Raw genomic sequence first — 1,153,433 nt, 5'->3', positions numbered from 1 at the left:
CACAAATGGGTCCCATTTACATCCTTGTCGGTATAACCCAACTGATGGGCAAATTGGTTGCGCATGGGGTGATTTTAGGTGAATAAAAAGAAGCCAAATTTGCAGTCAACTCATTTGTTCCTGGGACAGGGTCAGGTTTACTTCTGTTAATCAAAAGAACATTTAAAGATATATTAGACAGTGCTTGTGCAAAGAACAACTCCTCATTGCTCAAGAAGAAAATGCAACTTTGATGATTTTATAACAGCTGTTAACAATTTCTTTTTGTGTTTATAAGTAAGATTTTTATGACCTTGAAAACTAGCTTCACAGCACTATAAACCAATTAAATGTTAAGCATAGTCTCTCTTAACCTTGGTAATAAGTATTCCACATAGAAGTGGCTTTTCAACTCCCTTTATGCTAATTAAGACTCCAAGTAAAAAACAAATTACAAGAAGACATATACTCTGTTGATTGGCCTTATCAACTTCCATAAGAAAGAAAGAAAATGATGAAATGTATCGTGGGATGAAAAAGTTGAAATGCTTACAGCTGTTACTTTAACAAACTGCTAGCTTGATGCTGACTTACAGTCTAAAGATCTACGGAAAATAAAGGAGAGAGAGATGAAGTAGGAAGTGGGCACAGATTTAGCAAATCACCAGGGTTCTTGAGGAATCATAAAAAATGATAAAGTCTGGTAACATGATTTATTGCAAGTTTGGCACTCAAGTAGGGACCACTGAGAACAAAATAGCCTCTTAACTATGAGTGTGCCTTTGTCTGAATGTGTGTATGAGGAGGGATGGATGGAACAGCATTAGTTTCTGAAGTCTACCGCAACAAACTGTCACAAACTTCACGGCTTAAAGCAACAGAAATTGATTCTTTCACAGTGCCAGAGGCCAGAAGTCTCAAATCAAGGTGTCAGCAGGGTTAGTTCCTTTTGGAGGTTCTGAGGGAAAGTCTGTTTCATGCCTCTTTCTTAGCTTCTGGCAGCACTAGCAATCCTTGTCATTCTCTCGCTTATGGACACATCATTAGAATCTTTGCCTCTGTCTTCACGTGGCTTTTTTCCCTGTGACACTTGAAGTTTCAGATATCCCTCTATTTTCCCTAACAAAGACAATCATTCACTGGATTTAAGGCCCACTCTAAATCCTGTACGGCCTTATCTTGAGATTCTTAACGACATCTGCAGACTCTATTTCCAAATAAGGTCATATTCAGAGGTACCGGAGGTCAGGACTTGAACATATCTTTTTGAGGGGTACAATCAAATCCCTTACGGATGGCAAATAAAAAATGACTAAGTCTGAGAATCATGATGTGAACTCATAATTTTTTGGAGTGAGTTGATAAGCTTTTTGTGATTATAAAATAATTTTTATATTGGAATATTTAGAAAACAGAAGTACCAGGAAGAAAATAAAACATATGATTTAATTTTTCAAGACTGTTTTTTAGTCCAATAGAAAACAGCCATTTTTAAGTGGCTACTAAAATAACTACTGTAAGGTCAATTTTTTAAAACAAAAAATTGAACTATAACATATATAACACAAGTCCATAATTCATAACTGTACTGATTAATGACTTATCATAAAGTAAACACATCCTTGAAAACACAATTTATATCAAGAAATTGAACACTATCAGTATCCCAAAGTCCTTCTTGTCATTTCACTCACTACCTGTATCCCTGAGTGTAACCACAATCCTAACTTCTAATACTCTATAGCATATTCCTTCCTGTTTTTAAACTCTGTATAAGTAAATCATATGGTATATTACTTTTTTGAATCTGGCTACTTTTATTCAATATTATATTCACACGTTGAAAATGGCAAACATCCTCACTGTTTAAAAATATTTCACTGTGTGAATATGCTATAATTTTCACCCATTCTATTGTTAATATATATTTGAATTGCTTCTAGATTTGGCCATTATGAATAGTGTTGCTGTGGACATTACTGTACATTGTCTGTGGTGCATGTATATTCATATTTATTTTAGATATTCATGTGAAAGTGGAGTAGTTGGGTTATAGAGTATGCATATGTTCAGTTTTAGTAGATATTGTTAAACTCTTTTCCAAAGTGGTCATATTAATTAACAGTCTCACCAGCAATGTTTGAGAATTTGAATTGTTCCACATCCTTAACAACACTTGGTATCATCAGTCTTTTAAAATTTTAGCCAATTTGGTAGGAAACTAAAGTAAATTATGATATGATTTGAAGCAATTGATAACATTAGAAACGAGATTATATTTTATTTTGATTATAGGAATATTCCTCTTTAAGGAGTCAGAATTGATTCAATCTACTGGAAAGTAATACTAGTTGGCCCTAGAGTGAACAATATTTTCACCATCATAGTAACTTTTCAGTGTTTGTCTTTTACAATCTTTTTATTTATTTATTTATTTGAGACGTAGTCTTGCTCTGTCTCCCAGGCTGGAGTGCAGTGGGTGTGATCTCTGCCCATTGCAATCTCTGCCTCCCAGATTCAAAGGATCTTCCTTCCTCACCCTCCCAAATCGCTGGAATTATAGGCGCCTGCCACTGCACCTGGCTAATATTTTGTATTTTTAGTAGAGACGGGGTTTCACCATGTTGGCCAGGCTGGTCTTGCACTCCTGACCTTAAATGATCTGCCCGCCTTGGCCTCCCAAAGTGCTGGGATTACAGGCGTGAGCCACTGTGCCCAGCCAGGATCTTTTACAATCTTCAGATTAAGCACGAAATACTTAAATATGACCGCAGGTTGGAAGGAAAACATTAGCAGCCCTGACAATATAAAGTAAAAGGAAACAGATGAAAGGTGGGAGGTGGATGGAAGAAAGGAAAAAAAGGTAGGGCCCTTGTATCTTCATCTCACAAGGTGAATAGTAAAGAGATAGCAGATGAAAGTTGATAAAACCTGAAAAAGAGTTTAATGTACATTCTTTAAAGATATAAAAGCGAGCAATAGAAAAAACTAAGAATAATGACATAATTCAGATAAATTTGAAGGGAGATACGGGTTAGGAGGAATTTTTGTATACTGTTTAAAGTTACAAAAGCAATCCATAGAAAATCTTTAAGATAACCCAAATGTGAGAAATCGAAGAGATAGAGGATTTGGGTTAATACAATTGAATGAAGTTCAATCTACAAGCTAAGGAGAGAGGCCTCAGAAGAAATCCACTCTGCCAACACCTAGTCCCAAACTTCCAGCCTCCAGAACTGTGAGAAAAGCAATTTCTGTCGCTCAAATCAGTAAGTCTTTGGTACTTTGTTATGGCCTCAGAAAACTAATAAAATAATTAATATGCTAAGGGCTCTAAAGGAAAAAGTGAGCAGTATGCAAGAACAGATGGGTAGTATGAGCAGAGAGATGGAAACTTTAAAAAGGAATAAAAAAGAAATGCTAGAAATCAAAAAAACAGAAATGAAGAATATGTTTGATGTACTTAACAGTAGAGTGGACATAGCTAAGGAAAAAAAAGTAGTGATCTTAAAGGTCCATGAATAGAAATGTCTCACACTGAAAAGCATAAAGAAAAAATAATGGAAAACAGGGAATAGAATATCCAAGAACTGTGAAACAGTTACAAAGACAGTAACAAATACATAATCGGAACAACAGCAGAAGAAGACAAAGAGAAAGGGGTAGCAGAAATATTTGAAGTAATAACGGCTGAAAATTTTCAAAAAATCAATGACAAACACCAAACGACAGATCCAGGAAGCTCAGAGAACACTAAGCATGATAAATACAAAAAAATCTATACCAAGGCATATGTGCTAATTTCCTAAGGCTGCTGTAAAAAGGTACCACAAACTTGGTGGCTTAAAGCAGCAGAAATTTATTGTCTCACAGTTTTGAGGTTTCAAAGTTGGAAATTAAAGTTTTGGCAGGGGCCTTGTTCCCTCTGAAACTTATAGGGCAATGCTTTCTCTCTTCCTAGCTTCTGGCAGTTTGTTGGCAATTTTTGGTGTTATTTGTTTTGCAGGCTGCATACATGACATTCTACCTGTGTATCTCTGTGTCTTCATATGGTTCTCTTCTTATAAGAACACCAATCATATTAGAATAGGGGCTCACTCCACTCCAATATGATCTCATCTTAACAGTCCTATTTCTAAATAAGGTGACATTCTCATAGAGAGTGGAATGATGGACAATGGACACGAGGAAGGTTGGAGGTATGGGGTGGATGATAAGAAATTACTTAATGGGTACAATGTCCATTATTCTGGTAATGGATGTCTTAAAAGCCCTGACTTGACCACTACACATGTAACACAATTGTACTTGTACTCTATAAATGTGTATAATAAATTTTAAAAATGTAAAAAGAAAGCATCTTAAAAAAATAAAGTAAAAGCTTCATGTACCCAGTAAATATAACAATCATAATAATAAAGTCAAGTTCCAAGGTACTGAGGATAAAGACTTCAACATATCATTTTTCTGGGCAAAGGCGGACATGGTCCAACCTATAACATTATAGCATGTTCAAAGTGCAAAAAATCAAAGACACATAAGTAAATTTTTAAAGAAGCCAGGGATTGGTGAAGAACCAACTTATCTATAGAGGAACAATAATAAGAATTAGATTTTTCTTCAGAAAATATACAAGCAAAAAGAGAGTGGAGCAAACTGTTTTAAATGTTCAAAAAGTGCCCCTCACAACCTGTTATTGTGTACTGTGAAAAATGAGCTTTCAAAAGTGAAGGATAAATACTTTTTCAGACAAAAATTGAGGGAATATGTCACCAGTAGGCCTGTGTTATAAGAAATGCTAAAATAAAATAAACTTTTTGTAGAATGCAAATCAAAACCACAATGTGTAACCACCTCACTCCTGTAAGAATGGCCATAATAAAAAAAAAAAAAAAAATAGATGTTGGTGTGGATGCGGTGAAAGGGGAACACTTTTACACTACTGGAGGGAATGTAAACTGTACAACCACTATGGAAAACAGTGTGGAGAATCCTTAAAAATCTAAAAATAGATCTACCTTTTGATTTAGCAATCCCAACACTAGGTATCTACCCAGGGGAAAATAAGTCACTATACAAAAAAGATACTTGCACATGCATGTTTATAGCAGCACAATTTACAATTGCAAATATATGGAACCAGCCCAAATGTAAATGTCCATCAATCAATGAGTGGATAAAGAAAACGTGATATATACCATGGAATACTACTCAGCCATAAAAAGGAACAAAATAACGGCATTCACAGCAACCTGGATGGAATTAAAGTCTATTATTCTAAGTGAAGTAACTCAGGAATAGAAAACCAAACATCATAAGTTCTCACGCATATGTGAGAGCTAAGCTATGATGATGCAAAGGCATAAGAATGATACATTGGACTTTGGGGACTCAGGGTAAAGGGTGGGGGTGGTGAGAGATAAAAGACTACACACTGGGTACAGGGTACACTGCTTGGGTTATGGGTGCACCAAAATCTCAGAAACCACCACTAAATAACTTATTCATGTAAACAAACCCTACCTGGTCCTCAAAAACCTATTGAAATAAAAAAATTAAAAATTAAAACAACTTAATGTTTGTGTCATGAGCTGTAGATAAAACTGCTATGAAATTCTGAGCCACATGTTCTGGAAAGCAATTAGTAAAGCAAACAGCTAAAGTATCTCTCTCCATATCATTTAAAACACACAAAAACTGAACTTTCCGTAGAGTAGAAAAATGGTATCAGTTAGAATTTCAAATCTATATTTAAAAAGAAGAGTACTAAAAAGCAATAAATGAAAGTAAAATAAATTTTTATTTTTCTTTTAATTAATCTAACAGATAATAGCTTTTTCAAAATAATAATAGTAATAATTGGTGAATATAGCTTATGAATAAGTAAAATGAATGACAGCAATATAATAAGGGATGAGATGAGAAACTGGATATACTTTGTTATAAGGTACTTATAACATCCATGATGTGGCAGTGTTGTTTGGGATTAGATTAGATTAGTTATAAATGTGTATTGCAAACTCCAGGACAACCGCTGAATTAGTCCAGTCTCATGCTGCTAATACAGACATACTTGAGACTGGGCAATTTATTAAGGAAAGGGGTTTAATTGACTCACAGTTCAGCATCGCTGAAGAGGCCTCAGGAACCTTATAATCATGGCAGAAGGGGAAGCAAACATATCCTTCACATGGCAGAAGGGAGAAGAATGAGAGCTGAGCAAAGGGAAAAGCTCCCTATAAAACCATCAGATCTCACGAGAATCACTCACTATCACGAGAACAGCATGGAGATAACCACCCTCATGATACAATTACCCCCCACTGGGTCCCTCCCATGACACATGGGGATTATGGAAACTATAATTCAAGATGAGATTTCAGTGGGGACACAGCCAAACCATATCATTCTGCCCCGGCCCCTCCCAAATCTCATATCCTCACATTTATAAAAGCAATCATGCCTTTCCAACAGTCCCCCAAAGTCTTAGCTCATTCCAGCCTTAACCCAAAAGTCCAAGTTCAAAGTCTCATCTGAGCTAAGACAAGTCCTTTCCGCCCATGAACCTGTAAAATCGAAAGCAAGTTACTTACTTCCTAGATAAAATGGGGGTACAGGCATTGGGTAAATATAACCATTCCAAATGGGAGAAATTGGTCAAAAGGAAGGGGCTACATGCCCTATGCAAGTTCAAAATCCAGGGTCTGTCAAATCTTAAAGCTCTGAAATGGTCTCCTTTGACTCCATGTATCATATCCAGGTCATGCTGATGCAAGAGGTGGGCTCTGTGGCCTTGAGCAACTCTTCCTCTGTGGCTTTGCAGGGTAAAGCCCACCTCCTGGCTGCTTTCATGGGCTGGTGTTGAGTGTCTGTGGTTTTTCCAGGCACACAGTGCAAGCTGTAGGTGAATCTACCATTCTGGGGTTTGGAGGATGGTGGCCCTCTTCTCACAGCTCCACTAGGCAGTGTCCCAGTGGGGACTCTGTGTAGGGGCTGAGACCCCACGTTTTTATTCCGCACTGCCCTAGAAGAGGTTTTCCATCAGGGATCTGCCCCTGCAGCAAAATTCTGTCTGGACATCCAGGCCTTTCCATACATTCTCTGAAATCTAGGTGGAGGTTCCCAAACCTCAATTCTTGACTTCTGCATACTGCAGGACCAACACAACATGGAAGCTGCCAAGGCTTGGGGCTTGCACCCACTGAAGCAAGGGCCTGAGCTGTACCTTGGCCCCTTTTAGCCAAGGCTGGAGAGGCTGTGACTCAGGGCACTAAGTCCAAAGACTGCACACACCAGAGGGCCTTGGACCTGGCTCGGGAAACCACTTTTACTTCCTAAGCTTCCAGGCCTGTGATGGTAGGGGTTGCTGTAAAGGTCTCTGACATGCCCTTGAGACATTTTCCCCACTGTCTTGGTGATTAACATTTGACTCCTTTTTACTAATGCAAATTTCTGCAGCAGGCTTGAATTTCTCCCTAGAAAATAAGGTTTTTCTTTTGAATCACATAGTCAGGCTGCAAACTTTCCAAACTTTTATGTTCCACTTCCTCTTGAATGCTTTGCCACTCAGAAATTTTTTCCGTCAGATACCCTAAATCATCTCTCTCAAGTTCAAAGTTCCACAGATCTCTGGGGCAGGGCTGCCAGTCTCTTTGCTAAATAAAGTATAACAAGAGTCACCTTTGCTCCAGTTCCTAACAAGTTCCCCATTTCCATCTGAGATCACCTCAGCCTCAACTTCATTGTCAGTATCACTATCAGCATTTTGGTCAAAGCCATTCAGCAAGTCTCTAGGAAGTCCCAGATTTTCCCAAATCTTCCTGTCTTCTGAGTCATCTAAGATTTTAGAAAGTTCCAAACTTTCTTTTCCTGTCTTCTTCTGAGCCATCCAAACTAGTCCAACCTCTTCCTGTTACCCAGTTCCAAAGTCGCTTCTACATTTGCAGGAATCTTTATAGAGTACCACACTCTCTGCGGTACCAATTTACTCTATTACTTTTCTCATGTTGCCAATAAAGACATACCCAAGACTGGGTAATTTATGAAAGAAAGAAGTTTAATTGACTCACAGTTCAGCATGGTTGAGGAGGCCTCAGGAAACTTACAATCATGCCAGAAGGGGAAGCAAACATATCCTTCTTCACATGGCAGCAGGGAGAAGAAGAAGGTGAGAGCCATGCAAAGGGGGAAGCCCCTTATAAAACCATCAGACCTCGTGAGAACTCCCTCCATGTCATGAGAACAACATGGAGGTAAGTGCCCCATGATTCAATTACCTCCTACTGGGTCCCTCCCATGACATATGGGGATTATGGGGACTACAATTCAAGATGAGATTTGGGTGGGGACACAGCCAAAACATATCAACCACTAACTAAAAGTTAAAAAGAAGTATAATTGGCACTCTGCAAGAAGAAAGAAATAATTGAAATGCTCAATTAAAACCCAAGAACACAGAAATAGAGTGGAACACAAAATAAGAGGAACAAAGAACAAGGAAAAAAAGGAAAATGAGGAAAAATACTGTAGATATTAATCTATAAAAATAGTCACTTTAAATTTTAATAGTCTAAATATAACAGTTAAAAGATAGATACTATCAAAATGGATTTTACAAAAGACCCAACTAGATGTTGTCTATAAGAAATCTATTTTAAATATTAAGGTACAGATAACTTAGAAGTTTCAGGATGGATAAAGATATACCATGTTAACACTAATCAAAAGAAAGCTCTAGAAGCTATATTAATTTCAGACACAGCAGTTTTCAGAGCAAGAAAAATGTTCGAAGATAAAGAGGGGCATTATATATGGATAAAGGGGTCAATTTTCCAAGAAGACACAACAATCTTTAATGTGAATGCACCTAACCACATAACATCAAAATACATGAGGCAAAACCTGAAAGAACTACAAGGAAGTATCAACAAATTCCTTATTACAGTTGGAGACTTCAGCACTCCTCTTTCAGTAATTGACAGATCCAGCAGGGGGAAAATCAGTAAGGATATAATTGAACTGAACAGCACCATCAATCAACTGGATGTAATTGACATTTATAGACTACTTCATCCAACAACAGCAGAATACATGCTTTTCTTAAGCTAACATGGAACATTCACCGAGATAGACCACAATCTCTGTCATAAAACACATCCTAACAAATTTAAAAGAATAGAAATCATACAAGTACACTCTTAGACCACAGTGGAATTAAACTAGAAATACATAACAGAAAGGTCACTGGAAAATCCCAAAATATTTGGAGAAAAAACAGCACACTTCTAAAAACCATTCTTATTTTGTAGTAAGAAAACACATAATCATACTGGTTAAATAAATAAGCCCATGCTTCAATTCCTTAAGAGTGAAGCATACATTTTCCTCTATCAAGGAGTATTTTCTCCTTCTCCAGAAGAAGTTACAAACCACAATTCAAGTTTATCTGGGCCTCTATTGTAAATCACAATTTTCAGTTTCTCATAATTTTATGGAAATTTCTTCTTTGAGGCTTAACTACATCCACTTGACTTTAGCCCAGAGGTGATACACAATTTAGAAGCATTCACATAACTAGGGGCACACTAACTTTTCATTTTCAAACTTATATGTAAATTGGCAAGCTGACCTAGTGAATCTACACTTAAAATACTTGCCCATGTGCCTCTGGATGAAATATGAGACATTATTGTTAATTATGTGAAGTAGGTCTTTAATCTTTATTTTTTTCTGTTCAGCTCTAAAGGTGTAGCGGTGTAGGAATGTGAATCCTGGAGATAAGTTTCAGTGCACGTTTCTGCAATGACCCAGATCTAACGATTTCAAAATATGATTAGATGGTCAAATCAGTTGCTGCTATGAACTTGAATTGTCATCCGATGTATGCATTTAGAAAGGAAACAAAACAAGGCAAAAGAATTATTTGGTAGTTAATTGCAGAATGGAGGTGAGTATATTATTTAGAATAGGTCTAACTTCTAGAAGAACCAACTCCAAATTTCAGAGGCTTAATAAGTTCAGTTCTTGCTAATTCAAACTTCAGAGCAGTTATTTCTGGCTAAAAAGTTCTTTTGGGCAAATTCTCTCTAAGCAGTGACTCTAAGATTGAGATACCTTTCTTCTCATTGATTAGCTTTGGAATCCTCCACTGCAGCTTCTGTATCCAGTAAGAAGACAAAAGAAGAGAGCTTAGAAGATCTCATGGAAGATTTTAAGGACATAGCATCCAAATGAGGGTATATAACCTGACCCGCAATCCACTGGACAGAACTGATCACATGGCTTCATCTAGGTGCAAAAGTGATAGGAACATGTTGTCTTTCTATAAACCCAGGAAAAAATGAAATGGCCTCATGGATACATACAACTTTTTCTGCCATCGGGAGCAAATATATACAGTTGAAATCATGACTTATAGTCTATATTACTGTTGTGCTTAATTAGCTGCGGAATCTCAAACTAGGATCAACCATGTTTTCCTTTTATTTTTTTTTTTCTGAGTTAAAACTACATAGAATGTCAGGGGTCTATAAAGACTCCAGGGGGGAAGTCAAGTGAGACAATGGCACAGCCTTTGTCACTGACAGATAGCCAAGTGATGAATACCTAATGAAGGCCAGTCTCTACAATATTCACTCTTTGTATTTCAGTTAAATAATTAGAAATGAGAGAGGCTGTGGGACACAAGAGCATATATTGAGACATTGGTAGATATTGGATTAGATCACAAGCCTTCTGTCTTATAGCCCAATAAATGATTTTTCACTGACCTAGCTTTCCAAGATGGACACACAAAGTATAATACACAACTTTGCTAGTTAGGAAGAGAGAAGTTGCTTCCCAGTATATTTCTGATAAGACCCAATTTAAGTCACTCCTATTTACTGTAACTTGAAACGTTAAAATTGACTACAATTCCTGAAATAAGGATTCCAAATAAGCAAACTAAAGTTTAGAAGACAAAACAAAGAATTCAAAAAGAGAATGTTTAAACCTTATCCTACAAAGTCTATAAGTATACCTGGTGATTTTATTGTCAAAGTTTAAGCTTTTACCTATTATGTAACATGTGAAAATTTGAATGTGAAGCCATCAAAATAAACAATTCCTAAGAAAACAATTAAATTACCATATTTGCTAGATTTTTGAAGAGTACCTGAAAAATTTCTTACTTTCATGATTTAATCATCACATTAGGTTATTTTGTTTGCTTCTTTTCTCATGCTTTCCAGTGTTTCTCGAATTTTCAAAGAATTAAATTCCTTTGCCAATTAAATGTGATGCTACTAAAATACATGCTTCAGTCTTTTAATTTTTTATCACAGGAAATGTCATTATGCTAAAGTTAGCTTTTTCTAACTAAAAATCTTAAAGATAACTTAAAATTGGAACAAAATAGTCATTTAAAGCATTTACCATGAAATTTCAGAACTGGAAAGGACTGCAGAGCTCTCTTATCCTAGCGCCTTAATTTACAGACTTACACATTTACTCATTCATTTAACAAAATTGTAATACCTCACATAGGTTGAGCACTGTTCTAGATGTTCAATGCCGAGCCATGTATACAATAAGCAACAATACCTGCTTTCATGAGGTTTATATTATAAAGGAGGCAGTGAAATAAATACTAAGCAAACAAGTAAAATAAATAGCATGGTAGATAATGATAAGTAATTTAGTTTCAGGGAAGAGCGGGTTTGTGAATTTAAATAGGTGTTCTGGGAAGTTCTCACTAAATTTCCTCAGTAAAGGTATGAAGGATGTTGGAGAGTGAGCTATGTGGATTTTGAAGGAAAAGCATCCCAGGGGAAAGCATTCAATACCAAAGAGTTGAAGTATCTCATTTAAGGTCAAAGAACGTTGGGGCTGGATTCCAGATATCCTAAATCTGAGTTTGATTTTTTAAATAATACACTATGTTATTGATGCCAAATTAATTATAATCAAACAATTAATCATATGTTGGCATTTATTTTATTACTCAGCTCATGTTTATTTATCACCATCTGTGTGTAGAGCATTGTACCAGACGCTCTGGCAGAGGAAGGGAAATTTTCCTCTTTTGATGAACTTTCACATATAGATTCTCATTTAATCCCTACAGTGGTCCTTTGAGGCAGATATTATTATCACTTATAAATGGGCTCAATTAGGTTAACTAACCTGCCCAAAGAGCTTGTAGCTAATAAGTGACAATTAGGATTTGAACCCAGTTGACCTACTCCCAAGCACATGTGCCTTCTACCACATCATGCTGCTTAAATTGGACTTTTGCTTCCGCTTGTGTGTATGTGTTTTTAATTTGTTTTGTTTGTTCCACACAGGAAAAATTAGCAGAAGAATGACTATAAGTAATTTCACATTGACATTACTTACAAAATTAAATTAAATTCATCAGTTATTTGGTGATTAATATACATAAATGGGATTCAGTTAGACCAAAAATTGGTCAATTCAGCTCTGGAAAATTGAATATAGAATTCTAAAATGTAGCTCATCCTGATTAATCCTGGGTCTTTCTTTGTTTCTACCTTCTTGTTTGTTATTTCTTATTTAATTTAAGTTGTATTATTGACTTGTGAGTTGATAATATATTTATATAGCTCAAAATTCAAAGTTCCAAAGGGAATGTGAGGAATCACCTCTCTGCCCCTCTGCTCTCCAAGCCATCCAGCTCTCCTTAGAGTAAATTAGTTTTTTCTCAAATTTCTTATGTAGACTTCCAGAGCTATATTAAGCAAACATTCAGCTTCTTGAATGTAACTGGAATTTCCAAGATCAGATCAGAGTGAGACCAAGAGAAAGAAGGTGTGACTAGTACTCCTTCCAGTCCGCTAGACAAAAGCCAAGCAGAGAAAAAATAGCTCACACTTCATTTAACTTTGGACTTCTCTGTTCTCCTACACTTTATATACTACCCTTAGATTAATCTTCTTAAAGTGCATTTCTAGGCATGTCAGCCACCACTCAGTCTTCCAATGATCTCTCATTTCTTCCCTGCTCCATAAAGTACAAAATTCCCGGTTTGGAAGCATTGCCCTATGTTTCCTGTCTTAACTTATCCGTAGTTTTCTCTTTTTACTGCCCTCTCCAGCAGCTAAAGTTTACTTGGCACTCAGCATGAATTTGTACTATGATACCTAAAGAATTCCAAGTTCGTTTAGTGCAGTCAATTAACTTTTTCACCTTAGAGGCCATCTAGGGGTAGAAATCCTCCATCTGGGTTACCAGTTCATGACTGGGGGGTTTCATTGGATGTGAGATTTTTCTCTGCTGAAACCAGGAAACTCCCAGGCAAACCAGGATGAGTAAGCCGCCCTGTCTGAGATACTGGTAAGGATGCTGTTTCGGGACTTTTCAAGACACTGGGAGAGCATCATGGACACATCCAGCTTTGATTTGTAGACAGAAACACCAGGAGAGATACAACAGGTGTGGTGCAGAGAATTGTGATCTTGTGGGAGCTGATATCATCATCTTTCTCCATGAAAGAATGTGGGGGTTATGCTGCCATGGATGGTGTTCTTACCCCTAATCTGTTCCTTAAAAATTACCTGCGTTTTCAAAGCCTTCTTTTTCTTTGGCACTATGTGATATGGATGCTGTATTACTCTCTAGCGCTCTCCCTGGATCATAGTTAGGCTGGGACAGCTAATGACCAAGGATGGACTGACACAAAATTATAAAAATTGGCCCTCTTACCTCAAGGTGGACTAACCAATTTGTGTCCTCAGAGTCCCCCATAGACCAGATTGAAACGAGTCTCCAGCTGAGACCACTTCCTTGCTTAGCTTTCTTACTCTGCCCTACGTTGCTTCCTTTACTTCCTTTTTTTTTTTTTTTTTTTTGCCCTGAAAATACTCCCTCACCATATCACTTGGTAGGTGATCAAATTGTCCTGGTTTGCCCAGAACTTTCCTGGCTTTTGTGCTATGGAGGTATTCATCATTAGGCTTTGCCTCTATAGAACCTGACCTAAGACAGCAGCTTACATCATGTATCAGCTGGGATTGTGAGTGTGCTGTAACCTACTAGATAGTGCTATTGGTGGTCTGCTGTTAGGAATTGAGCAGGATCCTACTAGTCCATAGAATACTCTTGTGTGAGTTAGAATAAGGCATCCCTCTTGTCTAAAGCAATCTCACTGGCATCTGGCTGGTACACTGCAGTTGCCTTTGCCGCGTTGTGGAGAAAAAGGCACCTTTTCCTCCAGGAGAATGCAATTGCATGCTGGGTGCATGGCTTGGCAAGAGGAGTACAGTCTGGATTTCATCTCTCCTCATCAGCTGGGCTTGGTGCCTTTGTGCAGTACACACGCTAAATGGCCATACATGGCAGTCCTGGAGTAAAGCAGTAAGGGCAGCCCTGATCCATGTACCATTTTCTCTACATCGTCCGTCTTCCTGCCATGTAAATGATATCAGGGTGACAAATTCAGATATGCAAGAGTATTGAGCTTTGCTTGGACTCTAGTCTACAGAAAAGGAGAAACAGAGATACAACGTCAGGAGAAAGTGAAAAGAATACCAGTCCAGGAAAAAAAAAAAAAAGAAAGGAAAGAAAAGAAAACCAGTCTAGGAACGTCAGTGTCACCACCTGTTTTCTATAGATAAGAGCATGAATTCTATTCTTGATTTTTCCAGGGGAGACTCAAAATATTTGACACTAAATTGACAACACAGGGCTACTAGCATTCTCAGACAATGGCTAGCAAAGAGAAATAAAAAGGTTTCAAAATTACTGTTGTCAAGAGCTCAGATTATACTAACTCAATTAGGTCTAGAGATCACTCCTGGAGTGTAATCAGTTTAAGAACCATCTCACTGCAACATATGAACCTGTTTCAATAAATTTTTCCCTTCTTCATGGGTTCTAAGTTATGAAGAAAAGTACTTTTTTCTTTCTTTCTTTCTTTCTTTCTTTCTTTCTTTCTTTCTTTCTTTCTTTCTTTCTTTCTTTCTTTCTTTCTTTCTTTCTTTCTTTCTTTCTTTTATACTGACCATAGGAATGCGGGGAAAAGATATCCTTTAAAGTAACAGAAGTTGTAATGACCCAGGAGTGATCAGGGTTATGAGAGGAGTGAATTTTGCTTTATTTTCAGTTGAGCTTTACAGAAAGAGTTAGTCTTTGCCAAATGCCTTTCAAAAGCTTTGTGTTAAAACCACATCTAATAATATTGTAACTGGGTCATTACCCACATACTACCAGGCCAGTGTTTCAGAAAGGACTGATACAATCTCTTGGACAGTTAAAGCCAGAACTCCTCCCCTGACATCTCCAAAATCCATATTGGCTGACAGGAGTTATTTAACTTGCGGAGGTGGAGTAGAGAGAACTGACTTAAGGAGTCACTCTCCCGTGTGTCAGGAAACAGTAGCAGAATTAGATGTGTTGGAAAAAAATTAAAGACAGGACACATGGAGGGTGTTCTTTGCTTCTAAACTTGGTAAGCAGGGCATGGGGAGTCATAGAAAATGCAAGTACTGTTTGTGCAATATCCAAGTGAATATTGCACAGACCATTTCCTCCAATCTCTGGATCCTTTGATATTCCAAAGAAATTTTCCAGGAAAATTAACTACAGGGAAAAACTAAACGCAAAGCAGAGCTTCTGTCATTTTAGCTTTCTTATATTGCTTTCTTAGTTCTGAAGATGGTTGCAGATCCTCACTGTCTCTTTTCCCAGCAGAGAATCCTGTTCCTTCCAAAGAACCAACCCAGTTAATAAAGGTCTTCCAATGTGATTTCGTTTGACATTATTTTCTTGATGAGAGCTAGGAAGCTGAGGCTTACTATCACCTACAATGCCACTCACTCTAGGAATAGAGAACCTCACCCAGCTGCTTGCCTCATGAGCAGAGTCCCTCTTCCCAGCAAATCAGTTATAGAGTGATTCACTTCAGACAATCAGACCTACCTAATCCTGGCATCGTCACCCAGGCACTGGCTACACATTGATATCACCATAAACTGCTAAGGCAAATCAAATCCTCACTTTGCTGTAGTTCCAATGACTAGAAATCTGCTTCTGGTATCTTGCAGAATAGGGCCCAAAACCAGAGATAGGGCATTGCTGAATTTTATTATAGGTTACTATAGTATTAGTAATTTTATGATAGGTGATTATTGATTTTTAAAATTCTTGTTTTTTACAGGGATACGTTTACAGTTATGATGACCCCGGGCCTCTGAAGTCGCACTATCTGGATATCATTTCTGACTCTGCCACTTTGGGCCGTTCTTCAGTTTCCTTGTGCTTCAACATCAGATTCTTCAAATGTAAAATGGAATAGTGCATGTAAAGTGTTTATCACAATATCTCACTTATAACAAGTGTTTCAGGTATATTTTCCAACCATCCTCTTTTTGGGGGCTAATATTTACTAAGCCATCCTAAATAAGCTCAGGTATGTTATCAAGGGAATACATTTTTGATGCCTCAAGTGTGTTTAGATCTCTCTCTAATATGTCCATATTGCATCATGTGTTTATTTAATGAATTAATTGAGCACACTTTTATCGAGTGTCTTCCTTATATCAGACCCCATACGAGGCAGCGGAAATATAGCACAAAAGAAAATACCTTCTCTCTGTTCTTACAGACTTATGGTCAACAGAGGTCACAGTTAAATAAACTCATCGCAATCACATATTTAATAATTATTTTAAGTTACTGTGAGAGAAGCGGGAAAAGAAACTTATATCTAGTGAAAGTGCAGCAGTGGCTTCCTTTGGCTACAATGTTTGAACTGAGACAAAACAGAACTGGGAGAGCATGTCAGGTATGAGAACAGCCCTGACATATCAGGAGCTGGCTGGGTGCAGTGGCTCATGTCTGTAATTCTAGCGTTTTACAAGTCTGAGGTGGAAGGATGGTCAGGAGTTCAAGACCAGCCTGAGCAACATAGCAAGACCCTGTCTATACAAAAAAGAAAAAAAGAAAAGAAGAAGAAACAGGCCAGGATGATGGAGTCATAGAGAGAGACATTGGTGTGAGATGGGAGTGGTGAGGCAGACAGGGGCTAGGAAATCCAGGGATATTGGTATTGTTAAGAATTTTATTTTCCCCTGTGGAAAATGAGATGTCATTTCCATAGGTGGCATGTGATTATATTTCTACTATTAAAATGTCACTTTTGATGTAATGTGTATAAATAGATAAAAGATAGATTGGAATAAATACAGGGCAGCTAGTTTGGTAGCATTTGTTATGGCTGTGGGCCTAGATTTGGATAGCGAGCGATCAAGATGAACAGGAGTGGAAAGATTTGTAAAATATTGAGAAAGTAAAATCAACAGGACTCTGATGTTGAGAAGGGATAAAGATTGAGGATGAAAAAAAAGGATGTCGAGAACACTCTCAAACTTGGAACTTGCACAACTGAGTGTGTGTTGTGAGGAGGGGATGGTGTACCATTATTTGTGTTGAAGAACACTTGGAGCTGATCAGGTTTGGGTCAATTCTGAATTCAAATTTGGACATGTTGAGTTTGAGATGTCTGTGAAACATGCAATTGATACGCAGTTTGGTACCTCCATGGAGCTCAGAGGAGGAGTTTGTGTGGAAGGACGTACACTGAAAGCAGTCAGAATATAGATGTTAAAGTCACAGACAGGCTTATCTGGGAAAGAGTATCAGGTAAAGAGAGAATTGCTTGAGGAGTCATGATACCAAGTTTCTGCTTACTTTCCTCTCCTCCCCACCACTATGCAAGTTCCCTGAGGACATGAATTTTGTCTTTATATCCCTTGGGAATTGTCTAAGTTTACACTGGCATTCCTCAGTTTATTGTGCTTCTTTATTGCACTTTGCAAATAACACAATTTTTACAAAATGAAGGTTTGTGGCAACCCTGCATCGAGAAAGTCAATCGGCACCATTTTTCCGATAGCATGTGCTTATTTCATGTCTCTGTGTCATATTTTGGATCATCTCACAATATTTCAAACTTCTTCATTATTATTATACCTGTTATGGTGAACTGTGATCAGTGATCTTTGATGTTACTATTGTAATTGGTTTGGGACCCCATGAACTTCACCCATATAAGAATACAAACCTAATTGATCAAAGTTGTGTGTATTCTGGCCATTTCCCTCCTACCCACTTCCTCTCTTTCAGGCTCCTTATTCCTTGAGACACAGGAATATTGAAATTAAGCCAATTAATAACCCTGTAGTGGCCTCTAAGTTTTCAAATGAAAGGAAGAATTGCTTGTCTCTCACTTCAAGTCGAAAGCTAGAAGTGATTGAGCTTAGTGAGGAAGACATGCCAAAAGCCAAGGTAGGCTGAAAGCTAAGCCTCTTGTGCCAAACAGCCAAGTTGTGAAGGCAAAGGAAAAGTTCTCAAAGGAAATTAGGAGGGCTACTCCGGTGAACAAACAAATGATAAGGATGTGAAACAACCTTATTGCTGATATGGAGAAAGTTTGAGTACTCTGCATAAAATATCAAACTAATCACATCATTCTCTTAAGTCAAAGCCTAATCCAGAACAAGGCTCTGGAGGTGAGGAAGGTGAGGAAGCTCTGATGGTGAAGAAGCTCAGGAAGGTGAAGAAGCTACAGAAGAAAAGTTTGAAGGTAGCAGAGATTGCTTCTTAATGTTTAAGGAAAGAAGCCATCTCCATAAAGTGCAAGGAGAAGCAGCAAGTTCTGCAGCAAGTCATCCAGAAGATCAAGCTGAGATCTAAGATGATGAAGGTGTCTACGCTAAACAACAGATTTTCAATGTAGACAAAACAGCCTCCTATTTTATTTTAGAAGATGCCACCTAAGATTTTCATAGCTAGAAAGGAGGACACAATTCCTGGCTTCAAAGCTACAAAGGGCAGGCTGACTCTCTCGTTAGGGGCTAATGCAGCTGGCGACTTTAGGTTAAAGCCAATGTTCATTCTAAAAATTCTATTGCCCTAAAAATTATGCTAATTCTACTCTGTTTGTGCTTTATAAATGAACAACAAAGCTTGTATGATAGCATATCTGTTTATAGCATGGTTTACTGAATAATTTAAGCCCACTGCTGAGACCTATTGCTCAGAAAAACAGATTCCTTTCAAATGTTACTGCTCATTGACAGTGCACATAGTCACCCAAGAGCTCTGATGGAGGTGTATAAGGAGATTCATGTTGTTTTCATGCCTGCTAACACAACATCCATTCTGCAGACCATGAATCAATGAGTAACTTTGACTTTGAAGTCTTTATTATTGGAGAAATACATTTTGCAAGGTTACACCTGCCATAGATAGTGGTTCCTCTGATGAATCTTGGCAAAGTAAACTGAAAATCTTCTGGAAAAAGTTTGCCATTATGGATGCCATTAAGAACATTCAGGATTCATGGGCAGAGGTTAGAATATTAGCAATAACAGGAGTTTGGAAGAAATTAATTCCAATCATCATAGATGACTTTGAGGAGTTCAAGACTTTAATGGAGGAAGTAACTGTAGATGTGGTAGAAGTAGAAAGAGAAGTAAAATTGGAAGTGAAGCCTGAAGATGTTACTGAATTGCTGCAATCTCATGATAAAACTTGAATTGATGAGGAATGCATAGTGGAAGGGCAAAGAAAATTCTTTTTGACATGCAGTCTACTCCTGGTGAAGATGCTGTGAACATTGTTGAAATGACAACAAAAACTTTAGGATGTTACATAAACTTAGTTGATAAAGCAGCAGCAGGGTTTGAGAGGATTGACTCCAAGTTTTAAAGAAATTCTACTGTGGGTAAAATGCTGTGAAACAGCATTGCATGCTACAGAGAAATATTTCCTGAGAGGAAGAGTCAGTTGATGCAGCAAACTTCGTTGTCTCATTTTGAGAAATTGCCACAGCCAGTCCAGCCTTCAACAACCACCACTCTGATCAGTCAGCAGCCTTCCACGTTGAGCCAAGACCAACCACCAGCAAAAATACTATGAGTTGCTGAAGGCTCAGAGGATCTTAGAAATTTTTAGCAGTAAGATATTTTTAAATTAAGATATGCACATTGTTTTCTCAGACAAATTGTTATTGTACATGTGTTAGACTACAGCATAGTGTAAACATTACTTGTGCATACACTAGGAAACCAAAAACTTTGTGCAACTTACTTTATTGTGATGTTTGCTTTATTGCAGTGGTCTTAATCCAAACCCACAAGATTTCCAAGGTATTCCTGCATATGTGGAGGCAAATGGTCTTCTGATACCCAATATAACATTCCCAAGTGGTTTCTCTGAGCACATTTTGTGTAATTCCTGTAAAAATATCTTTTATATTTTACAACTACCCAATGATTCCTAAAAGACTTTTCAAGTAGAAAACATGAGGCTATCCAAAAACTAAAATGAAAATGCCTTGAAATCAGGAGTGCTATCTCACTCATTCTTTCATTCATTCCTCTGTAGTTAAGGTAAGTAAACCTAACTTCTGCAACATACAAATCTGGAGATTTCTGGATTAATAAAAGAAATCACATTTTTTTCTCATTTCTCTCTTCTATGTGGGTTTATCAAAGGAAGAGATGGTTCTGTTCCATGCAGTCATTCAAGGACCCAAGCTCTTTCTATCTTATAGTTCTGTTCTCCTTGAGGTCCTTGGAGTTCTCTCCATTCAGCTTATGGATGGGGACAGAGCAAGAGGATCATGAATGGAAGGTTTCTATGGGCCAGTCTTGAATGAGTTACCTTTTTAGTCTGTTTACATTGAATTGGACTGTAGTCAGCACATGTTCACACCTAATTGCAATGGAGGTTGGAGAAACGGTCTAACTGTGTATTCAGGAAGAATGAAGAATGCAGATGGGGTGAGCTCATCCCTCTCTGCCTCACTGAGTGGCTGCCAAATAGTCTATTAGACACTTGTGGTTCTATATTAAATGTTGTAGATGTGCTTTCTGCTCTCATGATGTCTAGTAGCAAGTTAGACAAATAATCAGAAAATTTAGAGTCTGAGGAAGGTCTAATGGTTTCTGGGATCAGGTAAGAGGGGCAATTTAACTAAAACTGACAGATCTTATCTAGTGCTCAGCACATTACCTGGTGTACAGTGAACATTCAACAAAAATTCAGGGAATAAATGAGAGAAACATTTTTGTTACAACCAATTACACATATCTCCTCTCAGAATTTACACTTTCTGTATGCAAGTCACTCAACCTCAACTCCATATATTAAAAATGCCAGAAAAGACAGATTTTATTTATTTATTTTAAATATTCTAAACATCTTTTGTTAACTATCACAGACAGCTAAAAAAAAATGAAGGAGTAAACAAAATTGCAGTAATATTGGAAATTTTGTGAAATAGAGAAGACAGTGCCGATTTCTAAAACATCAGAGAAAAGAGCAAAAGTAATTTTCAATTAAGTTATTACTTTTTATAATGCTTTTCAGTCTTTTTACCTTTTATTTCCTCAGATGAATGGGAAGCTCCCAGAGGAAACTCTTTGATAAAAATCCTATATTCTGCACAGGAGGCATAACTAGCAAAGGAATGATTTGGAGGATGATGATTTTTGTTGCTTAACAGTAAACTGTGGGCGCAGGAGTACTGAAATCCAGTGGCCAAGCACCTGGCTTTTGGAATCTGGTGGTCCGAACTTGATTCCTGAAACCGCTGCTAGCTGGATTCCTGATCCTATAAGCATTAAATGAGATAATGCAAGTAAAGTGTTAGTGCTCTGTCTGGCATGACAGAGTAATGTGTATTCATGTTGCATACCATCATTTTTAGCAACATGAATCATGAAGAAAAAGAATGGGGCGACTATGTACTCTGACCACTAGATGATTTCCTCTATGACAAGAGAGTCATATTTTTAGTCTAATTGTGATTTCCAGGTATGTTAGGTTTCTTCAAGAAGCCACAGCGGGTATAATAATAAAATAACATGCACAGCATAAAGCAAGCCTGAATAATTCATAATCTGAACAGTCACTACTTTCCAACTGCCTTTTTATTTTCATTTCCAGCTAAGTGCTGTTTTCTTTCTATGCTAGGATCCAAATAAACACTTAAATTAAAATAAATGAAAGAGAAATTGCAAGGCAACAGCCATGCCCATGATTAATGCAGTATTGTATTCACCCTTTAACATAGGTGGAGACATCTCTGAAAGCCGGGATTGATGGCTGTAAGGAATAGAAGATGCACTTTAAGTGTACACATTTCCTGAATGATCAGCTTTGCATGACCTTCATATAAAACCCAAAGGTATTTATTGGCCTTGTGCATGAGCACATCTCAAGCGAAGGCAGCTGCCTTTCTTCATGGTACAAGTGAAAGGTTTTAGATTAGGAAGCAGATGAGGTTAAATTACTTCATTATTTACTCATTGGGGGGAAATCAATTTCTGGAATATAATCCTATTGACCTGACTGGCACCGACCAGGAGCATAAGTAATCACAACCCTAAAATAAATATCCGTTCATACCTTGAAAAGACTCCTACACTAACCATTCTCCTTTACGCGTTAAGGGTATCAAATAACCATGCAAACCAAACTCAAGGATAATGGGCCTCTTTTTTGAATATGTCACTGAAATGGGATGGTAAAAATTCTGCTTATATTGCTCTGTCCTTGTGAAATTCACACTTTTTATGATCAAGGCTGTATATTTCCTATCTCCAGTTAACACTAAGATCATGTTGCCAGACAACATTGAAACACCAAACATCATGAAAATAAAAGAAAATGTAACCCAATTACACTAAGGAATTAGCATGTTCACATCCAATCAGCAACAAATTATGGTGCAGTATAATATGTGTAGCAAATTTTAACCCTATGTCCAGAGCTAGGATCCATAATGTTCTCATTCTACTTTCTTTCTCATGGAAATTTAAAAATACTTTTCCTTCCAGGTTTGTCCTTTAGCAAGGATGTCCTAAGCTTCCATCATGTTGAATTTAGCCTTGCAAGGATTTTTAATTAACAGCGATGATCCACAAGCCATGATTTATATGCAAGAAAGATGCCCTATTTTATCTTCTTTCCCCAGGCTATGATATATAGATGTTTCTAATAAGCCAAAGATAAAAGTGGTTTGTACCAAAAAGCACCTATTTTCTCAAAGATGCACATTAAGACCGCACCTGTCAACAAGGGAATAAAGTAGAGCCCAAGTGACAGAAAATACAAAGGAAGTAGAAAATAATCAAGGTTTAGTTTATGTATTTATGATAAGACTCTATTTTTTTCTAGAATTACTAAATTTTGACTTTACGTAAAACACTGTATTTAAAAACTATAGTTTGATGAGGAGTTACATGAGATATTTGTTAAGTAATATGATTCTATCTTTAAAAATACTGTTAAATTGATACATTCAAGTTCATGCTGCCCGTGAAGCTATCTGCTTATTGCAATGATGTTCCTGTAGCTAAAAACATGGTAGCACGTCTGTTTCTGGTAAAATTGTCAGAGACAGTGGCATATTCTTTTCAATACACGTGGTGTTGGAAAATCCTGATATTTTGTGGATGGAGTGAGAATCTGAAAGCCTATCCTCCAGCCCTGGCTCTGCTATAAATTAGCTGGTTGACCTTGTGCTGTCACTCAATCTCTCTGGGGCATGGTTTACTTTTATATATAAAGGCATGATCGTATTATGTTACTTCCAAGGGCCTTTCCAGCTATAAAATTATACACTGTTGTGACTTGATATTTAGAATGCACCAGAAATCAGTGTTGAAACTGAAGAAATATAATTTTATATGTTTAGAAAGAGAAATTCTTATAAAGCCATTCATTCATTTAACAAATACATTTTGAGTGCCTACTGTGTTCCAGGCCCTCTTCTTAGTGCGGGAGATATATCAGTGACCAAAATAACAAGCACTGTCTTTATGGAACTTAAATTGTAGCTGGAGGAGACAGATAGTAGACAATAAATGTAAGAGATAAATCAATTACATAGTACTACAATATATTATTGGGTACATACAATGAAAAAACTAAAAGTAGAGTGAGGTAAGGGAAGATGGAGAGTGTGGCAGTTGAGGACCTGGGAAGGCATGGGCAGGTGGCAGTATTAAAAAGAGTAATCAGAGCCAAACTCATTAAGAACATGAGGCTTATGCCAAAACTTGAAGGGGGAATAGGGAGTTGACCAATGATGCCTAGTAGAAGGATAATTCAGATAAAGCACATAGATAAAGCAAACGTCCCGAGGTAGGATCATGCATGTTTTGTTTAAGAAGGAGCAGAGGCTGGGCACAGTGGTTCACGCCTGTAATCCCAGCACTTTGGGAGGCTGAGGCGGGCAGATCACAAGGACAAGAGATCGAGACCATCCTACCCAACATGGTGAAACCTCGTATCTACCAAAAGTACAAAAATTAGCTGGGCGTGGTGGTGGGTGCCTGTAGTCCCAGCAACTCGGGAGACTGAGGCAGGAGAATCACTTGAACCCAGGAGGCAGAGATTGCAGTGAGCCATAATCATGCCACTGTCCTCCAGTCTGGCGACAGAACGAGACTGTGGTGGCAAAAAAAAAAAAAAAAAAAGATCAGAAGTGCCAGTGTAGCTGGACCTGACTGAGCCAAGAGCAAGTGGTAAGAGAGGAGGTAACAGGGCTGACTGGCTGATTGTGGAAGGTCTGGTAGGTCATTGTAAGGATTCTGGCACATACTCCAAGTGAGATGGAAGCTGTTACAAGGCTTTGAATCAAGGAGTGCTCTACTCTGACTTGAATTTATAGAGGACTGCCCAGCTGCTATGTTGACAATATTTATGGGAGAACAAGGGTATAAGCAACAAGACCATGACATTTTTGCTTACGTGTTTTGCAAAACGCTTTTGAAACTGATACCAAAAGGGTTGCAACAGTGCTTTGTGGAATGCATGTTGGAGGAAGTGAATAATTTCAAATACTAACTAGGTTCATAAATTTTGATGAGTTTGTAACAAAACAGTTGCAATAGTTACAACCCATAGATCTCTCTTCTCTATATTCCCATGATATTTTGCTTAGACCGATGATGAAACTTTCAGAAGGGAAAATAATGATCACTGTTTAAGACTGTTATTTGGCATACAGTCAAATCTTCCAACTCAAAGAATTACAGCATTTCAGGGGGCCAGGAGACCACTTACTCATAATAGAAAGACAACTGTTCTTTGTATTCTCATGTCTTTGAACAACTCTAAAGTACTCTCCTCAACTCTTCAATGTGTTTCCTATTGTCCCACCTTGCTCTTTTTGTAACGAACTGCCTTTCTCCAATCTTGCTGAATATGCATTAAGTCCATCACCATTCATCCTTACCCTAGGAGAAAATTAATAAGACTTCTGAATTGCCTAGTAAAGCTATGATTCTGCCTTTAACAAAAAATGTGAAATTATTGCTTTACTAGTGGTTGTCAGGGCATAACCTTGAACTCACAATTTTTCAGTGACTGTTGCAGACTTGGCTGAGAAGATAAGCTTGTTTGAAAAATTGTCAGTACTACAATCTTGTTCTGGAAGTCTAAGTCAATATCATCCAATAGAACTTTTTGCAATGATTGATGCATTCTTCATCTATGCTGTTCAACACTGTAGCACTGTAGGACCAGCCACAAATGGCTACAGATAACTTAAAATGTAGCTAGTGTGATTGAGGAACTGAATTTTTAAATTGTATTTAATTTTAATTAATTTAAATTTAAATGTAATTAGCCTTATGTGTCTAATGGCTACTGTTATTGAGTAGCTCAGTTCTGAATCCTTATTCTAGATAATGGCAGATTAGACTTGAGACATTCTGCCTCATATTGTTTTGATCTCGGCTCACTGCAATCTCTGCCTCCCGGGTTCAAGTGATTCTCCTGCCTCAGCTTCCTGAGTAGCTGAGATTACAGGCATGCACCACCACACCCAGCTAATTTTTGTATTTTTAGTAGAAGAGAGATTTTACCATGTTGGCCAGGCTGGTCTCAAACTCCTGATCTCAGGCGATCCATCCGCCTTGGCCTCCCAAAGTGCTGGGATTACAGGTGTGAGCCACCGCACCCAGCCGTATTGTTTTAATCTCTCCTAGAAATGCTTCTGTTGAATGTTCTTTGATAATATGCCACAGTCACTCATTAAGGATGTTTAAAAGTCCTATGAAATCTATTTCTATATTCATAGCAAGGAGGTTGTCGAACTCATGGACAATAATGCAACATAGATGATATCCTATTACTCTGGCCTCAATACTAGGAAACGTTGTGATTGTTCTAACCAGCTTGTCTGTATCATGTAACTTACTGGGTTACATCTTTGCATTTGCTGCAGGGTAGCACAGAGCCAAACAGATAGTCCATCTCTAGCAGGTACATTTAATATAGAGTCTCTTGGGCTATGTTCTGTGTGCTTATTTTACTCAGAACTTCTGTGTCTAATTGTTTCTGTCCTTATATCTTCTTTGCCTATTTTCATGCTTATGTTAAATGTTACCTGGCGGTGTTGTATTCATTCCTGTATTCCATAAACAAGTAAGATAAAAAACAAATTAAACCCTGTCTTTTTGGGAAAATGTTCCAGTCTCTTTCTTCAAAGAGCTGACTTCCGAAGCCTTTTATTGTTATCATTATATTTACTTTTGTATGAATTGTTTCCAAATTCTACATATATCATGTTAATTGTTGATCCTAAACTGAAACTCTGACATCTGAAAGACCCTAGTGATAAAAATGAGAATAAAAAGAGAAAAATCTTATATATATGCCAAGTTAGATTACAAATTGTTCTTTTCAATATCTTGCTGCTATGTTACTAAGACATTTTGATATTATAAAAGTTTTATATAAATTTATGTTCATGAAGGTCTTGAGTTATACTAAGATGATAGCATGTCTCCCAGGATGGAGAGAATGGTGGTTTGTTTTAGAAAATGAACACTTTCAGAAAATGTACAAGAGTGACTAAAAAACGAGTTTTTGCAACGTCTATGGGCATGTAATTTAGTGATCAGTAAATAAAATAGACTATTATTCACCACTTGTCCTTGATCAAGTTTATTATTCTTAAAAAAAAAAAAAAAAAAAAAAAAAAAACTTCTCTACCTGGCCTTATTTTCAGAACCAAACAACAAACAACTTGATAAGGTTTATGATGTGGCTTCTGCCATCTAAGTCCTTGATGGTTTTCAAAAATTGGAATCAGTTACTTTATTTCTGAGATTATGAAAATTCTATTTATCACTTAGAAAAACATCCATCACTTATTATGCTTACAGGAACTGGCTGAGGAGTACAGAGTCTTCATTTGCCTGGTTATCATCACAATGTGAATTGGGTACTTGGGTCCATCACTATGAAACTATTTCTGAAGATGTCTTCTGGTGTTCTACAGAACAGTGAATTGAGAAAATAAAGGAGCTGAAGATTTGAAGCAGGTGAATCCTCTAGAGTTTGAGTGGCAGAGACAAAGCTGTGTGTTTACTCAAACATTTCGTTTTTCTCCTAGGCACGAAATCAAATTATAATTCCAAGATCCTTTGCAAATAGTTGATAGCTTATCAGAATAGTTGTTTATTTAGCCTCATAGAAATAATTACCAGCAAAAAGTAATTCTGCCTCCTTCAACTTCTCTCTCTCTGATTTACTTAAAATACTTAATTTGAGTATATACTGGAATTTTGGTCATAAATTTGCCTTTCTTTCTCCCAAATGATATGCTCCTTATCTTGATATTTTACCAGTTTCTAAAAGGAGCATATTATTTTCTTTTGGTTTACATGTTCATAGGGCTGTTGCACCCTTCCTGCACCATATTCTATCATTTTCCTATTGCAACCCGGGCAAACAACATTGGGCTGCAGTGTGCTGGAGTGAGCTCTTACTGGTTCCTGATAACCTGGTATATGCATCTCTTCCCAACTGTGTTTATCATGTTGGTAACTTGAAATCAGTCATAGTGGGAAAAGTCACACCATGGAAATGGACAAAACACTGCAAACCAAAACTTTTATTTTCCAGAGAGCCAGTTGTTAATCAATCACCTACACACTACTTATGGTAACCCAAAAATATGAAATGCCAGCTGATGGTAGAGGAAACACAAATTTGATGTCATGGAATGAGGACCTGAGAGGTGGACAGCAGAAATAACTAGCAACTTTCCAATTCTTAAAAGAGACTGAGTCAGTTTGGGGCAAAGGGAGAGAGGATGCCTGCTGTTCTAGTGGAACTCTTGCTGTAGTCCCAGTTTGGACTATGTTTTGCCATTACCTGGTAGTACGGCAAAAGTTAGATCATTTTGAGTGGAAGGGAAAATAAAGTAAGTTTTCAGATATGAAAAGGTGATTCTCCTCTCACCCCAACCACAAACCCACTTTATATTATGCTTACTAGGGGAAAATAAAATGAGACATCTCAATCTTCACAACTGCCTGTGTATGTGCTAGAGGTAAATTACTTACTACTCAAGTAAATAGGAAGTCAATTTTTATCTAACATCAAAAAAATGGAAACAAATAGTAATCAAATGGTAATATAAATTCCTCATACTGGAAAACTAATATTTTTTAAAAATGAGTTCTGTATCCTTTGATTTACTTTTACATTTATTTGCAACAGATCTCTTTGTTATATGAACTCTATAATTTTGACTAAAAAATGTACAACAAATTATAGTCCTGCTCTTCACATTGCAAGGACAAGATTCAACCGAACAGCTAACTCTTAAATAATTAAAGAGGAAAGTAGGTCAATGCCATGTATTAAATGACTAGCTCTGAAGATAGCTATATCAGCTATTGTGATTTTAGAGATGCCTCTCAAAGATGTGAAGTTATTAAGCTACCTTCGAAGCTAGTCTTTTGCTTCATTTAAATGTATGGAATTGACCTCAGAGATTATCCTCATATTGAATTAAATATTAACTTGGTTCTGCTTCATCATTTAATACATGGCATTTATATTTCAAGATAGAAAATAACTTTTATTGATTTTAAAACTCTAATTACAATAGAACTCCCTAACAATGTGTCCTTGGAACATGGTAATTATCCAGACATTCTTATCAACCATACACTCTATTACATTTGGACCCACTTAAAAATCATCCACTTGAAGTCATGCTCCTCTTATTCCACCCCTTATGAAAGAGAAAAAGCATGAAAGGGTAAGTCCCCACTATCTTACCTCCCTCTACTCCGAAGAGGTTCTCATCAAGGTCACCAGTAACCTGCTTAATACCAAGCCTTATGATCAATTTTCATTTCCCACCTCCTCTGAACACAGCAACATTTGACACAGTTGACGATACTCTCCTCCATGAAACCCTCTTTTCACTTGGGTTTTTCCAGATTTTCCTCCTACCTCACTGGTTGCTCCTTCTCAATTTCCCTTGCAAACCCATCTTCCTCTTCCTGACCTCTAAGTGATAAAGTGTCCTAGAACAGTCTTTGCCCCTCCTTTTTATCCACACTCTGTCCCTTGGTGATTTCACAAGTCCTGTGATTTTTAGCTACTATCTAGATGATGATAACTTTAAAATGTAAATCTCCTGCCTTGATTGCCTTCCTGAAAACCACACTCATAGATCAAACTGCCTGCTCAATATTTGTACTTGGAATAAAAAAATAATTTTTAATTCCTCTTCCAAACCTGCTGTGTTCTCCATGTTTCCTGCTTTCTTATATATTAACTCTATTTACTCATTTGCTCAGACTCAAAACTTGGGAGTCATCTTTAATTCTCTCTGTTCCTTCCAGCCTCTTCCAATCTATTATCAAGCCCTTTTGTCTCTTTCCTCAACACATATCCTCAATGCGACCACTTCTCATTGCTCCCACTGCATTAAGACTTTTACAGTAATGTACACAGAGCTTGGAAAATATTATTTTCACTCAAACTTCTTATTCAATCCATCAGCGAATCCTGTCAAGCCTATTTCAGGATATATTGAGAAGCTCATTGCTTCTCTTAATGACCCCAGCTACCAACCTAGCTCAGGTCACTGTCACCTCCAGTCAGGAATATGACCATAACTTCCAAACTGGCCCCCACTGATTTTCATGCCTGCCCCACTACAGTGCAGAGTGATATTTCAAAAACATAAATCTGATTAACTGTTTCTCTATTTAGAACTCCCCATTGGTTTTCCAGTATACTTAAATGAAATCTAAACTCCCTGACATGATTTGCAAAGCTCTACATGATCTGGGCATTGTCTTCATTCCTGAGTGTGTATTATATCACTCTTCCTTACGCTCCTTCTACCTCAGTCACACTGGCCTTCTTGCTACTCTGTGAACACACAGATCTGATCTTGCTTCAAATGCTGCACTTGATGTTTCCTGTACCTGTAAAGCACCTTCCCACATAAATTCACATGGCTCCCTTCCTTTTTTCATTTAGGCCTGAAATATTAACCCTCAGAGAGGTCCTTCCTGCCAAACCTATCTCAGAAATCACTGACGAGCTTTGCTAAGGGGAGGCTGTTGATTTGATGAATAGCCATCCAATGGAAGGCTGGATAGCCTTACATATCAAGCTTAAACTTTGCATTCAGAAATCACTGGTTCAGCCCTTAGCACAACCATTTAATAGTAAGATGACTGTAGGTTCAGTTTCCTCATCCGTAAGCAGGGAATAAAATTAGAAGTAAATATAATTGTTGTGAAAAAGTTCATAAATAGGCTAACCACATAATATATCATCTAAATTGGGACACTTTGGCCAGCCTATTAAAAGAAAAAAAATCCCCATCCCAAGGTCAGCAACCTCAAAGATTGAAGGTAGATTAACCCATAAAGATGAGAAAGAGTAAGTGCAAGAATGCTGAAAACTCAAAAAGCCACAGTGCATCCCAATGTCTGCATCACCTCTCCAGCAAGTGTTTGAAACCGGGTTGAGGCTGAGATGGCTGAAATGACAGAAGTGGACTTCAGAATATGGATAGGAACAAAGTTCACTGAGCTAAAGAAGTACATTGTAACCCAATGCAAGGAAGCAAAAAATTGTGATAAAACATTGCAGGGGCTGACAGACAAAATAGCTAGTATAGAGAAGAATATAACCAATCTGATAGAGCTGAAAAACACATTATAAGAATTTTATAATGCAATCACAAGTATTAATAGCAAGCTGAAATATGACTAATTCCTCTCCATGCCCCTATCCATGAAGAAAAGGAAAGCAATTAAGATTGGGAAAAATAAAATATTTACATGACTGAAAATCTGATGAAACTAAAAATAATTAGGTCTTATCATTCAGATGCTACTTCTTTGGAGCATCCAAAAGAGGTAGCATTCAAAATTCTTTGGAACATATTGTACCTCCTCCATAGAGACAGTCTTATATTTGAGGCAAGCCCCTCCAACCACTCAGCTGGTCTCGGGCTAAAAAGAAAACATAGTTCCCCAAGGGTGTATAGACCAAGTGGAGGAAAGAATCTCAGAGCTTGAGGACTGCCTTTCTGAAATAAGAAAGGCAGGAAAGAATAGAGAAAAAAGAACGAAATGGAATAAATAAAACCTCCAAGAAATATGGAACTACATAAAGAGACCAAATCTACAACTGATTAGTGTACCTGAAAGAGGTGGGGAGAATGGAATTAGTTTGGAAAACATATTTCAGAATATCATCCATGAGAACTTCCCCAACCTACCTAGAGAGGTCAATATTTAGATTCAGTAAATGCAGAGGACCCCAGTAAGATACTCCACAAGGAGATCACTCCCAAGACACATAATCATCAGATTCTCCAAGATGGAAATGAAAGAAAAAATGTTAAAGGCAGCTAGAGAGAAAGGCCAGGTCACCTACAAAGGGAAGCCCATCAGATTAACAGTGGACCGCTCAGCTGAAACCCTGTAAGCCAGAAGAGATTGGGGGCCAATATTCAACATTCTTAAAGAAAATAAATTCCAACCCAGAATTTCATATCTGGCCAAACCAAGCTTCATAAGCAAAGGAGAAATAAGATCCTTTTCTAACAAGCAAATGCTGAGAATTTGTTACCACCAGACATGCCTTACGAGAGCTCCTGAAGGAAGCACTAAATATGGAAAAGAAAGACCATTTCCAGCCACTACAAAAACGCACTGAAATACACAGACCAGTGACAGCATAAAGCAACCACATATGCAAGCTGGCATAATAATTAGCTAACATCATGATGCCAGGATCAAATCCACACATATCAATACTAACCTTAAATGTTGATGGGCTAAATGCCCTAAGTAAAAGACACAGAGTGTCAAGCTGGATAAAGAATCAAGACTCATTGGTATACTATCTTCAAAAGACCCATCTCACATGCAGTGACACGTGTAAGCTCAAAATAAAGGGATAGAGGAAAATACACCAAGCAAATGGAAAACGAAAACACAGAGTCTGCAATCCTAGTTTCTGACAAAACAGACTTTAAACCAACAAAGATCATAAAAGACAAAGAAGGCAATTACATAATGATAATGGGTTCAATTCAAGAAGAAGAGCTAACTATCCTAAGTATATATGCACCTAATACAGGAGCACCCAGATTCATAAAGCAAGCTTTTAGAGACCATCAAAGAGACTTAGACTCCCACACGATAATAGTGGGAGATTTTAACACCCCACTGACAATATTAGACAGACTCTCGAGATAGAAAATTAACAAAGGTAATCAGGACCTGAACGCAGCTCTGGATCAAATGGACCTGACAGCTATCCACAGAACTGCCCACCCAAAAACTACAGAATATACATTCTTCTCATCGCTATTAATAATAATAAAATTCTCTATTCATAAAATAGATAGATCACTAGCTAGATTAACAACGAAGAAAAGAGAGAAGACTCAAATGAACACAATAAGAGATAACAAGGGGGATATTACTACTGACCCTACAGAAATACAAACTACCATCAGAGAATATTATAAACACTTCTATGCACATAAACTAGAAAATCTAGAAGAAATGGCTAAATTCCTGGAGACATACACCCTCCCAAGACTGAATCAAGAAGAAATTGAATTCCTGAACAGACCAATAATGAGGTCTGAAATCGAGGCAGTAATAAATAGCCTACAAGCCAAAAAAAATGCCCAGGAATAGATAGATTCACAGCTGAATTCTGCCAGGTGTACAAAGAAGAGCTGGTACCATTCCTACTGAAACTATTCCAAGACATTGAAAAGGAGGAACTCCTCTCCAATTCATTCTATGAGGCCAGCATCATCCTGATACCAAAATCTGTCAGTGATACAACAGAAAAAGAAAACTTCAGGCCAATATTCTTGATGAAATCGATACAAAAATCCTCAACAAAATACTGCCAAAGTGAATCCTGCAGCACATCAAAAAGCTCATCCACCACGATCAAGTATGCTTCATCCCTGGGATGCAAGGTTGGTTCAACATACATAAATCAATAAATGTGACTCATCACATAAACAGAAGTAAAAATAAAAACCACATAATTATCTCAATAGATGAAGAAAAGCCTTTCAATAAAATTCAACATGCATTCATGTTAAAAACTCTCAATAAACTAGGTATTGAAGGAACATACTTCAAAATAATAAGAGCCATATATGACAGACCCCACAGCCAACATCATACTGAATGGACAAAAGCTGGAAGTATTCCCCTTGAAAACTGGCACAAGACAAGGATGCCTTCTCTCACTACTCCTATTCAACATAGCATTGCAAGTTCTGGCCAGGGCAATCAGGCAAGAGAAGGAAACAAAGGGCATCCAAATAGGAAGAGAGGAAGTCAAACTATCTGTGTTGGCAGATGACATGATCCTATATCTACAAAACCCCATAGTCTCAGCCCAAAAGCTTCTTAAGCTGATAAACAACTTTAAGCAAAGTCTCAGGATACAAAATCATTGTGCAAAAATCACTAGCATTCCTATATACAAACAACAGTCAAGTCAAGAGCCAAATCAGAAACAAACTTCCATTCAAAATTACCACAAAAAGAATAAAATACCTAGGAATACAGCTAACTAGGGAGGTGAACAATCTCTGCAAGGAGAGCTACAAGTGATCTAAGATATCAGAGATGACGCAAACAAATGGAAAAACATTCCATGCTCATGGATAGGAAAAATAAATATTCTTAAAATGGTCATACTGCCAAAGTAATTTATAGATTCAATGCTATTCCCATTAAACTACCATTGACATTCTTTACAGAACCAGAAAAAATTGTTTTAAATTTATATGGAACCAAAAAACAGCATGAATAGCCAAGGCAATCCCAAGCAAAAAGAACAAAGCTGGAAGTATCACCCTACCTGACTTCAAACTATACTACAGGACTATAGTAAACAAAATAGCATGGCACTGGTACAAAAACAGGCACATAGACCAACGGAACAGAATAGAGAACCCAGAAATAAGACCACACACCTACAACTATCTAATCTTCAACAAACCTGACAAAAACAAGCAATGGGGAAGGGATTCCCTATTCAATAAATGGTGCTGGGATAGCTGGCTAGCCGTATGCAGAACATTGAAACTGGACCTGTTCCTTACACCATATAAAAAAATTTACTCAAGATAGATTAAAGACTTAAATATAAAACCAAAAAAAACAAAAACTCTGGAAGACAACCTAGGCAATACCATTCATGACATAGGCATGGGCAAAGACTTCATGACAAAGATGCCAAAAGCAATAGCAGCAAAAGCAAAAATTGGCAAATGAGATCTAATTAAACTAAAGAGCTTCTTCACAGCAGAAGAAACTATCAACAGTAATCAGACAACCTACACAATGGGAGAACATTTTTGCAAACTATGCATCTGACAAAGGTCTATTATCCAGCATCGATAAGGAACTTAATAAGATTTAGAAGTAAAAAACCAAACAACCCCTTGAAAAAGTAGGCAAAGGACACAGACACTTTTCAAAAGAAGATATACATGTGGACAACAATCATATGAAGAAAAACTCAACATCACTTATTATTAGAAAAATGCAGGTCAAAACCACAATGAGATACCATCTCACACCAGTCAGAATGGTTATTATTAAAAAGTCAAAAACAACAGATGCTGGAGGATGGGTGGAGGGAGAGGATCAGGAAAAACAACTAATGGGTACCAGGCTTAATACCTGGGTGATGAAATAATCTGTACAACAAACCCCCACAACACAAGTATACCTAGGCAACAAACCTACACTTGTACCCCTGAACTTAAAATAAAAGTAAAAAAATAATAATAATAAACTGGGACACTTTAATAGGAAGATGGAATACTTAAAAAAATTCTCTATGTTTTATTTTGTAAACTATTTTAAAGTTAAATTAGCTTTTGTTTGGTGTACAAGTCTATGAAATTTAACATATGCATAAATTTATGTTACCAGCATCATAAACAGTATACAGAACACCACAGTATACTCCCAAATGCTATGTTTTTATAGTCATATTATTGTATTTACTACAGATATCCCTCGCAACCACTGATCTGTTCATCACTGTGGTTTTTGTTTTGTGGGAATGCCATATAAATGAAATCATGCAGTATATTACCTTGATATTGCTTTTCATGCTTACCATAATTCCCTTGTGATCCATCCAAATCATTGTGCATATCACCAATTAGCTCTTTTATTATTGAGTAGTATTCCATTGAATGAATATACCACTGTTTGTTTTTCCAGTCACCCTTTGAAGGACATTTAGGTAGTTTCTAGGGTTTGGCAATCATGATTAACGCTGTAATGAAGTCATGTACAGGTTTTTATGTGAATATAAGTTTTTATTTCTTTAGGGCAGGGATCAGCAAACTACATGCAGCACTCAGACCAAATCTGGCTCACGGCCTGTTTTCATAAATAATATTTTATTGAAATACAGCCCCAACCATTCATTTGCATATGTCTATGGTTGCTTTGACACTGTAACAACAGAAGAGTACTTGTGACAGAGACCATATAGCCTACAAAGCTTAAAATATTGACTATCCACCTCTTTACAGAGGATGGGAATTGCTGGGTAATATGGTAAATGTATGTTTATTTTTAAAAATAAATTGTTAAAACATTTTCCAGAGCTTCTCTATGAGTTTGCATTCCCACCAGAAATGTGTGAGAATACTTGTTGCTTTGTATCCTCACCAGCACTTGATAGTGACAGTATTTTTTATTTTAGTCATTCTTTTTTTTTTTTTTTTTTTTTTTTTTTTTTTTTGGGACGGAGTTTCACTCTTGTTGCCCAGGCTGGAGTGCAATGGCGTGATTTTGGCTCACTGCAACTTCCACCTCCCAGATTCAAGTGATTCTCTTGCCTCAGCCTCCCGAGTACCTGGGATTACAGGCACCCGCCACCACACCGGGCTAATTTTGTATTTTTAGTAGAGACGAGGTTTCTCCATGTTGGTCAGGCTGGTCTCGAACTCCTGACCTCAGGTGATCCGCCCGCCTCGGCCTCCCAAAGTGCTGGGATTACAGGCATGAGCCACCGCACCCAGTCTATTTTAGTCATTCTGATACTTGTGTAGTAGTAACTCATTATGGTTGCAATTTGCATTTCCCTAAGGACTATGACATTTAACATTCTTTCATTTGCATATTTGCCATTCTTACATCCTCTTCGGTGAAATGTCTGCTGAAGTCCTTTGCCCATTTTTAAGTTGGGCTATTTATTTTCCTATTGCTGAATTTTGAGAGTTCTTTATATCTTCTGGTAAATGTCATTTGTCAGATATGAGGTTTGTGAATATTTTCTCCCAGTCTGCTAATTGCCTTTTTTCTTTTAGCAATGTCTTTAACAGAACAAAAGTTATTAATTTTTGTAAACTTATATTTCCTTTTATGAATTGTGCGTTTCATGTCCTAAGAATTCTTCATCTAAATTCAGGTTACAAAGATAATTTCTTCTAAACGTTTTATAATTTTATGTTTATATTTAAATTTACCATCCACTTTGAGATAAGCCTTGTATAAAGTGAGAAGTAGGTTGAAATAAAGTTTTTTGCATATGGATGATCAGTTGTTTCAAACCATTGATCTTTTGTTGAAAAGTCTATCCTTCTCCACGGATTTCTTTTGCACTTTTGTCAAAAATTAAATGCCCAATTTGTTTATTTGCGGGAGCTCTATTCTGTCTGTTGATCTATGTGTTTATATCTCCTCCAGTACCACACTTTGTTGATTACTGTAGCTATATAGTAAGTCTTAATATTGATTAAAGTGATTCTTCCCATTTTATTCTTCCTTTTCAAAATTGTTTTAGCTATTCTACTTCATTTTCCCTATCACATAAGTTTTGTTGTTGTTGTTGTTGTTGTTGTTGCTGTTGTTGTTGAGACGGAGTCTCGCTCTGTCGCCCAGGCTGGAGTGCAGTGGCCCGATCTCAGCTCACTGCAAGCTCCGCCTCCCGGGTTTACGCCATTCTCCTGCCTCAGCCTCCCGAGTAGCTGGGACTACAGGCGCCCGCCACCTCGCCCGGCTAGTTTTTTGTATTTTTAGTAGAGACGGGGTTTCACCGTGTTAGCCAGGATGGTCTTGATCTCCTGACCTCGTGATCCGCCCGTCTCGGCCTCCCAAAGTCCTGGGATTACAGGCTTGAGCCACCGCGCCCGGCCTCACATAAGTTTTATAATCATTTTGTCTATATGTACCAAAAATTTTGCTGGAATTTCAACTGGTATTGTTTTAAAACTATTGAACAATGTGGGGAGAATGAACACCGTTAATATGTGGATTCTTCCAGTCCATAAACACAGTATGCATCTCCATTTCTTTAGATCTTCTCTGATTTCTTTCTCAGCATTTCGTAGTTTTCAAGATACAGCTAATGTGAGTTTTGTTAGGTTTATTTAATGGTTATAAGGACATTCAGATTATCTAGTTCACATTGAGTGAGTTTTGGTGGTTTGTAGTGTTTAGGGAATTTATCCATTTCATCCAAGTTATTGAATGTATGTGTACAAAGTTGTATATAATATTCTTATTTTTCATGTCTATGGGGTCTTTAGTGATAGATCCTCTTCATTTCTAATATTGGCAATTTGTGTTTTCGGTCTTTTTTTCTTCATCAGACTTGCTAGGAATTTATGCTACTGAATTTTTTCAAATGGGTTTTATTGATTTTCTCTTGTTTTGTATTAAATTTTATTGATTGTTGCTCTTATATTTGTATTATTTTCATTCTGCATGCTTTGGTTTATTTTTCTTTTCCTTTTCTAATTTCTTTTCCTCTTTTCTTTTCTTTTCTTCTTCTTCTTTTTTTTTTTTTTTTTTTGTTTGACAGAGTCTTGCTCTGTTGACCAGGCTGGATTTCAGTGGCATACTTATAGATCACTCTAGCCTCAAACTCCTGGGCTCCGGCCATTCTCCCACTTCAGCCTCCTGAGTAGCTTGGACTACAAGTGCACACTACCATGCCACGCTAATTTTTTTTTCTTTCTTTTTTAGTGGAAATGAGGTCTCGCTATGTTGCCCAGGCTGGTCTCAAACTCCTGAGCTCAAGCGATCTTCCCACTTTGACTTCCCAAAGTGCTAGGATTACAGGCATGAGTCACTGTGCCCGGCCTCTACTTTTTTAAGATGGAAATTCAGATTATTCCTTTTAGAACTTTTTTCTAATGTAAACATTTAATGCTATAAATTTCCCTCTAATACTACTTTAGCTGCATTCTACAAGTTGATATGTTATATTTTCATTTTTGTTCAGCTCAAAATATTTCTAATTTTTCTTGACACTTCCTTTTGGACCCGTGGTAAAGTGTGTTGTTTCATTTCCAAACATTTAGAAATTTTCTTGTTATTTGTCTGTTATTGATTTCTAGTTTAATTCCATTATGATCACAGAACATGCTTTGGATAATTTCCATTCTTTTACATTTTTAAGCCTTGATTTTTTAAACTGGTTTAAAAATTTTTATGGGTACATAATAGTTGTACATACTTATGAGGTACATGTGAATTTTGATACAAGCATACAATGTGTAATGATTAAATCAGGATAATTCAGAAATCCCTCACTTGTAGTGTTTCTCCGTTCTTTTTTTTTTTTTTTTTTTTTTTTTTTTTGAGAGAGAGTCTCACTCTCTCCTCGCCAAGCTGGAGCGCAGTGGTGTTATCTCGGTTCACTACAACCTCCGCCTCCTGAGTTCAAGCGATTCCCCTGCCTCGGCCTCCCAAGTAACTGGGACTATAGGCGCATGTCACTGTGCCCAGCTAATTTTTTGTATTTTAGTAGAGATGGGATTTCGCCATGTTGGCCAGGATGGTCTCCATCTCCTGACCTCGTGGTCTGCCTGCCTCGGCCTTCCAAAGTGTTGGGATTACAGGCGTGAGCCACCGCGCCTGGCCTGTCTATCATTTCTTTATGTTAGGAACATTTCAATTCCACTCTTTTAGTTATTTAAAAATATATAATGAATTATAGTTAAGTATAGTTGCCCTATTGTGCCACCAAACACTAGATCTTATTCCTTCTATCCAACTGTATTTTCTACCCATTGACCAACTCCTTTACACCGTTCCTGCTTTCCCACTATCCTTGCCAAACTCTGGTAACCATTGTTTCACTCTGTTTCCATGAGATCAGTTTTCTTAGCTCCCACATATGAATGAGAACATTCAATATTTGTCTTTCTATGACTGATTCATTTCACCTAACGTAGTGTCCTCCAATTCCAACCATGTTGTTGCAAATGACAGGATTTCATTCTTTTTTGTGGCTAAATAAGATTCTATTGTGTGTATGTACCACATTTTCTTTATCCATTCATCCACTGACGGGTTGATTCCATGTTTTGGCTATCATGAATAGTGCTGCAACAAACACGGAAGTGCAGATATCTCTTTGGCATACTAATTTCTTTTCTTTTGATATATACCAGCAGTAGAATTGCTTTGAGGAACCTCCATACTGTTCTCCGTAGTAGCTGTACTAATTTACATTCTTATCAACAGTGCATGAGGGTTACCCTTTCTCCACATCCTTGCCAGCATCTATTACTGCTTGTCTTTTGGATAATAGTCATTTTAACTGGGGTGAGATGATGTCTCCTTGTAGTTTGTATTTGCATTTCTCTGATGATCAATGATATTGAGCAACTTTTCATATACCTGTTTGCCATTTGTATATCTTCTTTTGAAAGATGTCTATTCAGATCTCTTGCTCAATTTTTAGTTGGATTATTATTATTTTTTACTATTGAGTTGTTTAAACTTCTTATATATTCTGGTTATTAATCCCTTGTCAGATGGGTAGCTCGCAAATATTTTCTCCCATTTTGTGGGTTACTGTTCATTTTGTTATTGTTACTTTTGCTGGGCAGAATCTTTTTTACTTGATGTGACTCCATTTGTCTATTTCTGCTGTGTTGCCTGTGCTTTTGAGGTCTCACACATGTAGAATTGTTAGGTTTCCTTGGCAAATCAACTATTTTATCAATACGTAGTATCTATCTTTATCCCTGGGAAGTTTATTAGGTCCAAAGTCTACTTTTTCTAATATTAATATAGTCTCTCCTACCTTATTTTGAGTAATGTTTACATGGTATAGAACTTTCTATCCTTTTTATTTTAAGCCACCTATGCCAGTATATTTGAAATGAATTTCTTATAGAGAGCATGGAGCTGGATCAAGTTTTTTATGATACATTCTGACAATTTGTGTCTTTTAGTTGGTATTTTTAGAGCATTTAAATATAATGTAATTATTGATATACATCTACCATTTTATTGTTTTTAATTTGTTTGTGTGTTCCCTCTTTTTTGTCCCTCCATTTCTTCTTTCCTCATTTCCTTTATGTTAGTTAAACTTTTTTGGTATTCTGTTTTAACTATTATAATTTCAACTATATATCTATGTATTTTGTTATTGTCTGTTGTAGAGATTTCAAAATACGTAGTTTTCACGATCTATTTAGAGTAAATATTCACCACTTCAACTGGCACATATGGGCCTTACCACCATATAGATGTCCTCATCTGCATTTTTAATTATGTTATATATTACTTCTATGTACATTGAAACCCCGTTCAGACACTGTTAATTTTTCTGCTTCTAACCAACAAACATATTTTAAAGAATCCAAGAGGAGAGGAAAAATATATTATATTTCCTAGATATTTACCATTTCAGATTTTCTTCCTTCATTCCTGATGTTCCAGGTTTCCTTCTGGTATCATACACCTTTCATCTGAAGAACTTCCTTTAGAAAGTCTTTCAGAACAGGTCTTCTGGCTCCAAATTCTCTAGTTTTCCTTCATCTGAGAATGTCTTTACTCACTTTTATTCTGGAAGGATATTGTCTCTGAATATAGAATTGTGGATTGAAAGTTTTTCTCTTCCAGTGCTTTAAAATGGTTCTACCTCTTTTTTTCTAGCCACCATGGTTTCTGAAGAGGAATCCATTGTCAATTAAATCATCGTTCTCTTACAGGTAATGCATTATTTTTTATGGCTGCTTTCAAGGGTTTTCTTTGTCTTCTGTTTTTTAGCAGTTGGATTACAATGTGTTGGCACTTGAATTCTTTTGGTTATTCCTAATTGGGGTTCATTTATTTTCTAGAATTTGTAGGTCTTTTGTAGAACTTGGATGCTTTCAGCCATATTTATTCAAATATTTTTTCAGCACCACACTCTTTCCATTTTCCTTCTAGCACTCCAATGACATGAATGTTAGACGTTTTATTGTAGTCTCACAGGTACACTTGTGGCACTGTTTATTTTTATTCAATCTATTTTTCTTGTCTGTTGCTCAGTCTTGACAATTTATATTGATCTATCTTCAGTTTTACCAATTCTTTCTTCTGTCACTTTCACTCTGCTATTAAGTACATTCAGTGAGGTTTTTAAAAATTTTCAGTTCTGCATTTTTAAGTTCTAAAACATTCACTGTTTCTTTTTTATATATTCTGTCTATTTGCTGATACTGTTTATTTTGTGTTTGAGGAGTCTTCATGATTGCTCTTTCTAGCATTCTTATTATAGCTGCTTTAAAGTCTCTCTCAGAAAATTCCAATATCTATGTCATCTTATTTTTGATAACTGTTGAGTCTTTTCCTATGTAAGTTGAGATGTTTGAGATTCTTAATATGCTGAGTAATTTTGGATTGTTTCTTGGACATTTTGAATATTACATTATGAAACTATGTTTAAATTCTATAAATGATACTCATATTTTTATTTCAGCATCTACTTTAAATAGTTAAGACGTTTTTGTGATAGTACGTACTTCACTTGGTCAGATTGAGATAGCAAGTTTCAGCTTACCTTCTGTGGCCTGTGGTACCACTATCACTACAGTTGTTGAAGGCTTTGCAGGATATTTGGAACTGTCCCTCACGTGCACCGCCCAGCAGTCAGTTTGGAATCTAGGTGGAGGTCTACCTGTTAGCTCAGTCCTTAATGTCTTTGGTAGGTAAGATCCAAACTATGCATGCACAGGTTGAGGGTGGACTCAGGAGTTTATACATGGCTTTGTTGGGTTTCTTTCTCAATCTCCTTTCTCTCTGCTATTACTCTGGTACTTTCTGGCTCCCTGGGTCTCCAGAAGGAGGCAGTTTTAATAATTATACAAGGAGAACAGGCATAAACTGGGGCCATCCCAGCAAATTTGGTAATATTGTTACGATATTAACAAAGAACACAGAATGAGAATGGGAAGCAGCAGACATACTCTATGGCTATTAGGAAGAAAAGACTTTCAGGTGTAAACCAGCCAAATTTTGCTTTCCCTCTAAAATAGTTGCCCTTGTTGTCCTCAGGGAGTCAAAATATTAATATGTTCTCTAGTAAGAGAAGTTTTCTTTTAGGCAACTTGTGAGGTTCCCATTGGTGAGGATGCTGAATCGAGTAACGAGGATGGGACACCTGTTTTTGTCACTCATCTCATGAAACAAGAAACATAACTCATTTCTAAAGTATGAGGTACTGGAGAAGGTAAGAGACAAGAAGGGACTGAGGTGTGTAACATTTTTCTCATGTGGGAAAAGGTTAAGTTTCCTGGAAATTCTGCAAAGAGGACAGAACAATTATGGAAAGATAGAGGTAAGGTTAATAAAAATATCCATCAAGACTCTTCTTTTTTAATGTAATGCTAGGGAAAGTGAGTCAGATGAAGGAACAGACTCGTCTGGCCCTGCACTGTCATGATTTGTAAGCACTACCCCCACTCTTCAGTAAACTATCCATATATGTCTCCATCCCAAACCAGTGTGAAGAACACTGGGGTGGGGCAAGGGGCTGCCTCTTGGGGAATGTGTAGGATGGGTGTTCTTGCAGTAACGACATTTAAATACTTCCCAGTCCCGTAATAATGACAAAAACAAATTCTGTAAACCTGCTGTTTTCCTGTGACTGAAAGCTCACAAAATATCAAAGATGCTCAATTTAAATTTTTATTGCACATGCCTAAGGCTGGTGATGTTTGAACTAGTGATAAAATAAATAACTATATTCTTCATAGTCCATTATAAAAATTGTCTTATTATCAAAAATTATCTTGTTTGCTTTCACTTCAGTAAAGTCATTAATTATGTTATTTTAAAGAAGACTTTCACATAAATTGTGTCTATTGACAGAATTAAGTTGGTTATGTCCAACATAGCCACATTTAAAAAGTAGCTACATTTAAAAAGTAAACAGAAACAATTGAAATTAATGTTAATAATGTATTGTATTGAAAACCCAATATATCAGAGTATTTCAATTCCAATATGTAACAAATAAAAATATAAATGAGCTATTAAACAGTTTTTTTCATATTAAGTGTTCATAATCCAATGCATATTTTACATTTATTGCACATCTCAGTTTGGAGGGGCTACATGTCAAGTGCTCAGTAGGTGGCCACCATAATAGGCGGCAAAGATCTAAAGAATTAACAGCTAAACTTATTTTCAAGGTGCACAAATTTGGGATGTATTGGCATTAAAATATCAATTTAAATAAATATAAAATCAAAAGTTTTAATTGTGTTTCAAGAAGTTTGTTTCTTCAAAATGTCCAAAATAATATTTTTAGGTTAAAACACAAACACAATTTAATTAGTGTCAAAATTTTTAAGTCAAGCTTCTTCAAATAAAACTGACATCTTATGTAATTTTTAAAAATTGTAATCAAATCTTATGAAATATCATCATAAAAAAACTCTTTGTATATCTAGCATTCAGTGTTCATTTAGTCGTCATTCCAAAAAATGATTCATACTTTATGCATGTTACATGCATATCTATGTAAATACAAATTTAAGAATAACATGAATTGATTAATATTGAAAAATGTTCGCCTGGGGCCATGTGCTAATTTGCTAATTTGTGAATATCTCCAGATCTATAACTGGAAAAAAAAAAAGTGAAGAATAAAATAATAGGCACTACTGGAAAATAATATTTTGTAATGCTAACATCTATTTCATTCAGGCTGAGGGAAGAGATATAGCCAGTAAATTACTTCACTTTTTTCTTGCCTAAGTGCTTCTGCCACTCAAATCTTTCCTGCAGTCTGAAGTAGGACTCAACTTCATCTCTAATGATGGCAGTGAGACAACCCCTAAAGGATTTGGAGAGCATGGGCAAGGCATGATGGGAGATATTTCTCTGGGATCTGGATGGCATTAGTTGTGAAAGCAGATATTTACGACACCTGCTGTGACTATGCCAGAACTACTGAGTGCTGCATCTCTAGGGAAAGAGGCACACATGTGTTGTTTACTTGTGGGGTGTGCGTGTGCGCGTGTGTGTATGTGTGTGGTATGTGTGGCTCAAGGCAAACATTCTGTGTTGCTTGGGTCTAAAGGCAGTACTGTTCTGAAGCCATCTGGTAAGATGAATTAGTTAGCTTATGAAGCTATGGCCATCTAGGAAACATAATTTTTTATATTTGCTTTGACTCTCTGCCTCACTACCCTTTTCTCTCACTGTTGATTCTTGAAATTGCATGCCTCAATAGAGTAATAGCAATAAGCATTTGTCTTATGATTTCTTTTCTATGGAACCCAGACTGAAATAGGGTACTCCTCAAAGACTACTAGAAATAGTTTCATTATCACATTGGCAAGGTTTTTTTCCAGCTGCCTGGGAAGAATTTTTTGGACCCAATGACTAGAATAAATTTAAACACCTACATTGGTCACATCTTATTTTTTGAAAACAAAGCCAACTCTTAGTGCTATTGCCCGGTCCTTACTGCAAATGTCTATATTTTTCAATTGGCATTTACTGAGGGTTTACTATGAATCAGTCATCATGTGCTAAGTAATTTGCTTGCATTATCTTACTTAATACAGATAACAACCTTATGAGATAGACACTATTATGTCTGCCTTATAGATGATAATATTTAGGCTTGGCTAGGTTAAACAATTTGCCCAAGGTCACTTGTTTAAGGTCACTGAGCTGGTAAACAAGAGAAGTATGTATAAAACCCTACTTCTGAATCCAGAGTCCACACTCATAATCACTGTGCCATACTACCTCGCTGGGAGAGAAACTTTTCTCACTTTCTTTAGCACTTGGATCATAGTAACTATCCCACTTCTGTCACTATCCTTTTCACCAACCATTTGATATCATGGATCCTTGCCCTACCTCATCTCCACATAGCTATAGTTGGCTCTGGAATCATCACAAATTGAGACTTACTGTCTCATCACAAAATGAGACGACTCCTCATCCAAGATTGGAAACTCTGAATTTCCCCTTCTGACTACAGTCCACTCTCTTTTTACCTTTATTTTACCCATGCTTCTATCAAATGTATACTTTTCTCTATCACTGGAACTCAACCCATCCCATTAAGAAACATCCCTTTTGGTTTTACTTGCTTCCCCTTCAATTGGACCCGCCTTGCAAATTATCAACATTGGATGTCACCACCACACTATTTCTCTGCTCTTGCCTTCGAGCTTCTAAATGCTGTGTAGGAGGAAAACACAAACGTCTCATTAACTGTTCCCTGAGGGCTTTTGTTTTCAAAACACTTTAAAAAATTTTTACAATGATCAAGTAGTGTGTTAGATGTTGGAAATTTAGAGATGAAAAAATGAATTCTGCCTTCAAGTAGCTAACAAATAAATAGCAAACTACAGTTTATTTGTTTGTGCCTCAGTCTTCTCTTAATAGCTGTGACTCAGTATGGTTCAGAAAAATTTGAGAATTGAAGACAATGACTGTTATTACAGTTGGTCCAGAAAGTGCTCCCATTTATGACTAAGCCTAAGCAGAGACACTTCATCCTTTCACCATGGGTCATGTCAGCCTTTTCTTAACTCTTCCTTAATTAGTATCTTGAAAAATAACTTTCTTTCCAATACACATGCTCCTGCTACACTACCCCAGGCTTGAGGATTTCCCTCAGTAGGTGGTATCCATATATTAACTGCACTAGGATAGAATATGGAGGGATAACTAGGCTTAGAGAGCAAGTTAGAAAAGAGAAGTATGTAAAAGAGAGAGGAAAAATGTTCAGAGAGGAAGAATATGATATAGGAGAATATAGAAACCTGGAAATCAAAAACATTTCATAAAGAGGGGCTGCCAATTGGATTTTCAAGTAGGAAAGCATTGGACATCTCTTCGAAGTAGTTTCAGTAGAGTGCTAGAGGTGGCAAAGTCTTGGAAAGTAACAGGTTGAAATTGAGATGTTTATGATATATGCAGAGGAAGTTAAATATGCAGAACTAGAATTTAGACAAAAGATTTGCGTTGGATTTGAGGATCTTGAAGTCAACAATATGTAATAATTAACTAAAGGAAAATATATAAAGTTTAGAAGAGTGACAAGATCGGGATTCTTGTGGAAAAGGATGCTTAGGGTGAGAGGAGAGGGAATGAAGCTTGTAAAGAGGCTGACACAGAGTGACTAGAGAGGCAGGAGAGAATGATGTCACTCCACATAGTGGAGAAGAGGTTTCAAAGGGAAAATAAGTAAAATTGTTAAACGTTGTGGAAAGGACAAGTCAGGCAAAAACATTTTAGTTTTAGCAACTGGAAGGTTACTGGGGACCTCTGCAATAGCAGTTTCAGGAAAGAAGACTTGTCATAAACCAGACTATAATATGTTGGAAAAGTGAATTAATTGAATATAGACTAATCTTTTTTATAATTTCAACTTTTATTTTAGATTCAGGGGGTGCATGTGCAGGTTTGTTACTTGGGTATACTGCACGATGCTGAGGTGTCATGAGCGTAGTACCCAGTAGGTAGTTTTTCAACTCTTGCCCCACTCCCTCCCCTCTTGTGGTTCATAGTGTCTGTTGTTTCCATTTTTATGTCCATGGGTACACAATATTTAGCTCCCGCTTATAAGTGAGAACATGCATTACTTGGTTTTCTGTTCCTGCATTAATTCACCTAGGATGGTGACCTCTGGCTGCATCCATGTTGCTGCAAAGAACAGGATCTTGTTCTTTTTTATGACTGCATAGTATCCCGTGATGTATATGTAGCACATTTTCTTTATCCAATCCACAGTTAATGGGCACCCAGGTTGAGACCGTGTCTTTGCTATCATGAATAGTGCTACAGTGAACATATGAGTGCATGTGGGTTTTTTTGGTTAAATGACTTATATTCCTTTGGGTACATACCCAGTGATGGCATTGCTGGATTGAATGTTAGTTCTACTTTAAGTTCTTTGAGAAATCAATCTGCTTTTCACAGTGGCTGACTGAAGTAATTTACATTTCCACCAGCAGTGCATAAGTGTTCCCTTTTCTCTGCAGCCTTGCTGGCATCTGTTATTATTTGACTTTTTAATAGTAGCCATTCTGACTGGTATGAGATGGTATCTTCCTGTGGTTCTGATTTGCAATTATCTGATAATTAGGAATGTTGAGCATTTTTTTTTCACATGCTTGTTGGCTGCATGCATGTCTTCTTCTAAAAAGTGCTTGTTCAGGCTGGGGGGTGGTGGCTCGCGCCTATAATCCCAGCACTTTGGGAGGCTGAGGCGGGCAGATTACGAGGTCAGGAGATCGAGACCATCCTGGCTAACACGGTGAAACCCCGTCTCTACTAAAAATACAAAAAGTTAGCCGGGCGTGGTGGCAGGTGCCTGTAACCCCAGCTACTCAGGAGGCTGAGGTAGGAGAATTGCTTGAACCCAGGAGGCGGAGGTTGCAGTGAGCCAAGATCATGCCACTGCACTCCAACCTGGGCGACAGAGTGAGACTCCGTCTCAAAAAAAAAAAAAAAAAAAAAAAAAGTACTTGTTCATGTCCTTTACCCATCTGTTAATGGGGTTATTTGTTTTGTGCTGGCTGATTTGGTTAAGTACCTTATAGATTCTGGATATGACACCTTTGTCGGATGAGTAGCTTGCAAATATTTTCTCCCATTCTGTAGGTTATCTGTTTACTCTGCTGAGAGTATCTTCTGCTGTGCAGAAACTCTTTAGTTTAATTAGCTCCCATTTATCAATTTTTGTTTTGTTGCAGTTGCTTTTGGAGACATAGCCAAAAATTCTTCACCAAGGCCAGTATCAAAAAGGGCATTTCCTAGATTTTTTTCTAGGATTCTTATGGCTTGAGGTTTTATGTTTAAATCTTTACTCTATCCCTAGTTAATTTTTGCATATAGTGAAAGAAAGGGGTCCAGTTTCACTCTGCGTATGGCTCATTAGCAATCCCAGCACCATTTATTGAATAGAGAGCCCTTTCCCCATTGCTTGTTTTCATTGACTTTGTTGAAGATCAGATGGTTTTAGGTGTGTGGCTTTATCTCTGGGTTCTCCATTCTGTTCCATTGGTCTGTATGTCTGTTTCTGTACCAGTACATGCTGTTTTGGTTACTGTAGACCTGTAGTATAGTTTGAAGTCAGGCAGCATGATGCCTCCAGATTTGTTCCTTTTGCTTAGGATTGCTTCAGCTATTCAAACTGTTTTTGGGGTTTCATATGAGTACTCTATTTTTTTGCAGAGAAGGGAAAGAGAAACAGTAAAATTGCCTTGAGGAAAATATAGGGTCAAAAAAGAGATTTTTGTTTGACTGTTTTTTGTTTGTTTGTTTTAAAGATGAAATAGACAAATAGCATTTTTGATCTCTAATCAATTGAAAGGAGAAGTTAATTAGCGAAGCAAAACCCCTGAGGAAAAAGTACAAAGAAAAACATCTCATATGCTGAAGCAAGAGAAAGAGGCAAGGTTGACATAAATGCAGGAGAAGTTTATATGTTTGTTTAGGAAGAAGAAGCATGAAGTTGTGGGAGGCTGCATTTCTTGGGTTCAGTATATTCTGTGGCTAGTAGAGATGGGCCAGGATATTCACAAGCTGGAAGAGACGCCCTACCTTGTCAGGTTGCTTTTTTGATAACAAGTATTTCACAAATTTTAATTTCACATCTCCAAAAATCTAAAACTAAAGCTTCTCCAGCTTTTGTAGAAAAGGGAAATATAATGGGTTTTAGGTGTGTGGCTTTATCTCTGGGTTCTCCATTCTGTTCCATTGGTCTGTGTGTCTGTTTCTGTACCAGTAAATGCTGTTTTGGTTATTGTAGACCTGTAGAATAGTTTGAAGTCAGGCATTATTCATAACAGAAATAATTTCATTATTATATAATAGAAAGAAATATACCAGTTGGTGAGGAGAAACAAATCTTTTACTTTAGTTGTGAACTTTGGAGGAATTTTAGCTGCAGTAGATTTAATTAGAGGCTGTCCTTTGGCTACAGATTGGACACAGGACTTTGATGCAGACATTCAGGCTGGCAGGCTATTGGCATCAGAGACACTAGACAGCAAAGCTTGAACCTTAGGATTAAAGTTCAGATGTTGGCTAAGGCTGGAGAAAATTGGCACAAAATAGAGGGTTTGGGTGTTGGGGAAAGTTATCAACGCCACAGGGTGTAGTTACCACAGTGGTTGAATAAGAAAAATAATCGTTTCCAGGAGAAAATAAAAACCCACTTACCAAGACAAAGCCAGAATTAGAACTGGTGAATTGATATATAGTATTAAAGTGGAACTTCTTAAATACTTTATTAATACAATCCAGTGGTTTTAAATCATGGCTGCACATTGGAATCACCTTGGCAGCTTTAAAAACTGTGGAATCTTGGATGCTACTCTTGGAGAGTCTGATTTAATTGGGCTGGAGTGAAGCCTAGATATCACGATTTTCACACGACCCTCAGGTGATTCTAAATGGGTAGCTAAAATTGAGAACTATATATGAAACCAGAAATGGAAATGAGACTGGAGGGAATCAGAAAAAACTTAATGTCCCTATACTTCTTAATTGACAGAAAAAAATCTAATTTCATCATTTCTCTGTACCTGCCCCCCACCCCCAAGCTGCATATTCTCTGCCTTTCTGTGAATTTCCAAATGTCTTAGGCTCAAAAAGAACAAAAAAAAAAAAAACAAAAACAAACAACAACAAAACAGAAAAAACAGTTATCTACTTCTAATAGAAAGTTTCTAACTTCTTATTACTTCTCAACCCCCTTATTACTCCATGGTCCCATCAATTATCATTAAACTTGTTTTCTTGAAACCATTTCCAGAATGTTTCTTCTTTTCATTCTCACTGTGACCCACTATACCCCCAACACAAGTTATTCAAAGATTGATTACCATTGTGTAAATTATATTAAACAGTTCTACATCTGGTTGTGCCGCTCGCTAGTGTTTACCCCATATCCTGGAAGGTATGTTCGGAAGATAATATCCTATGCGCATCTTCTTAATACACCTGTCTTCATAACATTCAGTTTCTCACCTAGCTTCAAGACCTCCATCGCATCCTGAAAATTATCAGTTTAACCACCAAGACCTCTGTAATAGACTCTGTTGATACACTTTCTCATATACTCTCAGCTCGTCTGAGTTCACCTGAAGTGCAGATGGAGTTCCCAGCCCAATGTCAGATTTTCATCCCGAGCAACCATGTTTCTCCTTATCTACCTGGGGGATTTCTCCAGCAACCTGAGAGCTTGACTAGCTGCCTTCAGTTGTAACCCAAAAGTGTGGTGGTGTAGTAGCCCTTATTCCTCAACCCTCAATCAACAGGGAGTGAGACTTGGCAGATAAATATCTTAGTTTCCTCATCCTCTAGTGGAATAATTCTGTACTGTATTCCACATGGTTTTCCAGGACTCCTAGAGGAATTGGGCCTCTGTTGCCCACAATAAACTTTTTTTTTTTTTTTTTTTTTTTTTTTTTTTTTTTTTTTTTTGCTCTTCTCTCTTCACTTTCTCACTTCCTTATTTACCCTTTCTGAGATTAATCTCCAAACGAACTATCTGCATTGAAGTATTTGTCTCAGGATCAACTCTGAGGGAAACCTAAATTAAAACTGGCTTTCAGCATATCTGACACAAATTAACCTTAAAATCCACTCCACACCATACTGGATAACTTGAAATTTCCAGGGGATTTTCTCATCTCTATTCATTATTCACATCATCTTCTTCCTTAAAAAATCTTTCCTGCCGTTTAATGGAGTATCCCCTTCCTCAATACTCAGCTCACATGTAGCCTCCATGAAATCATGTCCAGTATTCCCAAGACCAAAGAGATTTCTGGATTGTTTGCACTGTCATAGCTTTTTATATATTGATGTGTGTGTGTGTATATATATATGTGTGTGTGTGTATATATACAATATATATATATTTGAACACACTACCGTGAAACCTATCTAATTGCTTACCAGTATGTATGTGTGTATAGATATGTTTGTGTGAATATATAGGTGTGTGTGAATATATATATATGTGTGTGTGTGTATATATGTGTGTATATGTATATATATATATGAATATATATGTATACTTGCTGTTCAAACTGTGGATACAGGCTCAATTCAAAGTTTTTGCATTCTTTAAACAAGCAGGTTTTAAGGAAAATAGATTTTAAAAAATGAAACAAAACACATACTATTATCTAATAGTCTGCAGATCATAGACATGGCTTTTCAAAAAGGGCAAACATAGCAAAGGTTATCATTATCAATAGACTTTGTTTTCAAGGATCTGTGACAGGAAACTATGTTTTTATATAATAAATACTAAATTATTGGTTGGATAGTTATAACTATAATGTTAATATGCTAAGTAATAAGGATGAATACTATTATTATAATTCTACAGGTTGGTAGATACTTCTACATTTAATAAATTTTAGGCAAATTGGTGAGAAATATGACGAAGACATAATTTTAAGACATTCAGTGAAGGATAGTACATTATTTCACTAAATCTTTGTGGAAACTCACCTTTCCTTTGAGGTAAAGAACATGGTTTTATCTAGAGAGATTGATTATCCCCTAGCCTTTGGGAAAGCATTAAAATGACATACACACTTCCAGGTACAGTTAAGATCAACATTTCTCTCTTTCTCATCTTATAATGTATTCAATCTTTTATATAGTGCTCTCAACGTTCTTTTTCAAATAGGATTCAATCCAGCAAATATTTATTGAGGCTCATATATACAAGACCTTGTACTAAGCTGTGAGTGGGTACAAATGTGAGTAAAACAAGATCCTTGCCCTCAAGGAGTTTGCAGATACCCTGAGACAATTTATTTATGATCATGCTTCACATGAAACTAGCACTTTACTAGTGTGCAGGATTCTTTTAAAGCATGGCATAGCTGCTAGAGGCAAAGCTTGATTAACCCTGTTTTATGTCCTCTAAGAATCAATGATCAAGATAGAGAAAAGGAGATCCCAGAGACTTTTACTTCCTTGTCAATTTTTAAAAGAGAATCTAAATTTAACCAGAAGAGTAGACATTTCTTTGTTATTCTGCTTTTGTACTGAAGATTTAATGACATTTAAAAACTAAACAAGCTCTTAATTATGTATGCCATTCAACAGACAGCTAGAATATATACACTAAAATACTAAAACCTTGTCCGAGGTTGAAAAAATAAAATGTCTTGGACTAAAACAGGAAAAAAAGCAGGTCTGTCATTAATCGTGCTGGGAGGACAGACACATAATATTAATTGCAAAATTAACAGGGCACACTTGTCCTCCCAAAGCTGTGTAGTAGCTTTTAATGTCATGACAACCATCCTTTCCACCTTCTGCCTCCAATTGAGTGTTTTCTTACTAATGATGCTCCCAGGTACACTTTGCCGTTCTTATCTATTACTGGGGGATACCCAATTACTAAATTGTCCTTGACTCATGACAATACTCAATCCCTAACTAATCCCTGCTTCTTCTGATCTTACCTTAGAAAAACTAAAACCAGTCCAGAACTGATCCCCACCTCCCTGAGACTCTCCACAAAATCCTTCAGCAGGAGCCCAAATCTTACCAAAGGCTCTTCCTTCCTTCCTGTTGGGAGCAGCAACCCACAGTCTCTCTGGACTGTGCCCCTCTTACTTCATTGAGGCAATAGTTATAATTTGGTCAGACTATAGGTTGTCTCCGGTAATCTTTGGCTCATTAGATTTTAACAGCACATATGTTCATGTAGAATAACAACTGCTTAAAGAATAACACCAACAATACACCTCAGCATACTCTTCATAGTTGACCTGGGAGGTAAAACACTTATTTTAATTATTCAAAAACTTTGTGTAATTTATCTCTTAACTTTATCTTTAGAGGTGATGGTTCTGTCTCTTTCCTTCCTGCCTGCCTGCCTGCCTGCCTTCCTGCAGTTTTTGGTGGTAAATACATTGATGATGGATCTACAATTTGGAAATAAGCAAATATTACTTGGAAACATTTTTGCTTTGTACCCCCCGTCTATCCTTGTAGAGATATTTGTTTAAAACTCTTTCTGAATTTCTGCTAGAAAGAGAAAACTCTTGATGTATGGTTTTAAATGTACTGGAATGGTTACCACTGTTTTGGCATAGGCAGGTGACAGAAAGGTACATAATTTCTCTCTATGATAAAATATAATATGTCTCCTTGTGCATAGGTAGTATACTATTGCCATTTATTACTATCTACAATTAGTTTCTCACTCATGTTTCAAAATAGAAAATTCTAACCATTAAACATTTAGTTACTTCTACTCCATATACAATATTTTCTCAAAAAACAATATGAGATGACTAACATTAACTTAAACTATGTGGATTGTCCAGTTGCCCGTGACTGAGGTCAGAGGTCAGAGGTCAGAGGTATATTTAACACAACCTCTGTCAATCCGCATACCTACACTATAGGCATCTCTTGTTTTCCCTTTAAATCATCCTTGCTTGAATTTTCATGTCACTTATGGAATTCTTTGATTTAAAATTATATCTCCATCAGCCTGTCTGGGCGCTGCTTTGAATTTGCCACTTCATGCTACTCTCTGCTTTTTCTGAATTTATCATCATCTGACAAAAAGCCTTAACTAACTCTGTTCCCCATATATTGATATATATGGATAAGTAATATATAACACTAAATATGTAATATATAAATATACAGTAAACATGTAATCTTTTCTTCATTCATTCATCTATCGATGGGCATTTAGGTTGTTTTTGTATTTGGGCTAATACGAATAATCTCACTCTATGAGGCCAATATTACCCTGATACCAAAGCCAGGTAGTGACATCACAAGAAAAAAATTACAGACCAATATCCCTTATGAATGTAGATGCAAAACTCCTTGACAAAGTACCAGCAAAATGAATTCAGTAGCATATTAAAAGAATTATACACCATGCCCAAGTGGAATTTATCCCAGGAATGCAAAGGCGGCTTAGCATATGAAAACCAGCTAATGCAACAACCATATTAATAGAATGAAGGAAACAAGGCACATGGTCAACTCAATTGATGCAGAAACAACATTTGACAAAATCCAACAACCTGTCATGATAAAACAACCAGCAAAGTAAGAATGGAGGTTATCTACCTTAATCTGATAAAGGGCATTTATGAAAATCTCACAGCTAGCATCATACTCAATGGTAAAAGATTAAAAGCTTTTACTGTGAGATCAGAGAAAAGACAAAGCCATCTGCTGTAACCACTTCTTTTTTTTGTTTTGTTTTTTTTGAGACGGAGTCTCGCTCTGTGGCCCAAGTTGGAGTGTAGTGGCGCGATCTCAGCTCACTGCAAGCTCCGCCCCCCGGGTTCCCGCCATTCTCCCGCCTCAGCCTCCGAGTAGCTGGGACTACAGGCGCCGCCGCCAGGCCCGGCTAGTTTTTTTTGTATTTTTAGTAGAGACGGGGTTTCACCGTGTTAGCCAGGATGGTCTTGATCTCTTGACCTCGTGATCCACCCGCCTCGGCCTCCCAAAGTGCTGGGATTACAGGCTTGAGCCACCGCGCCCGGCCTGCTGTAACCACTTCTATTCAATAGCGTATGGAAGTCCTACACAGGGCAACTAGCCAATTAAAAAAAAGGTGTCCACATTGGAAAGAGAGAAGTAAAACTAAAACTTAAAGAGTCACACATAAAAACACAATTTGTGCTAATAAACAAGTTTGACAGAGTTGCAGGGTACAAAATCAACATGCAATAAGCAGTTGTATTTCTTTTTTGAGAGGGAGTCTCGCTCTGTCACCCAGGCTGGAGTGCAGTGGCATGATCTGGGCTCACTGCAATGGCAAGTTCTGCCTCCCAGGTTCAAGTGATTATCCTGCCTCAGCCTCCCAAGTAGCTGGGATTACAAGCGCACACCACCATGCCCAGCTAACTTTTGTGTTTTTAGTAGTGACGGGGTTTCACCATGTTGGCCAGGCTGGTCTCAAACTCCTGACCTCAAGTGATCCACCCCGCCACTTGGCCTCTCAGAGTGCTGGGATTACAGGTGTCAGCCACCGCACCCAGTCTAAACAGCTGTATTTCTACACACTGGCGATGAACAATACAAACATGAAATTAGGAAAACAGTTTCATTTACAACAGCATCAAAAAGAAATCAAAAGCTAAAACTATAAAACTCTTTGAAGAAAACATGTAAACCTTTGTGACTGTGTATTAGGCAGTGGTTTCCCAAATATGTCAACAAAAGCATGAGCAACAACAACAACAAAATAGATACCTATTAAGAAAGTGAAAAGACGACACACAGAATGGTAGAAAATATTCACAACTCATATATCCGATAAGAGACTGACCCAAAATACATGAAGAAGTTTTACTGCTCAAAAATAACAACAAAAAAACAAGCAACCCAATTAAAAATTAAGCAAATGACTCAAACAGACATTCCTCCACAGAAGATATGCAAATGGTCAACAAACACATGAGAGATGTTTGACATCATTAAGCATTTGGGAGATGTAAGTCAAAACTAGAAAAAAAGGCCATTTTGCATTCACTAGGATGCTATAATTAAAAACAAAGAAAATAAGTGTTGGTGAGGATGCAGAGAAACCGTAACACTCATAAATTGCTGGTAGGAATGTAAAAATGTTTCACGCACTGCAGAAGATAATTTGGAAGTTCCTAAAAAAATATTAAGCATAGAATTACCATACGATCCAGTGATTCTACTTCTGGATATATAGTCAAGAGAAATGAAGCCATATGTCTTCACAAAAACTTGTACACAAATATTTATAGCAGCACTATTCATAATAGCCAAAAAGTAGAAACAATCCATGTGCCCATCAACTAATGAATGGATGAACAAGATGTGGTACATTCACACAATAGAATATTAATTTGGCCATAAAAAGGAATGAAGTGCTGATATACCCTACAACATAGATTAACCTTGTAAACATTATGCTAATTGAAATAAACTAGACACTAAAGGCCACACATTGTATAATTGCATTTATATGAGATGTACAAAACAGGCACATCCATAGACATAGAAAGCAGATTAATGATTTCAAGGGTTGATGGGAAGGGGAAATGTGGATGATCCCTTGATGCATAGGAGGCTTCTTTTTGGAAAAATGATAAAGTTCTGGAATTAGCTAGTGATGATGGGTACACAGCATTGTGAATGTACTATGCCACTGAATAATACATAAAAATGTTTAAATGCTAAATTTTGTGTTATGCAAATTTTACTTCAATAAAAGATATCCTCTTGGAATAATCTTTGATGAATTGTGAAGTTTTAGACTCCAAAGAGAATTACTCTTATACATTGGTGACTAGAATGGGAACTCTAGGTAAAAAACACTTATTTCAAAAAGTAGTAGGCAGAGCACGGTGTCTCATGCCTGTAATCCCAGGACTTTAGGAAGCTGAGGCGGGTGGATCACCTGAAGTCAGGAGTTTGAGACTAGCCTGGCCAGCATGGTGAAACCCCATCTCTACTAAGCGTACAAGAAAAACCCCACAAAACATTAGCTGGGCATGGTGTCGAACACCTGTAATTCCAGCTACTTGGTAGGCTGAGGCAGGAGAATCACTTGAACCCGGGAGGCGAAGGTTGCAGTGAGCCAAGATCGGACCATTGCACTCCAGCCTGGGCAACAAGAGCAAAATTCCATCTCAAAATGTAGTAAACATACAACTTTCATTTCTTCAATCGAGCCACACATCACAAAATCATAGAAATGCTTGAGCATTTTGGAATAAGAGCTATAGGATGGGTGGTGGGTGACAAGTGCAGGGAAGAGGAGAATAGCCAAGACTTAGAAAAGGCATACATCATTTTACGTATCGGATAAAATTACTTATTTATTTTTAGATTTCAGAACATATTCTGTACCAGAGATGTTTGTCTACTCCAAAATCTATTTTATCTTTCTCTTCTAGTAATAGAATCCCTGAGTTTACCAGAGCACATGGCTGTGTGGAAGTAAGATTATGTTTCCCAGTCTTTCTTTCGGCCAGGTATGTCTTTGTGACAAAGTTCTGTTCAATTATGTGTAAAGAAAATGGTGGCGTGAGCTTTCTAGTAACCACGTTCAGAGACATTTTACCACTTATTCCCATCTCGTTCATCCTCCTGCTGACTGGAATGTGGATTGGATTGCTGAAGCTAACACTATCATCTTGACTATAAGGTAGTGGGCTAATAATGATTGTGAAAAGGAATATAGGAGGATGTTTGTGACGGGTCCTTGATGAATCTGGAGATGCCTTGGCAGACATGGAGTTTCCATGCCGACTAAATATGGATGAGATGGAAGTGAACTTCTGTGTTGTTCAAGGCACTATTATTTTGGAATGAATGATTGTTTACCACAGACAAACCTAAGCTTATCCAACTAGGGCTTTAATAAGAGACATGGAAGACAGATTGAAATGAGTTGAACATTCTGAAAGTTTTAATAAAATCTTTAAAGGGAGTACATATTTCAGTGAAGGTATACCCAAGGAATTAACATTACTCAAGTGCCTGATATTCAGTAATTAACATGAGAAGGACAGGGAAAGTATCAAATTCTATATTTAAACATAAGACACTACTTGACTGCTTTGTTAAGTACACATTCTCCTGAAGTTAATGAGAATTCTAAATTGTGTTAAACAATATTATGATGGTAGAGTATTCTATTAGAAAGAAATCCACTTTACACATATTGGATTTATTGCCTTTCAAAATGTGTGTGGGGCTATTGTCAACATAAAGAAACCCTCAAGATACCAGGATATCAGTATTAAGATAAAGCACATAAAGAATTACCTGAAAACAAATCATGTGCCTAAAGAATGTGCTCCTCAGTCTGATTGGCAGAAATTTGAAAAACATGACCCATTTTATAATTCTGCTTGCTAGGTTGTTTGTTGCAGAATATTTACCACAAAATTTTCTTCTATGTCTGTAAACACAAGGAAAAGAGCAGTGGTTTCTTTTAAAATAAATACCAATGGACACTCATAAATTAGATACAGAAAATGTGGGTTAGCTCATTATCTCCATCAAAGGCCGTGGCATTTTTTACTTGATCCATGTGTTCCCTCTCACAGTGTGTCCCTGTGACATTCAGCTTGAACATGCTAAGATTTTTGCCCTCTGAAGGCTTTTGCCCATCTGTACCTTCTCCCTAAAATGCTCACCTATTCCTGATAAATCCCATGGATCCTTCATGGGCCTGACTTAAGAATAACTTTCAGAGTAATTATTTCCTGACACTCCTAACGTGAGTGAAATAATCCATAGCAAATGCTTAGCCCAGTACCTGGAATATACCAGCCTCTTCATAAAAATCTGTTAAAAGAAGAGATTTAATGTTCAATAATGCACAAAAAGTCAAATATGCAGGACAGATTGAAAAATAAACTTGTTGAATGGTCTGAAGGTTTTCAGACATCTAATATGCTGAGTGTCTTGGTTATTTCTGTAAAGATTTAAATAAAGTATTTAGGAATAAAACATATATTTAATTATCTTATTTAAGTTAATTGCTCATGTTTAGGCAAAAATGCCTTGCCTAATTTACCTTCAGAATGATTGCTGTAATAATTGTATGTTATCAGCTCATGTTTCAAAGGAACGTCACACTATTTGTAGGAGCAACATGGCATATGAGGATGTTCATGGAACATTTAGAGCACAAGAAAGAGCAGGTTTCATGGTAATTAAACACATTCAAATTGTCACATATTAACATATAAATATACTCTGGGATGAATGTGTCTATGATAGTGCTATGTTAAATATGAAAGATAGATATTTGACAGAAAAAAACCTTTTTCTTTTTTTTTTTTTTGGTAGCATTTGTTAAGCAGAGTTTAACCTTCTTAGATCAAGATTTTACTTGATAAATGTTGACAAGGAAAAAAAGCTTCTGAAGCCACATAATTGGCTTGTTAATTGGTTGGATAATGGAAAGTAGAATCAGGACTTCACTCTTTTTTTGTATTAGCCAGGAAAATGCTATCAATCCTGATTTTAAAACCTGATGTTGTAACACATCTAATCTTCAACACTAACTCTGTTATCTTAACTCTGTATTTATATTCTTATGTGAATGAGAAGAAGCAGTTGAACTTGCTTTGATGTCTCTGTGGAAGTGGTTTAGTGGTCATACGAGGGTTGAAATTGGGAATTACATTTTTAATAGTGGAAGAGTGGTGAATGAGGTTGAAACATGCATTGTGCGTCTGCAATCAGTGAAACTGTGTATAAGGAGTTTGTTCTCTGATGACTCATACAGTTAAAGGCCAGTCCTGACCTGAGGTCAGGAGTTCAAGACCAGCCTGGCCAACATGGTGAAACCTCGTCTCTATTAAAACTATAAAAATTAGCCAGGCGTGGTGGCATGCACCTGTAGTCACAGCTATTCAGGAGGCTGAGGCAGGAGAATCACCTGAACCCCGGAGGCAGAGGTTGCGGTGAGCTGAGGTCACACCACTACACTCCAGCCTCGGCAACAAGAGAGAGACTCTGTCTCAAAAAAAAAAAAAAAAAAAAAAAAAAAAAAAAAAGTCTAGACTAGTCGTGATGAAAGGTGATGTTATTTTCATGTACTATCTAAAATAGTGCTGCCACGGGGCAGTAGAGCAGAGTCTTCAATTCACTTGGCCTTACAGTTGTGAAACTGTGTAATTTTGGGTGAATTTTTAGATATCAGAAATTTTCATTATTTCAAATTTTATGTTTATAGTAGGATTTTATTAACATTTTAATGTTTAAATACCACGCGAACACAATGCAACATTTTAACATTTGCATAAAATGCAATTTCATTGTGTGAAGAACAGGTGAATCTCCTGCAGTGTAGGTGACCCTGTAGTACATGGCACTATTTATTGATTCCTCTCACTGTAGGAGGGATATCTCTATGTCATTGACATCACACTTGGCTATATAAGTTGAAGTGTCCATCTCTGTGGTAAAATTATATATCATGGCCCTGCTAAAATTGTATATCATGGCACTGTTGAATAAGCAGGGTAGTTTAACAGGCTACCCTGTTAAAGCAGGAGCCACGCAACTTGCTTTAGCCAACAGAATATGAGTAGAAGTGGTATGTATCAATTCCAAGCATAAAATGTTCAGTGTCATGGATCATCTGATCATTTTTCTTTCTGTCACAAAACCAGCCATATTCCAGGTGAAAATTGTTCTATCAACCTAGGTCTTGGAGTAAAGAGAGCATGAAAAAGAGCCACGTCATACCTACGATATAAGCAAGAAACACACTTTTGCTGTTGTAGGCTACTGAGATTTAAGGCGTTCTTATACAGCATAACTTAGGCCAAACTGGCTGATGTAGACCCTAAGGTGAAGAATATACTGATTATGAAAATGAATAAGACACGATTTGCATCATCAAGAACCCCATTTTATAATAGGGAAAGATACACCAAAATAATTACAAAACAACGTGTCAAAAGTGAATAGGATATATAGAAAGTACAATGATCACACCAAAAAAATAGAGTACACAAGGCACTCCCCAAACTCGCTCAATTAGGGTTTGAGGGGTTTGAATTTGAAATGCTATGTAATTGTTAAAAGATTTCTTTTTAAAAAGAGAGCATTCCAGAAACAAGAAATACCATCTTCAAAAGCATAGAGGCATAAAAGAAAATTAATTTTTAAAGAAATAGCAATAAGCACGACATGTTTTGGAAATGTTAAATGTCTGTAGGGGCATCTATAATATGGGAAGAAGGTTGGGAGATAAATACAGAAAGACTGTTGGGTAACAAAGGGTCTTATGTTCCATGCTAGAGAGGTAGTGAAGATACAGGTAGATCAGAGTTCCAATTTTGTCTCTGCCATTAAATATTCTCCTCTTGAAAAAAAAACTTTTAGTTTATTCATCTGTACAATGGGATCAACAAAACCTATCTCATATATCTTGTTTGAGGAATAAAAGAAATACCTAATACTCAATAAATCTTAGCTTCCTTCATACCCTTTATGCTAAGGAGGTGATGTTTCATGAAATGGAATGTGTTTGGAGTGTTTCCTTTTAAGAAAAGGAATAAGATTAGAATCACACTTCAGAAAGGTCACTCGGACAGCATGTAGGTAGTGGGATGATGAGAGGGAGACAGGAATACCAGTTAGGAGTTCAATGTTATAAAACAATCAAGAGATGATGAGGATTCGGGCTAAGGCGGTTACAATACTTGGCCTTTTCCCTTTCTTTGTATGACTTTCTTAGGTGACATACACATATAGCAATGCCCTCCATAGGACAGGAGAGACAAGAGTACCACTTGTAGTTTCCAGGAGCCTCAGTTTTCCAAAGGTGAATTGACTCCTTGTTTACCACACTAGTCTATATACTGAACCTTTGCTATCAAGGGCCCTGTGTTTTTTTACTTCCCAGGGTCTAGCTTACTAAGCCTCCCCTCTTTTTTCATTTCTTATCCTTCTCCACCACCACTTCTGTTCCATCCCTTATCATTCTGTTAACCTGATAAACTGATCAGTGTAAAGGTTATTATGCACAAAATACTTCCATTAATTACAGTTCTTACGTTTGCTTCCATCTGTGCTTTCTGAAGTCTTCATTGTCCCAAAATATAACTTCTTCTTCACGTTATTATTATTATTGCACAATGATGATGATGTTGGGATGTTGGGTTCTATTTTTTTTTTTTTTTTTTTTTTTTTTTTTTTGAGACGGAGTCTCACTCTGTCGCCCAGGCTGGAGTGCAGTGGCCGAATCTCAGCTTACTGCAAGCTCCGCCTCCCGGGTTCACGCCATTCTCCTGCCTCAGCCTCCAGAGTAGCTGGGACTACAGGCGCCCGCCACCTCACCTGGCTAGGTTTTTTGTATTTTTTAGTAGAGGCAGGGTTTCACCGTGTTAGTCAGGATGGTCTCGATCTCCTGACCTCGTGATCCGCCCGTCTCGGCCTCCCTGGGTTCTATTTTTAAGAACAATTATTCTCAGACTTAGCTGCTCATTAGAATTACCTGGAAGTGGGGCGGAGCGAGGGGAAGTGTTTCAAACTCTCTCTACTCATGTCACATCCCATGCTAATTAAATCAGAACCTCAGTAATTTTTTAAACTCCCAAGATGAGAGCAAAGTGCAGCCAAATTTGAGAAGCAGAGCTTTACAGAGTGATTCTCAAGCTTTAGTGTGAATAAAAATCATCTGGGGATCTTGTTTAAATGCAGATTCTGATCCCATAGGTGTGGGGGTTTGGGGTGAGGACTGAGCTTCTGCATTCCTAACAAGCTCCCAGGTGATGGCGATGCTGCTGATCTGAGGACCCCAAGTTTGTAGCCAGGAGTTAGTGCACCATTAGTGTCTCTGTCATAAAACTATTTTAGGGTATTTTAAATGAAATACTATTATTTGTGATTGTCAAGGAACATTTCTCTTCTCCCTCCTTGTTCCCAGGGCTACATTTGGAACTTTGCCTAAGTATGTATCCCTTGTTTGGCCATCTCTATTATATTATAAGTAATTGATTGAGTGCTAATGAAAAACCAAGTGTGCTTTGTCTTAATAAAATATAGCTGAGATTTGCACATAGTGAAGCAATGCATTATATAATGTACCATTTTAAGAGAACTTAATGGCCTTGATATGTGAAAAGCTATGCTGTAGTGATCATTAATCAAGACATTTTCAAAGGATACTCAGGAAATAAATGAATAATCTTATTTAAGAAGTTAAATGAAATTTTAACAAATGCCAAACAAGACAAACTCATTTAGAATGACCTTTCCTGTCTTAAAAGGAGGTATTTATTATGAGACTAAAGTTCATCTGCACAGTAAAGGATGCCAATAACACATAAGCTACCTCCTTCTTACCCACAGTTCTAGATACAGGAGAAATAGCAAACTATATTTGATTTACATTGCTTCTAGTTTAGGTGGATTTTAATAGAATTTTTACCAAAAGTTTCATTTTCTGTTTGTATGTGCCCTTTCTTACATGTGGAATGCCCATTTCAAGTGCTGCTGAATGGTTATTGAACCAATCTTTAGAATCTGGTCCCTAATGGTGCCTTTTTACTTCTGTTCATCAGAACTCAAGCAGGAAAGTGTTTCCCTTTGCCAGCCTGTAAACCAAATTCTACCACCTTGAACCTTGTAGACTCTGGTCAACTTTTGGTTAAGTACCTGCACCTTATATTGCACAATTTCTAAACACACACACACACACACACACACACACACCTGCACTCCCAAGAGTTTCATGTTTGATAAACTGTCAACCAGAAACTTGTGGCTCAAGATAACAGATGGAACATATAGGTTTACTTTTTCTCACAGAATCCTATTGGAATGACAAAGTAAATGATACAGACAGGATAAATCTGTTACAGCTTTGAGAAAGAAACAGTCTCCGGACAGAGATTTGGATACATTTTTTGGGAGACAGAAGGGAGCTATAGTTACATTAATGGATAAACCAGGGCAGAGGAATGGCACATTCCTCTGGCACATGACCCAGAAAACACACCCAAAAAAATGCACACTTTTTTGTTTTTTAAGTAACAAACTCCTGAGAAGGTTGGCATTGTCTCCCGATGTCTTTCTACCTGAGACTCGTAAACCAGAGAGGGAAGCCATGGAGAGAGAGCAGGAGTGAGTTGCCAGAGAGTTGTTCAGGTGATTAATTAAGGCACTGTCCATGGAGACATTTGCCCAGTAAACAGGAAAATAAAAACAATTTCCAGAAGGCACTCAGGTACAGTAGATATAGAGAATAACCGGACCGCATTATTCATCACCTCCCATGTTCCAGGCACTACTCCCCATGCTAGAACTTTAGCAGCGAATACCTCAGTCTCTCCTCTCATAGAATATATATTCTCCTGGGTGAGGCCAACAATAAATAACCCAAAATAAACATATATGTAAACTGATAAGGATCAAGAAGAAAAATAAAGCAGACAGCAAGGATAAAGTGGTGTGGTGCTATTTTAGACAGGGGGGCCAGGGAGGACCTCTCTGAGGTCATGACATCTGAGCAAAGGCCTAATGTAAGTGAAAACAATGAATCATGTAATGATCTGCAGTCGGCCCAACAGTCCAGATGAGGGAGGTTGCAGGTTTGAGGCATATCAAGGAAGCCATGTGGCTACAGCCACATAGTAAATGTGGGATGGGGTTGGAGAGAGATCCAGGGCCAGATCCTGTAAGATTTTAAAGTCTAGGGCCTACAAGGCTAGATTTTTCTATGTGTGACAGGAAGGTATCAGAGGCTGTGAGCAGTGAACACTCATAATCTCACTTATCTGTAAGCATCAGTCTTTATTTGGAAAACTAGCTATAGGCAGAAAAGGAAAAGATGCATGGGACTAGTGGGGAGGTTATTGCAGGAGTTGAGGTCAAACAAGATGGTGGCTCTGGCCAAAGTGGTGTGATGGTGCTCATGGGAAAGTGTTGAATCTGAGATACATTTTGAAGGTAGAGTTGATCAAATTTGCTACTAAGTTAGTTGGTGGGTTGCCAGATATGAATCAAGGATAATTCACATTAGAATGAGAGATCATAAGTCTCCAAGAAACATACCCTGGTCATGTAGTTCAAGTACCTGAATCCAGTCATGCCTCAAGCCTCAAGACGAGGCTTGTATAAAGGTTCTGATTTTGCTTAAACCCCTTTGAAACAGATTGAAAAATCTTAAGACCCTGTGGACGATGTCGAAGTATTTAGAAATATCTAACTGAAACAAGTAATGCCACGACCTCTAATTTTGCAAAAGCTATGACTCTCTAATGAAATGTTGTTGTTTTACTGGACAACAGTGTTTTCTTTTTTTCACTATCTATGAAAGAGTAGTTGGTAACACTGTTGAATAAAAGCTCAGTCAGGATAAATTATTATCCAGTGCTGGGGGAATGTTCTTTCCTGCTTCCCTCATTCAGGCCTTGCTTATCTAAAGAATTGAACAACTTGGACCATATGGTAACATGCCTTTCAAAGATGAACAAGCTCAGCGGAGATATCCTGGGGTTGTTACTGCATCACCTCAACCAGTCTCCATATCAAGTGGGATTCGTCTCGTGGCAGTGAATCAAGGATGATTGGCCATGAGCTTTTAGATAGCTCTGATTTTCTGCCTTGTATCTTTTTTGTCCATACCTCTGATTCCAAGTATAGGTGGGTAGACAGTTCCATGCGGGCTGGGACTTTTTTTCATGTCACTATACTTTGCAACACTAGGATACCAGTGGAGACTTGGTGGCAACCTTCAATCTTGGAGGATGGAAACTAATGGATAAACGCTGTTACCACCTCCTTAGGGCAGACAATTCTGGTTGGCATTCTGTATGTTTCCTTGGAGGTCCTGGTGGAATTACCCCTGTTGCTCAGAGCAGTGAGGATAGTAATGTACCTCAATACTGGCTTTTCCTGCTTCCCAATTTCACTTTCCTGCACTCACCACTGCTTCCTGGAATCATCTCTCAAGGAAGCATACACAGTCCTTGTCTCATTCCCTGCTTCAGAGAACAAAGCCAGCTTCTTTTCATTTACCCAGCCATACTGAACATGGTAAAAACATCAGTTTGGAAACAAAGGTTCTGATTTTCTTCATCACCAGTGTTTCGCTTTGCTGCAAATAAATTCACCTACATCCATTCACATTTTTTTTTTCTTCATACACTTGTCATTGTGGGCTCAGAGAAAGCAATTAGGCTTATGACACTACTAATGTTAATGCATTTAACTCCAGACTTGAATGTCTTATTGACAGTTTATTGACTGTGGTGATCCCTTATTTCAAACGCACCGGGCTTGTATATGTATAGAGAATTTCAAACGCACAAATTTGAGTGAATTGAGAAGTATTTTACTTCATGAAGTCTGATGCCGTCAACTTAAGAAATTGAGATCTTATGGAGGTAAAGAGTAGAATGATAGGTACCAGAAGCTAGAAAGGTTGGGCAGGGAGGAGGCAATGAAGAGAGATTAATAGGTAAAAACATACAGTTAGGTAGAAGGAACAAATTCTAGTGTTCAATAGCAGAGTAGGGTGACTAGAGTTAACGAAAGTGTACTGTATATTTCAAAACAGCTAGGAGAGAGGAATTGAGATGTTCCCAACACATAGAAATGAAAAATACTTGAGGTGATGGATACCCTGAGTACCCTGATTTGATCATTAGACACTCTGTGCAAGGAACAAAACATCACATGTACCCCACAAATATGTATAAATATTACATATCAATTTAAAAAAGAAAAAAAGAAGAATTTGTCAATCAGCTCTAATAACTCACAGTTGTGAGGTACTTAAAATATATATAATTATTTCATACATTTGGCAACTTTGTGAAATAAACATAAAAAAATTTACTCTCATTTTAGAGACTGTCAAACTATTACATTGGTGCAAAAGTAATTGCGGCTTTTGCAACTAAAGGTAATGGCAAAAACTGCAATTACTTTTGCCCCAACCTAATAGAAGTCAGAGTGGTTAAGACAGATAATTTGGCAGATGGGACCTTAAGTCTAGCCACCAGGACTGGCAAAATTAGTAAAAAAAACCACACAATCAGGGAAAGGAGTGAAGGCTGAGCAATCTCGTGAAGTTAAAAGATACACAGATGTAGAAGAAACTTTTCACTCACTGTTTCACTCAGCAGGTGTTTGTTGAGCACCTTCGATATGCCAGGTAATGTACAATGAACTCTACATATAAGGACTGTGAGGAGTTGCTGGCCATGGTGGCTCATGCCTGTAATCTCAGCACTTTGGGAGGCCGAGGGAGGCGGATAACTTGAGGTCAGGAGTTCAAGACCAGCCTGGTCAACATGGTGAAACCCCATCTCTACTAAAAACACAAAAATTAACTGGGCATGGTGTCAGGCACCTGTAATCTCAGCTACTCGGGAGGCTGAGGCCGGAGAATCACTTGAACCCAGGGGGCAGAGTTTGCAGTGAACTGAGATTGCATTTGCACCGCTGCACTCCAGCCTGGGTGATAGAGTGAAACTCCGTCTCAAGAAAAAAAAAAAAAAAAAAAAAAAGGATTATGAGGTGTAAGTTGCTAAGAAAAGTTGGAGGAGAAAAGAAGGTAATTTTTAGGAGGACGATATTAGAACAATTCCAGACCCAAAGCAGGGAGTTTCTAACTAAAACTACCATTGTCATTGGGGAACAAGTTATGTGCACCAATAGAGAAATGCTTTTCAAACTGACCAATCAAATCAATGGGGCCATAATTTTTAAACCTGCCAATCAGTTAAATTTATTAATTAGATAGTATCATCAACATCTGGTATTGAGGTAGATTTAGAATTGGTAGACTCAGAAAAACAAATGGACTTAAATTTTTCCTTGAACAAAGTGGTTGTTTGACTGATTTAGAAAGTTTATTTTCGAACATTTCAGGATTAGAGTAACTATTAGAGTCACAATTCCAGATCAGCAACTCTGTGACCCTTAATGCAGCTGATTAACTTCATTGTAGTACATCGAAAGAAATAAAGAATAATGATTTGATCTTCTTTAGGGGTTTCATGAATCACCAGAAGCCTATTAATTCTTTCATAAATATAGCTTTAGACATTCTAAAGTCTTAGAAAGGGAAAGGTAAAAGGCGATCACTTGGTTTTATCAGCTAGTATTTATCAACAATAGTGTTTACCTGATATTTACTTTGAAAAACAAGGAAAACACTATTGTTACTCCCTGTCACTTGTTACTGAAGGAACTGAATTAGAAGGCATTGTAGCTCTTTTAAGCCTAGGTTAAAAATTCATATCATGTTTCAGATCGCCATGGCTTCCCAGGTCAAGAGCAGCTTGAAAAGGTCAATTTTACAATTTTACCCAGCTTTATCCCCACCTGTACTTCACTCCTACATCCTTTAGTAAAAACTGCATTACTTTGAAGTTGAAGGTTGCATTCAGGCAGGCAGAGCAGCTTTACTCCCACCCTGAGTTGGAGCAGATAATGGATTCCGCAGAACAGGTGTCCAACTGGCCAAGGTCATCGCACAATGAGTCAGTGTAAATATCCAAATTGCAGTTGTGGACAAACTCAGCACATGACAGGTGCAGTTGATAAGTGTCCTTTTGTCTAGGTGTCATAGTGGTCTGAGGACATGGAACAAATCAAATGAAAAAGGTTGTGCCTGCCTTAGAAGGTTATGTCTTTACTAATCCTGTAGCAACCAGCAGGCTGGCATTAATCTGTGCAAATCTCTGCTCTGGTGTGTTTGGACGATTTTGTTTTTCAGGAGCTATTTGTTCAGGGGAAACAAATGGAAAGTGGAAAGATGAAGTCAGTTTTCTCGTGATGTTTTCAAGGATGAATACTTGTGAAGGACAAGCAGGCAATCTCTTCTTAGAAAAAGTCAATCCAGAGAACCTAGAAGGTCCTTCAGAGTGGCGAATAGAAGATCGCAACTTGAAGGAAAACACGAGGAAGAAAATCGGAAGACTCAGCCCATGAGAAAGAAGAGAAACTAGAACTAATATATTACAAATTCATGGTTCTCAGCACTGCACTTAAGTTTCAACCTCAGACAATGCCTAAAATTCAAAGGCGTCAGATATGTGTGAGGTGGGAATGATTGCTCACAGAAAATGGATTTAAGTTTCTAGAATTAAAAAAAAAATCTAGTTGATGAGGTGAAACAAATTTAGAAAGATACGGGACCAAGGTGCATGTATTAAAGCTAGTTTATAGCACTGCTTATTTCCTAGATGAAAAGGCTAAGATAATGTTAAATACTTTGCTCAAAGTTAAATCATTAGAAAGTAAATGAGCGTAAACTTGTTTATTTATATCCCAATGTAACGGAAGAGTCAGCAAACATTTCTGAAAACAACCATGTTAAGAAAGCAAAATAACTTTCTTACAGACTTAGAACAGAGTGTACATATTAATATTGGTTCATAGAATTTTGTCCCCACTCCAGAAATGAGAAGGGTGAAGTTAAATGACTTGTTTAATGTTATTCTGTTAGAGTGGAAGAACCCAAATTCAAGGCCAGGTCTTTTGACTGTTAACCCACTTTTCCTGTTACTTTACCACAGTCCTTGTAGCACTCTGAGTAGCAAAACAGGCCTCCAGAAAATGCTGAGTCTAACAAGGCCTACTACATTGTCCTCCTTCCAGGGTCAGTGCAGCGATAGCTGGGTAGGAGTGCTTGGCCTGCACGTTGACAGTAGCAGCCATAGCCTTCTCTCTCTCTCAAGGTACAGTTTGCCAACAAATATATTTTTTGAGCACCTACTATGTGTCAGAAATCATTCTAATTACTGGGATACCATACAGAGTGACAGATTCCTTGCCCTCAGAGGACTTTTATATTAGTGGAGGAGACACAATCAGTAAGCATCGAACAACTAAATACATCACATCAGGTGTTGGGAAGAAAATGAAATCGTGACTAGCTCTGGCAACATAAGGAAGGGACTAAGGTCAGCTGGGTTTTTCAGCTAGTCTGGTTGGTGGGTTCATTAAGCCACTGATCTCAGTACCTGAGTGGCACTTGAGGGTTGAGGCTGTCTAACGAGTGAAGACTGCCACAATACTGCTGAAGCAGTAATGACGATACCCCAAACAGTAGCTTGAATACTGTAAACGACAAATAGTGAAATAGCCCATGAAACAACATTGCCAATACATAATATTGTGTGAACCAGGTGACCCATCCAGTATTTAGAGTCTGGGCCAAGAAATGTGGACATGCAAAAAAAGTAGGATAAAATCTTCTGGGTGGAAACTGTGTGTGTGTGGCTTCCCTAGGAGAGACAGAACTGTGGCAGTGCTGGGACAGGAACACCTCCTAACCCTGAAGTTATTCCACGTTGTCCTAAAATGGTTGATACATCCACCACTTACCATGTAACAAACATTATTATAAACACTTTACACAAATTAACTCATGTATAAAGATTACCTCACAGACACTGTTGTGCATATTTGACAAATGAAGAAACTGAGGCACAAACAGTTTAAGTAACTTTCCTGTGATAGGCTCAATAATGTCCAAAGATGTCCATGCCCTAACCCTTAGAACCTGTGCATTTGTTAACTTATGGAATGAAAAGGCCTTTGCATATGTGATCAAGTTAAGAATTTTTGGATAGAGATACTATCTTGGATTATCTGAGTGGGTCCATTATAATCACAAAGATTCTTATAAGAATCAGAGAAGGGGATGGAAGCAGAGGCCAGAGTTAAGTGATCAGATGTTAAGGAGCTTAGGCAGTTTCAAGAAGCTAGAATAAGCAAGGAAATAGATTCTCTCCTACAGCTTCCAGAAGAAATGTCACCCTGATTTTAGCTCAGTGAAACTGATTTCAGACTTCTGGCTTCCAGAATTATGACATAAAAAATCTGTGTCGTTTGTGTTGACTTAAGCCACTACATTTGTGGTAAGCAAAGCAGCAACAAGGAAACTAATACATTGCCCAAGGTTACGATGCTACAAAGTGGCAGGGCGAGGATTAAAACTGAGGCGATCTAGTGCTAGTTCCAGGGATTTAACCACTGTGCTATTTAGGGCCTCTCACAGGCAGAATAAAATTTCACGCTGCAAGCAAAATGGGGGTCTCCTAGGTTTTCCTCTTATGCTGAGAATTCCAGGTCCTGGAGAAGAAGAAAAAGAGAAAGAAAGAGAGAGAGAGAAGTAGTGAGAGAGGGAGGAAGGAAGGAAGGAAGGAAGGAAGGAAGGAAGGAAGGAAGGAAGGAAGGAAGGAAGGAAGGAAGGAAGCAAAAACAGAAAGAGGGAGGATGGGAGGGAGGGAAAAAGTAAAAATGATTCTACACCAGCTGGTATATACCAATACCCTTCCCTGCCCCATGTCTTCACAGCTGTGTGGCAAGTGAAGACCAATGGATCCAGGCTTCCTGATGCTTGTATTTATCATGATTCACTTAGGAAGGGTGGGGAAAGAAATGCTAATTACACACTTACCAGTGGAATACTTTTACCAGGATCAAAATTTCTCGCTGCAGCCATGAAAAAGAATGAGAGCTGGCGGCCATTATCCTTAGCGAAGTAACGCGGAAACAGAAAACCAAATTATCACATGTTCTCACTTGTAAGTGGGAGCTAAATAAAGAGATCACATGGACACTAGGAGGGGAACAACAGACACTGGAACCTACTTGAAGGTGGAGGGTGGGAAGAGGGAGAGAATGAGAAAAAATACCTGTTGGATACTATATTACCTGGGTGACGAAATAATCTGTACACCAAACCCCCACGACAAGCAATTGACTTATATAGCAACCCTCGCATATACTCCTGAACCTGAAAGTTAAAAGAAAAAAAAAACATGTACTAAAATGAAAACGATTCTCACTGTAACAATATTATCCCCTCGTGATTATTATATTCCTAAGTTTTAGGCACTTTTACATCCTGCTCGCTGCCCCCAGCTCTCTTAACACAGCATCCAGGACATAGTGGGCGCTTATAAATACTGATGGAATTAAACTGAGCGCTTATGATAGTATATTTAGACCAATGCTTTTCAAACGTCAAGGTGCATGTGAATCCCTGGGGACGCCGTTAAAATGCAGATTCAGAGTTAGAAAGTCTGGTTGGAGCCTGACATTGGGCATTTCCACCAAGTTCCCATATGATGTTTGTCTATGTTCTGTATTTTTCAAGATCTCAGAAAATGAGACCTCCCTATCCATATACAAATATGAGTCTCACAAACTGTGATAATTTAATGAAAGTTTACAAAGAGCATAGAAGTAGATGTTTCCTCTTTTCCCCTACCCTCCCAATAAAGGGAACAAATTAGATGCGAGGGTTCAATGGAAAGAGTTGCAACAGCATCCAGGCGCTCGCTCTCCTCCAGTCTTCCTGAGAGACAGGGAAAGGGGTAATGAGAGGAAGGAGGGAAGTGTACAGGAGCTCCCACGCTGCTGTTCCTCTTCCATTTTCAGCTTTTAAAGAACACCCGCCCCTTCGAATCACCGAGGTCATGGGCGAATACACCGGCGCGGAGCACCGCGCCCCCACTGCCCGCCTCCGCGCCCTTGCCCAGACCGAGGCGGCCGACGCGCCTGCGTGCGCGCTAGGTATAAATAGGTCCCAGGAGGCAGCCACTGGGCAGAACGGGGCTGCGGGAGCCGCGGGCCATGGCGGGCGAGAACCACCAGTGGCAGGGCAGCATCCTCTACAACATGCTTATGAGCGCGAAGCAAACGCGCGCGGCTCCTGAGGCTCCAGAGACGCGGCTGGTGGATCAGTGCTGGGGCTGTTCGTGCGGCGATGAGCCCGGGGTGGGCAGAGAGGGGCTGCTTGGCGGGCGGAACGTGTCGCTCCTGTACCGCTGCTGCTTTTGCGGTAAAGACCACCCACGGCAGGGCAGCATCCTCTACAGCATGCTCACGAGCGCAAAGCAAACGTACGCGGCACCGAAGGCGCCTGAGGCGACGCTGGGTCCGTGCTGGGGCTGTTCGTGCGGCTCTGATCCCGGGGTGGGCAGAGCGGGGCTTCCGGGTGGGCGGCCCGTGGCACTCCTGTACCGCTGCTGCTTTTGTGGTGAAGACCACCCGCGGCAGGGCAGCATCCTCTACAGCTTGCTCACTAGCGCAAAGCAAACGCACGTGGCTCCGGCAGCGCCCGAGGCACGGCCAGTGGGCCAGTGGTGGGACCGCTCCTACTTCGCGCAGAGGCCAGGGGGTAGAGAGGCGCTACCAGGCGGGCGGGCCATGGGGCTTCTGTACCGCTGCTGCTTTTGCGGTGAAGACCACCCGCAGCAGGGCAGCACCCTCTACTGCATGCCCACGAGCACAAATCAAGTGCAGGCGGCTCCGGAGGAGCGGCCGAGGGCCCCCTGGTGGGACACCTCCTCTGGTGCGCTGCGGCCAGTGGCGCTCAAGAGTCCACAGGTGGTCTGCGAGGCAGCCTCAGCGGGCCTGTTGAAGACACTGCGCTTCGTCAAGTACTTGCCCTGCTTCCAGGTGCTGCCTCTGGACCAGCAGCTGGTGCTGGTGCGCAACTGCTGGGCGTCCCTGCTCATGCTTGAGCTGGCCCAGGACCGCTTGCAGTTCGAGACTGTAGAAGTCTCGGAGCCCAGCATGCTGCAGAAGATCCTCACCACCAGGCGGCGGGAGACCGGGGGCGACGAGCCACTGCCCGTGTCCACGCTGCAGCCCCATTTGGCACCGCCGGCGGAGGCCAGGAAGGTGCCCTCCGCCTCCCAGGTCCAAGCCATCAAGTGCTTTCTTTCCAAGTGCTGGAGTCTGAACATCAGTACCAAGGAGTACGCCTACCTCAAGGGGACCGTGCTCTTTAACCCGGGTAAGGGTACTGGCCTTGGGCGCCGGCTTTTCCCAGCTCACAAAAGCATCGGGCAGTGCCTATCTAGGGGCGCGGGCAGTAAGGAGTTTTCAGTGATCAGGAGAGTGTCGGGACAAAGGTGAAGAAATCATGACTAACTCAGCAGAGTTGGGGTGGGGGGCTCCAGGAACCACTTCTCCTGGGTGGCCTGCTGTCAGAAACTCAGCCAAGAGGAGTGGAGTTTGTTTAGGTTTGTACTTAGCTCTTTACACATTTCGTACTACAGAAAAGTTTGTGCCTTCATGGGAAATGGTTATTCTTTCTTTAGCTTTCTTTGAAGTCCAGAGCGTATCTTTTTCTAAAAAAAGTTTTTGCTTACTGAAGATTCTGCGACATCGATTTCTGAAAACCCATTCTGAAATTTACTAGAACCTTTTTTGGGGGGAGGAGATCTATTAAGGCTAGCAAAAAAGGAAACATTTGTTAAAGGGTCCCATAGAGAGACTATTCCCTAGGGACACTGTCAGCCAGTACACTGGATGTAGTGTTTCATGGGCCTGCCTCTGAATGGTTATTTGTATGGTCCTAAGCATCTGGACTATCCCTTCCTCCAAATCTCTGTGAAGAATATCAGGTTGGCAAAGGGATAAGAAAAAAAAAAAAGACACTTTAGGGACTGAGAGCAGGAACACTGTATTTTAGAATTCAAAGAGACTTTAGAGACCTCCTAATCAACCCCCTTTGCTCTGTAACCTTCCCCCACCGCATTTTACTGAGTAGGGGGATGTGTCCCAAGGTCCCAGGTGACCTTACTCCAAAGTAAATGGCTGGTGTGTTGTGGCACCTGAGGGTTCTATCTTCTGGGCCCTGTGGGATGTCAGCTGCACCAAACTTTCAGGTTGTCTGTTGGGTGCAGGACATACTGTCCCACAGGGTGCAACCAAATGACTGGGGGAACATCTCCCTGGACAGCCAGGCACCTTGTCTCAGGTGTTTCTCACTACTAGAATCATCTTCAACCAGCGTTCTTTTGAAATGATTGAAGTGGAAAAAAATTTTCCAGGCAACTTGAGTTGGGATAGTTTTTATAATGCTCCTTTTGTATCTTTTTTCCCTGGTCCTGGAATCTCTGATTATGTCCTGGCCCCCTGCCTAGCATTTTTGAGAATGCATAGATCAGTATTTGGTGGGATAATAATTCGTTCAAACCTCATGTTTCATGACATAGAGACCTCAGCTCACCCCAGTGTCTATTATATGTTACCTTTTTGCTTATACCATTGTTTTCCAAACTTGCCTGTGCATAAGAAGTACTTGTGTGTGTGTGGTTGGGGGTGGGAGGGAGTAGATAAAAGTCTTTCTAGGCTCCTGCCTTATAGATTCTGATTCAGTAGCTCTAGCCCAGTGTCTGCAAATCTGCATTCATAATAAGGGTCGCAGATGATTCTCAAGATAATTTGGAAAACAGTCTTCTTATTCCTTCAGCTAGTATTATTAATCATCCACTACGTTCCTTGTCCTGTTGGGATATAAAGGTGAAAGGGGCTCAGCTTCCAGAAATTTACATTCCATTAGTTTCAGTATCAACAGTTTCCCTCTTTCCCTTGATCCTGTTTTATATACTTTTAACACACACACACACACACACACACACACACACACTCTTCTTCCTTATTCTTGATTGACTTTTCCTAATCCTTTCTCAGTATAAGTTTAACCAGCTAAGTGTGTTTGAAACACAAATGTACCTATATTGGGAAGAAAGGTAATGCCTATTAAGAGTGTGTCCTCTCTTTGCTGTTTGTCTTTTGTGTATCCCATATAATAAATTTAAATATATTATATATATATGGGTTCAAACTTAAGGAGATATAAAACTGTGGAGTCCATTTGCATTTTCTCTTCCCTGACCTTATTTTGAAGGCCAGTTTGTGTGTGTCTGTGTTGGGGGGAACCACTTGGGTGGGGAGAAGGTAAAGGGGTGTATTGTGAACACAGAGAAGTAATGTGGCATTCACAAGATGAAGTTTCCACAAGTCATGAATCTAGACCTAGAGAAGCTTCAGATTTCTGGTGGAGTTTCATGCAAGCCTCTTCCTACTTTCATCGACGGAATTCAAACAAAACGAAATTGGGTCTTAAGCCTGGATCTCAAGTGGTAGGTAGTAGGGGATGATAATGTGTGAACTAGGGTAATCAGAATTGGAATATGGATTAAAATTCTTGCTTTAATTTTGTTCTTACTTTATTTATGAGATTTGATATTTGCCTGTAATAGGAGTGCCTCTCGCCTATTACCATTAATATTTTTTTTAAAGAACACCGGTTCTGCTGCTCTGTGATGATTGGCATGGTGCTTTTAAAATACTTTTCCATTGAATTTTTTAGGAAAAGGGAAGGAAAATAATTACAATCATCATTAGCATCATTTAAACCAAGTGGTCAACTACTAATTACCTGAATACAAGTTAAAGAACTTTGCAATGATATTATTATCATGGAAGATCAAAGGACCTTCAAAAGCAGCCTCCTCTTATTACTTTCCTTATAAAAACTTACATGCTCTTAAACTTTCCTGCATTGTATTTCATTCACTTTTACTTAGGTATCACACTATACTGCAAAAGGTCATGTGTTTTCTATTACAAAAGTTATTTTTGAATCATGGTGCAATTCATGATGTTTTCATGTTTACTTTTTAAACTTTTAATGACTATAAGAATGTTCAAAAACTTCTTACTTTGATATTTTTGAAAAGACCCTTTTCGAATACTCATAAGAGTCATTCTTTTATTTTTTTCAAAACCTTCCCCGATACAGAAATCATGGTACAATGAGCTAAGTGGCTATTGTTAGCTTTCAAATTATTCGGGCCTCTAGACTAATATTGGCCTGCAGGCAAATAGGTAAAATGAAACTGTGTGTCAAAGTTTGTGGCTGTGAAGTTTACCACCACTGGCTGAACGATCAGTATAATGGTGGGAAGTTCAAAGAAGAATGGTAAAAGCATTTGTCATCTGGCAAAGCTTCTTGTTTCTCATGGCTTGTTTCTCATAGGTAAAGTGCCCACCTCTTGAAATATCATGAACTTCTTCATATTTGCATAGAAAGTGAACTGGAGTGATGATTCATTAAACTATATTCCACTGTCATATTAAATTGTGTGCATTTGTTGGCTCATGGCCAGTGTATTTGCAAACATGTGCATACAAATATAGTGAATATTAAGTAAGAATGATCACATGATGTTTCATTCTTGGACATGTTGCTTCTGAAAACTTAGACTGGTTTGACATTTTACCCTTTTAACCAGGAAGCTTGGGGTCTTTTTTTAATTGGGACGAAACAGAAATGGGTATTTTTAAAAAGCTATCTAAGGACTCTGTGGTGAGCTGTTTTATAACAAAGAGATTTTTCTCCCTCCAGACGTGCCGGGCCTGCAGTGTGTGAAGTACATTCAGGGACTCCAGTGGGGAACTCAGCAGATACTCAGTGAACACGCCAGGATGACGCACCAAGGGCCCCATGACAGATTCATCGAACTGAATAGTACCCTTTTCCTGCTGAGATTCATCAATGCCAACGTCATTGCTGAACTGTTCTTCAGACCCATCATTGGCACAGTCAGCATGGATGATATGATGCTGGAAATGCTTTGTACAAAGTTGTAAAGGCCTGTGGGCCACACAAATGCAGTAGTGCAGTTCACCATGAGGGAAGAATAAAGAGCTGTGGACAAAAGAGTGTAAAATATTTTAAAATAAACTTTCTTATTATTTTTACATGCAGAGTATTTTGTATTCAATTAAATAAATACTTTTATTCCAGACAGTTATAAATTTCTCTGTTCCATAGTTAAAGAAGACATTTGCCAACAGGTAACATATCTCTGTACATTTTTTTTAAAAATAGCAGGGTACTACTATAATAAGCTATTTTCACAAGTGTAGCAATTTCAGGGAACCTGCTCAAATCAAATTTGTACATATTGTTATAATAAATTTTAAGGTCTTAACCATTAACTTGATTGAAAAGGGTTTCAGCAGGGTTTAAGTAAGGCTTCAAAAACTATTAAAACCTAGCCAACATAAGCAAAAAGTATCTTTGAAAGTAACATCATGACATTGAATGTAATTATGTGCCAGCATCAGTGGCAGGTCACTTTGCTCTATCTTCATTTCCACTTCCATCAGCTGTATGGGAGACTGCGTTTGCATCCAACTGGAGTCAAGAAGCAATCTGTAATTATAAAGACACGCGGAAGTGAAAGAGATTTTCTGCTTTTTGGGGTATCTTTTTTGTGCACAGTTATGGATTTAAAGTTCCACAAGGAACATACATTCTATAACGAGAGGTTATAGTTCCAGAAAGCTCAACATCATTATAAAACCACTAATTATGCTTCATCTTTTAGATACATTATGTTTGTAACTGGTATATTGAACACGCATGGCCTGAAATCATAAAGCAACTTTATTGTTGACTCCTGCTGCCCCTTTAGTTATCATCCATAGAACTAGTTTTTCTTTGTCTCCAGATAAAATTTAGGCTACTATATGTCTATTTGTTTATGGGCAATAAATTGCCTGTTATTAATGAGTATATCTAGTCTAGGGTAATAACCCATTGCAGGAAGTCTTAAACTTCCTTTTGTGCAGACCCCTTTGGCAGTCTGTTGAATCCTATGGACATTTTCTCAAAATCAGGCTCTCAGAGGAACGCAGTAGGGCTGAAGAAAGCATCATGATAGTCACAGCACACACACACACACACGCACATGTAATCCCTGAGGGCTCATGTGGTCCCCTGGAAACAAAGAGTTAAAAATCTTAGGGCACCCCAGCAGGATATGCATCGGTCAGGCAGCCCCCAGTGTGGCCTCCCACCGAGATGCCTCCTGCCCCAAGGTATTGAGTCCAGTGAAAGTGAGTTCAGCCCCCAGTTTTAGAGGGGCTGCCTGGGGCTGTCAGTCTCAAATAGTTCTGTCACTGACACTACTTCATCTGCCTGGTGAGTGTAGATGGCATCTGGACATGTTCTGCGGGGACATGCAGTGGAAGCTGGCCCTCTGCTGCCAGCTCATAGTCACGCTGTCCCGTGCCATCTAGGCTCAGCCCTTGGTCTGAGTCCAAAGCGCCTGCAGCACTTGCAAAAGCAGCACAAGAGTTTTCTTCGAAAAGAGGGGAAAGGTTCCAGAAGCAGTTCCAGAAAGCAAAAATCATTAATGCCCTACCTCCTCGCCTGAGCCTTCCCAGGTGTCAGGGTTGTTTTTCTCGACTGTTACAAAATCAATGTGTCCCATTCAATAATCCCAGCTTTACAAATTTTCCTAATCACTTCTTTTTTCACCCACACCTTCTGGAAGGATTGTGTGTAAGGGGGACGGAAGCATTTTCACAGAGTAATGTTTTAATACAGCTTAACCAGAAAGACACATCATGTTCAGCAAGCGGTCAGGGCAAAATTCTGATTTTCATTATTTTTTCAAAATGGGTTTACATACCACCCCCCATGCCTTTTTCCATGATCATTTATTTAGTGAACACCTAGCAAAAATCAATCCTTTTCTGAGGACGCTGCATTGGATGATCAAACTGCCTTACTAAGGTGTGTACAACAGGAGAAAGGCAAGGGAAGTAAAGGCAGGCTATCAGTCCATTGTTGCAAACTGCAACTAACCTGGAAAGTGGAACATAAGTCAACAGCCATGAGACATCCCTGAGAGTCTGATCTATCAGGGGTGGGCAGAGGGGTCACATACCCCGTGGTGTGCCCTTTCCTAAATTGCAGCCTTCGGCTAGAATCACAAGTTAGGAATGCAATCAGGCTCTTGTATCCCATATCAGAAATATCGAGTTCATCAGCAGCTCCATTTCTAATGGTCCCATCAGAGAACAAGCCTTTTTCTCTAGGGCATCTGCAGGTGACCCAGATGGTCAGCTAGCATCCATGATGTTTTATAGCTGTGACCCCGCAGGGATGTCTTAAATTTGTGGCAGTTCCAGAGACTTGAGCTCTGTTCATTGAGCTTGTGTGGACTTTCAGTTCAGCACAGCTCAGTGCTGAAACTGAAACAGGCAATAACCGGCAGTATCAGGTTTCAGTCAGGTCCAGGGAATTAGGATCTGTGAATTCAGTATTCAAAAAAGCTAGAGGCTTTTCTTCAGCAGCAGCAGCAAAGCTAAGACACTGTAGGCCAGATACCTGTGTTTCAAGTCCAAGTAACAGGCAAGGCTGTTCCTAAGGACTTTTTACCCTGTTAGGTCAGATTGTTCAAACTGACCCATGCAAAAATATGCATGTCAGGCTAGAAAATCATCAGCCTCTAAGGGTCAGAAATCTGATTTAACAAGAGCTTATTGGCAAAAACAAACAAAACCTCACAACTCCCTAACCCCTGAAACCTGCTTTGAAAACCCCAAAAGTGTGTCTTCATTTGGAGATTGGTTCCCTTTTCCAGAGGCTCCAGTAGGCATAATTATGGCAAATAAAATAAAATAAATTATCTGTTACTGAGCCTTGTTTCCAATACCAAGAGTATAAATTCCAATCTGCCCACCTGTGGCAAAAAAGCAAGGGAGCTGTGTTTCATTAACACTTTTTTTTTCCTTTGCAGCTTTTCCTCACTGAGATGACCCTTCTAGCATTTATGAAATTATAAGCACATAACATTGCACATCAATTTTCATCAGACATCCACATGCAATAGCCACAAATGCAAAGCTGTGAATTAAAATTCCTGTGTTTTTCTTATTATGAGTTTACTAAAATCCCTAGCAGTAAATTTTCCATTTACAGAGTTCACATCACAGCTGCCAGGAGAACCCAGCTGGGATGGAAGGGAAAGGGAGGGGAGAAGCAGCAGCTAGGCTGAAGAAATAGCTAAGTGGGTTTCCCTCCCTTCCTTCTTCCCTGCCTCCCTCCCTTCCTCCCTTGCTCCCTTTCTCCCTCCTTTCCTCTCTTCCTCCCTTCCTCCCTTTCTCCCTTTCTCCCTTCCTCCCTTTCTCTCTTCCTTCCTTCCCTCCCTCCCTCCCTCTCTCTTTCTTTCTCTTTCTTTCTTTTCTTTTCTTTCTCTCTTTTCTTTCCTTCCTTCCTTCCTTCCTTCTTTCCTTCTTTCTTTCTTTCTCTTTCTTTCTTTCTTTCTTTCTTTCTTTCTTTCTTTCTTTCTTTCTTTCTTTCTTTCTTTCTTTCTTTCTTTCTTTCTCCTCTGCTTTATCGAAATCCTTGCTCCAGCCCTAGAAACAGACTTAATTCTTTTTTTCTCTCTACTTGGAGGAGAGAACAACTACAAGCCACATTTTATGATATTTGGCACATCCAAAGCCCATTGTACAGAATGTTTGGGCCCTTTTTCCTCCTGCGAGGGTGTTAGGGAGGGGAAGAGACTACAAAAAAACAAAGCTATCATCACCTAGGCTATGCTACTATTTCCTATCCCACCTCGCCCCACTTACTTCAGCAGAGCCAACTCTGTATGGTCAAAAGCACCTAGCGGATCCAGAGAGCCAGCTCTCCTGGGATGAATCTACCATTTCCAAATTCAATAGGTAACTTTTTACCTCTGATCACAGACAGCAGCTCAGTTGCTGTTTCATATTATGGTTAACTCCATAGCCACCCAAGTACCAGGGTTTCATAATTCCCTGCCCTTCTCTCTTTCTTTTCCCCAAATAATACTGCAGCTAGATTTCAGTGAATTGAGGTCATTCTAGCAAATCTCACCACTGCCATCATCGTGTCGTTGTTCCCAAGACCACTCTCGTATTCAGATATTTGCTAAAACGTCTCACAGCACTCCACAGGTATTTGTACTCACAGTTGTACATTATGGCGATATACTAAGGGTATAAGGCTGGGTCATAGGGAGAAAACACACAGGCCTCCATATGCAGGCCACTTTACAGTCTCGTCCTCCCATGAGGGGTCACAGAGGATATACTCTTTTCCCAGCAATAAAAACTCAGCAACATGTGTGTGATTATTTCTGCTCAGGGAAACCCTTTATAGATTCCACCCATAGGGCTTTTATAGAGAGCTGGTCACGTAGGTACCCTCTACCTAGCATGTACCAAAATTCCAAACACACAAAAAGGAAGTAGGTGCTCGGTGTGAACTATGTTGTTTGCACAAACTGTCCAGGCACAGTGAGTCGCCCCTATGAGTTAGGGAAGGTTGAGGACACTCTCAAAATTGAAGTTCCCAGATGCCAGCCAAAACCTAACCTTCTGAGCAGGCCATCCTAAGGATAGCAGTCTCAGACCTACTATGTTAACTCTTTTCTGCACAGGTACTGCCAATATTACTGTGTCGTGTTACCTGCATTCATAATTAAAGGAGAGGCTACATTTCAGTTAGAAGCCCATGAAGACATATGTGTAACTATTTTTTTCCCATTCAAGTTCTTGAAACCCCTAATTTCTATCCACAGGCTTCTCAAAGCCAGGGGTTCGTTGATTATTGACTCAGTTCCTCTGAAAGTTAATAGCTAAATTTTTCCCAGTCTGAGACATTCCCACTTTAACTGCCTACAGTGGGACAGAGGGGGCTTCTAATCTCTCCTCACTTTGCACTTCTAGTCCTACTTCCATATCTTGTTACTTACATTTGCAGATACCCACAGGGTTGGAAGGTATCAAGGAGAAAGAGGCAAGGGGAGCAGAAGAGTTCTTACCTCACTGATGCCGATCTTGTAGTTTTCTCTGGTCTGGCCATGACAAATGTTTAAAGTTGTCTCTTCTCATGGGTGCTTTCAGAGATAATTTGGAGATCTTCCTCTACACTCCTTCACCCTAGATCTCTTGGGATCTCTCTCCAGAAACTCCTTCTATACCACTAGTTTTATATCTCCTTCCTCAGTCCCCAGACATCTGTCTCTCTCTCTGTCTCCTTTCTACTGGGTCTTTTAGCTTTTCTAGGCAAGTCTTTTGGATAAGATGTAAGATAAACCTGTGACAGCATGAATGTGCTCTCTCTCTCTCTCTCTCTTTCTCTCTCTCTCTCTTCCCCTTTCTTGAAAAAAGTGCTTGTTTTTGCTTTGCCAAGTATTGAGTGTAGGCTGCTCAACCCACCACATATTCTTGTTCTCCCATTCTGTGTTCTGCCTAGCCTATTTATTGCCCTTTAGATTTCCAGGTGAGAGTTGGACACTAACTCATTATGTCCCCCAAACTGCAGAGGACACACATTAGCTTTTAAAAGTCCTTCTGTGGAGTTCAGTTCAAAGGAGAAGTACCTCCATCACTCCACCTTGTGTGCCCTTAGCACACAAATGGCTTTCTCAAACATTCCTTTCCCGTTTCAACTTTGAATCATTTTATTAACTTGATGAGGGATTAAGAATCATGTAAACTTGATGGTTCTTGCATCGTGATTTCAAACCTCTATTGGCATCTTGTTTTCTTTGTGCCGTTAGAAGAAACTTGCAACAGGCTCTTAATTTTAACATGCAGTTACTAATGTGCATTCATTAATATCCTTTTCCTAAATGGTTGAACCTGTTATTGTTATGTAAGTCCAATGAGGGTATTTTTTTGGCATACATGATGGTGTCAATCCTTGCCTTAATTGTATTCAATTTGACCCTCACATTCTTCTCTTTCATTTTTCTGTATATTTTTCTCTTATAAAATAATGAGAGACAAGTACAACAAACTATAAATATTTTACCAACAGTGCTATGGGCAAATTAGGATGGCAAAACTTTGAAAATGCAACTGTTGGCTGGCAGGCAGCAACATCATGAGAAAGCTCCAAATGTTTTCTCATCAGGTGATAGATGAAAGTCTATATTCAGCACAGGACAGGCAGTTCTGGGATCCCAGTAGTATAATTCTTAAAGGTGTTGATACTATCTGTAAAGGTTAATTTGATCTACAATATTCTTCTTTTAAACTGTTAGTACCAACAGAAATGTTCACACATTAGTCAGAATTACTAAATTAGATATTCTTCCTTCTTTCCTTTCAAATAATACTGGTCACCAAGAAGAGATGAACTGAGGAAATGGGAGTTTGTCTCTACTGAGAGGGGAGAGAACTTTTGGATTATCCTTGTCAGGGAATTTTGATCCGGATGTATGAGGTTGGTGGAATGATGGTGGTGGGGTTGCAAGTAAGAGGGCCTGATAATAGGTAGAAGAAGATCTTCGGAGAGAAGCCATGAGAACTTAAACCCTTACTTAGAAATTCTGTCTGGGCCAGATGCAGTGGCTCACGCATGTAATCCCAGCACTTTGGGAGGCTGAGGAGGGTGGATCACCTGAGGTCAGGATTTCGAGACCAGCTTGACTAACATGGTGAAACCCCGTCTCTACTGAAAATACAAAAACTAGCCTGGCATGGTGGCAGACACCTGTAATCCCAGCTACTAGGGAGGCTGAGGCAGGAGAATCACTTGAATCCAGGAGGTAGAAGTTGCAGTGAGCCGAGATCACGCCACTGCACTTCAGTCTGGGCGACAGAGCAAGATTCCATTTCAAAAAAAAAAGAAAGAAAAAGAAATTCTGTCTGGATGATTGCAGTTGCCTCGCTTTTGCTGCCCTTTTTCTGTCATTTGTTGATGGTGCCTCCCATAGCATTATAATTTCTTTTCATGTTAACTCATTTTCATCTTGCACTTAGATGATGTATGTGAAATATAGCCACTACAATGAAGGTGAGTGAGATAGTGCTCTGAAGCCATTTAAACATTCTTTAAAATTGTACACTTAGGCATTATCACAATCAGTCAATAAGTTGCGTGTATGACAGAAAGACACTACCAGTTAGTCTTTTAAAGTAATAATATCTGAGAGTTGACCATATGTTTATCTATTTAGTTATATAGACTTCCTACTGATCAGTAGTGCTGAATTAGACTTGATTTTTCCCTTATAGTCATAGTCATGGACTTTTGTGTGAATAAACGGTGATGTCCAACCATGAACCTGGTTTTTTAGGTCAGGAAGCCTCCTTATGAAAACATATGTTCAATTTTGGAGTGGAAGACTTATGTGGTCTGGCTCTGTGTCCCCACCCAAATCTCATCTTGAATTATAACCAGAATTGTAATCCTCACGTGTTGGGGGAGGGACCTCATGGGAGGTGATTGAATCAAGGGGGTGGTCCGCCCATGCTGTTCTTGTGAGTGAGTTCTCATGAGATTCGATGATTTTAGAAGGGGCTCTTCCCCCCTTTCTCTGCAGCTCTATCTTCTGCTGCCTTGTGAAGAAGGACGTGTTTGCTTCCCCTTCCGCCATGAGAGTAAGTTTTCTGAGGACCCCCCAGGATGCAGAACTGTGAGTCAATTAAACCTCTTTCCTTTATAAATTACCCAGTCTCAAGTATCTCTTTACTGCAATATGAAAACAGACTAATACAAAGAACAAAAGTTCCCACAGATATTTTAAGAATATTTGAAGTGATTGGAAAAAGATGCAGGGTGGTCTACAGAAAACAAAATATAAAAGTAAGTAGTACAAAATGGAAGGTAGCAACTAGCAGAGGGTGGGGGATGAAATAAATGGAAAAGGAAACAAATTTGTTGTAACATAAAATAAGTGGCCAGGCGTGGTGGCTCACTCCTTAATCCCAACACTTTGGGAGGCTGAGGCAGACGGATCACTTGAGGTCAGGAGTTCAAGACCAGCCTGGCCAACATGGTGAAACCCCATCACCATAGTCCCAGCTACTCGGGAGTCTGAGGCAGGAGAGTCGCTTGAACCTGGGAGGCGGAGGTTGCAGTGAGCTGAGATCACGCCACTGTACTCCAGCCTGGGTGACAGAGCAAGACTCTGTCTCAAATAAAATAAAATAAAAGTGTCTGACTTACCTAAATAGTCTACATTATTACATTGTTTTACTCCTAATACATAGATCTAAAATCCCATGGTGTATTCAAGTAAAAAATCATGGTGTATTTCAAATTAAAAAGCTAATGCTTATTGTACCAAGCACTGTTTTGAGTGGTTTTCATGGAGTGTATCTTTTAATCTTCACTTTAGCTCTACAAGTTAAATATTGTCTTCCCAGATGAGAAATCCCAGGCTCAGCAATTGGGTGTATTTACCATCAGTAGCATAAGGCATGGCTAGAGTTTGAAAGTAGTCTTGTGTGATAAGAGCCTCTGAGTTCCTACCATACCACTCTGTGTTCCAACTGAACTGCAAAAGTTAAATAGGAGTAAGTACATTTGTGACACTTTATAGAATACATCTAATGTACTTCATTTTGAAACCTAGATACCTAAGACGACTTTTGTTTTTCAACCGTGGACAAATGTGGTATTGCTATTATATAGTTACAATGAAGATATTTTCCAAACCAGAAATTTGAACCAAAGGTTTTACTAAGAGAGTTTCAGTTTTGTACACACATGAACAATCTTATAAGATATAAAATGTAAAATACATTTAGTTATATAATGAACAAATTATCTTCATTCAAAAGAAAAATAAAGTCACATGAAATAAAGTCCTTTTTGAGAATACTAAACATATGGTTCTATATAACATAACTTCTGTCGTTTACAGCCAAATCTTGTCGTAGTTGCTCTCAGGTCTAGTTTTCACCCTCACTAATTTAGTCACAATCCTTGTTTAGCTAAGGACTTTGAAGCCATTTCATGCTTCAGTGCAGGAAGGTAATTAATGTTCGAATTTTGACCTTTAAAAACACACGTAGAGGATTTAATAACATTGATGTAATTACAATGCTTTAAGTGGTTATTTCTTCTTTTACCTCCACAAAGTAATTGTAATAGAGTCTGATACTACTATTGTCATTGCTCTTTAAATCATAAACAAGGGAATTGCCAATGTGGAAATGTATCCTAATTCAAATTAGGCATAACATGTAGAATATTAAAATACAAGAAACCTTGCTTCCTTTACTTCTTTTGTTTCCGACACAAAATTAAAAATGATTACTTTCAATTAGCTAAAAACCTACCTGCACATATATCTGGTTAAATACTATGAATTATTTATCCAGAAGACTCACAGGAGACATTTAAACAGTGGATAAATGATAAATCCTTTCCAATCTACTGGATGAGTAATTTAATCTGTGGTTCCATAGCTAACTTGAGAATGATAGATTTCACTGGCCATACCAAAAACAAAACAAAACAAAAATCCCCCAAAAGCCACACAACGAAATAAAATCCTCTGGCTTGTAGACAGCTTCATTATCTAGTTTTATAATTATGAGCACAGTACTATTGGGTTTCCATGCACCAGTTGTGAACTGGCTCCCCATACAGACTACAGACGTATATTTATGAATTGGATCACTTTTAGGAAGTCAGGCTTGTTCTCTCTGCTTCACCATGATTCATCCCACTCCTTATTGTCTTATATCTGTACTGTTTTACTCATTTGGGTAATCTTCTGGGCTTTTAGGATCATGCAAGTTCATTGGCCTTGATTTAGAGGAAGAAAGAAAACATATATTGGCCATTACATTAAAAAAAAAAAAAAAACTTGAGCACCTAAGATAGGTTAATCATATATATGAGTGTGTCAATTACTTATTTCTTGACTCTCAGCCCTATATCTTTCTTTTATTATTTGCCTTTCTTTGTGATATCAGAGGCACACTCTGTAAACATTTCTGCTTTGCCATTTGGCATAATGCTTCAACTAAAGTAAGAGCTTGAGGGAAACTGCAAGGCAATAGCAGCAGGAAAGCACTTTCCCTTCAGGTTTTTGTTCTCTTTTCTTATAAAGCAGCACCTGAGCCTACTGGCCCTCATGAACCAGCTCCAGTCAGCCATACTCTCACATCATATTCTCACTACTTGCGGTCCCACCAGCTATGATCTGTGCCCTCTGGCAAGTGTCTTTGCTCCTGGAAGCTGCCTGTTTCTGCTCTCTTTAAAGAGATCTGAACCTCAATCTTGAGGGGATCCTCTGCTAAGTTATTGTTCTTACATTGTCAGCTCTCTTCAGCCTAGATATTATGGCTGTTTGTTTTAAAACCTGCTATCTCTGAACCCCTTAGAGTTTTCTTTTACACCTTTTAGTACTTAAGTATGTTTATTGGTGATTAATTCTTTATCTTCATCTTCTCTATTCAAATTACTAGTGTTACTTCTGTGTTCTAACTAAATCCTGGCAGATACAGTGAGCAATTATAGACAAGTTTATTCTAGATAAGATACACCAAAATTTCTTATGAACAATGCTAATGAAGTTGTATTAGCCCATTTTCACACTGTTGATAAAGACAAACCCGAGTTGGGGGGCAATTTACAAAATAAAGAAGTTTAATTGGACTTACATTTCCATGTGACTGGGTACGCCTCACAAACATGGTGGATGCAAGGAAGAGCAAGTCACATCCTACATAGATGGCAGCAAGTAGAGAGAGAGTGAGGAAGACACAAAAGCGGAAACCCTTGATAAAACCATCAGATCTCATGAGACCTGTTCACTACCATGAGAACAATATGGGAGAATCATCCCCATGATTCAATTATCTCCCACCAGGTCACTCCCACAACATATGGAAATTATGGGAGTAAAATTCAAGATGAAATTTGGGTGGGGATACAGAGTAAAACCATATCATTCCACCCCTGGCCCCTGCCAAATCTCATGTCTTCACATTTTAAAACCAATCATGCCTTCCCAACAGTCCCCCAAAGTCTTAACTCATTTCAGCATTAACTCAAAAATCCACAGTCCAAAGTCTCATCTGAGACAAGGAAAATCCCTTCTGCTTATGAGCCTGTAAAATCAAAAGCAAATGGGTTATTTCCTAGATATAATGGGGGTACAGACATAGGGTAAATACAACCACTCCAAATGGAAGAAATTGGCCAAAACAAAGGGGCTACAGGGCCCATGCAAGTCCAAATTTCAACTGGGCAGTCAAATTTTAAATCTCTAAAGTGATCTCCTTTTACTCCAGGTTTCACATCCATGTCACACTGATGCAAGAGGTGGGTTCCCATGGTCTTGGGCAGCTCCGCCCCTGTGATTTGCAGGGTATAGCCTCTATTCCAGCTGCTTTCACAGGCTGGCATTGAGTGTCTGAGGTTTTTCCATGTGCAAGGTGCAATATGTTGGTGGATGTAGCATTCTGGGGTCTGGAGGATGGGGGCCTTCTTCTTACAGCTCCACTAGGTGGTACTCCAGTAGGGACTCTGTGTGGGGGCTCCGACCCCATATTTCCCTTCTTCATTGCCCTAGCAGAGGTTCTCCATGAGAGCCCTGCCCCTGTAGCAAACTTCTGTCTGGGAATCCAGGCACTTCCATACATCTTCTGAAATCTAGGTGGAGGTTCCGAAACCTCAATTATTGACTTCTTTGCACTCACAGGCTCAACACCACATGGAAGCTGCCGAGACCTGGGTCTTACACCATCCGAAGCCACGGCCCAAGTTCTACATTGGCTCCCTTTCAGCCATGGCTGGAGCAACTGGGGCACAGGGCAACAAGTCTATAGGCTGCACACAGCTCGGGGACCCTGGGCCTGGCCCACAAAACAACTTTTTCCTCCTAGGCCTCCGGGCCTGTGATGGGAGGGACTGCTGTGAAGACCTTTGACATGCCCTGGAGACATTTTCCCCATTGTCTTGGGGATTACAATTTGGCTCCTAGTTACTTACACAAATTTCTGCAGCTGGCTTGAATTTCTCCTCAGAAAATGGGATTTTCTTTTCTATTGCATTGTTAGGCTGCAAATTTTTCAAACTTTTATGCTCCGTTTCCCTTTTAAAACTGAATACTTTTAACAGCACCCAAGCCACCTCTTGAATTCTTTGCTGCTTAGAAATTTATTCCACCAGATATCCTAAATGATCTCTCTCAAGTTCAAAGTTCCACAAATCTCTAGGGTGGGGCAAAATGCCACCAGTCTCTTTGCTAAAACATAACAAGAGTCACCTTTGCTCCAGTTCCCAACAAGTTCCTCATCTCCATCTGAGACCACCTCAGCCTGGACCTTATTGTCCATATCACTACCAGCATTTCGGGCAAAGCCATTCAACAAGTCTCTAGGAAGTTCCAAACTTTCCCACATTTTCCTGTCTTCTTCTGAGCCCTCCAAATTGTTCCAACCTCTGCCTGTTACCCGGTTCCAAAGTTGCTTCCACATTTTCAGGTATCTTCTCAGCAGCACCCCACTCTACTGGTACCAATTTACTGTATTATTCCTTTTTCATGATGCTGATAAAGACATACCCGAGACTGGACAATTTACAAAATAAACAGGTTTAACTGGACTTACAGTTCCATGTGGCTAGGGAAGCTTCACAATCATGGCAGATGGCAAGGAGGAGCAAGTCATGTCTTACATAGATGGCAGCAGGCAAAGAGAGAGTGAGGAAGATGCAAAAGCAGAAACCCCTGATAAAACCATCATTTCTCATGAGACTTATTCACTACATGAGAACAGTATGGGGGAAACAGCCCCCACGATTCAATTACCTCCCACCAGGACCCTCCCACAATACATGGGAATTATGGGAGTACAATTCAAGATGAGATTTGGGTAGGGACACAGAGCCAAACCATATCAGAAGTGTTCTAGGAAATAGAAATTGAAGCAGGATCTATGATATGCCAGGCTGCACTTCTATGTACATAAATTTTTACTTTTTAAGGATCTTATTTAATATCAGTAAACTTTAATGAATGGTAAAAGCAATGGCTAAATGTCTTACTAGGAAGAAGTTGAAAACAGGGCTATTAATTTTCAGCCTATGATATCTGAAACTATATTGAATAATGATTTGAATTAAAATCAGTCACTAAGAATACACCCACACAGGTGCATAGAAAACCATGGGGCCTTTTCCTTATTCATCAATTAATTCACATGACAACAAAAGGCCATTAAGTTATAATTGGGTAGATTGGGTGTCCTTTGTCCTCAAAATATTTTTTCTTTTTGTATATAGGTAAGGATTTGTAGATCAATAATCATTTTGATTTCAGCATGCAATTACATTCTCTTTGCTTGAGTTCCTTTGAGTTATGTACAAAGCTTCCTGTTCTGAAGCCACTGTGTATTTGTTTTTCTGCTCTGGTTTCATTGCATCCTGATGGCAAGTTAAATTATGAAAAACGTTAGTCTTTAATTCCATCAAGATGTTGATGTCAGAGAAAGGTAAAGTTACAAATTAGATGGTACTAGGAAACTTGAGTCATGGTGTACTGGAAGGACCCCTATAAACTTGTTTTTTTTTTCTTTTTTGATTTGATGGAAATTAAAGATGCAAGTAAGGCAGCCTGGTAAACTCATCTGCTGAGAGTTCACAGGAAGGCTTTTAGTTAGAAAACTTAATAGGACCAAAAATATAAACAAATTGTAACAAGTGATAAAACTGAATCCCAGATTGTTGATCATTTATACCAGATATTAACCTCCTCAAAATGTATCCTAATATATTTTGGTAGGGATTGTGCAAGTTCAGGCTAGAACTTCTAGGTCAGCAAGTAATTAACACAAGTAACATTCAATTCAATCTAAATAAGGATTGAATTGAAATCCTTTGTACATTGTCCCTACGATGTACAAAATAATGGGCCATTAAGAAGTTTAAGATCTGATGGGTGTAGAGATGGTTCACTCTGAAGTGCTCCACATAGTGATGTTTTACACCTAAACAAGAATCCTCAGCTACTGCATTTTGACTTTGGTTTGGCTAGAAATAATTGTTTCTCCTTCTAAATTTCTTATTCTTTGTTTTTCCCCCAGTAGTGAACCTCCAGTTTTTACCAGCTTCTTACTATAGCCAGGGAAAAGGTGAAGCAGGAGGTTGAATAAATATGAAAAACCTGTTGAAATGACTATTTGTTTGAAAATATTTGGATAATCGTTTTATACCAGTTTTGTTTTATCAGCAGATGCATCTTGTTAACAGTTTACTGGCAAATCTGTGAAATACACAAATCTCAGTGCCAGGCCATTTGGATTGAATACTTTTGACCATAGTGTGTTGATAGCCTTTTCACTATCATCAGTCCCTTTCCATAGAGGACACTTATTTATTTAACAAACACCTCCTTAGCATGCATCAATATACCCAAGGCTAGACTATTTGCTCCAATCTGAAAGGGCAAAATCCTAGGAAAGGCCTTTCATCGGTTAATATATATCTCCCTCAAAACATAGATGTGCAAAAGGCGAAGTAAATTTGTCTCTTTCTTGCTGGCACCCTGCACTTGCCCCCTCACTTTATTGTGAAGATATTTTCATTTAACAATTTGAAATATAAATTGGAGCACTTCCAGTGGTTTTTTTTAAGGGATTTTAGGATATCTCTTCTCCAATCCTGGAAATGTGGAACTCATCAAGTCATCAAAAAAAATTCTGCCTCATCTTTGGGATCTATAAACCCATTTATTAAAAAAAACAAGTCAAAACACACATCAATAAACATTTGCAACCACATGACATTTGTTGCAGTTGTCTTCATTTTAATGTTTTAAAAGAAAAGAAACATTCTTTTCTAAACAAGAACTCTCTTTTGAATCTTTTCTCATAATGGAGGCGTTGTCTTCCCAAAATTCCACTTAATAGTTAAAAATTTTGCATACTTTTCTAGGCCATTTCAAATAATCTTTTCTCTAGGAAACTATTTTATCTGTCAAACCAAGATAATGTTTTCTTCTCCTCCACAATACTTTCTAAGTTTTGTTTTTTAAAGTTTTATAACATTGCAGAGTACTATGAGTAGAAAAATACTTTCCTCTATAGTTTGTGTTTGTTTGTTCACTGATCTATCAGAAAGATGTTAATATAATATTGCTTTATTGTCATTAATAAAAAGAGAACAAGGAGGGTAACTCAGATTATATGTCTTCAAAGATAAATACAATTTATCATTTGAATTATTCTGACAATGAGACCAAAGATAACTTTTTCACTGGAAAATCATGAAAGAAAAGTTAAAAAACATCAGAGATTTAAGTTCGGAGCGCCTGTCCCAGGAATCTTTTCCTCCTTAGAATGTGGAGTGTTTGGATGGGGTGTAAAGTAAGGAATCATTCCCTCTTACTCTTCAACGCAATCTGCCATCTGCTCTTTTTCAGAATAGTGGCAGCTGCCAGGCACCCCAATGAAATTGCTTTACAAGTTTCCTCAGAGTGCCACGGATTGGCAGAAGCTGAAAACAGTCAGCTTCTGTTTTCAGAGGTGGGAAATCTTTGCTTCCTTTCAACAGGGACAGCAGCCTCACCTGCTCAAGCCTGCAATCTCTCTGGGGCTAAGGCTTCCTCAGATGTCCTCCTTCCAGTCCAAGAAGACACCTTGGGCAATATGGGGCAGTTTTCCTCCACTCTGGAAGGCCCTGTGGTAATTCCTCTCAGCTCCCAGTCAAAGCCCAGATACCTAAGAGAGGATCTCCACCTGCTAGGTCTGCCTTTTTTTTTTTTTTTTTTTTTTTAAATTTTGTGTTTTAATATTCAAGGTAAAATAAATTAAGTCTAAAAGAAATAAGATGCAGAATAGAAAACTCTTGGTGTGGGGTCATACTGTGGAGAGAAGATGCCTTTTAAAACTAGCCCAAGAGTGCAACATGTCCTGATCCCAGGACTCCATAGAAACCTACCTCTCCTTTATATCCCCACTCTATGCCCCAGTGGCCACAGGGATGTCAGCCATTGGCATTTTACTTTCAAGTAAGCCTCCAGATCCTTTACAGTGCCTCCTTCCTAAGGGTTCCCAGGATTGGGTCACACCTGTCCTCTTCAGAACTGCCTTCTAATATGGTCTCAGAGGCTTTGGAGTGAGGAGATATTAGCACTTTTGTGTTCATTGCAGCTCTATTCACACTAGCCAAGATACAGAAACAACCTAAATGTTCATCAACAGATGAATGGACAAATAAAATGTGCATACATACAATGGAATATTATTCAACCTTAAAAAAGAAGGACATGCTGAAATATGGCACAATGTGGATGAACCTTAAGGATGTCAGGCTAATGAAATAAAATAATCACAGAAAGACAAATACCGCATGATTCCACGTACACGAGAGTACCAACCAGTCACCTCTGTGGCCAATTCCCATGCCTTCCCTTCAAGTTCAACTGGTCTTAGCAGGGAACTGATCACTCTACAACCCCTCATACATTTACCAGAGAAAATTGCCAGAATTCTGACAAAGCAGGAGCAGATTTACCAAAGGGTCTTGCTGGTTGACTCCCTTTGTTTTTTAACCTGGGACTTGGGCACTTCTGAATGCCAGAGGTCCCTGCTCTGACTCATTTCAGCATCAATTTTTACTTCCCAGAACAAACAGCACAATGCCCTTGAAGATCTTGTCATAAGATTTAATGAGGTGCTTTTAAGACCAGATGTCTCAATTTTGAGTTTTGACAACATGATCTCTAGCCACATCTGTCTGGTCTAGCCCATCCTCTCTTCCACCCATCAGGCCTGTTTAGCAGAAACTCGAAAAACTGACAGATCTGGATATGGAGAGCAGGCTGGAATTGTAGGCTTGAAGAGAAATGAAGCACCCCACTCCAGCTGTCTGCATTTCGTCAAGATCTTCAATCACAGAAAGTCAATCCCAGGTCTATGTTTACTTCACTTTCTTTTCTCCAAGGATGGAGATTTACATCAAGCAAGAGTTGAACTAATGAGGAACAGAAGGAAACTCTTAGCCTATTATGATGTTGAGGAGGAGGGTTGGGGGAATTAAGCAAATGGCAATTTAGGAAAACGTCTTCTGTGAAAAAAAAGAATTATGGTTGGAGCAAAAGTGTGTATGGTTTAGCCAGCCAGCATCAATTTCCTCTTCTTAAGAGCACTCAACAATTTTTGGCGGAATTACCTCTTCCTCATTGAATGCAGTCTGGTGAGCTGTGAGCAAAGGTTCTGCCTCCTTCAGCCAGTGGGTGAGCACCTGACCCAGTTTGAACCAGTGTAAATCTCAGGCAGAGGAATAAAGACTAACAATCACAGAAATTTTATTCCCTCTTGGGGTGGAAGACGAAAAGGAGGGATGTTCTGACTGCTGCAACTGCTGAATCCTGTTTTCCAGCCTGGAAGACAGTCTTGAGTCTGGCCCATTTCAAAACCCTAGCCTGTATTAGCTCCTGACAGTTTTCCACATAAATTTTGTTTAACCTCAGCAAAATGAGATTATTTCTGTTGCTTAAAACTAAAGAACCTTCATTATGTGATTATATAACTCAGAAAAATAAGCCATAGAATGAATATTGATATCTCAAGTACATTAGATCCTTGTTACCTGGTCCATGGTTTGCTTGATAATATAACAAGATTAGGCACCAAATACATCAACATTAAATATATAAGGGAATCTGTATATATTTGTTCACTTCACAGAAAACAAGCACAGCAATTGAAAGTGTTTTGGACATTTCAAAGAGAGCTGACAAGCAGTGCCCATGGAATGGTTCTAAACCTCAGGCATCAACAAACTGAATGATGAGAACATGAACTCTCCCCTTTCTCTTTTAGATAAGATTGCTTGCAGTAATAAACAATAGGGTAATCAGGAATAGTCAACCATACACACTCTGAATGGAAAGCCAGAACAACTTATTCCCACATAAAGTTGATACTACTGGAGAATTTGCAGCACTGTGAAAAGATAATTTCTTTGAAAATGTTTGCAGATGAGAAAAAATATAAAGTAACAATCCTGGAACAGATTTACTTATTTTGTATTTTATCATGAAGGTATTTGAATGCCAACGTGCTTTCCAATACATGGCCCAAAGGCTTTATGACTGAAGTTTCTTCAAGAAAGGCAAGGGTCAAAAAAAAAAAAAAACAAAAACAAACCCCCAAACATAAATTAACCATGTTAAAAATATGGTGGCATCACAACAAAAGCTCATAAAATGAAAATCAACTATAATAAATAGTTCCCTTAAAAATTCCTGAGGGAAGACACCCCCATTGGAGATCATCATGGTGTTTCCTGTTGTGACTATAATGAGCCCAATGCTAGTTTGTCCCCCAATATTGGAATATATTACTCTTTATTAGATGTGCATAAGATTATATAACTTACTTATGTTTGACAAAAAAAGAACGCTTTGCTATAGCCACACGTATTGAGGCAAGATGCTCCTAACTGTCGGTCAGACAGAGCTGTCAGTCAGACAGGGATCCAAAAGTGATCATTCCAGGAGAAATAGGCAGAAGCCTTTTATTGGCCACCAGAATCACTTCCACTGCTTTCTCTTTGTCAAAACAATGACAAAACCTTGCCCAGTTTCAACTGGAAGGGACACATGCCCCACCTTTTGAAGAGAGGAAAGTCAAAGAATTTGCATTGTTTTAAATCACCATGATGCCAAAGAACTGGTTGTATCCAGGACATATCTAAAACTCACAGAGCTATCATGTAAAACTGGAAAGCTAATTTATAATGAGAAATAAGACTGTCAAGCAGATCACATACTGTAGCCAGCTTGACACACCAATTTTCACCCAGTGGACATGGTATGCTATATACCAAAGTAATGCCAATTGCTGAATATGGAATTGGGCGATAAGAGTAAAAATGTTTGAAATGTTTAATGTCACCAGAAATTCATCTCCTCACTGTTGGGAAGATCATGTTAACATGACTGGGTTTTTGTTTTCCTACACAATGCTGCATTGATGGTGCTTGCATTAGCTTTTGTTCTTCCTTTACCTAAAATTTTTGTTGCCAATCATATTTCCTCCAGCGTGAACATTTTGAGAATTGTTAATATGATACCCACCATGTTTTGCTGTCCTGAGAAAAATATCTCTTTAACATGCCATTCCAAATCTTTGTGCCTAGAGGATAATCTTACCTATGTAACAGGTATGAATCTCAACCTAAAATTTAGTTGTTCAAGAAATATTCAGTTGTTTATTTCTTTAAATCAAATCAAACTGTACCCCAAGTGCTAAACCTACAAGTTCAGTGAAATATTCAATCCTAATCATTCTTCAGACATCCCCTCCTCCAGTGTTCACCAAAAATCCTGGGTTTAATGGTGACCTTTGGGTTGCTCAGGGTCCTGATGCCACTCTCTGCTGCTTCATTGGCATGCTTAAAATATAGGAATCTTTGGCAAGCCTGGACGTCATGTCGCTCAAATGCAGCCTCCCCTGAGTGCTTTCCAAATCCCTGGAAAATTGCTGCAAAATCATGTGCCAATCCTGGTTGTCTCCAGGATCCACCGTGCTTCGGGATCCTGGTTGTTTCCTTCACAGTCTCAGGCCCTGCAAGAACTATCTTTTTTTTTCAATTCTGCTGTAGGTCATCCAGCCCTATCTCTTCAATACACTGAAGCACTTCAAAATACAGACAAATAAAATAATGAGAACCAATGGCTTCAGGTAGGCTCAGCAAAATCCCCAAGGCCATAAAGTAGTTAAGGTCTACTTATCAACTCCCTCCTGATTACATGAAACCCTGCATTCTCTCTGTTAAACACTTGAGCTGTCTCCCAGCATAGATTGAACAATGCCTGTCTAGAATGCCCTACTTTTCTTAGCTCAGACTAGTTGAGTTATATGTTTACCAAGAATCTACTGTGTTAAATAACAATTTTATTTAAGCCTATTTTTGTTATTGTAATTAAGTAAATATTACACATATAAAATGAGTATGAATATAAAGTGTTCTTTACATTAAAATTAAATATTTTTAAATGCCCAAGGTGAGTTGCACAAATATAAATTGCTGCTAAATTAGACATGAACAAGAGAACTGTGAGAGTTGGAAAAAGTCATAAAAGTATAAAAATTTCTGCACTCCAATTGCTCTCTAAATATCTGCAATTTCTCATACTTTTTATAGAGACTAGCGTGATGGATGTATGTTTTTGTAAGAAAAGTGATAGGGAAATTCAATCAGTAGACCTGGACAGTGGAATTTTTCCCAGATAGAGATTCAGGGTCTAATCAAGAAATGTCTTGTACCTCAGCGTGATTTCATAATTGCTACAGATCGGTGGCTGCTAGGAGTTTTCCATTCTTCTCTATTCTAAATGAAAGTATTTATGACATTTATTTTGTCCCTGATTTATCATTACATAACCAATGTATATCTGGATCATATGGAGAATAGTGCAAATCACTCAGAGGTCCTGGATGTTCAGCTGGATGAAGTGAGTGAAATAGACTTTCAGTTGCTTGCGGAGGGAAGTGAATGTGTTCCATATGAGGGAAGAAAAATGAATATATAGTGACAGAAGGACAAATTCCAAAGAGACTGTCTATCTCTTTACAAATTAGGGTCTTCTTCTTCCAGGACACATAAATAGGATATATCACTGAGTATAACTTCTTACCTTGTAGTTGAGTGCTCTATTGGACATACAATGGAGTTCTAGACAATGAGATATGAGCAGAAGTGATATGTTCTATTTTCAAGCTGATACATACAGACCGTATACTTGATATCCTCCATGTTTTTCCTCTTCCTGCTAGCTTGGTGCAGATAAGCACAGGTGTCTTGGAAGCCACTTGTATTAGAGAGATTGTAATCAGTCCTGGATGTAGACACATACAGCATGAGAATTCTTAGAAGTTTTGGATTAACTTCCATGTGTAGTAGGTAGGAATCTTACTCTTCAAGAAATATTCACTTTTTGTCTCACTTGAATAAAATTAAGCCAGAATTTAAACCCAAGCTTCATCCCACCAGGCTGGTGGGAAATGCAGTTTCAGCTTTTATTAAGGCTTGGTCAGCGTCTCTTCAGGTCAGGCGGTTTTACTGTTTCTAAGACATGTTTGTGACTCACTTGGTGAGTCTGGGAGCCCCTGTCCAGATTCCCTGAGTTCATCACAAGCCATCCCTCTGAAGGTTGTCATCTCCCTGGAGGACGGCCTCTGAACTATGTATAGGTCCTTACTCTCACCAGGACCCTCAACCTGTGGTCCTTTTCCAACCTCAGTCCCAATTTTAATCTCTTTCTTTTTCTTTTCTTCCCTTCTCTGCTTCAAAAGCTATCTCCCTCTATCCCCATGTGAACTGTGGAACAGGCAAAATGATCATTTAATAGATTGAGATTTTACAAAGGGCAGGGAGAGCCAATGACCTTAGCCATTCTATCTCTCTGTGTTTTGTAAAAATCCATGAGTCACAGTGACAAAGGCTGACCAACAATTTGAAATGACAGAAGAGAAAAATGTTGTTGAAAACATGACTCATACAAATGAATCATCATGGCATAGCAACATTAAACTCTGGAGTCTTTACTCAAGGGGTTGCTAGGGCTAGTTTTCGTGGCACGCTTCAGCTAATGCTCATTAGTGATCATGTGAAATATCGACCGTTAATGTATAAATGTTTTCTTTAACCCAGAACTGATATGTAGTGACTATTCACATGAATTCAATGCAATTCTGGACATTAACTTAAACAAACAATTGATCTAGGCTTTTGGACGTTTAATCAAATATTGACACATTTTCTGAAGGATATCAATGATAAAACTTTGTGTAAGAACTCTGTGAGGCCTATAGAAAAAAAATTGAATGACATATGAAAAGAGAAACCAATAAGCTATGAGCTAAAAATAAACACTGTGGAAACAGAGATAGGCAAACAGCACTAAAGATTTAATAATAATTACAGGCAAGCATATGGTGAGCATGTGAGTGAAAACTGGGAGCACTGAGATGTACAATTTTGAAGACAGGAATTAAGTACAAAGAATAAATACTTAGAATGGTGTAATGACAGAAAAGGGTTAACTTCATTCAATCTCTGCAATACCTGCTCTACAATGAGAGCTGCTGCCTGTGAGACACGAGAAGCAAAACTCCACAAAGAAAATAAACGATTGTACAATTGAAAAATGGCACTGGTCTCAATGAGTCCCTAGGATCAGATCTCTGTAAGGAAATGGTTCCTAGTGCTTTGAATACTCAGTCAGAATAAAATGTGTTCCCGTTTTATGAAGAAGTTTTAAAACATGCTGAACTGATGCACGTTGAGGCAGAACATCTAGGCTTTCATACACAGGCATACCTAAGAGATGTTGCAAGTTTAGTTCTAGAGCACTGCAATAAAGTCAATATTGCAGTAAGGTGAGTCACACAGATTTTTTGATTTCCTACTGGATTTTAAAATTATATTTACACTATACTGTAGTTTGTTAAGTGTGCATTATGTCTCAAAAACAACATGCACACCTTGCTTAAAAAATGCTTTATTGCTAAAAATGCTAATGATGATCTGGACCTTCAGTGAGTCTTCATCTTTTTGCTGGTGGAGGGTCTTGCCTTCATGTGGATGTCTGCTGACTGATCAGGGTAGTGATTACTGAAGGTTGGGGCGGCTGTGGAGATTTCTTAAAATTTCTTAGAATAAGGCAACAATGAAGTTTACAGAACTGACTGACACTTCATTTCATCAAATATTTCACTGAAGCATACAGTGCTGTTTCATAGCATTTTACCCCCAGTAAAACTTCTTTCAAAATTGGAGTCAATCCCCTCAACCCCTGCTGCTGCTTTATCAGCTACATTTATGAAATATTCTAAACCCTTCATTGTTATTTCAACAATGTTCACAGCATCTTCACCAGGAGTAGTTTTCAACTCAAGAAATCACTTTCTTGCTCATCCATAAGAAGCAACTCCTCATCTGCTTAAATTTGATCATGAGATTGCAGCAATTCAGTCATATCTTCAGGCATCTAATTCTAGTTCTCTTGCTATTTCCACCACATTTGCAGTGACTTACTCCATTGAAGTCCTGAACCCCTCAAATTCATCCATGAGAGTTGGAATCAACTTCTTCCCACTCCTGTTAATGTTGATATTTTGACCTTTTCTTCGTGAGTTATGAATGTTCTTAATGGCATATAAAATGGTGAATCATTTCCAGAAGATTTCCAATTTACTTTTCCCAGATCCATCAGAGAAATGATAGCAGCTATAGCCTTGCAAAATATATTCTTCAAATCATAAGACTTGAAAGTCAAAATTACTCCTTGATCCCTGAACTACAGAAGCGATGTTGTATTAGCAGGCATGAAAACAACATGAATCTCCTTATACATCTCCGTCACAGCTCACAGGTAACCAGGTGCATTGCTAATGAGGAGTATTATTTTGAAAGGAATCTTTATTTCTCAGCAGTAGGTCTTAACAGTGGGCTTAAAATATTTAGTAAACTATGCTGTAATCAGATGTGCTGTCATCCAGGCTTTATTCTTCCATTTATAGAGCACAGGTAGAATAGAATTAGCATCATTCTTAAAGGCCCTAGAATTTTCAGAATGATAAATGAACATTGGCTTCAGCTTAAAGTCACCAGCTGCATTAGGCTTCAACAAGAGAGTCAGCTTGTTCTTTGATTCTTTGAAGCCCAGCATTGGGTTTCCTCTGTAGCTATGAAAATTCTAGATGGTATCTTCCTCCAAAAGAAGGCTGTTTCATCTACAATGAAAATCTGTTGTTTAGTGTAACCACCTTCATCATCTTAGATCATATCTAGATCCTCTGGATAACTTGCTGCAGCTTCTATAACAGCACTTGCTGCTTCACCTTGCACTTTTAGGTTACAGAGATTACTTCTTGCCTTGAACCTCGTGAATCAACCTCTGCTAGCTTCAAACTTTCCTTTTGCAACTTCCTAACCTCCCTCAGTCTTCATAGAATTGAAGAGTTAGAGCATTGCTCTGGATTAGGTTTCGACCTAAGGGAATGTTGTGGCTGGTTTGATCTATTCAGACCTCTCAAACTTTGTCCATATCAGCAGTAAGCATGTTTCAGGTTCTTATCATTTGTGTATTACCTGGAGTAACACTTTTGATTTCCTTTAAGAACTCCTTTGCATGCAAAACTTGGCAAACTGTTTGGCACAAGAGACCTAGCTTTCAGCCTATCTCAGCTTTCGCATGCCTTCCTCACTAAGCTTAATCATTTCTAGCTTTTGATTTAAAGTTGAAAGTCCTACAACTCTTCTTTTCACTTGAACACTTAGAGGCCACTGTAGGGTTATCAGTCCATCCAATTTCAATATTGTTGTGTCTCAGGGAATAAGGAACCCTGAGAAGAGGGAGAGAGATGGAGGCAAGGGAAACAACCACAGCACATACAACACTGATTGATTAAGTTTGCTGCCTTATATAGGTGCAGCTTGTGGCACTCCAAAACATTTTTAATAGTAACATCAAAGATCACTGATTGTAGATAACCATAACCAACATGATAATAGTAACAAAGTTTGAAATATTGAGAAAATTACCATAATGTGACACAGAGACCTGAAGTCAGCACATGCTGTTGGAAAAATGGTGCTGATAGCCTTGCTCAACACAGGATTAACACAGACCTTCAATTTGTAAAAAACACAGTATCAGTGATGTGCAATAAAGTGAAGCACAATAAAACAAGATATGCCTGTGTCTACACTCTAGGGAAATGCATTACTCTTACCTACCTCACCCCACCTTGAATCCATTAGATAATAAGAAAATGTATGTATAGTTTTGGTAAGGTCCAAGGTGTTTGTACTTAATTATGATTCAATACTTATTAAATAATTGTGAACTGGGACAGCTATCAAAACAGTAGGTATTTGAAGAAGAAGCTTCATCTTACATGAACTGGGCCTTTTAGGAATGGTTGTGATCTGGTTATATGAGAAAGGCTCTGAGATCCCCTGATGTGGAAAAAATGAACTCATCTCATAATTTCAACCCACTGAACCCAACGTATTCAACAAACTAACTGTATGTATTTTTTATTTGTAAATATCTCTCTGTAATAAATATCTTCTCAACTTTTTCTCATGGTTCTTATTAGAAATATTATTCAAAACATAACTGTTTTATAGGGCCATAATTTGATTACATTTTGTATATTATTTTTTGGTTAATAATGTCTTCATGATAATCAACATATTCAACCTTATCCCACATTGAATGATCAAATAGGAACTGCAGTAGAAAAAGCACAGTATTGTATTTTACCATCTTCCATGTTTTTCTCCTCGAAATCACACAAAACAATGAAAAAAACTTATAATATTCATTTGTGGCTGTGCTATTTATTAGCTATGCAAACTTGGACAACTGATTAAACATATCTAAACCTTATTTTTCCTCATCTGTAAAATGGGATAATAATACCTACAGTACCTACTTCAAAAGTTCTTGTGGAAATTAACCAAAAATTACATATTTACATATATAATCATATATATGATTATATTATATATGATTATACATATTATGACAGCTCTTGGAAATAGCAAACAATCAATGCATATACTTTTTGTTATTATGTATTATTATTACAATTTCATTTAGTACTTTCCCTACTTTTAAATTCTTTTTTCCCCTTTTGGATTATTTGGTGTTTTTTCTCGTTTTTGGCGACTGGATCTCACTCTGTTGCCAAGGCCAGAGTGCAGTGGCATGATCACGACTCACTGCAGCCTCAAACTTCTGGGTTTAAGTGATTCTCCCGCTTCAGCCTCATGAGTAGCTGGGACTACAGGCATGTGTCAGCACACCCAGCTAATTTTTTCATTTTTTGCAGAGATAGAGTCTCACTATGTTGCCCAGGTTGGTCTTGAACTGCTGGGCTCATGTGGTACTCCCACCTCAGCCTCCCAAAGTTCTGGGATTACAGGTGTGGGTAATCACATCTTGTCCTCTTTTGCCTTTTAATGCCACACATTTATGTAGAACTTTACTGCTCTAAAGCCTATCCACATACAACATTTAATTTGAACCTCTTTGTAACCTCTTGAAGAAAGCTGTTGCCTTGTTTTACAAATGAAAACATAGGATCCCAAGAAGTCAAGTAACTTCTCCAGGTTCACTCATTGTGAACAGTGCCATTGGGGCACAAGCCAAAATCTTCTGGTTCATAGGCCAATGCTTTTTAATTTTACTGCATCCCAATTTTTTTTGTTATTGTTTCTCTAAATGTGTGGGACTTGTGTATGTCTCTATTTCCACAGGGGCAAGGGCCTTTGATGGCAGAACCATCTATTAAACATCAGGGTGGTCAAACTGCCTTTGTCTTTGACAGTGTGGGGTCTCAACCATAAATTGCTAGAGTAATCTCTGCCCCACCTACTTTACAGGGAAATTATAAGAATATGTGAGAAATTATGAGAAAACAGAAACATATGTGTGCTTTTGTGATTTCTTAAATGCTACACAAATATAAGACATCTCACCCATGACTGACATTCAATCAATTCTTGCTGGTTGTGTTATGTAGTTTATAGTTTAGGACACTGGAAAAATGAGAGTATTTTTATTTTGATTTTAAGTTAAAAAAAATATTTCTTTTTTTTTCTTTTTTTTTAATTAATTTATTTATTTTTATTATACTTCAAGTTCTAGGGTACATGTGCATAACGTGCAGGTTTGTTACATATGTATACTTGTGCCATGTTGGTGTGCTGCACCCATCAACTCGTCAGCACCCATCAATTCATCATTTATATCATGTATAACTCCCCAATGCAATCCCTCCCCCCTCTCCCCTCCCCATGATAGGCCCCAGTGTGTGATGTTCCCCGTCCAACTCTTACTACCCTCTTCCAAAATATTGCATTCTAACCTCAGAAAAAAATTCCCAAATCACAAAACAAACATTAAGGAAAAAAGGTAAAAAGTATCTTCTTGTATTACTGGGCTCAAGCATATCTCTGCTCTGAGATCAGCCATTTCACCTCTGTAGTGAACTGTCTTTGATAGTTAGGTGTGGTTTTATATGTACATGTGTTCTCTCTCAAGTGAAACACAGTAAAGTAAGGTATGCCTACATGTAAATTCTCAGGGAATGTATTATTCTTACCTATTCCACCCCATCTTCATGTGCTGATTGTATATATGGTCAGTTAGAGAATAAGAAAATATATGTATCATTTCAGTAGGGTCCAAGGTATTATAATTTTTTAAATTATGATTAAATAATTATTAAATAATTGTAAGGTAAGCTCAAGATAAGCTGCAAATTCCTTGAGGGAAGGACAATGTTTTTCTTATTTTTTTCCTTCATGCTACCTAGCATAGTGCTTTGCACGTTCTAAAGAATCAATTTTATTATTGTTGTTGTTATTGATGCTTTTCTGTTTGCTGATCCCTTATTGAGAAGTTGAATTAGACTCTGCTTATGTTTCAAGTCTCAAAGCCTGGAGATTTGCTTTCTGTTTCTTTGTCTTCTCTGTTTTTGCCAAATGTTCCATTCCATCTACTTGACCTAGCATGTCTATGCTCTGCTGTAAGAATGACACCTTCTACCTCTGGTCCTGTGTACACATTCTCACCTGGAAGAATGGCAATAGAATGGATAGCGATTTATTTGAATTTGTATCAAGGAAGAGGAAGAAGTAATTTAGATGCTTCCTAAATCTTGCCATATAGGCAGACATCTACTTCCCTCGTGCCTAAGGCTAACTCTTCCTGTTAGAGTGAAACTTCTTATTTTTAGTAAGCAGTGGATGTTGTTTGCACTTACTTATATCTGAGAACTTTACCTGGACAAAAATGTTCTCATGTCAGCCGTGAAGTTGATGATTTGCCCAATAATGTGTGCATGGAGTTTTCCACTCTGCCTGAACAAAGTTGAAGGGAGGATTTTGCAGCTGCAGCCTGGGTATAGATACCTGGAAACTCCCATAGGCATCACTATTGAAAAAAAAAACTGTCTTTATATGCTGTTAGTATCTGCATTTAAATCCAATATTTCACATCTTGGAGCTTCAAGCTAATCATTTATGAAAAAGTGAAAGTGACAACTGGTCTTCTTGCTTCAAACAGGGTTTATTTTTCATGAAAATCAGATAAGATGATGTGTGACAAAGGCCTAGAGTAATATATTCTCCATCTTGGATGACAAGTACCAGACTGGATCTGGAAAGACTTTCCTAAAACCTTCCCCTCTCTAATGCTGCCCTTCAATCTTTGGTTCATGGGGTCATAAAGCAGAATCAGATGGAAAAGATACAATATTTCCAGCTTTAAAGATCTCTTGCCTACAAGATACAGCATCTGTCTAAATAATGGATTTCAGTACAATCCCAGGAGCAATCTTGCACATTACAGTTGGTTCCACTTCATTACCCAGTTATTTTGTACCTTCCCAGACTGTTAGTCAAATCACCCCGCTGCCTAGCAAGTTTCTGATTAATCTGGATTTTACTAATTACCCTGCAGTAAGAGAGATTGGACTAAACTGCTTTTTGTATTATTTTGCTATAGGTTTTAAATCCGTTTCCATGGAATCTGTTGCAAAGACACTACCATTGCTTCCCTGATAATGAATCTTTTCACAGGAAGGACAGCCGGGAACTATGTTTTAATTCTTCCTCACACAGTCTTTCTTTTAGACAAATATTCCTCCAGAGAATCAGAGATGTGTTCAAGAAAAAAAAAAGAGTAAAGAAACTTGAAAAAAGTAAGGAATCAGGCCTTGTTGCTGCTCCATTGACATGACTGGGGATAAATAGGTGCAGCTAGATAGGATTCAGTAAAATAATAAAATAAATGCTAAGGGTCAAACCTCTGATGATTATCTTTCAAGAAGCAACACTGCCATCTGGCTGTGTAAGACTGAGAAATGTTGCTGTCTTTTTCTAACCAAATATTCCCAATATTCGATCTACTTCATGATTTCAAGATTCTCTAAGGAGGATTGTGGAATTCTGAAAGATTCCTATGGTATCTCCAAGAATACTAAGTGCTAAGGCACAAAATCATAATAGAATAATTGGAAAAGATCTTAAGAACCATCCAAACCACTATTTAGAGTGCATGAAGATGAAGCCCAAAATTGAATCACAAAGGTAGTATTATAACGCAGGTCTCTGATATGCTGATCCATTATATTTCCACTATTCTGTGAAATGCCACCAGAATCCAAATTCAGAGTCATGATTACTTTACAAGTGGCACATAAACTTTGGGAAAAGCAAAGAAGGGCATATGAGTGTAATGGTATTTTTTAACATTTTATTTTATTTCTAATTGACACATAATTATACATATTTATAGGGTATGATGTATTGTTTCGACACATGTATACATTGTATATTCACCAAGTAAAGGTAATTCACATATCCATCACCTCTAATATTTATTATTTCTTTGTGGTGAGAACATTCAAACTCTTCTCTTCTAGCTGTTGTGAAATGTACACTACTTTATTGTTAACTATAGTCACCCTACTGTGCAATAGAGCACCAGAACTTATTCCTCCTACCTAACTGTAACTTTGTATCTACTGACCAACTTCTCCCTAGTTTCTATACCACTTCTCTCCCCAGACTCTGTAACCACTATTCTACTCTCTACTCCTATGAGATTAATGTTTTTAGGTTCCACATATGAGTGAGATCTTGTAGTCTTTGTCTCTCTGCACTTGGCTTATTACAGGCATAATGTCCTCCAGGTTCATCCACATTGTGGCAAATGGCAGGATGTCATTCTTGTTTATAGTTGAATAACATTTTAATCAAAGCCACAGTGAGTTTTTTTTTTTTTTACTTGTTTCAAGCTCTTTAATCTCTTTGTAAGTTAACTAATAAATCTATTTTCTTTGTAAAAATTTTTATTTTATTTTAGATTCGGGGATACATGTGCAGAACATGCAGGTTTGTTACATAGCTGAACGTGTGCTGTGGTGGTTTGCTGCACCTATCAACCCGTCACCTAAGTAGTAAGTCCGACATGTATTAGCTATTTGTCCTGATGCTCTCCCTCCCCATAAGCCCCCACCTCCAACAGACCCCAGTGTGTGTTTTCCCTTTCCAAAACCACAGTAGATATTGCCTCACTCCAGTTACAATGACTTTTTAAACAAAGAGAAAAGATAACAAGTGTTGTTGAGGATGTGGAAAAAAGGGAACCCTCACACACTGTTGGAAGGAATGTAAATTAGTGCAGCTATTATGGAAACCAGTATGGAGGTTCCTCGAAGATATAAACATAGAACTACCATATGATCCAGCAATCCCACTACTGGGGATATATCAAAAGAAAATGAAACTAGTATAACCAAAGAGATATCTGTATTTGTAACCTTTTGAGCTATCAGAATTTGTTTCGTTCAGAAGAACCACTGTCAGTGTTCACTGCCTTGAAAGGTTTAAACCCTAAAACTGCCATTTGCCATAAAACACATCTTTTGTGATTGGCTTATTGAAATTTTACCTAAGCATCTCTTTAATGTGGCAATTTTATGCTAGACTCATGCTGATCTTTTCTCTGCAAATTATAGTCTCCACCACAAAATTCTGCAGTAGAGGTAAGTTTAAGAAGAACGCAGTCTCATACCCTTTATTGGATTTGCCTGAAACCTATTGTAGTGGCTGTGTAATGCATGGTCGACTTGGTTAAACTGAGTTACATTTTCCAGAATTCCTTTCCCTGTATATTTTCAGTTAGCTGTGGCTGCAAGTGTGGCATGCGTGAGACACACAAGGCTGAAGTGAAGCAGTATCCATGTTTACTCTCGAAGGTCTATGAATTAGTCTGTTCTCACACTGCTTATAAAGATGTATTAATTTCTTTTATAATTTTTTTAAGATTCCACAGATGAGAAAGATCTTGCAGTATTTATTTTTTTTGGAGCTTGGCTTATTATAGGCATAATGTCCTCCAGGTTCATCCACGTTGTGGCAAATAACAGGATGCCATTCTTTTTTATAGCTGAATATTATTTTAACCAAAACCACAGTGAGATATTGCCTCGCTCCAGTTAGAATGACTTTTATAATAAAGACAAAAGACTAATTTACATTCCTTCTGACAGTAGGTAATTTATAAAGGAAGGAGGTTTAATTGACTCACAGTTCCACATGGCTGGGGAGGCCTCACAATCATGGCTGATGGTGAATGTGGAGCAAAGTCACATCTTACATGGTGGAAGGCAAGACAGCTTGTGTAGGGGAACTCCCCTTTATAAAACCATCAGATCTCATGAGACTTATTCACTATCACTAGAACAGCATGGGAAAGACCATGATTCAATTACCTCACTGGGTTCCTCCCATGACATGTGGGAATTATGGGAGCTACAATTCAATATGAGATTTGGGTGGGGACACAGCCAAACCATATCAGTCTATGTCAGTTGATACCTGATGTAGCCCACTCACGTTTGTGTGGATGCACTGGTTTATTCGTTGATATGGGCAGCAGCTGGGCCCACAGCTTCTTCTGTTCTCATTGTAACTTTTTTTTTTCTTTTTAGATTCTCCAGACCCTGAGTCAGAAGCAAATGAATATTGGTGGCAAGAGCATCCACTCCTCCTGCAAGTCACCCAGCAGTGAAGTAGGAGGCTTGGACACAGGGAGAGATAAGTGTGGGTTTTTCTAAGACAGATGCAGGATCCAGCTTATTCCTCGAAGGTTCCAGTGTTCTGCACTCCACTAGTTGACATCCATCTTTCCCTCATGACCCCCTGGTCTATAACTTCAGGCTCAGCACCAAACACAGAATAAACAGTTGAATTAAGTATAGCAATTACATAAGGTCAAATCTCTATAATAAATTCTTTACCCTACCTCATTACCGGTGATTGTTTCTTCGATTGAACCACAGCTGACCCACCTCTCATGTTTACATTCTTAATCGTCCTTAGGAGAAGCACAGGTGGTACTAGACCCTATAACTATAGTAGGCAGGGTACCTGGGCACTGAAATATAGGGAACCCAAGTTGAGGACTTGAGAAAAAAATAGGACTGAAGAGGGATAAACAGTCTTGCCTTTAAATCCCTGTTTTTGAAATAGTGGGGGTTGTTTCAGTCAAAGTTTTCATTTTAATGGCTGACTTCTTATTCCAGGTAGTTACTTTGGCTTTCATTTCTCATATCATTATTGTGAATTGCTTATTAAAATCTCTTGACTAATGCTGTTAAGCTGACAGTAAAATTTCTATAACTTAAGCTGTTTCTCCACATTCATGGATGAACAATGACTACTCTGAACACCTTTTCAGCTGGACTGATTAGCTGTAGCATTTTACACTGTGGCCAATAAAATCACATTAAAGTATTATCATTGCCTTTTGGCTCCAAATACAAAGTTTTAGGTCTAATTATTTTATAATTCATTGATTCAACAAATACTTACTGAGCACCTACTCTGGATTAGGTACTGTGTTTGGTGCTGTTGGAGTCATCAGTGAACATGGCAAACAATCCCTGGCCATATAGAGGGAGATTTTAAACTAGTAATTTAACAGATCATTATTAAAATACAAGTAAAATACTCTCATAGCTTTGTTTTCTGAGAACATATAGAAGGGGAACTAACCTAGTCAAGAGGTAAGAGAAATATAAGAAGGTTTCCTAAGGCAGTGACATTTTAGTCGAGGCTAAAAGACTGAAGCAGAATCAGGAAAGTAAAAGGGAAAGAACATTTTAGAAACAAGAAGCTGTAAGTGTGGAGGACTTGAGAGTGGAAGGGACTTGGCTGATAGAAACACACACAGTTTATCTAAAGCAGGGGTTGGCAAACTATCATCCATAAGCCAAATTCCAACTTTTGTCTGTAATTGTAAATAAAGTTGGTTGGAAAACATCCTCACTCATTCATTTCCGTATAATTCATAGCTGCCTTTGTGCCACAAAGGCAGAGTTAAATAATTGCAAGAGACTATATGGCCCACAAAACCTAGAATATTTACTATCTATTCCTTTACAATTGCCAACCCTTGAACTATCAGAGAATAGGATTTGTATAACTCAGTCTGCTTCTCCACATTTATGGAATAATACATTCCCACATTGGTGGAAAAGGGGTTCAGACTTAAAATTTGAGGAAGAAAGAATTGAAAGGGTACATAGAAGCATATGTAGGGAAATCCGTGGTTTGAAGGCAAATGAACAAATCAAAGAGAAGGGTAGTGGTGAGGAATAGTAGTAATTAAGACACATGAGACTATTTAAATTACAGTAACAATAGAATCAACAGGCCTTGATTCTTGATTATAGTTTGGGAGGACAACAAAGAAGAGAAATGATGCCCAGGTTTCTGGCACTAGCATCAGGGTACTTAGTAGGGCCATACACTAAAATGAGGACTTAAGGAGGACCCGGTTTGGGGGAGAGCCCATAAGTTCTGTTTTGACATATTGGGTTGAAAGAGCCTGTAGTGATTTGAGGAGACCATTCTTTGACAGTTCTACATAAAATTCTTTTATTTATTTATTTATTTTTAATTTTTATTATTATACTTTAAGTTCTAGGGTACATGTGCATAACGTGCAGGTTTGTTACATATGTATACTTGTGCCATGTTGGTGTGCTGTACCCATCAACTCATCAGCACCCATCAATTCATCATTTATATCAGGTATAACTCCCAATGCAATCCCTCCCCCCTCCCCCCTCCCCCCTCCCCATGATAGGCCCCGGTGTGTGATGTTCCCCTTCCCGAGTCCAGGTGATCTCATTGTTCAGTTCCCACCTATGAGTGAGAACATGCGGTGTTTGGTTTTCTGTTCTTGTGATAGTTTGCTAAGAATGATGGTTTCCAGCTGCATCCATGTCCCTACAAAGGATGCAAACTCATCCTTTTTTATGGCTGCATAGTATTCCATGGTGTATATGTGCCACATTTTCTTAATCCAGTCTGTCACTGATGGACATTTGGGTTGATTCCAAGTCTTTGCTATTGTGAATAGTGCCGCAATAAACATACTTGTGCATGTGTCTTTATAGCAGCATGATTTATAATCCTTTGGGTATATACCCAGTAGTGGGATGGCTGGGTCATATGGTACATCTAGTTCTAGATCCTTGAGGAATTGCCATACTGTTTTCCATAATGGTTGAACTAGTTTACAATCCCACCAACAGTGCAAAAGTGTTCCTATTTCTCCACATCCTCTCCAACACCTGTTGTTTCCTGACTTTTTAATGATTGCCATTCTAACTGGTGTGAGATGGTATCTCATTGTGGTTTTGATTTGCATTTCTCTGATGGCGAGTGATGATGAGCATTTTTTCATGTGTCTGTTGGCTATATGAATGTCTTCTTTTGAGAAATGTCTGTTCATATCCTTTGCCCACTTTTTGATGGGGTTGTTTGTTTTTTTCTTGTAAATTTGTTTGAGTTCTTTGTAGGTTCTGGATATCAGCCCTTTGTCAGATGAGTAGATTGCAAAAATTTTCTCCCATTCTGTAGGTTGCCTGTTCACTCTGATGGTAGTTTCTTTTGCTGTGCAGAAGCTCTTTAGTTTAATTAGATCCCATTTGTCAATTTTGGCTTTTGTTGCCGTTACATAAAATTCTTTAAAAGGTGAAGTTTAAGACTCTTTAATGCCGGTTTTCAGCTGTTGGTAGAAGTGAGTTAGACTCTTGCAGGCAATTAAAAGATACAGCATTATCTTCTCATCTAAGGTTAAGGTGACTACCAGAAGAAATTGAGACAGAAGTCTAGGTCATGTCAAGTGAATGGGAAATAAATATTTTGGCAGAAACCAATTCAGAGATTATGAGAAAAAGGAAGTAATATTTATTAAGCCTTTACTATAGGGCCAGTGCTCCACGGGGCATATTTAATATGTTGAGTCATTCTACCCTGAGGCTTAGAGGTCAGGCAATTCTTCTCTATTTAACATTCTTCACTTGGCTAACCATGACATAATTCATCACAGTTTCCTCAAAAAAGTCTCTTTAACCCACCACACAATAGTCATTCATTCTGTCTTTAACTTCAGTGGCATCCTTTGCCCACCCTACTCCCTACCACTTTTGTTATAAATATTTCCTTGTCATTACTTATTTTATCCCCATTGTACCCATTAGGTTAGTCTAGGTTATGCTGCTGTAGTAAACATCTTCCAAATATTAGAGGCTTAAAATACATTTTTTTTTTCACATTACATGTTCAAAGCAGGTCAGCAAGAGGGTCCTTCCTGTTCATGTTAGTTACTTGGTGACATATGATGATGAAAGTTCCAATAGCTTATGGCATTGCTATCTCAACATGTTTTGCCATGATTGCTAATAGGAGAAAGTGAGGGCTGGAGAGTTGAGCACAGGCGACCAAATGCCTTCTCATGAAAGGGACACTTATCTGTATTTCATTTGGACAAAGCAAGTGACATGGCAAAAATCTATCTTTACAGGGGGAAAGAAAGTGAAATTTTCCTATTTGCTCAAAAGTAGAGAAATAGATATCGGTAAACAATAATTTCTACCATCCCAACTTTCCCATTGAACTGTAAGAGTATGTACGTTTTGTTCACCTTAGTGTCCACTATTATATTGATTTGCATACAGTGGATACTTCTGTATGTATTAAATAAATGAAAATGGCAAGGCTGGCAAATAGATCCTAGACTACCTCCAAAACTCATATTCTTTCTACTCTACCATGTTAAGCCACACATATACATTGTGCTGGTTCATTTCCATCTTTATAAATTTTCTAAGGTATAATTCGATCACAGTAAAGCTTTTCTAGAGGGATTATCAAACATTTTGTTTCCATAGGTAGAAACATTATTTTGTAATGAGAAAAACATCCATTTTTTATTTCTCTTTGAATTTGTCCTAATTTAACAGATCATCTGAAATGAGATTTTCTGAATAATAACCTGAGTATAGATTATGAAAGATTTTAGAAACAAGATACATGAGAAAATATATGATACATAGCAAAGGCCACATAAGAAAAATGATGTTTTATCAAGTTTAGAACCAGCTCAAAGGCTAAACTATTCAAATGATTTTTTACATAATTTAATAAGCCCAGCAAAGTCTCATAAACTAGGAAATGATATTTCTTGAATTAATGACTTTTACAATTATTATTTTACCAAACATTTATTTTTAGTATCAACTATATGTCAGGCAGTTTTAGAAACTAGTGGTATGATCTTCCAAGTGCAAAGTTCTTTTTCAAATCTGTCCAGAGAATGGCAAAGATTTCATTATGATCAGATGAAGTGTGGGTTAAGAATTGTGAAAAACAACTACAGTCAGGACAAGTGTGGCCTTATATGACATCCTAAGAAACATATATATTTTTTGGGAGGATTCACAGTTAAAGATTTTGAATATAAGAGTAATCTAACACAATTTGTGTTGTATAAATATGACTCTAATGTATGTGTGTGAAGAATGCGTTGAATGGGGGCAAGAATAAAATCACTGAGAATAGTTGAGGTTATTCATTAATGTGGGGAGAAATTAAGAGGAACAAACCAAGTCATTGACAGTGGTAGGGGAGAATGGAATTAATTTGAGTGATGTTATTAGGTTGTGATAGGTTGAATCATTAGTCTCAATTTTTTACTTCCTTCAAATAACTATACATATATACACCCATGCTAAGGTTTCATGATGGCCAACATGTACTTTCCTGTCACTTTGATGTTAGGCTTAATCATGTGACTTGCTTTGGTCAATAGAGTGTTAGTGGATATGAGGTGAGCAGAGCGTTGGCATGTACTTGGACCATTTGGCTTGACTTTCTTGGACTCCTGTGATCTGCTATGAGAACTACTTCTCAGGCAGTTACTGTCCTTTCAGTCTTGGCCTCAGAATGAACACATATATAATAGACCTACATCTAACCTTCAGACTTACAGCCTAAAGCAGAGTTGTTCAAAAATCTGACAGAACCATGACTATGAGAATAAATGTTTATTGTTGGATAGCACTGAGTTTTGGGGTGGTTTATTAGGTAGCATTATTGTGGTGATAAATGACTAAGACATAGGTAGATATGCTAGATGTCAGAGAAAGACTGATTATCTGAGGGAGGTATAGGGATTAATGTTGATTCCTAGATTTCTGGAATTGGTAATGGAATATGGTGGTGGTATTATCCTAGGGGGGAAAAAAAAGAGGAACAGCACGATGGTGAGGAGAAAATTATGAGTTTAGATTTGGGGGAGGTTTCATTTGGAATACCTGACAGACATATAAGTGGATGTATTTTATAAGATTCTGTCTGAATCCTCCTGGTAGAGAAGGTGATTAAGCCAGGTCTTTAAGGAGCCAACGTCTCTATATTAAAGACTTTTTACTGATAGGATGTATCTTCTAGAACATGGTGCATAGAAATGTTGGAAATTTTGAGTTGAGAGATTATCAATATCTAGGTAGAGGCTGAAGCCATGGGAGAGAACAAAGTCTTCAAGGAGGGTTTACATGATGAAAAAAGAGGAGATCTAAAGACGTAACCTTTGAGAACATTAAATGTTTCAGGATTGGACCCCAAAGTTGAAGACCACAGGACAATGAGAAGAAAAAGGTAGAAATATGAGAGGAAAACTGAGGGCGAATGGAGTTCCAGAAGCATCTTGGAAGAAAATGCCAAGCATAGAAGGGTAACCAATTATGTGAAGTGTTTTAAAGTAGGATAAGAATCAAAAAGTGCTTTTGGTAAAAATGATAAATTAGCATGTGGGTCATTAAAAAATGTAGGATTAACTTAAACCCACTCAAAATCTCAATGCCATTTTTATTTAGAATTTCACAAAGTAATTCTAAAAGTTGTCTGAAAGAATAAATATAGCAAACAGCTTATAAAATATTAAAAAAGAAAATCACTGGGAATTTTTTTTTTTTTGACACAGTCTCACTCTGTTGCCCAAGCTGGAGTACAGTGGCAAGATCTTGGCTCACTGTAACCTCTGCCTCCAGCATTCAAGTGATTCTCCTGTCTCAGCCTCCCGAGTAGCTGGGATTACAAGCACCTGCCACCACACCTGGCTAATTTTTGTATTTTTAGTAGAGACTGGATTTCACCATGTTGGCCAGGCTGGTCTCGAACTCCTGACCTCAAGTGATCCACCTGCCTTGGCCTCCCAAAGTGGTGGGATTACAGGCGTGAGCCACCGCACCCGGCCTGAAATATATTCTAAATATATAATCATTTAAACAGTATTATATTGGTGCTAAACAGACATATAAATGAAACAGACTCTCATGTGTGTGAAATGTTGATTAAAGTGGAGAAATGGTTGCTCTCATGAAATTGCACATAAAACGCACCACTCTTTGTACAGATCAATCATTGATATTAGGTGAATATTTAATATATGCTAATATATTTATATATTTATGAAGTATTATTTTTAAAAAGAAAAAGATAATTCTGTCTTATAGCACTTTATTACCATTCTGTAATATACATTATTGTCAGAAATATATGTATGTCTGAAAGAAAATGCATCAAATTATTAACAATGGTTTGAAGTGCTAACAATGGTTAACTGCTATCTTTGGGTGGTAGGATTATGGGTAATTAGTTCATTTATGTATTAAACTTAAAAAATTTCAAATGTGCTATAGTAGACAAACATAACTTTTGTTAAAAATAAACATCATAATTTAAAAAGTTTCTATTGGATTGATAACCCAGGAGATCCCTACTGATGGTGGTGAATGTTTGAGTAGAGAAGTAGAAAAGATGAATAGATTGAAAGGTATTGAAAAGTGGTAGAAATAAGGTAGTCGATAGATCAATATGGACACTGATTAAATGTACCTTGGCCATCTGATTAAAAATAAACTTAAAACAATTTGGTGGAGTCCTTAAGAGTAAATGGAGTAACACCCCATTTATCTCAAGATTCTAGCTGGAACATCACAGTAAAGGAGATAATTAAGCAAGGCCTTTGAGCAGCCAGAGTCCCTATATCAAAAGAAATGCACTCTGCTAACAATACAGTCATTCAGGTCATCCACAAGAAACTGATTTTACTTTGATATGCTTCTTAAAAATCTGGTTGTCTGGATTCATCCCTTGGCCATTTAGAAGCTGCCGACATTTTGAAAGGAATTGCTAAAACTGTGAGAAACATAAAGTTAGTTTAACAATAAGGGAGGAGACAAAGAAACTATAAACGGCAGAAAACAAAATGAATAACTTCAAGATACTGAACCTTGTCAATATCAGAGTGTTCAGCTCAATTACCCAAGATGGAAGTGGCAGAGCTCTGAATAAGAGCAAAAGAGCACACACACACACACACACACAGCGCAAATATGTTATATATAGTTATATATATCTATATATGGTTGGCAAGTCTGAATGGAAGTGGCAGAGCTCTGAATAAGAGCAAAAGAACAAACACACACACACATAGAGCAAGTACATAATATATTATATATAGTTATATATTATGTATATAATATATAGTTATATATATAATGTGTATAATATATATATAGTTATATATATAGGATTGGCAAGTCTGAAATACATAAGGTAAGCTGGAAGGCTGGAAACTCAGGTACGTGATAGGGTGACAGTATCAAGTCTGAAATCTGCAGGGAAGGGCAAGCAGACTGGAAACTCAGGCAGGATTTCTACGTTGCAGTCTTGAAACTGAATTTCTTTCTTTGGGAAACCATAGTTGTTGCTCTTTAGCACCTTCAACTGATTGGAGGAAGCACACCCAAACTATGGAGGGTGATCTGCTTTACTCAAAATCTAGTAATTTAAATGTTAGTCACATCTTAAAAAGAAAACCTTTACAGCAATATCTTGACTGATGTTTGACCAAACACCTGGGGACCATAACCTAGTCAAGCTGATGCATAATACTAACAGGTGGGAATGATAAGGAGGAGTCCAGACTTGGATATATGATGCTGCCACTAAGGAATAAGGAATAAGGAAACAGGAGAAGGTAATCTTGGAAGACAAGATGAGTTTATATTTCTTTATATTGAGCTCGAGATATCCATGAACCAGTCATAGTTTGATCTGTGTTTAAAGCTTTGTGGGTAAATTAAGTCTTGGGATAACAGATGTCGAAGTTAGAAGCATATAGTTAGTTGCAAATGCAGGAGTAGATGAAGTTACCTAGGGATAGCTGTGCAGGGAAAGTATTAGCGGCCTGGATATGGTAACTTGAGGAACATCAATGTTTAACGGGTGAGATGAAGAAGGAGGATTCTATTGAGGCGATGAAGAAAAAAAGCAGTCCGAGAAATAGAAGAGCCAGAACAGGGTAGTGTCTTGAAAACTGTGGCAGAGACAGTGCTATACTCACCAAATGTAGCTTCATATCCCTTCTTCTTAGGCACAAGGAGAACTCTGTTTCTCAGACTTCTTACAGTTCACCAGTGACACATAACTAGTTCCAGCCAATGAAATGGGAAAGAAAATTATTGGTTTGGCTTAATCAGAGAAAAGCCCCTTGGAGACTTTCTGGCTTCTCGTTCCTACCTCAATGAGCAGGGAATTCACAGATGGAGCATCTGTCAACTCAAATTTCTGAGTGACAATGTGGAACAAACACTTAACGCCCTTTTCTTCCCCATACCCATTAAACATGTAATGTTATAAATAAATAAACCTTTGTTATAGTGAGATGCTGACATTTTAGGATTAATACTAACATTTCAGGATTAATTTCTCACTGTAGCATAACCCAGCCTATTCTTGACTAATACAGAAGCTAAAGCAACAGCATGTGTAGCAAAAAAAGGGAATAGTCAAAACAGTGTTATATGTAGCACAGTTCCAGAAAAGAGACCTTTCTATAGATTCCTGGATGTGGAATTCTTGTGCCAACAAGTCCAAACATTTTAGAGGCTTTCAATTATAACAATCTGACAGATAATCTACATTGTGTTTGGCTTTAGGTAGCAAGTGTGCTTATCAGATCAATAAAATGTAGAGCTAACTTGAACTGGAAATGAACATTACAACATACATATGCATTTTGGTATATTATCCTTGTAGTTTGACTTGAAATCTTGAACATATAAATGATGGTTGAATTGCCTTGCCTTAGTTTTCCATTTATGTTTTGCATGGAAAGACTGATCTTTTTTTTTTTTTTTTTTTTTTTTGAGATGGAGCCCCTCTCTGTAGCCCAGGCTGGAGTGCAGTGGTGCGATTTTGGCTCACCATAACCTTTGCCTCCCAGGTTTAAGTGATTCTCCTCCTTCAACCACCATGCCCGGCTAATTTTTGTATTTTTAGTAAAGACGGGATTTCACTTTGTTGGCCAGGCTGGTCTTGAAATTCTGACCTCGTGATCCGCCCACCTTGGCCTCCCAAAGTGCTGGGATTACAGATGTGAGCCACTGCACCCGGTCTGAGATTGGTCTTAATATTTTCCTCTTAGTACAAGCAAAGCCCAATTTATAAAGAACTTTTCTTCTATACATTTAGCTATGAAGTTGGTTGTTTAGAATTCCAGGTGCTCTCTCCCAATTGGAAAGAAATGATAAAGGATGGTTAGTTTCCTAGGCTAGCCCCCACAGCCTAAACCACAATGTGGCTGAACTAGAAAATATATTTTATCCCAGTACATAATTAAGATTTATATTATTGTTTCTAGCCAATGAAAAACAAACTAAATGTCATTTTACATACAGCACGACAATAGAGTCAAGTAGGAAAATGTTTCAGATATATATATGTATTCTATTGGAAAAAGCGTAATGCTAAATTCCAAAAGCCACATCTATAAAAAATAAAGGAAGTCCAACTAGCCTAAATGCACACATCTAATCATAAATTCTAAACATTTGTATAAATAAAAGTGAAATACCTTATGAGGCTAATAATTATGACAGAAAATATTCCAGCTTGGAAAAATTAAGTTAAAAATCACTTAAAATCTATAAAGTATACATGAAGACAATGCTCTGGATATGCAGCACTTCCAACATATTCTAATTCTTCTTCCATATTACCCTCAAAAGAGATCATCAGAACGTGCTCAGATTTATTTAAAAAATACGATAAGAGGTATCCTTGGACACCAGACTATCCTGAAATCTTACTTAGTTCAAGATGTGGTCCAAGCTGAGTTTCTCAGCTCTTCATTGCTTAGCTATATACTCATGACAAAAATGGAAATGTCTCTCCATTAAAGCACTTCATTTATCCCTACGTAAATAGGAAGTGAGAAATTAAGGCTAATAAATTCACGTGATAGCCATAGCTGAACTTTAAAAATATGAATGCTTTTTATTGACTTAATTAATACTAATAGAACCCCTCCTATAGTGTTTTAGGAACTATCCCCTCTCAGAACTTTATTATTTCTATATCCCAGCTTTTCTTTTAAGTACTAAGGTTCTCTATGGAGTCTATTTTCTCTCCGTAGTAAAGGTCAATTAATTCCCAACATGCAAAATAAAAACTCATCAAAAATGTTTTTGGTAATAAAATAATAGTTAACATGTACATAAAATGCTTATGAATTTGTGGAAACTGTTCCGAACGTTTTACATTTAATTCTCAAAGTAATTTAGTTAGGTACTACTATTACCCCAAATTTACAGATGAGAAAAGAGGCACGGAGAGGTTAAGTAACTTACACAAGATCACACAGCTAGTAAATGGTAGAGCCTGGATTCAAACACTAGGTATTTGATTCCAGAATCCCATTCTTTTAAGTACTGCACTTGCCTTTCTAGACAATGTGAGATAAATACTCTCTATGAACTATATAGAAAACCATGAACTATTAAGGATTTATCTTCTAAGTTTGCTTTGTGTTAATCTGCCATTTTGGGAGAGAATAGTCTACGGATAATCTTAATTTTTGTGCATTTTATAAGTGAAATAATAATATGTTATTTAACAATTCTTTGAAAATTATTGCTTATTTTTTCTCATTTTAATGATTTTTCAAATATGTACAATTCAAATTTTCCATACCTTTTAATATGTATTTTTCTTAACCTTCAAAAATATATTTAAGAATAATACATGCTCCCTGTGGAAAACAAGAAGAACATAAAAAAATCAGTACTTTTTTTGTGACCACTACTAACTAGTATCCTTTAATGCACTTATTTCTTAATTGCTGCTGCCTAAAGAACAGCCACAAAACTCAGCATCTTAACACAGCCATTTGTTCTCATGGTCTGTGAGTTGGCTGAGGTGGCTCTGCTGCACACTGTAGGTTGGCTGGGACTAGAGAACTGACTGGAACTTTTTCTAATTGTGATGGCAAACGTGTAAGAAAGCATGCCTCAATGTAGAAGCACATTTTAGCACCCTGCTTAAGTCACAACAATTGGCCAAAGCAAGTCACACGGCTGAGCCCAAAGATAATAATTGGGAAAGTACAATCTGCTCATGATGAGGCCATGACAAGAATAAAGATATAGGGAGGGGTAAAGAACTGGGACCAATAATTGACTCCATCACAGTGTATTCCATTCAGTAAATAAAACTATCTATCTATCTATCTATCTATCTATCTATAGATAAATATGTTGATGCAAATGTATTCCTTTATACATGCAATCTAAAATTCCCCTGATATCACCACTCTATCACTAGAAAATGGAGCCACATCTACATTTAAATACAAATTACAGCAACAGTTACATTTCCTGCCAACGCAGAAATCATGGCCTTCTCAATGTGTCCCCTCGTTATTTCTGTCACCAAAGGAGTGATTTACATATTTCCACAGACCTGCCTGTCACCAGCAGTTACCTGCTTGCCATGATTTTCCCTTGGCCTTGGCTTTGGTTCATACTTGGCTAGAATGAGCATCATCATATACTAAGTTCTGTGTGTATCTCTGGTTGTTAACTTAAGCTAAATTTCTAGAAGTGAAATTGCTTGGAAAAATGTTAAAGATCTTTTTAAAGCTCTTTATATATAGTAAAAGTCTCACTCTATCCTTTCACTAGTGTTAGATGTTATTATTTTAAAAATCTTCTCTATTTTATGTACAATAAACAGTATTTATTTTACTAACAAATAAGTGAAATTAACATTTAAAAATATTCATTGACAATTAATATTTTTATTCTTTGCTTTCTTAATTAATTCATTCACACATAGTAAGTTGCCCATGTCCTGGACCTTACAATTTATGATGTTATTTAACTACTTAGATTATACAGAATTACAGTCAGAGGGAGACTTAGCAATTATCCAAATCACCCAGCCTCCTCATCCTTCTGTGCTAATGAGGCAGACCTAGAAAGAATTCACTTATCTATTGACTTACTGCTTATTAGTGGTAGAAATGTCCTAATAATTATGAATAACATTGACAAGAATTACTGTCTTCTCTCTCATTCTTTGAGAAAAAACTGGCCAAAAATTTGCTGAATAATCAATATCCAGACCAGCACTACCCAAAAGAAATTTAATGCATGCTATATTTTTAATCTTATACTTTCTAAAAGGCACATTAAAAAGGAGAAACAGGTGAAAATATTTTTAATCCTATATTTTATGTAGACAAGATATTATGAGGTTTTTAAAATATGTTTTAGATCTTTTCTATTATTTAATTTTGTATGAAGTCTTTGAAATCTGAAGTGTCTTTTATACTTATAGCACATTTCAGTTCAGAGGAGCCACATTTCAAGTGCTTAATAACCACATGTAATTTTTGGCCACAGTATTGTATACCATATACCCAGACCACGTTCTCAAAATATGAAGGAATCTCAGTAGGAAAAAAGGCTATGCATCAATTAAAACTGTACACTTTTATAAAATATATAATTTACAGAGACATGGAGAAGGCATATAGTGAGTGCTCAGTATAGATTTTCCGAACAAACAATGTTCATGTGGAAATTAATTTCAGTAAAAAACTGCTTAACATATATTTTCTTTTATACTACATCATAAGATGTGTCATTTGCTTATCATTTTTTAAAACTTGTTCAAAAAGAACATCAGAAATTCTCAATACAGATTATCCAAATTCCATTCCTTCTTGCACATTTGAATAGCTTGGTAATCTTTTCAGAGAGAAGCCTTAGTTAGAAAGGACATGCAAATATTCAACTTTAAAAAGAAATAATTTTCTAACTCTATAGAATAAAAACTTATTTGACCCAGTATGTTGTTATGTGGGACATTAACGGACAAGATAATTTTGGCAGGAAACTGGAGTGAAATTGTACTTTTTACATTTTTGTTTTAGTTTTATCCCAAGGGCTTGATCAACAGTTCAGCAAGGTAAAACAGGAAAAGAAAAGGAGCAAAATCAAAAGAGTACAAGACCTAGTTGTTACCTTCCACCTTTTGAACTTGACAAACATTTTATAGATTGAGGAATGGGCCGACAGGAGAGGCCATTTGGACCGGAAGTAAGTGAACATGGTAAGCCACTGAGCTCTGCTCTGGCAAGTTCCTTCGGTATCCACGCCCTGGGAGCCTCAAGTTGTTAATTCAATGTGTGTGTCATAGCCAGTCTCCAATTTAGTGACGTTAGCCTTCCTTCTGCTTGCCATCTGTTGTGATGGATTAGAGGGAGACATACTGGAAATATAAAAACTTGGAGGAAAAACACTATAGTAGTTTATACAACAAGGGCCTGAACTGCTGAGATGGCAATATGAATTTTTTAAAAAGGACATATTCAAGACAATGATTATTAAATTAAGTTGATAAATCTTCAGAATATCATTCTGAATATCGCACCTTCCCCATGCCCAGCACACATACTTCACTTGTAAAGTTTAACAGTGTACTTTGTCTTATTAAAGACATTGAGACATGCTGAAGAAAAAAAGTTAATCTAGAAGAACTTCTGCTTCCTACCAAGATGGAGTAACAGGGACCAGTTTTACCCTCCTATTGGAAACAACAACAACTACAAGAAGAACAGGGAATATATGCTAACAACAACAACAAAAAAAAAGTGGAGGGGAGTGCTTTTAAGACATTGGACATCCAGTAAGGAACCACAGCAATCTCTGGGAGACGGGAAACAAAAGAAACTAGCTCTATATTTTAACTCAAATTGCATGAGAACTATAAACCCACAGATCCAAGATGCTAAAAGAATCCCCTAACACAAGAAACATGAAGAAAACAACAGTAAGGCACATTGTAATCAAATTGCCTAAAGCCACTAACAAAGAGAAACTCTTAAAAGTAAACAGAGGATATTAATAAAAGACACTTTACCTCCAGAGGAACAATGATAAAGATAGCAGCAGATTTCCCTTCGAAAACAATCTGAGATAGAAGACAGTAGTGTTAATGCCTATCTTCTGGTGGTTAGTAAAGTACTGAAAAAAACAAAAAGTACCTGTTAGCCTAGAATTCTCTATCAAGTGAATCTATCTTTCAGAAACAAAGGTGAAGTAAAGGATTTTTCAAAAATACAAAACCTGAAAGGGTTTATCACCAACAGATGTCCACTACAAGAAACATTAAAGCAAGTCTTCCAAGAAGAAGGAAAATGGCATCAGACAGAAATCTGGATCTATACAAAGGAATAAAGAGCACTGGAAATGGTAACAAGATGCTATATATATGCCATATATATAATGTCTTTAAAAGATACTGTTTTAAAGTAAAAATAATGGCACTATATGGTGGTGTTAACATATGTTGAAGAATAATTATAATAATGACGATAGCCCAAGGGGTGCGAAGTGAGAAGCAGAATTATACTCTTGTTTCTTGTGTCTGAGTATTGAGTACCAATGGGTAGGGCCAGCTTTTTCCTCTTAGTACCTGAAGCCCTGGTGACAAGATGAGCCCATACACATACCAGGCATTAAAAAAAAAAAAAAAAAACAACAACCAACCAAACAAACAAAAAAGAAACCCACATCATTGAAAGTGTGAACGCAGTGTGACCAGAGATAATACTGTGAACTCCAGACACAAATTATCTTTCTCTGTTCCTTGAAGCAGGAACTCATATAAGAACCCCTCTGACTTGTGATACTATAGGGAATTCAGCTGCACATCTGTAATAGATTTGGTTGAGACTGAGCCATGTGAGCATCAATCAAGGCCATTGTATGCCATGTTGGGGAGCAGAAACGACAGATGAAAGCAAAGGCAGCCAAGCTCCCTGCACTTGCTGAGGGATTGCACGCATGGACGTGAACTGAGAAGACTTTCAAAAGAAAGAGACGTGGGTGACAAGAAATCCCACTGTCCTAAAGGGAGTAGCAGAGGTCTCTTTCCCATAGGAGAATTTGAAACAGTGCTAGAAAGGGAGTGGAGACAGGGAATGGGGTCAGCAAGAAGGCAAGGCCTGTGCAAGTTACTAATGAGGATGGTGGGTTGAAGAGAGGGCAGCCAGTCCTGTGCTGAAAATAGAAAAGACATGAGTGGATAGGAGGACAGAATGTGCTTGTGTGTGTCCAGGTGGGAGTGGGGTGGGCAATGACGGGTTTGAAAACAAGAGAAGGGATGGCAACGTAGGCTGGGCATGCAGAGGTAGGTGGCCCCATTTCTGCAGTGCTGGAGAGCTAAGCAGCAAAATTGGGATACAGTGTATCGGGCAGAATGAAATCCACACAGATAGGTGCCTGTGCAGAAGCAGAATGTATTTGCGGCAGAAGAGATTTTATAGAATTTAGGCAACTATGTGCAAAACACTTGATTTTACCTCAACCTATGGCCTCACATGACCTCTTCTGACAGCCAAATCTGACCTTGCTTCTGTCCTGATAACCAAATTCACATTTCCTACTTTCCATTAAACATCACTTGGATAACCATCAGAACATTACCTTCCATAGGGCCCACACTGACCTCATCTGCCACACCCTTACTCACTTCTACTCCGAACGCAAATCACCACCAACTCTTCCTCCTCCTTTATCCTCAATCTCAGCTATGGGAAACTTTTACCTAGTTATCCAACCTTCAGGATTCAGTCATTATAGACTGTCCCTCGCCCTTTCACATAGTCCCTAACTTTCCAAAACTCAAATGTGACTCCTCTTCACCATCCTCACACCCACAGCCTAAATCAAGTGCCTTGCCATTTCCTTTCCTTTTGTTTAGGTAGGGTTTCTCTCAGTATATGTTCAATAAATGTTTAATGAATAAATGAATGAATCAAAGCACCAAAACTGAATAAATCACAGTACCAAAATGTGGAGCCTACCCCGTGGTAGGGTGTTCTGCCTCCATGGAATCTATTACTGAGAGTGTGATTATGAATGTCTCCCTCCCAAGCTTTCACATTCTCACCTTGGAGGTGGATATCCCAGCAACAGGATGGTATGTGATGTCTTCTGCATTGGATTCCACACATCTCTATCAGCCACCATCATTTAAAAAAGGTAGTGTGCCATCTCCATCAGCTCACCATTCACTCTGCAAATGTCTACACCTTGGGCAAATGCTCTACTCTACAGTATCTGGTGGCAACATAGGCCAGCAAATACAGCCAGCAGGCACCTACCCTCTGGTGTGCCAAGAACTCTGAGACTATGAAGCAGTCAGAGTTGAGGGTATCATCTGGATTGTTTTAGGAGACATGTCCACACCCAGCCTTTTATCTGTAGTATAACTTGCAGTACTTAGCATCAGTCAATCTCCTCTCCAATCTCCCCCTCCTTGCAGTTGCATACCCTCTTTCACTGCTACACTGATACGCCGAGCCTACCTCAACTGCTGTCACATCACCAGTGAATGTCTGTCATCTTCAACTAACCCTACCTATTCACATAGCCCTAGCCTCGGTGGAGAGGATCCACTCTCCAAAGGGGAAGAAATACCTGCCTCAAATAGGCATGAAGATACCAGTGAGCTCTGGCACTCTGGCAAGGGTGTATTGGACCCTCAGGGTAGTCATGACATAGAACTCTCTCAAAATTCATCACTAGAATTGCTGAGTGACAAAGGGGAGCTAGATAGTAAGTAGGGGAGAATTCTAAGGGATCGTGAGGTGTCCATGCAAATAAAACCTGATATGGGTTGGCAGAGGCTTTCTGCCATCAGGTGACCCAGGAAACCAGGCTGCCTCTGATCCTTTCATTCAATAGATCTGCCCACTCAGATCACCCTACAATTTCAGGCTGGTAACGATTATTCAGAGATTTCCCAAATCAGTTCATGAAAGTTGTTCAGGCCCTCCATCAGACCCTCTGCCCTCTCTCCTTCTGGTTCCTTCTCTACCTTATGCTGTACTCTAGATCCAAACCCCTGACTGCCAGCTGCCTTGGGTTCTGTGGGCTTAGTTTAGCATGTGGTTTCTCTAATGGACTCTGAAACTTGCTCTCCCCCTGAATCCTCCAGATGCTCCTCACAAACTGAAGGTGCCTTGTCTGGAAACACTTCCTGGCACCTGGTCATTCGGACCAAATCTTTTCCTCTCAAAGTAAAGGGAAATGTGTTATCAACATTTCAGAATTTCAAGGCATGACCAAAGGGATTCTGGTACTCAAGACATCACTGCAGAAATCTTCCTTTATAGGGGAAAGGAATTAGGTGAATTTTCTGCTCAACCAAATTAGAAAACAAGGAAACAAATTAAGATTACAGTGAGATAATATTTTTACCCCAAAGTTTAACCAAAATTTAAGATTGATAAAATAATATGCAAATAAGGGTGCAGGATATCTACATACTTTAGTTTGTGATAATGAGAGTCAATAGAGCATTTTTGATGAAATTTTAGCAATATTTATAAATTTTTGCAATCATCACACCTTCTCTACTTTAACCCTACTTCTGCTTCACTACATCTTTCCTATAAGGAACCATGCATATTTACTCCAAAATTCATCTTCAAAGGTATTAATTTTGGTTCTATTGATCATAACAACAAATGGGAAGCAATTTATGTGTCTATCAGAAGGAGAATGGTTAATTGAGGCACATGCACACTTTAGAATTCCAGAAATTAGCTTAAAAAGTGAGGAGGATCTATACCTGCTGTCATAAAAAGATTCTGCATTTGGCTGGGTGTGGTGGCTCATGCCTGTAATCCCAGTACTTTGGGAGGCAGAGGCGGGAGGATCACAAGGTCAGGAGTTCAAAACCAGCCTGGCCAATATGGTGAAATCCCGTCTCTACTAAAAATACAAAAATTAGCTGGGCATGGTAGCGTGTGCCTGTAATCCCAGCTACCCGGGAGGCGGAGGCAGAAGAATTGCTTGAACCCGGGAGGCGGAGGTTGCAGTGAGAGGAGATTACACCACTGCAGTCCAGCCTGGGCAACAGAGTGAGACTCCATCTAAAAAAAAAAGAGATTGTGCATTCACTTCATTAAATAAAAAGAGCAAGTGGCACAACAATATATACATTGTTACCTATATATGTTAAAAACTCAATATATTTTCATGGCATATCTATGTATTAAAAAGCTTTGAGTGGGCTTTAAAATGACACACATCAAATTATTAATTGTGGCTACTTTTGAAAAGGGGGCTGAATTTTAGAGGAAAGTTGTGAGATTGTGATTTATTGGTATTAAAATTTTTTCCAACAAGAATATGCATACTACCACTAGCTTTGTGATTAAAATATTTTTAATAAGCCTGACAATAGAAATAGTAGTTGTGTATATTACTCAAATAAAGTAACTGCTATCTGATGCAACAACAACAACAACAAAAACCCTGAAATATGAATGGGTTAACACAACAAATGTTTCTTTTTTTTGTGCACATAAAACCTGAAGTGGGTTGGCAGTGACCTAGAGAACCAGGTTGTTTCCATCATGTGGCTCCACACCTCAACGTGGGTTCTCCATGTTTGCTGTTGAATGGAAGAGAAAGCATGGAGGTGGCCGACTGGATCTCAGTGCCTTGGCCTAGAGGTGACAAACATGCTTTTACTCATATTTCAGTGGCAAGGGTTAATCACATGACCCTTTTTTAACTATGAGTAGACTGGGAATGTAGTCTCTCCATGAGCCCAGGAAAGAGAGCAGGACATCATGTGGATAAACACTTGCCATCTCTCCCATAAACCGGTACACAGTAGATGTTCAATGAAGAGCAACTGTTATAATTGGTTAGGACAATAACCCTCTTCATTTCTTAGAGAAGTTTGTAGGAAGGCCAAATTTGCCTTGAAATTTGCAACATTTTTGTAGTGTCTACTATGTGACAGATGTTTTCAAACACAAGGTCATGTCTAATTTTCAAAATGATCCTGGAAATTTCTACAAGGAGGATTTGTCCTTTATCAATCAATAGCACGTTTCTACACAACTCTTTATAATAACCTGCGCAATTTTAGTAGGCTGAGAATTTTCTCCTACCTTTGGTGCCTGGTCAAATCATAGCTACCCACCACCTACTTAACATTCCCAAACACCTGAACAGGTACAATGAAGCACACTGAAAAATCAGTATTTTCCTCTGGGACAGATAAAGGTAAGAGTAAATTGAAGGATAGTAAGTTATTTTTTCTTTTTATTCAAAGTTGGCATGTCTGCCAAGGAACCATTTTCCACCTCTGAGAAGGACTTGAAGAAAGATTTTTAGGGATTTAGCCACAGTAGATGTTTGCTTACACAGTGATTTCCTCTGTCTTTCCTTATCTACCACTTAAGTGGCTTTGGATGTTGACCACCTAGGTAAATTCACTCATTGGTGTATGTGTTCAGTGGCCTGTCTCAAATAAAATACTCTATTAAAATCCTACTGCAAATGTCAGGGTGGTTTAAAAAAGCCTCTTTTCTAGCCTTAGGGTTATAAATCAAGAAACAGTAGATTCTGTGCTAAATCAGACTCTTCTCACCAGATTTGAAAACACTTTTGACGGTGTGGTGGCAGCACCCAGAGACATGAAGAGGTGTCTAGGCTTCACTGTTTGAACAATTACACGAAAGGGGCTGTTGCTGTCAAAGGGCATCTGTGGTGAGGGGTGGGACCTCCAAGCAGTTGGAACCCTCTGTGTCAGGGAAAGCGCAAGTGAGTCTGGGCTGTTCCTCTGGGAGCAGGTGCAGGCTCCAGAGAAAGACACAGTGAAGCTGACCAGCAGGTCAGTTCCAGTTTGGACAGGGGGGCACACTGAGGAAGACCCCGGGGAAGGGCACTGTAATGTGTGAAAGCACTGGACTAGACTTATGTGCTGGGCCCAGAGCAGAGTCAGCTCTAGAGGAACCTGTGGGCTAGAGGCGGGAGAAACCCAGGGCAATGAACCCCACAGTTCAAAACTCTGTTTCTCATTTTGACTTTCCTTTCACTGAAAGGCCTGCTTTTAGTACTTTGGCCACAGGGCACTTGTTATCATTTGAGAGATATTGTGGAACAGTGAGAATTAAGGGACAGTTTGGCCTCAGATTGCCAGAAGCAGGACAGTGTGGGCCCTAGAAACATTCAGACTGGAGTTTTGTCCCAGCCCTGTCACTTACCAGCCGTGTGAACTTGAGAATGTTGCAAGTTTTTCATCTCCTAATTTGATAAGCCCCATCTTGTAGGATTGTGGAACACATGAAATGTATGTAAGGCATCTGGCAAAATGACTGGCAAATATTGGCTCTTTAATGAATGGCAGTTATTACTATGATTATATTCACACCAAGAAAACTACTCTCATCTCTGGAAAATTTTTGTTTTGTCCAGGAATTGTCAGAGAACATGCAGTACTCTAAAAAACAACCAAATAAGTCAAAATGTTGCTCAGCAAGTAACGCTAAGTAAATTCTCCCCATGGGAGAATATGTTATTTAATACGGGAGCAGGGACTTCATCAGAATTCAACTCAAAGCTTATAGAGTTTATGTCAAGGACCAACAACTCCCCTCCCTCTGAGATTCCCTTCCTACAAAAACACTCTTATTTTCACTTATTTCATCACCAATGAGATCTAGCCCTACCTTGGAGTTTTGCCAAATTATACACAAGAAGACCTAATTAATGGAGTAGGCTCTGGCTGCACAAGCTCAGGGGAAAGAGTGTTAGCTCAGTGGTTTCTTGGCATCTCACCTCAAGGAAGTGTAACCCTTATTTCTCAAACACTCTCTGGAGACAACGTGCATAAAACAACTAGTTTGTGCACTGTGTTTGACTGCCCTGGAACGAGAGCACTGTATTCTTCAACTCCTACCCCAGACACAGGTTCTCTCTGCTTCACCCACAATCCCGAAGTAACTGTTAAGGGCAGTTTCCCTTTCCAAGCTTAATCTCTCAACTCTAAGGCTCATGATCTGAGGGTCTGGCACCTTCTTACGATTATCACCTCAACCAGTTCACCGTGGAGCTAACTTAAAATGACCTCCCAGTGAGGGACTTGCATTGTCCCACACCACGAAGTGCCTTGGCTAAGGAAATTAACACTTGACTGCTCTTGTCTGAACCTTCTCCCACCATCCTCACTTCTTTTTCTTTTTTTAAGGAGTAATTTTTTATGTAAAAAAAAATCTGTACATGTTAGAGTGTATCTCACCACCTTCCTTAAATAATAACTCCTTAGACTAAAAATCTGTGTGCAGGGGAAGGGTCTTCTTTAACTTAGTACAATCACTACTATCACAGACCCTTACAAAGAGCAGATGCTCAATTTATGGTGAGAATAAATGAGCCACTGAACAAACAATGCAATTTATTACAATTTATTTTATCTGCATTCTTGAAAAGGTTAAAGACAACCAGGTATGTATCTTTGGATTTTACAAAAACAAAAGTGAATGAATGCAGAAAACAAAAACTTGACATGCTTTGCTTACTCTTCTTCTATTTTAAGTCTCCAATTATGTTGTGTGAGGTTCTTTCACACATTTCTGAGAAAATCTCTATTCTAAAGCTATACTTTCTTCTTCTTGAACCCAAAAAAGATTCAAGGATTTCAAAAATGTATTACAGAATATCAAAACTCTTATACTTAAAGCTGGCGGCACCAATAAATGTGTGATCCATGTCGCTCATAGACATAGATCCCAACTCTAAATAAACATTCTATTAAAAGAAAAACACTTGAAAGATACTAATGTTTAACAGGAACACAAAGAAGATATATGTTATGATCTCTCTAGCCCTATCTTGACTTCTCACTACTTTAAACGGTTGGCATCTTGCCACAAAAACAAAGTGAACAATCTGCCTTAATTCTCACATGGGTTGGGAGGAGTTGCTGAAAGCGGCTCTAGAACGCGCTCTAAAAGTTGTGGCAGTACGGCGACGCCTGGCTCTAATACTGGCTCGGACTCGGGCTCTCTCTTCCTCATCTCTCAAAGCCTCTTCATAATGGGATGGGAAGTCACGGGGAGTGGTACCATTCACCTTGGCCAAAAACTCGAGGACTTTCATCTTGCTGGTTTCAGTGTAGGCTCTTGGACCCCACAGGAATTGATAGCGTGGGGGATCACTGTTGGGCACCCGCTTGTACTTCAGATATTTTTCCCGCACCAGATCTTGGGTGATGAACTTCCGGGGTTCCCCATAGATTAAGTGCTCCTCTCCATCATAGGCTCCCAACATATTCATGAATTTCCAGATCTCTTCCTCGGTGGCAGAGTTGCCATTTAAGAAGATCACACCCAGGAGAGGCATCAGAAGCCCATTCCTGGGAAAGTCCCAATCATTGGTCAGGTTTCCATCATTGGTGAGGTTTAGCTTGCTGACGAGCTTGTAGGTGTGGTCACTAGGGTTGTCTTCCTTCAAATCAAGGCCAAAGACCAGCTCCAAGCGGTGAGAGGCTCTATTGAGGATCTCAGGGAAGTGATCCTTGTACTTTCCATCAACAAACTTCAGCATATCTGCCTTCATAATGGGCTCTCTCATTTTATACTTATGTAGCATGAAGTGCATCAGCATTCCTGCTTCCCAGGCTACAGGATCTTTGGCTGACTTCTCAGTGGATGTTGTGCCCTGGGAGGAACTTGCATTTTCCTCACCTTGGCTTTTGGCACCTTCATCAGATTCGGTGCATGACACAGCCGCAGCAGCAGTGGTGGCGGGTGAAGCTCCCTGAGGCTTCTGGGGGATGCCAGCAGCAGGGGAGCTTGCGGGAGTATCCCCCAAAACAGGAGCGGAGGAGGGGCACTCCTCTTTCTCTGCTGCAGTGGCCTCAGCAACCTTGAGACCCTGGGTCTCCTCTCGTGCCTTGCGGCGTTTCTCACGAGCACGGAGCTTACTCTTATGACCCCGAGGCATGATGGCTGTGGTCAGGCCAAACAGGCAGGAGTGTGGGCAGAAGGGCAGGAGATGTGGGGCCTGAAGGAGAGAGAATGAGATTCTGTGAGCACTTGCAGTAGGGAGGTACCACCTTGGCTTTTAGAGAGCCACTTCTGCTGGTTTTTTTGAGGGCACTGCTCTAAGAACCCACTAGGCTCTTGTTGCCAATCCTGTCTGGGACTGACTGGGTGACAGCAGAGGTTGGCAGTGTAGACTACCTCTGCGTTCAAGGGCCCTCTCAATTCATACACAGGATCTTCATATCTACTCTTGGAAGGGCCTGGGACCTCCTTCCTGTGCTGCTCTGAGGCTGACACTTCAAAGCTCCCTGGAATCCACCAAAGAAAAATGAGGCACTGCTTCAGCCCACCATCCTTGCCGGGGGCTGGGGGGAGTGGCAGTGCTGACAGTTCTGTGGAACTCTCTGTCCTGGGCTAGTTGGACCTCAATCTTCATTCAGAGTCCTCATCTCATCTATATCTAAAGTCTGGGAACCTCTCTTCTGCTAACTGGTGCTGCATCTTCAGACCAAAGCTGTCACCTCCCTTAGACCTAATGCAAAGAAATAAAGAAGTCTTAGCCTGGCAACCCTTGGCGAAGGTCTTTGAGAGCTAAGTGCAGAGACAGGACTAGCATCGTTGTTTTTCCTCTATTTGGGATGTGGTTGGGGGCTTGGGGGAATGGTACCTTCAGTCCACATCCATACTTTGACTCCCAGAAGGGCCTAGGGCTCTGTTCTCTCTACACCTGAGGACCTTTACTCATAGTAAGGCCTACATCTGCCTGAGACCCAATGGAGGAAATGAGGGTGGCTGTATCTGGTCACATTGCCCATATTCTCCAGAGGCTCAAAGCTGTGGCTGGCAGGTTGAAGCCCTGCGATGTATAGTCCCACTCATGGTCCTCACTCAAGGTCTCCAGTTTGACTCCTGGGAGGGCCTAAAATGCCTCCTACCCCTCCTGCTAACCCATCCGACTAAGACCTTCATTTCCGTTATTCCTGAAGAGGAATTTAGGGGCACTTCTGACATTTATGCTCAGGGCTTCCTAGGGATGACATACAGAGGGACTCTGAGTGATCCCCACTGATGAGGTGGGAGTTCCCTCAAGTCCTCTCTACGAGTCCTGGCACAACCTGGAAATCCTCTCTCCACTGACCTGAGGCCCCTTACATCAGATTAAGATTCTCATTGCCTCATAGTCCCAAGATGAAAGAAAGCCTGAATCACATCCAGTCACCCCGTGCTCTATGGGGCTCCACTGTTCTGTGGTCGTTGTTCTCTTTAGTCTTCACTCAAGCAAAGTCTGAACTCCTCTCTAAGCCCACTTGATTCTTCCAACCTCAAACAAAAGCCTTCACCTCTCTGAGTACCCAGGGCTAGTCTTGAGGGGATGACATATCTGGTTACTTCTGCCTGGGGTTTCCCAGAGCTGAGAGGGGGTGGAACTTGGTGAAGCCCCACTCTCTAGGTCGATGCTCATCTCATTCCTCCTTCAGTGTCTTCTCTGTCTTAATCTAACGCCTATCCAGTCATACAAAGCCCCCCACCCCCAACTCCCTGAGGAAGAAGTGAAACTTTTCCCATCTGGCTACAACTGTCCATCATCTCCCAAGGATGAAAATCAGGAAGGAATTCCGTGTTTCTTTCACTGTTATGGGATGAGTGGTCCCCCCAGTTCTCAGGGTCTTCTTCTTGACTCCTGGAATTACCTGGGAATTCTCTAGCTGCTAACATAAGGCTGCCCCCTTTGATGAAGTTCCTCACTTCCCTGAGATGCTCTAGGAAGAAGTGAGTGAGACTCATCATGTCACCATACCTGGATCTCCCAGGTCTCAGTGGGTATAGGGCCCTATGTGTGTTACCTCTTTCTTGGAGGGGGTCCCCTCACACTCCCTCAGTATCACCATCTTTTAGGAACTGGGCCTCCTCCCTGTACTAAATAAGGGCTTTCATGTTAAACCAAAGCCATTATGTACCTGAAACAGCCCCTGAAGGAAATGAGGGGCATCTCAACTTGAGAGTTCTAACCCTGGCTTCTCAGGAATGAACGCCAAGGTAAGACTGTGTGTTCCTGCCTGTTCTGGACTACATGGTTACCTCATTCCTCATACAGAAACTGTACCTTGACACCTGTCTTGGCATATGACTCCTATCTCTCTACTGAACTAGGGCAGCAAGGTCTTAAACCAAGGCCCTCCTCTCCCTAAGACCACGAAGGCAGAAGCCAGGGAGTACTTGAGCCTGCCAGCTCTGGCCTGGGACTCCCAGGGACAGCATCAGGCGCAGCTGTCTCACTTGTGTATTGAGTAGCCGCCATTTCCTCACTCAGTGTCTCCACCTACACTCGGCACTCTTTCTGGGACTCCACCCATCGATTGGTCCTGAGACCATGCCCCGTAGACAAAAGTTCTCATACTCCTTGGACCTAAGTTCACAGTCATAGTGGGCCACATCCCACCATGGCTGACTGGGGCCTGTGCGTGCCGACAGCAGGAGCGGGACTGCTTTTTTTTTTTTTTTTTTTTTTTTTTGAGACGGAGTCTCGCTCTGTCCCCCCGGCTGGAGTGCAGTGGCGCAATCTCGGCTCACTGTAAGCTCCGCCTACCGGGTTCACGCCATTCTCCTGCCTCAGCCTCCCAAGTAGCTGGGACTACAGGCACCCGCCACCATGCCCCGATAATTTTTTGTATTTTTATTAGAGACGGAGTTTCACCATGTTAGCCAGGATGGTCTTGATCTCCTGACCTCGTGATCCACCCGCCTCGGCCTCCCAAAGTGCTGGGATTACAGGCGTGAGTCACCGCGCACAGCCCAGCAGCGGGACTTTTGGACCCCACTGTTCCGGAGTCAGTGACTCACTCAGTCATCACACAGGACTTTCTCCCTGATTCCTAGTAGGGTTTAGGACTCCTCCCTCTATTGACCTGACTCTGTAAGACTTAGGCCAAAGCCCTCATCTCCCTGAGTCACTGAAGAGACAGTCAGGGTGCTACCCATCCGGTTACCTGAGGCCTCCCAGGACCAAATGGAGAAGCGGGACTTAGTGGGGCCCTCTTTGTTACGGGTGGGGGTGGTCTCTTTAATTTACACTCAGGGTCCGCACCTTGACTCCCGACCAGTCCTGAGAATTCACCCTCGGCTGACCGGACGCCGCACCCCTTACGCTCGCTCGGGTCCTCGCCTTCAAAGCGGAAGTGAGGATGAGCCACATCCGGCAGCCCAGGGCCTCTGAGGGCTGACGGCAAGAGTCTCTGAGGACTGACGACAGAGGCAGCATGCTAAGACACTGTTCTAGCGTCGCTGGTCCCTTCGTCCCCACTAGGGTTCCTCACCTTATTATCTAGCAGCCTGGGACAACTTCCACCTCTTGACCCAAATCCGCCAGGCAGACACCGCACCCTTACGCTCGCTGCTCGCTCGCTCGCGTCCTCGCCTTCAAAGCGGAAGTCAGGATGAGCCACATCCGGCAGTAACTGTTCTAGCGTCGCTGCTCCCTACGTCCCCACTAGGGGTCCTCACCCCTGCTCATCTAGCAGCCTGGGATGACTCCGCCTTCTGACCCAAATCCGCCAGCTTCCAAACAATACCCCCACCTCCCTCAGCCCCCAAGGTGGAAATCTTAGCGAGCCACACAGGCCATCCCTGCCTGGGCCTCACAGGCCTGACAGCAGCGGCAGGGCTCTGTGAAAGTCCCTTTTTGGGGAGAGGTCTTCTCATCAGCTCTCAGACTCCTCACCTGACTCTGGTTTCCTCTCCGGGCAGAACTGAAGCGACTCCCTTCCGGCCCCATGCTCCCCATCCTCCCTGAGACCTTCCAGGCGGAAATGAGAGGCATCTTAGGCAGCTAGCTATGTCTGATGCCTCAAAACAGGGGATGAATTCTGGGGACTGGTCTGCTGGTGGAGTCCCCTCTTAACACTTAAGAGTCCTACATTGATTCTTATTAGGGTCTCGGCCTCTTCCTTCTGTAAAACTGAGGCTCCCCCAATTAGACGGAACCAGTCATGTCCCTGAGACTTTCCAGGCAGAAATCAGCCTGCCATCTCCACCAAGGCTTCCTAGGGCTGACAGCAGAGGGGACTTTGTGAGGCCGTGTGGGTGCTATCCTTAGTTCACATTCAGGTCCTCACCTTGACAAGTGAGCAAAACTGTAACTTACGCTTTGTTTACCTGAACCTGCTCCTCTCACATCAAGGTCCTGTTTTCTGAGAATTTCGAGTTGGAATTCTGGATGATCCTCATGATCACAGTCCTTTTGCAACCTGCAATAACAGATAGTAAGGAAAGGACTCCATAGAACCCCACAGCTTTGGCTGGGTCCTTCCATCAGTCTTCTTTTATGCTCCTTGCCTTTACATGTATCAGAACCTGGGACTCCTCTGTCTACTGAACTGAGGTCACTCTCCTGAGGGGCTGGATGTACCCTTACATTTTGGAGTGGTTTTCCCCCCACTATTCATTCATGAGTGTTCTCATGTTGGCTTCTGTCTCTTGATCAAACTCTTCCAGGGAAATGTCACATCCCTGCAAAAATTTGACCAGTTTCCTCTTTGCAAACCTTGCAGAGAAGAGGTCCCTGTCCCAGAAGTGATGTGACACTAGGAAACTGAAACGGAAGGTGGAGAGCCTCGGACAGATGTTGTGTTCTCAGGGAAAAAAAAACATGCTGATCTATTTCTTCACTTCACCAACCAAAGGGTAGTTCTAAAAGATCTACTTTCTACAGAAAAGGTGCAGCCAGATGATTTTTGTAATCTTTTGATTTTTCGAAGCTATCTAATTTTGCTTCCATCAGTGATCATATTGTCACCGAGCATTGTTTATTTTTCTCTGTAACTCACGTCTGTCAATTATTGTGGTATTCTTCTTGCTCTGGTTATGTATTCCAATCCAGTGTTTGGGGTACAGAGACCTCTTCTTTCTTACCTGAGACACACTTTGGGGTTGTAGAAGAAAATGAATTAAGCAATTCACAGTAAGCTTCAGTTTGGGAGGAGTGGAACAGTGTGGACTCTAGAGGAATTCAGACTAGCAGTCTAGTTCCAGCCCCATCACTTACTAGCTGTGTGAACTTGGGCACATTACCAAACTCGATGAGCCTCAGGCTCTGCATCTGTGAAATGAGCTTGATAAGCCTTGTCTTGTAAGACCGGTGGAATGTGGTGAAAGTGTGCAAAGCCCTGGTGTGCATTGAGACTTTAAACAAGGCTTGTTATTACCATGATTATTTCAAGTACAGAAGAAATCGTCCACCCTGCTGATTTTTTTCAAGTCCAAGAGATAACAAAGAATATACAACTTTCTAAGACATGGAACAACAAATCAGTCCAAAATGCAACTTACAAAGAAACTCTAAATAACTTTTCCGTATTAAATCATATTTTGAGTGTGGAGTTGTCTTTCTCATCTGAAAGCAACTCAAACCTTCTAGGGTTTGGTTCAAAGACCAACTCTGGCCTTTCATCCAAACCACTTATTTTCATTCATTTTACCACCATCAAAAATCTAGATCTCCCTTAGAATTTGCAAAAACACATGAAAGGAAAAAAATTCCTTTTAATGGAATGGGTTCTGGCTGCCCAGCTGGTAGCAGAGTATTAGCCCAGTGGCTTATGAGTTTCCAGTCTTAAAGGAGTATCACCTTTATTTCTCAGAAACACTCTGGGGACTACGTGCATAAAACACCTAGGTTGTGTACTGGATTCACTTCACTTGCACTGGGACAAGAGCACCGGCCACTTTCAATCCCTGCTTCTAGGCAAAGATTCCCTCTGGTTTTTCCGCAATTTCAAAGTAACTGTTAAAGGCAGTTTTTCATTCCAGTCTCCATCTCTCAAGTCTGAGATCCACCATCTGAGTGTGTGACCCCTGCTCAGTGCACCCCATCTAGGCACTATGCCGGGACATAAAATTACCTCCTATTGCAGTATGGTCGGTTTCCCAAAGTCTCGATTACCTTGCTTAGGATATTTACACTAGATTCCACTGCTGGAAACACCCCCACCTTCTTTCTTATTCCCTCTTTTCACCTGTCTTTAGGTCTTAGGGAGTATCTCATCACCTTCATTATATGATAGCTGCTTTTGGATTCTAAAATTCTGCGGGCAGGGATTGGGGTTTTTTTGTTGTTTGTTTGTTTTTTGTTTTTTTAGTTTATCCGGTACTAGTCAGGAGCCCTCCAAAGAACAGCTGCTCAATTAATATTTGGACGATTAAAGTGTAAGTGACCAGGAAGTCAAATGTATTGCTATTTAATTTCCCCCACATTCCTGAAAAAGCTAAGCCAATCCGGGTACATATACTTCAGTTTTACAAAGAAAGACTAAAAAGAACAAAACAAAGCAAGAATTGACCACATTTTACTTTTTTTTTCTCTACTTCATGGTCCCACCAACTTTATTGCAAGGTAATTTCCTTTTCACAAATTTCATATTCCAATTCCATATTATCTTGTTCTAGATCACAGGAAAAGACTTAAAAGATTTTTAAATTGTTTTACATAATGCAAAAATTCTCGCTCTTCAACCTGTTATATTTTAATAAATGAGTGATTCATGCCATTCACAAACTTAGATTCTGAAACTAAATAAATCTACAATTTAAAAAAAGAACACTGAAAAGCAGGAAAAAGAAAAGATAAATCATTTTACATACAAATATGTTATATATAGTATTCCCACCAACTCCCCTTTGGCCCTCCATTAATTAGAAAGTTAAGTGTTTTCTTAATCAAAAGTAAAGAATATACCTCAGACTTCACAAGTAGTGGGAGACACTGCTGGACACCACACTGAAACATGCCAGACCCAGTTGCAACACTATCTCTGGCTCTCTCTCCCTCATCTCTCCAAGTCTTCTCTTAATGGAGGGAAGACAATGGGGACACTGTCATTGACCTTGGCCCAGGCCTCCACATTCTTGAATAATCTAAGCAAACCAGGTATGTAACTTTTAAATTTATGAACAAAAAAAGACTGAACGGAGTAAGACAAACCACGAATAAAGCAACTTTTACTTTTCTTCTCTTTCTATCTTCAGATTCTACCTATTTTACTGTGGAGTTATTTTAAATTTCTAAGGATAAACTTACTCCCATGCCATGTTATTTTGCTCTGTATCACAAAAATGATTTCAGGATTTTCTATCTGTATTTCAAAAACAAAATTCTTATTACTAAACCAACCTGATAAACAGCAATAAGTGTGTGATGCATGCCATTTCTAAACTTATATTCTGAATCTAAATAAACTTTCTATTTTAAGAAACATCACTAGAAAATACAACAAAGAGATAAATCAACAAGTTATTCATGCATCACAGGAACAGAGAAAGCAACAGGTCTTTCAACCACAAAATGAACAATTTGCCTTAGATCTCACATGGGGTGGGAAGAGCTGCTGGATGTGGCCCTGGAATACGCACTAGTCACGGCCGTAGTGCCACGCCTGGCTGCAACTCTGGGCCGGGCTCCGGTTCTCTCTTCTTCATCTCTCAAAGCCTCTTCATAAAGGAGTGGGAAGTTATTGGGGGTGGTGTCATTCACCTTGGCCAAAAACTCCAGGACTTTCATCTTGCTGGTTTCTGCATAAGCTCTTGGACCCCACAGGAATTGATAGCGTGGGGGATCACTGTTGGGCACCTGTTGGTATTTCAGATATTTTTCCTGCACCAGATCTTGGGTGATGAGCTTTCGGGGTTCCCCAAAGATAAGGTGCCTCTTTCCATCATAGATCCCCAACATATTCAGGAATTCCCAGATTTCCTCTTCACCGGCACAGTTGCCGTTTAAGAAGATCACACTCAGTAGAGGCATCAGAAGCCCATTTCTCGGAAGGCTCCAGGCACTGCTCTCGTTTCCATCATTGCTGGGGCCCAGCATGCTGACGAGGATGTAGGAGTGAGTGGTGGGGTTGACCTCCTTCAAGGCAAGGCCAAAGACCAGCTCTGTGCGCTGAGAGACTTTCCTGAAGATCTCAGGGAAGTGCTCCTTGTACTTTTTGCTGATGATCTTCAGCATTTCTGCCTTTGTAGTGGGCTCTTTCATTTTATACTTGTACAGCAGGAACTGCACCAACATCTTCGTCTTCCTGGTTAGAGGATCTTTGAGTGAACTCTCAGCGGATGCTGAGGCCTGGGAGGAACTTGCATTTTCCTCATCTTGGCTCTCCTCACCTTCATCAGGTCCAGTGCCTGACATAGCTGCAGCAGCAGGGGTGGTGGGTGGCTCTCTCTGAGGCTTCTGGGGAATGCCCAAAGCAAGGGAGCTGGAGGGAGTATCCCCCAAAACAGATGAGGAAGAGGAAGGAGACTCTTCTTTCTCTGCTGCAGTAGCCTGACCAACCTTGAGATCCTGGGTCTGAGCACGGGTCCGCTGGCGTTTCTCACGGGCACGAAGCTTACTCTTCTGACCCCGAGGCATGATGGCTGTGGTTAGGCACAGCAGGCAGGAGTGTAGGCAGAAGGGTAGTTGATGTGGTTCCTGGAGAAGAGCGAATGAAATCCTGAGAACACCTTCAGCAGGCAGATACTACCTTGGCTTTTCAGAAGCCGCCTCTGCAGGATTCCTTGAGAACACTGCTCTAAGTATTCACTGGGCTATTGTTCTTAGTCATTCTGTCCCCTGAGAACTCAGCTGAGGAAGTTACAATGTGCCTTAGGCTGCAGCTTGCCAATCCTGCCTGGGGCTGACTGGGTGACAACAAGCCTCGCAGTTGGGCTCTCTGTGTTCTAGCTTGGAGAGGATCCACTCTGATTACCTTTAAAATTATCATGTCAGCTCTTGGCAGGGCCTGAGCCTCCCTCTATTGGTGTTGTGAAATTGACTCTTTAGTTTTCTGGGACCCAAATGAGCGAAGTCGAGGGGCCCCTCAACCCACCACCCCTGCCTAGAAGCATTTAGTGCTCTCTCTTTAGGTCCCAAATTTGCACTGAAGATCCTCACCTGGACTCCATGCAGGGTTGTGGGCTGTCTCTTCTGCTGACAGATAACTGCGACTTCAAACCAAGAATTTCACCTTTTCTAGTTCTGACATAAAATGTGATGGGCATCTAAGAAAAAAAAAATTGATAATCTGGACTTTGCTAAATTAAAACTTCTGCTCTGCTAAGGATACCACAAAGAGAATAAGATAACTCCCAGGTTGGGAAAAAATTATTTTCAAAAGACATATCTTATAAGGGACTGTTAACCAAAACATACAAAAATTTCTTAAAACTGAACAATAAGAACTGACCAACCCTATGAAAAATGGGCAAAAGATCTAAACAGGCACCTCAACAAATAATATATGTGGAAGGCAATACATACATGAAATGATGGTCAACATCACAGGTCATTAGAGACTTGCAAATTAAAACAATAATGTGATACCACTACATACCTATAAGAATGGTCAAAATCAAAAACACTGATAACCCCAAATACGGATGAGGATGTGGAGCAACAGGAGCACACTGTCATTGCTGGTGGACATGCTAAATGGTACAGCCACTTTGGAAGACAGTTTGTAAGTTTCTTACAAAGCTATGCATACTCTTATCATATGATCTAGCAAGTGCACTCCTTGTTATTTAGCCAAATGAGTTGAAAACAGTATACCCACACACACACACAAAAAAGACCTGCACACAAATGTTTATAGTAGCTTTATTCATAATTGCCCAAATTGGGAAGCAACCAATATGTCCTTCAGAAGGAGAGTGGGTAAATTAACAGAATAAAGTATTATTCAGCACTAAAAGGGAATGAGCTATCACGCCACAAAGAGACATGGATGAAACTTAGATACATATCACAGAGTGAAAGAAGCCAATTTGAAAAGTCTATACATTGCATAATTCCATCTATATGACATTCTGGAAAAGGCAAAAGTATGGAAACAGTACAAAGTTCAGTGGTTTCCAAGGGTTGGGGAGAGTGAGAGATAAATAGATCCGGCACAGAGAACTTTTAAGGCAGTAAAACAATTCTGGATGATTCTATGGTGGTAAACATATGTCATTTTACATTTTTAAATATTAAAACCCACAGAATGTGCAACATCAGGAATGAATCCTAAACTACAGACATCGGACATCGGGTGATAATGACGTGTCCATGTATTCTCAATTGTAACAAATGTATCACCCTGGCTTGGGAGATTGATATGAGGGAGACTGTGTCTGTGGGAGGACAGGATTCCCATGGGACTCTGTGCTTTCTGCTTAGTTTTGCTGTGAACGTAAAACTATTCTAAAAAAGAAGGTCAATTATTTAAAAAAAATTTAAAAAGTGGTGGTGAATCCTCAACCTTACATGCTGCCCTGGCAATTTAAGATTTATGCAGGGGGGTGAACTCTGTTGTCCTCTCTATTCAGAGGTGAGCAGTCCCCTCAGTTCTCACTCGGTTTCCTTGATTTGGCTCCTAGCAGGTTCTGGGGCTCCCCTCTTTTTTGACCTGAAGACCTCTCCGTTTAAAAGGCCTGCACCTCCCTGAGATCTGATAGGAGGAAGAGGGCGGCCTTATCTGGCCACAACTGACCGTGGTCTCCCAAGAGTGGCAGCTGTGGTAGACAGGTTGAGGTCTTATGATGGATTGTCCTACTCAGGTCCTAACTCAGGATCCTAAATCTGACTCACAGGAAGGCTTAATAGTCTTCCCTTTGCTGAGCTGGGATTGCCCACCTCAGAACCAGACCTTCACTTCTCTGTTACTACTGAGGATATGAGGATGCCTCTGTCTGACATTCATGCCTGAATCTCTCAGAGATGACAATAGGGAGGATTCTGTGGGGTCCTCACTGATAGGGGTTTGGTGGTTTCTGCACTCTTCAGGGTACTCGCTTTACTCCTGGTACACATTAGGAATCCTTCCTCTATGGACCTGAGTCAGCCAGCCTCAGATCATGGTCTTTACCTTCTTGAGAACTCCGGAGTAGAAATCAGGTTCAGTCACATCCTGTCAAGACTATTCGGGTGAGTGCTTCCCTCATTCTTCATTCAGGGTCCTCAGCTTGGTATGTGTCAGAGAATGGGACTCCTCCCTCTACTGACCTGAGATGCAGGAACTCATAAGTCCCTGAGAACCCTGAAGAATAAGTGAGGAGATGCTCAGGCTAAGAACTCTGTCTGGCATGCTCTGCTCAGTCCTCCTATATGAAGGTCTTTATCTTGGCTCTTGTCCCTTAATTAATGACTTCCTGGGAAATGCCACATCCCTAAAAACTCTTAACCAGTTTCCCTACAATAAATCTTGCAGACAATGAATCCCTGTCCCAGGAGTGATGTAAGATAGGGAAGCTGTAACACAGGCAGGAGCCCAGGGTTAAAAGTCATACCGTCAGAGGGAAAAAAAAAAAACATGTTGATCTATTTCTTCTCTTTACAACCCTCTTATATATTTCTCTTGGAAAAGATTTAACTTCCTATAAAAAGGGGAACTGTCCAGAATGACAGAATGTGAGCCCATGATCTTTTGAGTTTATCTGACTTTGCATATGTAATCATATTGTCACCAAATATTATCTTTCTCTCCTTAATTCACACCCCTCGACCATTTTGGTAATTTCCTTGCTCTGGTTATGTATTTCAGTCCAGCAAATTGGGCACAGAATCTTTTTATCACTTGATATACATTTGGGAGTAGTGAGAAGAAAAGTGAATAAGGGGACACAGTCAGTCTCAGGTTGGGAGGCATGGAACAGAGTGTGCTTTACACTAATTCAGACTAGAGGTCTTGCCCCAGTCCTGTCACTTACCAGCCATGTGAAATTGGACACATTAATAGACTGTGGGCTTCAGGCTTTTTATCTGTGAAGTAGATTTGATAAGCTCTGTTTTGTAGGACTGGTAAAATGTATACAATGTATGTAAAGTGCTTGAGATGTATTGTGACATAAAATAGTGCCAGTTCTTATTATGATTAATTTGTACCCTGACATTGCAATCTGCTACACTGGGACTTATTTTTCAGTGCGGGAGATGTCAGAGATTATACCATATTCTAGGACAAAGAAAGCCCTATCAGACAAAGTGCTACCTAGAAAGGAAAACTAAATAATATTTCCTCATTACTTGATAGATCATTCAATATTAGTATGAGGTAGACTTCCTCAGTAGATGCAACACAGATTCTAAAATGAGTTTCAAGAACCAAAAACTTCCTCCTCTCTCAGCTATCCTTCCATCTAAACCACTTTTATTTTGATTCATTTAACTACCTCTCAAAATCTAGACCTTGCCTAGAGTTTGCCAAATTACACACGAGGTAACCTAATTGAATGTGCTTTTAATGGAACAGGGCAAAGAGTACCAGCACAGTGGCTTCTGGTCCTCCCACCTCCCTTGAGGGTATTACCCTTATTTCTCAGAAACTGGCTGGAGATGATGTGTACAAAACACCTAGTGTGTGCTGTGTTTATTTGTACTGGGAGAAGAGCACAGGACACATTCCTACCCTAGGTTCTCCCTGGTTTATCCATGATCCCAAAGTAACTGTTTTAAGAACTGTTTCCTATTCCAAGCTTTGTCTCGCACCTCTGAGAGGCAACTTCTGAGAGCCTGGCCCCTGCTCACCATTCCCACAGCCTCATCCAGCCCACCATGGAGCCTCACTTAGATGAACTCCCATTGAGGGATCTGCATTTTCTTAGGCCCAACACCGCCTTGATTAGATAATTCATACTTGACTGTTCTCATGTGGAACTACCTCCCTCCCTTCTTATCATGTATCCTTTTGGTCTTAGAGCGAATATCACCATTTTCCTTAGATGATAGCTGCTTCTCGACCTTATAATTTTAAGGTCAGTTGCCAGGTTTTCTTTTTCTTAGCCCTCCCAGTACTAGCATGGATCCTTCCAAGAGCAGACGCTCAATTAACACTTGGAGAATGAGTGTGTCAGCATGAGGTCTAATTTATTATGATTTAATTCTACATTCTTAAATAAGCCAGACATATATGGTTATTTATCTTTCATTTTCTTAAAACACAGAGTAAAAGCATTTAGGAAACCAAATATTGACCATCTTACATTCTTTCTCTATTTCTTAATCCCACACATTTTACTGCTGACTTTTTTTAAAAAAAACATTTTCAAGGAAATGCTTATTCTAATTCCAAGTTATCTTGCACCAGATCAGTAAATAAGACAGAACTTTTCTCGATCTGTTTTACGAAACAGCAAAATTTTTACTCTTAAACAACAAATATGACCAATAGCAATCCTAAATTTAGATTACAATGATAAATAAAAGGAAAATTTGAAAAGTATGCGCCAAAATACAGATAAATCTTCAAATTATCCATTTAGAACAGAAACAAAAAGGTATTATACAGTGTGTTCCCTTCAGTAACACCCAGTCCTTCACTCCTTGGAACAGTGACTGCCCTCTTTAACTACAAAATGAAAATTTTGCTTCAACTTCACTAGGCGTGGGAAGAGCTGCTAGCCTTGACCTTGGAACATTTTCTGCCCATAGCACTACTGCCATCATTGAACGTAGCTGCAGCTTCGACTCTTTCTTTCTCATCTCTCAAAGCCTCTTCATACCAGAAGTGGAACGCACTGGGGACAGTTTGATTGACCTTGGCCCAAAACTCCAGTACCTTCATCTTGCTGGTTTCAGCATGGGCTCTTGGACCCCACAGGAATTCATAGCGTGCAGGATTACTGTTGGGCACTTGTCGGTACTCCAGGTATTTCAGCTTCACCAAATCTTGGGTGATGAGCTTTCTGGGCTCCCCAAATATGAAGTGTTTCTTCCCATCATATATTCTCATCTTATTCAGGAATTCCCAGATCTTCTCCTCAGTGGCACAGTTGCCCTTCATGAAGATCATGCCCAGGAGATTCAGCAGGAGACCTGTCTTGGGAAACCCCCTCCCACGAGTCACCGCCCCATTGTTGGGGAGATCCATTTTGCTGACAAGGACATAGGAGTCCTTGGTAGAATCAACTTTCTTTAAATCAACACCAAATACCACCTCCATGTTGAAAGAAGCTTTTTTAAGAATCTCAGGGAAGTGATTCTCATGCCTTTTTTGGACAATTTTTAGCATATCTGCTTTCATAATGGGCTTTTTCATTTTGTACATTTCCATCAGGAATTGCACCAACATCTTTGTCTTAATGGTTAGAGGGTCTGTGCGAGACTGCACAGTGGAGGATAGACCCTGAGAGAAGCTTTGCTTTTTCTCAGTTTTACTGTTGGCTCCCTTGTATGACTTTTTGTGATAAACATCTACAGATGTAGTGGTGGATAGTGCTCTCTGAGGCTTCTTGAGAACACTACCTGACCTACCAGCAGACTTTTTCTGGATAGTAGCCCCCAAAATAAGAGGAGATGAAAAAGATACTTTTTTCTTCTGAGTTGCAGTGATCTGAGCACCCTGGCGACCCTGGATCTGACCCCAGGTCTGCTGGCATTTCTCACGTGCATGGAGCGTACTCTTCTGACCCCGAGGCATGATGGCTGTGATCAGGAACAGCAGGCAGGAGTATCAGCAGAAGAGCAGATGACACAGGCACCTGGAGGAGAGAGAGAAAGAGAGGGTATGAGAGCCTTCAGCAGAGAGGTACCACTTTGGATTTAAAAGAAGACCGCCTCTGCAGTTTTCTGTGAGAGCACTGCTCTAGAAACCCAAAGGGCTTCTGTTCTGAACAGTTTGTCCTCTGAGAACCCTGTGAAAGTAATTAAAGTGTGCCTTAGGCCACAGCCTGCCAGCCCTGTTCTGTGTATACTGGGACTGAGAGCAGCCATGACATGTCTAGTCCTTGTGGATTTCCTTTTACTCTGGGGTAGGAGGTTTCCCTCAGTTCACATTCAGGACCATCATAAAAACTGTCAGGGCTGGGTCCCCTCCCCTGTGCTGCACTAAATTTGACACCTCCAACAAATGTCCTCATCTCCTTGGGACCACCTAAGAGGAGGTGAAGGAATGTCTCAGCCTCACCACCCCTGACAGGAGGAACTAGGTGCTAAGAGCACTGTGGAGACCTACCCTTTCCTGGGCTTATTGGGGTTCTGACACCTCATTCATAGTCCTCATCTTGTCTCTAGATAGGACCTAGGACAGCTGCCTCTGCTGATCTGATGCCCCTCACTTTAGATAAAGGCCCTCAGCAACCTAATGCCATTAAAAGAAGATGAGTTCACATATACCTGACCTCCATGCCCAGCCTCCTCAGGGCTGCAGGTGGGGAGTGGGGGACTCTTTGTTGTCTCTTCTTTATGTGGGAAGAGTGATATCACTAGTCCTCATTCAGGGTCCTCACTGTGACCCCTGTAAGGCTCTGGGTCTCCTCCCTCTTCCGTCTGCAGAACTGGGGCATGTAATTAGTTCAACCTTTCTGGCACTCCCTAGGCAGTAAGGGGGGCTGATGTTATTCCAAGGCTTCCCGGAGCTGAGAGAAGAAGCATAATTTGTGGGACTCTACTTTTTAGAGACAGTGTTCCCTTTAGCTTTTGCTCAGGTCTCTGATCTTGACTCCTAGTAGGATGTGGGACACTTCCCTCCATTAACCTAAGTCCTCCAGCCTCAGAACAAGGACCTAGACAGGGAAGTCAGGGACCTTCCCCTATGAATACCTTTGCCTGGAACTTGCAAAATGAGTGCAGGGACGTTGTTTGTGTTGACACCTCTATTGCAGAGAGATTCCTTCATTAGCACTCAGGGCCCTCACCTTGACTCCAGTTAGGACCCAAGTCTCTCTTCCACCTGCTGAACTGGCCCTACTTTCTTAGACCAGGGCCCTTCCCTCCCTGAGACTTTCCAGGCAGACATCTGTCAGACAGCTTTCAAGGTATTCCCAGGGAAGACTTCAGGGGCAGGACTTAGTGTGGCCCTCTTTGTTATAGGTTGGGGGATGGTGGTCCCTTTCGTCCACATTCGGGGTCTTGACCTTGACTCCAGAACAGTCCAAGGAATTCACCCTCTGCCGTAGGGATACCGTGCCCCTCAACTCCGGATCCTCCCCTTCAAAGCACTTCCAAGGAGGTGGGGACGAGCTTTATCTGTTCACAGCTTCCTGGGGTCTGATGACTGACAACAGGGGTGGAACTCTATGGGACTTCACTGTTTTGGAGTCGGCAGTCCCTAGATTCTCATTCAGGGTCTTCACCTTGGTATCTTATCACAGCCTGAAATTTCTCCTTCTACTGACCTGAGTTCGCTAACCTCCAAACAAAACCCTCATCTTCCTGAATACTTCCCTCCCTGGATGGGGAAGTCAGGGCCCCCGCTTATGACTACCCCTATCTGGAGCCTTCTAAACTGGCTAGCAGCAGTGAGACCCTGTCTGAAAAAAAAAATAAAAATAAATAAAAAATACAAGGACCACTGGTGCTAACCAGGTGAATGCTAACCAGTAGGGCTGCTGCTGGTCTCTGTTGACGCCCCTCCTGGGAAGAGATCCCATCCTTTAGCACTCGGAGACTTCACCTTGGCTCCAGTTAGGGTCCAGGTCCTCTCCAACCGAATAACTGGGGCTGATTCCTTAGTGAAAGGCCCTCCCTCTGGGAGCCTTTCCAGACAGAACTCAACCAGGACCTCCCAGGGTCAACCACAAAGGTGAGACTTTGTGGGTCCCCCTTTGTAATGGGCAGGGAGTGGTCCCTTCAGTCCCTGCTCAGGGTTCTTACCTTTACTCCAGATCAGTACTAAGAATTCACGCTAGGCTTCGGACCTGACTGAAACGATTGCACCTGTCAGGCCAACAGCCTCTTTCAAATCGGAAATGAGGATGAGCCACGTCCCGCTTGGGGTCTCCAAGGGCTGACAGCAGGGGCTGAGACGCTGGGACCCCGCTGTTCTGGAGTCAGTGGTCCCTAGGTCCTTATTCGGGGTTCTTATCTTGATACTAAGCGGAGCAGAGTAACACCTCTACTGAGTGAAGTCCGCCAACCTCCAAAATCCTCCCCTCCCATAGTCCCTAGAGGGGAAGTCTAGGCATGTTATCGGGCCATGTCCTGGGGCTTCAAAGACCTGAAAACAGGGTTAGGGATTTTGGTGGGCCCCTCTTTTGGAGAGAGGTTCCCTGGTTAGCACCAGTGGGCCTCATTTTTTTTTTTTTTTCTTTTGAGACAGGGCCTCACTCTGTCTTCCAGGCTGGAGTGCAGCCTCGCGATCTTGGCTTACCACAACCTCCGCCTCCCAGTCCTCGAACTCCTGTGCTCAAGCGATGCGGTTGTCTTCGTCCTCCCAAAATGTTGGGATTACAAGCGTGAGCCAGCGCCCTGCCTTAAAAAAAAAAAGTTTCTATTTATTTATTTATATATGTATTTATTTTGAGACGGAGTCTCGCTCTGTCACTCAGGCGGGAGCGCAGTGGCGCGATCTCCGCTCACTGCAACCTCCGCCTTCCGGGTTCAAGCGATTCTCCTGCCTCCACCTCCCGAATAGCTGGGACTACAGGCGCCCGCCACCACGCCCGGGTAATTTGAGACAGTGTCTCTCTCTGTCGCCCAGGCTAAAGCGCAGTGGCGTGACCTCGGCTCACTGTGGCCTTGACTCCTAGGGCTTAAGCAATCCTCCCACCTCAACCTCCCAGGTGACTGGGACTACAGGGGTGCTCCACTGCTGCCTGGCTAATTTTTTTTTTTTCTTTTTTTTTTTTTTTTTTGCAGAGACAAGTTTTTGCCATGCTGCCCTGGCTGGTTTCCAACTCCTAGGCTCAAACAGTTCACTCGCCTCCGCCTCCCAATGTGCTGGGATTACAGGCGTGAGAAACCTCACAGGCTTGGTCTTCATCTTGACCCTAGTTAGGGCCAAGACACCTCTGAAGAACTGAGGCTGCCCAGTTAGACAAAGCCTTCCCCTCCCTGAGACCCTCCAGGCTGAAATGAGAGGCAAGCCAGTTTTATAGCTCTGCCTGGGGTTTTCCAGGGTTAAAAACATGAATTGGGCTCCGTGAAGTACCCTCATTTGTGGGTTTAGTTTTCCCTTTTTTACTCACTCAAGAGCCTCACTTCGCTGCTGGCCAGTCCTGGGACTCCACCTTCCGTTCCATGAATCCTGCTCAGATCAAGGTCCTCTGAGATCTAGGCTGAAGTTTGGATGAGCCACATTAGGCCAGGGATATTTGGGTCCTGAGAGAGCAGACGGCGGAGTCAGGTTTCTATGGGACATCACTGTTCTGGCTCCTCCTGTTCTTCATTCAAGGTCCTCCCTGATATCTGCCAGACCCTGGATCCTCCCTCTGGTTAACTGAGGTCACCTTAGGTCAAAACTCTCACTTCGCTGAGAACTCCGAAGGGTAAAAGAGAGGATGCTCAGTCTGACTGTACTGCCTGGGACATTCTAGGCCTGATAACAGGTTTGGGTAGATCGAGGAAGGCCCCGTTATCTTTTGGTGTGGTTGTCTTTCCAGTATTTATTTATGGGTGTCCTCCTTATTTTCTCTTGCCTCTCTGAATGAAGGCTTCCTGGGAAATGCCATATCCCTGCAAACTCTTGGACGATGTTCCTACTGCAAACCTTGCAAGTCTGTGCCCCAGGGCTAATGTGAGGTAAAGAAACTATAACACAAAGCAGGGAGTCCAGGGTAGGTGGTGGTTTGTCAGAGAAAAATGATGCTGATTTACTCTTTTCAATAGCCAGCATTAGCCTCTTATGTGACTTCTGTTTTAATTGATTTACTTCTTAAGGGGAAGGAGCTGTTCAGGATGATTGTGTGGTCCCTGATTTTGAGGTTATCTGACTGTGCATATGTAGATGATCATATTGTCACTGAATAATATCTCTTTCTCCTCTTTATTCATAGCTTTCATTTATTTTGATATTCTTTATTGCTTTGGCTATGTATTCCAATCCAATTCTTTGGGCACAGAATCCTTCTTTTTCACCCATGAGATATATTTGGAAGTATTGAGAAGAAAAGTGAATTAAGGAACACAAAGTGTGCTCCAGGCAGAGAGGAATAGAATGAAGAGTGTGGGCTCTAGAAGAATTCAGAACAGGAGTCTAGTCCCAGCCCTGTCACTTATTCTCCCTGTGAACTTGAGCATATTACCAAACTCCAAACAAAGAAATTATAATCAAACAAAATGCTGCTTAGCAAGGACAATTATACAATTTATAAAGTGTTTGTGGAAGAGCTTTCCCCAATTGGATACAACTCAAGTCTCAAAATTTTTGTCAATGACCAATATTTTTCTCTAACTCCTAGACACCCTTCTATGTTAACCACCCGTTTTGAATTTTATTATTTATTTATTTTTTGAGATGGAGTCTCAGTCTGTCACCCAGGCTGGAATGCAGAGGCACTATCTCAGCTCACTGCAACCTCCGCCTCCGGGCTCAAGTGATTCTCCTGCTTCAGCCTCCCTAGTAGCTGGGATTACAGGTGTCCACCACCACGCCCAGCTAATTTTTGTATTTTTAGTAGAGACGGGGTTTCACCATGTTGACCAGACTGGTCGTGAACTGATCTCAAGAGATCCACCTGCCTTGCCTCCCAAAGTGCTGGGATTACAGGCATGAGCCACCATGCCTGGCCACACCGCTGTTGAATGTCCTTTTAATAGAGCGGGCTCTTGATTCTCCAACCCAGGACAAAGAGTGCCAGCACAGTGGCTTCTGGGCATCCTACCTCCCCTGAAGCTGTCGTCTTTCTTATTTCTCAGAAACTCACTAGAGATGATGTACATAGAACACCTAGGTTGTGCACTGTATTAGACTGTGCTGGGATAGGGACATAGAACACTTTTCACATCTATCCTAGGTAGGGGTTCTCTCTGGTTTTCCCACAACAGGAAAGTAAATGTTAGGGACAGTTTCCCATTCCAGGCTTAGTCTCTCAACACTGAAATGTACCAACTGCATAAAGCACCTAGGTTTGTGCACTGTGATTGTGTTCTCCTGCACTGGGACAAGAGCACAGAACACATTCCATCCCTGCCCCAGGTTCAGATTCTCTCTGGTTTATCCATGAGCACAAAATAGCTGTTAAGAACTACTTCCCATTCCAGGCTTTGTCTCACACCTCTGAGAGGCACCATCTGAGGGCCTGGCCCCTCCCACAGCCTCATCTAGCCCACTACGTAGTTTCCCTTAAAATTACCTCCCACTGGGGGACTTGAGGTTTCCTAATACTCCAAACTGCCTTGCTTCAGGGCGTTTACAATTGATTGCTCTCCTCTCAACCTCCTCTGTTCCTCATTCCTTCTTTGTACTTGTTCTTTAAGTCTTAGAGAGTACCTCATCATTTTTTTTTTTTTATGACAGCTGCTCCTAGACTCTAAAATTAAATGGACAAGAAATTGATTTGTTTTGGGGAAAACATTCCCAGTACTAACATGAAGACTTCCAAAGAGCTGATGCTCAATTAATGATTAAGGAATAAACAAGAGAGTGAGTATGAAGTTCAATAAATTCGGATTTCATATCTCCTACATTCTTTAATAATCTAAGCAAATCCTGATACAAAACTCTTAATTTTATAAGAAGAAAGACTAAAAGGAATTAGGCAAACCAAGAATAGACAACCTTTAAAAAAATATTTTTTGATCTCAACAATTTTTAATACAGTGTTCAATCACATTTCCAAGAATAATCACTACTCAAGAAAAATCACTATTTGTATCACATTTCTCCAAAGCAGACATAAAAATGTCCAATAGCTATACGAAGATGTGCTCAACATCACTAACCATCAGGGAAATGCAAATTAAAACCACAGTGAGATATCATACAAGTTAGGAAGGCTATTATAAAAAAAAAATAAAACAAAAGCAACAGAACAAAAACCCACTAGAGATGAGTGTTGGCAAGAGTGTACAGAAAATGGAACCCTTCTATACTTTTGGTGGGAATGCATATTGGTACAACCATTATGGAATACAGTATGAGCTTTCTCAAAAATTAAAAATGGACTACCATATGACCCAGCAATCTCTCTTCTGAGCATAAGGAAATGAAATCATCACCTCCTATAGATATTTGTGCTCCCATGTTCACTGCAGTATTATTCTCAATGACCAAGATGTGGAAACAACAAAAGTGTTTATCAATGGATGAATGGATAAAGTAATTGTGGTATATATGTACCATGAAACAGAAAACCAAATACTGTATGTTCTTTGTGGGAGTTAAATATTGAGTACACATGGACACAAAGAAGGGAACAACAAACCCTGGGGCCTACTTGAGGGTGGAAGGTGGAAGGAGGGTGAGGATGAAAAAACTACCTATTGTGTACTATGCTTATTACCTGGGTGATGAAATAATCTGTACCCCAGACTCCCACGACATGCAATTGCTTATATAACAACCTGCACATGTACCCCTGAAACTAAGATAAAATTTTAAAAAATGTTATTTAGCCTCGAAAAAGAGATTCTGCCATTGCAACAACACAGATGAACTTGGGGGACGTTATGCTGAGTGAAATAAACTAGACACAGAAAGAAAAATGCTACATGCTATTAATCTCTCTTATATGTAGACTCTAAAAAGAAAAAAAGTTAAATACATAGAAAAAGAGAATAAAACAGTAGTTAACAGAGGCAGGGTGGGGAGGGGATGCAGAGATGCATGTCAAACAGTACAAAGTTGCAGTTTTGTAGGATGAATAAATCTAGAGATCTAAAGTAGAGTATGAGGACTACAGTTAATAATATTGTATTGCATACTGCAAATTTTTTAAGAGTAGATTTTAGGTGCTCTTACCACAAAACAAGGTAACTATATGATATAATGAATATATTAAATTGCTTACCTGTAGTAAGCATTTCACCATGTACCGTAATGCATTGCTTAACAATGAGGATACTTTCTGAGAAATGCGTTGTTAGGCAATTTCATTGTTGTGCAAATATAATAGAGTACACTTACACAAACCTAGGTGGTATAGCCTACTACACACATAGGCTATTTGGTATAGCCTATTGCTCCCAGGCCACAAACCTGTACAGCATGTGACTGTACTGAATACTGTAGGCAAATGTAACACAGTGCTAAGTATTTGTGTACCTAAATGTAGAAAAGGTACAGTAAAAAATATGATATAAAAGATTGTTAAAAATCATACACCTGTATAGAGTATTTACCATTAATGTAGCTTGCAGAACTGGAAGTTGCTTTGGGTGAGCCAGTGATTGACTAGTAAATGAATGTGAAGGCCTGGGACATTACCGTACACTACTATAGACTTTATAAACATTGTACAGTTAGGCTACACTAAATTCTCAAAAGTGCTTTTCTTTCTTTAACAATAAATTACCCTTAGCTTACTGTAACTTTTTTGCTTTATAAACTTCTTAATTTTTTTTAGCTTTTTGACTCTTTGTAGTTACACTTAGCTTGAAACATAAGCACATTGTACAGCTGTACAAAAATATTTTCTTCCTTTATATTCATATTTTATAAGCTTTTTTCTATTTTTACTTTTTAGATTTTTAAACCTTTTTGTTAAAAATGAAGACAAAAGCACACACATTCGCCTAGGCCTACACAAGGTCAGGATCATCAGTATCACTGTCTTCCACCTCCACATCTTGTCCCACCGGAAGGTCTTCAGGAACAATAATACACATGGAGCTGTCATCTCTTATGATGACACCACCTTCTTCTGAAATACAGCCTGAAGGACCTGCCTGAGACTGGTTTCATAGTTAACATTTTTTTTTTATTAGTAGTAGTAGAAGGAGTGCACTCTAAAATAACACCCGTAATCCCAGCACTTTGGGAGGCTGAAGCAGGCGGATCACTTGAGGTCAGGAGTTCGAGACCAGCTTGGCCAACATGGTGAAATTCCCTCTCTACTAAAAGTCCAAAACTTATCCAGGCGTAGTGGCAGGCCCCTGTAATCCCAGCTACTCAGGTGGCTGAGGTAGGAGAATTGCTTGAACCCAGGAGGCAGAGGTTGCAACGAGCTGAGATTGCACCACTGCACCACAGCCTGAACGACAGAGCAAGACTCCGTCTCAATTATTACTACTTTTAATATTACTACTTATTAATTAATATTAATATTTTAATATTATTACCTATTAATTAATATTACTACTTATTTAATATTACTAGAATATTATTACTACTACAACCTGTCTCAATTCTTATTACTTTTAATGGCAAAAAATGTAATTACTTTTCCACCAACCTAATTTTAAAAAAGTATAGTATAATAAAGATATAAACCAGTAACATTGTTGTTTATTATCAGTATCAAGTGCTATGTGCTGCACATAATTGTATGTGCTATACTTTTATAGGCCTGGTAGTGCAGTAGGTTTGTTTTCACCAGCATCACCACACACATGTAAATAATGCAGTTTTTTAGCTCCATTATAATCTTATGAGACCACCATTGTATATGTGGTCCTGATTGAAATATCATCATATGGTGCATGGCAATATATGTATATCAAAACATCCTGCTGTACAACTTAAATTTATACAATAGAAAAGTCCTTATTCATATGCTATGTTATCTTGTTCTGGACCACAAAGAGAGACCTAAGGACTTTCAATTTGTTGATAAAAAATTCCAGCACTTTTGCATTTATATATGGAAAACAGAAATAAATATGTTATCCATGTTATTCATAAACACAGATACTGAAGCTGAATAAATCTTCTATTAAAATGAATACATTTTAAAAGTGCCCAAAATAAAAAAGATACATCTTCCAATTATTCAAGTAGAGCGAAAACAAAAATAAGACATACAATATGTTTGCCCTAGGTCGAAATTGGCTCTCCACTACTTAGAATGTTGCCTTCTCTTTTCAGCTACAAAGTGAAGAATCTGTCTCAGATCTCACTAGATGTAGGAGGAGCAGCGGGACGTGGCTCTGGTATGTGCCCTGGCCATGGCAGTAGCACAGCCCTGGCTGCAGCTCTGGCTCAGGCTCTCTCTGCTTCATCTTTCAAGGCCTCTCTGTATTTCATCCAGCCGTGGAATTCAGGACCTCCAAGGGTCAACAGCAGAGCCTGAACTCTTCAGGACCCCAGTGTTCTGGGTGGGTGCTTTCTTAATTACTTTTAAGGGATCTGGCATTTGTATCTAACAGATCTTGGGCCTTATCTCTCTCCTGACCTAAGCTTGCCCTCCTTAGGCCAAAGCTCTCAAGTTCCTGACAACTGTGAAAAATAAATGAGAGGATGCTCATCCTGACAGTTCTGCCTGCGACCCTCTAGGTCTGAAAGCAGGCAGGGACTAGTCTTTTTGTAATAACCAATATTCTGCAGTGTTTGTTTTTCCAGTCCTGATTTATGTATGTCCTCATACAGGCTCTTGCCAGTGGGATTAAAGCCTTCTTGGGAAACGCCACATCTCTGCAAACTCTTGAACAGTGTCCTCTCTGCAAACCTTTCAGAGAACAGGCCCCTGCCCCAGGAGTGATGCAATATGGGAAATCTACAGCACAAGGCAGGGGGCCCAGGACAGGTGGTAGGTTATAAGAGAAAAAGCAATTGTTGATCTCCCATTCTTGCCCAGCCAGATTTAGGGTCTCATGTAACTTCTGTTGTGATATATTTACTTTTTATAAGGAAGTGGCTGAGTCAGATGATTTTTTTTGTATGCCCTCATTTTTTGAATTTATTGAACATCACATATGACACAAATTGTGTCATCAAAATATTTTTTTTTTCCTTACTCAAACCTTCCATTTATTTTGATATTTTTATTGTTCTGGCTATACATTACAGTCCAATAGTTTGGCCACAGTCTTTCTTTTTATTGCCTCTGGTACATTTTGCAGTAATGAGAGGAAAAGTTAATTAAGGAACAAGGTCATCCTTAGTCTGAGAGGAGTGGCACAGTGTGGGCTTTCGGCTAACTCAGACCAGGGTTCTCGTCCCAGCCCTGTCATTACTAGCAGTGTGAACTTGGGCACGTTACTAAATTCTACGAGCCTCAGGTTCTGCATCTATGAAATGGGTTTGGTAAGCCCTGTCTGGTAGAACTGGCAGGATGTGGGTAATGAATGGAAAGCACTTGGCACACAGACTGGCATGTATTGGATCTCTTCTGCTGACTGGTAGCTGAACTTTCAGACCAAAGATTTCCCCTCCCCTAGACCTTATATAAAGAAGTGATGAGGTGCCTCCCCTAACATTCCTGCTCTGAGTCTTCTAAGGCTGATATCAAAGGGTAGACACTTTGTTGTCCCCTCTATTCAAGGCTATGGTGTCCCCTCAGTCTCCACTCAGATTCCCTGATTTTACTCCTGGCAGGGCCTGGGGATCCCCTCCTTCTTGACCTGATGACATCTCCTCATAGTGAGGCCCACACTTTCCTAAGACCCAACAAGAGGAAGCAAGGATGGCCTCATCTGGCTACATACTTGCCAATGGTGTCACAAGAATGAAACCTGTGGCAGGCAGTTCAAGACCCTATCATGGGTAGTCCCATGCAGGGTCCTAACTCAGGGTCTTACATTTTTAACTTCTGGACAGGCCGAAGGTTTCTTTTTCTGTTGATGTGAGACTGCCACCCTAAGATCAAGACCCTCACTTCCCTTGTTACCCTTGAGTAGGACCTGGTGGGAAATTCCAGCTGACATTTCTGCTTGGGGTCTCTGAGGGCTGACAAGGATTTTGTGTGGCTCCTACTGATGTGGGATCTGTGGTCCCTTACTCTTCAGTTTCCTCATCCTTATTCCTGTCACATCCTGTGCAAATCCTTCCTGTCTTGACTTGAGGCCTATCTCCCCATATGAAAGGAATTGAAGACCAATTCCCTGATACACCCTAAGAAGAAGTAAAATTTGCTTCATGTTGCCATAACTGCTCATGTTCTGCCTAGACTAACAGTAGTGGAAGGAATCTGTGTTACCCTCACTGTTATGGGGTAGGTGTTCACCTCAGTCTTCAGGGTCCTCACATTTACTTCTGCAACAACCTAGAAATCTCTCTACTGACCTGAGGCTGCCCACTTTGTTAATATTTTTCATCTCCACGAGATTACCTGGGAAGAAGAGAGTATGATGCATCATGTCATCATGTCCAGGTCTCAGGTCTGACAATAGGGACAAGGTTCTATGTGACCCTCTTCTTTCTGGGAGGGGTCCCTTCATTGTCACTCAGTGTCATCATGTTGAATCCTGTTAAGGAGCCAATCTCCTCCCTCTACTGAATGGGGCCTCCCCGATTAGTCCAAGGACTTCATGTCCCTGAGACCACTCCCCGGCCCTCAGCAAATGTGGTGTAACCTCAGCTTGAAAGCTATGCTTATGGCCTCCCAGGGCATAACTTTCTTTTCTGTTCTTTCTGATGAAGTCTCGCTCTGTTGCCCAGGCTGGAGTGCAGTGGCGCGATCTCTGCTCACTGCAAGCTTAGCCTCCCAGGTTCAAGCAATTCTCCCTGCCTCAGCCTCCCAAGTAGCTGGGATTACAGGCGCCCACCATCATGCCCAGGTAATTTTTGTATTTTTTAAGTAGAGACGGGTTTTCGCCATGCTGGTCTTGAACTCCTGACCTCAAATGATCCACCCACCTCGGACTCCCAAAGTGCTGGGATTACAGGCATGAGCCACTGCATCCGGCTGGGCATAACTTTCTAAGGACATCCTTGTTCTCTGTTCACCTCTCTAGCAGTTGTTTCCCTCTTTCCGCATATGAGATTTTTACCTTAACACCTATCATGGCCTGGGATTCCACCCTTTGCTTAACTGGGAGGCCAGCCTGCAAATCAAGTCTCATCTCCTTGAGATTCTCCAAGAAAAAGACAGGGGCACCTGGGCCTGCCAGCTCCCCCCCTGGGCCTCCTAGGGCTAATAGCAAAGGCATGACTAGAGGCAGGCCTGCCAGTTATGGGTTGAGTGGTCCCTATATCCACATGCCAGGCCTTCACCTTGACTCTGCCCCCTTCCTGGGACTCCACTCCTTACTGACCTGAGGCCATAGCCTTCAGACCAAAGTCCTCACCTTGCTGGGACCTGAATTGAAAGTCAGTGTCCACCAGGACGGTTCTGGACTTCACAAGACTGACAATTGGAATGTGACTTTACAGGCCCCCAACTGTTCTGGCTGGGTCCTTCCATCATCCTCATTTAGGTTTATTACGTTCATTCCTGTAAGAGGCTGGGATTCCTTTCTCTATTGACTTGAGGATGCTGCCCTTAGGGCTCTTATGTCTCTCAGATGCCTGAAGAATATGTGAGGGGATGCTCAGACTGACAGCTCAGCCTAGGACTGTGCCTGAGAGCAGAAGGGAATGGTCTATGTTAACCCCCTGCCTGATATTCTGGGATGCTGGTCTCCCCAGCCCTCATCTTGGCTCTGTCTCTTGGATTAAACGCTTCCTGCAAAATGCCACATCTCTGCAAATTCTAGAACAATTTCCTCTCTGTAAACATTGCAGAGAATGGGTCCCTGTCCTAGGAGTGGTGTGATACCACAAAGTTGTAGCATGAAGCAGGGGGCCTAAGACTGGAGATGGGCAGCCACAGATAAGACACATTGATCTATTTCTTCTCTTTATCAGCTAGTCTTACACGTTCATGTAATTTCTGTTCTGATAGATTTATTTTCTACAGGGAAGACATTGTTCAGGATGATTTGGGGAGCCCCTGATCTTTTGAGGTTATCTAACATTGCAAATGTAGATAATCATACTGTCACTGAATATTGTCTTTCACTTATTTATACCTCTCAGGTTTTTTTGGTATTATTGTTGCTGTGGTTATGTATTCCAATCTACTAGTTTGGGTACAAGGTTATTCTTTTATCACCTGAAACACGTTCTGCAGTAAGAAGAAGAAAACCAAAATATTTTTTCAAGGTTTGCCTCAGGCTGAGAGGGGTGGAGCAGTGTAGGCTCTAGGGTAATTCAGATCAGGGGGCTTATCCCAACCCTTTCACTACTGGCCCCGTAAACTTTAGCAAATTACCAAACTCAGTGAGCCTCAGACTCTTTACTGTAAAGTGGGTTTGATAAGCCCCATCTCGTAGTACTGGTGGAATATATGTAATGCATGCAAATGTGTCTGTCTCGTCAATTGAGACATCAGGAAGTGGCAATTATTACAATGATGATTTTCATCAGAGACATTACCAACCTTCCAGCTGAGATTAAAAAAAAAAAAATCCATTATATCTCAGAGAATGCACAACATTTTAAGACTGAAAAACCACATTCAGTCAAAATGCTGCTTAGCAATGAAAACTATTCCTTTCATCACCTCTTTTTCCTTTTTTGAAGTATCTCACCTTCTTCCATGATGACAGCTTCTCCTAGACTCTACAATTGCATGAGCACAAGCTTGGTCTTCTTTGATTAAACATTCCCAGTACAAGCAGGAAGACTCCCACAGAGCAGATGCTCAATTAATATTTAAAGTAAGAGTCATAAACAAGAAGATTAACTAACTATGATTTAATTTCTCATACACTCTTGAATAACATAAACAAATCCAAGTATGTATCTTTATGAAAAGAAAGATTAAATGGAGTAAACCAAGAATTGAACATTTTTACCCCTCAGGCTTCCGATCCCAAATACTTCACTAAGAGGTCTTTCACATTACCAAAGATATTTCTATTCCAATGCCACATTTTCTTGTCCTGGATTACAAAGGTGATTTAAGGATTTCTATTAACAAGTTGTTTCACTCAAAAATCACGACACTTTCTACTATCCCTGAAAAACAGCAATAACAGGGTGATCCATATCATTTGTAAATTTACATTCTGAATCTAAATAAACCTGTTGAAAGAAACACTAGTTGAAAAAGAGAAAAAAGTCAACAAGTTATTCATGCATAACAAGAACAAAAGTTAACAGGCCTTTTAAATTACAAAGTAAAGAATCTGCCTAAGACCTCAACTGGGGGTGAGAACAGCAGGTAAACTTGGCTTTGGGAGATTAATTGGCCATGGCAGTAGTGCAAGGCCTGGCTACAACTCTGGCTCAGACTCCGGCTTTCCCTTCATCTCTCAAAGCCTCTTCATAATGGGCTGGGAAGGCACAGGGGGTGGTACCATTCACCTTGGCCAAAAACTCCAGGACTTTCATCTTGCTGGTTTCGGCATAGGCTCTTGGACCCCACAGGAATTGATAGCGTGGAGGATCACTGTTGGGCACCTGCTTGTACTCCAGATATTTTTCCTCCACCAGATCTTGGGTGATGAGCTTCCGGGGTTCCCCAAAGACTAAGTGCTCCTCTCCATCATAGACTCCCAACATATTCAGGAATTCCCAGACCTCTTCCTCAGTGGCAGAGTTGCCATTTAAGAAGATCACACCCAGGAGAGGCATCAGAAGCCCATTCCTGGGAAAGTCCCAGGTACCGAGCAGGCATTCTTCATCGGTGAGGTCTACCTTGTTGTTGAAGGTGTAAGTGTGGCCGTTGGGTTTGACTTTATTCAGCTCAAGGCCAAAGACAAGATTCAGGCGCTCAGAGGCTTTCTTGAGGATGTCAGGGAAGTGCTCCCTGAACCTTTTGCCAACAATCTTCAGCATTTCTCCCTTTGTAACGGACTCTTTTATTTTACACTTGTACAACAGGAACTGCACCAACATCCCTGCCTTCCTGCTTAGAGGATCTTTGCTTGAGCTCTCAGTAGATGTTGAGGCCTGGGAGGAACTTGCATTTTTCTCACCTTGGCTCTTGGCACCTTTTTTAGATTTTGTGGATGAAACACCTGCAGCAGCAGCAGCGGCAGTGGTTGGGGCTCTCTGAGGTTTCTGGGGAATGCCAGCAACAGGAGAGCTTGAAGCAGCACCCCCAGAAACAGAAGAGGAACAGCAGGGGGCCTCTTCTTCCTCTGCTTCAGTGACCTGAGGAGCATTGAGACCCTGGGTCTCCTCTCGGGCCTTGCGGCGTTTCTCACGGGCACGGAGCTTACTCTTCTGACCACGAGGCATGACGGCTGGGTACACTAAGAAATGTGAGCAGGAGAAGAGGTAGTTAGTATACCTGGAGATGGGAGAAAGAAATCTGTGAGCACCTTTAGCTGGAAGACCCCATCTTGGCTTTATTGAAGGAAGCCTGCCTTTGCAAGTTTCCCTGAAGGCACTGTTCTAGAAAGCCACAACGCTCCTGTTGTCCTGGTCAGCCTTTCCCCTAAGACACCAGAGAAGAACCATAGAACCTCTATAGTGAGTTTCAGACTGCATTCTGTCAGCCTTGCCTTGGGCTTACTATGGCGACAGGAGGTACTGGCAGCGGGGCCTCCTGTCTTCTGGTATTTGAGATTTTATCAGTTCACTTTTAGGATTATCTTATGAAGTCTTGGCAGGGTATGAGCCACTCCCTTCCGCCATTGTGAATTTGACAGCTCAAAGCTCCCTGGATTCATGAGAAGGAATTGAAGGGGTGCCTCAATCCACCACCCTGACAAGTGACACCCAGTGCTAAGCGTTCAGTGAGGTCTTGATGTCTTGGAATCTAATATTAGAGTCTTCAGCTCTCATTCAAGGTCCCCACCTTGGCTTCATGTAGGGCTTGGCACCAGCCCCCTTCTGCTGACTGGTGGCTACAGCTTCAGACTAAGAATCTCACCTCTCTTAGATCTTATATAAAAAAGAGAGGGGGACACTAGACCTGATAACCCTTTTCTGAGCCTTCTAGGGCTGAAAATAAAGGGTTGAACTGGATTCTTTGATGTCTCCACTGTTAAGGATTCAATGGTCCCTTGAATTCTCACTCAGATTCCTCAATTTGACTCCTGATAGAGGAGCTCTCCTTTTTATTGAACTGAGACCTATGTCGTCATAGTAAGAGCCAACCTCCCTGAGAATCCATAGGAGGAAGTGAGGGTGGCCTTATCTGACCAAATGTGGTCTTCCCAAAAGTAAAAGCTGTGGCAGGCAGATAACTGCCCTGTGATAGATGGTCCTGCATACAGTCCCAACTCAGCCTCTAAATTTGACTCATGAGAGGGTCTAATATTCTTCCCTGATATGGTTTGGATCTGTATCCTCACCAAATCTCATGTCTAATTGTAATCCTTAATGTTGGAGGTGGAGCCTGGTGGGAGGTGACTGGATCATGAGGGCAGATTTCTCACGAATGGTTTAGCACCATTCCCCTTAATGGTGAGATGGTGAGTTCTCATGAGATCTGGTCATTTAAAAGTGTGTAGCACCTCCCCAGGCTGGGTGCGGTGGCTCATGCCTGTAATCCCAGCACTTTGGGAGGCTGAGGTGGGCAGATCACAAGGTCAAGAGATCGAGACCATCCTGGCCAACACAGTGAAACCCCGTCTCTACTAAAAATACACACACACACACACACACACACAAATAAAAATTAGCCAGATGTGGAGGTGGGCGCCTGTAGTCCCAGCTACTCGGGAGACTGAGGCAGGAGAATTGCTTGAACCTGGGAGGTGGAGGTTGCAGTGAGCCGAGATCTCACCATTGCACTCCAACCAGGAAACTGAGCGAGACTTTGCCTCAAAAAAACAAAACAAAACAAAAAAAAACAGTGTGCAGCACCTCCCCTGCCCTCTTGATCCTGCTCTGGCCATGTGACATGTCTGATCCCCCTTCACCTTCTGCCATGACTGTAAATTTTCTGAGCCCTGCTCCCAGAAGCTGAGCAGATGCTAGCATCATGCTTCCTGTACAGCCTGCAGAACTGTGAGCCAATTAAACTTCTTTTATTTATAAATTACTCAGTCTTGGGTATTTATAGCAATGCCAGAATGGACCAATTAATACATTACTTCTGTTGACAAGTGATCACCACCCTCAGATCAAAACTCTCATTTCTCTGTTACCCTTGAATGGGAACTGATGGGCACCTCTGCTTGACATTTCTGCCTGGGGTCTCTCAGAGCTGACAGTACTAAGGATTGTGTTGCTCCCACTAATATGGTGTGGGAGCTCCCTGCAGTCCTCGGAGTTCTTACCATGACATCTGGCACAACCTGGAAACCCTCCCTCTGCTGACCTCAGGCTGCCCTTTTTAACAGGGTCCTTCACTTCTCTGAGATATCCTGGGAAGAGTGAGTGCAACTCAACATGCCAACATGCTCAGGTCTCCCTGGTCTGACAACAAGGGTGGGCTCTATGTGGCACTTCTTTCTGGTTGGAGTCCCCTCCTCATCACTCACTGTCACATCTTTGCTTCTTGTTAGAGACTGGGTCTCTCTGTTGTATTAGACCTACCCCATTACACCAAGGTTCTCCCCTCCCTGAGACCACCTCCAGAGGAAACGAGAGGGCATCTCAGCTTGCCAGCTTTGCCCTGACCCTCCTATTGCTGGCAGCAGATGTGGGTCTTGGGTGTAGCCCTCAACTTCTTTAGTCCCTGGAGAGGAAGTCAGGTTGCACCGCATTTGTCATCTCAGCCTGGGACCACCTAAATCCCAGTGCACCTCGGCCTGGGAACTGCTCAGCATGACTCCTCTTTTGGGTAGAGGTCCACTCATTGGTACTCAGAGTCCCCACCTTAACCCCAGTTAGGTTTTAGGTTGATGCCATATGAGCAGAGGCAGGGCTGCTTCCTAGGTTCAAGGCCCTCCCCTCCCTGAGACTTTCCAGGCACACCTTTGCTGGGGCCTCCCAGAGCCGTCTGCAGGGACGAGACTTAGTGAGGCCACCCCTGTTAAGGGTAGGAGATATTCTCTTCAGTCCACATTTACGGCCCTCAAATTGATTTCAGTTAGCGCCTACACCCACCCTAAGTGCAGAATGAGGCCTATCGCCTATGTCCAAGCCTCCTTCCCTCGCGACTGCCCCTCCCCCCACCCTTCCCCTGCCCTGCAACTTTCCAGGTGAAATACTGCCGGACCGCTTTACCGCAGCCTCTCAGGACCAAATGCAGAAGCGGGACTTAGCGGGGCCCTCTTTGTTACGGGTGGGGGCGGTCTCTTCAATTTACACTCAGGGTCCTCACCTTGACTCCCGACCAGTCCTGAGAATTCACCCTCGGCTGACCAGACGCCACACCCCTTATACTTGCTGGGGTCCTCGCCTCCAAAGCGGAAGTCAGAATGAGCCACATCCGCTCGGGTCGTTGTCTTCAAAGCGGAAGTAAGGATGTGTCACATCCGGCAGCCCGTGGCCTCGGAGAACTGACGGCTGGGGTAGGACGCCGCTGGACGTCACTGTTCTAGCGTCGCTGGTCCCTACGTCTCCACTAGGGGTCCTCACTTCAGTATCTAGCAGCCTGGGACAAATCTGCCTGCTGACCCAAATCCGCCAGCCTCCAAACAATACCCCCACCTCCCTCAGTCCCCACCGTGAAAATCAGAGCTTGCCACAGGCCACGCCTGCCTGGGCCTCACAGGCCTGACAGCAGCAGCAGGGCTCTGTGAATGTGCCTCTTTTGGGGAGAGGTCTTCTCACCTGCACTCAGAGTCCTCACCTTGATTCCCGTGAAAGCCAAGACTCTCTCTCTGCACAACTGGGGTCACCCTCTTTAGACAAAGGCCCTTCCTTCCCCGAGACTATACAGGTGGAATTAAGGGGACTCAGAGATAGTTATTTTGGGGCCTCTCGGTGCTAATAATGGCGAGGGGCTCCGTTTGGCCCCCTCTGCTGGTGTTGCGGGGCAGAGAGTACCCTCATAACACTTAGGATCCTCGCCTTGACTCCTGTTAGGGCCTGGGTTTTGTCTCTTTGAACTAGGGCCATTTCCACTAGTCCAAGGACTTCACCTCTGTGAAACACACCAGGCATATTGATGGGGTTTCTTCACCTCATAATTCTCTTCTGGGCATCCCAAGAGTGACAGCATTGGTGGAATTTGTGGGCTCCTCTGTTCTGGGGTGGGTGGTTTTGAAACTGCCCCTATGAACTGTATAAAATTAATCAGGGAAGAGGGAAGGGAGATAAATGAAGGTAAACCAAGCTTGCAGAACATTCAGCATTAATCATGAAGTCAGCTTGCTCTCTGACCTGCTTCCTCATAGTTGTTTGGTGCCTATTATCCCAGAATCATGTAGATCCTGTTACTAGATTATAGTTCCCCTTAATTCCTCTATAGATAACAATTTGAACGTAATGAAACTTTTTTTTTCTTTGAGATATTCCTTCAGATCCCGCATAGTGATGATTCTAAGGACTCAGCTGGTCCGAAGAACCCCACTAATGCCAGCTGCTCTAAAGGACCCTACTGACATCAGCTGGTCCAAAGGACCCCACAGGAGCTGACTCAAAAAAAAAAAAACAAAAACGCAGTTTCCACATTCTGATGATTTCATCCCCTTTATCCCAACGAATCAACAACCTCAGTTCTCCAGCCCCTCACCCCCCATGATTTCCTTGCAAATCCCAGCCCAGAACTCCTTGGAGAGATGAATTTGAGAGTCTCTTCTCATCTCCTCACTTGGCACCCTGCAATCATTAAACTCTTTGCTGCAAACTTTACCATTTTATTATAGTGTGTCTGTTACTTTGCAGCCGACACACAAACCCGTTGGTCCTATAACAGTTCTCTTATTCCCCTTCAGGTTCCTCACCATGACACCTGACCAGTCTTGGGGCACTCCATCCTCCACTGACCTGAGGCTGTTCCCATGAGATCAAGGTACTCACCCTCTGCACACCTCTGAACTGGAAGTTGTGGTGAGCTATATTTAGCCAGGGCTGTTCTGGACTTTGAAGGGTTGACAGCCTGAGCTGGACTTTGTGGGACCCCACAGTTCTGGCTGGGTCCTTCCATCATCTTCATTCAGGGTCCTCACGTTCATGTCTATCAGAGGCTGAACTCCATCAACTAACATGCAGTTGACCTTCTTAGGCCACGTCCATGAGAGGTCTGAAGATTAAATGAGTGGATGCTCAGCCTGACAGTTCTGTCTGGAGCTCTGTAGGTCTGAGAGCAGATGAGAGCCAGTCTATGCATAACCTCGTATATTCTGGGATATTGGTTTCCCATGTCCTCTGAACTGGGGATCATCTTTGATTAAAGGCTTTCTGGGAAATGTCACATCCCTGCAAACATGGCCAGTTTTTCTTCTGCAAACCTTGCAGAGAAGGAGCCGTGTTCCAGGAGTGATGTGAGATGGGAAAGCTGAAGCACAAGGCAGAAGCCCCAGGACAGGTAGTGGGCTGTCAGAGAAAAAACATGCTGATCTTTTCCATCTTGCTATACTTCGATTCTTGTGTAAATTCTGTTCTGACAGATTTATTTTCTACAGGGAAGAGACTGTCCAGGATGATTTTGGGAGCTTTTGATCTTTTGAGATTACCTGATAGTGCATGTGTAGATGAACGTATTGACACCAGGTACTATTTTTCTTTTCTTTATTTATGCCTCTCATTTATTTTGGCATTCATATTGGTCTGGGAATACATTTGACCCAGTAGTATGGGCACAGAGTCCTTCTTTTTATTGCCTGAGATACATTTTTCAAAACTAGAGAGAAAAAATGAATGAAGTAACACAAGGTTAGCCTCAGAGTGGGAAGATTGGAACAGTGTGGGATCTAGATTAATCCAGACTGGGGTTCTGGTTTCAACCCTGCCACTTACCAGTTATGTGAACTCAGGCACGTTACTAAACTCTGTGAGCCTCGGGCTCTGCATCTGTGAAATAAGTTTGATAAGCCCTTCCTTGTGGAATTGGTGAAATGTGGTTAATGTATGTAAAGCACCTGACACAATACTTGGCCCGTATTGAGATTTCAGCATGGCAGCTATTACCTATGATTAACATGAACTCTGATGATACCACCCATCCCACTGTGATTGATTTTCTTAATCCAATAGATGTCAGAGAATATGCAGCATTCTAGAAGAAAGAAAACCCAATGAGCCAAAATGCAGATTAGCAAGAAAAATCGAGTAATATTTCCCCATTAAATGATAAATTATTCAACGTGAGGTAGACTTCTCCAGTTAGGTGCAACACAACACATCTAACATTTGTGTCAAGGACTAACAACTTCCTTCCCTCCCAGTGTCACTTCCATCTAAATCACCTTTATTTTCATAAATTTAACAAGCACCAAAAACCTAGAACTTGCTTAGAACTTGCCAAATTATGTACATGATAGCCTAATTTGAATGCTCCTTTTAATGAAATTGACTCTAACTCTCCCAGCCCAGTGCAGAATACCCAGCGGCCTCTTATCATTTCATCTTAAGGGAGTATCATCCTTATTTCTCAGAAGCTCACTGGATACAATGTATTTAAGCAGCTAGTTTCTTCACTGTGTTCATCTGCACTGGGACAAGAGCATGGGACACTTTCCAATGCTGCCCCTAGTGGAGCTTCTCTCCAGTTTTCTCCAAATACCAAAGTTAAGAGCACTTTTCCATTACAGGCTTAGTCTCTCAATTCTGAAGCTTACCATCTGAGGGTCTTGCCCCGCTCACCACTCCCACAGCCTCCTCCAGCCCAGTGTGCAGCCTCACTTAAAATTACCTCCCAGCGAGGGACCTGCAGTTTCCTAAGGCCCTAACTTTCTTTTTCTCAGAGCATTTACGCTACACACTCTCATCTGGAACCCTTCCCCCTTTCTGACCTGCCTCCATCTTTTTTAACCTTGTCCTTTGGATCTGAGAGATACTTTCACCATGTATTTGTATGATAGCTGCTCCTAACGACTAAAATTCTTTGGACAATGGGTAAAACTTTCTTTTTTATTTCTTATCATCTCCAATGCTAACATGGAGCCTTCGAAAGAGCAGAGAATTGATTACTATTTAAGGAATAAAAGAGCCAATGAACAAGAGTACTAAATGAGCACAATTTAATGTATCTTACATTTTTGAAAAAGTCAAACAAATCCAGCTATATATCTTTTAATTTTATAAAAAGAAAGACTAAAAGGAATAAGGCCAATCAAGAATTGAACACATCTCACCTTTTTTTTTTTTAATTTCGTGATTTTGACTATTTGAGTGTGGAGTTGTTTCACATTTCCAAGAAAATAACCTATTCTGATGTTATGTTATTTTCTGTGGATCACAGGGGAAAAAAAATCAAGGATTTTCACTTTTTTTTTTTTAAACTAAAAACTCTCATTCTTTTTGAATTATTTATTTTTTTTTACTTTAAGTTTTGGGATACATGTGCAGATACATGTACAGGTTTTTTACGTAGGTATCCATGTGCCATGGTGGTTTGGTGCACCTATTAACCCATCATCTAGGTTTTAAGCCCCATACGCATTAGGTATTTGCCCTAATGCTCTCCCTCCCCTCCCCCCCTCCCCCGACAGTCCCTGGTGTGTGATGTTCCCCTCCCTGTGTCCATGTGTTCTTATTGTTCAGCTCCCACTTATGACTGAGAACACGCGGTGCCAGAACCTGATAAACAACAATAAATGTATGACCTGTGCTATTCAAAATCTTAGATTCTTAAGTTAAATAAATTATCTATTAAAAAGAACAACATTTGGAGAATACCAGTATATAAACAAATCTACAAGTTACCCATAAGAGCAAGAAGACAAAGGAGATATTCATTGTATACCCTGTTTCCTTATCCTAACCCTCTACTACTGAGAACACTCACTGCCCACTTCAAACACAAAGTGAAATATTTGTTTCAATCTTTACTAGACATGGGAGAAGCTGCTGAACATAGTCCTGGGATGTTGCTTGGCTGTGGCAGTAGTGCCAGCCCTGGCTTCAACTCTGGCTTGAGCTCTGTCTTCTTCATCTCTCAAAGCCTCTCCATACTTTGGTGGCAAGGCACTGGGATGATATTTTGAATCAATGAAAATGACTGAGGCATGTCTCAGTCATCTAAGGAGGTTTATTTGCCAAAGTTAAGGATTCATGCCCAGGACACAGTTCTATGCCTTTCTCCAAAAATGATTTTGAGAGCTTTGATATTTAAAGAGGAAAAGGAGGGGATATTGGGGGAAGAGGAAGAAATATTTTTAAAATGTGTTGGTAGATAAGAGACAAACAAAAGGTGGCATCCTTTAGAGTCTTTGATCATCCTTTCACTGAATACACAATTTTCCTGTGAGACGGTGGGTAGAGGAAATATTCACTTATGCTTTCATCTGCGTCAGTGAATCTGCATTTATACATAAGATAACATAAACAATAGGGCAAAAGAAGCAATCAGGTATGCATTTATCTCAGGTGAGTAGAGGGATGACTTTGAGTTCTGTCCTCTGTCCCACACCTACGAAGATAAGCTATGAATTTACATTGCCAGGGTGAAATTCAACAGAACTATTATTATTTTAGGGTAAAGATCTTGGGGCCCACAGGGGTTATCCCTGTGGCCAAACTGTGAGGAAGGTATGTAGTTTTTATCTTTCTAGCTGTCTTATTTATGAACCAAATGGGAGACAGGTTTGCTTGACCCAGTTCTTAGCTTTTCCCTTTGGCTTAGTGAGTTTGGGGTCCCAAGATTTATTTTCCTTTCACAGTATCATTAACCTTGGCTCAAAATTTCTATGACTTTCATTTTTCTGGTTTCAGGATGGGCTCTCTCTCAGACCCCATAGGAATTCATAGTGGGAAAAATCACTATGGGGCATCTGCTGGCAGTCCAGGTACCTTTCATGCATCAGATCTCTGGTGATGATCTTCCTGGGATCCCCAGAGATGAAGTACTTCCTCCCATAATACATACCCTTTATTTTCAGCTCTTCCCAGATTATCTCCTCATTGGTTCAATTGCCTTTTGTAAATATCAGGCCTAGGGCAGTCATCAGGAGGCTGGTCTTGGACATGCCCTTTTCATATCTCAACCTCTCATCATAGGTGAGATCCAGTTTTCTGACAAGGGCATAAGAGTGGTCTACTTCTTTTACTTCAACCCCAAAGACAGGCTGCATACACTCAGAGGCTCTCCTCAGGACCTCAGGAAGCGCTCCTTGTACTCTTTTATGGCATTTTTCAGCATGTCTGCTTTTGTGGTGGGCTTTTTCATTTGGTAACTGAGCAACAGGGAATTCATCAGAAAAACCACTTTCTAGTATAGAGGGTGCCTGGACAAATTCTCAGTGTTTGGCAAAGCCTGCAAGATTCTCTGACTTTCCTCCTCTTCTTGACCTCTGAGTCCTCATCTGATACCCTTGATGAAGTTGGACACTTTTGGCTTTTGGATCTCCTTGTAGGCCTGGAGGCATTGCTTACATGTACACGGTTGATACTTCTGGCATGGAGGCATGCTATCTCTTGGTGGTATGGTAGGCAGGCATGTTGGTAGGAAGTATGGCAACGGGGGACCACAACCTAAAGAAGTCTTAGGTTTTGAATGAGTGAAGACACCCTAATGGGTGTCTTCAGCTAGTAAACTCAACATTGTTGGCTCTGACAAAGGCCACTTACACCAAGCTTTCCCAAAGGGCAGTGCCCTTGGGCTTCACATGTCTTCCTGTCCTGTCCTGTAAGCACTTGAAGAAGGGACTGAGAAGGCTCTTTACAGTAGAGCCAGCAAGCCACCTATCCAGGGTGCACAGTAGGACAGGCAGATGTGGATTCTATGAGGATGCCTCTGTATTATGATAGGTGATCCCTTCAGTCCTCACTTAGGGTCCTCACTGTGCCTCTGGGTAGGTCTCAGGATACTCCCTCTTCTGACTTGAGGTTATCTCACCTCAGACCCAGGCCATCACTTCTCTGAGGCCCCCTAGGAGGAAGTGAGAGGGTATCTCGTATGACCACTCTCTATCTGGGTCTCCTCAGAGTTTATAGCAGTCATGACTCTGTAGAGCATCCTCTGTTCTGGGGCGGGAGGTCCCCTCACCCCTCATTGTGAGTCTTACCTTGACTCCTGGCAGAGTCTGGAATGTATCCTTTTGCTGAACTGGGGTCCTTCAGACAGAGGAGCTTATCTCCTTGAATTCCCTGAGGAGAAAATAATACAGGGCAAAGAAATTCAGGACCTGTTTTCTATATACAGGGTGCCTGGCAAACCTACCTGAGAAATCTTAGCTTGAAACTCTGCTTGGGCCAGATACAGTGGCTACGCCTGTAATCCCAGCACTTTGGGAGGCCGAGGCAGGTGGATCACCTGAGGTTGGGAGTTTGAGACCAGCCTGGCCAACGTGGTGAAACCCCGTCTCTACTAAAAATACAGAAAATTAGCCAGGTATGGTGGCAGGCACCTGTAATCCCAGCTATTCGGGAGGCTGAGGCAGGAGAATCTCTTGAACCCGGGAGGCAGAGATTGCAGTGAGCTGAGGTTGCACTATTGCACTCCAGCCTGGGCAACAAGAGCAAAACTAAGTTTCAAAAAAAAAAAGAAAGAAAAAGAAAAAAAAGAAACCCTGCTTGGGCCTTCCAGTTGTCATAGCAGGGGCGGAGCAGGACACTGAGGTCTCTCTCTTCTGGAGTTATATCACTTCCAGTTAATACAGAAGGTTCAAGCACATCAAGAAATCATGGTACTCTGAGACAAGCAAGCTTGAAGACCTGCCAGGGGATGGGGAAACGAGTGATGGCAATGAATATCTCTGGCTAAGACACTGTTCCTGGGAATCAAATATACCTCCCAATCAGTGCTAGAATGATGTTTACACCAGCATTTCCAAAAATAGGACCTGTGGAATAATATTAGGCACTAATAAAAAATGTGAAATCATTTTAGAGTAAGCTGCCTTAAACAAAGTTGAATAGGTTTTAGTTTCTGATTTTGTTTTGACTGCAAGACTTCCAAGCACCCTCAATATGCCAATATGCACTGGAAAACTCCAAAAGGGATGATATAGTGTGATGAGTTTCCTAAACCTATTTCACCACGAAAAGCATGCCATGTCCCCCCACCCCCGCCCACCTTTTATTTTCACATTAGATCTTAAGACTTCAAAACAGAACACTTTGTGGATGGTCCTGGAAGATCCTCAGCTTACGTTTTTCTAAATGTTTTCAGTGAAAGTGTGGTGGCCCTTGGAAGAAACCAGAATAAAGACCAGAGGCATTTTCAAAACAAAATGCCTGCTTTAGTGCCTATAAAGATGGTATCCAAAGTGCAACAACATCTCCTTAATAAGTGACATGAAATACCAGCTCTTTAGGTGCTTTTCCAAAAATTCAATTTAGAGTCAACGGGGTTCAACCACATTCAAACCTTGCGTGAAATGCCTGATCATTGAGAGACACAGTCAAAGGGTCATGTTAAATGTATGTCACCCTAGATTTCCCCCCAAAAATGATACTGTATCTGGGCTACTGAAAGGAAATTACATTTGTGTTTTCTCAGCCCCCAACCCTCCAAGGGGGTAAATAAGCTAGTGCTAGCTAAACTATGGGGGAGCCAATACAAAAGGGTATGTGTATGGCCAGGTTTTCAGCCCTAGAGGAGAATGAGAATCTTTGAAAACCACACAGGAGAGACTATATCTTATGAACTGGCTTTCCCCAGTGGAAGTGGCAAGGGACTGTGTTACTGTGGAGGCTAGTCAAGTGCCTGCATTTCATCCAAGTGTTACGGGATACTGTGTGTTTCAAAAGACCTAGTTCTGGGCCCTCTGGACACTGGGACTGAAGTGATTGATATTCTTTCTACTCTTCTTCTAACAGTTAGTTCAGAAACTGGAGCAGGCCATGTTTCTGCAGAGGTCACACATAGTAGATCTACCTGGGACAGACAAAGGCAGGGAATGGAGACAGGGACTCCCAGCAATGACCCAAAGATGCCTGTAGAAGTCCAGAGGGATGCAGTTCAAAATACATCCATTTCTCTCTTCGTAGTTCAAATAAATTTGAAAATAAAAGCAATTTAGAAGGCAAAACTGTGACACAAACTGAGTCTTTATCTTGTGGTTTGAACTTAATTAGAAGTGTGTTTATCTGGTCAAGTTACTTTCTTAAATGCTGTCTTTTAAAGCATTTTCAAATACAAGGAAAATGAGGTGATGACTCAAGGTAGCTGACATTTAAAACAACAGCATATGAGTAATATATTTAAAGCTATATTTATTGTGTCTCCTGGGTAATTTTAGTATTCATTAGTGTCTACACCTCTCAGTGGAACAAAACTCATGAATGTCATTAATATATTGTTTTAGTCGTGTTCTACCTAATTAATAAACATATTAAATATAACAATTTCTGAAACCCATGCCTCTGGCATATATTTTGGCAAAGCCTCTTCAATGAGTTTTTAATATTTTAATATTTCCCTCTATGATATTTGGATATGTGTACGGTTTTAAAATGTTATGAAATTATGCATCAGAGAATTAGAGCAGGGCTTTGAGACATTGCTAGAAGTGTTTTCAGTTGAAAACATATAGTAGCCAGTGATAGTGAGAGAAAATTCAAGTTTTATGATTGTATGCAACCACATACCATTCTTTCATTATAGAGCAAGAAACCCAGAACATAATAAAAACATCTCACTCAATGTTTAAGCAGATTTTCATTTTTCCAAGTGACAGTTTTGCTTTACAGAATCATTCTTATATTTCTTCCAACTGGTATTTCTATTTCATAATAAAAGCCTCTTCAAAAATGTTAATGTTCATTGTTTAAAATGATCATTGAAGAGAGGTGAGAAAATAAGAAAAGCGTAACTAAAACCAACAAAAATAACAATATAATCCCCACCATTCAGAGACATCCGTTGCTATAAAATTGGTTTTTTTTGTATGTTTGTTATTAGGCAATTTTGGAAAACTGAAAAAAAAATTAAAAAAACAAAGAAAACCTCAGCTTGGCATACTCAAATCATCTAGTGAACAATGACAGAATCCTACCTCCTAGTTATTTCTTTTCAGTTTGCCGGCGGGTAAAGAAATTCAGCCCCGAGAAAAGAATGCTGCTTTTAAAATTATTCCTTCCTGTTTTTCTTCATCCAATGAATATACACTGCTTTGATTACAGTAGGGCTTTGCTTAAGCTGTTGACAATGATTTTTCTTTTAAGAAAAAACCCTAGGGAGAAAATAGCCAAAAAAAATTACATGAAATATTCAAAGACCAAGAATAAAGGAAACAAAAATCCACCATCAGAATTTGAACTTCAGCCTTTGTCAGTGGTTGACTGAGATCATCTAATGTAGGATGAAATTTGTCTCCAAACTTTACTATCTGTTAAACACACAATGGCCAGGTGGCCTACATATGTTATATATTTACTTAATATGTTGGATTTGATGTGACATTTCCGACTGAAAACTAAAGGTCTAAATCTAGTGTTGTGCTCTACAGAGATGGACGCTTAAACTGTGGATTATATCAAATGTTTACTGAAATCTAAGGCTTCTCTGGCTTTAAGTTCCTGATTGATGTTAGCTATCTGAAAAACAAAATGTAGCCCAAACTAGGAGTAACAAAAACACTCTTTCTTTAGTGATAAGAACCACTGAATATCCAAAATCCAGAACAATATCAAATGATCAACAAAATGCATAAAAGATTAAAATATAAATTAATAAATAAGTATTGACATGAAAGGAGTTCTGTTTTATAGTGTAATACAAAGATACTTGTTTAATTCAGGGTCCATTCCCATATTGGGAGTTCGGAATCATGCTCCAGAAAGAGTCACACAAATGGTGGAGGGAAAATATCTACTTGCATGTGTGTTGGAGGGAATGGGGTGGGAAACGGGAGAATTGGAATTGGACCAAACGGTAGGGAGCTGGAGAAGTGGTGGATTCTTTTCTGTCTCTCAGCAATGGATAAGAGGACTTGTGAGTTCTTAAAAAGCAGCAGGTTCTACCCACTCTGGTAATAAAAATTACTTCAGAAGTTTATTAAGAATACAGATTTCCAGGCCCGTTTCAACCCCTGAATCAAGAGAAGCCTTAAAATCCAGATTGTTAAAAAGAAGCCTCAGGTGATTCTGATAAGAGCCAAATTTGGAGCCAAACTGTTACCCACACTGCTATCTTGTTAGCACTTCATTAAGAAGTGTTAAACACTTGGAAGCTAAGGTGCCCCCAGAATATAAAAAAGTGTTTTCTGATTCAATTCAAACATGCTAATAAGAAGTCCAATAGATATCATGACACTGTTATTAACATTTTTGGTGATCATTTTTCAACTGCAGAGCTTTTCTTCAGTAATGACCATTGTTAGCTGGCTATGGACATCTATTAAAATACAGATCTGAAACTGTCCAAATAGTGTCAGGGTGAATAAAATTAAAACTGGCTTAAAATGTTAGTTGAAACCTTGCTAAGGCATATTAATATTTAGAATTTTTTGGTAGGTCAGAATAAAAACAGGTTTTGGGTCACAGATAACATTCTTTATTCATTAATTTTCTAAGACATCTCCCTATATTTGCTAAACTCTTCCCACTTTTATACTTATAAATAAGTTTCTTTATAGCTTTAATTGCAGTTTAAAGCAGTGCATACAGGTTATGTGTAAAAATTACATTTTAAGTTGTTACTTAATCATTCAATACATATTTTTCATCTCTTTTCAAATACATTTCCAAGAGAAGGAGCACAGACTTTTAGTTCCCTAATACCCAGAACATTCAAAATAGTATTTTAAGTGTGGAAGATCCTCAATAATGACTTACTCAATGGGTTTTTTAAAACATTAAATTTTCTTAAGAAAAGCATATACAGGTGTTCCCATGCTGTTCAACACAATAGCTACTAGCCATATTTGAATATTTAAATTTAAATGCCCACGCCTGTAATCCCAGCACTTTGGGAGGCTGAGGCAGGTGGATTCCTGAGCTCAGGAGTCCGAGAGCAGCCTGGGCAACACAGTGAAACCCCATCTCTACTAAAATACAAAAAATTAGCCAGGTGTGGTAGTGTGCACCTGTAATCCCAGCTACTCGGTGGCGGGGGTGGGGGAGCTGAGGCAGTAGAATCGCTTGAACCTGGGAGGTGGAGATTGCAGTGAGCTGAGATTGTACCACTGCACTCCAGCCTGGATGACAGAGCAAGACTCCATCTCAAAAAACAAAAGGAAGTAAATGAATAAAAATTAAATAAAATTAAAAATTCAACTTTTTTTTTTTTTTTTTTTTTTTTTTTTTTTTTTTTTTTTTTTTTTTTTTTGAGACGGAGTCTCCCTCTGTCGCCCAGGCTGGAGTGCAGTGGCCAGACCTCAGCTCACTGCAAGCTCCGCCTCCCGGGTTCACACCATTCTCCTGCCTCAGCCTCCCGAGTAGCTGGGACTACAGGTGCCCGCCACCTCGCCAGGCTAGTTTTTTGTATTTTTTAGTAGAGACGGGGTTTCACCATGTTAGCCAGGATGGTCTCGATATCCTGACCTTGTGATCCGCCCATCTCGGCCTCCCAAAGTGCTGGGATTGCAGGCTTGAGTCACCACGCCCGGCCAAATTCAATTCTTTAGTTGTACCACACACATTAGAAGTGTTCAATAGTCATACGTGGCTCTTGTACTGTACAGCACAGATACAGAAAATGTCCGTTAGTGCAGAAAATTCTATTGGACAGTGCTGATCTATACAAAGCATTCCTCCCTCCCTTTCTTGCCTGCCTGCCTGCCTGCCTGCCTGCCTTCCTTCCTTCCTTCCTTCCTTCCTTCCTTCCTTCCTTCCTTCCTTCCTTCTTTCATCCAATTATTTACCATTCTTTTAATAAGTACATATTGGATTCCTTCTGATGAGCCAGACTATTTATGTTATAGATATATTGGTGTATAAAAAGCATAATTATCTTGCCCTTTAAGGAGCTGACTGGCTAATAAGCTATTTAGTATGTACATATCACAATGACTGCATAGCGTATTTTAATAAAAAGTCATATTAATGCTTTGAATATATGGGCAATTTACTGATGTTAACTACACTAATGTTTTCAATAAACTATGATGTAACTCTCCATTTTATAAATGAGAATACTAAGGTACAGAAAAGTTCTGACTTATCAGCACCTAGGCCATGCTGCCGCACTGACTGATAAATATGTGGACTATCACTCCTAGAAAAAGGTGCCCCAGAATATGGAGCACATGTAAAGGGTTTTGTTTTTGTTCATCTTCATTCAACATTCATCTAAACGTTTATTAAATTCCCACTATATGTTAGTAAAACAATGAACATACTATAAAAATATCCGAGTCTTGTTACCAAGAAGTTTATATGCTACTAGGAAAATAAGACATAGATAATAATGGTACAAAGTAATAAATTCTTTATTGTAAATGTTGATGAAAAGAGTCAAACCCTGTAAAATATCTTAAGAGATTTATTCTGAGCCAAATATGAGTGACCATGGCCCGTGACACAGCCCTCAGGAGGTCCTGAGAACATGTGTCCAAGGTGGTTGAGGTGTGACTTGGTTTTATTTATTTTAGGGAGGCATGAGACATCCTTCAAATACATTTAAGAAATACATTGGTTTGGTTCAGAAAGGCGGGGCAACACAAAGAGGGAGTGGGAGTACTTCCAGGCTATAGGTAAATTTAAACATTTACTGGTTGACGGTTGGTTGAGTTTATCTGAAGACCTGGGATCAATAGAAAGGAAATCTTCAGGTTAAGATAAAGGATTGCAGAGACCAAGTTTTATTGTGCAGAGGAAGCTCTCAGATAGCAGACTTCAGAGAGAGCAGGTTGTAAAATGTTTCTTATCGGACCTAAAAGAGTGCCTGGCTCTTAGTTGATTATCTCCTGGATCTGGAAAGGAAGGAAGGAAAACAAAGGTGAAAGGGGATTCTCTATGGAATGTGGATTTTTCCCACAAGGGAAGGCTTTGCAGGGCCATTTCAAGATATGACAGAGAAACATGTTTTGGAGTAAAATGTTGTGATTTTCTTCCTTGTTATGCCAGAGTCAGATTGGAAAGTAAGTCATGATACACAGGGTTAAATAAAACCCATCTGATGAGAATTTATGGTTTGTAGGGCATGACTCCCCAGACCCCTTAGATAGAAATTTGGGCAAGATAAAAAAACAATCAGAGCCTAGTCCTCACAAATAAGTATAAGAACGAGGGGGTGAAGGGAGATATCTCAGACTGACTGGGGTGATTAGGAAAATTTTCAGTGAGGAGGTGTACTTGATCTTGGGGAAAAAAAAGGCAAGAAGCCCTTTCCTAGAGGATAGGATAACAAAGGTAGACAGATAAGAAACACTTTGGCAGATTCTGAAAGATGCCACAAAGTCAAAGGTCAATCCTCTTTGCTGGTTACAGTGAAGATGATTCTGCTGCCAAATCCTTGATTATGGCTTGCAGTCCTGGAGACTACTTTAGACATGTTTTTTTGTTGTTGTTGTTTTGTTTTTTTCCTTATATGGGAACTGTTACCTTTATATTTATTTATTTTTAATTAATATACTTTCTTTCTTTTTTTTTTTTTTTTTTTTTTTTTTTTTTGAGATGGAGTTTCGCTCTTGTTGCCCAGGCTAGAGTGCAATGGCGCGATCTTGGCTCACAGCAACCTCCACGTCACAGGTTCAAGTGATTCTCCTGCCTCAGCCTCCTGAGTAGCTGGGATTGCAGGCATGTGACACCATGCCCAGCTAATTTTTTTTTTTATTTTTTTTGTATTTTTAGTAGAGGCGGGGTTTCTCCATGTTGGTCAGACTGGTCTCGAACTCTCAACCTCAGGTGATCTGCCAGTCTTGGCCTCCCAAAGTGCTGGGATTACAGGTGTAAGCCCCTGCGCCACGCCAGTATGCTTTATTTCTTAGAGAGCTTTTAGATTTACAGAAAAATTGAGCAGAAAGTGCAAAGAGTTCCTATGTAAGGAATTCCCAGCAGTTTCCCCTATTATTAACATCTTGCATGGATGTGCTATGTTTATTACAATTGATGAAATAATATTGATATATTACGTTTAACTAAAGTTCATAGTTTACCTAAGAAAACATCTTTGTGTTGTACAGTTCTATCAGTTTTATCAAAGGCATAATGACGTGTATCCACAACTACAGTATCATACAGAATAGTTTCACTGCCCCAAAAGTGTCCCCTATGCTCTGCCTATTTATCCCTCCCCTCTATTTCTAATTTACTGAGAGATTTTTTATCATGAATGGGCGTTGGATTTTGTCAGCTGCTTTTTCTGCATCTGCATTGATATGTTCAAATGATTTTTTTTGTCTTTATACTGTTGATATAATGAATTGCATTAATTGATTATCAACTAACCTTGTATATCTGGAATAAATCCCACTAGGTCAAGGTGTATACTTTTTTATTTTTTATTTATTTATTTTTTTGAGACAGAGTCTCCCTCTGTCACCCAGGCTAGAGTGCAGTGGCGCAATCTCGTCTCACTGAAATCTCTGCCTCCCAGGTTCAAGCGATTCTCCTTCCTCAGCTTCCCAAGTAGCTGGGACTACAGGTATACACCACCATGCCTGGCTAATTTTTTGTATTTTTAGTAGAGATGGTGTTTTGCCATGTTGGCCAGCCTGGTCTTGAACTCCTGACCTCAAGTGATCCCTGCCTTGGCCTCCCAAAGTGGTGGGATTACGGGCGTAAGCCACTGCACCTTGCCAAGGTGTGTGATTTTTTTAATGTATTGTTAGATTTGATTTGCTAATATTTCGCTGAGGAATTTTCCACCTATGTTCATGAGACATACCGGTGAGTTTTTCTTTCTTGTAATGTCTGCCTGCTTTTGTTTTAGGGTAATGCTAGCTTATAGAATGAGTTAGGAGATATTCACTCTGCTTCTATTTTTTGGAAGAGATTGTAGAAAATTGCTTTCATCTGTTCCTTGGATGTTTGGTGAAAGTCACTAGTGAAGCCATCTGCGGACTGGTGCTTTGTGTTTGGAAGTTTATTAATTGATTTACTCTCTTTAGTAGATAACAGGCTTATTCATATTTTGTGGACGTAAAGTTGTTCAAAATATTCTTTTATTATCCTTTTCATGTCCATGTGAACAGTAGTGATCTATCTTTCATTTCTGATATTAGGATATTAGGACTTTGTGTCTTCTCTGTTGTTTTGTTTGTGTGTTTGTGTGTGTGTGTGTGTGTGTGTGTGTGTGTGTGTGTTTTGGTTAGCCTGGCTAGAGGTTTGTCAGTTTCAAAGTAAAAGCTTTTGGTTTCATTGGTTCTCTCTATTGTTTTCCTGTTTTAATTTTAATAATTTCTGCTCTGAGTTTTATCATTTGTTTATTTTCTTGTTCTTACTTTGGATTTAATTTGCTCTTCTTTTTCTAGTTGCCTAAGGTAGAAGCTTAGATTATTGATTTTAGATTATTCTTCTTTTCTAATGTATGCATTCAGTGCTATACATTTCCCTCTAAGCACTGCTTCTGTTGTATCCCACTAATTTTGATAGGTTTTACTTTCGCTTCCATTTAATTAAAATAATTTTTTAAAAATGTCTTCTGAGACATTTCATTTGACCCATGTGTTATATAGAAGTATGTTGTTTCACCTCTAAATATTTTAGGATTTTCCCAGCTATTTTTCTGTTACTGATTTCTGTTTTAATTGTGATATAACAGCACTGTGGTGTAACAACATACTTTTTATGATGTTAATTTGTTTAAATTTGCTAAGGGTTATTTTGTGGCCCAGAATATGGTCTATATTGGTGAGTGTTGCATTTGAGCTTGAGAATATGTATTCTGCTGTTGTTGGATCGATTATTCTGTAGATGTCAATTAGAGCCAATGGATTGATTGATTGAGTTCAATCATAACCTTACTAATTTCCTGCCTACTTGATCTCTTAATTACCGATAGAGGGCTGTTAAAATTTCCAGTTATAATAGTGGATTTATCTATTTTTCCTTTCATTCCATTTTTTTTTTTTTGCAAGAAGTTTTCAGATGCAGCCATTCTTTCTATTTAGGCTTAACTTTGCATTATATTTACTACTTTCTATATTCTCTAATGTGTTGTTGATTAACTTCAAGTCTGATACTGTTGAGCTCTAGGTTGTCAGCCAGTTGCACATTTTTTTGAAGAATATATTTTTACTTTCAAACCATGCTGAATTACCTTGAAAATCCTCAGAAAACTCAGGCGTAAACAGCATCAGCTGTCTCTGGCGTTGGGACAAAGGGTGGAGCCTCTGACTTTCCAATCAGTTTTTTAGCTCCTTTGGTCTTAATCATGACTGGACAACCAAGATTCAATGGAAGTATGAAAATTGTTCACACATTTGAAATTATAATGCTCTGATTCTGGCATGGTATGGAAAACGATTTTTTAGCCTCGACTTCTCTACCCTGTTGTGTAAACAGTTTTTACAACGTGGCAAGAGATCCTTGCTATGGACTGAATGTGTCCCCCTCAAGTTTGTTTGTTGAGAAGTTTCAGATCAGTGGGATCAAAGATAAAATGGCTGCAGTGCTTCCAATTACTGTCTTCTCTGAGACTGTAAGATCTTCCTTTTTCAGTCCAGCAATATGATCTGGTGAAGATTTCATGGCTTTGTGGCCACTTCTGGCTATTAAAATTTAGTTCAAATTAAAGCTTTAATTTCAAGGTTGTATTTAATCTTATCTCTGCTCTTATCCTCAAGTCATGCTTGAGTGGTAGCCCTGACTGTTGTTATGTTGGAGCTGGGGGATATGAGGTGGGGTCTGACTGTGAGACACCTCTTTCCCTTCTTTCTATTTATTTATTTATATATTTATTTTGAGATGGAGTTTTGTTCTTGTTGCCCAGGCTGGAGTGCAATGGTGTGATCTTGGTTCACTGCAACCTCCGCCTCCTGGGTTCAAGTGATCTCCTACCTCAGCCTCCCGAGTAGCTGGGTCTACAGACATGCACCACCACGCCCAGCTAATGTTTTTTTGTATTTTTAGTAGAGATGGGGTTTCGCCATGTTGGTCAGGCTGGTCTCAAACTCCTGACCTCAGGTGATCCACCTGCCTCGGCCTCCCAAAGTGCTAGGATTACACTGTGCCTGGCCTCCCTCCTCTCTCTTTGAAGCCTTACCCTCTATCTGATCTGTTCCTGCTGCTCTGACTAATACTGACAGGCTGAAGATGCCCTGGGTTTGACAGTGGCCATACTGATCTACTTATTAGACACACATGTAGGTCCTTTGGGAGTCTTTAAGAAACCTGTCTACTATGCTTTTCCCTAATAGAAGAGGCCCCCATGTAGCAGAATATCCTATAGCCTCTTACTGTTTAGGTACGCTCACCTAGCAGCCAGCCACCTTGATTGGGCTATGTGTAAAATTCCTCTAGTCAGGTAATCTTGGCAGTTCCCCCTGGAAACTCACACATTTGTTTGCATGTTAAGTAAATATTGGAGGGGAGAAAGGTGTAGGAGAAAAAGAACAAAGGAAGGAATAATAAGAACTAATTAAGCAGTTGGATTTTTCCACCTTTAAGCAGATCTGTATAGCACTTGGCAGTAGTAATAAAGGTGTCTTAGCAGCTTGACTGCTAAATCTCAATTGTGCTTAAACTTCCTATTCTTTTCTACTGTATCAATAGACATTAGAATAAAAAGTTTTTAAAATCAGATTTACAGCCTATCTATTTTTTCCTAATTGATCAACTATTTACTAAGTATGTCTAGCCACCATGAGAAATACAATGAAGTATAAAGCATAATCTCACCTACCAGGAGTTTAAATTTTGTCTTTTTCTTTCTTTGATTTGTTTTGTTTTTACCTCGACAGCAAAATAAAAGACACCGTATTAGTTGAGGTTCTCCAGAGAAACAGAATCAGTAAGAGAGAGAGAGAGAGAGGGAGAAAGAGAGGATTTGTTAAGGGAATTGGCTCACAAAATTAGGGAGGCTGAAAAGTCTCAAGTTATGCCCCCAGCAAGCTGGAGAACCAGGAAAACAGGTGGTGTAATTCAGGTCCAGGAAGGGTGGCGGGTGGGGCCCCCTGGTATAAATCCGAGTCTGAAGGCTGTAGCACCTGGACCTTTAATGTCCAAGGACTAGGAGAAGATGGATGTCTCAGCTCCAGAAGAGAGACAAATTGCCCTTCCACTGCCTTGTTGTTCTATGCAGGCTTTCAAAGAGATTGGATGGTGCCTGCTCACTTTGGTAAGGGTGGTTCTTCTTTTCTTAATCTAGGGATTCAAATACTAATCTCTTCTAGAAATACCCTCACAGATGCACCCAGAAATAATGTCTTCCCAGCTATGTGGGTATCCCTGATCCCAGTCAAGCTGACACATAAAATTAAGTATCACAGACACCAATGAGCCTAATCTCATTATGTGTTATTATCCACCCCCCGATTGCTGTTACTGTTCTCCTCACTCCTTCTATTAAGAAAATGCAGGAATAGGCCGGGCGCGGTGGCTCAAGCCTGTAATCCCAGCACTTTGGGAGGCCGAGACGGGCGGATCACGAGGTCAGGAGATCAAGACCATCCTGGCTAACACAGTGAAACCCCGTCTCTACTAAAAAGTACAAAAAACTAGCCTGGCGAGGTGGCGGGCGCATGTAGTCCCAGCTACTAGGGAGGCTGAGGCAGGAGAATGGTGTGAACCCGGGAGGCGGAGCTTGCAGTGAGCTGAGATCCGGCCACAGCACTCCAGCCTGGGCGACAGAGCGAGACTCCGTCTCAGAAAAAAAAAAGAGAAAGAAAATGCAGGAATAACTTCTGACATAATGTTAGCATGAGTTGTAAATACTGAATCAGACCTCCAGAAAGGTTTTATTTTGAGTCCATTTTATCACCGAAAGCCAAAAATGACTTTCTGAACTTCTAATTGGCATATTCTTTCTCTGTGATTTCCATGAATTTGAAGTGACCACTTTCATCAAGTATATATGTATGATTTATATCGATTTTCAAAATGAACTGCCAAACTGCTATTCCCACTTCAAAAATAAAGATCAACGAGGTGAAACAAAGCCCCATTTATTACATGGATTTTAATTTTAACAAGATCTGTTGTGTCATTTGTTCCAGCTTAATTGGTCTAACCTTTCCTGTTGGTTTCTGTGAGGAAGACACATTTAAACGTAAAGCAGAGAGGTCTGCTAGTCCATTCCTCAGCTGATAGTAACCATATCCTATTTAACAATATCCTTGCTGCCTGTAGATGTCACTATGCCCTTATAATTCTCAGTGACCCATCCACACCCCCCACCTCACCTCAGAGTTACAAGGATAAATATTTGAAGGGATGTTGAATTCTGTTTTCTAAACAGAGAATTGGAAAGCAAGATTTCTCAGTATATAAAACATAAAATTTCAAATCAGGCAGTAGCACATATACACACATACACACATACACAAAGATCAGAAGGAGTACTTTTAAAGGTAGACAATTAAATTTACCACCTTTGTTTCATTAGGTAATCGGATAACCTTTCGGATTAGAAAATAAGATTTAACCAAGAATGTGGCTGTGACTCTATTACCTCTTTTTTCTTCTTTATTTGGAAATGATTTATAAATATGCTTAGCCTACAGGCCGGGCGCGGTGGCTCAAGCCTGTAATCCCAGCACTTTGGGAGGCTGAGACGGGTGGATCGCAGGGTCAGGAGATCGAGACCATCCTGGCTAACACGGTGAAACCCCGTCTCTACTAAAAAATACAAAAAAAACTAGCCTGGCGAGGTGGCGGGCGCCTGTAGTCCCAGCTACTGGGGAGGCTGAGGCAGGAGAATGGCGTAAACCCGGGAGGCGGAGCTTGCAGTGAGCTGAGATCCGGCCACTGCACTCCAGCCTGGGCGACAGAGCGAGACTCCGTCTCAAAAAAAAAAAAAAAAAAAAAAAATGCTTAGCCTACAAATAGCCAAAATCATGTTTCGACACCTTGTTTCTCATAAGATCTTAGAGGAGTTAGATAAAATTGACTTCTTGTTTTAAAAACAGAATGTGAAAATGATGTTTTCATGGATTAATGGTAGAAGAAATACAATCAAATATACCTGGTTTTAAGAATAGGTTTTTGCTTTGGCAGCCTTTTCCCTGAGAACTGAAATTGGCTAAACCTCTAAAATTAGGCATGAGCGATTTGTTGTCCCCTCTCCACTCAGTTGTGTGACATAGCAGTTGACACAGAGGATGGGATGCTGTATAAAATATTTATGGTAGTAGCATGAGAATTTCAGGGGAGCCCAGAGCTCATTTAAAATACATGAAGTAGAATATGGATGTTGAAAATGTAGGAAATCAATAGGCATGGATGCTAAGGTTTTGGCAGTTTTCCTTCTTGCACTGGGCTACAAAACTACGGACCCAGTATTTATTTATTGTGCAGCCATGCTCTTTTTATTAATTTGGGCCTAAGGATTACTTTGTCACAGCTTGTAGCAGGCCAAAATGTTCCAGGTGAGAAGAGAAGGATACTCAGAAGTGACTTAGGTGCCTTACAAGGTCTAGAAGGTCATTCTTATCCTAACTGCAAAAAACAGACCTCAGCCAGTGAGAAAAACACAGCCCCCCTGAAGTAATAAATGATCTCGGATTTTCAAAAGCAAAGAGAGTTAGAGAAAGGGAGTTCCCATTAGTTGAAATCAGCTTTCCCACGTTATCCTCTGGTTAATGCTAATTGCCAAAGGTAAAAACTCAAAACAAACAAAGAAAAACCCAACCTCCATTGCATTAAGAGGATCATGCAGTCGTATCTTTCTACATGTAGGTCCAGAAGAGAGGGGAAAACAAATAAGTCATGGAGTTGGAAGGATCACATATAGAAAAGTAAAAATAAATTAAAAAATTAAGATGTGCAAAACAGAAAATCTAAAATAAACTCTACAGATAGGTATGAATTTGGGCAAAACTCAATAGGAGTAAGGCATAACTGATGCATGACTGAAGCCAAGGGTAGCACTGCCAGTACTATTAAGGTCTTGCATTGTAGCTATGCATGAACATGCTTCATATTCCTTGTTAGACAGTAATTTCTTAGAGGGATAAAACAGAGTTTTGTTCATTTTGGTTCCCCCAAGACACCTACCAAATCATCTGACACCTAGTGGATTATTTAAATAAATTGTTGACTAAAAATGAAAGCAGAAGATTTCTAGTGGGGAGTACAATGAGATTTGGATAGTTCTTGGATACTGTCAATGAGAAAGAGTAGTTTGTCTTAAAGTACTAAGAAAGAGTACTTTGTTAAAAAGTAGTTTGTCTTGATTTGGAGACGGTGAAAAGTTGGTGCTATTGCCAGACGCGTGGAATATAAGAAGGGAGATTTTGTTTGTAGGCAAGAGATTCATTTCTTTTGAAGATATATGAAGACGGACTATGTTTGATGGAGGAATCTATAATAAACTGGCCTTCAATCTGATTAGTTGGAAATATAAGATGGAAGGAAAGAGGCTGGAGAGGCTGATTTGGAATTCCTCAATGGAAAGGAATGGATGAATGGATGAAACCCTTGAGGGAATGTATATACATATTATATGTATGAAGACAGTCAAGAACTAAAGATTTTGGGATATCTGGAGTCAACAGATGGGATAAGAAATAGGAGTCAGAGCAACAGAAGCAAGAATAGTGTTGTATTAGCTGAAAAAAGAAAATTTTCAAAAAAGTAACCATGCTACAAGAATGAACAACATATAGTAAGGGAATTTAGACAGATACATAAAAAATAGCAAACAACAAAAACCTTTACCAAGATTTCGCCAAGAGGTCTTTAGTCACCTAAGAGAGCTGCTTTAAGATATAGTTTCACGCGCGTCCATGTGAAGAGACCACCAAACAGGCTTTGTGTGAGCAATACAGCTTTTTAATCACTTGAGTGCAGGCAGGCTGAGTCTGAAAAGAGAGTCAGCAAAGGGAGATAGGGGTGGGGCCGTTTCATAGGATTTGGGTAGGTAGTAGAAAATTATAGTCAAAGAGGGTTGTTCTCTGGCAGGCAGGGGCAGGGAACCCAAGGTGTTCAGTGGGGGAACTTTTGAGCCAGGATGAGCCAGGAGAAGGAATTTCACTAGGTAATGTCATGGGTTAAGGCAGGAACAGGCCATTTTCACTTCTTTTGTGATTCTTCAGTTACTTCAGGCCATCTGGATGTATACATGCAGGTCACAGGGGATATGATGGCTTAGCTTGGGCTCAGAGGCCTGACATCCCTGTCTTCTTATATTAATAAGAAAAATAACATAAAATAGTGTTGAAGTGTTGGGGCAGCAAAAATTTTGGGGAGGTTGTATGGAGAGATAATGGGCGATGTTTCTCAGGGCTGCTTTCAGTAGGATTAGGGGTGGTGTGGGAACTTAGAGTGGGAGAGATTAAGCTGAAGGAAGATTTTGTAATCAGGGGTGATATTGTGGGGGGTTGTTAGAAGAAACATTTGTTGTATAGAATTATTGGTGATGGCCTGGATACAGTTTTGTATGAATTGAAAAACTAAACAGAATAAGAGAAGCAGAAAAACAGGTATTAAAGGACTAAGAATTGGGAGGATCCAGGACATCTAATTAGAGAGTACCCAAGGGGATTCAGTGTAACCGTGCCAGCAAAGATTATTTCTTTACTTTAAGAGGGTGTTAAGAGTGGCGGTTTGGGGATAGCACCAGGAGGTATCAGCTGTGATGGCTTGGAGAAACGATGTAAACCGGCAGTGTAAACAAGAGCAGGGCATTTATGAGTAGTTGAGAATGGTGAATAGGAATATGACTAGGCAGAAGACAGTAGGGATGACAAGTATTTGGGGTGCAGTCCAAGTTGGGCTGGTGTCTGGAATGAGACTGGGGCCTAATAAAAAGGAGCATCCATACAGGAGCTCAAATGGGCTGGAACCTGTAGCATTCTGAGGACAGGCCCGAATTCTGAGAAGGGAAAGTACTAAAAGTATTGTCCAGTCCTTTTTAAGTTGGTGGCTGAGCTTGGTGAGGTGTGTTTTTAAAAGACCATTAGTCCTTTCTACTTTTTCTGAAGATCGAGGATGGTAAGGGGTATGAAGGTTTCACTGAATACCAAGAGCCTGAGAAACTGCTTGGGTGATTTGACTAGTAAAGGCCAGTCTGTTATTGGACTGTATAGAGGTGGGAAGGCCAAACCGAGAAATTATGTCTGACAGAAGGAAAGAAATGACTGCAGCGGCCTTCTCAGACCCTGTGGGAAAGGCCTCTACCCATCCAGTGAAAGTGTCTACCCAGACCAAGAGGTTTTTTAAGTTTCCTGGCTTGGGGCATGTGAGTAAAGTCAATTTGCCAGTCCTGGGCAGGGGCAAATCCCTGAGCTTGATGTGTCGGGAAGGGAGGGGGCATGAACAATCCCTGAGGAGTAGCAGAATAGCAGATGGAACACTGAGAAGTGATTTCCTTGAGGATGGATTTCCACAATGGAAAGGAAATGAGAGGTTCTAAGAGGTGGGCTAGCAGCTTATAACCTACATGGAAGAGGTTATGAAATGACGACAGAATAGAATGGGCCTGTGAGGCTGGAAGGAGGTATTTTCCTTGGTCTAAGAACCGTTTGCTTTGTGTGGGAAGAGATTGATAGGTGGAAGTTTTAATGGGGGAGTAGGTGGGAATGACCAATGAGAAGGAGAAAACCTGGCCGCGAGGGACAGAAGTTGGAATGCTAGCTGCTTCTTTAGCTACCTTATCAGCATAAGCGTTGTCCTGAGTGATGGGATCTGATGCCTTTTGATGGCCCTTGCAGTGAATCACTCCAGCTTCCTTTGGAAGTAAAGCAGCCTTAAGAAGAGTTTTGGGTTCACGGATAAAATGCGTCTCCTCTGTCTCTACCAGAAAAGGAAAGGAACTGAAATTAAGAGAAGGGAGAGATTGAAAGATGGCGCCGAGATTGAAAGGAGAAAGAGGTTGAGGGATAGTGAGAGAGGTTGGAGAAGAGAGTAAAGAGAGGCCGCTTACCTAATTTAAAATTGGTGAGATGTTCCTTGGGCTGGTTGGTCTGAGGACCCGAGGTCGTAGGTGAATCTTTCTCACGGAGCAAAGAGCAGAAGGACAGAGGATTGATCTCCCAAGGGAGGTCCCCTGATCCAAGTCCAGCACCAAATTTCACGCACGTCTGTGTGAAGAGACCACCAAACAGGCTTTTGTGTGAGCAATAAACCTTTATGATCACCCGGGTGCAGGCGGGCTGAGTCTGAAAAGAGTCAGCAAAGGGAGATGGGGGGCCGTTTTGTAGAATTTGGGTAGGTAGTGGGAAATTACAGTCAAAGGGGGTTGTTCCCTTGCGGGCAGGCGCGGGACCCAAGGTGCTCAGTGGGGGAGTTTTTGAGCCAGGATGAGCCAGGAGAAGGAATTTCACAAGGTAATGTCATCAGTTAAGGCAGAAACAGGCCATTTTCATTTCTTTTGTGATTCTTCAGTTACTTCAGGCCATCTGGATGTATACTTGCAGGTCACAGGGGATATGATGGCTTAGCTTGGGCTCAGAGGCCTGACATACAGTACACTTATAATTTAGATTTTTGGCATCACAGTAAGAAGTTTGTGAAGGTGAGTAGGGCAATGGGTGAGGACATAGAAACCACATATATAGGTGGAGTATGTAAAAGAAAGACAACCTCTTAACCCTTTAATTATGTAACATCAGAGTGTGTAGCATTTTTTTTTTAGTCCTTGGTCTTTTGCCTTCTTCATGAATGACTGCTTGCTGGTATTTAAAGAGAAGTTTAATAAGAAGAACTGAAGTTAGACCAGCTTCATATGTGGCTAGCTGAGGGAAGTAATGAGGATAGAGTGTTCAAAACGTTTATCCATGATTTTTTTTATTAAGACAAAGCAAACATTTATTTAGTTTAAAAGTTTTTATACCTTATTTGAAGGGGGCTGGGGTTGGTATGGGCTATTCTGTGTGTCTGTTTTTTGTTTTGTTTTGTTTTGTTTTGTTTTGAGAAGAAGTTTCACTCTTGTTGCCTAGGCTGGAGTACAATGGTGTGATCTTGGCTCACTGCAACCTCCACCTCCCGGGTTCAAATGATTCTCCTGTCTCAGCCTCCTGAGTAGCTGGGATTACAGGCATGTGCCACCATGCCTGGCTAATTTTGTATTTTCAGTAGAGATGGAGTTTCACCATGTTACTCAGGCTGGTCTCAAATTCCTTACCTCAGGTGATCCACCTGGCTTCGTCTCCCAAAGTGCTGGGATTACAGGTGTGAGCCACTGTGCCCAGCTGTGTCCTTTGAAAACTATGTTCCTCCCAGAGGAAAATGCACACATACCGAAATTGACTTGAAACTACAGAAGATCTACAAATCCCTTCCAACAATCTCAGCGTAAAAACCCCAAATTTAGCCAATAGCAAGCAAATTCATTGACTCAGTTCTTAAAGTGAAAAGAGCATGGAATAGGAATCAAAAGTCCTGAGTCCTATCTAGCTCAACTTCCCCTGGTCTGGCCTTTGCTGTCGTGAAATGATACTGTGATCTTCTTAGACTACAATATTGTTTAAATGATTCTTTTAGTAAAACATTTGTATGCTATGCTTCTACTGAAAACACCAATAAAGAATATTGTCACAGAATAAATTCTTTTCTATGTGTATGATTATATTTCTATTCAAAAAAAGTACCAGGTCATTTTACAGATTCATGCTTAGCAGGTATTTAGAAGACAAGTGCTAATTGCATTTTAAAGCTCTGTGTGATCACCAATTGCTCCTAGATAACTCTTAGTCTATCAGTATAAATTTTGGATTTTTCCTTATTTTTATAGTAACTTTGAACTCTCTTTTATAGGATATGACCTAGCAGCTTGGGATACACTCACAGCAGGTCACTTTCACCAGGCGAATGATCAAATTTAGCTTCTTAGGAAAGTTAGACTATTGTTTCTTTTGAACATTTTAAAGTTCTTCTGCAAAACAAGAACTGAAGAAAGTCAAACAGGCTTCTTCACAGAAAGTGAGCTTAGTAGCAGGAAAGGGCAACCGGGTCAAATGATAGTGCTCAAGATAACAGATAAAGAGAGAAGGGGATGAAGGACTGAGAAGTGAGGGGAGAATGAGAAGAGGACGCGCTAGCTGAATTTTTCATTTGATATTGTACAGTATGGGTCTATTAGGAATGACTTTCTGGGACAAAACACCTTGCCAAGGAGTTATTTTTTACAAATGAACACAAGACAGGTTTTGTCTTCGATTGGGAGTACTGAACCCCCAGACTTTTGGAACTCACATCTTGATTATTTTGGAGGAAAAAGAAAGAAGAGTTATCTGGCAGTTTTCGGCCTAAATTTTCCCTTTAGAGTCATTAAGCAAAAATTTCAGGAAGGCATCTGTCTTCTAAACTAACAGTTTTCTAGAACAGAATAAAGAGGAATTTGGGGAAAATACAGTTCATCAAACTTAGCAGGATAAGATGATTATCTGTGTAGCTAACCCCTATGATAGCGCTGGTTAAGTTATTACACTTAATTGTAACATGCAGCCAGAATTTTTAGACTGTATTTCAAAAAGGAGAAAAATATTTGAGTATCTGAAAGTCAACAGTAGAACACTCTTATTCTCAAATAATCTTTAGAAAGCCCATCAAGAATCACGTAAAAATGGATTCAAAAGTACTAAGAAAAGAAGTCAAGCTGCAATAGAGAAATCAGGAGAATTGCACCCTTGCACTGCTACTTGATTTTAAAACTCATCATAATTGCTTGCAAAAGGCTGAGGCAGCAGTTATCTAATGATACTGTAGGGATGGCAAATAACCTTCTCGATTATTTTTAAAAAACTGAACATTGCCAGAATTGGACCCAACAAGCATTTACAAGCCCATTTTCTTGATAGAGGAAATATCCAGTTCGTTCTAGTACATCTTGCAAGTTGTTTTGAAACACTCAGCTGTTGTCTGTCGCTAAAGAGTTTTAGCATGGTGTATGGAGACAGGTTTTTCAAATCTGCAAACTCTGGAGCTTACAATAAGAAAACAAAGTTAGGGCCAGTCTATGACATTAGGCTATCCTCTCAACCTCACTTGGAGTTTCAGAAGTTTAGCTGGACAATATGCAATCCATAGTAGCTTAAATATAAATTTCTACATAATGACCTCAATGAATTTCTTCCTTCTCCATCCATGGTTCAGCTCACTCATTTATTCATTTATTCACTTAACAAACATTTACTGAAGACCAAAAATGTGCCAAAAATTAAAATTGATGCTTTGAATACAAAGGTGGCCAGGCAAAGTCCTATATTCAAGAAGTTCAGAGTCTAGTTAGGGAGGGAGAAAAATAAAGAAATATAGGATTATGTGATGAATTCTAAGGGAGTCACAAGAAGGAAGAATCTAACTCGGCCTGGATGGACTGAGCTGAGTCAGAGTTAGTCATTCGTTCACTAATTGAACAGAGCATGGTGTAAAATTCAAGACAAAGTTAGACGTTGCCAATATTTGGTGCTCTTATCTCTTGCCCTTGCTTTTTAAAAATAGCACTTTTAGCATTTTGTTATAATCATTTCTTTTCATGTTTGTCTTTCATACTGGATTACAATGCCTTACGGGCAGTTCTGGTTCCTTTATCATGTTTCATTCCCATTCCAAATGACCAACAAAGGAGAAAAAGAGACATTATAACAATCATCTAGCCATTTATCTCTCTAAATCTATCAATTTATCCATGGGTACTCAGTTATGACTATGGAATCTGGATTCAAGAAAAAGTTTCATATAAGACTTCTGTTTTTAGCATTTTTAAATTATATAATACATTTCCATCATATATCTATGTAATAGAACTGCACTTGTATCCTTTAAATTTATAAAAATTTAAAAAATTCTATCATGGAATAGATCCTTTCTTTCTTATATACTGTCAGAGAGAGTCTCTAATTTTATAATAGAGAATGATGATATGATGGGAAAATATCATTGAATCCTGCATATAGTACACAATTTCATTAAAGTATAGATATGTTGCATATAAATACTGATGAATTTTAAACAGAAGTTTTTCCAATTCTGGAATGTTTTCTTACAATAAGAATAGTCTGAGATAGATTCCAACTGTGAAATAAAAGGCATGAGTGAAAGATTTTGGTGCTCTGATATATTGATGATGCAACTCCATGTGGAATGACAAGAACATTAGTGAAGGAGACAGAGCTTTTAAATTTTTAATTGAAAGGGACAAAGGCAATTTCTTCTTCCTGAATGGAACCACTAGAGTGGAATGGAGATTATGATTTAGGCAGAAGCATTGGGTAATGAGTTTTCAAACAAGAGTATAGACAAGTGGCCCTCTAGGTTTCTGTAGTTAGCAGAATCTGAAGGAAGTCAGATTTATAACCCTGTGTAAGCTATAGTAGATCGTAAGAGGCAACCGGCACCATGAAGTCAACCATAGAAGTTGGAAAGATACTGGAGTGGGGCAGGAGGGGTGGCAAAGTATCTGCCCAAGGATTGTGGTACTCTCTGGCAACAACTCCAGACCATAGCGGCTGTGCAGGCAGCAGCAGGAGGGATGTTAGCCATCAGAGGTCCCTTCAGGGCATATCAGCATTATTCCAGGCTGACACCAGAAGGCATTCTGGTTACCTCTCTAAGTCTGAATGCTATTTACTATAGCAAGGAACTTCCAAGGCCAACCCCTCTTAGCATTGAGCCAGGAACCAGAAGTACTAGGGCTGTGTAGGGGAGCTGGAAATAAGGTCATTAAAATAGTAAGGGTTCCTTAAGAAAAGACTATGTGTCAGACACTGTTGGTGCTACACCCAGATTCTCACTCCCCTCCTTTACTTGTGTGTCCCCATAGCCCATCTTCTGTGTACTTATCTTTAATGACTCTCACCTATGACCTTCTTCAAAGCGTTTCCTGCCAGAGTTGAAATGCCTGGGAGTCAATGCCCTACCTCACACCCTTAGCCAATGACTGATAGATGGGGCAGTATGAAAGCTCAGCTTCCTCACCTTGTAGGTGTAATGTACAAACTCTGAGGTGTAATGTGTGCTCCAGAGCTCTCCACGGGATCAGGCTCAGAGTGGGTCTTTACCTGAAATCACACCTTTGGCTTTCTCTTTCCTGCTGTCCCCATTCCCCTGCCCAGTTTCTCCTGGGAGCACTTCTGAAGTAAATCAATGGCACCTGAATATTTATCTTAGAGTTTGCATCCAGGAAGCTTCACTTAAGACAAATGATTTAGTTGCAACTGGAAAGAGAGTTTCCTGTACCGCATTACAATTCTAACATAGAATTAGGAACAAATTGCTATGGGAGCACAGAAGAGGGTACCTGGGAGACCATGAAAAGCTTGACAGGAAAGGTGATGTTAAAGATGTGCCTTGAAATATACAAAAAATCTTCCAGATGAAGTGGGAAATAATATCTTTTGTCCTTAAACCTACCTATTCATAAATGGTGAAAATAATATCCCATTATGTATATTTGTAACGTGTTTTTAAGTGCCTTGTGCTGCACTAAGAATATCACATTTTCATCTCATTTGTTATCTAGAATGAACATATGAGGCATGTACAATCATGATACCCTTTCACATGTGAGGAACCCAGAAGGTCTGGTAATTTGCCTCCATCTTACAGCAAGTTACCAAGAGATCTGGGATTTGAACACAGGTAATTTAACTCTAGAACTCATTTGAGTTCTGATCACTTTGCTGTATTGCCTTCTTGGTAAACAACATTAAAATAGGAATTGTCCTCAATCTCATTTCCACTACAGTGTCAGTGTTACGTTTTTTTCTCTTGCTGATCCTTTTAAAACCCACTCATGATGAAAATAATGCTTAATTCATATGTGATTCTGTGTGTTAATATTAAGACTGTTAAGGACAGAAAAAAGGAAAAGAAAAAACATGTGTGATTCTTTAGGAGTCTGTCATTTGAAACAAAAGTAGAAAGAAATTGTCTTAAAATTATTTTTAATGGGAATCGTGTTTTAGGACAGGATCAATGGGAAAGACAGCTGTAAAGCTGGAGTGATGATCTCTAAACTTGGAAGGCCAGAGTTCCTACACTTAAATATGATCCAAGTTGATACTAGAGGGAGAATACTGTCAGGTCAATGCAATTCTTGAAAGACTTATTATTGTTAATATTACTGTAAAATCTTGCTCTTTTCTAGTCTTTCTCAATGATTGTTTTATAGTAACCCCAATTAATTTCTGTTTTTAAAGCAACTGAACACAGATGAGAACATTATTTGGAATACTTTTATTTTAGGTCTCTATAATGAGAGAAGATTAGTTATTGGAACTGTATTAATATTTATAGGTACCTCCAGAGCCCATTCTTATTTCTGAACCCTGATTTGACCCTCCACACTTCTATTGCCCTTCCTCCTTTGACTTTGTGATATTTTTCTTTAGTTACCTGACACCATTTCCATGTCTGTGCTTGCATCTGTTTTTCCCACTAGAATGGAAGCTTAATAAGATCTTTGTCTTGTTCATCACTATGTCTTTAGCATCTTGAGCAGTGATTGGTACATATTAGGAACTCAATAAATATTTGTTTAATCAAATAATGAATAAATGATGACTGTATCTAAGGTTAATTCAAAATGCCTGGCAAGAAATTGATGTCTCTCTAACATTCATCTTGAATCCTTAAACTCTTGTATAGTAATGGCAGATTGGGACATAATCAAGGGAATACAAGCTTTGTCGTTTTAACTGGTTATAATCCTGAGTTAAAATGATGGCTTTGTAATTTATTAGCTGTTCAGTCTTAAGGAGATATTTAACACTTATGATCCTAAACGTTCTCACCTATAAATGAGAATAAGAATGACTGCCTTATAACCTATGCACATGCCATAGTTGTCACTTACTAAATTTTAGTTTCCTCTTGTTATTTAAAGACTCAGAGTCAAAACTTTTAGAAAATGAGTTTACTTGTAAATAATTTTTGAAAAAAGTATTCAGGCTTTGGAAGGACTGAGTAATCAAATTAAAAATAAATCAGGGTTTGTAACGTCCCCAGGATGGTGAAATAAAGGGTAATCCAACAGGCTTTTAGGTGAATAAAGAATGCTTCCATGATTTCATATAAACGAAACCATGTTTAATAAGGATACAGTTAGTCTGTTTAGAGTAAAATTAAATTTTCTCATATAGCTGCCATGTGTGCAAAAGTTTTCACATACTTCCACATTTTGACAAATGTGAAGGATCAAGTGTTTTGTTATTGTTTAATTTTTGTTTTTATTTTGTTTTGTAGGAAATTAATAACATTTAGGAAAAGTGAAAGGTTACATATATTCTGAGGACTATTTGTGACCATAATTGTGCAGGGCAAGGTGTCAATTCTGCTGCCATGAGAAGGATCAGAATAAGTTTACTTTGGATACCTTTTCTTTTTTTTTTTTTTTTTTTTTTTGAGACAGAGTCTCGCTCTGTCGCCCGGGCTGGAGTGCAGTGGCGCGATCTCGGCTCACTGCAAGCTCCGCCTCCTGGGTTCCCACCATTCTCCTGCCTCCGCCTCCCGAGTAGCTGGGACTACAGGCGCCCGCCACCTCGCCAGGCTAGTTTTTTGTATTTTTTGGTAGAGACGGGGTTTCACCGTGTTAGCCAGGATGGTCTCGATCTCCTGACCTCGTGATCCGCCCGTCTCGGCCTCCCAAAGTGCTGGGATTACAGGCTTGAGCCACCGCGCCCGGCCTGGATACCTTTTCTTAAAGCTTCTCTATGAAGGATGCAGTTCTATATGGAGTTGGGGCTCTGTCCTACTGTAATGTTAATGTTGTGATTACACGTAGGTGTAGGTTATAGATAATGATGCCTTCGGAGACTGCAAATTATGGGATAATCATGATAGTGATCCTTTGAGGCTTAAAATAGGCCAAACAGCTGAAACAGAGGATGTAGGATTGAATTAATTTTAGAACAAGTTGTGATAAATAGAAATGGAACCAAAGACATGCTGGCAATATTTGTCTTCAGTTAGTTCTCTGCTAGTGTGTTCTGAAATATAATTTATATAAATATAAAGAAATTTAATGAAAAATTGATATATAATGTCAACATTTATTTTTATTTTTATAATTTAATTGAATCTCATTAAAAAATATATTTGCTTTCATACTTGTCCAGAAAAATGATGACTCCCTTATATTTAACTAAGTAATAAGTCGTCAAATTAGTTAACTTTTATAAACACAATTTGTACATTTGGAAGTTCTATATACATGATAAAATTTTGATAGGTTTAGATAGTTCCACCTCATCCTAAGGGGATTAGTCTCTATAAAATATGTTAATTTTTGCCTTTGGAAAAAAAACAGGAGATTCTTTCTGCTTATTACCTTGTTATATGACCAAATGTTTAGTACTTATAGTGTACTAATGGTGTTAATAACCTTTTCCATTCATTCCTTCATTTGTTTGTTCATTCATTCATCATTTGACAAACATCCGTGAGTCCTTATGATGTGTCAGATTTTGTATGAAGCAGTAGGAATATATTATTTAGATGGAATAGTTCCCTTGGCCCCTTCATGGGACTTGCGAAGGGGTAACTTGCTTACTCAGCCTGCAGCGTTCAAACCCCTTGTTGGGGAGAGCCTGCAGGTGAGCTGGTGCAGGGGCCAGGGTGAGTGCCTTTGGGCACCGGCAGGAATGAACCCTGTACTGGCCTGTGGCAGCATCTAAGGGTTGCCTGCAACCTCTGGAGCCTCAGAGGGCGTGTGTTATAGTGTGCTCTTTTAGCTTGGACACCTGTGGATGGTGTAAATGTTAAACAGCTCAGAGGATAGTCAGTGTGACAGCCTCTTGCACCTGCATCTAGGTTCCTGTTCAGAGCCCAAGAGGAATGAGGTCACATGGACTTGAAGGATGGCCAATGCAGAGATTTTGTTGAATGGTGGAAGTGGCTCTCAGCAGGATGGGGAGCTGGAAAGGGAAAGTGGGAAGGCTGTCCTCCTCTGGAGTTCGACTGGGGATGGATTCTCATTTAGGGCCAAACTCCTCTCCAACTGTAGTCTTCGATGTCCAGCTGCTTCTTCTCTGAACCGTCCAGAGTTCCTATCCAAACTCCTCTCTGACCGTAGTTTCCAATATCCAGCTGCTGCTTTTCTTAATGTTCAGCTGCTTCTCTCTCCCGTGTGCTGTCCTACTGTGCCGCACCACTCTGCTGCTCTGCCAGTGGAGCTTGGGATTTTTACGGGCATAGGATAGGGGGGCATGGTGGGCCAAAAGGCAACATTCAGGTGGGAAAATGGGGAAGTGAAGTTCTCATTTGGGACCACAGACCCAGGCTTGAGGGTGGAACCCTCGCCAAGGACCCTACCCTTTTCTACCCAGTATTTCCCTGCCTCCTGTCCATATCATTGTGAGTAATATGTGGTCCATGCTCTTAAGGAGCACATATTCTTGTGACAAAGGCTGGCACCTAAACAACTGACAGTGGCACAAGTGCTCTTAAAGGCTGTGGTGGATTTGTGTTTGTTACTTTAGCCAAATTGGAACTATGTTTCCCAGAACTTCCTTCTCTGCATAGGTCCAGGTTAGTGTGAGCCACAAGAGACATATTCTGTGAGATTTGGAAGGTAGAAGTAGAGCAGCTACCATCTTTATTTCATGCTTTAAAAGTCAGTGTAGCGCATGAGAGCCATATGAAGCAATCACATAAGCTTTTCTGTGAGCTTTCGGGGTTGGTGTGGGGTACCAGCTGGACCAAGAGCCTTTCCAGCTTCTCCTTCAGCTTCTCTCTCTGGCCAGATGAACCTTTAGCGTTATGGTTCTGGACAGCAGATTTTCCTGCAGGACACTCCCATTGTGGAACTTGGAAGACTGAGGTGGTGAGAGATCAACCTAAGCTCTGGTAAGTTCCTACGAGCTCCAGCTCAGCTTTGCATATTCCAGTTTGTTCTTATTTCCCCTAATATCCTCCCCCAATATATTTTGAATGACTTTTCTTCAGACTTCAAGCTTCAGTATCAGACACAGAAATAACTGCTCTACACAGACTCTTTAAACAGCTCCTCTGACGATCGTGAAAAGTCAAATCCCGTTCAGAATCCCATGTATGACTGTCTATCTATCTCCATCTATCCATCCATCTATTCCTCCATGCTACTAATTATTCTCTTATAGAACACTGAGAGAAACATAGGCATGCCTACGGAATATTATGAGACCGAGATAGGAGATGATGTGTAATTTCTCCTGAAAGGAGAAGAGTGGTCCGAGTAAGGGTAAGGAAAAATTTCACTAAGACAGATATTTGAGCTGGGATAGAGGGACGAATGAAAGTGTGATATGTGAAGAATGGGGAGAAATTTATTCCATGGGACAGAAAACACCACGGGTAAAGTATGGAGTTGGGAATCATAGAGCTTATTAGAGTGGTGGTGAGATGATTATACTTGAGGATGGTGAGCAGGGAGTCAAAGATAATGGTATCAGAAAGAGATAAGGGATTAGCAGGAATAAGAAAAGGAACTCAAAGTGTGAAAGACTATATATCAGAAATACAGGGGAGATATTCACAAAGTTCAATGAAGAAATGACATATGCTGATCACATATGTATAAACAATGTAGCCAAACACACTAAACTTCTTGAGGATTACATAATTACTTTTTCCTCCCTCAATTCCCTTTACATACAATGAATCTCAATAAATATTTTATGATGATGTAGCTCTTTACATTTACTTAAACAAATTTCATCATCCAGCCTTCTTCTCAACAAACACTCACTGAAAGGTGGAAAGGGATAGGCCCATACAAAGCAGTCTGTACATAATGGATAGCTATTTCAAATAGCTTCAAATATATAGGAAATGATATAAATCCCTGGTCCCCAAGCTGTGTGCTGAGGTGTCCTGGAGTAACACAACAAACCTGCAGAAGTACCATGGAATAACTTGAAATTTTGAGGAAAATTCAGTGACATCTGTGAGACATAGGGTGAGTTACATTCACTTTGATGATGTCATATTTTTGCAAAGCTGGCCTTCTGGCAGTTATGATAAAAAGCAGCTGCTGTCCAAAAATCAATGTGAAACAGGAAATGAAGGTAACGGTGTCCAATCAGATTCCAAAGTTTGAGAATCTGAGCAGTGACCAACAGACACATATATCCCATTGGGAAGTAATTGTAAAAATAATTTTTAATAAATTTATGAGTGTTATTTTTCAAATGGCTAAATTGCTAGGATATAAAATACTTACTAAGTAGTTATGATTCAACTGCTTAAGAAACAGAGCGATTAGGTATTTCTTTTGACCTAGGTAGCCATGAAAAAATTACTGAAAAAACTAAGGGTACCATGAATCAAGAAAGTTTGGGAACCTCTGAGTGAGGCTATGAAACTACAAAATCTGTGTGGTCTAAGACAAAGTTGGGGCAAACATTTCAAACTGCAGGATTTAACATTTGGCCTAAGGGTACTATTGGGTTCCATAATTGCAGCATGCTATAGTGGCATAAATATTTCTCTGCTTGCCTAGCTTTTGATAGTAACTCTAGCTGTGAGCTCCTTATGCCACATTTTCCTTGGAGCGGAAGCCATGTGGAGAAAGAACAGAGGATTTCAACAATTCAGTGCACCAAATTTCTATATTGCCAAAGTGAAGTGTGTTACTGAAAAACTCTAAGTAGCTAAAGCAGCTGTTTAACTTTCCATCTGATGCAAGTGGAGATGTTTAAGGTAGCTTCTACTCTTCTGCATGACCTTTTCCTACATTCACACATAATTGTTACCATTACATTCTTTTTTTTTTTTTTTTTTTTTTTTTGAGACGGAGTCTCACTCTGTCGCCGGGGCTGGAGTGCAGTGGCCGGATCTCAGTTCACTGCAAGCTCCGCCTCCCGGGTTCACGCCATTCTCCTGCCTCAGCCTCCGAGTAGCTGGGACTACAGGCGCCCGCCACCTCGCCCGGCTAGTTTTTTGTATTTTTTTAGTAGAGACGGGGTTTCACAGTGTTAGCCAGGATGGTCTCGATCTCCTGACCTCGTGATCCGCCCGTCTCGGCCTCCCAAAGTGCTGGGATTACAGGCTTGAGCCACCGCGCCCGGCCACCATTACATTCTTTTGCCTTCTTATAAGTATGAATGTTTAGTCTATCATGATTAGGGATCCAGATGTCTGTTCCTTACCATAATGTTGTTGGATTCTAGTTCATTTGTTTTGCTTCTGTTTGCATTTCTTGATTGTGTCCACTTGAACAAGGCAAAGGAAAGCTGCCAATTTTTTAATGAATTTCTGCTATAATAAAAAGTGAATACCTATTTGCTTACTGTGTGCTAGGCACTTTTCTAAGCATTTTATAAGTATATGTATTAAATCTTTATTGCAACACTAAGGTGTAGGTACTGTTATTATTCCTGTTTTATGGATGAGGAAACTGAGGCACAGGATTTTTATGGAATTTTCTCGGAGTGACACATCTAATAGACAATACAATCAGGGTTTGATCTCACGGTTGGCTGATTCCTAGGATAACCATCTTAACCATTGTGCTCTATCAATTTCCTACTGTGCCAGAATTTGGTAAACATTTTGAGAAAGTCCTATTGTTTAAATCTTCCAATACTCCAGAGTTTTAGAGATGCAAATTAATATCTTAAAGCTCCAAGGATACATAAATGGTGAGATCAAAGTTTTGCCTCCCAATTTTATCCTCTTTTGGTTATATCATTGGCCGTCAGAATAGTATTAAATTGAACCACGTGTGATTGCCAATATTTAACCACTTTTGATTTCAAAAACACAATTTCATGTTGTTCAACTTTCAATAATATGATCCATGGAAATTAGTATAAATTCTATTAAAGTTTATTTTTAACTTAAAATGAGAAGTAAATTAAGCTTTATGAGGTTTTAATTTTGTGATCGGTAAAGTGCCCTTTCCACATTTAGATTGTCCTACCCACACACTGTAGATGAGATTGTTGAGGGACAATGTAGAATGTAGTTCTATATTACACAGGAATGAAGAGTATACCTGTATTACTTTGTTTTCCATATATTGTGCTTTGTGTGATGTAGTCAATTTTTTCTGTTTTTTGATATTATGAATATCAGTAATTTTATAATCTATGGACTTTAAATGATAAAATGTGTTAAATACTTTGTAATGAAATGGAGAGTGACCATGAAAATCCTTTGCCATAATATGGAGATGCTAGGTTAGACCATCCTCCTACTGAAAATGAATGAAATACACAAAAGTGCTGTCAAGAGAATACAAAATTACCACGCAAAAATTCTAAGGGAACATGGGAATCCAGAGAGATAAACACAGTACTGAATTTCCCATTGTTCTAGGTATTTATCAGTGTAGGCTAACTTGAACTTTTCTTTTAACAAGTAAATAAGTAAATAAGGAAAAGGGGACAAGAAAAGAATCCTTTGTGTTCAATTCATCTGTATTGAAGAGTCAGACTGTTTTCCTCATTCCACCCCCACAATTGTTGACTTTTTGTTTCTCTTTTGGTTTCTTAAAGACATGGCTCCACTATCTTCTGGCTTGCACTGATTTTATGAGAAATCTCATTATTCTTTGTTCATCTGTACATAATGGGTCTTTTTTCCCTTGCTGCTTTCAAAATTTTATCTCCATTTCATGTTTTGAAAAATTTGATTATGATGTAGCTTAGTGTTTCTATATTTCTTGTCCCTCTTGTCTCTTATTGAGATTCTTGGGTCTGTGGTTTATAGTTTTTCTTTTAAAACAAATTGGAGAAAATTTTGCCATTACTTTAAAAAATGTTTTTCCAACCCCTTCTCCTATGCTTTGGGAACTCTAATTAGACATATATCTGGCTACTTGCAGTTTTCTGTAGCTCACTAATGCTTTGTTTCCTTTTTTTTCAGTGTTTCTCCTCTCTGTGTTTAACTTTGGATAGTTTCTTTTGCTGTTTTCAGGATCACAAATCTTTTCTTTGGCAGTAAGTGCATAAATGCTGTTAATTCCATTCAGTGTATTTTTTATCTCAGAATTTTTTAAATCTCTATTTGTTCAATTTTGATCTTTAGAAAATATATTTCATTGCTCTCCTTTATAGGTTAATGCTTTCTCTCTTTTCTTAAATGTATGGAATATGGTTAATCTAACCATTTTAATGTCCTTGTCTACTAATTTCATCATCTGTGTCATTTCTGCTTTTGTTTCTATTAATTGATTTTTTTCTCAATATGAGCCAAGTTATTCCGATTCTTTGCATGCCTAGTAATTTTTTATGGGATGCCAGATGTTATGATTACCTTCTTGTGAACTGGATATTTTTGTATTCTTAGAAATATTTTTAAGGTTTGTATTTTTCCTGGAACACAGGTAAATTGTTTCAAGAGAGTATCATTCTTCTAAGGTTTGTTTTTTACCTTTGTTAGAACCAGAACAATGTTGAGTCTGGGACTAATTTTTCCCATTACTTAATTACTAGGGTATCTTGAGTCTTCTACCTAATGTGCTGCGAATAGTAAGTTTTTCCACCCCGGTGGTGGGCACATGAACTATTTCAGGCCCTGTGTGAGCTCTGGGGATTGTTTCACCCATTCGCTTCTTCTATGGTTCTTTCCCTGGCCTTGGGTAGTTCCTCATATACATGTGCTCACCAGTTCTTAAAAGGAGACTGGAGGGATGTACTTTTTAGATCTCTGGAGATCTCTCTTTTCCAGTTCTTTTCTCTCTATTGCTCTACCCTGCAAATTCTAGCTATCTTGACCTCTTCTGATTTTTTATTCTGTCTCTTCAACTCTGGGAGAAAATGAACTGTGTTTGAGTTCTCCCTCCCTGCACTGTGTCCATGAAGTTCTCTCCAGGCGGTGTGCTTGGACTACCTCATTTATTTCTCTTCTCCCAGAGATCACTTTGCTGTGCTTCCTGTTTTACAATGTCTGAAAGCTGTTGTTCCATATATTTTTGAGATGGGAGCGTTCCCTCACCCCCCCGCAGGATTTGTGACAGGGGTGTGGCTTGTTTGCCTGGCAGCCTTATGGGAGGGAGGGCACGCAGATGGACAGGTGCAGGAGCCAGGGTGAGCGCTTTTGGGCTCTAGCCCAACGGTAGTGTCTAGGGGTGTGTTACAGTTAATGCTGTTTTAGCAGTTGCTGTTCCCAGATGGCTAAGTGTTAACCATCTCAGTGGAGAACCAGAATGATAGCCTTTTACACCCTGTCCTCTTGGTACCTGGGTCCTTGTCCAATGTCCAGGAAGAATCAGGTCACACAGACTTGGAGGATGGTGAATGAGGGGATTTTATTGAGCTATGGAGGTGGCTCTCAGCAAAATGGATGGAGAGCTTGAAAGGGGATGGAGTGGGAACACGATCTTCCCCTGGAGTTCAGCCATCCCGTGGCCGATCTCCTCTCTGACTATCCCCAGCCGACCTCCTCTCAATGTTCAGAAGCTCCTTCTCTCTCCTCTGCCATGCTGCTCTGCCACTCTTCTTGCTCTTCTGCTTGTGAAGCTTGGGGTTTATATGGGCACAGGATGGGGGATGCAGCCAAAAGGCAAAATTTGGGTGTGAAAAGAGGAATGCTTATCCTCATTTAAGGCCTTGCGTCCAGGCTTGAGGGTGGAGCCTTCACCAGGGACCCTGCCCTCCTGCCTCCTGTCTTTATCATTTTGTCCAATACTTTAGTTATTTAGAAGCATAAAGTGACTTTGAGTACTCCATTTCAGCCATAAACAAAAGCTTCACTGTGATTATCATATTAAAAAAAAGTTTGAAAAATATCAACACGAAATATACTTTAAAAAAATCTATCCCATTTAAAAAATAATCAAGCATGACTTCTAGAAAAGAACAATAATATAATCAAGCTTAAGGATGTCATGAATGAGTTTAACAGCAGACATGACTTAAGAGAAAATTAGTAAATTGTAGCTAATTCAGAATACATTATATAGATGCAAGATATCTTTGCAGTATAAATTTCCTAATATGAAAGAGAGGGTAAGGGGCATGCAAGGCTGTGTTTGAAGGTATAATGTACATGTAATCACAATGTCAAGAAGAGAAAAGGAAGAGAATGTGACAGGAGCAATATTTGAAGGTATAAAGACTGAAGAATTTTCAGAACAGAGTAAAGACATAATTCTACAGACTTGAGAAGATTGATGAATTCCTCATAGGATAAATACTAGAATCTGTAATTAGACACATCAGAGTGGAAATGCAGAACACTAAAGACAAAGGAAAAATATTAAGAGCAACATAGCAAAAGACCGTCAAAGACATGACAAAATGAATTCTATAGAGAAAACACAGAAGAAAGAGATAGTGGAACGAGATTTTCAGTGTGTTAAAATAAAGTAACTTTTAACCTAAAATTGTATCAAGGGAAAATAACTTTAAAGAATGTGGTCAAAATAAAGACATTTCAGACCTAAGCAATGAAACAAACAAATATGAGACAGTTTACCAATAGTAGCTCCTAATTTCTTTGAAAAGCTTTAAGAAAGTTACTTCAGAGAGAAAGTATGTAATCTCAGACAGAAGGTCTGAGATACAAAAATAAGGACAATTGTAAAAGTGGTAAATCTAAATGAACAGTGACTAAATACAAAGTTATAGTAATTATGTCTGTGTCTCATATTATTAAAAATTAGAGGCCGGGCGCGGTGGCTCAAGCCTGTAATCCCAGCACTTTGGGAGGCCGAGACGGGCGGATCACGAGGTCAGGGGATCGAGACCATCCTCGCTAACACTGTGAAACCCCGTCTCTACTAAAAAAATACAAAAACTAGCCGGGCGAGGTGGCGGGCGCCTGTAGTCCCAGCTACTCGGGAGACTGAGGCAGGAGAATGGCGTGAACCCGGGAGGCGGAGCTTGCAGTGAGCTGAGATCCGGCCACTGCACTCCAGCCCGGGCGACAGAGCGAGACTCCGTCTCAAAAAAAAAAAAAAAAAAAAAAAAAAAAAAAAATTAGAATTAAAATATAGGTAAACAATAATGTATTTAGGAAGGGTGTTAATTTTAAGCTGAGTTATAGTATTTAAATTTTCCAGAAGGAATTTAGAAGTATTAAATTCATAGTTTGATAAATTTGGCATATTATTGTATTTCCCAGAGTAACAAAGAATAGAAACAAACTCTGTAATTTTCAAGTGAGTGAATGAAAAAATAAGGAAAGATAAAGATGTTAATACACACCCCTCCAAAAAGAAGAAAGGAGAGAAACAAAAATTAAAATAGGTGGGAAAACTATAAAGTCCAAAAATATAGATGTATATTGAATCATATCTATCAAAATTTACATTAAGTTAGATATATTAACTACTCTGCTTAAAAGGCAAAGGTCATCAGACTGAAAAACAACTAAATTCAATTATATGCTGTTTTTCATAAATTCATATAAAACATAAGGTTAAAGGAAATCTGAAAATAAAATAAGAAATAAACTAGCCTGCAAATACCTAATTCGAGAAAACCCATCTACATGTATTAATATTACATAAAATACGCTGTTTTTAAAAAAAGAAAAGACATTTTTCACTAATAGTATCATATCATTATAATAAACCATGTTTTCATGAGGAAGGTATAAAAATAAATTCATATGCACTAAATAATATAGATTCAAAACAAATAACACAAAAATCAATGGCAATAGAATAAGCAAATATATGATCATGGTGAAAAATTGCATATAAACACCAAGAATGTGGAAGATTTAGCTGTGATTAGCAAACTTTGCCTAATGTGTATATATGTATACAACTTGTACCCAGTATCTGCAGAGTACTCATTTTTATCAAACGCAAATAGAACATTTCTTAAAAATTCACTGCGTATTGTGTCAACTTTAAAAATAAGCTTCAAATTTTGATACTAGAATTTAGATAATATATTGAAGGAAAGAATATAAACAGTTTAAATAAAGGTGAGGTGAAACTAATGTATACTTAGACGAAAAGGTATTGTTTTAAATTTATGTATTATAAAAGAAGAATATTAATGAACTAAACATACATCCCAAGAAGTTAGAAATAGCATGGCAAAATAAACTCAAAGAAAGCATAAAAATAGAAAATGATGGAACAGGAAACACACATAGAACATGGTATCAATGAGTTAGAAATCAGTTCTTAAGTTGAGAAACCTCTGGGAAGTTTGACCAAGGAAACAAGATATAAGGCAAAAATAACCAGTATCTACCTAATCAGATTATATCTATCCCTTGAAGGTAGAGGCAAGATATTAAAAATAGGTAAGAAAATAACTACTTTTTAAAGATTAAAAAAAATCTTTAAAGAATTTTAAAAGATATTTATTTATTTATTATTTATTTTTGAGACAGACTCTCACTCTGTCGCCCACGCTGGAGTGCAGTGGTGCAATCTCAGCTCACTGCAAGCTCCACTTCCTGGGTTCAAGCCATTCTCCTGCCTCAGCCTCCCAAGTAGCTGGGATTACAGGCATCTGCCACCACGCCCAGCTAATTTTTGTATTTTTGGTAGAGACAGGGTTTCACCATGTTGGCCAGGATGGTCTTGATCTCTTGACCTCGTGATCCGCCCGCCTCGGCCTCCCAAAGTGCTGAGATTACAGGCGTGCACCACTGCACCCGGCCGAGAAAGAAATATTTTTGAGAGATCATTTTGATAATGAATATTTGGAAAATTCGCTTTTACTAGTGATTTTTTTGTTCCAAATATGTCACCAATGAAAACTCTCACATATTCCTGCTTAAAAAATTTTCAGCAAAACTTTGGGTAATACATAGTAGATAAAAATAATGTTATGGCTCATAAGTGAAAATATTTTGATTTCATGAGCACAGTCAGTGATCTCATGTAGGTTTCATTAATTTTGTGAAATAAAGTTTTCTACTCACTAGATGGCAGTGGCATCTCCTCCCACCCCACCCCTTGTTATACCAAAATATCTGGATGTCAAAAATCTCTCCAGATATTGCCAGATACCCGCTGGTGGACAAAATCAATCCTGGCTGAGAACCACTGAGCTACAGCAATGTTGATATCAGCCTTGCTTCTAACCACTAAAAAATTAGAAATAATATAAACATTCCCAAATAGGAGTATATTTTAAAAGTTTTACAAATTCATATGATGGAATACTATCCAATTTTTTAAAAATAAAATTATGAAATAATATTCAGTGATAAAGGAGACCTTTCCCATACATCATTAAGATAAATTGTTACATTACAAAACATTTTTTATCATGTTTATTTATGAACTGTAAAAAACAAAGGATAATGTTAACAGCGGTGGTTCTCTCCTTAGGTGATAAAGTTAAAACGTTTTTATGCTTTGTTTATCTATATTTTAAAACAGGGCAATATCAGTGCATTATTTTTATAAGAATACAAAATTATTTTTGTTCTTGCCTTTAAAAAAAAAAAATGAAAAGAAACTCCTGAAATATATGACCAGAGAAGAAGCTACTTTGAGACAAGATCTCAACTTGTAGATCCAATTATGTCATGTTGCCAAGATAGCTGCCCACATTGTCTAATCATAAATTAATGTTAATTGGAGATGATACTATAGAAGATACGGGGTGAACTTTTTTTTTTTTTTTTTTTTTTGAGATGGAGTCTCGCTCTGTCTCCCGGGGTGGAGTGCAGTGGCCGGATCTCCGCTCACTGCAAGCTCTGCCTCCCGGGTTTACGCCATTCTCCTGCCTCAGCCTCCGCAGTAGCTGGGACTACAGGCGCCCGCCACCTCGCCCGGCTAGATTTCTGTATTTTTTTTAAGTAGAGACGGGGTTTCACCATGTTAGCCAGGATGGTCTCGATCTCCTGACCTCGTGATCCGCCCGTCTCGGCCTCCCAAAGTGCTGAGATTACAGGCTTGAGCCACCGCGCCCGGCCTGGGATGAATTTTTAATGAACCACATCAGATCATGCAAGTTGCCTGTCTCCCTGCCTTCCTACATACATTCTATCCTTCCTTCATTCTTCCTTTTCTCTAAGAACAAAGTCTTTAATATGTCCCTGTTTCCTTTTAATTTTCTTCTTATTCTTTTCAAAGGGTATAAAGCACAAAAGAATCTTATTCATTTAGGTTTTATCCTCCCAACAGCCAGAAGTTAAAAGGTTAGAACATTGGAAACCTTAAAAATGATCAGTGGGTTTATTTTGCCTTAATCCTGGAGTCTTGTGAAGAGAATATACCAATACCTAGAACAAGACCACGGTCTAACTTGGGATGTGAAACACACGTGTAATATCGAAGGTAATGTCATATATGTCACGCTTGCTTCCTTGTTTGAAGTTTTATTTTTTCCCCTGCTTTTTGGTCAGTTTGTAAAAATTCATTCATATATTTCCTTTTCTAAAGTTTCCAGCCAGACCATAACAGCAGACTCTATTATTCAACCTTGATTTTATTTAGCAATGAATAAATAAAATGTGTACAATCGCTGCTAACTGCATTCTAAGAGCCCTAGTGGATATGACTATTTAATCATCCTAATTTCTCAGGTGATCATCTCCTTAGCCTTTATTTGCCATAACTTCCTCAAAGTTTGCTTGAATAGCACCAGTTCCAGCAACCTCTCAAGATGACCATGGGCTATGTAATTACAAATTGAAAAATTGGGCCTGTTAGCATGAAGTAAAAAGCAACATTCTCTCACCTGTATCTCTAAAGGACACACAAATCTTTAAATATTGTGTGGAAGGCCTGCCGTATAAATGCAATATATGCTGCTGCTAAAATCATAGCTACCCCTAAAGACATTGAAGTCAAACTGAACTAACATCTGGTTTTCCATAAATCAAAATCTTAGATGCTGTGTTTAAAAGACCATTTGCCATTTCAAAGGGAGAATTTTAATGAAGGAAATAGAGTAATTAAAAAAATTACAGGCTTCATTTGGAAACATTCCCCTGATAACTTCCCTGTATATTTATTTGCATGACATATCTTTTCAGCCCAGAAGACGCTAACTTATTTTGGATAACTTGTAAATCTCTCTCCTTTGGAGCACTGACAAGATGCCTCTCTTTATATTTAGTAGAAGACTATAGATCTTGGGCTGAAGTAAGGTGGACTTAACTTACCTTCATCAGCAACTTGCAAACTTTCTTCATTGCTGAAATATCACTAGTGTCCACAGTAACAAGCTTTCTCAGTCTTCTAATAGAAGACTTAACAAAGTAAAAAATGTGAAAACAAAAACCAAAACAATAAAACTTTTGCCCATGGTAGAATCAGGCTATGTGGTTTGTTATTAAAATTTATGGAAATAGACTCGACTCTGTTCTCTAACTGCCAACTTTTAAAAATATGGCATACCTCTAAATGCCTATTAAAAAGTTAAAAATGACTAATATATATATATTTTTTTATTATACTTTAAGTTCTAGGGTACATGTGCATAACGTGCAGGTTTGTTACATATGTATACTTATGCCATGTTGGTGTGCTGCACCCATCAACTCGTCAGCACCCATCAATTCATCATTTATATCATGTATAACTCCCCAATGCAATCCCTCCCTCCTCCCCCCTCCCCCCTCCTCATGAGATATATATGAAATGACATATCACTGTAAAAATATGACATGTATTTATTTTGCTTTGAGTTTATGTTGAAGAAAGAGTCAGTATTAGTTGATACAGAAGAAACCAGTCAATCTATGAAAGAAAGAAACTGGGGAAAATATTCGTTAGTGTCTTATTTATATATTTACTGCAGTTTAAAATGTTTGCTATGTGAGAGTCAGCTAGAACTTGTGTAACATTAGTTTATAGAATATTCTCCAGTAACACTCAGTTTAACATTAATTCTTAAAGAGATAATTTCAACTTATATTGGAAATAAAATTAATGGAAAATTAAGATAAAATTAAGATTCTATCCTATTTCATACAAAATACACTTCAGATTGATTTCATTTTGAAAATGTTTTAATATATTAAATCTGTATTTAACATATGTCAATGTAAACAATTATATTTATATTGTTAATTACATATTATGTTTATATTACATATTGATATTTTAAAATGCATGTACTATTTTATCCCTAGTAATTATTTTGTGCTGTTATTTCACTTTATTTTTAATTATATAACATTTCATAATAAACACAAAATTAGTGTCATAAAAAAAAAAGTTAAAAATGAATTGCTTAAATATTTTTCTACATTTCACCTTTACCTCTGAGAAACTGCCAGAAAAATCTGTAGAACTGTAGTTTCCTTGGTTGTTAATAAGCTTCGGAACTTGGACACTCTCCTTATTATAGTGCATTTTGATAGTGCCTTTAATGGTGATGACAAGTTAAAGAAGAGATGGGTAGGGAGGATAAGAAGGCCCCAACTTGACAGTGTTATTCAAGCCAGAGAAATCTAATGAGTGACAATAGGAAGGCACAGGGGCACATTCTTGCCCTAGTATAAAACCACTTCACAAACACATTTGAAGCGTGTCCAACTTAGCACTCCATTTTTCTCCTCTTTGAGTCATTTCCTTTTCATTGTAAAACAGAGATGGGGAACTGAAGACAAAGGAAAATGAAAAGGAGGAAATAGCATCAAAGGTTTCAGTATGTTTGTACATTGCTCTCTTTGAACCCCCTCCTAACAACTGGGTAGTTTGTTAAACTATGATCTCCAAAATTAATTGTGTACACAACACCTGCGGATCTTATTAAAATGCATGTTTTAATTCTGTAAGTCTGGATTGGGGCCTGAGATTCTGCATTCCTAATAAGCTCCCAAGTGCTACTGTTGCTGCTGCTGGCCTGGGGACAATCAGTCAAATAGCAAAGCTGTAAAATACTTTTAACACATGAGAGTCTGAATCCTATCTAATGTTAAACAATCCAAGTAAACTCATCTCCTTCAGGTTGAAAATAAAAGAACAAAACTCATAGGCAGAATAAATGTCAAATCAAGGCACAGTTAACAGGTATACTCTCACCTTTTATTCACAACTAGTTTAGTCTTTTTTTTTTTTTTTTTTTTTTGAGACGGAGTCTCGCTCTGCCGCCCAGGCTGGAGTGCAGTGGCCCGATCTCAGCTCACTGCAAGCTCCGCCTCCTGGGTTTACGCCATTCTCCTGCCTCAGCCTCCCGAGTAGCTGGGACTACAGGCGCCCACCACCTCGCCCGGCTAGTTTTTTGTATTTTTTAGTAGAGACGGGGTTTCACCATGTTAGCCAGGATGGTCTCGATCTCCTGACCTCGTGATCCGCCCGTCTCGGCCTCCCAAAGTGCTGGGATTACAGGCTTGAGCCACCGCGCCCGGCTTAGTTTAGTCTTAATAAAAATTTCAGGAGCTAAAGAGCATTATCCCCATCAAGCAGGTGAGGGAACTGAGGAATAGAAGTGTTAAGGAACCTGCCCAAACTACATGCCTGGAAAGCGATGGAGCAACATTTCTCACAGAGGTTTCATGTCTTTTCATCCAAGTACTTTGTATAGTATTTTATATGAGTAAAAGGGCTTTCATATGCATGAACACATTTGATCTTCACAATATATGCCCTGTGAGAAAAGTACGGTAGAACTTATTATTCTTATTTTGTAGATGAGGAAAGTGTGGCTGGAAAGATGAAATGGCTCAGGCAAAGTCCTACAGTTAATTAGCAACAGAGCCAGAGCTGTCATTGAGCCCTTCCGACTCCCAGTCCTCTTCTCTCTTTTATCATTATCCTCCTACTCAACAGTGATAAATTTGTAAACTAGAATGAAAACAACAACCAGTATTATGCTTCAGAAACTTCCAACAGGGAAAAATCAGCATTATTTACAAACTAAACCTATTAAAATAACTTTTACACGTGAAACACTGGTGTTCAGCTTTTATTTCAGGTTCAAATTTCTCAAAACTTAAATTTTTAGTGATTCCAAACTCTACTGTGATATGCCAGGTCAAGGGGAGTCTCGAGGGAGCATGGATCATACTATGTTAATGTTAACAGTTTGGATAATTACCTTATTTTCATTCTCATACTTTAAATTATGAACTGTTTTTCTTAATTTTGAAGGTTTATCTTGGGTGGCTGGAAGTAAAACCCATTTCTGGTGAATCTGCTTCATTTCTCTTCATTCTTCTTCATTACAGGAATAATATCCACCTTACTCTAAAGGTCATTTTAATTCCTGTATCTTCAATCCTTCTACTGACTCTCTTCCATCAGTATTTAAAAATAAGCTTCTTTCTGCTTTTCACCCACATGTTGCTACACATACCTCTCTGTTTTTTTTCCTTTTCCTACAGAGATAAACATGTTTAAAGACCTGTCTAGAGCCGGGTGTAGTGTCTCACCCCTGTAATCCCAGTTACTTGGGAGGCTGAGGTGGGAGGATTGCTTGAACCCGGGAGATCAAAGATACAGCGAGCCGTGATCACACTACTACTCTCCAGTTTGAATAACAGAGTGAGATTCCGTCTCTAAAAATCTTTTTTTTTTTTAATTTCAAAAAGGCCTGTCCATATGCACTATCTCTCCTTCTCCATTGAAGCTACTATCCCTAAACTCATCAATTATCTACATATTGGTTAACTCCATCTTCATGGGCCCATGTGACTTCTCAACAGCATTGAATGTGTTTACTTTTCCTTTGTGAAATGCTCTTCTCCCCCAGCTCCTGAAGCTAAAGTCTTCACCAAGTTTACAACTGCCATGTTTGTGTTTTTCTCATCTTCCGTTGTAGATTCTTCTTCCTATATTCAGTCCTCATTAATTTAGCAGGTACTTATTGAGTCATACTCTGTTTTTTTGTATTATGCTGGGTGCTGGGTATAAAAATGTGATTGAAAGATATGTTGTATCTATCCTCCTGGATCTTTCATGCTAATAGGAAGCAGGCCGTATGAGTCAGGAAGTCAGGAAAGTTTTCCCCGAGGGAATGATAATGTAGATGAAATTTGAAGGGTGAATAATAATTGATGAGGTGAACAGAGAAGGAACGAACATTCTATGCACAAGGAATGCATACACAAAGGCCTTGGTTCATGAGAGATAAGATTGGGTACAGGATTAGGTTGGAGATAAAGAGGTTGGTAGAGACATGTTAATGATTTTGTTTTCTCCTATAGGATGTATTGAAATGTTTTATGTGATGGAGAGACATGATCATATCTGAATTTCTGAAATATCCAAAAGGATCACTTTGGCTATAATATAGTAAAGAATTTGAGATTATAATAGCAGATCAGGGCTGATCACTCAGAGTCAATGGCACTGGCTCAGCCTATAGATGCTGATGTTTCGTGTAGGCTGATAGCAGCACAGATTGAGAGAACAAAGAATTGGATTATATATGACGAATGAAGAAGAGGAAGACTTCAAAGATGGCTCATGGGATACATTTTCCTTGAGTTATTTGTGTGGGAATGTATTGGGAGACTCTAGACAGTTTAGGAGACTAATGGGAGTACAGGGAAATTGACACTTTCTATTATAATGAAAGGAGAATGAGCAGTTGAGAATGCAGGTAAGTTTGTAGATCTGGAAGCAGGAAGGTGAATGTGTTCCCTTTTGGTAATTTCTATGTTTACTGCAAAAAAGAATGTAAATTTAAGTCCTGAAATTGAAGTAGAGCATGGTGATGGCAAGTTTAACAAGTTTAGTGAAAGAAATTGAAATGACAGCTGAAAATAAAATTAGGCAAACTTAGAAAAATTACTGACCAATGGGATTTTGATGCCAAAGATGAAAGTAAATTCTTCACCAATGAAAAGACTTCTTGCACTGTGCAGAAAACCATCACTCTTTCCATTCTTTTGAAAATTTTAGGTAGATTTTGGGAGAAATATTAGCGGTAAAGGGAAATACGATTTTTTTTTTTTCTTTCTCTGCTATACTGAGGTTGGCAGGAAGTGTAGCACACACATGCTAAACATTGAAAAAATTATGCTGATTCAGTCCTGTGGGACCACACAAAAGGAAGTTACAAAGTATTTGTTCAAAATGAATTTTCCTAGGAGGGCAGTTGAGCATTGATTGAAGTAAATAGATGAAATCTGGCAGAAATTTATAAAAACTTTCTTAATAATGAAGGATACAGTTTGGAGGTGAGGGTGAATTCTGGGAACACTTTTCACTACTGAGTTTAGTAGCAATCAAAATGTTTGGAGTCAAATCTTAGAAGTCACCTGGTGATGGTAACATCAGAAATACGACTGGTGTGACCACAAAAGTTATTGGGTGCAGGTGTGGGAATATTTGCTATAGAAAGTTAGAGGCTTTCATAACATCATCACACAGAGAGAAGAATCTATACAAGGTCGACATTCTTCACAACTCTGATTTTTTTTCTACTTCTCTCTGGCTGCCAAATCATTGAATGGATTATATAAATATCCATCATATTCCCTTCTTCCAATGTACCTGTGTTCTAATTGCACCTAGGGCATTTAATGGCCTTGAAGGGTCAAAGAGGTGATGCAGGAAGAATCTTTCCACCAGGCCAGGGAGAGCCAACTGGAACTGCACTATGAGTGATTAGTAAAAGTCAAACACTGAACTGATGGCAAGGAATTACCTACAAGAGAATATAAGAACAGATGAAATGGAAGAGCATAATTTTGAAAGCATTGATTACAGCAAAAAGAAGTAAATATTAGGTAACCTATGATATATGTTCACAATACTGCTTAAGAAAATATGACCATAAGAAGTAAGAGATATGGTATAAAATATGGTAAGAAAGAAAGGAAGGAAAGAAAGTGGGAATTAAAAGAATGTTAGCTACAAATCTTTATAAATGAATAAAAATTATTTAGTATATTAAAAGCCTATATTGGAAACAGTAATGAGGAATTACCCTGCAAAATCACTAAGATGGAGGAAAACTTGAGGGTTTTTTTTCCATTAGGTTGAGAGGAAGTATAAAGAGATAAAAATGATAAGAAATCATAAAGGTGGAGGCCAGATAGCAGAGATCCATCAGTGAAGATAATCATACATTTGAAGATCAGATCAAAAGAAATGGAATAGAAATAGTAAAAAAGGATGCAGTGAGAGAAAAAAATTCCTAGGAAATCAAATACTTGGAATTTAGATAAGTGTTTGGGATAAAATATATGATTTTCTTACCTTGAAAAAGAAATCAAAATAATATTGACTGCATTAAGTTTTGATTATGAATGTACTGATGTTTGGATTTAGATTATTATGTTTTGATTTAGAATGTACTGCAATGTGTGGACTGGAATCAAAGGAAACTTACTGGTTAGTGACACCTTATAACAAAATAGCTTTATCTCTATGTATAAACTTTGATTCCCTATGTAAGCTAGAATAGGGTCAATGGTGATTGTGATCTCATTTATCACAGCACACTTTATGAAAAAAAATGAGATAATAAGACAAAAACTCTCCTTCTTCTGATTGTGAAATTCTTTGTACTACTGTAGGTCAGTTCATATATTTTTCACTGATGCTTTGATTTAGGATTTCACACCCATGTCATTCTTATTAAATACAAGCAACCGAGAAATTGGCAGCAGCAAATAAAGCATGGCTTGAGATGCATAGCTAACATATTACACATCCCTTTTATGCTATCTGTATCTCAAAAAGCATCAGATGTTGAAAATATTCTACTCAGGGACAAGGTTAGAGAAGATAGGTAATTGGGGTCACTTTCTTCTTTGTTTTCTATCCCTAACAAAAATCAGTTACAGGAACTTGTATAAGTCATTTCTATGTCAAAGAAGCCATTTAGATAAGCTGATCCTTAAAACTTCTTTTAACTTTGACAACTTGGAAACCAAACAATGGATTTAACATCAGTGACTAAATATTAAGATGGACCCAGGGCTGGCAGTTAGATTTTCCATTTATTTTGTAAGTTTTTCTTGCTTATAGTAAAATTTTTTCCTAGTCTGGGATCCAAACATTTCATTTGTCCAACTCGTAACAAATTAAATTGATATTTGGACCTTGGGAATAGCAGAATAATCTGACATGTAGCTCTTAAATATTGAAAGAGTGAGGCTGAAGGGGTAGCAAGTATATATATATATAATATATATACTTATACATATATACTAAATATATATTATATATTTATAATTATAGATATATAATTATATATCTATATAGATATAAAATTATAAATATATATACACTAAATATATATATATATATATATATTCAGTGGAGAAGTTCTGCAAATTTATAGATACTCTTTAAAAAAGCACTATAGAAATGCAATGCACTCCTTCCACACTAAAAGAAAAGCACCCTTTTCCAGTAATGGCCTAACTTAAAATATACTTTTCATTGTTAAGTGTAACTTTCAGGACTATCCACATATCAGAAAGAATCAACACTTTCTCAAGGTAAAATGCAATGTATAATAAACTTTCACATTAGTAAATATCTTTTCTCTCCTGCCCCTACTGAAATGTCAAGGATGATTTCGCTGAAGTTTTCACAATCCAGATGTCCTTGAAAACCATGTCTGTGTCTGATAGCAGAGAGCCAGCCAATGCAAAGTGAACAATGACTGAAGTTCATAACATTATTGAAAACATCCCAGTTTCGACAAGGTTTTCCTCAATCAAGACATGTTTCTCCAGTAATTCTTTGATTCACGAGAGGAAATGGGATCCTCTTAGATGTTTAGGTCATGGGTAAGGATGTTCTGTTCCTCAAGCTTAAGCTAGCCTTCTGTTTAATTAGGCCAAGCCTCCCAGGTAATCTCTATTAGAAGCACATTTTGAACTTTCAAAATGGCATTGCGAGTTTTTGATGGCAAAAGTATCACGATAAGAAGTAGATATTATTTTAAAATATAGTTATTTTTATATAAAATAAAATGCAACATTATCTTTTAGAATAGGAAATTGCTTAATTTTTAAGTATTAAAATGAGACAAAGAGAGGACTTCAAAAGATTTAGATAGTAAATGCCAAAAGTTGGTTAAAATATTTTAAATAATTTACTGCAATTTTCTTCCATATATCCACATATAAAAAATATGAATACATCTATACAATAGAACCAGTATGTTCACCTATGCTTTTACTTCTGTTATACTTTCTACTGTTGTTCTCTGTGTATACGTCTTATGTGTGAGTGTGTGTGTGCATGTATATCTCTATAATCATTTCATGGGTATAGCATTCTATGACATTCTATTTTTTCCCCTTTAAAAAATATATTTCTCCCTTTGTGTCTGTATATTGGTCTCTTTTTTCTAGAGCTTTCCCTTCTCTTTCCCTACCTCCCATTCCTATCTTTCTTCCTTTTTTGGCCATAATTTACATCAGAAGCTGGCAAACTATGGCCTATGGGCCAAATCTAGCCCACTTCCTGTTTACGTAAATAGGTTTTTATTGGAACACAACTATTCCCTATTTGCTTATCTATTGTCTATGTCTGCTTTTGCACCTCAAATACAAAATGAGTAGTTGTAAAAGACACTGTATAATAGGGTTTATAAAGCCTGAAATATTTACTACCTAGCCCTTTACAGCAGTTTAATGACCCCTAATGTAAGTGATCAATACATTGAATATGTTTCAAATACTTTTGTTGTTCAATTCAGAAGCATTTCCCCAAGGCATGTTGAGTAGAACACTTGTTTCATGGGGACATTTCATGAAACAAATTTCTCTGTGGGATAAGTTTGGGAAATTGTGCAACCTACAGTTCTGCCCACCTCCAAGTTTTAAAATAAACATTAGCATTTGAGGAGTTCTGATAAATTCTGTAAACTGAGTAAGCTCAGTGGTTGTGAAAGTGGTTAATCATATCCCCTCCTTCCACCTTTTAAGTACTAACATTGTTTCCTAAATGTGGTGTTTCAAAAAAATTCTTTAGAAAATACTAGAATAGTAATTTATTCTTTAATTGAATGATTAGATTGCCTTATTTATTGTTCCGAAATAATTATCCTTCAAATTTTTTTTCTGTGGATCTGGAGACACCACTGAAAAAAGCCATCCTGTCCTTGTTTCAGATGCACAAATGGGGAAGGAATAAATAAGGAGGCGAGGAGCAACAGAAAGGATATTAAATGCCTTCCAAAATGGTGAAACTCCATGTATTGACTTCAGTGTATCAGTGGGTGTGACCCAGATTCAGGAGTGAAGAGGCACTGTTACTTAATCTTTAGAAATAGTATCAGATACTTCCTCCAGGTGCATGTAAATATGCTCATGTAATGGTAAGATTAAATGTATTCCTTGTCACTGGGACTTGCTCTTAGAAAATGTAAAGTTCTGTGCTTGCAAAAGTGTTGGCAAAAGTGGTGGAAAAGCTGCAAAATAAACTGTAAAAAACGTTCAAGTAACAGATTCATTTTTTTCAAAGGTGAGAAAATAGTGATTTACTGGGGGGCTTTCAGAACAGGAATTATTGGTGGGCACTGATGGATCACTACTGAGGCTAATAAAAGATAAATTTTCTTCACTTATTCTCTCTTAGACACTGGTATACAACCACAGAGATGACCTCATTCCCCCCCTTACTCCTTGATTAAGAGGCAGAAACACATGACATTAATATGAGATCATGCACTGTGTAGAAGCATGCACAGGTGCTTTGGAAGCTCTGATGAGAAGATACCTGACTACTGGATTATTGGGATTGCAATGAAGGGTTGTGGGCAGTAGGAAAGTTTCCAAAAAGAAGCTGCTTGCCAGTATTTTTCTAAAAGGAAGACCTGGTTCTGTATGTTGAAAAAGGTTGCCTTAAGCTTATAAAAGTGATTTTTAAGTTCCTTGTAAGATGTAACTAAGAGTTGTGCTCATTGTTATGAGAAACTTATTCCACCAATGAAATTGCAAGCTGTAGGAGAGGTGGAATCTTTGTTGTTGCTGCCGCTGCCGCTTTCCTTACATTCTTCATTGTACCTAGCAGCCTAACGGTACGACTGTTGTTAGAATAAAATAAGAAGAGATCCTGCCTTGGTTCCAGTACTTTTGAGAGACTGCTTTGGTCTTCTACCAACTGGAGTGAGAGATCTACTTGGAACTCAGGGCCATCCCAAATTATTCTGACCTCATTTGAGTGTCCAAGGCATTTATGTGCCTCTTTTTCAGTTTGAAAGTGATCATTGCTGGCATGTGCACCGCTGGTTCTGAGAATTTGCTAAGTGGTGGTTGTTGGCAGGGGAGTGGGTGGATGGAGTATAATGTTTGGACATGTGGGCTGAGTGTTCACATGCCTAATGTATGTAGCCCCTGGTGGAAAAGAAACAAGGTGAGGAGAAAAAAAGTGGGGCAGGCTTGAGACTAGCTCTTTCTTTACTGCTCAAGGTAGGAAGATGGACATACATTATTTCTCTGCCAGCTTGATTTATAACTTTCTCTGAGACCCACAAATTTTGGGTGTGGCTTGGCCTAGCAGAATGCCTCATTTAAAATAGGGAGTTAAAATAAAAATAAACATGTGACTTGACTTACATTTTGAAAAATATCAAATGTGCTAAAAGTTTTATAATTATAATATTCATAACATAGTTTGGATATTTGTCCCCCACCCCATCTTATGTTGAAATGTAATCCTCAGTGCTGGATGTAGGGCCTGGTGAGAGGTATTTGGGTCATGGAGGTGGATCCCTCATGGTTTGGTGCTGTCTTCACAATAGTGAGTTCTTGCAAAATCTGGTCTTTGAAAAATGTGTGGCACTTCTGCCTACACTCTCTCTCTGTCTTGCTCCTACTTTCGCCACGTGATGTGCCTGTTCCCTGTTTGCCTTCTGCCATGATTGGAAGCTTCCTGAGGTCTCCCCAGAAGCAGATGCCGGTGCTGTGCTTCCTGTACAGCCTGTGGAACTAAACCATGAACCAATTAAACCTCTTTTCTTATAAATTACCCAGTCTCAGGTATTTCTTTATAGCAATGCAAGAATGGCCTAATACCATTTATTATATAATTTTATATATAACTAAATAATTTTTTAATGGATGCAAATGATATTTGTTAATATGTTTATTATATAATTCATTGATTATGCAAATATGTATTAATATGTAATAAATACATAGTCTGTTCTAAATCTAAATAACTCGGTACAATAATTATCAGAATTGAGTTTTCACTGAAATCAGTGAGGGTTCTTTATTTAAAATGGTATCAAAAATACCTCAAGAATCTTGGCACATAGCTCAGTTGCCTAAATCATTACTAAGAGATTGTTACTTCTGTTGTATGGCACCTGGCATTCGTTGAACTATTCTCCCATTTATGTATTACATCTGTTGGCATGGAAACCACATGGTGACATCAGTTGCTTTTCTGACTCAGGAGTCAGATTTTGTTTTTCTCCTAGGGAATGATAAAGGGTGTTTGAAGGCTCTTCCTAGCAAAATATATATCAATCTAAACATACCCCATGGTAGAATCCAAGTTCTCAAGTCCAGCCAATATTCCCCAAGTATGCACCCCATACCTGAGGTTCTTCTTATCAGATGTCAGTATAAGGATTTTCCCACATGTCTACCACAGCTGCAGGGCAATCACGATAATTTTGTTGGTAAGTTGAAATGTATGCATGTGATCACCTGTAACCATAAGTGGATTATCTATAAGCTACTTATTTTTAAGACAGGAAAGAAATGTATTCTTTATATTTTAAAAAACTTTTGTCTTTTAATGAAGTGTTCAAATCTCTGACGGATGAAAAATAATTGTGGATCTTCATAGGAAATACAATGATATCATATTGACAGTGAAATAACAATTACATCAAAATTATTCTTAAACTCCCAAACAATAACTGTTCTACTTTCACCAGATATAGTTAAGATTCAAAATGGCATTATCTGGAGAATGATTCATAGGAAGGAAAACTTTACAGTTACAAATATGGGTATTTAAAGGAAAAGTTAAAACGATTTTTCTGTAATTACCTATCGGAACTGAAACTACCTTAATTTTTTTTCTTTTTTATTGTGGTAAAATATACGTAGTATGAATTTACCATCTTAACCATTTTTACATGTACAGTTAAATGACATTGAAGTATAATCACATTGTTGTGCAACCATAACCACTATCCATCTCCAGAACCTTTTCAACTTCCCAAACTGAAACTCTGTACGCATGAACAATTCCCCATTTGCTTCCTCCTCCAATCCCTGACAACCACCTTTCTGCTTTCTACTTCTATGAATTTGACTATTCTAGGTGGCTGATATATGCGGGACATATGCTACTTTTGACAATGTCTTACCTTTGGTAAATTAACTCTTCTAGAGTGCATAAGCCTTTTCTCCTGAAGTTTGACATATGACTGTTGCAACACCGTGCACACACAGACTTTCAAAGTTTCATAAGTTAGTTATCCAGACTCTGCCTCAAAGTGGAACTTTGGTACTTAAGCAAGCTTGCAAAAAGGAACATTTATAGAGAAAGCAGTCTTCTTTTACGTTAATTTTCTGTGTGGTAATGTTACCCAGGTGGCTCAAAAGAGTTAATGCACCTCCCTAAGTGTCCAACTTACTACCAGTGAGTAACTGAGGAATTGGGGAGTCAAGAGCTCCGTATCAGTTAAGTCAGCACTTCTGCAGCAAATCATACATCCTTGCTTATGTAAGTCCTACAATGCCAATGAGTCTTTCTGGTTAGAGGATTTACAGCTTAGAGGATAAACGGACTGACTTACAACTTAGATATGTGGTTTTTAAGCTTTCTGTTTAATAGGCTGAGTTATTTAGTCCTGAAAAAACAGCCGCATTAGATAACATGTGCACATCCTGTCTGGAATAGTGTGCAAATTATGGCTCTTGTCTTATTACTGTACATAACAGCTATAATCTCAACTGCTGTTTCTGTAGCATTAGCAGTACAAAAGAAAAGTAAAGAACACATCTCCTGGGTTGTTCAAAGTAGGGTAATTGTCCAGCCTTTCTACTAATTTCCATGGAAAGCTTGTTAAACATTTAAATAAGAATATCCCCACAAAGGAGCTCTGAAAATATAGAAAACTAATAAATAATAAAATAAATTAACTGATTTTTTAAAACTAATAAAAAATAGTTCCTCATGGGAAAAGGAGGAGTGAGACCTAACTGAACATGGGACAAAGGTGGAAGTGATATATTTTGCAATATCTTTTAAAATAATTTTATTTTTGAACTTTGTAAGTATATTATACATCCAAAAACTAAATTCAAAAATTAAATAAGGAAAAGAAGTCAATCCTACAGAAAACTGAGCAAAAGTCTTAAATAGACAAAAAATATATTTAAATGGCTGATAAAGACATGAAAAGGTGCTCAACTTTGTCACTAAGGAAATAAAAATTAAAACCACAATAAGGTGTGACATCTCAACTATAATGGTTAAAGTGCAAAATAAAATAACATGTTGGTGAGGGTGTAGAGCAACTGGAATTCCCATACATTGTAGGTGGGAATGTGAAATGGTTCAAGCATTTTAGAATACTGCTTGGCAGGGTCTCTAAAAGTGAGTATATGCATAGCTGGTGACCCAGCAATTTCCATTCTAGGTACATACCCAAAAGAAATGCTGCAGATGTGCACAAAAAACACTTACTAGAATGTTCACAGAATCTCATTTTTAATTGCTCCAAAGTAGAAACCACACGAGTGTCCATCTAGAGTTGAATAGATAAATAAATTGTAGAACATTCATACAACGGATACCTGACATTAATAAGAATGAACAATCTTTGGCCGGGCGCGGTGGCTCACGCCTGTAATCCCAGCACTTTGAAGGGCCGAGACGGGCAGATCACAAGGTCGCAAGATCGAGACCATCCTGGCTAACACGGTGAAACCCCGTCTCTACCAAAAATACAAAAAATTAGCCAGGCGTTGTGGCGGGCGCCCGTATCCCCAACTACTTGGGAGGTTGGGGCAGGAGAATGGCATGAACCCGGGAGGCGGAGGTTGCAGTGAGCCGAGATCGTGCCATTGCACTCCAGCCTGGGTGACAGAGCAAGACTCAGTCTCAAAAACAAAAAACAAAAAGCGAACAATCTTTAACTATATATAGTAAAAGGCATTGGATAAGTCACAAAGTAATCTACATATAGAGTATACATGTTTGATTCTATTTATGTAAAGTGACAGAAAAACAAAACCCTGGCCTATACTGTCAGAAGTAAGTTTGGTGCTTCCCACCTTGGGGGGAATGATCCAGGTGGTGGTTCCGTGGCTTCATTAAGGTTATGAAGATACATTGTGTTTTGGTACGTACAATGTCCTGCACATGAATTACTCTTAAAAAATACAACAGCACCTTAGAACTTTGTGATCCAGGATCTAGGGGGTTACTTCAGATCCAGCAGAGTGAATGTTTCAATCCATGGTTTTCCAAAGCAGAAGAACATACAGTTACAGGATGTGACAAATATTACTTTCTGTTTGGAGCATCAGCTATAATTCAAGATCCAGTCAGAGCTCAATGAACTGTGAGCAAGATTTCACAGGATTGTGGCAAAGTTGCTTCTGGAAACCCATAAGCATAAATCCACAGGTTTATTACTCAATAAGTGCCTACTTCATCACACACTGAAATGATCCCCGTTAGGCTGGTTTTGAAAAGCAAACTTTAAAACGGAAAAGGAGAGGTTTGCAACTCAGCTTGCCAGAATTGAGTCGTTGACCATTAAAAGGTCAGAATTTTGAAGATGACAGTGCTAGTAAAGTGAAAATGCCCACTGAGAAAGAAACTTAAGCCCAACCTTAATGAGACTTCCACTAGTACCCAGGGCCACCTGAAGATGTCAGAATTATTGGCAGGGACACTGCAGTTCATGAACTAGATCCCTGAGAGCTTTTCTCACACCTTGGCATGCCCAGGGTGAAATAGCGGCCTGTCTGTTCCATATGTATTATGCTCAGCCATCCACACCAAAAGCAAAAGGGAGGCTGTCAGGTTCACCTGGAAGACAGAGCATATGTTGTACTCATTTTCGTTGTTTCCAGCACTGTGTTTCCCAATGAATAAGCAGTTGGGGCAGAAATGTTGACAAAAATATGATTAAGTGGTCAGAGATTTGCCAAGATTGGCAAAACAATACCATACAGTGTCCAACATGGTAGTCACTAGTCATGTGTGCCTATTTAAATGTAAATTAAATAAGAAATTTTTTCTATTCTCATTAACACTAGCCACATATCAGTTACCATATTGGATAGCTCAGATTATAAAATATTTTCATTCTGTAGAAATTCCTATTAGACAATACTGCCTTAGGCCGGGAGTCAAAAAACTAAGTCCCATGGGCTAAATTCATTCTACCACCTGTTTCTATAAATAAAGTTTTATTGCAACTCAACTCATTCATTTAGGTATTGTCTCTGGCTGTTTTTGCACTACAATGGCAGAGATGAGTACTAGCAACAGAGACTCACTGGTTGCAAAGCCTAATGTATTTAGAATCCGGCCCTTTACAGAAAATGTTTGCTGACTTCTGCTTCAGACTTTTTTTGATCATCTCAGTTTAGAAATTTTTCCATGGAGATTCCCAAAAACTTCATGGAGGCATTTAATTCCTTAATGCAAGAGACTACACAGACCATTCCTTCAGGCTCTAAAATAGTGACTAAAAATGTGAATTAAGAGGCTTGCAGTTCTTAGACTGACTCCCTGGGGGAAGGAATCCAGTTCCATCATTTAAGCATTTACTTGGTGCTTAAGATTATACTCGGTACTGGTAGAAGAAGGAATAACACAAAACTTGTACTGAATGGGCTTAAGTAGGAAGACAGAGCAAATTATTTGCCTACTGTTTTCAGCCATATGTTAATCAGAATGCTTAGAGCCTGGCTCCTCTAAAAGCATATGCATTTATCAATTTTTTACCCAGAGATGGAGCCTTTCTGCATGCATGATGCTGAGGGGGACATGGTGCCTCTTCTCCCCAAGCTGAAGCATGTCTGAAAGTGATGGGAATCTTACTTTAGTTTCCCCAGAAAGCAGACACCAAGATAAGGATTTAAGTGCAAATAGTTGATTTGAGAGGTAATAGTTGATTTGAATCATCAGAACAGGAGTGGGAAAATGAGACAGGGAAGGGAAGGAAGCCGCGTTGGATTGCATTAATGAGCCTATTATTGCTGTGCACAACTGTGGCTGAATCAAATTGGGAATCTCTGAGATACCGTAGAGAGCACATCTCTGAGTTTTTCCACTCTTGGGCAAGCAAGGGTGTTAACCCACCAACTTCTGTCTCCAACGGTAGAGTGCTGCTCCCAGAGACATGGATTTCACACCCCACCCACAGACCCGTCACACTCCCACACACCAGCACCTCAAGCCTGCCCTGCACATGTGTTGAGCATGTTCCTTCTGTTAGAGAAAGCTTTCAGATAGAGAGTGCACATAAGGGCAGCAAGGGAAGCCTCTGAGGTGTTCTATCTGTGTTGAAGTGAATCAGTGTCTCCCAGGAGGTGGCATGAGGCCACACTGACCCCTTCAGTCCCCGAAGGTCCTGTCAATTTCCTGTTAGGTCAGTTGTCTGACCCTCTGACCGTGATAGCAGCAGAGGAAAAAGTGGCTGCAAACTCTCTGCTGACCTTATCTACTTTGTTCATCACTGTGTGTCAGCAGAATGCCAGGGATATAATAGGTGCTTAACATGTATTTGCTAAATCAATGAGTGATTGATCATTTTTGTTGTTGACTTTCTCAAAATCACTGAATTTATTTGTTCAGAAAATATTTTTAAAGGGATATAAATACAGTAGATTAAATTTTACTCATAACTAGGGTATACAAGATATATCACATTACTTCACTTTTCAAGGTTTAAATTCAATTTGATTCTCAGCTCCCATCATGCTGACCTGTTCATGGTCCAAGCCTGCATATTCCCTTGAAGGGGTCCCGCAGGCCCAGTAATTTTGCTGGGGTTAATACTGCAATTTCTCACATCCAGCCTCTCTAAGTTGCAAAATTCTGCTTGTCTCCTCTGAGGTCTGGTTGAGGTATAAATATGTGATAGGCAGGTCTTGTAGCTTATAGAACACAGAACCCCAAATCATTGATACAGTCCAGAGTAATGCTATTTTCCCAAGGTCAGCCACTTGCCCTTCATCCCCTCTCTCCATCTGCACCCTTAGAAAACCCAAGCATATTTCCATCATGAATTTTGGCCAGAAAAGGGGATTGTCTTGAAAGAACACAAATGGCCCCAAGGCAAGGTCTTATTATGTTTTTGGAATGGAGAAAGAAAACATGCAAAAAGAACAACACATAGTAGTATCTCAACAAATCACCCTTGTGGTAGGTTGTGCTTTCAAGCAGCACACCCTGCAATGGAAGTTAGAGTGCAAGGTATTTATTAAGGATTACCCTATGAAAGGAAGGAGGAAGAAGCATGATTGAGCAGAGGGAGAAACTGAACTGACATGCAGGTCCCACAAAGCTTCTGCCAATCTGGCAAGGAACTCTGTAAGGAGTACTGTGTATCAGAGTTGAGGCAGAAATGGCTGAGCATTTACACCCCTGCCTGACTCGGTCACTGGGCACAGGCTGATCTGAGAAGAGAACGGTCTTCTGATAAGGCAGCTCTCAGCAGTTGAGGCTGACCTTGAAGGAGCTGCCAGATGGAGGATGTCTGCTGACCACACTGCTCACAGCTAGGGAGCAAGCCCTTCCTAAGAGAGAGATCTGGGTGGCATATTTCCATGTCTACCACAGTCCTGCTGCAGAATGATGAACAGTTCTGTTCCCCAAATATATAACAAGTTAATAATATCTTGGGAGCACATAGTGCTTCATATTTTAAAGAAGATTTTTCACATAAAAATATCCCAATTTGCATGTAAGGCAAGTGTTATCAGCAGTTTACAGATAACGGTGAAAAATCCAGAAATGGTCATTGGCTTGTGATCAGGTGGCAGGAATGGGTCTTGAAGTTAGCACTAGTCCCATGGGCTAAATCCTGTTCACCACTGTTTTTTAGAAATAAAGTTTTATGGCCGGGCGCGGTGGCTCAAGCCTGTAATCCCAGCACTTTGGGAGGCCGAGACGGGCGGATCACGAGGTCAGGAGGTCGAGACCATCCTGGCTAACACGGTGAAACCCCGTCTCTACTAAAAAAAATACAAAAAACTAGCCGGGCGAGGTGGCGGGCGCCTGTAGTCCCAGCTACTCGGGAGGCTGAGGCAGGAGAATGGCGTAAACCCCTGAGGTGGAGCTTGCAGTGAGCTGAGATCCGGCCACTGCACTCCAGCCTGGGTGACAGAGCGAGACTCCGTCTCAAAAAAAAAAAAAAAAAAAAAAAAAAAAAGAAATAAAGTTTTATTAGAACTCAGTTCATTTATGTACGATCTCCAGCTGCTTTCTTGCTACAATGGCAGAATCGGGTAGTTGCAAAGGAGATTGTCTAATTCACAATGCCTAAAATGCTTGATAACTGGCCCTTTACAAGCCGCTCTTCCATCCTTTCTCATGTCCCATAAGTCTCTTAATTAGCTGTGAAAAATGAATAAGAAGAGATCTCAGACTCAAACGTCCATAGGTACCAGCAGGTAAGGAATATGGGTGAAGCCACCAGTGTAAGTAGACAAGCCTAAATTGTATAAATGGCTGGGACTGTGATCAACTGGAGCTCATTCCACGCAGATCTCCAGGTCTGATCATGCTAAGTTTTCCTCTTTTGCAAGACTTGCTACATTTTTAAAACAAACTGTGTTTTTAATATGAAATATAACAGACTTAAGAGTTGACTAGAAACTAAAAGCAACAACCTATAAGGGCCAAAAATAATGTATCTGCAAGGTGTTTTTTGTTTGTTTGTTTGTTTGTTTTGAGACGGCGTCTCACTCTGTCACCAGGCCGGAGTGCAGTGGCACGAACTCGGATCACTGCAACCTCCGCCTCCCAGGTTCAAGCAATTCTCCTGCCTCAGCCTCCCGCGTAGCTGGGACTACAGGTATGTGCCACCACACCCAGCTATTTTTGTGTGTATTTTTAGTAGAGACAGGGTTTCACCATGTTGGCCAGGATGGTCTCACTCTCTTGACCTCATAATCTGCCCACCTCGGCCTCTCAAAGTGCTGGGATTACAGACGTGAGCCACCATGCCCAGCCTTGCAAGGCATTTTTCTAACCTCTCTACTATGGAGGTTCTGAGGAGAAGGTGGACATAACCAGTTGTATAGTAAGAAAATTTGGAAAAAACAAAAAAAAAACAAAAACAACAACAACAACAAAAAAATAGCCCTGAGAGTTGGGATGCTCCCCACCGAACATAAAAAACACACAAGGAATATAAACAATACATATGCACACACAGAGTATATAAACAATGATCAAATAGGGCCACAGAGGCAAGGATGCTCTGCAAAAGGAAAGTGACTAAACCACCTCTTCTTCTGACTAATACGCTCTTCTTCCCTGTGATATCATCAATGTCACAGGATCCTTAGGGTGTCGCTTCACCAATCAGAAACTTCTGTGTCTGGTGGTGCCTTCTGCCTCAGTATTGCTCACACTTGCTTCTGCCCACTCAGCCCAGCAGGCTATGCTCAGCTTGTGCTACTGGTTGTGTCCCACACCTGCCGAGTGTAAGCCAGGTGTGGAGTGGCAAGAGAGTGTGAGTGAATGAGTGCAGGATCCAGTCAATGCTCACAGCCAGGCATGCTGGCTGCTGAGGTGGGGTGGGCAGCTCCATGTGCCGGCACAGGCACTGCCTCTGTGTGAGGCTGTGGCTGGACCAGGTGTACTGCATTCGGCTTCCACTATGGGCACCCATGTCTGGATGAGGGGAATGCAGTGGCATCCAGAAACTTGGAGACACCAGGAACTGCAGAACCCCAAAGAGGGTGTCACAGTCACGACTTGAGGAGCCCCCAGGTCTGGGGTCCCCTAAAAGCTGCAGCTCTTCTCTCCTTCTTGTCATCTGCAATGTGGCAAGTGGGAGGGCCTGTTTCAGCCCTGTTTGTGTTACAGCTCTTTTAGTTCCATCATTTGGCAGGTCCTGAGTTCTTGTCCTGCATCCAGGTAGAATGAGGAGCTGTTGTGGGAAGTCAGGGACCCCGAATGGAGGGACTGGCTGAAGCCATGGCAGAAGAACATAAATTGTGAAGATTTCATGGACATTTATCAGTTCCCAAAAGTAATACTTTTATAATTTCTTACGCCTGTCTTTACTGCAATCTCTGAACATAAATTGTGACGATTTCATGGACATTTATCACTTCCCAATTAATACTCTTATAATTTCTTATGCCTGTCTTTAATCTCTTAATCACGTTATCTTTGAAAGCTGAGGATGTATGTCACCTCAGGACCCTGTGATGATTGCGTTAACTGTACAAATTGTTTGTAAAACGTGTGTTTGAACAATATGAAATCTGATTGTAAAACATGGGTGTTTGAACAATATGAAATCAGTGCACCCTGAAAAAGAACAGAATAACAGCAATTTCCAGGGAAAAAGGGAAGTTAACCATAAGGTCTGACTGCCTGTGGGGTTGGGCAGAGTAGAGCCATATTTTTCTTCTCATAGAAAGCCTATAGATGGATGTGCAAGTAGGAGAAATATTGCTGAATTCTTTTCCCAGCATGGAGTAACCCTGAGGAAGGAATGCATTCCTGGGGGTAAGTCTGTAGATGGCCGCTCTGGGAGTGTCTGTCTTATGCGGTTGAGATAGGACTGAAATACACCCTGGTCTCCTGCAGTGCCCTCAGGCTTACTAGGATTGGGAAATTCCAGCCTGGTAAATTCTAGTCAGACCAGTTCTATGCTCTTGAACCCTGTTTCCTGTTAAGATGCTGATCAAGACAATGCGTGCACAGTGGGACACAGACCCTCATCAGTAATTCCAATTTTTGCCTCTGCCTTGTGATCTTTTATTGCCCTTTGAAGCATGTGATTTTTGTGACTTACTCCCTGTTCATACACCCCCTCCCCTTCTAAAATCCCTAATAAAAACTTGCTGGTTTTGTGGCTCAGAAGGGCATCATGGAACCTGTCAATAAGTGATGCCACCCCGGCAGCCCAGCTGTAAAATTCTTCTGTTTGTACTCTTTCTCTTTATTTCTCAGACTGGCCGACACTTAGGGAAATAGAAAAGAACCTACATTGAAATATTGGGGGCTGGTTCCCCCGGTAGGAGCACAGGCAACGGGAGGGTGAGCAAGGCAGAGAGGAGCTTCATCGAGCAGCAAAGCAGTTCTCAGGAGACCTGAAGTGGGTAGCTTTTTTCCGCAGGCAGGTTGTCCCAATGAGTGTCCAGCTCTTGGTGGAAAGGAGATCTGCAATGGGTAGCTCCCTTCTGCAGGCAGGTTGTCCCAACATCTGTGCAGCCCTCGGTGGAGAGGAGACTTGGGAGTGAGTAGCTCCTATCTGCAGGCAGGTCATCCCATCATCTGCCCAAGTTTGGCTGAATCCAGGGTTTTCATGGGCTTCAGAGGGGAGGAAGTGCATGCTGATTGGTCCATGGCCGGCCATGGGTGTGCCTGGAGAAAACACCATAATTTCTCACTCTGGTCCATGAAACTGGCAGCCTGGTCCCCAGGCTGCAGGCCATCGCTTGCTTGAAGGTGAGGTTTCACTGGAGACCCACCCCTTTCCACCCAGAGGCCTGTCTGCCTCCTGCTGCCATCAACCTGCCATCCACGGCACTGCACCCACAGCACTGCACCCAAGATGTTCCTGCTGAGGGGCACCTGCAGGCCTGCACTGAGTTGCCCTCACTTTTGCCTTGGCCTCCCTCCTGTACTCCTAGGTGCCTAAAGTCTGGAGGGAGCTGAGGTGGCAGAGGGTTGGCATGTCAGTGCTGCCCTGAGTGCATACACACCTGGCTAGGTCTTGGCAGCGTCTGAGCTCAGCCTCACCTTTTCTCCTAAATCAGAGTGGGTGCCGGGAGTGGGGAGAGGCCATGCAGCAGGAGCAAGCAATTCTGAGCCTACGGGGCAGGACGGTTTCCTGGGTCCCCGAGAGCACAGGGATGCCCGGGTCCACGAGACTGGGCAGCTGCAGCTGCACCCAGGAGGGCAGGGCTTCTGCCCCTCCAACTCACAATGGGGCAGGGCTCCTGCCTGTTCCTGGCTCCTGCCAGCTCCATGGAGTGCAGAGCCCCAGCCACGCCTCCCCCAAAGCAGCAAGCATCATGGCAGTGACCACTCCAGACAGGCTGCCGCTGCCATCCATGACAATTCTAATATTGCTTTAATTCTCCTGCCCTTTGGATAAAATGTATCAAGATACCTAATTACCAAGTGGTCCTTGCTTCTTGACAGCATCCAATCCAGAAATGCCCCCCTACCTTTTTAAACCTTTCTTAAATCATTCAGCACAAACCCCAATACTGATGGTTCCTCTGATACATTGTTCTGAACAACAGCAAGTTAAATCCACATTGACTACAGTTGTGTCGCAGGTGGTCTGTGACTGGTGAGTTTTTACAAAAGATAAGGAAAGTCTTTAAGAAGTTAGTATCTGAGGTTGGCTTTGAAAAATGGGTTATTTAACCAGGGGGGATATATGGAGAGAATGAGTTGGAGCAGAGCATAAGCACAAAGAAGCCACAGATAACAGGATTTGTTAGGGGACAGTGAGCCCCACAGTTTGCCAAGAACTCAGGCTACATGTAGGGAAAGTAATAAAGTAGGAAAGGTATGTGGGTGAGGGTCATATTGCAAAAGGCTTTCTCTAGCAGGTAAAGGATATTGATAAGCCATGGGGGGACCTGAAAGTTTTTGAAAGGAGAAGTAGAATGTTCAGAGCTATGCATTAGGCCATTAGTATTTCTTTGAATATCCCTGTGGGCAAATTCACAGTGAAGTACTTTCTGGAGATTGAAAAATCATTTGGCCCTCTGGGAAGCAACAGCAAGAGGGTGGATTTGACTTCACTAAAAAAACTTTCACCAAAATCCAGCTGCTACAAGTAATTGAATATTTCCTCTTTTGATTTGTGTTGTTTTGGTGAGCCCCAGAATAGCAGTTTAAAGTGTTTAATTGGTTTTCCTCTGTTCAATTTTATTAAGCTGTCCTGGGCTCTTGAGTCGGCAAACTTAGCACTTTTTTTTTTTTAAGCTGAGCTTGCTTTCTCTAGAAGGTTTTCCTCCAGTTTATTCAGCTTAACTTCTCATATCTAATGCTGAACACTCGCCAGCTGCTGGGCATGCAGGAAAAAAGAAAAATGGTCTCAGTAATGTTATCTGAGGTTATTTTTTTTAAAATTTTGCCTCAGAATATGTGCAGCTCAAAGAAAAACAGTGTGAACAAGTTTTCTTCTGCTGTTGGACAATATGCCCGGTAATTAACTTGTTGTGAATGCCTGAGGATATCATTGTTTTTCACAGCATGAAATGATAGAAAAAAACCCACCAGGCAGGGTCTCCAGAGATCTAGCCAATGTCACTGCTCTGCCATTGACCAGCTATGTGACCATGAGTGTGATGATCATAATGATTGACATATCAGCATATATTCCCTCTCAATGATTACTCCAAATCAAATGTGTCCAACTCTTACTGCACACTAGAAATACCTTTGTCTCTTGCTAATGCTTCACCTACCTTTAATGATACCAGGGTGGAGAGCCTCTGGTTTAAATTGATCATTGTTATGACTGTTTAGTTAATCACCACATTGTTCGTGATTGGTCAATGAAGCTCAATAGCAAATTATAGCTAATTCTTATTGAGTGCTCACTGTATCAGTTAGCCTTAATTAATATTTGGTACATAACAAACCACCCCCAAAACTGAGTGACTTCATTTCACAATTCTATGGGTTGACTGTGAGGCGCTACAGGTCTGGGCTGACTTGGCTAATCTGGACTGAACTTGCTCAGGTATCTGTGGTCAGCTGAAGGGATGACTGGTGACTGGTTGGTCCAGGATGGCTTCATTCATATGTCTGGTTGTTGGACACAGCAACAGAAGCAGTTGTCTTTCCTCTCCAGCAGGCTGCCCTGGGCTGCTTCATAAGACGGTGTTCAGAGTAGCAAGAAAAGGCAAGCCCCAATAAGCAAGTGCTTTGCATATCTCTGCTTACGTCATGCCTACTATCCTTTCATTGGCTAAAGCAAGTTACATGGCTGAGCCCAAAGTCAGTGTGGAAGGGGCCCAAGGATGTGAATACATGGAGACTTGAATAAATACTACAACAATCTACTATATACACTACATGCCAACTAATGCTCTAAGTTCTATACAAATAATAACTTATGTAATAACTCAATGAGGTAGAATAAAATGTACTTATTCCACCTTACAGTTGAGGGAAATTCGGCACAAAAAGGTTAAGTAACTTGCCCAAGAAAGGCTACACAGCTGCTAAATAGCAGCATCGTTACTCTAATCCAATCAGTCTGGTTCTAAATTTCATGCTCAGAATCACAACATACATAGCTGAGGGGTGTTAGGAAAACCTCCTCACTCTTATGTAGAAGACACAGGAAGAGACAGTCCTGCTCTTTCTCTGGACATTATTGTGTGTGGAAGTGAGACCTGGTGCTGAGGCAGTCGTCTTGTCAATACACAGTAGAGTCCAGGGCCAAGAGAACTGTCAACAGCCAGAGTTCTGATACCCTGTGATGAAGTCCACCCTGTTTCTGGTTGTGTGAGATAATAAAACTCCTTATTGTATACATCAGGGTGAGTCACAACTTTTGATTACTGATTGTGATAGAGGGTCTACACAGCAGTAAAAAGATGAAATGTTGGGAAATGTTTAGCTTTGCTTTTGTATTAGTTTTCTGTTGCTGCTGTAACAAATTACCACAAACTTACCAGTTTACAACAACACACATTTATCATCTTCCAGTTCTCTGGGCTAGATGTTCAACATGGATCTCACTGGGCTAAGATCAAGATGTAAGTAAGAACTTCACTCCTCTCTGGAGCCCTGAGGGGAAAATCTGTGTTCTTCCTTTTTCCACCTTCTAGAGACCATCAACATTCTTTGTCTTGGGGTTCCCTTCCTCCATCTTCAAAGTCAGCAAAGGCAGGTTGAGTCATTCTCACATCTGACTTTCTGACCCTTCTGTCATTGCATCTCTCTCTGACCACAGCCCATGAAAGTTCTCTGCTTTTAGGGACTCATTTGATCAGGTTGGGTCCACCAGATACTGGAATAATCTCTATCTTAAGGTCTCTGACAAACCCTTGATCAGATACTTAAAGTCCCTTTTGCCACGTAAGGTAAGCTATCACAGTTTCTGAGAATTAGAGCATGGATATTTTGGGAGACCCATTATTCTGCCTACTACAGCTTTCTTGGAAATTGTATTTACTGAGCAATGCATATATATACTGACATTTTTAATCTTAAAAATATATTTTAAAAGTTCTAATCATGAAGCTAACAGATATTAAATGCAGAAAATCTTGAATGTACTAGAAAGCACAAAGGAAATTGTAAAATTATCCATAACCTTCTATCCAGAACTAAGCACAATAGCACTTTGGCATATATCCTTTAGCCTCTGTTCATATATTTTTTGACAAATGGATGCATCTACACTATCTTCTCTTTACACTTAACACTAAATTATGAACATGTAAAAATTGTCTTAATTTTAATGGCTACATAGTGTTCCAGCATGTAGACAGAACTGACATGATTTACTTAAGGAATCCTTTATTGCTGGATGTTTTTAGTGCTGCTGAACTTTTGCCCTTATCAATAACAAACATTCTTGCACATACATTTGTACACAAATAGTTGAGCACATTCTTTAAGACTAGAATAAGTAGTGATAACATCTTGGTTTTAGAGTCTGAGTTTCTGGAAATGGAATTTTACCAGTTTTAAAGGTCCTTACTGTAGTGATTCTCAAAGTAGGGTACTAGAATCACCTGGAATTCTTCTGAAAATGTGGGTTCCTGAGCATGACCTATGTATACTTAGACTCTCTGTGATGAGAATTGAGGTTCTGCATTTTTAAACAACCTCCCCATGATTGTCATGTATACTCAGCAATATCTGATTCCACTTCCAACCTTTCCTTTTCCTGAAATCTATCGACACCTACATGCAATGACACTTATTTAAACGTCATATCCCCTACAATAACTTGCAAAGCAATCTGGGAAAAAATGTGTGTGGTATGAAAGATATGAGAGCCATTTTCTCTGTCCTGTTCTCAAAATTTGTCCAGTTTGTTGCTTAGAGGCTAATTTTTCATAGCTTGCTACCCTCAATCAGAGAGCTTTGCTTTCTTACTTAAGAATCTCTAACAAATGAAAAAGCACATGTTAAAATCAGGTTTTTCTATATACAGATAGTTCATTCTGAAGGATGATTAGAAGGGAGATGAACTTTATTGTGTATTTGTTATATACTATATCCTTCCTAAGTACATTATGTGTGTTTTTTTTTTTTAATTTTCACAATGACCCAAAAGAAGTAGCTATTCTTCCCAATCTGCAGATGAAGAGATAAACACATAAGGGGTTAAGTAATGTTCCCAAGGTCTCACAATTCATAAACAGTGAAATACTGCAGTGAAATTAATGGCACCAGATAGGAACAAGTTTAAAGCATGGAGTCTGTAGCACATCTTGTGTTTCTATTCAGGCTTTAAACTTGTTCCTATCTGGTGCCATTAATTTCACTTCAGTATAATCAATATTAAAATAGTAAGAGCTACTGCTTTATGGCATGCACTCTCAGTGCTAATCATTATATCCACTAACATTTTATTTGATCCTCACAGAAAGGCCTGGAGGTATTGTTTTTATAGTATCATTTAGGAAACCAAATTCAAAGGAGTTAACTACTTTTTCTGAGGTGGCACAGCTAGTGAATGGGAAAGCTAGAATTCAGCACACATCTCTCTTACGCTAAACCCCAAGATATTAACCACTGTTTTATTCTAATATTAGATAATAAATCATTAAACTAAAACATCTTTGGGACACATGGTGTGTTAGGCAATCATCAGTAAATATTCTTGTTCCATTTAATAGCATAGAAAGAATTAGCAAAAATGGCAGACAGGATTGGTCACAGAAGGGAAAAAAAAACTACAGGGGAGGATGTGAGTTGAACTTTGCATGGAAATATTCCTGATACTGACCCCCAAGCAGACGGTCCTTACTCTGAAGATGCTGCTGAACTCTGGTTCCTCAGTTCAGAATAGCAAGCGCTTTAAAACTGTACTCTGAAGCCAGTTCCCATCCTCACACTGAGGTTTCTAACATCTCAGTCCAATCCCTGGAAATCCAGCTCTCTCAGGAAAACATGCCCTGTGAATTAGCCCTGAATGTGTCATGGAGAGTCTTATGTGAATAATCAAAGCCCTTCAAGTGGAGGTACAGCCAGAGATGAAGAAGCCACATCCTTGAAATCTGCCATTTATCATGGGAAAAATGGTTCCCAGGCACAGTTAAAAGGCCTTTACTGTCCTTCTCAAAGCAAATGAAAATTCAAAAATCAGTCAGGATATTTAAAAAGTACTTTATATGCTATATACAAAATGGAGTATTAGGAGACTCTACTGATTCATGTTTTTTGTGCTAAATCATCTAAAGTAAAGGTAAAACAAGAGCTCGCTGTGAGGAAAATTGAAGAAATGTGTTGTAAAAAAAAGAGCACTTTAAAAAAGTTATTATTATGTTAGAATGGAATGGAATGGAGATAAGGGGCTACAGCGTGCCATAAATTAGTAATTATCACAATGAAAATGTTTGGAGTCGCCATTTTTTTGTTTGTTTGTTTTTTTTTTGGTAATAATAGTGCTATTTATTTTAATAAATTTTATCTAATTATTGGATGGAATTTTCTTTTTTTAATTATACTTCAAGTTCTAGGGTACATGTGCACAACGTGCAGGTTTGTTACATATGTATACATGTGCCATGCTGGTGTGCTGCACCCATTAACTCGTCATTTACATTAGGTATATGTCCTAATGCTATCCCTCCCCCCACCCTGGAGTCCCCACGTTAGTAAAGACTAAGAACTCAGATTTCAGAGCAGAAGCAGAACTCTGGGGCCACCTAGAGGTAATTCTTAAAAAATCACATGGCTTTCTGTTGAGTGTTTTGTTTATTGTACTTCACAGCTTTTGGAGCAATATGTAACGAGTTGGATGAAGCTACTTAAATCAAAGGTTGCGTAGAAACCCAGGTTCTCCTATAGGTAAAGCTTTCCTTACTATTAAAGTAGTATAGTTTGGAGTGTTGAAAGGGTTTTCACAAAATTTTTAAGGAAAAGGTTAGTGGCTACTTGTGGTTTTATGGTCTTAGACTAGACTAACTCTTGAGAGACCAAAAGCTTCCAAGTAAGTAAAAATGGGTTTCTGTGATCTTGAACAAAACTGAAAAATTCAGAAATTTCTCTGGAAATAACTCTTCCTGTTTTGTCAAGAGGTAGAATATTCTACAGATTGGTGTTAAGCCAAAATTTTCCAATATGGATGTTGTATTGAGTAAGGAAATTAGGCCTGAATGATTTCACTGACCATTTGCTACTACAAAACAAAGTTCATGAGAATTACTGGAAAGAATAGCATTCTTTTGATGAAAATTTGGTGATTTGAGGTCTGCTTTTGAAATTTTAATAATCCATCCAAAGTAAAATATACATTCTTATCATCCTTGAGGTTGATACTATTATTGATGGGAGAGTAATTTAATGGGAAGAAAATTGGCTTCTAGGGACAGTTTTACAATTATGTATCTTTAGAGTTGTTACTTGGTGTGTCAGTTCACCTGAGTTGGAACTGCATTTCCAATATTTCCTCTCCCTTGTGGCTAGGGTTGGCCGCAAGAGAAACTTACATTAGATTTAGCAGGTGTAAGTGAGCAGCCTTTATGACCTAATGGCCTGCGCAGGGCTTCAAGCACTGCTGTTGCTCACGCATATCATTGCCTATCTGCTGGCTCACTTTGTTGGTTCCAGCATCCACCAGGCCTTAACTTGCTCAGCTTCCACCAGGTCTTGCTCTTCAGCTTCTCCAAGACTTGAGCCAAGCATGTGTGTAATTCTATGGCAAAGGATACTGTCTGCCTTTTTAGGTTATTTATATTATTATGGTTGGAGTTAGTGGGAGACAGTTTGTCCTGGTGGGTTCCAGTTTGTTTGCGAAAGTTCTAGTTTGTACTCTCCCACTCTTTCATCTCAGGTCCAGCTTTGCTTCCCGACTGCTGGTTCTGCTGACCCACAGTGACTCTGGACTCACCACCAGAAGTGAAAGCAATAGCTTTGCATAGAGTTGTTCACCAGCTCCACCAATTGCCCAAGGTCTAATACATAGAAGAAATCCATTATTTCATGTTCTGCTTCTTTGATCAAACCCTAACTGATAAATTTGATGTTATAGGGCTTCAATTCTAGAAACTCTTGAATCTACAAAATGGAACAAAGATACCAAAAGACACCTTAGTTTCCTTCCTCTATTAATTACCAAAATTTTTATCTCTTGTTAAGAGTTCCTATAATCTTTTTGACAAAAGTAAAAATATTTCAAAACACTATTAATATGTTGTTGTATTCATAATCATTATTATTATACACTGAAAATAATTATTCATTAAATAAATGATTACTTTTCTTCTCATCATGATAATAGCTAACATTTATTGAGTACTTACCATATGGCAGGCACTGTGCTTTATTTACTGTCCCGTCCAGCGGGATCGTTAACACAGACCTTGGAGGAGGGGGTGGGAATTTAGAGAGACAAGAGACACAAGAAATGGAGACAAGACAGTATCCTGATCAAGTCTCGTTTATTGAGCGCGTTGGTACAGCTTATATAGGATGGTAAGAAAGAGGAAGTGCGGCAGAGCAGGCGGGGAGGAGAATAGTGAGAGACGTCACCAGGCGCATGCTCGGTAGACTTAGTCTTTCCCGGGCGCGGGAAGTTATCTACCTGCGGGCGGGAAAAGTTCGCGCGCGCGCGGGGAAAAGTTCGCGCGCGCGCGGGAAAAGTTGATGACGAAGAACCAGGAAGTGCGCCATCTTGTCTCCGCAATGCGGAGCTTAAGCAACAGAGGCTGTGGCAATTTCGGGGCCTCACGGCTCCGGACAATTTACATGGGTTAATATCACTTAATCCTAACAATAACCATGCAAGGGAGATAATGCTCCATTTCATAGATGAGAAGCAAGGCTTAGAAGGAAGAAGTCAGACATTCAGGAAATGATAGAGCTTAGATTTAAATTCAAGAAACATGAAGCAGAGCCCATGCTCTCATGCTATTTACAGAGAGTAACATTCCTGAAATTATAGTTCCTGTCTTTGAGAAGCTTACTTTGTAATAGGAAACACAGGAAAGTAAATTCTTATAATTCAATAATATAATTCTATCATATTTGAGTACACATCAAGACATACAAATCAGACATTGAGGCTTAGAGGAGTTAATGTTGGAGTTGAGCTATGAACGACAAAGTTGGATTTACTTAGGAAAAAGTATTCTAGGTAGATAGACTGCATGGGAAAAGGCATAGATATAAGAAGTAGCTTGTCACATACAGGGATATTCTGAAATAATGGCCAGAGACAAACATGTGAGGGTGAAGGGAGATCAGGGGAGAGGCAAGGCCAAAGAGGGAAGAAGGGGCCCCACTTTTGTGTGCTGATCTAAGAATTTTAAATGTTGTCATAATTCTATGTGGCATCATTAAATAATTTTTCTGAGTCAAGGTGGCATAGATTTGCATTTTAGAAGCCTCAAGACTGTGGCAGCAGCATAGGGGATGTTTTGGAGTTGGAGGAGACTGGATACAGGGAGAAGAGCAAACTTGGGTAAGGCATGAGGAAATGGGGATGTGGACTGTTTCAGATCGAGGTAGTATTGACCTGGGAATTGTGTCTTGTCCCTTCTTGACATCTTGACTTTGGTCCAGGCCAGTCTGCAACTGATGGCTGAACCTTCCTTGCTGTTCTGAAACCCATAACTGGAAGTTGGTAAGCATCCCTTGAGATACCTCAAAAAAACTTTGCTGTTGTCAAAATTGGTATGAGAGTGTTATGGTTTGAATGTGTCCCCTCCAAAATTTAGGTGTTGAAACTTAATGGCCAATGTGATAGTAATAAGAATTGGGGCCTTAGGAGATGATTAGTCCATGAGGGCTCTTCCCTTTATGAGTGGGTTAAAGGTCTTACTAAAAGAGGCTTCAACCAGCATTCAGCCCTCACTTGCTCTTCCACCTTCCACTTTGTACCATGTAAATGTCAGAGGTGTGTGAACCAGAGCAACTCCGTCTTAAATAGTAGCTGGGTAAAATGAGGCTGAAACCTACTGGGCTGCATTCCCAGATGGATAAGGCATTCTAAGTTACAGGATGAGATATGAGGTCAGCACAAAATGCAGGTCATAAAGACCTTGCTGATAAAACAGGCTGCAGTGAAGGGGCCGGCCAAAACCCACCAAAACCAAAATGGCGATAAGAGCGACCTCTGGTTGTCCTCACTGCTACACTCCCACAAGCGCCGTGACAGTTTACAAATGCCATGGCAACATCAGAAAGTTTCCTTATATAGTCTAAAAATGAGAGACATGTATAGTGCACCCCCTGTTTAGCATATCATCAAGAAATAACCATAAAAATGGGCAACCTGTCTAATTGGGGCTACTCTGTCTATGGAGTAGCCATTCTTTTATTCCTTTACTTTCTTAATAAACTTGCTTTCACTTTGCACTGCACGCTTGCTCTGAATTCTTTCTTGCATGAGATCCAAGAACCCTCTCTTGGGGTCTGGATCAGGACCCCTTTCCTGTAACATAAGGACAGCATTCCTCCCCTCCAGAGAACACAGCAACAAGCAGCCATCTTGGAAGCAGAGACAGCAGCCTTCACCAGACAACCAAACCTGCCAGTGCCTTCATCTTGGACTTCCTAACTGTAAGAAATAAAACTCTGTTCTTTATCAATTACTCAGTGTCAGGTATTTTGTTATAGCAGCACAAATGAACTAAGACAGAAAGACAATAGCCTTGAACTTGGAGAACTGTTCGGTGCACTGGCAAGTGAGCATGAGCATGTTAATTTCAAGCTTTCTTATAGGACGTTAAGTATCTTAACTATCAGAGAATTGGTCCTTAGAATGAGAAGGCCAAGTGGTGTGGCAGAATAGTATTGTGCGCAGGCAGACATGGCTCTGATTCCTGAATCCACCATTCACTAGAGGGTAACACTGGTACAGGATGTTTAACCTCAATGCACCTCAACTTTCTGATCTGTGGAGAGCTTAATAAATCATACCTAAGTAATTACTGAAAGGATTAAATGAGCTGCCACATATAAAATATTGAGCTTGTTACCTCACACATAATAGGTGATCAATAAATGTTAGACTCTTTTCACCTTTCCCTCTTTGTTTCCTCACATCTACGACCCTATCTGTATGTGGTAAATGGTACTATATGTGAATATCATGCAAACACATGCTGGATGAAACCTAACCTTAATAGGTATCAAATGTGTAATAATGGTGGTATGTATTTCACATTTGTTGTTCCGATTTTTAGAATAATTTGTGGCCGTTCTGATTTTCATGACAAGTAGGAATATAAATCCCATATCACCTGAATAAAATCCCACATGATTAGGATTAGTCACATAAATACTCAAACAGAAGCCAGAGAATCAGGATGCTGGGTTTTAAATAGGAATGATGTTTGAACTTGAAGGTTAAAATTTCAGGATAGTATGCTGAAACATTCAGTCTATATTTCAATGATGGGAATAATATTTAATCTTCTTTTCTTTTATTTATTCTTATAATTTTAAAATTAAGCACTGGTTTTTCCAGGTTAGATTAAAAATATTCAGCTCACTCTGTCCTTGATGTAACAAATCTGAAATCCTTCTGGCCATGTTGGTGGTCTCCAAGCTCCTCAGGACTAAAATTGACAGCTGAACTCTGCTCAAGGGAGCAATGGGGAGATTAATGCTACTTTGCATTTTTCCCAATCACAGCATTTCTATTAGACTCATAATAATTGACCCTTACGTGTGGATTCTCCACTTGGGAATCACTACAGAATTAATACCTCATAAAATGACACCTGCTCAATTATCCCTTCACAACAAGTGCAATAAAAATTGCCCAAATTCATAAATGTTATAAAAAACGCTGCCATAATGATGATAATGCAGCTCCTTAGGTCTGTGATATTTTATCTGTTTCTCTGTGAGGATTTGCTTTTCATCTTTCTTTCTTTTCCTTAACTGAAAATGTTTCAAAAGTTTGATGTAAAGCCATAAAACGAAGCCATTTGGTACTAAGTCAGTCTTCTTTCTTAGCCCACTATACAGTGACGAGGCATTTTAATTAGTGCAAATCTCTTTTGTCCATGATTAATTTTAATGAGTGTTTTTGGCGGCGCTGTTCTATATGGCTTTAAACTTGCATATATTTATCCTAAGTTTTGCTTTCATCCCTAACTGCTATTTGGTTGATTTTCAAATGAGAACAGGAGTGTCTTGGGGCCATTTTGCTAAGTTACTCAATGAGTTTGGGTTGCTGAGGAAAAGCACTGTGGCAGAGGGAGTTGTTTATGCTCAAAATATAATTAATCACACAGCAAGTCCCAGATAACAGTGGTATCATTGGTTTATCTTTTTCAGATTGGTGTTTTCACTTCACTCCATAATTTTTCTTCTAATTATAGCAAGATGGAGACAGGTAAAAAAAAAAATGTGCACCAAAAGACACAGACAAAAATGTTCATAGCAACCCTGTTAGTAATAGCCCTAAACTGAAAAGCACCCAATTGCTTATCAACAATAGAGTAGATAAATATATGATGGTATATTCATACAACGGAATACTATAAAGCAGTGAGAACAAGCAATTTGTAACTACTCACATGTGCAAAGGCAAATATCTCAAACAAAATGAGTAAATGAAGCTCGACACAGAAGAATACACATTGAATATATATGTTTTTATTGCTACAAAGTTCAAATACAGGGAAACTAGTAAATGGTGTTAGATGTCAGGATAATGGTTATACCAGGAAGAGGGGTTGTGACTACAAGCGGTACAAGTGAGGTTTCTAGGTAAGTTTGTATCTTGACATGAGCGTTGGTTACATAAATATGTTCACTTTATGAAAATTCACTGAGGCATACACTTATGATCTGTGCATTTCTCTAAGTTTATATAATATAAACAAATATATTTTCAACAAAACTTTTAAAGTTGGCAGTGCAAGAGCTGTTTATTCATTGGTTCTGTTGTTTCTTGTTCATGCTGTATATGAAAAAATATGAGGAATTTCCAGCTGTGAATAATGACTGATAAATATGGAAGCAGTTTTGGCTTACATTTAGGTACCAGAAAGCGCCATCAGCAAGAGTATTAAAGTGAGTTTATTCATACAAATGAAAATACCCTTGGCTCAATAAGCTAACAATTATATTTGAATTGCCAAGTCTATACGACCCAAATTAGGTGCCTCCTATTGCTCTATGGCACAAATAACCATGTTAGGAAGAAATTAACTGTTGTCAGTTGGGCAGGGGCCTTTGAAACTATTCCTTCAAAGAGTGGTCTGCCATCTGGATAGGAGGTTTACAGCCTCAGCGCTGTGTGAATGTCTATTGAAAGGGCACATAAATAGGAGACAATGAAGAAGAATAAATGTGAGCATTCTTTACTTACCTAGCCAGAGTGCGAACCTCTCCAGCAAGTCTGGACACTGGAACCTACCTCAGCCCCTCAGGTAAAAGTCCTAATGAAGATAAGTCCTGAACATAATGCTCACAGCTAGGAGAGGAGTAATGTTTGCTGCCCAAAGGATATTCAGTTCTATATAAACTAGGATAATAATCAGCCCATTTTTAGATAACTCGTTAGAAGATTTTTCTCTATATGGATTTTAAAATAAAACACTCTAAACAGTGCCTCTTGATTTAAGAATTGAATTGGAATTGTGTAATTCACTTGAAAGGCAGATTTGTGCCTGTAACTCTGAGGAGGAAAAAAAAAAAAGAAAGAAATTATGATCTTGATCTTACCAAACAAGGTGTCTGTTAATTATTTACGCACATTTTTTCCTTACAGAATCTAGTGGTGAAGTGAGGCTCTGAATAAAACACAGTGCTCTGAAAGTAAGGCTCTTAATCGGCATCTACACTTTTTACTTGTAGTGAACTGGCATTGCCTTCATTCTTCCTGATGCAGGAAAGGTCTTTGCAATATCTGACATTGCTTAAGTTTATCACAGCCCCTTGTTGATGCTATTGGAACAGATTCCGAAGTGGTCATTCCCTGGATGATATTTCTCAGTAAATTTCTTCAGTTGCCTCTGTAATTTGAGCTTCCAGATAGCTGAACATGTGGAGATTCGTGGGGGGTGGTGCACCTGGAGAGGGCATGGAAGCTCCGCACCCCTTCCCATGTGCCTTACCCGATGCATCCCTTCGTATGTACTTTTTTGTACTATCTTTTACAATAATTAAAGCAAGTATTTCTCCGAGTTCTGTGAGCTGCTCCAATTTATAGCTGGTAAGTTAGAAGCACAGGTAAAATAACCTGGGGCTTGCAATTGGCATCAGAAGTTGGGAGAGGGGGTCATCTTGTGGGACTGAGCCCTTAACCTGTGGAATCTGATGCTATCTCAAGTGTAGATAGTGTCAGAATTGAATTGAATTAGCGTACACCGGCTGGCGTCCACTGCAGAATTAATTGCTGGCTTGATGTGTGGGGGAAAACCCCCACACATGAACCAGATGTGTTGTGACAGTATAATAGGAAAAACGGAGTTTGCTTATTCCTCTATATTCACAGAATGTCTGTCTGCTCCACTAGACTGTGTGAGATCCTTATAGGCAGGGACTAAGTTTAATTCATGTGGTATGTCCATATCCTAGCATGCTGATAAATAAGGAATAGATATTTAATACAAAAATAGTGAATGAATATGTGGTTTTCATGCATTAGTTTATGGCAAATCTCTTCATTTACCCAAAGTAAATGGAGAGAATCATGCAAAGGAATTCTAATTCCTAAAGTGTTTCTTTGGATCATACTAAAATGTAGGTATAGATGACTGAAATAACTAAGTGGATTTTTTTTTTAGAAGATTGGCCACTAAACTCTGCCACTTTTCTCATTGTTCAAGAATGGTACTCTATGCCAAATGAGTATGAACCATCCATTTGGGAATAGGGTATCATCATCTTGTAATAGTAAGATCCCAATAAGAAATAAGAACATATGCAAGATGTTATTTGGTCCATTGCTTCTTTCATTTTCTTCATTTAAGCTGGGCTTTTCTAGGCACCATAGACTTGATCACTGGCAGATTTCTACTAATGACTTTGAGTTCTGCATTAAGCAAGTTCCAGAAAACAAAAAATTTACCCAAACAGAAAGACATCTCTAAGAATAACTTGAAAATAGAAGAACCACCAGAAACACTTTTTGTTAATTTTCCTTCAAATAACAAACTTACGAAAATGGTACTTTCTTGTAAACCAATAATTTTTTAAACTGTTGCAATGGAACCATATATTTCTATACCTAACTTCATTGATTAAAAGATTGTATTTAAGATAAATGTGGTATTTATGTTTCCATGAAATTCTGCAGTTTAACGTGAGTCATTTTTGTTTCTTTGGTCTCTTGTAGTCAAATATATGAATAATATAAGACATAGTTAACCACTTCGATTGCCTTTTGAAGGTCTTCTCTTCCTGTCTGCATTGTTGGTTTATTTCAGATTTCGTGTTTGGCTTTCCAAAGCAACTGAACAGATACGAAGATATCAAGTGATGAATTCATATTACTTGGAGAAAAAGATATAGAGAAAGAATCCAGCAGTGAATGTTACAAACAACTTTTTTTAAAAAAGGAAGATGAATTGGGAAGAAAAGAGGAATCAAGATTTAGAGGGAATGCAATAGGTTTGAATCCAAGAAGCATAAATTAGGTAATGTTTTTCAAACTGGCAGAACAATGTTTTTTAAACTTTGGGGGCTGGTGGATCCTCTTGAGAATCTGATAAAACTGGAGACACTCATGATACAAAGTTAGGAAAAGCAGTACACACACATAATCTCACATTCTCAATGACACCTACTCACATACCTGTGATTAAGAAACACTGCTTCACTATCTCAATCTTACTGAAAGAATTGAGGAACTGGATGCGGTCTGAAGAAATTAACGGTCCCAATATTGCACCTAGTGAAGTGATTGTGCCCCTCTTGAGTGGTGAAAAGAGATGGGCAAGGAAGGGCAAACAGTGTCTATAATCTTTCCACCCACATTTTCTGTCATCCTGTAGACTTTTTAAAGGAATAGTAACTTCTGAGGTGTCAAACTTCTTGTAAGTTCATGATTTCAGTTATATTATCTGTAACACTTCTGCTTGTAGGAAAACAGAGATCTTGCTGTATAAGCCTAGTGTTCATGAGTGAACAACCTTGAGTAAGGAGACCAATCACATCATCACTCCCTTCAAAACATTAGTCTTTCAAAGGGAAGCATGCCTGCTTCGGCGTACTGTTAGTCTGTCTTGCATTGCTATAAAGGAACACCTAAGGCTAGGTAATTTATAAAGGAAAGAGATTTTTTAATGGCCGCATTGTATTCCAAGATGTATATGTACCACATTTTCTGTATCCAGTCTACTATTTATGGGTATTTAGGTTGATTCCATGACTTTGCTATTGTGATTAGTGCTGCAGTGAACATATGCATGCATGTGTCTTTATGATAGAACGATTTATACTCCTTTGGGTATATACCAAGTAACGAGATTGCTGGGTCAAATGGTATTTCTGATTTTAGGTCTTTGAGGAATTGCCATGAAATAATCTGTACAAAAAAAACCCCCATGACACAGGTTTACCTGTATAACAAACCTGCACATGTACCCCTGAACCTAAAATGAAAGTTAAATTAAAAATAAAGAAAAAAGGCTTTATTTGGCTCATAGTTCTGCATAGCAGCACCATCTGCTTGGCTTCTGGTGAGCTCTCAGGAAGCTTTTACTTAGGATGGAAGGTGAAAGGGGAGCAGGAGTGTCACATGGCAAGAGAGGGAGCAAGAGTGATGAAGCAAAAGAAAGAGCGGGGAGGTCCCAGACTCCTTTTAACAATCGTATTTCTTGGTAACTCACTACCATGGGGAGAGCACCAAGCCATTCATGAGGGATTCCCCTTCATGACCTAAACATCTTCCACCACACTCCACCTCCGATATTGGGGATCACATACCAACATGAGATTTGGAGGGGCCAAACATTCGAACTATATCAGGCACTTTCTCTGGCTGCTAACATTCTTCATAAAACCAACCGTGGTTGATGGGTGAATCATGTAGTGTACTTCAGAAAAGCTAGTCTATGAGGATCATGGAAACCAGTACCAATACATTAGAATTCCATTTACTTCATCAAACATCAGCAATTTTGTCTCATCTCTTAGCTTAACTCAATAGGATTGCCCTTCATTTTCTAAATGGGATTGTATCATTGCTTTGGAGGAGTGTTGTCATGAAGTTAGCTAAGAAGAATTTTACAGTTGGTGTTTTGTCTCCAGATAAACAGGTCCACCTTCTGAAATGTCATATCTAATTGCTTTAGATTTTTTTCCTTCATTTCTCTTGCTGCTTCACAAACATTTTTGTAGTTCTAAGAAAAATTGATTATAATAGGCCTCTAATGTTTTTTGTTTTTGCTTTCACTAGGGAAAAGTTGATTAAAGATTTCAAGAAGCAGGTTCAACATTGATCTTGAAACTTTAATATAGTTATTTGTATTGATCCAAAAAGTAAATGCAAAGCATTTCCAGGAACCACGAAATACTATTTCCACAGGAATTTTTTTGCAGAGACATGGAGGTCTAAGTATATAGCATATATGCATGATAATAATTACTAGGGATGCTTAATTTTAGGGTATAATGTTTTCATTATAACAGTCAACCATTCAGTCACCATCCTTTAACTTCAATGTATTAATTAGATTGAGTAATGGATGATATGTAATGAGGAACAGTTTGACTACAGTTAGTGAGCAACCCAGAATAAAATTACTACTGTATAACTAGATAGAAATCTGGCAAATAAACGTAGTCATGTTTGATTCTTTTCTTTAAAAATTATCCAGTCTTTAGGGCAATTTGCGTTAATGTTCAGTTAGAGAATTCAAGGATTATATCAGTCTCCAGCACACTCTGGTCAGTTTAAGCGACAAAAAGAACTGCACAGCACAATGTTTATATCTTTTGGGCTCTGATCTGTAAATTCATGACGCAGGAAGTCATTTCATCTTATTTCCTTTGCAATGGACTGCCAGATCACAATTTCAAGCAATATTTTTTCTTGCTAGTGGAAAAAATAGAAGGGCTTTTTGCTCTGACTGTAGTTTGGTTTTGTTCCGTTATAAGCTGCATTCTGCTGCTGTTCACTTGCTATTAGTGTATGATGGGTACTATTACATAGTTGCTATGTGTGTGCACATTTTCAGCAAGGAAAAATTCATAGATAGCAATCTGACAATGAAGCTTTATTAGAATTGTTAGAACAAGCATTCTGAGTAGTCTGGTACCCTTTTTCTGTTTGTGAATGTCTGCAGGATGGGAGATGAAGAAAGAACAAATGTGTTCTGAAAGGTATTAGTATAAGCCTCATTATGTCATGTATTGTATTAAAAATATATATGATACAGATTATACAAAGACTTTATCTGCAAGATATTTGGGGTACAGGCGTAAAACGTATTACAAAGGAATGTTTATTTAGTGTAGTGACTGCTCAGCACTTTCATAAATGCCATTCAACTCAATCCTCATGTTAACTCTAAGAGATAAATATTAACCTAATTTGTAAATGTTTTGTGACAATAAAATAACATAGAGGTAAGTTACTACGCCCTAATTCTATATCTCTTTGAATTTTCTCAAACTGAGCACACCTGGGAAACTAGCAGCCAAACCAAGAAATAGAATTTGAACAGCACCGCAGAAGTTGTCCTTCTCTCTCTGCTTCCTTTCCTTCACAAACTTTCCCCCTTCAAGGGAACCAATACCCTTACTTCTAATAGTACATATTAGTTTTTTGTTTGTTTGTTTGTTTGTTTGCTTTGAGATGGAGTTTAGTTTTTGTTGCCCAGGCTGGACTGCAATGGCGCAATCTCGGCTCACCGCAACCTCTACCTCCCAGGTTCAAGTGATTCTCCTGCCTTAGCCTCCCAAGTAGCTGGGATCACAGGCATGCGCCGCCACACCTGGCTAATTTTGTATTTTTAGTTGGAGACGGGGTTTCTCCATGTTGGTCAGGCTGGTCTCAAACTCCTGACCTCAGGTGATCTGCCCGCCTCGGCCTCCCAAAGTGTTGGGATTACAGGCATGAGCCACCGCGCCCAGCCAGTACATACTAGTTTTACTAGCATTAACATTTTACATTAATAGAATCATACAATATGACTCTTCTGTGTCAGTCTTCTTTCATTCAACCCCAGGTCTGTAAGAATCATGCATAGTGCTGAATGTAGTTACAGTTTCTTCTTACAGTTTTCTGTGAATATACATACAGTTTTCTCTATGTGAATATACCATACTATATTTATGCATTGATGGGCACTTAGGAACTCTCCAGTTTGGGACTATTATGTATATTGCTACTATTAAGTTTCCTGTGCATTCCTTTTGGTGAAAATATATGCAGACATTTCTTTTTATTCTATTTTTTTATTTTTCCATAAGTTATTGGCATACAGGTGGTATTTGGTTACATGAGTAAGTTCTTTAGTGGCAATTTGTGAGATTTTGGTGCACCCATCACCCAAGCGGTATACACTACACCGTATTTGTAGTCTTGTATCCCTCATCCTCCTCTCCCTCTTCCCCCCAATTCCCCAAAGTCCATTGTATCATTCTTATGCCTTTGTGTCCTCATAGCTTAGCTTCTACATATCAGTGAGAACACACAATGTTCGATTTTCCATTCCTGAGTTACTTCACTTAGAATAGTAGTCTCCACTCTCCTCCAGGTCACTGCAAATGCTGTTAATTCATTCCTTTTCATGGCTGCATAGTATTCCATCATATAAATATACCACAGTTTCTTTATCCACTCGTTGACTGATGGGCATTTGGGTTGGTTCCACGATTGTGTGGGTGTGAATTGTGCTGCTATAGACATGCGTATGCAAGTATCTTTTTCGAATCATGACTTCTTTTCTTCTGGGTAGATACCCAGTAGTGGGATTGCTGAATCAAATGGTAGTTGTAGTTTTAGTTCTTTAAGGAATCTCCACACTGTTTTCCATATGGCTGTACTAGTTTACATTGCTACCAGCAGTGTAGAAGTGATCCCTGTTCACCGCAAACATGCCAACATCTATCGATTTTTTATTTTTTGATTGTGGCCATTCTTGCAGGAGTAAGGTGGTGTCGCATTGTAGTTTTGATTTGCACTTCCCTGGTCATTAGTGATGTTGAGCATTTTTTTCATATGTTTGCTGGCCATTTGTATATCTTCTTTTAAGAATTGTCTATTCATGTCCTTAGCCCACTTTTGATGGGATTGATTTTCTTACTGATTTGAGTTCGTTGTAGATTCTAGATATTAGTCTTTTGTCAGATGTACAGATTGTGAAGATTTTCTCCCACTCTGTGAGTTGTATGTTTACTCTGCTGACTGTTCCTTTCGCTGTGCAAAAGCTCTTTAGTTTAATTAGGTCCCAGCTATTTATCTTTGTTTTTATTGCATTTGCTTTTGGTTATATGCATGCCTAAGAGTGGAAATCTTAGGTCATGGAATATGCATTATTAACCCAATGTTTACTTATGAGGAAACCGAGGCTAAAAGAAATTAAGCAACTGACCCAAGCTCTCACAACTAGTAAGTGACAGAGACAGTTTCAATTTAAGTCCAATTAGAAAATCCACTGCTCTACATATTTTACACTCTAACAATAGAAGAAATATAACAGGCATTAAACATTTTTTGATTGTAATGTATTACTCCCTGCAAGGTATTTTCTAAAGCCTACTCCAGTTTTTGCCTTTTGTTTTTAAATGTAGCAAGTAATGAATCAATATGACAATTAATCAATAAAAGTGACACAGAAAAACGGTTGGGTAGTGTTTAATTTTTAGAACAAATACTTTATATAACCTCATTTACACTAAAAATAAGAAATTGTTATACAAAGGTATAGCTCTTGTAACATGCTTCAAGCTCTGTATTTATGGCAATGTATTTATGTATATCTACATGTATTTCTGAGGTAATATATACCAATTGCAACAGTCAGCTTTCAAGTCATGTATACTTATAGTAACCTAATTAACTGTTTCCTTGTTATCTGCTTCTGTAAAACTATCTTATTGGTTGACTAATTAAATTAAAGCAATGAAAAGTGACCAGTGAATCCATTCATTTAACAGTTAAACAGATTTTCATCAAAATATTTACTTTGGCCGGGTATGGTGGCTCACACCTGTAATCCCAGCACTTTGGGAGGCTGAGGCAGGCAGATCACTTGAGGTCAGGAGTTCGAGACCAGCCTGGGCAACATGGTGAAACCCTGTGGTGGTGCATACTTGTAGTCCCAGTTACTTGGGAGGCTAAGGCAAGAGAATTGCTTGAAACTGGGAGGTGGAGGCTGCGGTGAGCCAAGATCACGCCACTGTACTCCAGCCTGGGTGACAGAGCGAGATCCTGTCTCAAAAAAAAAAAAAAAAAAATTTGTACCTACTATGTGCCAGGCACTGTACTAAATGCAAACATGCCATGAACTAATTCTATCTTATTCTATCAATCAACAACTTATTCTATCAATCAACAACTTCAATTGAGTGAGTAATTTGTGAGGGACACTATACTAATGCAATGGATGATGTAATGGGAAAAAAATGTGTACCTGCCCTAAACACATTGAAAATGGAATATACAAACATATATACATAGTGTGCGTGTGTGTGTGTGTGTGTGTGTATAAAGGATATGAACAATACAAGCTCAGTGGAGTGAGTGTGAAATAGGGAGCCAAAGAGACTCAAATGAGATTGCATTGATCAAAAGGAGGGCAAGAAGAAAGGAGTATTTCTCGATGAATCATTAGAACAAGCACCCTGAGTAGTCTGGCATATGCCCAACTTAGACCTGGAAAGAGGGTCAGAGGCAAGAGCTGGTGCCCTGCAAACCCTTGTCTTCTGTGATTTCCCTAGTCTGCAGCAGTTTTCCTTGCTCTTATTTCCTGTAGCACTTGAATTCCATGCAACATAATTTAGTGCACTTCTGCATTGCTTGCTAATTATGTTGAGAATCTTGATTCCTTAAATAGATCATTATGTCCTTGAGGGCAGGAAACTTTCCATAGCATATTTTGGTATTTTTCAATATCTCACATTGTGCTGTGACTCATCTATTTGAGGATCCAGAACTGCAATTTGGTCTTTAAGAAGCAGCATTTTTCCCTAGAAATGGACCTGCTTGTGTTTCACTCTCCTGAGGCCAGCACATTAGAGAAACTGTGATGTAAATAGTGGGTATACATAAAAGGTTTTCATCTCAGCCATCCCAAGGCTAGGTTATAGCTAGTGATCAGAGTTAAAGTGGCTTTTGGGGACCATTCTACAATGAAGAGCAATGAGTCTCACTTAGATACAATAAGCTATCTCGGGTGCTTAAAAATAATAGATTGGGTTTCCCACTAAAAGGAAGCCGAGATATAGTACGTAAATAAAGGAAAATTTTTTTGATAGGGTTACAAATTGGACATGCAGCCCACCAAAGAGGGAATAACTAATAATGAGGAGAAAGGAAGCCAGAAAAATCCATTGCCAATGATATGCAACATGAGACTACTATGACTCCGTGGAGGCTTGGATCTGCATATTTTCTGTGTACAAGGATGTATTGGTGCAACCAAGGGCCATGTAAATATTTGTAATGAACATTTTCCTAACATAAATTTCAGTTAATAAGTATCATGATGAGTGTATAATTTTCTCACAAGCTTCAGGTCATCAATTTAGTTAATCCCATTCTAACCCAGTAAGCATAAGGTGGATAGCTTCTATGAAGTAAGAGATGTGCTAAGCAGTGGAGATTCACATAGGAGATCCCTGCTCTCCAGGATGTTTCTGTCTCTTGCAAGAGGTAGGTGTATACATCATTTTTTTTAAAGGGTTAAGTAATTCAGTAAAAGAGTATTGAAAACTTACTTTTAACTCCATCTCCCCCATGTACACTTAGATCTTGAGTAAATCATTTAGGTCTTCTAAGATTCAGTTCTCTAACTGAAAGAATACTTCTCCTCTTTTTATTGCAGGGGATAATTATGAAAAATCACACAAACTAATATATTTAAACATTTTACAAATTTAAAGCAGCATAAAATGTAAATTTTTAAAAACAGCTTATTTTTTTCTTCTGCCTTTAGACTTTTTCAGCTAGACATACATCTGTTAAAAATATTCTATTTATGGAGGATGCATTTTATTTATGGTTTATGGGGAATCAATTTCCCATAGTGAGAAAGAAGTATTAATTGACACAAATAAGTATGGAATTGATCACAAATAGCCAATCCTTTTATTAGTAAGTCATCATTCTATAACTCTAATGAGATTTTAAAACCTTATATTGAGAAAAGTTATTTCTTTCTGTATTGCTTTTTTGTCAGTCATACACATCATTTCACACTTTTAAATTATCAAGACTAAATCTGGCTTCATCATTTCAATGAAGTAGAGAAAGTCAAGTGACCCTGATTTTTCTGTTTCTGCCAAGTGTCTCTATAAGGTGAATGTGCAAAACATCAGCAGTTCTGACTCTATTTAACATATTATCCTATTGACAATGACATTCTGTACAATAATTTTATACTTTTATACTTCCTTGTGGTTTGGTTGAAAATGAAAATAAGGTTTTTGCCTTTTTGTAGGCAAAAAGTTCTTTCAATTCATTAGCTTGATAGAAATTATCACCTAAATGATAGTGTATAAGTTACCTTTTTCACTTAATATTTTTCAAGATTGTCATTTTTATATCTAAAATGTATCAAGAATGTGGACATTTCTCACATAGGTAGAAAAGTTCAAGTATGAGGAACAGAAAATTATTTGCCTGAAAGACAGCAGTGGGGAAAGAACATATTCTTTGCAAAAACAATTTGTCATGATTTTTAGTGCCTCAAATTGTCTACGTTGGGTCACTGATGCATTGCTGTGTTGGTAGTTTATTTTCTGCCTCTTCACTGAAAGATGTAGACAAGTCTCTATCACCATAATGACTACCATTTATTGACAAACATATGTGCAAAGCCCTCTGCTAGATAAACCGCTTTTAATCAGCTCTGACAAAGTTACAGAGCTGTTATTCTGAAACAGTCTGTCTTTCAAAAGATGAAACATACAAATAAGCATCAATGAATTCGAAGAATTAGCTTCCTTTATTTGGAGTAAGCAAAGGGCTCTGTCTGCCAAACAATGCCAAAGAAAAAAACAATTTAACAGGAAAGGTCAATCCTTTCAGAATCTACTTTGACTTACATAAAAACTACTCATCGTACATCAGAGCCAATCCAGCCTAGCTTTGACATATTTATTTCCCTTGAATAATCCCTTACCCTTCCAAAAAGATTACAATGCTGTTTGTTCTGTTTTCCTAAGTATCAGTCAGGTTGAAGGAGGGTTGGATTACAGTCAATGCTTCTTAGTAATTAACAAACTCCTGCTGCAAAAGCAGACAATCATCATGTAGGAGAGAAGACGGTAGTCAAAGTTACAGAAAGCAAATGAAAATATGTATTTCCTAATATTCCTTCAGGAAGAACTGCTGATTTTTCTTCATGAATAACAGTCACACCTCGGGAACATTTCAGGTTTGGTTCCTGACCACCACAATAAAGTTAATATCATAATAAAGTGAATCACACAAATTTTTTCATTTTCCAGTGCATATAAAAGTTATCTTTACCCTATACTGTAGGCTATTAAGTTTGCAATATCATTGTGTCTAAGAAAATAATGTACATACCTTAATTTAAAAATATTCTATTGCTAAAAAATGCAAACAATCATCTGAGCCTTCAGCGAGTCCTCATCTTTTTGCCTTGAGGTTGGTGGCTGCTGACTGATCATGGTGGTGGTTGGTGCAGGCTGAGGTAGCCGTGGCAATTCCTCAAAGCAAGACAACAATAAAGTTTGCAGCATCGATTAACTCTTCTTTTCAAGAAGATTTTTCTGTAGCATGAAACACTGTTTCCTAGCATTTTACCCACAGTAGAACTTTCAATATTGGAGTCGGTCTTCTCAAATCCTGCTGCTGCTTTATCTACTATGTTGATGGGATAGTCTAAGCTCGTTGTTGTCATTTCAATAATGTATAGCATCTTCACCAGGAATAGATTCCATCTCAAGAAACCATCTTCTCTGCTCATCCATAAGAAGTAACTTTTCATCCTTTCAAGTTTTATAATGAGAGTTCAAAAATTCAGTGGCATCTTCAGGCTCTACTTCTATTTCTAGTTCTCTTACTATTTCTACCACATCTACCTCAAAGTCTTGAATCTCTCAAATTCATCCATGAGAGTTGGGATCAACTTCTTCCAACTTCCTGTTAGCTTTACAATTCTGACCTCCTCCCATGAATCATAATTGCTCTTAATGACATGTAGAGTGGTGAATACATTCCATATGGTTTTTAATTTACTTTGCCCAAATCCATCAGACAAATCACTATGTATGGCAGCTATAGCATTGTGAAATGTATTTCTTAAACAGTAAAACTTGAAAATTGCAATTACTTTTTGATCCATAGGCTGAAGAATGAATGTTGTGTTGGCAGGCATGAGGCATGAAAACAACATTAATCTCCTTGTACATCTCCATCAGAGTTCTTGAGTTATCAGGTGCATTGCTAATCAACAGCAATATTTTCAAAGGAATCTTTTGTTCTGAGTAGTAGGTCTCAAACATGGGCTTAAAATATTCTGTAAACTATGCTGTAAACAGATGCACTGTTATCCAGGTTTTGTTGTTGCATACACAGAGCACAGGCAGAGTACAATTAGCATAATTCTTAAGGGCCATCAGATTTTTAGAATGATCTTTGGCTTCAACCTGAAGTCACCAGCTGCTAATGCCCCTAACGAGAAAGTTAGCCTGTCCTTTGAAGCTTTGAAGTCAGACATTGACTTCTCCTCTCTAGTTATGAAAGTCCTAGATGGCATCTTCTTCCAATAGAAGGCAGTTTCATCTACATTGCAAACCTGTTATTTAGTGTAGCCACCTTCATTAATTATCTTAGCTAGATCTTCTAGTTAACTTACTGCAGCTTCTTCATCAGAACTTGCTATTTCACCTTGCACTATTATGTTATGGAGATGGCTTCTTTCCTTAAACCTCATGAGCCAACCTGTGCTAGCTTCAAATTCATCTTCAGCTTTGTCACCTCTTTCAGCCTTCATAGAATTGAATCCACAGAAGCTCTGAATTAGGCTTTGGCTTAAGGGAATGTTGTGAATGGTTTGATTGTCTATCCAGACCACTCAAACTTTCTCCATGCCAGCAATAAGACTCTTTCGCTTTCTTATTATTTATGTGTTCAATACAGGAGCATTTTAAATTTCCTTCAAATATGTTTTCTTTGCAATCACAACTTGGCTAACTGTTTGGCATAAGAGGCCTAGCTTCTGGTGCATCTCAGCTTTTGACATGACTTCCTCACTAAGCTTAAAGCATTTCTAGCATTTTTAAGTGAAAGACATACAACTCTTCATTTCACTTGAACACTTAGAAGCCATTGTAGAATGATTAACTGGCCTAATTTTAATATTATTGTGTCTTAAATAATAATGAGTCCTGGGGAGAGAGATGGGGAAATGACCAGTTGGTGAAGCAGTCAGAACGCACAACATTTATTAAGTTTGTCATCTTATGTCGGCATAGTTCATGGTGCCCCAAAACAATTCCAATAGTACCATAAAAGAGCGTTGATCACAGATCACCATAACATAAAATAATAATGAAAAGTTTGAAATATTACAAGAGTTACCAAAATGTGACACAGAGACAGGAAGTGGGCACATGCTTTTGGAAAAATAGTGCTGATCGACTTGCTTGACTCAGGGTTGCCACGAATCCTTAATTTGTAAAAAATGCAGTATCTGCAACGCACAATAAATTTAAGTGCAATATAACAAGGTATGCTTGTGTACCTAAAATTGTGATTTATAGACAAACAGAAGAACTTTGTCATCACTTCATCACTTCCCATTATTCAGGCAGTATTAACAACAAGAAAGGCATGCACATGTTCTGTCTCCACTGTTGATTCACCCAAGAAAGACTTTTTCCAGATCTGTAATATTTTCCACAACTTTAAATAGACACACATATACCCCAGCCCATCACAAGATATGCCTCACCGTCTCTTCCTCGCTCTCTTCCAAAATGTTTCTATAGAGGAATTCAAGTACAAAGTTGTAATAGGCCTCACGGAAAAACATGAAACTGGCAGAAATGTCACAATAGGCAGAATTACAGGTGAGAAAAGGAGAAAAGTTCATGCAAATTTTCCCTGGATGATGGTGCATTTATGGACTAATTATGGGGAAATGAGCTTCGAATTTTTAAAATCATTCCTTTGGAATGTCTCTCTCTCTCTCTCTCTCTCTCTCTCTCTCTCTCTCTCTCTGTCTGTCTCTCTCATTCTCTGTCTCTCTCTCTGTCTCTCTCTCTCTCTCTGTCTCTCACTCTGTCTCTGTCTCTCTCTCTCTCTCTCTGTCTCTCTCTGTCTCTCTCTTTCTCATTTTAAACCATTGTCTGCTGAGTGGGACTATCTTTCTAGACAGTAAGTGGGTCTGACAAAAGTGATGTTCATTTACAACAATTGTGTACGAAATGTTAATAGAAGTATTTTGGTTTCAATAAATCTGTTTCTTGGGGAGGGCTTCATTCTTCACATGAATATACTTGGAATTAAAATAATGCACCAATTTTTCTTGCCATATACATTTGGGATGTAGGCAGACCTCTTATTTGTGGGATGGTAGAAATTTAATTTGCAACAAATTTCTTTACCATAGCAGGAAACCTCTATTCACTCTCTGTTTAATGAAGTACAAGTTATCATGATAATGTGCATCTATACATCATGGATCACTCTCACTAGATATAAATATGGGGGTAGATTCCCATTCTGGTGATGGGGAAGTAGCTCCTCTGGAACCAATTTTTCCACAGAAAACAACTTCAAATGCCAGACAAAATAGAAGAAACGACTTGGAGTCACTGGAGAGTAACTACAATCAGGCAGAGAGTAAAGGAAAATCTACATTTCGAAGTAGGAAATGGAATGGGGTGAGTTTCTCCTTTTAAAGTTTTTTGCTGATTACAAGCTTCACCCAGTCCGTGTAAGGTGGCTAAAACTGGGATGGAAAACATGAAGAGGGAGATGAGAGGTTAAATGACCACAGCAGCTGGAAAGTAAGGGGGAAAATATTGGAAAGAAGATATTAACAGTGGGAATTCCCAATTCTCTAAATCTCTCACTGAGCTCTGAACTATGCATTGAAAAGACCATGCAACAAATGGCTGAGTCACACACACTGCAAATTCTAGCTGCAGTGCTGAATCAAAATACAATTTTCTAGTTCAGAAACCAAAGAAATGTTGGGAAAATCTAGGCTTTTTTTTTTTTTTTCTGTCACACCAAATGGCAACTTCAATGAGCAGTAACACCACAATTAGCTGCTGAATTGACTATAGAAGGTTAAATGTCTCTGAGCAAGCACCACACCCCAAGGTCTTTGTGGGCACATTTTATAAAGAGAGTGCTAACATGTTGAAAACTAGCGTGGTGGTAAGGATAAGACCTAGATTTACCTATTTAATTTTAGTAGTCTGTACTGTCAGAGAAGACAGAAATTTATGCACCTGCATGGGAAATCAACACATGAAACCCCCTGTAGTGATAAGTATGACTTCAGTACATCTTTTTGCTTTTTATTCAGGAAGGCCTTTGAAAGCCACTGCAGTACAAAGGTCAGTTATCCAAGCTTCACCCAGTGTGGTTAGAGATTGTCCTGCACTAGATCTCACACTACCTCAGACAGTTATCATCTCTCTGATTTAGTAAAACTTCATAGTTTTATGGATTATTCAAAATCAAGGGCTGGATAGTAAATATTTTAGGATTTGTGGGCCACATACTCTCTCTGATGTATATTCTTGTTGGTTTTTATATTTTTTGCACCTCTTTAAAAATGTAAAAAACATTCTTAGCTCAAGGGCTTAGCCACTGACTGGATTTGGCCCTCAAGCCATAGTTTGCCACCTCCCCTATTAAATCATTTAAAAAGTGGATGTGTGGGTGAGAAACATACATAGAGTTATGTTTATAATTTAGCACACACATATGCTTTCATACACATATTGGGTACATGAAAATGTTCTGTCCTGTCTTTCCCATTAGAAAATAAATTCCTCCTGTGCAGATATTTCACTACTACTTTTTACAATTCTCCAAAACAGCAAGAAATGAATTCTACACAGTGGATCTAATAAATACGGGCTGACAGACTATTTTGAAGAAAATAGTCTGTGTTAAAGAACCATGGCCAGGGAAAATCTCAGTGATTATTTTTCCAATAGAAAAAAATGACAATTTTTTTCTACTTAACATCTAGGAATATATGATGTTTAAAATGCAAGCAAGTTGATGTGTAACTGGCAACGCTATTATCATGATCAACAATGATATTATTTTAATGTCTTACATCATAAATCAGTGTTTCCAAAAAGCTTTCTAGATGTTATCTCAAATTAGTATTGACATCAGTAATACTGTGCATTTCCACAGATGATAATATTTTCACATTAAAAGAAAAGCAACAAACAGATTTCAGAAACTCCAGATTTCCTGATGCCCCCAATCAGCTAGAGTAATAGCGCAAAATCTAGATGCACGAAATCTACTATTAACCACAATAGAGAATTAACAAAACAAAAAAATGAAATATATGTTTCTTTTTTCTGTATTAAAATGTCTAACACTCTAATTTGGTTTCAGAAATGGACTGAAGATTTCAGAGGAGGATATGTATACAGGAATAGGAGTCTCACTGTTAACCTTCTATTTTATGAGTCTTTTTTTTGGTCATATCTTGACTTCAGAATCTGGTTGGGCTTTTCTGCCTCTGGGCTTTATTTATTTATTTATCATCACTGCATTGAAGGGCCATGTATTCTCATCATACATTTTTTAAAACTACGGCTGAGGCATTTTCACTTTCAGTACCATAATAAACATTTTATTATTGAACTCCAGGATGTTCTCCTTTCCTTTAAAGATACCTAAAGTTATGTATCACTAAGGATAAAAATATATTCTTCCTGGTTCTGAAAGTTTTTATTTACTATAGTTCAAAATGCCAGCATTATGAGATAAGGTATCATATAAGATGTTGATGACAAAAGTCAATATGCACCTATTTCTGTCAGTTTGTGTTCCACAAGCTATTATTCACAGTGGGGACATGTAGTTATCATACACTTTCTTTCAAACAACCACCTTATTCCACTTATGACTTCAAAAGCAATTTTCAAGGTTGATAGATGAAAGGGATGAGACACAGTGAAATGGCAACTCTGTCTCATTGTCATTGCCTCTTTATGTTAGTTCTTGGTCTTGTTCTGGTGCCTGATTCATCAGTGCATTTTTCTACTCAGTTCTATACTCAACAAGTTCATCTGCCTCTTTGTCCTTCCTTCTCTTCCCAAAGTTTTACAGAAATCATGTTTGTAGTATATATTCATTACTCCTTTAATCCACAACTAGAAGTTTTAAACTACTAAAATTACTTCTTTTGTTGTTTGTTTGTTTGAGACGGAGTCTTGCACTGTGGCCCAGGCTGGACTGCAGTGTCATAATCTCTGCTCACTGCAACCTCGGCCTTTTGGGTTCAAGTGATTCTCCTGTCTCAGTCTCCCGAGTAGCTGGAATTACAAGGCACCTGCCATCACCCCCGGCTAATTTTTGTATTTTTAGTAGAGACGGGGTTTCACCATGTTGGCCAGGCTGGTCTCAAACTCCTGACCTTAGGTGATCTGCCCGCCTCGGCCTCCCAAAATGCTGGATTACAGGCATGAGCTACCACACCCTGCCTATATCTAAAATTACTTCTAAACACCAGTTCCATGATTTCAAGGCCTTTCATGATGTGATATTTCTTTCTAGCTAATATATATATAATATATATAAATTATATATATAATATATATAAATTATATATATAAAAAATATATAAATTATATATAAATTATATATATAATATATATAAATTATATATATAATATATATAAATTATATATATAATATATATAAATTATATATATAATATATATAAATTGTATATATAATATATATATAAATTGTATATATAATATATATATAAATTGTATATATAATATATATATAAATTATATATATATATGTATTTTTTTTTTTTTTTTTGACACAGAGTCTCGCTCTGTCGCCCAGGCTGGAGTGCAGTGGCGCTATCTCGGCTCAATGCAAGCTCCACCGCCTCCCGGGTTCACGCCATTCTCCTGCCTCAGCCTCCCGAGAAGCTGGGACTACAGGCACCCGCCACCACGCCTGGCTAATTTTTTTTGTATTTTTTGTAGAGACGGGGTTTCACTGTGTTTGCCAGGATGGTCTCGATCTCCTGACCTCGTGATCCGCCCGCCTCAGCCTCCCAAAGCGCTGGGATTACAGGCGTGAGCCACCGCGCCCGGCCTCTAGCTAATATATTTTTATGCCTAAATTTGGTAAATATTACACAGCTCCTAGGGAAAGTTCATTTCCAGAGCGTGAGTGTCACTATCAACTGTGATAATGAATATACACAGAGTTCAGAATCTACTAGGAGATTAATAACAAAAAACAAACAAACAGAAGTCTTTTCCCCTGGAGTCACTCATTTAGTACATACCAAGCATACCTCAGATAAACATCCAGGAGATCATTATTTTTCTCCTGTCTGTTTCTTTCTAAAAGTGGCACAGATTCGTCCCAGGAGCTGTATCTTCAGATTCTTCAGATAAGAAACGTTTTTCTCCACATAATGGGCAACTATCATAGCTTCTTTTTAATTTGTTATTATGCAAAGTCTCTCTTTATTTTCTCTAACCAGTAAAGGATGAAAAACATCTTGCCACATTTATCCTAAAATAATGTTTCCACCTTGTTGGCATGGTCACTTCACTGATACCCAAAGACTCCAAGTGTATTCTGCATTCACCAACTTGACTCATTTGTTTTTCTCTACCACAATCCCTCTTCTCCTGCATTTACTTCAGTTTTTCAAAATCCCACACTCACTATGCAATCTTTCAAGTTATCTATCATTTCAGAACAATCCACTCACAACTTAGTCGCATCAGACAACAAACATTTTTATTATGCTCAATGTCTTATGAGTCAGGAGTTTGGGCAAGCCCCACCAAGGGATAGATCGTTTCTGTTTCACAATGACTGGAGTCTTAGCTGGGTGGTTCAAATGGCTAGAGATGCCTGGGATGGCCCAGTGGAGGTCTTATGTCTTAGGTCTCAGCTCTGGCTGCTGGCTTTCTTTTTCTTCTCCACATCACATCTGCTGGAACCGGAATGTCTAAGATGGTTTTTTCATTCACATGTCTGGTGTCTGCACTGGGATGGCTGGAACATTGAGGCTAGCATCTCTCCATGTAGCCTCTCTATGTGGCTAGTTTGGACTCCCTAACATGGAAGTCTTAGGACACTCAGACTTCCTTCATAGTGGCTAGCTTCCCCCAGAGCATTAAGAGGGTGAAAAGGCAAGCATATCATAGTAGAATAGTATATTTCTAATACATATAACTGATGAAGGGTCTTATCCTGAATATATTTTGAAAACCACTACAAACACCTAAGAAAAAGAGTGACAACTCAATAGAAAAATAAGTAAGAGAATTGAATGGCTATTTCACAAAACAGCATTACATAATGGGCAATAAACATGTGAAAGGCCTTCAGCCTCACTAATCATCAGGAGAATAAAATTGAAATGCGATTTGATAACACCAGCCACACACCAGAATGGCTAAAATAAGACTGATCATACCAAGTGAAGTTGCATGTTTGCAGAAATGGGCATTCTTGTATTCTGCTAGGGGTTAGTTGACCACCAGCACTGTGGAAAATTGTTTGGCATTACCTAGTAAATTAGAAGAGGCACGTTCCCTGTGACCCAATAATTCAATTCCTTGAAAATAAATTAACCACAGGTCCACACCCCAACATGGATAAATCTCACAGGCATACTGCTAAGCACAAAAGAATATATATATATATATATATATATATATATATATATATATATATATATAAAATAAATATATGATTCGATTTAAATAAAATTGAAAAAATGTCCACAACTATACTATAGTGTTTAAGAATTCATGAGTAGATTGAAACATTATAATGAAACGTAAGGACATAATTACCGTACAACTCAAAATAATGGTTACCTCTGAGGGAAAGAAGGATAGAGAGAGAAGATAATGTTGATTCCTGGGGTCCAATCATATTCCATTTCTTGGACTGGGTGGTCGTTATGTGGATGTTTGTTTTATGGTAAATAATTGAGTGGTGCATTTATTTTGTGCATTTTTCAGTATGTTTGTTGTATTTCATAACTAAAAAGATTTAAAATAGAATTAAATGAATTATACTGCTCTTTTTCCTGTTTTTCTTACATTGTCTTTGACGGAATGGATGTGGTACTTACTGTTTTGTAATTTTATTGTCTTATGAGTTCATTTTTCCTGCCCAGTTAATTACAAGAGGTTCCTGTAAGTGATTTAGTTGGTGTTCACTGTGCAGTCACCCTCAGTTGCCATAAAGCTAGGCTGCATCCTGATTCATGATTTTCATGATTCTCCAGGTAGCCTCCACTCCCTCGCTTCTCTGAACTAACTGAATCTGGCGAGCAGCAGGGCCTAAGGAGCAGGTTGGAAGGAGGCTTCATCTGTCGCCTGGCTTTCCCTTATTTTGCATTCTATTTTATGTGGAAAAGTAGCTTTTGCCCCTCAGCATGTGTTCCTTACCTTCAATAAGTGTATATATTTTTTGTCTGTGATTTCAGAGACCTTCAGTATATTCAGCCATGTGCATACCAGAACATACATCTTAACACAAAAAATAGACCTGTGGTAGGTTTTGTCTTAGCTGTTCTCAGCTGAGGTGTTTGTAATCCTTTTCACAATCCTTTCCCAGCCACTGAAAATTTAACTGCTTTCTTTGGTTAATTCTTTTTCACAGAGAGAAATATTTAACTTAATAAATTTCCAAATAAAATATTATGCGATATACCTAACATCAACTAGTGGTGGACATATAGCAACCAACCAACCAGACAAATTTCCCCCTTTTTATTTTTCAGATTTCTGGTTCAAAAGAAACTAAACTGAGACACAGAATAATTATACTTAAAACATTTGACTTTTTTTCTTTTCAAAGAAAAATACGTTATTTAAATCCTGATAATAGTAAAATATCATAGTACAAAAAAGGAAAAAAGCTAAATATTAACATCTTGCTCTGCTTGGAGATTCTCTAGTTGCACATTATTGCCCATTTAGTCTAATCTGTTCCTAGGTGTACCCTAAAATAGAAAGAACTTTCAATGCAAATGTCGGACTGGTGGACCATACCATCCCTTCGATTAAGAGACTCCAGCGTATAATGAGAAGAAGCTATTAGAGATGACTATTTCCACATCACAATATTTTTCAGAACCAATGTTCTGTGAAAGAACAAACACCTACATGCTGGTATGAGTGGTAGTTTCTTAACAACGAAGCTATGATGCTTCCACAAATGGCTTCAGCAAATGGTTTCCTTTGAACTTGTCTGTTTTAACTTCAACCAGTTCTACCACGCTAGGTAAATGAGATGTGGTTTTGTCCCTCCTGTTATATGAAGTTGGCTCAGATATGAGATTACAGACTTAAAAGTATGGGCTCTGAAGTTAGAGCAACTTGGCCTAAATCTCAAGTCAGCCATTTGCTAGCTGTGTGATACATTGTAAGTTACTTTACCTCTGAACCTGTTTCCTCAACTATAAACCGGAGGAAAAAAATACCTATTGTATGGATTGTTGAAAGTTTTTAAAATAACAATACATGTATGCATATCTTTTAGTGTGATGTCTCACACATAGTATATTCTCAACAATTATTAACTATTGCTATGTTTCCTGGTATGGTTATTATTATAAAATATTGAATTACTGTAATAGGCCAATATAGCATAGCGAGACTAAAAAGTTATAGCAACTGAAGCCAACGTGGGTTGCTAGGCTAGAAGAAGGTCAACCACTATGAAGAGTCTGAAATTGTACCGTATTTAATGCAAGTTACCAACGTAGTTTGCCACCGTTTCGTGGACATTTGAAGAAGTGAGGTTCCGGAATCAGAGACAAAGGACTTGATTATTCACAGAACAGCATGCAGCATGAGCATCTTGTTTGTACTGAGTCCAGATGAATACTGCACATGCAGTGGGTTTGTGTCATAACCAAAGAACTTTGTGCTTAACAAATCTCAGTCTTTTTTTTTTTTTTTTTTTTTATTATACTTTAAGTTCTAGGGTACATGTGCATAACGTGCAGGTTTGTTACATATGTATACTTATGCCATGTTGGTGTGCTGCACCCATCAACTCGTCAGCACCCATCAATTCATCATTTATATCATGTATAACTCCCCAATGCAATCCCTCCCTCCTCCCCCCTCCCCCCTCCCCATGATAGGCCCCAGTGCGTGATGTTCCCCTTCCCGAGTCCAAGTGATCTCATTGTTCAGTTCCCACCTATGAGTGAGAACATGCGGTGTTTGGTTTTCTGTTCTTGTGATAGTTTGCTAAGAATGATGGTTTCCAGCTGCATCCATGTCCCTACAAAGGACGCAAACTCATCCTTTTTTATGGCTGCATAGTATTCCATGGTGTATATGTGCCACATTTTCTTAATCCAGTCTGTCACAGATGGACATTTGGGTTGATTCCAAGTCTTTGCTATTGTGAATAGTGCCGCAATAAACATACGTGTGCATGTGTCTTTGTAGTAGAATAATTTATAATCCTTTGTGTATATACCCAGTAGTGGGATGGCTTGGGTCATATGGTACATCTAGTTCTAGATCCTTGAGGAATTGCCATACTGTTTTCCATAATGGTTGAACTAGTTTACAATCCCACCAACAGTGTAAAAGTGTTCCTGTTTCTCCACATCCTCTCCAACACCTGTTGTTTCCTGACTTTTTAATGATTGCCATTCTAACTGGTGTGAGATGGTATCTCATTGTGGTTTTGATTTGCATTTCTCTGATGGCGAGTGACGATGAACAAATCTCAGTCTTTTAAAGAAGGTTGCTAGCAAACCTACTCACCCTTCATTCTGGAGGAAGACATTATCGTTATTACTCTTTTTTTTTTTTTTTTTTTTTTTTTGAGACGGAGTCTCGCTCTGTCGCCCAGGCTGGAGTGCAGTGGCCAGATTTCAGCTCACTGCACGCTCCGCCTTCTGGGTTCACGCCATTCTCCTGCCTCAGCCTCCCGAGTAGCTGAGACTACAGGCGCCCGCCACCTCGCCCGGCTAGTTTTTTGTATTTTTTAGTAGAGACGGGGTTTCACCGTGTTAGCCAGGATGGTCTCGATCTCCTGACCTCGTGATCCGCCCGTCTCAGCTTCCCAAAGTGCTGGGATTACAGGCTTGAGCCACCGCGCCCGGCCCGTTATTACTCTTAATAGCAAATAAATATTCCTTATTTCCCAGAAGGAGACACCATCTCTATTGTCCAAGACTGTGTGCTATACAAACATCTTTGAAATGAGAGCACAGAATAAAAGGTGTCAATGCCTTTTATTGTGCATTTCATTTCATTTGGAAGATGTACAGAAATGTGAGAGAAACATAAATTACCTCCCCAAAAATAGAGAAACACAGGGTTTGGGGGGAAATAGGTTAAGAGGAGAGGATTAAAAGAATAGTGCAAAACAAGATTTCTTTTCTCATTTTAACTTTATATTGATGTATAATATACACACAGGAAAGTGCAAGTATCATAATTATGTAGTTCAATCAACTTATAAAACTGAGCCCATTCCTGTAAAGAGTTTTCAGTTAACAAACAGCTCCCAGTCACTAATCACCCGCCAAGGGTAATGACCATTGTTGGGTGACCCATAACAACGGATTAGTTTTGTCTGTTTTTCAACTTTAAATGAAACCATAAAATATGTACTTTTGTGGCTGGTTTTCTTTGTGACTGATTTTTTTTTTTTACTCAAAATTGTTTATGAGATTTATCCATGCTAACACATGTATTTTTTTGATTGTTCATTTTAATTGCTGTGTAATATTCCCTTATATGACAACATTACAAGTTACTCATCCTGCTGTTGATAGGCAATTGGATGTTTTAGCTTTGAATTGCTACTAAAATTGCTTCTATAAAGTTTCTAATACATGTGTTTTGGTGAATATATATTTACATTTCTGTTGTGTATTGCTATGGTCTGAATGTTTGTATCCCCCTAAAATTCACATGTTGACAACCTAACTCTCAAGGTGGCAGTTTGGGAGGTGGGGCATTTGAGCGGTGATTAATTCCATTCTACAACAGGCCTGAGATAGATCACTTGCCCCTTCCACCATGTGATTTCACAGTAAGAAGGTGCCATCTACGAACCAGAACATGGGCCCTCACCAAATACCAAATCTGATATCTCCTTGATCTTGAAATTCACAACCTCCAGACCTGTGAGAAGTAAAGTTCTGTGGTTTATAAGCTACCCATTTTATTGTGCTTTATTGTAGCAGCCCAAATGGACTGAGACAAATTTATATCTACAAGTAGAAATGCTGGGTTTGAAAACAGTTTTGGAAGGGCTAAAATATGCTAATGCCAAATTCCACTTTAAATAATAATTTTTCCTGGTTCTTTATTATTAGCCTCCAGAGAGTATACCTGCAGCAGCTTTAAACAACATGCCACTCTACGGTCACAATTAAAATAATGGAGTTTTTAGAGCCAGCTAAATTAGACATTCTCATCAGCCTACACATGAAGTTTTAATTAAAGCACATTCGCATTAAGACTACATCATTTCAGTGCTGCTATCCACTTTTGCTGCAAAACAAGCTAGGAGGCAAAGATAGACTTGAGGTATTTGCAACATACATACCCAAAAGTAGAATAGACAAAACAGAAATGAAAGCTAATACAGAAAGAAAATACCTGCGACAGAAAGTCCCAGTCATATTAGAAGAAAAACTTATGAAGAAATTGGTATGAATATAATCCATGTATTTGGAAAACTCAATTGGCTATGTAAGCAAATAAATGGTGAGAGAAGAGTCAGTTTACTCGTTACATTCACTGAGCCAAAGGAGAATATCAAGTAAAAGTATTAATCCACAGAAGCAATTCCCCAAAATAAGATTCCATCTGCCAGAATATAGAAAAATCAGGAAGTGTAAGAGGTGTAGCCAAACCTAGCACTGCACAGAGATATGAAAGGCAAATGAGAAAACCGTAAAAGGTAGAAACCAGGCCAGGTCTCTAAGGAGATCTTTTCAAAAAAACCGAAACCACACACATTACTTTATAGGACAAATTTAAGAAACTAGACTCTGAGGCATAAAAGTAATGCCACTTGCAAAAGGTACTGAAAAATTCTAAGAAGACATTCTGTAGTTATACTAGTTATGAGGAGAATCAGGTCTCCTTTCCCCCAAAAAAGATAATAAAAGGAAGCTGATAAATGATCATTTAATATCTACAGCAAATGGAAATGATCATTTTATATCCAGAGCAAATGAATCGTGTTTTTGGAATTGACTAGGGAATCCAATAAAACTGTCTGTTTAGGTTTTTTTTTTTTAAGTTTTAATCTTTTTTTGCTGCCTTACCACATTTTTTTCTTTCTCTTTTGAAAATACTTAGACGTGATTCACAATAAGAAATACATATAATTGGCCGGGCGCGGTGGCTCAAGCCTATAATCCCAGCACTTTGGGAGGTCGAGACGGGCGGATCACGAGGTCAGGAGATCGAGACCATCCTGGCTAACATGGTGAAACCCCGTCTCTACTAAAAAATACAAAAAACTAGCCGGGCAAGGTGGCGGGCGCCTGTAGTCCCAGCTATTCAGGAGGCTGAGGCAGGAGAATGACGTGAACCCGGGAGGCGGAGCTTGCAGTGAGCTGAGATCTGGCCACTGCACTCCAGCCTGGGTGACAGAGCGAGACTCCGTCTCAAAAAAAAAAAAAAAAGAAAAAAGAAATACATATAATCAAGTGAGTGGCCATCAATGGTAGATTGGATAAAGGAAATGTGCTACATATACACCATGGAATACCACTCAGCTATAAAAAAGAACAAAATTGGGTCGGGCATGGTGACTCACGCCTGTAATCCCGGCACTTTGGGAGGCCAAGGTGGGATGATCACCTGAGGTCAAGAGTTCGAGACCAGCCTGGCCAACATGGTGAAACCCAGTCTCTAATAAGAATACAAAAATTAGCCAGGCATGGAGGCGCATGCCTGTAATCCCAGCTACTCGGGAAGCTGAGGCAGGAGAATTGCTTGAACCTGAGAGGTGGAGGTTGCGGTGAGCTGAGATTGCACCACTGCACTCCAGCCTGGGCGACTTAGCAAGACTCCATCTCAGGGCGGGGAGCAGGGGAAGAACAAAATTATGTCTTTTGCAGCAACATGGATGCAGCTGGAGGCCATTATCCTAAGCAAATTAATGCAGGAACAGAAAATCAAATACTGCATGTTCCCACTTATAAGTGGGAGCTAATCATTGAGTACACATGGGCATAAAGATAGGAACAATAGACCCTGGGGAATACTAAAAGGAGGGTGGAAGGGGGCAAGGGTTGAAAAACTACCTTTCCGGTACTATGCTCACTACCTTGGTGACAGAATCATTCATACATCAAACCTCGGCAACACAAAATTTACCCATGTAACAAATCTCTACACAAACTTCCTAAAGCTATAATAAAAGTTGGAAAAATAAAAGAAAAATACTTAGGGAAGAAAATTTCAAAGAATCATGAAAAATAATAATTTCAGCAGAATGAATTTTAGTTTGTTATAAGAAGGCCCTTCCTTGATGGGGAAAGTTCATTTTAGCTTATACATGGGCTGGTATGGAAGAGGGCAGAGGCATGGCACATGACCATTCTCTTGGCATCATATGAAAAATTGTTGCAGTGGGGAGTGGGGAGTTCTTCAGCATAGAGTCAGTGAGAACTCAAATAATCATAGACTTTTAAAAAACACTTTAATATTTGCCACTGCTTTAGAGCAAATCTGTATTACTTTTGGCAATATAGCAGTGTCAGCATCACGTGAGAATTAGAGAGAGATGCAAATTACTGGTTGGAGTCCAGCAGTCATAATTTTAACAAGATCTTGAAGTGATTTTGATTCATACTGTTTGAGAATCGATGTTCTAAAGCATTCAAAAAATTCTGAGGAATAAAAGTAAAAATGAAAGCCTCCATTCAGCAATAGCCTTTTTTCTGGAGATAACCTTGTTACATGATTTGGAATAATACTTCATAAGGCTTTTCTAGGCTTTACAAACATACACATTTAAAATAGGTTTAAATATAAATATATTATAGCTAGATATATTAGCAGATCTTTTCTGCTATTGGTATCTCTAGTTGGTCCCACCCTTCCTTCAATTCTGCTAGATATATTATCTCCTAAATGGTAAAATTCTTTAAGAAAAGAATTAGTTTTGTCCTCTGAGTTTTGGAAGCCTAATTCTAGAACGAAATAGAAAAGACGATAACTCAGAGAAAAGCTTTGACTCAAGTCTAAATGAGACTCTTTAGACTGAGGGAAGAGCAGATCCAGAGGGAAAGTAATGAGAGCTTACAGGCTGGTGAGTCCTGAGAAGAGATTCTGAGCCCCATTCTCCTGCCCCTGCTCTGACTCAAGCTCCTGACTCAGATAGAGTAGTGCATAGAAGCCCCTGTAGGTTTGGAGAGCTGAGAGCTAGACGGCCTGCAAGAACAGAAGAGCTGTGTCCATTTTGTGTCTATCCACTATGTTTGAGACAGTCTCACAGGACTTTCCACATCACTTTGTGGTGTCATTGTGATGGAATAGGCACATTTCCGAGTTTGAGACAGAAGTTAATTGTTCCAGACCCTAAAGTAGTATAGGTTCTCAGAATGTTTCCCATGTTTATGAAAGTGGCAGAGACATTGTACAGAGAGTAAGTAGATGCAAGGAGACATTGCAGTCAAACATGAGGCAGGATAAACAGACCTAGGTGGCCTGGAACATATAGATAAGCACAGGAAAGTGTGTAGTGAGGTGGATATCATATATTACAATGATGCTCTATGCAACTTGATATGGAGGCTCGCCATTGAAATAATATCAATTATTTATTTATTTGTTTGAGAAGGAGTCTCACTCTGTCACCCAAGCTGGAGTGCAATGGCACCATCTCAGCTTACTGTAATCTCCGCCTCCCGGGTTGAAGCGATTCTCCCTGCCGCAGCCTCCCAAGTAGCTGTTACAAATACCTGCTACCAAGCCTGGCTAATTTTTGTATTTTTAGTAGAGACAGGGTATCACCATGTTGGCCAGGCTGATCTCGAACTCCTGACCTCTGGTGGTCTGCCCATCTCAGCCCCTCAAAGTACTGGGATTATAGGCTTGAGCCACCACACCCAGCCTAATATCAATTGTTAAACAAAAAAAATTATTCAGTCCTGAGTTTGGTGACTGAAATTACCAGTCATGCCATATAAAAGTAAGCATAAAGGGTTTAAGAAATACAAATGGAACAATAAAAGGTATACTATAGTAATAAGAGTAACTAACAATATTTAGAGAGTTTTTACTACATGGCAGACACTTGCTAAGCAACTATTATGTGGTGATTTTTTTCCACCTTAATGCTCACCACCTATGAAGGAGGTCTTATACTTTAATCACCATTTCATGAATGATGAAGTTGGTTTGAAAGGTTGAGCAACTTGTAAAAGCTTACTCAGTTAGTGAGTGGTGGACCACACGCTTCCCATATTGTTCTGCTGCTTGCTTTGGTCAATTAGAATTTTTTTCATAGAAGTCTTTCCACATTACTACACATAAGTATATAGTCAATACTGCAATACGTTCAGAAGTAAAACTGAAAAATTCAATCCACTCATAATTTCACTCCTTATCCAATCCCTACTAAAGCTATAGTAAAAGAATTTTTGAAAACACTGAGATGGGGAAAACATGATAAAGGCAACACAATTTTGGAAGCTAGTATGAAAGGAAAATAAATCTTGGGACCCCAGAATCACTAAGCCAAGAGAGAAGTCAGCTGGGAACTATGTTCAGGCATATCTGCTTCCCATTTTATTCCTAAATAAGATAGCTACAAAGATAAGAAGCCACATACCTCCCTCACTCCCTCACAATTTGCCCACAAGAAATTCCTTGTGAGTAAAGGACAGACAGAGTTCAAAGTCATCCCTCTGAGGCTCACCTGAGACAAAGGCATATCTGATTGCTTCCTTTGCCCTATTGTTTGTGGTAAATGCAGATTTACTGAGCCAGACTAAATTGTGTATTCAATAGAACAGTTGATCAAGGAATCAAAAGAATGCCACCTTTTGTCTCTTATCTACTTCTAACCTGGAAACCCCCCACTTCAAGTTGTCCCACCCTACCAGATTGAACCAGTGTACATCTTACACCTATTGATTGATGTGTCATGTCTCCCTAAAATGTATAAAAGCAAACTGTATGCCCAACCACCTTGGACACATGTCGTCAGGATTTCCTGAGGCTGTGTCATGAGCATGTCCTAAACTTTGGCAAAATAAACTTTCTAAATTGACTGAGGCCTGTCTCAGACATTTTGGGTTAACACTAGAAAGCAGAGTGTTAAGTGTAATCTGATTTAGTAAATCATGGAAAACCAAATTCTAAGACAGCAGTGGGCATGCTAAGAACTAATGCTATGTACATTACAGGCTCTCCAAATAGCTCCAAACTGATAGTCCCAGGAACCGCTGATCTGGGGCTGAAGGAAATGATAACTAAAGAAGAATGGATAAAAGTTGTTTGAGATGCAGTTAGAGTCCAAAGTATTCTTTCCCACCCCATAAAATTCGGAAGTTATATTTTACAGAGAGAGTAAAAAAAAATGGCCCCTGGATAAGGGGAATATCATATATTGCTGAGAAAATGGGAAGATTAAGAAATCGTATCCATTTATTTATTCAACAAACATTTACTGAATGCTTTTGACATTTCAGTTACCATTTTAGGCAACAATCTTGTGGAGACTATTAGTAGGAAGAAACAGAAATAAATAAATGATATACACAATATATAAGTCAATACATCGTGTGTGTTCCATGGTGATAAGTGCTATAGAGAAAAAATACGAAGTAGGATAAAGAGGATTAGGGCATGCTGGAGAAGGTGGTAGGTGGTCAAGGTTAGTTGCATTGAGAAGGTGCAAATTTGAGCAAATTTGCATTTGAGCAAAACTTGAAGGAGTTAAGGGAGTTAGCCATGTAGACATTTGTGGGAAAAGCATTCCAGGCACAGGAAAGAGAGTCAGTGCGAAGGTCTTAACAGGTAGCGTGCCTGATGATCTCAAGGGCCAGCAGAGGCCAGTGGAGCTGGAACAGGATGGCTAAGGAGGGTATAGGAAGAAATAAGGCCACAGAGGCAATAGGAGGCTAGACTGTAGGGGAGATAAAACCTTCTCTCAATCCTCTGAAGTTTCAATAATTGAGTCTATGAAATAAAATGATGGTAGGCAGATTATAAGAGAAAAAACATTTTAATTACATCACATGCATATGCACGGAAGTCCCGCAAAATATGATAGTTGAAGAAGGGCCAGATGATTAAGTTCTTATAACATTGGAATAGGGGCTTGGGGCTTCTGGAAGGGCGTGACAACAAGCTGTGGGAGGGTGAGGGAAGGAAGTGTATGGTGAGCAAAGTTTGTCTTGTTACGAAAATGAAGTTTATCTCAGGTAATAAAAGTTGTCTCAAGGAGGAACTGTGAGAAGAATAAGTGCTAGCCTATGGCAAAGTCTGAATGAGATGTCTTCTTTCCTGTGAGTTGATCTTTCCTGTGAGTTGATCTTCCCTGTTTGTTGAGATTCCAGAAAGGGAACAAATGAATTTTTTTCAGATAAGGGAAGCCCAGAAAAGGCTTCTCCCTACACCTGCTCTTCCCCAAGTTCTCTCAGTTCTCTCAGCATACAAAAGTTGCATATTTTGGGGTGATGTTTCCTGGACTTCTTCAAGACCATATGACTTGATGGCAAATCCACCTTCCTAGTATTTCAGGCCCTAAACATTGAAGTCACCTTTGACTTCTTTCTTTCTCATACCCAGAGTCCAAAATTCCAGGAAATCTTATGGGATTTCCTAAAATCAAAATATATTCAGAGTCCAGCCAATTCTCACCATCCCTGTTGCTAACACTGTGATAACATCTCTCACTTGGATTGTTGAATTCTTGGAAGAATCCTCTAGTGGGCATTGTTGCCTCTACTCTTGCCCACTATAGTCCATTCTCACTTACAGTGCAATCAGAGAGATTCTTCAAAAACCAAAATCAGATCATGTCAATGCTTTGTTCAAAATATTGCAATGGCTATGTTATTCAAAACACTGCAAGGGAATCAGTGTAAAAACCAAAGTACTGCATGATCTGTCCACTTGTCAACACTGCAAGGGAATCAGTGTAAAAACCAAAGGACTGCATGATCTGTCCACTTGTCTTAGTCCATTTTCTCTTGCTATAACAAAATACCAAAGACAGGGTAATTTTTGAAGAAAAGAAGTTTATTAGGCTCATGTTTCTGGATGCTGGGAAGTTCAGGAGCATGACACTGCATCTGGTGAGGGTCATCCTATGGCAAAAGAGCAAAAGGTGAAAGCAAGCACATGAGACAGAGAGGGAAGTGCGCCAAGATTATCCTTTTTATCAGAAACCCACTCCTGGATAAATAACCTATTCTCATCACAATAGTATTAATGTATTCATAAGGGCAGAGACCTCACAGACCTATCATTTTTTAAAGGCCCCATCTTCCAAGACTGAATTTCAACACATGAACTTTTAGAGGACATATTCAAGCCATAGTACCATCCCACTGCACTTTCCTTGTTTTTGAACCTGCTTTCCTATCATTCACCTAATTGCTTACTCTGTTCCTGCCACACCAGTCTTTTCTATGTTCCTCAAGTACCTCATCTTTCTTCTTATACCTTTGGCTCTGCATGGAATTCCCTCAAACCACATCTCTATATCCAATGCCTCACCTCCTTCAAGTCTATGGCCAAAATGGCATCATCCTAATGAAACCCACTTTATTGCCACCACTACTTCATACTCCTGAAGTCCCTTTATCCTGCTCCATTTTTCCCTTTTCCTTGTATTTTTCACTTGTCATTTTTATTTTTAATTGTCTGTCTATCCCTGCTAAATTGTGAGTTCCAGGACAGTATAGATTTTAATCTGGTTTTGTTCAATGATATATCCTAGCACATAGCACATTGCCTAACAAATAGGAAAGACTTGGCAAATATTTTTTAGGTGAATAAAGAAAAGTAAGACAGTGATTACTACACAGTCGGGTTACTGTTCACTCCTAAAAAGCACAAAAACTCAATCTATGCTCTATCTGTTGCGTTGGTAATATTCTAATCCCTAACTTCCGTGACAGATGAGTGTTCAGTGTATTTTTTATTCTTTAAGCTGTGTTTCTATGCTTTTTTCACTTCTGTGTATGTACACTAGAATAGAAGCTCCAAGAGCAGGTACTTTTATTTTATTTTTAAAATTTATTTTGCAAAGGGTTTATATTGTTCACTGCTGCATCTCCAGGGCCTAGGCCAGTGCCTGTCACATGGTAGTTATTCACTTTTATAATGCTAATAAATTGTACATTTAACAAGTTAAGATTTTTGAATCAAATAAACAATATTATTGTGAATATTCATATAAATTATTTTTCATGAATACTACTGTGATTCCACACATTATTATGTTATATTTTGTGTATAATTTATTCAAAGCTTATGCTCAATTGTACAGAGTTGGTTATTTTTTGCTTGGTTATTGTAAAAGGGTTTCTTTTTAATGTTATAGAAATTAATTCTGGAACCTGGTTTGCAAATTGTTTTTTAAAATATATTGTCTGTCTTTACTTTTGTTCCTTTTACTGTTTTGCTAACATTTTACATTTTTATATGGTTCTATCCATAAATCTTTTATTTTTATTTATTTATTTTTTGAGATAGAGTTTTGCTCTGTCACTGGCTAAGTTTTGTATTTTTAGTAGAGATGGGATTTCACCATGTTGGCCAGGATGGTCTTGATCTCTTGACCTCGTGATCCGCCTGCCTCGGCCTCCCAAAGTGCTGGTGCTGGGATTACAGGTGTGAGCCACCATGCCCAGCTTATAAATCATTTTAATATTTTGTATCTTTTTTGAGAGAGATGGTCTGACATTCAGATATGAATCTTCCTGTTTTTTCTTATAGGCTTACATAGGCTTACACATGTACTGCTTGTGCATGTGTGTGCACTTGTGTTTATACTTAAACCCTCTGCAATTTCCTTATGGGATGGTGGGAAGTAAAAATCTGATTTTTTTGTTTCCAAATGGATAACTATCATAACATTTTATAGGTCAACTTTTCTCCAATGATTAAAAAGCTACTTTTATCACATATGAAAAGACCATGCTTTAGGAGTGCACCACATTGTTTCAACACTGTAGTTGTAGAAGAACATTTTAGATCTGGTAAGGTAAATTCCTCCCTCATTTTTCCCCCAAATATCTTTTGGCTATTATCCTTTTACCTATTCAAAAAGTCATGAACTTCAATTTGTGGTGCATTATTAAGCATCTTATTAAGATTTTGTTTGGTATTGAATTCATGAGTTGATATCGTTTTGATATTCACTTTTAAATTCATGATCATAGTATTACTCTTATTTAGGTTTTATTTTATGTCCTTCAGAATATTTTGCAAAAATATATCTCACATATTTATTGTAAATCTTCTCAGGAGATTAAAAAATAGTTGTTGCTATTGTGAGCGGGGGATTCTTTCTACAGTATTTTTGTTGTTTTTCATTTAAGAAATATGTATAGATAGGTGATATGGGTTCAATGCATTTTTAAAAGTGGTTATTTCTGATGCATAGCAAATCTTTAAAGATTCAGGCATTGTGGTCGTATATTTGGTCACCTTTATAGGTTTCCTAATTGGTTTTATAGTTTTCTGGTTGGTTCTCTTGGATTCTTATTGTCCATAAATTGTCATAATTTTTCTTTTCCTCTTTAATATTTTTAGCACTTTTTACATTTTAATGCCTATTACATTGACTAGCTTTCCTAGAACAATATTGTAATGATAATGAGCATTCTTCCCTTATATTTACCTATAATGAGAATGTTCAAGTTTCCATGTTAACTGTTTACTACAGGTGTCTGGTGGTATTTTTTTTTTCTCAAGTTAAGAAAGTTACATTTTGCTAATTATTAAGAGTTTTTATTAGGAAAAGTGTCTTTTAATTTTGTCAAAATAGCTCAGCATTCAATAGAAGTAATATGATTTGCTCATCATTCTGTTAATGTGATGAATTGTATTAATATAGTTCTCAATGTGAATTATCCTTGCATTCCTGGAAAGAATCCTCCCATATTTTATTGTTTCATTCCAGTAGTTTTTGGCTGAAATGTTATTTAGGGAGTCCACATTTATTTTCATAACTGAGATTGGCTTATAAGGTCTTATAAGATCTGGATATCAGGGTTTTGCTAAGCTTGTAGACTGTATTGACAATATTTTATTTTTTTCTATGCTCTAAACAAGTTTAAATAGAAAATATATTTTCTTTTCTTGATGAGATTGATGTAACTGACCCATGAAATTAGCTGGGCTTGTTACTTTCAGAAGAGTGGATATTATTATTATTTTCTTAATATTATGGAGCAGTATATTCACTCAGACCATCTTCGTCTTTTTCAGTCAGGTTTGTAATGTACATTTTTCTAGGGAATAATCCATTTTACCTGAAAGAAGTCAGTGACACACTTGAAAGTGTTTTACTCCTTGAAGAAACTAATTTTTATTCTTTCTTTCTCTTTCTTTCTTTCTTTCTTTCTTTCTTTCCTTCTTTCTTTCTTTCTTTCTTTCTTTTCTTCCTTCCTTCCTTCCTTCCTTCCTTCCTTCCTTCCTTCCTTCCTTCCTTTTCTTTCTTTATTTCCTTTTCTTTCTTAATTTTTTTTTTTTTTGAGACAGAGTCTCTCTCTGTCACCCAGGCTGGAGTGCAGTGGCATGATCTTGGCTCCCTGCAACTTCCACCTTCAAGGTTCAAGCAATTCTCCTGCCTCAGCCCCCAAAGTAGCTGGGATTACAGGCGCCTGCCACCAAGTCCAGTTATTTTTTTGTATTTTTAGCAGAGACAGGGTTTCACTATGTTGGCCAGGCTGATCTGGAACTCCTGACCTCAGGTGACCTGCCCACCTCAGCCTCCCAAAGTGCTGGGATTACAGGCATGAACCACTGCACTGGGCCCCTTTTCTTCTTTCCCTCCTTTCCTTCCTTCCTTCCTTCCTTCCTTCCTTCCTTCCTTCCTTCCTTCCTTCCCTCCCTCCCTCCCTCCCTCCCTCCCTCCCTCCCTCCCTCCTTCCTTCCTTCCTTCCTTCCTTCCTTCCTTCTTTCCTTCCATCTTTCTTTGTCTTTCTTTCTTTCTTTTCTTCCTTTCTTTTCTTTCCACATTTTCCGTTAGTTTCTTTTTGAGGTCAAGAAGGATGCCAGGTTCTGCTGTTTCTTTCTCCAACCAAAACTCAGTATCCCTCTCCTCAACTCTTCAGGATTGCAATTTCCTCTTCTTGTTCCTCTATCACCATTGTTCTCTAGTTTCTGTATTCCAAAAAGTCCTCCACATTTCTGGAGCTCTTTTGTCATTCTTTCTTATTTGTTTGTTTTCCAGTACTAGAAACCAGTGCTTCTCGAGCTTTAATGTGGATGAAATACCTTGAGGATCCTGTTAATATGCAGATTCTGATTCAGTGGAGCTGGGGTGAACTTGAGATCTGGATTTCTAACAATGCCCGGGTGATGCTTCTGGGCCTTGGATGACAATTTTGAGCAGCTAGGCAGTAAACTAGGAGCCTTGGTGATCATTTGGTGCAATTTTCTCCATTACGAGTTGAACAAACAGATTTATAGGGTTTAAAAGTCAAGTCTCTCAGGGGTGGTTAATCCAGGCCCTACTTAATATATCACATTATTTTCTCCCAGGCTTCTTTGAAAATTTTTGTAGATACAGTTAATTAAATAAAAGCATACCTCATTCAGATGTAAGGTTTTTAGTTCAACCATAGAATATGTATCTCAATAAAAGTAGCAGTTTTGTTACATCCAAAATCTCCAAAGAAAGCAGCAAGCTTCAACCATGTTGCTGTATATGATAGGATTTCCTTCTTTTGATGACTGAATAATATTACATTTTGTATATGTACCACATTTTCTTTATCCATTCATTTTTTTGATGGACACTTTGGTTGATTCCCTATCTTGACTCTTGTGAATAATGCTGCCATGAGCATGGGAGCCCAGATATTTCTTCAACATACTAATTTCATTTCTTTTTAATATATACCAAGTAGTAGGATTACTGGATCATATGGTAGTTCTATTTTTACTATTTTGAGGAACCTCCATACTGTTTTCCATAATGATTACATTAATTTACATTTTCTTATGTTAAGAGAAATAAGCCAGGCACAGAAAGACAAATAGCACATGATCTCACTTACATCTGGAATCTAAAAAAAAGAAAAAGAAAAAGAAAAAACTCATAGAAACAGAGAACAGAATGGAGCAACAGGGGCTGGGGGTGGGTGTTGAAGAGATGTTGGTGAAAGGATACAAAAGTTCAATTAGACAGAAATAAGTTTAAGAGGTCTATTGTGACAATAGTTAATCATAATGTATTCTTGCAAATTGCTAAGAGAGTACATTTTAAGTGTTCTCATCACAAAAAGATGATAAGTGAAGTAATGCATATGTTAATTAGCCCAATGTAGCTATCCTACAATGCACACGTATGTCAAAATATAATTTGTACATGATAAATATATATAATCTTTATTTATTAATTTAAAAATTAGAAAAAGGTAAAATAGCAAGTTTGGTTTTTGTGCAAGATAAAGCAGCATAACTAGTGCTAAAAAGGCCAAAGACCACCATGATCATTCACCCACTTCCATCACCATCCTCATGGTAAATCACGCTTTCCAACAAATATCTCAAATTGTTTCTACACTATATTACAGTAACGTCACCACCATATATCTATACACACTGAGTGCCTAGCAAATAATAGGGGCTAAATAAATATTTTTTGAAAATGTCAGGGTAAATTTTAAAAATTGGATTTTCTCTGTTGCCAGAAGGGAAAGAGACTTCCTCCTGCCTCCCCCCCGACCCACACCTTCTTAGAGCATTTCCATGAGAAACCTAGTGTTTGTGAATCTTTCCTCTAAATCTTTGTAAAGGTTAGGTAAGCCCCTTGCCTGCTTTACAACTCAGAAATGTTTTTCTTAAGAGTGTGAGAACCATCTTTTTGAAATGTAAATATCAAGGAAGATAGGGCCCCTATTTTTCTGTCACCTTGGGAGTCTAACTTAGGCTCCTTTCTCTGCTCTGAAAACCATGTGCTTCTCATGGAGATAAGGGAAGATTTGTTATTACTTTGGATAAAAGCTCTAGCTAAAAAATAGTTACCTCAATTACCAGATGAACTTTAGAGGGACTACTAAAGAGTACAGAGCAAAGGGTACTGTCGAGTCCTAGTATAAGAGATGAGTTACCGTTAATCTAGACACTATGTATGTAATGGATTGTAACTGGCTGTATAAAATGGATGGATTTTCTTTCTATCTTTCTATTCTCTTATCTGATTTCCTATGATGCACATTGTAATCTGGTTTAATGCCTATTCAATTAGAAATCTGATTTCTTTCTTTTCTACATTTTGTTGAGATTATTAGTGTTGGCAGGATTTCTAATTTTCCCAAACAAGAAAGAAAAACAAAGGAAAGAAAAGAGGGGAATAAAGTAAGTGGGAATAGGAAGTCACCAATGGAAAGAAAGAAAGGAGTGAGGGAGGAAGGGAGAGGAAAAAAAAGAAGGAAGGGCAAAACTAGTTTTCTTCATAAGATTTTTCTTGGCAATGTAGAAATTCCAGAAAGTGGGCAAATGACTTAGGGGCCCAAGCTAGAACAGGCATTTTTCCTGTGAAACAGGGTACTGTCATTTGACCTTCAAAAATCAATGGTTAAATGAAGTGGTCTGCTCTATGTACCCTTATTACTCTCTATTTCTACGGTGAAGTCACTGAAATACCTATTATATCATGTTTTGGAGCTTATAGTGTAGCAGGACAAGCCACAGACAAAACTCCTCAGACAACGAGTTACAGAAGGAAGGGGTTTATTCGGCCGGGGGCATCGGCAAGACTTCTGTCTCAAGAGCCGAGCTCCTCAAGTGAGCAATTCCTGTCCCTTTTAAGGGCTCACAACTCTAAGGGGGTGCATGTGAGAGGGGCATGATTGATTGAGCAAGCAGGGGGTACGTGACTGGGGGCTGTGTGCACCGGTAATTAGATCGGAACAAAACAAGATAAGGATTTTCACAGTGCATTTGTATACAATGTCTGTAATCTACAGATAACAGAACCAATTAGGTCAGGGGTCGATCTTTAACTACCAGGCCCAGGGTGCGTCGCCGGGCTGTCTGCCTGTGGATTTCATTTCTGCCTTTTAGTTTTTACTTCTTCTTTCTTTGGAGGCAGAAATCGGGCATAAGACGATATGAGGGGTGGTCTCCTCCCTTAGTAGGATGCTATCTCACACGGGGTTAAAATGCAGCTTTCTGTGAACATTAAAATGCAATGCAAAGTAAGAAATTGTTAGTATAGTTGATACAATGCTCATGTTAGACAAGTCACATGGTCAAATGAACACTGGAGCTATATTTTTCTTGGATATTAGTTGTTGAGAGAGAGAGGATAAATAACAAATTTATCCAGTGGAGTTAGACATACTCAGAGGTAGAGCATATTTAGTGTTTTCCTTCAATTCCCTTCTAAATGGCAACTACTGAATAATTAGAAAAAGCATAATGATAAGATCTCCATGCTAGAAGCTATTTTTAATGGAAAAAAAGAATTTTACTTCTATTTCTTTTATGTGGTCTGAGCTCTATTATTTTAGTAACCTTCTTCATTTAGATTTGTTTTGAATTGGACTATAAAACATTTAAAAATAATCTCCAGTCTTCTGAAGCATAATACTATTAGACTTAATATTAACAATCATATTTTTCTCTAATTTTTTTTCCTTTTTTTCTTTTTCTTTTTGCATTATAATGCCTAAAAGCTTACTTACTTCATGCCCACCCCCCTTTCCACATCAGGAGCCCTTATTCCCCTTGATTTCCTTTGCATAGACAGCTCAAGACTTGCCCTCGGGAGGCAAACTACTGTTGTTAGGAGCTACCCTTGAGCAAGGCAGCCCAAAGAGGTCAACACCATGGGTGAGAATGGGGAAGTAAGACAATGCTCATGATATTGAGAGCCAAATTTAGTAGAAACTTCATGTACAGTTACTGAATTCTCTACCTCAATGATTCTACACAACTACAGTCATGTATGGTTTAACCATGAATATGTTAAGAAATGCATCGATGGGCAATTGTGTTGTTCTGTGAAAATCCTAGGCAAACCTAGATGCTATAACTTAGTGCACACCTAGGCTATATGGTATAGCCAATTGCTCCTAAGCTACAAACCTGTACAGCATGCTACTGTACTGAATACCGTAGGCCATTGTAATACAACTGTAAGTACACCTGTATCTAAACATACAAAAGGTACAGTAAAAATACAGTATTGTAATCTTACGGGACCATTGTTGTACATGAAGTGTGTCATTGACTGAAGCGTTGCTATGTGGCACAAGACTGTAACTCTTATTTTGGTATTGATACGGCTCTGATGAATGGAGGAACACCAGGTTCTTCGTCTTGGATCAAATTGGAAAAAAATGACACAGACACACATGGAGTGTTTTTAAGGAGCAGAGAGTTTAATAGGCAAGAAAGAAGAGAGAAGACAGAAGGAAGAAGCTCCCCCTTACAGGGACTGAGGGAAGGGGGTTCCAAAGCCCAGAGAAGAGACCCCAAGTGCAGTGGATACCAGCCAGGTATATGTAGAGGCTGGAGGAGGGGGTGTCTGATTTGCATAGTGTCAGGCCTCTGAGCCCCAAGCTAAGCCATCATATGCCCCGTGACCTGCACGGATACATCCAGATAGCCTGAAGCAAGTGAATAATCACAAAAGAAGTGAAAATGGCCGGTTTCTGCCTTAACTGATGACATTCCACCACTGTGATCTATTCCTGCCCCACCTTAACTGATCGATTAACCTTGTGAAATTCCTTCTCCTGGCTCAGAAACTCCCCCACTGAGCACCTTGTGACTCCTGCCCCTGCCTGCAAGAGAACAATCCCCTTTGACTGTAATTTTCCACTACCCACCCAAATCCTGTAAAACTGCCCCACCCCATCTCCGTTCGCTGACTCTCTTCGGACTCAGCCCACCTGCACCCAGGTGAAATAAACAGCCCTGTTGCTCACACAAAGCCTGTTTGGTGGTCTCTTCACACGGATGAGCATGACACATAGGGCTCAGGGGATTGGTTTGACTAGGCATATCATTCACGTAGCCTACCAAAAAGCTAGCCCTCCCACCCTAGGTTTTAATAGGCAAATGCAGGGCTCCATGATGTTCTACACACGTGGGAATATGTGGGGGCAGCCATGTTGCCAGGCACATGTGGGGCAAGGGCAAGAAGGCCTCAGGAATCGTCATGTTTGGGTGGACCCAGTTTCTAATGGCCCGTATTTGCATATCAAAGGTTGCCAGCCTGCTCTAAGAGCCGGGGCTTTCCAGCTAGACAAGAAAGGTCTTAAAAAACGTGTGGGGAGGGGGTAAGGGGGAGGGATAGCGTTAGGAGATATACCTAATGTAAATGACGAGTTGATGGCTGCAGCACACCAACATGACACATGTATACATATGTAACAAACCTGCACGTTGTGCACATGTACCCTAGAACTTAAAGTATAAAAAAAAAAAAATCCACAACTGAAAAAAAAAAGAGAAAAAAAACGAAAACTTCCCAAAGATCCCTTTTCCTCTCTAGCTGCCTAAAATAATTTAATAACTCCTATGACAGTATTTCTCAGTTTTCCTCAAACTTCCTAGATGATAATAATCTGGGTGTTTGTTGTTAAAAATACACATTCTTGGGTCTCAGTTCAGACCCAACACATTTCAAGCTGCATAAGAATAGCTTGGTAGTTTGTCTGTAGTGAGGGGGACAAAAAAAAAAGAACTTTCTTCTTTTTATATTTTAAATACTTTAAAGTAGCATTGTTTATAATATTTTAAAATATATTACATAATCTTTGAAAGAACAAGGTAATTAGAGAGGTGGTCCAGCAGAGTAGTCGAGTGTGAGTTCTGAAGATTTCCTAGGTGGGCTCAATTGCAACTGCTACCACTTAGCTTTTGATCTTCCGCAAGTTGCTAAACTTCACGGGATCTGTTTCTGTCATTTATCACCGTACTTCATAGTTATTTTGAGCATTAAATAAATTAGATTATGGAAAACACTTTACATGTTCCTGGTCCATATGCGTCAGTTGTTATTAATATCTTTAGGTACAGAGATGAAAAGATTTATCCAAAAAATTATTAAGTGAAAAGAAGTTAGTTGCAGAATGACATATATATATAATATGGCCATTTTATGTATTAAAAACTATATTTATTTGAATAAATTCAAAGATATATTCAGAAAAGATGCACAGTTCCTGTGGTAACCTGTTAGGAAAAATGGGAGACTGTGGGCAGCCAGGGAGAAATGGGTGAAAGAAACTTTCTTTATTTTTCTATATGTTTCTTGCTACATTATTTCCATTTTTACAATGAGAATAAGATCACATACTTATTTTGTAATTAAAAAATGAAATTAGTATTTATGTAATGTTGAAAGGAAAGCAGCCAGGTAGCTCTGATAATATGCACCCTTCTCCCAATTAAGAAACAAGGAGATAATACATGCAAAAAGCCCAGAACATCATCTGCAAGGCTACAGTTGCCCAACAAATATATATGCCCTGCCCTTCTCCTGATCTTCCACAAGGTACAGACATACACAAAACTAAACTTGTTCCCATTTCTCAGCTTGGTCACTGAGTAGTTGTAATCTTAGTCTCCTATTAGAACACCAAAGCTATGTTGTTGTTGTTTTTCCATTTCAATGTCTGACATTCATCAATGCTAGGAGGAAAGACCTTTCACTCCTGAATTTTCTCATTGACTTAGGCAAGAGGGGTCCATGGCTGTTTCTTCATTTTTCTAATTGAAACTCAAAAGATTGATAATCAAAAGGCATTAGCCGTATTGGAGCTGTTCTTCTGGGAGTACATGATGATCATACCAGACGTGTTCTTTTCCAGGTAGTAAACAGTCAAGATTTGCAGAAGCCACAAAACAAAAATAAGTGAATAATTATAGCTAACGTTAAAGTGCTTACTACATGCCATGCATATGGCAATTGGCATACTCTATAACCACCCTTATTGTCTAGACTGAGACTGAGAGATCACATAACCACCCTAGGTAACACGACTTGGGTAACAAGGTAGACTGAATCTAGAACTTAAGCTTTTGCCCATTATAGTCACTGTGCCCATAATATAAGGCATTTACTATTGATGCTAATTAATACAAGCAATGGCTTTCATTAGCAGGACTTTATAATTTACAGTGTATTCACATATTAGTACTTTTAATTCAACAGCCTCCCAAATTGAGTAGGCGAGTATTATTATATTCCTTTTTTTATTCAGATGACAAAATGGAGACTGAGAGGTTGTTTGAAGTCACACAGATACATGGATAATAAGCAACAAGGCCATGACTTGGATTCACCTCTTTTTGATTCAGCAGATAGAATCTCAGTGATAATTATGTTGACAATTAATGTTATATCTCTGGTTTGGAGAAAGGTAGGCGCACTTTTTTTTTTTTTTTTAATGAGAAAGATTGTAAAAATTAGAATGCTGCTGCATATTTTAATGTCTAAATAGCGTGTAAATTCTAAAAATATTTTGTTTGTAAGAAAATATACTCAAACAAAGTAAGAAGATAAACGTAAAGGGAAACCACAATGAGATATCACTTCACACCTATTAGAATGACTACCAGAAAAGAAAAAGAAGATTAAAAAGTGTTGGCAAGGATGTGGAGAAACTGGAGCCCCCCTACAATGCTGATGGGAAAGTAAATTGGTATGGCTGCCATGGAAACAATACAGTGGCTCCTCAAAAAGTCAAAAATAGGACCACCACATGATCCAGCAAATCCAATCCCGGGCTTATCAAAAATCATTGAAAGCAGGGTACCAAAGAGGCACTTGTACCTCCATGTTCATAGTAGCATCATTCACAATAACCAAATAGTTGAAACAATCCAAATGTCCACCAATGGATGAATGAGCAAAGAAAATGTGGTACATATGTGGAATGGAATACTATGCAGCCTCAACAAGGAAGAAAATTCTGACACATGCCACAACATGAGTAAACTCTGAGAACACCACGCTAAGTGGAAAAGCTAATCACAAAAAGGCAAACTGCATGATTCTATTCATATGAGGTAACCAGAGCAATTTTCTAATACTAGACATTTTATACATTGAAATTTGTCACATACAATTTGCATGTATTAACAGGTAACCAATGCAATGAGAGGTATTTAAACTATACATCTTTCATTTTTCACCATTCACTCTTTATGGCATCATGTTGACACCATTAAAAATATGATGATAGGGAAGTTACCACTCCAACCTAACAACAAGTAAAAAGCTAAACAAGCTGAAAAATTAACTGTTCTTAGATATGAGGAAGAAGTGAGGTCACAGGGCAAACCATTGGAGAGAAAGACAGGTGGGTACAGAGAATCACTACTTACCAGAGCAGAAACATCCACAGGAACCAGTGAGTGCCAATGTATGAAAAACTAAATGGTAATTTAAAAATTGCTAGAGCCTCAGTGTGAACAAGTCTCAAAGTTAAAAACTCTAGGGAAGCCCATGCATAAGGAGTCTCCTTACAATTTTGCGAGTTTTACCTCCAGGGGCCCTACCAGGTTCTCACAGCAAATATTGTAGAAAAATTATCTTGTGCCTTTCACAGGGGAAGGGGAAAAATAGTTATTTTAAAATATGATAAAGCATTATGTTCTTCTTAACAAGACCTGCTCTCAGGAGGAACTATTTTACTGGAGCCTAAATTTCTGGGGTTTTATCAGAGCCCAAACCACCTGGGAAAAGGGAAATCCCCAATTCAAGCTTAGGTATTTCCTAAGTATGTCTCCCTGTGGCTCTCTATCTCTCCTAAGAGGGTAGGTGAAGCTGATAAACACTTGTGAAGCTCACAGTCTCACAGCCTTACCAAAAGTCTGAGACTTATTTTTATTTTATTTTATTTTATTTGAGACAGGGTCTCGCTCTGTCACCCAGGCTTGACTGCAGTGGCGTGATCTTGGCTCACTACAACCTCTCCCTCCCGGGCTCAAGAGATCCTCCTGCCTCAGCCTCCTGAGTAGCTGGGATCACAGGTGTGCACCACCACTTTCAGCTAATTTTTGTATTTTTTAGTAGAGACAGGGTTTCAGCACATTGCCCAGGCCTGTCTGGAACTCCTGACCTCAAGTGATCTGCCCGCCTTGGCCTGCCAAAGTCCTGGGATTACAGACATGAGCCACCAAGGCCAGTCCTGAGACTTACAAAATTATAGAACACTTCTTTCTCCTCACACATTACCAGTATGTCACTAAAGGTGTTATTTACCACAGTCTCTTTCACCCAGTACATCATGTCCTACTTTCAGTGAAAAATTATCAGGCATACAAAAATAAGAAAAAAACACAGTTTGAAGATACTGAACAAGCACCAGAGTCAGAGTCAGATGTGGCAGTACTGTTGGAATTATCTGATTAGAAATTTTAAGACATATGATTAATATGCTAAAGGCTTTAACAGAAATAGTAGACAACATGCAAAAATAAATAGAAATTGCAAGCAGAAAGATGCAAATTCTAAGAAAGAATTAAAAAGAAATGCTAACAGTCCGAAACACGGTAAAAGATTTAACATTTTAATGAGCTCATTACAAGATTGGACATGACAGAGAGAAGAATTTCTGAGTCTGATAGTATAGGAATAGAAACTTCCCAAACTGAAAAACAAAGAGAAAAAAGACTGAAAAAGTCAAGCAGAGTAGTCAAGAACTGTTGTACAATTGCAAAAGGTATAATTATATGTAATAGGAATAGAAAAAGAAGAAGATAGAGAGAAAGGAACAGAAGCAGTGTTTGATTAATGTCAGACAGCAAACCACAGATCCAGGAAATTCAGAGAACACCAAACAGGATACTTACCAAAACAAAACAAAAAAAGTCTGAAAATCAAAACAAAACCTACACCACCTAGGCATATATATTCAAACTTTAGAAAATCAAAGTAAAAGAAAAAAATCTTGAAAGAAGTTGAGGTGTGGGAAACACCTTACCTATAGAGGAACAAAGATAAGAACTAACTGTAACATCTCTTCAGAAACTATGCAAGTAAGAGGAGAGTGAAGTGAAATATTTAAAGTGTTGCAGAAAAATCTCACCAGCCTGGACCTCTGTGTTATGCAAAATGATCCTTCAAAATTCTGTACCTTGTAAAATCATCTTGAAGGAGAAATAAAGACTTTCCCAGACAAACAATAATTGAGGAAATTCTGTAGAACATGGTGCCTATAGTTAACCACACAGTATTGTGCACATTAAAATTTGTTAGGAGGGTACATCTCGTGTTAAGTATTCTAACCATACACAATGAAACACAAGGAAAAAAGAAATAAAGAACAATAAGAAAATTCTGGGAAGGGTTGGATATGTCTATTACCTTACTTTTGGTGATGTCATGGGACATTTGCATATGTCCAAACTCATTTAATTGTACATTAAGTATTTGCAGTTCCTTTTATGTCGAACATATCCCAATAAAGCTGTTAAAAATAAAGAAAAGAAAAAGTACTTCAGTGACAATGAAAATAATACATGTCAGAAACTTAGATGTGCACAAAGAAAAGACAAGTCTCAGAGAATATATAAGTAAAGGTAAAATAAAAAATGTAAAAAATCTAACAGATAAATGTGTTCAAAATAATAATATCAACAATGTATTCTATTATGCATGCTTATACACACATACATTTGCATATATATGGTTATATACAAGTGAAATCATACATTAATGACACAAGGGATGGGAAAGATGAATTAGAAATATTTTGTTATTATAAGGTACTTACCCTATCTGTGAAGCAGTATAGTGTTATTTGAAAGCGGACATGTGTTAGTTGTAAGAGAATATTGCAAACTTTATTACAACCTCTTAAAAATATATAATTAATATAACAAAAGAGTGAAAATGGAATTGTGTAAACTGCACAATGAAAACCATCAAAGGCAGAAAAAGTGTGGAAGAAAAATATAAGAGCAAAGAACAAGGGCAACAAATAGAAAACAGTAGCAAATACCATATATATTAATCAAACTGTATTAAGAATTACTTTAAATGTCCATGTTCTTAATACACCAATTAAAAGACAGATATTGTCACAGTATATTAAAAATAAGACTTCACTGTAGGTTGCTTATGAGAAGCCCATTTAATTTTTTTTGGCATTGTGTCCTTTTACTTATTTATTTATGAGATGGAGTCTCACTGCTGCCCAGGCTAGAGTACAGTGATCTCAGCTCATTGCAACCTCCATCTCCTGGGTTCAAGCGATTCTCCTGCCTCAGCCTCTCCAGTAGCTGGGATTACAGGCACCCGCCACCATGCCCAGCTATTTCTTTTGTATTTTTAGTAGAGACAAGGTTTCACCATGCTGTCCGGGCTGGTCTCGAACTCCTGACCTCAAAAGGTCTGCCTGCCTTGGCCTCCCAAAGTGCTAGGATTACAGGTGTGAGACATTGCACCCAGTCTATTCATTTTTTATAATTACTACTTTTATTTTAGATTGAGAGGGTACATGTGCAGGTTTCTTACATGGTCATGTTGCATGATACTGAGGTTTAAGGTACAAATGATCCTGTCACCCAGGTAATGAACATAGTACCCAATAGGTAGGTTTTTAGCTCTTGCCCCTCTCCCTTTCACCACCCTCTAGTAGTCCCCAGTGTGTATTGCTCCCATCTTTATCTCCATGTGTACCCACATTTAGTTCTCACTTATAAGTGAGAACACACGGTATTTGGTTTTCTATTCCTGCATTAATTCTCTTAGGATAATGGCCTTCAGCTGCATCCATGTTGCTGCAAAGGTCATGACTATTAAAGTTAACAATAAAAAACACTGTCAAAGAAATGAAGGATGATTTTATTTTTTTATGGCTGTGTAGTATTCCATGGTGTGTATAGCACATTTTCTTTGTCCAATCCACAATGTGTTCCTAGGTATTGATGGGCATCTCAGTTGATTCCGTGCCTTTGCTATTGTCAGTAGTGCTGTGATGAACATACAATTGCATGTATCTTTTTGGTAGAATTATTTATTTCTCTTTGAGTATACATCCAGGAATGGGATTGCTGAATTGAATGGTAGTTCTGTTTTAAGTTCATTGAGAAATCTCTAAACTGCTTTTCACAGTGTCTGAACTAATTTACATCCCAGCTAACAGTGTATAAGCATTCCCTTCTTTCTGCAGTCTCATTGGCATCTGTTATTTTTTGACTTTTTACTAATAGGCATTCTGACTGGTGTGTGAGATGGTATCTCATCGTGGTTTTGACTTGCATTTCTCTGATGATGAGTGCTGTGGAGCATTTGTTCATGTTTGTTTATTGGCTCCCTGTATGCCTTATTTTGAGAAGTGTCTGCTCATATCTTTGCCTATTTGTTGTTTGTTATTGCTTGTTAAAAATAATACCTACAATAACTTTTCAAGGCATAGTACAATAAGATGGAAACAGTAAAAAGTTAGAAAGTAAGGGGACCAAGTTAAGATGTAGAGTCTTTACTAGTTTTTTTTGTTGTTGTTGTTTTTTTGCTTGTTTGTTTACATAAACAGTGTTAAGTTGTTATCAGCTTAAAATCATGGGTTATAAGATAGTAATCAAAAAACATACAACAGATACAGAAAAATAAAAAGCAAGAAGCTAAATCATATCACCAGAGAAAATTATTTCCACTAAAAGGAAGACATAAAAGAAAGAATGAAGGAAAAGAAGACCAAAAAAAAAAAAAAAAAGCAAAACCCAGAAAACAAAGAACAAAATGGCAGGAGTATGTTCTTACTTATCAATAATAACATTGAACGTAAATGGATTAAACTCTCCAATCAAAAGACATAAGCTGTAGAAGAAATGTATCTCAACATAATGAAAGCCATACATGACAGAACCACAGTTGGGATCATACTAAATGGGCAAAAACTAAAAGCCTTTCCTCTAAGATCTGAAACATGACAAGGATGCCCACCTTCACCACTGTTATTCAACATAGTATAGGAAGTCCTAGCTAGAATAACCAGGCAAGAGAAAGAAATAAAGCATATCCAAATTGGAAATGAAGAAGTCAAATTATCCCTGTTTGCAGGTGATATAATCTTATACTTGGAAAAATCTAAAGACTCCACAAAAAAAAACTATTAGAACTGATAAATTCAGTAAAGCTGCAGGATACAAAATCAACATACAAAAATCAGTAGTATTTCTTTATGAAAACAGTGTACAATCAGAAAAAGAAATTTAAAAGGTAGTCCTATTCAGAATAGCCACAGATAAAATTCAATACCTTGGAATTAATCAAAGAAGTGAAAGATCTCTATAATGAAGACTATAAAACACTGATAAAAGAAATTGAACAGCACACCAAAAACTGGAAATATATTTCATGTTCATAGATTAGAAGCATCAATATTATTAAAATGTCCATACTACCCAAAGCACTCAACAGATTCAATGCAATCCCTATCAAAATATTAAATACATTATTCACAAAAATATAAAATAATCCTAAATTTTATGTGGAACAACAAAAGACCCAGAACAGCCAAAGCTATTGTTATGGTTTGGGTCTGTGCCCCCAGTCCAAATCTCATGTCGAATTGTAATCTCCAATGTTGGAGCTGGGACCTGGTGGGAGGTGATTATGTCATGGGGGTAGATTTCCCCCTTGGTACTGTTCTCATGATAGTGAGAAAGTCCTTCTGAGATGTGGTTGTTTAAAAGCATGTGGTGCCTCCCCTTTCACTCTTGCTCCTGCTCTGGCCATGTAAGACATCCGGCATCCTCTTTGCATTCCAACGTAATTGTAAGTTTCCAGAAACCTCCCTAGAAGCTGAGCAGATGTCAGCATTATGCTTCTTGTACAGTGTGTGGAACCATGAGCCAATTAAACCTCTTTTCTTTATAAATTACCCAGTCTCAGATATTTCTTTCTGGCAGTGTAAGAACGGGCTAATATAGCTATCCTGAGCAAAAAGAACAAAACTGGAAGAATCACTTGATTTCAAATTATACTACAGAGCTATAGGAACCCAGACAGCATGGTACTGGCATAAAAATAGACACATAGATCAATGGAACTGAAGAGAGAACCCAGAAACAAATCCATACACCTACAGCTAACTCACTTTTGACAAAGGTGCAAATAACATAAACTGGGGAACAGACAGTTTCTTCAGTAAATGGTGTGGGGAAAACGAGATATCCATATGTAGAAGAATGAAAATACCCCTATCTCTCATCACCTACAAAAATAAAATTAAAATGGATTAAAGACTTAAATCTAAGACCTCGATGTACTAAACTATTGTAAGGGCTGGGCGCAGTGGCTCACGCCTATAATCCCAGCACTTTGGGAGTCCAAGACGGGCGGATCATGAGGTCGAGAGATCGAGACCATCCTGGCTAACACGGTGAAACCCGGTCTCTACTAAAAATACAAAAAAAAAAAAAAAAAAAATTAGCCGGACATGGTGGCAGGCGCCTGTAGTCCCAGCTACTTGAAAGGCTGAGGCAGGAGAATGGTGTGAACCCGGGAGGCAGAGCTTGCAGTGAGCCAAGATTGCGCCACTGCACTCTAGCCTGGGTGACAGAGCGAGACCCTGTCTAAAAAAAAAAAAAAAAAAGAAACTATTATAAGAAAATATTGGAGAATCTCTGCAGGACATTGGTCTGGGCAAAAAAAGAAAAAAGAAATGTCTTGAGTAATACTCCACAAGCACAGGCAACCAAAGCAAGAAATGGACAAACAGAATCACACCAAGTTAAAAAGCCTCTGCACAGCAAAGAAGACAACCAACAAAATGAAGAGGCAACCTACAGAATGAGAGAAAATATTTACAAACTATCCATTTCATAGGGGATCAATCACCAGAATACATAAAAAGCTCAAACAACTCCATAGGAAAACATCTAATAATCCAATTAAAAATGGACAAACGTTTTGACTAGACTTTTTTTTAAAAAAACATACAAATGGAAAGCAGGCATATGAAAAGGTGCTCAATATCATTGATCATCAGAGAAACGCAAACCAAAACTGCAATGAGATATCATCTCACCCTAGTTAAAATGGTTCATATCCAAAAGCCAGGCGATAACAAATGCTAGCAAGGATGTAGAGCAAAAGGAATCCTCCCACGGCATTGGTGGGAATGTAAATTAGTATAGCCACTGTAGAGAATCATTTGGAGGTTCCTCAAAAAACTAAAAAGAGAGCTACCATATGATCCAGTAATCCCACTGCTGGTTATATACCCAAAAGAAAGGAAATCAGTATATCAAAGAGATACCTGCACTCCCATGATTGTTGTAGCACTGTTCACAATAGACAAAATTTGGAAGCAAACTAAGTGTCCACCAACAGATTAATGGATAATGAAAATGTGGTACTTCAATTGCGAAGCTGTGGAACCAACTTAAGTGTCCACTGACTAATGAGTGAATAAAGAAAATGTGGTGTATATACACCATGGAATACTACTCAGCCATTAATGGGAACAAAATAATGTCTTTTGCAGCAATTTGGATGGAGCTGAAGGCCATTATTCTAAGTGAAGTAACACAGGAGTGGAAAACCAAAACCCATATGTCCTCACTTATAAGTGGGAGGTAAGCTACGAGTATGCGAAGGCATACAGAGTGATATTAAGGACTTTAGAGACTCAGAAGGGGGAGACTGCGAGGGAGGATAGGGATAAAAAAACTACACTTTAGGCACAATGTACACTACTCAGGTGATGGGTGCACTAAAATTTCAGAATTTACCACTATATAATTCATCTATGTAGCAGAAAAAAACTTGTACCCCAAAAGCTATTGAAATAAAATATTTTCCCTCCAATGATATACAAATAAAACTGAAAAATATCAACAACAAAATGTCTACACTTAGTTTAGTTTAGTTATCATTCAGTAGACAAGACATAATAAACATTTTCAAACATTACAAAAAGTGCTATATATACACAATAGAGTACTATTCAGTCATAAGAAGAATGAACTCCTGTCATTTGCGACAACATGGATGGAACTGGAGATCATTATGCTAAGTGAAATAAGCCAAGTACAGAAAGACAAACATCACATGTTCTCACTTATTTATGGGCTCTAAAAATCAAAATAATTGAACTCATGGATATAGAGAGTAGAAGGATGATTACCAGAGGCTGAGAAGGGTAGGGGCAGCAGATTGGGAGGGGATGTGGAGATTGTTCATATGTACCCAAAAGAAAAATAGAAAGAATGAATAAGACCTAGTATTTGGTAGCACAATAGGGTAACTATAGTCAATAATAACTTAATTGTACATTTAAAAATAACAAGAAGAGTATAATTTGATTGTATCACAAAGGATAAATGCTTGAGGTGTTGGGTACCCCATTTTACATGATGTGATTATTACATATTGCATGCCTGTATGAAAACATTTCATGCACCCCATAAATACCTACATCTACTGTGTACCCACAAAAATAAAAATGAGAAATTAAAAAAAAAAAAACCTTGCAGCTAACATCATACTTACTGGTGAGAACCTATAAGCTTTTCTGTTAAAATCAGAAACAAGATAATAATGTTTCCTCTTACCACTTTTTTAAAAAGTGGTTATGCCTTTGCTGTTGTATCCACATGCGAAAACATGAATCTATGCACAGACCATACACCCTTTGTAAAAATGAACTCAAATGGGTCATAGACCTAAATTTAAAATGAAAAACTATAAAACTCCTGGAAGATGATATAAGAGAAAATCTCAATGACTTTGGGTATGGCAATGACTTTATGGATACACCAGGGGCATGACCCATACTTGACATCCTAGCTAATGTAACAAGACAAGAAAAGGAAATAAAAGGTTTACAGAATGGGAAGAAAGACATAAAAGTCTTTTTCACAGATGACACGATTACTTATGTAGAAAGTAAAAAAGGATTGGCCAAATAAATCCTATCTTGAAATTACTAAATTATTATAGCAAGGTTGAAGAATAAAGGGTTAATACACAAAAGTCAACACTTTCCTATACATTAACAATAAACAAGTAGAATTTAAAATTACAAACAAAATACAATTGACATTAGTACCACCCAATATGAAGTATTTAGGTACAAATCTAGCAAAATATGTAAATACAAGATTTACATGAGGAAAAACTGCAAAACTGAATGAAAAAATGCAAGGAAGAACTAAATAAATTGAGAGCTACTGTATGCTCATGGTTAAAAAGACCCGATACTTTCAAAATGTCAGTTCTTCCCGATATGATCTACACATTCAAAAGAACCCCTATCAAAATGCAGCAAGCTATTTTTGTGGATATTGACAAATGGACACAAATAATGTATAGGAAATGGCAAAAGACCCAGAATGACAAAGACAATATTGAAGGAGAAGAACAGCTGGAGGATTGACCATACCTGATTTCAAGACTTGTAATAAAGATATAGTAATCAGTAGAGTATGGCACTGTTAAAAGAATAGACAAATAGATAGGTGGGACAGAATAGAGAGTCCAGAAATAACCACACATAAATATATTTTACTGATATTTGACAAAAGAGCCAAAGAAATATGATGGAGAAAAGATAGCATTTTCAACAAATGTTGCAGGAATAACTAAATATTCACATGCAAAAAAAGTAAGAAACGAATCTATACACAGACTCTACATTCTTCCTATAAATGAATCCAAAATAGATCATAGACCTAAATATAAAATGAAAAACTATAAAACTCCTAAAAGTTGACATAGGAGAAAATCTCAATGACCTTGGGTATAGTGATGACTTTTTAGAGACAACACTAAAGACCTGAGCCATAAAAGAAATAATTGATAAACTGGACTTCATTAAAATTAAAAGCATATGCTCTGTGAAAAATACTGTCAAGAGAATGAGAAAAAAGCCACAGACTGGGGAAAATATTTGTAAAGATACATTTGATAAAGGACTGTTATCCAAAATACACAAACAACTCCTAAAGCTCAAAAATAAGAAAAGGAACAATCCAATTAAAAATGGGCGAAAGATCTGACTATGTATCTCATCAAAGAAAATACACAAATGTTAAGTAGGTATACTAAAATATGCTCAACCTTTTATGTCCTTAGGGAATTACAAGTTAAAAGAACAATATGATATCACTACACATCTATTAGTATGGTCAAAATTCACTGACAACACCAAATGCTGAAGATGTAAAGGAACGGAAGCACTCATTAATTTCTGTTGGGAATGCAAAATGATATAGCCATTTTGGAAGACAGTTCTGAAGTCCCTTAAAAATCTATAATTTTTCTTTCCACATGATCTGGCTATTCAATCATGCTCCTTGGCATTTGCTGAAATGAACTGAAAATTTATGTCCCAAAAAACCCTGTACACAAATGTTTATGGCAGCTTTATTCACAATTGCCAAAACTTGAAAGCAACCAAGATGTCCCTCAGTAGGTGAATAGATAAACTGGGGTATATCCAGACAATAGAATATTATTCAGTGCTAAAAAGAAATGAGCTATCAAGCCACAAAAAGACATAGAGAAAACACAGGTGCATATTAGTAAATTTAAAAAGCCAATCTGAAAAGCTGCATACTGCATGATACCAACTATATGACATTCTGAAAAAAAAAAAAACTGTGGAGCCAGTCAAAAGATTGTTGGTTGCCAAAGGTTAGTGGAGAGGAAGGGATGAGTAGGCAGAACACAGAGGGTTTTTAGGACAGGGAAACTGTTCTGTATGATAATATAATGGTGAATACATGTCATTATATATTTGTCACAACCCATAGAGTATACAACACCAAGAGTAAACCCTGATGTTAACAATGGACTTTGAATGATAATGATGTGTTAATGTAGTTTCATCAATTGTAACCAATGTCCACTATGATGCGGGATGTCCACTGTAGAAGAAGTTGTATTGTATGTACGTGGGGACAGGGGAACATGGAAAGTCTCTGAGCTTTCTATTCAATTTTGTTGTGAACCTAAAACTTTTCTAAAAATAAAGTTTATTATCTTTAAAAGGTTGACATACTTGAGCCACAAAAACTAATATGAAAAATGTTATAAACAATCCAGTTGAACAACTTTATCTACAAGTCAAAATGATGACAGGTTTTTATTGCTATGTTTTCATTTTGTGTATTAATGAGGTAGGTGTGACAACACCACTGACATTTCTTGACAAGGGACAGTCTATCATGATACTGTAAATACCTATTTTAATGTTCTGCAAAAAAATAAACCTTTGTGGCTTTTCTTTTTCTTGTCTCCTGGGACCAAACAAAAATTGAATAGCCTGATAGATCATATTTGATGTTTACCTTGATTTCTTTAGTAAGGCATAAAAAGATAATGTATATTGTGCCTGATTTTCAGTAAAATACTTTAAGGAAAAGTGGATTATGGGCTGAAATATTCCTTCATGTCAGAGAATGGTCCGATGTTTGAGATACAATTTCCAAAGATAACCTTATGACTTGAGGAATTTGAGAGAGAATTAGAAAGAATAACTTATGGTCGTTTATATTTTTTGTAGTGATAGACTAGTAGTAGATAGAAATATTTTTCATGTTTAAATAAAGTGTTAAATTCTCAAATGTATCTTTCATGTTTTCTACTCATTGACCTCTTAGTTGTAGAGAGGAAACTCTCTCTCTTGTGCATAAAAGGCAAATGGTCATCCATACTTTGCTCTGTTGTGGAAGTAGTGGAAAGAACACATCCTCTGTTCTTAATATCTCACACTTGGGCCTTTCCACTGGATCAGAAATCTGATTATAGAAATGGTGATAAAGACAGCAGCTTATAGTGAAAAAATATCATTTTAAGTGGCAGTTTTTGAGGTGTGAATCTCACATCTTCCTCTTAAATCTAACCAGTTGGAATCAAGAGGTACCAAATAAGGTTCCGATCCCTGGCATAGCTTATGTTCAACCATCCCCTTCATATTAACCAATGAGTGTTTTATGGATTCTGTCAGAGCTTACTCTCCGACTACCGAGTTCTCTCTACTCTGCTCGAAACCAACAAAAGGAGACATTGCAAGATTCCCTTAGAAACTGTGCCTGGGCTGCACAGTCCTTGTCAGAGAGTCTGCTGCATATTTGAAGAATATATCAGATATCCTTTGATATTGGTGAGCTTCCTCCCAAGAAACACTAGTGTGTGCACACACTGTGTTATATTAGGTGATTTTGCTTTTTCTTCATGAGAAAGATGTATTTTGAGGCATAGATTTTGCTGCTAAAGGGAACGAGGCTAACACTTCTCCACCTGATATGAACTTACTTGTCCTAGCTGACAGTGCCGTCAATAAAACCTAAGACTCCCCTACAAAAAGAAACAGAAGTGTCACATACAAAAAGAATAAGCTATCAGCCATGCACTCTCTATGAAAAGCCACAAGCTTGATATGTTTTAGAGACTGAGTAATGAGAATGCTGGAAGAGCAAAATGAAAAGAGAAGAGCAGTTGGAAGAATGTTCAATAATGCATTTGCACACATCCACAGATTGGAAACTCTCAAAGACTATGGTTCAAATTAAAGATATGCCAAGCAAAAGAAATTCATTATTAACAAAGTCAAGGCAGCACAGGAATCACAAGATTAGTGACTTCAATTTTAAAATGAAAAAATTACAAATAAACTGCATCCATAAAGTAAGGATAGGAGGCAGTGGTAATTTCATAGCTCCTACAATGCCACCCCAGTGAGAACCCAAATTCCTCCAAATTGTCCTTCTACTTTCCTCCAAAAACTCATGCAGGTTTTATTGTTATTGTCAGATCATAAGTTTTTAACAGCCATTTTTATTTTTGAGAGTTCAAGGAAGACTCTTTATTTGAACACAAAGTCCCTTATAATCCTATAATACATGAAAAGAACACATAAGATTTCAGTTTATGAAAGAAAAAAATTAGCAACCTGATGTGGTTGAAATAAGAGTTGGGAAGATGGCCGAATAGGAACAACTCCAGTCTCCAACTCCCAGCGCGAGCGACACAGAAGACCGGTGATTTCTGCATTTTCAACTGAGGTACTGGGGTCATCTCACTAGGGAGTGCCGGACAATCGGTGCTGGTCAGCTGCTGCAGCCTGACCAGCGAGAGCTGAAGCAGGGCGAGGCATCGCCTCACCTGGAAGCGCAAGGGGGAAGGGGATCCGTTTTCCTAGCCAGGGGAACTGAGACACACAACACCTGGAAAATCGGGTAACTCCCACCCCAATACTGCGCTGTAAGCATACAGGCATTCCAGGAGAATATATCCCACACCTGGCCGGGAGGGTCCCACGCCCACGAAGCCTCCCTCACTGCTAACACAGCAGTCTGCCGCGATCTATCCGCAAGGCAGCAGCGAGGCTGGGGGAGGGGCGCCCGCCATTGCTGAGGCTTAAGTAGGTAAACAAAGCCGCTGGGAAGCTCGAACTGGGTGGAGCTCACAGCAGCTCAAGGAAGCCTGCCTGTCTCTGTAGTCTCCACCTCTGGGGACAGCGCACAGCTGAAGACCAACAGGGGAAGTAGCGGGAGCCGGTGCAGACGCGAACGACTCTGTCTGACAGCTTTGGGGAGAGCCACGGATCTCCCAACGCGGAGGTTGAGATCTGAGAACGGACAGACTGCCTGCTCAGGTGTGTCCCTGACCCCTGAGTAGCCTAGCTGGGAGAAATCCCCCACTAGGGGCAGTCTGACACCCCACACCTCACAGGGTGGAGTACACCCCTGAGAGGACACTTCCAAAGGAAGAATCAGACAGGTACACTCGCTGTTCAGCAATATTCTATCTTCGGCAACCTCTGCTGCTGATACCCAGGCAAACAGGGTCTGGAGTGGACCTCAAGCAATCTCCAACAGACCAACAGAGAGTCCTTCTGACTGTCAGAAGGAAAACTATCAAACAGGAAGGACACCTATACCAAAACCCCATCAGTTCGTCACCACCATCAAAGACCAGAGACAGATAAAACCACAAAGATGGGGAAGAAGCAGGGCAGAAAAGCTGGAAATTCAAAAAATAAGAGCGCATCTCCCCCTGCAAAGGAGCGCAGCCCATCACCAGCAACGGATCAAAGCTGGTCAGAGAATGACTTGGACGAGAGGAGAGAAGAAGGCTTCAGTCCATCAAACTTATCAGAGCTAAAGGAGGAATTACGTACCCAGCGCAAAGAAACTAAAAATCTTGAAAAAAGAGTGGAAGAATTGACAGCTAGACTCATTAATGCAGAGAAGATCATAAACGAAATGACAGAGATGAAAACCATGACACGAGAAATACGTGACAAATGCACAAGCTTCAGTAACCGACTCGATCAACTGGAAGAAAGAGTATCAGCGATTGAAGATCAAATGAATGAAATGAAGCGAGAAGAGAAACCAAAAGAAAAAAGAAGAAAAAGAAATGAGCAAAGCCTGCAAGAAGTATGGGATTACGTAAAAAGACCAAATCTACGTCTGATTGGGGTGCCTGAAAGTGAGGGGGAAAATGGAACCAAGTTGGAAAACACTCTTCAGGATATCATCCAGGAGAACTTCCCCAACCTAGTAGGGCAGGCCAACATTCAAATTCAGGAAATACAGAGAACGCCACAAAGATACTCCTCCAGAAGAGCAACTCCAAGACACATAATTGCCAGATTCACCAAAGTTGAAATGAAGGAAAAAATCTTAAGGGCAGCCAGAGAGAAAGGTCGGGTCACCCACAAAGGGAAGCCCATCAGACTAACAGCAGATCTCTCGGCAGAAACTCTACAAGCCAGAAGAGAGTGGGGGCCAATATTCAACGTTCTTAAAGAAAAGAATTTTAAACCCAGAATTTCATATCCAGCCAAACTAAGTTTCATAAGTGAAGGAGAAATAAAATCCTTTACAGATAAGCAAATGCTTAGAGATTTTGTCACCACCAGGCCTGCCTTACAAGAAACCCTGAAGGAAGCCCTAAACATGGAAAGGAACAACCGGTACCAGCCATCGCAAAAACTTGGCAAAATGTAAAGACCATCGAGGCTAGGAAGAAACTGCATCAACTAACGAGCAAAATAACCAGTTAATATCATAATGGCAGGATCAAGTTCACACATAACAATATTAACCTTAAATGTTAATGGACTAAATGCTCCAATTAAAAGACACAGACTGGCAAACTGGATAAAGAGTCAAGACCCATCAGTCTGCTGTATTCAGGAGACCCATCTCACATGCAGAGACATACATAGGCTCAAAATAAAGGGATGGAGGAAGATCTACCAAGCAAATGGAGAACAAAAAAAAGCAGGGGTTGCAATCCTAGTCTCTGATAAAACAGACTTTAAACCATCAAAGATCAAAAGAGACAAAGAAGGCCATTACATAATGGTAAAGGGATCAATTCAACAGGAAGAGCTAACTCTCCTAAATATATATGCACCCAATACAGGAGCACCCAGATTCATAAAGCAAGTCCTTAGAGACTTACAAAGAGACTTAGACTCCCATACAATAATAATGGGAGACTTCAACACTCCGCTGTCAACATTAGACAGATCAACGAGACAGAAAGTTAACAAGGATATCCAGGAATTGAACTCATCTCTGCACCAAGCGGACCTAATAGACATCTATAGAACTCTCCACCCCAAATCAACAGAATATACATTCTTCTCAGCACCACATCGCACTTATTCCAAAATTGACCACATAATTGGAAGTAAAGCACTCCTCAGCAAATGTAAAAGAACAGAAATTATAACAAACTGTCTCTCAGACCACAGTGCAATCAAACTAGAACTCAGGACTAAGAAACTCAATCAAAACCGCTCAACTACATGGAAACTGAACAACCTGCTCCTGAATGACTACTGGGTACATAACGAAATGAAAGCGGAAATAAAGATGTTCTTTGAAACCAATGAGAACAAAGATACAACATACCAGAATCTCTGGGACACATTTAAAGCAGTGTGTAGAGGGAAATTTATAGCACTAAATGCCCACAAGAGAAAGCAGGAAAGATCTAAAATTGACACTCTAACATCACAATTAAAAGAACTAGAGAGGCAAGAGCAATCACATTCAAAAGCTAGCAGAAGGCAAGAAATAACTAAGATCAGAGCAGAACTGAAGGAGATAGAGACACAAAAAACCCTCCAAAAAATCAATGAATCCAGGAGTTGGTTTTTTGAAAAGATCAACAAAATTGACAGACCGCTAGCAAGGCTAATAAAGAAAAAAAGAGAGAGGAATCAAATAGATGCAATAAAAAATGATAAAGGGGATATCACCACTGACCCCACAGAAATACAAACTACCATCAGAGAATACTATAAACGCCTCTACGCAAATCAACTAGAAAATCTAGAAGAAATGGATAATTTCCTGGACACTTACACTCTCCCAAGGCTAAACCAGGAAGAAGTTGAATCCCTGAATAGACCAATAGCAGGCTCTGAAATTGAGGCAACAATTAATAGCCTACCCACCAAAAAAAGTCCAGGACCAGATGGATTCACAGCTGAATTCTACCAGAGGTACAAGGAGGAGCTGGTACCATTCCTTCTGAAACTATTCCAATCAATAGAAAAAGAGGGAATCCTCCCTAACTCATTTTATGAGGCCAACATCATCCTGATACCAAAGCCTGGCAGAGACACAACAAAAAAAGAGAATTTTAGACCAATATCCCTGATGAACATTGATGCAAAAATCCTCAATAAAATACTGGCAAACCGGATTCAGCAGCACATCAAAAAGCTTATCCACCATGATCAAGTGGGCTTCATCCCTGGGATGCAAGGCTGGTTCAACATTCGCAAATCAATAAACGTAATCCAGCATATAAACAGAACCAAAGACAAGAACCACATGATTGTCTCAATAGATGCAGAAAAGGCTTTTGACAAAATTCAACAGCCCTTCATGCTAAAAACGCTCAATAAATTCGGTATTGATGGAACGTACCTCAAAATAATAAGAGCTATTTATGACAAACCCACAGCTAATATCATACTGAATGGGCAAAAACTGGAAAAATTCCCTTTGAAAACTGGCACAAGACAGGGATGCCCTCTCTCACCACTCCTATTCAACATAGTGTTGGAAGTTCTGGCTAGGGCAATCAGGCAAGAGAAAGAAATCAAGGGTATCCAGTTAGGAAAAGAAGAAGTCAAATTGTCCCTGTTTGCAGATGACATGATTGTATATTTAGAAAACCCCATCGTCTCAGCCCAAAATCTCCTTAAGCTGATAAGCAACTTCAGCAAAGTCTCAGGATACAAAATCAATGTGCAAAAATCACAAGCATTCTTATACACCAGCAACAGACAAGCAGAGAGCCAAATCAGGAATGAACTTCCATTCACAATTGCTTCAAAGAGAATAAAATACCTAGGAATCCAGCTTACAAGGGATGTAAAGGACCTCTTCAAAGAGAACTACAAACCACTGCTCAGTGAAATCAAAGAGGACACAAACAAATGGAAGAACATACCATGCTCATGGATAGGAAGAATCAATATCGTGAAAATGGCCATACTCCCCAAGGTTATTTATAGATTCAATGCCATCCCCATCAAGCTACCAATGACTTTCTTCACAGAATTGGAAAAAACTGCTTTAAAGTTCATATGGAACCAAAAAAGAGCCCGCATTGCCAAGACAATCCTAAGTCAAAAGGACAAAGCTGGAGGCGTCACGCTACCTGACTTCAAACTATACTACAAGGCTACAGTAACCAAAACAGCATGGTACTGGTACCAAAACAGAGATATAGACCAATGGAACAGAACAGAGTCCTCAGAAATAATACCGCACATCTACAGCCATCTGATCTTTGACAAACCTGAGAGAAACAAGAAATGGGGAAAGGATTCCCTATTTAATAAATGGTGCTGGGAAAATTGGCTAGCCATAAGTAGAAAGCTGAAACTGGATCCTTTCCTTACCCCTTATACGAAGATTAATTCAAGATGGATTAGAGACTTAAATGTTAGACCTAATACCATAAAAACCCTAGAAGAAAATCTAGGTAGTACCATTCAGGACATAGGCATGGGCAAGGACTTCATGTCTAAAACACCAAAAGCAACGGCAGCAAAAGCCAAAATTGACAAATGGGATCTAATTAAACTAAAGAGCTTTTGCACAGCAAAAGAAACTACCATCAGAGTGAACAGGCAACCTACAGAATGGGAGAAAATTTTTGCAACCTACTCATCTGACAAAGGGCTAATATCCAGAATCTACAAAGAACTCAAACAAATATACGAGAAAAAAACAAACAACCCCATCAAAAAGTGGGCAAAGGATATGAACAGACATTTCTCAAAAGAAGATATTCATACAGCCAACAGACACATGAAAAAATGCTCATCATCACTGGCCATCAGAGAAATGCAAATCAAAACCACAATGAGATACCATCTCACACCAGTTAGAATGGCAATCATTAAGAAGTCAGGAAACAACAGGTGTTGGAGAGGATGTGGAGAAATAGGAACACTTTTACACTGTTGGTGGGATTGTAAACTAGTTCAACCATTATGGAAAACAGTATGGCAATTCCTCAAGGATCTAGAACTAGATGTACCATATGACCCAGCCATCCCACTACTGGGTATATACCCAAAGGATTATAAATTAGTCTACTACAAAGACACATGTACACGTATGTTTATTGCGGCACTATTCACAATAGCAAAGACTTGGAATCAACCCAAATGTCCATCTGTGACAGACTGGATTAAGAAAATGTGGCACATATACACCATGGAATACTATGCATTCATAAAAAAGGATGAGTTTGCGTCCTTTGTAGGGACATGGATGCAGCTGGAAACCATCATTCTTAGCAAACTATCACAAGAACAGAAAACCAAACACCGCATGTTCTCACTCATAGGTGGGAACTGAACAATGAGATCACTGGGACTCGGGAAGGGGAACATCACACACTGGGGTCTATCATGGGGAGGGGGGAGGGGGGAGGAGGGAGGGATTGCATTGGGGAGTTATACATGATATAAATGATGAATTGATGGGTGCTGACGAGTTGATGGGTGCAGCACACCAACATGGCATAAGTTTACATATGTAACAAACCTGCACGTTATGCACATGTACCCTAGAACTTAAAGTATAATAAAAAAAAAAAAAAAAATAAGAGTTGGGAGAACTAAAGCACAGGCTCTATAGACAATACAGTGGTCACAGTGAAATTTTTTGATGACCATGTAAAAAATGCACTATGTATGTCCTTGCCTTTATCAATTTTACCACTTGACTCTTTTATATCGTGATGTGGCTGACCTGCAGCATTGACCTGAACCTATTCTGCACTTAGGACTCAGTCACTTAAATTTTCCATGACACTTATTATTGACCTGTTTTGCATAAATACAGGTGAAATGTGAAATGTGTAGCTGCTGTAACATTTCATAGCTATTGTTCTGCAAAACTGTATAATTGGACCAGGGGCCCCAATATGCTTTCTAGCTCTCAATGAAATTATCATCATTTTAACATTAACATTCTTTGGCTTTTCTTCACATATGTGTCAGTTTGTATCCAGTCAGAAAAGTAAAATCCTAGCTGGGCGCGGTGACTCACGCCTGTAATTCCAGCACTGTGGGAGGCCAAGGAGGGTGGATCGCCTGAGGTTGGTAGTTCAAGACCAGCCTGGCCAACATGGCGAAGCCTTGTCTCTACTAAAAATAAAAAAATTAGCCAGGCATGGTGGCAGGCACCTGTAATCCCAGCTACTTGGGAGACTGAGGCAGGAGAATCGCTTGAACCCAGGGGGCAGAGGTTGCAGTGAACTGAGATCACACCACTTCACTCCAGCCTGGGCGAAAGAGCAAGACTCCATTTCAATAATAAATAAATAAATAAATAAATGTAAAATCCTTAAGGATAATGGGATAATTCATTAAAGAAAAGCTTATACTTGGAACTAATTAGGAAATATAGCTTGCAAAAGACTTGAAAAATCTAAACAGAAGATTGGGGAGGGAATCTATGGATTAACAATGTAAGTCAGCTACCACCACTGCTGGTGGAGGGACTGATGGAAGAGGTGGTGGTATCAAGGCGCAGGAACTGGGGACTCTCAGTTGCAACTGAAACCAAAGAGGAGGTGCATGCACTGCCAAAGACTTTGCTCCAAGCAGAAAGAGAAGGAAAGAACTACCCTGACTCCCCCACCCCCAATTCCTTTGCCCTCCAATTTCCTGTCAATGTCTCCTACTGGCTGCCTCTAACCAGAAGCCATTAGGCAAGGAGTCCTCGGAAATGTAGTGTGTAGAAATAAATGCCCTGAAGTACAGACAAGCAAGGGAGGAGCAGAGGTTGGATCTGAGCAAATAAGCAAATGACTACAGGAAGAAAATTATAGTGGTATTGAAACACATTCACAAATTCTTTCATGCTCCTGTTATGAAAAGTGGACTCTAACTCTTCTTTGCTCTGAATATGACTGACCTTAGTGTCGTTCTCCTAAGGAATAGAATACAGCAAAACATGGCTGCATGAATTCATAAAAGAGGACATAGCTTCTACCTTGTTATTATTTTTCCTCTCTGTCTCTCTCTTTCTGAAAGTTCATCCTTGCAACCCAAGTTCTTTGGGTTGTAATCTAACAGGGAATTTACTATAGGGAAATAATTGCAAATAATAGCTTTTAATTTACCTGAAAAGTCAAATAGAGGGCAGTGAGGTAGCCCAGATATTAGCAACAGCCAAGCAGAGATCGGGAAGGGCCCATGTACGTATTCTGGTCACAGTCTCAGCTAGTGTTCTAGCTGACAGCTGACATCAAGGGCTAGACAAGGGAGGGGGTGAGCCTTAAGAGAATTCCAGACCTCAGCCTTTGAGCTACCCCTGCTGATGCTATATGGAGCAGAGACAAGCTGTCCCCATTGAGATTTGTCCAAATTGCAGATCCATGGGCCAAGTAAACATTGTCATTTTTTAAGCTGCTAAGTGTTGTGGTAGATTGTTACGCAGCGGTAGAACCTGAATACGAATTGAGAAAAAAATCAGCCAATAACTCACCCAATATGATTCTCACTTTCTCATTTCTGCCTTAGCTAACATTTGAATGTCCTAGTCAGAGCCTACCACACTGAAATACTATGGTTGTGTTAGATATGTATTGGTCATTGTTACTGGCACCAAAAAAAAATTTTCAATGTATTAATTCTGATTATTCTTCTGAAGCATGAGCGATTGTTCATGGAAGATATGGTTTACACCTTCATTAGAAGAATTTTCACATGAAGGTGTTGAACAGAGCTTGGTTTCTTCACGTGAAGTATAAAACTTTGAACTTTAATTACCCATGTAAAATTCCATTTAATTTACTATTATTTATAATAAATCTGAAAGTTAAACTCGTTCGCTAAAGAAATACTTAACTTACCTTTGTGAAGAGGGTTGGTGCATAGAAGATTGACTTGATCATTGACTATGGTGCTTATTTTGTAGGTAGCCCAATTATAAACATGGGAAAGAGAGAAAAAAAAGGGAGACAGATGAGCGAGAATGGAAATAAGGAACAGAGCGGGAGAATGAGGAAGAAGAAAAGAGGAAGGAAAACGTGAAAGGTGAGGGCAAAAAAGAGACAGAAGCATACTACTGAAGAAGAATATTGCTGGGACAGATCTACTTTCACAACCATGTTAATTGAATGGCCCTTTCACAGAACGGCAATGTTTTGTCAGTGGAAGAGAATAAAACAAATACAATCAGTACATTTCCCAGTATATTTTTAAGACAGTAAATTTGGGACAATTTGCTCAAAAACATACCAGATGGAGACTGGAGACCAGACTGTGCCACTAACAAGACATATGAATATTAGTCAGGTCACTTACCATCTTTGCGGCTAAATGTTTTTTCATGTGTAAAATGCATGGGTTATACCAGAGGATCTCCAAGATTTGTAAGTTCAGGCAATAAAATTCTAAGATTCTATTATTTATGGAACCTTTCCTCTTGCCTGAATGACTTTAGATTTTGAAGCTATGCTTAATCTGAGAGCAAAAGAAATGTTAGACTGATAAAACTGATGCATAATGACTTGTTGCAGACTGATAACCTCTCAAATACCTCACTGTGAATTCCAGAGCAATAACTCTGACACCAGCTCCAAGCTACTGCATTTGTTCTATTTTGATTTGTGCTCACATAAGAAGCAAAGGAAAACTGTGTTCCATATTTTTGCCATGAATATTTAAAAAATAAGAGAAATATCCTAACCACATCCTGCTTCTATTCTGTGCATTTCCTGACATTTACAACTCTTCTTTTGTAGGTTATCCTGACATCATATTACCAACATTGATATGGTTTTGCTGTGACCCCACCCAAATCTCAGCTTGAATTGTATTACCCAGAATTCCCACGTGTTGTGGCAGAGATCGGGGGGAGGCAATTGAATCATGGAGGCCGGCCTTTCCTGTGCTATTATTGTGATAGTGAATAAGTCTCACAAGATCTGATGGGTTTATCAGGGGTTTCTGCTTTTTCTTCTTCCTCATTTTTCTCTTGCTGCCACCATGTAAGAAGTGCCTTTCACCTCCCACCGTGATTCTCAGGCCTCCCCAGCCATGTAGAACTATAAGTCCAATTAAACCTCTTTTTGTTCCCAGTTTTGGGTATGTCTTTTTCAGCAGTGTGAAAACAAACTAATACAGTAAATTGGTACTAGTAGAGTGGGACGTTGCTGAAAAGATACCCAAAAATGTGTAAAAGTGACTTTGGAACTGGGTAACAGGGAGAGGTTGGAAGAGTTTGGAGGGCTCAGAAGAAGAGAGAAAAATGTGGAAAAGTTTGGAACTTCCTAGAGACTTGTTTAATGGCTTTGACAAAATTGCTGATAATGATGTGAGCAATAAGGTCCAGGCTGAAGTGGTCTCAGATGAAGATAAGGAACTTGTTGGGAACTGGAGCAAAAGTGATTTTTGTTGTTTTAGCAAAGACGCTAGTGGCATTTGCCCCTGCCCTAGAGATGTATGGAACTTTGAACTTGAGAGAAATGATTTAGGATAGCTGGCGGAAGAAATTTCTAAGCAGCAAAGCATTTAAAGGTGACTTGAGTGCTGTTAAAACCATTATGTTTTAAAAGGGAAACAGAAAAAGAGTTCAGAAAATTTGCAGCCTGTTGATGCAGTAGAAAAGAAAAACCCATTTTTTGAGGAGAAATTAGAGCCAGCTGCAGAAATTTGCATAAGTAACAAGGAGCCTAATATTAATCCTCAAGACTATGGGGAAAATATCTCCAGGCCATGTCAGAGACCTTCATGGCAGCCCCTCCCATCAGTGGCCCGGAGGGGCCTAATGTGTGGCCTGAGCAGTGTTGAACCAATGTGATGTGTATACACACACACACACACACACACACACACACATATATATAACAATGTTATATATATTATATATTATATATATGTAGAAAATATTTTATTTATGTAATATATAATTTTTGACACAAGGTCTTGCTCTGTTGCCCAGGCTTGAGTGCAGTGGCGTGATCTCAGCTCACTGCAGCCTCGACTTCCTGGGCTCCAGCAGTCCTCCAAATTCAGCCTCAGTGTTGGCAAATAATGTTGACCTCAGTGTTGTCGTGAAGGCGAAATAAGAATAAATGATTTGGGAAAAGCACCTATCTCAATCAGACTAATCCTTTTAATTTTATGAGGTTCTTTCATTCAATAAATCCAGTAAGTGCTTGATTCACAGCAACTAGTGAATATAATTGTTGTTTATTTTTCATTTATTTGTATTCATATTTTAGAAACAGGGTCTTGCCATGTCACCCAGGCTAGAGTGCAGTGGTGTGATCTTGGCATATTACAGCCTCGAACTTCTGTGCTCAAGAAATCTTCCTGTCTCAGCCTCCCAAGTAGCTGGGACTATAGGCACAGAGGCACACCACTACTCCTGACTAATTTTTATTTTAATTTATTGGAGAGAAATTATCTTGCTGTATTTCTCAGGCTGGTCTTGAACTCCTGGCCTCAAGTGATCCTCCTGCCTTGGCCTCCCAATGTAATTGTTGTTTATATGTGAGACATATATTTCCTAGTGATTCTTTTTGTCCTGTGAGCCTTTCTCCAATTTCAAGAAGAATCTAAGACCTTTCTTAAATTTTTTTTTTTATTATTATACTTTAAGTTCTAGGGTACATGTGCATAACGTGCAGGTTTGTTACATATGTATACTTGTGCCATGTTGGTGTGCTACACCCATCAACTCGTCAGCACCCATCAATTCGTCATTTATATCAGGTATAACTCCCAATGCAATCCCCCCCCCCCATGATAGGCCCTGATGTGTGATGTTCCCCTTCCCGAGTCCAAGTGATCTCATTGTTCAGTTCCCACCTATGAGTGAGAACATGCGGTGTTTGGTTTTCTCTTCTTGTGATAGTTTGCTAAGAATGATGGTTTCCAGCTGCATCCATGTCCCTACAAAGGATGCAAACTCATCCTTTTTTATGGCTGCATAATATTCCATGGTGTATATGTGCCACATTTTCTTAGTCCAGTCTGTCACAGATGGACATTTGGGTTGATTCCAAGTCTTTGCTATTGTGAATAGTGCCGCAATAAACATACGTGTGCATGTGTCTTTATAGCAGCATGATTTATAATCCTTTGGGTATGTACCCAGTAGTGGGATGGCTGGGTCATATGGTACATCTAGTTCTAGATCCTTGAGGAATTGCCATAGTGTTTTCCATAATGGTTGAACTAGTTTACAATCCCACCAACAGTGTAAAAGTGTTCCTATTTCTCCACATCCTCTCCAGCACCTGTTGTTTCCTGACTTTTTAATGATTGCCATTCTAACTGGTGTGAGATGGTATCTCATTGTGGTTTTGATTTGCATTTCTCTGATGGCCAGTGATGATGAGCATTTTTTCATGTGTCTGTTGGCTGTATGAATGTCTTCTTTTGAGAAATGTCTGTTCATATCCTTTGCCCACTTTTTGATGGCACTGTTTGTTTTTTTCTTGTAAATTTGTTTGAGTTGTTTGTAGATTCTGGATATTAGCCCTTTGTCAGATGAGTAGATTGCAAAAATTTTCTCCCATTCTGTAGGTTGCCTGCTCACTCTGATGGTAGTTTCTTTTGCTGTGCAGAAGCTCTTTAGTTTAATTAGATCCCATTTGTCAATTTTGGCTTTTGCTGCCGTTGCTTTTGGTGTTTTAGACATGAAGTCCTTGCCCATGCCTATGTCCTGAATGGTACTACCTAGGTTTTCTTCTAGGGCTTTTATGGTATTAGGTCTAACATTTAAGTCTCTAATCCATCTTGAATTAATTTTCATATAAGGAGTAAGGAAAGGATCCAGTTTCAGCTTTCTACTTATGGCTAGCCAATTTTCCCAGCACCATTTATTAAATAGAGAGTCCTTTCCCTATTTCTTGTTTCTCTCAGGTTTGTCAAAGATCAGATGTCTGTAGATGTGTGGTATTATTTCTGAGGACTCTGTTCTGTTCCATTGGTCTATATCTCTGTTTTGGTACCAGTACCATGCTGTTTTGGTTACTGTAGCCTTGTAGTATAGTTGGAAGTCAGGTAGCGTGATGCCTCCAGCTTTGTTCTTTTGACTTAGGATTGTCTTGGCAATGCGGGCTCTTTTTTGGTTCCATATGAACTTTAAAGCCGTTTTTTCCAGTTCTGTGAAGAAACTCATTGGTAGCTTGATGGAGATGGCATTGAATCTATAAATAACCTTGGGCAATATGGCCATTTTCACGATATTGATTCTTCCTATCCATGAGCATGGTATGTTCTTCCATTTGTTTGTGTCCTCTTTGATTTCACTGAGCAGTGGTTTGTAGTTCTCCTTGAAGAGGTCTTTGACATCCCTTGTAAGCTGGATTCCTAGGTATTTTATTCTCTTTGAAGCAATTGTGAATGGAAGTTCATTCATGATTTGGCTCTCTGCTTGTCTGTTACTGGTGTATAAGAATGCTTGTGATTTTTGCACATTGATTTTGTATCCTGAGACTTTGCTGAAGTTGCTTATCGGCTTAAGGAGATTTTGGGCTGAGACGATGGGGTTTTCTAAATATACAATCATGTCATCTGCAAACAGGGACAATTTGACTTCTTCTTTTCCTAACTGGATACCCTTGATTCCTTTCTCTTGCCTGATTGCCCTAGCCAGAACTTCCAACACTATGTTGAATAGGAGTGGTGAGAGAGGGCATCCCTGTCTTGTGCCAGTTTTCAAAGGGAATTTTTCCAGTTTTTGCTCATTCAGTATGATATTGGCTGTGGGTTTGTCATAAATAGCTCTTATTATTTTGAGGTACGTTCCATCAATACCGAATTTATTGAGCGTTTTTAGCATGAAGGGCTGTTGAATTTTGTCAAAAGCCTTTTCTGCATCTATTGAGATAATCATGTGGTTCTTGTCTTTGGTTCTGTTTATATGCTGGATTACGTTTATTGATTTGCGAATGTTGAACCAGCCTTGCATCCCAGGGATGAAGCCCACTTGATCATGGTGGATAAGCTTTTTGATGTGCTGCTGAATCCGGTTTGCCAGTATTTTATTGAGGATTTTTGCATCGATGTTCATCAGGGATATTGGTCTAAAATTTTCTTTTTTTGTTGTGTCTCTGCCAGGCTTTGGTATCAGGATGATGTTGGCCTCATAAAATGAGTTAGGGAGGATTCCCTCTTTTTCTATTGATTGGAATAGTTTCAGAAGGAATGGTACCAGCTCCTCTTTGCACCTCTGGTAGAATTCAGCTGTGAATCCATCTGGTCCTGGACTTTTTTTGGTTGGTAGGCTATTAATTGTTGCCTCAATTTCAGAGCCTGCTATTGGTCTATTCAGGGATTCAACTTCTTCCTGGTTTAGTCTTGGGAGAGTGTAAGTGTCCAGGAAATTATCCATTTCTTCTAGATTTTCTAGTTGATTTGCGTAGAGGTGTTTATAGTATTCTTTGATGGTAGTTTGTATTTCTGTGGGGTCGGTGGTGATATCCCCTTTATCATTTTTTATTGCATCTATTTGATTCCTCTCTCTTTTCTTCTTTATTAGTCTTGCTCGCGGTCTGTCAATTTTGTTGATCTTTTCAAAAAACCAGCTCCTGGATTCATTGATTTTTTGGAGGGTTTTTTGTGTCTCAATCTCCTTCAGTTCTGCTCTGATCTTAGTTATTTCTTGCCTTCTGCTAGCTTTTGAATGTGTTTGCTCTTGCTTCTCTAGTTCTTTTAATTGTGATGTTAGAGTGTCAATTTTAGATCTTTCCAGCTTTCTCTTGTGGGCATTTAGTGCTATAAATTTCCCTCTACACACTGCTTTAAATGTGTCCCAGAGATTCTGGTATGTTGTATCGTTGTTCTCATTGGTTTCAAAGAACATCTTTATTTCTGCCTTCATTTCGTTATGTACCCAGTAGTCATTCAGGAGCAGGTTGTTCAGTTTCCATGTAGTTGAGCGGTTTTGATTGAGTTTCTTAGTCCTGAGTTCTAGTTTGATTGCACTGTGGTCTGAGAGACAGTTTGTTATAATTTCTGTTCTTTTACATTTGCTGAGGAGTGCTTTACTTCCAATTATGTGGTCAATTTTGGAATAAGTGCGATGTGGTGCTGAGAAGAATGTATATTCTGTTGGTTTGGGGTGGAGAGTTCTATAGATGTCTATTAGGTCCGCTTGGTGCAGAGATGAGTTCAATTCCTGGATATCCTTAACTTTCTGTCTCGTTGATCTGTCTAATGTTGACAGTGGAGTGTTGAAGTCTCCCGTTATTATTGTATGGGAGTCTAAGTCTCTTTGTAAATCTCTAAGGACTTGCTTTATGAATTTGGGTGCTCCTGTATTGGGTGCATATATATTTAGGATAGTTAGCTCTTCCTGTTGCATTGATCCCTTTACCATTATGTAATGGCCTTCTTTGTCTCTTTTGATCTTTGATGGTTATTGCAACCCCTGCTTTTTTTTGTTCTCCATTTGCTTGGTAGATCTTCCTCCATCCCTTTATTTTGAGCCTATGTATGTCTCTGCATGTGAGATGGGTCTCCTGAATACAGCAGACTGATGGGTCTTGACTCTTCATCCAGTTTGCCAGTCTGTGTCTTTTAATTGGAGCATTTAGTCCATTTACATTTAAGGTTAATATTGTTATGTGTGAACTTGATCCTGCCATTATGGTATTAACTGGTTATTTTGCTCGTTAGTTGATGCAGTTTCTTCCTAGCCTCGATGGTCTTTACATTTTGGCATGTTTTTGCAATGGCTGGTACCGGTTGTTCCTTTCCATGTTTAGGGCTTCCTTCAGGGTCTCTTGTAAGACAGGCCTGGTGGTGACAAAATCTCTAAGCATTTGCTTATCTGTAAAGGATTTTATTTCTCCTTCACTTATGAAACTTAGTTTGGCTGGATATGAAATTCTGGGTTTAAAATTCTTTTCTTTAAAAACGTTGAATATTGGCCCCCACTCTCTTCTGGCTTGGAGAGTTTCTGCCAAGAGGTCTGCTGTTAGTCTGATGGGCTTCCCTTTGTGGGTAACCCGACCTTTCTCTCTGGCTGCTCTTAAGATTTTTTCCTTCATTTCAACGTTGGTGAATCTGGCAATTCTGTGTCTTGGAGTTGCTCTTCTTGAGGACTATCTTTGTGGTGTTCTCTGTGTTTCCTGAATTTGAATGTTGGCCTGCCCTACTAGGTTGGGGAAGTTCTCCTGGATGATATCCTGAAGAGTGTTTTCCAACTTGGTTCCATTTTCCCCCTCACTTTCAGGCACCCCAATCAGACGTAGATTTGGTCTTTTTACATAATCCCATACTTCTTGCAGGCTTTGTTCATTTCTTTTTCTTCTTTTTTCTTTTGGTTTCTCTTCTCGCTTCATTTCATTCATTTGATCCTCAATCGCTGATACTCTTTTTTCCAGTTGATCGAGTCGGTTACTGAAGCTTGTGCATTTGTCACGTATTTCTCGTGTCATGGTTTTCATCTCTGTCATTTCATTTATGACCTTCTCTGCATTAATTATTCTAGCTATTAATTCTTCCACTCTTTTTTCAAGATTTTTAGTTTCTTTGCGCTGGGTACGTAATTCCTCCTTTAGCTCTGAGAAGTTTGATGGACTGAAGCCTTCTTCTCTCATGTCGTCAAAGTCATTCTCTGACCAGTTTGATCCGTTGCTGGCGATGAGCTGCGCTCCTTTGCAGGGGGAGATGCGCTCTTATTTTTCGATTTTCCAGCTTTTCTGCCCTGCTTCTTCCCCATCTTTGTGGTTTTATCTGCCTCTGGTCTTTGATGATGGTGACGTACTGATGGGGTTTTGGTATAGGTGTTCTTCCTGTTTGATAGTTTTCCTTCTAATAGTCAGGACCCTTAGCTGTAGGTCTGTTGGAGATTGCTTGAGGTCCACTCCAGACCCTGTTTGCCTGGGTATCAGGACCTTTCTTAAATTTTTAATTTCAAAATTACTTTTCCTTTTTTGCCTGCATTAGGTGGATTAATAATTTTTACCTTTAATTCTATTTTGTTTAAACTCAGTTTTATTGAAATTTAATCTATTAATTAAATAGATTACATAAAATTAAATCTATCAATTTATTTTCTATTAAATTCTATGTGTGAACAACAAATAACAAATATCTTAAATGCACATGGTGTGTTTTGGCAAATGTATGCAATGATAAAACAAAAACCTAAATCAGATAAAGAGTATTTTTATTATCCCACAATGTTCTTTCTTCACTCTTTCTTGTCAACCTCCTGGTAGAGGCAACTAACTACTTTTCTGATTTCTTTCCCTATAGATTACTTTTATCTGTTAATGTAAACACTTCTAATTTAATTTAATTATAAATTCAATTTCTTTAAGAGATATCCAGATACTCCAATTTGCTATTTCTTCTTGAGACATTAGTCACGGTGAGTTGTGTTTATTAGAGAATTTGTCCATTTCATCTATCTTACTGAATTTGTTGACATAAAGTAGTTCATAATATTCTCTTATTTGTTTTTTGATATCTGTAGAATCTGTAGTGGTTCCCATTCTCATTCATAACATTAATATTTTGCATTCTTTTTTTCCCTTAATCTTGGTTTGAAAATATTGTTGAAATATTTAAGGAACTAAATTTTGTCTTTATCTGTTCTATTGTTTGTCTGTTTTTTATTCATTTCTACTCTTATTTTTATTGTTTTCTATCTTCTAAACACCTTAGGTGTGTTTTTCTTTTTTGACTTACAAAGTGGAAACTTCATTAATTTGAAAACATTCTTCTTTTTCTAATATAGGCATTTAAAGTTATAAATTCCCAACTAAGAACTACTTTAGCTACAGTCTATAAATTTTGTAGTATTTTGTTGTTGTTATATTTTAAATATTTTCTAAATTTTCTCATTGTTTTTTCTTTGACTCTAGTGTTAATAGATTTTTCTGGTGACTCTTTCATTATTAATTCCCAATTTAATTCTTTTTTTCTTTTCTTTTTTCTTTTTTTTTTTTTTTTGAGATGGAATCTTGTTGTGTCACCCAGGCTGGAGTGCAGTGGTGCGATCTCAGCTCACTGCAACCTCTGCTTCCCGGGTTCAAGTGGTTTTCCTGCCTCAGCCTACTGAGTAGCTGGGACCGCAGGGACGCACCACCATGCCCAGCTAATTTTTGTGTTTTTAGTAGAGGTGGGGTTTCACCATGTTGGCCAGGATGGTCTCTCTCTTTTGACCTCCTGATCTACCAGCCTTGGCCTCCCAAAGTGCTGGGATTACAGGTGTGAGCCACTGCACCCGGCCCCTAATTTAATTCTTTTGCAGTAAAATAACATAAGGACTTCTATTCAGGGAGATTTATTGAGAGTTGTCTCATAGCTCCACTATAGTCAATCTTTGTAAGTGTTTTATGTGTACATATAAAGAATGTGTATTCTATGATCATTGTGGGAGTAGTATTCTATATATGTCAATTAGGCCATCTTTTCTAGGTTTTCTAGTTTGTGAATATATACTTATAATAGTCTTTGATGATCTTTTATATTTCTGTGGTATCCGTTTTAATGTCCCTTTTTCATTTCTGACTGTGTTCATTTGGTTCTTATTTCTTCCTTTCTTGGTTAGTCTAGTTAATAGTTTATCAATTTTGTTTATCTTTTCAACAAACCAACGTTGTGTTTAATTTATCCTTCATATTTTTTGATGCCTATTTTATTTAGCTCTGTTCTGATCTTTGTTATTGCTTTTTTTCTGCTAACTTTGGGTTTGGTTTGTTCTTGTTTCTCTAGATCTTTGAGGTGCAATATTGGGTTATTTGATTGTAATTTTTCTACTTTTTTGACGTAGGCATTTAATGCTATAAACTTCCCTCTTAGCACTGTTTTGCTGTATCCCACAGGTTTTAGTATGTTGTGTGTTCATTGTTATGCATTTAAAATATTAGTTTTCATCTTAATTTCTCCATTAACCCAGTGATTATTCAGTAGCATGTTGTTTAATTTCCATGTATTTGTAGAGTTTCTGAAGTTCCTCTTGGCATTGATTTCTGGCTTGGTATTGATTTCAGACCACTGTCGTCTGAAAAGGTATGTGATACAATTTTGATTTTATTAAATTTGTTAAGACTTGTTTTGTGGCTGAATGTGTGGTCTGTCTTGGAGAATATTTCATGTGCTGATGAAAAGAATGTAGAGTCTGTAGTTGTTGGGTTGAATGTTCTATAAATATCTGCTAAGTCCATTTAAGTCTAATTTAAGTCCAACATTTCTTTGATAATATTTTTGTGTTCATGATCTGTCTAGTACCATTGGTGGGGTGTTAAAGTCCCCTACTATTATTGTATTGTTATCTCTTTTTTTTTTTTTTTTTTTTGAGATGGAGTCTCGCTCTGTTGCCCAGGCTGGTGTAGTGCAGTGGCGCAATCTTGGCTCACTACAAGCTCCGCCTCCCGGGTTCACCCCATTCTCCTGCCTCAGCCTCCCGAGCAGCTGGGACCGCAGGTGCCTGCCACCATGCCTGGCTAATTTTTTGTGTTTTTTTTTTTTTTAGTAGAGATGGGGTTTCCCCATGTTAGCCAGGATGGTCTCGATCTCCTGACCTTGAGTTCCGCCCATCTCAGCCTCCCAAAGTGCTGGGATTACAGGCGTGAGCCACTGTGCCTGGCAGCTATCTCTTTCTTTAGGTCTAGTAATGTTTGTTTTGTGAATTTGGTTGCTCTGATACTGGGTGCCTATATATTTAGGATTGTTATATCCTCTTGCTGAATCCCTTTATTATTATACAATGACTGTTTTTTTTTCTATTTTTGATTTAAAGTCAGCTTTATTCGATATAAGTAAAGCTACTCTTGTTAGCTTTTGATTTCTGTTTGTGTGGAATATCTTTTCCCACCCCTTTGCTTTTAGTCTATTGTGTCTTTATGGAAAGGTGAGTTTCTTGCAGGCAGCATATATTTAATAGTTGGATTATATTTTTTTAAATCCACTCTGACAATCTATCTTTTAAGTAGAGAATTTAAACCATTTGCATTCAAGGTTAGTATTGATAAGGTGAGGCTTTGTTCCTGTCATATTGTTGATTATTTTCTAATTATTTTATGAATTCTTTCTTTCATAAATTATTTGTTTCTGTTTCTCTTTTCTTCCTTGAGGTTTGGTGAAATTCTGTTATGTTGCTGTTTGATTCCTTTTTTGCCTACTTTACGTGGTTGTTTTGTATGAACTCTGTGTTTTATACTCCCATGTGTTTTTGTGATGGTGAATGTCAACCTTCTGTTTCCATATTTAAGGCCCCTTGGAGCAAACCACTTAGACCCAAGTGGTCTGTGTTGCTGTTGCTGGAACGTGTAATGGGTCGAGTAGGCTGGTCCCTAACCCCACAGCCACCTGTAGCAGGGTGGTGAATATTTTCCTAAGAGTGCTTAGAAAAGCTTGGTATTCCTGTCCCTTCCCTAGCTAGATGGTGGCTGCAGCTGCATCTCCTGGAGCTCAGTTTGAGGGTGGGTCACATTCCAGCATTATATTCTCAAAATGTACCAACTGTGGGCTTGAGACCAGAGGGAGTGGGGCCTCTCTGAGGTAAGCAGTATGGGCAAAGCTGTGGAGAGTCTGGTATACCAAGGCTCAGTTTCACAACAGCTTGTAGCAGGGCTTTAGGTATTGTTCTAGGTATGTGTAGGAGACCCTGGCTTCCCTGTCTTTCCTTGACTAGGTAGCAGCTGCGGCCACATCAGCTCGAACTTGGCCCAATGGCAGGGTGCAGCCCAGCATTAAACTCTCAAAATCGCACCTTGGGCCTGCCACCAGAGAGTGTGGGGCCTCTCCTAGGCAAGCATCTTTGGCAAGAAGCTGTGAGGAGGTTTGTCCACTTGGGTCTCAGCCTCACAGTAGCCCGTGGTAGGGTAGTTGATATTGTCCTAGATACACATAGGATATCCTAGTTTTCCTGTCCCTCCTTGGCTGGGGGGCAGCTGCAATTGTGCAAGTCTGAGCTCAAGGTGTGGTGCATCTCAGCACTAAACTCAACATGACACCTTGGGCCTAGGACCAAAGGTGGGGCACCTCCCAGGCAAGCAGCAGTGGCAATAAGCTGTGGGGAGTGTGATCTACTTAAATCTCGGTCTCAATAGTAGCTCATATCAGGGCAGCAGGAGCCCTCCAAGGCGTGGTAGGAATGCCTGGTCTCTCCTGTTTCACTTTGGAGCAGTGCAGTGGCAGCAGCCATGCCAGCAAATCTCTGGTATCTAGATCTCAAAATGGCCCCCAGCTGAGGCTGCTCCAAGTTCAAATGCCTGTGAGATATCTGTGTGCATTCTCTTTCTGGAGTAATGTCTCTGTACAATCTTTAGGCAGTTCCATGTATCAGGCCCAAGGCCCTCGTGGATTAAGGGTTTCTCCCATAGCCAAGGTCGTAAAAGTTCATTTCAGAGTCCTGGGGGGTTTTCCCTTACCGTTTCCCCACAGCCAGGAGCCTCTATCAGCGATCAGTCAGTTCCTGGCTAGACAAGCTACCTCAGGCCCTCTCCTTACTTACTTCTGGTGCTTCTTGTCTCTTACCTGGTGAATTATCTCCTACACGATCTGTTTGGAATGTATGTACTTACTATCCTGGTTCCTTTTCATGGAGGAGGCACATACTATCTGTGTCTAGTCAGCTATCTTGTCTCCCTGGATCCAGAACTTTTCATTTCTTAGTGTAGAGATAAGTTTCCATATAGTATTATTTCTGTTAGAATTAAGATTTCCTTTAATATTTCTTATAATGACGATCTGCTGATTAATAATTATTCCAGCTTCCATTTATTGAAAAAAATCTTTAATTTTTTATTTTGGGAATATTTTCACTAAATATAGAATTCTAAGATGACTGTTCTTTTCTTTAGAACTTTAAGGGAGCCATTCTCTTATCTTCTGGCTTCCATTGTTCCTGATGACAAGTAAGTTATCATTCTGATCATTTCCCCCCCATATGTACTTTGTCTTTTTTCTTTCAGCTGCTCTTAAGGGTTTTCTCTTTGTTTCTTGCGGTATGTCTAACTGTGGTTTTATTTGCATTTATCTTATTTGGAATTTACTGAGCTTCCTGAATTTGTGCGTTGATGTTTTTCTTCACATTTGGAAAATTTGGAGGCACTAATTTTTCAAATATTTTTTCTAACCCACTCATTCTTTCCTCTTCTTCTGAAAATTCGATTACATATATATTAGTATTTAGATATTGTTCCTAATCATTGATGCTCTCTTTTCTCTGAGAGGTTCATTTTTGATAATTTGTTTGAAATTTTCTGTCCTTTTCTTCTACCGTGTTCGATTATTTCACTTCAAATATTTTGTTTTTCTAGTCCTAGAACTTTCCACTTTGTTGTTTCTGGAGTTTTAATATCCCTCTTGCATTCCACCATCTCTTCACCCATTCTTTCCATCTTTTCTTAGAAATTACTTAACATGTTTATTATAGTTGCTCTAAAGTACTTATGTACTAATTTCAAGATCTGTGACATCTGTGTTTCGGCTTCTATTGACTGTTGTTTTATATCTCCTCATTGTAGATTACATTTTCCTGCTTAAATTTTTTATAGCATGCCAAATTTTATATATTAAAAATACAGAAGTCTGAAGTGTATTATTTTTGTTCAATTTCTTTTTGATTCTAAAAAGGAGAATTTGTTTTCTCTAAAAGGCAGCTAAGGCAAAAGGCTTGTGTTACGGTTTAAACCAAGAATTGATGTGAGCTAAGGATAAGATGTAGCTTTAATTAATTTGGTTTTACCTATAGTTTCAAATGGAAATAGAGATTTCCCTTTTCTTTTCAGTCTAACTTGAGGGGTTAATCTCTTTGATCTTGTTAGGATTTGAGCTAGGAAGGTATTGGCTTGTAACTTGAGTTTTTTTTTTTTTTTTAATTTATCTTTGAATTCAATGTCAATAGGGCCTGAAAATCTGAACAACAGAGCTATACAAACTCTCTCTGCTTTCCAGGCTTACCTCCACTGCAAACTCTACAACTCTCTGCTGCTTACTCTGAAAAATATTTAAGGTATGAAACAGAAATTCTTAGATGTGACCAAGTGGTTTGTTTTTACATTTGGGGTTCCGCCAAATTCCAATCCATCCTGCCAGGCAACCATGTCACTAAAAGCTCAGATATATTTTCCTAGTCCTGCGAAGTCTCTTAATCTCTGTCAGGCCTATTCCGCTTAAAACTCACACCCTTCAGGGGCACTTGCTTCCAATTATGTAAGTGTCTGTGGTTCTTTGCTCACCAATGAAGAGTGCATCCCTCTCTGGAATTCAGTTAATTAAGACTTCTCAGCATCTACTGTTATTCAATAGCTTCATAAATCTATGTATGTATGATTATTTTCTTGTATCCAGTGTGTAATTGTTGTTCCCATTTAGTGTTTCACATTTTTCTACATCCTCACGATGAATAGAATGTCAAAAAATTGATGAATGATGTTTGAACTTCTAGAACAGACAGTAGGTTGAGTAAAAGTGGTTGTGGGGGAGGGTCTCAAAATCTGAAAATAAAGTGCTTTTGAGTACCAAAGTGAAAATATGTCCCGTAAACAGTAAATTTAATGAGAATGCATTATGGTGATTAAAGAACCACTTTTCCTGCCTTCGATTTTATAAAGATTCTAGAGACTGATGAGAGAGAGAAGAGTCAGAAAGGAAGCGATCAAGTTAAATTCTGAGCACGTCCTTGAAAGAAGTTTAAGTCAGCTCCAGCACAACTCTCAACAGAATCCCAGGTGAAATAATAGACTCCCTGGAATATATGGGAATCTAAATATATGGGAATCTAAATGCATAGTTCTCATGTGAAATTTCACAGAGATTTTTCAAAGGCCATTAATAGTGTAGTGTCCATAAAGAGTAAGTGGCAGCAAGCCATATCTAGATAGCCAGGACCTAAGACAAGCCACATGAGTCTCTCCCCAACAGACGCCATGAGTTTCATTTCATTTCATTTCATTTCATTTCATTTCATTTCATTTCATTTCATTTATTCTGAGACAGAGTCTCACTGTCACCCAGTCTGGAGTGCAATGGTGTCATGATCTCATCTCACTGAAACCTCCACCTCCCGGGTTCAAGCGATTCTCCTGGCTCAGCCTCCCAAGTAGCTGGGACCACAGGCACCCACCACCTCGCCTGGCTAATTTTTGTATTTTTAATAGAGATGGGGTTTTGCCGTGCTAGCCAGGTGCGTCTTGGACTCCCAACCTCAAGTGATCCGCCCACCTTGGCCTCCCAAAGTGCTGGGATTACAGTGTGAGTCACAGTTGACCTGGCCCCCATGAATTGCATTTTAAAAACTCAAGAGAACATTTGAAAATTGTGGATACTCTGAGAGGGGTGTGGAAATTGAGACAAAGATATCACAAAATAAATGAGATCATTTGTCTAAAAGACTACTAGAGTTTAACAATACTCATGTGCTCCTTTACTATGCCAGACTCCTTTGCAGTTAGTTCGGCCATATGATTAGCTCTGGCAAGAAGATATCAGCATAGTGATGTGTATCACTTCCCAACTAGGCTTCTAAACATGAGGGCAGTGCAAAAGTTATTGCGGTTTCTGCCAATACTTTTCATGGCAGAAACTGCAATAACTTTTGCACCAACCTAATAGGTTTGTCTACCCACATTTGCCTTCTGGGGTGACATTAGAGACTATCTTTTAAAGGCAGTAGCACAAAGAAGGAAGGGAAATGGATCCTTCCATTGCTGTTTGGAAGAGAACTTCCCAGGAGAGTACAGACTAGGAATGATCATATTAGACTTTACATGGACAAAAAATAAACTTTTATTCCTATAAGCCACTGAGATTTCATGTCTTATTTGTTGTTTCAGCATAGCTTAGCATAGTATTAATCAAAACATGGTCCACAGACTGGTTCTGTTCTGCAAACTCTTTGATGCCGACCTATGAAGAAATCAAGTACTGAAATTCAAATAAAGCTTTTAGAAAAGTTTATGGCAATTTGAAAGAAATTTTATGTCTATGGAATTTCGTTTTTAAAATCCAGGTTTGCATTTTGTTTCTGTTGGCTTTATTTTTTAATTTCATGCTTCTAGTAATTTATCATTATTGTATTTTACAAAAGTATTGGTCTGTGACAGATTGAAAATAATAAAAACTGTTTCTTTACCACTGAGAGTTTGATAAACACTGGCTCTTCTACCCTGACTAATATACCAAAGCAAAATCAGGAATATCTTAGATGAATGCCAAAATAAATTGACATGGACTAGACACCAGATATTTTTCTCTGAAGGAAGAAAACGACATAGGCCCCTCGAAAGTCAGATGTTTCCTATGGAGAGGGAGGAAGAAAACAGCACAAATGAACTATTTTAAATCCTGAAATAATTATGTACCCAGAATTGCCTAAGAATATATTTTCTGCTTTACAATCAAGTACTAAAAATTAGAAAATAAGTTGTTAGAGAAAGTCAATAAAATTACATATATTTTGCAGAACTGAGGATTACAGCTTGACCATCTTATACCTAATATAGGTGCATTATCTTTGAGATGCCCATGTCTCATCTTACCACTCGGCTTTGAGACAGGAACACTAGTAGAGACAGTCAGATATGAATTTCCTGAAAATTCATTTCTTGATGAGGTTATTCAACCTCCCTTTCTCCCTTTTTTCCTAAAAGGCACTTCTTTTTGTCTCACTGCAAGAAGGATGACAATGACCTTCCTCTGTTTATCTTCCTGTTGATAAGTTCTTTTATAAGCAGTTACAAGACTGTGAAATCTCATGAGATTTTAAGCTGCCCATCCTCATATTCACTTGTGATGAGGTAGTTATAACATTGTGATTTGCTTTGTGCTGGTTTGGTGGTAGTCAGCTTGGCATCACCACTCCCAGTCCCTCTTAAGGTTGGGGACTATGTTTCTCAAAACCACCTTTACTCTGTAGTCACAGGTTTGAGTTTACCAATGGGAGAAATCCTTGGCGAACATTACTACTCAATACATCATGACTCATCAGATGGGGCAGGCATCTGGTTCCAGACCACTCTGCCAACTCCCACTTTGTAGCCGAGAAGTTTCTTGGACTTCCTCAGGATTGGGGGCTTCATCACCTACTCCAAGTCTTCAGATTGATGTCATATTACTCTTTTTCCGATTTTTCAGATTTTACTCTCCTAGCTTTCATATTAATCACTAATTGCTATATTAAACCCTTATTCCTGATTTCCTTAATTCTTCTTTTTTATTATTATTTTTGAAATGGAGTCTCACTCTGTCACTCAGGCTGGAGTGCAGTGGCGCGATCTCAGCTCACTGCAACCTCTTCCTCCTGGGTTCAAGTGATTCTCCTGCCTCAGTCTCCCAAGTAGCTGAGACTACAGGCATGCACCACCACGCCCGGCTAATTTTTTGTATTTTTGGTAGAGACAAGGATTTCACCATATTGGCCAGGATAGTCTTGAACTTCTGACCTCAAGTGACTTAGTTCCATAATTCTTATAGTGGCTTTCTTTTATTTCAAAACCAGACCCATATAGACATTCTCAGCTCTTAGATTTTTATACTTCTTAAGAAAAGTGTATGCCAACCTAAGGAATTTTTGACAGAAGTTCTTGTAAAAAACATTTTGAACAGTGCTTCACTGATGATTAAGTTACTACAAACGTATTAAGATTCCAGCCGTAGTTATTACAGTAGGTAGAAATACAAATGAGGCACACTGAGGCAGCATCCTGACATTGCAAATGGGAGTTTCTTTCAGATCATGATCATCAGACAAGGGATGACATAGTAGAGGGTTTAACCATATGACATTGCTGATGTGTGACAATTTTGGCCTACAGAAACAGTGATGTCTTATGGTTTAACCTAAGGCTATGATAATCTTTTCATTTGAATGGATTTTTTTTTTTTTAGTGGAAAGTATGCCATTTTTTCTTAATCTGGAAATAGGGCCTTCTCTTAACGGAATATTCTATAAGCAGACAGTATTTCCTGAGGATATGCGTGAGGTTCTAACTCCTCGAATCCAGATGAGAAATCTGTGTATTTGAACTCAAAGCAGGAGTGCCCTCAAAAACAGTTGATTTTATTTCTGAAATATATATTAGTGTTAATGGACTGATGAGGCTAGTAAAAGATATGTCACAAAAATCCTAAAATCCCATCAAATGCTCTTTTCCTAGGTCAGAGTTTCTCTGAGTTTCTCTATCTTGGCACCATTGACACTGGCCCAGATAATGCTTTGTTTGTTCCGGATAGTGATGGATAGAAGGGACAGGGGTGGGAAGGGTGCAGCCCTATGCTTTGTAGGATGTTTAGCAGCACCCTTGGCCTCTACCCACTAGATGGCAATAGCATCTCCCAGTTGTGACGACCAAAAGAGTCTCCACACATTGTCAAATGTCTCCTGGGGAGCAAAATCACCTGTGGTTTAGAGGCAGGAGTTTAATGACTCTTTAATATCAGCTTGTATTTCAACCTTCTACCTTACATTTGGTTTTCCTTCAAGATGGAGAAAAATTCTCTCAACATCTCAGTAAGAAGATTGAATGGTATCAAACTGTGCAGGCTGTGCCAAAAAAAAAAAAAAAAAAAAAAAAAAACCCTATTTTAAGTGCATTGGCTATAAAGAATCCAAGGGGGAAGCCATGTTTAATTGCATATGAGTAGTAAGTTGGAGTAAATTCACACTATATACTGCTGGTGATGTTTACTTTTCTTTTAAATTAGATATCACCTTCATCACCAGGAGATATTAAATTGGGTATCAAGAAAATAGACTACACAATGGATGAGCATGTAATAAACAAAACATCATTTTATTTTCAAAATTAGGTCTAAACTATTTCCATCTTAATTCACTGAAGCATAATTTGCAAAAATTCAAATTAAACAAAATGACTAATATTGAATCACTGTGCTCCCAAAACATAACATAAACTTTAACTTCTTTATTCTTTCTCCTCTTCTCCTAAACTTGTTCTTGTTTTAAAAGGTATCCCAGGGCCGGGCGCTGTGGCTCAAGCCTGTAATCCCAGCACTTTGGGAAGCCGAGACGGGCGGATCACGAGGTCAGGAGATCAAGACCATCCTGGCTAACACGGTGAAACCCCGTCTCTACTAAAAATACAAAAAACTAGCCGGGCGAGGTGGCGGGCGCCTGTAGTCCCAGCTACTCGGGAGGCTGAGGCAGGAGAATGGCGTAAACCCGGGAGGCGGAGCTTGCAGTGAGCTGAGATCCGGCCACTGCACTCCAGCCTGGGCGACAGAGCGAGACTCCGTCTCAAAAAAAAAAAAAAAAAAAAAAAAAAAAAAAAAAAGGAAACCATCTGAGGGGGCTGGGCATGGTGGCTCACACCTGTAATCCCAGCACTTTGGGAGGCCAAAGTGGGCATATTGCTTGAGGCCAGGAGTTCGAGACCAGCCTGGCCAACATGGTGAAACCTCATCTCTACTAAAGATACAAAAATTAGCCAGGTGTCATGGCACATGCCTGTAGTCCCAGCTACTCGGGAGGCTTGAGGCATGAGAATCATTTGAACCCAGGAGTCAGAGGTTGCAGTGAGCCGAGTTCACACTACTGCACTCCAGCCTGGGCAACAGAATGAAACTTTGTCTCTCTCTCTCACACACACACACACACACACACACAAAACCATCTGAATGTACAAAACACTCACTGGTTACAGTAAGTACCCAGAAAAATAGAATATTAAGCATTGTAAGTGTGGTATGTAAACTACTCTTGTCTTAAGTGGAAAGATTAAATGATGAACTTATCAAAAATAATAACTGCAACAAGTTTTCAAGACAAAGTACCATAAGATAAATAAAAACAACAAAAAGTTGAAAAGTAGAAGGAGATAAGTTAAAGTATAGAGTTTTATTAGTTTTCTTCTTGATTGTGTGTTTTTTTATGCAAACAGTGTTAAGTTTTTATCAGCTTAAAATAAAAAGTTATAAGATATTTGCAAGCCCCATGATAACCTAAATTCGAAACTCATACAGCAGAGAAACAAGAAAATAAAAAGCAAGAAATTAAATCATACCACAAGAGAAAATCATCTTCACTTAAAGGAAGACACAAAGGAAGGAAAGAAGGAAGAGAAGACACAAAACAACCAGAAAACAAATAACAAAATGGCAGGAGTAAGTCCTCACTTATCAATAATAACATTGAATGTAAATGGAATAAACTCTCCAACCCAAAGACACAGAGTAGTTGAATGGGTTAAAAAACAAAACTCAATGATCTGTTGCCTATATGAAACACACTTCACCTATAAAGACACACATAGACTGAAAGTAAACGTTTGGGAAAAGATAGTCCATGCCAATGGAAACAAAGAAGAGCAGAAGTAGCTATACTTATATCAGACAAAATATATTTCAAGACAAAAGCTGTAAGAAGAGACAAAAGAGGTCACTATATAATAGTAAAGGTGTCAATTCAGCAAGATGATACACCAGTTGTAAATATACATGCACTCAACACTAGAGCACCCAGATATATGAAGCAAATATTATTACAGCTAAAAAGAAACATAGACTCTGATATAGTAATAATGGAAGCACAGTTTCAGCATTGGTCAGATCTTCCAGACCAAAAATCAAGAAAGAAGCATCAAACTTAATCTGCATTATAGAACAAATGGACCTGATACACATTTACAGAGCATTTCATCCACAGCTGCAAAATACACATTATTTTCCTAAGTACATGGATCATCCTCAAGCATAGACAATATGTTAGGTCACAAAGCAAGTCTGAAACTTTCAAAAAAATGAAATAATATCAATCCTCTTCTCTAACCACAGTGGAATAAAACTAGAAATGAATAACAGGAGGAATTTTAGAAATTATATAAACATATGGAAATTAAAGAATATGTTCCTTAATGAGTAGTGGGTCAATAAAGAAATTAAGAAGGAAATTGAAAAATTCCAGAAACAAGTGATAATGGAAACAGAAAACATATCAAGACGTATGGGATACAGTGAAAGCAGTACTAAAAGGGAAGTTTGTAGTTACAAGTGCCTAGATCAAAAAAAAAAAAAAAAAAAGAAGAAGAAAAGAAAAACTTCAAATAAACAACCTAGTGATGCATTTTAAACAATTAGAAAAACAAGAGCAAACCAAACCCACAATTGGTAGAGGAAAATAAATGATAAGGATCAAAGCAGAAATAAATGAGTTTAAAATGAAGAAAATAATTCAAAAGGCCAACAAAACAAAAAGTTGGTTTTCGGGAACGATAAACAAAATTCACAAACCTTTAGCCAGACTAGGGAAAAAGAGAGACGACCCATCCCAAATAAACAAAATCAAGGATGAGAAAGGAGACATTACAACCAATCCTGCAAAAATTCAAAGGATCATTAGTGACTACTATAAGCACCTATATGCTAATAAATTGGAAAATGTGGAAGACATGGATAAATTCTCAGACACTTACAAACTATCAAGATTGAACCATGAAGAAATCCAAAACCGGAACAGGCCATTAACAAGTAATGAGTTTTAACTGTAATAAAAATTCTTCTGGCAAGAAAAAACTTGGGACATGGTGGCTTCACTGCTGAACTCCATTAAATGTTTAAAGAACTAATATAAATACTAATCAAACTATTTTACAAAACAGGGGACGAGGGAATACTTCCTATCTCATTTTATAAGACCAATATTACCCTGATACCAAAACCAGACAAAAACACATCAAAAAAAAGAGAAAACTATAGGCCAATGTTCTGATGAGCACTGATGTAAAAATCCTCCACAAAATAATAGCAAACTGAATTCAATGACACAATAAAGCTATTATTCATCATGACAAAGTCAGATTTATTTCAGGGATGTAAGGGGGGGTCGATATACACAAATCAATCAACGTGATACATCACATTAAATAGAATTAAGGACAAAAGCTATATGATCATTTCAATGGATGCTGACAACACACTTGCTAAAATTCAACATCCCTTCATGATAAAAACTCTCAAAAAAAACTAGATATTGAAGGAACATGCCTCGACATAATGAAACCATAAATGACAGATCCATAGCTAATGTCATGCTGAAGGGAGAAAAGTTGAAAGCTTTTCATCTAAGATAGGGAACACATCAAGGATGTCCACTTTCATCACTGTTATTCAACATCCTACTGGAAGTCCTAGCCAGAACAATGAGACAAGAGAAAAAAAAATTAAAGATATCCAATTTGAAAAGGAAGAAGTCAGATTATTTTTATTGGCAGATGATATGGTCTTATATTTGGAAAAACCTTAAAAGTCCACTGAAAGCTATTAGAACTGATAAATAAATTCAGTAAAGTTGCAGGATACAAAGTCAACATACAAACATAAGAAGCATTGCTAGATACCAATAGTGAAAAATCAGAAAAAGAAATCAAGACAGCAATACCATTTACAATAGCTACAAATAAAATAAAATACCTAGGAATTAACCAAAGAAGAGAAAAGTCTCTACAATGAAAACTGTAAAATATTGATGCAAGAAATTGAAGAGGACACACATTACAAAATGGAAAGATATTCAATGTTTTTGGATTGGAAGAATCAATATTGTTAAAATGTCAATACAACCCAAAGCAATCTACGGATTCCATGCAATCCCTATCAAAATACCGACGACAGAAAAAAACAATCCTAATTCTTTTTTTTTGAATTACAAAACACCCAGAATAGTCAAAGCTATCCTAAGCAGAAACAACAAAACTGGAGGAATCACATTATAGGCTTTCAAATTACACTGCAGAGCTATAATAAACAAAATAGCATGATATGGGCATAAAAACTGACACATAGACCTATGGAACATTAAAATAGAGAACCCAGAAATGAAACCATACATCTACAGTGAACTCATTTTTGACAAAGGTGCCAGGAACACACACTGGGGAAAGGACCGTCTCTTGACGCTGCTGGGAAAACTGAATATCTATATGTAGAGAATGAAACTAGACTTTTGTCTCTCACCATACACAAAATTCAAATCAAAATTGATTAAAGTGTTAAATCTAAGACCTCAAACAATGAAACTACCTCAACAAAGTATTGGGAAAACTCTCCAGGACATTGGACTAGGCAACGATTTCTTGAGAAATACCTCACCCTCACAAGCACAGGCAACCAAAGCAAAAATGGACAAATGGGATCACATCGAATGTAAAAGCTACTGCACAGCAAAGGAAACAATCCACAAAGTGAAGACACAGCCCACAGAATGGGAGTGAATATTTGTAAACTACACATCCAATAAGGAATTAATAACCAGAATATGTAAGGGAGCTTAAACAACTCTCTATGAAAAAGTCTAATAATAGGATTAAGAATAGGCAAAAGATCTGAATAGACATTTCTGAAAAGAAGATATACAAATGGCAAACTGGTATATGACAATTTGCTTGACATCATTGATCACCAGATAAATGCAAATGAAAATTGCAACAAGATATCATCTCACCCCAGTTAAAATGGGTTTTATCAAAGAGTCAGGCAATAACAAATGCTGGCAAAGATGTGGAGTCAAGGGAACCCTTGTAACTGTTGGTGGGAATGTAAATTAGTATAATCAGTATGGATAACAATTTGGAGTTTACTCAAAAAACTAAAAATAGAGATACTATACAATCCAGCAATCCCATTTCTATTTCCAAAAGAATGGAAATCAGTATATCAAAGAGATATCTGTACACCTATGTTTGCTGCAGCGCTGTTCACAATAGCCAAAATTTGGAAGCAACCTGTGTCCATCAACAGATGAACGGATAAAGAAAATGTAGTACATAGACACAATGGAGTACTACTCAGCCATAGAAAATAATGAGCTCCTGTCATTTGCCTCAGCATAGATAGAACTGGAGGTCATTATGTTAAGTGAAGTGAAATAAGCTAGACACAGAAAGACAAACTTTGCATGTTCTCACTTATTTGTGGGAGATAAAAATAAAATAATTGAACTCATGGACACAGAAAGTAGAAGGATGGTTACCAGAAGCTGGGAAGGGTAGTGGATTGGGGAAGTAGAGAGGGCTAATGGGTATAAAAAAATAGTTAGAAAATATGAATAAGACCAATTATTTGCTAGCACAACAGAGTGACTGTAGTCAAAAAGAATTTACTTGTACATTTTAAAATAACTAAAAGAATATAATTGGGTTGTTTGCAACACAAAGATAAATGCTTGAGGAGATGGATACCCCATTTACTCTGGTGTGATTATTATGCATTGCATGCCTGCATTAAAATATCTTATGTACACCATGAATATATACACCTACTATATACCCACAAAAATTAAAATTAAAAATGAAAGGAAACGTGTGATGTTTTAAGTAATGACAGTATAACCTAGCAATAGTGCTCATATAGCTGTCTCACAACAAAATAAAGATAAATGTCTTGTTTGAATTTCCAAGGATCAATACCCCCAAAAGAAAACATAAATTTCGCCCTGCTTTTGTGAAAAAGAAATCATTGCATTCACATAAGTTTGTTCTTGAGAGTCTGACAGGGTATAAAGGTCATGAATAGACCCAAAAGTCAAAAACACTGGAGGGTGATAATTGAATGATTTGTACACACACGTACGGATTGGTATCATTTTTCTATTCAATCTGAGAACAGAAAAAAATCATAGAATATTTTATTTGGGGAAGACAATGCTGAGTTTAGATTCTAAAAATCTAAACTTCAATAAGCCTTAATATTTAAGGTTTTAAATATTAAGACAATATTTAACCCATAATATTGTCTTCCTCTATCAAAAGACGAAACCCTCGGCTGGGCACGGTGGCTCACACCTGTAATCCCAGCACTTTGGGAGGTTGAGGTGGGTGGATCACCTGAGGTCAGGAGTTCGAGACCAGCCTGACCAACATAGAGAAACCCAATCTCTACTAAAAATACAAAATTAGCCAGTTGTGGTGGTGCATGCCTGTAATCCCAGCTACTTGGGAGGCTGAGGCAGGAGAATCGCTTGAACCCAGGAGGCGGTGGTTGCGGTGAGCCCAGATCACGCCATTGCACTCCAGCCTGGGCAACAAGAGTGAAACTCCGTCTAAAATAAATAAATAAATAAATAAATAAATAAATAAATAAATAAATAAAATTTTTAAAAAAGATGAAGACGAAATCCACAGGCAATAGAGACATAAGTAAGCATATAGTCCCATAGTCCTCCAAGAAAACATAAACTACCCATTATCTGTGTGGGACCTCTCTTTCCAGAACAGTGAGATTCTTTAAAAACCCACACGAAACTGTATTTTTTTTGTTTTGTTTGAGGTTTTGAATCCTCCCCTGAGTAATCTTCAGATGTACTAAAAAGTCCTTTGTGTTTCTCATGCCAGCTTCTGAAACCTCCCAGAATGCCCTTCCCTCCTTCAACTGCTGCTGCAGTGTGACTGTTGCCACTACCTTCACGCCACGTATTCTGATGGCTACGCTTGGTCACTCTTGCTCTGTGTTGCCTGGGTGATACAGAAACATACATCTTAAAGTACTTTTAAAATACTTTTTAAAACTAAAAATATGTTGACGTAAGGTTTTATACTATTACTCTATAGTCTATTGGATCGTCTGTGATCCTTTGTGAATCTGTCCCATTCAAGAAACTACAAAATGGAGCATCTGTGTGTCAAAAATGGATGCCACAACAGATGAGAAGGGGTTTTGATAAGGGGATTCATGGCAGAGTGATTATATGTCTCAGAGCATGACTTTCCACCTGATGACTAGAAAAGTTACCCCAGATTACATGGATTGAGGGAAACGTCTACAGAAAGCACTGACTAAATGGCATGGGATTCTTCAGAAAAGCTAAATTTGAGCCTTGAACTTCCACTAAGCTCAATCTTATATTAAAGGTAGAGATTGAAGAGAAACTCAGATAGTTATGGGTATCAAAGAACATAGAAAACCTGGATTTCCTTTTCCAAGTGACTCTAGAAAGGGTGCAAGACTATACAGATTCAGAAATGGATGAACTGAGTACCTAGGCAAATTGGACTGAGAAAATCACAGAGTAAATTTGCACCAAAGAGTGGAAAAGAAAAAAGATAAAGTCCATGCATCCATAAGTGGCATAGAAAGAACTAAACTAAAAGTGGCTTATAGTTGGGAATAGGACTTGGCTATGACACGTGGAATAGATGAACAAACGAGAGCAAGGGTATGTTGGAAGATCACAGTGTGCATGGATTACTCAAGACTGCATCCCTTTCCTGTTCCTTGACAGTCTATAATCTCCCTGCAATGAAACTGAACCCTGAAGGAAAGTCAGAAATGAGAGAGAAAGTGATTGGGTTAAGGTAAATTTCTAATACCACATAGAAATTAAATAAATAAATAATCAAGAGATATTCATGTTTCCTTTCCAGCAAACATGAATACATGGACTGGGAGTTTTACCAGCTACATATGCTTCACCACTAAACAGATTAGTTTAACACAAGAAGACTGCAAAGTTGCAAAATAATAATAATCAGCTTCACGTACATCCATGTCCTTATTTCTAAAGCAGAAAACAGGGTCTTCAGATTGGCATCAAACTAAGGAAACTTTAAGGAATAATTCTTTAGCCACAGTTTTGAAGGGTAAGAATTTTCTAGTTATGTCTGTGTATTAATAGTGCCTAAGTATACATAATTAATTTACAGTCTCCATCTGTAAAATTATTTCATAGCGTATAATACAGATGCACTATATCTCTTGTTTCCCACTCACAGATTCAAATTTTCACAAAGCATGAGAACTTTTGCAGTAGCTAGTGTGGAAAGAGCTTTGCAGTTACAACATCAAATAATGGGGTTATTACAAAAGTTTTTAGCAGATATGATTAACTGAAAGACTGATTTAGGTAGGCCTTCATTCCAGTTTGGAGTAGGGTTTAGTGTAGCCATAATCCATTCGTTAAATTACCTCACTGTCCCCCATTCTGGGTTAACTGTCTTCATAATACATGTCCAATAAATTTGTGCTTCTTCTCATCAGAGTAATTATTTAATAAGAGTCTGCACCCCACACTAGGCTATAATTCCATCAGAGGAGGGACCTTGTCTACTTTTTCTCACCCTAGCAGCTCCAACCCTAGCATAGCAAATATTTGCTAGAAGAATTAGTGCGTGCCTCAACTGTTCATCTTACCAGTTTGCTTTTGAAATATAGTACTTGGAAAGAAATTCTTCTACCTCCTCTTCTTCCCCTATTCTGCACTATTTTATCTAATGATACCAAACTAACTACACAAACTTTTTGTTTTCCTGACTTATATTCTACCTCTAAGCTAAGAAGTCAATATAATCAGAATAAGACAAATGTCTTGTGTCCCCGTCAATGCCAGTTATAAGTCTCTGGAAGCAGCCCCATATCTTATGGCTCCCTCAGGTGTCTTATTAATATGGTCATTTAGTGATGGCACCCATGAAGGAGTTTTGAATTTTAATGGTCATCTCAAGGTTGTAGGGCAGAGTACAAACTCTATGGCTTGTCTTAGAAAGGGACAAGAGTTCCCTGAGGGTCCAGATCTGATATTCAGAATTACTCCTGTCTGGCTAGCTAATGAGCTAAGAACAGATTCATCCAACCCGATATACTGTAACATCTTTATGGTAGTGTGTCTACAGAAATTGCTCCTAGAGTGATCTCCCTATAATAATGCAGTGGAAGAGGCTGTGCCAGCTCTTATACAATGCTAAAAACAACCATTAGAAAGGCAAGAAACACATAGCAATATCCTGAAGAACCAAAGATTGCATTTGTCTGATTTCCTGAATCTAGTAAAAACATGGCATTACCAGAGGAACTGGATTGAGTTGGTTGGTCAGTTCAGGCATAAAAAAAACAAAACCCAAAACCAATGTGACTGTTTTGCTTTTCCTACTAAATTGCCTCAATGCACCAGATGTTTAGGTGTCATATTAAAATGTATATTCTAAAGGTTTTCAATTGTATTCCAAGCCCTATGCCTCTGATTTCTTTTTTTAACGGAGTTGCTCAGCTGTTTACTGAAATAACCAAAACGACTGACTAGGTGTTGTGTAAATGAATATATGTATATATTGGTATATATCAATCTCTAGTTCTCTATATTTATATATGTCTCTATATATGTATATCTATATATAATCTCTCCCCAAAACGAGTTATGATTTAATTACTAGCCCCATGCCTTCCTTCCAATTGCCTCCAGGCTGCTAAAGATTCCATCAGGGATTTTTATGATTCCTGTGTGGACCATTTAGAGAATACTACTGTGGCCTTTTAAACATCTCGCTCCACTGCTGTCTAGCAACTTACCACGAGCATGGCAAAACTTTGAAAGGCAGCTGGGCAACACTACCTACATTCCAAGTGTTAATGTGCTATCTACGTAATTTAATCTTCTCATTCTAAATACCAAACCCCGTTTCCAGAAGTTAATTGATTTTTCTTTCTTTTTTGTTTTTATTTTTTTAATTTAAATATATTAACAGATCTTAACGTGCATTTTGATTTTCTCAGTTTTGGCAAGGTCTACATTTCAATTATCATTATTTGGGCTCACCACAGGATTTGTATATTTTAAAGATTACCTTAATTAGCTCTCAAGCAAAAAAATAAGTTTTATTCTCATCAAAAGTATTATCAGCAAGCATATCCAAATGACTTTCAGACAGTTTCAGGGCATTTGCAATTCAGAGTACAGCCAAGATCATTGTGCTTTTTGTTAATTTACTCAATTTATAAGACCAAAGATAATTTAGATATAAATACACAGACTTACAATCTCTCTCTCTCAACATTGGGCTTAGCTCTAGAATAGCGATAAGCCAATCTTTTGAGGCTCAACTGTCATTAAGAGAAAAATGGGGTCACTCTAACCTCCTACCATAAAAAGCCACTTGCACTTTAGCTCTCTAAAAAGTCCTTTTCCTTACTTAATTATTTGGGGCTTCCTTGGGGATGTCTCCTGAACGCTCCAGCATCAGTGTGGCAACATAGAAATACATCTCTTCCCTGCGGTGATGCCAGCTGCTGAAACCTCCCAGAATGTCCTCTCCCTCAACTGTTGCCACTGTGTGACCGTTACAACTACCTTCCTGCTGCCAACCCTGATGACCATGCCTTATAGCCCTTGCTATGCGTTGCCTGGTTGTGGCCTGTGCTAATGCTCCCCTAACCCTGAAGAAACACTGGTGACTGTGGATTCCAGGTAATGCTGAAGTGTAGCCCCTCTGCTGGCACAGCAGGGAATCATCTCAACCTGTAGCTTCGTATCATGTTTCATTACCAAGTGGTGCTTCCTGTGCTGCTCCTGATTTCTCACTGAGATTTTTGTGAGAAAACTTCACTTTCAGGTTTTATCAATTGAAATCTCTTGTATTAGCCCATTCTCGCACTGCTATACAGAAATACCTGGAATTGGGAAATTTATAAAAAGAGGTTCAACTGACTCTTGGATCCACAGGCTGTATAGGCAGCATGGCTGGGAGGCCTCAGGAAACCTTCAATCATGGTGGAAGGAGAAGAAGGCATGTCTTACATGGCAGGAGGAAGAGGAAGAGAGAGAGGGGGGAGGTGCCACACACTTTCAAACAACCAGATCTCATGATAACTCACTTACTATCACAAGAAGAGCAAGAGGGAAATCTACCCCGATATCCAATCACCTCCCACCAGGCCCCTCCTCCAACACTGAGGATTACAATTAGACATAAGATTTGAGTGGGGACACAAATCCAAACCATATCACCTCTCTTTGCTAGGGTTCAGATATCTATTTAAGGGGAGCAATAGGCATTGTGATCCGACCCAAGCACCTTTCTCTCTAATAGTGGGAATATCTATGGCAAAGCAAGCCTGTGTCCCCAGCTCTCTCTTTACATAGGATCTTCTGTTTTCCATGAAGCATCTCAGGTATTCATAGAGATACATCTTAAGGATTTTCCTCGAAGGATATACTTTAATATTGCATATGCCACTCCAGAATGGCAAAGCCAACAGACCTAGGCTCAATATACAACCTGCTTTATGTTGTAGAAATTTTGGAATATTTAAACTACATTTCACTATCGTGCATGTGTGTATATGCAAGATACCAGCTTAAGAGTTATGTGCGTGTGTTTGCAACATATCAGCATGAGAGGTAGGCACAGCATATTAACTCAAAGAATGGATTCTGGAGCCAGATTGCTTGGAATCAAATCTTAGCTCTGTTACTTGCTAGCTCTGGGAACCTAAGCAAGTAACTTAGCCTGTTTGTGCCGCATGATTCTTATCTTTTAAAGTGTAAATATTAATAGTGCCCTCCTCCCAGGGTTGTAAAGTGATTAGACAAACTAATCCATGAAAGTTGCTTTAAACAGTACCTTACACATAATAAGTGCTATGTGAATGTTTGCTATGATGACAGTAATTGTTCTCTGAGCAGTGCAATTATTCTTTCCAGCCATCTAGGTGGTAGGGACACAGATGTGACTGAAGCAGACAAGGACCTTGACTTCACAGAGAGGGTATAACAATAAACAAATAAATACGTATAATTTAAGGAAGTAATAAATGCAGAGAAAGAAAATAATTAAAAGTGAAAAGGTAAAGAAAAAAGAAAAAGGAACACAAAGATTTAAAGGGATAATTTTGAAGCTGTAGTCAACAATGTCATATTTTGTTTTCAAAGAAACAATACATTTTTGTTGCATGTCATTACTTTTTACAATTAGATGAGTTTGAAAGTATTGATAAAACCCAGCTAAAGAGTAGTTCTAATTTCTTCATTAGGTCATCCTGGAATATTACTGATCTGGCAATAAGATCATTGGGTTGTTTTTCCTTTTTTGGTATAGTTCAGATAGCACAGAAAAATCAATTTTATAGATATATTTATAGTGTTTTTAGGAAGATCTGGGATTTTTATATGGATTCCATATTTATTTCATTTTTTACCTATATTTTTAAAAAATATTTTTTGCTTCTCTTGAAGATTCAAAACACAGTGCTGAAAACTAGAACCATCTGTCCATACACTTCTGTGCTGAGAACTGAAACCACCTCTCCCCACACAGCTTACTGTTTCCATTAGGAGTTGACAAACTACAGCCAAATCTTGCTCACTGCCTGCTTTTCGTAAATGAAGCTTGAAATCCAGCCATGCCCATTTGTTTTTGTATGATCTATGGCTCTTTTTGCACTACAATAGCAGAGCTGAATAGTTGCAACAGAGATCCAATAGCCTAAAAGACTAAACATTTTTACTATCTGGCCCTGTATAGACTTCTTGTCTATATCAGGATTTCTTAGCTTTGGCACTATGGACATTGGGCTGGATAATTGTGCAGGTTGTCCTCTGCTGGATAATTTTTTGTTGTGGAGGTTGTCCTCTACATTGCATGGTTTAGTCACATCCCTGGCTGGCCTCTATCTACAAGATGCCAGTAGCACCCCACTCTCCAGGTTGTGACAATGGAAAATGTCTCCCAACTTTGCCAAATGTCCTCTGGGAGGCAAAACAGTCACAGTTGAGAACCACTGACATGACTTTAACATTCAGTTGTCTACATTAGCATCACTTTATTATTCTAGGAGACTCTTGCCCAGGCAACTAATTGTATTATTCATTATAGGAACTTCCCTAAAGCCTCACCAACTCTTCAGTGAAAAACATTAACAGTCAGCTGATGTCCTCACCTTGCTGTACTTCCAATTTTAATTAATGTATCATGATCCTTACTTAATCAAGCTCCGCATTCAGAAAATATCTTAAACCAAATTTATAATTCTCAACAAAAATCCAACCTCATTCTTCCCCCTGTGAGACAAGACCGAAACTCTGTCAAGGTGATGATCTTTCCTATTATGTTGAACAATAGATTTTGATGTGGCTTTCAAGAGGCTGTACTGGTAATATTTGGGGTGCCAGGATTTGATAGTACATCGCAAGCACTAAAATTTTAATGCCTTACACATATAAAAGAGACTTTTCTTAAAGTAATTGATTTTTAAATTTCATTTGTACAAACTTACGGGGTAAGTGAAAAATTTTGAAAAATTTTGTTACGTGTTTATAACATGTAGTGATCAAGTCAGGGTATTTAGGGTATCCATTTTTAATTCAACCAATGATACTTGAGGCATTCGTTTCACTTACTAAACCCTGTGTTGAATCTAAACTATTTCTTTTATGTGTTAGGTTTGTAAGTACCTTTTGTATTATTGATTTTGGAAGATTTAGAGTGAATCTGGAAAAGTACAGATGCCTTATTTCCAAATAAAACATTTTAATGTTATTGGGATTTGACCAACTAAGTATAATTAAACATATTTCAGAGTAAGTTATCTGTATATTGAATTGGCATACACCCTAACAAAGAGGGAGTTATCGAGTTCTACTCAGGAAAATTGTCTTGCCATTGAGTATATAAAAAAGACAAAAAAATCTGGGCTGGGCACAGTGGCTCATGCCTGTAATCCCAGCACTTTGGGAGGCAAAGGCAGGTGGATTGCCTGAGGTCAGGAGTTCAAGACCAGCCTGGCCAACATAGTGAAACCCCATCTCAACTAAAAAGACAAAAAATTAACTGGGCATGGTGGCACATGCCTGTAATCCCAGTTACTCTGGAGGCTGAGGCGGGAGAATCACTTGAACCTGGGAGGCGGAGGTTGCAGTGAGCTGAGATCGCACCATTGCACTCTAGCCTGGGCAACAAGAGTGAAACTCCATCAGAAAAAAAAAGATGGAAAAAAAAAAAAGACAAAAAATATTTTCAGTGATTGGGAAAACACATGAGTCTATCTCCCATCCAAATGACAGTGTGCTAACTGCACAAATCATTTGTAGAGCATGTGTGTTTGAACAATATGAAATCTGGGCATCTTGAAAAAAGAACAGGATAACAGCGATGTTCAGGGAGCAAGGGAGGTAACCTTGAACTGGCCGCTGGTGAGCCGGCCGGAACAGAGCCATATTTCTTCTCTTTTTAAAAGCAAATAGGGCCGGGCGCGGTGGCTCAAGCCTGTAATCCCAGCACTTTGGGAGGCCGAGACGGGCGGATCACGAGGTCAAGAGATCTGAGACCATCCTGGCTAACACGGTGAAACCCCGTCTCTACTAAAAAATACAAAAAACTAGCTGGGCGAGGTGGCAGGTGCCTATAGTCCCAGCTACTCGGGAGGCTGAGGCAGGAGAATGGCGTAAACCCGGGAGGCGGAGCTTGCAGTGAGCTGAGATCCGGCCACTGCACTCCAGCCCGGGAGACACAGCGAGACTCCGTCTCAAAAAAAAAAAAAAAGCAAATAGGAGAAATAACGCTGAATTCTTTTTCTCAGCAAGGAACATCCCTGAGAAAGAGAATGCGCTCTGAGGGTAGGCCTATAAACGACCCCCTTGGAAGTGTGCCACCTTTTACGGTTGAAGCCGAAGGGATGAAATAAGCCCTGGTCTCCTGTAGCACTCCCAGGCTTATTAGGATGAGGAAATTTCAGCCTAATAAATTTTGGTCAGACAGGTTGTCTGCTCTCAAACCCTGTTTCCTGATAAGATGTTATCAATGACAATGTATGCCCAAAATTTCATTAGCAATTTTAATTTTAATTTTAATTTTAACGCCATCCTGTGATCTCATCCTGCACTTGCTTTGTGATATTTTACTACCTTGTGGAGTATGTGATCTCTGTGTTGGTACCAGAAACTGAGGTAATTGCAGGAGTTGCTGATGGCCTCGCAAATATTAACCCTGTCACTTCAGTTAAGACCACCTAAAGTACCACTATTGTAAATTTCATATTAATCCTTGTGTGCCTATTCTGTCTGCTGTTAGTCTGCAGGTATACCCAACAGTTCCGAAGAAACAGTGACCATCGAGAACAAACCATGATGACAATGGTGGTTTTGTTGAAAAGAAAAGGGGGAAATGTGGGGAAAAGAGAGATCAGACTGTTACTGTGTCTATATAGAAAGAAGTAGACATAAGAGACTCCATTTTGTTCTGTATTTGAGATGGTGTTAATCTGTGACCCTACCCCCAACCTTGTCCTTGCAAGAGACATGCGCTGTGGTGACTCAAGGTTTAAAGGACTTTGGGCTGTGCAGGGTGTGCTTTGTTGAACAAGTGCCTGAAGGCAGTATGCTGGTTAAAAGTCATCACCATTCTCTTAATCTCAAGTAACCAGGGACACGTACACTGCCAAAGGTCACAGGGACCTCTGCCTAGGATAGCTAGGTATTGGAAGGGAAAGACCTAATCGTACCCCAACCTGACACCCGTGAAGGGTCTGTGCTGAGGAGGACTAGTACAAGAGGAAAGAAGGCCTCTTGGCGGTTGTTGGCATTTGAGATCGAGAAAAGCATCTGTCTCCTGCCCATCCCTGGGCAATGGAACATCTCGGTGTAAAACCCGATTGTATGTTCTGTTTACTGAGAAAGGAGAAAACCGCCTTAGGGCAAAAGGTGGTACTTGCTAGCGCAATGCTGTTCTTTATGCACTAAAAAGGTTTATGGAGATGTTTATATATGCGTATCAAGGCACAGCACTTTTCCTTTAAACTTTGAGTCACCACAGCACACGTCTCTTGCAGTCTGATCTCTCTTTTCCCCACAGTGACTTCATAAAAAAATGGTTAGAGAGCTGGGTGCGGTGGCTCACACCTGTAATCCTAGCACTTTGGGAGGCTAAGGTGGGTCAGATCACCTGAGGTCGGGAGTTCAAGACTAGCCTGGCCAACATGGTGAAACCCCATCTCTACTAAAAATACAAAAATTAGCCAGGCATGGTGGTGTGTGCCTGTAATCCTAACTACTTGGGAGGCTGAGGCAGGAGAATCTCTTGAACCTGGGAGGCTGAGGTTATAGTGAGCTGAGATTGTGCCACTGTACTCCATCTAAAAAAAAAAAAAAAAAAAAAAAAAAACCAGAGAGAGACCTTTTGCCCCTTCCACCATGCGAGGACACAGTGAGAAGGCATTGTCTATGAGGAATGTGCTCAGACATCAAATTTGCCAGCACTTTGATCTTGGACTTGTCAGCCTCCAGAACTGAGAGAAATTTCTGTTGTTTATAAGGCACTCAGTCTGTGGTATTCTATTATAGTAGCAGAAATGGACTAAGACAAGTTACCAGCCATGTTTGCCACATCCCTCTAGTTCTGTGGATTGATCCTTGAATCTACTCTTGTTCTTAGGTCCATTGATCTTAATTTTAGTACTGGAATCTTACTCCTTCTTCCTTTCAGGGACTTTTGGTCTTTCTCTGCTCAAGGATTATTCTTTTCCAAAGATTACCATGATCTCATCTTCCTTTCCACTCTCCACATCTCATCTAACCCCACACATACTCATTCGTGGAACTGACCATTCAAAGCAATTGGAAATATGGCACAGCAGCTAGTATTTCATGGTTGATGGGTCTAGTAGAAAACAGGTACTCGTTTAATATTTAAGATTCAAGGTTGCTAATAATAATAATAACTAACTTGATTGGAAAACATATTTTCCAAAGAGGATGTTGACGTTTAGAGGACGTATGAGTAGCTAAGAAATTCATTTCCCAAATGATTAGCATGGTGGCTTGCTCAAATCTATTAACTGCTTGAGATCACAAGAAATTAATACATGAGACACACTTACTTATCTCTGGGATATGGTACTATTGGGACTGATTTCTGCCTGTTAGAAATGATCAGTAATTATGAAGACAATGCAAAATCAAATAAAGAAACTTTAAAAAATTGCCCTAAAGGGGCACATGTAAGAGACATAATTAACTTTTTAACTATAAATGAAAATCTATGTGGCAGAAAGATGCCATGAAATATATAAATTTTATATTCTTGATATTCTAGTATCTACCTTTTATTTTTGATATCTCAAAATATCCTTTATACCAGACCTTCTCCATATAGCCTATTTGTATTCTTTTTTCTGATCTTATTCTATCCCCCATATCATCACTGCTGTGATCTTTCTAGGTGTAAGTCTGATTGTGTCACTCTCCTCTTTAAATTCTCCTTTCATGAGTTCCTATAATTTCCAAAAAAGTAGAATGCTTTAGCTTAGTACATAATGATGTTCATTATCTGTCTCTTAAATAGGCTCATCTCCCATTGTTCCCACCCCTTTCACTCTCTAAACATGCAAAGCTACTCCATTTATTTATGCCTTAATTAAATAGTGATATATTGAATACATGCCATGTTCTAGGCACTGGGCTAGGCAACAGTGATCACGATAGGCCCGGGACCTGCTATCCTAGAAGTTATAGACTAGTAAAGGATCTTGTCAAGTAAATAGATGGATAGAAAACATTCTCAATCCATATACAAGAGGAGAAGATAGTCAAGGAAGTTGTGTTAGTTACCTACTGCTAAACAATAAACCATCCCAAAACAGGAATTTAAAGCAATTGCAAGCATTTAATATTATTACCTCTCATGACTCTGAGTATGGGCTGCCTCAGCTAGGTAGTTCTCACTCAGGATTTTGCAAGAAGTTTCAGTTACTTCAGTGCCTATGGTGAGATGTCACTCACATGTTGGGGCTTGGAAGTCCTGAGCAGCTGGGAGCTGGAACAACTGGGGCTCCGCATTCCATTCTCCCATTTGTATGTGTTTGCTTCACCATAGAAGCTTTAAGTAGGCTGAATTTCTTACATGGAGGCTCAGGACTCTGAAAACATGTTTCAAAGGGGAAATGGAGTAAGCTGTGTCACTTTTCATGATCTAGTCTCAGAAGTCACATAGTGTCAGGTCTGCCCTTCTTTATTAATGAGACAGTCGTTAAAGCCTGCTTGTATTCAACAGGAGAGAACACAGACTGCATCTCTCATGAATGAAGGACTGGTAAAGTTCTGAAAAGCATGTGGGTCTGGAAACACTGTGGCAGGGATTTTTAAAAATACCATCTTCCACAGTAGTCTTTCTGGAAGAAGCATCTTGTTGCTTCACACTCCCATACTTTCACAAATGCTGTTCAAACTTCCTCAACTGTCTCTTTTCCTCTTCTTGATTTAACTTACTGATACTCATTTGGTAAAACTTATCTCAAGTCTCTTCCTTTAAAAAGACTTATTTGAACACTCTTCCTCATGTCATTAGACATTCATTGTCACCCCATACTCCTCCTCATACTCTGCTTCCTTTACGTGTTGTGCATAATCCTAAGCCTCTTATCACAGTATGTTGTGGTAGATGATGTCTTGACTCTGTCACTCAGCCCTAAACTTCTTGAAGGCATAAATCTTAGTTCAGTTTTCCATCCTCATGAGCTGGCATAGTACTTGTTACATGGTAGGTACTTAATTGAACTAATGTGAAGGGAAACCACATTGCTTAAGAGAATCTACAGCTATGTATAGGAATGTTTGCTATACTTTTTTTTGCATGATTTAAGGAGATCTAGATATATCATGGGAATAACAAATATAAAGAAAGAGAGAAAAAAGGAAGGAAGGAAGGAAGGAAGGAAGGAAGGAAGGAAGGAAGGAAGGAAGGGAGGAAGGAAGGAAATGAGAGGTCTGGCTTTCTATGCCAAAATTAAATGTACTTATTCTGAATTATGAGAATATCATTTTACATAAAATCTGTGGCTAGAATAAATGAAAGCTGTTAATTATTTTCTAGCCAAAAGGAGAAGAAAAGGAACTTTAGTGAGCTCTATCATGTGTCAGGTACTTAATGTAAGCACGTTCACAACAAAGATAAGAGTATTTCCTGTCTTTTGCAGATGAGGAATCTAAGACTCACAGCTTTCACATAATTGTTCTAAAACACCATAAGTACTCGATTAATGCTATTTATTATAGCCCTACTATTTATAAATGATGGAACCAGAATTGTCTGAGTATAAAACTCTTACTTTCTCCCATATTATGTGTTGAGTAAGTTTCCATAGCTATTAACATCTATTCTCAAATGTTGCTAGATTTCCATGATGCCAATGTTTACCTATTTATGGATATCCTCACAGAGTTTGTAAGTTTTACAAGAAAATAATTGCCATAGACGTATAGACTGTAATAGACTATCTCATGTGTTTTTTTTGTATCTTACTCGTTCTCTTAGATTTTTAGGTGCTACAGTAGAAGAAAAAATGCTTGAGTGGAAATACTGAAAAGATTCTACAACCCTAATTACAGATTTAAAATCTCTGACAATACAATCACATATGCAATTCTGTCATTCTTCTTAAGTGTTACCACAGGCATTCCGGTCTAGCATCACTATCTTTCAACTATTTCAAATGTCTGGTGACTTTCAACAGGAATTACAAGCATACCTCAGAGATATTTAAGGTTCAGTTCTTGACAACTGCAATAAAGCAAGTATTGCAATAAAGTGAGTCACATGAATTTTTCAGTTTCCCGATGCATGTTAAAGTTATGTTTATAATACACTTTCTTCTATTAAGTGTGTGATAGCATTAAATTTAAAAATAATGTACATACCTTAATTTAAAATATTTATTGCTTAAAAACGATAACAATCATCTGAGTTTTCAATGAGTCATAATCGTTTTGCTCATGGAGTTTCTTGCCTCAATGTCAATAGCTGCCAACTGATCAGGGTGGTGGTTGCTGAAAGCTGGGGTGGCTGTGGCAATTTCTGAATATAAGACCACAGTGAAGTTTGCCACACAGATTGGCTCCTCCTTTCATGAAAGAGTTATCTGTAGGCAGTGATGCTGCTCGATAACATTTTACACGCAGTAGAACTGGTCTCAAAATTGGAGTCAATCTTCTGCTCTTACTGCTTTATCCACTAAGTTTATAGAATATTCTACATCCTTTGCTTTCATTTGAACAATGTTCACAACATCTTCACCAGAAGAAGATTTTATCTCAAGAAAGTATTGAACTCCTCAAATTCATTCATGAGAGTTGGAATCAACTTTTTTCCAAATTCCTGTTAATGTGGATATTTTGAGCTCTTCCCATAAATCACAGATATTCTTAATGGCATCTAGAATGATGAATCCTTTCCAGAAGGTTTTCAATTTCCTTTGCCTAGATCCATCAGCAAAATCACTATATATGGCAGTTATAGCTCTTTAAAATGTGTTTCTTAAGTAATAAGATTTGAAAGTCACAATTACTCCTTGATCCATGGATTGCAGAATGGATGTTGTGTTGGCAGACATGAAAACAGCATGAATTTCTTTGTATGTTTTTATCCATGCTCTTGGGTGACCAGGTACATTGCCAACAAGCAGCAATATTTTGAAAGGAATTTTTTTTTTTCTGAGCAGTAGTTCTCAACGGTGGGCTTAAAAGATTCCATAAATCATGCTGTGAACAGATATGCTGTCATTCAGGCTTTGTTGTTCTATTTATAGAGCATATGCAGAGTTGAATTTGCATATTTCTTAAAGGTCCTTGCATTTTCCAGATGGCAAATGAGCATTGGCTTCAACTTAAAGTCACCAGTTGCATTCACTCCTAACAATAGAGAAAGCCTCTCCTTTGAAACTTTGAAGCCAAGCACTAACTCCTTCTCTCTAGTTATGAAAGTCTTAGAAGGCATCTTCTTCTAGTAGAAGGGTAGTTAATATAGTTGACCTCTAAACAATGTGGTGGTTGGGGCACTAACACCCCATGCAGTCAAAAGTTCACATATAACTTTTGATTTCTTGCAAGCTTAACTCTAACTGCCTAGTGCTGGCTGGAAGCCTTACTGGTGTCATTAGCAGTTAATCAACACATATTTTGTATGGTACATTGTATATTGCATTCTTACAATATGCACTGTATACTGCATTCTTACAATAAAGTAAGCTAAAGAAAAGAAAATGTTAAAATTTTAAGAAAGATAAAACATATTTACTATTTATTAAGTGGGAGTGGATCATCATAAAGGTCTTCATCCTTATCATCTTCACATTGAGGAGGCTGAAGAGGAGTTGCTCTTGCTGTCTCAGGGATGGCAAAGGAGGAAGAAAATCCACATATAAATATATCTGCATAGTTCAAGCCTGTGTTGATCAAGGGTCAACTCTACATTCAAAACCTATTGTTTAATATAGCCACCTTCATCAATTGTCTTAGCTAGATCTTCTAGATAATTTGCTGCAGCTTCTCCATCAGCACTTGCTGTTTTACTTTGTACCTTTATGTTACGGAGCTGACTTTTTTTCTTTAAACTCATGAACCAACTTCTGCTAGTCTTAAACTTTTCTTCTGTAGCTTCCTTACCTCTCAGCCTGCATGGGGTTAAAGAGAGTTGGAATCTTGCTATAAATTAGTCTTTGGCCTCAGGGAATGTTGTGGCTGGTTTGATCTTCTATCGAGACCACTAAAACTTTCTCCATATTGTCAATAAGGCTGTTTTACTTTCTTATCATTCATATTTTCACTAGAGAGGCACTTTTAATTTCCTTCAAGGAATTTTATTTGCATTTACAACTTGGCCAAATGTTTCGTATAAGAAACCTAGACTTCAGCCTATTTCAGCTTTTGGCATGCCTTCACCACTAAGCTTAATGATGTCTAGTTTTTGATTTAAAGTGAGATACATGTGACTCTTCCTTCCACTCAAACACTCAGAAGCTATTGGAGGGTTATTAATTGGCCTAATTTCAATATTGTTGAAGGGATATGAAGGCCCAAGAAAAGGAAGAGAGACAGGGCAATAGCTGATCAGTGGCACAGTCAGAACACACACAATATTCATCATTCATCAATAAAGTTCACCAACATATACGGGTGTGGTTCATGATACCCCAAAACAATTACAATAGTAAAATTAAAGATAACTGATCACAGATCATCATAACAGATATAATGATGATGAAAAGGTTTAAAATGTGGTAAGTACCATAATGTGACACTAAGATATGAAGAGAGTACATGCTGTTGGAGAAAGGGTACCAATAGACTTGTTCACCACAGGCTTGCCATAAATCTTCAGTTTGTAAAAAAATGCAATATCTGCAGTTCAGTAATCATCCTCCCCTGCCCCCACAGCAACACCAAATTGAACAACTATCCACACACATAAAATCACCTCCATAAGAAGCAAAATTCAGGTGAGTGATCACAGTACCAGGTCTTAACATCATATTAAAGAAAGATGCACTGAAGAGCATAGGAAAGACAATCTTGCAGCACTTACACCACCCCTCCCTCATCCCTGGCAGTGACTGTGTGGTGCAGAAAAATAATCTGTGTGCTTGGAGGAGGGAGAGCTCAGTGATTGCGAAGCTTCGCATTGGAACTCAGTGCTGTCCTGTCACAGAGGAAAGCAGCATGGGGCAGAATTCAGCCAGCATCCACAGAGAAGGCATTTAGATCAGCCCTAGGCAGAGGTGAATCCTCCATACCAACAGTCTAGGTCACAACGACTGCATTTCCTAGGTAAGCCCTGGTGCTATGCTGGGCTCAAAGCCAGTGAATTTGGGGTGCACATGACCTAGTGAGACACGTACTAGAGAGGCCAAGAGAGTGCTTGTGTCACCCCTTCCCAACCCCAGGCAGCGCAGCTCACAGCTCTAGGAGAGACACTTTCCCTCTGCAGAAGGAGAAAAGAGGAAAGAGTAAAGAGGACTTTGTCTTGCAACTTGGATACTAGCTCAGCTATAGTAAGACGGGGTAATAGGCAGAGTTCTGGTAACTTAACCAAAGAAGTGAAAGATTTCTACAATGAAAAGTGTAAAATATCAATGCAAGAAATTGAAGAGGACACAAAAAAAGGAACAATACTCTATGTTCTTGGATTTTAAGAATCAGCATTGTTAAATGTCCATACTACCCAAAGCAATCTTCAGATTCAATGCTATCCTTATAAAAATATCAATGACATTCTTCACAGAACTAGAAAAAAAAAATCCTAAAATATATGTGGAACTACAAAAGATCCAGAATAGCCATAGCTGTCCTGGGCAAAAAGAACAAAACTGGAGAAACCACATTACTTGCATTCAAAGAATATTACAGAGCTGTAGTGACCAAAATAGCATGATACTGGCATAAAAGCAGACACATAGACTGTCGCGGGAAGCCAGGGACCCCAAACGGAGAGACCAGCTGGAGCCGAGGCAGAAGAAAATAAAATGTGAAGATTTTATGGACATTTATCACTTTCCTAATGATACTCTTATAATTTCTTATGTCTGTCTTTACTTTAATCTCTTAATCACATTGTCTTCGTAAGCTGAGAATGTACATCACCTCAGGACCACTATTGCTATTGTACAAATTGATTGTAAAATACATGTGTTTGAACAATATGAAATCAGTACACCCTGAAAAGAACAGAATAGCAGAGATTTTCAGGGAACAAGGGAAGATAACCATAAGGTCTGACTGCCTGCAGGGTTGGGCAGAATGGAGCCATATTTTTCTTCTCACAGAAAGCCTATAGACAGATGTGCGAGTAGGAGAAATATTACTGAATTCTTTTCCCAGCAAGGAACAACCCTGGAGAAGGAATGCATTACTGGGAGTAGGTCTCTATATATATATATATTTTTTTTTTGAGATTGAGTCTCGCTCTGTCGCCCAGGCTGGAGTGCAGTGGCCGGATCTCAGCTCACTGCAAGCTCTGCCTCCCGGGTTTACGCCATTCTCCTGCCTCAGCCTCCCGAGTAGCTGGGACTACAGGCGCCCGCCACCTCACCCGGCTAGTTTTTTGTATTTTTTTAGTAGAGACGGGGTTTCACCGTGTTAGCCAGGATGGTCTCGATCTCCTGACCTTGTGATCCGCCCGCCTCGGCCTCCCAAAGTGCTGGGATTACAGGCTTGAGCCACCGTGCCCAGCCAAGGGAGTAGGTCTATAGATGGCTGCTCTGGGAGTGTCTGTCTTATGCAGTTGAGATAAGAACTGAAAGACACCCTGGTCTCCTGCAGTACCCTCAGGCTTACCAGGATTAGGAAATTCCAGCCTGGTAAATTCTAGTCAGACCGGTTGTCTGCTCTGAACCCTGTTTCCTGTTAAGATGTTTATCAGGACAATGCATGCACAGCGGGACATATACCCTCATCAGTAATTCTAATTTTGCCTTTGCCCTGTGATCTTTATACCGCTTTGAAGTATGTGATCCTTGTGACCTACTCCCTGTTCGTACACCCCCTCCCCTTTTAAAATCCCTAATAAAAACTTGCTGGTGCTGCAGCTCAGAGTTGCCATCACGGTCCTACCAATATGTGATGACACCCCCGGAGGACCAGCTGTAAAATTTCTCTGTTTGTACTCTTTCTCTTTATTTCTCAGACCAGCCAACACTTAGGGAAAATAGAAAGAATCTACATTGAAATATTGGGAGCTAGTTCCCCCAATAATAGACCAAGGGAACCAATAGAGAACTAAGAAATAAATCCATACATCTACAATGAATTCATTTTTGACAGCAGTGCCAAGAACATACACTGTTGAAAAGATGGTCTCCTCAATAAATGGTGCTGGGAAAACTAGTCCATATGCAGAAGAATGAAACTAGTCTTTTGTCTCTCTCCATGTACAAAAATCAAGTCAAAATTGACTAAAAAAAAACTTAAGACTGGGCATGGTGGCTCATGACTGTAATCCCAACACTTTGGGAGCTGAAGGCGGGTGGATCACCTGAGGTCGGGAGCTTGAGATCTGCCTGGTCAACATGGAGAAACCCCGTCTCTACTAAAAATTCAAAAAAATTAGCTGGGCGTGGTGGCTCATGCCTGTAATCCCAGCTACTTGAGAAGGTGAAGCAGGAGAATTGCTTGAACCCGGGAGGCAGAGGTTGTAGTGAGCCAAGATCGCACCGTTGCACTCCAGCCTGGGCAACAAGAGTGAAACTCCATCTCAAAAAGACAAACAAACAAAAAACAAACAAACAAACAAAACACTTACATCTAAAGCCTCAACCTAGGAAACTACTAAAACATCGGAAAAAACTCCCCAGGACACTGGACTTGAGCAATAGCCCACAAGCACAGGCAACCAAAGCAAAAGTGGACAAACGGGATCACATCAAGTTAAAAAGCTTCTGCACGGCAAGGAAAACAGTCAACATGGGTTGAAGAGACAACCCATGGAATGGGAGAAAATATTTGCAAACTACCTCTCTGAGAAGGGATTAATAACCAAAAGATATACGGAATTCAAACAACTCTATAGGAAAAAATCTAATAATCCAATTTAAAATGGGCAAAAGATCTGAATAGACATTTTTCAAAAGATATACAAATGGAAAACAGGTATAGGAAAAGGTACTGTATATTATTAATTATCAGAGAACTGCAAATCCAAACTGCAATGAGACATTATCTCACCCCAGTTAAAATGGCTTCTATCCAAAAAACAGGCAAAAAAAAAAAAAAAAAAAATGCTGGCAAAGATGTGGAGTAAAGCGAACCCTTGCATGCCCTTGTTGGGAATGTAAGTTAGTACAACCACTATGAAGGACAGTTTGGAGGTTCCTCAAAGCCCCAAAATAAAGCTACATAATTCAACAATCCCACTGCTAGGTATATACCCAAAAGAAAGGAAGTCAGTATATTGAGAAGATATCTGCAATCCCATGTTTGTTGCAGCACTATTCACATTAGGTCAGATCTGGAAGCAACCTAAGTGTCTGTCAACTGATGAATGGATAAAGACAATGTGTTACATATACACAATGGAGTACTATTTAGCCATAAAAAAGAATGAGATCCTGTCATTTGCCACAATATGAATGGAATTGGAAATTATTTTGTTGTGAAATAAGACAGGCACAGAAAGTCAAAGATCACATGTTCTCACTTATTTATTGGAGCTAAACATTAAAACAATTGAACTCATTGAAATAGAGAGTAGAAACATCGTTAGCAGAGCCTGGGGATGGTAGTGGGAGTGTGGGGGAGAAATGGGGATGGTTAATGTGTACAAAAATATAATTAGATAGAATAAGATCTAGTATTTGATAGCACAACAGGGTGACTACAATCAACAATATTTTATTGTACATTTAAAAATAACTAAAATATTATAATTGGATTGTTCATAACATAAAGAAAGGATAAATGTTTGAGGTGGTGGCTACCCCATTTATCCTGATGTAATTATTACACTTCGTATCCTTGTATTAAAATATATCATATACCCCATGAATATATACAACTATTACGTACCAACCAAAATTAAAGAAAAAGCACACAGTATCTGCAAAATGCAATAAAGTGAAATGTGATAAAATGAAGTGTGCCTGTATAATAACATAGAGATAAGGCACTGATATCTTGGCTTTGACTGATCATTTTAAGGTAATAGTACTATGACATTAAATAATACTTTTGCAGGTAAAATGATACCATATTTATCTGTAGGATGCCACTACCTGTCTATATGTGAAATTCAGTCTGTTACCTTCTCCTTTCCAACTTTTATTTTTTATAAATTCTGTAAATTGAGACCACAAAACAATGGAAGATTGGAATAGCTCAAGATATTTTATAATAATTATAATCAAAATATTAAATGACAAATCCAGGCTGGTGTCTTTAAATTGTTAACATAGCTTATTATGAATTTCTACATTTGGAAGAAAATGTGGAAAAGAACATTTTAAAGTCTTTTTCCTGTTCATTTGCTAAAACATATGAAATTTTTAAATACTGAAATATTTATACAAGTCAAATCAAACATGTATAGTTGATGCAAAAGATCATATACATTATTCTTAAATTGAAAAAATATGCTTTTATTATTAACTATTTGGGATAATCTTTGTATTTACTTCTATGCACTAACACAGGTGATTGAAACTGAATATATTAAACCTCTTTCATCTTGGTATATTATCATCTTTTCCTGGTGGAGGGATTATACTTAATTGCCATATTCCCATAATTATTTCAAGACCATGAGATCGCATGACCTCTCAGCATATTCTTTGTACTTTGTTGAAAGACAACAAATTTATTCCAAAATTGTTGCGGTAATATGAGGTTTGACTTTTGGAAATTAGAACCATACTCATTAGCTAGCACAGAAGAATTTGGTGATCATCCATTGATAACATAAAGGGTCTTCTAAAATGTGAATAACCACTTCCTATTTTTATTATTGGTTTTTTGTTTTGTTTTGTTTTGTTTTGTTTTTGAGACAGAGTCTTGCTCTGTCACCCAGGCTGGAGTGCAGTGGCACGATCTCAGCTCACTGAAAGCTCTGCCTCTGGGGTTCATGCCATTCTCCTGCCTCAGCCTCCTGAGTAGCTGGGACTACAGGCACCCGCCACCACGCCCAGCTAATATTTTGTATTCTTAGTAGAGACAGGGTTTCACCATGTTAGCCAGGATGGTCTTGATCTCCTGACCTGGTGATCTGCCTGCCTTGGCCTCCCAAAGTGCTGGGATTACAGGTGTGAGCCACCATGCCCAGCTATTACTGTTTTTAAGTACATGTTTTGCTGTTCTGAATTTTCCTAAATCAGGGACTTGCCATTCCTTTAAAAAGAGCACCAATATGTTTTATTAAACAGCATGAAGAATTCTATCAGCCCCATAAATAAAGTAATTGCTTAAATTTCTTTCCTATTGTAAGTTTATATTTATTTATTTATTCTTAATGACAACCATGAAATCAATACACCAATTACCTTTCCAATACCCTTGCCTCTGAATTTTGTTCCACAAATGTAGCTCGTGAAATGACCAGAGCAACCAGTCAATGAACTGATTACTGTTGAGTGCCACACTTCTAGCTACTTGATAATAATTTAATGTCGCTTGAATAAAAAGAAATGTTTTTGATGGAAAGCATGATCCTTGACCACACAATTTCCATTCTATTACTATATTTACATAGTAAGCTCCCTCTAGGTTACTTTGCCATCATTTAAAAACGAACAAAATTATTGAGAAACCCCAATTAAACTGAGTGTCTAGTAAAAGACTTATTTGGATGTAGTCCCAGATAATGTCCCTGGTAATGGAAGGAAGGAAAATTAAGCACTCTGATTTCCAGTAAATATAATTCGGTCCTGTAAAGTGCTCTCAGCCAAAAATCTTCACTGAATTTATGGTAACCCAAGGCTATCGCCAGTTGCTCTTGTTAAAAAATGCACATATAGGGGGAGTATGGCCTAAATGTGTTCATCAATTTCATGTGTTGGAAACTTAATCCCCAATGCGATAGTATAAAGTGGTGGAACCTTTAAAAGGTGATTAGACCACTAAGGCTCTGCCCTCATGAATAGATTAATGCCTTTCTTGTGGGAGTGCATTCCTAACAAACTGAGGAGTTCTGTCTCCTCTTGATCTCTCTCACCCTCTTTTTGTTCTTCCACTATGGAATAACATAGCTAGAAGGCCCTCACCAGATGCAATCCCTCAATCTCAGACTTCCCAGCCTTCAAAAACATGAGCCAATGCCTTTGTTTATTATAAATTACCCAGTCTGTAATACTCTGTTATATAGCAGCACAATAGAGACTAAGGGGTGTGTCTGTGTGTGTGTGTGTGTGTGTGTGTGTGTGTGTGTGTGTTTGAAAGTAATGTTTTACTATTCTTTTAAAAATGAAGCCTTCACGGGTACTGGGAAAAAGCGATTGAATTTAAGGCTATCTCTATGAGATGGTAAATTGGAATGGATCTATCATTGTGCTTGAGCCCAGTGACCAGTATATTAACTAGGAGGGAGATTATGCACATACAAATTTACTCTTTAGAGATTTCTGTAGCCTGCAGTTCCAAATTAAGATGATCTGGAATGTGTGCAGAGCCAGCAAGAAGGCTTTCTCAAGATATTTCTTCTAGTTACGGAAGAAATATTACATATTATAGTTAATCTATTTTAAATACTTTCCAGGTTTTGAGTCTTCTAATTTGATGCAACATGAGAGAAGTTTGCGACTCAAATGGAATAGGATATAGGATAGGTGCCTCAGGGAGCACCAAAGATAATACAGAAAAGCTGAAGGGGAAAAAGTCAGAGGACCAAGATATCAGACTTTCCTGAATAAGGGAAATCTGCTGTGAACTCCCTATTTCTTTTCAAAGCAACATTTGCCTCTTCATACCCACTGTTTCATCTCTCCTTTTAGTCTCAGAGGAAGATGTGTCCCCTCTGGCTTCAAAGATTTTGTGGTCTTGTTCACTCTCCTTTCCTTCCTAAAGTCTGTCTTGCCTGCTTTTTCAACAACTTTCCTACTGCATTAAATATGCTTAATTATAAGATCTATCTTACGCATGTTTTAAATATGTGTGTAAATGGCCACAATGATTTGCCTTCTCTGTTATTGGCTTGGGCCTTGGGTAGTCCACTTCCCTGGCTCTAGACCTAGTTGTAGTTCTTGTTCTGCTCAGTGGAATAATAGAAAATATGATGCAAGCAGACACTTGAAAAGGGCTTCGATATTGGGCTTTGCCTCATCTTGATGATCTTGAGGAATACTGTGACTACCACCATGCTATCTAAGCCCAGGCTATCCTGCTGAAGGGTGAAAGACACACGGCCCGGATACCCACTTTGCCTTGCTGACAAATAACTAACCATTAGATATGTGAGTGAGTCCATGGATCATCAGATTACCACAGATTCATTAGTGAACCCAGAAAACACTACATGACACACAGCTGTTCCATCCAGCTGAATTCACAGAATAATTAACATGTGTATGGTGATTTGTTAGATAACAGAAACTCTTACCTTACTGTACCATGATTCTAGTTACTGTTCTAATTATTTTCTTCCATTTATTGTCAAGTATTCTATTTCCTAACAAATATTCACTTATCATATAACAATTACATAATGATATAAGCTGGCTATGTGATAGGGACTATGTTGAACAATTATACAAATCTTAATAAGCAATAACAGACATGGGGACTACCTTTATGGAATATAGAAGATAATAGTAAGTAAAATGCATTGGGTGCTTTATATGTACCATCTACCATATAAATCTTACAATATATATTAGTTCATCACAACAACCTTATTGACCCATTTTACAGATAAGGAAATTGAGACGTAGAACATTTTAATAGATTTTCTTAAAGTCACAGTAAGTGGTGGACTTAGCTCTTTCTTCAGAGACTGCTCTGAACCATTACATTGTATTTTCAGGACAGATATCAAAAAACCTTCAGATATAGTCTTTCTTAATTCTGCCAGGAACTTCTGCATCAATGAGGAGAAGGCAGTTCCACCTTTTTTTAATCTTTAGGGGCCTAAATAGCTTCCCTTTACTCTATTACAAAATAGTCTTTAATCTGACACTAATCACTAGCTATTTACATGTTGTTTAATGCCTTGCCCATCAGTGTCTGTCCTCATCTATGTAGAACCTGAATTCTTGAAGGTCATCATTGTCTTCTTTGCAAAATCTAGTAGCAATATTAAGCTCATTTATTCTGAATTCTCTGGCTTATTTGAACATAATTGGTAATTCCTTTATATTTATCTCTTTCACTTTTAAAAAAATACAGTCCTTACTTCTCAAAATTTTTAGTTTACAAATCGAGCTCATGTAAGCCAGACTTATAGATTGGTTATACTGGTTGGAGGCAAATGTGCATTTAGAGGGGTCTATATTTTAATCAAATTCTTAAAGGGTCTATAACCTAAGATAGGTTCATGCATTCATTCATTTACATTTGCCAAGAATGTTCTGTGTGCCAGGCCTTGTTCTAGGCACTGGGGAGTGAGCAATGATCAAAACAGTTAACATCTTTGACCTCATGGAGATTGGCTGTAAATGAGGAGGTAGAAAATAATAACAGGAGCAAGTATATGCCGTATTATCTGATAGAAAAAAGTGCTATGGTCTGGGTACGGTGGCTCATACCTGTAATCCCAGCACTTTGGGAGGCTGAGGTGGGTGGATCATGAGGTCAGGAATCCAAGACTAGCCTGGCCAATATCGTGAAACCCCGTCTCTACTAAAAATACAAAAATTAGCGAGGCATGGTGGTGTGTGCCTGTAGTCCCAGCTACTTGGGAGGGTGAGGCAGGAGAACCACCTGAACCTGGGAAGCGGAGGTTTCAGTGAGCTGAGATTGCGCCACTGAACTCCAGCCTGGGCGATGTCAGGCCTCTAAGCCCAAGCTAAGCCATCACATCCCCTGTGACCAGCACGTATACTTCCAGATGGCCTGAAGCAACTGAAGAATAACAAAAGAAGTGAAAATGGCTGGTTCCTGCCTTAACTGATGACATTACCTTGTTAAATTCCTTCTCCTGCCTCAGAAGCTCCCCCACTGAGCACCTTGTCTGACTGTAATTTTCCATTACCTACCCAAATCCTATAAAACTACTTCACTACTATCTCCCTTCGCTGACTCTCTTTTCGGACTCAGCCCGCCTGCACCCAGGTGATTAAAAGCTTTATTGCTCACACAAAGCCTGTTCAGTGGTCTCTTCACACGGGCACGCGTGACAGGCGACAGAGGGAGACCCCGTCTCAAAAAAAAAAAAAAAAAAAGAAAGAAAAAAAAGGTGCTATGGAGCAAAATAAAGCAAAGTAGAAAAGATGGAGAACGGAAGAAATCCATATTTTAGATGGGCAGTAAGGCAGTATTTCATGGCGATGATTATTTAAACAGAAGCCTTAATGAAATGAGAAAGTAAGCCACAAAGATATTCTGGGATTGTGCATTTCTAGAAGGGATGATGAGGGTAATTACCTAAGATAGGAACATACTCTGTGTCTTCATGCAATACCCATGAGCCATTTTGTCTGACCAGAGTGAATGAGAGGTGAGTATTGGGAGACCAGGTTAAAGTACCCACAGGCCAGGTTAGGCCTTTGGGAGCATCAAGGCAATTTTCTTTCCCTCTCTGATTCTCAGTACAGAAACACTGTCAGTCTATTTTAGTGGGATGAGATTGGGTTTTAGAGTACACATGTCTGTGTAACTGTTGTTGAGATCTTGAGTAAATTATTGGTTCCAATTATAGAACATTTAGAAAATTACTTTGCCTTTTGAGTTCCAATTATCTGATCCTTACAGTTGGTATTCAATTGCCTAGCTAATAGGACTGTTATGATGTTTTAAGGTAGCACAGCATATGAATGCACCCACTTCAGTCCTGGCACAAAGCATGCTTAGTAATTGTTCATTTTCACACCTCTTTACATACCTTCACTAAGAGAATATTGAGGAAATTGACTTCAATTACTCCCTCTGGGGATGACTCTCAGATCTGTGTCTCAGAATCTATCACCCACTTTCAACACACGTGTATGTATATGTCCAAACTCATTAAATTACATATATTAAATAGGTACAGTTTATTGTATGTTGATTATACTGCAACAAAGCTATTTTTAAAGTGTGTCTTCTTTTGTCAGTTTCATATGCCTACTTAGATGTTCCAATAACATTTCAAACTAAAAATCATCACCTTTTCACTAAAACAGGGATCAAAATCTCAACTTGTTCAAGGGTAACATAAATGGATAAAAAGACTTGATCTGCTAGGAATTGCTCCTGGTGAATTCCCTGATCACTCTGTGCCCAGCGTTGCAGAACTTCACTCTATACACAGGTACAGTACTCAGCTGCAGGCTCAGGGGAACCCCTAAGGTGGTTTTCCAGAGCTCTTTCTCTGTGTAGCGCCCTTCTTTCTGCTACTCTGTTTCAAAATCCTAGCCTCCCCAAATTTCTGTTCAACTTGGAGAAACTACCATGCTCTGCTTTTGTTCTCCCTCTAAGCACCAAATTCCAGAAAGTGCCTCAGGACAGAAAGGTGAGGTCATCCCAGGGCTCACTTCATTTGTTTTCCTGTTCTTGGGGATCTCCCTAATACACTGCCTATTGTCCAATGTCTGAAAGCTGCCATTTCATGTATTTTGTCCAGTAGAAAGTCAATTTATTCCCAGTAACTGTGTCAGGGACAGAAGCCCATGGCTACTAATTTAGTAGAACACTTTGGCAATATATGCAAGGTTCAAATATTTTACACATAGATTTTTTGCATGGTTCTCAAAAGAACAATTTTGTGTTTGGGGATAGGACCTCAGAAGGAGCAGTTTGTTCTATCCTCAGGTCACCCTGGCAGAGATTTTTACATTCTAACCTGACAAATTTGCTTGTCTGCCCCTTATGCTCATGTCTTGTCCTCCCAGCACTGAGATATACAGAAGGTGCATAAAGGTATTTTTTTAAAAATTCCACTTATTTGTCTCTCCTTTTTCTTCTCTTTACTTTCTTCAAGCCTATGAATAAGTATGCACCACTATATGACATTCTCCACCTTTGGAATTGCATGTTATTTATGTCTTTCATTCATTTCCTTGTATTTCTTATACTATAATTATTAAATTAAAGCTATTGTTTTTATCAAGGTGGATAATACTTATTCAAGCCTTCCTATAATTTTGAACAGTAAGATTGATTTTTTAAAAATCCTACACAATTTTAGTCACCCACCTTAATTTACCTGTGTGACCAAGAATGCAGCTCCTATGTATGGACATTTTGCAGGCTTAGATAAGAAAGCATGGGTGATAGAGTCCATGTTTTATATTCACAATGTCAAGGTGCCTACATCTTTAGAACTGGTTTATTCTCTTCACATTGCTGCATATAGTCCAGCGCTTGACAAATATGCCTCAAAAGCTCATTTCTCGTATAATTTTGTAGGTCTTGAATCAGTTCTACCAGTCTATGAAAAGGAAAGGAATTGTGCCTGCAATAGACTTAGGTGGTGATTTTCACATTGTTCACAGACTGCTGATATTAGAATTCCTTCAAATTCCACATCGAGACACAGTCATCATGAACAATAGCTCAGAAGAAAACTCTTTACTGCTAATGCAATTGTTAAGTATATTGTTTTGAAAATGAAAATTTATGATTTTCGCAAAGTTCTCCAATCTGCACTCAAGCCACTTTTGAATTGCATAAAATAACAGAAAAACGACAGCATGAGAAGTTTTATGTGAAATCGTTATTTTCCTTTCTAGAATGCAATATGTGTATCTTTTTATTCACATTGAAGTGCCTCATTCAAAACACAGAGGCAATTGTACAATAATTCTCACTCAGAATGAGGTTTCTTACAATTGAGTAATATCTCTACTTCTCAGCATGAAGTTAATTTAGGTAATTTGTTACACTTTAAGATAAAAGAATGTCTGCACATATCTAAAATATCCACATGCTTTTTAAAAACAAAATTTTAATCATTGTTAGGACAATGTCCAATCACTTTGATTTCACAGGGATACGTATGCCTTCACTGCAGTCTCGTGAGCACAGACAGTGGCTTCCTGCAGGGCAGTTGAGACAAGAGACAGCAGTCCTGTCCTTTTTATCCTTGGAAATTGTCAGAGACTTTTAAAGTGTAGTTTACAGACATATAAAGGAGAGAAAGGAAATAAATTCAAAGTCAAATAATACACCTAATGCTTTCACTTTTTTTTAAAATTTCTTTCTATAATCTGTACAGATGCCTTGGACCAAGGGAAATTATTTCTTTTCTGTTTTGCTGGAATAATCCTAAAAGGTGATATTTCGCTAGATTAAATAAGAAAACGTAACTGTTTAAAGCTATTCATAAACCCGTTTCAACAACCACAAAGGCATACCTCATCCAGACAAACACGATTTTCTATTTCTTGCAAGATTTTGAAGATTATAGGTCTATTTGAAATTTTCTTATGAACATTTGAACAACCACCCTTTATTTTTATAAATTTATTTAGCATTGTTTACAATTTAGCAATTTAATATTTTTTAAAGAAAATAATTTACTTCATCCATCAGGCCTCTCATATACATCTTTACTATTTTATTTTCTGTTCTCTCTGTTTTCTGTAATCTTCTGAAAAGATTTTAAAAACTAAAACACAACACTGACTTGAAATCTCTAATTTGATTTTTTTTTAGGTGCTCTCTTTTTTATTATTATTATACTTTAAGCTCTAGGGTACATGTGCACAATGTGCAGGTTTGTTACATATGTATACATGTGCCATGTTGGTGTGCTGCACCCATTAACTCATCATTTACATTAGGTATATCTCCTAATGCTGTCCCTCTTCCCACCCCCTCCCCACAATAGGACCTGGTGTGTGATGTTCCCCTTCCTGTGTCCAAGTGATCTCATTGTTCAATTCCCACCTATGAGTGAGAACATGTGGTATTTGGTTTTCTGTTCTTGCGATAGTTTGCTGAGAATGATGCTTTCCAGCTGCATCCATGTCCCTACAAAGGACACGAATTCATCCTTTTTTTGGCTGCATAGTATTCCATGGTGTATATGTGCCACATTTTCTTAATCCAGTCTGTCACTGATGGACATTTGGGTTGATTCCAAGTCTTAGCTATTGTGAATAGTGCCGCAATAAACATACGTGTGCATGTGTCTTTGTAGTAGTAAGACTTATAATCCTTTGGGTATATACCCAGTAATGGGATGGCAAATTTGAAATTTTTAATTTTTTTTTAGAAACAGTGTATTAGTCTGTTCTCACGCTGCTAATAAAGACATTCCTGAGACTCTGAGGAAAAAATTTATAAAGGAAAGAGGTTTAATTGACTCACAGTTCCACATGGCTGGGGAGGCCTCACAGTCGTGGCAGAAGGCAACTGAGGAGCAAAGTCACATCTTACATGGCAGTAGGCAAGAGAGTGTGTGCAGGGGAACTGCCCTTCATAAAACCATCAGATCTCATGAGACTTATTCACTATCACAAGAACAGTGTGGGAAAGACCCGCCCCTCATGATTCAATTACCTACCACCAGGTCCCTCCCACAACACGTGGGAATTGTGGGAGCTACAATTCAAGATGGGATTTGGGTGAGGACACAGTCACACCACATCAGACAGGGTCTCACTCTGTTGTCCAGGCTGGAGTGCAGTAGTGCAATCATGGCTTACTGCTGCCTTGAATTTTTGGGCTCAAGGATTCTCCCACCTCAGCATCCCAAGTGCTGGTACTACAGGCACACACCACCATGCCTGGTTAATTTTTTCAAAAATTATTTTTTGCAGAGATGGGGGTCTCACTATGCTGCCTAAGCCGGTCTTGAACTCCTGGCCTTGAGTGATCCTCCTGCCTCAGCCTCCCAAAGCACTGGAATTGCATGTGCGAGCCACCATGCCCAACACAAACAACGTCAGCTTAGCAGTAATAATCTTTCCCAAAAAACCACTTTTAAAAACAATGTGCACTTTGGGAGACTGAGGTGAGTGGATCACGAGATCGGGAGATCGAGACCATCCTGGCCAACATGGTGAAACCCCGTCTCTATTAAAAATACTAAAGTTGGCTACACGTAGTGCCTATAATCCCAGCTACTCAGGAGACTGAGACAGGAGAATCGCTTGAACCGGAGAGGCGGAGGTTGCAGTAAGCCGAGATCGCGCCACTGCACCCCAGCCTGGCAACAGAGCTAGACTCCGTCTCAAAAAAAAAAAAAAAAGAGTGATTTTTTTAACTGCATTTACCAGTGCAGTGCCTGACAAATACACTTTTGTCTCATGCCATTCATTCATATTTTTACCCTGCCTGAAAGTACTCTAGAATGTTATTTCTTCACAGATTTATTTCTGCACCCCTGGAATAATATGGTACTTTTCATACTATATTATAAGTAATTGTTTGACTGGCTACTTTTCTTCTAAATAATGAACTTACTGACGTTAGGGACAATGTCTTACTCATCACTGTAAACAGATCCTGAATCACAGAACCTTTGACACAATGAAGCTTTCCCAAACATTTGTTAAATAAGTGGATATTTCCTAATAAAATCCATACACGATTCTTGCTGCCTTTTTAATGAATTCTCCCATCTCTCTTAAGATGGGAAAAAAGCCCCATTCCTTCCTACCCATCTTAGAAATTCTGTGATTCTTTTTAAGTTTTCTTTGAAAAGTCCTTGCTAATATTTTTCCTCTAAAGAAAAAAGACGACAAGAAAAGATGTCACTTTTCTGGAACATTGAAAATAGTGAAGGGCTGATTTAACTATAGTTTCCTACTTCTTTAGTCTCATACTGTAGCTTTCTATAAGCAGAGGAGCTATAAAAAAATGCGAGAGAGAAACTGTATGAGACCTGATGTTTTAAAACCACTTTCTGAGGAAGATGCATCATCGTTACTCACATCACAGGAGTATTAATCATATTACTCTGAGAAGCCATGAAGTCTAAGCAATTATCTTGAAAGCCACTGCCTGCTATGAGAAAATATATTACCAAGGGAGTTACAGTCAATTGGAAGTTAGGAAGCTAAGGCGGTAATACTCACCCACCCCCCATCTTCCCACATATCTCCCACTCTCTTCACTCTACCTTTTGACTCCAAAGTGGAAACCAGAAGTAGTCCAGTGGAAAGTAGGCTTTTAAAAACAGCTAGCAAAAATTAACATCCTCTTAATGATATCTACCCAAAAAATATGACTCACTGTTTCCCATCAACTTTGAGTTCAGTATATTTGCGTTCTCAAGAGAAATAGAACCAATCGAATGCATAAAGAGAGAAAAAATTATTTTAAGAAATTGGCTCACACGATTATGGATGCTGGCAAGTCCAAAATCCACAGGGAAAGCCACCAAAATAAAGACCTGGAGAAAAGTCGATGTTGCAGTTCGAGTTCAAAGGCTGCCTGCTGACAGAATTCTCTACCTTTTGTTCTATTCCAGCCTTCAGCTGATTGGATGAAGCCCACTCACATTATGAAGGGCAATCTGCTTTACTCAAAGTCCACCAATTTTAATGTTAATCTCATCCAAAAAACATCTTCTCCAAAATATCCAGAATAATGCTTGACCAGCTATCTGGTCACTGTGGCCTACCTAGCAAAATTGATACATAAAATTAACCATCACACCACATAATATTTGTTGTGTCTTTGACCTCTGACTCTTCTCCCCTGTAAGTATGTGCACACTCCTGGCATGCTGAAATCACAGACCGACATGCAGTTGATCTAAGCAGACCCATAAGATATTTGATTTGCAAGACTATACTAAGCTGGCCTGATGCCTCTGGCTCTGCAATTTGTAATTCTGTTCACTTGTTCTGCTTACAAAATAAAATTCTATGCTGGTTCAGACCCCTACCTTCATCCACTTGCAATAAAAAAAATAGAATAACGAATTGTACACAAAAATATTGAAGAATAAAAATCATTGGATTAGATAATCTCTAAGATTCCTCAAAGACCTAGAATTCTATGAGGGAGATAGAAAATATAAAGCTACACTTGTCTTTCTCTAAAATCTGTGTTTGGAGATATTAGTTCTTGTGATGGTGCTTGGAAATTGACTGTGCTTGTGGAGGTGGGGCAGTGGGCAGGTAGAGATGGGGAGAAGGCAAAAACAAAGTCAAAATAAAGATTTCCAGGGGTTTGGAGGCAAGGAGGGAGGTTGGAAGGCTGGAATACAGGGAACTTTTAGGTCAGTGAAACTGTTTTTTATGATACTCTAATGTCTGATATATTATATTATGCATTTTTCAAAACCCATACAAATGTATGTATCACACAGTGAACTCTAATATAACCTATGGACAAAGTTTATCATAATGTATCAATACTGGTTCATCAAGTGTAACAAATATACCACATTAATACAAGATATTAATAGTAGAAAAAACCAGAAGGAGGGAAGAGGCTGTATATGGGAACCCTCCATATTTTGCTAAGTTTTTCTGTCCATCTAAATCTGCTCTAATAAATGAAATCTAAACTTTTTTAAATTAGGAATTATTTAAATGATCTGAAGCAGAGAAATAGTTAAATGATATATAGCTACAAGATGGAATATTATGCAATAATACCAAAATGATGTTTATGGTAAAAAAAAAAAAAAAAATCATCTCCAGCCTAACCCTGAAGGAACGCATTCAGGAAGAAGAAGGGGACAGCATCCACAACTAACTTCTCTGTAAGGAGATCTACTCATTCAAAAGAGAAAATAGTCTAAGTAAAGAACTAATCAAGTGATTCTTGCCATTGTCCAATTAGAGGTGAACTTGTGCCAGGTTAGTGTCAGTGAATTGGAAATAATTGAACAGATCCGAATATTGTGAAGGTAGAATGGACCAGAGTTGGTGATAAATTAGATTTGATAGAAATGTATCAGTCTATCTATAGATAAATGATAGATAGATAGATAAATAGATAGGTAGATGATGGATAGATAGATAGATAGATCACCAAGAAAGAAAGGGGTGTAAACTGAAGTTATTCCTATCTCAGTTCCTGAAAGAGAGGTTGGAAATCAAGAGTTCTGTTTTTTTTTTTTTTTTTTTTTTTTGAGACAGAGTCTCACTCTGTCGCCGGGGCTGGAGTGCAGTGGCCGGATCTCAGCTCACTGCAAGCTCCGCCTCCCGGGTTCACGCCATTCTCCTGCCTCAGCCTCCCGAGTAGCTGGGACTACAGGCGCCCGCCACCTCGCCCGGCTAGTTTTTTGTATTTTTTAGTAGAGACGGGGTTTCACCGTGTTAGCCAGGATGGTCTCGATCTCCTGATCTCGTGATCCGCCCGTCTCGGCCTCCCAAAGTGCTGGGATTACAGGCTTGAGCCACCGCGCCCGGCCAAGAGTTCTGTTTTAACAGCATAATTGTGAGCTGCCTATGAGGCTCTCTGATGTAGGAATTTCAAATGTACTTACAAAATCATATAAAATTAAATGATAATATGACTTACTTTATAGGTTTCTTGGATGCATTAAATACAATACATAGAAAGGTCAGGGCAGGGAGTCATACCTGATGTCAGAAGGCCTCAGTGTCCTTTTCCTTTTGCAGGTGGGAGAGTCAGATAGCCACCCAAGAAAACACAATGAAAGACACGGATATCAAGAGACTATTGTATAATCATCTTTTATGCATATTTTCAATTAGCCTGATCATCTTCATTCCATCATTCTTTTTGGAGAACTTCTCAATATTGGAAGCACACTTAATATGGTTGTACATCTGTTGTGTTTTTCTTTTTTTTTTTTTTTTTTGAGGTGAGAAATTATAACGACTTTATTGTCTCTAATGTTTAATCTACATTTAAAAATTTTTAAATGCTTTTAAAAATCATGCACACATTCTAGAACACATAGGGATAAAACAAAATACACATTTATACCATAATTACAGATTGTATAATACATTTAGCACAGTATAAATGTTGTGTTTTTCTAACTGCTGTCAATCCAGTATTATATTTAGTAGCAAAACCAAATGCATCCTCTAAAAGAAGTTTATCATCACACAAGGTGACTAGATTTTTGAAATGTTGTATTAATTTCTTATGTCTTGTTTCTTGCATGTCATTCATGTAATTTTTGTTCTATATGGAGTGCCACCATTAGAGTTGAAGATGGAAACATTTTTATTTGTGGTTATTTTGTCTGCTTTTACTACTCTACCAAGTTTATTTTTGTTAGGACCAAATCTCAAAGCATGGATAAGAGTTTCCACTAGAAAGGGAGTTATATTCACTTGGGAGAATAGTGTCCAGATCACTACAATTTCTAGTTTTGTGGCAACATGTCTTGGAGTACTTTCTATACCACTGGATTGGAAAAGACCATGGCAGATAAGGAAACTAACACGTACAGGATATGTAACACCCTCAAGGTCAGTGAGCTGGTACATATGGCCCATCTCCTCCTATATGCTTGGAGCAAACTTTGGCAACACGGCTGGCCTTCTTATTTCACCACTCTGGATACACTGGAATAAAAAGCAACTTACATATAACAATTAATTGGAACAAAGGTAGAAGATAATTCTTTGTGCAGATACCATGTAAAGACTATGAAGAAATATATATAATCAAAGCCAAACAGTTCCATTTACAGCATTTTTTTTAATGTTATAATTGAAAAAAAAACTTAAAAATGTATTTGCAACATGATATAATTGTAGCTTTTTCAACTATGAAACCCCTTAAGAAATTGTACTTTCTTGTTTAAGTAAAGTATCAATAACAGGAAAAAAAATGCAACACCTCAATTGTATAGAATAATGCCTGGTAAACACCATGCAATCAATAACATTAGCTATTAACATCACAAAAAGTGTGGTTTTTAAAAAATTTTTCAGTATGGAGACAGAGACATAGTAAAAGCAAGGACAGCAGAGCAATGGAGGCAGAATGCAGGTCAGAGCGAATTAAAGGGTGATTGCTCTACTGATAAAACTGTTCTCATAGCGTTCGAACACGTTCAGTGACAAGAAGACACTCATTGCCACCAGAAGCCACAATTCAACTGGATATGTTTATACATGTAACAACAATCTGGTCCCCACATTTATCATCCCGTTGATGACTGTACTTGGATTTTCAGTTTTTCACTGGTCTTCTCAAATCTAATTGTGAGAGGGTTCCTCTTTGTGCTGAGCCAGAATCTGTCTTCCAAGACTTTCATTCAATTCAGCTGCACTCTGTCATCTGGGGCCAAAGTACTATATTATTCTAAACAGTAATTAACTTTTTGTTCCTTGAATATCCTTCTTTCAGTCATTTATTTATACAAACTGTAGGCCTCCTTCAAGTCATCTAATTTGAGGGTTCACAAAACTGGCCATCAGAGTCCCTTGGGAGTAAAAAAAATAGATTCTGGATCTCAGACATCAATGCAGAATCTCCAAGAGGTAGAGCCAAAAAATCTGTAAGTTAAACGTTTCTTTGGCAAATTTGATGTACAGGCAAGTAAAGGAACCACTGCTCTAGTGTCTATGCGACAAAAACACCTTCAAGGATCCTTTCTTTTTCTTTGCAGGGATTCCAAAGTTACCAAATGTCACTTTTACTGGCACCATTGCTTTAGTATTTAGCATTTCACAATTACAAACATATTACACTTTTCAGAGTTATCAGTTACTCCCAATCACTTAACAGTTAAGTGGAATACACAAGTTTTTGGCATTTAGATGTCATGCAGCTGAGTGTGTCCCCTTGGCTTCAAAACTTTTCCAGTTACTGCATTTTTCTGCCAGATGGAAGCTTCATTTGGTTGGTAGTGCAAAGTTCACAAATAGTGTCCACTGTGCTTTGGAAATGTATATGATGCTTTTTGTAAAACTCTTTTCACCCACTCCCACCATCACCAACTCAGAGTTCTCATGCTGCTCCTTGAATCAGCTGTCCTCAGCTCTTTCTCGCCAATAGCAAGGGGTGGTAGAAGTTAGGCAGTTAGCTGAAAACCAAAGACCAGGTTGAATTCACACTTTGAAATTGGCTTCATGCTTCTGTTTAGACAAGCAGTGAACTGCTGTGGTACCTCAGTCCTGTTATTGCTGCTCTGGATATTTTCTTCATGGGTATTCTGACAGCTTGGACATGATCCCTGACACCACAAAATAAGACTAGAGGCAAAAGGAAACCAACTCGTTTCTCCTCATGTTGTAACTGGTTTTTCCTTTTATTTATGATTGAACTCTATTGTCAGTGGCACTTGCATTTTTACTTCACCTTGCCAAAATCAGCTTTAAGGGCCAAATTGTTTCTGTGTTTGCACACCCTCCTATTTTGCAGAAAAGTCTTTCCACTTAGCTACTGTTGCTTTGGCTCCAATATTTCCTTGTACGTTGCACCTTCAATACATTCTTTTTACAAGACTCAGCATCTAGAAATGAGTTTTTTCAGTTTGCTCTCACTGGAACAATATTCACATCTACAACCTCATACATGGCTCTAGAAAACATCTGGAGATGATCCAAAACCTTTCAGACTTTATCAGCAAGAAGGTCCCTTACGTATTGGAGCAAATAAAACTAGCATGCCACAACAGCCCTCAGGTAAAGCACTTCTTAATACTGCCCAAATTAGTGGTCTCTTTACAACTCTCAGCCTCTGGGAAAGGTTAACCTTTAAACAACCACCCTTGAAATGATTTGTTTTTTATCTTTGCCTTGACATAATTTTAATTTTCAAAGTCCTTGCCTTGGCTCAACCACTAACTCCAAATGCCTCTGTTTTAATTTGTGCTTTCTACAGAATTTGGAGAAATTTCTGATATCTTCTTTAAGTTGCTACAGATTGTGTTTTATTTCAAAATGTCTTATTTTTTGCTCCAAAATCTTCATTCTCAGGCTTTAGCTTTTGTACTTTCCTAGCAAACTCTTTCTTTCACAGCTGAGACTCTTCAGGGTAGAATTTCTGTTGTCCCCCAAGCAATTGGCATCATCTTTGACACATGGTAGGTGTTCAACAAATGCTTGTTTGTTCATTCATTTGACAATTTTTTGTTGAGTTCCAGCTATGTTGAGGCACTGTTTTAGGTTTTAGGGTTTCAACAGTGAATAAAACAAAGTTCCTGTTTTATTGGTTTTTTTTTTTTTCGGAGTCTCGCTCTGTCACCAGGCTGGAGTGTAGTGGCACGATCTCGCCTCACTGCAAACTCTGCCTCCCGGGTTCAAGTGATTCTCCTGCTTCAGCCTCCCGAGTAGCTGGGATTACAGGTGCCCACCACCAAACCCACCTAACTTTTGTATTTTTAGTAGAGACGGGATTTTATCATGTTGGGCAAGATGGTCTCGATCTCTTGACCTCATGATCCGCCCACCTCAGCCTTCCAAGGTGCTGGGCTTATAGGCATGAGCCACTGTGCCCAGCCAGTTCCTGGTTTTATAGAGCTTACACTGTGGTGGGAGAGACAGTCAATAAGGAAGTGTGAAATATATGTATCAAATGTTTATAAAAGCTATTAAAAATAAAACAGGATAAGGGGGATAGTGAATGCCGGGGTCCAAGATTGGCTATTTTAGATAGAATGATCTAGGGGTTCCCTTGCTGATGAGGTGACATCTGCCAACCTAAAGGAAGGCAGAGATTGAGCTTTTCAAATTTCTGGGCAAAAGTGTCTCAGGTAGAGAAAAAAGTAAATGTCAAGGTCCTGAGGAGGGAGCATGCTTAGAGAATGAATGGGTGGGTAGATGGATGGATGATTGGATATTCAATACTGAATAAATTAAGGAATAGAGACTGGGGGACAAACCCCAAGGTGACCCCAATGTTCACACCTTGCATAATCTTCTCCCCTTGCGTGTTGGCAGAACCTATTACTTGTTTCTAACAAATAAGGCATGGCAGAGGTGATGGGATGTGCCTCCCGTGATTGTGTCATATACATAGCTCTATCTTACTAGCATGTTCTAGGAGGACTCTCCTCCTGGCCTTGGAGAAGCAAGCTACTGTGATATAAACTGTTTGTGAAGAGAGTCATGTGACAGGGAACTGCAGGTGACCTCTAGGAGCAGAGGGTCACGGTACCATGACAAGGAACTACATTCTTTGAACAAACAGGTCAGGAAGGAAGAGGACTCTAAGCCTGTTGACACCTTGATTCCAGCTTTACGAGACTCTGAGCAGATAACCCAGTTGTGACCAGACTCCTGACTCATGGCAATTGTGAGATAATAAATGTGTGTTATTTTCAGCCATTAAGTTCATAGTGATCTTTTACGATGTATAGAAAATAAACACACAGCTAACACATATGAGCTAAGTAGCAGATATAAAACCTCAAGTTACTGAATCATCTTGCTCATTGTCTACTTCAAACTTAAGAGTAACTTATGTATCGCATAGTTAGTTTTCTGTCTTCCCTCTTTCTCTACACCTAGACTTACTTTACCCTCATGTGCAGGCTCAGCTTCAGCTCTATACCTACAACACATTTTACCTTTGGCACTATTCCAGTTGTATTTTACTACACAACAAACCATATACGTTAGTAGTTTGAAAGAGCAGTATGTTATTGGTTTTCATTTCTAGACTCATCTAGGCAATTTTCATGTGGTTTCAGTTGTATGTCAGCTGAAGCTAGAGTCATCTAAAGGTTCAACTTAGATGTCCAAGACAACCCTCTCAATTGCAGTTGACTCTGGCTGTCAGAAGGGAACTGTAACGATTCAGACGTCCAAGGCAACCCACTCAGTTGCAGCTGACGCTGGCTATAGGTAGGTAACTCAGCTGGAAGAGTAAATTGGAGCAGCTACATGTAACCTTACCCATCTCTCTTAGATTTCTTATAACATGATGGATGTGTTCTGAGATGCAGCATCCCAAGAACATCAACTAAGGGATGAATTTGTAACTGGGACCATATCACATTTGCTGTAATCTACATCAGTTTTGAAGGAGTGAAGAAATAGACTCCACCTCACTGTGGAGGAGTGGCAAAGTCACGTTGCAACAGACTATATGGAATAGGAGATAATGTTGCAGCCATCTTTAAAAATACCCTTGGTCCCTGCAAGGATTGAAGGAAACCACGGGCAATTCCATGCTTACCAATGAATTGCAATTGAAATCAAAGATCCTTGAGTTCAATTCATGGTGCTATTCTTTATTAGCTATGTGATTATAGTAATTTAACTCCTGGGGCCCAATCTCTTCACCTCTTAAATTAGACAATAGCACCTACCTCACTAGTGATTGTAAGCATTAAAGGAAAAAAATATTTAAAAGACAAAGCAGAGGGCTAGACACCTGGTAAGATGTCTATAAGTGATAGTACATTAGTCTGTTTTCACACTGCTATAAAGAACTACCTGAGACTAATTTATAAAGAAAAGAGGTTTAGTTGATTCACAGTTCCACATGGCTGGGGAGGCCTCAGGAAACTTACAATCATGGCTGAAGGCAAAAGGAAAACAAGGCATGTCTTACATGGTGGCAGGAGAGAGAAAAGGGGGTACGGCCACACACTTTAAAACCATCAGCTCTCATGAGAACTCACTATCACCAGAACAACATGGGGGAACTGCCCCCATGTAATTCAATCTTGGCTTTATTCCTGATTATGATAACTCAAAGTTTTCTTTATTTTCAGGCTATCTTGTATCCTTCCAGTAGTAATTAAATTACATTATGAGTTTCTGAACCAATAACCTTCCCTGTGCCATAACCCTATAGGCATGACTTTCTGCCTGGTTATGCCTGCCTCATCTTCCTAGAGATTATAATCTTAATCTGAACCCCAGCGAAAAGCTTGGAGTGCTATTTTCTACTAGCAGATTACTTTGGTAGGGTCAGCTACATACTTCTGTGGATTTCTACATATGGCTCTTCTGTGAGTCTCCACTATATTTTTTGCTTCATCTATCAGGACACCCCCAGAGGTTTGAATTCTACCTTCTGGAGGCCCACTGTCCAGCTTCAAGTCTGGGCTTGGTTTCAGAGCTTGCATGTAGCCAATTCTATAAAGTAATCCAGTTTTAGATCCAGAATTCTTTTCATTTTTCATTTGTCTCATCCTGCTGGAGGTAGTATGATAGGTTTGCTAAGGACTAATATGTGGCTTTCAGGATTTAATTCTTCATATGCAGATGCTTTTTAGCATTTTACTCACTTCCTCTAAGCATATTGTTTTCCATACCCATCAACTCCTTGCTTGCTCTCTTGCTGTCTCACTCTCCCCTCCCTCCCTTTCTCTCCAGCCGCCATCATGACCCACAACTACATGTCTTCTGCAGGAACTCTCAGAGTCCATTCCCCAAACCTACAGTGACCAGTCAGTTAGGTAGCCCAGAATGTTTAACCCCTCATCTCCATCAAAATGCATCACTGTATCTTCTCTCATAGTTACACATAGGGATTACCGGGCTTTCATTTATTCTCGATAAGGTGAGCATAGAGCAAGAATTCATCCTCATTTAATGGCCAGTTAGTTCCATGAGGACAGACACAGCCCTTGATTCACAATGACTTTCCTAGAAGAGTGTTTTTCACTTTAGCATCTATAGGAAAAAACAATGCTCTAGCAAGTGTGGAAGGTTGATTTATAGCAAATTTAATGTGAAAGGGTGACCTACAGAGAAACAGCATTGTGTTCCTGCTGCTGCGGGAGATCCATCGTGAAGGAATGAAAACTGCCTTTTACCCCACCAGGAGGCCAGCCAGGTTTTTATCTTCCTAAGGTTTGGGGTCCCGTTTCCTCTACTGGAAACTAATCAGCTTTTGAGTTTCAATGTTCTGAAGGAGATATTTTTTCATGTGAGTGGCAACAGAAGTCTACCTTAAAACAGACTTTTGTGTTGAGAAGGTTTAGAGGCCCAATTAAGCTTTATCATCTAAAAGGCAGTCAGAATAAGTCTTCGTGCTCTAAAATTTAACAAAAAAAATTATATTAAATGTAACTCCAAGATTTGGATATAAAGGAAACAATGGAGCGTTTCCAGCACTGGAGGGTAGGCATGGAGTGCTATCTGAGTGCCTTCTGGTGTGGTAGGCAATGATGGAAACCATATTAATAAAGGCGGAGTATAACTCCACAGCCTTGGGTCTTGCAAGATGGGCCAATTTCCAAGCTTAGCATGGAGTGAGTTCAGAATTAGTGTCCTTATTGAAATGATCTTGCTCACCTGGGAAGGGAGCTGGGCCAAGCTTTCCAAGCCTGGAGAAAAATGGGCATGTAAATGGAGGAGGCCTTCTGCAGCTAGAAATGGTAGCCATAACAATACATAATAGTCATAAAACAGTCATAGACTAAGAACCCATATCCTACCATCATGAGAACCAAAAATATGGGTGACTGTCTTCTTGGGGCCATTTTTGCCCCTCAGTGTTGTAACACTGTGTCAGATGTGGTCTATGCTGATTCTGTGTCATTTCTACCCTTCCAAGTGTGCCCAGGAGAAGAAAGGATAGAAACATATTTTCAGGATCCCCTCGCCAGAAGTTCTCCAGCTTAGATGAAGCTACAGAAAGGGACTTGTGTGACATTTGGAAAATGCAGTGAAAGGAAAAACTATTATTCTCCATAAGTTGCAGGCAAGGGCTGGGCTGAAGCAGGCAGGGTTATAACAACTTCTAAGCATCCTCTAGGAGTCTCCCATATTGATCCCACAAGACAGCTGAGGTCGTCAGTTGTTGTCCCCTCTGATCCCTGCCTTTTTTGTTTCTCTGATGCCAGTAGCCCCACAAATGTTGTGGAAGCCTCTTTTTCTTTTTTCCTGTATTAAAGGTTTTCTGGCTAGAATGGTCTAGAATGATTTCCATTTTCCTGGTTTAACCATGATTTTATAGGGGATGTGAAAGGATAGCCCCCAAAATGGAAATTATTGACCTTACAAATTGAAGATGAAAACTGATTTTAGTCAACTCGAGAAAATAATTAAATGTGACATTATTTGATCTCATATTGCTGTGGAGCAATTCATAATTGCTACATAATCAAAATGATATCCAAAGGAAATGTATTAAAGCAACTCAACTGTTTGAAATATGTGATAACCCACCATGGTGCCCCCCAATGTTAAAAATCTCTTAAAATGCCTTCCCATTACACAATAAATATTCATAACTTTGGGGCTTGTGCCCTAAGTGGAAATTCCGAGCTGTCTGAGGCCAATAAACAGCATAAACAACAGTGAAGTAAAATTGTGTATGCCACCATCTTAGTTGCAACCACCTCATGATTTAAAGAGAGCATTTAAATGTAAGGAATAACCAGAGATGTAGTCTTTGAAGTGATCAATCTTCACATTATTCATCTTTTGACATGTATTTTTTTCACCTTTTTCCAGCTGAAATAGAATCCAGCTTACCTCTTAGAACACGAAGTAGATAATGATTTCAGAAACAATTGTGCCACTGTGTTTAAAATGAGTATTCTCCGTCATAACCCATTTTAACCTTGCTTATTACACTTTGTCATGGCAAGGGCAAATGGGAAAGTGTGGAGAAATGGACACAAACATATTTTTTTCAACCATGAGAAACATACAAAGCCAGTGTCTCAACTTGTTAAAAGAAACAACTATTCTGTTTACTGTATTTGCATTAAAAATTAAGAATGATGTGAAAAACCTATAGTGTTTAATACATACCAGGACATATCCCGGTGACATTAACTTTTTAGTACAGAAATGTTCTATTAAAATATGTATAAGTGAAAAAACCAGCACAGTCAACTAAAATCCTTCCAATTCTCCTACTAAGAAAGACAAACGTTTTCTGGTATACTGCAGGCACCTGTGAGCTTTCAATCTGTCGAATATAATCTAGCTGAAGTCAGCAACCTGCACTGCGGTTGCAGCTGCCCAGAGAGATGTTCCCAAGGGAAGCATGTCATCCCCACTGAAGGAAGTATCTGTTATGGTAGACTAGCCATTATAAATGCTCTTTGTGAACTAGAAAATCAAGTAAAAATTGATTCTTCAAATTAGTCTTTTAGTCACTAAAACGCAACTTGACCTAAAATGTCACCCAAGTATTTACTGCCTTTTATCCAAGTCCTTGAGCATATAACACTGTGTTGAATTGAACTTCATAAACATTTCCAGAATTATATGAATACATAAATGAATGAGAGCATCTTCAAGTTAATATGTGAAACTGTTCTGTGAATATGTTAGAGTATTTCAAACTTTAGAAAAAGAAAGAATGATAGATTTTATCCAGTATCACCAGGAAGACTATGTAATATGTGGTCTCCAAAACTACTGTTTTGGTGGCAAATATTAAGTCAAAACAGGTGTCAACTGGCCCTGTTTCAGGCAAACCGAGATGCATAGTCTTCCTAAGTATCTTGCTCACCCTCTTTAAATCCATTGCTAAAATGCCAAGCGTGAAGGTAAAAGAAAGCAGAATCACTCTAACATGATCTCATTTGTTAAAAGATTATTGATCTGCAACAGACCTTATAGCATGTGTTGATGTGTTGTTTGGATTCATGAAGAAGCAGACTTTGAAATAGAGTTAGGAGTACAAGGGGTTTGTGGAGGAAAGAGGGGGATAATGTTAGTGAAAGATGAAGGGGGAAGAAGGGGAGAATGAGCAGGGAAAGCTCTCACAGTGCATTTCAGTTCTAACGACCCATAAAAGGAAGGGAGAGGAAATAACATTGGGCATGAAGAGACCACGACGCGGCTCTGACAGTCTTAGCCAATCTAACTGGGAGCTCTGGAGCAAAGATTGCCTATTAAAGGAGAACTGTGTTGAACAGAAATGGCAGGCTCTAGTACCCCTGCCATGCTCAGTCACTGGCTGGGGCTGCTGGAGATTTGCTGGCCTCAGATCAAAAGCTGAGGGAGATGGGAAGAACTGCACTCTTTGTAGCTGAATGGCGAGTTTTGTCTTGATGGATAATCTGAGTGGTGCACTTCCAGTGGCTGCCTCACAGCATATCAAAACCAATCTTCTTTGATAAATGAAGACACTGAAGTTCACAGGGATCTTTAAGGCACACATCAGGTACTACAACTTCAGTCTCTTGACTTCAGAGCTACTGCACCATCATACTGATACTTTGAAACTTTGAGATCACAGGACTTTCTGAGACCTCAAAATAGTAAAACAATATAGCAAGCAAAAGACAGAGCTTAGAGGTGGACCTTGGTCTAACTAACTCTAAGGCCAATAATTTTACCACTAAGCAGGAAAAGGAGATAGAGAGAGGAACTTATTTGAGAAAATAAAGCCTTTCAAAGACAATATTGAGACCTTAAATCCAGTAAGGTGCCACTCACCTCTTCTTACTCTCTCAGTTCAGACTACTTTAGGGAAGGAGTGCTGAAAATACGTTTTGGGTTGTAAGAAAGTAGAATTACAAACTTCTGATATAAATGCCATTTTTAATATAAAATGACTTACACCCTGAAAGAGGGGGTTGTGTCCCCTTAGTCAGCCTCTGAGTATTATAAACTAGTGAAGGTCTCTCGAGAATCTGGTTTCTGGCGACTCTCCAACACCTCCACATCCACCAGTATTTGTTTTTTCAGAGTTGCTAGACTGTGAGTAGAGGATGTTCTATCTAAACTAATTCTGCCTGTGTGAGAGGAGCAGTTGAGATTCTAAGAGCTGACTCTGTAATTCCCTACTTTAACTTCTACAGAACTCACAGCTTGTTCACCTGTGTGGGTAGTCAGAGAACATCAGTATTTAACATAGGACAAGTAATGTGTGTGAGAGAAAGACGTACAATCATGTGTGTGTGATTGTGCGTGTGAACAGAATGATTCCCATAGAGATTGTAAATAGACTGCATTTTGAGTGCAAACTTCAATTTATATTGATAGTGAATTTCTTGAGTTTTATATTGAGAACTCTGATACCGAATTCAGGGTTAGTAGGAAACAGTGCTGAATTTGATTAGTCATGTTTGCAGGAGGACAGAAGGTGGGCTGGCAACATATATGTCACATATTAGCATTGCTCTGAGTCTTATGGTGGTAGGGGCAGGGAGGAGGGTGAACACGATCATCAAAATTAACAAAGATCATTTAAGGAAAATTTGAATTCTTTCAGAATATTTCCATTAGTTTTAGCTTGGTCCAAGCTAGGTAGAGTTCTGAACCCCCTAACCCCAATTTAAGCAGAAAAGCCTACTTTTATCTATTTTAAGTCATTGGCCCTGCAAACGGTTTCATTTGAAAATTTTAAAGGGAGTTTTACTCTTTTACAATGAACACAATAGAAATTTTGAAAATGGCTGAATTAGAAGATCCTATATCTTTTCTGACTCTCAACATGCCAGTATATATGTCATTCTACCTACGAACCTGGGGAGAAATGCCCCTGCTTTCTCCACCTGACTCATTCAATATGAGAAACTAATTGTGTAATCTGAGGGAGTTGCAGGTAGGTATGAAGGTAAAAGAAGCATGAAGGTAAAAGAAAGCAGAACCACTCCAACATAATCTCATTTGTTAAAAGATTATTGATCTGCAACAGACCTTATAGCATGTGTTGATGTGTTGTTTGGGTTCATGAAGAAGCAGACTTTGAAAGAGAGTTAGAAATACAAGGGGTTTGTGGAGGAGAGAGGGGGATAATGTTAGTGAAAGATGAAGGGGGAAGAAGGGGAGAATGAGCAGGGAAAGCTCTCACAGTGCATTTCAGTTCTGCGACCTATAAAATGAAGGGAGAGGAAATAACATTGAGCATGAAGAGACCATGATGCAAGTCATGGGGCCTAAGCCCCATATTATAGCAGGTAAGGAGCTGCTGGCTTTCTTTATGAGTGAAGTCAGGTCTGGGAGGAGAGAGAAAAGAATTGAAGGTGCACTTGGTGTGTGAGACCGTGAAGAATGTGGCAGCTGCTGCAGGAGCTGTGTGAGATAATTGAGTAGAATCGTTCAACGGAACTACAACCTATCTTTCCCTTTATTTTTCAGGTGCTGATATTGGGATATCGAATTTTGGTTGTCTAAATAAATGAACTTTTATACTAACATGATTAAACATGAAAGTTTGATATGTGATTTTTAAAAAGATTAAATGACTGTTCTATTCATTTATAAATAGCAATCCTCTCAGCATAGTACCTAGCATACAGTAGGCAATAAGTATTTTTGAGTGAAAGGGAATAAAAGATAACCATGTTAATTGTCATGCAGCACACCTCAGTAGAAATTGCATTTATTCTTTAAGGACCAGCTATTTCAGTTTGGAAGCTAAACAGGTTAGAAAGGCTAAAATAAAAGAGAGAGAGAGATTGGATTCAAACCAGAAAACGTGGGTCGATGTCCCAAGTAGTAGATATTAGTCAGCCCATGTCTAAACCCCTTCCTTCCTCTAGATTCTGAATTCTGGAGTTTGAACATATAATATGCTTTGGCCAATGGGATGTTATCAGAGGCTTGGCAAAACACTTGTGTGTTTCTGCTCATTGTCTTGTTCTTCTGCCATTGCCCAGAGAAGATACCCAAGCTCATGAATTGGAAGATAAAAGACACTGATACTATAGTCCTAAGTCTCTCCAGCCACTCTAGCCAAGGTCATCCTACATCAGCCATGAGTCAGTCAAACTTTAGACATATGAGTGGACTTAGCTGAGATCCAGAGAGCTGCTGATAGATGGTCATCATATATCTGGGACTGCCCCAGATATATGGCCAAAAAATATTTGTTTTTGTATGCTACTGAAATATGGTGGTTGGTTGTTACAAAGTATTAGTATGGCAATAGATTCCTAATATATTCCAACTTCAGCATTGTGATATATTGAGCAAGCCTTTTTACCTTCCCTTTTTGCCTCATCAAATTATTGCTGTGTAGATTAAATTAGAGAACATACTATCCGTGGAAATTAATTTCAAAAAGTTAAAATATACTTCAAATTTAATTTATTATCTTTTATTTTATTATATAGAAGTGGCCATGTAGCCCTATCTCCCTTTATATCCAGAGTTGATCTAAAGCTTCTCTTGATACTTTATACAAAAACAGGACATTTCCCTTTCTCTTATCTGACAGGTGGCAAATTATGGGTGTAAGTATACTCTTTCAGCAGAAGCAAACCACAGCTGTGGAGTATTCCCATCTTCTGAGAGTCAGTCATGTTTTACCATATGTTGGAATTGTTGCCAATGTCAGGCTTTGAATAATGATCTGCTCACTAGTCTTTGGTATTGTTGCAGTCATTCCATCTGGATCAGTTTTGACCAGTAGTTTCCAAACTTTGTTTCATAAAGGTCCCCTTTTATTATCTTTGGACGTCAAAGAATGACCAATGCCAGTCAGAGCTTCTGGTCTGCATGAGAATATTCTATCTCTGAATTAATAAGATTTCAGCACCAAACAAAAAATATTACTCTTTCATGCACTCTTTTGAATAGAGGTGCCATTTTACTTAGATTTTAAAATAGTGAAATAAATTGAAATATTTTTTTAAAAAAATATAAATATAGGATCTTCATTACTACATACACATAATTCTTTGGGTGTTCAGAATTTGAATCCAAAGCTGTAAATGCAATTTTCACTGTCCATTTTTGAGATTACACAGGACTGTTCTTATATATAAGAAAAGTCAAATAGAATCATTGAATTTTAGACCCACAGAGAATTTTAGAGAACCCTCTCTATGCACATAAAGTGCTAAGTCCCTAAGTTATTGCATGACATTGGAAAGTTTATAAAATTAGCGAGAGAACCAGTAAGAATTATAATGCTGGCCCTCTATTTCTTTACACTATTTTATGCAACCTTCCAAGATACCTAGAGAGGGGTCTCGAGGCTCTTTCTAAAAAACCTCTGTTAGCTGTTAGCTGGTATCCTGCCACTTCTGAGATTTGTTTACTGAATTCTAACCTCCAGTACCTGAAAATGCGAAAACAAACAAAAAATCATTTTGTCCATAAACGATATATCACTTTAGATTCCTAGCCATCATTTCCCTTTGGAATGAACAAAAGATCTGACTTTTATAACTCTAAAAACAGCCTAATTTTCCATATTTTCTGGTTCTTTTCTTTGAATATGTTAGTTTTTCTTCCTGCATTCCGATAAGCCACCTTCTACTCCTATCTATCCCCACCACCACCACCACACACACCAGCCTCTGCCCTAAGTTCGATTATTCAGCTATGCATTTTTCTTTGAACAGCCCATGAATTTCTATGCTCCCCACCCCTCCTTTACCTAAGGAAATTTTCACAGATATCCCCACCCCTTTCCCCTGGGTTAGTACTATCTCCCAAAATTCATTCACGCATTTCTAACAATCTGCGAAACACTGACAGCTGGAATTCTGTGGATACTTCCAGTTCAGCAGATTTACAATCAACATAGTCACTATGCTGTTTTTTTTTTTTTTTTTTGACAAAGGAATCTTCATTTCCTGGTGTCTCTGGTTTAAATCTTACCTGTAAGTTTCAATAGTTGCTGTCTTTCACCCCATAGATTGGATCTGTTGAGAAATTCTTCTTCAGGCCCACCCCGGACCATATGGTCACTTCCTCAAACCTAACTGATGAAAAATTCTTACCTAGTTTTGCTATCTCTGATCTCTCCTTCCTGCACCTTGTCTAATACATTTCTTTCACATTAATCTTACTGAAGCATTACAATGTCACGTAAGCCTTCACTGACACACAAATTGTGATCTTACCTTTCTCTCTCTGTCTGAGTAGAGGAGTTAATTAATGTTATACATGTCCTGGTCCCAAACTCTTTTTTATCTTATTTACCACTGATTCAAAGCAACAATTTGTTGCTTCAGTTGTTCTGCGCTAGGCTTCAGCAGGCTATGACTCTCGGGTCAAATTCAATCTGCCAAGCCAATTGTTTTTGTATCATCTACAGAGTGGTTTTTATATGACTAAATGATTGAACCTATATCAAAGGAAAAATAATATTTTTGACATTAAAAAAAACATAGGAAATTCAAATTTCAGTGTCTATAAAAAACTTTTATAGGAACACAATTGTACTCATTTGTTTACCTGTTGTCTATGGCTGCTTTTGCACTTCAATGCCAGAGATAAGTAGCTACAACAGAGATCACATAGCCCCCAAAGTCCAAAATATTTACTAACTGCCCCTTTACAGAAAAAAAAATATTTGCCAACTCTTTCTCTATGTGCCATTCTCTGAAAATGTACCTCTGTGCCCTTGTTCATGCCATTTATCCTTGTTAAGAAAAAGTATCCAAAACTTAGAGATTAGACAAAAGAATGACCACCTGTCATTTAGATGTCATAGTAAAGCATTGCCTGACAGGCCCACTCAAGGATTATATAATTCCCTGGAGGATTGTGCCTTTGTTTGATTTACTGTTTACTGCTGATCAGGGTCCAGGTTCTAAAGTTACATGTTAACTTGTAAATTTCTATTTAGGAGGAAAGACTAGTCTGAAGGACACAGTTTTATGGCCCCGAAGTATATTAACTTTTTATGTGTTAGCAAGTTCATTTCAGCATTTCATTTGACTTACTGACTGACTGTATAAATCTATTTTTTAAACTCTCCTTTGAAGCATTTTTACCATCCTGATAAGTTTCTCATTAATGAGTTAACATTAACTCATTAATTAACATTAACATTAATTAACTCATTAATCAACATTAACATCTTTAACACATGCTCATTTCATAGTTGTAGGGCATCATGTTTTAACCATTTTCAAAACTATCCTTTAACACACTGTTTGTAATTACCTGTGAATATCTCAAATCTTGGCCTCCAAGTACTGTGTCAAATGACAGTGCTGCCTGTGTTGATCACACTAGCTTAAATTGATCACTTTCACAGACTATATCTTGATAGTGGTCATATAATTTCTCTCTTAGGCCCTAATGTCTTTAAAGTCAAGTTAGTATATTTTTTATAAGACTGGATTCTCAAAACGCCTTGGTCATTGTAAAAATTCGACAATGTTTCTTAAATAAATGAGCTCAAAATGGATTTTAAAAAGAGGTTGAAGGAAAAAGAATGACAACAAATCAAACAAACAAAAAAAACACACATCAAAACATCATTCTTTATGTTAGAAGGGAAAGGGTAGAGAAGATAGTACAGGACAATACAGAGCATTTTAAGTGTTTGGCACCAGCAGAAAATGAGATAAAGAAGTATTCCTAGGTTGCAGTGAGCCAAGACAATGATAGATTGCCTGCATTTAGGGTATGTGGCTCTCTCCTCTTAAATGTTAGCAAGAATCTTGTACATGATAAGGCAGGTCTCGTCCATGTAAATATAATTACCAACTTCTTGTATACTGAACATTGATGGAGCTGATTCCCAATGTGCATTCAGCATTATGGAGTGAATTTGCCCTGTCCTCATTTCTTCTTTTTAGAACAATTTTACAGCAATTAACTTCTGAATAAAGGAGAATTAATGCTCCATCAAATCCATGGCTCAGTATACTTTCTACTCAATAGTGCAGGTTTAGATCTAATGGATTCTAATATTTACTTAAATATCTAATATATTCTAAATGATATGCTGAGTGTTTTGCATTTTTAAAATTAATCACGAATTTGATTTTGGAAAAATGTTAAGGCATTGAGAAATATGAGGAGAAGAAAAATTACCCATAATCCCACCTATAAAACTATTCTCAGTTAATCTTCATTGACAAGTCTTTGTAGTAGGCATTAACATCCTTATTTCATCAGTTTTTTAAAATTTATTTTTAATTTTGTGGGTACATAATAGGTGTATATATTTATGGGGTACATGCGATATTTTGATACAGGTATGCAATGTGAAATAATCACATCACAGGGGATGGAATATCCATGCCCTCAAGCATTTATTCTTTGAGTTACAAACAATCCAATTACATGCTTTAAGTGACTTTAAAATGTACAATTAAGTTATTATTGACTATAATCACTCTGTTATTTTGTCAATGTTGAAATTGAGATTTCTAGAAGCTCTAGATTTCATTGAGTTTATGTTCTAATAAATTCAAGATTGTGGTATAGAATCGTAATACTTGATAAATCATTTGAGCCAAGTACCAACAAAGACAAGATACATGATTTTAGTGAAGTTTGCTATCAGGTCCTCCACTCTCCTAACTCTGTATTCAACCACTTTGTGGCATGCAGCTTTCCAAGATATCCCTCAATTATCCCCAACTTCTGGTATTCACACTCTTGTGTGTAGGCAGGACACAATGACCTGCTTCTAATGAATAAAATGTAACAAAGACAATGGATTATCACTTCCATGATTAGGTTTCAGAAGGCAATGCCTTCCTCGTTTCTGGCAATCTCTGTCTCTCTCTCTCTCTCTCACACCATCCCAGCTACCTTGCTTTGAGTAAACAAACTGTGATGTTGGAAAGGCCCATGTGGCAAGAAACCTCTATTCAACAGCCATTGAGGAAATGAGGCACCAAATATAATCCCACAAGGAACTCAAGGAACTGAAACTGGCTAGCAACCACGTGAGTAAGCGCAGAAACATATTCTTTCCCAGCTGAACCTTCAGGTAAGACTGTAGCCCCAGCCAACACCTTGATGTAATTCTGTGATAGACCCTGAAACACAGGACCATGCTGAGCTCTGCCTAGATGCTTCAGAGACTGTGAAATAATAAACGTATGTTTGTTTAAGCCTCTAAGTCTTGGGATAACTTGTTATGCAGCAATACACCCTCCTCATGCACAAACTTGGTGATACTCCTATTTCTCTATTCAACACAGTTGGCATTCAGGTTCATCTCCTTCTCCCAATAAGCTATTTCATAAAACAATTGAATAATTCATTTAAATCAAGGTGTTAATAAATGATAGAAACCACCCTTACTTCATTCAAGTTATTTTTATTTTACTTGTACATGGGCTTTTCGATGAAGAAATTGAATCTCCAGGGTTGGAATTTTAGGCATTACAAAAGCCAACAGGGCAATGGGTTTTTATCCTTTCCTGTCTGAGGGTTGACTTGTAGTGGGATAGATAGGGCCTCAAAGTGGTTTGTTTCTTCTAAAGGATAAAGGGCTAATTGCTCTAATACCATAGAGAATGTCATGGAACTCCCTCTCAGTCTCTATGTTTGGGGTAACCTGGACTGGTTACACTGGAAACACTGAAGACTACGAGTCAAATGTAGGCTGAAGGTCAGAGAATGATTTATGCGTCAAAATTGAAGTGAGCATTTATGGAAGAAACACACAATCCTTGGAAACCCTTAGTGATGTCTTTGAAATCCCCTAATGATGTCAAAGTACAAATCTCAGTGAAAGATCATATCTCTTTTGTCAAACCAATTTTGAAGGCTTCTATAATAGATACCTCTCAGTTCATGCTATACATGCATCCGTAGGCTTGAATCCAAGTAATGTATTTTTATTAGGAGCAATTGCAATATTATATGATTGGTTTCAAAGAATATTGCCCCTTAAAGAAAAATGTAAAATGTTGTAGTTCACCCATAATTTATGTTAGAAGATAAAAATTAATTCAAATCTATTTTGTATTTTCTTGTATTATAGTAACAAGCCTCTAATATTGACTTTATATTATATTTTACATATATCAAAAAAGTATGTCAAAGAATTTAAAATTTGCATATATATTACTTACCTAAAAGGGACACTGTAATGACTCAAAGCCAAATATACATTTTACTGAGTCCGTGAATATTTGGGTATATTTTTAAAATATGAATATATTTAATAAACCTTAAAAACTCATGAATTGGGAAATACATGTAATTCTACACATGGTGAAAATAATGAACATAATGAGTAAATCTGATTCTAAGAAATAACATTGGGCTGGGTGCAGTGGCTCAGGTGTGTAATCCCAGCACTTTTGGAGGACAAGGAGGGCAGATTGCTTGTACTCAGGAGCTGGAGACCAGCCTGGTCAACATGGTGAAACCCTGTCTCTACTAAAATACAAAAAATTAGCCGAGTGTGGTGGCACATGCTTATAATCCCAGCTACTTGGGAGGCTGAGGCAGGAGAACTGCTTGAACACGGAAGGCAGAGGTTGCAGTGAGCCGAGATCACACCACTGCACTCCAGCCTGGTGACACAGTGAGACTCCATCTCAAAAAAAAAAAAAAAAAGAAAGAAAGAAAGAAAGAAAGAAAAAAGAAATAACAATATTTTTATAAGGCACATCATATAGCTTATTATAAAAATGTGGTCACTCTTTAGAAATCATGTCTGACTGACATCAGAAAAATACGTTTTATCTCTGTTGGAGATTGCCACCAAACATTAATATTCTCTTTTCCATGGTGTAAAGGTATCAATGAGAGGTAGCTGCCTGAGCGAGAAAACATTTCCCATGCCCTTCAGTAACCCGTGTCACATTAGAATCAGTTATGATATAAGTTGTGATGTACTGCTCAGATCTCCTTTTCAGATCTAAAGTATTTGCTTCCCCAGCTTCTAGAAGGACTGCCAAATGAAAGTTCTCAGCTGTATCACTCTCAGAAGACTGCCCTGAGCTGGAGCAAGCTGTCTTGCTCAATTTCACACCTCCTCTCCAAAGGCAGCCTGCGTCCAGTAATTTGTCTGTACAGACGTACAAATGACTAGCACCCTAGTTGCAACATGAGACAGCTGTAAAGGACCATTTTACCTTCACAACTGCCCATGAATGTTGGCTGAGATCTTTTTTGGAACTGCATCACAGGCCAATTTCTTCCTTTGCCCAATCCTACTTTCTTCCCTTCCCTTCCAGAAATGTTGATTCCAAAAGCACTCCCTAATAGTATTGCTTCATGTTAATCTCCATCTACATCCTTCAGAACCTAAACTACCATATATATTATCTAACAGAACACGAGCAGAAGAGATGAATGGCACTCCTGGGTCCATACTTTTAAGAAGCAGGAGGGTATTCTACAAACTCTTTCCCTATGTTTGTTAACTCAATGCCAAGAAAACTCGGAGGCCTTAGAAGGTAGTGGAACCACAAGATAGAAAGAGCCCTTCGTTAGTGCAAGGTAGTTTGGGATGATCAGGGACATAGCATTAGATTTTTAAGAGAGAGAGAGAGGAAATAAACCTCTACTGGGTTAAACCACTGACATTTGGGGATTTTTTTGTTACATCATTTAGCATGGTTTATATTACTTTAAAAATACAGAAATTGGTTCTTTGAAGTAAGGAACTGGCAGTCTAATTATATCGCTGACTTAGCAGGCAGTTGGAGGGTGATGTGGAAACTGATATCAAAGGTTAGAAAGCTGGAGTCACACATATAATACAGCGGTAAAACACTAGGTGAAAGTGTTGCCTGTGATACCTGAGAAGGGAGATTAGGTTCCTACTGAGCCAGTAGCCCTAAGGGAGGTGGTGGGAAAACATAATATTAGCGTATGCTGGCTATAACTTGCTGTGTTTAACAGTTATTACACACACAAAATGGAACTCATACAAGAACTGCCTTGGGAGCAGAAATAAAAGGGAATAGAAAGACTCCAGAAATTTAGATCCCTACATGGCTAGAAAAGCAAATTGCTTATGGAGCTAAAAAGCAGAAGATAAAACTCATGAAGGTTTGAGCAACAAATGCCTGTTTGGACTTCTTCTTATAACAGAAGGAATCTATCCTGCAGCCAAGGCCAGATTATTAATGTATCCTCCTACTCAAGCCTTTTATTTCAGATGATCTCAAGGCAGTCGTAATTAAATTGAGACACTGACAAGAGGATAAGGAAATAAAGAGATAGATTAAGTATGAGAATTCTCTCTGGAAAAGAACCTTGGATGCAGTTACAAGCAAATTAGACAGATTAACAGCTAATCAACCAAAAGCCAATAAAGTAGTTGAAGGAATTGTATTGCCAAAAAGACTATCAATGAATGCAAGGGTCAAAGCCTTTGACTAATCAAAAATTAAAACTACACACAGACCCCCAAAATTGCATAAGCATAAAAGCAGTAATGAAATGTGTGCAACCCCCAAGGATGGCCTACTTAGTGCCTGTGTTACATGAGTCCATTGAGGAAAATGAATAACATTTTCCACAAAGAGTGGACCCACTGGACATGTAAAGCAATGGATAATGGAGTTCTATACAAAAAGAGAATCAAAGTCTAATCAAGAATTCTACTCACTTCTAGAGTGGAAGCCTGGAATTGTTATAAAGCTTGCCTGCCAAGATTTCCAAATTTCTATAAATCAGTGTACTTTCTGTATTTCCCATTCTTCTCTTTTCCAAATGTAATTTTAAAAAATTGATGTTTTCCTGTCCTTGCTCTACCATTGTGTTCTGGAGGTGAGGGCGAGGCATAAAGTTCGTATTTTATTTCATAGGTATCTAGACAATGAGAAGCTACACCTATACTCGACGGAAAGGATAAATCTTTAGTCTTCCATCTAAGGCTCAGCTAAATGCAGAGACTGGATGGGAATTTGAGTTGCCACCTATGTAGGCAGGTAAGCACTTTCTACACGTGGAAAGATGGGTATACAGGGATATGTGGAGATCCGATAGGCTGACTATGATGGATGGATGGCTGTTCATCATAAATTGGGACTTCTATAATGCTAAGTTGTTGCTGGAGGCTGTCCAGTGCCAGTCTGTACCTTTCTAAACTTTCTGGCACACTCAGTTTAGGTGTTACCAAATGACTAATTCTGACGTACTGGAGAATGAATGGAAGTGATATGGCATTTCCATACGGATTCTTTAGCAATCAAGTGAGGGTGGGCTTCTGAAAACTCATACCCTGAGGCCCAGAGAATGGTAAAACTGCAAATAGAAAAATCCCAAGGATTATGTGTTGGCTGATTAGAATACCTCACCTGTAGCCATAAAATTTGAGTAAGTTAGGCCATTGAATATTTTCTAAATTGTTGAAGCAGCTAGCATTACATAACCCACTTAGATGCCATCTGTGTGTCATATCAATATATAGAAATGGAATATTCACAACATGCTATGGGGTCAGTACTATTATCTCTCTCTTATAGATGAAAAATCTGAGGTTCAAATATATTAACTCGGCAAAGGTCCATAACAAGTTGAGAAGCCAGGATTAAAAATTGTTTTCCCAGTTTCAAAGCTTGTATTATTTTCTTTATATCATGCCAGTTTTTATTGAAAATGTAGAAATTGGAGGTGGAGCGATGTGGCTGAATAGAAGCCTCCACTGATTATCCTCCCCATAGCAAGAACACATTTAACAGCCGTCTACACAAAAAAGAAGCTTCATACGAACCAAAAATCAGGTGAGTGTTCACAGTGCCAGGTTTTAACTTAATATCACTGAAAGAAACTCTAAAGAGGGTAGAAAAGACAATCTTGATCTGCTGGCACCATCTTTTCCACATCCCCTGGCAGCGGCCTCATGGCATGGAGAGAGAATCTGTGCACTTGGGGGAGGGAGGGCATAGTAATTGTGGGACTTCACATTGGAACTCAGTGTTGCCCTGCCGTAGCGGAAAGCAACACTGAACAGAACTCAGCCACTGTTCACAAAGGGAGCATGTAGACCAGCCCTAGGCAGAGGGGAATTGGCCATCCCAGTAGTTGGAACTTGAGATCCAGCAAGCCTTGCCACTGCAGGCCAAAATGCTCTGAGGTCCTAAATAAACTTGAAAGGTAGTCTATACCACAAGGACTGCAACTTCTAGGCAAGTCCTGGTGCTGTGCTGGGCTCAGAGCCAGTAGACTTGGTGAGGGGGCATGTGATCTAGTGAGACACCACCTGGTCAAGAAAGTGCTTGTGCCACACCTCCTCTAATCCCAGACAGTGCAGCTTGCAACTCTGAAGAGACTTCTTCCTACTTGGGAGAAGAGAGGGAAGAGTAGAGAGGACTTTGTCTTGCAACTTGGATACCTTCTAAGCCACAGTAGGATAGGCAGAGTTGTCAGGCCCCTTTCCAGGCCCTAGATCCCAGACAACATTTCTAGACACACTCTGGGCCTTCTGGAAACCTGCTGCCTTGAAGGGAGGGACTCAGTCCTGGCAGGACTAAACACCTGCTGAATCAGGAGCCCCTGGGCCCTGAATAATCAACAGTGGTAGCCAGGTAGTATACGCCATGGGCTTTGGGTGAGACTCTGAGATGTGGTGGCTTCAAATGTGACTCAACACATTCCCAGCTGTGGAGGCTATGAGGCAAAACTCCTACTTGAGAAAAGCAGAAGGAAGAGTAGATGGGACTTTGACTTGCAGCTTAGGTACCAGCCTGGCCAGAGTGGGGTAGATCACCAAGTGGATTCCTGGGGTCCGCAATTCCAGGCCTTACCTCTTGGATGGCATTTCTGGACCTGCCCTGGACCACAGGGAGCCCACAGCCCTGAAGGGAGAGTTCCAAGCCTGGCAGCATTAACCAGAAGCTGACTGAAGAGACTGTGGGCCTAAAGTGAACACCTGGAAGTATTTCCCACAAGCCTGAGGTCGTGGTGGCTACTGGGAGAGACTCTTGGCCTGTGCAAAAGGGAGGGAAGAGTTAAAGGTACCTTTCTTGTGGTTTGGATGCCAACTAAGCCTTAAGAGAATAGAGCAACAGGTAGATTTCTAAGGTTTCCAACTCCAGGACCTGGCTCCCAGATGGCATTTCTGGAACCTCCCAGAGCCCACCCTAAAGAGAAGAACACAAGCCTGTCTGAATATGCCACTTGCTGATTATAGAGCCCTAGGGCCATAAGTGAATATAGGTGGTAGCCAGGGAGTGGTTATAGTGTGCCTTGGGTGAGACCCAGTGCTGCACTGGCTTTGGGTCTGACCCAGTGCCCTATCAGTGGTGGTGGCAACAAGGGTGCTTGTGTCACCCTTCCCCAAGCTCCAGGCAGTTTAGCACAGAGACAGACTCTGTTGGTTTGGGAGAAAGTAAGGGAAGAGAAGAAGATTCTCTGCCTGGTAATCGAGAAAATTCTTCTGGATCTTATCCAAGACCACCAAGGTGAAACTTCTATGAGTCTGTAAGAACCACAGCATTATTGGGCTTGGAGTGTCCCCTAATGCAGATACAGCTGCAGTGACCATTAAGTTATCACAATAACCAAGTCCTTTCAAATACCTGGAAAGACTTCCCAAGAAGGATGGGTACAAACAAGCCCAGACTACAAAGATTATAATAAATACCTAGCTCTTCAGTGCCCAGACACTAATGAACACCCATAAGCATCAAGACCATCCAGGAAAACATGACCTCACCAAATGGACTAAATAAGACACCAGTGACCAATCATGGAGAGACAGAGATATGTGACCTTTCAAACAGAGAATTCAAAATAGCTGTTTTGAGGAAATGCGAAGAAATGCAAGATAACATACAGAAGGAGTTCAGAATCCTACCAGATAAAATTAACAAAGAGATTGAAATAGAAATGAAACTAGAGGCCGGGCGCGGTGGCTCAAGCCTGTAATCCCAGCACTTTGGGAGGCCGAGACGGGCGGATCACGAGGTCAGGAGATCAAGACCATCCTGGCTAACCCGGTGAAACCCCGTCTCTACTAAAAATACAGAAAACTAGCCGGGCGAGGTGGCGGGCGCCTGTAGTCCCAGCTACTCGGGAGGCTGAGTCAGGAGAATGGCGTGAACCCAGGAGGCGGAGCTTGCAGTGAGCTGAGATCCGGCCACTGCACTCCAGCCCGGGTGACAGAGCAAGACTCCGTCTCAAAAAAAAAAAAAAAAAAAAAAAAAAAAAAAAAAAAAAAAAAAAAAAAAAAGAAATGAAACTAGAAATGAATAACAAGAGGAATTTTGGAAACTATACAAACATATGGAAATTAAACAATATGCTTCTGAACAACCAGTGAGTCAATGAAGAAATTAAGGAGGAAATTTAAAAATTATTGAAAGAAATGATAATGGAAACACAACATTTCACAACATATGGGATATAGTGAAAGCAGTACAAAGAGAAAAGTTTATTGCTATAAGTGTCTACATAAGAAATGCAGAAAAATAGAAAAATAAACAACCTAATGATGCATCTTAAACAACTAGAAACGGGAGAGCAAACCAAATCCAAAATTAGTAGAAGAAAAGAAATAATAAATATCATAGCAGAAATAAACAAAATTGAAACCAAGAAAACAATACAAAAGATAAATGAAATGAAAAGTAATTTTAAAAAAAAGACAAACAAAATTCTGCAACCGTTAGCCAAACTAATCAAGGAAAAAAAAAAAAAAAAAAAAAAGACCCAAACAAATAAAATCAGAAGTGAAAAAGGAGACATTACAACTGACCTTGCAGAAATTCAAAGGATCATTAGTGGCTACTATGAGCAACTGTATGCCAATAAATTAAAAAATCTAGAAGAAATGAATACATTCCTAGACATATATAGCCTACCAAGATTGAACCATAATGAAATCCAAAACCTGAACAGACCAATAACAAATAATGAGACTGAAGCTGTAATAAAAAGTTTTCCAGCAAGAAAACTCTTGGGACCCAGTGGCTTCACTGCTGAGTTCTACAAAACATTTAAAGAAGAATGAATATTGATCCAATATTGATACTACTCAAAGAATTCCAAACAATAGAGGACAAGGTCATACTTTTAAACTCATCATACAAGGCCAGTATGACTGTGATACCAAAACCAAACAAAGATACCTCAAAAAAAGTCAACCATAGGCTAATATCCCTGATGAACACTGATGCAAAAAATCCTTCACCAAATACTAGTAACTGAATTCAGTAACACAATGAAAAGATCATTCATCATGGCCAAGTGGGATTTATTCCAAGAATGCCAGGATGGTTCAACACATGTAAATCAATCAATGTGAAACATCATATTAACAGAATGAGAGATTAAAACCATATGGGCCAGGCACAGTGGTTCATGCCTGTAATCCCAGCAATTTGGGAGGCCGAGGTGGGAGGATCACCTGAGGTCAGGGGTTCGAGACCAGCCTGGCTAACACGGTGAAACTCTGTTTCTACTGAAAATACAAAAATTAGCTGGGCATGGTGGCAGGCAACTATAATTCCAGCTACTTGGGAGGCTGAGGCAGGAGAATCACTTGAACCGGGAGGCGGAGGTTGCAGTGAGCCAAGATAGTGCCATTGCACTCCAGCCTGGGTAACAACAGCGAAACTCTGTCTCAAAAACAAAACAAAACAAAACAAAAAGCCATATGAACATTTCCCGAGCACTTGGGGAGGTCAAGGCAGGTGGATCATTTGAGGTCAGGAGTTTGAGATCAGCCTGGCTAACATGGTAAAACCCCATCTCTATTAAAAATACAAAAAAATTAGTCAGACGTGGTAGCACATGCCTGTAATCCCAGCTACTTGGGAGGCTGAGACAGGAGAATCGCTTGAACCCAAGAGGCAGAGGTTGCAGTGAGCCAAGATCAGGCCATTGCACTCCAGCCTGGGTGACAGAGCGAGACTTTGTCACACACAAAAAAAACAAAAAACATATGAACATTTCAATGGAAGTTGAAAAAACATTTGATAAAACACAACATCTCTTCATGATAAAAACCCTCAAAAAACTGGGGATGGAAAAACATACCAAAAGACAGTAAAAGCCCTATATGGCAGACCCAAAGGTAGTATCATACTGAATGGGGAAAAGCTGAAAGCATTTCCTTCAAGATCTGGAACATGATAAGGAAGACCACTTTCACCACTGTTATTCAAATAGTGCTGGAAGTCCTAGCTAGAGCAATCAGACAAGAGAAATAAATTAAAGGCATATAAATTGCAAAGGAAGAAGTGAAATTATTCTTGCTTGCAGATGATATTATTTTACATTTGGAAAAAAACCCAAAGACTCCACAAAAAATCGATTAGAACTGATAAACAAATTCAGTAAAGTTGCAGAATGTGAAATCAACATACAATAATGGGTAGCAGTTTTACATGTCAACAGCGAACAATCTGAAACAGAAATCAAAATGTAGTCCTGTTTACAATAGCTGCAAATAAAATTAAATATCTAGGAATTAACTTTAGCAAATAAGTGAAAGATCTCTACAATGAAAACTGTGAAACATTGATGCAAGAAGTTGAAGAGGACACAAAAAATGGAAATATATTCCACGTTCTTGGATTGGAAAAATCAATGTGGTTAAAATGTCCATATTGCCCAAAGCAATCTTCAGATTCATTGCAATCCCTACAAAAACACCTAAAACATTCTTCATAGAAATAGAATAAACAAATTCTAAAATTTATACGGAGCCACAAAAGAACCAGAATAGCCATAACTATCGTGAGCAACAATGACAAAACTGGAGGAATCACATTACCTGCATTCAAATGATACTACAGAGGTGTAGCAACCAAAACAGCATCGTGCTAGCATAGAAACAGATAAGTAGACCAGTGGAACTCAATAGAGAACCCAGAAACAATTCCATACATTTACAGTGAACTCATTTTTGACAAAGGCACCAAGAACATGCACTAGGGAAAGGACAGTGTCTTCAATAAATAAATGGTGCTCGGAAAACTCGATATCCACATGCAGAAGAATGAAACTAGACTTCTGTCAGCATATATAAAAATCAAGTCAAAATTGATTTTGATAACTTAAATATAAGACCTCAAACTATGACACTGTGAAATAAAACGTTGGGGAAACTCTCCAGAACATTGGATTGGGCAAACATTTCTTGAGTAATACCCCACAGTAGAGGCAACCAAAGCAAAAATGGACAAATGGAATTATATCAAGTTAAAAAGCTTTTTGCACAGTGAAGGATACAATGAACAAGTGAAACAACAACCCGCAGAATGGAAGAAAATATTTGCTGTATACGTCTGACAATGGAATAATAACCAGAATATATAAAGAGCTCAAACAACTCTATAGGAAAAAAATCTAATAATCTATTTAAAAATGGGCCAAAGGTCTGAATAGACATTTCTCAAAAAAATACACACAAATGTCAAAGAGGTATATGAAAAGGTGCTGAATATCATTGATCATCAGAGAAATGCAAATCCAAACTGTGATGAGACATCACCTCACTCTGGTTAAAATAGTTTTTATTCAAAAGAGAGGAAATAACAATTGCTACTGAGGATGTGGAGTAAAGGGAACCCTTATACACTCTCATTGGAAATGTGAATTAGTACAACCATTATGGAGAACAGTTTGGAGATTCATCAAAACCTAAAAATAGAGCTACCATATGATCCAGCAATCCCACTCCTAGGTATATTCCCAAAGCAAGGAAATCAATTTATTGAAGAGATGTCTGCACTCTCATGTCTATTGCAGCACTGTTCACAATAGCCAAGATTTGGAAGCAATCTAAGTGTCTATCAAAAGATGAATGGATAAAGAAAATGTGGTAAATATACACAATGGAGTACTATTCAGCCATAAAAAAAGAATGAGATCCTGTCATTTGAACAATATGGATGGAATTGGAGGTCCTTATGTTAAGTGAAATAAGCTAGGCACAGAAGGACAAACATCACATCTTTTCAGTTACTTGTGGGAGCTCAAAATTAAAACAACTGAACTCATGGCAATAGAGAGTAGAAGGATGGTTTCCAGAGGCTGGGAAGGTTAGTGGGGGAGTGTGAAGTGTGGAGAGTTAATGGGTACAAAAAACAATTAGATAGAGTTAATAAGATCTAGTATTTTATAACACAACAAGGTGACTATAGTCAATAATAATTTAATTGTACATTTTTAAGTAAGAGTATAATTGAATTGTTTATAATACAAAGGATAAATGCTTGAGGTGATGGATACCCCTTTACCTGGATATGATTTTTACGCCTGTATCAAAATATCTCATGTACTCCATAAATGTATACACCTACTATGTACCCACAAAATTTTAAAATAAATAATAAAAAATAGATTTAACAAAAAGAGGAGGAGAGAGAAATGTAATTAGGAGGCGGCAGAATTAGAATGAAGGAGTTTGGCTCTGCGTGTGAAGATGCCAAATTAAAATGCATACTTCCAGTCTTATGGTGTTCTAGGCACTGTGGATAAGGCTCTCAATGGAATGTTCAGTAGACAGTAGTAGGTTAGTGAACAGACTTTAAAGAGAAGAAAAGCTTCAGGTAGGTGGAAATTGATACCATCTTTTCACTCTAAAAAGAGCATTGTGCCAATTTACCCTTTAGCCTGTAGTTAATAAGCATGCTGATTTCCTCATCTCCTCATGACTTCACCAACACTTGGTGCATCACCTAATTGGCATGTGTAGACTTATTTGCATCTGTTTATATTTTTGAAAAAAAAAGTCAACATTTTAGTAAATGTCACTCTTTCTTGAATTGGGCAGTTTCCTTTAGGTAAGGTACCCTGGAAGGTTTACTCCTACAAGCCTCTACTTTCATCAGTTCATATTGGTCATCCATATTTACTTTAAAAATCATCCACAGAATGAAAGGACTGAGCCAAATTTCAAATAAAACTTTGCATTTGATCTATATGAACACAGATTTGGGCCACTTTCCTTAATAGGTATCTCAATTTAACTGTAATTGTATTCCATTTGGAATCTCTCTTGGGCACATGTGGCATTTTGCTAAGACTTCTGGCAGCATAGCTGCTTATAGTTCAGTTGATAACATATACTTCTTGATTGAGGAGTTCAGAGAGACTCTATTTAATTGTACTTTCCTCTGCTTGCTGCTGTGTACAAAAGAGCCAAGTAGAGAGGTTCATCTTTTCCTCTCTGTGGTGCTGATTTGCATATTTAAACATTCTGTGGATGCTCTCCCAGTTGCAGCTCAGTGGCTAATGTTTAAGCACATATTTGCATTTGAAAAAAAAAGTTGTGAAAAGGAGGAAAATATACATTTGATCAAAGAAATGCTAATGAGAATTTAATATAGCCTCAACTTCTTCATTCTTGTTCAAAAGGTTATTATGACCTCGGCTAGAAAACTGTATCTGTGTTTTGTATCCAGTTTTGAGGACTTAAGATAAAAAAGTAATTTATGTGCCTCTGAATTTTTATTTATGTAAGGAGTGATCCCTCGGGTCTTTGCTTATGGAGGTTTAGCATTAGTTCAATACCAGCAAAACTGAACCTTAATATAAAATCTCCCCGAAATACCTGGCTCTCTGTTCTTCTGTAAGCAGAGCGATAAAGTTTTGACTAAAACAAGAAAGAACCCTTATAAATAAAAAGGGGAAGAGGAAAGAAGAGAGAATTTTCCTGCTTGTGTACTTTAAGAAAATTTTGGTGTTAATAATGAGCATTTGAGATTAGACAGTTTTTCCTACATGCTGATGGCAGCTATGGATCTTCTGCCTCTCAAAGACCAACCATACCATGGTTTCGTGAGGTGAGACCATACACTGGGCTCTACACGGAAGCATCAGCCCCACACATCCTTTTTTTCTCACTGATTCTGTGGTAGCAAGTCTTGAAAGATGACTCCTATGAACCACATATTTCTGAATGTATGCCCTAATGTGGCCCTCTCCCACAATGAATCTAGGGTAGCCTTCTGACTTGACTCATTGAAACCAATGTAACGTGGTGAAAGTCACGGTAAACCTTACGCAGGCCTAGCTGCCTCCACTTTTGCACTTCTGAAAAACTTGAACTTCCATGTAAGAAGTCTAGTAGCCTCCTGGAGGGACCAGGTAGAGAGGGGCCAAGTGGAAAACAGAGGCCCTGAACTATATGGAGCGGAAGCAAGGTGCAGTCATCCTAGCATCCCAGTTTAGCCTCCATACGACTCCATCCCCATCTCCAACGTGACCGCAACTGCAGGAGAGGCCTTAAATGAGACCAGTGAAAGAACCACCCAGCTGATTCCAGCTGATACCAGTCAATTCTCATGAGGGATAATAAAATGCTTATTTTAAGCCATTCGCTTAACTTTATAGAGCAATAGAGAACTAAATCAATACATTTCTCCCAGGCATCTTTGCACATGTTTTCCTTCCCAACTCTTTTTTTTGCAAATCTTGGAGATGTGACAGGTAATAGACTATTGCATGGGTTCAAAGATAGGCATTTCCTGTCCATCTTTAACTTGCTACCCCTACTCCCCAAAACCATATAGACCTTGAGTAGCCCATGGCTCTGATACAGCATATCAAATCCTTAAACTGAGTGTGGATTTTGGTTTGGTTTAGCTTTTCTTACAGCTGATTTGATGAAATATTTAGAGAAGTAAAGATAAACGCTCTTGATTGCAACCTATTAAAGACCTTCCTGGACATCAGTAATATACTCCAAATCAAATGTTTAAAAAAAAAAAAGGTGGAATCAAAAGATACTACACATATTTTCATTTAACATTAAAACAAGCAAAATGTTTAATTTGATCCCCAACTTGCTTTCAGTAATGTTACCTACTCTTTCAGCAATTAGTACTTACTATGTGCTATGTTATATATATATATATATATATATATATATACACACACATACACACAAACACACACACATATGTCATAACACATAAAAGTTATATATATATATATAACTTTTAAACCTGTATTCACAATGTCCCAGCAATAATGGCCTTTCTTTTCTTTTCTTTTCTTTTTTTTTTGAGATGGAGTCTCGCTCTGTCAACCAGACTGGAGTGCAATGGCACGATCTCAGCTCACTGCAACCTCCGCCTCCCAGGTTCAAGCGATTCTCCTGCCTCAGCCTCCTGAATAGCTGGAATTACAGGCGTGCGCCACCATGCCTGGCTAATTTTTATATTTTTAGTAGAGACGGGGGTTTCACCATGTTGGTCAGGCTGGTCTCGAACTCCTGACCTCGTGATCCACCCACATCGGTCTCCCAAAGTGCTGGGATTACAGGCGTGAGCACCCAGCCAATGACCTTCCTTTTCTTCCTCAAATACATCCACCTCATTCTTGTCTCAAAGTCTTTGAGGCCATATTCCTGGCCTCAAGATTAGTTCTTTGGATGGAATGGCAATTAATGCCAGATCTTTCCCTGGTTGTCTGCTTCTCTTGATTCTAGATCCAGCCATAATTTCACCTCTTAAAAGTAGCTTTCAGTAATAACTATGCAAAATTAACCTCCCCAGGTAGCTATTTCCTATCACATCTTCCTAGTTTATACTGTCATTCCATGTATCACTGTCTGAAATTTTCTCACTGATTAAGGGACTTGCCTTTTTTCTCACACTCTACCCAAAACTAAGATCCCATGGATCAGGAATATTGTCTATGTGATTCTCCAATATGTTCTCAGCACCTGGAACAAGGCCTGGCATTAACGAATCAATGAAGTAAGGAAGGAAGGAACTTTTACAGTTTACCTTCATGAAATGTTTTAATGTCTACTTTTATGTTTTTTTATAAATGTGGCATTTGAGGATAAAAGAGGTAACATAACATGCTCAAGGTCTCTCAACTTAATGTAAGTGACTTGTCTGCTCTTTATGCTATCCTGCTCTCCCTGCTATGGCTTCCATGTGGTTAGGTTAGCTGATGAAAACTTCTGGCAAACGTAATCTTAAAGGGAGGTCTACTAAAGATCAAAACAGATAAACTGAGTAAACAGCTGCTCTCTTCTGCCAGACCCTTAAAACAAGCCCTGGGAATATTTATCTGGTGCTCTTTCTCCCTACATTTTAAAAGAATAATGAGGTCTACAATGTGTACTTCAATTATTAAACATCATCAGCTCAAATCAATAGGTCTTACTTAATGGTGTATTGAGCTCATTTAACCAAAAACAACATTCGACCCCAAAGTTGAAGATTTAGGTTATCTTAGACAAAGTGCTCAAGAAGATTAGCTATTCAAAGCAGAGATTTTCAAATGAATGCCTGAGAAGTTAACACCCATATTCCAGGCAGAGAGAATCAGGCATGGCTATATTGTTATATCTAAAGCTGTGCTATTTAATAAGAGGGTTGGGGCATCTGTGAGTCCAGACTAAGGAAACATGAGTAGTCAGAATTTGTCTCTATCTTTCTAGCTCTGTGTAAGGAAGAAAATGACCAGAAAAGAGACAGAATAGCAATTATTTCTCAGTGGTGGAGACAAATCCATCAAGACAATTGACATTAAGTACTTTCTGTTCACTTTCTTCTTTATCATTCCACATTTCTCAAGTTTCTGATTATGACTTGGCTTTCTAACAAGGCAGAAAGAACATTCTGGTCTTTTTGACCACAATTAATAATTCTCATTTTTTTTGAAGAAAAAATCTTAAATGCCTGGTTAGCATGAGTCTGTCCAAAGGAGAATGATCATCCCTATCTCTGTTAACAGGTGTAGACTTTGACAACTCAAGATTAGACTTTTGTACCTTCAACCTTGGCGGCCCACCCAAGTGCTACCTTGCTGATCTGTTCTTCACCTGACTTCTTGCTTCTGTTGACACCATCACAGAAAGATTGTATTCTATAATCACAATACAGACCTGGAGCAAGGAAGCTCAGAACATTGGAGAAAAGAGTAAAAGAAAATCCACTCTGTGGGTGTGTGTTTGTGGGGAGGTCTTCCTTTTTCTGTTTTAAGACAGAGATTAGAGAGATGGACCAAAAAGAAGGACTCTACATTGTTAGTTTGGTCAAATTCTTAGATGAATTATGAGAAAAACGATTATCGTATACCAGTATTTTTGATTCAGTCATACTCTACAAAGACAATTGGGAGTGGGTGAAAAAGTAACACATAAGGGTCAATTTATATGGGTTAATGTTCCATTGTTATTTTTACTGATCTAAATGCTCTTTTACTTTTCAAAATAAATGTCTGCAATACTACTTTGAGCAACTGCATCCACCCACTCTTGATTTTGGCGTTTCCTCGGGGCACGACCTAATACAGTTATAACTGCGAACTTTTACACAGATGTTCAAAATATAGAATAATTGTGCATCATTAAGAAGCAGTAATACTTACCATGGGTATAGAAACATCTGTGATATAACAGAAATTAGTTTTCATTTTAATGCCTTTGGTCTCTTGGAAGAAATGTTTTCCAAACTTAAAAACAAAGTCTATATAATTAGTTTATTACTTTTTCACAGCTCATTGTGCTGCAGGTACAATGCATCATGTCTAAAACATGTGATTCTTTTTCTGGTTTTCTTGTCACAAGTCTTGTCCCCAGTTAAGAATGCTATTTTTCAGTTTCTCTATTTTTTCTTAAGTAGGAGTTTACAGAACTTCCTTAAAACCACTTATTGCATAATACATAGAAAAACATGTATAAAAGAATCCCCTCATCTTATCGGGAATGATTATCCTCTCATGGTAATCTTCAAGGGACATTTTCATCTTTGTAGCTACTACTTGATTCCCCAAACCAACTCACAATTACATTTATAGATTTCAATGCTGGGTATCTAAACTAAACACAACTACAGTATAAGGAATATATATGTATATATACAGTAGATATATATATACACACACATATATATTTATATCAGAGTTAGAGATATACATAACAAATATTGACCAGCATCCTATTTTCCTAAATATGTTTGTTCTCGTAACTTTTCTAATATTTTTACCCCAAGACCTATATTCGCAAACAGGTACACATAGAATTGAAGAACTATCTTCATATTTTAATTTTGATGTCATAAATATTTAATAAGAATTATGGGGTGCTATTAACTTGTCTTATTGTTTTTCATGTTAGAAAATCAATATAATTTTAGACTGAAGAATGAATAAAAATGTATCCAAAGAGAAAACTTTTAAATATTTTTTATAATGGATATGGATATATGTTTATGCATCAAATGGTCAAGCTTGTTGATAATTATTACTAGCATTATTTTCACAAAAATGGATCTCCTTTTTTGTTCTCAGGATCTACTAACATTGATTAAAAGAAGTTTGCATACGGAACTTATTCACATTGCTTTATTTTTTTGTTATTGTTGGTGGTATTGTTCAATTCACACAAAAATGTATTTCAAGTCATCACATCCTTGCATTTAACCAGAGAAAGAGTAATCTTGAAAGAAAACATTTTACAAACTGGACACATACCCTGTTTATTTTCTCTGAAAGTTGCACTCCATAAAGCAAGTCCATTTTTTAAACCTTTCCCAATATTATACAAAAATATTCTTATGCAAGTAATAAATTTATCTTTAAACATCCAACTTCTTCAAATTGAAAGCAGTCACACCAAAAGTTATCATGGTTAATTTTTAATCTAAACATAGAACACCTGTGCTTATACAAACTGCTGTTATCATGTGCTCATATACTCTTGACATGGATCTGGTAAATATACTCTGCCATTATGCATTAAATTCTGTAAAAAAGGATAATCAGCGCAGAACTTGCCTATTTCTAAACAATGTTCTTTAACCATCCTCATCTTATTTGTTTATATATATAATTTCTTTTTGGAAAAAGATTTAAGGCAAGTGCAATTAAAGTTACAAAATCACTATCTCTATTGCTAACATGTGCAGCATTCGTATTTAGTGACTGATCTCCTTCCCTCTTAAACATGAAAGTACAAATGCTAAGTGTGTTATACTTGCTACAGTCAGCTATATAGTCTTATCTACAAGCCGAAGTTAAAATCTTTAGAGCTATCAACACAAAATTACACTTCTCCAGCACTACACCAGCAGAAATCTCTGCTATCTCCTTCCTCTGATTTCTCAACCATGTCCAGTTTTCTCATAAAGATAGACAGTCATTCAGATGCCCATTTTGAAGATGACTATGAATACAAGGTCACCTCATGGTGCAGAATACTTAAGGTGCAGTACTCTTAAGATCACCAGTTGTACATTTACTTAATTCTATTGTGTTTCTATTTCACATCAGTGATGGCACAGATTCTGTAAAGAGGACTCTAAAAATAAATCTTATCAGTAGCTGTATTTCTAAAGTTAGGCTTTGCTGAGGACATGTTATTTGCTGAGGACGTAATTTAAATGGAATCTGAAAAAAAAATGTCATTTCACAGCCCCGGAAAAATAAAATTGTCTAAAAGATAGGAAATCCATGGTAATAGCTTTGGTGCTTTCACAGGCTTTTCTTATGATAGTTGCTGAGTGCAATACCTCCTCAATTCTTTATAAATAAATTATTCAGGGCTACCATGTAATGGAAAAAGTAGAAAATAGAGACAATCATAGAATTTTTATGGGAGAAGTAAGAATGAGCTGACTCTTTTCTTTAAGATAAAATGCATGTCCTTAAAGAAAAGTTAGTTCAACAGAAACCTGGGTATTTATTTTTAGCCTGTGCAAAAAGGATTCATTGGGTAATTTCCTGATGGAGTGCATTGCCTTGGGAACTCATAGCTGTTTATTTAATGTAGCACATATACTGATTACGCTTATTTAAATGTATTGATAATGTGCATTTTTCGTTTCACAGTGCATACACATTACATATGGATGCACACATGTACACCAATTTAGCACACTAAATGCTTCTCGTTGTCACAGTTGATGATTCTGAACTGTTGTTGTCCAGAATACATTCTGAAAATAAATCAAGCTAAATTGGTATATTGTCTTTTCCAGTGTAGTGTAGAAATACCAAAGGCTATGTGTCACCCAAGAAAATCTACTGTCGAATATTATTTTTTGAATGTTCTAGTGTTATAAAGCCCCAGATGGTAAGAAGGCCTACAGTGACTGTGGAAGTCACTAGTTTATGAGTGGGAGTTTTAGAAACTTAAAGCCAACTCTCCAGAAACTCTTTGATGTGGCTACTCTGTGAAGGATGTATAAGAATATTTTTCGCTCAACTAACAACAATCATGTCCTTGAAATATGTATTAATACTTAGAAACAGTGACATGATTGGTTCATGAGAATATTACATCAAATAATACATTCTCCTTAAGAAACACAAGGTAACAACCTCAACTCTGGTAGTCATTTCAGGCAAAACAAGGAGTCTAGAGATCAAAATTAGCCCAGTAAAATAAACATATGTGGCTGGAGCTGTATTGTCAGAGTAAGCGATTGAAGGATAAAATAAAGAACCAACTTATTTGTCATCATCGTGTAGGTTGTCATTTTGCTGAAAAAATGCAAGATAATGCATTTAAATGATCATCTCACGTAGAATTAACTAAATTTATTGGCACTGAAAGAATACAGCCTTGTATTTTATGACATTTACTAGAATAATGCTCCCCAAATTACATGATTGTAAAAATTTCCTGGAGTTCAATTGTTTTGGAATGTGAGCCAGGAACTCATTCATGCTTTTAACAAATGCTATAAGCGATTCTTATGCTAAGCAACATTTGAAAACTCTTCATGAGCATTAATCTTTTGATGAATTGATTGTTAACTTGAGTAAAAATAATTGTTAAGTCCAACTAATTTAACTAATTTGATATTTGTATATTTATTTTCACAACAAATGTCTTTGGCATTCCTGTCAAATTTTGCTATTTTTAAAAAATAAAAATAGAAGCTATAGTAGACTTGTATTCTCTCAGAAGGGAGATGTATTGTTATTTAACACTTAACTGTTAATTACCTTCTTTTTTTTTTTTTTTTTTTTTTTTTTTTGCTAAATGATACAATTACTTTTTTTGAAGCCACATATTCCATGGCAAAGCTGAACTCAGCTTTCTTAACTAATTCTTTTTATTTTCCTCTTCATGAGGAATTCTCAAAGTGTAATTTTCTATAGTTCAGGTTTTTTAAATCAAGAAGACTTCCTCATGGGCCGGGCGTGGTGGCTCAAGCCTGTAATCCCAGCACTTTGGGAGGCCGAGACGGGCAGATCACGAGGTCAGGAGATCGAGACCATCCTGGCTAACACGGTGAAACCCCGTCTCTACTAAAAAATACCAAAACCCAGCCGGGCGAGGCTGCGGGCGCCTGTAGTCCCAGCTACTCGGGAGGCTGAGGCAGGAGAATGGCGTGAACCCGGGAGGCGGAGCTTGAGCTTGCAGTGAGCTGAGATCCGGCCACTGCACTCCAGCCCGGGCGACAGAGCAAGACTCCATCTCAAAAAAAAAAAAAAAAGAAGAAGAAGAAGAAGACGTCATCATGAGTTCTGATTAACAATTTGGGAGGAATTATTTAAAAAGGAAGACCTAGTTTATGGTGATATTTATCTGCTGGAATCTTCAATTTCGTATTCCACAGAGTGACAGCATTTGTAATTACAGAAACAACGAATCCTGCACCTGTGTTTTTCAGAGTGGTCTGTGGGCCTTCACATTAGAATCACCTAGAAAGCTTGTTAAGTAAATATATTTTGTGCTCCATTTCAGTCCCACTGAGGCTCAATCTGAATTCCCACTTTTAACAAGCTTTCCAGGCACTTCTTCTGGTGCCTAAAATTTGAGACCCCCATCATTGGAGTTTTCAGCTCTGGTTGTTCGGTGGAATCATGTGAAGAGCTTACGTAAAAAATGCTAACATTAGGTACAAAACAAGACTGCTTGGTTCTGTCTGAATATTTGGGACTCTGGGACTTTTTAAACCTTCCCAGGTGATTCTAAGTGAATTTAGGACTTCAAATTATTGTTAATAGATCCCTTAGAAGGATGCTATGAATTATTTCACCCCTCACCAAATCTTTATGTCACAGTATCAAGCATGCCAAAGTTATTATTTCTATTCATACATTTTAATATTTAGTAATACAATTTCTATTTCATTTAGGAAAAGTATACTGAGAAATGGATCTTAGTTCAGTCTGAGACCACCTAAGAAATGATTTGCATTCTGAGCCCAGTTTTCTTTTCAAGTTCATAATTGTTCTTTATTGCCAAGAACAATATTGTTCCTTTTTATTTTTTGCGAAATGGCAGTACAATTACTTTTTAGAAGTCACATATTCCATGACAAAGCTGGATTCAACTTTCTTTTTTTTTTTCTTTTTTTTTTTTTTTTGAGGTGGAGTCTCGCTCTGTTGCCCGGGCTGGAGTGCAGTGGCCGGATCTCAGCTCACTGCAAGCTCCGCCTCCCGGGTTCACGCCATTCTCCTGCCTCAGCCTCCATAGTAGCTGGGACTATTTTTTGAGACGGAGTCTCGCCCTGTCGCCCGGGCTGGAGTGCAGTGGCCGGATCTCAGCTCACTGCAAGCTCCGCCTCCCGGGTTCACGCCATTCTCCTGCCTCAGCCTCCCTAGTAGCTGGGACTATTTTTTGAGACGGAGTCTCGCTCTGTCGCCCGGGCTGGAGTGCAGTGGCCGGATCTCAGCTCACTGCAAGCTCCGCCTCACGGGTTTACGACATTCTCCTGCCTCAGCCTCTCGAGTAGCTGGGACTACAGGTGCCTGCCACCTCGCCCGGCTAGTTTTTTGTATTTTTTAGTAGAGACGGGGTTTCACTGTGTTAGCCAGGATGGTCTCGATCTCCTGACCTCGTGATCTGCCCGTCTCGGCCTCCCAAAGTGCTGGGATTACAGGCTTGAGCCACCGCGCGTGGCCGGATTCAACTTTCTTAACTAAATTTATAAAGAACTATTGTTCTTTATTGCCAAGAACTATAGAAGCAGGATATTTCTTTGCTTAATTTAAACCAGTTATTGATTTTCATAAACTTATAGTACTATCATTTATGCTGGCTTTTGTGTTTTTCTTTTCTGTTTTTTGAGACATTTCACCTTTTATTAGTAATTGTTTGTTTGTATATTTATTTATTTATTCAAGAGGTTAGAAAATTGGCCTAAATTTTTCCATAAACCAGTCATTCACAGTCCTGATGACTTTTGCCATATGTCACCTTTCCTAGAATATTATTTACCTATGTTTTAGTTTAAATAATGATGTATATATTATTCTACTATGTAAGTAAAACTATTACTAGTATCCATAAGGTCTTGAGTTTAATGCACTTAAGTTTTTTAAAAATACTGGCAATTTTTAAATCAAATACAGAGCTACTCAAATAATAATCTCCCTCTGTGTACCATCAAAACCCAACTGACATATCACTGAGGATAAAAATATCTAATTTAGTCAAACAGTTAGCTAAATTATTGGTCAAATTGAGATGTTCTCTATCCTTCAGAATCTTACTAAACCCTTCTCCACATACACATCTGGGTTCTGCAGTACCTACATTGCCTTAGAACGGTGACACCAGGCATTAAGCCTCAATAGAAAATGCAATCTTAAGGAATTTGTTTTAATTACTCTTACAGGCCATATATAAACGCTGAAAATCCCACAGCAATAAGTGATTGGGTCACCACTATTATGATTTTCTTATTTTTTTCTCATTCTGTTTCTATTTTGCCCATAAATATAGAGCTGATATTAATTAGGAATCTTCTGGAGATAAGATGTCTTATTAATATCAGTTTTCCTTTTCTTTTCTTTTTTTTTGACAAGGAGTCTTTCTCTGTCTCCCAGGCTGGAGTGCAGTGGCATGATACCAGCTCACTGAAACCTCCACCTCCGTAATAGTTCAAGCGATTCTCCTGCCTCAGCCTCCTGAATAGCTGGGATTACAGGCATGCACCACCACACCTGGCTAATTTTTGTATTTTTAGTAGAGATGGGGTTTTGCCATGTTGGCCAGGCTGATTTTGAACTCCTGACCTCGTGATCCACCCACCTCGGCCTCCCAAAGTGCTGGGATTACAGGCGTGAGCCACCGCGCCCAGCCAATGGCCTTCCTTTTCTTCCTCAAATACATCCACCTCATTCTTGTCTCAAGGTCTTTGAGGCCACATTCCTGGCCTCAGCCAGCCTCAGCCTTCCAAAGTGTTGGGATTATAGGCGTGAGCCACCGTGCCCGGCCCCATATCAGTTTTTTTAACCACTTGTCAATATTACGAATGTAATTAAAATTCCTGAGAATTTATGTGTGTGTCTGAAGTGCACAAACAATCCCAAACTTTCAACTATAGAGGTTTCTCCTGATATTTTGAATAATGGGTCATATGCTATAATGTGATTCGCAGTTTAAAATATACTATGCAAATTATACACTGATTCATGATCCTTATAACATTTTATTTTTTCAATAGAGTTTATTTTCTCACATTTAAAAATCCTACTGAGGTAGAAATGGCTTTAAGAAAGTTTAAATATGTTAATTACTTTGAAATCCAATCTAAAATAACCTTATGGGGCCTTTTGGAACTATTTAAATTTTCTTAATGATTTATGTCTGCTTCATCTTTGATAAGTGTTTCTTAAAAGGCTGTTTCTTTAAGATATGCATTCTGCTTAAACAGCTCATTCATTCTAAGAGGCTTGTGTTTGTTCACTTGTTATGCTTATGATGGAAAGATTTACCACCATTCTCCTCCTCCCAAATAAAATAAATAATAAGGTTATTTATCTTAAACTTAAAATAAAAAGTAAGGCCAAAAACATTTCCCTTTAGGATTGACTGTGTACTTCAAGTAGATGCAGAGTAGAAAAACAAGATGATTAAAGATCTTGGTCACTTTAAAAGGTTACCTGAGGGGACTTTATTTTAAGGTTATTTAAGGTTATTATGTGAGGGTACCTTAAAAAGAAAGGGACAAAATACCTGGGGAGCAAGAAGTAAGGAAAGGAAACAGCAAAGAAGGACTCACATGTCCTTCTTTCATTTCTGTTTCTCAAATAATTTTATAAAATAGATAAAGGGACAAATGTAGAATTTAACCTTGAGAAAACCATTAATGTGATAATGACTTTTAAGTTACTGATTCAAACCTCTCCTTAATCCAGTAGTGAAGAAAAAAGAGAAATTGTAAATGGGCTTGATTTTTAAAGAAGGTTTTTCTTTTCTTTTTTTCCAGCCAACTGGGCATTCTTAAATCTCTTTCGTCACCATCACAATAGGAATTAGGCCTAAGAATTTTAAGTTTATACAGACATAAACAGAGAGGGAAGGAAAAGTTTAACAAGAGTTATCAAATTAACAAACGTACTTACATATGTTCCAACAACACATTATTTAATTTATTTTCATCTATGATCAGGTAGAAACCAGAAGAAACATTTGTAGCTTAATAAATAATTTAATTTCTTGAATTTCTATGTAACATATAAATTTATTTTTACAGGATATATAGAGAGCATACTCATAGAGAGCAACAGACTTATGAAACGACTATAAAACACAAATTATAATTTGAGTTTAAAATTTCTCATTTTTACACTTGTATTTGTCTATTTTCCTATTGCTAGTCAAAGCAAAACCAAATATATAATTGTAAGTATTCTAAGAAAAAATGGAGCGCCTCCATCACCTACGCATGAGTTACATACATTCTAGATTGTACAAAATCAAGAGGGTACGCAAAACTAAAGGGAAACACTATATAAAAATGCACTTTTTACTGACTGTTGAACAGATCTGAGAGTGTCTAAGTTTCATATATGACTTGAACACCAGCAGAGGAAAATGACTCCATCAATTTTCCTATTTGGGTTCCCTCAAACTCTGAAACTGTAAAAGTTTTTGCAGTTCAATAGCAGATTATGTGAACATACCTCCACTACTTTGGTGGAAAGAATACACTAAGGATTCTAGTTAAGAGGAGCATATACTGCAAGGAATATGGACAACCACCCATGTATCCTAAAATAAGATGTCTTCATCCCAGTTGAGAATTAACCTAAATGGTCACATCTGATCTCCCCAAATTTAATCTCTCATTGACTAGTAAAGATAGATCCAAATTACTTTGCCACATTTTCATGCACTATGTAATAATGTCATTTCACATTAAATCTTTTCTTAATGACACAGCATGCCCTTTGAAACTTAATGTTATCTGGATTATGAAGGTTAAAATTTACACGTCAATATTACATGTAATACTCTCAAGTTCATGTGCAGTTTTTCCGATTCTATTCATTTACTAGTGGAGAGAACATAGTGTAATGATTTTTTAAGAGTGATTGCCTTTGTTAAAAAAAAGAATGTGCTTCAGACTTACGGACCATGGGGGAATGCATCAATGAAGATAGTGAATGGTAGAAAAAACAATAGTACTTTACTTACTTTAATGAAGAATTCAGAAACATGAGTTTGTCAGTGGACCCAGAGGCTATTTAGAGAAAAATTTTCCAATGAGCAGGAGAAATACAAACACACACACACACACACACACACACACACACACACACACACACGAAGACAGGTTTTACGTTCTGAGCCTGGAAGGAAGAAATGATACTCGATAGAGGATTGGAATTGAGCTCCAATTTTTTTACATCCAAAATCACATCCATTTTCTATGAATGTGATGGAAATTTGATGATGATAAGGCATATTTGTTTAGGATTAGGATTAACTCATCATCATCGTATCATCCTTCTCTTGCTTTATTCAAATTTAGTTAGATCTTACAGCTCCTTGTGACAGTATCTCAATTTATTAACAGAGAATAACCTTTCACCTTGCTACCAATGACAAGTAAAAGGTAAAACTTAATAACCACTACCTAACTTTATTCTCAAAATTCTTCACATTCCTCCAAAGTCATATCATAAGTTATGAAACTGGCAAAACCATAATTGCTGAAAATCAAATATATAGCCACTTCTAAATCTTTGCATAAAAAAACTTGGTGGGATTTTCTTTTTTCTAGAAAAACATGTCAAATGTTTATTTCTTCTTTTCCTGTACTGGGTGAATTGTTAGTTATGTTGTAGGAAAAATAATTAAACATAAATCCCAAATAAATTTACTGAAATAAGGTATCATTGTCAAATTACATAATTTCACATTCACCCCAAACTATTTTTAGAATGGGTGAAGACATGAGTAAGATTATCACAACAATGATAGCCAATTAGTTTTTATCTGAGCATGAATTATTTGTCATCATACAAAATTTTTGTTTACAGTATGCTAGGTCTTCCACAAAGGCCATTTTGGAAGGAGACATGTCTCTAGTAGAACAATAATTATCTCCCGAGTTTTTATGAATGAAGGTAGAGAGTGGTAGACAAAACAATGCCTGCAAGATATGTGGGTTTATCTGAATATCAGTTTCTGAGAATACCTTCTAAATCCAAACATCAGTAGCTTTTTAGGTGATAGATATCTTGAGAGTCACACCCAGACGAACACTGTTTTACACACATTAACAATTTTATCTGGAATTTCAAGGGCTTTGTTATTTTATTCCTTTTTATAGACCCAAGGTATCCTTGAACCCAAGATTAAGATCTGCTATTAAGGATAATCAAACTTTGATTATTAGTTACCTTCTTTGTTCAGAACAATAAAGTGTAAAGGATTCATGATAAAGCAAGGAATAGCCTCTGCTTCCATTGACAAGCTTCTCCTTTTAGGGATTCTAGTTGCATCACCATCTTTTGGTGATAACTGTATAAACTGTTAGAAAAGTTCCTCAGCAACAGGGAATGTGTGTCTGTCTGTAGATGGGATTTCTAACCTATTTAATAATATTTCACCTCTATTAATCAGCTATGTCAAAAATAAGATTAATGACCAAGCAATTTCAGATCAGAGACAGGAAGGGATTGTCCTCTTCTATGTCTGTGTATTCTCTTACTTCCAGTTAGTCATTTCATTTGTATAATGCTGATGCTATCCTTTGAATTTCAATATGCTTTCTTCTGGGACTAACGATACAAAACTTAACCTAAATAAAGAAATTAATCACAAGTTTAAAAAAAAATACTCCTTAGAAAAAAGAGAACTAGGGCATCATTCCAGAATCCAAAAATAATTCACAAATGTATGAATCAATGTTTTCCTAGAAATGGTGATCTTAATTTATATAAATGATATCTGAAAAGTTAATGACTATTCTAGGATAAACAAGATTACAGTTTAGGGGTTGGCTCTCAGTTATTATTTGTTCTTGTTATAAAATGCTAGATAGTAATGAAATATGGAAGAAACCAGCATCTATATTTTAAGATTAAGCTGATAGGGTCCAAATATATATACTATGAAGAAAGTAATAATCACAAAGTGGTTTACTGTTTGAGCAATCGAGTGTTTAGCTATAGAAATATAGTAGATTCAGGTCTCTGAACTCATTATGTCTCAGATTTGTTTCATAGAATTGATCTAAACTTAAATCAGCTATCTACATGAGTTACAAATGTCTTCTCTGCCCACAGGAGACCTAAGGAATGGAGTACAAATTAAATAAGCAAAAGTTTGAGCACCAGAATAAGGGGTAGGATGCTCACAAGCAGCAAGTAGAGGTTACACTAAAGAACCAGATGATCTTTAGAATCCACAACATGTCGTTCAGAGCTCGAGCGGCAATTGATGAAAAACAGGCAATACCAAACATCACATATGTCCAAGTCTGGAAGTCCATTCTCTCCTCCAGCTTGGCTAACATATTCACACTTTCAACTGTGTTTTTACAACTAGAATATTCTCATCCCCCACAGCCCCCACTGAAAAAAGCGAAGGATGAAACCTAAGCACTAGGGGACATCGATTTTTTTCTCTTTTTATTGTGAGTTCTACCAGAACTTTTGTTAAACACAGAGCACGTGAATACATGACAGTTTCCTTCATTTGTTCTCACATGGAGCTGATAGAGGAATACTTGGGAGGAATGTTTCTAAAGCCATAGATAGCCTCTTTTGCATTTATTTCATTTTTTAAATATGACAAAGCATTAGAGGAAAAAGAAGTTTCATAAGTTGTGAGAATATCAAATATTACCCATCAATCCCTGAATCATGCTATTCAAAGTGCTTAAATCTACACTAAAAAGAGAACAAAAAATGTACTCCCAATGCAGCTAAATTAACGCCTATGGATGCCTAAAATATGACTGTGGTCTGATTACTTCCTCTACATTTATTCCACACTTCCATCGTGCACTGAAAAGAAAAATTAAAAAACAAAGAGATAAATCAGGCCATTGCCATGTTTACAGTTTTCTGAGCACTGGGGGAGTTTGGAATCCAGTCCAATGAGGTACACTGCCACCAGTCCCTGACAGCTGTCCATAGTACAAAGTAAACAATGGCCTTCTCAGATTCTGAAAATAACCCAATGTGCAAAGCTGACCTTAAAGTTGTATGTGTCCTTGCAGCTTCAGTTCTGGTTTGTGAAAATGTGACACAGATCCAAGGGGAGAGCACGGGAATAAAGAACAGATTGTAGAGAAGGACCCAGGTGAGTTGTCAGGGAAATTAACATTTTTTAAGCAAATAATAATCAATGCACATCCCAAGGCTCCTTTACCTTGTCACACAGATACTGAGACCTTTTCATTGTTCCAAATGCTTATACTTCTTCCTCATATATTTGCAAATCAATCTCACCTTCCCCAATGAACCCCATTGCAGTTTACACTTTTGTGTGTGTGTGTGTGTGTGTGGCCACCTTACTATTGTGACCAAAGTGTAGAATTGTTTTCTCATTAAATGGTGTTAGGAATAAAGCAAACATACAATAGTCACTACACAGGCCCACAGATGATGACTCGGATGAGAGTTCCTACAATGAATCACTAAATTAATGTATAAGTTCTATTATCAGTGTTTTTATCACATTGATTTTTTTAAAAACTAAAAGCTACATAGGTAATAGTTCCTTTTAACAACTCTGCCCTCTGCAGATTCCTTTGTGATTGATTTTGCATCAAACTTCACATGAATATGAATTAGCTGCTTATGTCATTGATTTCAAACATAAAGCTAAATGGTAAGGGATGAATTTCTTGGGAGCATCAGCTTTCTGTTTTCTGAAAGATAGAATTACATAGCTAAAATAAAGCGAATTCTTTATACAGTAAAATTAATTATTTTAAATACTTTCTGATCTAATTTAAAAACTATTTTGTATAAATAATGTTCATTTTGAAAATACTGATCTCTGTTGGTATTCATATGTTTGACCTCCTGAGTTCTTAAACACCTTGATATTAATAAGTTTTGCTTATGTCCACAAACTGAAACCACTTAATTCTTAATGTAGTGTTGAAAATTAAATACAAGCGAGTTAACATTTAATTACAAGGGGGTCGCACAATAAGTTTCACAGATTTTCTCTGACTCTTTAGAAAATAACATTTTGTATAATACAAGGTGACAAAACATTTGATGACACATCCTGTCCTTCCCTTTGGTTTGGAAGCCTTCAGTGTAAATTTCATTTTGACTTGCGTTGATTCACTCTTTTGAATTAACTTGCCTGGCATTTGCACATAATCTCATTTGCAGAGAAATTATAGAGGGAAAAGAGGAAGTAGAATATTAAACAAAAACAGCCACAAACACATTCATGCCTTTCCAGGAAGTGATCAAATATAGGGCTTGAATTTTTTTGTTGTTGTTTTTTTTGTTTTTTTTTTCTTTTTTTTGTTTTGTTTTGTTGTTTTTATATATATCTATATTTATATATATATGTATATATATATAAGGGTACATCAACTCATTTAAAAAACGGAAATAACACTCTTCCCCAATTTCATGCCCTTGATCTTCTCTTCTTAGCACTCTGCAGTGGTCACTGTGAAGTGATTAGCACACCTTTGGGTCTAGAGTGTATTCTGAAGAGCAGTGACTTAAATGTTAAGACAGTTAGACCCGCCCCCACCCCTCCACAGAGTTTACACATCATGCTGCCGTTAGAAAGGTAGAGGTGGGGAATGAGGTGGGACAAGGAAGAGATTCAGGGCTCTGACTGGTGGGGCCCTCTTATGAACAAGTGTTCTTCTCATCTTTTTTTTTTTTTTTTTTTTTTTCTCCAAATGGCAATGCTGGCATTTGTTGCATTGTTCTCTGAAGGCCGATGTGGCCCAGCTGATCCTAGGCAGAACCCGAGAAAGAATCCGGTGCTCCTTGTCCCATTGGATAGATTTGTCCAAGCACCCCAAGGAAATGTTAAAAGCAAAGTAAAACTTTAAAAAAGGAAATAAAATAAAAACCCATTCTAAAACTAAACTAATGAAGCAAAAAAAGGGTTTTCTATCTACACATCAGTCTCTTCTTTAAAAAAAATGTAAATTTACAAATTCCAACGACATATAAAACAAAGTCAAAAAATGTAATGGTAAAAGACATGGTAAAACAGGAGGACACTGATGCTACAAAGAAATTCCAAAAAACATATGTACAAGACCCTGTTTTTCCTCGTGTTCTAGAGATTGTAATGCATGTTTTTTTAACAGCAGCAGTCGAGGATTTAGTTCCAGGCACTGGACTGCAGATTCCACTCAAGCTCCCAGGGACGGGATGTCCCTTGCTTTTCTGTCACCAAATCACACTGGATATACTGGTCTCCCTTGGCAACAGCGGCAGGATGGCACTGTTTGTGTGGGCCTCATCTGGATTCTGCTCCCTGCTCGATTTTGTCTGTGGCCGCTGCCCGTTGATGAGTGTCATAGGGATGTTACAGTAGGTATGCTGATTGCCTATGGAGGTAAGAGGCAGGGTGCCGGTAGGAGGTACGTCATACTCATAGCTTCGGTAGTAGTGTTTCTGACGCATTTGTGAATGGTACGTGTTGTGAAAGGTAGAACGGAGATCTGGATGGGCAGTGGCGAGAGCGGTGGAGGTGGCCGCGGCCATGGAAATGGCCGAGACAGTCTGCAGCTCCCCAAAAGGCCCTTGCTCACTGACATCTAAAGCCTGCTCGTGTGTAATGGGTTCTATCCTCTTAAAAGGCATTTCGTACTGTAAACGTTTCCAGAACTTAGAGTTCAACTTGTTGCATTTTGGTCCATGCCATTTAATGACCGTCAGAAGCTTGATGGTGTGCTTGAGGGCCTCCACCTCCTGGTAGTTCATAATGCCTCTCAGTTCACTGCATTCAATTAGAATCACTTTAATTTCTCCAGTCACAAGCATATTTCGAAGTCTGGTTTCCAGCTCAAAGATGCTCCAGCCCCTTCTAACTACGTAATTTGGGGTCATGACAATAATCAGCCGCTTGCTTTGATCTACACATCTTGCCACATCTTCAATGTAGGCTACAAAAGATAAAAGAGTACATCAGAGTGAGTGAATGGAAAATTTGGTCCAGAAAGTCCTAGTAGATTCTCTTTCAGAAATTAAATGAAAATAGTTCACTGAATAGAGTTTGGGACTTGCTTCTCCTAATGTCAGCAATATTTTTTCCTGGTACAAATCTCTCATTTGGTTTCTTTCAATGTCAAGGCTCACAAAATGAGATGCTTTATACAGTAATGGAGTATATTCTCTGAGCTAGCAAAAATCAAATTTCATGTGAACACACAAAGACATTTCTTTCTAGGGAAACTAACAGATACAAATTTTGAAGTAAAGAACCAAACATTAAAATTCCATGAAAAAGTGATGACTACACAGACACTCACATGAATATGCACACTCTCAAATGAAAACATTAACTTACTTCCAGTTGGGATTAAATCTCTATCTGGTATAAACAACTTGTATCCATAATGCTTTTCAAGCATATCAGGTAGGATTTCAAGGGCAAAACGTTCTTCTTCCCCAGTCTCTTGATTCCACTGGTCAGGATCCACTTTGGTGTATGATAAGTATGCATCATAATCTTTATTGTCTGTTAAAAAATTCCAAAGAAAAGTCAAAGTCACTACTCTACAAAGATAACAATAGGACATGAAAACATGCACGCTTTTTTCATAAACATCTCCAAACGTCCCATTTCTGAAAGACCAAAAAAGGAAGCCTTCATTAATTTTCATTGGGTTCAATCATGCCAAATATTCTAAAACTAGTTTGGAGGTACAAAGGGTTATATTTTGATTTGTTGATGACGTTGTTGCTGTGAAAAAAGTAGGAGAAAAATCAATGAAAAGAGCAATGAAATGCAGACTTCCTTTTTTTTTTTTTTTTTTGAGACACACTCTTGCTCAGTCGCCCAGGCTGGAGTACAGTGGCGCGATTTCGGCTCACTGCAACCTCCGCCTCCCAGGCTCAAGCCATTCTCCTGCCTTAACCTCCTGAGTAGCTGGGATTACAGGCGCCCACCACCACACCCAGCTAATTTTTATATTTTTAGTAGAGATGGGGTTTCGCCATGTTGGCCAGGCTGGTCTTGAACTCCTGACCTCAGTCAATCCACCTGCCTCAGCCTCCCAAAGTGCTGGGATCACAGACGTGAGCCACTGCACCCAGCTGAATTTCACCATTTTTGATCCACAGATCACAGAGAATCTTGATTGCTTGTAAAAGCCGTATGTTTGGATATCAGTAAGCTCTTACTTTAAATGTTATTATGTTCAATTGATCCTACCCTTGGCCATTTTACTCAGTTGAAAAAAGAGAGAGCAAACGGCAACTGACTTAACTGTGGAGGAATGATTTTTTTAGATTATGTGTGCTGTGTTGATTTTCTGTTGGGGAGAAAATAAAACCAAACTTGGGATAATTTTTTACTGGGAGTCAGTTCTTGCATACTGCGACTGAGAATATTATTAAAATGAATGATTATAAAAAGACATGATTTTTCTGGTCTCCACTCATCTTACACATAAAATATTGCCAAGTTATTTTTCATCATGCTAATCAGTTTATTCATAAGAATCAAAAAGTAGAATGTAAATAAAAGAAACTTAGTTCTAAAATCTAATTTCTCTCCTTACTCTTCCCCCTTTTTACATGAGAACATTTTAAATGTTTGAGGACTACTATCATTTGTTATCTTTATCTTAATGTTTCTAATATACCATCTCAAATTTCTCATTTGTTGTTTCTAAGAATAAGAAATCATTTATCTTCTGGATAGTCTTTCTTTCGTCAATTTCTTCTTTAGACTAAGATATCAAGATTCATAGTTCACTTAAATTTTAAATACTGTCGATATGCTGAGTCTACCAATATCAATGTCTTTAGCTCTCTACTGCGCTTCCCTGATGATAGGCAGTGTATTACCTGATGATTAGATCAAGTTAAATGGAAACACTCATAAATTTCAGAATAAAATGAACTCTGCATTAAGCATAGAACTTAAAATATTTGGGCTATAAGACATCAACGATAGAGGGACATTCTTGACTGTTGCTCTGGGTGGCTTTGGGACAATCCTTTTGACTTCAAGGACACTAAAACTCACTTCCTGAGATTTATACATGTGTGTTAATTCCAGTAGTCTGATAATTTTGAGTCATCTAGAAATCATTCTATGATTATAAATTTTCAGGACAAACTCAGAAAAGTGTTTGCTACATGTAAAGTTATCACAGGTATATAAGGCACTAACAACTCCACTATAGGATACGTGGAATAAAAACTTCAGCTACAGAAGAGTTTTTTAAAAAGCAGCTTTTAGGGGAAAAAAGTTTTAGAGAAACAGTCATACCAAATGTGTCATATTTTGGCATTTCTTATATTCTTTAGACAGGATATAGTTGTACATTTTAAAAAACAAAATCCAGTTTTCTCCAAAAATAATTATTATATTTGCTATAGCAAGGCTATATGCCCATAGGCCAGTACAATCTATAATTGTAGCACTCATTGATGTAAACACTTTAGTTGAGTAAGGAATCATTTAAAAAAAAAAAAGCACACAATAAAGCCAGTATATAATATCAGTTAATATTTAATTAAAATACTCATTCATTAACTATTCACATGCATTACCTGTGAGATATTAAACTTTCTTTACAATATTGGTCATTAGTTGCTAGCCTAGTAGGAGATGCAGACAAATCAACAGTTCATTCCTAAGAGATAAATGTGTTACTAAGTGTAGTTCAGGAGTCACAGGCTAATGGGAGGACTCCTCAGGCCAGATTGTGGATTGTAGTATTATTTTGGGCATGTGCTATTTTCTTTCTGTTAATCTGTTCTTTTCCAGTTTGCCACAAAGTAGTGCAAAGTGTTGAAACTCCCCTAAATTGGGGTTGTGTAATAATTAGATCTTCATTCATTGCCTCATGTTTTCCCTAGGCTTAAGATTATTTTAAAGCCATATGAACATGAACACCAGTAAGAACAGAGCATTCAGAAATCAGAAGAGATGTAAACAACTGGTCCACCCATACTGATAAATTTCAGATAAATACCACCTTTGCTTACATAACATTATGTTTTTGATTACCCTGCTTCTTTCATGGAAACCTCTCCTCCAACCCATAAATACCGTCTTTCTGCAAGATGTTTTCTGCGGTCCACTTCATTTTTCTTTCAGCCCACTTTCCCTTAAAAATATCCTTTCCTTCCATAACATCAACTTCCATAACATCACTTCTGTGTAGATGCCTCCTCAATTTAGATGCACGATCCTGTTCTATTTCTCCTGAATTATGACAGTCCCCCAATCCTACCTGTAACCTGAACACCTTAATTTGCATTTTCATCGTGCACCTCACACTTCACATGCTCACAACACAACAAGCTTCCCATCTCAAGCTCTGTTCTTCATCTTTTATTACATTTTAATTTTAGTAACATCAAAATCTCATTTCTTTAATGTCAAAACTTCAGATGCACGTTCCACCTATCCCTTATCTTTACTAATAATCTCATTGCCATTCATTGGTACAAATCTATTGTATTCTATTTCCATCCTAGGTTAGGCTCTACTCATATCTCAGCTGTTATAATTAGAGTGGTCTTTCCTTTCCACTTCTTTCTCCTTCTGGAGAATAGAGTCACCAAATTTACCTTCCCAGACCTTACCACTGATCATGTGTTATGGTGGCTTAAAAATATATCTGTGTTGGCCGGGTGCGGTGGCTCAAGCCTGTAATCCCAGCACTTTGGGAGGCCAAGGCGGGCGGATCAAGAGGTCAGGAGATCGAGACCATCCTGGCTAACACGGTGAAACCCCGTCTCTACTAAAAAATACAAAAAACTAGCCAGGCGAGGTGGCGGCCGCCTGTAGTCCCAGCTACTCTGGAGGCTGAGGCAGGAGAATGGTGTGAACTCGGGAGGCGGAGCTTGCAGTGAGCTGAGATCTGGCCACTGCACTCCAGCCTGGGCGACAGAGCGAGACTCCATCTCAAAAAAAAAAAAAAAATATATATATATATATATATATATATATATATATATATATATATGCATGTGTGTGTATATATATATAGATATATATGTAGATATATATATATAGATATATATATATCTGTGGCTACTCATTGTCTAAATAATCAGCAGCTGCAATTTTAGCTTGTTTTCTTTGAAATTTAGTCTGATTTCCCTCAGTTGGAAGCGATATTTTTCCCATGTATTATATGATTGTGCTTATATCTTTTTTTTTTTTTTTTTTTTTTTTTGAGACGGAGTCTTGCTCTGTCGCCCAGGCGGGAGTGCAGTGGCCGGATCTCTGCTCACTGCAAGCTCCGCCTCCCGGGTTCACGCCATTCTCCTGCCTCAGCCTCCCGAGTAGCTGGGACTACAGGCGCCCGCCACCTCGCCCGTCTAGTTTTTTTGTATTTTTTTTTTAGTAGAGACGGGGTTTCACCGTGTTCGCCAGGATGGTCTCGATCTCCTGACCTCATGATCCGCCCGTCTCGGCCTCCCAAAGTGCTGGGATTACAGGCTTGAGCCACCGCGCCCGGCCCCTTGAGCCACCGCGCCCGGCCCAATTGTGCTTATATCTTATCTTCTCTCTTAGACTATGAGATTCTTAGCTCAGGTATGTGACTAGGGCTTAGTAGATGCCCAAGTTTATCAGTTGATGAAATGAACGAATGGCCTTTCATTTTGGCATCACATGACTCACACCCTGTAGCTAATTTTGAGATTTTTCTCAAGACCCTGATCATTTCTCAGCAGAGACTGCTTTGGAGATGTAGACTCCATGCTGCTCTGACTTCTGAAGGAATTGCTGGGAGCTGTGGTTCAGAGTTTAGCAAGGCTCCTTTGGAATAGTCTTGAACTGTGGCTTCTCACCTTGATTCATGAGAAGACCTTAGGGTCTGTGTAAATGCCTCTAGGAAAGTGGTTTTCAGACTTGAGCATGAATGACAATCATTTGGAGGGCTGGGCCCCACCTCTAGATTTCTCGTTCAGTAGATGAAGAGTAAGTTCCTAGAATTTATATTTATAGCAAACTCTCAAGAGATGCTGCTGCTGATTGAGGGACCACACTTCAATAAACTGTTATAGAACAGGATATAGGCATGCAGAGGTCTCAATGACACCAAACAACTGCAGTTATCTGCCAGGTATTTGACCACACCATCATAAAAACTAAACCTTGCCCCCTCAGCTCCATGATAGATGGTCCTAATACTTAGAGGAAATATATTCCCAATAAATAGCTGAGAATTCATGCTTTTATCAAAAAGGGGATAAATTTTTGCCTAGACTAATATATGAAGTAACCATATTAATCCTAAATGAAATTTAGGAATTGGTGCTATGACGTCAGTTAGTTTTCTATCTCTTTATGTCATCTGGATGTATTTATAGCACTTAAGTTAATATCTCCCAGTTATAATGGAGTTGTTTCCAAGTAGATTATACTGTTCGTACAAAGCCTCTTTCAAGCATCTGCAGCACCATCCTCAAACCAATGGGACACTTGAGTGATATCTAATTTCTCTCTTTCTCCAGAGTCTGCATCAGTGCAGTCATGGGTTAGGCATTTATTTACCACCAGAAGCAAACCCATGATTTGAAAGTCGTCAGACTGGAAACAGAGTGCCAGATGCCATACTAAATTCAGCAATGTTTTTTGACTCAAAATCATATGGACTCTAAGGTGTCTTGCCTTTTTCAATTGCCAACTGTATATGCATCTTGGATAGTATGTCTTACATTGTTTTGATATAAGTAAGAACATAAATTGACATATTTTAATGTGTATGAACTTCACGTGACTATTGAAACTGTGAAAAGCTGACATTTTATAACCATGAAAAACAAAATTATGCTAATATTTTTATAGGACAGGGCTAGGATAATTTAAATTCAACTTTCATTTATAAACAGCTTAAAAGTACTTATAGGTTGCTACAAGAATCTATTTCTTATTCTGAGCTTAATTCTCAAAATCCTCTGTAATTTAAGCCATCAACTATAATTGTGTTCACAGCAGAGATGAAAAACAGCTGGTATACACACTCTTTGTAGTAATTCTTTATAATCTCAAATATAGTCATTAAGTTACTCTTTCTTATGACTTTCAAAAGATGCTGGCAGATATGCTCCACCGGAAAACTAAAACAAAAAACAAACCAAAAAAACCAAAGATCCAATCATTCAACTAGTTGTTTGGTTACTTGAAGTCAATCAACAGGTCCAGCAGATATTTCTTCTTAAATTTAATTAACTAAAAACTTTGATGTTTTATAAAAACATTTTCGAGAGGAAAGAAGGAAGTTTGGACTCTGTGGCGTTAACAAATAAAAACATGAATTTAAAATGTTAAGAAATCTTGATGAGGAAGGAAAAAATGGAATTATGTTCGGGAATGAAAAGCGGGTTTGGAAAGGTGATAGATAAATGTACCTTTCTCTTTAACATATGAGAGGATAATACTCTCAATGTTCTTTAAAAGGATCGAGGAAGCAAGGAATCTGCAGGATTATTTTTGAATAACACAGCTTTTAAGAAAATGTAGGTTGAAGACTCCTTTTTCAAGATGAAGGTAGTGGCTGTATTGGATTTGGCTAGAAAAAAGATTTACTGACAATAGAAATGTTTTAAGTATGACATCCAGTTTAGGGGAGTTTTTAACATCTAAACACTTATTGAACAGTTGTCAAATGTTTTTGGCAGCTGGCCATTCCTTTTTTAATTTTTTGTTCTCAAGTATATATGAATCACATAAGTGAAATTGACTAGTGGCAGAGGCCATCATTCAGTAAACGGATTCCTAAAATGAAACTGGAGGAGGGTTCAAAGATAAATTGTATATTTCATCTTTTTTTAATCGTAGAAGTTGATTTTGTATGTTTAACTGTGGCATATTATCACAGAAAACTGTGATAATTAAAAATTCACATTGATAAAAATTGAATAAATTATAGTTTTCAAAAAGTAAGCCACATTTCTTATGTCTCAGATTTGTCATCATATGCTTTCTCAATTTTTCAAGATACGATTTTTCAAATAAAATTCTCTTCAGAGATAGATCATATATCTTTGAATGAATAAACATGAGATATATAAAATCATAATGTTTTGATTTTATGACTATTGAATGTCATTGTCTTAATAAATTTTGCTTTTCATTTCAATTCTGCTATGACAACCTCTGGCAATTGTTGTAAAATAAATTTGCTTGACTGGTACACTTTGAAATATTTACAGTACTGTTCTAATTCACATGTTGTGCCATTTGGTACTTTTCTGGATTATCTGAATCTATAAGTTCTGAAACACTTAAATTTGATACTAGTTAACATATCTGTGGTATAATGTAATGAAAAAAAACCCAGGAGCTTAGCTCAAATCTTGATTGCCATAACTTTTTATATAACTCATTTGGGACTATATTTCCTGATCTATAAAACGGCACCTCCCTGAAGATGTCTAAAATTAAATGAGACCCCATCATATAGCAAAATGCCTGGTCCAAAGGAGTCATTCTGTAGATATTTATTTCCTTATCTTGTATCCCTAAGAGGGCAGCAGGCAACATAGATTCAGAAGTCTTAAGGGGATAAGCAGTAGCAGAATAGCAAAGGGAGCGCAGATTTGGGATAAGAAGCCTTGGTTCCTACCATTTAACAGTTAATGATTTGAGGCAAATCATGCACCCAGAACAACTCTACATCTCTGCTTCTGGGATCCAAAAACTTGTTCTAGCTTGTAAAGATTATTCCTGTGTATAAATGTACCACCATACCCCCCACGGACAAAAAAAAAAAATACCAAAAAGTCCCTATAAGGTTTTTAAATGATTTACAGAGGTAATATGTTTCACTGATGGACATGAGGACAATAAATCCTGAACCTATGAACAGTGAGTGACCTTGTAATTGAAAGAGAGAGAAAAAGAAATTCTATGGCCTAAGATTTCATAGATGCCAATGTGCTTAATATGCCTGAAATGGAACAGATGTTCACATTTTCTGAGATGGAGGTGGAGATTATAAAAAATTGCTCTAACTAATTTTGTTCAATGCCTGTAATAACTCCCAACGTAGGACTAGGAAATCTCTTTCTTCATCTTTAAAATAGGATTCGTGTTAGTGATCACAGTGCTCTTATAAGCTTGCCCTGCCGTCATTATGAGTAAGCATGCCCCACATACTTCATAGTCAGAGAATGAAAAAAAAACGAAAACAACAACAAAAACCATTTTGCACTCTTAAAAAATATATATAAAGTAGGATTATAAACTTTAAACAAAACTTGAAGGGACATTCCATTCAGAGACATGGAGGAGCAAAGGAGTCTGATACTGTTGTGATGACTGTATTGTTTTTAAAAATCTTTCCAGCACAAATGGTGGTAGTACTTTGTTAGTATGAGTTCTACTCTAAAGACAGTAGCTTGCCTTTATTAGGATGGTCAGCAAGCATTTAACTAAAATAAGGCAACACTCCAGAGGCAGTCACTACAAGCACTTAAACTATATTTCTTTTTTTTTTTTTTTTTTTTTGAGGCGGAGTCTTGCTCTGTCGCCCAGGCTGGAGTACAGTGGCCGGATCTCAGCTCACTGCAAGCTCTGCCCCCCCGGGTTCACGCCATTCTCCTGCCTCTGCCTCCTGAGTAGCTGGGACTACAGGCGCCCGCCACCTCGCCCGGCTAGTTTTTTGTATTTTTAGTAGAGACGAGGTTTCACCGTGTTAGCCAGGATGGTCTCGATCTCCTGACCTCGTGATCCGCCCGTCTCGGCCTCCCAAAGTGCTGGGATTACAGGCTTGAGCCACCGCGCCCGGCCACTTAAACTATATTTCTGATCAAAAGTAGATGCTTCATCAATTAACACAATGGATACTAGAAATCAGGTTTCATTGCTAAAGACAGTGGCTTTTTACTATGTACAATGGGTCTTGGAAATGGTATCTCCATGGTAAAATCAGTGTTAATCAAGACATATGAATTACTTCACACAATTTAGAAACACATCCCTACCCCCACAAAAATCTAGCAGGGCCAGTGGTCTGCCCCCTTGGAGGTCTTCTAGGCTTAATTCCAAAATGGTCTTGATGAAGACTATTCTTGGATGTCAACAGAAGGTGAGTTCAATCCTACCACTGAAGTATTGCCATATTTGCCTTGGGAGAAAATTTCTTGCAAGGTTTCTGAAAAGTATGCACACATGCAGATTCATATATGCACACAAACACACACATATACAACAGAATTGGAACTTCTGATTTATAAGTTGAGTGATAAGGCTGTCTGCTAATAAATATTTTTGTGGCTGAATTTGTCCAAACTTTCTTTCCTTTTATTGTGGAATCAAAGTGGTAGGGGGATAGCTAATCTTCTCCTCCCCTTAGCCATTTTGGTTACTTCATTTTCCCCAAAAAACTCAAAGAATTATGCATGATTACATTGTCTTAGGTTCATTCTCAACAGTTGTGTTATTCCAAAGACTAACATCTTATTCTAACTAGAACTCTGCACGTTGAAATCCCATGGGGGTGGCAATGCCACAAAAGTAAGGTGGCTCACCATTTGATGGCAGTTGCTTTCTGACCTAAGTCTAGACTTGTTCTGGCAGGAAAAATGGAGGCATTTTAAAAAAGAGAACAGTAAATTTGTACTTAGATAATTCTGTTAGAATGTGAAGGATAAGATAGAGAAGTAGAGAATGAAAGCAAGAGGGTGGTGTAGGAGGCTTGGACAGAGCGGTTGCAATTAAGGGTAAGGAAAATATCTGTTTTTGAGAGATGCAATTGACTGATATTGATGAGCAATTAGAAATGGCACATGAGGAGAAAGTGTGGGCCAATGAGGTAGAGGGTGATACAAGGAACTGAGGTGTAAAATGGAGGATGACAAAGAATGAGTATAGGCGGGGAGTGTTGTGGAATTAGAAATGCTAAGGACTGACCAGGAGAGACAGTAAAATGTAAGGTTATGTAGAGGGGAACAAGGAGTGATGCAAACGAACTGAGAGAGAAAAGCATCAATATGTTCTATCTTGAGAAAATATTAGAATCCTTCTATATCATAATTCTTCTGATAAAGAACTGATATACCCAGATAATGCCTTTTGTAATGACTCCAAAGGAATGGAGTGAATGTGTCCCTGAGGCCAGAAGCTCCATCTGCAAGTCTGATAAATGGCTGTAAATCTTGGAATTTAGAGTCATTTAGACCGGAGCTTAAATTCTGTCTTTCTAATTATGTGATTCTCTGATTACTGATAAAGTAGTCAACACATCACTTGTTATTCAATAAGTGGCCATTGAATCTATTATTATCATATTGCTATAGTAGGATATTACTAAACATTTTCCCCTGGTTATTTTTCACACTTTTTGCCTTACCTTACTTACAAAAGTATTTTATGAATTACCCTCTCAGGGAAGGTAAATATGATAGCCATGAATAAAGAAGGCATTGCTCTGGTTTGACTCTAAATCACACTTTTTAAAAGCCAAGACAAGAATTTACAAAGCCTTGGGTTTTGTTGAATAGCCATGTCTTATTTGGAAGAGGAAAAAGTTTGCAGAGCTAGGAAGCATGGGGATTTGATGACGTCAGAGAAGTTTTTCAGTATTGGAAGAGTGGATAATTCTTTGACCATAAAAGCATGTATAGGAGGCTCTAAGGGGCTGTGCCTAAGGTTTAGAGCCTGCATGGGTTTCTGAGAAGGGGCTCTCAGGGCCCCAGAGAGGAGAAGAGGATAACAGAACTTCATATGGTTTGAGCAGAATCTGAGAAGGGCGAGGATTTGTGTCAAGTTTCCCAGGGAAAATCTTGGGAAACTGTAAACTTCAGAGAGCAACCTTGCACTCAATGTGAAAACCGTATATTAAAGATGCAAAGGATAAAGAAGATGATTACTCTTTTTTGTTTTTTAATGGGAAGGTGGGTATGTGTGTAGCAGAGCTTATGGGACTAGAAACACAGGTAAGACTGTCTGAAATTCCCAAGGGAGAAACATCTGGGCAAGTGTGTGAAACTTGTGACTGGAGGCCATGACAAGGATCTAAGCCTTCAGGAGTCAGTGCTTAACATGTCCAAAGACCAGGTGGTAGTATCTCAAGTGAGGAAGGGATGGCATATGCACTAGGTGACTTTCTCCTTTACCGGAAAGCTATATATGAGTTCCCTAGAAACAGGTTTAAACAAGAGTAAAAGAGAAGAAGGGAAATGGAATATTCCAATTTTCAACTGAGTGTTAACCCACAAGAAGCTGAATTCCAAACCAGAAGTGACTGAGTAATCTTGGAGAAGCAAGGTTATGAGTTTTTTCTCAGTAGAAATGGGAACCTGAGAGCCAAGTTGAATGCTTTTAGAGCACTAGAGAATGAAAGAAAGTTGCATTTATGCACATTTAACTTTTGTTAAGACATAGATTTTAAACTTGCTATATAATTATTAGTACTGCTGTATGGTTCTGATAAAACAGTGTTTCTGGAAGTTCTAGAGGTTAGCTATGATGCAGCAGGAGATAGGCGTTAAGAGTGGGCCCCTGACCACCATTTCAGCAGGAACGGGTCTGCTTTAATATAGGGAGGCTGAACATGTGATTGCGGTTCTAGTGATAATGTCTTCCCATAAAACCATTTGAACAATCACTGCCTTGACAGTCTTTGCTTTTCCCCCTCCCCGCCCCCTTTTTAGGGGAATAACTTGTACATTAACATTTTCCAGATGACAATTAACTTTGTTATCTTGGTTTTCTTTGGGCCTAATGCATTTTCAGTGGCATTTCAAGAAAAATCCTAATAGACCCTCGATTGTGCTGAAGATGGCCCCAGAGACAGAGTTCTAAGAATTGCTAAAGCGTTTATTAACTAAATTGGCTTTCCGAGAGAACCTTCTCATCTGTTAGAATATTGTTTGTTAGTGTTTGTCTGCTTTGTTTTCTTACTTAAGACATTTTAAAAAAAACTGAGAACCCAGCAGCTTCAGAATAGCAATGAAATCTGGTAAGGCTACCCAAGTCAGTCACTTAAGTGTTTACAACTAGCAGGACCCACTAAAAGAAACTTCGAATCATTGAAAGTTCAACTGCATATGATTAATTCGTTTTCATTCTATTCCAGAATTTTCTACATTCAGAAAATGACAGATTACTACCCTAGAAACTGATGGTTTGGTAACATCATTCATATCATTCAGAACACAAAATAAACATATTCAACACAGGGTTAATAGAAGAGGGGAGATTGTTTTGGTAATATGCTTTTTGAAATACGATGCACTGTGCTCATCGTGCAAACAACAGCAGGTCTTTAGATTATACTGAACATACTAAATTAAAAAAAAAAATAATAGAAAGTGTCCGATAAGATAAAGGCTTTGGGAATAGACTTATTTTCAAATCCCATCTCGGCCACTTATAGTATTTGTGTTATCTTCTTAAGTTATTTAACCTCTGAAAGTCTCAGCTGCCTCATCAGTACAATGGAGATTATAATATTGACCTCAGGATGTTTGTGAGGCTTAGCAAGAATGACTTTAAGAATGCCTAGCACTATGCTTGGTACTCATTCAACAGTAGTTCCGACAATGGCAAAGTCCTTATATTTCTTCAAAGCAGCAGCAGCAATAAAAGTAATAAGAATAATTTGTATCAATAGGCAAGAAAGTTAGAAACAAATAGGCAAACCGGTAATTTAAAACTTAAGAAAAAAAATGGTTTTGCTGCAGCTCAGCCTTCACCCTAATGGGAAGGAGAGAAGGGTAAACCAAGAGGTGTGTTAGGCATTCTGAATAAACCACTTCTCTTTACAAACCTGCAAAACTACAGTTTTGCTTGTGGATTTATTATTCCAGAGGACCCTGGAAATGTGGCAACATAGGCAATTGCCTCATTTTCCTTGCTACCATTTACTGCAAAACTGAAAAGCACTGAAAAAAAAACCGTATATAAATATGATGAGACCGGGTGCGGTGGCTCATGCCTGTAATCTCAGCACTTTGGGAGGCCGAGACGGGTGGATCACCTGAGGTCAGGGGTTCAAGACCAGCCTGACCAACTTGGTGAAGGTGAAGCCTTGTCTGTACTAAAACTACAAAAAATTAGCTGGGCGTGATGGTGGGCACCTGTAATCCCAGCTACTTGGGAGGTTGAGGCAGGAGAATCGCCTGAACCCAGGAGGTAGAGGTTGCAGTGAGCTCAGATCGTGCCATTGCACTCCGGCTTGGGCAACAAGAGTGAAACTCCACCTCAAAAAAAAAAAAAAAAGGACGAAGAAACCTTTGTCATCTGTACTGTTCATTGTCAGTTTGCATATGCTTCCCACATTGCTGGTTTATCTTATGTTTTTAAAAAATGACCAAAAAGGAAAATAAACTAAGTCTAATGTGCAGTTTAGGGAGCTGAATTTTAAGGACTCCACTTTCCTCTTAGATTGCACACGTATTCATTGGTGACCAGAAGCAAATATTAATTATGATTTCCACAAAACAATATTTATTTGTCTACTTACAGTAAAAATATGAGATGCATTACTATGAAATCAATGTGCTTGCACATTTTTCTGTTGGTCCAAACTCGGAATAAAAATTCACCTATCTAAATATAGCTAAATAAACAAGATTGAAAAGACTGCTGGATGAATTTAAAATACTCAGTACAGTTTATTATAACGGATCAGTCTAAACAGGAACAAATTGAGATTCACTTCAAACTACTGGGCTAGAAAACACAATTAAAAGAGACACCCCTTACTTAAAAAAAAAGTAAAACTGGCCTTTCAGTCCTGATTACAAGGTGAGAGAAAATGAACGCTCGGATGGCATTGCAATCACTGTTTGTAATTTGTAAGTGCTGTTTGGAATACAATTCTAAAATGGGTAGGTGTTGCTTTACAACTTTCAGAGGAAAATACCTACAGTATTGGCTCTAAGGCATCACACATACATTTCCTTACAAAAGAGAAATTTACGAACTGAGCATTGAAAGAATATACGAGCTGCTGCTATTGATTATGCAGGTGACTTTTTTCCCCTTAATAAAACAAAGACAAGAAAGAAACTACAATATTCAGAAAGAACAATAAAAGAGGTAACATCCTACCTCCATCCAGCTCTTCAGCTCCAAAATGATTCCTGTAGAAGAGCATGATTTCTATCTTGTAACACTTGTAGATGGTCACCAAACATACAAGCAGCAAGAGAATAGCACCAAGCCCTCCAGCAAGTTCCACTGTGTACATTAGCTCTAGAAAGAAAAAAACCACAATGGGGAATTATATAGTATTCACATCCAAAATCACAAATTAAATTCAATTTGATTTCACATTTTCCTGCATGAGATGAGATGTGGGTAATGGGTTAACAACAACCCCTTTCCCTTTTGCATGAGAATTTGACCTTTCCATAACTTTCTAGCTCTGTTTCCTTGGTAACTAGATAAGGTGGTATGTGATAACTATGTTGCTAAGCAACATTGCTTGTGGTAAAAATGAACCTTGGTTGGTAGCTTGCATTTGGACTAAGAGAACTGTAAATATCCGATTGCAAACTATAATAATGGGTTCACCAGAGTGCCATAACTCTCTTATATAAATGTATCCCTTGTGGAGATCCCGGAAGCTATGCTTATGAGGTTGATAAAATAAATACTGATTCCTGTGGATATGAAGCTTTTAAGCTAGCATGACTTTTGGCCTTTCCCAATGAGAATCTTGATCCCTCTCATTTGAGCTGTCACCTGTGGGTTGGGAGCCAAAGAAAGGTGAGAGGTCAAACAACACAGTTCCAGGAGAGCACTGTGGATTGTTGCATAGAATGTTGGGAAGACTATCTAATGAATGCTGTCTGCTGACTCCTGCCAGGAGCAATGGCTCCTGTGTTGTATCTTCCTGAATAGAGTGATACCAAGGTGGTCTACCATAATCTTGGAGGCTGAATGCTTTCTGGGTGTAAGAAGTAGGCCTCCTAGTGGATGGGATAGTATATGAATATGTTGGCGGTGTTTTATTTTCATTCAACCATTTACTTTTTAAAATTTTTGCTTCCCCTTTTACCAGGCATGTTACTACATTCTATCCAAAAAAGGAATTTTCTTGACACTCACTGTATACAAATCCTCCTTTTTCTGTTGAATATCTACCTTAGATCAAGACTTATCAGGAAAACTTGGAGATAAAATATTTTGTTATTTTTTCCTTCTTTAGAACTATGGACGTTGTAACAAAAATAAGGATACCGGTATTTAAATAGTAAGCCATCATGCACAGATTTTTGAAACTCACTTTAAGTGTTGTCCTAATCATCATAGCCCAAATGTTGTCACTGATGGGTAGCCATTGTTCCCTGCAGTTGACAACTATCTTGAAAAGTACTAATTTCCTTAATTACAATTAAATACAAACATTTCTGAAATTAAAGCTGTAAAATAATGTTGTGCTTGATTCTGTAATTCAGAATCCACCAGTAAGTTATCTAATTTCATAACACAGTCAATGTAAGTAAGCTTAGACTGACAACTTTAAAATAATCCATGGTTTTGCCGGTAACAAATACCCTCAGGTTATAAGATCAGTCCTGAGTTCTCACAGATGGGGTGAAATCATGATGGGACTGGTGTAGTTTGAGTGACAAACTGGTGTAGTTTGAGTGACAAACAATCTGAAAAGCATGGCCATCATTTTCTCACAAGAACATTGTATATGTGTGTGTTTGCATGTGATGTCACTTTTCCTATAATAATTACAGAAAAAAAAATCCTCAGGCTGGGCACACATGTAATCCCAGCACTTTGGGAGGCCAAGGCCGGCAGATCACCTGAAGTCAGGAGTTTGAAACAAGCCTGGCCAACATGGCAAAACTCTGTCTCTACTAAAAATACAAAGATTAGCGGGGCATGATGGCAGGTGCCTGTAGTCCCAGCTACTGGGGAGGCTGAGACAGGAGAATCGCTTGAACTCAGGAGGTGGAGGTTGCAGTGAGCTGAGATCGCACCACTGCACTCCAGCCTGGGCAACAGAGCAAGACTCTGTCTCAAAAAACAAAAAAGAAAACAAAACAAAATCCTCATTCATATTTCCTATTACCTGGCCCTTGATTTCTAATTCTACAGTTTAATAAATAACACATTAACTACTGTTTAATCAAGTGTATTTTTCTGTAATTTTTAAAATTAAATGGGAAATTGAAGAAAATATTATTTAAAATGATTGAACCGTATGCATTTAAGAAATAAAAAATAAAGTGAGATCAAATCTTTTAGAATCTAAGTAAATTAATATGAAGTGTGAAACACTACAAAATACCTCCAGCAGCTTATCTGATTAACATTGTGAGGAACCACACAAGACAGTACTACAAAAATACCAGGAACAAAATACAAAAAGCTCTTCAGTATAATGTTTTCCCCCTACTATATGAACAGAAAGGGTGAGCGGCTAATCCTGTGGGGATACATTGGGTCTTGTTCACTCAAGATAATAAACTCCACCATACAGAGAAGCCTGTGTAAAATTCTGACTTATGTCGACAGGGTGATTTATAAATCAGGAAGACGTGGTTTAAAATACGCTGGATATAATGTGAGAAATAAGCATTTCAACTATGGCCTCTTTTAAGATTTTCTAATTTAGTATATTAAACACTAGGAATTTACCACTCAAAAATTTCTTGTACAAAAAAAGAAACGGAAAAATAATCAAGAACACTTAGCTTCCACTCCCAAACAATGCTAGTGACAGTACCCAATGATATTACCACATTGTAAACTTTGGGGTAATTTCTAATAAAATTAAATATAAATCTACCATATCAATAGCAATTCCACTCCTAGGTATTTCTCCAAGAGAAATATAAGCGGATATCTGCAAGAAGAGTTGGATGAGAATGCTCAGAATAGTCTTATTTATTCACAGCAGTCACAAATGGAGACAACTTAAATGTCCCTTAACAGGAAATGATGAACAAGCAATTGTATGTTCATATGACAGGATATACTCTGTGATAACAGTAATAAACTACTGATACACAAAACATGCATGACTCTTACAAAATTATGTTAGAAAAAGGAAATCAGACACAAAATAATACCTACTGTATGATTCCATTTAAATTATGCTGAAGAACAGACCAACATAATCCATAGTAACATAAATCAGGAAATGGATTCATTGGTGATGAGTGAAGGGAAACTTATTGGAATGGAGCAAGAGGAAACTGTCTGGGGTAAAGGAAATAGGTTTCGGTGTGGATACACAAGTGTTTACATTTGTCGGAACTCATTTAGCCAAACACTTAGAGCTCCATGTTTTATATTATGTTAATCATATTTCAATTCTTTAACATGTTGATTTTTTTTAAGAAAAACTTAAGTTCTAACCAAAGGCCTATGTGGGGAGAAGTGTGGGAAGAAAGCTGGGAGTCGGGAAAGCTGCTCTGCGCTAGATAAGCGCCCAGGCAGAGAATGATTCTTTTATGGTGTCCCCAAGCACATTCTTTGCATCTGGAGGCACTACACAGGGGCTGGGCCTGTGGCATGTCTTAAGTGCCCATATATAGCCAAAGAGCTTTGGAAATAACAAAAAACCTTTGCCTGAAACATAATCTGATCAATCCAATAAACAGAACTCTCATTTTCTCCAGATGGTATTTATAATACTGGCCTCTGTATACTTTTTTAATTTTAAGAAATTGAATACATGCAAATTAGAGAAAAATTGTATGAAAATAAGTCCTTCTTATTTTTAGCAAAGCAGTTACCCAAATAGGAGTTACTCTCATTGCTAGATGTCACGATCCATTTGAAAAATGATATACATTTCTTAGAATACTCTACATAGACAATCAATAGTGTTGTTTAAAATATAATGAGAAAAAGAGAGCAGGTTGATGTAGCTTGGCTATTACAGAAACAGTCTTGTGTCACATGAAAAACTCCTTTAGAGTACAAACATATGAAAAGTTATATATGCTTAGAGAATGAGCAATAAGCAAGAATAATTCTTCTGGGCCATAGATAGACGTTTACTAATAATAGAAATACCAAAAACGAGTCTAAAGAAACACAATTTACAAGGAGCTAATTTATCCTGAGATCCTGAGAGCGTGGCAGACTTTCCCCCAGAGACTTCTGTAGTATTACATTGCAGAAGCATAGTGTTCTTATAATGTCCTTATAAAGAGGTCAGGAACAAGATGGAAATGTGTCTTTCCCCATGGTGTACAGTGCCTGCTCCTCAGTGACTACATTATTTCTATGCAGGAGTGTAATATACATGCCTACACATTGTACATGTATGCAAGTTAAATTTCCTTTTCCATTTAAGTAAGTCACACTGGGTTATATAGCATATGTAAACTCTCTCAAAGAAAATGGTGCATTAGATTTAGCCTTTGTATTCTTTTGCTCCAAGCCAGACAGATTCATTAATACATGCGCTACCATATTATTGCTTATCCTTTGGGTTATACAAAATTACTAAGGATTAAATTCTGTCACAGTTAAGAGAAATCATTTGGGCCCACTGCTGTATTTTATCTTTACAATGTAAATGGTGTTGGCCCAGCAAATGTCATTTTCCCTTTGAAATGGGATCTGCCTTTCAGCTCTAGTTCAAGTTGCCTGGAGTGGCAGCATTTAAAAAATAAAAAGATTCCATTTCAGCACAATTCAGCATCTGAGGACCGAAGGAGAAAGTGCAGACCTTTTAAAATCTGTTTAGCCTTTGTGTTATTTTGTTAAAATGATAGACTCTGCCCCCTTTAAGGGACTGAGACTGAATATTCAAAATTGTAAAAGCAAAATTGCTAGGCCAAACCTAAGGAAAACTGGCATTTGGTTAAAAACAACAAATGAACAAGTGCCAAAGAGTTGCAGTTAAGGGCCCCAGCAATCATTTAGTTACAGGCAATTAACAATAGTCCTTGGAAAGCTCCAGTACAGGCTAAGGGAAAACACATTGATTATTGCTGCAGTAGTACACTGCTTTGGAATAAATTGTTTCAATTTAAAACTAGATTTGCTACAAGCATTTTGAGCAATGACTACAATTTTTTCTTATCAAGACAGTGGGAACAAGCAACCCCTTAAAAGAAACAGCTAATTAAAATAAAGTGTGTGCCATCTCTCAGTATATTGAATTACATTGCAAATAATAAATGCATTTGGTTTCCACTGATCTTGCTGCAATTACCTAGTATACTATGGGTAACTATGTTCTTTTCTTGGCCTATACCTGGTGTTATTGTTTGCAAACATCTTCTGCTGGAAATCTTCGAAAAGGTGAAGATTTTAACAAAGTAAGTAAAAGTTCATATGTATATTTGAACTCTTGACTTGCAGTTTTTAGTCAGTATCTCTATTTGATCTCTCTCTCTCTGTGTGTGTGTGTGTGCCTATATATATATTTTTGCCAGAAGTATAACTGAAGATTTTAGATGGCTAACTTTGGTGTAGTTTATCCTAGAGTTGGTTCATTCATTATAAAAAGTCTTTCGAAGTGTTTTCCCCTCATTTATATGCAGTAAAATGCAAGTTTGTGGGGGAAAATGCATGACAGACACTATAATGATTCCAGTTTATTCATTAGCCTCACCAAGTACATTTCTTTTTCTCTCATTGTGTTATAAAGAGCTAAAGTTTATAAGAATCTATCCATCCACATAAATTCATATGCATATTTATTTCTCTGGAACAGTATAACTTATTTGTTCCTGGCAGAAGGATAATTATGCTCAGTCTACAAAGATACTCAACTCAATTCTACAATACATCAGTGCAATTTAAACGCAGTTATATTTTTTTGGGTGGGAGCGGGGGCAACACATTTACAAATCAAGTTGCTATTCACATTAAGGAAGAAAATGTTTTGGGAAAGTATAAACTAGTATGTAAGAATAACAGTTTTGATCTTGCAAAAGTCCTTTTTAGGAAGTCAGGGTATAAACTCCCAAAATTGTAATAATAAAAATAAAAATGGTCCCTGAATGGAGCAGCTAAATCTGTATGACCAAACATTTGGGCAAAAGATTACCTCCAAAGTAGCATATTTTGCCATTTGGAAAGAGGTTTTTAGGCAAAGCACCAAATTAACTTCTAGTTACTGCCAATCAAAATGCAAATATGGTTGTTGGCTAGGACCCATCATTAGAGCCCAGTTAGACTAAGGTCTCACAGGTCCTTGGAACTTCATTGTTCTGTGTTAATAAAGTATTCAAAGTGCAAAATAAAATGAAAGGCTAGAAGAAAGTGTAACATTCTCTTCACAGCATGCTAGAGCCTATCCTTGGAATGTGCTTTTTTTCTCTTTCAACTAGGCAAGAAGGGTGTTAACCTGGTTTTTCTCTCTGTGAATTAAGAAATATTTATCGGTGGTATGTTTTAAAAGATGAGTTAAAATGAATAATGGCAGTAACTGAATACAGCATGAATCCATGTGCTCATATTAGTTACAAATAAACCAACAAGAAGGGAAAGCTCTCCCTAAGAGCAGAATGTCAACCAGTAAATATGAAGGGAATGATATAGTTAGAAATGACCATTTTTCACCCACCACAATAACTATGGATTCAGGCAAAAATTATCAACAGACATTAAAATTATTGGTTGAAAGACTGGTGAGGCAGGATATTCACACTGTCTCACAGTACCTCCTCACTGGGGAAAAATGGACATCATTTTAAGGAAGTGACCAAATTTAACATCACCAATAATGGGACAAATTGACATCATCCCCCACCCAACTCCCGGTGTACTGCAATAAGAGGGCACAATATCATTTACGTAGTGTTACAGCCAGAAACAAATAAACATCTGAAAAAAAATAAGGAAATGTCAGGCCAACTCAAACTGAGGGACAACTATAAAAAATAAAACCATCTAGCTTCTACTCTTCAAAATGTCAATGTTATAAAAGACAAAGAAAAGCTGAGGAACCATACCAGATTAAAGGAGACTACAGAGAATTGGCAGTTAAATGCAGTACATAATCCTGGATGGTAAATATGGTGTAAAGGGTATGTACTGGGACAATTTTTGAAATTTGAATATAGACTATATCATAGGCAATGGCATTTTATAATTATGAATTTTCCTGAATTTGATAAATGTATTCTTGTTACACAAAAAATTCTTGTTTTTAGGAGATTCACACTGAATAATTTAGTTTCAATGTCTGCAATGTGCTCTCATGTGGTTTACCAAAGATACGTGGTGTATGTGTATATGTAGTGCAGCTCTTTTTACCTACCTATATGTAGGAAGAGAGATAAAGTAAATGTGGCAAATGTTATTAATTGGTGAATCTAGGTGGAGAAGATATATTAAAATGTATTATACTGTTCTTGTAATTTTCTACAATATCTGCAGTTTTATTTATCAAAAATAAAAAGTTAAAAAATAAAAGGTCGAATTGTAAGATAATAATTGCAAGTGTTATTGTAATTAGAGTGTATTTCAGGTTGATTACCTTGGTATTAAAATTCTGTTATTTACAGCTATTGTACACTAATCTGCACAAAGCCTTCAATTTCATCTTCCCAGAACATGTCTTCACCCTGCAATTTTCTGCAGTATCTGTTAGTTGATTTACATTGCCCATGGAACAAAGTCTAAACCCCTTATGTGGGCATTTAAGTTTCTTCATTCCTTTAATTGGAGCAGCTAACTAACCTTTAGCTGTAATCATCCTTCCAATGTAAATTAAATTTGATGTGAGTTTTTTGTTCCAAATCAGAAATTCTTCATTTACCAAAACCCAACCAATCCTGCAAGGAAAGGATGGGATCTGCACTTCCAATATAACTTTTCCAACTAAAAGTGATTTTTTTCCTCTTTAGAACATGTATGTCCTGTCCTTTTTTTTTTCACTTACCATATTGAATTATATCAGAGTCAGTTTTGCTTACTGTTTTACATTGTAAGCAATGACTTTATCTTAGGACCTTTGCTCTGGCTTCCCTCTGACTGGAGAGTATCTCCCCTAGATTTCTACGTGCCTCTCTCTTTGCTTCTTCAAGTCTTTGCTCATACAGCACCTTCTCAATTGGATACACTGACCACGCATTCAAAGTCACAAACCTGTGGCTGCATTTTGCATCCATTTGTCTTTATTTCTTACAGTATTCATCACTATATAACATAATATTTCATTTGCTTATCAATAAATGTATTATTGTGTATTATTTGTCTTCCACTGGAATTTAAACTCCATCAGGAGAAGTTTTTTGCTGTCTTCTCTTTTTTTTTTTTTTTTTTGGTCTATTTTGTCTATATCTTTCACTACTTATCCCAAATACCATGCAAACTATCTGACACATTAAAGATATTCAATGAAAATGAATGACTGATTAGATGATTAAGAACAAACCCAATTTTGAATAAAAAGTTAGGTTTTATGTGTTTCTATTCTAAAATTCCAAGAATATATCTGTGAGCCATTTTTCTAGTCAATGTATCATAAGGTTCAAGCAACTGATAAGGTATAATTATAGCATTAATATTCAGTCCATTAAGTTGGGAATAAACTTTTAGTATATAGAAAAATGATCAACTTCATAGTATAGATTTAAAAATTATTTTTACATTTTCTTTTTTTTAATTATACTTTAAGTTCTGGGGTACGTGTGCAGAATGTGCAGGTTTGTTACATAGGTATACACGTGCCATGGTGGTTTGTTGCATCCATCAACCTGCCATCTACATCAGGTATTTCTCCTAATGCTATCCCTCCCCTAGCCCCCCACCCCCCAACAGGCCCTGGTGTGTGATGTTCCCCTCCCTGTGCCCATGTGTTCTCATTGTTCTGCTCCCACTTATGAGTGAGAACATGCGGTGTTTGGATTTCTGTTCGTTTTTTCATTCACAAATCTAATGGCAATACAGTCTTGTATAGACTTACAGAACTAAGACAGTTTGTATTCACTTGGCATTTGGAAATCAATCATGTACTGCTTCACATCTTTGATACTGCTATTCAACTTTTCTCACTCACTAATACATACATTTTCTATTTGTTTTATAAGTGCCTTCTCTGTACCAGGTATAGCGCTTTTGAGTTCTAGTGATAAAATGATGGATGAAATAGTTTTTGTATTAAAGGTGCTCATGTCTAGTTTCAGAGTCAGGCATGTAAGCAACTAATAAATAATAAATAATAAGAGCTATTTATTGAGAACTTAAATGTCACTGTGCTAGACCTCTTTTATATAAGTGTAAGAAATGCTACATTATAAGTATCACAATTACAAGCCAGATGAGAAATTCACTTGGGGTATTTGTATGTGTGTGTGTTTCGAGTATTTTAGAGATGGGGGTCAGACACAGAGTGACACAATGCAGAGGTAGCTGTAAAGGATTTTGGCAAGTAGTTTGGTATGGAGCACTGGGAAAATGAATGTACGATGTGATAGGTGAAGGTAGGCAAACTCATGCTTTGATTTCTCAGCTAGAATATGTTGTTGATCTTTTTTTTAATTTTTAAAGCAAATAGCATGTACCTTTTCAATAAATATTTGTTTGAGGATTCATGGAACCCATTAAACCAGGTTTCGCAAAGATAGGTCACTACAATAGGACAATGATTCTCCCTTGGGAAAAATTGCCCTATATTTTCAAAATGTATACTGTGAAGTTACTAACACAGATAGAGCTTTATTGCAGAAAACCTTTCCCCTTTAGATTATAAAGGCGGTGTTTGAAATATTTCTATCTCAAGACTATAATGTGAGATGTACACAGACCGTTATGTGTGTTTGCACACACATACAGGTACAAAGTATTCAGATGGGGCTTCCTTTATCTCTGATCTCATAAGATTAAGTATGATGGGGAGAAGACAGACAAAGAAGGAAGATAGTGTTATAATAAAGAACAAAAAGGGCCTCAGGTGACCAGCTTGGAAGACAGGGCTATTGTATATCAAGGTGTCAAACTTCACTGATGCCTAAAAGAAAATACCTTAGAAAAGTATTGCTTTCCCTCTACTAGGAATTTCCTTCTTAACATGTCATACAAATAGACAGGCACAGATGGAATGTTACAAAACATCTCTGGAGAGAAAATTGTCAGAGTGAAGGTGGCATTGCCATTTTCCTCCTTGTTAAGGGATGCAATGTTTATCCTGAAAGCAATTTTCCTCAAGAGGGTATATTGTCATAGTTAGAACAATTTGGTCTTCCATTGGGAATGCTTTGGATTGGCCAACGAACCCAGAACATCTGGACTGCCTAGATAACCAATAGAAGAAGCCATGTTTTCTACAGAAATATTGAACTCTTCTAAACAAATATAGTATGATGATTTATAGATATTTAATTGATGAAAATACATTTAACAGTATTATACACACATATAAACTGATTGTATTGCAATATACAAATGGGATACATTAATAAACTTCATAATTTTATGTTATTATTTTAATATTCTTTATTTAGGGGTTTAATGTATTTCTGACTTATTGAAAGCATTAGAAGAAAATGTGTGTGGCAAAATTTGTTGGTAATAGTTTATCTCTTGAGACAAGTCTCATTCAAAATCTTGGTGATTCCAGAGTTACAAAGTATTAAAACAAAGACCATATGCTGGTTCATTTCCCCCAGTGGGAAAAACAGAAAAATATATTTCTTCTCTATGTTGAATGTTTATGATCACTTCTGAATTCATAAACATGCTGAAGAAAATAGTGGTAAATTTGCCTTTCTTTCTCATTTTGTAAAGAGATGCTTTCAAGACTCTATTAACCTTTTAAAAAAAACTCCCCACCCATTAACAATCTATGAAAAAATGATCATGTTTTGGGAGTTACCAATAGGAGACCCTACCATTACTTGCCTCATCCAAAGGGCGCAGTAAGTGGTTCCTTAAACCATGACAGACTTAAGAAGTCTGCGGCTCACATACTTTAGTGGCCTCTGTGCTGGTATACATAAAAGGCTTGTCCTCAATAATGACTTATCTTTTACCAAAATAGCAATAACATAGCTCCGCTTCACAAAGAATAGGGCATTATCTTTTCATCTCACCATATGTATTGATTTTCAGCATATAGGAAAATTATCAGTGGCTTGAGAAAATAATGTGGAAGTAAGGTGTCCCCTAAAATGTTGTTTTGTAAAACAGACATAGTGTGAGCAACAGTATATACTCAAGCAAATAGATTTCAGTATACTTGAAAAATGTGTAAATAACTTGATTTTATAGCAGAGAGTAATGATAGGTTTTCTACAAGCATTTTCAAAAATATTCAGTAGCGGGCCGGGCGCAGTGGCTCAAGCCTGTAATCCCAGCATTTTGGGAGGCCGAGACGGGCGGATCACGAGGTCAGGAGATCGAGACCATCCTGGCTAATACAGTGAAACCCCGTCTCTACTACAAAATACAAAAAACTAGCCGGGTGAGGTGGCGGGCACCTGTAGTCCCAGCTACTCAGGAGGCTGAGGCGGGAGAATGGTGTAAACCCGGGAGGCGGAGCTTGCAGTGAGCTGAGATCTGGCCACTGCACTCCAGCCTGGGCGACAGAGTGAGACTCCGTCTCAAAAAAAAAAAAAAGAAAAAACATATTCAGTAGCTATACCAAAATAGATTTATTTTTTCTCACTTTTCTTCTGACTCTATAAAACATGCTTTTAGTAAACAATTTGAAAAATGCATAAGAATGATAAGAAATTAAACATCACATGGAATCATACCACCTTGAGATAACCACTGTTAATACTTCACTAAATTTTTTAATGCATCTCTTTCTAATGTATTAGGTTTTCATGTAGCCTTAACATAGGCAATTGATCTATGGCTTTAAATACTAATAATACAAAATAGCTTATATTTTGCCTTTTATTATGGGCAGTTTGGAATGGAATTTGTCCAATGTGGTTTGCAAGCTGTGTTCTGCTAAGAGTTCTCTTGGTAACCACTTTAGCCTAATTATTTATTTATTTGTCTATCTGCTTATGCAGCTATCATTGAAAGATGCCTGGTTCAGCAAGGCAAGTCTAACAGGAATTTTTTAAACACCACTGTGGAGTTTTTCTCTTCATAAATAATAATCAGTTTTGGCAACAGTTTATGAATATTCACATAAAACGTGGAGTCAATCATCTGATTTTAGAGGAGGTAAAAATTTCAAATTTCATTTTGACTAATTGCATTGTTTTTCAGATGAAGAAACTAAACTAGTATGTGAACAGCCACAGAAGAAAATGTATTTTAATACTGCCAACTTTTATGTGACTACTGAATTGCCAGTGGCAGCAGTCTACTGAAGAAGTCTAACTAGATAGAATTTTATTGCTGTATCTTTAATATATTTCTTTCAGTTGCTTTCAACATTAAGGCATTTACATGTTACAGACATATTTGTTTGGGGAGAATTAGAAATGTACCCAAGCAGTTTGGAGTCATTACCTTGAAACTGTGGGGTGGTATAAATAAATTTTTAAGTCAAATTCATTTTACATTACATACAGAGTAGAATTATAATTCTAAACTGATGTAAGTCAGGTAATTTATATTTAATACTTTCAGGCTTTGAAAATGGCCTCTTCCACTTTAGTTTGCATGAATTTGGCAACCATTGTAAGTCGGTACTTTGAACTGCAGTTGCATGTCATAAGGAATTGTATTTTCTACTTCGCAGTTACAGAAACTTGACATCTAAAGATCTGAGTCAACTTTTCAAACACTTAAGGCATAAGAAAATCCCTAGGAAGAGCAACCACCATATCTCACTTTCAAAATTGGCAAAAGGAGGCACAATGTCTAAAAACTCTGAGAATCTGTAAAATATGACAAATGGTCTAATATATATTATTAGTCACCCAGTATCATATATGCTCTTTCAAGATTCCCACAGTGGGGCTAGGGGCAAGTAGTTTACAAATGATAAAACTGAAGAACAATGACACAAAGAGATTGGTTCTAGGTCACACAAAGCTAAAGAGTCAAAAGCAAAATACTCTCAAGTAACTGTCCATTTTTTCATCACAGTTGAGAATTTCTCACTTTTTAGTCAATTCTCATTCATATCCAATTTCACTTACTGGTAACAATTTGGGGGTGGTTTTAAAAATGACCTTTGTGTGCTTTCCTAAATGTACTACTTTAATTATTTTTGAATTAAAAATAAATTATATTTTTATAGAATTTAAATATGCACTTTTAATTTACCCAAATTGACCTCCCAATTTATTATTTTTCATAGAACACATGCTAAAAATAGAACACGTGCCCCAAAATTAGATACAAAAAGATATTATATTTCCCACAGATGGCAAATGTAATTCTCAACACTAAAATCTAATACAAGTTACCATGGTAATTTATTGGAAATCAACACTTTTTTTTCCTACTATATGACCTGAGATACTAGTTGGCATTTTTTTATGCGTCGTGTCTAATTTCTCACTTTACTGACCTGGTTGTCAAAGTTCAACATACAGGAACTGCTTATTAAAAGTTACACCTTGCATTTTATGACCCAGTTGTGACATTTCTCTACAAAATGCAGGAATTTGCAGCCATTAAAATGCACAGCTATCTCCCTTTTCCCAAAAATGCTGTTTAAATGCTCCAGCATGGTGGTAGACATCCTTCTGGTAGCAGTGAGTCAACTAGTAAGGATGCCTAACCCAGTGCTTTGCCCATTGCTGGCACTCAATACATCTTTGTTGAATTAGAATGATTTGTCACTTTTTCATACAACAGCATTATATGAATTATCTCTGTTAAGCAGCCTGCAGTGAAGTGAGATTTGGAGTGGGATATGAAGCATTGTCAATCAACAGGTTGCTTAGACCCAGAAATAATGAAAATACGAAGGTGGTTCTGAGAAGGAGGAGTGAGTGGTTGTTGGTAGGTGGTGGCTAGGAATATACTATCTTGTTTGGAATCTCTGATCACACAAGTGGAATTTTGCTGTGTGCTAGATAATTTCTGTGGGCTTCCTGCTAATGTTTTAAACTTAATTATTTTTTCTAAACTGCCTGTTTATCATTTTCCAATACACAGACACGAATTCCAGTGGATTCCTTCTACCCTCACTTGAGTAGACTGCTGCCACTGGCAGCTCAGTGGTCACATAGAAATTGGCAGTATTCAAATACATTGCGTACTTTTGACTATTCGCACACTACTTTAGTTGCTTCATCTGTAAAAATACTTGTGTTTCACAGCCTCTGTTAGATGCTAGACAGATGCCTGTTAAAATGAATTAAACGTTTGAACTCGTAGAGACGGTTTTAACCAGTCTGTGTTGCTGTGGTCCTTCCTTCCCTCCCCTCCCTCCGTCCCTCCTTTCCTTCCTTCCTCCCTCCCTCCCTCCCTTCCTTCCTCTCTCTTCTTCCTCTTTCTCTCTCTCTCTCTCTTCCTTCCTTCCTTTCTTTCTTCTCCCTTCCTCTTTCTCCCTCCCTCCCTCCCTCCCTCCCTCCCTCTCTCTCTCTCTCTCTCTCTCTTTCTTTCTTTCTTTCTCCCTTCCTCTTTCTTTCTTTCTTTCTTTCTCTCTCTCTCTCTCTTTCATTTTTAAGGCATACCTTTGACCAATAATATCTGGCAGTTCAATTCCATACAATCTCCATCCTTTCTTGCCACACTTAATTGACAGTTTGCTGAATACAAATAAGTGTTCAAAACAGAAAATCAGCAGTATTTACTGTTCACCATACAATCGTGTTCCTCCTTATGTTATTTGCATAGGCTAGATTATTTGCATAGGCTAAAGCATATATGTATATCCATATATATGTTGTTGAGACATTCCTAAGTGTATTTCCTTTTAAAAAAATGAGGTACATAGGAAATGGGTCCAACAGTGAGGGCCCTCTTCATTTAAGAGGTTAATTATTTGAATACTTGAAGAAAATGCCCTCTTAGACATCTGAGTAGCAAATATGTTATATAGCACAATTCATTGAACAGGTGAAGCAAGTAACCTCATTCAGAGTAGAGTGTGAGTCCAATGAACCACTGTTCAAATAGGTTCAAAGGTGTTGACCATGTAAAAAGAATGAGGCAATTAATTAAAAACAGTCGCACTGACTGGCTCCACTTAGCTTTCATTCCTTTCTCATGGAAACAGTGAGCTCAACAGAACTAGTTTCTCTTTACCTATTAGAGGCTACCAAGCTAATTAGAAAGATCTATTGTCTAGGCAAGGGCTTTGGTATGCCAGCTGCGGTCCACAGACTAAGGAACTTGATTGAAATTCTAATCTTGAGTCCTACCCCAGGCTAATGAACTGCTTTTTAACAAAGTTCCCAGGTGATTTGTGCATACTGTAAAGTTTGTGAAGCATTGGTCTAGGGGCTTTTAGCTGACTCTCTAAGCATGGAAATACAAGGAACCTAAATTTTGTCAATTCGTATGGTGTAAGAACAGCCATTCTGTTGACCTTCCAGCCACATTTGGTATAATCCTGGAAGGTTTTCAAGATTAAAATACTTGTCCTTCTATTTTGAATTTCCCTACATTGAGCAGCTTAAGTGTTGACATCATTTCCAGGAAGAGATTGAGTTTTTGATATCTATACTGTAGAGCGGTGGTTGTCACCAGGAGCAGTTTTGACCCCTGGGGACATCTGGCAATGTCTGGAGACATTCTTGGTTTTCATAACTGAGGAAGGTTGTATTGACATGTAGTGGGCAGAAGCTAGGAATACTGCTAAATGATCTACAATGCACAGGACAGCCCCTACAGCAACAAAGAATTACCAAGCCCAAAATGTCAGTAGTGACAAGATTGAGAAATCCTGCTATAGACAAAGTTTAGATCACTCAGAATACATTTAATCAGCCCATTCATCACATTTACTAAGTGGGTTTGGTACTTTGAAGCATATAAGAGAGAAATACAAGTTAAAGATCTGTATCAAGAATTGAACATTTAGTTAAGGAAACAAGTGTAAAACTCAATAAAGCAAGAAAGGACTTGCAGTGACTATAACCATGTATAATTAAATGTTTAAGAGCTTTGGCCCACATGAATGATCAACAGGAATGATTAAAGACTAAAGAGTATATTATTCTTGGCCCTCCACATTGGTTTTGTCCAGGATCACCCTCTTGTCATTTATTATTTGAGAAAAAAGTTAATCATCAGTAGACAGTGGTCCTTTTCTTTTCAAACAAAGGTGTTACTTGGTTATTCTCATTCACAGAGAAGAAAACTGTGTGACCAAAATGGCTAAGAGGCCCAACAATGTTACATAACATACCTCCATATTATAACTGATTAGCAAAAACTAGGATCAAAAGGCCTTCAACAGAATTGCTTGAACCCGGGAGGCGGAGCTTGCAGTGAGCCGAGATCATGCCACTACACTCCAGCCTGTGTGATAGAGCGAGACTCCGTCTCAAAAAAAAAAAAAAAGAAAGCCTTCAAAACATTTCACAGTTGAGGCAAAAACAATAACTTGGGATTAATCTCATTTAAATAATATATTCTAAGTCTAAGGAAATAGTCAGCTAAAGTGGTTAATAGTCATGTCTGCAACTTTGCTGGCAATCAATAGCCTTGTTGGAATATCCATATCAAGAAGCACACAGGGAGTTGGGCACAGTGGCTCACGCCTGTAATCCAACCACTTTGGGAGACTGAGACAGGAGGATCGCTTAAGCACAGGAGTTCAAGACCAGCCTGGGAAACATAGGGAGACGCTGTCTCTACTTTTTTTTTTTTTTTTTTAAATAGCCAGGTGTAGTGGCGTGCACCTGCAGTCCTAGCTACAAGGGAGGCTGAAGCCAGAGGATTGCTTGAACCCAGGAATTCAAGGTTGCAGTGAGTCATGATTACACCACTGCACTCTAGCCTGGGCAACAGAGTGAGACCTTGCCTGTAAAAATAAACATAAATAATAAAAAAAGAAGTGCAGAGGTACAAAATCATTAGTATTGGACAATTTGTGCTAATGGCATTCATAATAGTCTCCAAATATGTTTGGTTATTTGTTTTGGCATTAGTTACCAAGAAAAAAATATGACGTTGGAGTCTGCTATTTAGATGTCTTACATAAATGAGGAGCAGAGAGGCCCCACCCATCAACGACAACAAAAAAAACAGTTACAGGACAAAAGAAAATTTTGACTACAAAATGTCAAATCTTATCCAAGGAGAGAACTTGTTAAACTCGTTGGCTTCTATTTGGAGATGCTGCAGCAACATTACTAAAATTCCTTAATATTTTGGCACTGCATAAGCTAGGACTCAGTAAAAGTATCCATTTCATTGACATCAGCTCAGCTTTTAATGGGTCATTGTCTTTCTAGGGAAATGCTGCCATACAGGGAGGTAGGAGATTTTGATTTCTGAACAAGGTTTGGCTTTAACATATTCTGAAATCTATGGTCAAAGATGTCAAATGGCCAGTCCCAAAAGAAGTTTGCACCGTTGTATGACCTTACTGTATCTCTCAGTAAATAAATTCACTAGGCAAATACTAACAAGGATGGGGCACATATTACAAGGATGATTCATTACAAGAAGGGTTAAAGGAGTCCACTGGGTTTAAATTCATCTGGCTTTAAAACAATGCATCCTAAATGATGTGCACTTAATTACATTACTAAAGATATTTTTAGGTCTAGGGAGTTTATTGAGCAGGTCTAATTTCTATTGATTACATTCTTTGAAGGGATAAAGAGAGTACACACAAGAAGTAAAATAGGTTAGATGGGAAATAAAGAAAACCTAGATGTTTATTATTATTAACTAGTGCTGAGTCTCTCAGATAGATACTTTGCCAGTTCCCAAACTAATTTTTGATTAATGAATTGCCATATTATTGTAATCCATATAAATAAATATAACCCTTCAGAGCAGGATTGCTAATGAACATCCCCAAAGTGACAGTTTCAAAGTGAAACACTCACTAGGAAGCACAGTCGTATATTAGGAATGTTTCATATCACTGTCATTTAAAAAGCAGTGGATGGCATTCCAAATTATATTGATCCTTATTTCCTGTTCATTTAATTTTATTTTTCATGCCTGTAACTTTGGTTAGCACAAATGCCAGGCACATAGTAGGTTCTTAGTCATCACTAAATGCATGAATACATAAACAAAATTATCCTTTAGGACAGTACACTCAAACCAAAGTAAATCTATTATACAGTCAAATTCAGAATTGACGGAACAAAATTGCTGGAGCTAAAGCTGATGATTTTGATGAAAGATGAACTAGAATTCAGGGAATTTTTAATGGAACACGGAATTGCTGCATCCTTCATTACCCAGAGTATCACATAGTTAGAGCAAAGAAATCTTGTAATAGCTTGTTAACATTTTTTGGGTGCTAAGTACGTGCCAGACACTGTGATAAGTATTTACACATATGAGTTCATTGGATCCTCACAGCTGCTCTATGTGAGAAGTCTTATTATTATTCCCATTTATAGAAGAGAAATTTGAGGCTCAAATTGATTAAAGATTTGCCCCAGATAGCACAGCTAGTAAGAACAGACTTGGGTTTTGAACACAGCCAGCCTTACTCCTAAGTCCATGCCCTTAACCATTAAGATAATAAACATGTCTGCACTGTGAGGTCATTAAAAATGAGAGTATACACAGAAGGCACAGAGAGTGAAGAAGGAATCTGAGACAGCCTGATGGGTACAAGAGTGTCTAGGCCTGAGGTCAGAGCACAATACTGCTAGGTATCTACCTGGAGTATTGTTTGTGTCAGAGAAATGCAAAAGTAAAAAATGGAGAGAATAGGACAGATCAGAGCTTTGGAGGAAAACCGAAGGTCAATGTTCAGTGCGTGTTGGACAGGCAGTAGCAAGTGTATCTGGGTAAAAGATTCAGAGACTCAGACGTGGAATTCAATCAAGTATGGGCAATAACAAGAACCAGAAATAATGCAATGTCTAATTTGTCAGCGCTTTACTTTGATTATTTTTGAAGCCTGGATCTAATGCTCAAGCTTGCCAGGCCAGGGTCTGGCAAAGAGGATTGAATAGAAGTTTCTGGCAGGAGTGAAGAGTAAGGAGCAGGGCAGTCATAAACCAATATGGCCCATGGGCCTTGCCCTTTCATTCTCTGTCTTTCTCTCACTGCATATTCTAGTGCTCTGTACAATAAGTGAAATATATCTATATTGCATGTCCGATGAGATTCTGATGAACCTAGTACCTTTTCTGGCTGCAGGAATTGGCAACTTTGGATATTCTCGAACAAGATTTTTCTATGGTCAAATTTCTTGGTAGATTTTCAGCAGGCTTTCATGGACTTATGATTCTTTTATGCAGATAAAAGGCTGACCCAGAACATAGCCTAGCTCAAATGTAGCTGAATTATTTATTATAGTATCCCCTTGGCATTAAGGAAGACACATTTGATACAAGGAAGCAATGTTTCAAAGAATCCATACCACCCATTGGAGGGCTCTGAAATCATTTTATTATGTCAATGATACTGAACAAAAGGTAACAGTGAAGGAAAAATTGCTTAGATGACTTTGGCAAAGGAATGTCCTGGAAGGTTTACCTGTCAGAAGCAATGACAGCTTGTGGTGTACAAGATCAGTATTCAACAAATGTTTGAACATGTCTCTCTAGGGAGGTTTTAAAAGGGAAGACTGTGAAGGCTTATAAGTTAAGGAATTTATGAGTAAATGGCAGAAAAATACAATTAATAGTGAAAGCTCCCAGTTCCTTATCTAAGCCTTAGTATTCTGAGTAATATAGCAACCCACCTGATAATTACACCATTGCTAGCATGACAAGACATTTGACTTTTTAGAGACTCCATGATCAAAGATCCAAACCTATCATTTCATATATGCTGTGTGCCGTTCTCCTCAACCTGGCAGGGCTGATGAAGTTCAGGTCATGTCATATGTGAACCAAAGTCCTTTTTTTCCCCCCAAGATTAGTGGGATAGATCATTCCACATAATCATGAGTCCCTCAAGAGCAGGAAATTGCATCCATTGGTGTCTTTGTGAACTGATGACTCGTTTGCTGCAGCTCCCTTAAAAGGAAGGCATACATTCACTTGAAGAGGGACTTTTGGAGTACATGTCTTGGAAGGACTTTTTTTTTTTTGGCTTGTTAATGCTTTTATTTCTTAAGAATACATTGCTGTTTGTATAAATGCATATTTGAAAAACATACTAAAAGACTTAAGTATTGAAGAATACTCTAACATTGACCACATTTTTTTCACGTTTAAGAAATCAAATATTACTGGAAAAAATTTCAAGTAATTTTCTTGATTCTTCATTTATTTTTCTAGAAATGGAAGGTTTCATAGCTTTCGGCAACTTATCCTTAAGCTACGTATGCTAAAAATAGCCTGGAGGTTTTTTGACCCCTTCTTGCCTGTGTGCCTCTCTGCAAAAACAGAGCTTTAGTAGCTTTATCCTTAGATACAATTCATTTTTCTTCCCTTCTCCTTTGATTCCTACTTAACTGTCACCCTTCCCTTTCCCTCCCAAAAACTATGTTGTCCAAGTCAACCCATTTTTATGTGCTCTACATCTTCTCTCTCCTAACTCCATTTTTGAGGAATAATTCAAACTCTTTAATTAAAGCACATTCAAGAGAGTGACCAGAAGGGTGAAAGTATTTCACTAATAAAAATGAAGAATGAGTAAAAGAAGCTAAAGAGGCTGAATCTGGTGAAGTAAAGGTTCGGAGACTCATGGTGACTGTCATCAAACATTTGAAGGGCTGTCGGGGAAGAGTGATTAAAAGTACAGAACTAGGGCCAATGGATAGACAGACAAGGAAACTGAAATGCTTTCTAACAGATTTGTTCCAAAGATAAAATGGACTTCCTTGAGAGGGAATGTGATCCAGTATAAGCTGATAGATCACTTCAGAAGATGTTATGGCAGGATAAGAAGTTCAATTACACAACACTTAAGTTGCTTTTAACAATGAGAAGCTATTTCTGTACTTGTATATGTATGATATTTCTACTAAAATCCCTTCCTTGATTGGCTATATCCTATAGAAAGATACAATCATATTGCTAGCTGCTGCATACCTTTCCCCTTGACTCACATCCCTAAAAAGTAGACTCTTTTAATATCATAGTCACCTTGACAACAGAGGTGTCTATTTTAATAGCATTCAGTAATATTATTCAAAGGGAATCTATTGCCCAATAAAGTAGGGGGAACAGCCTTCAATGTTCTCTTTCTTTTCAAACCTCAAAGAGTCTAGGATTAAATACGGGCTTTGAAATTAAAATCATTGTAAATTTGCTGAGTAAGAGAACGTCAAGAGTGCTTGTTCCAAAGAGTAGAAAGTTTTAACTTAGCATAATGTAGAAAAATATATTTTTCTCTTGTAATATACATAAACAATTTTACTAACAGGAATGACTCACATTTTACAGTTATCTCTTATTTCAAACAATTCAATATAAATTTAAATGCATTTAATCCTATGCAAAAGGTGATGGGGTGCTGTAGAGGCAGAGTTAGCACAACAGACATTGCACTCAACCACAGCCTATCTTACTTAAAAATGCATTACTATTCATCATGGGAGAATATCGTACATATCAAAGTTATCCAAGGCAGAAACAACATGTCAAAAAATACTGCAGTGGGGAATTCACCAGACAGTTCTTACACTAAAGGAGCAACCTTCCCATAAGAAACACAATCTTTGACTTAAAACCATTTAGTTGTTGTTGTTGTTGTTTTTTAAAGAAACTAGTATCTATTTCTTTTCTTTTTCTTTTGTTTTTTTTTTTTTTTTTTTGAGACAGGGTCTCACTTTGTCACCCAGTCTGGAGTGCAATGGCGCCATCTCCCGATCTCCGCTAACTGCAACCTCCACCTCCCAGGCTCAAGTGGTTCTCCTGCCTCAGCCTCCCAAGTAGCTGGGATTACAGGTTCGCACTACTACTGCCAGCTAGTTTTTATATTTTTAGCAGAGACAGGGTTTCACAATGTTGGCCAGGCTGGTCTTGAACTCCTGACCTCAAGTGATCCACCTGCCTTGCCCTCCCACAGTGCTGGGATTACAGGTGTGAGCTACTGCACCCGGCCCCTAATATCTATTTCTAATAATAATAAATAGCATTTAATGACTTTCCTTGTATAGGCTCTGTCAAGCCCTTCACATTTTTTGTCTTATTTTATTCTTACAACACACTGAAGAGTTGATACTATTATTTTCCCCATTCTATAGATCAGAAAACTAAAGCTTAGGGAAGTTACATGTTTTGCCCAAAGTTATACAGTTGGTATTAAAGAGGAGCAAGGAATCCAAATTTGATTTTAGAGACTGAGTTACTCACCCATCTACTGTGCTGTTTGCCTTGGTGGCTCTAATGCAAATATGATTATTTTATTTAGGAGAACTTTGTGGAGAAAAACGAAATTGAATTTGTTTCTTGGTTCCCAATGATTTTTTCTCCCATCATACATTCAGTTGACCACTCAAGCTTAGAAGGTTACACTCACCTCGTTTATAAAGGAGAACACTGGCGTGTCGACGTCCATTTCCATTTTCAACATAACAGGAGTAATTTCCCAAGTCACCTTCTTCTACAGAGTCCACAATTAATGAGATGGAAACTTCCTGTTCCCCGAGATGCTCCTTAAGAATTCTAAAATATAAAGCGACAAAACAAAACAAATATCCACACAAACAGACACATACACAAACAAGAAAGAAAGGTAGATGAATCCAAATCTGATGTAAAAATACCTATGAAATCTGTGCTTCAAATTTGGCTATGAATTGATGCTATGTTAATTAAATTATATCCTGCCCTTTTCTTCTTCACTTCTAATGAGGAAGCTTGTCTTTGTAGATGTTAATGAAGTTGCAGTTAATTATCTCCCTTAGCAGGACAATCACACTGTCATAATAAGGAGGTGAGAAAGACCTTGAAGAGAAAGTTTACAATTTGCTTTCCCTTTAAGAAGAAATATTATGTAAGTTGAGATAAAAATTCTAATGTCTCAGGCTGAAGGCCTAATTACATGTCAGGCTAATTTTTTAAAAAAGAAAGAAAAAAAAATTTCTGAGCTATTTTGACATTTCAGTTGAAATTTTCAGTCTGACTTCTGTTAATGATATTAACAAATTGCCTGTTTTGGAAGAAATGTGAAATTATAAACCTGTAGACTAAAAGTTCTGGTAAAGTACTTAACTCTGACATTTAAAATTAATGGTAAATGCTCACTAACCTCGTTGTCATCTCTGTTCAACATTTTTAAATGCAGAATTAAAGTAAACTACCTTTCTAGAAACTTCCCTGAACACACACAAAGCCAGAGGGGGCAAAAGTTAGGAGGTTAATTGTCCTTCATTTATTTTAGCATTTCATAGACCATGGGTAAAAGATAAGAGTGAAGTTTTAAATACGAAAAACAGCAGAGAAATGTTTCAGTACATATTAGACCATTGTCCATTTAGCCTTCTGGAATCCCACTGGGGCATTCCAGAGTACAATATTCTTATGTATTTGTTGCCAGAAAGAAGGTCCCAATAGAAATAACCCTATGTGACAGTTTCATATGTTTTTTTTTCTATTGAAAATCATTTTCTCTTTTACCTTTGATACAGTTTTAAAAGCCTTGACATTTAGAATGGGGGACCATGATTTAAATGTTTGTATATACCCAGAAGATGCAATCTTTAGATGGGAGGATGTTTAGAAGTAATCATCATTTTGATGTAGTTGTAACTTACTTATTATTATTGTTCTTGCATATTTATATTATGATTAAAAATAAGTATCCATGCCCAAGCATAATTATAGTCAGCATTGAATATATTTACACTTAAATGAATAAATAACTAAACACATTTAACAAAAAAGGGGCTTAGGCATTATGCCTTCAAATATTTTCATGTTATCATTCCCACTATACAAATATTTTGACCTTAAAGTCAGACTAAGAAAGGTGATAAAAATATTTTGTGTATCCTTATCACTACCATCAACAGCTTCTATTCCACTTGGTGGCTGAAATATGTAAAAATACATAAAAGGAAATGATAGAGATTGTGTTTTGCTTGAGTCCTTGTACCTTGTTAATGTTTCCTGTGGGGGTGTTTTTTTTTTTTTTTTTTTTTTTTGAGATAGTTTCGCTCTTGTCACCCAGGCTGCAGTGAAATGGTACGATCTCCGATCACTGCAACCTCCACCTCCCAGGTTCAGGCGATTCTCCTGCCTCAGCCTCCCAAGTAGCTGGGACTACAGGTGGCCCGTCACCATGCTCGGCTAATTTTGTATTTTTAGTAGAGACGGGGTTCACCATGTTGGCCAGGCTGGTCTGGAACTCCTGACCTCAGGTGATCCGCCCACCTCGGCCTTCCAAAGAACATTTTTTTTTTTTAAAAGGTCTCATATACAAAAAGTACACTAACACATTTTCTATATTTTATGGTATTTTGATCTCACACTCAGTAAATATATATATATATGTATATATATGTGTATATATATGTGTATATATGTATATGTATATATATGTATATATGTATATATATGTGTATATATGTATATATATGTATATGTATATGTATGTCTATATGTATATGTATATGTATGTGTATGTATGTATATGTGTATATGTATATGTATATATATGTATATGTATATGTGTATATGTATATACGTATATGTATATATGTATACATATGTATATGTATATATGTATATGTATATATATGTATATATGTATATGTATATGTGTATATATGTGTATATATGTATATATATGTATATATATATGTGTGTGTATATATATATATATTTTTTTTACACAGTCTCACTCTGTTGTTCAGGCTGGAGTGCAGTGGCAGAATCTTGGCTCACTGCAACCTCTGCCTCCCAGGTTCAAGTCATTCTCATGCCTCAGCCTCCCAAGTAGCGGGGATGATAGGCATGCACCACCACGCCTGGCTAATTTTTGTATTTTTAGTAGAGACAACGTTTCTCCGTGTTGGCCAGGCTACTCTCAAACTCTTGGCCTCAAGCAATCCACCCAATTTGACCTCCCAAAGTGCTGGGATTACAGGAAGAGCCACCACGCCCAGCCACACTCAGTATATGGCTTAACGAAACAATCGTCGTTATTTTTCTTAAATTCTTTGCAAATGACATTCATGTTTTGCAATTCTATAGTAAGTCTCTTACCAGTATTTTGTTTCTTTATCATTAAATATTTTTATTATGATAATAGTAAAACAACAAGAAAAAACCCTTTCAGCTTACTTTCTATTCACTAACGGAGTAAATGTTACTCTTGACTGTACGAGTTAAAAGAAAAGAAAAAATTACCTAATGTCACTTTCCCAAACTCGATTTTCATCCAGATCTTCAATAAACTTTTCTCCTTTCATCCAGTAAATTAAAGGACTGACATCTCCGCTGTACCCAAAGAAAGCTCTGCAAGTTAGATTAGCAGAGTCACCTGCAGAGAGAAGTGATGGAAAAGTGTTAAAAAACTATTTGTTCACGCTCATTTTAGGCAAACAGGTAACATTTTGATCACTTTTCATTGATTTAATAAAATATCTTTCTAAAAGAAAAATTTTTCCGGGATTTTCAATCTTTGTCAAATTGATAGAATGTGTGTTTTCGACAACATGGCTTGTTTAATGGAATGTGAGTTACTTATAAAATTTCCAAGAGGACTAGTCAGCTATTGTGTAGAACATTTTTCCAATTTGGTTGGCCTGAGGTTTTCTCATGATTAGCTTGAGGTCATGAATGATTGCGAAGGATACCATAGAGGTGATATGCCTTTCTTGAAGCATGATATCAAAGGGTACATAATGTTGCTAATTATAAGATTTTATAGGGCAGATATAAGGTGTTTCTCAGTCTTGAATGTGGGAAATAGAAAATCTTTGGCTGCAAAGGAAAAGGAACCATAAATCCGAGATGCTAAGAGAATGCTATTAAAATATTTTTAATTCATAAAGAAAACATTTGAATTAAAGAAGCTAACACATACTCAAGTAGAAAAACAAAAAAAAAAATAAAAATCATGATAATAAATGTTTGGGATTTTCATTACAGGTAAAATCGATTATACTACTATGAAGATTAGTTTATTTCAATATGCTACTTAGAATGTTTTAATGGTGAATACAGATTGGTCAATTCTTTAATAAGGTAAATTGAAGTCTCTGTCTAAAAGGTGGAAGTAAATTTAATGCCCATAGAAAGTAAAGTTTATTTCTGGATATTTTATGCCACTTTACAAGCACCTGGCTTACTCAAGCTTCAGTCAGCATTAGAGAACTGAAATATTCCAGTAGATAGTAGTTTTAAGATCTTGCTACCACTAAATGGGACCAGAAATTGAGGGATAACATGGGGTCTTATAAGTCTGGATTGGGGCAAAGGAACTCTCAGGGATTGGCACCACGTGAGGGGCTGAAAATGAAAAAGCAACACCTTTGCTGGCATTTGAAGTAAGCAAACTCTCAATTTGTGGTAGCCATAGATACTTAAGAATATTACCAGAGGGCCCTGAGAACTCTGTGATCCTAAGGACCAAGGAAGGAGGTTTCTTAAAAGAGTACTGGAAGCCTCAGAGCTAAGCTATGAGTTGATAGTATATATTTCTTGAAATTTTGCTTATGAGAGACTCTACAGTACAAACACAGAGAAAAGCAGAATGCACTTACATGTACTCTTTCTAAACTAGGGCATGAGTATCTGCAACTTAATTCTACAAGTTACACAATGACAACATTTTTATAGGATAAAATTAATCATATTCTCTTAATTATGTTCATTGTTTAAGAATACTTCATGGCCGGGCGCGGTGGCTCAAGCCTGTAATCCCAGCACTTTGGGAGGCCGAGACGGGCGGATCACGAGGTCAGGAGATCGAGACCATCCTGGCTAACATGGTGAAACCCCGTCTCTACTAAAAAATACAAAAAACTAGCCGGGCGAGGTGGCGGGCGCCTGTAGTCCCAGCTACTTGGGAGGCTGAGGCAGGAGAATGGCGTAAACCCGGGAGGCGGAGCTTGCAGTGAGCTGAGATCCGGCCACTGCACTCCAGCCCGGGCGACAGAGCGAGACTCCGTCTCAAAAAAAAAAAAAAAAAAAAGAATACTTCATGAAAATTATTGCTCTTCTAATATTTCTAATATGGCATGACATAGCCTTCTCTATTTTAGCTTTTGTCTGCATGTTCTCTAAGACATTCCTCACAGACTTGGATTCCCCTGCTCCGGTCCCCCCAGAGACGGAGTCTTCCTCTGTCACCCAGGTTGGAATGCAGTGGTGCGATCTTAGCTCACTGCAACCTCTGCCTCCCGGGTTTAAGCAATTCTCCTGCTCAGCCTCTGGAGCAGCTGGGATTACAGGCGCACGCCACCATGCCCGACTAATTTATTTTTGTATTTTTAGTAGAGACGGGGTTTCGCCTTGTTGGCCAGGCTGGTTTCAAACTACTGACCTTGTAATCTGCCCACCTTGGCCTCCCAAAGAGCTAGGATTACAGGCGTGAGCCACCACGCCCGGCCGGATTTTTTATGTAATAGTCATCACTGATGACCAGATAATGCAAGTCCAGAAAATACCTACAAACTTTTAAGAGGCAAACTGAGGCTCCAAGGAGGTTTCTTTATTATTAATCTTTGTACAGAAATATTTTAGTATAAAATTCCCTCTCCTTTAGAGAATATTTACATTACAAAATGAATAAATGCCAATTCCATTGATTGGAAATCAATCGCATATTTCTACGGCAAGTGTCAACCAACATTACAAAACAACTTCAAATCAAATATTCTTTGTCTTTACATTTTTATAAGAGCGCTGTTTTTTTTTTTTTTTTCTTTCGCACCAGGACTATCTGTTACAGTGCCAAGGTAGTCACGAATTCAACAAGAAGTCTTTAAAAACTACCTAGTATGCTGATTAACATTATATGCTAACGGAATCAAGATGTGTTACAGTTTAAAAATGTATGTATCCATAATTTACACCATCTGTCTTTCAGAAGACCAAGTTTAAGTTTTTAGGTGGGACTTAATGCCTGGAACTCATAAATAGAACTCTCCAGGTATTGCCTAATTTTCCATTACAATTTTAGTAAATCTGAAACCTCATAAATAACGAATAAGGAATCTGACAATCCTTAGCAGAGAGGCCAATTGACCTCCTCATTGGGACCTGAATTACTGTCTCCCATCACCCTCCTTTCTTTCCCACATCAACTGTGAAATTCATTTTTATTCACATTTTTTTCATAATTTTATAATTATTCATTTCTTTTACCTGCAGGCTTTGTGCTGCCACACCTAAAAAATGGCTCCTGTACCCATGTAAGAAGCTATCTGTTTTCTCAGCCATCTTGGTTCACCTGTTCTTTCACTACCCCACGCTGCCTGGGGCTCCAGTACTGAGTGCATCTACAGTGCTACGGGGACACCTAGGAGAACTATAACTAGTCTTGAGATGGGCTTGCTGTGGGTCAGACAGTGAAATTCAAGGAATGAATAGAAGAGGGTGGAGAGAAGAATAGAAAAACACACTGGACAGAGAGGAAAGAGCATGAGTGAGAAAAAGCCTGGGGACTTCGGGGAAAATAAAATAATTTTGAAGGGGCTGAAGCTAAAGTGTAGACGAGGGGCAAGTAGAGGGAAGATTAGGGGAAGAATAGAGCCCTGATGACGCAAGAGCAGGAGCAGCGCTGTTCTACGCATGGCATGTGGAAAATTTGAGACTTCCATTTCAGGGCAATGGAAAGTTGAGGAAAGGTTTCAAATCGGAGACTGACGCAATCGCATCTCTATTCTAAAGAGATCAATCTTACTGTATTTTCAAACTTGAGATTGGATCAGACAGAATCAAGGATTGAGAATGCTACTATATTCTGGGATCCCATAAGGAATAAGCACTGCAAAGATCAGATTATTTCCACATAATTTCTTAAAGTGATAAAGCATAGGTGGTAGCAGTAACTACAGAACACTCTGCTTTTTATCAATGTGATAATAGGGAACCTCTTAAAGCAGACATTAAGTAGGAAGCCTGTTAAGGCAGAAAATATATAATATATATGTAATATAATTATTTATATAGATACATTCTCTCTCTCTATATATATAAATATATATATATCAATCACTGAGTCACCCACACAGAAAGAGAGAGAGATCTGGGAACTGCCAGTTGCTTCTCAATACAGGCAGAAGAAAAAGTCAATTTGAGCAGCGCTTTGTTCTGTGAAGAGGCTTTTCAGTGGTTTCTGTGTGTCTAAGCAAAGTTACCACTTCCCTTCTTATGCATTGCTCTGCTCACAGCCTAGACACTAGGAGTTCCATGGAGTCAATCCTGAGAACAGACCAAGTGAGGTCAAGCTCATACCCGAGTCTCTAACCAGGGGCCTAACTGTTGTGGAGAAAAGCTGGATTCACTAGGTACTATTTATTTGGAAAAAGTGATTGATCACACCTGTTCAGAGAGCTTTCACGTTGGAATCCAACTGCGTATTACCCTGTGTTTGAAAGTGGGAATGAAGGACTATTATCCCTTCCTCTGAGTCTGAGTAGGAACCAAGAGTTGATAGAAATTCATAGGGCAGGGTGGAGCATAGGAATAAGTGATGTATGTCCACGGAATAAGGGCAAATAAGGATTAAAAAGGACAAATAGTAGTTATGAAAGTAATAAATGATGGGACTGTGTTTGCACCTTGGGCCAATGAACTAGGACATGCCAGTTACACAACAGGTTTTTATCATCTGAATTTTGGGAGTCACCCATTCACATTCCATTTTATAGTCTCATGCTTTTATTTACGACTATATTCTTTGCTTTAAATTCTCATTTTCACCTAATACACACTTCATCCATTAAATCCAATTCAGATGGCACTTCTTCCAAAATGCGGGCCTGCACTTTCAAAAAATACTCATTTAGGCCGGGCGCGGTGGCTCACGCCTGTAATCCCAGCACTTTGAGAGGCCAAGCTGGGTGGATCACAAGGTCAGGAGTTCGAGAACAATCTGGCCAATATGGTGAAACTCCATCTCTACTAAAAAGTACAAAAATTAGCTGGGTGTGGTGGCGGGCGCCTGTAATCCCAGTTACTAAGGAGGCTGAGGCAGGAGAATAGCTTGAACCTGGGAGGCAGAGGTTGCAGTGAGCTGAGAACACACCACTGCACTCCAGCCTGGGAGACAGAGCGAGACTCCATCTCAAAAAAAAAAAAAAAAAAAAAAAAAAAAAAAAAAAAAAAATTGTCATTTAATTTTTCTTCCTCCTTCTCTTCTCCTTTCTCCATAGACTTCGGAACATATCTCTGTTTTATCATAATACAGTCCTTTCAATATCTGCTTTGCTCACATATCTAGCCCAGCAACTTGACTATGCTTTCCCCAAAGGCAGAAATTATATCTTTATTTACCTTCGTATTACCAGGACCCATTACAGCATCTTGAATATATTAAGAACTCAATACATAACCTCAAATTAATGAATAACCTGCTTAATATCGTCTGAACTTTCATTTTACCTTGTTTCCCTTTTTTAAAGCTTCATTAATTAAAGGCTACATGTCTACATGTCTCCATGGGCCAAATTTATCGTGTAAACTAGGCTTCACATTGCAAGTACAGAGCCTCCTCATTCAGGTATTATTTCAGTGGTATTATTCCATACCAGCTTGCAAAGGTCAGTTACCACATTTTCAGAAATTCTGTGAGCAGGTTGTTAAGCACAGTCATTGAAAATTAAATTATAGAAATACAAATAAACAATATTTAAAACAAAACCAATAGATACTCAAAAATTCCTAATTATTTTGCTACATTTTACCATTTATTCATTCATTCACCTTTTGAGATTGTTTACAACTATGGTATCTGTATGGTGGAAATACTACACAATAGTGTACTACTGCACATCTCTTCTCAACTATATGTTTAATGACATTATGTTGGTAGCTTGAAAAAGACCATGGGTGGGGAGTATTTACCCCATACATTGGCAAATGCTACAAATCAGGCTATGATTTATTGTTCTGTTGACTGCACTTAAAACATGATAGGGAAAATGTTAATAATGCAGGTTAAATTAAAAGTGTGTCATGTCTATAGCTGCCATATTGGGAATAGCACAAACATCAAGAAAATATTCTCCCATTAAAATGTGATTCAGCAAAGACATCATTTACATCATTGATGAGTGAGTAAAGTTCTGACATGCAACTCCATTGTTTTATTAGCTAAGGTAAACAAAAAAGATCAACTGTATGCATGACAGAACTACATTTAGAGAGCCAACTGTTAAACATTCACCAAATGCTACTGTCTATAAAATTGTTTTTTATATACATAGTATGCATATTTTAATAGCTTTATTGAGATACAATTCACATACCATGAATATGTACAATTCCATGGTTTTCTCTATATGCACAGAATTGTACAATCAGAACCACAGTCAATTTTAGGACAATTTTAGGATCACCCCAAAAAGGAACCCTGTACCAATTGGCAGCCACTCCCCATTTTAGCCCTTAGCAACCACGAATCTACTTCTACTTTCTGTCTCTATGGACATTTGGTATAAATGGAGTCATACAATATATTGACTTTTATGTCTGGTTTCTTTTGCTTACTTTAATGTTTTCAAGGTTTATTCATGTTACAGCATGTATCAATAATACCCCATTGTGTGATTATATCCCATACACTGATTTTCTTTATCCATTCATCAGGTGATGAACATTTGGGTTGTTTCCACTTTTTGGTTATTGTGAATACTGCTGCTAAGTTTTTGTGTGGATATACGTTTTCTTTTTTCTTGGGTATATACCTAGGAGTGATGCTGTTAGGCCATAAGACAATCTTACATTTAAATATTTGAAGAAATAGCAAACTTGTTTTCAAAGTGGCTGTGCCATTTTACATTCCCGCCAGCAATGTATGAGGGTTCCAGTTTCTCTACAGGCTTGTCAACACTTGTTAGTGTCTGTTGCTTTGATTATAGCCATCCTAGTGGGAGTGAAGTAGGATCTCTTTGTGGTCCCTTACATTCATATTAAACCAAAATTTTATTATTAAATATAGCTATTTTGCTAATCACCAGTACTGTACAAAATTATGACAACGTTATTAAGATAAAACGGCTTCTTATTGGATCGTAGCATGTAATTGTCAACATCATACCTAAAATGCTTTTTATTTACCTACTTTTGTGTTATAAAGATTATAATGAATTTATAAAATGTATAATGATTATAAAATCAGACTATATTTTTATTTGGCAATTTTCAGGAACTAAATAAATTATTGCAGGCTTACTTTATTAGGAAATACTGAGAATATTTAATTCCAAATATTTAAAAGCAAACATATGTTGAACAAGAATATACAATGGGACTCACAGTATCATCTCATTTAAATTCAATAGAACTATGCCTACAAGCATTATTTTTTTTCCACATTTTTACTTTCATTTCAGGGGTACATGTGCCGGTTTGTTACATAGATAAATTACATGTCACAGGGGTTTGGTGTACAGATTATTTCATCACCCAGGTTATAAGCATGGTATCTGGTTGGTAGTTTTTCCATCCTCACCCTCCTCTCTCCCTCTACCCTCCACCCTCAAGTACACCTGTATTATGTCCCCAATGTTTAGCTTCCACTTATAAGTGAGAACATGTGGTATTTGGTTTTCTTTCCCGTCATTAGTTCATTTACAATAATGGTCTCTAGCTCCATCCATGTTGCTGATATCATTCTTTTTGATGACTGCATAGTATTCCATGGTGTATATAGACCACATTTTCTTTATCTAGTCTACCACTGATGTGCATCTAGGTTGATTCCACGTCTGCTATTGTGAATAGTGCTGCAATGAACATATGCATGCATGTGTCTTTATGGTAAAAAAATATATATATTCCTTTGGGTATATACCCAATAATGGGATGCTGGGTCCAATGGTAGCTCTAAGTTTTCTGAGAAATCATCAAACTGCTTTCCACAGTGGCTGAACTAATTTACATTCTCACCAGTAGTATATAAGTGTTCCCTTTTCTTCACAACCTTGCCAGCACCTGTTATGTTTTGACTTTTTAATAATAGCACTGAATCTTTAAATTGTTTTGGGCAGCATGGCCATTTTAACAATATTGATTATTTTTATCTATGAGTGTAGAATGTTTTTCCATTTGTTTGTGTCATCACTGATTTCTTTCAGCAGTGTTTTGTAATTGTTGTTGTTGAGATCTTTCACCCTCCTGGCCAGCTGTATTTCTAGGCATTTTATTTTATTTTTTGTGGCTATTGTGAATGGGATTGCGTTCTTGATTTGGCACTCAGCTTGGATGTTGTTGGTATATAGAAATGTGCCTACTAGCATTCTTTTCAGTTTGTTTGTTTGTTTGTTTGTTTGTTTGGAGACAGAGTCTCACTGTGTGGCTCAGGCTGGAGTGCAGTGAAACAATCACCGTTCACTGTAGCCTCAATCTCCCGAGCTCAAGCAATCCTCTCACCTCATCCTCCTGGGTAGCTGGAACTACAGGCATGTGTAACCATGCCTAGCTAATTTTTTGAGACAGGGTCTAGCTTTGTCACCCAGGCTGGTGTGCCTAGCTAACTTTTTATTTTATTTTAAAATAGAGACAGGGTGTCCCTATGATGTCCAGGCTAGTCTCAAACTTCTGGGCTCAAGCCATCCTCCCACCTTGGCCTCCCAAAGTGCTGGGATTACAGGCATGAGCCACTGCACCTGGCTAGCATTATTTTCATATGATAATGTTTTTGAAGTTTTACTAATGCAATAGGACATAACAAAGCAATGAGATGTTTTAAAAAACTGATAAAAGAGGCCGGGCGCGGTGGCTCAAGCCTGTAATCCCAGCACTTTGGGAGGCTGAGACGGGCGGATCACGAGGTCAGGAGATCGAGACCATCCTGGCTAACACGGTGAAACCCAGTCTCTACTAAAAAAAAAAAAAAAAAAAAATAGCCGGGCGTGGTGGCGGGCGCCTGTAGTCCCAGCTACTCGGAGGCTGAGGCAGGAGAATGGCGTAAACCCGGAAGGCGGAGCTTGCAGTGAGTAGAGATCTGGCCCCTGCACTCCAGCCTGGGCGACAAAGCGAGTCTCTGTCTCAAAAAAAAAAAAAAAAAAAAAAAAAAAAAAAAAAAATCCGGTTAAAAGAATTATTATTATTATTAAAGTTTATATGAGTGTATGAACACAAAATATATACAACTGTTTAATGGAATATTGTTAAGCAGTTTAATTAGCTAACATTTGGAAAGTGCATAAAGATGAAAATTGCCAAATAAAGGCTTCATATTTTGAACCAATTTTAATAAAAGCATTGTGTGAAGATAACCTGATTGCATACTTACCCAATTAAAAAGCCCTATATTTCGACTTTTTAAAGTTATTTCAAATATTCAAATCTAAGACATATATTGTAATCACTTACTAGCAACATTTTAAAATTTGCCCTTTTGATATAACATTCTTTTGTATTGGTATTCCAAAATATTAAATTCTGTATAGTTTGAGTTATTTTATTTTATTTTATTTTATTTTATTTTATTTTTATTTTATTTTATTTTTTTTTGAGACGGAGTCTCGCTCTGTCGCCCAGGCTGGAGTGCAGTGGCCAGTTCTCAGCTCACTGCAAGCTCCGCCTCCCGGGTTTACGCCATTCTCCTGCCTCAGCCTCCCGAGTAGCTGGGACTACATTAGCTGGGACTACAGGCGCCCGCCACCTCGCCCGGCTAGTTTTTTTTTGTGTGTGTGTGTGTGTTTTTTAGTAGAGACGGGGTTTCACCGTGTTAGCCAGGATGGTCTTGATCTCCTGACCTTGTGATCCGCCCGTCTCGGCCTCCCAAAGTGCTGGGATTACAGGCTTGAGCCACCGCGCCCGGCCAGTTTGAGTTATTTTAAACAAAATATAATCATGTAAAAATAAGACTCGCTATCCTATAGATCAAATGGAGTCTATGTGGTAATTCTCAAAGGAGGGGCTACCCATTTTTTTCAATATACTTGGATAGAACTTTAGGTCCAGACAAAAAGACCCTTAAGAAACTCAAAAGAGAATATGCAAAATAAAACCAAGAGAGAATGTGGGTCTTAAGAGCATAGATTCTTTTTTTTTTTTTTGAGACGGGGTCTTGCTCTGCCACCCAGGCTGGAGTGCAGTGGCAGGATCTCAGCTCACTGCAAGCTCCGCCTCCCGGGTTGATGCCATTCTCCTGCCTCAGCCTCCCGAGTAGCTGGGACTACAGGCGCCCGCCTCGTCGCCCGGCTAGTTTTTTGTATTTTTAAGTAGAGACAGGGTTTCACCGTATTAGCCAGGATGGTCTCGATCTCCTGACCTCGTGATCCGCCCGTCTCAGCCTCCCAAAGTGCTGGGATTACAGGCTTGAGCCACCGCGCCCGGCCAAGAGCATAGATTCTAAAATTATTAGAAGCTTGCTTATATATATATTTTTGAAATGGGGTCTTGCTATATTACCCAGCCTAGTCTTAAACTCCTGGGCTCAAGCTATCTTCCCCTCTCCTGAGTAGCTGTGATTACAGGCACAAGGCTTGACATTTTAAAATGAAACGCTATCTGCCTAATATGAAATCGTAAGAGCGTCTACCTCAGCCTATTGCGACCCTGCAGCAATAAATAATTGATGAAGGCAATTCAGAAGAAAGCCAGTTTTCCTTAGTGGGGTAAGTTTGTAAATCTAGCAAATTTGAGGGTTGTTTTTAAAACTACATGATTTGTAGCAATTTAATGTACTTATAGTTTAGCTATAGTTAATGTGATTTAAAATTTTTTAATCTTATTCTTTAAGAGACACTGATTTTCATCATAGTTTTGCCAGCCTTAAGAAGAAAACTCTGTAGTTAGTTATGGTCTATGATATTTAGAAATAATTATCATCCATGGTTTCTACACTTACTAATTAGAAAATGGAAGAGATCCTATTTATACTAGCAATAAACAAACAATTAAACAAATCCATTCCCAAGTTACATTTTAGATGTAATGCTAATGCTAACAAAAGTCCAATAAGATGTAGAAGTCAACAAAAAATTCAATATTTATTTAGAAATTTAAGTAGGTGAATATTGTCAACAACTATCCAAAAGAAGTGTAATGATGATAGATCTGGACATTATGTTGTTGGTCTAAACAAAGAGCAAAATATATTTTAAAACAATTATAAAAAGAAAACATCATGTTTGTCCTGCAGGCAGTGATACAGCTCTTTGAAATCAATTGTAGTGCTCAGAAATGGTACCAGATTTAACTCCAGGCAATGAGTTATCAGAATTGCATTATGGTCTGAAAACAAAAATCAGTTTCATATAATATAGCAAAATAAATGTGGGATGTATTAGAGTTAAATATTACTATGAAACAAATATACTATATAGGAGAAAGTATATATTTTATAAATATGTGGAGGAAAAATAATTTCTTAAAATTGAAGTCTAGAAATAACAAAAAAGTTCAAGATTGAAAGATTTAAATTTATAATTAGTAAAATTCAGTAGAATGAAAAGTGAGACAAGGAAAACACAACAGAATGATTATAGATGTTTATTTTTTGTGATTATTTAATATGTGTCTGGGTATGCTTTCAATTAAAAAGGAAAAATAATTTTAAAATTCACTTAGCATAGTATCTAGAATGGACATTAATAAATTAATAGATTGACATTCCAGATATTCAAGTAGAAAATAATTAGTGCTAGATTGTGATAGGAACTTTAGGGAAAGTTATTACTAGCAATTACTAATGCTACCATTAACCTTGCTTTTTCTTGCATATTTCCACTAACTTTCATATCAGTTTTTATTTTATACTTCCATATATTCACGATGTCATTTAGCTTAGAGTCATATGGCTTAGAGGTTACATTTTTTCTTGTTTTACTCAAGTCAGTGCGTCCCAAATTTATTGTCAAAAAATTTACCTCCAACCCCCACCAGATTTAGATTCAGCAAGTCAAGTCTGCAGTCTTCCAGGGATTTGAATTTTTAACAAGCACCCTCAGGTGATTTTTCATGCAAGTGGTTACAGTTAACTGTCCAGAACAATTTGTTTTTACCTTGGAATTTCTTTAAAGTGCAACTGGGGCTCAGAAAAGCAACAAAATTGAAAAATATTAGGGCAGGTCCTGTAAGAAGGAAGCAAGGACAGGGAGGCTGGAGAAGAGGAAAGAGAAAGAGGGTTCACAATAATGGCAGTTGTGGGTAGAGAAGTAGCTGGTGTAGACAAGAAAGTAGGATATACAACTGGGTCACTGACAACCCAACCAAGCTACAGAAATATATATATATATATATATTTACAAAGTTATGTAGAAAAAAATTATCTTTCATTGGAAAACTACTCATTGGTCTATGGCACACCCTTCCAGATTATTGGATTCTGGCTTTTTACTGTCTCTGAACTATATGTTGACTCTGTAAAATGTAGGACACTGATAGAAGTATCAATTTTCTCCTGTCTGATAGTGATTTAATTGACTCACCTCTCCTACCCTCCCCATAACCTGGGGAAAAAACAATTTTGTCTCCCTTTACAATTCATCTCAACATTTCTTTAATCTGTGTGAATCTGCTGCTTTGATATTTTCTTTGAACTGGTCATAACATCTGCTTGGTCCCCTCATATCACATGAGCAAAAAGTTTTTTAACATGTATTCATTCTTCCATCTGTGTGAGAGTCACGACTATACATGTTTCTGAAAGTTATCTATAAAAAGGAATATGATATTTGCCTTTTTGCTTTTCACTACCATTAAAATAAGCAATATTTATACACACTCATATGGCTCTGACATTTGTTGGATTACTGAAGGATTTTATGAACACTCTCCTTATCACCCTTTTTTTCAAATATAAGAATCAGCAACAAGCAATGGGGAAAGAATTCCCTATTTAATAAATGGTGCTAGGAAAACTGGCTAGCCATATGCAGAAAACTGAAACTGGAACCCTTCCTTACACCTTATACAAAACTCAACTCAAGATAGATTAAAGACTTAAATGTAAAACCCAAAACCATAAAAACCCTAGAAGAAAACCTAGGCAATACCATTCAGGACATAGGCATGGGCAAAGACTTCATGACTAAAACACCAAAAGCAATTGCAAAAAAAGCCAAAATTGACAAACGGGATCTAATAAAACTAAAGAGCTTCTGCACAGCCAAAGAAACTAGCATTAGAGTGAACAGGCAACCTACAGAATGGGAGAAAGTTCAATCTACCCATCTGACAAAGGGCTAATATCCAGAATCTATAAAGAACTTAAACAAATTTACAAGAAAAAAAAAAAAAAAACCCTATGAAAAAGTGGGCAAAGGATATGAACAGACACTTCTCAAAAGAAGACATTTATGCAGTCAACAAACATATGAAAAAAAGCTCATTATCACTGATCATTAGAGAAATGCAAATCAAAACCACAATGAGATATCATCTCATGCCAGTCAGAATGGCGATTATTAAAAAGTTAAGAAACAGTAGATGCTGGTGAGGCTGTGGAGAAATAGGAACGCTTTCACGCTGTTGGTGGGAATGTAAATTAGTTCAACCATTGTGGAAGACAGTGTGGCAATTCCTCAAGGATCTAGAACCAGAAATACCATTTAACCCAGCAATCCCATTACTGGGTATATACCCAAAGGATTATAAATCATTCTACTATAAAGACACATGCACATGTATGTTTATTGCACCACTATTTACAACAGCTAAGACTTGGAACCAACCCAAATGGCCATCAATGATAGACTGGATAAAGAAAATGTGTCACATGTACACCATGGAATACTATGCAGCCATAAAAAAGAATGAGATCATATCCTTTCTTTGCAGGGACATGGATGAAGTTGGAAGCCATCATCCTCAGCAAACTAACACAGGAACAGAAAACCAAACACTGCATGTTCTCACTGATAACTGGGAGTTGAACAATGAGAACACATGGACACAGGGAGGGGAACACCACACACTGGGGCCTGTAGGGGGGTGGGGGACAAAGGGCTGGAGAGCATTAGGACAAATACCTAATTCATGTGGGGCTTAAAACCTAGATGATGGGTTGATAGGTGCAGCAAACCACCATGGCACATGTATACCTATGTAACAAACCTGCACATTCTACACATGTATCCCAGAACGTAAAGTAAAATAAAAAATTAAAATTAAAATTAAAAAAAGAAAAAAAGAATCAGCAATAAAATTTTTATCTTTATTTAAGTCCAAGCTATTTATCTTGCTATCAAGAGCAACTAGCGTTCTTTTCTTTCAGTCTCTAATTTGCTGTAACAAGCAATTTCTGCTAAGGCAGTTCTAGTGTGTGATTCAGAGAGCCAACCACCACAGCTCTTCTGTACCCTCTTCCATTTAGATATTGAAAAAACTCCTCCACCTCTCATCTCTGATACACAAGTGATGGAGTCTAGACTGTTTACCGCATTTAACCAGAAATACAGGAAATTAGCATTAGAATTCGACAAGTTAAGGAGAAGAGAAACTTTTATTTAATTTGTCTCTCAATTTTGTTTCTTTGCTTTCCTTCAAATAATAAAAGAAACAAATTTAAGCTATGGCCTAGGGATCTGCACACATCAAATGTATCAGTCAGCCAGGGCTGTAGTCCTGAAGATAATGGTATTCTTGCTGCCTCAAGTTGATATCTGTAAAAGCCACAGTAAATTGCACTAAATGCTTCTGCCTCCTTTTTGGCAGAAAGGTGCACAGTCAGCTCAATCTCACCAGGTTCAGAAGGAAGCACTCTAAAATTGATCATAAAAAATCATTTGATATCTAAAATGAGAACAATGCTTGTCACACTGCAGCCTTTCAACTAGGCCACGATTTGAGGGGTCTTAGAGGAAAAACAATACTTTTTCCCTTCAACCAGTAGATTTCAATCAGCTAAGTAGAGCACACTTCTAACTGGGTATCATACAGCCATTTCTAAAACTACGAGATCAGAGTCTCTCTCCACTAGAGGACACTCTCTAGCTTATTGAAAAATAAAAAAGCTCTCTTTTTTTAATTAAAAAGAAAATTCTCCTCTAATTAAAAGCATCAACATCCAAACATTTTACTCTTTGCAATTAGGAAATAGTGAGCATTTTGTTCTTAAGTAAGATGTTGAATAGTAGGGGATTTTAATTTCATTTGCACCATTAATCATGTATATTAAAATTACTCTACAGTCATGGTAAAGATAAATGTTTTGCCAAAGACTCACCATTTAAGCTAAGAGCAAAGTGGTTTACAAAACATATTTATGTTTTGTCATTAGTTACACTGAATGGTCCTTCTTCTAGAAAGCTTTATTCAGAAATGAAAAAAAGAAAAATTTCTCTCTCTCTCTCTGTCTCTCTCTCTCTCTGTCTCTCTCTCTCTGTCTCTCTCTCTCTCTGTCTCTCTCTCTCTGTCTCTCTCTCTCTCTGTCTCTCTCTCTCTGTCCTCTCTCTCTCTGTCTCTCTCTCTCTCTGTCTCTCTCTGCTCTCTCTCTGTCTCTCTCTCTGTCTCTCTCTCTCTGTCTCTCTCTCTCTGTCTTCTATCTCTGTCTCTCTCTCTCTCTCTCTCTCTGTCTCTCTCTCTCTGTCTCTCTCTCTCCTCTCTCTCTCTCTCTCTCTCTCTCTCTCTCTCTCTGTCTCTCTCTCTGTCTCTCTCTCTCTGTCTCTCTCTCTCTGTCTCTCTCTCTCTCTCTCTCTCTCTCTGTCTCTCTCTCTCTGTCTCTCTCTCTCTCTCTCTCTGTCTCTCTCTCTCTCTCTGTCTCTCTCTCTCTCTCTCTCTGTCTCTCTCTCTCACACACACACACACACACACACACACACACACACACACACACACACGGAGACAAATGAAGTTCCTTGGAACTTCATTAAGATGTTTTCCCTAAATAAGTACCAGGACCTACGGCAGATAATAGTTGCCAATATCAAAGCACAGATAGTTCTTTGGAAATCAGAGATTTATTTAAGAATTCTAAAAAAAAGGAAAAGTAATGAAAGGGGTATGTTATATTAAGCTCATCATTGACGATGTGATTGCTGCAAGATATAACAACATCTGCTCAAATTTCAAGGAGACAAAATCACAAGAGGAAAACAAGGTATGAATTTTAAATTTGCTAACCATAATTCAGCTGTAGTGTCAGATTTCTTTATGAAAATAGATTTTATACTACATTACTATAGATTTTTGTAGCTTTTAGGAACAAAGCAACTCTATTGTTTGATCAATAGATTATAAGAGAATTTAAGTAACAACAAATAACTTGGAGTTAATTAAGTTAATATACATTTATAGTACCCATGGTGAGTGCACACTCATTGTTAGCAATTATTATTATTAGTACTAGTATATTACTATTATGGGACAAACTTTACTGTAAGTGATGATATATAGTATATATATATCAAGTTAGGCCAAAATATGCCTTTCAGGAATCAGAGGGCTGCACAGTGAACTTGGAATAAGCTGCTGGGGAATTCCCCATAGTAATAAAATGAAGAGAGGCAGTAGCAAGGCTTCTCTAGAATAGAGAGGAAATCTTATGCACTTGAAGGAAAAGGGCCTGAAAAATGGGAATATTATTACCACATTGTGCTGGGTAGTAAAAAGATTCTTGTAAGGGCTCAAATTTTAGCTCTTGATGGCTGTTTTCTACCTGCATGAAACAAAAGTTCATGGTGTCTAGAACAATCGGTGGACACCAGCCAGAAGAGGGGGTGTCCCTCTTAACATCAAACATCTGTTAACACCCAGTTGCACTTGATGACCTCACCCCCGGAACGGTGTGACGTTGCACCTGAGTACTGAGAATATGGGTCTTAGATAAATGATGCGTGAAAATGATGACTATATAGTAGAAATTATTCACCTGCCAGGAAACTGATTTGTTCTAAAAGGCTACTCAGAAACTCCTGGTGATGATGAAGGGCAGAAAGTACAGCCATTGTTACCCTTGAGTTAAGTGGATGGAAGAAGTACGTCGTGATTTGCTCTCTCACAAAAACATCAGATCTGCTTATAATTTTACTCATTTTGAAAGTTTTTCAAGTCATCCACAAAGTGAACATTTTTTGTAATGCATTTTTTGTAATATTTTTGGGTTTTAATACAGAGGTCTTTTCATCCTAAAATATTTGTGATTATATCTTGATAAGGCACATCCGTTATTTCTGCTCTTTTAATTACATAGTCACTGTTCCAAATCCTTTCTTGATTTCTTTAACTCTTACAGTGCTTTCTCATCTTTCCAGAGGCCCACACATTTAAATCAAATTATTGCCCTTTTAGCCTCCAAGTATATTTAAATCAGCCATTAAAAATGCATAAAGGAAGCATGTATCTGTGGTCATTACTCAGTAAATTCTTTAGACCTGAGTATCATAAGCAGTTGAAACAAAAAAGAAAGGAAAAATATGGGGGGAAAATTGGAATATGAAAAGGAGGAGCAAGACAGAAAGAAAAATGAAAGAAGGAGGAAAGTAAAGAATATTAGTAGTGGTGAAGTGAAATACCCTTAGCAGTTTATTCACATGTAAGTGACCGCCACTGTTACATATAAGTTGTGATTCTCTTGAACAGACCCTGTCCATACACTGCCTTATCTTTTTTGTGCTTAATATGTCATCTCCAAACCCTGGCTGATACCTATTAAGGTAGAGACCACTAAATGTGTCCCAGTGTCTATTAGTCCTTTCTTCCTTTTAGTAGTATAGTCCCTAGAATTTTAGTTGAGCACGTGGCTATCCAGTTATAGACCACATTTCTTAGGTTCTCTTGCAGCTAAATGTGGCGATGTGCCTGAGAGCGGGTCAACGAGATGTATGAAGAAGTGACGTGTGCAATTTCCTGGTCATTTCCTTTATGATAAAGTCGCATGCCCTGGAGTTTATTTTTCCCTTTCCTGCAGACTGGAAAGTAGATGTATCACTGAACTGGCTTTTACCAGAAATACGAGGAAAAAATGGGGAGCAACAACATACAAGGGACTTGAGTCCCTGAACAACTTAATCGAACGGAATCACCTGACTGGTCTGGGGCTGCTAGCTATTGGTTTATTTATCGAGAGAAATATACTTCAATTTGATCAAAGACATTACATTTTGGGATGTCCTTGTTACCCAGCTTAGCCTGTATCCATCAGTGCCTCTAGAATCTACTTTTTCCACCTTGTCTCACAGGTCATAGTGTGGTAGAATAAAATCATGGCCATATACCCACTAATTTGATCCACTTAGTGATGAAGACAAAAACCACATTTATCTCCTGCTAATCCCCTAATACTTTCCCATAATACTCATGTTCAAAGTGCAGAAACAGAAAAATATAAGCTCCCTCTTCGAGAAGAAAAATATGAATTACAATGAGTTTCCTTTTAAGAAAGAACTTAGCTTAATTAGAGAAAAGCTAGAAACCATTTACGTAGATCTTGGTTCATTTAGGGGTAATATAGTAAATAGTATCTGTTCTAAAACACATATAGCAGCTTGTGACTTAGAATGATTTGTTTTGCTGGTTTTCACGTGGATAGGTTGGGCCAAAATGAAAGGTTCAATTCAAATGGAATTTTGTGATTCGCTGTACATTTTAATGAGTTATCCTCTCTAAACTTTCTTGACACTCGAGGTCTTATGCACAAAGTCTGCCTTTCTTATGTTTTTAAAAATATAAATGACAATCATTAGATTTATTAGTTTTCAAAGCTAATGAAATATTTTTAGGAAGTTTTATAAGCTTATAACATGACAAGTGCAGGAAATCATGAGAGCTAATGCATGTTGTTTATTATTTAAGATGTAAATGAACATTCAGTGAACTCACTGTTTTGTGTTTTCTTCTTTTCTGCCTAGAAGGATTTTTGTTAGTCACCATTATATTAGAAGTACTCAGTGTAACTGCTTGTTTTTCAGGCAGAAGTTTGTTCTACTTGTCTCTTCTCCATAGTGGCTCAGTAAAATGCTTTTGACAGCTTTTGAGCCTAAAATATACCACGAAGCCTGGCTTTTCTGTCCACATTTGATAGAGGGAGACATAGCAGTTTCAACTGCCATGGAAGCAGTTTGAACAATTGAAGCTCAAAATGAGAGGGAATTTTCTGTGCTGAGTTAATCAGGAGAAGTTTCAGAAGTTGGTAGCATTCGTAGATATTTTCAGTGCTTAAAAAATTCACTGTTGGCCGGGTGTGGTGGCTCACGCCTGTAATCCCAGTGCTTTGGGAGGCTGAGGTAGGCGGATCACTTGAGGTCAGGAGTTTGAGACTAACCTGGCCAACATGGTGAAACCCCGTCTCTACTAAAAATACTAAAATTAGCCAGACGTGGTGGCGGGCACATGTAATCCCAGCTACTTGGGAGGCTGAGGCGGAAAAATCGTTTGAACCCAGAAGGCAGAGGTTGCAGTGAGCCGAGATCATGCCACTGTATTCCAGCCTGGGCGACAGAGTGAGACTCCGACTCAAAAAAAAAAAAAAAAAAAAAAAAAAGAAAAAAAGAAAAAGAAAAAAGAAAAAGAAAATTCACTGTTATTCTCATTTCTGTGACCAAAGCTATGTCTCTCAGAGTTCTTTTCATTCTTGAGGAAGACTTGTTATTTCTCTTTGCAACCTGTATCTCCTGTCTCAGTCCATTCTAATATTGATGTCTTTAAAATCACTCGAAACTAATCCCGGTATTCTAACTTTGATCCCCCATTCTGATCATGAAACTAAAATCTCAGTAGATTTTTATTATTATTATTATTGCTTAAAAGCATTTGTATTGTCTCTAAACGTGTGATCTCTTGAGAAGCTCTGACAACCCTCAAAATTATTTCTTTTCTTCTGGAGTTCCCAATCTGACTTTCTATGCCTTTATCCTTCCTCATGGTGTTACCTTTACTCCTGGCCTGTATACCTAAGCAGTATCTCATTAAAATACACACACACACACACACACACACACACACACACACACACACCCTAATACTAAGACAGACTGATTACTCTTCTGTGAGCTATTAGGAAGTTTTTCACTTGCTTTTTAATCACAATTGCCTCATGCAAGGCTTATAAGGCACTGATCTAGGTTTACAGTCCTCAAGATTTCTTCAATAAAAGAGATTGTCAAGGAGCATTTCAGACTTGTCAGCATCTAACAAAGGTTATCACTTGAGAACATCTTTACTGCTTTCTTACCTAAAGAAAGTATATCATTTTCTGAAGTCCATTTTCTGACTATCACTCTTATTCTTTATGGCAGTGATATTTAATTTATTTTTTAATACTACAACTCTCTAAGTGGGAAGTTGTGGAAGTCAATTAAAATAACTGTCTTCTCGTCTTTAGGAAAATGACCACTTTGTATATTTCATTGCATAAAGATGAATACTTTCCCTAAAATACTTATGGAATCATTCACATTATTGATATTCTATCTATAGTTATATGAATAAACTTGCCTTTTCCCTAACACTTGACTGTTATGGGGAATGCCCTTTAGTAGATTTAATCTATATAAGCATATCTAACTCTTTTCCAGGAAACTTTCACACAGTCCAAGATAGAGGAAGGAGTAAAGCCATTTGTTCAGTTCTGGATGATGTTTCCTATTGTTAACTCCTTGGTGCTAACTGTTGGAATTCCTCACATTGAAAGGTCGATGGCAGGTGTTGCTGATAGGATGTGCATTCTGAATCAAACACCATCTCGGATTAACGAAAATATTCCTCATTGATGTGGTCAACCTGGTCAATCTGATAGCTTACATTTGCCGTGACCATGCCCAACACATAGTAAAAATATAGTTATAGCAAATACTAAGACAAAATGAATAAAGTTAGTAAACATAACTACGATTCTTGTGAGCAGAACAGCAAATCATTTCAAAATTGCAACTGTGAAATGTCACTTAATTAGTATTTTTTATACCACTATTTAGTCAAAAGATATGCTTCTTGACTTTCTCATCTGAAGTAGGAGAGAGCCTCTTAAGATTCCCCCAAATGTCCATCAGTGACAGACTGGATTAAGAAAATGTGGCATATATACACCATGGAATACTATGCAGCCATAAAAAAGGATGAGTTTGTGTCCTTTGTAGGGACATGGATGCAGCTGGAAACCATCATTCTCAGCAAAATATCACAAGAACAGAAAACCAAACACCGCATGTTCTCACTCATAGGTGGGAACTGAACAATGAGATCACTTGGACTTGGGAAGGGGAACATCACACACTGGGGCCTATCATGGGGAGGAGGGAGGGGGGAGGGATGGCATTGGGAGTTATACCTGATGTAAATGACGAGTTGATGGGTGCTGACGAGTTGATGGGTGCAGCACACCAACATGGCACAAGTATACATATGTAACAAACCTGCACATTATGCACATGTACCCTAGAACCTAAAGTATAATAAAAAAGAAAAAAAAAAAGATAAAAAAAAAGATTCCATGGATGAAGCTTCAAAGCACTTGTGACATATCTCAGTGACTTCTTTATTATCTTTTTTATATGAGTCTTTATTTTCCAACATTTAAATTTTTACAATTTAAAAATATTGCTTTTATAATTTAGGCACAAGTAAACAAACAGCCTTAAAATATCACCATATATATTCTATTTCATGGTAGCACAGCAGATCGTGCACCATCTTCCTTCACTACCTAACTGTTTTCTCTAACAATCTGTAGTCACAGAAAAGCTCTTGGAGAAACACCTCTCCCTCAATCAGGTTCAGGTCTGTGACCCTAAATATCCTTAGAAAAGTGCAGTTGTATAGATTATAGATTAGTGATCATCTCTGGGAGTACAGCATTAACAAGACATAAGCAAGTATTAGAAGAGACACCTTTCTCATCCATATTTAAAGACCGTGAGCTTCCCCAACACGAAAATTTTAAATCAGTTTGGTTGAACTGGTGTTTGATTTTAAACTAGCGCCACCATTTCCATTGGCATCTTACTCCAAAAACAGGGATTTGGTACAGGATGAAGGTCCTGTCACTGGGTGGATAAGTTTTACAAGTTTACCTAACAATAAATAAGGTTACATTCTATAGCTCGTTTACTACAGCTAAAGAATAGTATTTATGTACTCTTCTTTAAGCCAACACTGTAACTTCCATTTGTACAACTGTTCTCAGAACATTCTAAGAGATCATTTTATTCTCACTGTAATAATCACGATCATTCATCTTAGAAAAATATTGCCTGGAAAAATTGCAGAAATTGGTCATTTCCTTTTATTATTAAGAATGGTGGAAGTAGTAGAGAGGTAAATTAAATCAATGATTTCCTAATCCCCTTGTTCACAGGGATGGCAGCAATGCCCTTAGAACAACTGAGAGGATAAACAAGCTGATTTCATGGTCCCACCCTGATTTCTACATAACTTCCTTCACTTATCTACCAAGTGACAGGACCTTCACGAAGTACAATGATTACCCAGAACCCTTACTCTAGTAGCCCCCAAGACTTGCCATCTCTGAGAGTACACATTGTGTTGGCTCTGTAATGTGCCAACTTGCTAGTTCAAACTACATTTACCAGAATTCCATTTTCTTGCATGTGTCCAGCTAGGGTAGGCTAAATGATAAATTCTTTCACATTAGTTGGAGGATGTTAGGAAGGTGGTTGCCATTTTGCAATGTGTGTGTATGTACATGCATATGTGTGTGCACACATGCACACTGCTGCTCATATGCTGACTTGCCTCATTGACACAAAGCATCAGTTGGACCTGTGATTGCTCTCTTTCCCCCTGCATCTTCCTGCAGTGTCTCTGATTTCTGGGCCAGAGGTATGTGTGCTCATTCTTACTGCCGAGGTCAGAGGCAACAAGAAACAACACAGGTTTCAGTCTATCCTACTGAAATTCAAGCCTGCTTGTGATCTTCCCACCTGCCTGCCTGCCTGCGAACTTCAGGCTCTGATATTAGATGCAGAGACAGCTTTGTGGAGACTGCTTTGCTAGATCTATAATTGTGTAAACTGATTCTCTGTAAAATATGTTTATCTATCTATATGTATGTGTATACACACAAACTCCACACGTGCATACACCTAATAGGATACATATATAATACCCTACTGCTCTACTTCTCTGTTTGAACCCTGACTGATACACATGTTATGCCAAAGTCATCACTGTCTTCTCCCCTGGTTAAGTGTCCCATTCTCTCAGTGGATTGTCTTCTGGGATTAGGAGGAAGATGATTTTGTTATTTCCCAGTTAAAGCCATTAACTTGTTATTTATAAAATATCATATACCAGGTGCTAAATAGTGAGGTCCCTTCTGACTTTATCTCCCAATCATTTCCCTAAACATACAGCACACTGAAAGTCATTTCCCATCTACCTAACTGCAATCTGACGTCCACTGATAGCATTCCACTAAAATTGATTCCCAGTTTGAATGGTTATGTCTTTATTTTACTAGATCTTTCTACATTCTTGGTATGGCTTACTCCTCCCTCATTTTGGAAGTCTTTCTCTGCTGGCTTTCTTACAACCACTTTCCAGCCTCTTTGGAAGGTACTCCCTCCATGCACCCAGGGAATGTTGGCTGTTTCACTCATTAATCCTCTACTCACACTATTCATGCAAGAATGGGCTTATCTATATCAAACACTTTAATGACTTTACTACCCATATTTACTGACCTTCAAATCTAAGTCTTTGGCTTGGACCTGTGCCCTGCATGGACATCTCCATTTGGATATCCCACAGGCATCTCACACTCAATGTGTCAGCAATTTGATTAGTCATATTTCTCCCCAGATTGCTCAACCTTCTGATTTCCTATCTTGGTGAACAATATCTAGCATTCATTATGCACTCAATAAATGTTTATCAGAAAATGAAAGGATAAATATAAGCATGATTAGAAAACACATTTCTTCACTATTAAATACTGGGAGTAAATAATAGCAGCCCAATTCATATACAATAGATTTTTTTGGGTTTTTTTTTTTTTTTTTTTGAGACCAAGTCTCACTCTGTAGCTCAGGTTGCAGTGCAGTGGTGCAATCTTGCTCACTGCAACATCCACCTCCAAGCAATTCTCCTGCCTCAGCCTCCCGAGTAGCTGGGATTACAGGCATGTGCCACCACACCCCGGCTAATTTTTGTATTTTTAGTATAGATGAGGTTTCACCATGTTGGCCAGGCTGGTCTCGAATTCCTGACCTCAAGTGATCCATCCGCCTCAGCCTCCCAAAGTGTTGGGATTACAGGTGTGAGCCACTGTGCCCAGCTTCATACACAATAGCTCTTATTTAAATTATGTGAAAGGGACTCTTCAGTGAACAAGACTTATCCTACCCAAAACCTCTAATTTTCTTCCTCCAAATCTGACTTAAAATTTTTCAGTTACAAACGCTCCTAAAGAACAGATGAATGGGGCTGGGCGCAGTGGCTCACTCCTGTAATCCCAGCACTTTGGGAGGCTGAGGTGGGTGGATCACCTGAGGTCAGGAGTTCGAGATCAGCCTGACCAATATGGCGAAACCCCATCTCTACTAAAAATACAAAAATTAGCCAGACATTATGGGCGCCTGTAGTCCCAGCTACTCAGGAGGCTGAGGCAGGAGAATTGCTTGAACCCAGGAGGCGGAGGTTGCAGTGAGCCGAGATTGCGCCACTGCACTTCAGCCTGGGTGACAGAGTAAGACTCTGTCTCAAAAAAAAAAAAAAAAAAAAAAAAAAAAAAGAAAAAACAGATGAATGATAGAGCCCTTGTCCCCCTTCCCCACCCCATGAAAATATTTTTTGTGTGTACAGTTTTAAGGCCATTTAAAATTAATTTGTAGATCTAAGAATCCTGGGTTAAGAATCTGTGATCTGGTTAAAATATAATACTAGAAAATGTTAAATACTTTCATACACAAGTTATAATCTCACAAAAAGGTGCTGGGGATTTCGTGCTGCTTTCAAGTATCTTCTTTTTGTCTATTTAAATTAATAGAAATAAAAACCTTCTAGAGTTGTTTGTCAAAACAAACATGATTGTTCTACTGGGATTTTTGAAAAAGTAACTAAAACGTTGATGATTTCTCTAGTGAAAATAAAGTAGTAAAGGGCATAAATGAAATAAACTATTTTATTGAAGAAATTAAAATATTTGTGAGATTTTCTTATGATAATGTTCAGATGGAATTTAGCAAACACATTTTACAATTTTTTTCTATGTGCTAAAAATATGAAAACTGTCTCTTCTGTATTAAAACCACTGGTCATCTGATCTGAATTTTCAACGTTCTTTCTCCAGTTAATAACTTTATTATAGGGTTTCAAGAAAATGAAATAATTTTACAAACACTTGTTGAATACTACTAACTGGCTTACCACCTAATAGGAAACACAAAGATAAATTTTGTTTTTAAAGCCACTGTTCTTTCAAAATGCCCTTACTGTGAAGTATTATATTAACTATCTTGTGTAAAACAAAATGGAGTCCCATAATGGAGAATAACATAAAATAAAAGCAAAAATCATCGTAACTGAGCATGAATGAAAAATTATCACTGTAACTGGAAATACATATTTGAATAAGAAATTTGACATTGAATTCACTGTGATTATGGTTTCCTCCACATTCCAGAGTAGGTAGGACCATTGGGACATATTAACACCCTCTTTCTTAAATATCTGTCTGTCAACAAATTCACACTTATGTTGATGCAGTAATGAGCAATTAATTGGCTGGTAGAGGCATATGGATGTGGATTACAGAAGGGAATCCCTCTGGCTGTGTCTATTCATGGAAAACAGAATCTGAAATCAGTATAGAAAGAATTAATTTTTGGAAACTTGTCACCTCAATATTGTCAAACCAATGTCCCTGGCTTCTTTACGAATATTATAATATTTCTCCCAAGTGTTTCTGTTTGTATATCTCAGCATAAACAATTGAACTCTCTTTAAATAAGTATTGTGCTAGTTTATTTTATACATATATCTGATACATATTTTGATAAAGTAGGGGGAAATATTATTCAACCTGTAACCTTAAATGAGAAGCTGACATCTTAAATGTCAAGGATGTCAAGGTGATTTAAGATAATGATGCATGATGACTCCAGTTAACACTCCCCTCCATAAAAATGCACATTCAGATTTTCTGAAAACATAGTATGCAGAATCAGTAAAGCAGGTCCCCAGGCTGCTTTTGGTGCTCCAGTCACCAATTTGTAATCGCCATTCTAAAACATAAATACAGTGGCTGGAATTTAGGCCCCTGGGACAGCTAAATCTATGTCTAAATAGAAGCCTATTTTTTATTATCTCCTTGACCTTAGGAAAGTTATGTCACTTAACTTATTCTGATATTTTAATTTTCTCATTTGCAAAACTGGGTGTAAAAAATTTAACTCTTAGGTTTAGTATAAGGATTAAATGTATGAATACAGTATGTAAAGCTCTTAGCACACTGTAAGTTAGCACAGAGCAACAGCTCAGTAAATGGTGGACGTGCATACTAGTAAAAATGACATGTGAGTCAACATACAGTCATGATTCATATACGATCTACTAGGTGACAAGCTGAAACCTATCTCTTAATGAAACAGAACTAGTCTTCTACAAATGAGAGTCACCATAATTACTGTTAGCACCATCATGTTATATTTCCACATACCCAATGTTTCTAGGCGTCTTTACTTAATAGATTGTGTCTTGTTTCCCTTGACTCTCTAGCAGTCCCCATGAGCATCGCTACACTCAAGGTTAATCTATTTAAAGGGAGAAAGAGCAAGTGCTGTCCAATGAGGTGAAGGCTCTTCACTGCTTTGCTCTGCTCTGGTGAATTTCATCTCGAGACATACCCTCTTTTGCCAGCTTCACATTGTTTCCCATTTCCAACCCTCACTCTAAGCTGTCATCTAACCTACCATTCCATGGCTGGACAGTATTTTGGAATTTGGACTTGATCCAGCCCATGCAGAAAGCCTTCCTCAAGTATTTCTGTCATTTTCTCCAATCATCTTCCAAGTTGCCAAAAAGACCCTTGATATATCCCCCAGATATATTCCAAATTCTATCCATTTATTCAAGTTTATTATACCTATATTTTATCTTTTTGCCTCTTTATCAGATTGTGAAGTTATTTGCAAACAATGAGTGCATCTAAATAAAAATTTATAAATTGTATATCTTGTTATTTTAGCTTCAAGACTCCTGGGGCATCATTAGTGATGATGTAAAATGTTCAGAGATTAAATCTGTAAAGAAATACCTGATATTTTTTCTTGTCCTCTGAGGGTTCACTTTATGCTCCTTCACACACAAATAAACAAGGTAAAAAATAAATAAAAAATTCAATGCCAGAAAACTATGAAATGCTTTATTTAGGAACCTCTTATCATAACATATTCTTCTCAACATTGAAAAAGTAATTGCACACTTGAGTGAGAGTTTCTAAGGCAGCTAAATTTGAAACCAAATCTAGGCAATCATGTTAAAACTTCATTTGAGTGGTAGAGGAAAACATGATATGTAATCATAACCGCAATATGATATTTAACTTTTGGAAATGTATATATTAACTTTTGGAACCTATGAGCAACTATGCCTCCATCAATATATAAGTTCATAATTTTGCCTGAGAGACTATCTCCCAACATTAGGTTTTAAATATGTGAGACTATGGGATACATGGAAAATTATTTAACAAAGCCTTTCTAGGTCTAGCAAAATCTTTGAGATGGTATTAAGAGTCAATCATAATTAATGAAGAACTCCACAAATCTTCCTTTAGTCCAGGTTAAAGTCTTTAAGATGAATTACACTGGTATTGCTCTCATCTCCTTTATACTTAAGACAAATCATAACTGTAAGATAACCTAGGAAGATTTCTTTTCCGAGGTGTTGCAATTCATCAAGCCATCCAACTCAAACTGTTAAGCAAAGATTTTTATTTTAATCTGCTCCTCCTATTCTTTTCTAAGAGCGTGTATCATAATCTTTCCGGTGGCTCTCAGTGGACAACATCTTTCTTGCTAAAACCTACATGAATATAACCATATCCATCCATGTCATTACTGACATATCCCTGTGAGTGAAACCTATTAGAGGAGGCTCATAGAATCCTGAGCCTCAGTGCCTGTGAGGAGAACTCTGGGCTCAATAGCCATGTCTCCAAGTTTGGACTAAAAAGCCTGTCAGTGAGGACTAATAGTGACCACCATTAGTCCCTGCTGATGACCACTTGTAAAAGCAGAACACTCATCTTGAATCAATGGAAAGTCCAGAAGCATAGGCCTTCATCAGGAAACAGAGGAACAAGGAAATCTGACTTAAAGCAAAGGTCTGCCTTATTCTACTGGTGCTGGCATCACTGATGTTATTCTTAATGATTCGATTTGAATAGTTCTTAAAAGGAAAACTGGGAGTTAAAAAATAGAAGGCAGCTGTGCCTAAGAAGGCTGGTTACACATGACAGAGTGCAGAGTGTAGAGTGTAGAGATCCCTTTGTCAGGAGGAGGCCAGAGGTGAGGCAGCACTGGTGGTGCTCCACCATGCAGGACCCAGAAGCAGTGAACTGGAAGGAGGGATAGCAAGCCTTGCTGTGTATTAGTGTAGCTGAGAAACCAAGAATCTATTTAATAAACTTTCCTCATGACTCAGATGCACAGCAGGTTTGGGAACCTCTGGGTTTTACCTGCTGAGACAGAAAAAGCAAATTTAGGACACTAGAGGTAGGGTTTAGAGGAGGGTTAATTTAGAGTGATCACAATGCCTGACCTCAGCTGGAACCTGACCTATCTTGAATAGCTCAGAGGAACTGTGTAGGTTGGAAGACCCAGATGCCTTGAGAGTGTGTTCTAGACACTAAAAGGCAGGTAGAGTCTATGGGAAAGCTATGGATTGAAATCTTAGGATGGTTCAAACAAAGTAAAGTTGAGATAAGCTTTGAATTCTCAGTCGTAGGAGTTGCTAGGAGGCACAGTATAATTTAGTGATCTGCATTTTGGAAAGCAGGCATTTTCTCTGGAGGCTATCGAAATGCTGTTAGCATAATTAAAATCAAATCATCATCTTTTTCCTTGGGCAGAATGAATTTGATGGAAATAGTAGGAACTGTTCCCTCATTTTAGTTACAATCAGGTTCTTGGTTAGTCCTCAGTAAGAATTGCCTTATTCAAAAACTTCTTCACTCTCCATACCCCAACCACTGCAGCCTGGCCACACATTGTTAAGAAGCAATTAGGGAGAAATTAGAAAGGAGAGGGATTAGGCTAGGACTCCATTTTGCAACCATTGTTAATTTCTGGTATTTTGTTTCCTTGGACGCGGACTCATCTAAAGCTATGGCCTCCCTCTTAGGTACAAGTTTTCCCAGCTGTAGTTAGAGAAGCTGCTGCCCTTAACTTTGAGGTGATGTGGCAACTAGTTCCAAACTATGTGAGTCATTTTTAGTGGGAATGAATTTAAGGAACGAAGGGAATAGACAGTGGGAGAATAGAAAGAAAAAGCAGAATTTAAATGTTACAAAACTATTTGGGCCTTGAAGTTTTCCTTCACTTTTCACATTCTTCAGTTATAAAAAATCTTCTTTGAAGATAGCTACTACATTGTATATAGAAACATATAGCATGTAATATATACATGATATACATGTATACAACATGCATGAATGTATTTCATATGTATGTGTGTATATATAACAAATTACATACTAAATCAAATGGTGGTAGTAAAAAAAATGGAAACAGTTAAAAAGGATATATGATGAAGAGTAAAGAGCTTCTATCTACATTCTGTGCTTTGGTTTCACTCCCCAGAGCCCAGAAGTAACCATGGAAACAGTTTTTTTCTGTATGTTTCTTGGCTAACACTATATATACAAACAATACGTATGTGTAATAGAACAACATAGACAAACATATGCATATGTACATGAATATATAGAAATATGCACATATATAGTATACACACACGTATGTATGGGCGCACACACACATATATCTTCTAAAAAGCACAAGTAAGATTCTATCAGTACAAGTAACTCTATTTTTTTCATTCCCATAGCTACCGAGTATTATAATATATGGATTATATTTATTTAATCAATTCATATTCCTGGACATTTCTTTTCATACTTATTACAAAGAGGGTTTTACCAAATCCCTTTGAGAACATATATTTATAGTAAAGGATAATTAATATATCATATTTTGAAATGGGTCATGAATAAAAATAGGAAGTTTGAAGTGCAAATTTCAAACTGGTGAAAATATGCAAGATAAATTACAAGGGAAAATCAGAATTGATGAAAGTCTGTGTCAGACATTAAACTTGATACCAGAACTATTCCAATCAGTAGTAAACTGCAGTGAATCTAAACTCTATAGGCTGTATTTAGTTTATTTCAAACATGAGTTTCAATTTAATAATGTAAAGGAGCCTACATTTCAGTGTCTGGCACACAAAAAAACATGAGCCTATATACCATGAGGCCATGATTTTTGCAATGACATTTTAAAATCAATCATATGCATATAGAAAAAATTATAAGCAATTTTCTTTTACAATTAAAAAACTTTTGGCTAGTCAAAAAAAGCAAACAAGTTGAACTTCAAAGTTTAGTTTTGAAGGGTTAATTACAGATAAGAGAAAATTTGATTAAAATTGGATAGTAGAATCTGATTTGAGCCAAAAAGAGGTAGCTAAGCTGAAAAACATATACACCTTTATTTAGTAACACTAACAAGAAGCATCTTTTAAGAACACTATGGAACAACCAGTCACTTGATTCAGATTACCTCTATTATTTATCTTATGTTTTTATTATAGCATAATGATTTGGTTGTTTCATTTGCCTTGGAGTCTCAATATTTAAAATAACGCTCCCTGTGAAGACCTATGAAAAATTGTTTGATGGAAAATAGTTGGCGAGGGATTTCTCAACAAGATACACATTTTTTCTTGGGTGAGCAAGAAACTGACTGAAAATATAACCAGATGAATATGTACACTGAAAGGGTCATGAAAGGCAGAGCTGAAGAATAACCTTCATTAGGACTATTTTGACCTAAAATTCTTCAGCTGTGGCCAGGCGTGGTGGCTCACACCTGTAACCCCAGCACTTTGGGAGGCCAAAGTGGGAGGATCATCTGAGGTCAGGAGTTTTTGAGACCAGCCTGACCAACATAGTGAAACCACATCTCTACTAAAAATACAAATATTAGCGAAGCGTGGTGGTGGGCACCTGTAATCCTAGCTACTCGGGAAGCTGAGGCAGGAGAATTGCTTGAACCCGGGAGGCAGAGGTTGTAGTGAACCGAGATCATGCCACTGCACTCCAGCCTGGGTGACAGAGCAAGACTCTGTCTCAAAAAAAAAAAAAAAAAAAAAAAGCCTCAGTTGCAATGTTATTCACAAAGGCTACCTCATCTCAAAAAGCTTACCTTTGATTTTTTCAAGGAGCTCAACATGGTGGTAAAAGAATCATAACTTGTATAAACAACAGTGGTTGAAATTTTCATCCAAAATTGAGCCCTCTTATTGACAAATACAAGAAAAAACTGTGAATACTTTTTATTACTCATGACAGAATTACTACAGTGAAAATGAAGATTGGGTGTTAGTAAGGAGTTTATAGGGATTATAAATTGTTTGATATTATTAGTTGATTATTAAATTCAAATTGTACTATTATTTATATAGAGCTCCATCAGTCATTTTTGTTCATGATAAAGCCCTTTTCTCCTTCTCTGAGACAATAAGGAAGACTAACCAGTGGATCCAAGACCCTTTCCATCCAACATTAGACACAGGTGACTAGATCTCTCAAAAGAGGATGAACTTATTAAACTATCTACCAATAGCCTGAAAAATTTGCTCTTTTCTATGTCTTGGCATTGTTTTGTGTATGTATGCTTAGAAATCATTCTGACCTAGCTCAAAACAATTTACAAAAAAATGAAAATAAACTTTTGCTATTGTATCCACATAGTTATACAAAGTGTGTTACATCAAAATATTGTGACACTTCATCAGAGAGGTCCTGAAATATGTGACAGCCCCATTTTTTTTAAATGGAGAGCGTTGACATAGCGGAATCTCACTCACCACCACCAATACAACAATAATCTTCCAATGGTAGATTTGTCTAAAAATAACTTTAATGTTGAAATAAACATAAAGAGACCAAATTGGCTCCACTGTTAGTGGGCAGATGTGAAAAGTTAAAGCAACACAGCTACAAAGCATCTTCAACACCATAAATTATTATGCAAATAGTTCAAACCACAAAATTGCTTCTTAACATTAAATGTTCTATACAAAACAGTTGAACGATGTTAAAAATAGATTTTGCTGAAAGTTTCCAATTTTCATGTTCCCATAATTTGAGGAGAAAATCTGTGGCGATTTTACTCTAATATTTTTTCTGCTTTTACAAGTGGAATTTAAGATATTTTATTAGGCTATTTTCTTAATGGTTTAAGAATTAATAATTCCTTCTTGGCTGGGCGCGGTGGCTCAAACCTGTAATCCCAGCACTTTGGGAGGCCGAGACGGGCGGATCACGAGGTCAGGAGTTCAAGACCATCCTGGCTAACAGGGTGAAACCCCGTCTCTACTAAAAAATACAAAAAGCTAGCCGGGCGAGGTGGCTGGCGCCTGTAGTCCCAGATATTCGGGAGGCTGAGGCAGGAGAATGGCGTAAACCCGGGAGGCGGAGCTTGCAGTGAGCTGAGATCCGGCCACTGCACTCCAGCCCAGGTGACAGAGCGAGACTCCGTCTCAAAAAAAAAAAAAAAAAAAAAAAAAAAAAAAAAAAAAAAAAAAAAAAAAAAAAAAAAATAATTCCTTCTTTATTTGTGCTGAAGTATTTTCTTGTACAAGTAAAACATGGATTATGGGATAGTGATGATATTTATTACAGAACTGAAATTCTTATTCACTGGTTGGGATTAGTAATATACAGGGGATTTCAAGTACTCTAATAAGAAATATGTTTTCATAAATTTGCTTAGGGCTCATCTAAAGGCTAAAGTTGTGAAATTAGAAATGTAAATCATGAAAACAAGGGTATAAAAATGGTTTCAGTAAGAATTTCATACAAATTTTATTTCATGGTTTATATTTTTTATGATAGGCTTCTGCAACACAATTACTTTAGGAACTATAATTTTCAAATGAACTCTGATGTCTAGGTCCTATTAGAGCTACTCCGTATTGCATTTAACTCTTGTTCTTATTTCTATCTAAATTGTATTCTGTGAATAGTACTTATGAAAAATAGTCCTCTGAGTCAGGAGTAGTCATCTACATCTATTTTATCTTTTTTAAAGGCCTTCACATATTTGATTGTCACTAAGTTATTAGTAGTGACTCCACAATCATTATTCCTAAAGATTTTCAATGATCTAATGTGAAATTCTGAATGAGTATTAATACCAGCTTTTCCTAACTTGATTATAATTCAATGCCTAAGGGGAACTTCTACTTCTTCCCCAAAGTTACTACTGATTTTTGCCCTCTAATCACCTTTATTAAGTGAAACTTGATATGATCAAAACTTCTGGAGTGAAATAGAAGGGGCAAAACATATGCACAAAGCAAGAGGTTCTCTAAGCCACAGATGAAAAGGAATCAATTATTGCTTATTGCTTACTTCCAGTAAGCATGCATAACTAAAAATTTACGGTGCCTAAAGAAGAAATAACAACATCCAAAGATTTGGAGAAAAATGTAAAATGCTTGCTTTTGGTACCAATGTATCAAATGGTTTTGAAACACTGAGTTAAATCTACGGCTGACCTTAACTGTTTTGGACATTTTCTTAACTAAATCATGAGGATGCAATCGCTTTACATGCTTAATTTTCCATGTGCAAATTTTATTTAGAACTCTGTGGCAATCAATGGAACTATTACTTCTCTAATATAGGAAGCCGCCATCCTTCTTTTATCATGCAAAATCAATGTTTTAAAATGTGAATAATTTAAAACAAATGTTACTTGTAAAAAATCTCCTTCAAATTAAACATCTTTAATAAACCATTCAGTTTTGCACTATATTGTGACTGCTTGAATTTTGATAGTTATAATTTAATTTTCTTCAATGATTACATATGCGTTTTTTGAGACAGGGTCTTGCTCTGTCACCTAGGCTGGAGTACAGTGGTGAACTCATAGTTCTCTGCATCCTTGAACACCTGGGCTCAAGTGAACCTCCCACCTCAGCTTCCTGAGTAGCTCGGAATACATGTGCACGCCACCACACTCAGCTAATTTTTTATTTTTTCATTTTTTGTAGAGACAGGGTCTCACTATGTTGTCCATGCTGGTCTTGAAGTCCTGGCCTCAAGAGATTCTCCTACCTCTGCCTCATAAAGTTCTGGGATTACAGGCATGAGCCACCATGCCCATCTGATTGTATGTGCTTTTAATAGTTCTGATATTCACTGAGTTACTACTATGTGGCAGGCACTACTCTCAGTGCTTGGGACGTATGAAAGAACAAAGCAAAACTTTCGGCCCCCATGGGACTTGCATCCTAATGTGGTGGGCAAATGATAAGGAATAGACAAAAGTTATATAATATGTTCAAAGGTGATGAGTTATATGGGGAAAGGAGAAAAGGTAGACCTCAGAAATGCTGGCAGTGGAATAGGTTTGCAATTTGAAATAGAAATCAGAATAGGACTCATTGAAATGGTGACATTTGAGAAAAAACTTGGAGGTGAGGGAGTCAGTCAGGCGGATATGTTATTGCAGGCATTCATTGCAGGCAGTGAGTACAAAGGTCTAAGAAAGAAGCATGCTTGGCATGTTAGAAGAACAGCAAGAAGGCCAGTGGAGCTGTTGTGGCATAAGAAAGTCAGAGAGGAGGAGACATGCTAAGACGGGGGATGAAGAATTCACCCAGATTGGGCCTTGTAGATCACTGTAAGGACTGTTGTTTGCAGTGTAAAACAGAGAGCTTTTGAGCAACAAATTGTGGTAAGTGCCTTACACAAGGTTGATAAGAGTTGGAGAAGTGATAAGTGGTCAGATGCTGGATAAATTTCAAGTGAGAGGCATGAAAATTTCCTGACAGATTGAATGTAAAGAGTGAGAGAATAAAAAGTCAAGGATTATTTCTAAGATTTTGGCCTTAGCAGCTGACAACTGGAGTTACTGTCCCTGAGATAGAGAAGGCTGTGGGTGGTGCAGGTCTGCAGGAAAAAAATCAGGAACTCGATTTTGAACATATGGAGTTTGGAGTGTCTATTCCAGTAGAGATGGATAGACAGTTAGGTATGCAAGATTAGAGAAATGTCAGGGCAGAGTACATACATTAAGGAGGCACTGGCATATAGATAGGATGAGATCTCCAGTGGAATGAGAGTAGGGAGAGTAGAGAAGATGACCAAGGATTAAGCCCTGGGGCATTGCAATATTAGGAGACTAAGGGGAAGAGGACTAACCAGCAAAAAAGAGTGAGAGGGAGTGACCAGAATGGTGGGAGGGAAACTAAGAGAATGTGGTGTCCTGGGAGCCATGGGAAGATGAGTATCATGGAGAAATGGTGTGTACTTTGTCCAGTTCAGCTCCCAGGGCAAGTAAGATGAGGATGGCACATTAACTATTAAATTGAACACCATGGCGGTCGCTGGAAATCACATATTATACACTACCTATTGTGTATTACATGATACATGTTATATATCATATATTCCATGGAGAAAATAAGGTGAAAGGGAATAAAAACAGGCTTTGTCTCGAATGAATAGAATAAACTTGAATTAGGTATTAAATGGGTAGACTACTACTCCTGTCAATCATGAGATCAGGTATCATTTTTAGTATCCTGGAGTATTTTTGAGAAATGTGTGTCTGCCAAATTCCTGCAGTTAGAGGAGTTGCTAATAATATTTCTGACAAGCAGAGGTGACAACTGAGGAAAGAAAGGGATGGTTATCAACCAAGCTCTCAACCCTGTGAGCCATCTTGTTTATTTAAATAAAGACAGAACAATCTCATCATAGTTGCAGAGTACAATGTGATTGAATTCACAATGCAGTATTTAATTAGAAAATGTTAATTAAGTTTCCTTAATTCAATCTCACATCAAAGAAAATTCTTTGCACACAAGCCAGTTCTTAAAACTCAATCATAAAACATGAAGCCTGATGCAGGTCATACCCTGTGTTGCTGAGTTATGGCAGAAAATTTATTCTAATTTTGAATTCATAAAAGCCTGGAATTTCCTTTTCCCATTGACAAATAGAGACTCAAGCTGCTTTGCTCCAATCTTAAATGTAACCTTAAGGGAACTTGTCGTAAAGTCACCTGGCAGTGGAAATCTGTAAGATTCCTTCATGGATACATGGAAAACGAAAGGGGCGGATATGAATGCAATCTTACATTACGCCAGGACAGAAAAGGATGCAGAGCAAGTTTACTACAATAATTTGTATGTTTTATATAATGGCCTAATGTACTTCTCTCTCTGTGTTAAAAATGTAATAAAATTCTCTCTTGGATCTGGACTTCATATATCAAGTTTCTGCCTGCAGCTACTTTTTATGACTGAATTGCAGACCCCTGAAAGCAGCATTTAGGCTGAAAATGCTGACAGCTCCATAGCTGGAGTGGTGCTAATGATAAGAACATGAACATAAGGCTGTGCTTGGTGGTCAATGAATTTCCCAATCCTAATAGGATGAACATTATCAAACACGGAATATAATCAGCTTCATTTTATCAGGAAGTCAAGGAACAGGAATATAATGTTACGGGAACAGCACATTAGGCTTCTACCAGTTGCATATGTTTAGCAAAATCTAGGAAGGAAATTATAGTGAAAGGGTAACTACTTTGAAGAATGAATAAATGTGTGATCCTATGTTACTGAAGATTTCATTAAATCACTTTTGTTTCATTTGTATAGCATTGTTCATCTATTTAGTTAAGAAAGTACTGCAAACTATTTACTGATTGTTACATCCCTCTCACCAGATCACCAGATGCTACTGCAGAATTTCTCACAAACAAATCTTCAAACCATGGTAGTTTCCATTAGCATATAGTAATTTTAGTTTCTGGAGAAATACAGTATAGCCTGTATGACTGTGACATATTCTTGAATAATGGTATAAGTTGAAATGTATGTAACAGAACTAATAACATTTAATTTACATTAATTAAAATTAATGTTTACAACTGTGCTAAGCATTAACATAGACCAGAGGTTTGCAAACTAGGGCCAGTGGGCTACATCAGTCTGCCTGCCTGTTTTGGTAAATAAAGTTTTATTGAAACACAGCCATGCCCATTTGTTTATGTATTGAATAGGTCCGCCTTTATACTATAAAGGCACAGTTGAGTAGTTGTGAAAGACACTATATTACATGGTCTGTAAAACCTAGAATATTTGCTGTCTGGTCTGTTACAGAAAATGACTGTTGACATTTGATGTAGATTATTCTCTTCATAACCCTGGATGTCAGTACTAGTATTATTCCAGTTTATGGAAGATGAGGAATTGAAACTGAGAGCAATTAAATAATTTATCCAGGATTATAACCTGGTTAGTAGCCAACCCAAAATTTGAATCCAGGACTGGTCCCCGAACTTAAACTATTAACTACTATATAAAATGCCTCCTGATAATATCTAAAGCTCATCATGTTAGTAGAAGTAATGTGAGTGTCACAGTGCAGAGAAAACTTGGGTTTAGAAAAATGGGATGACCCTGGAAATACTTAGCAACATTTTATTTCTCAACTTCAAATAAAGGTGGTGAATATAGGAAGGCTGTTTCTTGGTAAGAATTTTCAACTGCTTACAGAAAATAAATTGAGTCCACCTGTCATCAATCCTATATAATTGAAATAATCTACCATCAGTTCTACTACACACACACACATACACACATATATTTGATGTATTAATAGAGCACATATAACTTTTGCAAGGGTTTTCCTCTATAGAATCAATTGTCTCTTACAATGTAGTTTCCAAAGATTTCAGAGCTTGGATCATGAGGCTCCAATTACCTAAGCTGCCAAGTAGCTTGTGGGAGAGTAAATATTTGAACTCAGCCCTCTTCCCACCCAGTCACTACTGTACATATAAGAAAAGAATAAATTATTCAAATGTTATTCTGATCAATAAATATTATTAAGTCTCTGATAATATGAACCAGAGATTTCTGAGGTTAAAAATAACTTAAAATACTTTTAAGAGGGTAATTGAATTGTTTGTAACTCAAAGGATAAATACTTGAATGATAGATACCCCATTCTTCATGATGTGATTATTTCACATTGCATGCTTGTATCAAAACATCTCATGTACCCCTCAAATATATACACCTACTATGTAATCACAAAAATTAAAATTTTTAAAATTAAAGATAAAGAGAATGAGAATAGTAAAGGGTCAAGAGGGGGGTATGGGGATGAAATTTTAGCAAAAGGCAAAACAACTGCCAATAGTCATGTTGCAATGAAATCAGTTTCCTTATTTTCTTCTAAAAGCCCATCCCATGTCCTGACAGAGCAGAATTCCAGAGTTTTCTTTTCTTAGCCCTCAGTTGATGACTCCAAAATAAGGCGACCTCCTTTTGGCTCCACACATCCTCCACTTTTAAAATATGATCACTCAGTGGCCTGCTCTCTGACAGCTTGGTGGTCTCAGCCATATTTAAGATCAATCAACCCTCACTTTTGTTTTGCCTTAGACTGTGTGCTGTCATGAGTATTGAACAAGTAGAACTGAACGTTGGAAGTGCTTCAAGAAATACTCCAGGCCACAGGTACCTGACCTCATAGAGTATCACCATCTGTGAAAGGAAAGGAGCTCAGATGTGAGGAGGACCACAAGGGAGGGGGCAGGGGATTATTTTGAAGAAAAAAAGGAAAGTGATCTTTCAAATAAAATTAAACTGGAACACACACAAATATCTATTTTTGAATGTTGGTTGACAAACATCTCTCAGGTCTCCCATACATAATGACTCTGTTTGTGATCATGATTCATAATGAAACATTAGTCACATAATTTTCATAGTAGATTCCAGTATGAAATTAGTCTCTTAAGAAAGGTAACTTCCAGGCAAAAAAATAATTATTGTGGTATATCTTTAAAAACTATTTCAACAAAAAAGACATGTGGTGCTCTTTTATTATTCATTTTAATGCAGTTTAAAGAAAAAATCAGACACAGAATTCCTATTAACAGGGAAGTTTGACAGAAAACAATGTTGATTGAATACTTCAGTTCTTGCATAAAACTGCGAAGTCAACTGATTTTACCAAGAGAGGAAATTTTTTATTCCAGCTAAAGCTTAACTTTTGACATAAAATGGAAACACAAAATATTTGGATGTTGTCATAAAATGAACATAATTCATTTACCTCTCAGTATCTACTTGAATACCTTGTTTTATTGGTTTTACTTTGACTTGCAAACTTCATGATCATTTTAAAGATTTCTCAATGAAAAAAGCAACACTTTTACACTGTTGGTGGGATTGTAAACTAGTTCAACCATTATGGAAAACAGTATGGCAATTCCTCAAGGATCTAGAACTAGATGTACCATATGACCCAGCCATCCCACTACTGGGTATATACCCAAAGGATTATAAATTATTCTACTACAAAGACACATGCACACGTATGTTTATTGCGGCACTATTCACAATAGCAAAGACTTGGAATCAACCCAAATGTCCATCTGTGACAGACTGGATTAAGAAAATGTGGCACATATACACCATGGAATACTATGCAGCCATAACAAAGGATGAGTTTGCGTCCTTTGTAGGGACATGGATGCAGCTGGAAACCATCATTCTTAGCAAACTATCACAAGAAGAGAAAACCAAACACCGCATGTTCTCACTCATAGGTGGGAACTGAACAATGAGATCACTTGGACTCGGGAAGGGGAACATCACGCACTGGGGCCTATCATGGGGAGGGGGGAGGGGGGAGGAGGGAGGGATTGCATTGGGGAGTTATACATGATATAAATGATGAATTGATGGGTGCTGACGAGTTGATGGGTGCAGCACAGCAACATGGCATAAGTATACATATGTAACAAACCTGCACGTTATGCACATGTACCCTAGAACTTAAAGTATAATAATAAAAAAAAAAAAAACAAAAAAAAAAAAAAGAAAAAAGCAACAGCAACAAACTTGTCTTACATTATGTGCAAAATACGGAAAGAAACTTACTCTGGAATAAAAGATAAGCATTTAATGATATGGGTTATTTAATTTTCTTTTGCTGACATTCTAACATAAGCAAAGGCAACCACATTCTGAAATTAAAGTATAGAGCAAGTTCCTTTTTCTCTTTCTTTTACATATACACCAATTAGCATATGGAATACCATATCATGCCCTCGTTTTTAAGGCATAAGGGAATAAATACAGCAAAGGAAAAAATATTGATAGTATCTATCTTTCCATCTTCTCCATTATCAAAATTATTACTGAAATACCTGTGAGTGGATGGAGTTTTGAAAACTTCACTGCAGTAATAACTTAATTTTCTAAATTTATTATAGGCATACCAACCATCCCAGCTTTGCAATTGAATGGAATAAAGTGAGCTTTCTGAAGAGGTGAATTATAATACAAAATAAGAATGAGAACAGTGTATTAATCTCATATGCAAAGAGAGGCTCTTAGGCACGAAACTATTAATTTCATTTATTTTTTAACACTTATGGAACTTGTCATCTCTGTTTTCAAGCTTGGCAGGAGTAATATAACACTCAACATATACAAATACTATTAATACTGCCAGAAAAAATACTGTCTAAAAATAATCATTAATAATTTGAGTATTTTTAACCAAAAGCTACAAGAAAATTAGTGTTTTTAAAAAAGCACCTTTACCAATTCTAAACAAAAACAGACTTCACAATATTTTTAAAAGGGAAATAGCTTTTTTTCCCCAAAAACAAAAGAAAGAGATTCTTATTTTGAAGTCCCTCCACACAGATGATAACGTTTTGTTGAGTATCCTTCCAGGCTTTTCTCTATGCTTATAGATTTATAAGGAACAATATTATAGTTTTGATATATTTTAAATTTTACTTTTAAAATTTTCATATTGGGAAATTGCACTTTTTTCTCTTGATATACAGTTGTATACATGTTCAAATACATGCAGATACACATGTATACAAATATATATATATATATAAAACTACCACTCCAAACAGGTTACAGAACAGTTTCATCACCCCCAAAATCGTACTCCTATTATTCCTTTGAAGTGGCATTCTCTCCCTACTCCTAATCCTAGGCAACCACTGTTCTGTTCTCTATTACTACAGTTTTATCTTTTCCTGAATGTCATATAAATGGAATTATACAGTATGGAACCTTTTCAGACCAGACTGTTTCACTCATCATAATGTCTTTGAGATCTATCCATGTTAGGTGCATATCAAGAGTCTGCTTTGCTATTTACTGCTGTGTACTATTCCATTGTATGTCTGTATCACAGTTGGTTTTTATCCATTCGCCCAATGAACTCTATGTAGGCTGCTTTTTTAAGTTATCTGGCAATCATGAATAAGGCTGCTATACACATTCATGTGCAGGTTTTTGTGTGAGCATAGATTTTCATTTCTCTTTGGTAAATGCCCAGAAGTAAGGATGCTGGGTCATATGGTAACTGTATAGTTCACTCTCTAAGAGATACAATATATTTTAATCATTAAACCAAACACTAAAAATTACCAAAAAGGACAAATAAAAGCCCTCTTACATAATTGATATACCTTCATGCCGTTTCTTAGAAGTAAAATTATAGACAGTGACAGGAAAACAACAGAATTTCCCTTCATTCAGAGAGAACAAGAGAAAAATATTTCCCTTTGTTATTTAGCAAATATGAAGAATTATATCTGTAGATAATACAAAACCTCAGATGATTACTTCATAGCTTTTCCCTTGACAACATCTGAATTCTCCTAAGTACTCACTAAGAATCAGAAAACCTAAAGAATAGACTTCAAAAAAGTATGTTAATACAAAAAATTGGCTCCATTTTTGTTCATGGCAATATCTCAAATTCTGTTTTGCATCTACCACGAAAATGAGGTTATAAGAAAAATAACCATAATAATTTAAAATGTACATAAACACAAAAGGGGAGAATTGAAGGGTAACTAGTTCCCAATAAAGAAAGCAAAGGGCCGGGAAAATGGGAAGGAGAGTTCCCTGAATTGCATCTGGAAAGCAATAGAGTGTAGAAGATGCTAGAGAAATGACAGAGATGACCGCCCTAAGTTGCCAGTTAGTTTAAGGTTAAGGTTGTGCAGAGCTCTTTATAAGACAGGTCATCCCTGAGACCTCTTAGCCCACACCTCCCATAAGCTAGCATTCAGTACCGTATCTTCCTTTTGTTATTACTTCCTGAGAAAGAGGCCCGTGTCCACTATCAAACTTGACCAGTGATTACAATTCTGGCAGAGAAATTGTAATGTAACAGGTAAGAATTACTTATTTGTTTATTTTGTGAATATTTGCTAATAAACCTACAGTGTACCAGATATTTTTCTAAACACTGTAGGTACATTGATGATTAAAAATGGACAAAAATGTCTGTCTTCTTGGAGCTGACATTCTAATGCAAGTCAAAGTGATTCAGCACTAGACACATGTTTTTTCCATGATGATTTTGGTCTAAGCCTTAAACCAAAATTCTAAAGCATGGGAATGCTTCCAAAAATTATTAATATTAAAATAGTTTTGATTCCTGTTTAAATAATTTTGAAAATCAGAGGTACCAGGGACTCACATTAGGCATTTCTCACTGCAAGAACTCACCAATTAGCTAACATCTTACTCATTCTGTTGGTTAATGGATCATATTCCTGAGCTAAGAGTATGTGTGTGTTAACATGCAAACACCTACTTATTTAAATGTGCCTAATGTCTTCTTAGTGATTATATGGTGATTATGTTCTTTTTCTCGGTTAACATAATAATTTGTTAATCACCCTTTTCGGTAGAATATTTTTGAAAATGTAGTGATTAAGAACATTATTGCTGTAGTTATTTGTATATTGTATTTATATTTTGACCCTTCTACAGACTTGTTCATATTGATGCTAATTTGGCCATAATTTGTCATCTTTCCTAGAAATAAATAACATGGGATGCTGATACCTCAGTGATGCTACTTACCAAGCAGCTCCATGCAATTAGTGGTATAGTCAGGGCTCATTTGATATCCTCAATTTTAAAAGGCAGGTATAAGAGTCATTCTCCACTCACTTTGCCCAAACTAAGAATGAAAGGCAGATGCAGGCAATACCTCTAGGCACTATGGAGTCCCAATCAAGCTAATGGAGATTTAAAGGGGAGAATATATACATAGTTGTACCTGTGGCACTGATTTGCAAGCCTGTTTTTTTTTAAAAAAAATTATTATTATACTTTAAGTTCTAGGGTACAGGTGCACAACCTGCAGGTTTGTTACATATGTATACATGTGCCATGTTGGTGTGCTGTACCCATTAACTCGTCATTTACATTAGGTATATCTCCTAATGCTATCCCTCCCCACTACCCCCTCCCCACTCCGCACAATAGACCCCGGTGTGTGATGTTCCCCTTCCTGTGTCCAAGTGATCTCATTGTTCAATTCCCATCTATGAGTGAGAACATGCAGTGTTTGGTTTTCTCTTCTTGCGATAGTTTGCTGAGAATGATGGTTTCCAGCTGCATCCATGTCCCTACAAAGGACATGAACTCATCCTTTTATATGGCTGCATAGTATTCCATGGTGTATATGTGCCACATTTTCTTAATCCAGTGTGTCACTGATGGACATTTGGGTTGATTCCAAGTCTTTGCTATTGTGAATAGTGCTGCAATAAACATATGTGTGCATGTGTCTTTATAGCAGCATGACTTATAATCCTTTGGGTATATCCCCAGTAATGGGATGGCTGGGTCAAATGGTATTTCTAGTTCTAGATCCTTGAGGAATCGCCACACTGTTTTCCACAATGGTTGAACTACTTTACAATCCCACCAACAGTGTAAAAGTGTTCCTATTTCTCCACATCCTCTCCAGCACCTGTTGTTTCCTGATTTTTTAATGATTGCCATTCTAACTGGTGTGAGATGGTATCTCATTGTGGTTTGGATTTGCATTTCTCTGATTGCAGGCCTGTTTTGTTTCTGTGATATGACAACACCAACCAAATAAAACAAAACCCCTGCCTATGAAAAATGAAAGATTATAATACTATGGATAATTGAGGTGTGAGAAACCCTCCAGCATTGTTTGAGAACAAAGCTGGTGCTCTGGTTGTTGAAATGATTAAAAGTCTCCCTCCGTGGTGATTCGGAAAGGCATCTGAGGTGTGTGGAGCAGGTTGTTTTGTGCTTTGCAAAAGAGATGGGCATGCAATTATTTACTGTGGTAATCTGTGGACTGGGATCTCTTTGAGTAATCAAACTATATTTATTTTTAACAAGAAGTATGAGGCTTTTTCTTCACAGCTTAAGTACATTGATATAAGCTTATTTTTTTCTGATTAGCTACCCATTAACTGTGCCAAATTTGTGGAGGCTTCCTCCTAGTCTGTAAAACACTAGAAAGCAGAGATGGGGCCTTGTTTATTTCTGGGTCACTCTACTACATCGCACTGTTCTTAGGGGGTACTAATAGATATTTGGGCTGATCTATTTTGTGGTTGTTACTGGCAGATTCTGGTTCACAAATCAGGAGTCAAAACTTGAGTACATTTCTCATGTGTTGTCATTCAATTTAGTTTCTCTGTGCTCCATTTATTTTATTAGTCTCTTATCCTATTTGCTGTTTTACTGCAGTTTTCCAGGCCTCTTCACTCTTCACTATTTTCTCCTTCCTGAAAGCCAAAGTAAGGACTATAGGAGACTATAACCTTATTTCTCCTTCTCAGAGACTCTTCTCTTTACAGCTAACTCCTTAGGTGCAGTCTTCCTTTACATGACTGGATACTTGGAAACCTTTAAGAGGAGACCCATTCTGAGGTTGGCAAATACTACACTGTAGCTGTTGTTTGATAAAGCATATTGGTCGTAATTTTCTGAACTGTATGGAAGACTACATTTTTTTTGGCATACAAACTGTATGTCTATATGACGTACAGATGAAGCTGGATGACACGTCAGACTCTATCAACAGATCTTCAAAGTTTAGAAGCTTCCCCCTTGGGTAGTAGTGATAGAAAACAAGAAAGGTAACTAATACGTGGGACCCTACTATCTATCTACTATTTTGGTTGACACGTTCTATCAGTCATTTAATTCTCACAACATCACTAATATACACATACTATCATTCAGATTCTGACTATCAAGGTCATGTAACTTGCCCAAGTCACACAGTTGCACAGCACAAGAGGGCAGAACCAAACGTGAACTGGGGTTGGTCAGTACCTGCTTTCCCTATTGTTCCTCTGTTCCCTGAGATATTAAAAGTGTCAGATTATACTCATATTCATACTATCTGATCACCATGCTTTTATTTCAATGGTTTTTTCATAATTACATCCAGTCCTTTTTCCTGGGATAATACATTTAGTGGAAATTAAACTGAAATTTATAGATTCTGAGTCAGGGATGGACATATAGGAATTTTGTAGATAGCATGTTGTTGTGATTGCCTCTTGCAGAACTCTAGACTGATGAAAACTGAATTTCTAATGGCTCTGAGGGACAATGGTTCTCCAACCTTTGTTTGCATGAAAATCACTGGAGCAAACGCCCTTTTCTGGGTACACAGAGACTCTGGTTTGTTAAATCTGTAGCGGGCTCAGGAAAGTACCTTGATAGCAAGCATTCCAAGGGAAGCTGATGAAGGAGGCCATCAGATCACTTGATGATAAGGACTGTCTAATGCTAGATAGCATGGATAAATATGCCTGTATTTGCAATTCTCAACCATGTCCAATGTACAGTGAGAAGCTGTGGTGTTTTAAAGTCTGCAAAACTCCCTCAACGTATGCTTTTATAGGGCAATTTGCTCATGTTTCTGAAACCACTAGTTTTTTGAATACTTTACCACTAGGAAATAATGATTCTATTATAGATGGACTTCCAGAAATCTCTGAGGAGCCAATAAAAGGAAAACTAGAACTGACTCACATCACTGACAGGCAGTAGTGTCCAAGGCATTTATATCATATAAACAAGAATTTGATCAAAGATAAATTTTTAAAGAATTGGGAATTCTGAAACTGTGTGTATATATGTATGTATTAGAGAAGTGTATGTGTGGGGGTGGTAACTGTTGTATCCACTGCTCCAATTTACAAACACAGAAAACCTTAAAATTGCGTTCTTTGTAAGAGAAACAATGGAAAGGAATGTATTTTATCAAAACTGCCAGTTATATTTAAAATTGAACACCATAAGTCAAAGATATGTGCTAAGATGAATTTTTTTGGTGGAAATTTGTATCCAGAAGATACACACAGCACCTACCTCAGGATCTCTTTTACTGTTGATGTTGCAGGAAGCATCTTTGCAAAATAGTTTTGTTGAAATGTATCAATCACCTACTGTGAATGAAGTCATGGACTCTACTGTTTACTAAAAGCTAGAGATAAAATATGTGAGCATTGGTTTTTGATCCAAATCTGTAAATGTAGGACAAGGGAGCATTCCTTATATATAAGCGCCTTTATTTTATAATTTCTGTTGACACTGTGATTTCCCAAAGATCTGAACTCAAGAATCCCAGGAATGGTAATATAATTTGATGTGTACCTGATAATGAAATAAATAAAGCATGAACTTGCAGGAGAAAATCTGGAAGTTCCACATCATCACTTTGGGTAGCTGAAGAGAAGAGAGTGGGGGGGGGGCCAATATCTTAGAGTACTCCATTATTCCCCAGTAAAGAAGATGACTATATACATGTTTAAAATATAGAATAATTTTCTTATTTTGAAGAATAGCTTTAAGCTGCCTTAGAGCACTTTTTTCCATAAAACCCCAAATATTTATGAAAGACTTCAGTGCCCTGTTGAAAATGTTAGGGAGAACAAAGGTCTATAGACGGCCTGGGTGGGGGTGGGGTTCCACAGGGTTAAAGTTTGGAATGGGGAATAGTCATCTAGGCAGTAGAATAGAAAGGAATAACCAAGGTTTTCTTAACCAAGGGGGAATTCCAAAAATCCACCAAAATGAAGAAATCCAAAGGGAAATATGAGGGCCAAGAACCCGAGACATGAGAGATGCTAGAAAACACATTGAATTGCAAGCAAATTACTGGGAAGAGGAAAATAATGGTTTAGAACAATAGCATTTTAAAACTGGAATTTGTGTTTTGCTTTTATAAGATGTCTGGGTCATGGTACACAGGAAGACTACCCTAAAATCAAGAGTAGATTGAACAGGCACTAACAGATAAACTCGTAATATTTATCTCTACTACCTATATCTATATTGATTTGTGAAAAGAAGACCTGTGGTCATACGAGAGGCAAAGAATGGATCCATTGTTGGCATTGCCGTTCTCATTAATGCTAACTTGACAAAATACCCAGGCACATGCACACACACAGACTCTAGAAACATCACCACTTGTCTTAGTCCATTTAAGCTGTTATAACAAAAAATACCACAAACTCGGTGACTTATAAACAACAAAAATTTCTATCTCTTAGTTCTGGAGGCTAGGAAGTCCAAGATTAATGTGACATCAGATTCACTGTCTGGCGTGAGCTCTCTGCTTCATGGATAGCACTTTTTGCTGTGTCATCACAGGGCGGAAGGGGTCTAACAAACTCCCTTGGGCCTCTTTTACACAGGCATCAATCCCATTCATGAGGGCAGAGCCTAATCACCTCCTAGAGGTCTCACTTTTTAATATTATTGCATTAGGGATTAGCTTTCAACATATGAATGGGGGCGGGGCACAAACATCCACAGCACCATTGGATCCCACCAACGGTGGATTTTTGGGCACACCACCTGAACACCAAGTTGAACCACACCAGTGAAAAGGCAGTAAATTCCTACTGGCAACCACATATGCTGAAGAAGAATCACCTGATATTTACATGTTACATTTTTTTTTATTTGCTACATAAAAGAGAGACAGCCTATTTAAAGGGTACTCTCTGGTGGGTTATGTCAGTCAATGACATGGAGTGGGAGACCCGCTAGGTTTTATTCAAATGGTTGAGCTCATTTTGCCTTCTTGGTTGCACAGCCTGTCACTGCTCATATCTCCTCCAGCGACATCACATCAACAAAGGGAACCACTTGTGATTGTGTGGGTTGTGACCAAAGGGCTTTGTTGTTATCTGTTTTAATTAGTAAGAAAAAGAAAGGAAGCAGAAGCAAGTAGAGACGCTGCTCATGTTCCATATTATTACTTTTCTATTCTTTTTCTCACCTTTTATTTTAAACTTTTTCTTATATCAGTCAATATGTGATATAACTAGATTTCTGATTTTGATATCAACATCCAGCAGAGATGAGCATTTTGTAATGAAGAGCCTGAATCTACTCTGATCTAATTTGAGTGTATGAAATAATTATGTTCTGTGTATGCAAATGGGAGACAGCAGCTCATTGAGGCAAAAAGAAGAGATTGTTAGCCGAATCTGACAATTAGTCACAAAGACTAATTATAGTGAAAGACAATTTACAGGTAAGACATTCTAAGTGCTAGCTAACAACAGATAACCCAGCACTTGTTGGAAACTCCCTTGGGCCTCTTTTATACATGCATCAATCCCATTCATGAGGGTAGAGTCTCATCACCTCCTAAATGTCTTACCTCTTAATATTATTGCATTAGGAATTAGCTTTCAACCTATGAATTTGGGGGGGACACAAACATCCATACAGCAGACTTACTGACTAATTGTCTGATTCAGCTAAAAATCTCTCCTTTTGGCCTCAATGAGCTGCTTTCTCTGGATTGACTCCCATGTGCCTACACAGGCAGGATATTTATAGGCTTAGTGCTGAAAAGCTACCTGACATGATATTCCTTCTGAGGAATACTCTGCTCTGATGAAGTTTACGATACACCAAATTGATGTCATGGATAATCAGGTCAAGTGGATAACCTGTTAATCTGCAAGAGGACTAGAAGACACCACCAGTACTAATTATCTGATAGACCCAACGGATAGAAGGTTTGGTGCATGGTATGTATTCTTCTTCTTGCAGATGGTTCTTCAAATGGGAAGAAATTTGCTAGGAGGGAAAAATGTACAATTTTATAACTTAGAAAAAGGTCTAGATTTGGCTGGGCACAGTGGCTCACACCTGTAATCCCAGCACTTCGGGAGGCCAAGGCGGGTGGATCACAAGGTCAGGAGTTCAAGTCAGCCTGGCCAACATGGTGAAACCACGTCTCTACTAAAAATACAAAAATTATCCCAGCGTGGTGGCATGTGCCTCTAATCCCAGCTGCTTGGGAGGCTGAGGCAGGAGTATTGCTTGAACCCGGGAGGCGGAGGTTGCAGTGAGCAGAGATAGCGCCACTACACTCCAGCCTGGGTGACAGAGCAAGATTCCATCTCAAAAAAAATAATAAAATAAAATAAAATTAGAAAGAAAGAAAGAAAGAAAAAGAAAAAGGTCTAGATTTCAAATTACCACACAATCATAAGGCTATGGAAGGAACAACAGAAAATGACAGAAATCCATTCACTCCAATTAAATAGGAAAGCTTCCCTTTTAATGTCTAGATGGGCTACATAGGGAAGTGTGGGAATATCTAGCAAGGTGTGGGAAACTTTGTCGCTTTCGGGTCAGACACTACACAGGTAAAACCTATAGACTTAAAGATGAAGAGTATCACAGTCTACACTACCTCTGAGGACTTCCTTGTCAATTGGGTTGCTGTGTTGCATATCAAAATGGCTCTTGTTAGTGGATATGAGACTCTCACCTGTTCTCAAAGGTTTAGAAAATATCTTTGTGGAAGGCAGAATAATGGTCCCCCAAGGATGTCTACATCTGAACCTCAGAAATTATACCCATGTTACCTTCCATAAGAAAAGAGACTTTGCAGATATGATTAATGTTGTGGAATTTGAGATGGGAGATTTTCCTGGTGGGTCCAATCTAATCACATTGGTCCTTTAAAACAGAAAATCTGCCCTGCTGTGATCAGAAAGAGATTCAGCATGGGAAAAAGGGCCAGAGAGTTTAGACATCGCCGGTTTTGAAGACGGAAAAGGGGGCCATACGCTGAGGAATGTGGGCAGCCTCTAAAATTTAGAAAAGGCAAGGAAACGGACTCTTCCCTAGAGCTTCAGAAAGGAATTCAGCTCTGTTGAGTTCAGCCCCACCTTGAGTTTGTCCCAGTAAGACCCATGTCAGACTTCTAACCTACTGAACTGTAAGATGAGAAATTTGTGTTGTTTTAGGCCACTAAACTTGTGGTAATTTATTACAGCAGCAATAGAAATCTAATACCATCTGCAAAGAGACAAGTTTCCAGTTCATATTTTTAACATTGTGGTTGCAACCACTTTCTCACATCACTTTCTTCTTGCTTATGGAATACCAAGATATGGGTATATCTTAGTGACTTTAAAAATAAACAAAACAATATAACTGTCTTGAGTCTGACATATGAGTCCTCAGCATTGAGCAATGGTTAGAATTGAAAGTGAGGTAGTGTGTCCTCACCAGGTAAGCGAGACAGAGTACTCAAAAAACTATGCTCTGATTCCTGGAAAGCCAGGTAAGTAGCGACTTGTAATTAGGAGGGTAATCCATAAGATAGCATCAAAATCAGAACACAAGGAAAAGCAGAAGCTCTGGCTACAGGGAATTAATGACTAATACAAGCTAGGGTAACTGCCTATTGGAGCTGTGATTTGGGAAGCCTTGGGAGAGAGAACGGATTTGTCAGTTCAGCACCTGGATCTCATGTCTCATAATTAACGTGAAGCCTTCCTCAGAATGGGAAGTGCCACTGCCGTGATTGAGCCTAGGTATCCTCAGCCTCCATCAGGACCCTCTAGGTGAAACTATCTTTGCCCCTGGCTGTGGGGAACTAGGGAGATTCCAAAGCAGAAGAACTAATGCAGAACTAAAGATAATCATTTAACTTTTTTCTTTTGTTCTTTCCCATACCTTCCCTTTTATTCATTCATTTCTCTGTCTTTGGCAATAGCCAAATTCATTGACTCTGAATGATGTTTTATAACATCTATCTTTTGCTCTCATTGTCAAATCAACCACTAAGTCACACCCATTCAATATGTCTAATAGCTTCCGCTAGTCATTTTCCAGAATTGATCCTTTCTGGCTGCCTTTTGAGGCAGTTTTCCTGAGTGGCTGTCATCTTGTCAGTCACTTCTTATATATGTTACCACTGTCTTTCAATCTCACAATAGTTGTCTCTCACATTTCCACAATCAAGCCAAAGAAGCCGTACTAATGTACTGTGACCCCATTCGTGATGCTCCCACTCTTCTGCTTGCCCTCTCTGCTGTACTCAGAGAACCCCATCCATCATCCTCCATCTTAATTTCCCATTTTTCCTATGCAGTCTCTTCTAGACTGTGCCAAAGAGGGCCACTTGCTTATTTTTTCAAGTTCAACTAAATTAACAATTTTCAAGTAGATCATGGTAATTGGCAGACAATGTATAGCGCTCACCCTGAATATCTATGGAATGGCAGTTATTATTTACACCTCCTTGTAGTCAAGGACATTTTATAATAAAGAGATAACTGTGGCAAGAAGTTCCTGTCACTACCTTAATTCTTGCTTGAAATAGTTGGAGTCTAGGTGAGAGTTATATGTTGAGACTCTTACCTTTTGTTGAAGCCCCTAGTTCACAAGGTTTGGCCCAGTGCTACTTGTCTCACCCTATCTTATGAAGAGATGCTTCTGGTGACCACTATTTTCCTGCTCGTGAGGAGCATTAGGTATCACCAGGCTTTCTTCCCAGAAGTGTAGAGACAGTGCCTACCTTTCGTAAAGTCTTCCTTTAATAAGAAGTGGGAATGTAGGCACTTTAATATCTTAACCTGCAATAAGCAAGCCTTTGACAATCCACAACACTAAAATACCAAGGATATTATTGGTTGCAAATTAATCTCACAGTTATCACATAATGGGTACTGATGTATTCTGAGTGTGTTTTAAAATGTTGAAATGTGTCTTATTACTTTTGTCACACTACAATTATCACTTTAAAATTCCAGGAGATATAAACTCTTGTGTGTTAGTGCATAGATTAAGAAATTATTATTTCAAAAGAAGGCTTTCAGTAGCTTCCCTTTCCTGTCTATCCTCTCCCTAAGGCAGTACTCATATCATGCTTTCCAAATATGAAAGTAAAAAGAGGAAATAGAGAGGATATAGTCCAAAACCTGAAAATCCAACAGGTTGAGTGGAAATCTAACCCAAATTGTACACTCTCAGATGTGGGGTGTTGAAATGATGCAAAAAACATATGCAACCACCTCTCCAGACTGCCTATCCCATGAGTTTGCCCAGTGAGAACCTAAAATTTCCAGTTAAGCATTCCTTTGGTTTAATGTTTGCGAAAAGTCAGAGTAAGATATAAAAATCTTTCCAGGAAATTTAAGTCGTTAAGCATTTGCTACTGTATCTATGTGCAGTATTTTGTCCAGTTGGTTCTCTGGTCTTGAATTCGACTTCAAACAAATGAGAGAAAGTAGAAGGTCAACATTCTGCTGTCTGTTTGTTAGCTGATCTGTATATTCCTTAATTTGTTGAGTTAGTGTGTCAGACAACCAACACCAAATGAGTGCTAACCATGTGCCAGGCATTGTGTTAAGCATTAGAGCAGGGGGCCTAGCCAGAGAGAATGGTGGTTGGAATTTATTATTTTAAGTCCATCCACCCATAGGAATGTCCACTGGGTGCCCCACAGTGTAAAAGGTACAATAAGAAGAAAGAGATGCCAAAATACCTAGGGGCATAAAATTATCATCAGCAAATGTGACCAATTTTTACACAATTTCACAATGTCTCCTGGAAATGATTACTGGGTAGAATAGTTAAAAGATGCTTAACGTCAAGAATTGGAGATTATGCTGCCTTTTCATGATCCAGCTCACTCAAGGTCAAATTAAATAAAATGAAAATTAATCTTCCATGTAACTTCATAGTTCAGCTAGGAAGACAGTGACTAGCTCATTCAAGCCAAAAGTAATAGGATTATGCGTTGAGGAACCTCACTAGAAAAGAAAAACAGTAGGTCACTGGGGATTTTGCTTTGTAATAAAATTGCTGCTTAATTGTCTCTCTATTCATGGCCAACTACAAGCTACCCTGAATTATAATTCAAAAGCAGTTTCTATTATTTGTGCCACCAGAGGTCATTCCACTAAATAAAGTTCAGTAACCAAATAAGCTGTCTTAGGTATTCAGTTTCTCAAACAGCAACTAAATTATAAAATCTCCACATTTTGAATTGGCCTTAATGATGATTTAGAATTGTATGAATGATTCCATGATTCTGTTTGGAAGTTTGATCATGACCTACAGCACCGTGCACTATCGACAGATGAGGGATAAACATGGAATTGAGGGGAGGCTGCATGGTTTCAAAAGTCAAAGTAAATTGTTTACTTTCTCAGTGCTTCGAATTCTAGGAAGTGCTACCTTCAGGAAGTGCTGGGTGTACAAATATGTTCTCCAAGAGTTTATTTGTATGTTTGGTTGGTATTTTTCTTAGTCTGTGTTGCTATAGGGGCTGGGAAATTTATAAACAAGATAAATTTATTTCTCAAAGTTCTGAAGGCTGGGAAGTGCAAGATCGAGGTATCTGCAAGTACAGTATCTGGGAAGGGACTGGCCTCTGCCAAGATGGTGCCTTGAATGCTGTGTCCTCAAGTGGTGGAATGGCAAAAAGGGCCTAGGCCACTCTCTTCAATCTCTTTTTTAAAGTTGATAATCCCATTCATGAAGGTTCTCCCCTTATGACTTAATCACCTCCAAAAGGCCCCATTCCTTAATACGATCACACTAGGGATTAAGTTTCATCATAGGAATTCTAGGGGACACTTTCAGACCATAGAAGTATTTAAAACACCTTTCTCATTAAAAAACAAAGAATACACAGAAGTCTGGGTTCCAAATCAGGAGCAAAAGCTTATCTATTTCATAATGTTAACTGAAACATATAAAAGTTTGAGTCTTGTAATTTTATTTTTTTACCAATAAATTTTTTATTATGAATGTGGTCAATAGGTCATGGGCATTGCTTTCATTCTGCTCCAGGCTGCAATCCTAGGTCTGATACAAAGTGTCCGGGTGATCCCGAACAAGTTATTTTACAACACCGTAAGAATATCTACCTCAGAGGATTGCTGGGAGAATTAACAGCAATAGAAAATATAAAGCACTTAGCACATTGTACGATGCATAAAGAGGAATCAGTAATTCGTGGTGATGGGTGACATCATTTTTAATAGTTATTATCATACGCATTTTCTCTATCAATAATCCTAAGAGCACAAACTATTGCAATGATCATATGAATGATCTCACTAAAGCAGTGGTGAGAGCTCCAGTTCTGTTGCAGCAATGTTAACAAGTCTGGTCCCTTTGTTAAGTGGCATTTCATTTATGAGGCTTTTTATTAGTTAGGAATTCTTTCCTCAGGTTTGTCTACCAAATATGCCCATGAGATAGGTGTTTCTGAAAATACATCAACATCAGTGATAATTTGGCAATGGTAATAATAACGAAATACATTATTTTTTTTGTCTTCACACCTAACGCCATGTCAAATATTTTACAATATATTTATGTATGCTTTATCTCATTTTGTCCTGTGCACAGAAGATCACTTCATCTTTGCAAACGTCCATTTATCAGAAAGGCTGTGCCTGATTCTTAGTTAAGGAGCATCTTTATACTTCTCCCTGTTCCCTCACTCTGATTTAGTTCTCATCATGGTGCTCATTACCCCAAGATATTCTACTGCGTACTTTCTGGTTGTCTTTCCTGTCTTGTGCAACCAGATGTGGCTCCATGAAAGCAGCTAATGCATTAATTTACTCCTGGTCCCCAGTCCTGTCACATCTAGACATTCATTAAATGTTTGTTGAATGAATGAATGATGTATGAGGTAAGATTTAATCAGTCACATTTTGGGCGAATTAAGCTGAAACTCCAAAAAATTATTAAATGTTCCAGGGTATCCTTCCCATGACTGAGCTGGTAAATGATATGGCCAAAAACTGAACCCAGATCTAATGCCAAAGAAGAGTGCTCTATATTAATTCTGGCTAGAAATGGCATTCCTATGGATCAGGGTCATTGTGCCATCAAAGTATCTTTTAAAAAATATATTCTAAGCCCATATAATAAGTTGAAATTAAAATAGTACATGTGGCTGGGCACAGTGGCTCACACCTGTAATCCCAGCATTTTGGGAGGCCGAGGTAGGTGAATTACTTGAGGTTAGGAGTTTCAGACCAGTCTGACCAACGTTGTGAAACCTCTTGTCTACTAAAAATACAAAAAAAAAAAAAAAAAAAAAAAAAAATTAGCCAGGCATGGTGGCAGGCACCTGTAATCCCAGCTACTCAAGAGGCTGAGACAGGAGAATTGCTTGAATGGGGGAGGTGCAGGTTGCAGTGAGTCAAGATCACGCCATTGCACTCTAGTCTGGGCGACAGAGGAAAACTCTGTCTCAAAAAAAAAAAAAAAAAGAAGAAGAAGAGGAAGAAGAAAACAAAAAAACAGCACATGAACAGAAATGAGCTCCATGCAACTACAGGCATTTATTGAGCATCTATTTTGTAAGCAACATTATACTGAGGACGAGAGTTTATAATTTCACTCAGTATTAATACGTACTTGCTCTCAATTACACAAAATGAGAACAGACAAAAAGGCTATCATTGAATTTTCCGGTATCATTCATGTGCACAACTTTTTAGGCAAAGTGTTTTTGCCTATTCTATCTAGAGCACTTATCTTTTAGACAATATACAACGCATATCACCAGGTAAGGCAAATTGACTATTTCTCTGAAGTTATTATTTCCCTAGGACATTGCTACCAAGAACATAAACATGAAATCATTGCCTCTTCTCCACTTCTTTGTTTCTCTTTGATTCTTGTATTCCTATTTTGCTTTTCATGGAATTTTCACAGAGTGCAGTAGAGATGCCACAGACCAGTTTACTAATGCTGCTTGGTTTCCTGTGACATAGGTCTTTTTTGTTCTGAGAAGTTAAAAATAATCACACAGCATTTTTCAAGTGTTTTTGAATAATGCTGGATGTATGAAATCCTTTGAAAACAAGGACTCAAACAAGTATTGGAGTGGGGAGCAGGGGCAGTGTTTTAACTGGCTTCAGGCAATCTCATCTTGCACAACTATTATGCTCTTTTCTGATAAGTATCTATAATTGCCATTGGTTAGAAGTGGCAGAGGGTTAACCGCTCCCTCTAGGAATTTTGCTTCTAGATTGTAATGTGAGCAAATTTCACAGCAAATTTTTCTTTAGACATTTACGAACAAGCAAGCTCAAAACAGTTGACTCTATGAAGTCACACATTTCTTTAAAGTGGTCCAAATGTCATTTTACATGAAAATTTCATGTGAGGTAAACATGATAAGATTAGAGAAATAATTCAGCTAATTAGGCTATCAGGAGCCAGGCAATCAAGAAACTTCCAGAAATGGTAATCAAATTTACAGTACCATTTCTCACATTAAAGGGTGAAGCCTTACTAGATTTGTACATCTTCTTCATACAAGAGTAGGGAATGTCTCTACAATATTTTGGCCAGTACACACATGAGAAAACCACAAATTACACCAATGGAAACTCATTTCTAACATTCTTCTGTTAATGCTAAATAACAAAGCATTCTAACAACCCATTCTAAGAACACTATGTGAAACAGCCAAACCTCTGTTGTAGCTCTGAGATAAGGAGAGCCAAAACATTTGTAAGGGCCATCCCCTTCAGGAGCAATGCAGGCTATCCTTCTTGGAGATTCCCAAAGCATATTAGCATTCAAAGGTTTTGAAGTATCACACAAAAAACAAACTTGCTTAACTTTGTTCAGCATTGAAAGTTCCAAACTTATTTGATCACAAAACAATACTTCAGTCTAACACTATTAATATTCTAAGGCAGTAGTTCTCAAAGTGTGGTCTCTCAACCAATGTCATCAAGATCATCTGGAAACTTGTTAGAAATGTAAATTGTTGAGTCCCACATTCACTGAATTCGAAGCTGTATGTGCGGCCGGGCACGGTGGCTCACGCCTGTAATCCCAGTACTTTGGGAGGTGGAGGCGGGCAGATCACGAGGTCAGGAGTTTGAAACCATCCTGACCAACATGGTGAAACCCCGTCTCTACTAAAAATACAAATATTAGCTGGGCTTGGTGGCTCACACCTGTAATCCCAGCTACTCGGGAGGCTGAGGCAAGGGAATTGCTTGAATCCGCTAGGCAGAGGTTACAGTGAGCTGGGATTGTGCCACTGCACTCTAGCCTGGGTGACAGAGCGAGACTCCATCTCAAAAAGAAAAAAAAAAAAGGAGAAGTTGTATGTGTGGGGCCCAGAAACAAGTCCTTCAGGTAATTCTGTTGCGTGCATACTAAAGTAATAGAGTCATTGAACAAAGAAACCAACATCCTGAATAACACAATTTAGGGAACTTACTCTATAGGCTTGATCTGGAAAAGTATATTATTTATTCACATAAACTTTTCTCTCACGAGAGAACCCTTCTATAGCCCACGAAGTCCCCGTCTGACTTGTAAGTCCCACTAATAGTCCTTATAATGTTATTTCTATTTAAACAGTCTGATTTTGGGGGGCTATAGACATGTAGGTCAGGGGACTTGCAATTTACTCCTGGCCTGTAGTCCAAGACAGTAAGACAGGAAAATAGGTCACAATCTAATTAACTTTCTAATTAAAGGAACATGGTCGTTTTCTAATTACACTTACAAAGAATAAAATGTAGCTCATAATTAGAAAGTTACTCTGCTCCATTTAAAATTTGCACTGCGTCAGCTATTCCATCATCATTATTATTGTTTAACATTTATTCTGAAATGCAGAATCTATTTTCAAAGTACCTTGGCAGAGGTTTTATTTATCTCTCACATTGCAATTGCAAAATAGGTCAGTATTTCACAGGATGATACGAGATACAGAAAGTTTACAGCATTCACATTATATATCACTAACAGAGTTGGGATTTGAGTTCATGGTCTTTTGTGACTACATTTTTTACCCTCAGTTCGGTGGGTAATATGTCCCTACTATTTTTTCTCTAGCCTTTTTTTTTTGTATTTAAGTTTGCCAAGACTTTCGGTATCCATAGGTAACCACAGCAATCACCTGACTAAACAGCTGCCTTAAAGAACACTAAGCTTCTATAATTAGTTCTCGGGAGAGTCTATCAGAATACAATGTGTCTGTCACAGCATGGCGGGTTTCTCATTTTGATCCCACCAACCATGTACAAACATGCAGCCAGTAATAAATGTTGACCAATAGACATTGTTTCGAACATGCTCTATTGTTCCTGCTTCTTAAGAAGCCATTTGTATTTCCAATAAGACGCAAAGATGCTTTACGAAAAAAAAAAAAAAAACAATACAATGAAAATTAGGCTGCCTTTTTGTTTTACAACACGAAGTTGAAATTAAATGTGTCATTTTTTTTTTTCCCACAATATTGTTTCCCATTACTGAAGAGAAGTGATGGGCCCGAGGGTCTCATGCATTACAAATCTCATGTGCTTTGGATAGCTAGTAAATCACACGTTTTTGCCTATAGTACTTTCTGCCGAGCTCAGCGTTTATTGCTTACAGCTGAATACAGCCACCTAAATCATCCATCACGTTTTTATAACCAACTGCAGCTTTCCTTTTCATCCACCAAGGAAGTGAAAGACTTTCAGAATGAGAATAAGTGAGGGGTACCTTTACACACCCCAAAATACCATGCATGAATTCTGTAAGAGGGGAATACATGTACTGATATTAAGAAATAAGAGCTTTTGAAATTATCCACCCACATACTGACCTCACACCTGACTTTCCATATTATCATCTTCTCAAATGCTGAGATTATTATTTTTTTTTTGAGACAGGGTCTTGCTCTGTCGCCCAGGCTGGACTGCAGTTGCTGTGATCATGGCTCACTGCAGCCATGCTCTACCACAGAAAGTTAATTTTATTTTTTCATTTTTTGTAGAGACAGGTTCTTGCTACATTGCTCAAGTTGGTCTTGAACTTTTGGGCTCAAGCAATCCTCCCATCTTGGCCTCCCAATGTGCTAGGATTACAGGCATAAGCCACTGCCCTTACCCTGCTTAGATTATTTACTGTGTGTTTCAGTGAGTGTGTTTATTAGTGGACCAAGACTGAACATTTTAGATTCAGATTAAAAGAAGAAATATCACATCAGGGATTTAACAGCTAGGAAAATTTTATTTTTTCTCATGATTATTATTTTTTTTTTAATTTAGGGTTTGGGTATTTTGCACCTCTGAGAAATACAGTTTATTATTTTATTATTTTTATTTTATTTTTTATTTCCATAGGTTTTGGGGGGAGCAGGTGGTATTTGGTTACACGAGGAAGTTCTTTAGTGGTGAGTTGTGAGATTTTGGTGCACCCATCACCTAAGCAGTATACACCGAACTCAATTTGTAGTCTTTTATCCCTTGCTTATTTTGGATGCTATATTTCTACCCATCTTACCAGGATCAGCTAGTTAGGTGACACTAGCTGAGGGTGATGCATATTTCACCTCTCAAATTCTTCATTAAAGCATTCCTTGGCTTCTGTCCTTTAGATCTGTTGCAGCAGTGGTTCTCAACTGTGACTACATATCAGAATTGCCTGGGAAGTTTATTAAAACACTGATGCCTGAGTTCTATCCTGAGATTTGGATTGCATTTCTCTGGGGGTGGAGCTCAGGAATAGAGGTTTTTAAAAGCTCCCGTGGATGATTCAAATATTGATATACTATTCCTAAGATGAAGAAGAGGCAACAACGTCTTCTTTTCACAGCGTTTCTTGTCCTCATTTTCTCCTCAATTCCTCTATATTTGACCATAACACTGATTTTCATTCTCTCAAAGAAATACATTTTTTGCACTCTTAAAGAAAAAAGATTGCTTTCCAAAAGCCATTCCCATCCATTATTGCCTAAAAAGTACAGCATTAACTCCTGAGGTCTTTAGAAACTTTTGATAAGTGCTTTTCTGAAAAAGCTTTAATCTTTAATCACAGTTCATTACTTTCTCCTCTTCTTACTCCTATTCTTTATCTCCCTCCTCCTTCTATAATATTTTGTGGGCAGGAATTTAGAAAGAGTTTTCAACAGAATTTTCTGAAGGCAAATAAAAAGAAAGAGGTGCTAAAGTGACAGAGTGACTTTGTGCAAGACACATGCACACGCATGTTTATTGTGGCACTGTTTGCAATAGCAAAGACTTGGAACCAACCCAAATGTCCATCAATGATAGACTGGATAAAGAAAGTGTGGCACATATACACCATGGAGTACCATGCAGCCATAAAAAAGGATGAGTTCATGTCCTTTACAGGGACATGGATGCAGCTGGAAACCATCATTCTCAGCAAACTAACACAGGAACAGAAAACCAAACACCACATGTTCTCACTCATAAGTGGAAGTTGAACAATGAGAACATATGGGCACAGGGAGGTGAACATCACACACCGGGGCCTGTTGGGGGGTTGGGGGCTAGGGGAGGGAGAGCATTAGGAGAAATACCTAATGTAGATGACAGGTAGATGGGTGCAGCAAACCCCCATGGCACGTGTATACCTATGTAACAAACCTGCACGTTCTGCACATGTATCCCAGAAGTTAAAGTATAATAAAAAAAAAATTCAATTCTAGCTTAAAAAAAAGTCACATCACTTAACTCTGTGACTGGCTTTTACAAGCCGCATCATATACTACTAGAGTATTATTTATATGGTTTACTGACACACTAAATTATAAGCTAATTTGGAATACGAACAATGTATTGTTCCTTGTATTATTTTTTACATCACTCTTCCTAGCAGGTTCTTAAGCAATACCTACTGGGAGGGTGATCTGACATAGAATGACATGCTTACTGCCCTTTGTGAAGTATTCTTGGTCATAATTGATAAACAGTTCTCAATGTATTATAATAATTATACATTTCAAAAACTCAAAGTTTTTCAATTTGCTTTGTTACAAAAAGAGTTTATAAAATAACATCAGTTTCGGGATTTCCTATCTTGAATTGTTTTTCAGTCCTCACCACTCCTGTACTAATAGTCTTATGCTCATTTATAAGAAAGGTCTTTCATTCAATGCCCAAATAAATTAAAAACACAGCAATGTATTTTATTTTTAAAAGTAACTTTTAGAAGACATTCAATGGCACTTTAATGTCTTTTTAAGGACCTTTTCTGTGTAAGTATTTATTTGATTCCAACATTAGGATTTTATCAATAATGTCTTATGGTAAAAATCAATGACAATTGGACTCATTTTTTATAGAATAACTATAACTCTTCTAGAAATATTGTTTATAAATTGGTTCAAAGTAGAAGTATTTTATCTCAATTTTTAACATGTTTCATAAAAAAGTAATATAGAAATTTTTATGTGAAAATTATTTACATACAAAGGTGTATGAAAATAATTCATGCTGTCACAGCATCAGTTTCTAGATGGTTCTTATGCTGGTGAAAAGGGAAAAATCACATTCAGAGGTTTTATCTGAGGAGGGCTTTGGGTAGCCTTTGGTGATCTCCATTACAAGTGCAGAAGGTATGGGGAGGAAAAACACAGTTTTAAGAAGGCTTTAGGGAAAAAAGAAAGAAAATACTTGGTGGTAGATTGGCTATGGAGAGCCATCAGAGGTAAATTCCAAAGTTTTAATTTAGGTGACTGGATGGTGTTACCAACTGTAAAAGAAAAAACCTGAAGAGGATAAACGGTTGAGTCTATGACCTTTGTGGTATCTCCAGGTTGAGATGGCAGTTGAGAGTAAAAGTTTCGACTAGAGATGGGGTTTACAAAGCCATCATCATGTAGTTAGTAGTTGAAGCCATTCCAGAATGAGATTGCCCAGAGAAAATTTAAAATGAAAAGAAGAGAGGGGACCAGGCCTTAGGTAGATTCAAAAGGTAAGTGGTAATTGTAGGATTAGAGAAGTACAGATGTACAGAGAAGCAAGGCAGCTACTTTATGATTGCTAACAGAGAAAAGAGCTTTGGTAAGGATAGAGTGACTCACAGTGTCAAATGCTGCAGAGGAAGTAATATGATTAGGGTGAAAAATACCCACTTAGGAGTGAGAACATTTCAGTTGAATTTGGATGGCTGAATTCAGACAGCTCAGGGTTGATGATCAAGTGTGATGCCATGCAGGACTAGGACTAAAATGAGGCAAATAAAGAGCCTGGGGAACAAAATTAAAACAAACAAACAAACAAACAAAAAAACTCTCTCAGGGATGTGCAAGTCTAGAGGGAAAGGAAAACTGATATAAGGCCTATTAGCCAGATGTCCAGCCAGGTAATATCCAAGCTCCAGGGTGAACAGTTATCACTGGGAAGATCTTGAGATACACAGATTTTAGGAACAAATTCGTGGTGTGGGTAGGAGGTGACTGTTGCTCTAATACAAAAAGTCCAAGATTGAGGTTAGAAGATGAATAAAAGAGTAACTGACCTAGGGTGACATATTCTGGAACAACTCTTATGCTACAATGAACCATAAAAAATGGCTGGCATTGGGCTTTTTCAGGCTTACAGAGCGGCACTTCCATATATTTTAATGTAAAAGTCTCTTTTTCACTCCCCAGAGTATATGTGGTCCTAGGAACTGCAGAGAGACTAAATTGAAAAATAAAAGGTCAGAAGTACTAGCTGTGAAAGTGAATGTTCTATAATCAAGCAACAGATATGTATTGAGTTTTTATGATGTGCAAAACACTTTACGGTGTATTGTGTGTTGTGTGCTGTATTGATCCATATCACCCTAGTGTCATCTTTTCTAAATAGATTGTAAATTCTTCTCATAGAAGGGTGTTTCTGGTACTTCTGTTAGATTCCTTCAAGGCACAAAGCAAAATTTGGAACACCAGGAGGTTGAAGGGTGGCACAATTTGCTACCCTCAACTATGCCACTTTGGCATAAGGATTATGTTGAGCTAAAGGCACTTGGAAAACAGCAAGTACAAGAAGAACATTCTGATCTCCCCCTTTTTTCCTGAAAGCAAGAGATGAAACTCCCAAGTGAAAGATGTCTTCCCTATACCAGAAGAAAATAAACATTCTCATCACCAGAGATGGAGAGTCAAAGCCTAGAGATTCTGTACAAACAGACCTTGTGAAAATAACTCTTTGTCTCCCTTCAGCCTCTTCATATAACTTAGTCACTTTTCCAGAATTGCCTCCCTTTGTCCAAGCTAGTGTAAAACCATTTAGGTTTTACCACTTCTTGGGTTCTTCATTTTCTTACGAGGGCTCCTGTGTCAAAATTCCTATTACATTTGTGTGCTTTTGCCCTCTCAATCTGTCTTATATCAATTTAGTTCTCAGGCCAATTGAAGACCCTAAAAGGGTGAAGATAAAGTTTTGCCTCCCTTGCAAGGTATGCAATTTATTCTAGATAGATGGGAGATGAAGGAGGCATAAGAAGGTGTCATTCTTCATATCTAAACATCAGATTTTCTTTGAAAGGGAGGGAGAAACAGTCTTCAGCATTTTTACATTGATAACACTTTATTTTAGCAATGACTCGAATACAGTATGATAGACAGAAATATGGACATAGACATAGAAATTTGGTTTACTTTGTTTTATTATTATTTGGCAGTTCCTTTAATGTTTTCAATAGATTTTAAACTTCTGTGGAAGTTTTTTCTCTTGCACTATTTGAAATCTAGAAGATAGTTTAAATTTAGATGTTTTATTATTATGTTTTATTATTATTTGGCAGTTCATTTAATGTTCTTAGTGGGTTTTAAACTTCTGTGGAAGTTTTTCTCTTGTGCGATTTGAAATCTAAAAGATAGTTTAAATTTAGACGTACTTATTTTATTAAAATTAATTGCTTTTCTTATCAGTGAACTTGTGTTATGCAATTTTCGGGCAAAATTATTTCAAGTGAAGCTGAGAGGGACTCCAGATTCAAGTATGGTACTCAATCCATTTTCTATTTGTATGAAAATATGCCATTGCAGACAGCTTTCTGATTTCCAGCTGTAATTTTCAAATCTTTTCTTAATGATTTATATATCCTTATTGGAATAGGCAAGCAATTTATACTAGTTTAAGTAGAGCTACTTGGATGCATTGCTAAATACAGATAAAAGAAGAATTATACAGAATAATACATGTAATGCAAATATATTCTTATACATATATATTACTTCATATGTGTGTAGTCTGTGTGTAATTCATAAATTTATAAACTATCCATCTTGGCAAACTACAAGATATCTAAGGCTGATTCTAGTATACAATTTATAACCCTTAGGTACAGTTGAGAAATATAAAGGTATGTGTGTTTTATAGTGATTCCTTAGATACATGAATTCAGCTACAGATCCACGAATCCTTATTTGCAATTCTGAATTTCTAAAAGCTCTGAAAACTGAAAGTTGTTTTTATGGTAATGTTACTCATTTGGTAGCAAAACTATTCTTGAAACTACTGTGAGGCTATCTACAGTCCTTATTATACTTAGTATGAATATTCATTTGTTTTGATGAAGACATATTAATCTGTTTCGTTATGTGATGCTGCCACTGAACTCTCTTGGATGCTATGTAATACACGGTGTATATATAAACTGTCTCATCTTAGTACATTCTGAATAATTTTAAATTCTGTATTGCATCTTGTGCCAGCTCCCAGGAGGTGCTGATGGACTTAAGTAATCTTTGTCTGAAGGGTTTCCAGAGCATCAAGGATTCCAGGCTTTACCTCAAGACCCAAGAGAAAAGAGTCAAGGAAGTAGCTTGAAGTATGTTCACCAGTATTTTCTAAAATCAAATACAAGTCACTTGGAATATATCCTTAAAAGATGAAAGAGCAGTTTCTCAACTCGTGCTGGAGCTCTTAAACTGGTGTGCCAAAACTCTCAATTCATGGAATAGGTGAATCTCCTAAACTGTGTATGGAAATTGTTCATGGTATATGCATGTGGGTATATGCACTTTTCTTTAATAGAGCATACATAGCTTTCATCAAATTCCACAAGGGGTTTATGACATAGAAAAGATTGAAAATTGCCATTTGGGAGCTAATGGTAATACGAAAATAACACTGATGGTGGATAACTGAGAGACTCAGGTACTGTCTGAGACTGTAAGAGTAGCTACCACTTTCTGAGCAGTTAACATGAGACTGACCTTGTCCTGCTTGCTTTAATCCTCCACGACAAATTCACAAGCAGGCATAGGTGAATATGGTGGATGTAGAAATATTCAACATTTTAACATATGGATATTGAAACATGTTGAAAAAAAAAAACCAAAAACTGGGGCTAAGGGGTATTATTGCTTTTAAAAGTCCGCTTCTACCCTACCTCTGCCACTTGTGCAGTTCCAGCATTAGCTGCCCTTGTGAAAAAAGGGAATCTTAAAACCTTACATCTTAAGATTTTATCTTCTCTCGAATATGCTGGTACAAATAACTTGTTCAAACCAGAATGTTGGTAGATGGGCTTAAAACTCCAGAGTCTTTATCCAGAATCTTGAGATAATTACATACACCCAAAATAACCCTAAAAGAACTCTCAAATTCCCACTCAGTGAGTGTGATCTCAGTAAAAAGGGCATATATTTAAAGATAAAAGAATTAGTCAACACATTTCTCTCTCATTCTGTGTGCATGCATGCGCATGTGAGCGTACATGTGTATTTCTGTACTTGTGTTTATGCACATTCACAGACATGTTTCCATAGATGAATTCCAGTAGATGCCTACCATTTGTCTCATTAAGAAATTAATGGGTAATGAATTTCCTCCTACACTGATATGAAAAGACACTCTTTCTACTGAAAGAAATTCACTATCTGGGGTAATAAACACAAGTCCTTTTACCAATTCTGCCTTAATGATTCGATGTCTTGGGTACTAATCCCCCACATTCCTCTCTTTCTGTTTCTTCACTGGGCATGGTGAACGGTCTGCTTAAGTTGTCTTTCAGTAACAGCCATGGGTGTTCTATAATTTATGAAGACAGATAGAACATAAAGAGGTATACAAGTACCTGCACAGAAAAATTAAATAGGTGTTATAGAGAAATAATACCTTCCAATATTTTTTTTTTTTTTTTTTTTGCTATTTGGTGAGGCTGGTTTTGAACTCCTGACCTCAAGTGATCTTCCCGCCTTGGCCCCCCAAAATGTGATTATATGTGTGAACCGTTGTGCCTGGCCCCATTTTTTATAATAGTTGCCATTTATCGCTTGATTTACTCTGTGCCTGGCTTTGTACTGATGTCTTATATATACCATATACTTCAATCATTACTCTAAACCAGGAAAATATTATTAATATTTCCATTGAAAAAGAGAAAAAATTAAGGGTATAAAATTAAGTCACTTGCCCAAAGTCACAGTTAGTAAAAAGGGGAAGTTGGGATTCAAATGTAGTAATCTGATTCCAGAGCCAGACCAGCCCCCAGTCCTGACCTTGGGTGGCTTGTCAATTCTGACGACTAGGTGGAATAGCATTCTTCTGATATTTCTCTACTTTTAGCTGAACCAGAAATTAATAAAAATAAAAACAAAATATCATATGTATGATTTATTCCTACAGTGGCTTTTATCTCATCAATACCTTTCCTATGTCACCTTAGAAAGCCTTGTCTCCATAAGTTAAATTCACCCAGGTCAGGCCACTCCTTTTCCATGCCACTCAGTGTTTAGGTACCAGTATATATTATTGGAAGACACCATAAAGTGAAAGTCACAGGAAAGTCTTTGATAATGTTACATTTTTCTCTCTTTTGTAAGCTGCTCAAGTCAGTAAAAAGAGCCTTAAGAGTGTGTGAATAAAGTCTTTCTCCTGGAAGTAAGTAGAAGACAGCTGTCACTAACTATAGAAGTGTTTCAGGGGCAATTTAATGTGAAGTCAGAAAGTCATCTTTCATACCTCGAAAATTTGGAAGGAGAATGAGAGAGGGATTTGGGGAAAAAAAGCTAGATACAGCGAGATTCTCTTCCATTGTTTACATATCACAGATGAAAACAAAATATGTTAGTCACTTTTAATCAGTTAAAAACATTGAATCAAAACAATCTTGTCGCTCAGTTCAAACTATCTTCTTTTGATTACTGGTTTCCTCTAATTATAACACCACAAAAAATAGCTCCTCTGAGTGAAATCATATAATAGAAAATGACAGATAATCAGTCACCCAAAGCGTAAATGGATTGCCAATATTTAGAAATTAAAGAACTTATATTAATTTTGCATGTTTTCTTTTACACCATCAGGAATAGATGGTTATATATGGAACAGCGATCGATGACTGAATTCTACTGAAAAAAGATTTATAATCAAGTTGCTTCTAAACAGATTTAAACATTAAATGTTATGCTTATTGCCTTAATAATTAACTTTTAATTGCCATTCTTTTCCAAATACAAGTGTTACCCATAAAAGCAAAAAAAAAAAAAAAAAAAAAAAAAAAAAACAGCATAGGATAACTTGATCTGTTGTGGTTCTAATTAGATATAGGGCTCTTGTTTTTTGTTTTGTTGTGTCTCAGATTTTGGTTTCTTATGAGACAGGGTCTTGCTCTTTTGCTCAGGCTGCAGTGCAGTTGTGCAGTCACGGCTTACTGTAGCCTCTTCCCCTTGAGCTCAAGTGATCCGTGATGCCTGGCTAATTTTTTTTTTCTTTTTTTTTAGACACTGGGTTCCACTTTGTTGTACAGTCCGGTCATGAATTCCTAGGCTCAAGGGACCTCCCACCTCAGCCTCCCAAGTGCTGGGATTACAGGTGTGAGCCACTGCGCCTGGCTGTGTTTTTGATTTTGTTTTAAAGCCATAATAGAATTGGCAAATCGGTTTTTACATGTACTCCTTGCAGTCTTCAAATAGGGTCCATCCCATTATTTTCTCTGAATGTGTCTGGGGCTTTTCTCACTAAATGCTGTGTCTCACCAAGATCTCCTCAACTGCATGAAATAGTTTCTTATCTCTCTTGGTAAAACCCTACGTGCCCTAGAAGGTTCAAGTCAAAAGCCACAGGATTCTCACAGTCAGTCCTGTGATTGCCTCATTTTCTGGAACAGACTCTCTTACATGATTTCTTAATTCTGTGCCATAATTATTTGTGCTCATTATTATTGTTGTTATTGCTCAAATCTGACTGTAAACTTCATAGAGGATTGCCATGCTCATTTTTCTTTCCTCTGGAGACTTTTCTTGCTCTTGAGGAGCTCAGTAAGTAGCTGCTAAATTGAATGAGGAAAATTGTCACCTCTTGAAAATTGAAGCTAATAAGCATTAAGCTGAAACAGACATGGTTATTCATCTGTTGAAAAAACTGACTATAAAAAAATGGTTTATATAGCTGGTTGCTGATGAGTTTAAGATACTTCCCAAATCTCTTTACTGGATTCTCTAGTTTATCTCCTAAAGGCACAGGAGACTAACTGTCATGAATGCAAAATAAACTCTGACCTAAATTTGTGTAACAATGTTAGGGCTTTGTGGTCCCAAAACAAGGTTGGTGGTATGAATGAAGAAGAGATCAAAGTTAGATGAAAGGCAAGAACTGCCCAAGAGTGACATCATTCCAGTGTCAGCTGCCAGATTCGTAGACTGAAAGACCTCCAGAATGGGGAGGAACAAACTGAGTAACCTGAATTTAAGGGAATGCCCCTTAACACTTTTTTTTTCTCTTCTCTCTAATTCCCTGTACCAAAAATCCTTCTGATCTGCAATTTAGTTTCTTCAATGAACTTATTCATTAAGAGGGAGTACCCTGTTCAAATGATTGATGCCGGTTATCTTACCAGATTCATCTCCCATTTCATTTAATGAATCAGCATTCTGGTTTATAAATCAGTTTCTGGCAAGTTGGCTTAACATTCATCACTTCTGCACAGCTTGGTCTCCCTTAAGTGAGCAGATTCATTTACGTTTTCATTGCTGTAAATCCGAGGAGTGGCCCCTGGGCCTATGGGAAAATTTCCAAGAGCAGTCTCTGTGTGACTTTGAATCAAAGCAGACAGCTCAATTCAAAGGTAAAACACTTTAAGAGCATCACTATGTTTTAGGAATAACTTGCTATTCTGATTAATGCAGTCCACAATATCCAGCAGGCAATCTATGCATATTTGTTAAAGTAAATGGAATCTTTTGCTTACCAATGAGCCACAAGAAAGAACAGCTTCTTGTTTTTATTATTATTTTTCTTTTTCTTGATAGAATTATGGGCATGGTAGTGGGGAAGGGAAAAGGAGATAGAACTCACAAGAAAAGCAATCAGAACAGAAAAGGACCTACAGCTCCCCTAGGTCTATGCATGTCTGAGAGTGACCTATGTACAGATAAGCTAAGACAGAGCCTCACTGCACAGAAACAAAGGAAGTGAACTCAAAGGTGTATGCATGACAGAAAAGGCAAGATATTTTGGTTACTGCCTTAAACAGGACAATTTTGAGAAACTAATACATGTCTAGACGGATTCTTGAAAATAATTTCAGTATGATAAGCCAGTTGAAATCCCCTATAGAAATTGTCTTTCAGGACTCTACATTATTTCAGTGGCCTTCTGGAAACTGAGTTATTCAATTTGTTCTTGTTTTCATGGGTGCATTACCACTGCAACCTCCGCCTCCCAGGTTCAAGCAATTCTCCTGCCTCAGCCTCCCCAGTAGCTGGGATTATAGGCATGTGCCACCATGCCCAGCTAATTTTGTAGTTTTAGTAGAGATGGGGTTGCTCCATGTTGGTCAGGCTGGTCTCGAACTCCCGACCTCAGGTGATCCACCTGCCTCGGCCTCCCAAAGTGCTGGGATTACAGGCATGAGCCACCGCGCCTGGCCGCTTATTGTACATTTTCATCATGGCTGACTTAACTCGAGGATTTAAGATATAAAGGGGCATGATAAATCAGACAGGAGCCTTGGTGGTTTTAAAGATACAACCAGAGAGATACAGAAATATGGGTCACGATGATTGTAAAGTTAGAAGTACTGAGACTGTCTACATGAGAATCTTCGAGATTTTTGTTTATGCAACTTCCCCACCATTTCCATTAGAAACTAATCAAAACGCAGTTTTGAAGGCATATTTTCTTACTGACTTAAAGCCAAACATGGCAATGTGGACAGATACTGGGATTCAGATGTCAAATTCCTAACTTTACCTCCTCAAAGGAAAAGGAGAAAGTTCCTGGTATTCATGTAAAGAATAGGAAGAATTCTCATGAAGGTCTATCCAGGATGAAACAAAACACTGAATTTGGAAGGCTCGAAGTTCGAGATGAAGTTATTGTGGGAGCAACTATTAGCCAAATATTATTGAGTAATCTTAGACTTCATTTAGTGGAAGAATATAGGCTGCATTCTTACTGTCTGTGAAGCTGCTCAAGACTGAAAAATAAAAACTGGCTGAAGGGTGAACTGAGGCACAACTGCTTGAAGCCAAAGCATCCCCGCTAACACTGTCCCTACGAGCAGCAATAAGGTGAATTCCTTCTGGAAGGCAATGTATTCCTGCCCTGCCTTCCACAGTTGCCACCCATACCAAACCTTACAGACTCCAGCAGGGGAGAGGGTGGTCTGCACCACCTCAATTGTGGCAGCCGTGAACCATGAGGCTTTTCATGCAGGAATCACATAGTCTTGCCCTTTGGAAAGGCCGTGAAAGTCCTGAAGGATCCTTAAGGTCCCAATTAAGCCCCAATAAGATTTGGCACAGGCAGTTCTTTCTGTCCTAGGTCCTGGAACTGGTGGACCACATTTTGAAACACATGGCTATGCCTAACCTGGAAACATCTCTAGAGGTCCTTGAGAAAATCTGAAGGAGCAGGGTCATGGGGCTATGAAGAGAAAGTGCTGCTGGATGCACAGATAAACACTGATCCCTTTGACAGATGACTGCTAAGGTTTAAGAAGGTAGATGGGAGGCAGAAAGGAAGAATTTTACTCACCAGAATTTTCTTCTTTGAAGAATATGATGACCCTTATTTGAAGAAGAAAATCTACTTTCCCAAGGGCCTACACTCAGGTGCCCCTGAATGCCAAAGAAGATGTTAAAAGGAAAAGATGTATCGGGTTCACTCTTGAGAGAGAGACAGAGAAAGAGATTAAGATTTTAGCCACTCAAGAGTGGGAAAGTTTGAGGAGAGGAAGAGAAATCTGTAAAAGATTTGGGGCCAAGTTTTCTGGGTAATACTCTGAGGACACCCTCCCCAACCCAATTCTGTCATGTTGAGGTCATTTTAACAATCTGCTTATTTTTCCAATGACTTCTCTTTTTACTGAGAATAAAATAAAAACTCCTTTTCATGGTTTGCAAGATCTTGTCTGATCCAGCCCCTGGCAGCCTCTTCAACCTGATCCAAAGCTCTCATCCCCCTTCATTTCTGTCCAGCCCAGTAAGCCTCAAGTTCCTCCATCTTGTCACGCTTCTTCAGGCTTCAAGAGCCTTATATCCTGTTGTTCCCTCTGCCTGGAATGTTTGTCTCTAAACCTTTGGATAGCTCAGTTGTTCTCAACATTCAGGTTTCAGCTCTTATGTCACCATCTCAGACAGGTCTTCTCTTACCAATCTTCATGAAAGTGTCCCCTCTCCTCTGATACTTTCTATTCAATTAGCTGACTTTACTTTTCTTTACAGCACTAATCAATATATGAGAAAATATTTGCTTGTTTAATTGTATAGGGCCTGTCTATTTCATAGAATACAAACTTGTAGGGGAACTGGGTTGTTTTGGTCACCAGGTATCCCAGCACCTAAAAGAGTCTATGCCTTATAATACATTTCAGACTATACAGTCTATACAATTGGGACTATATTTCAGGTTTCAGGTATCAGAGTCAGACTTCAAGACAGCCTATCAATATTTATTTACATGTTTACATTTAATGGTTTAATGTAAGTCAGAACATAAGGGAGAATTTGATAATACAGCAGAAATAGAAAACTACATTTCTTCTTAAAAATAAAAGATTTTTTGGTCACTTACCTCATTATTTTTCTTGCTGTTATCCCCATGAGGTTGGTAAGAGCAAATTTTGCTGTTCTTTTTTTAAAACATGGAGACAGGGTGCGGTGGCTCATGCCTGTAATCCCAGCACTTTGGGAGTCTGAGGTGGGCGGATCACTTGAGGGCAGGAGTTCGAGACCAGCCTGTTCAACATGGTGAAACCCCATCTCTACTAAAAATACAAAAATTAGCCAGGTGTGGTGGTGCACACCTGTAGTCCCAGCTACTTGGGGGGCTGAGGCAGTAAAATTGCTTGAAACCCGGAAGGCAGAGGTTGCAGTGAGCCAAGATTGCATCACTGCACTCCAACCTGGGTGACAGAGTGAGACTCGGTCTCAAAATAAAATAAAAACATGGAAACTAGAGGCACATAATAAGTCAGTGGTGGAGTCCAGCCCAGAGCTCAGCTCGCTTGACAGTAGTCCAGTCTGCATTCCATCATAATTTCTACCACACTTTATTGCTTCCCTTTGAAAAAATATGACTAACGTATCCACAAAAAATAGTATTAAATACAAACAAAAACCATAATTATTTAGTTGCTTTGGGCTTTCACAGAAAGTCCTTATCACCTGCATCTGATGAGTTACTATTTGAAATCGCTGTGAGATAAGCTGCTCTGCATGAGTCTGAAAAGGACTACTGCTTTTGGAATGAAATAATAGGATACATTTGTTTTACTATATTTTGGAAAAGAAAAAAATATGTGGTGCTGCTTGCTTTTTTTCTACTAAGGAAATAGTAAGATTAGCTTTAGTCACAGGATATTAGGAAAGAATCAGTAGCATATATTTGTTTCAATAAAAATCTATGACAGAAAACAATTAAACTGGCAATAAACAAAAGGGGAGAAAAAATTATTCTACACAAATCTTTTAAGTTTCTAGGCTGAGTTCACAATTTGCATTTATGATTGTGACAAGAAGTGTTCTTTCTCCTTGTATCTTGTAAAGGTATACATTCTCCTACAAAAGAGACTGTCATCAGCTAAAAATTTGTGATTTTTAAGTTTCACTTTTTTAAAGGAAATACACTTCTGATCATCCAGAGTTGAATTCTTCTATTTGAGAGTTGTATCTACTGACACAATTCTCAAGCAAAAACATTTTTTATTACATCAGATCATTTTTAATGAAAATATGTAGTATTTTAAAAGAGTGAGCAGAATGGATATTTCCAGAATAAAACTTCAAAATATACAAATTTGGCAATATTTTCTAAAACATTTTAATGTGTATATTAAACCAAAACAAAATGAAAAAGCATGGGGAAGTAACCAAAAAAACATATTTACATCTTATGTTTTTGTATTTCTGGGCACAGGATAAAAACCCTAATTATGTCAAATCAAATATAAAACAGATTGAAAAAGAAAATTATAACTGGAAGGACAGGCTTGTATTTTTCTTAAAGGTATTTAACTTTCTTCAGCGATGGAATTTACTGCTATGGCTAATCTGTTCACATTCAAAATGAGGAACATAAGTAGTGCATGTAGTATACATATGCCATCTATATAGATAAATTACTTAGATCCCTTGTTTGGATGTATGATTTTGATAACATTGGTGATATTTTAAAATGATACATTTTCTGCCTTTTATGCAGCTTAAAACGATGAGGTATTTTGTTTTTTAAAATTTTTACACAACTCAGTGTAAATATAAAGAACTTGAATTACAGTAAAATTAAATGACCTGCATGAGATCAGTTATCTCACTAATAATAAAAGCAGAAGCAGAATTCAGGCCTTCTGATGTCAAGCTTGGTCACTAAACCAATGTGTGAGGACCACCTCTCTGATGATAATTTGGTAGGCCATGGGTAGATTCATTCTGATTTAAAATAGTCCTGATTTAAGCAATGGTTTCTATAAGCGTATTTCAAAGCTGTTGGCTACGAAAAACATTGACCATTCCTCTGCTCGTGGTCTTATTTCTAGATTATCCTTATCTACTTGAATTACAGAGATTTCTACATTTGAATCAAATGAATTTAGCAGGTGCTCCCTTGAAAGGGGTGTGAAATGTTCTATTTTAAGTAACCCTTAGGATTTCAAAATCAAGATTCAGTCCACATTTTATGCTTAATTTCCCACAACTGAAATTTTCTTTTGTCATTTAGAACATTTTAATTTGCATGTGAGATGATACACAAAACGAAGGAGCATGGGAAAATGAGCAGAGATGAAATATTATATGCATCTTTTGTTCTTTTCCCTGTCCATAGGGACATAAACTAAACTTCACTGTGTATATATGCATACAAATTACATATATATATATATATATATATATATATATAGAGAGAGAGAGAGAGAGAGAGAGAGAGAGAGAGAGAGAGAGAGAGAGAGAGAGACTGTGGTTAGTTTTACTTTGATTAATGGCTATACAATGTGAAATATTTATATTTGACATAGTAGGGAGAGGAACCAGTGCTAAAAGAAATAAAGTATCTCCTAAGAAACTTCCATTGATTATGTATCAGTGCATTACTGATTTTCTAGAGACAATCTTACCCATTATATGGTTTCAACGCCATTAAAAAGTAGCCCTTCATTTCCTAGGACTTGACCTTTATCTCTTAACATAGAGACATCATGCTAGAAAAATGACATCCTATCTCATTACGATGTTCTTATTTCTAACACAGTTCTAGCAATTATTGGCACACGTATTGCAAGTTTTAATAAGCAATTTTTGAGTATATGTCTTCTGTCCTCTTTTGGTAAACTGTTACGGCTTTTATGAGTCAGAGTTAGCAGGGACCAGCAAGGGGACGGGAAACAAATCCGTTCATTTGACTACTGGTTCACACCTTTGGTGAACAAGTAAGGCTTCTGTATTTTGTGTAGGATTCTCATTCTGCAGTATTGGCCTCAATTCTCATTGATGGGTAGGGTTATCTTGTGGGAGTATCAGAGTGTAACAGCGATACTAATAACATATGAAACGGTGTTGCACAGAAAACCAAACATAACAGATGTTATATATGCAGACACAAAAAGAAAGAAGTAGTTGATTAGTTTGGATGTGTGTCCCTGCCCAAATCTCATGTGAAATGTAGTCCCCAATGCTGGAAGTGGGGACTGGTGGGAGGTGACTGGTTCATGGGGTGGGTTTCTCATGAAAGGTTTAGCACCATGCCCTTGGTGCTGTCCTCATGATAGCAAGTGAGTTCTCACAAGATCTGATTGTTTAAAAGTGTGTGGCACCTCCCCTTTGCTCTCTTGCTCCTGCTTCCGCCAAGTGACATGCCTGCTCACCTTTTGCCTTTCTGCATGATTGTAAGTTTCCTGAGGCCTCCCCAGAAGCCGAGTAGATGCCACCATGCTTCCTATACAGCCTGCAGAACTGTGAGCCAATTAAACCTCTTTTCACTACCCACTCTCAGGTATTGTTTTTATAGCAAATTGATAATGGCCTAATACAGTAGTTGCGTGTTGGGGGTGGAGGAACCAATATATTTTGTTATTCAGGCCAGGGCCAACATTATTAAAAATGTGATAGTTACATTACTGGGAACACAATGGAGCTCACCAGATTTCAACCTTCATGTTTTGTGTTAATATTCAGTTGTGTCATGATTATTTGCTTCTGGCAGTTAAAACTGTAATGCACAAGAACACTACATTTCAGTAAATCATAATTATTCTAGCTTATATATAATAAACAGAATTAAATTCAAAGTCCTTACCATGGCCCACAAAACCCTCCCTACCAGACCTGGTTTGCACTATAGTTCTGAAATCATCTTCAAACACTCTTCCCCCTGGCTTTCTGGGTTCTAGTCACACTGTCTCCCATTATTGTTATTTGAATACCACAGAAAGTCTCCCTCTTACTGTGTCTTCTGCCTATACTGCTTTTCCTTTGAGTCTCTGTATGGCTTGTTTTCTTATTTCAAACAGGTATTTGCTCAAACATTGCCTGTATTAGCATCCTTGGGCTGCTGCAACAAATTACACGTACTAGGTGGCTTAAAACAACAGAAATGTATTCTGTCACAGTTCTGGAGGCCAGAACTCTGAAATCAAGGTGTCTGTAGGATTAGTTACTTCTGGAGGCTCAGAGAAAGAACCCTTTCCATGTCTCTCTCCTAGCTTCTGGTGGTTGCCCACAATCCTCGGCATTTGTTGGCATGTAAATGCACCACATGGCTTTCCTCTCTGTGTGTCTCTGAGGCTTCTCCTGTTCTGTCTTATAATTCAATTTAGCTCCACCCAAATCCAGATTAATCTCAACTCAAGATTCTTAACTGAATTACATCTGCAAATATCTTACAATACCGGTGTTCCTTGTATCCAAGAAGGGTTGGTTTTGGACTCCCTGTGGATATCAAAATCCAAGGATGCTCGAGTCCCTGATACAAAATTACGTAGTTTGCATATAACCTATGCACATTCTCCTGTATGCTTTAAATCATCTCTAGATTACTTATAATACCTAGTACGATGTAAATACTATGTAAATAGTTGTTATATTGTATTGTTTTTTGTTTGTATGTTTTATTGGTTTTTTTCTTCGAATATTTTTGATTCACAGTTGGTTAAATTCGTGGATTCAAAACCTGTAGATACTGAAGGACGACTATATTTCCATATAAGATCACATTCACAGGTACCAGGGGTTAAGACTTGGACCTATATTTTGGGGGCCACTATTTGACGTATCATGTTGCTTCTTCAGAGAGGACATCATTGATCATACTTAGTGATAAAATAGCACCCCTCATCATACATATACTAACACAGTGTGCCATCTAATCCTGCATTATTTTTCTCCATAGACCAAATATTCAGGACATATCCAATATTAATTTTTATGTGTTCCCTTCTAGAATGCAACCACCATGAGAACAAAGACTTTGACTGCTTTGTTAATTGCTGCACCTCAGCATCTAGAACATTGCCTGACATATATTAGGTTCTCGATACATACTTACTGAATGGATGGATAGACATACATGGTCAAAATCCGATTGAATACCAATGATTGGTGCTGAATAATTCACAGTATTCATAACACAAAATAGAGTTATTGGGGTTGTAGTAGCCAAAATAACGACCCCCAAAAGATGTCCACGTCCTAATCTCAATTTCTGGAACCTGTGACTGTGTTACCTTACAAAACAAAAGAGACTTTGCAGATGTGATTAAGGATCTTGAAATGGAGAGACAAGCCTGGAATATCTGGTGGGTCCAATCATAAGGATGTTTATAAGATGGAGGCAGGCAGAATGGTCAGAGTCAGGGAAGGATATGTGATGATGGAAGTAGAGATGAGAGAGAGATACACAGAGAGAGAGAGAGAGAGAATTGAAGAGAGAGAATTAAAGGAAGAGAGAGAGAAAGAAGTGAGAAAGAGAGAGAATTGAACTGCTATGCTGCTGGCTTTGAAGATGGAGTAAACAGTCACATGTCAAGGAATACAGGCAGCCTCTAGAAGCTGAAAAAGACAAGGAAACACATTATCTCCTAGAGGCCCCAGAAAAGACCAAGCCCTGCCTACGCCTTAATTTTAGCCCTGTAAAACCGATTTTGGACTGACTTCCACAACTATAAGATAACAAATTTGTGTTGTTTTAAGCCACTAAGTTTGTGGCAATTCGTTATAGCAGTCACAGGAAGCTAATACAGCTTACCATTGTTTTCAGTCCTAATTTATCTTCAATAAAATAGATAATCAGAAAATATAATTATCTGTTTTTATACTGACTTTTTAGTTCTAAAATTCACTCACAATATCCTAAGAGTAATTAACAAATAAGAAGGTAAGATAAATGTATATATTTTCCAATAGATTTCCAAACCACAGCAGATATATTATTTGTACAAAATTTTATAAGGTATCTATTTTATACTACTAAGGCCCATGCATGTTACAGTGGTCATGTACCTCGCCAGCTAAATCTCTAAAATGGAGGCCAAGTTCTTTTGAGTACATTGCACCAGTTGCATTAATAAGGCTAACATTCTATCTTGTCTATCAGTGAATGTACGGAACTCATAATTCAGTACAAGCCATAGTATTTATTGAAATAGAGGTTGTTCTCAAGCCCCCAGTAGAGAATTATTAGCATTTCATAGCAGCTGAATTCAACAGTCAGCAACTAATACACAGCAATCTGTAGTGAAATATTTATAAGCTTAACAGTTTTCATTTTTCTCCTAGTGAAATACAGGGATAGTTCTGTTTTGGGTTGCACAAGTATAGGATCTGAAAGGCACTGAAGCATGTCAATCTGGCTGGGGGAAAAAAAGCACAATTCCACAGCTTATAGTTAATGCCACAAGTACTAGTGACAAAAATGACGTTTTGTGTTGATCACTTGTATGAATGTACTATGTTTGGAAATGTCGTCTCTGAAAGTACATACTCTCCTCCAGGAAACTGAAGTCTCCATTGCACTGTAACAGAGACCTTTGAACCATACAATTTCAAAGGTGTTATGGTCAGAAAATGTATATACTGTGACAACAAAACACTGAACTAAAACAAGTATCTAGATATTCTAAATCAGAATCACATCTTCACATGAATGAAGTAGATAATAGAGGCCAAATGTTTTGAATTAACACAATTGCCATTTTAATCCTCTTTACAAGAGGAGGCCTGTTCAGGGAACCTGAAATCATTTCAGGCCTTAGGAGGGAGAACTTGACATTCCAAATAGTCCCAGAAGCATTTGAGACTGAACATCTCACTGAATGAAATGTTATGAACTGTTTTCCACACATCTGAGCCCTTTCTTGAAATTTCCATAGCCTGAATTCATTTCTCCACCAACTATATCTGGACAGATCTATTCACCTGTGCAGTAAAGAGCTGACCTAACAGGCCTGAGACTGCTGTCCTTAGAAAGGACTGCTTGCAAGGTTAGCATTCAGCTGGAAGGTTCCCAGCATTTTCTGATAACAAATGAGTTCACTATGCCTAAACTGTTTGTGCAAACAGTATGGTTTAGGGTATTTACATGAACAGCCCCCAGTAAAATATCTGGGCACTGAGTCTGTAATGAATTTCCTTACTAGAAAACATTGCACACATGTTGTCACAACTTGCTGCTGAAGGCATTAAGTGCACTCTGTGTGACTCCCCTGGGAAAGGACTCTTAAAAGCGTGGGCCTGGTTTCCTCTGGCAGTCATCTCATACACCTTTTCTCTTTGTTGATCTTGTTCCTATCCTTTTGCTGTAATAAATTACGGCCATAGTACGACTATCTGCTGAGTCCTCTTAGTCCCTTTAGTGAATCACTGAACCTGGGGGTAACCTTGGAAAACCCTGATACATCATTCTGCATTCTCAGCTCCTTCTATGTGAGGCCTCTTCCATTCCTCCTATGCCAGAAGAATCGCTCACTCTATTGTTCTGAGTAAGCCAATTCATACCACTTGTATAGTTCTTACATACTGTATTACAGTTGCTATGTATATGTCCATCTTTTCAGAGGACAGGGATCATGGTTTATCATCTTTGTATCACTATATTCTCATATAGTGACTATAAACTAAATAGTTGCTCAATGAATGCTAATTCAGTTTAACTGTCATCAAGGGTATAGCTTGCAAAAAGAAAATCAAATGCAGTCTATTCAAATACAGCCAAACCCCAGAATTTTGGCCTTTTTACATGCTCAGCTTTTTTAAACTGAAGATAATATTTTTACTTAAACAAACTAGCACATAAACAGGCTACAGATTATAAAGCAAAACATGACGACATAAGAAATAAAGATCACATTTTGGCTGTATGAATATATTTAAATTTTGAATTCACTTCCTATAAAGTTCTTTGTCATGATGTGTAATTATCAAATATACATTTTGTAACTTTTTATTTTCCTATATACTTGAGCTTCTATGATTAAATGTACATGTACTTTGTAAAGCATTGTTTTCTGTCACCCCAGATTTTCCCTTAAATTGAGTAGTTCTAAATAACTGTATATTTGAAGAATGACTTTCGCTATAGAGACCATGACTGGAGTTACCAAACATAAAATTAATATAGGGCACACCTCAGAAACCTTGTGGTGTTTATGTAGTATTTTAAGACATAAGAGCGAATTCATGGATAGCTTTATTTTAAAATTCTTCTTCTTTAATAAATGTTCACAAAGCGGTAATTACCCTATTAATGTTTCTATTAGGAATTCATTCCTTATTGGATTATTCATTGGAATGATAGAAAAGAGAATATTATGATATAATCAATATTATTTTTACAGGCATGTTTCACCTTGTTCCTTATTAACATTTGATCCCAATGAAGTCTTTAAAATCTTTCCCTTCCCTGCACCATAAAACTACCAATTATCAAAGGGTTGTCAGGAGGTATTATTATAATTCTTTCTCTGAGTCCATGTTAACCAAATGTTCTCTTTCTTTTTGGCTAAAAAGTCAGCAAAAATCAGAGAGGTTCTATCAGTCATGAAAGACCCTGGTCATACAATAAGATCTCTTTGCACATTATAATAATCCTTGTATGTTCTGCACTATTTTAATAATCTATAAAATAATAGAGGTAGAAGTATATTTTGGGGAAATATATTTAGTATTTCATGCAGCAGGTATGACAAGTACAGTGATTTCCTGGGATTTTTAAAAAATGGGTTTTCATTTCTATCGTCTTCAGGTCAAGGCACTTTAATGTTACATGTACTGACCAATTTTGAATTAAGCAGACTGTATTTAAATGCTGCAGGGGAGCCAATAGAATGATCTATTATCCACAGATCAATGGGGAAAAGCATGTGTGCACTTGAAAATTATGGAGGCTCATCTACTCTATTGTGTCAGTGGCCCTGATCCAAATTAAAGATGTGAACATCCGTCCATTAATATCAGAGGCAGCTTTTAAGACAATCAGGCCAAAGCAGAATTCAATTTACGGGCTTTTTTGATTATCTGATTATAATGTCAAGCTGACTTTAAGATGACTCAGCCTCTTCAATGGCCATAATCGACACTTTGGACATTTTAAACCTTCATGACCTCTTCTAGCCTGCAACCCCCCAATGCAACATATAGGCTTTATTAACACAGATTTGCCTCTGATTGTACATTGTAAGGAAGTTTTAAAAACAGCTACATAAATGGCTCAATAAAAGTTTAGTTTTTGTTCTGTTTTCATTTGTTTGTTTTGTTTCTGAGACAGACCCTCACTCTGCCACCCAGGTTAGAGTGCAGTGTTGCGGTGTGATCACAATTCACTGCAACCTCGAACTTTTGGGCTCAAGCGATCCTCCTGCCTCAGCCCCCTGAGTAGCTGGAACTACAGGTAGCACCGCCATGTTTGGCTAATTTTTTAAAAAAAGATTTTTGTAGAGACAAAGTCTCCCTGTGTTGGCCAGGTTGGTCTTGAACCCCTGGCCTCAAGTGATCCTCTCCCAAAGTGCTGGAATTACAGGTGTGAGCCTCCCAAAGTGCTAGAATTATAGGTGTGAGCCACTGTGCCCAGCCAAGTTTCAGCTTTTGTGGAAGTATATTATGCAACCATACATGCATAATACATAATTTTAGGAATATACTTCCATGCAGAAGTTGACCCTCCAAGTTAATGCATACCTTCAGCAGATGAACATGAAATTGTTAAGGAAGAAGGAGACGCTAACCTCACTAGCCAGATAACTGAATAACTATAGAGGTCAGTGGGATGACATATCATTAACAGGTTATTCTCATACTAGAATACTTGCTTTGTATAACCAATAAATGGGAGTGCATAAATATCTATAAGAGAAAACGGGGGCAACATTTATTATGTGTCTCCAATGTGCCAGGTGACTTACCCATTGGTTTACATATATGAGTTAATTTTAATCCCCACAACAACTCTATGATATGAGCTGTAACTGGGCCTGAGGGATTAAGAAACTGGCTTATAGTTTCTTATACGTATATGTGGTTGATTGTTGTAGTAATGGCCCCCAATTTTTTCACGGTTTTTAGTGTCATTATTTTTTGACAGTACCCTTCACTCTGTCTCTGCGCTTGGCCATTTTGCCAATGGAACAATAGCAGAGACTTGCATATTTGGATTTACCTTCTCTTAATGATCATTGCCACACCATCATTTGGAAAAGCTCAGGCTGCAATGCTGGAAAAGGGAAGACACATGAAGCAGAGGCAAGCCATGCCAGCTGAAGCCTCCATAGATCAACGTGCCTACCCAATCTGGCAGTTATCTGCAGGTGTATCATTGAGCCCCAGCTGAGACCAAACGAGCCTGGCCTAAACCAGGAGAACGACCTGGCTGAGCCCACCCCAAATTGCCTTGCTGTAGAACAATAATCTAAATAAAGGGTTACTGTTTTAAAGCAAGTTTTAAGGTCCTTTGTTATGTAGTATATGAACTAACTAATGCAAGGTGTTAGTAAGAAGTGCGGCTGGATTCTGTACCTATGCCTATCTGAGTCCAAGGGCCATGTTCATATCGTAAGTAAAAACAAGAAGATAAATTGGTAATAGAGCTCTTGATTAAATCAATGAAAATGATATAGAATGAGGCCCACTTTAGGCTAGGTCTCAGAGCAAGCCACACAAATTAGAGTGTAAGTCACGGCAATCTGTTCCCTGTGATTGGAATAGCTAAAAAGATGTGCACAAATCTCAAACAAAGCTCTTCTCTGTGAAAATGAATGGTGGCAAACTAGACTGCCTGAATGTTATGATTTTAATCCAATAGGCTTATGAGATATGGATCCAAATTTATGCACATAAATATTTTCATTTCAGCTCCCAAGTATCTCTAAAACAATGCTATTGATACTTGAGGAGATTCCAAGTTGGAAGGGATTAATAGCAGCCTCACTTTATGTGTTACTGCCCTGGTAAAGTTTTTCCATGCTGATCATCTCATTGTGTTATGTGAATAATTCAGAATATAAATTTGCTTTCATTGTTAACCGAGGAGACAATAAACTTGACAATGGAAATGGAAGTATGAATCATACTGGAGACTTTATGAATATTCAAGTAAAATCAGATTTGGTTTTAAACTCCACACTTCTGCTCACAGTGTAGATCACTGTGTATATTACTCAAGAGGTCACCCCAAACAGACTATAGGAATGCTTCCTCCCTTGGGAAATGCAATTAATTACTATTGTTTGCCCCTAAGGATTTCACTTTCAAATTGTTTATTTTCTGGTGTCACTGATGAGCTGACTGAGAAAATGAAACACTTCAGTTTAATTACCAGCTGCAATTATAGCTCGTGTAAAGGTACTTCATCTTATACTCTTTTTATAATTGTCTATTCTTATGATATAATATGCAGCTATATTTGCCGCCTTTCAAAGTGCTAACAATGCCACTCAATTTTCAAAAAAAAAATTAAATAAATAACACAAGATGACTCTAAAGTGTTTTGAATGTGGCTTAAACCTGTTGTAAACACAGTGCTATGTTCTGTTTCATCCAAAGACCTTTAGCTTCTTGTACTTTCAATACATAAATATCATGGAAGTGAGAAAATAGGTAAGTCAATTTAGTCAACCACTTTATTAAGGTTAGGTTCTGTTTTAGAATAGAGATGATATAAATATAGAAAGTCTAGTCTAGTTCATATGCAAGCAAATGGGAGTTTACATCCAGCTTTTTCCCTTACCAGGGGTGTAACTAATGTCTTCTTACTTTTCTGATTTTATTGCTTATTTGCTTAACTTTATGAGTTGTATTTACAAAATAGGGTAATGTTGGTTTCTAACAAATAAAGCTGTTGTGAAGATTAAGTAAGATTATTGTTATTAATTGCCTGTCATAATTCCTGATACATACCAGGGGCTCAACAAACTTTAGTAATTTACTCAACTCTTCACCTTCTATATATATAGATTTTTATTTTTTTGAAGGAGTTTCGCTCTATCGCCAAGGCTGGAGTGCAGTGCCACGATCTCGACTCAATGCGAGCTCCCCTTCCTGTGTTCACTCTATTCTCCCGCCTCAGCCTCCCGAGTAGCTGGGACTACAGGCACCTGCCACCATGATGCCTGGCTAATTTTGTTTTTGTATTTTTAGTACAAATGGGGTTTCACCATGTTAGCCAGGATGGTCTTGATCTCCTGACCTCGTGATCTGCCTGCCTGGGCCTCCCAAAGTGCTGGGATTACAGGCATGAGCCACTGCGCCTGGCCCACCTTCATTATAATTTTTATGTAGAGGGCAGCATGATATGTTGATAACTATAGGCACTAAAGCCTGACTTCCTGGGTTCAAATTCTGACTATACTCTTACAAATTTTGAATCTTGGCCACATCATTTAACCTCTACGAGCTTCAATTTTTCTCACTGGTGACAGGGAGTAATAATATAATCTACCTAACAGGATCATTGCAAAACTTAAACAATAGGGCAGAAATAGGTGCCCGGCACATAGAAAGCTAGAAAAAAAATCTATCAATGTGCTGGCAAAATGATTATATTTTTGCTTTGAAAGTATTAGAATGAAGTACCTTTTAGGACCACAATAGTAGAAAACTAGAAATCAGTAACAGGAGGAACATTGGAAACCTGAAAAATACATGGAAATCAAACCATATGCTCCTGAATAACAAATGGATCAATGAAGACATTAAAAGAAAAATTTAAAAATGTCTTGAGACAAAATAAAATGGAAACACAGGCTGGGCACAGTGGCTCATGCCTGTAATCCCAGCACTTTGGGAGGCCGAGGTGAGCGGATCACAAGGTCAGGAGATCGAGACCATACTGGCCAACATGGTGAAATCCAGTCTCTACTAAAAATACAAAAATTAGCTGGGTGTGGTGGTGCGCACCTGTAATCCCAGCTACTAGGGAGGCTGAGGCAGGAGAATGGCTTGAACCTGGGAGGTGGAGGTTGTGGTGAGCCGAGATCGTGCGACTGCACTCCAGCATGGAGACAAAGTGAGACTCTGTCTCAGAAAAACAAAAACAAAAACAAAAACAAAAACAAAAACAAAAAAAAACAAAAAAGAAAACACAACATACCAAAATCTACGGGCTTCAGCAAAAGCAGTTATAAGATAAAAGTTTTTAGCAATAAATGCTGACACTGAAAAATAACAACAACCTAATATTAGACCTCAAGGAACCAGAAAAAAAGAACAAACTCAACCCAAAATTAAGAGAAGACAGGGAATGATAAAGATCAGAGCAGAAATAAATAAAAGACTAGAATACAATACAGAAGATCCATGAAATGAAGACTGGCTATTTCTTTTGATAAGACAAGCAAAATCAACAACCTTTACCTAGACTAACCAAAAAAAAAAAAAAAAAAAAAAAAGAGAGAGAGAGAGAGAGAAGACTCAAATAAATAAAGGAGACATTACAACTGATAACACAGAAATACAACATATTATAAAAGACTATTATAAACAATTATACACTAAAGCGTTGGATAGCCTAGAAGAACTGGATAAATTCCCAGATAACCAAGAGTGAATTATGAAGAAAGAGAAAACCTAAACTGACCAATAGTAAGTCAGGAAATTGAATCAGTAGTAAAATATTTCCCATCAGAGAAAAGCCCAGGACTTGATGGGTTCACTGCTGAATTCTACCAAGCATTTAGAGAATAATTAATATTAATTTGTCTCAAGCTATACCAAAAAATTTAAGAGGATGGAACACTTCCAAATTCATTCTATGATGCCACCATTACCCTGGTATCAAAACCAGACAAAACACACATTAAAAGAAAACTACAGGCAAATATCTTCAAAAAACACTGGTGCAAAAATCATCAACAAAATACTAGCAAACCAAATTCAACAGCACGATTAAAAGATCACTCGCCACGATCAAGTGGGATTCATTCCAGGGATGTGAGAATGGTTCAACAAGATTTAACCATGCTACATTGTATATATACTTCAAAACATCATGTTGTACATGATAAATACATATAATTTTCTATGTCAGTTTTTTTTTTTTTTTTTAATAAGAGAACCCTCTAAAGAAGGCTCTTATTTCACCTTCAGTAATATTTTGAATTTGGGGAACGAAGTACTTTAGCACTAAAAATGGGATACAAAATGAAATGTAAATTGTAGAAAAGCATTGTGCATTCTCGTATCTGATAATTTGTGCTTGAAATAATAGATACAGCATCTGGATTTTGTTTCTGGACTGTTATTTAATGGGAACTACAATGTTTTTTGAATGTTTGGCCAAGGGGATGTGAAATAAGCATGAAATCCATATTAGTGTCAAAACAGATCTGTATTGTGTTACTATGTTTGCCACTTTGATATACAGCTCTGAGACATGGACTTGGTGCAGCTGTCATAATAAGAAATGTGAACAGTTTCATACACATTGTTGATACACGATAACCAAGCATATAAAATGAAAAGCTAGAATCATAAATATACCAGAAATTCAAAACTAAAATGTGAGTGGAATTGTCTGTCATGATGTCAGCACAGTTTTGCTTAACCAGTCATGTAGCATGAATGGAGGATACTCAAAATTGAAATCATTTTACATTGATATATTTGTAATTCAAAGTATAATATTTGATGTTCTATGTATTGAGGCAGGGCTACTCTGGAAGTACATTATATGAGGGCACATGGAATTTGGTCTCAAGTAGAACTAAAAGTGATAACATATTCCACTTTGTCCCACTAGCTCTTAAAAGAGCATCACCCAAAATTCCAAAAAAAAAAAAAATCCTTTTTCTTTCAGAGCCTCTTGGCAAGGGGTAGCGTTGAGAGGTTGTGCTATGGTATTTCTATGACTGGATTTCCATTTTAAAAATGTAAGCAGTTTTTGTGTGTGTGTCAACTGTGCTGTTGCACTCACTACTAGAGTCATCAGTATATCCTTAACTATGTCCATAGAGACATAAAAAGATACAAAATCTTCAAGGTAGAACCAGACCATGGAGTTGACTTTTAGCAATGCCCTTTAAAAGCAGAACAAAAAACAATAATGCATTGTTAAGCTATTTTTTGATGTTTATGGAAAGCTATCTTAGTAGTCAAATGACAAGATATTTGTTAAGCTATTTTTGATGTTTATGGAAAGCTATCTTAGTAGTCAAATGACAAGATAATGTTTTGCTTTCAGCACACTTAATTGCACATACATATGAACTCAGAGGAACTTTTAAGAAGTATTCAAGCTTCACTTGTGACCCGGAAATAAAGATTTTTCTATGGAATTATTGCAAACAGAGATTAGGTCTGTGCTTTATGGTGGAGGTGATGGCTACAAGGATATTCACAGAAGAAGCTACATCATGCCAAAGGCTAGATAGAGAGAATGCCAGCCCATGTGTTGTGAGGTGGCTGAAAAGAGTTCAGATTTGGGTAGAATACATTCCTTAGATGAAACATGGACCCTGTTTGTACATGTTTAAAGGAGTTTTATAGGAAAGAAGAAATAGACTCAAAACTTGGCTAGTCCTACATCCTGCCCATAGCAGGCATCACTAATGGATCACAGCAGCTCTTTTTCCTGATGAGATTGAAAACACCTTGGAATTGTTCCTAACACTCTAGTCGGTCACTATTAACCAGAATTTTCTCAAGAGATGGATTTGAAATATAAAGTCTCCTTCATGATTTGTCATTTTTGAAAAATATACAATTTCTGAAGTGAGCCCTAGGTAGAATAAACCCAGGTGTTCTAGAGGTAGATTTAAGTTGATCTAAATAAGTTTCTATGTTTCAAATGTGCTCAGAGTAGCATGGGCTGCCTATAATTCCCCCAGAAGCATTCAGGGACTCCTTAGGAAAGTGCCTTACAGGGGATTCATGTAATAAGGTGTGGAACAGTAAGATCACTTAGAGAATTTTCGACGCCATGGTTAAAAATACGAATGTGGGTCAAAATATCCAGAACCCCCAAATTTTTTAAAAAACACACACTAAATACGATTTATATTATGTGACAGTCAGTAGAATGCAGCAAGGTAGAGAGAAAAATATCTATCTACACATCTATCTATCATCTACTGATACCTACTACATATATGCATGTGCATGTGCGCATATGTGTATATATGTATCATCTGAATATTACATTTTTATTTTATTCATAAGGGACTTCTTGAAGATTTTGTGAAGTTGGAATTTTAAAATCAACACCACCGTAATGCTTATAGTGCTTGTTTTATGTCCGAAGAATTGTAATAGACCAAATACTTCAAATATACACATTTTAAAAAGATATTTGTACCTTAGCGGGGGGGGGACTTGTGGGTATTTACCTTCTTGTGTTCTACTTCATCAGCAAAAATGACATTTATTAATCTTTGAGTTTTTCCCCCAACATTTATTAATGATTAACATCTTGTTCAATGTCACATACTTGAGCAGCATGTACCAAATATTTGTGAATTTATTTTATCCCTGACAGTGAACATGAAAGCCAACAGATATTTATTACAGGTCAAGGGAGATGGGGGGCTTTAAACCATGAATAGATCTGGGAGGAAACTCTCTGCATAACATTGCGTGTGTCAGTATGTTCAGTTTGTATGCCCTCTTGCATGACAAAAAAAAAAAAAAAAAAAAAAAAAAAAAAAAAAAAAAAAAAGAGACAGCATTTACTGAGGAAATAAAGAGGAAAAAAAGCTTGCGGACATTGAGAAGTGAGTCTTGTCCCATTTGAGCACAGTTCCCTTTTACTAGCCAGTCAGCAGTGGGTGATATTTTCCACTCCTTTGATAAGATCTTAGGCTGCCTAACAAGTCACATTTTGTTTCATGCAAGATGTGTTCCATTTCCTTTGGCACAGAAAGATATATTCATAACGCTTTTCTGTTCCATCCCTTGCCTTTTCTGCCTCTAATTCCCTAACTCACACCCCCAAATTTTGCCAGCAACTATATCTTCTTTCTCCAAACTGAAAACAGAGTTTATACTTGATAATTTGAATGTGATGGTTGGGAAGGGAATGATTATGTAGGGACTTCTTTCTTTATATAAGGATGCTAGGTATTTTGGAAGAGAGAAATAATATGCACGCTTTTAAGGCAGGTAGAGCACGGATTTAATTTCATTCTCTATAATCTTATTTTTCTTAATGGCACATGTTCATTAAATCATTTGCACCAAGGATACCTACAATCCAAAGTATTTATCAGTCCTTGGAAATAATCTAATAGAAGTAGAATAGCATTTCTTTTCATCTCATGACCAGCTCCTTCTGCTACCTTAAGATCACATACAAACTTGGTTGTGATGTTGGTTCCTGAAAAAGAATATCATCAGGTGTCCCACAGGTTGACAGCATTATGGAAAAAATCATATAAGCAATACCTAAAACTGTTAACTACCATAAATTTGATTATCTTTGTATATTAACTATAATCATAAATACATAAGAGGCTATTAATAACCTTATATAATAAAACTAGAGGGGATGCATATTGGGACATAATGGTCCTAGAGACTTATATAAAAGATATTTTAACTAAATGCTGTTGGGGTGGTAGGGAAAAAGTTTCTATTTTATCACTGCTTCTGACTATATATATTTTTTTCTCTCCTCCTTAGACAAGGCTCTCCACTTTCATGACTTAAGTATGCTCTTTTAGGTCAGTATTATACTTTTACTAACAAGCTAAACTTTCCTGTAACATGATTAACATATTTGGGCTATAGTTTTACATCAATATGCTAGAATTAACTATTCGAAGCTTAGTCTTGACCAAGTCCAAATTTCTTAGCACAGCAACAAAAACCCTTATAGTCTGATTCCTGTCTATTTCCCTAGTGTCATTTCTCATGATACTCATATTAAACTGTGAGACATTTTCCAAACAAACCATCCTTTTGTACAGCTCAAAGACTTTGCACATACTTTTGCTTTGCTTCTGCCTGGGATTCCATTCCTGTCTCATCTTCAGGTCACTTTATAAGCATCCTCTGAGATCCTTCTCTCCTAGACAATATGAGTAGTGATTTGTTTAAACTGAGTTCCATGGGGGGACTTAATTGCCTTGTATTGGAGGGTAAGAACCACACTTTATACACCTGCTTTTGACACCAGAATCTTGTTCTTTCTTTCCTGAGCCCTTTCATTGTGTCTGCTTTGCTCACACAATACCTTAGCTGAAGCACATAACAAACACAATTGGTAAACGGTGTTTTGCCAGCCAAGAAATATTTATGTTCTAAGCACTATTCACAGAGGCTACAGCCATGAACAAGACAGAGTCCCTGGTCTCCAGAGACATTGTCTCTAATTTTCCTTTTAAATTCAAATTTGGAACCATTCTACTTTACTCCATTCTTTCCTAGCTCTTAGGGCCATTTCCAAAATGCATCTCCTAAATCTCATTTCATGTTGCTTTGAGAACCCATTTGGATAAGCCAATTTTTCTAGTCTTGAGGCCTGAAACTCCTTTAAACACAATTTTGTCTCTCTAGCCCCACATAACTAGAGACATGGACACAAGGTACTCCCAAATTTTGACCTTGGGGATCTGCACTGGTTGGTTCAGTCCCATTCAGTTATCTTTGTAAAGAGTCTGAGAGGCTGGGCACAGTTGCTCACACCTATAATCCCAGCACTTTGGGAGGCCAAGGCAGGTGGATCACAAGGTCAGGAGTTCGAGACCAGCCTGGCCAACATGGTGAAACCCTGTCTCTACTAAAAAATACAAAAAGAAAAAAAAAAAATCAGCCAGGTATGGTGGCGGGTGCCTGTAATCCCAGCTACTTGGGAGGCTGAGGCAGGAGAATCGCTTGAATCCAGGAGGCGGAGGTTGCACTGAGCTGAGACCGCACCATTGCACTCCAGCCTGGGCAACAAGAATGAAACTCTGTCTCAAAAAAGAAAAAAGAAAAAAGAAAAAAGAGTCTGAGAATTGGTAAATGATGAATCTATACTTGGTAAATGACAGAAAAGTAAGAAAATATATTTAAAGAACAAATACTACTTAAAATATTAGCACCATTAGAATACAGTGTTAAAGTATATGAAAATTTACACTTGCTCCCCCAATAGAATTGCTCACCCAATGCGATTCATGATGACTCAGTGAAACTTTTATCAATGTCATTTTTTTCTCATCATTTGTTGTTTAAATGTGCCAACTATTCTAGTTTAGCTTAAGGCAGGGAAGAGGATTATTTCTTTTTCTAATTTTGGCTAATGTATAAGAGGTTATGAAAAATATGCAAAGGTACAGGGACATATTATCCCCAAAATGTATTCATTGATTTAAGAAACCTTAAATTCAGAATAATTAAATTGAAATGTCAAATTCAGAATCAAATGTCAGAGGACTTTTGCAGCAAGCCTTCTTATACTTGATTATTTGCTACATATGAATCTCAAAAGAGAGCTAATTCAGCCTACAAAGAGAGCATATTTTAATGAGAGTTGAAGTTAAGTGATCAAACCATTGTAATTTATATTGAAGGAAATGTAATTTTTGAAAATCTGTTTTACCTTCTCTATGAAAAGTGTTTGGAAACTATGGCAAGGTATGTTATTCTCAGATTAAGCAGTAGACACTATCAATCAAAATTCTTCTAGATTAGATAGATCAAAATATTAATATAATTTTTGGTACTTTGTAGATCATGTTTTCCTGTATCTTATCCAATCCTAAGTACAACACTGTAAAATAGAAAAAAACACCACTAATTCCATTTTATAAATAATGCTCAGATAATTAGTGACTTGCCAAATTAATAAAGCCCAAAATTGGTGGACTTGGAACTTGTAGTCATGTGTTTTGACCACACTGTCCAGTATTAACTTGTTATGGATAGTCACTGCCTAATGAGTATAAGATCCCTTCTAGACAAAAATAAAATAGCCAAAAGACCTCATTCTTGTACAGATTATTGTAACTTTCATTCATGTAACATCTTTAGCACCTACTGTAGTCAAGCACAGGGGTAGGCAGTAGTTTATGAAGATGAGTAAACATGTCCTCAAGTCCTTAGAGTCAGAGAACACAACAATTTTACTAATCGCTAGTGTTATCTACTAGTTAGATAATACAGTTGAAATGGAAACCTTCCACATCATATAACATAAAAAGGACAGAACCATCATAATTCCATGGAGGGTGTAATAACATTATGTGTGTGTGTGTGTGTGTGTCTGTGTGTGTGTGTGTAAATTGGTTTTTGTCCATGGTTCCCAGCTTATAACTCCCATAACTCTGCTCATTTCCTAAATGTTTAAAACAATAAGCATATCTTTTCTTAAAGTATTTGGCTATTTGTCCTTGGTTCCTGAAGCAGCTTTGGAAGTGTTTCAGAGCAATAAAGATAAAAGACCATCTTTGGTTATAATGTTGGGGTGCTGTAGGTCTCAGAAGCAGACCTCAGAAGAAATCTCTTCCTCTGACCTTCTCATACCTTCTTTTCACCTCCTCTTCTTTTTCCCCCAAGGCAGGACTCTAATCTCTCCCCACCTTTCTGTCTTGGAGATGGCCATAAGGAAATTCTCTGAACTACCTTGTCTGATTGTGGATCCTAAGACCTCCATTTCAGAAGGGGGTCCTGCCTGATAGGAAGAAGAAATGCTGTACACAGAGGCCAAGAAGAATCTGAACAGACAGGCCTTGCTGGGTTTTCCCACTCAATGTATTAGCATTAGATCATAACCTTTTGTCCAAACAAATCGTCCAGGCTTTAATCATGCCTATTTAATAAAATCCCTATAAGAGGCAAAAGAAGATAGGGTATGGAGAGCTTCTATACAGCTTAACTGGCGGGGACTCGCAGGAAGGGGAACAAGAACTCATCCACATGCTGGGAGAGTGATGCACCCCAACTCCACAGGAATGGAAGCTCCTGCACTCAGGACACTTCCAGACCTCACCCTGTGCACTTCCTCATTTGCCTGTTTATATCCATCCTTCAAAATATCCTTTATAATAAACCAGTAAACATAAGTAAGTGTTTTCCCGAGTTTTGTGAGCCATTCCAGCAAATTAACCAATCATAAAGAGAAGGTCATGGGAACCCTAACATGAAGACAGACGGTCAGAGGTTACGGAGGCCCAGACTTGCAACTAGTGCCTGAAGTAGAGGCAGTCTTATGGGACTGAGTCCTCAACCTGTGGGTTTTAAGCTATTTCCAAGTACATAGCATAGGAACTGAATTGGATCAGAAGATGCCCAGCTGGTATCCACTGCAGAATTGGTTGCTTGCCTGTTGGTGGGGAGAAATTCCGACATTTGGGCACAGAAGTCTTCTGTGTTGATTTCTGTGCTGTGAAAGCAGAAGAAAAGTAGTTTGTTTTTTCCTACACAAGCCAGGAAAAGTGAGAAAATATAGCCATGTTCTTTGAATCATTCTTTTTATCTTTTGCAAGTTTGAAATATTTCATGTATTTAATTAAAGAAAAAATAAGAGACTCAATGGATATTTGTGAGTAGAACACAGCTAACCCTTGCATCTCTGACCCATGATGGTATCTTTTAAGAAAACTTAGTGCTTTCCGATTTAGTAAACAATGAATATCCTCAAAGGTCCCATCTCCATGGTAAACCATAAAAGCCTGTGCTGGGTAGAAGAACTAAACTGAAGTGAAATAGAATGGGGTAAAGCTCATAAGATGGTGGACTTGGAATGCTGTGTTAGATGGTAACGTAACAGAAAATGCTTTGGGTGCTTGTGAAAAGCCAAGGGATAAAGATAAATGCAATACAGACTTTATTAGGAGAAAGCTACATCCATTCCATTTCAAAAATTAATTTTCCATAAAAGTCATCTGTGTTATAGCATCAAAGAGTCCATACTGTACATTCTGCATAGAATTTTATCATGGGCATATAACTATAAAATAGTCTAACCATAGAGATTCTGAAAAATGTCCATCACGGCTATATATCCTAGAAATGGAATAGAATCTTACAGATCAAATAGGCATCTCAAAACTAACATGTTCAACATCAAACTCTTAATTTCCACTGCACATGTACATCCAGTCCTGATCCTCACTTGTCAGTTCCTCAGACACCAAATCTTTCAATCATCCTTAACAGTTCTCTCAATCCCACATATTATTCATCAACAAGTTCTGTCTGTTCCATTATCAAAATATATTCATAAACGATCAATATCGTACCATCTCTACCTTAGTCCTTGGTACCATCATCTTATGTGTAGATTATTGCTTCTCCATGAGTTTTCCAGCTTCTAATTTTGCCTTCTCAATCATCTGGTCTCTAAAGGCCAGCCAGAATGATTCTATTAAAATGTGAACCAGTTCATGACTCTCTTCTCAAAACTCTCCAGTGTCTCCTAATCTAATTCACAATTACAAAGTATTTTACCAAGAGCTGCTCTATGCCTACGATTCCCAACACCCAAGTACTGCCCCTTTTGATCTCACCTTATCTTCTCCCTTTGTGCCTCCCTGATTCTTGTCCAGTCACAATGTCTTCTTGATGTTCTCCCAGCCTCTGGGCCTTTACACTCCTGCTCCCTTTGTCTGGAATCATTTATCCCAGAGATTAATAAATAGCAATTAGTATCAGGTACAGGTCTAGGTTATGTAGGGCCTACAGCTTACACAACTTGGAGGCTCTCTTTCTAGAAAAGAATATGATACTTTGTATACAATATTTAATAGAAGGTCATAGAAGAGGCCCATGTAAGTGAGAGGGACTAAAGTTTTAGCTTTCTTAGCCTCATATATATCCGCCTCTTATATAACGCTATCTGCCATGCATCTCTCTAAATGCTTTACATATACTACCTCATTTAATCTTCATAACAATCCTATGAGGGAAATATTATTATTCCCATTGAATAGATTAGGAATCTGAGACACAGAGTGGTTAAGTAATTTCTTTTAGGTGAAAGGATGAGTGGAGGGCCAGCACTAAGTATTGAGCTTGGCCTGGTTCCAAAGACTGTGCTTTTACCTTCTTGTGCATTAAATCTGCAAGTCCTGCTTTCTCACTGCCTCCAAATCCCTGATCAAACACCACCTCATCAGAGAGGCCTTCTCTAGTCACCTTACCTTTCCCCACTGTCCCCTCTCTAGAGCCACACCCTCTCTCATTTTTTTTCCATTGCATGTATCACCACTTGAAAGGTTAGGTGCTTACTTATCATCTATTGTCTATCTTCACACATCTGAATGTAAACTCTCACTTTGTATCTGTTGTTAAAGAATGTATTTCCTGATGCCTATAACAGTGCCTGGCACTTTTCAGGTTCTCAATAAGATTTTGTGGAATAAACTCTTCCTTTATTTTCAGTGTCTAAAGTACAGCTCCATAATGACTATGATTACAAAAAAAGTTAATTATACACAGCATACTATATTTGCTAGGAGTAAGTGGTAATTTTTAGATCAGTGGTTCTCAAAGTGTGATCCATGAACAAGCAGCATCAGCATCTCCTGGGAGCTTGTTACAAATACAGATTCTCAAGCAACCCATGAAAATATGTTCAACATCACTAATCAATAAGGACATGCGAATCAAAACCACAATGAGTTGCTATTCCATATCCACTAGAATGACAGTAGTCAAAAAGACAGACAATAACAAGTGTTGACAAGAATGTGGAAAAATTGGAACTCATACAGTGTTGACGGAAATGTAAAATAATACAGCTGGCTTTGGAAAACAGTTTGGCAGTTCCTCAAGAAGTTAAACATAGAGATACTGTATGACTCAGCAACTTCACTTCTAGGTAGATAGCCAAAGGAATTGAAAACATGTTCATGGAGACATTATTCACAAAAACCAAACCATTGAAATAACACAAATATTCATCAATTAATGAATGAATAAACAAAATGTAGTATATCCATACAATGGAACATTAGTCATCCATAAAAACGAATGAAGTACTGATGCATACCAAAATGAGAATAATCTTGAAAACCTTATGCCAAGTGAAGGAAGCTAGACACAAAAGCCACATGTATGATACTATTTATATGAAGTATTCAGAGTAGTCAAATCTATAGACATAAAAAGTCAATCAGTGGTTGCCAGGGGCTGGAGGTGGGGAGGGGAGAATAAGAAGTGACCACAAATAGGTACAGGGTTTCTTTGTGTGGTGATACAAATGTTCTGGAATTAGATAATAACGGATGATGCTTGTACAACTCTATAAATACGTTTGAATTGAACACTTTAAATAGTAAACTTTACGGTGTGTGAATTTTATCTAACTTTAAAAAAATGAACAGCAAATTTTTGGTCCCCACCCCAAAACCACTGAATTAGAAATTCTTGGGGTTATGTCCAGCAGCTGATGGTTTAACAAGCCCTCCTTCTGTTACATTCTTGAGACCTGATATTTTGGATCAATTTTTTTTCCAAAGGACAGCTTTTATGGAAATGGCCACCTCAATGGAATTTTGGTTGGTTTGGAGATTTGAAATATGTCCATCAGTCACAGATATAACACTAGCATAAAGCGTATGGAGGTAAGAACACAGGATTGGACACATGACAATGTAGGATTAGGTTGCAGGAACACAGGTTATTAGATCTCTTTCTTTGGGCAGGACAGTCACATTTTCCAAATCTCAACTTCCACATTTATAAAATGGCAGCGGTATTAACTTTCTCACAAGACTGTGAGGAGAATTAAATGAGATGATAGGTAGGGACACCATGAAAACAAAACCACTCTCAACCTGAGTTGGCGAACTACATTCAGCAGTCCAAATCTGGCCTGTTTTTTTCCTGTACAGCTTGTGAGACAAAAATTATTTTTAGAGTTTAAAATGATTTTTAAAATCTAAAGAAGGATAATGTTTTATGACATGTGAAAATTATATGAAATGATTCTAGGGTCCATAAATACAAGTTTTATTTGAATAAGTTACACACATATTTGTTTTAAGTATTGTCTGTGACTACTTAAACTACTTTTGCACAAGAATGGTACCATTGAATAGTTGTGACCAAAACCACACTGTCCACAAAGTCTAAACTACTTATTATCCATTTCTTTACAGGAAAAGTGTGCTGATCCCTGCTATATACAAAGCAACTATTGTTGTTATGCTTATTTCACCAAAGCATCCGCTGTGGAGCTGCTGCAGCCAATAAGAATTTAGCTTTTTGGAGGTGGTTTTGGTGGAGATATATCTGGAAAGCATGATGGAACTGGAAGAAATCTAGAGAAAGGAAACTAGGGACATCAAAGAGAGGAACTGGTTGCCAAATGAGGAGAGGCAAAAGGGATTAGAGCTTCCAGTTTGGAGTAGGAGGTCTCATAAAGATTCATATTGAAGTTTATGAAATCATTAATTGACCAAATAAGATGGGCAGGGAAGACATTTTTGCCAACAAGGTATTTGTGATGGAAACCGATAGACACAAATGGAAGAAAGGCAAGAATGGCTATGGTGGCCACAATGGAGGAAAGAGTACCTCACCTCAGGGTACCCAGCTCACTAATGTTGATGGTCCTGAGACACTTCTTTATAAGATTGCTTAACTTGGAAATATTTTCTGATGAAGAAAATGACACAAAAACAGCAAATAAAATTTCAGCTGAGAAAGTTCCTTCCAAAGAGAACTGAACAAAGAAAGACCTAAAGATGGAATTTTACTGTTTTAGTGGATGAGAAAACACTCCATTATTTTTTCCCCTATATGTGTTTCTGTTTATTCCTTTATTGTATAGATCTTCACCTTCTCCCTGCTGGCTTAAAAAAAAACCAAAAAACCAAAAAACAATATGTTCTGGTGATTGTGTTTGGCTAATTTCTTTCTACCTTTTTTTCCCTCCAGCCCCCAACTTCCTCCTATTAAAAGGAACACAACTGGTAAATTGGCCCCACCTCATAGGAAAGATGGATTTTTGTACAAGATGGAAAAACACAGGTGATTCAAACATCCTTTCTAGGTCACGCATTTAACCCTCTCATTTAATTTCCCCTTCACTGAGACATTTTCTTTTTTAAGATTGCAAACATAACCTGCACCTGCAATTACTTGTTAGAAAAATAAGTCTTGTGCTTTCCCCCTTAGGAACAAAGAAGCTTTCAAGTGTTTAGCTGACTAAACGCCAGCCTTTGTAGACATGGCTTCGAAATGAATTGGAACTCAAGTGTAATTAAACACATAAAACATCCTACCCTTTGACGCAAGCTTTCTTTGGAAATATCTCAGCACATACTATAAATTAGATCATTTGCCCTGCTGTAAAACATCTCAGGATTGAGAGCATGAAACTGCAGCTCTCAATGTGGGATGATGCTACTACTGATCAGACTCTAGTAAGGCACACACCGTATTTCAGGCTCTTTCAGTAGAGGAGATTTTCTAGACACCCACATTGCTTGACTTTCTCATTAATTAAATTAAATAATTAATAATGGCTACTTAAAGTCAGGAACATGACATCCAATGCAAGTGAAGGGAGAGAGAGCTTAAGTTACAGCCACTTAAGGTATGATCTCTGGAAGTCATGCATTAGAATTGCCTAGTGGAGCTTATCAAAATACAGTCTCAGGCTTCCCCATGCCTATGGAATCTGAATATTCAGGGACTGTAGGGCTAAGAACATATAGTTTAAATAATTGTTTCTGTTGATATTTATGTACTTTAAAGTTTGAGAACCAGTGGCAGGCATAAGGACATGGGTATCTGGGGATGTGCGAAAGGGAGGTTGGCTACACACACACACACACACACACACACACACACCACATTTTGATGATATCAAAATTTTCAGTGGAACTAGCTATCCCAATGGAAGAAATATTGGCTATACTTTAGAGCAGCTGTTCTTTAGAGCAAAATTTAAACAGACATAGGGAGCTTAAATAACAGCAAATGAAATCAAATTCCTTCATTTTAAAATCTCAAATTACATGCTAAGTTATAGACAAGGAAAGACAATGTTTCCATAAATACGAAATCACGACACCTCAATATTCATCATTATTTAAGAATTAGTTCTACCCTGGAAATATGTCTTTCAGAAAGCTAAAATGTACTTTTAAGAATTGACCCTTTAGAAAGTAACTATTTTATAGAAAGTCTTATACATGATTTGCCTCTCTAACTTCAGTTTTCACTCTTCAAGGCGCTGGTGCTGGCAATGAAACAAAAACAAGATATACATGCTTTCAATTTCCGCAAAGTGAATAGTCTAGTCTTCTCAAACAGAAGTTCAGATTTGTATCTGTGTTCCAGTGTTTTAACACTTTCGGATGCCTAATTTCCAGAAAAGTGAGGTAGCTTTGCATAATGTTATTTTAGAGTAACACTGATTATTTCACACTTGAGACTTCTGGAAATCTCTCACAGCTTGAAGCATCTTGGAAAAATGAAGTCAGTCTCAAATACAGGCACACTATCTGGCTACTCAGGCTATTATTTATTACCTTCCATGTGACCAATTAAATTCGTCTTGTAGTGGATTTCCCCATTTTTATCTCCCATTGTGACAACCTATCTTACACACTGTGGCTAGATTAATCTTCATGAAGGACACTTTAATCTTATCATGCTTATGCCCAAAAGCCTCCAGTGCCTCCCAAATAAACATCAAACTTCCGAATTCGCATTCAAGAACACGCACAATCTTCCCAAGTTTATTTCCTTTACATGGAGACTATGTCCAATGAAACTGATTTACGCTTTATTCTTCACATATGGATACTTTATTTTTTTCTGAAGCTGTGCCTTTGGCCACACCATTTCCTATTATCGTATCAAATTCCTACCTCCGTTTTAAGACAAGTCACAATCTTTCTCCTCTGTGGAAACTTCCCATTCCTTCCACCATAAGTTCTTCTGAGCTATATAAATACAGGAACCATCCTATTGTAGAACCACATTGTTATTATCTGCATATTTAATTCTCCAAAGTTGAGGACCTTTTTTTTTTTTTTTAAATTATTTCAACAAATATTTACAGGATACCAACAGCTTTTAAAGCAACGTTTTAAACGCTACAGAGGCTGCCAAGTTGAATAAAACCTAATCCTTGCCTTCTCACTGTCTGGTGCCATGTCAGCATCCTGTTGGTACTGAACAAATATATGTCGATTCCATAAGTGAGTGGCCCATCTCACTAACAGAAACAGAAATTCTCATTTAAAACATTATATTGTAATTTAAATTAATAAAAAAATCCTACTCAGGCAGAAGACTTTACTAGACTAGCTTCAGCATATCTAAATGCTGCCTATGCAGACCAAGAAATGCAAAAAAAAAAAAAAAAAGTATATCTGTAAACACACAAAAAAGAAGTTCAAAAATGTTTTAAGTCTATTTTATATAAATTTCAGTTATATATTATTTTAATAACCTCATTATCTGCTTCTACAATTTATGCCTAGTAACCCTTCACTGTTAGTTCCATTAGTTCTTTAATATTGCAATGCCACATACTTGTTAAATGCATTCTTTTCTGCAAATATTCACCACGTGTTTTAAACTATATTTATTTAGAAGCAGTAATAAATGTATTTTTTTCACAGCATAGGCTTTGTTGACATGATTTCAAACAAATTGATTGAAAATTAAAAAAAAACTAGATTAAGTATCCAGATTGTTATTCTAAATGATGCTAAATATAAGATCAATTGGAAAATTAAATTTTTGACTGTATTTTCTAGCTTCCATATGAATGATTTATAAGCTAGAAGTCAGAAGATCACTAAGATAACTTTGCTTCATTTTGATACTTAAATGTTGCACTCCCACATTATGGAAGATTGGATGGCATATTCAACAAATATACAAAAGAATTCAGATCTGTGGCAACTTGCTCTCTCCAAGAGATGAAAGTTTGTCCTGAGCCATGTTATCTTTCACTAAAATTCACCAGAAAGCTGGAGCACTAAGAATACAAATGATTAAGGTTCAGGATTATGCCTGTCCCAGTTTGGAAATCAATGTCTTTGGATCTTAAAGCTTTCCCTTTTTGAAGTAGAAAATCATTAATGCTATATAAAATAGTCTGATACATTAAAAAGTTAAATTAATTTTCTACATAGATACTGTTCTAGCCATCTGAATAAAAACAGCCTAAATTTAGACCCTTAAATCTCAGGATAATGACATAGGTCATGCCATAATTGAAATTCATTATGAGTAAGTGGTTTCCTGCAAGTGACCTGAAGAAAATAAACCAATGTTTTCAGTAAGGATGGAACTTCAAAATCTGTTTTCTATAGTGCCCAAGTTAGAGAAAAACGATCAGTTACTAATGGGGCAATACCAGATTAGTCACATTATTATTTGCCTGCATAAATAAGAGTTGATTCTTTTCAACGTCAGCTGTTACTGAACTTTCTGAGCCGTCTCACAAAACTTCAATATGTCACATAATCTCCACCAAAGACACATCACAGCTTTGTACTTTTCTCCTGTATGTTGTCATAATTAAGTGACAATATGGAGTTCTACAGGTTCAACCCTACATTTTAAAGGGAGAGATTACCCAAGGCAAAGAATTCAAAACGTTCAGCAGAGAAAACTTAATTAGTTGGCTGAGAATGCCACTAGTGTATCAGTGGAAAACTACATAAAAATTAGTTAAAAGCATGAGTTTTATAGTCATATCCGGGCTTGGCTCGGATATGACTATAGCCAAGGCTTGGCTCTAATACTTACTTGAAAAATTACTCAAACTCCAAGTAATCAGAGCTAGAACTTCTAATTAGAAAATTCCAAGGACTTCTAATACATCCCCTTTATATAAATAATCAGATGTCCTAGGAGGATGGGAGGGCCAGCATAAAATGTAGTTTGGAGCTCAGAATCTTTCCCATTTTCCTCTTCACAATTCTTGGACACTTAAATTGTCCACAGAGGGGAGCTAAAATAGGTATAATTATTAGGACATAGGAGAAAACACTTAGGTCCCAAGTCTCTTTGAGATCCTATTAAGGATTCTAATGTTGCTGAGAAGTTCCCCATGGCTGAATAATCAGCTCTGCTTCAACCAACAGCTGTTTTTATCTTTGTTCTACATTGGACTGCCTTGTAACCTGTGGCTTAAAGAAAATATTTCACTGCTAAAAACAGTAATATAAAAAATTTTAGCATTATTGTCTTTGATTTTTGACTACATCTATTAGTGACAAATACCTCTGAATATTATTGAATCCTAAACATATCATCTCTTTCATATGATATACTAAAATGTTAATGGTTGGTGTTACTTAGGAGAATAAACCGTGTACCATGTATATAGTCTATATTATATTTATACATGTAGTATATTATATTATACATGTAGTAGCCTATTTATATTTATACAAGTATATTTACATTTATATAATATATAAGTATATATAAATATACTTATAAGTATATATTTATAAGTATATATTTATATATACTTATAAGTATATATCATATAAATATAAAATACTTATATAATACTTAGATTATAAAGCTGTTAGAAGATATAAATGAAAATAATGCTTATATAATATACTTATATAATACATAAGTATATTGTATTTACACAAGTAGCAGCTTATATTAATTCTTCTAACTGTATTAATGGACACATTTGAAAGCCCTTTTGTGCTCTTCCAGTTCAGTGCTTGTACTTCTGTTGTACATGCAGGCAACTAGATAATTACAAGGTATTTTGATGGAAACCCACTCTCAGATATAGTAGAGCCTGATGTTTACCATAAATATTTTGGTAAACTGTCTCACAGATATATCTTTATCTCAACTTTAATTAAGAGTATATTTATACTGGAAACATTTTCTTAAGTCTTAATTATCATGGCTTTTTATTCATTTCGGAAATGTAAGTTTGTCTCAACGAGTAGATAGTTGCTATGTGCATTGCATGTGGTAACATATTGAATTCTTAATAATAGCAATAATTACCTACTGACAATTTGAATGTCTTTTGAAAAATGATTGTTGGTTTTGTTTTTCTAAGGTAATGGATATGCTTATACTTGTTAATAAACTGGAGCACAAGCCCAGCAGGAATAGTTGAGAGGCAAATGGAATGAAGCTGTGGTATGAAAGCAGTTGAGGATTTCGTAATTCTAAACGAATTTCCCCCCACCATGGTACATTTTAAGTTAGTTTTTATTTATGGGTATGAAACAAATCTCCCTCTAGTTAACATCTTTGGTCATCTGGTTGTATGTAGTCAAAAGTTATATTTTTAAAGCAATCTGTGCTTTTTTTTTTCATCAAATAAATGAAGAAAGTACTCTCGACTTCCTATTTGACTTTTAGCAGTTGAAATGTCATCTTATTATTAAATGTGCTGCTAAATAACCTATCTTTAATATAATTTTCATGTCATTGCTGTAATACAGCCCCATTCATGCATGTTAATATTTTCAGGCCAATTTAAAGGTCAGTTTACATAAGGTATAACACACTGTACTTTGTTACATTGAATGTTATGATAAGGCTGACATGGGGGCTCAAACTAGACTACTGATTTATGAAACCTGCCTCTTGGTTTAGATATGAGTTGTAGATGTAACATTTATTCATATAAATGATGCCGTGAAGAATTAGCCATGGTTGTCTCTGCTAAGGCACTGGGAGTGCGATTAGCTGTATTCTGGGCTTGCACTAGTTAAGATATTTGTGATATACACTGTTTGAGAAGTTTTTCTGATTTGGCCTTTGGGAAACAATTAAAAGGCTAAGCTAATTGGAATATCATATGAGTAAACTTATATAACTAACTTGAGCACTCTATATTTTATAGCATTGCTTTCAGCTACTGCTATGGTTTATGCCTTCTCACATGACCAGACCTTTGAGAGTATATAGTCCAGGACTCAAATGGCATCTCAGTGATGCCACTGAAAGCACAGCCTACTTCCTACTCCAACGTCCTTAATAAGTGACTTTTTATCTTCCTTATTTCAAGAAAGATATTGTGCTTCCAGATACAAATTTGACATTTATTCAGCAAACGCAGCCTGATAAATTTTTCCTAAATCTCATTGGCCAGCATTCTGCTTTTGATTAAGCCAAGCTGCAAGAGAGGCTGTGAAATCAAAAACTTTACTTTCCAATCTCTATAGAATAGAAGAGGGATGAAAGGAGTGTTGAGTGAGCCGAACTACAGTATCTGCTCACTAAGGAATTCTATTCATTATTTTCGCCTCAGGCCAAAATATAGGCATTCTTATTGTCTTCTTCTTTTATCCTTTACCAATGCTTTAGAAACACATGCTGGTTACAGCCAGTAGGTCACAGGGGCTCTCATTGCCCTCTGCATTTTTTTCCACTGTCCAATTATGATGATACAACCTGGACATTGTTTCCCAGCCAGCATTCATTTCTTTACTTTTGTCATACTATTAGAACTCCAATTTTGATCAGATATCCTCCCAAGTCCAGATATCCATATGTCCCAGTAAAAACAGAACTCATCCCACTTTTATGGAGGAACTGATCATTTTAAGAGGAATATTGCTCATGGTTTACTCTAGAACCAGCGTGTGACACTACTTTGATCTATAAAGTGTAATAAGATGTCTTCTGGGACTATAGGGACATTTCCTTGCTCATATGAGATATTCATAAGAAAAAATAGGTTATCTTTGTCTCCTGGATATAGATATGATGCCTGGGACTACTGTAAGCCATCTTTCTACCACACATAGAATGATACTAAGAATTACAGAGCAGAGGAAGAGAAAAACACCTGGACCCTTGATGACATTGCTAAATGAGCATTCCTTGAAGCCCATCCCATATCTGAACTTCCTGTCAAGTGAGACCATTCATCCCTCCTTATTTTAATCAATTGGAATCTGGGTTTCTATAATTTGCAGCCAGGATCATCTTAATTTTAATGAATTGTATGAGATCTTTGTCTCAAAGAGTACTGAATGCTTTGCTGTTATCTTTGCTTATTGTAACTCAAGTTAAATGGAGTTTCCCAGAGAGACATCATTGCAGAAGTGTACTATATGCATCAGCACATTTAGAGCCGACTTAGTACCATCAATGTGCTAAGAAATCACATTCCACTTCCTACACCTTTCAGCTGAGGTTTGCCAAAACCAAAAAAAAAAAAAAAAAAGAAAAAAGCTACAGGTGCAATGCAGATCAATTGGGAAACATTTCCAGAAAATTAGTTAACAAGTAGAAATTCAACAGAAAAACTATACCGGGAAAAACAGAGATAAATAATGCAAAATGCATTAAAATCTACAAGGCCAATAGGCTGTCAAAGTGTACCACCAAAGCAGCTAAAGGGACCTTTGAAATTCAGCTGGATGTCAGGATAATTGTGCAGCAACTAGAAGTAAACTCCCTCCAAGTCAAAAGCTATTGTACAAAAGTAGAAAGGAAGAAATAGACAATGCGTTATTATGCTCCCACAGTTCCCAAATTAGGCTTGAGATGGCATGTAGGAATTGAAATGTCTGATTGGAGTTTTAAGTTTCTCAAAGTAAAAGTTTGCCTGCTATATTGGGAATGAATATTGAAACCTAGAGCTAAAGGAGAGAGAGCAGAGGATATATATATAACATAGAGAGCTAAAAAGCACATATATTATCTTGGTAATAAGACAGAGGGATAAACGATATTTACATACAGCCTACTGCAGAATATCTTTTACAAAATTTTATTGTTTCCTAAGATACCTGCTCAGTGTTAGATGCAACAGGAATGATGAAATAGAAGCAAATTTCACTGGGGGGAGGAAGGAAAATGAGGCACACTAAATATCATTTTTAAGAGTGGTCATGGAGAATTAACTTTTTGATGTGCTGCTGGATTCGTTTTGTTTGTATTTTCTTGGATTTTTGCATCTATGTTCATCAGAGATATTGGCCTGTAGTCTTCTTTTTTTTTGTTGCATCTTCACCAGATTCTGGTGTCAGAATCACGCTGATTTCATAGAATGGGTTAGGGAGAGTCCCTACTCCTCAATTTTTTTTGGAATAGTTTCAGTAGAAATGGTAGCAGCTCTTCTTTGTACTTTTGGTAGAATTTGGCTGCAAATCAATTTGGTCCAGGGCTTTTTTTCATTGGTAGGTTTTTTTATTACTGCTTCAATTTCAGAACTCAGTATTAGTCTGTTTAGGGTTTTCATTTCTTCCTGATTCAGTCTTGGGAGGTTGTGTGTTTCCAGGAATTTATCCATTTCCTCTAGATTTTCTAGTTTGTGTGCATAGAGGTGTTCATAATAGTCTCTGAGGATCTTTTGTATTTCTGTAGGATTTGTTATAATGTCACCTTTGTAATATCTGATTGGGCTTACTTGGATCTTCTCTCTGTTTTTCTTTGTTAATCTAATTAGTGGTCTATTTATCTTGTTTATTCTTTCAGACAATCAACTTTCATTTTGTTCATCTTTTGTATGAATTTTTAATTCCCTATCTTGTTCAATTCTGCTATGGTTTTAACTATTTCTTTTCTTCTGCTAGCTTTGGGGTTAGATTGTTTTTGTTTTCTAGTCCCTCTAGGTGTAATGTTAGATGATTAATTTGAGATTTGTATAACTTCTTGATATAGGTGTTTAGTAGGCTTTATTTCTGGGATGCAAGCTTGGTTCAACACACACAAATCAATCAATGCAATTTGCCACATAAACAAAATTAAAAACGAAAACCATATGATCATTTCAATAGACATAGAAAAGGCTTTTGCTGAAACCCAACATCCCTTATACAAAGGGATTTTATAAAATTATAAAAAGTCTCAACAAACTAGGAATCTAAGGAACGTAACTAAAAATAAGAGCCATCTATGACAAACCCACAGCCAACATCATACTTAAGAGGCAAAAGCTGGAAGCATATCTCTTAAGAACAGGAACAAGTCAAGAATGCCCACTCTCACCACCCTTATTCAACATAATACTGGAATTCTCAGCCAAAACAATCAGGCAAGAGAAAGAAATAAAAGGCATCCAAATAGGAAAAGAAGAAGTTATATTATCTCTCTTCACCAATAATACAATTCTATATCCAGAAAACCATAGAGCCTCTATCAAAAACCTTTTAGAACTGATAAATGATTTCATTAACGTTTCAGGGTACAAAATCAATATATAAAAATTAATAGCACTTCTATATACCAATAGCATTCAAACTGAGAGCCATATCAAGAATGCAATCCTATTTACAATAGTCATACAAAAATAAAATATGTAGGAATACACCTAACCAAGGAGGTGAAAGATCTCTACAAGGACAACTACAAAACACTGCTGAAATAAATCATAAATGATACAAACACATGGAAAAACATTCCATGCTCATGGATTGTAAGAATCAATACTGTTAAAATGGTACTATGCTCAACACCTGGGTGATGGGTTCAATCATGCTCTAAACCTCAGCATCATGCAGTATTCCCATGTAACACATCTGTACATGTACCCCCAACTCTAAAAGAAAAGTTGAAATTATTTTAAAAACTAAAAAATCAAAAATGAAAGCAGCCAGCATTAAGAAAATTCATCATTGATGATTGAAACACAAATGAATTGGTAACATGCTCGAAAATAGTGACACAAATAAATAAAACCCCAAGCAAATTGATGTTTTTTAGATTCTCTTACTCTGTTTCACAAGTTATTTACTGTCTTACATCAGAATTTTGGCATTTGGCTAGTAAGAAGTGGCATCATCGTAAAAGAGGTATCAGAAGGTATTTATTTAAAACAGAGGACATAGTGCCCACTTTGGATTAATTTTAGGGACCTTTTCTAGAGAGCTTTAGAGTAAAAGATAGTGTTGTTCTAAGCCTAATTTTAATTTTTCACACTATTTTGATGACCTACAAAGAGAAAGGTGTGAAATACATACATATACAATATTTCCTGGACATATATTTTCCTTTATTAATGAAACTTCCTCAGATTATCCAGTTCTTGAGTAAAACATTGAGATGTTAACAATGAGAAACATGTTTTTCACACATTTAGTAGAAGATAAGTTTTAAGAAGGATTAATCAAAACGGTGGCACACAGAGCACTGGGAGTCTAGAGAATTTAAATACAGGAAACGGCTCATCTCTTTCCTATTCAAACGCCTGTCAGGTTTCAAGGTTAAAGCCATATTTATGCTTTCAATTTTTTTTCATCTCATAATTGGTAAGGTTACATCTATGAATATTATACCACCTAATTTCAAAAATTTCAAATCGGTTAAAAGACTATTTATCATCAGCTTAAATTAGGATGTTAACAGCTTTATAGTTAAATTAGGCTATGAAAAATGGGTAAAGTTTGTCTATGGAAAAAAAGCTTTTTATGACAAAGATAATTGAACTCACAGAGAGGAAGGTATAACCTGAAATGATTTAGAAAATTCATCATAAAAGTGTGTCATTATATTAATTTAGAGAGAAAATCACTTTTTTATTTACTCATCTCTAATGAATTCATCTCCATCCACTCAGACAGGCTAGGGACCAGCAGAACGTTAATGATGAACGTGTCAAAAGTTGGACTATAACCTTGTCACATTCACCATAAGACTCTCAGCAGTTCTGAACAATTTTCTTGACGTGCTTCAAATCCTCTATGAGAGGATTCTTTTAAAAGCCATTTCGTTGAAAGATAAAAGGAAAATTATTTGGGAGAGTTCCTTTCAGTAATTTTCAAAAAAATTTGATGAGAAAAGTAATGCATATTCATGATAGAGAATTTGGAGTATGAAGAAAATCATAAAAAAGGAAATAAAAATTATCCACAACTCTACTTTTCCAAAGTAACAGTCATTAATCATTTGGTTTACCTTATTTCATTATCTTCAAATCTTTATAAAATTATTACCATAGTGTAAACAACTAAAAGTTTTGTGCTATTTTGTTGACTGAAACATTTTAAATCATAAAGTCCTCTCCAGATAATGATGACTATTTTATATTCCAGTATATATATTTCACAATCTGTCTACCAAACTTTTACTGTACAGCATTTAAGTTGCTTCTAAACTTTTCTTCTTATCACATTTTTCTTATCAATATTGTCATTTATAACTATGTAGATGATCTATTACTCATCTGGCGACTTGGTGAGAATAGATTCTGAAAAGTGAAATTCCTGTGTTAAAGGTTGTGCTTTTTCCAACATGCAGAAAAGTGAAAAAATGAAACTGAAATTATAAATGAATTTTCCATATAGAAGACTAACAATTATAAAGATTTTGGTTATCTATGTGTTCAATGTTTGAAAAATAAGTTTACTGAAGTATAATTAACATACAATTAACTGCATGAAGTGTATAATTTGGTAAGCTTTCACATAGGTATACGGCTGTTAAACCATCATCATAATCAAGATCAGAAACATATACATCACCTCCAAAAGTTTTCTTGTGCTCCTTGGTAATCCCATTGTCATTGTTAATATTGAGTGTCAACTTGACTGGATGGAAGGATGCAATATTGATCCTCAGTGTGTCTGTGAGGGTGTTGTCAAAGGAGATTAACATTTGAGTCGGTGGGCTAGTGAAGGCAGACCCACCCTTAATACGGGTAGGCACAATCTAATCAGCTGCCAGCAAATAAAAAGCAGGCAGAAAAAAAAATGTGAAAAGGCTAGACTGGCTTAGTCTCCCAGCCCACATCCTTATTCCGTGCTGGATGCTTCCTGCCTTCGAACATTGAACTCCAAGTTGTTCAGCTTTGGGACTTGGATTGGCTTCCTTATTCCTCAGCTTGTAGACAGCCTGTTGTGGGACACTGTGATTGTGTGAGTTAATATTACTTAATAAGCTCCCCTTTATATATTTACATCTATCCTACTAGTTCTGTCCCTCTAGAGAACTCTGCTAATATACCCACCCTTCTTTCTATTTCTCTCTGTTCCTCTTACCCTATACCTCATATAACAGGAGAATCAATGACCCCCGTCTTTTGTCACTATATGTTAGACTGTATTTCCTAACTGTGCAGCATACTACAAAGAAAGAGAGAAAGGAGAAAGGAGGGAAGGAAGGAAGCAAACAAGCAGGAGTGGGAACAAGTAGAGAATACAGACAGCAGATTCTAACAAAGTCCTGGGATATTTAAATCATTAAAAATTAATTATAAAGTAAGCATGTTTTATACTTTTTAGTACTTTTTATTTTTAAAAATTAAAAGAAGGCCTCAAGGATCTAGAACTAGAAATACCATTTGGCCCAGCCATCCTATTACTGGGGATATACCCAAAGGATTACAAATCATGCTGCTATAAAGACACATGCACACGTATGTTTATTGCGGCACTATTCACAATAGCAAAGACTTGGAACCAACCCAAATGTCCACCAATGATAGACTGGATTAAGAAAATGTGGCACATATACACCATGGAATACTATGCAGCCATAAAAAAAGAAGGGTTCATGTCCTTTGTAGGGACATGGATGCAGCTGGAAACCATCATTCTCAGCAAACTATTTCAAGGACAGAAAACCAAACACCGCATGTTCTCACTCATAGGTGGGAATTAACAATGAGATCACTTGGACACGGGAAGGGGAACATCACACACCGGGGCCTGTCGTGGGGTGGAGGGAGGAGGGAGAGATAGCAGTAGGAGATATACTTAGTGTAAATGACGAGTTAATGGGTGCAGCACACCAACATGGTACATGTATACATATGTAACAAACCTGCACGTTGTGCACATGTACCCTAGAACTTAAAGTATATTAAAAAAAAAAGTAAAAGAAGGGGTTCATTATATGACTAAGAAATAAAAGACTATGTAAAATTCTTAAGCAGACTTGAAAATAAAAAAGGTCTGTAAGTCTTAGAAAGAAAAATGTAATTATTGAATATAAGAACAAACGGCTATTTTAACAGCTGATTAGAAACACCTAAGAAACAATTAGTGATCTAAAGATATTGTCCACAATGCAGGAACAAATCAAAGAGAAGGAAAATATAGACTAGGGTTGGAGATATGGAGGATAGAATAAGAAAATATATCTTATTTCTAAGTGGAATTCCACGAGAAGAGGAGAAAGAGAATGAGGCTGACATAATATTGGAAATAAAAATAGGTGAGAATTTTCCAGAACTAGTGAAAGACATTCCCAGATTCATGAACATTAATGAATCCAAAAAAGGATAAATAAAAGGAAATGTGGGGTGGGCACGGTGGCTTACGCCTGTAATTCCAGCAGTTTGGGAGGCCGAGGTGGGTGGATCACGAGGTCAGGAGTTCGAGACCAGCCTGGCCAACATGGTGAAACCCCATCTCTACTAAAAATACAAAAATTAGTCAGGTGTGGTGGTGGATGCCTGTAATCCCAGCTACTCGGGAGGCTGAGGAAGAGAATTGCTTGAACCCGGGAGGAAAGGAGGTTGCAGTGAGCTGAGATCGACCCACTGCACTCCAGCCTGGGTGACAGAGCAAGACACCATAAAAATAAATACATAAATAATAAATAAAAGGAAATGTGCTGCTGTGTATATATAGTGAAATCACATGTAATTAAACACAAAGAGAAAAGCTTTTAAAATAAGAGAGAAAAGACAGACTACCTTCAAGAGCATAACAATAAAACTAACAACCAAATTCTTACAGGCAGCAATGAATGTCAAGATCTGTGGAATAATACTACACTCTACTTAAAAAAATTTAGAACTAAATAACTATCAAAGTATTATTCAAGGATGAAAGCAAAATATGAACATTTCAGGCAACATAATAAACAGACAGTATTTGGTACCAACACACCCTTACTGAAGGAAATTATAAACAATTACTTCTTAGGCAGAAAGAAAACTAACACAGAGGAATACAGGAAGGTACGATGAGCAAAAATTAAAAAAAAAAGTTAACTACTTGGGTATATTTAATCAACCTATTTAATAATTATTTAGGCATAATAACTATGTGTAGGCTCTGTTTTATGTGTTTGGAGTATAACACTGACAACCACCACAACAAAAACTTCTGGCCTTCATGGGGCTTAGATTCTAGTGAGTTTCCAAACAAATATTGACTGCATAAAGAAATGATGATAATGTCCCGTTTGTGAATTAGAAATAAAAGATGACTAAAATACAGGGAAACAGGAATAAAGTCTTCTAAGTACTTACATTGTTCTGAAGGAGAGTACAGATATAGCTAAAAGTAGATTTTCATAAGTTAAGCGTATGTGCAATTTTCTGCAGGATCATGAAAAGAATAGAGATCAAGTATAAAAACATTCAAACTCAATTACTATGAAAGAAGGCAAGATATCAGAGGAAAGGACACATAAAATTGTCAAGTAAATAGAAGGAACAGAGCCAGGCGCAGTGGCTCACACCTGTAACCTCAGCACTTTGGGAGGCTGAGGCTGGAGGATCACCTGAGGTCAAGAGTTCAAGACCAGCCTGGCCAACATGACAAGACCCCATCTCTACTAAAAATACAAAATTAGTTGGGCGTGGTGGTGGGTGCCTGTAATCCCAGTTACTCAGGAGGCAAGGCTGGAGAATCGCTTGAACCCGGGAGGCAGAGGTTACAGTGAGCTGAGATTGCAACATTGCACTCCAGCCTGGGCGACAAGAGAAAAACTCCATCCCCTCATCGCCCACCCTCCTCCAAAAAAAAAAAAAAGAAAAAAAAAAAGCAGGAACAGAATATGGTTGACATGATCCTAGACACTAGTCATTACAATTAAAAATTAACTAAAAGTTCCTGTTGAAAAGCAAAGACTGTCATACAGGAACAAAGCAAATATCAAATCCAGTAAAATGGATTTATAAGAGGCACACCTCAATTAAAACTATACAGGCTGGCATATAAAAATATTTATATATAGAAAATACAAACAAAGCTGGTTTAACCATATTAAGAAAACATGAAATAGATTTTAAAGACTGAATAGTATTAGACATAGAGAGTCACCACATAATGGTAAGAGTTTCACTTTACCAGAAAGGTATACTGAAGATATATTCTGAGAAAATGTAATTATTCACTTAAGAACATAATATATATGTTAAAATACATAAATTAATATTTGACAGAATATGAAGAGAAATATACAAATAAACCACCTTACTTGTAGGTTTTCAACACTCTTCTTACAAACTGATAGATAAAACAGGCAAAAAATTAAAATTAAAAAAAAAAGTACCATACATAAGATTTGGGAACCACAATGAAGAAACTTGATCGTATGTACCCAACAATTTCAGAATACAAAACCTTTCCAAGCACACATGGAGCGGTGATGGAAATTAATAAGAAACATACCGAACCTTATTGCGACTCTATAAATTTTAAAAGATTGGTATTATTAGACACATTTACTTTAATGCAATGTGCTTAGATGTGTTAGATTAAGATTATATGTAAAACCTTATTTAAAAGACAATCCAAATCCAAAAAATAGGATTAGTTCACTTACTAAAAAAATTACCATTAAGCCATCTCTACTACAAAATACAAAAAAAAAAAAAAAAAAAAAAAATTAGCCGGGCGTGGTGGCGGGCACCTGTAGTCCCAGCTACTCGGGAGGCTGAGGCAGGAAAGTGGTGTGAACCCAGGAGGCCAAGCTTGCACGGAGCCGAGATTGCGCCACTGCACTCCAGCCTGGGCTATAGAGGGAGACTCTGTCTCCAAAAAAAAAAAAAAAAAAAAAAAAAAAAAACCAATAAGCATATTTTTAAGGGTTGCCAGTTTTCATTGAATGGTCATAGATAACTATTCTACTGTTTATTATTTTGGTAAATCAATTTTTTGCTACTATAAAGAACAATGTGATAAACCTCTTGTTATATAAATCTTTGCAAGAGTCTATTTTCTGAAGGATGTACTCCCAGAATTTGAGTTGTTAGATCAAGATTATGAATTATTAAACCTAAGATTCCCCATAGGTATTACCAAACTGTCCTGCAAAAACAGTTTATTCAGACTAGCAGTGTATGAGGGTGACTATTTTCCTTAATATTTTTGACAAAATTATCAGGAGAAAGATTGTATCTTATTACTTTAGCATTTCTTTGATTACCAATTACTCATGATGTTGAGCATGTTTTCATATGTTTCTTTGCTATTTTATGTGTTCTTATTATTTATTTAATTGCATAATCATGTGCTTTGCTACTTTATAAAAATTGACTTGAAGAATTCGTGTATCAGAAATTAAATGTCATCATACCTGTTGAAGGTATTTTTCCTAATTAGTCAATACTCTTTTTATCTTATTTATTTTGCTGTTGTTAAAAATGCTTTTCTATTTAATGCATCAAAGTCATCTTTCCTTTTGTGAGGATCCTCCATTTTTTTTTTTTTTTTTTTTTTTGTCTTGAGAGATGGAGTCTTGCTCTTGGCTCACTGCAATCTCTACCTCCTGCATTCAAGAGGCTCTCCTGCCTCAGCTTCCCAAGTAGCTGGGATTACAGGTGCGTGCCACCATGCCCAGCTAATTTTTACTTTTTTAGTAGAGACGGGGTTTTACTATGTTGACCAGGCTAGTTTTGAACTCCTGACCTCAGGTGATTTGCCCATCTCAGCCTCCCAAAGTGCTGGGATTACAGGCGTGAGCCACCATGCCCAGCCTTTCCCTTTCATTCTTAAATAAAGATTCTTGAAAAGTTTTGCTTTATCTAGACATTTATTAACCAATAGCTTTCTCATTTGTCATGTTTCAATTTTAATATAAACTCTCTAGATTATGTGAAATTGAAAAATTATAAAAATTATTTAATACATGTATTTAAATGGTTTTATACATATTTGAATGAGTTTATATATATTTAAATGGTTACATATTGTATTAGGCCATTCTTGCACTGCTATAAAGAAATACCTGAGACTGGGTAATTTATAAAGTAAAGAGGTTTAATTGGCTCACGGTCCTGCAGGATATACAGTATGCATGACTGCTTCTGGGGAGACCACAGGAAACTTTCTATCATGGCAGAAGGCAAAGGGGAAGCAGGCACGTCTTACGTGGTCAGAGCAGGAGGAGGAGTTAAGTGCAGGAGGGGGTGCCACACACTTGTAAACAACCAGATCTTGTGAGAACTCCACCCCCACGATCCAATCACCTCCCACCAGTCCCCACCTCCAACACTGGAGATTACAACTCCACATGAAATTTGGGTGGGGACACATAGTCAAACCATATAATATATATTTAATTAGTTATATATGTAAATGGCTAATGGATATATATTCTTTAAATGGCTATTTCCCTATTGGTTAATGATACTTTACAAAATTAAATACTAGTCTTCTTATATGATAAAGTAAATTTCAGGGCCATCTGTTATGTCCCTTGACTTGTCTTGCTCACCTGAAGTTAGTACTATATTGTTTTAATGACTATGATTGATCTATGATAATATTATTTAGTATGGCAAGTCCTCCTATCTTACTTTAAAATTGTAATCATATTCTTTGCTATATTTTTCAGATAAACTTTAGAATAACGTCAAGTTTAAGAAGAAAATCATAATTGGATTTAATTGGAATTTAGTATGGTTAAAATTTTTTGGATACATTTTATGCCTTCCTTATGTTTTCAATGTATCCTCACATTGAAGAATACACATATACTTCCATTTGAAATCTTTGCCTGTCATTCTGAATCAAGGTTGAAATTCCCTACATACTACAAATTCCCTACTTAACTACAAAGTCTTTAACTTTCTTAGTTAAGTGTGTATGTGTATGTGTGTGCATGTGTGCTCACATGTACATAGAGCAAGAGCAACAGAAAAAGAAAGACACATGTTTTTATCCCTATTACATATTTGTAATTATGTTATTCAAATATATTGCCCCCTCCCATTTTCTGGTTCCTTCAACTGAATTAGTTATATTTCTGATCCCTATTCTCTGCCCTTCATCACACTCTCATTCTCTATTTCTCTCCCTCCCTCCCTCCCTCTCTCTTTCTGTATATATTATAATCTATAGATTTTATATATAATTTTTCACTCTATAAACATCTCTTCCTTACTTATATACAATTTTCTTCAGCTTTCTCTGTTATATCAAACTATAACAGATTTACATGCAGCTTTTAGATCGCTAGTTGTACTTGGGTTTCCTTGTCTTCTTTTCTCATTTTAACAAATACTTTTGTATCATTGTCATTCATCTCCAACATTTCTTTCTAGGGCTCCCAGCTTTTAGTCAATAATTATAATGTTTTCTTCCTTCTTTTTGAGGACATGGAGATGTCTTCTAAACTTTTTATCTTTTGAAGTGGAAACATGCTTAAGGAATACATTGCTACTCTGAACTCAGGAAAATATTTCCATTCTTTGGTAATATAGAATAATTGTAATAGATAGTATCTAGAACAATTTAAATATAGATCGCTTTTCCAATGATAAGAGATTCAGGCCTGGCATATGCCCAAAGTAAGTGGAGTGCTTTTAACATCTTGCACTGCGGTCTTGGCTAGACAGATTTCAAACTGGAGTGTGTGTGTGTGTGCATGTGTGTGTGTGTGTGTGTGAGTGCGTGTATGTGTGTGTAACTATTTTAATAGGAAGCTTGGAGAAGGTATACCAATCCCAGCTCATCTGCTACGATGTGACCCCAGGAATTCTCCATCTGATAAAATGTTTAATATTTCCAATATCTGAGTGAAATGATGAGTGATATATTACACAAATAGAAGTACATGCGTCTCAATGCAATGCTGCAATGAATGCAAAATGACTTTAACATGCTCCCAAATCCTTCACTAAGTACTATTTTGTCATTTGAAGAATGATATTGTATGAAAAGTAGAAATAGTGAAAAAAACTGAAATCTACAAATAAAATATCTGCTATTAACTAATACTTGGTTTACCACAATGGTTAAGGGAAATAATTAATTGTCAGAGTCATTCTTCCTAAGCTAGCAGGACATACAAAAGTTTAATATTATTTTTTCCATCATGATTAATGTGTAGATGCTCAGTATTAAATAACTTTTCAAACAATCATGACACGTATTTAATTATTTTTTAAGAAGAGGCGTAAATACAATTTATACTGAAGTTTGATCGCGTTCCTTGGTGAGACCACCACTGATGAACCCAGTCCGTGTTGAGCTTGAGCTTCCTTTTCTCTAAACTAGTACATTTAATTACAAAACACACAAGTTGGCCCATTGACATGTAGGATCTTATTCTGCACTTTACACGTTTGCATCTGTATTAGTCTGTTCTCATGCTGCTAATAAAGACATTCCCAAGACTGGGTAATTTATAAAGGAAAGAGGTTTAATGGACTCACACTTCCACATGGCTGAGGAGGCCTCACAATCATGGGGGAAGGCAGAAAAAGAGCAAAGGTATATCTTACAGGGCAGCAAGCAAGAGAACTTGTGCAGGAGAACTCCCATTTATAAAATCATCAGATTTCAAGATACTTATTCACTACCACAAAAACAGAATGGAGGAAACTGTCCCCATGATTCAATTATCTCCACCTGGCCCCACCCTTGACACGTGAAGATACTACAATTCAAGGTGAGATCTGGGTGGGGACACAGCCAAACCATATCAGTCTCTCTTCCCTCAAAATAAACAGAATAAAATTTAAAAATAGAATGTGGATCATACCCTGAATATATTTAATGTTTTCCCTGACCCACCTCTCCGGGCCCTAACAGTAAGCCTATAGCAGATCAAACCAGAAAAAATGCCAGTTCTCCAAACTCATAGTTCAAGGGGATTTTATGCACTTTCCATTTTTGGTTTCTGATTTAGCATTACAATGTTTAATTATGCATATAAAAGTGGTAGACACAGGGGAAAATGTTACATAAATTGTGATTGAAAGAACAGTGTCAATCAAGGGTCTGGTTTTATTCTTTTCTCACATATTATAAAATTATAAAATCTGCTTCCAAATGAAAGATTTGTATAAATCAATTCATTTCTGGTATGCAGTCATCTTAAAACTATAATAAAGCATATTAAAGTAGAAATTAAAACACTCAGATCTAAAGCCCAATTTTCCCATTTAATAGAGATGATTGTTCAAAGTATCATATTCTTTATTTATCAGACCCTGACATTTAAAGGAATGCTACTTGTTGCTGACTTCATTGTAAACATAAATACAAATTTGAGCACTTACGTTATGCAACTGTACATTTTGGTCAGTCCAGTGATGCAGAATACACTTGTATGACTTTTTAAAAGTTATAATCAAAATAAAAACACAAAATTCATGCACATGTGTGTGTGTGTGTGTGTGTGTGTGTATAAAATAGTTTTTCCTCAGAGACCTCATAGCTTCCTTAGGATACATCCAAACACAAAATTTAATGCACAGCGACATAGAGCAATTCTACTTAAAAAGCCTACAGAGAACAGCCAGTTAACAAATTCTTTTTGCTGTTCTACAAAAGTACAGAAATTGACAGTGAACATTTAGTAAATTTCATATCAATGTGATAATGTCTGTTAAATGAAAACAATATTAAAAACCCTGGCTTGTATTTTTGTACTCTTTTTTTGGTAAAATTGTTGTTTCCAGTTACTGATATTTATGGTATTTTACCAAAGTATTGGTCCTTGAGAGACTGAAAATTAAAGCAAAACAAAATGTTTAAAAACCTGGTCTGCCACCTCATATAATTTCAGAAGCGCTGGTATATTTTATTGCTACTAATATTATAATTTCAAATGTTAAATCAAAATACTCTTTTACTTTCTCATCTAAAAATCAAGCTTGGACAACATCGATCTGGCTTTTCACATTCTCGGTTTCGCTATCACAGTTTTCCTCTGATAATTCTACTAGAGGCTAGCTACTAAACACTCCCATGCCTATTTTTTTCCCCAATGATGCACATACTGAGCAAGCTGTTCAAATGCTTGGGATCAAACTTTGGCCAATGGCCCCCATCAAATCAAACATAGACATATACATAAACACGCAGACCTTTTGGATGTTATTCTTTTTTTTTTTTTTTTTTGACATAGGTAAGACATTTTATTTTATTTTTTTTTCCCATCAATATATGTTTTTATTTATTTTTTATTTTTTATTTTATTTTATTTTATTTTTTTATTATTTTTTTTTATTATACTTTAAGTTCTAGGGTACATGTGCATAACGTGCAGGTTTGTTACATATGTATACTTATGCCATGTCGGTGTGCTGCACCCATCAACTCGTCAGCACCCATCAATTCATCATTTATATCTTGTATAACTCCCCAATGCAAGCCCTCCCTCCTCCCCCCTCCCCCCTCCCCATGATAGGCCCCTGTGCGTGATGTTCCCCTTCCCGAGTCCAAGTGATCTCATTGTTCAGTTCCCACCTATGAGTGAGAACATGCGGTGTTTGGTTTTCTGTTCTTGTGATAGTTTGCTAAGAATGATGGTTTCCAGCTGCATCCATGTCCCTACAAAGGACGCAAACTCATCCTTTTTTATGGCTGCATAGTATTCCATGGTGTATATGTGCCACATTTTCTTAATCCAGTCTGTCACAGATGGACATTTGGGTTGATTCCAAGTCTTTGCTATTGTGAATAGTGCCGCAATAGACATACGTGTACATGTGTCTTTGTAGTAGACTAATTTATAATCCTTTGGGTATATACCCAGTAGTGGGATGGCTGGGTCATATGGTACATCTAGTTCTAGATCCTTGAGGAATTGCCATACTGTTTTCCATAATGGTTGAACTAGTTTACAATCCCACCAACAGTGTAAAAGTGTTCCTATTTCTTCACATCCTCTCCAACACCTGTTGTTTCCTGACTTCTTAATGATTGCCATTCTAACTGGTGTGAGATGGTATCTCATTGTGGTTTTGATTTGCATTTCTCTGATGGCGAGTGATGATGAGCATTTTTTCATGTGTCTGTTGGCTGTATGAATATCTTCTTTTGAGAAATGTCTGTTCATATCCTTTCCCCACTTTTTGATGGGGTTGTTTGTTTTTTTCTCGTATATTTGTTTGAGTTCTTTGTAGATTCTGGATATTAGCCCTTTGTCAGATGAGTAGGTTGCAAAAATTTTCTCCCATTCTGTAGGTTGCCTGTTCACTCTGTTAGAAAACCCCATCGTCTCAGCCCAAAATCTCCTTAAGCTGATAAGCAACTTCAGCAAAGTCTCAGGATACAAAATTAATGTGCAAAAATCACAAGCATTCTTATACACCAGTAACAGACAAGCAGAGAGCCAAATCAGGAATGAACTTCCATTCACAATTGCTTCAAAGAGAATAAAATACCTAGGATGTTATTCTTAAAATTCTCAAATATTACTCGTGAATATTTAAGGATTTAAAATCACAATGTATTAAAAGTCATTCAATTCATTACATCAATAATAGAATTGTATTTCTGTAACTAAAAATGGTTTGTGAATTAAACATTTCCTGTAGTTCCAAATAGCAATTTTAAAATATATTATGGTATAAAAACTTTAACAGGATATAAAATTGAGCATGTCACTTAAAACCACAACTAGAGAGCCCTTTTATATCTCTCCAAAACCTTTGAGGAACACCACCACCATGCCACTTGTAAAATAGTCACCTACTAAACTAACTTTGATTGATCTTAGTTAAGGACTGACCAACATCACCTTCTCAATAGTTAAAACATTTCATAAACTAAATGCTAGCACTTAGTAACATTTTGCAAAGCTGATAAAACTTAGAAGGATTATTCGAAAGAATGTCACATCAACACACTATCGTTTCTAAATGTCAGGAACTTCAAGCTCAGCTCATGAAAATGAAGATCACGCTTAGAGACAATGCCCTTCTGAGATAAATCTCTTTTTAAGTCTTATGGGTTGTGGGGGGTGTAGTCTCAATCCTAGTAAAATGACCTCCAAAAGCAGCAACGATTTTAAGGTCATGTGTACAGTCCTGTAAGCAGATGGCACAGAAGGGCTTAACAGGTGTCCAGGCATCGCTTTCAACTTGTGCTGGTTCGGCCCTAAAAATCATGCCCTCCAAACATCTGCCCCCAAAACCCTTGTGATGTATTAAGGGAAGATTTTCAGAACAAAATTGTGTCAATAGTCCCTACCCTAACTTCTTTTCCAATAATCTCTGTACATTTCAGATACATACAGTCCAACAGGAAAGGAGATCCAGTATTTGGGGCAACCATGAAGAGATATTTTGGAAATACGTGCCTTGCTTGAATCTAGAAACGAAGCTGTTTTTGTGTCTTTAAATTATAAGCTAATATTCAAAGATGACTTTTCTTCTTTCCTTCTTTCTTTCTTTCTCTCTCTCTCTCTCGCTCTCTCTCTTTTTCTTTTCTTTTCTTTTTTTTTTACACAGAGTTTCACTCTTGGTGCCCAGGCTGGAGTGTTGGAGTGCAATGGCCCAATCTCGGCTCACTGCAACCTCCACCTCCCAGGTTCAAGCAATTCTCCTGCCTCAGCCTCCCCAGTATCTGGGATCACAGGCATGCGCCACCATGCCTGGCTTTTTATTTTTTTATTTTTTTATTTTTAGCAGAGACGGGGTTTCTCTATGTTGGTCAGGCTGGTCTCGAACTCCTGACGTTAGGTGATCAGCCCTCCTCGACCTCCCAAAGTGCTGGGATTACAGGCGTGAGCGACCGCGCCTGGCTAAAGATGAGTTTTTTCTGAATAATGTAATCTTTATTGAATTAAATTTCAAATTAAAGGTCAGAATACCTTAAGAAATTTATGCATAAATATTTTGAAACAAAACTATATTGCTAATTTGGCAGGAGGGATTTTATCATCGCTTTTCTGTATATATATGTGTGTGTGTGTGTGTGTGTGTGTGTGTTTGTGTATTTGGGATATGAGTCTCCTATAATACAGAAAGAAACAGAGATTTCAAAATGGGTAACTTTTATTGAAGGAAGTCATATGGTAACTTAAGTTAGATAATTGAATCATGAGAAGTTTGTCAGTCTATGTTCAGGCTGGCTGGTCCTGGACCAGGGATAAGGAAGGAATTATGGGGAAAGGGGCTCTGTGTTGGTGTAGGTAGCATCTAGTTCAGGGAGTGGTAGGGGGTTCAGTGGTCATGTGATTTTACCACAAGGCACCTGAAACGGAGGGAGATCATGGCCTACAGTTGTTCATCAGGAGCCTACAATCTAGTGCTAGATTGGGCCAGGAGTTACAAACTACTGTTCAAGTTCAAAGGTTGAAATTTGTGTAGTATCTCCTTGTCTCATATTACTTTGGTGCTTTTAGTAAAGATTTATTGAGTGTCCACTCTATGCACATAATTATTTCTTTGTGCTGTGGGCATAGTAGATAGAACAGACGATATGGCCTTCAAAACATTCATGACCTTGTTATGAAACTGAGATGTACAACATTTCCAGGCAACCAACTCTGATAGGAAATGAACAGGTTGTACACTTAGGCCTCTTCTTCTAGAGGGTCAATTATTTTAAGAAATACTCCATGTGTGGCATAATATTTCCTTATGAAACAGAATTCTTAAATTTATCCTGTAATGCCCCAGGGAACAATGCTTTTTAAAAATGTATTTCCTCACTAACTAGCCTATACAGCACTGCCTGCCCAGCAAAACTTTCTGTGATGATAGACATGTTTTGTATCTTCACTGTCCAGTATGGTATCCACTAGCCACATACAGCTATTGAGTCTAAGAAATGTGCCTAGTGTGACTGAGGAAGTAAAACTGTAATATTATTGAATTTTTATTAACTTAAATTTAAACTTAACTATCCACATTTTCTTTTTTTTATTTATTTTTATTTATTTTTTTATTTTTTATTATACTTTAAGTTCTAGGGTACATGTGCATAACGTGCAGGTTTGTTACATATGTATATTTGTGCCATGTTGGTGTGCTGCACCCATCAACTCGTCAGCACCCATCAATTCATCATTTATATCATGTATAACTCCCCAATGCAATCCCTCCCCCCTCCCCCCTTCCCATGATAGGCCCCGGTGTGTGATGTTCCCCTTCCCGAGTCCAAGTGATCTCATTGTTCACTTCCCACCTATGAGTGAGAACATGCGGTGTTTGGTTTTCTCTTCTTGTGATAGTTTGCTAAGAATGATGGTTTCCAGCTGCATCCATGTCCCTACAAAGGACGCAAACTCATCCTTTTTTATGGCTGCATAGTATTCCATGGTGTATATGTGCCACATTTTCTTAATCCAGTCTGTCACAGATGGACATTTGGGTTGATTCCAAGTCTTTGCTATTGTGAATAGTGCCGCAATAAACATACGTGTGCATGTGTCTTTGTAGTAGAATAATTTATAATCCTTTGGGTATATACCCAGTAGTGGGATGGTTGGGTCATATGGTACATCTAGTTCTAGATCCTTGAGGAATTGCTATACTCTTTTCCATAATGGTTGAACTAGTTTACAATCCCACCAACAGTGTAAAAGTGTTCCTATTTCTCCACATCCTCTCCAACAACTGTTGTTTCCTGATTTTTTAATGATTGCCATTCTAACTGGTATGAGATGGTATCTCATTGTGGTTTTGATTTGCATTTCTCTGATGGCGAGTGATGATGAGCATTTTTTCATGCGTCTGTTGGCTGTATGAATGTCTTCTTTTGAGAAATGTCTGTTCATATCCTTTCCCCACTTTTTGATGGGGTTGTTTGTTTTTTTCTTGTATATTTGTTTGAGTTCTTTGTAGATTCTGGATATTAGCCCTTTGTCAGATGAGTAGATTGCAAAAATTTTCTCCCATTCTGTAGGTTGCCTGTTCACTCTGATGGTAGTTTCTTTTGCTGTGCAGAAGCTCTTTAGTTTAATTAGATCCCATTTGTCAATTTTGGCTTTTGCTGCCATTGCTTTTGGTGTTTTAGACATGAAGTCCTTGCCCATGTATTACGCTCTTAGTCTAATTTCAAAATTAGAATGTCGAACTACTTATAACACAATGCTTTGCATATAGCATGTTTCCAATATTCTCTATGATAAATGGCCTAATTGGTTTTGCTAATCATAATATGGGCATTCTGATGAATTAAGGAGACCTAGGAAAAGTTCTTAACACAAGACAGTAATAATCAATTTTTACATGTAAAGGAAATGTTACTTAGAAGTAAATTATATCGAAGAAGTTATAAAAGAAAGAGCTATTGATCAAATATGATTTCAAGAAAGCCCTACGGCTATTCAATTCAAGAAAAGTATAATGAAACAGCTGTTTTTACACCTTATAAAACACCCATAAACTGAGAAAAACAAGTAGCTCTGTTTCATTTGTATTGACTTTTAATTGTTCCATTAAATAATTCAATTTGAAATTAAGCAGCCAAAATAAAACATTATGTTATATCAGAATGGATAGTTTCAATATTACACAAAGTAAGTTTTTTATTCTGAAAATAAACATTCTCCTTCCTGACATTTCAACTTTATCTTACATCTAACAATTAAAAAAGCAAATATATAAACAAGAACCTGAATAACTTCTTCTCAAATATTTCTGAAAATGAATATAAGGAATCAATATAAAAGTAGAAATGAAAGTCTGGAGGCTTATAACAATTTTATCAAACAAGCTGTTCTGTGGCCTTATAAAGTGAAATCTCTTTTTAATCATTCTTTGTTTAATTAAGAAGTAAATAACCGCATTCTAAGGAAGTCTGCCTCTCCATTCAACTTAGCTTCTTCAAGGAAGATGCGACGCAGCATCCTAGTAATTCTCCATTTGATCAATCAGGTTGTGAAACCTCCTTCGGTGCAGAGCATTATATTACCATTCTTAGTGCAGTTAAATTAGGTTTTATGGTTTATAATTGCCCTATTAACTTGGTGCTTCCTGTGTTTTCATTAACTCAAAACATATTTGATATCATGATAAGCTCTCTTGAAATGAAACTTCTCTTCTGGAATAAGTCATTCTATTATAGCAGATGCTTACTATGGAACTTGGTTTTGAACATTACACTGCTTTAATGTACTTCTCTATGAATTGGTGCTTTGGATGAGGCTATACAACACTAGCATTTACAACCATATGCTGTGTTTTAGGCCAAGTCATTTCCCTTCTCCCCTACTGTAAAACCGAGAGGCAAGCAATGTTTGAATTCCAAATTATATTTCTTTTCAGGATGAAAATCTATAAAGTACCTGGATATACCTGAAGTTACCCTGCTCCCACACTGGGGCAATGATTCTAAACTTTGGCGATCCATCAGCATCACTTAGTAGAAGTTAAATAATACAGAGATCTCATTCATGGCAGACCAACTAAGAACCTGTAGCAGAGGGTCTCAGGCCTGAGAAATTTTAAAAGCTTGGCAGGTAATCGTAAAATGCAATCAAGGTTGGCACTGTTGTCTTAGCATAGTAGTTCTCATAGTTTAGCAAGAGTTTGTTCAAACAGGTTTAAAGTTTCTGATTCTCCAAGTCAGGGCCAAGCCCCGATAATTTGTATCTCTAACAAAGTTCTTTAGTTGTGTTGATGCTCCTAGCCCAGGGACCACACTTTGAGAACCACTGCCCTAGGGCTCTGAGATTGAATAAGTCCCTTTCAATCCTCTTTGGTTTTTGTTTTGTTTTTATTTTTGAGATGGAATCTCGCTCTATTGCCCAGGCTGGAGTGCAGTGGCACGATTTCAGCTCTCCACAACCTCCACTTCCCAGGTTCAAGTGATTCTCCTGCCTCAGACTCCCAAGTAGCTGGAATTACAGGTGCATGCCACCATGACTGGACAATTTTTGGATTTTTAGTACAGACAGGGCTTCACCATGTTGGCCAGGGTAGTCTCGAACTCCTGACCTCAAGTGATCTGCCCACCTTGGCCTCCCAAAGTGCTGGGATTACAGGTGTGAGCCACTGCACCCAGCTCCTTTTAATCCTCTTTGGAAACGATGCAAATTATCACAGGGCATCCTTGTCAATGAATGTGATGCCACCCATCTTCCTCCAGCATTGATTTAATGAACAGAAGGATGAGGGGGCCTGAGGAAATGAGAGATGCTAGGATTCATCCTAGTGGTCCCTTGGTGACTCTCTAAATTTAGAGTTGATTTTAAATAGCATGGTTCAATTTCTGAGGCTCTCAGAACAGTTCTGCCAGTATCTTGATATCTTGATATCTGCCAGCAAGATATCAAGGACCTCAACCACTTTGGAAAAAGGTCACTTTGATTCTCCTTTTCTTTAAAGAATAACCTTACCAGGTAGGAATCTTAATTTCCTTATGAAATACATTGGGCTCTTGCCATGTGCCAAGGCAAGTAGAGTACAATGGAAGAGAGGCAAAATCTTTGACTTTAGGGAATTTACATTATAATTAGAGTAGAAGGACAATAACCAAACAACTAAATAAACAAGAAACTTTTACTTAGTAAAAATCCCTTGGAAAACAGAAGGTTGGTAAGGATGCAGAGAGTGCCTGCCTGGGGGCATTGCTGAGCTACTTAAGAAAAGGTGGTAAGGAAGTTTTCACCATAGCGTAAAAGTTGAGCTGAGACCTGGATATCAAGGAACCATGCCGGTGACTATCAGAGGCCAGAGCTTTCCAGGCAGAGGCAACAGTGAGTGCAAAGCTCCTAAGCCTGGGCTATGTCAATTTTCCATTTGAAACAAGAGGAAAGACTACGTGGCCAGAGTGAACAGAAAATTAGTGGGATGTGAGAAACTGAGATCGGAGATGCGGGATTTGTAGGGCATTGGTAGGGATTTTGATCCTTCCATGTTTAAACAGAAGCTATAAGAGAGTTTTAAACAAGGAAGTGATATGATCCTTTCATTTTCTTTTAATTATCATTCATTTGCTATGTTGACCAAAGAAACAGAGCTGAAGTAGAAGAAAGGAGGCCTAAAATATAACAAATACAACATTCTAGGTCAGAGGTGATGGAAGCTTGCACTGGAAGAATAGCTGCAGAGGTAGAACTCACAAGAAATGATGATAGATTGGCTGTTGAGTATAAGGGTTGGAGAGAAATAGAGAATGACTCTTAGGTATTTGGCTTGAGTAACAGTGGGTATGTTACAAATATTAACTGAGATGGGGAAGAATGGGCCGGGCAAGAAACCACTATTTTTGCTTTGAATGTTGTGGCTGAATTGTCTGCTGGATTTTCAGGAGTAGATTTCTAGTAGGTATTTGGATATATGAGTCAATGTTCTGCAGAGTATGCGTATGAAATAAAAATTTGTTTGTCATAGGCATGTAGGTAGCATGAGGCTCATTGGTTCCACCTAAGGAGCATTCAATCTTAGGTAGATTTATTCTGAAACTTTCACCTTAAAAGAGATATTATGGAAAGTTCTATTGATATCTAAAGCCTTTATACATAGCTGATGATAGGAAAACAGTTTATTCGGGAATATGAGGAGAGGTGGTTTCCCAGAAGGAAAATAAATAAATAAATATACCAATTCAAAGCAAACCATTTCAGTTATTTACAAAGGGTAAACTGTGAGGTAGAAAGCACACCATTATCAGTGGTCATAATGCATCTCTCTAGCTGGATTGAAAAGTTTCCAAGAAACTTTACTTATGACTCTACTTCTAGACATAACTTTTAGGCAAGCACCAGAACTATTCTCCAAGGCCTTGTTTGATGTCTTTAAACTTTTCTCTTTTAGGGACTTTCCCTTTGGAGAGAGGCAGACATTTAATTTGTCCCTGTTTTCCTTTCAAAGCTTTCTAAGAACCCAGTTTGAGTTCAGACTTGGTCTTCTTCAACAACCAACACATTTAAAAAAACTTATATGCAATCAATAGAGTTAAAAGTTGAAAGAGGCCAGCCCAAGCGGCTCATGCCTATAATCCCAGCACTTTGGGAGGCTGAGGCAGGTGGATCGCTTGAGTCCAGGAGTTTGAGACTGGCCTGGGCAACACAGCACAACCCCGCCTCCACTAAAAACACAAAAATTAGCTGGCGTGTGGAGGCAAGTGCCTATAGTCTCAGTTACTCAGGAGGCTGAGGTGGGAGGATCACTTGAGCCCAGGAGGTTGAGGCTACAGCGAGCCGAGATTGTGCCACTACATTCCAGCCTGGGTGACAGAGTGAGACCCCGTCTCAAAAACAAAAAATGTTGGAAGAGATTACTCCAGATACCTGTAGAATTTGCATTATTTGAGTATCTAAGAGCTTATATGGTTGAAATTTAAGATTATTTAAATGACACAAATCACGCCATTGGTTCAAATGATCTCATTTTCTGTGATTTCTACTCCTACAATGATATGTATATAGAGATAGGTAAATAGGTGTAAAATATGTAATAGATAGATATAGATGATTTAGCTATAGATATATTATATAACACATATAGGATATCTATGAAGTATTACTTATTTCAATTAATATCTCTCTAATGTAGATATAACATTATAGTTCAAACCTATCTGAAAAGCTATTGTGCTGTAGATGTGCTAATTTACTTTGAAACACTTCACTATAAGTTATGTATCTGTATATTAACTTTGATTCCTACTCCTAAGGTGGTTAGAATTTTATGTTCTCCAATCCAGAATTTATACTCTAAAAATGCCACCTAAGAATTTCAAGTATCATTATCAAAATCTACACAGAGGTTTCATTAATTCACAAAAGGCATGCTTGAAATAATTATTTGTTGATGAAATGAGTGGTGTTCAAAATGTTCAGTTGCTATATAGATTTTATGAGCCTTATCATGAATGAAGCTAAGGCTCGTCAAGGCTGGAAGTCTAATACCATTAGGTAAGTGCACTAGGTCTAGGTCTAAACTCCCTTTGGTCTACCCTCTATTCGATTTAATGGAAGATTCTGTCCCTGATGTGATGTAGGAGGCTGGCTGATCTCCTCATAATGAACCTCTCTTGTAAGGGTTTTTGTGGAAGTTCCTATATATTGAGACTGATAACTTAAAGGCTTAAATTCAGTAACTGCTTTTGTGCCCTATTTGTGACTAAATGTTGGTGCATTTGACAGAGCTTGGTCTATTTAATCTCAGATTTGCTTTAATTTTAGCATGCCACCTGGTAGCAAGATTATGGAGAAAAGGTTGCTGTGAATCATCCACCTGTCTCTAACTGTAGAATTCTACCAAACTTTGCTCTAATAATGTGATAATTGCTGAATATCCAAATTGGCCTCGGTTAATTTTTACAGCAGATGCTTAAAACATTTAAAACATCTATTTGGAGAAGTAATAGACTAAGTTAAGTATATTTTTAAAGTATCTTTTTTTAACAAAGTTATGATAATTTGTTTATACTCAATATTTCAAAAATAATGCCATTTTCCTTCATCTTCAAGTACAGTTTTGAATTTCATTCATAGATTGGGTTGCTTTACTCCAACTCCATAAAAGTAAAAAATAAATGCAAAAAAGCATGACCTGAACATATCATAATTCACAGATGTATTACACTAAAAATAAAGTTGTCCCTGTGTTAAACTTACAATTATACTTGTAAAAGCAGAATGCTAATCCCCATTACTTCTTTTCTTCAATCATCAAAATACACACACATAGACAAACATCAGCCATATCCTCCCCTACTGCTAGCTAATCCACAGATTGGTGAAGGTAATTTTAACAGGACACAGCAGGTCCTCCTGAAGCAATAGCTACACATTATACGCATTTTAATGAGAAAAACATTTCATGCTATAGAAAATATATAACTGTTTCAATGCACAAAGTCCAACCTATGCTTCCTTCCCCCATGCTTTGTAATAAAGCGTTTGGTTGAAATGTTGAGAGTGTATTTTAATTCCAATATTGCATTTATTCACTCATTGACTAAATATTTATTGAGTGCCTCCTGAGAGTTAGAATCAATGGATCATTTTTGTGATCATGATTATTGCAATAAATATGATAAGTAATAAATGTAGTAAGTATAATAATGTGGTAAGTATAATCATGACCTGTTTGAAAATACAACATTATCACCGAAGTAGTTGTCTTTTATTAGTTTTAGTGAACAGCAATTGTTGACACTCTGTTAATAGATTAATTAGGTGAGTAAGTGAAAAGAAAAAGTAAATTACCTAAAAAACAGAATAGCCAAGAATGATTAATCTGAAAAGAGACTGAATTGAAGAAAAAGATACATGGTCTCTTGATAACCTTCCCAACCTGCTATGGCTTTGTACTTTCTTGCTTAACCTAATATTAATAAATACAATGAAATATAACAAAGGAAATCAGAAAATAGACATTATGTAAGAGAGAAGTACCTTCTGTTTCACTCTTCTCAGAGTTAGTGCCTTTGAATAAATAATAATGCTGTAATTTCTCAGTGAGGTAGGTGATGTATATGTTGTTTGTGCATATGCTCACATGCATTCCAGTTTGGGAATAGATGTGGAACGAAACACTGTGAGTATAAATGAAATATATATATATAGTGAATTGGAGGCCTGTTGCTGTTTGGTCCCATGTTATTGTATTTGTAGAAATCATACTGGCTTTTCAAAATTATGTTTCAATTGTTTATAACATGATGTTTTGAAGTATATATACATTGTGCAAGAGTCAGTCTAACTAGTTAAATGCATTACCTCACATAGTTCTCATTTTTGTGGCGAGAACACTTAATTACATCTACTTTCTAATATTTTCTAGTATCTGCGAGTAGTAGAAAGGGTTGATTGTGAATAAAATTATGGAGTATGGAATCATTGATCTGGAGTTGTTTAGCGATCACCCAGCTAAATCTCTTAATTTTTTTTTTTTTGGCATAAAGATTAAGTGGTATGTTTAAAGTTACATTTAGTAGCTGAGCCAGAAAAGAACCAGAATGCTATAGGTTACACTAACACCGGCCTCACAAGCAGATTGGGATTTCTGAATGGCCCCCATCCTCTAGGTGCTCTCTTCTGCCTGTATTTTAGATTCCTGGTATTCTGACGTTTGCTCTTTTTTCCTTCCCAAAATACCTTTTCAGATCCTCAGACCTTATACCTAAGTGGCTGGACAAGTTTAAAGCATTAATCATTCCAAGAGTATTTCTATCTTAACATGAGTCAAAACTTAAAGAAATAAACTTCTAATAAGGACACCAGTCAGAAGAAACCAACCCTGCCAACACTGTGATCTTGAACTTCCAACTACCACAATTGTGAGAAAATAAATTTCTGTTGTTTAATTTTAAAAAAAGAAAATAAAACTCTAAATGTGGGATTTCAAGACTCAGTGAGGACCAGTAGTTGGAGGTAGATGCTTCCCAAAACCCTTGAAATCATAGCACATGGCCCGTCAGTTCCTTTGCTATTTGCAAGGCAGTTCAAGCATGATTTATGTATCTCTCCTGAGCTGTTGAATATTTTACGAAAATGAAGTTTACTGGTAGGAAATGTGACTTGAATTAGCAGAAGAGTCTGAGACCATTGGCTTGGTTTTAAGGAAGAGGAGTACAAGAAGAGTGAGGTGATTTTCAGGAAACTTAAATAGCTTCACAAGACGAAAATGTTTGAGACATGGCTGGGCGTGGTAGCTCACGCCTGTAATGTCAGCACTTTGGAAGGCCGAGGAGGGCAAATCACTTGAGCCAGGAGTTCCAGGCAAGCCCGGCCAACATGGTGAAACCCCGTCTCTACAAAAAAAATACAAAAATTAGCTGGGCATGGTGGCGCGTGCCTGTAGTCCCAACTACTCGGGAGGCCGAGGCAGGAGAATCGCTTTAACCCAGGAGGTGGAGGTTGCAGTGAGCTCAGATCACAACACTGCACTCCAGCCTGGGTGACAGAGTGAGACTCATCTCAAAAAAAAAGCAGCAGCCCCAGCAGGGTGGCTCACGCCTATAATCCCAGCACTTTGGGAGGCCGAGGCGGGTGGATCACCTGAGGTCAGGAGTTTGAGACCAGCCTGACCAACATGGTGAAACCCCGTCTCTACTAAAAATGCAAAAAAATTAGCCGGGCATGGTGGTTCATGCCTGTAATCCCAGCTACTCGGGAGGCCGAGGCAGGGGAATCGCTTGAACACTGAGGTGGAGCTTGCAGTGAGCCGAGATCACGCCATTGCACTCCAGCCTGGGCAACAAGAGTGAGACTCTATCTCAGAAAAAAAAAAAAAAAAAAAAAAAAAAAAAAAAGGAAAGAAAAAAAAAAGAAAAGAAAATGTATGAGACTGAATGATTCAATAAATTAATTTTTTGATATCTGCCATGAATTTTGACATATTAATATACTATCATTCAGTACATCTGTAAACAACATGAATTATACACCAGAATCTTAGGATGTTGGATATTGCACTGAGTCGGATAAGAGCTCTTTTGAAACTTGTAATGGGGTTGGGGGAGGTGGAGAAGCAAACAAACAAATAAACAAGTAATTCAGATGGCGCTCCCTGATATAAAATAAATAGCATAGAGAGATTTAAGAGAGATTAACTTGGGGATACCTTGGGCAAGATGGTTAGAAGGCTTCTTTAGGGAGGTGGCATCTGAGACCTTAGAGACGAGAAGGCAGAAACCATGATGCAGAGAAAGAGTTTTGGAGTAGAGAGAGATGACCAAGAGTCAAGGTCCCAAGATGAAAATGAGCTTGGTATGCGACCCGAAAGGGAAGTGGCAGGAGATGAGATCAGAGAAAGAAGCAAGGTCTAGTTATATGGGTTAGCCTTAGGCAGCCATGATAAGGAGTTTGGACTTGATTCCAGGAAGTAATTGAGCAGTTTTAAGCAGAAGAATGATTCACACCATTTACTGTAAAGTAGTGGCTTTCGCTGCTGTGTGGAGAATGAATGAGAGACCAGTGGGGAAGCTTGCAATAAAGAGGATGACAGAAGACTTATGGACAGATACAGGGTCAATTTTGAGATAAAACTAATAGGAATTGATGGATTAGATACAAGAGGTGGTAGGAGAGGAAAAACCAAGGATAGCACCAAGGTTGTTGGCTTTAAAAATGTTCAATATCTAAAATCCAGTTTAGTTTTATTAGATACATATAATTGGCATATGTAACTTAAAAAGCTAAGTAATATAGTTTTATAAAGTCAGAAGTGTAACCATTGCTAAAAAGTCATATATATCATTATACAAGATGTTTAGGCATTTTGTTTTACCAGAGAGTTTTAAATTTAGTTACAGGCAAGATGTGTGATTAAACTATAAAGATTCAAGATGATTTTAAAAAGGATAATGGCATTAAGCACATATTTTATAGTTTGTAATAAAAATCATGAATATTTGAGACTCAGGCTTTAAATAAGGGGAATTAAACAGACATTAAAAGGAAATAAACCTACACAAAAAACAGGGAAAGGGATGAAATGTTTTCTAAGCAGCACTAAGTATATTGCTGTAATTCATGGTAAATCCTAGTGGTGATGTTTCCAAAGAAATTATATAAATTTATCAAAACATTAAAAAGCAACTTTATTTTTGTAAAGAAACAGAAAGGTAACGAGTATATGGTCATAAAATGTTGACACTAATTTGCTTTAGCCTCATGAGTTATAAACCTGATAGAAAAATACCAGACAGAGAAAAATTCATCAGGAGTATTACACTTATGAATTTTAATTCAATGACTAAAGATACAATCATTCTGTCCGAAGTGACTAGCGATCTTTCTTTTTATGATCAGAAAACCTTGCATAATATTATTTTGGTCTTAAATATTGATTTTGATCTGAGAAGCTCAAATGCTTAATGGCACATTTTCTGTTAGATTCTTATTATGAGCTAGATAGTCATCCCCCAGTCTCTAAGAACAATTTGAGATTTAAACAAAAAACAAAAAACTCATGAAGAAAGACGAAAAGTAAATGAAAGCAGATTTTTTTTTTCACTAGTTTGTTGAAAGCCTAGACAAATTACAAGAATCACTTATCTGATAACAAATGCTAACTCTATTGCTCTGGGGAAAATAAGTTGTTTCAATGTGTTGAAAAGAAAGTTGTTTTACCCTAAACTATTGCCAGAAAAAAAACAGACAAATTGAATTTTTCCAAAGTTACTGATCACCCAGAGCAGAATTATCCTATTTTTTTCTATTTTCCAGTGTACTTTGGAATACAAGTGAGAGTCTAAACATAGAAAAAGCTGGTCAAAAGGAAGTCACATGTAATAGACTCTCGCATAATATAGATTTTTTGGCTGAACGAGTTCAGGGTTCAAAACTGGGAACTTTGCCCATAGCTTAAGGGGACAACTGCACTGGGTTCACATTTCTAACAATTGTCATACTGGAGAACTTTGCTTAGTGACTTGGCATCATGAAACTTTCCTTCAGCAATAATAGAAAAGAAACTTTAAGGTGAATTAAACCTCATGTGAATATATTTTTTCAAAGCTAACACACACACTCAAAAGATAATTTCTTTTTGCATTCAAGACTAAAAAGAGGCATCTATGTGGATTAAAACCCATGTGAATAGAATTTCTTAAAAAATGAACAATGAGCATTTATTTCCTTTGTGTTCCAGATTCAATGTCTTAAGCATATGCAAATGTAGTAAGACAAATGATGCCCCAATAAATAGCTAGGATAAACATATCCTGAACTAGTTTATTATAAAATGAAATTATCTCAATTATTCTGTTTTGCTTTCTTTGTCATAAAAAAAGTTAATTATGACAAGTTTATCAATGAAATTTTAGGATCAGCCTATTACTCTAAATTTATTTAGTGATCCAAACTTTAACATACCAACCATGTAAGTACCAGTGATTTCTGATAAAGATTTTGGTTTGGCCATTTAAGAATTGATGTATGAATAGGTAGAGGTTGATTAACAAATACAAATTTATAGCTATATAGTAAGAATAAATTCTACTGTTCTGTAGCTCTGTAGGGTGAATATGATTAAAAATAATTGAATGTATATTTTCAAAAAGCTAGAAGAGAAGATTTTGAATGTTCATAACACAAAGAAGTGATAAATACTCAAGGTTATGGATGACACTGACTTGGTCATTCCACATTGTATATGTGTATCAAAATATCACTCTGTACCCCATCCATATGTACAATTATCACATGTCAACTAAAAATAAAAGGGAAAAAAAATTGATGTATATGAAAACCGCAAAAGGTTCCATTATGAATTCAGGGAGATCAGTTTAGAGTGCAGATAATGTTGCTTCATTGCCTTGATGAATATTGCTTCATTTTGTGCATGTTGTATTTTTTTCTTAGCATATATCACCTTCTAACATACTATGATTTATTTTTATTATATGTATTTTTTGTTGTCTGTGTTTCCTTGCTAGAATGTCATATGTACAAGCACAAGAATCTAGGTCTCTTTTGTTCACTGACATAGCACACACCCCTAAAAGAATGCCTGGTACATAGTAGTCACTCAATAAATCTTTGTGGAATCAATGAATGTTCTTTATTTCTGAATAAATGCAGATTCTATTGCTTCACTGAATAATTTATACATTCACATACACAATTTAAATCATGGTTTCTTCCAATGCACTTACCTGTCAGTAATCAGTCAGTGCATGGCAACAGACAATAAAGTATCATTGAGCAACAAATACCAAGCAAACATTAAATATCTGTTTTAAATGGGGGTATCACAATAAACTGAAATCAGTGCTTTGACAATAGTGTCTTCTGGCAAAATAAACTTTCTAAACAGTTTGTACTAGCCAATGTGACCCTTGAATCGCTCGTATTATGAAACATAAGGTTACTGTTTTTGTTAGACAATTCTAGCAAAATGTAGTAACAGAATTACCTGTGGTAACTAAAAAGATTAAGTTATACTGACAAACATAGTAAAGACTTTAAGCATATGGAATAAAACCTGACTTTCTTATCTCAGCTCAAAATGTCAAAAACACCTAGGCAAGGTCTTAATGGTAAAGAAACGGATGCATTCCCCACTTCCATCTGTCTAGTACTCTCAAGATTTTCTGTAACACTAAAGTTGTCTTCAGGTTCTGTGGAGCTCATAATTTCTCTTTACTTTTTTCCTGATGGGTTACTTCTTAACTAAATAATGACTACTTACAAGGACACTTTTCAGGGGACAGGCTTCCTCTATTAGGTATTCAAAAAATAACACATTACTAATATAGAACTAGCAAAGCCTTCCAAATTAGTCTTCTTGGCAACAAAAGTTTCTATGTTGTTGCAAAATTTCTATGTTGTTGGCTGTAATTTAGATTGTTAGGAAAATTTTATTGCACTTTTAAACTATACAGAATTCAGAATATGGGCATTGTGCCAGGTCTCTTGCTTTGCCTTCTAGTTTTACTCTCATTTGCTCTGAGTACTCCAGACCACCCATCCTCCATTTCCCACCACCCCTCATTCACCCTGTCTCTCCAGGTTCTGGTTGGGTTTGGTCAATGAGAATGTTCCCCAGCTACAAGAACGAAGGTTCCTCTCCCAGGTTTCTGTGGGTTTGTTGCGTTCCTCTAGTGAAGACCTCATCTCCTATGAGAAGGCTTCTCCATACAAGTATCCTAATGGTTCATTTTCCTTGCTACTTATTTTCTAAGGATAGTAATAACCTCTTGTTGGTACTTGCCTGGGAGTACATCACTATCATTACTGTTCTCCTTATACTTTCTGCACCTTTGTAAACAGTCTCTCTTCACCTGATCCTTGCCTTATACACCAAGACCTTGCCATCTCTGTAAATGGCAAGAATCTCAGGCAAGACCCATGGATCACCTTGATTTGTCCATTTCACTCATTGATTTGTCAATGAGTGAATCACCTTGATTTGTCCATGGATCACCTTGATTTGTCCATTTCACTCATTCCTCCATGTCTTATTTGTCACATCCACCTCCAAAATGTATTTTGAAATTGTCCACTTCCCTTTATCCCTACTGCCACCTTGATGAGTCAAGATACCCTGATTCGCTATCTAGCACACTGCAATAACTCCCTAACTTGTCTCCCTGCTTTCTTTTTATTAGATTTTATGAGCTTATTTGCTAGTTCTTCTTACTCTCTCCCTCGATCCACACATTAAACAAGAGATCTTTTTAAGGCACAAATAAATAATGCAACTCTCTAACTTAAAACTCCATAATAGCTTTCCATTTCATTTTGGTTAAAATCCAAACACCATATGGTAGCCTTCAAGCTCCAACAGAGACAGGCCTCTGTAGGCTTTCCACACTCATCATACAAATCTGAAGCAAAGTGAGCTCTCTGTCACCCTCTGTCTTTTGCATTCACTCTTTCTTCTACCTGGTACACCCTTCCCCAGGGTTTCTCTAAAAATGGATCTGTGCCATCTTTCCTGTCTGGATGCTCTTATTTCCTTTATATTACTGCTCTGTGTTCATCATGTTTATTTGACATTTGTTTACAGTATGTCTCAGCCCACTGAAGTAAGTGTACATTCGATGAGGCCAGGTACTTCGTCTGTATCCTCAATGCCTGGAACAGTCTGGCTCGTCATTTGTACTCTAATAAACTATTTGGTTGTTGATGGTATGAATGAATGCTTTTCCATTCATTCCTGTTTCTATTTTCACAAGGGACTTCTGGTCCTAACTTTCCAATGTTCCCACACTGTGGCCTCCCCCCCATCTTTTTAAAAAAAATCTCTGAAGCCTGAATGCTTAGATTGTCTCATAATTCAAAATTAAACTTCTCCATGCTGAGGTTTGGAGCTCTATAACATTTCTTCTAAGCTACAAGGTATAAAATATTCCCCTTATCTCAGAAGATTCCCGCATGAGCAGACGATGACTGATCTGTTTTCTATCACCAGAGCTTGGTCTTCATAGTAACGTCTATGTACTTTTACGTCTGGCCTTTTTGTTCAACAGAATGGTTTGAAATTCATCCATAGTCTTATGTATATCTGTAGCTTGTTGCTTTTTATTGCTAAATTGTGTTCTGTTGTATGGTTGGACCACTATCCATTCACCTATTGATGCACACTTTATTCGTTTCCAGTTGGGGAATATTATGAATATAGCTGCCATGAATATTCATGAACAAGTCTTTTGTGTTGACATACATTTTTATTTCTCTGGGATACATACCCGGGATTACAATGTTGGTTATGGGTAAATAGATATATAAAGCATCTATAAAGCATACATCTATTTGCCCATGACCTATATTTTTAAAAACTATCAAACTTTATTAAAAAGCTATCAAGCATTTTCTAACACGATTATGCTATTTCTCACTTCCAACAGCAATGCTTATGTTTCCTATTTGCTCCATATCCTTACAACACTTGGTATGACCAGTCTTTCAGATTTTAGCCATTCTAACACGTGTATAATAGTGTTTCATTGTGGTTTTAATTTACATTTCCCCAATGAAGAATGGTGCTGAGCATCTTTTCATGTGTTTATTATCTATTCTTATATCCTCACTTGGAAAGTATCTCCATTCATAATGAAAATCATTTCGTTGGAAGTTTGCTATAATTATTTGCAAAATGGTTGAACTCTCAAGTAGCAGCATATTTATTAACAAATTTCAGCTTCCATAAACTGATTTCTTGATTGAGTTGAAATCTAGTAGCATTTATAGCATTATGCATTTTAATGCAGGAACGTATTATCCTGTGTATAGACATGTTTTTCTATTTTGTCAAAAGAGGTAATGACAGTCTGACTACTGCAACGTATCAATGTCTTAGTATTGAACTAATTTTATTCTTTTAACTTCAAATTATAATCAAGATTAGAACATCTTATTCTCCCTAAGATGCATGTAATCTGAAATTGGCACAGCAAGAGTTTGCCACAAATGCAAGAGGAGATAGAGATGGTTCATTTGCTTTTAAAATGGATATGATGAATATAGCACATGTAGGGAAGAATTAACTAACTGGAACAAAATGTTTTTCCAACCATTCCTCTCAGCTGGAAACCTCACTATCATGTTTTTTTAAGATAATAAGGAAATCCATAAACTGAAAAGTCCTCTATTTTTAATTATTTAAATCTTATTTTAATTCTGAATTTGATAAAGTAGAGCAGCCATTCATGATACTACATATCCACATATAGTCTTCAAAAGTACAGTCTTATTTTTTGCTACTCGTACAATAAATAGGCCCCCAAATCAGTATGCTTATAATATACAAAATGCTATTTCATTTCAAATATAAGACATATACCTGTGTATTAATAGCCAAGGCAAGTTCAGAATGCATCATACTATGGTCAATATCTTGCATGAGAAACTTACCTAATGGGAGGTATAGTGGGGTACCAAAGAACTGAATAAGCCCAAGTTATGGTTGTATTTTAGTGATGGGATATCTAGTAGAATTAAACACATAGGGTACTTATTCACATAACAGTGGAATTGCAAAGAAACTGGAATCATAAACCAGGAAGGCAAATAGTAACTATGTCATAAAATGAATAAAATCTCTATAAATAAAATTAAGTTTCTATGTTACATGAAAATGGTGACACAGATTTTAACCTAATTTGGAAGGTGTGTTTGGGGTGGTCTGATGTAAATACAGCACATGTGAGGTATATAATTCGAGAGGGCCTCAGCCAACATTGAAAAGAAATAGGCATTTATCCTCCAGAGCAGCTGCAGACTTCAATTGTATTCTGTAAATGGTTACTCTACGTAGTTAAGGTGTTCTCCAGGATAGCAATAGTTAGGACTTAAAAAAAAAATATTGGTTCATGATTCTTTAGAATAACAAAGAAAAACCAAGCAAAAATGAATCTGCATTTCTTGAATTAAATCAGAATTTTGTTGTTATTTATTTTTGTTTGGTTTCTATTTTAGCATTATTCCTAGTGTGCATATACAGCACGAGATTGCTCATATTTTCTAAATACTACTTCTAATAATAACAACATTAACAATAATAGCAATGATCACAATTAATGCCAGATAACTTTTGGTTCAAATACTTAATTAGCATTTGCAGGAGATAGTACTTTATGACAGAGAGTTTATATATCACCCAGAGACTGTTATCCATTCTGCAGAAAATACTTCACTTTCTAGACATTATGATTTTGATTTTGGCATGATCGCTTCACTTTTTCCCAGGCTACAGACCTCCAATTCATCTCATCCTCTGAATGCCCACATCCAATCAGGAAAGTTTCTTCATCAGTAATATCCTTCAGTTATTTATCTTCTGATTCCTTCCCATTGCCAATCACTTTCGTTCTTAATCACAGCCTCTCCCCCGGCCAATTTCCAAAGCCTCCTAATAAACTCCCTGACTTCACTTGTTCCCTCCTCTAATTAGGACTCTGCTCTACAGCCAGAGTTGCCTTTTGGATCATTTCATAGCCTCCCCTAAAACTATTTTCTACTTCCTACTGTCTATAATAAAATGCCCAAGCTCTTTGAAAAGAAAGCTCTTTAAAATGTCACGATCAACCCATTTTATCTTCCACATACATCTCCCTTCACTATCCTCCATTTCCAACAATATGCCTCAGTCAGAGATCTTTATAGATATAAAACCAACTTTCACATGTCAAGGTCTTTGCTTATGCTATTTCCTCTCATTATGATCCTTTTTCCTATATTCTTTTCCAGATAAATTACTACTTATTTTTCCAAGAATCAGCTAAACGACCACTTCTATGCAATCTTCCCAGACTATCTGAGGCAGAATTACCTCTGCCCAGTTTTTCCATACAGTATGTATGTAACTGACTGTCTTATAGCCTTCATCCCCTTCAATTTTAATTATGGTTATATTTTTAATTTTTACCCACACTCTGCAATGAATAGAGAACTAGGGAACATGTTATATTTATATCTTTAGTACAAAATAGAAAAGAGGAACTGTATACTTCTGGCATAGATTAGATTTGATGGATGACTCTTCACTTAAACATGCAATATTGATACATTAAGGGCCACTAGGTTATGCAAAATGTATGTATATTTCTTCATTTCTTTCTACTCTCATAAGACATAGAGCTTCGAAAAATATGATCTGAATTATCCTTAAAATTGCTTCAATGCAGTGTTTACAATTGTACAATGGCAAATTGGTCCATTTTTTAAAAGTGTAACTTACACCATGATTTATATTTTGCTTCTCTCTCTCTCCCCCTACCTATATAGGTAGGTAGGTAGGTAGGTTGACAGATAGATAGATAGATAGATAGATAGATAGATAGATACAGATCAACAATGAAACTGAAATGTTTCATTCATTTCATTCATTTGTTGATTGTTCATAAAACAATCAACAAATCAATCAGTGCACTGATCAAATTATAGGAATGCCATTTCTTCTACACTGAATGCCAATAGGTGCCAGAACTATTGTGTTCAAGGAAGATAGAGGTTTACCAAGACCTGGGAGACTGGAAAGGGAAAATCCCTTCCAAAGGAGGTAGTGATATTTAGCTGGAACAGAACGTGGACCCAATGCCACTAGATCTTCAGATTTTTAAAAGAAAAATGGATGCTTATGGGAGATCTCTAAATGTTTGAATGCGGGTAGCCAACTGACACAGAACAGGAAACACTGTATATCCTCAACAAAATATATTTTCAAGTCATATACACCAGCAGCAGTTTTCAAGTGATTTTAAGGATGTTGAAGTTCGAAAGTAGTGCCCTTTCAAGAGTTCTGAGTCACTCTGCAAGACAATCTGGGATTTGCTGGCATACTGTATTATAACAACTATTTAATTTTAAAGTGCATTTGATGAGGAGTATAAAAATAATTTAGAAGTTCAGCATTCTACACACAAAAGCTACCACCGTTCAACTGTAGTCATATGATTTATTTAGGAATTATGGTTATTATTCAGGCACAAGGGCAGAAAAGGTTCCATAGAAATCTGGCTTTTGGGCTGCCTATTCATTTCTTGACACATCTTGATATTCCCCTATTTGCACCTGGGGAATCACTACTTTTCTGCTGTTTCATCCTCTTTCCTTATTAACAAGATGCCTCTTCTCTGTGTCTTGATTTTGGCTTATACTTGGAACCCAAGAAAACAGATTAAATTAAATCACAACAAATGAAAATTGCAGATAAAATGGCTTATTGCATTATAGTTTCCATGCCTGTTGGAATGTTTATGCTATTAAAAAGAGGATGATTAGCTCAGAGACATAAATAATGTCTCATAGAAGTTATCAGTATGATTAACAGGTAAAGAACAGTGACAAAGGCCTGCTTGGCCTTCTTAAAAACTTATAGATACCAGAATATTCTAGGTATCACCAAGCATTATTATGAGTTTTGTGGGTTTTTAGTTCATGGTAATCATTTCAATTTTCCGGGCATGCTGTGGATTACTTAATATACTCTTTGTTAAAATGCCAGCATCTGTTGTCAACTCTCAAAAGGAAATACTGTTTGTGATTTTATAGAAATTAATTATCATAGTCACTATGGAAACACATGGCGTCACTGAAAATCAAGGTCTCATGTAATATTAACATAACATTCTTTAATATGATTATTTATAAAGCTAGCATTTTATAATCTGTGATATAAAATAATGTATGAGGAGGAATTTTGTAATCTGTGAGGCAATATTCAGGTGATCTTAACAACAATAATAATATAGCCGTTATAAGATCTTTAATGGTCTGAGCCTAATTAGCTCAGCTATTATGCTGCCTGATTTTCCCTTTATACTCCTCACATGATAGCAGCACTTTCTTACAACCTGTGTTGGGAGAAACTTCCATTTCTTGCTCTCATAACACTAATGTGGGTCAGAGAAACACAAGGGTGAGGGTAGAATGGAGGCGAGAGGCTGATGATGAATTCTGCGCCTCATGAAAATACTGTTTTTTCCCCATGAAACTCCAAAAAGTTCTATTAAGCTCCCATGGATATTTGTGGGTCTCTGATTTGGTGACATAAACTGATTAAATCTTGAGACCAACAAAATGTTTCAAATATGACAAAACTGCCAATGTAATGTAAAGTGTCTAATTTATGCAGATTAGATAATTTCACTTTTTAATTTTGTTTTACACCATAATGAGGAAAAATCATTCTTTTACCTTCTTTTAAGAATCTGTAACACTTGCACTTACATACACACATGCACAGTAAAAAGGACGATGGTTTTGATAATAATAAAAAGGAAGATGGTTTCGATAATGTCAGTTGAGCTTACTTGACATTGGAGTTGAGGGGGATCCATGTAGATTTTTTTTTAATTAAAAAATCAATTTAGCTAAAAATACACCCTTTGTCAGCAAATGTAGTGATATTGATTTTGGGTATTTTTTTGTTGCTTTTTTCCCCTACATTTTTACTTAGTCATCAAATCAAACTTTTTCCTAGGAACTAAACAAACTATTCCAACAAAGCTGTTCATCATCTAATATTCAGTAATGCCCGCTAAAAGGCATTCTAAATGTCTTCAGCATTATTTTCAATAGCTAATGAAGATAAATTATAATAAAATTAATATATGTTGCCCACAAGAAATGCAACTCATGTGGAACGAATGCATTATTCCCTTTCATTTTGACTGACTTTAGTGAAGCACTCAATATTAATTGAAATTAAGTGTATTTTATAGTATAACAACTTCCTAAGTGTTTCATGGAAGGAATTCTACTATAACTTCAATAGCCAAGAGGCAGCATGATCTGTTTTTTTAATTATTATTTTTTCATTCCAATTTTTATTTTAGGTTCGGGGGGTACATGGGCAGGTTTGTTATATGGTTAAATTGCGTGTCACACGGGAGTTTGGTGTACAGATTATTTCATCACCCAGGTAATATGTATAGTAGCCGATAGGCAGTTTATTGATCCTCATTCTCCTCCCTCCCCTCTCAAATGGGTCCTGATGTTTATTGTTCCCTTCTTTGTGCCCATGTGCATGACCTCTTTTAAAGAGCACGGGCCTGGGAATAAATAAACGTTGGTTCCAATTGGGGGCAGCATCAACAGAGTTGTGGGTTCTTATGTAAGTCATTGAGTATCTTTGGGGTCCAGAATCCCAGTTTGTAAATTGAAGCAACAGATATCTCAGGTCCCTTCAAGTCTACCACTATAAAGTTCTTACTCCAAGTATCTCTCCCATTTGGACATTTGTAGACATCTAAGTTTTTCCAGCAGGTTGATAAATGTCTATCAATTTTATCACGTATAGCTTCAAATCATAGCTGTTTTCAAACAAATAGTTTAACAGTTGCTTAATATCGAGGTACTCAAAGTGTGGTCCATGGATCAGCAGCATCAGCATCATCTGAGACCTTATTATAAATGCAAATTCTCAGGATCCATTCCAGATCTACCAAATACAAATTTGCATTTTAACAAGACTCCCAAGGGATTCATGTGAACCTTTAACTTTGAGAAGCACTGGCTTAGTACTACACTCTTTCCCCCAAATTATCTCTCCTGTACAATTTGAAGTTTTAATATTATCCTACCATCTACATTTTATTATGAGAAATGTATTTGGCTAGTATTCTCACTTTTACCTTTGTAAATATTTCTGGCTGAACCACATTTCAGTGTCTGAATTTTTGGCTTCTTTGCTGTTGGTAGTTAAGGCATGATAGCAAAAAGTCTAAAAAAGGTATGACAGTGAAGAACATGAGACATTCTCATTGGAGAGTTTTCTGGCATCAACTAATAAAATAGTAGCCCTGGGTGGCAGAGGATTGTAGGAAAGACATACCAGGATTAGGTGAAAGAAAAAGAGACAGGGTGTTCATTTATTCATTTAACAAAATATTTGTTGATCACTTATGTGCCAGGCAGGGACTGCAGTAGATTGGAGGATAGAGTTGTACCCAATACCTGTGCTCATGGAGCTAACATTGTAGAGGGTGAGACTCAAAATGTGTAATGTTGCCTTATAAATCCCTCATCCAGGTAGAAATAGGTTTATAGTTTCAACTATAAACACAGAGAACACAGCCATCTTTAAAAAACGACATATTTTCTCCCTGGAATTCCCCTATTTTAGATATTTTGAAATTACAGTCTACATGCCAGTCTAGATATGTTGTGTTTGCCTCATATACTTGATAAAAGAAGATAGAAATGTGGATTCTTATATTGGCAAAATATTGGTAATGTATTCACATTTGTGTGTTTTCAAACTACAATGTAGATTAAGCGAAATGTGTAAGCAAGCCAAGCTTGTTAACCTCTGGAAAAATACCTGTTGCAATAGTGATATTGATATGTCTTCCAAAGAATATATATTATATATTTATTCATTAAATACAATAGTATAAATGAAAAGCATTTACAAGATTAATTTATAAAATTCCTCTAATAAACATTGAAAATGAAGCAAGAATTGGCATAAGATAGATGATTTACATAGAAAGCATTTTTACCAAGTAAAAGAAGATTAAAATGAACAATATAATTTATTTATATCAATTTTATTGAATATCAAGAAATACTTTTTAGCAAAAACCTAACTCTCATTAGGATGTACTTCATTTTAAAAAAGTCTTCTTCCCATTATTCTCATTGTTATCTCTATTATACTTTATGTTTCAAAGTTTGAGCTGGGGGAGAGGAGAAAAAGTTCAGGCTCTGTTAGCAATTTCCATGATGACAGATTCCTTATGGATTTGCTAGGCTAATATGTCTGGATTTAAAGCTACTCAAAATAAAGAGAGAAAATCAGAATTGTCCAATTACACATGTCCATGTGAGTTCATAAATAATAAAAATGGCATTTTTTCAATTAATCCCATCTATGATTAAATATGATTAACTATGTTCAGTTAGTAATAGTTATCCAATCTCACATCAACATAGACAAAGACAAAGAAGAACACAAAAGCTTCTCGCATTGAGATGAACATAAACCATTCTGCCCTTGCTTTCAAGACACAGACTTTACACAAGAATTGACTTAAATATAGCTCTGTTGCTTTTAAACAACAGATGGGTGCCATTTTGTGCACTTCCATTTTTACAAAAATATTTTATTGTTGGCTGAAAAGTCCTAAAGGATTCTCATTTATTATTTTGTCAGTGTGTTTTTATTTGTACAAAGAGCCAGTTCAGGAAGAAACAAGAGCTTGAATGTAAAGGTTGAAAATCCCGTTGCTCCTCATTGCAAGATTCACATGTGTGATTACTGCCTAAATTAGAGAAGGATTCAACAATAGAGACCAGTGAATTTATAAGACCTGCTGCTTGAGCCTTAAGACTCAATTAGCAATGAAGTAAAGCAAGCATGACCAAAGTGGAGAGCAAGTTTTAACTGTACCTGATCCCAGTGAGTCATCAATTGATATTTGTTGAATGGGTGAATTATATGCAATAACATTGGCTCTGTATCCAGCTATCTAGGAGCTTAAATGCCATTACTAAAAATGTCTGTTGTTTAAAATGTGAGTATTTGGTCTCATATAGACTAAGTTTGAGTCTCCTTAATTTGATAACTTCTGTCAAATCATTCTCAACAACCAATATTGTGAGGGTACCCACAGCTGATCAAAAAGAGACTATAAACCATAAAATAGTCTAAATTACTTTCTTCAGGTTTCTCCAAGTATCCTTTAACTTTCTTCTCTGCCCCAGCCCCCATTGCCTCAGTTCCAGGAAACTGCTAAAAGTCTGACTATAAATTTTTATTTCCAACTGTGGAAAATGATAAAAGCATAAAATACGAAAATAGATAAGACAAATTCTTGGACCTCACTGAACTTAAACTGTAGTTAGAGCAATGATTTATGACATTACAATATAGGACAGAGTTATAAAGTAAATGCTGAAAAGGGGGAGAGGCAGGTAAAAGTAATACTATTACAGGGGAGGAGGGAAAATTCATTCTGAGTATGATAACTGGAAAGCAACAGGCTAGAGGAGACAAATTGTGATTGGTGATTAGGGAAGGAAGGGCATGCTGGCATGTTTAAAGACTCAGGGCCCTGGGTGCCTGCTATATTCAAGAGAACAAGGAGTTGCATGTGGCAAGAATACAAGGAAAGTGGTAGGAGATGAGGGGTCCAGATTATATCAAGAGAACATGTAAAGGTGCTGCGTCTTATTCTATAGGCAGGGCTGTGTCACTGAATAGGTTTACGCTGAAAATGTCATGATCAAATACTTCTGAAAGTCAATTCTAGTGGAAGTGAGAAAGCTGTGAGTTCAGCAATACGTGGCTGAGACCTGAATTAAATTGAGGGTTGAGTGTAGGAGAGGAGATTTAGAGATAGAAAGAGAAAAACTTATTGAGCAAAAGGATGTTATTAGAGTAAAGGTAATGGGGGTGCAAGGTGGCAGAGAAAGCAGGGCCAAAAACTATTGTCAGAGTCCTTGGCTTTGTAACTAGGAGGATGATTTTATCACACTAATAAGGAAAGACAAAAGGAAGAGTAGGTCTTAATTTATATTTATAAAATACAACACAGACTCCTCAGCTTAATATTTGCTAATTCCTCTATCAGGAACTGTTTCCATCTCTCAGCACACAAATTAACTCCCATTCAGCATTCAGGTGTCAGCTCAAACATTATTTTCTCAGAGAAGTGTTCCCTCAGATCCAGGACTATTATAATAGATGCCCTTATCATGAGGTCTCATTCTGTGCTCTACCTCTTTTAGCACTTATGATATGTGCTTCTTTGGTCTATGCTTCTGATACCAGTAGACTGAAAGCTCCAGGAAGCTCTTGTTCACCAGTGACCTCCCTTCGCCTAATACACTGTGCTCTGACAATGTGTTCTGTTCAGTAAATAGTGAGTGAATGGATACCTGATGCGTTTCTTCCACAAAAGGATGAGCAATAGCATATGATCTGTTGTCCCCTTTTGCTTCTCACAAGTAACTACTTCAACCCCAGGCACATTAACACACAAAAGCACACCATTCTCCCATTTCCCATCGTTTTTTCTTTCCTTCTTTGCTCCTCTAATAACCAGAGGAAATTTCTATTCTCTATCCGCTCTTCAACTCACTTGTAAGCTCCCAAACAACCCCAATGATGATTAGTAAGTGTAGGTGTAGCGAAAGTAACAACTAGGAAATGGAAAGTGAAATCGGATATAATGACTCTCTCAAGCTCATAGCCCTTGAAAATGCCCCAATTCTCTGCTCTCAATTCCCACCAAAGTCTTTATCTGCCTCCTGTCTTTCCCTAATTAGATCTGCTTTCCTTGAGCAACATGCTCAAGGAACGAAACAAAAATCCCACTCAGCAATTCTGTTTAGGTTTCAATTACTTTTACGGCACATTTTCTATTATTTTTCATTGCCAAAGCACAATACTTCACGTGTAGTACAACAAGGAAAAGTAAGCTTAAAGTGGAAATTTAACCATCAATTATAATGTTGATTTTCAAACATTTTAAAATAAAAGAAACATTTTATGTCAAAGGAAACCATCAGCGGGGATCTAATTTAAAAATACGTCCAAATGAAGCTACCCTGTGTAACGTTAGGTTGCAGACAGACCCCAACACAGCCTGTGTCTTCCTGACACAAACACCTCACTAGTACTTGGTAGAGAAAGTTTAACTACACTATTTCGACGGGAATGCATTTCTAGTTTAAAGTTTCTGACACTGAAATTTATAACAAACAATTATTTGTATACTGAGGAATCTTTACGTATAAAAATTATATTCACTGAAATCTTATTTAAATTAGGATTTTAACTCAGGAGAGGGAGAAGCAGGGCAATTGACATGTTAGCATGATATTCATGTATATTTTAAAGTGTTCGTTATTGTTGCTTTAATGTTGTTTATGCAAGGAAGTTATTCAAGTTTCTCACTATTAATTACTTCTTTGTCTAATTATATACAAAATGCACAAACACTCCTTAACTTACCTTTGAAACATTATGTATGCTCTTGCTGCTGATGTTGTGATGGACATAATTACAAATGGAAATTTCCCATTGATAATGAAAAGCTTTATATGCACAGATCAGTCCCCCATAGCCCTGCAAGTACACTTCTTTCTTGGATAAAATCACCTTTATAAAGCCTATTTAAAAAATAACAGTTTTTAGTTATCTGCCTGACTAAACCATTCCCTTTTTATGCAGGGGTTGGGGTGGGTAGCAGAGAGGAAGGAGGAAGAGAAGTAGGTGGAAGAGCAGGAAGAGGAAGTAAGAAAGATACTTCTGAAGGATTCCTATAAATAGTAGGTTCTCATATCTGAACACTTATATAACTACATTGTTATAAGTGTTACATGCATATTTATGCGTGTCGTGTGAATAGCGTTTCCTCTATATATGTATATAGAGTTACATGTGCATGGGGTATAAAACTGGGAGACCACAAATGTTCCTTCTCAAATTTCATCTACTTTATCATTTCAGGTTAGGCTTTGTAAATGTATTTATTTGACATTATTTTTATTTGTTCAGGCCTTAGCACAGCAAGACACATTCATGTGTATGTGTCTGTGTAAGCACATGGAACACACACACACCCCCAACACATTTACAGACAAACTGTAAAGATGTCTACGTCACCATTAGCCTGTGCCCTTTCTGATGATCAGCTCAGACAGAAGTCGAGTCTGCATTGTTATTTTGCTATAGCCTGCAATTCTGGAAAAGCACTGATGTCCAAGGTAATGACAAGGATAAATGCAATGAGAGACAATTTAACAAGAACACATGAGTTGAGCTGTGCTGAATCAAAATATTAAATTTAAATTAAACTCTTTTTTATGTAGTTGGATTCATAATTAGGTTATAAGTCTTAATCTCTAAATCTAAACGCAATTATCCTAAAGCTACTGCACAGTGACAGATCAAAGATCCTCACTATATAAACTCAAAGACAAATTTCTAAGCTACAGAAATATGTGGGTACAGGCAGAGTAGCAATGGAAGTTCAGCACAGCCAGTTCTTGAATAAGTAATGAAAGCCCATGGCACTGCTGGAAACCAACAGGAAAAAAAGTGGTGAGAACAAGGTCGAAACATCTTTATCTTTAGTGCCATCTCTACTTCTATGTATGCAACTGACTCAGAAAAGAAATAATTACTTAGGTACTGAGGGAGAAATATTTGGTAGGAAACTCTTCATTCACTTTATGCAGCCTTGGAATATTTCCTCAGAATTTCAGTGAAGTTGTAGGTTAAGAGTTAATTGTATATTTACTTATATTTCCCTCCACATCTATTATTTCAAACTCTCACATTTTCAGCAGGAAAACTGTTTTCTCCTTGTAATATTATCAACTCTCTTCCACACGATTTTTTTTTAACTAGAAATGATCATTATATACGTGGCAAGGGGTAAAGCTACTCTGAGATTATACTATTATTGCAGGAAACCTTTAAAGGAATTCCTGAGGAAATAATAACAATGAACCACAGAGCTCTGCAGCAAATGGAGAAGAACACTGTATTATTTCTATGGTAAATGCTATTGGAAATGAAAGTAGAAGGTGCTTACTTATCAAAGGCTAAAGCAAGAGGAAGGGAAGCTAATCAGGACTCACTTTTACTGCTGATTCCTTTCTACCCTCTGCTCCAGTGAAAACTGGAAATTAGGTTCTACTCACTATCTTGTACAAAATACAATGCAAATCTAAACGTGAATTAAAATAAATAAAGCAATATTGTTTGAATTTAGTATAAAGTACAGTAATGAAGTTAAGGGCTTTTACTGGCTTTCACCACAGACCCTCAGAAGTTCAAATAAAAAGATGGGAAGTTGGGAGGCCGAGATGGGCGGATCACGAGGTCAGGAGATCGAGACCATCCTGGCTAACACGGTGAAACCCCGTCTCTACTAAAAAATACAAAAAAACTAGCCAGGCGAGGTGGCGGGCGCCTGCAGTCCCAGCTACTCGGGAGGCTGAGACAGGAGAAGGGCGTGAACCCGGGAGGCGGAGCTTGCAGTGACCCGAGATCACGCCACTGCACTCCGGCCTGGGCGACAGAGCGAGACTCCATCTCCAAAAAAAAAAAAATTGGGAAGAAGGACACTTATAGGACTTTTAGGACTTTGCCATCTGCAAAGTTTGCCATGCACGCAAAAATACACATTTACAGATGTACACACAAAGGAAAACCGATAAATAATTTTTGATGGTGTTATTATCACTAATATACTCCCTATATGGCTGAACAGATACTCTCTGGTCAGATTCTATTATATTATAAATATCTCATCATAATAGTTATATAATAAAATTGAGAATGAATCTATTTGACTTTTCTGTTTTAAGAAACGGGGTCTCACTATGTCACCCAGGCTGGATGGAGTGCAGTGGTGCAATCAGGGCTCACTGCAGCCTCGAACTCCCGGACTCAAGGGATCCTCCCGCTTCAGTCTCCCGAGTACAGGTGTGCACCACCAATATGGTTTGAGTGTGTCTCCACCCAAATCTCGAATCGTAGCTCCCATAATTCCCCTGTGTTGTGGAGGGACCTGGTGGGAGGCAACTGAATCATGGGGGCAGGTCTCTCCCATGCTGTTCTTGTGATAGTGAATAAGTCTCATGAGATCTGATGGTTTTATAAAGGGGAGTTCCCCTGCACGCACTCTCTCTTGCCTGTTGCCATGTAAGATGTGCTCTTGCTCCTCCTTGCCTTCAGCCATGATTGTGAGGCCTCCCCAGGCACGTGGAACTGTGAGTCAGTTAAACTTCTTTCCATTATAAATTACCCAGTCTCTGGTATGTCTTTATTAGCAGTGTGAGAACAGACTAACACAGCCACTACACCTAGTTCTTGACACTTTTAAAGGAAGAGTTAAGATTTCTTTTCAAGGATGGGGAAAAATGGTACTTCAACATGGTCTTTGTCAGAAATTTTGTGCTGCGTTTTTCTCTCAAAGATACAGTGGGAATTGATGGTAGAAGAAAATAGATAAATAGCACAGGTTAAAGTGATTAACTCTCTACTATTTATTCAAGCCATCACAGTTTCTTATGATTTTCCAAACAGTGACCCCCAAACTACTGAAGCACATGTGAAAAACGAGACATTCACTTTATTTTTCTCATACTTTCCTTCCAGTAATGGGAATTCAGACAACAGAGAAGCCCTACCAAAAACTGTATCTTCTGATTTCACGTGCAGATATTTTGGCAATGACAGGGCTTAAATCTACAAAACATGACAGAATTACTTTTTCCTCCCTTTTATTTAAGAAAACATCATTCACTGCAACCTTTTAAATCTAAAGTGATATGGCAACATTCTCCTTTGAAATATACGAGACATTGTTGAAAGGAAACTGAGTGAACAGAATACTATAATCTATGATACACAGTCATGCTCACCCACGTCAATCAAAGGTTGACATATTTTTCTGGACACAATTTTATCTCTGAAAACTTATAGATTCTCCTGCTTCAAATATTTCAAACTCAGAGGTGACACCCATAGTAGTAAAATCTGTAGGAATCACAAGGCCAGCATTATTTTTTCATGGAGTGACATGACAGGAACCTACAGTAACAGCCTGAAGAACATTAACAGGAAACGATAATTTGCTTAAACTAAGGATATTGGAATGGAATTAACACTTCCATAGGGCATTCAATACTGATTCCACCCTGTGGAAATTCTCACTGAATCCTGCTGTCCCACAAAATAAGATACAAATCAATACTGTGTTAGTGGATCAAAGCACCCTTTAGATAACAATGGTAGATCTGCAAATTTGAATCTGGAAGTTATATGTTACAGACATTTTACCTAAATTCTGCATAAAAATTACTATATTATGTGAAGTTTCCAATGATTACATAAATGCATTTAAAGTTGCTAGTAAGATAATGGTGGTAACAGATGCTCTTTAGCAGGACAGAATGGCAGCTAAAGCACAGATTCTGAGGCCAACCTGCCTAGGTTTGAATTCCACCTCTGTCACCTATTAGCTCTGACACTAAGCCTCTATGTGCCTTTATTTCTTCATCTGTACAATATGGAGAACAATAATACCAACCTCATAGCCTTGTGTTAATCCTTGAAAGAGCTTATGATTGTGTCTGGCACACAGCGAGCATTCAGGAAATGTTTCCTACTATACAGGTTTATACTTTAAAAAAGGAGTCTCATGTCAGGTATTCTTAGCTAGTATGTACTTTAGCTTTCACATTGTACCATTTTTTCCTTACACTGAAAAACAAGTTATAAAAAAAAGCATTTTGTTTGTTTTCTTTTATTTTGATACGGGAATGGAAGAAAGGAGGAGGAAATAGACATGCACCAAACTTGAGTTTCAACTTCAATATTGCAACAAATCTGCTATTTGGTTTCATTCTGGACTTTGGAAGAATGAAATGCTACATGCTTCCATCAGTTTTATTCCCGTAATTCTACAAATTGTGCTTTGCCAATGATTATGTAGTTGTCATCTAGCATAATAATGTCAGTCATATAGAAAAGCAAGACATTATGTTTTATTGTTAAAAACAGAATATCTACTTTTAAATATAGCCAATCATTTCAGATGTAACTTGAAGTAAAAATTCCTATATACTGTGTATGTTTAAATGTTATCAGTCAGTTGAAATATGAAAATATATTTATTGGGAAGGTAAAACGTCCAGCCACTTTGAAAAACTGTTTGGTGGCCAGGTGCAGTGGCTCATGTCTGTAATCCCAGCACTTTGGGAGGCCAAGGCAGGCGGATCATGAGGTCAGGAGTTTGGGACCAGCCTGATCAACATGGTGAAATGCCATCTCTACTAAAAATACAAAAATTAGCTGGGCATGGTGGCCCGTGCCTCTAATCCCAGTTACTCAGGAGGCTGAAGAAGGAGAATTGCTTGAACCCGGGAGGCGGAGGTTGCAGTGAGTCGAGATTGTGCCAGTGAACTTCAGTCTAGACGACAGACCAAGACTTCATCTAAAAAAAAAAAAAAAAAAAAAAGTAGCCAGGCATGGTGGCGGATGCCTGTAATCCCAGCTACTCAGGAGCCTGAGGCAGGAGAATCACTGGAACCCAGGAGGCAGAAGTTGCAGTGAGCCGAGATTGTACCACTACACTCCAGCCTGGGCGACAGAGTGAGACTCCGTCTCAAAAAAAAAAAAAAAAGAAAAAAAAGAAAAACTGGCAGTCCTTCAAAAATATGACTCACCAATTCCACTTGTAGGTATATAACAAAGAACATTGAAAACATCCATACAAAAACGTGTACATGAATTTTCATAGCAGCATTATTAATAATAGCACCAAAGCAGAAACAACCCACATGTCTATCAATTGGTGAAAGGATAAATAAAATGTGGAATATAATGGAATAGTATGCAGTAATAAAAATAGATAAAATAATTCCTACAATGTGGCTGAATCTTGAAAACATCAATGTGAAAGAAGTCAGGCACAAAAGGTCACATATTGTATGACTGCATTTCTATGAAATATATGGAATGGGCAAAGTTCTAGACAGAAAACAGATTAGTGGTTTCTAGGGGCTGGGGCAATGAGGGAATGGGGAGTTCCTGCTGAGATATCCAGAGCTTCCTTTTCCTATCCCAGCAGATAGATTGGAAGGAGGCCACATTGTACCTCATGTATTCTATAAAAGATGATGAGACCTGAGCAGAAGGCCTGCAAGCTGGTCTGTAGACAAAACATCCTCCACTAAATTTCATACACAAAAGAAACGTGCATGAGATTTTGCTTGTGATTTCCTTCAAATTAACTAAATTTATAAAGCATCAAATGCAGTGTTTTAAACATACTAAGTGCTATATATGGGGGCATGTTAACACAAATATAATGTATAGACTTTTTAAGAGAAAGCTTAAAACAAAGTGAAATACAATATAAATTTTCTCTTATGTCTGGGAAAAAATTTAAAGTGTACACATCACTGGGAAAATAAAACCACGAGGTAAAAAGTAGCTAGACACAGGAAGACAGACCACATTTTGTATTCTACGTACAGTTGATTAAAAAATCACCAGTTGTTTTGTTATTCCTCAATAAGGTACCAGGCACGCAAAATGGCCTGGCAGGCCTTGTACAGAGGTGTACGTACCTCAGTGACCACCAACATCAAGTGTGAGATCTATCAGTCAATCAATACTAATTGCATAGCTAGAAATGAGAGGGTACCGGGCTAATACACAGCCCTGAGCTGTGTACTGAACACTAAAAAGAGGACTGGGTTCATTGTGCATGCACTTTCATTTGAATGTGCATAATAAAAAGCATTTCTCTGAGCAGTTTTAGTTTATATTCAGCAATTTTCTTTCTGCTTAAAACGCATTTGAGGAACTTTATTAATCAGAAGATTCATGAAGTTAGAATCACTAACTCTAAAATAGTTTTTAATTTTTAGGTTATTGAATTCTAAAAGAAGATCTATCACAAAAATTGTCAATATACTATAAAGAAATAAGTATAATTTGTAAAGAGTTATAGTTAAACATTGTATGCTATTTGGCTGGGGTCATGAAGTAGAAAAATATAATTTTTTGAAATGGTGAATAAAAAATACATAATTTAAAAATGGTGAACAAAAGCTTGGAAGACTTGATAAACATAATGGAGGAATTTTTTTTAAATTTACAACTGTTAAACTAAATAAACTTAGCACAGAGATTTGTCATATTTGTAATTATCGAATTCAAGATGAATAACCATGAGAAGGTATGTTTTTAAAGGAGTCTTATTTGCCTTAATTCTCTTCTTAATTACCTTAATGTTGTGTAATAGATTACAAGATCAGACACCAGAAGTTTACCGCACAGTTTTGATCAATGAAAAATATGCATATTTATGAGCCATCATTAGCTATTGTCCTTGAAATCACATGTATACTTATGTAAATGATTATTACTAACATCAACATAACTCTTTTCCATTGTAGACAAGTGGTATTGCCTTTTCCTTATGAAAATCAACAGCTATGTAAATTACAGATAATATAGACTTACTTTCTATATCACTTAGTTAGCAATTAATGCTAACCTGCCTTGTAACATATGCTGCATCTTTAAACGTTATTCAACTGTATTGATTTTCCCCATGTTTCTATTTCCTTTCACCATTTAGATTATACTTTCCTTTGGAATACTAATAGCACTTTATACTTCTCTACATACTAGAAGATCTTCAATAACAGTATTATTAAGAACTAAGATAATAGCTTGCCAGATACAAATGGAAACACCTTCCAAATGAGTGGGAGAAAATGTCTTGCAATATTATGGGTAAACCAGCAAAGAGCTTGACAATATAATTTGCTAATATCAAGTCCTTAACAATGACCATTCTTTATTCATGATTAGTTGTGTATGAATGCATGCTTCTTCAGGAGTTGACTTAGAAAACAGGCAAACAAACAAACATCAGAAAATATTTACAACTGGGAGCAATCCTTGAAGAATACAAAGAATATAAATATCAACAAAGGCTGAAAACATTTTTTTAGATTAAAGATCAAATGGACATGCATCTGAATGTATTGCATGGTTCCTGATTAAATCCTGGAGCAAAGTGGAGAGTGAGGAACAACTGTAAAGAATGTGAATATGGACTGTAGGTCCATACATTTCCTGGATGGGATAATTATGCTGTGACTATGTAAGAGGATATTTTGCCCTTAGAAGACATATGAGGAAGCATTTAGAAGTATCGTGACACCTGCAAGTAACTTTCAAGTGATTCAGCCAGTTATATAAAAATTATACATAATTTATTATATAATTTATATTTATATAGTATACATTAATTATATAACCTATTATATAATTTATATTTATATATTAATTATATAACATATATAATGAGAAAGGGGATAGAGGGATAGTGAGCAAGTGAGCAAATGTAAGAAATTGATAAATTTGGGTGGAGGGCATATGGATGTCCTTTGTACAAGTTTTGCTTGAAATTTTTCAAAAGGAAGTTGGTGGAAAATGAAAATCATATATATATATATATGTATATATATATATATATTTTTTGAGACAGAGTCAGCTAATTTTTGTATTTTAGTAGAGATGGGGTTTCACCATGTTGGCCAGGATGGTCTCAATCTCTTGACCTCATGATCTGCCCGCCTCGGCCTCCCAAAGTGCTGGGATTACAGTCGTGGGCCACTGTGCCCAACCAGGAATCATTTTTAAAAACTATATATTTTTTAGTTTGATAACTTTTAAGGTCCAGGTGGTTTCTGGTTACATGGATGAATGATAGAGTGGCAAATGCTGAGACTTTGGTACACCCATCACCCAAGTAGTGTACGTTGTACTCAATATGTAGCATGAATCTCCAGAGTCCATTACTCTATATGTGTTTGTGTACTCATAGCTTAGCTCCCACTTGTAAGTGAGAACATATGGTATTTGGTTTTCCACTCCTGAGTTATTTCACTTAGAATAATGGCCTCTAGCTCCATCCAAGTTCCTGCAAAGGACATTATTTGCCTGCAATAAGCAAAATAAACTTGTATTTGTCATAGCTGATCTTGTGCAAAGTATCATAGGAACACACTGTGTGTCTGTCATCAAACAGCTGTATCTCGATGACAGTGCATATGCTAAGCCCATTCAGAGGGATGTCTTTGGATACTACTAAGCACAAAAAGACATTGTGCTGATCCCAAGTAATTTTCAGAATAGTTTTATATTAGCCAAATGGGTATTAAACATGTAATTAAAAATGTATGATTATTATTACTTTGCATTCAAGTTTACTGTTGCTGTACTGAATATTTTAATAACTCCTCTCCCACAAATAGCACACAGAACCTTATTGCAAGAAAATTCATTTTAATTAGTCGTGTTATAAATTATACCAGTGGCAAAGCCCTGGGGGCCTGGCAGCTGGGAGACTGCAGTCTCTATATTCCCATGTAAATAACTGGGATGACAATTAACAAGCCATTGATTAAAAAAAAAAAAAAAAAAAAAAAAACCCAGAACTACTGCTATTAACTTCAGAACTAAAAACAATTGAAAGCTGAGTTGGACCTGTTATAAAAGGAAATCCACTTTAAAGTCAAGGAAGAAAACTCTTCTTTCACCTGACTGTTGTATTTCACTTGAGAACAAAGACTATAATGAATTAACCACACAAACTATTGCATGAAACAAAGGAAACACAAAGGATGATTTCCTTCACTTCACTGTCACTTTGAGTGAGTGGAGAACTGGTTTATTGTAAGAGTCATTTTAATTAGTTTCCAGTTGATATCAGCCATGAGCTTTTCAGCAGCGGCTCTTGTCCTAGTTTAGTATCTCATTCTCCAGCATGCTGGTGAGTTAATTTCACAGGCATGAGCGGACTTGGCCAGGAAGAGCAAATTCATGGTAGAAAAAACATGAAACGAACTTCCTCATCTTGACAGTCCTCTGAATGTTAAACAAAAGTGTGCTCTGACCATTGGGTCCAGCTCAGAGCAGGGGCCTACCTGCCAAGACACAGTGTTTTTCCTATTTCAACACTACAGCTAAATATGGAATACACTATGTGACTTAGACAAAGAAAATGCATTTTTTCAACCCAGACAAGATTTTTTTTAAAGTGTGTCCAGCACTTCCAACCTCCTTTTCTATGTCCTCTAGCTGTAACCCATGCTGAAGATTCATAGACTCACTGCCTTATTGTTCCCCTATTGACTGATCCTTAAAAAGGACTCCTGATATGAACAATTCAAATTAAGTTACGAAAGGTAGCATCTCATCCAGAGTCATTTGAATCTTATAACTTGCAACCTATTGCAACCCAGAGAGGCTGTCTCCTAATAAAAACAAGGCAAGTGAGAGCCAGTAAAGGCCCTCACTTAAAACTGCTTGGGTGTCCATCATTCAGAGATAAAGATAAAGCAATAGTCTGCATATCCAATTCTCCTTCACAGCTACACCCATATCTTATCTCCTCCAGACATAAAATGGAAGCAATGCTGGAAGACAGTAAGCCTTGGTGCCTTATGCCTCTGGAGTATTTTAGGTGAGCACAAGTTTCTCTCCAGTTTATGACTATCAATGAAAACCACTGAAACTTCAAGTAGAAAAAGAACAATGCAGAGATTATTTTGATAATAATAAAGATCAAAATTTAATTTGTTACCTACTTTATTCATAGCATGCTTTAAGGGCTTTTTTGTTTTAAAACTATAATTTACATCATTTGATGATATTAATTGCAGGAACTCATTTAAAGAATTTTTTTCCCTTTTTCTCATGTATTCACAATGCACACATATTAAGAAATTAATGTATTAAATATGTCCTTTGAGGATTAATGCTATTAAATATAGTAGTGAGCCTATCATTTTAAATATTTCCTCATTTTTATTTTAACACTTGTGTAAAGTATATAACGTATAATATTATATACTATTATTCTGAGGAAGTGAAATAGGTGTCTTCTGTGTCAGTGCTTTCATTTTACAAAACTAGAAATTGTATTGATCCTATGCCCTGAGACAGATAAAAATGTAGCAAAAAGTAGTTCCCCTTTGGTTCATTGTCTATGGTGAATAGATTAGAAATCTTATACTAATACTAAACTTACATTACTTTTATTAATTAATAACATTAACTATCCTTTTAGTCCTCATATCAATAGACAGAAGTCAGAAGTCATAGGTGGCAATCAGAATTTACTAGTGCCAATTCAAACAACATTTAATGTTTGTGATCATTATAAATCACACTTTATATATATATATTACTGTTACTATGAGTATTTTCATTTTGAGGACATTAGACTTTTCCTGAGCACATAGTTTCCTTTTATTATAAAAACACACATTATACACTAATTAGTTTCTAAATTTCTGCTTCTCTCTAATGCCAATGAGAAAATCACAAGATAAATTTTCACCAATTTATTCACAATACTGTAGTTCTTAAAACAATGTTTACATTTATTACTTGCATAATTTATAATACTTTGCAAAAGATATTAAAGACTAATATAATATCCTTCAATGCCAAAAGAGGGTAAGAGGTACACTTGATACTATCACACAAGAGCTAAGACAGCAAATATCACTGAACTCCCATAAATAATTTATTTCATTAAAATGTTCCCTTATATTACCATGATGGACCAATTTAATCAGTTCAGAGACAAGACAGTTTTGCTCAAAAAAAAAAAAATCTTTTTCTTATCACTTTAGAGTATGGTCTTGAAGCTCTGAGCAATGACAAACAGGCTATTTTTCTCAGTGAGACGCATTCCTTGTGACAGTTTTTGACAAACAACGTCAGGATAAGTAGGTGTGCAGGAGTGACACTGAGGAATGATAGTGGGCTCAGTGTAGCCTTCTGAGCAATTACCTGATCCCAATTAAATTGTGCTGGCACTGAATATTCAAAACGACAGGATAGAAATTGACCTTCATTGTCCATCATTATCTGGAAGCGAAACCCCTGCCACTCTGTTACATAATTACCATCAAAGCAAAATTCATATCAGTTGCTAAGCTTCATAAATGGTTCCATTTCTTAGCAAAGAAAATCAGACAAAATTATTGCTTTGTTTTGTTTACCACCATATTACAATACAGCAAAGTAGTGAATGAATGTTCATTTCCAAACTTAAATTACCTATGACTTTAATTATATATCTCTCTCTTTCGCTTTCTCTCTCTCTCTCTCCCCCCCACCTCTCTTCCTTTTGAGATTTATTTTTAAAAGAATCTTTGATTTGCAATGACATATTCTTCAAATATGCTTCTTGAACAGTAGTTTTCTTTTGTGCAGATAAATCATCTCAGCAGTTTGGCTTCTAAAGAATTCTTTAACTCAAATGTAAGGAGTAATTTTTCAAAAGAGGTACATTTCATGGAATGTTTTTGATAAGTTTTTCTCCCTTTTATAAAATACCAAACTATTAGTCCTAGAAGATAGTTACTGACAATAGAAAGAGACTTTCGTTTGCCTAAGGAGCAGGGTTAGCTTTTATAATATCATGGGAGCCTGGTTTCTCTTTTGTATCTCTACTGCACACTGTCTTGCATTTAAATGAATGCTTAAATTCTAAGTAATTGTTTTGACCATTTGAAAAGTCATTTTGTTCAAAGCTCTGAGATATTTGGTCAATTTCAATTTGTTCCTCTAATTAATTATATATTTAGATTGCTCATGAATTTGCCATCAACAGTGTATTTTCTAATAAACAGAAGAAAAACAGAAACAAGGCTTCATGGAACCAATGTCCTTTCTGCTCAAATATTACAGACAGGGGAATGCTCCTCTATTGTCAAGAATGAATTCAGTGCCTGAAAAACTTTCCAAGTGAAATTACTGGAGACATACAGTTGAGGACATTTGACTCTAATTTTTTTGAAATGATTATAATAAAATAAATTCAGGTTGTCAGATATTGTGTTTGCTACTGAACTATATAAAACTAACCATCAGTGACAAAGATGTGGGAAAACGATGTGCATCAAGTGATATACACAAAATTGACAATCGGGGAAATAAGAACTAACTTTTAACTGTGTGTGGGTGGGATTGGGTGGGTGGACTGAGGAAATGCCAGGCAATGTTCTAAGTCTTTCACATATATTAGAGATTTAATACTGACACTAAAGATTCCATTTGGCACTATTAGTATGCATTATTAGTGTATCTATTTCACAAATGAGAAGTAACTGCAGCACAAATGGGTTAAGCTATTTACCCAGTGTTATGCAGCTAATAAGTAACCACCATGGCTTTCAGACTGAGCTGCTTGGTTCTATAGCCGGGTTTTTGATCACTATACAATAGTTCTGAAAATTACTTTTTTTAGATTCAATAAACATACAGCCAGATCAAGGCTGATTTTACGCGCAGGAGCTCTTCAATAATATATCACATGATTGAAGAAATGCTGGCAAGAGGCTTTTCTCCCAAATTGTTTTCTTTACCTTTTGCATAAAGTTCTACAATTAAAGATTTCTTTGGTGGCGGAGTGTCATATATTGTATAATAAAAACAGCCCCTGATATTGTATAATAGGTACTGAATTTGTGTGTGGAAAGATGGAGAAGTTTTAGAGATTGATGGTGGTGATGGTTGCACAGCGTGTGAAGGTATTTAATGTCACTGAACTGCATACTTCAAATAGTTAAAAAGGTAAACTTTAAGTTATGTATATTTTACCATAAAGAAACAGTCTCTGAAATCTGATTTCAGATTCAAATTTTTACTTCTAGATCCTTAGCAATGTACATAAAACAACTTGTTTCAGTGTTTTCTTCTGCAAAGAGGGGAGAATAAAAGAACCTACATCAGGGTGGTTATGAAGCTTAAATAAGAAATCTGTGTACTATCAGAATGCCTGAGGTGATTGGCTTACAAATGTTATTCTTATACTCATTCTTAAAAGCAATACTTAGAACTGTATCTGGCACATAATAGGTACTCAATAAAAAATTTGTTGAATGATTGAATAATTCATTATATATTATTTTTATGCATTAGTTTGCCTTAGTATCATCATAATACCTTGGTATATGAAATCCTATTTTTTGAGAGAAGTGCAGCAGGAATAGCAGTAGAATACTGAATAGGGCAGGGAACTTAGTGTGCCAGTGTGTGTAATTCTCACTTACCTAGGACTGTCCAGGTGCCCAATATTACTCAAAACCTAAACATGTAAGTGGCTAAATCAATGCTTCAGCAAAATCATCTGGTGAGCGTGTTTATAAATGTAGATTCCAGGACATACCCACAGGCATTCTGATTTGCTAGATCTGTGATGGGGCCTAAAAATCTGTATCTTTAAGAGTCACAAGTAAGTTTAATGGAGTTCACTTGTAGACTATTAAAAAGTAAGTTAAACTTTTTTATTTTGAAATACTTATAGAATTGCATGGAGTTGTAGGAGATAATACAGAGAGACTCCATTCCACGTACCCTTTACCCAATTTTTTTCTGGTGGTAACCTCTTGCAAAACCATACTATGATATCACAACCAGGATACTGACATTGACAGAGTCCATCAATGTTCGATAGGCTGTATTTTGAAAACTGATCTAATAATCACTAATGAAGTGGTTCTCAGCCCTGGATGCATATTAGAATCACCTTGAGAGCTTTATAAGAAATTGTACACACCCCAGATCTGGATCAATCAAGTCAGAGGCACTGATTGGGTAGCTTATCCACTCCCCATCTCGCAATGATTGTGCAGATGGGTTAAGAGCTCCTGCTATATTGTGACACTTGGTCCTTCCTTGCTAGTTTCAGAGGAGAGGCCAGGTTTGTAAGCTGAAACTCACCCCATGTACTAAGACAACCAAGTAAATCTTCATCTTAGAAATTTATGCTTTGCCCCGTTTTCAAGATTTAAGAAGTGCCCCTAACTAGAAGTCTAGAAACAGAGTCATTTAAGTTGTTACGGTGGTAAATAACTGGCCACTACCCCAAGGGAAATGATAGATTTCTCATCAAACACTATATAAAGACCATTGTCTCAATATAAAGGGCCTAGCAATAATTTTGGCATAGCCTCTTTTGTAATTATCTATCAATTATTCTACTGCTGGGTAGAAAATAACCCTTTTTGAAAATATTTAAATGTGATCATCGAATTCCTCAATCATTTTATATTTTAGGAAAGTAAGCTTTTATTCATTATGCCACATATATTTCAAGCTGTGTGCATAATATGGTACCTAGCATTTGCAATCAAGACAATCAAGGCCTACAGTTAATAAAATATTATTTCCGCCATAATTTTTAGTAACAATATTATTTTCCAGGTAGGAACTATTACAAGTGCTTTTCTTTTGGTATTTTGCAATATAGCTACCATACATTACCTACTGCATAAACATGGTGGCAGTGTTGGCCCGATTAGATAATCCCAGTGATTTCTAAGAAATCCCAGAGATCTGTAAGAAAAAGAACTATGGTACAGATGAAGGCAGCTCTGTATTTGAGTATCTGAGTATTTGTACTATCAATAATAACCATTTTGAAAAGGTAGTGCTGTCATTAACTGCAAAGGCCAACCTCAAATGTGTGAAATGTCATAATTATTTTTTCAAGCTACATGTCAAATATTGAAATCCCAACAGCTTAAAAGACCTTACAACAACCATGTGTATAGCCATTAAATTACAGTACCGATTAAAACGATAATGACAACAATTACACCTTTAATGTCTGAGGGTAATATGAATGAAGCTAGGTGGTTTTCTAAAATGCCACATCTTCAAAATAAGTTATGACTCACTGAATCCCAATTAACTCTTCATGACATTACTGTCCAATGTAATTATATTTCTTTACTCTCCTTTAGTTTATCTCTGGTCTCTAGGGTTTAGTTGTTAAAATAACTCAAAGATGGACACTTTGTTTCTATTAACCCCAGAATACATTTCCATGGTGCAGGTAATTCTCAGGCTGTTTAACCTTTGCATAAGCACAAGAGGAAACATGGGTGGTTTGCACTCTCAGTAATAAGTAACAGTAACTATTTCAGAACAATGTGACACATGTTTTTGTTTCTTTTCATTTCCTTAGGAATAATGGCAAATACTTGACATTTGTGAAATGAACGAGAGGAAATTTGTTTTTTTTTTTTTTTTTTTTTTTTTTTTTTTGAGAAGAGTTTTGCTCTTGTTGCACAGGCTGGAGTGCAATGGCATGATCTCCGCTCACTGCAATCTCCACCTCCAGGGCTCAAGCAATTCTCCTGCCTTAGTCTCCCAAGTAGCTCGGATTACAGGCACATACCACCATACCCGGACAATTTTTGTAATTTTTTTGGAGAGATGGGGTTTCACCATGTTGGTCAGGCTGGTCTCGAACTCCTGACCTCAAGTGATCCAGCTGCCTCGGCCTCCCAAAGTGCTGGGATTACAGGCGTGAGCCACCGTGCCTGGCCTGTATTTCCGTTTTCAGTTTTCTTTCTTCTTTCCTTTCTCCTTTCATTCCCTCTCCTTTCTTTTCCCCTCTTCTATTTTCTTTCCCTGTCTTGCCATATTTTGTAATGTAATTCTCATATGTTCGTCAAAATCTCTTAAATTGGAAGACAGGAAAGTCTCTGGCCAGTATCAACCTTAAACATGTTTAATTAATTTGGAAAGTTTCTTATGAACACAAATATTTCCACCAGAAGAAAGAATTAAACAATGGTAGATTAAAACTTCAGTATTTCTTTGCGCCTTGGAGGGAATGTCTACTTGATGAATAGCTAGATATTTGTGAAAGAAATAGGCAAATAAAATAAATAATAATATATGATCCATTATTGGGGTTACTGGTTCCACTGCTTTCTCCATTTGTTTTATTAATAAAAATGATTGAATTTTTTCACTCCCTTCTGCCATCTTCCATGGCTATACATATTGAGAAAAGAAAGTTCTTTGTTTTTGACCCTCTTCCTCCTCCTTCTATAACATGCTAATTAAAAAAACAATTAAAATTGTAAAGTTTCATCATTAAAGAAACATTTTTTGAGAAGCCTTCACCTTTCCTACATATATTGGTGTCAAACAGTTTGTCCATTTGATGTGAGTTGTTAACAACAATTATGAATGTACATTATTATATTTTTTTCTAATTGACTCTACATTTTAATAACTCTGATGTAGTTAGGAAACAACTCTCTTTCCATTAGTTTTATTGCTGTAATATTTTAAACAGTTGAAGGACAGGCTAGAAACTAATTGACTTTTTGTTTTGTTTCTAATTATTTACCTAAAACATGTATCACTTGAGTCACATACTGTAGTTAAATTACTTTCTGCTTCTCTTTAGATACATGCAGTCACAGCAGCCAATCAAATGTAGCTTAACCCTTGGATCATTTGCCTTCTTGATACGATTTGCATGATTGGAAATTGGATAGAAGAAATTTCGTGGAGGAACAGAAGAGAAAGATATAGCTCCTATATTTGTTAGCACTTCTCAGTAGTTTATGAACTCCTTGTCAAATATTTGGCTGGGATGTCAAAAAATAATAATTCTATTGGCATGGCTAGACAGGTAAGAGTCAAAATGAACCTGAAGCTTAAACTTCAAGAGATTATAATTTTATGAGCTATGCAACTGCCTGTCTTTTCTCTTCTTTTTTGTATATGCTTAAAAATATTAATTAATTTATTTTGGCTGTTAGTTTTCTAGACCTGTGGTAGCAAAGAACCACAAACGACATGGCTTAAAACAACAGACATGTATTGTCTCAGAGTTCTGGAGGTTAGGAGTCCAAAATCAAGGTGTTGGTAGAACCATGATCCCTTTGAAACATGTAGGGGAATCCTTCCTTGCCTCTTCTTAGCTTTTGGTGCTCTGCCAGCAATCCTTAGCATTCCTTGGCTTGTGGCTACAGCACTCAGTCACTGGCTCCATTACCCAATGGTGTTCTCTATGTGTCTGGGTGTCTCTTCTTATAAGGACACTAATCATAATGAATTAGGGCCCACTCTACACCAGCATAACCTCACCTTAACTAATTACATCTCTAATGTCCTTATTTCCAAATAAAGCAACATTCTGAGGTACTTACTGGGGGTTAGGATTTCAACATATCTTTTTGGAAGAATATATCCAATCCATAACAGATTATAAAAGTGATATACGTGGCAGGACACAATGGCTCACGCCTGTAATCCTAGCACTTTGGGAGGCCGAGGCGAGTGGATCACCTGAGGTTGGGAGTTCGAGACCAGCCTGACCAACGTGCTGAAACCCCGTCTCTATTAAAACTACAACAGGCCGGGCGTGGTGGTTCACGCCTGTAATCCCAGCACTTTGGGAGGCCGAGGCGGGTGGATCACGAGGTCAGGAGATCAAGACCATCTTGGTTAACATGGTGAAACCCTGTCTCTACCAAAAAATACAAAAAAATTAGCGGGGGGTGGTGGTGGGCACCTGTAGTCCCAGCTCCTGCTGAGGCAGGAGAATGGCGTGAACCCGGGAGGTGGAGCTTCCAGTGAACCGAGATCATGCCACTGCACTCCAGCCTGGGTGACAGAGCAAGACTCTGTCTCAAAAAAAAAAAAAAAAAAAAAAAAAAAAAAAAAAAAAAAAACTACAACAATTAGCCAGGCGTGCTGGTGGGTGCCTGTAATTCCAGCTACTCAGGAGGCTGAGACAGGAGAATCGCTTGAACCCAGGAGGCAGAGGTTCCAGTGAGCCAAGATAGTGCCATTGCACTCCAGCCTGAGCGATAAGAGTGAAACTCCGTCTCAAAAAAAAAAAAAAAAAAGTGATATATGCTTATTTAGAATAATTCAAATAATACAATAATCTGCAAAATACAAAAATAAAGTTACCTGCCCTTACCTCTTCCCTAATTCCTGGAAATAATCATTGTTAAAAATCTGTGTATACTTCCCAGTTTTCCCATATACAAACATATAGATGAACTAAGTGTATATATCTATGTATATATTAAAGATAATTAACAACTTACATACATCTCTCCAAGTTTCATATCATGAATATCTCTCTATTTCAGTATATTAGGAGATAATAATGATTGGCATTTACTGAGAGGCAAATACACACTAGGTCTTTATTACCTGCTTTCCATAAATAATTGTATTTAATCTTTATAACAGCCCTATGAGGTAGGTACAATTTCAGACCCCATTTCACAGACCAGTAAAGAAAGGAACAGAGAGGTTAAAGTAACTTGTCCAAAACCATACAGTTAATAAGTGGTAGAAGTGAGATTTGATCCCATTGACTGATGCTAAAGCCTGTGATCTTAACCGCTATACTATATTATCCACATGGCATTTCATTTTATAGTTGTTTCTCATTGAAAGAACTTAAAAATAATAGAGACATTCACATCTGTCACTTTGTGATGTCACTCACAGAAGATTACCATTTGTACTCTACCTAAAGTAAATGATACATTCAGATGTTAAACACATCATTGGCTGTCAATTATCCCTGGGGTAATTACCTGTTTCCAGATAATTTTATGTATTTAATATTTGTGGTTTTACTTACTTATTATTCAACATTTAATGAGCACTTCTTTGGACTGATAATCTTACCACAGAGTAGAAAATAATACACTACATTTTTTGTTCTCAAAGTATTGACGGGAGAGAAAACTATGTAAACAATAATTGAAAAATAATATTAGAGGTGTATTCGGAGTATGAAGAAGGGAGTAACCAACTTCAGGGTGGGTTTGTTGGGAAATGTTGAAAAACTGAGGTCTTGATAAGTCACACGAGTCTTCAATAATTTGAGCAGGTGTTGTCAGGTGGATGGGGGTAAAGGAAGGTGGGGGTTGGTGGGTGTGGTCAATTCTGAAATGGCTCCTCATAATCCCAACCTCCTAATAGTTGCATCTTTGTGTAATTCCAACTTGTTCAGAGTGGGCTAAACCTAGTGGCCTACACAATAGAAAATGGCAAAGATGATGGGATATCACTTTAGTGATTAGGTTATGTAAGATTGTGAACTTCATCTTGCAAAAAGACTCTCTCTACTGTTGGCTTTGATGAAGCAGCTGCCACACTTACGAGGCAGCTGCCTATAGAGAAGCCGTGGTAGTAAGGAACTAAAAGAGGCCTCTGGCCAACAGCTAGTTAGGAATGAAGGCCTTGAGAAATTAAATTCTGCCAACAACCACTGAGTGAATATAGAAGCAGATCCTTCCCCAGTTGAGCCTTCAGATGAGACTGTAGTCCTGACTGACACCTTTATTGCAGTCTGTGAGACACTCTGAAGCAAAGGACCCAGCATGGCCATGCCCAGGTTTCTAACCTACAGAAACTGTGAAATAATAAATGTGTATTGTTTTAAGCCATTAAATTTGTGCTAATTTGTTATGTAACAATAGATAGCTGATGCAGTGTGTTTTATAAGCAGTGAGAATTGTGTAAAACACATGTGTCCATGCACATACACATCATGCTCATGCACATAGGTGTGAAACATCCTGCTATGCCTTGGTAGCCTAGTATAGCTGAAACTTAGAGCACAAAGGTGACCAAGCTAAAGAAGGCTGGAAAGGAGGCTCAACATATGACCACAAAGGATACTTATGTCAAGTTAGTATGTTTGGACTTTAGGTAGTCTTGTATAGTTGAAGGCTGTTGTGGCTAATCATTTCTGTGTATTAAAAAACACACTTGGGAAGCTGGATTATAGATGTGCAAGAATTCAGGCAGGGAGTCTTTTGGAATGGTGATAATGGACAGGTAATAGGAACATGAGTCAGGGTAGTGGGGAAAGAAGACCCAGGATAGAGTTTTGAGTAGTATTTCAGTTCACTCATCAGATTTTAATGGATGGGACTGTGAGGGAGGATAATGGCCAGGAATTTTGCTACACGACTATAAGAATTTTGGAGTCATATATTATGAAAAGTCAGTTTTGAATGATAGATAATGAGATCAATTTATCCAGGATGAATTTGAGTTATCAGTGGGAGATTTCTCCTGGTGTGCTGATACGGGCTTGAAGGTCAAGAAAAAGATCTTGCCTAAAGAATATATGAAAAGCAGTAAACACACTTGAAGGAGTAGAATTTACCAGAACAGCAAGCAAAATGAAAAGCAAAGATAATGCATGACAAATCACAGGATTCAAATATGTAATGGAGGAACAAAATACAGACGACCAGCCAAAGAGACAGCAAAGGAATAGAGAAAAAGTTGAAGAACAGAGAGGGAAGTAGGTACAGCATCTCAAGAGGACAGCTGTCAACAGTATTAAATGCTTTTGAGAAGCCATACATGATTAGCACTGCATAGTATTCACTAACTTCAGTGAGTTCAGTGATAATTTAGTTATCTTCTTATACGTTTCCTTAAAGTTGCACAATTATTTCAGCATTGTTGAAAATTCTAATGCCTTAGGATTGTGATAAGACTAATCATTCTAAATGATTTCTCCCCTCCCACTCCCAGGTCATGAATATTATTATTAAGGGTCAGTTCTGGTACCAAGCATCAGGCCTGGAATAAATAACGTCATTCCATGCTGGGAAATGGCCTTATTCTTCTGATAGCTTGACAAGTGTTTAATCATCCTTACACCATGCAGAGCCAGAAATAATTATTTGATTTACATGAAGTCTATAAGTGATATTAGATAACGAATAATTCTCAGTGGGAGTAAAATATGGTAGGTCTTTTAGTAGCTAAATATTCTAGGTTGTCACACAAAAGGCTGTCCTTTGCTGAAACAATACCACAAAAGTTAATTTTAGTAAATCAAATTCCAAGCTGGTTATTTGAATAGAAAAGGAAGTCATTGAAATGGATTCAGGTAATTAAATGTTGGGTGAGTATATGCCTACATCAGTTTTCCCTGTCGGGTAGGCCATTTATTTTTAGATGACATGAACTCAAGTACCTGTTTATTAGGAATGATGACAAATAAATAATGAAGCAAGTGCTTCTGAGAAACACCTACTCAAGTGAGGTAGTAACAGTATTGAAATTATTTTATGTATTTTTGACTGATAATAAAATTAACTTTCATGAGTCCCATCATTTTACTTACCAGTCATTTAACTTGCACAGAATGTTTTGGACATGTTAAGCCAATCTACCTGGAATTACCTGATTTTAGTTAACTTATCAATCTATTCTACTATGTCACAAAACACACACTTTGATTTAGACAAGGTATCTCTCTCTTTACAGAGTCTCATTTTATAAACTCCAACCTTACAGGGAATAGATTAATGATGTTAAGGAAAAATATATTGAACACATTGATAGCTTTGATTATGTCTTTTAACTCATATGTTTGAGACCATAGGGTAAAGCTAGCTGCTTCGTTTTCAGTTATTTTACTTACATAGGATAAAAGAATAAGTGGCTCAAATTTAGAGTGATTAATTTTATTAACTCTCCTCTGTACCATTTCTAAACCAACTGGAGGAAAAATTGCAATTAAGGTAGAATATCTGGGGATGTAAAATATACTCTCAGATGTGAAAGGACCGTATCACCAAGGTTACTCAGGAAAGCATTGATTTAATATTCAAATAATACATGAATGCTCATCTCCTTTCATTCAAGTATTCTCAAAGGAATTAGCACTATCGAAGGAGAATCTTACCTATTTAAGGAAGTGGATTTGATGACTTCCCTCAGTTAACTTTCTAATGTTTATCAATTCTTTTTTTTTTTTTTTTTTTTTGAGACAGAATCTCGCCTTGTCCCCCAGGCTGGAGTGCAGTGGCGTGATCTCGGTTCACTGCAACCTCCACCTCCTGGGTTCAAGGGATTCTCCTGCCTCAGCCTCCTGAGTAGCTGGGACTACAGGTGCACACCACCATGCTCGACTAATTTTTGCATTTTTAGTAGAGACGGGGTTTCACCATGTTGGCCAGGATGGTCTCTATCTCCTGACCTTGTGATCCACCTGCCTTGGCCTCCCAAAGTGCTGGGATTACAGGCGTGAGCCCGTGCGCCCGGCCTATCAAGTCTTAATCTGCATTATTTTTGATATCTAAATCCAGCAGTGTTTATTTACAATAAAAGTACATTAAAAATTTTTACATCTGTGGGACCTAATATATATATATATATATATATATGACAGATAGGCACAGATATAGGTAGTTGCATTTTTTCGTGTTTTTTTGAGAGACAAGCTCTCGCTCTGTTGTCCAGGCTGGAGTACAGCTGTGTGATCATAGCTCACTACAACCTGAAACTCCTGGGTTTAAGTGATCCACCTGCCTCAGCCTCCCAAGTAGATAGGAATACAGGTGTGAACCACCATACCCAGCTAATTAAAAAATAATATGGTAGAAATGGGTCTCACTATGTTACCCAGGCTAGTCTCAAACTCCTGGCCTCAAGTGATCTTCCCACCTCGGTCTCCCAAAACACTGGGATTACAGGTTTGGGCCACCACACAGAGCGTCCATTTTTCCATATTTTTGAAGTTACATGCCTAAAAGTAAAATCACTTGTTAGAATGCTTAATTTTTATTTTAGAACATGTATTTATGTTATTATAAAATATATGTTCTTCCTCAGGTATTATGGTACATTGTCTTTTAAATGGATAAGAACAGATACTACACTTGATCTTAGCCAAAAGGCCAAGAAGCCATTAAATTGTCTTTTAAAGGATAACTACCATATTCAGTAGTAAATTTATACATATAGTTGTTTTCCACATTGTTGTTGCAGGAACATCAGAAATTCAGTAATGATAAGCATTTATTTATTTTGGTTAGTATATGATAATTTATTTAATGGCTGTCTCCACTGTAGACTGAACATTTTAGAAGGAATTATACCTAATTTATTTACAGCTGTATCAATATTTTGTGACCACATAGTAGGCTTTTAGTCCATATTTGTTGAAATATTAACTAGGATCTAGATTTAGATTATCACTTGCTCTGATATAATCCACATATTCCGGTTCTATTTCATATGTGTATATATATGTATATATGTGTTTATATGTATATTAATTTCAGAACAAAGCAAGCATTTGACTTTTTAATACAAAAATAACAAGAGACTAGAGTTGAGGAGATCAACTACTTTAACTCTTCATGCATAGCTTTTAGCAAACATTGGATTTCTGCTGATTCAAAGTTATTGTTTGAGAACCAATTCTCAACTTACGGATGATGCTTAGTAACCTATTCTGGATCAGCTTTTCTTATCCTTTTTTTCAATGAGATACCTGAGAAAATGGCAGGCACATATGTTTCGTTCCATGGCTATAACTACACCAGCTAGACTGTGGCTCTAATTCTATCACTCTTCCTCATGAAAAATAGCATTTATCAGATTGTAAAAATCTTAGGGTGATGTAATAATAGAATATATCTAAGTAGATTCTAATTGGTTAAAAACTAAGTTGTTCACAAAAATGAACTTTAATTATTTTTACCAAATTAGAAATGCCTCATCATTACACTTGTAGGTGTATCAATACCTAAGGAGGGAAAGACCTACTGACCTAATGAAATACTGTGTATTCCTTTGAAAGTTCCAAAAATGTATCTTATATGAGGCTCATAATCTTTGTTTCCTAGTGTGGCCATTAATAAATATCTGTAATGACTAAAAATGATTTTTTTCTCAAAATTATACCATAGCTATTCATATTATAAATTTAACCTGAAAATTAAATATCTTTTGATACACAACTCAATGTAAGTACTTACAATTATTTGTTTCCTAAACATTGATTCTTGATATGTCAAGTGAAAAACAGCTATGAATACAAAGTCATGGACAATTTTCTGAAGAAAAAGTGGAAAATAGGACAGAGGATACAAATATGAAGCATCTTATGTCTAATCAATTTACCATCTGCTTCTTAATGCTTCATGTTCTTATGTTACCCAGCTTTTCTTAAAATAGAAACAAAAAGTTTTCTAAGAAGGAAAAGATAACTTCAAAGGGGAAGTGACACATAAAGGAGGCTCTTTGGGTAAGGAGATGGAGAATTGAGGTGTCACAAGGAAATAATGGAATGATTGCCTCCTCTGAGAAGATTCTGGATGTGCTCAGGAAGAAATGCAGTTACCAGAAAACTAAACCAAGCCACCAGTGAAGGGCAGAAAAGAGAAAGTCCAACACTCCAGAGTTAAGAAGAGGGTCCATGTATCAGGAAATAAGGGTCAGGATAGAAGCCTAGTGGCTTTGGAGATTAGAAGATTCCACATACCCCCACATAAAAGAGTTAGAAGGAACACTCACTATTCCCGAATAGCTTTCAAGAGAGTGGAACATCATAAGGTCTCTGCCACCACATAGAAATTTCCAAATTAATATTAGCACATGATGTTTTCTGTTAACCATGACACTTCCTAAACATTGTATTGAATGGTTTTAACAAAGAAAGTCTGGCTATCTGAGAGCTGCATAAAGTTTCAAACCAAGTGATTCCTTCTGATTGAAATTTTATTGGTGGTGGTGGTGCTGATGTCTTGTTTTGTTTGTTTTCTTTTATCATGGACATTTACAACACAAAAGATTGTATATAGTATGCATGATTTGGAAGCTTCAGTGAGAGCATTTTAATTTTTAAAATTACTGAACTTTTCAACATAAAAATTGCTTATTTAACTCATACTTCATTTCAAAGGGAGTTTATATAATTTATGTGAAAGGAATACATTTAGGCCAATCATTATTCAAACAGCTTAAGAATATTTAGAATAAATGGTTTCTTTTGTCTATATAATGTTTATATAATGTTTCAGTTACTTTAAAAATGGTGACAAAAATTTAAAGCCAATATATTTCATTGGCAGCTTAAGTTGTACTTTGACCTGGCTAGGGAGTCAGTATAATGTTAAGAGTAAGTTTAACTATATCCCCTAAGGGATCCCACAGAATAGGCCCAAATCGTATTTCTTTTATTTTTTATTTATTTATTTATTTATTTTTTATTATACTTTAACTTCTAGGGTACATGTGCATAACGTGCAGGTTTGTTACATATGTATATTTGTGCCATGTTGGTGTGCTGCACCCATCAACTCGTCAGCACCCATCAATTCATCATTTATATCATGTATAACTCCCCAGTGCAATCCCTCCCCCCTCCCCCCTCCCCATGATAGGCCCCGGTGTGTGATGTTCCCCTTCCCGAGTCCAAGTGATCTCATTGTTCAGTTCCCACCTATGAGTGAGGACATGCGGTGTTTGGTTTTTCTCTTCTTGTGATAGTTTGCTAAGAATGATGGTTTCCATTTCATGGCCTACAAGGCGACTCCTAGTCTGGGCTCCATCTCCCTTTACAATTTCATTGCAATGCTGCTTCTTGCATGCCCTCCAATTTAGCAACTCAAACTTTCGGTAATTTCCCATCAATTTATTCTCCCTTTCATTTCTTCCTAATTTTGCTCACTATATGTCCTTTGTTTAAATTCTCTTTCTATTCTTTCTTTAAATGATGAAGTCATCTTTATATTTTAGATTTTAACAAAAATATCAATTTGTCTCCAGACTTTTCTTAAATGACTCTGAAGGAAAATAGAAAGGCAGTATGGCCTGGGGGCCAAAAATCTAGGTTTTGAACCCTAGATCTTAAAATCTTAGCTCCACTAAGTTAAGTTAAAATCTTAGCTCCACTGCCAACTAGCCCCATGGGGCTTTGGATAAGATGCATTATATCTTAGAGTCTAAAAGTATGGAAGTAATATCCATTCCCTCTCACTCTGTTAGTACGTTTAAAGCACTTAAAGGAGAATGTGACCCACAGTAATTACTCAGTTAAGATTAGCTGTGATAATTATTACTTCCCAAAGAAAAATAAATGGCATCATCAACTGTGTCTCCATATACTAATTGCATAGCTCTACTATTGTACATTTTATTGGATTAGAGTTCAACATGTTCACATCCAGCCTTCTTACTAGGTTTAAATTCTATTGTGTGTTTCCAGAAAGTTTTTGGGACCTGGAAAATGTTTGATGATCAAATATGCTTTTCGAATGATCTGTCCATTACACTAGTTGCCATCGATGATATCTTTTTATGGAAAAAAGGAAAAAGGATATCTTCATGAAGGTTGGAGGCATTCACCACATACTCTGGAATATACTTGGCATTATGAACAGTGAAACTAATGGCATGTAATCTACACATTCTGTTACAGTTGTTGTTTCTGGCTTTAGAAGCGTCCCAACAGCACATGACAGTAATGAAATCATGGAGGTAGTAGAGACAAGAATTAGTCTTTAGTAATCATATCTTAATATGTTAAATTGTAAAATCTAACATTAAAATATCCATGAAATCTCTTAAGATTGGGGGAAAAAAACCAAGCTCTGTAGTACTTGCGTTTGAAATGGCCTAATTTGTTTTGTAAGTTGCCACATCTGCCAGTGAAGTCAAATGTGGAGATGAAGGCTTGCAATAAGATAACTAGTCACAATTACTCTTATAAATGTCTCCTATATCATACAAAATAGCTTATAAAATATCATACAAAATATCATACAAAATAGCTTATAAAATATTATACAAAATATCATACAAAATAGCTTACTCTTATAAATATCTCCTGTATCATACAAAATAGCTTATGAATTGATTTAATTTACTATTTTTTCTTAAAGCCACTTTTTCCTCTTTTTACAACTAGAAGTGATTAAGAAAGTATTTGGAAGACCAAAGCATTTCTATACTTTTCATCCATTTAGTTCCAATTTCCAAAAGATAACCTAGACCTCAAGGGACAGATGGCTCTCCAAAAATCTTTTTACATGGAATTTGTGTTGAAATGAAGTCATTTCAGGATGACTCCATTGTAACTTCGTAGTCTTCCTAATGAGCTGGCACACTGCACAAGGGAGATAGCTGCTAGAAAGCTCAGGGTGTTCAATAAGAGCCCTCTTGATAAATAAATAAATATGCATTATTTATGCCACCATGGACACGCCAATGGAATAATGGTATTTTCAATTTTATTGGCAGAGTATTTGGAATTTACTTTTAATTGGCATGAAATATTATTGTTGTATAAAACATTTATATTCACCATAACAACATATTTATCATATCGGACTCACATCTAATTAAGGCTGTCTCAGCTTCGGAAATTCACAATGGAGTAAGAGCAAAGAGCGCATAGCCATCCAAACAGCCCAGTAGCCAGAGCATCAAGCTGTTCGAGTCCCTTCATCACCTCTCAATTCTGAAACAGCTACATAATTAAAGCCAATATTATGTGCTTGATTATCCAGTGAGTTCTATCCTGAATTACCTCAATTCAGTTCAGCCTTTGTGTGTGGAGTCTGATCATATGGCTATTTCAACCATTATTTATTGAGGGCCTATTATGTTTCACTTGCTGGTCTGGTGCTTTGGCTATATCACTGGAAAAGACCAGCCTAATAATTTATTGTTTTTTTTTAAATATAGGGTTTCATGATTAGTAAAGTATGAGCTTTCAGCTGGGTGCAGCAGCTCACGCCTGTAATTCCAGCACTTTGGAAGGCCAAGACTGGTAGATCACTTGAGGCCAGTAGTTCAAGACCAGCCTGGCCAACAGGGCAAAACCCCATCTCTATTAAAAATACAAAAATTAGCCAGGCATGGTGGCACATGCCTGTAATGTCAGCTACTTGGGAGGCTGAGGCATGAGAATCACTTGAACTCAGGAGTCGGAGGTTGCAATGAGCTGAGATCGTGCCACTGCACTCCAGTCTAGGTGACAGAGTGAGAATTTGTCTCAAAAAAAAAAAATGAGCTTTTTCCTGGACTGTCTGCTACTAAATGTTTCACAAAGAGAGTCATTCAATACATTATCAAATATCTTATGAAACCTCAAAACACCCAGGAATATTTTTTGGTAATTCTTTGGCTTCTTTTCCTTACAAGTTTTGAATTCCTTTACAGAAACTTGCTTCACACATACGCAGAGAGAAAAATTCTTTTTATGGCAAAGAAATGACTCATTCAGAAAATTATTCATTAAATTATGCTTATTATCAAATTTCTAGGTTCTTTCCTTATAATAAAATTATTTCCCTAAATGATACATTTTGCTAATGTATTAATATTTCAAAAGATTTCTCTGCACTTAGCAAAAAATTCTTAAAATTTATTATTATAATTTCTCAGCAAATTATTACAGTTTGAAGAATAGAAGCATTTTAACAGTATGCTATTTAGAAATTTACATATTGCTAGTTAATTCCACAAGTGCCAAAATATGCCATCATTATTAATATTTCTCTTATTTGGGGAACTCAGATTACAAAGAGAAAACATGAATTAAGAAACATAAAATTGTCTCTTGACAATTGTATTAATATGATGTAAAATAATAAGCTAGGAATTTTGATGTCTAAAAATAATGTTTATCTTAGCAATGACTGTGTATGTACAGAAAAAAATCATGAAGAACATGGCAGTTTTAAGCACAGAGAACGAAAATAACTTGATAGTGACCATATGTATAGAAAAAAATCATGAAGAACATGGCAGTTTTACATGCGGAGAATGAAAATAACTTGATAGTGACCAAAACCTACATTGGTATGGTAGACAGCAGAGACTCGACTTTAAAGCACACATTTTAAATGAGGTATATATTCCTCATCAGCAGTATACTTTTATATATAGGAGTGAAGGCCAAAGCTATTTAAAAATTAAAGAATAGGGCTGGGTATGTTGGCTCATGCCTGTAATCCCAGTACTTTGGGAGGCCGAGGTGGGTGGATCACCTGAGGTGAGGAGTTCGAGACCAGCCTGGCCAACATGGTGAAACCCCGTCTCTACTAAAAATACAAAAATTAGACGGGCGTGTTGGTGGATGCCTGTAATCCCAGCGACTTGGGAGGCTGAGACAGAAGAATCGCTTGAACCCAGGAGGCAGAGGTTGCAGTGAGCCAAGACTCAGCCATTGCACTCCAGCCTGGGCAAGAAGAGCCAAACTCCATCTCTCACACACACACACACACACACAATAAATAAAATTAAATTAAGGAATAAAGAGAAGGGTCATTTTTGCCCCTGCAAAGACTGGATAATTCTTGTCTTACCTTCCTGAATTTATTACTGTCATGTACTCTTGAGACACTTCTAAACATGCTTACTCTCAGATGTCACATACAGAATTCCCTTTATGATAATGATTTTCAGAAAATAAGATGACTTTCAGGGAATTGGACTTGGAGGAATTAATGTATTCCTAGCATTTAGCATTTGTGATATTTAATGATAGCACCCTATTTATCATGAGGAATTTTCTGCAGCCAAGAATCCATCACCAAATACTTACCCTATGCTGTTAAGGTTTTTAAAAGGAAATGGATTCAATATCATTCTCTATTTAGTCTCTTTCATATGAATGGTAGAGTCATGATGCTCTCGTCTTTAGCTCTATTTAAGAGTTAGAATGACATCTCATGGTAATGCCTATGTGATAATTTCTGGCTTTCTTTTCCTACTAGAGATTTCCCTAATAACATCTATATTTTTATAGTTACTTTGATTTCTGGTCAATAATTTCAAATTTCATGCTAACTTTATTCTGTTGCATTGGTTTGCACCTCAATGACCATTGTATTCCCCATTTTCAATTTATTTCTATCACAAATTATTTCTTTCAAGGAATATTGTCAGATTTGAAAATTTTAAAAAACGAGTCATTTTTAATCACTGAATATGTTGAGGCAAAGCAGCTTTTATTTATTATATAATTGAAATTACTTACATGATTAAGCTTTGCTGAGTTGAAGAAATCTGCACTGGCCAATTCAATCAGCCTGACCAGAAATGGTGAAAAACTAAACAGTGAATCAATCACACATGTACTTTTTTCTAGCTTCTTAGTTCAACTATGATTTTATAAATGATAATTACCCAGCAAATATAAATATGAATCAAGGAATATTTTCTAAATGTTATAGTTAAAACAAAGAAGATCCTTAAGGTGTTCACTTTGAAAGTGGACCAAAATATAAAAACAATTGTAAATAGGGACAAAGGCTTAGAGGTATGCAGAGAGAGTAATGGCAAATAATTCTATTCTAAGTTGCTATTTTCACATCCATTTACGCCTGGCCCCTTTGTAGTTCTTTTCCTTCTAGAATGGATGCAAATTATTTAAAGGATCTTTGGACTTTTTGCATCATACTTAACAACATTGTCACAAGGGGGAAAAGAAACAATAGCACTCCTCCAAAACATCATCCTGAGTTTCAACAGAAAACATACAAGAAGTGTTATTGCTTCCTTAAGCTAATACCCATACATTTTTTCTAATTAGTGAAGGTTATGCTCCGGTTCAGCTTATTGCAAACAAACTCAATTGTTGGAAAAATCAATAATGCTGAACAACAACAAAAAATACTAAGGCAGTGATAGGGCTGCTTGATGAGAGAATGTATGGAACGTCTGTGCTTGCAATGTTGTTCATTCTTTCATGTATTTGCAGTAATGAGAAAAGCTCTATTACCTTTCAGAAACAAGAACTTAAGCACTGGTTCCTTCCTCCTCAGTGTGCTATTTGTATGTGTGTGCTTGTAGGCAATCTGCTCCAATGGAAAATTAATGCTAACCTCATATAATAGCATGAAGGCAAGCTAGGTATTGCAAACAAAGTTAAAAAGAGAAAGACCTTGTGTGGGTGCAGGGGCTAATGCCTGTAATCCTAGCACTTTGGGAGGCCAAGACAGAAAGATCACGAGGTCAGGAGATAGAGACCATTCTGGCCAACATGGTGAAACCCCGTCTCTACTAAAAATACAAAAATTAGCTGGGCATGGTGGTGTGTGCCTGTAGTCCCAGCTACTCGGGAGGCTGAGGAGGAGAATCACTTGAACTAGGGAGTCGGAGGTTGCAGTGAGCTGAGATCGCGCCACTGCACTCCAGCCTGGTGACAGAGCGAGGCTCTGTCTCACAAAAATAAAAATGAAAAAAGAGAAAGACCTTTTATCTCATCAATTGCTTTTCCTAAAGTAAATTACATTAGAAGGCAGCAGCATTATATTTGCCCATAGTTTAATATTGATTAAGAAGCTTTTACTTGTAAAGTTGACCAAAAACATAATAATGATTGTAGTACTCTTTTATGACCCCAAACACATTACAAAGCATTGTGTGTATAGATATGATTTATATATAAATTTATTATATATAATATAGAACTTTGTGATATATTAATTATATGTAAAATTTTTAATTATAAGATTTTCATGTATAATTTAAACAAATAAACATGCATTTATGTTAATAGAAATACATTATATTAATATGTAATATGTAAATAGTATATAAACACATTATATATTATATTATCTTCAATACTGTCACATTACATAAGTATTAATTATATATGCCATATATAAATGTATTTATAAAATTATCATGTATAAGTGCCATTTTTATACACTTTCAAGTGAAGGGATAGGATTCAGAGAGGTTAGCTGATTTGCTCAAGGTCACACAACTAAGAAAGGGCAGGGCTGGAACTAGAATGTAAATCTGAGGTTCTCTTACACTTTTAATCTTGCTCCATGTTACACCACTTTTCCTGTCAAATCCAGAAAAAGAGGAAAAATGCAGGTTGATTGTATATATTAGTAACCCAGTCTAAAGAGTCATATTTGAAGTGTGATAACAGTATTGACTATTATTAATCATCAAAGAGCTAATAGTGTTCGTTTTTATTAAGATGACATCTGGTTGCAATGCTGGACCAACCCGTATGTTTCATTGGTTCAATTCATGATTTTGAGCCTTTTTTTCCCATTCTGTTTTATTTTATAGAAAGCTGTTGCATAGGTAGTTGGATAGTTAAAGAGTTTTTTGTTTATGTGTTTGTTTTTAGTATCGGTTTTTTTTTCCCACTATTTCTTTGTATCAGAAAAGAGCAGATTGGTTTTAGGGTCATAGCCATGTTTTTTCTTCAGGTCCCTAAAGAATCTAATTCTGACCTTAGCTCCATTTACATCATGGTTTGGCCATGAATTATATTAGATAATATGTTCTTTGTGAGTCTTGAGGTAAATGACCTGAAAAAACAATTCAATACTTATTCAAGTATACTCCTGTTTCATTTTCAGTAGTCAATACAAATTAATTTACCTGAGTTTTCATTATAATGTAGGTTTAAGAAACATCAAGTAGAACTGTCAGAGGCACTATCTTATCTTCTTAGCACCCATACATGGTTTTCCTCTTCCACAAATATTATGTACATAGCTTCTGTATGAGGGTAGCTTTCCTACCTGTTTCCTAATAATGCACAAGAACCTGGACATGAATATACAAAGCTGCTTTGTCTATCAGTCTCTTGGGAAAGAGAAAACGATTTCAGAATGATAAAAGGGAAGTTTTGTGAGATGGCTGAAATGCATCAATGCTGTGCTAGTTAAGAGATTGTATTTGGTCAATGAAGAGACATGAGACTTTTCTTTCTTTTCTTTTTTTTTTTTCTTTTCTTTTTTTTTTTTTTTTTTTTTTTTGACGGAGTCTCACTCTATCGCCTAGGCTAGAGTGCTGTGGCGTGATCTCAGCCTGCTGCAACCTTCACCTCTCAGGTTCAGGTGATTCTCCTGCCTAAGCCTCTCAAGTAGCTGGGATTACAGGCACGCACCACCATGCCTGGCTAATTTTTGTATTTTTAGTACAGATGGGATTTCGCCATGTTGGCCAGGATGGTCTTGAACTCCTGACCTCAGGTGATCCGCCCACCTCAGCCTCCCAAAGTGAGGGATTACAGGTGTGAGCCACCGTGCCCAGCCAAGATATGAGGCTTTTGTCATTCAATCTTTGACTGCAGACTGTCCCAAGAATGTAAGAAGCTTTCAGAGTTGCTCCTAGTTAAAAACCCCTCATTTGTAAGATTCATATGCCAGACCTTAGGTCTCTGCTTTATTCTTGTAATAGCCGAAGGGAAAATAAATCTGTTGAAATAAACCTACCAATCATTGTTTACAGTGATGGGAATAAGTTCCACAAGCATCAAAATATGCCACCATTATCCATTCCACAGATATGCCACAGCTGTGTGCTCACACAGTATGTCTGCTGGACTCACAATCCTAGTTGGATCTTTCCTTAATTTTCAAATTAAAATTTTAAAAACGATTGTTGACTCAAATATAACTAAGAAGAATCCTCTGTGGCTTAAAACGCAATTTTAATTTTAATTTTGGAAAACTATACAGATTCTACAAGAATAAAGTAACACAAATAAATTGTTTACAATTGCCGAATGTCATAAATTAAAACTAATATCTAATCTCTACATTCTTATTTCAAGCAAAACTGATACAATGGCAATGTAACACAGATACAAGACGAATGTTTAGAATATTTATATTTTTCTTCCTTTAGATTATTTTTGAATATTTCTTTTCCTTAAAAGAGTCACATAAATACTTGGGATTTAGGGTTGTCCTGCCATTACTCATCCAGAATAACAACAGAAATCTAGGTGCTTTCAATGTACAAGTCGTAAGTAAGGAACTAGAACAGAAATGAGAACAGTGTGTAGGCAAGAAATGTGGTTCACCTCACATCACGTTCGGAAGTAATGTATATACTGGAGTGATGGTTTTGAAGCTGAAAGAAATAACTTTTGAATGGTGTTATATGTCAATTCAATTTAGAAGAAATGTTTGTTGTGAGGAGGTGAGGGTCATATGCAAAATGTTGAGTTAGACTGTTCAACCTTAGAGTAGATTGGAAGGCAGATAGGAAGAGACGAGAGCTGGGGAAGGAGACTGGTTACAGCACTGTAGGGTAGTCTCAGCATAATGTAATGAGGGTGGCAGTGGAAATAGAAAGGCTAGTATAAGCTAAGAATAATTTATAGGATATAGGACGTGTAAGAAGAGAGAAGGAAAATGCTATAGGATAACAAAAGTTTAAGCCTGAGAAACTAAGAGAATGATGGGATTGGAGATTGAATTAAGAGATTTCTGAAAGGACTTGAACTCTGAAGGAAAGATAACAAGTTTAGCTTTAGGCAAATTGAATTGGAAGGGGTAGTGGGACATCCAGTTGGATATTTTAATGAGGAAGCTAGAGATGAGGAACTAAAATTCTGGATGGCTGTCTGGGTCACAGAATCTGATTTAAGAGTAACTTCTACACAAGTGAAATACTAAGTTCTGAGATTATAGCTGATCTCCAAAGGACAAAGTACTTACTATATCACATTAGACTTTAAATGTATGCAGAAAAATGGGACAGGAACCCTAATTTGACCCATGGTACTTCTTCTTGTTTTGTTTTTTTTTTGTTTTGTTTTGTTTTTTTGAGACAGAGTTTCACTCTTGTTGCCCAGGCTGGAGTGCAATGGTGCAATCTTGGCTCACTGCAACCTGGAGTGCAATGGCATGATCTCGGCTCACTGTAACCGCCACCTCCCAGGTTCAAGCGATTCTCCTGTCTCAGCCTCCCTAGTAGCTGGGATTACAGGTGCCCACCACCATGCCCAGCTAATTTTTTTGTATTTTTAGTAGAGATAGGATTTCACTATGTTGGCCAGGCTGCTCTGAAACTCCTGACCTCAGGCAATCCACCCGCCTCAGCCTCCCAAAGTGCTGGGATTACAGGTGTGAGACACCGTACCCGGCTCCACCCATGGTACTTCTAAACTGACTAAAACTCTTTAGCTATACAACCGGTGAAGAGCAAGGTACTCTAAATTTGCAACATGTCACTTCTTAATCCTAGGATTTAAGAACGGTTGGTACTTTGTGTATACATGACCACAGAGCTATGAGTAGGTATTGTAAAAGCAAATACTTGTGTTATTTTGACAATTACATATGCAAATAAATACACTTCATATTTTTATGGCAACTCATGAATAATCATATTAAAAGAAGCAGGACATGTTATACAAATGTTTCCATGGTTACCACTGGGTGAAAGAAAGAGGGTTATGACTTTGACAGTGAGAATCAATCTCAAGGATTGCCACAGCCAAATGGGAAAAACACCTAACGAAAAAAATACTGAGGAAACCATATATAAGGAAAAGTTTTCTTTTCCCCAAAATTATTATTTAAAAAAATTTCTGAACATTTTCAGTTATAATAAAATTATGATACATTTTAGCATCTTAAATGTATAATCTGTTATTCATTAGTTGGGCAGAATGACTAAGAATAACATTACCAACCTAATAATCCATTTAGAAGAGACAGCATAATATAGAAGAACTAAAAAGGAATCTAGAGTCAGACATGGGACTGAGCCGGGCACTTTATGTGCCCTTCAGCACATCAATTAACCTCTCAGAAATTTCCTTCTCTGGTCTATGAAGTGGGGAAATATTACCTAATTGGGTTTCTCTGATCTGTGAGGATGGAATGGGATAATGTGCAGGAATTGTCAATGTTCAAGTCGGCTGTTATTAGTCCCATTAGATTATCTGACCAAATACTTTGCTCTGTGCTCCAATCCAAAACATTATCCCTAAAGCAAATACTAATATGAACCTCCTGGAGGATACCGTGGAGGGAGCTTTAGTGCATTCCTGGCAGGAAAATAATTTCTGTTCTTATCCCAGCACACAGAATGAAACAACTCTCCAAGACAGCCCTGTTCAAATTCCCCTGATTCTCCGCATTGGGAGCCAGACCTAGAGGAAAGTATTAATGGTAACAAAATGACAAGGCAGGGTGGTGGCTCACACTTGTAATCTCAGCACCTTGGGAAGCCGAGGCAGGCGGATCACTTAAGCCCAGGAGTCGAGACCAGCCTGGGCAACACAGTGAAACCCCATTTCTACAAAAAATCAAAAAATTAGCTGCTAGCACTCGCCGTAGCCCAGCTACTCAGGAGACTGAGGTGGGAAGATTGCTTGTGCCCAGGAAATCGAGGCTGCAGTGAGCCAAGATCATACCACTACACTCCAGCCTGGGCAACAGAGTGAGACCCTGAATCAGAAAAAAAAAAAAAAAAAAAAAAGAAAAAAGAAAAAATGAAATGAAATAAAATGACAAGTAGTCAGAAGAGTGGCTTCTAGGGCCATTTTATACCACAGAGTGGGATTTGTTAGAATTACCTCAGGTTTTCCTGATGGCTTTAATCAAGCATTGTGGGACTTCTCTATGCTCTGCTGAGCTCCACAGAAGCCACTACTATGGGTAGGTTACTATCCCGGGTTAGCGAATCTATTTAATGTAGATAGAAATCTTGTGTAGGAAGGTGAGCTTGGGGTGGAAAAAAGGAATGAGATTTTCTCTCCTCTGTGATCTGGAATTGATTCCCAAAGTAGCCTGGAAGAAAGAGAAACTTTAAACAAATGATGAGGGCATCAGAGGGCTTGCCTGGAAGTAGGCTAAAAAAGAACAGAAAGTGGATAATATTCACTTTGAAATTTAAATCTCTTAACTTCTGTGATCTTAAAGATAACATTCTGAAGGATGCTTCTGTATTATGTTGGAACAGAAGTTATGAACATCTTCTAAGCCATAAAATAATCAGGCTTCATAGAATGAAGTATTTTGTAGCTGAAATTTTCTAGCCATTTGCTACAAAATGTATATTATTACATTTTTTAAATTGATAAAAGAATAGCTGAATTTAAGATTACTCTGTCCAGAAAGGCGAGTCACTGATTATTAGATTAACTCATTGTATGCTAGCTATAGCTAAGTTGCTAATTAAATGCACTTCTTATAAAAATTATTTGATATTTTAATGTTGAAATATATTTCTGAGATACTTCATGGCTCTTGGTTAAAGATAAAATACTCATTTTTAAAATAACTTTTCAAGTAGTTCTTTTTCTAAGCATTAAAAACAAAGCAGAAGTGTAAAATTTTAAAGAACTCACTGAGACCCTCATAGTTTATTTTCTTTATCTAATATGTCATGGACCCTATTATAGGATAAAAGTACTACAGGAAGATTAGTGTAAGACTTAGTTTCCTGGCAATGCCAGATTTGGACAAATTTGCAACTTATGTAGCAAGTCCTGTGACCTACACTAGGGTTCCCTGATACACCCTTCTCTCAATGAGCTTTTAAATGTTTTTCCATGCCAAACCTTTCCTTTGGAATTTGCTGCCTCCCTCCAAAAGCTCTATCCTCTAGAGCAATGGTCTACAAACTGTCTTGATGGTGTACCTTTATCCATAAAAGAAATTTGAATACCTATCCTCAAAATATGTGTATACACCCTCAGAATATGAAGGACAAGCATGGACTATTGTACTAATATCTTACAAACATCTTAAAATATGCACTAAATAAAAATTTAAACAGAGCAGAAGATGAAACAAGTATTAATATAACATGGTTTTTATTTTTACTGTATTCATTTAAAATACAAAAATATTTCTGTGCTCAAAATTGAATGTGTCCAATTTGATCACACTGGGCATTTTTTTGTGACCGAAGAGATGACACTGGTGGCTGGGGAAGTATTGTTTCTTCCATTTGCTTCATGCTTACCCGGGCCCATCTTAGTATTATCTTCATATGCAGTTTCTCATCGAATCTTTCAGACACGTGCATATTTTTTAACCACTTGTCCATTTGGTAAGGGTTAATTTAGTTAAAACTATATAATATAATAATCAGTCTACTTAGCAATTTCATGAGTACTGCAATTAGCCACATTAAGGTGACAGTATATGAACTGAAGATACCCCAGTCACAAACAAATTCTTTTTTCTTTTTTTTTTGAGATGGAGTCTTGCTCTGTTGCCCAGGCTGGAATGCACTGGCACGGATCTTGGCTCACTGCAACTTCCGCTTCCCGGGTTCAAGCCATTCTCCTGCCTCAGCCTCCCAAGTAGCTGGGACTACAGGCATGCACCACAACACCCGGTTAAGTTTTGTATTCTTAGTAGAGATGGGGTTTCGCCATGTTGACCAGGCTGGTCTCGAACTCCTGACCTCAGGTGATCTGCCTGTTTTGACCTCCCAAAGTGCTGGGATTACAGGCGTAAGCCACCGCGCCCAGCCCAAATTCTTTAATACACATGTGTGATATGTGAATGGCTGAAGTACAAGTGAGTGTGGCAGTGTCAAACTGTATTTTTTTGAGATAGGGTTCTTGCTATGTTGCCCAGGCTAGTCTTGAACTCCTGGGCTCAAGAAATCCTCCTGCCTCAGCTTCCTGAGTAGCTGGCACTACAGACATGTGATAACGTGCCTGGCTTGTATTTTAAATATTGGTAAAGTTGAAGTTCTTATTTAAACTAGAGATATGGGTATAAACATGCTTACAGTTTTGTTTCACATCCCACTGGGTTATCTTGCATAACCTTTCAGACGCGCAATCTTCATATCAGAATCTGCTTCTTTGTGGACAACGTCAGTGTTCTCATAGTTTTCTTTCTCTTTGTGGCCTAGCTGATCATAATGGTTTCATTGGTTTTGCAGCACAGTTGTCACATACACGCCAATTTAACCTGGTTAATGGCCAGAACCAACTCTATTCTGTCTTCCATGTCTTTGTAGCTTAGTTCTACTCTGTTTTTATCTGGCCTAATGGCCATCTGTTTGTTTTCTCTGTTTCCAGTAACTGATATTCCATTGGGGGAAATATGTAACTGATGATGACCTCGACACTTACTAGCCAAAAATATGGGAAGAAAATAAAGACATATTGGTGGAATATCTATAAATAAGATCTCCGATTTGCTTCTTAGGCTAGGAAAAAAAATCTCAAACATACTGTGCCCCATCAACCCTTTCTCTGCAAAGCTTGGGATGATAGAAGCATCTCAGCCTCTTGAAACGCTGCTACCTACCCTCACACCAGATGGAATGTGTCTGGAACTTATTCCAATTGAAAAAACTTCAATTGAAAAAAAAGTCATGAGTGCAAAGAAGAGATGTGGCCCCTAGCTTGGGGTCAGCTTGTTTGAATAGAAGCTGAGGCTTCCAGAAAAATGTTACGGTAGGTAGGATAATGGTGCCCCAAAGATATCCACATCCCCAGAATCTGAATATGTTAAATTAGATGGCAAGGGGTAATTAAGGTACCAGATGGAATTGATATTGCTATCAGTTGACCCTAAAATAAAGAGATTATCCTGAATTATCTAGGTGGGCCCAATATAGTTGTAGAGGTCCATGTAAGAAAAACAGACAGGAGAGTCAGTGTCAGAGAGGTGCAGCATGAGAAATACACAAGTAGACATTGCTGACTTTGAAGATGGAGGAAGAGACCATGAGCCAAGGAATGTAGGCAGCCTCTAGAAGCTGGAAAAGGCAAAGAAACCAATTCTCCCCTGGAGCCTCCAGAAAGGAATGCAGCCCTGCCAATACCTTGATTTTAGCCTAGGGAGTTTGATCCCATACTTTTGACCTTCAGAATTATAAAATAATAAATTGGAATAATTTTAAGTTGTGAAGTTTGTGGTAAGCTATTATAACAGCAATAGAAAACAAATACAGATGCCTTAGAAAAAATATTCATTACAGAAGAATGATTCAACCGTGAGGAATACAGAGCAAGAGAAAATAAGGATGAAACTCAGTGGAGGATCCTTGTGAAAAGTTCAAGATAGGGGCTTTCCCCTGGGAATCGGGGGGTGGGGTTCATATCTTTCATACAACCTTAGGTTTCCCCTCCATAAATTGTAATCTCTATTCAGCTCTCTAGATTTTGATGGTGCTAAAAGCAAGGGAAGGGGGGAAAAACGAGAGGGGTAGCTTGCCCTGATCTTGCTGAAACTATTACTTTGAGAACACAGAACAGTAAGTTGAAGGGAGATGTTTCCAAATGGTTAAGTCACTGATGAGATAGGTTATCAAGGAAATTCTGTGTCTTTGAAAAGAAAGGCAATTATTTACTAGATGTGGAAGTGAATTTCCAGGCATTATCTCTTGCAGATATCAAATCATTTTCTTCCTTCTTGAAACACTGCAAAGCAGCCTGCTGGCAAGTTGGGGAGCTGGAGTGTGGATTGCTCTGTACTGCACCCTGTCCTGGCGTCTGGTCATGATTAGTGACTACTGTGACATTATAATTTAACCAGAGAGAGCTCTAACCCACAAGTGCCTGTGTTTATGTGTGTGAATGCATGTGTATGTAACACATATCTGTGTTAAGGGTTAAATCATTTGTTTGTCCCTTTATTTAAATGGTGATTTGTTCCTGTCAGAAGAAATTATTAAATGCTGCTTTTCTTCCAACTTGAAAAACACTGTATGATTATCTATTTTCCAACTCACAATACTGTCCTCTTTTTTCCTGTGCCTATTACTTCTCCAAATAACAGAGATAAAATCGGAATCAATAATAATTTCTTCAGATGATTATATTTTTCGTTTAATGCTTCAAATGACATTTCAGGTAATTGCCCTAGCAATGACCTGGAAGACCTAAATGAGCAAATCTTCCAGTGGTCAAATCTATTTCAACTTGCGCAGAAAGAAACTTTGAGCATACCTGTGCTCACTGGAATGTTTTTAATTAAGTTCATATTGTAGAATTTCACCATCTATTAAAGAGAATGAATATAATTAACTGTTATACTGATGTAACTGATTTGCCATTAAACGCAAATAAATCCCTGTTATGTGTCAATGTTGATGATTCTGGTTAGAGAAATAATCCAGGATAGAAATAATACGATGACTTCTTAATTCTTATTTGGTATTTGGTATTATTTAAAAGATAATACTAACTTTGAGAAAGGATTGTCAGACTTTAATATTCACAAGTGGATTTGCTTAAGAAGAGCATATGCCATGAAGGTATAATTGTGTTTTGTGATGCCCCAATGGGATCTTATCTTATTTCATGGAGAGATTTTTAATTATATTTAATATGATCTGATTTGTATTAAATAAAGCTGCAGGCTATTTGCTGAAAGTCAGTTGGAGACATGTACAATGAGAAACATGACTGTGACTAGTCACATATAAAGTTCTGAAGGTCAGAAGTCTGATTCAGAGAATGAGTCTAAATCTTGAGCAGAACTCCAATTAAGTAAATCAATTTGTGTGATTGGTTTAAATCCCTGGAGCTACTTTTCAGCTACTGTTCACTCAATAAACATATATTGAGCAGTTATTTGAACTAGGAACTGAGCCAGAAGCTGGGGATACCAAAAAAAGGAAGAAGTCGTCCTTGTTTTAAAGAATTTGCAGTCAGATAAGAGGGAAAAAAGTCCAAGAAGACAAAGAATTGACATGCAGAGATATAAGTGCTATAATAGCCATAACAGAGGCTTCTTCAAAGTACTGGGAGAGCTCAGAGGGAAAGTGATTAATTTTTTCAGGTGACAGACTCATGAAGAAAGTAGGCTTTGAATTTGGATTTTCTTCTCTTCCTTTCCCTTCTCATTGCTCCCTTCACTTTCCCTCCCCTCTCATCCTCTTCCTCTGCCTCCCTCCCTTTCTCTTCCTTCCTTCCTTGGCCACCTTGCTCCAGAAAGAGGTTCCATAAAATATAAGATATCACATTTTAAAGTAAAGGGGAAAAAAAGAACAGTTTGGCTTAAAAAATATAGCCAGAAATGTATTTGGGAAAATTCATACTCTTGATTACAAATGTGTGACAAATTGGTCTCTGAAAGTTCTAGCAACCATTGCAAAAGGGAAAAGCTGGTAGATGTCACTACTAAGCATTGATAAGTACAAACCAATCCTAAGAGAGAAGTAAAACTGCCCTGGGCCTGAGACCAGCCAAAGAGACATTCTCCAAAAAGTATTCGTAAAGTAGATGCATCAGAAAAATATGGTAACATCACTGACAAAATCCTTGCAGAAGGAGAAACAAGTCAAGTGGAATTTATAGGACAAGTAATGAGTTACCAGGTAAGAGAAAGGATGTTCACTATGTGGAAGGAAAGAGCATATGCTATGTGTTGAAAGTCTCTACCATTTTTTAGCTAATTTGGTAGTGAGGGCATAGAAAGGGTAGATCAAAGGGAGGTGCTACGAGCTGATGATTGTGAGGAAAATGGAGGTCATATTATGAAGTGTATGGCACCACTAATGTATCGTGACTTTTATATCACTCACAAATTTTGAGGTAACGACTGAAAATGAGTAAAGATACGATCAGATGAATTATTTTGTCCCATTTTGCCTGGTTCTAGCTATCACAACAGTTAGAAGTGCGGGGGTGGTGTGCAGTGCCAAGTGAAGGAAAAGTAATGAGAATTAACAAAATCCTCTTATACGTTATTTCCAAAGAAGACTAATGTCTCACTGTCTTTCCATTATATACCATCACTCCATTAGTGGGATTTGTTATTTAAGCCTATTTAGGCCACTCCTTGTGCTTTATCCTTCTGTTTTCCAGTCATTTTGAGGATAGTAAATATCTGATGTTCTGAAGCATATGCTACTCAAATTTAGAAAAGTAAAGAAAACAAAATTCCCTGGCCTCAGAAGTCAATACTATATATATATCTTCTTTTTGTGGTTCATTAGCTGAAGGAAGTAAAGGAGCCTCTACTGACCAGGAACACAAGTTCACTTTGCTGAGCAAAAGGAATTTATGTCCTACTTCCAGTGTTTCCAGGTTCTGCTTTAAGATCCTTTAGGTAAGTTCTTTTCTATACTTGCCCAGGCTCCTTCCTCAGCCCTTGCTGTCTTAATGGGTGGCAGTTACAGAACAATCAAGCTTAATATTCAGCTTAATGTTTTTCAAGCATGCTTAATAAGTGAGGAAGACAGAATTCCCCTCCAGCTCCCAGCTGGGGGACAGAAAAATCCTAGTTTTTCTGTCAGCACGTGACCAGCTCCTTGTCCCCGGACCCTAGTTGCCGAAACCAAAATACCAGCTCTCACCTCTTTCCCTGAGAAAGGCAAGTTCATTAGACTGAAAATAAAGGTCAAAGGCAGGGGTATCACCCTTTTACTCTGCACTATTTTGGCTTCCTGGAGGATCCCTCATTAAGACTGCCAGATAGACACCTAGATCAGAGTCACAGTCTCTCAGACCCTGAGCAGGTGAGGAGGGGGCCTCCACATCAGATGTCTTCGACGCATGCCCAAACTATGGGATTCTGGCTTAGGTTCTGCAGGGGATTACATGTATGTACTTACAAACCCTTCCACACTGGCTGGAGCTCCTCACCAGCTAGCACGAAGTGGACAATACAATCCTCTAGTGGCTGTAGTTACAGTCTTTGTTGAGGTGGAAATTTCCTCCATCAGCCAGGCCTGGTGAGACTAGATGGAAAGCTCTATGATGATCAGTAGAACCCACTTTATACCTTTGCATTGAATCTGTTGGCCAATAAGGTGTGCCAATTTTCCTGGAAACATGGGCTTAACAGTTCAATAAAGACAGAGGGCAGGAATGAAAACGTTGGTAGCAGGTGAGAAAGATCAAGGAAAAGTCTCTTGACTAACGTACCCAAATTTAAAAGAGACCTAGAAAATTAAAAATAGCTTTGATGTGACATCAGTATAAATCACAGACGTATGTAATTTGGGGATAGAGTAAAACACTCAGGATATGCTGATGGACAAAGAAAGGAATTCTAATCTGAATACATTATTGCAGAACAGTCACTGGGCTAGGAGAAATCAGGAGGGCTGAGTTATAGCCTCACTGTGTCATCTCATATCTGTGGGAAGAGGGATTTACCTACCTGGGTCCCCATCTCCTAATAGAAAAATGAGGCAATTGGATGAGAAGATCCCAAAGGCCCTCCCACATAGATTTGTAACAATTCTACCACTTGGAAGGCAACAAGTTCTTATCTGGTGTTTGTAGTATAGGGTTCATGACTGCTGGCCTAACTACTTTTTTGGCCCTGAAGACTATAATTCTCTTTTAGAAAATGTTCCTGTCTACTACAGCATAATCACTGAAACAAGAGGATAAGGCCCTAAAAAGTGACACATCATGTCTTCACCCTGTGCTAATGAACCAGAATTCAGGAATGTTCTAGGTAATGATATTTATTTTTGTTGGAAGGGGCCATCACTAGTTTTCATTTGACTTGACAAGGGGACCTTGGAGAAGTCAGAAAACCATGAGATTTATTTAAGAAATAGAGGCCGGGCACGGTGGCTCAAGCCTGTAATCCTAGCACTTTGGGAGGCCGAGACGGGCAGATCACGAGGTCAGGAGATCAAGACCATCCTGGCTAACACAGTGAAACCCCGTCTCTACTAAAAAATACAAAAAACTAGCCGGGCGAGGTGGCGGGCGCCTGTAGTCCCAGCTACTCGGGAGGCTGAGGCAGGAGAATGGCGTAAACCCGGGAGGCGGAGCTTGCAGTGAGCTGAGATCCAGCCACTGCACTCCAGCGTGGGTGACAGAGCGAGACTCCGTCTCAAATAAATAAATAAATAAATAAATAAATAAATAAAAGAAATAGAAATAAGTTGCCTAGTTATTTGGAGAGTAAGAGAAGACACAGCAAGAAGTGTTACTTGTATCTCCAGCATCCAGGAGGTAAAGTTGTAACAGAAAGGAAATGGAAGACAAATGCCAGATGTCTCTGAGGAAGGCTAACTAATGCAATGTCACTGTTGAGCTGGATTTTATTAGCACAGTTGCCTGCTGTGGATCTCACTCCCAAAAGTCCCCTGAAAGAACCATGTCATTTTGACACGTGATAGGTTTGGCCCAATGGGGATAGGGTTCAAAATCATGACTGCCAGCTAGCTAAATCCCAGTGAAGCTTTGATTTTTTCTAAAAAGACAGCAAGTGCAACAACTCTCCTTCTGAACAGCACTGTGATTATTCCTCCACAAATCAGTATAGAACCTCAATTCTCAAGGCCTTCTCTATTTGTCTCCAGGTTGACCAGATCCCACAGCTTAACTAACAAAAGCAAAAACAGCTCAAGGTCTCAATATAGCCAAAGCTAAAACCTTATCAGTTAACAATCATGACCAAGCTATTTTTTTCCACTTTCTGGTTGGATAGACAGCAGATCTAGAGACAAGTCATAGGTGACGTGTCTGGGGAGCGTATCTGCCAGCCTATGGAGTTTCACACAGGCATTTCTGAGACAGAAATGGGAACTAATACAGTCATTGTGTTAGGATCTGGGGCAAATGGTTTTTTTTTTTTTTTTTTTTTTTTTTTTTTAAAGAAACATTAAATGTACTATATTTTAGTAGGAGGAATGTGTTAGAGTTTGGAGGTAATGGGAAGGTGAAGAAAGGAGTAAAGGTGCTCACTGTAGTTGGAATGTTCCAGAATCCTCACCCCAGTTCTCTTTCTCACATCAATTCTTCCTTGAGTCTCTCCTTGTTTGTTATTTCCTAGATATATCTTATCAAGATGAAGATTTTTAAAATGAGGATGAAATCAGGATCACTGAAGTCAGGTAAGAAGAGGAGAGAGGAAAGAATAGTCCCTGCCCATTCCCTCAAATACATAAAGCACAGGTCTACATTTTGACATCATCAGAATAGCCTTTTTACAGAACAGTCTGGTAGAGGTAGAAGATTATAGGAAAGTGACTGAAAAAAAAAGGAATATTAAGTAAACAGAATACCACCAGGTCGGGGTGGCATGCAGAGGGAAAAATGGGTGACAGGCAGGTTTTACTTCACTGTCAATGGATGTTGGCACTAGGTAGATGTAAATTTAAGTCCCAGATGTTCACTTACAAGCTGAGCAGCCTCCATTCCTACATAAACAGTTGGAGTTATATCTCCTGTGATATATGAGAGGGGATATAACTGACTATATGATATATTCCCACCCATAGAGAAATGTAGACGTGACACCATGCCAGTTTCTGAGCCCAGTATTTAATAGACTGACAGGTTGCACTTCTTGGAACACTTGTTCTAGTCTAGGAGCTACCAGGTACTATGTGAGAGGTCTGACTATGCTGAGGCAGCCATGTTGGGAGGAGTAATGTAGCCAGACAGAGAGGTCACATGCAGAGAGACATGCTTGACCAGCCTCAAGGTATTCCAGCTGAGGTATAGGCATGTGAGCCAATAATCCTACAGATGATTCCAACCCCAGCTCCTATCTGACAGCAGCCATATGTCAGAACCACTCAGTTGAGCTGAGTCAAACCACAGAAGTGTGTGTTAACAATAACATGTTGTTTCAAGTCACTACATTTCAGGGATGTTTATTATGCAATAGTGCATAACTATAATAGGAGAGTGACTCTGAGCAACGTATTTCACCTTTGGATCCTTAAATTCTTCATCTGTAAACTAGAGATCAGAGCAATGTCCACATCTGGGAGAGGCTGTGAGGCTTCAGTGAGATAAAGTCTGTAAAGCAGCACAGTGCCTTACTTGTAAGAAATATTTTCTGTTCTAGGCCGGGTGCGGTGGCTCACGCCTGTAATCCCAGCACTTTGGGAGGACGAAAGGGTGGATCACGAGGTCAGGAGATCGAGACCATCCTGACTAACATGGTGAAACCCCGTCTCTACTAAAAATACAAAAAATTAGCCGGGCGTGGGGGCGGGTGCCTGTAGTCCCAGCTACTCGGGAGGCTGAGGCAGGAGAATGGCATGAACCCGGGAGGTGGAGTTTGCAGTGAGCCGAGATCGCACTACTGCACTGTAGCCTGGGAGACAGAGCAAGACTCCGTCTGAGAAAAAAAAAAAAAAGAAATATTTTCTGTTCTGTTCAAATCCAGAATTTGTCAGATTTATAAAAGTAACACTACACAGATTCTATAGCACCCCCAGTGGGGTCTACGATATCCCTGTCATCAAACACACTAATGTTTTTGCAGTGAAGCATATGAACAGTCACACTGAGAGACATAAAGATAATCTCATGGTAGGTTAGATAAGTTTCAGACACCAAATACATTTAAGTTGGGTTGAATGAGTTACCACAAAGACATCTGGTTTCTCAGAGCTATTTTTGATTTTGGAATTATGTGTAAAGAATAGTGGACTTGGCTGGGTGCAGTGGCTCACACCTGTAATCCCAGCACTTTAGGAGGCCAAGGCGGGTGGATCACGAGGTCAGGAGAGTGAGACCATCCTGGTTAACATGGTGAAACCCTATCTCTACTAAAAATACAAAAATTAGCTGGGCATGGTGGCGGGCGCCTGTAGTCCCAGCTACTAAGGAGACTGAGGCAGGAGAATGGCGTGAACCTGACAGGCGGAGCTTGCAGCAAGCCCTGATGCACTCCAGCCTGGGCGACAGGGTGAGACTCAGTCTCGAAAAATAATAATAACAAATAATAATAATAATAAGAATAGTGGAATCATTTTTTAAAATGTAGTCACCACATACTTCTGCCTTCATTTCTCCTTTTTATATTCCTGTGGCGTAATAGAGGCTAGATTTCAATACTAATTTATAAGTTAAAAACAGCACCTATATATTCAGTTTTTGAGGGCATACTTGCTAATTGCTTGTAAAAAGCCTTTCCAACTGTCCTTTGGTTTTGGCAGCTGAAATTTGCAGTCAGTTCTTTGTTCAGATGAGTGTATGAGGGAGAAATATAGCATCAAGGGAAAGGTATGTTCAGTCAAAAGAAATGCTATTTAGGAAGACATACTGTCTGTAAGTCAAGATTCATCTGATTTTTCTCTTCTGGAGAACCTGTCACACATTTTAATGACCCCATGGCATCCCAAAGCAAAGTAGTATCCCAGGTAACTGGGAATAAGACTTGCAAGATCATCAAATAGATGTGGTGTTAGGGGACCCTGTCATAGTTAATTCACTTTTGCTAAATCCTCCAGGTGCTAATTTACCCAAAGGGGTTTTTCCCCTCCACGTTTAATAAAACACAGTAGGAAGATGCCTCTTTTGTCATATCCTTCACAATTATGACCATTTGAAGCATCTGGCACTGTCTATTTCACACACAGAATATGCTGAAAGTAACATTTCCCCCTGATGGAAAGTCAGGCAAGAATTGCTATAGGGAGCGAGGAGTAAAACTTTTTAAAGCTTATTTTCTTCCTCAGTGTGAACAGAGATAAATTCTTAAATGCATCTTTTTTTTTTTTGTATTTCTGGAAGAAAGAACAAAATCATACAAAACCCCATTGTTATAAGACATTTTCTTTTGTCTGAAAGTAACCAGATATCTCATCGCCAAATTATAGAGCAGTGACAACAGTTATTTAGTTCTGAATAGCACAGCACTGCAAAGCACTGTGAACCCAAAGCCAGAAAGAATGCAGTAATTGTCACTGACTGTACCACCTTCAACAGACGTCAAAGGCACTCATTGCAATGAAGGCATTGTTTCCGTTTAACCTCAAAACATCAAACCACTTCTGAATTCCTTGTTGTTGTTATTGTTTTTTTTCTCCCACGAACTCCCTTCTCTTTATTTTTATTTTTTATAGAGATCAGATCTCACTCTGTTGCCCAAGCTGGTTTTGAACTCCTAAACTCCTGGACTCAAGCAATCCTCCTGCCTCAGCCTCCCAGAGTGCTGGGAGTATAGACATGAGCCTCTGCCTCCCCTCTCAATGGGGATTTTTCTTTCTTCTGTTTAGAAAATCTTTTAAAAAATATAATTAAAGCCTCTCCCTATCCTGGAAATATTTGAGAGCAGGGTCTTTATCCCTTTCTTGTACTTTGTAGAGTAGCATTTACATGTTCATCAGTACATAAAAATGACTAGAGGCAAATGGAAAGAACTATGCTAGTTTCCCTATGCTGTTTTAGTTTTGGCCCAGGATCACTATAAGGATTCTCCAAACTGAAGAAACTGATTGAGTACAAATACTAATTTTACATGGCAAGTTCAGAAACTGAATCAAAAGTTATCCAGGGTGTTAGGTGTTATCACCACAAAATAACTATGTGAGGTGTAATGCATTTGTTAATCAGCTAGATTTAACCATTCTAAAATGTATATATGCTTTAAATCATTATGTTGTACAAGATAAATACATACAATTTTATATGCCAATTTAAAAAATAAATCAGAAAAAAAATGGTATCTGGGGAACTCTTCTAAAATGCATAATTAACCTAAAATGCCCCTCAATGTTTTGTTTCTAAATTTTTTATTTCTGGAAGAAAGAGAAGAATCATACAAAACCCTATTATTATGAGACATTTTCTTTTGCCTGAAAGTAACCAGATATCTCATCACCAAATTATAGCGCAGTGACAATTTGCTTGCTTGTTGCGTGCTTGTTGTTTCAATAGTTTGTGCATTTACACCAACACTGCGTATGTGTTTAGTGGTCACAAATCTGCCATCAGTGAGAATGGAGAATATTTCTTAACATGAATAGAATACAGATTGATTGCTTATATCAGAGATCAGGTGAGGTGCTGGAAAGTTAAAAATAAATGAGACATAATCTCTGCTTTGAAACATTCACAATCTACCCTAGCTGTCGTAGAATAACAGTTACCATATAAACTTTTTGACAATCTAGTATATAGACACACATATGGGTACAGATGGATATACACGCGTGCGCGCGCACACACACACACACACGTCATTAGGAATGATGAGTTCTAGCTAGATGCTGCTAAGGGGCTTGTGGTAGACCTGCAGTGGCAAAACTAGTTGCCCCAGTAGAGGATGCCAGAGATGGACCACGGGCCACAGGGCTGAATGGGAAACAGCAGAGACTTGGGAGTCTGGAGCCATCCCAATTTAAGAAGAATCTAAGTGAACCAGGGAATGATGTTGGGCACTGATGTAGTTAGGACGCGGATCATGTGTTCTACCAGTTGACAAGCTCATCAGTGACTAGAGAACAAGGGATATTATCTCAGAAAACAAGGGACATGATACCCAAGGGCACTTATTTTTCCTTGCAACCATGAGGGCTTCGGAAGCATCCCCTTTACCTCATATATGGAGGAACATCTTATTTGCAACAAGTAATAGTAGAAGGAGGCTGAGAGACTAAGCTGTCTTTTTTTATGAGAGATTGTGCCCTAAATGATCAGATTAAGCCAGAATGAGAATTTATTTTTCCTCTGTTGGATAAGAAATATATATATAATTTCCTCATAGATGAGGACTCATGAAGAAGACTAGATCAGTTTAAGATTAAATAAAGGGGGGGCGGAGCAAGATGGCCGAATAGGAACAGCTCCAGTCTCCAACTCCCAGCGCGAGCGACACAGAAGACCAGTGATTTCTGCATTTTCAACTGAGGTACTGGGGTCATCTCACTAGGGAGTGCCGGACAATCGGTGCTGGTCAGCTGCTGCAGCCTGACCAGTGAGAGCTGAAGCAGGGCGAGGCATCACCTCACCTGGAAGCGCAAGGGGGAAGGGAATCCGTTTTCCTAGCCAGGGGAACTGAGACACACAACACCTGGAAAATCGGGTAACTCCCACCCCAATACTGCGCTTTAAGCAAACGGGCACACCAGGAGAATATATCCCACACATGGCCGGGAGGGTCCCACGCCCACGGAGCCTCCCTCACTGCTAACACAGCAGTCTGCGGCGATCTATCCGCAAGGCAGCAGCGAGGCTGGGGGAGGGGCGCCCGCCATTGCTGAGGCTTAAGTAGGTAAACAAAGCCGCTGGGAAGCTCGAACTGGGTGGAGCTCACAGCAGCGCAAGGAAGCCTGCCTGTCTCTGTAGACTCCACCTCTGGGGACAGGGCACAGCTGAAGACCAACAGGGGAAGCAGCGGGGGCCGGTGCAGACGCGATCGACTCTGTCTGACAGCTTTGGGGAGAGCCGTGGATCTCCCAATGCGGAGGTTGAGATCTGAGAACGGACAGACTGCCTGCTGAGGTGGGTCCCTGACCCCTGAGTAGCCTAGCTGGGAGACATCCCCCCTAGGGGCAGTCTGACACCCCATACCTCACAGGGTGGAGTACACCCCTGAGAGGAAACTTCCAAAGGAAGATTCAGACTGGTACACTCGCTGTTCAGCAATATTCTATCTTCTGCAACCTCTGCTGCTGATACCCAGGCAAACAGGGTCTGGAGTGGACCTCAAGCAATCTCCAACAGACCAACAGATAGTCCTTCTGACTGTCAGAAGGAAAACTATCAAACAGGAAGGACACCTATACCAAAACCCCATCAGTACGTCACCATCATCAAAGACCAGAGACAGATAAAACCACAAAGATGGGGAAGAAGCAGGGCAGAAAAGCTGGAAATTCTGAAAATAAGAGCGCATCTCCCCCTGCAAAGGAGCGCAGCCCATCGCCAGCAACGGATCAAAGCTGGTCAGAGAATGACTTTGACGAGATGAGAAAAGAAGGCTTCAGTCCATCAAACTTCTCAAAGCTAAAGGAGGAATTACGTACCCAGCGCAAAGAAACTAAAAATCTTGAAAAAAGAGTGGAAGAATTGATAGCTAGAATAATTAATGCAGAGAAGGTCATAAACGAAATGACAGAGATGAAAACCATGACACAAGAAATACGTGACAAATGCACAAGCTTCAGTAACCGACTCGATCAACTGGAAGAAAGAGTATCAGCGATTGAAGATCAAATGAATGAAATGAAGCGAGAAGAGAAACCAAAAGAAAAAAGAAGAAAAAGAAATGAACAAAGCCTGCAAGAAGTATGGGATTATGTAAAAAGACCAAATCTACGTCTGATTGGGGTGCCTGAAAGTGAGGGGGAAAATGGAACCAAGTTGGAAAACACTCTTCAGGATATCATCCAGGAGAACTTCCCCAACCTAGTAGGGCAGGCCAACATTCAAATTCAGGAAATACAGAGAACGCCACAAAGATACTCCTCGAGAAGAGCAACTCCAAGACACATAATTGCCAGATTCACCAAAGTTGAAATGAAGGAAAAAATCTTAAAGGCAGCCAGAGAGAAAGGTCGGGTTACCCACAAAGGGAAGCCCATCAGACTAACAGCAGATCTCTCGGCAGAAACTCTACAAGCCAGAAGAGAGTGGGGGCCAATATTCAACGTTCTTAAAGAAAAGAATTTTAAACCCAGAATTTCATATCCAGCCAAACTAAGTTTCATAAGTGAAGGAGAAATAAAATCCTTTACAGACAAGCAAATGCTTAGAGATTTTGTCACCACCAGGCCTGCCTTACAAAAGACCCTGAAGGAAGCCCTAAACATGGAAAGGAACAACCGGTACCAGCCATTGCAAAAACATGCCAAAATGTAAAGACCATCGAGGCTAGGAAGAAACTGCATCAACTAACGAGCAAAATAACCAGTTAATATCATAATGGCAGGATCAAGTTCACACATAACAATATTAACCTTAAATGTTAATGGACTAAATGCTCCAATTAAAAGACACAGACTGGCAAACTGGATAAAGAGTCAAGACCCATCAGTCTGCTGTATTCAGGAGACCCATCTCACATGCAGAGACATACATAGGCTCAAAATAAAGGGATGGAGGAAGATCTACCAAGCAAATGGAGAACAAAAAAAAGCAGGGGTTGCAATCCTAGTCTCTGATAAAACAGACTTTAAACCATCAAAGATCAAAAGAGACAATGAAGGCCATTACATAATGGTAAAGGGATCAATTCAACAGGAAGAGCTAACTATCCTAAATATATATGCACCCAATACAGGAGCACCCAGATTCATCAAGCAAGTCCTTAGAGACTTACAAAGAGACTTAGACTCCCATACAATAATAATGGGAGACTTCAACACTCCACTGTCAACATTAGACAGATCAACGAGACAGAAAGTTAACAAGGATATCCAGGAATTGAACTCATCTCTGCACCAAGCGGACCTAATAGACATCTATAGAACTCTCCACCCCAAATCAACAGAATAAACATTCTTCTCAGCACCACATCGCACTTATTCCAAAATTGACCACATAGTTGGAAGTAAAGGACTCCTCAGCAAATGTACAAGAACAGAAATTATAACAAACTGTCTCTCAGACCACAGTGCAATCAAACTAGAACTCAGGACTAAGAAACTCAATCAAAACCGCTCAACTACATGGAAACTGAACAACCTGCTCCTGAATGACTACTGGGTACATAACGAAATGAAAGCAGAAATAAAGATGTTCTTTGAAACCAATGAGAACAAAGACACAACATACCAGAATCTCTGGGACACATTTAAAGCAGTGTGTAGAGGAAAATTTATAGCACTAAATGCCCACAAGAGAAAGCAGGAAAGATCTAAAATTGACACTCTAACATCACAATTAAAAGAACTAGAGAGGCAAGAGCAAACATATTCAAAAGCTAGCAGAAGGCAAGAAATAACTAAGAGCAGAGCAGAACTGAAGGAGATAGAGACACAAAAAACCCTCCAAAAAATCAATGAATCCAGGAGTTGGTTTTTTGAAGAGATCAACAAAATTGACAGACCGCTAGCAAGGCTAATAAAGAAGAAAAGAGAGAGGAATCAAATAGACGCAATAAAAAATGATAAAGGGGATATCACCACCGACCCCACAGAAATACAAACAACCATCAGAGAATACTATAAACGCCTCTACGCAAATCAACTAGAAAATCTAGAAGAAATGGATAATTTCCTGGACACGTACACTCTCCCAAGACTAAACCAGGAAGAAGTTGAATCCCTGAATAGACCAATAGCAGGCTCTGAAATTGAGGCAACAATTAATAGCCTACCCACCAATAAAAGTCCAGGACCAGATGTATTCACAGCTGAATTCTACCAGAGGTACAAGGAGGAGCTGGTACCACTCCTTCTGAAACTATTCCAATCAATAGAAAAAGAGGGAATCCTCCTTAACTCATTTTATGAGGCCAACATCATCCTGATACCAAAGCCTGGCAGAGACACAACAAAAAAAGAGAATTTTAGACCAATATCCCTGATGAACATCGATGCAAAAATCCTCAATAAAATACTGGCAAACCGGATTCAGCAGCACATCAAAAAGCTTATCCACCATGATCAAGTGGGCTTCATCCCTGGGATGCAAGGCTAATACCATAAAAACCCTAGAAGAAAACCTAGGTAGTACCATTCAGGACATAGGCATGGGCAAGGACTTCATGTCTAAAACACCAAAAGCAACGGCAGCAAAAGCCAAAATTGACAAATGGGATCTAATTAAACTAAAGAGCTTCTGCACAGCAAAAGAAACTACCATCAGAGTGAACAGGCAACCTACAGAATGGGAGAAAATTTTTGCAATCTACTCATCTGACAAAGGGCTAATATCCAGAATCTACAAAGAACTCAAACAAATATACAAGAAAAAAACAAACAATGCCATCAAAAAGTGGGGAAAGGATATGAACAGACATTTCTCAAAAGAAGACATGCATACAGCCAACAGACACATGAAAAAATGCTCATCATCACTCGCCATCAGAGAAATGCAAATCAAAACCACAATGAGATACCATCTCACACCAGTTAGAATGGCAATCATTAAGAAGTCAGGAAACAACAGGTGTTGGAGAGGATGTGGAGAAATAGGAACACTTTTACACTGTTGGTGGGATTGTAAACTAGTTCAACCATTATGGAAAACAGTATGGCAATTCCTCAAGGAGCTAGAACTAGATGTACCATATGACCCAGCCATCCCACTACTGGGTATATACCCAAAGGATTATAAATTATTCTACTACAAAGACACATGCACACGTATGTTTATTGCGGCACTATTCACAATAGCAAAGACTTGGAATCAACCCAAATGTCCATCTGTGACAGACTGGATTAAGAAAATGTGGCACATATACACCATGGAATACTATGCAGCCATAAAAAAGGATGAGTTTGCGTCCTTTGTAGGGACATGGATGCAGCTGGAAACCATCATTCTTAGCAAACTATCACAAGAAGAGAAAACCAAACACCGCATGTTCTCACTCATAGGTGGGAACTGAACAATGAGATCACTTGGACTCGGGAAGGGGAACATCACACACTGGGGCCTATCATGAGGAGCGGGGAGGAGGGAGGGATTGCACTGGGCAGTTATACATGATATAAATGATGAATTGATGGGTGCTGACGAGTTGATGGGTGCAGCACACCAACATGGCATAAGTATACATATGTAACAAACCTGCACGTTATGCACATGTACCCTAGAACTTAAAGTATAATAATAAAAAAAAAAAGATTAAATAAAGGAGTAACCTTTTTTTTCAGCCCTTCTTATATCATAGGAATGAAGTGTGTCTCCACTATATATATTTAATTATATAATTGAGAGTTGAACTCTCAATTATATAATAGAGAGTTCCTCACTCTAAATGCAAGATTTTCATCAAACTTCTTTTCAAAATTAATTTCCAGGAAAAAAGTTCTTGAGGATTCCCACTCCTCTCAGAATAACACTCTGTATCCTTAATAAAATAATAATAATCTTTTACACTTCAAAACGATTGGAGATTTAGCAAATATAATAGTAGCAGTATTAGTATTATGTATTAGTAGCAGTAGTAGTATTATGTCATGTTTACTATATCATTTATCTTCAAAACAACCGTATCAGTAGGTTCTATAATTATCTTAACTTTTCTGACTAGAAGTGGAGGCCCTAGGTATTAAAGAAATATGTTTTTCAATGTGCTCTTAATAAGTGTTACATATCAAGATTTGAAGCCAGGTCTGTCTCTAGAGTGTAAATAATTAAATATTACATAGACTGCCTTGTAGACTATTTATTTGCATTTTCTCCTTTAAAACAAGTGGACAAGCATGTAAAAACAAGTTGATGAGAAATTCTTATTCACGTCTGATACTCTGAGGCAGAAGAAAGTTCAGTTCTACTCTCAGGAGCATGCTAGCTTTGTAATTGTCAATGTATTGCTTGGTGATGATTCTCAAATCTAGTCATCTTGAGAATTTGATCTGCCTCAATTTCATCTCCTGCAATTAGACTGAAAAGTCTAATTAGAGTGCTAGAAGAATAGCTTACAATTCATTTCTTTCTATGCCTGGGACTTGCACAGCTACAGAGATTTCCTGAGGGAGTGGTCAGTGGCCCTTAGGCATCTGTCAGGTACAGAATTTGAGCAAGAGTACAGTGAGGAAGATCTGGGAGCAGACCGAAGAGCTACGTTTTATTTGTAACTCCTGTCTCAACGCCCGGGAGGGTGTCATCCAAGCATAACAATATCTTCATATTAATTAATAGTATATACATACTGGCCAGGCGCGGTGGCTCACGCCTGTAATCCCAGCGCTTTGGGAGCCCGAGGCAGGCAGATCACCTGAGGTCAGGAGTTTGAGACCAGCCTGGCCAACATGGTGAAACCCCATCTCTACTAAAAATATAAAATTTAGCTGGGCGTGGTGGTGCACACCTGTAATCCCAGCTACTTGGGAGGCTGAGGCAGGGGAATCATTTGAACCCAGGAGTTGGAGGTTGCAGTGAGCTGAGATCACGCCACTGTACTCCAGCCTGGGCAACACAGTGAGACTGTTTCTCAAAAATAAAAACAATAATAATAATATATACACATGACACTGCTTGCCTCATTCAGAAAACTTGAAATATCAACATAATGACAATGAAGTTTATCTACTTCATTACTTATCACTTGTTGGTAGATAAGGTATCTAGAAAACATGAATTATATCATGTGGAAGCAGTTTAATTTTCTAAAAACTGTTGGTCAATCTTAGCATTAATCACATTGCTCTTAATTTTTCTTTCGTCCCATCAGCCACAGATGGGAAGTAAAGTAAATCATTCACAAAAAGACATGCAGACGCCGGGCACGGTGGCTCACGCCTGTAATCCCAGCACTTTGGGAGGCCAAGGTGGCCAGATCACTTGAGGCCAGGAGTTCGAGACCAGCCTGGCCAACATGGCAAAACCCTGTCTCTACTAAAAATACAAAAATGAACCAGGCGTGGTGGTGAGTGCCTATAATCCCAGCTACTTGGGAGGCTGAAGCATGAGAATCACTTGAGCCCGGGAGGCTCAGGTTGCAGTGAGTCAAGATCGCACCACTGCACTCCAACCTGGGCCACAGAGGGAGACCCTTTCTCAAAAAACAAAACAAACAAACAAACATGCAGTTATATGTAAAGTTCTCAGGAATAACTCATTATTAAAGGAAACATTGTTTTAAAAAATCCTAGGGAATGTACAAGTATGCTAATATTCTATTTATACCCACATTGAAATTGGTAAGATCCTCATTCTATCTGGTCTGATAAAAAGTCTGAAAATAAACACCGTATACATAAAGCTATAGCTTCCTTATATACCCAAGAATAAAAATTAGAAATATGATCCAAAAAACTCTACTTACAACAGTAACAAAGTTATAAAATGAATAAGAATAAACTTTATAAGAAATGTGCAAGATCTACATTAAGAAAACTATAACAATTTACAGTGAGAAATGTTTTAAAAGCCTGGAAAAATAGAGAAAGCATATGTTCTGAATGGAAAGTTAATATTGTTAAACTGCCAACTGTTTCTAAATTAATCAAAACATTTTAATGTAATCTCAATAAAGATCCCAATGGCATTATTAGACTCTTGCCAAAATAGTCTGGAGGAATTAAATGTGCAAGAATCGTCAAGAAAGTTTGAACAGGCCTGAAGCAGCAGATATCACAATGTAAATCAACATCATAACAAAAAGAATGGTCCTGATGTGTTGACAAAAGAACAGAGATGTCAAAACGGGAGAAAGTCTAGGAGCATATCAAGCATATATAAGAATTTCTTGCACACTATAAATAGCATCTCAAAACAATGCAAAAAAGATTTCTCACTCAAAAAAGTGGGTTAAAAATGTGTTACTCGTTTGAGAAAAACAGAAGGAAAAAGATAATCTAGCCACAAAAAATTCAGATATATTGAAGTTAATTTTAAGAGCACGGGGAGAAAATGTAAGTGGCTATTTGTCTCCTCTTGGGTAAATATGACCTTTCTGAAACAGAGATTCAAAGACAAAATGTATCTGAAAAAAAGTATTTTAATTAATTTTTCAAGTAAAGTTTTAAGGCAGAAGATCAACTTAAAACAACCATTTGTAATGCAGTGCTGATATAAGTGACATATAAGACATTTATATGAATCAAAAAGATAAGAATGAACATGCCCTTTTTACCACAAAAAAGGTAACTATGTGAGAAGGTAAATGTGAATTTGGTTGACTACAGTAATCATTTCACTGTGTACATGTATATCAAAACACCATGTTGCACACCTTAAATAAATGCAATAAAAAAGAAGGTGCATACCAACAGAAAAGTGGGCAAAATGTATAAATTAAATACAAATAATTTATATTACATATGTATAAATTAAATACAAATGTATAAGTTAAATACAAATAAATGCTAATATAATTTAACTAATCAACATAACCTATCATTTTGAAACAACTGAAAGTTGGATTTAAAACAAAGAGCGATTAAAAACCTTGGATAAGCATTCCAATTACTTAATTCATTTAAGTATTGCTATTCTAAAGGTATTTTTAATTTCATACTTTGATCTGCTTTTCACTAAAACCTCGTACTGATATTCTTCAAACTCTGTATAATCTCATAGTAAAATTGTACCTGATTATCTTTAATCATACTGTGCGTATGTGCATATGAGATACTGCAGTTTTTGTTATAATCAACATTTTTTACTAAAAATATTAACCTTGTGACTTAAGAGTGAAATTTGACATAAATTATAGATTAAAACTGGCTTCATCTTTTAAATGGACTGCAATTCTCTGGTGGAGTTCAGGAGGGGAGGTGTCCATTGTTGCTCTTCACTTTCTTTTTATTCCTTAATTGAACATTTCTGGTAGCTTATCAAGTTTTTTGAATGTTTATGAGAGGGGTTTTATATTGTGAGATGACCCAGAAAATACTCAGCAATGATTTAAAGGAAAGAGGGCTCAGAATATCATCAACAAATATGTTCAATGTGCCTCAATGCTGCAGGGCTCTCTACTCTGTGCTACAGCATGCCAGGATATAGTGGCCCTGTCCTGGGTGCTGGAGAGATGGGCTAGATGCATCGTATCTTCATTTTCCTCACCTAGCTTGTTGCCATATAGGAATAGCTTATATTATCTAACCCACATTAATGTTTCCCCAAAAAGTCAGTCACCTAATCTACCTAGAGGGAGAAGGAAGAGAGAAGGCTTCATGAAAGAAGTGAGCTGAAGCTGCCCCTGGTCATCGTGTTCTTGCTTCATCCCCTAGGGTGGTTCGGCTGAATCTCTATAGCCATCCTTACCTTGGTAATGCCCTGCCAAGTGGTCAGTTCCATGGATTCTTCCTCTGGCCTGAGCCTAAAGAGAATTGTAAGACATTGCCATGGAACGTTGTTAAGAGCACTACTGGCTTTGGATTCAGCTGGGTTTGGTTTGGAATCTCAAGTTCATAGGAGAATCATGGGAAAAATCTTGAACTATGCTAGTTTTCCTTTAACTGACATCATACCATTTGCTCCTTTTTCCCAATATGCATGACATAAAATCAAAATTCTATTTTTGCTGCTAACTTAAAAATACAGTTATGTTGGGCAATTCTGTTTTGTCAGCTGTTTTTCTGTTTTTTTTTTTTTTTAATTTTTTTTTTATGCTTTAAGTTTTAGGATACATGTGCAGAACGTGCAGGTTTGTTACATAGGTATACATGTGCCGTGGTGGTTTGCTGCACCCATCAACCCGTCATCTACATTAGGTATTTCTCCTAATGCTATCCCTCCCCTAGCCCACCACCCGCCTTCAGGCCCCAGTGTGTGATGTTCCCCTCTCTGTGTTCATATGTTCTCATTATTCAACTCCCACTTACGAGTGAGAATATGTGGTGTTTGGGTTTCTGTTCCTGTGTTAGATTGCTGTGAATGATGGTTTCCAGCTTCATCCATGTTCCTGCAAAGGATATTTCACAATAGCAAAGACTTGGAGCCAACCCAAATGCCCATCAATAATAGACTGGATAAAGAAAATGTGTCACATATACATCATGGAATACTATGCAGCCATAAAAAGACATGAACTCATCTTTTTTATGGCTGCATAGTATTCCATGGTGTATATTTCTGGTTCCAGATCCTTGAGGAATCACAACACTATCTTCCACAATGGTTGGACTAATTTACACTCCCACCAACAGTATGAAAGCATTCCTATTTCTCCATATTCTCTTCAGCATCTGTTGTTTCCTGACTTTTTAATGATTGCCATTCTAACTGCCATGAGATGGTATCTCACTGTGGTTTTGATTTGCATTTCTCTAATGACTAGTGATGAAGTGACTGTGCTTTTAAGTTGTTTGGGGGTTAATATTCTTATTCACATAATTTTCACTTCAAGAAAAGGTTAAGCCATCTGTGCCTCAAGAAGACAGAAAGCAGAATGGGGTGAGATAAGACTCCAGGTGGTCTTTTAAACTAGATTCTAGTTGGTCTATAAAAGCATAATACTCTACCTTCTTTCCTGAGTTGTTCCACTGTCTTCAGAGTGGGCTGCAGAGAGGACCCTTGGCAGGTTTTGAGGTATATAACCTTTTTAGAGGTCACAATTTTTTTTTTTTTTTTTGCTCATCTTTCAGAGAGAGAGAGAGAAGTTTGAAGGTGAGAACTGGTCTGGGAATAGTAAGAGAACAACCCTTACCCTATTATGTTTTCATTTTCCTCCCCCAACTTATCCTGAGAACTTAGAGGGCATTTGTTGCAAAACCCAAGCACCAATAATTTGGAAGTGGTTGAAAAAGTCTTAGTTCTAGGTTCATTGAAACAACTGGGGTTGAAGATTTTTAAAAATCCACAACTCTTTAGTGGGGCCAATAGAACGCTTTCTTCAGAATATTTGACACCACCATTGACTAGACATGTGACTCTGGGTAAGGATTGGGTAATTGATGCCTACCTTGAGGGTTGGGAGGATAAGCAAGTAGTGGTAGGTATTATTATTCCTCGGAAAGTAAATAATAAATATGAAAGGTTAAACTTTGTTTTACATTCCCATAACATAACTTTTATTGAAGGATTCTTCTAAAATTGTAGGATCTATCATGAAATGTTAGGGGCTAGAAAGAATATGTTCTCTGACAGTAGTCACATTCCAGGTGGGACTCTGAAATGTTCACAGGTATTTAAATTCATAAGGAAGTCATATCATCCTAATGGAGGTAACCATAACCAAAAGATCTTACTAAATACCTAGTCAAAAACATTTATCAACGAGCAATAATTATTAACTGGAAAAGTCACTTCTCTCTGGCACATATTTTCCTCTTACTTTTCAAAGATGATAGGTATCAGTTCTAGCAAATATTTTTGTGACTTCTGAAGGGTTACTAATTTGAAAACATATTTCAAAATTATCTTTTAAAGACTCTTGTAGATAGGTCTTTCTTCAGGGCACATTCCAAGTCTAAATTTCATTCATTTGGGGGTATATCTTCTGTACCAGATGCTATATGCCTCCCCTCCTTTGACTTTACCACAAGTGTACATGTGCCTCAGTTATTGCTGCTAATGTCTGACCCTGTTCAAGGGCACTCTGCATCCAAATAACTAACTGATGGCAATGGGAAAAGAGTGCTCAAAAGGCCAGCCCTCTTGCCTGAAGGCAGGATCAACTCTGTGGTTCAATTTGTGCTGCAGAGGTCCCCATGGGATCAGACTGAAGCATGACTCCAGCTGAGAGCACATTTTTTTTTAAAATTTTTTTATTTTTATACTTTAGGTTCTGGGTTACATGTGCAGAACGTGCAGTTTTGTTACATTGGTATACACGTGCCCTGGTGGCTAGCTGCACCCATCAATCCATCACCTACATTAGGTATTTCTCCTAATGTTATCCCTCCCCTAACTCCCCCACCAAAACAGGCCCCAGTGTGTGATGTTCCCCTCCCTGTGACCATGTGTTCTCATTGTTCAACTCCCACTTATGAGTGAGAACATGCGGCGTTTGGTTTTCTGATCTTATGATAGTTTGCTGAGAATGATGGTTTCCAGCTTCATCCATGTCCCTGCAAAGGACATGAACTCATCCTATTTTTATGGCTGCATAGTATTCCATGGTGTATATGTAATAAGAGCACATTCTTTAGCTTTATCACCCTTTCCTATACTGCTTCTATAACTTCCTTACTCCTGAGAGTGCTCCCTCAACAAATAACATATACCCTAATCATTACCACAGACTGCTTCTAGCCAACCTTACCCATGACAATCCTGTACAATACATTGGTCCATACCTTGCACTTATGTGGGGAGATAAGGAAGATTTGGAGGAAAAGAATGTGGACTTTTTGAACACAAAAAATGATATGCTAGAATACTGGAGAGTCAAATAACTAGATTGATATTTCCCAAAGTTCCAGTACTTGCTAAAGGTTGAAATTTCTGGGTCTCATTCAGATTCACTGAATCAGAATCTCCAAAGGAGGAGATCAAGAAGCTGGTTGGTTGAAAGGTACTCCAGGTAATTCTTATCAGTAAACCTGGGATACACTGAACTAAACACAATAGAGCAAGGATCAGCAAAATTTTTCTGCAAATGGCTAGATAGTAAATACTTTAGGTTTTGTGGGCCATATGGTTTCTGTTGCACTTCTCAGCTATGCCATTGAAGCTCAAAAATAGCCATAGACAATATGTAAACAAATTAGCATAGCTGTGTTCCAATAGAAACGTATTTACAAAAATAAGTGGCAAGCAGGATTTGGCTCAAGGGCCATAGTTTGCTGACCCTTGGACTGGAGCACAGGAGGCATAAAAGTGGATAGTTTTTCTATCATGATTTGGTGGCTAAAGTGTGGTATTATTCTTTCTTCAGCAAAATGTTTACATAATGTTAGTCAGGCAAAAGATCTTCCCAGAAGTGGAGAATCACTTCCATTTTTCTAACCTCATTCCCAGTCCTTGAATGTCACCGGCCTTGCCAGGAGGTAATTTAAAACATGCATTTCAGAGGGAAGATTGTTTCTAGAGGCCAAGTTTGCTATTCTTTCATACTCATTCATAATATTGCCAGAGTCCATCCCATCAGGACAGACTTTACTGCAAGGAAAGATGTGAACCTATTTATTCTTGTGCATGTGTGTGTGCACCTGCGTGTGCATGTGTGCATGCATGCTTATAATCTGGCTCTCTGGCACTAAATATGGAAAATAAAACTTGTAAATTTTTCCAGCATTTATTCTCAGTAGGTATGAAGTTACTTGAGTCTAATGTCTTAAGAGCGTATAATTAATTCTATGAAGACTTATCAATCATTTTCCCTTTATTCATTAAGATTTTATATTTCTCTTTACAAACTATATGGTGTTATATCAATATTCAATAGAAAATAGAATCAATAGAATCAATGGAAAATATTGAATATTGATAGATATTCAAGATCAATAGAAAATTTCAGTGTTTGGCATACATGTACTTCAAAATAAACAATTTTACATTCAGATCAGTTCCCTTTACTAAGGTTCCCAAGTTTTATCACCACATATTAGAACACACTAAATAGAATTCTGTTCAATCCAGGTAACTTACATTCATTTTTACGTGACCCTGAGAACAACATAAAACAAATGCTTAGCTCTGCAGCCAGACTATTTACTGTTAGGCCGTGACTTTGGCAACTTGGAATACATTTAATTCATGTAAAAAAGAATAGTGACAGCTTTCTCATTAAATTGACTTCAGCCTCTGTACTCTGGGCCTGCATATGTTTATTCTAAAGATTGCTGTGTGTCAGATTTGTTACCTGCTGCATTGCTCCTCAGAGTAATTTCAACAAGGTTTGAAACACTCTCAGATCTGTCTACAGGATATATTTTCAGGAAATCTCAGGTTCGGCTTGCATTTAGCATTTGTGATACCTGAGAAATTTAGTGCTTAAGAGCAAACTGAATTAAAATTCCTGTTGGGAGGAATAGGATAAATGGTTTTCTGGTGGGAAGCCAGTATATATTACTGAGATGATCACAAGCAAGGGTCTCCAGGGACCAACTTATTGTGCGTATATTGTATGTATCCTCTTCAAGCATCTCTCAGCCAAAGAGAGTTATTTCTTCCAATATTATGCTCCTCTTACTGGGCAGCCTGCATCTAGTGATGGATCTCTTTCTTTAATTCTGGACAAATTTGAAGGGACATGCCATCTCCAAAACCCCTCACAGTTTCACCTGAGCTCTCGCCCAGCCTCTCCATCTGCACAATTATGTTTCCCTTACTTCCTCACTGGTATCTCTAAGAATATTCCTCATAAACCTTCTATCCACAAATCTCCATCTCAGAGACTCTGTCCCAGAGAATCAAGTGTATGACACTCTCCAAAGCTCAGATGAAAGCATTCATGACCTCAAATTATCAGCACTGAGGTAGCATAGCATCAATCATGCTGCTGTAATTGTGCATTTACTTATCTACCCTTGAACTAAATGTAGGGTTGCTTGGTAAAGAAACTGGAACTTAATTATCTTCCATATACCATATACTTTCTGGGACATTCAAAGACATTCAATGCAAATTTATTGAATAGATTGAGTTAAAGAGACCAGAGTCCATAGATCCACAGATATAAGTCTCATATCGTGTCTCCTAGAAGTATGGTCTGAGATGGAGATTTCATTTAAGTAATTTATTGGGAGAATACTTTCAGGAGAAGGAGAGTGAAAGAAGCAGGATAGGGCAAAAAAGAATGCTTAGCCAGAATATAATTACTGATGGTGACCCTTTAATTCTGATCCCACCAGGCAGCTTTCAAACACAAATGAAACAATGCAGATAGTCCCACTTTGAGGTAAGAGGTCCAACTTGTATAAGCTTGTGGCAATCAGTCACTCACTGTGCTCTACCCTGAGGAGAGACAGGACAAATAGCCTTCAGGGAATAATAAGCTCCTCTTTAGATTAGAGGAATGGCCCTTGAAATGTGTTATCTAGAGCAACAGCATTAGCATCACTTTGGAAGTTGTTAGGAATACAACGTCTCTTGCCCCACCCTAAACTTACTAAATCAAAAACTCTCTCTGAGTCCAGTCTTTCGTTTTAATAAGCTCCCTAGGTGATTCTGATGAAAGCTAATGTTTTAGGACCACTGGCCTAAGATAATTCTCCAGAGAAGGAGGTTGTGATGGTGGTAGCTGTGAGTTATAACCCAACAGTCCTAGCAGCTGGAAAAATGGGTGTGCTTGAAGGTTAAGAACATCTGAGTAGGGTACCAACAGTTGGCAATGAAGAAATTTTCTAAAAGCCAACAAAAGATGTTTACACAATCCTTCACATCCCACAGCAGGATGCCCCAAGGAATATAAGGAGAATCAAATCAGATTACCTGGAAAGAGGATGATCTGATACCTGTTTGGATAGACATGTGGTCAGTGACTGGGGAGACAGAAAGATTGAAGATTAAGAAAATAATTCCCTATAGTTTTTGCAATGAACAGAGGAGAAGGCTGAGAATCAAAGCAGAGCTCTAGACCAATTATTGAGTATGAGGGAAAGTCCTGATCATCAGTGACAAGGCAAGAATCGAATTACCACAACAGAAATACAAGGTAAGAAGAGGAGAAGCAGCAAGGTTGACTCAATGGCAACTCTTCCATTTCTAGACATTGAGCTTCTGTATTTTTCTGACCTAGCACATGAATAATCCTAGAGTCTGAGGCAGCTAAACCTAAAATGGGGTTTTAATAGGTTCAGCAATTAAGGTTAGAGAGAAACAAAATCAGAAAGTCCATCAGATCATGACTGTCTCCTTCCAAACCAGTATATTCAAATATCATATAAAATGTGCTAGAGCTGAGAGTTAACGCAAACTGTAAGGAGTATGCCTACACAAATAGACTATCCCATCTTTGTTACGGAATTTCCAAGCTACTTTTCTGTAATTTAGGTTCAAAGCAATAAGCTGCTACAATAAAGTAATTTATTACTCTTTGGTTTGTGTGGAAATGAGACTGAATTGCCTGTGATTTCTAACTACCCCAAATTTCATAATCTCTTATAACTTGACAAGCCTATTGAATAGAAGAGGAAGACAGGAGGTGAAGAAGCAATTTGTAAATCGTGCACAACCCTGATTGTCTTCTATTAGACAACAAAAAAAAGAAAACATACGTAAATACAGATGAAAACAGTTGGGGGGGGGTATGTTTAGTAATTAAGATGCAGATTCTGTCCTTAATGGAGTCCCTATGCCATATTAAGTCAAAAAATCATTCTGTTCTTTAGCTGATTAATCTGTAGTGGCAGACATATAGCTGTTGCTATCTGGCACTCTACTATCTCAGCGTATATTTACTAACTGGCCTGTAATTACTTTTCTGGAACATTACCCAACACTGTTTTAAGGGAAGAAAGAATTCATTCTCTGTGTAAGAAAATAAATAGGCATTGTTTCCAGCTATACCTAGCTCTATCATTTTAAATGGTAGATGTAAAACTTAAAAAAAAAACAAACCTATATCAATAAATTTCTTTCAAAACAAATATTTCAACACTGGGCTATTTAAAATGTTCTCTTGAGTTATGCATTACGTAAGTTAGTCAATATATTATATTAGTACTTGAAGCCACAGCATCTGCATCCTTTATTTCCACTGATGTGCAGTGACCGTGAATTGCCTTCCAAATTATATCTCAACAAATCATATGTAAACTCCTCTTCACAACAGCAGTCTACACCAGTGGTTCTCAAATTTAGTATGAATTACAGTCACCTGAAGGGCTTGTTAAACCACACCTTGCTACCCCACCCCACCAACACTGAGTTTTTGATTCAGTAGGCTTGGAGTGGGACCCAGGAATTGGCATTTTTAACAAATTCCCAGGTGATGCTTCTGGTTCAGGGGTCACACTGGGACTCCAGCTCTCTTTCACTCTTTGCTTCTCTTTAAGCACAACTTCATTAGATCACTTTTCTCATTTTCCACCTAAGAAAATCCTTTGCTCTAAACACATTAATCCAATTACTGAACCCATTTTTAAAATTTAATCAAGTCTTGTCTTCTCATGTCTGTACCTACCCTACTTGATGCAGAACTGTATAATCAGTATACACTGAACACTATTTGATATATGCAATGCAATAATTATTACAAAGTTACTCTAAACTTTATATGTATCAAATGGCTACAAGAAACATTTCCTTTATAGATCAAAATCTATAATCACACACCATTAAGGATCAGCAATCTTTGTTTATAAATTTTTAATATCTTGTACATTGTATGTACTCCATAAATATTTTTTAAATAATAGCTGAGAGTCACCTACTTCAGTCTTCTACTCAAATGAGGAAGCTCCTCTACTAATTACAATTGAGACTTTACCAAATTTAGATAATTTAATTGCCTAAAAAAATTTGTTTGAAATGAAACCTGCCCTTTAACAGTTTAGTAGTTCTTCTGGAGTAAATGAAACTTAATTTGGTCCCATATATAATAGCTATTCAAGTATTTAAACTGATTTGGCCGTTGCACCAGATTTATCTTTTCAGTGTAATATCTTCTAGCCCTTCAATCCATTTTCATGTGACAGTTTCCAGATTTTTTTAATGAACCTAGTTACTTATGTCAGAATGCAGTTTGATTAATCAATAAAGTAGTTCTTATACTTTACCACAATGCACCAATGTAGAATCCACAAGAAATATACTCTCTTTTTACTCAAAATGTCTTCCATTCATATGGGCTACATATTCATAAAATATTTAACTCAACACAGTAACTTATATATGGCCACCATCAACTAACTGCTAACAATATTCATATACTTCAGTCTGCCTTTATAGAATATAATTTTTCAACCTGAGTGTAGAATTTCATATTTAGACATCGTAAGTATCTCCTTTAGATTTAAGTTCTTATTTTAACCTATTAAAATATTTTTGTATTTTTATATCATTCTTCAGTGTATGAAGGTCCTTGTCCTATTTTAAAATTATTCGTGATTTGACATGCAGCTATGTATAGCATCATTCCTAGAGTTTTAAATTTTCTTTATAAATTCTATATTGAAACATATATATTCAATTCACTGTCATTCATTTTTTTATTCACTTGAGTGAAAATTTTCTGATATCACCTTGGTTGTCAGATAGTATATTCATAAAAATAGAAGGAAGAGGTGATTACATAGTTGGTATAGCAAGTTTTGGATAATATATGTTATTAAAATGCTTAATTAAATGAAGTCAATGGGAAAATAAATCCTATAGTTTCACGTCACTTATAACCACACACACACAAAAAAAGGAGAAAATTTGGAATCATTTTTTTCTCCAAAAAAAGAGCAATAATAAAATAATGTTTAAAACTTCCACATTTAGTAAAGTCTGTAGACTGCAAACCTTAAAAGAACATTGATCAGTACTGGGCCCTCAAAACTTCCTACTGCCTTTTATTTTGTTCCCTGAATGAAGACAACTATCTTAAAACTGATTCAGTGCTTAGAGACCTAGTAGGTGATATAATAAATAATTGACTAAATGATCTTTTATATTCCTCATTAATCAAAGACTGCATAAGATTAATAAAAAGTCATGGTTTACTGAGCATTCCAGACATCATTAAACACAAGAATGATTTTATTAATGTTGAAGAATAACAATTACCTTAAATAATTATAAGATCCTAACTTTTACACTAGGAGGGAAAGAGAATAATTAAATAGAATCTAGATAATCATGATGTATTATTAAGCATATAATACACCCATACCTCTGGTTAAAAAATAATAAACACAAAACCTTATTATTTATGTAATTGGTTCATAAGCATCATTTAATTTTATCTTCAAATTTATATCTGTACATATACAGAGAAAAAATAATTATTTTCAATTCACACATGAAGAAATGAGGACCTGGCTAGATGCGGTGGCTCACACCTGTAATCCCAGCACTTTGGGAGGCCCAGGCGGGTGGATCACTTGAGGTCAGGAGTTCAAGACCAGCCTGACCAACATGGAGAAACCCCGTCTCTACTAAAAATACAAAATTAGCCAGGCCTGGTGGCGCATGGCTGTAATCCCAGCTACTCAGGAGGCTGAGGCAGGAGAATCACTTGAACGTGGGAGGCGGAAGTCATGGTGAGCCGAGATCACGCCATTGCACTCCAGCCTGAGCAACAAGAGTGAAACTCTGTCTCAAAAAAACAAAAAAACAAAAAAAAAACCCTGATTAATTGAACGAGAAGTTTAAACCTAAAAAATATTAAAAGATGTAAAGAGGCCTAAATAATGAGAAAATACATATACGTGTGTGTGTGTATACACACATACACACACCATGCTCATGGATAAAAAGACTCAGAATTATAAAGGTGATGATTCTCTAAACTTATCTATAAATTGGAATCAATTTAAAAAAATAAATTTCAGTAGGAATTTCACAGATTTTGACACAGATACTAAGATTCACATTTAATAGCAAAGTGAAGAATAGAATATAAATTTAAGATAACAAACAAGAGATTACCTATCAGATAATAAGATTTCTATAAATTTCTTTTATAAAACTGTTAATAAACATAGTGAGGTATACATATAGGAACAAATAGACCAATAAAATAAATTTGGTAATCTAAGATCGGATCCATACATAGAAGCTTAAGTGTTAAAAATGTCACAAAAATAAGGGAAGAAAAGATAAACTATTCAATAAAAGTTTCTGGGACAAAACATTATATATATATCACATATATACATATATATCACATATATACATATATATCACATATATACATATATCACATATATACATATATATCACATATATACATATATCACATATATATCACATATATCACATATATACATATATCACATATATATCATACACACACACATATGTATATATGTATATATATAAAATACAAAAATGTATTACTACTTCACCATGATCAAGTGGGATTTTCCCAGGGATGAAAGGATGGTTCAACATATGTAAATTAAAAAACATGTAAATCAATAAATTTACATATTTATTTATTACATATTTTATTATTACAAATATATATGTAATAAAATATATATAAAATATATATTATTACAAATATATATGTAATAAAATATTACATATTTTATTCCTCACCATCCCCCACCCTTTCCCCAAGTCCCCAAAGTCCAATGTATCATTCTTATGCCTTTGTGTCCTCATAGCTTAGTTCCCACATATGAATGAGAACATAGGATGTATGGTTTTATATTATATTATATTATATTAACAAAATAAACAACAAAAAATCATATAAGCATCTCAATAGATCTAGGAAAAACATTTGAGAAAATTCAACATCCTTTCATGGTAAAAAAAAAAAAAAAAACTCAACAAAATAGATGTAGAAGAAATGAATCTCAACACAATAAAGGCCATATATGACATACTCACAGCTAACATTATCCTAATGATAAAAAATTGAAAGCTTATTCTCAAAGATCAATAACAAGACAAGGATGCCAACTCTTGCTACTTCTATGTAACATGATGCTGAAAATCCTAGCTGGGGCAATTAGCCAAGAGAGATAAATAAAAGGCATCAATATAAGAACAGAAGAAGTGAAATAGTCTGTCTTTGCTGATGACATGATCTTATATATGGAAAACATTAAATAAATATTCCAGCAAAATCTATTAGAATTGAGATACATAAATTCAGTAAAGTTGTGGGTTATAAAATCAACATACAAAAATCAGTAGCATCACTATGCAGTAACAATGAGCTATCTGAAAAATAAATTAATAATTTCATTTAATAGCAATAAAAATAATAAAATACTTAGGAGTATATTCACCAAAGAGGTGAAAGATCTGTACACTGAAAACTGTAAAACATGAATGAAAGAAATGGAAGAAGACACAAATAAAAGGAAAGATATTACCTGTTCATAGATTGGAAGATTTAATATTGTGAAAATGTCCTTACTACACAAAGTGATCTATAGATTCAATGACGTACCTATCAAAATTCCAATGTTATTTTTCACAGAAATAGAAAAAGCAATCCTACAATTCATATGGAACTAGTAAAGACTCCAAATAGCAAAAGCAATCATGAGCAAAAAGACCAACACTGCAGGAATCACACTCTCTGATTTCAAAATATCTTACAGAGCTATTGTAATCAAAATCGTATGGTCCTGACAAAACAAAAAACAAAAAAACAGACACATTGACAACTGGAACAGGATAGAAAGCCCAGAAACAAACCCATGCATTTATGAACAATTGATTTTCAACCAAGGTGCTAAGAAAACACAATGGGGAAAGGGTGGTCTCTCCAAAAAAATAGTGTTGGAAAAACTGGATATCCACATGTAGAAGAATGAAACTGAACACCATATATGTCATACCATATACATAAGTCAACTCAAAATGTACAAAAGGCTTAAATGTAAGACCTGAAACTCTAAGGCTACTTGCAGAAAACATAGGGGAAAAACTCCACAACATCGGTTTGGGCAATGATTTCTTGGATAGGACTATAAAAGCACAGGTAATGAATGCAAAAAAAAAAAAAAAAATACAGATAGGATTGCACCAAACCATACATCTAATAAGAGGCTAATATCCCAAATATATAAGGAACTCAAACAACTCAACAGCGGGAAAACAAATGACCCAATTAAAAAATGAACAAAGGATCTGAACAAATATTTATCAAAAGAAGAGATACAAATGGCCAACAGACATACAAAAAAAATTCTTAACATCTCCAACCACTAGGAAAATGCAAATTAAAACCACAATGAAATATCACCTCACACCTATTAGAATGAGTATTATCAAAAGAGGAATAGCAAGCATTGGCAAGCGTGTGGAGAAAAGAGAACCCTTGTACACTGTTGGTGGGAATGTAAACTAGTCCAGTAATTTTGGAAATAGTATAGAGGTTTATCAAAAACTAAAAATATAATTACCATATAATCTAACAATCCCACTTCTGGGTATATTTCCAAAGGAATTGAAATTGGCATGTTGAAGAGGTATCTCCATTCCCATGTTTATTTCAGCATTACTCACAGTAGCCAACATATGGAACCAAACTAAGTGTCCATCAAAAGATGAATGGATACAGAAAATGTGGTATATATACACAATGAAAATTATACAGCCTTTAAAAAATCTAATATTTGCAACTATATGGATTGAACTGGAAGGCATTATGCTAAGTGAAGTAAGCCATTCACAGAAAGACAAATACTGTACGACCTCACACACACAATTGAAAACAGTTGATTTTATAGAAACAGAGTAGAAAGGTGGTTGCCAGAGGCTGAAGAGGGGGGAAGGAGGTAATAAAACGGTACAAAATTTCTGTTAAATTGGAGGAAAATTTTAGTTATCTATTGCACTGTACAGTGACCACAGTTAATAATGTAGTGTATATTTCAAACTGGAAACTGGAAGAAGGAATAGATTTTTAATGTTCTCACCACAATAGTATGGCAAATTGATGAGAAGATAGATACGTTAATTAGCTTGAGTGAATCTTTGTACAATGTATATACAGATCAAAACATCCCATTATAACTTCATAAATATACACAATTATTATTTGTCACTTAAAATTAATTAAAAAGTATATTTCTACTTTACACTAGACACAAAAATAAATCTTACATAGAAAAGCTCAGAGTGAAAAGAAGAATCTAAAAACTTTGAAATACATGTGAGTAGATTTGTAATTGGGAAAAAAAAGCAATTCTTTTTTTCCTGTTATATATTTATTTTATTTTACTATTTCAATAGGTTTTTGGGGAACAGGTAGTGTTTGGTTACATAAATCCTAGAGTGGTGACTTCTGAGTCACCCATCACTTTGGTGGACCCATCACTGAAGCAACGTACTCTGTACCCAGTGTGTAGTATTTTATTCCTCACCATCCCCCACCCTTTCCCCAAGTCCCCAAAGTCCAATGTATCATTCTTATGCCTTTGTGTCCTCATAGCTTAGTTCCCACATATGAATGAGAACATAGGATGTATGGTTTTCCATTTCTGAGTTACTTCACTTAGAATAATAGTCTCCAATTCCATCCAGGTTGCTGCAAATGCCACTATTTCATTCCTTTTTATAGCTGAGTAGTATTCCATAGCATATATATACCACATTTTTTTATCCACTTGTTGATTGATGGGCATTTGGGCTGGTTCCATATTTTTGCAATTGCAAATTTATGTAAAAAATGTACATAAACATGTATGTGTAGGTATCTTTATCATATAATTACTTCTTTTCCTCTGGGTACATACCTAGTAGTGAGAATGCTGGATCAAAAGATCTACTTTTGGTTCTTTAAGAAATCTCTATACTGTTTTCCATAGTGGTTGTACTAGTTTACATTCCCACCAATAGCATAAAAGTGTTCCCTTTCACCATATCCATGCCAACATCTTTTTTTTTTTTTTTAAATGAACATTCTTACAGGAGTGAGATGGTATTGCATTGTGGTTTCAATTTGCATTTCTCTGAGAACTAGTGATGTTGAGCATTTTTCCATATGCTTGTTGTCCATTTGTATATCTTCTTTTGAGAATTGTCTATTTGTGTCCTTAGCCCACTTTTTGATGGGATTACTTTTTTCTTGCTGATTTGTTTGAGTTCTTTGCAGATTCTGGATATTAGTCCCTTGTTACATGTATAGATTGTGAAGATTTTCTCCCACTCTGCGGGTTGTCTGTTAACTCCAGTGATATTTTCTTTTGCTGTGCAGAAGCTTTTTAGTTTAAGTCCCATCTATTTATCTTTGTTTTTGTTACATTTGCTTTTGGGTTCTTGGTCATGAAGTCTTTTCCTAAGCCAATGTCTAGAAGGGTTTTTCTGGTATTATCTTCTAGAATCTTTATGGTTTCAGGTCTTAAGTCTTTGATCCATCTTGAGTTGATTTTTGTATAAGGTGAGAGATGAGGATCCAGTTTCATTCTTCTACATGTGGCTTCCAATTATCCCAGCACCATTTGTTGAATAGGGTGTCCTTTCCCTACTTTATGGTTTTGTTGGTTTGTCAAAAATCAGTTGGCTCTAAGTATGTGGCCCACCTTTTGCATCAGCATGACCTGGATGTGAGATATAGGGTCAAAGGAGATTATTTTGGGGCTTTAAAATTTGACTGCCCTGCTGTATTTCAGACTTGCACGGGGCCTGCAGCCCCTTTGTTTTGGTCAATTTCCCCCATTTGGCATGGCTGTATTTACCCAATGCCTGTACCCCCATTGTATCCAGGAAGTAACTAACTTGCTTTTGATTTTACAGGCTCATAGGCAGAAGGGACTTGCCTTGTCTCAGATGAGACATTGGACTGTGGACTTTTGAGTTAAAGTTGGAATGAGTTAAGACTTTGGGGGACTGTTGGGAAGGCATGATTAAAATGTGAAGATATGAGATTTGGGAGGGGCCAGGGGCAGAATGATATGATTTGGCTCAATGTTCCCACCCAAATCTCATCTTGTAGCTCCCATAATTTCCACATGTTGTGGCAGGGACCCAGTGGGAGATGACTGAATTATGGGGGTGGGTCTTTCCCATGCTGTTCTCGTGATAGTGAATGGGTCTCACGAGATCTGATGGTTTTAAAAATGGGAGTTTCCCTGCACAAGCTCTCTCCTTGCCTGCTGCCATCCACGTAAGATGTGACTTGCTCCTCCTCGCCTTCTGCCATGATCGTGAGGCCTCACCAGCCATGTGGAACTGTAAATCCATTAAATCTTTTGTTTTTGTAAATTGTCCAGTCCTGGATATGTTGTCTTTGCCAGCAGCATGAAAATGGACTAATACAAAGTACTTTAAAAAATACATTAACTTGTTTATTCATTAACAATAACGCTAAGAAATTCTTATTTCATCTCCATATTACAAGGCGAGGACCTAATGTTAAAAACGTGGCTCTAATTCCACATAGGTATCAAGTACTAAATCTGAAGCTCAAGTCCATGTTCTCTCACTATAAATATATTGCTAGCAAGGAAGGGATGTTATGGACAGGTTTCCGCAGAACAGAGTCTGAGTGTGTGCTCCACCATCCACTAGCTACATGGCTTTGGGAAAGTACCCTAATGACTGTGAATGTTAGTCTGCTCATTTGTAAAATGGGATTATGAAAATGCCTACCATATGGGGCTAGGAGGAGGGCCAAAGTTGGTCAAATGAAGTAACGGACAATAGGCACGGTGGCTCCTGCCTGTAATCCCAACACTTTGGGAGGCCTGCTTGCACCCAGGAGTTCAAGACCTGCTTGCGCCCAGGAGTTCAAGACCAACACTTGCGCTCAGGAGTTCAAGACCAGCCTGGCCAACACGGTGAAACCCCGTCTCTACTAAAAATATAAAAATTAGCTGGGCATGGTAAAAATACAAAATTTAGCTTTAGTTGGAGTCTCGCTCTGTCACCCAGGCTGGAGTACAGTGGTGCAATCTCAGCTCACTGCAACCTCCGCCTCCTGGGTTTAAGCAATTCTCCTGCCTCAGCCTCCCGTGTATCTGGGATTACAGTCACGTGCCACCATGCCCAGCTAATTTTTGTATTTTTAGTAAAGACGGGGTTTTGGCATGTTGGCTAGGCTGCTCTCAAACTCCTGACCTCAAGAGATCTGCCAGACTCAGTATCCCAAAGAGCTGGGATTACAGGCGTGAGCCACCGCACCCTGCCATAGGTTTTCTATTACTATTTTTTAACATGTCAGTCGGTCTTCCAACAGACAATATCAATATCATATCCCTCAAGCACTAATTAATAAATACTGCATTTTATTAAAAATGTAATAGAAAACTTTTTTTTTTTTTTTTTTTTTTTTGAGACAGAGTCTCGCTCTGTCGCCCAGGCTGGAGTGCAGTGGCCGGATCTCAGCTCACTGCAAGCTCCGCCTCCCGGGTTCATGCCATTCTCCTGCCTCAGCCTCCCAAGTGGCTGGGACTACAGGCGCCCGCCACCTCGCCCGGCTAGGTTTTAATAGAAAACTTTTAGGATATCTATAATTGATATTAAAAACACAGGCTGGGCACTGTGGGTCACATCTGTAATTCCAGTACAATGGGAGGCCAAGGCAGGAGGATTCCTTGAGGACAGGAATTTGAGCTAGCCTAGGTAATATAGCAAGATTCCCTCTCTACAAAAAAAAAAAAAAAAAAAAAAAAAAAAATTAGCCAGGCATTATAGTGCGTGCTTGTAGTAATAGCTACTTGGAAGGCTGAGGTGGGAGGATGGTTTGAGTCGAGTTTGAAGTTGCAGTATGCTATGATCATGCCACTGCACTCTAACCTGAGCAAGACCCTGTCCCTTAAAAAAAATTAAAAATACAAAATTTGATACCATAAAACTAGCATTGTTCATTTTTAATATGTCTGATATTTATAATATTTCTGAATTATTTATAATGAAAATATTTTTGACTCATATTTATGATTGTCAAGATTTAGAGTTCTAAGTTCAACACTTAAAATATCCCAAAAGAAAGTACAGTAAACTTTGTTTCTTGATTTTAAGGTGGAATATGTTTTCTCTACAAGCGAGTATATGAATTCCATATTTCTGCCTCACTTAAAATCAAGCAAAAATAAATCAAAACTTAGTATTAAAATATATAGTCCATGTGCAAGAACCAGTGCTATCATCAACCAATAAATATTTTTCAGTATGTTCTATCTAAATCTATACTGCACTTTTGGATCTAACTTTCAAAAACAGGAGAGAAAATAATAGTTAAAATGTTGAACGCAGTGTGTATATATAAAATCCACTAGTGAGTTTGCACGTTATTATTACTTATAATTAAAATTTATGAAATATATTTTCGAATCATTTTGATAATTTGGAAACAGTGTCATGTCTTATTATTGACCTCTCCAATATTCATTTAAGGTAAGAAGATGCTAAGATGATTTTCTCTTTGCTCTATTTATGTTGGAAATTAATTCATTATATAAGGTCATTTTTAATTCATGTGGTAGCCTAGGCACTGAATCATATGAGCATTTAGTTTACTAATGCTGTATTAGGCCAGGATCCTTCCCATTTATTCATGTGCTCTGTATATACAGTTTATGATTGCTTTTTCTTTTGTTGTAACCAGCAGAACAGCATAAACATTTCAAACTTATGGGAATTTTGGGCTTCTTTCCTTTTAAGGACTAGTTTTAGTCAATGGGGATAAACCGCCCCTGTCACTTGAAGAAAACTCAGAAATTCCCACAATGCCACGCTTTATAGTCAGACTTTAAGGTGTAAGTAGTACTGTAGTGTCCAGTTGAAGATCACACTAATGAACATTTCAACTGTCAGTCAAAGCTCAGAAATCTCCTCCCTTCCTCCTTGATACACCTTATAATGGGCGACCCGGGCGACCTAAATGACCAGTTTCCCCGCCCTGTCATATCCACACTTAGGAACAAAGAGGCAGGGAGGAGTGAAGAGACATAATGGCAAGACTATTCTTACTTGGTTGGTGACTGGTAAATGTCTAAAAATAAATCTTTCACTGCTGGGTACTTCTGTAGGTTTGTCATTGGTCCCCTGCTTGCATCCAACTCCTGTGATTGTGTGAGCCTCCCATTTGGCTAGTCACTGTCTCCTCAGAACTAGCATCTCTAAGGACCCACATTACCTAGTCTCTTCCTAGGAAGGTTTTTTTTAATTTTTTTAAATTTTTAAAAAATTTTTTGACACTGCTCATTAACCTATCTGAGTGGTCTCACTGACTTCTCCACCCCTTAAAGGTCAAGTGTAAAAGGTCTGCCTCACCCCACCTGAAGGATATGGGATACACTGCAAAAGCTCTTTCTCAAGAAATTTTGCCAGCCCCCTCTGCCTCTCCATTCTGGATTCTTTTATATTCTCAAAGTGGGTGAAGTCTTCAAAGTCATGAAGACTCTTTTGAGTTATCCACTTTGAAGCTTCCTCCCAGCTATTCAGTCTCATACTCTCTTGAATATATGACAATTATCATATATGGTCTTGGGCAAAACTTCAATTTTCACATCCTCTTGAATAATACTAATAAAAACAACAACAGCAACAACTAACATTTCTTGAGATGTTGATACTGTTGTAGGTCTTCCATCTTTATTCATATTCGCCTATTTTATCTTCTCAACAATCCCATAAGTTAAACATGAAGGTTACCAACATTTTCAAGATGGATGCATTGAACATCAAGGTATTAAGTAATTTTCTTAAAACACACTGCCACATTTTGAAACCAAGGGCTCCAGACCTCATCTTCTTAACCACTCTGATATTCTGCCCCAGATGAATCACTGAATGGTCATTTTCTTTCAAGCGTAAAATACAATTATGACCCAACATTTAACTTATTCTAACAGTTGATTGAAAATTTGGGTAGAGCAATTTTGTAACATAAAATTTCAGTTCTCCTTTCTCTGGTGTTCCTTGTAATCAAAGTCCCTGAAAGTTTGTAGATTCAGCACACTCCATAAACAGTTTATTACTATATCCAAATACAATTATTCTCTATAGATAAATTATGCATTTATGGCAAATCGTGGAATTTTCCATCTTGCTAAAAGTTCAGCTGTTTCAAAAACTAAAGTATAATGTCTGCTATGAGTCTACGAATTTATTTGGTATTTTTTTAGTGGACAGTTTTTAAGTGGTAATTTCATGTAGTCAAACAATAACTGCAGGCAGTTCAATCCCTCACAACTCCTGATGTGTCACAAAAAAGAAAGTTGTCAACATGTTCTTTCTTTACAAATATGCTACATGAGAATTTATGTGATTTCTCTTTCAACATAAGCTTCTGGCAGAGCTGTAATACTGTTACTCTGATGAGATATAAATAAATATAATTTAATACAATACCTATGAAAAACTTCTTCAATTAAATGGCAGTTGCATAATTTTGAAGATTTTTTTACAGATTCTGACCTTTCATGACACCTTCATTTTTCACATCCATTGATTATATAATGAAACAGAGGGAAAAACAAGAGATTAATAATACCAATAAAACATATTTAGTATCTGCAAAATGAAATGAAGCAAGTAGGTTTTAATGTGAGAAACTTTTGGTCTGAAAATTAAATCTATAACGTGAAATCCATTTGTATAAATAATGAATTCTGAATTAGTGTGAAGCCAAGATTCTGTGTTTCACAAGATGTGATACTGTAATTTCTATTAGACTCTAGTGAGATCAAAATATTAATTATATGATGTGCATTTTATACCAAATAAGAGAAAAGCAAACTAGTGTTTTGCCTCAAACTTACTAAAAATTTTTGGCTTTAGTTCATTCTTTCTTTTATTTTTTCATTCAATAGGATTTTAAACCTGGGAGTTTCTAAGAGATAATCTGGTTCATGCCTCTTGTTTTAAACAAGAGAAAACAGAGGCACCAGTTGGTCAACTGAATAACACAAGATCACAAAAAGAGATACCAAGTATGGACAACAGAAAGCTTGTTTCTTGATTCTTCCAACTTGAAGATTCATCACTATACCCACAGCCTCCAGTAAAAAGAAATAATTCAACAATTTGTCCTACCATATTTCTATTTTTAAAAATCAACTTATGAACAAAAAGGCTGACTGTTAGTATTCTCCTTTTACGAACTTTTGAGTGAAGTCATCCTTTCTTTTTAGGCCGGTCTAGAAGTGGCCACTAACAAAGAATCTGTTGAAAACTATCTTAAAAATCAATAACAGAAAAGAGAAAGTTAAGACCTAATTTGCTATGATGTGACTTATGCACTGGGAAAATTTGGGATTTCTGGCTGGGGTTTCTAAAAGAGAGTCTTTGGAATAAAAGCTTGAAAAATTTTCTGCTAAGTACTTGAGTAATCATTATAACAAAGTTCTTTAAATCCAGAAACTATCTCCTTGTTTGACTGTAAAAGCAAAGTCATCTGATAATGACTATTTTACAAGAAAGGCAAATATTTGGAAAAGAAATAACTGTGTAATAGAATCTAGCATGCTGGACAATTCTTATATCCATACATGTTCCACTCACATGAGTTATGTAATAGTAGTGACCATTAAGGCAACTATTCCAATGTTGACAAAAGCCAAGGATTAAAATAACAAAGCAAAATAAACAAAAACAAAGAAACTACTAAATCAGTTTAGAAATCATTAAAACAAAATTAAAATTTGTCATGCAATTGTAAATCCTTGTTGCTTTTGTGGAGAAAAACTGAGTAGCTAGGGTTGGGACATAAACTTTTCATTGTAGATCCTTTCATAATTTTTGAATTATGTTCCATGCAAGAACATTACCTATTAAAAAAGATGAATTAACTTTTAAAAAGTCAAATCAAATGAACAAATACATAATCTTATGCTAAATAATAGATTCAATTATTTTAAAGGTTCTGATATATACACAAAATATTTGCCTTAACTTTATATGGAAGACTTAAAACTATTGGCCTATGTTCAGTTGTCAAGTTAGGAATGATTATTTTATATAGGGCTACTTTCTGTATGGAGAACTAATAAAAATTAAAGAAATAAGTTTAGAATTAGAATCCTAAATGCAGGAATTTCCCACTTCTAACTTCTGTTCTTCCTTTCTTAATTCCTTTCTTCCAATGTTGATGAAAGTCAAGGTTTAGAATAACAAAGCAAAACAAACCAACAAACAAACAAACAAACTGCAAAACCAGTTCAGAAGTCATTACAACAATTAAATTTTGGCATGCAATTGCAATCCTGCTTGCTTTTGGGAAGAAGAACTGGCAACTTCCTTCCTTCCTTCCTTCCTTCCTTCCTTCCTTCCTTCCTTCCTTCCTTCCTTCCTTCCTTCCTTCCTTCCTCCCTCCCTCCCTCCCTCCCTCCCTCCCTCCCTCCCTCCCTCCCTCCTCCTTTCCTCCTTTCCTCCTTTCCTTCCTTCCTCCCTCCCTCCCTTCCTTCAACTGGCAACTTCCTTCCTTCCTTCCTTCCTTCCTTCCTTCCTTCCTTCCTTCCTTCCTTCCTTCCTTCCTCTTCCTTCCTTCCTCCCTCCCTCCCTCCCTCCTCCTTTCCTCCTTTCCTTCCTTCCTCCCTCCCTCCCTCCCTTCCTTCTATCCATGTATTCTCCCTTCTTTCCTTCACTCCTTCCCTCCTTTTGTCCTCGGCACTGAACTAGCCATTGGGTATATACCATGCACAAAACCATGCACAAAGTTATTCCAGAGTTACAAGTGACTGTGGTGACAGTGAAAAGAAACAATGCTAAGACAGTGAATAACCAGGATACTTTGGGGCAACCATGGAAAGATTCATTGAAGATTTGATATTCAGGCTTAGAACTGCATACTGAATACTGAATACAAAATTGCCATATGGAGGTATGGGAAAATCCCAGCTACTTGGGAGGCTGAGGCAGGAGAATCACTTAAACCCGGGAGGTAGAGGTTGCAGTGAGCTGAGACTGCGCCACTGCACTCCAGTCTGGGCAACAGAGTGAGACTTCATCTCCAAAAAAAAAAAAAAAAAAAAAAAAAAAAAAAGAACATTCCAGCAATAGTAAAGACCATGTGTGAAAGCTTTAGTTGGGAAAAGTTTGATGCATGGAGGGGTGTTCTTGGAGCTTAGAAAAGATGGGATGAGAGAAAGTGGTCAAAGTAAAGATGAGGGGAGGAGAGGGCAAGTCACACTGGACCTTATGTTTCGTGTTTAGAATTTGAAATTTTATTCCATGTACAATGGAAAGACATGGAAAGGATTTTAAAAAGCATGATGCCATGGTCCATATTACGCTTTAGAAAGGTCATTCTGGTTGCTTTGGACCAAATTAATTAGAAGGGAGCAAGTGTAGATGTAAAAGAACAGTTAAGAAGCAACTTCGGTACTGCTAATGAGATGCTGACAGTGGCTAATGCGCTCATGTCGGCTGTGAAGGAGAGCAGTGAGCAGATTTCGAATATATTTTGGATGTACTGTCAATAGAACTTGGTGATTCATTAGATGTAATGGTCAGAGATGCATACTGTTCCACTGATTGCAGACTTGATAACTGTCAGGAGGACTTTAAATATCACTTTATTTAAATGTCTGGAGTATATAGAGAATATTTCTGAATTTATTCCAAATATTTAAGGATATTAACTTCATTTTATTGAACCAATCTTCATTTCATTGAACCAACCAAACTTCAATTGTGAACTGCACGCACACAAACACACACACACACACACACACACACACACACACACACACACACAGATACAAACATATATTTTGCCCACAGAATATGGTAAGTTAAAAACATCGTGGAAACGTCTTATGTTAATTTAGGGCTACTTATTTTTAAAATTAAAACATCAATATGCAGATATACAAATCTTGTCCTTTTTTCCTTTGATATTCTTATAGTTATTTGTAAGACACTATACAAACTCTACATATTTTAAACTTTCAGACTGAGTTTATTTTTAAAAGAGAAACAACCAAATGTGCAGCATCATCGCTGGTGGGGTCTGCCCAGACCGCTTACACTTCACTTCTCGGAAAGGGTCGACATTTTACCATTGTGACCTGCCAGGTGTGTCTCCAAAGCCAGATCGTTTATCTCCTTAAAGCCCTCACTTTGGCAGTGCAGTGATGAATGGAAAGAGGCGGATAGTTAAATATTTAGATTTTATATCACCACATGACAATGACCTATAAAAAATAATCCCAAACAGCAGAGGCTTTGGAATATGACTTCATTTATAACTCTCTGTAAGTCTTTAGGAATCACTAGTAGTCAGGTCTTTATAGATGAGGCATCCACAACATAAAGTAATGTAACTTTCCATTTTATGTTTTTGAGGACAGTTATTCTCTAATCATTCAAGTATAAGAAAAATTATACCGAGGCACAAGTTAGTAAATAGCTAACATCTATGTAAATATCATGACTTCCTTCTCTCTACCAATTAAAAAAAAGGCAATTGTTATTATTTTGCCTACAAAAGATATAGGGTCAGAGTGCTGGAAATGAAAGTAATGATTTAGGAATGTTCCCCAAGAACTTTTCTGTTGCTCCTTTCTCAAATCAAGCTATGACCAACTGCAGTAAGCAATGATTTTGGAAAGAGCATCAGAGCTGTCATCTGAAGTCTTGTGTTCAGGGTGTCTTCCCTGCTAGGCAGGCAACCTGGGACAAATCATAACTTTTCGCACCATGCACTTCCACTGATAAAACGGCATTTATTCTACCTTTCTGCTGAGCTGTTATGGATGATATATGTGCACTTTTTAAACCATATGTTCTGAAGGTATTGCTTTAAGTAGAAGACACCGCAGTTTGTTATATGTGTAATATGATTTTGGGCTCAGGAGACCTGAGATCTAATCAAAATTCTGCCACAATTTAGCTGTATGATCTTGCTTACAGCACGTCAATTTTCTTTTTGGGTAAAGTTAAGGGCATTATATTAGACTTCTCTAAATCTGTGGTTTCCCAACTTGGGTTTTGGGATGACTTTTGCCCTACAGGGGATATTTGGCAATGCCTGGAGGAATATTTGGTTGGCTCAACTGGGGGAGTGGTACTGGCATCTAGTGGGTAGAGGCCTGGGATGCTGCTAAATATCCTACAGTATACAACCCCTCCCAACAAAGAATCATTAAGCACAAAATGTCAATAGTGCCAAGGTTGAGAAACCCTGTTCTAAGGCCTCATTCAGCTTTAAAATTCTATGATCTATAGGGAAACACATCTCATAAACCACTCAACTGACCAATACGTACTTAAATTTAACAGAAGGGATTTTATTTCTATTATGAAAATAAACATTGCCATTTATTCTGAAGTTTTCCACTAAAATGTAAAGCATGGTCATGCTTTAGCAATAAGAATAGCATGAGTTCCAGTATCTTTATCAACATCATCAATAGCAGTCCCACATGTGATGCTGCTCTCGGTACCCCATTGTTGAGGAGTGAATATTTGTGTGCCAGCAGAATTTATATATTGTAACGCTAATCCTTAGTGTGGTGGCATTTGGAGTTGGGGTCTTTGGGAGGTAATTATGACATACAGATGAATCTTTCATAATAGAGTTATTCTCCTTTTAAAAAGAGGAGCAGATGCAAGATTCTCTCTGTTTCTCTCTCTCTCTCTCTCTCTCTCCCTCTCTCTTTCTCTCTCTCTCTCTCTCTCTCTCTCTCAGTCTCTCTCCACCTTGCAAGCACTAAGGAAAGTCTAAATGAGAACATTACCAGGATGGGGGTCCTAACCAAGAAACAGATCCAGAACCATGAGAAACAGATGTTTGTTGTTTAAGCTACCTAGCCTATGGTAACTTGCTATAGCAGCCTTAACTAAGACTGCAAGTATCTTCAAATTATATAATTGGAGACCAAAGTAGAACTATAGCTCACAGAAAGAACTATTGGTGTCAGTTGTTAGCATATCAATGAATACTATGAGTCTTACTAACATCACACTTCTTGGGTTCAAGTCTCATTTTCCCCAATAACTTGTGACCTTGGGAAACCTCTCTGTACCTCAAGCTCCTTATTTGTAAAATGTGATTTATAATCTAGTTGGTGTTTTACATGAAATAATTCTCTTAGCATTGTGTTTAGCACATAAGTAGTACTCAGTAAATGTTAGATATTGTCATAGTTAGACCTAAAGGTGAAATTTCATTAATTCTATTTCAAGGCATTTCGTTATTGTAACCACTTAGATTTGTCACTGCTCATGAGTTTTGCAGATATTGTTTTTGGTCTACTGTACTTTTCTCTACCTGGAGAAGTTATATTCATCCTTTGAATCTCAAAGTCAACACTGTCTCCCTGAAGGAGCCTTGTCCAGCCCCTCTAAGTAGATATAACCATCCCAACTATAGTGTCCCTAAAGATCTCTTTCCATATCCATCTGTTATGGTCTGAATCCCCCAAATTCTTACATCAAAATCCTAACCCAAAGCTAACGGCATTAGGAGGTGAAGCCTTTGGAAGGTGATTAGGTCACGGGGATAGAACTCTGATGAATGGAATTAATTCCCTTATAAAAAAAAAGCCCTGAGGGAGATCCTTCATCCCTCACACCTTATGAGAACACAGCAAGAAGGCACTGTCTATGAGCCAGAAAGCAGGCTCTCAACAGACACTGAATCCACCAGTGCCTTGATCTTGGACTTCCTAGCATCCAGGACTGTGAGAAATAAAATTTCAAGGTTCATAAACCAAGCAGTCTATGGTATTTTATTATAGCAGCACAAATAGACTGAGGCACCATCACCCTATATTATCATTCATATATACATACACACACACACACACATCAGTTTTCCTGGCTGGAATGACCTGCTGTCCTTGATTGATATCTGTACGCATACTGCATTCACACTGAGCCCTCCATAAATGTGGAGACTGGATCAAAACTGGGAAATCTCTTGCTCTAACAATAAAGGATAAAATCAAATTTGCAAGCTGAAATTAAATCTTTATAAATGGAGGAGAAATTGAAGAGGAGAAAAATCCCTTGTTTGACAGGATAAGATGATTGAGAAAAAGCAGATCTCAGCAGGATCTGTTTATGGCTAGTTCCAGAGTAGTCTTGTTACAATTGTGTAGAAAATGCCTGGGTTCCAAAGCGACGGCACAACAGATTCTGTTTTGATTTTGCTGCCCATGATATGTATTAAAAGGTTAACAAGAAGAATAGCTGCTTATTATATCTGATGTATGGGTTTTCCTTAAATGATGATAAATCACTCCACAGGGTGGATTGTAGATATGAATAGTGCTACTTACCAAAACTTACATGACAGTAATAAGCTTAGTCTCACAATGGATAGTTAAGCTAAAAAGATATGAAAATGCTAAGCCAACTAAAAGTATCCTATCAATAATTCCTACTTCAAAAGCATAGTTGACCTTCTCTACCATATTAAAAAAAAGAAATGAATCACTTCACTACTTCCATGTTATAGGTGTTAAAAAGTGACCATTAATGAGACTTAAGTACATGACTGCAATTATCTGTGGACTAATTAAAACTGACTGTCATTCACGTTGTCCATAGCACATCAACAATAGCAAACATGACAAGGCTCACTTTCATTTAGAGTTGTGTCAGATTAGCTAATAGAGAGTACTGCAATTATTGCTCAAGCTCATAAATCCTCTATGAAGACTTGTTGACAGTTTAGTTTTTACGCTATTGTCTTATAAAATGTGAGGAACCAATTTCCTAAAGTCACATGCAGGCTATCAGGTAACGATAGTGAATTCAACACAGAAGTATAGTTTTTTCCCCTCCAAAATCACATGGAAATATAAATGAAGGGATTTTAAATTAAGCACAAACCCATAATGACAAAGAAAACAGGGAAGGTCACCACAGCAGCAGAATTTTAGAAGCTGGAAAGTTAATGAATAAGTAGTAACACACTTAGAAGCCCTGAAAAAGCTGAATCCTAATCCAACAGCAGCTGAAGCTAAGAGTCAACTTGATTACCAATGCAGACCCTCCAGAAAGGCTCAGTGAATGATGACACCAGCTGCCTATGGAAGGTCGAGTAAGAATTGGGAGGAAACAAGACGGTCTGTCAAATGTCTGTTTACAAATAAGGTAGCTATTGATTCCCTTCTTTGTCATCACAGAGACAATATGTTTATTCTCTTGAGAGGCTGAAAGAGAGTCTCTGCACTGCAGGACACCAGACCCATAAACGTGCAGCTGAAAGGCACTTTTATGCTAAATGTGAAACCTTTTCCCACTCATCTCTCAAACGCAGAAAGACAGGCTGGATATTGGAGGACTATTCTCTGTGAATCTGACCAGTGCAAGACAGAAGACCTAAAGATACCAACAGCAGAAATTTCTCAACTCAGCAGAAAATCAAACCAGAAGATCCACAATCAACATTCTGCTAAGAATTATCAAGCATTTTTTTTTTTTTTAGTGACCTCTACTTAATGATGAGTAGACAGTCAAGCACCATCAAAAAATCAAAGGAAGCCTTGAACATGAGGGAGACTCAAACATGCAACCAAATAGACAATAGGAACTTGGGAAAAATAAAGATTATGTCGAGGGAAAAATAACCCCAGAAAACAAAATCAAACAAAAGAACTAACTTCAATGTTTTCAGAATGAGAAGAGATACTCTTGACTCCACGTGACAAGAATAGGCTGCTATAGAAAAAGAGATATGCAGAAAAATGAAAACTCTTTATAATTAAAAATATGTATTAGAAAAAGTATTCAGTAAGAGGATAGGAAGACAAAGCGTAGGAAAGGTCACAAAAAGCAAATCAAAGAGAGAAAGAGGTGGAAATTTGCCATAAGAGGCTCAGCTTTTGCTAGAGTTTTCATAATTGCAAACAACTGGCAGATAGTATGGGAGCCAAAATTACTACATGGGAGAATGGGAAGGCAGGAAATGCACAAGTGTGTCAGAAGGGTGAGAATTTGAAAGAGAAGTATATCTTAATCTACAATACTGGGAAGTCAATATATTAAATCAATTTTAAAAAAGAGAAAAATGCATTCTTAGTACAGCATGTGGTTTAGAGGCATGGAACTGAATACCAAACATCAGCTATAGTTGCAGGTGGTTACCTCTGGGTAGCGGGGTAAGGCTGTGGGCAAAAAGAGAGGGAAGGCTTATATTTTATATAAGATGGCTTTCACAACATGATTCTACAGTGTATACACATACAACTGTAATGAGAATAAATTCTTTGTGTCACTTTCATTGTAAATGAAATACAAAACACACACATAGCAGTGAGGACATTCCATTCCCAAATATGGAGAAAATATATTGCACATTTGCATTGGTTTTCACTGTCAAATATTTTATTTTAGGGGAGAGAAAACAAAAGGTATTATGATTGTAGTGTTTCTTAGAGGCAGGACATGATCATTAACAATCATGCTATGTCTCAGATGCTCTTAGATGCAAAATTTGTTCGCAGCAGAGAACAGTATAGTGAGCTTTTAAGACAAATATAAAATTGAATGTATTGAATTCAAATGACTGGTATTTCCTCTGAGAAACCTCCCAAGTTTTGGATTTTAAACTGCTCCTTTTAGTTACATATTACATGAATAGCAGATTTCAATTCTTTATCATTTAATAACATCATTTGGCATCTTTATTATGGTCCAGTTATTTTTGTTTGTTTGTTTGTTTAAATAATTCATCTAGTTCCTGAAATCTATATGTCTTGGAATCACTAGCATTCAATATTCTCTGTACTCTTATAAATAAATACCTGATAACTCTTGACTTTCTAAATACATCGAGCAACCCAGGATAAATATCCCTTGCCCAGTGGACAAGTGCAATTCCCCTTTGTTTCAAATCACATTGCATTATGTGGCCATTTCAGTACCATTTTCATGTCTTGCTGATGACCAACACAGCAGGATGAAATGCACTTAAATGAGCTGGAAAATGGAAGTCCCTCAAACACTCAGGAATCAATATAGCATGGAAAGATGAATAAAGGAAGAAGAAAACAATACAAACCCTAAAATTGGTAAGCAGGTCACAAACATTTAAATGCAAATAGACACAGTTCCAAATAAATAACAAATATGTGTTTGTCTATATATTTAAAAGAAATTGTTGAAAGAAATTATTGAATCAATTAACTTTTTTCTATTTTCTTTCATATTATGTGTTATTTTAAATGTTGTTAAAATTATTCAAAGATTCTAAATATTTTAATAACATGTATATATAGCACCTTCTTTCCTGGATAGAAGGAGAATAATGTGAGTTAATAGCAGAAAGATGAAGCATAATTTATGATGTCTCACTAGTACATTAACTTTATAATATATATTTATGAATGAGTGACTTTTAATGGACATAACACATTAGTAGAAACGATCAACAGTTTTTAAAATAACATCTCATTACATTTAAAAATAATTAAATTTTAAAAATATTTGGAAACTTGAAAGATTAAGCAGTGATATGATAATAGGATTACAGTAAAACTCCTAGAAATACTTTTGTTTTCAGGATACAATAGTAAATATAGTAAATATTTTTTTTTAAATTCCATTAAACTTGAAAAAGTAAGATAATCTCAGAAACACAGCAACCTAAACTCTAGTAATTCAAGAAGAACTTTTTGAAGACAATCTATCAGGTGATTACGTTTCCTGTCCTCAAGAGTAAAATAAGAAATTCAGTAATTAGTATGCTTAATTATTCCAATAATAATGAGATCAAATGAGAAAATAAGTTATCCTTCCCATCAATAAATATCTGACTTCCTTTGTTACTGCTTTAAGAGGATCTCTCAAATACAAGTCCAGCCCGAATACCTCAATCAAGCTCTGTACATATTTCCAGTTGTGGGAGAGCCTTGTCAAAATGTACTACAGTTGTGTAACCACAGTTTGACTCAACATATTTCCCACAAATGTTGCTCCTCTTTTCAACATCCCTTTTATTATTATTGATATCACCTTCCTCCCACACAACCATAATTAAAATCTACTTTCTTTGACTCCTGTCTGTCAACTTTACTTAGTATTAGTCTACACAACAATAAGATTTATACTTCTCTGAAAGTCAACTTCCCTCATCTCTGACCTTTTGCAAATCCTACTCTATTACTTTTTGCCTAGACAATTAGTTTCCCAGTTGGTTCTCTGACCTCTGACTCCTACTTCCTCTTATTCATTCTACAATGTATTATGAGACTACCTTACTAATTGGGCTCTCTTTCTTTCGTAATTTTATAACAAATTGAAACTTTCAACTGAATATATGTATATACATACATACATTCCATTGCAATGTATTCCATTGAAAATGTATCTAAATTCATGTGTCCACACTAATTTTTCCAGCACCATTTTTCATCAGTTCAGCTGGCTGAATTTCTTCAGTTGGCTACAACAGTTGTCCACTCCAAAAGCCAACATATATTTTCTCATCTTTGCCTTTCCCAATGCTGGTCTTTCAGCAATGTCTTTCTATTAATACTCCATCAATGTCTGCTTAAATCTTACTCCTTAATTAAGGTAGAGTTCACATAACATTTTCACCATTAGGCCTTGCTTGACCCAGCTTTTGAAATAAGCTCTTCATCCCTAAACTCATACAGTGCATTCATTTTGGAATTTACCTACCATTTTCAAACAAACATTGAACAAGTGCTTGATAAATGAATGATTTTTTATTAATATATTGAGAACTTTTATTTTTTTATTTTTGTGAGTATACAGTAGGTGTTACATTTATAGGGTATATGAAATGTTTTGATACAGACACACAATATGAAATAAGTTTTTAAATATCTGACTATGCTGATGAAGGTTAAAGCCTGCAATGCTGAACAATGTGACTGTCTCCATAGTTTTAAAAAGTTATGCCTGTAATTGCTATGGCTAGATACTAGGATGTGTCTACTGATGGAGAAAGATATATTATCGCCAAGATTTCATTTGTGAAGACTTTGGGAACAATCTACCATTTTCCATTAGTAGATATAATCACTGATCCACTTATGAACAGACATCCTTTTCTATTACAGGTGAATCAACTCTTGACAAATGTAAGAGAACAACTGAACACTGTAAAATTCACTAGAAAGAGTTAGAGCTAAGTTTCTTTGCTTACTCAGAACTACAAGGACTATCTTGTTTTTTTCTTGCTGGGAAGGGGTTAGAGGGATGCTTCCCTTTGCTTTACTTACTGTGCTCCATAAAACTCTTGTTAATGGATAGTTTTTGGTAATGTCTTCCCCGTTTGGTAACTTCAAGTGCTAAATGGGAAAAATACTCTTCAAGTGAAATAAAAAGACAAAGCACAACACACATGAACACAGAACACACACACACACACAGAGAGAGAGAGAGAGAGAGAGAGAGAGAGAGAGAAAGAGAGAGAGAGAGAGAGAAGCAACCCTGATAATTATTGAATGAAGGGTTTGTAGATACTTCAATGTTCATAATCTCAAGAACTTTTACTAAGTTATCAGTTTTTGTGAATGTAGCAGAGCATGTGACAGATACTATAGCGGGTTCAATGGTGCCTCCCTCACCCCCCACAAAAGATATATCCATGTCCTAAACTCCAGAATCTGTAAACTTTTTTAGCCTATTTGGAAAAAGGGTCTTGACAGACATAATTAAGTTAAGCTTCCTGAAATAAAGAAATCACTTTCAATGATCCCAGTGGGCTCTAAATTCAATGACAAGTGACCTTAAAGAAAAGGAAGAGGAAGATTTGAGACAGATGGAAGGGAAAGAAAAACAGAGACGATGAGGAGGCAGTGTTGATCATAGGCAGAGGTTGGAGTGGTGCGGCCACAAGTCAAGTAATGTAGACAGCCACAGATCTTGGAAGAGGCAAAGATTCTCTCCTAGAGCCTCCCGAGGGATTTCAGCCCTTAATTTCACACTTCTGGCCACCAGAACCGTGAGAATACATTTCTGTTGTTTGAAGCCATGAAGTAATTTATTACACCAGCCACAGAAAACTAACACAGATACCAAGATAACTTTTCAGTAGGGTAAGTGACTCAAATCGTTGCTAAAGCTTTACTATGCTATGAGAAGTGCCTTCCTTCTCCACCTCACTCCCATCCTCATTCCCCAGTATAGTGTCCTGTCATACAGGCTTCCACTTGAAAAGATCTTCAGATCCTCATTGGGACTCTCTGTGCCTGAGTTATAAAGTCTTCCTTTCTTGGCACTAACAGCCTTTCTGATGAGATCACCCAGATAGGTCTGTTAGGTCCCACACACGGAGAGCAAAGAGCTGTAGAAAATACAGAGATCATGATAATGACTAAGAAAACATCAGACCTACCAGGTCAGAGGCTTCTTTTTTTGGTGATTGACACATGATTAGACATATTTATAGGATACAACATGATGTTTCCATATATGTGTAAATTGTGAAATAATCAAATCAGGGTAATTAGCATATCTATCACTTTAAATATCATTTCTTTGTTATGAGAACACTCAAAAACCTCTCTTCTAGCTATTTTGAAACATACATTCTTTTTAATGCTAGTCATTCTACTATGCAATAGACCACCAGAACTTATTCCTTCAATCTAACTATAGCTTTGTACCCAGTGACCAATCTCTCATCACCCCTCCCCATATTCCTACCCTTTCCACCCTCTGGTAACCACTATTCTACTCTCTACTTCTATGAGAACAATCTTTTAGATTTCACATATGAGTGAGATCATGCGGTATTTGTTGTTCTGTGCCTGGCTTATTTCACTTAACACAATGTCCCCAAAGTTCATTTACGTTGCTGCAAATGACAGCATTTCATTCTTTTCCTGATGGAATAATATTTCATTGTGTATACATACCATATTTTCATTATCCAATCATCCATTGATGAACATTTAAGTTGATTCCATATCCAGGCTATTGTGAATAGTGCTGTCATAAACATGGGGGTGCAGATATCTCTTCAAATTACTGATTCCATTTCTTTTGGATAGCTATCCAGTAGTAGGATTCTTGGAACATATTCATAGTTCTATTTCTTATTTTTGGAGGAACTTTCCATACTGTTTTCCCTAATGACCGTACTAATTTACATTGCCACCAGCAGTATGGAAGGGTTTATTCTCAATATCCTCACCAACATTTATCTTTTTTTTTTATATAGTAGCCATTCTAATTAGAGTGAGGTGATATCTCACTATGGATTTGGTGTGCATTTCTCTGAATTTTCTGTTTGCAGACCTTGAAGGACCCCAGAAGAACAGAGAACAACAATTCTCAGCTCCCCTTCCAGATGTAATAAATTAAACTTTAGGCCGGGTGCCGTGGCTCATGCCTGTAATCCCAGCACTTTGGGAGGCCGAGGCAGGTGGGTCACCAGGTCAGGAGATCGAGACTATCCTGGCTAACACAGTGAAACCCCGTCTCTACTAAAAACACAAAAAATTAGTTGGGCATGGTGGCAGGCACCTGTAGTCCCAGCTACTTGGGAGGTTGAGGCAGGAGAAGGGTGTAAACCCGGGAGGCGGAGCTTGCAGTGAGCTGAGATCGCGCCACTGCACTCCAGCCTGGGCGACAGAGCAAGACTCCATCTCAAAAATAAACAAATAAATAAATAAAAATAAATAAATAATCTTTAGGGGGGTAGGGAGAGGCAGGGGATCAAGGAAACCAGGTGCATATGTTTTGTAAAAGCTTTACAGGTATTTATCATGTCCATTCCTAGTGAAGAATCATTGCCATAGACAGCTGGAGATTAAAATCCTCAGACCGCAGAGATTCTCAATTAGTCAATGGAAAGACCACTACCCAATGGCTTATATCATGATACTTCTTTATTTGGAAAAAAATACTTTAAGAGTGAAAATAATCTATAATATTAAAACAATTAAAACATGTTATTTGAAAATCTGATGGATTATTAAACTGAATGCAAAATGCTCTCTTGCATTTGAGAATGAATTGATAATTATTTCAATAAACTAGGAGAATCTTAGTCTTATCTCCCCACTGAGAACCTGTTCTCATAGACTAGAATAAACTCAGTTTCTCTCTTATTTTCAATATTATGCTATTGTGCAATTAAAATCAATACTTATATTTTTTAAGTCATTGAAGTTTAAAATAACATGCATACCTTGTGACTATGATACTTCTTTGTTTTTTTTTTTGAGACGGAGTCTCACTCTATTCCCCAGGCTGGAGTGCAATGGTGAGATGTTGGCTCACTGCAATCTCCACCTCCCAGGTTCAAGTGATTCTCTTGCCTCAGCCGCTTGAGTAGCTGGGATAACAGGCGTGCACCACCATGCCTGACTAATTTTTGTATTTTTAGTAGAGACAGGGTTTCACTACGTTGGCCAGGCCAGTCTCAACTCCTGACCTCATGATCCACCCGCCTCAACCTCCCAAAGTGCTGGGATTACAGGCGTGAGCCACCGCGCCTGGCCAATACTTCTGTTCTTATAATCATTCTCACAATTGGAAATGTCTTTTGATACTAGTGTTTATGAAACCTCACACCTAGTAAATGTCAGCCTTTAGGAAAAATTGCAAATTATGTTTCTAGGGTAATACAGCATACACTTACATAATAAAAGCACTTCTATTTCTACATAAACCTTACCAAGTTCGTTATTTATTTATTTTTTGAGATGGAGGCTTGCTCTGTCACCCAGGCTGGAGTGCAGTGGCAGGATCTTGGCTCACTGCAGCCTCTGCCTCCTGGGTTCAAGTGACTGTCCTGTCTCAGTCTCCTGAGTAGCTGGGATTACAGGTGCCTGCCACCATGCCCGACTAATTTTTGTATTTTTAGTCAAGATGGGGTTTCACCATGTTGGCCAGGTTGCTCTCGAACTGACCTCAGGTGATCTGCCCACCTTGGCCTCCCAAAGTGCTGGCATTACAGGCGTAAGCCACTGCTCCTGGCAAGTTCTTTAAAGTTAACATATATTTACAAGCCATGAGCAAGATGCACTGTAAATGTCATAAAAATATCATAAGTCAAATTTAACTTCTCAGTTAAGACTAATTTTGATCCAGTTGTTACAGGTTTTCTAAATGGATAATATTTACTAATGTCTACATAGTTTTTAACCTTAAATGCTCAAACAATAATTAGTTGGCTTCAAACTACCTTTCTATACACAGTCAGATAATTATATTCAGAAAGAAAACGTGAATCCTAAATTAAGAAAGTCCAACTTTGTGTGCAGGGAATAGTCGTAGTAAATTGACAAGTCAATTCTTAGTTTCACTTTGTCTATTTTAAGGAGTGAAATGAGACCACTTGCTTTTGCTTGCTATTTAAGAAGGGATTATAACTTGCTGCTTTTTAAAGCGTAAAACTCTCATGAACTAGGTGACTTTTCTATCAGCTGTTCTCACGTTAACTTTTGCAGCTCTCCAGACATTCTGTTCATGAACATCCTAAGTACTTCCATTTTCCTAAGTGCCCTGAAAAGAACTTCATGCTCGAAGATCAGTGCAAGACGAAAAGTGTCTCTTAAAATGTACTTGAAAGAGCAGAAGTACAAAAAAATGGGAATGAGAAAATAGGAGGCAAAGATGAACAGCAGCAGATTCAAGAGACATGCAACTGAATAGGAAAAAAAAACCCCAAAACCTCAAAACTAAAAACCTGAGAAACTGCTGTAATCTGAATGTTTTCATCATCCCTCCAAAATTCACATATTGAAACCTAATCATCAAGTTGATGGTATTAGAAAGTGATGAAGGTATTAGAAGCCTTTGGGAGGTGATGAGGGCTCTGCTTTTGTGAATGGGATGAATGCCCTTATTAAAGAGACATCAGAGAGCTGCTTTGCCTCCTCCATGATGGGAAGGCACAGCTAGAAGGCATGATGCATGAAGCAGAGAACCCTCGCCAGGCACCAAATCTGCTGGTGCCTTCATCTTGGAACTTCCATCCTCCAGAACTGGGAGAAATTAATTTCTCTGCTTTATAAATCATTCAGTATAAGGCATTTTTCAGTTTTGAAAAATTTTTGTGGGTATATAGTAGGCATATATATTTATAGGATACATGAGATATTTTGGTACAGGCATGAACTGTGAAATACACACATTATGGAGAATGGGGTATCCATCCCCTCAAGCATTTATCCTTTGAGTTACAAACAATCCAATTATACTCTTGAAGTTATTTTAAAATGTTATTAACAATAATAACCCTGTTATGCTATAATAGATATCTACACTCCTATGTTTGTTGCGGCACTGTTCACAATAGTTAAGATTTGGAAGCAATAGTATAAGGCATTTTGTTTTAGCAACCTGAACTGGCTAATACAGACACATTTCAAAGACAAGTTTATATTCAATTGAATTACTACTAGATGGTCTACTTGATGAGATGTAGACTCTCTTAACAGTGGAAGAAAATAGAACTCAAGCAGTCCATAAGAATAGACCATTTTAAATATTACAGGAAGGTTATGGATTTAAGGGAATATTGCATATTGTGCACAATTAGAACTCAGCAAAGGAGCAAAAAAGGTAACCACATTCAATACACTAACGTGTAGAAATGTCACAAGTGCCATACATAAGCTTTGATCACTATCTGTAAAATGGAGGCACAATAGACATCACAGGCTGTTGAAAAGATGAAATGAGACAACATACTTAAATGTCTTGCAAATGTAAGGTACTCTCAGAGCAAAGATAAATTAAGATCACTAACCAAGGAAAGCTGCACCTACTGGATCATGACTGTCTGTTTGATTAAAAAGCTCATTAGAACGAGAACTCACACTCATGACTGAAACTATGAGGAAAGACAGGAAGTCTTGGCTTCTTGGGGAACAAGGAACATTCAGAGGTTAACTGAGATTATAACATAAAGTCCTTGTAGACAATCATCTGTTTATTAGGCTATCTATCGATCTATCTATCTATCTATCGATCTATCTATCTATCTATCTATCCATCTACCTACCTACCTACCTAGCAACCTATGCAGATTTGACCAGACCTTGTGCCCAGTAGACACCCAATAATAAAGTCATAAATGGAACTAGTGAACCAATTTATCATTCAGGGCCCTAAGATTGTGGAGTCTACTTTACTAAATTTATAGATCTGCCTGAAACTCAAGATGCCAGTTAAAAGTCTCTACCCTTGACCAGTCTTCTAGCTGAACTATGATATATACCTGTTCTTTCAATCTCTATTTATCCAAACTCAACCTACTGCTCTGTTGTGACCTTCAATATCCATCTGATCTTTCCTCCTCTGTCTAATCTGGATTTGATTTATAGATAGGCTTCCCTAGCTAGACTCCTAGGCCTTTCTCTCATCCATGAAGGGGAATCTTCAATCACACCAGGCAATTAAATCAAAACCAACAGTTTTAGTGTGGTTTACTCCATTACTCTGTAGTATATAGCTACTAAAAAAGAGTGACATATATATGTTGGCTTTTATTTATGAGTATTACAGCTGAGTGAATGCTAAATGAATTATTTATTTCTGTGCATCAGGTACTGACCTACATATTAGGGATGTAAAGAGGAAAACATTATAGTACATGCTTTAAGAGTCCCAAATGCAATAAGAGAAATAGACACACAAAAATATGTACAAAAATGATGAGAGAAATGTTCTAATAAAGGTGTGAAAAAGAGATTTGCTAGCAATTGAGAGGTGGTATTTAACTCTGCCTAGTGGGAGTAGAGTCAGGGAAGAGTTCATCGAGGTGACGTTGAGGTAGGTCTTAAAATTTGAGTAGATAGGCACAAGGGAAAAAAGCAGGAGAGGAAATTTCAGGTGGTGGGTATAGCATGTGCAAATGATAGAGTTATGTAGGTTCATGGTATGGTCAAGGGTGCCTGGTCAGTGGTGTGGGCTTAAGAGGTGAGTGCACGAGACTACAAAGACAAAATGGGGTCAGACTGTGAAGAAAGTGGCCTTTATCTTCTAGATAACAGGCAGACACATAACATAGAAATTTTTACACTGAAAAAGATACAGTTTACTGAATATAAATATCTCAGTAAAGTTGATTAAAAGAATATCAATTAAGACCACACATATACAAGAATTATATTTGCATCAAAGGTTTTTCCTTTTTTATTAATACACAAGAATTGTACATACTAATAGGGGTATGTGTGATATTTTGATATACGCATATAATGTATAATGATCAAATAAGAGTTATTGGAATATTTATCACCTCAAACATTTCTCCTCTATTTGGAAACACATAATATTTTTAAGCTGGCAATCTGGTAATTTTTTTTAATGTACAAAGAGAATTTCTTACCAAGCCAAACTGAGAGTCTGACATACTGACTCTGCTTCAATTTTTGGTATTATCTACTAAAAATTCTAATGCCTGTTACAGGATTTCTACTCTCTGTGGTCCCAACTCTTGACTCTGAGGACAATACCTAGGAATAGGAATGATGACTGCATTACATTCACGAAAGTCACTATATGTAGGCTTTAAATAATGAAGTGAGAATAATCACTGATCCTTTTCTTGGCACATTCTCACAAGTAAATTAGGTAATGCCTAGGCTCGAGTAAAGGACCTTAGGAACAAATACATATCCAGTGGAAATTTGCAGAGAAGAGTAAATGAAAATGTCTGCTGGGAGAGTTAACAGACATTTTTACTTTTGCTAACTTAACAAGTCTGTAATAACAAAACAGACATAACTACTTTTTTGTGGGGGCAGATTGCTAAAGCGAATTTGCCCATTTCATTCTAACTCAATGATTTTTGTATCACCTGATGGGGAGATTGTCTTTTCATAATAAACTATGTTGCTCTAAACTCCTTGCTTCTCGGGTAAGAGATTTTATTAATTATTCCAAACACATTACAAATCATATTATATCATGTTCCAATCTATAACATGATGGAACATGATATTTCGCGATAGCCATTCTGAATCCAGAGCCTACGGTCTCCACAGTGCAATGGTATTTTGTAGTATCAACTCTGGATTTACCAATCAAGAGATTAGACACTGAGGTTACTGGACTAAAACTACCCATTACACATGTTTTATTTGGCCAAGATGGTATTAACAATAAATTTAAAATTTTATAGGTAGAAAATGTTTTCCCCACTTCATCATGGTCTCCATTCTCCTTTATAGCATTGTATCTGGCCTCACTTTACTTATTCATATTACGTGAACTTGATTTTATAATCCATTCTCTAGCTCTAGAAAGCATATTAATTTTTTCCTAAAAATGTCTTTAACAGGTGAGAATCTGCCATTTGGCTTGAGGTTGACACTAGGTTCAAGTCTGGAAGACAACATACTACGCAGGCTTAGAGACAGCAGAGAGATGAATGCAGGTCTAGAGGTGAGATGTATGCACTACAGATACACAGGAAAGGATGTCAGTATTAGTTGGGAGAAGAGAAATGGAAGAGTTTTCAGCCCAAAAGAGACTGCATTCAAATGCATCAGGATGGGTCATTCTACCCTCACTAAGTTAATGAAGTGGCATAATAAAGATGACAGCTAAATTAATGAGATGGATTAACAAAGCATGTTAAATTAAACAAATATTGAATATTTAATATGAAAAGATGGACTCCATAATAACCATTGCTTTTTTCCCCTATCTTTGTCTGTTAAAAGCCCCATTACCGGCCTCACCACCCACCCACCACCACATCTATGTACTCACACAAAAATACAGGCTTCTTCATCACAGGAGAGAGACACACAGCAGCCACTGAGCTAATGTCTCTCACCTCTAATGCCATAGTAATCCGTCCAAAATTTAGATCTGTATCTCAATCTAGGCCAATCAGGATTTCTCCTTAGGCAATTTCAAGTTCTCGCTAGAGTTCCAAACCCACATTTCGTCCTGGTTAGAAGAACTGAGCAAAGTATTCCTTCACCCTGTACGCCTTCCTTTCCTCACCCAGACCCACCACTCTCCACTCCTATACAAAATGATGACATGCAGAAAGAAGGAGGGAAGAAAGAGAACAGTCGAGCATTATTTAAGTTCTTCTTAAGGCCAGCACCACTCCTGTCTTTTAAGTGATTTGTCACTTAGTCCAGAGCTCTAACTATGAAGTATTAAATCCTGTGATTCTTCAAGTTTAAATTGCTTAGACACAGGAAGATGACCCCTCAAAAAAATCCCCAATTTAACTTTTGCTTGAAAGAGCCCTCTATTTGAGACAAAAATAAAATTTCTGGATTATTTCCCTTCTAAATTATGTATATATTGCCTCAGTTCTCTATTTCAGTTCACGCACATAGTGACTGAAAGAAAATACAATCCAGTACTTTCTGCCCTGTTGACAGTCAACAGTAGGATTCCCTCTTTTTTTTTCTCTTTTTTTTTTTTTTTGAGACGGAGTCTCGCTCTGTCGCCCAGGCTGGAGTGCAGTGGGTGCGATCTCAGCTCCCTGTAAGCTCCGCCTCCTGGGTTTACGTCATTCTCCTGCCTCAGCCTCCCAAGTAGCTGGGACTACAGGTGCCCGCCACCACGCCCGGCTAATTTTTTGTATTTTTAGTAGAGACGGGGCTTCACTATATTAGCCAGGATGGTCTCCATGTCCTGACCTCGTGATCCGCCCGCCTCGGCCTCCAAAAGTGCTGGGATTACAGGCATGAGCCACTGCGCCTGGTCAGGATTCCCTCTTGATTGAACATGTCTTTCATAATAGTCACCTATGTCCTCTGTGACACATAACTTCTCCTGAAGCTGAAATCTCATGTATTCATCTAATATAAGATTCACTCATTTTATTTAGCTCCCATTACATAAAAAGCTTACTCTCACTCTGCAATTTGCAGCAAGTCCTAATAAAAGGGATTGGAGTGACAACACATTATTTATGGTAAATAGAGACGGGGATATTAAAAAAAATCATTACAAATTACATTTATGTTGAATATGGTGAACCTGATTTAAAAAACAAATTATATTTATGCCAAAGAACAATATCTTGTTTAAGTCTTTTAATCAATATTGTACATGATATGTAATTCTGAAAGAAATATTCATACTACTTATAAATAGGCATAAAAAACTACTTATAAATAGGTATAAATGCAATAAGCAGAGTGCATAAAACTAGTCTAATTGCACCCCAAATATTTCAGTCAAAAATAGGTACATTTACAGAAAGTAGTAACAACTTTTAATCATTTAATTAAAATGTCTTAAAGCTGCCAAGATAATTGACATGATCATCATCAGAAATACATGTTCATGGGGGCGGAGCAAGATGGCCGAATAGGAACAACTCCAGTCTCCAACTCCCAGCGCGAGCGACACAGAAGACCGGTGATTTCTGCATTTTCAACTGAGGTACTGGGGTCATCTCACTAGGGAGTGCCGGACAATCGGTGCTGGTCAGCTGCTGCAGCCTAACCAGCGAGAGCTGAAGCAGGGCGAGGCATCGCCTCACCTGGAAGCGCAAGGGGGAAGGGGATCCGTTTTCCTAGCCAGGGGAACTGAGACACACAACACCTGGAAAATCGGGTAACTCCCACCCCAATACTGCGCTGTAAGCATACAGGCATTCCAGGAGAATATATCCCACACCTGGCCGGGAGGGTCCCACGCCCACGAAGCCTCCCTCACTGCTAACACAGCAGTCTGCCGCGATCTATCCGCAAGGCAGCAGCGAGGCTGGGGGAGGGGCGCCCGCCATTGCTGAGGCTTAAGTAGGTAAACAAAGCCGCTGGGAAGCTCGAACTGGGTGGAGCTCACAGCAGCTCAAGGAAGCCTGCCTGTCTCTGTAGTCTCCACCTCTGGGGACAGCGCACAGCTGAAGACCAACAGGGGAAGTAGCGGGAGCCGGTGCAGACGCGAACGACTCTGTCTGACAGCTTTGGGGAGAGCCGCGGATCTCCCAACGCGGAGGTTGAGATCTGAGAACGGACAGACTGCCTGCTCAGGTGTGTCCCTGACCCCTGAGTAGCCTAGCTGGGAGAAATCCCCCACTAGGGGCAGTCTGACACCCCACACCTCACAGGGTGGAGTACACCCCTGAGAGGACACTTCCAAAGGAAGAATCAGACAGGTACACTCGCTGTTCAGCAATATTCTATCTTCGGCAACCTCTGCTGCTGATACCCAGGCAAACAGGGTCTGGAGTGGACCTCAAGCAATCTCCAACAGACCAACAGAGAGTCCTTCTGACTGTCAGAAGGAAAACTATCAAACAGGAAGGACACCTATACCAAAACCCCATCAGTTCGTCACCACCATCAAAGACCAGAGACAGATAAAACCACAAAGATGGGGAAGAAGCAGGGCAGAAAAGCTGGAAATTCAAAAAATAAGAGCGCATCTCCCCCTGCAAAGGAGCGTAGCCCATCACCAGCAACGGATCAAAGCTGGTCAGAGAATGACTTGGACGAGAGGAGAGAAGAAGGCTTCAGTCCATCAAACTTCTCAGAGCTAAAGGAGGAATTACGTACCCAGCGCAAAGAAACTAAAAATCTTGAAAAAAGAGTGGAAGAATTGACAGCTAGACTCATTAATGCAGAGAAGATCATAAACGAAATGACAGAGATGAAAACCATGACACGAGAAATACGTGACAAATGCACAAGCTTCAGTAACCGACTCGATCAACTGGAAGAAAGAGTATCAGCGATTGAAGATCAAATGAATGAAATGAAGCGAGAAGAGAAACCAAAAGAAAAAAGAAGAAAAAGAAATGAGCAAAGCCTGCAAGAAGTATGGGATTACGTAAAAAGACCAAATCTACGTCTGATTGGGGTGCCTGAAAGTGAGGGGGAAAATGGAACCAAGTTGGAAAACACTCTTCAGGATATCATCCAGGAGAACTTCCCCAACCTAGTAGGGCAGGCCAACATTCAAATTCAGGAAATACAGAGAACGCCACAAAGATACTCCTCCAGAAGAGCAACTCCAAGACACATCATTGCCAGATTCACCAAAGTTGAAATGAAGGAAAAAATCTTAAGGGCAGCCAGAGAGAAAGGTCGGGTCACCCACAAAGGGAAGCCCATCAGACTAACAGCAGATCTCTCGGCAGAAACTCTACAAGCCAGAAGAGAGTGGGGGCCAATATTCAACGTTCTTAAAGAAAAGAATTTTAAACCCAGAATTTCATATCCAGCCAAACTAAGTTTCATAAGTGAAGGAGAAATAAAATCCTTTACAGATAAGCAAATGCTTAGAGATTTTGTCACCACCAGGCCTGCCTTACAAGAGACCCTGAAGGAAGCCCTAAACATGGAAAGGAACAACCGGTACCAGCCATCGCAAAAACTTGGCAAAATGTAAAGACCATCGAGGCTAGGAAGAAACTGCATCAACTAACGAGCAAAATAACCAGTTAATATCATAATGGCAGGATCAAGTTCACACATAACAATATTAACCTTAAATGTTAATGGACTAAATGCTCCAATTAAAAGACACAGACTGGCAAACTGGATAAAGAGTCAAGACCCATCAGTCTGCTGTATTCAGGAGACCCATCTCACATGCAGAGACATACATAGGCTCAAAATAAAGGGATGGAGGAAGATCTACCAAGCAAATGGAGAACAAAAAAAAGCAGGGGTTGCAATCCTAGTCTCTGATAAAACAGACTTTAAACCATCAAAGATCAAAAGAGACAAAGAAGGCCATTACATAATGGTAAAGGGATCAATTCAACAGGAAGAGCTAACTCTCCTAAATATATATGCACCCAATACAGGAGCACCCAGATTCATAAAGCAAGTCCTTAGAGACTTACAAAGAGACTTAGACTCCCATACAATAATAATGGGGGACTTCAACACTCCGCTGTCAACATTAGACAGATCAACGAGACAGAAAGTTAACAAGGATATCCAGGAATTGAACTCATCTCTGCACCAAGCGGACCTAATAGACATCTATAGAACTCTCCACCCCAAATCAACAGAATAAACATTCTTCTCAGCACCACATCGCACTTATTCCAAAATTGACCACATAGTTGGAAGTAAAGGACTCCTCAGCAAATGTACAAGAACAGAAATTATAACAAACTGTCTCTCAGACCACAGTGCAATCAAACTAGAACTCAGGACTAAGAAACTCAATCAAAACCGCTCAACTACATGGAAACTGAACAACCTGCTCCTGAATGACTACTGGGTACATAACGAAATGAAAGCGGAAATAAAGATGTTCTTTGAAACCAATGAGAACAAAGATACAACATACCAGAATCTCTGGGACACATTTAAAGCAGTATGTAGAGGGAAATTTATAGCACTAAATGCCCACAAGAGAAAGCAGGAAAGATCTAAAATTGACACTCTAACATCACAATTAAAAGAACTAGAGAGGCAAGAGCAATCACATTCAAAAGCTAGCAGAAGGCAAGAAATAACTAAGATCAGAGCAGAACTGAAGGAGATAGAGACACAAAAAACCCTCCAAAAAATCAATGAATCCAGGAGTTGGTTTTTTGAAAAGATCAACAAAATTGACAGACCGCTAGCAAGGCTAATAAAGAAAAAAAGAGAGAGGAATCAAATAGATGCAATAAAAATGATAAAGGGGATATCACCACTGACCCCACAGAAATACAAACTACCATCAGAGAATACTATAAACGCCTCTACGCAAATCAACTAGAAAATCTAGAAGAAATGGATAATTTCCTGGACACTTACACTCTCCCAAGGCTAAACCAGGAAGAAGTTGAATCCCTGAATAGACCAATAGCAGGCTCTGAAATTGAGGCAACAATTAATAGCCTACCCACCAAAAAAAGTCCAGGACCAGATGGATTCACAGCTGAATTCTACCAGAGGTACAAGGAGGAGCTGGTACCATTCCTTCTGAAACTATTCCAATCAATAGAAAAAGAGGGAATCCTCCCTAACTCATTTTATGAGGCCAACATCATCCTGATACCAAAGCCTGGCAGAGACACAACAAAAAAAGAGAATTTTAGACCAATATCCCTGATGAACATTGATGCAAAAATCCTCAATAAAATACTGGCAAACCGGATTCAGCAGCACATCAAAAAGCTTATCCACCATGATCAAGTGGGCTTCATCCCTGGGATGCAAGGCTGGTTCAACATTCGCAAATCAATAAACGTAATCCAGCATATAAACAGAACCAAAGACAAGAACCACATGATTGTCTCAATAGATGCAGAAAAGGCTTTTGACAAAATTCAACAGCCCTTCATGCTAAAAACGCTCAATAAATTCGGTATTGATGGAACGTACCTCAAAATAATAAGAGCTATTTATGACAAACCCACAGCTAATATCATACTGAATGGGCAAAAACTGGAAAAATTCCCTTTGAAAACTGGCACAAGACAGGGATGCCCTCTCTCACCACTCCTATTCAACATAGTGTTGGAAGTTCTGGCTAGGGCAATCAGGCAAGAGAAAGAAATCAAGGGTATCCAGTTAGGAAAAGAAGAAGTCAAATTGTCCCTGTTTGCAGATGACATGATTGTATATTTAGAAAACCCCATCATCTCAGCCCAAAATCTCCTTAAGCTGATAAGCAACTTCAGCAAAGTCTCAGGATACAAAATTAATGTGCAAAAATCACAAGCATTCTTATACACCAGCAACAGACAAGCAGAGAGCCAAATCAGGAATGAACTTCCATTCACAATTGCTTCAAAGAGAATAAAATACCTAGGAATCCAGCTTACAAGGGATGTAAAGGACCTCTTCAAGGAGAACTACAAACCACTGCTCAGTGAAATCAAAGAGGACACTAACAAATGGAAGAACATACCATGCTCATGGATAGGAAGAATCAATATCGTGAAAATGGCCATACTCCCCAAGGTTATTTATAGATTCAATGCCATCCCCATCAAGCTACCAATGAGTTTCTTCACAGAATTGGAAAAAACTGCTTTAAAGTTCATATGGAACCAAAAAAGAGCCCGCATTGCCAAGACAATCCTAAGTCAAAAGGACAAAGCTGGAGGCGTCACGCTACCTGACTTCAAACTATACTACAAGGCTACAGTAACCAAAACAGCATGGTACTGGTACCAAAACAGAGATATAGACCAATGGAACAGAACAGAGTCCTCAGAAATAATACCGCACATCTACAGCCATCTGATCTTTGACAAACCTGAGAGAAACAAGAAATGGGGAAAGGATTCCCTATTTAATAAATGGTGCTGGGAAAATTGGCTAGCCATAAGTAGAAAGCTGAAACTGGATCCTTTCCTTACCCCTTATACGAAGATTAATTCAAGATGGATTAGAGACTTAAATGTTAGACCTAATACCATAAAAACCCTAGAAGAAAATCTAGGTAGTACCATTCAGGACATAGGCATGGGCAAGGACTTCATGTCTAAAACACCAAAAGCAACGGCAGCAAAAGCCATAATTGACAAATGGGATCTAATTAAACTAAAGAGCTTTTGCACAGCAAAAGAAACTACCATCAGAGTGAACAGGCAACCTACAGAATGGGAGAAAATTTTTGCAACCTACTCATCTGACAAAGGGCTAATATCCAGAATCTACAAAGAACTCAAACAAATATACGAGAAAAAAACAAACAACCCCATCAAAAAGTGGGGAAAGGATATGAACAGACATTTCTCAAAAGAAGATATTCATACAGCCAACAGACACATGAAAAAATGCTCATCATCACTGGCCATCAGAGAAATGCAAATCAAAACCACAATGAGATACCATCTCACACCAGTTAGAATGGCAATCATTAAGAAGTCAGGAAACAACAGGTGTTGGAGAGGATGTGGAGAAATAGGAACACTTTTACACTGTTGGTGGGATTGTAAACTAGTTCAACCATTATGGAAAAGAGTATGGCAATTCCTCAAGGATCTAGAACTAGATGTACCATATGACCCAGCCATCCCACTACTGGGTATATACCCAAAGGATTATAAATTAGTCTACTACAAAGACACATGTACACGTATGTTTATTGCGGCACTATTCACAATAGCAAAGACTTGGAATCAACCCAAATGTCCATCTGTGACAGACTGGATTAAGAAAATGTGGCACATATACACCATGGAATACTATGCAGCCATAAAAAAGGATGAGTTTGCGTCCTTTGTAGGGACATGGATGCAGCTGGAAACCATCATTCTTAGCAAACTATCACAAGAAGAGAAAACCAAACACCGCATGTTCTCACTCATAGGTGGGAACTGAACAATGAGATCACTTGGACTCGGGAAGGGGAACATCACACACTGGGGTCTATCATGGGGAGGGGGGAGGGGGGAGGAGGGAGGGATTGCATTGGGGAGTTATACATGATATAAATGATGAATTGATGGGTGCTGACGAGTTGATGGGTGCAGCACACCAACATGGCATAAGTATACATATGTAACAAACCTGCACGTTATGCACATGTACCCTAGAACTTAAAGTATAATAAAAAAATAAAAAAAAAAAAAAAAAAAAAAAAAAAGACTGGATAAAAATCTTGCTAAATTAATTAAATATATAATTTATTCAAAAAAAAAAAAAAAAAAAAAAAAAAAAAAAAAAAAGAAATACATGTTCATCAGAAACATTAAATTTTTTTCTTTTAAGAAGAGAAAATAAAAATACTTTGTTTTCTGAACTTTCCCTAAGCAATTTCACATAATGGTAATGGCTTCTTACTGAATATTTGTGGTAATAATCTCAAATTTTCCTAGGACCTGCCGTATTGTAAGTATTCTATTTCTAGTGATGGCTTGATGTGACAGGATGCACTCAATTTTATTTTTCCAGAAAAGCAATGCATTCTGCTTTGCTTTTTTCCTACTCAAAGAGCCGCCATTCTATAAATGTTCTCAACAGGCAAGTCCAAGGTGGGTACTCTGCTTTTACTAAACTACAAGAAAAACTCAGACAGTGAGAAAGTCTGTAGCCTCACTGGAGAGAAGTGGAAGGGAGAGGAAATTATTCACTCTCTGGGACTCTGAAGCAACTTCCCGGCTTTCTGTCATGCTTGTTGTAGACCAGATCTGGCAGTGGGAGGTATCTTCTCATAAGACCATGAAGCCAAGACTTATTTTAAAACAGATGAATTTTGGAAAACAAATTTTTTTTTATCAAGATTGTTTTCCTTTCATAATTCAATTAGTATATGTTATAATGAAATTTTGTACATTTTCATTACAAAATTAAATAAAGATCCTTGGCATTTCTAAAAAAGTAGTGTTGGCCGGGCACAGTGGCTCACGCCTGTAATCCCAGGACTTTGCGAAGCAGAGGCTGGTGGATCACGAGGTCAGAAGATCGAGACTATCCTGGCTAACATGGGGAAACCCCGTCTCTACTAAAAATACAAAAAAAAAAAATTAGCTGGGCGTGGTGGCAGGCGCCTGCAGTTCCAGCAACTCGGGAGGCTGAGATGGGAGAATGGCATGAACTCGGGAGGCAGAGCTTGCAGTGAGCAGAGATCGCGCCACTGCACTCCAGCCTGGGCGACAAAGCAAGACTCTGTTTCAAACAAACAAACAAACAAACAAACAAAAAACAACAAAGGAGTATTGAACTTGTGTGTGGTGAATTGGAAGGAAGCCTCTTCATGAAGTTTTGCTATGGGGCTTAGGTTTTAAAGCCTTATGGACACCCTGTATATTGGACTCATGTAAATATCTGGCATGTTTTGGAGCACATGTTTAAGTACATTTTGGTAATAGCTTCATTCATAAAGCTGCAAATCAAGTGGCATTGTATATACTTTTATATTTAAAAGAAAAAATTATTAAACATATATGAATACATTAAGATAAAAAGAAGTGATTGCCAGAATGATATAATGAAAGTCATACAAATTTTAGAAGAATCAAAATACAAGATGTTCTTTTTAAACTTGGAAATAAGAACTCTCATCACAGTTATAGTCAAACAAGTGACACCATGGGCAGTTATCCTGTTAGGGTATATTTCAACAAAACCAAGGCAGATAAGGTAGTAGGATGGCACTCAAAGTATATCCCTTATGAAAATAAACTATTTTGTCATAATTGGACATGAGATATTCTGGTTACTTAAGTATTCTACCTTACAAAATATATTTTCAAAGAATTAAATTAAAACCAAATAGTGTTGATTCTGAAGCTGGCGAGTAAAATGCAGTATTTCCTCAGCGGAGGCAGAAAGTCACAATGGGGACATTTGTTTCCATTAATAAACAAGGGGAAGTCACACATGGTAATGGGTGGATGATCCTTTTTCTGGGTCGGTTAGAGATGCCACTTGGAGTTTCATATCGATAAACCTCATCTTACGAAAATGTTAAAATCTGCATTACCACAGGGAAAAGTTACGGAGGTGATCATTCAATTACAAAAGGGTTCTTATTTAAATTATTCACTACAGAGTTACTTTAAATAGCATATTTTCTTTGTGCATATAAATCTTTCATTGATCATTAGCTGCTTAAAAGAGAAGGGGGCCTTTTTAATAATACCCAGTCTCTCCAGTGTGAGATGGTAACCTCATTGTGATTTTGATTTGCATTTTTCTTTTTTTTTTCCTTTATTGTTTTATTTTTTTATTTTTTTATTATACTTTAAGTTCTAGGGTACATGTGCATAACGTGCAGGTTTGTTACATATGTATACTTGTGCCATGTTGGTGTGCTGCACCCATCAACTCGTCAGCGCCCATCAATTCATCATTTATATCATGTATAACTCCCCAATGCAATCCCTCCCTCCTCCCCCCTCCCCATGATAGGCCCCAGTGTGTGATGTTCCCCTTCCCGAGTCCAAGTGATCTCATTGCTCAGTTCCCACCTATGAGTGAGAACATGCGGTGTTTGGTTTTCTCTTCTTGTGATAGTTTGCTAAGAATGATGGTTTCCAGCTGCATCCATGTCCCTACAAAGGACACAAACTCATCCTTTTTTATGGCTGCATAGTATTCCATGGTGTATATGTGCCACATTTTCTTAATCCAGTCTGTCACAGATGGACATTTGGGTTGATTCCAAGTCTTTGCTATTGTGAATAGTGCTGCAATAAACATACGTGTGCATGTGTGTTGCAGGAGCATGGATGGAGCTGTAGGCCATTATCCTTAGCAGAGCAGGAACAGAAACCCAAACATCACATGTTCTTACTTACAAGTTGGAACTAAATGATGAAAACTCATGAACACAGAGAAGGGAAGACAAGACACTGGGATCTCCCTGAGGCTGGACACTGGGAGGAGGGAGAGGAGCAGAAAAGATAGCTATTGAGTACTGAGCTTGGTACCTGGGTGATGAAATAACCTGTACCACAGACAACCGTGACACAAGTTAACCTATGTAAGAAACTTTCACATGTACCCTGACCCTAAAATAAAAGTTGACAAAAATAAAAAAAAAAAAAAAAAAAGAGAAGGGGGGACAGAGCCTCTTAAACCTGACATGTTAAGCCACTGCTAATTGAAAATCTATCAAAAATGAAGGGAACACTTCTCTGAAATTATGATGATTCAATTTACCCACGAATCTGTGGGAACATACTAAGTTGGTAAAGTAAGGTTTGACAGGAATGCTAAGTGTTTTAACATGAAAGCATAAAATACTGGTAACCTATTTTTATAATCTTATTCAAGCACCGGTTATTTTTCATGAAGAGTGCATATAATTTAGAAATCCTTAGTTATTCAGCCAAAATTTGAGAGGAAATTTATGGATGAACATATCTCTTTATATTCAAACTTCAAATGATGTGGGTCTTTTTATAGTTTCTATTTTAATGGACATCAGTCATGTAGTGCATATTCTTATTCTGAAACCTCTTTCAATATTCTACAACATAATGTTCTTTGATCGGTTTATTTCTGATAAATTGGCATTTATTTTGCAAATTCAGGAGTAGTTCTTGTTAACATAGGATACTCACTGTATTTTTCTATGCTAGTAAAGTTCAATCATTAAGAATGACTTAGAAAGCTTTGTGATAACAGTGTTTGTCAGGGGAAAAGCAGCATTTCTTTTTGGTATAAAATGATATGACTATAATCAAAACCTTCATGAAGAACTTGACAGGCATAATGGTGTAAAATTATTTTCCAGGTCTCTTGTTTTAAAAAATATTATACCTGAATTTCCTCTGTTTATAAAAGAGAAATTTTTTTACTCTTATTTTTGCCTTGATGGACATTTATAAATTCATGTGGTATAGTGTCATTTAAATTATCATTTTCTTTAAATAAGAATATAAATAAATTTCTTCTGTTATAACTATGTACTTACTATATGCATTTGGCTAGACTCGATGAATTAAATAATCTAAAATCAGTAATTTCTATAATTAAAAAGTTTCCTTGAATTACAAAAATTTAGTATGCATAGTGCATCCTTAAAGGGGAGATAGAAATAAATTTTCTAAAATCTTATTTATCCTGTAATGAAGCCTGTATCTGCTGCCATAGTATGATACTGTAGTAAGAATATAAGCATTATGAAACAAAGCATTGACATTCAAAATGCATTTCAGGAATCTTCTATATACAGTACTCTTTTATAGCATTCAAATGTCTCAAATACTAACAGCAAACATGTATTGACTACTTAATATATGCCATGTAATGTACTAACTTTTACATGCATTATCTGATCAAATACTCGCATTACCTCCATAGAGGCAGTACTATCTTGGTACCATTTTTATTGATTAGGAAACTGAAAGCTGGTTGTTCAAGGTCACACCAGAAATAAGTGGTGGCACTAAATTGTCACATAGGTCTGTGTGAGACTTCAACTTGGAGCCACTACTGTACACTGCCTCTTAATTATAACAACAAAAACAGTAATAATGATAACATGATGATCACGAGGATGATGATAATGGCAATAACAAGCTTTTGTAAATTTTTAATGTAAAAAACACGTAGCCATTTTGGGTCTCCATTTTCTCATCAATAAATGAAAAAGGTTTAGCCAGGTGCAGTGGCTCATGCCTGTAATCCCAGGACTTTGGGAGGCCAAGGCAGGCAGATCACGAGATCAGGAGTTCAAGACCAGCCTGGCCAACATGGTGAAACCCCATCTCTACTACAAATACAAAAATTAGCTGGGCGTGGTGGTGGATGCCTGCAATCCCAGCTACTTGGGAGGCTGAGGCAGGATAATCGCTTGAACCCAGGAGGCGGAGGCTGCAGTGAGCCAGGATGGTGCCATTGCATTCCAGCCTGGGCGACAGAGCAAGACTCTGTCTCAAAAAAAGAAAGAAAAAGGTTTGACCTGATAACTTCCAGACCCCCTCCACCTCCTAAAGTTCTTCATTTAGAACTGTGAAGATTTATACCTATATAACTTCTTAACTGACTGATAACAAATAAAACAGTAGTCTTAGTGCTGTAGCAAAAGAGTAATATGCATAATATGTGTCAGTGTCCAGCATGGGGACTAGACCGGGAGCTGGAAGCTTAAATGGACTCTCTGCATGGCTCTGTGACAGCACTCTTTCTTGGGCCTTTTCTTTGTTCTTCTTTCCCTTCTGGACCTTTTGAAAAGTAAGTGAACAAGAAAACTCACACTGTCTCTGTCCCAGTTTTTAAAGCCTTTAAACAAGTGCTTCAATGTAAATTTGCTTAAATTCCTTATAGATGCTGGATATGAGACCTTTGTCAGATATACAGTTTGCAAATACTTTCTCCTATTCTGCAGGTTTTCTGTTTACAAAGAGCTAAAAACAGAACTAACATTTGACCCAGCAATCCCATTACTGGATATATACCCAAAGGAATATAAATCCTTCTATCATAAAGGCACATGAATGCGTATGTTCATTGCAGCACTATTCACAAGAGCAAAGACATAGAATCAGTCTAAATGTTCATCAATAGCAGATTAGATTTTTTAAAAAGTGGTACATATACACCACAGAATACTATGCAGCCATAAAAAAAGAATGAGATCATGTCCTTTGCAGGGACATGGATGGAGCTGGAGTCCATTATCCTTAGCAAACTAATGCACGAACAGAAAACCAAATACTGCATGTTCTCACTTACAAGTGGGAACTAAATCATGAGAACACATGGACACAAAGAGAGGAACAACTGACACTGGGGCCTGCCTGAGGTTGGAAGGTGGGAAGAGAGAGAGGAGAAGAAAAAATAATTATTGGGTACTAGGCTTAGTACCTGAGACACAAAATAATCTGTACAACAAACTCCTGTGACACAAGTTTCCTTATATAACAAACCTACAAATGTGACCCTGAACCTAAAATAAAAGTTTTTTTTTAAAAAGTGCTTTAACTGACTTCCAAACTTTTGGATATCATTGGCCCACAGGAACTGTTCTTACCTTCACGTCCATCTTTTTTATGGGATTGCAAACCTGTCCTAGAGCTAGGGCTTGACTACTTAAAACTTTTTTTTTTTTTATTTTTGGAGACAAGGTCTCGCTCTGTCACGGAGGCTGGAGCGCAGTGGCACAATCATGGCTCACTGCAGCTTCAATCACCCCAGCTCAAGTGATCCTCCCACCTCAGTCTCCCAAGTAGCTGGGACTACAGGTGCATGCCAACACACCAAGCTAATTTTTGTATGTTTGTAGATATGAGGTCTCACTATATTGACCAGGCTGATCTCAAACTCCTGAGCTCAAGGGGTTGGCCTGCCTCAGCCTCCCAAAGTGCTGGAATACCAGGCGTGAATGACCGTGACTGGCCCTGACCACTTAAAACATAAAAAGGAATTTCAACTTCTACTTAGATAGCAGTTTTTAAAGCAAACATGCAAAGTTGTATTTTCTTCCAAACCCATTTCTCCTCTCTGTCACCAAAAAGTGACCGAATTTGAGAATCTGAGATAATCATATAAGTTAGGTCACACAATGACCTAAACATACGAATACTAGTTTCCATTTATTGATTTATCATCTGTTTAATGATATATGATAATAACTTAAATACTGGTATGGCAAATATTCCTTTTTAGGTCAGTCACAATTTTTAGGGTACTGTTTGGTTTCAAAAGTAAGACAGACTATGAGAGCTGTTAAGAGCTACCACTTTCATTTACCTTGGAATGATAAATTTGGATTCAGTAGAATTGAATGCCATTGTTTAAATAATTATAATACCAGTCTGTATTTATCTTTCCATGGTTAAATTATTATGTCTATTTGTCCAAAATCTTTATGTCTAACAGGTTTCTTTCAGACACTAGAAATATGCTGATTGGTATGTCTTTATTCTTAAGTGGGCCAAAAGAACCACATTTTCCACAAAAAGCTTGGACTTGGGATATTATTGTTTTTCTCCTAGTAGAAAGGGTTTTTTAATTTGTGTTTGTTGGTGAAAATATTCTTGTATATGCTCTATGATCCAGTAAAATCAAATCAATGGCCTTACATTTGCTTATGACAACCAGTAACGTAAATGGAGATGAGAAAATCTGGCCGATACCGACTTTCCTATCTCTGGGAACTGTCATATTTACATCACTTGTACAATTCAGCAAAACAATAATTTTTAGAATCAACAGTATTACCTGACACTTTCAGAATTGGGTATCAAATTCAACACCTAAATAATGTTGTTTCTAGAGTATTTATATTAAGTATTTTGTCACCCTAGAGAGGAAACAAAAAGATTTCCCAAGTTTACTAATACGGAGTAGTAACCATTCAGAAAAGGTGTGGTCAATTATGATCTATAATAAAATGTATAGACATTTTCCTTTGGTCTATTCCAAATCTAAAATTCTGCAACTACAGTATGGTGGAACAAGCCAAGGAGTGCTAATTAATTTCTAGTTTGACATTTTATTTTAATTAGCCTATAGTTAAACTGGATAAAATTGCATATATTGGATAAAACATGTATCCTTTTACTAAGGTCTATGTTTAAAAATTTGAAGTTTCTTTATGTCCTCAACCATTTTCCTCCAGATGTAAGAATCTGGTGAATCCTTGTTACCCACTCAGATACAAAAAAATGCTTGCTTTTTAATAAGCTTAACAACGAGAATAAATTAGTAAAGAAAAATAAGAGTACGGCTGGGCAGCTTACACAGTTAAGTCTACACATTATATTCTCTTGCAGAAAATTTAGAGATGTGTGTCCTTTGTGTTGTGAACAACTTATTGCCAATTAGTGTTTATTGACATTCCATGTGCCCAGAGTACATCACAAAATTACCGGGTACTGTATTAAGAAACATAGAATCTGGAGGAAGGTCCTCGTTGAGCATGAGGATGAGCAAGAGAAGAAAATGGATCGAGATTAGAGACATTCAATTAGGTTTGTATGTTTTCTCAAGGGTAGGCATTTACCTAAATGGGCTAGATCTTTCAAATATGGATAAACTCAAAGAGCTGCCACTTGTACTTAATGAGTGAAGAGAGAAAAAGAAGTAAAAGAGAGGAGAGAGAAGTGATTTTAATATCAAAGAAAAGAGATCTTTAAGAGTTTTATGTTATAAAGATATATCCTTTTATTAATTTTGTTAAAGATTAAGTGGTATTTATACTTATTATGTACTTCTGGTGAGAGTTTATACAACTTCTCTGGTAAGAATTCTGAAAATATGTACTAAGAACCTTTAACAAAATTATTTCTACCAGTATTTTTACTTTTAGAAATGTGTTCTGTTGAGATAATTATAAACTCAGGGGAAAAATGTATAGGTAAAGACCATCACATTATTTATAATAACAAAAATACGAAGAATTCAAATTTCCAGCAATATATATGAAATTATATGACATTCACATTGGCCATTAAAAGTATATTTTGTGAGAATATTTAATAGGAGCAGAATGTGTTTATAATATAGAGTGTAAGAAAAAGATTCTTTAACCTTTATAATTATTTTAAAGCCAACACTGACATTTAAATAAAGTGATACCCATATCTAGATAAGCCATTAATGATAATTTTCAGTGAATTCTGAGTTGTAAAATATAATTTGTATCATTAGGTCAAAGGTAGGGTGGATTTCTACTCTTTGAAAGTTTGGTAGCGATGTAATATGCTATCTGTTCTGGAAGGTTCTGAAAGTGGGCTCCTGGCCATAACAGGCAGGCCACATCTCTGAATGACATTCTCAGGGCTCAGGTATAGCAAGACAATTGTGTCTGTCTTTCGATTCTCTTGACTATAGTAGTCTGAAAAAATACTCAGGCTCACCTCCCAGATTGACTTTCAGAACTGTACAGTAAAATTTCTGGGCCTTTTGCCCAAAAAAAGTGCTACTCATATATTTGCCGATGCCTGAAAGTTATGTAAAATGGACAATGTTCTTTTTTTGACATTTAGAAATAACATACAGGTGCCACTTAAAATGGAAATGTCAGGTTGTGACCACATATTGATTGAAATTCAAATCCGACAATTTACATATTTTATGTGAATTTAGTTTCCATTATATGATTTTTTCCTAAAAAATCTTTTAGTGCTTTCTTTCTACAATAAAAGAATTTAAATGACCACTATCAAATCCTTTCCAGTTCGAAAAGATGAAGGAATTAGAAGAACAGGACACAAGGGATACAGAAAATGGGAAATGTAGGCATGGCTAGCAAATGGCAGAGAAAATGAATTTGAAGATGAAGAGCAAATCCATGCACTTCATGATTATATCAAAGTTCATTATTAATTAATTACATATATTTGTGAGCAAACTAGAGAATCTATGGACACACAGTTACTAGGGTTGATTGGCTATGTCTGTAACTTAACTAGGATGCTCAAGTTAGGTCACCAGACATGTACAAGCTCAGCTTTGTGTAATTCCTGATGATTTTTCTTATAATGCAACTCTTACAAGACTTTGGTTATCCTCTGAGGTCAACTCTCAATTTGGGAACAAGTGGAGCCAAACCTCTGAATACTCTGACAGTACAATTCTGTTGAAGGTTTTCATCTTCTCATAAGAGAGTAAGTTATAAGTTCCCCATCATGGGTGCAGGCCACCCTCTTCACTCCAACCCATGACTCTTCACTCAGTCCCTCTTTCTTAGGATTTCTATCATATTTTGAACCTGCCGAATAGGTAGTTTTGTCAAATATGGAAAGGGCAAAAATTAAATCCTTAAGAAAATGAAAAGTCAAAATACATATTTTGGAAAAAATGTATATTTTAGGCACCTCATATCAAGTCTTTTTTGTCTTTAATATTCTTTCCTATTTTCACTTACCCTTTTTGATTCACCTACTAGCAATGCTAGCAAAGTAGCAACAATACTATTAAGGTAGTTACTTCAAATCAACTGTTGCTCACAAATCCAAGGATTAAGGTTGAATTTCTCTAACTAGAAAATGATTTACCTGTACACTATGAACCAAAATCATAAAACAACAAAATAAAAGATGCTTAAAAGAATCCACTAGTTTAGTCAGTGGTTAAAGAGACCTCATGCTCCTTTCTGAGTGACAATAAAGGATTTAAGAGAATTTTTTGAAGCATTTTAGTAACAGACATGCCCATATTTCTTCAAATGAATGTATAGTCACTTCCAATTTGCATAAGAAATTTCCATATTTTTAATTTGCTGTAGTTACTCTTAGTGACTTTGTTCAAGAGAAGGTAAAGTTTTAAATACAGCTTTAGCAATTATTTTATTTTGTTAAACACTGTGGTAAGAGGTAGAGAACAATCTGACTTATTACAAATTCAAGGACGATAAAAAGAAACCCTATGGGCAACAATCAACCATAAAATTCTTTCAATTATATTGTCAAGCAAAGGCATACAATTAATTTTATTTTTAATGTGTTCGTAATAGTAACTGGTACCATAAAACCCTTACTTCTTGGCCCAAAATGTTTATAGTTTTATATAACTCCTTAAAAATACATCTTCCTATGAATTATTGAAAAATCAATATGAGCATGGCTACTTATGAGAATTTATATATAAAAATGTATTCAAAATGTAGCAATAAATTCTAATGTAATTAAGGATGCCATGGCATGCATAAAGTGCATGACAAAATTTGAGTACATCTATTTGCTTCATATGTGGCATTGTTTTAATGCTATTTATAATCTTCCATCTCAAAATAACAGCAATTATAATACTACTTGCATATATATGACATTAATTCAAAAGGCTTGAATCAAAGAAAGATATTAACACCCTGACTTGCATAAATCCTGTATATTCATGCTTTAAAGTTAGCAAATATTAGCATCTCAAGTGCTAGAAAGCCATTGACCACAATAATTTTATAGGTGCTAAAACCATCATCATATCTTTGTGTACTATAACTTTGGGTATGTTATTAGTAAAGATGATCACATCTGTAATCTTCATTTGGAAAATGAATTTATAGTTTTGATGCAAATTCTCACTCCAGGAATAAGAGTAACAATAACTTAAGGGATGGTATACTGATTCTTTTTAGTTATATACAGTAAATGTATTTTCACTCTCGTATGATTAATATAAGAAGAAATTCCTTAACAAACATGTATATTCATTTAAATTTATATTTTTGATAACCTTTTATACTGCACCACTACAAACAAATCTTTTCTGCCAAAGTTTATGGTATATGCATGCATACTACATTTCAAATAAAATAAGACCTAAGAGAATATAACAGAATTGCTATGTATATATTTACAATTAAGAGGGAAATTTTTCATAATTTGGTATAACTGAACATAGCTAAATCAAACTCAAAATTTCTAGATGAATCTCTAAGATAAGTCAGAATTCTGATTTGTATATAATTGTATATTTTTTCAAAACATATTTTGTCTATAGCCTTATGTCCCAAATCTGCTAGTCCCTTAACCAAAAGTCACTTGGTCATATTTTATTAATATATTATCCAAAATATAACTAGCAAAATTTATATTATATTTGATTACACTTAAAATGCTTTTTAACCATAATGGTGACATTTATTTTAATAAATTGAACCTTTTCCCCTAAATTTCAGAAATTGCATCTTAACCTATTAATAGATACTATATATCAAATAGTTCCATAGTGCCTGTTTGAAAACCAATTCAAACCTTATAAGATAGCACTGCAATACCATCACTAAAATCATCAGTCTATCTCATTTTCCAATAACCATCTCAATAGCATGTGAGGTTTTACATCCATATGTCCAACTGGGTCCTAAGGCACGCACCGCAAGGAATGAAATGGCTAGGTATGCTAGCATTTTCTAACTCTATTCCCTATGAATACAAATGGATTTAGCTGCGAGTATTACATTGGGTTACAATCTAGGCTTATTAACTGTCACAGTGTAATGAGAACATTATATTAACTAGAATTAAGGAATTACTCACCCAGCTGGGTCTCCTGAATTGTCAGTTTACTTTCCATAGGATACAAAAGCTTGGGTGGCTTATCAGTCAGAGGGGCTGAAAAACAACAACAATAATAATACAGAGACTTATAGTTATGATGCATAAAACTAAAAGATAGCATACAGTCTATTTTCCCAAATATTTTTCATTTTCAAAGTAGTATTAAAGTGTTCCACCAAGTAACAATGAACATACTGCAGATAACACCTTCAGGCAAGCTGAAAAGCTATTAGATTGTACATGAGTAAAACATAACACTTCCAGATTGACAGTCACATGACACTAATGAATTAGACCATCAGGACTGGTCAGTCCCTGTGAACGTATAACTGTGTTTCAGAAAGCATTTTGAATTTCTTCTTTGTTTTACTTTTAATGGGATGTCCTACATTTTTTTCTGTGTTAATTAAAGCACACATGATATATGTGGCATGTATTACAATGATTTTTTTGGCATAAAGTTGTCTCATTACTCTTAATTCCATTCCTAGTTTCCATATCCTAGATCACATCATTTCAAAACCTGCCATTTAGTTATTACATTAAGTATTTCCTACATACATAATCTAAGTGAGGTAGATGTGGCATTAAATTAGCACAAGTACAAGCATGCACACCCACACCAAGGGAATATTTTAAATGCTATTTTCCATTTAGTCTAAACTCTTTCTTACTATTATCCATTACATTTTATAGTGTTTATTGCTAATTTGCATGATATACTCTCTTCGATTTTAAGCTTCTACACATTTCTGCTCTGTGCTCTTGTCAATTTCAATTATCAGCCCATAAATCTAAGAGTTTGTCATTAGAAATCTTGAAGATAGGTTTTCCACTGCATACTTCATTCCTAGCCAAACTAGACTATATCTGGACTTTAGTCAGTTCTCCTTCATTTAGCCTCCTCACTCTGCACTGCCCTCTCTAATAGAATTGCCTAGGTCCCTTGAAACCTGTCACTGAAATTTCTACTCTGTATCAAGTATATAAATTATCAATTAATGATTGCTAAACTAAATGTTTTTGCTTTGAGGGCTTTCTTTCTTCTTTGCCAAGTGGACATGCCAGCTTGGTTGATAACTGGAAGGCTAATCTAGGTAGAACTGTGAGGAGTTGACCACATATACTTATCACCAGAGGGTTCAAGAATTCAAGCTTTAGCAGCTTGCCTCCTCTTCTCTTTAAAGGAAAACACATTAAGTACAAAGAAATGACGTACCCCAAGTCAGAGAATAAAAGGAATGAGTTTTGAGTTTTAGTTTGGAAGAACAACTTCATATATGATTGATAGCTTTTGTTCATAGCTAATGGAATAATTATCCATTCATCTTTATTACTATTTAACAAGAGGATAGAAATAAAGGGCAAAGGAAAGTTTGGGTAATAGGATGAGATCGATCGCTTTGAAATTCTTCTCAAAGATATGACATCACTCTGATTAATCTTTAATACTCTTATTTCCTGCCTAAAGTGATCTTAGTGGATTTTATTTTTCTACTGCCTAAATAATCAGCTTATTCACTAAATATTGGCAAAATAGTCTGCCATTAATAGATTGGAAATCTACATTTCTTAGACTCTGGTTATCAAATGGTTTCAGTGAATTTCAAAAGCAAATATGGTATCTAAATAAGTGTTGTATTCAGTAAATTATATCAGTTTATATAATCTTGTAATTATATAGTTACAAGTAGACAACTTGACAGTTTTTTACAGAAAGCAGCTGAGAGAACTGTTCCCTGTTCAAATGCATACCACATTAGTTTGCAGTAAGGCAAAAAATAAAGATCTATAGAGAAAGATAATAAAACTCGTATGCAGTACATTTGTTCAGAAATACAAAATGGTTTTGTGGTTCTCCATCATAACCCACCACCCACTTGATGGCATAATGTTACAACATCCTTAACATCTTTCATATTACTTTCATGTGGCAAACTAGATGTTAGTAAAGGAATTCCTTAAAGCTCAGTCATGGAATTATAGAATGTTGAAGCCAGGAAAAATTATATGCTTATTAAGTTCTTTGATTTGGAAACTGTGTTCTCTAACACGGTATGATTTTCACCATGTCCCTCTGAGTAGGTGGAGTTTGGGGGTGCCCACTGGGCTCGGTTCCCTGCCTTGTTGTGCCACCCACTTCTCCTTGACAAAAGTAGCTCTGCTTTTATTTTACCTTATACATCAGTATTTCACCTAAGATGTTGACCAAACAAATCCAATTCAATTCAATAGATATATATTAAACATAATAATGTGCCAGATATTATGATAGAGGGTCTGTAATATCTTTAGTTTCTGCCCTTATACCTAACAGTGATTTGTAGTTAAAAAAAATTAATAAAAATTTAAAAATAGATTTTAATTTAATAAAAAATATTAACTTTTTAAAAAAACTGGACTGATTCAACTCTCTTATTTTAGAGATCAAGGATCTGAGGTACAAAAAGATCAAAAGGCTCGCCAAAGATAACAGAGCAAATTCAAACTAGAATCCTTCCTAGATCTTTTCCTCCCCATTCTTTTTTATGTGCTCCTTGGAAAATTCTGTCAAGCAAACAATGCATGGGTCTGTGCAGTCTCCCCTCAAGGTGTGTGCAATCTGTTAGAAGAGTGGAAACATGCAACTAAATAATCATAACCCAGAGCAGAGAGCTCTTGCAGTGCAATCTGTCATCATCTATAAGTGTCATGTTTTGGTATTATGACGGGTATCAGTTGGATACATTTCTCATGTGATTTTCCTGTCTTTGATAGAAGTGAAGGGAAACTTCCAGAGACCACAACAGCTGAGCCACTGATCTGACACATTGTCAAAATGACTGTGAAAAGGAGGTGATTGCTAAAGCTAAGATGTAGTTCAGTTCTACAGTCACTTGAGGGTGACCAATTTTGCTGTCACAAAGGAAGAACATGAGCTCGATTTTTCCATTATTTGAATGTTTCTGGAACATTATGGTATTTCTTAAATATTAGTTGGATTGAATTGACAGAACACAGAACTGGAAAACAAATGCGGCTATGGTAGTGACCAATTAAGATGAACATACACACAACCACAAAAACTCTCTTTATTTTCTGCATTGGCAAAGGTGAAACTAGAAGGAAATTCAAACAAATTACAATTTAAAAAGAAATGTTCTTAGCATTAGACCATGACTAAGCCAACTGGCTTTTTATAGTTAAGAAAACAACTTGTGTTACAGAGGCATTTCTCTCTTCCTCGAAAACACCTATACACACATATGGACACTCACTCACAAATGGAAATCACTTTGAAAACTAAACAAAGTGTAGCAGTAATGATATGAAGCACAAGGTAATTTTAAATCCTAATCATATTTTGTCTACAAAAACCCACGAAAATTATAGTAGAGATTTTTCTCTCACTAATTTTGCATTAAACATAGCTTTGTATTCACCATCAAAAGTATTTTCAAGACCTCATTTTATTCTTCAGAACATCCTATTAACAACGGTAAAGCTTTAGAGTCATTTACAATAATAGCAGACCTCTCTTACAGAGTTATTAATGTCTCTGTTGACAAAACTGTTCTGCATAATAGAAGGAAAATTTTAAGGACACTAATTTTTCTTACTAGCTACCAGCTAGAGAAACATCTAGAAGTCAGTATACATGAAGATGTGTACAGGATTGATTCCCTATCTATATTAAGTTTCCCTGAGTATTCATAAAGGGATATAGCATCTCCCTCTTTTCCCCATCCCTTTTACACTTGAGCTATGGAATGGTAAAAAGTAAAACACTATCTTCCTAAAACAAAAATGACAACACCAGGGTAAAGAGGCCAAGATTCTTGAGTCTTTCTAAAGATCTTAACGTGGAGAGAAATGTGAGGTGTCTATGATACATGCACCTTTCTCTGTTGAACAATCACCTCTTTAAAATTTAATTTTAATCCTTCACATACTAATCTCTCAAATACTATTGAGAATACTCGATACATTTTGGATATCTATACTTATCCTACCATAAAATGTTTCTTTCAAAATCATATGTAATTTTCATAATGTATTTTAACTAGTTCCCTTCACTTGGTTTCTTAGAAGCATTGTGGTAGAGTAGGAAAGATTTCACACAGTTAGTGTTCAAGGAAACCGGTCTAACAGTTCCTAATTCTACCTTATTTGTTTGGCAAGTTGGATAAATTATTTAACATCTCTTAGTCTCAGTCTTTTTATACGGAGAATGTGACATAAATAGTCTTCCTGCGTGAATTGTTGTGAGAATTTAATAGGAAAACAGATTAAGTTCTTGCATATAGTAGATGGAAAATAAATCTGTTCTAATTATATCCATCAAAGTTTGGGACAATAGCATTTAGCAGCCTATATAGCCTGACAAGAAAAATATTACTATTTGTGAAATAATGAACTGGACGTCCGACCAAAGGATCAAAAGGGGTTTAGACCCTGATTTAAGAATCATTAACACTTTCCACATTAGTTTCCATAGCAGGGGGATTGATCTATACTCAACAAATCAATTCAACAAAAAGATTTTAAAGACTTTTAAATATGCAAGAAATTGTACAAGGATTATAAGGGGATCAAATGTAAACAAAACATAGCATTTAGTCCTGAAGGAGCTTATAATCTAGATAATTATAAATACATCCATATTCCAATTTCAAAAGCATTTATGAAAGACCTAAAATAGTCAGTACTAAATTAGAGATAAAAGAATGAGTAAGACATAGAGTCATTCATAAGGATGTTCATAGATGAGAGCATATTTATGATGCACTGTGGCGAGTGCTATACTCAGAGATAACTTTTTGGTGACCTCATTTAAATCCACCAACTAAAACTGGTCACAAAAAATATTCACAGATTTATACAGCTGACAATAAAACATGCTTTGTGCAATTGCACTGACTCACTCCATTTTACAATAGGCTGTTTGTGCATTTTTTTTTAACTTAAAAGAATTGACAAACAACTGCCTGTGTTCACAGATAGTCAGGGGAACTTGGATCACCCATAATGCTTCAACCTCTGAATGACTCAAGAGTGGAATTTCAGTTTTGCTTTCTTTGGCCTGGAATGCTTTAACATTAGTTTCTAATATTGGAGCATACATCTTGTGAGAGCTGTAGAATGTAAACACAATCTCATGGTCCTTGCTGAAGAAGGAAATGGATAGAAGAAAACATCAACATTTACTAGGTGAATCCACTTGGGGTGAAAGGGGTGCTCTATTTTTCACTTATCTCTAATGCTTTGGGGTTGGCAACATTTCTCCTTTCTGTTGCAAATAATTATGGTGACTAACCACAGAGTCATGGAGCCTCAGGAGCCTCAAAGAGTGAGGAGTGACTAAGTAACTGAACAGAAAGGTGCGGGGAGATCAGTTGATGACTAAACTAAAAACATATACAAGGTAACTTTGACTTAAGAGTCATGCCAAGGAGACAGAACAAATACTTCCAAGGAAGTAACTCATAATATATCTATCAAAATACATGTATTTAGGAAAGCCAAGGAATTCATTTGGCTAGCTTTGATACTTAGTATTTTGTTCATTTAATTTGATATGTGTGGTTTGTAGTTAAACTATAAAAATATTCATTTATTCATTCAAAAAATATTTTATAAAGTATTTTCTCTCTACCACGCACTAGGGGCTATAACAGTGAACAAGACAGACAAAATTTCTGCTTTCATGAAGCCTGCATTCCAGAGAAGAAGAAACAAAATAATCATATAAATGGATACACACATAATATAAGGTCAGGTGATTACAAGTACTATGAAAATTAAAGCAGCTATAGAGACTAACGTAAGTGCTATTTTAGAGAAAACTGTCAGGAAAGCTTGCTATGAGGATCATTTGAAACCTATCTGTGAGAAGGGAGGAAGTGAGTCATATCAATACCTGGAGAATGTTTATGCCAGGCAGAGAGAAGAGCAAGTTCAAAGGTGCTGAGATGGAGTATACTTGGCATGCTTAAGAGAGGGCAAAGAATGTCATTGTATCTATAATGATGTAAAAAAAGAGTGATAATGAATTCAAAGATAGCCACTGGTCGATGCAGGAAGGGCCTTGTAGAACGTGGAAAGGACTTGGGTTTTATTCTAAGCATACTAGGAATGCTTTGGAGAGTTTTAAAAATAAGAGAGCCCCAAGTAGCATTTGTACCAGAGGTATCACTCTGGCATTTTGGTGTTCAAGTCTGGGAAAATGAAGTGGTGGGGAGGCAGAGAGGCAGAATGGAGGCAGGAAGGCAGGAAGGAAGATGTTGGGGCAGTCCAATGAAAGGTGATGGCACAGTGTTGGTGGTGGAAGTGGTAGAATTCTTTTCCCTTCAGTATCTATTTGGTAGGTAGAACTAACACAATTTACTGATTGACTAGATGTGAACAGTAAATGAATGTCCATGAGTTAAGGGGGATGATCTCTAGTTATGAGCTTGAGCAGATACATGAATGGTGGTGGCATTTAACAATATGTGGAGACAACATAAGAGAAGCAAGATTATGGGGGATTAATTATCCAGAGACAAGATTTTATAAATCAGTTTATAAATCTTTTTATCTATACGGACTAATTTTACTATTCAGTGTTGATTTATATTTCTAAAACTTAAGGCATTGACTGATGACTCATCTCCTTATAATTCCCCAAAGGGAAGTGGTCTTGGAAAGTTTCATATTTTAGGCTAATGTCATAGTCATTTATTGTGAGATATACTCTGGCTAATTTCTACTATCCTTCACTTATTGAATAGGGAAACATCGAAAGCCTTTCCACTCAGGTCTGGAACAAGACAAAGATGTCCACTTTTACCACTTGTATTCACCATAGTACTGGAAGTCTTTGCAAGAACAATTAGCCAATAGAAAGAAATAAATGGCATTCAAATTGGAAAGAAGTCAAATTATCCTTACTTGCTGATGACATGATCTTATACTTAGAAAAATCTAAAAACTCCACCAAAAACCTCTTAGATTTGATAAATGAATTCAGTGAAGTTGCAGGATAATAATCAACATACAAAAATTAGCAGCATTTCTATACACAAATAATTAGCTCAGAACGAAATCCCCTTTACAATAGCACAAAAAAATAGAATACCTATGAATAAGTTTAACCAAGGAGATGAAAGATCTCTACAAGGAAAACTATAAAACACTGATGAAGAAAGTTGAAGAGGATGCAAACAAATGAAAAGATATCCCACACTCATATTATAGATTGGAAGAATTAATATCATTAAAATGACCATACTGCCCAAAGCAATTGACAGATTCATTGCAATCCTATCAAAGTACTAATGTCATTTTTCACAGAAGTAGAAAAAAGCAATCCTAAAATTCATATGGAACAAAATAGAGCCCAAGGAGCCAAAGCAATCCTAATCAAAAAGAACAAAGTTGGAGGCATCACACTACTTGAGTTCAAATTGTACTACAAAGCAATAGTAACCAATACAGAATGGTACTGGCACAAAAACAAACACATACACCAATGGAACAGAATAGAGAGCCCAGAAACAAACCCACGCACTTACAGTCAACTCATTTTTTGACAAAGGCACCAGGAACGTACATTGGGGAAAAGATAGTCTCTTTAATAAATGGTGTGGGAAAACTGGATATTCATATTCAGAAAAATAGATACCCATCTTTTACCATATACAAAAATAAACTCAAAATAGATTAAAGACTTAAATATAAGATTTGAAACTATAAAACTGCTAGACAAAAACATTGGGGAAATGCTAGGGGACGTTGGTCTGGGCGAAGATTTTTTGGTTAAGACCTCAAAAGCACAGGCAACCAAAGCAAAAACAGACAACTGAGATTACATTAGGCTACAAAGCTTTTTGCACAGCGAAGGAAACAGTTAACAAAGTGAAGAGACAACCTACAAAATGAAAGAAATTATCTGCAAATGATCCATCTGACAAGGTGATATGGTTGGCTCTTCGTCCCCACCCAAATCTCATGTCGAATTGTAATCCTCAATGTTGGAGGAGGGGCCTCGTGGGAGGTGACTGGATCATGGGGGCGGACTTCCCACTTGCTGTTCTCATGATAGTGAGTGAGTTCTCAGGAGATCTGGTTGATTAAAAGTATGTAGCACTTCCCCCTTCGCTCTCTCTCTCCTGCTCTGCCATATGAAGATGTGCCTGCTTCTTCTTCACCTTCTGCCTGATTGTAAATTTCCTGTGGCCTCCCCAGCCATGCTTCCTGTACAGCCTGCAGAACTGTGAGTCAATTAAAACTCTTTTATTCATAAATTACCCAGTCTCAGGTAGTTCCTTATATGAATGCAAGAATGAACTAATACACAAGGGATTAGTAAGCAGAATATATAAAGAGCTCAAACAACTCAATAGCAAAAATCTTCCCCCAAAAATCAAATTATCCCATAAGAAAATCAGCAAAGGACCCAAATAGATATTTCTTAAAAGAAAACATGCAAATGGCTAACAGATATATGAAAAAAAAATGTTCAACATCAACTAATCATCTGAGAAATGCAAATTAAAACCACAAAGAGCTGTAATACCAGCTACATGGGAGGCTGAGGCAGGAGAATCGCTTGAACCCGCAAGGCGGGGGTTGCAGTGAGCTGAGATCATGCCATTGCACTCTAGCCTGGGCAACAACAGCAAAACTCCGTCTCAAAACAAAAAGAAAAACCACGAAGAGAAATTTCAGCCTAGCTAGAAATGCTAGTTATTATCAAAAAGACAAAAAAATAACAAATGTTGGAGAGGCTGCAGAGAAAAGTGAATGCCTGTACACTGTTGGTGGAAATGTAAAGTAGTACAGCCATTGTGGAAAACTCTACGGAGATTCCTCAACATACTAAAAAGAAAATGTGGCATATGTACACAACGGAATATTATTCAGCAATAAAATAGTATGAAATTCTGTCATTTGCAGCAAGATAGATGGAAAGTCATTATATTAAGTAAAATAAGCCAGGCACAGAAAGAAAAATATCATATTTTCTCACTCATATGTGAGAGCAAAACAAGTGAATCTTATGAAAGTAGAGAATAGAATGACTGTTATGAGAGGCTGGGGAGGGGGTGATGAAGAGAAATTGATTAACATGTACAAAAATATAGTTAGAAGGAATAAATTCTAGTACTCTATTGTACAGCAGGAAAATTATAATTAGGAATACTTTATTGCATATATCATAATAGCTAGAAGAGAAGAATTGTAATGTTCCCACCAACATAAAGAACTGGTAAATATTTGAGATGATGGCTATCCCCATTACCCTGATTTGATCATTACACATTGTCTACATTCATCAAAATATCACATACACCCCAAAATGTATATAATTATGACACATCAATAAAAAGTATACACCCAAATTTATTTTTTGACTAATACAAACAGGGTCCTGCTTATCCAAGTTCCTAAGAACAATTCTCCAGTACTTCCTTAGTTCACTGATATGTGGAACATATTTAATTGGCAAATTGGATATAATCACGATTAATTTAGTTTGCTCTCATTAAAAAATATTTATTATGAAGTACTATCCTAACATATGAGTTACAGAATTTACATTTAGTTGCTATCCAGTATCTTGATAAACCTCCAAGGTAAAAGAAACAATGAAAATACTCTATTCATTATTTTCATAATGGAATTACTCAAGAATACCAAAGGAAACTGTGGTCAACATGGAGATAATGTTAAGGTTCAGGGTCTCTATTCATTTTTCACCTTCTACATTTGTCCTTTATGCCACAGCTTTCATTGTATCCAGCTCTGTTTGATGCACTAAGACTCATGACAGATCCCAGAACACATTTAATCACCCACTAAACCCTGATTCTGACCAAATGAGTGGAGAAAAACATGGAGGGTAAACAAAAGAGAGTATCACTAGATATAGAATAAATAAAGGTGGTTCAGTGTTTTTAAATTTCACATTTAAAACAATTGCTGCAGTAGCTTTTGCATAAATGTGAGGATGAATTCCAACTGATTGCATGACTAATTTCAGCCATTTAAAATAAATTTGTGTGTAGTCAATGCTAAAGAAAAAATGGTGAGAAAAATGAAACAATATATAATTATCCAGAGAAATGATGATGAAGCATAGGAAAAGGATGCTGATTGATGTAAAAGCTATAATCAAGTAGGTGAGCATGCCAACTACTGTTTTCACTTCTATTGACAGGCAAAAAAATAATAATAATAACAGTTACTAATTATCTTCTAGGAACAATAGTCTATTCCAAGAAATTACGTATCCTGTGAGGGAAAGCATCTCTAGCAATGAGGAAGTATGCAAAATGATCATAGCATATCTTTTTTCTTCTTTCTATTAGCAGATAAAAGGCCTTCAGAAATGAAAAAGGATAACTCCCAAGTTATTTAGAAATGCTTATCAAAATAAAATTTTGGAATACGAAAAAGGTACAATGTTACTGTGAAAGTCAGAACATTGTAAATTCTCTGCTTATCTCAAGATATCACAAAAAGACATTATATTTCTAAGTATAGTATAATGTAATTTAATGACCTTCCAGATTATACTGAGTTGTTTTATATATACTTGTGCTTCTGAAGAAGATATTTACATTTCTTGGTATTCTGTTCTTGATACACAGTCCTGCATGATTACTCAATGGCATGGTTTTATGACAGTGGTTCTCAACTGAGATTGTCACAATTCGTAGGGGGTGTTACTTGACAATGGATGCTGCTAGAGATCTTACAATGCACAGGAAAGATGTACACAAGAATTATCTGGCCCTAGATGTCAATAGTGCTCAATAATTCCGAGGTTGAAAAATTCTGCCGTATGCTAGCCACATATTAAAAGTGGTTTTATTACCTCTATTTCAAACCAGAAATGGTCAGGAAAGTTAAATTTTCTGGTAGACATAAAGCTATTGTTAACACAGAACTGTTGAAACATAGTGGTGGAAGCTGCAGCCTGGGCTGTCATAGAGTGGACCACAGTCATGAAGGAAGCCATGAAGGGTTTAGAACCTTGTACAGGCTTAGCAACCAGAAAGATCAGGTATGATAGGGTACGGGGGAAAGATGCAAGGCCAAAATGAGAAGGACTGATGAAAATTCGTATGAAGAATGAGTAACCTACTCTTTCATCTTCCAAATCCCCATATGAAGAATGACTACCACCACAATCTCTTCTCTCCACCCAAACAACTGAAAATCAAGAGCTTCTTCTCTAAAACTATTCAATAAACCACTTAATGTAGAAAAGCAAAGCCATTCCTGAACTTCAGAAATAATTCCAATGTATTTCAAAACATTTACCTTATGACACAATTCACAACTGCAAATATATGGAACCAGCCTACACATCTATCCACCAATGAGTGGATAAAGAAAATATGGTGGATAAATATATATATAATGAAATACCTACTCAGCCATAAAAAGGAATGAAATAATGGCATTCGCAGCACCCTGGATAGAGTTGAAGACCATTATTCTAAGTGAAGTAACTCAGTAATAGAAAACCAAACATTGTATGTTCTCACTTATAAGTGGGAGCTAAGATATGAGGACACAAACACATAAGAATGATATAATGGACTCTGGGGAGTTGGGGGAAGGATGGGAGGGGAGTGAGGGATAAAAGTGAGGCTCTCATTATGATAGTGGACTGAAAAAAGGTAAGCATTCTAGAAGCCTCTTTAATGCTGTAACCAAAAAGATACTGAATTTTAATAAGCATGGCCTACATTGAAATTCAAGGTTTATAAATATAAAACAATTTCTAATTTTTGTAGTAATTACATAAAATCTTAGAGATGTTCTTTAGAATGACATTTTAAAACAGCCCAAATCTTATAAAAATAACTTCATATTTGCATAAAATATAGGAATATAAAGTTAACCAAATATTTTTACTACTACTACAATGCATTTCTTTAGATGAATTAAACTTCATTGGTGGTCTGAAGGCAATATACATTAGGGGTAATGATACTGATATGGTTTGGCTGTGTCCCTCACCAAATCTCATGTTGAATTGTAGCTCCCATAATTCCCACATGTCGTGGGAGGACGGGCCCAGTGGGAGGCAATTGGATCATGGGGGCGGGTTTTCCCATGCTATTCCTGTGATAGTGAATAAGTCTCATGACATCTCATGGTTTTATAAATGGGAGTTCCCCTACACAAGCTTTCTCGCTTGCTGCCATGTAAGATGTTACTTTGCTTCTCCTTTGCCTTCTGCCATGATTGTGAGGCCTCCTCAGTCATGTAGAACTGTGAGTCCATTAAACCTCTTTTTCTTTATAAATTACCCAGTCTTGGGTGTGTTTTTATTAGCAGCATGAGAACAAACTAATACAAATACTATACTTTTGTATATTAATATATTCAACTTCAGCACTTGCTTTAACTTTCTTGACCTCTGTCAATGATTAGGCTGCATCGGGAGATGATAGCACAGGTTCTTTTGATATTCTGTGCATCTAAGATAACCTGTTTACACTTGGAACCCTGGAATGCCAATATAATAGTAATATAAATATTGTGCATTAAATTGAAAAGTTACTTTAATTTGGTGGCATTACTACTTTAAAAAAAACCCTCCAGATAATTAGCCTCTCTCACTTCCTTTCTTTTTTCCTTCCTTCCTCTCACCCTCCCTCAATCCACCATTTCCTTTCATCCTTCCTTTCTTACCAAGAAGTATATGTGAAGGCAGGCTGAAAACAAACATTTTATTTATTCTATCCTGGATACAGCAAAAGTGATAATAATAATAAGAGCCCCAATTTTCCATTCATTCTTTTGTTCAACAAATAGAACACCTATAAGTTACTTGCCTAGATCATCATCACTTTTCTCTGTTTATACTAATTGTTATGATTCATTTAACTAACACTGTTGGAGGAGTCAGTTTATGCAAACAATTATTTAGGAAATAATAATCTCCCACCAAATAAGACTTCCAGTAGTTTCAACACTCTAAAAGCTTACTAAAGAGGTCCTATGGTGGTTTTCTGTTGTTTCATAAAACAAGTCTATCACAAGTCATTAAAAACATGATTATTACCAAAAATAAGAAGTACAAGAAAGAAAAGCATGCCTATGAGCAATAATATCAGGCACCCGTTAAATAATACTTGCTATTCCAATCTAATTATGCTGTGAATATTCTTATATTACTTTTGCTATCAGTTACTTGGCAACAAATGGAAGTTAATCATTTCAAGCATTGCAGGAAAAATCTGCAAATTTGTTCTTAGTAGCATTGAACACTACTCGTGTTGTCAAAAGAAAGGAAAACAAAAAGCAAAAATAAAACAAAACAAAAGACTGCTACAAACAACACATGCAAAATGTTAGAAATTACTAAAGTTTGGTGATAAGTACACAGGGTTTCATTATGTTATTCTCTCTCTGTGAATATTTATAGCTAAAATTGTCTATACTAAAAAGAGTTATTTAAAAAAATATAAATGCTATGGATATGATATGAAGACTTTGGTAAATTTTTGCGTGGTATAAATAGTGCATACATATACACAGTTTCTACATCTACATGTGTCCATATATCGAAGCATACATTGTACATTTAGAGCCAAGTTTATAACAAGAAATGGAATTACATGGAATTGCATCTATGCCAGCTCAAAGCAATACCATAGTTCTATTTGCCTAGCAAAATTTGTTTCTATTACATCTTCACATTTCTCTGAAAGTGATAAATAGTAAAGACATTTTTACTTTAGAACAGAAGAATAGAAAAGCACTAATACAACTCATCAGTGAAATACTACTGAGTTATAAAATATTCCCAGTCTTAGTAGCTTAAAATAATGGTCATTTATTATTGGTCACGGTTCTCCAAGATAACTGATCTGGGCCAGACGTGAATGATCTTTGTTTTACTCCCTTATGCATCTGTGGTTAACTGCAGGTCAAGCATGTGGCTTTGCTCATTTTGGCTGGGCTTGCTCACATTTTTTACATTTTAACAAGCTAAGACTTTTATTCAGTAACTGATGGCAAAACAACGGTTTGTAAGCAAGAAAGCAATGTGATCCAAAGTGAATTTTTTTCATGCTCCTGTAAAGTCTGGAACTATTCTCAAGCTGCTACTCATCAAGCACACTGAACATTTTGCCATTTCTCCAATTTACCACTTTCTTGGAATCATTTGGAATGCCCCTCCTTTTCTTCTAGAATGCTGTATCCCTCCTTCTTAAATCCTAACCCATCTTTCGATAACTATCACAGATGTCAACTTACAGGCTAAACTTTACTGACTAATTCTGGGACTCTTAAACAAAATCTGTTTACCTCCGTCCAACCTTTAAGAGGCCAGATTGTAACTTTTCCTTCTACACATTTAACTTTCCATTGACATTGTAAACTCACTAAGAATAAATTTTTAAACTTTTTTTTTTTTTTTTTTTTTTTTTTTATTATACTTTAAGTTCTAGGGTACATGTGCATAACGTGCAGGTTTGTTACATATGTATACTTATGCCATGTTGGTGTGCTGCACCCATCAACTCGTCAGCACCCATCAATTCATCATTTATATCATGTATAACTCCCCAATGCAATCCCTCCCTCCTCCCCCCTCCCCCCTCCCCATGATAGACCCCAGTGTGTGATGTTCCCCTTCCCGAGTCCAAGTGATCTCATTGTTCAGTTCCCACCTATGAGTGAGAACATGCGGTGTTTGGTTTTCTCTTCTTGTGATAGTTTGCTAAGAATGATGGTTTCCAGCTGCATCCATGTCCCTACAAAGGACGCAAACTCATCCTTTTTTATGGCTGCATAGTATTCCATGGTGTATATGTGCCACATTTTCTTAATCCAGTCTGTCACAGATGGACATTTGGGTTGATTCCAAGTCTTTGCTATTGTGAATAGTGCCGCAATAAACATACGTGTACATGTGTCTTTGTAGTAGACTAATTTATAATCCTTTGGGTATATACCCAGTAGTGGGATGGCTGGGTCATATGGTACATCTAGTTCTAGATCCTTGAGGAATTGCCATACTCTTTTCCATAATGGTTGAACTAGTTTACAATCCCACCAACAGTGTAAAAGTGTTCCTATTTCTCCACATCCTCTCCAGCACCTGTTGTTTCCTGACTTCTTAATGATTGCCATTCTAACTGGTGTGAGATGGTATCTCATTGTGGTTTTGATTTGCATTTCTCTGATGGCCAGTGATGATGAGCATTTTTTCATGTGTCTGTTGGCTGTATGAATATCTTCTTTTGAGAAATGTCTGTTCATATCCTTTCCCCACTTTTTGATGGGGTTGTTTGTTTTTTTCTCGTATATTTGTTTGAGTTCTTTGTAGACTCTGGATATTAGCCCTTTGTCAGATGAGTAGGTTGCAAAAATTTTCTCCCATTCTGTAGGTTGCCTGTTCACTCTGATGGTAGTTTCTTTTGCTGTGCAAAAGCTCTTTAGTTTAATTAGATCCCATTTGTCAATTATGGCTTTTGCTGCCGTTGCTTTTGGTGTTTTAGACATGAAGTCCTTGCCCATGCCTATGTCCTGAATGGTACTACCTAGATTTTCTTCTAGGGTTTTTATGGTATTAGGTCTAACATTTAAGTCTCTAATCCATCTTGAATTAATCTTCGTATAAGGGGTAAGGAAAGGATCCAGTTTCAGCTTTCTACTTATGGCTAGCCAATTTTCCCAGCACCATTTATTAAATAGGGAATCCTTTCCCCATTTCTTGTTTCTCTCAGGTTTGTCAAAGATCAGATGGCTGTAGATGTGCGGTATTATTTCTGAGGACTCTGTTCTGTTCCATTGGTCTATATCTCTGTTTTGGTACCAGTACCATGCTGTTTTGGTTACTGTAGCCTTGTAGTATAGTTTGAAGTCAGGTAGCGTGACGCCTCCAGCTTTGTCCTTTTGACTTAGGATTGTCTTGGCAATGCGGGCTCTTTTTTGGTTCCATATGAACTTTAAAGCAGTTTTTTCCAATTCTGTGAAGAAACTCATTGGTAGCTTGATGGGGATGGCATTGAATCTATAAATAACCTTGGGGAGTATGGCCATTTTCACGATATTGATTCTTCCTATCCATGAGCATGGTATGTTCTTCCATTTGTTTGTGTCCTCTTTTATTTCACTGAGCAGTGGTTTGTAGTTCTCCTTGAAGAGGTCCTTTACATCCCTTGTAAGCTGGATTCCTAGGTATTTTATTCTCTTTGAAGCAATTGTGAATGGAAGTTCATTCCTGATTTGGCTCTCTGCTTGTCTGTTGCTGGTGTATAAGAATGCTTGTGATTTTTGCACATTAATTTTGTATCCTGAGACTTTGCTGAAGTTGCTTATCAGCTTAAGGAGATTTTGGGCTGAGACGATGGGGTTTTCTAAATATACAATCATGTCATCTGCAAACAGGGACAATTTGACTTCTTCTTTTCCTAACTGGATACCCTTGATTGCTTTCTCTTGCCTGATTGCCCTAGCCAGAACTTCCAACACTATGTTGAATAGGAGTGGTGAGAGAGGGCATCCCTGTCTTGTGCCAGTTTTCAAAGGGAATTTTTCCAGTTTTTGCCCATTCAGTATGATATTAGCTGTGGGTTTGTCATAAATAGCTCTTATTATTTTGAGGTACGTTCCATCAATACCGAATTTATTGAGCGTTTTTAGCATGAAGGGCTGTTGAATTTTGTCAAAAGCCTTTTCTGCATCTATTGAGACAATCATGTGGTTCTTGTCTTTGGTTCTGTTTATATGCTGGATTACGTTTATTGATTTGCGAATGTTGAACCAGCCTTGCATCCCAGGGATGAAGCCCACTTGATCATGGTGGATAAGCTTTTTGATGTGCTGCTGAATCCGGTTTGCCAGTATTTTATTGAGGATTTTTGCATCAATGTTCATCAGGGATATTGGTCTAAAATTCTCTTTTTTTGTTGTGTCTCTGCCAGGCTTTGGTATCAGGATGATGTTGGCCTCATAAAATGAGTTAGGGAGGATTCCCTCTTTTTCTATTGATTGGAATAGTTTCAGAAGGAATGGTACCAGCTCCTCCTTGTACCTCTGGTAGAATTCAGCTGTGAATCCATCTGGTCCTGGACTTTTTTTGGTGGGTAGGCTATTAATTGTTGCCTCAATTTCAGAGCCTGCTATTGGTCTATTCAGGGATTCAACTTCTTCCTGGTTTAGCCTTGGGAGAGTGTAAGTGTCCAGGAAATTATCCATTTCTTCTAGATTTTCTAGTTGATTTGCGTAGAGGCGTTTATAGTATTCTCTGATGGTAGTTTGTATTTCTGTGGGGTCAGTGGTGATATCCCCTTTATCATTTTTTATTGCATCTATTTGATTCCTCTCTCTTTTTTTCTTTATTAGCCTTGCTAGCGGTCTGTCAATTTTGTTGATCTTTTCAAAAAACCAACTCCTGGATTCATTGATTTTTTGGAGGGTTTTTTGTGTCTCTATCTCCTTCAGTTCTGCTCTGATCTTAGTTATTTCTTGCCTTCTGCTAGCTTTTGAATGTGATTGCTCTTGCCTCTCTAGTTCTTTTAATTGTGATGTTAGAGTGTCAATTTTAGATCTTTCCTGCTTTCTCTTGTGGGCATTTAGTGCTATAAATTTCCCTCTACACACTGCTTTAAATGTGTCCCAGAGATTCTGGTATGTTGTATCTTTGTTCTCATTGGTTTCAAAGAACATCTTTATTTCCGCTTTCATTTCGTTATGTACCCAGTGGTCATTCAGGAGCAGGTTGTTCAGTTTCCATGTAGTAGAGCGGTTTTGATTGAGTTTCTTAGTCCTGAGTTCTAGTTTGATTGCACTGTGGTCTGAGAGACAGTTTGTTATAATTTCTGTTCTTTTACATTTGCTGAGGAGTACTTTACTTCCAATTATGTGGTCAATTTTGGAATAAGTGCGATGTGGTGCTGAGAAGAATGTATATTCTGTTGATTTGGGGTGGAGAGTTCTATAGATGTCTATTAGGTCCGCTTGGTGCAGAGATGAGTTCAATTCCTGGATATCCTTGTTAACTTTCTGTCTCGTTGATCTGTCTAATGTTGACAGCGGAGTGTTGAAGTCCCCCGTTATTATTGTATGGGAGTCTAAGTCTCTTTGTAAGTCTCTAAGGACTTGCTTTATGAATCTGGGTGCTCCTGTATTGGGTGCATATATATTTAGGAGAGTTAGCTCTTCCTGTTGAATTGATCCCTTTACCATTATGTAATGGCCTTCTTTGTCTCTTTTGATCTTTGATGGTTTAAAGTCTGTTTTATCAGAGACTAGGATTGCAACCCCTGCTTTTTTTTGTTCTCCATTTGCTTGGTAGATCTTCCTCCATCCCTTTATTTTGAGCCTATGTATGTCTCTGCATGTGAGATGGGTCTCCTGAATACAGCAGACTGATGGGTCTTGACTCTTTATCCAGTTTGCCAGTCTGTGTCTTTTAATTGGAGCATTTAGTCCATTAACATTTAAGGTTAATATTGTTATGTGTGAACTTGATCCTGCCATTATGATATTAACTGGTTATTTTGCTCGTTAGTTGATGCAGTTTCTTCCTAGCCTCGATGGTCTTTACATTTTGCCAAGTTTTTGCGATGGCTGGTACCGGTTGTTCCTTTCCATGTTTAGGGCTTCCTTCAGGGTCTCTTGTAAGGCAGGCCTGGTGGTGACAAAATCTCTAAGCATTTGCTTATCTGTAAAGGATTTTATTTCTCCTTCACTTATGAAACTTAGTTTGGCTGGATATGAAATTCTGGGTTTAAAATTCTTTTCTTTAAGAACGTTGAATATTGGCCCCCACTCTCTTCTGGCTTGTAGAGTTTCTGCCGAGAGATCTGCTGTTAGTCTGATGGGCTTCCCTTTGTGGGTGACCCGACCTTTCTCTCTGGCTGCCCTTAAGATTTTTTCCTTCATTTCAACTTTGGTGAATCTGGCAATGATGTGTCTTGGAGTTGCTCTTCTGGAGGAGTATCTTTGTGGCGTTCTCTGTATTTCCTGAATTTGAATGTTGGCCTGCCCTACTAGGTTGGGGAAGTTCTCCTGGATGATATCCTGAAGAGTGTTTTCCAACTTGGTTCCATTTTCCCCCTCACTTTCAGGCACCCCAATCAGACGTAGATTTGGTCTTTTTACGTAATCCCATACTTCTTGCAGGCTTTGCTCATTTCTTTTTCTTCTTTTTTCTTTTGGTTTCTCTTCTCGCTTCATTTCATTCATTTGATCTTCAATCGCTGATACTCTTTCTTCCAGTTGATCGAGTCGGTTACTGAAGCTTGTGCATTTGTCACGTATTTCTCGTGTCATGGTTTTCATCTCTGTCATTTCGTTTATGATCTTCTCTGCATTAATGAGTCTAGCTGTCAATTCTTCCACTCTTTTTTCAAGATTTTTAGTTTCTTTGCGCTGGGTACGTAATTCCTCCTTTAGCTCTGATAAGTTTGATGGACTGAAGCCTTCTTCTCTCCTCTCGTCCAAGTCATTCTCTGACCAGCTTTGATCCGTTGCTGGTGATGGGCTGCGCTCCTTTGCAGGGGGAGATGCGCTCTTATTTTTTGAATTTCCAGCTTTTCTGCCCTGCTTCTTCCCCATCTTTGTGGTTTTATCTGTCTCTGGTCTTTGATGGTGGTGACGAACTGATGGGGTTTTGGTATAGGTGTCCTTCCTGTTTGATAGTTTTCCTTCTGACAGTCAGAAGGACTCTCTGTTGGTCTGTTGGAGATTGCTTGAGGTCCACTCCAGACCCTGTTTGCCTGGGTATCAGCAGCAGAGGTTGCCGAAGATAGAATATTGCTGAACAGCGAGTGTACCTGTCTGATTCTTCCTTTGGAAGTGTCCTCTCAGGGGTGTACTCCACCCTGTGAGGTGTGGGGTGTCAGACTGCCCCTAGTGGGGGATTTCTCCCAGCTAGGCTACTCAGGGGTCAGGGACACACCTGAGCAGGCAGTCTGTCCGTTCTCAGATCTCAACCTCCGCGTTGGGAGATCCGCGGCTCTCCCCAAAGCTGTCAGACAGAGTCGTTCGCGTCTGCACCGGCTCCCGCTACTTCCCCTGTTGGTGTTCAGCTGTGCGCTATCCCCAGAGGTGGAGACTACAGAGACAGGCAGGCTTCCTTGAGCTGCTGTGAGCTCCACCCAGTTCGAGCTTCCCAGCGGCTTTGTTTACCTACTTAAGCCTCAGCAATGGCGGGCGCCCCTCCCCCAGCCTCGCTGCTGCCTTGCGGATAGATCGCGGCAGACTGCTGTGTTAGCAGTGAGGGAGGCTTCGTGGGCGTGGGACCCTCCCGGCCAGGTGTGGGATATATTCTCCTGGAATGCCTGTATACTTACAGCGCAGTATTGGGGTGGGAGTTACCCGATTTTCCAGGTGTTGTGTGTCTCAGTTCCCCTGGCTAGGAAAACAGATCCCCTTCCCCCTTGCGCTTCCAGGTGAGGCGATGCCTCGCCCTGCTTCAGCTCTCGCTGGTCAGGCTGCAGCAGCTGACCAGCACCGATTGTCCGGCACTCCCTAGTGAGATGACCCCAGTACCTCAGTTGAAAATGCAGAAATCACCGGTCTTCTGTGTTGCTCGCGCTGGGAGTTGGAGACTGGAGTTGTTCCTATTCGGCCATCTTGCTCCGCCCCCCCATTTTTAAACTTTTATATCCCTGGATTTTAGTGTTTTTTGTAACAGGTAAAACAGAAGATATTCCAAAAAAAATTTTTGAGATGATTAGTCAAGGAAAGATTTAATTGTATTTCATGCATTCTATTTTAAAAGGCAGTAATTGTGTGCCATTTCCTGAAGATCTACATTAAAAACTGCCATTAAAAATAATTTTTGATGGCTAATGAGATATGCTTCTGTTACTTTAGAAAACTTATTCATCTTGAAAATACACTACAGGAATTCAGAAAAATGACTACTAATACTCTTTGAAAAGTATCTTATCTCATTCTTTTTCAAATTAAATGGACAGATAACATTGTATGTATCTATCATGTACAACATGACACTTTGAAGTATATATGCATTGTGGAATGGTTAAATCTAACTAATCAACAAGTGCATTACCTCACGTAGTTGTCATTTTTGTGGTGAAAATACCTAACATCCAGTCTGTGCATTTGTCAAGAATACAATATACTGTCATCAATGATAGTCATCATGCTGCACAATAGATCACTTGAAATTATTCCTTCTATCTAACTATAATTATATATCCTTTGATCAACATTTCCCCAACATTCCCATCCCAACCACCCCAGCCTCTGGTATCCATCACTCAACATTCTACTTTTTTGAGATGAGTTTTTTAGATTCCATACATGGGTGTGATCATGTAGTATTTGTCATATTGTGCCTGGGATCTTTCACTTAACCTTATGCCTTCTGGATTCATCTATGTTGTTGCAAATGACAAGATTTCTTATTTTTATGGCTAAATAGTATTCCATTGTGTATCTATATACATTTTATTAATCCATTTATCCACTGATGGATGCTTAGGTTGATTCCACACCTTGGTTATGGTAAATAATGCTGCAATATACATAGAAGTACATATGTCACTGACATACTCATTTTGTTTTCTTTGGATATATACACAGGAGTGGAATTACTGATCATGTTACAGCTCTATTTTTAATTTGTTTAAGAACCTCCATACTGTCTCCATAATGGCTGCACTAATTCACATTCTCTCCAATAGTGCACAAGGGTTTCCTTTTTTCCACAATCTAGCCAAAACTTATCTTTTTGTTTTGTTTTGTTTTTTGACAATAGCCATTCTAATAGGAGTGAGGTGAGAGCTCACTGTGGTTGTGATTTGCACTTCCCTGATGATTAGTGATGTTGAACATTTTTTTGATGTACCTGTTGGCTATTTGTATGTCTTCTTTTGAGAAACGTCTATACAGGTCTATTGCCCATTTTAAATTGGGTTATTTGGCTTTTTTCTATTGAATTGTTTGAATTCCTTATATATTTTGTATATTAATCCCTTATCAGATGTATAGTTTGCAAATATTTTCTTTCATTCTATAGGTCGCTTTTATTCTATTGAGTTTTTCTTTTGCTGTGCAGAAGCTTCTTAGTTTGATAAAATCCCATTTGTCCTTTTTTTTGCTCTTGTTGCCTCTGTTTTTGAAGTCACATCCAAAAAATCATTGCCCAAAACAATATCATGGAGTTCTTCCCCCTATGTTCCCTTCTACTAGCTTTACACTTGTGGGTCTTACCTTTGTTTTTAATCCATTTTGAATTGATTTTTGTATAGCGTGAGATACAATAGTCTAATTTCATTTTTCTGCATGTGGCTATCCAGTTTTCCCAAAACCATTTATTGAAAAGACTGTTTTCCCCATTGTGTACTCTTGGCAGTTTTCAGGAAAAGAAAAGAGTTAGCTGTAATTGTGTAGATTTATTTCTGGGCTCTTCATTCCGCTTCATTGGTCTATGTTTTCATGCCAGTACCATGCTATTTTGGTTACTATTGCATCATAGTACATTTTGAAGTCACGTAGTGTGATGCCTCCAGCTTTGTTCTTTTAGCTCAAGATTGCATTGGCTATTTTGTGTCTTTTGCAGTTTATAAAACCTATTGGATTCTTTTTTCTATTTCTGTGGAAACTGTCATTGGTATTTTGATAGAGACTGCATTGACTCTGTAGATCACTTTGAGTAGTATGGACATTGTAACAGCATTTATTCTTCCAGTTTGTGAATACAAAAATTTTTCATTTATCTGTGTCTTCTTCAGGTTATTTCATCAAGATTTTGCAAAATGTAAAAAGGCTACAGTTTTCAGTGTAGAGATGGTTTTCCTTCTCGGTTAAATGTATTCATATGTATTTTGCATTTTTGTAGATACTAGAAATAAAGATTTTAAAATAATATTTCTTTTTCAGATAGTTTGCTGTCAGTGTATATAAATGCTACTAATTATTGTATGCTGATTTTATGTCCTGCCACTTTACTGAACTTGTTTATTAGTTCTAAAGTTTTTTGGTGGAATCTTCAGGGTTTTCTATATATACATAAGATCATGTCTCTCCAAGCATGAAAAGTTTAGTATCTTCCTTTTCCATTTGGATACCCTTTATTTCTTTCCCTTGCATAATTGCTTTGGCTAGGATTTCTAGTACTTTGTGGAATAGAAGTAGTGAAAGTGAAAATCCATATCTTGTTCCAGATCTTTGAGGAAAAGCTTACACTTTTTCCCCATTCAGCATGATGTTAGCTGTAGGTTTGTCAGATATGGTCTTCATGGTCATGAGGTGCATTGTTTCTATGCTTACTTTCTATACCTAAATTGTTGAGAGTTTTTATCTTGAAAGGATACTGAATTTTATTAAATGCTTTATATGCAACTATTGAAATGATTATGTGGTTTTTATCCTTCCTTCTGTTAATGTGATGTAGCATGTTTATTGATTTGTGTATGCAAACTATCCTTGTGTCCATGGGATGAATCCTAATTGATCATGTAAATAATATTTTTATGTGTTGTTGAATTTGGTTTTCTTATATTTTGTTGAGAATTTTTGCATGTGTAATCATGAAGGAAATTTGCCTGTAGTTTTCTGTTGTTGTGTCCTTATCTGTTTTTGGTATCAGTGTAATGCTGGCCTCATAGAATGATTTAGGAGTATTCTCTCCTCTTCAATTTTTTGGAATAGCTTAACAAGAATTGGTATTACTTCCTTAAACATTTGGTAGAATTCAGCAGCAAAGCCTGGGCTTTTGTTTGATGGGAGATTTTCTATTACTGATTCAATATTCTTGTTATTGGTCTGTTCAGGTTTTCTATTTCTTCATAATTCAATGTTGGTAGGTTGTATTTGTCTAGGAATATATGCATTTCTTCTAGATTATCTAATTTGTTGGCATATAATTATTCATAATACTCTCTTATGATCCTTTGCATTTCTTCAGTCCAAGTTGTAATGTCTTTCTTCATCTCTGATTTTATTTGAATATTCTCTTCTTCATCTCTGATTTTATTTATTTGAATATTCTCTCTTCTTAGTCTAAAGGTTTGTTGATTCTGTCTTCAAAAAATCTTTGCTTCATTCATCTCTTGTATTGTTTTTCTAATATCCATTTTACCCTTTTCTGCTCTGATCTTTATTATTCCCTTTATTCCCTTCCTTCTACTAATTTTGGGTTGTTTCTACTTGTTTTTCTAGTTCCTTGCAGTGCAACCTTAGGCTATTTGAGATTTTTCTCTTTTTTGATACAGGCATTTATTGTTATAAACTTTCCTCTTAGAACTCCTTTTGCTATATTTCATAGTTTTTTGGTATGTTGTATTTCCATTTTTATTTGTTTTAAAAAATTTAAATTTTCCTTTTAACTTCTTTATTGATCAATTGCATGTTCAGGGGCATGTTGTTTAATTTTCACGCATTTGTGAATTTTCCGAAGTTCGTCCTTTTATTTATTCCTAGTTTTGTACCATCATGGTCTGAAAAGATACTGGATATTACTTCAGTCTTCTAAAGTTTGATAACACCTGTTTCGTGGTCTCACATGTGATCTATCCTGAATCATGTTCCACGGGCAGTTGAGAAGGATCTGTATTCTGCATCTGTTGGATGTAATATTCTGTATCTGTCTGTTAGGTCCACTTGGTCTAGACTACAGTTTCAATCCAATGTTTCTTCTGTCTGGAAAATCTTTCCATTGCTGAAAGTGGGCTGTTAAATGCCCCTACTGTTACTGTATTGCAGTCTTTCTCTCCTTTCAGACCTATTACTATTTTCTTTGTATATTTAGGTGCTCCAATGTGATGTACATATGTCTATAATCGCTACATCCTCTTGCTGAATTGGCCCCTTTATCATTATATAATGACTTTGCCTCTTTTCATAGCTTTTGACTTAAAGTCTATTTTACCTGATTTAAGTATAGCTACTCCCATTGTTTTTTATTTCTATTTACATACAATATATTTTTCATACTTTCACTTTCAGTCTCTGTGTGTCCGTACCAGTAAAGTGAATTTTTTATAGGTACCATATAGAAGAGTCTTGTTTTTTAATCCATTCAGCCACTCTATATGTTTTGACTGGATAATTTAATCTATTTAATTCACATTAGTTATTGATAGGTAAGGACTTACTACTGCCATTATGTTCACTGTTTTTGAGTTGTTTTGTAAATGCTTTTAAAATTTCTTTCTCTTTCACTGTCTACCTTTGTGGTTAAGTGATTTGCTCTAGTACTGTGGTTTGATTCCTTGCTTCGTACAGTTAGTGTATCTATTATAAGTTTTTTGCTTTGTGTTTACCATGAGGCTTACAAAAACATCTTATAAGTTATTTTAAATTGATAACAATTTAACTCTGACCACACACAAAAAAATTGTTCACTTTAACTCCACACACATTCATATTTTGAATTTTTGATGTCACAATTTAAATCTTTTTATATTACATGAACCATAATAAGTGTAGTTATTATTTTTAATAGTTTTAGCTTTTAACCTTCTTACTAAAGATATAAGGAATTTACACACCACCATTACCGTATTAGAATATTCTTTTTTTTTAATTTTTGAGGCAGAGTCTCGTTGTGTCACCAGGCTGGAGTGCAGTGGCGCGATCTCGCTCACTGCAACCTCCGCCACCCAGGTTCAAGCAATTCTCCTGCCTCAGCCTCCTGAGTACCTGGGATTACAGTCGTGTGCCACCACACCCAGCTACTTTTCACATTTTTAGTAGAGACGGGGTTTTGCCATGTTGGCCAGGCTGGTCTTGAACTCCTGACCTCAGGTGATCCGCCCACATTGACCTCCCAGAGTTGTGGGATTACAGGTGTGAGCCACCACGCTTGGCCTAAAGTATTCTTAATTTGACTTTGTACTTACTTTTACCAGTGAGTTTTATACTTTCAAACGCTTTTGTGTTACTCACAAGCATTCTTTTCTTTCAGCTTGAAGAAGTTCCTTTAGCATTTCTTGTAAGACATGTCTGGTGGTGAAGAATTCCCTTGACTTTTGTTTGTCTGGGAAGTCTTTATCTCTCCTTCATTTATGAAGGACAGCTTTTGTTGGTATGGTATTTTTGGTTGGCATGTTTTTCCTCAATCACTTTGAAAATATCATCCCAAGGGGTGCAAGCAAGATGGCCGAATAGGAACAGCTCCAGCCTCCATCTCCCAGCGTGAGTGACACAGAAGACGGGTGATTTCTGCATTTTCAACTGAGGTACCGGGTTCATCTCACTGGGGAGTGCCAGACAATTGGTGTTGGTCAGCTGGTGCAGCCCGACCAGCCAGAGCTGAAGCAGGGCGAGGCATTGCCTCACCTGGGAAGCTCAAGGGGGAGGGGAATCCCTTTAGAAACTGAGACACACAACACCTGGAAAATCGGGTAACTCCCACCCTAATACTGCGCTTTACCACGGGTCTTAGCAAACGGCACATCAGGAGATTATATCCCACACTTGACCGGGAGGGTCCCATGCCCATGGAGCCTCCCTCATTGCTAGCACAGCAGTCTGAGATCTAACTGCAAGGCAGCAGCGAGGCTGGGGTAGGAGCGCCCACCATTGCTGAGACTTAAGTAGGTAAACAAAGCCTCCAGGAAGCTAGAACTGGCTGGAGCCCACTGCAGCTCAAGGAGGCCTGCCTGTCTATGTAGACTCCACCTCTGGGAACAGGGCATAGCAAAAAAAAAAAAAAGCAGCAGAAACCTCTGCAGATGTTAATGACCCTGTCTGACAGCTTTGAAGAGAGCAGTGGATCTCTCAGCACGGAGGTTGAGATCTGAGAACGGACAGTCTGCCTGCTCAAGTGGGTCCCTGGCCGCTGAGTAGCCTAACTGGGGGACATCTCCCACTAGGTGCAGAACGACACCCCACACCTCACACGGTGGGGTACACCCCTGAGAAGAAGCTTCCAGAGCAAGAATCAGACAGGTACACTCGCTGTACAGCAATATTCTATCTTCTGCAGCCTCTGCTGCTGATACCCAGGCAAACAGCGTCTGGAGTGGACCTCAAGCAATCTCCAGCAGACCTACAGCTGAGGGTCCTGACTGTTAGAAGGAAAACTAACAAACAGAAAGGACACCCACACCAAAACCCCATCAGCATCAAAGACCAAAGGCAGATAAAACCACAAAGATGGGGGAAAAGCGGGCAGAAAAGCTGGAAATTCAAAAAATTAAAAAAATCAGAGCACATCTCCCCCTCCAAAGGAACGCAGCTCATCGCCAGCAACGGACCAAAGCTGGACGGAGAATGACTTTGACGAGTTGAGAGAAGAAAGCTTCAGTCGATCAAATTTCTCAGAGCTAAAGGAATAACTGCGTATCCAGCGCAAAGAAACTAAAAATCTTGAAAAAAGAATGGAAGAATGGATAACTAGAATAATCAATGCAGAGAAGGCCATAAACGAAATGACAGAGATAAAAACCATGACACGAGAAATACGTGACAAATGCACAAGGTACAGTAACCAACTTGATCAACTATAGGAAAGGGTATCAATGATTGAATGTCAAATGAATGAAACGAAGCGAGAAGAGAAGTCTAGAGAAAAAATAGGAAAAAGAAATGAACAAAGCCTCCAAGAAATATGGGATTATGTGAAAAGACCAACTCTGTGTCTGATTGGTGTGCCTGAAAGTAAGGGGGAAAATGGAACCAAGTTGGAAAACACTCTTCAGGATATCATCCAGGAGAACTTCCCCAACCTAGTAAGGCAGGCCAACATTCAAATTCAGTGAATATAAAGAACGCCACAAAGATACTCCTTGAGAAGAGCAACTCCAAGACACATAATTGTCAGATTCATCAAAGTTGAAATGAAGGAAAAAATGTTAAGGGCAGCCAGAGAGAAAGGTCGGGTTACCCACAAAGGGAAACCCATCAGACTAACAGGAGATCTCTCAGCAGAAACTCTACAAACCAGAAGAGAATGGGGGCCAATATTCAACATTCTTAAAGAAAAGAATTTTCAACCCAGAATTTCATATCCAGCCAAACTAAGTTTCATACGTGAAGGAGAAATAAAATCCTTTACAGATAAGCAAATGCTTAGAGATTTTGTCACCACCAGGCCTGCCTTACAAGAGACCCTGAAGGAAGCACTAAACATGGAAAGGAACAACAGGTACCAGCCATTGCAAAAACATGCCAAAATGTAAAGACCATCGATGCTAGGAAGAAACTGCATCAACTAATAAGCAAAATAACCAGCTAATATCACAATGACAGGATCAAGTTCACACATAACAATATTAACCTTAAATGTTAATGGACTAAATGGTCCAATTAAAAGACACAGACTGGCAAATTGGATAAAGAGTCAAGACCCATCAGTTTGCTGTATTCAGGAGACCCATCTCACATGCAGAGATACACATAGACTCAAAATAAAGGGATGGAGGAAGATCTACCAAGCAAATGGAGAACAAAAAAAAGCAGGGGTTGCAATCCTAGTCTCTGATAAAACAGACTTTAAACCATCAAAGATCAAAAGAGACAAAGAAGGCCATTACATAATGGTAAAGGGATCAATTCAACAGGACGAGCTAACTATCCTAAATATATATGCGCCCAATACAGGAGCACCCAGATTCATCAAGCAAGTCCTTAGAGACTTACAGAGAGACTTAGACTCCCATACAATAATAATGGGAGACTTCAACACTCCACTGTCAACATTAGACAGATCAACGAGACAGAAAGTTTACAAGGATATCCAGGAATTGAACTCATCTCTGCACCAAGCGGACCTAACAGACATCTACAGAACTCTCCACCCCAAATCAACAGAATATACATTCTTCTCAGCAACATATCGCACTTACTACAAAATTGACCACAGAGTTGGAAGTAAAGCACTCCTCAGCAAATGTACAAGAACAGAAATTATAATAAACAGTCTCTCAGACCACAGTGCAATCAAACTAGGACTCAGGACTAAGAAACTCACTCAAAACCGCTTGACTACATGGAAACTGAACAACCTGATCCTGAATGACTACTGGGTACATAACGAAATGAAGGCAGAAATAAAGATGTTCTTTGAAACCAATGAGAACAAACATACAGAATCTCTGGGACACATTTAAAGCAGTGTGTAGAGGGAAATTTATAGCACTAAATGCCCACAAGAGAAAGCTGGAAAGATCTAAAATTGACACTCTAACATCACAATTAAAAGAACTAGAGAAGCAAGAGCAAACACATTTAAAAGCTAGCAGAAGGCAAGAAATAACTAAGATCAGAGCAGAACTGAAGGAGATAGAGACATAAAAAACCCTCCAAAAAATCAATGAATCCAGGAGTTGGTTTTTTGAAAAGATCAACAAAACTGATAGACCACTTGCAAGACTAATAAAGAATAAAAGAGAGAAGAATCAAATAGACACAATAAAAAATGATAAAGGGGATATCACCACCGACCCCACAGAAATACAAACTACCATCAGAGAATACTATAAACATCTCTACGCAAATAAATAGAAAACCTAGAAGAAATGGATAATTTCCTGGACACTTACACTCTCCCAAGACTAAACCAGGAAGAAGTTGAATCCCTGAATAGACCAATAGCAGACTCTGAAATTGAGGCAATAATTAATAGCCTACCAACCAAAAAAACTCCAGGACCAGACGGATTCACAGTTGAATTCTACCAGAGGTACAAGGAGGAGCTGGTACCATTCCTTCTGAAACTATTCCAATCAACAGAAAAAGAGGGAATCCTCCCTAACTCATTTTATGAGGCCAACATCATCCTGATATCAAAGCCTGGCAGAGACACAACACACAAAAAAGAGAATTTTAGACCAATATCCCTGATGAACATCGATGCAAAAATCCTCAATAAAATACTGGCAAACCGAATCCAGCAGCACAACAAAAAGCTTATCCACCATGATCAAGTGGGCTTCAACCCTGGGATGCAAGGCTGGTTCAACATACGCAAATTAATAAATGTAATCCAGCATATAAACAGAACCAAAGACAAAAACAACATGATTACCTCAATAGATGCAGAAAAGGCCTTTGACAAAATTCAACAGCCCTTCATGCTAAAAACTCTCAATAAATTCGGTATTGATGGAATGTATCTCAAAATAAGAGCTATTTATGACAAACCCACAGCCAATATCATACTGAATGGGCAAATGGGCAAAAACTGGAAGCATTCCCTTTGAAAACTGGCACAAGACAGGGATGCCCTCTCTCACCACTCCTATTCAACATAGTGTTGGAAGTTCTGGCTAAGGCAATCCAGCAAGAGAAAGAAATCAAGGGTATCCAGTTAGGAAAAGAAGTCAAATTGTCGCTGTTTGCAGATGACATGATTGTATATTTAGAAAACCCCATCATCTCAGCCCAAAGTCTCCTTAAGCTGATAAGCAACTTCAGCAAAGTCTCAGGATACAAAATCAATGTGCAAAAATCACAAGCATTCTTATACACCAGTAACAGACAAACAGAGAGCCAAACCATGAATGAACTGCCATTCACAATTGCTTCAACGAGAATAAAATACCTAGGAATCCAACTTACAAGGGATGTAAAGGACCTCTTCAAGGAGAACTAGAAAGCACTGCTCAGTGAAATAAAAGAGGGCACAAACAAATGGAAGAACATTACATGCTCATGGATAGGAAGAATCAATATCGTGAAAATGGCCATACTGCCCAAGGTAATTTATAGATTCAATGCCATCCCCATTACGCTACCAATGACTTTCTTCACATAATTGGAAAAAACTGCTTTAAAGTTCATACGGAACCAAAAAAGACCCCACATTGCCAAGACAATGCTAAGTCAAAAGAACAAAGCTGGAGGCATCACGCTACCTGACTTCAAACTATACTACAAGGCTACAGTAACCAAAACAGCATGGTACTGGTACCAAAACAGAGCTATAGACCAATGGAACAGAACAGAGCCCTCAGAAATAATACCACACATCTGCAGCCATCTGATCTTTGACAAACCTGACAAAAACAAGAAATGGGGAAAGGATTCCCTATTTAATAAATGGTGCTGGGAAAATTGGCTAGCCATAAGTAGAAAGCTGAAACGGGATCCTTTCCTTACTCCTTACAAGAAAATTAATACAAGATGGATTAGAGACTTAAATGTTAGACCTAATACCATAAAAACCCTAGAAGAAAACCTAGGTAATACCGTTCAGGACATAGGCATGGGCAAGGACTTCATGTCTAAAACACCAAAAGCAACGGCAACAAAAGTCGTAATTGACAAATGGCATCTAATTAAACTAAACAGCTTCTGCACAGCAAAAGAAACTACCATCAGAGTGAACAGGCAACCTACAGAATGGGAGAACATTTTTGCAATCTACTCATCTGACAAAGGGCTAATATCTAGAACCTACAAAGAACTCAAACAAATTTACGAGAAAAAAACAAACAACCCCATCAAAAAGTGGGCAAAGGATATAACAGACATTTCTCAAAAGCAGACATGCATACAGCCAAGAGGCACATGAAAAAATGCTCGTCATCTCTGGCCATCAGAGAAATGCAAATCAAAACCACAATGACATACCATCTCACACCAGTTAGAATGGCAATCATTAAAAAGTCAGGAAACAACAAGTGCTGGAGAGGATGTGGAGAAATAGGAACACTTTTACACGGTTGGTGGGATTGTAAACTGGTTCAACCATTGTGGAAAACAGTATGGCGATTCCTCAAGGATCTAGAACTAGAAATACCATATGACCCAGCTATCCCATTACTGGGTATATACTCAAAGGATTATAAATCATGCTGCTATAAAGACACATGCACACGTATGTTTATTGTGGCACTATTCACAATAGCAAAGACTTGGAATCAACCCAAATGTCCATCTGTGACAGACTGGATTAAGAAAATGTGGCACATATACACCATGGAATACTATGCAGCCATAAAAAAGATGAGTTTGTGTCCTTTGTAGGGACATGGATGCAGCTGGAAACCATCTTTCTCAGCAAACTATTGCAAGAACAGAAAACCAAACACCGCATGTTCTCACTCATAGGTGGGGATTGAACAATGAGATCACTTGGACTCGGGAAGGGGAACATCACACACCGGGGCCTATTATGGGGAGCAGGGAGTGGGGAGGGATTGCACTGGGAGTTGTACGTGATGTAAATGACGAGTTGATGGGCGCTGACGAGTTGATGGGTGCAGCACACCAACATGGCACAAGTATACATATGTAACAAACCTGCACGTTGTACACATGTACCCTAGAACTTAAAGCATTATTAAAATATATATATATATCATCCCACTGTCGTCTGGCCAGTAAGGTTTCTGCTGAGAAATGTGCTGCTAAGTGTACTGAAACTCCCTTATATTTTATTTCCTTTTTTTTTCTTGCTGTATCTAGTTATAATGTGAAGATAATCATTCACATAATCAACAATATGTAAAAACTGCCAGTGATTATCCTTGCATTTCGGCTGGTGCCATAGGGCAAGACCAAATAAATACAAATACAAAACAAGATACTACACACAAATAATTTACACTCTGATTGAATAGGTATGACCAAGAATTCAACAACATATGATAGAGGCTGGGCGTGGTGGCTCTTGCCTGTAATCACCGCACTTTTGGAGGCCAAGGCAGAAGGATTGCTTGAAGCCGGGAGTTTGAGACCAGCTTGGCCGACATGGCGAAATCCCGTCTCTAATAAAAATACACAAATTAGCCAGGCAAGGTGGCTCATGCCTGTAGTCCCAGCTGCTCAGGAGGCTGAGGCAGGAGAATCACTTGAACATGGGAGGCAGAGGTTGCAGTGAACCGAGATCATGCCACGGCACTCCAACCTATTTGACAGAGTGAGCAAGTGTCTCAAAAATAAAAACAAAACAAAAAAACAAAAACACATGATAGACAATGTTTAATAAAAAGATAAACCATGTAGTCCTGGATATGGGTGATTTCACAGTTCTTAGTTAAAAGATAGAAGAGATAGGATATAAATCAGAGGGCGAAATTCATGAATGAGGGTCATGTATAGGTGCAGAAGACAATGTATCTGTTTGCCCAGGAAGGACCAAGACGTTTGGTCCACCATGCTTTTCCTCAGATGCTTGACAAAGAATTCTTTTGTTGGTTTCCAGTATGATGCAGGAAGTAAGATGGTAGCAAAAAGAAAACAGGATTTGGAAATCAATAAGCCAAGCACGAAATCTACAAAGCTGTTTTACTATGTTTCAACTGTGTCGCAAATGAGTACAAGGTTAATGGATAACAGATTCCTTCATTAGATACCTTTAACAGACTTCTTTGTCTCCTTTATTTGCAATGGAAAGAACAAAGACTTTAGAATCAGTGAGTCCTAGTTTAAACCCTTACTCTACTTAATTACAAAATTATTTTATGAAAATTGCTTCACATATTTGAAGCTCAGATTCCTCATTTTTGGGATAGGTATAAAATATATATCTTTTGAAAAAATATATCTTGAAGTCCTGTTGTGATGTTTAAGTGAAATACCTAGTTCAGGTGGCTGTTATGCCTGACACACACAAGAAATGTGCTCCATAAATGCTAGTGTACATTAATACTAATATTAAAGATTTCAGTGCCTCCATAAGTAAGGCTAAAATGTACCTGAGAAGAAAGGTGGGATGGGCCATTCCAGAAAGAGGGAGCAGCATGAATAAAGAAACAGAGGTTGACTTGGTGTATTTTGAGGGCAGAGGTTAATGTGGCAGTGGAACCCACTGGATCAGAGTCTCCTTGAGAAATACAATCAAATACGCATCTCCACAACCATTGCATTGTAAGAACTAACAAACAGAGGAATCATGAGGTGGAGGCCAGGTACTAATTATCTCTTAGGAGTAATTTATGAATATGCAATATGCTATCTAACTTGCTTTTCCTCATCATAAATTGACATTAGGTTGTAAAGTTTGACTTACAGATGTACAGACTCCAGAATACTCTTGCTTGGATTAAACAGTGCTACAAGCAATAGCTAATTCCACAGTGATTAACCTAGCATGAAAGCATTGCCAAACACAGCTTTCACCTCATCAATGATTGGCAGATCGTCTAAGATGGAGAGTGGGTGATAAACACCATACAGTCTGTAGGATCCAAATGCAAATGATTCGATTGCTCCAGGCCCCATTAGAAGAACAACACAGACACCAGAATTCACCTAAACCCAATACAGTAAGGCATGCAGGTGTGACTTTGAAGCCATCTTCACGCAACAGCACTGTCATTTGCCACATCATCAAACAAAAAGACAACAAGAGAAAAAGCACACACAGCTAGCATCAGCCAGCTAATATCCAACAATGTTAGCCACATTAAAAGATGAGGTTTCCTTTGATGCCTTTATTCTTAAGTTAGTGATGTATTAATTTAATTTCTGCCTGCTGGTACCACTGTGGGTTGTTAACACCTCAAATTAATACTTGCTGAATCTGATAAATTGCTGAATTGTGCTTATTTTTCATCTTTGGTTCCTAATGGTTTATATAGTTTAGAGTTTAAATTCCAGCTGCACTGTGGTTACCTTATTGGAAGGCAGATCCAGAACATTTCCATGACTGCACAGATACTTTAGTTAGGCAGTACTGGACTAGAGTGACTCTCAACATTTCTCATGCCATAGCACATAATGAAAATTATAATTTTTGTAGAGCACCCTGGAATACACAATCTTGTGGTTAGAAATGATTGGTCTAGAGCCTCCAGCTGCTCCTGAGAGCTTACGGGCATCATTGTCTGAGCACATTTGAAATCCATTTGGAGTACAATCATGTGCCACTGCACATCCATTGGGAAGCTATGCCTTATTGATGTCCAATCCAATACTATCAGAGAACAATTGCTAATCAGGTTTGGATTTCTAATGAAAAGGACAGGTAATTATAACACTGAGGAGATTTGAAGAAAGTTAAAACCCAAAAGAACAAATACTATTGAGTGTACACCACAGGTAAGGCTTTCGCTGAGTGTTATGACAAACACTAATATTGAATTATGTGGTCCCTCTTCCTCAAAGAACTAGCAAACTCATGGAAAACAGAACAAAACTATGCCTTTCACTTCTGAAATCTAACTAAATCATAAAAGAGAATGTGAGAAATATTAGCACAGGGCTTTAATACGAAATAAGAGTAAGATGCCTCACTTCTCACTCATTGAAATGTAAGACAAGGAGGAAAAGGAAACATGAATTATTTGGGGGAGACACAGAAGATGAGTTGCAAACATCATGGTTATCCTGGAAGTGGATAAAAGCAAATGGCAAGTTTAAGAAATTGTTAGACTTAACATGTTTGTGAACTTTCAAGTTTCTCTCCAAGATGTAGGAAATGCCTTTTCTTTATAGTGATTTTCAGATCACTAAAAACATCTGTTCTACCCAGACACTGTCACTATGGCACCAAGTGTTAGAGACCACACAAAGACTGGAGGGTATAGCAAGATCTGCTTTTCACAATCTCAGTTTCCAGAATAATGTGTTTCATGAACTATTTTTTAAGTCAGAGATGGAGACATGAGCTCCATGAGACCCTGGAGTTTGAAAGATTTTTCCACTGAAGAGCTAAAGATATTGCAGAGGTAATTTCATTAAAATAAAATGTTCAGGTATTCTAAGCACAGTTTTATAGCTGGTGGAGATAGAGATAGAAAGAAGAATCAGGTGAATGTTTGCACTTTGCATAGATGCTTATCAAAGCCCTCTGTGCACCACGCACTGTTCTTGGTGCTGGAGAACTGGCAGTGAACAAAACAAAGCCTTCATTCAGTGGGAAAAGACATCAGGATTATAAAGGCCATTATGAAAATATAGTGGGATAACAGACCATTGGGAGCAGTGTTATATTTTATAAAGGCTGGTGAGGAAAGATCTTACTGACAAGGAGATATGGCCTTTGAGTGGGCATGGGCTTTGAGTGAAAAGAGGAACCAGGCCATGTAAACACTTGGGAGAAGAGCATCCAGTCAAAGAGATGACCAAGTTCAAAGGCACTTAGGTAGAAACATGCCTGGTATATTCGAAGAGAAATGAAAAGGCCACTGAATATGCAGGTGAATGAGTTAAGGAAATGGCTAAGGAAATAACAGAAGGATAAGCAAACAAATACGAGAGAGTCAGATCGCTTATGGTTTTGCAGGTTTGGTTTGAATCTTGGGATTGAAATTCACTGGTGATTTCCTTTGTTTGTTTGTTTGTTTATTTTGAGACAGGGTCTCACTCTGTTGCCCAGGTTGGAAGGAGTGCAGTGGCGCGATCGTGACTCACTACAGCCTTGATCTCCTGGGTTCAGCTGATCCTTCCACCTCAGCCTCCAAATTAGCTGGGACTACAGATGCGTACCACCATGCCTAGCTAATTTTTAATTTTTTTTTTTTTAAGAGATGGGGTTCTCACTTTGTGACCCAGGCTCGTCTCAAAATCCTATGCTCAAGCAATCCTCCTGCCTTGGCCTCCCAAAGTGCTGGAATTACAGGTGTGAGCCACTGTATCCGGCCACTGGTGATTTCTAAGCAGAAGATAATGTAATGTAATTTGTGTTTAAGGATTCCCTTTTACTGCCATGGGAAAGTACACTATTGGGAAGAGGAAGCAGGGTGACATGTTAGGAGGCAATTATAATCATCCAGATGAGATTTGTCGTTGGTTTGGATTAAGGCAGCAGCCGTAGAGAGGCGTTCATGTACTGAATCCACTTTCAAGATGGATACTTTGGGATGTGGGATACAAAGTAAGGGAGCGGTCAAGGATGATCACAAGGCTTTGGCTGGAGCAACCACAAGAAAGGAGTTGCCATTTACTCCTGTGGGAAGATGGTGGGATAATAACTTGGGGCACACATGGGAGGACAGATCAGAAATTTGGTTTTGCTTATGTTAAATTTCAGATACTTCGTAGACATCAAAGCAGTGCTATTTAATAGGCAGCCGGATATATGAGTCTGGGATGCAGGGATGACATCAGGGCCAGAGATATAAATTTGGGAGTCATTAGCATTGCAGAGAGTATTTAAAGCCATGGGCTGAATGAGATCACTGGGGAGTGAGGGCTCCGCTCTGGGATTGAACCTCCCTCCTCTCAGATGCTGACAAAGACACAAACAAATCAGAGAAATAGCAGTGATTACTGTTCAGCTGCCATACTACAATGCCAGGCAGCTGTGGTGCCCCTGGGTAAATACCCAAAGTAGCTAAGTACTTAGCGTTTTTTCAAAATATTTCAGGAATCAATCTTTCTGACAGCCGTGGAAATGCGCAGCAAGGCAGCCTTCCACATGAGTAAAAATAATATGTGTGTTATCTCGTACCATGACACCAACCTCCGTAACACCAGCTGTAGCCACACTGATGCCTCTTCAGCTTCATTTCTTTTCATTCAACAGCTGGACTAGAGATCAAGAGAGGACCAAAAAGATGCCAGGGGCTGAGCACGATTTCGAAAACCTTTCTGATAAAAAATGCTTCTGACTCCGGAGAGCCTGCAAAAGACCAGGCACCTATAATATACTTCCTGCTTTAAAAGCCTGGCTACCTGCTGATGCATATCTAATACTCTGGGTATACGGTATTTGATTTTTAGCCAGATGAACTGTCTTTAAGGGTCAGCTTTGACAACATGAGCAAGTAACTGACCAGACACTCGATGTGGTATTGTGGATGTAAAATGAATGAAATAATCTTGCTTTTCTGCTCATCTGGAGGTGCTTGTGACTTTCTTCATGATGCCAAGTCAGTAAGTGTTCCCCAAGGCTGTTCCTGCCCTTCTTAACTACAGAATCATCAAAGCCATGCACAGATTGTGTATTTCTATTCAGGCTTAAAAAAAAAAAAAAACCAAAAAACAAACAAACAAACAAACAAAAACCCTTCTAATTATGATGAAAAGACCTCTCTGAAAAGTCAGTGCTATCATCAGCACATCTTTTGTATGTATGTGTGGAAGGGTACCTGAAACCAACTGTTTCAAAGTGCCAGGATAACTACTCAGGTCTAACTGTGAAACACTACACTGTGCTTGGATTCCAGCCATCTCTGGAATCAACCAGCTAAGAGAACACACTTTGTGAAAAATATTGTCTCAAAGGAAAGCTGGATAACAATCTGAGAGGCCAATTAGAGCCAGGCATGTCTAGTCCTAAGTCTGAAAAAGCAGAGAAAACCGGAAACAAACAAACAAAAAAATCTAAAAATTTTTAAAAAATCTGTCCTTAAAAATATATTTCACTTTCAAGAATAAGGAAATCCTCTTAGTGTAAGTAGTGGGCAAAGAAGACATTTTAAAAGCTAGCATTAAAACCTAAGTATAGCATTTATGTATGTATGAGCAAACATAATTTTTTGATGTCCTCAGTTACTAACAGTTCTTTTGATAAAAGATAACTCAACATAGCACATTCAATAAGTTCATGTTAGAGCCAAATGAATTCACATATGTATCTGTATATCCACCATATGTATTTGCTAAAGTATTCATTTGCAAGTTGGGCATTGTTCAACTGAACAAACTCTGATAACTGTCAGGGAATAAAAACATATGTTTTGTTTATGAGAATGGAAAAACAAAAGCCATGAAACTTGAAATTAAAAAAAATAAACTCAAAGCAAATGCCATATTGTAGTCAAGTTTTGCTTAACGACTAGTCTCTAAATGAGCAACAAGTAACTGACATTCTACTATGGACCCAGTAGACGTTTACAAAATGTTAATTGTTGAGGCAGGAGAATCGCTTGAACCCGGGAGGCGGAGGTTGCAGTGAGCCGAAGTTGTGCCACTGCACTCCAGCCCATGCGACGGAGTGAAACTCCGTCTCAAAAAAGAAAAAAAAAAATAAAAATAAAAAGTTAATTGGTGTTGACAGCAGATGTTAACATTACTAGAGTGACAAATGGAGGTAAGGTGGCACAATGGAGTAAGCAAGAAAAATGTCACAGTTCATTCAGCAGTCTAGAACTCAGCATTAGGACAAATAATAGATATATATGAGACAGAAGAAATTAAAACAATTCCCGTTGATTACCAAGCTAGCCTACATTTGGTTTGACAATTAGAGTCTGGTGTATCTCCAATATGCTAGGAACATGTATATTATAAAGCACTATATTTTCCAAGTATTCATTCTAAAGGTATGTCAATAGAAACATAACATAGGTGTGAAACATAGGTCCACTGTGTGAAGAAAAGCACGACAAAAGGAAAAATTTAACATTTTTCTAGAGTTGCCTAAAAAGAGCAAGTGTTTCTATGTACACCATTCTATTCCTTTGGTATTGTGTTTAATAAAATCGTATTGGGTATTTACTGTGCAACAGATATTTGATCAGGTGTTGTGCAGAGATACAAAAGGGGATGAGATACTGCTTTTTCAATTAAGCTTTTCCAGTGTAATGGGAGAGATAAACTCCATAGGCAGAAAGCATAACTCTTATGAGAGCTATAGTGTTAGAGGCATACAGAGGACACACAGAGATAATGTTTTGCTTAAAGAGATCAAGGAAAGCTTAGTGAAAGAGGACTTATTTTGTTTTTATTTTGAGAAAAAAGATCACTAAATATATAAAAAATTAAAAACATACATATACACCTTCTCCAATTCATATATATCAACTTTAAAATCTGTCATATTTGCTTCAGATTATTTTTAAAGAAAGTAAATGTTATTAATATAGCTTAATTCTCCTTAAACCACATCCAGATATTTTCTAAATTGCCAGAGACAACCACTGTTATAATTTTGAGGTATATTCTTCCATTCCATTTTTATACTTGCACTTATATCAATTAACATCATATGTAATGTTTGATGTGTATATATATGTTATATATACAACATAAGAGATATATAATGTTATATATGTTACTGAATAATATTCTGGAATTCTGAATTTTCTATTTATACCTAAGTGTGTGTACTGCATGTCTATTGGTACTGATATAGAGAGAAATCTAGTTCATCTGTCTTCCTTGTTATTTAATATTCTGTGTTATCTATTTTATCTATTGAGCTTCCTTTTGACAGATGCTCCCCAATTTTTTTTTTTTTTTTTTTTTTTGAGACGGAGTTTCTCTCTTGTTGCCCAGGCTGAAGTGCAATGGCTTGATCTCTGTTCATTGCAACCTCTGCCTCCTGGGTTCAAACGATTCTCCTGCCTCAGCCTCTCGAGCAGCTGGATTACAGGCACGCACCACCACACCCGGCTAATTTTGTATTTTTAGTAGAGATGGGGTTTCTCCATGTTGGCCAGGCTGGTCTCGAACTCCTGACCTCAGGTGATCCGCCCACCTTGGCCTCCCAAAGTGCTGGGATTACAGGCATGAGCCACAGCGCCTGGCCTGTTCCTAATTTTTTTGCTCTTATACACTATGTGACAAAGAGTTGTTTCACACACACACAGTACACATGGACAAGAAGCTAACTAGGTTCTATACACTAAGTGGATCATAGAGAGGGTGACAGTATAGGAGATTAGCCTGGGATAATGCCAGTTTATACCTTGTTCTAACATACATTTTAATAGTGCTCTCTTTCATGTTCAAAGGTGTCCCAGAATGAATAATAAATTAGATGGTTAATGTTGTAATGAGGCATCCAGATTTTCAATTTTATGAGCTGCTTCTAAATAGTTCCAAAAATGGTTGTGCACATGTATACTCTTACTGGCAATATCTGAGATTAAAACATTCCTTATGTGTTCCCTAACACGTGATAAACAGATTTTAAAAATCAATCTGATGGGTGAAAAACAGGAACTCACTATTGTTTTAAGTTGTTTACTGATAAAAGTGGAAGCTGACCATCCTCTCATAATTGGATTTTACCTTCTGTGAATTATAATACTATAACTTTGACCATTTTTTGCATGAGTTTATTTTATTGTGCTTTATATCTTTCCTGCTGACTCAGAAAACTTTACAGATTTTACATACCATTTTTTGTCATATTATCCAGTGGAAATTTAATTTTTCACTCTGTCATTTACCTCTTAAACATGTTTATGTTTCTTTTTTTTTTGCTTTAGACTTTGTTATAAGACTTTAACATTATAATGTGGTCAGATTTTAATTTCTGTTTTTATTGCTGTATTTGGGTCTATGCTAAGAAAGCTCTCCTTAACCGAGGACACATGGATATCTTCCTATATTTTTGAAGGGATTACATTTTAAGATGAATCTTTGAATGACTAGCATACCAACAATGAGGATGGAGAAAGGGCATATCAACAAAAGAAACAGAAAAGCCAGAAACATATAGCAAGTTGTTTAGAGATATTTAGTTTTAGTTTTAGTTTTTTTTTCCCGGAAGCATCCATTTACATATTTAACATCTAAATTTACTAATGATTTATTTCACTGAAAATAATTTTCTTCTATATATTTCAGTTTCTGTTGTCTCTGTTGCTTATAATCCATACATTTCTCTCAAGAGGTTTTCTCTTTAATTTTTTTTAATCAGTGTGTTCTCTGCTGTCTGGTTCTCAACTCTTCTTTGCCAGCTTATTCAGTCATTTTGATAACATATAACCTCCAGAACCTTCTTGTGAAAGGATACATTGTAGTTACGTTTCTTGAGAATTTGTTGTCCTGAAATTTTTTATATATCTGATCTTTCAGATATAGAATTATAAGTGAAAAGCAATTAGTAATTTTCTCTCAAAACTTTGAAGACATTAATTTATTGATTTTTGCTTCAAGTGTTGGTCCTGAGAAGTCAATGGTACTCTGATTTGTGTCATATTGTATATAACCTTCCTCTAACACCTTTGGCAAAGTTTTTAGAATCTTTACCCTTGGTGTCCTAACATTTCTGGCTGCTATGCCTTGATGTCAGTCACCTTAGTTTCCTTTTGCTGGTCACCCGTTGAACCCTTTAAACATGGAAAACCAGGCTTATTAATTAAGGAAATTTTCTTGCATCACTTATTCGATAATTTCCCATTCTCTATTTTTCTCATTTTTTTCAGGTATTCAAAATTCCTATTAACCAGACCTCCTGTATCAATCCTCCTTTGAAAAAAATCTTGTCATCTCTTTGATAATTTATTCTACCTTCTGGGGGAATCATGCTATAATATTTTAATCTCTCAAGAGTTCTTATTAGTTTCCTCAATGCTCATTTTTATAGCATCCTGGATGTTATAAAATGCTTCTTTAATGTATTTGAGAATATTCATTGTAATTTTGTGAAGTTTTCATCTCCCTGAATAGTCTTTCTTTTCTAATAGTTCATTTTATCTGTACACTCATTTTTTAAAAATCTCTTTTACAATGCAAGCTTTCCTCAAATATCTTGTAACTCTTGATTGATCACTGCTATTTATAAGTGAGGTAATGCAAAGCTCTTTGTGTGCGGAAGGATGATGATTGCTAATTGAACAACTGGGTATGTGATCAGGGAAGTTTTGATATTTTCATTTGGAGACACTCCCTGCCACCACTACCATCACCACACCCACACCAAAGGCAGGTCCAATGAGCGTTTTCTGCTGAGAAGAATTCGCCAATCTCCTGACTAGGTTATGAGCCCAACTGCCAGGGTCCTGGTAGATAAGCATAGCAGGGTGGTAGGAAGGAGTCTGCACCATTACAATTATAGGCTGCTTCTTTATTTCCTTGTTCCAGTAGTGTCTCACCCTCCCTCAGCAATTCTTCATGTCCACTAGTCCAGAGCTACTTTGATTCCTCTCTGTCTTATTTTTTTTTTTAATAAAGCTGTAATTATCTTTTCTTTCTGCCTCAATATGGGATGGTTATTCACTTGATGCCCAGTGTGGGGATATTGATCTAAGGCTTTAACTTTCTTACACAGATTGTTAACCAAATTTACTATTTTAAGCCCCAGCCTTTACCCCTGAATCCAGAAGTACCTGGTATCTCCAAATCCTGAGACTGCCTGGAGTTGCTTCTCATTGACAACTAACTTTAATTCCTGCATTCCGCTGAATCAAGTAATATTGACTCATGATCTTTCAAAATCTTGAACCTATCTCATCTGTATTTAACTCTTCTTAAATCTTCCTGTCTGTAAAATATTTTTATATTTCTGCGGGGTTTGGGGAAGGAACACTGTGGTGGATTAATTAGTGGCCCCCAAAATGGCATGTCACCCAGGAACCTGTGAATGCGACCTTATTTGGAAAAAGTGTCCTTGTGGATGTAATTAAGTTAAAAATCTCAATTACCCAGATGGGCGCTGGGTAAAACCAGTGGCCAGTGGCCTTATCAGAGATAGAAGAGAAGAGAACACAGGAAGGAAGATAATGTGGAAAAGGTGGCAAAGATTGGAGTGATACATCTATAAGCCAATGAATAACAAAGATTGCTGACAGACATCAGACGCTAGGAACACAGGCATAGAACAGATTCTCTCTAAAAGCCTCCAGAATTAAACAACCCTGATAAAACTTCTATTTCAGACTTCTGGCTATCAGCACTGTGAAGGAATAAATTTCTGTTGTTTCAAGCCACCCAGATTGTGGTAATTTGTTACAGCAGTCCTAGGAAACCAATATAAGCACAAATTAAATATTTGAGTTCAATTTATCATATATATGTATATATATCTTGATAAATTGTCACAAACTGAACATACACACGTAACTACCAATCAGATTAAGGAATAGAACATTAGATCAACATGCCAGAAGCTCTTCTCTTTCCATTCTACCTCTTCTCAGCAAAGGTAACTACTATTCTGTTTCTAATAATATTGATTAGTTTTACTGTTTTGGAAATTTAGGTAAATGAAATCATATATTATATACTCTTCTTTTCTGGCTTCTTTCACATAATATTATGTTTGTGAGAGTCATTCATATTATCGTGTGAAATCAGAACTCATTTATTTTTATTGCTGTAAGTTATTCCATTAGGTGAACGTATCACAATTTATTCTACTGCTGATGGACCTTTAGGTAGTTTTAAATTGTGGCCTCTTACCAATCATGCGACTATGAACATAGTTGTGCACATTGTATATGTTTCTGTTGGAAATATACCTAGGAAAGAAAAGGATGAATTGTATATGTTCAACCTTATTAGATACTGACAGTTTTTAAAAATGATATTACTAATATACAATCCCAGTAGCAATGCTTGAGAGTATTTATGAAGGTTGAGGTAAATTGCTGGTGTTATCATTAAGAATGGGTATCATGTAGCAGACAAATATTTGTGAGATAGGATTGACAGACATAAAATCATTAATGTCTGTAAATTCGTTCAATATTACATCACCACAAAGGTTTGAAAAAGAGTGAAAACATGATATGATTCCTTTCTACTCCTGAAACTATCACCCACGTAAAGCTCAGATTTGCTGAAGTGACTGACCGTGAGGTTCCTCCTTGCCTACACAGATGACAAAGTTAACAAGACACCATCAGCATAAGAATAAGAACGATATTTCAGATCCATTGGACTTGAGTATCACCAGAGTAATAGCATTCTTATGATCTTATGAACACAAAAAATTTTAATCTTTATATGTATTTTTCCACTACCCACATATCACTATACACCTTCAGGAGCCTAGAATTCAGTGAAATAAATCGTTTATTGAAAGTTACAGGCCAGGTGGGGTGGCTCACGCCTGTAATCCCAGCACTTTGGGAGGCCGAGGTGGGCAGATCACGAGGTCAGGAGATTGAGACCATCCTGGCTAACACAGTCAAACCCCGTCTCTACTAAAAAATACAAAAAATTGGCCGGGCCTGGTGGCGGGAGCCTGTAGTCCCAGCTACTCGGGAGGCTGAGGCAGGAGAATGGCATGAACCCGGGAGGCGGAGCTTGCAGTGAGTGGAGATCACACCACTGCACTCCAGCCTGGGCGACAGAGCAAGACTCTGTCTCAAAAAAAAAAAAAAAAAAAAAAAAAAAAAAAAAAAAAAAAAAAAAAGAAGTTACAACCAAAACTGTATTTGCCTTATCCTTAAGCTTCTGAGGAAATACATGTTTGAGGCACCATTTTGAGATTGAATGGGAAGAGATTAAAACTCATATAACTATATAATTAGTCACAGTAAGGTGAGAAAGGGCTTGATTTTTCTGTCACACTAATTAACACCTAGAAGTTCAGTTGACAAAAATTAGAATTTCTCGGACAGATCAAGGCAATGCTATCTGACCCTTAATACTAAGTCTTCTCCTTTCTGTGTCCATTATTTTTGTACTGAATATTACTTGAATAGAGGTTTGCGGTCGTGTGTGTGATTTCATTAGCCGTAATCAACTGAACTATTTTATTATTATTATTATTATTATTATTATTATTATTATTTGAGATGGAGTCTCGCTCTGTCACCCAGGCTGGCGTGCATTGGTGCAATCTTGGCTCACTGCAACCTCCGCCTCCCGGGTTCAGGTGATTCTCCTGCCTCAGCCTCCCCAGTAGCTGGGACTACAGGCACGTGCCACCATGCCCGGCTAATTTATTTTAACTGAATATCTATGACATGTAGCATGTCTTTTCAAATAGGTATAAAATCATATTGAGGCCAAGTATGGTGGCTCATGCCTGTAATCCCAGAACTTTGCAGGGGGCAAAGCAGGCAGAATGCTTGAACCCAGGAGTTCGAGCCCAGCCTGGGCAATATGGCAAAACCCTGTTTCTACAAAAAATTACAAAATAGAAAAAAATAGCTGGGCATGGTGGCACATGTATGTAGTCCCAGCTACCAAGGAGGCTGAGACGGGAGGATCACCTGAGCCCAGGGAGGTTGAGGCCGCAGTGAATCCTAATTGTGCCACTGCACTCCAGTCTGGGTGACCGAGTGAAACTACATAGATAAAGTGAAACTTTTCTAGATAAGGTGAAATCAGAGTTATTATTACAAGTCTCAGCACAACCAAGAGCTGGAAAAAAAATACAAATAATAAATAAATAAAATCATGTTGGAAACAAATGTAATAGTCACATACATTAGTCCCAAGGCAATTACAATGACAAAAAGAGCTTGTTTAAAGATCACAATCTAATGCTGCCATTTACTTGTATTAACCCATCACTATACAGATTCTTACAATGGGAATATATTTAATATATTGAATAAATTTTCAATATATTGAAAAAACATATATTTTCAATATTGGCCATCTATGATTCAGCTATTTAAACCAAAAAATGTATAATTTTGATGCACATTTTACATTTTTAGAAGTCAAAATGCAAATTTAACATGTCAAAAAAGATAGAGCAGTTAAATATTTAAACATGGTATAATGTCTGGAGAGGGCCAGGTGCGGTGGCTCACGTCTGTAATCGCAGCACTTTGAGAGGCCGAGGTGGGTGGATCACGAGGTCAGGAGATCAACACCATCCTGGCTAACGCAGTGAAACCCCGTCTCTACTAAAAATACAAAAAATTAGCTGGGCATGGTGGCGGGCGCCTGTAGTCCCAGCTACTCGGGAGGCTGAGGCAGGAGAATGGTGTTAACCCGGGAAGCGGAGCTTGCAGTGAGCCGAGACTGCACCACTGCACTCCAGTCTGGGTGACAGAGCGAGAGTCTGTCTCAAAAAAAAAAAAAAAAAAAAAAAAAAAGTCTGGAGAAACTATTTTCTCTGAAGTATTGAATGTTTAATTTCTAATAAGAGACTAGTAGTTAAATAGTTGTATTGACAATTCTTAATAAGGTGATTTGAATTTAGATATCTACAGCAACAAATTCCTTCCCACTAAATTCAAACCACCTTTCTTCCAATAAACCTGAATTCACAGAATTTTACTATATAGTCATTGCTATGATCTAAATGTTTATGTCCCCCCAAAATTCGTATGTGGAAATCCTCACTCCAAAGTTGCTGGTTTTAGGAAATGCAGTCTTTGGGAGGTGATTAGGTCATAGGGATGAAGTCCTCATAAATGCGGTTAGTACCCTTATAAAAGAGTCTTGGGAGAGATCTCTTGTCCCTTCACCATGTGAGGTTAGAGCAAGAAGATGGCAGTCCATGAGGAAGCACGTCCTCACTAGACATTGAAACTGCTGGCACACTGATCTGGGAAGTCCCAGCTTCCAGAGCAGTGAGAAAGAAGTTTCTGTTGTTTACAGGTTACCCACTTTGTGGTGTTTTGTTACAGCAGCCTGAACAGACTACGATACTCATTTAGGTATATTAAAATATTTTAAAAGAAAGAAGGTGGAAAATCGTCTTGATACATTGAGTGTTAATGAATACAAACAGCATTGAATGGGTTCCAGTTGACTCTTTCAGGCCATTGGGAGAGGAAGATGCAGAAAGAACTTTGGGATGGCCACCCATGCTAGGAAGAGATCCACAGTCTAGCAGAGAGAGAGATTTGATCTTTTCGTTCTTTGTTTGCAAAGGAAAACAAAATTGACTGTGATTCATGAAACTAAAACAGAGAGCATTTTATCACAAAGAATTAGATATGATAACATAGAGGTTATCAAGAAAGAATGGGAACTTAATGCATTTCTTTAGAAGACAAACACTAAACTATGCAACATACCACCTACACCTACTTTTCAAACTGAGATAATGCTTGTGTGCTGTAATTTCACTTTCCCAAATACACTACATATTGCTATCTTGAATAGCTTAGAGATTTCAATACTTGTCTCTCCATCAATGAAGAGTAAATTGCAAAATCTCATGGAATACAAACTTTATAATCTTTTCTATATTATCACATTTGTATTTCTCAAACTTCTAGGGTAACCTACAATAATTTGAGTGGAGTCTTGATGGTGAAGTTTTGTTAATTAAAAAAAAAATACTACTGAAGATAAAAAGATGCATACTTCCTGATTTAAAAACATTTAGTACACTTTGTATATTCAGTGTTGGTACTGTAGATTTTTTTCTCTGCCTTTGACAAAATCCTTTCTTAGGGATTTTATTGCAAAGGTTAAATTAGTGATTAAAATTTTGCCTCATTTCTGTCAGGGAGTTATTTGATTGAAGACAGTTGGTTAGGATATAGAATAATTCATTTCTTTTACTAAAATCGTATGCCAGGTCCAGGAAATAAGAAATCTTTATTCCTAGGGACTTCCAAAAGTGTAGTTTCTGGAGCCTTTCAAAGGTGCCAATTATTTAAGAAAATGAAAAATAGCTTTCTCAGTCCTGGATTATTTTCTTTTAAGCTTTTCTAGATAAGGTGAAATCAGAGTTATTATTACAAGTAGTCTAAGCACAACCAAGAGCATTGCCCTAGAAGTAATCCAATTTGAGCATCCGGTTACCTGATGGCTCTCAGATTTCCTTTCTTCTTTTCTTTGTATCTCTTGCAGAATATTAAAGCATAATGAGCATAACTTTCTCAAGGTAGACTTTATTCAACAAGCATATATTGAGCTCTTCCTTCTTCGGACTTGATAATCAATAAAAATAATAGCATCATCTACTTCAAAAAGCAAGTAACCCAATGGGATAGAAAGAAAATTAATTGGAAGTAAGTGATGGAAGTATGGACACAGTGCTATGGGAGCCTAAGGGAGGATGTTAATAATTCTGCCTGGGTATCATGCCTGTAAATATACACATGGATTCTCACATTTGTCCTAGAATCACTTGTCCTTTCTATTTCTAAGTTGCATACTGACTGGGGAATTATTAGCCTCACATACCTAACGTTGGCTGGACTCTTTTCATTAACATGCTGATGAACAATAAAGATTTCTTATCAAGGGCACCTATGCATCAGATCATTGATAGTCCCTCATCAATAACGCCAGCAGTTATCAGTGTCTGTATTTCCTGAATTTGAATGTTGGCCTGCCCTACTAGGTTGGGGAAGTTCTCCTGGATGATATCCTGAAGAGTGTTTTCCAACTTGGTTCCATTTTCCCCCTCACTTTCAGGCACCCCAATCAGACGTAGATTTGGTCTTTTTACGTAATCCCATACTTCTTGCAGGCTTTGCTCATTTCTTTTTCTTCTTTTTTCTTTTGGTTTCTCTTCTCGCTTCATTTCATTCATTTGATCTTCAATCGCTGATACTCTTTCTTCCAGTTGATCGAGTCGGTTACTGAAGCTTGTGCATTTGTCACGTATTTCTCGTGTCATGGTTTTCATCTCTGTCATTTCGTTTATGATCTTCTCTGCATTAATGAGTCTAGCTGTCAATTCTTCCACTCTTTTTTCAAGATTTTTAGTTTCTTTGCGCTGGGTACGTAATTCCTCCTTTAGCTCTGATAAGTTTGATGGACTGAAGCCTTCTTCTCTCCTCTCGTCCAAGTCATTCTCTGACCAGCTTTGATCCGTTGCTGGTGATGGGCTGCGCTCCTTTGCAGGGGGAGATGCGCTCTTATTTTTTGAATTTCCAGCTTTTCTGCCCTGCTTCTTCCCCATCTTTGTGGTTTTATCTGTCTCTGGTCTTTGATGGTGGTGACGAACTGATGGGGTTTTGGTATAGGTGTCCTTCCTGTTTGATAGTTTTCCTTCTGACAGTCAGAAGGACTCTCTGTTGGTCTGTTGGAGATTGCTTGAGGTCCACTCCAGACCCTGTTTGCCTGGGTATCAGCAGCAGAGGTTGCCGAAGATAGAATATTGCTGAACAGCGAGTGTACCTGTCTGATTCTTCCTTTGGAAGTGTCCTCTCAGGGGTGTACTCCACCCTGTGAGGTGTGGGGTGTCAGACTGCCCCTAGTGGGGGATTTCTCCCAGCTAGGCTACTCAGGGGTCAGGGACACACCTGAGCAGGCAGTCTGTCCGTTCTCAGATCTCAACCTCCGCGTTGGGAGATCCGCGGCTCTCCCCAAAGCTGTCAGACAGAGTCGTTCGCGTCTGCACCGGCTCCCGCTACTTCCCCTGTTGGTCTTCAGCTGTGCGCTGTCCCCAGAGGTGGAGACTACAGAGACAGGCAGGCTTCCTTGAGCTGCTGTGAGCTCCACCCAGTTCGAGCTTCCCAGCGGCTTTGTTTACCTACTTAAGCCTCAGCAATGGCGGGCGCCCCTCCCCCAGCCTCGCTGCTGCCTTGCGGATAGATCGCGGCAGACTGCTGTGTTAGCAGTGAGGGAGGCTTCGTGGGCGTGGGACCCTCCCGGCCAGGTGTGGGATATATTCTCCTGGAATGCCTGTATGCTTACAGCGCAGTATTGGGGTGGGAGTTACCCGATTTTCCAGGTGTTGTGTGTCTCAGTTCCCCTGGCTAGGAAAACGGATCCCCTTCCCCCTTGCGCTTCCAGGTGAGGCGATGCCTCGCCCTGCTTCAGCTCTCGCTGGTCAGGCTGCAGCAGCTGACCAGCACCGATTGTCCGGCACTCCCTAGTGAGATGACCCCAGTACCTCAGTTGAAAATGCAGAAATCACCGGTCTTCTGTGTCGCTCGCGCTGGGAGTTGGAGACTGGAGTTGTTCCTATTCGGCCATCTTGCTCCGCCCCCCAGTTATCAGTGTCATGCATTCACCAACACTTACATGTAATCCAAGAGGACATATATCAGGAAAACACAATTTCTCTGATGGCCATCCTACTAATATTTCCTGTCCACTTACTAAGTGTAAATTATAACAACGATATCCAGGAAACTTTGATCTTTGCTCAAGGCTATATCAATTATTGAGAATGGGGGTGAAACCTGGCTTTGTCGACTCTTTAAGAAGAACAACAAAAAAAAAAAACCCAACTTTTGCCAACTGAAGCATTCTGGCTGAAAGTTAAGAAAGGGAGCTTTATCAATTTTACCTCAGGGGATGAGTTAACTGTGGTTAAAGTACCATTTTGTTCCCCATAAAGATAACAGATAGGCATTGCCATGGCAACTAAATGTACAGCTCTTTGTGTATGCAGGTAAATAGTTCATGTATACATCACTCAGAAATCAGAAGTCACAAAAGTAGAATTTTTCTCTCTTCTATGCTTGACACCATTTTTTAGAATATGACTGAAATGTTACAGTAGCACTGGTGGCAGAACAGAGTGATGCTAGTCCAAGAGAGAGAGTTACTTCACGCTGCTCCTCTAAGTGTATCTTACTAAAGACACTAAAGTGTCTTTTCCTATTAATTCTGGATGGAGATGAACATTCCCATGGTTCTGGGCTCGTATGTCTTTGCTGAATACCACCAGGGTTAGATGGAGCTGAGAATGGCTTAGAATAATGTGATGGAACACCATCACAGTCACATCACACTAAGTAGAACTTCAGTAACTTATTGGTCAATCCATTAGGAAACCATGAATATATGTGAGATTAAATTTTCTTTTGCACTGACTACAAAGAGAGAGTTCATTAAACAAATCGATGGTGTGAATAACATTGTATATTACATACCTTTCTTGAAAAATGGAAAAGAGAGTTTAAGGAAAGAGAGTTTTAGGTGACTTGAAACATACATTTGAAACAAAAACAAGAATGCTCTTCTGACATAAAAGTTAAATATGGTGATCAGAAAAGAAAAACAATGCTTTTCTACCTAATTAATAAATGGCTTTCTGGAAAAACAAAAACAAAACCAAAAACCCTTCTGATTATCAATGCCAAAATGCTTTGTTTGCATTTGCCACAGGGCCTTCACATACATTGCCTCTTCTCCCTGGCTCACTGTCCCTCACCCCTCCTTCACAGCATTTGCCACATTTTAAAATCATCTACTAATTTGGGGAATTATTTGGTTAATACATCCCTCCCCCAATAAACTAGACACTCACTTTTGTATTTATTCACTGTTGCCTACTTACCACTGTTGCCTGCTTACCACTGTTGCCTTGCTCATAGAAGTGACCCAAAAATTATTAAAAATAAATAATTTAATACACACACATGAACTTTTTGTGGTCTTTTTCTCTGGGGAATATCTCATGAGTAATTAATTCCTTTTAATAATTTACCATCAAACTTTGTGAGAGAACAGTTACGTAGGCGTTCTATTTACATTCTATATTTTTAAGGCTATATAGACTATGAAACAAACTTCACAATTAGTTTTTCAGTTCTAAGTTATAGAAATCCATTTGAACTAAGTTTAGCAAAAGTGAGTTTATTAAACATATACACAGCTATCTCACACAACCCAAGGGCAGAGATCCAGCTGAGTAATGGAGTGAACTGGAACCACTGATCCAAACACTGTAGAGAAACAAGACGTTGATTTTCACATCTAAACTCTGTCTCTCTGTGGGTATTTCATTCTTTCTTCTTCTCTCTCTCTTTAGAATAATATTTCTGTTTTTAAAAACAACATATCAGAAAATAGCTTCTGCCAACAGCTTGTGAGTTTGCATCATTTTTATTTAAGAGCTCAGAGTTTCAGTGGGTGAGTATTTGCTAGTTCCAACTTTAAAATCCTGAGAATGGACTTATATTAATTCAGCTTATGTAACGAGCAAACCTCTGTCTTCATCTCTATGGGAGAGGTATGGTCACCTTGGAAAAATGTGGTTGCTTACACTGTAACCACTCAAAAGGAGGAGCAGAAAGAAAAGCCAGTTACCAGAAACATGAGCATGCTCTACAGAAGGTTAAATTAGTGATTATGAAGAATGAACCTGCTGATTTTCACTTGCCACTTGCATTAATACACTTCCAATCATCTCTTATTTTGGGCTAATAAAATAGCAGGCATTGAAGACTCAGTTGCGGAAAAATAGTTGTATCTCAGTATGAGTAATCTCTGCATTTCAATGAGGAAAAACAGACGCAATGGAAATAAAAATATAACATTTAGGAAGCAGCTGCATGACCCAAATCTTTCTTCTTTATATTTTAAAATGATTGTTTCCTTATGCACAATTACATAATGAGATGAGACGTGAGATGATTTTCTAATTATGCCCTTTATGACAATGTTGAATCTACAATAAATTTAAGATGGGAGCAGGGCCGGTGAAATCCTGAGTACTTGGGCATAATACTGACGAATCTCTTTAGGATATGACAATAAAGGCAGGCTGCCTTCTTACATAAGAGTTATAATGGGGGCATTTCACAAATTAGAAGTGGCATGGCCAGAAAAAGCTGCCCCTCCGTCCTTTCAAATCACATGGAAGGATCATCACAGAGATAACCATCTTAGCCTTCCAATGATAAACAAGGCACCCTGTAATCATTATATCACTGATTAACTTTCACTGGTATTGATTTTAGAAGACTTTTTTAAATATAGAAACTAGAAGTGACTTTCAAAAAGAATATGATCACTTGGAGAAGTGACATTCTCAATGAGAGAGTTTTAAAAGAACACGACAAACAAGGGCACCAGTCCTACCAGCAAATGATATGACACTCACAGAAATATAGAATTGTATAGTTTGAAGAGACTTAGCTAAATCAAGACCAAACATTTATTTTGCAGTCGCTAAGCCTAAAGTTCAATAATAAGGAGGTATTTTGTCCAAGAGTCCAATACAATCTAGGGAAAATAATTTTTAAAAATTAAGTTATTGTATAAGTAATTTTTATAATAGCTAGGCTTATGGTAAGAACAGGTGGGTTTAGATCAATATATTTAAATCAAATATAAGAAAAAATCATCAAGTATTTCCATTCAAATAATCAAAATAAAATTTTGATTTTTATTATATAAAGAAACTTAACAGAATTTTATTAAAATTATATGATTCTTAAAATTAGACCAAGTCAATGAATTTATTAGGGCAGGGGTCAACAAACTATGGCCCATGCTTATTTATTGTAAAGAAACTTTTATTGGAATAAAGCCATGCACATATTTTTGCATTCAGTATTGACTATCACTGCTTTTGTGCTACAAAGGCAGACAATAGTAGTAGCACTAAATTTGTGTATCCCACAAGCCTAAAATATGTACTATCTGGTCCTTTCAGAGAAAGTTTGCAGACCCCTGTCTTAGGGCATACCTTCAAGTGGCCACCTTATATTATTCATGGTTATTTCATAAATATAAATGTCAATGAATGTACCTCAATCATAACACTTTTTTTTGAGACAGGGTCTCACTCTGTTGCCCAGGCTGGAGTGCAGTGGGGGCAATCTTGGCTCATTGCAACCTCGACCTCTCAGGCTCAAGCAATCCTCCTACCTCAACCTCCCTAGAAGCTGGGACTACAGGCATGTAGCACCAAGCCCAGCTAATTTTTTTTTGTATTTTTCGTAGAAACAGGGTTTCCCCCACATTGCTCAGGCTGGTCTCAAACTCCTGGGCTCAGGTGATCCACCCACCTTGGCCTCCCAAAGTGCTGGGATTACAGGCGTGAGCCACCATGCCAAGCCAATAAAAATTACTTTAAAATCAAATGTGTGATTACATGTGACATGAATATCAGATAATAAAAATAGTCAACCTTTTCTAATAAAACTAAATTACAATCTCCTATTCACTTTTTAATGTTGATTTACTTATTAAAAAGCCATGTAGTTTAAATAGTGAATACTAAAGTAGTTGTATTTAGCCAAGTCAGGAATCTTGCTCTTATACATAATTGAATATCATTACAATATTTCTCATATAAGGAAGGAAATCCTGTAGGCAGCTCTTGGAATACATAAGCAATGAAAACTGTCAAAAAATATGGATGCTACAGTCAGTTGCTTGTGCCTTGATGATGTTCAGACAATAACTGCACATCCGAAGCATTAACAACAACAAAAATGGTTAAGAAGTTATTTTCCCCAAAAATGATTTAGCTTGCATCACAGCTCTAAAGGAATATAAAGTAAAGGTAAGAAATCTATGGACCGCACATCAATTTCATTGAGAAACAAGAGAATAAATAAAATTATTCTAAAATAGAATAATTTTCAAACCTGATGCAGGCAAACCTGACTTACATGCCAGTTTGTCAGTATTCTGACTGACTTCCTAATATATCCAAGTTCCAGCTAACTATTAGGGCTACATAAAAAATAAGATGTTTTCTCTATTTTTGAAGCATTGACAATTGCATGTACTTTACATTTCCTAGTAATTTCTGAGACATTAACTACCAGTTTTTTCAGTTCACAGGAGCTGCAGCTCAGAGGCAACACGTGGAATTCCTCTCTAATGAATTTATGCTTGCAGAATGCCAATATTTTCTAGCAAACCAGGTGTTTGCTTTTATCACAAAATTATTTACTGGCATCAAAATGTGTAAAATCTTATCATCTCGAAGAATTAAAAATATTATTATTCCTATATTAATGAGTTTGAAATAATCTGGGAATCTGTTTCTTTTAAACTTCACTGTTAACAGCAGAGGAATTGTATTTCCATGAACATCAAATGGCACATCAAGGTCATGGCGAGACTGTGTTCACCAAAGAAACTGATCCCATGTGTACACCATGTCAAATAACTCAAGAGAATGTCTTTATATAACCATTGGATACTAGGTATGAATGGGATCTTACAAATCATTTTATAGCTTAAGAAACATTAATTAAACTGAGGTGAGGTCAGAGCCAATTCTATGGTATTTGAGAAAGGATGAAGGATAATATGCCTCTTGGCCATGCCTGAGATGCAAGATTTTTTTTTTTTTTTTTTTTTTTTTTTTTTTTTTGAGACGGAGTCTTGCTCTGTCGCCCAGGCTGGAGTGCAGTGGCACACCTCGGCTCACTGCAAGCTCTGTCTTCCAGGTTCACGCCATTCTCCTTCCTCATCCTCCCAAGTAGCTGGGACTAAAGGCGTCCGCCACCACGCCCGGTTACTTTTTGTATTTTTTTTTTTTTTTTTTTAGTAGAGACGGGGTTCCACCGTGTTAGCCAGGATGGTCTCTAACTCCTGACCTCAGGTGATCCACCTACCTCAGCCTCCCAAAGTGCTGGGATTACAGGCATGAGCCACTGCACCTGGCCACAAGAATTCTTAAAACATAGATATACATAGATATAATATCATTTATGAATATGCTTATGTACTCAAAGAGCTAATATAGGACTAAAAAAAGATATTCATATTCTATATATTTGTGTTCAATTATAAGCCCATATCAAGTGTGTGGTACAATAAACTGATGTTTTTAATAAATCCCACAATTTTCTTCTAATAGTACAATATATGTCATTTTATGGTAAATGAGTTAGTAAATTACACAGAACCATTATAAATATAATATTTGATACTGATTTGGCTTATAATTAAAAAAAATACTCTTCAGAAATAGTAGTGGTCTTGGGTTATCTAACTGTTAAGAGGCCATAGGGGAAGTGACATGCTAACATGACATGGCCATGAAGGAATGAGACTGGATCTGGAGTCCCAGATTCAAATCCAAAGTAGCATGAGGTCCCTGCAGTTATGCATATTGGCCCTAGGAACCCAACGAAACCATATTCTGGTTGAAGTAAGAGATTATGTCTTACATGTCTATACCTACTCATCCCTCCAGCACAATATACCGCACACAGCAGGTGTATATTAAATATATGTCTGGTTCATTCATCAAATAATTAAATTCCCCAGGAATTTGGAATGAGAGCAAACCAAGAAAATAATCACTTAAATACAACTTAAAGTCAGACAAAACAGTGAATTGTCAGAAGTCAAGTATCCAAACCACAGAGATTTGATCCATAATTGTGATGTCAATGAATGAGAAATATTTAATACAATAACACATTCAGGCCTATGCTACTGATTAACACAAGTAGAGAGCTATAATTATAAGTTTATCTAAAGTCAATCCAGGCCTAAAACTCCATTTAAAATTCAGTTCTGGCAGATCATCGGTATTATTCAGACATAAAAAACAAAATCCGTCTTTTGCAGCAACATGGATGGAACTGAAGGTCAGTATGTTAAGTGAAATAGGCCAGCAGAGAAAGACAAATATTGAATGTTCTCATCCATGTGTGGGAGCTAAAAAAAAGTGGATCTCCTGAAGATAGCATATTGGTTGTCACCATAGCCCAGGAAGAGTAGGAAGGAGAAGGATATAAAGAGAGATTGATTAATGGGTCCAAATATAGAGTTTGATAGAAAAAAAGAAGACCTAGTATTTGATAGATCAGTAGGGTGACTACAGTTTACAATAATCTATTGTATATTTCAAAATTGCTAGAAGAGAATGTTTCATGTATTTCTAGCATAAAGAAAATATAAATCTTTAAGATGACAGATATTCCAATTACACTAACTTGATCTTTACAAATTATATGAATATATTAAATTATCATGGGTACCCTTAAAAATGTACATCTATTACATATCAATAAAAATTACATTATATTTAAATAAAGGAAAAATTAGCGAATCAGAAAAAATCTACACTTCTCTCATAAGTATGAACAGCCTAACTCTAAGAACTTTATTTTGTTCACTTGGGCAATTAATTGACTTTTCAATATTATATTGATAGTATAGACCTGGACTTATTCTCAAAGATTAAAAAATAAGAAAAATACTCATAACATACAGATATAAAATATGTCTCATATATATCCAATTACACAAGCGCAGTCATATTCATATACATTTATGTATTTATTCTATATATATGTGTACATCTACTCATCTGCATCCATATACTTACACATGTTCATGCATGTATTTGTATGCATATAAATATATACACATGTATGTATATATGGAACATATTGTTTTAAACTGCTAAGCAATAATGTAACCTAAATTTAATTTGTTAATTTTTTTTTACATTGCACATGTCAATTAAATTTTATTTTATTATACTTCAAGTTGTAGAATGTAACTCAAATTTAATTTTAATGTGGATTTTTACTTTGGAGCCTCTTCTCTATTGTTATATACCAGTCTTTATTAGTTGTAACCACTTGAAGTACATTTAAAGAATAAAAACTTGCTTATGCCTATTAAGAAAAAATTTTAAATTATTAAGGTATGTTCTTGACATCCACTATAAGCAGAACATCTCAAGTTGTTAGGAGCAATCATAGCCATTTTTCATTTCAATAATCTATGGCGATTACCACATACTGCAAGAAAATTATTTCTATTTAAAGAAGGTTCTAACCAAGGAGAGTTCTGGCAATATAGGAAACAGCCCTTTGTTAACTTTTAGCAATGACCCAGCTATGACGAAAGCCATATGAAAGTATTTAACAGACAACCCAATTTAAGAAAGACTGACATAAGTCACTGATAAAATTTCAAAGGATATTTTCTACTCATATGGAATGAGTAAAATAATTTTTCTCTCCAGACATTTTTATTTGTCTTCTTAAAATCAACTTTCCTAGGCCACTAATTCAACTCTTACTGAAGGTTTCTTCTACAAATAATAGCAGTCCCTGTCACCTTAAAACTGCTGCATTTTATTTATCTGAGTTCTGTCTTTGTTGTCTTATTTAGTAAACTAATAATATCAACAATATTGCAGTATTTTCAAACATTTTTAAACATAATGTCTATTTCTCAAAAAGGAAATAGCTAGTCAAGTGGCAAGAGGAGATGGGTTACTTTAATACATTTAAAATTAAATATGACTGTACCTTTTCTATGTTTAAATGCACAAATATCATTGTATTACAACTGCCTACAGTATTCAGTACAGTAACATGCTATGCAGGTTTACAGCCTAAAAGCAATAGGCTATACCATATAGCCTAGGTATTCAGTAGGCCAAAACATATAGGTTTGTGTAAGTACACTCTAGGATGTTCACACAAGAATGAAATTCCTGAACGACGCATTCTTCAGAACATATCCATGTGGTTAAGCAGTATGTAACTGTATAGACTAATGTCTTAAAGGTAGTTATCATTTAGGTTTATTGGAGGTATAGCTCTGAAAATTCATGAGAATTTTTGATATGATAAGTAACTACTAGAAACTGGATTCACAGAACAAATGAGAAAGGAGCCCACACATTTTGACGCTTACATTTAATTTTTTTGTTGTTCCACAAAGATAGGATTTCAAAACTTCCACCATATCCAATAGGCTTGGCCTCTGATATACACGAATTATTTAGCCCATATATGAATCACTTATGTCAGATACTATGTTCAGTTCTAATAAACTGAATGTGAAGGAGGGAAAATTGTACAAAAAAAATTGTACAAAATAATTTCAATATGAAGCCTTTTTCCTGTAGAAGCCTTTCAGAAAATGGATTTATGATATCAAAACTTTGTTTATGTCTCTTTAATGCATGAAGTATTAACCAAAAAAACAGCTCACATATTTTAATTTAAAACTGTATTATGGCCGTTGATATCAATTGCAAATTTTTAAAACTGGAAGGTACTGAATGAAATCAAGAAAACTACTGGCTGTAGTGGCATTGATTAGCAAATCCTTCCCCTCTAAATATATCTGTCTATTCTAAGGAGCTATATAATGCACAGAAACACAATTTTAAAGTGCTTTTATAGTAACAGAATGTATTCATAGCTGAATTTATGTCTTTGGCACTCAAAAAAGATGCAGATGGGCTGTAATTCATAGGGTCTATATATCTTCCAAGTTTATTTGTTTGTTTTATTTCATCTCTGCTTCCAAAAAAGATTTTGAGATAGATTATGATAAAGAAAACCCATGCAATAAGCTTGTTTAAATGAAGATAAATTATCAAAAGCATCATAGTAAGGAGTAGGAGAAATGATTATTGGGGTTGGGGTGAAGAACATATAATTATACAAGAAATACTAGCTAAGAATAGTTACTGTAATTATATACTAAATTTAGTCTGTACTTCCTGGAAGCCAAGATGAATTTTTAAAAATCAGGATTAGTTGTATAGCTCTAGTTGCATATCAGTTCATCAGAATATACAAGCCCAAGCACTAAATCTAAGGGGAAAAGATTTCTTAAAATACAATTTTTTTTCATGAAGACCACTCAACAACATGACGTATGACATTTTCAATATTCAATAGGGTTTTAGAGAAGTCACTGAAACATTCTGCAGTTGACTATTTTGTATGTCAAACACTGATAGAAAGCTAAAAATGATACTGTTTACTGTGGCTCAACAAGCTGTATATTATAGACCTACAACAGTTGCATCTGCAATAATTTATAAATTTGGCAGCTAATGTACTTGAGAAAAAATTAAAACAACTCAAATAGACTAAAGGAGTTAGATTATATGAGGATCTAGATACTTCAGATTAAGATAATGACTTCATTACCTAGTGTGATAAGCTGATTCATGGTCCCCAAAGATATCCAGATCCTAATCTCTGGAATTTGTGTCGCCTTATGAGGTAAACGGGACTTTTTAGATATGACTAGGTTAAGGATTCTGAGATGGGCAGATTATCCTGGATTATATAGGTGGGCAAAATTTAATCACAAATCTCATAAGACAGAGGCAAACAGAGACTTGACTACAGAGACAAAAGTCATTGGGACAACTGCAGCAAGATGGAAGATGAAGCTAAGAAAAATGCAGCCTCTAGAAGCTGGAAAAGGCAAGGAAACTGATTTTCCCCTAGAACCTCCAGAGGGAGTACAGCCCTGTTGACACCTGATTTTAGACCAGTAAAAGTGATTTTGGACTGCTGACTTCTAGACATGAAAAACAATAAACGTGTGTGGCTTGAAGTCACTAAGTTTGTGGCAATTTTTTAAAGCAGTCATAGGAAACTAATTCATCTAGGATTACATGAAAAATATTATCTTACAAAAGTAAAATATTTAAAAGTATTATGTGTCATAGGACACTTACCCAGTATGCAGGGAAATCAATTCTTGAGTGCTTGGGAGTGGGAAAAAAACTTAAAAGCTAATCAGCAATTTTGTATCTAATATTAAATTCTAAGAGAATAGTTTCAGCCTAGTTATGAATTCTTTTGGTTTCTCTTATTATTATATTTTAGATAACATTTACAGAATTCTTTTATTGTATTTTAGATAATGCTTTCAGTATTCTCTTGCAGTATTCTTTGGGAAATTAAGTAAATGGCTGACTGTGGAATATAAGATCCAGTGGGAAAAGAAGGCCTCTTCCTAGGCTCCAGGTAGAAAGATTGCATCTTTATGTAATTTGCATAATCTGTAGTTTGCAGTGCAGCTGAACCAGCAGCAGGTGACACCATTCTTATTTGAGAGCTGATTTCTTTCCATCAAATCTCAATGTTGGAAGCAGTAAAACAGGCAAGGGACAATAGATTTTCAACTGAAATATATTAACAGGGATCTGGGGAGTGGACTACCTAGGGCATTCTTACTTAAATAACTGGTGAAAACAACTCTAGGAACGCTAAAGAAACAAATCCACTAGGGCATAACCATAGAGAATCCTGGTCTTTTTTTCACAAGGTTGAGGCAGAATTGTCCATTGCAGACACGTGAGCTTTAGTTTCAGAACTGGTTCATCAAGCCTCTAGTAAAGTTTCTTTCGTTGCTGGCTTTTAAATACAGGACTCAAGCTGCCCAGTCCCACTGTTGGCTGCTCACTAATGCATGACAATTACTAGCTCCTGACCTAAATAAACTGCCAGAGATTCATTGACTCACCAGAGATTGCTGTCATTGAGGACTGTGTTGCCTTTTTGTTCCCAGAGGACTCTGCATCTAGCCCTGCACGTTTCTCATATTGCACTGAAGTTACTCATTTATCTGTTTCCTCTATATTCATCTTGGCTCACTTAATTTTGTATATCTAGCAACAATATAATGCCTAGTATTTAGAATAAGCTGAATTAATACTAGCTCTATCAATGAATGAAAGGAAACTCTGAATAAAACTTCAGAATTCTTAAGAAATCATTATCCAGAACAATTAAATCCTGGGCACCTTTAGGCTAATAGGGATTTTTACAATTCAGGGATGAGGTTGTAACCAGTTGAACCCACTAGTCAATCTTGGCATCATTAAAAGAGTGATAATCAGATGGAGTCAGCGCTACATGCTCCTATATATCCTGTGGCTGTTGTCTTACATCATTGGGGTTGCTTGGACTGGAGGCTCCATGAGGACAGGGACTTGTTCTTAATGTTGTATTCGGAGAATACAGCATAGTGCCTGATGTATAAATGATCAATAAACGGTTATACAATTAATGAGTAAACTTAAAAGACAGACTTCCAAAAGAAAAAACTGATAATGGAGTTACGAAAAAAGAAGCCCTTTTAACAGTCTAGGTAAAAGTGACAAAAGCAATGAATCCATTCCCTTTTCAAGTGCTTTTCCACCTAAACTGTGGGCTTTGCCACCCTCAATAGAGTTCCCCAGTCAGCACTGTCTCCTGTGGCAAGTTTAGAGCACACCTCTCAGGTACTCTGGGATGGACTTTCCCCCTACATGACCACTCCCACTTCCCTGGCTTCCCTAAAGAATCCCTCCTGGATCATCCAGCTGTGCCCATTCATACTGTTTTCCTCCAAATCAGTGCTACGATGAGTCTAAAGTGACCCAGAATGAACATGAAATAATACATGATGCCACTAACATTGATAGCTATACTATAGAAATAAACCAGAAATAATCTTGAAGACTTTGCTTCTCTTGGCATCACAAGATGAGTTTTCTCATTTTCTGCTCCAGTATCCAGTGATACTTTTGGGACCCTGTCTCTGTTCCTACAAAAACGGCATGTGTGATTTCCAGAATTTGATGATCTCTGCAAACTCCATAAAGCCTCACTTATTGGAGGGCCCCTTTAATTCCCATCCATTCAAAGCACACTGCCCACAATCTAGCAGTGAGATCCAGTGTAGACATAGGATGTTGGAACCACACATTTTACAGATAGGAATCCTAGGCTGCCTCCCGCAACCTCTACTTCAAGAACTCTCTCAGAACAATCCTTTCTGTACTTCTCTCTCTAAACAGTGCTTTGACTATAAAGGAGAAACAAAAATACATATTATTTTTATGATTAAAATGTTATGCCACATAATACTTTGAATATATACTATTTAGGTTTGTTTTTCTTCAGCTTAATTTGCATTGAAAAACTTTTAAAAAAAAGTTTAGTAGTTCACATATGTAAACTGTTAATGCAGAGTGAACTGCTCATTTCTTCCTCCCTGAGTTACCTCCATGAGACAAAGCCTAGTGTGGGATGTCCTGGAAATACCATGCATCTTTGCCCTCACTGAGTTTCCCAAGAATTGTTGAAAGCCTTTGCTGCAGTGGTCTGGGCAGGTGTGCTGTTGCTGCTGCAAAGCATACCTTCATAGCTGAACTGCTTAGGAAGCTAGCAGATAAGTTTTTTCTCCTGTCCTCTCCCCTCACCTCCTTTGATTTTCTTCAGCTTAATTTGGATTGAAAAACTTCCTGGTTCTTAAGATTCACAAGTAGTGGATATTTTTGATGGAAATAATCTTCTGTTAAACTATATATAGTAACTCCTTGGAAAAGTCACAGTATTAGACCAGGCCACACTATATTTTCTTCTCTGTAAGGAGATTTAGACTTACATTTACATTTGTTTTCTGATTTTTCCTGTGTGTGGATACTCACATTTAGAAGAGCTGTAAAACAGGGGCTTTTATATATACACCTATATTTTGCATCCTTCATTTAAACAATAAACTGTAACCTTTAGGTTGTGGCGGTAGTGATTAATTTAGTAAAGCATCTTTGGGTACATGTCTATACATCTATGTATCATCCAATAAGAATTTTAGAATTCTGAGAACTTTGAAAATTATATTATTGTAAAGAATATTCTGAAGAAAATGTTTCCTTAAAAAATCTATTGACTTAAACAACAGACATACTGTATTTCATTTTTTCCTTCCTTAGAATAACTTTTTTACTATACAGGGATCATTCTTTCTCAGAAGAATAACAGATTTGTGTTTAGGCAGCTTTGAAAGGAAATAATGCACTTTCCTGTTTCTTTCCTAGATGTGTAGAGAAACTTTACCATACGCTAATATTAACTATATGTGTAAAATAAAAGAAGGTAAGTCTTGTTGGTGTTGGACTTTTTTAAACTAAAGAATGAATACTACTCAATGTTTCCTTTTAATCCACTCAATTCATATTTCTCATTCGAATTCAAAGAAGGATGTTAAATGAGTTAGTTTATAGCATTTTATTCCAGTCTTTAAGCACTAAATACTATAAAACAAAAATCATTTTAGAAGAGCAACTTTTTAAGATAAAACTTTTCAAAATCTTGAAATATTTCATCTTTATTTTCCATTCATTGGGTCACAGAAGCTCCAAAAGGAACTGTCACAATAAAGATTTGCACATACCAGAGTCTCATCTGGGACAGCTATTACCTTGAGGATCTGACAATTAGCCTAGGAATCAGAAGGTTGAGAAAATGAGGCGAGTATGACATTGGCACTGTATACGCATTTGTCAGCTGACGTAATTACTCCAGATGAGTTAAATATCTCAGAAGATCCTTGGTCATAATTTTGAGTATATCAGAGGACAAGTAAGTGTTCCGTAATATAAGAAGATAGCATTTTTAAAAACCAGCTTCTCTGCCAGGCGCGGTGGCTGACGCCTGTAATCCAGCACTTTGGGAGGCCGAGGCGGGTGGATCACGAGGTCAAGAGATCAAGACCATCCTGGCTAACACGATGAAACTCCATCTCTACTAAAAATACAAAAAAATTAGCCAGGCGTGGTGGCGGGTGCCTGTAGTCCCAGCTATTTGGGAGGCTGAGGCAGGAGAATGGTGAACCTGGAAGGCAGAGCTTGCAGTGAGCCGAGATCTCGCCACTGCACTCCAGCCTGGGCAACAGAGAGAGACTCCATCTCACAAAAAAAGAAAAAAAAAATCCAGCTTCTCCCATTTGTCCTACCACACCCAAGTTTCACTGACCCAAGCACATTATCCCTTTCAGTCCTACCATTTATCTATAATTTATAGCAAACTGTTTTTGTTGTCAATGTTGAATTTATAACCTTTGATTGCCCTGCTAGGCAAATAGTTCATGGAAAGAGTCATTTTATGAATTAAGACATTAAGGAGCTTGAGGAGGGATAGAATTGTTATTGTACTTTAGAGACAGGATCTGAGAAGGAGCTAAGCAGCTCTGCATAAAAAATGCTGAGAGGCCGAAGCTCTCAGAGGAAGAGCATGTGGCTAGGGTTGAACATTTTGGCCTGATCTTGCCAACAGTTAATCAGTAGCTATATGTAGCTGTTGAACACTTGAAATGTGGCCAGAATTTAAAGACTTAGTATAAAAAAGACAAAATATCTCATCAATAAATTTTTACATTGATTACATATTGAAATAACAATATTTTGTAAATACTGGGTTAACTATATTATTAAAACTAATTTCACCTGTTTCTTAGTACTTGATTTTTAATGTGACTACTAGAATATTTAAAATCACATATTTGGACTGTCATTATATTTTTATTTGATAGTGCTGATGTAGGAGATCCCTTCAGAAACAATGAGGACAATAAATTTTAAACCAGTTAGCCGGAGTTTTAAAAGAGACAAATTAACAAAATTATATGGTGAATTTAACAGTTAGTAAATTAAGAATGTGCATTCCCAGAGGGCAGGAAACCTATGTGTTTTATTCATTTGTTTATTCTCAGTACCTAGTACAGTTGCTGGCACATACAAAGGGTTCAGTAAATAATTATTGAGTAATTAAGAGCTAGTCACTCAAATTAGAATTATAAAATAAGCAGAGAAAAAGTGTTAGGTAGCATGTCACCTAAGGATTAAAAAAGTAACCTGTAGCTTAGGTCCTTAAATATTACCAAATCGTAAAGCAATTCCTAAGTAATAATTAAGGATCACTACTGCTGAAGTGCAAAATCAAATCGGGAACAAGTCTCTGACACATACCAAAAACTTTCTTATTTAACACATACTACAGAAGAGAGATGGCTGGGAGGAGGAGTGATAAAGCCTAGGATCGGGGCGGAGCAAGATGGCCGAATAGGAACAGCTCCAGTCTCCAACTCCCAGCGCAAGCGACACAGAAGACCGGTGATTTCTGCATTTTCAACTGAGGTACTGGGGTCGTCTCACTAGGGAGTGCCGGACAATCGGTGCTGGTCAGCTGCTGCAGCCTGACCAGCGAGAGCTGAAGCAGGGCGAGGCATCGCCTCACCTGGAAGCGCAAGGGGGAAGGGGATCCGTTTTCCTAGCCAGGGGAACTGAGACACACAACACCTGGAAAATCGGGTAACTCCCACCCCAATACTGCGCTGTAAGCATACAGGCACACCAGGAGAATATATCCCAATCCTGGCCGGGAGGGTCCCACGCCCATGAAGCCTCCCTCACTGCTAACACAGCAGTCTGCCGCGATCTATCCTCAAGGCAGCAGCGAGGCTGCGGGAGGGGCGCCCGCCATTGCTGAGGCTTAAGTAGGTAAACAAAGCCGCTGGGAAGCTCGAACTGGGTGGAGCTCACAGCAGCTCAAGGAAGCCTGCCTGTCTCTGTAGTCTCCACCTCTGGGGACAGCGCACAGCTGAAGACCAACAGGGGAAGTAGCGGGAGCCGGTGCAGACGCGAACGACTCTGTCTGACAGCTTTGGGGAGAGCCGTGGATCTCCCAACGCGGAGATTGAGATCTGAGAACGGACAGACTGCCTGCTCAAGTGGGTCACTGACCCCTGAGTAGCCTAGCTGGAAGAAATCCCCCACTAGGGGCAGTCTGACACCCCACACCTCACAGGGTGGAGTACACCCCTGAGAGGAAACTTCCAAAGGAAGAATCAGACAGGTACACTCGCTGTTCAGCAATATTCTATCTTCGGCAACCTCTGCTGCTGTTACCCAGGCAAACAGGGTCTGGAGTGGACCTCAAGCAATCTCCAACAGACCAACAGACAGTCCTTCTGACTGTCAGAAGGAAAACTATCAAACAGGAAGGACACCTATACCAAAACCCCATCAGTACGTCACCACCATCAAAGACCAGAGACAGATAAAACCACAAAGATGGGGAAGAAGCAGGGCAGAAAAGCTGGAAATTCAAAAAATAAGAGCGCATCTCCCCCTGCGAAGGAGCGCAGCCCATCGCCAGCAACGGATCGAAGCTGGTCAGAGAATGACTTGGACGAGAGGAGAGAAGAAGGCTTCAGTCCATCAAACTTCTCAGAGCTAAAGGAGGAATTACGTACCCAGCGCAAAGAAACTAAAAATCTTGAAAAAAGAGTGGAAGAATTGACAGCTAGACTAATTAATGCAGAGAAGATCATAAACGAAATGACAGAGATGAAAACCATGACACGAGAAATACGTGACAAATGCACAAGCTTCAGTAACCGACTCGATCAACTGGAAGAAAGAGTATCAGCGATTGAAGATCAAATGAATGAAATGAAGCGAGAAGAGAAACCAAAAGAAAAAAGAAGAAAAAGAAATGAGCAAAGCCTGCAAGAAGTATGGGATTACGTAAAAAGACCAAATCTACGTCTGATTGGGGTGCCTGAAAGTGAGGGGAAAAATGGAACCAAGTTGGAAAACACTCTTCAGGATATCATCCAGGAGAACTTCCCCAACCTAGTAGGGCAGGACAACATTCAAATTCAGGAAATACAGAGAACGCCACAAAGATACTCCTCCAGAAGAGCAACTCCAAGACACATCATTGCCAGATTCACCAAAGTTGAAATGAAGGAAAAAATCTTAAGGGCAGCCAGAGAGAAAGGTCGGGTAACCCACAAAGGGAAGCCCATCAGAATAACAGCAGATCTCTCGGCAGAAACTCTACAAGCCAGAAGAGAGTGGGGGCCAATATTCAACGTTCTTAAAGAAAAGAATTTTAAACCTAGAATTTCATATCCAGCCAAACTAAGTTTCATCAGTGAAGGAGAAATAAAATCCTTTACAGATAAGCAAATGCTTAGAGATTTTGTCACCACCAGGCCTGCCTTACAAGAGACCCTGAAGGAAGCCCTAAACATGGAAACGAACAACCAGTACCAGCCATCACAAAAACATGCCAAAATGTAAAGACCATCGAGGCTAGGAAGAAACTGCATCGACTAACGAGCAAAATAACCAGTTAATATCATAATGGCAGGATCAAGTTCACACATAACAATATTAACCTTAAATGTTAACGGACTAAATGCTCCAATTAAAAGACACAGACTGGCAAACTGGATAAAGAGTCAAGACCCATCAGTCTGCTGTATTCAGGAGACCCATCTCACATGCAGAGACATACACAGGCTCAAAATAAAGGGATGGAGGAAGATCTACCAAGCAAATGGAGAACAAAAAAAAGCAGGGGTTGCAATCCTTGTCTCTGATAAAACAGACTTTAAACCATCAAAGATCAAAAGAGACAAAGAAGGCCATTACATAATGGTAAAGGGATCAATTCAACAGGAAGAGCTAACTCTCCTAAATATATATGCACCCAATACAGGAGCACCCAGATTCATAAAGCAAGTCCTTAGAGACTTACAAAGAGACTTAGACTCCCATACAATAATAATGGGAGACTTCAACACTCCACTGTCAACATTAGACAGATCAACGAGACAGAAAGTTAACAAGGATATCCAGGAATTGAACTCATCTCTGCACCAAGCGGACCTAATAGACATCTATAGAACTCTCCACCCCAAATCAACAGAATATACATTCTTCTCAGCACCACATCGCACTTATTCCAAAATTGACCACATAATTGGAAGTAAAGCACTCCTCAGCAAATGTACAAGAACAGAAATTATAACAAACTGTCTCTCAGACCACAGTGCAATCAAACTAGAACTCAGGACTAAGAAACTCAATCAAAACCGCTCCACTACATGGAAACTGAACAACCTGCTCCTGAATGACTACTGGGTACATAACGAAATGAAAGCGGAAATAAAGATGTTCTTTGAAACCAATGAGAACAAAGATACAACATACCAGAATCTCTGGGACACATTTAAAGCAGTGTGTAGAGGGAAATTTATAGCACTAAATGCCCACAAGAGAAAGCAGGAAAGATCTAAAATTGACACTCTAACATCACAATTAAAAGAACTAGAGAGGCAAGAGCAAACACATTCAAAAGCTAGCAGAAGGCAAGAAATAACTAAGATCAGAGCCGAACTGAAGGAGATAGAGACACAAAAAACCCTCCAAAAAATCAATGAATCCAGGAGTTGGTTTTTTGAAAAGATCAACAAAATTGACAGACTGCTAGCAAGGCTAATAAAGAAGAAAAGAGAGAGGAATCAAATAGATGCAATAAAAAATGATAAAGGGGATATCACCACTGACCCCACAGAAATACAAACTACCATCAGAGAATACTATAAACGCCTCTACGCAAATCAACTAGAAAATCTAGAAGAAATGGATAAATTCCTGGACACTTACACTCTCCCAAGGCTAAACCAGGAAGAAGTTGAATCCCTGAATAGACCAATAGTAGGCTCTGAAATTGAGGCAACAATTAACAGCCTACCCACCAAAAAAAGTCCAGGACCAGATGGATTCACAGCTGAATTCTACCAGAGGTACAAGGAGGAGCTGGTACCATTCCTTCTGAAACTATTCCAATCAATAGAAAAAGAGGGAATCCTCCCTAACTCATTTTATGAGGCCAACATCATCCTGATACCAAAGCCTGGCAGAGACACATCAAAAAAAGAGAATTTTAGACCAATATCCCTGATGAACATTGATGCAAAAATTCTCAATAAAATACTGGCAAACCGGATTCAGCAGCACATCAAAAAGCTTATCCACCATGATCAAGTGGGCTTCATCCCTGGGATGCAAGGCTGGTTCAACATTCGCAAATCAATAAACGTAATCCAGCATATAAACAGAACCAAAGACAAGAACCACATGATTGTCTCAATAGATGCAGAAAAGGCTTTTGACAAAATTCAACAGCCCTTCATGCTAAAAACGCTCAATAAATTCGGTATTGATGGAACGTACCTCAAAATAATAAGAGCTATTTATGACAAACCCACAGCTAATATCATACTGAATGGGCAAAAACTGGAAAAATTCCCTTTGAAAACTGGCACAAGACAGGGATGCCCTCTCTCACCACTCCTATTCAACATAGTGTTGGAAGTTCTGGCTAGGGCAATCAGGCAAGAGAAAGAAATCAAGGGTATCCAGTTAGGAAAAGAAGAAGTCAAATTGTCCCTGTTTGCAGATGACATGATTGTATATTTAGAAAACCCCATTGTCTCAGCCCAAAATCTCCTTAAGCTGATAACAAACTTCAGCAAAGTCTCAGGATACAAAATTAATGTGCAAAAATCACAAGCATTCTTATACACCAGTAACAGACAAGCAGAGAGCCAAATCAGGAATGAACTTCCATTCACAATTGCTTCAAAGAGAATAAAATACCTAGGAATCCAGCTTACAAGGGATGTAAAGGACCTCTTCAAGGAGAACTACAAACCACTGCTCAGTGAAATAAGAGAGGACACAAACAAATGGAAGAACATACCATGCTCATGGATAGGAAGAATCAATATCGTGAAAATGGCCATACTCCCCAAGGTTATTTATAGATTCAATGCCATCCCCATCAAGCTACCAATGAGTTTCTTCACAGAATTGGAAAAAACTGCTTTAAAGTTCATATGGAACCAAAAAAGAGCCCGCATTGCCAAGACAATCCTAAGTCAAAAGGACAAAGCTGGAGGCGTCACGCTACCTGACTTCAAACTATACTACAAGGCTACAGTAACCAAAACAGCATGGTACTGGTACCAAAACAGAGATATAGATCAATGGAACAGAACAGAGTCCTCAGAAATAATACCACACATCTACAGCCATCTGATCTTTGACAAACCTGAGAGAAAAAAGAAATGGGGAAAGGATTCCCTATTTAATAAATGGTGCTGGGAAAATTGGCTAGCCATAAGTAGAAAGCTGAAACTGGATCCTTTCCTTACCCCTTATACGAAGATTAATTCAAGATGGATTAGAGACTTAAATGTTAGACCTAATACCATCAAAACCCTAGAAGAAAATCTAGGTAGTACCATTCAGGACATAGGCATGGGTAAGGACTTCATGTCTAAAACACCAAAAGCAACGGCAGCAAAAGCAAAAATTGACAAATGGGATCTAATTAAACTAAAGAGCTTTTGCACAGCAAAAGAAACTACCATCAGAGTGAACAGGCAACCTACAGAATGGGAGAAAATTTTTGCAACCTACTCATCTGACAAAGGGCTAATATCCAGAATCTACAAAGAACTCAAACAAATATACGAGAAAAAAACAAACAACCCCATCAAAAAGTGGGGAAAGGATATGAACAGACATTTCTCAAAAGAAGATATTCATACAGCCAACAGACACATGAAAAAATGCTCATCATCACTCGCCATCAGAGAAATGCAAATCAAAACCACAATGAGATACCATCTCACACCAGTTAGAATGGCAATCATTAAGAAGTCAGGAAACAACAGGTGTTGGAGAGGATGTGGAGAAATAGGAACACTTTTACACTGTTGGTGGGACTGTAAACTAGTTCAACCATTATGGAAAACAGTATGGCAATTCCTCAAGGATCTAGAACTAGATGTACCATATGACCCAGCCATCCCACTACTGGGTATATACCCAAAGGATTATAAATTATTCTACTACAAAGACACATGTACACGTATGTTTATTGCGGCACTATTCACAATAGCAAAGACTTGGAATCAACCCAAATGTCCATCTGTGACAGACTGGTTTAAGAAAATGTGGCACATATACACCATGGAATACTATGCAGCCATAAAAAAGGATGAGTTTGCGTCCTTTGTAGGGACATGGATGCAGCTGGAAACCATCATTCTTAGCAAACTATCACAAGAACAGAAAACCAAACACCGCATGTTCTCACTCATAGGTGGGAACTGAACAATGAGATCACTTGGACTCGGGAAGGGGAACATCACGCACAGGGGCCTATCATGGGGAGGGGGGAGGGGGGAGGAGGGAGGGCTTGCATTGGGGAGTTATACAAGATATAAATGATGAATTGATGGGTGCTGACGAGTTGATGGGTGCAGCACACCAACATGGCATAAGTATACATATGTAACAAACCTGCACGTTATGCACATGTACCCTAGAACTTAAAGTATAATAAAAAAAAAAAAAAAAAAAAAAAAAAAGCCTAGGATCCTTGTACTGGTTCCATTTTAGTGAGGTTTGCTGCCATACAACAAAGGATGAAGTCAGGTATTAGCTGAGAGATAATTTAGGAAAATACAGCAAAATTGAAAAGTGCACATTCCCATGAAAGACAGTTGTCCTTTCTCCTGTGCCCTTTCATTGTAGCTCTAGTATTTTTTTTTTTTTTTAATAAAACGAGTTTAAATCTGGCATCCATATATGGGCTTCAGAAACATGTAGATCCTCTGAACTTGCATGCAAAATTGTGTGCCGTTTTGCAAATGTATGTTTTGGGGAGAGAATACTAGGGCTGTCATTGGTATCTCTAAAGGGTACATTGACTTAAAAAATATTATCCAATGACTGTTCTATTACAAAATTAAATAGACTTGATGCAGACAGGAGGCAAGGAAATACTGGGTAGAAGAGGGTGGTTCTTTGGCAAAGGCCTCACATCAAGCCTGGAAACCTGCAGCCCTAAATGGGAACAGGCATTCCTGTTTCTACACCCAAATGTTGCCTTTTGTCCCACCATGCCCCCCTATCCTGTACATATATAAACCCCAAACCCCAGACTCCACAGACAGATGAGCAGAAGAGCAGGAGAGAAGCAGAGTGGTATAGCAGAGAAGAAGAGAAGAGAAGGAGTGTCTGAATGTCAATAGGAGATAGGCCGGGGACGGTCCAAGAGAAGATCGGGCAAGGACAGCTGAACTCCAGGGGAAGATCACCTTCCCAGTCCATCCCCTTTCCAGCTACCCATCCATCCCACTGAGAGCCACCTCCATCACTCAGTAAGGTCCCTGCATTCAACATCCTTCAAGTCCATGTGTGACCTGATTCTTCCTGGACACCAGACAAGGACCCAGCTACCAAGAGGGCAGAGTGCAAAAGGCTGTCACCATGACTCTCCACTGAGCTGGTTTAACACTGTTGAGAAAACATTTAACACTCTAAAATATTTTTGGAGATTTATTCTGAGCCAAATAAGAGTGACCATGGCACACGACATAGTCCTCAGGAAGTCCTGAGAACAAGTGCCCAAGGTGGTCGGGGTACAGCTTAGTTGTATATATTTTAGGAAGGCATGCAACATCAATCAAATATATTTAAGAAATACATTGGTTTGGTACAGAAAGGTGGGACAACTCAAAGCAGGGGCTTCCAGGCTATAGGTAAATTTAAACATTTTCTGTTTTAAATGTTTAAATGACAATTGGTTGAGTTTACCTAAGACCTGGGATTAATGGAAAGGAATGTTCAGGTTAAGATAAAAGACTGTGGAGACCAAGTTTTACTGTGCAAAGGAAGCTCTCAGACAGAAGACTTCAGAGAGAGAGCAGGTTGTAAAATGTTTCTTATTGGACCTAAAAGGGTACCTGGCTCTTAGTTGATTATCTCCTGGATCAGGAAGGAAAGGAAGGAAAACCAAGGGGGAAAGGGATTCTCTACAGAATGTGGATTTTTCCCACTAGAGACTTTGCAGGGTAATTTCAAGGTATGGCAAGGAAATATATTTTGGGGTTAAATATTTTTTCCTTGTCTTATAATGTTATGCCAGAGTCAGATAGAAAAGTAAGTCACGATATATAGGGTCAAATAAAACCCATCTGATGAGAAGTCATGCTTTGTAGGGCATGACTCCGTAGGCCCCTTAGGTAGGAATTTGGGTAAGATAAAGAATCAGAGCTTAGTCCTCAACACGTCGCCATCTGCAGATGGCAACTGCTAAAAGAGCATTAATTGTAACGCACCCCTAGATGCCACTGTGGGGCAGGAGCCCAAAAGTGCTTTCCCCAGCTTCTGCACCTGCCCATCTGTGTGCTCCCCGTCCTGTAAGGGGTGTGCGCAGCAGCAATTGCTCAAACGAACAAACCTGCCACACCCCTGTCACAAGACCTGCAAGGGGTTCAGGGAACTCTCCTGTTTCACAATCAGGTTAACAATAAAATAATGACATCTTCCCCTGCTTTTTAACATTAGGGACAGTTATCTTTTGGTGAGAATACATTGGATCCTTTTCTGTTATTCACACATTACCCAAGCGATTTAATTTCTAGAACTTTTCTTGGAAATTCCAGAGAGCTCACCTAGCATTACAAAACACTATAAAATAGTGTATTCAAGACAAAAATAATTTAACAGTTATCAAAATGGTTGAAATGCAAATTAATATGCTGTCTACAGGAAATATAGTATTTTTGAAAGCAATTCTGACCACCATGAAGAGTTTAAACGTGAGTCAAGAACAGCCTTTAAAATTGTTCCTCTACTCCCACTTCCCACCATCTCAACCAAATAAATATTAGTCTTTCTACTGGAACTAATCTGCCTTGCTTTCTAAGTTATTCTCTCTCATTGTCAGGCTCTGAATATATTAAAACACAGGTAAGTCATATGATTGAATATAAAGAAAGAATTACATGCTTGCCTAACATTTGCTTCCTTCTTTTCTGATAACTGCTTCACTAGTCTGTTTTGGAGAATTACCTCTCTCTCAGTAGATAGTCTTGATAGGAAGTCATTCAAGTTTTTGTCACACCCATTCCCCCTCGTACTTCAAGTAGAAAGTGTATGTGGCTGAAGCTCTGCCAATCACTCTCTCTTCAAATGAAATATTTATGAACAAAATGTATCAGAAAAATAAAAAAAAAATGGTAAGATTTAATTCATCCTGATGGTCAATACCTGAGAATACTGGGAGGTTCTTGACACCTGGATCCCCAGATCTGTCCTGTCTCTGGTTCTAAAAGCAGGTTCTTATGCTGTTCATTTCATTTCCAGTAAGTTTGGTGGCAGATAGCAGCTTTGTATAAAGGAGATACATAATCCGAGACTGACTGTTAATTTCTTTTTTTCCTCAAAAGTAAAGATAACAAATACACTGAACATTTATTTTTGACTAATTACATTGATGCATTCCAGAAGACTTTGTTACCTGATTTAAGACTCACGAAACCTTAAGAAACAATAAGCTAGTTTACACTAAAAGTCAATTGGCTCTGATTTTAAGAGGAACATGGATGACTGAGAGGATCATTGAAGGCTAGGGTGGTCCAGAAAGATATGCAATGGTACTTGAGCCAAGACACACAAAGAAGGCAGGATTTGGGAAAATTGGTATGAGGGAAGAACAATTCAGGTGGAGAAGAGCTTGACCAATGAAATACAGGAAACTCATCCAGTTGGCCATATAGGAAAGTTTGTGTACAATGGAGCTAGAAATAAAGTTAAAGCAATGATTTATGGAGAACACTCAATGCCAGGCTAAGATGTTTGGCCTGTATTATATAAGCAATGGGGAATCTGTGTAATTAATGTGTAAAATAGCTTAAATCCAGGATAGTCCATTATAAGATTTTTATAATACCTCAAATTTGAGGTGAAAAGGAAAATAGAGCAGAGTAGTGTTGATGGAAATTAAAATGGAGGACTTGACGGGAGATTACACACAGGGAGATTCCATATGATTTGATGAATGATTCAATTGGTATGGAGAGAGAGGTTTAAACCATCCAAACCATGATTCCAAGGTTATCAGCATAAATTATGGAAAAGCAATACTACTTTTGACTTGGTAGCCCATGGAAGAAACTATATTGATAATTACAGTGTGTATGTCATCTATTTTCTTAAATAAACCCTTCTTGATAGATAGAAGTAGGATTTCCTACCAGCAGTTCTCACTTCAGACACTGATCAAGTGTCAGCGTCAATGATGCTGATTGCTGATATTTGTTCCTCCTCTTTTTTTTTTTTTTTTTTTTTTTTTTTTTTGAGATGCAGTCTCGCTCTGTTGCCCAGGCTGGAGTGCAGTGGCGAGATCTAGTAGTTGGGACTACAGGTGCCCACCACCATGCCCGGCTAATTTTTTTTTATTTTTAGTAGAGACAGGGTTTCACCATATTAGCCAGTATGGTCTCAATCTCCTGACCTCGTGATCCACCCATCTCGGCCTGGCAAAGTGCTGGGATTACAGGCGTGAGCTACCGTGTCTGACCTCCTCCTCATATTTTAGGAAGCTGATTTGAGATTCTTTTCTTTTCTTTTTCCATCTTTCCTACTTTTCCTCCTTTCTTTCTTCCTTTCCTCTTCCTTTTTTTCTCCCATTCTTCCTTCCTTCATTTTTTTTTTTGAAACCTCCTTCTATGATGGTAATACCTTTTTATCTCTAAAACTTAAGATTTTTATAGGTATATGCATTTGGCTACAGCAACGGGCTTCCCTGATCTGTGCCACTTCTGGGACAAGTCCTTAAGAGGCCTGGAAGCTTCTACTTTTGAAATCTTGACATCTAGCTGTAATGCTATTAAAAAGTTCAGGCTAGCTTGTTAAAGAAAGAGGCCATATGAAGAGGCCCTGATGGAAGAGACATCATGTGGAAAGAGGGGACTTCTTAGAGGTTCCAACTGAGCCCAGCCTTCATCTGATGCACGAGTAACTCTAGAGCCCACATCAAGTGAAGCATAAAAACCACCCAAAGAAGAGAATTTTTAAATATAATAGATCTTCATCTTTTTTTTTTTTGCTATAATATTCACACAGCAATAGATAATTGAAAGATAAAGGTTGAGTTTGAGGTGTCCCTAAGACAGTCAGGTGGCAATCTCCAACTGTTAGCGACTACACGGAGTTTATGGAGAGACTGGAGATACAAATTTTGACGCTATCCACTCATACATGCTGGCTGAAGTCAAGAGCATACATAAGATTATCTTTGATAAGAATACAACATGAGATGAGGAAGAAGTCTAGGACATAGTATTAAAAAACTCTCATGTGGAAAGGCTAGTAAAATAAGTATCAGCCAGCAAAGACGACAGAGAAGAAAATCCAGAAAGGTACTAGAAACACAGAAAGAGTGTGGAATCACTGAGTCCCAGAGAAGTGTCCCATGAAAAAGAAACATGCATTCCTGTGAATTTTGCTGAGAAAGATGACAGGATACAGTTCATTCCTGAAACTAGAATGAAAAGTGCCTCCGGGAGGCACTAACATCATTTGGAGAATTAATTTCTTCAAAGAAGGCACATTTGATGTCATTAACCTATCCATATCATACCCATTTCATCTTCCATTGAGTAAATGCTTGTTTATATTTGATCTTGAACATATTCATTTCAAGATAGGAAAGGAACAAGCAGACAGGCTGACAGTTACAACTTAATTACAGTGTGTCATGACTTATTGGAAGACTACATATTTTAAGGATCATTTTAATCCTTTTGATGGCTCTCAAATTGATCCATGGAGACTAGAAAATGGTAGCACTGGTTTATTTGGTAAATTTACTTCCACAATAATTAATTCATGCCTTAATAGTGGGCATGTTACATAGGAGGGATGACCTACAGAAGTAAGTAGGGTATCTGACTATGAAAGGGAATCATATTTTAACGCCCTCTTCCTCTACATGATAAAATTATTCTCAGTAAAAATCATGCAAAACTCAGTAATAGTCATTATTTTCTGAATTTCTTCCTTAGTTTCAAAACAATAAAATAGAAAAAATAATTTTCATTGTAAATGTCTTTTTCAAATTTAGTAACATATTTCATTCATCACAAATGTACTCCTTACAAACAAAAATACTACCCCTTATAGGTCACATCCTGCTTCACTGTTTAACATTCTGAACACAAAAATTCTGAAGGGGTCTCACACAATGTCAAAGTTTAAGTAACTCATGTTTTATGTCTTTATCTTTAAAGTTACTGTACCATCATTAATTACATCAATTCTCCTGTTTAAATTAAAAAAAAAAAAAAATCTAGTACCACTGGTTGGAATACAGTAACTTTTCCCAAAGTTAGCTCAGGCAATTCCAAACTATTCTGAATTTACTCTGAAAATAAATGCATGTAGTTGAGTCTGTGTGGTAGAGATTGAATGTGCAACTGGGAAGTCTTCAAGTTAACTGCTACATAGAATTAAATGTTTATTCATGGATGACTAATAATGTGCTAATTTGAAGTTCACATAAAGATGATTAAAACAAAGAGTAGGCACATCAGTTGTTTAGAATATAGATCAATAGAATATTTGGGGAGGAAAATACTTCATCACAGACATTGTTTAGAATTGCTGGCATATGGTGATAAAAAGTAGATCAAATGTTAGTTTCCTTATTGTTTCTAAATTATTCTACAAACATATTCCCCCTTTATTGTCTGCCTATTAGGAGGACTGCTCCCCACTACTTTCCACCCCATGCATCACTAGTATGAATATTTAACATTTTTTCATTCATAGACTTTCATTGTGACCCTGAAATCTCATGTTCCTACATGAATGAAATTTGACAAGAAATTCAAAATTTGGCAGGTACATTTCTTTGCATAACTTATAAAGGAAAACCGTGAAAACTTCTTTGCAATATTTTTTCTTAAACATCCAAAGAAGATAAATTGGGGAATAGACATCATAGAAAATTAAGTAGAGAAAGATATTTAGATGTAATCATTCAGATGTTAGATGGGTTATGAAACTGCAAAACAGATTTAGGTTATAGAGCTAGGTTTCTTACTACGGAGAAAACATTTTGAAAGCAGTGTTTTTGGAAATGTTTCCATTATATACCATTTGTCCTCGAAATTCATCTCTTTATTCATTTAACAAATTTTAAGTATGTTCTTCATCCCTTTCTCTGTACTAGTTGTTGGGAGAAATAAAGAATATCCTGCCTGCCTAACAACGCTCTATATAACTTCTCTCTTCAAAAAACATTACACATTCAACACATTTTACAATTTTTTGATGGACGTCTTTGTAAAATAAACACTTCTCAGTCTTTATATAAAAAGGATAATTCAACATTTCCCCTGATGTCTCAAAGTCATAATAACGAGTATCCATTTTGTGTATTACAGTGTAAGTCTGTGTCTCCCAGCTCTTTTTCTTTTTAGCATCTTCTTCCTTCAAAAGTAGCCTGCCAGCTTTCATATCCCCCACAGTCATTTATTTGCCTCTAATATCCTCTAATATCGAATATCCTGGCATTAATCTTAAGGATTCCTGCTTTGAAGGTGCTATGTGTAGGAAAACCAAACAAGCACATTTAAAAAATATGTAAGTGAATAATACTCAATAACAATGAGTGAAGCCTTACCATTTAACAGTGTATAATCCACGTATTGGTAAGTTATGATGTGTTAGCGGGTTATAAATTACACAAAACAGAAAACCTCAATTCAGCTACTTAAACAAATAAGGGGAAGCTATTAATACACATAATGGTAAGTCTAAAGACATGATGGCTTCCTTCCATTCTGTGATCTTCAGCCTTATTCACCTGTTACCTTGCCTTCCAGTTGCAGAATGGCTACTACATCTCCAGGCATTATGTCCTTTGATAATATACAAAAGAGTAAAAGAGACCTTTCTCTCTCTCTCTCTCTCTCTCTCTCTCTCTCTCTCTCTGTCTCTCTCTCTGTGTGTGTGTGTGTGTGTGTTTAAGATTCAGGAAATTTTAGCACAGAAGCATCTCCCAAAAAGTCTATGCCTCTCATTTCATTAGCCAAATTGTACTATGCATCCATTCCAAAATGAATCACTGCTACTGGGGATGAGTTGATTTAGACTATGTTGGCCTGGGTGTGGAGAACGGTCAGCCCACCCTGAAAGCACATGGCTTATCAGAGGAGGGTGGATCCTGAAAAAAATATGGGTTGTATTAGGAAAGGCAAAGCTGGGGAATATGATAAGCAACCAACAGCACCTTCTGTAGGAAGTCTTCCGACTTTAGTGTTAAAAAAGCACTTTCTATTCCATTCTCCATTTGGGTTCATGGTCTGCAGAATTTATGTCGCTGGAATATTCAAAAATGACTTGTATGCTGTACATTCCTATGGTATCAGAAACTCTTATTAATATGCCACTAACATGAAGTGAAAAGTGATCATCTAAAAGTAATAATTTGGGGCCAGGCACGGTGGCTCACGCCTGTAATCCCAGCTACTTGGAAGGCTGAGGCAGGAGAATTGCTTGAGGCAGGAGAATTGCTTGAACCAGGGAGGCAGAGACTACAGTGAGCGGAGATCGCATCACTGCACTCCAGCCTAAGTGACAGAGCGAGACTCCCTCTCAAAAAAATAAATAGATAAAATAAAAGTAAAGTAACAATTTATTCCACTGACTTCCAAAAATGAGGCACACAAGTCAAATCCATTGGAATACTAGAAGAAAATATGAGAGCTTTCGGTTTTCTTCTATCCATTTTATCAAAAATTTTTCAAAGTGTTGCTAATATTTCATAGATAGATTGATGCTGATCCTCATCCAGTTTACATCAGACACTTATAAGACATTCACATCCTACCAGCTATTCAGAGGAGAAAGTAGAAGTTTGGAAGGGGAAAGAGGTTGATGTGGCCTCAATCATTTGTATATCTTTAGCATATTTTGAAATATTGTCCATGTAAAGGAATTTATGGATTTCATTACCATAAAAATCTGTAAAATCTGTACAATACTCTGCAATGAAATGAAGAGTGACTATGGAAATCCCTCAGGCCATATGGAGGCTTACTGGTTATTTCACTCACCGTAAAGTACTTCAAAGAGTTGTCAAATTTAACAAAAGTTATGTATGTTTTCTTTTCATAAAAATGTGGAATATTCCAAAGTTGCCACCTTTTTGTCAGTGATTTACTTCCTAGAATATATTACATCAACAAATAAATGATATATACTCTATTTACTCAAAGTGGAGGTTTCACTTTAACAATGAAAATATAGCTTTAAAAAAATAAACTTTATTATGGAGAAAATATTTTTAAAATGGCATGTTTGGAAACATTTCCATTATTATGTGATGTGGTCACCAAAAAGGATCGGTGTCATCTCCTATAATTCTCACATATGCACAATTAACAATCTAGAAACAGAATTCTTAAACTCTAAACTTTTGAACATTTCTCTACAAATGAATTCCAGCAGTGGAGGTGGTGAATAAATATAAATAAAGAATAAAATAAAATAAAATAAAGAATAAAATAAAAAAACTTATTGGGCTGCAAGATCAACTGGTTGACTTGTGGAAAAATGAAAATTGACTAGCTAAATTTCAACAAACAAATCCACATGTTGGAAAACATAGTTGAAATGCCTGTGATGGTTTCCTAAGATCAGCTAACAATGATACACTTATCAGTTGCAGCATTTATTTGGGATTCTTGACTGCCAAGATTCTGGACAAAATAAAATCTCTTTTAATAATTTTAAAAAGTCATACTAGTGACATAGGATACATTTCATAAATATTATTAAACATTTAGTTCACCTTTTTTTTTTCTTTTTTTTTGATGGCATCTCACTTTGTCACCCAGGCTGGAGTGCAATTGCACAATCTTGGATCACTGCAACCTCTGCCTCCCAGGTTCAAGTGATTCTCCTGTCTCAGACCCCCAAGTAGCTGAGATTACAGGCACCCACCTCCATGCCCCGCTAATTTTTGTAGTTTTAATAGCGACGGGGTTTCACCAGCTTGGCCAGGCTGGTCTCGAACTCCTGACCTCAGGTGATCCACCCGCCTCAGCCTCCCAAAGTGCCGGGATTACAGGCTCCCGCCACCATGCCCGGCCTTGTTCACTCCTTTATCTGAAAATTTGGTTATAACCAACTGAACTAAATTATCAAAAATCATAACAATCTTTCTCTTTCATTCACAAATGATGATTACATGATATATGCAAAATCGGGGTAGTCCTAGGTTTTAAGTAGCATCTACTTTTAAATGGACAATTATGAAACTCATCAATAGTAACATAACAAATGAACATATTTATTTCTATTACTTCTCCTTCCATCAGACATAAAACAAATCTTTGTCAATTTCCAGGGGAAAGTCTTTAAGATAGCCTGGGAAATATTAAAGAAACTTTAATGTGCCAAAGACACTGAAAGTTTTATGTTTTTGATTTCCTTTTCCATTGAGGATTTGATTTGAGAAAGGCAAAACTAAAATTTGCCAGGAGATTTGAACACTTAAGATTGGGATCATGGGCGTCTTAGTGTATGAATGGCTGTGGCTTGGCTACCTATTAATCAAAGTGACAATACAATATTTACATAAACAACAACTCAACACTTTCAGTAATGAGGAGTATTTGTGGGTTTTTATTTTAATTTTTTATTTTTGTATATTTAAGAGAATAACCAAGGGCATGACAAAGTCAAAAACAGTGTGGAATGTCATTCTAGTGAGATATAGCATCTCTGTTATTTGGGCAAATTAGCCTCTAATGTGAAGAGCAAACTTTTACAATCTCTTATTAAGAATAGGCCATACGCAGTGGATTGCACCTGTAATCCCAGCCCTTTGGAAGACTGAGACGGGTGGATCATATGAGGTCAGGAGTTCGAGACCACCCTGATCAACATGGTGAAACCCCGTCTATACTAACAATACAAAATTAGCCAGGTGTGCTGGCGCATGCCTGTAATCCCAGCTACTTGGGAGGCTGAGGCAGGAGAATTGCTTGAACTTGGGAGGTGGAGGTTGCAGTGAGCCGAGATCATGCCATTGCACTCCAGCGTGGGCAACAAGAGTGAGACTCCATCTCAAAAAAAAAAAAAAAAGAAGGAAAAAAAAAAGAACAAATGAATACTCCAAGGAAACTGTGACTATATTTGAAAAGAAACCAAATTCTAGGTTTGCATTTGGAAATCTTATGAATACACCCATCAAAACTGAACCAGGTTTTGCAAAACGTTAACACAAATTTGTGTTCCCTTTCAGATTCACTTTCTGTGAACCTCAAACAGATCTCTATATACGTTGTGTTGCCCTTCACCATCCTCTTTCTTATTCGTGAACAAAAGTCATTTCATTTATAGACAGAAGCATTCTATATTCTTTTACCTTAATCAAAGCATGTCTCATTTTCTTAAGACTCCTAGCAGAGTCTCGTTCAGATATATTAATTATAATTATAACTTTTATACAAAGTCACATCTATTTTATAAAGAAAACTAAAGGGTGGGTAATTGTGAACATTTTGTAATTTTGGGGAACACATATAGCCCAGGTTTCTACAGCAGCACAGTTTCCCTATAGAATTCTCAACATGGCAGAAATGAACATGTACATTGATAGACCTTAAAATACAGCCTCTCTGTGGGATTTACTACTAAAAAGCTAAAGTATACAAATTTCAAATTATGCTTAATAATTAATACTTCAGTATTTTATCTCACATAGGAATGATCTAGGCATCCAGTTAATATTCACCAATTAACTCAATATAATATCAATCTAAGGATTATCTAAACATCTTGGAAATTTTCTTTAAGTTGACATACGACTGAATGTTATAACTGGAAATAAAAGACTGTCATCACAATGGTTCAATTTAGTCAAACATAAATTTATATTCCTCATAATTTTAAATAATAACTAGAAGTATGCTAGTTTAGGTGATTAGCAAATCTATTTACTTTCAGGAAAAACATACCCAAGTTAAAAAAAATACACGTTTGTGGAGAGAATCCACAGACCGTTTGAAGGAACTCAATCACTGCTGCAGGCTCCCTGAGACACCAAAACAACTGTGAGTCTGCTTGCTTTCTCAGTGGGGAGGCTCATGGTCTGGGGCAAATCCTCAGCCCTGGGCACCAGTTGCCTGGAAATAGACTCAGTGCTGTTGGAGGGGCATAGTGGGATTGAGACCAGCCTTTAGGACTGGTAGCTGTGTGGGAGCGGGGTGAGGTCTGTGACTGTCGGCTTTTCCTGACTTCTCTGACCACCTGTATGACTCAGCAAAGGCAGCCATAATCCCCTGGGAACATAACTCCATTGGTCAGGGAACCACACCACCATCCCCCACAGCAGCTGCAGCAAGTCCTACCCAAAGAGAGTCTGAGCTCAGACACTCCTATCCCTGCCCCCACCTGGTGGTCTTTCTCTACTGCCCTAGTAGCCTAAGAAAAAGGTCATAATGTCTTGGGAGGTCTATGGCCCTGCCCACCACCTGAAAAACCTGAATACTTAACCATGTGTCCCTAGGGAAAGTTTGCATCCTCCTTATATTACCACAGCTGATGCACTCTTGAAAGCACCACCTCCTGGCTGGAGGCCAACTAACACAAAACCAGTGCACTAAACAAAAATACAAGTAAGGACCCTCACAGAGTCCACTTCACTCCCCTGATACCTCCACCAGAGAAGGTGCTGGTATCCATGGCTGAAAAACCTGAAGACAGATCACATCACAGGACTCTTTGCAGACACTCCCCAGTACCAGCCCAGAGCCCAGTAGCTCCATTGGGTGGCTAGACCCGGAAGAGCAAAGACAATCACTGCAGTTTGGCTCTCAGGAAGCTTTATTCCTAGGGGAAGTGGGGGAACACCACATCAAGGGAGCACCCTGTGGGACAAAAGAATCTGAACAGCAGCTCTTGAGTCCCAGATCTTCCCTCTGACATAGTCTACCCAAATGAGAAGGAATCATTAAAGCAATTCTGATAATATGACAAAACAAGCAAGGCTCTTTAATACCCCAAAAAGAGCACTCCAGATCACCAGCAATGGAGGCAAACCAAGATGAAATCTCCAAATTACTAGTAAAAGATTGCAGGTCGATTGTTAAGTTAATCAAGGATGCACCAAAGAAAGGTGAAGTGTAACTGAAATAAAAAACATGATACTGGATATAAAAGGAAAAATCATCAGTGAAATAGATAACATAAATAAAAAACAATCACAGTTTCTGGAAATCAAGGGCACACAGAGAAATGCAAAAGGTACTGGAAAGTCTCAGCAATAGAAATGAATAAGGAGAAAAAAGAACTCCAGAGCTTGAAGACAGGGCTTTTTAATTAATCCAATCCATCAAAGACAAAGAAAAAAGAATTTAGAAAAAAGAGAACAAAGCCTCTAAGAAGTTTGGGACTATGTTAAATGTTCAAAAATAAGAATAATTGGTGTTCCTGAAGAAGAGGAGAAATCTAAGTTTGGAAAACATACTTGAGGCAATAATCAAGGAAAACTTCCCCAGCCTTGTTAGAGATTTAGACATCCAAATACAAGAAGCTCAAAGAACACCCAGGAAATTCATTGCAAAAGATCATCACCTAGGCACACAATCGTGAAGTTATCTAAAGTCAGGCAAAGGAAAGAATCTTAAGAGCTGTGAGGCAAAAGCATCAGGTAACCTATAGAGGAAAACCTATTAGATTAACAGCAGATTTCTTAGCAGAAATCCTACAAGCTAGAAGTATTGGGGTCCTATTTTTAGTCTCCTTAAGTAAAACAATTATCAGCCAAGAATTTTGTATCCAGTGAAACTAAGCTTTATAAATGAAGGAAATATGGTGTTTACTAGACAAACAAATGCTGAAGGAATTTGCCACTACAAAGCCAGCACCACAAGAACTGCTAAAAGGAGCTCTGAATCTTGAAACAAATCCTCCAAATACACCAAAGTAGAATCTCCTTAAAGCATAAATCTCATATGACCGATATAACAATAACACAATGAAAAGAAAACACAAGCTATTCAAGCAACAAATAGCACAATGAATAGAAGAGTACTTCACACCTCAATACTAACTTTGAATGTAAATGACCTCAACACTCCACTTTAAAAGATAGGGAAGAGCATAATGGAAAAGAATTCAGCAACCAAGTTTTTGCTGTCTTCAGGAGACTCACCTAACACATAAGGACTCACATAATCTTAAGGTAAAGGGGAGGAAAAAGATATTCCATGCAAATGGACAGCAAAAGTGAGGAGGGGTAACTATTCTTATATCAGACAAAACAAACTTTGAAGCAACAACAGTTAAAAAACACAAAGAGGGACATTATATAATGATAAAAGTACTAGTATAACAGGAAAATATCATAATCTTAAATATATATGCATCTAAGACTGGAACTCCCAAGTTTATAAAACAATTACTAGTAGACCTAAGAAATGAGATACATGACAACACAATAATAGTGGAGGATTTTAATAATCCACTGACAGCACTAGACAGATCATCAAGATAGAAAGTCAAGAAATAAACAATGGACTTAAACTATACCCTAGAACAAATGGACTTAAAACATACTTATAGAACATTCTACCCAGCAACTGCAGAATATACTTTCTAGTCATTAGAACACAGAACATTCTCTAAGATAGACCATATAATAGGCCACAAAACAAGTCTCAGTAATTTTAAGAAAACCAAAATTATATCAAGTACTCTCTCAGACTACAGTGGAATAAAATTGGAAATCAACTCCAAAAGGATCCCTCAAAACCATGCAAATACATGGAAATTAAATAAGCTACTTCTGAATGATCATTGGGTTAATAACGAAATCAAGATGAAAATTTAAACATTACTTGAACTGAATGGTAATAGTGACACAACCTATCAAAACCTCTGGGATACAGCAAAAGTGGTGCTAACAGGAAAGTTCATAATATTAAATAATATTAAATGCCTACATCAAAAAGTTTGCAAGAGCAAAAATAGACAATCTAAGGTCACACCTCACGGAACTGGAGAAGCAAGAACAATTCAAACCCAAACGCAGCAGAAGAAAAGAAATTATAAAGATCAAAGCAGAACTAAATGAAATGGAAACAAAAAATTACAAAAGATAATCTTATCTTTGAATCTTATCTTTGAAAAGATAAAAAAGCTGATAGAATGCTAACAAAATTAACCAAGAAAAGAAGAAAGAAGATGCAAATAAGCTCAATTAGAAACAAAACATGAGGTATTACTAATGATACCACAGAAATACAGAAGATTATTCAACGCTACTGTGAACACCTTTACATGCATAGACTAGAAAATCTAGACGAGATAGATAAATTCTTTGAAACCCTCCTAGATTAAACCAGAAAGACATAGAAACTCCAAAAAGATCTATAACAAGCAGTGAGATTGAAATGGTAACTTAAGAACTGCAAACAATGAAAGTCCAGGACCAGATAGACTCACAGCTGAATTACATCAAAGAAGAATGAACACCAATCCTATTGACACTATTCCACAGGACAGAGAAAGAGGGAATCCTCCCTAAATCACTCTATGAAGCCAGTATCACTCTAATACCAAAACCAGGGAAGGACATAACAAAAAAAGAAAACTACAAGCCAATATCCATGATAAACATAGATGCAAAAATCCTCAACAAGGCCAGGTGCAGTGGCTCACACCTGTATTCCTAGCACTTTGAGAGGCCGAGGCAGGTGGATCACCTGAGTTTGGGAGTTCGAAACCACCCTGACCAACATGGAAAAACCCCGTCTCTCCTAAAAATACAAAATTAGCCGGGTGTGGTGGCACATGCCTATAATCCCAGTGGAGGTTACGGTGAACCAAGATCACGCCATTGTACTCCAGCCTGGGCAACAAGAGCGAAACTCAGTCTCAAAAAAAAAAAAAAAAAAAAAAAAAAAAAAAATCCTCAACAAAATAGTAGCTAACCAAATCTAACAGCATTTCAAAAAGATAATCCACCATGATCAAGTGGGTTTCATACCAAGAATGCAGGAATGGTTTAACATCCACAAATCAATAAATGTGATATAACACATAAACAGAATTAAAAACAAAAATCACACGATCATCTCAATTGAGGCAGAAAAAGCATTTAACAAAATCCATCATCCCTTTATGATTAAAACCCTCAGCAAAATCAGCATAGAAGGAACATACTTTAAGGTAATAAAAGCAATCTATAGCAAACTTACAGCCAACATAATACTGAGCAGGGAAACGTTGAAAGCATTCTGAACAAGAACTGGAACACGATAAGGATGCCCACTCTTACCACTTCTATTCAACATAATACTAGAAGTCCCAGCCAGTGCAATCAGACAAGACAAAGAAATAAAGGGCATCCTAATCAGGAAAGTCAAAATGTCACTGCTTGCTGATGATATGATCATATACCTAGAAAATCCTAAAGACTCATCCAAAAAGCTCCTAGAACTGGTAAATGAATTCAGCAAAGTTGCAGGATACAAATTAACACACACAAATCAGTAGCTCTGCTATATATACCAACAGTGACCAAGCTGAGAATCAAATCAAGTTCTCAACCACTTTCACAAAAGCTGCAAAAAATAATCAAATACTTAGGAATATACGTACCCAAAGACATGAAAGACCTCTAAAAAGAAAATAAAAAATGCTGCTGAAAGAAATAATAAATGATACAAACAAATAGAAACACACACTATGCTCATGGATGAGTAGAATCAATATTGTGAAAATGACCAAACTGCCAAAAGCAAACTACAAACTCAATGCAATTTCCATCAAAATTCTAACATCATTCTTCACAGAACTAGAAAAAACAGTCCTAAAATTCTTATGGAACCAAAAAAAGAACTTGCATAGCCAAAGCAAGACTAAGCACAAAGAATAAATCTGGAGGCATCACACACCTGATTTTAAACTATACTATAAGGCCATAGTCACCAAAACAGCATGGTGCTGGTATAAAAATAGGCACATAGACCAATGGAACAGAATACAGAACCAAGAAACGAACCCAAATACTTAGATTTTCGACAAAGCAAACAAAAACATAAACTGGGGAAAGGACATCCTATTTAACAAATGGTGCTGGAATAATTGGCAAGCTACATGTAGAAGAATGAAACTGGATCCTCATCTTTCAGCTTATACAAAAATCAACTCAAGATGGATCAAAGACTTAAATCTAAGACCTAAAACCAGAGATTCTAGACTATAATGTTGAAAAAACCCTTCTAGATATCGGCTTAGGCAAAGACTTCATGACCAAGAACCCAAAAGCAAATGCAACAAAAACAAAGATAAATATACAGAACTTAATTTAAGTAAAAAGCTTCTGCACAGCAACAGAAATAACAATCAGAATTAACAGAATATCCACAGAGTGGGAGAAAATCTTCACAATCTATACATAAAGCAAAGGACTAATATCTACAATCTACAAAGAACTCAAACAAATTAGCAAGAAAAAACAAACAATCCCATCAAAAAGTGGACTAAGGACACAAATAGACAACCCTCAAAAGAAGATATATAAATGGCCAGCAAGCATATGGAAAAATGCTCAACATCACTAATTATCAGGGAAATGCAAGTCAAAACCACAATGTGATACCATCTCACTCCTGCAAGAATGGCCATAATCAAAAAATCAAAAAATAATAGATGTTAGCGGGGATGTGGTGTAAAGGGAACACTGTAACACTGTTGATGGGAATATAAACTAGTACAATCACTAAGGAAAACTGTGTGGACATTCCTTAAAGAACTAAAAGTAAGTCTAACATTTGATCTAGCAATCTCACTACTAGGTATCTACCCAGAAGAAAAGAAGTCATTATACAAAAAAGATACTTGCACACCATGTTTACAGCAGCACAATTTGCAATTGCAAAAATACGGAATCAGCCCAAATGTAAATGTCCATCACTCAACAAGTGGAAAAGAAAAATGTGGTATATATACATGTGATGAAATACTGCTCAGCCATCAAGAGGAATGAAATAATGACATTTGCAGCAGCCTGGGTGGAACTGGAGACTATTATTCTAAGTGAAGTAACCCGGGAATGGAAAAATCAAACATCGCATGTTCGCACTCATTAAGTTGGAGCTAAGCTATGAGGATGCAAAGGCATAAGAATGATACATTGGACTTTAGGGATTGGGGAGAATGGGTGGGAAGTGGTGAGGGATAAAAGACTACACATTGGGTACAGTGTACACTGCTCAGGTGATGGGTGCACCAAAATCTCAGAAATCACCACTAAGAACTTATTCATGTAACCAAACACCACTTGTTCCTTAAAAACCTATGGAGATAAAAAATAAATTAAAAGTAAATAAATAAATACAAATAAAAAATTCTCAACTCATTAAAAACACACTTTTGCAATAACACTGACATCAAAAAAGATATAGCTGTTTTTAATAAATTCTAAAATAAACAAGTCATTTTTGCCAAATATTTATTCAAATTATGTGTAGTTAAATTTTTTATTATGGTTCTGAATGGTTTCATGAATAATATATATATTTTAGTCTAGCACATTTAAAGCATTAGTTCAATTTCATTTACTTCAGAGAATTTTAGGAAATTTTTATTTATATAAGCAAGTATTTAGATATACCAATCAGAACAGGGCTCCTTTAATTTAAGAGACTTTATAATATATATTATTACCATATGGAAGTAAGAAACACAATACATTCACACAATCAAAGGTGAGGGTATTTTAAAATTACAGACATGTACACATATAGGCACAGAGAAACAGAACTTATGGCCTCGATTCTTGTTCAGGCACAGGTCAAAATTCAACACAGAAACAGAAAAACCCCCCTGGTCCAGATAGAAGAGCTGTTTTCCTGTCAGAGGACATGGAATTCTTCACTGATTTGAGATAAAAAACAAAGACAGAAAAAAAAGAAAGATAAGCCAGATTCTCTGTTCTCTTTCACTCAACAGTCATTAGATTTCTATACACCATTTATCTATTTAGAGGAATCTCCACATTGTCAGACCCTAAAATCAAGTTCACAACGATTGCTGCCAACGAAGGAGAATAACTTATTGGCTATAAATGAATCAAAACCAAAGAGAAGCACAAAATTAGTAGAGAGGGAAATTAAAGCTAGAAAAATAGAGAGTGAACAACGTTCTCTCATTGCTTTGGATTCACCTAAAGAGAGCCAGGAAAAGACACATTTGGGTTTTAATCACATAGGAGGTTCAATTCCTTGTCATTAAAGATAATCTGGATCTGGCAAATGAATATATTGGGCATCTCACTGGGACTTCCAAAACACTTAAAAGTATTTTTCAAACAGAGTAAAATCATGATACTCATACAGATACGAAATGAACATGTGTTTCAAGAGTCTATTTAACTCGTGAGTAAATGGGTAGAAATTGTAACTGGTTCAAAAAAGAATATAAAGAATACATACTATAATATTGATCAAGGATATTGAAGTGAACATGTAAATGGAGGAAAAAATGGTTTTATTACAACATGAAAGGAGATACAACTGAACCTCCACCGTACAAGACATTGAGCATGTCTGCCAGTGACCTACAACTTACAAAATGATAGAAACGAGCTCAAAGAGAAATGCAAGGTTACTGTCAGAGAACCTGGAGTGATGTACTCTATGCAAGGCAAAGTTTTCCACTGAAACCCTAATTTACTTTTCTACAATGTAGAAAGTCAAGGCTTCCTTCTAAAAGTGGATTCGGCCATTGGGGTAATCAGGTTTCCACCATGAACCTGGTAGGAACCATATGCCAAGATCTGATCAGAGCCCAGTGTCACCAATGACATCACAAAATTTAGGAGTCATGAAGCCTGACTAATGAGGGACTGAAGAATGGAATAAAGTGGAGGAGGGAGGAATGAACACTGGTGTCCTTAGACACTCAGGCTAATACGACAACCAAGCAGGGCCCACCTGAACAGAACCTAGCAAACACCATGGCTGGGGAAAAGAACTGTTGGAGCTCCAACAGGTATGCAAAGCTGACTTGTTTTCCACTCTGCAAGAAGAGAAGTGAGGTTCCCTGTAAGCAGCGTGGATCACCTTCTGCAGGAGGAACACTATGCCCAGTGACCGTGAAAGAAGGATAGAAGGTGACATCAGCATGGGATGGTTGAATCAGCGATTCAGAGAAGACCAGCGGTTTCTAATGGTGACAGTGCAAACTGTGGTCCTGGTGGAAGAAGCTGGCTGAGGAGGCAGGGGAGAGAAGATTTCCTCACTGGCTCTGAGGAAATCAAGGCCTATGAGGCCAGGACATTGGCTGGGGGGTCCTCTTGGCACAATAAAATCTCAGAATCATGTTGGCAGTTGGGGTGAAGCTGAAAACCACGACAAAAATGCTGAAGGCGTTATTCATATAGGTAACTTCTAAAGGTCAGAAGGTGATGGTAATGGGAAAGAGAATGTGGCACTGCAGTTCATATGAACTTAATGGAGCAAGAACTTTCATATGAAAAGAGAGGTCAAATGAGGTAAACCATGAAGAAATATGCAAAAGAATGGTCACGTTGACTTCGTTTACTATTTATTTATATATACCCCACCTCATTCAAAAAAGAACTCGAGACAGGGATTATTAAATAGTGTTGTGATTCTTCCTGTGACATATATTGCTCTATCCTCCCTGTGGACACTGGTGAATTAAATATTACATATAAGCTACGATATGGTCTAAGACATGAAATTCAAGCAGTTCTTAATGGTTATCATTAATGAATGGAATAATTTATGAATATATCTTATTGTAAACACAATTATCAATCTCATTCACGGATGACACAACTAATCTAAGAATCATAATATTTAATAAAACAACAGAGTTATCAATGGCTGAATACATGTTTTGAAAGATATATGTATATTCTATGTAAATTCTGTCCCATGTGATGTACCCAAGAACACACAATTCTTATTAAGACTCTCATGTTCTGTGTTAAGTTAAAACTTAGAAAAACGGTGTCACCTGTAGAAAACGAACCCATCCTGTGTGAGTTTCCCCATTTTAGGTTTTCACCCGTTCATCAGATCCTCTAGGGCCACACTCTGCTGCCTGCCAGCCTTTCATAGACAGCTGGCCAGAGCCTGCTCAGCCAGATTCAATAGAAGGTCAGAGGATTTGGGTTGGAGATCCCTGTTCATCACTTTCTGGCCATGTGATCCTGGACCTTTATTTACTCCCTTTGAGCAGGTTGCTTCCTGTGTAAAATGGGAGTAATGAGAATACATCTAGCTCTGTGTTTTCCCAAAGATTGAGTCCACTTGGGCCTGTAATCTGCTGCTCCACACAGTGGGTGCACAGGGTCAACCTTAAACAGCTGCATTTGTCTCCTTCCCTAATAGCAGAGGGCTTCCCCAAGGTGCGGTGGGCCTGGTTCTCAGGTGACTGCTGGGCACTTAGGCCACTGGCTGTGAGAACCACATCATGCTGAACCCTGTGGAGAGACAGGAGAGTGCCCGGCAGAGGAAGAAGACAAGGACAGAGGGACGAGCCAGGCAGTCCCCACTATGGTGTCCCCTCTGCTCCTCTTGACTGGTGACTTGCTCTCCCTCTACCTCTGTCTAAGCAGAAGGACTGGGTTTGACCTTTGGCTACTTCACAGAAGTGTCCTGAGAATGAAGGAAATAGCATCAGGGGTGTGCTTAGAGCTCTTTGGAAGAAGTGCTTGTCTGAATCCCAGAAGTCTTTTTTGCCACATCATGTGCACTGAACTTCATATTTACAGGCACCTCATTGTCACAATGCCTACCCCACAAGTTTGTGCTTACTTATAGAGAGCCATGAAGCATTCCTAGCATTAACTAAGCTCATCTCTTAATTTCCTGTTCATTTGAGTAACAAACAAGCCTCTCCCTAGCAAGTGCAGGTGAAGAATCACCTTTATGTAATCACATGATGGTACTAACACTTCCATCTCCCCTCCCACTGCTCGGAAGTAAAAGTATCTGTTTGTCCAGACCACTGATATTTCATATTCTGGTGTCCTTTACCCTACAGTGCATGCCTCGAGGATGTGTAATGCCAGAGAACTAATCATTATCCTAAATCTTAACAGGTTTAGTTAAGTAGCTATCTCATTTTTTAAAACTTTATTTTGGTTTATGGCTATGCCACGTTACAGCACAAAACATAATTCCCGAATACTTCACAGGACAGTACTGCAGAAAAATTCCTTCAAGGCCAGAGAAACTGCGGTAGGTGAGTTAACGATGTCAGGTTAGTGATTCTGTGTCATCAGGTGGTCACCTTATAGTTTATGCAGTCATCCACTCTAATGATCACTGTGACTTCTGTAAGGAGCCAGGCTTCCTGGGCTCTTTCAGACTCCATTTGATGTCTGAGGTGGAATTTCGAGGTTGACCTTGGATGACTCCCTGTTACAAGCCCTCTGCAGAGTCAAGGGGCATGGGCAGGTCAGCAAGAGACACCGCCATCCCATTAAGAATTGTGCTCAGCTGTTCTTGTGGGTTTCACATGAAACATGGAGGCCATGACCAGCACAGTGTCAGGCTAGTTCAGCACCCTGCCAGATCTCCCTTCCACATGTGCAAGGAATCACTCAGGGGAGGCAGGGAGGAAGAGGGAAAATACCATACCTGCCCTTGGGAAGGCATCAGACTACCCAAATTTAGGCCTTTTGTACATTTCTAAAATGTCTAATTTTACTATATCTAATAGAGCCTCATTGGATTTAATAAACTGGCCCCAGCAAGTTCATGCTGTTTCTTATATAAGCTCTGATGCAGCTTATATATTTCTCCCCACTCAAATCTCATGTTGAATTATAATCACTGGTATTGGAAATTGGGCCTGGTGGGAGGTGACTGGCTCATGGGGGTGGATTTATCATGAGTGGTTTAGCACCATCCCCTTGGTGCTGTCCTTGAAATAGTGAGTGAGTTCTCATGAGATCTGTTTAAAAGCATGTGCACCTTCCTCTCTCTCTCTTGCTCCTGCTCCTTGCTCAGAAGTTGTTGATGCCTGGTAAGTTATATTAATTTAAAACCAGGCACCAGGTGAGTTAAAACACACATAATTCAACAGAAAGCTTCTATATGTTAATCATGAGCCATGTGATGTGTCCGCTCCCCCTTCACCTTCTGCCATGATTGTGAACTTCCTGAGGCTTCCCCAGAAGCCGAGGAGATGCCAGCACCATGCTTCCTGTAAAGCCTGCAGAACTGTGAGCCAATTAAACCTCTTTTCTTTAGAAATTACGTGGTCTGCTGTTTCTTTATAGTGATACAAGAACAGCCAGAGTTGTTCTTCCTCCAATTTATCGAAAGTCTCTTAGGACACATATCCTACTAGACATTTAATATATGTTATTTTATTTTATTCTACTAATTAATATATAATAGTACAGTTTAGGAAATTGAGTCGAAGAGATTAAGTAACTTTCCCAAGACAACATAGCTAGTAAGTTATAGCACATCCAGGACTGTAACAAAAGTCTGTGATGACTCAAAGCATTCTGTTCCTTCAATCTCAGTATAATCAACTTTATTCTGTCATGCTACATAATATTTTATACCAAAAATCAAGACCAATGATCTGAGATCATAAAGAATATCTGAAAATAGGACTGCCATGGAAAATATGATAATCTAAAATCTTCATAAAGTCAGGGATATGGCCTGTTTGGATTACTTCTCTATCCCTAGCACCTAGAGCAGTGACTGACACATAGAAGATGCTCGCTAACTATGAATACATTGAATGAATGAAAGTATGAATGAATGATCTTAAAAACTGACGTTGAATGAGGGAAAAATGACAAACCCAGAGAATGCTATAAATTGAGTTAAAAAGAAAGGTAACATTGATATGAGAAGCAATGGCTTGGAAAATGCATTATGAGTAGATCTGAGAGAGAGTCAGTTTACTAGATCTGTGCTTCTCAAACTTTAATTAATGTTCTTCCAAATACCTGGGGATCTTGTTATAATACAGATTCCGATTTAGTATAAATGTGGCCTAAGATTTGGCATTCTTAACATGTCTGCCAATTATGTCCATGAGGATGATTCAAGGACCATAAGAGCAGTAGAGCTGGACTCTGCTAGGTATCCTTAGGGTACCTTTCTCTTAGGATCTGGAGCACGGCTTGCTCCAAATGACACCGAACCCAAGTAGCCTAAATAATCAGACCTGATGTTATTGATTAACACATAGAAGTGTTCTATTAAATTATGCATGTTTTAAATCAGCTGGTGCCTGGTTTTACATTAATATCACTTACCAGGTATCAACAACTTCTGACTATTCACCTAGAGCTTCACCTAGATGATCCCCCACACTTATCACTGGAAAAAATCAACAGAGGCCAAGCCTATCTTTGTTGCTCTCCTAATAATCTCCTTGCTAACCTCTTCCACTTCTTAGAACCCTCTCTTCCATCGTAGTATAGTAGTTTAGAAATCATTCCTTAAATGTGTTCTCTACTGAGAAGCCACAAACTACAAAATTATATTTCCTATTTTAACCATGACATCCACATACCACTGATGATGACAAGGTAATGATAATGCAAAACAACTTAATCTCTCATGAACAGATTTTAGACTATTTTACTGGTAAAAGTACTTCAAGCTTAAGTTGCATATAACTCATAGCTTCTATCAATTTGAGGTACTACAGCTGTTCATACTACATACAAATGTGAACCTGTCCTTAGCTGCCTGGTTCATTGTAATTCTGATTTATTCAAGGAAAGCCTCATCCATTACACCATAAATTCTTTGGGCAACAGCCTTATCCATTGTTGCTTCCCATTGAATCTCCAGTGCAAAGTACAATGCCTGACGGAGAATAGGTGCTGAATAAATATTTACTGAATGAATGAATGTTTGCATATTAAAAAGAGAATCATGCTTATGTTAGTAGATCTCTAGGGCAGTATCTTTCAAATTAAGGCTTGAGGGTTCTCAAGAACAATTTAAAAAGATTGTGCTGCTTTCATTTCGAAGATAATCCAAAAATATTAACCACTGTGAGCATTGCCACAAGATTTCAGTGCATGGGGATATATCTGTGCTTATGGTAGAATTGGAGCCAAATAGTAGCACTGAGTGGATAAAACAAAACAAAATGTACAAGTGAACTTCCTGCAATAGTTTGAATAGAGAAAAGCTGAGGGAAAATGGAGCTATAATTTGGCATTCAATAGTACACATGCAGGACGCAAATGCACTATTGCAGTTGGTGGATTGTAGGCAGGAGATAGTTTTTAACAGAAGCCTGTTGATATCATGTATTCATTTGGAACATCTGGCATATTATTTCACCTTTCCTAACAGTTTCCCCAGATAAGACCAATAGAGCAAGGGGAAGCTCAGTGGTTTCCTTTTCTATAAATAGTTATTTATTGTTTTCTAAATGGAGAAATACAAATGGTTTATATTTATATTTATAACATGATGCTTTGAAGTATGCATATATTGTGGAAAGGCTAATCAAGTTATTAACAGATGTATTAGCTCACAAACTTATTTTTTGCATTGAGAACGCTTAAAATCTACTCTGAGCAATTTTCAAGAATATTGTTAATAACTACAGTCACCATGTTATGCAATATATCTTTTAAACTTACTCCTCCTATATAACTGAAATTTTGTGCCCTATGACCAACATATTCCAATGCCCTCCACCCCTCTGCCTGAAACCTCAACCCCTGGTAACCACCATTCTACTCTCTGTTTCTATGACTTCAAGTGGCTTCCTTCTTTTGGACTACATTTTACTAAATATTAACTTTCAAGGAGGAGAGAAAGTTGAGATTGAGTCCATACAGAATTTTGCCACATTCTTTTTATTCTGTTAGCTTTGAGATGGCACTCAAAACTGAGTTGCAATAACACATGAAAGAATAACTGAGTAAACTCTTCTGTTGTTTCCTAAAGTTCAAATGGCACTTTCAGCAGTTCCAGCTTTGCATAAGACCCGTGAATTTCATGGCTAACCATGTCTGCAGACTAAATTATATGGTGTTAAAGTCCTGGGCAGAGTAATTAGGCAAGAAAAAGAAACAAAAAGCATCTAAATCTGAAAGAAAAAAATAAAATTGTTCCTATTAGCAGATGACAAGATTTTATATAAAGAAAATCTTAAAGATTCCACCAAAAACCAACTACAAAACGAATTTGGTAAAGTTGTTGGATTCAAAATCAGCATAGAAAAATTAGTTGTGTTTCTATATACTAACAACAAAATATCTGAAGGAGAAATTAATAAAATAATCCCATTTACATTAGCACCAAAAACAACAAAATACTTAGGAATAAACTTAAGGAGGCAAAAGAGTTGTACGATGAAAAGGGCAAAACATCTTAAAAAAAATAAAGAAGGCACAAACAAATAGATATCCGTGTTCATGGACTGAAAGAATTAATATTGTTAAAATGTTCATACTACCCAAAGCAATCTATAGATTCAATGCAATTCATATCAAAATCTCCACGGCTTTTTTTACAGAAATAGATAAAAAAAATTCTGCAATTCATATGGAACCATAAAGACCACAAATAATGAATTCAATCGTGAAAGAAAATGTTAGCTGTTTCACACTTCCTGATTTTAAAACATATTACAAATCTATCGTATTCAAAAGATATAGTAATGCCATAAAGACAACCATATAGGCCAATATAACAGAATAGAGAGCCCAGAAATAAATCCATGTATATACAACCAATTGATCTTTGACAGGAGTGTCAAAAATACACAACGGAGAAAGGACAGTCTATTTAACAAATGATGTTGGGGAAACTAGATATCCACATACAAAAGAATAAAATAGGACCCTTGTTTTACACCATACAGAAAAATAAACTCAAAATGAATTAAACACTTAAATATAAGACCTGAAACTGTAAAACTACTAGGAAAACACATAGGAGAAAACTTCATGCATTAATCTTACCAATTGCTTTATGAATATGACACCAAAAGCATAGGCAACAAAACCAAAAATAAACAAGAGGGACTACTTAAAATTGAAAAGCTCCTACACGACAACAACAAAAAACAATCAAAAGAATGAAGAGGCAACTTATAGCATGGAAGAAAATATTTACAAGCCATTTATCTGATAAAGAGTTAATCTCCAAAATACATAAGGAACTCCTAGAACTCAATACCAAACAAACAAACAGAAAAACACACTAGTAATCTAATTTTTAAAATGGGCTAAAGACTTGAACAGATTTTTAAAGAAGACATACAAATGGCCAACAGGTATATGAAAAAAATGTTCAATGTCACTAGTCATCAGGAAAATGCAAATCAAAATGACATATGACATCACCTCATACCTGTCATGATGGTTAATATAGAGAAAGAAAACAAGTGCTGGCAAGGTTGTGGAGAAATTAGGACCCTGGCACACTGTTCATGGGAATGTACAATGGTACAGCTGCTATGGAAAACAGTTTGAAGGTTCCACAAGAAACTAAAAATGGAACTACCATATGATCCAGTAATCCAACTATGGGTATTTATCCAAAGAAAAGGAAATCAGTATGTCAACGACCCCAAGCTCATTGCAGCATTATTTACAATAGCAAGACGTGGAAACACCCTAAATGTGCATTAACAGATGAATTGATAAAGAAGGTGTGATACATATATACAATGGAATACACCCTTTAAAAAGAAGGAAATTGTGTAATATATGACAACATGAATGAAACTTGAGGACATTATGCTAATTAAAATAAGCCAGTCACAGAAAGACAAAGAATGAATTATTCCACTTACATGAAGTATCTAAAATAGCCAAATTCATAGAATCAGAGTGGAATGATGGTTTCCAGGGGATAGAGGTAGGGATAAATGGGAATTACTAATCAATATGCATAAAGTTTCAGTTAAATAAGATAAAGATCTGTTGTATGACGTTGTACCTATAGTCAACAATACTGTATTGTACATTCAAAAATTTTTAAGAGGGCCGATCTCATGTTAAGTGTTCTTAACACAATAAAATACAGTTTAAAAAAGAAGACGAGGAAATTAGGAGAAATCAGTAAGAAAAGTAAATCTGAGAACGAGCATTTAGAAACCTAGAAGGAAAAACAGGCAAATGTGATTATGTTGGAAGCTAAGAAAACAAAACGTTTCACAGAGAACAGATTGATCAGCTGTGTGTGAAGTGTTCTTGAAATTTTAAGTAGGATGGGCTTGGCATGATGGCTCATGCCTGTAATCCCAACACTTTGGGAGGCCAAGGCGGGATGATGGCTTGAGTCCAGGAGGCGACCAGCCTGGGCAACATAGTGAGACCCCATCTTAACAAAAAATAAAAAGTATCAGCCAAACATGGTGGTGCAGACATGTAATCCTAGCTACTCATGAGGCTGAGGTGGGAGAATCACTTGAACCTGGGACGTCGAGGCTGCAGTAAGCCATGATCTTGCCACTGCACTCCAGCCTGGGAAATTTTAAGTAAGATGAAGACTGAGAACTACTACTGAATTTAGCAACATGGAAATCAAGACTCACCTTCACCAGTACACGTTGAGCAAAGCGGTGGAGTTGAAGGCCTGATTGGGGTAGATTCAGGTAAGAATGGGAGGAAATAAATTACTTAAAGAAATTGAAGAAATTTTAGGTATATTGCAATTATGGAAAAGAGATAATAAGGAGTTAAGTATAATGGAAATTGGAGTCGAGGAAGGTTATCTTTCTTTTAGAATGGGAAAAACAATGGACTGTTTGTATGCTTTCAGGAATATTCAGTAGAGAAGAGAAAACTGATGATGGGAGAAAAAGGAGAATTGCTGTAGTGATGTCCTTTAGCGGGCTTTTGGAAATATAGTAGCATAAGCCACCTTGGAGCGGTGATATGGACAGAGTATGGACAGTGGTTACATACTGGGAAGACTGCATGAATAAGTTACCCAACCAAGGATATAGAGTAAAGGCAGGGATCAGGACTGTAGGCTAAAGTCTGAGACGAAGTCAGCAACATGCAAGCCAAGCACTACAAGTAAGCAAGGGACCAGTGCCAGAGGAGAAATCTTAGACTATATCTAGGAGGTTACTATGAAGTCAAGGCAAAGAAAACTAGAAAGCATGCACTGTAGGACAAATGACACGGCACAGAGATCATTTTGTTGTGCCACAACTACTTTTGAGTGCCTGCAATCCTTTCCCATAAAATTTCTACCACTAGTTCCTGAATCTGATGCCCAGTATGTCTCCTTTTAAGATACTATCTTTATCATTAGTTTAACAGAGCTATATTTGTATACCAAAAACTAATTAATCAATTAATTACATAGTTTCCAATTTCAGAGTGTTATTTAGAAATGCTTCCTACATGTAACTTGGGGTTTACCCAGTTTCATTTTTAGGATTATGTAATAATGATCTGTCCATAAGCAAATATTAAAAACTGATACCAACATGTTTTCCCACGTTAAGCAATCCTGGGAAGATGCATGCTTTCCTCGTCTTGTGCTAAAAATACTGGAATATCTTACCCATCACTAATCATACCATGGGGTCTTGTACCGTTGTTCTCACCCATTCAAACCTCTTAGGACATAAACTCAGCCCAAGCATCAACTAACTCCCCATTTTGCAAGACCAACCCTAAAATTATACAGCCTGGGCTTGAAACTCTTAAAATATCGTATTTTGACACATTACCAAGACTCCATTCAGATGGTACTCTCCCTTACTATAGTTGACCTAGTAAACTTGGCTGTGCTCAATCAACAGGTTATTCTGTTCATCTTTTTGGGGAGTTGTCAATAATATTAAACAGCCAAAACTGCCCTAATCTCTGTGAGAGGGTGCAAAAGGAGCAAAAGATATGCTTCCTATTCTTAATGATTTTACTATCCTCACACCAAAATGTGTGAGTGTTACAAGAATTCAAAGATAAAAAAAAAAAAATTAGTGTCCATTACAGGATACCAGGGAAGATTTCGGAAGGACATGCACTCAGCTTTGATGTGCCTGCAAAGCTCTAGGTTAGGAATTAAAACACATTTTAAAAAATCTCAACAATAATAGAATCCAGGAAACAACTGTGTCTTATTTTCCCATCTGACAGTTCTGTGGCACTCTGTCCTGGCAGAGGCTAGGAGGTATGGCAGTAGGATGGAAAAAGCCAACTGGGTAGTCACGAGAGCTGGATTTCATTTCCAGGTCTTCTACTAACTCACAGTCCAATCTCTGATAAACCACTTGACACATCTGAATTGTACTCCCTAATGTGACAAATGTGAGAGGTAGAATATATGATCTCTAAAATCACTTTCAGTGTTAACAGTCTAGACATCTAGCTCACATCTTTTACTTAAATAAAAAATATTTATAAATTTGCTTTTAAGTCAGCACAAGTAAAATCCAAAAGCTATAAAACAATTTTAAGCATGTATCGTGCCAGCATCTGTGCTCTGTTTGCATTTATAGATCCATATCTGTGTGACATATACAACTCATATAAATGCTAAAGGAATACTTGACATAATGTATGTGGGGAAAGAGGATGTATTGCAGACCTGCTATGCTTGCTCAGGAAGAACCATCTCATTTAACCTATTTTAGACTACATTGAGATGTAAGATATTTTATTTCCATAATATAAAGTTATTTCAGCTTTAGATTAAGACAGAATGAGTCATACAGAGATTCCATAAATTGATGAGAAAAGCTCGCATTCACAAATAGAGTAGAAAATGCAATAGTAGAGGAAAGTGGAATTGCTGTCATCTGTTATAAGTCAATAAAGGTATATTTGCATGTTGTTTCCTGTTTCACATCTTATAGATTGAGATGTCTAGTCATCTGCATTCAAATTGGCAAAGAGAAAAACTGCTGTCAGAGTCATCTTCCTAAACCATACCATGTTCAAACCTATGATGGGTTTAAGAAGAATGAGTTATATGGTACAGACCTAGACTCAACCTACATCTTAAGAGTCTAACTCAGCTAAGCCCAGTACAGATAGCCAACTCCCAGAAGATCCACAGATAATGGAGTGAGAATTAGGGATTGTTATTAGAAGCCACCCAGTACTTAGTTTACTATGCAGCAATAATATGGAAGTAGCAAAGTAATAGATCAGGAAAATACTATAAGGGAACAAAAGTAAATAATTCTCTATGCCTGAGCCAGTAACACAAGCTATCCTGTCCAGTAGAGCTAGCTATCCATGTGGAGACATCTCCATAAATCATGGCTGGTAAGATGTATTCAAGTTAGTGGGAGAGAGAGGGGAATATAAAAAAGTCATTTAATTAATTAAAAACACATTTTAAGTAATGGCAATAATAAATAATAATCAATTTTTAAAGCACTAGGTTAAGTGGTGCTGGGTATTTATAAATGAATATTAAAGACTTTCAATTTAGGGAAATATGCTATTTTTAAAGTACCTAACATAATTCACATCAAAGTGGGAAAAAAAAGGACTTTCTGGGGGAAAACACCAATAAAAAGGAGAGACCATCTTGCTATAGCAAAATACTTGTGAATACTAGATTGGGGAGAAGGGATGGTGGTGGAAAACATCTACCTTTATCTGATTTTATTTCACAATCTAGTGGCCTATATAAAGTGACAATATAAGAGTAAGACAATATAAAATTAAATTCATGAGAGCAAATCTGTAACAACAAAGTCTATAATTTTTATAGAAAAATTCTATATAGATTCAATAAACACATATGTAAAGATAATGTCTCAGTGTCACTGTCTTTTATTCTCATAAATTTCTCTCAGATTCTCTAGAGACGCTACCCAAATCTTGGTCTAAGCACAAGTTAGATATTTTGGTTTTGATACTTTGAATAACCTGCTTTGGAGTTAATATTAGAGGAATATTCTTTTAAAGTATAAAGGACATACAGTATTTATACATTTTATTATTATTCCAAAAGTTCATGAAGGAGTCAACTAAGAAATAGAAAAATCTAATTGGTCATTTGAGTCCTTAACTAATGAATTTTAAAATACGTCTTGCCCTTGGGAAAAAATGGTTATTAAAACAAAAGCAATTTTAGAAAAGGAACACAGTCCAAAGTTTTCTGTAATAGAATATATAGATAAGACCCCGTGCTACTTTGTCACCTTCTGGCTTTCCTATTGCAGTTAATCACAGTTCAATTCTCATAATTACTAAGGCTGCAACTTCCACTAATTTGTTTTTCTATCTCTCACCACGCATACCCAGTCATCTGCCAAAGCCTATCTATAATATGGCTTTTATATGTCCAATGCTATCAGCCTCACTGTGACCTCATTTCCTCTCATTCGCTTTATTTCAACAGGTTATTGTGAAAGATTACCAAAAAATGGCCATAACGCTTTGAAGCAACTCTCATCCTACTTTTCCCTTGGATATGGGCTAGCCTTATGATTTTTTATGCCCAGAAGAAATTGGGAGAAGTATACAGCGTTGGTTATCAGCCTCGATCTTAAGAGCTTCCAATCTTCCACTTCTGGAAACTGTTTCCATCATGTAAATAAGCCAAGGCTAACTAGTTAGATAATGAGAGACACATGGCTCAGTCAACCCTTCATCCCAGCCTCAGCCAGTCCATCCTGAAATAAAGAGCGTCCCTGATGACCAACAGCTGACACTGATACATGAGTAAGGCCAGAAAAACAACCAGCCAGCAGAACACAGCCCAAATTGCCCATTCATTAATGAGGCACAAACAAAATAGTTGTTTTAAGCTACAAAATAATTATTGTTTGTTCTGAGGTAGTTTGCTACACAGCAAAATCCAAACTGATATATCTATGAATTCACCCATTTACGTTAGCATATCACTTCCCATCTGTTTGATGTATAATGAAACTAGAGGTACAAGATTATAAAAGAACACGAAATGGCAGGAAATACAGATAGTAAGAAATTCTTGAGGGCTGAGGGTGGGAACAAGGTGATAGAAAACCTTTCTAAAAATTAAAAAATCCTAAAATCATTCTCAACCATTTGATTATCATCTCCCTAGCTCTCGCTTCTCTTCTTTCTCTCTCCCTAGATTGGAAGCCAACTTCCTACTGAAAAGAAGACAAGTGAACTCTAGTATTTCAAAGTTGATCACCATAATAAAATAGATCAAATGTGTAGAATGTGTTTGTTATGTGCCCAACATAATGCTAAGTGATTTATGCTTACGATTTCATTTAATCCTCACAACAACCTTAAGAGATAGGTCTAATCATCATCCTCATTTTGCTAATAAGAAAACAAGTATAAAGAAGTCACTCATTCAAACTCACATAGTGAAGGGCAGAAAAGAACTTTAACCTCAGGGGATCTGCCACTAGAGCTGACCCTCTTAATCATCTTGCTCCTTCCCTCCCATGGTGCAACACTTGGTTGGAGCTCAGTAGCCATTGTCTTTGCTCTCCAGTTCCCAAAGGGTCAACCATTTCCAGTATTTCTCAAATGATTTTTTACTATAACTATTGTCTTCTGTAAGCATCAGAGATCTGCATTCCTCATCCTCATTTAGATTAGTGGGCCTCATAATCTAACTACCTGGGAACTTCATATATACTGATACCTGGGCTTCATCCCTGGAGACTCTGATTTCATTGGTTTGGAGGATGGCCTGGACATAAAGATTTTTTAAAGCTCCCCAGGTGATTCTACTGTTCAGCCAAAGTTGATAATAACTGATACAAAAGCATGAGAGATTATTCATTTCCCCTCCCACTCTTCTATTTTTCCTGAAGAAGACAACTTATAAAAAGCCCTCTATAAATAAAAAATCAAATCGGGTTACAGCGGAACCAGCAATACTTGGAGGAAGAAAAGGAGATCACCTCCCTGATAGGACTTTAGGTTCCTATTCAAAAATACCTTTCCCATATGTCCCACTACCTACCTGAAATTTGAACACTGGGAAAAGTTAGCATGTATATATCACTGTAGTTTTCCATCATCACCTTTTACAATACAAATCTTCCCAGTGAGGGTAAACTTGTTCATATATATTGTACAGCTGCATCTCTTCATTTCCCAGATGACTCTCTGCAGGATGGCAAGCTCAGATTGGGGTACTGAGCGAAAGGGAAGTTTAATTGTTAGAGAAAGGGAAGCCTACTTTTGGATCACGGGAGTTTGGGGCAAGTTAGGGAATATAGCAGAGAAGTCTGAGGACTTCTGAAAACGTGTGTGGCAGGATGAGGAAGAGGAGTGGAATTAACAGGCTTGGGTAGGGCATTGTAGTATATGGAGGATTGCTAAATATTGCTTTTTACTTTATCCTGGAATCTGATAACAGTACTTTTTTTACTTTTTTCATAACATCTATTTGTTCACTCATTTATAAAATGTGCCAAAATTATCTGCAGTATAAAAACACTACTGAAAATGCAAAGATGTCAAAAGATATGTGCCCTCAAGCAGTATAAAATCTTAAACAACTTTCAATAACATTTTGATAAAACAGAGAAAACAGTATTGAATCTCATTCAGTTTTGTTAAATTTAAGAGCCTAAGATGAATGCATAATTTTGGGTGGCCTGGAATTGCTGTATAATAACCTTTCATAATTCACAGCAATTTCCTGTTTCACTGATTATTGTAAGTCCGGAAATGGAAACTAAATCACTGAGAAACACATCTTTTTCTACACTAAAGCAGTGCCCTTGAAGTAGAAAAATTTACTGAGGATGTTTTTTTGTAACCAACAAAGTCTTTATGAAATACAAATCAATGTTAGAAACCAAAATTAAATTCATAACCTCCGAAACTTAACCTAGACTAATGGACGGCTTGACAACTTCAGCAGAACAACAAAGGGAATTTTTCTTTCATCTCAAGTATATATGAAACTCATTCTCCTAAAGAGAGTGAAAATATTGATTTTCACTTGTTTGTTAAGACCTAATATAATCTCTGACCTTCTAGCAAGAGTCACTACCCTACAGTCAAGGAAGAGTGACAATGGTGATAGCATGTTGAAAAAAAGATAAGCTGACAGTTTAAATAGAATTGTTACATGGTGCTAAGGACCTGTGCGTTTTAATAATCATAAGGATTACAGGGGACCAAGAGGATCTTAAAAAAAAAGCATACAATTACAACAAATTGTTTCAGGGGTTTCTCAAACCTGACTTAACTACAAAGATCTTCCCTAAACTGTTGCCATTTCTGAAACTCCCAGTTATTTATTCCTTGATGGTATTCTGAAGAAATGAGATTTGAATTGCATTAAGACATTATGTAGAATGGGAGGAATAAATCATTAGAATTATTCACGGAATTATACAAATTATAAGGTCAAGGGCTAAAATAGAAAATAAACTAATGAGCATCTGGTCCAACTGTGTATTCAAGTATCATGGGGAGGAGAAGGTGTTAAAAAAGAAGATTACAGGGCCCTATCCTCAAAGATCCTGATTTAATTTTTCTTGGTTGAGACCTGAGAATCTGTATCCCAAGTGATTCTACTGGGGATGAACAGAGGTTCACACCTGGAGAAACCCAGCTCTAGTCTTTCTATTTTACAAATGATGATGCAGAGGGTAAGAACGAAGTTGCATATTTGGAGAGTAGAGAAATATCATTCAAACACCTTCCATGGGGTCACTGTAGATTGAATTAAATATTCAGGCACTCAAAACTATGATAGGCATTCTTGCCATGAGTCTTCTCAGAAACTATATGCCAGGTGACAGAGGTCCTCTCCATAAGAGTCCTTTCTGCATTTCATGTGTATGACCACTCATACAGCCCTCTGGAAACTATACCCTCAGAGACACAGTTTAGGTTCAAGGAAACAGATCCACATTATTGAGATGGGGAAATTGTCCTGATTTAGAAGAGCTATCACCCTAACAGGTACAGGACAATGTCATTCTATGGAACCATTAGCCAATTAAATCTCTTTTCTTTATAGATTACCCAGTCTCAGGTAGTTCTTTATAGAAATGTGAGAATGGACTAATACAGCTTCCAAAGACCTTCAAGGGACATACCCCATATCAAGAGTCCCTGCACCTAGGAACGCCCAACGCTGTGACTTCTCCTCAAGATGGTTCTTCCAACCTAGATACATCTCATCCATCCACGGGGAACATTTTTATCATAAAATAGTTGACATATATCATTTTAACTAGTTTCTAGGATAATAGAGCTAGGCAGTTAGCCAAAAGGCCATTTCTCTTGCAACATGATTTTGTTAACACACCAACAATCATAAATACATACAATTCTCAAAATGGTAACTTTTATGAGGATCTACCTAAAGGACTCTCACTGGTAACATCTCACTTTTACCAAGAAATGCCAGTGATGGGAGGATGATGAAGAAGAAGAGAGCATTTATTTTTTAAAATAGGTAAGTTTTTCAAAAAATTCAATGCATGTTGCTCTGCAGTCTAGAAGGTGCCTCAGAATATTTGCCTCACCTTTCTCTGATCTTGCCAAATAGAAGTCTCATTCCATTAGGATACTGAAGTTTTCAAGAGATAGACAAGTATAATGGACCTAGTAAGAAATGAATTTTTATATATAACTTATTTGAGTTGGGGAAAGATAAGAACAAAGGCATCTTGATTATTGCTCATTCTTTGTCACTAACTATGAACTTCTAAAAGTCAATTGTATTCTTACTTTCCTTTTCAAATTCTTTCCAAATCCAAGCTTATTCTTGTTATGGTCTGAATGTTGTGTACTTCAGTGATTTATATGTTGAAATGCAATCCCAAATGTATTAATAGATGCGGCCTTTGTGAAGTAACTATATCATGAGGGTGGAACCCTCCTGAATGGGATTAAGGCCCTTATAAAGGAAGCCTGAGAGAGTTTGCTTGTCCTTCCATGATGTGAGGACGCAGCAACAAGCCACCATCTATGAAGCAGAGAGCTCTCACCAGACACTGAAATAGCTGGTGCCTTGATCTTGGCCTTCCCAGCATCTGGAACTGTGAGAAATAAATTCCTGTTGTTTGTAAATTGCCAGACTAAAGTATTTTGTTATAGCAGCCCAAACAGACTAAAACACTATTTTTCTGTTATTTTAATGTATTAATTTCAGGCAATTGAGAGAAGGTATTTACATGTGCATGCAATTGGAATGCATTGCCATTTGGTAACAATTAAAGACTGATGAAATACTTTTGCTGTCATAGTATTTTCTACATACTAATAAAATGTTTGAAATTGTTTTCATTTTCTAAAGGGAAACATAAAGATAAGCAAGATTTTCTAAGATTTTTCTGATACAGAAATGGGCATTATGAATTTCTATAGGGAGAATAAGCAGGCATCATTCCATAAACTTGTTTGACCACAGAACCATTTTTTAAACAGAACATTCACTTGGTACAAAATCTAGAAGATGCTGGAAAATATTTTTATACAATGCCTCTAAATGTCAAGTGCTTTTGTAAAAGGGTTTTAATTTTATTAAGTACACGTATTAAAAATTTTTTGATTAAAATTGCCAACAATTATGCAACACCATTCTCCTTCTGTGAATTTAAAGACAAAGAAATTGTAATAGCTAGTGGTATTCATTCTGTATCAGTTATTTATATATTTAAATGGCTTCCATTAATCAGAAAGTGACTTTGGAGAGTATCTAATACAAACTATGTCAAACACTGCTCACTTAAAATTTCAATAAATAATACTTTACATCCTAAAATAGGTTTTAAGATGACAAGCAACACGTTTTAGTTGAATGATTATATACTTTAATTTTCATTTATGAGCATAGGAGTTGTAAGAAACTCTAACTGTCTTAAAGCGAAATGCTGGACAAAAATAAAATCCCTTGATTCAAAACTGGTTTGAGAATAAAAATAAAACAAAAATAACTAGAGACATGAAAAATAAAACAGAAAAACTTTTGTCACGATAAAAGTCTTAACCTTGTAATATCCTTATGTGAACTCAAATAAAATAATTACTACTAAACCTTTTTGATAACTTATAAGATAAAAGACCCTGGGAGGACCTTAAAGGTCCTTGCCAGATTTTACAATCAAGAACAGTACTTGCCATATAGTTGCTCAATAATCATTTGTTAAATAAACTAATGGACAAAAAGGGCATCATTAAACTCTAAGACCTCCATGGAGTCTCAATTCTGAGAAAAGCATTACAGAGGGTGGTGACATTGTAGGGCGGGAGGGACATAAAGTCTAAGATGATTTGGCACTGAAATGACCAATCTTTCATCTATATCCTTCATCACACTTTCCCAGAAAGAATATGTAACTCTGTATGCCACAAAACAATTACTGAAATGCAACTAGGAATACTGTATATTGCAATTATTTCTATGTTCTTCAGTACATTATATACTTTACATATGGGACGGGAAATATACAAGAGAATAAAAGCAGGGTATGATATTTAGAGATTATGGAAACTATATTAGGAAGACATCGATTGGAAGAGCAAGGAACACTTCAATCTATCTGGAAATGAACTACTACATTTTCTTTAATATCAAATGTTCTCAGGTTTCTTCACAGAGTTAATTAATAAAGAGTAACTACTAGGAACTGATCTGATCCTCATGCATCCTAGACTTTGTTAAAGGGCATTAGGTTTATGCTTCTATATGCATTTTAGGATTCCACTCTTAAAGTATAATCTTTCCATTTTAATTTTAATAGTTAGAGGCTTCAAATCAGCATTAAAATATGAAGAGCACACTGAAGAAAGAACTCTGTTTAAACAAATTATTTTAAATGTATCCTTTGGACAGAAGACAAATAAGATACACAATCTGTTTTTTATATATTTTCTTCTGCTTTCATTCCTACAAGTACAATAAAGCAATTCAAGTATAAAGATTAGATGCTCTTATCACAACCTTTTGTGGGCAAGTATCAATGTAATGTAGTGCTCAGTATCATTTGTCAGGGGAGGCTCAAGTGGAATATGAATGGAATCCCCTCCTGGTACTCTGTGATACTCATCTGTGTCTTTTGTACAAGGCTGTGATCTTTGGTAGACTTAGTATTTAATCAGCCCAGCATTTAGTAAATAAAGCAACAATCTTAGATGTTTTCATACTCATTAATGTCCTCTTTTTAACTGAGAAAACAAAGGAAGCCACCTAAGGCTACAATAAAAGGTATTTCGTCGAATTTATCAAGCATCCATACTTTTAAGTAGTAATGTATGAGAAAAAAAATAGTAGACCCACCAGTGAAATGTGTGATATCAGAGCAGAGATTAAGCTGTTTAGTTTTCACATTCAGTTCTTTTTCTAAGAAAGCATGTAATGTCTAATGGTATCAAAATAAAAATTAGCTTATAAGCACTGAAAATATTTTTCTAATGTTTTATTTGTCATTTAAATTACTGACTTGTTTCTGAAGCAAAGTTAGGATTAAGGAACATGAGCATATGTAGATGTACAAACAATTCTCAGCTATTTTTGATCATAAAAATCCATTTGGTAAGTTTTCCCATGATATCTCCAGGAAATGTTTCTAAAATGTAAATCTCATAGTTCCTGACATCAGCTTATGAGTTCAATCTAATTCATCTTTTATTAAGAATGCATCTGTCTGATGAGGCAAATAATAGCCATTCTGTTGTTCTATACGATAGTGACATTGCCACGTCCTTACTAAAGAGTGGAAATGCCTTCACATATTTCCATATGCTGGATCATACTTAGACTTTAGTTAAATGCCTTCATATATTCATAGTAACACATGATGATTTATTAGGCTAACAGGTTCTAAATTCGATTTCAGCTGCAAGTAACACTACCTGGCTACAAAAAACCGGGTAGTGTTATTTGCAGCCCAAATCAGTAGTCTGATATTTTCTTGGAAATATATTAATTAAGCAAAGCTTAATAATCAAATCATAATGTTTCCATTTATCCTACATTGATAGACATTTTAACACAACCATAAGTAGTTGCAAGGCAAATGTGAATTTTCTCATTAAATGTCTGCTTCCTAATTAAAAATATAAACAGAAAAATTGGCAGCTGTTACTTTTTTTTTGCAATTTTATTCATGACCCTCAATGATTACAAGAAAATTTATCATCCCAGATTATGATTATTCCACTGCTTTAACAGTCGATTGTTGAAGCAATATGATAAAGTGAAGAGAGTTAGGCCTTGATGAAGTCATATAATATTTTTTGATTGTGCACTTTAAATGAACACTCAACAAATATAAGGCATTTTCTTATTCTTAACCCGAAAATAAGCCTTATTGTTAATATACCCTGAATGAATCATGTAATGTTCTAACCATGTGGCCTTGGGCAAGTTTTTCAGGCTCTCTGACATTGAAGCCATAATCACATCAAGAGATGTATTGAAAAAACAGTCTACAGAAAAGAGAAAACCACTCTAGTTACATTTTTTTCAATCATACTCTAGTCAGAATGTTAATACTATATTCCTACATCATTTTCAAGGTTCCATTCCAAAGCGTGGAATGAAGAACGCTTCAACGGTCGAAATCACCAAACTAGAAAATATAAGGCATTTATATTTTCTAGTTCAGTGGTGCTAGACTGTAGAGAAATGAGGCATATTTCCATATTATATAGTAAACATTTTTTTTCCATTTTGATAAAGAAGGGAGGACATAAATTGCATCAGAAGGGATTTAAAGTGGCTATCAAAGCTCAGTAACAACAAAGCCTACAGTCAACACTTTCAAAGGTCAGTTTCAGTTGTCTGTATGGTCATTCTCAAGGATTACAACATCTCTATTTTAATCAAGTGGCATTGGACTGGATAAATACTCTGCTTCAGATCCTCTTGACTTTCTTGTTCTTTGCTTTTTTTCCACATAATTAAAGTCTTCTTGGTAATGAATGACCAGAAAACTCTTGGTCTCCATCATACTGTATTCAGTCATAAAAATCCTATTCTCTCGTCAGTCCTATGAAATTATCCTTGTTGAAAATATTATTTATGCCTAGTCTTAACCGCTATTTTTCTTAATAATGTCCTCCATATTATATATAATTTCTGATTCAAAATAAATAGGCCCACTTAAGAATTCATTTGATCTCCATGTATAATTTAGTTTAAAATAGTATAGAAAATTTTCTCAGAAAATCATCACTTCAATGCTGTTGAAATAACATTTATCTTACATTTATATAGAACCTTACAGTTTTCAACAGAACATAAAATCCACTACTTTTTTCTTAAAAGCTCCTGTGTACACAATTGGTATAATTCTTCGTTTGTGACATTTTAATATCATTAATCCATGCATGTCTCTCTTTTAATCTATTTCATTATTCCTATATTCAACTGAAATAATTATTTATTATATAAATAATTAAATGAATAGCCTGTTATTCTTGATCTTTAAAATAAGTTAAGTGGGTCAGGAGCACAAGATAATTGCTGTTAGTTCAACATAAAATTGTTGAGTGCTCATTATATACCATGCAATATAATATATTTCGTTTAGCAATTTGAAACAGATCATGTCGGAATTAAGGGTTATTTCATTCTCTTTCAATGTGCATTTGAATAAAAATGTTGTCTCTCAATCCAGCCGGTTGCTGGTTGTGTCCAAAACTTTTTCCTCACAAGTCCCTTTGAAACCTCCACAAGGAAGATGTCTGCCAAACAAAACTTCAAATGAAAGAAAATCTTGATAACCTATGAACAAATGAAGCCCTTGTATTCCTATCTAAACATCTAGCTCTTCTTTTTAAAAAGAAGAAAGAAAATTTACGTGCTATTTTTACATTGCTTTCTATGTCAGCCTACATAGGGTTCAAAGGCTTCCAATTAATGCATACTGACATGAACTGCATCAATTTCATCAAATATTTGACTTATTTTGACTTTTCCTAACATTTTATCAAGAAACAGGAGGCAAAATGTAAAGATATTCATTACTTTACTTGTTCTCAACAGGAAAATTACTGGAAATTCGATTGACCATAAAACCGAAGTTTTAACTTCTTTTCGAGAGGAGGAAGAAAAAACGCATTGTTACATGAATCCTATTTTTGTCTTTTGGCTTCACTTTTGTTGCTGCTTTAGAAAACCTTCCTCTCCACTAAATTTATGGACAGAAGTTGTCTTAGTTAGTCAGTATCAGAAAATTTATTTATTTTGTCTTCTTAACAATTGTTTAGGTAGGCATAGAATTTAAGGTTAAAATATTTTATCCTCAGTTGTTTTCTGTCATCTATCCTTGCTAACGAGAAGCTTGGTATCATTCTAATTGTCTTTTTTTTGTAGGTAGTCTGTCTTTTCTTTCAGGTATCTAATAAGATGTTCTCATTAACCTTGATTTCTATATGTGGATTTATTTTTACTTATCATACTGGGCATTCAATGCATACTTTTAAACAGTGGACTCCACTCCTATGTTTCAGTTCTGAAAAATTATTTGACGTTATTGATTCAAATATTCCTTCTTTTATTCTCTTTATTAATTTCTTATGAATAATTAGTTAGAGCTATGTCAGAGCTTCAAAAGCTATACTCATCTCTTAATTGTCTTTTTAAAATCTCTTTGCTTCCATATCCTGCTTTTGATATAAATTCCTCTGCTCAAGAATTTGCCCAGTGGTTCTGTACTTTCTGAAGTTAATCTGTTGAGCTGTTTTTTAAAACTACTTTTTTTTGGTATAATTATCCTGATAAAATATTTATAAACTTAGAAAGCACATAAAAAGAAATAATATTAATAATCTGTATTTCCAGCTTCCAGAACTAACTACTTTTTATAATTTATTTAGTTTACCCATAAACACATTTCCCCTCATGTGCATACTTCACAAACTACTGAAAATATGAATACAGGTACATTTTGAAAGAAAATAATTAGAGACATCACTCATATAGCCAGGTTCTCTTCTATCCTCACCTCCTTTGATGATCCACTTCTCCTCTACACTGGTGTAAACACTATTACAAATTCTCTTTTTAATCCCTTGATTAGTTGTCAAACTTCTGCATATATGAATATGTAGCCAATCAAATTATCTGGTGTTATTTTGTGTTTTACTTTTTTTATGAGATGAATTTTCACTATGTTGCCTAAGGTGGCTTCAAACTCCTAAGCTTAAGTTATATTCTGGTCTTGGCCTCCCAGATAACTGGGATTATAGGCATGAACCACCTTGCTGGCTACAGAAAGGCTGTGCTTTAGTTTACATAAATATTTCATACCACTTACTCACTAATTTTTAAAAAACATTTCCCCACATGTTGAAACATATACATTTAGTGCATTTCACTTAATTTCAGAATAGTATTTCTTCATTACATGTCTTGCCACATTTTATTTATTTACTCCATTTTCATGGCCTTTATGTTTGTTTTGATGTTAATTTTTCTCTACCACAAACAACCATAAAAACAAACAATATCTCTGTGCATATCTTTTTATATGTGTGTATTAGTATTTCTCAAGGGTAAATAACAAAATTTTTAATTTCTGGGTGATTTTTTTTAGATTTAATCAATATGCAAAATTGTAGCCATTTTTCATCAACCTTTCAACTTTCTGATAATTTAGAATTTACCCAATCTGGTGAGTAGAAAAAGAGTACATACATATTTAATTGGTATTTTCATGATTAACAGTGAAGCTGAAAAACTACATGCGCTTATTGGCTGCTTTGATTATCTGCTTAAATATTTTCTCCATTTTTCTATTAGGTCATTTGTTCATTATTAATAAATAAGAAGTATTTGCATATTCTGAATAGTGATCTTTTGTTTTATATATATTGAAAAGAATTTCTTTTATACACTCACTAGTTGTGTTCTTTTGAGATTTTTAGGGACTCTAAATGTTTTTTTTTTTAGTAATTGCTGTATCTTTATATCTTGAGCAACCATGAATATAATTATTTCATAATCACTTGTCCATTCATTTCAGCTGGAGTAATTTAATATCCTGTGTATTGATTTGTTATCTGTTTTTTTAAATTTTAATTTGTTGTAATTTTGATAAATATAATTATTTTGATAAATTATTTTAAGAAATATGATAAAGTTTCTTTAGTAATGTCACAGTCATTGCTTTTTCAGTAAATGAAAAGAGGGATGCATGAGGGTCAGAGGTTACAGGGGAGAGAAGGCAGGATGACCACAGAAGCAGAGTCAGTGAAGTAGTTGTGATAGTGCTATACTGCTACTTGGAAGATGGAAACAGGGGCCATGAACCAAGGAATGCAGAGAGTTTCTAGAAGCTTGAAAAAGCAAAAAAACATGTTTCCTGCAGCCTCCTGTTGATACCTTGATTTAGCCCAAAGAGACCCATGGTGAACTTCTGACGTACAGAACTGTGACATAATATATTTGTGTTGTTTTAAGCCACTAAATTTGTAATAATTTATTACAGCAACAATAGGAAATTAATATATTTGCTAACTCAGCCTCCTTAAAGTTACAGTCTGACAATTTTATTTCCATTGAGGCCAGCCAGGAGGCTGGTGAAATGACTGCCTGTAACCTTTAGTTTCCCACGGACCATTAAAGCCAACTACCATTAATCCAATTGTGGTTTCACTCCTTGTAGCCAGAAAGAGCCTAAAACATCTCACTTAAGGCATAAAATGGTGACGTTAACTCTCCCGTAGCTTTTCCCATTTTTTTTAAGTTACAAAAGATTGGGCCCACATGGCCCATTTATTTGTCTCTAAAGCCAAGAACATGATAATTTTCTCTGTTAGTACTCCTTAGTCAGATTCTGAATCCTGCCACATCATCTTCCTCATTTTGTTGATTGCTATCATCAGAGCCATAGAAAAAGTTCTGGCTATTTTACATTTCAACTTTTTGACAGCAGTGCATATTCCTTCTACTCAATCTAGTAAAGCTTTTGCAATAATCATGCTTATTTGCTACTTCCACTCCCTCCTGGGTCTTGAAATGCCCTTTGATTGTCATATATTTTTAAAATTACAAAGTGGAAATCAACACTTTCTGGTCAACTGGGTCACCTTTGAAGGTGCCATCAGCAAGTTCCAGGACACAGATTCTCTCTGTGTGCCTAAATTATGTAATGTCTCTTACTCTCAGTTCCAATAAATTAACTCCGATCAGCTTAGAAGTGAAAAACTCCTGATGAGAATAAGATTACTTTTTAAAGAATAGCTCAAAGTTTTAGGAAAGCCATGACCTTTCTATATTTAATGAATACAATTGTCCGTGCAGTCAGAAAACCCCTCTCCAAAGCAAAAGGCAAGACAAAACAAAAAAATACATATATCATGATTTAAAATGTTAAGTGTTCAATTTCAGTCTCCCTTTGAAACTCTGTTTATTCTTCCAAAGACACTAGCATTAGATACAGGATTGCCAATTTCACTCCTTTGAATCCATCAACAATGTCAGCACTCAGGCAAGTAAGTTGATAGTAACTCTAAATAAGATGACCCATTCAGAAGTAAGGTTTGTGTAGAAAGTGATTAAAACAAATAGCCAAGAGCTATTTCAGTTCCAAAGTTGAAGTCCTACTTCTTGCCATTCAGAGATTTCATAAAAACAAGTTTCATCAAAGAAGAACTTTCATAAATCAACATTTAAACTTCAATCTCAATTTAAGGTGTATTTGTAACAGTTTGTGTGATGAATATTCTAACTACAGTAACCTGCATTAGAACTTTACAATTTGAAAAACATGTAAATGAGTGCCTTAACCTTTTTTCAACAGCTGTTGCCTAAAATCTGACTTGTAGATTACTAAGAAAATAAAAACTATTTACAGAAAACTAGGTATATCTAAGGAACTCTTTATTAACATAAAATTGAAAAAAAAAAAGCTCTGAGTAACAGTTTTAATTTAGCTCTATTCTTAAAATTCAAATGGGACAAAAATTAAATTACTTGGAAATGAAAAAAATAGATTGACCAAGATATAGACGACTACATAAGTTATTTAGAAAGATTATCTGGAATACATAAAACTACATATGAGAACATTAAATAAGAGCATAATAATTTAACTATCTGAATCAGTTGTACTTCATCTCCTTATCTCTATTTTGTATTTAGGTAGAGAGCTATGTATTTCTATAGATGTTCATCTTGATGTCATGATCCTTAAATTTTGCAAATATTGAAATAACAATAACTTTTTTTTAAAGCAGGGTCATTTGTTACTGCATTACAATCCAGTCTATCCTGACAGAGATATCATTTCCTTACCACATGGTGCATAGCCAGAAAGAGCCCAAAACATCTCACTTAATGCATAAGTCACAATGGTCATGCTCTCTTTATCATGTTCTAAGATCTTGCCAATAATATCAACTGCATCCATGCCACTCCTAATAATGAAAGTCTTTTTATCTGTTTTCATGATTACCACTTACTAGAAAGTGAGGATTATATAACACCACAGAGTTTAGTGAGACAGTTAGTGACGGAAGAGTTTTAGGACGGAAATAGAATATCTATAAGAAGGAGTCAACTTAACTCTCTAATTTTCAAAACAGCAATATGACAGGTACAAATACTCTCTGACAACATGTAAAAGTAAATATTTATGTATGAGTAATAGGTCTAATTTCTTGAAGCTCATCTTTTTGTCTTTTATTATAAACATTCACATTGCATTAATGTTAATATATAAATGATGGCCTAAATCTTGGCAATATGTCATTAATTCACTAAGATCATAATTTTATACTTTTTCCTTATTTTTTCAAGCTTAACACTCTCTGCTGCTGATGCTGTAAAGTGAGAGACTTGTTAAACATTCCAAAGTGTCCATCCTTCTAGTGCCTCTTTTCAATGCCAGAGTACCTTCTATGTCTTAGGAAACTAGAATCCAGTGATGGTCTATGACTCCTTTTTAACAAACCCTTCCTTTAGAAAAAGAACTCATATCTGGCTGGGCATGGTGGCTCACAAGTGGAATCCTAGCACTTTGTGAGGCCGAGGTGGGAGGATCACTTGAGCCCAGAAGTTTGAGACCAGCCTGGGCAACACGGTAAGACCCTGTCTCTACTGGATGGGTAGATGGATAGATGGATGGATGGATGGATGGATGGATGGATGGATGGATGGATGGATGGATGGATAGATAGATAGATAGATAGATAGATAGATAGATAGACAGACAGATAGATAGATAAATAGATAGAAAGATAAAATTGAAAAAGAAGCATAAAATGTAAAAAGAAAAAAAGAAAAAGAATTCACATCTAATGTTGTGCCTTGGGATTTATGAAAACGTAACTATCTCTCCCAGAGGTAGATTCCTTGTAAACTACATCATTAAAGAAGGTGAACACCTTGTTCTTTTCTAATGTAATCCATTCAGGAAAGAGTGACATTAGAAAGACAGTGGGATAAGAGTTTTCAGTTCTTATCCCCATAGCAACACCAATTTTGACAACCACCCACAGACAAAAGTATATTAGGTAGAGCCCAGAGACCAGTGGAGAGGTCCCAATGCTCCATGGGAGAAAAAATGATCCAAGATTAAACACTTTGAAGAGGGTAAGGAAAACAGTTTCATTTTACCTGCATCACCCCTCCCCAAGGCAGCACAGCTCAATGCCAAGAGAGACATTCTTGGCCCATGATTTCTCTCAAAGGGGAAAGTGAAAGCATAGCTAGTCAGAATGTTGCCCAAGAGGCCTACTTTTATCTCACTTCACCCATAACACAGAGGAAACTGGCTCAGTTGAATAGTCTTGGGAAAGCTAAGAACAGGGAAATAGAGTGGGAGCTCACAGCAACTTCACTAAAGAACTAAACAAAGGGCCATTGTTTCTACTCACTGCATCATGAACTCCATGAACCCTGCCCATGAACATCAAAAGATGCAACACTTGTGGACCCATCTAATTATCTCACATGTGTCTCCAAGCACTCTGCATGTCCTTCTGTCCATCCCTACCCATAGCCTCTGCAAATCAGGCATAAGTACACACAGACATCTGGCTTAACTCTGTGGGACTGGGAGAAGGCAATTAACTTTGAGTACTTCAGGGCAATGCCCTAGGAAAAACAAAAGAGAGGCTGTCAGCACCTAGCCTGGCTTTGCAGGATCAAGAGAAGACATTTAAACAGAAAGCTTCTTCTTCAAGAGGAAACAAGAGGAGTGGGGCAGGCGTATCCATAGTAAAGGTCTGAGAGACCCCTAGAATGCCAGGCTGACTAATAAAAGTCTTTGTATCCTGAAGTCAGTTAGTAAGGATTGAAGGAGGAGGTGACTCCTTGTTCATATGTGAAGGCAGCAATGCAAAACTCCAAGGAACATGAAAAATCAAGGAAACATAACACAACAAGAACAACTCACAATTCTGGTAGTAACTGACACTGAATAAATAAAGATCTAGGAACCCCCGACAAATAAATCAAAGTAACTATTTACAAAAAGCTCAGCGAGGTACAAACTAACACAGATAGACAAATTAACAAAATCGGAAAAACAATTCATAAGAAAAGTTCAATGAATATGGAAATCATAAAAAAGAACCAAATAGAAATTCTGGAGCTGAAGAATATAATGAATAAAATGAAAAGCATAAATAGCAGAATTGATAAAGCAGAAGAAAAAATATATGAACTTAAAGAAAGATTATTTGAAGTTACAGTTAGAGGAGAAACAAACATAGAAATAAAAAATAGTAAAGAAGGCCTATAGAATTTAGAGCATCCCATGAAGAGAACCAATATATTTACTATGGGAGTTCCAGAAAGATATAGAAAGGGGCAGAAAGTTTATTTAAAGAAATAATTGTTGAAAACTTCCCAAATATTGAGATAGATATAGATATTTAGATTCATGAAGCTCAAAAGTACACAAATATAAAAACACAAAGATTACATCAAGACATTATAACCAAATTATCAAAAGTCAAAGAATTTTGAAAGCAATAAGGGAAAAATGACTTATCACATACTAGGGATGCTTTATAAGGCTATTGGCAGATTTCTCAGCAGAAACCTTACAGGCCATGAGAGAATGGGATTATACATTCAAAGTGCAAGAGGAAAAAAATGTCAACCAAGAATATTATGGCAGCAAAGCGATGCTTCAGAAATGAAGAGGAGATAGACTTTGTAAGATAAACAAAAGCTGAGGGAGTTCATCATCATAACACTTGCCTTACAAGAAATGCGAAAAATACTTATTCAAATATAAATAAAAGGATACTTGTTAGTAACATTAACCAACATGGCACATGTATACATACGTAACAAACCTGCATGTTGTGCACATGTACCCTAGAACTTAAAGTATAATAAAAAAAAATCTTGATTGTGGTTCATTAAAAAAAATAAAAATAAAACATATAAAAATATAAAACTGGTAAAAGTAAGTACATAGCCAAATTCAGAATAATATTGTAATAGTGGTACATAAATCACTTGTAACTCCAATACAAAAGTTAAAAGAGAAAAGTTTTAAAAATAACTAGAGCCTTAATAATTTGTTAATGAATATATGATATAAAAAGATATAAATTGTCACATCAATTACATAAAATGTGAAAGGTGGAAATAAAAGTATAGAGCTTTTGTACAAAGTCAAAATTAAGTTGTCAGCTTAAAATAGACTGTTATAACTATTAGATGTTTTATGTAAACCTCATGGTAACCACAATGAAAAAATAAACATCAGTAGACACACAAAATCTAAGAGAAAGGAATCAAAGCATACTCCTGAAAATACACTGTCAAACAGACTATCTAACAGAAGGAATGAATAAATTCCTAAAAACATGTAGCCTACCAAGACTGAATCATTAAGAAATACAGAATCTGAGCAGAACACTAACAAATAAGGAGACTGAATCAGTAATAAAGTAAACCTTCCAATAAAGAAAAGCCCAGGATCAAATGATTTCACTGCTGAATTCTACCAAACTTTTAAAGAAGAATTAATGCCATTTTTTTGTTAATGTTAACTTTTCCAAAAACTTGAAAAGAGAGTAATACTTACAAAATCATTCACAAGGCCAGCCTTACCTTGATACAAAAGCCAGAGAAATACACTACAAGAAAAGAAAAGTGCAGGCCAAAGTCCCTAATGAACATAGATGCAAAATTCCATAACAAAATACTAGCAAAATGAATTTACCAGCAAATTAAAACATGATTGAGTTGGATTTATTCCAGGGATGCAAATAAGTGGAAAGATATTCCATGGTCATAAATTGGAAGAATTAATATTGTTGAAATGTCAATACTACCTAAAGCCACATACAGATTTAATGTAATGCCTATCAAATTTGCAATGCCATTTCCCTAGATTCATATGTAAGTACAAAGGACTCTGAATGGCCATAATAACCTTGAGCAAGAACAAACTTGGAGGCATCACATTTCCTGATTTCAAAATATACTGCAAGGCTATAGTAACCAAAACAGTACGATACTGACATAAAAACAGATATTTAGAGCAATGAAACACAATAAAGATCTCAGCAATAAATCCACACATTTACAGTCAACTGATCTTCAACAAGGGTGCTAAGAAACAATGGGGAAAGGGCAGTCTGTTCAACAAGTGATGCTGGGAAAATCGTATATCCACACCCAAAAGAATAAAATTGGGCCCTTATCTTACACCATATACAACAATCAACTCAAAATTGATTAAATGCTTAATACCTGAAACTTTAAAACTATTGGAAGAAAACATAAGGGAAATGCTTTTTGACATTGGTCTGGGTAATTACTTTTTGGATATAACTCCAAAAATATAGGCAACATGAGCAAAAACAAACAGGTGGGATTGTGTGAAACGAAAATGTTTCTGCACAGCAAAGGAAACAATTAGCAAAGGGAAGAGACAACCTATGAAACAGGAAAAATTTATTTCCAAACCATGCATCCAATAAAAGATTAATATATCCAAATATATATGGAACTCAAACAACTCAATAGCAAACAACAACAAATAAGCCTACTTAAAATTGGCTAAATAATTTAATATATGTTTCTCAAAAGAAGACATACAAGTGATCAACAGGTAGATGAAAAGGTGCTCAATATCACTAATCATCAGAGAAATGCAAATAAAACCACAATGAGATATCACTGCACAACTGTTAGAATGGCTATTATCAAATGTGAAAAGAGAACAAGTATTGGCAAGGATGTGGAGGATAGAGACCTCCGTGCACTGCTGGTGGGAATGAAAATTTGTACAACTATTACAAAAAACATAATGGAGGTTCCTCAAAAAATTAAAAAATAGATTTATCATACGACTCAGCGTCTTACTTCTGGGTGTATATCCAAAGAAAATGAAATCAATGTTTGGGAGAGATATCAGCACTCCCATGTTCATTACAGTATTATTCACAACAGCAAATATACGTAAACAATTGAAGTGTCATTCACAGATTAATGGGTAAAGAAAATGATATGTATACACACACATGCACACACACACACACACACTAAAATATTATTTAGTGTTTTTTTTTTTTAAAAAAAAACAACGATATCATGCCATTTGTGACAACACAGATTAGCCTGGAAGACATTATGCTAAGTGAAATAAGCCAAACATAGAAAAACAAACACTGCATTATCTCACTTATATCTGGAATCTAAAAATTAAAACTCATAAAAGCACAAAGTAGAATGGCAGTTACCAGTGGCTGAGAATAGGGAAAATGGGGAGATGTTGGTCAAAGTGTACAAAGTTTCAGTGATGCAGTATGAATAAGTTATCTCAATTTAATGTACAGCTAGCAATTATAGTTAATAATACTGTATCATGTACCTGAAATTTGCTAAGAAAATAGATCTTAAGTGTTCTTACCACACACAGAAAATATGGCTACTATGTATGATGATCAATATGTTAATTGGCTTGATTATGACAATCATTTCACAATGTATGTTTATATCAAAATACCATGTTGTACACTTTAAATACATACAATTTTTTTCAATACATCTCAATAAAACTGAAAAAAGTGGGATTCAGAAAAGAACCTCAAAGAATAAAGATGGAGTATTTTACTGTGCCTTCTCATAGTCTAATCTGTGTCTTGAGATATTGAGGATGTCAATAAGCCAGAATAAAATTCTTGACAGCCTAAAGCCATTCATTGGCTGGAATTTGTTTGGTTTTCTTATAAAAGGAATTGTCTTTCCAAATGTCTTTAAAACCAGACAGCCAACAACTTATTTGTCATCAACTGTATCAAGATGGCCCCACACATACATGACACGTTTCTTTGGATTCTTTTTTTTTTTTTTTTTTTTGAGACGGAGTCCCGCTCTGTCACCCACCCAGGCTGGAGTGCAGTGGCACAATCTCGGCTCACCGCAACCCCCGCCTCCTGGGTTCACGCCATTCTCCTGCCTCAGCCTCCCGAGTAGCTGGGACTATAGGCGCTCGCCACTATGCCTGGCTAATTTTTTGTATTCTTTAGTAGAGACGGGGTTTCACTGTGTTAGTCAGGATGGTCTCGATCTCCTGACCTCGTGATCCACCCGTCTCGGCCTCCCAAAGTGCTGGGATTACAGGCGTGAGCCACCGCGCCCAGCCTGGATTCTTATTATTTGCCACTTACAGAAAAAATGACTATAATAAAGGGCTGAAATATAATATTTTTAGGATGATGATGAATTTCTTCATAATCCCGGGGCAGTGATAATCCTAAATCAAGAACAAAGTTTCTAAATAATGTCCAAGCTTTCTCCAGACTAAATGAACTAGAATCAAGGGTTAGGTCTAGGTATCCATATGTATTAATTGAAAGCTCCACAAGCAATTCTGATGCATACCCTGAATTGAGAACCACTACTTTAAATAATTCTGAGTCTATGTCTTCACAAAAATTATGAATATATGATAGAAAATACATATATATTTTAAATTAAGCCATTTTTTCCTCAAACCTATTACACTTCTCAAAAAGTTGTTCCCACACTGTAGACTCATCACAATATACATTCAACTTTGATCTTAAACTATGTTTTTTTTCTTTTTGAGGTGGAGTCTTGCTTTGTTGCCCAGGCTGGAGTACAGTGCCACCATCTCGGCTCACGGCGGCCTCTGCCTCCTGGATTCAAGCGATTTTCCTGCCTCGGCCTCCCACATAGCTGGTGTTACAGGCGCCAGACACCACGCCCAGCTAATTTTTGTATTTTTAGTAGAGATGGGGTTTAACTATGTTGGTCAGGCTGGTCTCAACTCCTGACCTCAAGCAATCCACCCTCCTCGACCTCCCAAAGTATTGGGATTACAGGCGTGAGCCACTGTGCCTGGACTGATCTTAAACTATGATTCTTAAGAGTTCCTCAGTTGCAATTAGCCTACTTAAGTGTGTAACTCTTGTTTTCTTGCCAACAGACACCATACAGAGTTCAAGAGAAAATTAGTCTTACTGGAGTTTCCTAACTTGCTTTAATCAAATTTCGACCATTAACCCTATTGGAGAAAATCACCAGTGTCAGTGAATGGACACATTATCCCCATGTTCCCCTGACTGGACACAATGGGGCTCTAAGCTGTGCCATCCAGTCCTCCCCATGTTACAGCTCATGAGGGAGGCAGATGACATGTCCTGGGGACTACCAGGAAAGGAAAGGCTCTCCACTTCTGTGGCTAAGGCAGAGTGTGAACAAATTATGCAAATGAATACAGACAGTGGGCTCCACTCTTGCTTTTTAACCAAGCAAGGTCTCTGATGGAAGTAAGGAAGACACTGGGCTTACTTAACCTGTTCGTATAGTGCACATTCCTGCAATTCTCAGCATGGCCAAGTTAATTTTGTTTCCCCCATCCCCAGTGTTCTTTTCCTTTCCTAAAAACTTTTCTTTAAGGGAAGCTAAAATGTGACATGCATAATATGGATCATTGAATTTTTCAATTACTCACTGAATGACCACACCAAACACAAATTATGTGTCAAGCTCAATACCAGGGATCTGAGAGATGCAGAAATGACTCATTATAGAGCTAATCTTAACATGTTCTCATACCATTTAAAGCACTGAAAGAGATAGATGTGCACACAGGTAGGTTTCAGTGTGATAAGGGCTACACTGAACTTTGAAGCATATTCGAGACATCACAGAAGAAATGGCTAGCCATCTCTTCAAGACTTGAGGATAGTGTGGCAAGAATGGCACTGTGCATGAACAGGAATTTAGACAAAAACTGAAAAATTGTCCTGTTCATTTTTTCTAAGTTTGGGCTTAAGGAAGGCAATTGTCTGCCTTGAAATAGATGTACCAGTGAGGCATCGGAAGGCTACAAGTTCAAAGTTCTTCAAACTTACTGTCTGTAAGTATTTTTAAAATGGTTGCCTCACAGTCTTTCTACTTAAGCTAGAGATACACAAAAATCTCTGTAGGTCAAACAGATCCTGTGGTGAAAACTTAGAATGGTACTATGTTGTCTAAAAGTACATTTATAAATGCAGGCATATGGTTATAAAAACTATTTCTAATCCAAATGCCTTATAACATGACTTATTTTGGATTATACTTAGGCCTGGCATGAATTAATGGGAAAAGCTGTTTCTGAATTTTTTAAATGTAACAGGTGGTCTGGCAGGGTCTATTAAAGGGGATTCTCAGACTCATTGCCAGAGAATAAACTCTGCATAGACTTTCAGGCCCACCTGGATTCCATAATATCTGCAGCAAAAGGTTATTTCAATTTGTATTTTAGGAAGCATTAACAACTATTGTTTGAGAGGAGAAAAAAATATACTGTGAAAATCAATGAACAGGGTTAGCAAATAGTTAAACTAGGAATATGTAGTGTGTTTGTGTACATGAGTATACACATGGCCCGCTCCCAGCTACCACAGTATTATAGTAAGTGCAGATTCACATCATTGATTTTTTGAGGCAATTTTTTTTGACACCATTATGCATCAACTGTGTATTAGAGGGACAACATAAATGCTCTTTGGGGCTAAAAACTGTGGGCTTTAGGAGACTTACATAGATCCTACTGTGGAACTTCAAATGCTAAGAGAGTGAGTGAATAAACATTTGCCGCCTGAGAGAAGATACCTCAATATATTCTCTTAGGTGCACTGTTGAAGGACATGGCTAGCAGTAAGTTAGTCTGAGGCAATCTTCCTAATGAAGGCCTACAAGGTTTCATTAGAAAGTTGAAAATTTACAAAGTTTGAAAAAAGAAAATAAGAGTTTCCTTTCTGACTGAGAACAGATTCAATCACTGTGGAAATGAACCAAAGAAATGTCAAAATTGATATTCTATGAAGAATCTAAGAAGCCAGATCTGGCTAAGAAGCCAGATCATTGATCTCACTCAAATATGTATGAATATTATTTATTATAATTTTGAATCTTTTTTTCCCAAAAGTTTACAGGGGCTGGTGATAACGTTGCTTTTGGTAACAGGCCACTCGCCTTACTGACACTGTCTTTTCTACTCTCGATTGGATGGCGAGATTAATGGTCCAGGCTCTGTTGTTTGATCATTTTTGTTAGTTTTATTGCATTCCACTCTACTAGTTAGTAGTTTAAAAGGCCACCCAAGAGCTCCAACATATAAAGAGCTAGGAAGTCATGCTTACAAGAAAAAGCCAAAGAAACTAAAAATCGTTGACTTTTCTGGGATCCGTCAGAAAATTGAGGTCACAAAGCAAACTTCCACACTGAAATGCAGAGATACAGGCAAATCCAGAGTCAAAGCAGCAATTAGTTTGCCTGAAAAAAAAAAAAGGACACTGGATCCACGAACTTATAAGAATCCTGAAATGGTAATTTTTATGAATTACTGGAGACTGAATGCGGATTAGTATGAGAGTCAGAAATTTCCTGGTAGCCTCTACAGTTATCTGAACTTTACCTCTAAGAATCCCACCCCTCCTGTTCTCACAGTGAAGAGCCAAGACTGATCCTCTGGTGGTTCTGGCAGGGTGACGGGATGAGAAAATATTGTGAACTATGCCCTGAGTGTGAGTGTTCTCCATAATATACTCCTATTTTCCAGGAGGGAAAAGCTTTATCAGAGCCTTATCCCATCTGAAAGAAGAGTATTTTCCCAACTCCAGCTCCCTCTGGTTTTCCTGTCTCACCTAAGATGGGAAACAAAAAGCTAAGAAATGCTTATGAACGTGTTTCACGGTCCAGGGACACAGGCCCACTAAAAGACTGTGATTGAATTTATGATGATAGAATGCTTCCTCTCCTCAACAGTCTACAACCAAACCAACGGGGCTCCAGTATAATGACAGTGGATTACAGCTGAAAGAACCAAAAGTTACAGACTCTATCTGAGAAAAACTTCTTAGGGAAGACAAAAGAAAACTTGGAAGATAAAAACAAGCACACTAGAGGAAACAGAAGGCTTGGGCACCTACAGATACAGAAATCATTAAATAAAGTCCAACTCCTAGCCATATATTAACATAAATTCTAACATTAAAGACCTATTTACCTCAGTTCCTATGAACCGAGTCAAAATGTCTGACTTTCAACAAAAAGTGCAAGGCACACCAAAAAGAAAGATAAAACATAGTCTGAAAAGACAAAGCGAGCATCAGAATCAGACTCAGGTATGACAACAATGTTGGAATTACTAGAGAATTTAAAATAAGTATGATTAATGTGTTGATGGCTATAGGAAAAAGTAGGCAAGATTCAAGAAAAAATGAGTAATTAAAAGGAGATAGAGGCTCTAAGAAAGAATCAAGAGGAAATGCTAGAGATCAAATACATTATAACAGAGATAAAGAATGCCTCATCAGTAGACTTGACACAACCAAGAAAAGTCTATTGACACTTAGTCAATAAAAACTTGCCAAACTGAAATGCAAAAAAAAAAAAAAAAAAAAAAAAAAAGGAAAGTGAAAACCATGAATGAACTTAGTACACCAGGATTTTCAGTTTAAAAGAATTGACTAAAGTATTTAATTATACAATAAGTACAGATTTAGGGTATTTACAAAAGGATTGCTAAAGTCCGAGTGAAAAGATTTTCATTACAACAATCAATAAATCCTGGCCAGTAGACAAAACATTTGATTTGGTAAAATGAGTGAAACTGTTGCACAACAATGTGAATGTACCTAATGCCACCGAAGTATACATTTAAAATGGTTAAAATGACAAATTGCGTGGTATTTATATTTAACTAGAGTAGTAAAAATAAATTTAAAAGAATGATTGAAACCATGGTATGTAATGATACAGCTGTCCCATTTAGTTAGTAAAATCATCACAGAAACCTACACACCCATGCACAAAGAAACAAACGTGTGTCTCCTGAAAAATAGTTAGAACTGTAGGGGCCAAGGGTAATATTGACCCTTCACCTGTTAAGGTTTGATGAAAATTAACTGACAAAAGGCAGATTAATAAGAGAAATGGCATACTAAATTTATTTTAATGTGCATGGCACAGGGGAATCACAGTAGAATAATGACCCAACAACACAGTGGGGTAAAAATGTTTATATATTCTTCTTCATAAGGGGAGGGGAGATGGAGGAAATGCAGCAAATTGAGGGATAGTAAATATTTTTAAGGAAAAGTGAGTGAACCTGGAAAACATATAATGGTCTTGAACAAAGCCTATTGGGCCTACAGAGCAGGCAATGGCTAGTAAACGATTCTCTTTGAAATCCTGAATGGGACTGAAATAGAAGACAATGGTTTTTTGAGAAAAGTCTGTCCAGGTGTGCTGACAGACATGTCTTTCTTCCTGCAATATGTGTTAAGTTAATGAAACTCAGGGAAGGGACCAGAGGTAACTGTTTTCTTCTTTGGTGGGTCCAGGCTTTAGGCAGATAAGGGAACTTCAGACAAGAGCTTCATCCTGTGTTTTGAGAGAGATAGAAGGTTGAGAGATGCTGGGATGGGTGGGGTGGGGTGAAAGAGAGACCTTGAGGCTATTTTTTTAGTCTAACATGTCAAAGTGTCATATTGTGGGGTACTGATTTTTGAGCCCCAAGAAAGCATCTTTTAAAGAGATGAATATATTGAGTTTGATTGTAGTAATCAGTTCATTATGTACATGAAGATCAAAACATCATGCTGTACACCTTAAACATATACAATTTTAATGAGAAAATTAAATAAAGCAAATTTGAAACTGCAGAAATAAGGCCAATAAAATTGATATCCTAAGGGATTAACAGACATTTAAAGCAGTTTTTAAAGATTCCTTTCATGGACTAATTTATAAAATTATATTTATTGAGCTTCCACTGTGTAATAGTCACTTTCCTAAAAGATCATCATACAGTATTCAGAAGAAAAACATTTTAAATTATATTCCCAATTTAAAAAATTATAAGCACAAAGATTTCTTTAAAACTCCTTAAATTTTTTTTCTCTTGACTTCTTCACTTAACTAAATAAATACCAATTAAAAGTTTGCTCTCATGGCATTGTACAATTGATGGGAGTGGGTCAAACATGAGCGGGAGCTATTTCACCGGTCCAGGGAAAAGATGATGATCACTTAGATTTAGATGGTGGAAAAGGGAAACAAGAAAAGTGCACAGATTTTGTTTGTGGGTGATGGTTTTGTGGGTGATACTTTTGGATAGGTATTTTTGACAATTTATTATTTAATCTTCATATTCAATTCCTCAGCACGTGACAAAATATATTTAAACTCCCTCCACTTTTCCCATGGTCCTAGTAGCACTATTCACAATAGCCAAGACATGGAAGCAACCCACAAGCTGATTTATGGATGAATGGGTAAACAAAATGGTGGCTATATATGCAATGGAACATTCTTCAGCTTCAAAAGGAAGCAAATTCTGATACATGCTACAACATGGATGGACCTTGAAGACATTATGAAAAGTAAAATATGCCAGTCCCCAAAAAGACAAATAGTGTATAATTCCACTTGTACGAGGTACCGACAGAAATCAAATTCATAGAGACAGAAAATAGAATGGTTGTTACCTGGGGCTAGAAGGAGTGAAAGTGGGAAAATATTTAATGGGTACAGAGTTTCAGTTTTGAAGATATGATGGTAGTAATGGTTGTACAACCATGTGAATATTCTTTATACCACTGAACTGTAAACTTGGAAATGGCAAAAATGGTACCTTTTATGTTATGTGATTATTTACCACAGTAAAAACAATCACCCACAAACAAAATCTGTGCACTTTTCTTGTTTCCCTTTTCCACCATCTAAATCTAAGTGATCATCATCTTTTCCCTGGACCGGTGAAATAGCTCCCGCTCATGTTTGACCCACTCCCATCAATTGTACAATGCCATGAGAGCAAACTTTTAATTGGTATTTATTTAGTTAAGTGAAGAAGTCAAGAGAAAAAAAAATTTAAGGAGTTTTAAAGAAATCTTTGTGCTTATAATTTTTTAAATTGGGAATATGATTCTCCATTTTTTAATAGGGCAGAGGTCTGTAATACATACATTTTACTTGGATTGAGTAGAATTTCTGACATTAAATTAGTGATGCTTTTTAGATACTAAAATGTATCACATTAAAAGAAGTTGTAAAATCATATCTTGGTATATCAAAGAGAATTCTGTACATTTAGTTGTTCATGAGAATTTTTTGACACTAAAATATATTACACTGAAATATGTAATACTAAAAAATTATAACTTGGAATTTCTCCCACTCTTTAAGAGAGAGAAATATCTAAAGACTCTAAGCTTCTCATAGGAATTACTGTATAATGCACACTTATGTATATAATAATTCTTAAATGGTGGGACTGAACATTTTAAATATCTTTGATAAGCTGAAATATAGGGTTTCAAAGTTGTTTGTCTTACACAATTGGCATTACAAAACCTAAAAACTAAAACTTTAAAGCATCTTTTATAGTTAAAGAACTCAAGTTTTCATCCCAACTTATTTGAAATTCCCCAAAAGCATTCTTTCTACCTAGAAAGACATATGCATAACAAAAACAAGTTTCCCATTGTTACAGAAAATAATTTGCTCTGCTCTCCTTTTGTTTAAACTTTTCTAATAAAAATAATTTCCATTTTTCCATAAAACATAGTAGTCCCTCCGTATCCACAGGGTATATGTTCCAAGACCCCCAGTCAATGCCTGAAACTGCAGACAGTATCGAAGCCTATATATACTATGTTTTTCCTATACATATGTACATATGATAAAGTTAAATTTACAAAGCAGGCACAGTAAGGGATTAACAACGATAACAATAATAAAATAGAACAATTATAGCAGTATGCCAGCATCACTATGCTTGTGCTTTGAGGCCATTATGAAGTAAAATAAGAGTCATTTGAACAAAAGCACTGTGATACCATGAAGGCTACTAAATGATGAAAGGGTGGGTAGCCCGTACAGCTTGGATATGGTGAACAGACAGAGAGATGATTTATGTCCCGGGTAGGACAAGAGGGACAATGCAAGATGTTATCATGCTACTCATAATGATGTGCAATTTACGTTTTAGAAATTATTTCTGTAATTTTCCACTTAAAATTTCAGATTATAGTTGACTTCAGGTAACTGAAACCACAGAAAGAGAAACTAGGGATCAGGAGAGACTACTGTATATGCAAAGAAAAACCTATACATAAATAAATAACTACTAGTCTCTCTTTCCTGTCAAGAATTCCAATAGACAGTTTTCAGGGCAATAACACTCTATTCATGTTAATGAGGTTTTATTTTTGATGTAATTTATTGAAAATAAGAACTTTGTAAAAACATTTTGGAAACTCCTTGATGAATAAAGGCAAATAGATAACAATATTGCATTCAATGTTCATAGTCTGTATTTCTCATTGGATTTCCATTGCCACCTTATCTGCATAGTAATAATATTTTCTATTCTTACTGAGATAAATCATTATGAAAATTCAGTTATAAAATTTATCCCAAATAATTTTATTTTGTTGACTTGCTTTAAAATAACAAAAGTGAATTTATTTTCATATCCAAGGGTTGTTATTGAGAACTTTAGTGGAGAAAATGCAGTCATTACAATCAGCATGCTTATTAAATGGTGCTCAGTGAGCAAAGATTCATGCTGATAAATATATTTCATAAAAAACCTTTCACGTCTAATTTTCTATTTTAAAAACATATATTAGTTGCAGAAATGTTCACATATTAGTGTGGCATATTGCGATAGTCATAATGCATAAACCAAAAAGCTATTTTAACATATGGGTAAATTCAATAGATGTATCTCTAATTTATTTCATGAAGTTACCCAAACAGCTAAACTTAAAACCAAACTGGATCTTATGTGCAAATGTAAACCTGTGCAACCTTTTTTTTTTTTTTTTTTTTTTTTTTTTTTTTATACTTTAAGTTCTAGGGTACATGTGCATAACGTGCAGGTTTGTTACATATGTATACTTATGCCATGTTGGTGTGCTGCACCCATCAACTCGTCAGCACCCATCAATTCATCATTTATATCATGTATAACTCCCCAATGCAATCCCTCCCTCCTCCCCCCTCCCCCCTCCCCATGATAGGCCCCAGTGCGTGATGTTCCCCTTCCCGAGTCCAAGTGATCTCATTGTTCAGTTCCCACCTATGAGTGAGAACATGCGGTGTTTGGTTTTCTCTTCTTGTGATAGTTTGCTAAGAATGATGGTTTCCAGCTGCATCCATGTCCCTACAAAGGACGCAAACTCATCCTTTTTTATGGCTGCATAGTATTCCATGGTGTATATGTGCCACATTTTCTTAATCCAGTCTGTCACAGATGGACATTTGGGTTGATTCCAAGTCTTTGCTATTGTGAATAGTGCCGCAATAAACATACGTGTGCATGTGTCTTTGTAGTAGAATAATTTATAATCCTTTGGGTATATACCCAGTAGTGGGATGGCTGGGTCATATGGTACATCTAGTTCTAGATCCTTGAGGAATTGCCATACTGTTTTCCATAATGGTTGAACTAGTTTACAATCCCACCAACAGTGTAAAAGTGTTCCTATTTCTCCACATCCTCTCCAACACCTGTTGTTTCCTGACTTCTTAATGATTGCCAACCTGTGCAACCTTTATGTGATCTTCAGGTAAAAAGAAAATGACAGCATTGAAAATCCATTCAATAAGTGAAAAGCTAAAACCAGATGATCAGAACTAGTTTCACACACATTAAGTGTTCCTTGTCAGCATAAAACCTGCAGCATAATACGAGAAATAAAACATTTTAAATGCTTAAACTGCTCTCTTCATTTGCATAAGCAAGGAACAAGTTAGGGTCAAAGGACAGGTGTTTCGTTTCAGATCTCATTTGCCAGACTTGCAACACTAATGAACTAATGGTGTTGTTTGACTTGAAATGGAACAAGTGTATCACCTGCATAGCTGAAGATTGTAGAAGGCAAAGGTGGGGAAAATAGAGAAGTGAGCACGAATATGATTAATGCTAATGTTCTATTTTTTATCCTGAAGTTTTGCAGCATTTATTTTGAAATCTTATTCAGAAGAATGTCACCCACAGTGACAGTGAATATGAAATTGATCTTGTTTCTCTTATGTTTAAGGACAACTTGTCTGTCATATCTTTTTTCCAGAATTAACAAAAATTTGTTCTCTACACAGATTATTGATCACAATTAAAAACAGTGACTGTTATGGTTTCACATTATGCTTGCTTTTCTTCATATTTGGAACCTCATTTAGCGAACTGATTCATATAGTGTTGTTTACTAAAATGTAAATTGTCTTTAAGAAAGCAGGGAACGCTTTTCTTTCCAATGACAATATTAAAGGTTTAGAGTTGAGATAATGCTACCGAAGATGAAAGTATTTTTTAAATAGGCCAAAGTAGTAATTTCTCTATAATATTGGTTATCAGCTTAAATAAAATATTTCCCAAGAGCTTAAGTGTAGAACTAAGCTTTTCCAGCATTTTTCAATGATTCTATAATCATAGAAAGTACCCCTTTCTTGGAGAATCATTTTGAGAAATTATTCTCTCTCTTTACATCACTTATTATCAATGAGGTTCTTATTATCTTAATATAGACAGTCCTTCATTTTATAAGACTCTCCCAAACATAATAAGACTTTGGGCAACATGGACTTTAGATATCAAATATCAATAACAATGAATAATGTAGTTAAGGAAGCATAGAGTTAAAATATATTAATATGTACGTTACAAAAGAACTCACGAAAAAGTTAGTATGCTAAAGCTGCACAAATATAATTATTTATAAATTTTTTTTAATTGAAGAGGTGATTTTATATCAATGAAATGGGTTATATTCACATTTAGTATGATTAATTATCTGTGATTTTCAATTTTTAAAATGAAAAGGGCAAATGCTGACTTTTTCGGTTTTCTAGTGTCAGGCACTAGTAGTTCTAGCTGTCAGCCAAAAATATAGCAAACCACATGTGTTTAAAGCCCAAAGCCAACAAATATCATTCCTCCATTTCAATGTCACTGGAATAAATGAAGGCAATCACATCAGGTGGAAACTTCATGCCTATTTGGAGAGCTAAGTAATCACCTCTGTCAGACCTATAGCTAGATGAATGATATAAAATCAGCAAAAAGTGTAAGTTACAATATTGCCCTTAAGCTCAGTTTTCAAAAGCAAGAATTGACAGGAATATGGGAGAGGAGAAGGCTCAGGCTCATGGAAATGGAAATCACTTGATCATTTTTTTCTTTTAGGTACTTCTGATAACTAAAGTGAATATAATATACCTTCTGTTACTCTGAAGGTGAGAAGAGGTTGCCTGAGAAAACAATGGATGACATGGGGTCAGGGGAATGGACTGATCACAGTTTTTAGAGACTGGGAAAAATGACAGGAGGAATTTCAAGAATCTTCTGTAGAAATTTTGAAATAGAACAAGTATCCATGTGCCTGGCTATCTTAGCTGGTTCTAAATAGAGGCAAAGAAATGGCATTTGCATATATATGTATGTATATTTTTATGTCATATTTATATATATATTTCTTCGCAGAATGCAATATCACCAGCTTTAAAGGAGACATGCTATTTCCCTTTTCTGGAACTATTTATTGATACAGACAAACTTTGATGCCTTAAACTCACAAAACTCAGGCTGTATAGTTTGTGAGAGTTAATAACCCCAACAGAACAGGGTGGAAAATGCTGCTACCATTACTCTTTCTTCTTAAGAGTTCTAAAAAAGATGTATCAGAAAGAATATGGGGGTTGGTCAAGCAATGAATACCTACTCAGTAAAAATACAAAATTAAATTCTATCGGTCTAGATACAGGGTTTCTTAACAGCAGCACTATCGGCATTTGGGGCCAGACAATTCTTTGTTGACGGTGGTTGTCCTGCACATTGGAGGATATTGCTGCAATCCTGGTCTTTACCCACTACCGGTAGCATCCTCCCCACAGTTGTGACAACCAAAAGTGTCTCCAGACGTTGCCAAATATCCCCTGGGGAGCAATAATGCCTGCCCCAGGTTCAGAAGCACTAGGAATTTCTAGTAGGGAGATTAAAAAGCAATACTCAGAAGGTAGAAAGATAGACTTTATCCTGTAAGTAACACTAAGATAGAAACATTTTATAGAATTCCCATGTACTTCTTACCCAAGAGAAAAGAGTGGTTTTGTCCACCAAAAACAGTTACAAGAATGTTCAGAGCGACTTTATTCATAATCATAAATAATGGAAACTACCAAAATGCTCATCGACACCAAAATGAATAAATAAATTGGAGTATGTACATACAATAGAATACTGCTCTCAGCAATGAATAAAGTGAACATTTAACACAGAGCAAAATGAATGGATTTCACATACATGACATTATGTGAAAGAAGCCAGAATCAAGAGTGATGTATGATTCATTTATATGAAATTCAAAATATATAAAACACAAGAAGTAACAAGTATTTACTGTGGGGAAGAGGAATGGCTCTTTACCTGGAGGAGCATGAGGGAGGTCTCTAGGGAACAAGGACTGCTCTAAGTCTTGATTTGGGTAGTGGATGCATGGATGCGCACATATGCAAAAATTCATTGGGATACACATTTAAGACGTGTGTTCTTTATACCATGTAAGGTATTAGTCAGTAAAAAGTAAATAATAACTTAACAAACTATACACTGGAGGCAGTAAATGAAAAGAAAAAGACTAAGAAAAACTAAGCATGTTATTTTCATTTGTATTTTATGAACATTTGTTAACCTTTTAGATAGATAGACAGATAGATAGAAAACTATACACTGGAGGCAGTAAATGAAGAGAAAAAGACTCAGGAAAACTAGCATGTTATTTTCATTTCTATTTTATGAACATCACTTGTCCAATAGATAGATAGATAGATAGGAAGGATTAGTTTTCTAGGGCTGCAGTAACAAAGTACAACAGACTGAGTGGCTTAAGCAATGGAAATTTATCAAAGTTCTGGAGGCTAGGAGTTTAATATTAAGGTGCCAGCAAGCTTGGTTTCCTCTAAGGCCTCTCTACTTGACTTGCAGATGGTCCCCTTTCTGTTATGTCTTCAGATGGTCTCTCCTGGGTGCATGCCTCCTCCTGGTGTTTCCTCCAAGTATCCTAATTTCATCTTCTTATAAGGATGACAGTCAGACTGAATTAGAGCCTAACCTAAGGACCTCATTTTTAACTTAACTACCTCTTTAAAAGCAATCTCTCCAAATACAGTCACGTTCTGAGGTACTGGGGGTAGGGCTTCAATATATGAGTCTTGAGGGGTTACAATTCACCCCATAACACAAATGCACACACACACACACACACACACAAACACGCCACCTCCACATTTGAAAACACTAGTAGGCTTTTGCAAATCTGCTAAGTGCCAGGCATTGTTCTAGGTAATTAAAACATATTGCTTTAATTTTAATAACATTCCTGAAAAGTAGTTATATTATGAATACCCACTTTGCAGATTGGAAAACAGGTCCAGAACAATAAGTGATAAGTGACTTGTCCAAAGTCAATTAGCTTTTAGCTCGCTAAACTGAGATTCAATGTCAGGTCTCTTCACCTCCAAAAACCCTTACTGCTCCATGCCATCTCTTCTACCATTTATATGCACACACATACACACAAACACTTGAAAGGTGTAAGTGTTAGTATGTGAATTCTAAGTAGGTTAGATACATTTTTATAGCACTCAGCAACTTTTGATCATTTACGAATCCAATCAACATGAATAAGTTGATAATGCAATGAGTGGGGGCAGATACACTGCAAATTCAGTATTATTTTGATTTTATAATTTTCCATTAACTGAAAACTAGGTACCATAGCAACAGAACTGGTTTAAACCAAATTCCCATGAAAGAGAACTGTTTGGCAGGAATAGATTTTAAAATCCTTCTGCACATCCAGAGAGAGGAAACAAAGGGCTGGGTGGCAAGCTAAAAAGTATAAAATTAACCAAGTCCCTGAAACCTTGCTACAGGAAAAATTTAGGTAAAAATATCTATGTGACTATAAGACTCAAAATACTTTTGAATGCTGCTATTGTATAAGCATATATGAGACATGTGAACAAAGAATCGACTTTTAAAATCTTTTCTTTTTGGTGTGGATTTTGAAACCCAATGTTAATCATTTTGACTCTTCTGTTTCCTTTGAGATCTGCATTAAGTTCTATAGATTACCACCTCCACATTCTGGCATGAATTTCTTACATTGTCTACTCCTTATTGTCCCATTGCTGACACCTCACTAGGTCACTACAATGATCCTTTCCCTGACCTCTCTACTTTATGTCAGAATCTGCAGAAAGATGTGGAAGGGCAGTAGAATCATATGGCAGGAGTTGAAATTTTAATTCAACTACGAAATAGATACAAAGAAGCAAATATTATCATTTTAGAGATCATAAAAATGAGAAACAGAGAAAGTTAAATGACTATTGAGTTATACGTATGTCTTTTGTTTAAAAAAGATATTAAATGCCACCCTGAAATGATTCAGACAGCTAGTCACATTTTGTTCTTTAAAGTCATGTGTTTCAATTATTGTGTTCGCACAGGGAGAGGGCCTAGATTAGGTTTAATCTCATATATGTCTTTTAAAAAATGCTTTAGAACACCAGACAATCCAAGGAAGGAGAGCTACTTATTTTAATAAGAAGGGATACCTTCTTTCATTATGCAGTATTTTCATCTCTCATCCATCCATTCATCCAGCCAATTATTCATTCTTCCTACGTATATATTAAACACCTACTAAGTGCTGGGCATTAGCACTCAGTGCTAAGTGCTCAGCAATGAGAATGCAATGGAGAAGAGAGGACAGTTACTGAGTCTCATAAGGGACCCTGCAGACTCAGAGAAAAGAAAAATATACCTAAAGATACTTACAGTCATCAATAAATGCTGAGAGAGATAGAGAGACAGAGAGACAGAGAGAGAGAGAGAGAGAGAGAGAGAGAGAGAAATGAACAGATTGCTATGGTCAAACAAAAAGGTTGCTATTGGGCAATTAGCTGACACAGCTGTATGAAAGACAGACTGGCCAGTATTTGAAAATGTGAACTCTGAGTTTTTGGCCTCTGTACCTGAGTAATGTCTTTGTTTATTTACCTTAAGTCATTCCTAGGGATTTACAACTCCAGTTTCCTTCTAAATATGTTCCGGTTCTAGTCATTCAAATGAAGCGTTAAAGTAATCCAGAGGAGACTGGAGAGGAGTCTAGAAATATTTCCTAAAAGACATGAGGTTTCATTGGTGTGTTATGTTAACCGAAAGCAGCTCCCAATCAGGAGTCTAAGTCTTAATATCGGATAATCATAAACAACTACTTATTAAACAGGCATCAAATATGCTCAGCACCATTTACGGTAGTGCCTGATAAAGATTAGGGCATGTTACTGCACACAGGGAATTTACATTTCAGTTGTGGAGATAAAATTAGCATGTAGGAAACAATTAGAAAATGATTAAGTGCTAAGCGATGTGTTACTCTCCATAGGGATTCAGAGAATTAGAAAGATTTGGTGGGGTATGGATTCTGACAAATGGTTAGATAGAAAAAGTAGTTTTATCTGAACACAAATTATTCCACAAGCCCATTGGTCCAAGTATAAGGTTGTTATTGGATATTTCTGCATAATAATCTCAGAAGTACTTGCTGTAAAGTGCAGGCCTATTGAAAGTGAAAAAGTCATGCTTAGTACCCCTGGTCATAATTATGGACTGCATGGACTGCTAACCAGAGACCTGACTGGAAAGCAAGAAGTGGAAGGAAATGAAGCAGCACGAGCTTTCCCAGGATGATGAAAGCTGATATCCCTGGTTTCAGTCTCACGCTACTTGGACTAATTTCACTGGTGAGTGAAAAGCACGTAGAACACCTGATTTCAGTTAGGCTTGCTTCCCATAATAATTCTGAATATAAAAGCATCTAGATGGCTATAAATTAGTGTTTTGAGCTTGGATGTTTTGGATGTTGGTGTTTTCTGATGCATGTTCTTATCCCAGCCAGTAAGGATACCGTGCCTCATGACTTTACCAGAGATCATTGTTTACTTTTGTAAATATCTATTAAAAGCAAATATATTCCATTCCCAGATGTTCTTTTTTGTATCAAAATTATTTTTAAATTTTATGTCATGTTATTTTTTTTTCAACTTTTAGTTTCAGGGGGTACACGTGTGGGTTTGTTACCTGGGTATATTGCATGAGGCTCAGGTTTGGGGTTTTAATGATCCTCTCACACAGGTAAAGAGCATAGCACCTAATCGTTTTTCAAAACTTGCACCCCTCCATCCCTCCATCCTTTAGTAGTCCTCAGTTTCTATTGTTGCCTTCTTTATATCCATGAGTATCCAATGGTTAGCTCCTACTTATAAGTGAGAACATGTGGTATTTGGTTTTCTGTTACTGCATTAATCAACTTAGGATAATGGCCTCCGGCGGCATCCATGTTGTTGCAAAGGACAACATTTCGTTCTTCTTATGGCTGTGTAGTATTCCATAGCATAGATAATATATATTATACTTTCTTTATCCAATCCACCATTGATGAGCACCTAGATTGTTTCCATTTCTTTGCTATTATCAATAGTGCTGGGATGAACATGTGGATGCATTTGACTTTCTGGTAGAATGACTTATTTTCTTTTGGATATATACCCAGTAATAGGACTGCTGGGGAGCAAGGTAGTTCCATTTTAAGTTCTTTGAGAAATACTCAAAGCACTTTGCCCAGTAGTTGAACTAATTTACATTCCCACTAACAGTTTATAAGCATTCCCTTTTCTCCACAGCCGCACTAGCATCTGTGGCTTTTTGAGTTTTTCATAATAGCCATTCTGACTGGTGTGACATGGTGTCTCATTGTGGTTTTGATTTGCATTTCTCTGATGATGAATGATGTTGAGCATTTTTTCATGTGTTTATTGGTCACTTATATGTCTTCTTTTGAGAAGTTTCTGTTCACGTCTTTTGCCTAGTTTTAATGGGGTTGTTTTTATTTGTCCAACTTTTTACATTCCTTATGGATTCTAAATATTAGACCTTTGTCAGAGGCATATTTGCAAATATTTTCTCTCATTCTGTACGCTGTTTACTCTGCTGACAGTTTCTTCTGCTGTGCAGAAGCTCTTGAGTTGAATTAGGTCCCACTTGTTAATTTTTGTTTTTGTTGCTATTGCTCTGCAGAACTTAGTCACAAATTCTTTGCCAAGGCCAATGTCCAGAATGGTGTTTCCTAGCTTTTCCTTTTGGATTATTGGAGTATGAGCTCATATATTTAAATATTTTACCCATCATGAGTTAAATTTTGTACATGGTGAAAGGCAAGGATCCAGTATTATTATTCTGCATATGGCTAGCCAATTATCCCAGCACCATTTATTGAATAGGGAGTCCTTTCCCCATTGCTTATTTTTGTCAACTTTGTCAAAGATCAGATGACTGTAGGTATGCGGTTTATTTCAGGGTCCTCTATTCTGTTCCATTGGACTATGTGTCTGATTTTGTACCACTACCATGCTGTTTTGGCTACTGTAGCCTTATAGTTAATTTGAAGTTGGGTATGTGATGCCTCTGGCTTTGTCCTTTTTGCTTAGTATTGCTTTGACTATTTAGGCTGTTTTTGGTTTCCATATACATTTTAGAATAGTTTTTTTCTAGTTCTGTGAAAAACGATGTTGGTAGTTTGATAGGAATAGCATTGACTCTGCAGACTGCTTTGGACAATATGACCATTTTAATGATATTGACTATTCCAACCCATGAGCATGGGATGTTTCACCATTTGTTTGTGACATCTACGATTTTATTTTTTAGCAGTGTTTCTAGTTCTCCTTGTAGAGATCTTTCATCTTCTTAGTTAGATGTGTTCCTATGTATTTTATTTTTTGTCACCATTGAAAGTGGGGTTGACTCTTTGATTTGGCTCTCAACTTGAATGTTACTCGTGTACATAAATACTACTAATTTTTAAACACTGGTTTTGTATCTTAAAACTTTATTGAAGTCAATCAATTCCGGGAGCCTTTTGGCAAAGTCTTTACGGTTTCATGGACGTAGAATAATATCATCCATGAGGAGATTTAGTTTGACTCCTTCTTTTCCTATCTGGATGCCTTTTATTTATTTTACTTGCCTAATTGCTCTGGCTAGCACCAGTACTACATTGAATAGGAGTAGTGAGTATATTAGTCCATTCTTGCACTGCTATAAAGAAATACCTGAGACTTGGTAATTTATAAGTAAAAGAGATTTAATTGGCTCATGGTTCTGCAGGCTGTACAGGAAGCATGGTGGCTTCTGCTTTTGGAGAGGCCTCTGGAAACTTATGATCATGGTGGAATGCAAGAAGGGAGTAAGGTACTTCACATGGCAGAGTAGGAAGAAGAAAGAGAGGGGGAGGTGCTAAACATTTTAAAATAACCATATCTTCTGAAAACCCACTCACTATACAGTCCCAAGGGGGAATGGTGCTAAACCATTCATGAGAACTCCAGCCTCATGACCCAATCACCTCCCAACAGGCCCCACTCCCAATATTGGGAATTACAATTGAACATCAGATTTGGGTGGGGACTTAGATCCAAACCATGTCAGCGAGAGGGGGCATCCTTGTTTTGTTCAAATTCTCAAGGGAAATGCATCCAATTTTTGACCCTCATAGTACTATGAGGTATGTTCCTTCAATGTTTAGTTTCTTGAGGGTTTTTAACGTAAAGCAATATTGGATTTTATTGAAAGCCTTTTTCACATCTATTGAGAGTATCACATGGTTTCTGTTTTTAATTCTGTTTATGAATGAGTCACATTTATTGATCTGAGTATGTCAAACCAACGTTGCATCCCAGGAATGAAATCTACCTGCTCTTGGTGAATTAACTTTTTGAAGTGCTACTGAATTCAGTTTGCTAGTATTTTGTTGAGGATTTTTGCATCTATGTTAGTCAGGGATATTGGCCCGTAGTTTTTTGGGTGTTTTTTTCATTGTGTCCTTGCTAGGTTTTGGTATCAGGATGATGCTTGCTTCATAGAATGTTAGGGAGGAATGCTTACTCCTTGATTTTTTGGAATAGTTTCAGTGAAATTGGTACCAGCCTCTCTTTTCATGTCTGGTAGATTTTGGGCTGTGAATCCACAAGATATTGTTTTAAGAGCAAAAGGAGTTTACAAAATCTGAAGCATGTTGCAAAAGAAAGGCAGCTATTTGGATTGAACTTCATCCCCGAATGACCTATATCTTGCCAAAATTGTATTTTGTGCTTTTAATTTATAATCTTTTACGTTGACGTTCTATTAGTTAACTAACATTTTTGACAGCAATCATACACTTAAGGTAAATTGTTTTCTAGCTGAAAAGAGAGGTGAAGTCTACACATTTGTAAAATAAGAATAGTGGTAATTTGGGAGGTTACTCAATTGCTTTGGGAAAAAAAAAAAAAAAAAAAAAAAAAAAAACCTTGGCCAGGAGCGGTGGCTCATCCCTGTAATCCTAGCACTTTGGGAGGCTGAGGTAGGTGGATCACCTGAGGTCAGGAGTTCAAAACCAGCCTGGCCAAAATGGTGAAACCCTGTCTCTACTAAAAATACAAGAATTAGCTGGGAGTGGTAGCGTGTGCCTGTAATCCCAGCTACTCGGGAGGCTGAGGCAGGAGAATCGCTTGAACCCGGGAGGCGGAGGTTGCAGTGAGCCGAGATGACCACTTCACTCCAGCCTGGGACAAAAGAGCGAGATTCCGTCTCAAAAAAAAAAAAAAAAAAAAAAAGAGAGAGAAAAGAAAAGAAAAGAGAAGAGGAGAAAAAGAGAAAATAAAATAAAAGAAAAACCTTTAAGATTTTATAGTAGACATTTTGTTATAATCTAAATCAAATTTACTTTGTGGTTTTCTAGTGACTTTATATAAAGTTGTACTGACTTTCAAGTTACATTTAGTAATTGGCTTTTTCTGGAATGGTTTATTTTACAAAATAATATATTTTAATATTAAAAATCAATATTAAAGTGATATTAAGGTATGGACAAGAAACAGTAAAGATCAGGTAACTATTTTCCCAGCTATCTCTAAAATCCACATAGAGAGATAAAGACGGATATTTAATAAAATATGATTTTAGTAAACATGGTCATATATTTTGAATGAAATATAGTCAATGCAATTGTATCTGCAAATAAATTAAGAAATAATATGAAGTGAAATAATTACTAGTCTCTTAATGGTCAATTTACATGTTTCAGAAGTTTAGGAAAATTAATATGAAACAGCATTAAGAGATCGGTTTTACTACAATTATGATACTTTAAAATGAGTATTTCAATTTTAAGTCAGACTGATTTATTTCCTGCTGTGAAAGGAGAGAAAATAAGCTTCTTGCCTGTCTTCAACATGTTCCCATTTTTATTATATTGATTCACTTTTTCAAAGTTTATAATATTTACATTCTGTTCTACAACTACAACCCTCATAGTCTTTATTTTCGATTTTGTAGTTTTTTGTATTCACAGCTCTTTACCAGTTTTTTATTATTTTACCAAATATTCATCATTCCCCAACTCTTTGTTTTGTTCTGTTTTCTCTCGATTTGATCTTAATTTTTTGCATTTTATCATCAAGTAGTCCTTTTACTCCAATAAAAGGGGGTGCTAAGATCTTGTACGCTTGTTATTGTATTATCCTTTTATTTTCTGCATTTATTCCTATCTTACATTGTTCCAAATAATAAAGGGTAAAATAAAATCACTCAGATACTTCTATTCTGAAGTCTTCCTTCCTTTTTTAATTGGGACAGATTGCTCAGTATTGGGGTCCAACAAATAGCTATAATTGTGAAACTTCACTGCTCTCCTCTTTTTTGGTTTCCTCTAGTTCTGATAGACAACGTCATTAAATAATATTCTAAGAAAGGGTGCCATGAAAGAAAATATTCAGTGTTTTTGCATATCCAAATACGTTTTTATTCTGTACTCACACAGGTAAAGTTTGAAAACAATATATTTGTACCTGTTTTTTAGTCTCTGACCACATTTCTAGCATGTTTAGAAGAACTGAAAATGACTTCATGATCCATGTGATTGATGGAAAGTAATAATACAGTCTTAAGGAAATTATATATGTATACCACATGCCAATTTTAAAATTATAAAAGTTGTTTATATAATTTTTTATATAAGCCATTGTTTATATAATAAAACCATTGCTTATATAAAATTGTATGAAGCAATAAAAAGCAATATATGCAGTTGCTTATATAATATAATTTTATCAAGGGTGTGTATTTTATCTGTCCTGCTTCCCCTAACTCCTACCCACCTACTCAAATATTTTCCTAATATCCATATATAATATATATTTACAGATCAATTATTTGTATACTTGATAACTATTTCCTTTTATTATTACTTGAAGAAATTGGAATAAAATTTGTTTCAAAATTGTTTAGTTCAAAATATGTTTAAAGGTTCAAGAAGAAAAAGTATTGAAGAAAAGTTTCTGACACTAGATCCTAGCATCAAGCCCTTTACCAGGAAATATTAATTTGTTTCCCCAATGATATAATGGGATTTTATCCTACAAATTTTTTAAAATATTCTGACCACAAACATTTTTCTTTCTTCATCATTTTACTTAAAATTACAGCACAAAGAAGCGTCAAACTTTCACATTTTTCTGACAAACTTATTTCTTAATATTTTGCCCCAATACTGTGTAATGTTTCATTTTCTTTTTCACTGTTACTTCTTTTCTCCTGAAAAATACTAATGAATCTATTTGGAGCAGACATGTCATGAACAGATTTTTCTTGTCCATATCTCCTTTGTAAAATCAAAGTAGATATTACTTCTCTGAAATACTGATATTTGTAATTCATCAATGTTTCTCTGAAGTGATTCTCATACTTGTTTTAATGCTTCTTAGTAGTACGTCATAAACAGCAGATTTATTTTATTTATTTTTGAAAATTTTTCTCTTAAGTTCCTAAAAAGCAGGGACTCAACCCATTTAACAATAATTCTAAGGCCCTTAGCACAATGCATAATCAGAAAGGCTTTACTGCTTAGGTTAATGATAATGTTGTGTTCTTATACAATTATTAGAGCCATAGAGGCTCTGGGAAGCCACTGATTTAGTTATTTAGTTCCAGAAGGACTGCAGTACATTTAAACTAACCCAGGAAAATAGCTATGCACATTTATAAAGTCTTCTCAGAAACCAAGTTTGAAGCTTTTTCTGAGTAAATAGCCCATTCTAACATTTTCAAATCATGACAATCCATTTGTTTCTAATGTCAATTCCCCCGGTTTAAGATAATTTTCCACTGTTCCTGTTTTTACCTTGATACTATCACTCATTTTCTTCACAAACAAAGTACTAGTTAAATATTTTATCAAGATCCCCCTTTCTCTGTTTCTTGTGTTCTCTGTAAGCAAACCCTGAGATCAAGATGTGTGTACAAGTGACTCATTCCAGACAAAGAATGCTTCCAGGGAAAGCCAGTAAAAACATGAAAGGGTTTATCAGTAGGGAAATGTCCAAAATTTTAAAGGAAATTCCCAGGCTTTTGATCTTCCACCTGGAGGAGTGGGTACAACTTCAGTAGCCCTAGGATGGCACCCCAAAAAGAGTCCTTAGTGCAGAAACCACAGAGAGGGTAGACAGCAAAAATCTTCAAAAGGGATCTGAGAAGATCTGGGCAGAGATAGGCGAAACAATTGTCCTTACTCTTATACATTTTTATGCATTAGATATTTTTAGTATCCTCTCAATCTCCCCCTACTTTTACTTAGTCTGTAAAAAGGTGGTATTAATCTTATTATCTGGGGGAAGTTTGCTCATCTGACAACTGGTAACAATAATAGTGTCTATTTAGTGAGGTTCTCATAGGAATAAAGGGAGTTAATTTTTTTTTTTTTTTTTTTTTTTTGCAAGACAGAGTATGGCTCCATTGCCCAGGCTGGAGTTCAGTGCCATAATCTTCACTCACTGAAACCTCCACCTCCTGGGCCCAAGCCATCCTCCCACCTCAGCTTCCCAAGTAGCAAGGACTACAGGCGAGGGCCACCATACTCGGCTAATTTCTCTTTTTTGTCGAGATGAGGTTTTGCCATGTTGCCCAGACTGGTCTTGAACTCCTGAACTCAAGCCATCCTCCTGCCTTGGCCTCCAAAAGTGCTGGGATTATAAGCATGAGTCACCACACCTGGCTGGAGCAAAACTGGCTATGTATTATTATCATCGTTATTATTACTGCTGTGATTATTATTTAAAAAAAAAAAGCAACTAGCCTGAAAGCCCTCATAGACATCTAGCACTCAGAATATAGTCAGATTATCTCGTGTTTACTCCACTCTTTATTCTTTATGACATATACATATTTTATTGTGCATATGGTATTATGATAACTCTAGGCATAGAGTTCTACTAATGTCTTTTGGTCAAATTGTTGTCATTTTAACTGAATGTTAAATGTCACTGTTCTTATGATTTTTGAGTTTTAACAGAGGGCTCATAAGTCAGAAAAATAAAGCAAGCACAAACTATTTGCACATCCTAAAGAGAAGCAATGGTGTCTTAGTCCATTTTCTCTTGCTATTACAGAATATCACACACTGGGTAATTTATAGTGAAAATAAGTTTATTTGGCTCAATCTCTGAAGGCTGGAAAGTACAAGAACATGAGACCAGCTTTTGGTGAAGGTCATCCCATGGTGGAAGGGCAGGAGAATAAGAAAGTACATGCAAGAGAGTTTGCTTGTATAGCAAAGCAACTTTTGCAATAACAACTTTATTTATGAGGGAGGAGTCTCTAAGACCCAAATCCCCTCCCAAAGGCCCCACTTCCCACCATCACCACAATGACATCCAAGTCTCCAAAACATGACCTTTTTGGGAACACATTCCAACTCTAGCAAATTGATTATCTATAAAAATAAGGTAAGATACTATGAAACAATCACTTTACACAGACTAGAGTGGGTATGATAAATAAAAAACGAAAACAAGTGTTGATGAGAATGTTGAAAATTCGGAAACCTCACATATGGCTGATGGGGATGTAAAGTGGTACAGTCACTTTAGAATACAGTCTAGCAGTTCTTCAAAAGTTAAATACAGAGTTAATATATGACCCAACAATTCCACTCCTAGATATATACCCAAGAGAAATAACATATGTCCACATAAAAAGTGTGCAAAAATATTCAGAGCAGTATTATTTATACTAGCTCAAAGCAGAAACAATCCATATGCCTATCAACTGATGTATGGATAAATAAAATGTGATATATCCATATAATAGAATATTATTGGGAAATCAAAATAAATAAAATATTGATATATGCTACAATCAATGGATGACCCTGAAAATATTATGCTAAAATTTTAGTCACAAAAAATCCACATGGTGTATGATTCCATTTATATAAAATGTCCCCAATAAATAAATCTACAGGAACAGAAAGTAGAGTAGTGTTTGCCCACGGCTGGGAAGAGGGAGATATAAGGAGTGACAGCTAATGGGAATGGAGTTTCTTTTTGTAATGATGAAAACCTTCTAAAATTAGGTTGTAGTGATGTTTGCACAACCCTCTGAATATACTAAAAAACAGCGAACTGTGTACTTTAAATGGGTGAGTGGTGAGGTGTATGAATTATACCTCAGCGAAGCACTTTAAAAACAATGCATTTTAGAAAATATTAAAAGATGAGTTCTGACAAGTTCTGCCAGGTTTTTATTAGACTGTTATGTCTCTAGGCTAGGCTGTTCATAGGAGTTTAAGAAATCTTTGGGCAGACGAAGATGTTCAATAGAGTGGCTTTCTTTAGAGGGAGTTGTTAGTGCTCTGCATTCCTGCAATACCTAAAATCTCCTCTCCTTATTTGCCCATCATTTCTTGGGAGTCAATGGGGTAGGGAAGAGAGGTGCTTCGCCTTACTGCAAGTAAGAGAACTTCCATAAGAAATGCTGGAAGGGTTTACAAAGTAAACCTGAAGGCCATGGGTACTGGTATCTGCCTCTTGAAAATTCAAGAAACAACTGTTTAAGGCTGAACTTTTACCAATAAATGCTTTATGAGATCGACCCAGCTGCCCAGGACAGATTCATGAATTTATTGTTGGACCAATGTCAATCCTGGGGAAGGAATTTTTATTCATTTCAAGAAATGTTCCACTCAAGATGACTGCCTGGAGGACACAGAGATCCCAACTAAGTAACAGAATGAGACACCAAGGGTCTAAAGGTTTGGTTATTAGTGTCAGAGGCTCCACCTGCATCAATTTAGCTACAAGTGAGAGAAATTTAGAGTAGAGAGTAAGTGGGTTTCTGAGGAGGCAAGGAAACCTAATGAGAATAAGAATCAGAATTTGGAATCTGCTGCCTCAGAGGACACCAAGGCCAAAATAATTCCATCAATCAAAATAACTCTTCATCCTTTTTTCCCTTCTCATTTCCTCCCAACCTCAGCACCCTCACGCTTTCTAGCTACTCTAACCTTGGAAGACTCAGCCATATCCTTGTCAGTGAGAGAGGAGGAGGGACAGAACAAAGTGGGACAGGGAAATAAACACTCAGGTCGCTCTCACTCCAGTGTAGCATTTCAGGCACAAAGTGGTCTTCAGCTAAGAAAGGGGGGATGTTTATTTTGGAGGAGATTTAGGGTTTGAATACTGATGGGCTTAGATTGTAATTATCTATGTGTTATGGGTTGAATTACGCCCCCTCCCCCACGATATGTTGAAATCCTAATTCCAAGAACGTCAGAATGTGACCTTCAGCCATAAGGTCATGCAAATACAGTCCATTAGATTAAACTGAGGTCATACTAGAGTGGGGTAAGCCCCTAATTCAATATGACTGGTGTCCTTTTAAGAAAATAACCATGTGAAGACACAAAGACACAGGGAGAATGCTATGTGAAGATAAAGGCAGTGGTTGGAGTAAAGCAGCTATAAGCTAACAAAGTGAAGGACTGCTGGTAACCACAGAAGTTAAGAAGAGGCAAGGAAGAATCATCCCTCAAGAGCCTTAAGAGAGAGCATGGCTGTGCCCAACACTTTGATTTTGGACTTCTGGACTTCCAAAACTGTGACAATACATTTCTGTTGTTTTAAACCACTCGGTTCATGGTATTTCCTTATGACAGTCCTAGGAAACAAATACACTTTGAGACTGGTAAGCTATGGGCTCTGCCTTCGGTTGCATTCATGGGTAGGAAAGGACAAGACCGGCCGGGCGCGGTGGCTGAAGCCTGTAATCCCAGCACTTTGGGAGGCCCAGGCGGGTGGATCACGAGGTCAGGAGATCGAGACCATCCTGGCTAACAAGGTGAAACCCCGTCTCTACTAAAAATACAAAAAACTAGCCGGGCGTGGTGGCGGGCGCCTGTAGTCCCAGCTACTCGGAGGCTGAGGCGGGAGAATGGCGTGAACCCTGGAGGCGGAGCTTGCAGTGAGCCGAGATCGTGCCACTGCACTCCAGCCTGGGCGACACTGCGAGACTCCTCCTCAAAAAAAAAAAAAAAAAAGAAAGGACAAGACCATGACTTGATTTAAAGAGGAAGGGAGAAAGAATAGGCAGTTTTCTACTCGTACTCAACCAAATCTAGCTCATGCAAACAGTTAAACTGTGATTATTTCATAAATATTTCAAAAGCATACTAAACATGGCTAATCCAGTCCTTAAGATGTTTATTCTTCTTCCCTTTATGTGTCACTCACAACTTGTGTTTTTATGATGCTTGAACTTCATTATTTGGGTCCAATCTCTCTGACTTTCCTTTGTATTTTTCAATGTTACTTTCCTAAGTAACTGATTGTCATTTTCAAGAACAGGTAGCAAATTGGAGTCCCTATTGTTCTGAGTCTTCAGTGGCTATAACAAAAACAGATTTTTTTAGAGCCAAGATACAAATTAATCTAGCAGATTGTAATGCATCTTATAGTTGAAGATAAGAACAATCATCTCTAACAGACTGATTAAAAATGAAAAGTATAGTAACTGTAAGAGACGCAAACATAATAAAACTAGCACTTACTGAGGATTTTCTAGTCCCAACCTTTCAAATGCATAATGTCTTTAATTCTAAAGTAATTTTATGAAGACAAACTATTACTGCCCCTATTTTACAGATGAGGAAACCAAATGTTTGAATAAATAACTCATCCAAGGTTGCTCAGCAAGCAACTGGAAAAAAATAATAATTCAATTCAGATCTGTCTGATCCTAGAAACCTAGTTTCAGTGTAGATTTCACCATAATTATGGCTGCAATCACTCCACATGCTTCCTGGAATACCAGGGAGACTGAAGCAGATTTCTGCCTCACCAAAGCAGCAGATTCTGTGAGACACTTACGAGTACACCCTCAGAATTCATCATTTGCATGCATCCAGCCCTGTCTCCGACATGTCAGCTCTTGCAACCCATTGCCTAGAGGAATCTGATATGATACTGTAGCAGTCTGGAAGTGCTTAGAATTTAATTGGCATGCTCCAGAAGCCCTCAGTCAATGACTGATGGGGGTCAATGTACAAATGCCCTAACTCCATCCCTCCTTGGGCAGGCAAAGTCTGAAGCATGTATTACACTGTCTCCTAGATTTCCCCACCAGGAGTAAGTCCCCTTTGCCTATAGTGGTAACTTGGTTAATAATGAACCCTTTATTGAATTCCTTCTCCTCATTTTCTCATCTCCCCACATCTAATATCTCCTGGTATTTCCTCTCACATAAACTATGTACACTTGAAACCGCGTCTCAGGATCTAGGGGTCATCTTCTGGGAAACCAAAACTAAAACAATCAATTAATGCAGTGGCATTAAATTTGCAGGAATTCTGGTCACCAGTTACTCTACACATTTATATTATAACTAAAATTATTTTAGACTTTAGACAAAAATACTAAGTATTCTTAAACCCAAAATACTAAGTATTCCTAAATAGTGGTTTGCCAAGTTTACTCATAAAGTTGATACGCTATAGTGCACTCTGCTGAATACATCAAAACCCCCAAGGTAGGGGCAATAAATAGGTTCAATTGGATTCAAGTTGTAAGCAAGAATTAGGTAATCATAGTGATATTATTATTAACTGCCATTTATTGAGAACTTATATGCCAGGTAGGCTCTGTACTAAGATGTTTAGGTGTAGTTTATTTTTTGTTAATTTGATTTTTATTTTGAAATAACTTCAAAATTACATAAAAGTTACAAGAACAATCCAAATAACGCTTCACAAATATTCACCAGTCTTTAAAATTCTGTCACATTTGCTTTATCATTTTCTCTTTCCTTTCTCGCTCTCTTACACACAGTCACATATAGTATTTTTTTCTGAACCATGAGAGTAAGTTGTACATATTATGTTCCTTTACCCCTTAATATTTCAGTATGTATTTCCTAAGAACAAAAGATATTCTCTTATATAACCACAGTACAGTGATCAAACTCAGGAAATCTAACACTAATAGAATATTTTCTTTTTTGTTGTTGTTGATTTTTATTTCTTTTTTTTAGAGATGGAGGCACTCTGTCTCCCAGGCTGGAGTGCAGTGGCGCGATCTCGGCTCACTGCAACCTCCGCTTCCTGGGTTCAAGCCATTTTCCTGCCTCAGCCTCCCAAGTAGCTGGGATTACAGGCACGCATCACCACGTCTGCCTAATTTTTGTATTTTTAGTAGCGACAGGGTTTCGCCATGTTGGCCAGGCTGGTCTCAAATTCCTGACATCAGGTGATCCGCCCACCTCAGACTCCCAAAGTGCTGGGATTACAGGCATGAGCCATCGCACCTGGCCCAAATACTTTCAACTGTAGTCTATATTCTAATTTTGTTAATTGATCAAATAATATCCTTCATAACAATATCTTTTTTTTTTTTTTTTTTTCAGTATGGTATCCAATCCAGTATTACAGACTACATTTGGGTGTCATGTCGCTTTAGTTTCTCTTAATCTGGAATCTCTTCTCATTATTTCTAAAACATTTATGACCATGACATTTTTTAAAACTACAGACCAATTATATTATAAATGTGCCTCAATTTGTGTTGTCTGATGTTCTCTTATGACTAAATTCAGGTTATGTATGCAGTTTGGGTGGGAATACTGTATCAGTGCTGTCGTATCCTTCTCAGTGGTGTTATATCCTGCCAAAAGTATTGCATGTGGAGGCACACACAAGATGTCCGTTTGCCCCTTTTTGGTGATATTAACTGTAATAGGCCCAAATCAAAGAGGGGCTCCAAGATCCCCACACCCTCCTATATAAACCCTGTAAAATCCCTACCCTAGGAATAAGGGATAGATAGTGGAATTCACTCCCTTGATCAAGTTATGTTATATAACAAAGGTGAAGAGGTTTTGCGGGTATAAATAAAGTCCCATATTGGTTTTCTTTCCGTTAATAGAAAAGGAGTGTATCCTGGGTGAACTTTACCTAATCTGGCTTCAAAGGGGCCAAGCCCTTCCTGAGGTCAGACATTGTAAGTGTGAGAGAGTTTATGGAGGAGGTCAAGTGTTAAGGATCTGAAAGAGATTCCAGTTATGTCATACCCAGAATTCTGTCCAACAGAAACGGAAAGAAAAAATAAATGCTATGTTAAGTTGCTAAATTTGTGGTAATTTGTTACACAGCACAGAAAACAAACACATTAATTTTGAGCACTTGGCTAAAGTGATGTCCAGTTTCTTATTTCAGTTTCTTTCACACACAAAGGCAGCATAGTAGAAAAACGTTCTTTCACTCTGCTTTCACTTAGAAATTATTCAATATTAGTTCATTAAGAGATCTTCATTATTGTTTTAGTTGCCTAGTGCTTTATTGTGTGTATGTACTATAGTTTCTCCAACTGATATCTTAGGTTTGACTATTAGGTACTTTCTAATATTTTGCAATTACAAATAATGCTGCAATGAATAACTTTATATGTACATATATTTGCCTTGCACGAGATATATCTTCAGGCTAATTTCTAGAAATGAGATTGCTAGGTCAAAGTGGGATTGCATATGTAATTTTATTTATTAGATATTTCTATTTCCCCTCCATTTGTTTCAGAACATTTCAAAATTCCAACAATGTATGAGAATGCCTGTTTCTCTACAGCTTCTTAACAGAGTATATTTTCAAACATTCAAATTATTGCCAATCTGGTGGGTGAGAACAGTACCTCAATATAGCTTCAATTTGCTTTTACTTATTGTTAGTAAAAGCAATCATCTTCTCATATGCTTAAGGGTCATTTATTTTTTTTTTTTTTTGTAAATTGTCTATTTATGTTTTTGTCCATCTTTCTACAGGATTTGTGTTCCCACTTAATTTTGCAAACTTCTTCATATATTAAGGACATTAACCCTTTATCTGTGATATACGTTACAATATATGCATTTTTTTTCCAGTTTTCTTTTGGCTTTTGATTTTGTAATACAAAACTTTTAACATAGTAAAATTTATTAATCTTTTTATTTGTGGCATTTGATTTTTTAGTCATACTTAGAAAGTCCTTCCCAGCCAGGTGCAGTGGCTCACGCCTATAATCCCAGCAGTTTGGGAGGCTGAGGCTGGCAGATCACGAGGTCAGGAGATTGAGACCATCTTGGTTAACCCAGTGAAACCCCCTCTCTACTAAAATACAAAAAATTAGCTGGGCGTGGTGGTGTCTGCCTGTAATCCCAGCTACTTGGGAAGCTAAGGCAGGGAAATCGCTTGATATGTGATTGATATTAATAGATTTCCCAATATCAAACCCAGGTGGTCATAGTAAATGATTTCCTTCCTTCCTTCCTTCCTTCCTTCCTTCCTTCCTTCCTTCCTTCCCTCCCTCCCTCCCTCTCTCTTTCTTTCTTTCTTTCTTTCTTTTTTTTTTGAGACGGAGTCTTGCTCTGTCGCCCAGGCTGGAGTGCAGTGGCCGGATCTCAGCTCACTGCAAGCTCTGCCTCCCGGGTTCACGCCATTCTCCTGCCTCAGCCTCCCGAGTAGCTGGGACTACAGGCGCCCGCCACCTCGCCCGGCTAGTTTTTTGTATTTTTTAGTAGAGACGGGGTTTCACCGTGTTAGCCAGGATGGTCTTGATCTCCTGACCTCATGATCCGCTGGTCTCGGCCTCCCAAAGTGCTGGGATTACAGGCTTGAGCCACCGCGCCCGGCCGGAATGATTTTCATAATGTGGTGTTGGAGTGTATTAAATCAATTTTAATTTGGATTATTTCTAGATGCAGTATATTTTAAATCCTTAAAGAAATGATGAAGACATCTTGAAAGAGGGTTCAACAGACTCCTAATTATCAACTCCGAGGCAAATACATAGAATAACGTATTCTATTTTAATAATTCCTTGTCACCAACCTTGATTTTATCTTCTTTTCTTTTACCTCACTCTGTGAAGATTCATTTAGTATTTCTCTCATTCATTAGACTCCTTTGCATTAGGTATTTCCATGTATTTTACAATGATGCTCTGAACTCCCATCTCTGCTGAAGATAATGTTTAGCTACTACTATATCTAGCACTTGATGCTATGGCACCTTCATTTCCGCTGATCCTTGTCAGAAGAAAATGACCAGCCTCAGCCAAGATGTCAGGGGATTTAAGTGTTGGTTAGCAGTAAAACACACCCAATAAATCACCACCAGTGAATTGTCTAAACAAATCCTTATTGCAACCCTTTCTTCCATCTCTTTTGCCTATATCTCTCCCCCAGCACTAACTCTTCCCATGGAGTTTTCTGTTCCACCTTAATACTCCACATCACCAATACAGTCATATCAGTAGATGACTTCTAATGGACCAATGGGCAGGTGAATAACCTCCTTGTGGGGCTTGGACTTTGGTAATGCAGTATATCCTGGGTTCTACAAGACAAAAATTTTATTCAACCTGCTCAAGGTGTGTCTTTGAAATACATTTTAGAGTTTGGAGACTTGCCTGATCATAGCATGGCACCCTGCCTCTAGTTCCCATGACTTTCCAGACAGAATCTGCCTTCTCTAAAACCTCTAGGTATTTCTGATGAAAGCCCCCTTTCTAGTGCCTTCTCTAGAAAGAAAAAGTAATGATGGCATTTGTAAATACTGAGCCTTCAAATATCACAGCTCAGCTTCTAGATAGTTTCAATGGCTGAAAGTCTTCATTCTTTTAAAGATTGCTTTGAACTTTGAAAACAGTTAAAATTCATTGAGAATCAGATTCAGTAAGATATTCGTGGTATATTGGGCTATATCACTTTTGACCAAAAATGAGGTATTAACCAAAAAGAAATGAATCTTTATTTTCTACTTCATAAACTGGCCTGTGAAAGCAATTCTAAAATGGGAACTTGAAGTGTACTAGGACTAATGAATCGTTGGAACAAAGAAGTATGACTTATTTGAAATGACCCTATTGATTTGGATGCATATGTTCTACGTAGTGTGTTTCAAAAATGTAAAAGCAATAATGTCATTTGTCAATTTACAATAGTAGCCAAAGGTGAAATACTTCTGGTATTATTTCTCTCAGTGCTCTGTTTCTGGGTTTATACTGGAATCTGTGTAAAGGTACACAAGGCTGACTACAAGGGCAATAATAGTCATCTTAGAAAATGTACTAATAGAAAAGCAGAGATCTGTCTTTAATGGCCACTTTGAAAGCTACATTATGACACTTTCGTTCAGTGTTAAACTGCTTCTTTACAGTGCTCAAATACAATAAATCAGAGATTAAAGTCAGGCTTCTGATGAACTTATATGGTACAATAATATTAATATATATTTTTGAAGTTTGAAGACGCTAAAACAGTTAATAATGTGTGAAATTCCATTTGCTCATGTACTCTTTTTTCCATATCTCTTTTACGCCCTATACAAAAATGACAGTTAATTAACAACCTAGCCCAAGAGAAGTGTTTCTAGTGATAATAAACAAAAGCTATTGTCAAAGAATATGAAATTTACCATGACCAGAAAAAACAGTACTTTGCAGACAAATTAAACAGATATCTTGCAATTAAAACACTTCAGCTGATATAAGATATATGTGTAATTATATATTATAAAGAATTTAAATCAATAATAAAAATCCACAAGGTATACGTCTCTGAAAATACACTAAATCTATGTGTGTATCTACACATACACAAATATATCTCTTCTTCTAACAGAGTTCTAAAATATTGAGTTCTTATCTATTGCATGGTTTGATTAGCTTACATAAATGTCCCTTGGAAAATATTTTAAGAATATTCTTAAGAACATATACTCAAAGTATGCAAAAAAAAAAAAAAAAAGCCACGTGACATGAGAATAAACTGGACTTAAAGCATTGTCCTACATTACATACTTGGAAACACTCAGAAAACTACACATTTTAATGGTGACTTGATTGTTGCAATAGATTATATAGTATTATTGATAATATGCCTATCCAATATTATGAAGAAAAATATGTGTTTTTCTTAGTTTATAGATTCATCCTTGTTTCAACTAGGGAAAAGGCAAAAAGAAAAGACAGAAACAGCATATGAATAAGTACTAAAAGAAATGGAGAAGAGTTAGGAATCATTTTCCTCCCATGGTAGATCTGACATGACTTTACAAAGAAATAAAAAAAAAAACCTTCCTGTATAACATGCACAGTTGGAAGAACTGAGCAGCTAGTAAATTAAACTATCATAGAAAATCAACTCCAATTTGAGGAATGCATGATGCCTACCTTATGGCTGAGAAAAATATATTCAGGGCTCATGGAAGAATAAAGGACTGGTCAGATAATTTAAAACTTGGATTCAAACGTGATTTACTATGCTGCAATTTGATATTTTTCAGGCTCCATTTTCTGCCTAGCACATAGAAAAAGTGCAACCTTAAAAGTGGATATAATCAGGAAAGCTACATTCAGTATGTTTTTTGAAGCCCTAATTAAAGATTGTCTTATTTTCTCAGTAACAGATTTAGTTTCATTTATCCTTTTACTATTTGGAAATTAATTTTATTTTCAATTTCAGTTTGAAATGACTTAACAAATTTTGAAAATAATCAAATTTAAATGCTTTCGGTTCAAGAATTATCATACTTTCTCATATATTTTTCAGGTAAAATGTAGTACTTGGGAAAGGGGACAGTGTTCTTGGAACCCAGAAAAAATATTAGAGGATATTTTTCTTAATCAGATTTCACATTAAGAATGAAAGTTCAGTAGCAAAGTCTATGCTGAATTACCAAAAACCTGGCTTATAAAAAGCTATGTGAACATGTGTTTCCAGGAGACTATAGCATATTAACTGTTTACTGTTATCCAAAAAGCACATTTTAGTAAAATTAAAGCTTAAATTATGATGCCAAAAAATATTCATTCATAAATTATCTTAAGACAAAAGTAGGATAAGAATATAACATAGAAAGTTATAATTATAATGCATATTTAGAATTGGTTTAGAGACCCCGAAGTTATAATAGTATAAACACAAGAAAGGGCTGTTTCTAAAATTGTTGCTACAAGGACCTATAGCATAAAACAAAGTTTTAACAGCATCTGCTGAGAGAGAGAAAGAGAGAGAGAGAACGCAGATGAGAGAGAGAACACAGATGAAAAGTTAAAACTTAGTTGTTCATTTGGGTGTTGGAAATCTTAAGGGGAGTTAAAATGGAATTTGCATATCTTTAGCACTAAATGCCAGAAATCCGGTATAGTAAGTACATACTCTCATGAAAATAGACCATAAGAAATAAAACAGGCTCTGTATCTTTTTAAGTATGATTGGTTCCTTTGAGGGAATTATAGATAGTGAACAGAGAACTGTTTAATTAGAAATTAACTCTTCATAGATAGGTGTGATTGACTTCGCTGGGCAATAAAAATTAACGTTTAAAATGTCATGCTTTTAAAAATGCTCGGAGGGTCTCCAGATATGGAGAGACAACAGCTATGTCTGTAACAGGGAGTTAATTTGTCATGGTGGTGCTTTTGGATTTCCCATGGCACAGATTGCAAGGCTAAATGAATGGTCAAGGCCAGGCACAGTGGCTCAAACCTGTAATCTCAGCACTTTGGGAGACTGAGGTGGGAGGATCACTTGAGCCCAGGAGTTCAAGATCAACCTGGGCAATATAGTGCGATCTCGTATCTACAAAAACCTTAAAAAATTTTCCAAGCATGGTGGTATGCACCTGTAGCACAAGCTACTCGGGACACTGAGATGGGAGGATTGCCTGAGCCTGGGAGGCAGAAGTTGCAGTGAGCCGAGATCACACCACTGCATTCCACTCTGGGTGAGAGAGAGAGAGTGAGATCCTGTCTCAAAAAAGGCAAAAATAAAAATAAATTAAAAATAAATGAATGGTCAAGTTAGTCTAGAATCCACAATGACTGATAAATGCTGTAGGGGCCTCTTAAATGATATGCAATTCTGTTGTACAGACATAACAGAGCTATAATTAGACAATGGTAATATCAGCAATCTGTCAGCTTGGCCACTTCTTTCTTGCAGAAGGAATAAGACACATACAATACAGGGAACACCACAGTAAAAGCAAACTTGCAGGTAATTGGAAAGAGACCTCAAGAGAAATCAGAATAGATTACTTTAAAAAGATTATGCATTGAGAAGAGGAAAAAAGGCTATTTCCCCCTCTTTAACATGATTACACTATAAGAAACGTACAGTAGAATTTAAAGTATTACAGGGAGCCAACAATATGGCTTAAGATTTGATTGAGAGAGTTGAACTCTTTGGGGACTGTGGAATTACTGGTGATGACATCTATCACCAAAATCTCAAAACACTAAGAGCCAGGATTACAGCATCATATATAAAAGAGAGCAAGTTAGAGCTGAGCATGATGGTGCCTGCCTTTTCTGCTACAGTAAGTGATCTGAAAGGCATGCAAGCAGGATTCTGGAAGTGCAAGGGCTTCCAGCTTTCAAAGCTGTTCACAGGCTTTGTGTTTTAGATATGTTTTTAGTAACTTCAATTTTCTGATAACCTTTTGGTAAGAATGCTAACAAGAAAACGGAGGTACTAATAGAGAAGCACTGGTAGTGGTGAGATCGTATAAAATGAATAACTAGAGAACTAATTAAGGCATACAATCACATCGGTGTTAAAGAGGGGTGGGGGAATGATGGCTCATCCCAGCACTTTGGCTCCAATGACTCTAGGAGTAATTAGGCAGATCTATGGTCCACCAACACTGAAAATTTCAGGCATAATGCCTAGTCACTGAGGCTAAAGGTATGAAGAATTAGATTTTTAAATTTAATTTGAAAACCAGTTTGTTATATTTGTTTATGCTGACATTGGATGAGGTTTGAAAGAAATATGAGAAATATTTTCAAATGAATCTATGTGTATTTTTACATTTTAAATGTATTATCTTAGATAACACTTCATTTTGAGTTGCTTTCTAAATTCATATTTATATCTTTTCCTATTATTTTTAACGTATATATTTACCATACCATTGATCACATTACAAACCACGAGAGCAACACAAAGCAGTGTTCAAAGGGTAACTCATAGACATTCCAGTACATGCAAAGCAAATCCAGACACTACTCCCTTGCATACTGATTCTTTCTCACTCTTCATGGCAAAACCCTACTTGTCAAGACCTAGATTAAGTACCATAGCCTAGTGACTAAAGCAAATACTTCCCCAACATGAAAAGTGTATTTAAAGAAAGGAGTACAATAAGCAAATTAAGTAAGTAAAATTTAATTATAAGATCCAATACAGATAATAATAATAAGCCTTTTATTTGGGAGCAAGAACAAACTAAAATCCTAGAAAACACGGAAGTAAACAGGGATAGCTAGGAGAAAAGGTAAACTATGGCCTACATTTGGCCATTAAGAATAGAGAGGCTGGGTCGGGCGCGCGGTGGCTCACGCATGTAATCCCAGCACTTTGGGAGGCCGAGGCGGGCGGATCACAAGGTCAAGAGATCAAGACCATCCCGGCTAACATGGTGAAACCCCGTCTCTACTAAAAATACAAGAAAAAAAAAAAAAAAAACTTTAGCCGGGCGAGGTGGCGGGAGCCTGTAGTCCCAGCTACTCAGAAGGCTGAGGCAGGAGAATGGCGTGAACCCGGCTGGTGGAGCTTGCAGTGAGCCGAGATCTCGCCACTGCACTCCAGCCTGGGCGACAGAGCGACACTCCGTCTCAGAAAAACAAAAAACAAACAAACAAACAATAAAAAGAATAGAGAGGCTCATTAATTAATTTAAGAAATGATAAAAATCTTAGCTCATTACTGGTAGTACCTCTTAAAACGTAAATTCATATATTTGTGTTAAAGACTTACAAGAGACCACTAAAAAATAGAAATAGAATTTTAAAATGCTAAACCCCATAAAGGAAGAAAACAGAATGGGAAATTTTTAATCAGATAGAAAGCAGAAAATACGCAGCATCGATAGAACTCAAAATCATAAATTTGAGTGAAAAAAGCAAATTACATAATCACATGTATAAAATGATGTAATTTAGGTAAAAGTCAAAATAGCAGAAGCGTATATACCAAAATTTTAAGAATTCTTGTTTCTAGGAACATAAGGAAAGGAATAAGATTGGCAGTGTTGGTGACAAAGGGGAATTTACCTGTGTCCTATTAAAAATATATTTGCCAGAGATAATAGTAACAACTACTACTATTACTTAATAATCATTAAGGAAAGTAAGAGTCCTTCACTGGTGTGGCAAATACTTACTAAGACTACTTGCCAGGCAATGTTGTAGAAATTAGAAAGAACTATCATGGATAGACCAGTTAAGCACATTTCACATTATCACTTTTCTTAGATTAGGCAGAGACGTGGACTTAGGTTCAGACAATTCACTTGGGAGGTGATCCTAAGAAGTGAACAATGAGGAATGTGAGGCATGGATGCATGAAAAGCCAATAAATGGTATTAATGAACAGGTTACTGCTGTGAGCAACTGGGAATCAATCCTGCTGGGGACCTCTGAGAAATCATTTAGGCTATGCCTTGGAATTCCACTGGGGGACACGGAGGCCAGCAATGTTCATTTTACCGTTCCCTACGCTTCCAACACTGAGAAAGCACACATTGCTTCGCTGAAGACATGGTTTTCTTACCTTTAACAAGCTATGACAGAAGTGACTTAGGAAAAACTGAGTCACACACAGATGAACACGCATCTCCAGAACATATGGAAAGCTGCCAAGCACTGACCTAACAAAATCTGTCTATAGTACCCAAGTAGAGAAGTTAAAAAGATGAACTGCCAACTCAATTCCTCTGCCTAAAAATATTTTTGACTTGCTCTGAGTAAACACATAACTAGCTGCAGGGACCAGTGTTGATTCTTTTTACTACTGAAGCAGAATAGCAGTGTGGCCTTTGGAGCTAGAGATTGTCCTGGGGCTCTGCTCCACCTCTTACAAACTGAATGTTTGTTATATCCTCTGAACATGTTTCCCTAATTATAAAATGCGGATAAAAGATGAGCAGCAAGAGATTGTCACACAAACGATATAAAATAAAATGTAGACCTCCCACACTGTCCTTTCCCTGAATTCCAGGCTCTCATATACAATTGACTACTCCACATCTCTATTTGAAGATCAAATGGCTACACCAGATACAACACATACAGAGACTGAACCTCTAGCATACTCCTGAAAACCTAGCCCTTCCCCATTTCAGGTGATGCCAACTTCATCCTTCTAGAAACTCAGGTTAAACAAACAAACAAACAAACAAATCTTGCAGTCATCCTTGACTTCTTTCTTTCTTTCACAGCCTACATCTAAGACATCAGTAAGTTCATTTGGCTCTATCTTCAAAATGTGTTCTAAATATTAGCACTTGTCACCATCTCACCTGCTATAAACTTAAGTCTGAGCTACCATATATTTTGCAGATTCCTAAGTGGTCTCACTGCTTTTATCCTGTTTTATAATAGTCTATTTTCTATACAGCAGTTAGAGTGATTTTTTAAATCCGTAAGTTGGAGCAGGTCACTTCCCTGCTCCGAATTCTGGAGTGGTTCTCCATCTCAGCATAAAAGCCAAAGAACTTACAGTGGTGTCCAAAGCCCTGCAAGATCTGCTTTATACCCACTGTCTCTCAAATCTGATCTACTACTACTCTTCTCATTCATGCCATTCTCCTTGTCAGGCACACTTCCATCTAACACCCTCTGCACTGGCTGGTTTCATTGACCTAGATCAGTATATAGCTAAAATCCCCCACCTTCTTCATATTTTTGCTCACTTATAATCTTTTCAAAAAGGGAAACCCTAATCATATTTTAAATTGCAGCCAGTTTCTCTCCCACTCTCCACGCTTGACTCCCACCTCAATTACCATATACTCTTTGCTACTCAAACTGTGCTCCCAAACCAGCAACACTGGCATCACTCAGAAGCTTGCTAGAAATGCAGCATCTTAGGACTCCACCTAAGACCTATGGAATCACAATCTGCATTGTAACAAGATCCCCAGGTGATTCGCATGGACATTAAAATTACACCAGTAGGGCCATATGCTATTTTGTATAGCATTTCTCAATTTCTAGATACCTCTAAGGCAGTAATCTATCATATTTATTGCTTAAGTTCTACCAAAATCATGATTTTTGCCTCTTTGTATTATTTACTGCTTTACCTCAATTCCTAGAACAGAGCTTGGCACATAGAATATACTCAAAAAAATATTTATTGAATGAATTAATGCATGAATGAAAAATATTAGAGGTCATATGGCCAGAATATTACCTAACCTATACTGAGTGTTTAACCAATGACAGTTCCTCTTCCTCTTCTCTCTGGAAAACTTAGAGTTAATAGTAAGATCTTCAATATTTGAACAATTAAGCATATACTTTCCTAGAAACCAAACAGTGGAAGTTCATAAAAGACAGAATTTCTACTTCATCATTTTAAAAATATAGATGAACCATTTTCTAATCTGTTCCTCCTCACCAACTACCCAATGATCACTAGATTTATTTTTTAAAAGGGACAAACACATTAGCACTAATGGAAGGAGCTTTTAGAAAGTAAAATTTGATCTGCACAGTCAAGTGATTGCTACATATAATAATTAGTCAAACAAGTCACACTGAGTGTGTTATTTTATTTCATGGGACATTTGAGTTGGAATCAATTGTGCAAAGAACAATAAATCACGAATATGATGATGTCTTAAAATATTAACAATCCCATAGTTTCTCTCATATCACTGAATAAAGTCTCAGGATCTATCAAAGAGAAAATTCAAAGACAAATAGCTGAAAATTCACAAAAATCATCACCCACTTCGGTGAAATAGAAGTGTTTTCAGGAGCAAACTACAGCAATGTAGTTTAAAAGAAAAGGCGGGGCATGGTGGCTCACGCCTGTAATCCCAGCACTTTGGGAGGTGGAGGCAGGTGGATCACAAGGTTAGGAGATTGAGACCACCCTGGCTAACACGGTGAAACCCCTTCTCTACTAAAAATACAAAAAAATTATCCGGGTGTGGTCGCAGGCGCCTGTAGTCCCAGCTACTCTGGAGGCTGAGGCAGGAGAATGGCCTGAACCCAGGAGGTGGAGCTTGCAGTGAGACGAGATCATGTCACTGCACTCCAGTCTGGGCAACACAGCAAGACTCTGTCTCAAATAAAAAAAAAAAAAAGAAAAGAAAAGAAAAGGTAGTTTATGCATGTTAAGATCGATAGCTGAAACTAATTAAAAACCTTAAAGGAAATTTTGTTTCATATATATACATTTGGTGTTTATATAAAAACCATTAGGATATATCTCCTATAAATAGAAATTATTATGAAATATCTATCCTAATAATTTTTAGATAAATGCAAGTTACTATTCAAGATAAAGAACTGCCGGGCGCGGTGGCTCAAGCCTGTAATCCCAGCACTTTGGGAGGCCGAGACGGGCGGATCACGAGGTCAGGAGATCGAAACCATCCTGGCTAACACGGTGAAACCCCGTCTCTACTAAAAATACAAAAAAAAACTAGCCGGGCGAGGTGGCAGCGCCTGTAGTCCCAGCTACTCGGGAGGCTGAGGCAGGAGAATGGCGTGAACCCGGGAGGCGGAGCTTGCAGTGAGCTGAGATCTGGCCACTGCGCTCCAGTCTGGGTGACAGAGCCAGACTCCGTCTCAAAAAAAAAAAAAAAAAAAAAAAAAAAAAAAAGATAAAGAACATTATTCTGGTAACCATTTTACTGATATAAAACTTAAGCTATAAACCCTAGTAAAAGAAAAATTCAAAAAGCTTTCCAAAGTACAAGCTAGAAAGGAAAAAGATAATAAATTTGATTAAATTAAGGGCTTTGTTTGATCATAGGTACCATAAAGAGAGTAAAAATATAAGCCATAAGTTGGGAGAAAACATTTGCAATATGTATTACTGTCAAACACCTAGTATCCAAAATATGTGAAATATTCTTTTGAATCCATAAGCGTAAGACCAATAATATAAAAGTGAGCAAACAAATGCTGAGGGCCTGATTACAGATGTCAGAGAACGCATGCCTGTGGCTATGTAAATTAGTATACCACTTTTGGAGAATAATTTAGTATTGCCCAATATACTTTAAAATATGCATATAGACTCAGCTGTTCAACTGCTAGATATATATATGGAACCTGGAGACATTTTTCCACATCTACACTGGGAAACAAGTATAAGGATAGTCATAGCAGCATCGTTAATAATAGCAAAAAAATGGAAACAGCCCAAATGTCCATCAAGAATACAAAAGATACATTAAATTGGAGTATATTCATATAATGAAATATTATACAGCAATGGAAATTAATAAATAATGATACTGTCACCACCATACTATAATCTGTGAAATAATCCCAAGTAAAAAAATAAGTCATAGAAGAGTGAATATAATCAGATTAAAACACTTATATAACAAAATAAGGCAAAACCAAACCATATCAAATTGAGAATAGCGGTGACCTCCAAAAGAAGAATGGGAGATAACATCCAGAAGGCCATGCTCCAAGGTGTTTCAATATGGTGATGTACTGCTCTATTTTTGAAACTCATAAATGATACATAGGAGTTCATTTTTCTAATTCTGTAAGTTCTCTCTATATGGCATGTATACTATTTTGTATCCAGAACACATTTCATAGATTTTTAAGAACACATAGGTAAATAAAAGGCATTACAGTAAATCAAGATAATTTTTTCGCAACCAATTAATATCACTACATTTTCTAGTAGCCAGTCTTTTGTATAACATAAGTAGCTAAGTAACTATTTCCTACAGCCCAATATAGGCATGACCTTGTCAGAGATCTTTGTTATACTTTTTGTTGCAAATACTGTAGGAATTAATCCACTGAAACAACTAAAATCAATTCATAAAACACTGGAAATCAGAAGGGCAAAGAGAGAATCATATCACCTTTGAATTTAAAATTAATTGATTTGACCAGGCACAGTAGCTCACGCCTATAATCCCAGCACTTTGGGAGACCGAGGTGGGCAGATTGTTTGAGTTCAGGAATTCAAGACCAGCCTGGGCAACATGGCAAAACCCTATCTCTCCAAAAATAAAAAAGTCAGCCAGGCGTGGTGGTACATGCCTGTAGTCCCAGCTTCCTGGAAGGCTGAGGTGGGAGGATTGCTTGAACTCAGGGGGTGGAGGTTGCAGTGAGCCAAATCACGCCACTGACAACACTATTCTACAGCTTGGGAGACAGAGTGAGGCTCTGTTGTAGCAAATTTATTTGTAACACTCAAAAATTGCAAACAATCCAGATATACTTCATCAGGTAAGTGGTTAAACAAATTGTGATACATCCATACCAGAGAATACTATCCTACAATAAAGAGGAACAAACTATTGATATATTCAGCAACCTTAGGTGAATGTCCAGAGAATTATGCTGAATGAAAAAGGTTACAAAGTATACCAATCCATTTATGGAACATTCTTGACTTGGCACAGTAATAGAAATGGAGAACAGATCAGTGGTTGGCAGAGATAAGGAGGGAGCAACAGCAGAAGGTAAGTGGTATGGCTACTAATTGGCAACAGGAGGAATCCTTGTGGTGGTGAAAATGCTTTCTATCTTGACTATGTCAGTTTCAATATCCAGGTTTGATATTGTACTATCAAGATGTTACCACTCTAGGAAATTTTTGGAAGATGTTTCCATTGAGGGAAACTGATTACAGGATATATGGGATCTCTGTAATGTCTTTTACAATTGCATGTAAATCTACAATTATCTCAAAGTAGAAAGTTTAACTAAAAACTTAATGAACAGTGCATCCAAACAATAATTTTGCTGCTACTATTTCTTCAGATTCATGTCTTCAACCAGAAAAAATTGACTGAGAATTATAACAAATCAACATGAATAAACAAAAGGTTTTATGACTAGAAAAGGAAATGTTACTGGCTATTGCTGCACTGAGGTGACATCTTCCACTACACTGGCATGGCATTTGCATAAATAATGTAAAAGGGAATATTATATTTCAAAGGAAATACTGAATGTCAAGGTTATGGCATTAAAGAAGTTCAGTTAAGTTCAACAACTTGATTGATTTCACTACAATTCTTTAGGTTTTATACATGAACTTTGATTTTTTTTTAAAATCAGATTGTGCTTATATTAAATATGTGCACTTGAATAAACATACCTGCATATAACAATTCAACTTGCTAGTTGCGGTGGCTCACGCCTGTAATCCCAGCACTTTTGGGAGGCCAAGGCAGACAGATCACTTGAGGTCAGGAGTTCAAGACAAGCCTAGCCAACATGGCAAAATTCTGTCTATACAAAATCCTGTCTATACAAGTATTAGCCAGGCGTGGTGGTGCACGCCTGTGATCCTAGCTACTCGGGATGCTGAGGCAGGAAAATTGCTTGAACCCAGGAGGCAGAGGTTGCAGTGAGCCGAGATCTCACCACTGCACCCCAGCCTGGGCGACAGAGTGAGACTCTGTCTCAAAACAAAACAAAACAAAACAAAACAAAACAAAACAATACAATACAATACAACTTGAGTGTGTCCAAATTCTTTTCGATTTTTAAGTAAAAACATTTTAAAATGAAAACTCAGCACATCATTGTGTTTTCATTAAACATATGTTATCTGAAAGTGTCTGATATAAAACAAAGTCTGAGAAATGTGTGAAGAAAATCTTGAAGACATTTATTTTAGTATACTTAGTTTCTGCTCTTCAGGAAAAGCTAGGACAAATATTTTATATTTCAGAAGGCTGTTTCTATCTAACTTTCATAATTTTCTTATGTAAGAGCAAATCTATCAAATATCACACAGATATATATGTATAATTTTTACAATAAATTATAATGTGATCATTATCATTTTTCTCTTGTAATTGTTTAAAATTGTGATATTATGAAACAATGTAACTCTGAATATCACCTATGCCCCAAAACATATAAAATACATAGAGAGATATATTTCATATGTCAGATCAAACCAGGCAAGATAGATAACATTTTAAAGAAGCTTCCAGAAATTGTAGAAGACTATCTTTGACCTAAAAAAGTTGGTCATCTTTAGCCATTGTTTTTTTATCAATTCTGTTGATTCTTTTTAAATAAAATTTAGTCAAAAAAATATGACATTAATTGAGGATATGAACAGATATTGGATCCAATTTAAGGTACCTGTGCTTCACAAATGAACCGATAAATAGGTCCAGCTATTCTAAAAAAAGCAACTTTCATGCTAAAAAACATTAGTCATATGCAATAGCAATTCTTTCAAAGTCCAAATTTATGATTTAATGCAGGCATCTACAAGTTTCCATCTTATTCTAGCTAGCCATTTGTTTCATTACATTAACATGATTCTACAATTTTAAATGGAGAACAGAAGATATGTTCTTTTGAATGCCTATGTAACAAATATATACTTCTTATACAAAACCAGGCTCAGAATTGTATGTAATCATTTCAAAAAGGAATTTTTAAAACAGTCTTTTTACTTTCATCAAGAGACCAAAATTAAATGTCCATCAACTGGAGATTGGTTAAATAAATTCTGCTGTAGCATAGAATTATATTATTTAAAAATAATACAATAGGAGACTTTCTAATGGCATAAAAGTGTTCAGAATGCATTGTTAAGAGAAAAGTGATGTTATCAAGCATTATGTAGATGATAATCAAAATTCTGTAAAAAGACACTCTATAGCTGCTAATAACAACCATTTCTTTTCATTCTACTTAGTGGTCAAGGTGATAGAATGACAGCATATTTTTCCTCTTACTTTTTAAGCTTCTCTGCGTTTTTGAAATTTTCCTTGATAAAAACTATTACTTTGTAATAAATAAGATAACATTTTAATGCTGACATTTTCTGCTGAAATTGGACAGTGACATTGGTAACTGAAACAGAATTAAGACAAGAGAGTCCAATTACTTGTCTACAAGTACAGACCACAAACACAAATTGACTATACCACTACTGATTTAAAACCATTATTTATCTTATGTTCTCAGTATTTTCACTTTTAGGTTACATTTTCATGAGTCATTAAGTCAGACAAACAGTACAGAATTTCTAATAGATGAAAACCGTTCAGAGATCATAAGACTGTCTTTAAAAGATACTATAAATGTTTGACTTTACTACAGTTTACAAGACAGCACTTATCTACATTCTGACCGTTAAAGTGTGGTTATTTTCCTGATCCCTGAGGTGTGGAACCATTTACTCTTGGGAATATGTAATGCTAATCACCTGATCACAGGAAGCGACTCAGTAACAAATAACACTTGTGCTTGTTCAAGTGTTACGTTATATGCAATCATTTAACAGCATTAATAGCACAAGCTTATATAATTGTCTGTGAATTTATCAGTTTAACCTTCTAAACAGTCTTCAGGCTTCTCCAAAACAAATAATAAAACAACCTCAGCAACAGTACAACACGCCTACAATTAGAAAGCATTGATCATTTGTTTTACATTGAGAGTAAGATTCATCATTACATTATTTTATATGACTCCTAATATTTTTCAGAATGTATTTTATTTTAGAAAAAGTAAATTTTTTAACGTTTTTCTTGAAACCTTACACTCAGCTTCGGAAAGAGTTTCTTAGTACACATCCTACATATTTTTCTTTCCTGGGAGTTACTCTTGAAAACTGTAGCTAAATAACTTCCTTTTTCTTTGCAATTGAGTCCTTTCACATTAAACAACAATCAGTTGGTTACCTGTTATGCATATGGTGCACCATTATATGTTATGGATATACAGATTTATGTAAGGCTCAATTTTGTAATTCAATAACTAAGAAGCTAAATAGAGAAAGTGTATATATAATAAAGATTACTAACTATTTGAATATGGCTGTGCTATGTAACCCCCAAAATGTTGTATGATTACATTTCTAGTATCAATCCATTTATTTTTAACAGTGCATGTCATTTCATTATATTCCTATCATGAATCTCATCCCACCAATTTTTATTTATGTGATAGGAACTGGCTAAGGGACTCTAAAAAATATGTTCATGGCTCAATTTTAAGAGAGAGAGGGAGAGACAGAGAGAGAGACAAAGATTGAGAGACTGACTTGTAATGCTAGGTCTCCAGCCATTCTCATCTTCTATTCAATATTTTAAGTCAATAAAATGAATACGGTCACATCAGGAATTATTATACAATTTGTCAGTAATGTGAATCTGGCTGTGTTACTGAATAAGGAAGAATAGAGTCAAAATCCAAAAAAGACTTGATGGGGAGACTCATAGGCCTAATAGAATACATTTAATAAGAATAAAATGTATTCTACATGTGGATCCTAAAACACCAATGTTACAAAAACTTGGTAAGAAAGATATGGCTTGGGGCAAAAATAATAATAAGTATTATAAGTAGTAATAGTTGGGTTTGGATTTAATTGTGTATAAAGAAATTTTTGTCAGCAATTATGAAGCTATGGAAAATTGGAAAATGTGAACATAGGCTGCCTTTCTAGAAAAGAGTAAGACGTAGGCTGTGCAGACCATTGTGGATTAGAAAGGTCAGACTATACCGATACATTTGCTCTGAGGCACATACGCAAACCAGGGTTTATATAGAGATGAATGGTTAAGAAAGTGAAAGAACCCAAAATCAGGTTTATTTAATTTTTCAAGTATTTTTAACATCTACTGCATGCCCACTGTTGTGTTAAGTATTGGGAAATAAAAAACACATTCTTGCTGTAAAGAGGTTTATAGTCTAGTATTCAGAAACAGCAAAGTAAAGAAGAAATGGTAATAGTTACATATAAGAACTTTCTACCTTCTAAAACTATCCAAAGACTGAACCTAATGGAAAAGTAATGAGTTCTCCTTTACTAGAGGTTTGCAAACATAATATCCATGGGTATAGATCATCTGATTCGACTGTAAAGAAGGAGTTCAAGCAGCAGATGCCTGTTGTCTTCAAGCTTCTTTCAGATTTGACCTCCTATCTGAGTTCAGTAGAGGAGGAGACCAGGCTTAATAAAGAAATCTTACAGGATCTGGGGTTCTAGATCGACAGTATTCACATATATGGCAAGAAGTCAGGAGTGTACTGTTGGCCCACAATGAGAGCAGAGGTGTTGGTTGGTCTGGGGATATGTAGGATAAGTATGGTGGGAATGAAAGGCCCAGTATGACTAGAAGAAAGTGTTTGTATTGAAGGGTAATAAAGACATAAGGATGGCATGGTGGTTTGTGATCTAGAAGGGACAGAATGGCTTTTGTAGTCTATAGGCAATGTTACATGCTGCGCAGAGACTCAGTATAAATGGCTGGTTTTACAAAGAAGATAATGAAAGGAGGGAGGCTATGCAAGTATATGTACAGTCTAATTACGAAATATTTTGATATTTGAACAAAAGTAAAATACTGAAATTATGAAACAAGGCTTGCACAAATGATTTCAACTTCATGGACAAGTTAAAATAATGTGTCATTGGAAAATGTGAAACTCTAGAACAAATGCCACCTTTCAAAGGATTTTTTAGTGTTTGTACCTGTTTTCGCTTTCTTTTCCTTTCTCCTTATTCTAGCACTCTGTTGAGAGCCAATGTCCTCCATCTAGGCTTTCTTGTTTTTCAAAGTAGATAGATACTTTAGAGCTATCTCCGAACATACACAGGAGAATAAAATGTATCACAAATTCAATCAGTAATAATAGAATAATAAATATTTCCTTAGCTGCTATTGTATAATGTGTTTTAGAGTCACTGTTTTTACAAATTCATGCCACTTATCCATTAAGCCCATATGCAGAAATCTAATAAATTAAATGCAATACTTTACAGATTCGCATTTGTGGTTCATTACTAACTACCTCATTCTGATAACGGTAAAAATCAGATTCTGTTTTCCTCAGTTTAAACTGACAGTAATTACTATAAGTGATCCCATTGTCTTTACAGTTTACTCTTGACATTTTATTTCAATTTTATTAAATGATGATTGACTGTCAAATTACTTCCAAGATTACTCTAATTTATAATGAACAGATTTTTCATGGCTTCCAAAAGAAAAATTAACCTAGCAGAATTAATGAAAATGCTGGTCAATCTCCACAATATTAATAAATGCATTCAAATGTCCTAAATATCCCTTTATATTTTTTTCCTAAATAGCTGTATGGCAGTGGTAGTGGTGTGTGTGTGTGCGTGTGGGCGCGCGCGTGTGTGTGTGCACCAGAGCACACATAGCATTCATTTCTTTAATAGTTTAGTAGTCAAATGCCAACTTTCCTGTTTAGCATCTGGGTTTTCTAATATGGGTTCCGGGTTTGGACAAACTTAGGTTCAATGTTCCATCATTTGTCAATTGTAGCAATCTACTTTAACTTTTTCAAAGTCAGTTTCCTGAATTTGTAAAATTAGAACAATAAAAGTTCATACCTGTGATGGCCAGTTTTACATGTCAATGTGGCTAGGCTACAATGCCATTAATTCAACCAAACACTAATCTAGTTGCTGCTGAGAAAAATATTTTGTAGACCAGATTAAAGTCCATAATCAGTTTAAGTAAGGAAGATTAGCCTGGATAATCTGAGTGGGCCTGATTCAATCTGATAAAAGGGCTTACGAGCAGAGCTGAGTCTTTTCTGAAGAAGAAATTCCATCTGTAGACTGCAGTTTCAGTTTGGAGCTGAGAATTCCAGACTATATTTTCTGACAGCCTGCCATACAGATTTTGAACTTGTCTTATCAGCCACCATCGTTGTGTGGTACAATTCCTGGCAATAAATCTCTTAACATATAGCTTCTACAAGTTCTGTTTCCCTGGTAGCACTCTGACTGATACTCTGCCCCATAGCATTTTTATGAGGATATGAACCAAGTGACTGGCATAAAGCGATATTGCAAGTACTTAGTAAATGTTATTATAACAGAACAAAAATGTTAAAGAATTTAAAGAATTATAAGTCACTCTTAGAATTTATAGAGTACTAATTTTTAACTTCTCCATATAAAAAAGTGGTAAGACTAATAAGACATAAATATCATTTAGCAATCAAAGAAAGGCAAGACTGTACCTAGAAACCTGTAGGACACTGCCAAGGAATTACAGCATAAAAATCTCTAGTCCTCCATCAATTCTATTTTTGTTTTTATTTTTTCTCACAGAAAGACTTATTCCATATCTTATCGGTTGATTTTAAGGGATTAGTGAGGGCTGACTCATCTCTAATGTTTCAATCCTTCAAATTTATGAAGGCTCAATATTCTTGGAGAAATTCTAAATGATCCTGGATGTCTTCAAAAATTTATATACATAATGTAAAGTACATGGTATTCATCTTGTTTTATTTTTTTTCTTTGGATATTAGCAGGCTCGGAACCAAATATGCAATTCAATTTTAGCCTCAGAAATCCTGTTTTATATAGTTGTTAAAATACAAACCAATCATATTTTAGAAAATATTTTACAAAAATAATTATTTTCATTCACTAACCGTTGAATTTAAGCTAGCCTTTCAGACAGACGCCCTTCTTTTTGGGAACAGTAAGTCCACACATTGCATACGTCACAATTATTCTTACCTAACAGTTCATATGAGACTCAGATCCACAAACTGGAAAAATCCTGGGTCCTAAAGTTGGATACTCTGAGTAGGTGTATTTGAGTTGGGATCAGGAATCCACTTATTTCATGTGTTTCTTATGTGCATTATTGGGTGACAAGTGCAAGTACACTTGACATACTTTCTACAGGACAGAGATATAAATCCAGATAATTTTTTAAGTGAGGAGACTGATTTCACAATGAAGATTTGCCACCAAAATTGTTATCTGTCATGTGGGAAAATGTTTCTTAAAGTCCCTAAATCTTATAGCATTTCTAAGGAAACAAGTTCTCTCTGAGTACATACCGTAGGGTTTACACTGATTTTGTGAAGACTAATTTTCAAGTGGTTTCTACCACAAAAGCTAAGTCCAAAAAAAAAGTAAACGAAAATCCTAGCTATTATAATTTTCAATAAACTTTTCTATATTTTTAAAAGATTATAAGTATTATCAATACTGGAATAGCCACAGCTAAATCCTACTTATTCCTCATGTAAAATACCACATTTAGAAACTTTGGCTTAAATTTGTCAGTAAAGAAAGCAACAGAATGTTAGCTACCTTCTTGAACACACTATAGGTACTATCTAAAATGGAAGATTTTGAGGGTATCATATGTTTTGATCCTTCCATAAGTTGTTTTTTTAAGAACAAAGATGCACATCTAGCCTGGGCAACATAGCAAGACTATGTCTCTACATTTTTTTTTAATTGTAGAGACAACTTTAGTCCCAGATACTTGGGAGACTGAGATGGGAGGACTGCCTGAGCCCAGGAGGTCAAGGCTGCAGTGAGCCATGATTGAGCCATGGCATTCCAGCCTGGGAAACAGAGCAAGATGAAGGAAGAAAGAAGAGAAAGAAAAGTCAGCCCCTACTGGGAGGTGCCTCCCAGTTAGGCTACTCGGGGGTCAGAGACCCACTTGAGGAGGCGGTCAGGCTGTTCTCAGATCCCAAACTCCCTGCTGGGAGAACCACTACTCTCTTCAAAGCTGTCAGATAGGGATGTTTAGGTCTATAGAAATTTCTGCTGCCTTTTGTTCACCTATGCCCTGCCCCCAGAGGTGGAGTCTACAGAGGCAGGCAGGCCTCCCTGAGCTGAGGTGGGCTCCACCCAGTTACAGCTTTGTTTACCTACTCAAGCCTCAGCACTACCTGACTTCACACTATACTACAAGGCTACAGTAACCAAAACAGTATGGTACTGGTACCAAAACAGAAATGTAGACCAATGAAACAGAACAGAGCCCTCAGAAATAATACCACACATCTACAACCATCTGATCTTTGACAAACCTGACAAAAACAAGAAATGGGGAAAGGATACCCTATTTAATAAATGGTGCTGGGAAAACTGGCTAGCCATATGTAGAAAGCTGAAACTAGATCCCTTCCTTACACCTTATACAAAAATTAATTCAAGATGGATTAAAGACTTAAATGTCAGACCTAAAACCACAAAAACCCTAGAAGAAAACCTAGGCAATACCGTTCAGGACAAAAGCATGGGCAAGGACTTCATGTCTAAAACACCAAAAGCAACGGCAGCAAAAGCCAAAACTGACAAATGGGATCTAACTAAACTAAAGAGCTTCTGCACAGCAAAAGAAACTACCATCAGAGTGAACAGGCAACCTACAGAATGGGAGAAAATTTTCACAATCTACTCATCTGACAAAGGGCTAATATCCAGAACCTACAAAGAACTCAAACAAATTTACAAGAAAAAATCAAACAACCCCATCAAAAAGTGGGGAAAGGATATGAACAGACATTTCTCAAAAGAAGACATTTATGCAGCCAACAGACACATGAAAAAATGCTCACCACCACTGGCCATCAGAGAAATGCAAATCAAAACCACAATGAGATACCATCTCATACCAGTTAGAATGGCGATCATTCAAAAGTCAGGAAACAACAGGTGCTGGAGAAGATGTGGAGAAATAGGAACACTTTTACACTGTTGGTGGGACTGTAAACAAGTTCAACTATTGTGGAAGACAGTGTGGTGATTCCTCAAGGATCTAGAACTAGAAATACCATTTGATCCAGACATCCCATTACTGGGTATAGACCCAAAGGTTTGTAAATCATGCTGCTATAAAGACACATGCACATGCATGTTTATTGTGGCACTATTCACAATAGCAAAGACTTGGAACCAACCCAAATGTCCATCAGTGATAGACTGGATTAAGAAAATGTGGCACATATACACCATGGAATACTATGCAACCATGAAAAAGGATGAGTTCATGTCCTTTGTAGGGACATGGATGAAGGTAGAAACCATCATTCTCAGCAAACTATCACAATGACGGAAAACCAAACACCGCATGTTCTCACTCATAGGTGGGAAGTGAACAATGAGAACACTTGGACACAGGGTGGGGAACACCACACACTGGGGCCTGTCGTGGGGTGGGGGCGGGGGGATGAATAGCATTAGGAGATATACCCAATGTAAATGACGAGTTAATGGGTGCAGCACACCAACGTGGCACATGTATACATATGTAACAAACCTGCACGTTGTGCACATGTACCCTAGAATTTAAAGTATAATAATAAAAAAAAGAAAGAAAGAAAAGAAGGAAAGGAAAGGAAAGGAAAAGGAAGGAGAGAGAGAGAGGAAGGAAGGAAGGAAGGAAGGAAGGAAGGAAGGAAGGAAGGAAGGAAGGAAGGAAGGAGAGAGGAAGGAAGGAAGGAAGGAAGGAAGGAAGGAAGGAAGGAAGGAAGGAAGGAAGGAAGGAAGGAAGGAAGGAAGGAAAGAAGGAAGGAAGGAGAGAGGAAGGAAGAAAGGAAGGAAGGAAGGAAGGGAGGAAGGAAGGAAAAAAGAAAGCAAGAAAAGAAAAGAAAAAAGAAAAAATATAATAATAAACAAGCACAGACTTCTGGTTTCAAAATGGTGATGTAGAACTAAGCTGACTTAACTTCCTCCCCTCGGTAGAAAACCAAAAACAAATGAACAACACTGATATTATTACCAGCAATATCCCAGAACTCAAATATGAGGATGAGGCAGTTCCTAGGGCCATAGAGAAGTGAAAAAACTCTTGAGCAGAGAATAAGGGAATCCGTCTTTCATATTCATGACACTCCCTCTCCTCTAATCTGCCTGGCAATAAGTATGCAAAACAAATGTCCCTACAACTCATGGTTTCTATACTTGTAAAAGTGAGATGGAGGTGAACAATGACTTTCCCTACCATCTTGGGTTTCTGGGCAGAACTGTCTCTGCCTCAGCCCACTAGAAACATCAGGAGTACCTGAAGATGGAAATATCCCTGAGGACAGCCAGAGATACAAAGGGGAGGTGAGACTACCATCCTCAGCTCTGGAAACTACTCTGTAGCTCAGCCAAAAAAAGACAACAAATTAGGTGGCCATTCAGCAGTATTATACTGTAGGAAGTTTGTTCCATAGGTCCCTGGGTATGAAACCCAAGATAGCCTTCCCACAGTACTGGAATATCCCCTTGGATACCTCCCTCATTCAGGACAGGAAGCACTCAGATGGTTTACTAGAACCAAAGCAAACCTGTGCTTAAGAAACCATCTAGTGCTGAAAAGGAAGTAGCATACAACCACCCTCACCAGAAGAAAGGAAGAAAGAAGAAAGAAGAAAGAAGAAGAAGAGGAAGAGGAAGAGGAGGAGGAGGAGGAGGAGGAGGAGTGAATTCAGAAAAATTAGAAAAATTGAGCAGAGAAATAATTTTAAAAATCAAACAAAAATATTGGCACTGAGAAATATATTTGCTGGACTGAAAAATTCATGAGAAGCTCTCAAGAGCAGAATGAATCAAGCAGAGGAAAGAATCAGTGAGCTTGAAGTCAGGGTATCTGAAAATAAACAGAGGAGAAAACATAATAAAAAGAAGCACAGCTCGCCCACAAAATATAGAAAAGTTCCTAAAGAGACCAAATCTAAAAACTATTTGTGTTCAAGAGGGAGTCAATAAAGGGATAGAAAGCTATTCAAATAAATAATAACAGAAAACTTTCTAAAATATGAGAAGAGACAAATATCCACATATGAGAAGGCCGGAGAACACAAAATACATTCAACCCAAATAAGATTACTCAAAGATGTGTAATCAACAGACTCAAAACTCAAAGACAAATACCAGATCCTACAAGCAGCAAGAGAAAAGAAGCAAATAACATATAAAGGAGTTCAAGTTCATCAGCAACAGACTTCTCATAAGGCCAGGAAGGGGTGGGATGACATTTTTCAAAGAGTTGAAAGAAAAAAAAAAACAAACTGCCATTCAAAAACACTTTATCTGGCAAAACTGTCCATCAAGTATGAATGAGAAATAATGTTGTTCCCAGAAAAACAAAAGTTGAGAGAATTAACCATGATCAGATCTGTTTAATAAGAAATGCAAAAGAGAGTTCTTCAATCTGAAAACAAAACAAAACAAAACAAAACAAAATAAAAAAAACTAACATGCAAAAAGAAAACATTTGAAGGTGTGAAACCCACTGATAAAATTAAGTAAGGAAACAAATCCAGAACACTCTAATACTGTAATTTTGGCGTGTAAACCATACATTATTGTAGTATGAAACCCAAAAGACAAATGTTTCGTAATAATAATACCTGTAGCAAGCTGTTAAGACATAGGCAATATAAACCTATGTAAACTGAGAAAACAGAGTCAAACTGTGGGTGGATGTAGCTGAAGTGTGGAGTTTATTTTTATAGTTTCATTATTTGTTTCTATTCTTTTCTTTTTTAGCTAAGATAAGTTGTCATCTCTTCAAAAGAATGTTATAATTATGTTTCATAAGCCTCATAGTAACCACAAAGTAAAAACCAGTCAATACGTTCACTGAAAAGAAAAAGCAGCAAATTACAACATACTACCAGAGGAAAATCACTTAACCATAAAGGAAGACAACAGGAAAGGAACAAAGAGAGGAGTTCTAAAACAACCAGAATACAAACAACAAAATGGCAGGAGTAAGTCCTTACTTATCAATAATAACACGGAATGTAAATGGACTAAATTATCCAATTAAAAGGCATAAAGTGGCTGAATGGAAAAAGAAACAAGACCTAACCATATGCTGCCTTCAAGAATTCCACTTCATTTATAAAGATACACATAGACTGAAAGTGAAGACTTGGGAAAAGATATTCCATGCAACTGGAAATCAAAGAAGAGTAGCAGTAGCTATAATTACATCAAATAAAGTAGACTGAAAATAAAAGACTGTAAAAAGAGACTAAGAAGATCACTTTATCATGATAAAGGGTTCTGTTCAGCAAGAGGATGTAACAGTTACAAATACCTATTTACCCAACACCAGAGCTCCCAAGTATATAAAACAAACATTAATAGATTTAAAATGAGAGAGGGACTGCAATAAAACAAAAGTACAGGACTCAACACTTCAATATAAGTAATCGACAGATCATCCAGACAGAAAATTGACAAAGAAATATCACAGTTAAACTACACACTAAACCAAATAGGGTTATCTAGAATTTGAAAATTATTTCGCCCAACTGCTGCCAAGTACACATTCCTTTTTATCAGTACATGAAACTTTAGCCAGGGTAGACCATATCTTAGGCCACAAAACAAGCCTCAACAAATTCAGAAAAGTAGAAATCACATCAGTACATTTTTTGACAACAATGGAATAAAACTAGAAATCAGAAACAAGAAGAACCTTGGAAACTACACAAGCACATAAAAATTCAGGCTTGGGGTGCCTGTAATCCCAGTTACTCAGGAGGCTGAGTCAGAAGAATCACTTGAACCCAGGAGATGGAGGTTGCAGTGAGTCGAGATCACGCCACTGCACTCCAGCCAGGGTGACAGAGCAAGACTCAATATCAAATAAATAAATAAATAAATAAATAAATAAATAAATAAATAAATAAAATTCAGGCTGGGCTTGGTGGCTCCTGCTTATAATCCTAGCACTTTGAGAGGCTGAGGCAGGAAGATTGCTTGAGCCCAGGAGTTCAAGAGCAGCCTGGGCAACATGGGAAGAATATGTCTCTACAAAAATTTTTAAAAATTAGTTGGGCATGGTGGCACATGCCACTGGTCCCAGCTACTTAGGAGGCTGAGGTGAGAGGATTGCTTGAGCCCAGGACATCAGGGTTACAGTGAGCCGTAATTGTGCCACTGCACTCCAGCTTGGGTGACACAGTGAAACCCTGTCCCAAATAATAAAAAATAAATAAATAAAAATAATTCAGCAACATGCCCTAGAATGATCGATGAATGAATAAAGAAATTAAAAGGGAAACTGAAAACTTTCTTGCAATGATTGAAAATGGAAATACAACATCAAAATCTATGTGCCACAGCAAAAGCAGTACTACAAGCAAAGTTTATGGTAATAAATGCCTATATCAAAAAAGTAGAAAAACTTCAAATAAACAACTTAACAATACACCTCAAGGAACTAGAAAGGCAATAACAAACCAAAAACAAACTTAGTAGAAGGAAAGAAATAATAAAGATCTAAGCAGAAAAAGATGAAATTGAAACTGAAAAAAAAAAAAAAACCCCACAATGCAGGAGATGATCTGGTAATGGTAGGACATAAGGCAAAAAAGTACAGAAGATCAACAAAACAAAAATTTGCTTGTTTGAAAAGAAACAAAATTGACAAACCTTTAGGTAGACTAAGAAAAAAAGGCAGAAAGCCCAAATAAATAAAATCAGGAACCAAAAAGAAAACATAACAATTAAGACCACAAAAATACAAAGAATCATTAGAGACTACTATGAATAACCATATGTCAAGAAATTGGAAAACTTAGAAGAAATGGATAAACTCTAGGACACACAAAACTTATCAATATTGAACTATGAAGAAATAGAAAATGTGAAGAAACTGGTAATGAGATCAAAGCCATAATCAAATGTCTCCCATCAAGGAACAGCCCAGGACCCAATGGCTTTACTGCTGAATTCTACCAAACATTTGAAGAAGAACCAATACTAATTCTATATACAGTCTTCAAAAAAAAAAAAAAAAAAAAAGACGGAAAGAAAATACTTACAAACTCATTCTAAAAGGCCTGAATACAAAAACGAGACAAGGACACAACAAAAAAAGAAAACTACAGGCCAATATCACTGATGAAAACAGATGCAAAAATCATTAACACTAGCAAATCAAATTCAAAAACACATTTAAAAGATCATTCACCAGGACCAAGTGTGATTCATCCTTGGGATGCAAGGATGATTCAACATACACAAATCAATAAATAACGACACAAGGACACGAGAACAAAAACCATATGATCATTTCAATAGATACTGAAAAAGTATTAGATAAAATCCAGCATATCTTTATGGTAAAAAAGATTCTCATCAAACTGGGTATAGAAGGAACATTCCTCAAAATAATAAAATGCATATATGCCAAACCCACAGCTAATATTGTACTAAATGAGAAAAAATTGAAATTTTCTCTAAGATCTGTAACAAGATAAGCATGCCCACTTTCACTGTCTTTATTCAACATAATAATGGAAGTCCTGGACAGAGCAACTAGGCAAGAGAAAGAAATAAGGGGCAACAAAATTGGAAAGGAAGATATCAAATTAGCCTTCTTGCAAGCAATATGATCTTATACTTAGAAAAAACTAGAGTTCACCAAAAAACTGTTAGAATTGATAAATTCAGTAAATTTGCAGGATACAAAATAACCGAATAAATATGAATAGCATTTATATACACCAACAGCAAGCAATCTCAAAAAGAAATCAAGAAAGAAATCTCATTTATAATAGCTACAAAGAATATAAAATATCTAGGAATCAATTTAACCAAAGGAGTAAAAGATCTACACAAAGAAAACTATAAAACTCTGATGAAATACATTGAAAAAGCACAAAAAATGAAAGATTTTTCATGTTTATTGATTGGAAGAATTAATATTGTTAATATTGTTAAAATGACAATGCTACTCAAAGCTCTTTACAGATTCAGTGTAATCCCTATCAAAATATCAGTAACATTCTTCACAGAAATAGAAAAAAACTTAAAATTTACATGGAACTACAAAATAAAAACCCAAATAATCAAAGCAATCCTGAGCAAAATGAACAAAGGTGGAAGCATCACACTACCTGACTTCAAAATATACTACAAAGCCATAGTAACCAAATCAGCATGGTGCTGACATAAAAATAGACACAGACCAATGGTACAAAATAGAGAACACAGGCAATAATCCGCACATTTAAAGGCAACTCATTTTTTACAAAGGAAACAAGAACATCCAATGGGGAGAGGAAAGTCTCTTCAATAAACAGTGCTGGGAAAACCGGATAACCAATCACATCCAGAAGAATGAAAAAAGACTTCCAATTCTCACCATATACAAACATGAAATCAAAATGGACTAAAAACTTAAATCTAAGATCTAAAACTATAAAATTACTAGAAAAAAAAAATCACTGGGGAAATGCTCCAGGACATAGCTCTAGGCAAAGAATTTTTTGTGTAAGACCTCGAAAGCCCAGGCAACCAAAGCGAAAGTAGCAAAAGTAGACAAATGGGATTATCTCCACCTAAAAAGCTCTGCACGGCAAAGCAAACAATCAACAAAGTAAAGAGACAACACATAGAATGGGAGAAAATATGTGCAAACTACCCATCTGACAAGGGATTAATAACCAGAACACATGAGGAGTTTAAACAACTCAATAGCAAAAAAAAAATCTGATTAAGAAATGAACAAAAATATCAGAATAGACATTACTCACAAGAAGACATACAAATGGCCAACAGATATATGAAAAATTTTCAATATCATTATTCATCAAATAAATGCAAACCAAAACAACGATGAGATATCATTTCACCCATGTTAAAATGGTTTTTAAAACATGACTGGGACTAACAAACACTGGCAAGGATGTAGAGGAAGGTGGGAATGTAAATTAGCATAGCCATTATAGAAAACTGTATGTAGGGTTCTCAAAAAACTAAAAGTAGAGCTACCATATGATCTAGCAATCCCACTACTGGGTATATATCCAAAAGAAAAAAAAATAAATATGTCAAAGAGAGATCTACACTTCCATGTTTATTGCAGCACTATTCAAAATAGCCAAAATATGGAATCAGTGTAGGTGCCCATCAATAGATGAATGGATAAGTAAAATGTGATATATATACATATATATATATATAATATAATGAAATATTATTCAGCCATGTATTGTGTGTATGTGTGTGTGTATATATATACATAATATAATGAAATATCATTCTGCCATAAAAAAAGAATTAAATCATTTTCAGCAACATGGATGAACATGGAGGTCATTAGATTAAGTGAAATTACCCAGGCACAGAAAGATAAATATTACATATCCTCACTCATATGTGGGAGCTGAAAAAGTAGATCTCATAAGGATAGAGAGTAGATTGGCGGTTACCTGAGGCCAGGAGGGGTAAGGAAAAGAGGGGATAAAGATAAGTTGAGTAATGGGTACAAACACAGTTTGATAAAAGAAATAAGACTTAGTGTTTGGTAGATCAGTAGGGTGAGTATAGTTAACAATAATCTATTGTATATTTCAAAATGGCTACAAAAGAATAATTCTGGCTGGGCACGATGGCTCATGCCTGTAATCCCAGCACTTTGGGAGGCCGAGATGGAAGGATTATCTGAGATCAGGAGTTTGAGACCAGCCTGGCCAACGTGGTGAAACACCATCTCTACTAAAAATACAAAAAAATTAGCCAGGTATGATGGCGGGCAGCTGTAATCCCAGCTACTCAGGAGGCTGAGGCAGGGAGAATTGCTTGAACCCAGGAGGTAGAGGTTGCAGTTAGCCAAGATCAGCCACTGCACTCCAGGTCTGGGCAAGAGAGTGAGACTCCATCTCAAAAATAAAAAAGGAAAAAAGAAGAATTCTAATGTTTCTAGCAAAAAGAAAGATCAAATATTTAAGATGACTGTATCTCAATTACACTGATTTGATCTTTACAAATTATATGAATATATTAAATTATCACATATGCTCCCAAGATATGTACAGATATTATATATCAATAAAAACTTGTTTTGAAGGAAATAAACAATAAAGATTATAATTCAATAGACAAGTTCAATTTCTACTGGTTTATTTAACATAGGTTTTAAAATCCATTACATTACTTTGAGGAAGCAATTAGAAAGAGGGCTGGGTTCAACAAATTTGGGGGAACAGTTGTACTGGGATTATAGAATTGATTATATTAAACCTTCCACTTTTAAATGTGAATGACAAATGAACTGACCTATGCATTTGTATTTTATATTCGTATTTGACATATAGCCTAAAGTGTGTTCTGCAGTGAATCTCATCTGATATGTGTGTAGTAGCAAAAATGTGAATAACAGTTCTAGGAGGGGATCCAAAATGAATAAAACATAAACATTATCTTTGACAAAATCATAAGGCTGAAATGCATGCTACATTAACACTTCCTGAATAAAAGAAAAAAAAAGTGAGGAAACAAAGCCTCATTAAAACTCATAGAGCCAGAGTATACCACAAACCTTTCAATCCGTTAACAGTGAATCTGTGACTAAATGGGTTATTACTCCTAAGCACAATTCTTTGATATAAATATCCATTTCTTGATTAAATCTGTCAGTAGACTGGCCAACACTCAAACAATATTCAAATCCTCCCAGATTCAATTAGAGGCTGTTCTATTTGTATAGATACGCATTATATTCACACATAAAATTCAATTAGCAGTGACAAATACTTTTCAAAGCATGATATTTTTAGGACCCCAGATATTATCTCCAGTAATTTTATTTAGAATAACACTTTACAAAAGAATAAAATTAATGCACACATATTTTTGTGTTTCAGTCAACAAAGAACCTTTGCAGTTTGATTCTTATTCAGGATCTGAATTTATTGCTGCTATTCATCTGTTTAAGTATGATTAATTCAATAAGGTTTATTTTTTACATCACAACATAAAAAGTTTTCTCAACAACAGCTGGTTTTTAATGATATTCTTAATGCCAAAATATGTAACCTAGGCATATGCAGAGTGAAACTTATAAGATGGTTTTATACATACATGACATACAACATATAGAAAATGTTTATTCTGAATGTATGGGACAGAATGGTACGGTGTTAATCAGTACAAATAATACAAAATAATGGGTTATTAAATGACATATTCAATATTTACATGCACCTAATCTAAGGAATATTCTATCTGTACTAACATGAATGAATTTATTAAGAATGACAAAAGAAGAGGACTAAGCATAAGGAATCAAATAAAGAAAAAAATCAATAAAGATTAAGAGGTAAAAACAAGAAAGGAGAGTAAGAGACAATGAGAGGGCAATGAAAAGAAATGAAATAGAAATGAAGCAAATGCCAGACAATGTAACATGCAAAGTAAATGGCAGGAGCCTTTACAGAAATCACATTTCCATCCTCCTTCACACATGGCCAAGAGGGGGAAGCACTGTTTGCAGCCACCTAGAGTGAGAAAGAACAGAACTTGGGCATGGCATAGAGAGGGACTAAAGGAGGCTCATCTGGAAGCAATGGTGATGGAGACTGACAGAAAAATCATGACTGTCAAAGGAGAAATAATAGAATAACTGAAATTTATTGATAAAAATGACCATTTCTTGATTGAATATGTCATCATGGTTAGTGTCATTGGCAAGGACAACCTTACTGCATGCCAAGTAACTAATAAGAATTTTTTTGGTGACTTCTCACTAAACTGTTTTAGTGTCTCTCTCCCTCTGTCTCTTTTTCTCATTAAGATTCTTGTGAGAAGGCCCATGTCAGAACGGTATGGTGTTAATCAGTACAAACCATATAAACTAATGAATTGTTGCTAGCTCTATTCTTGATTACTTGAACAGTTACTCTGACAATTATTAAACTATAGAGGATCACCAAATTTAAGATGAACCAATTAGCAGTTTAGATAGCATGAAACTAAAACCGGTTTTAAAATATATTAAAATAAATGGCATAATGTATCTTCTTAAATTAATACATTTTCTCCAGAGTCAGAAAAGAATGCTACACAGTTTTAATGTGGAAGGAAATTAGTCAACAAGTTAACCATTTTTCATATACAAAATAATATAAGCAAGCTGAAAAAAAGCCAAAGCTGCATAAATGACACTGAAAATGAATTCAAGTTATGAATAAATTAATAGCTACATGAATGTTAGAAAACTGACAGTGCTGAAAAATAATATAATGAAATATTCTTAACAAAATGGTGAAAATAATTTCCTGAAAAATAATTAATTGCCATGTAGCTCCTACATGGAAGAATATTAATTACTGTCAACAGCTAACCTTCTTTCAATCTTTTTATTAAATTTAGGAGGCAGCAATTCTTAATGAACAAAATATACTTAAATGATATTTTAAAGATGTTGAAAATTGTTGAATTATTATAATATGGGCTAAATCAAAAATATCTACAAACTTAGGAGCTGAAAAAAATTATAGAGGACAAAAAAAAATCAAACAGTTTTGAAAAGCTAGTTATATTATCAACATGCAGGAAATTTTACATCTAACTGATAAATTGGCTATAAATAAATCAGAGGGCCGTAGGGTTTTTCCAAAATGTATGAAGAAACTCAATAATGAAATTATAAAATTTATTATCAAGATACACAATTTACTTCTACATATGGAGAACTCATCAAAATTACTCACATTATCAAGGTTATGTTGCCTCATGTCCTATGGGCTTAGCATTGCATACCTCAAATATTGCAGTATTTGCTGTTTAAAAGTAATAAGTATTTTCCAAACCTTACAAAAGGCAGATGGCATTTTTAAATAGAACACTGTTTGCAGTTCCAATCACTGAGAAGTTAACAGAGATGTTTATGTACAGTCTGTTTTACTGATTAAATTGTAAGCTTCTGGAGGTCCCAAACTTTGCACAAGTGCATCCTACTCTCCGCGGTCATACTAGTAAAAATCTCATTTAGTATTTTCCCAATAAAAGTTTCATGAACAAAGGAAAAAAATGAGACATTTGCAGTAAAATAATAAAGGAGTTAAGTGCTCGGTTAAACCACACGTATTAGGCCATTCTTGCATTTTCATATAGAAATACCTGAGACTGAGTAATTTATACTGAAAACGGATTTAATTGGTTCATGGTTCTGCAGATTTTACAGGGAGTGTGGTGCTGGCATCTGCTCAGCTTCTAGGGAGGCTTCAGGAAGTTTACATTCATGGCAGAAGGTGAAGGGGGAGCAGGTATATCACATGGCAAAAGAAAAAAAAAAAGGAGTAAGAGAGAGTGGGGAGGGAGATGCCATACACTTTTAAATGACTGAATCTTGTGAGAGATCTCATTCACTAACGCAAAGACAACACCAAGCCATGAGGGATCGGCCTCCATGATCCAAACATCTCCCATTATGTCCCACCTCCAGCATTGGAGATTACAACTCAACATGAGATTTGGACGGGGACAACTATGCAAACTATATCACCGTATAAGGGGACAACTATGCAAACTATATCACCGTATAATTTAATTGTATCAAATTATGGTGGCTTTCAAAGAGAAAAAAATACATTTTTAGTTCAGTACATTTTAATATTCTATATGTAGGGAGCTACCTTATATATAGTTGAAAGGTAAATTTAGAAACATTCAATATAAGAAACTTCTCTACAATAAATACGGTATATTAAAATATGGTTTCTAATAAAAGTCAAATAAAGCTTATGCATGGTCATAGCTGCAGTATAATCAACTGCAAACCTTGCTGTACATTCTAGGAGGTCTTCAGATTTGCCTACTTAGCGACTGCAAAAAAATGTCTGAACTTATTGTAGAGAATCGGCCTGGAATTAAGGACCAGGTTGTTGAAGGGGAGAAACAGAGAGAGAGAGGCAGAGAAAAGACAGAGACAGAGACAGTAGGGATGTAGACTGAGTGCAATAGCAATAGTATGCATTTCAATTGAAATGATTCGATCATGCTGGTTGGGCACAAGGGCTAGAATCCAAGTCATGTGGTTGAATTCAAGATCATTGGTGATTTCGAGAACCTGGCCAAGGGCTCTAAATCAGAACTAAGGAGAGAAACTCAAGTGTGTAAACAGGGCACAATTGTGGGGGGAAATGGGGAATAGTGATCACTGGGTTATTGCCTGCCACACCTTATCTCTAACACACTAGAATCTTGATTAGGAGGCCAGCAAAAGAGATTTGGGCATGGATGAACAGCAACTTTAGCTGGGTCTGGAGACTAGGTCTGGAAAGGCGATTAAATGTAAAGTCCCATTAGCTGAGATTAGATTAGGAGATAGATGCACAAAACTGACAAATTCCTGCATTCTGTGTTCTCATTTCTACTTTCTTTGCCCTAAACTATGCTGTGACCTGAACCTATACACCTTTTGAATTAAGCAGAGAAATAAATAAACTTAGTTCTATTTGTACCTGAGCATTCACCTATTTCATCCTGAAAGTAAATATAATGTCAGTTAACATTTATCCTCCATAAATAATGGTAAACTCTAGTTGTATTTCCAAACTGAATTTGAAAATGTCAAGATAAGGTTACAAGGAACAGCTACTGAAACAGGATACAAAGAGAAGTAATGAAGCATTTGCAACTAATATCATTATCAGATAGGTAGATTTAACATATGGGAGCTGGGAATTGAAAGACATCAATGACTATAATTTGGAGTAAGAATAGTGTTTATGTTTTGCAGTGTACCATAGTCCCAGTAGACCTTAATTTTTCTTTTAGAAACTGGAAATGTACTTTTATATGGATCTTTGCACTCTTCTGAATTTTCACAGGTTAGAAAACATTTCATTAGTGAACTGAGATACAGGAACTCGAACAATAAGACACAAGCAAAATTAAATGGAAATTGAAGTTTAATGAAGCATAGTCCAAATAAAGACAGTATAAAATAAGCATTTAAATGGAAGTTAATCAACAAAATGAAGATTGTTTTCCTAAGAATGAAAGAAGTAAAGCTAAGTTAAATTTTCTGCATTTAGTAAGTTTAGAGCCATATGGCTATCTTAAGCCTATCTAAAGGGAATTCACTGAAGAGACACAATACACTCTTATACTTTCCTGAAGGCACTAGTTAGTTTAGATATTAAAAGAAACGAACACATTAAATTTACCTTATATGGGAATTGTCACACATAACGGCATTAGAGACACCAGGTAAATCTACATGTTTAATTTTAACGGTATATCAAGCAACCTGGTACTGTATTTCTCACAAAAGGCAACTATATACAAAGGACTGATTAAACGTAACAATATACATTTCAAAATAAGTCATCTAAAAGCTAAGGAAATGTCCAGCATCTGGCTATTCATAATAGCAAAGACATAGAATCAACGCAGGTGCCCATCAACAGTGGACTGGATAAAGAAAATGTGGTACACATACATCATGGAATACTATGCATCCATAAAAAAGAATGAAAGAATACCCTTTACAGCAACATAGATGCAACTAGAGGCGAATGAATGCATGAACAAAAAAATCAAATGTTGCATGTTCTCACTTACAAATGATACTAAGCAGCGGGGCGCGGTAGCTTACGCCTGTAATCCCAGCACTTTGGGAGGCGAAAGCGGGCAGATGGTGAGGTCAGGAATTTGAGACGAGCCTGACCAATTTGGTGAAACCCCATCTCTACCGAAAAAAATACAAAAGTTAGCTGGGCTTGGTGGCACATGTCTGTAGTCCCAGCTACTCGGGAGGCTGAGGCAGAGGTTGCAGCGAGCCGAGATTGCACCACTGCACTCCAGCCTGGGAGACAGAGCGAGACTCCGCCTCACAAAATAAAAAAAAAAAGATACTAAGCATTGAATACACAAGGACATAAAGATGGACAAAGTAGACACTAGGGACTACTAGAGGGGGGAGAGGCGGAAGGGGACAAGGGCTGAAAAACTACCTACTGGGTACTATGCTCACTACTTGGGTGATGGGATCATTCATACCCCAGACCTCAGCGTCATGCAATATACCCATGTAACAAACCTGCACATGTATCCTCTGACTCTAAAATAAAAGTTGAAATTATTTTTAAAAATATTGCTTTGGCCGGGCGCGGTGGCTCATGCCTATAATCCCAGCACTTTGGGAGGCCGAGATGGGCGGATCACGAGGTCAGGAGATCGAGATCATCCTGGCTAACACGGTGAAACCCCGTCTCTACTAAAAATACAAAAAAAAAAAAAAAAAAAATTAGCCGGTCGCAGTGGTGGGCGCCTGTAGTCCCAGCTACTGGGGAGGCTGAGGCAGGAGAATGGCGTGAACCCGGGAAGTGGAGCTTTCAGTGAGCCGAGATCTTGCCACTGCACTCCAGCCTGGGCGACACAGCGAAGCTCCATCTCAAAAAAATAAAAAAATAAATAAAAATAAAAATAAAACAATATATTGCTTTAACCTATAAATGCACATTAGTACTCTCTGTTTACTAAGGTTATGCAGCAAGCATTAAAACATATTTTCCCTCTGGGTGGATTATTAAGTATCTTTGAAATAAACTACATGCATTTTACCCTGATTTCTCTAGTGAAATTCACAAAGCACTTGGGAGAGGAAAAAGGTAAAATGCTGCAAAATAAGATAAAGATATTCCTTAAAGGTCTAACTATAAGCATGTCATGTATTAAATAATTCCATAATAAATAAATCATATTTACATTGAATTATACATTCCTGTAACATATTAAATATGAATATTAAATAAATCAAACTTGATATGAATTGCTAAAAAGTTCTCTAATCTGTATCTGTGGTATCCCCCAAATTAGTTAACAAGTGTTACCTACAGATTTGGGTTCTGTTCTCACCAGATAAAACTTTGATCTCATAACTCTTGGTCGTACCTGGGAAATCTGTCTCAAGTGGAAGAATTCCCAAGTGAGAAAACCAGAGCTCATTGTCCAGAAAAAAACACAAATTTAACTAGACCCTCAATCTTTTTCCGTAAAATCAGCAGATTTAGTGATTTCTTCAGTACTGCAATGCCATAATGCCAGTGCAAAAAGAAAAAATAAAAGGGGGGGGCAGCTCTATTATCAATTTTCACTGAAAAATAATAATAAATGAAAGGAAAAACAAGCAAACCGAGGCTAGAAATGAAGCGTGGCTCTGTTCAAGCTTGTTTCAACATTAACAGGCAACATCTACAATGCTTGACTTCATAAGCCTAACTAATGTCACATTTTAAGAAGTCCAGCATCCCCACACAATTGCACTAGACATGCTAAATAATAAGAGACCATATGTAGTAGGCAGAATAATGGCCCCCTGTAGATGCCTATATCCTCATCACTAAAATATATGAATATTTCCTTGTACATGGCAAAGGGACTTTGAAAATGTGATTAAGGCTATAGACTTTAAAGCGGGGAGGTTATCCTGGATTATATAGACGGTCCCAAACTGATCACATGAGTTCTTAAAGACGAATAATCTTTTCTAGCTGCAGTTAGGGAGAAAAGGAACAACGAAAGAAGAGTCAGAGTAATGCCAAGTAAGAAGGACTCAACTGATAACTGCTGCCTTTAAAGATAGCAGAAGGGACCATGAGCCAAGGAATGTGAGAAACTTCTGGAAGCTGAAAAAGATAAAGAAATAGATTCTTTCCTAGAGCCTCCAGAAACAAATGAGTCCCTACTGACACCTTGATTTTAGCCAAGTGAGACCTGTACCAGGTTTCTGACCTATGGAAATATACGGTAATAAATTTGTGTAGTTTAAGCCACTGTTTGTTTTATTTATAGCAGTAAAAAATTATACTTTGCAAAAGGCTAAAAGCAAGTGAATCGTTTAGAAAATACATGAAGAATTAAAAAGACATGTAAACATGTAAATAAGACTTCACTTACGGTCACAAGACTTCACTTACAATTGTGAATAAGATTTCACTTATGCTTACAAGATAACTCAGAAGCTAGGTGATGGTTTTATTTAATACTGCTGTCTCATAGTAGAGGATTTGATGTTAAGGTCAGAATGAGAATTAGGATAAGAAACTATAAACTAGACTCAGTGTAACTGCACGTTTGTCATTCCAAATGTATCTGACATTTACCAAGGCAGACATGTAAAGTTACAAATAGAAACAAAGATGATTATAGGGGTTTGGTATGTGAGGTTAAATACTGTAAGATTTTACAGTGACACTTGTAGAAAATAGTACAGTTATTAGTCAAGTAGACTTATTAAGATAATGCTTATGGCCACAACTGAAGAAGAAGACAGACAGGATACAGACTTATCTAGAATGCTCCCATTCTGGCCATCATTAGTAGAAAATAAAACTTTTCATTGCAACTGAAACTCTTGAGTGATTTTGCTTAGAGAAGGAATAATAAGTAATTACAATCTAAATTTATTTGTCATTCAACATCTTAAAAAAAGGAAGGTGCTATTATTCTAGCAATAGAAACAATGCAATTAAATACTGCTAGATGAGATGCAATTGTCTCATAATGAGAAATTAGGAAACGAAATAGAGACATTACCTGTGTAATTGTAGGCAAATGAGCACTGTATGTATAATATTTACTTGTTCTATACAATTAGTCCTTTTTTGTTTGATTATTTGCATTCATCAATAAGCTGTAATGTGAGGCTAATCAAATGCAAGGGACTTTCTGTTTCTGTAAAAATGGTGACATATACTGAAGTAGAAGTTTGATATTAAGTGCAGAGCTTTTAACATAGCTGTTGCAGAAATTAATCAGCTAATGCATGTTTCACTTAAGTGAGGAATAAGTTTTATCAAAATAGCTTTATCACAATTAATTCACCTTTGGCAGGGGGTAGTGTTCTATTTATAGCTTGTGATAGCACAGTCAAATAGCAGACAATTTTGATATGCTTCCATTCAATATGAGATGAATTAGAATACTCAGTCATTTCAAATTGCTAAAGGCATTCAGATAAGGAGATATGTATACCGAAATTAGAATTTAATTAGAACACTGAGGTGAACATTCAAAAGTGTATTTGAAAGCATCATGTTTTCAATGCAGTGGTTCTGACTTCTTTAATTTCTTCATTATGTGATGCTTGTTGCCCACAAGGAATTTACAACCTAATGATTAAAACATAACAACCACATATTTATTTATAACTGCTGACAATTTCATTAAGCGCATACAAATGACTACAAGTGGAGAGAAACATATTTATAAAAAACTAGAGCTGCAAAATACACATTCAGACTATCTATATATATGTACCTCAAATCAGTTACTGTGTACTTGAACTTCAAGGGACTTACATAGCGATGCGTGTGTGTATGTGTAAATATTTGCTATTTGTATGAAGGATGCAATATCAAACAATTCCCTTTGCTAAAGGAAATGCCAATATATTATAGAATAATAAAAGAAAAAGGTTAGAAAAGAAACAAAAATAAGAAAGAACAATGTCTTTCCTATTTTGTAGCTTGAAATAGAAAATCATAGTAGGTACATTATTCAAAGTATTTGGTGAGCTGCTTACATTTTTGTCAGATCATCTTTTTTTGTTTTTGCTTTTGTGTTTGAGACAGTCTCCCTCTGTCACCCAGGCTGGAGTGCAGTGGTGCAATCTCGGCTCACTGCAACCTCCACCTCCCCAGTTCAAGGGATTCTCCTGCATCAGCCACCCGTGTAGCTGGGATTACAGGCATGTGTCACCATGCATGGCTAATTTTTGTATTTTTTTGTAGAGATGGGGTTTTGCCATGTTGCCCGGGCTGATCTTGAACTCCTGGCCTCAAGTCATCTGCCCACCTTGGCCTCTCAAAGTGCTGGGATTACAGGTGTGAGCCACTACCCCGTGCCCGGTCTCAAATTTCCTTTTTATGGTTTATTTTTTTTTTTAAGCTTTAATTTCATTTTAATATATTGACCATGTATTCATGCATTTATTCAATAATTTGTATAGTGGTCCTATGTAACATGCCTGGAACTGTTATAGACATTAAAGATACAATAATAAAATGAGAAGTGTCCTACCCTCTTGAAATTGAGAAAGTCAGAAAAACTGTTAAACAAGGAAGAAACCACCACATGGCATCAGAGATTAATAATTTTCTAATGTTGAAAATTAAATAAGGTGATCTTTGAACTTCTTTAACTGTGTTGGTCGGAGAAGTTAGCTCTAAAAAGGTAACAATTAGGCTGAGACCTAAATCCACTCAAATGCCATTCTGCTAGTTGTATAGACCTTTAATGAAGTAATTTTTATATAAGAAACCATTGGCCTAATGAAAGCATCTCCTTCTACTGCATAATATTAATCTTATACTAGTAACTATCTGCACAACCATTAGTTTGTATGCTATTTTAACTGTAAGATGTTGGTGGCAGATAATCACAATAAAAATTTATCAGAGGAAATTTAAATAACAGAAAATAAATCCCCTTATAAATAGCATTATAATGATGTAATTCAGTGGATTACTAATTAAAACAAAACTATACATTTTTATAAGAAATTACTCTTTGAAGAAAAAATATATTACTTGTACACTGGGTTAAAATAAAGAATACAACACATTTGTAATTTTATAATATCATTAAAGATGAATTCATGGAAATCTAATAAAACTTTTAATAATTTTTGTCAAGTATGACTTTTTAAAATCATTTTTTGTTTTGGTTAGCATCTTATGATTAACCAAACATTACATGTAGTAAAATATTCATTAATACTTGTCATGTATTCCATTTCTCCTTTTTCCCCTTTTCCTTTCTTCTTGCTTATCTCCAGCTTTACCAAAATGTAATTGACAAAAACTATATATATGTACGGTGTACAATGTAATGTTTTGAGGTATGTATTGTCAAATTATGCCCCAACATATAAATAAAATAAACCCCCTGTGGCTGAGATGCTCCAGTTAAAGCAGAACTGAGAGGCCACAGCAAGATGAAGAGGTAGTGACATACACTGTGTTCTCAGAAAATGTTGCAGAAATGTCACGAGACTCCCCTTTCTGCAATCAAGCTAAACCAGTTCCTGTTATCAATCTCAAAATAGGCTACAGCTGGAAAATCCTCAGGTGCTCAACCACTAACCACCTTAAGTCAGAAAACAAAGAGAGATTTGTGGTTTTAGGATTAAATGTCATCTAATCAAGACTCTTATCCCTCTCCCCAGTCTTGCCCTTTTTGCCTTTATAATCTTTAACTCTCCAATGTCTCCTTGGAGCATACTTCTGCTCTGTCCCAAAGGCTGCGTCTCCCCCACCTACAAATTTGTTTAGAAAAATAAAGCTCTCCTTTTTGCTTCTGCAAATTTCACGGTCTTTTGTTAACAGTATACACTGTGAAATAATGACCACAATCAAGCTAATTATATATCCACCACCTCTCATAGTTATGTTTGTGGTGAGAACATTTAAGATCTGTCTTGTCAATTTCCAAATACACAACACATTATTATTAACTATAGTCACCATGCTGTACAATAGATCTGCAGAATTTATTTATTGGTTTCTGGGTTTTTGTTTGTTTGTTTGTTTTGAGATGGAGTCTTGCTCTGTCACCAGGCTGGAGTGCAGTGGCATGATCTTGGCTCACTGCAACCTTTGCCTTTGCCTCCCGGATTCAAGTGATTCTCCCGCCTCAGCCTCCTAAGTAGCTGGGATAACAGGCGCAAGCCACCACACTCGGCTAATTTTTGTATTTTTAGTAGAGACGGGGTTTCACCATGTTGGCCAGGATGGTTTTCATCTCCTGACCTCATGATCCGCCCGCCTCGGCCTCCCAAAGTGCTGGGATTACAGGCATGAGCCACCATGCCCAGCCGGCTTCTGTTGTTTCTATGTGTGCATGTGTCAGTAAGGCCTATACTCCGATGTGTGGTGGTGAGCTATGTGATCTGTAGTGTCCTTCCTTGTTGAATTGTGAAATAAAGACACAGGGTTAGGAAAGGACTTGGTTCTGATCTATACACCCTTGTGAAAAAAACTGAGAAGCCCTTAGGAAGACTAAAGATGAAAATGGGAAAAAAGATAATTGCAAAAAGAGAAGCCAAAGAACAATGAGTTAAGGGACATAAGAGAAGAAAGATACCAGATTACACAATACGCAGTATGAGATGTGAAGGCCACATCCTGCAGAAGAGAACTAGCCAAGGAATGATGCATATGGAAATCCAGCCCATGCCCCACTCAATGAGCTACATCTACCCAGGAGATGGGATTTCTAATGCTTTTTTAAATTACTGTAGCAAACCATTAGGCTGAATAGATTGGATTTTCTCCTTCAAACGTCACATCGGGGTGTTCTTCAGCATGCTGTTGCTAAACCACAACATGCTAGATTATCTTTACCCAAATAAAAGCATAACTGTAGACAGTAAGTGGTTATAGTGGTAACCAATTCAGTTTTTTAATAGTCCTCAGCACAGGACTATTACTGTTGTAAACAGCTTCTATCGTATTGACCAGTGCATTTCTGTGACTACATTAATCAATAGCGTGCACACCCATCTTTTCTTTCCTCATGAGCAACACTTGTACATATCTGATACAATACATTTAAGAATAAGATTCCCACTGATTGATTCATTTAATCTGGCAAGAACAGCACCCTCACAGGCCAGTTCAAAAAGAAGAGTGAAAGGAATTGTAGAGATGAAAGAAGGTTGGGAGAGGCAATTTATGATATGAACACTGACAACAAAACTCAACAAAACAATTGCTTACAGTTAGAGAATTATAACTGGATATGAGTATATAAAATAAGCTCTATTATATGTAAGCAAGAAAGAGGAGGTATAGACCATATGTGAGCTACAGGGCAAAGGCAATCAGGGTTATAAGAATAGAAAAATGTTAAGGGCAGACTTGTGAATGTTAACATAGGCAGGATTCATTAATCACACTGGCATCTGCAAAATAACAGGCCTAATTATTGTGTATGTTTTAGCCCCTCCCTACTCAAAAGTGTGGTCTACGAATCAGCATTGTTGCCATCACCCAGGAGCTTGTTGTAAATGCAGGCTGTCAGCCCTCACCCTAGACTTACTGAATCACATTTTGTCATTTAACAAGATCCCCAAGAGGTTCATGTGCACATTAACGTTTGAGGGGCACAGCTTTGGAGTTCCAGAACTATCATCATAGATACTCCGTTCTAACATTTTATGAGATATTATTTTCCATAGGCTGTCCCCAATGTATCTCATGAGCACTTTTTCAGCTGACACCACAAACAAATAAAAAGTTGCAGTCTCCGTGATGTCTGAGAACTTCTGGCCACTTATCCATAATTACACATCAGAGAAGAGCTGCATCCCACCCTCAGATAGACCAAAAGGTTTTTTTTTGTATAGCACTTGAGAATTCTCGCGTGCCTACTTTCACACTCATTTGTTCAGCTCAACAACAGTCCGATGGGAATAGAGAGGTTGCAATTTTCCCTTTTATGTATTTTTCAATGAGGAAATAGACATAGTGTCATGCTGAAGGGCAGAAGTGGCAGTCATGTAGTCAATGAAAGCAACTCAGGTGTTTAGATTAGTCCCTTGGACACTATTTTGGGGCAATTCAAATTTCTCCTAAAAAGTAAATCCCTTAAGAGTGGTAAAATACTGATCTTCTAATTCTATGGCAATGATTTTTAACACTGAGGAGCCCACAGGAAAACAAACACAAACAAATAAACGTCCTAATGCTGTGGTCCCATCCTGCAGAGATGGGAATATAGTTGAGACCAACTATATTGAAATGGAAACTGGGATCTACAAGCTTTCCAGGACATTGTCATATGCAGACAGACTTGAGAATGACTGATTCATTGTAACAGGTTGGTATTGCTGATGTCAATGCCGAGAGAGTAACTCTCTAGGCGCCTGCATTAGAATCACCTGCAGGGCTTGTTAAAACAAAGATTCTTGGGCCACATTCCTGGAGCTTCGGGTACAAATAATGCATTTTTAGCAAGGTCCCAAGTGTTGCTGATGCTGGCCTAATGCTGTGCTTCTCAAACTTTAATGTGCCTACAGATTCCCTGGGGATCTTGTTAATACTCTTATTGAGCAGACTTGGGGATGCTGCTGATGCTGCTGGCTCCTGCTCACACTTTGAGTCACCAGGACCTGTTCTGCCTAATGAGAACTAAATGCTTGATGACTTCAAAGAAGTGTGATAACATCAAGGAGAAACTTGCTCTAATTCACAATTTTGACAAGAACAGACACTGACCACAAAAATCAAAAAGTGTAAATTGCAAGGGTTAATTGTAAAAAGGCTTTAGGTTAAAAAGAAGTCCTTTCATGCTATTGGTGGTAAATATTGCATGAAAGGACTGTGGACACCATGAAGAAAGTGAATCACAGGAAGGGTCAGAGTCCTGTGATAAAGATTTTCACAATTAAGAGTGGGGTTAAGGAGTACAGTACTTGAAATCACATAGACCCAAGACAGAATCCTCTTTGACACTGACACATGCTACTTAGGAGGAAGAATAGTACTACATACATTGCAGAGGTGTCTGAGTCTTAAATGGATTAGTATTTGTAAAATCCCTAGTGCCCCACCTGGCACACATCAAGCATTCAAACAAATACTAGCTATTATTTTCCACTCAACAAGTATTAACAGACATCTCTTAAGTGAAGTTTTATGTGCTTTGCCAAATGTCTCATTCAGTTTCTACTTATTTGGAGATAATAAAACTATAGGCAAAGGATGATTTTTCTTTCATTTCATGATGCATACTGTAATATTTATAATCAAGTAAAATACTTCTGCAGCTCATTTTAGTTATTTTTCTAAAGTACAACTAGTATCAGGCAGAATTAAATTTCAGAAATTATTTGAACTTTGTTAGAAAAAAATTCTAACAAGATTTTACCAATATTAAAATAGCTTCAGAATAATAATCTAATTCTTGAATTCAGGAAAAGGTTTACACAATGGTTTTTATCTTCAGTTTGTGTTAATACTTTAGTGATTGCACAGACATTTATTTTGTAGTGTATTATTTAGGTCTGAGGGTAAGGGTCACCTCTCCAGAGATGTCTCCTGATTATCGTACTTAATGTTGTTCCTTCCTCCATTGTATACTCTCTCTTTTTTTATTCCATAACACTAATCTCAACCTGACTGCATATTATTTATTTTGCATTTGCTTTGTGTTCTGTCTTTCCCACTAAAAAGGAAGCACAAGGAAGCCAAAGCGTTATCTGGAATATGCCCATGATGTATGTTCCTGCCTCAGGACATTTGCACCTGTCTTTACCCCTGCCTCCGATTTCAACATGGACTTTCTCACTTCCTTTAACTCTCTACTCAGATACCAGTTTCTTCCTGGAACAATGTATCTAAAATAACAGTACCCATTCTTCCCCTCTGGTACCTTCTACCTTCTTTATCTTGGTGCATCAGTCTTCATTTCACTTATTATGATCTAATATAGTATTTTTTGCTTGTTTATTGTGTGCTATGGTTTGAATGTGCTCCCCAAATTTTATGTGTTGGAAACTTAATTCCCAAGTTCATATGTTGATCATATTTGGAGGTGGGGATTTTGGGAGGTAATCGGGATTAGATAAAGTCAAAAGGGTGAGCCCCCATGATGGGACTGGTTGGCTTTACAGGAAGAAGAAGAAAGACCCGGGCTGACACACACTTGCCCTCTCGCCATGTGATGCCCTTCAACATATTATGACATAGCAAGATGGCTCTGATCAGATGCCGGCACTATGCTGTTAAAGTTTCCATCCTCCAGACTATGAGCTGAATAAACTTTATTTTAAAATAAATTATCCTGTCTGTGGTATTTTGTTATAGTAACAGAAAATGAACGAAGACATTGTGTATCTTTCTTTCGCCAAGAAAAGCAAGATCCAGAGATCCAGTAGGAGAAACATGTATATTTCATCCCTAGCACCTAGAACAGTACCTGTTACAAAGTAGGTGCTCAATAAGTGGATTTTTTTGTTTGCTTGCTTGTTTGTTTTGTTTGTTTTTTTCAAATGGACTACTGGGCCAGGTGCAATAGCTCACACCTGCAGTCCTATCACTTTGGGAGGCCAAAGCGGATGGACTGCTTGAGGCCAGGAGTTCAAGAGCAGCCTGGGCAACATGGCAAAACAGTCTTTACTAAAAAGTACAAAAATTAGCCAGGTATGGTGACATGTGCCTGTAGTCGCAGCTACTCAAGAGGCTGAGTTGGAAGGGTGACTTGAGTCCAGGAGGTAGAGGTTGCAGTGAGCTGAGATCTCGCCACTGCACTCCAGCCTGCTGGATGACAGAGCCAGGCCCTGTCTTAAAAGACTACTACTGTAGTACTTTCTGCTAGAACTCACAACAATATTACATGCTCATGCTTATGTTATGTATCCTAAGAATAATTTATTTCTATCGTAGTATCTATTAGTTACAGCTTCACGGTTGTAGTCTCACTAGGGAAGGTTATTTCCCTCTCATAATTTTAACTTCTGTGTGGTGCCAAATATACTACTGTAATGCAAAGAAACAAATTGTCTAGAAAATAGCATCACATCGCAGAATGTATTACTTTGTCTCTACTATGGTAGCACATGGACATCACTGACGTGATATTTTTCACACTGGCTACCTGGGTACCATATTTCCCAGGACAGAGAGGGAAATTAATCCATGTAGAAGGCCATACATACTTCCTCAAGTTCACTGAAGCCTTTGCCCATTTTAATTCAGTTCAGTAACTCTCCATTCTGAGATCAAGAGGCTTTCTATCATTTTTGGAATGAAATTTCAGACTCTAAACATATGGGCTTCCAAAATATGTCAGTGGAGAACAAGAGGATTTCAATTACAGTGGCTAAAATAGCTCTGAAAACTGCACTATATTTAGGAATATAGTGTTTTATCCCACTGGCATCGTCTAAATTATTCCATTTTCTTCTCAGATATATCAGAAGGAAACAAGATATAATGAAGGATGTTCACTGGAGTTGAAGAAAGGGAAATGACCTTTTTAACTTTGGCATCTGATAAAAGCTATTATCTTGAGGACAGAGTAAGGCATGTCTTTCTAACATAAACACAAATACCCTAATATTGTTGCTTAAGATGTGGAAGCTCTTTACTTTAAGACCATTATCTTAGCTTTATCAGAATTGATGGAATGAAATAAGTATTTAAAATACATTACATGCGTTGCTAATTATTGTACCTGGGTGATGGTACATGAGGCTTCATTATACTGTATGATCTACCTTGGTATGTTTGGAAAGTGCCGTAAGAAAAGTTGAAATGTATTATAAACAAAAAAATGGAATGACATAAATGTATGAAAATCAGGAACTATGCTTTAACCACAAAATGAAATTCTATGCAGCTTTTAAAAATCTATAGTGTAGATGTGTATTTACTGATGAGGAATGCTTACTCCACATTCTTAAGTAAAGAAAGCATGTTTTAAAATACCATTTTCCTATTCTTTGATTTTTCTTTTGAAATGTAATTATTCTATTTAATAAACACCAGCTCTGTGCATACTATGTACCAGGAACATTTTAAGTTCTTTAGAAAGCTTAAGTCTCAGTGATTAAATATCCTCATAACAACCCCATGATTAGTAAACACTAGTATCATACACATACATATAAGATACAGGCAGGTTAAGAAAATGAGTCAAGGTCACACAGCTGGTAAGGGATGGTGGGGGAGAGGATGCTGAGACTTGAACCTGAACAATAGGTCTTGAGAGATTTGGTTTTCATTAATATGTTATGCTGCCTCTGCTAATCACCTATGTATAATCAGACATATTTACATAAACTGAACAGAAAGATGCCTTGAAGGTTATATTCCAAGTTCATAGTGGTTAATGATGAGTAGAAAGAACATGGATGGGTTTTTTAAACTAATTTTGTTTATGTTTATGTGTAATTATTCCATATCCTTCAGGTATTACTCATAGAATAGGAAAAATTAAAATGCTTTAAAAGTATAATATGAATGTTAACAAATTCTCGGTTGTTTTTTACAAAGGTGAAGTGTATACATATAAATATTTTCCTTTTCCTCCCTCTTCATTTAATTGTTCCTGTGTCACAGAAGCTCAGCCTTTCTTGAGTCAATTTGCCTGCAAATATTACTTTGCCATTACTTCCAATAGCAAAAACCTCAATTACATCTGAACCAACCTATAGTTAGAGGCTATGATGTGATAATTCACAAAGATGTTGCAATTTAGTTATCTTCTGTCATGACCATGCAAGTAGACTTCTCACAGCAGGGTAGTTGCACTTCTTTTTTTTTTTTTTTTAATTTTTATTTTTTATTTTTTTTGAGACGGAGTCTCGCTCTGTCACCCAGACTGGAGTGCAGTGGCGTGATCTCAGTTCACTGCAAGCTCCGCCTCCCGAGTTTACGCCATTCTGCTGCCTCAGCCTCCCGAGTAGCTGGGACCACAGGCGCCCGCCACCACCACGTCCAGCTAATTTTTTTTTGTATTTTTAGTAGAGATGGGGTTTCACCGTGTTAGCCAGGATGGTCTCGATTGTTGACCTCGTGATCCGCCCGCCTCGGCCTCCCAAAGTGCTGGGATTACAGGCGTGAGCCACCGCGCCCGGTCGGTAGTTGCCCTTCTTAAGTGGTGGTTAGTTTCCAGGAGGCAGGAAACAGGAGCAACCAGGCCATTTAACAGCTCTGTCCACACAGGGGTGAGGCAGAGTTAAAATGGACTCTCTTTATAACACCACATCCCTCAAAACACCTCGAGATCTCTTCCGGTTCTCTCTTTTGAAGCAGGCTGTGCAAGGCTTATACAAGCTAGGGCAGATTCTCCACACCAGCACCTCATTTCAGCTAAGCAGACAATGGCTGCTGGCTCTCTGAGGTTAAAATGCCTTTAGTGTCTTGATCCTCAAGTATGAGTCTCTGCCAAAATTCTTGAAACATCATCTCTGTTACAGAAGTGCATGGATTGCTATTGCCATGGACTATTAGACGTTACTGCTTTTTAAAAATGACTGAAGGTTTGTTGGCCTATGTGAATACATTTTGAAGGAAACGTAGTGACAAAAGTTATCATACTGATGCAATTAATGCAAAAAGCTTTGGCACATGCCTCCCATTTGTCAGTACATCTTCTATACTAAGCCTCAAAGGTTATCATTAATTGACAAATGACTATCGTTTTATCTAGTCATTAAAGATGTATTCATTTTAGCCAAATAAAGTAGAGAACATAAAGACAAATTTAAATTATTGGCTGATTTTAGAATATTTTAGTTTGTTATTTACCATTAAACATCTAATAGTTCAACAACAACAAAATTTAGAAGTGCATTATATATTAAATTCACTGAGTTACCAAGTATAATTTGTATTAAGGATGGATGCTATTAACAGTTACTTTTGCAATAAAGAAAATGTAACTAAGAAAGATGCTAGAACAAGTAAAAAAATTTTTTCCAGGTTAAAAATGGCATATTCATTCAGCCATAAAATGATAGCATTAAAGTATATGTAATAGCAAACTATTATGTTAATAACATTAACTATTATGTACTATATAAAAAATCACCTTGCAAAGTAGACTCCATTAGATGAAAAAAGGGAAAAAGGGAGATAATAAACATCAAACTAATAAGATATGTGTAGAAATGATGAGATTGTAACTGATTTTTACTTCTTTGTGTTGACTTTTCCACATAAAATATGGATTACCTTTATTACACATTACCTCTCCCTGACAAAAATAGGCAGTTCTGAAAAGTTTGAAACTTTCATTACACATATTATTATGGTTGAAATTATATCAGTGAAAGGCAAAAGTGCCAACACAAGGATTGTATTAAGTGACATAATGAGTGGAATTGTCTTTCTTTTAAAACAATTTTATTCTCTTTAATAAGAATAGGCATAGGCCGGGCGCGGTGGCTCAAGCCTGTAATCCCAGCACTTTGGGAGGCCGAGACGGGCGGATCACGAGGTCAGGAGATCGAGACCATCCTGGCTAACATGGTGAAACCCCGTCTCTACTAAAAATACAAAAAACTAGCCGGGCGACCTGGCGGGCGCCTGTAGTCCCAGCTACTCGGGAGGCTGAGGCAGGAGAATGGCGTGAACCCGGGAGGCGGAGCTTGCAGTGAGCTGAGATCCGGCCACTGCACTCCAGCCTGGGCGACAGAGCGAGACTCCGTCTCAAAAAAAAAAAAAAAAAAAAAAAGAATAGGCATAGAGGGATATCAAAAGAGGAGGGGTAGATCAGGTCACACTGGCACATTCTTTTGGTCATAACTGATGTTGTGAGTCCAAATTCCATTGGTAGTTTGTACATAAATAGATCCATTCAAAGGCATGAATATATATATATATATATATAATATATACATGTATGTGTGTGTCTATAGATACATCATGCTTCAATTAACTATTCAGTAAACTGTCTAATTTATTACCCCCCAAAAGTAAACATTGATTTCAACAGTACTAAATGGAGTTTTATGGTCAGAAATATATATAACAGCAATAAAGCAATAGAATTTGGACAAGAAGTGGTCATCAAACATTTGTTAGGGATCGAGGAACATGAGGACAAAGAAAGACTGATTTATGTGAAGTTGTTGGCTTGAAGCCAAACAAGACAGAGGTAAAGGGAAAAAAGGGAAAAAAAACTCATTATATGAAAAAGACACATGCATGTGCATGTTTATAGCAGCACAATTCGCAACTGCAAAGATATAGAACCAACTTAAGTGCCCATGGGCCAGCAAGTGAATAAAGAAAATGCGGTATATATACACCATGGAATACTACTTAGCCATAAAAAGGAATGGCATAGTGTCTTTTGCAGCAACTCGGATGGAGCTGGAGGCCATTATTCTAAGTGATGTAACTCAGGAATAGAAAACCAAATACCGTATGTTGTCACTTACAGGTGGGAGCTAAGCTATGAGGATGCAAAGACACACAGAGTGATATAATGGACTTTGGGGACTGGGGGGATCATTGGGAGGAGGGGTGAGGGATAAAAGACTACATTACAGCACACACTGCTCAGGTGATGGGTGCACTAAAATTTCAGAATTCACCGCTATAGAACTAATCCTTGTAACCAAAAAACCCTGTACCTCACAAACTATTGGAAACTTAAAAATAAATAAATAAATTGCTAGAGGTAGTGTCAAATAATCCTCCAAGAAAGTTGTGAAAATTGACTCTCCTATACGTTTTGCAACATTTACAATGCTAATTATTATTTTTTCTTTTCTTTTTTTTTTTTTTTTTGAGACAGGGTCTCCTTCTGTCACCCAGGCCGGAGTGCAGTGATGCAACCATGACTGACTGCTACCTCGGCCTCCCAGGCTCAAGCGATCCTCCCACTTCAGCCTCCCGAGTAGCTGGGACCACAAGGCATGTACCACCACACCTGCTAATTAGTTTCATTTTTATTTCGTAGAGATGCGGCCTCCCTATGTTGCCTAGGCTAGTCTCAAACTCCTGGGCTCAAGTGATTGTCCCACCTTGGCCTCTCCAAGTGCTGGGATTACAGACGCGAGCCACAGTGCCCAGCCGATGCTGAATACTCTTTTGTTCATTTAAAAGATACTACATGCTAAGGGCTAAAGCTAAGAATGCATTAGTGAGAGAGAGAGAGAAAAAAAAACTTCTGCTTTCAGATATTACAGTCAATGAAGGAGTTTAAGGGGTAAGAAGAGAATAAACAAATTAACAATTTAATATATAAAATATTAAGTAGGATGAAGCGAAATAATGCAGGGAATGGAGGACAGTGAAGGGTGTGAGGACAGGATGTTATCTTCAGGCAGTCAGGAGGGGGAGCTCTACTCATGCGGTGACCTGAGACGGGGAGGCAGTGATGTGAACTGCATGGAACTCTAAGAGAAAGAACACTCCAGGCAGAGAGAAAAGCAAATGAGAAAGCAGCTTTAAGAAAGATCATTACTGGGGATATACCCAAAAGATTATAAGTCATGCTGCTATAAAGACACACGCACATGTATGTTTATTTCGGCACTATTCACAACAGCACAGACTTGGAATAAACCCAAATGTCCATCAGTGACAGACTGGATTAAGAAGATGTGGCACACCATGGAATACTATGCAGCAATATAAAAGGATGAGTTCGTGTCCCTTGTAGGGACACGGATGCAGCTGGAAACCATCATTCTCAGCAAACTATCGCAAGAAAAGAAAACCAAATCCCACATGTTCTCACTCATAGGTGGGAATTGAACAATGAGATCACTTGGACACAGGAAGGGGAACATCACACACCGGGTTCTATTGTGGGGAGGAAGGAGGGGGGAGGGATAGCATTAGGAGATATACCTAATGTAAATGACGAGTTAATTGGTGCAGCACACCAACATGGCACATGTATACATATGTAACAAACCTCCACGATGTGCACATGTACCCTAGAACTTAAAGTATGATGATGATAATAATAATAATAATAATAATAGTAAAGAAAGATCAAGGCAGTCATCGCAGTGGAGAGAAGCACCTGGGAGAAGAGGACTGGAAAATGTGATGAGAGAGGCAGGAGTTGGGGCAGGAAGAAGGGGATGGGGTTAAGTCTGCAGTGCCTCCAAGACCACAGTAATAAGGACTCTATATTTACTTTTAGTGAGATGGAAAGACTCTGTGGGTGTTCTGATCAGGGACTAGTGATTATCTGTCTTGAGCTACAAAGGAACGACTGGCCGACTCGCTGTTGAATGGAAGACTATAGGAGGGCAAGGGCGGAAGCAGGGGGAGACGTAACAGGGGAACACAGCCATCCAGCCACAGGATGACAGAGGCAAGAGTGGAGGTGCTGAACTACATGGCAGAATTTTGGATAAATTTTGAAAATAGAGCTGAGAGGATTTGCTCATGGGTTCATGTGAGTTGTGAGGAAGACAGGAGTCAAAGAGGGCTCTAAATATTTTTGTCTAAGCAACTAGTTGAATGGAGCTGACGTTTTCTGAAATAGAGAAGTCTGTAAAAGGAGCAGGTGTGAAGGGGAATCAGATGCTCAATTCTGGGTGTGTTAAACTTATGATAACTATTGCATATCCCTGTGGAGATATCAAGCAGCCATTGAGTAGGTAATACTAGCAAAGTTCCCATTTCTGCTTTCCTTTTTTGTTTTGCTCTCTTTTCTGTTTTATTTTTGCTTGTGAGGGTAAAATTATCTTGTTTTAATTTGCATATCTTTAAAGGCTAGTGAGGTGTTTTGGTTATTTTTAACTATTTGTATTTCTTCTGTGAATTACTTGTGGTTTGTTCTTTTGGTTTGTTGCAAATCTTTATGTATTTTGCATAGATTTTTTTTCTATTAAATTCAACTTCCTACTCTGCCATCTGTTTTTAAAATTTTGTTTATGATTTCTTTTTTGGTACAGAAGTTTTAAATGTACTGAGCAACATGGCATAGGAACTGTGTAGCCAAACTCCCTGGGTTCACCTACCAGCTGCTCTGCTTACCAGCTTATTGAGCCTGGACAGGTCATGTAACTTCTCGTAACTACTCAGTATCTCCAGTTCCTCTTCTATAAAATGGGGATAATAATAGTGCATTTACCTCTTTGGGTTTTTATGTTAATATATATAAAGTACTTAGAAGAGTGATTGGCATAGAGATGCACTAAAGAAGTGTTAGCTATTGTGTTTTCAATGTAATCAAATCTGCGGGGTCTACACATACCATTAAATGCCATCTAACCTAGGAATACTTGGAAAATGGAGTGTGCTTATGAGGATATAGAGATGAGGGGCAAAAATGTAAACACACCAAATAGCTGATGACACAAATAGCATTAGCTTTCTCTATTCTTGTCTTCTGAATTATACAACCTCTCTTATGCCAACTATTGGAGGGGATGGTTAATAATAGCAGCAATAATAATAGTCTTAATAGTAAAAATATCTTGAACACTTCTGCTCTGCCAGACACTAGGCCAAGCATGCTTCAAACATTGCCTTATATAATATTCACAGAATATCTTAGGAGATGAATCCTATTTTTTCCATTTTCAAATCAAGTCACAGATTTACTGAAAGTACAGCTGATCTATACCATGTAGAGAGTCCATATTTTGTATTAGTTAAGAATATGGGTAAAAAGTAAATGAGTCAATGTATTTAAAGTGCCTAGAACAATGTGTGGCACATAGGAAGTGCTATATAAATGAAAGCTATTATTGCAATGATTGGTTTGTTTTTTTGAGTATTTTTGAGTGCCTGCTATGTTTCAGGTAATGTGTTAAGTTCAGGGATGCAGTTTAATAGTGCCCTTGCCCTCTTGGAATGTATAATGGGCTATAAGAATCAGTTAACATTAAGGCATCAAATACTTTGAATAAAATAATCTTTTGGGGCTTGCCATTTGTTATCAATGGGGTATAACACTTTTAATTTATTAGCTCATTAATTTAATGATTATTGATACATACTGTACCAAATACCCTGCTAGGTCCTACAGAGAACAGATAAATAAGACTTACCTATAACAATTTACATCACATGAATACATGACAATAATGTAACATGGCAAGTGTGTTAATAGAACCATACATTTACAATAGAAGTACTCAGAGAAAAATGTAGAGGGTTACCTTATAAAACATGGAGTGATGCTATTCACAAAATACTTTTAGCTCCACTTACTCTTGAAATTTCTAACCGACATATAGTTTTTGCCTTTATTATGAGCTAACCTGTAATTCTACATGATTTCCAACCACATGGTCATCTTGTCTATGGCTATACTCAGTAGCCTAATAACATGAAATCATATAATTTGTGGGTACCTTGAGATATCTTGTTCAGTCCTTGACCTTCAGGGATCTGGATGGCTAATCCATCCAGATTAGGTAATGACCTTGATGTCTGCTTTTATGTTTTACTCCATCCTGGCTGCTTTATTATGCAAGACACAGATGCCCTTATGAGTCCTAAAGTGCTTCAATACTTAAGTATAGAAACTCTACAATTAATTATTCTTAAAAATCCATCCTTTAATTCTCTTTCTTTCTAATGAAACTAAAATACAGTCATGCTAAGTTTCCAAAAGAAAACTTCTCTATTACATGTAGGTCTCCATCATCAGGTATATATTAAAGGAAAGTTTAGAAGACACTGAGTAAAAAAAAAAAAAAAAACTTCATAATGTGTGATGAATTATTATAGGAAACGTGACTAGTCGTAGGGACATAACACATCAGAAGCAGAAATAAGCGCTTTGTCTTAATCATCATGTTAATTGAAAGACCAAATGAAGAACATGCCCATATGTTGTAGGAATGCATACAAAACTTGCTCTGAAATGCACATTTTGAAACAATGTCAACATTTTAATAAAAAGACATTATGTGATATTTTATGATTTAAGGAGTTTCAGTTCAGAGAGAACATTAATGGTATTAAATTCATTGGTGCTTTCCTATCATATTTAAGCAGGAGGATTAGAGAAAAGAAATAATTTTTCCATGCCTTATCTACAGGCTCACAGGGAGAACGCTATGGCAAACCTAATTGCATTCACAATGAAGTCACAGTAGAGTGGTGCAGAGGTGAAATCTTCATTAAAACAATTACTCATATCTTTATATGCTAATTCACACATAGATGCTAAAAAGCAGGAGTACCTCAAGTTATAAAATATATATCAACTGTATTTGAGAACTAATGAACATCCTACATACTTGTCTCAAGTAGGCATGTATTCAGAGGCTCAGTGAGTCCAAATCAACACCCAAATTAAATTTAAAATGTAATGTTTTTCCAGACCTGCAGTGTAGCATAAATAGGCACTGGTACAATAAGCATAAACAACTAAATCTAAAACAATGGAAGCAACTCTTTGTAAATGAATTAAGAAATGAAAGAATAAATTAATGAATATTCACATAACAAATATTTCTTGAGCACCTAACAGGCATGGTGCCAAGTCCTGAGGATGCAAAGGTGACCAAAAGAGACTTCTTTCTTGTGAGGCATATAAAAGGATAAACCATGTTATTCTAACTGCTGAGATATTTCTTTACATATATCATTATTTCTAGTCTTATTAATTCTATTTATTCTCCTCCTCCTCCTTCTACTAGATAACAATTACCTGGTGCTTACCACATGATATGGTTTGGATGTGTGTTACATCCAAATCTCATGTTGAAATGTGATTCCCAGTGTTGGAGGTGGGGCCTGCTGAAAGATGATTGGATCATGGGGGCAGATGTCTCATGAATAGTTTAGCACCATCCTCTTGGTGATGAGTTCGTCCTCATTCACTTACTTTCACATGAGATCTGGTTGTTTAAGAGTCTGGGACCTCCTCCTTCTTTCTCTCTTATTCCCTCTATGACCATGTGATAAACAGGCTTCCTCCTTCACCTTCTTGCCATGATTTTGAGCTTCGATGTTGATGCCATGCGTGTACAGCATGCAGAACTGTGAGCCAATGAAACCTCTTTTGTTTATAAATTACCCAGCCTCAGGTATTTCTTTACAGCAACACAAGAATGGCCTAACATACCCCATGCCAGACACAAATATTAACTCCTTTAATTTTTACTATCACCCTACAGGGCAAATACTATTACATCCTCAGACAGTTTACTCCAGGTTGCATAGCTAGTAAGTGTAGAAGTTGGGATTCCTACTAAGGAATTCTGGCTCTAGTTAAAAATTTCACATTCAATTACATTTTTGGAGAGGAAGTGAAAATGTACATATACACAGACACACATTAGCCAACACACATAGGTTCAGGATTTCAGGGGACAGAAATATGGCTTGACTCTAATTGTCTGTTATTCTTGGAAATCACATTGAACATAATAATCAGTTGACATTATAAATATCTAACAAAGAAGAACTATTCAGTCAACTTTTCTGTGTTGGGAATAGAATACCTGATGAAAAATGTGTCCTTTCTTAAACCTTCCCTCAAGCAAAAGGATGCAGTCAAGTGAAAGGATGTCAAAGTACATGCATTATTATTAGAGGAAATGAGGTGTTAAAAATCAGGAAAAAAAAGTAGCTGTTTACAGTGAATAGTAAAGATCTTGATTTGTCAAAATAACAATACTTAAGTCATGTTTGGATTTAAGAACTATTGATTGAGTTCCTGTTATATACTCAAAAGGATCTGTAGATCAAAGGGTAAGACAAATCATTCAGGGTGAAATAGGCAGGGTGAAAAAAAAGACATGTAATGAATGTACAATTACGAAGCAAGATAAATGCTTTAGGGGTTACATTCTTTGATAGATTCATAATCCAATTGATCCAGCCTAGAAGATGAGAGAATTCCTCACTAAGTGATCTTGACCTGAAATCTGAATGACGAACAGAAATAAGCCATGCAAAATGGCTAGTGTTGTGAGGGGGTGCGGGGGGGCGGGGCACTGAGATGGAATTAAGAATGTTCTAGCTGAAGAAATATCTTTTAGAAAGAGGTCTAGGAAGGTTGGAAGATCGTGGCCGATTTAGAAGAAGGCTACTGTGTGGATGGCTAGTTGAGAGGATGAGAAAGCATAGAGTAAAAATGTAGCTGGAGAGGCTGGCAGAAGACTAACCAAATGTGACAGGTTGAATTGTGTCTCATCCCTCTCAAATGTATATATCACAGCCTTAATCCCTAGTACCTCAGAATGTCAGAATGTGATCTTATTTGGAAATAATGTTAGTACAGATGTAATTAGTTAAGATGAGGTCATGCTGGAGTAGAGTGCGCCTCTAATCTAATATGAGTCATGTCCTTATTATAAAAGAAAAATCTGCACAAAGAGACACACATAGAGGGAAGACGTGAAAAGACACAACAAGAAGATAACAATGGCTTTCTACAAGCCAAAGACAGAAGCCTAGAACATAGCCTTCCCTTACAGCCCTCAAAAAGAACCAACCCCACCAACACCTTGATCTGACACTTCTAGTCTCCAAAACTGTGAGAAAATTAACTTACGTTGTTTAAGCCACCCAGTCTGTGGTATTTTGGTATAGCAGCCCTACGAAGCTAATACAACAGGCCAGGCTACACATTTTAGCCTTTATATCTAAAGCATTGGGAAGCTGTGTGTCTGTCTGTCTGGCTGTTTGTTGGAGAATTTTTAATATGGTCACATCTGCGTGTTGAAAACATATCGCCAAAGTGTGCTAGGCATTTTGGAAGACACCAAGGAATTCAAATGAGTTGTGATAGGAGTTAGTTTCAGGGTGGTGGAAGTGGAGGAGAGCTGAGGAATTTGAGAACTACTTCAGAAGAAAAGAATTAGAGATGGGAGATGAGGCAGAGGGAAAACGGTGAACATTTAAAGTATTTAGCTCATGTCAGGCATGATTCTGAAATCTTTAGCATATTCAAATTTCACGTTATCATCTCATCAACCCTGAAAAGCACCCTTCTTACTGACGAGGTAACATACACAGAAAGGTTAAGTGACTTCTCCGAGTTCACACAGGGAGTATGTGTAGACTTTGGATCTGAACCCAGGCAGTCAGCGTCCAGAGCTGTTAACTATTTGATTATTATCCATCAGAAAGACATTTAAAAACATTTTGTGCCTTGTCAAGCTGAGTGAGTAATGCAAATCATTCTCTAGGAAAATAAAAAATTTCAGATGGTTACATATTCAGGCTAAATAAATTAGTCTGGCCTTGACTAAAGGTGCCTTTAAATTAGTCAAAGCATGCCAGTGAACATACAGATACGCAGATACGCAGTTCCAAAATCTAACTTATAAACATAAATTTGTAGTTAAAAGCACATACATGATTGTTGAAGGCATAGGTGGAGGTCAAATTACCTAGAAAAGGTCTTCTGAGTGAAAAGAAAAGGACTCAGTCTTGAGTAAATCCCACATTTATTAGCCAAGGAGAAAAAGTGAGTTTGCAAAGGAGACAGAGAAGCAACAGCTATGGTGATAGGAGGAAAACCAGAAGACTGTAGTTTTGTACATATCAAGGGAAGACAGGACATGGTCTACACTACAGTGTCAAATTAGAGCTGTGAGATATAGGTAGCAACATATACTGAAAAATGGGTAGGATTTAGTTGCATTAACGTCATTGGTGACACCAGAGAGAGCCATTTTAGGGAAGGGACTGGAACAGAAATCAAACTGGAGTAGGCTGAAGAGTAAATAGGAAATGAGGAGAAAATGACAGTGAGTATAGACAACTCTATCAAGATGACGGGCTATGCACCATTATTCACAGTAGTCTCAAAACGAAAGCAATTGTAAATTTCCATCAACTGATGCATGCATAACAACATTTGGTATACCCAATGGAATATTATTCATCTATAAAAGGTAACAAAGTACTGCGACATTTCATGGATGAGCCATGAAAACCCGATGATAAGTGAAAGAAACTAGACACAAAAAGTCACATATTGGATGATTCCATTTATATGAAATATTCAAAATGGGCAAATTCATAGAGACAGGAAGTAGATGAGTGCTTGCCAGGGCCTGCGGGGAGGGGGAAAGAGGAGTGACCGCTAATGGATATGTGAAAGAAAATAGAATCTTGGGACTCCAAACTTAACATGCCAAAGGCAAAGTTAAGCTTGGGAACTGAATCACACAATGCTGCCTTCCTTTTTGTTCACAGATAGCTGTAATTCTGCAACACTGGGTCATAGCCTCATCTCTAAGCCAGGTTCCCACAACTATAGAAGGGCACATGTCTCCCCAGATGGCCTCCCTCACAAATTGCTCACAAGGAATTGCCTTGTGAGCGCCTAAATCTTCCAGGATACATACCCTTCCTATAAATTAGCCCTAAAACCCAGTTCTATGAAATCTAACTCTGACAATGTCAATTACCAGCTTATCAACCCTCTGCCTACCCTGAGACAAATGCCTAATTGACTTTTTCCTCTAGTCCTTCTTTTCACATGTAAAATGTAGATTTACTGAGGCTAAAGAGAACCTCACAAGAATTTAACTATTTACCTCAGGGGCTACCTTTTCTCCCCTTCTTTTCCCTCCTATTTGCTCTTTCCCCTTCAAATATTGAAGTTCCCCCCCCACCCCCTCCTTTGGAAGAAGCACAGATCACAGATGCTCCTGTGATTTGTATATTTTCCAAGGTGCTTTCTCAACTTTGAGTAAATGAACTTCTATTGATTGATACCTGCTTCAGTCACTTTTTGGTGAATAGGTGCATGGTTTGTTTTGGGGATGATAAAATGTTCTATAATTAGATAGTAGTGATAGTTGCATAATTTTGTAAATATATCAAAAACAACAAATTATACAATTTAAAATGGTAGGCCAGGCACAGCGGCTCAGGCTGATAAACCAGGCACTTTGGGAGACCAAAGCAAAAGGATCGCTTGAGGCCAGGAGTTCAAAACCAGAATGGGCAACATAGAAAAGACCCTGTCTATGCCAAGAAATAAAGAAATTAACCAGACACAGTGCACACTTGTAGTCCCATCTACTCTGGAGGCAGAAGAAGGAGGATCTGTTGAGCCCAGGAGTTTGAGGCTGCAATGAGCTATGACCATGCCACTGTACTCCAGCCTCCATGACAGAGTGAGACCCTATCTCTAAAATAAATAAAATAAATTTTAAATTTAAAGTATTTTAAAAATAAATAAAATGGTAGATTTATGGTACGTGAATTGTATCTCCATTAACAAAACTGTAAAACGACAACAACAAAAAAGATGCCTGGTTATGAAGGGGATGAGAGATATTGGATTGTGGGTGAAGAGGTATGTGGTATTAAGGTATCATCACGGTCCAATAACTATTGAGAAAGATAGGTTATATAAGCCATAACTATTATTATGGTTATTATTATTTACTTTTTTTTATCAATGTATAATTTGCCACATAGAGGGGCCTTTGGTAAGCTACAAGTGAAAAGCTTTAAATTCCCTAGATCACAAATGTAGAACACAAAGCCTTATATGGAATCTGACCTATAAAAGATCTTGGAGACTTAGGAGAGTGAGACATTTCTTTAGCAAGATGATGATTAAATAACTTGCAACAACAAGAGGTGTTCTCTTCCACATGACTAAACTAGCAGTGGGAGAGGTCATATATGGGTGTATTGCCCTGAACAGAGGGACTGCAGAATAAAACATTACTTGGGAAATTGCACTTCTTCAAATTAGTCTGTTCTAGACAGTCTGGTGAAACTTGGATGGTACCACAGTTTGACAGGTAAGATAACTATTAATTGCAGCAAACTGAACAACAAGATTTTCTCCTAAAGTACTGAAGAGGTCACAATTTTCTTGCAGTGAAATTCAGCTTTATAGTCTTCTTTCTGCAGTCTCCATATCATGAACCATATTACTGTTATAGAATAAAGCTACCCCATGTTTTCACTAAATTAAAAAATTTTAAAGAACATTGTTGAGACAGTCTAGTTGAGAGATGGCATATGTCTTCTGATTAATGCCAAATAAATTAGCCCTTTTCAATAAACCAAGGTTACCAAGAAGGGGTTTTGTTAAGATCTCAAGAGAGTAGAGAACAGAAAATATTTAGCCCCATAACAACTCTTGGTAGTTCATTATGTTATACCAGGATTTGCACTGTATTTTCTGAGTAGAGTTTGGAAATTGTCATGCACTCAGAGATATATTGGTGCTTCAAAGGCAATTGTGTTTAGGATGGAGATGCTAGGAAAAAGCACACCTGGGGAATAGAAAGGCAGTAATAAAATAAAAACCTAAAAATTGATTTATATGGTAGCTGTACCCAAGCTTATATTTTTTTCCTTTATAACAGCAAATGAAATATTGTACAAAATGTATTCAGCCTCTAGCTACAATATATATGTACATAGTTGTCCTGGATTTCCTTAATATGGATGGTGCATTGACCTGTAAAACTCAACTTCATCAGTGCCAACTGGTTCTCTTCGTTCATCCAGCAAAGTCAAATTGATGATGCAGCACATTATATGGTTTATTAAGCAAACAGATTTGCCATTTTGCTAAACTGCTAAGGTGTACCATCATATTGTTAAGCAGAATATAAATAGGAAATGCTATGAATCTTTTAATACACCAGGATCCACCCACCAAGGACATTAGTGGATTCAGGCTGACAGGAAAAGAAAATTTGGCACAAGACTAAAGAGAAAAGAGAACTCTTTTGCTCCCACCACGGGGCATGACTGAGATGTGTAAAATGTTGGAGGCAGATGTTATTATCTTTAAACACAGACTTCCTGTTATTTTTTTCACTGACTCTCCCCACTTCTTGTGAAGAGGTGCCAATGCTACATGGCTTTACAAAGATGCTTCCATTTAGGAGTACTCAGTAGCTACGGAAAGTGATTTTGTATAACCCTTCTGAAAACCCCTGACGGAAGCTTAGGAAAGTCCATTTAAACCGAGCAGTTCTCATTGGGAAAATTATAAGAGAGAAAAATTTGCCCCAAATATTGTAACTTGGCTAAATTATTTCTAGACATGAGGGGAACCACAAATATGCCCATCTTAATCAAGCATTCTGGTATGAAATAACCTATTATTAATCTTGATTTTAAAAGTCACCCTGTGATTAATTGACTTCAGCTCAACAGACACCACAGAGTGGTTTCGTAGTGTCTGCAAAGCAGACCAGACAAGAGAAAATGAATGAAAGGTCACCGTGATGAGCCAAGACAGAAAAGTAAAAAGGTCAAAGAATTATCGCCACTGTGCCTAGGAGGACTGTTTTCCCTAAAACATACTGTAAGCAGTGTTATACCTTTGGTGGACATAATAAAGAAGGATAGATTAATACTGCAGAACTGCAAAAGTATCTCACCCACCAAACATTAATGTAGATACTTGGGTAAGAGATTTGGTCGGATTTTTCTTTCACTTACATGTTTGTACACTGCTTTTCCGGCTTTGAATGAAAAAGTAGGCAATACTTTCCATTAGCAGTAAATAAGCTTCCTTCAAAGATTGAAGGATCTTACTTCATAAATACAAAGTTCCATATCGATAATATCATTCAATATAAAAAGTTAAAATTTTGTAATAAAATAATGAAATTAAAAGTAATAATTAAGCAGAAATAAAGACAGCAGAATTGGCTGGACATAGTGGCTCTCGCCTGTACTCCCAGCACTTTGGGAGGCCGAAGCAGGTGGATCACTTAAGGTCAGGAGTTCGAGACCAGCCTGGGCAACATAGTGAAACCCTGTCTCTAACAAAACTACAAAAAGTAGCCAGGCATGGTGGCAGGCACCTGTAATCCCAGCTATTCGGGAGGCTGAGGCAGGAGAATTGCTTGAATGGCAGAGGTTGCAGTGAGCAGAGGTCATGCCACTGCACTCCAGCCTGGGGACAGGAGCAAAACTCCATCTAAGAAAAAAAAAAAAAAAAAGACAGCAGAATTGAACTGGTGATATTCCCCATGTGAGATTTCAAACATTCTTACAGGACACTGTACTCAAAATCTTTGCATATTAAACGGAATAAAGACACCAGAGTTCTAGTCCCAGCTATTCAAGTATTTTATTGTGTAGATACAGACTTTAGCATTTACAAAATTTAGCTTCTTTATGTGTACAATGAGAAGACTGAACTAGATAAACTAAGGTGCCTTCCAGGTACTACACGGTACTCTGCCACAGGCCAGTACAGGGTTCATTCCTGCCGGTGCCCAAAGGCATTTGGCCCTGGCTCCTGCATCTGCTCACCTGCTGCTCCCCCTCCCTCAAGGGGTTTGAGTGCTGCAGGGTGAGTAAGTGAGCCACCCCTTCACAAGTCCCACTAAGGGGTCAAGGGAAATATCTAGTCTCAATATGCCTGTGGATAAATTCATGCAGTCAACCATTTTTCTTCCCATCAGCCAAGATTCTTCAAAAGAGAATGAGCGAAGCAATGGAATTTTCTAAGCACAGACACTTCTTTTAAGGCAAGGCAAGGCAAGGCATGGCAATGGAAGTCCCCATATGTGGGATTCATGCATTCACTCATTCTAGTCTTCATTATTTTATTTTGCAATATTTGCTGTATATTTATTATATACCTAGGCAGCGTGACACCATCGCTGACCTCGTAGAGTTTAAACTCCAGGGGGAAAAATAAACTATAAATTAAATAAATAAACATTGGTATTAGTAATGTTTGAGCTAGACAACATACCCTGAAGGCAGGGGTTTTCAAGCTTGACCATGCAACAGAATCACTAGAAGGCTTGTTAAAACACAAATTACTGGGCCTATTCTGCAGTTTCTAAGTCAGTAGGTTTGGGGTAGGGTTTCAGAATTTTTGTTTCTAACAGGTTCCCAGATAATGCTGAGACAGTTTGTCCAGGACCACACGTTAAGAAATACTACTCTAGGTCAAGGTAACACTTCCGTGATTCTAACGTTCCTTAGTTATATAAGGGATGTCAAAATTTCCCTGCCTACTTCGCAGCATTGTTGAGAAGAACCAATGAAAACGTGAGCTTCAGAAATGCAAGCATTTGCCAAATGTGAGATTATATTTGCCAGCAACTGCTGTGTAACTCTGAGGGAATTGGCTATCACTATAAACGTGACACAATCTCGAAGTTTAACAGTGGCTACTAAGGCTATGAAGTTCAGCCAGTGATCAGAACTTCAGCACTGTATCTGTTTTTTTTTTTTTCTATTCTATAATTACATGAAAATATTTGAGAAACTGCATAAGTAAAAACAATAGAAAGCCATGGGATTTTTGTTTGTTTGTCTTTTTTTAAGTCATAGGTTTCAGTCCCATGATTTCAGCTTATGCTGCCAATAGATTTAACACTCTCTGCTGCCAATAGATTTAACACTGATGGGACAGGAGGTTTCAGGTTTTTTCTATCTGTCTCCTACATCTGTCCATTGCTTTTGCTCAATAAATAAGAGGGATGCTACAGATGAGACCACCTAGAAGTAGTATTATGGGATAGAATGGTTACTCTGTGGTAGCTGGCGTACAATGAGAATATCTTAGTTCTGTCCTGGAATATGGATTGAACACCATTGTGGTCACACTTCATATAATGCATTATTTGGGCCTTGTTCTGTCTCTTGTCTAAATTATACTGTGATTAGAGTTGCCAGATAAAATGCAAGGTATCTGGTTAAATTTGAATTTTAAGTAAAAAACCTTATTTTTTAGTGTATGTCCCAAATATTGCATGAGACATACTTACACTAAAAAAGTATTTGTTGTTTATCTGAAATTCAAACGTATCCAGGCAAAGTTATTTTTATTTGCTGAATTTGGCAACCTGAGCTGTGTCCCAATAGTAATGATGTGGTAACTAAGGCTGAGTGACACATACTTGCAGAAAAACATTAATCTGTAAACCTAGTATGAGCATCCTATTGATGGATCTCAAATCACAATTAACTAGTGAGCATTTTTTAAAGTACCAAAATGACCTACCCCAGAGCAATTAAATCAGAAGCTCTAGAAATGGAACCAAGTCACTAATAGTTTACAAAGTTCCACAGATGATTCCAAAGGGCAGTTGAGTTTAAGAACTACCTAATTAAAAGAAGAAATACTTATCAGTTGTTCTCGGTTGTGACTGTCCATTAAAACAATTTCAGATCTTTAAAAAATCCCAATGCCCATTCTGTACCCCTGATCCATTAAATCTGAATCCTTAGGGGTGGGAACGAGACATCAGTCGGTTGTTAAAACTCCCTAGGTGATTTCAACGTACAGCCAAATTTGGGAACCATCAGTTTATGGTTAGTCAACTTGGCGTATTCTCACGACACACACTGAAGTGTCTAAAAGCATTAGAAGAATAGCATATGCATTTACCAAGTATTGCATACAGTGCAATATAATTTCTTTGAGACAGGGCCTCACCCTGTTACCGAGGCAGGAGTGCAGCAGAATGATCATGGCTCACTGCAGCCTCAACCTCATGGGCTCAAGTGATCCTCCCATCTCAGCCTCCAAAGTACCTAGGACCATAGGCACATGCCACCATGCCTGGCTAATTTTTGTATTTTTTTTGTAGAGACAGGGACTCACTATGTTGCCTGTGTTGCCCATGTTGGTCTTAAACTCTTGGGCTCAATGGATCCTCCTGCCTTGACCTCCCAAAGTGCTGGGATTATAGGTATAAGCCACCACTCCCAGCCTAAAATTTTGATCTTATTTTTTATTAAATTAAATTGAATTTAACTTTTATTTTAGGTTAAGGGGTACATGTGCAGGTTTGTTATACAGGCAAATTGTGTGTCACGGGTGTTTGGTGTACAGATTATTTTGTCACCCAGGTAATAACCATAGAACCCAATAGGTAGTTTTTCCATCCTCACCCTCCTGCCACTCTTCATCTTTAAGTAGGCCCTTGTTCCCTTATTTTTGTCCACAAGTCCTCAAAGTTTAGCTCCCACTTATAAGTGAGAACATTAGGTACTTGGTTTTCTGTTGCCGTGTTAGTTTGCTTAGGATAATGGCCTCCAGCTACATCTATGCTGCTACAAAGGACATTATCTCATTCGTTTTCATGGCTGCATAGGATTCCATTATATTCATGTAGCACATTTCTTTACGCATTCTACTGTTGATAGGCATTTAGTTTGATTCCGTGTCTTTGCTATTGTGAATAGTGCCATGATGAACATACATGTGCCTGTCTTTACGACAGAACATTATATATTCCTTTAAAACTTCGTTACTTTTACATTCTAACTAAATTTTTTTCACTTTTGTCAACAACAGAGTACTGTAAAGAAGACTGGAAAAGTATACAATTTAGTAGTATTCCTTACCACTCATATATACCAATCCTGAGAAGCTTACCAGTGTAAGAATGGTTATTACTAAAGTAACTCTTTATGTCTTTTCTTTCCAGTGACATCCCATTGCACAACTCAAGGGAGACTATTCACATAGACTATAATATGAATGGTGTGCTCCAGAGTTTTGATACTTGATGACCCTGTATCTACTCCACTAACAATTGTATTCTTCTAAGGCAAGGACTGTGATTTAGGCTTTTTAAGTCTCATGGTGGATAGGTTGAACAAGTGTTCCTAATAGAAATTCAATAATTATTTAAATAGAAGCATAACAAACTGAATATCCAAAATAAATATATAGTTAATACCAAAATTACTGAGTGACAGTAGTTTTACCATTACAAATATATTAAAGATATTCTAAAAATTTTGTGAGACAAATATTTGAGAAGGAATTGGTTGAGGAGTTCTCACTTGGCACCTCTCAGGGGACAGGAGTTAAATACCAGGTAGGTTTGTAGTTACTTAAAGACTAGACTGGGCTGGATATCCAAGATGACTCACTCACAGGGCTGGAAGTTGATGCTGACTGTTGGTTGGTAGTGTTGGCTGAAATTCCTACATGGGGCCTTCAAAACATGGTAGTCACAGGATAGTTTTTTACATGGTGTTGGTTTCTCCCAGAGTATGCCTCCTGACAGAACCAAGTAAAAGTTAAATGACCTTTTCTAACTTAGCCTGGAAGTTACATAACATCACATCAACTTTATTCTATTAAATGGAATAACTATAAGGCTGCTCACAATCTACCTCATAATGGGAGGTGTGTCAAAGAGTTTGGGGGTCGTGATTTCAATTAATGTGAATATTTCACTTAAGCCTTCTAACACATTCCATTAAATTTTTATCCAGAATGGGTAATTAAGTTATTCTTAAGCAAATATATTTTTTAAACCCCAAGTAAGTCCAGAAACAAGGGACCAGGGTAAAAAAGCAAGAAAAAAAATAAACCTTGACTTATTACAAACCTAAAGACACTAGCCTAGTTCAGTATCTATACAATAGGCCATGCCTAATTGGGTTTGTTTCTGTCAGTACTTTAGTCATGGTCTACACTATGAGTAAACCACACAGTGAGAAATTAGAGAGTTAAAAGTATTATACCACTTTCGAAAGCCATTTCTTTTCTGGAATTCACCAGCAATTCACATGAAAGTTTATCTTCTTTTTCTTAAAGCTACATCATCCAATATTACATACTATGAAGGCTATTTACTTATTTTTCTTTGGATTCATAATGTGGGTTTTTTGGTTTTTTTTTTTTTTTTTTGATAAAGCATGTGGCATTCCTTTCATATTTCTTGTGTGAATCTCTCTATGCATTTGTCATAAAATAAAGTAAACAATTAATGCTTAATTATTTGCTTGACATCTAAAGCATCTATTTTTTTCTATGCACAGGGCAAATCTGTTAGAATTTTCAGTGTTAGTCCAATGAAGCATATCCACTTCCAAAACACCATCTTAATTCACATAGCTAGATCTTTTATTTCATGCAGGTTGTCTACACAGATGTGAGATGCCAAACAATATTAAACATCAAGCTCCAATATAGTCTTTTCCTTATCCCCAAGGGAAAGACCTTTAATGACCCCAGGATGGTTAGATCAATTGTCCCCCAAATACCGACAGATACATATACACGTGGCTCTAGAGAAACCATTCATTTTCTCTGTACTGGGGAATCTCTTGTGGGATGATTCAAGTCCATCTATCACATCACTAAGGAAGAGTTTTAAGGCCAAACTAACTATGAGGTGAAAGAAGGAAGGGAAGTCAGTCAATATCCATTGCGGCTAGTCTTCACCAGCTGGGTTTGCTTCAGCTGGCCTGGAACTGTCAACCAAAACTGCAATTACTGACCTTGCTAGAGGCTGTGGCTCCCTGGAGGCAGCAGGGGAGAGAGGGAATGATGGATGCCCATGGTGCTTTCTACAAACAGGAGGAATAATTATGAAGTATTCATGCTGTCACAGACCATAGCGCCAGGTCTCAGGAGGATCATAAGATTAAAATCGTAAGATTTTGGAATGAAAATAGGTTCAGTGAGAGTTCACTTCAAGTTCTCATTAAAATTTTTATAAGAGAGAAGGAAAGCATATGCCTTTATCACAGAGCAATTGTAACTTATAAGCCAGTGATAATGCTGGTGACAACTGGTATGAAAGAACTCCCCAAGCAATATTTTATTTCATGGAGCTGTTTTTCCCTTGAAAACTTGAACATAGTTTCACTGTAAAAAGTTTCCTTTTGTTTGCCATAAATAGAACCATACAATTTCACATATGCATGCCTACAAAAAAAGTTTAACTTATATGTACTAATTCTATGATGTTCCAGTTTCATATTTTAGACATTATAAAATCTTTCTGATGGAATTTCATAGAAATTTTCATTTTTATAGAAAAATCACCTTTAGTGTGGTTTCTACCAAATCCCTCTGTGATATAAACTATTTAATGGTCTATCATTGCCTGTCAAGCTAGGTACAAGTTCCTCATCCTGGTACTGAAAACTCTAAAACATGAACAAATCTACATTTCTAACTCATTTAGAGTTACTCCTCTACACAGAGTCTATATTTCTACCATAACGAAATGCTCGATGTTCATAAAAATTCAATTTCTTAAACTGTGCACATTCTGTCTACCAGAAATCACCCCACAATGTCAGCTTACCATAATTCTCCCAGGCTTCAAGAATAACAGCAAATGTTACCTCTTCAATGAAATACTTTCTCCTTGCCCCAATTTGATGTCATATCTTCCTCCTTTGAACCTTTATGTTGCCTAGACAGAGTTCGGCAAACTATGGACCACACGCCAAATCTATTCCATCATGTTTTATATAAACACAGCCATGTGCATTTATTTACTTAGTATTTGTGACTGCTTTAAAGCTACAAACCATGACTGTCAATAGTTGTGACAGAATGTGAGTAGTTGTGACAGAAACCACATGACCCATAAAACTGAAGACATTTACAATCCAGCCCTTTACATAAAAGTTTTCTGAGGCTGGGAATGGTAGTTCACACCTATAAACCCAGCACTTTAGAAGGCTAAGGTAGCAGGATCACTTGAGCCCAGGAGTTCAAGACCAGCAAGGCTAATTATTATATCTGCATGTCCTAATAAAGAGAAACTATTTATTAGCGTGGTGCAAAAGTAATTGCAGTTTTGCCATTTAAAAGTTTTATGCAATTACTTTTACGGGTTTTTAATACTATTTCATCCTAATCTAATCAACTATTGTTTACTTCGGTGTGATTTGACATGGTCCAAGGACCCATTTGAACACCGTGTGTGTGCAACCTGACTGCCCAAGGAGTATAACTCTCTTTATATATATTCTTGTATCCATTTGGCAGTAGTCCATATCTTAGGATGTTGAGCTAATTATTTAAATGTGTTACCTAACTTACTACAACAAAATATTTATGGTACATGACAGAATTTTTCAGAATAGAGGCAAATTCAACGAAGGCAAAAAATTGAAAACTGAGACCTAATTAAACAGCTTCTGCACAGCAGAAGAAGCTATCAGCAGAGTAAACAGACAATCTAGAGAATGGCAGAAAATATTTGCAAACTATGCCTCAGACAAAGGTCTAATATCCAGAATGTATAAGGAACTTAAGATTTCTCATCAGGCTGGGCGCGGTGACTCAAACCTGTAATCCCAGCACTTTGGGAGGCCGAGATGGGCGGATCACGAGGTCAGGAGATCGAGACCATCCTGGCTAACACAGTGAAACCCCGTCTCTACTAAAAAATACGAAAAACTAGCCTGGCGAGGTGGCGGGCGCCTGTAGTCCCAGCTACTCGGGAGGCTGAGGCAGGAGAATGGCGTACACCCGGGAGGCGGAGCTTGCAGTGAGCTGAGATCCGGCCACTGCACTCCAGCCTGGGCGACAGAGCGAGACTCCGTCTCAAAAAAAAAAAAAAAAAAAGATTTCTAATCAAATCAACAAGTAAAAACCACAAAAGGGCATGAACAGACACTTTTCAAAGGATGTACAAGGCCGGTCGCAGTGGCTCACGCCTGTAATCCCAGTACTTTGGGAGGCTGAGACAAGCAGATCACTTGAGGTCAGGAGTTTGAGATCAAAGGATATACAAGCAGCCAACAAACATAGGAAAAAATGTTCAACATCACTAATTGTCAGATAAATGCAAATCAAAACCACAATAAGACATCATCCAAACAAGTCAGAACAGCTATTTAAGAAGTCAAAAAATAGCAGATGCTGGTGAGGCTGTGGAGAAAAGAGAATGTTTATACACTGTTGGTGAGAATGTAAAATAGTTCAGCCCCCGTGGAAAGCAGTTTGAAGATTTCTCGAAGAATGTAAAACAGAGCTACCATTCGACCCAGTAATCCCATTATAATTATATATCCAAAAGAAAACAAATTCTACCAAAAAGACACATGCACTTTTATCTTCTTCACCCATGCTATTCACAATAGCAAAGACATGAAATCAACATAGGTATCCATCAGTGGTGGATCAAATAAAGAAAATGTGGTACACCATGGAATACTATGCAGTCACAAAAAAGAATAAAATCATGTCCTTTGTAGCAACATGGATGCAGCTGGAGGCCACTATCCTAAATGAATTAATGCAGGAACAGAAAACCAAAGACTGCATGTTCTCACTTATAAATGGGAGCCAAGCTTTGAGCACACATGAACATAAACATAATAACAATAGGCACTACAGACTACTTAGGGCGGGGAGGAAGGGTCAAAAAACATCCTATGGGGTATTATGCTCACTACCTGGGTACAATATACCCATGTAGCAAACCTGTGTATGTACCTGTATGTACCCCCGTATCTAAAACAAAAGTGAAAGAAAAAAACTTAAAGGAAACACATGCTTTGGACAAAAAAAAAAAAAAAAAAAATAGAGGTAAATAAAAGCTGGTATAAGTGTTTTGTTTTGTTCTGTTCTGTTTTGTTTTGTTTTGACAGGATATCACTCTCTTGCCCAGGATGGAGTACAGCAGTACAATCAGGACTCACTGCAAAGTAGATTTCCCAGGCTCAAGTGATCTTTCCTCCTCAGCCTCCTGAGTAGCTGGGACCACAGGCGCATGCCACCATGCATGACTAAATTTTTTATCTTTTTGTAGAGACAAGGTCCCACGATGTTGCCCAGGCTGGTCATGAACTTCCAGGCTCAAGCTATCCTCTCACCGGGGCCTCTCAAAGTGTTGGGATTACAGAAGTAAGCTACCGTACCAGCTTGGACTCAAAATTCTTCCATAAAACAATTTAAAAATGCAATTTCAAGTGTTATTAGAAAAAAATCTTATCCTATGTAAACAGTTATATAAATATGCATGTAAATATTCTTTCACTGCCTTTGCTAACCAAAATGGGTTAATAAAAGGTCAATAAAAAGTGGGTGGTATTAAAGCCTTGGAAGCATTGAGTCTTCTGTAACTGATAAGCCACTCTTCAATCTGGCGACCATGAGAATCATGGTTTTGTCTGGTTTTATTATTATATCTTCTGCATCTAGCACAGATTACAGCATTTAGTAGATGTTCAACACATGTTTTAAAGAAATAAAATGAACGACTCTCTTCTTCTTTCTTGTATTCGGTGACTGGCAAATGCCTACTGGAACACTTCCAAGTAAACAACTTTCCTTTCAACCAAAGTCTTAGCCCATATCCAATCTCGTGTCACCCAAATGAGTGGCATCAATAGAAGTTTTATAGCAGTTAGCCATGACCACTAGCCAGAGAGATGGGGAGTACCATCTCTCTGCACTCCCACCCCAGAAAACCTATCCTGGCTTAGACAATGATTACAATTCAAATACTCTTTACCTCTTTCATTTCTTTTTTTTTTTTTTTTTTTTTTGAGACGGAGTCTCGCTCTGTCGCCCAGGCTGGAGTGCGGTGGCCGGATCTCAGCTCACTGCAAGCTCCGCCCCCCCGGGTTCACGCCATTCTCCTGCCTCAGCCTCCCGAGTAGCTGGGACTACAGGCGCTCGCCACCTCGCCCGGCTAGTTTTTCGTATTTTTTAGTAGAGACGGGGTTTCACCGTGTTAGCCAGGATGGTCTCGATCTCCTGACCTCGTGATCCGCCCGTCTCGGCCTCCCAAAGTGCTGGGATTACAGACTTGAGCCACCGCGCCTGGCCTCTCTTTCATTTCTTAAAGCTGAGATTTACAAAAAGCAAGATGTTTGCCACTCAAAAATGTGCAATTAAATATTTTAATGAAATTCAATTTAGGGTTGAAGATGTCGTAAGATGTTCTAATTCCAGGCTTATGAGAAAACATTTTTGTCTCTTTTTGGGTAGACATGGGCTTCTAAATAGAGGAAATTTCATATCAGTTTTTTTTTTTTAATTTTCTATAAGGAAAAAAATATTTCACCTCTTTGTTTTCTATGATCCTCAAAGTGAGCAAATCCCAATTTTCACAGTGTTTTGTTCTAGTTAGAACTTCATCAATGATGTGAATAAATAAGGAAGGAAAGAGTGATGACTCAGGATTTTCTTCTTTTCACTAATAATTTTAACATTTTTAATTAAATTAAAAGGAGAAATCAAATTACTTTTAAATGGAAAATTAAATGAAAAACCCCATGGCAATACAATAGAAGTGTGGTTTTTTTTTAATTAAAAAGACAAATGCCATGTAATACAAAAATGTAAGGGCCTTAAGTGTGAACTCACGTCATGTATTTGTGATAACACTTTGGATAACTACTTAATTAAATTAACATTCTGGAGGGGGTTTTGCATTAATCCTTATCTAGTTTTCTTGGGTAGGGGAAATTTAAAATATCCTCCCTAAATACCATAGAACTTTCACACTTATTTTGATGCTAAAGAGTAAAGGCATTCAAGGTAAAAGTTCCTTTGCTTGAATACTTTCATATAATTAACAATTAACACTCTACTTCTCTTGCTTTTATAAAGTTGTTGGAGTGTATATTATAATCTCACTGAGTTGGAAAAAAATCATCCTCTTTTAAAATTTCAAGTACCACTTAAAGCTTAGGGAGATGCTTTCAGTTATTGAAGAGATAACTGTTGGAGCTCTGTTTTCGTTAAAAACTAAAGAAATGTATTGAAAAGAAAAAGTCTCTGGTCTCAAAGATATTTTTTTCCCACATACTGCCTTTTTTAAAAAAAATTTTAAGTTCCAGGATACATGTGCAGGACATGCAGGTTTGTTACATAGGTAAACATGTGCCATAGTGGTTTCCTTCATCTATCAACCGATCACCTAGGTATTAAGCCCTGCATGCATTAGCTATTTATGCTGATGCTCTGCCTCCCCGTCAGATTTTACTTAAAATGATTTCAGAAAAAAACAAAAGAAAAGATCTGTGAATAATTTTTGTGGTCCTATATTTCTAGCCAATATCATCTATAGTTGGATGCTGTATGGCTTTTCAGTGAACTTAAGTGCATTTCCTGTGCACTCGGGATCTACCCACTCTTTCGGGCTTTCTACTCCACACCGAAAACATGGAACTATCAGATGCTGGTTTTTGCCTTTACTATGCATGAGAAGTTGTTCCTACTCCAAAGGGCAGACATGGAAAAAAAAAAAAAATCAGATGGAAGACAGGTGAGCTTCATGTACCCTCACCACTTTGGTGATGGCATCTCTCATTGGTGGTGTAGTCATGTTTATTGCATTCTTTTATTCCCCATATACCTTTGTTGATTTTTGAACAATTTTTCTACTTCATTCTCCCATCTTTACTTGCCCTTCAGAATTTTTTCCTCTTGATTCCTGGCTACCTCCCTCGTTTCTCTCAACTCTGGTTCTTTTGCTGTTATAAATTTGTGCTTAGATTGTTGCTTGTCTGCTTAGTTTTGAACTCCTATTTTGCTAATGATATGTGGTGCACACATAGCCCTAATTAAAAAGTTATCACCTTATTCCCAACCAACCTATCAATCTGCTGGTCAGTTTAGAGATCCCACCTTGTCTCTGTCTTCCCCAAAACTACCAGCTCCAAGTCTAATCCAGCTACCTTCCAACTGAGGTACATACACTAAAATATGAGGACTTTTCAAGTACACAGACATGAACATATTTAAGGGAATCTATTTCCAGATCTTCAGCTTTCAGACACATCTAAAATTGATCTGATAATGTGCCTATTCTCTTATCTAATCTCAGTTTTCTTACTTTGAAGAAGAAAGACATACCTCACTATGGCAAATCGTATCAAAGCATATTGCTCCAGGGAGTTAAACCCTCCAGGGCATCAAACAAAAGGACCATCAAATAATGCACTGAGCATTTGGGATAGTCCACTGAAAATATCTTAAAGAAAATATTGAAAGGTACAGATCTTTATTTTGTCTAAGTTAAAAAATTTAGGGCAAGTCTCTGTCTTAATGTTATTTTTTCCCACAAACCAAATGAGTTAAATATCCAATTCAAAGTTTCAACCAAAATATATTTAGAACACATAGATGATGCAGAGGAATGTATATTCTTTGAAACTGTTCAAACATATGATGAAATATTTTATGTTGAAATATGGGAGATATGCATGTTTTTTCAAAATTCCTTTAAATTTATCTGAGAGCCAGGCGTGGTGGCTCACGCCTGTAATTCCCAGCACTTTGGGAGGCTGAGGTGGGCGGATCACGAGGTCAGGAGATCAAGACCATCCTGGCTAACCCTGTCTCTACTAAAAATACAAAAAATTAGCTGGGAGTAGTGGTGGGCGACTGTAGTCCCAGCTACTCGGGAGGCTGAGGCAGGAGAATGGCGTGAACCTGGGAGGTGGAGCTTAAAGTGAGCTGCGATCCTGCCACTGCACTCCAGCCTGGGCAACAGAGGGAGATTCCGTCTCAAAAAAAAACAAAAAATAAAAAAAAACTTTAAAAAATAAATTGATCTGAGAAAAACAATTTGAAGAGCACTAGATCTTCTCAACCATAATTGCACAATAGAATCACTTGGGTTGCTTTAAAAATGCACAGATGTCCATACAGTGAATAATCTCTGAAGGTAGGGCCTGGATCTAATAAAAAATTTTTCTAAAAGCTCCCCAAGATGATGCCAAGTGCAGCCAGGGTTGTGAATTGTTGGATTGTGATCTTCTACTGGGGATGTTCTTACACTCATTTCAAGGTCAACAATCATATTTCTCCATGTGCAATGCTGTGGTTATAGTAATTGGTAATGGTTGTTCTCTTATAACTGCTACGAATGTTGAAAGTAAACTACAAACACAATAAAAGTAATTGGTAATGGTTGTTCTCTTATAACTGCTACTAATGTTGAAAGTAAACTACAAAATGGAACCAACTTGGAAAACACTCTTCAGGATATCATCCAGGAGAACTTCCCCAACCTGGTAGGGCAGGCCAACATTCAAATTCAGGAAATACAGAGAACACCACAAAGATAGTCCTCGAGAAGAGCAACTCCAAGACACATAATTGCCAGATTCACCAACGTTGAAATGAAGGAAAAAATCTTAAGGGCAGCCAGAGAGAAAGGTCGGGTTACCCACAAAGGGAAGCCCATCAGACTAACAGCAGACCTCTCGGCAGAAACTCTCCAAGCCAGAAGAGAGTGGGGGCCAATATTCAACATTCTTAAAGAAAAGAATTTTCAACCCAGAATTTCATATCCAGCCAAACTAAGTTTCATCAGTGAAGGAGAAATAAAATCCTTTACAGATAAGCAAATGCTTAGAGATTTTGTCACCACCAGGCCTGCCTTACAAGAGACCCTGAAGGAAGCCCTAAACACGGAAAGGAACAACCGGTACCAACCATTGCAAAAACATGCCAAAATGTAAAGACCATCGAGGCTAGGAAGAAACTACATCAACTAACGAACAAAATAACCAGTTAATATCATAATGGCAGGATCAAGTTCACACATAACAATATTAACCTTAAATGTTAATGGACTAAATGCTCCAATTAAAAGACACAGACTGGCAAACTGGATAAAGAGTCAAGACCCATCAGTCTGCTGTATTCAGGAGACCCATCTCACATGCAGAGACATACATAAGCTCAAAATAAAGGGATGGAGGAAGATCTACCAAGCAAATGGAGAACAAATAAAAGCAGGGGTTGCAATCCTAGTCTCTGATAAAACAGACTTTAAACCATCAAAGATCAAAAGAGACAAACAAGGCCATTACATAATGGTAAAGGGATCAATTCAACAGGAAGAGCTAACTATCCTAAATATATATGCACCCAATACAGGAGCACCCAGATTCATAAAGCAAGTCCTTAGAGACTTACAAAGAGACTTAGACTCCCATACAATAATAATGGGAGACTTCAACACTCCGCTGTCAACATTAGACAGATCAACAAGACAGAAAGTTAACAAGGATATCCAGGAATTGAACTCATCTCTGCACCAAGCGGACCTAATAGACATCTACAGAACTCTCCACCCCAAATCAACAGAATATACATTCTTCTCAGCACCACATCGCACTTATTCCAAAATTGACCACATAATTGGAAGTAAAGGACTCCTCAGCAAATGTAAAAGAACAGAAATTATAACAAACTGTCTCTCAGACCACAGTGCAATCAAACTAGAACTCAGGACTAAGAAACTCAATCAAAACCGCTCAACTACATGGAAACTGAACAACCTGCTCCTGAATGACTACTGGGTACATAACGAAATGAAAGCAGAAATAAAGATGTTCTTTGAAATCAATGAGAACAAAGATAAAACATACCAGAATCTCTGGGACACATTTAAAGCAGTGTGTAGAGGGAAATTTATAGCACTAAATGCCCACAAGAGAAAGCAGGAAAGATCTAAAATTGACACTCTAACATCACAATTAAAAGAACTAGAGAGGCAAGAGCAAACACATTCAAAAGCTAGCAGAAGGCAAGAAATGACTAAGATCAGAGCAGAACTGAAGGAGATAGAGACACAAAAAACCCTCCAAAAAATCAATGAATCCAGGAGTTGGTTTTTTGAAAAGATCAACAAAATTGACAGACCGCTAGCAAGACTAATAAAGAAGAAAAGAGAGAGGAATCAAATAGACGCAATAAAAAATGATAAAGTGGATATCACCACCGACCCCACAGAAATACAAACTACCATCAGAGAATACTATAAACACCTCTACGCAAATCAACTAAAAAATCTTGAAGAAATGGATAATTTCAAGGACACTTACACTCTCCCAAGACTAAACCAGGAAGAAGTTGAATCCCTGAATAGACCAATAGCAGGCTCTGAAATTGAGGCAACAATTAATAGCCTACCCACCAAAAAAAGTCCAGGACCAGATGGATTCACAGCTGAATTCTACCAGAGGTACAAGGAGGAGCTGGTACCATTCCTTCTGAAACTATTCCAATCAATAGAAAAAGAGGGAATCTTCCCTAACTCATTTTATGAGGCCAACATCATCCTGATACCAAAGCCTGGCAGAGACACAACAAAAAAAGAGAATTTTAGACCAATATCCCTGATGAACATCGATGCAAAAATCCTCAATAAAATACTGGCAAACTGGATTCAGCAGCACATCAAAAAGCTTATCCACCATGATCAAGTGGGCTTCATCCCTGGGATGCAAGGCTGGTTCAACATTCGCAAATCAATAAACGTAATCCAGCATATAAACAGAACCAAAGACAAGAACCACATGATTATCTCAATAGATGCAGAAAAGGCCTTTGACAAAATTCAACAGCCCTTCATGCTAAAAACGCTCAATAAATTCGGTATTGATGGAACGTACCTCAAAATAATAAGAGCTATTTATGACAAACCCACAGCCAATATCATACTGAATGGGCAAAAACTGGAAAAATTCCCTTTGAAAACTGGCACAAGACAGGAATGCCCTCTCTCACCACTCCTATTCAACATAGTCTTGGAAGTTCTGGCTAGGGCAATCAGCCAAGAGAAAGAAATCAAGGGTATTCAGTTAGGAAAAGAAGAAGTCAAATTGTCCCTGTTTGCAGATGACATGATTGTATATTTAGAAAACCCCACTGTCTCAGCCCAGAATCTCCTTAAGCTGATAAGCAACTTCAGCAAAGTCTCAGGATACAAAATTAATGGGCAAAAATCACAAGCATTCTTATACACCCGTAACAGACAAACAGAGAGCCAAATCATGAATGAACTTCCATTCACAATTGCTTCAAAGAGAATGAAATACCTAGGAATCCAACTTACAAGGGATGTCAAGGACCTCTTCAAGGAGAACTACAAACCACTGCTCAGTGAAATCAAAGAGGACACAAACAAAGGGAAGAACATACCATGCTCATGGATAGGAAGAATCAATATCGTGAAAATGGCCATACTGCCCAAGGTTATTTATAGATTCAATGCCATCCCCATCAAGCTACCAATGAGTTTCTTCACAGAATTGGAAAAAACTGCTTTAAAGTTCATATGGAACCAAAAAAGAGCCCGCATTGCCAAGACAATCCTAAGTCAAAAGGACAAAGCTGGAGGTGTCATGCTACCTGACTTCAAACTATACTACAAGGCTACAGTAACCAAAACAGCATGGTACTGGTACCAAAACAGAGATATAGACCAATGGAACAGAACAGAGTCCTCAGAAATAATACCACACATCTACAGCCATCTGATCTTTGACAAACCTGAGAGAAACAAGAAATGGGGAAAGGATTCCCTATTTAATAAATGGTGCTGGGAAAATTGGCTAGCCATAAGTAGAAAGCTGAAACTGGATCCTTTCCTTACTCCTTATACGAAGATTAATTCAAGATGGATTAGAGACTTAAATGTTAGACCTAATACCATCAAAACCCTAGAAGAAAATCTAGGTAGTACCATTCAGGACATAGGCATGGGCAAGGACTTCATGTCTAAAACACCAAAAGCAACAGCAGCAAAAGCCAAAATTGACAAATGGGATCTAATTAAACTAAAGAGCTTCTGCACAGCAAAAGAACAGGCAACCTACAGAATGGGAGAACATTTTTGCAATCTACTCATCTGACAAAGGGCTAATATCCAGAATCTACAAAGAACTCAAACAAATCTACAAGAAAAAAACAAACAATCCCATCAAAAAGTGGGCAAAGGATATGAACAGACATTTCTCAAAAGAAGACATTCATACAGCCAACAGACACATGAAAAAATGCTCATCATCACTGGCCATCAGAGAAATGCAAATCAAAACCACAATGAGATACCATCTCACACCAGTTAGAACGGCAATCATTAAAAAATCAGGAAACAACAGGTGTTGGAGAGGATGTGGAGAAATAGGAACACTTTTACACTGTTGGTGGGATTGTAAACTAGTTCAACCATTATGGAAAACAGTATGGCAATTCCTCAAGGATCTAGAACTAGATGTACCATATGACCCAGCCATCCCACTACTGGGTATATACCCAAAGGATTATAAAATATTCTACTACAAAGACACATGCACACGTATGTTTATTGCGGCACTGTACACAATAGCAAAGACTTGGAATCAACCCAAATGTCCATCTGTGACAGACTGGATTAAGAAAATGTGGCACATATACACCATGGAATACTATGCAGCCATAAAAAAGGATGAGTTTGTGTTCTTTGTAGGGACATGGATGCAGCTGGAAACCATCATTCTTAGCAAACTATCACAAGAACAGAAAACCAAACACCGCATGTTCTCACTCATAGGTGGGAACTGAACAATGAGATCACTTGGACTCGGGAAGGGGAACATCACACACTGGGGCCTATTATGGGGAGGGGGGAGGGGGGAGGGATTGCATTGGGGAGTTATACATGATATAAATGATGAATTGATGGGTGCTGACGTGTTGATGGGTGCAGCACACCAACATGGCACAAGTATACATATGTAACAAACCTGCACGTTATGCACATGTACCCTAGAACTTGAAGTATAATTAAAAAAAAAAATGAATCCAAATTCTGATATGCACAAAAAGTCTTAGAACAATGCTGCATTGAAACCTGTACTTCTTTCTTATTAAGATAAATTATAGGACTACTGGGAAAAGTCATATTTACATTTATTTTCCTCTCTATTTTTAAAATTAATTTTCCATTTTGTTGAAGCACCAAATACTGTTTTGTTCTGAAGAATGACAAACAAAAATAAGAACTGTTTTTAAAGTGGGCCACTGTTTCACAAATAATTTTTTAACATTTATGTGTTCCACGTTGTCTAATGAAAAAACATATAGAGCTACATAGAATGTACATATATATATATGCATATACATGTATGTGTACATATATACACAGAGAGAGAGAGACAGAGAGAGAGAACAAATTCAAATAACTCCTTGGAGACTGATTCATAAAACAATTCAATTCTGCATCCCAGGTCACTGCAAAATTACCAATAAAAATGCTTTTTAAAAATTTACTGTAGGCCTGGTGTGATGGCTTATGCCTGTACTCCCAGCACTTTGGGAGGTCAAGTCAGCCAGATTTATTGAGGCCAGAAGTTTGAGACCAGCCTATCCAACATGGCAAAACCCCATCTCTATTAAAAATAAAAAAATTAGCCAGGCATGTTGGCGGGCACCTATAGTCCCAGCTACTTGTGTGGCTGAGTCAGGAGAATCACTTGAACCTGGGAAGCTGAGGTTGCAGTGAGCTGAGATTGCACCACTATACTCCAGCCTGGGCAACAGAGTAAGACTCCTTCTCAAAACAAAACAAAACAAAACAAAAAGAAAAAAGAAAAAAAAAGAAAGGAAGAAAAGAAAAGAAAATTACCAGAGATTTTTTTTTTTTTTTTAAATATTAGGCACAGACATCTTGTATCTAAATAAACTTCACTATCTTTTTTGAATGTGCTTACTTTGAACTTGGCTATTTCTGATCAATTATTACTGTCACTGTGACTCCTTAAGATAAATGCCAACCCCCCTACTACCTACCTTGCTATCATACACAAATATCGGCACCTTAGTTAAGCTAAATCATGTACGTAAAGTGGTAAGTATTCTGCAATTATTTTCCAAGTTTATTTGACAAAATTTAGGATCTATTTTATGAGAATTTTTCACAGATTTTATTTGAGGCACTGACAAGCATGAATATATTTAAAGTAGTTTTGAATATGAAAATGCCACTTCATTTTAACAACTTTCATTTGAATTAAATATTAATAGGAACAGTTGCATCAGATAAAATACAAAATATATGAATTTTCAACTTTTCTAAAAGGTTGAATGATTGGATATGATTTAGCTCTTTGAGGTCTTAAAACGATGCACACACCTATTACTACGACTTGCTAGTAGAAGCTATCCCTCTATATGAAATATATGAGTATGTATTAGATCAGTGCTTAGCCAACCATGGCTTGGGGGCAAAATCTAGCTCTTTGCTTGGTTTTGTAAAGAAAATTTTGTTGGAACACAGTCATGCTCATTTGAGTATACATTGTCTATGACTGCTTTCATGATACAACAGCAGAGATAAGTAGTTGTGATTGAGACCATGTGGCCCATAAAATCCTATAATATGAACTCTCTGGCCCTTTACAGAGAAGTTGGAAATGTATGTGTGTGTCCACATGTTTTGTATCCCCTCCTGGAATCTTTTCAAGACTCATTACACTTTTTAAAACATGTCAGCACACTGAAGCCATCTCAGAATGTATTCAAATATAAATTATCATTTTTTACCTATAATATTAGCTAAATTTCCCTACTTGATAAGCTATCTATTATGCTAAAATTGGCTTATATTTGTCGAGCCTTAATTACAAAGCAAAACATTTGAAATTTTCCTTTCCAGTTTGACATTTTCTATCCAGCTTATATTTCCTAAGTCATTAAGATTATAATAGTAAAAGTGCTGATATTATCAAGGAAGTTGAATTAGGAATGCTAAGAATAATATTGGCTGTCAAGAGAATTTCCTCAATATAGCTTTCTTCTCCTGACTGGGTTTTTTTTTGTTTTTTGTTTTTTTTTTTTTTGGTCCATTTTTAAATTATTTCCTTCCTCTTTTTTATTTTAGTCAAATACTTTCTCATTTTTAATAGATAGAACACTGGAACACAGCTGGTGTTTTGTAAAATAAGATGATTTTATTCTTCCTTATGTTTTTTCTCTCTCTCTTTCTCTCTCTGTGTGTGTATGTGTGTGTGTGTGTGTGTGTGTGTGTGTGTGTGTGTGTGTGTATGCACGTGTATGCATAAGTTACTCTTGTTTAAAACAAGCGTTCTTTATTGGTCTTTACCAGTTGGTTTCTTCACTGTTAGAGAGAGATTCCTGGAAGAAAAAAGATGCACTTTACCCAGCGTGCCCAATATAGATTTTGAAGACTTTTTTTTTACTATTGAGATATACTGTTACAAGAGCTGTGGGAGTTTACAAAATGACCACCAGGTGGGTATGATGAAAATAATCAGGTTAAAATTATTCCTTTTAGTTACACATCTAGAACAGTACACCCACACCTCATAGTAAGAAAGGTAAATTACTATCCTACCTTCTGTTATTATTGCTTATGCTCTCTCTCTCGGCCTCTTCACTCTCTCATTCTCAGATAAACACATTCAGACACTCATACTTACATATAACTACTACCCCATCATCACTAAACTGCTAATACCCTACTTAAACCCAGAGAATAAGTTAAGAATATTTTTCCTGGACAGGTGCAGTGGCTCATGCTTGTAATCCCAGTACTTTGGGAGACCAGGGTGGGCAGATCACCTGAGGTCGGGAGTTTGAGACCAGCCTGACCAACATGGAAAAACCTCGTCCCTACTAAAAATACAAAATTAGCCAAGTGTGGTGGCATACGCCTGTAATCCCAGCTACTTGGGAGGCTGAGGCAGAAGAATCACTTGAACCTGGGAGGCGCAGGTTGCAGCGAGCCGAGATCGCGCCATTGCACTCCAGCCTGGGAAACAGGAGCGAAACTCCATCTCAAAAAAAAAAAAAAAAAAAAAAAAAAAAGAATATTTTTCCTAGAAATCTGTTTGGCTTCAAACCCTGGCCGCTTCTCAACACTCTCACCCTGCAGCCACTAATCTTGGGTAAGTTTTAAAGCTATCTCTATCTTGTTTTCCTTATGTATAAATGGGAAGAATAGTACCTTTCATTGGATCGTTGTAAATATTAAATACGGTAATACCTGTTGTTATGGACTGAATATGTTCCCTCAAAATTCATATATTGAAGCACTAACTCCCAGTGTGATGGTATTTGGAGGTGGGGCCTTTGGGAGATAATTAGATTTAGATGCGGTCATAAGGACAGGACTTCATGGTGGGATTGGTGCCATTATAAGAAGAAGAAGAGATAACAGAGTCCTCCTTCTCCGCCATGTGAGAATGAAGAGAGAAGGAGGCTATCTACAAGCCAGGAAGCCAGCCCTCACAAGGAACCAAATCTATCAGCACCTCACTCTTGGACTTTCCAGGTTCCAGAACTCTGAGAAATAAATCCCTATTGCTTATGTCACCCAGTCTAAGGCATTGTTGTGGAGCAGCCCTAGCTAGGACATCTGCAAATGACAAGTTCTATACTACTATATAGGACTGTTGGATAAATGCTAGCTATTCCCATTTCCCTCTGAGAACTGAAATACCTGAAACATATATTAAAAGTCTTTGTATTCCTCAACCACCCATTGTGTATTTTCTTTCTCTTGCGCATTTACTTTCATGACTCTGATTCTGTATTATGTATGTCAAAGAGTCTTAGTAAATATTAGTATATGTATATGTTTAAAATTATTTTGAATCAAATTCTTCACAGTTTTTACTATTTCAATCAACAGATTAATGTTGACAGGTGATAAAATTGAGTCTCTACTATACTCAATCTCTGTAATACGGACATAGAATTGAGAAATCTTCTGTCTTCCTAGAAAGTAGGTCTAGAACATTTTAGTATTTGGGAATAATTTTGCCTTCAGGTTACTTTTTCGATTTCAGCAGGGAGACCGAGGGCACATTTAAATAGCAGAGAATCTCATGGCACTAAGTCAACCAGTCCAGGCTTTCTCTTCCTTTTCCAACTCTAATTTCACTCCTGACACGATATAAGAATCTTTCTAAATCAACTGTTTACGTAAAATCTCAGTAGTTCCCCATGACCAACAGGATTAACTTTCAGTCTCTCCTAGGACGTAATGTTATTCCAACTCTCCAGAATTAACTTCAGGGAATCTTGGCCTCAACCAACCTGGCCCCTTACTGAACTTTAAATGCATTTGAAGTTATACCTCAGCATGCTTGCTTATGCGATTTCTTCTACCCAAAACATTTCTTGTCCTTTCCACTTCTAAACTCCATGTTCGTGAAAGTCCTACCAATGCGATGAAGTCTACCCTAACTGTTCAAGTACATGCTAGGTATTCTCTTTTATTAATGAATGGATTTCTGATTTATGCCACTAATTTTTGCTCTTAGTATTCATTCATTTATTCTTCAAATAATGACAAATGAGTATGTAAACAATTCTGTCCCAGGGTGATAATTCCTATAACCTGAATTGTGTTACTGGAGCTCAAAGGATATTCTTTGAATAAAATTATTCTAAGTTTGGAGATCATAAGTGAAAATACAGTATAAGGACCCTTTCTATAATAAACTTCATGAGACAAGACACCTGCCTTATGCTGAATCCTGCAGTAAAGCAAATAATAATAAAGCAAAGCTCTGTGACCTGCAAACACCATTCACTCTTTAATATCAGTGCTTTTATACCAAATTATCCTAGGTGCATAATTACAAAGATACCTTATTGTAGAAAGTGTTTCTAGGACAATTATAATACATATATCAATTGTAAACTTCATGAATAAATGCTGAAATTCATGTCCCTCTTCAGAGGAAATAAATTATTTTGCTTTTTCTTTGGAAAGCAATGAATGAAACATCTTTTTTAAAAAACAATATGAGGTGCATATAATTACCTCAATGTGAAAGTGTGAAAGGCAGCTTTGCAATAAAAACTAATCAACTGGAAATTCTGTTTTCAAAGGCAAGACAAAGCACGTCCTTCAGGGGGGAGCGAAAGGGTTTCCACACACACTGGCATAATAAAAATGCATGTATACTAATGGGCACTCTAACTCGGAGGTACAATTTGACATAAAACAAATATGCACAAGGACAAATGGATCATGTTTTTTAAGATAAATTATTTTTATAAATGTGTTTAGTTGATTTTAGTAACTTATACTGAGAGTCCATAGTAAGAATAAAAAGATGGATATTCATTCAAAATAAGATCATGTAGAATTCAATCGTTTTTAAACTATATATAACTAAAAATTCAGTGGTACACTGATGAATATTTAATCACTTTTTTTTTTTTTTTCTGAGAGGGAGGTAGGTCAGTGATTTGCACTCTTTACCAGTCTCTTGCGAGCTGGTACAAGTTGTCTTCAGCACACCATTGGTTTAAATGTTCTAAGGCCATTCTAAATTATACTGGGCATTATTTCTTGAGGAAATGGCTACACAATTAAAGTATAACTGGTTTCTCCCAGAGCATACTATGTGTGTAACCACCTGTATGTTGCTAAATGATTATTTATATGTTCACTACAATAAATTGTCAGGTGCTTTGTTAGTCCTAAAGATATATTCCCTCCAAGTAGCATCTCACAGAAAGAAAACTGCTACTTGACATCAAGGTATGTATTGTTCCTTAGTCACTAGACTGTATTGGCCATACATGGTTTAATTAAGTCTTAGGAAATAGCAAAACCAAAACTGCTTTTCATTTTTAGATGATTATTTAATGTAGCACATACTAGTCTTTTCCCCCTTAAAAAATGGTTTTCTAAGTTTCTAAACAGAACAGTCTAAGTATCGTCTGATACACCCTAATTTAAGAGACACAATATACAGCATGACTTACTAAAAAAAATTATAAAAAATGACTATCAAAGATCTTTGGTTTCATTTGTTTGTTTTTTTGTCGCAGAAGTAATAAAATGAGGCTCCTACTCATCAGGGAGGCTTTTAACATTTCACAATTTTTCAATGTATAACCAGCTCGCTCCATTGTTTTTCAAGATATGCTTTCATTTTGATAGGTCCAACATTTTAAAGTGAGTTTTCTAATTTAAAAAATATATATAGGACAAAAAGTCTTGAGAACCATTTGGTACTGTATCATATATCTTGGACAACTGTACTGTTTTCAACTAAAAGTTGTACTCAGTCAACTGGTAGCTATTTCTAGTTTAATTTTCTCTCAACTTAAGCAGTTTTCTACAGTATTTAGTGTACTGGAATTATTAAAAACGTATCATGTGGTTTTCAAATTGATTTTGGAATTCATAAATGATACTTAATGAACAGCAACTTTGTTACACGAATTTTACCATGGTAAAGGTCATCTTCCCCTTTAAGTCAAAGGAGTGTTTATCTTGTTCAACTCAGAACTCAAAACCTTCAGGCCATAAGCTTTTCAGGGCTCTATGACTGAATCAGGGCAGAGAATAACAAGTATTTCACTCAAATGAATATAAATAGCTATTTTTAACATACAAAGCCACATAATTATTTTATGGAGGCTAAAACTTAAATACAGTCATATAATGGGTCAGGCAGCGGTCACTTATGGTCTACTTCCTTGCAGGATTTCTCTTGTAACAACTATCTCTAAGGAATACCAACACATTTCTATATGTAATGATATGTTTAAAAATAAGGACATTTCTATATATTGTATAAAACTCTTAACTCAGAAACAGCAAGGACCTGACCCTGCTGGTGAAAAGGGAGCTAATGTTTAGGCCAGTGGGGTTCCCAAAGAGATAATGGTGTCCTACTGGTAAGTAAAACTTAAAGCGGCTACAGAAACTCAGCCATTGATTTTCTGCTCACTAGTAGAATCCCTTCTCTCCCTGGGAGTGAATCTATACAGAGTGAAGACTGGAGTGTTCACTTTTTGAGACTATTAAGGCTTTCAGAACCAAGGTGTGCCTTTTAGCGCATGGAAAGAAGTATGGCATCCTGCTGACCTCATAGAGAAATGTTTTATGGATGTGTCCAATTCTAATATCTTAGAAACATTCCAGAAAATAGAGGTTTATATCACTACTTTTAAATGGATTTTCCACCTTTACACAGCAAAGCATTAGCTACTGGGAATTTACTGCTTCTGTTTACCCACTCTAAAAGCACAAAGTGGGCAATACCTGTGCAATTTTCAAGCGAAATAAAAAAAATGTACAATTTCAGCCCACAGGGCTAACGTGAAGAAAGGAAAGCTAGAATAAATTCCCATTTTTCCAACACTGACCCCAAGTAATGTTCATCGTGGTGAGGTTTTTGTCTTTTCTTCCAAAGTGGGTTCTTTCACACCAGGACAATGATATTCACTCATTATCTAGTCTTAATTAGACTACAATCAAAGGATTGACTGTGGATGGCAGGTGTGCCTTTTATTTATATACTTTCCTCAACCTGTTTCATGACTATTGTTGAGATCATTATAATTATTAATAAAATAAACTGCATCAATACAAATGAATACCCTGCTGATCTCACTGTATCAGCCATATTCCGGAGCTACAAATTCACAAGCCTGGCTGGGGAAATGCTTGTCCACATCCCCTTTCGTCCTAAATAGTTATGTTCTACGTTGTAACACCCAGGTTCCCTATATTAGTGTGATAGGTTTTTTCTGTTTTCCGTTGTCCAGGATGGTCTTAGACTCTAGGGCTCAAGTGATCCTCCTGCTTTACCCTCCCAAAGTGCTGGGATTGCAGGTGTGAGCCACCATACCTGGCCGAGAATGACAGATTTTTCAAAAGGCCACAAATTCTTCCATTTCTGTATTCATGTCTCTTTTCTTCTCCTTTTTTTTTAGCTGGAGTCTCACTCTGTTGCCCAGGCTAGAGTGCAATGGTGTGATCTAGGCTCGCTGCAACCTCTGCCTCCTGGGTTCAAGTGATTCTCTCACCTCTGACTCCCAAGTAGCTGGGACTACAGGCGTGCACCACTATGTCTGGCTAATTTTTGTATTTTTAGTAGAGGTGGGGTTTCACCACATTGGCCAGGCTGGTCTTGAACTCCTGATCTCAAATGATCCGTCCGCCTCAGCCTCCCAAAGTGCTGGGATTACAGGTGTGAGCCACTTTTCAATGTGTTGTTGCAACTTCTTCTAACATAAGGTAAAATCTATTTCTCTATACCTTGAATCTGAGCTTGCCCATGTAGCTTGCTTTGGTCAATGGGACATAGGCAAAAGTAACACAAGGAGAGACATGAAAGGTACTTCTGTGTTGGGGATTGCTCTCTCTTGCTGTTTCTGGGACCCCTTTCATCAACATACGAATGAGCCTAGACTAAGCTCCTTGAGGATAAGAGAACACATAAAAAGAGAAGCTCAGCCATGATACTTGAATTTCCAGACACATAAGCTGACCTGATGTAGAGCGGAGATAAGTCATTCCAACTGAGTCCAGCCCAAATTGACGACCCCACCATACTGTAAGCAAATGAATGAGTATTATGTAAGTTACTATATTTGGGGTAGATGGTTGCTATGTAGCAAAGACTAAATGATATAGCTAGTTTGGTTTAGTCAGAGGTAAGAACCTGACATAAGGGATGGAAGGCATCGATATAAAAGCCAGTGACACAGCATCAGTGGTCTGCCCTCCCAAAACAAGTAATGTTCAGAAATTTCTCTTTTGCATTATGAACAGAGTCACAAAGGGAAGTTTCTAGGCTATGGCAAATAATAGAGCTGGAAGATGACTTACTTTGGTTATGATGGTAATAATGTTGCCATTTGTAAGGGGAGAAAAAAGTTTTGAATAAGAGATATATAGAGAGAAGAGAAAACTACTGAGTATTGAATAAATTATTAACATGTTCAGTAGTCAGTAGGGTAATATTAAATAATTTGTGAGCACTAAGATTGAGACACAGAGAGAGAGAGAGAGTGCACGCGCAAGTGAGAGCACACACTTCAGTTCCTAATAAATTTCTTGGCCCCAATTCCACTCTGAATGAGACACATTACACCTTTGGTTCCTGTGCAAGGGTTTCCATATACATGATTCTACTAAGGATTCTTAGTCTTTAGGTTGCAAAGAACAAAAACTTGCTAGGGTTTCATCGTATAATGGTGGGGATTGCTCTGTACAATGAAAATAGTGAACTAGGATGAATAATAATTAGATGAGTAAAAGATAAAATTTTTGAAAATGAGAATACAATGAAAAAATATTTTAGTGTATTTTATTATTTTACTTATCAATATAAATATTAGTAACTATTTTCAAGTGCAAAATTTCTTTTCTTTTCTTTCTTATTTTTTTTTTTTTTGAAATAGTTAGGGTCTTGCTGTGATGCCCAGGTTGGACTACAGTGGTATGATCATGGCTCACTGCAGCCTTGACCTCCTGTGGCCAAGTGATCCTCTCACCTCAGCCTCCTGAGCGGCTGGGACCACAGAAATGGACCAGCACACCCAGCTAGTTTTTTTTATTTTCTACAGAGACAGAGTCTCCCTCTGTTGCCCAAGCTGGTTTCAAACTACTGGGCTTAAGCAATCTTCCTGCCTCAGCCTCTCAAAGTGCTGGGATTACAAGCATGAGCCGCAACACCCAGCCTACAAAATTTGATTTAAATTAAGTAAAAACAAAACTTTGTGTGTTTTTGTTTTGTTTTTATTTTATTTTTCCATAAGTTATTGAGGTACAGGTAGCATTTGGTTACATGAGTAAATTCTTTAGTGGTGATTTGTGAGATTTTGGTGCACCCATCACCTGAGCAGTACTGCACCATATTTGTAGCCTTCTATGCCTCACCCCCCTCCCACTCTTTCCCCCAATTATCCCAGCACCATTTGTTGAAAACAGTGTCCTTTCTCCACTTTATATTTTTGTTTGCTTTGTCAAAGATCAGTTGGCTGTAAGTATTTGGGTTTATTTCTGGGTTCTCTATTCTGTTCCATTGGTCTATGTACCTATTTTTGTACGAGTACCATGCTGTTTTGGTGACTATGGCCTTATAGTATAGTTTGAAATCAGGTAGTGTGATGCCTCCAGATTTGTTCCTTTTGCTTAGCCTTGCTTTGGCAATGCAGACTCTAAAAACAAAACTTTGGATAAATGTAGTGAATATACTAACAGTTCAACACTACACTGTACAAACCAGAACTAATCTGTAAATTAGTTTATAGTATAAAATCAATGTTCATTTTCTGGTTTCAATAATTGTACTATCATTATATAAGTTCAAATTTGGAGAATGTATACAAAGGGTACACAGGAACTCTATGTTTTATTTTGTGAACTCTTCTAAGTTGAAAATTATTTCAAAATAAATATGTTAAAAATACATAAAATGCTGAAATAAGGACATTTATTTATCTTACTTTATTTCCCAAATGAAATCATACTGAAATAGCAGAAACTGTATAAGAGAATGAGTCTTTACATTCTCACACCAAAATAAAATAAGGTGCCATCAGCTAACTATGAAATTTGAGGATTTTATGGATATAAGTAAGCAGGTGGAATCATTTGCCTGAGGATAAAATGTTGAGAAAATATCCACCACAACAGGAAAAGAAGAAGTGTGCAGTATAGGAAAGAGCTATTCTTCCCACGAGATCTCCAAGACTAACACCAGTGAGTACAGGGACATATTTGTGAAGAAAGAATCATGTTAATTCATTAAACAGTGCTTCCCAAACATTTCCACATCCCAGCATACATCAACAATGGTTACATTCATGTGGAAGAGTAAAATGACACAATGAGAAGTGTGTTTCAGGTACATTTATCTGATAGAAGTTTGCACAAACATATTCAGCATGGAAGTGTCTGCAGGCAAAAATCAAAGACAATGGTGATTTTGACTTAAGTGCCAGAATTAACAAATCAGAAAATCAAAAACAATGAGTTGATTTTTGTTACTTAGAGGGAAGGGGATAGGAGACAGGATACAAAATAAAGGAGTGGAGATGTTAGGGCAACATGGACATATTCTATGAACATGTCTAGTAGGTAGCTGGGCATATGTGCAGGATGGGTTCCTTGAAAGAGAGGCCAGTAAAGGATATGCAGGGTCATTATTACAGTTGTAAAAAGTAGATAATAATAGAAGGAAAAAGGTAAGAGGAGGCAAATCAACATTGAAGGAAAACGAGAAAAAAGGAGAATCATGACACAGACTTCAGTAAAGAAGAATGTTTTAACTGCAGATACTGCATACATTAATTGCATCTAGTGCTGAGCTCTTTACATATTGTTTATTGCCATATACCAGAAATGAGAAGTCAATAATGGAGAGAAAATTAGAAGAAACAAGTAATAACTTTAAAATTTATTTACTGCCAATATTTCAACTATTTTCCTTTCTTTCAACTGACAAAAGTCAAACAGCAATAAGCATGTTCTAAATGGTTTACTTTGTTGATTTTCTTGAGTGAAATTTGCTCTTTTTTATTTGACAATTATTGTAAAGGTTCTAATTGAATTATAAGTTAGCTGCTTTTATTTTGTTTTGGTAATTGTGCTTCAAATCTCATTCTCATGAATGCTTGCAAACACAAACAATTTTTAATATGGCTTCTCATTTTTCTTGATGTTGAACTTAGAAAACTATTAATGAGGTAGCTCCTCTCTTATGAATGATAGGTTTGAATTCAAACCATTGTGACAAGGAGTGATTGAAAGTCATTACTGGCTCCTTCTGTGCTCAATAGTCTGTGTTTATGTTTTGGTGGATCCAGATCAATTTCTTGGGGAACAAGTGTCCACATGATTAAAAGTACTACTTCAACTGCAACCCGTTGCTGTTTTGAACGGACACTAAACAATCACTGCCATCATTCCATGCAGGCAAGGATGGTTCTCTGTCATTCTGTGAATACATGGAATATCAGCTACTACATGCCTGCTCTGAATTTCAATTAAAATTTCTGTCCCCAGGTTCTTTTTTTCTCTTATTTTTTTAATGACTATTATAGCTCTTCAAGTAACATTCAAGTCGTGACCTGCAAAACCCTGGACATATATCATCTAATAGGATTCCATGATCTCTACCTGAAATATCAAATAATTTATAGATTTTTGATTCACAAAAGTCTTTCAAAGATTTCCAAAAATTTATGACAAATGCAAATGTTTTACCACATTCACACACACACACGTCAAATTGATGAAGTTGAGTCCTATTTTATATTCATATATTTAATGTAGCTGTGCAGGCTTGCAATGGATTCCCAAAAAGTCCTGTCAACAAAATGCCTACATATAGTTCAAAAAAAAAAAAAAAAAAAAAAAAAACAGAGAATATAGCCTGGATTTGAAAATACATTGCCTTTCATGTACTATAAAGTATATTCTGAAGCATTTTGTCATTGATTTACTAAAATCATTTCTTCAAATTATCCAAAATATAATATATAAGACATAACTGTATGTCAAGGGAAACATTCTTTATAGTTTTCAATCCAAATAAGAATTTTCATGTGGAACATTAGTTTTCCTGTGGAGGGTTAATTTTCATTTTCCTGATCCCTATGTAGACTAGAAAGTCCTAAAAATTTAAAGTCAAAGGAAAATTGAATAACAGCTTCTAGTTCTTCACTCCCTCTTTGTAATAGACTTATACATCCATGCCTTTTGCCATGCAATTTTAAAGTGTTTCCTACTGGAATGGGCAGAGCATATACCTCTAACACACTAGCTTTGAACTTACTGTGACTGGTTTTGGACAATGGAATACAGGTAGAAGTGACACTGTGCCTTTAAGAGATATTCCAAGTTTCTGTCAGCTGTCCTGAGGCTTACATCCTTTCCCATGAAAAGAACATGATTTAGATAGCTATTGCTCCTTCAGCATGAATCCCAAAATTTAGATATATGGAACAGATTTGAATCTAACCCCAAACCCAAAATCCAGGATAATTCAGTAGAGCACAGGTAAGCACAGACAAGATCAATTAAAACCAAGCCAAACTCCAGATGCTTGACCATGAAATAAATGACTGTTATTGCAAACTTTTTAATTTTGGGTTGTGAGTGATGCCACACTATCACTGTAGTCTGCCTAAGCTGCTTGCCTTTCTTCTGCAAATTTCAGCAGAACACAGGAGAGGTACATGAGGTAACAGGAATAATGGTAATACTTTGGCAGATCCAAACACTTTAACAAACCCGTCATAAGTACCAGCTGTGTACACGGCAAGATTCTTCAGGAACTAGACATCCAAATCTACTGACTGGGTACAACAACATAAATCAACAGAATCTGATCATTATTTATAGAAAAATCCACTCAAAGACATCAGAAAACCCATTCTTTTTAAGTTCCCATGGATCATATACTTAGATGGGGATAAAACAAACCACAATTGATTTAAAATAATTGAAATCATACAAAGTGTTTTCTTTGGCCACAATGGAGTAAAGCTAGAAATCAGTAATAAAAAGATAACAGGAAAATCTTGAAACATTTGGACAATAAACGACTAGTAAATAATCTGTAAGTCAAAAAATGTTTCAAGGAAACATGAACTGTGACAACTCACTCAATACGAATTTAATTATTTGACTGGCCCTATAACCATCAAGGAAACTGAATTAATAATGAAAACACTACTCCAAAAAAAAAATCCATGTCCAGACGATTTTGCTGGAAAATTCTATGAAACATTTAAAAAAGAATTAGCATCAATCTTATACCACCTCTACTCTCCAAAAGAGAAGATGGAATGTCTTCCAATTAATTTTATGAAGCTAGTATTAATCTGATGTCAAACACCCCTCATTGACAGAAACACAAAAATCTTTAACAAAAGATTAACAAGTCAAATTAAGTGATATACAAAAGAAGTATACACCAGAGCAAAGTGGAGTTTATTCGTAGGATGGAAGGCTGGTTCAATATTTGAAAATTAGCGAAATCCACCATATTAACAGACTAAAGAAGAAAAATCGCATGATTCTTATCAACTAATACAGAAAAGAATGTGATAAAATTTAGCACCCATTCATGATTTCTTAGAAGAATAAATATAAAGGGATGGGGGGACACATCTTCAATGTGATGATAAGCATCTATAAAAAATCTACACCTAAGATGCTATTTAATGGTGAAAGAGTAAATTGTCTGAATGTTTTCCCCTTAAAACCAGAAATAAGACAAACATGTCTGTTCTCACTACTCTTATTCAACATAGTACTGAAAGATCTAGCCAGTGTAATAAGGCAAGAAAATGAAATAAAAGATACGTAGCTAGGAAAGGAAGAAATAAAACTGTCCCTATCTGCAGATAACATGACTGTCCTGTGCTAATAGAGGCTCACATATATTGGACTATCTTAGCTTTCCACTATTTGAATGTACCTCAGTCTCAGCAATAATTATTAATAGCTATGTATTGTTAAATTTACCCAAATGATTGAATCTATAATAGAATTGTAAAATTTAAAACACTCTGATTTGGAGGTGGAGAGGCATCTCAGCATTTATAAAAAGACCCAGAAATAAAACATTCTCTGTTCATGTAGGAAAGAATAAAAATAAAATAATTTTGTTATTTGATCTTACTTTAAAATGTTGCATTTGTAGAGATAAATTTTAATATATTTATACATGTATTAAAATGTCACTGTGAAATATTCTGCTTGTTGAAGGCAAGAAATAACTAAGATCAGAGCAGAACTGAAGGAGATAAAGACACAAAAAACCCTCCAAAAAAATCAATGAATCCAGGAGCTGGTTTTTTGAAAAGATAACAAAATCGATAGACCACTAGCAAGACTAATAAAGACGAAAAGAGACAAGAATCAAATAGATGCAATAAAAAATGATAAAGGGGATATCACCACTGACCCCACAGAAATACATACTACCATCAGAGAATACTATAAACCCTTCTACGCAAATAAACTAGAAAATCTAGAAGAAATGGATAAATTTCTGGACACATACAGTCTCCCAAGACTAAACCAGGAAGAAGTTGAATGCCTGAATAGACCAATAACAGGCTCTGAAATTGAGGCAACAATTAATAGCCTACCAACCAAAAAAAGTCCAGGACCAGACAGATTCACAGCCAAATTCTACCAGAGGTACAAGGAGGAGCTGGTATCATTCCTTCTGAAATTATTCCAATCAATAGAAAAAGAGGGAATCCTCCTCAACTCATTTTATGAGGCCAACATCATCCTGATACCAAAGCCTGGCAGAGACACAACAACAAAAAAAGAGAATTTTAGACGGATATCCCCGATGAACATCGATGCAAAAATCCTCAATAAAATTCTGGCAAACCGGATCCAGCAGCACATCAAAAAGCTTATCCACCATGATCAAGTGGGCTTCATCCCTGGGATGCGAGGCTGGTTCAATATACGCAAATCAATAAATGTAATCCAGCATATAAACAGAACCAAAGACGAAAACCACATGATTATCTCAATAGATGCAGAAAAAGCCTTTGACAAAATTCAACATCCCTTCATGCTAAAAACTCTCAATAAATTCGGTATTGACGGAATGTATCTGAAAATAAGAGCTATTTATGACAAACCCACAGCCAATGTCATACTGAATGGGCAAAAACTGGAAGCATTCACCTTGAAAACTGGCACAAGACAGGGATGCCCTCTCTCACCACTCCTATTCAACACAGTGCTGGAAGTTCTGGCCAGGGCAATCAGGCAAGAGAAAGAAATCAAGGGTATTCAATTAGGAAAAGAGGAAATCAAATTGTCCCTGTTTGCAGATGACATGATTGTATATTTAGAAAACCCCATCATCTCAGCCCAAAATCTCCTTAAGCTGATAAGCAACTTTAGCAAAGTCTCAGGATACAAAATCAGTGTGCAAAAATGACAAGCAATCTTATACACCAATAACAAACAGAGAGCCAAATCATGAGTGAACTCCCATTCACAATTGCTTCAAAGAGAATAAAATACCTAGGAATTCAACTTATAAGGGATGTGAAGGACTCCTCAAGGAGAACTACAAACCACAGCTCAATGAAATAAAAGAGGACACAAACGAATGGAAGAACATTCCATGCTCATGGATAGGAAGAATCAACATCGTGAAGATGGCCACACAGCCCAAGGTAATTTATAGATTCAATGCCATCCCCATCAAGCTACCAATGACTTTTTTCACAGAATTGGAAAAAACTACTTTAAAGTTCATATGGAACCAAAAGGAGCCCACATTGCCAAGACAATCCTAAGCCAAAAGAACAAAGCTGGAGGCATCATGCTACCTGACTTCAAACTATACTACAAGGCTACAGTAACCAAAACAGCACGGTACTGGTACCAAAACAGAGATATAGACCAATGAAACAGAACACAGCCGTCAGAAATAATACCACACATCTACAACCATCTGATCTTTAACAAACCTGACAAAAACAAGAAATGGGGAAAGGATTCCCTATTTAATAAATGGTGCTGGGAAAACTGGCTAGCCATATGTAGAAAGCTGAAACTGGATCCCTTCCTTACACCTTATACAAAAATTAATTCAAGATGGATTAGAGACTTAAATGCTAGACCTAAAACCATAAAAACCCTAGAAGAAAACCTAGGCAATACCATTCAGGACATAGGAATGGGCAAGGACTTCATGTCTAGAACACCAAAAGCAATGGCAACAAAAGCCAAAATTGACCAATGGGATCTAATTAAACTAAAGAGCATCTACACAGCAAAAGAAACTACCATCAGAGTGAACAGGCAATCTACAGAATGGGAGAACATTTTTGCAATCTACTCATCTGACAAAGGGCTAATACCCAGAACCTACAAAGCACTTGAACAAATTTACAAGAAAAAAGCAACCCCATCAAAAAGTGGGGAAAGGATATGAACAGACATTTCTCAAAAGAAGATATTTATGCAGCCAACAGACACATGAAAAAATGTTCATCATCACTATCCATCAGAGAAATGCAAATCAAAACCACAATGAGATACCATCTCACACCAGTTAGAATGGCAATCATTAAAAAGTCAGGAAACAACAGGTGCTGGAGAGGATGTGGATAAACAGGAAAACTTTTACACTGTTGGTTGGACTGTAAACTAGTTCAACCATTGTGGAAGACAGTGTGGCGATTCCTCAAGGATCTAGAACTAGAAATACCATTTGATCCAGCCATCCCATTACTGGGGATATACCTAAAGGGTTATAAATCATGCTGCTATAAAGACGCACGCACACGTATGTTTACTGCGGCACTATTCACAATAGCAAAGACTTGGAACCAACCCAAATGGCCATCAATGACAGACTGGATTAAGAAAATGTGGAACACCATGGAATACTATGCAGCCATAAAAAAGGATGAATTCGTGTCCTTTGTAGGGACATGGATGCAGCTGGAAACCCTCATTCTGAGCAAACTATCGCAAGAACAGAAAACCAAACCCGGCATCTTCTCACTCATAGATGGGAATTGAACAATGAGAACACTTGGACACAGAAAGGGGAACATCAGACACCGGGGCCTGTTGTGGGGTGGGGGGAGGGGGTAGGGACAGCATTAGGAGATATACCTAATGTGAAGGACGAGTTAATGGGTGCAGCACACCAACATGGCACATGTATACATATGTAACAAACCTGCACATTGTACACATATAACCTAGAACTTAAAGTATAATTTAAAGAAAAAGAAAAAAAAAATTCTGCTTATTGCTTGGAGGAATTTCTGCCCAAATTACATGGTACAAATTGCTGTCACGTAAGATATAAAGAATTGAGATCAAAAATCTCCAAAAAATTGTAACATACACACATGTACTTTATAAAAATAGACAAACATGAAGGCAATTTTAAATACCACAGTATGATAAAGTAATATCTTTTCTAAAATCTCCTTTAGGATCTATTAGAGTACTCTGTATATTCTCCTTTGTTAATTATTTAACTTAGATTTTGCCTTCAGTCACTTCATAAAATTTTTATTTCATTCTCAAATACCTTAAGTCTTCATCACTCAGAACCCAGTAATTTTAGCTATCCCTAGATTGACTCTCTTTCTCAAGTGATTAAAGAAAAAGGAAACGTTTCTGCTCCTCTCCATCACCTCCTGGGTTATGTCTCCTACATAAGTGGAAGGAAAAAAAAAGGGGGGGGGGGGCGGGGGAGAATGGGAATTACTATAAGATGTTTATATTCTTTTGCATTTTTTCTCAGAAGTCCTCAAAACTTTAGGAAATACAGTTTAAGCCCTAACTTCTATCTAGGTACTTGAAAATGCAGGCAAAATCATGGTACTTAGTAAAATCAAAGCTGCATTTGCAACTTTTGCAAAATGTCCCAGTAGCAGAATTCCTAAGAAAATGATAGAAAGAGGCTCATTTTGTTACTCAAACGAAACAATTTTGAACAAGATTTTTGAAAAGTGATGAAAATTACTATAATATAATCCAAATCAAAGGAGTTATTTTTATTCATCAGTAAGAAAAATCTAAAACATACACCATGACTGTGACTTTTCTTCTCCTTCTTCCCCTATATTGTTTTAATTAGTTTTATCTTTTTTGTTGCCTTGCTTCCAGGGAAGCAAAATGGTTCATGAAAATGTATTTAATACAATAACTGTCAGTCCAATGGAGTTAATGGAATTTTTAGATGTGTTTGGCTTACGCTGAAAGAATGGTTTATATATTGGTATTATGTAAATATATTTTTCAGTCAGAAGTTGTGTTTTTCCCCTAATGGAAGTTCAGGTCAAGAAAGTTTATATAAAAGCGTGATCTTTTTCCCATTTCAGAGTACTTTAGATAGTAGGCTGAAAAAAAAAAAAAAAAAAGTGACCATTCCATTAACATAGAAATGTATTAGTACAATTTTTTAAAAACTATTTTTGCAAATTTAGTGAGGCTTGGTCTTCAGAGGTTGAAATACTCTGCTGTAAATAGTGACTTAGTTTAAAGTTTAATACATACAGTCAGAGACTGAACTTTATCAGCAGGTTTTTTTTCTTTCTTTTAAATGTAATAGAGAACAATCGCCAACTTTTTGTAGTATGTCACAAGACACATACCATGTTTGAAAATGGTTTAAATAATTTTGACCTTAGCAATTCTATTAATAAAACCGCAAATGCATTCATAAATCAAGCAATTTAAAAACAAATGCACAAAACCACAATGAGGTACCATTTCACATTCACTACAACAAACAAACAGAAAAACCCAGAAAACAGGAAGTGCTGATAAGAATGTGGAGAAATTGGAAACTTCAGACACTACAAACACGGACTATAGTATTTGAATATAAAATGTGCAACTGTTGGGGGAAACAATTTGGCAGTTCCTCAAGAAGTTAAACAGTTACCTTATGACTTAGTAATTTCACACCTACGTATATACCCAAGTAAATTTAAAACATGTTCACATTATCAACTTGTACACAAATATTTATGGGAGCATTATTCATAACAGCCAAAAGTGGAAATAACGGAAGTGTTCATCAATGTGATGAATGTCTAAACAAAATGTGGAACATCCTTACAATGGAATATTATTTGGCCATGAAAAGGATAGAGAGCTGATACATGCTACAGTATGTATGAACCTTAAAATTGTACAATTCTGTTTACATGAAATATTCAGAATAGGCAATTCCACAGACAGAAATTAGACTAGTTGTTGCCAGGAAATGAGGCAGGAGGTAGAAGAGGCAGAATTCAAAGGTTTGGGGTTTATTTTTGGAGTAACAGAAATGTTCTAGAATTAGACAGTGGTAATGGTTGCACAACACTGAATATACTAAAATCCACTGAATTTTACATTTTAAAATGGCTAAAATAGTGTATTTTATATTATGTGAATTCTATTTGGATTAAAGAATGCTTTTGTGAACCTAAACTATAAATTAAAGCAATAATTGATGAGTATTTTTAAGTATACTCTGTAAGGTATAATGAAATACTATCAAATTATATCAATGATTCTCAACAAAAAGTTCCCAAATCTAAAGCATAATTATTGGCCTTCATTTGTTTTACAAATATATATTATTACATTGAAAATATTTGGAAGATGTTGGCATTTGCAAAGTATAAAGATGTATCAATAACAAATCTCATAAATAGTTTTGGAGAACTGCACAGTAGATGGCAAAAAACAGTGTGACGACTATGAAAGGAAGTATTACTTCATGTGACCAGCACTTTAAAATATTTGGAGTGAGTCTAACTAGAACGAGAGCAATGATCATATTAATCTGATGTGTTCAGACTTTCCTGAGTTTTCTCCTTGATTTTTACCTTTCCATAAAATCTGTTTTTTAAAAAAATATCTCTTCATGGACTCATTATATTTTTCTCAGCCTAATGACATTTTACAAAAGAGACAAAGATGAAAGAAATCAAATAAATACGTCAGTTCAAAGTCTATAGAGCTGAAGTGATTGAGAAGGGAACTGAGGAGGTTTATAAATTTCAGTATGAAAAGAATACATTAGAATGTTAGAGCTTTTTTTAAATAAAAGAGAATTATTTATGATAAATAAAAACTGGAAATTATTTAAATTTTTTTTTTTTTTTTTTTTTTTTTTTATTTTTTTTGAGACGGAGTCTCGCTCTGCCGCCCAGGCTGGAGTGCAGTGGCCGGATCTCAGCTCACTGCAAGCCCCACCTCCTGGGTTTACGCCATTCTCCTGCCTCAGCCTCCCAAGTAGCTGGGACTACAGGCGCCCGCCACGTCGCCCGGCTAGTTTTTTGTATTTTTTAGTAGAGACGGGGTTTCACCGTGTTAGCCAGGATGGTCTCGATCTCCTGACCTCGTGATCCGCCCGTCTCGGCCTCCCAAAGTGCTGGGATTACAGGCTTGAGCCACCGCGCCCGGCCTTAAATTTTTAAAAAATACCTACACATAAATTATAATATATATTTTATATCAAAATATATTTTCTATAAAGCTTACATGCATTAATGTATCTATAGTTATCATCTTTATTTTTATATGAAGTCAGTTCAGAAGAAAGCAAAAATAATTTGTGAAATGAATAGGCACAGAGTCCTATAGAGCTCCCAAAGGCACAACTGTAAAACGCATTCATTATTGTACATGATGATTGTATTCTAGGCAGGTCATTAATAAGGACTGCAAAGAAAAAAGAAAAAAAAATGACAAAAAGTTACAAGATGGGGGAAATCTTTCAATATGCAAATAGCCAATATTCTTACTTAAAAACTCAATGAACTAGTCACCAAATTAAGGATAAAAGAATAAAGAGTTAAAACAATACTGAAGACTTACTCTGTGTCTATAAGTTTGGCAAAGATTAAACAAATTGATAATACCCTATGTTGTAAACAGGCATTCTCATGCAGTATATGAGAGAATGTATACTGGTAAAATCTTTTGGGAAGATAGTTTGGAAATTTTTATAAAAACAAATTAAACGTATGTGCCTCTCTATCCAGAAATTGCATTTTCAAAAATTATTTCTAAAGATAGCACATCAAATGCACAAATGTGATATAACATGATATTCATCAAAGCATTATTTAAAATATAAAAATAGAAGGAAGAATATATGTCACAGGAATTGGTTAAATAAATTATATATACTTGAAAGGGATGGTATCTATATTAATATAGAAACATTTCCATATTATATTATTATAGCACAAAAACAAATTTAAAAAGCATATAAAATATTGTTAGAAAGATCTCTGGAAGGATGTTTGTCTAAAGGCAAACAGTAGTCACTTCTGTGGTATGAGATTTTAAGTGATTTTTGTGCTTTAAACCATGCATCTTCAAAGAGGCAATATTATCCTAATGGTGCAAAAATTGGTTCTTGGGTGGGAGCAAACAAATCTTAGATACTATAATGGTTTATGGCACTCCAAAAGGCAGCAGTACATAAGCAGACATACCATGTATTCATGGTATTAAAATCTCATGGGGAGATTAGGCAGGAAAAAGTATCTGAAAAAGCTCCGTAGGGGGCAGTAATGATTTTTAAAAGGTTGAAAAACACTGCTTTAATCTGTGATATGCAGTGTCTTATTTTCTACATGTACATTTATGTTTAATCACACACACAAAACTATTTTCAATTTGAGAAACAAATCTTCATTTGGAGAAAGAAACAGAAGGATTGCTACTACATTTTAGGAATATTTCCATCGTGAATGATAAAAGTAGGGGAGAAGTATTAAGGTTTAAAAAGGTAAAGCTAGTGATGGCAGGTAAATAAGGCACTGCTCTATCTTAGAATATTCATTTAAACCCTTTTAAAAATCTCTCCACTTATCCATTTCTTTACTCTGTACAGTAAACTTGGAGTCTCAATAGTATCATAGGAAAATTGCACAAGACAGAGTTAAACAGGCAAGAAAGATTTTATTAAAGACTTGCAATAGGTGACACTGACAGAACTCAATTCCACTAGTACAAAAGGTGGGATAATTTTTAAGTGTTGGAGTGAGCTAGTGGAAAACTACTAGAGGACTTTGTGTAGGGAGAGTTGCTCAAAGAGATGAAGCCATATGTGCAGATTGTCACTCATCTATCTAAGGTAGGCTCCTACTGTCCCAAAGAGCCTGAAAGATAGGGGTACTATCTTGCTCGAAGATTACATTTCAAAGGGCTAGCTCCCAGATCTTTGGGAAAGACATATCTGGGGTGTAAAACTGGCAAGAGACTGAAAGAAGATTTACACCTTAAAGGGGCAGAGAAAGAATTGACCAATCCATATTTTCTAAAGTGAATGCTCTAAGCAAAGGGAGGTCGGAGGCCAATAATCATGAAAGAATCTCTCTAAAGTTTGTCAAGCTGAGGGGAGCATTAAGGCTTACTGGTCAATAAGCACTTCTGTAAACTGCTTTCATTAATGAGTCACCTAAGTTATGGGGTTTACTGAAAATTTTTTTTTGTTTGTTTGTTTGAGACGGAGTCTTGCTCTGCCACCCAGGCTGGAGTGCAGTGGCCGGATCTCAGCTCACTGCAGGCTCCGCCTCCTGGGTTTACGCCATTCTCCTGCCTCAGCCTCCCGAGTAGCTGGGACTACAGGCGCCCGCCTCGTCGCCCGGCTAGTTTTTTGTATTTTTAAGTAGAGACAGGGTTTCACCGTATTAGCCAGGATGGTCTCGATCTCCTGACCTCGTGATCCGCCCGTCTCGGCCTCCCAAAGTGCTGGGATTACAGGCTTGAGCCACCGCGCCCGGCTGAAATTATTTTTTAATTGTTGTCCTATGGCTAACAATTAATGCAATGTCCCACAGTGAGTGCAAAAGAGATCAGCTAAGTTCTTATTTCATGTGAAACAAACTGAGTTGCAAAAGTTTCTAAAATGTTGAAAGAGTAACATAGGATACTGTCAAAACTTGAAACAAAATATTTTAAGCCTTTAAAAAATAGCATTATATGTACATTTAAGGGGGCTCCTTCTAATTCCCACTAATGATAATTTGATGTGGTAGTATTTACCATAATATTTCTTATTGGGAAGACTTCACTTTTCCTTTTCTTTTTTCTTCTTTCAAACCCTCTGCTACTTTTTCTAATTAGGATAAATGTAGTAGCAAAAAGGGAATGATGTTGGTAATGGGAAAAAAATTACAGAGATTTTGAGAATCTTTGAAATCTTTTCTATTTATGCATCACATTTGTGAATTATAATATTATTAACGCTATAAACATATACTTAGATAATATGAACCAAAATATCAAGAGAAAATGAATAATATGTTTTCTTGATTACAAGTGGATAACCGAATAAATGTATGCTGATAATTCTGGGCTAGTGTGTTCATCACCGAGCACCTTGTGTGAGGATGAAATACTTATTAACATGTGTATTGCAGCACAAGAAATCTACTCAACAAAAAGTTATTAGCATACCTTGAAGAATCTCGGTGTTCCATGTAGTTCTTAGTTCACTATGACTATTTATTTGCAATATTGTATGTGCTTTTTTATTAGCATGGTCTTCAATCAAAAAAAGGAAGATTTGAATGTTTTTAATGTGAATATTTTGAAATGAGAATTACTGAGGTAGAGCACATTCAAGTCAGACTTCATACACTGTAAAATCTGAATACTCAAATGCAAAATTGCTGCAAAAAGCACTTTGAGTTTTCGGGACAGTTCATTATGGTAGGCTCTGCTGCCTATGTAATCTCGAAGGCAGCAGAAAAACTGCATTGTGTTATATTGTAGACTGCATCATAATCGAGTGCTACTGCTGTGTTTGTGGCTTCCAGAAAAGTTATTAACAGCAAACACTCTGTCAGATAATTAGAAACATGGATCATGCAGATATTTCTTTTAATTTGCTAGAATTTGCACCCTAGTATAATCATTCTATTCTCTTGGTATTTGAGGGATGTTATCTTTACTATGAAATCTATAGCATATCTAACATCTTATTAAGAGACAAACCTATACATTTACCAAGAGTTTCTCTTCTGAATCTGTTTTCATGTTAATTATTTTATTACAAGAAATGAAAATATAGGTTTATATATACATACACACATACGAAATACAAATATATGGATTAAAAGTACACATTAGACTTATTTACACATATACACACATACATTTATATATCTATCATGTAATTTATGTAGATATAGGCCATATCAATCTTCTATACATAACATACACATACACACACACATACATATACACATATATAAAGTGCCATATATTTTACATTGAAATATAGACTACCCCTATTCCTTATATTGTGCCTTTGAACAATAAAGAAACAGAAAGTCTAACAAAGATTTGTATGTACTAATAGTAGAATCACCCTGTGGTGGAAATCTGAGGACACATTTTCTCCTATACACAGTCAGAAACACAGTTAAACCTAATGGAGAAGAGGCCTGTCCACTTTATAGAAGAATTATTTTTTGATGAACCATTTTTACTAATCTCTACCTTGGATGCAGTGACTACTCCACAGCACTTGCTCTCCAAGATTCTGTTTACCTGTAGTAGGTGAGACAAGGTATGGGAATATGGGTAGTAAAGGGACCCCAGAAAGTTTGTGTTATTTTTATGTTTCCATTTTTACAGTTCATGCAACTACCAACCTTTGGAATAAAATGACTACATGTCAGGGGACAGAGAGACAGACAGATAGAGAGAGACATAAAACAAGATTAGGTCTCTACTTAGATGTTAAAAGACCAGTCTCGACTGTGTGCAGTGGCTCAGGCCTGTAATCCCAGCACTTTGGGAGGCTGAGGAGGGAGGACTGCTTGAGGCCAGAAGTCCAAGAACAGAGCAGCCTGGGCAACAGAGCAAGACCACATCTCTATTAAAAAAAAAAAAAAAAATTATATATATATATATATATACACACACACACACACACACACACACACACACACACACCCCACATATATATACTATAATTATATATATGACAAGTCTGTGTAAACGAATGACTGATATGAGGTTCATTTCCATTTCTGAGGACCACCTACACAATGCATTTCTGAGCAATGCAACACTAAAGAGGAATCTAGAGATGTACTTGTGATTCTTTAATAAATAGTCTGATGGGGTCAGAGAGGTGAGATCTGGAGAAAGAAGAAAGTAACTCACTGATTACTGAAGAAGAGAATAGGGGTTTATTTTTTTTCATGTCTCTATCCTGACTGCCTTTGCTTTTCATTTTCTGAAGTGCTACCATTGAAAATACCTCAAGGGTTGACTACTGGGTATGAAAAGAATCAGTGATTAAGGAGGGAATTGAGAGACCAGTTGCATTTAGGAGTGAACACTGAGGCAAAGAGAAGGAAAGAAAAGGTGAAAATACCAAGCTACAGAAGGAGGGAAGGAAGTTAACAAGGTTCTTCTCAAATGGCTATTTGTAAGTACCACTTGTATTCCAAAATTAAATTGTGTTGCCAATTGTGTATTGTTTTCTTAAATTCCTCCAGTAGCTGTTAATTCGGGGCCTAATATAAGTGGGGCTTTGAGGATCCTACTCTCAGGTCTAGTGGAACAGACAGACTGCTACTTACTCTGTAGTCTGGGGACAGGGAGCAGCATTGGCATCAGTCTCAATCAGAATCTGCATTTTAACAAGATCTCCAGGTAATTCCTGTGTGTGTTGAAGTTTTGGAAACACTTCTTTAAATATATCACTAAATATATCACTATAAAAGTGTTTGAAACAAATGTGCCCGGACATTATGAAAGGACAAAGGAGGAACCACTTAATTTGAGGGTTAAGGGAAGACTTCGCCTTGGAGTTATAAATTAGAATCAAAGAATATGCTGGAGTTAATCAAGTGAATGTATATGGTGTGGTTGGATAGTAGTCTGGGCAGAGGGAATATTCCTCAATATACACTAAAGAAAGTTCGATTTTGGGAAGTTAAAGTATAATAAGGTAAACAGAGATAGATGATGGTAAGGGGTATGAGTGGGGGATACTGATTGATGGTTTGGTAAACCAACTAAGGATTTGGGAATTTATCCTTTGGGTAATGTAGAGTGAGTCACTGATTGCTTTTAAGCATCTGGTTTCAGAGGGCAGAGAATGGTGTAAAGCAGGTGGCAGCAGAAAAATGCCTTAATCTTTGCCCATGGGACACAATTTCTTCAGGTCTAGGATTGAATAATTTGTATCTTAGTTCTTTTTGTTTCAGGAATACAAAAAAAGTCAGTATTGTCTTTACATAGTCTTAGAAAGTTTTTACTCATTTTATTTTTGTTGTTCCTAAAGGAAAGTTTTTTTTGTTTGTTTATTTGTTTTAACAAAGTAAATATAAACTAGTAATTTGTGTGACGATTGTTCTAGTCAGCATGGACCTCACAAAGAGGCCACTGCTTGCTCTTTTCTCCTCAACTTCAAGGCAGTAACAGACAGAAGCCACAACGTATAAAAGTCATAGTGGAACTTTTAGATTAATTTAGTTTAATGCTTTATATTTAAGATATTTAATATCAGTTTCAATACAATTTTCACACTATCCTGTGCAATCCCTACTGCAAACCTTTAAACTCAGCCTGCCTTATCTATAAACCACATACTTACTAGAGCATAAATTTGTCACCAACTTCCATGGCTGTTAAAAACCTTTGTTGAGATAAATGAGCACTACCACCGTCACCAAGACACACCCCAACTCTGCAAACTTTAAAAGAGCTTGTACTTCAATCTAGATTTGAATTCCTGGGTGGTTGTCTCTGCTCTTAAATACTTGTGACCGAAACTGCCTTTGTGAAATTATTACAGTGAAATAAATCGAACATAGGTGACTCCATTGTGCTTCTAACCTCACAAGCTAACTGCCCTTGCTCATTCCTGGGTGTAGGCCCAGATAACTATGGGAGGAATTTAATTTGCAGTTTAAATTTAAAGCAAGGGTGATAACAGTCTCTTGCCTTCCTTGTTCAGACTGAAACCACCTTTGTAAAGCCAATGAAAGGCCACAAGCTTAGACTTATGGGAAGAGCATGAATTCTGCTAAGATGCAAGCATAGTTAAACAATAACCTACCCTTGGTCCCTAGCTTGTTTTCTGTAATTATATACTGCTCAGGAGTCAAGTGGCCAGAGGTCAAAAGATTTATAACTTCTCCAGTTGCTTCCCAAGACTGTTCTTGGATATAATTTTCAGACAATTTTGCATCCTGGCAGACAAATTGATGCCACCTGAACCTGGGACCCATACCAAAGAACTGACCTGACCAGTCCTATGACGACCTCAAACCAGAAACTGATTCAGTGCACAAAGACAGTTTCAACATCCCTATGGTTCGATTCCCAGCCAATCAGCAGCACTTCTTCCCTAGCCCCTGTCCATCAAATTATCATTAAAAACCCTAGTTTCTGAGTTCTTGTGGAGGTCGATTTGAGAAATGCATACTGTCTTTCGGCTCAGCTGCTTTGTGAGAATTAAACTCATCCTCTACTGCAACACTGCTGTCTCAGTGTATTGGCTTTACTGTGCAGCAGGCAAGAAGAACCAGTGGGGTTTGTAACACCTCTGGGCTGTCCATACTTAGTAGTGATAGGGAACCATCTTTGTTTTTGTACTTCAGTCTTACGCCTGTTACTTCTTTACTGATTTGTTTGATCTCTGGTTCAAATACCTTGATCCAGATATTTCACACAGGAACACTTAAGCTCAGCTGAAGCTCCCTGGAACCTAACAACCATACGAGGCAAGTAAGTCAAGACAATGTTAACATCCCCATGTTCCACACAAATGAGAAATAGTAGAAAATGTTTCTTAATATTTTGGTGATCCAGATTCCTTATACCAGGGAAATGATATGCAAATCATTTTTTTTTTTTTAAAAAAGGTTTTAAAAATCCAATTGTCAAAACTGCCATTCTGTGGTCTCAAATAAAATGCCAATTTTATTTTAGAGACTAAGAAGTATAATGGGAGGCACAAAAGAGATTTCCAAATTTATGATTAAAAGAAACTTACATGTAAATTTAATTAAGAGCAAACTAATACTCCTAATTTTCCGTAGTTTTTGTTTAGCATACAAAATCATAATGACATTTTGAGTATGGCTATTCACTTGAAAAAGAGAGTATGACGTCATTGTCATCATAATCATCAATCATCATAGCTAACACTTATAAAATAGTAGCTCTGTATAACTTTAAAATAGTTTACATGTATTAATTTATTTAATCTTCACAAAAATCCTCTAAGGAAGTTCTGATTGCCTTTACTTTTCAGATGAAGAAACTAAGTCAACGGGTAGTTAAATATTGTTCCCAACATTACACAGGTATTAGGTAGCATAGCTGCTCTTGAGTAGTCTTGAAAATGTGAGTAATTGATTCCAAGTAGAATGGCTTAAAGGACTTTTAAAGTTAGAGAGGTTTGAGTTCAAAACTTGGCTCTAAGGCCTAAAGAACAACTGCTTGGTCAACGAGATCAACTTCTCAGAACTTTAATTTGTTCATTTGTAAAATAGAAACCATATCTTCTACTAATAGGTTCCTGGGAGGATGAAAAAGGATGTGAAAGTGACTACCATCAGTTCAGGGACATAGGATGGCCTCAGTAAAGGTTAATTGCTTTTATTATTATATTATATTTCTAATAAAATCTCTGTTGGTTACAGCAATCAGGGTTTCTTCCCAAAATATGATTTCTAGTAGATGAATTTAGTTAAATTCTTTACATTTCGAAGTCATAAATATTTTCAATAAAATTTAGAATCATGTACTATGCATTCCTGGGCTCACTGGACTGAGTGTATTGAATCATAAGATAATTATTAGGAGAAACAATTATAGCTATGATTTATAGAAGTAAATGCAAATGTAGCTGGTAAAGGGAAGGAGAGTTGAATGTGTGTTGGATTCGGCAACTGTCCTCAACTCTGGAGGACTAAACTGTACTAGCTGAGATGTCTTCAGGGTAGCTCAGGGTTGCTCTTAAAAGCTAATCCAGGCCAGGCGCGGTGGCTCATGCCTGTAATCCCAGTACTTTGGGAGGCCGAGGCAAGTGGATCACACGAGCCCAGTAGTTCGAGATTAGCCTGGGCAACACGGTAAAACCCTGTCTCTACAAAAAAAATAGCTGGTTGTGGTGGCATGCAACTATAGTCCCAGCTACTTGGGATGCTGAGGTGGGTGGATTGCTTGAGCCCAGGAGGCGGAGGGAGCAGTGAGTCATGATCATGCCTCCAGCCTGGGCGACAGAGCCAGACCCTGTCTCAAAATAATAATAGTTTTTTTTACAAAAATGCTAATCAGGCAGGCATTTGCCAAATCCCCAAAATACCTCACAGACCTGTGATAGTCTCATTCACAGAGATATGAACCCCAGAAACCTGGGCCTACAAAGATAACAGTGTTAAATTTAACCCTAATCTCCACCCCATCCTCATTCTCACAAAAACAGAAAGCAGACACAGTGGGCCCTTCTGTCTTGACTAGCTCCATTGTTCTGTTCCCTGCCCTCAGAACCTTTCCTGTTATCGCCACACTGCTTTGTCAAGCTCCATCGGCTGCTCTTGTTTCTTGTGCACCACATCCAAACTTGGACTTTCTGTTTTTCTAAGTTCTTCTATGTCCAGCTGCTTCTCTTATATGTATGTGTTGGAGTTCATTATTTTGGAATGTGAAAAATGGATGCATGTCTTCTTGCTCTTGTCCAAGCAGTTTTATTCCATTCCCTTTGGTATAAAGTGAAAGTTTGAAGTCATGAAAAGAGACTGAAACAGCTCTGTCAGGCTTATAGTGGCTTCATAAGTTGGAGTCTCTGTTGTACTTCTTACTAGGAGTGTCATCAAGTTACTTAAACTCTGAGGGATTCAGATTCTTTGTCTGTAAAATGGGGAGAATAATTGTAACTGTATCATTGGATGACTATGAAGATTAAATGAGCTGATAGTTTGTAACCTTAGAAAAGGACTTGGCAGTTCAAAAAGGGTAGCCATCATCATTTATTACTGCGTTCCTTCATAATGTCAACATCCCAGCTAAATGAAACCTTCCCATGAATATCTCTTTCTTTAAGTCCTCACTGAGTTTTCCTCCCATACGCTTGACAATGTTGAACTTTACCCAAGACCAGTGATCTTGGAAAAGGGTGAAGTTTAATAAATCCCCACATCCTTTTGTGTTTTGGGAAATGGCTTACTGTGCAGAACCACCCTGCTTCACAGGTGTTCCCCTGGCTTGTCTATGACAGGGCCATACACAAAGACTCAAAATTCCCATTCTTTGCCTCATAAATAATTATGAACTGTTTTGCCCCCAGTGATCCATCAGAACATAATGCTTCTTAAAGAAAGATGGTTAACATTCTGTCCTTCCTCCAGATCCCCGAGCTTTGCACCATCTTAGCCTGAAGCAGCATACAACCCCTCTTAATAGCCCCCTTCCAGAGACTATACTGGCCTTAGGGTTAAACATTCTGGGATCCGCTGTCACATCTTGCCACTCCCTTTCATCCCACTTCCCTACATCTGTTTTTTTTTTTTTTTTCCTTAGCCTTGTTTACTTCTCCCTATGAAAGAAAAATCTTTTTGCCTAACTTTGAAAGACTTGTAGATCTTATAGTTAGAGTAGCTTCACAATTGCAATAGTCTCCCCACCTTACAAAGTCTGGATTTTTATTTTTAAATTGACATTCCCTGTCCAGATTTCACTCTTTCGAGGACAAATTCAAATTCCACTTGTGCAGGAAACTTTTCATGACCATCTCAGAATTCCCACTACCCTTTATGATCATTTCTCTCATGCCACTTTTCATCTTGCACCCTATTGTGTGCATAATTTACCTCTTCTGCTCAATAATATCTGATGGAAGAGGTCTCTGCCTGATTCACCCTTTGATTTTTCACACTGTCCAGCACAGCACATCAATAAGAACTCAGTCAATTTTTGTAAAGTGAATGGAGAATGAATTTAGTACATCTACACTGTCTGTCAAATTGAAGTACACGGTAAAATACAGTCAACAAATAGTACACTCTAAGCTACTGTGTCATCTATGAGCCAGTTTAAATTAGGTAGTATATGCAAGGTGCTTAGAGTGGTACATATAGTAGACATTCAATAAATGCTAGTAATCATCATCATGATTAACATCATCAAATTATCACCTGCTTTAAAGGGATGCTCATGTAATTGACAGCACCCAACTTACATAATCATTATGACTAAAACTAACCAGGGAATATTAACTGAATTGTTTTTATCTATCTTATAAAATTTTTAAGTTATAATTTTATCATGGTTTGAATCACGGTAATAAAAATTGACTGTGACAAATTATTCTGGCATTGACACCAGAACAGATGTATAGCTAACCTATATTGCTTTCAGTTGTAAACCAAAAAGTATCTGAGACAAGTCTCAATCAATTTGGAAGTTTCTTTTGCCAAGGTTGAGGACATGTCCATGACACAACCTCAAGACATCCTGACAATATGTGCCCAAGGTGGTTGGACTACAGCTTGGCTTTATACGTTTTAGGGAGACAAAAGACATAAATAGATAAATGGAAAATGTACTTTGGTTTGGTCCAGAAAGGCAGGACAACTTGAAGCCATTGTGTGTGTGTTGTGGGGGTGCTTCCAGGTAGTAGGTGGATTCAAAGATTTTGTGATTAGCAATTGGCGGAAAGAATTTATTTAAAGACTTGGAATCAATAGAAGGAATGTCTGGGTTAAGATAAGGGATTATAGAGACCCAAGTTCTTATTATGCAGATGAAGCCTCCAGGTAGCAGGCTTTAGAGAGAATCAATTGTAAATGTTTCTTATCAGGCTTAAAGAGTCTCTTCTGTCAGTCTTCAGGTCTCTGTTTTAATGCTAATGCTGGTCAGCCTAAATATCAAAGGGAGGAAAGTATAATAATACATATCCAACCACCCATTTCCATCAAGGCCTGAACTAATATTTCAGGTTTCCTTTAGAATGCTCTTGGCCGAAAGGAGGGGTCCATTCTGTTGGTTGTGGGGCTTAGAATTTTGTTTTTGGTTGACATAGGTTTTTCATCTTGTAGTTGTTTTATGCAACAGAGGGAGGAAACAAGCATTTACAGAGAGTTTATTACAGGCTAGGTATTGTACTAGGTGCCTAAATATAATTTAACTCTCATTACCATTTTATATAAGTGAAAGAAATTAACTCTAAAAGTCAACTTGCCCTTGGCATTTTAGAAAAAGAAAATAATATAGTTTAGACTGCAACCCAGGCATCATTAGCTTTCAGAGATTTGCTCTTTCAAGAATAGCTTTCTGCCTTATCTAACATCATGAAGAGACATACCATTTGGGAGATTTGCTAAAATCAGAATAGCATAAACTTTTGAACACTTTACTGTATTAGAAAGTTTCAGCCCTGAAAGGAACTGTAGGGTTCTGTAGCCTATGATGGGGTTCAAAAACGGATACCCCAAATATGGTACTTTAACAAGCTGAACTGAAAAAGCAGTCTCACAGCCTCTGTGATTCCCTCCCTCTCCCCGCCCACAACTGACTCTCTCAAAGCCAGGACGAAGCTTTTCTCTGAAGTTCTTTTATATGTCTAAAGTCCAAACTCACCAAAAAGGATAACTGTTGTTTCTTCCCCTCTGTATAAGACCTAAGCTGTCTCTTAGGCTCATTCAAATTCCAGAGAGAACTATTTACAACTTAATTAATTTCTGCTCCCAGATGGATTCTATTTTCCCCAAGAATACTTTATTGTCCCTCACCAAAATTCCTCTTCTCTCCAATCCCATGACTTGTTTGAGGATGGCACATAAGCCTCTGAACTCCATTGGCAAGATGGGTAATCACCCTGGTTCTCCTCATGTACCCGTTAATAAATGTGTATGTCTTTTTGTCCAATTAATCTACTTTCTGTGAGTTGATTTTTCAAGGTATCTTCAGAGGGTGAAGGCGGTCTTTACCTTGGCTCCCAAACATACAAGTAAGGATTAAAATATCTGCACAAGTCCTGTGCCGGGGTGGAAACAGGACCATAACTGAAGTCACACCACTCGAATTCAGACTCTTTTCTATGGCACTGCCTCATGTGATTTATAAACCTGCTCTGCATTATTTTTGGGGAATTTGAGTTTTTTCTCGTATTGTACAATTATGGATAATACTACATTAAAGGGCAGCTTAATGAGTTGCTTCTCCCTTTTACACACTAATGCTTAGAAAATATGCCCTTCCCAGACCACAGATTTCTTTTTTCTGTCTCTCTCATGGCTTAGTCTCTTTCCCGTCTGCCTTCTTTGCCAGTTTTTTCTGTTGGTCTCTTATTTTTCCTGTGTATGTATTTTGTTAGCATCAGTCTTAAGTGAGACAGCCAAGTAATAAAGGGGGAAGGGGTTCTCGGAGAACCTACAACTGACCTGCAAACTGGGAGAACGGGGGTGGGGGTACTTGTGGGAGTGTGGAGCAGTAGGAAGGTCATGCCCTTTGTAGCGGGGAGGAGCCTGGCCTCTCCTGTTCCGGGGTGGTAACCCTGGGATTCGGCTGGTGAGGTGGAGAGCCCCTTAGCAGGACCCCATCTCACTTTGCTGTGTTGTTTTTCCTTTTTCCTTTTTGCTCAATAAATTCTGTTTTTCCCACCCTTCTACTGTGTCTAGGAGCCTAATCTTTGCTGGTCATGTGACAAGAACCTGGCTTCTAGCTGAACTAAGGAGAAAGTCCTACAACACGAGTTTCCTTAATATCCTAATTTCTGCTTTTCACATTGTGAATCTTTTTGAAGCTTTTGACTTTAAAACATTTTCCTGTGTTTTATGAATGAATTACCAGAGCTGTGCATGCTTTTAAAAACACTTCAATTGACCCTATATAAAGAATAAATTTTGTGCTGACTTAAAAAGAAAACCCTATCATCAGAATTTTTTTGAAGAGAGAACAGTTGTTATAGCTCATTAGGATTAATATCTACTAATTCAAGAACAATGACTATACAAAGATATTCAAGCAAAACAGTTACATTTTAAATTATTTTTATAAATATGCTGAAAACTCTCAAATAATTACTAAGAAGTTTGTGATAAAGACTAAAAGCACATTTAGCTATCTACAATATCATATATTTCTAAAATATATTCAAAACTCAGCTTTTGCTTATTAAACATTTCAAAAGTACTTATTAATCATCTTTTCTCTATATGCTAAATAATGCTGAAGACAAAGTCGTGGCTCGAGGGCCTTAGAGGCCAGTGTGAAAGAGGAGGAATATATCCAATTGGCCAAACAACTGTGGAGGGGAAAAAAAAAAAAAAAAAAAAGCGTCAAAAAGCAAACTGACTACTAAGGAAAATGGGACTGTCCAGATCTAGGAGAGAGGACTGAAGGTTGACCAGAAGAGATGGGCTTTTGATTTGGCTATTGCAAAATGTATATGGCTGGGCACGGTGGCTCACGCCTGTAATCCCAGCACTTTGGGAGGCTGAGGCGGGCGGATCACGAGGTCAGGAGATCGAGACCATCCTGGCTAACACGGTGAAACCCCGTCTCTACTGAAAAAATACAAAAAAATTAGCCGGGCTTCGTGGCAGGCGCCTGTAGTCTCAGCTATTCCGGAGGCTGAGGAAGGAGAAGGGCATGAACCCGGGAGGCAGAGCTTGCAGTGAGCCGAGATCGCACTACTGCACTCCAGCCTGGGCAACAGAGCGAGACTCCGTCTCAAAAAAAAAAAAAAAGGAAAAAAAAAAGAAAAATGTATAGACTGAACATTCAGAGATCTGTTAAGTGCACAGCAGATGGAGAAACCGTGTAGAAAGAAGCATTCGAACAGGAAAGTGGCAGCTGTGCAGCTTAGCAGTTTCAGTTTTAGATCATTTGTGACTTTACAATAAATTTCTCTTTTATTCAAATGACTTTGCATTGGTAAAACTTGCCTCACACTGCTATTTAGGGTAAGGCTAGCTGCCATTCAAATAAACCTCACCACTTCAGTGATTTAATCTAACTGAGACACATTTTTCACTCCTGAAGTCATTCAGTGACAATCTCTCTGGTCAGTGACCAAATTCCCCACATTATGTGATTTAGAGACCTGGGCACCTTCCATCTTTTAAAATGCTGGCATTGTCTGCATCTGGTAATTGATGGAGAAAGAGAGACAGGCAAAAAAGCATATCTACTTCATCATTACCTTGGCTCAGAAATGACATTCTTTCCTTTACATTCATTGATAAGAACTAGTCACATGGTTCCACCTAGAAGCAAGAGGGACTGGGAAACTGAATTCCTGGCTGAGCAGTTGCTCTGCAGCAACAGCTCTATACTAACCAATAAGAGTCTCCTCTGCTACACCCACCCACCAGAAACTATTTCCAAAGTACAGAAATACATATAAAAAAAAATCTTGGCCGGGCGCGGTGGCTCAAGCCTGTAATCCCAGCACTTTGGGAGGCTGAAACGGGCGAATCACGAGGTCAGGAGATTGAGACCATCCTGGCTAACCCGGTGAAACCCCGTCTCTACTAAAAATACAAAAAAAACTAGCCGCGTGAGGTGGCAGGTGCCTGTAGTCCCAGCTACTCGGGAGGCTGAGGCAGGAGAATGGCGTAAACCCGGGAGGCGGAGCTTGCAGTGAGCTGAGATCCGGCCACTGCACTCCATCCTGGGCGACAGAGCGAGACTCTGTCTCAAAAAAAAAAAAAAAAAAAAAAAAAAAATCTTAAACTCCCATTGAAGGTACATTTGGTATGTTTACACCACAGAGCAACAACTGCATTGGAGTGGAAGATTTAACCACTACAAATTGAGCATTGTTGAAATACTCTGTAATTATGCTCTAGAACTCTGAATGCTATAAACAAACAAAAAAAGCACAAATTTTAAAAATTATCTGAGTAGGCCCGGCGCGGTGGCTCACACCTGTAATCCCAGCATTTTAGGAGGCCGAGGCAGGTGAATCGCCTGAGGTCAGGAGTTTGAGACAAGCTTGGCCAACATGGTGAAACCCCATCTCTACTAAAAATACAAAAATTAGATGGGCATGGTGGTGGGCACCTGTAATCCCAGCTACTTGGGAGGCTGAGGCTGGAGAATCACTTGAACCTGGGAGGCGGAGGTTGCAGTGAGCTGAGATCATGCCATTGCACTCCAGCCTGGGTGACAAGAGCGAAACTCTGCTTCCAAAAAAAAAAAAAAAAAAAAAATCTGAGTAATTTTTCTGGAATTAATGACTAGAGACTATTTGAATGAGAAGAAGTATATGTCATTGAGTATATGTAATTAATTATTTTGTCTTACCTCCTACATATATCTTTTCTGCAAACTAACTGCCTTGCCTTTGTTTCAGTCCTTCATCTGCCATCCAAAAGAGTGCATTTCAAACTATCTGGGTTAAAGATCTGCTTCACTGTATTATTTCCAATCTTCATTTTGAATAGCACCAGAAGTAGCTATAACTTCTTATTTATTTATTTTTTTTGAGACGGAGTTTTGCTCTGTTGCTCAGGCTGGAGTGCAGTGGCCAGATCTCGGCTCACTGCAAGCTCCGCTTCCCGGGTTTACGCCATTCTCCTGCCTCAGCCTCCCAAGTAGCTGGGAGTACAGGCCCCGGCCACCTCGCCTGGCTAGTTTTTTTGTATTTTTTTTTTTTTTTTTTGAGACGGACTCTTGCTCTGTCGCCCAGGCTAGAGTGCAGTGGCCAGATCTCGGCTCACTGCAAGCTCCGCCTCCCGGGTTCACGCCATTCTCCTGCCTCAGCCTCCCGAGTAGCTGGGACCACAGGCACCCGCCACCTCGCCCGGCTAGTTTTTTGTATTTTTAGTAGAGACGGGGTTTCACCGTGTTAGCCAGGATGGTCTCGATCTCCTGACCTCGTGATCCGCCCGTCTCGGCCTCCCAAAGTGCTGGGATTACATGAAGGGGTGACCTGCCCCTACACACCTGTGGGTGTTTCTCGTTAGGTGGAACGAGAGACTTGAGAAAAGAAATAAGACACAGACACAAAGTATAGAGAAAGAAAAGCGGGGCCCAGGGGACCGGCGCTCAGCTTACGGAGGACCCACGCCGGCACAGGTCTCTGAGTTCCCTTAGTATTTATTGATAATTATCTTTACCATCTTAAACAAAAGGGAGTGGCTGGACAATAGGATCATTGTAGGGAGGAAATCAGCAGTAAGACATATGAACAAAAATCCCTGTGACATGAATAAGTTTAAAGGAAAATGCTGTGCCTTGAGATGCATATGCAAACCCTCCATAAACCTTTTAGCAGCATTGCTCCAGCAAGTCCCACCTTATTCCTAAAGGCGGTTTTCTCCTTGCTCAGTAAACAAAGCACACAATGGGTTTTACACCGAGATGTTCCATTGCCCGGGACGGGCAGGATTTTTAACCAGCAAGCTGCCTTCAGGTACTTGTTTAACAAAGACACATCCTGCACAGCCCAATATCCATTAAGCCTTGAGTCACCACAGCACATGTCTCTGGCAAGGACAAGGTTGGGGGTAGGGTCACAGATTAACAGCATCTCAAATACAGAACCAAATGGAGTCTCTTGTGTTTACATCCTTCTATATAGACACAGTAACAGGCTGATCTCTTTCTTTTCCCCACAATCACAGGCTTGAGCCACTGCGCCGGGCCAACTTCTTAACTTTATCATAAACAACATACAGATCTTATAACTAAAGAACACATTTATTTATACAATTAGATTTTATAAACAGCTTGCAAAAGTATAAAATTATTGCTGAGTGTAATTTTATTTCTTACTAAATGTTTATCAAATGACAGTGTTGAAACAATGACACATGAAAAGGAAGGTCAACACTATTGGGTTTATTTAACTCAAAGACAAATTAGATTAACATAAAATGATCTGATTATATACCCCAAATAGAAAACATCATCCAAACTACTTCATTATATTTGTTTGTTTGCCTTTTTTTTTGAGACGGAGTCTCGCTGTGTCTCCCAGGTTGGAATGCAGTGGCCGGATCTCAGCTCACTGCAAGCTGCGCCTCCCAGGTTCACACCATTCTCCTGCCTCAGCCTCCCGAGTAGCTGGGACTACAGGCACCCGCCACCTCGCCTGGCTAGTTTTTTTTTGTATTTTTTAGTAGAGATGGGGTTTCACCGTGTTAGCCAGGATGGTCTCGATCTCCTGACCTCGTGATCCGCCCATCTCGGCCTCCGAAAGTGCTGAGATTACATGCTTGAGCCACCGCACCCGGCCTTCATTATATTTGTATTCAGCCTTTTGTTTTAACTTAATTTTAGCAATGTCATAACCTACTAATGAATAGTAAATAGCTTACTACCTATTTGCTGCCCCCATAATATATTGTTTTAATATCACTGGTTATTTTTCATATATCTTCTACTTCACTTCCTTCATGTTTGGTGCTGATAACTATAATTGACTTAATATTCTGAAAGAGTTACATCATTAACTAGCTCAATTACACCATATCAACAATATCTAATTGGAAACATTGTGTTTTCAGGTTACATTTTGAGTAGTGGACTTATAAAAGTTGATACACAGAAACATGATACATTGATAATCAAGTTTCCCTTTAAAGGTTTAAAATATATTTTACTTCTTTGGCTGGGCACAGTGGCTCACACCTGTAATCCTAGCACTTTGGGAGGCCAGGGTGGGCAGGTCAAGAGGTCAGGAGTTCTAGTCCAGCCTGACCAACATGGCGAACCCCATCTCTACTAAAAAAATACAAAAATTAGCGGAGCTTGGTGGTGCGCACCTGTAATCCCAGCTACTCATGAGGCTGAGGCAGGAGAATCGTTTGAAATCCAGGAGGCAGATGTTGCAGTGAGCTGAGATCACGCCACTGCACTCCAGCCTGGATGACAGGGCAAGACTCCATCTCAAAATATATATATATATATATGTGTGTGTGTGTGTGTGTGTGTGTGTGTGTGTGTACATATATATGTACATATATGTATATATGTATTTATATATAACTATTTTAAAAAGAACACATTTCTCTGTGCTTCTCTCATCCTTAAATTGACAGCACAAACCACGATTTTAAAATAAAAGCTCAGTGTATGTTTTGTAATCATAGCTAAAATTTTGAAAGCCAAAATATTTAAGTAAATATTAGAAACTGGAAGACTCTGAAGGCGGGTAATAGAAATAGTAGCATTTAAATTCATGTGTAGAGTATGCGTCAAGATTTGGTGAATAAAGCAAATATGTTCTTCAAATGATGACAGTATGTAAACAGAACACAATTATCTAATGGAACATTAACAATAAGTACTCATTAAAAGTTTCAAAATTTCAATTGTTAACATCAGAAGACAGTAGTGACTATATACAGCATTTCTGTTTTCAAAATAATATTCATGAAAGTTGTATTTTTTTCCTTCCCTGAAAAACATATTGCACTTATCACTTGAGACATTGTCTATGATATTTGTAAACAGTCTTTGATGCCATTTATATACCAAAATTCCTGGTTGATGTGTTGGAGTAGAACCCGATGATCAACGCAACAAACGATAAAGAAATATATAGTAAGGTCTTCTAATTAAGGCATAGAGTAAGCTACTTCTTTACATCTTACATAGAATTCATAATGTCTTTAATTTGCATATTCATACTGAACTGCCCATTTACAATTCACTGGATTTTTAGGTCCTCCAGATGGAACAACAGATGCTAATATAATGACTAAAAGCCTTGGTCAAGCATTTTAAGAAATGAAAACATTAAATCTCTTATGATGCAAAAGTTATATATTTTGACATGAATAAAACCAACTCCATTTTCATGCAGTTTTCTCAAAAATAGTTTTTAGAAATTCTTCTAAATATATGTTACAAAATATCTACATCAATTGCAAGTTAAGAGTTACCTTTTGGTTTTATCGTCAAGAAAGAGCCTTCAATATTGTGGTAAAGACAAGGGAAAACTAACCCTGGGATATAATTAGTGAACCTTTTCATAGTGTAAAAATATTAGAAGCTCTTTCAAATAGTTCAAACACTTTAAAAATAACATTCATTATTTTAAATTCCCTTATGTAATTATTAAACTGTCATATCAAAACCTAATGTTTTGATTTTTTAAATTGCTCCCTATTTTGTAAACTACAACATATCAGGAAAAATGAGTCATAAAAATTTTAACACAATAAAAAAATTACCAGAGTCTCAGTGACCTTCCTACAATTTGTCTATGCCTGAACATGCCTTAAATGGGTTTCTGTCATATTTTTAAAACCTACAAAGAATACAGCACCAAAAGTCTTTCCTATTATTGAGCAGTGTTTTTTGTTTGTTTTTTCCAGGAACCATCCTTAAATGCTAAAATCATAGAGCCATAAATTCAATCAATATTTTTTAAAAAAACAACTTGTAAATCCTCATGAAACTCATTACCTGCTGTATTTTTAATGTGGTCACTGTTTGCTACTCTTCCATTATTCTGAACACTTCCAATACTTAACGTCTTATTATGGCACATCATTGAGGTTTTTTTTGTTGTTTGTTTGTTTGTTTTGAGACAGAGTCTCACTCTGTCGCCCAGGCTGCAGTGCACTGGCGCAATTTTGGCTCACTGCAACCTCCGCCCCCTCAGGTTCAAGTGATTCTCGTGTCTCAGCTTCCCAAGTAGCTGGGACTACAGGTGTGCGCCACCACACCTAGCTAATTTTTGCATTTTTAGTAGAAACAAGGTTTCACCATGTCTCGAACTCCTGACCTCAGATGATCTGCCTGCCTTGGCCTCCCAAAGTGCTAGGATTACTGGCATGAGCCAACGTGCCTCGCCTAGAGTTTTTTAAAATCCAAATAACAGTAATATTCTCAGTTCCTTTAACCTTTCCTATTTTGTAAATCTCTAGTTATTACCATACCATTATCCACATTTCTACCTAAACTCTAACTGTTCCTCATAATCTGGTGTCTAGGAAAGAAGAAAAACAAATCTGATACCCCATTAAGTATAATACACAAAGTAAGTATAATAAGAAATTAGCTTGTGGTTTTATTTTCTTTCTTAATCTTGCATACATTAAGCTGTCAGAGTTTAGTTTGTTAACAAAAACCCCCATGTTGAAGGAACAGCATGGTTATACTGCTATTGCAGTGACTCAATTGTTGATTTTATGCATTGTTGTTCATTTTGAAAAATAATATAATAGAAATTTATTCAAATTAATAATGGCATGATACAACATTATTAAGTCCAGTGGGAACCTACTGCTTAAAGAAATCAACTTGGTTTTATTTATACCAAGTAACAAATTTCTTGACACTAAGTGGCAAAAATAAAATTAAAACTATAAGAGCTGTATATAAAATTGGTTTAATGACTGGGCGTGGTGGCTCACGCCTGTAATCCCAGCACTTTGGGAGGTCGAGGCAGGTGGATCACGGTATCAGGAGTTTGAGACCATCCTGGCTAAAACGGTGAAATCCCGCCTCTACTAAGAATACAAAAAATTAGCCAGGCATGGTGGCATGCGCCTGTAATCCCAGCTACCTGGGAGGCTGAGGCAGGAGAATCACTTGAACTCGGGAGGCGGAGGTCGCACTGAGCCAAGATTGCACCACTGCTCTCCAGCCTGGGTGACAGAGCAAGACGCTGTCTCAAAGAAAAAAAAATGGTTTAATAATTGTCTATCCAATAGAAATACATATTTATAGATACATATTATATAGATCTATGTATACACACATTTATGTGCATGTAGATATAGGCATCATCACACTAAGACATCTAATTCACTTATTAAACCATAAAGAAATGTATCTCACTCAATATCACGTAAGTTTTAAACAGGTTTTAGGGGTGACACGAGATGCTAAGTTTAGTCTTTATATTTTAACGAGTTTGCATGGAATAATGAAACAAATGCTTTTAGCCCTGAGGTTACAGTCATCTTTATTAATGGTACCTAGAGACTTAATTGTCATAAAATATGTTGGAATCTTTCTTCAAGATTCTATATCCATATTATGTCATATTTTACTCTTAAAACTTTTACTTTTAGATGTGTAGTCATCTAATCTCACCAGAAATACATCATCCTAGAGTACATTCTCAATCTTTGATTTGATGAGACTGAGAAGATAATGTTGAGCAATAGAAGTTTCTTTAGCTTATCTTGCTAATCCTTCCACACCAGAGACTCTGTACTGAAATAGGTGCAATATTGAGTTTTCAGTCAATTTTGCTGATGTCAAAACTAAAAGCAGTTAATATAAAGTGCCGACATAATGGTTTGAGCTTCATAAGTTTTACAGAAAAATCAATGTCTGTCAAAGTAGAGAGCCAACATGAAGTAGAGAAAAGATGATCTTTACAAAAAAAATCTTTGATATGATATTTTTCTTTTTTGAGTGAGGGTTTCTTTCCCACAGCCTGGACCTCTTGGGCTCAGGCGATTCTTCCACCTCAGCCTCTCAAGTAGCAGGAACTACAGACGTGCACCACCATGCCCAGCTAATTCTTTGTATTTTTTTTGTAGAGATAGGGTTTCACCATGTTGCCCAGGCTGATCCTAAACTCCTGGGCTCAAGTGGTCCTCTCACCTCAGCCTCCCAAAGTGCTGGCTTTACAGGTGCAAGCCATCGCACTCGACAAATAATTTTAAAAATACTCTCCAAACTTTTAAGAACAACCATTTATTTTCAAATGGACCTTTTTGTGTGTGTGGTAAGATATATAAGATAAAAGTTACCATTTTAACCAATTTTAAGTGTACAATTAAATGGCATTAAATACATTTACAATGTTGTGCTACCATCACCTTTATCCATCGCTTGATCTTTTTTTATCACCCCAAACTGAATCTCTAACTACTGAACAATAACTTCCCATTTCCCTGTTCTCCAACCCTTTTTTTTTTTTTTTTGAGACGGAGTCTTGCTCTGTCGCCCGGGCTGGAGTGCAGTGGCCGGATCTCAGCTCACTGCAAGCTCCGCCTCCCGGGTTTACGCCATTCTCCTGCCTCAGCCTCACGAGTAGCTGGGACTACAGGCGCCCGCCACCTCGCCCGGCTAGTTTTTTTTGTATTTTTAGTAGAGACGGGGTTTCACCGTGTTAGCCAGGATGGTCTCGATCTCCTGACCTCGTGATCCGCCCGTCTCAGCCTCCCAAAGTGCTGGGATTACAGGCTTGAGCCACCGCACCCGGCTTCCAACCCTTAATAATCTCTATTCTACTTTCTGTCTCTATGAATTTGCTTATTCTAGGTACCTCATATGAGAGGAATCATGCTCAAATGGGTCTTTGGAATGCTAACCACAAAAAGGAAATCAGTTTTGTAAAACAGAAAATAATATTATTGGAAAAAAAAGAAAAAAAAACTACAGAAAAATGTTCCCCTGATTTCTTGGATGCAAATAAGTGATTTTAATAGTCAATAAGACATATATTAATATAGGGGCACACACACACACACACATATATATACACACACATACATATGTATGTATGCATGTATATACATATAAATATATATAATCATATCAAAGGTAGAAATGCACATATTCATTATTTACCCCAGTTAAAGACATCGAACTGCATTTGTTAGTAGCTTGCATACAAATAAGATATTCTGAGTTTTCTCCACGCATAGAAACCATTACTTAGTGGTCAATGAATGTTGGTCAATAATTGTATTGATGATAATCAGTGACATTTGACAGAATGGATTAAGATTATAAATATTAAAATTACATTAACTGAAACAAACCAAGTATATTAGTCTGTTCTCATGCTGCTAATAAAGAAATACCTGAGACTGAGTAATTTATAAAGGAAAGAGGTTTAATACACACACAGTTCCACATGGCTGGGAAATCATGGCAGAAGATGAAGGAAGAGGTGTCTTTCATGGCAGCAGGCAAGAGAGCGCGTGCAGCAGAACTCCCCTTTTATAAACCCATCAGATCTCATAAGACTTATTCACTATCCCGAGAACAGCATGGGAAAGACAGGCCCCCATGATTCAATTACCTCTAACAGGGTCCATCCCACAAGATGTAGGAATTATGGGAGCTACAATTTAAGATGAGATTTGGGTGGGGACATAGCCAAATCATATCACCAAGGTAAAGATTCAAAAATCAAACCAAATCATGGCAGTAGCCGCTTCAAATTGTACATTCCTTTATAGTCTGGTTTGATGCATCTGCGTTTATTTACCCCTCACCAAAGCACTGTGAGTGATGATTATTCACAGTCTCAACACTAAGACAACATTTAATGAAGACAGATAACTTAGTTAAGGTCATTGAGCCCAGGCATGGCAGCTCCACCAATGGAACTAAGACAACCCTTAGATGCTTGGTCTTGTGTGTTTCCCTTACACTTCTCCAGGCTGAGATCACATTTCACTTTCAAGAGCAGCTCTGTGCAATAGAAATATAAGCCAAACTACATATACAATTAAAAATTTTCTAGCAGCTACATTTAAAAAAGTGAAAAGAGGTATAATCAATTTTGTAGTATATCTTATTTAACAAAATATTATCACTTCAACATGATATCAATATAAAAAATTGCTGAAGAGATATTTTGCATTATTTTTGTCATACTAAGTCTTTAAAATCCAGCACATATTTTACATTTGATATATTTAGCACATATTTTACATTTAAAATATCTCAATCCAGTCTAGCCAAATTTCAGTTGCTCAGTGGAAACATGGTGCTTGTGGCTATTATATTGGACAGCCCCGTTGTAGATGTTTTACCTTTTTCTCTAATTAACTAAAATAAGATTTTTTTTTTTTTTTTTTTTGATGGAGTCTTGTTCTGTTGCCCAGGCTGAAGCACAGTGGTTTGATCTCGGCTCACTGCAACTTCTGCCTCCCGGGTTCAAGCAATTCTCCTGCCTCAGCCTCCCGAGTAGCTAAGACTACAGGTGCACACTACCATGCCTGGCTAACTTTTGTATTTTTAGTGGAGACAGGGTTTTGCCATGTTGGCCAGGTTGGTCCTGAACCCCTGACCTCAGATGATCCACCCACTTCAGCCTCCCAAAGTTCTGGGATTACAGATGTGAGCCACCATGCCAGCCATAAACCAATAATTCTATTAAGGAGTATTTATTGAACAGCTTTTTCACTCTCAAAATTGAGTTTGTTAGAATGAATATAAGAGAATTTGAAAATCTGAAGCAGTAGAGTGCAAATAAAGAAGGAAATTTCATTAGAAATATTGATAATGATTTGTATTTAAAAGTATAAATATGTGTCCAAAATGTACTTTGAATTTTCTCCTTGATAAATATAGATAGTAATACCTATAAATAATTGTGTACAGTACCTGCCATATGGTTAGCAGTTAAAAAAAAAAAAAAAGTAGTTGTTTCTTTAACAATGAGGTAAGAATGAGTTTAACTGAAAATCTAGAACTAATACAGCTCTAACACCTGGGGTGGACAGAATGGATGACTGTGTCATTTCTAAGAGGCAAGCAATTCGTTGGATTACACTGGCAGGGTTATTATAATGAAAACACTCTCAGTACACTTGAAATTCAATGCTGTCAAAGAAAATCAGCAAAAAAATTAAAGACTAGTTCTTGCTGATGAACTATGTCAGGCAACAACAGCAATAGGGCAGCCAGAAAACTGAATCAAATCAAAATGCATATACAACTGGGGCAGAAAGTGCTGCTGACCAATTGCCTTTCTTAATATTTATGCTCTCACACAGGCATCACAAATACTGGTATTGTTTCAGATTTTTTAAAATGTCACCCATCATTTTAGGCATAGCTAATTTCTAGCCTGTATTTATGGATTCTAGTACCTGAATCTAGCACGGGCTGGTCTCAAACTCAAGTAATCTCCTGCTTCACCCTCCGAAAGCACCCATATTACAGGTGTGAACCACTGAGCCTGGTCCCTTTTTATTTTTTAAATGCTGTCTTGAACCAGGAGGACCCTGTTGAAGCCCTTCCTGGAGACTGGTCAATTCTTCTTGAGTAGCAAATTGGAGACTTTTTTGACCAAGGGTCTACTAACCAAAAGGACTGAAGGAAAGAGAGGAGTGGTACTCCAAAGGAAATTGGAGGTGTTAAAAGAAGTGAAACATATTCTATGCAATATAAACAGCAGATGTCTACTACTTCTAAACTTTATGATTTCTTAAAGATTATAAAATGTGATTTGATATTCATAAAATTATTATTTGAATTATGTAACTTTGTTGTACTTCAATATTGCTAAATAAAAATTAGACCCAGAGATTTTTTTTTTTTTTTTTTTTTTTTTTAATTATACTTTAAGTTCTAGGGTACATGTGCATAACGTGCAGGTTTGTTACATATGTATACTTATGCCATGTTGGTGTGCTGCACCCATCAACTCGTCAGCACCCATCAATTCATCATTTATATCATGTATAACTCCCCAATGCAAGCCCTCCCTCCTTCCCCCTCCCCCCTCCCCATGATAGACCCCAGTGTGTGATGTTCCCCTTCCCGAGTCCAAGTGATCTCATTGTTCAGTTCCCACCTATGAGTGAGAACATGCGGTGTTTGGTTTTCTCTTCTTGTGATAGTTTGCTAAGAATGATGGTTTCCAGCTGCATCCATGTCCCTACAAAGGACGCAAACTCATCCTTTTTTATGGCTGCATAGTATTCCATGGTGTATATGTGCCACATTTTCTTAATCCAGTCTGTCACAGATGGACATTTGGGTTGATTCCAAGTCTTTGCTATTGTGAATAGTGCCGCAATAAACATACGTGTACATGTGTCTTTGTAGTAGACTAATTTATAATCCTTTGGGTATATACCCAGTAGTGGGATGGCTGGGTCATATGGTACATCTAGTTCTAGATCCTTGAGGAATTGCCATACTCTTTTCCATAATGGTTGAACTAGTTTACAATCCCACCAACAGTGTAAAAGTGTTCCTATTTCTCCACATCCTCTCCAACACCTGTTGTTTCCTGACTTCTTAATGATTGCCATTCTAACTGGTGTGAGATGGTATCTCATTGTGGTTTTGATTTGCATTTCTCTGATGGCCAGTGATGATGAGCATTTTTTCATGTGTCTGTTGGCTGTATGAATATCTTCTTTTGAGAAATGTCTGTTCATATCCTTTCCCCACTTTTTGATGGGGTTGTTTGTTTTTTTCTCGTATATTTGTTTGAGTTCTTTGTAGATTCTGGATATTAGCCCTTTGTCAGATGAGTAGGTTGCAAAAATTTTCTCCCATTCTGTAGGTTGCCTGTTCACTCTGATGGTAGTTTCTTTTGCTGTGCAAAAGCTCTTTAGTTTAATTAGATCCCATTTGTCAATTTTGGCTTTTGCTGCCGTTGCTTTTGGTGTTTTAGACATGAAGTCCTTGCCCATGCCTATGTCCTGAATGGTACTACCTAGATTTTCTTCTAGGGTTTTTATGGTATTAGGTCTAACATTTAAGTCTCTAATCCATCTTGAATTAATCTTCGTATAAGGGGTAAGGAAAGGATCCAGTTTCAGCTTTCTACTTATGGCTAGCCAATTTTCCCAGCACCATTTATTAAATAGGGAATCCTTTCCCCATTTCTTGTTTCTCTCAGGTTTGTCAAAGATCAGATGGCTGTAGATGTGCGGTATTATTTCTGAGGACTCTGTTCTGTTCCATTGGTCTATATCTCTGTTTTGGTACCAGTACCATGCTGTTTTGGTTACTGTAGCCTTGTAGTATAGTTTGAAGTCAGGTAGCGTGACGCCTCCAGCTTTGTCCTTTTGACTTAGGATTGTCTTGGCAATGCGGGCTCTTTTTTGGTTCCATATGAACTTTAAAGCAGTTTTTTCCAATTCTGTGAAGAAACTCATTGGTAGCTTGATGGGGATGGCATTGAATCTATAAATAACCTTGGGGAGTATGGCCATTTTCACGATATTGATTCTTCCTATCCATGAGCATGGTATGTTCTTCCATTTGTTTGTGTCCTCTTTTATTTCACTGAGCAGTGGTTTGTAGTTCTCCTTGAAGAGGTCCTTTACATCCCTTGTAAGCTGGATTCCTAGGTATTTTATTCTCTTTGAAGCAATTGTGAATGGAAGTTCATTCCTGATTTGGCTCTCTGCTTGTCTGTTGCTGGTGTATAAGAATGCTTGTGATTTTTGCACATTAATTTTGTATCCTGAGACTTTGCTGAAGTTGCTTATCAGCTTAAGGAGATTTTGGGCTGAGACGATGGGGTTTTCTAAATATACAATCATGTCATCTGCAAACAGGGACAATTTGACTTCTTCTTTTCCTAACTGGATACCCTTGATTGCTTTCTCTTGCCTGATTGCCCTAGCCAGAACTTCCAACACTATGTTGAATAGGAGTGGTGAGAGAGGGCATCCCTGTCTTGTGCCAGTTTTCAAAGGGAATTTTTCCAGTTTTTGCCCATTCAGTATGATATTAGCTGTGGGTTTGTCATAAATAGCTCTTATTATTTTGAGGTACGTTCCATCAATACCGAATTTATTGAGCGTTTTTAGCATGAAGGGCTGTTGAATTTTGTCAAAAGCCTTTTCTGCATCTATTGAGACAATCATGTGGTTCTTGTCTTTGGTTCTGTTTATATGCTGGATTACGTTTATTGATTTGCGAATGTTGAACCAGCCTTGCATCCCAGGGATGAAGCCCACTTGATCATGGTGGATAAGCTTTTTGATGTGCTGCTGAATCCGGTTTGCCAGTATTTTATTGAGGATTTTTGCATCAATGTTCATCAGGGATATTGGTCTAAAATTCTCTTTTTTTGTTGTGTCTCTGCCAGGCTTTGGTATCAGGATGATGTTGGCCTCATAAAATGAGTTAGGGAGGATTCCCTCTTTTTCTATTGATTGGAATAGTTTCAGAAGGAATGGTACCAGCTCCTCCTTGTACCTCTGGTAGAATTCAGCTGTGAATCCATCTGGTCCTGGACTTTTTTTGGTGGGTAGGCTATTAATTGTTGCCTCAATTTCAGAGCCTGCTATTGGTCTATTCAGGGATTCAACTTCTTCCTGGTTTAGCCTTGGGAGAGTGTAAGTGTCCAGGAAATTATCCATTTCTTCTAGATTTTCTAGTTGATTTGCGTAGAGGCGTTTATAGTATTCTCTGATGGTAGTTTGTATTTCTGTGGGGTCAGTGGTGATATCCCCTTTATCATTTTTTATTGCATCTATTTGATTCCTCTCTCTTTTTTTCTTTATTAGCCTTGCTAGCGGTCTGTCAATTTTGTTGATCTTTTCAAAAAACCAACTCCTGGATTCATTGATTTTTTGGAGGGTTTTTTGTGTCTCTATGACCCAGAGATTTTTTTAAGAACATTCTTGCAAGCTCAACTAATCATTTAAAACGGTATTTCTATTTATTTCATCTAGTTTTTCTTTTTTTTTTTTTTTTTTGAGATGGAGTCTTGCTCTGTTGCCCAGGCTGGAGTGCAGTGGCCGTATCTCAGCTCACTGCAAGCTCCGCCTCCCGGGTTTACGCCATTCTGCCTCAGCCTCCCGAGTAGCTGGGACTACAGACGCCCGCCACCTTGCCTGGCAAGTTTTTTTTTGTATTTTTTAGCAGAGACAGGGTTTCACCATATTAGCCAGGATGGTCTCGATCTCCTGACCTCGTGATCCGCCCGTCTCGGCCTCCCAAAGTGCCGGGATTACAGGCTTGAGCCACCGTGCCCGGCCTTATTTCATCTAGTTTTTCTCACTGCTTCAGAGCCGCAAACGGAGGTCTAGTTGACCACATTTTCCAGAAATGGATGTTCATCTTTTATTAAATTCAAAAGTCCATATGAAGTGGGAAATAAAATAATGAATTATTTTCAAGTGCAATTTATGAAAGCTATAAGAATATTAGGTATTTGGCAAGCACTGGAAAATAATTTTTTTTTTTTTTTTTTTTTTTTTTTTTTGAGACGGAGTCTCATTCTGTTACCCAGGCTAGAGTGCAGTGGCGCAATCTTGGCTCACTGCAACCTCTGCCTCCCAGTTTCAAGCGATTCTCCTGCCTCATCCTCCTGAGTAGCTGGGACTACAGGCACGCACTACCACATCCCCCTAATTTTTGTATTTTTAGTAGTGACGGGGTTTCACCACATTGACGAGGATGGTCTTGATCTCTTGACCTTGTGATCTGCCTGCCACAGCCTCCCAAAGTGCTGGGATTATAGGCATAAGCCACTGCGCCTGGCGAGCACTGGAAAAATATTTAAGGGTGAGTAAATTGAGGTTATGTGGATTAAATGAGTCATTATAAATAAGAATTTCGAACAGATACTGGCACACGGTAAATACTCAGTAGGTGTTAACTATTCTAATTATTAATATTTAACTTTTCTTATATTAATGGAAATCATTCATGTTTATGAGGTCTTGTTTTCCCCATGGCCAGAAATGGCACATTCCAACCTTGCTATGAATATGTTCTAAAATGTGTATGTTTTCTGCTCAAGAGTAAAAACATGTTTTTATTCAAACTTACTACACCTTAACAATAAATGTTTATTTGATTCATACATTTTTGAACAACCTATTTAGTATATTAAGATTAAAGAATAAACTAAGGCAATGAGTGTCAGTTGTTTCAGGACAGTTATTGGTAATCACTCATGAAAGAGCTCTTTTGTTTTAGGGATTCAACTCCAAATCAACATAAGTTGATTAAATTCAGTTTCACCATATTTATGAGCATTTTTCTCTTTTAATTCAAAAGTGTGAATTAATCTAAATGATAGGTGAGTTACAAAAATATGGTAGATATTTACTTATAAAACAGCTACAACTGTAATATGTATCAATTCATCAAAAATAATATACATGATGGTTTTTGCTGGTATGGATCCTGGAATGTTAGCAAACATACAAAGTGAAGTCTGGAAAGATCTGCCCCTTTTATCAATTTCATCAATTATTGTTAAGCTGTAGTCAGTGAAAGCACACTTTAATCCATGAAGTAATTTAACAAAAACAGTTTTTTTTAAAGGAGAACAAAAATAGACATTTTTTTTGAAAGAAATAGGAAAAAAAGAGAAGCAATCACTCCATCCCCAGGCTAGACCACAAATACACCGCTTAATTACATCAATGGCAGAAGAATTAGAGGTCTCAATTAAATGTGTTTCCGTTGAACTTAAAATATAAATCTCTCATAGCGATCAGCAGAGCTAATATGAACACTACAGTGCCTTGCTATTAATTATCCAGTGGAGTAAATCATAGACTGAAGTTCAGGGAATTAAATTTTATTTCCAAATTTGTCACTATGATGTTTTGTGACCTTGATAAAGCCACTTAACCTTTCTTTGCCTCAGCTTCCTCGTCCATTAAAAGAGGAGGAAGATGTATCTTTTGAGAGCATAAATTCAGTCCGTGGTTGATTGGGAAGTAGTTTAAATATTGTGCTGTATCAACTGTTAAAAAGTTATATAAAGTATAAAAATGCTACCTAAACTATGACATCCTTGTAGCAATCATCTCTTTCATTTTGCTTCTTTTCAAGTCAGTTTTCCTTTCTTCACTTCCTCACTCTGCTTGCTGACTCTCACATTTACTTGGGAAAATTTTTTCTGACATAACATTTTAACAAGGTATTCCCTTACCATTACTTAATTCTATGATCTGGCCTTAGAAATTAAATGGTGTTTCAACTGATCTGACTCATTTCCAAACTTTATGACGGAAATATAGTTCTTACTTTGTTTTAAATCCTTCTTTTAAAAATAATAGAAAAATATTTTGGCCCGAAGAGGAAATAAGCATTAAATGGGCAAAAGTGAGTATAATGTAATGTAATCAATACATCTAAAAAATACCTATATAGTGTGTATTTCTTTTTTTCTTAGACCTAACAAATCCAAAAAATATGTATCATTACCAATATTTGTATTTTTTGTCTACATAGTCAGCATTTATGATGAGCCAAGTTGATCTAATTTATTTTGGAATCACTAGATTGCTTATGGACCACCTCTGGATATGATGTTTTCCCTATATCCACATTCCCACATATATCTGACAGAAGGCTAGGGTATAGTCTGGATGTGAGTTAGAGTTTAGTGCAAGGAACCCTAGGATATGGCAATGTATATCAATACAAACTTGAATATTTTCACATTTTTATTTAACAGTATGGAAGTACAGAAGATTGTTACACAGTCCAAAACAAAATTTTATGCACATCAAATTACATTTTATAATCTTTAAGAAATCATAATGTGTAGAAGTAGGTGGAAAATGGCTTTTTATGTTCCTTAGAATAATTTTCACTGATTTTGGCACCTCCAACTTTCTTTGGAGTACTTCTCCTCTCCTCCCTTTAGTCAATTCGGTTAGGACAGGCCATGACCCAAATTAGCCTAAACAATCGTTAGTAAATTTGAAAATATACATACGTTTAACAAGCAAATCCTTTCCTAGGTAAAAATCCTACAGAAATGCTTGCTTATATGTTCAAGGAAATATGTAAGTGTTTGTGTGTATATATGTGCGTACATAAGATGGTTAACAACAAAATTACTTACATAAGCAAAAAATTAAAACAAGCCCTGATGTCTATCAACACACTGAGATTTTCATATAATGAAATAACATAGCATAAAAATAATGCATACAGTGCAGATGAATGGAATAACATACATGCATATTTGAAACAAAATTTGGAGTTGAAGAAGCCAGACAGAATACACAATATGTGGGTCCTAATTTATAAGTTTCAAAACCAGGCAAAATGTAGCTATATCACTTTGTCATATACTATCAGCTAATACAGCTTTTAAAAACACAAGAAAATAAATACCCCCAAAGTCACATAATGAGGTACCTATCCAGGAGTGCAGAGGAAGAGGTTTATAATCAGAAGGGCATATGGGGGTTTCTGTGGGGCCTATAGTATTCTACTTCTTTGCCTAGTTGAGTTCTTTTGATAGCATGCTAAGCAGCTACGTGTTTACATTTTATACACTTTTTGGTTATATATGTTATTATTAAAAGAAATAAGTAAAAATAGGTACTGAATTCTGTATTTTTTATTAGGAGAAAAATCTCTAACTAAAGAGAGGTGAATAATACATTCCAGAAAAAATATAAAAGCATATTAAACAGCTTTATACAGAGCCTTTTGCATATAACATTTTAAACAATGCCTCCATTCAAAACAGACATATCTTCCAATAAAAAATGTAATGAATTTTGTCAAGAAAGAGAAGTTATTATAGTGTAAGACAGAATCAAGAATAAAACCTCCCTTCATACACTGGGATGATGTGTTAAAAATGAACATAATCATCTCTATAGGAATAGTCAGCACTGTATTCATACCTAAACGTTCAACTACAGGTAGGCATTTGACTTAACAATATAAGAAAAGTGATGTTATTTGACTTAAATTTCAATACAAATCAGCAATATAACGTAGAAAATGAAAAGGTTTATGTAAAACTCGGTAGTATTAGATTTATGCAAATGTAATGGCGGCTTTTGCCATTGCTTTCCATGGCAAAAATCCGCAAAGTAATGGCTAAAACCACAATTATGTTTGCACCAACCTAAATATTAATAAAAATAGAGTGTGAGACCTGGATGGAGGGTATTATTCCTCCACGATTTTTTCTACTTTTCAAGTGTCAAGAGTATTATTTTGCCAATTATAAACACATTTTAAAAGCAACTAATTTAAATTGGATTGTGTCAATCACAGTGAATTCATTCACTCAAGAATGCACATCTGCTGAGTGACAACTATAGGTGAGACATTGTGCTAGATTTTTATTGAGTTTGGGAACTCCAGACTGAAAATGACATTGCCATTTTTGGTTTCAGCTTCTACATGTAAATAACTCAGAAGCTGTCACTCCATTGCTACACCAAGAAAAAGCTGGAAAAAAACCCTAAAAACTAAAATCTTTTGAGAACTGAGGTTTCAGGGCAAACCACCACCCCAAAATGTGAAGAGCAGGTAAATAAATCCCAGAGAGTCACAGCTGAGATCACTATTACTTACTTGGACCAGAAGCCATTAAAGCAATACATTGCATCAGCAATCATCAGAACCAGACTCAGATATGACACAGATGTTAAAATTATCATACAGGGAATTTAAAATGACTATGTTTAATATAGTAAGTGCTCTAATGGGACAAAATAGATCACATGATAGAACAGACGGGTAATATAAGAAAAGAGATTGCAATGCTAAAAAGAATCAAAAGGAAATGCTAGATTTTTTAAAAAACAAACATTGTAACAGAAATGAAGAAGCCCTTTGATGGTCTCATCAGTACACTGGACACCAGTTCAGGAAAAAATGTGTGAGCTTGAAAATACATCAGTAGAACTTTATCAACTGACATGCAAAGAGAAAAATAAATGATAAAAACAGAAAAGAACATCCAAGAACTGTGAGATAATTTCAAAAGGCATAATGTATGTACAATCAGAATATCAAAAGCAGAAGAAAAAAGAATGGAGCAGAAGAAATATCTGAAGTAATAATGGTTATGGAATTTTCAAAATTGACAGACATCAAACTAGAAATCCAGGAAGCTCAAAAAACTCTGAGTAGGATAAATAACAAAATCACTATATCTAGGCATATCATATTCAATCTACAGAAAAAAAAAAAAACAGACAATCTTGAAAGAACACAGAGAAAATAACATATCTATAGAGGCACAGAGATAAGTATCAGAGTGAACATCTCATCAAAAATCATGCAAGTAATAAAAGAGTGGAATGGAATATTGAAAGTGACAAAAGGAAAAAAGTACCAGTCAAAAATTCTATATCCAGGCTGGGTGCAGTGGATTACGCCTGTAATCCCAGCACATTGGGAGGCCGAGGTGGGTGGATCACGAAGTCAGGATATCAAGAACATCCTGGACAGCATGGTGAAACCCCGTCTCTCCTAAGAATACAAAAATTAGCTGGGCATGGTAGCACGTGCCTGTAATCCCAGCTACTCAGGAGGGTGAGACAAGAGAATTGCTTGAACTCAGGAGACAGAGGTTGCAGTGAGCCGAGATCATGCCACTGCACTCCATCCTGGCCGACAGAGCAAGACTCCATCTCAAAAACAAAACAAAATGAAACAAAAGAAAACAAAAGCAAAAAAAAAAAAAAAATTCTATATCCAGCAAAATTATTTTTCAAAGAGGAAAAAGAAATAAAGGCATTCTCTGAAAAACAAAAACTAAGGGACATCATCACCACTGGACCTTCATCGCAAGAAATGTCAAAGGAAGTTTTTCAGGCAGAAGAAAAGTATATGGGATAGAAACTTGGATCTACATAAAGAAGAGTGCCAGAGAAGGAGTAAATGAAGGTAAAATAAAATATTTTATTTCTCTTATTCTAAATTGATGTAAAAGATAACTTTGTTTAAAATAACAGTAACAATATATTGGGTGATTATACAATATGGGTAAGTGAAATGAATGAGAGCAATGTCATAAAGGATAGGGGAGAGGAACTGGGAGCACTCTGTAATAAGGTACCTGTACGACATAGTGTTTTTTGAAGGTGGACTGAGATTAGTTTAAAATTGGAATATCCAGGGCTATCACTAAAATATATATCTAAAAACAAGAAAAATTGATGTAAAAATGGAAGAGATAAAATGCTCAATTAAAAGGAAGGAAGGCAGAAAAGAGCGAAGGAAATGCATATTGCTAAGTGAAAGAAGCCAGTCTGAAAAGGCCAAAAACTGTATGATTTCAATTATATGATATTCTGGAAAAAGCAAAACTATAGTTATGGTGAAAAGATCAGTAGTTTCCAAGGATTCGGGAGGCAGAGAGAAGGGCTGAACATATGAAGCATAAAGTCTTTTTTAGGGCAGTGAAACTATTCTGTTACTTTTTAATTATGAATACATGACACTATGCATTTGTTTAAACTCATAGAACTTCACAGCACAAAGAGAGAACCTTAATGTACGCAAATTTTAAATATAATTCAGGAGGTCTGAGGATCGTGGGAAATACAGAATATGATAAAACAATCTAACTATGTTACAAATATATGAGATAACCTCACTGAAGCAGGTGAGGGGAAAGGTGCTGACCTTAGCAAATTTGGAAATGAGTGAAGTCTGTAAGGCTAAATGCTAAAATAATTGTACATAAACACAAAACAATCCAATTGATAAAGCTGTTTCCCACATGGGCACAGGATAAAAAATTGTGATCTCACTATACATTTATATTGGAAGTGAACAATTAAGTAAAAGAATGGCAGATGGTGAGAACCAGTTTTCTAACTACTGGATTGGGAGGTTACACATAAGGTAGGAAAAGAGGGTAAAATGATCCATACGATAATAAATTAGAGTTGGAAACACCAGTATGAACTCAGGTTTAACTTAGTATAAACACAGGTGGTTACACATATAAATATCTATAGATATGTGTATATGTGTATGTGTTACTACACGTATTTTTCCTTTTTCTGTCGATTAGAAAAGCTTCAAAACAACTATATCCCAGTAGCAATGAGTACTTTCAACATGAAGGCATTCATTTCTGGTATAATTCTCCAATAAAAGCAACATAGGATCTTTGAAAACTACATATCTGATTTAGGGACTGGGGCAGGAAATATACAAGATGAGCTTAGAGTATCTTAAAGGGCCAGAAAGTAGGCAGGTACTCAAACATACACACACACACACACACACCCCAATATGAGTATGTCGCAGGGACAAAGGAGGCAACTAAAAGAGCTCTTAATGACCAGAACTGTAATAATTTGAGCAACAAAATAAATAAGGTAATTTGGATTATAAAGCAAAGTATAAAATAACCATAATTCCAAACTGGTATAGAGCAACAACTGAATAAGTAGATAAATACGTGGGAGAATAGACATATATCTCATGTAGCAGAATACCAAACAAATTATGTGGACATTCTGCACTCAAAGAGGTGGAACATAACCTCCCACTCCTTTAGCATGGATGGCATATAGTAAGTTCCTTCTAAAAACTACAGTATAAAAATGAGGAAGGGAGTAACTTTACAGTGAAAAAAACCTTCCTAACACTACCTCAGGTGATCAAGATCAACATCAACAGTGATAAGTCAGGCTGATATGACATGGTGTGATTTTACCTCTGTGGTTTTTCTTCCAAGGACATATCTCGTCTAATCATGAAAAATCTCAGAAAAATCCCAAATATAGTACATTTGACAAAATGCTCCTCAAAATTGTAAAGGTCATCAAAAAAAAAAAAAAAAAATGTAAAACAGTCACAACCAAGATTATTTTAAGGAGACATGACAACTAAATGTTATGTGCTATTCTGGATGGGATCCTGGAACAGAAACAAGGATATCAGGTAAAAAGCATAGAAATCTAAATAAACTATGGACTTTAATGAATAATAATGTGCCAAAATCAGTTCATTAACTCTAATAAATATACCATATTAATATTAGATGTGAATAACAGGGGGAACTGAATACAGGCTATATGGGATGTCTACTATATTTTTTCTGTAAATCTAAAACTGTTCTAAAATCAAATGCTTATTTAAAAAATAAAAGACATTGCCCTTGACTCTAAGTTGCTTACATTCTTATGAAAATACAGGAGTGTCAATAAATAGTTATGATGCAATGAGGTAAGTGCTGCAACAGAGATGCTAAAAGTGCTGCGGACGCATGGACTATGTGCCTCAACAAGAGGATAACATTTTAGCTGTGCCTTGAAGAAAGGGTAAGAATCAGGGATGTGACAAAGGAGAAGAAAAAAAAACCTTCCAGAGGGAGAAAACCATGAATAAGAGTTCAGAGGGAGGACATTTGGAGTAAGAACTTCAGTGTGGGTAAGGCTAATAAATGATAGAGGTTAGAGATGGTGCTGTAACATCTTTAAAGAAAAAAATTGAAAATGTTTCAGGACTTTGAGACCAGCCTGGTCAAAGTGGTTAAACCTGGTCTCTACCCAAAATACAAAAATTAGCTGGGTGTGGTGGCATGGGCCTGTAATCCCAGCTACTCGGGAGGCTGAGGCAGGAGAATCTCTTGAACCTGGGAGGCGGAGGTTGCAGTGAGCCGAGATTGCACCACTGCACTCCAGCCTGGGTAACAAGAGTGAAACTCTGTCTCAAAGAAAAACAAAAAGATGTTTAAAATACCAAAAGTGCTGGACAGGTTTATAACTCCTTTCACTGTGATCTGTTTTGTTGAACCAGTACTTCACTTAGCTAAGGATATACATTTTCAAAAAGGGAAGGATCACCCATAAAAGCTCACGATATTGCCTGCACATTTAGCCACTTCCTTCAGCCAGAAATTTCCTTTTTACATATAGAATTCCTCTTTTTTTTTTTAAGTGACATTATAACAAACTTCAAATTCCACTAATTTAATACATTCCACAAAAACCAAATAATATCGTCTTTTCCATAATATTTTCATTAAATTGAATATGATAATGATGTGCAGAAAACTAAGATAAAAAACAGTGATTTCTTATCATTCAGATACTACCCATGTTTGTTGCTTTAACTGAGGGATATAATTTGGGTTTTAAGAATTGCTCTTTAATTTGGCCCCAAAGTAAATGTGCTAGAGTGTCACACCATTTAAAACAATGTTATATACAAATATATCTTCCCAATAGACATGTTGTTAATACCTAAAATGCATTTTAGTATATACTGTTCTTAATTCTAGGGCATGTAGCTCTCCATTAAACCAAAATTTCGCATCCAGTAAAACTGTTTCATAATTTATTTGCCCAAATCATTGTCTCAGGTAAGGCTACATACGATAGAAGTATTTATGATAATCAGTGGAATGAAAACTTTCATTAAAACTTTAACTATCTTCCTCTTGAAAATCAACACTTAATTATTGTTTGTTTTTATATAAAGAAAAGAAGATATTTTTGGACAAATGAAGTTTAGGAAAGTACAGTTGCCCTGGAAAACATTTAGGAGATAAAGAGTTCTATTTTGGGTTCCATAAAATAGTCTTATACAAGCTGTTTTACCATTCGGAGCCCAGTGTTCAGTATCCATGATATTGTGCTCCAATTGTCTCATACTAGGTAGTGGTTTAGAATCCTAGCATTTCTAGAAAGGAGAAAGAAGTGCTTACTAAAGATGACTTCTCTACTCTGAAGAATAAAGACTAGAAGTGCATCCTATTTTCTATTCAGAGTAGATTGCTTTACTTTATATTTTTAAGTTCCTTTGTCTCAATACTGCTGGTTGAAAAATCTACTTCAGTAGCGATTAAAGGAAAAAAATTAAGTAATAGATGAAAAACAAATTTCAAAATTGATTGTATAGAAACTCAAGTATAGCCAGATACCTTAAAGAAATGAATTATTATAAGATGTAGGTGACTACCACAAAACACTTTTCATATACAGGGAAAACTAATTTCAAGTGGATCAATGAACAAATAAAACTGTTTAATTTAAAACAGCTAATGTCCTTTTTATGCTTTTCTATGTAAGTTTTACAAGTATGATCATACACAAAAGTCACCAAGAAGAATCTCTCAATAAGAATATGAGAATAATGTTTTTCACTTCTGAATGTTCTTATTATCCACACTTTTCTCATGAAACCACCTTGTAAGAAATGCACTATAAAGAAAAAAAATGTATGAATGCAATTTTTATGTGACAAAAATGATGCACATTTGGATATAATTCTGCATTTTGCAAATTTATATCATTCATATTACCTTACTTCATTTGATCCTTGCAAAAACCCTATGAAATAAGAACAGCACGTTTTATCATCACCATTTTATACATGAGGAAACTAATATGCTGAAGATTGTGGAAACTCCACCAACCTACGTGACTAGTGAGTTGTAGATTCATGATTATAGGTAGTGTTCTGAATCTTGTCCTCATGTCCTTCCAACTTAGCAACCAGCTATGAAAATGACTCTATGCACCACGTCTCACATAATTATTCAGTGACTGCACCTGAAGTTATGCTATTTTCTAGTAAATGAGGACACATATGTCAGATTGATAGAGTGATAAATAAATAAAAGAGAAAAGTGCCTTTTCTAATTTGGAGCAAGACAGGAAGACAGAGGTAGATTTCATATATTCTATTTAGCTACTCTAGAAAATGTTTCCAAAAATGATACCATTATAAAATATAAGCATAATTTTTGGAAACCATAAACTCATTTTTATTTCAAGTACTTTCAAAAGCTAAAATTTCCTCTTTTTTTTTTTTTTTTTTTTTGAGACTTCATCTTGCTCTTCTTCCCCAGACTGGAGTGCAATGGCATGATCTCAGCTCGCTGTAACCTCTGCCTCCAAGGTTCGAGTGATTCTCCTGCCTCAGCCTCCCGAGTAGCTGGGATTACAGCCACCATGCCTGGCTAATTTTTGTATTTTTAGTAGACACAGGGTTTCACCATGTTGGCCAGGCTGGTCTTGAACCCCTGACCTTGTGATTCGCCTGCCTCGGCCTCTCAAAGTGCTGGGATTACAGGCGTGAGCCACCGCGCCAGGCCCAAAAGCTAACATTTCTATAACTCCCTAAACATATTCTCTTTAGCCTTTGAATGGACTTCAGTGGAAGATGATTCAAAAGCAAGGAGGAATAACTTTCACCTATAGGAATCCACTTGCAATTGATTATGTACTTCTTTATAGATTAAAAAAATCAATGTGTAGCATAAAAACTAACTTAAAACAGTAGTTTTATCACTTCCAAGTGAAATATTGAAGACTGTGATTACCTGTAACAGTTAATTCAGTAGTTCTTCTCACAACGAAACCTCCATATTTTAATTCACAGGTATAATTTCCAATGTCATCTTCTCTGACTTCTCTTATAAGCAGAGTATCTCTTTTGAATACAATACTTGGCCTCCATGTTTTTGTCCTGCACTCCTATATGAAGAACATACAATTTTGGTAGTACATATAGTAATGGAAAAATATAGAACAGTTTTAAATGACTAAAACAAAAGATTCTAAAATTACATTTTAAAGGGACTAAAAAGTTTGAAACTAATGCTAAAGAATTTCACTTCTTCTCAGAATCTCTGGGAAATCAATTTGCTTCCTAGAATTTGCCTTCCTAGAATAATATGGCAAGTTGTACTGGTCATTATACATTTTTGAACCAATGAATACTTCAATCTGAAGATAGTTTTTTTAAAAAGTCAATTAACTTCTGAGATTAGTATATCTAAACTACATATGTATTGATTTATTAGACATAAGAATAGAGATGTATGCTAAGACTATCCCTGACATCATTTTGGAAACAAATATTTCACATTTGATGACTGTGAAATCAACCATATTGAAATTGATAACATAAAATACAAACCATATTATTTTATTGGAAAGCAGAAAATTTGCTGTACAAAAGATGGCACCGTTCAATGATTGTACCTGAATTCTATTTCAATATTTGAAACATTTTAGTTTTGTATTTAGTAAAAATGAAATCTCTTCATAGTGTGTGCATGCTATAATCCATGAAAGACACAATCAACATTTATATGCAAGGTCTTTAGAGTTCCAAAAATATCTGTTTTCATTGTTGATAGACTTACCAAATTATGGTCTCTGAATTAAGCTTTGAATTATAATGATGTTGGCTCAGGAGATTTCTGTTTTTGCCAAAACAGAAGTCAATTTCCTCTAGCCAGATTTGAAATCAATGGAACGAGGATAAAATAGCTTTAAAACATTTGACACTCTTCAGGGGTAATATTATTTCTAAAAAGTTGTATTGCCAAATCAAATTTTTACAAAACATTATTTTATGTGGCTCAATGCCTTTGGGTAATTGGGGGCAATTTTCCAGTTATTTCAGACCAAAATATACATTGCATATGCCATATTAGTTGTATGACTCGTTGTGATTGCATAAATTTTCCACTGAATGTGTGACATCTATATTTAGCCAGACTAATTGTTTTATACTATTCTACTATAGAAGTAGCCCTTAAATCTCTGCTATTTAGACTATAGGGGCTAATCTTTGACTATGGAAAGATAATCTGAAATTTTATGACTTTTAAATACCACATATACTGCATCCCGACCCACCACTTCACTAGTCTGCATAGCTTAAGGTCAAAATTACTGTGGCAATATTGGCAATATGACTAAAGGACTAGCCACTTTTTAAATTGTGTGTGTGTAGTCTCTCATCTTTCAGCAAATTTTAAGATGCTCTTTACAAAAGGTGAGAAAAGACACACAACTCTTAAACTTATTAGTGAACAACAAAGAAACTGCATATTTAGAAGCTGATGTTACATATGATTACTAAGGAAAAAAAGGGTTTATTTGGAGACTTTGGGTCAAACTCCCCTAATACCACTCCCCCTTGAAGCAATCATCAGGGCTTGCCTCAGAATATGCCTGTGGAAATCAGGCAAACCACAGGGTGGTTTGAGATGTGAGGGTGGTTAAGGATGAGAAATACTCCAACAATTAAAAAAAGAGAAAAAGAAAATTCATTCTACAGTAACAGAAACCAGCGGGACTAATATTTGAGTTCCATTTAACATAGTCTAGGACTGAAAATCAAGCAAGGGACAAGTATAAAACAGTTCCCTTGATGTTCTGAACCCATGATTTCACATGATCAAGAATCAAAAGTAAGTCTTACTTAGGAAAGAGCATTGCTGTTTTGGAAAAATCTTTTTTAAAATTGTTAAAGGTTTGCTTCTTGTTTTATTTCTAACAGTTTTTGAATTCATCTTCAGTCTGTCATGAAGGCTCACATTCTGTGTACTGACATTTGTGGATCAAGTTACAAAGAGGCCCAGCTTCTAAAGTCCTACTTACAGTGAGTTGGACAAAGCAAATGTTACATAAGGATTCTTTAAACTATGGATAAAATATTCTGCAGGAATGGTCATAGCATCCATACTTTATTTCTTGAGTACATTCAATAACAAAAAGTTCTTTTATGGTACAAATAAGCTTAAAATTATGTTCAAATCTGGAATATCAGTAAACATCAAGGATGGTGATAGGAAACTCAGAGGTTCAATTATTCTGTTGAAGTGTAAAGTTTCATCTGGTTTTAGAAGAAAGTTACTTTAATATTATATTTCTGGTGTCATAAAATTTCCTCAGATGTTATTTCTTTAAAATGTTTGTTTTTACATGAAAAAGAATATGGACAAAATTATGTCCATTAAACAGAATATTCCATGAAAAACTAGTATATGATTTTATCCTGGAAAAAAAAAATCAAACCTTTTTCCTTTTGTTTGGGGACATTTTGAATTACTAATATGAAGAACCCTGGAAAGAAGGTTCAAGGTAATTTAGTTCCTGAAATTATCAACCCAGACCATAACAGACTTGAAAATATTGTCCATGTAAACAAAATATAAACATAAAACAGCTTATTACAGTGGATTATCAATACAAATATTGACTAGAATTTACTAAAGCCATTGGTTAAAAAACACTTAATGACTAGTATAACTTGCTGTATTATTCTAGGAAGGCAAAGCTAAACTATATCATGCCCATCTAAGTTTTCTATCCAATTTGCCCCAGTATATAAGGCACAATTAATTTGTTAATAGGAAATAGAACCACCCGCAGTCCATACCTTGTACCAAAGGATTTCAGGTTCTCTGGTTGGCAGTAGAAAATCTTCTATGTCACGGCACGAAATTTCCTTGCTTTTGCTAAGTTCAGCTTTTTCAAAATACTTCATCTTGGAATTATAGCAGAGTCCAGTGTCATTTTCACCAACTGTTAGCGAGATGGATACTTTCATACAGTAAGTGGAGTTTCTGTAACAAAGCAGAATAAATATGGTGACCTGGTGTGAACAAAAAGCAAGTGCTGCCAAGACAGTGTATGCAATTCACTTAAAAGAGAAGCGAAAACTTCATTGTTTAACTAATTTTATGGTATCTTGACTTATTCCACAGGGTTCTCTCTTGCTACCCAACTAAACAATACTTGGTCTTGTGAAGGTTACATGTATATTTGTTTTTATTTGCCAGAGAAAAAGTTTTGTTTTACATTCAGGTTCAGTTTTAAAATGTTTAATAGATATTTTGTACCTAGAAAAAAAAATAAAGGAAGATTTAGGTCAAGAATAAAGTCAAGCCTGGGCTTATGCTAAAATTAACAAATTCAATAGAAGTAGAAAACTATAACTGACCTATTAATCACAGCGAGGTACAGGAATAATGCTGCATACTCTTACAGTATTAGTTGTCTTGCTAAGAAGAGTAGTTACTGAGTCTGGGCAGAACACATTCTTGGATAAAAGTATTGCAAAGTTACTATCTTTATCGACCCATATCTATTGGGGTTGGGACCTGGAGTCCGCGTTGTCAGAGCAAAGCATTCTACTGTGTTACATAAGAACAACCCCATCCTGATAGACAGATTCTACAGAATCCAGTCATTAAATAAGCAACTCTTTTTTTCTTCCTGGTACATAAATCAAGTTTATAACTTGGAATAAGTGAGGCTATAAACTTTTTGGAAGGGTTGGTACCAAATGAAGTTGTTTCAGTAAACTGCACTACTTCTACTTGTTTTTTAAGTCTCAGGGCATTCAATGAACACTGATAATGTATCAGGCATGGTGTTGACTAATGAGAAGAAAGAGAGGAATAAAATATTGAATTCAAAGTTTGCTTTAGAACTTCCCATTTGGTAAATAAGTGCCCAACTGCTTATTCATGTACTTGGCCATCAAATTCCTGTATGTGAGTCTCACTGCTTACCATCTCTACAACACTGGGCAATTTATTTAACTCCTTTGAGTTTCAGGTGGGGTGGAGAGACAGCACCTGTCTGAGCATTAAAAAGGATACTGGATAGAAATCTGCTTGGCCTGTCATAGGTGTTCAGTGATACTAGTTCCTCTTTGCATCATGCACAACATCTCCTAAGTCCTCCTCCTTATTCAGCTAACACTTTGACATTTAAGCAGCTCCCTTATTTAGATCATTGCTTTTGTTTAATGCTAATATGACACAGTGAGAAAGTCCAGAAGATAAGTAGGCTATTAGGCTTTATATCTGGTAACAAAGAATATTTCCACAAAATTGGATGGTTCTTTATTGAATGTAGACATCTCTAGCTTCCTGTAATACTAGTCTACAAGTAGATGTAAGATACTTAATAGGTGAAATAATTAGCCATTAAACAAAGTTAGTCAGAAGTTTGAAAAAAGTCCTGAGCGTGTGTGTTTCAGGAATTTTGCTAGAAGAAGACATATTCCCTGTCCTGAGGCCCTCACAATCCAGGGAAAGAGACAAGCAAATAAACAGCTGAAATTCAATATGATAATTTCTATGAAGAGCTATGAACTACCACAGTGGTATCAAAGAAAGAAACAAGAAGGCTTCATAAATGATGATATTTGAACTATCTTAGAGACTGAATAAGACTTTTGCAATTTTAAGAAGGGTTATCTGAGGTAACGGTTGGCACAAAGCCTGGAAGGATAAAACAACTTGCTGTGTTTAAGTAATTGCAAATAATGTGGAGGGACTGGAGTATAAAGGACTTGAGACTGGATAGATGCACAGAAGCAAGACTGAAAGTCACATAAGCCACTTAAAAGAGTTTAAACTTTATGCTGAGGAATGATGAACTTTGGATCTTGGAAAGGATTTTCTGATGATAATGAGAAAAATGGGTTTGACTGTAAGGAAGAATAAATGCAATGAGACAAATTAGAAAGCAACTGCATTCATTCAGAAACAAATGGCAGCCTCAATGAAAGCAACACACATTGGGACACAAAAGAGGGATCACGTTCAAAATATATTTAAGACACTGAATCAATATAACACTGAGGAAGCAAAGGAAAGAGAGAGGCATCCAAGATGATCAAGAGTTTTTCTCAGTTGAGTATATGAAAGGTAGAATCAATCTTTCAGCCTAGAAAACACTGAAAAAGAAACAGCTTTGAGAGAAAAGAGGGTGTTAAATTTTAGCTTGAGCTTCACACCCAAGTGAAAAAGATACCCTCTTTGGGTTTGCCAGCAATACTGCTCATGCATTATTTATTAATTTTACTCCAGCACTGACTGGAGCATGCTCCTTCCAGGCTCATTATAAGATCATTTTTTCAGAAAAAAAAATTATCTAAATTAACCTATTAACTGTTTTAGGGCACATTCAAATGTGCCTTAAGAAAATACTTAGGTTTTGGAATAATACAGATTTGTAGAACACAAAATTAAAAAAAAAAAAAAAAAACCGGAAAAGCCTTTTAAAGAAGTAAATCTGTGCATTATAATTTTGAAACTTCCACGTAAATCATTTAGACACAAGAGTCTTAGATTTCCTTTCTCCTCAAACTATTGATTACTTTTGTTTGCCTGTTGTACTGTATCTCTTTGTGTGGAATACCAGACATTCATATACAGAGAGAGAGGGAGAGAGAGGCAGAGTCAAGTGAAGAGCAAGACTCCAAAGCCCAACCTCATGGGTTCAATCTCAATCACTCATTCAAGCTCTATCACTCATTATTTTTGAAAACTAGGGAAAGTTACTTGGCTCATTTGGCTTCCATTTCCGTATTAGGATAAGGTGAAAGTAATACCAATGACTCCATAGGCTGCTGTGGAAAACGAATACAATAAAACCCATAAAGAACTTAGAACATTGTCTGTCTTCCAGTGAACACTCAGTAAGTGTTAGATCTTATTATCAGCACCACCTCCTTCATTCCCAGTTTCTTTATATTTCCATTTTGCAGTACAGTCACACAGTGTTTGTTTAACAAATTAGAACATAGTACCATGATGAGGCCTTCAGTTCTTTGGTGTCTAATTAGTGTGAAGCTTAAAAGTCCAGATAAGTCCTTATACTTTTCATTTGAAATATATGAGTGGGTTGAATAAGAATGACTAAAGTTGAAGTAAATATGGACTCCCCACCACAGCCATCACCTCTTTCTCTTCTTTAAATACAAATGTCCCCTAATCTTCAGAAAGTGGCTCCAGATGAGCATCACTTAGGTATTCTTATTTTCCTAACTTTTATTCTTCAGCTCTGTGAGATGAGTGCTGATTTACAACTGTCTGGTAATGTCTGGAACTCCAGACTCTCCAGGATGGCACTATTTTCAAATTACTTTCGATGTTTAATACTTGTTTACTGTTTCTGTTCATCAGGAGGTGATTTAAAAAGCTAAAAATAAAGTAGTATCCAACGAATGCTACAGTCCCATTTACTGAGACGAGCTAACAGGAAACAAGCAACTTGTGACACATTAATAAACATATGATACCCCTGAGGGGAATTTACACACTCTCAAAGCAAAGAGTGCATTCCGCCATCATCAAACTTGCGACATGACTGCTATGGTTCTCTGCTGTCAGGGAAATAACGTGGAATGAGGTAAATGGGGTAAAGAGGATGCTCCTAAAGGACTTATGGTAAAACCATTAGCGCATATTTACTCAGCTTTTACTGTTTATAACAGATGGGCTGTAGTCTAGGCAAAAACTTAAGTCATGATTGCTGGTTTCAATGTTTATAAAATGACTCGAGAGACAGGACATGCATGCAGGCAGAGAAAACAGAGTTATTTACAATTGAGAGTCAATACCCCACTATCCTTTCTAGTGAAGAAAGAATATTAGTATAGACTTTTAAATAAAGATCTAGTTGTCTCTGGCAAGGGTGACCCTGAGGTCCACACCAGGTACACACACAACATATTGTAGAAACAACTAACATGAAGTTACTTATTTCAATGTCTTAACATTATAGCAAAGGGATCCAAGGCTGAAAGAAGTCAATGAATTTCTCGAATTCTATTATCTAAATAGTGGCAGAAATGAGGTTAGAACTCACATCTCCTAACTTCTAATTCACTGGTCTCTTCTATATGCTAGGGGAGGTAATTGGTGCTGGGTTAGCATACATAGACTCTATATACCTATGGATGATCATAGATATATAGATATATACATACCATTGTTTAAGATAAAAGAAAGTTACCTACCCTTAACCCTTGGTTTTACTTTATTTTACACTCTAAAATAAATGTCTTCTGGACATTAAGGGCTTACATTTTCAAATTTTCTTCAGGACTTTAATGACACAAGTTTTCAAAAAAATCCATGATCTAACTTGATTTTTTGAAAATTTAGGTCCTTAAAGTCCCCAAAATCTGATAAGTGATATAAGGGAGCAAATGACCTTGAAATATGGTTTCTTCATATTTTTCTACTATATAAAAGCTATACGTATGTGTGTGTGTATATATATATTATATATATTTACTTCTGAAGCACTGGCTTTGAGTCCCGCCTTACAAAGAAGAAAAAAAAATCTGATTCAGTGAAAATATTGGGAATTCCCAAATATTTTTGAACACAATTAAGAAATCAATATAAGACACAAAAATAAATTCAAAATAATTACTTCCATTCAGATTCCAGAAGTCAGTACAGCACCCTGAACTCCTCCACAGGTTTCTCAGTACTGTTGTACTTTGAAATAGAAGACAATTCAGAATTGATATGCATGGGAGCTATCAGACTTTTTTTGTTTTTTTGGAGATGGAATTTCGCTCTTGTTGCCCAGGCTGGAGTGCAATGGTGCGATCTCAGCTCACTGAAACCTCCGCCTACTGGGTTCAAGCGATTTTCCAGCCTCAGCCTCCGGAGTTGCTGGGATTACAGGCACATGCTACCACTCCAGGATAATTTTTGTATTTTTTGTAGAGACAGGGTTTCACCATGTTGGTCAGGCTGGTCTGAAACTCCTGATCTCAGCTGATCTACCTGCCTCAGCCTCCCAAAGTGCTGGGATTACAGGAGTGAGCCACTGTGCCTGGTCGTTATCAGAGATTTTAAAATTCATTTTTAAAAGGATGACTACATTGCATAACTATAGATCAAAGTGCAGAAATTTGGGTAGTACAGGAAGAAGGTAAAAAAGGAAAATATGTGTGGAAAGGGAAATTTTGCATATAACTGATTTACTGATAAAGGATATTAAAAACCGTGTTATATGATAACCTTAGTATAGCACAGTTTTAATTATTCTGTAATCACACGCCCTATGCACGGTAATGTGTAGTGTTTGGTATCCCTCTCTTACTCTAGCAGAATTACCAGTGGCATGACTGTAAAATGTATCCTCTAACAGGATCACTAAACACATGACCTGTATATTCTGCTAATTCTCAAGTCCCTAAAGGAAATACCAATTTTATAATGTTTGGCAATCTTTTCGTACTTCATGAAGTAGTGTGTAACAAAGCCAGGGATTTGATTAACGTTTTTAAAGGATTAAGTTGTTCTATGCCTCTGTGTTTTATATGGTCTACTCTAACATTCATTGGTCATTTTTCAAGTCATGATCTTTCCTTTTTGTAAGAATGAAGGCACATAATATTTTTCAAGTGTCATAAGCCTTTGGCACTGAAAAGCAGCACAGAGTGGCAGCAGATCTGAAGGTTCAGTTACCACAGACCTGAGCAGAAGTGAACTGTCTTGAAGGCAGCTTCTCAACCAGAAATTTGACCATCGTGTCTAATCATTAGTTGTAAACGTAAAGTGTTAGGAATGAAACAGTGTCAAGGTTAGACTGTGGAAGGAGTATCTTAGAGCTTTTTAAACCTTAAATATACTTTGATAGTTTATCTCTAATCTTAAAGCATTCCATTTTTTTCCCTTTTTTATTGTTCTGTCAGTCTTTATGGTAATGCCTGAAGCCATGCATGTGATCCTCTCTTATATCTTATCTTTCTTAAACACACTATGTTTGTAGCTACTGACACTAAATGAGAGATTTGTTTGGATTAGTTTTTCTTTTCAGAAGAGCTCTGGAGGACCTATTGATTTAACCCTGGTTGAAATCAGCCCTTGGTGAAAAGATTAGAATGAGACCATCGAGCAGATGCTTAAAATCTAAAAACACCAGTTTACTGCCTTCTCATTTGAAATTCTTTTTTAAACATTTTGTTGAACTGGTAAATTGAACTCCACCTACAGTGTTTCGCTACCTGTAAATTCAAGATAATTGTCTTCTCTTTTTTGGTAAAAAGTGATCAATACAATTTTCCTATTTTTATTTTTCTAACCTATTATTCCTGGAATATTAGAGTTGAGAAGGCCTAGGCATATAAAATTCTAGTCCAGTATTTCTCTGTCTGAGTAATTCTTGGGCATGAACATTTTCAAACTTCACCTCCGTAGATTCCAAGAGTAAGGGAAAATATAAGAGGGAGAAGAAGTAAAAACCATGTCAGTGAGGGAAACTGAGGCCCAGGACATGGGTTCAAGATTACACACATTACATACAATTTCTTCAGGGGCCTATGGTGGCTGATTTCTTCAATCTGTATCCGTTTCAACCTTTTTTTTTTTTTTGAGACGGAGTCTTGCTCTGTAGCCCAGGCTGGAGTGCAGTGGTGCAAGCTTGGCTCACTGCTACTTCCACCTCCCTGGTTCAGGAGATTCTCCTGCCTCAGTCTCCTGAGTAGCTGGGACTACAGGCGCCCGCCACCACGCCCAGCTAATTTTTTGTATTTTTAGTAGAGACGGGCTTTCACTGTGTTAGCTAGGCTGGTCTTGATCTCCTGACCTCGTGATCCGCCCGCCTCGGCCTCCCAAAGTGCTGGGGTTACAGGCGTGAGCCACTGCGCCTGGCCCCCGTTTTAACATTTTTATTTTCTACATAACAATCACAATTTTTTTTATTTTTATTTTAAGATGGAATCTTCTTTGAACTGTCGCCCAGGCTGGAGTGCAGTGCGCGATCTCGGCTCACTGCAACCTCTGCCTCCCGGGTTCACACCATTCTCCTGCCTCAGCCTCCTGAGTAGCTAGGACTACAGGCACCCGCCACCATGCCCGGCTATTTTTTTTTTTTTTTTTTTTTTTTTGTATTTTATGTATTTTTAGTACAGACGGGGTTTCACCATGTTAGCCAAGATGGTCTCCATCTCCTGACTTCGTGATCCACCTACCTCGGCCTCCCAAAATGCTGCGATTACAGGCATAAGCCACTGTGCCCGGCCCACAATCACAATTTTAAATTACAGTATTTATCCTCATTTTGCTACATCCACTATTAATATGTATGCTTCTCATAATATGTAAAATATGGAAGTATGCTGTTTGAATTCTTAGAGGCACTTTTTTTTTTAACTGAGGTAAAATTCATGCAACATAAAATGAACCATTAACTATTTTGAAGTTTATAATTAAGTGGCATTTAATACATTGATGATGTTTTGAAACGCTCACCTCTATCTAGTTCTAAAACTAGAAAACCTAGTACCCATTAGCAATTACTCTTCTCTTTTCTCTCCCTACAATAACTGGAAACCACCCATCTGCTTTCTGTCTCTATGGATCTGCTTATTCTGGATATTTCATATAAATGTCATCATATAAATGTAGCCTTTTGTGTCTGGCTTCTTTTACTTAGCATCATGTTTTCAAGGTTCATCCATGCTATGGTATGCATCAGTACTTCACTCCTTTCTTTTGGCTGAACATTAGCCCATTGTGTGATACACCAAATTCCATGTATCCAATCATAAGCTTATTGGACATTTGGGTTTGTTTTCACATTTTAGCTACTGTGAATAATGCTGCTATGAACATGCATGTACAGATATTTAAGTCCCTGCTTTTAATTCTTTTGGGTATATATCTAGAATGTGAATTGCTGGGTCATATGGTTTAACTTTTTGAGGGACCAGGAATATTTCCTTTGTTAATCTCTTAAACTCTTTCTCCTTTTCCGAACATTTCAGTTTCTGTTGACACATGGATAGGAATTCAATAAAGGAATTTGTTCAGTGATGACCTGTTGAGGATAAAGACGTCAAAGGTCTAATGATCTCCTTAAGTGCCTAGTACAGTACCAGGCATTTAGGAGGTACTCTCAATATATAATACATTAAATAAATAAATGAATGAACTATTATCTAATAGCTACAAAGTTCTGACTGCTTTTTTTTTTTTTTTTGGCTTAACCTTTCTAAATAACTCCCACCTAAACCCAACCATACAAGTTTTTTGCCACCTTTCATTTTCTTGAGTTTTGAAATAACACATACTTCTTTTTCTTTCTTTGTTTTTCTTTCTTTTTTTTTTTTTTTTTTTTTTTTTCCAGACACAGTCTTGCTCTTTCGCCCAGGCTGGAGTGCAGTGGCATGATTTCGGCTCACTGTAACCTCCACCTCCTACATTCAAGCGATTATCGTGCCTCAGCCACCCGAATAGCTGGGACTACAGGCGCCTGCCACCACGCCTGGCTAATTTTTGTATTTTTAGTAGAGGCAGGGTTTCACCACGTTGGCTGGGCTGGTCTCAAACTCCTGACCTTAAATGATCTACCCACCTTGGCCTCCCAAAGTGCTGGGATTACAGACGTGAGCCACTGCGCCCAGCCATAAATAACATGTATTACTTGATAGCATATACAGCAAACAGATGTGTCTTCCATGAACACAAAAAATTAAAATAGAGTTGTAAAGATAGTCTGCACTGAATAGCTACATACAATCACCTGATGCTCTCCTTATTTCATACTACACACAACAAGCCTTCTTCTAACCATAGTAGACATTCTTGATGTGAAAGACAAGGGATAGGGAAGATAAATGTGTGAGTCACATTTGGGTAAGTTGCATATCACTTTTTGTTCTCCAAGCTTTACAAAGGCAGCTTTTTCTAAGGTGTTCATAATATTTACCAAGATTCATGATCAGAGTTTCATATAAAAAGTGACATCTTTGAACTCAGAACATTTAGAAATGGGTCCATATTCTGAAGACACAGATAGAAGAGAACAGACTATCTGCATCTGGACAAACAAGATATTCTTCATCTATAAAAGGTCTAGAGAAAATGAAAATGCAAGCCAGAAGTGCTCCCTGAAGAAGAGAATCACAAGCACTTCCCTCAAATCACATGTTCATAGCACCTGCTTGATGCTCTAATTTGAAGGCACCACATGAGATTTTACCTGACTTTCTTCACCACTTCCTAATTTCATATTTTTCAACTCCTTCATCCCCTTTTCACCTCCTCTTCCCCTGTCATGGTTTGAGATAATTTCATTCTATGTATATGCAGCATGTCATCCCTTGAACTTCCAGTTCAAAAAGGATGTTGTTTCATAAGAAAAAAATAAAACAAAAAGAAAGCACTAAGCCCACCAATGGCCTTGCAATGTAATATAAGACTAAATACATGATATCATTTATTAAAGAATTGAATACAACTCTCACTGACTGAGCATTTAAAATTCATTCACGGCTGGGCAGGGTGGTTCACGTCTCTAATCCCAGCAATTTGGGAGGCTCATGTGGGTAGATAGCTTGAGCCCAGGAGTTTAAGACCAGCCTGGGCAACATGGCAAAACTCCACCTCTACAAAAAAATAGAAAAATTAGCCAGACGTGGTGGTGGTGTGCCTGTAGTCCCAGATACTTGGGAGGCTGAGGTGGGAGGATCACCTGAGCCTTGGAGGCAGAGGTTGCAGTGAGCCAAGATCACACCACTGCACTCCAGCCTGGGTGACAGAGTGAGATCTTGTCTCAAAAAAGAAAAAAAAAAATTTCACTCAATCAGCACAACACATTTATTGAGCAATGGCTATATCCTGGCCTGGCCGGGGATAAAGCAGTGAATAAACAGGGTACTTGATTTTATGGAGTTTATATCCTACTGAGAGGCAAATTAGGGAAGGAGGAAACATTGTATAGAAAGTTTTACCTTTCAATACCACCTCACACACACTGGGATGGGTATTATCAGAAAATAAAAAGTGTAGGCCAGGCACGGTGGCTCACGCCTATAATCCCAGCACTTTGGGAGGCCAAGGCAGGTGGATCACGAGGTCAGGAGTTCAAGATCAGCCTGGCCAAGATAGTGAAACCCCGTCTCTACTAAAAACACAAAAATTAACCAGGCCTGGTGGTGGGCGCCTGTAATCCCAGCTACTCAGGAGGCTGAGGCAAAGAATTACTTGAACCTGGGAGGCAGAAGTTGCAGTGAGCCAATATCGTGCCACTGCACTCCAGCCTGGGCAACAGAGTGAGATTCTGTCTCAAAAAATAAAAATTAAAAAAAATTTTAAAAAAAAAGTGTGTTGGGGGGTGGACAATAAGTATTGGCAAGGAGTGGAGAAATTAGAAACCTTGTGTATTACTGGTAGAATGTAAACTCGTGCAGCCACTGTAGAAAACAGTTTTGCAGTTCCTCAAAATGTTAAATATAGAATATCCAACAATACCTCTCCTAGGTATGCACACAAAATAAATGAAAAAAAAATTTGTACACCAATATTCGTAGCAGCATTACTCGCAACAGCCAAAAGATGGAAACAATTCAAATGTCCATCAACAAATGAAAAGATTAAAAAGTGTCATGTATATATATATATATATAATAGAAATGTTATTCAGCCTTAAAAAGCAATGACATTCTGATACATGATACAACATGGATGAAACCTGAGAACATTAGGCTAAGTGAAATCAGTCAGTCACAAAAGGATAAATATTGTATGATTGTATGATTAAACTTCTCTGAGGTTCCTAGGATAAGTAAATTCATAGAAACGCAAAGTAGAGTAGAGATTACCAGGAGCTGGTGGGAGGAAGGAATGGGAAGTTAGTGTTTCATGGGTAAAGAATTTCTTTTTTTTTTTTTTTTTTTGAGACGGAGTCTCGCTCTGTCGCCCAGGCTGGAGTGCAGATGTCATGATCTTGGCTCGCTGCAACCTCCGCCTCCCGGGTTCAAGCGATTCTCCTGCCTCAGCCTTCCGAGTAGCTGGGATTACATGCGCCCGCCACCACGCCCGGCTAATTTTGTATTTTTAGTAGAGATGGGGTTTCTTTTTAAGATTTCAAAAAGGCATAACAAATAGATATTTGAATATATAAATCTAAAAAGTTACTTCATTTATTTGTGACATATACTACACCATCCACCCAATTGCTGCAGCAAAATAGCTGAACGTCATTTGAAACATCACGGACTTACCCCAGTGGAACTAGCGGGAGTTGAATGAGGGAGTTCCATAAACTCAATAGTTAAGATAGGTAATATTTCAATGCAACATTTAACAATTAAATTAATGCAAAAATAATCCACAAGAACAATACATCTCATATTTTTTATACACTCAGTTTTATATTTATAGTTATGCTCTCAGTTATCACTAACTGGTCTTTTCTTTGCCTTCTTTCTTTATATTGGTATATATTTTCTCCTCCATAACATTGTAAGAGTCTTGCATGAGGGGGTCTTATCTGCCTTAACACTTTATCCCATACGTAGTTTCTCAATTTCCCAGTTTCTCCTCACAAATGGCGCTGGTGATGCATTTTTACAAGAGGGGATCTATCCTCTCAGTTTCTGGGTTCTGGTAAAACCACTTCTTTCTTCTCTTTGTCCCTTCATATATAGGGGTGCTAGCGGTTTCCTAATGTCGCTAACCTCTGGGTCATTTCAGCTCTTCTAGCATACTGATATCCCGTTTCCCACGTTACATTTCTTCTACTGAACTATCTGGAATGAATTTGCTTTAACTGACTAGGTCCTGGTCAATACAGTAGCTTAGGGAACAAATAGTCTAAGTGTTTAATCCACATTATATCTAAATTCCTAGAGGTCTCCCATGAGGTAAAAGAAAAAGATAAATTATATAGTTGTACATTTGCAAATATTACAAATAACACTGCTCAAACATGGTAAATGTAATAAGTTAAGGTACTTTTCCAGCTTCCTTTCTATGATTAAAGCCTCTTATTTATGCATCTAAAACCAAAAACAGGAAAAAAGGAAAAAGCGGAATTAAACTGTGAATTAATAGAATTTAAAAGCAGAGTTAGGTTTTTGGGGGAGGTAACTTTTTTATTCTATATGATTTAGACACATTTCACAGTTGGTTTCCTTTCCATTCCTTTATATACAATTTTAATATCAGTTCAAGTCCATGCAATTTTCAGATATTTCTTGCTAGAATGGAAAGTCATTCATCTGAATTACCTATTATTCATGAAAATAACGAATGGTTTGAATACCAGCAACCTAATAACTTTACTCGGCAATAACCGGTCATTTTTGGAAAAAGAAAATGGCCTAATGACTTGTATTTTTTTGTAAACATAAACATGCTCAGAATATGACATTATATTAAGGATTCACACCAACAGAGACAATACAGAAATAAAACACTTTACATTTCAGTTGTCAGAATGTAATACCATAGAGTTATATTAGAGGTATGATTAAAAGTGTTAGAAGTAAAACACAAGTGGGTCCAATCTTTATCCAAATGTGACAATGAATGTAAGAAGAGGATATTTTCACAGGGAGAGGAATTTATTCGCAAGTTGTGTGACTATGAACAAGTAACATCTTCCTCGAACTTCAGCACCAGATCATAGAACTCTAAGGATACTTAATCTCATAGAGTTATTGTGAGAAGTAAATAGCATCCTGGTGTGAATGTATTTTGTAATGGACAAACTGCTACACAATAGGTATTATTCCTGTCACTGTTATTTGCAGTAATGGATTAGCCACTCAGATTATAGTCAACTTCACTACATTTCTTGAATCTTCTCAGGCTCAATGTTGTTGCACATACCCTTCATTATTCAAAGTATATCAGCACTGGCTAAATATGAAATTTATATCAAGGTCACCACTTTTTAGAAAGCTTAATCTGCTTTTCAGCAGCACCTCATAAAAGAGACAAATCACATAACTCTTCCTATTTAATCTCCTTATCCTACTGTGAATGCAGCTCTCTTCCTTTTTCTGTTCTCCAGATCCAACTTTTTCATTTTTATAGAAAGATTCAGTATGAATAGAACACCCTTTCTGTGAGTGAAGTCTCATACATTTGAAATTCAGTTCATCTGGTCTCATAGTATTGCCTGAAAGAGCTGGAGTTGACAGAGGCATCAAGTGGGAGGCATTCCTACATGCAGCAGTACAGAGATAAATACATAAATACATGAATGAATGAATGAATGAATGAATGAATAAATAAATAAAGCAGCAATGAGAGCTTATCTGTTATTAGCTCTGCTCTTTTTTGTGAGTTTCAGATGGATGAAACACCAAGGGGATTCTAGAACTAGACAGCTAAATATCTGTGGATGTCAACAACTGCGTACATGGAACAGACATTTTGAAATTCACTACTTTTAGAAATATGGGTCATATGAAAAACACTGATTCCCTAGCTGTAGGGGAAGTGGAATAATGACACTGGAGGTTTTGTAACAGTCAGCTGTCAAAACTCCTTTTCTGTCAATACTATAAGATTATTTCTCATGTTCTTCCCATAGGAAACAAGTGTAACAAAGAATTGAAATGGCTTTACTGTGTCCATGATTTTCAGTTAAAATATCTGCCTCTTCCTTAACAGTACATTATGATAATAGTAAGAAAATAGAGAACATGTATGTATTATTGCCGTTTTACCCAATTATATTCAGTCTTATCTGAATGTCAAGTTTTCCGAAATTATTCATCACATGCATGTGAAGAATATCTCAATGATTAACTAGACATCATTTCCTTCAGTGCTTTCCTAAAGCTCCAATTTATGCAACAGCATTGTAATCATGCCCACTCTCAAAACCCTTCTGTTCACTAGTCTATTAAATACAACTGTAACTGACTACCTTGGTGACTAATTTACAAAAGCTATTACAATGCTTCTGGCTTTCTTTCACAAATATGGATTTATTTGGAATCAAAATTATATTAAGTATTGCTGTATAATTTGACTTTGTAGTTACTGATGTCATTATCTACCATTTATTATGTCTATAATGTACAAAGCACATAAGGTGAGTAAACATATATATATTTTGTAACAGTCTTGCTCTGTCACCCAGGCCGGAGTGCAGTGGCACAATCATGGTCACTGCAGCCTTGACCTTCCTGGTTCAAGTGATCCTCCTGTCTCAGTCTCCTGAGTAGTTGGGACTGCAGGAATGTGCCACCACATCTGGATAAGCTTTTTTATTTTCTGTGGAGGCGGTGCCTCTCCATGTCACCCAAACTGTTATTGAACTCCTGGGCTCAAGAGATCCTCCTGCCTCAGTGTCCCGAGTAGCTGGGACTACAGGTGCATGCCAGCATGTCCAGCTAATTTTTTAAAAATTTTATTTTTTGTAGAGATGAGGTCTCCCTCTGTTGCTCAGGCTGGTCTCTAATTCCAGGGATCCAGCAATCCTCCCACCTCGACCTCCCAAAGTGCTGGGGTTATAGGGATGTGCTACCTCACCCAGCCAACTCATTAATTTGAATAGTGGCTTTGGGTATGTTACTTTTTCATTTATCACATAAAAATCTCCATGAAAGCTTATGTCATTTCCAAAAATTTCAAAATTACATTATTGATGACATCATTATTTATGCTGTATTTACCTGGTCTATTATTGCATTATTGAGAGATTTTACATAAAGCTATTAATTTTTTTGTATGCATGTGCGTGTCCTCTATTTCAACCTGTAACTTACTTCTTTCTCAACATTAATAAAAACTCTTCAGGGTAGTCTAAGCTACTCTCTTTACTTTCTCAACACAGACTCATCTGTGTTTCTACTATGTTCTGATTTTTCTCCACTATTTCACAGAAAATGTTGTTACTAAGGCTATCAAAAACTTAATTTTCAACAATTACATGGTTTCAATAGTTTCATTGGCTCAACAGTTATCTGGCTTGAGCACTCTATGGCATTTAATACTATTTACTCCCATTCTTCTTGAAATTTTATTAGTAAGCCTATTCCTGATTGTTCTGTGCCTCTATTCATTCTCTTCTTTCTTTATAAATGCTAGAATTTTCCTAGGATTTTGTCCTTGCTATCCATTTCCTCTTGAATGCTCTCATGTTACCAAGTGATACTTGGACTGTAGTAGTGCTGCCCCACTGATGAGTAACACTGGGTGCAGGTGGTGTACAAATTATTTTTAAAAGGTTTAAAAAGTAGTAGATTTTTTAATGAGACTATAGGCCAGTGGTGAGAAATTCCCATTTACACAGCCCAGCCACCCTAAAAAACCTGAAGGCAAATCCTATTCCTAGTTTCTTTGTTATCCATAGCAATTGGACTAATAAAAGCCCTCAACAATGGCTAGGTGCAGTGGCTCACACCTGTAATCCCAGCACTTTGGGAGGCTGAGGTGGGTGGATCACCTGAGGTCAGGAGTTCGAGACTAGCCTCACCAACATGGAGAAATCTGTCTCTACTAAAAATACAAAATTAGCAGGGCATGGCGACGCATGCCAGTAATCCCAGCTACTCGGGAGGCTGAGGCAGGAGAATCGCTTGAACCCAGGAGGCGGAGGTTGTGGTAAGCCGAGATCATGTCATTGCACTCCAGCCTGGGCAGCAAGAGCAAAACTGCATCTCAAAAACAAACAAACAAAATAACATAAAATAAACCCTCAACAGCATTTCAGGGTGTCTGTTTCCCCACACCATTAGCTAACATGATAAGCTATGAAATGTTCTGATCTTCAGTAATCTAGTAGGAAAAAAAAAAAAAAAGAATGGTCTTTTAGAACAAAATTCTGTCATTCATGGTAACATGAATGAGCCTGGAGTACATTAAGTGAAATGGGTCAGGCACAGAAAGACAAATACCACTTGTATTTGTCTCACTCACATTTGGAAGCTAAAAAATACATCTCATAGAAGTAAAGAGTAGAATAGTGGTGACCAGAGGCAGGGAAGGGTAGGGAAGGGAGAGGGATAGCCAAAGGATGGTTAACAGATAAAAAAATACAGTGAGGAAGTGGGACAAGATGGCTTATAGACACAGCTAGAAAGCACTGTTCCCACCAAGAGGGACCAAAATGTTAAGTAAAGCAATGTAATTTGAATATATCTTTGAAGAGAAAAATGCCAAGAGTGGATGGAAATGTGATGCAGGCACTGAGGCTGAAGAGAGGAATCTGGGAACTGTGTACAGGGTACCTGAACGTTACGGCTAGTGTTAGGCTCCAAATGGCTCCTGGGAAAGGGGTGAGTAAAGGAACTGTGGGACTGACCACTCTCACTGTGAACCTCTGGGATCCTAGCTACAGGGGATTCCATGTCCCCCAAAGACATTTGAGCTGGCAGGGGAATCTACCCAGAGAGTAGGCAGAGATAAGGCTTCAGCCGGTGTAAAGCCAGGAGCCTTTCTGTGTGGAAGAGCACCAGCAGGGCATGACCTTAGGTAGGTGCCCAACCCACAGGGCTCCCCATTTTCCTCTGAGAATCTCTAGACCCAACTGACTGCCAGGCCAGGAGAAAGGACGGCTGGCTTTCCTGCAGGACTAGGGTATGTCTACTTTGCAGGCTCTCCTACCCACAAGCCCTTCCCAGAGCCTCTGCCTGGGTACCCCCCTTCCCCACACAGGAACATGTACATGGCACAGCCTATGCTGTCCAGTCTGGATGCTTTGCTCCGCCTCAGTACGTTCCCAGCAGCCTGGGAGCACTTCAGATTTCCCAGTGCACCCAGAACCCAACCCTGAACGTCAAGAGGATGGAGCTGCAAGCCAGTCCTGGTGCCCCAGGGCTGTGGTACACAGTTCAGGAATGCTACGCTGAGATCTGTATGCAACACTCTAGTGGGGGAGGAGCCCACTCTCACAGCACTGAAAGGGGTGAAACACATGGGTTCATGGACTGGCATGAGAGCGAGGCATGCCTCCCTGTGCATGGCCAGTCTAGAAAGAGAGTAGCCTATCTCCATGTTATAGCCTCTGCCCAAGGGAGACCCATGGCCCAGAACACCTAACAAAATAAATGTGAGCATGGTGGAAGTAATTAGAGGGGTTTCCTAAGACCCAGGAGCAGGCCTGGTGAGGAAGTTATCTCTTCTCCCCCCTACACCACAGAGCATGACTGCAAATGCAAGGAAATACACAGGAGCTGCACAGCTGAGTAAGAGCCTATCTACTGACCATTATTCCCATGTACCATCTACAGAATTGCAGCCCAAACTACAGCACCAAAAATATTTTGCGAATATATCCCCCTGTGAAACAAACCAGGGGCAAGAATTGAGCCATAAATAAAGACACTATGCAGAGCCTTGACCCTCAGAAAACACGCAGAAACAAAGACAACCAACTATACCTAACTTACACCACAGACAGAAGAACACTAGTCCTCCCAGATGAGAAAGAATCAGTGCAATAACTGTGGCAACTTAAAAAGCCAGAATATCCTCTTACTTCCAAATGAGCCAACCAGCTCCCCAGCAATGCTTCTTAAACAGTCTGACATGACTAAAATGACAGACATAAAATTCAGAACCTGGCTGGCAAGGAAGCTCATTGAGATTCAGGAGACAGTTGAAACCCAATCCAAGGAATCCAATGAATCAAGTAAAATCATGCAAGAACTGAAAGATAAAATAACCGTTTTAAGAAAAAATCAAACTCAACTTCAAGAGCTGAAAAATTACTAGATGAATTTTATAATAAACTCAGAAGTATTACTAGCAGAATAGACCAAACTGAGAAAAGAATCTCAGCGCTCAAATAATTGTTCTTTGAATCAACCCAATCAGACAAAAATAAAGAAAAAGTAATAATTTTAAAAATGAAAAAAACACCTCAAAGAAATAGGGGATTATGTGCAGTGGCCAAATCTATGACCCATATGGCATTCCTGAGAGAGAAGGAAAGAGAATAAGCAGCTTAAAAATATATTTGAGGATATCGTTCACAAAAATTTTCTTAATCTCACTAGAGAAGTTGACATGCAAATTCAGGAAATACAAGGAACTCCAGCTAGATACTACACAAGATGACCATCCCCAAGGCACATAGTCATCAGATTCACAAAGGTCAATGCCTCATAAGAGGTCCTTAAGGGACTGCTAGACATGAAATTGAAAGAACAACACTTGCTACCACAAAAAACACACTGAAGTACATAGCCCACAGACACTAAAAAGCAACTATGCAATCAGGTCTACATAACAACCAGCTAACAACACGATGACAGGATCAAAATCTCATCTATCAATACTAACCCCAAATGTAAATAGGCTAAATGTCCCACTTAAAAGACATGGAGTGGCAAGCTGGATACAAATAAAAGACTCAATGATCTTCCGTTTTCAGGAGACCCATCTTTACTATAATGACACCCACAGACTCAAAGTAAAGGGATTGAGAAAGAGCTACCATGCAAACAGAAAACAAAAGAGAGTGGGAGTCATCATTCTTATATTAGATAAAACAGATTTTAAACCAATAACAATAAAGAAGAACAAAGAAGGGCATTACATAATGATAACAGTTACACTCCAACAAGAAGCCTTAACTATCCTTAATATACATGCACCCAACATTGGAGCACCCAGATTCATAAAACATGTTCTTTTTGACCTACAAAAAGACTGAGACAACTACACAATAATAATGGGAGATGTCAATACCCACTGACAGCAGGGTGATAAACAGATCATCAAGGCTCATACTTCACACTCAACCAATTAAACCTAATAGACATCTACAGAACACTCCATCCAACAACCATAGACTATACATTCTTCTCATCTATACATGAAGCATATTCTAAGATAAACCACATGCTTAGTCATAAAGCAAGTCTCAGTAAATTCAAAACAATCAACATCATGTCAAGCACACTCTCAGACCACAGTACAATAAAAATAGAAATCAGTATCAAGAAGGTATCTCAAAACTACACAAATAAGCAGGGCACAGTGGCTGACACCCATAATCCTAGCACTTTCGGAGGCCAAAGTGGGTGGAATGGTTGAGCCCAGGAGTTCAAGAACAGCCTGGGTGACATGGTGAAACCTCATCTCTACAAAAAAAAATGCAAAAAAATTAGCCAGGAATGGTGGTGTGCACCTGTAGTTCCAGCTATTTGGGTGGCTGGTGTGTGAGGTTCACCTGAGCCTGGGGAGACTGAGGCTGCAGTGAGCCATGATCATGCCACTGCGGTCCAGCGTGATCAATGGAGTGAGACACTTTCTAAAAAAAAAAAAACTATACAAATACACAAAAATTAAACAACTTACCCCGGAATAATTCCTAGGTGAACACTGAAATGAAGGCAGAGACCAAAATATATTTTGAAATTAATGAAAATCGGGATATATCTTATCAAAATCTCCAGAATGCAGCTAAAGCGGTATTAAGAGGAAACTTTACAGTGATAAACACCTTCATCAAGAAGTTAGAAAGATCTCAAATTAACAAGCTAACTTTGTACCTAAATGAACTAGGAAATAAAAGAACAAACCAACCCTAAAAGTAGCAGAAGAAAATAAATAACCAAAACTAGAGAAAACTGTATGAAACTAAGATGCAAAAATACATTCAATAGATCAATAAAACTGAGTTACTTTTTCGAAAGAATAAACAAGATCGATAGACCCACTAGTTTAATTAACAAAGAAGAAAACAGAAGACCCAAATAAGTACAATCAGAAATGACAAAGATGACATTACAACTAACTCCACAGAAATATAAAAGATCCTCAAAGACTACTATGAATGACTCTATGCAAACAAATTAGAAAATCTAGAGGAAATGGATAAATTCCTGAAAACACACTATCTCCCAAGACTGAATCAAGAAGAGATTAAAATTCTGAATAGACAAATATCAACTTCTGAAATTGAATCAGAAAACAAACAAACAAACAAACAAACAAACAAAAACAAAAAACAGCGACCAACCAGAAAAAGTCCTGGATCAGATGGATTCACAGTCAAATTTTACCAGATATAGAAAGAAGAACTGGTACCAATCTTACTAGAACTATTTCAAAAAGTCAAGGAGGAAAGTCTCCTCCCTAACTCATTCTATGAAGGTAGCATCAGCCTGCTACCAAAATGAGGCAGAGACATGACAAAAAAAGAAAACTTCAGGCCTATATCACTGATGAAAATAGATGCAAAAATTCTCAGCAAAATACTACCAAACTGTATCCAGCAGCACATGAAAAAGTTATCTCAGTCAGTCATTGTGGCTCAAACCTTTAATCACAGGACTTTGGGAGGCTGAGGAGGGAGCACTACCCGAGGCCAGGAGTTTGAGACCAGCCTGGGCAGCAAAGAGACCTTGTCGAAACAAAAAAATTAAAAATAAAAAAAGAGACCTCGTCACAACAAAACATTAAAAACTTTTGTAAAAAATGAAAAATTTAAAAGTTAACTCACCATAATCAAGTTTGCTTTGTTCCTGGGATGCAAGGTGTTTCAAAATACAAAAATCAACAAATGCAATTCACCACATAAAGATAATTAAAAACAAAAATCATATGATCACCTCACTGAACTGGAAAAAGGTTTTGATAAATCCAAAATCTATTCATGATTAAAACAACAACAAGAATAAAGAACTAGGCATTGAAGGAACATACCTCAAAGTAATGAGAGCCATTTATGACAAACCTATAGCCAACATCACACTGAATGGGCAAAAGATGGTACCATGCCCCATGAAAACTGTAACAAGACAAGGATACCCATTCTGACCACTCCTATTCAATATAGTACCAGAGTAAACAGGCAAGAGAAAGAAGCAAAAGGCATCCAAACAGGAAAATAAGAATTTAAACTCTCTCTCTTTTCTAATGATATAATTCTATACCTAGAAAATCCAAAAGACTCAGCCAAAAGGCTCCTGGAACTGATAAACAACTTCAGTAAAGTTTCAGGATACAAAATCAATGAACAAAACTCAGTAGCATTTCTATACATCAATAACATCCAAGCTGGGAATCAGATAAACAACATAATCCCATTTACAGTAGTAACAAAAAATACCTAGGAATATATTTAACCAAAGTGGTGAATGATCTCTATAAGAAGAACTAAAAAACACTGCTGAAAGAACTAAGAGATGACACAAATAAATGCAAAACATTCCATGCTAATGAACTGGAAGAATCAATATTGTTAAAGTAGCCATATTGCCCAAAGCAATTCACATACTCAATGCTATTTCTATCAAACTACAAGTGTCATATTTCACAGAATTAGAAAAACTATTCTAAAATCCATGTGGAGCCAAAACAGAGACTGAATAGCTAAAGCAATCCTAAGTAAAAAGAACAAAGACAGAATCATCACACTACCTGACTTTGAAATATACTATAAGGCTACAGTAACCAAAACAGCATGTATCAGTACAAAAAAATACACATAGACCAATGGAATAGGACAGAAAACTCAGAAATAAAATATAGTATTCCATGGTGCATATGTACCCATTTTCTTTATGCAATCCACCATTGATGGACACCTAAGTTCATTCTATGTCTCTACTATTGTGAATAGCATGATGATGAACATATAAGTGCATGTGTCTTTTTGGTAGAATGATTTATTTTCCTTTGGGTGTATACCAAATAATTGGATTGCTGGATTGAATGGTAGCTCTGTTTTATGTTCTTTGAGAAATCTGTAAGTTGTTTGAGAAATCTATAAAAATACTATATTTTATTTCTGAGTTTTCTGTTCTCTTCCATTGGTCTATGTGTGCTGCACACCTACAATAATCTGATCTTTGATAGGGCTAACAAAAGCAATGGGGAAAGGACTTCCTATTCAATAAATGGTGCTGGGATAACTGGCTAGTCATATGCAGAATAATGAAACTGGACCCTTACCTTTCACCATATGGAAAAATTAAACCTAGAAGGATTAAATATTTAAATGAAAGACCTCAAACTATGAAAATTCTAGAAGAAAACCTAGGAAACAGCCTTCTCAACATGGGCATTGGCAAATAATTTTTGGCAAAGTCTTGAAAAGCAATTACAACAAACCAAAAATTGACAAGTGGGACCTAATTAAAGAGCTTCTGCACAGCAACATAAACTATCAACAAAGTAAACAGACAACCTAGAGAATGAGAAAATATTTACAACTATGCATTTGATGAAAGTCTAATATTCAGAATCTATAACAAATTTAAATCAATAAGCAAAAAACAAATAACTCAATTAAACATGGGCAAAGGATATGAACAGACACTTCTCAAAGGAAGACATACAAACAACCAACAAACATGAACAAATGCTCATCAGGACTAATTATTGGAGAAATGCAAATCAAAGCCACAGTGAAATACCACCTCACACCAGTCAGAATGGCTGTTATTAAAATGTCAAAAAATAACATGTTGATGAGGCTCTGGAGAAAAGAGAAGTCTTACGCACTTTTGGTGGGAATGTAAATTAGTTTAGCTGCTGTGGAAAGCAGCTTGGAGATTTCTCAAAGAACATAAAACAGAGCTACCCTTCAATCCAGCAATCTCATTATTTGGTATACACCCAAAGGAAAATAAATCATTCTACCAAAAAGAGACACGCACTTATATGTTCATCACCATGCTCTTCACAATAGTAAAGATGTGGAATCAACTTAGGCGCCCATCAGTGGTGGATTGGATAAAGGAAATGGGTACATATGCACCATGGAATATTATGCAGCCATTAAAAAGAATGATATCATGTCTTTTGTAGCAACATGGACGCAGCTAGAGGCCAATATCCTAAGTGAACTAATCAAGAAACAGAAAATCAAATACGAAATGTTCTCATTTATATAAGTGGGAGCTAAATATTGAGCACACATGGACATAAACATGGGAACAACAGACACTGTGGATTAATCGAGGGAAAAGGAAGGAGAGGGTGTGCTTTGAAAAACTACCTATTGGGTACTATGCTCACTTATTTGGGTGATGGGATCCATATCTCAAATCTTAGCATCACACAATATACCCATGTAATAAATATGCACATGTACCCCCTGTATCTAAGTTTAGTTTTTTAAAAAGTACATTTAGGGACAGGCACAGTGGCTCACGCTTGCAATCCCAGCACTTTGGGAGGCTGAGGCGGGTGGATCACCTGAAATCAGGAGTTTGAGACCAGTCTGGCCATTGTGGTGAAACCCCATCTCTACTAAAGATACAAAAATTAGCTGGGCATAGTGTCAGGCGCCTGTAATTCCAGCTACTTGGGAGGCTGAGAGAGGAGAATCGCTTGAACCTGGGAGGTGGAGTTTGCAGTGAGCCAAGATTGCGCCGCTGCACTCTAGCCTGGGCGACAGAGTAAGACTCTGTCTCAAAAAAAAAAGTACATTTAGATATGAGAAATAAGTTCTAGTGATCTATTGTACTATAGAGTGAGTATAATTAAAAATAATTTATTGTATATTTTCAAATAGCTAGAAGAGCAGATTTTGAATGTTGCCAACACAGGAAATGATAAATGTTTGAGGTGATAGATATGCTAATCACCATGATTTGATCATTGCACATTGTATACATGTCTTGAAATATCACACTATACCCCATAAATACGTGAAATTAATATGTGTCAAATAAAAATAATAATACAAGGAAAAAGAGAACAAGAAAATACAAAAATATAGCCTTTTATTTTAGTCTTAACTTGCAATTCTATTATTGTGAGGTTGAGCATCTTTTCATATATGTAAATATTATTTACGGCCGGGCGTGGTGGCTCAAGCCTGTAATCCCAGCACTTTGGGAGGCCGAGACAGGCAGATCACGAGGTCAGGAGATCCATCCTGGCTAACACGGTGAAACCCCGTCTCTACTAAAAAATACAAAAGACTAGCCGGGCGAGGTGGTGGGCGCCTGTAGTCCCAGCTACTCGGGAGGCTGAGGCAGGAGAATGGCGTAAACCCGGGAGGCGGAGCTTGCAGTGAGCTGAGATCCGGCCACTGCACTCCAGGCCGACTATATATATATATATTATTTATATGTTTTATGAATTTTTATTTTGACCTAATTTTCATCCTGAGGTATTTTTCTTATTCTTATTAATTTGTAGGAGGTGACTGAGGCCCAATCCTCGATTGGGAAATAATGAGATAATATTTGAAACCAGGTAGATTAGAGCACTGGTTGTGGGCAAGCAGAAGAAAGGAGCATAAAAAGAATTTAGCATCAGAAGTAAACATCTCCTTTTAGGAATAGAGAAGCACTTTTGAGAAGAAATCTATCCTTTGAAGACTTATGGCTAAGGGAAAAAAAAGAACAGACTAAAGTTGAAGGATCCTAATGACACAAGAGTATCAAAGAATCAGGAAACGCAAGGCTTGTGGAAAAGTGTACTATTTATTTAAAATACCACCACCACCAATAACAACAGTAACAATAAAAAAAAAAAAAAAAAACTTCATGTCCTAATGGCAACAAAAGAAGCTGGTGTTGAACTATGAAATTAAGTAAGCTATGTCATCTCCCTATCCTACCACTTCAAAAATGTATCTTCTATTGCTGTTCTGAGGAAAACAAAAAAAAAGCCAATAGCGGAGTATTAATTAAGCAGATAAAACCGCTGCAAAAAGCAATACACAGATAAACATCCACACACAACATAAAACAGAAAGATTGTAATTTGACACTCTAAAAGGAAATTTACGAAAAAAATTTTTTCTGGTTCTTATTCACTCATAACTTTTAATGTTTTGTTTTTAAATAGATGTTATACTTAAATAAGCCATTGCAAAGTTGGAAAGACACCATGAATCAGAAATTTTTAAAACTCTAAATAAAAAAGGACAAACAACAACCTATACAACATGGCCTAGCCAAACTCAGGAGAGACAGGGAATAAATAAGGACCACATGACAAGGAGTCTGAGGTAGGGAGAATTTCTGAAATGATCAGCCTATAAAAAGCAACAGGTGAATACAGGCTCAATGAAATAATGCTGCAAGAGATATTCTACATCTTCTCTGTATTAGGGTCTGGAGCTGTCTCATTGTCCACTTTCTCCTGAGGTAAGTGATATGATTTCGCTGTGTTCCCGCCCAAATCTTGAATTGTAATAATCCCCTTGAATTATAATAATCTGCACGTGTCAAGGGTGGGGCCAGGTGGAGATACTTGAATCATGGGGTCAGTTTCCCCCACATTGCCTGGTCTCCTACAACTCCTCAAAAACAATCCCAGTCTCCCAGGTAATGGCAAACTCTACCGTCCAGATAGGCATCAATGTAGTGGGCCCAGTCTGCGGAGCCTGGGCTTTGGGGAGAGGTTCAAACCCCATGCTGGGCTGTACTGCTAGTAACTCATTTCCTTTGAGAATCAAAGGGAGTGGCCCCCCGGTCCTCAGGAGGTATGCTACCAAATGCACGACCCAGTCCAATAGAATGCAGGCACCTTTTCAAGCAGGTGTGTTTAGCATTTTCAAAAAAAGTACCTCAGGTCTCAGGCCCTTAACTCTACTCCAGCTTCCACTTGGTTTTTGAACATCCAGCAGCACCTGCTGCTGTTTCTGCCACTCTATCAGTTGATTCTGCAACAATGCTTTCAGCAACACACAACTTCTTGTGCTCCACAGCCAAGGCCACAGGGTTCTGCAGGTTCAAGCAGTCAAGAACAGGCCTGAAGGACTCAGAAAGTTGTTCTCATTAATCTCACTGGAGTCAGAAGTTGTGTGTAGCTTCAGGCAGCTATGATATCTCAGTTTGGTTTTGCCTAGAAAATATTTGAAAAAGCCTCCCTCAGCAGAGGTCCCAACTGTCTTCTGCTTTTCAATAGCAGCAGTAGCAGCAGTAACAGAAGATAGAACAGTTGAGATTCTTGCAGCAGCCAGTGGCTGCAGCAACACTAGCAACACAAACAGCTCAGCTACCTCCAAGGAGTGGTCGTATAGCAAGACAGTCAAAAGGCAAAATGAAGAGAGGAATATCAACCACTGTAAAATCCTGAGTCTTACTTTACGTTTTCTCTCTTTCAACACACACACACAGAGGCCGAGCATGATGGCTCACACATGTCATTCCAGCATTTTGGGAGTCCAATGTGGGAGGATCACTTGAGTCCAGGAGTTCAAAACCAGCCTGGAAAACCTAGGGAGACACTGTCTCTACAAAACAAAAAAAGAAAAGAAAAAAAAGGAAAACAAACAAACAAGCAAAAACCCAAAACAAAACATCTTAGCTGAGCATGGTGGCAGATACCTGTGGTCCCAGCTACTCAACAGCCTTAGGTGGGAAGACTGCTTGAGCCCGAGAGGTGGAGGCTGCAGGGAGCCATGGTTGCGCCACTGCACTCCAGTCTGGTGGGCAAAGCAGGACCTTGTCTCAAAAAAACAAAACAAAACAAAACAAAATAAAACAGAAACACACACACACACAAGCATTAGATCAAAGCGTTTCTGAGTTTTTCCTTCATTTTTTGAATTGTGTCAGTATTTTACCTTGCCAGGAATGCAAACATATAAAATATATAAAAAAAGCACAGTCTTTGCATATAACCTAAACACATCCTCCAGTGTACTTTAAATCATCTCTAGATTACTTACAATACCTAACACAATATAAATCCTATGTAAATAGTTGTTACACTGTATTGTTTCATGAAGTATAACAAGAAAAAAGACTGTACATGTTCAGTGCAAACAATCATCCTTTTTATTAATATTTTCCATATGTAGTTGGTTGAATCTGCAATGGCAGAACCCACAGATATGGAGTGCCAACTGCATTATATATACACACATATATGTAGAAAATACGAATATATAAATAATACATATAAATAGGATAAAATATAGATGTATACATTTGTATAAAGATATATATTTACATTTTTAGTACTCTATTAGTAAATGGTGCTGGGCATGGTGGTTCACGCCTGTAATCCCAGCACTTTGGGTGGCCAAGGTGGGCGGATCACCCGAAGTCAGGAGTTCGAGACCAGCCTGGCCAATAAGGTGAAACCCTGTCTACTAAAAATACAAAAATTTGCCTGGCGTGATGGTGGGCGCCTGTAGTCCCAGCTACTTGGGAGGCTGGGGCAGGAGAATTGCTTGAACCCGGGAGGCAGAGGTTGCAGTGAGCCAAGATTTCACCACTGCACTCCAGCATGGGTGACAGCGAAACTTCATCTCAAATAAATAAATAAATAAATAAATAATAAATATAAATATAAATATAAATAAATAGAAGCTCTTTTGCTCTACCTAGAAGCTCTATATGGTGATTCTCTCTGTGTCTGACAAAACCAGAGGCATTAGATACTTTGTTTTTCATTCCTCAGTAATTGTGGGATGATTTGGATATATGACTCTTAATATTATTTGCCAGACAATATTCTTCAAATGCATTATTCATGTGGTGCTTATTATTTTGCAAACACTTCATAATATACGAAGGCACCTGCTGTCTGCCATTCATCTTGCTCCTCTGTTCTTGTCTCAATTATTTTGTCCTCATCAGACAAGATTATAATCAAGAGAGAGAAAAGGTAAAAGTTTCTTGGCTTATAGTGGACAAATGAATGAAAAATGACAAGTTTAGATGAACTGACTAAACAAACAAGTTACAACAGGGAATTACAGGGGAAGAATAAATAATTATGATATGAAATAACTTTGATTATATTTGCTAATTACACATGATTTCCACAGCTCCTAAACAACATAGGTTGATAACAGAGTGAGTTAATAAACTATATCACTAGATCAAGCTCTTTTCCCCCTAAAAAAAAAACTGAATAAATTCATACATGTGTATATATGCTTTAAAAATATTTTACATGTAAGTATAAAGATATATATTACTCAAAAATGTTATCTTCTTGAATTTCTGGAATCGAAGGTGACTTTAAAAAATGACCTATCAAAAATATCAGAAAAAATGTGCTTGTTAAATAGTTATTTTTGTTGAAAATTTTGTTTTTATCATAATGATATTTGCTATTTGAATCATGCCTGTGGATGACTGGTAATCATCTTCTCTGTAGCATTTGCAAATTTCATTGATCAATTCCTTGAGACTGTCAGAACCTTTAATGATTGGTGCTAGAATAATTGACAAAATAATTACCAAGTAATTTTTAAAAACACAAAATCTATCAGCATGGGATTATCCCAAACCACTTCTACTCTGACTTGTGGACATAGAAGGGGTCCTTAGAAAAATTCTCAGACTTCCTTCTTAATAGTTGATCAACCCTCAACCTAAGGTAAGAATATTATGAAGTTGGAAGCAGAATGCATCCTGACACTAGCAAAGGGATTTATGATAAAGTATTTCATCTGTGTCATTTCTAACTATGACACAATCCTTTGATTGATTAATTAATATCCTTCCTTGCATTTCCTTTTTTTTCTTTTATTTTTTTTTTTTTGAGACAGAGTCTTACTCTGTCACCCAGGCTGGAGTGTGGAGTGCAGTGGCTCAGTCTGGGCTCACTGCAACCTCCACCTCCCGGGTTTAAGCGATTCTCCTGCCTCAGCCCCCAGAGTAGCTGGGATTATAGGTGTGTATCACCACACCCAGATAATTTTTGTATTTTTAGTAGAGATGGGGTTTCACCTTGTTGATCAGGCTGGTCTTGAACTCCTGACCTCGAGTGATCCACCCACCTCGGCCTCCCAAAGTGCTGGGATTACAAGGCGTGAGACACTGCACCGAGCCATTTCTTTCTTTTTTAAAAAAGTATTTTTCCTGTTAGTTTCTTCCTTTATTTAATTAATTTATTTATTTGTTTTTTGAGACAGGGTCTTACTTGGTCACCCAGACTGGAGTGCAGTGGCACGATCTTGGCTCACTGCAGACTTGACCTCCCGGGCTCAAGCGATCCTCCTACTTCAACCCCCAAATAGCACGTACCACCATGCCCAGCTAATTTTTTTGTGTTTTTAGTAGAGACGGGGTTTCACCAAGTTGGCCAGGCTGGTCTCAAACACCTGGCCTCAAGCAATCCACCCTCCTTGGCTTCCCAAAGGGCTGGGATTACAGGCATGAGCCAATGTGCCTAGCCTCTTCCTTTCATTTCTATAATATGTGAAATCAAGTTGAAATTAATTTATTTGCCTATAGGAAATCTTTCTTGATCCGGATTTGGCCTATCTCTCCTCCCTGTCTCCTGCCACTTCCATATTCACAAATCTATGGCTGTGACCATTTGTAACTATTGGCGCTATCTATGTGTCATGCTCTCCCTCACTTCTGTGTGTTGATGAAGACCCTCACCCAAGAACTCCTTTCACCTTCTCTGCCTGAGTACCACCCGTATAAGTCTATTTTTCCTAGCATCCTTTATTACATCACATTTCAAACAATTTTATAGGGTTATTTTTGAGAATTAAATGGTAAACATAAAATTAAGAATTGAAAATATGTATTAATATAAATATCTTTCTCAGGCCTTTTTATTTTCTTCAACGTAGATTGTATAATTTTGCGTGCATTTATATGAAATTAGTACTTTTTACCTGACTGATGAAAATTCTGTCTGAAGTTTAGACAGAATTTTAAATATGTATACATATATAAAAGTCTATACAGTCATCCCTGTTATCTGTGGGGAATTAGTTCTAGGACCTCCTGTGGACACTGAAATCCACAGATGTTCCAGTCCCTGATATAAAATGGCATAGTATTTGCATATAACTTATGCACATCCTCCTGTATACTTTAAGTAATTTCTAGATTACTTACAATACCTAATCTAATGTATGTACTTACAATACCTAATCCAACTGTGTAAATAGTTGTTATGCTGTTTTGTTTAGGGAATAAAGACAAGAAAAATGTCTATACGTGTTCAGTACATATACAATTTTTTTCCAAATATTTTCTTTCTTTTTTTTTTTTTTTTTTGAGATGGAGTCTTGCTCTATAGCCCAGGATGGAGTACAGTGGCACAATCTTGGCTCACTGCAACATCCACCTCCCGGGTTCAAGCAATTCTCCTGCCTCACCCTCCTCCTGAATAGCTGGGATTACAGGTGCCCACCATCGTGCCTGGCTAATTTTTTTTTTTTTTTTTTTTTGTATTTTTAGTAGAGACAGGGTTTCACCATGTTGGACAGGCTGGTCTCGAAATCCTGGCCTCAAGTGATCTGCTCACCTCGGCCTTCCAAAGTGCTGGGATTACAGGCGTGAGCCACCATGCCTGGTCCCAAATATTTTCAATCTGTTCTTGATTGAATCCATGGATGCAAAACCCATAAAGGCAGAGGGCCAACTGTACTTTTTGTTTTTATCAATGGTTGAATAGAATTTCTTTTTATTCAGAAGATAAAATAATACTTATGTGTCTAAGAAACAAGAAAATTGAATGTAACTTTTTTGTTTTCTTGGCTTTTAACTAAAAATATATTTCTGAAGTCATGATTTAGGAACAGGTCATTAAGATAAACAGTATCAGAAAAATTTTCTTCTGCAAATATGCAAAGCCAAACTGAGAAACAAGAGGAAGACAAATCACTAAGACATTTCTTTTTATTTCAAATCACTCCTGATATGGCTTGGATATTTGTCCCCACTCAAATCTCATGTCATCTTATAATCCCCAATGTTGGAGGTGGGGCCTGGTGAGAGGTGATTGGATCATGGGGTTAGTCCGTCATGAATGGTTAGCACCATCTCCTTGGTGCTGTTCTAGTGACAGAGTTCTCACAAGATCTGGTCGTTTAAAAGTGTGTGGCACTCCCCTGCTCACTTCTGCTCTGCGTATGAGACTTGCCTGCTTTCCCTTCACCTTCTGCCATGATTATAAGTTTCCCGAGGCCTCCCAAAATGCAGAAGCTACTATGCGCTTCCTGTCCAGCCGGCAGAATCATGAGCCAATTAAACCCCTTTTCGTTATAAATGACTCGGTCTCAGGCATTTCTTTATAGCAATGTGAGAACGGATTAATACAATTCCATTTCTTCTGCATTTGTATTTTTTCTAAATTTTGAATTCTGGGCATATACTAATCTATGCAAATAAAAATAATTCTCCTTTATTTATTAATATTTGAAGTGATAATAGTATGATGGCTTCTCATCAGATTGAGGTGCTATGTTTGGGATGATAGTACTTAAAAATAGATATGACAGGGGATATGAGAAGTTGTTCAATGGGTATAGAATTTTTAAAACTCAAGATAAAGTTCTAAAGATCTGTTGCAAAGTAATGTGAATGTACTTAACACTACTGAAACTCTATACATAAAAAGTTAAGATGGTAAATTTTATGTTACTTTTTTTTTTTTGTACTATGATTAAAAGCTAAAGACAACAACAATGAAATAGATGTGGCATACAAAATACTTCATTTTCAGGGACCTTAGGGGAACCTCAGTCACCTGTTTACTCACAGCATGGTGGTTAAGAACACATCCTCTGGAACCAAACTGTCTAATTTGAAAACCTGGCTCTTCCATATACTGTTGGTATGCCACTTAACCTTCCCATGCCTCAGTTTTCTCGTCTGCAAAATGAAGATATTTCATAGAACTTTTCCCACACAGTTGTTATAAGGATTAAGAAGATAATGTTTGTAAGATGCTTAGACATTCCATAAAATAAACTTCCCAATATAAATGCAATGGAGGGGTTAATTTATACAAATTTAAAGGCTATGTTTTAGATGATCTAATACGATATAGTCTATCTGGCAAACATGAAATCACTCCATTGAGCAATAGGGAATACCTGGAAGTGATGCAAATTCTCTAATGCAAATGAAAGAGGTCTGCATTATCATTGGGTAATGATGAGTCATCAGTTTTCTGATGCTGTGGTCACAGCAAACAAATAGTGGTTTCTCACTGGAGTCTCAAATCAAACACCCCTGCAGGAAACCCTCAGAATTGCGAATCAAGTTGCTTCACACATGCCAAAGCCCACATAGCCTACTTCAAAGTAGATCATTGCAGGAATTTATATATTTAATAATGACTGATGATATCCCCCAAGCAAAGAAGAACAGTGAGCACACAGTGCTTCTGAGTGGTAGGGAGCTGTGGATACATTTTCAGGCACCAACCAAAACCAGCAGTACCCAGGAACTCACTTAGAGTGTTTTACAGTAACTATGAAGGTGTTCCCATACTTTGCATTGACTCATTTATTCACAAATATTTATTGGGCATCTATTACAGGATACACTATGTCAAAGTCCTGAAGATACAGCAGTAAATGAGACATAATGTTTTTCAAAAGCTTTCAAAACCTTACAATCTAGTACATTAAGAAGAAATAAATTTTAACAAAGTAGGGAAAACCCTAGCTTGGCTTTCAAATCAAATTGTATTTATCAAGCACAATTGATACATTAACCAATTTAATGTTTGCACTATATTTCAAAACTGTATGGCATTTGATAATTTTTTAGAAACACTGCAATTTAGAATTTAAAATGGAAATAACAACAGACCTCCAGATGTAGTGTTGACATAATATCACTTTTTTGTCACTTGCCCTCATTTCAGCTTAATAAGCTCTCTTGGCTCTCATCTTTCAATGTTTAATCCAAAGCAATTAAACTGATATGCAAATGTCATCTCCATTGCTTTAAGAGTGACACTTAACACACAATTGCATTATAACAGGCAACTGCAATGTTTGTAGAATAATCAGCTCATTTTTATTTTTAAAATATGTGGCTTTCTTCCAACATATGCGTGTAAATAAAATGTCGACATACATCAATTTTATTTGATAAATGCCATGTGGATATTTGTCTTCTATACTGACCACAAAGGCCATACTGCATATTTCTATTTAAAAGAATGCTATCCTTTTGCTCAGTCTCTACAAAAATGAATATTTTAGCTAATGAATTATATTAGCACAAAGTACAATATAAGCAGAAATGAAACTAAGAAGAAAGTTAAAGTCGTGTGTGTGTGTGTGTGTGTGTGTGTGTGTGTGTGTGTGTTTAAGGTAGTTATTAGGATGAACTTCTCAGTAGAAAATCAAAAAACTGTAGTAGAAATGCCAGATGTAATTTATGGAAATAAATGCAATTAGTTTAGCTTACGAGATAGGTTGTGTTAATGACTCCATCTGTGCCTGCATCTGCACCTTTTGCCTAAGTAACCTTTACTCTGGGTATGAGCCCACTAAGTGACCTGGTTTGAGCCAATGGGAAGTCGTAAAGCAGAGGCTTAAATTAATACTTACACATTTCTTCCATTTTGTGGTGCACCTCTCCTATTCACATGCTAACATATCTAAGGTGGTCTGAGGAAGATGAAAATCTCACAGAGCTAGATTCTATACTCTCCAGTCAATCCATCTGTACCCATCCTGCATCAGTCAACACCAGCTGACCTTTAGTGAGGATGTCAGCTGTGGTTGGCTAGGTTTCAGATACAATATGCTTTTTCAACTCAGAGACTTTTTTTTATTATAAGCTGAGAAAAAACACATTCTGTGGAATGGCATGTATCACTATCTTAAAATTAAATAGATTTTGCATTAATCATTATTTACATATATTTAATAGCACCCTTAAGAGCTTAGAGACTTTAGAAAGACACTCTTTTAAGAAGAAAGATGGCTGGGTGCAGTGGCTCACGCCTGTAATCCCAGCACTTTGGGAGGCCAAGACAGGTGGATCACCTGAGGTCAGGAGTTTGAGACCATCCTGGCGAACTTGGTGAAACCTCGTCTCTACTAAAAATGTAAAAATTAGCTGGGCATGGTGGTGGGTGCCTGTAATCTCAGCTATTCAGGAGGCTGAGGTAGGAGAATTGCTTGAACCCAGGAGACGAAGGTTGCAGTGAGCCAAGATCACACCACTGCACTCCAGCCTGAGTGACAGAGTGAGACTCCCTCTCAAAAAAAATAAAAAAAAAAAAGAAGAAGAAAGATATATCAGAATTTGAGCATTACTTCAATGAGGAAATACTTTTCAATGAAAAGATGAAAAATCATTTGATGTACAAATTAATAAATGTATAGTAATTCCATGTATTCACTAAATAAATATTTATTGAGCAACTGCTATGTGCTAGTTATTGTCTAACGTACTGGGATAAAAAAACAGATACGGTTTTGGACTTCAATTTAGTGCTTAACTTGGTAACCTCCAATTTTAAAATCCTTGATTCAACCACATTGTCTAAACACAACAGAAGAATCAGCGTTACACAATGTATTTTGACCAAAATAACAAGCTAAAACTATTAAATATGTGGTATTTATGGAAAAAAAGGAAGCTAAAATATAAAAGAGTGAAATGTGTGAGTCGTAACCAATCTGGATTTAATTTTATTTTAACTCGGACTCCTATAATTATTTCCTAACTAATCCACTCCATGTGTGACCTAATAGTCAAAAATCATTAAACTGAATCTCAAAACCTGCAGGTTTATCATGATCCTAAGAAACACAGTTAACCAATTTACAAAACCCTGAATCATGGAAACCCACGTGTCCTGCTGGGAGTGCTTACAGGTTTAGTGTATGGCTGCGAAGGTGAAGCAGACTGGGTTTAAATCCAAGCACCACCATTTATTAGTTGCCTGATTTGGGGTCAGTTATTTAAACTTGTTAAGTTCCAGTTTGCTCATTTATAAAGTCACATCTCAGTAAAGTTATGAAAATGAAATGCAATAATTAAACTATTTAGCACAATGCCTAGCACATAATTGGTATATAAATATTAGCTCAAGAGAAAACAAGAATGAAACAAAATTGACCCAAAAAGGGTAAGATGGCTCCTGGCATGTCAAGAGAATTGGTAAGCCTCCCACCTCCCCATATATGGAGATGAGAATAGCATTTGCAGTTCTCACAGACCTGGGTTTGAATATTGGCTCTGGTACTTGAGGGATCTATGTGGAAAAGGAATGGTAATAACATGGCTACCTAGAAATATTGAGAAGAATTTAGTAACCCAGTGGTTACAAAGTACCTGCCACCATCACATTCAGGCAGAAGGTACCCAAGTATGAGTCTGAATCCCTGTGGGGTAAAAAACTGGATTATGCACCTTACTGCTATCCTCCAACTAGTCCTATAGTTTACCCAATGAAGATAGGCTGCATTTACGAGAAGCCTTTAAACCACAGAAAGAGACCTTGAATAGTTGAGAGGGATCCTATGAAGAGCATCTGAGAAATTTAACTAGTTAAAGAAGGGAGGATAGATATATATAATTGGAGTAAGCCATTATTAGTGAATGATGGGCAAAATACACACAAAAAATATGTAAATAACACATTTCAGAGGAGGAATCAAATGGAGATGTCTGTAATTGTACAAGGCCTTCATGTTGAGATACTTGGCAGATGATCCTAGTATGAGTTGACAGGACAAATAGTACATGGCACGCTTTTGAAATTACTCTCACAAGAGGTAAGAAATCATTGACAGTGACGGACTGATAGTACTTTGAAGTCATTGAGCTATAACTATTGTTTTATTTTATTATCTGTTGTATTTTTGGGAAGGGCGATGGTGGTTAGTGTAGCCAGTTAAGGAGAATGAGTATTGGTGAAAGGTCCTAAATAGACAAACTATGAGTGACTTCATGATTGACTTCTCAGTAGTGGCTAAAATAATGAAAGTAAGTAATTTGTTCTAAAAACATCAAATATATTGATAAGTTTAAGAGGAAAAAATCTGAATGAACTTATTTTCTTTATGCTAGCCTATTATAGTAAACAAACCACGTTTTGCTAAAATAAACTTTTTGAGTGTGTTTGCCTAATTAGACTGAAGGTCTTTGGTGTATATTACATTTTTTAAATTTTTTTTCAGATGGAGTCTCACTCTGTTGCCCAAGCTGGAGTGCAGTTATGCATGATCTCGGCTCACTGCAACCTCTGCCGCCCAGCCTCAAGTGATCCTCCCGCCTCAGCAGCATGAGTAGCTGGGATTACAGCCATGTGCCATCGTGCCTGGCTAATTTTTGTATTTTTTGTATTTTTAGTACGGGGTGGTGTTTCAATATGTTGGCCAGGCTAGTCTCGAACTCCTGACCTGAAATGATCCACCTGCTTAGGCCTCCCGAAGTGCTGGGATTACAGGCGTGAGCCGCCGTGCGCAGCCTGATGTATATTACAAACGTGCTTAAAAAGTAGATCTTCAATGTTCTCACCATGAAAAAATGACAAGTAGCAGAGTTTATGGATATGCTAATTAGCTTGATTTAATCATGTCATAAAGTATACATATATTAAAACATCATATTGTGCACCATACCTAGATACAATTATTTGTCAATTATAAATAATAGATATAAAATAACACATATGTATTTATGTTCATGCTTTTTGGTAAGTACCCAATTAATAATTAAGTACTGAAGTAAAATATCTTGACAATAATTTTACAATTATTTCTGTGAATTTGTTACTCTGTGTGTGTGTGTGTGTGTGTGTGTGAGAGAGAGAGAGAGAGAGAGAGAGAGAGAGAGAGAGAGAGAGAGAGAGGCGTAGAGAGAGAAAGAGATAGAGATACAGACAATGACATTTTCTTGCCCATGATTTCTTCTTCTTTTACTTACTGAGGCTCAAAAAATGATACCCCAGAGAATAGTGCTTTGGCATGCTGATTAGTTTGAACCAAAGGAGACTGGAAGGCTGCAGAAGCAGCTTAAGAAGCAAATTCTCTCTCTGACCTCCTGCCCTCTTGTCTCCTATCCCTCCTTCTGTCTCTGAAGCAATTTATAAAAAAACAGAATCCTTCTCCAAGGTAAGTCATAGAAACTAGAACCCCTCTTCCCCAAAGCAAGCCATAAAACCCAGAAAGGTCACCCTCTCCTCCTTTTTACCTTGAAGACCCTCATTTCAGAGGGGGTTCCTGCCCCATACCTGAGAAGAGGGAATGCTACACAGAGGTTAAAATGAATCTGAACAGACAGGCCTTGCTTGGTTTCCCTCCACGGTCTATTACCACTAGATCATACCCTTTTGTTCGGTCACATTTCTTCACAGCTATTCACTCTTCATCAGCCATAAGCACACAATTACATCATTTTCCCTGGGTTTGGGGGTTTTCATTTCTGAAGTCCCCTGTGTCACATAAATTTTTGATTAAATAAATGTGTTATGCTTTTCTCTTGTTAATCTGTCTTTTGTTATAGGAGTGTCACCCAAGACCCTTATGACACTGAGGAAAGGTATTGTGTCTTTCCCCCCTACAAACCGAATATATTATTTTCCAGCTGCTTAGCAGCCTACATTTTTAGGTACATTTAATAAAGTTAGGCCAATAGTTGACAAAAGCAGGTTTAGAACTGTTGTAATTTACATTTCTGCTATTATGGGGCTATTTATTTGGAGGAAGTACTGAATCTTTATCTTAATTGTATGATTTGAAAAAGAAAAATAGTGGAAATATATATCAGTGGTCATCATATTCTTTTTTGTTTTTAAAATAAATGCAAAATCAAAACTTAGTTCCAAAGCCTAGTTATATTTCTACATTTAGTCTGCATGTGAGCTATCCCACTAATATAACTTATAGAACAGTGAACTGTGGTATTAAAAGTGTTCTAAGTAAAATTAGGATTTTGTCATTTACTCACTGAAGAGTACTTTTAAATTCCATGTGCAACCTAAACATTGTTTGGACAATAATTACGACAAAATATTCTTTGACCATGAATATAATTTGCTATGAGCAAATTAGAAATAAAATATAAGATAAACTACCACCAATCCTAAATCCTAGCAGTATTGATAAAATATCTGAAAGAATTTTTCTAAGAAAATAAGTTTATTATTTTACAATACATACACCATAACTAGCAAATTATCATGTAGTAAAGGTTTTCTTGAGATCGGTTTGGTGGATGAATAATAATAAAGTTTTATCAGCAGAGTAATAGTGACTAGAATACTCTTGAAAACTTTGTGTTTAAAATAGTTTAAACATTTCTCTGAGGTGAAAACTAGAAAACGACTCATTGCCAAATATTGATGGAAATGAGCAATCGTGGGAATCTTCAAGCACTTCTAGTGGGAGTGCAGACTGGTGCAAAATTCTGGAAAGCACAGAAATAGGTATTTACCTATAACACAGCCATTTCACTCCCACGTCTGTATCTCAGAGAAATTCTCACAGGGATCTATAAGGGGACACAGGAGAGGATGTTCATTGTAGCATTATTTGTGGTCATGTAGATGTAGAGGTAACTGATTATCCATATTGGGAGAGGGAATAGGGTCAAATGTAATAGATGCCCACTATGGAGAACCATGAAGCATTTAGAAATTGAAGTGTGTGTGTGTGTGTATGTGTCGCACATACATACTCACATGTGTGTATATATGCACAAAATATACATATATGTGTATGTACATATATGCATGTATATATACATATGTGTGTATATATGTATGTATATATACATATATGTATGTATATAATATAAATGGATCTTTAAAACAGTGCTTAGTAGAGATGCAGAAAACAATATATATTATTAACATATTTTACATAAAAAGATACACACACAAACCAACAACACAAATTTTACAAAAAAAAACATCCAAATAAAAAGATACACGTTGAGTACATTAAAACGATTGCCACACTGTAGGAGAATAAAGGGATTAGTATCGTAGGTATAAGGGCATATATACATACGCACATGTGTACACACATACATATGCATATACAATGAAGAAACAGGGCTAGCCTGGGCCATTGATGATAAGGAACTGAAGATTATAAAAAATATGGATGAACAAATGAATTAATGCATGAATACATATATACATAAAATAAACAACCATCTCAAACAAATTGTACCCAAAATAAAATTTCAGAACACACAGTTAATGATTTCAAAGATAATTTAAGATGAGCTCAGGACAAAATTTTACTCATTAGGAACAAACTATGTATTTTAACATAATCTGTTTAAACTCCTTTGGAGGTAGTTTTCCCTTATATCTGTAAATATTCTTATTCTGAGTAATCCTAAAAATTTACCTAACGAAAAATGGTTTTTTTACTGTTTACTTAATGAACAATATAGTCTTCAAAAGTCTTATCAATAATACTTCAACTTCTTCTGTGAATATTTTAAAATATTACTATAGACATTTTAGAAATTGAAGAGATGTACTATATTGAACATTGCCTTTTAATATGGAAATTATTTATAACTCACAGATATGGCCTTTTTCTTCTGATTTTATTGTATCATGTAAGTATGGCTCCATGCCATACTTTCTCACCTAAATTAATCTAACATAAAAAACTAAAAAAGAATTCTAGACAATTAGCATAACAGTTTATCTCAAGCTCATTTTTACTTTAATCATCACACCTGAATTTACAAAGGAGATATTTCTGACACCCAAGAAAAAAGAAATGATTGTTGTTTGGAAGTTATATCTTCATGCTACAAATATTTCTGGGTTGTAACCAGTGGAGCACATGAGAAAGAAAAGTATCTTCAGGAAAATATATCTGATAAAGCTAAATAAACTGTTGGGACACAGATTGCCATTTGTAGTCATATAGTCTACTTGTAATGTTCTTCCTAGAACTTTTCAAACACTGTGCCCACCCTTTGGGTTATTTCTATAGCATTTGATATTAAGATTGTAGGAAACCAGAATATGATGCCCCAAAATATGCCTCTTCAGTATAAGGATTATTTTGAACTAATTATTTTGAGAAGTGGCAGGCACATGTGAAGCTCTGCAAACAAAGTAGAAGTTACCCTTTTGTAAGGTAAAGTCACATTTACAATGGAAATTTTCATCTGTAAGGGTGTCCCTTTCTCTCTGTACCAAGAAGACTGGAGTCTTATTAATGAAGAAGGAAATGGCTTAAATCTGCATTAAAAACCTTACTCTTGTTTACTGTACTTTTCCTGGTCACCCCCATAAGTGGTTTCCCCCATGCCCTTCTTTCTTTGTTTTTAGGTGAAGACGGTATTTATGACTAATTTCTAAGCCATTATCTTTGAGATTTACTCATTTCCTTGGGTATCCCCCATGTATATATGAGATATACATGTTAGTAACTTCTGTTTGTTTTTCTCTTGTTAATTTGTCTTTTGTTACAGGGGCTCCAGCCAGTAGTGTAGAAGGGTAGAAAGAACATTATTTCCTTTCAATTTTCCCTTCGCTACAAGATACATAAACAAATAATCCTGGACTTATGACGGTTTGACTTGTGATTTTTCAACTTTAGGATGGGCAAAACAATACACATTCAGTAGAAACAGTACTCTGAACTTTGGATTTTGATCTTTTCCTGGGCTAGTGATATTTGGTGTGATATTCTGTCAGAATGCTGAACAGCAGAAGTGAGACAGAGTTCCCAGTTAGCCACATTATCACGATCACAAGGATAAAAAATGGATAATGTACTCTACAGTGTACTATGTTCAATAAATTACATGAGATCATAAAAAAAGGTTTTGTGTCAACCGATTTTGCCCAACTGTAGGCTAACATAAGTGTGCTAAACATGTTTAAAGTAGGCTACACTAAACTATAAGGAGCAGAGGAGAATCTAGATTATCAAATACAACTAGTGTTGGATAGTAATGGTTTTCTAAATCTCAAGCATTGTAACATTTTAAAAGTAGTCATTGTCCTCAACATCATCATCATCCTATGTTTATCTTTCAAATAAGTGTAGCATTGTAGAAGATTAGTAGAGTGTGACGTAGAAGCGTTGAGATAAAGCACCATCTGTATCACTATACTGGAAGCTTTGACAACTCACTTCACTCCTATGAACTTCTTTGTTCTCATGTATATAAAAAAATGAATAACAATATCTGACAAAATCATAGCCTTGATGTGATGATAACAATTAAAATTCACATCAAAATAAATATAGGTAAACCTTTATAAACAATAAAGTTGTTTGCTTATTTTTTATGGGTCTCAATTTTGCCAGTAAAATGGCAATAATAATTCGAACCTCATAGGTTTTCTGAGGATTCAATGAGAAACTATATGCAAAACACTTACCATAGTGCCAGGGACAGAGGAGGACAACAATGAGTAATGAATCGTGGCTAAGCAAATTAAAACAAAACAAAACAAAACAAAACTGGAAAAACATAGAAAATGAGAGATGGAGAACTATATCTATTTTTAAACATATTACAATCCAAAAACTGTTCAAGTGTTTCATCCTCTTTCATTTGTAGTACATTAACATGTTTCAAACGAGAAAGAATACTAGGGGAAAAGTCTGATGTAAAAATAACATGAAAAAATGTATACTTTATTTGATTTCCCCCTAATATCTCCAGAAGAAAATAAATCATAAAGTTTCAGATGTCTCATTAATTTCCTGTTTCCCTATTGTTTCTAAGAATTAGTTTGATGAGAAAATGTACCAAGGGTATTCTTTAGAGGTCAAAAGATCCTTTGTTATAGCTAATATCTGCTAATTGGTTTTAAGAAAAGGGAAAACTATGAATCAGCCCTGATTTATATGGTCTATTGTCAAATGTTCATTAATTGATTTTTTTAAAATCTGAATACATGATAAAATTCCCCAAGATTAATAGGCGCTCCTTTTCCTCCAGTTATTCCATCATTCCTTCCTGTCTTACCTGTCTTAATCAGCTCATTTCCCATAACACCTTCTTGGCTTCATTTAATTATCTGACAGTCTAAGTGGTCTTGCCAATCATCTCAATAATACTCTCTTTCCACCCAAGAATTTCTTGCTTAACACCTTTTATTTCACCCAATTTGCCCTCTTTCTTCTAAGACAGGCATTCATTCCTGGATCACACAATCAAATAATCTGGTGGTTTTTAAAGATTGTTTTTTGTAAATTTCCTATTACACTCACGAGAGTTAACTATTTCAAGGTGTTGAAGGATACATTATACAAAGGAGAAAAGAAAAGTTAAAGTGGAGTTTAAAAATAAAGCTGCCAGTAGCAAGTAAGCAGGGTCAGAGAATGAGAATTATGCCAAGAAATTTGAAATGTTAAATATAAAATCTGGTTGAGAAAACTCCTAAGTAAGAAATAACAAGGAAGTTCTATTTCTATTAATATGGCAAGCAACGTTAATTGGAGCAACGTTCCCACTGAAAATAAGGAACAACACTGGGTTTTTTTTTTTCCAAAGTTATCAAATAGTTTACAAGATAGGAATTCCTGTGCCTAAAATCTAAGTAAAATCAGAGCTCAAAGGGTTAAGTGGCCCACTGAAGACATTTTTCCTGAGGACATTTACTGATCCTGGCCATCCCAGTAGTCTGAGCCTAGGTTTAATGGTAGCAGGAGGCTAAAGAGATGGGGATGGGGAGGGCTTGGTTAAATCTCAAATTAGAGAGAACCTCTACCTAGTAAAGCTAAGGGCTACATCCTCAGGAAAAATAATGAAACATAAGTAAACTTGACCCTCTCCACCCCTTATACATCCTTAAGATAGATTTACTGCACAAATTCTTATTACTTGGATAGTCCCCAAAACCTCAAGCTATGAATTTCATTTAATTTATAGTGATCCCAGAATGGTTATACCTTAGGCACCTGCCAAGGCTAATGGAAATCCTCTCTACAAGAATTCCCTTCAACCTAGGCCTCAGAGAATCCCCACATATAACATTCCAGGGAAACTGATCAGCTCATTGAAATAGAAACCAAACAGAACAACTAAACACAAAAAGAAATACAGTACCTAGAGCAAGAATCATATAAAAGAGCAGAGAGTAGCTATTGCTCTCTGTGGTGAAACTATGGATATTGGAGTTATCAGCCAGCAATTTTAAAACAAGTAGGTTAAAGAAATAAAAGATAAGCATAAAGCTTATGCAGATATTTCTATATCTGTCTACAAAGATTACGTGCTTTGAACAAAATTATTTGAACTTCCAGAAATGAAAAATATAATAAATAATATCAAAACTTCAAGGGAGAGATTTAATGGAACATTAAAAACAGCTGTGGAGAACAAATGGGTAAGGGGTCAGTCATTGAAGTAAGAGTGCCCAGGATATTCCCAGTATCCTTCTTTACTCCAGGCAAGCTATGACAAATGGGTAATGGAATACTGTTTATAAAAAGGGATGGATTTTGAAGGTTACAGGTCATGATAAAAGATTGGATAAAAGCACAAAAGTTAAGAACACCAAGCTCATGGATTTCTAGACTACATCCTTGGCCTTTATCACCTTCAAAATCAATAAGTATTGCTGCTTATGTAATGAATGAAAAGAATGTATGGCAAATCAAAACCCACTCTTGCAAAAAACATCAGAAGGCTTACCATATACATTAGATCTTTCTTCCCAAGTATTCATTATACCATTAAATACCAATTTCATATTGAAAGAAAACCTTGCAACACGAAAATGAACACAAAGCAAATAAAGTTTTTTTTTTTTTTTTTTTTTTTTTTTTGGAGATGGAGTCTTGTTCTGTTCCCCAGGCTGGAGGACAGTGGCGCGATCTCCACTCACTGCAAGCTCCGCCTCCTGGGTTCACGCCATTCTCCTGCCTCAGCCTCCCGAGTAGCTGGGACTACAGGCACCCGCCACCACACCCGGCTAATTTTTTTGTATTTTTAGTAGAGACAGGGTTTCACCATGTTAGCCAGGATGATCTCGATCTCCTGACCTGGTGATCCGCCCGCCTCGGCCTCCCAAAGTGCTGGGATTACAGGCTTGAGCCAACGCGCCAGGGAGGAATAAAGTTATATTTTAAAGTGTAATCAGACTTTCATAGATAAATAACAGCCACTTATTATATACCAAACAAGGTACTAAGTGTTTTATTCACATCATCTCCTCAAACCCTCACAATAGCCTAGGAAGAAGGCATTAATAGCCTCATATAACACTTAAGGAAATAGATTCAGGGAAGACAAATAAACTATAAATGGTAGAGCAGGACTTGATGCTGGGTGTTTTGAATCAAAAGTCTAAGTTCTCAACACGTAAGATGGTGTTATTTTATATAAATAAATTCAGAATAAACCAAGTGTCATCTCATTTTAAAAAGCACTTTTAACATCTATATCACTTCAATAAAGTTCCCCCAAAATTCCTTATCAGACCATTGACAACTTAATGTCAAACTGGAAAAATATTGTTTTGTCAAGCATACCATCCTAAATATAAGTTTCTTAACATTCTACATCATCAACAAGGTCTTAGCAAGAGAGAAAGGCAAGCTGATAAACATGATCAATTTGAGATCTAAATGATAGTGCAGATTAGAGTAAGGTTCAAATACAGTTAAGTCCTCACTTAATGTCATCTATAGGTTCTTGGAAACTGTGACTTCAGGTGCAACAACCTCATACACAACCAATTTTCTCATAGGCTAATTGATATAAACAAGATTTAAGTTCTTGTGACATACTTCTTGTCACAAAATATCACAAAACTTCTAAAGACCAACGTATTTCTAATATTAAACATTGAAATACATACTAGCTATACATCATTTAAGAAAGATTCATAAAATAAGTAGATCATGATTTACCTGCTTATACCAGTTCTGAGTCACAAGTGGTTGGAGCCTATCCCAGCAGCTCCGGGTGCCATGTAGAAAACTACTGTGGCCAAGATGCCAGCCCATCACTGGGTGTGCGCACGAACACACACACTCACTCAGATTGGAACCACTCAGACACATCAATGAACTGAACATGCACAGATCTTGGATGTGGAAGGAAACCAGAGTACCCAGAGAAAACTCATTCAGACATTCAGAGAAGTGCAAATTCCACATAGACAGTGGTCCTGGCTGGGGACTGATTTTTTTTTTTTTCTCATCAGTGTTATAATGAAACAACATTGAACAAAACGATGTTATCTGAGGACCTGATGGATAGTAAGGCGAAATATACTAGCAATGAAGGGTGAACTTCCACTTGGTTACACAGCCAGCTGCAGATGATTAACAGGCATTGGTGGCAGTGTGTCTATGAGCCAGACGGGGTGTGTATCCAAACACACAACTGATTTAGTATATATATATATATATATATATATATATATATAATCACATTATGTAGACCAAGGGAGGGGCTGGTCTTGTTTTTCTCCATGCTACTGAGACCAAAGACAGTGATATGACTGGAAACTGTCACATGAACCATCATGCCAAGTAGAGATGTTTAGCCTATAAAAGAATAAAGAAGCATTGGAAGTGGGAGAGGTGACAGAGGTGGACATGTGCCCTCAGGCATCTATCTACAGTGAAACCCTATTGATTTCTGTGAAGGATTTTTATTTCAATTTCAAATATTAGATTAATTGAGCCTAGAACCATTGCAAGTTGTTTTTAGTTTTCTATGAATTTATTTCTATCTGGGGAAACTCTAGCAGGGAGCATAGCAAAAGAGGGCATGAAAATATTATACTGCCTCTGAGCACCATTTACACTCCCTGCATTATCGGAAGAGGAGGCTACAGAGGGACTTTATAGCTTTCTTAAAACATCAGAAGAGCGTTTGTGAGACAGAACTGCAAATGCTCTAGGGTCCCAAGATGTAGAACTAGGTTCAAAGGGAAAGAACTTTAGAGAACTCAGAATAAAGAAGAAATTGCAAACTGAATGGTGCAAACAGAAATGCCTGCCTCAGGATGTCATAGACTTGTTGGGGCTCAGAAAACAATGCCTCAAAATGAAAGCCTCAAAAACAGCTTCAGAAGCAAAAGTTTTTCTTTGACCTCCTCCCGCCCTTCTATCTCTCCATCCCATTCTCCATGGAGGCTGGCCAGAGAAACTAGAATCTCTCTTCCCCAAGGCAGGTCATAGAAGCCAGAACCCCTTTTGTCCCAAAGCCACTCATAAACTTAAAGATATTACTCTAACTTTCCCTCTGTCCTCTCTCTGAACAAACTGGCCATAAAGAAATGATCTCACTTACCTTGTTTGACTATAGGTCCTAAGACCCCATTCCAGAGAGGGTCCTGATCCATACCCACAGGGAAGAAATACATGCACAGAGAGACCAAGAAGAATCTAGATAGATGGGCCTTGCTGGGTTTCCCCACTCAGTCTATCAGCACTAGATCATATCATTTTTGTCCAATCATATTTCTATATGGCTGTCTATACTTCGTTGAATCTAAGCAGAAAAATGGACAATTTCCCCTGTGTCTTTGGGTCTTCATTCTGAAGGCTCCCATATATACAAATTAAATACATTTGTATGCCATTTATCCTACTAATCAATTTGCCTCATGTCAGTGATTTAGAGGTAACCTCCAGGGGGCCACGGGTTTGGCATCCATAGACTCAAAGTTCAAATCAAGATAGAAAAACATTTGGCAGATACGAGGAAAGGGGTGAAACTCAAGTAAGATGAGTCCATAGGACAAAATGAGCTACAAAGTCTCCCCTCTTCCATTCTGAGATTGTTTTAGACGAAAACTCCAAAATATCTTTATCTCCCTCAGGAATGTCCAACCTCATTTTGAAATACTTGTTTGAAACAGTCACCCTCAAAATTCTTCCAGCATCTTAAATCCATTCAGTTAAAGACAAGGATACATCATCTGTCCAATTTCCTGTTTCTATTCTGAAACCACATTATTCTAGTCATCCAAGTAGGAAAGCAGTCATTATGGGCCCCTCTCTCCCTTCCTAAATCAGTTGCTAAATCATGTGGATTCTGCTTGAACACAATGTCTCTCATACCCAGACTCTCCTTTCTAGTTCATTCTTACTATCTTAGTCAAAGCCTTCACTATTTGTCACTTAGGCCACTTGTTAACGAGTTGTTAACTGTTCTCCCTCCTTCTGTTCTCACCTCCATTCTGTTTATCTAATATATGACAGATGAATCAATTTTTCTCAAAAGTGAGTTTGGTGACACATTTCCCTCTTCAAAAACCATTACCTCCCATGGAATCAAGCACAACCTCCATACACCCGGATATGATCCAAAAGCTACATTGAACTCTTCCATTTTCTCTCTCACTACAATTATAGGTGCAACATCCTCTATTTCTGCCAAGCTGTTTTATTTTAAAGGTTTGGATTTTCTCTCTCTCTATCGTAGGTAACATTAAACCCTTACCTGGGGTGTCCCATCTCATTTTCAGCTTTATGGTCAAAGCTCATTTCAAATACTACCTGCTTACTCTAAGACATCTTTACAAGAGTGATTACTCTAATTTATAATACTTTATACCACTTTGTTTTAATTCTTTCTTTGGGCCACAATGTAATTCACTTTGTATTATAAGCTTACTAGTCCCCCTTACCTGCAGTTTTGCTTTCTGTGGTTTTAGTTGCCCACAGTCAACTGAGGTCCAACAATATTAAATGGACAATTCAAGAAATAAGCAATTGTTAAGTTTTCAATTGCACACTGTTCTGAGTATTGTGATGAAATCTCATGCTGCCCAGCTCTGGCCTGCCCAAACCACGAATCATGCCTTTATCCAGTGTATTCTCACTGTACATGCTACCTGCCCATTAGCCACTTAGTAGCCCTCATGGTGATCACATTAACTGCCTTGGTATTACAGTGCTGGTGTTCAAGTAGCCTTTATTTTACTTCATCAGGGCCCCAAAATGCAAGAATAGTTATGCTGGCAATTTGGATATGCCAAAGAGAAGCCATAAAGTGCTTCCTTTAAGTGAAAAGGTGAAAATTTTCGACTTAATAAGTAAAGCGCGGGACATGGTGGCTCACGCCTGTAATCCCAAACGCTTTGGGAAGCTAAGGTGGGAGGACTGGTTGAGCCCAGGAGTGAGAGTCATGATCATGCTTCTGCACTCCAGCCTGGGTGATAGAGAGAGACACTCTCTCTTAAAAAAAAAAAAAAAAAAAAAAAAAAGGAAAGAAAAAAATCACCACCATATACTGTTTGCTAAGATCTATAGTAAGAACAAATTTTCTATCTGAGAACTTGTGAAGAAAGAAAAAGAAATGCATGCTAGTTTTGCAGTTGCAGCTCAAACTGCAAAAGTTACAGCCACAGTATATAAGTTCTTAGTTAAGATGGAAAAGGCATTAAATTTGTGGGTAGAAGGCATGATAAAAAAATGTTCCGTTTGACACAATCAGGTTCAGTACTATCCACGGTTTCAGGCATCCACAGGGTCGGGGGAAGGTAGGTCTTAGAACCTATCTCCTAGAAATAAGGGATCGGGGGGGACTATATTTGCAAACCCAGAAAAATTCACCCTACTATACTTCAAAAGGCTTGAGCACAAGGACTGTTATTTATCATTGATGCTCTGTAGAATCTGGTACAGTGTAGTTGTTCAATAAATATGGAATGGGCTAATTAAACGGCCATTTTTCAGTGTATACCTTTCACTTTTGATTTTAAGCTGTTATTCTCATTAAAAAAATGTGACAATTAAGTGTATAATCCATACATAATTACCACCACCACTGGAAAAACCTGTCAAGGTGTATTTTCTCTTGATAGTCAACAGTGAGGATTTAGTGTACCCTGAGGAATGTAATTCACAAAATCCATTAGCTCCCTGAATCAAGAGGATATATCACATTCGCAAATTAATTGTCTGCTTGAAACTCCTTTCCTCGTGGAAATTATTTTTGGGTTTTATTTTAACAAGCACAAATACGTATATAATGCCTACACTGCTCAGGCATTGTTCTACCTGCTTCACAAAATGTAACTCATTTAATTTTATCATGTAGTTTTATATGTAAACTCTTTCAATTCAGGGATGATACTAGAAGTATATTTTATGGTGCCTGTTTAGTCACATCCCCTTTTAAATGAAACTGCTCCACTAAGGGCACAGGTTCAAGCTCAGCTGAAGGCAATCAAGAATCCTCCCAACTCCTACCACTCTACCTGTCTCCACAGGCACTCCTATACTGATGACAAGCGAGTTGGACCAGAGGTTGACAATGTGGAGGGAAGAATAATGGCCTCCCAAAGACGTCCATATGCTAAACCCCAGTATTTGTGAATGTTTTACCTTACATGGCAAATGGGAGATTGTTGATGTGATTACATTAGGGATCTTTAGATGAGAAGATTATCCAGATTTAGCCAGATCAGCCCAATGTAATCATAATGGTCCTTATAAGGGAGAGAGGCATTACTATATTACTGACTGCACGTGAGTGAGGATATTAACATCAGCACAAAAGAGAGAAGATATTAATCTTTTCCTCATTGGAGCCTTTTGGGCTTCAAATTGAAGAATGACTGGCCTTAACAAACAAAAAGGAATATATTTTTGTGATAACTCAAAGCTAGAGAAAGTAACTTTCCTATTTTAGAGGAGATATTAAAAAGTATAGGGAAAAGAAATATAAAATTTTGCTAATCACCCAGGTAATTAAGTTAATATTCCATAGTTGTTTGATTTGTAAGGTGATTTAATAATTCAGAGAAACTGTCATATATTATACCTGTTTGTACAAACTTGTATTCATATATATATCAATTTCTATCATAGACTATTCACAAAATAAATGTTAGATGGATTATAAATCAAGTTGCTTTTACTAAAAAGCTATAAATGTACCAGAGTTTAGAGTATGACCTTAAATAACACAGCAAGGGGAAAAAACATGAGACAAAGATGGATACATTTAACCTGTAAACATTTAAGAATTTTGAACAACCTAAGCAAAGTAAAAAGATAAATAACACACTATAATATATCTGCAATATATAAAATCCAACAAAATTAAAATGAACAATTTACAAAATATTACATATAAATCAATGAAAAACAAAACAAACCAATACAAAAATGGACAAATGTTATCGACGGGCATTTCTAAGAGAAGGAAGACAAAATAGACACTAAGAATATGAAAACCGGAGCTTGAGAGAAATCAGAGAAATGCATATTACAACCACATGTCAATAGCATTTTCTCTTCTCAGTGCTTCCAAAAGATAGAGGGGCTGTGAACTCTCATATCCTACTGGTGAGAAAATAAATTGGTACTGACATTTGGAGGGCAATTTGGCACTATCTATTAAAATTAATGATGACTGTACCCTATGACTCTCAGTTTCTCTTCTTAGTGGCTATCCCAGAGAAATACTTGCTTAGGTGTACAATGAGGCATATTCATGGATTATAACTGAAGCATTATTTGTAATGGTGAAACATTTGGATAATTCTGAATATCTACCAATAAGAAAATGATTTAATGCAATTTTTGTGTAGTTTAAGTGTGAAATACTCTGTCAGTTAAAAAGATGATCTACAAAACAATCCATCAAATTTCCATTAAAAATGTCTGATTGGTCGTGTCCCGGTATTAACACATGGTTGGCCAGGCACGGTGGCTCATGCCTGTAATTCCAACACTTTCGGAGGCCAAGGTGGGCAGATCACGAGGACAGGAGTTCGAGACCATCCTGGCCAATATGGGGAAACCCCGCCTCTACTAAAAATACAAAAATTAGCTGGGCGTGGTGGCATGTGCCTGTAGTCCCAGCTACTTGGGAGGCTGAGGCAGAAGACTCGTTTGAACCCGGGAGGTGGAGGTTGCAGTGAGCAAAGATCGCACCACAGCACTTCAGCCTGGGCGACAGAGCAAGACTCTGTCTCAAAAACACAAAAACAAAAATAAAAAAAACATGGTTACCTCTGGAGGAGTTGGAGACTAGAGTGAGTAATGGCCAAGGGAGATTAACATGTTCCCTGTGTGTGTTTTATTTTTTTACTTTTCTTAAATAATAGGAATGGATTTGTGTATTACTTGTCTAATTAAAAATATATGAAATTTATGAATACTTTATAAAAGGAAAGTGAATCAAGGCAAATATCTATGTAAAATGAATACCTAGATGAAAATTTCCCTTTTCTGTGAACATAAAACATATTTCATGCTTATGATGTTAAAATGTAATTCCACAGATGAAACTAGGAACTTGAGTATGGCCAAAAAGCCACTATAATTAATAATTTATTTTATTTTATTTTTAATTTCAAAGCAACATGGCTTTCTATTTCAATTTATTCTTACTCTTTTACATGGAATTACTGTTCTGGTTGAAAGGAAAATGATCCACCCAACCATAAAAGACTAAGTGAAATCTCACATCGGTGAAATTTTCTGAGGAGATTTACAACTTGCATTTGGAAACAACAGAAAGCAATGCATGCTATTGAATAATGAAAACATGAGCATAAAAATGGAATATTTTCATATGTATGGCAAAACTTTGAAAATATCTTCATACAGAGTGTGCTGATAAATGTCAATTTTCAAACTGTACTTGGCATCTTATTCATTTGTATTAACCTACTTTCCATATGTCCTAATGCAGAATTCCTCCCTTGCTCTCCTACCTAGATTGTGTGTGGTGTGTGTGTATGTGTGTGAGAAAGTGAGAGACAGAAAGACTAATATGGGCCAAGAAGTGAAAACCTAATTAAGAAGAGTTTCTAACTAATGTTTTTGGGAATCTTTAGCCTTTATTTAAATAAATATTACACACACAGACACATATATGAGCTTTCTAATGTAAACAAAAAACAAATCAATCATTTCTCATAGAATATCATCAAGTTGACTAGTACTTTATGGAGTGTTTCCTTCTCCTGAAAATGATCATACTGTTTTTAACCATATCTCCACCACATAATGTTATTTCGTACTTTCAGGAAATAAGACACTTAATAAAATCAAGTATTTTATTTCTTTGGTTTCTACTATGTGCTTGGTTCTGTGGAAAGGTGACCAATAAATACAATTGTAGAATGTAGCCCCACCCAGTTTAAGCAGGGTTCTTTGGGGGCAAAGGAAAAGACTCATCTACATTAGCCCAAGGAAAGGGGGATACCTGGGCTAAAACAAAAAGCAGGGAACCATCAGGCCTGTACCACTTCTGGGTCCTTGCCCTATTTGCTCATGAGCCCCAATTTTTCCCTTATAGCATCTCAGCTTCTCCCTGTGAGACTCATTGGAAAAAAAAAATATGGAAAATAAATAGAAGAAAGTAAAAGTACCTACAATCACACCATGGGAGAAAACCATTATTAATAATTTGACTATTCATTTACCAGGTTTTTCCAAGGAGCTTGTATTTTAACAGCCAAAAAAAATGTTAAAGTTGTTTTCATTTTATATAATAAATACAGGGAAGAAATCAACAATTATACTGTTTTTATTACCCAAGTAATTAATACTTGTTGCAGATAGTTTGGGAATTATTATCTCCACTAGGCACTGATGAGAGAGATCTCCAGAAGTAATGAGGCTGAACTGTCCAAGAACGATTTTTCAGTCTTCATCTACTTGAAATTCTATTCCGGAAAAAAAGAAAACAGCTTCATTCTCTGTTAACATTGGAACCTGTGACCTAGCAATGGTCCCTTATTATAGTGCTGCTCTGCCATGCATTTTTCACTTGCTTTGTGCTTCTTTTAATGATGTTTACTTGAACTTAAAGAGAAACACATTATCACCATCATAATTTTTAGTTGCGTGTTAGCAGAATCAGACAATTCAGGTGATACTAGCCTGAAGTCTAAATCACGTTTACAATTTAAAAACTGATAAATAATGAGAAAATCAACCAAGTGATGCTTCATATTGTCATGTATGCCTCCCTTTTCCTACAGGGTCCTCTGCTCATGTCCATCCTTTCTTGTGACTGAGGACAGTGAGGGCAAAGCTGCCCAAATACATCCCTAATGACCAGATATAAATGTGCTTGTTGAATGATTCATCTTCAAGAAAAGTTACATTCTTGACCTCTCTCTTCCAATTACATGTAGCTTCATTTTATTCTGTTTTTACTGCTAAATGGAACTAAAATTGGAAAAAATGTGACACTATTAACTGTCCCTTTAAATAGTTACTTGTTATCTGTTTACTGTCTTTCCTTCAGTAAAACCTAAGATCGATGGGGGTAAAAGCCTTATTTTTTAATCACAATTTAATCTCCAATTCCTAGCAGAGTCCTGGAATATAGTAAATTCTCAATAAATATATTCAAATGAATGACTTATTCTGGTCCTTGGTTTTAAGTCTCAATTAACTTTTTTGCCTCAAAGTTTTTCCTGAAGCTAAAATAAAAAAAAAATAAAAAAAAAATGAAAACAAGACCGGGCGCAGTGGTTCACTCCTTTAACCCCAGCACTTTGGGAGGCTGAGGTGGGTGGATCACGAGGTCAGGAGTTCAAGACCAGCCTGGCCAATATGGTGAAACCCTGTCTCTACTAAAAATACAAAAATTAGCCGTACATGGTATCAGGCACACCTGGAGTCTCAGCTACTCAGGAGGCTGAGGTAGGAGAATCTCTTGAACCCCGGGGGGCAGAGGTTGCAGTAAGCCGAGATCGTCCCACTGCACTCCAGCCTGGGCGACAGAGGGAGACTCTGTCTCAAAAAGAAAAAAGAAAAAAAATCAAAGCAAAGCAATCACGGTACATCAGTTTATTAATTCATTTTTAAGCTTGTTTTCAATCCTAAGATTGTTCTCAATGTACTCACTTTTTTCATTCACATATTAGCATACTCCATGCTCCAGTCTCCTCGTTTGTTTACCTTCTTCACATAATAGAAAATGTTCCTTTTACCAAAATAAGTTTTTCCTCCTTTGCTCCAATTACACTATTATTTCTAAAATCCTCACTGGCTTTTCATTGCTCTTCACATTCAACTTTTTTATCTTTACTTTCAAGTTTAGCCATCATTATTCCAACCTATTAGCCATTCCAATATTAAGTTGTTCCCTCTGTTTTGCTCAAGTACATATTCTGTCTTCTATAAAGATTATATTTTTAATATGCAAATGAGTATGCTAGGTAGGTATCTCTGTATCCATCTGTCATATACTTTTAATAAAATAATAGGCCGGGCGTGGTGGCTCAAGCCTGTAATCCCAGCACTTTGGGAGGCCGAGACGGGCGGATCACGAGGTCAGGAGATCGAGACCATCCTGGCTAACACGGTGAAACCTCCTCTCTACTAAAAATACAAAAATCTAGCCGGGTGAGGTGGCGGACGCCTGTAGTCCCAGCTACTCGGGAGGCTGAGGCAGGAGAATGGCGTAAACCCGGGAGGCGGAGCTTGCAGTGAGCTGAGATCCGGCCACTGCACTCCAGCCCGGGCGACAGAGTGAGACTCCGCCTCAAAAATAAATAAATAAATAAAATAAATAAATAAATAAAATAAAATAAAATAAAATAATAGATTATATACTCCACAAAATATCACACTTCATTCTCTCCTAAGTGAATGTGCAGGCAACACAAAGGGCCTGACTTTTCCGTCAGGGCTCCAAAGGTGCTACAGACATCTTGGATTTATTTTCCAGAAGGGGGTGGTGACATGTGTTAACATGGAGTTATAACGGTATATTGTTGTCCAACCCATTTTATAGGTCAGCAACCTCCAATTTCAGACCTAATGTTTTAGCCTTTTTCATTCTGCCATACTAGGAACACAGGAATAGCAAGCTAAGGATGACAAGGGCAATAATAATTAGAACATTTATTTCAGTGGACATTTGAATATTCTCTTACATATATGTTTAATTCAGAATTATGATAAACCCATTGGCCGGGAAATGTCTCTAGCGTTCACTGGATTTCTTTTTTTTTTTTTTTGAGACGGAGTCTCGCTATGCCACCCAGGCTGGAGTGCAGTGGCCAGATCTCAGCTCACTGCAAGCTCCGCCTCCCGGGTTCACGCCATTCTCCTGCCTCAGCCTCCCGAGTAGCTGGGACTACAGGCGCCCGCCACGTCGCCCGGCTAGTTTTTTGTATTTTTTAGTAGAGACGGGGTTTCCCCGTGTTAGCCAGGATGGTCTCCATCTCCTGACCTCGTGATCCGCCTGCCTCGGCCTCCCAAAGTGCTGAGATTACAGGCTTGAGCCACCGCGCCCGGCCGTTCACTGGATTTCTAATGCATAGTAAAATCTGAATTGCTATACTAATATTTTTAAGGGCACTAGATGTTCACTTCTCTTTCACATGAATGAAGGCTAAAGTAGTGATTACAGGGCTGGTATGGCAGCTGCATGCTGTCCTCGGAGACTCCAGCTCCTTCACCTTTTCACTCCATCATCCTTGTGTTATGTTGCTTAGATCTACAGCTCTCATCATACCTGTATTTCAGAAAGGAAGAAGAAAAAGGGAAAAGAGCAAACAGGGTACTTACAGGCTAAACCAGCTCTCTATAAGAAAATTGCCTACAGACCTTATTGGGATTCCTAGACATCATTGGTGGCATCAGCGCCACATGACCAAAGAAAAGGGAATGTAGTTTTAAATTCGGTCATTGCTATTCCAAATAAAATTACGCTTTTATTATAAAAAGAAATGAGGGGGCCGGACACGGTGGCTCAAGCCTATAATCCCAGTACTTTGGGAGGCCGAGACGGGTGGATCATGAGGTCAGGAGATCGAGACCATCCTGGCTAACATAGTGAAACCCCGTCTCTACTAAAAGTACAAAAAAAATTAGCCGGGCGTGGTGGTTGGCGCCTGTAGTCCCAGCTACTCGGGAGGCTGAGGCAGGAGAATGGTGTGAACCTGGGAGGCAGAGCTTGCAGTGAGCAGAGATTGCGTCACTGCACTCCAGCCTGGGCGACAGAGCAAGACTGTCTCAAAAAAAAACAAAAACAAAAAAAACAAAAACAAAAAAAACAAAAACAAAAACAAAAAACAGAAGAAGTGAGAAGTGTTGATACACGTCAGAATGTGGATGAACAACAAAACGATTATGCTAAGTGAAATAAGCCAGACACAAAAAGTCACATTTTTGTGTGAATTCATTTATATTAAATATAAAGACTAGGTAAATCTATAGAAACAGAAGGTAGATTGGTAATTGCCAAGAGCTGGGGGTAGGGAAAGTGGGCGAGATGGGGAACACCTGCTTAATAGGTACAGCTTTTTCTCTGGGTAGATGAAAATATTTTGGAACTAGATAGAGATGGTAGTTGAATAGCACTGTGAATGTTCTAAATGTCACTGAATGTTTCACTTTAAAATGACTGATTTTATATTATACAAATTTCACCTCAATAAACAAATAATTGAGTATATATTTTTAAAGTATGTTTTTGTCAGTAAGGCAGACGGGAAGAAACAATATTGACTAGATAAACAGTAATCTCTGCCATCATATCTATTCTTTCAGTTGGTGGAAAAACATGTATTCAGCACCTACTACACAACAGATAATGAGCTAAGCTACAGGGATGAAGGTGACTGACAAGTCTCTGACCTTATATTTTGCCCAGAAACATCTGATGAAAAACTATATATATAAAGACAAATTCCAGTTGAGGGACATCCTACAAAATACCTAGTGAGTACTCCTCAAAACTGTCAGGGTCCTCAAAAATAACGAAAATCTGAAAAACTGTCACAGCCAAGGTTAGCCTATTGGTATATGATGATTAAATGTAATGTGGTTATCTGGATGAGATCCTAGAACAGAAGAAGAATACTAAGGAAAAACTGGGGGAAGCTGAATAAAATATTGACTTTAGTTAATAACATATATTGGCTCATTAATTATGACAAATGTACCATACATTTGCAAGTTCTTAATAACAGGGAAAACTAAGTGTAGGGTATACAGAAACTCTCTGTACTAACTGTAATAATACTGCATATCTAGAATAGTTCTTTAAAATTCTTAATTTTTATAAAGGGAACAGATGGTATTTCTTTAAATTTCATACCCCTTCCCCACTTTTCAATTCCGTTTTCTGAATCCTAAAGTACTTTTATCAAAGAGTGATTGTACATGTAATATACATTGATTATCTACTATGTGCTAAGTACTAGGTTAGGTTCTTTACATAATGTATCATTTAATTTTCATCACTATCTTGTATATTGTCCCAAGTTTACAGTGAAGTAATTGATGCTTAGAAAGGTTATATAACTTGGCTGATGACAGTAAATAGCCAAAATATACAGGAGTGAAAATGATCTGGCTCCTACATTTTTCCAATATGTCAAGTTGCCTTTCTTATAAAAGACTTGTCCAATTTTTATCACAGTGTCATCAACATAGTAATGTATGATATTTGAGAGTGTGTGTGTGTGTGTGTGTGTGTGTGTGTGTGTGTGTGTGTGTATTTACCCAGCATAAGCTTGGAGAACAGATCACAGTTCTCAGTACTTGTGGCTCAGGTGGGCTGAACATATTCTTTATCTTAGTGGTGGGCATATGACTCAAGACTGGCCAGTCAGGGTAACATATTTCCTTGGTCACTAGGGTTGATTCCAACATGGGCACGTGATCAAAGCATATCATCAAAATCAGATCAAACAAAAATGTGGAGCTTTCTAAAATGGAGGGCACCAAGAATCATGTAAGTCTGAGGTATCCAGGTGCCATTTTAGTCACCAGAAAGATAGGGCCTCGCAGATAATAAGGTTACCACAGAAACTCAGGGAAATCAACAGTTAAGAAATAGACAGACAGACAGAGACAGGAAGAGAAGAAGGGGATGTGGGAGAGTGACAGAGAGAGAAACAGACAAAGTACTAATAGCATCAAATGAGCTCCCGGATTCAACTTTATGTGAGGACAGTTACAGCCCTACCACTGGAGTGCTCAGTGACTGAGTCAGTATTTTTCTTTGAACTATTTTGAGTTAGATTTCTGTCACTTGCCCCTCAGAGAGTTGTAATACAGGAAATGTGTGCTAAAAAGCAATATTTTTAAAAATAACATGAGCTTTTCTTTCAGCCAATTGTTGTCTAAAATTAAAAGCAAATATTTAACAACTAGGTAAACAAAGATTTAATAATACCTACAAAACCATTTTAGAAATGTAAAGAATCAAACGTATAATTTAACACTTTTAGATTCATTATAAATACAGGATTCTATGTTCAAATGCATTTGGCTCAGCACTGTGCGTGTGTGTGTGTGTGTGTGTGTGTGTGTGCCATTTCCCATATAACACTGAAACTAAAAATTTCCTAAAGTAATTAAATTTATATGCCTATCATGCACTTTATAGCTAACTCAGCCAATAATTTACTCAATCAGTGAATCATTTCTTCAAGTATTTAAGGATAAAATAGTGTTAACTGATGAAGCCACAATAAAAAATGATTAAGATATGGTTTCTCTGTCCTTAAGATGCTCAGTCCAGAGAATGATGCACATCAAAAAATGTAAAAACCCTAATTTTTAATATGCTGTATAATAATAAGAATAAATTTGTCAGCCGGGTGCAGTGGCTCACACCTGTAATCCCATCACTTTGGGAGGCCACGGCAGGCAGATCACTTGAGGTCAGGAGCTTGAGACCAGCCTGGCCAACATGGTGAAGCACTATGTACTAAAAATACAAAAATTGGCCGGGCATGGTGACGGGTTCCTGTAATCCAAGCTACTCGGGAAGCTGAGGTAGGAGAATTGCTTAAACCCAGGAGGCAGAGGTTTCAGTGAGCCGAGATCAAGCCACTGTACTCCAGCCTGGGTGACAGAGTGAGAATCCATCTCAAAACAAATAAAATAAAAATAAATAAATAAATAAATTTGTCAGACACTGTTTCAAGCCCTTTGTGTATAGTGTCTTATTTAATACAGAAAGAAATCCTATGATTCAGATATCTTATCACAACTCCTATTTTTCAGGTGGGGACAGTGAAGTTAATTGAGGTAAAGGTACTTCTCTAAGGTCACATATATAATAAGCATAAACTCAAGGGTTATGAGCTGCAAGATGTCTATTTTAGCTAGTACTATATTTCCTCACTGCTATTGATTTTCATTTAAAGTTGAGAATACTAATCTTTTTTTCCTTTAAATTAGAAAGTAATCTTGTAAATGTATACTCTTTTATCTCTTAGACAATGCTTTAAGATAAAATAGGCCACAGTCAGCTTAATAGGAATCTTGTGGCCGGGCGCGGTGGCTCAAGCCTGTAATCCCAGCACTTTGGGAGGCCGAGACGGGCGGATCACGAGGTCAGGAGATCAAGATCATCCTGGCTAACACAGTGAAACCCCGTCTCTACTAAAAATACAAAAATCTAGCCAGGCGAGGTGGCGGACGCCTGTAGTCCCAGCTACTCGGGAGGCTGAGGCAGGAGAATGGCGTAAACCCGAGAGGCGGAGCTTGCAGTGAGCTGAGATCCGGCCACTGCACTCCAGCCCGGGCAACAGAGTGAGACTCCGTCTCGGGGAAAAAAAAAAAAAGTAATCTTGTAAATGTATACTCTTTTATCTCTTAGACAACGCTTTAAGATAAAATAGTCCACAGTCAGCTTAAAATTTAAGATTGACAGTGTTCAACTGATAAACTCAAAACCTATCTATACTAGTCTATATTTTGATAGAAACATTAAAATGCATATAATTATTTACACATATATTTTATAAACATTGGCAAATTTCCTTGGTTATTTATTAAGGTAATGCAGTAAAATGTCCAAATCCATTTTATAATAAAAGGGCATGTTTGCCATGTGGGAACTCAGAACACGATACCCCAAAGTATGGCACCTTTGTATGCTGAGTACTTGGACTTTGAGGAGACTGGGGGGACCTTAGAAGCAAGGTCTATCTGACCTTCTCCCATCCTCCAGTCTCCAGCTCCCCTTTCTCCTCCAAAGTGTGTCATAGAAACCAGAATTCCTCCCCACCCATCCTCTCAGGTAAGTCATAGAAACTAGAACTCCTCTTCCCCAAAGCAAGCCATAAAACCAAGTAATGCCACTCTCTGAACTTCTCTGTTCTCCCCTGAAAACCCACATGTGACAGGTGTCTTGCCCTGTACCTGGAGGAAAGAATGCTACACAAAGAGGCCAGAAGAATCTGAACAAACATGCCTCGCTGGATTTCCCCCCTCAATCTGCTAACACTAGAAGATACCCTTTGGTCCTAATCACATTTCTCCACACCTGTCTATGCCTCATCGAACTTAAGCACAGAAATACAGAGTTTTCCCTGGGTCTTCGGGTCTTCGTTTCCGAAACCTTCCATGTCACACGAAACCTTGATTAATTTTGTTATGTTTTTAACTTATTAATGTATTTTGGCATAGGAGTGCTGGCTACAACACCTGCAATGCCTGAGGAAAAGGCATTACACTTTTTTTCTACCCTAAAACAGTTTGTATTTGACCTTTCGAACTATTTACATTCTTGAGAATATCTTTAAAAACAAAAGAAGACAGAGTTATTCAAAGATAAGGTCAAAAAGCAGAATGATACACGTATATCAGGTATAGGTATATATATATATATACACACACGCGCGCGCACACACACACCCCCCCCAAAACGGCATATATATGTAGCATATATATGTAATATATTAAAGGCATATATACATATATTAAAGTATGTATATATACAAATATATGTATATATACATGTATATATACAAATATATGTATATATACATGTATATATACAAAATATATGTATATATACATGTATATATACAAAATATATGTATATATACATGTATATATACAAAATATATGTATATATACATGTATATATACAAAATATATGTATATATACATGTATATATACAAAATATATGTATATATACATGTATATATACAAAATATATGTATATATACATGTATATATACAAAATATATGTATATATACATATATTAAAGTTGTGTGTGTGTATATATATACACACACACATGCACACCACCTTTTCTACCAAAAAGTAGAATACTATAGGTACATAAGGTATAGATATATATGTATATATGTATTATATATGTATATTTATGTATATAAAATATATATGTATGATATATATTATTTTAATCCCAGTGATTGGCTATGATGGTCAGGCTTATAAAAAACAGCCATACTTGAGATATATTTCCATAAATAGCCAAAAAGTCTGTAGTTATCACATATTTTGGGAACTATTTGCATACACAATTGTTTTTAAATACAACAGAATCAAGGATACTTGATACCTATATATCCTTTTTATTAACTGGCATTTTTTCAAAAGCTAAAGACTGACACTCTTCTAACAAATGCAACATCAATCATTTAAATATGCTTTCAAATATAGGCAAAGAATAAAACATAAAAATAGCTGTCACAAAGTCCTTGTCCTTTGTTCCGTAAGAGGCCAAAGGCCTCAGGTCAAGTCTATCAGTTTAGAATGATACATACAGTCAAGCATTCTGACTTGCTTATTTCTTCGAATAAGCTGTGGTTCTAACATATATTGGAATTGTGGCCTCCAGATCCGTGACAGAATACATTTCTGTTGTTTCAAGTCACCAAGTTTGTGGTAATTTTTTTACAACAGACTCAGGAGACTAATACATTATAACATAATGGTAGTGTATTCTTTTTTTTTTTTTTTTGAGAAGGAGTCTCGCTCTGCCGCCCAGGCTGGAGTGCAGTGGCCGGATCTCAGCTCACTGCAAGCTCCGCCTCCCAGGTTCACGCCATTCTCCTGCCTCAGCCTCCCAAGTAGCTGGGACTACAGGCGCCCGCCACGTCGCCCGGCTAGTTTTTTGTATTTTTAGTAGAGACGGGGTTTCACCATGTTAGCCAGGATGGTCTCGATTTCCTGACCTCGTGATCCGCCCGTCTCGGCCTCCCAAAGTGCTGGGATTACAGGCTTGAGCCACCGCGCCCGGCCAATGTTAGTGTATTCTTTGTAACGGTACCTGATAAAGAGTTGTTTCATTTAATTCATTCAATATTAGTTGAGTGCCTGCTATAAGCCACGTTTACCCTTTAAATCTATGTGAATATTTTTGTGATTTAGTGCTTTGGGGAATTCTCCATGCCATTGTTTGCTTCTAAAGACCTTAGAAGTGTATTTTGAAAAATAATTTGTGACATTTCATATTATTTAGTTTCATATAGATATTAAAAATAACAATCATAGTAATAATAGTTAACTTATTGCACACCAAACCACAAGTTGAGCATTATGTTCATTTCTTTACATATGTGATTTCTTATCATTATGATAATAGTTCCATGAAATAGGTACTATTATTATCCTCATTTTACTGGGGATGAAGTTAAGGCTTCAAGAAGTCAAGTTACTTTCCTGAAGTGAAAAATCTAATAACACTGGTTTTCTGATTTCAAAGCCTGTGCCACACTGAACCACTAAGACAAATCATCTCTTTTGACATTATATTTCAAAAATAACTCTCACATTTGTGTGGACAAAAAAAGAATATATACAGAATAAGATGTTAAAATTGAAGTTGGAACTAGGCACCATGTTACAACAGATGCGAAATACTAGTGTGAGTTACAAATCACTAAACAGAGATTTTTAAAGGAAATGGGTAAGCATCTGTTCCTTACTCTTGAACTCCTTGGTGACTTTCAGATTTTAAATGGTTTAGCAAAGTGCAGAGGAAGGATTTTGTGCAGATATTTCTTTGACAAGATATTTTGTCTATCTCCTTGGGAAAGAGCTGAGAATTCTCATCTGTTATCTCCAGCCAAGTGAAGGGGTCTTCTATCAGACTCCTTTGAAATCTATTGAATGTGTTCTTTGCAGTTGGGTGACCTGGAGGAATGGAGCTCACCTCACACCTGAGAGAGGCAAAGCAACAACCACAGTAGAATAGTTGAGGTGGTGTTCCAAACCTTTGGGGGCAAAGGATATGTGAGTATTTTCTATTCAGTGGGTATCTATAAGACCCATTTGCTCAGAACACTCCCATTTTATGCCTGTCTCATCAAAATTATTTTTTTTTTTTAATTTTTGAGATGGAGTTTTGCTCTGTCACACCCAGGCTGGAGTGCAATGGTGCAATCTCAGCTCACTGCAACCTCCGCCTTCTGGGTTGAAGTGATTCTCCTGCCTTAGTCTTCCGAGTAGCTGGGATTACAGGTGTGTGCCACCAACTAATTTTTGTATGTTTAGTAGAGACGGGGTTTCACCATATTGGCCAGGCTGGTCTTGACCTCCTGAGCTCAGGTGATCTGCCCACCTCAGCCTCCCAAAGTGCTGGGATTACAGGCGTGAGCCACCACTCCCGGCATCATCAAAATTATTAGTAATACCCCCTTTCACTCACAAATGTATTTCAGTTTGGATGATAACTTATATGGTCACCCTAACGGCAAAGTACACAGAAAATAGAGTCAACAGTGGATTGACTTGGGTTCTGACCAGTAGCCACCTATGGGAGTAGAAGAACCTCAGCAACAAGAACCTGGAGGTGAAGCCTAGATCTTCAGAAGAGAAGGAAAGAGTAAGAAGGCTCCACACAGATAGAGACTGGGCCTGTCTGGGTCAAGGAAACTGTAGGGGAGGTAGGTGGGGCTGGGAGGGGAGAGACAAAGAGAAAGAACACTTAACCAGCCATTAGGCCTAGAAAACACTTTATATCAACTCGTTCTGTTTTTATTCTGCTCTGACCTTGGAACAGTCAGAATGGGCTGGCAAGGTGTAAGTAGGAGAGAAGTCCAAGGAAGGGATGTAAAGATGCCGCCTGCCATGCCTGTCTTTTCTGTTGTAATACACCTGTCTGCAGCAGCCCTAAAGAAGAGGAGAGGCACAATTTAACACTAAATTAAGTTCAAAGTTTTAGATACTACCTTGGACTAGTCATTCTAATACTGAATTAACACCTATGAGGTAGAGTGACCATGCTTGGAAGCTAAAATGAAGTTGCATTTGAGTATGTTACAGATGTTGCTGGTTCAAAATCTTGGACACATACACATGTTTTAAAACAGTTTTAATGAGATATAATTCATAAACCATATCATTCATCCATTTAAAGTGTATAATTCAGTGTTTTTAGTGTATTTACAGGGTTGCCCAACCACCACTACCACGTAATTGTAGAGCATTTCACCCTCCCCAAAAGAAACCCCGTACCTATTACCCGTCACTCCCCTTTTCCTCTTTCCTGCATCACCCTCCACCAGCAGCAGCAGCAGCAGCGGCAGGACCCTGCAACACTAATTTTTCTCTCTATAGAGTTGCTTGTTCTGAACATTTCACATAAATGAAATAATATGTGGTCTCTTAATAATAACTGTCATCTTTAGCTCAGCATAATATTTTCAAGGGTCAACTATATTGTAACATGTATCAGGAGTTCTTTTCTTTTTTTTTATAAGACGGAGTTTCACACTTGTTGCCCAGGCTGGAGTGCAGTGGTGCGATCTTGGCTCACTGCAACCTTCGCCTCCTGGGTTCAAGCGATTCTCCCGCCTCAGCCTCCCAAGTAGCTGGGTCTACAGGCATGTGCCACCACGCCCGGCTAATTTTTGTATTTTTAGTAGAGACGGGGTTTCTCCCTGTTGGCCAGGCTGGTCTCAAACTCCTGACCTCAGATAACCTGCCCGCCTCAGCCTCCCAAAGTGCTGGGATTACAGGGGGTGAGCCACTGCACCCAGCCAGTCGTTCATTTTATATTGCCTAATTGTACTCCATTGTAAAGATAGGCCACGTTTTGTTTTATCCATTCATCAGCTGATGAATATTTGGATTGTTTCCAGTTTTGACTATTATGAATAATGATATGAACATTTATACATAAGATTTTATGTGAACATGTATTTTCATTTCTCTTGGGTATACACCTAAGAGTGGAATTGCTGGGTCAAATGGGATTACATAAGAATTTAAATATGTTTGTAATATATGAACTATTTCTAGATGAGACTCATAGTACTAGATGAATTCAGGATATATGGGGACAGAAAAAAAAAAAGAGATGACTTTTTCTCTGTATCATTTGTGCGTGTGTGTGTGTGTTTGTGTGTATATGTGTGTGTGTTTAGAATCTTGTATCATGAGCATGTGCTATCTATTCACAACATGAATAAAGTAAAAATAAGCTGAAACAGTAATCATTGATAATATAAGATCTATAAATATTAAGCAGATTAAGTTGGAAATTTCTATGTCAGATAAAATACAAAATGCTTTATATCAATGTAATAGCTTTTCTATATCATAATTTGAAGCTATCTCATGTATGATGAGAAATATCAGCCCATTTTATTAACCTTTTAATACTAAATCATACTACAGTGATCTGAATTTGCATGAGAGGAAAAGCATACAACTTTAAGAGAAATCAAAACATTTAAGAAAACATCACAGTATAAATAGAATCACAGACATAACTACTTTGAATAGAGCATTTTGAAAAATGAACAGAGCTGCCCTCCATGATGTTATTACTGAAATCTCAAACCAACTTTCAACAATTATTCATTCATGAACTCTCTCTCTCTCTATATATATATATATATGTATATATATTCTGTTTTAATTTATTTGTATTTTTAGTCTAAACTACTCATTGAGATGACTCATATCATGAAGTTGTTACCTGTTACATTACAGTCTACTTTCTTTTCTTTCCAAGTAGTGGATTTCTTACTTGTAGTCACCTGAGGATTGGAGAATATGTCTATATCCACCCATCTTAAAACTGTGTTACTCTTTTAAAGCCTCTTAAACTTATTTTAATTGGTACAGTGTGTATAATAGGGAGAGCCATTAAATAACTCTAATATTTTAGGATATCTTCTTATACAAGCCTTTTCATTGGTCTTGATCCTTTCATTTACCACTCTTTCCATTGTTCTAACTTTATTTCACCTTGTTGCTGCAGCCTAGATCTGCCAAACTGATTTCAATAGAGCTAAAATAATCAACCTAGAGCAGCTGATCACATAACCTACACAAAAGGAATAACATAGCAAATTTCTCCATATATAGTAGATTACTTTGGTTAATACAAAACAATTATGGAAAAGCCTAGGAGAAGCAACAAAATTCCTATGAACAACTGCTGTGTCGTGGCATGAAAAAAGTAGGAAACATACTAATACAAATCAATACTTATGAAGCACCTGCTATGTAAAAGGAAAACAAAATCAAGATCACAATCATCATAAAAAGCAGGGTTCAACAAACTACAGACTGCAGGTCAAATATAGCCTACAGCTGGCATTCATAAATACAGTTTTATTGCAACATAATCATACCTATTTGTTTATATATTGTCCATGGATGCTTTAGCACTGCAGTGGTGGAGTCAAATAGTTGTGACAGATACTGAATTGTTGCAAAAGAGACCATATGCTTTACAAAGTCTAAAATATTTACTCTCTGGTCCCTTGCAGAAAAAGGTTTGCCTTCTCCTAAAACCCATGTTAATATTGGGACCGTCAGAGAGTATGTTAGTGCTACATAATCTGAAGTTTAAAAAGTTTATTTACCCTAAAAATAAATATATTATATATAGTGTGTATTTACATTTTTATTTATGTGTATACAATATATATAGCATATTAAGTATCTAGTATGGCCACTAGGCCAATATGTAAATATCAGAAATAAAATAGATGAAATTTTATAAGGGTCACCTATTGAAAAAAGTAATAAATAATATTGCCTAGCTAAGAGTTTAATTTATAAATTAGAATGAAGAAAAGAAAATCAGCTCTAAGAGAAAGCTGCCCAAGGTCAAAGAACTAATCAAGTAACTGAAAAGAATTAGGGGGAAAGAGCCCTGAAAGTTAAAAGATTTATTAAAAATATATATTTCAAATATGAAGGACTGGTGTAATTTCAGAATTGGGAGGTTATGTGATATGTTTCATTGACAGTAAACAATATAAATTGAATTTCATGTATTTATTTTGTCTTTTTCATTTCACGAAATACAGCAGAAGGGAAACCTTGGTTTTCAACTCTGGCTGCATATTAAATCACCTAGAGAGCTCTTAAAATACCAGCATCTTAGTACCCAGAATAATTAAATCAGCGTATTAGAGATTCTAATTCGGAGCCCGCATTCAACTACTGCTAGATAGTGTGGCAATTCTCAAGAGGATCATGGGTATTGCAACCTCTAGGGTTTGAGAGGGGAATGTAAAAGACAGCCAATTCAGATTATATACAACCTTGTTCTTGCTTTTTTCTGAAGAAATATTGTGTAAAATAGTGGGAATGTGTTGCCCATGTGGAAATATGGAAGCAGAAGGAAACACCAAAAACCACTGTTATACAGGAAAGGACATAAATTCTCAAGTTCTGCAAAACTGGTACAGATTTCAGCTCCAATATGACAATAGGAAGTCACATAAATTCTATAACCGTTGAATCATCAACTGGGCAATGAAAATAACAGGCCACTTGTTTGCACAGTCATTGTGCGAATAAGAAAAAAGTGTTTGTAAAATCACTACCTCCAAGGTATAAAAAATGGTGGCTATATTATTCTTCAAATAAGTCAGTACAGATATTTAAAACGTAAATGATAATCTCTTTTTCAGCTCTTTCATTTACTGAAATAATGAGGGCTATGACATAGAACAATGCATTCTCAATATTACTTTTTCAGGTATTATTAAAAGTACATTTACAAGGTAAACAGATTCTAAATAGAACAATGCATACACCGCACAAGATAAATTATATAATTTTCCTATGCTGAAAGTGGAGTGGCTGCTAAGTACTTTGCCTCTATTTGATGTAAGTTCTAATTCAGTAAGAAACTTTCTCCTTGCACAAAATGTTTCAGAGTCCTTGGAAAGACATACAAATGAACTGGAGAGATAGTATCCTTGGTAAGACCTCAGGTTGTACAAGTGCCATTACATCCAAACTAATTCACCATGAATAAGGCAGGAATATACATGACCCTCTTTGTTCAAAGAAAAATGTCAATGAATTAATACAATGCCTTGAGTGAAATAAACTGTCATGTTCTCTTGTCTTAACCTCTACCAAATAAAACAGAAAGAACAGCTTTGGTGTTTCTATGTAACTACATACTTGCTGATAGTTTGGATGTTTGTCCCCTCCAAATCTTATGCTGAAATATAATCTTTAATGTTGGAGATGGGGCCTAGTGATTGGTGTTTGTGTCATGGAAGCAGATCCCTCATGAACAGCTAAGTGCTGTACTCAGGATAATGAATGAGGCCTCACTCTCAGTTCATGTGAGATCTGGTAGTTTAAAAGTGTGGCACCTCCCCACTCTTTCTCCCTCTTTCTTCCTCTCTTACCACGTGATGCACTGGCTCCCCCTTTACCTTCTGTCATTATCATAAGCTTCCTGAGGCCCTCACTTGGAGGAGATGCCAGCACCATGCTTCTTGTACAGCCTGCAGAACTGTGAGCCAAAATAAACTTTTTTTCTTATAAATTATCCAGCCTCAGGTATTCCTTTAGAGCAACACAAATGAACTAACACACTCACAAATAAGGATTTCAAAGAGATATTGGTATTCTTGCAAATAATGTGCAAGTAAGTAGACAAATAGGCATTTAAATCACCAAGAACATAATGGTGGAATAGTTTCTTGTGAAATATATCAACCAACTAAAACACTGCCTGATTTTAGATAATGTGTGATTTTAAAATTTTCAAGTAAGTAGAAAGAATAGAGATGGCAAAATAAAATAACAAAGTTTAGAATCCAAAACAGGTATGAGAAAAGGAGAGCGGTAATTCTTGCCAATTAATTTGAAATACTTGCATAAGGAAGCATATAGAGTGTGAACAAATGAAGATGTGAAAGCCTTCATCTGTCCTCTGAAATTATATTGCTTGGTGATCTTTGATAGCTTCATTAATTTAAAAACATATATAGTGCCTACTATGTGACAAATGTCACAGTAAGTGCTGTGGGTAAAAACATGATTAATAAATGCACATCCCTTTCTTGGAAAGGATCAGCTGGATGACTGAGACATATATGTATACTTTATTCTTTTTAAGTGTCAATATCAAAATATTTAATGGACATGCATGGTGATCATAATATCAATATATTAATCTAAAATCTGTTCAAGTGAATAACTTCTGATTTGACCTGAGAGAGAAGAAAGTCAAGAAAAAATTAAGATATTCCACACAGAGCTAAATATAAAAAATGTTAAACCCAATAATAACAATTTTTTGACAATAGCTATGGTAAGATATTCTATCTATTAAAATGTTTTAAGGTAGAGTAAATAGCTTGGTTCTAACTAGTGAATTTCACAAATCTGAAATATCATTGAATAATACCAACAACGTAAAATTGATCGCATTGATTGTGTTGAGGCACAGGAAGCAATACCCCAAAGTGAAGTCCTCAGAGACAATTTCAGAAGCAAAATTCTGCCCTCCTGCCCTTTTGTCTTTCACTCCTTATTCTGCCCTGAGGATAGTCACCGAAATTAAAAGCCCTCTTCCCTAAAACTGGTCATAGAAATCAGAAATGTTTTTCCTCAAGGCCAGCCAAAAACCCTAAAAATATTATCATAACTTACCCCCTACCTTTATGTGTCAGAACTGGCCATAAAGAAATTCTCTAATGTACCTGTTGACAATAGGTCAAAGATCCCCCCATACCAGAGAGAGTTCCTGCACCATACCCAGGAGGAAGGAATGCTGCACAGAGAGGTCAAGAAGAATCTGGACAGACAGGCCTTAGCTGACTTTTCCCACTCGGTTTATTAGTATTAGATCATACTCTTTTTCTACACAGCTGTCCATCCTTCATGGAACGTAAGCATAAAAAGTAGTCTTTCCTGTATCCTGGGGTCATCATTCTGAAGGCTCCTTCCCAAGTCACATGAAACTATGATAAAATAAATTTGTATGGCTTCTCTCTTATTATATAGAAGTGTCAACTGTGACCCTTATGATGGGAAGGAAAGGGATCACCCTCTTTCCACTCCTACATGAGATAAGTCACAAGTGTATGAAGCAGCAATACAGAATAGTACATGTGATTGTGTAAGAACTCATGAGAAAACAAATCTTATAGACACGTTAAAAGGTATGCCGTGCTTCAAAATCCAAAAATGCTATCCTTTTTTGAATGACAGTGTATGTGTAATGTGAAGTTATGTGAAACTGTTGTGTGCTGTGGCAGTAAACAAGAGGTACAAAATATTTGAACTAAGAGATGGTCATAGGGGACTGTGATGCGGTGAAAGGGGATGGAACAAAAGAAAATTCTTAGTTGTCAAAATGTGCAAGTCTTGATGACCAATTGAATGGGAAAGTGAGGAAGTAGGGGAACAAGAGTGACCCCTTTGTTTATAATCTATGTGATTCTTCAGGATATTGTGCTGAAGAAGAAGGGGACATATATATATATATACATATATACATATATATATACACATATATATATACATATATATACATATATATACATATATACATATATATACATATATATACATATATACATATATACATATATATATTCACACACATATATGTATAATATATATTATATATAATATATATAAATATAATATATTCAGTATGTGTTGGTAACTAGTGCATCTGGCATCCCTATGGAACCACTCCAGAGAAGTATCTGATGGAGATGCAAGGGTTGGGGATGGAATGAAGACAGCAAGAGGATGTGCAGGATGAGAAGAGTAAAGGAACTGGGACAGAAGCATGGTGGCACCTCTATCTAAAAGGTGACTGCAGGAAGAGAAACTTGTGAAGGATGTTGACAGTGCTCACAAAGGAAAGAGAACAGAGAATACTATAATGAGGCAAGTGTGTAGAGACTTTGTAAGACAGAGTAATGAACAGTGTCAAGTGCAGAAGAGAGACATAGTTAAAAAAACAAAAAAACTAGCACACGTTCACTAGATTTACCAATATAAAAGTCACCATTGACTATAAAAATAATACCTTTTGCACCATGACAAATAAAGACTGAATTACAGTGGATTAGCATGAAGTAGGAAATTAAGCCATGGAGATAGAGAATTTAGATCACTCCCTCGAGAAGATCGGCTCAGAAAAGAAGACAAATAAAATGGCAGTTCTACAGTAGGGAAGAAAAGATGAAAATGACCATAGAGTTGAAAGAGAATAGGAATTGATAAAATCAAGGGTGCAAGTGAAATAGGTATCTCTCTCTTTTTTTTTTTTTTTTTTTTTTTTTGAGACGGAGTCTTGCCCTGTCGCCCAGGCTGGAGTGCAGTGGCCAGATCTCAGCTCACTGCAAGCTCCGCCTCCCGGGTTCACGCCATTCTCCTGGCTCAGCCTCCCCAGTAGCTGGGACTACAGGCGCCTGCCACGTCGCCCGGCTAGTTTTTTGTATTTTTAGTAGAGACGGGGTTTCACCGGGTTAGCCAGGAGGGACTCGATCTCCTGACCTCGTGATCCGCCCGTCTTGGCCTCCCAAAGTGCTGGGATTACAGGCTTGAGCCACCGCGCCCGGCCAAAATAGGTATCTCTTAAGTGGATGGTGAGACTCTTCTCTGAGAAAGCCGGGAAAAGAACGTGAGGTTCATGAATACATTTATCATTAGCGTATAGGGAAGGCAAGAACACTCATATCTGAGGGTCTAAAATGTTTAAAAACATATCAGGTAGGATATTGGCTAAGGAGAGGGGAAGGTTGAGAAAGATTGAATAGGGAGCTTGAGGAAAGTAGGCCAGTTTTGAATTCTCCTTTGGGAGGTTAGTAAGAGAGATGAGTTCAGATAACATTGAGGAATAACTTTTATTTTTTAGTCAGTTATGAGGTTCCTGTTCTTGAACTCTGGTTTTGGATGTAAAACTTGAGTCTTGAAAGGGTAAAAACACTGTGGAAAGCCATACTTGAGCCACAGATGCATGAGAGAGCCAAGCCTAGACCAGAAGAAACACCTACCAGTACAGTGAACTTAATTGTCTTAAGCCATTTAGTTTGAGTATTTTATTACGTAGCAAAAGCTAAGTGACACAGATATTTTGAATATGAAATATGTTGAACTTGGCCGGGTATGGTGGCTCATGCCTGTAATCCCAGCACTTTGGGAGGCTGAGGCGGACAGATCACCTGAGGTCGGGAGTTCAAGACCAGCCTGACCAACACGGAGAAACCCCGTCTCTACTAAAAATACAAAATTAGCCGGCGTGGTGGTGCATGCCTGTAATCCCAGCTACATAGGAGGCTAAGACAGGAGAACCACTTGAACCCAGGATGCAGAGGTTGCAGTGAGCCGAGTTGGTGCCATTGCACTCCGGCCTGGGCAACAGGAGCGAAACTCCATCAAAAAAAAAAGAGAGAGAGAGAGAGAAAAAAAGAAAGGAAAGAAAGGAAGAAAGAAAGAAAGAAAGATGTTGAACTTGGAATATATGTATCCTGGTGAAAGACTACAAGCAATAAACATATGTAGGAAAAGCAACTCCACGAACTTGGCTTCTGCTACTTTTTTTTTTTTTTTTTGAGACGGAGTCTTGCTCTGCCGCCCAGGCTGGAGTGCAGTGGCCAGATCTCAGCTCACTGCAAGCTCCGCCTCCCGGGTTCACGCCATTCTCCTGTCTCAGCCTCCCGAGTAGCTGGGACTACAGGCGCCCGCCTGGTCGCCCGGCTATTTTTTCGTATTTTTTTTAGTAGAGATGGGGTTTCACCGTATTAGCCAGGATGGTCTCGATCTCCTGACCTCGTGATCCGCCCGTCTCGGCCTCCCAAAGTGCTGGGATTACAGGCTTGAGCCACCGCGCCCGGCCTCTGCTACTTTTTTTAATAGTGAAAACTCATTATTTAGTTTATTTTTTCATAGCATAAATGAAAATTAGGGTTCTTTTCATAAAATATGATTTTTTATTATAAGAATGAAGTTTCACAACAGAGAATATACTTCAGAAACTACTTTTAAAGGTTAGATCATGAATCAGAAAACCTTATTTAATGAAAAAAAAATAGCACTGATTTGTATTGCTTATGTCTTTATTTATGTCTCTGCTCATATTTGTTCTTTCTGTTTCTAGGCAAGGATCTTGTCTTGTCCATACATACCTTTTCTGCAAGTGTCCCTAAAATACGCACATAGAAAATTTGCCAAATAAAGTATAGAGTGACATCCTACAGGATTCTGGGTTGTTAAATCCAAACTTAGGGAATATTTGCCTCAACCTCAATTTATCACTCCCTCCAAAAGTAGACACGTGATGTAATCTAACCTACATAAATGGAGCAAATCTCCTTTTGAAAATTCTAAATTATACGTACTAAAAGGAAATATCACTATGTGACACACACACATACATACATATATTTGCATTTTTCAAACATATGAAAAACAGTAATTATAATGAATTACAGCTCCTCCTGTATCTGCTGTTATGAATATCTGCCAATGCACTTCATTGTAGCAGGCTCGTTATTTATACTAAAGGGTTGCTTCCTTTTAACAATTGTAAATGGCTTCAAAGTGATGTCAGCACTTTAGCTAGAAATGAGCTCCTATTAATGGCCCTCTCAGTAATCAAGTAACCAATCTGCTTCTCTACAGCCTCTGAAACCACTTCTTGAAAGACATTTGCTTTCCGTCTGTGGGTGAAATTCTCTCTCTACCTTTTAGAAAGAACAAAACTATTTTGTGGCAGCAACTGCACATAATAGTTAAAGAAATGCAGATCACCACTCATCTTGGCCTTCCATCACTTAGTTCTCCACTCTCTGAGTATAATCAAAACCTCTTTAAAATCCTCTGCCTTTACATTAAGTTATTTGGAAAACTTTGAAACTTGTTATTTTCACACTAATATTTGAGAAAAATCATCATCCATAAGACCATAACCTTTGCAGACATTATGTAGTTTAGGCATAACAACATATTCAACTCTTAATTTTTATAAGAATAGGAATTTTCCTAATTTTTTGTAATAAGCAGTAATATTAATAATAATAATGATCATGAGTTACTCAACATAAAATGGATCATATCAATTTCTTCTATGCATAATTATGAGGCTCTAAATATGCCCAAATATATTTTTAATTATTATAATTAAGTAAATAACATAATATTATAATATTCATTCCTTTTTTGTTTTGTTTGGTTTTGAGATGGAGTCTCACTCTGTCGCCCAGGCTGGAGTGCAGCGGCACGATCTTGGCTCACTGAAACCTCAGCCTCCCGGCTTTAAGCTACTCTCCTGCCTCTGCCTCCCAAGTAGCTGGGATTAGAGGCATATGCCACCACGCCCAGGTAGTTTTTTTGTATTTTCAGTAAAAACGGGGTTTTGCCATGTTGGCCAGGCTGGTCTCAAACTCCTGACCTCAGGTGATTCACCTGCCTCAACCTCCCAAATTGCTGGGATTACAGGCATGAGTAACCGTGTCCTGCCTAATATTCATTCTTATAACAATATTTTGGAAGATGCTTTGGTTAAGATTCTTTTATGTAATATCTTGTATAAATAAAAGTAAATTCATGGATTAAGGCATTTATATTCTTGTTTCTTAGAAATGTCTTTTTCCCATTTGGACCTGAATATAATTAATAGATAAGGCAGTGCTCCTGAACCTATTTGCTGGTCTTATATGTTGAGGAAAATCTGAATAATGTTGTGTATCCTCGCCCCGTAAAAATCTACATATGCACATAGAAATAAAAATTTGCATCAAATATCAGGACATTTGGATGACCTCTACATTTCCAGTGGTTCTTGAACCACAGAATAAGAAACCTTTATTTAAAGTTTTCAAAATCAATGCATTTATTTATGTCTTGTGTCAAACTTTGTACTCAACACCAAAAATTATGAACAAGAACAAAATACAAATCATACGTCTTCCTTTCTTCTGCACTCTCCTGACTCCCCAGCTGTCTCCCATTTGGGGGCTGTATCCACACAGCAACAGTTAGTTATTTGTATTTATTGCAACTTCCCAGTAGAAAGGTACTTCTAAGAAACCATTTGTTGACTTGTCCATAAAGAAGTGCATTAGAAAAGTAACACAAAAATAAAATTAAATTAAAATGCCATGAACTTCATGAGAACCACAAAAATTAATAATGAAAGGAATTTGTCATTAATCTGTTTCTTCATCAGGACCCAGATAAAGAGGTAGAATCAAAATGGCATTTATATCAACTTCACAATACAATGAATGGGAACACCCATTGAGCTTTATGCTGAAGTTCTTAGTTTGTTGTTTTTAACGACTTTATTTATTATTAATAAGAAGACCATGTACGGGGGAAAAAAATGAGAGACAACATTTAGAAAACTATAAATTTTTAGATCGATAGAGGGATTGATGGATAGATAGATAGACAGATAGATAGACAGATAGATGCATACAAAATATCACATGTGGCCAGGCATGGTGACTTATGTCTGTAATCCCAGCACTTTGGGAGGCTGAGGTAGGAGGATTGCTTAAGCCCAGGAGTTAGGGGACAGTTTGGGCAACACAGTGAGACCCTGTCTCTATAAAAATAATTTAAAAATTATCTAGGTGCAGTGGGGTACACCTGTAGTTCTAGCTACTTGGGAGACTGAGGTGAGAGGATCATTTGAGCCTGGGAGACGGAGTCTGCTGTGAGCTGTGATCCTGCCACTGCACTCCAGCCTGGCTGTCAGAGTAAGACCTTGTCTCAACTATAGATAAATAGAAAGATAGATAGATAGATGATAGATAGATAGATAGATAGATAGATAGATAGATAGATAGATAGATGGACAGATAGAATATGTATGTGTGTATCTGTGTGTCTAATATATATATAGATTAAATGTGGAATATATGTAAAATATACATCTATGCCATATGGAACATAGGAATGTATATGTGAAAAAGTAAAATATCAAATATTTATTGTCACTTAAAAATGGATACTTTTCTTTTATAATTGACCATAAAAGATGACCAAAATACTAAAACGGGGTTAATTTAAAAACAATTGAGTTATCAAAATAATTGTTGATCTATAATGATGAGTATTTCCCTGAAAATATTTTTTAAAGTGGGAAAATTCTTGAACATGTTTTACTGGCTCTTTGAAAGTTTTATCTTTGCATATTTTGCCACCAAATTTAGAAAAAGTGAGCAGCATAACATTATCACTTATGGTATCACAGTTATTCCTGTCATATTATGATTAGCCCTGATTGAAATGACATTTCCAACATGTACCAAAACTGTGAAAATGGTAATTACATTCTTCATTTACATGAGGTTATTCTTTTAGCCTACCAATTTGTTATACAAGTTGCATAGGCATCTTTCTGTGAAATAAAACAAACACTGAACTCTGTCTGCTTAGATTACTGTTATTATTTTGTACTAATTCCCTTTTGCTTTATTTCTTTACAGACAACCTACAGAAAGGGGGATAATTTCCTTTTACTTCATGCCCACCAACAATTATCAGATATAGGCAGATTTATGCTAATGGAAATAAAGGGAAAGTGCCTCGTCAAATTCATGTAGTTTGTATTAAACTGTTTTCTTTCTTTCAAAATAATGCACAGCATATGTATTCAGCAAGCGTGACTCTAGCCTCTATAATCCTGTATTATGTTGCACTTTTCCATAAATTACAGATATGTCAATAAGGTTCAAATTAGTTGAGTAATCTCTTCCTGAAAAACATTCAGCCACAAAGAAAATTTCTCTTGGCATATAAAAGTCCACATTTCAAAGAGAAAGCCAAAATTCCTTGTGGGAGTTGCATGCTGTACCTATACAAACTATGAATTAAATTTCAGATATTTGAACATTTTCTATGAATCAAGCATAGTACTGGGTTAACAAGACTTAGTTTTGGGGATCAGTTCTATCTTGGAGAGCTGGGTGCTGGTTGTAGATCACTTACCCTATTTGAGATTCATTTTTCTCAATATTTAGATGAAGATAATATTGCTGACTTCCCAAGCTTGTTTTCTCAAATATGTTGCTGCCTGTCAAAGAGTTTCATTAAGTGTATCACATATATTGTTACCTCACAGGATTATCAGGAGACCAAAAAGAATATATGGGAAAGAAAAAATCTTTACAATATCATGCAAATAGAAGTGGTATCATTTTTGTCGAATAAATTCACACATCCACATACAGAGCCACACAAACATGAATGCCACTAAGGCTGAGAGATTTCTCCACCTTCCCAGAAGACATATTGTATTTAATGTGTAATCATGTCCTTTTTTACTTACATATTCACTACTAATCCCTCAGGGAAGAAACAAATCAACAAATACATACCATGAAATCAGAAGCATAAATTTTGGTAAATTTTATGAAGCTCCTTAAGGTTTTTATTTCTGATTGAAATTGCTGTCACAGTTACAATTTTTATCCTTCTGTCATGTATCTGTAGACGCTATTCTAAAAAAGCCATTATGTGTAAAAATACTTTCCAACCAACGTTTATCTATAAATCATAATTATAAATTAAAATAGTAAGAAAAGCCAAAGATGGTTAATTTCCTAGCTGAATTACTAGAAAACTTTGGCCCTCTGACCTTCCAGGGATTAAAAAGAAATCCAAAACGAACTTGCTTTCATTGTCATGTTAACATTGCTGCTTTTGACAAAATGGCAACATATGTTGCATATTTTCTGGCATTTTTCTTGATACCAGTAAAAAGCTGGCAGCGATGTTATCCTTCTCCCAAATTTGGAGTCAGGGTTTCAGCAATTGTGACACAAGGGCCCAAAATATTTGGGGAGAATTGAAGGACTTCTAGAATTAGGTTCCTTAGGAAACACAATCATTGATCCTGTTGTAAACTAAAAATAAAATCCTTCGCCCATCACAAATGGAACAGACCCTCTCTTAGTCACTGAGACCCCAGAAAAACCTTAAAAACTCAATTCCTGGCAATGACAAGAAGGGAGGTCAGACACACTTTTTTATACCCCCTCCCTTTTGGAGTTTAGGCACAACTGACCAGCATTAATGTTATTGTAAAATAGAGAGCAAAGACTAACAAAATTGACTCTGTGACATTAAGATACCAAATTATAAACAGGACCTAAGGCCATGTCAGACAAAGGGTAAATCGCACACCCCTACAGGTTACTCTGACCCAGTGTATTGATTAACAGCCTTCCTTATCTTAACTTAAAACATTCCTTCCTGCCGACTCCAAATTTTTAGACAAACCTTTACTTCTTTAACCAATCACAAATTAAAGAATCTCTGAATCCACCTATGACCTGTGAGCCCCTGCTTCCAGATAACTCACCTTATTGGGCCTCACCAACATGTACCTTCCACGTATTGATTTATGTCTTTGCCTAAAACTCCTGCCTTCGTAAAATGTGTAAAACCAAACTGTAATCTGACTGCCACAGGCATACTTTCTCAGGACCTCTTGAAACAGTGTTCCCCAGGCGTCGATCATTCATACTGGCTCAGAATAAAGATCTTTACAATATTTTACAGAGTCTGGTTTCGCCATCAACACAGCCTAGTAATTCTCACTTTATAATTCAATATCACAAACAAAAATACGTATGCTTGGGCTTTCCACCTGCCTTTATTCTTTATTTTTCATAATGTTCCTCGGGACCTTTGGCAATGAGGAAAAAGGGAAGTTTGGCTGACCTTGAGGTCATCTTCAAAACTGACCACTTTTGCCTAAAATGTTCATCAGTGATAGTTCATAACCACGGTCATTTTCTGTGATTCTGGGATGCTCGCTATAGCACATTTCTCAATTCAGTCTACTCTAAAACCAGTACTTAGAAAAGCAGAGGAAATATTTTGAAACCAAGAAAGCAGTCCGGGAGTGGCCTGAGGGCACTGGGGTCATACACAAAGGAAGAGACTGTTAAAATGTTTCAGAAAGTGAGGGAATCGCACAGTTGTGCCTGGGGCTGTGAAAGAAGTAATGGCTCAAGTAATAGCCAAGGTTTTTTGGAAAGCTGCCTATAGTCAACACTTTCAAATTAGTTCTTTATCTAAATCCTAGACCTACTGCTCCTGCCCCTATAGCTAACAACCTTTGGATTGTTCTTTGAGTTCTCTCCTTCTTCTCTATCCCAATACTCTAATTTATCCCAAGATCTACTTCTGTCTTTTGAGTCCATCTCATCTCATGCCCACTATCTTAGCCTGAGACTATGACTCCATTATCATTGGGAATATCTGAATATGCTCTTTCCTTTTCTTCATAGAAAGCAAGTCCCAGATAAGCAGAAATGACTGAAAACTCACTGTCCTAATTCAACCTCTCACTGATGCTAACATTACCTTCTATAACTTCTATTGACTCCTTGTTTCCAGAATTTTGCACGTGGAACTTAAGAATATTGCTTAAGCCGGGCGCGGTGGCTCACGCCTGTAATCCCAGCACTTTGGGAGGCCGAGGTGGGCGGATCACGAAGTCAGGAGATCGAGACCATCCTGGCTAACACAGTGAAACCCTATCTCTACTAAAAATACAAAAAAATTAGCCGGGTGTAGCGGCGGGCGCCTGTAGTCCCAGCTACTTGGGAGGCTGAGGCAGGAGAATGGCGTGAACCCGGAAGGCGGAGCTTGCAGCGAGCCGAGATCTCACCACTGCACTCCTGCCTGGGGGCAGAGTGAGACTCCGTCTCAAAAAAAAAAAAAAAAAAAAGAATATTGCTTAAATGATTCATTTTGGGCTTCTAACTACTGGTATTGAGTTGTGACTGCTTACTGCAGGCAGCTTTCTGTCCCACTTATATATTAGTATTACTAGGAGAGCATTAAACAAATAAAACACACACAAAAATCAAAAATATAGATCCCCAGGCTCCATCCCAGATCAATTAAATTGGAATCTTTGCAAGGTTTGAACAAGATGGAGACAATTTTAAGTCTTTCCATGTTTTTCTGGTGTATAAAAATATTTGAGAATGACTAAACTGTGTAAGATAGGACCCCAGCTCCACACATTGATAGAAAAAAAACCTTTAATCCTCTGGTTGGAATTATCCCGTTTGTTATAAACACCGAATATTCTTATTATATATTGAATTCTATTATTATTTTTGTCATCCAAACTCATCTTCTGCTGATCCATCTGACCTTTTATGTGAAATCACACAGATTTCTCCTTTATATCTGGAACCCAGCATGGAAATTAATAGTTCCTGGCCTTTGTACATAGTTTTTCCTTAGCTTGGAATGATCGGCCCCTTGGCTGACTAATGGATTATTATTCATCCTTTAAGGCCCAGGTCAAGCATCAGCTTCATTAGGACAGGTTTTTAGACTTTCCTACATCCCCTGAGCTGCCTTGGCATGTCATTCCTATTTTTACCAAAACAGTCTCCAGTAATAGGGTAACACGTCTGTAAGTACAAGTTACTGAGTACATGGTTCTTTCCTCCCTGTGCTCCTAACACACAGCAAAGAACATGGCATATAATATTTTGGTGGATGTTTTAGAATGAGTGGATGAAAAAATGAGTCGATACTTTAAGAGTAACTACTTTAAAAGTAGTTGAAAAAGATATTTAACAGTCATTGTACTTTTACTAAGTGCCAGGTATCCTGCTGAGGACTTTATGCACATTATTTCACTAAATCCTCAAAACAACCAAAAGTAAAAGGTGCCACTAGTATCCCCATTTTACAACTGAGGAAACTCAGAGAGGTTGTCACTCAACTTAATTATCAAGGCCCCTACAACAATATAACTTTGCATTTTGTACCACAAAACATTTTCCCAGGAAATAATGTTGTAAACTAATATACAGCATCGGGAAATTCCTGAAACTGCATTTACCTGAACTACACAGTGATCAAGTAGCTCCATCTTAAGACAATAAGTTGTTTATTTGGAGAAAAAGCTCCCTTTCATGGGACAATGGATTGTTAACATGATGAACTCCCTTATTCAACAGCTATTTATTCATCAAGACTTATTCTAAGAATCTGGACTCACTAGGTCCACCAACTCTTGTCTATTATATCTTGGATTTTGCCCAGTTTCAATCAAATCTCTGCATTCAAAGACCTCCTTTAAACCACTTGAACCTTGACTCCCCCAAAACTCTATTTAAAAAAAAAAATCTACCTTCAACCTCTGTCTTCAGAGACCAAAGAGACCTAAGACCCAGTCAAGTGTTGATATTCATTACTGCACTATGTAAGAAACTCACCTTTGCTTAGTCAACAGGCTATTATGGCGGTTGTTTTGAGAAAGTAACAATTTACACTAATTATTGGCACTCAATCCCACAATCACGAATGAATTCCTTTCTAGACCTGGGTTCATGTAACTATCCTACACTGTCTTGGTTAGTAAAACAAAATTAGTTTGTAAGATTCCAATAGGTCTTACAATACCTGTGTTTTTAATATTTACAGAATTGTTTCCTAACTCTCAGACTCTTAAGGAGAAAACAGTGTCTACAAGATTATTTTAAATGTGCATTGATATGTGAAAAAGGAAGGTTTTGATATGAATGGATAAACTTTACCCTTTGAAGCCTCAAAGCATGAAGGGTGAGGGCAGAGTTGGGGGAGGAGATTAGTGTTGTCATGAATGGTGAGCTTTCAGTAACATTTGTGGGACTTGTTTCTCTTTTGTGCATTTGCTGCACTATGCATTGCTTCCTTAATAATATGATTTGATACCTTTTTAGACTTCCTGGACAGAGAACGATTTCCTAAAACAATAGCCAACACTTACTTGGTGTTTATTACATGCTAGACACTGTTCTAGAATTGTTGGCTCTTAGGTTGGAGGAATAAACGTGGACTGGATTATACAGGGAATTTTAAAATACTCTAATGGCCACAGAATGTATTTTGAAGGAAATTGAGGAAACTCTTGAAGAGTATTATCTGGGGAGGGCTTAATGAGATTTACATTTTAGAATATAACTTATTTATTTTACGGAGATTTGATTAAAATAGAAAGGAACGTACAGAGACATCAGTGGGACAGTTGCTGAACTTGAGTAAAGACAGACTATGAGTGTGAGAATGCGTGTGTGCACGCACACACACACAGTCTTATATGCGCTTTTTTGAGGATTAAAACATGAAAGGTCTGTTTCTGCTCTCAGGTCAAAATTTTGAAGGCTATTTTGAGAAGACTGTAGATTACACAGAAAAATTTAAAGCTCTCTGTGGTTAATATTTATATTATGACCTCTAATCTCTTGACTATAATTAGCCTTCATACCTTTAAAGCATGAATTGGCCTCTGTATTAGTCCTTCTTCACGCTGCTGATAAATACATACCTGAGACCGGGAAGAAAAATAGGTTTAATGGACTCACAGTTCCACCTGGCTGGGGAGGCCTCACAATTATGGCAGAAGGTGAAAGGCACTTCTTACATGGTGGCAAGAGAGAATAAGAAAGAAGCAAAAGCAGAAGCCCCTTATGAAACCATCAGATCTCATCAGACTTAATCACTACCACCAGAACAGTATGGGAGAAACCACCCCCATGATTCCATTGTCTTCCACCGGTCCCTCTCACTGACACGTGGGTATTATGGGAGTACAATTCAAGATGAGATCTAGGTGGGAACACAGAGCCAAACCATATCAGCCTCTGTTTCTGTGGTGCATATTGGAGTATGAAGAAGTTAGAAACGAAAAAGTGGTTGGGGTGGCAAAAAGGAAACAGAGACTATTAACAGCATCTAATTCTCAAATCAATCTGTAAAAATCAGACGAATTTCTTTTTGTTTAAAGGTATAAATAAGCAACCCACAAGGATCTAGGCATAGTTGTGATGGAAGGACTTAGCTTGAATAAGACAGACTAAGTGTCAAACCCTGGGGAGGGGAATAAGAAAAATAAAAATGCAAAGGTGCCCCGCCCCCCTTTTTTTTTAAGACGGAGTTTTGCAATTGTTGCCCAGGCTGGAGTGCAGTGGTGCGATCTCGGCTGACTGCAACCTCCGCCTCCCAGGTTCAAGTGATTCTCCTGCCTCAGCCCCCTGAGTAGCTGGGATTACAGGGACACACCACTACGCCCAACTATTATTATTATTATTATTTTTTTAAAGTACAGACAGGGTTTCATCATGTTGGCCAGGCTGGTCTCGAACTCCTGACCTCAGCTGACCCACCCTCCTCGGCCTCCCAAAGTGTAGGGATTACAGGCATGAGCCACCGCGCCTGGCTGGGGCCCTCTTTTTAACCAGACAATGTCCTACTTGTCCTCCATTCTCCCTCTGGAAAGTTTCCCCATGACAAATTTTGATTCTGTGCCCACCTCTTTTTTCCCACAGTCCTCTGTGTTTCTTAGAACTTACCGAATTGTGTGCAATTCTCTCTTGATTAATCTGCCTATCCCATTGAACATAACTCAACAATGAACAAAACTGTATCTCAACAATGCCAAGCCACTAGCTCATGAGATGTTACTTGAGTGGATACATAAATGAATCAGCAAATAAAATAAGGAATCATGTGTAAATGGCCTTAAACATCTAATTCCTTTTTATTAATGACGTAAAATTTTTGAAAAGTGTACCCTAATGTTCTTCTCAAAGCAGAAGGAGGAATTTCTCGATGAACTACATTTGGGAAAAGCTAGGTTAGACAAAATTTTGCTCTTTAAAGAGAAATAAAATTTTTTATTTGTTCTTGAGGAACAAAGTGCAGCTATGATCTCCAGTACTGTAGCCACTAGCAACTTATGGCTATTTACATTAATTTCTATGAAAAAAATTGTTATTCAGTTGCACTAGTCACATCTCAGGTGCTTGATAGCCACATATAGCTATTGCCTATTGTATTGAACAGCAGAGATATAGAATATTTTCATCATCAAGCACAAAGATCTATTGGGTTATGTTAACTGCACTGATCTAGACAGGCTAGTATTCCTGTGCTCGCTTCAGCAACATATAGACAGGCTAGTATTCCTGAAAACGATCTTTGGAAAGCCCTAATAGAGTACATTGTTAATGAGATTACTCAATAATTTTTGGACTGCAAATTGTAATACAACTCTGCCATATTCTTTACTGCTTAATTCATAATGATTCCATTTAGACTGAAAATAAAGCAGGTCATTGCTTTTCAAATGTAATGTTCATTTATTGAGTACCTATTATGTACAAAATATCTTTTATGGTTGGAATTTGATAAGAATAATTATAAGATAAAAGTAATCAAAACAAAAATCTTGACATAACTACCTCATGGAAGATGTTATATGAGCTAGTTTAAAACCATTGTATACTGCTTTGATCTCTACTTTTGGCAATTTCTAATTGGGAAGAGTCATTCTAAAAGGTAATTTGCCATACTTTATTTTAATCCAGTCATTTGGATGGTTCTAGAAATTTCACGGGGGGAAAAAAATACCAATTTAGGAAATGGAGATAAGATTTTTAGTTCATTTTCTCAGACAATGAAACAATAAACTTAGAGTAACATCAAAGAAGAGGATGTTTATAAAATTGAATAAATAAGAATGGCTAGAAGAATTTAAATAGATCAAGGTAAATATTTCTCCTGGCAATACAGAAACAAATGCTCCAAGTTTCATTTTATGTCTGAAGCAAAATTCAATTTAACTTTTGAATTTACAAAGAAAATTTAGAAAGAGGATTAAAAGCTACTTAGGAGGTGGTAATAAACGGTTTATTCTCTGACTCTTCTGAGTTTTCCCAGTATTTTGTAACCACATATTTTTCTTATAATTAAATTTTGTGTGTGTGTGATTTCTCAACTGAGCACCTCTTGGGACAATGACATAAAATACTTAACATTGTCACACTTCTTATTCATTGCTCTCCATTATGTTAATGTTCACTTTCCAAAGACCATTATTTCCATTTATTCTTCTCCTTACCCCATTAGCCATCCCCATACTGTCTCATTAGTCAGATTCCAAAAATGATTCTTTTGCCCTTTCAAAATTTGTGTCTTAATGTCTTTTTTTTGCTCTTTTGCTATGTTGTGTTTTCTGGTTTCAGCTTCTTTGATTTCTGCTTGTTCTACCAACTAGTATAAGAGAAAAGAAGTCAAAATATAATTTTTATAAATGTAAAGCCATGAACTTCATACGATTATAGTGTGAGAACATGCCAAAGCTTTAGAGGGAATTACAAGGATGACAGAGTTGGCCCAAACAGAAAGCCAAAGACTGGGATTCTTTCCTTAATAAGCCCCCGACTTTCCTTTTTGTTTTTTGACAGAGTCTCCCTCTGTTGCCCAGGCTGGAGAGCAATGGCGTGATCTCAGCTCATTGCAACCTCCGCCTCCTGTGTTCAAGTGATTCTCCTGCCTCAGCCTCCCGAGTAGCTGGGGTTACAAGCGCCCGTCACCATGTCCGGCTAATTTTTGTATTTTCAATGGAGATGGGTTTTCGCCATATTGGCCAGGCTGGTCTCAAACTCCTGACCTCAGGTGATCCACTAGCCTTGGCCTCCCAAAGTGCTGGGATTACAGGTGTGAGCCACTGAATCCAGCCCCGCCCTTTTTTCTGAGCAGTTATTTTAGAAAACTTTCCATTTTAAATGTATTCTCTGTCCCTTTGAGATGTAAATCTTCTACATCCCTGGAATGTCTTTCTCAAGCACCTGGAAGCCATTCTTTTAAAATCCAATCATCAAGAAAGATAACATCCTCAATTCTCAGTCTCTGTGGGAGGGTTGGAGTCTAATTTTGATAAGCCCAATCACCTTGACAGACCTTCCCCCAACTATCTTCCAGTGCTTTTCCTCCAGCTCACCCTAAGGCTTAAAACCTCTCCTGCCTTTTGTTTCAATAAAGTTGAGTATACTCTCTTGCCCCTTTTGCAATAGTCTTAACTGATATTACAATAGCTTTAAATAAAGTTTTCCTTGCCATTTTTAACAAATGCCTGGTGCAATATCGCTTTGACCAAAAGAGACAGAATAAGATTGCAAAGTTAGATACAATATTAACTAAAGTCCTACGGGGCAATGAAACTGCAACTTTTGATAATCCCTGCTGAGGTGCTAAGTAATAACTGAGCATTTGCTGGTGTTTAAGATAAAACCCTTGCTAGGTCCATTTGCATTTCAGTGGGGGGAATTCCTGAGACCCTAGTGGCTTCTGCATTCAAATCAGTTAGGGGGCATTGATTTCTCCTTTGGGGAGACTCTGAAGATGTCCCTTCGGAAGAGTTACTAATCCTTGTTGAGGTCTCATTAATTAATATCTTGCATGAGGAAAGCCAGGACGCTTGGACAATGCTTTCTACTGATCATTTCTATTGCGGGCTACAAAGGGGGGTGTATAATGGCCACAGTAGGGAGCAGTGAAGTCAAGGACAGATCCTTATGAAATTAGAAGTTTGCAATATAGGAGTATGTGGTATGTAATAAATAATTGAGTCACATGAGTGCAATTCAGTATACTAACACATATTGATTAACTCTATTTCACAGCAGTCCTAAAAGTTTGGTATCTTCCCCCACTTTGCAGATTTAAGAAATTAATCCAATTTCTCCTCTACTGTGTTTCCTTGTCCAACATTTTCCCCCTTCTTTTGTAGTTCAAGTGGAACTGATTCTCTCTGGTTCTTATGCAGATAACTGTTCAATCTGAATATTCTATCACACTGGTCACCGTGATTGGTTCAGGGATGGACATATAAGGCCATGAGAGCCACACTTGGGATTTTTGTTGGAGATTTAGGAATGCATGATGTCTTTTTCTGACTCTAGTGGCTAAGACAGTAGAATCTAAGACTAGAGAAGACAGGGGTCATCTTTGCCTACCTAAAGAAGAAAGCCAACACCAAGGAAAGACGTGGAAAAAAAAGAGAATGTTTCAGTTGTCATCACGTGAACCTCTAATCTAAATCCAGACATGCCTAAAAAGCCAGGCTATCCTTGGACTTTTCAGTTTGTGAACCAAAAAAATCCCTTTCTATGCTTAATCACTCCTTGATCTCGGTTTTCTGTCACTTGCAACTGAAAGAATCTTGATGAAAACAGGCTCAGAGAGTGTTAAGGGCTGAATATTTGTGTCCTCCTAAAAAGACAAATCCAATATGATAAGCAGTATTGATAATTTTCTTTCTAAAGATTTAAAAAATTTCCTTTGGCAGTTTTCTAATACCATGTATGCAATAACTAAGTTACTTGACTTTTTTCATGAATTTCTAGATTTCATCAATTCTAAGATGAGCATTTTGCTTGTATTTTACCATCTCCAAAATTGGGTATATCTTTTACGATTGCTATAAGAAAGCATTGTGTCATAGTTTATTAGTACAGATATTTACTGTGTCTCTTACAATATTGGGTATCTTATATTCAGTGCAATGAGTGCCTAGATATAATTTAAGAAGTTTTCTATTAAGGGAAAAAATATACAAATGATGACAATGTTTTCCACTTATCAAAATAAACTTTTGTAATTGTGTTCAGTTTCTTCAAGTACACATATTTTACATTCTTACATATCCCATTTATGCTATATATAGTTCTATCTTAGTTCCAATTCACACTTCCTGTAGTTTCCTTTTCTCTCTGCTGTTATGGCTTTTCATAACTCCTGTCTTTTTTTCATCATCTCATTTTATTAAAATGTATTTAAATTTATTAAGCTGTTTTTACATGATTATCTTCATAATTTTATTCATAAATATTGAACACTTTCAAAGGAAATAAAGTTATGACTTCCAAAACTTCAGAAAAAATAATTTTAAAAAATATGCAGTGAAATAAGCTGCTTGATCAGTACTTGACAAGGGGTTTCTGAAACCTTCAAACTCAATTGAGTTACTTCAAAAGAACATTAGAAAAACATATGCGGCATCATTAATTCAGTCATTAATTCCTTTGGAGAGGAGTTAACCAGATAAAGAGGTTAGGATGGAGGTTCCAAATAGATTGAATAGCACAGACACCAGTAGAACAGCATGAAACAAGAAAGCTTTAAAAAATTAAAATAGTTCTCTTGCTGACATGAAAGATGAGTAGGGGAAAGTACCTTGAAGGGGCACTAAAGTAGCAGCTACAGGAGAGACGGTAAAGCGCTTTTGTGCTATAACACAATTTAAATATTATCTGGAAAGCTAGAAAAATCATTGAAAGATTTTTAAACAGGGGATAACAAGTTCACATTTATATTTTATAAATATTAATTTCTTTTTTTTTGAGACGGAGTCTCACTCTGTCACCCAGGCTGGAGTGCAGTGGCGTGATCTTGGCTCACTGCAATATCTGCGTCCTGGGTTTAAGCGATTCTTCTGCCTCAGCCTCCCAAGCAGCTGGGACTACAGGCATGCACCACAACGCCCTGCTAATTATTGTATTTTTAGTAGAGACAGGGTTTTACCATATTGGATAGGCTGGACTCGAACTCCTGACCTTGTGATCCACCCACCTCGGCCTCCCAAAGTGCTGAGATTATAGGGGTGAGCCACTGCACCTGGCCAAAAATATCGATTTCTTTTTTTTTTTTTTTTTTTTCTGGAGACAGAGTCTTGCTCTCTCACCAGGCTGGAGCACAGTGGCATGATCTTGGCTCAGGGCAACCTCTGACTCCTGGGTTCAAGTCATTCTCCTGCCTCAGCCTCCCGAATAGCTGGGATTACAGGCGCCCACCACCACGCCCAGCTAATGTTTGTATTTTTAGTAGAGATGGGGTTTCACCATGTTGGCCAGGATGATCTCGATCTCCTGACCTCGTGATCTGCCTGCCTCGGCCTCCCAAAGTGCTGGGATTACGGGTGTGAGCCATCATGCCCGGCTTCCCATAAATATCAATTTCTTTTTTTTTTTTTTTTTTTTTTTTTTTTTTGAGACGGAGTCTCGCTCTGTCGCCCAGGCTGGAGTGCAGTGGCCGGATCTCAGCTCACTGCAAGCTCCGCCTCCCGGGTTCACGCCATTCTCCTGCCTCAGCCTCCCGAGTAGCTGGGACTACAGGCGCCCGCCAAGTTTTTTGTATTTTTAGTAGAGACGGGGTTTCACCGTGTTAGCCAGGATGGTCTTGATCTCCTGACCTCGTGATCCGCCCGTCTCGGCCTCCCAAAGTGCTGGGATTACAGGCTTGAGCCACCGCGCCCGGCCAAATATCAATTTCTAAGCAGAGAGGAATAAAAATGTCTCACAGCTGGATTGGAGGGAATTAAACATGTGAGAATTAATGAGAGATTAGACTACAACGTAGGTAGTAATGGACACTGAGGATCTGATGATCTGGTTTACTATCAACCCACCATCAAAAGTATATGGATTCTATTGCCTCTAGGTTTCCCATCACCCCCAACCAAGTGAGTCATCTTCGTCAAAGAGATATTAAGGTTGAATTCAGGATGTCTGTCATCCTTAGTTTAACAAATCAGTGCCAAAACTGTAAGTATCCCCTCTCCAACACACTCATATACATACACTTTTACTGCATTGACATTTCCATAATGCTCTGTTATTCATTCATTCATTTATTCATATTCTGTGCGCACACACACATCTCATAGCTCAAATTCTTTCACTGTACCCTTTGATACAATATTTCCATATAACCGCTCTAAATCCTCAGCATCCCCTTCTCTTGTTGGTATTCACCCAATAAAACCTAGCTCTCCTCTGTGATTATCGCTTCTTCTACAGCTATCTCAGGTGGTGCTTATTTACTTCCTCATACTTTTTGCATTTCAGAGATAGAGACTGGGGTTGATATTCTTCCTTCCTATTATACCTCCTAAATAATAATTCATCCACTCTCTTCTCCACAATCCTGCTGTTTTGAAATGCATACCAGTTGGTTCTATAACTCTTTTGCCCTCTCGTGCATTTTCATGTCTATTCTGATTCCAGGAAGCTTTGCCGTCAGGTCTATGGATTTCCTTCTCACTCCAAGCTCTGCCATTGTCCTTGGTGTTCTCAAGATATATAACGATAACCCATCATAACCCTATGAATGTTCATCAGGATAGATTACAAAACTGTCATGACTTTTTAAATAATAAAGTTTCATTTTCTCACTCAAGCTACATGTCTACCATGGGTTAATTGAGGTTTATGTTTTATGTCTCCACACACCAAGATCAAAGTTTGATCTCAATTAAATCACCACAAACTCAGATAAGCCTCCCCTGATTTCTCAAATCATCAAGTAAATACCACCTGGTTATAATCTCACATACAATCATGTATCTTTCCTCTTTAACAGATGTTATTTTTGCAATTTTACATTTATCTGTGTGATTTCTCATTGGGTTTCTTGCCCATGTCTCTGTGAGTTCTATGAAGGCAATGGCCGTGTGTGTTTTTGCTCACCCTAGGTTCTTCAACGATTAGCACAGTGAGCAGCATAGACATTCAATAAGTACTCCTTGTATTAAATAATGGGTAGGGGGACGAATAGTTGAATGGATAAATGGTAAGGACATTGATTGTACACATACAGGCCCTGAAGAATGGAAGGTTTTAGGGAAGAAGTAATACACTCTAGCCTTTGAATGTGAGATGTCTGTGGAAAATCTAAGAGTAGGTGAACAGTAGGCAGGCTAAAGCTGGAGAGTGAGTTGTGGCTTAGAAATACAAATTTGTAAATTATCAGAATATGAGTAGTCATTGATTTAAAAGCAGTAAATGCTTATATGATAGACTGGTTGCATCGAGGGCCACAATTCATGATCCCCTTGTATCCATGATCCCAGTGCAATGTGATTTTGTAACTCCTCCCAAGAGTAAGTAGTCTGTTTTCCTACCCTTGAAGCTGGGGTCGTTTGTGACTTTTTTGGTCAACAGAATGCATCTGAATTTTACATGGTATGCCAGTTCTGAGCCTAAACATCAGGAAGCTTCATATCCTTATATTTCGTTATACTGTTCTTCTTGGAACATGGCCTCTCTAGACAAAAATAAAATAAAAACATGAGCTACTCTGTGAAAGATCAGACCATGTAGAGGAGAATCCAGTTTTACCAAGTGAGGCCATACTAGACTAGCCTATATATAGATAGCCACAAAACATGTGAGAGATTCCAGGCAAAATAAATAGTACTTTCTATTCACCCATAGTTAACAGTAGATGCATAAGGAAGTCCAGCTGATTTATAAACTCATGATCAAAATTTGCTTATTGTCTTAACCTACTGGCTTTTGGAATAGTTTATTATAAAGCAAAAGCTAACCTATATCATGTAAGGGATAAAATGCTACGAGAGCGGGACACGGTGGCTCACGCCTGTAATCCCAGCACTTTGGGAGACCAAGACGGGCAGATCACCTAAGGTTAGGAGTTGAAGACCAGCCTGGCCAACATGGTGAAACTCTGTTTCTATTAAAAATACAAAAATTAGCCAGACATAGTGGCAGGCACCTGTAATCCCAGCTACTCGGGAGGCTAAGGCAGGAGAATCACCTGAACCCAGGAGGCAGAGGTTTCAGTGGGCCGAGACTGTGCCACTGCACTCCAGCCTGGGCAAGAAGAGCGAAACTTCGTCTCAAAAAAAAAAAAAAAAAGCTACAAAAATAGTGGGAACCATTTTAATTTTGAAATTTCTCTAATCTTTTCAAGTGTAGGGAAAATTTCAAACATATGCAAAAGTAGAAAACACTACACAACTCCCATATACCATTATCCAACTTCAGCATTTATCAACATAGTGCTTACTTAATTTCATCTGTATCCCTACCCATCACACTAACCACACCCTGATTCTTTTGAAACAAATTCCGGACATCATACATCTCTTTTTTCAAAGTCATTTTAAGTACATATTTTAGAAAAGACAACTTGAATTATCTGAGGAAGAAACTCAATGCTCTGCTAGAAGTTTGCTAATGTGATTAAAAGATATTTAAAACAATTTCATTAAAATTCATTCTTAAATAAGCTTGAATTTCAAAGGGCCAGAAAGGAAAGAGAAAGCTGAAAAATAAACACTTCCTGAGTAATAAAGGGGCAGTGTTGGCCCTGTGGATATTCATGTAGGTATCACAATCTATTTATTTAGAATCAGAAAAAAAAGAGTTGCCATTGAAGCAAAGAGAAGTAAGAAATCTGACACTCATCTGACTTCCAGATGAGACTCAAGGCTTTCTTGAGGGGAAAAAAAAAAAACTAGAAAATTGTTATTTTCCATAAGATAATTAGTACATATACTGGAGGGGACGGGCAGGTATGTAACTCACTACCAAGTTCCAATGACCTGAGGATTTTCTCACAATGAAGTGTCCAATAAGTGTTTGCCTGTAGAGGAGGAGGAAACTCTTGTTGGCCTAGACACAGAGGAGGTTTAATGAGGCAGAAATAAAATTACACATTTCATTCTCCCTCCAAGTACATTATTCCCTCAAAATAGGCATTAGAGTTAAGTAATTTAGTTAATTGTAATGTTTTAACAAAGACAGTTTTTTTGATAGAGAAAAAATTAGTGCATTCAGTATGAAGTACGGATAATAAGAAACAAAGTTGCTCACTAACTGGCATCTGTTCAAATATAGGTGTGGGGAAAATGAAAGGTCTTTGATTGACTAGATTTACTCATTCATTAATAATAATCAACTTGGTAGGTCTTAGGGTCCAAATACTTTATGTAATTTCTATTTAAAAGTTAAAATTTTGTACAAGGCTTACTGACACTTTGGTTTGTGTAACATATGCAAAGCTTCTTTCATGTTTACTCCCATTTTTTTCATGGGATACTCTGAGAGATTAAGAGTATCATCCAAGATTCATGCAGTTAGAAATCTAGATCTAGGAAGTACTCCAGGTCTTCTGGTTAGAGAGTTTTTATACTGCTGTATTATAATACTTTTCTATAATAGATACAATTATAAAGAGACTTTAATATAGGTTTCACATTTATACTAAAACTTTTACATTGTTAAACACACACATTTTACATCATCAACATCTGTCTACTCTCTGGAAAGTCATCAATCATAATTTACCCCTAACATTTAATACATGGTCAAATCTTATTAAAACAATGGCCTAGTAGCACTCCTGAAATTCCCTGGATTACCACTATCATGACCTAAGTCCAGACCCTCAACACCTCCCACCTAGTTAGTTCTTCAGCTGATTATGTCAGTGCCCCCCCCACAAACGCCTACTGTATGAAGGCTGCTTCTTACAAATACTTGACACCCTCAGTCTGATGGCTTTTGTCTGGCCCTGAGACCAACCTTGGTCTGCATGAAGGGCAAGCCAGAAATGCTAGAGAACTAAGATTCCTAGTAGAAGAAACCCTCAATGAGGAACAGATAGGGAGCTGGTAGAAAAACAACCCAGTTTCCTCTCACTTTGGGTATAACTCTGAGAGTATGTCTACGTTGTCTCACAGAGTTTTCCAGTGAACCTTTTCCAGTTGCCGAAAGGGATAAAACAGCTTTATAATACATACTTTATTGGCTTCCCTTCTCTGCTACATCTTACTTCCCCATTCCTCTAGTGATGTTTCCTTGGGGTTTGATTCTAGAGGAGTCCAATCGAAGACAACTCTGTAGTTACATGCTGCTCTCCAAGCCCTCCATTCAACAACCCCACACACTGCTGCTAAATGACCTCCCCAAAACTCAAATCCAATTTTTGTCATCCATCTGATTAAAGTTCTTCATTGTCTCCCTGAACCTTTTTGTGTAAAGTTTCAGCTCTTTTGTTTTGTACATAAGACCATGAACTGATCCTTTCCAACTTCTCCGAAAATGACCCAAGTCATGGAAACTTTACTTTAGTCATGGACAATTAGAAGGATATATAATGATTGTAGTCATATAAAATCTTACCACCTAGGAACTCCTCCAAATCTCCTTTTTCATCTCCTTGTTTCATCGAACTAAGTTTTACTTCTGTATCAGAACTCAATATTTAAATCTCCAAAAAGCCTTAACTGATTTTTCTTCTGATTCACACATCACATCTATGTGCCCATTACACTCTGTTCTTTTCTCTATTGTAACCTCTGTCATATCAGACATTAAATGTTGAGTGACTTAGCTTTCTCTCTTGAAAGACTGTAAGATTCCTAAGAACAGAGACTTTGACTCTTGGTCATCACCTGGCCAAAAAGAACTCTCATAAAGGAATCATTAGATAATTGTCTGAATGACTGAATATCTAGAATAATTTTCTTTATGACATTTAGGCCGTCCTGGATCACTGTCTTCAGGTCCTAAGAAAAAAAAAAAAAAAATCAAACACCTGAAACTGAGATTCTATTCTTGGGTACTTCCCAAATCTATCCAAAAGTTTCCTTTCTACCTTCTGTTTCTTCCCATGCACCACTTTGTACTTTTCACTCCAGCCACATGTATCTATTGCTTTTCCCTTCTGAAGCTCTTTTCCTAAATCACCATGGCTGGCCACTCCTATTGTATAAAATAAAATGCCCTTTCAATTTCTCTGTGAAGAAAGATCTATCTCGTGTAGCCTCAGAGACCTATCTTCTGTGTATCCATCCCTGAGTCTCTCTGGTTGCAATAGCTCTTTGTCACCATATTTCTAATAGCATTTGCCATACAGATAATTTTTTATGAATCTGTCTGTTTTCCTGGTTGACTGTGGCATCTTCAGGCCAATTTGTGTCTTGTCTATTTTTACTCCTGTGTGCAGAAAAACATCCAGGCCTGATGTGTAGTCGATGTTCAATAAATCTTTGTTGAAAGTACAAACGGAAGACAACATTTCAGTTGAATTACATTTATTAAAAAGTATGTGTGTTTATATATATATATATCTCCATGAATATTGTCTAAATAATGTTAATGCTGGATACTTATACACAATGTGAATATTTACAGTCTGATATTTGATAATCAAACACTACTAATTAATCAATTTTAAAGAAAACGGTAGCTATGTGGCAGAAAATAACATTTTTATGTGACTAGCAGGAAAAGTACCTGAAGATGGACATAAATCTCCCCTAACAGGAAAGTCAACCCAAAGGTAACAATGAAAACATGTAATGACAAAAAATATATTGAGTCTTCTGTTGTGTAAAGGCACCAATAAAAACAATAGTTCTTTTAAGATCTGAGATCTAGTTACTGCTCAGAGTAAACAAGTAGATGGTTCCACATTGAAACAAAAGAGAGAATTCAAAGCTGCCAAATTTATAGCCTCCTTAGACCATGGGAGCCACAAACAACTCTTACTGATGAGGAAATTGTGGCAATTACAAAAATTGTCAAGGGAAATGTATGATAACATATAAAAATTTCATGGCTTGACTTTAAGATCAGAAATTAATATTCATGATAAACGTCAGAGTCAAGGACGCAGAGCTTTGCACTCTAGAGTTAAAGGTCTGAGACTCTAATTTTAGAGTAGTCATTAAGTACTGTTTAGACAAACAAAAATGTTATTTCCTCCAGGGGGCCGATTAGGGTAAAGAGAGAACTGTCATATTCACCTAATTAATGAAAACAACATTCAGAGATCAAGCAAGTTTGATATTTTCAAATCTCTACTTTGTAAGCCAAAGCCTCTGAACAGACATCCAATGGCAGCAATTTTCATTAGAAGTATAACTTCTTGGAAACACCAGTTTAGAAACTAGAACAACACTTTTATTCTTTTGTACAAGCTATCTACATGAGATTTATACACTGTGTCAACAAGGTTAACACACAGGCTGTTATTCTGCACAATATTGGTTTCCGTAATTAAGAACTTTTCAGAAGGTTGGCTAATCTGCAGTGCTTATTCATTTGAAGATCAGAGCAGAGGAATCTGGAAGGCACCCTGCTATAACTTCACTACCAATAATTCCATTAGTAAATTCAATTTAACCTAAGAGGTTAATAGTCTGCATTTAAAAAGCCCTCAAACTTTAACTGTAGAGTGCATCTGTCACATTTTTAGAAGGAACATGTGTCCTTTATATTCAATCTCCTGATGTTTTGGGAAGAGATACATACCTTTTTTCCATTCACTTTCAATCATTAACTCTTGACACTCCAACATGTGCTAGACACTGTGTTAGGTGCTGGATGACCACCATCAAGAGACTATTACAACAAGATTATATAAAACACCATGTTGACTTTGAATTAGTATGGGCTATAACTCTCTTAAAAGGATCATTGTCTTAGTCCATTTTTTCATGTTGCTATAAAGAACTACTTGAGGTTAGCTAGTTTGTAAAGAAATGATGTTTATTTACTTTACAGTTTTCAAGGCTATACAAAAAGCATGGCACCAGTATCTGCTTTTGTTGAGGAACTCAGGCTGCTTCCACTTATACTGGAAGGCAAATGAGAGCAGAGATCACATGATGAGAGCAGAAGTAAGAGAAAAAAGGTGGATGTGCAGGGCTCTTTCAAAGCACCAGCTCTCCAGGAAACTAAGAGAGCAAGAACTCATTCACTGCTGACGTAGGCTATTAATCTTTTCATGAAGGATACACCGGAATTACTCAAACTCACATTACTAACAACTGACCTCCAACTCTGGGATCAAATTTCAACATGAGGTTTGGGTAAACAAACATCCAAATCATAGTAACCGTTATCACTTGGATATAAATTCACAAACTTAATGTGGATAAGAATCATCGGTATGCATGCTGATGCAGCAGATTTCTGATTCAATAGTAAGTGATAGGATATAGGAATCTGTTTGTTTTATTCACTAGCACCTTAGTGACCTTTTTAAATCTAATTAGACATATGATTATAATTTGAGAAACCCTGAAAAGGGGTTTCCCAGCTTTTTTGTGTCACATTTACCTTATATGACTCATAAAAACCTATTATTTAAAGGTGACATCTATTTTTGTGTATTTAAATAATTTTAGTTATTTGTTAATAGGAGAGAGAAAATATTATACATTGTATAAATGGAATATGATGAGAATTAACGAAGTGGAATACATAGTACATAACATGATTTAATGAAATAGGCTTTACGTGTGTTTTTTTGGACAATGCACATCAAATATTAAAGAAAACAAATGTATTAGTCAGGGTTCTCTAGAGGGACAGAACTTCATAAAAGTTAGGATAAAAGTAATTACTGTTTGAAAGGCTCTTTTCTAGAATAAACTTCCAGAAGAGACGTGTTCTATTCTAGCTTAATTCTACTGTGGTTTAATTCACTGCTGTGCTCCCAACAGCTAGCCTAATGGCTGCTATAGAATAAGTACTTAATAATCTAATAGAATAAAGTAAATAGATACAACATCAAATATTCCTAGCCAATTTAATCACATTAACTTACATGCAAGTAATTCTAAAACTTCTACAGTAACAGAAATAGTAGTCTTGTTTTAATGTAAATTAATTGTTAGATTATCATTTAATAGATTGGTTTATAGAGTCAAGAACAGAAACACAGCCTAAGCCTCAATATCTAGAGTAGATGGGGTAAAAATTTGTAGTCAGATTGCTGCAATCATTCTTCAAATGAATTACAGATTGGAAATGAATGGATCGAAAAAATAATTGTGTTAAAATCTTACTTTTTTGAAGTCAATAAAGGAAGATCTACCTGAATTATTAACAAATTCAATTACAAAATACTTTTTAATAAGTTATTTTTTATGAATGCACTGATTAAGGAATCAAAAGATCCAGCTTGATTTTCAGTATTTCTAAACATTCGCTTTGAATTTCTAGAAAGTCAATACTTAACTTCTTTGGACCTCCTCCGTTGTTTATCTGTAAAACTAAGCAACCCCTACAGTGAAATCTAAAATCTTTTCCATGTTTACGTTACATGATTCCAGGCTAAAAAAGAGCTATCCAGAAGAGTTTCTATTCTAAAACAGTGGCCACAAACAGCTAGTAATGACTATCTCAAAACACAGACTAAGATCCACATGTGGCTATTTAAAATTAAATAACATTAAAAATTCAGTTCTTCAGTTGTATTAGGAGCACGTAGTGACACTGGGAACGGAAGCCACATGCTGAGAATAGCAGAGCATAACACTTTGGAGCCTAAGTCATGCAAAACGTTGAAATTATCATAAAAGTCCAGGAATGCCTACCTTATAACTACTTTACGTGAGAGAATAAACTATCTTAAGCTACTTTTCTGTAATATGAAGTCTAATCCAACCTGATGTGATATTGCTTTGAAATCATGCTTTATTCTTTCTTTATTTTTTGGGTTTGGAACAATATAAAACATTTTCCTGAAACCATTGGACCACACTTCAAATTTGACTTGTTCACTCCATAGTCATGGCTCTTACAGAACAGTCTTTTATGACCTTCATGAGAGAAAATTGATAGATCCAGATCTATAATTGTGAGATATAATGAAATTAGTGAAATGCTCATTTAAGTCTTTATTTTATAACTTCAGATTCCGTATAATAAAACAGTTACTCAATGGATACTTGCCTGAAAGTCAGAAATGTCACTGTAAAATCAACATAAATATAGGCCAGAGTCAACTGATGAGAAAAGCCATAAATATTCACCAAAGATTTAAAGAAGGTGAATATAAGCAGGTTATATGTATTCTAATCATAGCTGGCTGGCTATTATTTCCAGGGCAATGAGAATTTTTCTGGAAACCACAACTTAAAATATTTGAAAATGCAGGAAATTTGCCAACTTATTCTTCAGAATGCCAGTGAGGTAATCCTACAATTGGTTGTGAGTGTGACTTAGAATCTGAGTAGAGGAAATAGCTGTTGAGGGCAGGATGCTTGTGTATGTATTGGGGGTAGGTATGGTGGTATTTAGAGTATTAACACGTCTTAATACTTTCAAAAATGGTAAAGGATGGCTATGGAAATTAAAAAAAAAATACAAAGTTGTCCAAAAATATACATTACTCATTCTACAAATACTGATAGAATACTTACCATGTACAAAACAAAAATAGGATATTGAGTCATCTCAGTATGTGTGAAGGGATACTTTTGGCTCTTACAAAAATGGCTACTAATTTACCCTCAATATCTGTCCTCCTCCTTCAGTGTAGCAAATGCTTTTGGCATCCCACCCAGAATTTCTTCACCAGTTGTACTCATCCTCTAGCTGCTGTGGGTACTAGCTGGTCAAGGCTCATACCTGCACCCTTTTCTTGATAATCACCTTGGTATGATAAGAACCACTTGGATAGAGATACCTGTGACTTCCAGGCTTGCTTCAATGTGGGATTAAACTCTGATGCAATTTATGCACCACAGCTCCCTGTGGGAACAGGCTGAAGCTAGACTTGAAAACACATCTCTGCATGGCTTCTTCCCTGCAGGTTTTTTTCTGAGAACACTCTCTTCATAGCTCACTTGCACAAGAATCCCTGTCTTAGGCTTTTCTCTTAGGAAAATCAATTTAAAATCCTTAAAAATAGTAGTATTTTTATCAGGCACATGGGTATTACTAACAAAAACTACATACCCAAGCCATCACTGCAGCTTGGTGTAATTAAGTGAACAAGTTCTGGCCTATGAATGTAAGTAGAAGTGACATAAGTAATCTCTGGGACTTGTTGTTAAAGGTGGGAAGGATCATGTGCTTTGTGAGCTTATAATAGGATAGATATGATGGACGGAGTTTCATCTTGGGAAAATAAGGATGAAGACTATACCCTATAGAGGGCAGAATCCTGAGGCCTAGATAATTAGGCGGCCAATATATCCGCTCTGAAATGCTTGCATTTGGACTTTTTCTTGACAAAGTTCTCTCGTGTTTAAGCCACTGTTATTTCTAAGATTCTTGTTATGCACAAAGCCACTCCCAAACTGTGACAACTAATCAAAAGATTTTACTCTGTTCAGATCTCAGTGATCATATATATATAACAAGGGATGCAAAGATGCAAAGTTACACCTTTGCCCTTAAGATGATCTAAGGGAAAGACTAATAAGCAGACCATCAGAGAACCTAGAAAGTTCCGCCAAACTCCTTCCTTTATTTATTGAAATGCTCTATGGGAGACCAGTGATGGGGTAACTTTATTTACATGTTTCCGCATCTAATAGCTTAAAGTATAGGCAATTTTATTTCTCAGAGCTTGAGTTGTTTTGGTAAAAATGTTTAGGTTTGTATTGAAAAGCATTAAGATAGGCTTCTTGCTGTCTCTTTTACTTATTTCCCATAGCAACATCCAATGAAGCTCAAAATATATCCAATCAAGTGTCATCTCTCATGATTTTTTCTTCCAAAAATGACCTTGAATCTGTTTTATTTTCTTTGCCATTTCTACCATTAATACTCTAAACGTAGGGCCCCCGTTGCCTTATGCCTCATTTATTGTAAAAACTACTTGTCTGTTTTCCATTTTCCAATTTCTCTAGTTTCATAGAATTGCTGTTAAGGTACTTCCAGGAAAACTGCTTTCAGTTTTCCATTCCCTGCCAGATATTTCTTGGCGGTTAGCATTTTTTACCATTATTTACAGTCATCCTTCTATCAACTACAGAAAGCCAATTGTCTAACAACACTGATCTACTTTCTTTATCAGGAATATATCGTGGCTTTTTCTTTGTTAATAACAACACTTGCTACTGTTGGCATTGCTGTTTGCCATTTGCAAGGCATTTTCTAGTTCAGGGGTCAGCAAACTATGACCCACAGCCCAAATCTGTCCCACCACCTGTTTTTGTAAATAAAGTTTTATTGAAACACAGCCATGTCCACTCATTTATATCTTGTGTATGGATATTGCCTGGCTATTACAACATAGTTGAGTAGTTGTAATAGAGACTACATGGCTTGAAAAATCTAAAATTTTTTACAATTTTACTTTATTTTATTTATTTATTTTTTGAGATGGAGTCTCACTCTGTTGCCCAGGCTGGAGTGCAGTGGTGCGATCTCGCTCACTGCAAGCTCTGACTCCCAGGTTCACGCCATTCTCCTAAGCCTCAGCCTCCTGAGTAGCTGGGACAACAGGCACATGCCACCACGCCCAGTTAATTTTTTATATTTTTAGTAGAGACGGGGTTTTACCCTGTTCGCCATGATGGTCTCGATCTTCTGACCTCGTGATCCGCCCACCTCGGACTCCCAAAGTGTACAATATTACTGTTTATAGAAAAAGTCTGCCAATTCCTGTTTTCATTCACTATTTAATTTTTCTTGTTGTAGTCCCCCTGAAAGCTTTCTAACAGAAATCTTTCCCAATTACAATTTCCTTACCCATGAGTTTAGTCTTCAAACTACTGCTCAAATCACAAGTCCTTCACAGGCTCTTTAACCAGCCCCTTTTTGTCTTCTCTACATTCAATGAGATTTTTACTCATTTTTTTACTTTATGACCATACACAAAATTAGATTTAGAAAGACCCTTGAATAATCTTAACTTCCTATTCTGTTTCACTGATCTCAAATAAGTGATTACTTTATCACTTATCCCAAATTTTGCTGATCAGCAGCTACTACTTTATGAAGCCTATTCAATTTCTCTTCACTAAATGCATCAATATTAGCAGTTAACATTTTATTTTTTTGGAGAATAGTTTTTTTTTTTTTTTACAAATAAAGAACAAATAGTAATAATTACAGTAATAAACCCATATAGCCACCAATAAAGTCCTATTGGGTTATAAGTGACTTGTTTGCCTGGCATATGTTGTTTGTAATTTTTAAAATTCCCTTATTATAATTACCAACTATGTCATGTCCTAGATTTTTAGTAATGTTCGTGAAATATGATAAATATACATGTTATATTAATGGTTGAAAAGGGCCTATAGTGAATCATTTGACCTAAAATGGAAAAAATAAAAAGACTAAATAAAATCTCAAATTGGACGTTATGTACCTAATTGCTTTACAAATGTATCTTTTTCAGTAGCCTATCTACTCCACATTAATTTGATACTTTTTGAAGAAAATTCATAAGTCTCTGTCTGCCTTGAACATGACACAATTGATTTCAAAGTGTTCTCAAACCTGTCTTTCCTATAGGACTTGGTAAGATTAGACAAAGTTTTTCATAATCCAGTGATCTAAGAAACTACCCTATCATCACTCCAGCAGAATTTATTTCACCTTCTTAGTTTAAAAAAAAAAAAAAAAAAAAAAGGCTGTTTTGTTGAAGACATGTATCTCCTAGATGGTTAAAAAAATCGGTAAATCAAATAGACAATTCACACAGTTCTTGGCTTTTAATTCCATCAATTGAATTTGTTGTTTTCGAAAAGAGTACAACCCAGAAATATAGCAATTTGGCTAATTATTGCTCTGTTAAAAATAGTTTGATCCATTAGAAAATGCCTTCATGTCTCAGACATGGAAATATGGCTTAAACTTCAATGCCATCTCCAAGAATCATCAGAGTTATTCAACTGAAAAATCTCGTTGAAACCTATTATGGCAAGAAACTTGTCTCTACCAAAAGAACTACAGAAAGTACCTGATGTGCAGTTTTATGATTTAAATATATTATCCATAAGAGACTCTGCATCTGGACTTGAAATCTTATTTTAAAGACTTTCACTTGTATATGACTTTTATTTTATTTTTTTAGGACTGGATTATGTAGGTTTAATTGCATTTTTTATAATCTATAAATTATAGCTGATATTCTCAAGGGTATACTATGGTTTCAATTAAGACAGAGAGTTTAAAAATTAGGAAACCGAGATTGTGAAACTACACTAGATCCTTGGAACACATATGCACATGATCATTGAAATTACTGGGTAGGATATAAAACATTTATATGGACTTTGATTGCTCTGAACAAATTATGAAGCCTCCTTAGGGCATAAATGTTTAAGGCTTTCTAAAATAATGCTGACATTATATATCCTTTGATTCAAGAATGACTTGATTTTTAGATAATAATTACATAAAAATCATAAATATTAAAAGTATACTATATTATACAGATTTTTTTAAATTACTTAAATTGTTTATACTACAGTTGTAGCAGTTACTTGTGTGGGTCTATCAGATCTAGTTTTTATTTCCACCAGGTGACAGTAAAGGTATATTCTGTCCAAAGACAGATAATTGTCATCTGAAATACCAGAAATTATGATTTAGGACAAGCCATTCATAATTTGTGTTAGTTTCAGACAAGAGATGTCATAAGAAAAATGATTATTTTATTTTCTCATGGAAAATGATAGGAATCAGAAAATTGTGTAATTTTGTCTATAGCAGTGTTTTCCACAAGGTATTCTAAGGAACACTAACCTCAGTCACTCAATATTTTTTTCAATAAATATGTATTGAGTGCTTTCTTGTTGACAAACACCTCATATTGATCCTTAGGGGAAAAAACGTCTGTGGTAATATGTTTGGAATACAATGCATACTCCACCATCCAGAGAAAGAAGCTAAGAAAGTCTATGAGGCAGACTCTAAGATTCTTAGCTGGGAGGGCAAAACTCATTTAAGAATCTTTGGTACATTGTCCTCCAGCATCCTGACTTGAACAGCAAAGTAGAGGGGCATCTTTCCTGAAGATATTTATGGGTATGGCTTCTGCTTCATGAAGTAGATTACAACTTTACACATGGAAGCTTCATAACATTTTAAGGAACCATACTACCTTACACTAAAAGGGATAAAGTTCAAATTGCAAAGAGGCTAGGGCCATTAATTTTATATGGAAAGGAAGAGCAGAGACCCAAGAATCTCAGAGAACCATTTCCAGTAAGCAGAACTGAGCCCTAATTAAGAAGTGGGAGTTGAACAATAAGAGCACCTGGACACATGGAGGGGAACATCACACACCGGGGTCTGTTGGGGGGTAGGGGGCTAGGGGAGGGATAGCATTAGGAGAAATACCTAATGTAGATGACAAGTTGATGGGTGCAGCAAACCACCGTGGCACATGTATACCTATGTAACAAACCTGAATATTCTACACATGTATCCCAGAACTTAAAGTATAATAAAAAAATAAAATTAAAGTATATTTACTCACCTTGGGGAAATAAAAGAGAAACTGGTGCAATATATCCAGCTGAATTTTAGAATTGTCATGGGCCAGTGACTGCTCTGTATCTCCTATCCCCAGCCCCCATTTCAAATGGGGATATTTAGTTTAGTTATGCTATCCCTGTCTCACGATTTATGTTGGCTATGCGAGGGCCAAATTATATAACTTTTTAGTTCACAGAGTTTTGGATGAAGAGCAGCCACACCTGAGCAGTTGTATTCAGGGAACTAAGCATGAAGAACCTCATTCACACTCAGAGCTGACTTGGATAGTAAGATCATTGACTTCTAACCTAATCCTGATGCCACAGAAAGATATGACTTTGGATGTTTTAGGAATGGGGTCACAATATTTTGCATTTATAAGGACATGAATTACAGTATTAAGGGTCAAAAGGCTGACTCTTAAGACTGTTACTTTGGTGGCCCTACCAATGAACCACAACTCAAAGTCCTTGTAAAGTCTTCTCCTATATTATCTCAAAACTTGGCTCAGTAAGCATGACTCAAGGAGATGCTTGATAAGTAGTTATACGTTCTGAGTTGCCATGAAAAAATCACTTGATAGAAAGATAAATGGAAAAAGTACATGGAGAGAAAGGCCCTCAGAAATAATAGAGAAACAGGCTCAGCAAACCCTGTATTGCAGTGGACTCCAGCCACAAGTGACCACAGGCAAGATCACAGGAAGAACCACCTAGCTGAGTCCAGCCCACATTGCAGAATCATGTGCAAATAAAATGGTTATTGTTTCAAGGCACTGAGTTTTAGAATGCTTTCCCTCCAGAATAGGTAGAAGAAACAATTGTTTTTGAAGCAATTACAGGAAAGATAGAAAGTAAACATAAACTGGATTTTCTTCAAGAAATAAATATGTATTATTCAGGTAGGCAACGAAAATATTGAATTTCAAATGAAGGAACAAAGTGAAAAAATGATAAGAATTCATGCCTTAATCTGTGAAGAGCAGACGGGATAGTGAGAACACGACATGTTGCCATGCCATTCTTCAAGTTCTGAGGTCTTTCTCAGAGGTATTTCTTCCATCTTTCAGAGACTTCTTGTGCTTGTTTGCCGTTACATACAGACTTTTTAGTTGTCAGAAGGAAGACTTAAGAGTAACGGGGCTACTCTATCTTGGCAGAATTCCACTGAATTCTAAACTATTTTCATAGTATCTATAGCAATTTATTACACATTTATTTTCTCTTAGGTAAACTACTTGAAAGTAAAAGCTTTTCTTTAAATCTTATTAAACCCAGCATTAGTATAGAATGAGTGAATAAATGGATTTTCTTTAAGTACTTTTTGATAGATGCTTACTTAATATGTTCTTTCAATGAGAAAAAAGAGTTACATAGTCCTGAAAGGAAAAATCAAGACTTGGGCAAATGAACTACATACTAGATATAACACATTACAAATATGTCATTTGAAAAAAACATGTTTTTAAAATGGTAACACACAAAAATCAATCACATTTTCACATAGTAACAATGTACATGTTGAAACCAAAATTAAACAGAAGATATCATTTACAAACATTCCAAAGAAAATGAAGTACTTAGCTAAAATTTTAACAAAATGTTTGCAGGATTTGTATGCTGATGAAAGAAACCAAAGGAGGAAATCCTAAATAAATGGAGGCACATATTGTATTCACAGATAGTGAGACCCAAAATGGTATCCTCAAATTGATCCATAGGCTTAATGAAATTGCCATCAAAAATTCTAGTAAGGATTTTTGTGGACATAGATAAAGTTATGCTAAAATTTACATGGAAAATAATAGGCACTACAATAGCTAAACACAATCTTTAAAAAGACATATAAAGTAGGAGAACTCACTCTAGTTGATATTTTTGCCACCAGATAGCTATACTAATCAATACAGATTGGTATTGGCCGAGGGATAGAAAAAGGTATGGAATAAATAACATAGAAATTAACCCACAAAAATATGCTCAATGGATTTTGAATAAAGATGCAAAAGTAATTCAATGGAGGAAGCATAGCCTTTTCAATAAACAGTGCTGGGACAATTGGACATCCATCCCCATAAAACTAAGCCTTAACCTAAGTAAACATCAGTCCTGAAATAAATATTAATTCAAAATTAAGACTTCATGATGAAAATGCCAAAAGCAATTGCAACAAAAGCAAAAATTGACAAATGGGATCTAAAGAGATTTTGCACAGTGAAAGAAACTATCATCAGAGCGAACAGACAACCTAAGGAATGGGAGAAAATTTTTGCAATCTATCCATTTGACAAAGGTCTAATATCGAGTCTACAAGGAACTTAAACAAACGTATGAGGAAAAAAAACTCCATTAAAAAGTGGTCAAAAGATATGAATAGACACTTCTCAAAAGAAGACATTTAAGTGCCCAAGAAACATAGGAAAAAAGGTTCAACATTACTGATCGTTAGAGAAATGCAAATCAAAACCACAGTGAGATACCATCTCACACCAGTCAGAATGGCGATTATTAAAAAGTCAAGAAACAACAGATGCTGGCGAGGTTGCAGAAAAAAAGGAATGCTTTTACACTGTGGGTAGGAATGTAAATTAGTTCAACCATTGTGGCAGACAGTGTGGCAATTCCTCAAAGATAAAGAAACAGAAACATCATTCGATGCAGCAATCCCATTACTGGGCATATTCCCAAATGAATATAAACCATTCTATTATAAACATAAATGCATGAATATGTTCATTGCAGCACTAGTCACAATAGCAAAAACATGGAATCAACCCAAATGCCCATCAATGATAGACTGGATAAAGAAAATGTGGTACATATACACCATGGAATACTACGCTGCCATAAAGAAGAATGAGCTCATGTCCTTTGCAGGGACATGGATAGAGCTGGAAGCCAGTATCCTCAGTAAAGTAATGCAGGAACCGAAAACCAAATTCCACATATTCTCACTTATAAGTAGGAACTGAACGATGAGAACACATCAACACAGGAGGGGAACAACACATACTGGGGCCTGCTGGCACTGGGCAGGTGGGCTGGGGGAGGGATAGCATCAGGAAAAATAGCCGATGCGTGCTGGACTTAATACCTAGTTGGTGGGTTGCTAGGGGCAGCAAACCACCATGGCACACGTTTACCTATGTAACAAATCTACACATCCTGCACAGGTACCCCGAGACTTAAAATAAATAAATGCATACATACAAATAAAAAGAAAATAAGCATTTTTTCAAAAAAAATATTAATTCAAAATTAATTACAGACTTAAATGTAAAATGTAAAGCAACTGAATTTTTAAACACATTTTTAAATCTTAAAAATAAAAAATAAAACAAGGAAAAATCTTCAGGACTTAGCACTTGGCAGAATTTTTCGACTTCACACCAAAAGCATGGTCCATAACTGGAAAAATTCACAAATTGAACCTTATCATAATTAAAAACTTCTGCTTTGCAAAAGACCCTGTTAGAAGGATGAAAAGATAACCTGCAGGCCATCAGAAAATATTGGCAAACTACATCTCCAAAAAGAATTAATATTTAGAACATACAAATAATTCTCAAACTTCAATGAAGAGAACATAAATAATTACATTATAAAATGTACAAAAATATGGACATTTTACTGATGAGAAGAGAGATGGCAAATCAACACATGATTAGCCATTAGGAAAATGCAAATTAAGATCACAGTGAGTTATCACAATATGCGTACCAGAATGGCTACAATTAAAAGTAGTGACAACTGCGAACGCTGCAAGGATGTGGAGAGATCATACACTGCTGGTGGGAACATCAGATGGTACAGCTACTTTGAAAAATAGTTTGATACGTTCTTATAAAACTAAGCATAAAACTACCATTCAATCCATATTCACTCTTGTACATTTAGTCCAGAGACATAAACTTATATTCACCAAAAATTGAATACGAATGTTCATAGAAGTTTCCTTTTTAATATCCCCAAACTGGAAGTAATAGAGATGCCTTTCAACAAGTGAATAAATATTGTGGTAGTTCATACCATGGAATACTACACAGCAAAAAAAAAAAAAAAAGGCATGAACTATGGATATGTACAACACTTGGATGGATTTCAAAGGAATTATGCTGAGTGAAAAATCCAATTCCATAAGGTTCTATACTGTATGATTTCATTAATATTGCATTAATAAATTAACAAAACTATAAATATAAAGGATAGATTAGTGGGTGACAGGGGTTTGGGATTGGAGTTGGGTAGAGATGGATGTAGCTATAAAAGAACAATAGGAGGGGCCCTTGAGGTGATGGCATTGCTCTGTGTCTTGACTGTATCAATGTCAATATCCCGATTATGATACTGTACCACAGTTTCACAAAATGCTACCACCGAGTAAATCTGGGTATGGGATCTCTCTATGTTATGTCTTGCAACTGAATATGAACCTGCAATTATCTCAAAAATAAAATTTTAATTAAAAATAGGGTGCTAAATAACTAAGCATGCTACCATTTGGGGGGCACTGGAATGCTTCCACATGTACCAGCTAGCTTTGCATATGAAACTGCTAATAGTGCATAACTATGAAAAGGGGAATTAAAAAGTTGGAGGTCAAGAATATGGAACTATTCTTTTATTTTATTTTATTTTTAAGAGACAAGGCCTTGCTCTGTTGCCCAGGCAGAAGTGCAGTGGTGTGATCATAGCTCACTGCAGCCTCAAATTCCTGGGCTCAAGAAATCCTCCCACCTTATCCTCCTGAGTAGCTAGGACTACAGGTGCACACCACCACACCAGGCTAATTTTTAAAAAGTTTTATTTTTGTAGACACGAGGTCTATGTTATGCAGGCTGGTCTCGAACTCCTGGCCTCGAACAATTCACCTGCCTCGGCCTCCCCAAGTGCTGGGGTTACAGGTATGAGCCACCACATCTGGCCACCAAATTTTTATTATTTTAAAAGTAAGCTTGTTTTTATAAGTGGCCATAAAAGAAGACAAAATAAATTGTTACATAGCTTTCCTTCATTCACTTTTTCATGTAAAAAGGAAAAATATAAATTTGAGTAAACTGAGTAAAGAGTCAAGAAGTATGGAGTAAAGAACTGTGTGGTATTATTCTGTCCAAAATAGATATTAAGAGAAGGAAATAATAAAGTTCTTGTTCATTATAATGATAGTATACTTACGTGTTTCCATTATGTATGCCATTTCATTGCATATATTCAAGTGTAAATGGAAATTAGTTTTATATGAAAAGCTTGATAAAAAATTTCATTGACAAGTTAATACACAGAATATTGATCAGAAACACTAGAACTTAGAATGGATGCTAACATTTTCAAGGCTCTAAAATTCTTTTCAAGTGAATTATTTAAAAACTAATGGTGACAGTTTAGTGGCCTGATAGCTAGCAATATGCCAAAATGTCAGTGACTCAACTGACAGCCCCTGAGCTCCTCTCACATCAACACCAAGCCACGCTATTTCAAATGCCGTTTGTAAAGACTTTTGAGTACCCCTTTCCAAACTGGACAAGGAAGATGCAACAACACTCGCTTCAAATCGATTGGCATATTTGAATTTCACTGACAAAAGTATCTCTTCCCGCAGTTTATCCCTTTCTCTAGATGGCCACTTGACACACATAAAGTTTAAAGTATTTGTCTTTTAGTTTCACCTTTTATTAAAATGTAGACATATGAACATATGGCAAATGTCAACATTTTGGAAACTTTTCAATCTTTCATTCATTATTGCAACTGGAAATTCAGAGGATTTTTTTTTTTTTTTTAGACAGAGTTTTGCTCTTGTTACCAGTGCAATGGCGCGATCTCGGCTTACTGCAACTTCTGCCTCGCAGGTTCAAGTGATTCTCCTGCCTCAGCCTCCCGCGTAGGTGGGATTACAGGCATGCGCCACCACACCCGGCTAATTTTGTATTTTTAGGAGAGACGGGGTGTCTCCATGTTGGTCAGGCTGGTCTCAAACTCCTGACCTCAGGTGATCCACCCACCTCGGCCTCCCAAAGTGCTGCGATTACAGGCACGACCCACCATACCCGGCCCTTCCAGAGGCATTTTAATGTAATTTCTCAGAGTACTGGATCACAGTGTATATTTAAATACATCAGACAATTGCAACCTCAGTGTTTGCAAAATTCAGATTACTATGTGAAAACATCGTTATTTTTCCATCAATAATGAGTGACGAAATGTAGTGTTGTACTATGGACATCCAACTCAATTCTAATGTCAGATAAATGAGGACACGCATTTGCTTATCTTGAAGAATCACCTTACCACATGCATGAACAATCAGAAATAATGATTATTTAAAAGAAACATAGCAGATATGAAATTACAATCTAATAACTATTGGTCAAATGGGAACAGCTAGTCCAAACAGGATTCTTTAACTGTACTAGTATGACAATTATTGACCTGTACCCCTACAAAACCTCTACTTTTATTAAGAGTTATGTTTAATCATAAAAGGATTAGTAAACCCTAAGAGAAAGAAGAAGAGTTGCCAAAGGAATGATGCATTTGTTTGTTTATTTATTTTTGAGATGGAGTCTCACAATGTAGCCCAGGCTAGAGTACAGTGGTGTGATCTTGGCTCACTAATTTTTTGGATTTTTAGTAGAGATGGGTTTTTGCTATGTTGGCCAGGCTGGTCTCTAACTCCTGGTCTCAAGTGATCTGCCCTACTTTGCCTCCCAAAGTTCTGGAATTACAGGCATGAGCCACCGCGCCTGGCCAGATGTATTTGTTCTTTTAAAATCCATTAGGCATTTTCCCGAAACACAACTCTTTACTGATATTCATTTATATTTTCCAACATTAACATAAAATATATTGTCAGTGTTAGAAAGATACATTTCTGTTTAACTTTTATGCAACTTGACCTATTTCAATGTCCTAGCACACCTGTAGCCATGACTCAGCTTACAGGTAATTCTTACAGATGACAGTGAGAGGGAGGCATGATATTCATGACAGAGGAGTGTCAGCTGCTGATCAGGATTTCAGAAGTGGTAAATTTTTATTTGAAAAAGATACTAGGTGATTCTGAGACTTTCTCTGAGTTTGGGAATCAGCTACTTTAGATTCTTCTTTATTTCTCTGAATAAGCCCAAATACAGAAAACCAAATAAATTTAAACACACCTTCTATATGACTATACCCAGCTTTGCTAATGTTCTAATAGTCCAATGACATACACGACCATTCACGAAGGGTGTGATACACAATCCATGGGGGGCTAAATGCTTAAACTGAGGTTTTTAACTGCTAATGTGTTACATGGACACTGCTTCAATGCATTATCACTAAACAAAGTGCATATGCCTCTTCTAGAAGCTGACAAAGATGTGTAGATGTATGGTGAGTATCCTTGGAACTGAATGTTATTAACTTTGGTATAGGCCCTGAAAGACTTGGGAACATTTTTGTATTGATCTAAAAGTTTTGGTTAGCAAAACAATCTGGAACACAATCTTCATATTCTCTAACATGGTAATGCTTTCTTCCTCTCCCTGTGCACATACACACGTTACCTAAATCATCTTTGCAAATGTGTGTGAACCAGAAGTATCCATGCTCTATCTGTCTGTGAAGGGCAATAACAAAATGTTACAACTCATTTAGCAAGAAACTATGCATCCATTCTGCAAGTCTTTGCTTACATTTTATTTGCACCATTTTACTTCCTCTATAAATTTTATTTCATAGTTTTTAGTAATTCCTGGTAACATAAGTAGCTACCCAGATGGTATCTCTTTTCTCCATAAGCTAGAAATAATGTCTAATATAAATTCCAATCCCATCTTTTTATGATTTTGATTCTAAATTTTAGAAAGCAGCAACACATGCAAATATTGAGACAACGGCTTTAGGCAAAAGAGATAGCAGCAAAATTTAAGTATGAGAAAGCAGCCTGTGATTTCATTGATTCAGCAGTAATATAATTAAAGGGATACCTGATGACACAGGCATAGAGACCGCTGTCCTGTAGCAATGTTGGCCGGAACCAAATGGAGTCTTCTTCTTTGCTCATTCTACTTCCATCAAAGGCTATTGGCTCTTCAAAGTCTCCAGGACCAGAACTTTTGTACCACATCAAACTGAGTCCAGCACTTTGGGCAAGGGAGTAATTTGCTCTGATATAACCATAAAAGAGTGCACATTTGATTCGAACAGGCTCTCCCACCAAAACTTGATATTTCTTGATATCGATAGACCAATCAGTGCATCCATCAGCTATAGTAAAAAAAAGAGAGAGAGAAAGAGAGGAAAAACATTAGAGGGAAAAAAATAAGCAATTAGATTATTCATTCATCCAACAAATATTTACTGAGCATCCATATTGCGTCAGGTTTAATTCTAGGCACACAGCACATAGCAATGAATCAAACTGAGAATGGCCCTGCAAAGTAGTAGATTCTGCTAAAAAACAATGTATTCTTCACTTACTCTGCTTCTGCTGTTATTTATTATTAGTTTATACCAGTGTGCTGGTTATTGATTTATTGCCTCTTAGTTCTAAACGTACCTTTCTGCCTGCTCGGTAAAAATAGATCTGGGCCTTTGAGATATGTTTTTCTTTACTAGCTGGCACTGAAGCTTGGTGGAGAGAGGGCACTGGTGAGACATTTCAGGAAGAAAGGGATTTGCTTCCTATTTTCAGTGTGCTCACTTGGCAAGCTCTTGCAGTGTGCAAGGCTTCTTCAGCACCTGGCTCCGACAGTGCTTGGCAACCAGCAGCTTGGCGATGTTTCCCAGGTACCTTAGAGGAAGGGTCTCTGTTAACTTGCAGACGACAGATTTCTGACAAGTTCTGCTAGTATAGCAACTTAGCGATTTCTGCCATTTGGTAAGCTATGGTTGTACCTTCCGAATAAAGTGCGGATCTCTGCTCTGGGGATGAAAACATAGGGACTTTTTCTTAGGTGTGCTATCTCAGCCCCAGGGCTAAATGTAGCCATTCCTCTATTCTTTAGGGTTCTCTTTTGCTATAGACTGAATGTTTGTGCCCTCCTCTGAAAATCCATGTGCTGAAGCCTTAACCCTCAATATGACACTAAGTGGAGATGAGGCCTTTCTTTGGGAGGTAATTAGGGTTAGATGGGGAGCGTCATGAGAAGGAGACTCTTGATGGGATTAGTGCCCTTATAAGAAGAGACACCAGAGAGCTTTCTCTTTCACTCCATCGTGATTACAAAAAAAGAGATCATGTGAGCACACTGCAAGAACGTAGCCATTTGAAAGCCAGAAACCAAATTGGCTGTACCTTGATCATGGACTTCCCAGTCACCAGAACCATGAGAAATAAAAATCTTTTGTTTAAGCTACTCAGCTTATAGTATTTTGTTATGGCAGCCGGAGCAAACTAATACATCTTTCTTTTACGATAGCCAATCCCTTCATTACTATAATACCCTGTTACATTTAATAATTATTTTTATAAACTTTCACTGTTCAAATGACTGTGTTTTTTCTCTGACTGGACCCAAACTCATACAATTGAGAATAAACATTTTACAGCCAAACAATATAGAAATCAATAAAAGTGAGTTGAGCTCTGGTAGTGTTTTTTTCACAGCCAGAGACAGAGGTAAACAGTCACTTTGCTCTGACTTCTGGGAGAATCGGAGAAGTGTACACAAGAAACCATGTTGGGAAATGGGGAGGATGGGGGTGAGGTGTGATTGGGTTTTCTGTGTTTTCTGTAGGTACTATCTTCCAAATGACATCTTGACACCATTTTTAGATCACCCCTCTCCCTGCACACACATACAAAACAACAGGTTCCCACAGGGCATCAACACTATCATCATCACGGAGAAGTTGTGAATTTACTGTTTAGAAGAGGGCAGTTGCCCAACACTTAGCAAGAAAATCAATTGGGCATTACTCAGAGTATATAAATGTTGAGCAAAAGGGCAAAGACTGAGAAAACAGGACCTCTGACAGCAATAACATTTGAGTACTGCAAGCAGGGTTAAACTCACTACAAATTAAAAAGAGGGCAATCTAACAGCTCTGAGAAAAGGATAAATAATACAGTATTCAAGAGAAGAAAAATGATCGAGATGAAAAGGAGGATGTATATTACAGCAAGGAAGACACATAATAACATGTGGAATTAATTATCCAATTTATTATCTTTAAATTATATCTAACATCTAATAAACACTTAACGATGTGTCAGGAGTTTATAAACTTTCATTTACTATTCACAGAAATATCAACTGAGGCGTTTGAACTTGCTCTTCCCTCGGCCTGGAACATTTTTCGCCAACCAACAGCATGGCTTTCTCTTTCTTTCTTGCCACATATCACCTCCTCAGAGAGGCCTTTCGCCTTTCCATCCTGGTCACTTGATCCAGAGTATGCCTTGATATTTTTTTCACGAGACCTACTGCTATTTGATGTTATATTATATATCTACCTTGCTTTCTGTCTCCCCAGTTGAATGTAAATCCCTTGAGAGCAGGGATGTTGTCCTTTTCACTTCCCTTTTTAGCCACAGTGCCTAGAACTGTGCCTGCTAACCGGCTTAGGATACATTTACTAAATGAATAAATGAATGAATGCTTGAATAAATAAGCAAAATAAACACTTGAATTACCAAGTTATACAGCTGAAGAAACTCCATGTCAGCTAATAAGGGTGAGTGCTGGGTTCTCACCCAGATTTATCTGAACCTAGAATTAATTCTCCCTACTGTCACATATTGTTTATTAATAAATGTGTCAATTTCATAGCCTTCTTTGATTTAGTTAATTTCAATTACCAAATTTGGGTTTAAAATTTTTACAAAAGGGCTGTATGGAGGTACTATCTAGAGTAAATATGCTGCAAGCTTGGTGGGCATCATCAATGTCTGAGTCATTGTCATAATACCTGTCAATGACTACTGTAGAGCTGACATACCATGTTAAACAGGATGAAAAAACTACATAGAGATGTCCAAGTTATATAATTGCATATGATATTTATCGAAACAGTTTTGTATATTTTCCCATTACATAAAATGAATCCTAGGTGGTAATTTTTTAAACAGTTATAATTTTGATTGTAAGTTTAAAAATATTTTGTTTTACCACTATGTAAATTACAATAGAATCAAGTTAATATAACTGACTATCTGTCATGGAGGGTATCACTGCTATTGAAAAAGGTTGAAATACCTTCAAGTTTGGAGTCTATAAACCGGATGATAAAATTATTCGAGTCTCAGAAGATTTGTAGTATAAAGCAAAACGCTTGAAGGTAAGCAAAAAGATTTAGTCTAGAAAGTTTTAAAAAGTTAGTAACAAATTAGATCAAGAGACTAGAGAGAGAGTTGTGCTGAGAATGCATACAGACATTAATACACACTTTCAGAATATGCTTTCTGAGAAAACGTTGGAAGAAAATCACAAATATTACTGAAAATTACTCTTATTCCATACTTAAATATTAGTCAGGAAAAAAGTTTCATACGGTTCAATGTCATGTGCCAAAGAAAAGTTAGAGGCAAAATGAAGAAATGGCATTACTTGGTGTTCATTTCAATATGGAAACAGATGGAGGATCTATGGCTTAGGAGGTTTTACTACCATAAAACTAAATGCATGCTGTTCAAAAATAAACAAGTTAAAATGGTTCAATAATTCCTGGGAAAAGATGGCAAACACTATAAAGAACAATTCAAGGCATACTCAAATTATTTGAATAATTTTTTCTCCCCCCCAGAGACGGAGTCTTGCTCTGTCGCCCAGGCTGGAGTGCAATAGCAGGATTTCGGCTGTTTTTTTTTTTTCCACAGACGGAGTCTTGGTCTGTTACCCAGGCTGGAGTGCAATGGCAAGATCTCAGCTCACTGCAACCTCCGCCTCCCAGGTTCACGCGATTCTCCTGCCTCAGCCTCCTGAATAGCTGGGACTACAGTGCATGTCACCACGCCCAGATAATTTTTGTATTTTTAGTAGATACGCGTTTTCACCATGTTGGTCAGACTGGTCTCAAACTCCTGACCTCGTGATCTGTCCGCCTTGGCCTCCCGAAGTGCTGGGATTACAGGCGTGAGCCACCGTGCCTAGTCTGCATAAAATCATTTAAACAAACGACGGACATATGTCTCTCTTCAACAGTTACAATAAAACATTTCACTAAATGAAAGAAGTGATGAAGGAGATACACTTTTTTCCTTTGTTAACGTTTTGCCTTATTTCCACACGTGTTCTCTCTCACACCTTGTATGTTATATTATTGTTTCTAAACCAGTTGAAAATAAATTAGAGACCTAATGATATTTCATCCCCAAATACTTCAGTATGTATCTCCTTCTGAATAAACACTTTAAAAATATACCCACAAAGTATATTTGTTAACCTTGTGTAGTGACACATTTCAAATCTTAGAAGGATATTTGATAACTTACAATCTAACTCTTGATGAACAGAATTGCTGTTGATCCATTCAGTTTTTTCTTACTTCAGCACACAAGCTTTGTTGGCTTGGGAACAATCATTCCAAAACCATATTTCTAGACACTGTTGATTTCATTGCACATTAATTGTATGTAATTTATCTAACTTTTATTATTACTGTTTTTTAAAATTATCATCAGGTAATTGTAGACACTGGTAGTATTTAATCTGTTTTTCTCCCTTTTGGAATAAAATACCCTTCCATAAGTCTCTCTCAGAAAGTTTGCTATTGGTACTCTCCTTCCCTGATGGGAGGATTCTATGGAAATACTCCAGTTCAACATATCTCTGCAGTACACGTTCTTTCACAGCCAGTGGGAGTTTATGAAGGAAGCCATGAAGTTACATTGGGGAGTGGGAGTAAGAAGTACCATGTTCATTCATTTTTGTTACTGCCCATAAAGTTCTGGGAGCTTATATGAAGACAGTAATGGAATTGAGATTCAGAAGTAATTCCTTCACAACCGACGTACTATGAAGAAAAGCTACCTACATTGGCTATTGTCAATATATTCAAATAAGAGTAGAGAAAGTATTTTAAATTAAGTCACTATTACTACCTATGTAAGAGCTAAAAATACTTTCATCGTCACAAACTTGAAGTTTGAATTCTTTCAAAAAAGTCTAATAATATAAACATGTTGCATACTAATATGAAAGTGAAATACTATATTTATAGAAGGATAAATTATGTTACTTTAAAGTAAAGTTGGACATCCCTAATCAGAAAATCTGAAAGCCCAAATGCTCCAAAATTCAAAACTTTTTGAGTGCCGGCAAACATGATGCCACAAATGGAAAACTCTACACCTGACCTCACTTGATGGGTTACAGTCAAAATGTAGGTTCACAGAACACAATTTATTTAGCATCACCAAGGAAACTATAAAATTACCTTCAGGCTATGTGCATATATGAAACATAAATCAATTTGATGTTCAGACTTGGGTTCCATTCCCAAGATATCTCATTATATACTGTATATGCAAGTATTCTAAAATTTGAAAAAGATCTGATATCTAAAACACTTCTGGTCCCAAGCATTTCAGAAAAAAAAGGATACTCAGCCTGTGTCTACTTGGGTAGATATCTTGGAATAATAACTAAAAACTAGGGAGAACGACTTTCACTTTGCAGCAGCAACTCTTGTTGTTGGAGAGACAAACAAACCAACCCAAACTTCTAAGTTTGCCTTTTTAAAGCTCTACACTTGACTTTGGCCTGAGAAAAAGTCTTCATAAGGGTTTCTCTTCCTTGTATGTGTCTATATGTGAACAAATCCTGAATGTTTTAGGTTAATTTTCTCTGAACAATTCTTTTTTTTTTTTTTTTTTTTTTTTTTTTTTTTTTTTTTTTGAGGCGTAGTCTGGCTCTGTCGCCCAGACTGGAGTGCAGTGGCCGGATCTCAGCTCACTGCAAGCTCCACCTCACAGGTTTACGACATTCTCCTGCCTCAGCCTCCCGAGTAGCTGGGACTACAGGTGCCCGCCACCTCACCCGGCTAGTTTTTTGTATTTTTTAGTAGAGACGGGGTTTCACTGTGTTAGCCAGGATGGTCTCCATCTCCTGACCTCGTGATCCGCCCATCTCGGCCTCCCAAAGTGCTGGGATTACAGGCTTGAGCCACCGCGCCCAGCCCTGAACAATTCTTTAACCATTAATCTGAAGGTCCCATGCATCTGTGTGGGATCATGTTATTCCTGCCTTGCATTAAGTAAATTTAATTTCAGACTTGTGTTTGGATCTTCGTTTCTTAATTTTCTTAGTGTTTAGAAGTGACATGAGAAAGGACCTCACACAGTACATGGAACACAGGGGATATTCTGCTTTCCATTCACACACTGAACAGAAGCAGAAAAAGCCCTGCTATTTGAGCAAACACAAACAGATCCACGTCATGCTACAAGAAAATCTGGATTCTTATTTTCTTTTATTAGTCTTGGCATAAGAAATTGATTCAGATAGGTAACATCTTGGTACATATGGTCCATCTTTGACTTTAAAGATTTTTTTCACTCTTTTGATTATGTAGTTACCCTATGTTCTTTAGTTAATACATACTTTCATTAGCATGTATCATATTAAATCATTATTTGCTTACATGTATTTCATTGATCACTGAAGTGTGGGGACTCTGAAAAGTGGGACTTTACCATATCTCTATCACTATCTCTATGTCTATCTCTATCTTTCTCTATTTTTATCTCTATTTCTATCTCTGCCTAGCTATCTGTTTATCTATCTATGTATCTATCATTTATGTATCTAAATCTCAAACAGGACCCAGCAGCATGCGCCTATAGTCCCAGCTAATCAAAAGGCTGATATGGGAGGATTGCTTGAGCCCAGGAGTTCTAGTCTAGTCTGGGCAACATAGCAAGACTCCATCTCTAAAAAAGAAAAGAAAAAACTCATTTATCTCTAATTATAAATCTAGAGCTATTTCCATACCTGTATCTATTTGGGGCATAAGAGGCAATCAACAAATGTGTCTTGAATAAATTAGTAATTAACTAAATAACTGTTCACTTAAAGGAGTATTGAAAATGTACACCTTTGGTGTTAACACAATCACTTACAACTATTGTTTGTAGGTATGTTTAACCCTAATAATTAAAATATAGCAGTATGCATTTTTCCTTTATAATATTGCAACGTGATACAATTTTGTAACTCAGAATAATTTGATTTCACAAAACTGAGTGTACGTCAGGACTCAAATCCTTGTTGATACATTAAACATAGTTTGCTGTTTTACATAAATTAGGCATACTATTATAATATTTATTTAGCTCATGTATGTCTCCCGGAAAACCCTCCATTTGGGTAAAAACTGATAAGAATATGTGCAGACAGATAGGTCAGAAAATATTGCCAGCTTCAGGCATTTTGTTCCTTTGGGACACTTGTTGGACACTGGATTAAATATCAACATGATGAGTAACAGACCAAACAAACACTGATCAAATTTAATCCTTTTCGCAATTTACAGGAGCCTCACAGGGAAGGCCTGTTAGATGGCAAGACACCCAGCTGGCAAATTGATCCTTTAAAGAGAAAGTAACAGGGTTCAAGGCACAGATTTGTTTTTATTTTGTTTTTGTTTTAGAGCAGACAGAAGAACACAATTACCCTTTTCAAGATAGTAAGTTACAAAAGGTCTTTAAATTTTATAACAATCCCAAATGGACTAATGGATTGTTTTCAGCAATGAACACATAAAACAATCATGCAATAAAGTTCAAGTCATATATTGGTGTGAGTCCAAATGTTATAGAGCACATATGATGTGCAACTCACTCTTCTATGACAAAGATTACTGAGACTAGCACCACCCTTGAAGACACCATCTATAAGTGGGAACAGACTTGTCAAAAACCATGTATAGCACAAGAAAGAACGAATACATTCTGAGAGCAAAGATAACATTATTGAGGAAACACAAAGCAAGAAGTTTGTTTTACCTCTAAACCCAGAACTATTTTCCACTTCACAGATGAACTAATGGAGCAGGAAATATGACTAGGAAGATCAAAAAGGAATTAAGAAAGAGATGAAATTCAAAATGTGCCTTAGTTCAAAACCTGATAATTTGGAAGAGAAAATTGCAAGCGAATGGGATATCTCAGTTAATAGGACAGTATATGGTAAGATTCTGAAATAGTGGAGCAGTGAGGAGTACAGAAGAGTTTAAGGAGGTGAAAATAAGTGCAGAAAAGACAGGTTTGGTGCCACCATGCCAAGAAACTTGAACTTAATTCTGTAGCCCCGTAGTTTTCAAGTTTTAGTGTGTATCAGAATCACCCGGAGGACTTTTTAAAACACAGAGTTTTGTGCTCGCCTGTCAGAGTTTCAGATTCAGACGGTCTGGAATGGGCCCCTAAGAATCTGCGTTACTACGAAGTAGTTACTACAAAGCAGGTGATGCTGCTGGTCCAGGGATGACACTTTGAAAACCACTGCTAAAACCAATGTAGACAGTGGTAAATGTCTGCAAAGGAAGGGTTAGTATCTGATCTACATTTTAGAAATATCACTTTCAAGACAATATCAAGGATGGATTGGAAGAGGATAGCTAGGAGTAAGGAGACAACTCTGAAAATTCTTAAAATAGAAGTAAAAAAAGAAAGTGGCAAAAGATATGACAAGGAAATGTGGGAAGAACTGTAGAGTCAGAATCAACAAGATGCTGATATTGATCAACAGGAAGCTGAAATTGAACAGAAGGACGAGATGAAGGAGAAGGAGGAGTCTAAAACGACTATGAGATTTCAAATCAGGATTACAGAGAAGATTGTGGCACTATTAATGGAAATGAGGAGCAGAAGCAGATTCAAGGCGAGAGATTAGTGTTGTTGGGGTCAAAGTCTTGTTTCTTAGCTTACTACACATTTTCTGCCTTCATTACAGGTGTTTATACAGCAGAACGTTATTGCTTGTACTTTCTGGTATGTGCAACAAAAGCACTGCCGTGTATCCTTTTCATATTGTGAGCTCTGCTGGACATTCAAGCCCCTGGTATTAGAGAAAAGTTTAAGGAAAATGAGAATGAAGTCTGTTGTGTATTTTAATATGCATATGCTTTCATATGAATAATATCATACAGATTAATTGCCTGTTTGATTAACTTCTTACAGAGATTGTAGAGGAAAACTAGAAACACACAGCTTGTGTACTGCTCCGCCAAGTGAATATCTGAGAACTTTTAAAAAGGTTAGAACCATATTTTTAAGTGATGCCAAGTCTATTTTTATCACTGAAGAAGTCTCATGAAATATAGAATATATTGTAAACAGATTAGCTTCACATACAAGTGTTTTGGGTATTAATCTACATTCATATGTGTAATCACATATCTATTATGATTGGTATCTGTTGACATACTGCATTGTGTTCTGGGTATTACAAAAATGTATCTGTGTACCTTCTTCAGGACCTTTCCTTCTCATTTTTGTCATACATATAATAACATCCATCCATGTTATCTGTTTAGTGCTTCTTCATTTTCTTTTTTTTTTTTTTCTTTTCTTTTTTTTTTTTTTTTGAGACGGTGTCTGGTTCTGTCGCCCAGGCTGGAGTGCAGTGGCGCTATCTCGGCTCACTGCAAGCTCCGCCTCCCGGGTTCACGCCATTCTCCTGCCTCAGCTTCCCGAGTAGCTGGGAGACTACAGGCGCCCGCCATCATGCCCGGCTAATTTTTCTATTTTTTTAGTAGAGTCGGGGGTTTTACCGTGTTAGCCAGGATTATCTCGATCTCTTGACCTTGTGATCCGCCCGCCTCGGACTCCCAAACTGCTGGGATTACAGGCCTGAGCCACTGCGCCCGGTCTACTTCTTCATTTTCATAGCATTTTCATAAATACTCTCAGACTGAAGTAAGAAAAAAGGGGTGATAACTTGAGGAAAAAATCATGGGGATATTTATGTAACTTTGCATGTGTTTCTTTTTCCAGATTTATTGAGGTATAATTTACAAATAAAAATTGTATATATTAAAGGCATACAGTGTGCTGTTTTAAGATATTTATGTATTCTGAAATGATTAACAAATTCAAGTATAGAAGATTCCCTTGATGGGCACTGGCAACCCCACCTCTACCAGCCGCCACCGCTGCCAGTGGGAACGCATGCATGGATGCCACCAATCCTGCTTCTGCTAACACTGGTGTGAATGTGTGCATGGGCACGGGAAATCCTGCCTCTGCCAGTGCCACACCCCCACCACTGCAAGTGCAAATGCTAGTACAAAAGACAGCAACCCTGCCCCCACTGGTGCCCGTCCTCAGCTGAAAAATGTGCACCCCACTACACCTGCTGTGGCTGCTGGCACACCCAAGTGAGCACAGATTCCACTGCTACCACCCAACAAAGCGCTTTGGCTGGCACTCTCCATCAGTGTGTTGTGGTCAGTGGACCAAGGAACACTTAGGTCCCTCCAGTACAGCAAGTTCTTAACTTCAAGGGGCTAGAGAGCAAAGGCAGGGGTCCTGTAAAAGTCCCTCAGACTTAGAACACACAGTCCAGGAGTGCTGTGTTGATCCGTGGCCCCCTAAAATCTTCCAGAAAAGAAGCCAGTTGACTGAACCCACCTTATACCACAAACTCCACTGGCATCACAGAAGATAAAAGCGAAAAGCGCCAACCAAAGGACGCAACTTCAAAGACTGAAGGAACATCAACCCACACAGATGAGAAAGAACCAGTGCAAGATCTCTGGCAACTCAAAAAGCCAAACTGTTTTCTTACTTCCAAACAACTGTACTAGTTCCCCAACAATGGTTTTCAACTAGGCTGAAATGAGAGACATATAATTCAGAATATAAATAGGAATTAAAATTATGGAGATTCAGGAGAAAGTTGAAACCCAAACCAAGGGATCTAAGGAATACAATGAACAGATACAGGAGCTGGAAGGCAAAATGGACATGTTAAGAAAGAACCAAACTGATCAGATAGAGCTGAAAAAACTCACTTCAAGAATTTCATAATATAATCACAAGTATTAATAGCACAATAGACGAAGCTGAGCAAAGAGCCTGAAGACTGGTTATCTGAATCAAGTCAATCAGACAAAAATAAAGAAAAAAGAATAAAGAAGAATGAACAAAACCTCCAAGAAATATGAAATTATGTAAAGAGACCAAATCTATGACTCACTGGCATCCCTGAAAGACAGAAAGAAAAATCATATTTGAGGACATCATCCATGAAAGTTTCCCTAACCTTGCTAGAGAGGCCAAAATTCAAGCTCAGGAAATGCAGAGAACCTCTGCAACAAACTGTACAAGATGACCATCCCCAAAACACATAGTTATCAGATTCTCCAAGGTTGAAATAAATGGAAAAATGTTAAAGGCAGCTAGAGAGAAGGGGCAGGTTACCTACAAAGGAATCCCATGAGGCTAACAATCCTTTCAGCAAAAATCCTACAAGCCAGAAGAGATTGGGGGCCTATATTCAGAACTGTTAAAAAAAAAAAATTCTAACCAAGAATTTCATATCCAGACAAACCAAGCCTTTATAAGTGATTGAACCAGTGAGAAACCATATTTTTGAACAGAACAATAACAGAACAGAACAACAGTGAGTTCTGAAGTTGAATCAGTAATAAAGCATGACTACAAGGCTACAGGAAACAAAACAGCATGGCACTAGTACAAAAACAGACACACAGACCAATGGAACTGAATACAGAGTCTAGAAATAATGCCACATACCTACAACCATCTGATCTTTGAGAAAGCTGACAAAAACAAGCAATGGGGAAAAGACCCCCAATTCAATAAATGGTACTGAAATAACAGGTTTCAATATGCAGAATACTGAACTGGACCCCTTCCTTACACCATGTACAAAAATTAACTCAAGATGAATTAAAGACTTAAATGTAAAGCCTAAAAGTATAAAAACACTGGAAGACAATCTGGGACATTCCATTCTGGAAATAGACCCTAGCAAAGATTACATAATAAGGACACCAAAAGCAATTGCAACAAAAGCAAAAGTAAACAAATGGGACCTAATTAAACTAAAGAGCTTCTTAACCACAAAAATAAAGAAAGAAATAAATAAAGTAAAAAACAAAAAACAAGAATTAAGCTATCAACAGAGTAAACAGACAACGCACAGAATGGGAGAAAATATTTGCAAACTATGCATCCAACAAAGGTCTAATATCCAGAATCTATAAAGAACTTAAACAAATTAAAAAGCAAAAAACAAACCACACCATTCAAAACTGGGCAAGGGACGTAAACAGACACTTTTCAAAAGAAGACATACACACAGTCAGCAAGCACATGAAAAATGCTCAACATTACTAATCCTTAGAGAAATACAAATCAAAACCACAGTGAGATATTATTTCACACCAGTCAGAATGGTTATTATTTAAAAGTTAAAAAATAAAAGATGCTGGCGAAGTTTTAAAGAAAAGGGAATGCTTATACACAGTTGGTGGGAAGATAAATTAGTTCAGGTACTGTGGAAAGTAGTGTGGTGATTTCTCGAAGAATTTAAAGTAGAACTATCATTTGATCCAGCAATCCCATTATCGGGTATATATCCAAAGGAATATAAATCATTCTATCATAAAGACACATGTATGCATATGTTCATCGCAGCACAATTAACAATAGCAAAGACATGGAATCAACCTACATGACCACCAATGGTAGACTGGATAAAGAAAATGTGATACATATATGTCATGGAATACTACACAGCTATAAAGAAGGGTGAGATCATGTCCTTTGCAGCAACATCAATGTAGCTGGAGGTCATCACCCTAAGCAAGCTACTGCAGGAACAGAAAACCAAATACTGCCTGATCTCACTTATAAAATGGGAGCTAAACATGAAGCAAACATGGATACAAAGAACAAAACAACAGATAATAGGGCCTACTTAAGGGTGGGGGGTGGGAGGAGTGTGAACATTGAAAAACTACCTATCAGCTACTATGTTTATTACATTGGTGATGAAATAACCTGTATAGCAAACCCGGATGACACACAATTTACCTACGTAACAAAGCTGCACATGTAACCCTGAATGTAAAACAAAAGTTTTTTTTTTTAAAAAAAATTAGTCAGTTCACTCCAAAATGTTATATAGATTTAATACAATGACAATCAAATGAACACACTAATTCTAAAATTCACATAAAAATGTTAAATACCTGCTATATTCAAAATAACTTTTTAAAAGAACAAAGCTTGAAGTTTTATGCTACCTGCTTTCAAGATTTATCATAAAGTTACCATAATCAAACTAGTAAGTCTTGTCATCAAGATATAGACAAATAGATAAATGTAACAAAATTAGAGAGTCCAGAAATAGATCCACACATGTATTTGCCACTGATTTTCAACAAAGCAAAAAGGCAATTCAGTGCAGACAGGATACTCTTTTAGACAAATGGTGCTGGAGTATTTGGGTACCCATATTCAAAAAATCTAAACTTTGATTCACACATTCTACCATATACAAACATTTTCCTAAAAAGGATCATGGATCCAAATGTAAAGCATACAACTATAAAATCTTTTAGAAAAGACAGGAGAGAATCTTTGTGACTTTGGATTAGACAAAGATTTCGTGGATAAGACACCAAAAGCATAATTCATAAAAGAACAAATGGACTAACTTCATCTAGCTGCTCCATTCCTAGGTATTGGACTACGAAAAGAAAACACTACGGCTACACACTTGCACACAAGTGTTCATAGCAGCCTTATTCAAAGTAGCTCCAAATTGGAAACAATCTAAATTTTACCAGCAGGTGAACAAACAAATGGTGAATGTAGTCATATAATGAAATACTAGTCAAAAACAAAAATGAATGAATTATTTATGCATGTAACATGGATGAATCTCAAAATAATTACACTGAGTGAAAAAAGACAAAACAGAGTACATACTGTTTGATTCCATCTATATAAAACTCTAGAAAATGCAAACTACAGTAGCAGAAAGCGAGTCAGTGGTTGCCTGGGATAGCGAGGAAAGGGAGAGAGCATTACAAAAGGCCATGAGGAAACTCTTAGTGCGATGGGTATGTTCACAGTCTTAACTGTGGTGATAGTTTCATGAGTTTATATATATGTCAAAACATAACAAATCGCTCACTTTAAATATATGTGATTAATTGTATATCAATTATACCTCAATAAAGCTGTTAAGAATAGGCTCTCTGTCTGCTTGGTTGACAACAAATTGTAGGTGAAACACATCAAAAAGAAGACCTATTAGAAGATCACTGTAATAGTTCAGGTGAGAGATGATGGCAGCACAGAAAAAAAAAAAAAAAAAGAAGGTTGTCTTGACTTAAACTCTACTTTCCAGAGTTTTTATTTTTGGCATGATTTCAGGCATTCTTTAAATAATCAAGGTAAGTAGAAACCTATGCTTAAACAGCAGAAAATTACATTGATTAAATCTTTGTTGCTTTTGGTTTTACTTTCCCCTATCTTTGAGAGTGCAGCTTATGGGAGTGGGATAAATTCATGTACATTTTAAAGGACTGATAAATTTGAGGTGAAGTACTTATGTGAAAAGCTGTACTGGCCAGTTGTTAATATAAATATCTACTAAATCCAAAGCCAAACGTAAGCTGCCTCAGTGTTACTTAGCAATTAAAAGATTATCAAGTGCTGGTTTATCACTGGTTTACCAGTGAGATTATCTTTATAGTCTGCATATTAACAGCGATTAAACTCAAAACTAGAGGAATTTTCTGGCCTAGCAGATGCTATCTCACGATAACACTTAATGCAGTAAAATCACTAATATTTAAATACAAGTTTAAATTCTCAGTGAGTGAAAGTATGTTTTTTGTACGGTTAATAAATACCTTTCAAGAGGAAATTACCGCTTTTCATGGTTCATCCAATTCAGAATCCTTTCTTTAGCTACTTTCTACCAAAAAGCTGTAGTTGGGTTTCTTGATACATCCTTCGAAGGTTAAGACTTCGGACACTTAGTGGTCATACCATGTCCCTTTCCTTTAATATTTTTCATACAACCAACAATATTTCAAATTTTGGAGGATGAATGATTTTACAGCATTTAGTCGGTGTTACTTTTGGACAGAAGCATTCATTGATTCGTTCACTGATTCATCCTCTATTTCAACAGATATTTACAAGGTGCCTGTTGTATCCTAGGCACTGTTCTAGCTGGGCTAAGACATTGGAGAAGCTTACTGCACAGCGCATTAAGCAGCGTTCCCCACTTTATTCTAAGCTTACAGCTGTTCCCAGCGTATTGTCACGAGGAAGATGGGACGTTTGTCCTAAACCTTAATTTATTTTTTCAATATAGTATTCATAGATATTTTCAAAGCTAACCAAGGCTGTGTGGTGGGTTGTTCTTAGTGATGACAAGGCTATGTGCATGCACACATATACATACATGCACACATATTTATTTTTTATTGTTCCTTAATTTTCAATGCCAAGTTCTTATCTTTGTATTTGACAGAAAAGGCCACCCTGGCGTACACAGAGACCCACTTGAGAATTATGCAATTATGAAAAATAAGCATTTACTCTGAAATTAATCAAGCCTGTTCATTCTCTTTCTTTATTTCCATTACTATGCCATGAAATAGTCAATCACATATTCTTTTATTCTGTAAATTGGAAAATACTGAATAATCAACACCTTTGAAATTTCATAACTTCATTCAACAGAGTAACTGTAGACCCTGATTTCTGTTTTAATATGCTGCCAGTTATTGCAAGTCATAATAGCATAATACAGGGCCTGGAAAAATATCATTCACTCAGTTGTTTCCTTGAGTGGTTTTGGGGTATGAAGCAAACTATTCTACATCACTCTCCTCATAATGAGATTGTTCTGCTGGATAAACAAGCTCCCCACAGGCCCCACCTGCTGATAGGACCCAGTGAACCAAATATTTAACACTTCACAGAGGCTCCTCCCTGCCATTTCTCTGTATTGCATGCATCATTTTCAAGAGAAAATTTGATGCAAAGAAGTAGAAAATTGAGCTACTGACTCCGAAGTCTGTTGCTACAACCTGGCTTAGTAACAAAGCCTCAATTCAATTTCTGGGTTCTGTGAGATAATGGAAGTTTCAAAGTTCCAAATAAAATTGTGGAAATATAAATTCTTGTTCTATGTGACCGATTTATACATGGCATTTGGTGAAACTAGTCCACCCAAGGAAACTACTAAAACAAAGCATGGATTGAATGCAGAGCTTGTTCATTTGCTGAAAATATTCCCTGAAAAAAACTGACTCATGAAGAAAATGGAATTTTTCTTTTAATTCCAGTGTTTAAAAGATAACAGCTTTACTTAAAAAAAAAAAAAAAATTATTCCACTATTAGAATTAGGGCACAAGTAGGAGAAAAACAACACAGCTCAGAAATGATACTTTGATGGTTCTCATGTGTGGGGAAGATAGAATGCCAAGTTTGGCTGTGCTGTGTATGTGTGTGTCTTTGTGTGTACATATGCGTATTGTTTTTACCATTACCTTCAGCAATATAATGTTAATAACCCTATGGCATCATAGCTTTCTTTTATAAACTGTACAACAAAATGGTATCAAAGGCATGCTTTTTACATTCAGTAGTTCATGTACATCACTCTCACAGTGGAGACACAATGCCAGAAGTGAACTTATTCCATCAGAAACAAAGCACTATGAGAGTGTTAACTTTTCCTAGGAAAGTAAAAGAGTCCTTCATGGGGGCATGCAAGGGATGAGGCTTTGAGATTAATCATGCATTCTGTGATGGAAATTTCAAGACATGAGAAAAGGCAGGTTAACACTGTGAATGGTGAAATGATTAGGTATATTTGGAAAAGAGTGGCTTGGATAGAACAAAGAGTTTGTGGTCCTAGGGTAGGTAGTGAAGAGAGGAAGAGGTTGGAAAGGTTAAGACCATTTGTTTGTTTATGCATCCCCATGGTCAGACCAGACATGACTGATTGCTGCTATGATGGCCCCTTAACCGAGGGCAGCCAACTCCTAGGCAGGCAAGTAACCTATGTCTTGGCTTCATAAGAAAAGATGAGCAAGGCCAATAAGAGTCCTCCTTTCTGAGTATAAACAAAAGGCTTAAGGTAGACTTAGAGCCAAAGAAGTTGTGATGACCGCATGTAATCTAAAGTGATAAGGGGGAACCTATGAATAAGTAGAGAAAGCTAGTCTTAGGGAGATAGGAGTGAGGATATATGCAGAGAGAAGCTTAGAAAAAGTAGAGAAATTAAGAGACCATAAAGGAAAGAACAAGAGGTCAAAGCAAGTCCCTAGAACTTAATTCTTGACTGCTTTTTAAGTTTTGAACTAGAACCTTGTGCATCCTTATAATAAAACACTTTTTAAAGTAATTTGAATTGGCTCTGAACTTTGAACCTAAGAAAAATAGCCTCATTAAATATTTTCATAATTATAAGAAGCAGGATTTCATTTTCTTCATTTTCCATTAATATGACATAATGCATATTGTTCTTTATATATTATTTGGAAAAGTTAGTTGTATCTATATTCACTTCATAAATGCATCCTAATATTATCTAACTTTCATTATAATATATAGCATCATGATTAATCTCATTTTATATACATTTTGTTTGAATTTCTGATTTTGTTTTCAGCTTGAATACCAAAAGGGAGATTACTCAGTCAAAGGGTATCATGTTTTGCCCATTGCTTCTATAAAGTTTATGCCAATGTATGTATCTTTAGGCAGTGCATGAGAGTATCCACTTCACACCAAACAAGCTATATGAATTACATTTCTACATTATTACATTCTCCTCCATTCACTGCTCATTCTACTCTTTCCATACCTGCTTATAAGTTGACAAACAACAACAACAAAATGCAAAACCCGTGGCCCTGATAAGATTTTTTTCCAGTTTGTATTTTTCTACACTATTTCCTCAATTTCCAAGTATATAATGATACTGAAATCTACATATCCATTTGGGTTCCACTTTGGTAATTTTCAAACCCATCATATATTTCATATCCCTAAATGCAGTGAGTTCCTATTAATGACGATTACTGTTGGGAGGGGGACCAGCTTACTCATGTATTGTCTTACTCTGCCTGGATTATCTCAACCTCTCAGGTCATAATTGGTGATTCCTTCCAGCATAATTAACATTTGTCCCTAATGAAAACATTTTGGTATCTATTATGTTTCATTAGTACACACTGTTAAACAAATATCTAAAACTACACATTAACACAGGAATAAAAAATTTTAAAAAAAGATTCCATGATTTATCTTTTATCTTTTTCTGAACATTTCAAAATAACAGATAAATCTAAAATCTAACCAAAAGTCAAATGTTATCTATTTCAAGAAGGTGAATTAAAATAGTTATCACACTACAACAATGACATTCATATTATATTCATAATATTCATAAATTCATATATATTATATTCATAATATTCATAAATTCATATATATTATATTCATAAGTTAAAAGTAGATCTTTATCTAAAAATTAAAGAAACAGGGCGGGTGACTCATGACTGTAATCCCAGCACTTTGGGAGGCCCAGGAAGCTGGATCACCAGAGGCCAGGAGTTGAGACAAGCCTGACCAACATGGTGAAATCCTGTATTTTCTAAAATACAAAAAATTAGCTGGATGTGGTGGGACATGCCTGTAATCCCAGCTACTCAGGAAGTTGGGGCATGAGAATCACTTGAACCTGGGAGGCGGAGGTTGCGGTGAGCCCACATAGCACCACTGCACTCCAGCCTGGGCAACAAGAGCGAAACTCGGTCTCAAAAATAATACCAAAAAAATCAAAGAAACAGAACTAAACAATAAAGAAAAGTAATGAAACTAAAAGCTGGTTTTTCGAAAAGATCAATGATATTGATTGCACTCTAGGATGGCTGAGAAACAGAGTTTGATACAAATAGTGGTGCAGTGATTATCTAGATGGTTTGTATTTTATAAACAGTTACATGTAGAGTAATTGAGAACCCAGTTTCTGAGAAGAGAGTTTATATTTTTTCAATTTTTAGGTCAATGTTATATTGCTTATATAGTAAAAACAAATTTATATTTGAAAATTATAAATTAATATAGTTAACATAAAATAAATTTTATGTTAACTATATTATATTCACACTCTTTTAGGAATCTTGTTATAAAATATCTACTGAAGCTAAAACAAAACACTTTGAATCTTTTCTTTTCACTTCCCTTCTTCCACTTCTGATAATGCTTTTTTGCAGATGGAACTTAGCAACTTTCCCTCACTGCTTCACTATCAAAAGGGTGTGTTATGTATGGGAAATCATGGAACAAAAAATGTCAACACACATTCCAGAGACTGCAGGGAAGCACGTCCTCCCAGAAATTCACAAAAGAAGGCAACACTCATTTCTGCTTCTATTCAAATCATAGTATGCTTAGGAAAAAAATACATGCTCTTGAATACAGACTATTTTGGGGCCAATTTGTGCTGAGAGCATCAACACAAAATAGCATAAAATACTATCAGCATTAATATACCATGAGAAAATGATAGAAAAAGGAAATTTTATCCACTGCCTGAATATGTCTAAAGAAAAAATATATATAGTGCATGTGTGTATCCATCTAAAGTAAACTTAACCCATATGCTAATTGATTACTTTAAAAGATTTTAGAAAAGCTGAGCAGCATATGTTTCTACTTCTCCCTAATTGGAGAGCTACACTATATCAGAATATTTTAAATTTAGAAATCTAGAACTATAAAAAAAGAAGAATACATTGTTTAACATTGCTCTATGAGACAGAAAGAGAGGGAGAGAGAAACAGAGAGAATGATGAATGAGATTACAAATAAAAAAGCCCTTAATTAATACTGGTGA

At 37.4% G+C, this 1,153,433-nt stretch overlaps 6 protein-coding genes and 2 pseudogenes across 9 annotated transcripts; 2 read left to right on the top strand and 6 right to left on the bottom strand.

The window, feature by feature from the left end:
* Nucleotides 1–72,438: 72,438 nt before the first annotated feature.
* NR0B1 (nuclear receptor subfamily 0 group B member 1) lies at nt 72,439–77,597 on the top strand. 2 transcript variants are annotated; one of them, XM_010358173.1, is made up of 2 exons: nt 72,439–73,836; nt 77,242–77,597. In XM_010358173.1, the coding sequence occupies exons 1-2, from the start codon at nt 72,669–72,671 to the stop codon at nt 77,484–77,486; spliced, it is 1,413 nt and encodes a 470-aa protein (XP_010356475.1). In that variant the 5' UTR covers nt 72,439–72,668; the 3' UTR covers nt 77,487–77,597. The 2 variants fall into 2 exon arrangements, with proteins under 2 accessions (XP_010356475.1, XP_010356476.1); XM_010358174.2 differs by having other exon boundaries at nt 72,660–73,836; nt 76,204–77,597.
* Nucleotides 77,598–130,929: 53,332 nt separating this feature from the next.
* Nucleotides 130,930–139,319, bottom strand: MAGEB1 (MAGE family member B1). Of its 2 annotated transcripts, none has more exons than XM_010358176.1 (3): nt 139,248–139,319; nt 136,659–136,761; nt 130,930–132,536 (listed from the first exon to the last, which is right to left on the bottom strand). In XM_010358176.1, exon 3 carries the CDS (start codon nt 132,474–132,476, stop codon nt 131,433–131,435), a length of 1,044 nt encoding a protein of 347 aa, XP_010356478.1. In that variant the 5' UTR covers nt 132,477–132,536; nt 136,659–136,761; nt 139,248–139,319; the 3' UTR covers nt 130,930–131,432. The 2 variants fall into 2 exon arrangements, with proteins under 2 accessions (XP_010356478.1, XP_010356479.1); XM_010358177.1 differs by having other exon boundaries at nt 136,670–136,761; nt 139,248–139,296.
* MAGEB4 (MAGE family member B4) lies at nt 138,857–141,187 on the bottom strand. The gene has a single exon (XM_010358175.1). It carries the CDS (start codon nt 140,916–140,918, stop codon nt 139,875–139,877), a length of 1,044 nt encoding a protein of 347 aa, XP_010356477.1. The 5' UTR covers nt 140,919–141,187; the 3' UTR covers nt 138,857–139,874.
* A 4,187-nt stretch (nt 141,188–145,374) lies between these two features.
* Nucleotides 145,375–146,997, bottom strand: MAGEB3 (MAGE family member B3). Its single transcript, XM_010358178.2, has one exon. The coding sequence runs from the start codon at nt 146,941–146,943 to the stop codon at nt 145,903–145,905; it is 1,041 nt and encodes a 346-aa protein (XP_010356480.1). The 5' UTR covers nt 146,944–146,997; the 3' UTR covers nt 145,375–145,902.
* A 13,785-nt stretch (nt 146,998–160,782) lies between these two features.
* On the bottom strand, nt 160,783–165,359 carry MAGEB2 (MAGE family member B2). 2 transcript variants are annotated; one of them, XM_030934170.1, is made up of 2 exons: nt 165,269–165,359; nt 160,783–162,340 (listed from the first exon to the last, which is right to left on the bottom strand). In XM_030934170.1, the coding sequence occupies exon 2, from the start codon at nt 162,286–162,288 to the stop codon at nt 161,332–161,334; it is 957 nt and encodes a 318-aa protein (XP_030790030.1). In that variant the 5' UTR covers nt 162,289–162,340; nt 165,269–165,359; the 3' UTR covers nt 160,783–161,331. The 2 variants fall into 2 exon arrangements, with proteins under 2 accessions (XP_030790030.1, XP_010356481.1); XM_010358179.1 differs by having other exon boundaries at nt 160,783–162,293; nt 165,269–165,358.
* A 203,234-nt stretch (nt 165,360–368,593) lies between these two features.
* On the top strand, nt 368,594–369,514 carry LOC104667061 (annotated as a pseudogene).
* Nucleotides 369,515–416,824: 47,310 nt separating this feature from the next.
* IL1RAPL1 (interleukin 1 receptor accessory protein like 1) lies at nt 416,825–1,133,843 on the bottom strand. Its single transcript, XM_030934238.1, has 9 exons — nt 1,133,570–1,133,843; nt 1,022,179–1,022,365; nt 1,019,324–1,019,477; nt 723,896–723,970; nt 456,856–456,988; nt 454,022–454,167; nt 431,714–431,857; nt 418,028–418,198; nt 416,825–417,623 (listed from the first exon to the last, which is right to left on the bottom strand). Exons 1-9 carry the CDS (start codon nt 1,133,707–1,133,709, stop codon nt 416,905–416,907), a joined length of 1,869 nt encoding a protein of 622 aa, XP_030790098.1. The 5' UTR covers nt 1,133,710–1,133,843; the 3' UTR covers nt 416,825–416,904.
* LOC115898942 lies at nt 628,113–628,228 on the bottom strand (annotated as a pseudogene).
* Nucleotides 1,133,844–1,153,433: the final 19,590 nt, after the last annotated feature.

The sequence above is a fragment of the Rhinopithecus roxellana genome, chromosome 7 (genome assembly GCF_007565055.1).
Source record: "Rhinopithecus roxellana isolate Shanxi Qingling chromosome 7, ASM756505v1, whole genome shotgun sequence".
Classification (NCBI taxonomy): Eukaryota; Metazoa; Chordata; class Mammalia; order Primates; family Cercopithecidae; genus Rhinopithecus; species Rhinopithecus roxellana.
Note: the sequence above shows the minus strand (reverse complement) of the source record. Positions and strands in the feature narration are given on the sequence as shown.

Excerpts from the sequence above, each read along its gene's own strand:
- NR0B1 (XM_010358173.1), top strand. The coding sequence starts at position 72,669 with ATGGCGGGCGAGAACCACCAGTGGCAGGGCAGCATCCTCTACAACATG. Across the intron at positions 73,837-77,241 it reads GACCGTGCTCTTTAACCCGG|ACGTGCCGGGCCTGCAGTGT; the intron begins GTAAGGGTACTG and ends TTCTCCCTCCAG.
- MAGEB1 (XM_010358176.1), bottom strand. The coding sequence starts at position 132,476 with ATGCCTCGGGGTCATAAGAGTAAGCTCCGTGCTCGTGAGAAACGCCGC.
- MAGEB4 (XM_010358175.1), bottom strand. The coding sequence starts at position 140,918 with ATGCCTCGGGGTCAGAAGAGTAAGCTTCGTGCCCGTGAGAAACGCCAG.
- MAGEB3 (XM_010358178.2), bottom strand. The coding sequence starts at position 146,943 with ATGCCTCGGGGTCAGAAGAGTACGCTCCATGCACGTGAGAAATGCCAG.
- MAGEB2 (XM_030934170.1), bottom strand. The coding sequence starts at position 162,288 with ATGCCTCGTGGTCAGAAGAGTAAGCTCCGTGCCCGTGAGAAACGCCGC.
- IL1RAPL1 (XM_030934238.1), bottom strand. The coding sequence starts at position 1,133,709 with ATGTGGTACAAAAGTTCTGGTCCTGGAGACTTTGAAGAGCCAATAGCC. Across the intron at positions 454,168-456,855 it reads GTTTGGGAAAGTGACATTAG|AATTCTTAAGGAGCATCTCG; the intron begins GTAATTTTTTCT and ends TTTATATTTTAG. Across the intron at positions 417,624-418,027 it reads AGATTTAATCCCAACTGGAA|CCTACATTGAAGATGTGGCA; the intron begins GTAAGTTAATGT and ends TATCTTTTGTAG.